General features: G+C 41.2%; 6 protein-coding genes, 1 non-coding gene and 1 pseudogene across 12 annotated transcripts; 4 read left to right on the top strand and 4 right to left on the bottom strand.

Moving 5' to 3' along the window:
- Window positions 1-167,808: 167,808 nt before the first annotated feature.
- On the bottom strand, window positions 167,809-167,926 carry LOC126337367 (5S ribosomal RNA; annotated as a pseudogene).
- Window positions 167,927-183,978: 16,052 nt separating this feature from the next.
- LOC126329244 (sushi, von Willebrand factor type A, EGF and pentraxin domain-containing protein 1) lies at window positions 183,979-689,086 on the top strand. 4 transcript variants are annotated; one of them, XM_049996136.1, is made up of 64 exons: window positions 183,979-184,169; window positions 222,255-222,293; window positions 333,898-333,987; window positions 354,046-354,079; window positions 372,061-372,142; window positions 374,614-374,801; window positions 375,066-375,206; window positions 375,598-375,827; window positions 376,101-376,294; window positions 376,382-376,541; window positions 378,399-378,603; window positions 378,964-379,133; window positions 380,500-380,668; window positions 380,939-381,118; window positions 381,471-381,653; window positions 381,800-381,982; window positions 382,091-382,267; window positions 383,924-384,126; window positions 384,878-385,045; window positions 387,803-387,946; window positions 389,287-389,405; window positions 389,501-389,693; window positions 389,788-389,911; window positions 390,417-390,598; window positions 392,157-392,347; window positions 393,001-393,270; window positions 393,477-393,790; window positions 394,197-394,307; window positions 396,551-396,802; window positions 404,104-404,342; window positions 415,540-415,661; window positions 417,628-417,719; window positions 417,832-418,049; window positions 418,427-418,679; window positions 418,753-418,887; window positions 421,034-421,231; window positions 421,457-421,672; window positions 422,154-422,297; window positions 422,846-422,994; window positions 423,158-423,284; window positions 426,493-426,693; window positions 428,077-428,304; window positions 428,452-428,585; window positions 428,894-429,087; window positions 430,465-430,712; window positions 438,108-438,239; window positions 438,506-438,671; window positions 442,369-442,620; window positions 442,707-442,839; window positions 443,078-443,248; window positions 443,551-443,788; window positions 450,841-451,053; window positions 454,194-454,349; window positions 454,453-454,573; window positions 454,967-455,032; window positions 457,038-457,228; window positions 459,666-459,839; window positions 468,429-468,580; window positions 471,185-471,496; window positions 472,089-472,239; window positions 472,537-472,735; window positions 473,135-473,337; window positions 475,631-475,747; window positions 480,162-480,258. In XM_049996136.1, the coding sequence occupies exons 3-64, from the start codon at window positions 333,916-333,918 to the stop codon at window positions 480,191-480,193; spliced, it is 10,716 nt and encodes a 3,571-aa protein (XP_049852093.1). In that variant the 5' UTR covers window positions 183,979-184,169; window positions 222,255-222,293; window positions 333,898-333,915; the 3' UTR covers window positions 480,194-480,258. The 4 variants fall into 4 exon arrangements, with proteins under 4 accessions (XP_049852093.1, XP_049852094.1, XP_049852096.1 ...); XM_049996137.1 differs by lacking the exon at window positions 480,162-480,258 and adding an exon at window positions 598,176-598,227 and having other exon boundaries at window positions 184,029-184,169; XM_049996139.1 differs by lacking the exons at window positions 475,631-475,747; window positions 480,162-480,258 and adding an exon at window positions 689,007-689,086 and having other exon boundaries at window positions 184,029-184,169.
- Trnas-cga (transfer RNA serine (anticodon CGA)) lies at window positions 662,877-662,951 on the top strand. The gene has a single exon. It is a non-coding gene; the product is annotated as a tRNA-Ser (tRNA).
- A 32,482-nt stretch (window positions 689,087-721,568) lies between the features above and the next one.
- On the bottom strand, window positions 721,569-788,302 carry LOC126329358 (uncharacterized). The gene is made up of 2 exons (XM_049996148.1): window positions 787,996-788,302; window positions 721,569-722,371 (listed from the first exon to the last, which is right to left on the bottom strand). Exons 1-2 carry the CDS (start codon window positions 788,207-788,209, stop codon window positions 721,998-722,000), a joined length of 588 nt encoding a protein of 195 aa, XP_049852105.1. The 5' UTR covers window positions 788,210-788,302; the 3' UTR covers window positions 721,569-721,997.
- A 2,478-nt stretch (window positions 788,303-790,780) lies between these two features.
- LOC126335856 (uncharacterized) lies at window positions 790,781-793,658 on the bottom strand. Its single transcript, XM_049999328.1, has 3 exons — window positions 793,302-793,658; window positions 791,261-791,384; window positions 790,781-790,803 (listed from the first exon to the last, which is right to left on the bottom strand). The coding sequence occupies exons 1-3, from the start codon at window positions 793,656-793,658 to the stop codon at window positions 790,781-790,783; spliced, it is 504 nt and encodes a 167-aa protein (XP_049855285.1).
- A 59,418-nt stretch (window positions 793,659-853,076) lies between these two features.
- On the top strand, window positions 853,077-929,011 carry LOC126329331 (trypsin delta-like). 2 transcript variants are annotated; one of them, XM_049996147.1, is made up of 8 exons: window positions 853,077-853,178; window positions 869,582-869,670; window positions 874,213-874,301; window positions 888,704-888,808; window positions 915,298-915,436; window positions 915,602-915,715; window positions 924,532-924,675; window positions 924,998-929,011. In XM_049996147.1, exons 1-8 carry the CDS (start codon window positions 853,085-853,087, stop codon window positions 925,142-925,144), a joined length of 921 nt encoding a protein of 306 aa, XP_049852104.1. In that variant the 5' UTR covers window positions 853,077-853,084; the 3' UTR covers window positions 925,145-929,011. The 2 variants fall into 2 exon arrangements, with proteins under 2 accessions (XP_049852104.1, XP_049852103.1); XM_049996146.1 differs by lacking the exon at window positions 853,077-853,178 and having other exon boundaries at window positions 866,930-869,670.
- Window positions 929,012-932,521: 3,510 nt separating this feature from the next.
- Window positions 932,522-1,020,794, top strand: LOC126329315 (glyoxylate reductase/hydroxypyruvate reductase-like). Its single transcript, XM_049996145.1, has 7 exons — window positions 932,522-932,789; window positions 976,715-976,845; window positions 984,453-984,642; window positions 1,004,871-1,005,037; window positions 1,009,501-1,009,665; window positions 1,010,149-1,010,274; window positions 1,020,436-1,020,794. The coding sequence occupies exons 1-7, from the start codon at window positions 932,719-932,721 to the stop codon at window positions 1,020,549-1,020,551; spliced, it is 966 nt and encodes a 321-aa protein (XP_049852102.1). The 5' UTR covers window positions 932,522-932,718; the 3' UTR covers window positions 1,020,552-1,020,794.
- Window positions 1,020,795-1,031,507: 10,713 nt separating this feature from the next.
- Window positions 1,031,508-1,061,516, bottom strand: LOC126329374 (ragulator complex protein LAMTOR3). Of its 2 annotated transcripts, XM_049996150.1 has the most exons (5): window positions 1,061,375-1,061,516; window positions 1,061,243-1,061,277; window positions 1,046,680-1,046,738; window positions 1,041,366-1,041,499; window positions 1,031,508-1,031,807 (listed from the first exon to the last, which is right to left on the bottom strand). In XM_049996150.1, exons 1-5 carry the CDS (start codon window positions 1,061,411-1,061,413, stop codon window positions 1,031,673-1,031,675), a joined length of 402 nt encoding a protein of 133 aa, XP_049852107.1. In that variant the 5' UTR covers window positions 1,061,414-1,061,516; the 3' UTR covers window positions 1,031,508-1,031,672. The 2 variants fall into 2 exon arrangements, with proteins under 2 accessions (XP_049852107.1, XP_049852106.1); XM_049996149.1 differs by lacking the exon at window positions 1,061,243-1,061,277 and having other exon boundaries at window positions 1,061,301-1,061,515.
- Between the last annotated feature and the right edge of the window lie 58,487 nt (window positions 1,061,517-1,120,003).

Genomic DNA, 1,120,003 nt, shown 5'->3' with positions numbered 1-1,120,003 from the left:
AGTAATACCTCCGGTATTCCTCCCCTCCTCATGGGAGGCAGTGAAATATTAGTATCTGTTTCGGTAGCTTAATAAACTTACATACGATAATCTAACCATGCAGGTTCATAAAACCCATCTGCGTAAAAATTTCTTAGATAGTCGCTGAGCAGCGACCACCTGATATTTCAAAAATGGCTCTGAGCACTATGGCACGCTACTTCTGAGAACGTTAGTCCCCTAGAACATAGAACTACTTAAACCTAACTAAAGACCGTAGCGGTCTTGCAGTTTCAGACTGCAGTGCTTAGAACCGGACGGTCACTAAGTCCGGCCATGACATTTCAAAGAATATCTTACGCGTCACGGCGCGGAATACAAATTGTTCATAAATTGTATCGAAGGAGACATTTCGTGTTTCTTATTTTTTGACAGCTGAAGAATTGCAATCCTCTTCTGTTAACACAGTCGTGATATTTCTTAAATGCGGCGGACGCGTATATGGCGTGGTCCGCAATCACTATTTAGTTGTTATAAAATATTACTATTGTTACGTGCTGTGTAAGAATTTATGTGTGCATCTAAGATGAAACATCGAAGATGTTCAAGGACTTTATTTAAGGAAACAGCGAGAAAGATGGAAAATTGAAATTGTACGGAACCTATGGCTCAAAAAATGGTTCAAATGGCTCTGAGCACTATGGGACTCAACTGCTGTGGTCATTAGTCCTCTAGAACTTAGAACTACTTAAACCTAACTAACCTAAGGACATCACACACATCCATGCCCGAGGCAGGATTCGCACCTGCGACCGTAGCAGTCGCACGGTTCCGGACTGCGCGCCTAGAACCGCGAGACCACCGCGACCGGCACGGAACCTATTGTTAGCAATACTGACTAACGTAATTAAATAAGTTATTGTGCTCTCAAATGCAGTAGTGCTTGCTTATTACTTTAAGTATTTCTATGCTATCCATCTCCTATTAATAGAAACAGAAATGACGGTGATTTTATAGTTTTCATACAGCTACCAGGTACCGAATGCCTGTCGGCAAACGTCGTAGTTAAGGCAGAGGGCGCATTGCTATTTGCCTTGTTGTGTGATTTAAATCCAACTTCTTTTAATGTGTGGTGTAGTATAGCAAAGAAAACTTCCAGCTCTGTCTGGTCCCTTAGGTTTCTCTGTTCGTAGTTGCTATGTCTCATATCCGGTCGTGATCGAACATGATCACGACACAAATAAATTAAGTGGCAATGCGAACTCTGTTCTTGATCTTGAGAACGCTACGCCTTCTGCAAACGGTTTCAAGTGACATATAAAATATGATATACAGTACTTAAGTTTTTTGAAAAGTCTTTGCTCTTCCCGCCAAGAACTGGTGCAAAACTCACAACAGATTTCTGAATCTTAACTAGAGAATAATAATCTAATCAAAATATAATAAAAAAACAACACTGTGTTCTATCTAAACTCAATTATTTAACTGTGACACTTTTATATAAACTTTTAACTCATGGTATTCTCAGGCTGTGCATATGAAATACTTGTATTTTGACTTAGCTCTTGTATTGAGCATGACGTGGTGGGCTCCATAAGACTCACATCCACCTTCTTTTCTTATTTTAAACTCGTGAACCGAACATGGTGACCAAATGAGGCCCATGTTTAAATCAGTATATTGCAGTGTCACAGAGAAGATTCAATTTACACATATACAGGATGGTCTATTGATCGTGACCGGGCCAAATATCTCACGAAATAAGTGTCAAACGAAATTAGACATAATGCAAACGAAAAAACTACAAAGAACGAAACTTGTCTAGCTTGAAGGGGGAAGCCAGATGGCGCTATGGTTAGCCCGCTAGATGGCGCTGCCATAGGTCAAACGGATATCAACTGCGTTTTTGTAAATAGGAACCCCCATTTTTATTAGATATTCGTGTAGTACGTAAAGAAATATTAATGTTTTAGTTGGACCACTTTTTTCGCTTTGTGATATTTGGCGCTGTAATAGTCACAAACATATGGCTCATAATTTTAGACGAACAGTTGGCAACAGCTAGGTTTTTTTAAATTAAAATACAGAACGTAGGTACGTTGGAACATTTTATTTCGGTTGTTCCAATGTGATACATGTACCTTTGTGAACTTATCATTTCTGAGGACGCATGCTGTTACAGCGTGATTACCTGTAAATACCACATTAATGCAATAAATGCTCAAAATGATGTCCGTCAACCTCAAAGCATTTGGCAATACATGTAACGACATTCCTCTCAACAGTGAGTAGTTCGCCTTCTGTAATGTTCGCACATCCATTGACAATGCGCTGACGCATGTTGTCAGGCGTTGTCGGGTGGATCACGATAGCAAATATGCTATTCAATACCGCTTCAACCGCACGCGAGCTATTGCCGGACATCCATCATGTTTGAAGAACATGCAGTGAAACATCTTGTAGTAACATCGGTAGAACATTACGTAGGAAATCAGCATACAGTGCACCATTTAGATTGCCATCGTTAAAATGGGGGCCATTTATCCTTCCTCCCATAATGCCACACCATACATTAATCCGCCAACGTCGCTGATGTTCCATTTGTTGCAGCCGTAGTGCATTTTCCGTTGCCCAATAGTGCATATTATACCGGTTTACCTTACGTCTGTTGGTGCATGACGCTTCGTCGCTAAATAGAACACGTGCAAAAAATCTTTCATCGTCCAGTAATTTCTCTTGTCCCCAGTGGCAGAACTGTACACGACGTTCAAAGTCGTCACCATGCAATTCCTGGTGCATAGAAATATGGTACGGGTGCAATCGATGTTGATGTAGCATTCTCAACACCGACGTTTTTGAGATTCCCGATTCTCGCGCAATTTGTCTGCTACTGATGTGCGGATTAGCCGCGACAGAAGCTAAAACACCTACTTGGGCATAATCATTTGTTGCAAGTCGTGGTTGACGTTTGACATGTGGCTGAACACTTCCTGTTTCCATAAATAACGTAACTATCCGGCGAACGGTCCGGACACTTGGATGATGTCCAGGATACCGAGCAGCATACATAGTACACGCCCGTTGGGCATTTTGATCACAATAGCCATACTTCAACACGATATCGACCTTTTCCGCAATTGGTAAACGGCCCATTTTAACATGGGTAATGTATCACGAAGCAAATACCGTCCGCACTGGCGGAATGTTACGTGATACCACGTACTTAAACGTTTGTGGCTATTACAGCGCCATCTATCACAAAGCGAAAGAAGTGGTCCAACTAAAACATTCATATTTCTTTACGTACTACACGAATATGTAATAAAAAACGGGGGTTCCTATTTTAAAAAAACGCAGTTGTTATCCGTTTGACTTATGGCAGCCCCTTCAAGGTAGACGAGTTTCGTTCTATGCAGATATTTGGCCCGATCACTGTCAATGGACCAGCCCGCATACTTTAGCTTTAGATTACTGGTTATGTTACTTAACGTTTGTTTCCTCTTTTGCCAGTTTATTCATAACTTGAGAACTTTTTGGGCTGTTATTTCGTGCTTTGTTTTTTTTTCTTTCTTTCTTTTTCACGTTTTCTTGACAGGGTGCTTGATAATACCCTAGCGCGGCAACAACATTTTCTGCACAGTCTTTTTAACGTGACATTTGGGCTATGAAACATCTCTGTTGGGTTCATTTCATACTATTTAACTTTCATTTCTCGCTGTCACGATCAGTTATGTCTAATTTAGATTTGTACTTCGTGTTTGTTCCCATTCAGTGGTACATATTACATCAAAGTATCAGTTTTTCTAGTGAGCATCTAATCCTATGTACATTACCTTCATTTTGTACTCCCAAATTTCCTTTTTCTCTTTACTATCTGTATGAATGAATGAGTGAGTGTGTATGCTGAATTTGTCTTATACAGGGTGATTCACGAAGATATGCAAATATTTTAATAGAGAAAAAAGTTCATATAAACAGAGGTTCTCAAAAGTTTAGTTGCGGCTAATAAAAGATTTTGCCTGAAATTTAGCAACTTCGCTAATAAGAAACACTAGTTCCGAGCAGTTTGTTGTTATTTATCTGCTGACTCTAATGAAACAAGTCCCAGGCGTGTATCTGCAGTAGTTTTCAAGAACATCCAGAGAAGAAAATAAGTAATTTCGTAAAATTTATAATTTATTAACTACTTGACCCTATTTGTTTTTTAAATTGCAGACAATTGCATAAAGTTTTCAACAGAAGTTGTACAGAATTTAATTTTGGAATAATAATAGTAATAACGTTAACTGAAACTATATGAATGTGTCAGATAAGCTGCTTGTATTAATACCATAGCACACGTGAATTCATGTTAAACCGGAAAAAAATAAAGCTCAGTTTTAAGGGAGTTGTACAATGCACATACAGTTTCACAATATATTCACAATACTTGTTCAAAAATGTCTCTACCGAGTTCAATGCATTTAGCCGCACGTGTATGAACAGGTTTTGTTGCTCATTTTGTATAATAATCTTTGCTTCTCTGGATGTTCTTCAAAAAACTGAACGCCAGGAAAACACTGAAGTAATAACAACTTCTATCTGAGCCACGGGTAAGAACAGGAACAACTTGTGAATATAGTGTAGTAGTGCAGTACATGAGTAATGTTTGCTGACTTAAAGTTAGCGTCAAGGCTGATGATGTAATCAGTCGGCTGGGAGCTTGTGTGAGGAAACGGCGGTTTCGTGCACAGTCAGCATCGCAGAGGATCTGGTCATTCACTGAACGCCTGTAGCGCCAGCTTAAGCGACGAGTAGATAAGGCAGTACTAGTCGAACCTGTGTTCCATATTAGCAACCAACAGTCTAGTTCACCCGTCACCACATCTGTGCCTTAATCTGTAAACACGGAAGCCTTATAAGATCGCTTCGTTGTCCGTCTCTGTGTCTGTTGTGAATTCTTTTTCTCAGTAACTGGTAGACGTATCAAGTTCAAATTTATGTCACATATTAAAGGCTATACTCCATCGGCGGTGTTAAAACTTTAAGCTTCGAATCAAAACATATGATCATTTGTGTCACATATTTTGATACTCGAAAACTCACTCATTAAAACCTAAAGGACGCTTCCCTTTGACCTGGAATCATGAAATTTGACAAAAAGCAATGTTTCGCAGCACAACTAAAGTAAAAAAATTTGAAACTTGTTAATCTGTAACTATACGATACAAAAAATATGCCTTGCCATTTGAATACACATACTAAATAAATTAAAAAAATGTGGAGCTGATCCCCCATGGTATACGAAACAGGTCAGAATGCTACTGCAGAAAAAACGAAAAAGGCATTCCAAATTTAAACTAACGCAAAGTCCCCAAGATAAGTGATCTTTTACAGAAGTTCGAAATTTAGGTTAGCTTAGGTTCGCAGGAGAGCTTCTGTAAAGTTTGGAAGGTAGGAGACGAGGTACTGGCAGAAGTACAGCTGTCAGGACGGGACGTGAGTCATGTTTGGGTAGCTCAGTTGGTAGATCACTTGCCCGCGAAAGGCAAAGGTCCTGAGTTCGAGTCTCAGTCCGGCACACAGATTTAATCTGCCAGAAAGTTTCATATCAGCGCACACTCCGCTGCAGAGTGAAAATCTCATTCTATAATTAAATTCCGTTATCAGTTATATGACTGGATTCGTGATTTCCGGTCACAGAGGTACTAACTGAGGGAAAGTCATCGAGTAAAACAGAAATGATTTTTGGTGTTCCCCAAGGTAGTGTTACAAGGCCCTCTGCTGTACTTTATCTATATAAACGATTTAGAGACAATCTGATTAGCCATCGTAGGTTGTTTGCAGGTGATCCTGTAGTTTATCGTCTACAAGACTCATCACGAGATCAAAACCAATTACAAAACGATTTATATGTGATGTGAAACTCATCAATTGATCATAAATAATGAAAAGTGTGAAGACATCAGCATTAATTCTAAAAGGAATCCATTTAATTTCGATTACACTATGTATTGTTGTGGTCTTCAGTCCTGAGACTGGTTTGATGCAGCTCTCCATGCTACTCTATCCTGTGCAAGCTTCTTCATCTCCCAGTACTTATAACAACCTACATCCTTCTGAATCTGCTTAGTGTATTCATCTCTTGGCCTCCCTCTACGATTTTTACCCTCCACGCTGCCCGCCAATGCTAAATTTGTCATCCCTTGATGCCTCATAACATGTCCTACCAACCGGTTCCTTCTTCTTGTCAAGTTGTGTCACAAATTCCTCTTCTCCTCAAATCTATTCAATACCTCCTCATTAGTTAAATGATCTACTCATCTAATCTTCAGCATTCTTCTGTAGCACCACATTTCGAAAGTTTCTATTCTCTTCTTGTCCAAACTATTTATCGTCCATGTTTCACTTCCATACATGGCTATACTCCATACAAATACTTTCAGAAACGACTTCCGGACACTTAAATCTATACTCGATGTTAACAAATTTCTCTTCTTCAGAAACGCTTTCCTTTCCATTGCCAGTCTTCATTTTATATCCTCTCTACTTCGACCATCAACAGTTATTTTACTTCCTAAATAGCAAAACTCCTTTACTACTTTAAGTGCCTCCTTTCCTAATCTAATTCATTCAGCATCACCCAACTTAATTCGACTACATTCCATTATCCTCGTTTTGCTTATGTTGATGTTAATCTTATATCCTCCTTTCAAGACACTGTCCATTCCGTTCAACTGCTTTTCCAAGTCCTTTGCTGTCTCTGACAGAATTACAATCTCATCGGCGAACCTCAAAGTTTTTATTTCTTCTCCATGGATTTTAATACCTACTCCGAAATTTTCTTTTGTTTCCTTTACTGCTTGCTCAGTATACAGATTGAATAACATCGGGGAGAGGCTACAACCATGTCTCACTCCCTTTTGAAAGAGAGTGTTCCAGTCAACATTGTCAAAAGCTTTCTCTAAGTCTACAAGTGATAGAAGCGTAGGTTTGCCTTTCCTTAGTCTATTTTCTAAGATAAGTCGTAGGGTCAGTATTGCCTCACGTGTTCCAACATTTCTACAGAATCTTTGGGATTGGAATGATTAGATTCTTCTTGAAGTCTGAGGGTATTTCGCCTGTCTCATACATCTTGCTCACCAGATGGTACAGTTTTGTCAGGACTGGCTCTCCCAAGGCCATCAGTAGTTCTAATGGAATGTTGTCTACCATCAGGGTCTTGTTTCGACTCAGGTCTTTCAGTGATCTGTCAAACTCTTCACGGAGTATCGTATCTCCCATTTCATCTTCATCTACATCCTCTTCCATTTCCATAATATTGTCCGCAAGTACATCACCCTTGTATTGACCCTCTATATACTCCTTCCACCTTTCTGCTTTCCTTCTTCGCTTAGAACTGGGTTTCCATCTGAGCTCTTGATATTCATGCAAGTGGCACTCTTTTCTCCAAAGGTCTCTTTAATTTTCCTGTAGGCAGTATCTATCTTTCCCCTAGTGAGATAAGCCTCTACATCCTTTCATTTGTCCTCTAGCCATCCCTGCTTAGCCATTTTGCACTTCCTGTCAAACTCATTTTTGAGACGTTTGTATTCCTTTTTGCCTGCTTCATTTACTGAGTTTTTATATTTTCTCCTTTCATCAATTAAATTCAATATTTCTTCTGTTACCCAAGGATTTCTATTAGCCCTCGTCGTTTTACCTCCTTGATCCTCTGCTGTCTTCACTACTTCATCCCTCAGAGCTATCTATTCTTCTTCTACTGTATTTCTTTTCTCCATTCCTGTCAATTGTTCCCGTTTGCTCTCTCTGAAACTCTGTACAACCTCTAGTTCTTTCAGTTTATCCAGGTCCCATCTCCTTAAATTCCCACCTTTTTGCAGTTTATTCAGTTTTAATCTACAGTTCATAATCAATAGATTGTGCTCAGAGTCCACATCTGCCCCTGGAAATGTCTTACAATTTAAAACGTGCTTGCTAAATTTATGTCTTACCATTATATAATCTATCTGATGCCTTCTAGTGTCTACAGGATTCTTGCATGTATACAAACTTCTTTTATGATTCTTGAACCAAGTGTATCTATGATTAAATTATGCTCTGTGCAGAATTCTACCAGATGGCTTCCTCTTTCATTTCTTACCCCCAATCCATATTCACCAACTATGTTTCTTTCTCTCCCTTTTACTACTCTCGAATTCCCGTCGCCCATGGCTATTAAATTTTCGTCTCCCTTCACTACCTGAATAATTTCTTTTATCTCATCATACACTTCATCAATTTCTTCGTCATCTGTAGAGCTAGTAGGCATATAAACTTGTACTACTGTAGTAGGTATGCGCTTCATGTGTATCTTGGCCACAATAATGCATTCACTATGCTGTTTGTAGTAGCATACCTGCACTCCTTTTTTTAAATTCATTATTAAACCTAGTCCTGCATTACCTGTATTTGATTTTGTATTTATAACCCTGTATTCACCTGACCAGAAGTCTTGTTCTTCCTGCCACCAAACTTCACTAATTCCCACTAGACGTAAGTTTAACCTATCCATTTCCCTTCTTAAATTTTCTAACCTACCTGTCCGAGTAAGGGATCTGATATTCCACGCTCTGATCCATAGAACGCCAATTTTCTTTCTCCTGATAACTACCTCCTCTTGAGTAGTCCCCACCCAGAGATCCAAATGTGGGACTAATTTACCTCCGGAATATTTCATCCAAGAGGAAGCCATCATCATTTGATCATACAGTAAAGCTGCATGCCATCGGGAAAAATTACGGCTGTAGTTTCCTCTTGCTTTCAGCCATTCACAGTACCAGCACATCAAGGCCGTTTTGGTTAATGTTACAAGGTCAGATCAGTGAATCATCCAGACTGTTGTCCCTGCAACTACTGAAAAGGCTGCTGCCCCTATTCAGCAACTGCGCATTTGATTGGCCTTTCAACAGATACCCCTCCATTGTGGTTGCACCTACGGTACGGCCATCTGTATCGCTGAGGCATGCAAGCCTCCCCACCAACAGCAAGGTCCATGGTTCATGGGGGGGGGGGGGGGGTATGGGGTGATCACACTATAAACCAATCAAATCTAAAGGCTGTATATTCAACTAAATACCTAGGAATTACGATTAAGAACAATTTAAATTGGAAAGAAGACATTGCAAATGTCATCAACTGTATCACACATGAAGAAGATTCGATTATAAGCTACTACATTGGCATAATGTTGGTAATCAGGAGTAGTAGAGGAAAAACAGTTCTAAACCATTTTGTTTGTGTGGGCTGCATACGTTCAGGGGCAAAAATCGCTAATTGATTTATCACCCTATTTATTACCCCTGGGGATAATTTGTCCTTTTGAGAAACCCCCAACCCTCCCTCTCCTCTGCCACCCCTCCAGGAAATCCTCAGTGCTCCCTCCCAACCCCCCAACAATACAAACACAATGTTGGTATCAAATTAATAGATTAATTAATTAAATTGACCATTTAATTACTCCAACTCTGTGAAATCCCCAGCCATCCCCTGACTTCCCCCACTTCCCCTCTCTCCAAATCTAGAAACTGCTGGGAAAAAGCCTCAGACTGTGCTGGAAAGGAAGCATCTCACTGTGCTCACATTGATGTGCAGGGATTGACTGAGCTAGTGCACAATGCCACCACGAGAGGACATCCCACACCCCCATTCATGCCCCAAACCTCCCACAAAAAATTTATAGGAAAAATCGCTCAGTCTGTGCTGAACTGGTGGAATGGAATCATTCCATGACAAGGAATTCAAATACATTCCAGAGAGTGTAATAATATATTGCTTACAAGCGCTTCAGTTTGGAACTGCGTGACCGCTATGGTCGCAGGTTCGAATCCTGCCTTGGGCATGGATTTGTGTGATGTCCTTAGGTTAGTTAGGTTTAAGTAGTTCTAAGTTCTAGGGGACTGATGACTTCAGTAGTTAAGTCCCATAGTGCTCAGAGCCAATATATTGCTTATTTATAAAATTCAGTTCGCATACCAATTCAAAATGATTGGATCTCTTTATTTGTTGCGATCATCTCATCAATTTCTGCTGTTTATTTAATTTTGAAAGATGTGGAGTTTGTATAATACATTGAAAAGAAGTAATTAAACTTATGTCAACATGAAACACTCACAGTGTGTAATTACACTTTTTGCAGATCATGCTAAGCACATCTGGTAAAAAACCTCCCAATCGCTTCTTCATGCATGCTGCACCACAGCAGACATGCTTTACCATCAGCAGCCCTTTGGGTCCTAAGTGGTGGACTGAGGGGGAGCCAGTCACATGTGGAGTAATCTCGATTCCCTTTGAAATTTAATACTAGACTCACTTCCTGGTTTGTTCTCATACACAGACATTCCACATTCGGTGGATGCAGCTGCTTTATGTGCTCGTCCTGCAGTGTGGATACTGACTGAGACTATACGCAACCCACACAAAAGAAGTGGGGTAGAACTCTCTTTGCACCATTACTATTAGGACCTTGTTTCGCTACCGATCTTCTCCTTGGCAGCCATATACTTACACTGCAAATTTTTCTGTTGCTGAGATTCGAAACGGTCGCCTTGATGTCGAGCGCCATCGCACTGGCGTGCTTAAGGAGACACCTGAGGTGTCTTGGATCCAGTTGATCAAGCTTTATTCTCACAATCGAGATTTGATCCATTTAACTCTTCGTTTGCGTCGTCTAGTCTCCACTGTGGAGCGGCCTCAATGACAGAGGACGGTCTTTTTCCTTGGTCGTTTCATTCCTTCATTTATTCTGCTCAGTCAGTTGCAGGTCTTGCACTTCTTTTTATGTTTATCGTCTTTATTATAGTCTTATGCAGAAATCATTCATCATAAAACATCAAATTTGCTTTCCTTACTTACATTCACAATCGTGCAGTGAACTTGAATTCTGAAACGAAGATTAATTATGAGGAGACACTTACCTCAGATATAACGCAAGAAAATACGAATAAAGCCTTAACCACTTAAAAAAGAAAGTTCTCGAAACGTGACACTCTTATCTGGATGCACAGCATGTAATATACAGCTTATGACATAAAGCATTCTCGCCGAAAAGCAGCGTTTTCGGCTCTTCTCCTTCAGATCTGTAATCACCTCTCCACCTTAACCTTTTACCGCCTCTCCGGCATAAAACGTAAAACACCTTTTACAAATCTATCTACTGCTTAAATTTTGAATATATATCATCAACAATAGCCACCGAAGACTTCCGATATACCAAGTCACCCTCATTCTGCCAACGGCTTGTCAGAGGACGCGCAGGAGGAGACGGAGGTTCAGAGTACTCTCTTGTCCTTGGGATTGCTCCTAAGAGGCACAAGAAACAGCGATGATCAACGGCATGAGGATGCAGAAAGCAGTGGAAACTATTTCATTAAAGATACATTATGCGTATTCGCAGGAGATGTGGCCTGTAATTGAATAAGTGTGGCAAAAGATTCCGAATTAGTCCCCAATCGGATCTCCGGGAGGGGACTACAAAGGGGGATACGGGGAGGGGGGGGGGGGATGGTGACCATGAGAAAAAGAGATGAAGTAACCAACGACGGGAGAAAATTCTATGAGTCGTAGCATGGGTCGGCAGACGTTTAAATGTAGTAGGAAAGCTAGAAAATCTGAAAAGGTAAAATCAGTCCAAAAAACTGGTTCAAATGGCTCTGAGCACTATGGGACTTAAGATCTATGGTCATCAGTCCTCAGTCTAGATCTATGGGGGTCAGTGAAGTCAAATGGGAAGAAGATAAGGATTTCTGGTGAGACATATAAAGAGTAATATCAGTAGCAGCAGAAAATCTATAACGAGAGTAGGATTGGTTATGTTAAATGAAACAACAAGTTCACTGTTACCAGTCACCGTTTTTATTTACTTCCACGACGCGTTTTGAAGGTTTAAACCTCCATCATCGGGTGGATTTACATAAGTAAGTATTACATTTGTGTGTGTGTTGTGTTACGATTTTTGGAGGAACTTGTGACACTGCCTAGTGGAGATTGGTTATGAATAAGAAAGTAGGGCAGAGATTGAGCTACTGTGAACAGTTCAGTTCTCTCGGCAGATTCGACGGCAAACCATCGTCGACAACGATAGTGCAGATATACATACCAACGTCGTAAGTGGAAGATGATGAGATAGTGCAACTATGTGAGGATACTGACCGGGTAATTCAGTACGCAAAGGGGGGACGAAAACATTATAGTCATGAAAGATCGGAACGCGGTCATAGGGGAAGGAATAAAAAAAAATAAGTGGCCGAGCGGTTCTGAGCGCTCCAGTCCGGAACTGCGATGCTGCTACGGTCGCAGGTTCGAATCCTGCCTCGAGCATGAATGTGTGTGATGTCCTTAGGTTAGTTAGCTTTAAGTAGTTATAAGTCTAGGGGACTGATGACCTCAGATGGCTAACTGCCATAGTGCTTAGAGCCACGTTTTTTGGAAGGCTAGCACAAAAAAATTAATAACGTGGTTGCTAAACAAAATGCTAAAATCAATTATGTAATTAGGTGTATCAAAAGAGAAGCAGAGAATTCAGCGTGCGCGTTAATGTAGGCAGAGCTTAGTATGGAAGGAAAACGAAAAAAAGAACAGTCACCATGAAACGGGATGCAAGGTTGGAAAAAAGAGTAAAAAGGAACTAGGAGGATGATGAGATGCTTGAAAGCTGTTTCCTGCCTACAAAAATTTGACTAATCTATCAGAAGACATATATATATTTTGTAGGTATATACGTAGAAAAATTTGCCATTTAGCGAGTCCAAAAAGAGTTGGATGAAGTGTGTGACATCTCATTATTTTTAAACACATGGGCTCAATTCTATGACCGGCCATGAAGAATTTGATTTCCCGTGGTTTCTCAGTCATTCCAGGCAAATGCTGGGATGGCTCCCTAAAGGAGGCCATCCTATAGCCACAAATCCGAGCGAAAGCTATATCTCTGACGATAATAACAGCCGACGCGACGTAAAACACCAAACGCCAAATTTATTTTCGCTACGTTGTTAGACGACGAATGAAGTGGGCTAAAATTAAACATGTCAGTGCAATGTAAACTTTGTTCCTGTGAGTGAACTTGCCATTCACTTTATAAAGCTTCTAAGTCACATACACATCGTAAAGATAAGGCTCATGAGCTATTTAAATATTACTGAATATCTTGGCGGTATTTGCTGTGATCACTTTGGAATTTGTACAGCACTGTACAAAGAATTCCCTATTTGGTTACCTGTACATACAGTATTTTATTCTGGTTCAAACTGATATTTACGTTGTGGAGTAGCTACGTTGTTTAGTAACCGGTGCAAACTTTTAATCTGTCACTCCCCCCCCCCCCCCCCCCCCCCCACGTTTGTGTGTAGGAGTTTCTTCATATGCATGAGTAAATAGTCAAGTATAAAATTAACTATTTTGCAAACCATTTTTTATGGATGAAGATGAAGTAAAATGGATTTAAAAGAAACACCTACAGTGGAACTGGTTATTGAGAAAGCAGAACTAGTAACCGAAGATCTGCTTAGTGACAGATGACTAGCACGTAGCTTAGAATTTCCTTCCTTTTCGATTGCATATTTTGAAAGGGTGTCACCAATATCGATGACTTTAGTTAGCCCATTTTTTATTGACTAAGTGCTGAATTGAAATGTAGTGTGAGGAGGGCTATGCGAGAGGCTTTCAATGAATTCGAAACTAAAGTTCTATGTACTGACTTGGCAGAAAATCCTAAGAAATTTTGGTCCTATGTCAAAGCGGTAGGTGGATCAAAAGAAAATGTCCAGACACTCTGTGACCAAAATGGTACTGAAACAGAGGATGACAGACTAAAGGCCGAAATACTAAATGTCTTCTTCCAAAGCTGTTTCACAGAGGAAGACTGCACTGTGCTTCCTTCTCTAGATTGTCGCACAGTTGACAAAATGGTAGATATCGAAATAGACGACAGAGGGATAGAGAAACAATTAAAATCGCTCAAAAGAGGAAAGGCCGCTGGTCCTGATGGGATACCAGTTCGATTTTACACAGAGTACGCGAAGGAACTTGCCCCCCTTTCTTGCAGCGGTGTACCGTAGGTCTCTAGAAGAGCGAAGCGTTCCAAAGGATTGGAAAAGGGCACAGGTCATCCCCGTTTTCAAGAAGGGACGTCGAACAGATGTGCAGAACTATAGACCTATATCTCTAACGTCGATCAGTTGTAGAATTTTGGAACACGTATTATGTTCGAGTATAATGTCTTTTCTGGAGACTAGAAATCTACTCTGTAGGAATCAGCATGGGTTTCGAAAAAGACGGTCGTGTGAAACCCAGCTCGCGCTATTCGTCCACGAGACTCAGAGGGCCTTAGACACGGGTTCACAGGTAGATGCCGTGTTTCTTGACTTCCGCAAGGCATTTGACACAGTTCCCCACAGTCGTTTAATGAACAAAGTAAGAGCATACGGACTATCAGATCAATTGTGTGATTAGATTGAGGAGTTCCTAGATAACAGAACGCAGCATGTCATTCTCAATGGAGAGAAGTCTTCCGAAGTAAGAGTGATTTCAGGTGTGCCGCAGTGGAGTGTCATAGGACCGTTGCTATTCACAATATACATAAATGACCTGGTGGATGACATCGGAAGTTCACTGAGGCATTTTGCAGATGATGTTGTGGTGTATCGAGAGGTTGCAACAATGGAAAATTGTACTGAAATGCAGGAGGATCTGCAGCGAATTGACGCATGGTGCACGGAATGGCAATTGAATCTCAATGTAGACAAGTGTAATGTGATGCGAATACATAGAAAGATAGGTCCCTTATCATTTAGCTAGAAAATAGAAGGTCAGCAACTGGAAGCAGTTAATTCCATAAATTATCTGGGATTACGCATTAGGAGTGATTTGAAACGGAATGATCATATAAAGTTGATCGTCGGTAAAGCAGATGCCAGACTGAGATTCATTGGAAGAATGCTAAGGAAATGCAATCCGACAGCAAAGGAAGTAGGTTACAGTACGCTTGTTCGCCCACTGCTTGAATACTGCTCAGCAGTGTGGGATCCGCACCAGGTAGGGTTGATAGAAGAGATAGAGAAGATCCAACGGAGAGCAGCGCGCTTCGTTACAGGATCATTTAGTAATTGCGAAAGCGTTACGGAGATGATAGATAAACTCCAGTGGAAGACTCTGCAGGAGAGACGCTCAGTAGCTCGGTACGGGCTTTTGTTAAAGTTCCGAGAACATACCTTCACCGAAGAGTTAAGCAGTATATTGCTCCCTCCTACGTATATCTCGCGAAGCGACCATGAGGATAAAATTAGAGAGATTAGAGCCTACACAGAAGCATACCGACAATCCTTCTTTCCACGAACAATACGAGACTGGAATATAAGGGAGAACCGATAGAGGTACTCAGGGTACCCTCCGCCACACACCGTCAGGTGGCTTGCGGAGTATGGATGTAGATGTGGATGTAGAATTAGACAGCCGTGCTTGACTCGCAGTGTACCCAAGTTAATTCTTAATTAATCTGACTTTTGAAACAAATAATTCTCTTACATAATACTATCGAAACGCAAAGGTAAGAAAAATCGTAGCGCCAAAATGAGCTTCTGAGCAGTTTAGAAAAAATCTTCTTAGTTGTGAAATCTGTGCAAGATATCGTCTTCAGGAATTTAATGATAATTGTCAAATGACTTTTGTGTAATCATGGGAACTTTCGTTTCTGAAGTATTATTCAAATGACTAGTACATGAAACAGCATCTGATATACGTTCCACGGTTTTGCAACCTGCATAGATTTCTTGTAGAAAGCTGTCAATGTACTCATAACATTGACCTTCTCTGTTGGCAGCTTTCTATATAGTATGGCTTGAAAAAGTGAGCCCGGAAAGCTATAGGTAGCGTCCCTCAGCTCTTCTACCTGCCGGGGAAGGGAATTAGTGGAATCTTCCTCAACCCTTTCTGGGCGCAAGAAAAACATGGAAATGAGCGTATGCCATTGTTGGCCGGGAGGCCCCATCCAGAGAAGTTCGACCGCCGAGTACAAGTCTTATTTCAGTCAACGCCGCACAAGGGCGGCTTGTGTGCCGGTGATGAGGATGAAATGATGATGAGGACAACACAAAACCCAGTCCGCGAGCGAAGAAAAATCTCCAACCCGGTCGGGAATCGACCCTGGGCCCACTTGCACGGGAGGCATGCGCGTTACCAGCCAGCTAAGTAGGCGGACTTCCGGACGCAAATATGAATGGAGGCAATTTTCAGTACACCATCCGGTGTACAATACGGCGATCCTCCTTTGTGGCGGTCAGCTGAGTTCGACTGCAGCCTTGACGACGAGTATGCCTGTCCTCATGTTAGCTTGCAGTCCAACACCGGGCCACTGTCACTCCTGAATACTCCACAACTCTCCAAATTGGACGACTCCACCGGCGGCGAAGTGAAGTCCCAAAACAGGGCCCGTTTCAAAGTCTGGCATGTGACTATAAAGCTTGTAACAGTGATCACTCATCGTAAGATGTTGTTCACGCTCCTGTGCACCATACCAAGCCTGGTATCAACACTAATCACGAACAACGCTAATACGCTGTTACGTGGCTATAATTTCGCATCTTACAAGCACTAATCCTCATACTTTGCAGTAAACTACAACGACAATTAGATATCATTTGATAGATTGTACTTCATATACATTAATACACTCCTGGAAATTGAAATAAGAACACCGTGAATTCATTGTCCCAGGAGGGGAAACTTTATTGACACATTCCTGGGGTCAGATACATCACATGATCACACTGACAGAACCACAGGCACATAGACACAGGCAACAGAGCATGCACAATGTCGGCACTAGTACAGTGTATATCCACCTTTCGCAGCAATGCAGGCTGCTATTCTCCCATGGAGACGATCGTAGAGATGCTGGATGTAGTCCTGTGGAACGGCTTGCCATGCCATTTCCACCTGGCGCCTCAGTTGGACCAGCGTTCGTGCTGGACGTGCAGACCGCGTGAGACGACGCTTCATCCAGTCCCAAGCATGCTCAATGGGGGACAGATCCGGAGATCTTGCTGGCCAGGGTAGTTGACTTACACCTTCTAGAGCACGTTGGGTGGCACGGGATACATGCAGACGTGCATTGTCCTGTTGGAACAGCAAGTTCCCTTGCCGGTCTAGGAATGGTAGAACGATGGGTTCGATGACGGTTTGGATGTACCGTGCACTATTCAGTGTCCCCTCGACGATCACCAGAGGTGTACGGCCAGTGTAGGAGATCGCTCCCCACACCATGATGCCGGGTGTTGGCCCTGTGTGCCTCGGTCGTATGCAGTCCTGATTGTGGCGCTCACCTGTACGGCGCCAAACACGCATACGACCATCATTGGCACCAAGGCAGAAGCGACTCTCATCGCTGAAGACGACACGTCTCCATTCGTCCCTCCATTCACGCTTGTCGCGACACCACTGGAGGCGGGCTGCACGATGTTGGGGCGTGAGCGGAAGACGGCCTAACGGTGTGCGGGACCGTAGCCCAGCTTCATGGAGACGGTTGCGAATGGTCCTCGCCGATACCCCAGGAGCAACAGTGTCCCTAATTTGCTGGGAAGTGGCGGTGCGGTCCCCTACGGCACTGCGTAGGATCCTACGGTCTTGGCGTGCATCCGTGCGTCGCTGTGGTCCGGTCCCAGGTCGACGGGCACGTCCACCTTCCGCCGACCACTGGCGACAACATCGATGTACTGTGGAGACCTCACGCCCCACGTGCTGAGCAATACGGCGGTACGTCCACCCGGCCTCCCGCATGCCCACTATACGCCCTCGCTTAAAGTCCGTCAACTGCACATACGGTTCACGTCCACGCTGTCGCGGCATGCTACCAGTGTTAAAGACTGCGATGGAGCTCCGTATGCCACGGCAAACTGGCTGACACTGACGGCGGCGGTGCACAAATGCTGCGCAGCTAGCGCCATTCGACGGCCAACACCGCGGTTCCTGGTGTGTCCGCTGTGCCGTGCGTGTGATCATTTCTTGTACAGCCCTCTCGCAGTATCCGGAGCAAGTATGGTGGGTCTGACACACCGGTGTCAATGTGTTCTTTTTTCCATTTCCAGGAGTGTATTTAAAGGAGACTGACATTGTCATGTACGCGTTGTAAATAATTGTTAACGCTTATTGCATGAAAGGTGACGGAGTGCCTTTAATATAAAAACCGGCGTAATGAATGATTTCCTATACTAGCAGAGGTTGGAACGCCAGTGGCAATGAAATGGCAGGTGGAACGCAAGCCCTGGTTGGAGGGCCCACACAGGTGTGTTGGTCCTGCTTAAGCACAGGAAGTAGCAAGACTGACGTTGAGGCATCTGATCGCTGGGGCACAATAGAGTCGCGACCGGCCGCTATTGTAGTAGGGCCGGAAGGATAACTGGATAATACTTCCGAACTTTGCAAATCGTGGGCGCAGGCGAGACGAACGAAGAAGCGGCACCTCGGAAATTAAGCAGGCTAGGTTATTTCCAAGGATTTTTACTCAGAAGCGTACCATTGTATGAGTATAGGTTTTTACTCGCAAACTTTCCGCGATGGCGTTCGGAAGAATCTGCATAGAGGCAGAATATTCCGTGGTTTTGGGAATATGATTCGTAGTTGGAATTACGATGGTGGGGATCTGAGCCTTGCTGGGAGGCCAGCCGTGGAGAGAGACGATACTTTCGCTGTGAGCGTCCATGTGTGATGTCACTCAATATCATCTTTGTTGGTAAGGATGGACTTGCTGTCTTTGCTCTCAGGAGAGTTTATAGTTAGAACAGTTAGGCACTGTACTGTTGCGAATCTATACGATTCTGGACTTCACGTCCAGTTTGGAAGTCGACGTTGAGTATGCACCGTTCAGTAATTGAGAGCACTTCCTCTGCCTACACTTACATTGAGACGTTATCTGAACTCCGTCCTTGTGGTTGGGAGTTTGCCTTTCTCGTCTGTTGAACATAGAGAGGAGTAGACAGTATTAGAGTATATTAGTGAGAGGACCGCCTTCTGCCGTCCTAGTGTTTGAAAGAGCTTATTTGTCGCTGGAGATCTTCCATCGCCGCAGCCGAGTACGAGAACCATCACTTCGACGCACTGGACACAGTGCATACAGTGACGTAGCAAATTGCTTCGGCTTATTAGGGCTATAACAGCTAAACAGCTGTGATCACATGATTTTATGTCCACTGAGGTTCCGTACCACTGTACATCATCTTTGAAATTAGTGTCTTCTAGTGTTTGGTATGTAGATCATGTCAGTCATTTCGCGTTATTGATGTTAGACAGCTCATTCATAATAAGGGGCAGAGTTGTGCAGTTGATTAGTAATTTTACTTAGTAAATGTAAACTTCGTAATATAAAGGTTTTTTTAATCTACAGTAAATACATAAGCAGGAACAACGTTTATCATTTAGTAGGATTAGTTGCCTTTATCATTCATTTATGTTTAGATTGTAATTTATAGAATTAAGAGATCCTAAGATCTGCTTCAGGGTTTAGTCAGACAGGGTATAATCTTCATTTTAGCGTTTATTTTTCTCCGTTACGTACATTCGTTTTACACCCGCCTGGAGTATCATCTTAGTTCAGAATGGTTCAAATGGCTCTGAGCACTATGGGACTTAACTTCTGAGGCCATCAGTACCCTAGAACTTAGAACTACTTAAAACTAACTAACCTAAGGACATCACACACATCCATGCCCGAGGCAGGATTCGAATCTGCGACCGTAACTGTCGCGCGGTTCCAAACTGTAGCGTCTAGAACCGCTCGGCCAACATCTTAATAAGATGCTGTTCACGGTCCTGTAAACCCTACCATGCCTGGTATCAACACTAAACACGAACAACACTAATACGATTCTGTGGCCATTCTGTAACGTTCGTATACTTCACGATGCGTCTAAGGTTTTATTGTGATGCTTGTGCATAAGGGTCTACTGTTAGTGGAAACAAGGCGAGGAATTCGAAAATCAACGTTTACCGATCGAATGTAGATAGTTTCAACCTGATTGCTATAGCACGATTGTTTGTTACTACGTACAACATCGGTCGAAGTGTAAAGAATGGTAATATATTAAAATCTCACTGCAGTTAACTTTAATTTTGAATGCCAGAATTTAGTTTAAACGAATGTAGATTGCAGAATTAGAGTGTCGCCAGCTCCAAAACCGAGCAAACGTTAACTTAGTAAATGACTGTAACGACTCTGAAATCACGTACATAAAGTGTGAAAAAGCTAAATCAGCAACTTGACAAAATGCACATGCACTAGCTCACATGTAAAAGACATGTATTCCATGAACACAAAAGACATAAATTTGGAGTGCAATAGTGTTAGTTACCATAACGATCGCCAATAACAATGATCGACTAGCAACACTTTAGGGACTCTGGTGTATTATGTAAGTCACGATATTGCCGGCGGTTTGAAAAATAAAAAAAAATTATTATTATTATTCAGTTATTACTCTGCAACTGATTGATTTTCAGATAGATGCAGTAAAAACTTTAAGTCATTGCAAGAACTGTTTTTCAATATTAATTTAAATAGACGTATACACAGAATTTCATTTATGAAACACAACATAAAATTATGCTTATCCATTACGGATATTTTAGAATCGTGACTATATATTGAATGTAAATAAGTTATACAAAACTGCAACCAGTCACTTTTTTTAATAATTATGTTTTTTTTTTCTATGAACCGGTTTTTGAACCTTTCCAGGTTCATCTTCAGATGGTTTCAGGAAGTTACATCATTGATGATGATGATGAGTCCCATACTCCGTTTACCGAGCGTAGGGGAGCGACGCGGGAGACCCGCGCCGCCATACTAGGCAAGGTCCTAGTGGAGGTGGTTTGCCATTGCCTTCCTCCGACCGTAATGGGGATGATTGATGATGATGATGAAGACGACACAAACACCCAGTCATCACGAGGCAGGTGAAAAATCCCTGACCCCGCCGGGAATCGAACCCGGGACCCCGTGCTCGGGAAGCGAGAACGCTACCGCGAGACCACGAGCTGCGGACGTTACATCATTATTGCTAGCAAAATGCTGGGTGCTGGCTTGCGACAGTGTACTGTATACTTATTCAAAGAAGTGACTGGTTGCGGTTTTGTATAACTTATTTACAAACACCATAAAATTCTAAAACTACTCAGACAGCATGAAAGCCACCATGTTTTTGTCATAGAGTACGAATTTCACTTTAAATCACTTTCAATTTGAAATGATTGTCTGCAGTAGTTGTGCAATACTATATGAGCAACTACAGCTACTACTGCATTTAATTACAATAGTCACTCGATTGAAAATGAACTGTAAATTTAATTAAATTTGTCTTCTTTTGACTATTTTTTTCTTTTGCGATTTTCTCGGGATTTATGATGAAAGGATAGCACACTGCTAATGGTTAACGGCTTGGGTCCATGAAGTTTCAAAATGGTTCAAATGGCTCTGAGCACTATGGGACTTAACAGCTGACGTCATCTGCCTCCTAGAACTTAGAACTACTTAAACCTAAGTAACCTAAGGACATCAGACACATGAAGTTTCTGTCCACAAGTTTTCTCCTTTGACTGAACACAGTGACATGCCTATTACACAGGTACAAAATACTGGCTATATCTTACTTTGGGCTGCGTTGCTTGTGGTGGAAGTTGTCTGTATTATGAGACACATTATAGGCAACACGTTCTTCTATATTTGTGAGTAGTTTGAGTAAATTTGGACCACACAGTATTTTTCATTGCTTCCAAAATCTTCTTGCAACCATATATTGTGGCAACATACTTGGTCGCTGGCTTATGATCTATCTGACCACACCACACTACAATATTTTTGATGCAAACCATTGTGGCCTTTGCGCGGCAGCGCACACGTCTGTTCCACACCACAGATACTTCGTAACTGTACCTGTGCTTTCGTCTCTACGACTGCGCGCAATCGCACAGGTGATGTAAAAATGGTTCAAATAGCTCTGAGCGCTATGGGACTTAACTTCTGCGGTCATCAGTCCCATAGAACTTAGAACTACTTAAACCTAACTAACCTAAGAACATCACACACATCCATGCCTGAGGCAGGATTCGAAGCTGCGACCGTAGCGGTAGCGCAGTTCCAGACTGTAGTGCATAGAACCGTTCGGCCACTCCTGCCGGCCAGTGATGTATTGTAGCAAGTTTCATTCTCTGCGATTATACACTTATTTAAAAAGGCAGCTAAAAAGTACCTGTTATCCAATACATTTTATACATTGAAGGCTTACTTAGCTAAAACAGAGTATGGGTTTGATAAAGACGTTATACAAATAAATAATAGTAATAATGATTATAAAATATCCAACATTCCACATAACACCTTCACTTTATTTATTTTTTTTTCCTGTCTAGAAATACTTACCCCTGAGCTATGCATGGCAAGATACTAACACGTCTTCCTCTTTCTGAGCTCGACATCTCACTCATTATGGAAGGATGCTGACTCAGTTTTTCAGGATAGCAAATGGTAAGTTACGGTACAGAAAATGGCCCAGAGATCACCAGTGTGTGTGTGTGTGTGTGTGTGTGTGTGTGTGTGTGTGTGTAGCGAGTGGAGTATTATGAAACAATTTGTGTATAGTGTGTGCAATGACTGATAGTGAGATATGACTGAACAATGTGGCATTACATTGTTTAATAAATTATTTGTAAAAAATGTTCTGTGTACCGGGAGTAAATCTAATGATTGTGTCTAAGTAGAAGTTAGTAAATATATGTGTACAGGAATTAGCTTATTTTAAATTGATCTAAATTTATAAGTACCGGGTGATCAAAAAGTCAATATAAACTTGAAAACTGAATAAATCACGGAATCGGAATAATGTAGATAGAGAGGTACAAATTGACAGACATGCTTGGAATGACATGGGGTTTTATCAGAACCAAAAAAAATACAAAAGTTCAAAAAATGCCCGACAGATGGCGCTTCATCTGATCAGAATAGCCATAATTAGCTTAACAAAGTACGACAAAGCAAAGAAGATGTTCTTTACAGGAAATGTTCAATATGTCCACCATCATTCAAGAACAGCTGTAGTCGAGGAGTAATGTTGTGAACAGCACTGTAAAGCATGTTCGGATTGATGGTGAGGCATTGGCGTCTAATGTTGTCTTTCAGCATCCCTAGAGATGTCGGTCGGTTACGATACGTTTGCGACTTCAGGTAACCCCAAAGCCAATAATCGCACGGACTGATGCCTCGGACCTGGGAGGCCAAGCATGAGAAAAGTGGCGGCTGAGCACACGATCATCACCAAACGACGCGCGCAAGAGATCTTTCACGCGTCTAGAAATACTTTTTTTCGGTTCTAATAAAACCTCATGTCATTCCAAGAATGTGTGTCAATTTTTACGTCTCTATCTACATTATTCCGTGGTTTATTAAGTTTTCAAATTTATACCGAATTTTTGATCACCCGGTACTTTGATATGTCCTATATCCTTGTAAAAAGAGATCTACGGATGAATAAAGCTGCTACTACTACTACTACTACTACTACTTATACTTATACAAGAACAAGTTCCCTGACAGGCCCCGTGTGTTTACTACAATGAGTTGACATCAATACTTCCTATACATTCTATCAACATACATTGCATTTTCATAAACTCTAATAACAGACCGAATTCATTAATCCATTTATTTACAAAAAATGGTTATAAACTCGAGAAATCAAATAGCCGAGAAATACGTGAGGCACTGCGTTGTAGTGTTACAGTTCTACCTGTCGCAGAGAATTGGGACTTACATCACTTCCATACCCGACGATGGTGTGTGCATGTACGAAGTTACATTGACATATGACCGTGTCTTCTGGGTGCTTCTCTCTTTTTGTGAGGCAGCTTAAATTGGGTTAAGACGGAGGAGGAATAGGAGAATGAAAGGATAGTAAGTTTCGCAGGAGAGCTTCTGTAAAATTTGGAAGGTAGGAGACGAGATACTGGCAGAAGTGAAGCTGTGAGGACAGGGCGTGAGTAGTGCTTGGGTAGCTCAGATGGTACAGCACTTCCCCGCGAAAGGAAAAGGTTCCGAGTTCGAGTCTCGGCCCGGCACACAGTTTTAATCTACCAGGAAGTTTCATATCGGCGCACACTCAGCTGCAGAGTGAAAATCTCATTCTGGAAGGCGTAGTACTTGGATGAGAGAGGAAATGTTCTGTGGCCACAGTGGTCCTCCCAGATTGAAATGTGTTGAGCCGGCCGGGTGGTCGAGCGTTTCTAGGCGCTTCAGTCTGGACCCGCGCGACCGCTACGGTCGCAGGTTCGAATCCTGCTTCGGGCATGGATGTGTGTGATGTCCTTAGGTTAGTTAGGTTTAAGTAGTTCTAAGTTCTAGGGGACTGATGACCTCAGAAGTTAAGTCCCGTAGTGCTCAGAGCCATGTGAACCCTTTTCTTTGAAATGTGTTGACCTCTGCACGGCGTGGTTCGGTGTGAGTGACCTGGAGGGGAGCTGATACTGCTACAGCAGTAGGGCGCTGCCCAGCTGGCGGCCGCAGCAGGTAGTTGTGGGCACAGGGCACGGCTCGGCTCGGCTGGCAGTGGGCCACACGCGCCCGCAGAACGGGACCTGCGGGGCGCCCCGCAGCGGGGAAAGGAATTCGTGGCCCTGCTCGGCCTGCGCTCCGTTAGCGAATAGCCGAGCGTCCGCGTCCGGCGATCGACGCCTAGCCACCGGTCCGAGGGCCGGGTAAACGTCCTCGCAGCACCACGCCTGCTTCTTCGGCCGCAAAAAGGCCGAGTCACACCGCATGGCATTCGAACTGAGCGGCACCGTCGAATGGTGGTGTGTTTAAACTAGACAGAACCCAACTGTGACATCACGTCGCCCCGACCAGAACCGAACGGTGGGAGTCAGGATGTGGGAGATCCCCTGTTTTATAAACTTTTGGAAAATAGTATCAGCATTACCGAACTAAAAGTAGAGTTATCAACAGCGAAAGCAAAATTCGTAATAGACATGCTTGGCAAACGTTATACGAGGGGTAGTCGTGAAGTTTGTGGCAGCTCTTGTACTTAATGGTCTGAACAGATTGGGTATAACTAATAAGCATCGCAGCCTCAAGTTCACGAGCGCTCAAATTCTATAACCGCGCAGTTCTTAGTTTTGATTCGGGTGAACTGTCAATCAAAAGAGGGCCTAACACAAAAATCCTCTGCCGAACGGTTGTAGGCGCTTCAGTCTGAAACCGCGCGACCGCTACGATCGCAGGTTCGAATCCTGCCTCGGGCATGGATGTGTGTGATGACCTTAGGTTAGTTAGGTTTAAGTAGTTCTAAGTTCTAGGGGACTGATGACCGCAGCAGTTAAGTCCCATAGAGCTTAGAGCCATTTGAACCATTTGAACAAAAATCCTCTATTATTCGCAACATGCGAGTATGCATAGTCGCTTTGGGGCCATAAATTTGCATGCTGCTGCATAAAGACTCGTAATTCCTGCAATAGCAAAAGTTATGCCCCTCCACAGGGTTAAGGATAATCCTCATCTCACTAGCTTTTGTGCAAACGTGACATCATTTTGACGTCACGCGCAATTTAGACAATCCAAATGGCAGGCGCCATATTGATTTCGGCATATTCAGACGTTTTCTTTTATAAGTTTCAACGCAACGGCGCATTGCATATTTATCGCAAACACGTTACCATTATCATTAATTGGCAGTTAACAACGCATCAGTTATATAAGCCTACAAGAGATACTACAAACTGCCTTGCTGCAGTCGAAACATCGGTTCCCGCCAGATCACCGAAGTTAAGTGCTGTCGGGCTGGGCTAGAACTTGGATGGGCGACCATCCAGTCGGCCGAGCACTATTGGCAAGCGGGGTGCACTCAGCCGTTGTGATGCAAACTGAGAAGCTACTTGATTGAGATGTAGAGGCTCCGGTTTCTGAAACTGACATACCGCCACTAGAGTGGTGCGCTGACCACATTTCCCTCCATATGCGCAACTGGTGACGCCTGTGGTCAGAGAATGACACGGCGGCGGGAAGGTACCGTTTGTCCATGACATGTTCGGGCGGAGTTTTGTTTTTGGTTTTATAAGAGATATTATAATAATCAGGGCAGGAGACATAAATCACTTCTTCAAGTGTTAGTGTAATGCATACTGTCGTGGTTTCAACATTGGAGGCTGTAGGTTCACCTCCGACTACATTTTTAAGACAAGTATATTCTGCAATAATTCATGATATTTTCGTTTCCGACTGGTTAGAAAATGAACGATCAAATAAATATTTGGCGTTTTCCGATTGTGTGTTTTGACAGGAACCTCAAAGGACAGGTTAAAGGTTAAAGTATTGCGAATAACATCCATATTCTTCCTTTTCACAAAGTCGACAGAGATTCCTGCAGTTGTCGATACTGCATGTGACGTTTGCAGAAAATCTTGTGAGGTGAGCGTTACCCGTATAGTCATGGTAGTAAAAGAAGAGGGGGATGGCATATAAACTTACGTCGTACGTTGTTTTGAAGCAAGAGTCGGAGGGTCCTGCCACCATTTTAAGTAACCGAAAACATTATCAGACTACTGTTATCAATTGGTTCTCAATCATTATTTCTGTGGTGTACATGTAATCTCTATTTTAAATACTAAAAATTACAGTGCTTGCAGGACTAATATGAATAACATGTAGGAAGGCAATTTCGAATGTTTCTCTGCTCTTGAATGCGTATTTGCTCTACTAATACGACACATTTGCCCTCGTTAATATAACTTGTTTTGTTCATTCATTACGAGTAACCAAGAAGAGAAAGCTGTGACGTGAAAGGGATGCTTTCGTAATGCATTTTATTCTACTTTTACTATATTTGTATCGATAGCAAATAAAGCTGGAACTAATGTTTGTTTGATTACAAGTATTGCTTCTTGTTAGCAGTATTTTCAGCTTTCAACTCGTATGCACAGGATTTTTAATGTTTACGTTTGCAAAAACTTACCTACGTGTTTTTTGTTAGCCCTTAAACGTGTGCTAGAAAGAAGGAAAGAAGCAAGGGATACTATTGTATCTTGTTGCACGTCAACAAAGTTAACGATTATTGAAATGTCAATGAAGCAGAACTGCATAGAGATCTACCTCCATGCAGAATAGAGGTCCAGTTTAATTAGATTGTCAGTGGATTAGTTTCACTGTAGTAAACATCTTCTCACTTTCAAATCATTCAATTTGTGGCCATTAATAACATTTTACAAAGCAGATAAAGGATGTTGTTTTTGTTGTGGTCTTCAGTCTTGAGAATGGTTTGATGCAGCTCTCCATGCTACTCTATCCTGTGCAAGCTGCTTTATCTCCCAGTACTTACTGCAACCTACATCCTTCTGAATCTGCTTTATCTCCCAGTACTTACTGCAACCTACATCCTTCTGAATCTGCTTAGTGTATTCATCTCTTGGTCTCCCTCTACGATTTTTACCCTCCATGCAGCCATCCAATGCTAAATTTGTGATCCCTTGATGCCTCAGAACATGTCCTACCAACCGGTCTCTTCTTCTTGTCAAGTTGTGCCACAAACTCCTCTTCTCCCCAATTTTATTCAATACCTCATCATTAGTTATGTGATCTACCTATCTAATCTTCAGCATTCTTCTGTAGCACCACATTTCAAAAGCTTCTATTCTCTTCTTGTCCAAACTATTTGTCGTCCATGTTTCACTTCCATAGATGGCTACACTCCATACAAATACTTTCAGAAACGACTTCCTGACACTTAAATCTATACTCGATGTTAACAATTTTCTCTTCTTCAGAAACGCTTTTCTTGCCATTGCCAGTCTACATTTTATATCCTCTCTACTTCGACCATCATCAGTTATTTCGCTCCCCAAATAGCAAAACTCCTTTACTACTTTAAGTGTCTCATTTCCTAATCTAATTTCCTCAGCACACCCCACTTAATTCCACTACATTCCATTATCCTCGTTTTGCTTTTGTTGACGTTCATCTTATATCCTCCTTTCAAGACACTGTCCATTCCTTTCAACTGCTCTTCCAAGTCCTTTGCTCTCTCTGACAGAATTACAATGTCATCGGCGAACCTCACAGTTTTTATTTCTTCTTCATGGATTTCAATTCCTACTCCGAATTTTTCTTTTGTTTCCTTTACTGCTTGCTCAATATACAGATTGAATAACATCGGGGAGAGGCTACAACCCTGTCTCACTCCCTTCCCAACCGCTGCTTCCCTTTCATGCCTCTCGACTCTTATAACTGCCATCTGCTTTCTGTACAAATTGTAAATAGCCTTTCGCTCCCTGTATTTTACCCCTGCTGCATTTAGAATTTGAAGTATTGAGGATTTGTGTATTCCAGTCAACATTGTCAAAAACTTTCTCTAACTCTAAAAAAGCTAGAAACGTAGGTTTGCGTTTTCTTAATCTATTTTCAAAGATAAGTCGTAAGGTCAGTGTTGCCTCACGTGTTCCAACATTTCTACGGAATCCAAACTGATGTTCCCTGAGGTCGACTTCTAGCAGTTTTTCCACTCGTCTGTAAATAATTCGCGTCAGTGTTTTGCAACTGTAACTTATTAAACTGATAGTACGATAATTTTCACATCTTTCAACAACTGCTTTCTTTGTGATTGGAATTATTATATTCTTCTCGTAGTCTGAGGGTATTTCGCCTGTATCATACATCTTGCTCACCAGATGGTAGAGTTTTGTCACGACTGGCTCTCCCAAGGGCGTCAGTAGTTCCAATGGAATGTTGTCTACTCCCGGGGCCTTGTTTCGACTCAGGTCTTTCAGTGCTCTGTCAAACTCTTCACGCAGTATCGTATCTCCCATTTCATCTTCATCTACATCATCTTCCATTTCCATAATATTGTCCTCAAGTACATCGCTCTTGTATAGACCCTCTATGTACTCCTTCCACCTTTCTGCTTTCCTTCTTCGCTTAGAACTGCGTTTCCATCTGAGCTCTTGATATTCATACAAGTGGCTCTCTTATGTGCAAAGGCCTCTTTAATTTTCGTGCAGGCAGTATCTATCTTACCCTTAGTGAGATAAGCCTCTACATCCTTTCATTTGTCTTCTAGCCGTCCCTGCTTAGCCATTTTGCACTTCCTGTCGAACTCATTTTTGAGACGTTTATATTCCTTTTTGCCTGCTTCATTTACTGTGTTTTTATATTTTCTCCTTTCATCAATTAAATTCAATATTTCTTTTGTTACCCAAGGATTTCTACTAGCCCTCGTCTTTTCACCTACTTGATCCTCTGCTGTCTTCACCACTTCAACCCTCAAAGCTACCCAATCTTCTTCTACTGTATTTCTTTCCCTCATTCCTGTTAATTGTTCCCTTATGCTCTTCCTGAAACTCTGTACAACCACTGGTTCTTTCAGTTTATCCAGGTCCCATCTCCTTAAATTCCCACCTTTTTGCAGTTTCTTCAGTTTTAATCTACAGTTCATAACCAATAGATTGTGGTCAGAGTCCACATCTGCCCCTGGAAATGTCTTACAAATTAAAACCTGGATCCTAAATCTCTGTCTTATCATTATATAATCTATCTGATACCTTCTCTTCCAGCATAGTGGATTGCTATAAATGTGATTAAGGGAATGCTCTCAAACGCTTAAGACCCCATGAATGGACATTTTGCTTTAACGTGTATGTAAGTATTTTTTTTAGTAATGATTGCCTTATGTGTGTATGATGTAGGCCCACCTTTCCAACAGTAGCCAATTTGATTCTTTTCCCAGAAAATTTATCGCCAGTAACTCTGTTAGTTTTTCAGGAGTAACCAAACATAGCACAATTGGAATGTATATCCAGTTCGATCAACCGTTTCAGTTTACTTTTGGATATCATTTTGAGGCTCTCAAAGTATATAAGTCTGCCTACCGCGTTTTGTGATATACCAACAGTTAGTTAGTTACTTAGGTTACTTAGTTTCATGTTCCATGTAGCATTTGCAGGATAAATCGTAATAATGTGGGACGAGACATTATATACTGACATCGATTTTTTTTTAAATATGCCTCCACGCTGATCATTTATTAGTTTCTACGTTTTTTAATTAAAGACAGACAAATGTTAGTCAATAATTCCTACCCGTCACTATTTACACATTGCCGTGAGATGATCTGCGTAATTGGTCGACTTGCCAAAGAAAAAGTGTTCAGTTTAATTTCAAATTTTACTTTGCTGTCTGTCAGGCATTTTATGTCAATGGCTTAGTGATCTAAACTTTTGGTTGCAGCGTTATGAGCCCCTGTTTGTGCTACAAACAACCTTAATGTGGGGTATTGAATGTCCTTTTTTCTTCTGGTACTGTAATGGTGTCCAACACTGTTGTTGCTGAAGTGAAGTGAATTATTTACAATAAACGTCTTGAGGGAATAACTTTACTGTGAAATGGATACACGGCTACTTGCATGCCGAGCAGCAGATACACACGACGATTCGTACCGTCATACACACATCACTTACACTCACATGATTGCTGTCTCTGGCTGTTCTAGCCAGAACCTTTTTTTGAAAGGGGGAGGAAATATGAACAATGAATTATAATTATCGATGAGAGGAATTTAGGGCATGAGATGCTGTCCCAACAATCAGCGCGGTTACGTAGTGTGTTTTGTGCATGGACGACAGCGTTGGTACATTGTGCCTTGGACGTCGGAACGTTTGCGTTTTGGAAGGCAATGGAAAAAAAACAGGAAAAAAGAGATAGAACAGACACTGAGCAAAGTAAGGCAAATCCAAAGTCAAAGGAAAGAAGTAAAACCACTACGACAAAAGTAAACAGTGCAAACGTAATTCATGTATAGGAAAGAAACTATGCTTGAATGGCTCCACTTATGAATGAAATGTGATTTCTTTAAACTTTGGACAACGATCAGGCTGATTAGTGCATTCGTAAACAACGCAAGCTGGCGTATTTGCTGAAACAAATACGTCTTCACACAATTAAAGCACACAACACAGTCGAAACTGGGCACGGCACGCCAGAGTGACTTCATGCGGTAGTATCTCTGCGGTGAACCATGGAGGTAAGAACGCGATGAATCTAATGTTTTGGGCTACTTAAGACAGCGGACGTCGGCTTAAAGTCTGTAACGTCCCTTCTTTTTTTTTTACCTCCATGCTTATAGTTTACGTAACAAAAGCATAGCATTTACTTTCAGCAGTTAATTTCAATGACGACAGTAAATCTTTTGCCTTGTTCATATTTGTATAAGCATACCGAATAATATCTGCCAGTAATGCTAGACAATAGGATAATAAACCGAAACCTAGGCCCAAAAATAAGAACTTTGTGAAACAAGAGTTATGAACTGTTGCATTACCTCGCGTAAAGCACCTACGTACGTTCAAACATTTACTTTGCAGTTCACAGTTAAGTCCCTATCCGATAGTTTACAGGGCCACTTTCGGACTACTTCCCGACTATTCCACTCTCGAATAGCAGTGGAAAAAATGAACACCTAAACTGTATTAAATAAACGAAACACTCTCTTAGTCTTTATTACTACCGTACGATCTATGTTTAGGGTTGTAGACCCATTTTTCTAGTATGTAGTCGATCCCAAAGACGAAAACTAAGCAAAGATAAACATGGCAATTTTTAGAGCTATTGATTCTTGAATTAAGCTATAAGCAGAGCAGCAGATCCATTGTGTGCAACAGTTAATTAGATCTCACCAACCATTACCAAATACTGTACCATCTTTTCTTCATTAAAGTAACATATTAATTTTAAAACTAATTATGTAATTTTTGAATAAGTATAACCTTCTTTTGTAAAATCCCAAAACACTGAGAGATGACTGTAAGGCCTACAGGCCAAGTTAAAAGAAAAAGAACTGATTCTTCTTACTGCTTACATGGAGGATCTGACATACTTCATTTTGCCACTTTTCTCACCATGCAGATACTTTGTCTAAATCATTTTGTAGTTTGTAATACTCTTCTGATATCTTTACTAGAATTAAACGACAGCACCCTCTGAAAACAATGTAACAGAGCTGTTCACAATGTCTCCAAATTTGTTATATGGATTAGAAACTGCGGAAGGTCTATTAACAGTTCGTTGGGAAACGTCAGATATCACTTATGTTTCACTGGATGACTTCCTGTCAGTTACTACTAATTGAAAACCACACAAAAAACAGGGTAAGTCCACTTAATTACGAAATGAGTTTACCGCATATTCTGATAGTCACCCTTCGGTGATATAAGGTAGCTCAAATGATTTTGACATAATGTGTCATCTCACTGAGATACAAAACGTTTCACTTTTGGAGGCAACGGAAAGAACCTTCTAAGTTGATCTTCTCACAGAAAGAGTGGGATAAGTCCAGTGCTTGCATCCATTGCATACATTACATCTGTTAGATCAGCTGGGTTGTGACTACAAACGTGATCGGTTTAGTTCGTTACACTGTGTTCTTTCCTGATGGTGTTTAGTTTGAAGTGTGATAATATTGTATTCCTTTTAGGGTCTTTATAATGAGTGGATAATTACAAGATGAAGGTGAGGAGTCATCTGTTAATCAGCCAGTTAAAAAGGGAAAAAGTAATGGCAGAATGAGTAATGTTTGTGGGGACCTTGGTATAATGGTTCATGTGTTAGATCGTTTTTTGCAATATGAAAGATTTTGCAGTGCAAGTCAAGATTGTTCTGTAAGTAACTAATTCTCAGGGTTTATACTCAGTTCTCCTGCCAGTATCTTGTGAAAAATATGCAGCCTTCAAGGAGTTTGTGGTTAAAATGCAAGAAATTTTTACTTCAATCTAACACATAACGAACCAAAATCTTAGCCCAACAAAAAGAAACTGTCGAAGTTAAACAACACAAAGAAGGGAGGAAAGTCTACCGCAAAATCATGGACTTACCACGTTCTTTCCGTAGAAATAACGCACATTCTCTACTTGTTTTGCATTCCTTATCACATAATCTTAACTGTTAATTTTTGCTAATTTACTGCAAGCATTAAATTTAGCATAGGGCACACTCGACTGTAATCTTAGAAGCTTAAATTTCCGATCGTGAAAATTGGACAAAATGTAACTTACCTCGTTTCTTCTGTGGACTCTTCAATGTCCGCAGCTCGTGGTCGTGCGGTAGCGTTCTTGCTTCCCGCGCCCGGGTTGCCGGGTTCAATTTCCGGCGGGGCCAGGGATTTTCTCTTTCTCGTGATGACTGGGTGTTGTGTGCTGTCCTTTGGTTAGTTAGGTTTAAGTAGTTCTAAGTTCTAGGACACTGATGACCATAGATGTTAAGTCCCATAGTGCTCAGAGCCATCATCTCACTCTTCAATTGTGTTCTTCATAACAGGAAATCATGAATATAGTGACACAACTCAGGCCACACTTCACACGCAGGCAATTTGATTAGAAGGTGCTTGTGAGACTACATTGTCACTCGTATCACTTATTGTAGTGAAGAGGGAGAACGAGGAGGGGGGGGGGGGCGATTCTGCAATAAGTGTATAGCGTGTATAGCGTAATGGTTATTCAAAGTGCTTCTGAGCGGTACACACCAGTTAATGAAAAAGTTTTAGTCATTTTTGGGTTGCTTTCGTTTTATGCCACATGTGGGCCACTAGTCTGCTACATTTTGATACGTGTATTACGATTTCTATAGAATTTATAATGAAAAATTTTTGATTTCCAAAGTGCATGTCATGAGACATGGTTATCACAGAGTGATGGCGGAATTGAAGGCTATACAGTAATAATATTAATAATTATAATAATGGTAATAAAGGCAGTTCTGGTACAAGTGGAATTCAAACATGGCCATCTAACAACTTTGTTAAGCTACAAGACGATTCTCTCCGCTAAATGGCTATCAACTGGTTCATACTGAAGACGTCTACAATGACCCACAATATATTGAGCTATCAACATTCTCGACGAATAACAGTGGCATCTAGGGTTACGGAAAGAAGGTGAAGCTAGCAAGTGTTAAGCAAAATTTCCAAATACGTTCAGCATCCTTTGGACTTTATTCCAGGTAATAGACTTTGAAGTAGACTTAATAATTTATTTTTCTATAAAATTCACCATAATCGTGTAATGACTTTCAACTCAAATTTATTACTCGGCCAGATAACCGTTCATAAGCAGGTGTGTGTACTGAATATTTTTTGGTGATCACTGCTGTTATCCACGAGTCAACGTCAACAGCATCCCAATACGTTTCGAAGGCGCAAAATATGTCAAGCGCGTCTGTTGCGTCACGGTATGCTGAAGAACATCGTGGGCTTGGATCACTGCGTCAGCTGCGTCTTACTGCGTCGCTTCCTCCAGTATCAACTGCGTGAACCGTCAGTCCAGTCACTCGCATCGCTAACACCATGACCTAGAACTTCATGTCTAAACAAGCTTTGCAGTAACGGTCATTATTGCCTGCCGCTCACCGATTTAGAATTCCCCTTTAAAATGTACGTGTTTGCCTGAAGACATTGCAAACACTCTCTAGTCCAGACCCAATGAACTTGCGAGTGTTTAACGTAACATAGTCGTCGCCAGTTGGAGGGCTATGTTTAACTATACGTCTAGGGATGCACACGAACTGTTACCCCTGGAGCGTATTTCTGCTTGTCGTGACTTCCGGAAGACATGGTGCGTTTCCGCATAGTTCAGTGCCGCCAGCAGTCTGAAACGCTCTAACTGTAGCATACGCCAGAAATGAAACTAGGCCAAGCGTTAACCTACATTGGCCAAACAACAGGTGAAGCTCAAAGCGGGAAGCTCACTGCTCAGAGAAAGTGCAGTGGGGTGCACGTCCGTCTTCCGATCGAGCCGAGGAAACGAGATTTGGGTTCAGCGCACTGCCGGAGACAGCCTTATCGGACACGGAGAAAAACTTATTGCACTGACTACAGATAAAACACACAAACCTGTCGAGAACCTCAAACTGCGATTTTTTTCCTGGAAAGGGAATTCGCCGATGGTACACGATATCACAGCTGATCACCTTATGTTCCTATGGCACATTGAACACAAGACTAAAGTTAGTCACACGATCTTTATGATTCTGAGAAAACAGTGCTAGATGAAATAAGAGATGATTTTTAATTCTATCTCGATGAAATTAAAACTCTGAATGAAATTGTTTCTGATTTATGGTGTATGGCTGCTCAGCTATAATTTTGATCCGATAGATATATAGTTATCCTGTCTCCATTGCACTTATTTCTCTACTTCCGTTACATGCTGTTGCGTATCAGATTATGCAAACGTCATAATGTAATGCTGCTGGCTGTTTCATTTTTACCTACATAGAATAGTCTTCAAAACACTGTGTGTCCTCATCCAATCATCTCCTGGGGCTTTAAAGCCTAAAAACTATACTTTCCTGTAAACGAAAACCTAACGACAATTTTTTGTATTGAAGAAACCAACAGCTGAGGATTAACATGTTGTGGGACACTACACACGTAAAAAATCGATTGAAAAATGAAAGTTAATGAAACATGTAACTTTTCAATCTATAGCGATATGTGTTTGTTTTCTATTCACGAATATACGAGTAACACATTTAGAGATTCCTTGTTCAACAAACCACAATTTCTTCTCGTTCAGCATTTCCCAAATATCTATCGTTGTTGGATTATCATCAACGGGCTTCTCTTCATTTTGCCGCAAATGATAAGTAATGCTGGACAAACAGCACATAAAGAAGGAGCTATGGACATCTGTTTCACCGTAATTTTAACAAAACAATTTGTTGGCACACATTGCTGTCTGCCTTGACTCAGAAACAAGAGTGTAACACGAGCAACCAAAAGTACTGTTCAGGTATATGTTTTGTAAAATAAGTCACACTGATGTCCATAGTCCCCACGTGATGTATTCTTGCCGGCCGGTGTGGTCGAACGATTCTAGGTGCTTCAGTCCGGAAGCACGCGGCTGCTGCGTTCGCAGGTTCGAATCCTGCCTCGGGCATGGATGTGTATGATGTCCTTTGGTTAGTTAGGTTTAAGCAGTTCTAAGTTCTAGGGGACTTATGACCTCAGATGTTAAGTCCCATAGTGCTTAGAGCCATTTGAACCATTTTGATGTATTCTTGTCCAGTATCATTTATTTTTGGCAGTAAAATAAAGAGAACTCCTGGCGAATGTGTGTTGTTGCTGTTGTGGTCTTCAGTTCAAAGACCGGTTTGATGCGGCTCTCCATGCTACTCCATCCTGTGCAAGCCTCTTCATCTCCTAGTAACTACTGTAGCCTACATCCTCCTGAACCTGCTTGTTGTATTCATCTCTTGGTCTCCCTCTACGATTTTTACCGTCCAAGCTTCCCTCCATTACTAAATTCATGGTCCCTTGATGCCTCAGAACGTGTCCTAGCAACAGATCCCTTCTTCTAGTCAAGTTGTGCCACGAATTCCTCTTCTCCACAGTTCTATTCAGTACCTCTTCATTAGTTACATGATCTACCCATCTAAATTTTCAGCATTCTTCTGTAGCACCACATTTCGGAAGCTTCTATTCTCTTCTTTTCTAAACTGTGTATCGTCCATGTTTCACTTCTATGCATAGCTATACTCCATACAAATACTTTCAGAAGAGACTTCCTCATACTTGAATCCACACTCAATGTTAACAAATTTCTCTTCTTCAAAAACACTTTCCATGCTATCGCCAGTCTAAGTTTCATATGCTCTACACTTAGACCCTCATCAGCTAGTTTACTGTCCGAATACTAAAACTCATCTACTACTTTAAGTGTCTCATTTCCTAATCAGATTTCCTCAGCTTCACCTTCAACTACATTCCATTATCCTCGTTTTGTCTTTGTTGATGTTCATCTTATAGCCTCCTTTCAAGACACTGTCCATTCTGTTCAACTGCTCTTTCAAATTCTTTTCTGTTTCTGACAGAATTACAGTGTCACCAGGAATCTTCAAGGTTTTTATTTCTTCTCCCTGGATTTTAATTCCTACCCCAAATTTTTCTTTTGTTTCCTTTATTGCTTGCTCAACATACAGGTTGAATAACATCGGGGAGAGGCTACAACACTGTCTCAATCCCTTCTCAACCACTGTTTCCCTTTAGTGCCCCTCGGCTCTTACAACTGCCATCTGGTTACTGTACAAATTGTAAATAGCCTTTCGCTTCCTGTATTTTACCCCTGTCACCTTCACAATTTGAAAGAGAGTATTCCAATCAACATTGTCAAACGCTTTCTCTAAGTCTACAGATTCTATAAACGTAGATTTGTCTTTCCTTAACCTCCCTTCTAAGATAAGTCGTAGGGTCAGCATTGCCTCGCGTGTTCATACTTTTCTACGGAATGCAAACTGATCTACCCCGAGTTCGACTTCTATCAGTTTTTCCATTCCTCTGTATAGAATTCGTGTTAGAATTTTGCAGCCATGACTTATTAAACTGATAGTTCGGTAATTCTCACACCTGTCAGCACGTGCTTTCTTTAGAGCTGGAATTATTATATTCTTTTTAAAGCCTGAGGGTATTTCGCCTGTCTCATATGTTTGCTCACTATATGGAAGAGTTTCGTCATGGCTATCAGAAGCTCTAACGGAATGTTGGCTACTACTGGGGCCTTGTATCGACTTAGGTCTTTCAATGCCCTGTCAAATTCTACACGCAGTATCATATCTCCCATCTCGCCTTCATCTATATCCTCTTCCATTTCCGTAATATTATCCCTAAGTGTATGACCCTGTGTAGACCCCCTATATACTCCTTGCACCTTTCTGGTTTCCCTTCTCTGCTTAGGACTGGTTTTCCGTCTGATTCTTGATATTTATACACGAGATTCTCTTTTATCCAAATGTTCTGTTAATTTTGCTGTAGGCAGCATCTATCTTACCCCTAGTGATATTTGCTTCTATATCATAACATTTTTCGTCTATCCATTCCTGATTAGCCATTTTTGAGACATTTGAATTCCTTCCAGCCTGCTTCATTTACTGCACTTTTATATTTCCTTCTTTCATCAATTAAATACAATATCTCTGGTGCTACCCAAGGATTTCTATTAGCCGTCATCTTTTTACCTACTTGATCCTCTGCTGCATTCACTATTTCAACTCTTAAAGCTACCCATTCTTCTTTTGCTGTATTCCTTTCCCCTGTTCCCCAAAGCTCTATCTGAAACGCTCTACTACCACTAGTTTTTCAGTTTATCCAGGTACCACCTTCTGAAACTTCTTTTTTTGCAGTTCCCTCAGTTTTAATTGACAGTTCATAACCAATAAATTGAGGTCAGAACCCTCGTCTGCCTCTGTAAAAATCTTACAAATTAAAATCTGGTTCCTTAATCTCGGTCTTATCATTATATGATCAATTTGGAACCTTCTGATGTTCCGGTCTCTTGCACGTATACAACCTTCTTTCATGTTTCTAAACCAAGTATTAGCTATGATTTAGTTAGCCCCTGCGCAAAATTCTACCAGGCGAATTCCCCTTGTAATCCTTACCCCCAGTACCAGTCCCCCATGAATATTAAATGTTCATCTTCCTTAATCATCTAAATAATTTCTTGTATCTCAGCATGTATTTCTTCAATCTCTTCATCATCTGCGGAGCTAGTTGTCATATAAACTAGTTCTATTGTGGTAGGCTTGGACTTCGTGTCTATCTTGGCTGCAATAACGCGTTCACTATGCTGTTCGTAGTAGCTTATCCGCGTTCCTATTTTTTGATTCATTATTAAACCTACTCATGCATTAACCCATTTGATTTTGTATTTATAACCCTGTATCCACTTGAGCAGAAGTCCTGTTTCTCCTGCCAACGAACTTCACACTAGCTCCCTCTACATCTAACTTTAACCTATCCATTTCCCTTTTTAAACTTTCTAACCTACCTGCCCGATTAATGGATCTGTCATTGCACGCTTTGGTCCGCAGAACGCCAGTTTTGTTTCTCCTGATAACCATGTCCTCTCGAGTAGTCCCCACCCGGAGATCCAAATGGGGGACTATTTTACCTCCGGAATATTTTACCCAAGAGGACGACATCATCATTTAATCATACAGTAGAGCTGCATGCCCTCGGGAAAAATTACGGTGATAGTTTCCCCTTGATTTCAGCCGTTGCTGTTTTGGTTGTTGTTACAAGGCCAGTTCAATCAGCCATCCAGACTGTTGCCCATGGAACTACTGAAGACTCTGCTGCCCCTCTTCAGGAACCAAACGTTTGTCTGGCCTCTCAACAGATACTCCTCCGTTGTGGTTGCACTTACGGTACGGGTATCTGTTACCCTGTGGCACGCAGACCTCCCTACCAAAGGCAAGGTCCATGGTTCATCGGGGAATGTGTAACAGCATTGAAATATGCATGGAAAAGGGAGAACGAGAGGCATTTGAATTTTTCTCGCTGAGAAATCCATTAGGCTATTTTATTTCTTGAGAAAATGCTGACGTAGTAGTGTGCTTTCTGAGAAAGAAACGTAGACGTAAATATCTCTTCCGTACTTCAGGGTCATCGATGCCTTAAGCGAACACTAAGGAACATTCCAGTCGGAGATCGAGCTGCACGTATCTGTCTCATTTTACGATTGGCTGTTCATTAACTGTTAAAAGTTGTTCAAAGCAGATTCTGAAACCGGAGTGTTACTTCAAGAATTCTAAAACTGCCAACATGAATTTATTTGGGAAGTGGGCAGGGACATGTCTTCACCATCGATATATTCTTTATAATTGTGTACGTTAATGGCTGCAGGATGGTCGTCCCATAGTATTAGTATCGCTCTCTAAAATAAATCAAAAGTAAAACCAGAAGTTTCCACAGTTATTTCTAGTGTACACAGACATAATAATATGTTGAAATGAAGCAGTTGTTTGACAGATATTATTGTAAACGCAGTTTTTTTTAACTTGTTAAATATAAAGGTTCTCTTCGAAGGCACCGACTAATGTTGACACAAGTTTTGTTGTTGTAATAGTAAGTCTCTGATACCTGCAGCTGAGGTATTGTCGCGTCAAAGTCCGATTGTTCTGACCGGCCCCAATATGTGAAAGGCTCCTGTTCTGTTGCGCTTGCGCGTGCTAAGGGCCAAAGCAAAACTAAGTGTGTCTTGCGAACTGCCACACGAGTGTGTCCGTAGGGCGCCGGGCCGTGCTGGATGAGCCGTAGAAGCTTGGCGCGGCGCCTGCTGCACATTTCTCTGCTCTTGACTGCTAGCGCCAAGAATGCGAGCGTTTCGCCGGCGCGTGCCAGCTCCTTTCTTCCGATTTCATTTCCTTGCTACAGAAGGAGTGGGACATGCTAAACAAGCCGTGAAAGGAAAACGAAACAATTCTCAAACGTCCAACGACCTCGTAATTACAGCACAGACGCTATAATACAGTTTAAACCCATTCATTTGTCACTGGAATCGCAAGTTAATGCTATGGCAGAGAAATTAGTAGAGAAGGGCATAATTTAACTACATAAAATATGATATACAAGAAAAAGCAATTGGAGAAAAAAATGGTTCAAATGGCTCTGAGCACTGTGGGACTCAACTGCTGTGGTCATTAGTCCCCTAGAACTTAGAACTACTTAAACATAACTAACCTAAGGACATCACACACATCCATGCCCGAGGCAGGATTCGAACCTGCGACTGTAGCAGTCGCACGGTTCCAGACTGCGCGCCTAGAATCGCGAGACCACCGCGGCCGGCATCAATTCGAGAAATATAGAAGGTGTCAAGTGTAATGTAGGTTTCCATTTTGCATGGTGAATTCTTGATTTAAAAGGAAATTAGCAAGTAAACAAATATTGCAGTTTTATCAGGAGATTTTACTGAATGAGAATTTGCAGCCCTGCTCCGGGCGAGACGTACGAGTATTTGTGCTCTCGAAAGGCAAGGTATTCATATTGTAGTAACAGTTAGTTTCGTACAGCTTGCTCGGTAAATACGTGTATTAGTGTGTTTTTTAAGCTTGCTATTAAATGTTTTACTTTCCTTCGTATGTTGTTTCTAAAAACGGAAAAAATCGTAAATTTAGATTGTTGTCATATTTTTGTTTACGTTTTGACGCGGTAACCTCAGAGAATCTCCTTTAATTCTTCCTTTGTTCTTTCGAACACTTTAAGTGGAGTATACCTGTACGCCCTATTTACACTAAGGTATACCTTCATTATTTAGTTCATATTTCCAGTAATCAGCGTAGATTTTAGCTCGTTTGATTCAGAAATGGGTTCAAATGACTCTGAGCACTATGGGACTTAACATCTATGGTCATCGGTCCCCTAGAACTCAGAACTACTTAAACCTAACTAACCTAAGGAGATCACACAACACCCAGTCATCACGAGGCAGAGAAAATCCCTGACCCCGCTGGGAATCGATCCCGGGAACCCGAGCGCGGGAAGCGAGAACGCTACCGCACGACCACGAGCTGCGGACGTTTGATTCAGAAACTTTGCACTATTACTTTGTTTAAAAACAGTTGTGTATAGATCTAATTTTTAATTTGTTTTCTGGTTTATCCGTAATTTAATTGTCTTATTCTTATTTTTATCACGAGTGAAAAATGCCTTACTTGTTGCAGAATTGTTGGTTCTGTGATTTGGTGTGACAGGTCCTGTAGTTTTTTTTTCCAATGGCTTGGCTGCAGGGATGCGGTAATTAGGGAAGTATGTGAGGCTGTTCAGTGGTTTTGTGGGCTATGCAACAGAGACAGGAAGATAGTGGAACAGCAGGGGACAATTGCTGCCCGTCAGGCTGAAATAGGTAAGGCTAGGAAAGTTCTGGTCATGTTAAGGAGGGAGAAGGGTAAACAGTGGGGCATATGGTTTGGGTATAGTGGATAGTTGTACCCATTCAAAAAATTCAAAGTGTGTATAATACCCACTCTGTATTTGAGGGAATACATATACAGTGTGTTTCAGCACAGTATTTGCAGCCTGTAAGGAAAGATAAGAGTACACCTGCACGATGGAAAAATCATATGGCAATGCATAGTCGGAAACTCTTTCCTGGTGTGATAGTGGCGACACAAAATACGAGACAGGAAGAATGCGAACATAGGGAGAAAATACATCTTTATTATGCTTTAGTGAGCAGGGACGAAGAAATAACAACGAAAATAAGCAAATATCGGCATCAAGAAAGTGTTCGAAATTCCGACCCATGGTGCAGGTCTCACATCAATGGTCATGGAAGATCTGGCGTTCTGGACAATACCATACGTGTCTCGGACTTCCCCAGCAGCTGCTACGACGCGTGTAGCAGGTACCTCAGCACTGTTAACCGGGGGATTCGTACACCACTCTCTTGAAAAATCCTCGAAGGAAGTAGTCAAGACGAGTGATGTAGGCCATCTCCTTTGCCAATGCAACGTACCACCCTGGCCGATCAGACGTTGACTTTATGTTGCATTCGGTGGCGACACAGATCAAGGTTATATTATGAGGGTATCCACCATGGTGAAACCATACAGGAGAACGCATCGCAGCGTATACGTTTGTGTTGTCCAGTAGCTGCGGCAATACTTGCTGAAGAAAGGCGAGACAGGATGCACTGTCAAACGTTGGAGCAATAAGTTCAGTCCCTCACTATGGTCCCCGACAATGACGGTCCATACATTAACCGAAAACCTTCTCCGGACTGCAAGAGCTCTTATTTCATGCGCGTTCTCCTCCGACCACACATGGGTGTTATGTGGGTTGGACATTCATTCCTGTATGACAGCTATGTCCTCGGTGAACACAATGGTGGCTAGGAAAGGGAATCTGTTACACGCTTCTGTAAATACCTCCGCGAAAAGGCCACCCGTGGAGTAAAATCGTCTTCGTCCACTAATTGCACGCGCTGGGTGTGATACAGGTGCATCGAGTTGTCATCCAAGGTCCGCCAGTTTTAGTAAAAAATTACCGAGGTTCAACAAATACCGAAAAATACCGGTTATTCAGAACTAAAGTACCGACATCGGCTTCAACCGGTCGGTTTTTTCCATTCCTACCCCACATCTTGCGCCCAGTGGGTCAGCTGATACTGCGGAAGCCCGCTGAGACTCTGCTCATTCAAATGTGTGCTATTCGAAGCAATCATCTCAGCATTTGCATTCAGCGATTTTCGGGAAACACGGAGAACGGAAATGCAGATGGACGGACGTCGATTTGAGCTGCTTTCCATCCGAACGAGAGTCCATTGTTCTAACCACTGCGTCACCATAAAATATATCAATGTTCAACTGAGCAGGTATATGATGTCCTGTCTTTTGTCGAATTTCATCTCGTTAACTAGAATAGCTTACGCTGTAACTCTACGTAAGTAACGTTATTATTCAGCAGATCATAAGAATGACACTCGACGTGCTTTTCTTTGATTTACATATACGCAATAAAATTAACATAATTTTTATACGTGATGCGCAATCTCATCCAACCACTCAACCACTCTCACGGCATCCAGTAGCAAAAAGCCAACCGTTCTGATATTAGTTCAGCTGAGATGGCTTTAAGTGTTATTCCTAAATTCAGTTAGACTCTAGCGATTGATAGTGGCTTCAAGAGTCAATAACACCACTTAACACCACCGGTTCTAAACACAAAGTACCAGTATTATCAATTTCAAACCTACACACGACGTATACGTAACAGCCTCAATTATGTAACGTATTATCAAAACTACTCCTTTAATTGTAGTTCTATTATTTGTAAAGACTCTCAAAAATCCCTTTTAATTGCTATGGCAAAGCTATTCTCAACAGAAAACACTATAATTAATGCAAAGTCGTACCTTCACGCTACGCTAATATGACGTAATTCAGTTTAGTTAATCCTGCAAAATGTTAAGCGCTCGTCTGTTTATTCGCGTTTACTATTACTGATTGCAGAATATATTGATAACCATGTTAAAATAACTCGAATTAAATTGCTTTAATACCTTTTGTATGTAATTATTTCTTGAGACTTGTTACTTAGCGTAAAAATTTCTTCTGTTGACTCAAAGATGTGATAAACTTTCTCACCCTGATGCCACTATTACGTAAATCGTGTATCCGATCTACAATTCTTATTACTAAAATATTAACGATAATTTCATTTAACTTTATTCTTTTATCTCCAATTTGGAGTCACTTCCTAGTAAATATGACCCCTTTTAATAACTTCAAGTTTTATCTGTTTAACTAACGCGAGTTCGTTTGAAGTAACAGAATGAATAATTAATACGTTTCGTTAAAATACTATTATACATCACGCGTACTCGCATATAGTTTCTCATACGTAAATCACTTTCAGATAACTAGAAACTCCACGTGGGATTTGGTGGTACTGCTATGTACCTAATCAATAACAAATTTTCCGAATGACACGAGAAATATCCGCACTATTTAAAATTTGTTGCTTCTCACAGCGCCCGTTAACACACTCACATTACAAAATTAGAAGATAATTTTTTTAAGTTTTACCTCCTTAACAAGTCTCGGCTATCTTTTTTTATATTTATTGATAAAATCTCAATTATCATTTACACACTTCCTATGCACGTGTGATCGAGTGACAAGAAAATTAGGTCCCCTATAATTGAATAATAAAAAAAATTCTGTGTGTAGTAGCAAAATAAGACATAGTTCCCAATCCATGAACCCTTAGTGACTGCCAAACAACATATAAGTAACATCGTGGTCTCCGCTCGGAAACCATAATAATTCTGCAACCATTAAGCACCACATAAGCACGAACTCTTGTCACCACAGAGTCGGCCAGCAGATGCGCTAACACCCATTCACGGAACTGTAGGACCCCTAAAGTCCAAATAAACTAACTTCCACTGCCATTATCCAGCCTCAGAAATACACCAACTCCTAACTCAAACAAGCTATCTCCCTAATCCAATAACTGCATTCGCAGCTTAATTAATCAAATTCCAACATGCGGAAACTCACTGTTAGGAACAGTACTAAATTTCCTAAACCGTACAAATTTCGGAATTAGTTAACCGCAAGCCCTCTCAGCAGCAGTTAGACTTACCGACCCAGGCAAACTGTTACCAATATTATCTCCAGTCGGATGATTTGCTGCATCCTATGGCAAAACGGGGACTCAAATGACTGCCTGACAATGTCAGGGTCTGCAGGAACCATAACACAGACAAAATGCAACGATCTTTTCGGCTTCACAATAATGTTCAGATTGTAGAAAACAGCTCTCGTGGCGTCGCGTAGCGGTCAGATATCTGCGATGGTGGACTATCTCTGGACTCCGCCGTCGCCGTTGATCAATCTCTGGTTTGCTGCACAGTTAGTGCGTTTTACAGCCGTTCTGCGTCCTGGTTATCTACAACATAAATACAAAAATGTTTAGGCCACACCACTATTATACACTCCTGGAAATTGAAATAAGAACACCGTGAATTCATTGTCCCAGGAAGGGGAAATTTTATTGACACATTCCTGGGGTCAGATACATCACATGATCACACTGACAGAACCACAGGCACATAGACACAGGCAACAGAGCATGCACAATGTCGGCACTAGTACAGTGTATATCCACCTTTCGCAGCAATGCAGGCTGCTATACTCCAATGGAGACGATCGTAGAGATGCTGGATGTAGTCCTGTGGAACGGCTTGCCATGCCATTTCCACCTGGCGCCTCAGTTGGACCAGCGTTCGTGCTGGACGTGCAGACCGCGTGAGACGACGCTTCATCCAGTCCCAAACATGCTCAATTGGGGGACAGATCCGGAGATCTTGCTGGCCAGGGTAGTTGACTTACACCTTCTAGAGCACGTTGGATGGCACGGGACACATACGGACGTGCATTATTCTGTTGGAACAGCAAGTTCCCTTGCCGGTCTAGGAATGGTAGAACGATGGGTTCGATGACGGTTTGGATATACCGAACACTATTCAGTGTCCCCTCGACGATCACCAGAGGTGTACGGCCAGTGTAGGAGATCGCTCCCCACACTATGATGCCGGGTGTTGGCCCTGTGTGCCTCGGTCGTATGCAGTCCTGATTGTGACGCTCACCTGCACGGCGCCAAACACGCATACGACCATCATTGGCACCAAGGCAGAAGCGACTCTCATCGCTGAAGACGACACGTCTCCATTCGTCCCTCCATTCACGCCTGTCGCGACACCACTGGATGCGGGCTGCACGATGTTGGGGCGTGAGAGGAAGACAGCCTAACGGTGTGCGGGACCTTAGCCCAGCTTCATTGAGACGGTTGCGAATGGTCCTCGCCGATACCCCAGAAGCAACTGTGTCCCTAATTTGCTGGGAAGTGGCGGTGCGGTCCCCTACGGCACTGCGTAGGATCCTACGTTCTTGGCGTGCATCCGTGCGTCGCTGCGGTCCGGTCCCAGGTCGACGGGTACGTGCACCTTCCGCCGACCACTGGCGACAACATCGATGTACTGTGGAGACCTCACGCCCCACGTGTTGAGCAATTCGGCGGTACGTCCACCCGGCCTCCCGCATGCCCACTATACGTCCTCGCTCAAAGTCCGTCAACTGCACATACGTTTCACGTCCACGCTGTCGCGGCATGCTACCAGTGTTAAAGACTGCGATGGAGCTCCGTATGCCACGGCAAACTGGCTGACACTGACGGCGGCGGTGCACAAATGCTGCGCAGCTAGCGCCATTCGACGGCCAACACCGCGGTTCCTGGTGTGTCCGCTGTGCCGTGCGTGTGATCATTGCTTGTACAGCCCTCTCGCAGTATCCGGAGCAAGTATGGTGGGTCTGACACACCGGTGTCAATGTGTTCTTTTTTCCATTTCCAGGAGTGTATTAAAACACTTAGTATTTATTCTCTATGTTGTTGTTGTTGTGGTCTTCAGTCCTGAGATTGGTTTGATGCAGCTCTCCATGCTACTCTATCCTGTGCAAGCTTCTTCATCTCCCAGTACTTACTGCAACCTACATCCTTCTGAATCTGCTTAGTGTATTCATCTCCTGGTCTCCCTCTACGATTTTTACCCTCTGTGCCGCCCTCCAATACTAAATTGGTGATCCCTTGATGAATCAGAACATGTCCTACCAAACGATTCTGTCTTCTAGTCAAGTTGTGCCACAAACTCCTCTTCTCCCCAATTTTATTCAATACCTCATCATTAGTTATGTGATCTACCTATCTAATCTTCAGCATTCTTCTGTAGCACCACATTTCAAAAGCTTCTATTCTCTTCTTGTCCAAACTATTTGTCGTCCATGTTTCACTTCCATAGATGGCTACACTCCATACAAATACTTTCAGAAACGACTTCCTGAGACTTAAATCTATACTCGATGTTAAAAAATTTCCCTTCTTCAGAAACACTTTCCTTGCCATTGCCAGCCTACTTTTTATATCCTCTCTACTTCGACCATCATCAGTTATTTTGCTCCCCAAATAGCTAAACTCATTACTACTTTAAGTGTGTCACTTCCTAATCTAATTCCCTCACCATCACCCGACTTAATTCGGCTACATTCCATTATCCTCGTTTTGCTTTTGTTGATGTTCATCTTATATCCTCCTTGCAAGACACTGTCCATTCCGTTCAACTGCTCTTCCAAGTCCTTTGTTGTCTCTGACAGAATTACAATGTCATCAAAGTTTTTATTTCTTCTTCTTGGATTTTAATACCTACTCCGAATTTTTCTTTTGTTTCCTTTACCACTTGTTCAGTATACAGATTGAATCACATCGGGGAGAGGATACAACCCTGTCTCACTCCCTTCCCAACCGCTGCTTCCCTTTCATGCCCCTCGACTCTTATAACTGCCATCTGGTTTCTGTACAAATTGTAAATAGCCTTTCGCTCCCTGTATTTTACCCCTGCCACCTTTAGGATTTGAAAGAGAGAATTCCAGTCTCTAAGTCTAAAAATGCTAGAAACGTAGGTTTGCCTTTCCTTAATCTTTCTTCTAAGATAAGTCGTAAGGTCAGTATTGCCCCATGTGTTCCAAAATTTCTACGGAATCCAAACTGATCTTCCCCGACGTCGGATTCTACCAGTTTTTTCATTCGTCTGTAAAGAATTCGCGTTAGTATTTTGCAGCTGTGACTCATTAAACTGATAGTTTGGTAATTTTTATATCTGTCAACAAGTGCTTTCTTTGGGATTGAAATTATTATATTCTTCTTGAAGTCTGAGGGTATTTCGCCTGTCTCATACATTTTGCTCACCAGATGGTAGAGTTTTGACAGGACTGGTTCTCCCAAGACCGTCAGTAATTTTAATGGAATGTTGTCTACTCCCGGGGCCTTGATCGACTCAGGTCTTTCAGTGCTCTGTCAAACTCTTCTTGCAGTATCGTATCCCCCATTTCATCTTCATCTACGTCCTCTTCAATTTCCATAATATTGTCCTCAAGTACACCGTCCTTGTATAGACCCTCTATGTTCTCCTTCCACCTTTATGCGTTCCATTCTTTGCTTAGAACTGGGTTTCCATCAGAGCTTTTGATATTCATACAAGTGGCTCTCTTTTCTCCAAAGGTCTCTTTAATTTTCCTGTAGGCAGTATCTACCTTGCCCCTAGTGAGATAAGCCTCTACATCCTTACATTTGTCCTCTAGCCATCCCTGCTTAGCCGTTTTGCACTTCCTGTCGATCTCATTTTTGAGACATTTGTACTCCTTTTTGCCTGCTCCATTTATTGAATTTTTGTATTTTCTCCTCTCATCAATTAAATTCAATATTTCTTCTGTTACCCAAGGATCTCTACTAGTCCTCGTGTTTCTACCTACTTGATCCTCTACTGCCTTCACTACCTCATCCCTCAGAGCTAACCATTCTTCTTCTATTGTTTTTCTTTCTCCCATTCCTGTCAGTTGTTCCCTTATGCTCTCCCTGAAACTCTGTGTAACCTCTCGTTCTTTCAGTTTATGCAGGTCCCATCTCCTTTAATTCCCACATTTTTGCAGTTTCTTCAATTTTAATCTACAGTTCATAACCAATAGATTGTGGTCAGAGTCCACATCTGCCCCTGGGAATGTCTTACAATTTAAAACCTGTTTCCTAAATCTCTGTCTTACCATTATATAATCTATCTGATATCTTCTAGTATCTCGTGGATTCTTCCATGTATACAACCTTCTTTTATGATTCTAGAACCAAGTGTTAGCTATGATTAAGTTATACTCTGTGCAAAATTCTACTATTGCGGCTTTCTCTTTCATTTCTTACCCCCTATTCATATTCACCTACTATGTTTCCTTCTCTCCCTTTTCCTACTATCGGATTCCAGTCACCCATGACTATTAAATTTTCGTCTCCCTTCACTACCTGAATAATTTCTTTTATCTCATCATACATTGACAAACTGCCTATTGGCTTCTGTCTCGGCTTTTTCGGCCGACGTTCATCTAATGATTTTTCTGACGTTTCGCCAGCACGAGTGGCTGGAATTGCCGGCAATGGAGGGTGAAGCTTTGACAATGCCAGCCACTCGTGCTGGCGAAACGTCAGAAAAATCATTAGATGAACGTCGGCCGAAGAACCCGAGACAGAAGCCAATAGGCAGTTTGTCAACAAGTGGCCACGAAAGCCTTAACAATTTTGTCATCATACACTGCATCAATTTCTTCATTATCTGCAGAGCTAGTTGGCATATAAACTTGCACTACTGTTGTAGGCATGGGCTTCGTGTCTATCTTGGCCACAATAATGCGTTCACTATGCTGTTTGTAGTAGCTTATCTGCACTGCTATTTTTTATTCATTATTATATCTACTCCTGCTTTACCTCTATTGTATTTATAACCCTGTATCCACCTGACCAAAAGTCTTGTTCCTCCTGCCACCGAACTTCACTAATTCCCACTATATCTGACTTTAGCCTGTCCATTTCCCTTTTTAAATTTTCTAACCTACCTGCCCGATTAAGGGATGTGACATTCTACGCTCCGATCCGTAGAACGCCAGTTTTCTTTCTCCTGATAACGACGTCCTCTAGAGTAGTCCCCGCCCGGAGATCCGAATGGGGGACTATTTTACCTCCGGAATATTTTACCCAAGAGGACGCCATCATCATTTAATCATACAGTAGAGCTGCATGCCCTCGGGAAAAATTACGGTGATAGTTTCCCCTTGATTTCAGCCGTTCACAGTACCAGAACAGCAAGGCTATTTTGGTTAGTGTTCCAAGGCCAGATCAGTCAATCATCCAAACTGTTGCAAGTACTGAACAGGCTGGTGCCCCTCTTCAGGAACCAGACGTTTGTCTGACCTCTCAACAGATATTTATTGCATCAAAATATTGGAGGACTTAGAAATAAAATTAATTGATTATTTATCTGCAGAGATGAATTAGAGGTTTCAAACCCAGCTGACCTAATCTGCCTCTCTGAACATCATGTGACCACTGGTATAGAACTTTTAAGTGTGACAGGGTTTAGGTTAGCAACTCACTTTTGTAGAGCAGAAATGGAGAATGGAGGAGTTGCCAGATTCATCGGGAACTGTCATAAATTTAAGAACATAAAGATTCATAAATTTTGCCTAGAACAGCAATCGGAAAAATTTGCAGCAGAAGTAGAAGTTCACAAAAAGTCCTTCATAATATTAAGTGTTTATCGAGCATCTGCAGGTAACTTTAATCTGTTCATATATCATTTTGAAGCTGTACTGGACCATGTAACAACCAAAAACAAAGAACTAGTGGTTGCTGTTGATTTCAATGTAGATTTCCTTAAAGACTCTCCCAATAAGGACTTATTTGAGTTAGTAACACTATCATTCAACTTACTTTCCACTGTAAAGTTCCCCACTAAGGTAGCCAAGTGCTCACAAACAGCCGTTGATAATATCTTTATAGAAAAGTCCAATGAACAAAATTATGTTACAAATCCAATAGTCAATGGCCTCTCAGACCATGACATGCAGTTCCTTCTGTTAAATGTTAGTACTGAACAGGATATAAAATCTGTTAAATCTGAGCTCAAGAGGGTAATCAATAAGCCAAAAATTGATTATTTTAGGACACTCTTCAGAGACATTCACTGGACTGATGTCTACAGTGCTCATGGCATGAATGAAAGATATAACACTTTTGCTAATAAAATGCTTAACTTATTCGAAAACTGTTTTTCCCCAAAACTTACCAAGGTTAGAGCAAAGTCTACAAAGAAGCCATGGATTACTCAAGGAATAGGGGTATCTTGTAAAACAAAAATAAAACTGTATCTGTCAATTCGAAACAGTTCCGATGTTGATGCTATAGCACATTACAAGAAATACTGCAAAATATTAAAGAATGTAATACGGACATCAAAGCAAATATACTGAAACGTCCCCTTTGAACAATTCTACATGATTGTGCTTAAACTGACACACAACAATTTTTAGCGCAACACAATCTGACTTTCAGTAATCCCTACAAGAGAATGGCCCTGACTAACATTAACCTATATGTTTCACAAATCATTTACCTCACAAAAATCTTCGTTACTCGAACTACTACAATACAGCGAGCGCCACTACTGCCAGCTAACTAAAAGATTCAACCTACGGAAGTCACTAACTACTGATAGGCACAGTTAGTAAATGAAAGATTTTAATAGAGAACAAACAATGTATTTACCTTAATAGTCATAATAGATATATATATCAGTTCATGACACCAATTCTTACAAATTTCAAAACTCCGCCATCTCTCTCCCCACATCCACCACTGCTGGCGGCTCACCTCCAACTGCGCAACGCTATGCGCTGTTCACATCCAGCTGCCGCTGCCCAACACTACAATGGCAGACAACAATGCAAACCAGCCACAGGCTGCACACGGCACAGTCAGTGATTTTCATACAGAGCGCTACGTGGCGGCGGCGTTACCAATATAAGAACCTAAACAGCCTACTTACATAGCCCCCATACTCCCCACAAAAAATTTTACAAATTGTTTCGGGCAGTGGCCAATACAGATTTGAAAAATTTTTTCATAATTACAACAACAAAGATATCAAATGCACACACTTATTGATACAATGTTGGTCTAAAGCTAAAATTTTCTTACAGTCTATAAAGACAGTCCTGATCGTTCATCACAGTAAAATTGCAGTGTGTTTCTCAAAGTCTGAGCAGTAAAAGAAAATGCACACGGAAGCAGTGGATTTCCATGCAGTCTTAAAGAAGTAGTGTTGTCCTTCCAACGGACATTCAGTGCTGACTCTTGACATGCAGACAGGTAACAATAAAGCAAACCCACAGCAGAGTCAGTCGATGTTGAAGACTATTGGTAGGTAGATCATCACAGAGCAGACCCACTGTAGTCCTAGTAGAGATTATGGTATTGGTGGGCCACCAGAGGTGCAGACCCACTGCAGTCCTTGTAGAAAAAATGGTATTGGTGACTCATCAAAGGTGTAGACCCACTGTAGTCCTTGTAGAGATTATGGTGTTGGTGGGCCACCAGAGGTGCAGACCCACTGCAGTCCTTGTAGAGATGGCTAGCAGCCAACTGTTGCGACTGTGCAGGTGCACAATCACCATGAAAGAGTCTTGTGGAAAATATAGGAAGTCCATAAACCACCACTTGTGCACTCACATTTTTTTGTGAAATGTCCTTAGAACCAGCAAAGCTTTTATCCAGTCCCTTGCTGAATTATTACCACATGTGCAAACACTATCAGTCCCTACTTCTCACATATTGTCCATATACTATGACCAACAGAAACGTGTGCAGTGAAATGTAACTTACAAATTACTTAATTTGGTCAACTGATGTCAATTACAATTTTATAACATAAGAATACAATAACAAAGGTACAAAATACATTATTAAAGAACATAACAATACAGATAACATTTGTAGTAATAGGGGCTTTACAAAAGAATTGAAATAACAAATACATCAGTGTTACAAAAATTATGACATAAGTACATACATAAAAGATCAGAATAACTTTTGAAACAGCAACTTCACACATGAGCATTAGAATAAAACAGAATAAATAATGTATAAACATCTTTACAAAGTAAATAACATGTTATTAATGCAAATTATATTTGAGGATAACAGTATTCCTCATCATAGTGAATGTAGCTTAGTATTAGAAGAGAAAAAATTCTATGAAACAGTACACAGAGACAGGAAGAAAACAAATACACAAGTGTACATAAACACATAGTGGGATAACACAAGAGGAAAGGGCAGGGTTTGTTTTCAGTGTAACATTTGGTACTGCAGTCCAACCCAAAACTTCATTTCACAGATCGTTCCTCTTATTTCAACATTTGCTCCAGCCAAAAAAAAAAAACAAAATCCTATCCAAGCATGCTTTCTGTATTCGGTTCACATCCTCTTTCAAAAATAGTTTTTCTCCACTGTACACTACTTTTTTGGCCAAACCATTTTCTTACAGCTTCTCATTGCATTTCTTCCAATTCATCATATTTAGTTTCTTATATAGTCTACCCCCTCTTAAGCTAATTTAAACCTACTGAGCTCAGATGCTAAACTAAGGGACGAGGCAATGCAGCAGTACAAAACTATTAATACAAAGAGCAATGACAAAAAAATGCAAGTAAGCAAAGCAAGCAGCAATAAATGTAATAACTTATACCTAAACATGACAAACCCAGAAGCAGAAAAAAATAGTACACTAAAGACAACAACGCAGATAAGGGAAATGTATGTTCCCATCTTAATATCTGTATAATTAAAGTGGTGCACCAAAAAAACTTATTGTAAAAAAAATATTACCATGTACTTGAAAAGAAAATTCTGTATGCAATTCCTGTGAAGGGAAATGTCTTTTTGAGCTCCTTCGTTTTTTTTAAGTACATCATAAAGTTATTATTTACTGGATCTGTAGGCATAAAATATTTATATTAGTACATCCATTAAATTTTATAGTAACCAATGTTGCAGTGCAGCTAGAAACTAGGTATTAAACAAAATAGGCAAAGCAAGGCGTGAAACGTCTTCACTAGCCATATGGCGTTTCATAATGCAGTAAACAATCTTTCAACTAGCAAACAATAGACGTGAAATGTTTCTCGTCGTTTCATTAAGCATTTTAATAAACATAATCAATTCAGAGCTCCACGGTATAATCATATGTTTTCAAGTTTGAGCGTGTCGTATTTGCGATGCTTTCTACAAAGGAATGAATGTCAATAGCGAGGATAATGGCCTCTTTTTTTTTTTTCACCTAATGGCTTTCTTTTGTCAGACGACTACCTCTCAGCTGGGCGCCCAAAACGCATTACGTCAAGGCCACTTACCTTTCTTACTGAAATATTGACGACAGCAATATGAAACTTCCTGGCAGTTTAAAACTGTGTGCCCGACCGAGACTCGAACTCGGGACTTTTGCCTTTCGCGGGCAAGTGCTCTACCATCTGAGCTACCGAAGCACGACTCACGACCGGTACTCACAGCTTTACTTCTGCCAGTATCCGTCTCCTACCTTCCAAACTTTACAGAAGCTCTCCTGCGCAGGAGAATATACAGAAGCCCCCGTCCGTGTCAACAGGTCCGTCCGGCAGGGTTGTCCTCTTTCTGCCATGCTCTTCGCCGTTGCCCTCGAACCAGCTCTTCACGGACTACGGCGACGCTTAGAAGGACTTACCCTCCGTTCCGTAACCTTTCGATGTGGTGCATACGCCGACGATGTGATGTTCTTAGCACAGTCTGGTGACGAAATACACACGGCGTTTTCCTGGCTCCACCAGTATGGGGCGGTGGCAGGCAGTGTGCTCAACCTTCGGAAATCACGCTACATGGAGGTAGGACGAGGAATGCCTGCAGGTCTGGCCGTACCTCTGACTAAGGTCCCGATGCTCAAGTGTTTAGGGATATCACTCCATCGACAAATACAACGCACGGCGGCCTTTACGTATCGTATGGTCTTACGACGACTCCGTTTAGAGGCTCGTCTCAATAAATTCAGATCATTGAACATTTTGCAACGCGCCCAATACGTCAATGTGTACATGGCTTCTCACCTTAACCATTACGCCCATGTACTGCCGATAACGGACACGATGGCTTCCAGGATACAGGCAGTGTTTGGACACGTGGTGAACGATGGTGCTGTTTTCAAGATCCGTTTTGTTACGCTTACTTTACCCTTCGACAAAGGCGGTGTTGGACTCACTCACGTCAAGCACAGAGCGCTGGCACTGTATCTCCGTTCCATGAGGCGACTCTGGCTTTCACCAACAGCCAGTCTCCCCGGCCTACTGATTGAAGAAGTGGCCCCACGTACGCTGTACCCACCGGTAACAGTTGGACATTTATCGCCCTCGCTGTCACATATTAGAACGTTTTTCGTAGAGCATAGCTATGTGTTGCGGGTTATATCGGAGACACGGAATCCGACAGCGAAGACTTATTATAGTGCGCTCCAGCACTGGACTCCGGATAACGACATTGTACGGCGCCACCCTACGGTCGACTGGCCACGGGTATGACGAGCCATCCACGCGCCGTTCCTGTCTACTTTCGTGCGGTCGACGTGGTATGTGGTCGTTAACGAGAAACTTCCAACCCGACAACGGCTGCATGCCATTCACCTAATTGACGACCCTGTGTGCCCCCGTTGCACGACGTTAGACACGGACGAACATAGACTGAACTGTGGCCCCGCGCGTGAGTGCTGGAAACTGATCCGCCAGATCCTGGCTTTCCTGCTCCGCCGCCCCTACGTTTCGATTTTACCCCAAGAACTCTTTCATCCCGACGCTGTCTATTTCCCTATGACCCGGATGAATGCGGTTAATTGGGTACGAGGAATGGCGATACACTACATATACCGCGATGGAGACAAAGACGTCCTCGATTTATGGTACTATATGATCGACGAGTTTCTGGTCTTAACGAACAGACAGGATTACCGGAACCTTTTTGCGAACTATTTGGGTTCGTCATTCATGGACCCACCACCCAGCTGGGGTGTGCCGGGTGTGAGAAGACATTAACTTGTAGATGTGATCTTTCCACGATTCCCCTATGGTAACAGAAACAGTCTCTGACTGTGTGCAGCGGCCCCGGGCGCTCCAACGATTGGTGGCTGGTGATGTCCAATGTAATGACGACCGCCCGTTCCTGGCCGCCCGCCTAACAATGTGACCGAGGCGAGCAAGATGGCCCTTTTTAGTTCACTTTATTGGCAACTTTTTGCGCATGGCTGCCTTGTTTTTTTTATGCATTCTCAAAAAAAAAAAGGTGGCTAGCGTTGCTGCCTCTGGATCACGGGGTCCAAGGTTCGATTCCCGTCCGGGTTGGAAATTTTTTGTGTCCGGTGACTGGGTGTTTGTGTTGTCCCCATAATTTCATCAGCATCATCACCATTTTTGAACTTGGCTAAAACTGGACTGTGTAAAGATTGGGACATTGTACGGCTGCTGGTGACAGCGCACTTGAGCTTCCAACAAACCAAACATCATCATCATCACAATTTCTCGTCTGGTGTGTGGAAGGGCGATAATTATTTACTATATAGCCAATAAATTTACATTTGTAATAAAAGAGTTAATGTGGGAACCGTTTTCGTTGTTGTAGCAGAGGGTGCAGTGGAGTAAGACACGCATTAACTTCAACTGTGTCCCAGGGAGGTGCGTTGGCTCCCTTACTGTTCAAGTTGTACAAAAATGGTTCAAATGTACAAAAAAAAAAACGAAAAAAAAAGTTGGTAGAGCACTTGCCCGCGAAAGGCAAAGGTCCCGAGTTCGAGTCTCGGTCGGGCGCACAGTTTTAATCTGCCAGGAAGTTTCATATCAGCGCACACTCCGCTGCAGAGTGAAAATCTCATTCTGGAAACATCCCCCAGGCTGTGGCTAAGCCATGTCTCCGCAGTATCCTTTCTTTCAGGAGTGCTAGTTCTGCATGGTTCGCAGAAGAGCTTCTGTAAAGTTTGGAAGGTAGGAGACGGATACTGGCAGAAGTAAAGCTGTGAGTACCGGTCGTGAGTCGTGCTTCGGTAGCTCAGTTGGTAGAGCACTTGCCTGCGAAAGGCAAAGGTCCCGAGTTCGAGTCTCGGTCGGGCACACAGTTTTAATCTGCCAGGAAGTTTCATATCAGCGCACACTCCGCTGCAGAGTGAAAATCTCATTCTGGAAACATCCCCCAGGCTGTGGCTAAGCCATGTCTCCGCAGTATCCTTTCTTTCAGGAGTGCTAGTTCTGCATGGTTCGCAGAAGAGCTTCTGTAAAGTTTGGAAGGTAGGAGACGGATACTGGCAGAAGTAAAGCTGTGAGTACCGGGCGTGAGTCGTGCTTCGGTAGCTCAGTTGGTAGAGCACTTGCCCGCGAAAGGCAAAGGTCCCGAGTTCGAGTCTCGGTCGGGCACACAGTTTTAATCTGCCAGGAAGTTTCATATCAGCGCACACTCCGCTGCAGAGTGAAAATCTCATTCTGGCATTTACGACAGCAGTTTCCGCTACAGTGACAGTCTCATATAAAAAAATTTCACAGGTCAAGAATTTGCGTTACACATCTGTAGAAACAAAATTGATATAACAGTGTCCAAAAACTTTTCGTCGGCATTGTAATACATTCACGCATTTACATGCATTTCATAACTCTTAAAATACGATTCTCGGTTTCCAACATCCTTTTTCACAAACCAGAGCCCCTAACCACTACTCATTATTCCTTACCTTATTACACATATACATATTCGTCGACACTTTTTCAATATTTCATCATAATAAATATGTTGCATAACCAAATAACGCATATAGCATCAGCTTAAACATACCTCAGCAGCATAATTCACATCGTCGTCGTAATAATAACATCATAACACCTCAGTCAAATTCTCAAATTCGTCGTAGCTTCCTCCAATAATTTCAAAACCTAAATAAATTCTCTGCTCGTGTCAAAAGTGTCATCTACCTCAAACGTACTTTAAAAATCATGATCCCATACTAAATACATCATCCAAAGCTCTCATAGTATCACAACGGTTCCGAAAAAATATGAACATTTCACAAAGTACAGACAAAATACAATTACATAAGTCTGAAGTTATCCAACTGTGTAATTACGTAAACATTTGTCACTGATGTAGTAAAATAAATATTTGTCTCTCTCAGTTAAATGATCACATAGCTGTGTAATTAATGTGTTAGAGAAATATGGTACCGATGTTTAAAGTTGTATAAGCAAATACCATATTAGCTAGGGCTCCTTGTGCTTGCCATACACATGGTACACAAAGTAAGCGTGTACCCCCCTGAGGATTAATGTAATTATATCCTCAGGTGTTACAGATTACAGCAATGGAATGAAATGTATCACGGGAAACCTTTGTATCATTGTACTTCAAATATCTTTAAAAATAAATGTTTTAAGTACAAAATTAATCACTCAAATTCGTGTACTGTAACGCTAAACTGTGCGTCTTGTTGTAAGATAATCTCTGTGGAAGTGTCGTTTTTATCGTCCTCCGAAAGCTAAGTTCTGCAGAAGTAAATGTACTTACCTCATGATAAACAAAAGTGAAATGCTTTGCGTATAGATATCTTAGTTATTACGCTTATTGCCGTGATGAAGAAAGTACTGTGCTGCAACGTATTGTTGTGCTACGGAAAAGGCTGTCTCATTGTAGCTATACCACAAAAGTTACAACTAAAACATGTTATACTTTCCAGAAGAATTCAGAAAAACTGTGCAGATGTAAAACAGATACACCGTGAAAGCAACATTGTAAATTGTCACTCAATAGTAGCGTCGTGATATAATCGTGTAGCTGTCACATATACTAACCACTGTGTCATCTTGTATCTCACAGAAAGTACTTTAAATCCAGAATGTCTTTTCAACTAAACCAAAATGTTTGTATTAAAATCTCATTAACAGTATATGTTCTAAGTATGTAAGCCTTATAGTCGTTACGTAATCGTACAACTAACAAGCAAGAATGTACAAATAACAAGAATGTGTCGTCTGTTCACTATAACAATGCATTTGTAATTTCTGTTTAAAAATGTTCCCTAGGTTCTAGACTGGATAGTTAACTTCAAAACATTGCTGCATGTTAACAGTTTCTCAGTGTGACAAAGCATACTAGAAATGTGAAGTGAAATGTTTTAAGGCAAAGACAAAGTTAAAAAGCAGATTATATTTCAATAAACGGTTTTACATGTGAAATGTGGTGCAATCTTTTACTCTTTCTAGTGCTCAGAGTTAACTTGAACGCAATTATCATGCGGTATACGTCGGTAAAGAATACTGGAATTTTTCTCAAGGTTAGCGTCTATGTTATTTTTCTCAGAGCCGGCCGGCGCACGCGGCTGCCTGCGGTGCGAGTCATTGTCTCTTTGTTGGCGCGCGCCGTTATTGGGATTAGGAGACCTAACTTCCACAAATTCACCTTGACGAGAAGGCCCTGCCCTGTTTGAAGCTCGCCAGTTCTGATGGAATTCAGGTCTGTCGTTTTGCCGGTAGTTTACATAGTTTCTTGTTTGTGGGTCATGTGGTGGAGAATTTCTTTCGTAATCGTAACTGCGTGGTGGACCGTTGCGTCTAAAGTTATTCTGTCTCTCTTGATAATAATTATTTTGGTTCCCGTATTGTCTGTTTCTCTGATTGTCTCTGTGATAGTCATTACCGCGGAAATGCTATCTTTCTCTGTAATTATTGCTACTCTGCCAATGGTTGTCATATGGGTGGTGTCTCTTTTCGTCACGATTTGTGTTGTGAGAATAGCCTTGTCGTGTCCAGTTATTATTTCTTTCATCGCGGAATTGCGACGGATGTGACCTGTAATTGTTGTGTTCCTGTTTTCGCGTTCCGCGATTGTCAGTGTCAATTTCTAATTCTTGTAAGAGTCGCTGAAAAGCTTCAATGTCGTCTTTGCAACGGCCTGCCAATATAATCTGTCGTAAACGTTCAGGTAATTTGATTAAACAAATGCGGATGAGTTCTGAGGGGCTGTATGGGTTTTACGGGTACTGATTCTTGTGCAACATGTCTTCAAAATATTTCACAAGACTGGATAATTCAGATTTTTCGAAATGTTTCATCATTATGATGCTATGTTTTACTCGGTTTTGTGTAGCTTGAGACCAATATGCTGAGAGGAAGGCATGATAAAATTCTCCTTCAATGTGACAATCGTGAATGACCGATTGCATTCTTACAGCTGGTTCATTCTCCAAGTAGCCACACACAAATACTAATCTGTGCTCTAATGACCAGTTGGGAGGAAAACAATGAGAACATTGATGAAGCCACGCTTGTGGCTGAATGTCGTTGCCAGAATCTTTAAATGTTTTGAATTTACGTGTAGTAATGAACAGCTTATAGTCAAAATCATCATGTCGGCGAGTCGCATGTCGGTCATTGTTACGTCGTTTCGGAGGTTCCATCTCAAAATTCGGTGTACCTTGCCAATTTCTTTCATAATTTCCGAAGTGTCCTGTGTTATTATTTTGTGGTTGTTCTGTATTTCTATGTCTCTCTTCCCGTACTGGAGTGCGAATGTCCTCTGAAATACACTCCTGGAAATGGAAAAAGGAACACATTGACACCGGTGTGTCAGACACACCATACTTGCTCAGGACACTGCGAGAGGGCTGTACAAGCAATGATCACACGCACAGCACAGCGGACACACCAGGAACCGCGGTGTTGGCCGTCGAATGGCGCTAGCTGCGCAGCATTTGTGCACCGCCGCCGTCAGTGACAGCCAGTTTGCCGTGGCATACGGAGCTCCAGCGCAGTCTTTAACACTGGTAGCATGCCGCGACAGCGTAGACGTGAACCGTATGTGCAGTTGACGGACTTTGAGCGAGGGCGTATAGTGGACATGCGGGAGGCCGGGTGGACGTACCGCCGAATTGCTCAACACGTGGGGCGTGTGGTCTCCACAGTACATCGATGTTGTCGCCAGTGGTGGGCGGAAGGTGCACGTGCCCGTCGACCTGGGACCGGACCGCAGCGACGCACGGATGCACGCCAAGACCGTAGGATCCTACGTAGTGCCGTAGGGGACCGCACCGCCACTTCCCAGCAAATTAGGGACACTGTTGCTCCTGGGGTATCGGCGAGGACCATTCGCAACCGTCTCCATGAAGCTGGGCTACGGTCCCGCACACCGTTAGGCTGTCTTCCGCTCACGCCCCAACGTCGTGCAGCCCCCCTCCAGTGGTGTCGCGACAGGCGTGAATGGAGGGACGAATGGAGACGTGTCGTCTTCAGCGATGAGAGTCGCTTCTGCCTTGGTGCCAATGATGGTCGTATGCGTGTTTGGCGCCGTGCAGCTGAGCGCCACAATCAGGATTGCATACGACCGAGGCACACAGGGCCAACACCCGGCATAATGGTGTGGGGAGCGATCTCCTACACTGGCCGTACACCTCTGGTGATGGTCGAGGGGACACTGAATAGTGCATGGTACATCCAAACCGTCATCGAACCCATCGTTCTACCATTCCTAGACCGGCAAGGGAACTTGCTGTTCCAACAGGACAATGCACGTCCGCATGTATCCCGTGCCACCCAACGTGCTCGAGAAGCTGTAAGTCAACTACCCTGGCCAGCAAGATCTCCAGATCTGTCCCCCATTGAGCATGTTTGGGACTGGATGAAGCGTCGTCTCACTCGGTCTGCACGTCCAGCACGAACGCTGGTCCATCTGAGGCGCCAGGTGGAAATGGCATGGCAAGCCGTTCCACAGGACTACATCCAGCATCTCTACGATCGTCTCCATGGGAGAATAGTAGCCTGCATTGCTGCGAAAGGTGGATATACACTGTACTAGTGCCGACATTGTGCATGCTCTGTTGCCAGTGTCTATGTGCCTGTGGTTCTGTCAGTGTGATCATGTGATGTATCTGACCCCAGGAATGTGTCAATAAAGTTTCCCCTTCCTGGGACAATGAATTCACGGTGTTCTTATTTCAATTTCCAGGAGTGTATGTAATTCTTGTATTACTTGAGCCAACTGATCTTGTACTTCCCACATTTCTCTTTTGTACTGTGTGTTGATTTGATTTAGATTCTGTTTGAATTTTCTAATTTGTTCATACTCTTCAGTGTCAGTGAAGACTACAGGTTTTGTGTCATTCAGATCATCATCTACCTTTGTAAATAAGTTAGTGAACTGATCTGAAAGTTCGGCTACTTTATCCGAAAGTGAAATTATTTCCTCTGTGTGTTTTTCTGAAACAAGTTTCAGAGTGTCAATTTGTGTTGAAATCGTATCTACTGTGTCCTTTAAGTTTTCCTGAGTTTTTGCAAGTTGCATAACCGAATCGGTAGATGCAACTGAGTCAATTTTAGCTTGCAAGGTCTCATGATTTTCATGAGCAATAATTTGCAGTTCTTCTAAGGCTGCTTCGTGATTCTGCAATGCATTTTCATGCCGCGAAAAAATAGGTTGAAAATGCTCACAAATTTGTGTTTTTACGTCATTACAGACTTTTTGACATTTAGATTCAATGTTACGTAACTCATTAGTTAAATCTTCACGTGTTTGTTCAAGCGTGGTGTCTAACTTTTGAAGCTTTTGTTCCATTGTGTCTAACTTTTGAAGATTTTGTTCCATTGTGTCTAACTTTTGAAGCTTTTGTCCCATTTGTTGCATTAATTGTAAAAACAATGCACTGGTGTCTGAAACATGTTCCTCAGTGCTTTTCGGCAGTGAAGCTGCACAGGCAATATTCGCAGTTTGAAAAACAGAAAATGTGTCTTGACTTATTTGAGAAAACGGTGAGGACGCAAAACCTGAATCTACAGTATTTGCAAGATTGTGTCCTGTCATTTGGGAATCCTGAGGCTATCTGTTGCCGACCGATCGATCGATAATGCTTCCCTGTTCACTAATTGTTTCACTGCCTACACCATTATTTGCAACCCGCTCCATTTCCCTATGCACAATTACCAAATTACTACTTTGAACACTAGTTAATTCATTACATGGTGGCGCTAACACACTGCTTTCATCTTCACTGTCATTTCTCAGTTTACTTTGGAGCCTAGTAATACGTTTTTCACGCGCCATTATTGTCACAATATTTCACACGATAACACAGAAAAGCACAATTTGAAGAGCAAAAATAAAAGAACACATTAACATAGCAAATAATATCTAGTTCATTGCAAGTGCAGCTGCGAAATACTTGGTGCAAATCTACATGCATGCCACAACTGTTTTACAGTACAACAATGAAAGACTGCAACTACAGAGGAAATTCTCTCTACAATTACGCGCTAGCAATAAACAAAGGCTACACTAACTACACAAACTACAAGAAAAAATCAGAAGATTCCAGTGAGGTATCCTCGGCTAAGGGTCGACATATGAAACGTCCCCTTTGAACAATTCTACATGACTGTGCTTAAACTGACACACAATAATTTTTAGCGCAACGCAATCTGACTTTCAGTAATCCCTACAAGAGAATGGCCCTGACTAACATTAACCTATATGTTTCACAAATCACAAAAATATTCGTTACTCGAACTACTACAATACAGCGAGCGCCACTACTGCCAGCTAACTAAAAGATTCAACCTACGGAAGTCACTAACTACTGATAGGCAAAGTTAGCAAATGAAAGATTTTAATAGAGAACAAACAATGTATTTACCTTAATAGTCATTTTATATATATATATATATATATATATATATATATATATATATATATCAGTTCATGACACCAATTCTTAAAAATTTTAAAACTCCGCTATCTCTTTCCCCACGTCCACCACTGCTGGCGGCTCACCTCCAACTGCGCAACGCTACGCGCTGTTCACATCCAGCTGCCGCTGCCCAACACTACAATGGCAGACAACAATGCAAACCAGCTACAGACTGCACAAGGCACAGCCAGTGATTTTCATACAGAGCGCTAAACAGCCCACTTACAATACTACAAGGAAAATATAGTCATATAAGATAACAAAATAAAGACTATATGGGATATAGTAAAGGAGGAGTCTGGTATAACCAGACATGGAGAGGGACAAATAGCATTAAGAGTAAATGATACATTGGTTACACATGTGTATAGTGTTGCAGAACTTTTAACAAACATTTTATAACTGTTACTGACAACATGGGGTTGTCAGGTTCTGTAGATGCTGCTATGGAACACCTCAGACCAAGTATTTCAATTAGCTTCCATAATATGAATTTGACCCTCTCTATCCCAGCAGAAATAATATCCAACATAAAATCTTTAATATCAAAAACATTTAGTGGATATGATGAAATATCAACAAAGTTAACTAAAGAACGTGATTCTGAGTTAAGCAACATGTTAAGCTATCTGTGTAACCAGTCATTTATCAGTGGAATAGCTCATGAATGGTTGAAATACGTTGAAGTCAAACCACTGTTTAAGAAGGGAGATAAAGAAATAGCGCCAAATTTCACTCTTGCCAGCATTCTCAAAAATTTTAGAAAAAGTAATGTTCAATCGGCTTTATAACTATCTTATCTCAAATAACATATTGTTAAAGTCACAGTTCGGATTTCTAAAGGGTTCTGATATTGAGAAGGCTATCTACACTTACAGTGAAAATGTGCGTAATTCATTAGACCAAAAATTGCAAGCAACTGGTGTGTTTTGTGATCTGTCAAAGGCATTTGATTGTGTAAATCACAATATCCTTTTAAGTAAATTAGAATATTATAGTGTAACAGGAAATGCTGCAAAATGGTTCAAATATTATATCTCTGGCTGGAAACAAAGGGTGTTATTAGGAAAGACCCATGTATCAAGCTATCATGCATCATCCAACTGTGAACTAATTACATGTGGGGTCCCTCAAGGTTCCTTCTTAGGGCCCTTACTTTTTCTTGTTTATATCAATGACGTTTCATCAGTAACATTACCAGAAGCCAAGTTCGTTTTGTTTGCAGATGATACAAACATTGCAATAAATAGCAAATCAAGTGTAGTTAGAAAGGTCAGCTAATAAAATATTTGTGGACATTAATGACTGGTTCCTAGCCAATTCTTTGTTACTAAACTTTGAAAAAACACACTACATGCAGTTCAGAACTTGTAAGGGATGTCCTGCGAGTATATGCCTAACATACGATGACAAGCATATAGAAGAAGTGGACAGTGTTAAATTTTTGGGATTACAGCTCGATAATATATTCAACTGGGAGGAGCACACCACAGAACTGCTGAAGCCTCTTAACAAATCTCAATTTGCAGTGCGAATTGTGTCAGACATAGGGGATATAAAAATGAAAAAGCTGGAATACTATGCTTACTTTCATTCCATATTGTTGTATGGGATTATCTTTTGGGGCAATTCATCAAGCCAAGCTAAAGTTTTCTGGGCACAAAAACGTGCAGTAAGAGTTATATGTGGTGTGAACTCAAGAACCTCTTGCAGAAGCCTGTTTAGGAAACTAGGGATACTAACTACTGTTTCCCAATATATTTATTCCTTAATGAAATTTGTCATTAAAAATATATCACCTTTTCAAACCAACAGCTCAATTCATGGAATCAAAAAGGTGTGCATTATTCAGGAACACACATTTTCAATAACTTGCCAGCAGCCATAAAAAGCTTAACAACCAATGAAATTCAGTTTTAGATAAGCCTAAAGGATTTATTGGTGGCCAACTCCTTCTACTCTATATATAAGTACAATATAACTTCTGCACAATTTCAGTGCAGTAATGTGTTCATTGCAAATATGTGTGTGTGTGTAAGTACAATCTAACTTCTGCACCAGTTCAGTGCAGTAATGTGTTCATTGTTAATAAGTATTAAGTAGTTGTATTACACATTTATTACCTTATAAATAAATTTTAAAAAAAATTATTTTATATTCAGTGCATTAATATTTGTAAAATGATTCTTTCATATAGCGTTCATTAAAAAATGACGACCATGCCACTTGGGACCTGTGGAATGGTACATTAGCTTATTTGTTTGAGTTGTAAATATTTGTCATGTATTGTTGTTTTTCTGACATGATCTACATCCTGAAGGACCTCCTCACTACGGATCAATTGGAATGAAAGTAAATCTAATCTAATCTAACCGATAGGAAAGATGAATGTCTTATTTTATGGTAGGCACTTCCGGGTGTCAGATGAAAGCCATCTTGCCGACAGAGACGCCATCGGCCATAGGATGAGGCTGCAGACGCAGAGGCGGCCGGAGTATGAAGTTCGCACGATACAGCCGCCCCTGCCCGATAAGATCGGAGAGCGCAGACGCAACTTTCTCCACTCGCTCCCTCCCCCGCGCCCGAATAAGTGCGGTGGCGAGAGCGGCGGCTACCGGGGGAGGGAGCGCATCTCCTGCTGCTCATTGTTCCACTCGCCATCTTTTATTCAGCAGCGTTACATTCGGTCCGTTCCAGACATTAGCTTCGTCTCGCTGGAAAGCATGTCGCCACGCGAAAGTGCCGCGAGCTAGCTCGCTGGCTGACTGCTGGCAACCATTTCCGCCACTTCTTTCCGCAGCTTTCAATTTGGTGCATCTTCTTCGAGGACAATCGATGAGCGACGCGTGACACTGATTAGACTTGGGAAACTGTTTCCAGGCCGGGCGCGGGACGCGGAAGCTACTGCGCCGCTGGTGTTTTGCAGCTACAGCAGCAGTGCAATGGCACGCAGACCAGTTCTAGTGTCCTTTCGTCCTATCCACGTCGCAATGACCAGTAATTTATTGTTAGGTTAAACAGTTGCTCCATAGAACTCACATTTCCATACAAAAACCTCCAAAGGTCCAAACACTACGACATTAAGACGCTGCACATGTCTTCACTTACCCGTTTCTTGTTGTGCAACAAAATGAACTTGGGGGGTACAGAAGTTTGGAGGTAACAGATAAAAGATACGAGAGTCAAGCTGTCGCGTGAAACAAAACATCCAGAACTCGTAGTCTAGAGGTAACAAGAATACTTTTTTTTTTTACATTTAATACAAACAACGTTTCTTTTGACTTACTCACATAAAAATATTTTTGTTAATATTCTCCTACTGCGTATTTTTTACTTAACTATATGTATATACAGGGTGACGATTATTGAACCATACGAAAAAATGTAAATTAGTTACAAACTATGGATTGCACACACTTTACTCAACGTGTGAACGACACCACAGATATTCGGATTTAGGTATGATATGTTCGATATGCCAGCCATCATTGGCGATGGTGTGGTGCAGACGAACAGTGAAATTCTGCATGACCCGCTGTCGATGACCTCCTGAATGGCTGTTTTCAGCTCAGAAACCGTTTGGTGTTATTACTGTACACCTTGTCTTTAATAAAGCCCCACGAAAAAGAGTCGCACCTGTTCAGATTCGGAGAATATGGCCGCCAATCGAGGCCTATGCCAGTGGCCTCTGGGTAGCCCTGAGCAAAAATGCGATCCCAGAAGTGAAGGACATCAAACACTCTCTTGCTTCGATAGGGTCGAGCTCCGTCTTGCATGAACCCCATCTTGTCGAAATCAGGGTCACTTTGGATAACGGGGACAAAATCATCTTGCAAACCTTCACGTACCGTTCGGTAGTCACCTGAAACGTCCCCTCTGAAAAATTATGAATGACACTGCTGGAAAAACTCTTACGTTATTTGATACAGAAACACCTGAGTAAAACTCAACGTACTCAGACAGTTTTCTCTTTACTTATTCTGATCATCACACAATATTTATAGCGCAACGCAACCTGACTTTGAATAATCCCTACAAAAGAATGGCCCTGACTAACAATAACCTATATCTTTCATGAATCATTTACCTCACAAAAATCTTCGTTATTCGAACTGCTGCAATACAGCGAGCGCCAATACTGCCAGCTAAATAAAAGATTCTAACTACTGAAGGCACTAACTACTGATAGGCATAGGTAGCAAATGAAATATTTTGATAGAGATCAAAGAATGTATTTACCGTAATAATGTTCATTTTATGACATCTATCTTTACAAATTTCCTCTTTCTGGCGGACACGCGTCCAGATCGTCCGCTTATAGTAATCTCCCAAAACTCTGGCATCTCTCTCCCCACATACACCACTGCTGGCAGCTCACCTCCATCTGCCCAACGCTACGTGCTGTTCACATCCAACTGCCCTACACTACGCGCTGTTCACGTCCAACAGCCTTACACTACAATAGCGAATATTCCAACAATCCCAACCAGCCTCAGACTGCACACACCGCAGTCAGCGATTTTACTTCAGAGCACTACGTGGCGTTACCAACATAAAAACCTAAACAGCCTACTTACACATCGTGTCATCAAGGAATATCCCAACGATTATTCCGTGACTCGTCATTACACACCACACAGTCTCCCGTTGAGGGTGAAGAGACTTCTCGATCGCGAAATGAGGATTCTCAGTGCCCCAAATGCGCCAATTTCGCTTATTGACGAACCCATCTAAATGAAAGTGGACTAAACCAAACCAGGTGTATACTAATTCCCATCATGTGCCGTGACCAACTGCACAGTTTGAACGACCTAACCCAAACCGTTCAGAAGTTATGACGATTTATTTCATATGGTTCAATAATTGTCACCCCTTGATATAGTTCAATGATATGAGCGAATCGTTTATCTAAATGGTATGAAAGGGTTAGTTTACAGGGCATTTATACATGATTGGTATTACTATCAATGAGTACATTATTGTTTAGTCCTCCTCATGCCACTACACTTAAAAACCAGTATTTGTTTGTTTTATAGACTAACGGATTTTTTAAATAAAAATTCGTCTACGGAATAGAAGGAGTTGTTCAGGATAAGTAATTTTAGGTTAGATTTAAAACTTTTTTCGCTACCTATCAGACATTCTGTGTATTGGTCAAATGATAAACGTCACGACTCGGCGATCACTTGCCTAAATGTAAGACAAGTAACTGTGCCACAAAAATTACCTCTTATTTAAGCTGATGCTTGCTCATTGCTTGAATACTAGTCACGGTTAGTATATATTGTATCACGTACAGCCGTTAAAGCTTAGTACACATTCGCTACTGTCTGACAGACGCCATGCCTTCTTTCCAGGTTTTAGTAAAACAAATGGTTTCCACATTTTTGTGAATTTATTATGAGCTGTTTCTGGCCAGCTGAGACTGAATCTTGGAACTTATGACAATAGCTTGCACCTTTCACGTGTAATTAATAATGGCAAGGTACTCCGCTTAAAGTTTATTCCGTTAAACGTCATATTATTGGCGGTAATGGAACAATACCTGTATTTCGATAACCTCTTGCGAATTAACATGGTCGATACAACCCAAAGGTGCAAGGCACGGACAAAAATACGGAAACGCACAACAAATCACCATGTCTAACAGAGTGTAAGAAAACAATTGGCATTCAAAGAAGCCTCTAGTCGTCTCAAAATTTGTACCATTCCTCGTGTAGAATAATGACGGTGATGGTGGTGGGTAGCGATCCCGCAGACCTTCTTTCCGAGGCTCAAAAATATTGAGATGTGGTTAGTGTGGTGACCAAAAGAGATTATGCATCCTATCCTCGTCTTTCAAAACCAGTTCTGGACGATCCGAACATTGTGAACAGGGGCCCTGCCCTCTGGTAAAAGAGCATCACCATTGGGAAACAAACATTGTACCATGGGATGGGCTTGATCAGCCAAAATGGCGACATCAGCATTGCCGTACGCAGCTTTGCAGAGCAAGCATGGGGCCCGTGGAATACCACGATATGAGTCCCCAGAACATCATCCAACCCACCCCATGTTTCTCTCTTGGGACGTAAACTCGGCGAGAACTTGGAAACAGTGAGCAGCGTATCTGATCGAAACAATTGCTCCATAGTCTAGATTTTATGGTAACGGCGCCAGACTTTCCTGTTACAGCCGTTTGCATCACTGATGAGTGGCTTTGGAATACCAGCTCACCCTACAGTTCCCTGATTACGGAGCTCCATCCATGCTGTTTTGGTGCTGACATTCATTTATGCGACACTCATTTACGCAGCGACGTGTACAGCTGTCGTCCTATTTTTCAACGTCCGTCCGTCACGATGACTCAGCACATACTTTCGTCTGCGCTATTGCTTACCGAATGATGTTTTTGCGATTTCCTTGAATGCGGTACAAATCTTCTATTCTGTGCCTCTTGAAACACCAAATACTTCGGCTATCTTGAATAGGGAAGCACACACCATCTGATCTCAGATATGTCACCCACGTTCGAATTCACTTAACTTCGACATAATACTCTCACAATTAAAAGAGCACTCACCTGATCACGACTGACACATTGAGAACATTGCACAGGTGCCGTTTGTAGCCAAATACAAAAGCGCAACCTGCAAACCTCGCTAGCATCTCAATCTGTGTTCGAGTATCCATTTTTCGTGATGTTTGCGTGTTTTTGTCCAACCGCTGTGAGCCGTTGACAGGTTGCCGTCGTATATTCGGACTGTGGCCTCTCGTTTTCTTAGTCCATTCACTGGCGCCACTACGTTTCCTCGCTTTGTCCATGCTGGTCATAGAGGCCGAGCGGTTCTAGGCGCTTCAGCCGGGAACCGCGCTGCTGCTACGGCCGCAGGTTGAATGCTGCCTCGGGCATGGATGTGTGTGATGTGCTTAGGTTAGTTAGGTTTAACTAGTTCTAAGGCTAGGGGACTGATGGCCTCAGATGCTAAGACCCATAGTGCTCAGAGCCATTTGAACCATTTTTTTGTCTGTCCGTGAGTGGCAGCAGCGGCGTTTATCGATAGCGAGTACTGTGGTACTATCTTTGGAGCGACCTCTAATATTTCCCGGTCGTCGTGTGTCGGAGCTGAGTGGGAACGGAGCAGCAGTGAGGCCCGACAGCGCCAGTACACGCCGAGGGAGCTGGCGATATATGCACTGCGCGAGAGTGCAGGACCACGTCAAGCCCGGATTGAGCGAGCTTAAGTTGAATGGACCGTTATATTCGAGGAGTGCAACTTTCACTTGTGTGCGTGTCCGTCCGTCGACGTGACGTCATGCCAACAAGCTGTCAGTTGGCGGTTTTATACTCCGACGTTTCCCTTGCCTGACTTGACGGGTAACGACCGAAAGTTGGTCGTTCGGTCGGTCGTCTCAGTGGACGACGCGTATCTGGTCTTTCGGCCGTTTCTGTGTTCTCAGCGTTCATGTCTACGTGCAGTTCGTCTTGTTGCTGTGTAGTGACTGTTTTAGCATTGTTTGAATTGTTTGTGGAATTGTCTTTTGCGGTTCCATGTGTATCTAGTCAGATTTTGAATAGGCAGTTTGGTCTTAACCCTGTCTGCGTACTAGGATTTGGTGGAGCCAACCTGTGTAATTAAATACTTGTCATTTGACGATGTTAACTGTTATTCAATCGTATTGGTTATCGCATCTTAGGTGGATTTTACGAGTGTGCTGATCGGCGTTAAGCTGTCTCTGGTTTCAGTTGCCATCCTGTAAAGTGAGCGTAACTCTAAGCTGACAGTCTCAGGCTTACGCAGCTATAGGGACTTATCTCAGGTCGATCCTTGGAGCACTGTCTGTGGATCACTCCCTTCTTTATTTGGTCTGATTGTGTCAATTGTTTAAAAATAATATTTTGTTTATATTATTCCTATTGCTTGTTACCTTCAGCCGACAAATAATTTTGAATTCTTTCGTAATAAGACCTTCAGCCGTCAGTGTAGCTTGTGTTATAGTCAATTTTTTTAAATGATTTTTTTTAAATTGTTTCCTTAAATAAAATGTACGTGTTTACAGTGCAACCAACGGTAACTGATTAGGCCCCGTCCACACCTTTTTCTGCCTTCTGTAAGTCCCACGTTTCACCCTGTAATACTGGTTAACTATAAACCTTCATGGGACTGAAGTCTGTACACAGAACACAGCAGGAAACTTTACCTCTCACATTATTGAACCAGTGGTTCACTGGTGATTCGTAGTAAGACACATCTACTGAGGCGTTTTAACTGCCTCATATTTTCATGTCACGGAGGCGCTGTTCCTAATATTTGTGCAACGTTCACTATTTCCTTTCTTCTTCTATCTGACGCAGATACTTACAATCAGATTAAGGACGGGACACAGGACAGTGCACTGCGAGGAGTCGATGCGTCGTAATAAAAAAATTAAATGATCATGTGGCACTGATGGCCGAGAGGCTCCATCCAGGGGAGTTCGCCTGCCGGGGTGGCCGAGCGGTTCTAGGCGCTACAGTCTGGAACCGCGCGACCGCTACGGTCCCAGGTTCGAATCCTGCCTCCGGCATGGATGTGTGTGATGTCCTTAGGTTAGTTCAAAGTTCTAGGGGACTGATGACGTCAGATGTTAAGTCCCGTAGTGCTCAGAGCCATTTGAACCAGGGGTGTTTGGCGGCAGAGTTGCAAGCTTTCTTTCAGGTGTGCCGCAATAGGCGACTTGCTCGTCGGCGTTGATAAGGACAACACAACATCCTGCCCACGAACGGAGAAAGTCTCCAACCTGGCCAGAAATCGAACCCGGGGCCGCTGCACGGTAGGCAAACATGTTACACTCAGCTGATCAGGCGGACACGTCGTGATACTAATGTACCGAAGTATTTGTCAGAAAGTATGTCCAGTGCCTATTTGTGACGTTGTTGATTATGCGGCGACTATAAAAGCAGTTACTGTACCAAGTATGATCTTTGTACATTTTGTAATTGCGCCTTTTTTCCAGTATGTAGAAACCACTTAAAATCGTCTAAGGGCGGAACTAGTCATGGAAAACTGATAAATTGCGACACAGTGGAGCTGCAGTGTAGTTAAGTGTTTCACTGTGTTTAGCAATATTGAAATACCGCATTAAATAAAAATCCATATTTTTCTGAGACGTTTCTCTTTAGAAATTCGTGGACTTTGAAACCACTAGGCAGTTAACCGGAGTCTAATTACCGAATCCTACGGGTCAAAGCAGTACTGCAGGCTTTTATTACAAATATTTAATGAGCATGATATTGGGCGACGTAGTTCCGGGTACGCCAATGAGCTGTGTTCTTTCCGTCCGTGAGGTAATTACGTCGCGTAACAAACTCATGCGTCACAGCGGATGGTTGCCGACGAGTTCTGCTCCTCTTCAACATCGTGGATGAAATTAAAATGTCAGCAGACGTTGTCGTTCATCGTGGTAGCAAGTACCAACTGAATACTTACTGTAATTTGTATGTATGAAGTGCGCTAACATGATATGTATGATGCTATGAACTACGAGATCCAGTCACATTAATGTGACGAACACCTACGTGAAATGTCAGCATGCAGTGACCACTTACAGACGGCACGTGGCAGCACTAGCAGTGGAGGGTATAGAAAGGGGGGACGCGGAAAACAGTGCAGTCGTTACTGTAAAGTGAAGACGGAGTGATTTATCCGGTGTCCAAGAGAGCATGATCTTGGCTTTCGGGCCAAGGGTGAAAGCATTACCGAAACGGCTCAGACTGAAAACTGTTCGCGTGCCGCAGTGGTTAAGGTATTCCGCGGATGAGAAGTGGCGCTATCCAAAACCGGCATCAAGGCATCTCTGGTGTACCACGGGGCATAGATGACAGGCGTGAACGACACCTGCGAAGATGTGTACGGGCGAATACATTGAAAGGGTACACTACCGCCCGACATTGAAAATAGGTACAACATTCTTCGTTATTCTTGTCAGAACAACATATTTTTTGTAATAGTAACTCAATTTCACTTAATACACCGAAGCCGGATACCAGTGTAGGAAAGAATGACAATTTATTTATTTATTTAGTTGATCACATGTGCACTCCCACAAAATAAATCCCTACATCCAATTTGGTGAGATCTGCGAAATGAATGAATGGATGGTCGTCTGCTAACCACAGATAGTGAATGTGCAATATATGATCATCTTTGAGTCAGTCCTTTGGTCACCTTTGGTGGAACCAAAGAGATGAAATTTACCTGAGCTTTGAGCGCCTGAAATGTGGCTGAGCAATACGGTAACATGGTGCGCCCCCACCTCGACGGAGGTGCGAGCTGACCTGAAAAGCGGCCATGTTTTCAGCACTCTGCCGCTGAAGCTTGTTTGGTAAGACCTGTCTTAGGTGTGCTCCGTAAAGGCAAAAGAGTGGTTAGAATGGTATGCATGTGGAATACTTAGGAGTAGTTTGGAATAATAATTTCTGTATTTCAGGAACTTTTGTGGGGAGAATTAAATGTCTGGCAGGTAATATTAAGGGGATCGTAGTAATCTTCGGAAGTGACCAACCGTCACAATGAAACCACGTGTAGCAATAAGTTGAAATACTTCCTAGTGCTAAAGTTAAGCTGAATTACTGGCGTGTGTACTATAAGTTGGAAATATTTAAGAAATGGCGTGTGCAGGACTTGAAATTAGAGACGAGTACTTCCACGTGGTGGGTACTGTGTGAGTCTCAATCTTTGTGTGAGACAAAGGATAAAGAGAAGTACTCGTCCATGGTATCAGTTGAGGACTCGCGTGTGTGACGAATATCTTCTTAATATTACTTTGCGTGTTAGGTTTCCGTGTGACGCTTGATTCAAACTATAATACTCTGAGAGTGAAGAAAGGTGAGTCAGCCGTCTATCCAGCAACGCCACTGGCTTGCATTGCACAGGAAGGTGCATGTATCCTCCAGACTTCATAGTAGGAAAGAACAGCTACGAAGTGGGGCAGTGTCGTGTGAAACTGGGATGAATACTAATTGAAGTGGGAAGGCTGAAAGTGATGTGATTATAACGTTGTGACTATTCCTTGTATTGTATTCCATGCTGCCAGTGTGGTGTATTTCATGTAATTTAAGTATGCGTGGTTTGCATGGGAGAGTAGCAAGATACGTTCAGAGGTAGTGGATTATGCACTTTCCTTTTGTACCGCTCGGTCTGGAGGAAATTTTCGTGAGTGTAAGAGTCGAAGTGTGAGATATAGCAAAAGATCCACCATCCTATCCAGAAAGTGCACTGTACTGTTAGATAATTACGAGACCATAAGATAGAGAATCACCAATGTAAGGCCATGCCCACTGGGCGGAGTTTCTCATGTGCAATTATTGTAGAAAATGTAATGCTGTGTTTAGGTTATAGAATTTATCGGAATAAAAAAGATAGTGAAAAGAAAAAGATTGGTGGCCTTTTCCTTCGAACTATATGTTGTCATGATATCCAAAATTTAAAATGTGTGCGCCATTCATATTCAGTGCGATGGCCAAAGTTGATCAAAGCCATTAGGTAAGAAAGAAAATGTGGTATTGCCAGTGCGTAGTGAACAGTCAGAGTTGTGTAAATTACTAATAGTCGGATGTGCGTTATCCGTTTCCGTTGCGTAATATTCAAACAGGAGAATAATTTGTAACTTAATTGTGAGTACTAGAGCTCATGTTACTTCATAAATAAGAATGAATCAACTCGCTTGGCAGACCACTCATCTTGCAGGCCTGACTGCTTGATGCCACAGTATGAGCAAGGCATGTGGGTGCCTCTCAAGATGTGCAACTATCGAGCAAGTGACCGCCTAGATGAACCAAGGGGCTACCAACAGTGTCTCCTCAAGAACTGTTCAGTGATTGTTGCTGCGTGTGGGCCTCCGCAACAGGCGCCTGATTCATAAAACCATAGTGACTGCTGTTCATCGGCGATTAAGGTTGCAATTTTCATGTGAATACCGCAAATGGACGTCCCCTGAGGGGCGATAGGTAGTGTTTTCGGATGAATCGTGTTTTATTCTCCAATTGACCGATTTTCGTTGGCGTGTACGGCCAAGAGCCTGAAAGCAAACTGTTCATGCCGGACGAGGGAGCGTTATGGTCTGGATAATGGTTCTGTGGAATTCCCCTGGGTGATCTCGTCATTCTGGAAGGCAGAATGGTTAAAAGCAAGTATGCTGTTTCTTTTTCCTCGGCACGATGGCATCGACCAGCAGGACAATGCAACGTGTCACACAGCTCGCAATGTACATTCGTGCATCGAGGAGCACCAATATGAGCTGATCATACTCCGTGGCCACCAGCTACCCGGATTTAAATCCAGTTGAGTATCTGTGGGACCACCTCAATCGGGCTTTGGGCGCCACGGATCCTCAACCGATAACTGTCCACGACACTGGGATCGACATGGTTCCTCTAGCTGTCGATATCTTCCAGGACTTCATTGGCCTCTTCCAGCAAGTCTGGCAGGGCTCCAAGCTGCAAAAGATGGTTACTCAATATTTTGACAGATTGTCACGTTAGTGTGACTGGACAGTGTATACCAGTGACCTATGTTAAGACATGACGACTTGTTTTTGTTGCATCAGCTTAGCTGTCAACTAAGTGAAATCGCAAAAAGATAGTGAGATTTCGTGCTCAATATTGGTTTTGATGATAATGAACCTAAGAACGCTAGATATATCTTAATCTGTTTTTCAATATCGTGATAGGTTTTAGAATCGTATGAACGAAAGGGCACTGTTGACCGCCATAATCAGTTTCCAGCATTTTCTGCTCTTTCTGTTGTGAGACATAAAGCTGTGTTACGTGCAACGTCTCTAAATATTCTGTGTTCTACAAATTTAAGTGGAGTATGATACGTTAAAGTTATTTGGAAGATAACGTTAATTTTTCAGTTACGTAATTCATTGGTGAGTGAAATTCGATATCTTTCTAAAACTGGTTATACAACGTGTGGACGGTTAAGCCATACTTCGCCGATCACGCTCCATTTTTTAAGCCCAGAACAGAAGGCGATCTTCCCCAATGTAAGAAGCCGGCCGCGGTGGTCTCGCGGTCCTAGGCGCGCAGTCCGGAACCGTGCGACTGCTACGGTCGCAGGTTCGAATCCTGCCTCGGGCATGGATGTGTGTGATGTCCTTAGGTTAGTTAGGTTTAAGTAGTTCTAAGTTCTAGGGAACTGATGACCTAAGCAGTTGAGTCCCATAGTGCTCAGAGCCATTTGAACCATTTGAACCCAATGTAAGAAGTAATACTTCCAAGTGAACTGTGTTTCTGTAATATCGTAACAACCTTACCTGCCTATAAAATTGACATTTGTGTTAGTGTTTAATCACATATATTTTTTCTCAAATCAATGTTCCCTTTTCTCAACAGGTACTTATCGTACAGGAATGAATGAGGGACCGTTATAATGGTTTTTTAAGCGGCTTCTGACTTTGCATACCAATTTTGCGCCGAAATTTACTATTTGCAGAAAACTTCAACATCAAAGAAAATTTTAACTATCATAGCCGAATGAGTATTATGGATGTCCATCTTCACACCTATATTTTACGAAGCTGACATATTAATTACGAATAATAGACTCCCTTTTCATATTGTCTCATAAAAAATACCATGTTATTTATTTTAAAGTACCTATTAGCATGATAATTTGTATAAGCATTGTCATAGATAATAACCGTGATCATTGTGGGAGTCCATTATCTCTTCCCGTCTTACAAGTTGACTTTTCTAAACGAATATACTTTCCGAAAAGAGTAACATATTTACCACTGTTGCCTTGAATGGTGATTTACCTATTACTACAGGGGGCTAACGCGGTTACATAAAGCACGAAGTGTAATTATAATCTCAAATACTGTAGTTAGAAGTTATTGTGGCCTTAGTGATACGCCAGGTAAGAATCGAACACTACTTTCTGACCTATGCGTTTCTCATTTATTTACGTCTTTGTATTTTATATTCATGTTTCTCACTCACTTCAGCAACAGGTTCAAATTGTTCAGATGGCTCTGAGCACTATGGGACTTAACATCCTAGATCGTCAGTCCCCTAGAACTTAGAACTACTTCAACCTAACTAACCTAAGGACATCACACACATCCATGCCCGAAGCAGGGTTCGAACCTGCGACCGTAGCGACCAACAGGTAAATGTAAATATTATGCTCGAAAGTTGGAAACGACAACTAGTGATGCATGGAAATATATATTCAAGGAAGTATCATAGATTCAAGATTATTATCGCAAATATTTCGGTTCATTTTAAAGGATATTTTCTCTTCATTTTCACAACAACCCTTATCCCAAGGACTACACTTATTCCAAGTACTGTCATTATTTAAAACTGTAAAAGTGCGAAAGTTTTCGCTCAAGTTCCCTGGTAGTTGCTATTTAAAATTCTATTAAACTTGTAACTTGTTTTTGAAAATACTTCTTTTTAAGCTGAATTCATTTACTGGTTATTGCTGTGCAGCAATGTAATAGTATGACAGGTAAATTATTCAATACAGTACTGGCAAGATTTTCTCGATTGAAACAGTTTTAAATTTGAATAGAATATTTGCTTCTACGAACATGACCAAAGTTGTACCTTGGAACACTTTTTCACATTCTGAAAAACCTTAGGTTTGTAACTTTCGTAAGTTCAGGAAAAAAAGTGCAGTACACGAAAAGTGAATACTGTCATTTAAAAATGGAGTGCGAAATTATGTTAAATTCTATTACAGTGGCGGCTAGAGGTGAAAGTCTGAAAGTTGTTCCGAGGTAGAACTCCCTCCTCTACCGTTTCAACGTACTTTTGGTTCCTGTTCTTCAGTTACCTGAACAGTTTTCGCTGCTGGTCCCTCGTTGCCCCAGCAGTTCAGGCCGGCCGTGGTGGCCGAGCGGTTCTAGGCGCTTCAGTCTGGAACCGCGCGACCGCTACGGTCGCAGGTCCGAATCCTGCCTCGGGCATGGATGTGTGTGATGTCCTTAGGTTAGTTAGGTTTAAGTAGTTCTAAGTTCTAGGGGACTGATGACCTCAGAAGTTAAGTCCCATAGTGCTCAGAGCCATTTTTTGAAGCAGCAGTTCAAACGCTGCGCCGTAGACTTCCCGATCCGCAGACAACAGCATACCTCAGACGCACTACACCAGCTGACACAGTGTTTACCTCATGCTGCGACACGTGCATGGGCGCCAGCAGATGCTCGCAAAGGCCCACCAGAGACCACTCTGGCGCACGCCAGAAGCTGTGCCGTATGTGTGTCACTGCCGTGTGGGCAACGCTGAAATCGGTCGGCGAGTTGCGCCTGAGACACCGTTACGAGAACACATTTAGGTTAAGTTTCATAGCAGTGTACGAGAGTATGCAGAAAAGTAATGCCTCCCCGTTTCTTATGTAAGGTGTCCTATTTCTTTTCTTCCTTAATATGACACAGTTACAACAGATTAAGGATGGTGCGCGGGACAACGGACTGCGAGGAGTTGATACGTTGTAAGAGTAATACACCAAACTATTTGTACGCAAGTATGTTCAATGTGTCTAATTCTGACGTTGTAGATCATGCAGCGACTATGAAAGCAGTTACTATACGATATATAGTGTTTGTACTTTCTGTAACCCATGAGGAAACTCTTCAGTTTCGATTTGAAAGCGCGTTGATTGCTGCTGCAGAGGAGCTGTTGGAGGTGCCATTCTTTCGAAACATGAGATGTACAAAACAAATTTCTAAACTTCGTGTCCACGGGGTCTTTACCTTTTCATCTCTCGGTGATGGTGTGTATGACATCTTTAGTCTGAGAGCTCAAAGAAGGAAGTTGTAGCAGCCAAAAATACGACGCGCTAGAACGTTCGTCTAAACCAACAACGGGGAAGTCTTTATTGCATTTCTCCTTAATCTGCTAGCATATTCTCTGACTGATAAAATTTTCAATCACTGCATTGACTGTGGTATCGAAAATGGGGAAAGAGTGCACCTTAGTGCAGACGACCCGGCTGATTGTCACAGGCAGTGAGTGGCAGCAACGTCTCCTGCGTACAATAGCCGCTACTACCAGTGAAGGTGTTTGTTTCACTTCCATAATTAACTTTCTCGTTGCTGCGGTCCGTTGCTTCCGGTCTGGAATGATTATCCGCAGAGTTCATTAGGACACGCTCTAACGAGGCTTATAATAACCACCGACCGCAGCAGATATCAGCATTCTATTCTAGCACTCACTGTAATCTTAAACACTTTAATGCGTCGTCTCTTTCCCTCTCACTTCCATTTTCCCATCTTCTCATAATAACTCGCGATAGTCAAATCCCCTCTTAAATAGTAGTAATAGACGGCAAATCATCGAGTAAAACTGAAGTGGTATCAGGTGTTCCCCAGGGAAGCGTCCTGGGACCTCTACTGTTCCTGATCTATATAAATGACCTGGGTGACAATCTGAGCAGTTCTCTTAGACTGTTCGCAGATGATGCTGTAATTTACCGTCTAGTAAGGTCATCCGAAGACCAGTATCAGCTGCAAAGCGATTTAGAAAAGATTGCTGTATGGTGTGTCAGGTGGCAGTTGACGCTAAATAACGAAAAGTGTGAGATAATCCACATGAGTTCCAAAAGAACCCCGTTGGAATTCGATTACTCGATAAATAGTACAATTCTCAAGGCTGTCAATTCAACTAAGTACCTGGGTGTTAAAATTACGAACAACTTCAGTTGGAAGGACCACATAGATAATATTGTCGGGAAGGCGAGCCAAAGGTTGCGTTTCATTGGTAGGACACTTAGAAGATGCAACAAGTCCACTAAAGAGACAGCTTACACTACACTCGTTCGTCCTCTGTTAGAATATTGCTGCGCGGTGTGGGATCCTTACCAGGTGGGATTGACGGAGGACATCGAGAGGGTGCAAAGAAGGGCAGCTCGTTTTGTATTATCGCGTTATAAAGGAGAGAGTGTGGCAGATATGATACACGAGTTGGGATGGAAGTCATTACAGCATAGACGTTTTTCGTCGCGGCGAGAGCTTTTTACGAAATTTCAGTCACCAACTTTCTCTTCCGAATGCGAAAATATTTTGTTGAGCCCAACCTACATAGGTAGGAATGATCATCAAAATAAAATAAGAGAAATCAGAGCTCGAACAGAAAGGTTTAGGTGTTCGTTTTTCCCGCTCGCTGTTCGGGAGTGGAATAGTAGAGAGATAGTATGATTGTGGTTCGATGAACCCTCTGCCAAGCACTTAAATGTGAATTGCAGAGTAGTCATGTAGATGTAGATGTAAAAAAGAGTAAAACGATTTCTCCCTCGTCTCATTGTTTGAACATTGTATACGTTTCTGGTTCCCTCTTCACCTTCTTAGCTTGAGGTTTTAGAGAAACAAAATGCTTTTAAGGCATGAACAACACATATTGTTATCTAGACACTGTACATAGCTTACAAGCATACATATTTCAAACTAAAATATGTTGATTTGGACACTACTCATGTAAAGCTAGATGTACGTCTGTAAAACTCACAGGATCCTAAAGAATTTACTCGCATCGTCATATGCCATTCACTGATCAGCCAGAATATTATGACCACCAACCTACTATCGATATTTATATCGATGGTATGCCGACCAGGCGATAGCAGAGTCACCTGGATAGTAATGACTGCTAGTCACACTTGCGGTACATGTAGTGTCGGTGAGCGTGCTTTCAATGATTAGAATGAGTAAGGCGCGCGATCTGACCGAGGGCAGATTGTGATGGCCCGGAGGCTCGGCACGAACTTTTCGGAAACTGCGCGACTTTCGGATGTTCGAGGATTTCTATGGTGAGTGTCTTCAACATGTGGCGAAACCAAGGTGAACTCACGTCCAGAGGCGTGGGGTTCGGCGGCCGCCCCTCATTACAGATGTCAGACGTCGTAGGCTGGGTAGACTGGTAAAACAGGACAGGTGGCGAACAGTAGCAATACTTACATCAGACTTTAATGCTGAGCAGAGTGCAAGTGTGCCTGAACACACAGTGCACCGAAAATTCCTAACGATAGTCCTCCACAGCCGACTACCCATGCATGTTCCAATGTAAACACCGCGACATCGGTAACTACGACTGAAATAGTCACGTGATAATCGGCACTGGACGTTGGCTCAGTGGCAGAGCGTTGCAGGTCTAATGAATACCGATACATTCTTGCCTTCTTCACCATGTCGATGGGAGGTCGCGGATCCGTCGTCTTCCAGGGGACTGCCACTTCACACCTGTACTTCGAGACGGAGACAACCCGGAAGCGGCTCCATTGTGCTCTGGGGAGCAATGCGTGGCCATTCATGAGTCTAGTGGAGCTCGTAAAACGCACCATGATGGGCAAGGAGTATCGTACACTGGTTCATGACGATCATGTTTCCGGATGGCAGTGGTATTTCTCAACAAGATAATGCTCCATGTCACAAGACCAAGAGTGTGATGGAGTGGTTCGAGGAACACAGTGGCAAGCTCCAATTGATATTTTGCCCCTCCCCCCCAATCTCGAGATCTGACCTGATCAAACACATCTGTAATGTGATTGAACGTGGCGTCAGAGCTCATCATCCCAGAATTTACGGGGATTAGGTGACGTATCTGCAGATGTGGTGCCAACTACCTCCACCAACCTAGAAGGGCCTTGCTTCCGTGTCACCACGCATCGCCGCTGTTATCCGTGCGAAACATCGATATATCGGCTATTAGGTAGGTAGTCATAATCTTCTGGCTTATAGTATATCACTGGAATAAAAAGACATGCAGCTGCTATTTCAGCATCGTTGTCCAGTCATCTTCAGCGAGTGAACAATGTCGATGTCGCCGAATAGATGAGAAAACTACAGCCAACATTGTGTCCGAGGATCGCAACGACGTTTCGAAGGTGATTCGTTGCATCTTCAGTTATGAACTCTACCCTTCAAGGACCAGAAAAGTAATGAAGCCCCTTTACGATAGCACTTGCATGGTGGTCATCACAGAAAGCTCTACCATTGTCTCTGAGAAAGCAAAAAATGTTCAAATGTCTCTGAGTACTATGGGACTTAACATCTGTGGTCATCAGTCCCCTAGAACTTAGAACTACTTAAACCTAACTAACCTAAGGACATCACACACATCCATGCCCGAGGCAGGATTCGAACCTGCGACCGTAGCAGTCACGCGGTTCCGGACTGAGCGCCTTAACCGCGAGACCACCGCGGTCGGCTGAGAAAGCATTAATTTGTTATTTTGGATTCACAGGATGAGAGTCAGCGACTTTGTCTAGACGTCTGCATGCGCTCATTCATGGTCCCATGTAGGAGATAGTAGATAGAAACTTTTGGAGTGCAGTGGCATAGACCAGACGGAAAGAAGTGCCACGGTAAACGGTGGAATAAAAAATGTAAGAAGGCATCAAGTATTGCTGGCGACAGAATTCGCGGAGAGCTGCATTATTTACTTCGACTCGTGCATGTGATAATGAAAAACATTTACATATTTAACTTGCACTTTGCATTTTTCTGTGTAAATATAACTATATTACGTTTATTAAATGCGTTATGGTACTTCAGTGCTTTTAACTTGACATGCTGTTGGTCTTCAATATGTTTCTTAATGTTATTTAATTGCAAACTACTGTAGTTACAATACTTCGTGATTTTAAGCCTGATTGACTGCCTAACATTTCGTTATTGGTCTCAGTTACTTTGATACTTCGAGATTAAGTAAACTACTGCAAGAAATTCTAAGAGTTGACAAAGAAAAAAAGTGATTGCTCTGAGATTACGTTTGGTGCATATTAGGTGATACATTGCTGCAAAGGAACTGTAGCTTACAAATTGAATTATTCTTTAATCTATTCAGGATTTCGTCACAATTTCACGGGTACTAATAAAGATCTATCTCCAATACGGAGAAAATGAACTGTATGTAGTGCACTCAGTTCCACTCGCATGCGTAGACGATAATGTCAGTGGGAAATATTCGATCTCAAAGATGACTCTAGATATCGAAATGAGGTGTTGGCAAATGATATCATGCTAAAAAGAGAGTATTTTACCATGTGATTAATATGCAAAGCGTCCGTATCTACCCCAATGTGCAAGTAACTACAGAATGTTTCAATGGAGAAATGTTTATTTTCATGTGCCACTAAAATTGGTGAAGCGACAATTGCTGTGGGTTTTGCAGTAACGTAAGTGGACAAATTACACAGTTATTTCTGTACGGAGAATGGGCTTTTTTCATAAAGTATTGATCTGCGTTGCCCTCTTTACTAATTTAATAATACACTATTTCAGGGTTTTGTCACAATTTCACGGGTATTAAAAATTTAGCGCTATGAATCTTTGTAGCCCCTATTGTGTTTTGGCAAAAGAAGCAAATGTTAACATGACCACAAAAGAAGAGGGGACCAGAAAGTGACCTCACTTCCTCGAATGTCGATATTTGGTTCAAATGGCTCTGAGCACTATGGGACTTAACATCTGAGGTCATCAGTCCCCTAGAACTTAGAACTAATTAAACCTAACTAACCTAAGGACATCACACACATCCATGCCCGAGGCAGGATTCGAACCTACGACCGTAGCAGTCGCGCGGCTCCGAACTGAGCGCCTTAACCGCGAGACCACCGCGGCCGGCTGTCCATATTTGTTTGTCATTTATTCGCTCATTATGATCTTCAAAGACTTTCCAAAGGCATTTTAAGATTAGAGTGACCAGTTTACTCGTAAATAATTAAATCAGAAATTCTTTTGCAAATAATGGTGAAATGGCTAGCCAAAATATCAGAAGAAGTACAAATCCGGCATCGTATTCTTTTTGAGTTTCTGCAAGGGTAGTAAAGCAACTGTTGTTAAAAAAAAATTACGACATTTATCAAAGTGAATTACACGTACCTAAATGCAAAAAGTGGTTTTCTAAATTCGAGTTAGGTAATTTTGATCTTCCCGACTCGTAACGATCAGGAAGACCAAAAACTTTAGATAGTGATATGTCAGTGGCGGAATTGGAAGCAAATGCGTGTGAAACAATCGAAAAACTGTCAAACATTCTTAACCAACATTGGTCGATCATCCAAGAACATTTGCAGGAACTTGGGAAAGACAAAGCTGACCGATCTACCACATGCAACTTACTGCTCCAGTGGCACAATACAGAAGCCAGAATGAGATTTTCACTCTGCAGCGGAGTGTGCGCTGATATGAAACTTCCTGGCAGATTAAAACTGTGTGCCGGACCGAGACTCGAACTGAGGACCTTTGCCTTTCGCGGGCAAGTGCTCTACCAACTGAGCTACCCAAGCACGACTCATACCCTGTCCTCACAGATTTACTTCTGCCACCATCTCGTCTCCTACCTTCCAAACTTTACAGAAGCTCTCCTGCGAACCCTGCAGAACTAGCACTCCTGATAAAGGATATTGCGGAGACCTGGCTTAGCCACAGCCTGGGGAATGTTCCCAGAATGAGATTTTCATTCTGCAGCGGAGTGTGTCCTGATATGAAACTTCCTGGCAGATTAAAACAGTGTGCCGTACCGAGACTCGTACTCAGGACCTTTGCCTTTCGTGGGCAAGTGCTCTACCAACTTCTACTGAACAAGTACTCATAGTTCCTATACATTTTTACGGTTCACGTTTACTAGACATTTTTTTCTTGTGTTGATCCATTCTACCTCCTCCCAAAATATGAAAAACAAAGCTATTGCAGTAGATGAGATCTGTTTGATAATATCGAAGGTAAACAAGTGATCATGTCTTTTAAGGAATGCACATTAGAGCTGTTGTTTCCTAGATATTTTTTCTTGTTTTTGGGGTGATGAGAGATAATGCAAATTTTTGGTAGGATGTTAATATTATGGGCACTAGTATCATTGATTTGATCTTACGGGAGACAATATATTTCCATTTTGATACTATATGGAATCATGAGTTTGAACGTTGAAAGTGGTATCCTATATTTAAGAGAAGTCGTTAATTTAGAAATTCAGAAATGAAGAAAAATAACACATGAATCATCCCAAAAAGGAAAAATTTTAATTTAATAAAGGAGGGATAGAGAGAGTGAGAGAGAGGGATAGAGAGAGAGAGAGAGAGAGAGAGAGAGAGAGAGAGGAGAGAGAGAGAGAGGGAGAAGCAAAAGTGAAAGTGAGAGCACATTTATATGTGTAAACACTTGTCGATTACAGTGCTAAAGTGTGATGTTGGTAAGTAATCATTGTTTTTGACCAGGTTTTGTTTGCACACAAAAGGTACAGACAAATTTTACGTTTGAAGGTACACGACGCACTCTGAGAATGAGAAACAAAACGGGAGTCGCGCATATCAGTCAGCCACACTGACCACTCAAATACGGAAGAGGCAAAGACTGTGTGCTATGTGGTGTACTCAGCGACCTCAGGTCCCAGGCAGAACACGTAAAATCACATCTCATCCACACAACGAGTCCGTCGCGTTACATGTCCAAACCTTATTTCCCGACCTGCGATACATGTAACCAAAACAATCAACTTTTCTCACTTTGATTTCATTTCTTCCCTGAGACACCTCCTTTCAAGCAACCCTCCGCATTGCAAAAAGCTCCCTTCATCATCATCCACGGACAACGTTCACTGCGCTGCTTCACTAAACCATTCCCCTTTTCCTATACCCTCACAGCCTACGCGAAATAACTCGAGTCTCCTCCATTTTTCGTTTAACTCTGAAAGCAAATTAATTTGCCTCCTTTCCATATTTTTGTTAGTCCCAGTATCAACTCATATTAGGCATTAACATTCCGTAGACGGCACGATACCCACTTCTCAAACCAGGCTCGTAGGCATTTACCACAGAAGTTTCTAACTCTTACAACAACCAGTTCTCGCCTCCTACACATCAATACCAACATATGGCTCTAGGTCCCTCACACGTTTTAATTATTTCATCTTTACTTCATATTTCATTACCGTTATAAAATTTTCTGTTGTGTATGAAATTTGTGTGGTAACAGGACAGGCGTATATCAACTCCCAGCCTGCCATTATCTTGTCGAAACTTGAAGTACTTTTAATGAGAACAATCGGACGGCCATTGCTGTAAAATTATGTAATGAGTCTCAAGAAAGATTATTTGAGCACTTGTTGTTGTTTCACTTTAAACTGCCTGTAATAAAACTAAATTCGCCTATAGTTGTATGAATTCTGTCTCAGAACATCGTACACTGTTCGCATACGATGGTGTTGTGTACAGGGATGAAGCGAAAAACCGTGTTGCCCTTAACCAACACACTGTTGTGTGATTACCGTAAAATCTCGATATAGTAAGCATTCTGAGCGATTTGAGGTGGAACGACCACATGGGACTAGTTGAAGAAAAGCATATGGTAGAATCAGGCTCATTTGTATGATCATAAGGGTATGTAAGTCATATATGAAAAGAGATAGCTTGTAATAACTTAGTTCTGTCGATTACTAATAGTCGTCGCTCTATCAGTATTACGAGATAGGAGAGAAAGACAAGATACAAAGAGGAGCTGAAAGTTTCCCCACAGCACCATTACCAGGTATGATTAATAGAGAAGACACACAAGATACAAGGAAGGGATGCGCTTTTCTTACAGATCGTTTCGTCACAGGGAGAACACCAACGAGATGACCATGTAACTCACAACATAGGACATTACGAAGGCAAAAGAGCACGTCCTAGATGTGGAAATTCTTCCTTTTTATATCCCATATGTTTTTGTCTCTCTTAACCCGAGAAAAACGCAATGAGGTCAAGTATTATACGTGTTGTTATTGTGGTCTTCAGTCCGAAGATTAGTTTGATGCATCTCTCCACGCTGCCCTATCCTGTGCAAGTATCTTCGTGTCTGCATTACGACTGCACCTTACATCCATCTGAAAGTGTTTATTGTTGTTAACCCTTAGTCAAAATGGTTCAAATGGCTCTGAGCACTATGGGACTTAACATCTGAGGTCATCAGTCCCCTAGAACTTAGAACTACTTAAACCTAACTAACCTAAAGACATCACACACATCCATGCCCGAGGCAGGATTCGAACCTGCGACCGTAGCAGTCACGCGGTTCCGGACTGAGCGCCTTAACCGCGAGACCATAACCCTTAGTCTCCCTCCACACTTCTTAACCCCTCACTTCCCCACACTTCCAGTGAACCGATCCTTTCTTTTAGTGAAGTTGTGCCATATATTCCTTTCTTTGTTTCAACTTTTTACCATCCATGTTTCAGACTGCACTGCAAGCATACGCTTTCACCAAATACTTCCTTCCACTTAACTGTATATGATACGTTCAACAAGCATCTTTTTCAGAAATTCTTTTCTTTCTATCCCAGTCTGCATTTTGTGTCTCTTCTGTTTCGCCCGTTGTCAGTTATTCTGCTGCCCAATTAACAAAACTCATCTGCTGTTAGGGGCGATCAAACAGTTTCCGTTCGAAGGCCATACAGTGCAGCGTCGGTAAGCCAATCAGGCGAACTCTCGATGAGGATTGAGGTAATCATCCCACCGATTTACCAGGTTGAAAATACCAGTTTGGTAAAACACCGTGTCCTGCTGCGTGAAGAGGTCCGTAACTACGTGCTGCATGTCCTCTACAAGAATCGTCGACCCCCCAAGGCCTTTTTCAAGGGGCTGAAGGCGTGATAATCGCATGGGAAGAAATCAGGGTCATAGGGCTGGTGCTCGAGTATCTCCTCCTTGAGTTGGTGTAACTTCTGCGTTACGTCATTTACGATGTGGGTGGGTGGGGAAGGGGGGGGGGAGGCTTCTGTCGAATAGCGACCAGCACGAAACTTGCCGCACCATTCCACAATAGTAGTTTTCGACAAACTTGCTACCCCATACACATTCATCATTCTCCGGTGGATGTCGACTGGTATTTGAACTTTGACAGCCATGAAAAGAATAACAGAAAGTGGGTCTTTCATTTGCATGCGTTTGGTAACAACGTCACCATAGTTCACGTATCAGTATTTACTGCGTACACGTCGGAAAGACACGAATGTCACACTAATTCCTTGCTTACATGTTGGTGCTTATGTACTGGCACTGAAGTAGCGCTACATTGCATTTACGCTGCATCAACGCCGTCAGAAGGAAACTTTTTGACCACCCTTATTCTGCAAATGTCTCATTTCCTAATCGAAATCTCTTAGCGTCCCCTGACTTAATTCGCCTACATCCCATTACCCTTGTTTCCGTTTTGTTGTTGATGTTCATCCTATAACTCTTTACGACACACTATCCACTCCATTCAACTGCTCTTCCCAGTCTTCTGTCGTCGTTGACAGAACTGCATTGTCATCGGCTGTAATCAAACCAGTAAACCTCTGATTTCTTAGAGAATAGAAGTCCCACGTGTAAAACAGCTTCAGACTTCGGATTACTTTAAAAATGAGTTAATTTCTTAAACATTTGACGTGAAGCATGTTTGCGAGAAAACGTTATAAAAGGCTTGCAATTTTGTTGGAAGCTTGTTGGAAGTAGGTAAGTGTTCTCATTGTGAAACACTAGATGAATAAAGTCTGCGTAATTTGCCCTACCCTCCATTTTAAGCAAATGTTAAGTTTTTCACGCAACTCGATATTTATGAAGTCATACCACCTGAACTGTGTTCGTACAATAATATGATATTGCGGGTACATTCAGTGGCTTTTGAAGATACTGTCTGAAATATGTGTTACGCACAGAGTACGTAGTAAATAAGTAATAGATGAAAACGTCATGCCTGATGTTGAAGTTTTACTGCGTGCCGTTTTAGGCAAATGATAGTTTTTCACGTATCTCAATGTTTGTGACGTCATATCTCCTGAAGTAAGTATGACGGAAAGATGAATATTGCAGATAAATTCAATGGTTCAAAAATGGTTCAAATGGATCTGAGCACTATGGGACTAACTTCTGAGGTCACCAGTCCCCCAGAACTTAGAACTACTTAAACCTAACTAACCTAAGGATATCACACACATCCATGGCCCAGGCAGGATTCAAACCTGCGACCGTAGCGGTAAATGGTATATGTGGTTACTGTCTGCAGTCTCTGTTGCGAATTTACTCGGTAGTAAAGAAGTAATAAATTAAAACGTTATAAGCCTGATGCTTAAGATTTACTGCACAACAGTGAAAATGTAGTAAGCTAAAAAACTTTTCCTTTCATCATTTTGTGTGTGTGTGGGGATGGGGGGGGGGGGGGGGGGGGAGGCATCAACGAGGAAAAGTTTCGTGAAGGTTAGCAGTTACGTATAAAGTATAAAATTTGTTGGAAGGCACTAAGTGCTCTTATTCCAAAATACTGAATGAATGAAGTCCGGATATTTGCGCACCGTCAGTTATGCTGCCTCAAGATAAATACACGGTTTCTGGCTGTATTACTTGTCCTGATGCATTTAACATTAATATTATAGCTCTTAATGGGTATATTACGATAGAATTTTAAACTTTGTCCATAATCAGGCGAAATGTTCAGCATAAAATTTCTGTTGCCCCTGGAAGTCGTAAGTGATGCAGAGTTCCGGGTCAGTCACTTACTATTATACAATGTGTCCAGTAATGAACGTCTCATTTATAAATTTTAATAGTGTCGGCTGTAAGAGTTGTAGAGTACTGGTTCAAGGACTCAATCAAAGAGCAACTCAAGCAGTTTTAGACAATCGCATGCGTGAACTAGTGCTTTGTCGTTTTGCTGCTTCAACGCCACGTATGCCACAAGCACAAAATGACGATTCCTGATCGGAAAGCGTTTTGTGTTCACCAGTTTGCTAGGAGCGTATCTACAATTTCAGTTCAACGTGAGTTTGGTTTGAAGTTTAATTATGATCTCCCATGTGGCAAAAACATCCCCATTGATACAATCAATTCGAAACAACAGCTCGGGTCCGAAAATGGAAAAGGACGCGACGTCAAAAAGAGTCTGAAAAGTATGTTGACCGTGTCAGAGCATCTTACTTTCTTAGCCCTAAGAAGTTGCCATAGACAACAGCGTGGAAGGTTTTAAGAACACGGTACGCAAGTGCCCAAACGGCTTAGAGTTGATACATGTTTTGAAGGCACATGCCTGTGATTTACGTTACGACTTTGCAAGTTAAGTGTTGCAGCGGGAAGATGACTTTCTTAACCGTGTGGTAGTCATTGATGATGCAATTTTTCTTCTGAGAAGGAAAGTAAACACGAAGGACTTTCAATAAGTAATGCAACACTCTTTTCTGAAAGCAGGTTGATTTTATGCAGGATTCCAGTGCACCATAGTATTCCCCATTCCCTTGGCTACAAAACCCTATTTTTCAAGATAATATCCGCTCAATGTGACGGCCTTACACCACTTTACTGAGAGGGCCAGTATGCCAACATGGTACCAGTCTACCTGTTGACATCAGCGCCAACGTCTTGCTACATCAATAGCCTCTTCGTCATACACGGACTGCTTACCGCGGACAGCTGTTTTGCACAAATGACTATTCGTTGGTCTTTACAGTCTTCCGTTAGGCGATGAGAAACCCAGTGTGCAAACATGTGGACGGGTGTCTCAGCGCTACCACCAGAGACCTCCAGTTGTGCAGCGAGGTGTTTCATTGTGGTCCCACGATCACCTGCAATGAGAGCCATCGGACGTTCCAACACTGCCGGAGTCACAGGTTCGTGCGGCCGGCCGGCACGCGGAAGACCGACAGGTTTGTTGCGACAATAATGCCGACGCCTCGTCCAACAACTCACCGTGCTTTTGTTCAATGCCAGTTCTCATAGACATTCTACAAGCGTCTTGAATACCTGCGCTGCTCTGCTTTCCCGCCACAAGTCACTTATTGACAGCTTTCTGCTTGGGACGCAGGTCCGTTTACAGACGCAATTTTGATGGCTACGTACAGCGCCCCCACGTACCAGAACTCCATGAAACTGTTGGTCTGAAGTGAGAATATTTCACGATGTCCCACAAGAAATAGTGCATATTTCCAACCAAAATTGGCCCTGAAAACTAATGTATTGCATTACTTATCGAATGCCCATCCTACCCACAATGTTCGTAGCTGGAGGTCAGAGCATCCTCATGAACTTGTACAGTATCAAAGAGTTTCCGCAAAACTAAACTTTTTCTTCGCCGTGTTCTGACATCAAATTTATGGACCTTTTTTTTTTCGCCGAAGCTACTGTAACAGGCGTGTTTATTTGGATGCGTTAAGAGAGTAGCTCTTTCCCCAATCAGAAGGTGAACCTGAAAACTTGATTTGGCAACAAGATGGAGCCGCTCTCCGTTGGCATTTTTTTGTACGAGAGTGACCGAACGTCGGAGGCCCTGACCGCTCCATTGGTTGCAATGACCAATACGTCAGACACTTTTTTTCGCTGGTCTCCATGTTCACCTGACCATAAGCCACGCGATTTTTTCCTTTGGAGCTTTATAAAAGATCGTGTCTACGTTCCGCCATTGCCTAGTGTTTTGGCGAAGGTGAGGCGCAGAACTGAGAAAGATGTTGCTTTTATTGCTCCGCATCTGTCAGGCAAAGTGTGGAAAGAATTCCATTGTAAGCTGGATGTGTGTTGTAAAAAAAAATTGCACATATTGAACATTTGTAAGAAAAGCTAGGTTAATTTATCTTAAATTTGATGTATGATTTCTTGTAAACAATCTAAATTAAACTGTTCCAATATGCCACTGAAGTGAGACATTCTTTTATGGACACCCGCTGGATTTATACAGAGCTGGCCATACATTTCTATTCAAAGGGAACTTAAAAAAAAAAGAGCTGGCATTCCTAGGTCAAATGAAACTCAATGGAGAGTTTGTTCAGATATAAATTTATGTATCTGAAGAAAAGGAAACGATTTTACTAGTTTTGACGGTTCCGTACATCAATCGGTAAAAACGAAACCCTTATAAGATGTCTTAGTAGTCCTTCTGTCTGTCTGCCTGTATCTCCGACTGTTAAAAACCCTTTTCCCCAGGCACTGGTAGACGTATCAAGTTGACATTTATGTCAAATACCAATGCCTACAGTCGCTCGGCAGAAATCCAAGTTTCTAAGTGAATGCAGTAAAAAAAAAGGTCCAAATGGCTCTAAGCACTATGGCACTTAACATCTCAGATCATCAGTCCCCTAGACTTAGAACTACTTAAACCTAACTAGCCTAAGGACATTACACACATCCATGCCCGAAGCAGGATTCGAACCTGCGACCGTAGCAGCAGCGCGGTTCCTGACTGAAGCGCCTAGAACCACTCGGCCTGCAGTCAAGAGATACGGCCATTTATCTTAGGTATTTTGATACTTGCCATGTCACTCATCGAAACCTATAGAAAACAGATTTCACAGCGCAAGTGAAGGAAAACAACCGAAAACCGTTAATGTGTCACCGTATCACACGAGAGATATTTCTTTTGTCACTTGACCTGAAATTAAAACTGTTGTGTAGATAGTTCCGCGTAGTCAGTGCGTACACAACTTTCCCACCAGAGCGCGCCCCGCTAAGCACAACAGCGCAGGCGCAGCGCTCGTCCGTCTCCACACTACGAGATGGCGCTGCCTTAGAGACGGACCAAATTCTGCTTCTGCCAATCAACGTATTAATATGTAACGCAACCAATGAGATTACTGCTAATGTAGAACCTTTTATCCATGCAGATCACTCTCGCACAGTGATACCTGAAAGCACGAGGTATTATAACGAGTGTACAGACCTCCGATTAGTTAGTCTGCATTTGTCTGCACCAGTCTGTAGTCAAGTTTCAGTCTGCACCTAATAAGATTACCATATTCCTGTACATAGCCATGAAGATAAATGTATAGACACTTTGTCAAGTATCAGAGGTATGTGAGAATAAGATTAACTTACCAAGACCAAAGGAACTTCAGATTGTCAATTGTAAATAGCATCCAGAATCAAGTTATGTAATGTTTATGCTTTTTATTATTTTAATAAATGTATGTGAAAATTAATCAAGTTCTGTTTAAAGTTGGTCACCATCAATCTGCTACTCTAAGCGTGCAAGTGGCATTTCTATCGTCTGACCTAACGGCAGAAGATAAACGCGCCACGATAAGACCACGAGACATATTGCTGACACTCGCCTACTTCGTTAGAGCGACAAGTCAAACAATCTGATGGTGTGTGTACCGAACGTCTTATAGTACGCACACCACAAAAACATTTTCGGGAGCCTTGGAATCCCTGGGACTGATGTCTTGCTAGGATCAATGTTGACAGCAGGTAAAAATGGTCGTATCCTCGATTCCTGGAGTGTATGAAATGTCTACGTACATAATTTTATGCGGAACCCTCAGTGCACGGGTCCTAATCGCACCTAGCTATTTTTTTAGGTAACCTATTATCGATCAACCCTCGTATTACGTGGTACTTCCGCGTGACCTACACCTGCGACATAATTCGCCTGGGTCGCGCGTAACCGGAAAGCAGCGACTTTAAAGGCGGCTGCGTGCTGCCTGCGTGTGGCTACGGCTCGCTAGCGGCGGCGTGGGCGGCACCCCAGTCCCAGAGCGCGCTACCGCAGCCGCGACACCTGGCTAGCGGCTAGCGGGTAGCGGTGCCCTCGGCGCAAGTGGCACACGCCGACACTTCCATTCCTGACGCCCGTAGCGGCACTCTCCGTCCCCGAGCCGTGAGCTCCCACTGACAAGTGGGTGTACGTTATCTCTGTCTGCAGCAGTTCCGTCCCACGGTTCAGTGGTTTCATGGCACACATTTTCACCCGTCGGCACTGACTCCGCATAAATTCCCGATGTAGCTGATATCATTAGTTCCTTCCATTCCCTTTTTTCTCCCCCCTCCTCCTTCAATTAGATAATAGGGTAACTCACTGGATGACCCCTGTATTTAACTTGGTGATCTATATTTCTTTGCTGGGATGGTTTCTTCAGGAAGTGTACGATTCCCGCCCTCATTCTCCTGACAGACGAGATTTGCTGCATCTCTCCTGACCTCAATATTGTTGATATTGAAGTCAGGAGAGACAGAGCAAATCTCGTCTTTTAGGAGAATGAGGGCGGGAATCGTACACTTCCTGAAGAAACCACCCCAGCAAGGAAGTATAGATCACCAAGGGTCGTCCAATAAGTGAGTTACCCTATTATGTAATAGAAGGTGGAGGGGGGAGAAAGGAAAGGAAATGGAAGAAACTAATGATATCAGCTGCATCGGGACTTTATGCGGACTCAGTGCTGATCAGTGAAAACGTGTGCCATGAAACCATAACTCCTGCTTACTAGCAGCTGCGTTAACCACTGCGCCAGCCAGACACAGTGTTTATTGCAAACGCGCAGGCTATCTGGGTACGCTCCCCGGCTGACTCGCACTTCCACCTAATGCCACCTATCTACAGTCTCCGTGCATGTCCTCCATGTTCGCTTATCTTAGATTTCCGCTGGAGGTCGAAAGTAAATGTGAATCCGCGCTGAAAGTTGTAGATTAATTGCCCATCGAGGCGAATGAGTTACATGAAAGCATGGTGTCTGTTCTTTCAGGCATGTCCGAAAGAACAGACCCACGCATTCATATAACTACACTACTGGCCATTAAAATTGCTACACCACGAAGATCACGTGCTACAGACGCGAAATTTAACCGACAGGAAGAAGTTGCTGTGATATGCAAATGATTAGCTTTTCAGAGCATTCACACAAGGTTGTCTCCGGTGACGACACCTAAAACGTGCTGACATGAGGAAAGTTTCCAACCGATTTCCCATACACAAACAGCAGTTAACCGGCGTTGCCTGGTGAAACGTTGTTGTGACGCCTCGCGTATGGAGGAGAAATGCGTACCAACCCGTTTCCGACTTTGATAAAGGTCGGATTGTAGCCTATCGCGATTGCGGTTTATCGTATCGCGACATTGGTGCTCGCGTTGGTCGAGATCCAATGACTGTTAGCAGAATAAGGAATCGGTGGGTTCAGGAGGATAGTACGGAACACCGTGGTGGATTCCAACGGCCTCGTATCACTAGCAGTCGAGATGACAGGCATCTTATCCGCATGGCTGTAACGTATCGTTCAGCCACGTCTCGATCCCTGACTCAACAGATGGGGACGTTTGCAAGGCAACAACCATCTGCACGAACAGTTCGACGACGTATGCACCTGCATGGACTATCAGCTCGGAGACCATGGCTGCGGTTACCCTTGACTCTGCATCACAGACAGGAGTGCCTGCGATAGTGTACTCAACGGTGAACCTGGGTGCACGAACAGCAAAACGTCGTTTTTTCGGGTGAATCCAGGTTCTGTTTACAGCATCATGATGGTCGCATCCGTGTTTGGCGACATCGCGGTGAACGCACATTTGAAGCGTGTATTCGTCATCGCCATACTGGCGTAACACCCGGCTTGATGGTATGGGGTGCCATTCGTTACACGTCTCGGTCACGTCTTGTTCGCATTGACGGCACTTTGAACAGTGGACGTTACATTTCAGATGTGTTAAGACCCGTGGCTCTACCCTTCATTCGATCCCTGCCAAACCCTACATTTCAGCAGGATAATGCACGACCTCATGTTGCAGGTCCTGTACGGGCCTTTGTGGATACAGAAAATGTTCGACTGCTGCCCTGACCAGCACATTCTCCAGATCTCTCACCAATTGTAAACGTACGGTCAACGGTGGCTGAGCAACTGGCTCGTCACAATACGCCAGTCACTACTCTTCATGAACTGTGGTATCGTGTTGAAACTGCATGGGCAGCTGTACCTGTACACGCCATCCAAGCTCTGTTTGACTCAACGCCCAGATGTATCAAGACCGTTATTACGGCCAGAGGTGGTTGTTCTGGGTACTGATTTCTCAGGATCTATGCACCCAAACTGCGTGAAAATGTAATCACATGCCAGTTCTAGTATAATATATTTGTCCAATGAATACCCGTTTATCATCTGCATTTCTTCTTGGTGTAGCAATTTTAATGGCCAGTAGTGTAGCTATACAGTTTTATTCATCAGCTTCAGAATAGTTTATCAGATAAGAAGTAACCGGACACCTATTAGTAGATATTAATGTGGAGTGTGTCCACACTTCACCCATATGTTGCTCTATGTCTGCTGGAAATATTTTAAATGAGGTGTCTGAATAATCTGTGGAATGGCAGCCCATTCTTCACGAGGAGCCGAAACCAGGGACGGCATTGGTGTTCGCCGTTGGACTATGGGGCGAAGTCGACGTTGTAACTCATGCCAAACGTGTTGTACTGGTTTCAGGTCGCGACTCTGGGGAGTACAGTCCAATTCAAGAATGTTATTATTGTTATTATCCGCAAACCATGGCCTCACAGACAGTGTTTTCTGAAAATGTGCGCAGTTATGCTGATACAACCATCGTCTCCGAGCTGTTCCTTTTCTCCACACAGTACAGAGTGCTGTAAAATGTGTTCATATTGTAAGGTGATGTCGTCATTTTTATTTTTGTAGGTTATTAATGTGCACCTCAGAGTGAGAGAGAGCAAGCTACGTTACTGTTAACAATATTTGGTCTTGTCGTGGTACAGTCTTTGCCTCTGCACGGTCTGATACATTCTTAGTTGAAGTGTGGTGGCTGATGGACGTACTTAGTAGCGCTGTGTCGACTTGTGATTGTATCTGTTAGACGAAGGAAGATTGATTGTGAAGGACAGTAAGGATGAATAAGATGTATATATTAGAAAGCGAAGAGAACATAAATTCTGAATAACGTTATTATTTTTTGATAAAAACCAGTTTGAGGTAAGACTTCAGCAATGCGTAAGTAATTTGTAGAAATGGTTATGGGAAACTAGTTAACTTGGTTCACTTGCTCTGAGCTGAGAGAAAGGCCACCCCACTTCGCTGAGTCATGCATTAACGTATTAATAGATTAAGCTTAGTGATTTTTATAGAAATTCTTTGTTAACATTGTACTCTCTTTAAATAATTGTTCACAGTGTTAAGCATAATGTTGTTCAGACCTATGTTATGTGTGAAGATCACGCGAAGATTTACTCTGTCTTTCTGAATATATACTTCATTCTAAAGTCGAAAAGTTACTCTCCCCAGCATACTGTTTTTCAGCACGCATTACGAGGTGTGGTATGCAACAATTGGAAATTTTACTTAGAAATAGAAATATAACTTAGTCGCTGTCTGTTTGCTCTTTGCTGTTGTGCATTAGAGAAATCTGCAACAATTTTGTCAAGACACTAGGTAAGTAGAAATTTTGATTAGGACCATGTAATTGTTTTACTTCATTTGCGCATTTAATATAAAGGCAAGTTGTATTCAGATCAATTACAATTCAGTTCAAAGTATGTTATCATAGTTGAAGTTTGACAACAGTTTGTTGGTACATAGTTTTGGTAATGCGTACACCTTTATAGAGTGGGAGGTAAAGTTGAACTAAATTTCGTACAGAAACAAATATTCAGCGTTTCCTTAAGCACAATATTGCGAGCACACGCTAACCGCAAATAACACACCCATACCTTAACACCACCTCATCTATACTTCACTGCTGGCATTACGGGTGCAGGCAGGTAACGTTCTTCGAGCAATCGCCAAACCCAAATTGCCACTGGGTGTACCGCGATTCATCACTCCAAGTCACTCGTTTCCAGCCATCCACCGTCCAGTGGCTTCGCCCTTTACGCCACCTCAAGCGTCACTTAGCACTGACTACATAAATGTCTGAATTATGAGAAACTGATCGAACAATGTACTACATTGAAACTTCCTGGCAGATTAAAACTGTGTGCCCGACCGAGACAAAAAACTCGGGATCTTTGCCTTTGGCGGGCAAGTGCTCTACCAACCGAGCTACCGAAACACGACTCACGCCCGGTACTCACAGCTTTACTTCTGCCAGTATCCGTCTCCTACCTTCCAAACTTTACAGAAGCTCTTCTGCGAACCTTGCAGAATTAGCACTCCTGAAAGAAAGGATACTGCGGAGACATGGCTTAGCCACAGCCTGGGGGATGTTTCCAGAATGAGATTTTCCCTCTGCAGCGGAGTGTGCGCTAATATGAAACTTCCTGGCAGATTAAAACTGTGTGCCCGAGTTGGTAGAGCACTTGCCCGCCAAAGGCAAAGGTCCCGAGTTCGAGTCTCGGTCGGGCACACAGTTTTAATCTGCCAGGAAGTTACCTTTGGCGGGCAAGTGCTCTAGCAGTTGGTAGAGCACTTGCCCGCGAAAGGCAAAGGTCCCGAGTTCGAGTCTCGGTCGGGCACACAGTTTTAATCTGCCAGGAAGTTTCATATCAGCGCACACTCCGCTGCAGAGTGAAAATCTCATTCTGGAATGTACTACATTCTTTTTAACAGCCTATTCACAGTCATTGTGCTCACTGGAATGGTGGTAACATTTTGGAACTCACGAGCGATTTCTTCAGCTGATTTTACTCGACTTTTTGCAACCAACCACCGCAATGGTCGATAGACTCAGTCCGTCGAACATGAGGTCTGTCTGCTCTCGATGTAGCTGTGGTTGTTTCTTCGCACCTCCACTTCACAGTCATATCACCGACAGTCGGCTTGTGCAGATTTATAAGGACTACAGCATCCCTGAAGGCTTATTTACTAAACTGACATCCTATGACGTAGTGCAAGTTCGTAGTAACTGAGCTCTCCTGAGCGACCCTTTCTGCGGTTACTGCTTCCGTACTGACCAAACACCACTCTCCGACTCCTTATATAGCAGGTCCACCTCTCGAATTGTCCATTACATATAGGTGTTCGGACACTTTGATCAGATAGTGTATGCACAACGTCAGAGCACTGAATGTTGTGCACACCTGAAGACGCCAGGGATGCTCAGGACGGTATGACCATCAATCAGAATTCTTGAGACACGGCCCTCTTATTATTTAATTATGGTTTCGTTTCTGAGCACCTTGAAATACCTCAAGAGTAACAAAAACAGACCTATCAGTCTAGACAATCTTTCTGGGAATTGCACTCACAGTACTCCGTTGATGTGCTGTATCCCAAATGTCGCCGTAAATGACCCGTTACGGCAATACTGAAATGAAATGGTACTTCACTGCACTCGGAATAAATTATTCGTCTAACATAAAAAATAACATCGTCAAACAGTTCTTACACTACGTCTTTGTGGAACATGCATTTCCCCCATCAACTGAGGTAGGGTGAAAGAATGTTTCATACAAATGCTCTGTCATACATAATGCTCCTCACGTTTGTTGCTAATGGTTCTTGATGGTAAAATGCTTCACTATGTCATGCGTAATGTTCACACAAACACGTTTTATGAGTAACTGAATCACGGCGTCTTTCTAATAGCATATTGCTCTTAGTTCTCTCCTAATGGCGATAGCAGTGCCTCGAGCCATAAATTCGATGAGACACTGGAAGCTTGGCGAGCCATCCTGATCCCTGACCGCTCAGCAGCTTCGAACTCATCGATATTAGTCAGAGCCGGTTTTCAAGCACCCACATATCTCTCAGTGACGTCCCACATGTGCTTCATAAGGTAAACTTTTGATGGTACATTTCTAGCTTGCTCAGCAAATGTGCAAGGCCTCTCATGTCTGGTAAGTGTTCTTCAGACCTTTCTGATACTCCAGTGCGCAACAAAATTAGAAGATGACTTTTCGAAACCCCTTGAATTCCCACTGTGACGCATAAGTTTGAAATTTGCCTCAGAGGTGCCTACAACCTTCCTCTGTAATCGGTCAAAAGCGACGTCACCCTAAGGCTTGGTGAGGGAATGCATTGAATCCACAGTTTTTGCTCTTATATATAGGTTGGTACCACTAGCCCCCGTTCAAAATCAGTCAATGAAATTTGAATGTGATCTGCAGCTGCAAAAGGCGATTATGCTTTTTTTAGCCCTTATGATTTCCGTTCTCAAATGGTTCAAATGGCTCTGAGCACTATGCGATTTAACATCTGTGGTCATCAGTCGCCTAGAACTTAGAACTAATTAAACCTCACTAACCTAAGGACATCACACACATCCATGCCCGAGGCAGGATTCGAACCTGCGACCGTAGCAGTCGCGCGGTTCCGGACTGAGCGCCTAGAACCGCGAGACCACCGCGGCCGGTTTTCCGTTCTCATGTTGCGTGATGACGCGGGAGTGCAACATTAATGTGTTTGTGAATAAAACGGCAAAGGGTCCCTCTAAGACCCCAGTTGTGCAATACCCTCGGTGCCACCCACGCAACTTTGCTGAGCACGTCAAAAATGTACCTGTCAGAAACCACACGCAAGGGGTGCCGAAGATCCTGTCTAACTCTCAGGCGCTAGAAGAGCTGCCAGGCTGATATGCTGTCGAAACTTTTGATGGTACATTTCTAGCTTGCTCAGCAAAGGTGTGTGGGTGGCATCAAGGGTGTTTCCGAACTGCGGTGTATTAGAGCGACAATTTGCAGTTTTATTCACGTACACGTTAATTTTGCATGTCACTGTAGCGCCAAACTGTAGACGAGAGCAAAAATTGCGGTCGCGCTGCACTCCAAAGTGGTGCGATCACATTCAGGGGGGCTGCAGCCCCACAGTGTCGTTAGAGAAGGGCTGAAACGTCCGAGGGTGCCAGCAGTGTCAAAGGTTGTCAAGAAAATCTTCCTGCGAACTTTCATTTTCGACCGCGGAATGTGTAGGAATCAACATCCGAAGGAAATGGGTTGTTTCATTGACACTCTGTGTGACCCCCATTAAGCCTTTTCGTGTCGGTTATGAGCGACGGTGTGCCTTAAATGTTTTCCTTGGCCACCCATCAGATAATCGCGTGATCTGAACGCCGGGTGTCACGGATCTGATGTCCGTCTGAGAGACGTCAAAAGAATGGGTGAACTATGGGTAAGAGAGGCTGTGGCTACCTTCTCATCGTGTGACACGTCTACGGTGGCATTGGGCAGAAGTGTGATGAAATTTGGTGACAATGTGACTTCATTAATCCACCTTATAGCTGACATGAACTTCTGAGATGTGGCCTTTCTTCCCAGGCTCGCCAAGCCTAAGGGTGACGTCACAGGGCGCTACACTTTTGAACTATTACAGAGGAAGGTTGCAGGCACCTTTGCCTCAAATGTCAAACCTATGCGACGCAATGAGAAACAACTATGGGGTTTAGAAAAAGCGATCCTCTTAATTCTGTAGCGCATTGTATTTGGGAGGGAAGATACGGTGCATTGTACAGGTCGTCGCCAGAGGGGTGCAATAGCCAAACAAATCTATGCACAGAATCAGATATTAGATATCTGCGCCGTTTTTTATAGAGAGATGAGGTGCTTAGGGCAACTCTTTCAATCCCATGTAACTATTTCGCAATCGAGAATACCCCTAGTACCTGACTAAACGGTGACCCATTGATAAGGCGGATGTTTGAACACCCAATGACGATGTTTCTGCCCCTTTGTAAGCTCATTGACCTGTGACGTACGATGAGCTGACACACCCGACAAGGAGGTTCTGGGTGGCATGGCTGCTAAGTGGTTGTTGCCCAGTACTGAATTAGCGATTGGTTTCTGAGCTGTGGACTGCCCATCTACAGTCTCTGTAACACATCTGCTATTTTTATCTCGACTACTCACGACTCTGTATCGAAATAACCTTAACAAGTATAACAACTCATCAGGGCGAAGGCCTTAGGTCATAAGATAAACGTTATGACTGACTGTGTTAGAGAAAGCACAGTGTGAATACCAGTGCGGAAAACCATCACCAGTTTCAAGGGTCGTACCACACTGTAATTTAATCTGCTGCAGATGTAGCAACCTTCTCTTAAGTTTATGATGTAAGCCGAAGATGCGGCAACTACATTTTTTCTTTCATGACAGGCGTCCGCTCGCTATTAATTAGAATGTCTCTCGCACGTTCGCAAGGAAGATGGATCGTGCCGGTTTCTCGTATGTGCTATGGATACATGCGAATGCTTCCTGTTACGGAAAACATTTGCAGGATAAGCGATTTCGATACCAACTCACTTGTAGGTTCTTTTACTTTGGCAGCCACATACGCCAGATGCTTGGTGTCAAAAATAGACGTATTTATCTCTACGCTGCCTATGTCATACCCAGTTTCATGGAGTCTCTGTTTTTCCTACAAATTTGGAATATATTTGACTTAGAGAAAAACAATATTTTTGTGATACCTTTTCTTATTTTTAATGTCATCCTCGTGACGAAAATCATTTTTGTAGGCAGGTAGAACAACATTTATGCCGTTCATAAAGAGCCAAATTGCTTTTCAGTATGGCAGAGCATACTGAGTGAACGAAATACATGAAGCTGGTAACTTCAGGGCGAGTGTAAGACCGCGGATCGTTCTAAAAGCTTCCAGGGAGGGAAATTCACTGGAGAAGTTTGTAGGTTAGGTATGAACAATGAGTTCACTATATGTTTCACAACAGTGTTGTCAGTTTATTATAATTATCACGTGATTCTCTACAAAATATAGACTTGCATGCAACTGAAAAATACACTGTCACTACGACTTAAATTCGAAGGAGCTGCTGTATATGAAAAAGGACAGTTTAAAATGTATTTTGGACTGAAAAAAACCCAAAGCTCCCACTCACTCGACAGAAGGAGTAGTATGCTACTGCTGGCGCGACTGTTTTTTACCGCCATCGCGGCGCGCAGTGCCTTTCCTTGGCGCTGGCCAGATGTCCCCTTTAAGTTGGGGACGGAACCAAAAGGACAGCTGCAACCAATCACTGTTTAAGGCGTCGCTGGTCACGAGGAAGAGACTGCTTTTATGGGCAGGTTTATTGCACACCATGCTTCCCCTCCATAGTCTCATGGCTGACAGTAAGGAGCGCGAACTGGGCTTGTAAGAGAGGCACACTGTGGTCATAAAAAAAAAGGCCTCTTTTGATGATAGTAATCACGTTCTTATAAAGATGTACGAAATCTCTTCTTTAAATGTGCAATGCAGTAATTGCGATCTGAACAGCTACAAATATCATTATTTAACGCTTACACACCACTACGATCAAATCCGACTGCGTAACATATTCAAAAAGCATCACAAGAAAATCCTTGTCTCTCAGCATTCAGAAAACGTCCACAAAAATTCTATCAAACTAGTCTAGGGTCATAACAAGAAAAACATGTTCATGATATTCTCATATTGTCATCCCTTTTGGCTAGATTTAAGTGTTATGATACTCGACCGACGTATAGCTCTCCAGCAAGAGAGGTAAAGACTCGTAAGTTCATACGTCAAAGACTGCATCGCCTTTAGCTCTTCATAGACGCACTATCAGTTTCCCGTTCTTTACCCAGTGGATTATGGGCGCTTCTTTCCCCATGAACTATGGACCTTGCCGTTGGTGGGGAGGCTTGCGTGCCTCAGCGATACAGATAGCCGTACCGTAGGTGCAACCACAACGGAGGGGTATCTGCTGAGAGGCCAGACAAACGTGAGGTTCCTGAAGAGCGGCAGCAGCCTTTTCAGTAGTTGCAGGGGCAACAGTCTGGATGATTGACTGATCTGGCCTAGTAACAATAACCAAAACGGCCTTGCTGTGCTGGTACTGCGAACGGCTGAAAGCAAGGGGAAACTACGGCCGTAATTTTTCCCGAGGGCATGCAGCTTTAGTGTATGATTAAATGATGATGGCGTCCTCTTGGGTAAAATATTCCGGAGGTAAAATAGTCCCCCATTCAGATCTCCGGGCGGGGACTACTCAAGAGGATGTCATTATCAGGAGAAAGAAAACTGGTGTTCTACGAATCGGAGCGTGGAATGTCAGATCCCTTAATCGGGCAGGTAGATTAGAAAATTTAAAAAGGGAAATGGATAGGTTAAAGTTAAATATAGTGGGAATTAGTGAAGTTCGGTGGCAGGAGGAACAAGACTTTTGGTCAGGTGAGTACAGGGTTATAAACACAAAATCAAATAGGGGTAATGCAGGAGTAGGTTTAATAATGAATAGGAAAATAGGAATGTGAGTAAGCTACTACAAACAGCATAGTGAACGCATTATTGTGGCACAGAGAGATACGAAGCCCACACCTACTACAGTAGTACAAGTTTATATGCCAACTAGCTCTGCAGATGACGAAGAAATTGAAGAAATGTATGATTAAATAAAAGAAATTATTCAGATAGTGAAGGGTGACGAAAATTTAATAATCATGGGTGACTGGAATTCGGTAGTAGGAAAAGAGAGAGAAGGAAACGTAGTAGGTGAATATTGACTGGGGCAAAGAAATGAAAGAGGAAGCCGCCTGGTAGAATTTTGCACAGATCACAACTTAATCATAGCTAACACTTGGTTCAAGACTCATAAAAGAAGGCTGTATACATGGAAGAAGCCTGGAGATACTTGCAGGTTTCAGATAGATTATATAATGGTAAGACAGAGATTTAGGAACCAGGTTTTAAATTGTAAGAGATTTCCAGGGGCAGATGTGGACTCTGACCACAATCTATTGGTTATGACCTGTAGATTAAAACTGAAGAAACTGCAAAAAGGTGGGAATTGAAGGAGATGGGACCTGGAAAAACTAAAAAAACCAGAGATTGTACAGAGTTTCAGGGAGAGCAGAAGGGAGCAATTGACAGGAATGGGGGAAAGAAATACAGTAGAAGTAGAATGGGTAGCTTTGACGGATGAAGTAGTGAAGGCAGCAGAGGATCAAGTAGGTAAAAAGACGAGGGCTAGTAGAAATCCTTGGGTAACAAAAGAAATATTGAATTTAATTGATGAAAGGAGAAAATATAAAAATGCACTAAATGAAGCAGGCAAAAAGGAATACAGACGTCTCAAAAATGAGATCGACAGGAAGCGCAAAATAGCTAAGCAGGCATGGCTAGAGGACAAATGTAAGGATGTAGAGGCTTATCTCACTAGGGGTAAGATAGATACTGCCTACAGGAAAGTTAAAGAGACCTTTGGAGATAAGAGAACCACTTGTATGAACATCAGGAGCTCAGATGGAAACCCAGTTCTAAGTAAAGAAGGGAAAGCAGAAAGGTGGAAGGAGTATATAGAGGGTATATACAAGGCTGATGTACTTGAGGACAATATTATGGAAATGGAAGAGGATGTAGATGAAGATGAAATGGGAGATTCGATACTGCGTGAAGAGTTTGACAGAGCACTGAAAGACCTGAGTCGAAACAAGGCCTCCGGAGTAGACAACATTCCATTGGAACTACTGACGCCCTTGGGAAAGCCAATCCTGACAAAACTCTACCATCTGGTGAGCAAGATGTATGAGACAGGCGAAATACCCTCAGACTTCAAGAAGAATATAATAATTCCAATCCCAAAGAAGGCAGGTGTTGACACATGTGAAAATTATCGAACTATCAGTTTAATAAGTCACAGCTGCAAAATACTAACGCGAATTCTTTACAGACTAGTGGAAAAACTAGTAGAAGCCGACCCCGGGGAAGATCAGTTTGGATTCCGTAGAAATTTTGGAACACGTGAGGCAATACTGACCCTACGGCTTATCTTAGAAGCTAGATTAAGGAAGGGCAAACCTACGTTTCTAGCATTTGTAGACTTAGAGAAAGCTTTTGACAAGGTTGACTGGAATACTCTCTTTCAAATTCTGAAGGTGGCAGGGGTAAAATACAGGGAGCGAAAGGCTATTTACAATTTGTACAGAAACCAGATGGCAGTTATTAGAGTCGAGCGACATGAAAGGGAGGCAGTGGTTGCGAAGGGAGTGAGACAGGGTTGTAGTCTCTCCCCGATGTTATTCAATCTTTATATTGAGCAAGCAGTGAAGGAAACAAAAGAAAAATTCGGAGTAGGTATTAAAATCCATGGAGAAGAAATAAAAACCTTGAGGTTCGCCGATTACATCGTAATTCTGTCAGAGACAGCAAAGGACTTGGAAGAGCAGTTGAACGGAATGGACAGTGTCTTGAAAAGAGGATATAAGATGAACATCAACAAAATCAAAACGAGGATAATGAAATGTAGTCGAATTAAGTCTGGTGATGCTGAGAGAATTAGTTTACGAAATGAGACACTTAAAGTAGTAAAGGAGTTTTGCTATTTGGAGAGCAAAATAACTGATGATGGTCGAAGTAGAGAGGATATAAAATGTAGACTGGCAATTGCAAGGAAAGCGTTTCTGAAGAAGAGAAATTTGTTAACATCGAGTATAGATTTAAGTGTCAGGAAGTCATATCTGAAAGTATTTGAATGGAGTGTAGCCATGTATGGAAGTGAATCATGGACGATAAATAGTTTGGACAAGAAGAGAATAGAAGCTTTTGAAATGAGGTGCTACAGAATAATGCTGAAGATTAGATGGGTACATCACATAACTAATGACGAAGTATTGAATGGGATTGGGGGGAAGAGAAGTTTGTGGCATAACTTGACCAGAAGAAGGGATCGGTTGGTAGGATATGTTCTGAGGCATCAAGGGATCACAAATTTAGCATTGCAGGGCTGCATGGAGGGTAAAAATCGTAGAGGGAGACCAAGATATGAATACACTAAGCAGATTCAAAAGGATGTAGGTTGCAGTAAGTACTGGGAGATAACGCAGCTTGCACAGGATAGAGTAGCATGGAGAGCTGCATCAATCCAGTCTCAGGACTGAAGACCACAACAACAACAACATGGGCGCTTAATCCGTATCAGTTTTTTTCACTCGTATAGTTTTTGTCTTCATTACAGATTAGAAAGTTTGTAGAACACATATAGGCCTAATAGGAATGACATGCAACTGAATTTTTCAGGATGAACAAAGATTTTATTGATGTGTAAATATGAAAACAATTTTCTATTACGTGGGGATTAGTGTCCATTGGCTTACAATTACTTTCTCTCTTCTCTTTAAAGTGTCTAATATATGACAGCATATCCTCCGATGAATTGCCTATCGTACATGTGGATGAAGTGACCAACATTTTCATTGGTATGCTCTTCGTATTCTGCTGTCCTTTATATTCTCTTTGCATCACTTCAATGTCTTGATGAAAGCACTGAACTTGATCAGCACTAAAACAACCCACATTTTCCAGAGAAAACTCACGAGAGAATATTGAGGCTCATCAGCAGCCTAACTTCTTAAAATTTTTGAGCTTGCATGCTACAACAGCAATATAACATGGGTCGTATTTGTTACTTATGAACTCAGAAATAATGTCCTTGAATGATACACCACACTCATTCTCATTCAGTCATTTTTCATTCACATCTGGAATCGAGCATCAGTTTTCGAATCGCCAGCCCAAAAACACGCATCTTTCCAATCTACCTTCTGTCAGATGAGAAACTTTTTGCAGAAATGCTTGAAACATCCTTCAGATTTGGGTAAAAATTTTCACAAATCGTTTCATTAGTGCCAACTAAATCTATAAAAATTGCGATAGAATTTTTTATGAATACATGTGATTCTTGTGCAAAACGTTCCTCTGTCGTGGCTTAACAGATTCTTTTTCGAGTATGTTTATTCTCTGCCAATGATGATCTCTTACCCATCCCCTTCCCATAAGAAACTGTACTCTGCTTAGCTTTTGGCTCGAGTGCGACCCTTACTATAGCCTCATCTCCTTTGTATCATCCACTTGTTTGGTTTTATCATACCGAACGACGAACAGCTATGGCAACAGTCTCTGCTGGGTCGCTTAAATTTGCGGCCCAACGGTCTGAATGGCTAATTTCGATGTTAAATCAACTCGGAAACGGCGCAATGTGTCGAATTTTTTTCTTAGCACAGCCTACTCTGCAACACCTCTACAAACTTTACAGACTGTTTCCAACCACCTTGTATATAGACAGGTGGTAACAGTCTTTAGAGCAGATACTTCCGTTGGTGAGTGAGGACGACATACTGAATAACATTACATCAGTACTTACGTCATTTGCAGACTAATAATTATATTTATTACAAGTTGCATGTCTTTAGTTTGGTTAATACTGCATACTACATGTGGCAAGAGCAGGCCTTTAATTCTTCTTTTCCTCTGAGCAACAGCTGAGTTGTTGCACTGTGGACGTATGGATACTAAACGAATAGCCACAGTCCGCTTAGTGATGCAGTTACAGTCGTGCAGAAAACATGAGGTCGTAAAGTTTGTAACGTGTTTGTAGGAAGAGTGTTCGATGCAGAGAAAAAACGACCAACACACGGACGCGTTTGCATTTTAAGGTAGCACATATAAAAATATTTCCTCTTACATCTGTTACACCTTGTATGTATAAGATTAAAATAGAAAAAGTACATTTCCTTATATATTACGAGTTGATGGCAAGAAGTGATGGGTGATGCGGCCTTTTTTTTACTTCGTAAATATATTTTGTTGTTATTAACATTCAGAAACAACAAGGGTAAGTCATTTTCATAAAAAGAATTTTTTCATCGTTGGCCTATGTAATCAATCGCAGTTGTTCCTTGGACACAAATTCAAATTATTTATTGTAAATGAGTTATCCCTCTCCCTCGATCTCTCTCTCTCTCTCTCTTCTTCATATACACTCCTGGAAATGGAAAAAAGAACACATTGACACCGGTGTGTCAGACCCACCATACTTGCTCCGGACACTGCGAGAGGGCTGTACAAGCAATGATCACACGCACGGCACAGCGGACACACCAGGAACCGCGGTGTTGGCCGTCGAATGGCGCTAGCTGCGCAGCATTTGTGCACCGCCGCCGTCAGTGTCAGCCAGTTTGCCGTGGCATACGGAGCTCCATCGCAGTCTTTAACACTGGTAGCATGCCGCGACAGCGTGGACGTGAAGCGTATGTGCAGTTGACGGACTTTCAGCGAGGGCGTATAGTGGGCATGCGGGAGGCCGGGTGGACGTACCGCCGAATTGCTCAACACGTGGGGCGTGAGGTCTCCACAGTACATCGATGTTGTCGCCAGTGGTCGGCGGAAGGTGCACGTGCCCGTCGACCTGGGACCGGACCGCAGCGACGCACGGATGCACGCCAAGACCGTAGGATCCTACGCTGTGCCGTAGGGGAACGCACCGCCACTTCCCAGCAAATTAGGGACACTGTTGCTCCTGGGGTATCGGCGAGGACCATTCGCAACCGTCTCCATGAAGCTGGGCTACGGTCCCGCACACCGTTAGGCCGTCTTCCGCTCACGCCCCAACATCGTGCAGCCCGCCTCCAGTGGTGTCGCGACAGGCGTGAATGGAGGGACGAATGGAGACGTGTCGTCTTCAGCGATGAGAGTCGCTTCTGCCTTGGTGCCAATGATGGTCGTATGCGTGTTTGGCGCCGTGCAGGTGAGCGCCACAATCAGGACTGCATATGACCGAGGCACACAGGGCCAACACCCGGCATCATGGTGGGGGGAGCGATCTCCTACACTGGCTGTACACCTCTGGTGATCGTCGAGGGAACACTGAATAGTGCACGGTACATCCAAACCGTCATCGAACCCATCGTTCTACCATTCCTAGACCGGCAAGGGAACTTGCTGTTCCAACAGGACAATGCACGTCCACATGTATCCCGTGCCACCCAACGTGCTCTAGAAGGTGTAAGTCAACTACCCTGGCCAGCAAGGTCTCCGGATGTGTCCCCCATTGAGCATGTTTGGGACTGGATGAAGCGTCGTCTCACTCGGTCTGCACGTCCAGCACGAACGCTGGTTCAACTGAGGCGCCAGGTGGAAATGGCATGGCAAGCCGTTCCAAAGGACTACATCCAGCATCTCTACGATCGTCTCCATGGGAGAATAGTAGCCTGCATTGCTGCGAAAGGTGGATATACACTGTACTAGTGCCGACATTGTGCATGCTCTGTTGCCTGTGTCTATGTGCCTGTGGTTCTGTCAGTGTGATCATGTGATGTATCTGACCCCAGGAATGTGTCAATAAAGTTTCCCCTTCCTGGGACAATGAATTCACGATGTTCTTATTTCAATTTCCAGGAGTGTATATTACGTTCCGGTACTGTCAATTTTTCGTATTGCCAGAAAAAAGTCGGTTGGTCTCGAAGGATCACCTTCTTCCGACTTCTGAAATACGTTGTGAATACATCAGCTCCAGGCGATACGTCCCACTACTTTTATATCCCACGAGATTTGCCGGCCTACTCCCCGATTGGTTACTGTTCCTTCCTGTTTTTGCAATCGTCTCCACATATTGTGATATGCTATAGTCTCTAGCAACGCTAGACGGACACTTTCGCTTCTTCAAGGCATGCAAAACTGATTGTCTCACATCAGCCGAGTATCCTTTGTGTTTTGGCTTGCTTTTAGTTGTCTCGACAAATTAACAAACACTATCTGAATGTTAAGTAATTAACAATAGTTAATGAATACTGTATCATAAATTCAATTACACTACTGGCCATTAAAACTGCTACACCAAGAAGAAATGCAGTTGATAAACAGGTATTCATTGGACAAATATATTATACTAGAACTGACATGTGATTACATTTTCACTCAATTTGGGTGCATAGATCCTGAGAAATCAGAACCAACTCTGGCCTTGATGCTCCTGGACATTGAGTCAAACAGAGCTTGCATGGCTAGTACAGGTACAGCTGCACATGCAGCTTCAACACGATACCACAGTTCATCAAGAGTAGTGACTGGCGTATTGTGCCGAGTCAGTTGCTCGGCCACCATTGACCAGACGTTTTCAATTGGTGAGAGTTTTGGAGAATGTGCTGGCGAGGGCAGCAGTCAAACATTTTCTGTATCCAGAAAGCCTCGTACAGAACCTGCAACATGCGGTCGTGCATTATCCTGCTGAAATGTAGGGTTTCGCAGGGATCGAATGAAGGGTAGAGCCCTAAAAAGTAACGTCCACTGTTCAAAATGCCGTCAGTGCGAACAAGAGGTGACCGAGACGTGTAATCAATGGCACCCCATACCATCACGCCGGGTGATACGCCAGATGGCGGTGACGAATACACTCTTCCAATGTGTGTTCATTGCGATGTCGCCAAACACGGATGCGACCATCATGAAGCTGTAAACAGAAGCTGGATTCATCTGAAAAAAATGTTGTTTTGCCATTCGTGCACCCAGGTTCGTCGTTGAGTACACCATTGCAGGCACTCCTGTCTGTGATGCAGCGTCAAGGGTAACCGCAGCCATGGTCTCAAAGCTGATAGTCCATGCTGCTGCAAACGTCGTCGAGCTGTTCGTGCAGATGGTTGTTGTCTTGTAAACGTCACCATCTGTTGACTCAGGGATCGAGACGTGGCTGCACGATCCGTTACAGCCATGCGGATAAGATGCCTGTGATTTCGACTGCTAGTGATGCGAGGCCGTTGGGATCCAGCACTGCGTTCCGTATTACACCCCTGTACCCACCGATTCCATATTCTGCTAACAGTCATTGGATCTCGACCAACGCGAGCAGCAATGTCGCGATACGATCAACCGCAATCGCGAGCGGCCACAATCCGACCTTTACCAAAGTCGGAAACATGATGGTACGCATTTCTCCTCCTTAGACGAGGCATCACAACAACGTTTCAGCAGGCAACGCCGGTCAACTGCTGTTTGTGTATGAGAAATCGGTGAAAAACTTACATCATGTCAGTACGTTGCAGGTGTCGCCACCGGCGCCAACCTTGTGCGAATGCTCTGAAAAGCTAATCATTTGGATATCACAGCATCTTCTTCCTGTCGGTTAAATTTCGCGTAGCAGCACGTCATATTCGTGGTGTAGCAATTTTAATGGCCAGTAAGGTACAAAATACTTTTAATCTAAAGGGGTATAAACGTACAGTGCTATTGTCTGACCTCGCTTGTTTACCAGGTATGGAAACACAGCACCGTGAAGCTCTTGATGGAGTGACACAGTTATTCAAATGGTTCAAATGGCTTTAAGCATATGGGACTTTTCATATGGGGTCATTAGTCCCCTAGACTTAGAACTACTAACCTAAGGACATCACACATATCCATGCCCGAAGCAGGATTCGAACCTGCGACCGTAGCAGCAACGCGGTTCCGATTGAATTGCCTAGAAACGCTCAGCCACAGCGGCCGGCTCACAGTTATTGGTGTTGCTCTGTTACGACTTCTTGCAATTAATACTGACAACATAATAATTCAACTAGAAAATTCTTTTGAGCGCTACTGTGTGTCAAAACAACATGACACATGGAAATCATTAGCACAGTGGACAAAATACTGGACACTCCCTTAAGAGATCATAATCGTCGCTTTGGAGCACCGTAGTTGATGTGGAACTGCTACGAGGGGCGTTCAGTAAGTAATGCAACACATTTTTCTTTCTGAAACCAGGTTGGTTTTAATCATGATTCCGATACACCTTACAATTCCCCACTCATCTGGCAACAAAACCCTATTTTTCAACATAATCTCCCTTCAAAGCGACATAGCACACTGGACTCGCATTCGGGAGGACGACGGTTCAATCCCGTCTCCGGCCATCCTGATTTAGGTTTTCCGTGATTTCCCTAAATCGCTTCAGGCAAATGCCGGGATGGTTCCTTTGAAAGGGCACGGCCGATTTCCTTCCCAATCCTTCCCTAACCCGAGCTTGCGCTCCGTCTCTAATGACCTCGTTGTCGACGGGACGTTAAACACTAACCACCACCACCACCCTTCAAAGCGACAACCTAACACCAACTAACTGAGAGAGCCTGTATGCTCGCATGGGACTATTCTGCTGGTCGACGTCGGAGCCAACGTTTAGCTGCATTAATTACCTCCCCATCATCCACTTACTGCTTCCCGTGAAGCCCGAAGGTGCGAGATCCGGCTATATCGAGTATGAGGAAGAACAGTCCAATGAAGTTTTGTGAGTTCGTCTCTGGTGAATAGACTTGTGAGAGGCCTTGCGTTCTCATTTTTAAGGCAACAAGCATGCTGAAGTCGTTTCTTCAACTTCCTGAGGGCAGCACAATACATTTACGAGTTGATCGTTGCACTATGAGGGAGAACATCAAACAGAACAACCCCTTCAGAGTATCAGAAGACGGTCGCCATGATGTTACCGGATGAGGGTGCGTGTCTGAATCTTTCCTTAGGAGGAGAGGTGGAGTGCCGCCATTTCATGGACTGACGTTTTGTTTCCGGTTTGAAGTGATGAATCCATGTTTCATCGCCTGTGACGCGCACGCAATCCCGCCCAGACGGCCCTTCGTTGCTCTGTGTATTCTGTTAGGCGGTGAGGAACCCAGAGGGCACACGCCTTTGAGTACCCAGCTGGTGAGTGACTATGTCAGCACTACCAAATGACGTCCAATTGAGTAGCGAGGTGGCTGATTGTGGTCTGTCGATCACTTCGGAAAGGAGTATCCTCACTTCCAAGACTGCATGAATCACAGCTGTGTGCGTGCGACTGGCACGCGGCAGATCGGACGGGTCTGTATATCTGTTCACTGCTCCGTCTCCGTAGACATTCTGCAAGCGCCTGTGAATATCTGCCATATTCTGGCTTTCGGCCAAAAGAAACTCAATAAACAGCTTGGAACTCACCTCCATTCTGAAGACTACGTGTCGCGCCACCACATATCGGAACTTATAAGTTATGCGGACTGAGCTGGAATATTTCACGAGGTCTCGTACCAAATCCTGCATTTTTTCTACTGAAGCTGCACATGAAAATAGTTGTATTGTATTACTTTTTTAACGCCCATCATACACTTCCGGAATTTGGTAGCTCTGCGGGATCTCTTTTTCAGTGAGTGGTTTCACCTGGATATGGCTTACCTGGAGAAACTTGTGGACTCTCTTCTTCGGTAGTTCAGGTCGTTACCAAGCCTATAGGAGCTGTGTCTCTTGTGGTGGCTACTTTCTAGTCCAGTGTGACTATATCTCCAACTACGATGTCGTGCTGGATAGAAAAGACTCCGATTTTTTAATGTGAAAAATCTTAAACCTTTTTTTAAATAAAGCAAACGTAAATAACATTCTACATATTTAGAATTATATATATTAATACCTTCATCTGGTGACGGGCATTGACATGTATCAACGGGATTCCAAGCCGGGATCTCCTGCTTACATGGCAGACGCTCTATCCATCTGAGCCACCGACAGCACGGACGATAGCGCGACTGCAGGGACTATCTCGCGCACGCCTCCCGCGAATCGCACATTCTCACCTTGTATGTCCACACACTTCGTTCGTAGTGTCCCACCCGAACACACTCATTACTCGTGTAAGACATTCTTACCAAGTCCCGTAAGAGTTCGCGTAATGTGTGTGCATCCGCACAGAAGAAGAAGGTCATGGCCGGTACTGCCAGAACTATATATTTATATGAACATGGTGTCTGTTTTTTCGGACATATCCGAAAGTCCCTGCAGTCGCACTATCCTCTGTGCCCTCGGTGGCTCAGATGGATACAGCGTCTGCCATGTAAGCGGGAGATCCCGGGTTCGAGTCCTGGTCAGGGCACATATTTTCTCCTGTCCCCGTTGATATATATATATATATATATATATATATATATATATATATATATATATATATATATATATATCAACGCCCGTCAGCAGCTGAAGGTATTAATATATAATTCTAATTTCGTTCTAGACGGCTGCAGGTCTTCAATGATAAGTATATTCTACAAATTTCGTCTTCATTTTACATATATATTTCTTAACATAGTCAGCCTGGCGAAGAACACATTTCTCCCAACAAGAGATCTGTTTGTTGATAAAACCTCATTTCTACTTGCACAGCGTTATCACCCTCAAAGTGAAGTCCTCGACGGAGTTCTTTAAGTTCCGGAAGCAGATGAAAACGGGATAGCGCCAAATCGGGGGACTGTATGGAGGATATCAGTGACAAACAACCCAGGGAGTCGGACTTTTACGTATGTCGCAGCTCTCGTGTGTGGTCTCGCATTGTCATGCTGAAGTAGAGGGTCTCCTCGTGTGGACGAATTCTACTTATTGGAAACTCGATTACAGCACGCTGCTTCTCACGCACCGACATAGTAGTTAAATCACACACCGCCATGTTACACGCTACAGTTCGGTGCCCTCTAGCAGCAGAGGGTCGCAGATACGTAAACTTCAAGAATAGATATGTAGAATGTTAATAACGTTTGTTTTATTAAAAAAGTCTTAAGAGTTTTCACACACAAAATTCGGACGCCTTACTTTACAGCGCACCCTCATACACCCATATTCTATAAAGCACTGTGAAGAGCATGGCAGAGGATACTCCCATTATAACAGCTATTATTGTTTCTTTCCGCTCCATTCACGTACGGAGGACGGGATGAATCAATACTTAAATGCCTCTTCGTGCGCCATAGTTAATCTAATCTTGTCCTCGCGATCCCTATGTGAGTGATACGTAGGCGTTTGTAGTATTTTCCAGGAGTCTTCATTCAAAGTGGGTTTTTCAAACTTTATAAGTAGGCTTTCTCGAGGTAGTTTACACATATTTCAAGAGTAGGCCAGTTGACTTCTTCCAACATCTCTGCGACTCTCTCCCGTGCGCCAAACAAACTTTTCACCTTTCTTGACCTTCTCTGTTTACGTTTAATATCCCCTGTTGTTCCTATTCGGTACGGCTACCATACACTTGAACAGTGTTCAAGGATGCGTTTGAGGTATGATTTGTAATGAATCTTCTTTGTAGACTGATTGTATTTCCCTAGTTTTCTACCACTGAAGCGAAGTCTGCTATCTGCTTTACCCACGACCGAGCCCATGTGATCATTCCATTCCATATCCCTACAAAGTGTTACGCCCAGGTATTTGTATAAACTGGCTGATTCCAGCTTTGACTCGCTGATGCTACAGTGATAGGATACCACATTTTTTTCTTGTTGTGGAGTGCACAGTTTTACATTTGTGATCGTTTAAAGCAAGTTGACAATCTTTGCACAACTTCGAAATCTTATCAAGATCTGACTGAACATTTATGCAGTTCCTTTCAGACAGTACTTCGTTACAGATAACTGCAACGTCTACAAAAAGTCTGAAGTTACTATTAATACTGTCCGCAAGGTCATTAATGTGCAACTTGAACAGCAAGGGTCCCAACACTCTTCCGTGGAGCACACCCGAAGTTACTTGTACATCTGACGAGTACTCTACATCTATCAGAACATGCTGTGTCCCCCCTACCAAAAAGTCCTCAAACCAGTCACACTCGTAAATCTCTCTTGAACCTCATGTGATCGTACTTTTGATAATACGCCTAGATGTAGTATTTCTTTATTTCTTGTGTCAGAGGAGTCTAAATAAATACAATTAAACTTATGCATAATCACACAACGATTATAATAATATATACATAGACTACAAAAAAATAAATTTATTAACAGGACACAGGAATTGGCCAAATCCACGTTCATTTAACATTTCTCTGAAACTGAGCTAAGACTATAGGGCACTGTCACTGGCAAGCAATAAATCTTACATTGTGTACTGAGATGTACAGAGAGGGCACTGGAACGGATGGCTGACTGTTTTTTGTCAGCCAGACTCGCATTTCTTGTCCTCTAATGTGAAGTCCCATGACTTAGTCCTGACAACAGCGATTCTTATTTAGTTAAGGAACTCCAAACACCCTAGCTCTCGTTGTAGCCACCCTTAAGATATTAACGTGGTGCCGTAGACTCTTGGTGCTTAGATTTTCGCTTTGTAAATCTTGTCTTATCTGGTGACTCTTCCAAAAGTTTCGATATCTGAAGGAAACTCTTCTTCTTCATTTCATTCTAGGTTGAGACTGTTGACAGCCAAACAGTGGGTGAGGTTCAACGTACACAACCATCAGTCGTTTTGATGAGCAGCGAATTCGGGACGAATACTTGGAGGTGCGATATCAGCAAGACATTAACAAGGGGCGTTCAATAAGTATTGAAAAACTTTTTAGTTCGTCCAATTTCGGTTAAAAAAATGCGAGTTTTTTGTGGGACATCGTCGAATATTCCCGCTTCCGCCCCTAAATTTTCATGAAATTCAGATTGGTGGCGGTGCTATACGTACCCTTCAAAGTGGCATCTGTAACGGAGTATTTTCCAAACACGGAGCTGTCTCTGAGTTTCTCTTGGTGGTCAACCAGAGCAAAGAAAATATTCTTAACCGCTTACAGAATGTCTACGGAGACCTAGCAGTGAACAAAAGCACGGTGAGTCGTTGGGAGAGGCGTCTGTCATCATTGCAACAAGGTCACGCAAATCTGTCCCGATCTCCCGCGTGCCTGCCGGCCGGGCGCAGCTGTGACTCCCTCAGTGTTGGAACGTGGAGACACTCTCATTCGAGGTGATCAACGGATCACACCCAAACCGCTCGCGGCACAACTGGGCTCCTCTGTAGCTAGTGCTGACACGCTTGTCCACCAGTTGAGGTTCAGATGATTCAAATGGCTCTGAGCGCTATGGGACTTAACATCTGAGGTCATCAGTCCCCTAGTCTTAGAACTTCTTTAAACCTAACTAACCTAAGGACATCACATATATCCATGCACGAGGCAGGATTCGAACCTGCAACCGTAGCAACAGCGAGGTTCCGCACTGAAGCATCTAAAACCGCTCGTCCACAGCAGCCGGACCAGTTATTCAAAGGTGTGTTTGCCCTCTAGGTTTCTCGCGTCGAACACAAAACTATAAAGAGCAATGAAGGACCATGTGTGCAGAACTGATTGCGCGATACGAGACATATCGTGACAGTTTTTTGTCGAACATTGTCACAATCTATGAAAGATGGTTTCATCGCTTCGGACCGGAATCAAAATGGCAATCCATGGAGTGAAGTCACACCTTCTCTAGACTGAAGAAAAAGTTAAAAGCCGCACCCTCAGTCGGTGAAGTCATGGCAATGGTCTTCTGGGCCTATGAGGAGGCTATTCTGTTTTATATCAACTCGGAAGTTTATTGTGCTATCTTCATGAAACTGAAGACACGACTTCAGCGTGTTCGTCGCCGTAAAAATGCAAACGAACTTCTCCTTCTCCATGACAAAGCAAGGCCGCTCACAAGTCTGTGCACCAGAGAGAAACTCTCAGAACTTCATTGGACTGTTCTTCCTCATACTCCCTACAGCCCGGATCTCGAACCTTCAGACTTTCATCTGTTTGGTTCAATGAAGGATGCACTCCACAGGATGCAGTAAGTGGACGATTGGGAGGTTGGCTGCGACGTTGAGTAGTAGAATAGTACCATATGGGGTGCAGGTTCTGCTAGTAATGTGAACCTTACCCTGACGCATTGAAGGGATATTATGTTGGAAAATAGGGTTTTGTTGCCAGATGAGTATGGAATTATGTGGTGTATTGGCATCCTGAATAACACTAACTTGATTTCAGAAAAAAAATGTGTTGCATTACTTATTAACGCTCGTCGTATCTTCTCGACATGTGATATTGACAAGGGAACATCCCTATCGCATCCCCCTCAGATTTAGTTATAAGTTGGCACAGTGGATAGGCCTTGAAAAACTGAACACAGGTCAATCGAGAAAACAGGAAGAAGTTGTGTGGAACTATGAAAAAAATAAGCAAAATATACAAACTGAGTAGTCCATGTGCAAGATAGGCAACATCATGAACACTATGATCTCAGGAGCGCCGTGGTCCCATGCTTAGCGTGAGCAGCTGCGGAAGGAGAGGTCCTTGGTTCAAGTCTTCCCTCGAGTTTAAAGTTTAATTTTTTATTTTCAGACAATTATTATGTGTCCGTCCGTCCGTCCGACGCGACGTAACTGCGCCGTAGTATGTGGACGCTACACCTAAAGAAACATCGAAAGACATGACCTCAGTCGACTACAGCGCACTGAAGAGAGAGTATTCCTGCTAACGATGCTCCCTGGCTGGCAGTTGACTGTTCGCTACTTCGGACGAGAGTGCATTAAATATGTGAGATATATTCCGTGGGCAATATGAATCCAGCAAATATAGCTCGATGCTTCAGTAACAAAACACAGACACTAAACTGATTACAGTAAACAGAGACGTCAATGAACGAACGGACAATTCATAGCTTTGCGAAAAATAAAGAAAGTAAACTTTTCACTCGAGGGAAGACTTGAACCAACGACCTCTCATTCCGCAGCTGCTCAGGCTAACCACGGGACAACGGCGCTCCTGAGCTCACAGCCTCCTTTATGTTGCCTATCTTGCGCATGGACTACTCAGTTTGTATCTTTCCTTATTTTTTTCATAGTTCCACACAACTTCTTCCTGTTTTCTCGATAGATCTGTGTTCAGTTTTTCAAGGCCTATCCACTGTGCCACTTATAACTAAATCTGAGGGGGATGCGATGGGGAGGTTCCCTTCTGAGTATAATGCTTTCCGAAAATCGATAAATACTGCACCTACCTGACTGCCTTGATCCACGGCTTTCAGGGTGTTGAGTGAGAAGAGTGCGATTTTTGTTTCAAATGCCCAATGTTTTTCGGAGTCCATGCTGGGTGGAATGGAGGAAGTTATTCTGTTCGGGGTCCTTGTCATTAAGCAGGAAAATACCCCTAACCTATGTTAAGCAAGGAGTGCCAGTAGTGGCGAGGACCGAGGACCATGTACGGCCGTCGCTGCCAGTGCTCGGCTCCTCCTTGATATTCGTGCCGGCGGCCCAGGGCAGCGGCAGTTGCCTACTTGGCGTTCGACGCGGCGTGGAGCCGCTTCCGGCGCTCTGAGCACCACTTCCGGCAGCTGGCGGACAATGGGCGCCTTCTGAGGCGGCGGCACCGCTACTGCAGGCCGGCACGGGGCGCACTGCGCCGCGCCTGCCGCTCACCGCCACACCTGCACAGCGACACTGCGGGGACCTGCCGGTTCTGCAACTAGGCAGTCTCTCCCATCTCCTGCGTCATTGTAATTGTGCTCCAATGAAATTATATCACTTACGTAAATGTCACCAACATTCCATATACACTCCTGGAAATGGAAAAAAGAACACATTGACACCGGTGTGTCAGACCCACCATACTTGCTCCGGACACTGCGAGAGGGCTGTACAAGCAATGATCACACGCACGGCACAGCGGACACACCAGGAACCGCGGTGTTGGCCGTCGAATGGCGCTAGCTGCGCAGCATTTGTGCACCGCCGCCGTCAGTGTCAGCCAGTTTGCCGTGGCATACGGAGCTCCATCGCAGTCTTTAACACTGGTAGCATGCCGCGACAGCGTGGACGTGAACCGTATGTGCAGTTGACGGACTTTGAGCGAGGGCGTATAGTGCGCATGCGGGAGGCCGGGTGGACGTACCGCCGAATTCCTCAACACGTGGGGCGTGAGGTCTCCACAGTACATCGATGTTGTCGCCAGTGGTCGGCGGAAGGTGCACGTGCCCGTTGACCTGGGACCGGACCGCAGCGACGCACGGATGCACGCCAAGACCGTAGGATCCCACGCAGTGCCGTAGGGAACCGCACCGCCACTTCCCAGCAAATTAGGGACACTGTTGCTCCTGGGGTATCGGCGAGGACCATTCGCAACCGTCTCCATGAAGCTGGGCTACGGTCACGCACACCGTTAGGCCGTCTTCCGCTCACGCCCCAACATCGTGCAGCCCGCCTCCAGTGGTGTCGCGACAGGCGTGAATGGAGGGACGAATGGAGACGTGTCGTCTTCAGCGATGAGAGTCGCTTCTGCCTTGGTGCCAATGATGGTCGTATGCGTGTTTGGCGCCGTGCAGGTGAGCGCCACAATCAGGACTGCATACGACCGAGGCACACAGGGCCATCACCCGGCATCACGGTGTGTGGAGCGATCTCCTACACTGGCCGTACACCTCTGGTGACCGTCGAGGGGACACTGAATAGTGCACGGTACATCCAAACCGTCATCGAACCCATCGTTCTACCATTCCTAGACCGGCAAGGGAACTTGCTGTTCCAACAGGACAATGCACGTCCGCATGTATCCCGTGCCACCCAACGTGCTCTAGAAGGTGTAAGTCAATTACCTTGGCCAGCAAGATCTCCGGATCTGTCCCCCATTGAGCATGTTTGGGACTGGATGAAGCGTCGTCTCGCGGTCTGCACGTCCAGCACGAACGCTGGTCCAACTGAGGCGCCAGGTGGAAATGGCATGGCAAGCCGTTCCACAGGACTACATCCAGCATCTCTACGATCGTCTCCATGGGAGAATAGCAGCCTGCATTGCTGCGAAAGTTGGATATACACTGTACTAGTGCCGATATTGTGCATGCTCTGTTGCCTGTGTCTATGTGCCTGTGGTTCTGTCAGTGTGATCATGTGATGTATCTGACCCCAGGAATGTGTCAATAAAGTTTCCCCTTCCTGGGACAATGAATTCACGGTGTTCTTATTTCAATTTCCAGGAGTGTAGTTCAAGCAAAGATTCTTAGCACGCCAATACGTATGCCGTACTTTGTCTTCAAATCGCCCCTTCTTCGAGGTAGATTTTTTTTTCAACTTGTTATGAGCAGTGCTCCTTGTCAGTGTGCACGATGGCAACTAGCAATCCTGTCGAGGACCTACAACACAGAGGAGCTGCAATCCCAAAGAATTTTTTTTCGAGGTTTCAGAAAATTACAGCAAAATTTTGATGTAGGTATTGCACAGGCAAAAGATTCCATTCATTGTGCGTAATTGGACGCTGAAACATCATATGCTATTCCGTGATTAGTCATCGAACGACAAATGCAGCAGCTGGTTTTCAGTACGGTATGTGCGGCTTGTGAATGGCTAATATACACTGGAGCCTAGTTGTCACTTCTCGCTTCAACTAAGCAACTTACAAAGAATAGGTTATCTTCTAACGCCAGACGGCACCCACAATTCGAAGTGCGTCGTCATTCTACTCACTGAATCTTCCTGGTAAATTTAAGCTGTGTGCCGGACCGAGACTCGAACTCGGAACCTTTGCCTTTCCGAGCTCGAGTCTCGGTCCGGCGCACAGTTTTAATTTGCCACGAAGTTTCATATCAGCGCACACTCCGCTGCAGAGTGAAAATTCTCGTTCTGGATTTTAGTCACTGTCCGCAGCTCGTGGTCTAGTGGCTAGCGTTGCTGCCTCTTGATCTCGGGGTCCCGGGTTCAATTCCCGGCGGGGTTGGGGATTTTCTCTGCCCGCGGACTCGGTGTTCGTGTTGTTCTCACCATTTCATCATCATCATCAGTCGTGACAGTGGCTAAACTGGACTGTGCAAAAAAAATTGCACTGTATAAAACTTGGGACTTTGTACGGGCGCTGATGAGCGCTTAGTTGAGCGTCCCACAAACAAAACATCATCATCCTAGCCACTGCGAGTCTTGAACGTTTTTTCTGAGTATGGAAATTGAGAAATTTGTGGTAAGGACTTTTGGGACCAAAATACTTAGGTCATGCGTCCATAAGCCTACATACAACTTAACCGAACTTAAACTAACTTATGCTATGGACAACACACACACCCATGCCCGAGGGAGGACTCGAACCTCCGATGGGGGTAGCCGTACGGAACGTGACAAGACGCCTAAGACTGCGCGGCTTCTGAGTACGTTTAGGAAACTTTTCGGCGTCTCCTTTCGACCTCTTACAGTGGTGGAATCTGATTGTTTGACAATTTCTTCAAGCTCGTCAAGTCAGCAGCACAGCTCACATTGGTTCCTAACGTCTTGTTGGGACTAAGAATGCTTAATGAGGTCTGTAGTGACCTTCCGCCGGTAACTCTGTTCTCATATTGTTTTCTGAATAACTTTGGTCTACTAAAGAGACTGCCTACACTACGCTTGTCCGTCGTATTTTAGAATACTGCTGCGCCGTGTGGGATCCTTACCAACAGGACTAGCGGAGTACATCGAAAAAGATCAAAGAAGGGCAGCACGTTTTGTATTATCGCAAAGTAGGGGAGAGAGTGACACTGAAATGATACAGGATTTTGGGTGGACATCATTAAAACAAAGGCGTTTTTCGTTGCAGCAGAATTTTCTCACGAAGTTTCAATCACCAACTTTCTCCTTCGAATGCAAAAATACTTTGTTGATTCCGACCTACATAGGGAGAAACGATCGCCATAATAAAATAAGGGTAATCAGAGCTCGTGCTGAAAGATATAGGTGTTCCTTTTTTCAGCGCGCTAAACGAATTTGGAGTAATAGAAAATTGTGAAGGTGGTTCGTTGAACCCTGTGCCAGGCACTTAAATGTGACTTTCAGAGTATCCATGTATGTAGGCGTATTGTGTGTAGACAGCTTGATTTTTACAAGTCGAATAAAAATGTTGTCTGCACAACTATGTGTGTATGTTGTTGGGTGTATATTGCAGATACCTAACCACACTGCACAAAACAATAGCTACACCAAGGAGACAGCTTGCTAATACTATGTAACACCGCCCTGAACCCCCAAAAATCGCAACTCAGTCGAAAAGCTGGCTCAGGAATGAGAGTTTTTGTTACAACAAAAGTATCCGGACACCTTCAGGTGGTGGACCAAAATGTGGGAATATCAAAAACACAACACATTACTGTGGTATCCGAAAAGCGATATGCCAAGCAAGGTTGGTACCTGGCGAGAGAACAACAAGTGAATACAGTCGCTGCCAGAAGCAACGACGAATGAGACATGCTGGGGCAGACATGCCCAGAAGAGTTTCCATAGGCTACCGCATCAGATCGCTTACTTCCGTCTGAGTGCAGTGGCGCTCCGGCCAGTCGGCAATCGTCGCCGAAGACGACAGCCCCGTCTCTCTCCCAAGCAGCAGAGCGACAATTGAATAAGACAGAACTCGGCATACGAGTTTACAGTCGATTGTACTCTGTGACAAGAGACTAGTGCCGTGTCTGTGTCAAGTAATACATTAACGTTCCGTGACTATTAAACCCTCGTGACATCCCTGTAGACATGAATTGTAACAAAGTTAAGTATTTCATTTAGCTCAAGTTGTAATAAATAAATATAATGTTTTATGTGTTGTAGTATCTTCTCGGCCCCTAAAGGAGTAGAGCTAAGAACCCACCACTGTACCGACGGGTCTTAATTCGTACGGCACAACAATTACCATGTTCCAATGTTAGTCCAGCAGCAGCTCTATGTAAAATACTTCTCATAACGAGAGACTCGTCGTAGTATGAGAGTGGTGTAGTTTTTGCTGTGGAACACTTAGCTTTGAACCGTCTAATCTCCTCCGTCAGATTGACCTGGTATTCGGACGTGGTGAAAACCTGGATGTTAAAGTAATATTTTCCAACACACATGAATTCTTTCAGAGGCACATGTATTTTCCGTAAGCATTTGCCAAAGTGTTCACTCTTAAATTGTCTTCTAAAAAAATGACTGACAAAACAGCAAATGTTGCAGGCCTTGCGTCACTGCAATGATCAGACAGTGACTGACCCCAAGTGCTTTTCACCGCTCATTATATACACTATCTATGATCTTTGGCCTATTATCAAAAACAATTAGATTTACTGATTCATAATGAAAAGTTAATGATTTACAACACTCTGTTAGTACGGCTTTAAAATAAAAAAATGATCATTCATACTAAATACATTTCTAAATATTGTTCTGCATTTTATTTCTAAAATATAATGTTAATTTAGATACGGTACAGAATGCCAAAACGGAATTTCAGGTTAAAATTCTGTATGATTATTAAGTAGCATCAAAATGGCTGAAAATCAATAGTGTTTAGATTAGAATGTTGCAGAATCTTTAGTGAAAAATTAATTATAACTGATCTGATTGGTTTTTCGATATTGATATGATACATGAAGTCAGGTTAAATACGCCATACGACTGATAAATGTTCCAAAAGTCTGTTTTCATGTAATTTGAAATTTAAGAATTTTGATAATTAATTATCGGCCTAATTGCAACATTCATATTTCTCCTAACATTTCTGTGGTAATGTAATAATGCAAACTAATAATGCAATCACGAGAATGACACTATAAATTTTGCTGAAATTTACGACAGTATGTTAATTCACATCATGTTTTCTAACTAATGATAGCGTTCTGTTAGTTACAGTTAAATTATCTGAAATATTGATGATTCGATGTATAAGTGAGCCATACAATTTAATTTGCTGACAGAAATGAAGAAAAACCAAACTTTCTAACTTTTGTCCATTACATATTCTGGATCAGGTAACATAGTATCTGCTAAATTTTTAATAGTCTCGAAGCATTCATTAACTACCCTATAACTAGTCCTATTAACATGTCTAAACAGCTTTCAGTCGTCGCAGGATGTACAAATACAGGTACTGTATAGTTTTCAAGAAAAACTTGTACCGTTCTTCCTGCAAAATAGTTGCAAGTTCAGGTAACGATGGTGGAGGTGGACAGCGATCAAGCACCGTTTTCTCCAAAGTAGACCAGAAAAGCACAATAACAGTGAGCTCTGGTGAATGTTGTGACCAGGGCACATGCGAAAATTCATTCTCGTGCTCACAAAACCAATCCTAAAACAGGGGCCCGGTCGTCCTGGACCACTGGGGTACAAACATTGTGCCATAGGATGGACCTGATGAGCCAATATGGTCACATAATCCTAGGTACTAATGAGACCTTGAAAGTAACCCCAGGGCCCATGAAATAGCACAGTACGGCTGCCCTAATCCTCACCGAAACCCCGGAATGTTTCATTCTTGGGACGTAAACTCAAAGTTGGAACACTGTGAAACTAGACTCGTGCGACTAAATAACTTTCTTCCATTGCTCCATAGTCCAGGAGTTATGGCTTCGGCATCACGTTTTCCTGTTAACGGTGTTTGCATCACTGATGTGCGGTTACGGAATTCCAGCTCACCCTACAGTTCCCTGCTTATGGAGCTCCTTTCATGTTTTTTGGCACTGACAGGTTTCGCAAGTGCGCCGTTCAGTTCCACAGTCATTTTTCTCGCTGTCGTTGCTTTATTTTTCATCTCAGTCCTCGTCAATGGCCGTCTGTCACGATCGCTCTACACACTCTTTCTTTATTGGTTAACAACAGTCTGGGTTGCAATTTTAGTTTTTTATTTTTCAACGACGCGTTTTGCCTTATTTAGGCATCTTCAGTATATCTTAATTTGGTATTTCTTAGAAGAATCTTTTAGTCAATGTAGCCGAAGGACATCGTCGAATATATCAGGTCGACATCGCCTTCGTTAAATTCAGACGATGCCCTTTAGCTACACTGACTAAAGGATTCTTCAAAGAAATATCAATTTAAGATAACCTGAAGATGCCTAAATAAGGCGAAACGCGTCGTTGAAAAATAAAAAACGAAAATTGCAACCAAGACTGTTTTTAACCAATAGTGTTAAGCACTGGTTTGCTGTATGCCACATATGGATTGGAAGAACACACTTTCTTCTGCGTTGTGACTAAGCGGTTGATGTTTATACGCTTTCTCTGTACGTTTTGTAACTTTTCGATTCGGAGCGTCTTGAAACACCAAACAGGTCGGCTACCTTGGTGCACAAGCACCCACCATACAAACGCCAACGTCTTGCCCACAGTCGAATTCAGTTACCTCCGACACATTGCACTCACAACTACATAGAACAGCGTTCTGCCCGCGACTGACACGTACAACCAACATACTGAGAATAATGCACAGGTGCCGTCCGTGGTCAAATACAATATCGCAAACGGCAGGCTTCTCTAGCATCTGCATTTATGTTCAAGTATGCATTTCTTCCTGTGTTTCCATATTTTTGTCCAGCCCCTGCATTAATGGTCAATAATTAAGAAGGGTCAATAAAAATGGCTCTGAGTACTATGGGACTTAACGTCTGAGGTCATCAGTCTCCTAGAACGTAGAACTACTTAAACCTAACTAACGTAAGGACATCACACACATCCATGCTCGAGGCAGGATTCGAACCTGCGACCGTAGCGGTCGCGCGGTTCCAGACTTTAGCGCCTAGAACCGCAGGGCCACCACGGCCGGCTAAGGGTCAATAAGACGGGATGTATCCACTCTTATCTTTTACACCGAATGTCTGTGGAGGAATGGCAGCCCACTCTTTCTCGACATCCGAAACAACAGAAGGAAGTGTTGTTGAACGCCGGGGTCTGAAGCGAAGTCAGCGATGTAACTTGTACCAAAGGTTTTCCATTGTGTTTTCCACTGTGGGCGGGCAAGTTAGTCCATTTGAGGAATGTTATTGTCTACAAACATTTGCCTCACAAACGATGCTTTATGACAGAGTAGAATTTCATTCTGATACATAGAAGTATCGTCTCCGAGTTGTTCCTCATCTGTACACAGAATACAATGGTGTAAAATGTGTTGGTATCCTTCCGAATTATCGGTTTCCTAAGCGCAGTAAGGGGACAACACCCTAACCAAGAAAAGCTTCTCGACATCCTAACACCAGCTCATTTGCACTTCACTGTTGGCGCTACACATGATGGTACGAAAAGTTCTTCAGACATTAGCCAAATCCAATCCCTTCCATCAGACTCCCAAAGGTCATAGCATGATCACTCAGGAGTGGTTCCTTCCACTGGATTCATGCTATTTTTTACAGCTACCCACCGCAATGTTAGACGGTCACTGTCAGTCAGTACATTAGGTCCACGTGGTTTTCGTGACACTCGAACAATCCTTTCATCTTTACTCTGGGAAACTACGATCAAAACCGTAGGTGGAAGCGTAAGAGGCTAAAGACACCACTAGACAGGGCATAAATAACCGCCTATGGCAAGCTAACACGCACCAACAAGCGACAAACGTCTTCAAGCCGCTGCATATCAGCAACGTTGACTGGAAATTACCAGCTGCTATTAGAGCCGACCAACAGGCCACAGAAGGGAAACCGACGAGCTCGCCCACTGACGCACGAACAGTTCGCCAACATCACCCTACACTGTGCATCCGATATATGACCTATCAGACACAAAAACGATGATAAACCTAACTGTTACAGGTTTGCTGACGCTGATCGAGAGTTCAACACCGGCACCCAGCGGCAGCCGCCGAGCAACAGCACCGCACAACGTCAGACGCATCGGCATGTATGATACCCACTACTAACAAAGCTGACCCTTGCATGATCTATCGCAGGCAGCTACCCTTCTTTCGACTTCGACCCAGTCTACCTCCAGATGAGCGCGTACTAATGCTTAACCTTAACCAGACGTACGCAAACATCGCAGTACCCACATCCTGCGACACCTCACTATAGTGAAAACTGACCCTTATGCAGAGATGGTAGTAGACCTTTTGAGTTGGCCATCATGCCGGTGTGGGCGTGGAGGGGCTCCACCTCTTTTTTTAAGTGTTCTTTGTTTAGCTGTGGTTGTTCATTTGCGTTTCCACTTCAGCAGCAGTCGACTTGGGCGTAATTATAAGGATTGTTGCTGATGGATTTGTTACTCGGGTGACATTCAATAGCTAATCCATGTTCTAAGTCAGTGTGCTGTGCTGACGGACCCATTCTTCTGTTACTGCTTCTTTAGTGAGAGCACAACACTCTCAGCCTCCATATATAATATATTTTTATGGATATGGTGTCTGTTCTTTCAGACATGTCCGGAAGAACAGACACCATTGATGACCTGCAGCCGTCTAGAACGAAATTAGAAATATATTAATACCGTCAGCTGCCCACGGGCGTTGATATAGATCAACGAGGACAAGTGAAGATGTGTGCCCCGACCAGGATTCGAACCCGGGATCTCCTTCTTACACGGCAGACGCTCTATCCATCTGAGCCACCGAGGGCACAGATAATTGTGCGACTGCAGGGACTATCTCGCGCACGCCTCCCGCGAGACTCCCATTCTCACCTTGTATGTCCACACACTACATTGGTAGTGTCCCACACAAACACACTCATTAGTCGTGGAAGACATTCTTCCAAGTCCCGTAAGAGTTCGGGGAATATGTGTGAATCCGCACGGAAGAAGAAGGTCATGGCCGGTATCGCCAGAACTATATATTTATATGGATTTGGTGTCTCTTCTTTCGGAGATGTGCGAAAGTCCCTGCAGTCGCACTATCCACTGTGCCCTCGGTGGCTCAGATGGCTAGAGCATCTGCTATGTAAGCGGGAGATCCCGGATTCGAGTCCCGGGCGGGGTACACATTTTCACCTGTCCCCATTGACCTATATCAACGACCGTGCGCAGCTGACGGTATTAATCTATTTCTAATTACATATATAATGGCGGATCTGCTTCTCGTGACATCTAGCGGTGGATTCCGCATCACGCAGTGGTGTCCGGATGCTTTTGATCACGTAGTGTAGTACCGATCCTGGGCGCAACTTTAGGTACCTAAAATTAATGGAAATGTGACTGTACTGGCATTACTTCGGGCAACTGCCGGCGCCATTTCAGTAAACCTCTTCCACAAGGCTGGGCTCCGGCCTTCCGGGTCGGTGATCTCAGTGAGACTCGTGCTCGCCACGTGTGACGCTCGGTCCTCCACCGGAACGGCCGCTCCGGACGCTGCTAGGCCCGGGTGGCCACTACTTCATTCTGGACGAGTCGGACCGGTCCGACTCTTCCAGGCTGCGTCTTAGCGTGTAGGCTCTCACAGGTCCTGAGCTACCGTTGCTGCTCAGACGCACACCTCTCAGGGGTCTTGGTAAGACAGTACCACACAATTTGATCTCATGAAAACATGTGAGTCGTTCGGTGTTCATGGGTTTGATTTAAAACCCCGTACTCCACAAAAGGTTTCGAAAAATTATTCGTCTTGTAAATGTCTGAAGTACGGGTTTTCAAACTGGTTGATGGGACCCAGTTGAAAAGTTCTCGTACATGCCGAGACATCGAGTTGAGGTCAATGAAGTTTTTTTGTTGAGTGACGACATCTGTTCATAACTTTTTCTTAAAGAAACGTTGCGAGTCTGTGTATCTGTTTGTTTTTGCTTTTTGCCTGTATCTCACACAGGAAGTAAGAGAACTCCACTGACAAACTTTCAGATCTTGTTCAGTGATACCTTCTGAGTGCTTTGGTATGAAGGGCACACGATCTCCGGAGGCTCGTTACAGAGTTATTGCATTTCGCTTGATTTCTTGCCTCTCTAAGCTTTGCATCTGTACAGCGCTGAAGAACTTGCACAACAATGCAGATGCCACGTTTATTCGCTGTGTGTCTTGTTTCCATTCGCTCACAGTACCTGCTGTTGACAACACCAATGCCGTCTTTATTCCAATGCCCTCAGTTTGGAATTCATTACTGCTTGGTTCTGTCTAGGGTTTTGTTTTTCCGGCCATATTAGTTGTGCGCTTACACTGATTCACTGCAGTACTATTAACAGGTTTACCGACCAAGATTTGGCCGATATGCACCTCCTGTATGGGTTCACTGAATGCAGTAGTCTAGAGGCACATTGCAGTACTCTATGTTTTTCGTGTTGTACGTTTTGGTAATTACATATTACAAGTTTTTGGACTGTTGTGAAAGTATTAACGCAGGAACAAAGATGACTGTGGCAGCAGACCGAATAAATCATAACAACATTATTCCTCTTGAACGAGGATCAGAAAACTATGTCTACCTCATACCAAGGTATCCTTGAACAAGCTCTCACAGTTTTTGGGTGGAGTTCTGGTTCACCCTGCATATACACTGAAGAGTCGAAGAAGCTGGTACACCTGCCTAATATCGTGTATGGTCCTCGCGAGCACGTAGAAGTGCCTCAGCAAGACATGGCATGGACTCGACTGATGTCTGAAATAGTGGTGGAGAGAATTGACACCATGAATCTGCAGGGATGTTCATAAATCGGTGAGAGTACGACGGGGTGGCGATCTCTTGTAAACAACACGTTGCAAGTCATCCTAGATATGCTCAGTAATATTCATGTCTGGGGAGTTTGGTGGCCAGCGGAAGTGTTTAAAGTCAGAAGAGTGTTCCTGGAGCCACTCTGTAGCAATTCTGGACATGTGGGGTATGGCATTGTCCTGCTGGAATTGCTCAAGGCCTTCGGAATGGTTCGAATCCTGCCTCGGGCATGGATGTTTAGCGCCCTTAAACCTCAAACACACACACACTCGGGCATGGATGTGTGTGAGGTCCATAGGTTAGTTACGTTTAAATAGTTCTAAGTCCAGGGGACTGATGACCTCAGATGTTAAGTCCCATAGTGCTTAGAGCCATTTGAACCATTTGAAGCGTCGGAAGGCACAATGGACACGAATTGATGCAGACAGAATGCTTACGTACGTGTCAGCTGTCAGAGTCGTATCTAGACGTATCAGGAGTCCCAATTCACTACACCTGCACACGCTCCACACCATTGCAGAGCCTCTACCAGTTTGAACAGTCTCCTGCTGACATGCAGAGTCCATGGATTCACGAGGTTGTATTTGAAACGAGACTCGTCCGACCAGGCAACATGTTTCCAGTCATCAACAGTCCAACGCCAATGTGAGGAGCCCAGGCGAGGCGTAAAGCGTTTTATCGTGCAGTCATCAACGGTGCACGAGTGGGCCTCTAGCTCCGAAAGCCCATTTCGATGATGATTCGTTGAATGGTTTGCACGCTGACACTTGTTCAGGGCCCGACATTGAAATCTGCAGCAATCTGCGGAAGGGTTGTACTTCTGTCGCGTTGAACGATTCTCTTCATTCGCCGATGGTCCTGTCCTTGCAGGATTTTTTTCAGGCCGCAGCAATGTTGAAGATTGATGTTTTAACGAATTCCTGATATTCACGGTACTCTCGTGAAACGTTCTTACTGGAAAATCCCCACTTCGTCTTTACCTCGGAGATGCCATGGCCCATCGTTCTTGCGCCGTCTGTAACACCACGTTCAAACTCAATTAAATCTTGATAACCTGCCATTGTAGCAGCAGTAACCGATCCTACAGCTGTGCCAGACACTTGTCGTTTTACAAAGGCGTTGCCGACCGCAACGCCGTGTTCTGCTTGTTTACATATCTCTGTATTCGAATATAGCAGTTTCTTTTGCGCTTCAGTGTCTTTCACAAATGTTTAGTATATTTATACATATTTGTACTTTTCACCCTTATCTCTAGCGAATTTCGCCCTACTGTTTCACCTTAATTCTTAGGAAACTTGTAATTCTGCCGTTTCGTGAAAAAGGACTGCCGCTGGCAACTGCCTGATTCTCAGCTGTCTCACACCATCCGATTCTAGAGAGGATGTTAAATGTATTTGTGGCGTTGAGCAGAGTTGTAAGAACTTTCACTCCGAAACCGGATGTGATTGATGCACTGAACAACGCAAATTAGAGACACTTTGTTATTAGTGACGTAAAGTGATGTTTCGCCACGATAATGAAGGCAATCACATTCTGGAGAACAATGTTCAATGGAGTGATATTGCTTCCCATTGCAAACTACCTGTATATATCGTGGGTGATGGCACTCATGTGATCGAAAGATGAAGCGCATGGGTCTACCGTCTTTGGAATATTTCAACGTATTACGGAAAGAAGCGAAAACTGCGATTTTGACACTCATTCCAAAACTGATTTGTAAAAGTTTATTATTTGCTTTAATTTATCTAATAATTTTCGAATCGATGTTCATGGTTCAAATCATTCGCATATTTCTGCAATGAGTAAAGTCATGAACGCTAACAGAAGCAGAGGAAACCCGCTTGGAGCGTAATTAATAATACATTTACCATATTTTTGTGGTAGCGATCACTCTCGTGTGGTCAATGTAATGATATGTGGTACCATTAAAAATGGTATCATTGAAAAGGCAGCGGATGTTTTTTCTGCTAGTTTTTTTTCTGGGTATCTTTGTCTCACATGCCAATATCATAAGAACGACAGTGACTTGAGCATTATGTCTAATATGAGTTCCGGCATTCACCCGACTGCCATCACTCATGTATCGTTCATGCTTCACACTCTTCTCGAATTACATATTATAGTAGAACTTTCCGCTTGTCCTGTAGAGAATAAATGACGCTCATCTCACAGAACTGCCTGTTATTTGCAAATTTTTATGAAGTTGTTCAGCGTCAGAGAATGAAGGCTTTCACGATCGGATGACATAGCTGCTGATAAATCTTTCGGGATGTGAGGTCGTGGTCCAAGAAATTCTTCTGTTCCTGACGTTTTCTCCAGGAAATACTAAACACCTTTTTCCAAAGCTGTTTCACAGAGGAAGACCGCACTGCAGTTCCTTCTCTAAATCCTCACACAAATGAAAAAATGGCTGACATCGAAATAAGTGTCCAAGGAATAGAAAAGCAACTGAAATCACTCAACAGAGGAAAGTCCACTGGACCTGACGGAATACCAATTCGATTCTATACAGAGTACGCGAAAGAACTTGCCCCCCTTCTAACAGCCGTGTACCGCAAGTATCTAGAGGAACGGAACATTCCAAATGATTGGAAGAGAGCACAGGTAGTCCCAGTCTTCAAAAAGGGTCGTCGAGCAGATGCGCAAAACTATAGACCTATATCTCTGACATCGATCTGTTGTAGAATTTTAGAACATGTTTTTTGCTCGAGTATCATGTCGTTTTTGGAATCCCAGAATCTACTCTGTAGGAATCAGCATGGATTCCGGAAACAGCGATAGTGTGAGACCCAACTCGCTTTATTTCTTCATGAGACCCAGAAATTATTAGATACAGGCTCCCAGGTAGATGCTATTTTACTAGACTTCCGGAAGGCGTTCGATACAGTTCCGCACTGTCGCCTCATAAACAAAGTAAGAGCCTACGGAATATCAGACCAGCTGTGTGGCTGGATTGAAGAGTTTTTAGCAAACAGAACACAGCATGTTGTTATCAATGGAGAGACGTCTACAGACTTTAAAGTAACCTCTGGCGTGCCACAGGGAAGTGTTATGGGACCATTGTTTTTCACAATATAGTATATAAATGACCTAATAGATAGTGTCGGAAGTTCCATGCGGCTTTTCGCGGATGATGCTGTAGTATACAGAGAAGTTGCAGCATTAGAAAATTGTAGCGAAATGCAGGAAGATCTGCAGCGGATAGGCACTTGGTGTAGGGAGTGGTAACTAACCCTTAACATAGAAAAATGCAATGTATTACGAATACATAGAAAGCAGGATCCTTTATTGTATGATTTTATGATAGCGGAACAAACACTGGTAGCAGTTACTTCTGTTAAATATCTGGGAGTATACGTGCGGAACGATTTGAAATGGAATGATCATATAAAATTAATTGTTGGTAAGGCGGGGTACCAGGTTGAGAGTCATTGGAAGAGTCCTTAGAAAATGTAGTCCATCAACAAAGGAGGTGACTTACAAAACACTCGTTCGATCTATATTTGAGTATTGCTCATCAGTGTGGGATCCATAGCAGATCGGGTTGACGGAGGAGATAGAGAAGATCCAAAGAAGAGCGGCGCGTTTCGTCACAGGGTTATTTGGTAACCGTGATAGCGTTACGGAGATGTTTAGCAAACTCAACTGGCAGACTCTGCAAGAGACGCTCTCTGCATCGCGGTGTAGCTTGCTCACCAGGTTTCGAGAGGGTGCGTTTCTGGATGAGGTATCGAATATACTGCTTCCCCCTACTGATACCTCCCGTGGAGATCACGAATGTAAAATTAGAAAGATTCGAGCACGCACGGAGGCTTTCAGACAGTAGTTCTTCCCGCGAACCATACGCGACTGGAACAGTGGCACGTAAAGTGCCCTCCGCCACACACCGTTGGGTGGCTTGCGGAGTATGAATGTAGATGTAGATGTAGACTGCGCTGGACATCTTCAGATCCGGCAACACTCAGCGGAGGAGCGCAGCCCTGGACGAAAAGTCAGGAACGGAAGAGTTTCTTGGACCATGACCTCACATCCCGAAAGATTTACCAGCAGCTATTGTTCGGTGTGATTTCTTAAATTCCTCCCTGGTTGTGTATTCAGGGTTTTTTATTTCCAGACGAAAGACTCGGGTTTCAGTACCCGGTATTGCGAGATATGATTGTTAGGGGCTAGCATTGAGAATGAGGTGAGGTCATCTAAGGTATTACTTGAAGGGTAAATAGCAGCATCGGTTGTGAAAGCCGAGGTTATCTACCAAGTTAGTGAAGGAAAGAAGAAGATTAAGGGCTAAGGTCGTCGGCATCTAGATCACTAGAGATGAAGAACTAGAACCGTTGGACAAGGATGAGGAAAAACATCGAGGCGGACTTGTTTAAAGAACCACATTAGCATTCGCCTCAAGTGATTCAGAAAATTGCAGAAAATTAGTCTGCGTGACTACGTGAAGATCTGAAAGCTGCATCTCTGTACTAATAATAAATCTGTATAAGTGTCGTTTGTGTCTGTTTGTTTGGACAAGATAGTCTCTTTCATGGGGTTTCCACATGTAACTTGAGTATAGGCTGGGACACCATAAAGGCTTTATTTCATCAGAATCGGATCACGGGAAAAAAAAAGATATCGTAAATGAAAGTTTTATCCATACTAATATTATAAATGCGAAAGTAGCTCTGTTACATTTTCTCTTCTAGCCCGTTGAACAGATGAAATTTGTTATGGAAATAGCTTGAACTATGAGAGAGAACGCAAGTTGCTTTAGAAAGTGTTTAGTTCAACATATTGATTTGAAGAACACTGCACGCCTTAGGGAGAAATATTTACTCTTTGACTTTTTTCATATTTGTGAATTTGTTGGTTAACACACGCTACGTAATATGACTTACATTAATGACTACAATACTTATACAATCTCCGATGCGTTTAATCTAAACTTTCACACAATTTGTTGCATAGTAACACGCTGCATAGTGTAAAGCTACGAGGGTTGAATGAAAGGTATTGCCTCAACCTTCGTTAACTGGGTTTGGATGAGAATATTTTAATAACTGAAACGCAGAAATAATCCTTAGAATGCGTTCTTAAATTACCAATATTTAATTTTTAACATAATCACCAGCCAACTGGAAACATTTCTGCCAACGATGAAAAAATTTTCTGAAGCCGTCACGGAAGAAGTCGACACTCTGTTTCCGCAGCCACAGTCTCAGAGTTCTCTCAACGTCTTCATCAGAAGCATAATGATGTCCCCGCAGATCGTCTTGCATTATGGGGAACAGATGGAAGTCAGATGGTGCTAAATCTGGGCTGTATGGAGGATGCCTTACGGTGGTGATATTCAGTCTCTGAAGTTCTGGTGCGGTGACTCGTAAAATGTGTGGTTTAGCATAGGAAAACATTTCCCTTTTCCTTTCGGATCCTTTTTAGTCGTCTTTTCAGAATTCTCAGCGTTGTGATGTAACGCTCTGAATTTACTGTTGTTCCTCTATCAAGGAAATCAACATGGATAACAAACACCATCTACGTCCCAGAACACCGAGGCCATGATTTTTCCAGCTGAGGGCTGCGTCTTGAATTTCTTTTTCTGAGGCGAGTCTTTGTGTCGATATTCCATAGACTGACGTTTCGTCTCCGGGTCGTAATGGTGTACCGACGTTTCGTCTCCTGTAACAGTTGAATGGAGAGAGGCGTCACCTTCATTCCCGTAACGCGACAGGAGTTTCTGGATAATTTCAAATCTCTGCGCTTTCATTTCAGGAGTCAGCATCCGGGGTACCCATCGTGCACAGATCTTCCGATAGCAAAGCAAGCAATAATGTGACCCACACGTTCTTGTGAAATGCAGATTGCTCTTGCAGTTTCTCTCTGAGTGATACGACGATCGTCCTGAATCAGTCTGTCAACATTTTGCTTGTGAAACTCGGTGGTTGCTGTCACAGGACGTCCAACTCTTTGTTCGTCACGCAGGTCAGATGTTTGAAAGTTTACCGTCTTACCTCCTTGCCTAGGGACGCCAGATGAAAGTTGATATCGTCAAGCCCTGAATGAAAATTGCGCAACTGATAACTGGGGAGAGGAGCTTGAGAGCGCTACCTAGACGCCCTTTCTGTACGATACTAGGCAAGGGGCTGGAGGGTAACAAGCTGATGCGTGGGTCCCTGCATTCTATAGCTTTCATTTTAAATAAATTACTTTAACTTGACTTCTTTGTGATTTTTAAGGTATGTTAAAGATTGATGACAGTTGATTACCTATTTGTTTTGAACATTATCACTCGACATTACATCTTATAGCTCGGGTATATTATATACTAATCTGCACGCACATTTCTAGGGGCAAGACGGAATTGCGTTGGCCAAATGTATACCACGGAAGCCTCCCAATATTTTACATAGTACATCCACTACGTGAGGAGGATAACAGGCAAACTGGGGACCAGATACATTAACACAGGGCGTCAAATTTCCTAAATTAACGAGATCATTCATTTCCTTACACAATCCGAAGCTGGAAATAAAAGAATTAGTACAGATATTCAAATACCTCTCTTCCATGAGTGAACATTGAGACAGACGCACTGAGGACACGTCTGCTCACTTACCCGTCTTCTGTAACACCCCTAGAATATGGCGGGCACCCGGAGGTCTTCCTGGGCCCCGGTGGAGGGGGTGGTCGAACCACTTGGCCGTGACCAACCTCTCCACCCCAAATCTTGTGACACTGGAAAGTCTTTGACTTTTACCTGCCTGTGCTGTCTCTCTGATCCCCTAGCCAGGAGTAAGGTTGGCACTACTATACTACAGAACTACTTCCCAACAAGGATTTGGCCACGCTTTACGGAAAGGTGTGAGGAGGATTAGGAAAGTTCATGCGCAGATTCACATTCACGTACAAGAAATGCATAATACACGGCAATATAAATACGTATTATGAAGCCTGACATTTCTTTCCACCCGTCGGTTGCACCCGCGGCCGGCCGCGTCGTGTAATAAAATTGGCTGCGGAGCCGCCTTCTGTTCCTATTTCCCGGTGCGAGCGAGCAGCGAAACCTGCTGCTTATAGAGCGGAAACTACTGTCCCGTTTCATGTTCTCCGCCTCAACATCTTTAAACTTACTCGCCCAACGACGCACAGTACTCACATCAACACTATCACCATAAACTGCTTTCATTCTCTGATGAATCTCCTTTGGGATGACACCTTCTGCTGTCAAGAATTCAATGACTGCACGTTCCTTAAATCGCATTGTGCGACCGCCTCCGCAGGGTTCCACACTTAACACTGCAACAACACAACCGTTCAATGCTAAGGCTTCCCGCAAACAGGAGCTGTAGAGAAGAGGCTACGGAACAAGCCAGTACCTGCCGCGTACCAATGCTGCCAACTGTTGAAGAGTTACGAAGGTGGAGGTATTTCTTTGCAGTTACCCCTCGTACTTCGACAGCATGATGCATAAATGTGCATATTTGCCTACGTCCCTTTGCATACACTGTTCGGCGTTGGGACAGCTTGGGAGGATGGGCAGACACGTGGGGGCAGCTGATATTATTTCACGTAAAGTAGCTTACTCACTCACCATCACTAATCATAACAAAACTACTAATGTGTGAGCGCAGCTGCGGATGACAACTAGTCGTGAGTAATACTCAGTGTTGCAACAGTGCCACACCGCTTATTAAATACAACATTCGGATTAAATTCACTAGTTATTTGACTTCAGTCTTGTGCAGTATGCTCTGCATTGCCAGACAGACCGACATCTTCGTCCCGCTTTTGGCTCTGGCAGTAGGGAAAAGGCTACAAGAATTGGCAGGAAGTTTGTTTGCTGAGAACCGTTACATTGGTTACTGGAGTGCTCGATAACAGACCGTGCGTATGCCACTCAGTAGTCAAAAGCTGCAAGTCAACTGGCACTTTGCTTGTTGTGTATTGATAACAGCCTGTAGATCTTGTGTGACGCTGGTAGTTTTAACAAGTAATCAGAATCAGACTAGGTGTTGTACTGGCTGTGTATCCCTCCTGTATTCTCTAGTCCTGCCTTGCAGATAAAACGAAGAAAGATTAGTGTTTAATATTCTGTTGACAACAAAGTCACAGAACAGGACAAGGCTGAGGGAATTGTCCGTGTCCTTACTCAGAACAGTGGCTTTAGACAACTTAGAGAAACGGTGAAAAATCTACTTCTGGAATCTGGACTGTGACATGAATCCTATTCCTTAAGAATGCAAGTCCGAGTGTGGAAGCATCCTTGTGTTAGTCTTTATCTGATATTCATTAACTAATTACTCATGGCACATTTATTCGACCTGCTGCACCTATACAGCTGGATGAAATAACTAAATAAAATAAAGTCGACGAAACTGTGTTACTCAGCGTTTTCTCTGAAAAGTAATCATTCACATTAAGTGAAAAAGAAATTCTGTGGATCAAACTGCTTTGGTTCCATCCTACTTCAAGAGTTGGACAATAATAGAGTGACTGTGGGTCAATTCCAGATCTGTAGGATGGTTGGGGATAGCAACATATAATCTATTATTTCGCTACTTGAGAAAAAGATTTTATAAACACAGGAGTCCTGGAAAATACTTCCTAAATCCTTGATGATTTTCTATGCGTAATCTATGATGAGCAGAGTACAAAAAAGTCCGTTGAGTATAGGAGAAACCTTATGAACAATCTCGCCAGTGTTTCATGTTACACGGAGAGTTTAGCACCTGAGCAATCGGCATACCCCTGTGAATTTCAGACTGACCTCCGCCGGTCGATTCTATTGATGAATATATCGACCCCTACAGGATGACGTAAATTTAATTACAGATATTGTGCAATGAGTAACTTGGTGAAGTGAATTAATTAAACAAGGGTAGGCGTCACACACATGAAATATGGGGGCTACAACTGACAAAGATGATAAAGATGGAGTATTCATCAAACTAGTGTCTAAAGCAATGGTCGCTATACAGTCCTATTTATTACAAGTCTCTCTAGTCTTCAAATTAAACTTTAAGTGCAAAAACGATAGAGAACTGTTCGTGAAATATTAACACTGTTTACAGCTGCATCAAGCCGTTAACACCATGGTAACGGTCGGATAAAGTACCTGTTACGACGCTCGCTTATTTCCAAGTCCGTGTCGATCTTAGTGCTGAGTTTTCACTCAGATGGCGCTTTGGCGTTAGGCGGTTGTTTCCGTGTGTGGTCACTGGACGGAGCTTAGCTGGAGGCGTGTGAGGAGGAAAGAGGTGGCGTGAATACAGTTCGCCTCGGCTGGGGTTGTTTCCGTCTGGACGCCGAGTGGGGCCCGATGGGAAGACCGGACCGTGATTTCACGGTTAATAGTGTGGACAGCGGCGTGCTGTGCCGTTTAACTTGATTCGCAAGGGGAGCAAAATCTCGCCTGTTGTAGTTTGTCGAGCCTGAGTTTGAAATACCTTCTATGTGCGGCGGGATGTCATTTCGTCCTCCTGTCTCTCCGTCGCTGGGATTGGTATCCTCGTTTACCGTCCCATCGATGTATATCGATGGGGTACGCTGCTCTCCGTACTCTACTAGACGCTGGTGATGGAAGTGCGTCGTTCAGCGGCACGTTAGTCCGGGTGCTTTATGTTTGATCTTTAAGTGCATAGTCTTCGAGTGGCACTCCTTAGAGTTTGTCTTGCGCTGTTAGATTGGACTTTGTTTTGTCTTGTCGTGCTTCCGCTTTCCGTTAACGAAGGTTAAGCTTGATTCGGCAATCCGTACGTTTGGCACCTCAGCAGGCGGGTCGGAGCCACCTTCGCGACTAAACGGAAGCCTTTGGACTGAGAGATCTTGTGTTGTGCATATTGTTCATTAAGTGTTGTTTTGGTACTAAGTTGGCTGAGGTTTCTTATGGATTTCCCGCCATTTGGTCTGTTGTCCGGCTCGGGCTAGGCCTCGTTATTTTAAAAGTTTTGGCTGAGTACGACTTTGGGTTACTGCCTGGTGGTTCTCGTAGTACGCCGAGTCGCTGTAGTTGTGTTGCAACTGGTATGGGGCTGTGTGCTCGGAGACGTGGAGTACCATTTGTGTGAACTGCTGCACTGGGGAGCACTGATAGGGCCATTCTTGGTCCTTTTTGTAGGAAATAATTTTATTATTATTTTAAAGTAACATTATCACTTACATGATTTAATTCTTGTTGCGTTTATTGCAACTTGGGTACTGAGAAATTTAGTAGTGTATTTACATAAGATTTAATAGTGGCACATGCCCCTTTACCTGTTTCGTAATCTGTTAATTGCCGAAAGACCTTAAGCTCATACTCATGCGATGTGATTTTCTTAAATTATTGTATTTTTATGTCATGTTATTGTTTATTTTAATTTCTGATCACTAGTGTACTGTTACAAGTATTAAAATGTTTCAGGTAGCTATTACTTGGGTGGAACGCGCGGAACCGCAACGGAGAGAGTAGTTGCGTGCCTTACGTGTCCGTTGTTGGCGCGGCCTGGTGTCCGTTGTTTGTTTTGGTGCACCTGAGTTAAGTGTTGTGTTGCCTCCTCCCTTGCGGCCCCGTCGTGTTCTTCTCATAAACATTTCCTTCAAGGCATTTTAGTTGATTTTATGCTAGTATTATTTTAATTTCTTACATTGGTAAAACTGTGCGGCCTTCATTATGCACACGGTTTATCATAGCGGAGTTGATGTGCCATTGTAATTTCTTAAATTCCATTGTGTGTGACCATTATAATGTCTCATATATCATTATGTGCGTGTGTAATGGTGCAATAAATGGATGACTGTTATTTCTGTTTTGGCGCCCTTCATGCCTCCTTTCTTGTCCCTATTGGTACGCTATCCTTGTACTTGTGTTGGTAAGCCACATCAGTTGCATCAAGCTGTTAACACCATGGCAACGGTCGGATAAAGTACCTGTGATGAGCAAGTTACAATCAGCAGGCATTTTGAAAAAAAAAAAACGACTAAGTTCACACAAGCCACACGTTGTTTGCCAACTGTTATCAAGAAGAAAGGAAAGAAGAACAGCAATAATCATGCATCCACCTTCTGTCTTGCTGAACGCATATTGAGCTTGTGACAGCAGATAAGTTTACTCGAAGTCCTAACGTTAATCTGAAGTCTTCGCGCGCCTCCTACAGCTCGGGTTTCGAACCCTGTTGTTGCTCATCATACTTAGGTTTCAAGTGGCCATGAACGGATTCTTTTATGCCTGCAGAATTCTTAAGTCATGTGGTCTGCAACGAAGGCTGCTCGCCGGCCGTGGTGGCCGAGCGGTTCTAGGCGCTACAGTTTGGAACCGCGCGACCGCTACGGTCGCAGGTTCGAGTCCTGCCTCGGGCATGGATGTGTGTGATGTTCTTGGGTTAGTTAGGTTTAAGTAGTTCTAAGTTCTGGGTGACTGATGGCCTCAGAAGAAGTCCCATAGTGCTCAGAGCCATTTTTGAAGGCTGCTCTCCCTCAGAGCCCGGAGTCTACGTCTCCCTCTCGGTAGAAGTGTCCCCTGCCGAGTGGCGGATACAAGTATATTCTACAGAGCGCTCCCACCAAGAAGTGGATTTTTACTCTTTCTTTTTGTGCGTGAGCCTTGTGCATGAATTTGATTGCCAGTAACAGTGGGTCTGCCAAGTGCCAGCCAATTGTTCTACTTAGCCAGCCTGCCTTCCACACTCAAATTTTGATATCATAGGGGCTTTTAATGCTGGCCTCAGAAGCAGGCAGTATCTGACGTCCGCTACCTGTCGTTTTTCGCGTTCCACCCCCTAGGACCTCTCCATATGCACAGAATTTATTTATACTAGCTAGTGTTAGTTGACATTACAGTCGCTTAGCAAAAGTAAACGACTTCAATTAGCTTGGCAACAATGTGACGGCTGCTGGTGTCACATTCCCCAAGAACAAAAGGTGCTAGATGGTCTGTTCTCATTCCACATCTTCGGTCTTACCTCTAAACTGCCCCTTGCCCAGTCTCTCCCAGAGTGCGGGACTCCTGCAGGGCTCAGTTTTTTACAACTCTGCACACCTCACTGTTGTTAACTTATGGGAAAGAGTTGCGACGCGCCCCTGAAACTAGTGAATACGCACTACGTTGCCCTGCAGCGACACATAGCGCGAATGTCACTTTCGTCCTTGAATTTTGCACCCCAGTTCATTCGTACCAGACGTCCCTCCGAAGAGTGATCAGACGTATTTTCTCTGATGTTTCAGCAGATATTTCCAGCTTCGCTTTTGATGTGTGTAGCTGGAGTAGCCCGAAATAAATAATGATCATCACGTCTTTCGCGAGACGGGATGAAATATCAAGGCCTTTTGCAATTATAAACGGTGTTCGCCAAGGTGATGGATTGTCGCAGTCCGTCTTCAGTCATACGGGCATAGGAAAAAAGAGTTAAAAAATCAAAATAACTGGGAGCCTACTTAACTTGGGCGAACAGACAAAGGCATTAAGAGCTCTTGCTTATCTTTCAGCTTCTTTAGCGAAACTAGCGGACAGTGAAATCACAGCAATAAAGAAGACAGAAGGCCTCAAAGAATACACTGATAAGGATGACCTACGAATCAAAAGGATAGGATACTTTTCATGAGATCATAGAAGCAACAGAGCCAGAAACAAAAACACAGTGAGCTCGATATAGAAACCGAAGACAGCGTCCGACAGCACACATAAAATCTGCAACAAAATGTACACGTCCACACATACAAAGGTTAGACATTACAACACGGTGATTAAACCTGAAGGTCTATAGGCGAGCGGAACTTTTATTCTCAACATAAAAGAAGATTCAAGAAACATTCTGAAGGATGAACGAAGGATTATGAGAAAGAGCCTTAGTCCAGAAGCAAACCGAGGACGAATACAGATTGCAAAGCTGGAGAGAAATTATCAAACTTCGCAGTAAACATAAGAAAATGGACATAAAATTTTTATGCAAGAGTCCAAAGTCTCCCCACAATGAGGGCTACACCCAAGATTGTGGTATACATAGGTTCGTTAGTTAATTCCTTGTTCCATTCATCAAGTTCATTATAAACGTTGTGATGTGGAAAATGTCAATGGAACAAATGTAGAAAACATACAAACAACATGTAATAAACAATTAAAATAAAATAAACGTAGTATTTATACGGTTATAGTTACCTTTACTGTTTACGGTTTATTAGCCACATCAGTTTTTCATGACTGATAGTCTCTGCTTAAGAATTCCAGTGTGGTATAGAAAGAGTTATCAAAGAGAAACATCTTTAGTACACATTTGAAAACACTTGTGTTATTTGTAAGACATTGTATTTCCATAGGTAAATTTTCAAAGAGTGTTATAGCTGCACGTTCCACCCTTTTCTGTGTCACAGATTCATTGAAGGATAAGGCAGATAAGTTTCTCTTCTAGTGTTGTAATTGTGAATACCTCTGGCACTCTCAAATGTAGATGGATTGTTCATAAGAAATTTCGTAACTGAATAAATGTGCTCTGAGGACGGGGATTGATATTTCCTCCTCCCTCTCTTTAAGAGATACTTGTAAGGTGTCCGTCTGTTAACCCCACACATAATTCTAATTACTTTCTTTTGTATAATGATTACTTTTTGCCTAAATGAACAATTACCCAGCATATTATTCCATACGACATCAATTAATGAAAATGTGCAAAATATGTTAACTTAATGACTTCCATATCCCCCCAAGTTGGCAGTTATTCTTATGGCAAAAGCTGGTGAACCTAATTGCTTATAAGTCTATTACAAGGTTTTTCCAGTTTCAGTTTTCATCAGTACGCGCACCTAAGAATTTACATTTTCTACCTTGTTTACTATTTCTTGTTGGTATTATGCGTTAACAGGAGACGAGATAATTTTGACAGTACAAAAATGAATGAAACGCGATTTTTTTTTTTTCGAAGTATAATTTTAGGCCAGAAAAATTAAAGAATATACCAGGGATACAGCCAGTTAAAAAGGTCATCGGTAAAACTCACATAATAGCAGTGGAAGCGGTAGACAGGAATCTGTTCAATCAGAAGGTGAACCGTTGAACAGCATAGCCAGAAAATGGCTATAAATAAAAAATAGAAAACAGAAAGTAAGTTGAGTGAAAAACGAAAAACAACCGACGGAGAGAGAATGGCAGTCATGTGGAAGGGCGGGAAAACAAATCTAAAAGCGCTGAGTGGTCCACAATAATATGTACCTAAAATTGTGACGAATCAAAATATTCGTGTCACTCCATAGCATTCAACCACTGCACCACCTCACTCGCATTATGAGACAAAGGTCGAGTCAGCCCAATACCCTATAGGAAAACAGCACGATGATTTGTTTCTCTCTTTTTTTTTCTTTTCAGCCTCTGCGAGTGGAGAGAAAAAGAGAAAGAGAGACAGGGAGAGAGGTGCAAAGATAGAGAGAACTTCGTTGAAGTCCTTTGCCGTGCCATGATTTGGATTTACGAATGTGGAGTGTGCAAAGCACTGACGCCCGTTATATGGACGATGGGGCGTACCTCGTGTTGAGTTATGAGAGGCAGACTACAGTGGAGGCTGGTCGAGCCTAACTGGACAGCTCCGCCCACCTCCGCGGCCGGTCCTAACGCAACCGCGTCTCGGCCGCCACCCGCGGGCGGCCGGTCGCCCACACGCCTCTGGAACGGTCGCAGCCGGTCTGTGGTGACCTCCCCGAACGCAGTCGGTCCCCAGGTGCTCGACAACATGCACGACGTTCAAAACAGGTTACGCAGAGCCTTGCTTAGACCCAAGTCTCTACCGACTGCGTTCCTCTCACCAGTGACATACCCACGTTTCAGCTGTATCCGGCTCTTCCAGACAATGTCCCCATCGTTCGCCACTTTCGTTGTATATCCTTGTCAGCATAATATAGGCCAAGTGGTCTTTATATTTAACTTAAATATCTCATCCGATAAGGCAGAAGAAAGACTCAACATGAAGGAATTATCCGAATGCAACGAAAATAGATATATGTATTGTACATTTACAGACAAACAAATGATTACAATGTTAGGAAACTGAGCAAGTCAATAATACATTGGTCAACCCCTAGCCCTTACTCAAGCAGTTATTCGGCTGATATTGATTGATACCCTTGAGTTGTTGGATGCCCTCCTAGGGATATCTTGCCAAATTCTGTTCAATTAGCGCGTTAGATTGTTAAAATCCCGAGCTGGCTGGTGAGCCCTGCCCATAAGCTTCAAACGTTCTCAATTGGAGAGAGATCCGGGCATCTTGCTGACCAAGGTAGGGTTTGGCAAGCGCGAGCTGAAGCAGTAGAAACTCTCGCTGTGTCTGGGAGGACATCGCCTTGTTGAAACGTAAGCCCATGATGGTACCCCTTGAAGGGCAACAAAACGGAGCGTAGAATATCGTAGAGGTATTGCCGTGCTGTAAGGGTTCCGCGGTAGACATCAAAAGCTGTTTAGCTACGAAATGAAACGGTCCCCAGACTATCATAGCAGTATTCTCCAGACACGTCTTCAATGGTCATCGGAGCTCTGTTCAAAGCGGGACTCATCACTGAAGACAATTCTACTTTAGTCAATGAGTTCTCGGTCGAATGTGCCCAACACCACTGCAAATGGGTTTGTTGATGTACAGAGGTCAATGGTAGTGAGCGCAAGGGATGCCGTGAGCTTAACTCTTCTTTCAGTGAGCCGCCTATTAATGGTCCTTGTGGTTACTGAACCACCAGTTGCACGTCGGATTGATGATAATGATAAATGTAGGGCTCTGAGTGCCTCTCTGGTGGCTGCTAGGTCCTCAGATTCTATCGACTATCTAAGACGACCGCTTCATTCTTGACACTGTGTTCGGCAATGGTTCACCCATTCCAGCCATCATCGTCGAACAATGGCATCGCTCCTATTAAAATGTCGAGTGGTTCGTCGACTAAACGAGCTTCTTTGAGCTCAACTTCGGCCCTGTTTATTTGACAGTTTTGAGTTTTCCGTATGTACCTGTTTCAATATCAATTTGTGACCAACTGGCATAATTTCTTCGTGTTTTTCTTCTGTATTACCCACCAACTCAAAATAATGCATTGGCCGCTTTGGAATGCTAAAGACGGTGTAGTACTGGTATCATCGCGTCATGTTACCTTCCGGCGCTGACCTAATTCATAACAGTGAAATAATGTGTGCGCACCAGTCGGTTGTATGGAATCTGAGCAATGGTAGGGATAGACATGGAGACGTGACAGAATAGCAGCAAGCAGCTGTCATGTTTGGGCGAGCAGGGACTAGGGAGGAGCGTCACGCCTTTTCAGTGACGTCCGAATTACTGCTCTCAGTGAATGCAGGTCCATACCAGCAGTGCGAAGGCAACTGCATAAAATGGACATTTGGATCCGTGTACCTCGCGGAAGGCAATTGACCACAGCGGCACATAAAGTGGCCGTAAGTGGACAGTATTTGGCTGAAGGCGTGTGGTGTAGTCCGCTATGCTTACTTTAAATTGGGATGCTTTACCCACATCTGTATACTAAATCGCTAAGTTTCGCTGAGTCATTGGTGCTCAAGCCGCGGCAGGTAGCCGGTTCACCTCTAGAACGTTTAAGAAATATTTATCTGCAACATTTCGCTGGAAAAGGTGAAGAAGAAGCGATCTACAGTTTCCGTTCGTCAGACTGTTCGCTCATGATCTATTAAATATAAACTTCTCTGCAGTGGTTCAAATGGCTCTGAGCACTATGGGACTTAACATCTGAGGTCATCAGTCCCCTAGAACTTAGAACTACTTAAACCTACCTAACCTAAGGACATCACACACACCCATGCCCGAGGCAGGATTCGAACCTGAGACAGTAGCGGTCGCGCGATTCCAGACTGAAGAGCCTAGAACCGCTCGGCCAAACCGGCCGGCAACAACAATATTAGGATTTTACGGTTATAAGTGTAGATATTTCTATTGCTGACTGAGAACAGTGTACTGAAAACATTACATCAGTATTTATAGACTAATTATTATAGCTATTACAAGTCGTGTATTTTAAATTGGGTAATATGTCCAACCTCCCCCCATGAACCATGGACCTTGCCGTTGGTGGGGAGGCTTGCGTGCCTCAGCGATACAGATGGCCGTACCGTAGGTGCAACCACAACAGAGGGGTATCTGTTGAGAGGCCAGACAAACATGTGGTTCCTGAAGAGGGGCAGCAGCCTTTTCAGTAGTTGCAGGGGCAACAGTCTGGATGATTGACTGATCTGGCCTTGCAACATTAACCAAAACGGCCTTGCTGTGCTGGTACTGCGAACGGCTGAAAGCAACGGGAAACTACAGCCGTAATTTATCCCGAGGACATGCAGCTTTACTGTATGATTAAATGATGATGACGTCCTCTTGGGCAAAATATTCCGGAGGTAAAATAGTCCCCCATTCGGATCTCCGGGCGGGGACTACTCAGGAGGACGTCGTTATCAGGAGAAAGAAAACTGGCATTCTACGGATCGGAGCGTGGAATGTCAGATCCCTTAATCGGGCAGGTAGATTAGAAAATTTAAAAAGGGAAATGGATAGGTTAAAGTTAGATATAGTGGGAATTAGTGAAGTTCGGTGGCAGGAGGAACAAGACTTTTGGTCAGGTGAATACAGGGTTATAAATACAAAATCAAATAGGGGTAATGCAGGAGTAGGTTTAATAATGAATAGGAAAATAGGAATGCGGGTAAGCTACTACAAACAGCATAGTGAACGCATTATTGTGGCCAAGATAGACACAAAGCCCATGCCTACGACAGTAGTACAAGTTTATATGCCAACTAGCTCTGCAGATGATGAAGAAATTGATGAAATGTATGATGAGATAAAAGAAATTATTCAGATAGTGAAGGGAGACGAAAATTTAATAGTCATGGGTGACTGGAATTCGTCAGTAGGACAAGGGAGAGAAGGAAACATAGTAGGTGATTATGGATTGGGGCTAAGAAATGAAAGAGGAAGCCGTCTGGTAGAATTTTGCACAGAGCATAACTTAATCATAGCTAACACTTGGTTCAAGAATCATAAAAGAAGGTTGTATACATGGAAGAATCCTGGAGATACTAAAAGGTATCAGATAGATTATATAATGGTAAGACAGAGATTTAGGAATCAGGTTTTAAATTGTAGGACATTTCCAGGGGCAGATGTGGACTCTGACCACAATCTATTGGTTATGACCTGTAAGTTAAAACTGAAGAAACTGCAAAAAGGTGGGAATTTAAGGACATGGGATCTAGATAAGCTGAAAGAACCAGAGGTTGTAAAGAGTTTCAAGGAGAGCATAAGGGAACAATTGGCATCAATGGGGGAAAGAAATACAGTGGAAGAAGAATGGGTAGCTCTGAGGGATGAAGTAGTGAAGGCAGCAGAGAATCAAGTAGGTAAAAAGACGAGGACTAGCAAAAATCCTTGAGTAGTAGAAGAAATATCGAATTTAATTGATGAAAGGAGAAAATATAAAAATGCAGTAAATGAAGCAAGCAAAAAGGAGTACAAACATCTCAAAAATGAGATCGACAGGAAGTGCAAAATGGCTAAGCAGGGATGGCTAGAGGACAAATGTAAGGATGTAGAAGCTTATCTCACTAGGGGTAAGATAGATACTGCCTACAGGAAAATTAAAGAGACCTTTGGAGAGAAGAGAACCACGTGTATGAATATCAAGAGCTCAGATGGCAATCCAGTTCTAAGCAAAGAAGGGAAGGCAGAAAGGTGGAAGGAGTATATAGAAGGTTTATACGAGGGCGATGTACTTGAGGACAATATTATTGAAATGGAAGAGGATGTAGATGAAGACGAAATGGGAGGTAAGATACTGCGTGAAGAGTTTGACAGAGCACTGAAAGACCTGAGTCGAAACAAGGCCCCCGGAGTGGACAACATTCCATTAGAACTACTGACGGCCTTGGGAAAGCCAGTCATTACAAAACTCTACCAGCTGGTGAGCAAGATGTATGAGACAGGTGAAATACCCTCAGACTTCAAGAAGAATATAATCATTCTAATCCCAAAGAAAGCAGTTGCTGACAGATGTGAAAATTACCGAACTATCAGTTTAATAAGTCACAGCTGCAAAATACTAACGCGAATTCTTTACAGACGAATGGAAAAACTGGTAGATGCGGACCTCGGGGAGGATCAGTTTGGATTCCGTCGAAATGTTGGAACACGTGAGGCAATACTGACCTTACGACTTATCTTAGAAGAAAGATTAAGGAAAGGCAAACCTACGTTTCTTGCATTTGTAGACTTAGAGAAAGCTTTTGACAATGTTGACTGGAATACTCTCTTTCAAATTCTGAAGGTGGTAGGGGTAAAATACAGGGAGCGAAAGGCTATTTATAATTTGTACAGAAACCAGATGGCAGTCATAAGAGTCGAGGGGCATGAAAGGGAAGCAGTGGTTGGGAAAGGAGTGAGACAGGGTTGTAGCCTCTCCCCGATATTATTTCAATCTGTATATTGAGCAAGCAGTAAAGGAAACAAAAGAAAAATTTGGAGTGGGTATTAAAATTCATGGAGAAGAAATAAAAACTTTGAGGTTTGCCGATGACATTGTAATTCTGTCAGAGACGGCAAAGGACTTGGAAGAGCAGTTGAACGGAATGGACAGTGTCTTGAAAGGAGGATATAAGATGAACATCAACAAAAGCAAAACGAGGATAATGGAATGTAGTCAAATTAAATCGGGTGATGCTGAGGGAATTAGATTAGGAAATGAGACACTTAAAGTAGTAAAGGAGTTTTGCTATTTAGGAAGTAAAATAACTGATGATGGTCGAAGTAGAGAGGATATAAAATGTAGACTGGCAATGGAAAGGAAAGCGTTTCTCAAGAAGAGAAATTTGTTAACATCGAATATAGATTTATGTATCAGGAAGTCGTTTATGAAAGTATTTGTTTGGAGTGTAGCCATGTATGGAAGTGAAACATGGACGATAACTAGTTTGGACAAGAAGAGAATAGAAGCTTTCGAAATGTGGTGCTACAGAAGAATGCTGAAGATTAGATGGGTAGATCACGTAACTAATGAGGAGGTATTGAATAGGATTGGGGAGAAGAGAAGTCTGTGGCACAACTTGACTAGAAGAAGGGATCGGTTGGTAGGACATGTTTTGAGGCATCAAGGGATCAAAAATTTAGCATTGGAGGGCAGCGTGGAGGGTAAAAATCGTAGAGGGAGACCAAGAGATGAATACACTAAGCAGATTCAGAAGGATGTAGGTTGCAGTAGGTACTGGGAGATGAAGCAGCTTGCACAGGATAGAGTAGCATGGAGAGCTGCATCAAACCAGTCTCAGGACTGAAGACAACAAAAACAACAATATGTCCAAATGTGTTTGTCAAGAGCAGGCCGTTGATTCTTATTTTCCGCGGGGCAGCAGGTCAGAGGTTGAAGTGCAGACACGTGGACGCAAAAAAGTTAGTGTAGGACTATACTGACAGGCACAGACCATATAAAGAAATTGCAGAGCAATATCCTGAACATCGGTTTTCTGCTACTTGAACATATTCTGAGTTCGAATATAGTAAATTTACTTGAGAGGGAAAAGCTTTTGTCCACAAAACAGCACTATTTGAGAAAACATTGCTAGTGCGAAACTCAGCTTGCCCTTTCCTCATATGATATCCTGCGAAATATGGTGAGGGGCGACAGATTTCCCAGTTTTCCGTAAAGCATTTGACACGGTGGCACACTACGAGCTGTTAACGAAGGTACAAGCGTACTGAATAGGTTCTCAAATATGACCTCTTAAGTAACAGAACCCAGTATGTTACCCTCGACGGCGAGTGTTTACCAGAGACAAGGGTATCGTCAGCAGAGTTCCAGGGAAATGTGACAGTATCACTATTATTTTCTATATACACAAATGATCTGGCGGATAGGGTAAGCGGCAGTCAGCGGATGTTTATGATGATGCTGTGGTGTACGGGAGGAGGATACAAGATAACTTAGAAAAAAATTTGAAGTTAGTGTGATGAAAGACAGCTAGCTTCTAAACGTAGAAAAGTGTAAGTTACTGAAGCTGAGTAGGAGAAACAAAGCCATAATGTTAGAATACAGCACTACAGTGTGCTGCTCGACACAGCCACGTCGATGAAATAGCTAAGCGTAACGTTGCAAAGCGATATGAAAAGGAGTAAGCATGTAACGATTGTAGAACGAAGACAGATGGTCGACTGAGGTTTAATTGGAGAACTTTGGGGAAGTGTGATTTTTATCCAAAGGAGACCGCATGTAGGACGCTAGTACGACCTATTCTTGAGTACTGTTATAGAGTGTGGGATCCGTACCAGATCGGATGAAAGGAAGACATCGAAGAAATTCAGGCTCGGACTGCTAGATTTGTTACGCGTAGGTTCGAACAACACGTAAGTATTTCGGAGAAGCTTCGGAAACACATATGGGAATCACTGGAAAGTGACGTCCCTTTCGACGAGCACTAGAGAAAAAAATTCGAGAACTGTCACTTGACGGTGCGTGCAGAACGATTCCACTGCCGCCAACTTACATTCCGCATAAGGACCACGAAGGTAAGATGAGAGAGATGAGGGATGGTACGGAGGCATACAGACAGTCGCATCTCTCTCGTTCTACGACTGGAACAGGAAAGAAAATGACCAGTAGTGCTACTGGATACCCTCTGCTGCACACCATGCGGTGGATATATATGTAGCTGTAGACCCGTGTAGCGTCTCTGACGGCGAAAGGAAGGAAATTAGAGTTTAATGTCCCATCGAAAACAAGGTCATTAGAGACGGAGCACAAGTTCGGAATAAGGAAGAATCGATAAGGGAATCGGCCGTGCCCTTTCAAAGAAACCATCCAGGCATTTGCCTAAGTTGATTTAGGGAACTCACAGAAAAAGTAAATCAAGACGCAGGTTTGAACCATCGTCCCCACGATTGTTTTCAGTTGACCTTGAACGTTTATAAGTACTGTCTGACGTCATCTGACTTTTATTAGTGGGTAGTAAAAACTGAAATCAATTAAAGATGTATTTTGCTTGCGTATGTTGTTTGTTTTGGATATGACTAATAATACAAAAACTTGGTATGATTTCGAATTTAACGGAAAGAATAGATCCTCCTAGAGGCCAGAGTCAAGAGTCCCACTATTAGTGGGGGACAAGGTGAATTTCATGAATACGCAAAAATCTATACATCATCTTAAACTAAGTGCCCCTATGTCGTATACGCAGCACACTTCCTTCTTATTATTACTGACAACACACCATTCAGTCACTGGTCGAAGAGATTTATTCGGTCTCACGCAAGATGAAGACAAAGCGTCACAACCTACGGTATACACACCCACATTTACCGTACAGACACAGCGCGGAGCTGATAACTTTATCACAGACATTTCGTGATTATGAACTGCGTAGGGAGGTCGTCAAATGGGGACAATGAACTCGACTACTCGGCTACACTTCCAGATTCCTCACTCGTGCGTACAGTAATGTCAGCAGGTGCGGCCGGGTATTTTGGCACCGACAACCGTGTGGCACGCACACACTTGGGTTTCGACCTTGAGCCTCGCCTTTCTGCATGCCGTGCACTTCGCGACGCTTCTCGTAGAAGCACAGTTCGCAGTTATGCTGGTAACTTTGGCAGAATTCACTGTACATTGAATCCAAGGTTTCTGAAGGTTGTGAAGATGCGACTTCTTATTTATACATACAGACATGGGCGTCCGCAAAGGGTGCCATGAGGGGGCACCTGCCCTCCCCCCTCCCCCCCCCCCCCCCGAAATAGGGAGTACAGATTTATTATTCATACACTCCTGGAAATGGAAAAAAGAACACATTGACACCGGTGTGTCAGACCCACCATACTTGCTCCGGACACTGCGAGAGGGCTGTACAAGCAATGATCACACGCACGGCACAGCGGACACACCAGGAACCGCAGTGTTGGCCGTCGAATGGCGCTAGCTGCGCAGCATTTGTGCACCGCCGCCGTCAGTGTCAGCCAGTTTGCCGTGGCATACGGAGCTCCATCGCAGTCTTTAACACAGGTAGCATGCCGCGACAGCGTGGACGTGAACCGTATGTGCAGTTGACGGACTTTGAGCGAGGACGTATAGTGGGCATGCGGGAGGCCGGGTGGACGTAACGCCGAATTGCTCAACACGTGGGGCGTGAGGTCTCCACAGTACATCGATGTTGTTGCCAGTGGTCGGCGGAAGGTGCACGTGCGCTTCTACCTGGGACCGGACCGCAGCGACGCAAGGATGCACGCCAAGACCGTAGGATCCTACGCAGTGCCGTAGGGGACCGCACCGCCACTTCCCAGCAAATTAGGGACACTATTGCTCCTGGGGTATCGGCGAGGACCATTCGCAACCGTCTCCATGAAGCTGGGCTACGGTCCCGCACACCGTTTGGCAGTCTTCTGCTCACGCCCCAACATCGTGCAGCCCGCCTCCAGTGGTGTCGCGACAGGCGTGAATGGAGGGATGAATGGAGACGTGTCGTCTTCAGCGATGAGAGTCGCTTCTGCCTTGGTGCCAATGTTGGTCGTATTCGTGTTTGGCGCCGTGCAGGTGAGCGCCACAATCAGGACTGCATACGACCGAGGCACACAGGGCCAACACCCGGCATCATGGTGTGGGGAGCGATCTCCTACACTGGCCGTACACCTCTGGTGATCGTCGAGGGGACACTGAATAGTGCACGGTACATCCAAACCGTCATCGAACCCATCGTTCTACCATTCCTAGACCGGCAAGGGAACTTGCTGTTCCAACAGGACAATGCACGTCCGCATGTATCCCGTGCCACCCAACGTGCTCTAGAAGGTGTATGTCAACTATCCTGGCCAGCAAGATCTCCGGATCTGTCCCCCATTGAGGATGTTTGGGACTGGATGAAGCGTCGTCTCACGCGGTCTGCACGTCCAGCACGAACGCTGGTCCAACTGAGGCGCCAGGTGGAAATGGCATGGCAAGCGGTTCCACAGGACTACATCCAGCATCTCTACGATCATCTCCATGGGAGAATAGCAGCCTGAATTGCTGCGAAAGGTGGATATACACTGTACTAGTGCCGACATTGTGCATGCTCTGTTGCCAGTGTCTATGTGCCTGTGGTTCTGTCAGTGTGATCATGTGATGTATCTGACCCCAGGAATATGTCAATAAAGTTTCCCCCTTCCTGGGACAATGAATTCACGGTGTTCTTATTTCAATTTCCAGGAGTGTATATTAAAGGATAACCATCAATGCTCTGTCATACAAGTTTTTTGGGTCACGTATAAAATTTAGATCTTAGGGCATTTGTCGAGAATGGCAATTTTAGAGCCTCCTCCACTACCCTGGATAAATTTCTGTGCTCGATCATGCAAAGAGGACAAATTCTTTAGACATTTCTTTTGGTAACGGCAACGTGCTCCAAAAAGGAAAACTTTTTTATGATGTCCAGAAACTAGAACATCCGCTGCGCCGTAACTCCATCTTTCACAACTCAATAATGGTCGAGCTGTAACGTTGCCCATACATGCGTTCACCATCTTTTTGACAGATTCTTAAAGCCGCTCGACCTGATGAGTTTTCAAACTTCTGTATCTTCCAAAGTATGACAGGTAAAAATATGAATGACTCATGAATAGCCGGTCAGTGTGACCGAGCGTTTCTAGGCGGTTCAGTCTGGAAACGCGCGACCGCTACGGTTGCAGGTTCGAATCCGGCCTCGGGCATGGATGTGTGTGATGTCCTTAGGTTAGTTAGGTTTAAGTAGTTCTAAGTTCTAGGGGACTGATGACCACAGATGTTAAATCCCATAGTGGTCAGAGCCATTTGAACCATTTGAACTCATCAATAGAACAGTAAAACGACAGTGTTTTCGTTGTGTCCACAAGTTCGCGTTACATGCGCAGTGCCTTGACGAAATGATGACAAGGCAAGAAAAGCAATCTGGAAAGGTTAATCGCCACAAGAAGAGAGTTTGGGGCATCGATAATACTCGTGTAATAGCCGCGCATGAACGAGATTCGCTGAAGGTTAATGTTTTCTGTGCAATGTCATAGACGAAGCTGTATGGACCGTTTTTCTTCTGTGACCTGACTGTGACGAGTGCCTCTTATCTTGATATCTTCTGCTGTAGCTGTCTGCACAAGTGACTGCGAAGTCCGAGAATTTCATCTTCGAACTATACGGTTCACCCTCTCAGTGGAGTATCGATGTTCGTCGCTACCTACACGACGAACTTCCTCACCGCGGAATTGAGCGTAGTGGTGAAGATGGTGACTCTGTTCCCTTGACCACGCAGGTCGCCTGGCCTAACGCCTTATGACTTTTTTCTTTGGGGGTACATTAAGGATCTTGATGACGTACCGCCTATTGCCAAGAACATTGGAACAGCTCAGGGAATGCGTCAGTGCTGCGATGACCGCTGACAGGATGTTACATAAGATACGGAACGAACTTCACTGACGTTTGGAGGTGTGTCGTGTGATCAGAGAGACACTCATTTGCAGACGGCAAAATGCAACTTTGGTTAGTTTACGGTGCTATTGAAGCATCAGTAATATATGTACATGTAATACTTCGGAAAACATAGAGCTCTGAAAACGAATGAGTCATTTATAGTAGCCCTGTATTATTTTTTCAGTTAATGCTAGTACTGTAACATTTCGCAGAAATATGCATTACTTTTTTCTTGCGCTTACAAAGTTTTTCTTTTCTTGTGTCCCCACACTTCCAAGTTAAATACTGATGGATGCTCTGCATATGCTCTGCAAATACGCAAATACACTGCTGACCTCTAAAACACCAGATACGTTAGGAAATAATGAAATTTTACTTGCTGCGTGTTCTGTATACCACGAAGAGTATATGATTAAATTTATATGTAATTTGATATCATAAAGGGTGCGAAATTTAGAAGACAGAACTGCCGCTTGTAGCATCTACAATATATATCTCTGAACCTCGCTGAGCATCGAATCGAGTTAAACTCAGATGACAGTTGCGGAAAAGTCATTTCATTCTGTTTCAACTCTGTGTTAGAGTTCATCAACTCCAGTGGATGGCGAGAGTTGCGTGCCAGTCTGTAGGCAACCCACGGCCAAACAGTGGGTGAAAGAAATGGAGGCTATACTAGCCATGCCAGGCGTTGAACACCCTCTATATCGAGGCAGGTCACGATAGCACAGACAACATGCGACACCGAGCAAGTTGGCGCAATGATAGCACGCTGGACCCGCATTCTGGAGATGACGGTTCAAAACCGCGTCCGAGCATCCTGATTTAGGTTTTCTTGATTTCCCTAAATTGCTTCATGCAAATGCCGGTATGGTTCCTTTGAAATGGCATGGCCGACTTCCTTCCCCATCCTTCTCTCATCCAAATCAACCAACCAACCAACATGCGGTCTTGCGCTGTCTTGCTGACAAATAACATAACAAAAATCTCGAAGGTTTGATCACACAGACCTAAAATGTAGGGCCCAACCACTAGCATTAACACATGTATAAAGGTAACTGCCACTGTCCAGATTATTGGCTATGAGCACAAGAGCAGTTTGTATTGTGTACCCAATTGTATCGCATAAGATCATGCAAGGTGATGGTCCTATGTGACGTTGACGAACGCAATCTTGCAACTGCCCTTCTCATCGGAGCCTGCATACGCGGTTATCTCGTTCGTGAAGCTGTTCGCAGATTAGGGACACATCTGCAAAGGCTACATAAACCACTCCAGTGTCCAGCGTTGGACGCACCGTCATTGGCCCGCCTCTCCCTGTTGCGGTGCTCATAGATATGCGGACGTGCACATTGCGAACAAAGTAGATGCACAGACACAACCAGTTCATGAAACGATTCACCTGGTCCGAGGGGATAGCTACTTTGTTCCGAGTTTGTGACACTTGGCACACTTGTACGGAGAGGGAATGTAAAGACATTTGCACGGAGCCCAGGACACTGTAGATAGTGTACAGCGTATTCGAAATGTCCAAAAGTAGGATACCCTGGCCCGTCCGCCGCTACCTGCGATGTATTCTGAGAGAGGCCAAAGCCCATTTCCTGCACCAAGTTCCCTGTCCCCGCGCCACTCTCGAATTTCCTGAATAAAAATCACAGTCTTCCTGAGGAGGTGCAGTGGAAGGGATATCTGTGTGCTTATAGTCCTGGCGCTTGTTGATTGTGTAAGTAGGCTGTTTAGGTTATCTTATTGGTAACGCCACATAGCGCTCTGTATGAAAAATCACTGGATGTGCTGTGCGCAGTCTGTAGCTAGTTTGCATTGTTGTCTGCCATTGTAGTGTCGGGCAGCGGCAGCTGGATGCTAACAGCATGTAGCGTTGCGCAGTTGGAGGTGAGCCGCCAGCAGTGGTGGACGTGGGGAGAGAGATGGTGGAGTTTTGAAATTTGTAAGAATTGGTGTCATGAACTGCTATATATATTATGACTAGTGAGGTAAATACATTGTTTGTTCTCTATTAAAATCTTTCATTTGCTAACTATGCCTATCAGTAGTTAGTGACTTCCGTAGTTAGAATCTTTTATTTATCTGGCAGTAGTGGCGCTCGCTGTATTGCAGTAGCTTGAGTAACCAAGATTTTTGTGAGGTAAGTGATTTGTGAAACGTATAGGTTATGGTTAGTCAGGGCCATTCTTTCGTAGGGATTTTTGGAAGTCAGATTGCGTTGCGCTAAAGATATTGTGTGTCAGTTTAAGCACAGTCGTGTAAAATTTTTCTAAGGGGACGTTTCATAATTGTACTGAACAGGACTTCAGTGTATTCCCCAAATTTATATTTACGTAGTCAATAGACAAAGTAATATATTTCCAGCGACTTGATGCCAATTGCTTCGCTTCACTTTTCCTGGAAACCTTGGAACTTGTTTTTCTCTATTTAAGTTTATACCAATGTCGAAGTAAGAATGGTTCCGTTTGATGGTGATAAAAATCAAAAATTATTTTTGGCATTTTTTGGTGTGCCACAGTCCCTTAAGCAATCCGTATTTCAAACATTTCTTAAACGTGAAACTTCCTTGCAGATTCAAACTGTGTGCCGGATCGAGACTCGAATTCAGGGCCTTTGCCTTTCGCGGGCAAGTGCTCTACCGACGTTGTTTTTTTATCTCATTTTGTTCTATATTGTTCGTTGAATTTGTTCGGGGCGGACGTCCGATGACATCCGTTGAGATTCTTCGTTGATCCGTTCACTCACTTTTTATTATAGAGACCGAACACGCTGAGCTACCGTGCCGGGAACCGACTGTGAGGACACTGTAGTCGTGGACAGGGCGTTCCAGAAGTAGGACGCAGCGGCCTGGCCGCCGCTACCTGCGACGCGTTCTGGGGAAGGCCAAAGCCCATTTCCTGTACCAGTTCGTGTCGCGTGTGGCTTTCTCACAGGGTTCAGTACTGTAGCTGACCTCTGGCGAGTAGTGTTCCGTGTCTTAGTGCTCAGATAATGGAGTTCACCGAGACCACCAAAGAAAGCCCTTACTGATGTACGACGGGCATCAGTATATAGTGGGCTTATTGGCGTTGTGTAAACTTTAAAAACAGTAAATGCAAAGGAAGATTATTGACAAAAAATATACAGAATTAGGGGAAGGTAGCCGTGTTTCTATTCCAGACGAATCAGCAAATGAAGTGCAAAAACATTTTGTTAGCGCCAAGAGACAGGCAAAAGAAACAGCGCTATAGTTTCATCAGTTTACGCTGAAGAAGTATGGCAGCTCTTAAATCGAGACTACGCCTCAGTAACATCATTGCAATCACACGGAAGTGCGAAACAATTGTTACATCGCCTAAGGAGATAATATATGGGAACCACACACGATGTCACCTGTTCTGGAGGAATATTCTTCCACGAAAATAATTTCTTGGTGAATGACGGCAACAATTTTTTACTTGCAGATGATAAGAGGGGACCGAATGACAGAATACTGGTATTTTCCAGTGAAAAGGAAAGCGTGTTTATAAAACTGCGAATCATTCTTTGCTCATGGAACGTTCAAGAGTTCGAGAAAGCAGTTTGGACAGTTGTTTATGCTCCACGCTGAACTTAATAGTTCTTAGGGGGGCGGGGGATAAAAACCACTCCAATGTTAACCCTTTGCTGCGAAATAAAAAGTGCAAAACATATGAACGTTTTTTTAAAGCTATTAAAACTAACGTCCCTGGACAGAACCCCACATCTCTGATGATGGACTTCGAAATCGCCATCGTCCAAGCAGCTAACAGTTTGTTTTCTGAAATTGGGGTTCCTAGTTGCTATTATCATTTTAACCAATGTTTGTGGAAACATGTTCAATGTTGCGGTCTCGTTCCAATCTATAAAGAAAACGAGGAAATAAGCTGTGACATAAGAATGTATGCTGCTCTAGCACATCTTCCCGTCGATATGTTAGATAATGGTTGGCTGTATATTCAGGACGGCACGTGTGAAAACCAAAAGCTTCAAGACTTTTATGACTATTTAACTGGCCAGTGGCTTGCTGACGAACAAATGGAGAGAGAGATGTTAAACGCAGTGGAATGTGCCATCGCACTGATAACGTCTCAGAGGAATGGGACCGAAGAATATGTACATTAATATCAAAAGTGCATCTCAATGTTTGCTCATCATCATCATCATTTAAGACTGATTATGCCTTTCAGCGTTCAGTCTGAAGCATAGCCCCCTTATAAAATTCCTCCACGATCTCCTATTCAATGCTAACATCGGTGCCTCTCCTGATGTTAAACCTATTACTTCAAAATCATTCTTAACCGAATCCAGGTACCTTCTCCTCGGTCTGCCCCGACTCCTCCTTCCCTCTACTGCTAAACCCATGAGTCTCTTGGGTAACCTTGCTTCTCCCATGCGTGTAACATGACCCCACCATCTAAGCCTGTTCGCCCTGACTGCTACATCTGTAGAGTTCATTCCCAGTTTTTCTTTGATTTCCTCATTGTGGACACCCTCCTGTCATTGTTCCCATCTATTAGTACCTGCAATCATCCTATCTACTTTCATATCCGTAACCTCAACCTTGTTGATAAGGTAACCTGATTCCACCCAGCTTTCGCTCCCATACAACAAAGTTGGTCGAAAGGTTGAACGGTGCACAGATAACTTAGTCCTGGTACTGACTTCCTTTTTGCAGAAGAGAGTAGATCGTAGCTGAGCGCTCACTGCATTAGCTTTGCTGTACCCAATGTTTACTCTTTAGTGAAAAATCTTCTAGAAGATGCGAAGTAACATGGACACCAGTTTGACCCACTAATTTTAAATTTTGATGGAAAAAGAAGAAAAAAGTCAGTAATAAAGACTGCCGAAACGATTGAAAAGGATTTAAAGAAACTTCGAACTGATGCAAAATTAAAATCATGTCTGAGTTGTGTGGCCTACAATCAGAAGCTGCATGACGACTAAAATGTCAGAATCATTGAATAATTTTAAATATTAAAAAGTAGTTTAATATAATCGGTGGCAATCTTGTAAATATTATAAACATTGTAAATAAACTTAATGGGGCACAAAAAGAGATTATCTTATCGTTGTATTCCCTGGGAACGGCACAAAGTGTGGTAAATGTCTTTTGAAATTTGTAAAATATTCTCTAGTGAAGACTACCAAGACTACCTCAAAGGTCAAGGTTTTTCTAGGGAATAATCGCAGAATTCGCCTTTAGAGGTTCTTAGAACCAGAATCTTTAAGAACGGGCACCGAATACCGAATTGCTGGGGAAACGCGGGAAAATGACAAACAGTTAAATCCATAATTCTCTCTCCGTTAGAAGATGAGCAAACTGGCAAAGACAAAATAAATTATCGTAAAGAAGTGATTGGTCGCCGTTTTTCAACCTTAAAATATATGTTAAAACTAACTGCTAGTAACAAATGACTACAGCAGGCCTGTTGAGAATGCGGCTAGACGAACAAGAGCGCTCTGGCAAACTCGTCGCCTGGGTTGTGAGTGCTCGGTGTAAAATGGGACGGCCAGAAGTCGTTACGTTGCGCAGCACGGCCGACTGGTGGCGCAGGAGAAGTGCGACCGATATGCTGCCTTCAGAGGAACGATCACAATTAGGTTCGACGTAGCCTTACATACCAACATGCAGTTTATACGGCACAGTGCTTAAGGGGACGCTCCACTCAAAAATTTAACATCTCTTGTACTCAGTGTCTGGTACTCACACCACAATTTTCACATGCCCGATTTTCTAGCCGGCCGCGGTAGCCGAGCGGTCTAGGCGCTTCAGTCCGGAGCCGCGCGACTGCTGCTGTCGCAGGTTGGAATCCTGCCTCGGGCATGGATGTGTGTGATATCCTTAGGTTTGTTAGGCTTAAGTAGTTCTAAGTTCTAGGCGACTGATGACCTCCGATGTTAAGTACCATTGTGCTCAGAGCCGTTTTTTGAACCGATTTTCTAGGTACATTCGCAAGATAGTCCAACGGTTCCATACATTGAGTTTATGATAAATATTAATAATTTCTTTTCAGTGCTAGTTTCAAATTTCAGCCTTAATTTTCTTTAGTTATCGATACATAAATGTGATAACAGAATAAACAAATGACATTTTCAATAATATCAATGCACAAAAGTAAAAACATCAAGTCTTTCCTTCGAAAATTTCGTTCAGGTTGGTAAATATTTACAATGAAGTTGGGACTCAGCTTGGAAAAACAAGCTTATAGTAAAATTGATTTTAACATTTTATCAGAAAATGAATGTTGCTACGAGGCACATACAAATTAAAATTTGGGTTATCGTCTTTCTTGAATTTTCTGAATAAAAATCTATTCACAGTCTTCCTGAGGTGGTGCAGTGGTAGAGACAGCCAACGGCATTGCCGCAGCGGTTACACCGGTTCCCGCCAGATCTCCGAAGTTAAGCGCTGTCGGGCTTGGCTAGCTCGTGGATGGGTCATCGTCCGGTCTGCCAAACGCTGTTGACAAGCGGGGTGCATTCAGCCCCTGCGAGCCCAATTGAGGAGCTAATTGACTGAGAAGTAGCGGCTCCGGTCACGAAAACTGAGATACGGCCGGCAGAGCGGTCTGCTGACCAGATGCCCCTCCATATCAGCATCCAGTGACGCCTATAGGCTGAGGCTGACATGGCGGTCTCGTCAGTACCGTTAGGGTCTTCCGAGACCTGTTCGGACGGAGTTTAGTTGACTTTCGTGGTAGAGATATCTGATTGTAAGTCAATTACTGTTTTCTTGTAGATTGTTGACTGTACTGAACAGGACTTCAGTGTATTCCCCAAATTTATATGTGATAGTATTCTGCACATTGCTTAAACGTCAGGTATAATAACTCCTGAAGCAGTTCATGTTCAATGACATAGTGTATCTGTGTGCTGGGGATGGGAAGGAGGAAGCTTGCAGGTATTTCCAATGTAGGAGAAAGGCTCCTGTGGCTACCGCACTGTGGTGCCATGAGACCAGTGCGTAGCCTCTCTTCCTGTGGATGCAGAGATATTGGGGTGTTGGGGTGCCTGTCTTGCCCACTGTGTTTCGGCAGACTGGTGGACTTTTATCGAATACTCTACAGTCACAGCACACACATTTATCAGCATCAGTTGCAAAACATAGCTTAGCCCCATCTTGCTGAATCTTCATTATCTGTTGAGGAAGCATATTTGTCTTCTTCATAGATTCACCAAATATCATTCCTTTCCAAGCATCATGCAGGACACAGTCCTCAGCTACATAACTGCACCTAATATATCCGTTAAACTCCTCCTTCTCCAGCACAGACGTCTCATACATTGAACACATAGTACACACAGTAAACAATTATGTCCATCCTTCCAGTCCAGCAGCCCAGCGCAGACTGAATCCTTTTCCCATCAATTTCCAGATGGGGGAGGGGAGAATGGAAGGGGTGTGGAGGGGGAAGGGGACGGGGTGGCACTAGGTTGTGGAGGTAGCCCAACTGACCTATTTTCAGGCCGTAATTTGAAATTCCCGCCATGACGTCACTGCGATGTTGCCACATTTATGGCCGCCATCTTGGATGCACTGTCTTGAATAAATTTGGCATCAATACAGAGTGGGGAGATGCTGCTGTTACCCTACTACTCATGAACCATTTTCCCCCTTCTCATCTGACTCACGTTTGTGCTCCTTCATCAAGGACCTGGCCGGAGACGTGACATTCAACCATAATCTTTCTTAATTTTGGGAAACCACCTCCATATCTGAGTGGTCAGCGGGGCAGACTGCCATACCAGGCGCCTGCGTTCGATTCCCGTCCAAGTTGGAGATTTGCTCTGCTCGGAGACTGGGTGTTGTGTTGTCTTTATCTTCATTTCTAATTCGTCAACACATAAGTTGCCAAAGTGATGTCAACTAGAAAGATTTGCACCGTGCGACCAGTCTATCTGACAGGAGACCCTAGCCACTAGCACATTTCATTTTCTTTTGATTAACACTCTTCTTGGGTAGCTGTCTTAGTGCGTTTTATGACCTCAAGCAGAGACATTACTTTATAAAGCCGGTGGGCTCACTGTAATTTAAAGACAAATGACCTCCGTAAATAAAAAAGCACTCCTGTCGTTACCATATGAATTACGAGTGATTTCATTTCATTGAGCTTTTGATACATGAAAGGCTGACTTACAAAGCTGAGAGTGCCTTTTCTGATGCAAAAACTTAATTTTGAGCTCGTTGCTACTTTCATTACAGAAATAGATCTTGTTCACTGCAATTCACTGTGCTTTGCTTTTACAACTGCATGCAAAATCTATGCTATAAAGATGTAATCAACAATTTGATCTTGCATGCCAGCCGTTTTGTACTGTTTTCTAGATACGTATCATGTATCACAAAGTACGTTTCTCATGTTATATATAGTCTTATTCATCTAGCTCAGACAACTCTGAACATTTTTTTCTGCAAGCATGATTCCTAACGATCGTCATGTTTCACCTTGAGTTAATTTTCTGCAGAACGAGTATCTGTGTACTGGGAGTTGAGACATTGAGTGCTGAGTCACAACAAGTTTGTTCATTGTATAATAAGTGTCGACGGAAGTTACACAATGGCAGAAAGATGTGTGTCATTGTCATAGCCTTGCAAAGCTTCTTTTCCGGTTCAAAACTGGCATTACATTGTTTCCCCAGTATATGTGAAAACAATAATTTTTCGCTCGTAATTACATATATTCAGAACAAAATAACATTAGTGATCTGAAAAATGCACAAAAAATAGAGAGGGAATGTTCTGGAAGTAGAAACCTTGCAGAGCACACTATTAGCTCTGTAACCAACATAAATAGGTAAGTCAGCACCTCCCGATATACAGCAAACCTGCCCGCGTCATATAAAGTGACAATAGCTTTTTCGAGAGTCAACGCATTACAACGGACATTAACTCACAACCTAAGGAATAAATTAGATCAGTTTCTTTTCGGATTCAGGCACAGACAAAATTATATATAAAGTGCGCCCAAGCTACTACAAGAGACGGACTGTCAGATGTTCCCGCACGAAATGTTTTGAAGAGTTTGCAAACTGCATAGAAAGAGCTCTCGTTCATACGGATAGACGAAGGTATTAAGACATTCAGACATTTTCATTACATGTACCTACTCTATCCAATAGAGTAACTAAAAATTTGTGTGCAACACAAGAAACTCAGAGCATTATCGCAACACAATGAAAAACATGGGTGTAAGTCCACTGCTTGAAATGTTTTTCTTCTAGCCAACAATCATAAGTATAACAAAAGAAATTTGTATAAAAGCACTATATCTAAGCAAGCGCTTCATTTAAATACATTAATTTAGATTTTATACTGAAACAGTTTCAACAGTGCCTGTTGCTCAGAAATGGAACATCTGCATCTCGTGGTTGCGTCGAACTTTCAATAGTGTGATATGTCAGTATGAATTTCTGATCGCAAAAGGAATCACATGATCCGTAAGTAGACCTAAAATTGTGAGAATTCACTTTCAAATAAAGTAACGATTTTAAAATTTCAGGTTTTCCTTGTGTTACAATGCAGATTAGGTATAAATGCAGACCAAACAGTACTTCAGAATGGAGGAAATTACTTAAATGTATTGTGAATTGATCAAAAAAGCAACAGGTGCAGGATTTCTTTCTTTCTGATCTATAGTTGTAAACATGCTATTTGTGAAGAATGAATTATTTTATGATTGTAACTATACAGTAAAGCCAACATTTTCATTTCATGTTGGAGTTGTTTCGTTTCATTTAATAGAAAATCGGTCATTATTTAACATAGTTTCTCCTCTATTCTCTATAAGCCACCGTATGATGGGTCGTGAAGGGACTTCCAGTAGCACTATCATTTCTATTCAGTTCCGCAAGCAAATAGTGAGGGGTTGAACACCGTCGGTAAGCCACTGCATGAGTTCAAATTTGGCTGATTCTGGTGTTACGGCCACTACGGGAGATATGTGTGGGAGAAACCCACATATTGCTTGACTCTTCTTGGAATACATGCTCTCGAAATTTCAACAACAAACTCTCTATTGGTGCACAAAGCCTTTCTTGTACTGGGTTTGACATAATACTATCCTTCTTACTAAATCAGTCCGTGACGAAATGCGCCGCTTGTGTTTGGTAGTTCTCCACCACCTCCATTACTTCTACCTGGTAGAGCACTGCACTCAGACTGACGAACCACACTCAAGGATCGGTGTGTTTTCACTTCTTCCGTGAATGAATTACATTCTCTTAGGGTTTTTCCAGCGAATCTCAGACCAGCATTTACTTTAATCTGGTCGATCAGTTTCAGGCTATTATGCAGGGCTACTGCTACATATATATTGCCGGTCACAGTCCGCCTGCTTAGCTGGGTGGTAACGTGCTCGCCTCCATGCAAGCGGGCCGGGCTGGAGATTTTCTCCGCTCGGGGACTGGGTGTTGTGTTGTCCTCATCATCATTTCATCCACATCACCGACTCGCAAGTCGCCCAATTTGGCGTCGAATGAAATAAGACATGCAATTGGGGGCCGAACTTTCCTGAATAGGGGCCTCCCGGCCAACGATGCCATACGCCCATTTCATTTTTTACTGCCGGTCACAGAAAAGTGGAGTACTCGAAAAGGGAGGAGAAAACGAAACGAAACGTCACGGACTGAGAGGTGTGCGATGTTATTTCGGTGATTACAAATTCGAGTCAGTTTTACAAAGAACATGGCAGTGTGAGCCCTCTTATAATATGACTTTTCACGCCCTCTGAGCTAGATGCATTCACTGATTTAATTGGGAAGGATCTCTACAGCCATTGTATCCTCTCCTGAGGCCAGTTGGCGTGGTCTTTAATATCGTGGATACCCGTACTGGGGTGAAATGAAGTCCGAGCTGGTACCACAAACGTTCTGTCGGCGACAGATCTGGCAGTACCTCAGCGTCATGCAGACTGCTCATGGAGATACGTGCCGTATGTGGACGGGCATTGTCCTGTTGAATACTACCACCATGGTACTGTCACATGAGATGTAGCACATGAGGACGCCGGATACCTGTGACGTCCCGTTGTACTGTCAGAACTCCCTCAGTCACTGTCAGCCATGACTTGAACTTATAATGGATGGCGCCTCACACCATGACACCATGACTAACACCGCTGCGCCTCTCCAAAATACATAAAGAAAGGGACATCTCCCCAAAGCGCTGCCATATTCGCCGACGATGGTCATCCAAGTAATGCAGAACCGTGGCTCATCGCTGAACACAATGCGACATCATTCATCAGCAGTCCGTACTTCCCTGTCAAAAGAACACTCCAAATGCAACCGTGTTTATTGTGGCGCCTTCCCACACGTTCACAAAGGTGAACTAAACTCTGCCCGATCAGGCTCTGAAGGCCCAAGGGTACCGACCGGCCGCCGTGTCACCCTCAAAACCACAAGCGTCACTGGATGCGGATATGGATGGGCATGTGGTCAGAACTCCGCCCTCTCGGCCGTATGTCAGTTTACGAGACCGGAGCCACTACTTCTCAATGAAGTAGCTTCTCAGTTTTCCTCACAAAGGCTGAGTGCACCGCGCTTGCCAACAGTACTCGGTACACCGGATGGTCACCCATCCAAGTGCTAGCCCAGCCCCACAGCGCTTAACTTCGGTGATCTGAAGGGAACCGGTGTTACCACTGTGACTAGGCCGTTGGCCCACGCCTTCCCAAACAGTTCAGAATCGCATTCGAATGCCTTACAAACCTGGATATTGCACGATTCGACCAGCAGATCGTTTGGGGACCCACAATAAGGCCCCTTTCAAACTATACAGGTGCCGGTAACGCTACCTCATACGAGCACACGGCACCTTCGTATTCTTCACCATCATTGCTCAATATCTGACACTGTCCACGCCCCTTATATGCATTAACAGGTGTGGTAACAACACTGGGACACTAGATACGAACAGTGTTCATGCACTCCGTTGCTGTTCTACCTGTCACACAGTATTGCAACTCTAATCGTTTACAAACACATCGAGAATGCGTGCAACAGTTTGTCCCAGTTCCGTTAGGATTGTGACTATAAAATATAAAAATCGTGTATTATGTTCAGAAAATCACTTTATTTATTCTAAATAGTCTCTCCCTGAATCAATACACAGAGAAAATCTTTTTAAAAGTGTTTTGAAACAGACACTATAGCTCTCTTTTGAAACTGCATTTAGTACGGCAGAACAGTTTTATTAGATGTCCTCAACTGCTTCGTAACTGTGCCATTTATTGCCAATTTCAATCCGGGAAACAACTAGAAGTTGGCTGAGACCAAGTCTGGCGAACCGGGGGGGGGGGGGGGGGGGGTGATCGAGGACTGTGATCCATTTATTGGTCAAAAACTTGCAGTCTTCACTTTGTGGGATGGGTCATTGTCGTGAAGGAGAGACCATGAACCTGCCTCTCGGTATTCACGACCAATTCAATGAATTCTCGCTCACAAACGATGGGGGGGACTCAAAAAACTTGATGTTGCATAATTGCTCCACCATCGTTCCCGACAATTGTCAGACGCGTACTGTTAGTTTCGCGGTCAAGAGACCTGCTGTAGTGAAGCCAGTACTGTGACCTCCTACACGGCTGTTACTAAAATTACGAGGATCGTAACCCCGCAGCTGTCCACGAGACAGCATTACAGTTTGGAATTTCACACTAGCATCCTAACGGAAATTGAACACACTGTGTATGTGTAAGTAGTTACATTGACCTCTGACCATGATTCTGGATGCTTCACTTTTTTCATCAGGCAGAGTACATTCGGCTGGACCTGTTTCCAGTGATTTACTCCAGGTAATCGAGCAATCATTGGCCCAACTACGTATGCAAGCGCAGTGCTTTACATTTGTTTACGTTGAATCTCAATTTTCAGACGCCGCATCATTCGTCGATCGTCTAGAGACCAACCTGCGTATCACTACTGGTTTATAACCTTGCACGTTCTTGTCTGGAACAGCATCGTCCGAGAACAGCCTCACGTGCTTCCGTGAGATTTGTACCAATTGACTCTATCATTCGTACCAAGAATTTGGCAAAAGATCTCCGCCTGAACCTATAATGGCCAGATTACTCTGGAAGTTGAATTCTATCATTCGTACCAAGAATTTGGCAAAAGATCTCCGTCTGAACCTATAATGGCCAGATTACTCTGGAAGTTGAATGCAAAAAGATAGCTTGGTGTTTCTGCTACATGCCGGGTGGTTATAATTAAGCTTTCCCTGTTTAACATGGAAACTAATTACCGTACAAGTGCCAAACATGGTAGCATTAATGTCAAGGACATGTGAAAGAAAAAATAATGCAGAATCAATTCAACTGAAACACTTTTAATGTGCTGCTACGTTACATCATATCATTACATACCGGTACCTTTACTGCTATAAAAGGGACTGAAAATGGCGCGAATCAGTGTACAGAAAAGTCTGAAAGCGCAGATTGCATTTTGCATCTCTTGACATGCTGCGCTTCAGATCAGCACATATGTGAACGTTCCGCTGGTAAACCTTGTCCTTCAGGTAGCCCCACAAAGAGAAATCACAGGTAGTGAGATCAGGTGATCGTGCGGGCCAAGCATTTGGGAACGATCGGCTGATAATTCGATCGTTTCTAAATTTGTTTCGGAGAAGCAGGTGCACTTCACGGGCGATGTGCGTTGGGGCTCCATCTTGCATGAAAACTGTCGAGTTCAGTGCGTCTCTCTCCTGTAGGGCGGGTATGACATGCTGCCGAAGCATATAGCAGTAACGCTGGCCAGTCACACTGCACGTCTTTGGTCCTTGAGCGGCAACCTGTTCAAAAAAGAATGGGCCAATGATGAACGTAGCCGTGAAGCCACACCATAAGGTGGCATATTCACCATACAGAGGAACTTCGCGCTCAGGGGCTGGAGCTGAAGATCCCCATACTTGACAATTCTGTGTGTTCACTTCAATCCTCACAGAAAAATGAGCTTCGTCTGACCATTGGATGGTCCAGGGCCAGCCTTCGTCAACTTCAATCGTTGCGAGAAAATGAGGAGCGAAATCAACACGTTGTTGTGCGTCCTGTGGTGGAAGCTGCTGTACGATATGGATCTTGTACGGATACCATTTGAGAATGGTTCGAAGCACCTTCCTGACAGTGGACAACGGGATGTTCAATTGTTGTAACACAACACGGGTACTGCCTGACGATCGGAAATTGCGCGTAGCGTTGCCTGCCATAGCAACAGCGATTTCATGAACCACCTGCGGTGCAACCGGTCTTCGGCCTCTTCCCGGAGCGACGCCCAATTGATTGGAACTTTTTCATAATGCTTTGCATAGCAGGTGGAGAAAGAGGACCCTTCCGTAATCCTTTCGGCCAGTGATATTCTCTAAGTGCAGCTGGAGCATTTCTATTGTTTTGATAACAGAGTTTCATCAATAATGCCGTGCTCCTTTTTTCCAAGCTCAAGTTGACACGTCAACAAGTGAGCTGCGACTGGTCAGGTGTGTGAGACTATGAGTCGCGTTGACTGATTACGGCATCTGGTGGCCATAGTTGGAACTGGACGGTGACACTGCGACGCATGGAAATAATGTACCACATTCTTAGGATATTAATGCTGCCAAGTTTGGTACTCGTACGGTAATTAGTTTCCGTGTCATAACGTGTTAAATAGGGCAATTTAACCACCCGATATTATTAAAAGTGATTGAATCAAATGATCAAAATTTGTTCGAAGTATTCTGCAGAACAATTCTACTAGATTGTACAACATACCATTTCCTGGACGCACGTGCTATATTCTTCCTGTGTCTTTTGTGTAGGTTAGAGCTAGTACTGTGGGGAATGAGGCTTTTTCCAGCCCAGAGATGGTTCTCTTGTCTCTTCCTAAGTCCCCTAAATGGATAGTATTGGAAGCTACGAGGCTGGCTCAAGGGCGAGGGCAGGTGTTTACGAGCACGTGTTGAAAATAAACTTTGGAAAGGTCTGGCACGAAGCAGTATTTTGCATGTGGCTAGTGAGTATGATTGACCGAAGCGCCTGAAGATGAAGAAAATTTAGCTGGGCTGCCTGTAGCACGCATTAGGATATTGGAGTCATAGATCTAGATTGGGTCTTAGAAGTCGAGGTGCTGATAGGGGAGTATTACTGATTTCTGTGTTTGAAGAGTTAGTGATGAACGAAGTGTTTCTTCCAGTATGGAAAGCTGAGAGAACAGAAAAGGGCGTTTCCCATCGATGGCTGTGGAGTCGTCAATGGTTTTCGTAGGAGGGTGTTGCCAAGTTGTGGAGCCAAGTAGCTAGTTGGGCGGTAAATGTATTAGTGAACGAGAACGACTTCTCGAGGCTTCTTTGAAGCCAGTATATCATATTCGTTTACGTGGAAATTGAGTTTGATGACGCATGTCACTCTTTCTATCACTCTTTTCCTGCCGACTTTGAACTGTGTTCCTGTTCTGCTGTTGTGGAGACAGCTAAGAGACAGTTGCAGGCGGTCTGTGAACCATTAGAAGAGTGCGAATCCCAGTTCAGTGATCAGATCTCGGAATCATTTCTGAAAGTATTTAGATAGCTACGGAGCTTTTAATCATTGATTTTGGAATAGTGAGAAGTCTAACCCACCTCGTCAATGCGAGGTTAGTTATCTTTATTTAGTCTGACTGAATACTGTGGCAGTGCAAAGAATGCATCTGGGTCCGCCAGTAAAGACGTGCGATTCAATCTGTGGAGCAATGCGTCGTGAGATTTACCTTTCGCGCCGCACTTTGCTGAGAGAGCGTTCATTTTGGCTGGGACTTGGTGTACGTTACGGGAGCTCCGAGGGATGGGCGAAAGGAACGTTTCAGTTGTTATGTTACATTTGATTTGCCTTCGCTATCCGATCCTTATTCACGTGGGCACGATGGGACGCTGCATTGGAATAGTATTACGTATGCAGTGGATAGCTGGAGGACTCTAGTAGCGTATCAGATGGTTGCAAAACTTAATACCAAATACTCGACCAATAAATTTACTAACTTATCGCCCGCTGCTTTGCTCGCGTTTGAGTCTTAATTACAACAAAAATAATTTTATAAATATATATTGGGTCCGATTAATAACTGACGAACTAAAAAGCCGTTTTTTCTATATAGTTCTGAGAAATTCGATTTGTCGTGGTGACTGTTAACTAGCTTTCTTTGCTTTAGCTCACAAACTGTGACTCCTTCTAAACTTTTCACGCTAATTAATACCATACAAGTACGGTATTTTCCGAATGTAATTTTAACCAAAAAGTGATTCTGGTAGCTGTATTCTGAAGTGTTAGTTAATTCCGGCTTTTGAGTTCTTTCATAGAAACTTTCATCCTCTAACACACATTTCCCTATTTTCAGCCGAGAAGTCAAATATCAATTCTCACAGATTTAGCTTTAAAATGTTTTAATATAGTGAAACATTTTCATAAAAATTTCCATCCTCTATTTCATCCCTTTAGGACCTAAATTTCTAAATTTCACGATTTTCTTTCATTTCCAATCGAAAAGACAAATGCAAATTTTCTCGGATTTAGATTCGAAAATGCTTTCATAATTAAATTTTTCATTCCCTGTTTCATTTGGCGTTGAATTTCCGAAACACGTATTTACGTTTTTTTTTAATTTGTGACCGAGAAACAATATATCAGTTTTCGTACTTCTAGCTTCAAAGTTGTCTTAACAGCAGACTTTTTTATAAATAAACTTTTCATACAAATTTCACTCCCTTAAGCGTGGAATTTCAGAAAATCCCTTCTTAAACGATGCCTACAAACTTCAAGTTTCTGTCCTAATCTTTTTGGGGTGGGCGATGATGAGTCAGTAAGGATTTTCCTTTTGCATATAGAGATCATACAGTTGGAACAGTAGGCCTCTGTGGCCAGGTCAGAAACCAGAAAATGTGAAGAAACACTATACATAAGAAAGATGGCTGTCGGAACATTTGAATGCGCAAGTACAAAATCGTTAACAAATGTCTGAAGAAACAAGTTCCAAAACGCAGAATACGGCACTTACAACAAGTGCTACGTAGGTTCAAAATAACTGGTGACACTTAGATACGAGGGTCTTTAAGCCCTGAATACCCTATGCACATGCATGTCTCCTTCTCTTATACTAATTGACATACATGTAGTACCTGATTGTTAGCTTTATATACTCCAGAAAACTCTGCTGAAAAAGAGCTACTGTCAGTTATAAGCCACTGAGAACAACAAAACATACTGAATCAGCTCGCTGAGCTCTGCTTGCTGGTCGACAGCATTTTGTGGTTCTGCGTGCTCTCTTACACCGCTTCTAAGGGTTGTGCTTTCGACAGAACGATGAACATGGCGGCAGCCAATCCCACGGCGATCAGCTGAGGCCACCAGGCCGCCGAGCGGCAGCGTTGCGTAACGACGAGCTGAGCTCCAGAATGCGCGTCTCAGGTGTGCGCCTCAGATGGCGACTGTGTGTCTTGTTGGGGGACGGGAGTGAGCCGTACGTACGCAGCAAAACCGCGTTCACAGCCAGAAGTGGCATCAAGACACGGTACAGCTCACTGAAAAAGTCACCAAAGAGTCATTTTTCTCCATTATACCACTGTTAATTTGCTTTAACACTTCCAAGGGTCGTCCAGAAAATAACAGACCATAATTTTTTTCTTCAACAGTAAAGGAATTGAGCAAATGAAACATACACACAATAAAGAATGAAGTTTCTTCTACGTTTCCCACTTTTTCCACGTAATCTCCTTCCCGTTCTATGGCCTTCCTCCAGTGATACGCAAGGGCGTGTATGCCCTGTCGGTACCACACCTTGTGCAGGTCACTAAGCCATTTTCCCACTGCGCGTATCACCTTTTCGTCATACTTTTAATTAGCTTCCACATATGGCACCCTTTTACGGCCCAGACAATGAAAGTCTCAGGGAGCTAGGTCAGGACTGTAGGATGGATGGGGTAACACTGTCCAAACCTGCTTACTGATGTGTAAAATGTTCTGTAAGATAGCGCGTTATCATGTTGAATCCAACATATCCTGGGTTGCCGTGGCGCCGAAGTCGCTGGAAACGCTTCTCGAATTTGATTCACCACCAACTACCGAGTCGTTATGCGCTGATCCTCGCGAATGAGCACATCATCATGTTGCATCTTAGTCAGGTGTAACAGCTGTTGGCGGCCTTCACAAATGCTGCAAATCTCGAAACTCTTTTAACCGACTTCTCGTAACGGCCTCGCCCTCTTTGCCCAGTGACTAACCGTACTTCTGACGACACAGATGCTCCATAAATTGCACGCAAACGTTTGTGACTGTTCCCAACAGTTTCTTTCTCCGCATTGGGAAATTCAATGGCGATACGCTGCTTGTAACCTACACCACTTTGAAACATTGCTGCAGCCACGCTATATGTCGGAGCAAACGGAAAATTTGCTCGCTCACTCTGGAAATTTCAGGTAATCGTTACCTAAAGTTTCATATTCGTACCATTGTTGTTGACTGAGGAAAAAATGTTGCGATAATTTCTGGCCTACCCTCGTAACACTAAACTCACCGGACAAGATATTGTTCACCCCCTTATAAGAGCACACTCGTTGCTTTAGAGAACTGTAGAAGGTGTAACATTGGTGCCACGTGGCCGTGTGACTCTCCACTGCTAACGTAAATCATGGCACTGATACGGTTTGCATGTTCCATTCGAATCATCACTGTAAGACGGGTTGGCATGGATGCGTGACAGAATGTCACGTTTTGTCATGCCAACTGGTTTCAGACGCGACAGTAATTGCTGCTGCCAGTGAAAACACGTCCATCTCGACCAGTTTTTGAGCAAAAAATTGCGAAGCGAGATGTATGTATTAGACATTTCTAGTTGATTAATTAGCAAATGGCCATTGCACACAGCGACACACATAACTTCACGTCTTCCGTTGGCCAAACAACAGAAACTGGACAATCGCTGACTGGCAGCGTGCAGTGTTGTCCGTGAATGATGATTCTGCCTCTTTTTAAACAAGCAAGACGTGTAGTGCACCTACTGCTAAATGTTGCCTTTAACCCATAGCATGTGGAGGGAGTAATTCAGGCCAGAGGTCTTTCTTTGATTTTTGGAGGGGGGTTTTACATACCTTGAGCTAGACCCACTTATTCAGATTACCTTTAACATGAACCAGGTTGTTCATTTCAGCATTACAGGTGACTAAGTGTTGCCCTTCAAGATGAGTATGCTGTGGATCTTCCAATCTTCCATGATGGCAACAGCCGTGTCCTCAGAGCTCCGGACATACGTTAGTGCTCGGGCATGGATGTGTGTGATGTCCTTAGGTTAGTTAGGTTTAAGTAGTTCTAAGTTCTAGGGGACTGATGACCTCAGATGTTAAGTCCCATAGTGCTCAGAGCCATTTGAACCATTTTGAACATACGTTAGTGGTCCGACAAAAACTCACGCACCGTATTGCACTTCGACTGGCATACTAGTTCACCCGACCTTAATCCCACAGAAAATGCTTGGGGCTACTTGGAACAGCGGATGAAACGTAGCAATCAACACCTCAAATGCTTTGTCAACTGCACCTACTTAAATTTAATATCCCGGTATCAGTGGCCTACTGTACACCCCTCAGTTGGATTCCTTTGGGCTGTTTCAAACTGTGATAACACAGTAATTGCATGAGCTCACCTTGAGACTGGCTTATAGCTAAAAGCGGCCGAGGAAATTAACTAATTTATGAAAATAAAATTTAATGCCTATACCTAAATCTTTTTCCTTATACAATTAACACACGATAAATAATTCCGATTGCTTTCAACAACCATCTTCAGGTTACCCTAAAAAAAGAGGTGAATATGCAGTTAAAACTGTCGTCATTATCTGTAGTCATACAGCTGCAGGCATTCGTTTTGTGGGCCAACAAGACTATGACATTATGTAGTTACAGACTTCATAGTGAGCGAGCCAGGTTGTAAACCATAATCTGGCACGATGACGATAATAAAGAAGGCAAGTGGCCAGCTGCATTAGTAATAATTGCAATAAAACCCATTATTTCCAACTGTATAGCAAATATTATAGTAAGAACAGTATATTCAAATACGCAACGGTTACAAAAATTCTCAACTGTTCCATAGCCAGCCTTATAATGGGGTGACCTAGCTTGGCGTATAAAACACTAATCTTTTTAAAATTTCCACACGTTAAGAAATGAAAGTGAAATATTAGAAGCCCAACCAGCCCTGCACGACACGTCAAAACTAGTTGAATCATGTCAATGGAGAAGTCAACATAGTTCAGTTAGTTTTCACGTGCCGTGCCAGTCTGGTTGGGATTATGGAATTTCACTTTTATTCTTCACCTTGTGCAATTTTTATTAAGATGACTATTTTATACAGAAATCTAGGTCACTCCTTTGTAATTCAGGCTATGCAACATATATTGTTTTTACTGTAATATCTGCTGTACAGTTACATACAATTGCCTTTTGATGTAATTTTTAATGATGCAACTGACCATTCGCCTTGTTTATTAACGTCATCCTGCGAGATTGTGGTTTACAACCTAGCTCATTCACGACGACATTTTTAACTACATAATGTCATAGTCTTGATGACCCACAATACGTGTGTAGGTAGCTGCATGACTATAGTTAATGATGATAGTTTTTACTGCATATTCGCCGTTATTTTACGGTTTGGAAGCTCTGAAGATGGTTGTAAAAAGCAAAAACTAGTTGCCATGGTTTCATTCTATAAGAAAAAATCGGTCCAGGCACTATAAATTTTTTAAATTAAAAAATTTTATTTAATAAATTACATTAAGCTCGCCGTCTCCTACCTGACAATATCAGGCTTCTCTAGAAATTAAAACTCAGGTGATAGTAATTACATCATTCTCCTATAAAACATAAGTTTAGTTACACATCAGATGAATTCGCAATTGCGAGTAAGGACTACCATCAGCTGTAGAACTGAATGACGACAATGAAAATTTGTCATCAGAATAACACAGGGATAGCAATATCGTATAAATTTGGTTACGCCGTTAGTTTATACATCATTATAAAAAGACGTGTCACCAAATGATATTAAAACAAACAAGTAAAACGTACATAAAAACAAAGCTGAGATTAAATGAATTTTTCGTCAGTGCTTGACAGATCATGTTAATAATGTTAAAAAGGAAAACAGCTCCTAAATTTCTACAAATTTATATTTATTTGGTCATTAACCAGCTTTCGGTTTCTCAGGCCGTCTTCAGATGTCAACTGAATGTCGCAAACGTAGATAGAAATGACGGGTGATTTAGACAGATATTATCTATACAGAAATTACAGAGCGTTCACATGAGAAATTATTTTTTGTCACATACAATTAATTACATTAATTAAAAAGGGGGCAAACAATTTTTTTATGTATGTGGACCAGTATTTAATTTTGCAATTCAGTGGCTATTTATAGAAAAAAATTTTGTTCGAATTTGTCCACGTAAACTTCACATCATATTTATCTATGTTTGCAACATTCAGTTGTTACCTGAAGATGGCTTTAGAAGCCGAAAGAACGTTCGTCACCAAATAAATACAATATTGCAGAACATTAGGAAGTGTTCTCCTTTTTAATGTTAAGGCTCAGATAGAACTGAGACGTCATCACATCTGTAACGTCTATTACTTTCTGCCAGATTGAGTAAGTCGCGCCCATTGCTGATCTGTGCTAAGACAATGAACTAAAGCTAACACAAGAGTGAGAAGAAGGCCGAATAAAAAGGAAGATGATCGCAACAGGATGAGTCAGCGTCGGCAGGAACACAGGTACTGCCTCGTCATGGTTCCGCCTCTTTGCTTACATTTTGTTAGGTTCGGCCTGCTGCACTCACGCTTCCTTACAATCTTTCTACCTTACATACCACCACAGTTCCCGACTTTTAAAATTGCTTACTACCTCCCATTTTGTCACTACTTGCTTAAATGAGTGGGTCTATCTAACGACGACATATTCGTTGTATTTCTTTCCACTGTATCCAGCACCCGTCTGAATATTATGCCCCTGTAGGCTATTGTATGGGACGTTCCATATGGCGCTGTGCTAGGTCCTTTCTTGTTCCTAATCGTGATCAGTGACCCGCCCTAATTTTTTATAGCCAGTAAAATAACGTATGAAGACAACACAAATTTTCGTAATGATAGTATGGTCTTAGTAGCCTTAAACCAGTGCTGAGCAAACACTCGCCTAGCATATTATTCGTTTAGAGCGAATGGGTTCTAGGTGAAACTTCCCTCAGGTGATTTAATTCAAGTTACGTTTTTGGGGATATATTAAATGGTAAAATATATTGGCGTCAACATGTTGAAGGTACGAAGGCGTATCCAAGTTTTTTATGTGGAAACTCTTCCAATTTTTAAAAAGATCAAACGTTATTAAAATTCTACATATGTATTCTTCATGTCTACATACTTATTTATCAATAGTCATTTCAACGACGGATACATTTCTTACAACGAGAGACCCGATTGTTGATACCGTCAGTGTAGAATATTTGACTTTGTTGACGGGGCCACAACCTCACCTCTGCTTGCACTGTTCATCACTGTCAAAGTGAAGTCCTGGAAGGTGTTCTTTAAATTTCGGAAACAGATGAAAATCGGATGGGGTGAATTCGGGACCATATAGAGGATCATCTATGACAGTGAACCCAATGCGGTAGCTTGTTGACGCTTAGCGCTCGTGTGTTGTCTGTAATTTTCATGTTGGAGGAGAGGGTGCTCCATTCGAGGACAAACTCTTCGAATTCGAAACTCTATTACACAATGCTTTTTCTCACGCACCGACATAGTTACGTTACAGACAACCATGTTACAGCCCAACAATTAGGATCCCTCTAGTCACAGAGGACTGCAAATACGTAGACATGAAAAATAAAGACGTAAAATGTTAATAATATCTTCTCTATTTAAAGAACCTAACGAGTTTTCACATAAAAAATTCGGAGGCATTACTTTCCAGCACCCCTTGATGTTAGTAATAAGTTGTTTAGAGTACATTTTGAGGCTGCTTATGTGCTGTATGCCTGAAATGTATATCTGAACATCGCATTTTTCATTTTTCCAAAGCATTATATCTTGTAATATTATTTAGAGGGGAAACTCTTGTTCTAAGCATGGCTTCTGACGAAAACTACTACGTTTCTTCATATAAAGCACACTTAAAACGCTTATGAACAAAACACCATGATGTTAATAAACTTATGCATGTACTATATTTTTATTTATAAGTTACTAGAAGCAAAACATAGAGAAAATGCACGTTTGCTTTAACACCAGAAGCAATAGATGTATTTCTACTCTACACCATAGGCTGTTAAAATCAGTTAACTTTTATAACTTCGTCGGGCACAAATTACTAAATAAGATTTCACAAACTGTGCAAGATCTACCTGAACCAGCTTTCAAACAAAAACTGCATGACTGGTTAGTTCCTCACGCATTCTACGATGTAAATTAATTCATGAAGTTTAATATGAAATTATAATGGTAACAGATAACGTATTGTACTTTTGAATTGTCATTTGCACTGTAATATGTATGTTAGGTCGTCTGTTGTTGTAACGGCATAACGTCAATAACATTATTGCTATTTTTATTGTGAGTCAGTTAGCGCTTATCGACATTTTTGACGACGATTATGATTTCCCTTGTGCTTTCTCTTTGTCATAAAAAAGTTCTTTTAGCTTCTATTGCCTACTTGACACACATTTGTCATTAATAATTGCATTGGATAGCTACCTACTTGCGTGCCGCTCCCCATTTCCTGGCCGCCACCTTGGTTCAAATGGCTCTGAGCACTATGGGACTTGACATCTTAGGTCATCAGTCCCCTAGAACTTAGAACTACTTAAACCTAACTAACCTAAGGACATCACACTCATCCATGCCCAGGACAGGATTCGAACCTGCGACCGTAGCAGTCCCGCGGTTCCGGACTGAAGCGCCACCTTGGTCCCTGATCCTTCAACTGCAGTCCACAACGACTCAGACATTTTCAGTAGAACTGAGGTCAGAATAACTAAAGAAGCAAGATAGCTCCATCGCACTTCTCAACTATTCTGACAGAATTGGGTGGTGGTGGTGGTGTATCGCACTTTCTGTAGGGACTTGAAGGCGAACAAATAAATGTACTTGATCCGATACTTGGCTCCTGTTCGGCTTATCAGTGAGAGACGACAACACGCCCAGTTTCATTCCTCACGCGGTTATACCTCTTCCGCCGGCTTAAATTTTTTTCCTGTTGACAAATGGGCTGCATAGAATCAGTCGCGTCTGGGACGGCGGCTTCTGCACCGCGTAGCGACGAGGTGGCTCAGGATGGCACGCTTACGCGCCGGCTGTCACCCTCCAGCGTTTGACTGAAGAGTGGGATGTTGCAGTGCGGCGCGGCTACATACTCTGGCATGAAGACACTTGCTCTGTGATTTCTATGAAGTACAAGTCAGTTAACGTTACATTTTGACTGGCCATATTTCGTATTTCGACGACGGTGCAAAAGCAAATTTAAGTGAGGAAAGTTTATTTATTTTCAACTAAATACTCGTAATAGAGCATATAGAAAATATATTTAACTTATTTGTAGCAAATTCCATTAGGAATTTACAATGTGTTGTCAGAATGAAGACCGAACGAGCCTGCAGTGATGTCATATAAATGAAATAAGAAAAATTTACTAGATGGCAAAATGGCTATTATGCAGCTATGTTCATGCAGAACTTTAATTGAATCCAGTATTTATTGCGTGATTGAACAGCCGGATTGATAGTACACATAAACCACATCATCTTTTATACACGGTGTATCAAAAAGAATCATGCGATTTTTAAAATATCATAACTATTATGTTATTTGAGATATGTGCGTGTACAACGTACTGTTGGAAAGAGCAATTTCTCGAGTTTTATGTGGTTCCTACCAGGTAGCAGCAGTTTGCGCCCACTTCAGTTCTAGTAAATATGGTGTCGGGAGAACAGAAAGCGTTTTGTGTTCTGCTTTTTGCGCAGTGCGGGGCCGTCTCCGAGTGCCTGACAAAGGCATCGATCGCACCCACCATAGTTACACAAGAAGTCCGCAGAAACCCGTTCGACATGCAGCTTGACAGCTCAACATGCCCCCGATCTCCATTTCACGTGTGTTGCCTCGATGCTGACACGTGACATGACACAAAATTCAACTACTGCAAGCGGGAATTTTTAAATCATAGGATTACTGAACGATGGATCGGTGGCACTGCACCAAATGATTCAGCCTTACATTACTGGCGCCCATGGTCACCAGACCTGACTGTATGTGATTATTTCTTGTGGGGGTTTATAAAAGACTCTGTTTATGTGCCTCCGCTGCCATCAGCAACGAATGAACTGTGACTTCGCATAATAGCAGCTGTGGAAACTGTAACACAAGACATGCTCGCTGCAGTGTGGGAACAATCTGAATATAACATTGACATATGCTGTGCATCTCAAGGAGGCATATTGAACACCTGTGAAAAGGCATGAAAAAAAGTTTTTGAGTTTCGCATCATCAAAAAACAAAGATCATTATGTATGTTTATTGGTTTCAGAAATATAGATGTGTCAAAGCGGATGGTTCTTTTTTATACATCATCATTTTCTTTGGCCTTTGTCTCACTTCAATGCGGGGTCGGCCCTGTTACTGTGGATTTGGCGATGTTAATGTCAGAGGGTGGCTGGATGCCCTCCCTGTCGTCACCCCATACCCCCCAGGATGGAATTACTGTACCTCAGCTGTCTGAGTCTAGTGTAAGCCATGAAATAGTGCGATCGTTGTCAAATGTCTGAGAGTCGCGTAACTGAGGCGGGACATGGGGACCAGCCCGGTAGGCGCATTAGCGCCCACAGCTAATCTGGCGGGTCAGATTCTTTTTGATACACCCTGTGTATTAGAGTGTATCGCAACGGCACGAGGAAGCACACAAGCATTTAAGATATCTCTATAACCCTGCACAATCGCAGCTCAACTACGGGACACGCCATAATGATGCTGATGAATTTAGGTGCTCAACAAAAATGGTTCAAATGGCTCTGAGCACTATGGGACTTAACAGCTGAGGTCATCAGTCCCCTAGAACTCTGAACTACTTAAACCTAACTAACCTAAGGACATCACACACACCCATGCCCGAGACAGGATTCGAACCTGCGACCGTAGCGGTCGCGCGGTTCCAGACCGAAGTGCCTAGAAACGCTCTGCCACACCGGCCGGCTAGGTGCTCAACAGCATGGGTACTAGTGCCGTTAGTGGATATCAACATACACATCTCGTGGTTTGGGCGACGTCTGTTCTCATAAGCGACATTGCTGCAACATATTAGCAGACATTTCCTCAGAACTTCTGATTATGTCGAAACAAACATATGGGTTTTGTATGTATTGGGCTCACACAGGGGTTTCATTATGTGTATTACAATACAACAATAGTTTGAAAAACTTATAAACAGTGGCTGAATCATCGACTCTGTCCAAGACTTCAGATAGGAGGGCTGATAAGACACAAAATTTTAAAATATATGTTACCCTGTTGCCGTTGTCAGATAGGTTGTTGGACAGCGTCCAGGCTACTAGAGAGTTGGACTTAGGTCGGTCTGTGTGATTAAACTATATATTGTATCGAAATTGGTAGGCCAAAAGCTGTGATTGGTGATCATTCAACTGGATAAGGAAACATCATGTCTCTGCATAATGTACTATTCATAACGTATGGAGAACGATACAGTTTACCTTCTCTAATATAATAATGCTTCATACGTAGTTTTAATTTTCTACATCTTCATCCACATCTATTCTCTGCAAGCCACCTTATGGTAGCTTCTGAGTTGATGAGAGCTTTACTATTTAGTCATTGTTTTAGAAACTCACGCATTCTTGCCATTCACTCGTACCAATTGTCATGAACTACCTGTTGCGTTACGATTTAAATACAAGATAATGTAGCCGGTAGAGACATGCCGGAAAGCGCGGAAGTCCACAGTTGTCTCTTGTATGTGTGAAGAGGCCTGTGTTTGGTCGCGGCCATCCCATATTTCATCTTTATTGCTGTAGCTCTTTTTATACAAGCAAAGAAATACTTTGTTTTATTAGAGGAAGTCGCAAGGTACTATGTTACGTCACACGGCATGGCTCTGAGTCCTACGCATAGAGTAAGAACGGCAAATGTCCTTGGATGATTTTCATGTTGAATATTTCAGTTTCATGGGCCTATTTGCCAAAATAATGAAGCATCCACGTATTTGAAAAGGTGTTCTTCCTTAGAGTACTTCTACACTAGCCTTTTATTAACGAGCAGTAGAATGACATACTTGGGAAACTAGATTGAAAGTGATCGGCCCCCATACGCAGGTCAGGAGAAGCAGAGAAATGGTTAGACAGAGTTTTGTGAAGCAGCTGAGCTTCCAGGTAGTAACGGGAGGGGGACCGACAATATCTTCGGCATCCACCCACCCACACGCCGCGTCGCCGGGACAGAAAACGGGAGGCCGCATTCCATCCCGATTACGCCTCCCGCGACGCGAAAGGTTACGCACAAACATCCTTGACTAAGGAACGCAGTTGGTGAGGCACCTCTTTCCCGCGCTACTCCTTGCGACGCAGCATCGCAAGTGGCCGCACGGCGGCCAGGTAGAGGCGGCAGCGGCCGTCTGATTGGCAGAGAAAACAGCCGCCGGCTGCCGCACCCGGTGGTGGGGGAAGGGACCGACACCACGGCGGAGGCTCGGTTCGCCGTCTCGCGGTGCGTCGAAGTCTCCAAGCCAGTTGCGAGCGACACGTCACGGTGGGTGGTAGTTGTGCGTTTTCTTTGTGACCTGCGGTGTAGCGCTGTGTGTTAGTGCGGCCGACGAACGATTGACATTGATGTCTGTAGCCTACAGGATCTATTTGTGACAGAAAGGTGAGTTACAAAGACATGTTACTTCTCAGTCGTGTTCGATGAATTTATGGTACTAAGTTAGAAGTGACATGCATTTAACGTCAAGTATGTCTTGTTAATCTGTATGAGACTTTTACATAAGGTGTGTAGTCTAATTTTCACCGAGAGGCCTTTTACGTTACGTCAAAATTCAATACGGAATAATCCTTCGAACCGTTCATCAACTGCTTTGATCACAGTGGTATTTCTGGTACTAACCCCGACATCTGAGTCAGCTTAAGAACCTCTTATCGGAAGGTATACAATATAATGTGGAATCCGGATTGGACCTGGCAGAGATCTCTGATAAGCTTGAACGGAGAAGGTAGGGATTACTCGCATGGCATTTAATCAGCTGAGTCAGCAAGGCACACCCATGATTTTCCAAAACATTTTCTACATAAATATTCCTTTTAATAATAGAACAGCAATTAGTCTGTTTTCCTGTTTGATGACAGCCTTCATCTCTTAATCTCTTGTACTAATCCTTTTCTCCTCACATATTCATCGCATCCAGCCTCTTCAATAGACTGTTTTACGCGTTTGCGTATTTATCTGGCATTATACGTTTTTCACTCTATCGCTCCTTCCAGGTGAACTATCCCAGGACGCATTATTGGGCACCGGACTACTATTGGGGAAGACACGGCCTCAAATCCTCTTTCGGTTTTTGGACCTACCTTTTCCACGGTTTCCCTGTAACTTTCGTATGGGAATATCGCCATGGTTCCTTAAAAGTAAAGGACGTCAAACAATTCGCAATTTTGCCACAATGTAGCCTCAGCTTCGGCCAAGACAACGTCTGTCAACGAGATCGCAAGTGGCTTTGCGAAAGCTTTTTCACGACAGAATATGTATTTCAAGAAAAAAAACTCACATCATACTCAATTTGTACTGCAGTCTCAATATTCAACTACGTCCAGAGTGGACGAGAAAAATTTCCAACTTTCATTCAGTTTCTTGTTCAGTGTGAGACTAGCACGTTCTTTCTGGCGTGCCTGTCAAGGATCTGTCCTTAACTTTATCAAACTGTACAGCTTTACAGATAGTCTATAGTCTTTATATAATGTGAGGTATTGTAATATACTCCTTTGGGTAGCGAACTATCATTTGCATTTATGTATACCACGTGGACCCTCCCTGTGTTGTTACGAACATGTTTCTGGAGTTCCTCAGTTGTGCACTATTTCGGAGCATGGCATTTTCTATGACAGTTCTTGTTCTGTTATCGGACTTCTGTGGTTTCACAATTTACTCACAAATGAAAACAGCCATGCCTATGTCGTATAGAGTAACACACTGAAAAATTTTGTGCCCATATATACATATGTATTCATTCTGCATTCAAACAAAGTTCTATTTCTTCTTCCTCGTTCAGAATTTAAAACAGCCAGTACCAAACTGAGTGCTGTACCTGAAGATGAAATTACATTATACTAAAATTCAAAATTTCTCTTTACAGTCGTTCAAAACACAATTTTTGTAGCAGTATAGCTTAAATGTCTCGAATAAACATTTGCGTATTTCGCTTAATTAGCTACCGATGGACTTCTGGTTAGGATATGTGCAGCAATTTGGTCACAAGGTTAGGTTAACAGTCGCTCAGTCCCGTTACTATCGTCGTTAGTTCCGCGTGATGGGTGGTGAACTATGTACATCCGATAACTGTGATTTACGCCTGGTTCTCGATCATTTAACGGAAACAGTTGTACGGTTCTAAGACTTTAACTGAACACTAATGCGTGACTTAATCTAATAATGCTGATGGTGGTTGGATGAACCATTGTATGATCTGGGCAATTCTACCAAGATCGTTTAGATATATTACGTTGACTCTCAGAACAGTCTTCCTCTCCAGTATTGGTTCAAATGGCTCGGAGCACTATGGGACTTAACATCTATGGTCATCAGTCCCCTGGAACGTAGAACTACTTAAACCTAATTAACTTAAGGACCACAACACCCAGTCATCACGAGGCAGAGAAAATCCCTGACCCCGCCGAGAATCGAATCCGGGAACCCGGGCGTGGGAAGCGAGAACGCTACCGCACGACCACGAGCTGAGGACCTCTCCAGTATTGATATATGTTCTACTGTCTGGTTATTTAATGGTTACGTCCATCCCTTGCTCCATACAAGAAATCTACGTGTGGAAGCTATATCCGTTGTCCTCTATCTCTACCTTGCTGCGTCCACTTTTGACTCAGCAAACTGAAACCATTACCTGCGTCATAAATGATAAGAAAAGTGTCTGACAATGATAATTCTTTGAGCCTGTCTTCTTTAATTGATCCATTGTTACCATGTGAATTGGACCAGGATGTCTCACATTAAATGAACAGTTTTATTTAAATTCTTACTGACAGAATTACTTACTTCTAAGTACGGTACTCGAGTAATATTCATCAGTATGGGGCCGTTACAAGGTATGATTGATACAGGAAATACGAACGATACAGAGAAGAGTTGAGTATTTCGTCACAGTATCGTCCAGTATGCGTGACGGCGTCATGGAAATGCTCATCCAACTCCAGTGGCAGACGTTACAAGACAAAAGTTCTGTAGCACGGTGTGGTTCACTTATAAAATTTCGAGAGCGTACGTTGGTACAACAGTCAACCAATGTGTTGCTTCCTGCTAACTGTATATCGCGAAGACATCGTAAAGGTAAAATTAGAGAGGGATTCGAGTTTACACGAAGGGTTCCCAACAATCGTTCTTCCCGTGGACCATCCGTGACTGGAACAGGAAAGGAGGTAGTGAGACTGGTAGATTAAGTAACCTCCGCTACACACCGTAAGGTGTCTAAGGAATTTATATGTTGGGACACCCATTTTGTCAGAAAGCATAAACAAACTTAATATCATGTTTAGTCGTACTGTATACCAAAAATGTGTAAGGCTGCAATTTGGAATGAAAATGGGCCGAAAACACCAGTGTTACAGACACGATTACCTGTCAAATGCGCATGCAGACGAGTCTTTTAATGTAAGTACCAAACACGAAAATCCAACCACTGACAATGTTTTAATCCAGTGGATTTAAACGTGTATAAATCCATATTTTAATCTCATTTTAATTTGTTACTAGACAGTTGTAAAATATTCTAGGTACTTAAACGTTACCTAGCCTCTAGGCGCTCAGTCCGGAACCGCGCGACTGCTACGGTCGCAGGTTCGAATCCTGCCTCGGGCATGGATGTGTGTGATGTCCTTAGGTTAGTTAGGTTTAAGTAGTTCTAAGTTCTAGGGGACTGATGACCACAGATGTTAAGTCCCATAGTGCTCAGAGCCATTTGAACCATTTGTTACCTAGCCACACCTTTGCTATACAAATGGAATAGATACAGCTGTTGACGTGTGCATTCCACTTGCGACGTGAGGCCCAACCACTGTGAGGTAGGCTTCCCCGCGCTACACCCCTGAGCAGCCTGGGCTGCCTCAGCCGGTGCAACGGCCTACATACGCGCCTGCCGTTCCGCGAAAAACCAGCAGTTGAGGGCGACGACGTTCCAGCCGGAAACACACTAACCTTCTTGCGTCGCCCGCTGGCCAGCTGCCTCTCTTCGACGGTGATACAGACCCGTAGGCATCCGCAAGCGGGTGGGAGGGGGAGACGAGCATTTGACTCCTCGTGGAAAATGTTACAGACTTTTTATTTATTTTAGAATTCTCAGGTATTTCTAGAAATAATTGTCTGTGATTCTACTGAACCGCAGAGTTAGCATTGCGAAATGCAATAGGAAACACATTGGCTCTAGTGTACTATCAATTGTTGTTAGGTTGTTCACGAAAAATTAATCTGGTTTCTTGTTATGGCTGCGGTTTCGGCGTTGATGGGGGAGGGTGGGGGGTGAGAACCTTTACAGAACATGTCCGAAACAGAGTGCCCGATCTTTTCTCTTTTGCTTCCTTGTAGGCCGGCCGGAGTGGACGAGCGGTTCTAGGCGCTACAGTCTGAAACCGCGCTACCGCTACGGTCGCAGGTTCGAATCCTGCCTCGGGCATGGATGTGTGTGATGTCGTTAGGTTGGTTTGGTTTAAGTAGTTCTAAGTTCTAGGGGACTGATGACCTCAGAAGTTAAGTCTCATAGTGCTCAGAGCTATTTGAACCATTTTTTTGCTTCCTTGTATGGCCATTAGCGAGTCACAGAAAGGAACATTTCCAACACCTAGCGCTGTATATAAACAGTTGCGGTATACCTACCAGACACGTATCCCTAGTTCCCACAAGAATAACCCTTTCGCCTATTGCACGTCTTAATCTCAACAGTAGATTTGCATTTGACCCGTCAAGTCTTGCTGGGACTCCATTCAGTTCTACACATTATAGCGATTGTAGTAGTGCGTGAAAAACACGTCATGCTATGCCGTAGGTGTATTCACCAATACTTCATCCGTGTATCCAAACACAGAAGAAATGCCAATTTCTATGCTGTGAGAGAGGTAAAAATGGTGATATACCAAGATCGAAAAGATGTCTGTGTCCAGTTGCCATGGCTGCACAGTACCGTGCCAAACCAGGGAGACAAGGGACCTCCGGTGTTAAAGAGCTGATTCTACTTAACAATGTGATGTTTTTTTTCGGTTTCCTACATCCATAGCCATATTAATAATTGAATAAGATCTAGTTTGAAAATACTAATGAAATTTCCATATCTTTAGGGTGTAACAGAAATATACCTCCATAAAACTATTGACTGGGTAACTACCAAACGTTTAAGATACAGTAAACTTCGCCCATTGCCATTTATTTTTATTTCTTGGGGCACGTCACGTTGTCAAATTCAAGTAACTTTTGCTACCGCCCATGTAGAAGCCAGCTGTGACTAAGATTTAACAATATCCTAGATGTAAGGAAAACTTGTAACATGACTGTATTTGACGTCCAAAAATTACAGAAACTTCTAACAAAATTTCACAAAATCCGTTAGAGTAAGGACGACAGGACGTAGTAACTTACATATCCTATCAAAAGTGCGACAGCTATGTTACGTTAAAAACTGGTCCTCATCACCCTCTAAATTTTATGTAATGTAAACTACGAAGTCAGGTTTCAGCAGTTAAATATTCGGAGCAGACAGTAAAAGCTTCGGTGCATTGAGTCGGTTGAAGACGTTTAGGAATTTTAAAATATGCAGATGAGGATAAAATTTTGCGGCTAACGGGCTGGAGTTGCCATGCGGATGCATTTTCTTTTCTCTGTGCAGAACTCAACATAAATGCCATTGGGGTAGAAAAAAGAGGCCACAGAATATAGGTAGTTTCCTCACTGAAAGCTTACAATCGGAAGAAATTCCCTTAAGTTTGCCTGAAATTTTCCTGGTTCAATACTTATCAAAAACTGACATCGAGCCTGATACTGGGATATGTGATACGGTCAACACTGTTCGTTATACAGGGTGTGACAGATATAAGAGCAGATGTTTTGATATTTGGTGCTTCAATATGTACATACATCAGTGTGTTGATCGTCTTTTCTCTGCGTCGAATAGTCTTCCCGCAAACGCATCGCATAACTTACTACCTGATGTTTTCTGCGCGGTCATAACTGCACTACGAAGTGGACTATGCCTGTCCGTAAAGACTAACCGTTTTGCGTCCATGCATCCACACTTGAACACCTGACCTGCTACCTATGGGAAAATAAGCAGTAATCCACATGTACTTGGAGGTACTAACCATTCTGAAAACATACGACTTGTAATAATAATTCAGCTTGCAAATGACGTAAATACTGATGTAATGTTGTTCAGTATACTGCCCTCAGTCACCAACAGAAATATCTGCATCTTGCATCCTTTATATCATAATATGAAATCGTGGGTAAAGTACCTACCTGATGACAATATTGGCAACTAGCCGTTAACGTCAAAAGAAATATCAGATTGTACACTTCACACAACGTAATAATGCAGTCGCCTATGATAGGCGATTAACGACTCACAACTGGAGTTAATCACGTTACACAGATACCTAAGAGTACCAATCGGTAGAGGTATTGTATGGAACGATCACACTGACTCTGTTGAAGCGAAAGGAAGCAGCAGGCTACAGTTGTTTGGTTGAATATTGGGAAACTGCAGTTCGTGTACAAAAGACTACGTAGATGACATTTGCCCTGTTTATAGTGAAATACTGCTCAATTGTGACGGATCAGCATCAAGTCGAATTAATGAAGGACGTAAAGGGCATGCGAAGGAGGGTAGTGCAGACGTTTATAAGTATGGTTTCTCACGGTATAATTACAGAAATATTGGGGAATTTCAACGGGCAGACTCTCGAATAAAGACGATTACTACTGCAAAACTTCGATTCTAAAAGTTGCGCAGTTCCATTTTTATAGCGAGAGCAATGAATATTTTTTACCCACATAGAGGCAGTAAAGTTAAAATCAAAGTAATAAGAGACTGCGCAGAGGTTAAAATGTAGTCATGTACGTCACACTTCCCCATAAATTGAACGGAATATATGGTGCAATAAATGACCCCGCCCATTCACTGTATAGTGATTCATTGACTTTAAATGGAGAATATAAGCTGAAGTCATCGGCTTCCAAAGGTTAATGTGGAAACCACAAACCAGAACCAGGAACAGTTCTATCGTAATGTATGTTTGTGGGTGGGGATTAAGGGGGCGAATGGTGCATTTTACTTCCTTGAAACAAATAAGCAATTCAGTCGTCATGTTGCTCGAGACTTAATAGTTCAATTTATGGCCTGAATACGAGACTTTATACATACGGTTTAGAGGTTTATCAGAGAATGGCTCATTATAGTATAAGGGTCGGATACGTGTCAGAAACCTTTGTGTTCCTAATATGAGCTATACGTCTCTATGGGACATAAAAGCATCAGCGAATTATCCTAAAGAGAAATTATACGGAATCAGAGATTCGTTATGCTTAATACAACCTCGAGTAATTGAGGTACTGTAAAAACATGTTCACTAATTAAAGATATAAAAACTTTGCGAACTTAAATTGGACGTGAAGTGAAAATATATCCACATTGCCTCATCGTACTGTACTATAGACAGGTGAAGATATGGACCGGTAAGTGAAGATGCTGGAAGTCAGTATTCCCAATGCGGATAAAGTTGCCGGAATTTAATTTACATTGTTATATTGGCCACTGTGCTTCTTCTTCACACGTTGAATGCCGTGTGGCAGTTGGCAACTCTGTTGCCTCGTGACAGTCAACATCTTAACATGTCGCAGAACAGTGTTCTGTTAAGTGTCAGTGATACGCCAGTGCACTCTATCTTGAGCGGGGTACTAATGTATGGTGGCGGCATCTTTCGACTCTAACTGGACTGAAACTGTCTTACGAGTAAATGACTGACATAGAAGTCCAGGAACTTGTAACCACATTGAAAACGGCCTTCCAGCTGAGCTATTACTCCTCGAGAGTCACAATGCACACGAGAATGCGTGACAGTGTTTGTTGTATTATCGTTCTTATTCCGTCTAATCTCCAGTACAGCCTCAAGACAATCGTTTACGCATAAAATGCAACATTATTCGAGATTTTAACAGACACAGTATGCGAGGCAATAGGATGTTAACTACGAGCAGGTGAAGCCTTAAGTGACTGGATGAACTTCACATAGACGTTTTTTCAGCAGAGTGGCGTTTCTCGAAGTCTGTATTTGATATTTACTACATGCAATCAGAATCGATAGTTTCTTACGTATCTGAACGTAGCTGCTGTTTGGCCGTGACATTTCTCACCAGTTCCGCACCAGAAATGCTATCGCGGAAGTGCGCAATTATTTTCTGCCGTCGCAGTTCGTTACCGTTTCTGCTTGCGGTACGCATTGTAGAAATAACCTGTTTGTCAGAGATTTTAATGTATACTGGCGAGTCACATTAGTCCATTACTGAACATGAAGCGGCATATCTCAACACGTCAAGGCGTTGTAGCACAAAATGTGAGGAGAAACACAATTTTTACCGTTTTAAATTTCTTGCTGGCTGCATACTGCATCTAGGACGCGGACGTAGGAGCGCAGGAGGCTGCTTTGGACATCTTAGACGAGAGAAGCGTCTCTTCGCTATACCGATACGAGCAAAATTCGCCGCAGACGTATGATATTACTGAAGTTCAGTTTCCATGTGCAAAAGCCGTATTACCCAAAAGGATGAGCATTGCTGACGAAGTGTTCAAAGGCAGTGTATCTATACCTCCACCTATTTTCCGCAAACCGTCTCAACTGTATGTGACAGAATACTTCGAGTACCATCATGATATCCATCGTCTGCTGTTCCATTCTCGAACTGTCCTCAGGAACAATGACTGTAGGCAAGCTGCCGCATCAGGTAGAATTTCTGTGGTTTTACCATCACGTCGCTATATGTGAGAAGAAGTAACGGGCTTGGTTTATATCATATTGGGGAAGTAAATCAAACGTGTCGTTTACAAAGGAACACTAAAGGCTTTCGCCTTAAACAGTCAATAACTTCACTGCACGGTAACACTGGCAATGTTACCGATGACAGTGCCACTAAAGCCTAGTTACTAAATACGATTTCCCGAATTTCCTTTACCAAGGAAGACGAATTAAATATTCTAGAATGCGAATCAAGAACAGCCGCCAGCATGACTAATTTAGAAGTAGATATCCTTGGTGTAGCGCAATAGCTTAAATCACTTAATAAAGGCAAGTCTTCCTGTCCAGGTTTCGTATCAGTTACGTTCCTTCCAAAGTATGTTGATGTGATAGCTCCATACTTAGCAGTCATATGCAATCCTCGCTCGACGAAAGATCCGTACCTAAAGACTAGAAAGTTTCAAAGGTCCCACCAGTACACGAGAAAGGAAATAGAAGTAAAATGGTTCAAATGGTTCTGAGCACTATGGGACTTAACTTCTAAGGTCATCAGTCCCCTAGACATCACATACATCCATGCCCGAGGCAGAATTCGAACCTGCGACCGTGGCGGTCACGCGGTTCCAGACAGTGGTGCCTAAAACCGCTCGGCCACCTCAGCCGGCAAATAGAAGTAATCCGCAGTATTACAGACCCATAGAACTGACGTCGATTTGTAGTAGGATTTTGGAACATATAATGTGTTCGGACTTTATGAATTACCTCGAAGAAATGATGTGTTGACACACAGTCAACACGGATTCAGGAAATATTGTCCTTGTGAAACACAACTGGCTGTTTATTCTCACAAAGTAATGAGTGCTGTCGGCAGGAGCTCTCAAGTTAATTCCATATTTCTAGATTTGCAGAACAGTTTTGACATCATTCCTCACATGTGGCTTCCGATCAAACTACATCCCTATGGAGTATCATCTCAGTTGTGCGAATGGATTCGTGAATTCCAGTCAGGAAGGTCACAGTTATTAGTAACTGACGGGCAGTCATCGAGTAAAACAGAAGTGTTATAGGCCCTGCACTACTCCTAATCTATGTAAACGATTTAGGAGACAACCTGAGCAGCCCTCTTAGATTGTTTGCACGTGATGCTGCCGTTTACCGCCTAATAAGTCATCATAAGATCAAAACTAACTGAAAATCATTTAGAGAAGATATCTGTATGATGCAAGAAGTGGCAATTGGTTATAAACAATAAAAGTTTGAAGTCATCCACATTAGTGCTAAAAGAAAGAAGTTAAATTTTGGTTAGTTACTTGTTTAATTATAGGTTTCACAGATTTTTTTAACAGATTATCAGTTTTAAAATAGAAATTCGTCCATGAAGTAGGAGATGTCCAGGAGAAATGAGTTTAGGTTGGATTTAGAACTTGCTTTTCTACCTGTCAGATGTTTTATGGTAGTGGACAAATATTGCAGATTTTTGTTGCTGTATATTGAACTCTTTTCTGACCCACGGATAGCTTTAATAATGAGTAACAAATGTCATTTTTTCGTCTAGTGTCGTAGGTGTAGATATCACTATTCTTCTCAAATTGTGAATCATTTATGAGGAATTTCATTAGCGAATATGTGTATTGTGAGGTGCAGTTAAATGTCCAACTCCTTGAAGAGGTACCTACATGACGACCGAGAATGAACACCTCATATTATCCTTACTGCTCACTTTTGTGCAATCGTTATTTTGTTTCTAAAGTTACCCAAGAAAATTATTCCAAAAGACTGTTACACAATAAATTAAACATATATAAAGGCTGTTATCCCGCTGAATACCTAGGGATTACAATTACCAACATCTTTAATTGGAACGATCACGTAGAAAATATTGCGAGCAAGACTGTGCAGAAAACTTAGAATATGCAATAAACCTAATAAAGAAACTGCTACATGACTCTTGTGCGTTCCCTTCTGGAGAAGCGCTGCGCGGTACCGAGTCGTTATAAGATAGCACTGACGGAGGACATCGAAAAAATGCAGAGAAGGGCAGCTCGTTTTGTATTCTGGCGAAACAGAGGAGAGAGTGTCACAGATATGTCACGCGAGTCGAGTGGCAATCATTAAAACAAAAGTGTTTTTCGTTGCGGCGAGATTTACCCTCCGAATGCGGAATTATTCTGTCGACACCCACTTACACAGCAAAAAATGATCATCGTAATAAAATTGGAGAAATCAGAACTCGCATGGAAAACGTTTAAGTGTTCGTTTTTCCCACACGCTATACGAGAGTGGAAAGTGTTAATTACAAAGTAATCTTGGAGATATTTTATGCAAGCCACAGAATATCTACATACGGTGTGCCGAACGGTTATCGAAACTCCGTTCATCCCGATTGTCGCAGCAGCTTCATCGCTTCATTCGTTTCAGGCATACTTTTAAAATAGCTAGTCTTTCACGTCTTCAGGAACTTCCTTTGGCAGTTACACGGTGAACAGAATCACCGATACAGAGTGGAGCAGCAAGAGGAGACCCTAAAGAAATACACCTCGCACATTGTATCACATGTAAACAGAATGTGAATGCGAGAACTAGCATTCGTGCAGACACACGACTAAAAACTGAAGGACAGCTGCACGCAAAAGGAGTGGTTCGTGCGCTTCTAGCGCGCGGTTAACCTCGCCGAACGATTAATGGCTACAGACTTGGCGACGCGAATGGTCACACAAGAATCTATCATTCGGCTTCTGCCGCAAAAGGAAGAAAACAGCGATGAACTTCCCCGGTAGAGAAAGCGATCCGCGGTTAGTATCGCAAGTTCGCTGAGGGAGAAGAAAAAGTCGCAGCTGTTCTTTGCTATCTGATGTTAGTTGCAGTTACGCATTTAATAATGAAGCACGTGCTTGGTAATCACTGTTTACGATAAAACACAAATAAGTAATACCAAACATATGCAGAGTTAGAGACTGGTTTCTTATGCAACGATGTTGAAAATTCCTTGGCAGTGTCACAGGTATGTCACGCGAGTCGAGTGGCAATCATTAAAAGAAAAGTGTTTTTCGTTGCGGCGAAATTTCCCCTCCGAATGCGGAATTATTCTGTCGACACCCACTTACACAGCGAAAAATTAGGAGTAGTGTAGGGCGTACAACGCTTCTATTTTACTCGAGGAGTGCCCGTCAGTTACTAAGAACTGTGACATTTCTGACTGGAAATCACGAATCCATTGGCACAACTGAGATGATGTTCCATAGATTATGGACCTGCGTATGTGGTAAAGTAGATGAAGTCGAAAGAGAAATTTAGTCCTAATCCATATCGTTCAAATATTTATACATTTTATTGGTTGTTCAGATTCATTTAAATTATAAGCACACTTTTTTAAAAGTTAAAGACGCCACAACACTGCGCCTTAAGGCTAGTATTATGGTTATCACTGCCCGTATTATAATACTGATACCTTGAGAAGCGCCACTTTCTTGTTTTATCATTAATTTTGCGAATTCTTCCACATTTAATTTATTTAAACATGCTTCGTGTTCGTGTACAGAATCTCTGTACGTGTCGAAGAAGTTAATAGATAGTGCGTTTGCAGCTTATGAATACTAAAGAAGGCTCATGACAATGTCCGCTTAGCGGGAACCTTTTAAATGACACAGCGAGAGAGAAAGCAGCGCGCCTTCATTACGTCTGACATTTCAACTATCGTATTCAGAAACATCAAGATCTGATGCATCTCCTCGCGCAATTTCAGGCGGTTGCAGTTGAAATTAAGGTTTCCACGGTTGTAACTGCGCGAAATGTGGAACGTGTCATTATTGCGTCCTAACCGTGTCCGTGGCGACTCTTACAACACGGCTGCTTCCCAACGCAAGTACAGAGGCGGGCGACGGTACAGTTTATGTGGCGGCGGTATACAGGCGGTGTAACGCAGCTCACCCCGTCTTGCACTTTCCACGGAGACAGATAGCTCAGCAGCTGTGGTGCTCGCTGACCGCAAACCGTAATGCTTCGTGACGTCCCACTTCCTCCCTCCCTCTTCCTCCTCCCCCCCCCCCCCCCCCCAAAGCTGGAGCTTCGACTAATGCTGTTCGGTTAGTGTTTGAAGTTCGCAGGTTGACTACATCACGAAATCTGCGGCTGTCTTCAGCAACGCTGGTAGTTGAAGCAGCAAATCTGCCGAAATGAAATGTCCCCTACGGTTCTTTATGCTATAATACGGATATTTTCGTCTGCTTTATTAGACTGCGGAATTAAAACTTAACTATACAAAATGTCTGATAAATAATGGTGCTAATGGAGAGTGTTTTTTTCCCTGAGAACAAGAGAAGACGGAAAGTCTATATAAACATATCTCATAGAAAGCTATTTCGTGATAATAGTCGCTTTACGTGTAAAACGATAATCTGATAAAAAGATGTGTGAGTAGTTTTCATAAAAATAAGTAAAATGTGACTAGGAATCGCATGCTGAAGGCCGTACCTTGACCTATCCATCGTTCGTGGTCAATACCATCTTACAGATTCGCTTAATACGAAGGATATAAAGCTGCATATACCGACACGCATGACACTGTTCTACAAAGACTGCTATGGAACATTATTTAGAAACACTAACGGTTAAATCGATATACACAGTTAGGTCATTACCGTTATACCAAAGTGAGACAGAATAAGCCGAGTAATTCATTCGCCAGTGGGTAAATGGTTCTTATGACCGCCAGGCGTGATTTGGATGGTGTGATCGTTACAATCGATCTCAACCCCCACTGGATTTTGACTTGTGATACATCTCAGGTGTTAAGCTTATGGTCTTGTAAAGAATTAAATCAACGATCTAACAACTCTAGATATTCAATTTCAGACGTTATACTGTTCTGGTGACTTCGTTTCCGCATTTTTTAACTTCTGTGACGTCTGTGTTCATTGTTACGTAGTTACACAAAAGAAGAAGAACTAAAATTAAGTACGGTATAGGCTTTAGTGCCAACCAATGCAATCAGCACCAACTCTTCAGCAGCACAAGCTCCTTAACACAAGAAGGGAAGACTCCATGCTGACGTAACTACTCGTCCGTTGCACGGTTACGTAAAACAGTTCGGTTTGCTGAGCATTTTTGATTTTGGGTTTATTTGTGAAGTAACTTTTCTGCTGCCAGTCTCGATTTTCTTTTAACTTATATTGTGCAAGACGCTTTTCGAGAAATGATATCCATTTTCAAGTCCGTTTTTTGTGGTTTTTGCCATTTATTCGTGATGTTTTCGATCTGTTATATGTTACGTTATTCTGTTGTCTTTACTGTAGTAATATACAAAAATACGAGAAATTTTCAATTACTGATTGATCTTTACATAGAGTTAGTAGCGAAATTTGGAAAGAACTTCTACTTGCAGTTTTCTTCTGGTCCAATTGTGCAGTAATGTACCCTTTCTAAACATCACACAAAATTACCTGCGCACAGTAAACAGTTTAAATAGCAGACTTACATTAATAAACAATTACAAACATGTTTTTACATGTTGTCAACAGATTCAGCGCTATAGATCGTTCACGAAGTAAGTGTAATTTCGTACAAAAGGTATTTATCTTAATATTCTCATCATTATTTGCCTATACATTTTTAGAAAAATACTTATTTGTATGTGTCATTTTTATTTAATTATGCTGTCGAAGTATCTGTGGAAAATCACTAATTTACTTTCCAGTTTTTCATTTCATACTTTTTTTTATAGTGTGAATATATCTCCAGTTATTCCAGCGTATCTATTTTGTAACCTTTATTTAGTTGACAGAGTAATTACACATTATGTTTTGCTTTCCCAGATAGGTGTCCTAAAACATTATCTGCATTGACTAAATGTAAAAACATATTTGTGACTGTTTGTTCATGTAGGTTTGCAATTTTCATTGCGTACTGTGTGAATACGTTTTGAGTTTCTGGACAAACGGACCGCAAGAAAACCATCACTAGAAGTTCTTTCGTAATTTCGCCACTAACTATGTAAAGTAAGAGCAGTGATTAAAAACTGCGCTTGTTTTCATGTATTACAGTAAAGGCAACAGATCTATGCAGCGTCTCCCACATCTAAAACATCACGAATATATGGTTTAGCACACAGAAAATGCACTCTAAATTCGGGATCATTTCCCGAAACGCGTCGTGCAAAACATAAATAAAAAGAAAACAGTGACTGTCGCGGAAAGGTATTTCATAAAAAAAACACATTGCTTTTACAGTCGCGGCTTTCACCAACCATTTTGATGGATCAAATGAAACTGATTTTGGTAAGGTACTTGGCGGAGTATTTACAGCCTCTGAGGATGTCTCCAGCGTTAACAAGCGAAACGTTGGGCACAGAAACAGGGCTAGCACTACATCATAAAGCCATCTTCTCACGGGACGTAGAAAAGTACGTGGACCAAGAGCTGGTGATGTCACAGCGTGGAATTCCACATTCCACTACACTGCGAAGCGTGAAATGAACAGTCTGGCATGTCATATTTTTGCCTCGTGGAGAGGGGACGTGACCAACGAGATGTGGCACCGGATTTACGTCACAAGCAGTACTTAGGAGACGCCGTATTATGCGGAGCTAAACTCTGTATTGGGTGGTTCTTTTTTATTATACAGTATGCAGCATGAATATAATCTGTCCCAAAGCATCAGCACATTGAGGATCTCTCTAAAACGCTACGTTTTAGGTGAGTTTTGTTATAATAAAATGACAGGAAACTACATATCAGTAGTCAAAAGCTTCCCTTATTTGATGCTTTTAGTATTATAACTTTTGTACTATGGAAGAATATCTTTACAATGCTACTGCACGACGATGATTTATCACAAGCCCGTCGTCTTGGCTACCACTCGCTATAGTTAAATGTCAAATAATGGTATTTATACAATATGTCGTTACACACTGGACATCATACAAGTGAGAGGCAGCAGCTGTGTCGAAGTCGGAGCATAGTTGTTAACGTCATGATTTAATGTGAACGCTAGCAGGTTCACGTCTAGCTAGTTCCAAACTTTATTTTATTTTTTCATTTTCTAAAAGATCCTGGGTCTTCCTCTCTAATATAATAATAGTATTATGTGCAGTAGTCGATGTCCTGTGTCATAAATAACGTATTTGCTGCAATTATTGTTGGGCGACTGGAATGTTTCCACAGTCACCAGAAATCTAAACGTTATTGCAAGTCTGTACCAGAAAGTAAACACAAGCTACGCACTAGGAGCTTTTCTTTTATTGTGGAACTGTGTAAAATAAATATACCGTCTCTTGGCTTTATGGACTGCCTCATGTTTGTATTTTGTAGGTAAATGCATTTTTCGATGATGGCGACAGATTCGGAAAAATCTCCTCTTACAGTGAAATGAAGTTACTTAATAGTCCTGGTAGTCAACTGAACTTCGAGAACAAGGATATTACGTATGCGCAAACTGATATTAGACACTATACTTTCACTATAATCAATTTAAAACCGAAAATGAGACAGAGGAGATTTAAGAGGGTTAATGAATGGCTTCTGCTAGTAGGTATCTCAGATAGGTGCAAAGCATTATGTAGCGCTCCTCTACCAGCAATTCGCATTTCAAGCCATCGACGAGTCCAGAACCTCCATCGCTATTTTCTCCGCTCTTCTTCGTCCGTCGCTAAAAGAGTTAACGAAGCTAGTTTATGCGCTTACATCGTCGAAAAGAAAATGTGTGATTTTCGAGCCAAGTGCTGCCAACAACTACCGCAGCAGAAAGTTGCGGCCACAAGTCACGTCGAAGGGCACGTTCCGTGAGATGTAACAGGACTTTTCAGAGGGTGGAGCAACCTCGACGGACACCACGTCTGGCATGCTTCGTGATGAGAAACACGCCCCGTGTTAGGACGGCTTAATGCCAGTACAACTAAAATCAACAAGATTGTACACTACTGGACATTAAAATTGTGACACCACGAAGATGACGTGCTACTGACGCGAAATTTAGCCGACAGGAAGAAGATGCTGTGATATGCAAATGATTAGCTTTTCAGAGCATTCACACAGGTGGCGACACCTACAACGTGCTGACACAAGGAAAGTTTTCAACCGATTTCTCATACACAAACAGCAGCTAACCGGCGTTGCCTGTGGAAACGTTGTTGTGATGCCTCGTGTAAGAAAGAGAAATGCGTACCATCACGTTTCCGACTTTGATAAAGGTGGGATTGTAGCCTATCCCTATTGCAGTTTATCGTATCGCGACATTGCTGCTCGCGTCGGTCGAGATCCAATGACTGTTAGCAGAATATGGAATCGGTGGGTTCAGGACGGCAATACGGAACGCCGTGCTGGATCCCAACGGCCTCGTATCACTAGCAGTCGAGATGACAGGCATCTTATCCGCATGGCTGTAACGGATCGTGCAGCCACGTTTCGATCCCAGAGTCAACAGATGGGGAAGGTTGCAGGACAACCGTCTGCACGAACAGTTCGACAGCGTTTGCAGCAGCATGGACTATCAGCTCTGAGACCATGGCTGCGGTTACCCTTGACGCTGCATCACAGACAGGAGCGCCTGCGATGCAGTAATCAACGACGAACCTGGTTCACGAATGGCAAAACGTCATTTTTTCGGATGAATCCAGGTTCTGTTTGCAGCATCATGATGGTGGCAACAGTATTTGGCGACATCGCGGTGAACGCACATTGGAAGCGTGTATTCGTCATCGCCATACTGCCGTATCACCCGGCGTGATGGTATAGGGTGCCACTGGTTACACGTCTCGGTCACCTCTTGTTCGCATTGACGGGACTTTGAACAGTGGGCGTTACATTTCAGATGTGTTACGACCCGTCGCTCTACCTTTCAATCGATCCCTGCGAAACCCTACATTTCAGCAAGATAATGCGCGACCGGATGTGGCAGGTCCTGTACGGGCCTTTCTGGATACAGAAAATGTTCGACTGCCGCCCTGGCCAGCACATTCTCCAGATCTCTCACCAATTGAAAATGTCTGGTCGATGTTGCCCTAGCAACTGGCTCGTCACAATACGCCAGTCACTACTCTGTGTTGAAGCTGTACCTGTACACGCCATTCAAGGTCTGTTTGACTCAATGCCCAGGCGAATTAAGGCGGTTATTACGGCCAGAGGTGGTTGTTCTGACTACTGATTTCTCAGGATTTATGCACGCAAATTGCGTGAAAATGTAATCACTTGTCAGTTCTAGTATAATATATTTGTCCAATGAATACCCTTGTATCATCTGCATTTCTTCTTGGTGTAACAATTTTAATGGCCAGTAGTGTAAATACAGCTAATATGTACATTGTACGATTAAAGAATGATTATTATTTTCCGTATTTTGTAATGGTACTACTCACACTTCGTGCACAGCCCAGATCCCTGTTCAGTACAGAGCTGTTAATGCGGCATGGCCTTAATCTGCCAGCTCGCTGGCTGGGCAGGTATCACGGAAGGAACAGGCGGCCCCTTGTGCCGTGTTTTTTGCCCCGCCGGCTGCCCTGGGCCCGGCGTGCCGCGGCTTCGGTCTGGTCCGTGTCCTAACCCCGCCTCCCGTTACACGTAGACACAGCCCCAGTCGCCGCTGTTGCCAGAAGAGCTGCAGCCAGCCAGAGGCGGCCGCTCGGCGCACGCTAATCACAGCCGCAAACACCCACCGCCATCTGCCCCCACCGCACGACGTCACTTCGCATCCTGACGCAAAGGCGAGGTTGTATTTCACTCCCTGTTGTTCCCCCTACTGACCGAACGCGCGACATACTAGTGGCATTCGTTACTCGCTATCAAGTAGATGATGTTCGATGTATGAGCTTAGAGGTCGATTCACATCTGATGGAACGAAACGTGCAGAACTTCACGGAGTGCGGATGTGAAATCGCACGGAAACGATGGAACTGGCCAGACCCTCTCACACACCCGTTAAGACCCGATGTAACTGTTATCTAAAAAATCACGCTAACATGGAATCCTCAGGTGGGGAATTGCCATAAAATCCTACTGCGTGACTATTTTTACTCAGCCGATAAATAATAATAATTAATTGAAGAAAAGTACAACTTACTTCAAATGAAAAACATAAAATTAAATTGATTTTTACTACATTAAAAGCACTGACAGTAAAATTGACTTTTACTTCATTAAAAGCACTGACAGTAAAAGGCTCAATGACATGATTCTTTAAAAAATTAGTGAAATTAAGGTACGAAACAATAGCGGCACATTCAGCCACTAATATGAATGCAACCACTCCAGTGGTTAATTGAGTAATAATGAAAACTATACTATGACTGGACCCGCGAGTAACGGTACTGTCGCAACACTCACCTATCGCCGGTGCTGATGCATACTCTCACCAATGTGTTCTGGCGGTAAGAAGGCCGTGCCTGGTCGTATCTGAAGACCAGGAATGTTGCTCGTCAGGACTCGGACACAGTGAAGTCTCACCAACCGTCTGAACTCAAGGGTGTTCGACGTCTAAAACCACCGAACTTTCATCTTCCATATCGGAACCAAGGGTGTCCGTTTTCACGTGTCCTTGTAATGCTGTTAGCGCCGTTCCGGCCGTAACCTCGAATCGGGAAAAATCTTAGTGTTTCCGCCAATAGCTTCAAAACTGCTACGTTTAATAAATTCCCACCACAGTGTCTCAAAACAATCAGGGCATATCTTCCTCGCCAGATTGCTCTAGAAATTCCCGTCTGACGTCAGTAGCCGTCAGAGCGTTGTTTATACACTCCTGAATTTCCAGAAGCCTGGCCAAAGTGACGGAGACTCCGCGAGGCTTCCCTTCCCGGTGCGTAGGTCCAGACACTCCAAGACTTGTGATTTCACCCCATAAATTATTAGGTGGCAGCCAGCACTTAAGACTACCACCACCATCCTTCTACAGAGCCGAATCGTGCCGAGTACCGCGAACCCCACCTTAGCTTGACTGACACGGGATTTCTGTGAGCCCTGTCAGGTGGCTCCTTGACACGAGTAAGCCGGAACAAAGGCGCTGAATGCTGTGTGGTTTCCTCTGCCGCTCTCAGAGCTCTGTGTGAACTGAGCGGTTCTACAAGCCTCGATCGATAACTACGGCAGGTTTATAAAATACATACCCCAGAATTAAATAGCTCCAGGACACTTTTAGCATAATGAAACAAAAGTGTCCTGCCTATCGCCAGTCGTGAAAAGTTGCAGATGGATTAAGTATACGAATGGAAGGAGATGAGCTTGTAATCTTTCAAACGGAACATCGAAGCATTCCACAATGCACTTAAATGACAGCACTCACATCAGGGGTGTTGAAAATAAAAGGTACGAAACAACACTGTGGCTATGACTGAAGTCTTTATGCACCAGAGGCTCGAGCACAACTATTCAACTGTTAACAAGCCAAAGATTTCCCTGTTCCCAGAATTCCCGCGGCTATGACAGGAGCCAGTCCTCCACCGCGTCCTTCGGTTCGTCGTCCGAGCTGAAGCGCTTCTCTTTGAGATGGTTTTTTAGCGGAGCAAACACATGAAAGTCGCAGTACCACATGTCCCTGTTGTTGGGCGGATGCTCAAGCTGCTTCCACTTGATCTTGGCCGTTATACTCCGTGTGACCTTGGAGAAGTTTGGATGCGCGTTATCGTGCAGCAGAACCACTCTCTCCGTGAGCAGCCCAGGCCGTTTACTCTTGGCAGACCTGCGTAGTGTCTCCCAGTACACGTCACTGTTAATGGTTTTTCCGTGCTCGAGGAATTCGATGAGTATCGGAGCTGACGTCGGAACAGACGGTGAGCATCACCTAGCCCGCCGGGGGCACAGCCTTGAATTTCCTTCGGAGAGATGACGACGCGTGCCTTCATTGCCTTGATGTCTCATTAAGTTATCCCTAAGCGAGATGTACAAATTTCAACCGGTCTGGTTGTTACGACCTTTCGTATATTTTCGTTTCAACACTCCTTGTATATGACGTAAACGCAACACAACGTCGAGACGAAAAGTCTTACGTTGGCGTCGGTGGGGGACGTTAGAGTCGTCGTCTAACATGGGTAGTTAACCTATTTTCAAAGTGAACACTAACTTTACAGAAGTTTAATCTGAGATTATTGTGACGTCTTTGGTTTCATTATATTCTTTGCTTTCTTTTCGTGGCACATCGCAGAGTTTCCACGAGGACTTTGATACTTTTCCTATGAGTGTTACTTCACAAATGAGGTTTGTTCTGTAAGCGAAAGATGATATAGGTTGTACAGAACGTGAAAAGCCTACACTGTGCGCTAGTAGCAACATAAATTGATGGAAAAAGGTTTTATCAAATAACATTCTTCTAACAATGAAAACGTCAGCCCTGTTGAAGGAGAGTAATACAGTTGTTTTAAGCCGGCCGGAGTGGCCGAGCGGTTCTAGGCGCTACAGTCTGGAACCGCGCGACCGCTACGGTCGCAGGTTCGAATCCTGCCTCGGGCATGGATGTGTGCGATGTCCTTAGGTTAGGTAGGTTTAATTGGTTCTAAGTTCTAGGGGACTGATGACCTTAGCAGTTAAGTCCCATAGTGTTCAGAGCCATTTGAACCATTTTGAAGTTGTTTTAATCCTTTCACTACCAGTGGGAAATTTGATTCCCACGATAGGTAATCAGAGAAATAGTTAAAATTAGCTGCATGTTATTGCTATGTAGCAATGTCCCACTGGTAAAGAGAGACCTGCTAATGGTTACAGAATTCTTACGATGACAAACTGCACTTGTGCTATCTTCAAGTTTTATTGTTAAATCTCTGCTCCGTTATCGTCGCATCGAATTAGGTCATGCTCGAATATAGGCAGCCCAATTAATAGATTTGTAATGCGGGCTGCTGTTGCGTCTTCCCGCACAATTTGTGTCAGTGAATTGCACTCACATATTGATGTTTTTCGCGTCATGAACGGTCTCCATATTGAGCACGTAAAATGTGAGTTAAAAACTTGCAGAGATGCCGTATCTGTTTTCTCGGTGTCTTGCAGCTTTTGCGCAGTCATATTCCTAAACCTCAGATGTCATGAGTGAATAATCCTGTGTGTCACAACCTTCCCTGCGTAGGAAAAGGAAATTGCTGGAAATGTTTGCTTTACCTTTGCTGCTCATGACTACGATATTAATTCAAATAACCGTACATTAATGTTTTCACTCCAAAAACAAAAACTGGCAGTGAAGGGTCTAAATTGTTTTGAGAGCCTTAGAAGGGACGAAAAAAAGCATAATGTTTAGTGTGCGAAGTCTTCTAAATGTTGGTTGATCTCTTTATATCTATGTACATTCTCTAGCAAATAAATAACGACGTTCTGAAACGTTCGAATGATGCTTACCCTATTTTTTACCATCCACCCTTCGCCAAGAAGACAAGTTATGAATTTTCCTTTGGCCATTAACAAACTGTATCACCACTAGTCCTTTAATTCTGATAGCACATTGCGACTTTCTGTATCGCCGGTAGTATCTCGTAACCTCGCTTTCACTGTACTGGAATAAGGGAAGTGACGCTGTGTTAACGTTCCGTTGACGTTCGTTGTGAATCGTCCTTAAAGAGAAGTACGAACTGTCATTTATTACTTTATTCGCACCCCTGTTAACAGTTGCTAGCTGATCAGGCTGCCCGTCAGATTAACAGTGTTGAGATAAACGTTGCACACCTCTTGGCATTGGGAATAGAAACATATGGCGTAAAATATAGGATACGAAATTTGCACGTCATGTTCGTTGCGAAAAATTTTAGAAAATGCTGGTGAAGGTGAATAAAAACCAAACGACATTATATAAATGTGAACAGTGGTTGTTATTTTTAGCTATGTCGGCGCTCCATGTGGTTTTTTCCAGGTATGTCATTGCAGACGGCGTTTCAGACACTATAGATGGTGGAAAGTGTCCATGACTATATATCCTGGATCACTGAACGCTGACTACATGTAATTTAACAAATCACAGAGGTCATGTTTGCAAACTGTTTCGCAAACTTGCCACATATCTTCGAATAAGAAAGACATACGCATTTATCTATGAGTTGTCATCTTATGTCGTGCACCTACTGCTTATTCTCTTTATAAAGTCACAAAGAAAATGTTCTTAAGAAAGAACATACTTATTAATTCTGTTCTATGATTTTATGCATTTTAATCACATCACACGACATTCGTGAATTTAATGTTTGATTTTACACAAAATAATACGATAATGATCGAAGCAGGCGAAATGAATGAAAATTTGTGCTGCGGGCGGGACTCGAGCCCAGGTCTGCTTGCTTGCTAGGCAGAGATGCTAACCACTACACCACCGCAATACGACGGTGAATATTGCTACATGAGCTATCTAAGCTGACTGCCCTCCCCCAACACAAACTTCATTTTTCCTTTACATATTGTCACTGCTGCCAGGGCTCTCCGATATTGGCAAGCGCCCCAACTTTGGACGTAATGGGACGTCCTTTTATCATCGGTGATCTTATAGATCTTATACGACTGCCAATGAGTGGCTGTCATATAAAATCCCGGTTTATTTGAAAACGTATCATGAACCCTTCTACGATGACGTGCTTTGCGTGCCTGAATGATACATGCAGCTGTACTGGGGGCGCAACCACATCGCAGAGCTATCGATGTAGAGGCAATGCTAACATAAGGTTCCTGAATAGAGGACGTAGTCTTTTCATCTTTTCAGCAGTTGCAGGGTAGACAATCTGAATGACTGACTGCATTACAGCCATTACAACGCAACACTTCGTTACACAGAAAATATGGCAGCACTTTAATCAGTTGGTAGTTCAAAATTCCTGTGTGTGTCGGGCCGTTGTAAATGGTAGAACACACCAAGAGAATAATCCATATGGCCAAGGGTCCACCAAATCCGTGAATAATCCGTTGTACAGCAATCCCAAACGTAGTCCAGACGAAATCCACTAAACAGTCAGGTTGCGAAAGTACAGTGCAAGGGAGGTAGAGCCTTTAGTACAGTACAGTAGGAAACGGTTGTAGCGAACGCGGCAACGTGATTTTATCCGTGGCATAACGTCAGCGGCCAGGTCCGTGACGGCCCACTGACGCCTCTGAGCGGTAGCCGAAGGAGTCGTAGACAGCAGACAATGTAGAGTATCACTCTCGTTGTCGGATGACAGGGATATAGCAGACTAATCTGACCTTGTACGTTAGCCAACATGACCTTGCTGTGCTGGTGCTGTGGACGGCTGAAACCAAGGGCAAACGACAGCCGTTATATTTCACAACTCTATTGCAATAACCTGTTTGGTAATGGGCTGGATTCTAGGGGTATAAATTGTATGAGGAGACCAAGGTTTGATGACAGTACTCGCGATCAAGTCGGTGTAGGTTGCAGCAGTTTCACATAGATGAAGCTTGAACTAGACAGACAATCGTGGAGAGCTGCATGAAACCAGTCTTCGGGCTGAAGATCACAACTCATAAAAAACAGTAATTTCCCTCCCACATTTACCTGCGTCATACCCAAAATTAAGTTGGAGATATAGAAATCAAGATATTGAGCGAGTCAATGCTACAATATTGTACTTATTTTATGAGATTAAGTAAATAGTACAAATCAATGAAATGTTAGACAGTTCTTCTTACCCAAAAAATTAAATGTGTAAATACACTGACGATTATCAAAGCACTTACGCACAAACAACAATCTGAGGGTGAATCTAAGTGTTGCAAGTATATGGATACAAAATATTACGGTTCAGTAACTCTGCAATAGTGAGAACTGAAACATGTGAAAGGAAAATCGTAAAGAATTCTTTTGAATTAGACCATATAATACAGTGAAACTTAATCAGTGAAGAAATGACATACTAAATCTTGTACCCCTTCTGAACTATGCCCAGGTTTTAAGTTCAACGTGCGTGGTGTCTTATTTTGTTATAGTTTCGTCTTTGGTGATACTCAGTAATGAATTTGAATAATTTTTTTTTCCTCTGTAATACTCATCAAATAGTTGTGATAATTTAAAGTTCCCTACAAAATTTTCTGCATGTGGATCTAGCGTAAATTCCACTTACGATTTATATGACTCGTTTATATGCGTACAGCTTATTTCTAGTCAGTGATTGATTTCCTCAGATTTGCCACAATGAAGTGATGGTAATTATAAAACGCTGAATTATAGGTACTCATATTTACAGAAGGTCAAACAATATGTGAAACGAAAGTTACAGAACACAGTGTTTTGCACAGATTTAGGATGCATCTTGACCAGTCCAGTTTGCTGCTAATTTTGAAGTTGTTATAATTGACGAAAAAAGTAAATTACTATACAGAACACGTCTTCATTTAGAAAATGTTGCTTCGCTGAAACAGAATATCAACTTAAATTCAAACAAGTTTTTTGAGACACTGTAATTTGGTTCCAGTTTTATGGGTCACATGGTGCGTATAGGGAAAGCGAGTATCGTAAAACGGAAGATAGGGCCTCAAGGCAAGCGTCATACTCAGAATTGGTGAAGTGACGAAAACGATTCTGCACATGGAGGGTTGACTTCTTTGCTGGGAGGGGGGGGGGAGGGGGGAGGGGTCAAAGAATGTTTGTATCTGCCGCTCCTACACACACACACACACACACACACACACACACACACACACACACACTCCAAATGTAGCCTACCACTTTTAATGTTCCACAGATGTCTAGAATTAGTAATAATAATGACAGTAAAATATATAAAGTGTTTCAATATAATAATAAATTTTAATAATACGTTTACGTCAGTAGTTATTACACCGCTATAGCATAACTACCAAGAAATTACCGTTCACAAAATACAGCATCTGAAAAGCATTCTTCCAACAAAAATTCGAGAGTTACTCATGTCATCCAGTTGATTTAAGAGCCATAATAACAACAAATTTTCTCAATTTTGGCAACGTTGCAATTTACACAATATAAAATCGAAGTGATGCACTCACTATAATTAGTATTTAAATTCGTACTGCTGTTGTGATCACAGACTACCGCTGTTCTAACGTGTAAATGGGTCCAATCCCGTTTCTTTCTGTCGCTTCTGCCTATATTCAAGAAGTCAGTTTGTCATTTTTATTCTTACTGTAAGATCTTTCCCTTTCCTGTCTTGACTTACTCAACATCCTGTAATATGCTGCTTCTATCCGTGCACTCGCGAACCGTGCTTTTTTTTTTTCTTGGCTAGATTATTTTGTGCAGGCTCAAACAACTCAAAAGTATGCCGCGCTAAATATAGCCTGTGATTTTTAGCGTTCCGTGCCATGGTCGTCATAGCCTTCATGCTGTTTCATTCTCAGGAAGTTAGCTCGGAAATACGCAGATTAATGTTTCTTATGTATTGTATTAGAAATTATATTTCTTTATTCGCCTTCTATGAGTTCCTATTACCATACGTTAGATGCTGTTTGATCGCCTATATCCAATAGCATCCGTTGTGCTTTCCCAAAGACTTGGGCATTTCCAGCAGGACGATGCGACACCCCACATGTCCAGATTTGCTACAGAGTGGCTCCAGGAACACTCTTATGAGTTCAAACACTTCAGCGGGCTACCAAACTTCCCAGACACGAATATTGTTGAGCATATCTGTAATGCCTTCCAACGTGCTGATCAGAAGAGATCTCCACCTCCTCGTACTCTTACGGATTTATGGACAGTCCTTCAGGATTCATGGTGTCAGTTCCCTCCAGCACTACTTCAGACATTAGTCGAGTCCATACCACGTAGTGTTGCAGCACTTCTGGGTGCTCGCGGGGACCCTACACGTTATTAGGCAGGTGTACCAGTTTCTTTGGCTCTTCAGTACAACGCTTTTACCAAAATGTTCTTTGTCATTCTCATTGGTTCCCCGACGATGTGGACGTCCCTGCTTGCCGTTCGTTAGTTCACCTAAGCCGCATGACAAACCCAATAGGGACACGTGGCTGCTCTTACCCTGGTTCTTGATCCGGACAAGAAGGGGACCCGAGCGCTGCTCGCTCGCACCTCTAGCGCGTCGCCTGTGACCGGCGGAGTAGCGGGCTCCTGAGAGCGCAGTGGGTCGCTGCGTGGGAGCAGGGCCAGCAGCAGCGGCGGCGGCCAGCAGCTACAGCACGGCCCGCTACCGCTAACAGGACCGCAGCCTCGTCTGCTGGACGGCCGCCAGCCGCCGGCCCACAGCTCGCCTCCATTTGGCGACTTCTGCTCGGTTCCCACCTGCTTCTCCATCCCTAGTGTTCACATCTGCTGCGTTTTAGACTGCTGGACACATAAACTGCTGCGCCGAGCAGGGTAGAAAGTAACAAAATTTCACTAATTCTGGGTGTGCAGTATTGTAGGAAATATACACACTACTGGCCATTAAAATTGTGACACCACGAAGATGACGTGCTACAGACGCGAAATTTAACCGACAGGAAGAAGATGCTGTGATGTGCAAATGATTAGGTTTTCAGAGCATTCACACAAGGTTGGCGACACCTACAACGTGCTGACATGAGGAAAGTTTCCAATCGATTTCTCATACACTAACAGCTGTTGACCGGCGTTGCCTGGTGAAACGTTGTTGTGATGTGTAAGGAAGAGAAATGCGTACCATCACGTTTCCGACTTTGATAAAGGTCGGATTGTAGCCTATCGCGATTGCGGTTTATCGTATCGCGGCATTGGTGCTCGAGTTGGTCCAATGACTGTTAGCAGAATATGGAATCGGTAGGTTCAGGAGGGTAATACGGAACGCCGTGCTGGATCCCAACGGCCTCGTATCACTAGCAGTCGAGATAACAGGCATTTTATCCGCATGGCTGTAACGGATCGTGCAGCCACGTCCCGATCCCTGACTCAACAGATGGGGACGTTTGCAAGACAACAACCATCTGCACGAACAGTTCGACGACGTTTGCTGCAGCATGGACTATCAGCTCGGAGACCATGGCTGCGGTTACCTTTGACGCTGCATCACAGACAGGAGCGCCTGCGATGGTGTACTCAACGACGAACCTCGGTGCACGAATGGCAAAACTTAATTTTCGGATGACTCCAGCTTCTGTTTACAGCATCATGATGGTCGTATCTTTGTTTGGCGACATCGCGGTGAATGCACATTGGAAGCGTGTATTCGTCATCGCCATACTGGCGTATCACCCGGCGTGCTGGTATGTGGTGTCATTGGTTACACGTCTCGGTCACCTCTTGTTCTCACTGACTGCATTCTGAACAGTGGACGATACATTTCAGATGTGTTACGACCCCTTCATTCGATCCCTGCGAAACCCTATATTTCAGCAGGATAATGCACGACCGCATCTTGCAGGTCCTGTACGGGTCTTTCTCGATACAGAAAATGTTCGACTGCTTCCCTGGCTAGCACATTCTCCAGATCTCTCACCAATTGAAAACATCTGATCAATGGTGGCCGAGCAACTGGTTCGTCGCAATACGCCAGTCACCACTCTTTATGAACTGTGGTATCGTGGTTAAGCTTCATGGGCAGCTGTACCTGTACACGCCATCCAAACTTTGTATGACTTAATGCCCAGGCGTATCAAAGCCGTTATTACGGCCAGAGGTCGTTGTTCTGGGTACTGATTTCTCAGGATCTATGCACCCAAATTGCGTGAAAATGTATTCACATGTCAGTTCTAGTATAATACATTTGTCCAATGAATACCCGTTTACCATATGCGTTTCTTCTTGGTGTAGCGATTTTAATGGCCAGTAGAGTATGATGAACTATGTAAGCGATTTTGGGCTGTATAGGATGCGCAATACAGGCGCAGGTCTGCCACACCAGACAAGAGCAACTGTTCTAAACCTACTTGGCATCGAGTCGAACTGGGCTTGGATGACACATAAGGTTCGTCATTAATACTACTTCATCTCTATTCCAGAGTTCCAGTCTTATCGACTGGTGAGTGAAGGCGTGCCAGTTTCTCGGAAACCCATGATAATAAATTTCCTTGAGACCGAGAAGCTTCAGGCCATAAACCAGCACCGTCTTAGAAGGTATCGCTCGATCGAAACCGAGCTTGTCTATTCCTCACACGATATCCTAAAAACCAGGGATGGATGGGAAAAGGCGGATTCCATATTCATATATTTCCGTGAAGCATTTGCAAATCGTGCTACACTGCTGACCGTTTACGAAGGTACCAGCATACGGAACAGGTTCCCAGATATGTGAGTGGCTAAAAGACTTCTTAAGTAACAGAACTCACTGTGTTGTCCTCGACGGCGAGTATTCATCAGACACGAGGGTCTCATCAGGAGTATGATATGACCGTTGTTATTTTCTGTATACATAAATGATCTGGCGGACAGGGCGGCCGCAATCTGCGTTTATTTGATTATGGCGCCGTGTTGTACGGAAGATTTTGCGTAACTGTAGCGGCATACAAGGTGACTTAAATAAAATTTCTAGTTGGTGTGAAGAAGTGTAAAATGTACGTCAATGCAGGTCAGTAGGAAAAACAAACCGATAAAGTTCGAATACAGCATTAGTTGTGTGCTGCTTGACACAACACGCCGATTAAATACACAGTGTGCAAATTTTAAGTTAACAAACCAGAATAACTCGAAAAATAAGCTTCACACGAAAAAATGTGTAGAATCCAAAGTTGATTATTTTCGAGGAGAACATCTACTGGTGCTAAAATTATCCCGCCATCCCAGTCCCTGCGGGGTGGGGCGGGAGGCAACTTTAAAATTTCCAATGGAAACCCCCATTTTTTATTGCAGAATCAGATTCTGCATAAAAAATTACGTACATTTTGTCTTAAACATTTGTTTTGATTCTTGGTAGTTGGCGCTGTAATTCAAGAAAATCCATGCTCTCTTTTTTGCGTGGAGAATGGTTAGGGATAAATAAAAAATACTTATTTACTTCGTAAATTTTGATTCGCTAAAACTAAGACTCTCCCTCTCTCCCCATAGTGTGGGGTCTGAGAGAGAGAGAGAGAGAGAGAAATTACAGTTTTACAAATTTTGATTCTAATATTTGAGTTAGTCTTTTACTTTGTTTATTCTGTGAGTTAATTAGTTCTCTCGTTAGTAAGTAGGATGTTTGGTTAGTTAGCTAATCAGATGATTTGCTTGATAATTAAAGGTTGTGTGGCCTCATGACCACGAAACAAACAAAATTTATACGAATCTGCGAAAAAAATTAATATTTGGGTCAAAATTTGTAAAGCCCTAATTCCATGCATGCTTCTATAGTCTTCCAGTTCTCGTCCAGCCATTCCCATTTATCGAGGAAAAAAAAAATAGTTTGTTGTCAGTTTGGAGCTTTTGCTGTGGTGCAACTTACTTACTATCAATCGTTGCTGGAGCTGAGCCTTCACAAATTAAAAATCAAGTTCGAATTCCTAGTCTTGTTCAGCCGACATACAGTAATTACCAGATTAACAGTTATCAGGCAAAGCCACAAGACAGTGTGGGCATAACTGCGTTACTGGCCGTGTGCTTGCAGGAGCGCTGTCTCACAACCAAACGTGTTTCTCTTCCCACGTCGCAGAATAGATCGGAAGTGATGCATACGTGCAAATCATCGCACACCTAGCGCTGACAATGGAGATTTTTTATCCCTTTCAGGTGAAATTCCAGATTTTATTTAACTGTCGGGAACTATCGAACATTTTTATTTTCCCTGATTCTCTGGTACCATGCATTATTTAGTGAATTCAGTGATTAATGCGGTTGACAACACTTTCTCTTTGTTATGTTCTTCATACAATAACACATGATAATCTTTTATTGACTCAAGAGGAGCATTAATTCGATATCCAGTTTTTCTCAGTTTAAAGTATTCAATCGATCGACCAGTGTTTGTTTCCAGACTCATCACATGCACAGAGCATGAGTGTCGCTAATAGGCTGCAGATATAATGCCTAGGCTAACGTAACCACAATCAGTTATCACGAAAATTTTCTGAGCGTAGAGCCGCATCACGTTTCAAAAAATATAGCTGTTCCCGACGTTTTGGCCACCAGTCGCTACAGAGGAACGCTCTGCAACGGCGACCAAGATTACAATAATAGTTATATTTTTTACAGAACAGTTCAGCTGTTCACGCACAAAATTTTTGTGATATGAATGCAGGTTATTTAATTTATCGATTCAATGTACAAAAAAAAGTCGTTTTTACGAATCAATTTCATCACACAATTTTTAAGCGACCATAAATAGTTTAAACTTGAAAAAAAAAATACATCATCTTATTGTCAGAGAGGATGGAACAGTAATGTTGTGCTCTGCTGACAACTCTTTACTGCTATGTTAATTTAAACAGGACAAATTTGCATTTGAATCAACTCTTCAGTCTAGTTCACAACATAAAGTCCTGTTTCTTTGCGCTGACTAAAGCTATCGACACGTCAACAAAATGCCTAATGACGAAAGCGTTGAGCAGTCACTGGTACGCGGATATGATCTGTGAGAGAAAGCGGCGGTTTCTTCACTGGGGATACTCGGAACCGGATCCGCTTCATGCGTCACACACACGAGGCTGCGCGCCATTTGAGACAACGAAAACGAAATTTCGATGCATATTAACGATAGTAGGAACGTAAATTCTCTCGCAAGGACACAAGTCATGTCTGGAATTTGGAACTAGTTTGCGAACTCTATGATCGTTGTGTTGTTTCAGAATTATAGTGTAATATCACTTCCACGTTAGTCGAAATTACGATAGTTCGGAATAAAATGGACAAAGGCAAAGAAGCGGCGGATCTCAGTACTGAAACTTCGAATGTGCAGGATATGCACTCATAAACAACTAAACTAGGCACACTGAACCCGTACGTGTAGCTGTTTCTTTCGCGCTATGCCAGCGACGGCGGCGTGTGTGGCCGTGCAGTTCTAGGTGCTTCAGTCTGGAACCGCGTGACTGCTACGGTCGTAGGTTCAAATCCTGCCTCGGGCATGGATGTGTGTGATGTCCTTAGGTTAGTTAGGTTTAAGTAGTTCTACGTTCTAGGGGCTGATGACCACAGATGCTAAGTCCCATAGTGCTCAGAGCCATTTGAACCATTTTTTAGCCAGCGACGGCGCGCCACAGCATGGTCTCTCCCATCACACCTAAAACGCTGGGGTACCACCCAGATCCATGAGTGCTCACTCGTGCCCATAACTCACCGCGGTTGGTCGGAACTGTGTCCAAGCAGCGCACGACTCGCTCCCCGCTTGTGCTTCATAAGAGTGCGTTCGCCTGACTTGGAGACCAAAAAGAATTCTCATGTCCGTTTAGTATTCCTCACTGAATACTGACAGTCCGTATGGTATGGTACATCGCCTGCCTGATGATGACGGTCACGTGCCGGGTGCCGTAGTCGAACAACAAAATAGCGCATAATCGATCCCTGGTGAGCGACGACTGTAGACGTATCAGGTGAAGTCCCTTCCCATCGCGCTAAAACTGCACGAGAATACGTCAGCCACCTGAACGGTGCTATTTCTATGGTGTGTAATATTCTGTCTGGCGTTTATATACCATTTCGTTGGTTTCTACCGACGCATACCTTTCTCGACTCATCCGCCCAAGTGACGAGTTTCCATGCCATGAGCGTTCAATGGCAGCATTCGTGCACCCACGCTTAACTTTGTGTGAGGCTGGGTGAGGAGGGGTAAGAGCCTGAAACGGTCGCTTCTGAACCCCATAGTGACGAGTTTGTTTGACTAATGTAGATGTACATACGGCTGATCACGGGCAATCGTCGTGTCGTCCAGTGTTGAAGAGGCGAATGATTTCTCCACTGTGGCCCGTCTACCTGCTGTTTCAGTGCACTCATAGTCAGCGGCGACACCTGTCAACAAGTCGCTACCAAAAAAAAAAATGTGTGTGCTTGTAGGACTTAACTGCTAAGGTCATCAGTCCCTAAGCTTACACACTATTTAACCTAAATTATGCTAAGGACAAACACACACACCCATGCCCGAGGGAGGACTCGAACCTCCGCCGGGACCAGCCGCAAGGCCCATGACTGCAGCGCCTGAGACCGCTCGGCTAATCCCGCGCGGCAAGTCGCTACCTACTACAGTTTCTACTGCATGACGTAATATCAATAAGCCGCATACACTTCCTACAAAGGAATGGATTTTACCACAAGATAGATATAAAGCATCGTCATATGTCGACTCAAGGGATGGAGACCCCGAAACTCCACTTAATCCGCTCTTCGCTACTGGCTCAGACTTAAACAACATAATATCTTTCTGCACTAAAAAAAATGGACAGCAGCAAAAAATACTATTTTGCAATTTTAATTTTTTTTACACGATTTGATTTGTTTTATCTTAATTTCTGCTAAATTTTGTTAGCTTGGTTAACCATTCGTGTGGCCGGCAGGAGTGGCCTAGCAGTTCTAGGCGCTTCAGGCTTGAACCGCGCGACCGCTACGTTCGCAGGTTCGAATCCTGCCCCGGGCATGGATGTGTGTGATGTCTTTAGGTTAGTTAGATTTAAGTAATTCTAAGTTCTAGGGGACTGATGACCTCAGATGTTGAGTCCCATAGTGCTCAAGCCATTTGAACCATTTTTGAACCATTCGTGTATCAAGTGCAACACGTATCGTAATATTATTACTATTGAAAAAAAAAGTTTTCGAAGGCCGCGAGAGGATTAAAGGATTCATAACGACATTAATTAGAACTCTTTAAAATCGCAGTGAACATCAACAAGACGTTCTGACAATAGCAGATGACTCTGGAGACGGTGATTTTCCGTGGACCAAGGTTCTCACGGAACACCCTTGACACGGTTCCGCGTGAAAAGAACAGTCTCTGCCCGACCTTACTAAAGATGGAAGCGACACAATACGTCGATATGACGCGTCTCACCCCGTTCAGTTATCACGCTGACCGCCAGTACATTGCTTGGCTACATTCCAAACTACGTGACGCGCCAAACTACTGCTCCCCCCTACACAGAAGCTGTCTCTCATTCAGCTGCTCTAAAGTGCACTTTTATCATATCCTCGAGCACAATATTAAGTGTAGCTTCGCAATAAATGTTAAGAATGTGTGTCATGTGGCGCTCTCGGACGTCAACGAGGGAGGCACTTTCTACGTTTCGATCTTATTTCGGTGGTTGTCAACTTACGCAGATGAAGTAACGAAGTTTCGAACTCGAGTCCCATTACGATGCTACGCTCACCGACCGGTATGTGTCACTGTACTGTACTGTACTACTGCTGGGTGAGGCAAGACTATTTCAGTCCAAGCGTGTTGCAGTAACGGTTGTTAGTGCGTCTTGATCAAAAATTTGCTGGCGAAAACACGCTTTCAAAAGAAACATTTGCTGGCGAACTCATCAATCTCCGTACTATTTTCTCCTTAAAGTAGCTGCAAGCTGTACATAAGAAAACTTCTTGTTCTTGTAGGATATATCTATTTTCTACGCATTCATCGAGGAACGTGTTTGGTTTTCCATGCTGGAATCAAAGGTACTTTACAATGACGATTAGTCGAAATTAGCTAATCGCACGACTAAATAAATATCGCATTACAGCCTACTACGGACTATGTTTACGTTTATGAAGCATCTGGAGGCCATGGGTCGCACAAATGCAACATTATAAGTGAAATAATTATACAATGATTGGAAGTCATGGAGTCCGGCCATCGAGGAACAATTCTACTTGTGTAACTCACTTGTCGTGAATTAATGACGGTTCTTCAACCCACTGTGGTCTTTTGATATGTTTCAATACATTCATTAGCAAACCAACTTCAGTCTGTTTTCATGTATTTATTTAGTGTTATTGTATAGGAAAAGAAGAAACAGATTACATCGATCGGATATAAGCCTGAGAGTTCGCAAATAATGAAGTTAACTAATTTGTGGCATAGGAAATAAATGATTTGCATTAGTTTATTATCTGCAAGGTAAACAATCGATGAAAAATGAAGTTTAGAAATTACCATAATCTTTCAACCTACATTGCCTCATAGTAGAGGTTTGTGTGACACATTTGCCAAGAGAGTGGCGACCGTCACTGCATAACTACATCTTTAAGATACACCGCATTATTTTAACTGAGATTCGAACTCGGTGCCTTTCTTTTCTCGGTTAGTCTTGTTATCGAGTGGGACACCCACAGTCACAACAAGGACACTACACGTGAAACGCAAGAATTCGATTCCCAATCCCGTACCAGAACACAGTCACAATCTGTCAGGAGGTTTCAGCACATGTTACTTTACTACTATCTTACTTTCCACGTTTACTGTTTACCGTTTCAATGCTTCTCTATTATTCGCCGGAGCTCTTACTGAGATGCGATTCAAGCTAAGAAATTCGTGTATATTTATTAGCTCGTGCCTGTAGACTGGTGACAGAGCTTCTTCGTAGGATAGATAATCACTTTGTTTGCTTCTCTAGATCGTTATGGACGCGCTAAGCTATCTAGCCTTGACGCTAAACGAGTAAATATAGTTTACCTTGTTAGCCATGAGAGGGGGAGAGCGAATGTATTGAATTTGATGTACATAGCACACTGAAACACAATGCACGATCATTTCCTGCATACTTCTGAATCTTCAGTTCCCCCAGCCGTTGCTGAACTGCTTGTGGAAGTAAATTATTTCTGTCATTAAACAGGAAAACCATAGTATTATTGTCAAAAATATTTACAGGATTTAAACGGTCAAAGTAGTATGCCTAGAAAAGTGAGGAGCGTCTTCCTAAAAAAGGAAACAGTTTGCAGATAGCCAGATATTGAAGTCGCAGAAAACATCTGTTTAAGAAACAAGATAATTCCATGGCAAATGGGACAAGTCCATGTTCTCAAAAATGTTCAAATGTGTGTGAAATCTTATGGGACTCAACTGCTAAGGCCATCAGTCCCTAAGCTTACACACTACTTCACCTAAATTATCCTAAGGACAAACACACACACCGATGCCCGAGGGAGGACTCGAACCTCCGCCAGGATCAGCCGCACAGGACATGGTTGCAGCGTCTGAGACCGCTTCGCGGTTCTAGGCGCGCAGTTCGGAACCGTGCGACTGCTACGGTCGCAGGTTCGAATCCTGCATCGGGCATGGATGTGTGTGATGTCCTTAGGTTAGTTAGGTTTAAGTAGTTCTAAGTTCTAGGGGACTTATGACCACAACAGTTGAGTCCCATAGTGCTCAGAGTCATTTGAACCATTTTTTTGAGACCGCTCGGCTAATCCCGCGCGTTTCCATGTTCTTCACAGCTACAAATTTAATAGTCATGAAACATATTCAGTGACTAAACAATTTTGAAATAAAATCTCTTCTTCACTTTAGGGGCCATTCTATGAAGCGCAGGGTGTATTTCTTAACGAATTAACAGCGGAAATTACTATTACAATGGCTCGCTGACGCCGGAACCGATTGAGCCGTGTAAATAAAGTCAAAAAGTAAATACTGAAGGAATTTTTCTGTTCAAAATTATTTTTTTATTCTGTATATTTAATTTTAGCGAATGAGAGGCCCTGTTTCTTCGAAGGCCTTGATGCGCTACACTAATTGCAGAGCGACGTAGCCCTCAGCATCGCTGTACCTGTCCCCGCACAGTGTACAGCAGGAGAGTTTTTCACAGGTGCGCGCTGCCACCGTGTGCATGCATTGCTTACGTCACCCGCAGAGGCTCAGCGCCGGAGGTCAAGGCGACTGGCAGAGGAGCCGAGCCACGCTGCGGCTAGCGACCACTTGCGGGCTGGCGCATCCGCCTTGTGCAGCCGCCGTGCAGCCGCGATGCCTCCATACACACACCGCTCACGTCCGCTTGCCACGCTCAGCGGTTTCCAACGCGCGCCTCATTCAAAAGGCAGCTTGTAGCGATGCCTCGTGAGATGAGTACGAAGCTTTACGATCGTGAGGGCGCAGGGAAAAGTTACTGGACGGTAGGGGACGGATGCACTGTCTAATCAAAAGCATCTGGGGACACCCTTATCTAATGCAGAATCGACCACTAGATGTCACGAGAGGCTGACCCGCCTCTTGAAACGGGGCGGGGAGACTTTCGTTGTCAGCACAGAAGCAGTAATAATAGGATTGGTCGGTCAGCAGAGTCAGTATCTTCGAACGTGGATCAGTCGTTAGATGTCACCAGAGTAACGAATCCGTCACGGATATTTCAATCCTGTCGAAGCTGACCAAGTCGGCTATCGGTGATGTGATTGTGAACTGTAAACGGGAGGGAACAACCACGGCAAAACCAAGGTCTGGCTGACAGCATATTATGGTGGACAGGGACGGTCGAGCATTGCTGACGGTGGCCGTGTAGAATCACATTACATCAGCACGAAGATTCACTCGTGAATTCCAAAATGCTACCACCAGTCCAGCTGGCACAGGAGGGAGTGTAAAAGAATGGCTACAGTGGTCGAACAGTCCTCATAAACCGTGTATTTCTGTAGTCAGAACTAAGCGAAGCTTGAGGCGGTGTAAAAAGCGACCGCACTGGACAGTGGATGACTGAAAACGAGTGATTTGGTGTGATTAATCAGAGGCATCAAGGGATCACCAATTTAGTATTGGAGGGCAGCGTGGAGGGTAAAAATCGTAGAGGGAGACCAAGAGATGAATACACTAAACAGATTCAGAAGGATGTAGGCTGCAGTACTTACTGGGAGATGAAGCAGCTTGCACAGGATAGAGTAGCATGGAGAGCTGCATCAAGCCAGTCTCAGGACTGTGGCAATACAATGGAAGGATCTGAGTTCGGGGAATGCATGGACTACATTACCTGCCTTCATCTATAGTACCAACACTGAAGGGCGGAGAAGGTAGTGTTACGATATGGATCTTTTTTTTCGTGGTTATGGTGCTGTCCCCTTACTGCGCTTAACAAAAAGGATAAACGCGGAAGGGTATGAACACATTTTACAGCATAGTGCAAAGCTTGCGGTAGGGGAAACAGTTCAGAGACAATGATTGTATCACAGTGGCAATGCAGCGAATCACAAAGTAGTTTCTGTGAGGAAACAGGGAAGCACTCAGCCTCGTGAAGCCAACTGAGGAGCTACTCGACCGAATAGTAGCGGCTCCGGTCAAAGAAAACCATCATAACGACCGGGAGAGCGATGTGCTGACCACACGCCCCTCCTATCCGCATCCTCTTTGAGGATGACACGGCGGTCGGATGGCCCGACGGGCCACTTGTGGTCTGAAGACTGAATGCTTTGTTAGGCAATGGTTTATTGACAACTTACCTGAAATGGGCTGAGCTCCCAAGAGCTCTTATCTGAACTCTACGGAAAACATTTGGGATGTGTTAGAACATCTACCTCGCTCCAGACCCCTGCGTCTTACTCGTCTACTTTCTATGATTCTGGATCTTCAGAAACTCACTTTCAGACACCTCATTGAAAGTGCTCCTTGCAGAGTATAAGACATCATAAAGGCGAAGGCTGGCTATAGCCTATGTTAATGGCTGCTAATGTGTGCACAGATACGTTTGATCACTTAGCGTCTATGGATTTCTGGTAACATAAATTCTGAATGGCGTATTTATCTGCCAACATTACACAATCAGTGAGACAACGGAACGTTTCTGTTAACTGGATGGACGTTCTGTTCCTCTTGAATACTGTGTTGTGGGGCCTGAAAGAAAATGGCCAGCAGAGAAATGACTGATTCGTCTTTTTCATTAAAAATAATTTGAAAAAAATATCTGTCGACGACATTTGATAATTAAAAACGATATTTGTATTATCTGTAATGTTATGGAATTCAAGTACTTTGACCGACACTATGTTTTAACAATTTAAATTTTCATTTTTACTTACATTGTATTATTCAAGTGTTTATTGGTGTGTTCTTTTTTTTTTTCAGCGCATGCCGTCGGCTCCAACAGCTTCCTGAAGAATACTGGTAAGATATTTAAAACCAAAGTTCACGTAAAATAATTATTTGTATGATTTATTTATACGACCAGCAATACTACAAAATCGTGTCATCTTATATTCCGCTTCGCCGGTCAGTAAGGCTACTAAACGGATAGAGTAACGAAACGGATAGAGGAAAGTTACGAAAAGGAATGCGTTGCTATCGTTCGTTCGCGAAGCACAGCAAGTATCGCTGTAGCGTTATAATTGAGTCTGATTATGAGCATCACTACATCATTTTCGAACTCAGACAATAAACTTAACGATCTCTGATTGCGATAATAATCGATGCAGTCGCTGAGATAATATACTGGTATTGTCCGTCCCGCCGTCCTGATTTAATTTTTGCGCAGTTACCCGCATATTAATACTGGGACGGTTTCTACTAGAAGCACCACTACGTGAGACACCACCGACAGAACAGGAAGACGGGAAGGAACCCGTGAAATACGAGCGTGTACAGCGGCAGTCCAGTTGGTTCCTGTCCTTCAGACGGGAATTTGTCGAAATTTGTGTACGTTCGGCAACTTTCTGGATCGAGAACTGATAAGCGGGTCCGGCCGAAATATAGACAGATTTGCAGAAAAACACAGAACTAAGTTACTTTCTCCCGAGATAATAAACACAGAACTAAGTTACTTTCTCCCGAGATAGTAGACATGAGTTTCGCAAAGCATCACATTCAAAATCGGTAACGATGAAACGCCAGGACTTTCCCTTTTTCTAAGGCTGATCTTCGAATTCGTGGAATGTGCAGATTAATCTCGTTGGATGACGTTGTCAATTTCCTGCAGACGCTAAATGTCGATACTATATTTTATTACAAATTTCGTTTTCTTCCCACGCTTGTTAACGTGTAAAGTACCTTGATGTCTGTTTCAACACCGTAATGGTTAACTAGTTCTGGAAATGGGCCGACTGGAGATTGAATGACTCTGTCTTCCGACCAGGAACCCCGTTTACTCTGGCAGTTACGTACAGACACACAATTTAATTTGCAGTTTTTCTTACACAGCGTCTTCATGGTCGTTTGTAAAACTCGATTTAAACATCAAATGTTACAGTGAGAAAACAGTGGAGACAGTCACTGTTTCGTCGAGGAAAACTAGTTTAGGTTGGTTGGTTTGGGGAAGGAGACCAGACAGCGAGGTCATCGGTCTCATCGAATTAGGGAAGGACAGGGAAGGAAGTCGGCCGTGCCCTTTGAAAGGAACCATCCCGGCATTTGTCTGGAGCGATTTAGGGAAATCACGGAAAACCTAAATCAGGATGGCCGGTCGCGGGATTGAACCGTCGTCCTCCGGAATGCGAGTCCAGTAACTAGTTTAGGGGCTAAGGATATCTTGAGGAGGCAACTTAACACACTTTATCTGAGATAACACGAAATGTTTTGCTGGCCGTGTTTGCTTGTGACACTAAATTCCAAAGAAGTCCCGAATAAAATATTAGTTTTCTCATTATTCTGTTCTCATTCAACTACGGAATTTTTATACCGTCACGGGTAAAATAATGCCATTGGCTTAAGTATGAGACATGTGTAGAGTGTATTGAAGGTGTTTGATCAAACATCTCGGGTTAAGAGATAGCGTCGTGAGGAACACATCTAGTCAAAGAAAAATTGCATGCTTACGCTTCCTGGCTATTCTGAGCGTCCTTTTGTACGGGTTATGCCCCTGCGAGGCGGCATGGCGCAGGCATTCTGTGGCATGCGTATGCAGTGGGTGTTGCCTACAATCTGGTCATCTGCTCTAAGTGGAAAGGGGTAGGGCGAACAAAATTAAAGTTACTGATTCACTTCTAAAGTATCGTTCGTCACTTACGAGAAATTCTTATGGTTGTCTTGTTGAAAACGACTCTATCACTTCACTGGGATAGGTAGTACGCAGCACGCCTGGTTAGCAGACGCTGCTAGTTTGGTGAAATCTCCTTCTCCCAGGCCCGGCGAGTACTAAAGGACACGTAGTGTCGCTAGGAAGCGTCAGTGAACAGTTCCTCTCTTACAAAATTTGTTCCAGATGACTGGTTTATCACACTAAACGTTTCACAGAAAGAGTTTAAAGCACCCCAAATTTATCGTTTAACGAGCACTGAATAAATTTTCTTCTGTTTGCTGGAATGCAGTCGGAAATTACATAAAGCTGATGGCCCAAAGTCTGATTAGGAATTCATGCCGAGGTTCGGTCTCGCAGCTGAATAAAACCAAATGGCTCTGAGCACTATGGGACTTAATATCTGAGGTCATCAGTCCCCTAGAACTCAGAACTACTTAAACCTAACTAACCTAAGGACGTCACACATATCCATGCCCGAGGCAGGATTCGAACCTGCGACCGTAGCGGTCGCGCAATTCCAGATTGAAGCGCCCAGAACCGCTCGGCCACAGAGCCGGAGCTGCTGAATATTTCGTGTACAGTGACAATGCGCTTGAGAGTACACTTTTCACAGAGTTATGACAAAGTCCAAACCACAAAAATTGCAGATGGCAGACGGCACCAGAATATTAACTGTAATGAAGACGGCAGAGACCTTCATGAACACCAGTATGTGCTATTTAGAGAGTAAATAAAACCACTGACGACGGTGAAACTAGTGTGAGTGAAATAGCAGAAAAATAATGCTTGCTCCAGGCAGAACTCTTTCCAAATCACACTCATTTCCAGGCTTTGCTGTCAGGGGGGAACATGCCAGGCAGAGAAGACTTCACCGAATGGGAGAGAAGGGAGGGAAAACGAAGGAAGACCAGTGGGCATTTTCTCTTTTAGCAGCGACTAGATGAGTCATCCATTGGAGAAGAGAAGTCAGTACAGACTACGTTGGCTGTAAGAATAGCCACCGGAACAATGGGCACTGCAGTGCGGTGAGTCATGCCGGTAGGAAGACGAGGGCCGCCCACGCACGTACGACACGGGGAGACGCGTGTCCGGTTTGCGGGATCAGCGGCGACGGCGGCCTACAAACGGCGGGGCCCGCCCAGCCAGCCAGCACAGCCCGCGAGCTTACGGGAATCGGAGCGCGGCCGGCGCGCAGTTACAGGGTGGGCGCCTGCAGCACTGCAGGCGGGGCGACACGGAGCCCCCCAACGGTACGCCTGTACAGTGTGGCACCCCACTCTCCGTAAACATCCGCCTACTTCCGGCCGACACGGAAATTTGCGAGTGGTACCCAATGCGGTCGAGCACGCAGGTTCAGCTGGAGTTCCTGGTCGTTTAAGGTTCTGTGCCTGAAAGGAGTAAAAGCTGAAGAGGTACTAAAAACTCCTTTAATTAACGAAGCTCGCTTTTTTTGCCAATAATACTGAGTTCAATATTTTGCGTTAATTTCCGTCTTTCATAGAGGTATTATCTTCGACTCTTGTTGTTCAATTTGAGGTTCCGACCGACCAAGATGGCTAAATGTTTAAGAGAGGGGGTAGGACGTCAAATGGGCCGACTTGGAGCAGAAGAGGTTCCACAGGAGATCTTACAAATAAATTCATAAAGCTTTGTCAGCACCACCAGGAAGGATTCAAGATTCACACTCATAACAGTGGAAGTTCAAAAACATAATAAAATAAATTTTTTTTAGATATGAAATTTCAACATTTTCTCACTTACTGCTGGCTGCATTTGTTGCTATACGTACTTTTTTCTTCACAAGTAAGAGAGATTCTTTGATGAATTTTGCACAGCATACAAACCACACTTACAGGTGTATGAAACTCTATTAAAATCTATTAAAAACTATGGTAAAAACTGAGATAATTAACTACAAAATTTCATTTTTTTCTAAACATAAAGCTTAAAACGTGACAGCTCATTCATTTTTCATAAACTAAATAGATTCTAGAGTTTCAGACACCTGTAAGTATGGTTTGTATGCTGTGCAAAATTCATCAAACAGTCTCTCTTACTTTTGAAGAAAAGTGTACCTATAGCAACAAATGGAGCCAACAGTAAGTGAAAAAATGATGAAATTTCACATGTAAAAAAAAATATTGTGTTATGTTTTTGGACTTCCGCTGCTATGAGTGTGAATCCTGAATCCTTCCTGGTCACGCTGACAAGGGTTTATGAATTTACTTGTAAAATTATAGGCAGTGGAAATTAAAATATGCTGTGGTGCCTCTCCTGCTCTAAGTAAACCCTTTTGACGTTCTACCCCCCTTAAAGCCACTTTTACACAATCGAATTTCGTGCCTCAATTCACTACTCGAAATAAGCGTGTCTGCTGCAGCGCCCCTGGCGTCTTCTCCCTGTACTGAGTCTCGTCTGTAGCACGTCCGATTTCGTTCCATCTCTCTCGTCGAAGGGACGTTTAAATGGTCATCACCCTTCCTTCCATTCGACGCGGCCGGCAGAAATGCGCCTCCGTTCGTCCGCGGAGTAAGGAATGGCTAAAATGTGATACCGTTCGTGAAAGTGTGAGGGAGTATATCATGCGTTTGTTGGCTAAGTGTAAGGTCAACGTCTCCGTATGCGAGATCCAATTGTGGCAAGACAACTCCCACTGGAATTTAACACAGAAATCGTAACGCATTCGAGAACGTTTGCTCTCAACTATATATATATATATATATATATATATATATATATATATATATATATATATAGTGATCAAAAAGTCAGTATAAATTTGAAAACTGAATAAATCACGGAATAATGTAGATAGAGAGGTAGAGATTGACAGACATGCTTGGAATGACATGGGGTTTTATTAGAACCAAAAAAATACAAAAGTTCAAAAAATGTCCCACAGATGGCGCTTCATCTGATCAGAATAGCAATAATTAGCATAACAAAGTGAGACAAAACAAAGATGATGTTCTTTACAGGAAATGCTCAATATGTCAACCATCATTCCTCAACAGGAGCTGTAGTCGAGGAATAATGTTGTGAACAGCACTGTAAAGCATGTCCAGAGTTATGGTGAGGCAATGGCGTCGGATGTTGTCTTTCAGCATCCCTAGAGATGTCGGTCGATCACGATACACTCGAAATTAAAATGTCCTGTGGTGCCTCTCCTGCTCCAAGTCGGCCCGTTTGACGTCCTACCCCCCTTAAAGACACTTTTACGCAAGCCCTCTTAAGCGCTTGGCCACCTCGGTTGGTCCGAACCTTCAGGTAACCCCAAAGCCAATAATCGCACGGACTGAGGTCCGGAGACCTGGGAGGCCAAGCATGACGAAAGTGGCGACTGAGCTTACGACCATCACCAAACGACGCGCGCAAGAGATCTTTCACGCGTCTAGTAATATGGGGTGATTCTAATAAAATCCGTTGTCATTCCAAGCATGTGTGTCAATTTTTACCTCTCTATCTACATTATTCCCTGGTTTATTAAGTTTTCAGATTTATACTGACTTTTTGATCACTTGATATATATATATATATATATATATATATATATATATATATATATATATATATATACACACTCCTGGAAATTGAAATAAGAACACCGTGAATTCATTGTCCCAGGAAGGGGAAACTTTATTGACACATTCCTGGGGTCAGATACATCGCATGATCACACTGACAGAACCACAGGCACATAGACACAGGCAACAGTGCATGCACAATGTCGGCACTAGTACAGTGTATATCCACCTTTCGCAGCAATGCAGGCTGCTATTCTCCCATGGAGACGATCGTAGAGATGCTGGATGTAGTCCTGTGGAACGGCTTGCCATGCCATTTCCACCTGGCGCCTCAGTTGGACCAGCGTTCGTGCTGGACGTGCAGACCGCGTGAGACGACGCTTCATCCAGTCCCAAACATGCTCAATGGGGGACAGATCCGGAGATCTTGCTGGCCAGGGTAGTTGACTTACACCTTCTAGAGCACGTTGGGTGGCACGGGATACATGCGGACGTGCATTGTCCTGTTGGAACAGCAAGTTCCATTGCCGGTCTAGGAATGGTAGAACGATGGGTTCGATGACGGTTTGGATGTACCGTGCACTATTCAGTATCCCCTCGACGATCACCAGAGGTGTACGGCCAGTGTAGGAGATCGTGTGCCTCGGTCGTATGCAGTCCTGATTGTGGCGCTCACCTGCACGGCGCCAAACACGCATACGACCATCACTGGCACCAAGGCAGAAGCGACTCTCATCGCTGAAGACGACACGTCTCCATTCGTCCCTCCATTCACGCCTGTCGCGACACCACTGGAGGCGGGCTGCACGATGTTGGGTCGTGAGCGGAAGACGGCCTAACGGTGTGCGGGACCGTAGCCCAGCTTCATGGAGACGGTTGCGAATGGTCCTCGTCGATACCCCAGGAGCAACAGTGTCCCTAATTTGCTGGGAATTGGCGGTGCGGTCCCCTACGGCACTGCGTAGGATCCTACGGTCTTGGCGTGCATCCGTGCGTCGCTGCGGTCCGGTCCCAGGTCGACGGGCACGTGCACCTTCCGCCGACCACTGGCGACAACATCGATGTACTGTGGAGACCTCACGCCCCACGTGTTGAGCAATTCGGCGGTACGTCCACCCGGCCTCCCGCATGCCCACTATACGCCCTCGCTCAAAGTCCGTCAACTGCACATACGGTTCACGTCCACGCTGTCGCGGCAAGCTACCAGTGTTAAAGACTGCGATGGAGCTCCATATGCCACGGCAAACTGGCTGACACTGACGGCGGCGGTGCACAAATGCTGCGCAGCTAGCGCCATTCGACGGCCAACACCGCGGTTCCTGGTGTGTCCGCTGTGCCGTGCGTGTGATCATTGCTTGTACAGCCCTCTCGCAGTGTCCGGAGCAAGTATGGTGGGTCTGACACACCGGTGTCAATGTGTTCTTTTTTCCATTTCCAGGAGTGTATATATATTTTGCTGTGTCCAAGAGCTCCCCGTTACTCAGTGAGCGCTATGTCTTGCCACGGTAAACGTACCAGTAATTACTGGTTACTTTCATCATTACGGAAGGTAGTATTTTGCACTACGTTACAACGCAAACTGCTTAACATCTCCCCTTCGCTTTACCTGCCCAGCCACTCAAGGCCAAGTGGGTCTCGCCGAGATTTCTCACACTGGCCCTGCAGACCAGCGAACGCCTGTGCTGCGGATTCTCACAATACAGAAATGCTGCTTGGCTGAAAGTCTATAACAAAAAGGAGGAAGGAAGGGGGCGGTCCACATAAGTCACAGCCCGCCGCTTTGTTGACCAGAAGAACATTTATTTCCACAAAAGAGAGGGTCGCTTGACCCTGGACGCCGGACGCAGCAGGTAGCCGTGTGCCCGTGCCGCGGCAGCAGCGTCAAAAGCAGGCAGGTTTCCCCTTACCGAGCTACGTAGAAGGAAAATTCCAAAATGTGGTAGGCTGTGGTGTGCTGTCGGTGTGTCGCCAGAGTCTGTTTACTTTTATTTTCGTTAGTTATAAGATAACATTTGCTGCTGCCAGTCACGATTTTTCTTTATTTATTTTCTGGACGACGCCTATCCTAAATTAATACCCACTACCAAGTAGTAGTGCAGTTTTCTACAAATTTATAGACTTTTTAGTGAAAAATTATTTTAGTTCTTATTAATGAATTTTTTTATTCCTCGTCTCGTCGTCCAAGATAGTATATCAGTGGTTCGAGTCCATCTAGCAGCGCTTTTTTTAGGAGTTCTTCTGAGTTTTGTCGTTCCTCTTCTTCGTGGGGAGGAGCTAGAGAGTGCTATTAATTCTTCCTGCTCTTGAGCTTGCTCTTATTGTACAAAGCAATGGTTGGATTGTTGACGCAGGAATTTAGCTTTGAGGTACATTTATATGTACGGAAAACACAACGCCAAGCCATTATAAATAAAACAAAAAGCTGAAACAGTAACTTATTTCCAGTTTATCACTGAGATCCATTGTCGAAGTAAACGATACACGTTTAAGTCGCTTTTGTGGTGTAGAGATAATAATCTAAGGACGGCTGATGTTGCGATACAGGTATTGTATAGTTCATCTTACCTGTCAGCAGAATTAAATCAAAAGGATCTGCTTAATCACACTTGGTGATGACTGTCGGTCGTGGTGCAAAATTGAGAAAAAAAGGTTTTTGAAAATATTACGTAGTATTAATATTCTATTACCTATCATATTTGGACAACAAAATTATATAAAATATAAATAAAATGAAAAAATTATGACGTCACAAAATGAATTTTTTGTGTACTAAGTTGTGAGTTGCTGCAAAATCGTGTTGCCGTTTCTGTGAAATAAACACGAGCAATTTATAATTACCGAAGGCTCTTTTCCTACAGATAATTTCGGGTTCGGAAGCTATTTCTGCTTCCTCTTATAAAGAAACTTACAGGTGTTATACACACTACACAGTCCACAGTACAGTAATTAAGGTGTGCTGTGAACTAACAGTTCTGCAAGTGGTGTGTAATACGTGTGAGTTTCTACTGAAGAAGACAACGAGAAGTCCGTAAGTACAAGTGTCTTCCGAATCTGTCATTATCTGCAGAGAATGACACACCAGTAACTACAAAATTGCACTCGTTTGCATCAGAGTAAAGCGCCAGGATAATTCAGCAGCTCATGTCAGAGCACACGGAGTTCGCACTTGCTAACAGGAATCGTTTGCCGAAACTTGTTGTGCAGAACACAAGTAAATGAAACTCGCTACTGGCAGTAGGAAGTGTTATTTTATAGCCGTCATTCCATAGTGTTTAAAATAAAACTTTATTTTTACTTCAGCACGAAGTTTGTCAGCTCTTGTCGAAGGCAGGTGCCGTGCAGCAAACAGTCTTGTCGTTAATTGTGTGCATAGTTTGCGACTAACCTCTGGCACCTTCTACGCCGTCTCGTTCCTTACCTCTACTATGACCTCACACAGTACTCTCGACGTAATCATCGGCAGTTATTACCCCCATTATTTTCCGCCGATTCATTGCACTGTCTCAGATAATCTCGGCGCCAGCAAAACATTCCAATTTTTCTCCTTCTCCAACATCAAATTCCTCCTTTGAAAACAATTTCCAGACATACGAAGGGGATGCGATAAAAGAGGTTGGCAGCGGGGCCGTTAGATTTTCCCCGTATATCTTACGACTGTGGTTTTGAGTCTAGCACGCTTTTCACTTAAGCGTTATACCAACCGATGATTGTCACTTTAAGCAGGTACGAATCACGCATTTAGCCACTTCCTGTTATTTAGTCGGCGCCTGCAGCTACAGCGCTGGTCTCGGTACGCTGTGACCTCTGCAGCGGCTGGGCTTCTGATCAGTAACTCCATCCACGCTGCGACCGCCGCCGGAGAGAAAGCTGGTAACCGATCGCCGGTTTCCCCCGACCGCGGAGTCGTACTCGCCGCCGCCTCTGGAGCGTTACGTAAAGCGGTCCGCACTTCACAGGAAGCCAGCGAAATAGTCGTCCTGTCCGACGGCCGTGACTCACCGGCGGCCATACCCACACCTCTCCTGCTCATACGTGAGCTCCGGCCACCAATCTCCGCCTTCTGATTTGCGGAGGCTGTCATTTTCAGTCCCGTTGCGTGACTCATACTCCAAATATGTATGGCGCAAGTACTGTGGAACGCAAGGCGTTGAACACTCCTTCTCGCTCTATCTTTGGGTTAATGATGTACGTATTATCTCAGTGCTTCACAGTACGTCCTATTTATCTTGACTATAACAAATAACCTTTTGTCCAGAAGCAAAATGTGAACCAGCATGAGTATCTTTCTTATAACTTCGTTCGATGCCAAGATATGAACTGCAGTACATTCTTTTTAAATAGCACTTTTTTTTTACTCGGAAATCTACGTCTCTACTTCTCCTCAAAACTTGTTCAAAAACGAATCACAGCATGCCATTTACGTAAACTTAACGTTATTAAAAACGAAATATAAAATTTTGTTTTCTGTACTCATACGCAGCGCACGAACCTTCGCTATCGTAACTCGTCCATCTATTGGACATGCAAACAAACAGAAACGCTAGGACAGTGCACACCGGTCATTCAGTCAACTGTCTCCAGCTGAAGGCTTCTGTGAGTACATTGTACCAGGGCTTCATTTCCAATATTTTAGGTGGAAGTACGCACCCTGCACTACCCACACCCACCCATAAACATCAACAAATTTCGAATTTTGGAAACTTGAGATAAAATTTACGATGAGAACTAATTTTTTTAATAAAATACTGTTCTGAAATTCATGTTCTTGAAACGTAATTTCTGACTATCAAAACAATAAAACCATAAGATTTAACAAAAGCAAAAGGTTCTACCCGCACTGGCCATGGCAGTGTCACTTTGCTCCCTGGTTCTGCTCGATACGTTTCGGCAAAAGTCGGTAGTCTTCGTGACTATGATGTCATGTTATCAACTGCTGCTGCCAATCACAGCTTTCAAACAGTTATACTATAGCTGCTCAGAGAAAATTCTTTATTTCTCGTTGAGACACATAAAGCGAGACGTCGGCATACTACTAGATTCCTGAGGTTGCTGGCAGCCGTAAACAAAACGCGTTATGTGCCGATCACAACTACGGAACGGAGCTCATCTTATCTGTTGTACACTGTACACACACACACACACACACACACACACACACACACACACAGCATTTTAAACCTCCGGTGCCGACTTGATCTAGATAGTTAACTTCCACGGAAGGTAGCGGAACGGCTTACCATATACACCAACGAAGAGAAGGTAGAAGAAATACGACTCATCTATGGCAAATTAGCGGAACAGTAATTGCAATAATATGTTTTTATTTGCAATACGAATATTAGTTTAATGACAACTTCAGCAAGTCCCACCAAGTACCTACACTACGTACTAGTAGCACCAAAGTCAATTTTGGTTACGTTTTTTGCAACGTCATGCTTTCGTACAAGGTGACAATTTTTGAATTGTATGAAAAAAACGTAAATTAGTTACAAACTACGGCGCTCACACACTTTATTCAAGGTGTAGAAGTCACTACAGACATTGGGATTTAGGTTAGGACGTATTCGATATGCATGCCATTACTGGCGATGATGTGGCGCAGACGGATAACGAAATTCTGCCTGACCCGCTGAAATGTCGGAACATCGATGCTGTCGATGATCTCCTGGATGGCTGTTTTAAGATCTGCAATGATTTTGTGGTTATTGCTGTACAAACTGTCTTTAATATAGCCCCACAAAAAGGAGTCGTATGTGTCCTGATACGGAAAATATGGCGGTCAATCGAGGTATATGCCAGTGGCCTCTGGGTACCGCAGAGCCTGAATGCTGTGCACAAAGTGCTCCTCCAGGACATTAACTACTCTCGTGCTTCAATAGCGTCAAGCTACGTTTTCCATGAACCACATCTTTTCGAAATCAGGGTCACTTCGGATACTGGGGATGAAATCATCTTCCAAAACCTTTACGTGCCGTCCGGTAGTCATCTTGCCATCAAGGAATATCACACCGATTATTCCGTGACTGGATTTTGCACACAACACAGCCACCTGTTGAGGGTGAAGAGACTTCTCGATCGCGAAATGAGCATTCTGAGGCCCCCAACTGCGCCAATTTTTCTTACTGATGGACCCATCCAAATGAAAGTGCTCTTCGTCGCTAAACCAAACCATGCGCTTGCGCATACTAATTTCCATCATGCCTCGCGGCCAACAGTGGAGTTTGAACGCCCTAATTCAAACAGTTCAGAAGTTATGACGGTTTCATTTCATATCGTTCAATAATTTGCACCCTGTAAATGGTACGTAGTGATACTTTTCAAAAAGGACTTTGACGAGAGGAAGTGGATTACCGACTTAAAAAAAATGCAGGATACCGTTTAAAAATGATGTATCGCAATACACATTCAAACGATTCGCGACCCTGCCCGAGGTGCGCTGAGGGAGTAATGCGCTAGTGGAAGCTCTGCGTTAAAGAATATTAGAAGGCTCTGAGCCCACATCACTGGAGGAATATCATAGTTAAGTCGCTATAGAGTACCTAGACTCGAAAGATACGTGACGAGACTTGTCAGAGACGCATTGTCGTGCGAAAACATGACATTTCTGTTTTAATTTGGTTTGATTTTTGTCTCCTGGGGACGAACAAAAGTTGGTTAATGTCGCCTCCCCTGAAATGGTTTTTGTAACCTGCTTTCTACGCTAACCTAGTCGCCAACGAGCGCACATAAAATAGTGGCTCAGTTGATTAGTACTAGAGGAATCCCAGTTAATTTTACCTGACAGTTAATTCGAATAATCGTTTCATGACATCTAACCTTATCCGTGAATTACTTGACTAATAGAAACGGACAGCACTAGTAAGCAGTGCTTTAGATTTAGTTCACGATTTCGTCAGTCACTCTGGCTGAGATTTTTCACATTCTCTGCACCACATCAGATCGGCACAGTTCAAGGATTCTTGCTCTTGTCAAAATAGAGCAAATTTTTGGACTGCTCGTTGTTCACAAGAGTTGCTAAAGGAACATACATATCCAACATATCCAGTCTAGATTTCCACAGTTACCTTATCACTTGTTTAAAATGATGCAGGAAGAGAAAAGATCACTTCGTAGGTGATCGTGCGGTAATTTGAAAATCCGTGTGAAAGGAATGATCGCGCTACGGGTTCCCTTCTTCAGCTGTGGTTCCACATATGCACCAATAACGCTACGTTATGTTCCGTTATGTGGAGTTGGTTGTACTTGCGTACAGAGCGACGGGGTTTAACGGAAGCAGTGCAGCGTTGTGGGGACGGCAGCAGCGGCTGTCGCTGCGCTTTCTCGGCCCTCTGGAGCAACGCCTTCCAGATGTCTGGAGGCCGCCCAGTGCCGCCTTGCTAGGCGTCTGACCCTCGCCTGCAAGGATACAGCACGCCCCGCCGTCCCGAGAATCAGCCAAGCCCGCCCAGTCCGTCGGCTCCACGAGTCGCGTACAGTGCCTGCCGGAGCCATGAATACCGACGCTACGAGCACACGTGCAAGGGTCTTATTATCCGTTTATGTATATACAGGGTGGTCCATTGATAGTGACCGGGCCAAATATCTCACTAAATAAGCGTCAAACGAAAAAACTATAAAGAACGAAACTCGTCTAGCTTGAAAGGGGAAAACAGATAGCGCTTTGGTTGGCCCGCTAGATGGCGCTGCCAGAGGCCAAACGGATATCAAATGCGTTTTTTTTTTAATAGGAACCTCCATTTTTTTATTACATATTCGTGTAGTACGTAAAGAAATATGAATACTTTAGTTGGACCACTTTTTTCGCTTTGTGATAGATGGCGCTGTAATAGTAACAAACATATGACTACGTGGTATCACGTAACATTCCGCCAGTGCGGACAGTATTTGCTTCGTGATACATTACCCGTGTTTAAATGGACTGTTTACCAACGGCGGAAAAGGTCGATATCGTGTTGGTGTATGGCTATTGTGATCAAAATGTCCAACGGCCGTGTGCTATGTATGCTGCTCATATGCTGGACGACATCATCCAATTGTCCGGACCGTTCGCCGAATAGTTACGTTATTTAAGGAGACAAGAAGTGTTCAGCCACATGTGAAACATCAACCACGGCCTGCAACAAATGATGATCCCCAAGTAGGTGTTTTAGCTGCTGTCGCGGTTAATCCACACATCAGTAGCAGACAAATTTGCGCGAGAATCGGGAATCTCAACAACGTCGGTGTTGAGAATGCTACATCAACATCGACTGCACCCGGAATTGCATGGCGACGACTCTGAACGTCGTGTACAGCCTCCCACTGGGCAGAAGAGAAATTACACGAAGATGACAGATTTTTTGCACGCGTTCTATTTAGCGACGAAGCGTCATTCACCAACAGCGGTAACGGAAATCGGCATAATATGCACTATTGGGCAACGGAAAATCCACGATGGCTGCGACAAGTGGAACATCAGCGACCTTGGCGCGTTAATGTATGGTGCGGCATTATGAGAGGAAGGATATTTGGGCCCCATCTTATCGATGGCAATGTAAATGGTGCAATGTATGCTGATTTCATACGTAATGTTCTACCGGTGTTACTACAAGATGTTTCACTGCATGGATGTACTTCCAACATGATGGATGTCCGGCACATAGCTCGCGTGCGGTTGAAGCGGTATTCAATGGCATGTTTCATGACAGATGGACCGGTCGTCGAATCTCACCGGATCTCTTGTCCCCGGATGGACATGTGGGAAAAGTTGAAGGATATTTGCTATCGTGATCCACCGACAACGCCTGACAACATGCGACAGCGCATTGCAATGTGCATGTGCGAACATTACGGAATGCGAACTACTCGCTGTTGAGAGGAATGTCGTTACACGTACTGCCAAATGCATTGAGACTGACGGAGATAATTTTGAGCATTTATTGCATTAATGTGGTATTTACAGGTAATCACGCTGTAACAGTATACGTTCTCAGAAATGATAAGTTCACAAAGGTACATGTATCACATTGGAACAATCGAAATAAAATATTCAAACGTACCTACGTTCTGTATTATAATTTAAAAAACCTACCTGTTACCACCTGTTCGTCTAAAACTGCGAGCCATACGTTTGTTACTATTACAGCGCCATCTACACAAAGCGGAGAAAGTGGTCCATCTAAAATATTCATATTTCTTTACTTACTACACGAATATGTAATAAAAAATGGGGGTTCCTATTTTAAAAAACGCAGTTGATATCCGTTTGAGCTATGGCAGCGCCATCTAGCAGGCCAACCATAGCGCCATCTGGTTTCTCCCTTCAAGCTAGACAAGTTTGTAATTTTTTCGTTTGACGTTTATTTCGTGAGATATTTGGCGCGGTCACGATCAATGGAGCACCCTGTATATATCCTTCAGAAACGTCAGGGTGTCTCTTGTTTACTTCTTCTCCGACTGACGGTCATTCTTTCGCTGTAGCATGAGAACACGTTTACCTGGGGCATCGGTTCTGGTGTCATTAGGAAGGGCTTGCGGAGCACGCACTACTAGGACCCAAAGTGAGACAAAACTATTAGCTCGAATATTATATTGGAAATTACGAAATAATGAAAAATGTCGTCTCACGTAAGTCGTAAATACTGTCCAGTGAGGCGAGTGCTTAAACAATGCGCCACCTCGGTGGTTTTCTCTTTGATATCCGCCGACCCGCCATGAGAAATAAGTTTCCTAGAAGCAAGGCGTCAGAAACTGAGAAAGGAGAGCAGAGAGCAAGATTTGTAGGACGCTGGACTTTCTTAACGGTGTCCTACAGCTGCCTCGACACAAATTACTGTCTTTGATACGGATTGTTCGTGTTAATCAACTGCTTGAACTTTTTTGACATCTTTAGTACTTGCATGGCTGAGTTTCCCACTGGACACTGATCTTTTTTAGTGTAAGATCAGTGTCCAGTGGGAAACTCAGCCATGCAAGTACTAAAGATGTCAAAAAAGTTCAAGATAGTTGCAAAAGTAAAATGAAAAATGTTAGTATATTTCATCAAAATATTGGGGGATTGAACAATAAAATTGATGAGCTTCTGCTTTGTTTAGAAGATATAGAAACTGAGAATGTAATAGATGTACTATGCCTGTCTGAGCATCACATTGTCACTGATATGCAAAAGGTTAGCATCAATGGGTACAAATTAGCTGCACATGTAAGTAGAGATAATATGATGAGAGGAGGAGTTGCCATATATGTCAAAAGCTTCCACAGTGCAAAAAATTTAGAAACTAAAAATTTTTGTGTAGAGCAACATATGGAAGCATGTGCCACTGAACTTAAACTAAAGGATGGCACTTTCATAATTGTAACAGTGTATAGGTCCCCCTCAGGGAATTTCCAGCTATTTCTGGAAAACTTGGATGCTTTGTTGTGCTATCTGTCAGACAGGGGGAAGCAAATTATCATTTGTGGGGATTTCAATGTTGATTCCCTGAAAGAGTGTAATAGGAAGAATGACCTTTTAGTATTACTCAGTTCTTTCAATTTGAGCTCCGTCATTGATTTTCCTACTCGGATAACAAAGAACAGCAGTACATTGATAGATAACTTTTTTATAGACCAAGATAAGTTTAAGGACATAAATGCTTATCCTGTTGAGAATGGTCTTTCAGATCATAGTGCACAGCTTGTTACAGTACATGACTTAGCTCCATGCAGTATAATAAATCAGACTTTCAAAGCAGTGCGTTCAATTAACAATATAAATATTGCAAACTTTAGGGAAAGCCTACAGCAGCTAGACTGGGATGAAGTGTATAAGGAACCCGATGCAAACTTGAAATATAACTTATTTCACAATACATTTTTAAGGGTATTTGAAAATTGTTTTCCCAAGAAAATAGTTAAACATAATTCCAAGAAAACATATAAAAAACCTTGGCTAACTAAAGGAATAAGAATATCTTGCAACCGCAAAAGAGAACTGTATCTAACAGCAAGATGGAGTACTGACCCCGAAATTGTTCAATATTATAAAAACTATTGTGCGGTACTAAGAAAAGTTATTAAAAAGTCCAGAAGCATGTGTATCATGTCTGAGATCAGTAACTCTGATAATAAAATTAAAGCAATTTGGAATATTATTGAAAGGGAAACAGGGCAACCAAGAGCACAGGAAGACTTTAGTGCAATAAAATTGAATGACAAGTGCACTAACAAACAATCAGAAATTGAAAATATTTTGAATAATCATTTTTTAAATGTTGTGGAGAAAATAGGATCTAGATCTTCACTAGAAGAGGCAAGGCTATTAATAGAAGAGGCCATACCTGCACAGTTTGAAACAGCTGTAATTCCACCAACCCCCCCCCCCCCCCTGAAATCAGTAAAATAATAAACTCACTGAAAAGTAAAAGCTCTTACGGAATTGATGGCATTTCCAGCAAAGTACTTAAAGCTTGTTCCCCACAGATAAGTAGAATTCTCAGCCACGTATGTAATAGCTCTTTGGAGCAGGGTGTTTTCCCTGATAGACTGAAATATGCCATTGTAAAACCATTGCATAAAAAGGGGGATATGTCGGATGTCAACAACTACCGCCCAATCTCTCTTCTGACAGCTCTATCAAAAATTTTTGAGAAAGTAATGTATTCAAGAGTAGCCTCCCATATTTGTAAAAATAAAGTACTAACAAAATGTCAGTTTGGTTTTCAGAAAGGCTTTTCAACAGAAAATGCTATATATGCTTTCACTGATCAAATATTAAATGCTCTGAATAACCGGACATCACCCATTGGTATTTTTTGTGATCTCTCAAAGGCCTTTGATTGTGTAAATCATGGAATTCTCTTAGATAAGCTAAATCATTATGGTTTGAGTGGGGCAGTGCACAAATGGTTTAATTCATACTTAACTGGAAGAATGCAGAAAGTTGAAATAAGTGGTTCGTGTAATGTTAAAACAGCTGATTCCTCAAACTGGGGTGCTATCAAGCACGGGGTCCCACAGGGTTCGGTCTTAGGTCCTTTACTGTTCTTGATATACATTAATGACTTACCATTCCACATTGATGAAGATGCAAAGTTAGTTCTTTTTGCTGATGATACAAGTATAGTAATAACATCCAAAAACCAAGAACTAAGTGATGTAATTGTAAATGATGTTTTTCACAAAATTATTAAGTGGTTCTCAGCAAACGGACTCTCTTTAAATTTTGATAAAACACAGTATATACAGTTCCGTACAGTAAATGGCAAAACTCCAGTAATAAATATAGAATTTGAACAGAAGTCTGTAGCTAAGGTAGAATTTTCAAAATTTTTAGGTGTGTCCATTGATGAGAGGTTAAACTGGAAGCAACACATTGATGGTCTGCTGAAACGTCTGAGTTCAGCTACGTATGCTATTAGGGTTATTGCAAATTTTGGTGATAAGAATCTCAGTAAATTAGCTTACTATGCCTACTTTCATTCACTGCTTTCGTATGGCATCATATTCTGGGGTAATTCATCGTTGAGTAGAAAAGTATTCATTGCACAAAAACGTGTAATCAGAATAATTGCTGGAGCCCACCCACGGTCATCCTGCAGACATCTATTTAAGGATCTAGGGATCCTCACAGTAACCTCACAGTATATATATTCCCTTATGAAATTTGTTGATAATAATCCAACCCAATTCAAAAGTAATAGCAGTGTGCATACCTATAACACCAGGAGAAAGGATGATCTTCACTATGCAGGGTTAAATCTGACTTTGGCACAGAAAGGGGTAAATTATGCTGCCACAAAAGTCTTTGGGCACCTACCAAACAGCATCAAAAGCCTGACAGATAGCCAACTAACATTTAAAAATAAATTAAAAGAATTTCTAGATGACAACTCCTTCTACTCATTGGCTGAATTTTTAGATATAAAGTAAGTAAAAAAAAAAAAAACTTAATCATTAGTGTCATGCAATATTTTGTGTAATGTAATTTCTTGTACAGACATCTTTTATTAACCTGACACGTTCCACATCATTACGAAGTGTCGTATTCATGATCTATGGAACAAGTATTAATCTAATCTAATCTAATCTAATCTACAAATGAAGATTTAATATTGATTCCGGAATGTTGTGTAACATCAGTAAGCTTACTTTTATTTTACTTCGCCGTTAATTGAATCTCTTGCCTGTACTTTCCTATACAGGGAATTTGTTGGAAATTTCTCATTTTCAACAGTTTAAAGCCACAGAAAAATGACTTATCAAAATTAGAAGCTATTGACTTAGTTATTACATATAGAGAAATTAAGCTTATCGTCTTCCAATTTGGCGAAGAGTCAGTTTGAAAGGCAAAACAATTTCTGTTGTAATATTCATAATGACGACTGGAGAGTGATAAAGTTTATTCCTGTAAGGTAGTAGGGAAAAGGTCAGCAATATTAGTCACACATGCATTCAGTTCGAGAAATACCGGGTAAAGTCAGAACTTAATACAGGTAACAGCCTTGAAGACAGAAACCATATAGCTCGTATCTCTTTGAAAACGAGAAAAATCACAGTCATTTACTTCACCGAAGCCTATACTGTTCTATTTCAGAGATATATGTGAGGGAAAAGCAAACTTGTCACGCAGGAATGGAACTCAGAAAATAACATAACCTCACTTACAACAACCATTTTGTGATACTATAACCAGTTGCCTTTCGTAACTTTTTTGTGTGCGATGCTCAGTTCTCTTTGTTCTGTGAATAAGCTATGAGACAGTTGAAGAAAGAGACCACCGCGATTATGAAACTATTACCGGAGTGTCAAGTGCATCAGCGTCCATCGTGCAGCACTGGTACTCTTCTCTTGGCGCCGGCCGCGGTGGCCTCGCGGTTCTAGGCGCGTAGTCCGGAACCGTGCGACTGCTACGGTCGTAGGTTCGAATCCTGCCTCGGGCATGGATGTGTGTGATGTCCTTAGGTTAGTTAGGTTTAAGTAGTTCTAAGTTCTAGGGGACTAATGACCACATCAGTTGAGTCCCATAGTGCTCAGAGAGGGGAGTCTTCTCTTGGCTTCACAACTACCACCACTAGCTAAGGCTTCGGCATCGTTTGTGCAGCAAGGAACACTAAGAAAGGAAGAATGAGGAAAGCCATAAAACCTTCACGTCACGGAGAGCGTTTACACAAGCGTCTTCTTCAATAACAGGCTCCGGCGACGGTTGTGAAACAGACTTTCCTCGTTAATGTCTATCAGCCAGCGTGACCTTGGGATCGTCACGTCGCTTTGTTTCAATTTCCGTTCACTCATTCTAGAAACAAAAAGCATTGTGAGAGAGCAGGGGTGTGGATTGAGGTAAAATCTCGAATACAGCCGCAACTGTTGTCCGACTGTTCAGCAGTGTAGGCAGATGTGCAACTATAACAATATGCCCCTGCAACAATCGCCGATAAAGATCCTGTGGTCAGAATAAAATCAGTCCAGGAAATGGTAATAGCTGTGACATGAAGTAAGTTACCCTGGCTAGTGAACAGGGTAACTGCTGTTCACTGAACAGGGCCACCGATGACATCAGGCAGGGCTATACCCAGTTTATCGGTGTGTGAGACAGCTGCTCCAGTGTGCGAGTATCCGCCGTGTACACCCGACACTTGAACCTGGCCCGCAGGAAGAGACAATAGGTGAAGGCGTGTGGTGTTGCTCCATCTCACTTAAAATGTTCATACAGTCGTCAGTTTATCCACAAACAGATTAAACAGATTCCTGGACATAGAAAACTCGAGAGTTTCTAGCAAACATATCACAGGTCATTCTCAACGGAGAGAAATCTTCAGACGTAAAAGTAACGTCGGGCGTAACCCAAGGGAGTGTTATTGGGCCTTTACTTTTCACAAAATATAAAGATGACCTAGTGGATAACGTCGGAAGTTCCATGTTGCTTTTCGCGGATGATGCTGTTGTGTACAGAAAAGCCACAGAGCTAGGAAATTGTAGCGAAAAGCAGGAAGACCAGCAGACGATCGACGTTTGGTGCAGAAATTGGCAACTGATCTTCAACACAAACAAAAGTAACGTATTGTAAGTACATAGACAGGAAGTTCCATTATTGTACAACTGCATGATTGTAGAAAGATCACTGGAAGTACTCGCATCCATTAAATATCTAAGAGTACAGGTATGGAGGGATTTAAAGTAGAACAGTCACATAAAGTTAATCGCACGTAAGGGAGATGCCACACTAAGATTCATCGGAAGGAACCGCAATAAATGTAGACCACCAACAAACGGCGTTCGTTCGACCAACAGTCGAATACTGCTCGTCAGCCTTGGATTGATACTAGATAGAATTAATAGGGAAGATAGAAAAGATCGAGAGAAGACGAACGGGTTTCGTTGTAGGTTGATTTAATCGCTACGAAAACGTCGCGAAAATGCTCAGCCAATTCCCGTAGCAAATGCTGCAATAGAGGCGTTCTGAATCGTGGTATGGTTTACTGTTGAAGTTCCGATAGTGTAAGCTCCTAGGAGAGTCAACCATGTTGTCTCCTTCTACGTATTTTTAATAAAAGACCGTGAAAGTAAAATAAGGTAGATTCGAGTTCACATAGAGGCTTACCTACGATCTTTTATCACAAATCATTAGCGACTGTAACAAAAAAATGTCCAAATGACAGTGGTCCACTAAATACCTTCCGTCAGGTGACTTATGGAGTGTGGATGTAGCTGTATGTAGATGCAGAAAGTTTCATTTTGATCTTCAGAATACATATAAAGGCCTACAGAGGACGCTAAAAGCGGGCAGTAGCGACCGAGCGAGGTGGCTCAGTGGTTAGCACACTGGACCCGCATTCGGGAGGACGACGGTTAAATCCCGCGTCCGGCCATCCTGATTTAGGTTTTCTGTGATTTCCCTAAATCGCTTCAGTCAAATGCCGGGATGGTTCCTTTGAAAGGGCACGGCCGGCTTCCATCCTCATCCTGCCCTAATCCGATGGGACTGATGACCTCGTTTTTTGGCCTCTTCCCCCGAATCAACCAACCACGTGCAGTAGCATTGCGCCTCAAGATGTACAGGGTGTCCCAGAAATGTTGTGTCAAACTTCCAAGGGTTGTAGAGGATATCTTTAACAACAAGCCGGAAACGTCATCCAACGACGCTACTGACCGTCGAAGTTACAGGCGCCGACGCCTGCCATTAGGCAACACCTTCTGCAGCAATTGTGACTTTTGAACGCTGAAGGACTGTAGGAGGAACTACTCGCGATGTTGTCTGTTACTTAGTGATGGCGACTGACTGCCACAATCGCCTATGAAGAAAATGGAGGTAGCTGCTTCGTAGAAAGACCTTGTGTCCTGTGAATGGATTGGCCTGTTTCCTTGGTGGATGACAGTTTCGGACACGGGCGTCCACGTGCAGATTATTTAATTCTGTATACCGAAAACCATTGGAGATGTAAAGGGTTCCGGGAGAAAAATAAACAGTAGATGGAAGCTCGCGTCGACAATCGTCACCCACCGAACCAGCAGGACATCGCATTCGTAGGAGACAAACCATTTCTACGCAGCAGGATCCTCCATCTTGTCCACTGGCGATCGTGGCTATCAGTCGTGGTCACTGAATAACAAACATCAGGCCGGCCGGAGTGGCCGTGCGGTTCTAGGCGCTGCAGTCTGGAACCGAGCGACCGCTGCGGTCTCAGGTTCGAATCCTGCCTCGGGCATGATGTGTGTGATGTCCTTAGGTTAGTTAGGTTTAATTAGTTCTAAGTTCTAGGCGACTGATGAGCAAAGAAGTTAAGTCGCTTAGTGCTCAGAGCCGTTTGAACAGACATCAGTGCGAGACTTTCCTACTACGATCTGTCAGCGTACAAAGTGACTTGTGCCGGCTGAGGGTGGTATGGTTGCGCCTATAACTTAGACACACTGTAGCGTCGTTAGATGACGTTTCCGGACACGGGTTCCTACCCTCGATTTGTTCGCAAGAAACCCCCTACAAACCGTCGAAGTTTGTCGCAACATTTCTGGAACACCCTGTAGATACTAGCGGTTCCTCGAGTTTGGGCGTTTACAGACGCGTCGTTCATAGATTAGAAGCATTGGCCAAACTTTGGCTCGTCAGTGTCACATGTAGCTTAGCGGACTTTTAACACCACGCGGAAGAATAAGTCCTCCACAAAAGACACCGCTTTCGCTGTCGCAGCGCGTCTGAGCAATCTCACCAGGAAGACATCTGTAGTGGAATATGTGACAAGCGTCTGCCTGTTCGTCGAGTGAGCGCGGGCTACGTGTTACTAACGTCCGACAAAATTGACACAGAGTTTTTGCAGGGAAGTCTAGAACTCGTCAGTAGGTTACCCTCTCGGAAGTAAGTGGCGGTGTGGTAGTCGGTCACAATCATTCGCGGTATGCCTTGCCGTCACGGCCCGTGAGTCACGGCTGTGAGCCGCCACGGCGTTCCGGAACTGGCCCCACCAGCTGGGAGCGGCGCAAAAAGGGAAACGGCCTGCCGGCCACTCACGGCTGCTCACTGCCTGAGCAAACGCAGACCTCACGTCAGTGCCAGACTGTCCACTCGCCGTCCTCGACCATCTTCTCGTTCTGCGCCACCCACTCACTGTGATCTTGCTTTCGTTTCTAGATTTATGACAGGAACTTTCATAGTCTGCTGTAGCCTAGTCCATCTTGAGTGACATACAACAGTTCTGGCAACACGAGCGTGGTTACTCATAACTAGCTTTTGGGCTTCAGAAGATGACTGAGCGCAAATTACAGAATGTATAGAAAATAGACACGTATCAGTGGACACAGCACCTCTCCAAGTTTTCAACTCACGTTAGAGATATTTTATATGGTCAGCATTTATGACGCGGTGTACGTCGACGTGTGTGTAAAATTATCACATTCGCTGATGCCAATTGCCCGGAAGGACGTGACAACAAGCCGCTTCGAAAATTTGTTCACTCGCTTGCCTACCTACAGGCTCAAAGAACTTTGACGCAGCATTGTGGAACAGATGAGTCATGTACGAGGATTATTCCGAAAGTAAGACCAGATAGGTCGCGGAGTGGAAACGACGTTGAAAATCCGACGAAGCCTTGCGTATATGTGTTGGGCAGTGTCTCTACTTCACGTTGCTCTTTTCGATCTGAGCAAATAATGAACACGTAAAGATGCGTAGAATAATAGTGTCTCCCACAACGTATGGGTGCCCGCTCCGAGGATTCGCCTGGTTTCATGCAACCCCACATAGCTCACCTGTCATGCATTTTTTTCTTCAGTTCTGGTCTTGGCCGCACAAAAAACGGTTCAAATGGTTCTCAGCACTATGGGACTTAACATCTGAGGTCATCAGGTCACAGTCCCCTAAGTAACTTAAGGACAACACACACATCCATTCCCGAGGCAGGATTCGAACCTGCGACCGTAGCGGTCGCATGGCTCCAGTTTTGAAGCGCCTAGAACCGCTCGGCCACCCGGCCGCACACTGCAGAGGCAACGAGAAAGCCCCTGCCGCATTTTCGATGAAAAAGTGTTTGTTCATCCACCGTACATCCCCGATTTTGCTCCCTCTGAAATTCATCTCTGCTCACATGAACTGACAGCTTTGAGGACAACAATCTAGTACAGACACGAACTGCAGATCAGAGTAGAGAAGTGGTGGAGAGCACAAGCGGCTGCATTCCATGACGACAGTGTTAGAAAGTTGGTACAACGCAACGATAAATGCCTAAGTCGGAGTGGCGACTATGTAGAGAAGTACCTGGAAGATGTAGTAAACTGTTGCAAATAAAACATTTTTGATTTTCACTGTAGTTTCTCAGACCTTACTTTCCGAGTAGCTCTCGTGTATGTTCTGACACACCTGGTCTCTTACGCAAATACGCCACTTCGCTATTTGCAATCTATACTTGGAGAAATGCTCTATCACTCATATGTGTCAGTTGCATATATGTCTTGCCGTTTTCGCACAGTTGTATTCTGAAGACCCAGCGGTAGTTCGAATGACGCTGTATGTGGATGCGCTCCTCTATAACGTAAAATATTCTGACCGGACTTCGAGCACATATACTAGTACAGACCACTGATCGCTCTACCTGTTACAAATAAATGTCATCCTACACGGGTACCTGCGAAGATATCTTCCGTGGTCTGATTGTTTACTTTTCACGGCGACACCATATATCAGATGATTCTAGTACCTGTTTGAAATTCTCACCTTTTCGTTTTTTTGTGTATTTATTTATTTATTGTTTAATTTGCCTCATTAGATTTATGTCTCAAGCTTTCGACCCTTTCCTCCGTCTTAATAGTCACGAACACACTCTCATAACTGACAAGAGTGCTGGTCGGAAACGAAATCTCCTCTGCTCTCACGAATAGATCTATCAGTTTTCAAAGGGGCTTTGAACGACGACAGAAAATTTCTGCTAGGCTCGCGGGAGCCATTGTTCTAGTTAGCTCTGACAACCTGTCGTACGTTGCAAACATAGAATCCCAGTGACTGAAGGAGTTCGAGTCTGCAGTGCTCTCAGCAGTAGCGAAACACACTTCCTAATTTGAGACAGAACAGCAAGGTTGTGAGTTAGTAATCGTTCATCGTTTGCGCGCCTCCATAGCTGACCCCACTAATGCACACTTAAGAAGAAGGAAATCCAGAGTGGGTATTAGACAGTAACTTTCATTCCCTTTTTTTTTTTTTTTTTTACCCATGAAGAAGCCGATTCGAACCGTTGTTTAGGGAAAAGAATTTAGAAATAGGAAGGGAGATGGGGGCATACAGCTCTTATCAAGACTTTGAACCATTGTCGTGGGTTCATTCCGAGAACTCTAGGCGTGTCTTACTAAGTGACGGCATGTTACACTGTTGAAATTGACACGCCCTTCGAATCGAAGCTGGAAGCTCCGCACGTACCGAGTTTCACCACTTGCCTTCTTTTGGTTTTTCTTTATCATAGCTAGTAACACAAGCACTATAGTATTTAGTAAAATCATTCAGCATCGCAACCCATCCAACAATGACGCCCCGTATTTCAGCACTCCAGTAAAGGAAGCTTATGGCAGGTTTCGTAGACGACAAATGACCAGCTTTAGGTTACCACTTCGTGTTTCGACCATTGTTCTTGACCGACAACCTCGCTAACAAAAGTAGCACCGCATCTAAAGTTCATGTGTTGTAGCTCTCCACATAAAGCACGCACGAGTTCTGAGATTACGCGGGGGACCAAGACACTGGACTTGTACTCTAAATTTGGTGTCATTAAATCAACTGGTTTGTTCATAAAATAACTTTTTCTGCTACCAGCCACGAATTTCTTTTTGTTCATATTTTGCACGAACGTTTCGGGAAATGGTTCCCATTTTCAAGTAGATTTTTTGTGTGCTGTGTCATATGTTCGTGATGTTTTCGATGGGGAACAGCACAAGAAAAATGCACTTGAAAATGAGGATCTGTTCCCGAAACACATCGAGCAAATTTCAAGCAAAAGAAAAATCGTGACTACTATCAGGAAAAGGTATTTTATGAATAAACACACTGTATTCACAGTCGCAAGATTTCACCAGGCGTTACCAATGGATAAAATAAAAAAGTCCTTAAATCGAAAAACGGAGCTACTGCGAAGGCCAATTCCCTTCTCCATCCGTGTCCAATCCAACCTTCAGCTCCGTCTCCAATCACCCCGTTGGCGACGGGACGTTAAATCCCGATCTAGTCACGGCATTACAGAAGCAGTGCAGGAGCTTTCCCGCTTAAATAAGACAGCCGCCATGTTACGGGTGAAAGAATTAGCGGAATAAAAGGATATGAAAAAAGTAGATATTCTGGACAAGAAAGCTGTATACACTGGTTCACTCAAATATGATAAAGTTCTTCTTCAAATCTTAATGATTGTAATCATGGCCCGATAGAATGAAAACCTCCAACAATCTTGCGAAATTAAAAGGAGGCACTATGCCGCAGTGGTACCTAACCTCCCATTACGTCCTTGGTACCAAAATTGCAGATACACCAGAAAGTTTACAGTGACAATGGCATGAAGTTGAATTAATCACGGGAGATTCCGGCAACATCTCTACCTTTTCAACATGATCACATCTTCTTCGCGTGAATGCGGCAGTGGGAAAGATGTCAATGGCATTTTCGTCGGCTGCCACAGTAAGTATCAAGAAACTACGAAACTAATACAGCATCTGGTGATCTCTGGAAATGCTTTTAGTGTATAACCTCATATAAGATTTTATAACAGAGGGTTAAACAATAATATAGGAAGAAGAAATTTTTTGTATTATGACATAAATATGTTATGAATATTTCTCCCTGTGTAGGTCCACATTCTCCAACAATTTTTTGAAAGAAAACGTTGTTCATTTTATTTAGGCTGTGGAATAGTATTCTTTATTCGTTGAGCGAGTGGCCACTTTCGACTCAAATTGTCAGCCACTTTCAAGCTCTTATACCCAATCATTACACAGTATTGTGTAATACGAGGCTAATTTTAATATGGGGCTAATTTCAGCCTCAGTATGTATGTGAAAGTCTCATGATTTACAGATGAGGTGACGTTTTCGATTTCAGATTGCAATACAGATGTGTTAGTCATGTACGGATGAAAATATGAAATGGTTTTTTTCAACTGCTTCCCACAACACTTATGTATGAGTGCTTGAAAGTGATTTACCATTGTAGTCGAAATTGGCCAATCGCTTACAACAAATAAACGATATACTGTATCTGTGCAGCGTACTACAATGTTTTCTCTCATAAATGTGTTAATTCGTTAAGGTCATTAACTTAAAGATCAGTTTAAATGGATGTAACAGGTAATTGTTCTTTAGGGTGTGAGTCTGGCTGTATGGATGAAGCCCAAATGCTATTAAAATATGTAAAAAAATCTAGCTCCCTTGCTTGCCAGTCGACAACAAATTGGGTTCGCGCATAAGTTCGTAGCGTTTTTCCGTAAGCCTAGTAAACACGACAGATACACGTAACAGAGAATTTGCTCATCAACACTATATTCTCCTTCACTATTTACAATAGTCAGCCAACGTTGGGGTAACTTTTCGATTACACGACTGTAGAAATAGCGCAGCTGTGAGGCGAAGAAGTCGTCGGGCCATGTTCGGAGCGCCTTTCCGTTTGGAACGCAAGTTGCTTGAAGGTTGCTCGATAAAGTATGAGAAAGGTGAAAATTTGAGGGCGCAAGATTAGGCGAATAAGGTGGGTGCGGGATGAGTTCCCAACCAAACTCCTGTACAGTGTTTTTTGTCTGTCTGGCAGAATGCGGGTGTGCGCTATCGTGGAGTAGCATCACTTCACGCAATCTTCCTAGTCGTTGTTCTTGGACTGCGTCTGCAAGACGTCTCAGTTGTTGAGAATAAATCTCAACAGTGATGGTCACATCTCGGGGAAGCAATTCGCAGTACTCCACACCGTCGCTCTTCCACCAGAAGCATAACATTATGTTTTGTGGATGTATGCGGATCTATGTAGCGGGCTTCATTTGGGCTCAACCATTCCTTTCTTCTCCTAATATAAGGATAAAGACATCATTTCTCGTAACCAGGAACGATACAAAATAGGGACGCTCGTTGTTGTTTAGGAGCCAATTGATGACGTGCAAGCAGAGATGCATATGTGATTGGCCGTTGATTTTTGTGACTTTGGCTTAGAGCGCGCGGTAGCCTTACGCCCGATTTTTGAATCTTCACAATTGCATGCAAATGTCGCACAATGGTGGAATGATCACAGCTGATCAAATTTGCCAGTTCTCTAGTACGTGGGTCATCGTGGATTAATGCATTTAAATGATTTACTTCATCAAACCACAAAGCTCTCTCCGACAGTGGAGAGTCACTAATGGCAAAATGATCCTCTTTAAAGTGAGAAAACCATTTTCTTGCCGTGCTCTATCCAGTGCCATTATCCTAATAGAAAGCGCAAATATGTCCGGCTGCTTACGTTGGTGTCAACCCTCTGTTGAACTCAAACAGAAGAACATGTCGGAAATGTTCGAATTTCTCCACTTGGCACTCCATTTTAAAGCATCCACAGCTCCATTCACTATCGCTAAATGCCAAAAGACAATATGTAAACTCAAACAGCTACAGTGAACTACAGATAAAAAATGCCGTGATAGTAACCGGAATATCAACATCAAAACAAAAACGCTACGATGTTATACATCAGTCTAACAGTACTACCGTTCTCTAGCATACATGAGACTCGGCTTCAACGTTTAACAACCGCAACAAGAAAAGGCGAAACGCGTATGGGAGAAATAAACTAAATAGCAGCAGCAAAAGGCAGTTTAATTTACAAAACAAGTATTTAACAACCGTATACAGCGGAGGTTGCCTCATTCTTCCACATCACTCAGAACGGTCGAGTAGTTTTACCTCTGACACAATAGAGTTTCCACAACGCTGAAAATCATTCCCGACGACCTGGCGTTACTTGAATGGTGGCAAAGGAGTACCACGAGGCTGGGGGACGGCTTCCTGTCACCGTTTTTCTCGCTACTCCATTGTGTGTGGGCCTGGAATGGCGAGCAGGAGGGGACAGAGAGAGAGAGAGCAGCAAAAAGACGGAGTGCGGCACGCAGTCCAGCGCAGAGCGGGCCGCGGCGCGGCCTCAAAAGGCGCCCCAAGGCCGGCTAACGGAGAAGCCTCGCCGCCTGCCGGTAGGTATGTGGCTGGCTGCGGAGGCGAGGCGGACCGCCGCGCCGGCACACTCACATATGCCGCCCTGTCGCAGGCTCTGCCCGGCCGGCTGGTGCTCTGTTTATGACGTGTCCTGCTGTCCGAACTTACCCCTAAACGCTTGAGAATATCTCAGACTCGCTCCGTCCTCCCCCCCCCCCCCCCCCCCCTATACACTGCCTGCCCAAAAGTATCCGGACACTCTTATGTGATGCGAATTGGCTACTAGATGTCACTAGAGGTGGACCCGCCAGTGTCAAAGGTGGGGGGGGGGGAGATTGTGTTGTCAGTAGAGAAGCTGCGACAGTTAGATGGGTCGTTCAGGAGAGCTGGGTGACCTCCGTCGTAGACTATATCATTGTTTGTCACCTAGGTAACAAATCCATCAGCGCCAGGGGTCAGCCATATGTGCATCTCTGCTTCTACGTCATCAATTGGCTCGTGAACAACAACGACCATTCCTGTCCTGTGTCGTTCCTGGTTACGAGAAATGATGACTTTATCCTTACATTAGGAGAGGAAAGGAATGGTTGAACCCAAACAAAGCAGCAACTCCCCCTACAAAGATACGCATACGTCCACAAAACATAATGTTATGCTTCTGGTGGAACAGTGACGGCGTGGAGTACTGCGAATTGCTTCCCCGAGGTGTAAGCATCACTGTTGACATTTGTTCTCAACAACTGAGACGTCTTGCAGATGTAGTCCAAGAACAACGACCAGGAAGGTTGCGTGAAGTGACGCTACTCCACGATAGCGCACACCCGCATTCTGCCAGACAGACAAAAAACTCTGTACAGGAGTTTGGTTGGGAAATCATCCCGCACCTGTCGAAGCTGCCCAAGTCTATGTTCATAAAGTGATTGTCAGGTGGAAAAGCGAAACAACTACCGCAGCTGAATCAAGACTAGACATACAACCTGTAGTAAAGGTCAGGGATCGTCGGGCATTGCAGAGGGTGTTTGTGTTTGTGCCAAAAACGCCTGAAATCGACAGAATGAATGACTCGTGAGTTTCAAATTGCTACCAGCAGTCGAGCTAGCGCAATGGCCCTGCGTAAGGACATAAAAATGGGGTACTAGGTCGAGCAGATCGTCATATGCCACGCATTTCTGTAGTCAATACTGAGCGATGCTTGAGATGGTGGAAAGAGCGACGCCAACGAACAGTGGACGAGTGGAAACAATTTATTCTGAATGATGAATTACGCTATACTCTGTGACAATCCGATGGAATGATTTGCCGGCCGGGGTGGCCGTTCGGTTCTAGGCGCTACAGTCTGGAACTGCGTGGCCGCTGCGGTCGCAGGTTCGAATCCTGCCTTGGGCATGGGTGTGTATGATGTCCTTAGGTTAGTTAGGTTTAAGTAGTTCTAAGTTCTAGGGGACTGAAGACCTCAGAAGTTAAGTCCCATAGTGCTCAGAGCCATTTTAACCATTTTGCAATGGTTTGGATTTCGTGAACGCCTGAGAGCGTTACCTGTCATCAGCTGTAGTACCAAAAGTGAAATACGGAGAAGCCAATAGTGAAGTGCGGAGCAATTGGTTGCGGTGTGGTCCCCTTAGTGCGTTTAAGGAAACGGTAAATGCGTGACAGGAAACATTTGACAGCATGGTGTACCGCGTACAGTAAAGCGACAGTTCGGAGATTATGTATCAGCATGACAATGCATCCTGGCACAAGAGGGCATCTGTGAGGCGATGGTACGCGCTCAGTAACATTCCTGAGCTGGGCTAGTCGACCCAGACTCCCGACATGAACACAGCGGGAAAACCTTTGGTATGTGTGGGGGAGGTGGATAGAGAGAGGAGGGAAGAGGTGGACAGAGAGAGGAGGCAAGAGGCGATGGACAGACAGAGGGGAAGGAGGAGATGGACAAAGACAAGAGGAGATGGACTAATAGAAGACTGGAATAAATAAATACATGAACGACGCCGGGTTTCTCATCTAGTAGCGCTATAGACCTTCTACAGTCAGGATTTTGAGCCGTCACATTGTATGCGGGTGTGTGGTAAGGATGTCTGCGATTATGTCTGTGATGTCATATGATACCTGCCAGCGCGCAGACGTCCGTGCTTGTCAGCGGGAACAGGCGGAAGACAAGAGGCGGCGGGGGAGGGTGGCAGTGCTGAACTGTGGAGGCCCCACGCCTCATAATGCGCCACTGTAGGACAAAGCTTTCCCTGGAGCGCTTGCGTAAGGTTGGCCCGTCCCCTTCCCCGGACCTGCGGCTTCCGTTGCACAAGGGGGCCGTTTAGCGGACGCGCCGCCCGTGGGACCCTCCCACGCGCCGCTGATTCGCGGAGGCGCGTCGGCGTTCCGTCATCCTATCCGCTCCGTCGTTGTCAGCATCTCGGGTCGAATAACTACACAGTCCGATATACCTGACGTCTCGCAAGGGATTGGGGGGGGGGGGGGGGGGGCGAACCATGACTGTCACCGATTTGCAAGTTTCCGATGTAGGAATAGGATGCCAGGGTGGGGGGGAGTGGCGTGTGTGCACTTAACAGAGACCCAGCTAGAGCTGAGGTCACTACTCTCTCGTTTTTTAGAAACGAAGATCGATATCATAGTACATGGTATGTGTGTTGCATGCCTGGCCATGTGTAAAAGCCAATCGTAATGACGTTAACTGTGTTAGTTTGGAATTCCATTTGAACGAGCTCGTCGAAATTGACGCAGCGTAGTTTCCGTCATTTCCTTATTAATCTGAATCAAATACATGTGCGTTTCCTGTGGCATATCGTAACCGGGGTCGACATAAGCACACAAGAAATTAGCCTTCCCTCTCCCCCCAACCCCAGGAGACAGCACGCTGTAACACCGCCACTAGCCTTAATTAATGGCGTCATTTCGGCGAGGAAGTGAGTCCACAGGTTTCTTGAGGTATGCCGTATCCAGCTAAGCCACTTATGGAGGCTCAGATACTGTAGAGCTACCAAATAATGAGGATGTTCATTGCAACTTTTCACCTTGTTTTTCAAAGAACTCCAGACACTGTCTATGCGATTAAGATCGGAAGAGTTAGCGGGCAAATCTAGGTGCTATGGGCTATTGGATTGTTCGATAAATCAGAAACGTATGCGTCCTGCCCTATGACCACGGCTATTACACTGTCTAGTCACAATAATGTGACCACCCCTCAGAAGTGTTCAAAAAATGGTTCAAATGGCTCTGAGCACTATGGGACTTAACTTCTAAGGTCATCAGTCCCCTAGAACTCAGATCTACTTAAACCTAACTAACATAAGGACATCATACACATCCATGCCCGAGGCAGGATTCGAACCTGAGAGCGGAGCGGTCGCGTGGTTCCAGACTGTAGCGCCTAGAACCGCTCGGCCACCACGGCCGTCTCTCAAAAGTGTGAATAACTTATCTTTTTCACCGAGGATCGCTGTAGGATGTGCAGGACGAGAGTCACTGCGGGTTTGGAAGGTACTGATAGGAATGAGGAGGTCTGCGAATTGCAATGCCGTGGCCAGCTGTGCTATTTTACTCGGTTGAGGATCGATGGCGCGAACAGCCGTATCGACGTGGTCACACAGATTCTTGACTGGGTTTAAATCTGTGGAGTTTGCCCACCAGGAGAATACGCTAAATTCATCCTGGTGTTCTTAGAACCATGAATATATACCACGAACTGTGTCACACGTTGCATTCTCGTGCCGGTAGATGCCACAACACCGCGGAGAAACACACTGCATGTAGGGGTGGACACGGTCGCCAAGATAGATGTATACTTGTGTAGATCAACTGTGCCTTCCAGAATCACGATTCAGCCACAGAATCCCATAACGCTCCCTGCTCCACCCAGAACCCTTCCGACGACTGTTGAATGGTGTTTGCCACCTGTCCGATGGAGCATAAAACGTGATCCATCTGAAAAGGCCACCTGTCGCCACTCAGTGGACGTCCAGTTGTGGTGCTGGGGGGCATGACCCAGGCTCCTGCTGCGGAGGCCCATTCGCAGTAACGTTCTTTCAATCGTCATTGAGAAGACACTGTTGGTAGCCCCTTGGTTTATATGAGTGGTCAGATGCTTGACAGTTGCACGTGTGTGATGTCCTTATGTTAGTTAGGTTTAAGTAGTTCTAAGTTCTAGGGGACTTATGACCTAAGATGTTGAGTCCCATAGTGCTCAGAGCCATTTGAAGAATCTGAAGAAGCATCTCCACAGCCGTCGGCCACTCCTGCCATCTATGTCCCGTAATGCACCACAGTTGCCTCGGCGTTTGTTCTGGATATCGCCATTTTGCCATCCAAGGTATAGTTTAACCACAGCAGCTCGCGAATGGTTCACAAACTTAGCAGTTTCCGAAATACTTCCATTCTTCACACGAAAGCCAGTGATCATGCTGATTTGGACGTCAAATAAATCGCTCCGTTTCCGCATTGTTTTTGCAAATCCCCCTCCACTGTTAGCGCTGCACCTGCAGTGTGTGAGTGGTTGTTACACATTCGCGTCGAACATAAGCAAGTTACTGTCGCTGGACCGAATAAACACTGACAAATATTTTACAGTACTGGCCATTAAAATTGCTACACCACGAAGATGACGTCCTACAGACGCGAAATTTAACCGACAGGAACAAGTTGCTGTGATATCCAAATGATTAGCTTTTCAGAGTATTAACACAAGGTTGGCGCCCCTGGCCACACCTACAACGTGCTGACATGACGAAATTTTCTAACCGATTTCTCATACACAAACAGCAGTTGGCCGGGATAGTCTGGTGAAACATTGTTGTGATGCCTCGTGTAAGGAGGAGAAATGCGTACCATCACGTTTCCGACTTTGATAAAGGTCGGATTGTAGCCTATGGCGATTGCGGTTTATCGTATCGCGACATTGCTGCTCGCGTTGTCGAGATCCAATGACTGTTAGCAGAATATGGAATCGGTGGCTTCAGGAGGGTAATACGGAACGCCGTGCTGGATCCCAAAGGCCTCGTATCACTAGCAGTCGAGATGACAGGCATCTTATCCGCATTGCTGTAACGGATCGTGCAGCCACGTCTCGATCCCTGAGTCCGCAGATGGGGACGTTGGAAGACAACTACCATCTGTACGAACAGTTCGACGACGTTTACAGCAGCATGGACTATCAGCTCGGAGACCATGGCTGCGGTTACCCTTGACGCTGCATCACAGACAGGAGCGCCTGCGATGGTGTACTCAACGACGAACCTGTGTGCACGAATGGCAAAAACTTTTTTTTTTTTTTCGGGAGAATCCAGGTTCTGTTTACAGAGTCATCATGGTCGCATCAGTGTTTGGCGACATGGCGGTGAATGCACATTGGAATCGTGTATTCGTCATCGCCATACTGGCGTATGACCTGGCGTGATGGTATGGGGTGCCATTGGTTACACGTCTCGATCACCTCTTGTTCACATTGACGGCACTTTGATCAGTGGGCGTTCCATTTCACATGTGTTACGACCCGTGGCTCTACTCTTAATTCGACCCCTGCGAAACCCTACATTTCAGCAGGATAATGCACGACCGCATGTTGCAGGTCCTTTATGGGCCTTTCTGGATACAGAAAATGTTCGACTGCTGCCCTGGCTAGCACATTCTCCAGATCTCTCACCAATTGAAAACGTCTGGTCAATGGTGGCCGAGCAACTGGCTCGTCACAATACGGCAGTCACTATTCATGATGAACTGTGGTATCGTGTTGAAGCTGCATGGGCAGCTGTACCTGTACACGCCATCCAAGCTATGTTTGACTCAATACACAGGCTATTAAGGCCGTTATTACGGCCAGAGGTGGTTGTTCTGGGTACTGATTTCTCAGGATCTATGGACCCAAATTGCGTGAAAATGTAATCACATGTCAGTTGTAGAATAATATATTTGTCCAATGAATACCCGTTTATCATACGCATTTCTTCTTGGTGCAGCAATTTTAATGGCCAATAGTGTACTTGGACGAAAAAATCTTTTTGCGTATGTCGTGGTCACACTCCACGTACGAAACCATAGAAGTTTCCTCTATTTAGAGTTAAAACTAAGTTCGTTGCTAATGAAATTATTTTCTGATGAGATGATACAGCACGGAACACGGTTGTGTAGCAACTAATAACTGGCTGCACTCTCAGGGAGGAGTACCAGTGCAGGGTGTGCAGTAAATCTGGCGCCGGTCGCGAGGTGCCCGCAACACTTCTCAGCTGCCTAGTCGTGCAGCCGTGGGTATCACTTTCCCCCGGAGTGGGCAACCACGGACAAAACACGGGCCTCGCGTTGCATAACGTCATCTCTTTTCCCAGGAAGCTCCCACACATGAGGCTCTGTTTCCGAAACACTTCTCCTGTGGAACTCTTCCGTCAAGCTCCGTGAGAAAACGTGAATCACAAGAAACGTGTTTTCGTCAAGTTGATGTAGCAACGGCACAATTTATTTTGTGGGAGGTCAAAATTAGAGAAACAAGTGCCTTAGAAACTATCGAGCAATTATTTGAGACTTCTCTAATAATCGCCGCAGCTTAACAGCAGCATTTTCAGTTTAGGATACATGTTTCCCACGCACGTGGGTAACTGACTGAAGCAGCAGTGTGTTACTGAGTTGCATTGCGTGAAGCGAACAAATGAAGTAAAGTAGTTGTCAACCCAGAAGTTGAATGATATAATCTCGATAAATATTTGCCATCTTTATTTATGCGCGGTAGTGTCGAATTCATTCTCAACGGAACAACATCTAGGTCCGTTAAAGAAAGTTACAGCACACGCAAGCAAATTGCAAGCCTGGAAGGACTACAGTGCATTGTGGAAGTATTTGATATACTGTATGGCCAGGTCGTCCATGTCCCTTACACTTTTTCATTCTTTCTGACGTCCGTACGTAAAGTGATGCATCTGAAGCAGAACACGACACAATCCAGCAACAACCGCTAAAAAAAAACTTCGCTTGACCAGGCTGTACATGGACATATTGAAAGGGAAACGTTATCGATACCTTTACAGCGATCGACACAGCGGTTCACTTCCGGGCTGTGAAGCCGTGAATATCACTGATTTTCTAGAACGTTCTGGACGGTTGCTCTTAGCGGCATGGGAGCCTTTGTTGGGTGCCGTCGACAAAGTGTTGGGGGCGTGGTACCGGTTTCTGACAACATGAAGAAGAATCAGTGACAGGGGATCTTCTCGAGAACACACGTATCGTCTGCACGAGCCGCGACATTAATTTTCTGTGCTAAGTGGTTTCAATTAACTATTTAGTCGAGGACTCGAAGTGATGTGTACTAATTTTTTTTATGTGGGGGGTTACTTCTTGAAGGTTTATTTGTTACTTAAACAACTTGTGAAAGTTAACATGTCAAACATTATAAAAATTTATCTAAGAGGTTAATTGTAGCGAGGACTATTGTTTGAACTGTATGAGGGTGAAATAATGCTATTTACTCGCGTCATTTCGTGTACTGCAGTAAACGAAAGTAAAGTTGCCACTTTACTGACAATTGCTCGCCACAATTCCCTGCTGCAGGAAGTAGAGAATTGGGTGAATGATAGGTACCCGGTAAGAATAATTTCCCACCTGTGGTTCCAGTCTAACCATATTTCATGCGTCCGATTGCCGCATTTTATCTTTCATTTAAGGCAAGGTAGAGTTACTGTATGCAGTGTGAATTTACCTTCCTTTGTTTCTCTACCTATGCTGAGTGAGACATGCTATGTGCTTCTGTTCGTGGAAGACGAAGAGAGATATGTGGACGTGTTCACCGTTATCATCGACAGAGAAGGCGTTGTGGTTAAAACTACTGGGCACGAAAGCACGGGGTTCAAATCCGCTTCCTGCTATCGGTATTTCTGTTGCCCTTGGTTTTCAGTAAAACATTTAATGCGAATGCCCTGAAGGTTCTTTTGTTAATGCAACGACCGATTTCCTGCCTCATCCTAGACTAATCCTACCTTTTACTTCGTCTCCAATGACGCGGTCGAAAACGTGACTTTAAACCTAAATCTTCATTCCTTCCTTTTCAAAATTGTCCAGATGAGTGAGGGGAGCTGGCCACAGTCAAACAAATGTCAGATGCTTCCCTTTGGCGTCCTACTGTGCCTGTTCGATTCAGAATCTGGTGTCAATTCTATACGATGGTCTAACGTAACGGTACTAGCATGGTCAAGTATACAGCCATGCTGTCGGTCTTTTTCCTTCTCATAGCTCTGAAATAACTGTAGGTGTTGCCGGCTGAGCGAACGCCTTTAAAGATTGCTTCTTTCCCGCTATCTCACGGCTCCTATTCACGAAATTGCGCCTGCTGTGATTTCTTCTTTTTCAAACTAGCATTTACGGAGACGATAAGCAGCGCATTGTAGTCCGCGCCTGAATAGGCTGACAGACGCGCAGCGATGGCGCAGTCCTCACAATGAACCTCTGACGTAACCAGCCGCCAGCAAAGTGGCCGCCGGTACTTGGCTTTTACTAACTTTTTTAACGCCACTGGCCTTAACGGCAATCCACGTTTTCCGGGAAGTGTAGGGCAGTGAGCGGACACGTATAACAGGCCGTCAACACAACGCTGCAGGCATGAGAACGTAGCAAATCGTAAACCGACGAATCCCTAGTGATGAAAAACGCAATCAATAATTCTTAGGGAATGTCCGTGAAAGTCAGCTAAATGCAACCATTACTCATCTCCCGTGTCTTGTACACCTTACTGCATGACTCTTCATCCTTAATATCAACGTACTTCTAGTCTTACACCATTCAAATTCAACTCAACGATACTGGATTAGCTGCATCTTTTGTCCCTGGGGCAACAAGTCGCGGAGAGCTAAATTTAAGATGAAAAACGGAAGCACTGTTTGAGACTCACCAACAGTATGCCCAAAGCTTGTGGTTCCTCACCGTCGATAGCAATAATACTCTTCCCATTCGTTCGAACCTGTCGAACACAAAGAAGTGACGTCGAAGTTTTGAAACAGTAACTTGAGTTATTTTATTTCCACAAAGCCAAGACTTGATAAAGTGTACTTCTTGGCCGTCTGTTGCCGATTGCAACGTACCAAAAATAGCAGTCTCTCTCACAGTAACACACATTCTTGTTAGAGTTAGCAATTTTTCCGTGCGAAAGAAATGTTGCGATCTTATTGAACAGAAACGAATCTATCTGAATATCATCCTACATAACACAATGGAACAACTCGCCTCCATTCTGTAAATGGACGTTCATGCCACCTTTTTGACCTTCATTGACCTTCAAAGACCTTACTGTTACACATCATTGGATTCGTCTCGATAGCCGCTAACAGAAAATAAGTACCAGACTTTAGCATCCCATTTAACAAAACAAAGTTGACCTTCATATCTCTGACACGAACCCACCTAGCAACAGAAAACCAACTTCATATTATGGTCCCTGTTGTCCCATGCAACATTTGTCGCACAAACTTTTCAGCTACTATCATACTTTCGGAGTTATCCTAGGCGGCAATAGTTAGTGACTCAGAGTGTATATCGTTACTAAGTTTCAAGACCGTTCAGCGCTTCCAGTTTCTAGGGAATCTAGTAAGATTCTGGTCGCATATGTACAGCTATCGATCGACATGAGGTAACGCCCGATAGATATGTAACGCACCTAATGTACAGGTAACACGGTTACGATCTTAGCTGACCAAGGTTACAAGGAAAACTACCGTAGTCTACGACGGTATACGGTAGCCTACGGTAGTTTTACAACTCTAGCTGCGTCAGACCAGTGATCGGATTGGAGACCACAACAACAGATTAGTGCTCAGCTGTCAGGCCAGTACCTAGGGCGAGCCGTGGCGCAGCGCCAGCAGACAGCTACCTCCAGATGTCAAAGGTGAAGCTGTCGCCTGACTCAGCGAGCGCTGTGGGCGAGAGAGCTGCTGCCACCTTCTGCCAGATGTACGGAGCCGCTAGCTCACGTCTCAACAGGCAAGGCCGTAGGCACGAACACAGTGGGCGCGATTAGGGCGTCTACACGTCTGACAGCTGGCCAACCCGAGGACAAGACGTTCCTCCTGTTGTTTACAGATCAATATCTGGATAATTATAGATGAGCTGTACAACGTACAGTCAGTAGCGCAGTAGTGCGAATTGCGTTAAGCTAAGTTACTTCTGCACACTGTGCAACTTTACTTTGACGTGTGACTTCAACAGATGAAGCGAAGCACGATTATTTCCCCGTGGTAATATGACTTTCCTCTTGTACCCTCGAAGTTGTATCCCTTCAACATATTGCTGAACAAGATGCACAATTGTTAAGATACTAGACAATTATTCTGGATAAATGGGATTTAAAGACTTTCTAACCTCAATGAGCCTCTTTTTGTGTTTTCCATTAATCACTTGTGAGGCGAAATCCAAGATAGTACCCTAAGAGGACAACGTCCATTTTCTCTCCACTTTTTTTCAGCTGAGTTAGCAGTACGTCTGTAACGAACATTTTGTTGACAACTTGTAATCTTCAGCTCATTCTTCCTTTTCTTTCACGTATGCAGCTGAGATCACAATGGTGGCTCATGACTGTTATGTAAACTGCTGTGCCTCACTAGTCGTAAGAGGTTGTGTTTTCTACGACAGCCATATGCCTGGAGGTAATGTGCCACCTATATTGCTTAGTCATTTTGACAAACTCAGTGGAAGTATTAACATGTATCATCAGTACAAATAATAAAGTTTTAGTCATTTTGTGGAACTCGGCGTAATTACTAACATGTTTCACGATGAGATAAAGAGCCGGCAGTTACTGTTCCGTAAAAGCATTTCTCTGTTCAAACAATTGCCACTTTCGTGCGGCTCTCTGCCTCTACAGTGCGCACATTCTCTCTCTCTCTCTCTCTCTCTCTGTGTGTGTGTGTGTGGGGGGGGGGGGGGGGGGTAGTGTCTCCCACAGCAAAGAAGAATATGCATCACACGAGATATTGCTAACATTCTGCATACTGTGCTACGTGTAAATGTTGCCAGAATTGCTGCCTGAAATCGTATGATAAAGGAAAGAAGAAGTTTTATGAAGTAGTGATTATCGACTCTGTTTTTTCCTGATATCTTGGAAAGACTATACCACTTAACTCAACCTCACATATACCTCTTCTCGTTGCCTTTTGTCAGAATGCTGTGTCTTTTTGTTTCATATCATGAGCAAATCCATGGGCACTAAGGCCAGCGGAAGATGACTCTTTCGATCCAATAGTGTAACTATATGTTGACAGTAAAGTCGATACAGGATCATTGTCATTAAGAAAGCATGTAATAATACACTCGTACTTCCACCGTTCGGCTCTAATAATGACACAAAACGGGTTGCAAGCTTCTTTTTGTCTAATTGTAATCTCAATGTCTTATGAAGACATGCAAAAGGACACTGAGAGTGAATTTGTGGGCGACGACTGATACGAAACGAACTATCCAACTCAGCTAATGTTTATCATTATTCCCTTTATGGTTGCGTTTAGTGTAACTTCGGCAAAATTGCACTACTATCAAAAAGTTGAGTGATAAGGACTCAGCAAAACCCACTGCATGCTGCCGGCTTCAACTGAGGACATAACTATCGACGGATGTCTACTTACTTGAGGCAGTTGCGTTTGTCATAGTCGCAGCGCTATTGTCAGTCAGTCCCAAGTGGATGACACATCTGCGCCAACTGGGAAAAAAATTTGGTCTTACACTCCTCTCACAAACTGGAATGCATTTACATCCAAAGGTAGAGAGTGAGTTTGTATTGCGTAGCTGTACTGGAGGATTCAGCTGCCCCTAGCTATGTGTTTTATGCAACCTGCAAAACCTTGAATTGTTGCATGCATGATTTTCATATTCTCTCATTTGCTGTGAGCAAACTAGATAAAAAATGAACAGGACCCTTTTTTCAGGAAATTCAATGTAGTTAAATTTTCTACTGGGACGCGTTTTCACTAGAGGCGATAACTTTCAAATTAGTCGAGAAAAAAGTGCAAAAGTAACCTTCAAATGCGTTTTTCTTGAATAACTCGAAAACTGTGGCCTTCAGCGAAAACTTATCTAAATTAAATTTCTTACAAAAAGACGCTTCTCATTTTGCTTAGGACTAATAACCTGCACATAGCGAACGAGAGAGTATGAAAACCTCGATGTGGTTTTTGAAAGCGTCGCGGGTTGCATAAACCCTGCAGGTAAGGGCACGTGAATCGCCTTGTATGGAGCTCGTTGAGCCCCAAACAGTTAATGCCGGTCCGACAGGAGAAGGCGCCAGGAAGGGTGAACAGGGCACTTTATCCGGTAGTTCTTGTCTCTTATAATGCCGTGACATTCTGTTTGCGGTGTATATATATTTATATACATATAAAAAATTGGGAACGAATTTAGCGTGCTATGATTCACAAGGTCCTTAGTAACGAAGTAATTGGTTATCCCCTAGTTTTTCTGGATACCACAGGAATTCTGAAGTGATTTAGTAAAATCGTGGGAATCTCAATTGGGAAAGGTATTTAAGTGTGCTCTTCTTTTTTTAGTTAGCGTTTAATTCGTCTTGTGTGACGTCCACTGTACTCAGGATTTGCCAAATGTATTTTATTTACGTGTATGTTTGCTGCCGGATGCTCTTCCCGTCGGCGCAGTCGGCAGCTCAATGAGGGAGGGAAATCGCGTACGCCACCTGTCTGTGAATTGTGTAAACTTAGTTCTGTGTGTTACCGTATTCCAGCAGTTTGTGTATCGTACTTGGTGAGGCGGAAGTTGGGGACCAGCCCAGGATTTACGTAAACGGGCGTGGGAAACAGCTTAAAGACCACACTCAGGCTGGCCGATGGCATCAGCCACGGTCGTTCGATCCTGGTCTGGATCACCTCCCGGTTACGCAAGCTAGCGCTCTGTATACCAGCATGTATTTAAGAGTGCTCCTATCGAGCACACAATCTATCGGTACGCTAGAGAACACGGCTACTAACACCAGCGAGCTAACGGAGGAAAACGTGTCGTCACGGGGGCTGCGGAAGCCGTGTTTGCAAGCATCCTCCGCCGTAAGAGGAAGTTTGCGACACCGTCACACGGAGACCACCCACCCCGCAGGCGCCTTCCTCTGGCCGACAAACACCTGCTACCATCCAGCCCCCAGGCTGCGCTGTATGAAGGACACCGCAGTCCTTGCGACACGGTATCCGCCAATTACTGAACACCTCTTGCGCCACGGCTAGGATACTGACTCACGGGAACTCTTATTTCCCTGCGTGCGCTGGTTTATCCGAGACCTCGTCGACATCTTGTTCTCTGCGAGATGCCCACCGCATGCTTTACCTCAAGCCGCTACACAATGGTGATCCCCCGAACATGACATTAGATTTTTTTTATTCAGTAACCGTACTACTTTTCATTAATTTACGAAGGCGTGTTGGAAAGCAAAGTCACCGAAATTTTCATGTGAAAACTGTTAAAGCCTTTTAAATAAAACCAAAGATATTCTGTCCTTGTGCTTCATGTCTACATGTTTATTTCTCCAACATAGCCACCCTGGCGACGAACCCGTTTCTCCCAACAAGAGACTAGTTCGTTGATACCATCATTGGATAATGTTTGACATTTTTAACGGAGCCACAAGCTCACATCTGCTTGCACCGCTTCATCACTATCAAAGTGAAGTCATCGAAGGTGTTCTTTAAATATTGGAAGCAGATGAAAATCGGTTGGGGTCGAGTCGGGACTGTATGGAGGACGATCGATGACAGAGAAACCAAGGCGTCGGATTGTTGCAGATGTTGCACCGCTCGTGTGTGGTCAGGCATTGTCATGCTGAAGGAGAAGATGCTCGAGATTCTCGTATTCGAAAGTTGATTACAGCACGCCGCTTCTCACACACCGATATACTTACGTTACCCAATGTCATGTTTCAAGCTACAATCCGGAGCCCTCTAGCGGCAGAGACTACAAACACGTAGACGTGAAGAATAAAGATTTGAAACGTTAATAACGTTTGTTTTATTTGAAAGGATTTAAGAGTTTTCACATAAAAAATTCGGAGGCATTACTTTTCAGCACCCCTTCGTACTAAGCCATATAAGTTTCGACCCAAGTGGTTATTTTCCGAGGCTCGCAGTGAAGAGCAGCATAATGCTTGTAACAACGATCTAAAGGGGGCAGCCTTATTACCGTTACGATCATGTATACAGCAACATCATTATATTCGGTACGAAGTGCATACATTTTTACCTTAAGAACTTTAGTTACAACACTGACAATCCCAGATGCTGGTACTGTTAGGAACAGGGCTCTTGAAGTTGTACGTTGAATCTTGGATATTTGTCTCAATATGACAATAAATATTCAGTTTTGCACCAAGTGCACGCTGTAATCGAAGTTTCATTCACAACAAAACTGTGTGGCATATCGTGATTCACACTTGCCTCTCGCGGGGATTTACCTACTGATTTTTATGCAAAGCTCTTTCGGAGCCTGCAGAAGCTTCTACTCTTTCAGGACGTACGCTAGTTTCCAAAATTCGCAGAGGCTCTACGCCATACTTTGCTGAGCTAATAGCTTACGTCAGTCTGAAGTGCAGCAGAAATACACGCAGGTTACCAACCGGGATCGAAGGGTGCCTGGATAGTTCAGTGGGCAAGGAAGGAAGACTAGAGTTCAACGTCCCGTCGATAACGACTTCATTAGAGACAGAGCTCAAACTCGGAATAGGGCAGAGAATCGGCTGTGCCCTTCCAAATGACTCATCCCGCCATTTGCGTTAAGCTATTTAGGGAAATTACGGAAAACCGAAATCTGGATGGGGTGACGGTGATTTGAAATGTCGTCCCCGAAAGCGAGTCCAGGGTGCTAAACATTGCGCGACCTCGCTCGGTCAGTGGGTAAGAGCTGCGAATTCCAGGTCGGCACAGTGTTAATATGTCCGGAAGTTTAACCAGATATTTGCAAACAAACACGGGCGGAGACTGGATGAGGGTGAGAATAGTGGTGATAGGGCTGTTCCCTGTCCAGATCTCTCTGAAATAACTTACTGACCATTCACAAACAAGTGTTGTTCTTTTGTATGTTAGCGACCTTGATTAGACCACAGTGTAACGACGGTGCCAGGAATAAACTGCGCCAGTCGAATGATATTACACCCTGCGTTTTGTGTAAGGACTTCGTAGCTCCCTTACCTCTGAAGAACGTATATAAAATCGCTACCTTCAGTCCACTGTATCAGTATTCTAAACCACGCATGATGCGTTCGAACTTTGTACGCACTTCCAATGGCGCGACAGTTTCTAATAACGTGTGTTTACACGAATTTTAGCATTAGTACAGTCGCGGTGGTAAGCATTACATCGGAAAGTCATATCGTATATGGCCTTAGAAATAGAATAGTTTAACTAGAGGGCACCACACTATGTGCGAGTCGCATTTTTCTGTGTTACGTAATACACGATTCGTTTAATATGATACATACATATTTTTCACACATTTATGTTGGGCACCTGAAGGTTCACCTACAGAACCGATATGTACGATTCAATCGAAAGACATCTGTGGATTAACGTAGCATTTGTACTTCAACTACTCATGGTCATTTAAGACATAATGCATAAAATTAAATCTTGTAGGTTCTTATATGAAGCCCAAGGCTAGCCAGGTGGTGATCTACAGCATCCCACACGTGCTCTTTACAAGGGAAGTCTGGAGGCCATCTCGCTGTTTCGTTCTTGGAGTGTCATGCTTCTGCAGCTGGTGAAAGATGAAGAAACGTTTTGCTCATAGTACGTAACGCGCTGGCCTACGAGAGAAGGAGGTGGCTCAGCTTTACTCTGTTAGAATCTGTGGGTTGTATTAACAACTGTAATCGTACGCCAGATAGTTTGAGTGTAGTTTTAGTTGCTTTGTCACGTCCGTGTGAACAAGACTCGTGTTCGTAGCATGTCTGCATTTCAGAAACACAACACGCGAACAGTTTAAGATTCGAAAGCAAACAAGACACATAAAAAAATTTAGACGTAAATAACTCTGTTTTCCCTCTCATATTAGACTAATATGATGATTTGGCGACAGACAAGGCATCCGGCAGAGAAATAACAAAACTTCAAATCCAAGATGAGCGAGTGCCTGTCGCGTTTTGTTCTCGAAAGGGGGGATATCGCCAAGAGAGAGAAAATAACTTCGCCATCCAGGTAATGTCTCAGTCGTATACCCGAGATGTAGTCCTTACATCCCAGGTGAGTCACGGTCTCAAGAGGAAGCATACAGGACTCTGCTTGTTACAACCCAGGAGAGATGTCACCTAAAGCAAGGAAACGTAGGTGTACACAACTGTATTGGTCTCTGCTGCAAAGTGCCCATTGTAATTGTTGAGAATAATCCTGCAGAAAAAGTCTGGTTTTATCTGTGAAAGTGAGTGACTATAATGTTTACTGTCGATTCACTTGAGGCGTGTTCAAACCTGCCGCTACGACTCTTCTGTCACGCTGGACAAATCGTATATTTTCTCTTGCCACAGAGCTGAACAGTAAGATATCTGAAAAAAAAATTAGGTCGACAAACGCAACCGTGACGTTTACACACAGTTCGTTTGATGTGACATTTCAAGAATATCAAACACTCAAAGCCAGTTTGTAAAGCCGAGAATCATACGAGCGCCCAGGCTTTACAGTAACTCCGAATGAAGTTTGCCTCGACCGGTCGTCTATAGACTTTACTCTATTTTAATCTTCAGGCTCGCTGCTCAGTTTGTCATATAAAATGCTTCATCTCACTCTGATTTCAGCATCTGTCATTGGTTCTGTGGAATAGCATCGTCACACGTCACAGTCGCGTCCTTTGAGGCCTCGTCTGTATAATCTCCATTCTTTATGTTCAAGTGACAGACTGCGGGTACAGAGGCCTGGGGATCGATTCCTAGTCAGTCTTCGGGATTGATCTGTCACTTATACTTCTTTCACCTCGGGCATTGTTTGTTAATGAAAAACGGCAAATTCCATTGTGTTTGGTAGTCAGAGTTAAACTATACGACCCTCTATAACTTTCAGTGTAAATCAGGTCAGAGGTTGAAGGAAGGCGACTGCGCATCACCTCCAATGGACCATGGCTAGTAAAAGTACTCAAACCAAACAGCTTTACCTTGTGACATCTTCTGTACTCTGATTTTTCAGCGTTTTTATTTGTCTCTCCATGTCACGGTGTCCATAAACTGGGAGTTATGCTATTTCAATTCTGTGGCTGAATGCCTCCTTTCGCCGTAGTCAGTAGCAGCCTTGTGAAAGAAAAGTCGTGTATACCACCTGTCTGTGACTTTCGTTATAAGATTCTACTTTCGCTCTAATAGCCTTTAATTATGGTTCCTATTCCATTGAATGGATAGGCTGTTAACTACGAAGAAGTACTTATAAAAGTTGTATGACTTCGGAGCTGGCACGCAGGATCTGGGAACACAACTTCAAATTACATTAACGTATGAATAGAAATAATAATAAATTATTAAATATTCATCCATAGTTGTTATCTTCCTTTAATCTCGCACGATATGTCCGAGTATGTGACGTGTAAAACTTCTCATTCCTTATACAGAGCCCTTCGAATAAAATTAATTATGTCTATTAAAACAGCTCTTTAAATGGATTATTATAATGGCTTCCTACATACATTCATGCACACTTTTGCTAATGGCGGATCAGTATTCTCGATACACACATACATTAACAGACGGTTAATCAAGACATGCAAATCAAGACTGACAATGAGCTTCTTTTCCTCTACGGAAAGGAGAAACAAAACAAAGATGACAACATTGGGCACTGTGTCTTATCTATGGCTGCGGTTAATCGTGAGTTATTACTTGACATTTGATTTCCTACCCAAGATGAAAGGCGAAAAGCACACAAAGTATGTGAGACGTCCTGTATATCTCTTTCTGTGTGTATTTGCATTTTAACCCTGTGTGTGTTTATGTGTGTGCGTGTGTGAGTGTGTGCGTGTGTGTATGTGTGTGTTTCTTACGCGAGACTGGGAACCGGTCCGACAATTCCCTAGTCGAGTACGTAAGATTGCCTTGAAAGTACACTTAGCCTCGTAGATGCAGCAGAACTACTGTCGTTAATCAAATGCGATCCTTGTTTGTCTCACCTCACAGTTTAGTAAACAAGCGGTCAGTGCGTTAAGTCGTACGAGTAGGTTTTCTTGTTTTCTTCATCCGTACTCAATATTCCCAATGTACGGTGTACGAGTAATATTTATGGTGACGTGTGTCACGAAAAATTGCAGACTTCGCTAAAACACGAGTGTAACTGGAGGTGCAGGTTTATGCAAAACATGCATACCAAGAGCAGCTCCGCTCAGTGTTGTACAATATTGGTATGGTCTGCGCTGGCCGACTGCTTTAACAAATTAGAGTACAGTCACTCCAGACTAACTCATATTTGTTATATCGATAAGACATGCACTCTTACTTTACAAACGGAGAACGAGACTGAATTTTTCAGACTTCCGTGATGTGTCGTTCGGTGCCTTCGTACGTGTCAAACAATAAATCTAAAGTTCCGGTGTTCGAGCCCGGATTCATCCTAGGACTTTTCATATGCAAAAGAAAGATGGATTGTGCATTTCAGATCATAGTTTCCTTATAACAGCATATCTTATTCGGTGATAATGAAACAGGATTTCATAATAACAAACACATCCGTTATTAAATATTTGTTGGAAACATGGCCAATTCCAAGCAGAAAATATAGAAAATAAAAAGTGTAGGGACTGGAAGATCCAGCGGTAGACCACCTTCTTTGGCTGGTACAAGTTGATCTACCCTTACTATTGCCACTTGCGTATAACATTAACACTGCGAAGATATCGCTGTATTTCCTATATACGGAAGTAAATTTGCTCAAAAATGGCATTGAATTTCTCTTTGGCTTTGTCTGCTCGAAATTGCGTTCAATGAATCCGTTCAACTGATATTATAGCTATATAATTTTTGGGAGAAACATCTGGTATGTTAGAAAGCAATAAATAAAGAAGCAACAAATGAATTTTGGTCTGATCACGCTACGTCAGCTGCGAATAAGGATCCAACATCCACAGCAAATGAAATAAACTGTAAATAAGACAGCTCCATAGAACGGCATACGATAAATTAGAAACGAATTTTAGAATATGATGACGTCCGCCCACGACTTTGCACTCAAAATTCTCCGTTTCAGTAAACACATTATGTCCCCAGTAATGACATGCCACACCGCCTGTCGCCGCAGATGTTCCGTGTATACGGCTTCCATAGCTTTACTCACTATCTCTGTATGGAATAGATTAGCATTTCAGATTATTCGACCTTGAATGTTAGTACTGAATGCGAGCGGCTGCAAGTCAAATCTCTGAAGAGAATGAGAACTTTTTCTTATAGCAATAAAAATAAAAGAATCCTCGTAACAGTTGACAGTGATGGTAAACCATTGCCCTGTGAGAGAAGGTCACTCGACAGCACGTCCGTGAAACGTAAGCTGCAGGTAGTTGGTACGCTGTTTAATATTCATAGCACTTATAGGAAGATAAATTAACATTAGTAAACGCTAGGCATTGGCTGCGTATGCATTTTGTTTTCATGTTTTATGTAACAACTCGAATCATGTAAAAACGGATGCTTCTTGTTTATCGTCCAGTCGACGACGAGATCATAAGAGGCGGAGTTGAAACTCGTCCTCCAGATGGGAATCGATCGAGTGCCCAGCCACTGCTTTGCCTCTCGCAATTTGAATCCTCCTTCAGTGAAGCCAATAATCTAGATCGCCCATGACCAGGAATTCACAAATTGTTAGCTACCGATGTGACCCTTTACTGTTACATCGTCCTCTGTCGATGAGTACAGGTAAATATTAGGTGAAACACTGGACTTTTTGTAAACGTATAAAGCGCTTTACGAGCCTTCATTTGCAGTGGAACTCATCACCATCGTGGCGTTTTTTTGTGGTGTAGCGCGGAAAGGAAGTAAGAAACCAGGTTTACACTGGATGCGACGTCTGCATTTTTTCCCGGATTATTCCACAGAATTACACTCAGTAAAGTGTACAAGCCGCAGCGGAAAATTCCCACTTAAGACGTGAGCCGAGCTACACTGAAGCGCCAAGAAACGTATAGGCATGGGTATTCAAATATGAAGATATGTAAACAGGCAGAATACGGCGCTCCGGTAGGCAACACCTATATAAAACAACAAGTGTCTGGCGCAGTTGTTAGATCGGTTACTACTGCTACGATGACAGCTCAAGATTTAAGTGACTTTGAACGTGGTGTGCCGGCCGCGGTGGCCGTGCGGTTCTAGGCGCTCCAGTCCGGAGCCGCGCTGCTGCTACGGTCGCAGGTTCGAATCCTGCCTCGGACATGGGTGTGTGTGATGTCCTTAGGTTAGTTAGGTTTAAGTAGTTCTAAGTTCTAGGGGACTGATGCCCAGCAGTTGAGTCCCATAGTGCTAAGAGCCATTTGAACCATTTTTTGAACGTGGTGTTATTGTCGGCGCACGAGCAATGGGACACAGCATCTCTGAGGTAGCGATGAATTGGGGATTTTCCCGATTCGACCATTTCACCATTGAACCGTGAATATCAGGAATCCGGTAAAACATCAAATCTCCGACATCACTGCGGCCGGCAAAAGATCTTGCAGCAACGGGACCAAAGTCGACTGAAGAGAATCGTTCACCGTGACAGAAGTCCAATCCTTACGCAAATTGTTGCAGATTTCAATGCTGGGCCGTCAACAAGTGTCACCGCGCGAAGCAGTCAACGAAACATCATCGATATGGGCTTTCGGAGCCGAAGGTCCACTCTTGTTCCCTTGATGATTGCACGAACAAAGGTCTACGCCTCGCCTAGGCGCGTCAACACAGACATTGGGCTGTTGATGACTGGAAACTTGTTGCCCGGTCAGACGAGTCTCGTCTAAAATTTTATGAAGCGGATGGACATGTACGGCTGAGGAAACAAACTCATGAATCAATGGACGCTGCATGTCAACAGGGGACTGTTCAAGATGGTGGAGGCTCAGTAATGCTGCGGGGCTGGTGCAGTTGGAGTGACATGGGACCCCTGATGCGTGTAGAGACGACTCTGAGAGATGACACGTACATAAACCCCCTGTCTGATCATCTACCTCCATTCATGACCATTGTGCATTCTGATGGACTTTGGCAATTCAGGGGAAAGGTGCGACACCACACTTCCGCTGGTCACAGAAGTCCGCAGACATGAACATTATGATGCATATCTGGGATGCCTTGCAACGTGCTGTTCAGAAGAGATCTCCACCCCCTCGTACTCTTACGGATTTATGGACAGCCGATCAGGATTCATGGCGTCACTTCCCTCCAGCACTGCTTCAGACATTAGTCGAGTCCATGCCATGTTGTGTTGCGGCACTTCTGCGTGCTCTCGGGGACCCTACACGATATTAGGCAGGTGTACCAGTTTCTTTGACTCTTCGGTGTAGCATAGCACATGTAGGCACTGGCGGCAGGCGCTATCCTACTCTGTAATGTCGTGCGGGAAAGAAAAGCAGACTCTAAAGAGGAGCAGTGGACAGCGGATTTGAGGAGCAGGGTGCAGCGTTCCAGTCGTCCGGGTTTAGGTTCATCGCGGCTTCTTCTAAATCGTTTAAGGAAAATGTCCTGCCCAGTTCCATCAGAGCTCGTGCTCGGTCTCTAATTATCTCGTGGCTGGTGGGAGAATAAATCCTAACCTTGCTTTTGTACGGTGAGAAGAAATTGTTGAGGCACATGAAAAGGAAAGAAAAAGAAAAAACAGTACAGAAGGCTGGACAATGGAGATAAGCGACGGAAAAATGCATTGAAGAAGATATATGGAATAAAACTCAGATTTATGTGAACCTTGGAAGTGTGTTCACAAATTAAGTCAAAGTATTACCATACTCGGGGAATTAGCATAGGCGAGCAGATGCAGGAATTCTTCGCTGCCGCTCTAGACAAAGCCTTCCTCCGACCTATTATAAAGTGTCAACTGTGTATCTGTGTCGCCTGAAAGGCTGTCAAGAGTACTTGTCGTGTGTAGTGTTGTGTTTGTGTTGTTATGGATGAAGGGAAGAGAGAGGGTGAATCCCGGTGCCGGCACGTAACCTAAAAAATGGTTCAAATGGCTCTGGGCACTATGGGACGCAACTGCTGTAGTCATTAGTCCCCTAGAACTTAGAACTACTTAAATCTAACTAACCTAAGGAGATCACACACATCCATGCCCGAGGCAGGATTCGAACCTGCGACCGTAGCAGTCGCACGGTTCCGGACTGCGCGCCTAGAACCGCGAGAGTTATTGAACGCAGTTTTCCGAAATTCCTTCACCAGGGAAGACGAATGGAATATTCCAGAATTTGAAACACGAACATCTGCTAGCATGAGTTTCTTAGAAGTAGATACCTTAGGGGTTGCGAAGCAACTCAAATCGCTTGATACGGGCAAGTCTTCAGGTCCAGATTGTATACCGATTAGGTTCCTTTCAGATTACGCTGATACTATAGCTCCCTACTTAGCACTCATATACAACCGCTCGCTCACCGATAGATCTGTACCTACAGATTGGAAAATTGCGCAGGTCGCACCAGTGTTCAAGAAGGGTAGTAGGAGTAATCCATTTAACTACAGACCTATATCATTGACGTCGGTTTGCAGTAGGGTTTTGGAGCATATACTGTATTCAAACATTATGAATCACCTCGAAGGGAACGATCTATTGACACGTAATCAGCATGGCTTCAGAAAACATCGCTCTTGTGCAACGCAGCTAGCTCTTTATTCGCACGAAGTAATGGCCGCTATCGACAGGGGATCTCAAGTTGATTCCGTATTTCTAGATTTCCGGAAAGCTTTTGACACCGTTCCTCACAAGCGACTTCTAATCAAGCTGCGGAGCTATGGGGTATCGTCTCAGTTGTGCGACTGGATTCGTGATTTCCTGTCAGGAAGGTCGCAGTTCGTAGTAATAGACGGCAAATCATCGAGTAAAACTGAAGTGATATCAGGTGTTCCCCAGGGAAGCGTCCTGGGACCTCTACTGTTCCTGATCTATATAAATGACCTGGGTGACAATCTGAGCAGTTCTCTTAGGTTGTTCGCAGATGATGCTGTAATTTACCGTCTAGTAAGGTCATCCGAAGACCAGTATCAGCTGCAAAGCGATTTAGAAAAGATTGCTGTATGGTGTGTCAGGTGGCAGTTGACGCTAAATAACGAAAAGTGTGAGATGATCCACATGAGTTCCAAAAGAAATCCGTTGGAATTCGATTACTCGATAAATAGTACAATTCTCAAGGCTGTCAATTCAACTAAGTACCTGGGTGTTAAAATTACAAACAACTTCAGTTGGAAGGACCACATAGATAATATTGTCGGGAAGGCGAGCCAAAGGTTGCGTTTCATTGGCAGGACACTTAGAAGATGCAACAAGTCCACTAAAGAGACAGCTTACACTACACTCGTTCGTCCTCTGTTAGAATATTGCTGCGCGGTGTGGGATCCTTACCAGGTGGGATTGACGGAGGACATCGAGAGGGTGCAAAGAAGGGCAGCTCGTTTTGTATTTTCGCGTTATAGGGGAGAGAGTGTGGCAGATATGATACACGAGTTGGGATGGAAGTCATTACAGCATAGACGTTTTTCGTCGCGGCGAGACCTTTTTACGAAATTTCAGTCACCAACTTTCTCTTCCGAATGCGAAAATATTTTGTTGAGCCCAACCTACATAGGTAGGAATGATCATCAAAATAAAATAAGAGAAATCAGAGCTCGAACAGAAAGGTTTAGGTGTTCGTTTTTCCCGCTCGCTGTTCGGGAGTGGAATAGTAGAGAGATAGTATGATTGTGGTTCGATGAACCCTCTGCCAAGCACTTAAATGTGAATTGCAGAGTAGTCATGTAGATGTAGATGTAGACCACCGCGGCCGGCGCACGTAAACTACTTCTTTCGAACATCAACAGGGGCGCCGCCGAGCTTTGAGGTCCCCATCCGACGGATGAATCACCATCAACAATGTCATATGCCCTCACTTCACGAGACACTGCAGAGGTGTTTGGAATTTAGTCCAGGACACTGGCGCAAAGACTGGTGATCCGGAACATTACGCCATAACTTCTCCTCCTCCCGCCGTCCAAATACTGGCAGTGAAAATTTTCCACCTCCGGGATTCGAACCACTTACCTCAAAGTAGAGCGCCACCACAGAGGCGGGAATTAGCGACCTCGGCTACGGAGACGGCTACATAATTAAAAATACAGCGAAATCAACGACCTATCTCTTATCGGCAAGACTGCAAAGCGAGAAGTGTTATTCAGCTACCAGACGCACAAACCTGAGGTTCATCGGCCCGCTGCAGTCGCTGAGGACTGCTGCAGGTAACCGGAGATGCGTCGTGCCTGGCTGGGGAAGGACACGGTGCGGGCTTCCGAGCTTCCGCCTGTGCTGACGTCACGCCACGTGAGCTCAGCGTCCGGGCGTGATGCGCCTGGTTATTACTCCCCGGGCCGAATATAATACACCGCAGGCGGGCCAGGGGGTACTTGAAGATTACTCCTGCGTAACCTGAGATGTCTCGGACACAAACTAGAGATGTGAGGTGGTGCCGGCCAGGAAGCGAACCTTTTGTGTTTGAGGAAAAATGGATGGAATTTACACTCCTGAAAATGGAAAAAAAGAACACAGCGACAAAATGGTTCAAATGGCTCTGAGCACTAAGGGACTCAACTGCTGTGGTTATCAGTCCCTAGAACTTAGAACTACTTAAACCTAACTAACCTAAGGACATCACACACATCCATGCCCGAGGCAGGATTCGAACCTGCGACCGTAGCAGTCGCACGGTTCCGGACTGCGCGCCTAGAACCGCGAGACCACCGCGGCCGGCGAACACAGCGACACCGGTGTGTCAGACCCACCATATTTGCTCCGGACACTGCGAGAGGGCTGTACAAGCAATGATCACACGCACGGCACAGCGGACACACCAGGAACCGCGCTGTTGGCCGTCGAATGGCGCTAGCTGCGCAGCATTTGTGCACCGTCGCCGTCAGTGTCAGCCAGTTTGCCGTGGCATACGGAGCTCCATCGCAGTCTTTAACACTGGTAGCATGCCGCGACAGCGTAGACGTGAACCGTATGTGCTGTTGACGGACTTTGAGCGAGGGCGTATAGTGGGCATGCGGGAGGCCGGGTGGACGTACCGCCGAATTGCTCAACACGTGGGGCGTGAGGTCTCCACAGTACATTGATGTTGTCGCCAGTGGTCGGCGGAAGGTGCACGTGCTCGTCGACCTGGGACCGGACCGCAGCGACGCACGGATGCACGCCAAGACCGTAGGATCCTACGCAGTGCCGTAGGGGACCGCACCGCCACTTCCCAGCAAATTAGGGACACTGTTGCTCCTGGGGTATCGGCGAGGACCATTCGCAACCGTCTCCATGAAGCTGGGCTACGGTCCCGCACACCGTTAGGCCGTCTTCCGCTCACGCCCCAACATCGTGCAGCCCGCCTCCCGTGGTGTCGCGACAGGCGTGAATGGAGGGACGAATGGAGACGTGTCGTCTTCAGCGATGAGAGTCGCTTCTGCCTTGGTGCCAAAGATGGTCGTATGCGTGTTTGGCGCCGTGCAGGTGAGCGCCACAATCAGGACTGCATACGACCGAGGCACACAGGGCCGACACCCGGCATCATGGTGTGCGGAGCGATCTCCTACACTGGCCGTACACCTCTGGTGATCGTCGAGGGGACACTGAATAGTGCATGCTACATCCAAACCGTCATCGAACCCATCGTTCTACCATTCCTAGACCGGCAAGGGAATTTGCTGTTCCAACAGGACAATGCACGTCCGCATGTATCCCGTGCCACCCAACGTGCTCTAGAAGGTGTAAGTCAACTACCCTGGCCAGCAAGATCTCCGGATCTGTCCCCCATTGAGCATGTTTGCGACTGGATGAAGCGTCGTCTCACGCGGTCTGCACGTCCAGCACGAACGCTGGTCCAACTGAGGCGCCAGGTGGAAATGGCATGGCAAGCCGTTCCACAGGACTACATCCAGCATCTCTACGATCGTCTCCATGGGAGAATAGCAGCCTGGATTGCTGCGAAAGGTGGATATACACTGTACTAGTGCCGACATTGTGCATGCTCTGTTGCCTGTGTCTATGTGCCTGTGGTTCTGTCAGTGTGATCATGTGATGTATCTGACCCCAGGAATGTGTCAATAAACTTTCCCCTTCCTGGAACAATGAATTCACGGTGTTCTTATTTCAATTTCCAGGAGTGTAGTTTCGCCAATCGTCGTCTGGCTCAGGAACAGTCTAAACACGTTAAGCATTTGTAAGTCCGGGTCTTGAAACAACGCTATAGTTGATTCCTTCCCAAAACGCATCTACTGGATTACTAATAAAAACTATCTAAATCTGGCACATAAATATTTACTTACATCATCGACCCACTATACCATTTCATCGGAACAGAGATTATGAGAGACAAAATAGGCGTCGTTTTAGTTCCAAATTACAGAGACACAGTTCAGTTTGATGGAAGATAAAAACTGATCTACTTTTTTTATATACTAGTAAGGAATAGCAAACATATGTGATCCAATTCAGGTCCCGTCGGTGACACTGATTCCAAATGAGTATCCGGTCTGCTTTCTGGATTCTACGCAAGCCATTTTATAGACATACTCCAAAACATTACTGTCTCCATGACGTACCTGCTGTGAATCGGTCAGCGTGTTAGGAGGTGTTTTATTTAACGGTACCATATTTAACTACACTATTATAAAGATGGTCAAAACATCCTGAATTCGTTTCCAGGTCATCCAAGAACTTTCTTCTGACATTTGATCTTTCACCTCTTGAAATGTCAAGTGACACACTTTGGTACAGACTCCATGGTACATGTACAGCTTTGAATACTATTAAATACTAGTGAAGAAGAGGCGTATAATAATGAATGCTGCATATGTCGAAGAACTTCGCATATCACATAACTAAAGTCTTAGAATTTTTGGAAAGAAAATGAAGGATAAGTTACAACAATAATTACGGAAGACATTAGCAAAATTTACGCTAGTGAAGTACAAGAACTATGCTTTTACTTTGAATATACCAGGTCACATTCGTCTGATCGTCAAACAATAAAATTCCATTCAACTTTTCCCTACAAGAGTCAACAACTTATTCAACAATCAAGCATCAACTGCATCATATTCGTAGGAAAGAGAGTAGAGGAAAAACTGTCCAAAAAAATCGATTGCTGTCATAAACTTAACGTTCACAAATATGTAATGGACGAGGATGACTAGAATATCGTAAGTTTCCATGATGGTTAGTCTTCTGGGTATATTTGAAGGAAAATAGTGCATTTCTAAAATACTAACAAGTTTCGTTAAAGCGGAAGGCAAGAATTGGGTTGCGTTAGGTTGTAGGAGTGTGCTGAACTTCGCATAATTTCTTCTACGTCATCTTATTTTGACGTTTGTGCATATGTATATTACCAAACTAAAGCTTATAGTGAAACACGCTAATCTCGTGTTAGTTATATACTGATGTGACGAAAGTCATTGGATTCCTCATAATGTCGCGTCGGACCTCCTTTTGCAGAGCGTAGTGCAGCAACTGGACGTGGCATGGACTCAACAAGTTGTTGGAAGGCGCTGCAGAAATACTGGGCTGTGCTGCCTCTGTAGCTATCCATAAGTGGGAAAGTGTTGCCAGTGCAGGATTTTGAGCACGAACTGACCTTCCGGTTACGTCCCGTGTATGTTAGATAGGATTCATGTCGGGCTATCTGGGTGGCCATATCATTCGCTCGAACTGTCCAAAATGTTCTTCAGACCTTTGCGTCCCGGCGTCATAGCACATTGTCACTCGTAAAAATTCCTTCGTTGTTGCCGGCCGCGGTGGCGCAGCGGTTCTAGGCGCTTCAGTCAGGAACTGTGCGACTGCTACGGTCGCAAGTTCGAATCCTGCCTCGGACATGGATATGTGTGATGTCATTAGGTTGACTTCTAGGGGACTGATGACCTCAGATGTTAAGTCCCAGAGTGCTCAGAGCCATTTGAACCTTCATTGTTTGGGCATATGAAGTACTCCAATGGTTTCACTTGGTCTCTGAGTAGCCTTACATAACCATTTCCAGTTAACAATCGGTTCACTTGGACCAGAGGACCCAATCCAATCCATGTAAACACAGCCCATACGATTATGGAGCCACCACTAGCTCGCAGAGTGCCTTGTTGACAACTCGGATCCATGGCTTCGTTGAGTCTGCGCCACACTCGCACCTTGCCATCAGCTCTTATCAAATGAAATCGGGACTCAGGCAGCGGTTTTTCAGTCGTCTAGGAGCCAGCAGAAATGGTCACGAGCCCAGGAGAGGCGGCTGCAGGCGATGTTGTGCTGTAAGACATAGCCCATTAACACCAAATTTCGCCGCACTGTTCTAACGGATACGCTCGTCATAGTTCCACATAGATTTCTGCAGTTATCTCACGCAGTGTTGCTGGTCTGTTAGCACTGATAACTCTACGCAAACGCCGCTGCTCTCAGTCGTTAATTAAAGACCATCGACCTTTGCGTTGTCCGTGGTGAGAGACAATGCCCGAAATGTGGTATTCTGTTCACTATAGATCTCGGAATACTGAATTCACTAACGATTTCCGAAATCGAATGTCCCAAGCTTCTAGCTCCAACTACCATTCTGCGTCCAAAGTCTGTTAATTCCCGTCGTGTAGCCATAATCACGTCGGAAACCTTTCATATGAATCACCTGCATACAAATGAAAGATCCGCCAATACACTGGCCTTCAATACCTTGTGTACACAATACTGCAGCCATCTGTATAATTGAATATCGCTGTCCCACGACTTTTTGTCACCTCAGTGTATTAGCGCTATTTTCACTGCTCCCAGACCGCACCCAAGTCCTCAGTTCCTGGAAGAGGCAAGGCGTGGTGCTACGAGCTGTGGGGGAAGGCAGCCAGCCTTGAGGTACTGCAGCTGGACGTCGCTCCAGATGGTTGACCGACCAAGGCCAGCAGCCGCAGCCGCCAAGCCGGTCGCCGGGCTTTTTGTACGGGGGGACTGCCCGCAGCAGCGCCGCTGTTCGCATTATCAGTGCCCCGAGGTTCTGACGCCAAGATATTTATTACGACTGTGAGATTCAATTTTTTTTTACAACTAGTAACCTGTAGCAACTAATTGTTGATATATCTGAAATGAAAGCCACTCAGTTGGTATAGACATATTGATGAATATAATTTTCGATCCCTTCATCTACATCTACATTACATGGATACCCTGCAAATCACATTTAAAAGCCTGCCAGAGGGGTCACCGAACCACCTTCACAATTCTCCATTATTCCAATCTCATATAGCGAGCGGAAAGAGTGAACACCTATATCTTTCCGTAGGAGCTCTGATTTCCCTTATTTTATCTTGGTGATCGTTCCTCCCTATGAAGGTCGGTGTCAACAAAATATTTTCGCATTCGGAGGAGAAAGTTGGTGATTGGAATTTTGTGAGAAAATTCTGTCGCAACGAAAAACGTCTTTCTTTTAATGATGTCCAGCCCCAAATCCTGTATCATTTCTGTGACACTCTCTCCCATATTTCGCGATAATACAAAATGTGCTGTCTTTCTTTGAACTTTTTCGATGTACTCCGTCAGTCCTATCTGGTAAGGATCCCACACCGCGCAGCAGTACTCAAAAAGAGGACGGACAAGCGTAGTGTAGGCAGTCTCCTTAGTAGAGCTGTTACATTTTTTTCCAAATGTCCTGCCAATAAAACGCAGGCTTTGTTTAGCCTTCCCCACAACATTTTCTATGTGTTCCTTCCAATTTAAGTTGTTCGTAATTGTAAAACCTAGGCATTTTGCTGAATTTACGGCTTTTAGATTAGACTGATTTATCGTGTAACCGTAGTTAAACGAGCTCCTTTTAGCACTCATGTGGATGGCCTCACACTTTTCGTTATTTAGGGTCAACTGCCACTTTTCGCACCATTCATATATCTTTTCTAAATCGTTTTGCAGTTTGTTTTGGGCTTCTGATGACTTTATTAGTCGGTAAACGACAGCGTCATCTGCAAACAACCGAAGACGGCTGCTCAAATTGTGTCCAAAATCGTTACCATAGGTAAGGAAGAGCAAAAGGCCTATAACACTACCATAGGGAACGCCATAAATCCCTTCTGTTTTACTCGATTACTTTCCGTCAATTACTACTAACTGTGACCTCTCTGACAGGAAATCACAAATCCAGTCACATAACTGCGACGATATTCCATAAGCACGCAATTTCACTACGAGCCGCTTGTGTGGTACAGCGTCAAAAGCCTTCCGGAAACCCAGAAATAAGGAATCGATCTGAAATCCCTTGTCAATAGCACTCAACACTTCACGTGAATAAGGAGATAGTTGTGCTTCATAGGAACGATGTTTTGTAAACCCATGTTGACTGTGTGTCAATAGACCCTTCGAACATCTTTGATAACGAACGCAAGTAAAACTTTTAAACATTAAAAAATCACAGGTGCGGGGCCGACAGTGAAACAGCAGCAAATGAAGTAGTCATGTTACACGTAAATAGAACTTTCGGACATACAAATCGTTAGTGAACCATAGAGAACAATTGAGGAGTCACGGACGTAAGATTAGTGTGTCGCAACGTTTGCCTCTAAAAGAAGTACGCATTTAACCTACGGCTTCAGTATGATTGCCCCATGCAGCTTGTGTAACTGCCAGAGAAACTGGAATGGGAACGCGTCTCGGTGATGACGTGAACCATGGTTGCACGAAGTGTTCCCAGAACGCTAATTAGCGAACATCTCACGCTGAATTTGCTAAGATTTTACGTTGTCGTTAGTGCGAACACTTCCTTCCTTATACGTCGCTGTTCTGACATTAAGCAATAAGGGTCACCTACACAAGTGCTCGTGGTACTGGCAACAATAGACTAGATTTCAGAAAGAGCTGGGTTCGAAACCTGGCAGCTTTATTTCCATTTACGAGCCGTCACAACACTTCCATCAAATACCGCGAAACTTTATTCACTGTAGCCAGGCCAACTTAAGTTCCGCCCTTCCTTTCGTCCCTATCAAACTATGTGTTGTTGTTGTTGTGCTCTTCAGTCCTGAGACTGGTTTGATGCAGCTCTCCATGCTACTCTATCCTGTGCAAGCTTCTTCATCTCCCAGTACCTACTGCAACATACATCCTTCTGAATCTGCTTAGTGTATTCATCTCTTGGTCTCCCTCTACGATTTTTACCCTCCACGCTGCCCTACAATACTAAATTGGTGATCCCTTGATGCCTCAGAACATGTCCTACCAACCGGTCCCTTCTTCTCGTCAAGTTGTGCCACAAACTTCTCTTCTCCCCAATTCTATTCAATACCTCCTCATTAGTTATGTGATCTACCCATCTAATCTTCAGCATTCTTCTGTAGCACCACATTTCGAAAGCTTCTCTTCTTGTCCAAACTATTTATCGTCCATGTTTCACTTCCATACATGGCTACACTCCATACAAATACTTTCAGAAATGTCTTCCTGACACTTAAATCTATACTCGATGTTAACAAATTTCTCTTCTTCAGAAACGCTTTCCTTGCCATTTCCAGTCTACATTTTATATCCTCTCTACATCGACCATCATCAGTTATTTTGCTCCCCAAATACCAAAACTACTTTACTGCTTTAAGTGTCTCATTTCCTAATCTAATTCCCTCAGCATCACCCGACTTAATTTGACTGCATTCCATTATCCTCGTTTTGCTTATGTTGATGTTCATCTTATATTCTCCTTTCAAGACACTGTCCATTCCGTTCAACTGCTCTTGCAAGTCCTTTGCTGTCTCTGACAGAATTACAATGTATTCGGCGAACCTCAAAGTTTTTATTTCTCGTCCATGGATTTTAATACCTACTCCGAATTTTTCTTTTGTTTCCTTCACTGCTTGCTCAATATACAGATTGAATAACATCGGGGAAAGGCTACAACCCTGTCTCACTCCCTTCCCAACCACTGCTTCCCTTTCATGTCCCTCGACTCTTATAACTGCCATCTGGTTTCTGTACAAATTGTAAATAGCCTTTCGCTCCCTGTATTTTACCCGTGCACCCTTCAGAATTTGAAAGAGAGTATTCCAGTCAACATTGTCAGAAGCTTTCTCTAAGTCTACAAATGCTAGAAACGTAGGTTAGCCCTTCCTTAATCTAGCTTCTAAGATAAGTCGTAAGGTCAGTATTGCCTCACGTGTTCCAACATTTGTACGGAATCCAAACTGATCTTCCCCGTGGTCGGCTTCTACTAGTTTTTCCATTCGTCTGTAAATAATTCGCGATAGTATTTTGCAGATGTGACTTATTAAACTGATAGTTCGGTAATTTTCACATCTGTCAACATCTGCTTTCTTTGGGATTGGAATTATTATATTCTTCTTGAAGTCTGAGGGTATTTCGCCTGTCTCATACATCTTGCTCACCAGATGGTAGAGTTTTGTCAGGAGTGGCTCTCCCAAGGCCGTCAGTAGTTCCAATGGAATGTTGTCTACTCCAGGGGCCTTGTTTCGACTCAGGTCTTTCAGTGCTCTGTCAAACTCTTCGCGTAGTATCGTATCTTCCATTTCATCTTCATCTACATCCTCTTCCATTTCCATAATATTGTCCTCAAGTACATTGCCCTTGTATAGACCCTCTATATACTCCTTCCACCTTTCTGCTTTCCCTTCTTTGCTTATGCAAATGATTCGTATAGAAACAAAACTGGCATCATACATGTAAATGGTGAAGTACGATTACAAGAGGTTTTTTAACAGAAAGGAAGACGCCACGGAGTTAACTTGTCACCAGTGTAGTTCAACTTGTATACTGAGAAAGGTATTGAGGAATGTAAAGATGATATGAAACGAATAAAAATTAAAGGAGCAGAAATCAAACTGAGAATATTTACTGAGGACATAGCTGTCATTAAGGAAATCGAAGAGTAACTGCAAAAATATGTTAGTAATGAAAAATATAGTCTTGAAAGAGAAATATAACATGAAAATTAGTACAAAGAAGACGGATATTATGGGTCGCAACTGCAGTAGCCATTCAGTTACTGACATACCATTCAGACAAGTAAACAGGTTTAGCTACTTACACTTCAGATGAGAAAAGTTGTGGCGACATAAAAGAGGAGAAATGCACAGCCAAAGGCTGCCCATTATAAGAAAAAGGTGTTGCTTACATCAAGGAACATAAGCGTAAAAGAGATTTCTTAAGAGCTACGCCTGGAGCGCGGCCTCATAGCGTTCGGAGACGTAGGCCATTGGCACTTGCGACAAGAGATGCCTGGATGCATTTGAAATGTGGTGCTTAACATACTTCTATTATTCATAAAAGCTTTTCTTGCTGTTTGCCAGTGTGCAATTTATATCGTCTTTATTTCTGTTTACGTTTATTTTTTGCATAAACGGAAAACTCGTCTGCTACTTTTGGTGTCTCATTTCCTAAGGTAAGAAATTGATTTAACTGAAGAGTACTACAGTAACCTTGCCTCTCTTTTATTTATGATGAAGTTATAACCACATTTCAAGAGGGTATCCATTCTATTCAGCTGATCCTCTAAACACTTTGGCGTCGTCTCGGACAGAATTGCAATGCTAGTGGTACGTTGACGACTTATTCGTCGCGCGAGATTCCACAACTGTTCTGGTATTTAAAATTTATCGTTTATTTTGCCGTCTCAGTTGCACATTTATTTTTATGATATGACTAATTTCAATCAACATTTGATCACCTTTTGATCTTTGTAGTTGCATAAACAACCCGTTCGTATTCATATCGAGCAACATATTAGAATATTTTGATGTGCAGTTCCATATGGATACGACGGGTTTTTTACGCAAGCGCAACGCTCTGAAGATGATCAAACATTTCTCGAACTAGTAACATCATAAAAACAAATTTGAGGCTGAGACAGCAAATAGACTTTCTGGCAGATAAAAACTGTGTGCCGCGCCAAGACTCGAACACGAGGAATTTGCCTTTTGCTGGCAAGTGCTCCACCGACTTCTTTCTTTCCTTACACTGGTGCCACGTCCCGCACTGAAGCATTGTTAGGAACGGATTTGGCAAGGATAGGATAAGGGTGGCCAGACGCCATTCCTGCCACCACCCCGTACCCTTCGGGATGGAATTAGTGTTTCCCAGCTGTCTGCATCTAGTGTAATTCATGGAATGGTGCGAACGTGTTCAGATGTCGGCGAGTCGTGAAACTGAGGCGGAACGTGGAGACCAGCCCGGTATTCACCTATCGGGATGTGGAAAACCGCCTAAAAACCACATCCAGGCTGGTCGGCACACCGGCCCTCGTCATTAATCCGCGAGGTGGATTCGATAGGAGGCCGGCGCGCCTACCCGAGTCCAGGTAGCAGCGCGTTAACGCTCTCGGCTATCCTGGCAGGTTAAGTGCTCCAGCGACTAAGATACCCATATTTCGTAGAAGAACTTCTGTGACGTCTGGAAGGTAGTAGGAGACGAGGTATTAGCGGAAGTAAAGCTATGAGGATGATTCGTGAATCTTGCCAGATTAGCTCAATGGTAGAGCACTTGCTTGCGAAAGACGAAGGTCCCGAGTTCGGGTCTCGGTTCGGCACACACTTCACACGAAGTTCCATATCACGGCACACTCTGACCGGAAATGTAAAGTCCATTGTGATAGGCGTAAACTACAAGTTATGTATGGGTATGCAAGCTTTCTCGGCGTATTTCGTTGATGAAATCTTCTACATCTACATCTACATCCATACTCCGCAAGCCACCTGACAGTGTGTGGCGGTGGGTACTTTGAGTACCTCTATCGGTTCTGTTCTCCCTTCTATTCCAGTCTCGTATTGTTCGTGGAAAGAAAGATTGTCGGTATGCTTCTGTGTGGGGTCTAATCTTTCTCATTTTATCCTCATGGTCTCTTCGCGAGATATACGGAGGAGGGATCAATATACTGCTTGATACCTCGGTGAAGGTATGTTCTCGAAACTTCAACAAAAGCCGGTACCGAGCTACTGAGCGTCTCTCCTGCAGAGTCTTCCACTGGAGTTTATCATCTCCGTAACACTTTCGCGATTAATAAATGATCCTGTAACGAAGCGCGCTGCTCTCCGTTGGATCTTCTCTATCGCTTCTATCAACCCTATCTGGTACGGATCCCACACTGCTGAGCAGTATTCAAGTAGGGGGCAAACAAGCGTACTGTAACCTACTTCCTTTGTTTTTGGATTCCATTTTCTTAGGATTCTTCCAGCGAAACTCAGTCTGGCATCTGCTTTACCCACGATCAACTTTATATGATCATTCCATTTTAAATCACTCCTAATGCGTACTCCCAGATAATTTATGGAATTAACTGCTTCCAGTTGCGGACCTGCTATTTTGTAGCTAAATGATAAGGGAACCGGGCTGCTGCTACGGTCGCAAGTTCGAATCCTGCCTCGGGTATGGATGTGTGTGATGTCCTTAGGTTTAAGTAGTTCTAAGTCTAAGGGACTGATAACCTCAGATGTCAAGTCCCATAGTGCTTAGAGCCATTTGGTAAAACAGATCTTTCCATCAATTCCTCAGCAGGAGACGATGAGGATAAAAAGCGCCATGTCTCGCTTCTTAGTCGCCACCCGTAATTGAGCGGGCTGCGAACTGGAAGAGATTCGCGTCGTATGTCGCTGTAGACGGGAAACGTGAAAGTAAAGCGCGGTGTTGTGGCAGCGGAGCGGACAGCTGTAGGAAGAGGTACACCGTAAGGTAGTGTGAGGGAAGGAGAGAGGGATTGGAATGGGGCCGGAGCGGCGCCAGGAATGGGGCCAGCGGCAGCAGCAGCGGCAGCGAGCGTGAAAGCCGGCCGGCTGCGGGACACCCCGTATCCCGGATGCGCGCCGGTCGGTCCCGGCCTATCTGCGTCCCGTTAGCGGGGCTGCCCGCCCGCAGCTGGCCTTGACCCGCGGCCCACATCGCGCCGCGGCCGTTAGGAATGCCGGCCGCTGGCTGCGGAGCGGGGTGGCCGGGCGACACGCTCTCTGCCCGCCGGCGCCACCAGTACCGCCGCTATGTTCGAGTATAATGTCTTTTCTGGAGACTAGAAATCAACTCTGTAGGAATCAGCATGGGTTTCCAAAAAGACGATCGTGTAAAACCCAGCTCGCGCCATTCGTCCACGAGACTCAGAGGGCCATAGACACGGGTTTACAGGTAGATGCCGTGTTTCTTGACTTCCGTAAGGCGTTCCATACAGTTCCCCACAGTCGTTTAATGAACAAAGTAAGAGCATATGGACTATCAGACCAATTGTGTGATTGGATTGAAGAGTTCCTACATGACCGAACTGAATGGTACAGTGCTCAAATGGTTTAAATCATACCTAACCGGAAGAGTGCAGAAAGTTGAAATAAACAGTTCACATAATATGCAAAAAAAAAAACTGGTGATTTCTCTAACTGGGGAACATTCAAGAATGGGGTGCCGCAAGGTTCGGTCTTGGGTCCTCTGCTGTTCTTAATATACTATATTAATGACTTACCATTCTATATTCACGAAGATGCAAAGCTGGTACTTTTTGCCCATGATACAAGTGTAGCTGTCACACCCGACAGACAAGAATTAACTGGTGAAATTGTAAACGATGTTTTTCAGAAAATCATTAAGTGGTTCTCTGCAAATGGGCTCTCATTAAACTTTGACAAAACACAGTGTATACAGTTCCACACAGTAAATGGATTGACCACATTAATAAATATAGGCTTCGATCAGAAATCGGTAGCGAAGGTAGAATATTCAAAATTTCTAGGTGTATGCATTGATGAGGGGTTGAACTGGAAAAAAACACACGGTGCATCTGCTGAAACGTTTGAGTTCAGCTACCTATGCAATTAGTGTCATTCCAAATTTTGGCGATACACATATAGGCTTCGATCAGAAATCGGTAGCGAAGGTAGAATATTCAAAATTTCTAGGTGTATGCATTGATGAGGGGTTGAACTGGAAAAAAACACACTGTGCATCTGCTCAAACGCTTGAGTTCAGCTACCTATGCAATTAGTGTCATTCCAAATTTTGGCGATACACATATGAGTAAATTAGCTTACCGCGCCTATTTTGATTCTCTTCTTTCGTTTGGCATCATATTCTGGGGTAACTCATCATGGGGTAAAAGAGTGTTCGTTGCACAAAAGCGTGTAATCAGAATAATTGCTGGAGCTCATCCAAGATCATCCTGCAGACACTTATTTAAAGAGCTAGAAATATTCACTGTAGCCTCACAATATATATATTCTCTTACGAAATTTGTTATTAACAATCTGAAAGAATTCAAAAGTAATAGCAGCGTATATGGCTACAACACTAGGAGAAAGGATGATCTTCACTACTCAAGGTTAAATCTAACTTTGGCTCAGAAGGGGGTAAATTATGCTGCCACAAAAGTGTTTGGTCACTTACCTAATAGCATCAAAAGTCTGACAGATAGCCATATAGCATTTAAAAGGAAATTAAAAGCACTTCTTAATGGCAAATCCTTCTACTCATTAGATGAATTTTTGGATATAGTAAATGGGTAATTTCCCAACCTCAAAAAAAAAAAAATTGAGTGTCATGTAATATTTTGTCTAATGTAATAGCTTGTATAGACACCTTTTATTAACCTGACACTTTCCATGATCTATGGAACAAGTACTAATCTAATCTCATCTCTCAATGGAGAGAAGTCTTCCGAAGTAAGAGTGATTTCAGGTGTGCCGCAGGGGAGTGTCATAGGACCGTTGCTATTCACAATATACATAAATGACCAGGTGGATGACATCGCAAGTTCACTGAGGTTTTTTGCAGATGATGCTGTGGTGTATCGAGAGGTTGTAACAATGGAAAATTGTACTGAAATGCAAGGAATGGCAATTGAATCTCAATGTAGACAAGTGTAATGTGCTGCGAATACATAGAAAGAAAGAACCTTTATCATTTAACTACAACATAGCAGGTCCGCAACTGGAAGCAGTTAAATACATAAATTATCTGGAAGTACGCATTAGGAGTGATTTAAAATGGAATGATCATATAAAGTTGATCGTCGGTAAAGCAGATGCCAGACTGAGATTCGTTGGAAGAATCCTAAGAAAATGGAATCCAAAAGCAAAGGAAGTAGGTTACAGTACGCTTGTTCGCCCCCTACTTGAATACTGCTCAGCGGTGCGGGATCCGTACCACATAGGGTTGATAGAAGAGAGAGAGAAGATCCAACGGAGAGCAGCGCGCTTCGTTACAGGATCATTTATTAATCGCGAAAGTGTTACGGAGATGATAAACTCCAGTGGAAGACTCTGCAGGAGAGACGCTCAGTAGCTCGGTACCGGCTTTTGTTGAAGTTTCGAGAACATACCTTCACCGAGGTGTCAAGCAGTATATTGATCCCTCCTCCGTATATCTCGCGAAGAGACCATGAGGATAAAATGAGAAAGATTAGAGCCCACACAGAGGCATACCGACAATCTTTCTTTCCACGAACAATATGAGACTGGAATAGAAGGGAGAACCGATAGAGGTACTCAAAGTAACCACCGCCACACACCGTCAGGTGGCTTGCGGAGTGTGGATGTAGACGTAGATGTAGATGTAGTCGTCTCGGTCTGTCGTCGAAGTGGTAACACCCCACTGCCGCCAGCCGTAAACCCCTACACTTTTAATACGGAAATAACATTTCCTCGGAAGAAGGGTACAGCTCGAAATTCTGGTAGTGAAGGTCAAAACAACACTCTCGTCAAGCAACACTGAGAAACTCTAGACAGGAACATGTTAGTCACAAGGGGAATCTCTCTCTCTCTCTCTCTCTCTCTGACTTTGGCTGCGCATTAAGAAAGCATAATAAACTCATTAATGTACTCGCTATGCTGAAAACTACATTCCCAATCAATAAAATTACAACACTGTTTAAGCGGCGTTAAACAAACGTCAAAGTGGTATGAAATGTACTGAGCCAGAGAAACTGGTACACTTGTCTAATATCACGTAGGGCCCTCGAGAGCACGCAGTTGGTGCAGCAACACGATGTGGCATGGACCCAACTAATCTCTGAAGTAGTGTTGGAGGTAACTGACCCCATGAATCCTGCAGAGCTGTCCATAAAGAGTACGAGAGGGTGGAGATCTCTTCTGAACAGCACGTTTGAAGGTATCCCAGATACGCTCAATAATGTTCATGTCTGTGGACTTTTGTGACCAGCGGAAGTGCTTAAACTCAGAAGAGGGTTCCTGGAGCCACTCTGTAGAAGTTCTAGACATGTGGGGTGTCGCATTGTCCTGTTGGAATTGCCCTAGACCGTCAGAATGCACATGAATGGACATGAATGGAGGCAGATGATCAGACATGGTGCTTACGTACGTGTCGCCTGTCAGAGTCCTATCTAGACACATCAGGGGTCCCACATCACTCCAACTGTACAAGCCCCATCCCATTACAGAGCCTCCACCAGCTTGAACAATCCCGTCCTGTCATGCAGGGTCCTTGGAGTCATAAGGTTGTCTCCAGACCCGTACACGTCCATCCGTTCCATACAATTTGAAACGAGACTCATCCGACTAGGCAACATGTTTCCAGACATCAACAGTCCAATGTCAGTGTTGACGGCCCAGACGAGGCGTAAAGCTTTGCGTCGTGCAGTCAACAGGGGTACACGAATGGGCCTTCGGTTCCGAAAGCCCATATCGATGATATTTCGGAGAATGGCTCGCACGTTGACACTTGTTGATGGCCCAGCATTGAAATCTGCGGCAAATAATGGAATGGTTGCACTTGTGTCACGTTCAACGATTGTCTTCAGTGGTCTTTGGTCCCGTTCTTGCAGGATCTTTTTCCGACCGCAGCGATGTCGTATATTGGATGTTTTACCGGATTCCTGATATTCATGATACTCTCGTAAAATGGTCGTATGGGGAAATTCCTCACTTCATAGCTACCTCGGAGATGCTGTGTCCCATCGCTCCTGCGCCGACTATTAACACCACGATCAAAACTCATTTAAATGTTGATGACCTGCCACTGTAGCAGCAGTAACCGACCTAACAACTATGCCAGGCCGTATTCTGCCTGTTTACATACCTCTGTGTTTGAAAACGCATGCCTATACCACTTTCTTTGGCGGTTAAATGTATTTCCAACATCTCGTCGGTCGCGAAATGGAAACCACATTGAAGATCAGAAGTGTTTTATCAGAATGGAAAATGCTCTTACCATAGCACAAAAGCCGGTCGCGGTGGTCGAGCGGCTCTAGACGCTTCAGTACGGAACCGCGCGACTGGTACGGTCGCAGGTTCGTAATCTCCCTCGCCCATGGACGTGTGTGATGTCCTTAGGTTACTTAGGTTTAAGTAGTTTTAAGTTCTAGGGGACTGATTTCCTCAGATGTTAAGTCCCATAGTGCTCAGAGCCATTTGAACCATAGCACAATAAGACCAATATATCTTCGGATTTTTGTTGACTCGGGCGGCAACTGATCAGGTGTAGGTTTTTTACTGTGTTTCGAACCTTGTTGCGTATATGCAAAGGAAAAGGCTTTCACAAAGTAACAGGACGATCATTAATTATTATATTTGTCTACCTTCGTACAAAATTTGTAACCATTCACACAAGTCTGAAACGTAGAAGTGGCCCGGCTAAAAAAAGCCCCAATAAAGGTGTTTTTGCACGTAAAATACGATTGAAGCTAGATTTTTGAAATCATGTTTTCAGTTTTATCGAAAGAATGCAATTTTAGTTTTGATTGATTCACTTTAAACCGTTTACACGCATTCAGTTCACGTAAGAAAGAATTTTACATGCCGCATTTAGCTCTTACAGAATTGACGCGCTCCAAAAACCAGCCAGAAAAACGTGATTGTTTCCCACGTGCAGTTAAAACGAAATAAGATTTTTTCAAGCGGTTAAAACTTATCTTAGACGTAGAGTCGGCACACCGGTGGACCAAATCTGAATCATTAGTCTCGCTCCAAGTTCGAAGTTATTTAAGGGTAACTTTTTCTACGTAAAATCCGATCTAGGCTGATTATGGTGCGCATGCAAACAGTGCCATTAGCTGAACATTAATTTCAACTCAATTAATTTCTTTTGCAAAAGGATTTAATCGATTCGCACAATTCACCTGGGCGCGAGCTCCGGTTCGTCGTTCAGACTTTGTTTAATGCACTGTAACACAGCTACAGTAAAACGTATGTTCGAATGGCTATATAAATGGCTGGTGCGGGCTAAACAAGAAACTGTTCCAGCTCAAATAGGAACCTAGCACTAAGACCTTCCAAGCAGCGAACTTCGCTCGTTTTCATTCATGTTTGTTACAGAGCGTGCCAACTTTCCGACAACCCCGTCATAGAAGGCACCCACCTGTATTCTCCGCCAACTGTCTACGCTGGTGTACGGACCGTTGTCTGCGCCAAAGTGCTGTCCTCATAGCGGTCCATGTCAGCAAAGAGATGAAAATCAGAAAGAGCCACGTCCGGGCTGTATGGTGGGTGATCATCGAAAACGCTGCAGGAGCCTGTTTGTTGCGGCTACAGTGTCCGGCCGAACATTGTCACGATGAACAACAATGCCTGAACACAACATTCTTCTTCGTTTGTTCCGAATTACCCTTCGTAAACGTTCTGATCCACTCGCTGAACAAGATCATCGGTTGATACTTGCTACCCTGCCTGACAGTCTGAATCATGAACGTCCGTACGTCCTTCTTCAAAGTTCGTGCACCGTTGCCATACTTTGCTGTCACTCGTGACAGTTGCGGCATGTGGGCTGCATGGGAATCAGGCAGAACCTTTCACCATGAAGGATCTGAATGACAGCACGCACTTCACACCTAGAGGGAGACTCTGTTGTTATGGGCATCTTTACGTGTTCACTGTGCGCACCTAACTGATAGGTGCGACGTGACGTGATCGACGGGCGTACTACACCATATCTCTGTGAAGCTCCATCGTATTTTCACCTTCGTTTTAGTTTCGCGACCGATTCGACCTCCATCAAATAGTAACCTTCCTCCACATTTGTAAATGCAACTACTTAGCATTTCAATAGAACCGCATACAGTAGCTAGAATTACGCCACATACCTATATAAGCAAATATTATGCAACGGGTTTCTCACTCGGAAGTCACATTTGAATGTTCGTTGCTTGCGAGGCGGTCGTTTTATGTCTCGTCTAAGAAGGAGAATCGTCTACAAGAAACATGTTGAGATTCAACGGCAACAGGACTGTGTCTTCCTGGACTGCAGATTATACACCATCCAGTCACATTAATGCGACTACCTCTGAAAAGCCTGAGCAATCACCTTTTGCAGCATGGACGTCTGCAAGGCGTGCAGGAGGAGAGTCAGTGGGGTTCTGGAAGGTACCGAAAGGGACGTGGAACCATGTCGGCACCTGTGCCGTGGCTGGTCGCTCTAGGATTTCTCGGTTGAGGACCTACGGCGCGAACAGACCGATCGTGGTGGTTTCTCGACTGGGTTTAAGTCAGGGGAGAACGGTGGGCAGCGGAGTACGATATACTCATTCTGGTGCTATTCGAGTCACGCAGGTACACTGCGAGCTGTGTAGCAGCTAGCGTTATCCTGTTGATGGATGCTCTAGCGCCGAGGAAAAACAAAATACATGTAGGGACGGACATGGACCCCAAAGATAGAAGCATCCTTGTGTTGATCAGTTGTGCCTTTCAGAATGATCAGCTCACCCAAGGAGTACCACGAGCCGGCCAAGGTGGCCGAGCGGTTCTAGGCGCTACAGTCTTGAACCGCCCGACCGCTACGCCGCAGGTTCGAATCCTGCCTCGGGCATGGATGTATGTGATGTCCTTAGATTAGTTAGGTTTAAGTAGTTGTAAGTTCTAGGGCCTGATGGCCACAGATGTTAGGTCCCATAGAACTCAGAGCTATTTGAACCATTTTTGTACTTAACTGTCGGTAAGTATCGGCTGCCTGCGACAGCTGGCGGCTCCTTGAGTGTAGTTGTTTTGCCAATGCCGTAAAACTGCCTTCGAATCCATGGCCGGTAGTGCAGTGGTCTTCGCTCCACATTTAATCGATTCTTTTGGCCGGAAGGAAGAAAGGAGACTCAAGATGTCCACGGCGACAGACTGCGACGGATTGAAGTCAGTATCTCGTTGATGGAAAGCATAAAGCATTGTTTCTAGTGGTTCCAGCGTCAGATAGGGGTAGTGACCTTGGCAGTTGCATTGATGCTGTTAAAGTAAGCTATGTGTCATGATATTGCGTATCATTTTCATTTCCACACTTTTAGACAACAATAACAATAGGACACTACGCTTCAAGACAGAGGCACTCTTAGCGGTCAGTATCACTATACACGCACACAGTCGATACCTCACACTAAGAAAAATAGAGACAGTCTGTTACAGGTGTTCATAAAATAAGATTGGGATTAACGTCTCGTCGGAGACAAGGTAACTGGAAATGGAATACAAGCTTGGATAGGACAAGGATAGGTATGAAAATCGGCCTTAGCCCTTACAATCTCAGCAATCACCTTAGCTGCTTTAGGGAAACTACGGAAAAATTAAATCTGCATGGCCGTAGGGCGATTTAGACCCAATCCTTCTAAATACGTGTCCACCGAGCTCGCCCTTGTGGCAGTAGATCGATACTGAAGACACAGCTCCTCACAATTGCTACTTTTGCTTCCTAACGTTTAGGACTGGGTTGTGAACGTTCTTCGCTCACTTTACTAGAACTATTGGGGCTTTCTGTAGATTATTGAAGTTCCGCTCCATTTCTTCAAAGTTTCGTGTGCCTGTGAAGAAAAGCGAACCTCGCAATGGCGAACGTTCCGCATAAGATCTTTGGTCTTTTACATTGATATACAAAGGCGATTCACGAGAATAACGCTGCATTTCATTCCGATCGTTTCTGACGTAAATTTGAACGGACTATCTCACCCTGACATGATCTTAACAGCATTTTCGATATCTTTCGCCAAGGCTTCTAGATGCAAACCTCAAACAGTGCAATGGTACTCTAGGACTGATTGCACAAAAATTTTATATGCCGTTTCTTTAGCAATTCCACTCCACTTTGCGGATACAAATTAGAATTCTTTCTACTTCATAGTGCTAAGCTCAACTTTTTAAACGATGTGATTTTTTTTATAGACAACATTCTCAGCGAACAATTCAGTAGCGCTGCTAATCATGTGTGATAAAATGTATATGTTTATTCGGAACAGCAGCAGTAGCCCCTCAACCACATCTTATTTTCTTAGGTTTCTTTGGCTCTTCCATGGTTTTTTAACTCATTTGTCTTGAAATCCGATAATATTCGAATTATTCTATAAGCCACTCTATCAAAGCCAGTCGCTGTCTAGTGGTCTCGGGTTCTGAAAGAAGTGTTGTGCCCTTCAGCACGCAAACTGATTTGATGCAGCTAGTCCACACTGTTCAAACTCCTTCATCTTTGCAATAACTAACGCAAGGTGTATCTACTCTGAAATTGCTTACTGCTGTCAAGCTTTGGTATCCCTCTACAATTTCTACCTCCTTCCCTCTCTCTCGCCCCCCCCCCCCTTCCCCCCCATTCCCACACGCGCGCACGTCCTTCCATTACCAAACTGACGATTCCTTCGTGTCCCAGGATACGTCTTCTTAACCGATCCTTTCTTTCAGTGAAATTGTACCATAAATTTCTTTTGTTACCAGTTCGATACAGTACCTTCCCATTAAGAGAGGAAGGATCTATTCATTCTTCTGTGGAACCATAATTCAAAAAGATTTTATTCTCTTCTTATCTGAAATCGTAATTGTCTACGTTTCACTTTCAAACAAAATTACACTACAGTGGTGTTTTCAGGAGAGACTTCCTTTAACATTTAAATCTACATGCGATGTTAATAAATTACTCTATTTCAGAAACGCCTTTCCTTCTATTGCCAATCAGCACTTTACATCTTCTCTTCGTCGAGCATCGGCAGGTAGTTTACTGACCGAATACCGAAACTAGTTGTTTACTTTTAGTGCCTTGTTTCACAACCTAATTCCTCGAGCATCGCCTTATCCTTTTCGACTGCATTCCACTATTGACGTTTATGTCAGAACCGTTTTTCAAGATTGTGCCCATTCTACATGGATACTCTGCAAATCACATTTAAGTGCCTGACAAGGGGTTCATCGAACCACCTTCACAATAATTCTCTATCATTCCAGTCTCGTATAGCGCGCGGAAAAAGCAAACACCTATATCTTTCCGTGCCAGTTCTGATTTCCCTTATTTTATTATGATGATCGTTTCTCCCCATGTAGGTCACGTCAACAAAATATTTTCGCATTTGGAGGACAAAATTGGTGATTTAAATTTTGTGAGAAGGTTCTGCATCAACGAAAAACGCCTTTCTTTTAATTATTTCCATCCCAAATCCTGTATCATTTCAGTGACACTCCCTCCCGTATTTCAAAAATGTGTGTGAATTCTTAAGGGACCAAACTGCGGTCCCTAGACTTATATACTAGTTAAACTATCTTATGCTAAGAACAACACACACACCCATGCCAGTAGGAGGACTCGAACCTCCGGCGGGAGGGGCCGCGCAGTCCGTGACAAGACGCCTCAAACCGCGCGGCCACTACGAGCGGCTTTCCCCTATTTCGGGATAATACAAAACGTGCTGCCCTTTTTTGAACATTTTCGATGTACTCGGTCAATCTTATCTAGTAAGAATCCCACACCGCACAGTAGTATTCTAAAAGAGAACGGAGAACCGAAGTGTAGGCGTCTCTTTAGTAGATCTGTTGCATTTTCTAAGTGATCTCCCAATAAAACGCAGTCTTTGATTAGCCTTCGTCACAACATTTTCTATGTGTTCCTTCCAATTTAAGTTGTTCGTAATTGTAATTCCTACGTTTTTACGGCGTTCATATTTGACCATTTTATCTCGTAAGAATAGGTTAACGGATTTCCTTTTGGGACTCTTGCGGGTGACTTCATGCTTTTCGTTATTTAGGGTCGATTTCCAATTTTCGCACCATACCGATATCTTTTCTAAATCGTTTGCAATTTTTTTGATCTTCAGATGACTTTTCTACTCTTTAAACGGCAACATCACCTCTAAGACGGCTGCTCAGATTGTCTCCTAAATTGTTTACACACATAAGGAACAGCAGAGGGCCTGTATGGTGCAGTGTCAAAAGCCTCCTGGAAATCTAGAAATACGTTCAACGGATCTTCAGATGTTCAAATGTGTGTGCATTGCTAAGGGACTAAACTACTCAGGTCATCGGTCCCTAGGCTTACACACTGCTGAAATTAACTTAAACCAGCTTACGTTAATAACAACACACACACACATAAGCCCGAGGAAGGACTCAAACCATCGGTGGCAGTGGCCGCGCAGACCGTGACATGGCGCACGGCCACTCCTTTGTCGTCTCTGACGAAATTATGATGTTCTCGTCATGTCTCAAATTCTTTACTTCTTCTCCTTGAACTTTATTTCCCTTGCGATGTATGAATTGCGTTAGCAAAAGTCCCGAACTGACAGTGAGCGTCGGGAGCGTATCCGCGCCACGAGGAGGCGGCAGAAGGCAGCGCCAGGAGAGGCGGCCCAGCCCGTTACAGCTGTGCGGCCGTCTTGCCCAAGCGGCCTACTTACTTAACGGCGAGGTGCGCCGCAAGTGGCGCTGCCCCAGCTAGTGGAAGCTCCCAGCAGGGGCGCCTCCGATTCCTCTAACCTTCCTGCCGCCTTGAGAAAGAGTCCAACAACGATAACACCGACGATGTTAGCGCATCCTCCACAATTACAGCTGATAAATACTCCTCGAGTTCCTAAACGTGAAACGACGAATTACGATTATTCATTACGTGCAGCCATATCACACTGCAGTACGCCCCAATAGCCGAGTGATGCCGGCACGGTAGCTCAGCATGTTCGGTCAGAGGGCTGGTTAAAAAAAACCTGAGTGAAAAGATCAACAACGAACTTGAACGGATGTCGTGTGCCGTCCGCAACGACCAAATACAACGAACAAACGCAAAAGTGGTCAGCGTGACGGATTGCCGTCCTACGGGCCCAGGTTCGATTCCCGGCTGGGTCGGGGATTTTTCTCCGCTCAGGGACTGGGTGTTGTGTTGTCTTCATCATCGTTTCCTCCTCATCCGGCGCGCAGGTCGCCCAATGTGACGTCGAATGTAATGAGACCTGCACCAAGTCGCCCGGACCTGCCCAGTAAGAGGCCTCACGGCCAATGGCGCCAAGCGCTCATTTCCATATCACACTGCAGACTATTGTCTCATCTTTCTCCAGTCTCCTGGAGTTGTGACTTGCAAGGTAAATGTAGGGGATAGTGGCAGATACGTTAACTCCGACGGTGACGTGGCCTAAATCGTTGGAACAAACGGTTTGTCATTGTCCTGTGGCAGTAATCTCACGTAGCCAGTGAAACGATAAGTCTTGGTGCTCCCTAGAAATTTGACGAGTTTGCATGTTAACGCGTGAATCGATTTTTCTAGCCCTGCCAAATATCGATTTCCTTACTGCCAATTGTTTTACACGAGTTGCCTCTGGAAATGAGGTGTTCCGGTTTCTGATTTAGTCAGTATGATGGCTGATCTCTTTATTTAAATGTGGGAGGTTTATAAGTTCATGCTCGGTCTACAAATACATTGTATCCGGACGCCCCTATCTAATGCAGAAATTAACACTAGAATTCATAAGGAGCGGATCCGCCAGTTTAAAGGGAGTATCGTGTTGTCAGTAGAGAACCACAAACGGCAGAATGGATCCGTTACGAGGGACCGATCGAGGTGGCGCAGTGGTTAGCACAGTGGACTCGCATTCGGGAATTCGGGAGGACGACGGTTCAAATCAGCGTCCGACCGTCTTGATTTAGGTTTTCCGTCATTTCACTAAATCGCCTCAGGCAAATGCCGGGATGGTTCCTCTGAAAGGGCACGGCCGATTTCCTTCCCCATCCTTCACTAATCTGAGCTTGTGTTCCGTCTCTAGTGACCTAGTTCTCGACCGAAAGTTAAACACTAATCTCCTCCTCCTGCTCCCCCTCCGTTAGGAGGCACAGTGAATTCGAACGTGGACTAGTCATTGGATGTCACCTGAGTAATAAATCCATCAGGCAAGTTTCGGTCCTCCTAAAGCTGCCAAAAACGACCGCTATGGTCCTTATGTACTGACAGACAGGGACCGTCGAGCTTTACGGAAAGTGGCTGAAAAAAAAACTCGCATGCAAACAGCGGAAGGAACCACGCGAGTCGGCCGCTGTGGCCGAGCGGTTTTTAGGCAGTTCAGTCCGGAACCGCACGAGTGCTACGGTTGCAGGTTCGAATCCTGCCTCGGGCATGGATGTGTGTGATGTCCTTAGGTTAGTTAGCTTTAAGTAGTTCTAAGTTTCAGGGGACTGATGACCTCAGATGTTAAGTCCCATAGTGATCAGAGCCAATTGAACCATTTGAATCACGCGTGAGTCCCTAAGTGGTACCGGCAGTCTAGCTAGCACAGTCACTGTGCTTAGGGAGCTTTTGCAGAAATAGGATAGAATTTGGAGCAGCTCCTCATAAGCCACACATTTGTGCAGTCGACGCTGGGCGACGCTTGAGGTGGTGTAGGAGCGACACAGTGGACGCTGGGTGACTGGAAACGCTGTACCCATGGCAATACGATGGAAGGGTTTGGGTTTGACGAATGCCTGGAGAACGTTAGCCTACCAGCCATCATGTGTATTGCTAGCAGAGAAGTGCGTGGTAGGTGGTGTTACGGTATGGGGGTGTTTTTCGCTCTTAGGTTGTGATCCCCCAGTTGCGCTTAATACACGTTAAAGGAGTGAGGATATGAACACATTTCAGGAACACTTAGGAGAAAATGACTGTTTGTATCCGCACTCTGCATCCTGTCATAAAGCAGCGTCTATGAGGCAATGCTTTGCGTACAATAACATTCCTGAAATGGACTGGTCTGCTCAGAGTCCCGACCTGACTCTAATTTAACACCGGTAGGATGAGTTAGTGTTGAATCCTTGTTAGCCGCTTTATGTCGTCTCGTTGTCTCTGTAGAGCTGTACCATGGGAAGCAAGGAGAGAATGTTGGTTGGTGGCCGGTATCCTCGTTCTATAACACAAACTGCAAACATTTAATAACTGGGTTCTTTATTACATAAGCAAATAGTTACTTACCTTAGGCTTCCACGTGCTGTGGTACAAGCTCTCCTCTATAGCCCACTTTAGCCTCACTCCTGATGAAATATAAAGTCCGCTATGAACACTATAAGGCAGCTATGTGCCGCCTGTCTCTGTGCTAGAGGCTGAGACTGCGGCTCCGACTCGGTGACACGCTCGATGACAGACTCGAACTAACTCAGCATAACAGGCTCAAACTAGCTGAACGGACTGGCCCTCCGGTCCGCGGCGGCTGTCTAAATAGTGGCGGCCGAGAGGGCGTTGGCGGCGCGTTTCCAGCGAGTCTGTCGTTGGCCCCTGTCGATTGTCTTATAACCTTTATACCACATGGTGTGCTGATGCCGGCTTATTCCACCACTGTTAGAACGTCGACTTCGCTCGAGGCCCCAACGTCCAACATTTCTGGTTTCAGTTCTTGAGGAAGTACCGGCTGCCATTCCCCCACAGACATTCAGACACCTTGATGAAAGTTTCCCCAACTGAGTTCGAGCCCTCACAAAGGCGATATGCACATGCACCGCATATTAATGTCCAACAATAGCTATCTGGGTACTTCTGATCAGATAGTGTACTCACTTCATGCAGGTGGCTGCATTTTTAAAAACAAGGAGCATTCTGACAACCCAAGCAAGTTTCAGATACTATACAGTTTTCACTTGGAAGTAGTCATCGACTATGGAAGAGTAAATGCGGCAGCTGGAACCACATTCCCAGAATCAACATTCGAATGTTTACAAGACCAAGTAAAAGCGATACTGTAAAATTCGTTTATGAACAACAGTTTTCGAGCCCCATGTGAATATCTGATTGTCAAACAGTTTCACAAGAAGTATGCATTGTTGATAACTTTCACTATTTATAGATATCGTTAGAGGTGGAGATTAGTTCGGCCTGGGCAAGGATGTGGCAGGAAATAGCATGCAGTCTTAATGAAAGAACCATGATAGTATTCGCCTGAAGTGAGTTGTGGAAACTGCGTGAAACCGAAATCGGGGTAGGTGGACACGGTTTCGAATCCTGCCAAGTTGAGTTATTTGGTGCAGCTCAATTCCAACAAATCCAGGAGCCTGTGAGCGTGTAAACGCGGCGCACGCCTTAGTTTCTGCAGCATCGATGTCAAGCCGTTACCTCATTAGCACTCCAGTAGCTAACAGAACTGCTCTTCCGCGTTTTGTACTGGGAGCCGCAGACGCAGGAGCTAGCTATTCACGCCGCTCTCTTTGTCAGCGGCGAAGGCCGTGCTACCGAGAAAGGCGGGAAGGCGTGCATTACAGATAACCCGGCGCGTTACAAGTTGTCTGTTCCGTCACGTATTGAACGCTCTGTGCGCGCAGACCAGACACACACACACACACACAGCCCAGAATTGTTTATTCTGTCTTTAACTCAACTCTCTATCAGACGAGCTGTGTTAGTTAAGCGTCAAAATATATCCTGATATTTCTCTGCGCGATTATCCTGTGTGCGGTCCTGACCGATCACGTGTAGCACAATTCTCAAGGGTTTTTTACGGACCGTAGAGATACTATAAACATTCAACGTAACTTCTACGCAAAAATTTCGACGCTCTATTAGTAAACTAAATTATTTTGACGAACCATATTGGAGTAATAAAAATCAACGCTTACGTTCATGTAAAACGAATGCTACACTGTTCTGATGACACTACAGAAATATTGATTGAACTCCTTTGTGAACCTGGCGTGATCAGCAGCGTAAAAGTTCTGTAGAGTCACGTGCTAACGAGATCTCGAGAGTTCCGAACTGATTTTACTTACCGGGCTGTGTAAATTGCTCTGAGCACTATGGGACTCAACTGCTGTGGTCATCAGTCCCCTAGAACTTAGAACTACTTAAACCTAACTAACCTAAGGACATCACTCACATCCACGCCCGAGGCAGGATTCGAACCTGCGACCGTAACAGTCGCACGGTTCCGGACTGCGCGCCTAGAACCGCGAGACCACCGCGGCCGGCGCTCTGTGAATCATTCATTGCGTATTACACTTTAATCTAAGTTCATATTTTCCAGCGTCTTTGCTGTTATATAAAGGGCGATCAAAAAGTTTCCGTTGGAAGGCTACAATATCCCCTTGCTTACATATCGGTGCTTATAAACCCGCATCGGAGTCACGCTGGATGGATCAACGCTGCAGCAATGGCCTCAAACGAAACCTTTTGATCGTCTCTTATAAAATACGGATAAATGGATCTTTGTCCAACAGAGTAATACTTTCACTGTTTAATTAAGTAAACATTCATTAAGCATCAGTAAGGTTACTTCAGTCAGGTGATAGTAAAATACCTCTTTTATCTGGATTTCTTCACCCTAACCAAGAATTTCGTTTGCAAAGACTATCGCAAAATTGGACCACAAAGGTGGTATAGGTGATGAGAGAACTTATCTCCATCATAGAACATGAAATCGAAGAATTTGCTCCGCTAATGAAAGTGACATGTAGAAGTAAGCCCAAAGACAGAAAGTAGGCTATTACGGTAATTTACAATCACGACATTCCCGTAGATCTCTAAACATTATCTATAGTGTTTCACAAAACGAATGTCTATTTTCCTCCAGAAATTCCTATTTCCGTAACACTCGTGTGTCGATCGAAACAACCGGTACCAAATCTAGCATCAATCTATCAGTCTCGTAGTTACTTTTACATTCGATGATTGCAAAATGCTAATAATGACGTGTTGAGTTCTGCCTGATTGTAAATCATGAACCCAATTAAAATAAGTTCGTATTTTATTCTCTAGGCGAGAGTGCGAAACTTAATCGAACGACGTCCCGATGCCAAGGATACGGCCTCAGTGTGCGTAACTTCATCTGTTCCTTCTGGTCGTCAAGGACGAACAGATCGAGCTGAGTTTCGCAAGGTCTCTGCGGATTCCTTGCTGATTTTTATAGCGGAAGTTTCCGTTCTGCTAATAGGGCAATATGCATGAGCGTGAAACGTGTCCTATAACTCTACAACAGACAGACATCCGCAGTAAAGCCCTACAGTTATGCGGGTAAACTCTTTAGCAGATAACCAGTACAGACTAAAAGATATGGAGATATATTTCATACGTATCTGTGACACCGAAATGAAGATAAGAAGTATGTATGATACCATACATCACAAAATTTGAACCGTATGTTGGAAATGCTATTTTAAGATACCTCGTTAGTTACATAAGATGGTGCAACTAGTGAAAGAGTTGCATTCGACTGACGTTAACATGACGTTGCCCTCAGGAAGATACAGTGTGACACAGTTAAATATAGATAATAACTGCATCATACAGAACGGAATGTGTAAGTTAATTTAAGTTGTGCCGTCAGGTCTCATCCTATCCAACACCTGGGAAAACACTGTACATTCCGAAATGACCAATCGTTTCTTGATGCAATATTTAACAACTATCGCTTCAAAGTTCAGTGTGTGTAAAAACTTTAAATCTACTACAGGTTGATCCAAACTGATCGAAATTAGAGAAAACAAGAATGTTGCTCTCTTTCCAGGAAGAAGCAACGCACTGAAATCCTCGGAAATAATCATAAAATTTAGGCTACATCACACCATTATCTTTGGAAAGAGGGAAGAAACGCTCTTTGTAATTAGGTAAAATATTGGCATTTGCGTAAAACCTGCCACTCATTACGGAAGACTCAAATAAAAAATCCAACTAATACCCAACAGAAACCAAAAACGAAAAAAGGAAATCGAAACAAAATAAACGTATTTAGCTTTAGGTTCCCTCGCTGTTCGTTTTCGAATACTCGCTCGCAGTGGGACAAAAGCGCATCGTAAGTAGTTCACACAAAATCCGTAAGAGACGCTACCATAGCTCGCAGTTAACGCAGACGCCTTTGCTTCCGATCATACTAATACTAAAGTTTAGCCAGTTAAGCGATTCTGTTCGACGATTCTTCTTGAAAGTGGACCGTTTGCCAATAGTGTTTTTAATTCACTAATTTGATATTTACAGCTCTTTTAACACAGAATTTGTTGCGTAATACTGACAAAATAACGGGGGTTATGCTACAATGTCTCCAGTAATACAACTGAATATCGCGTTAACTAATAATCCTCGCTGCTCACTACGTCAGTTGTTACCTTATGAAAGTTTTACGAGTCAACCATACCTTTATCCCAGCACACTACCGGCGTTTCACTCCAGCCAGACAGCGCCACACGGCATGGGCTTAGAGAGGCCCCGCCCCGTCTGCACTAAGAGGCGACCGCACGCGCCTTGCTTGGTCTATCCGCTTGCCGGGCATGTCTCCGACTGCCGACTGGCATGTTGCTGGGCAACGCCCCCTGCAGTTAAGAACAATGGACTGGGAACGTCTATCGTAGCTGCTTGACCAGATGTGCGCAGCAAGAACAACACATCAGTGGTTATCCAGCAGAATTCCAAATTTTTTTACGCTTTTTCTTCGAAAACTAATAATGTGGGAATTACTTGGGTCTCCAATTAGCTAAGTATTTACGACACAGTTCACATTCCGTACTACTTCATAACCGGAATGTGTCATTTGTATAATGGTGGCACATACTGATTAAAATGGTACACGCTAGGTAGCCAGCGTATCTTGTGTACCCCAAATACGTAAATAGAATTTGTTGTGGTCTTCAGTCCGAAAACTCGTTTGTTGCAGCTCTCCACGCTAGTCTATTACATGCAAGCCTCTTCATCTGTGTGTAACTGCTGCAACCGGCGTCCATTTTCACTTTCTTACTGCAGACAAGCCTCTATATATTTTACCCCCATCGATCCCTTGATGCCTCTGTAGAAACCATATCAGCCGATTCGTTCTTGGCAAGTATTGTTAAGAATTTCTTTGTCCCTCAGTTTGCTTTCTTACTTGTCCACTATTTATTTGATCTACCAATCTGTCACTTTCTTTGACAACACATTTCAAAAGCTTTCATTTTCTTCATGCGTTAGCTGTTTATTATCCACATTTTATTTCTGTGCAAAATTACACTACAAACAAATGCCTTAAAAAAAGTATTCTTAATGTTCAAGTTTAAATTTAATGTTAGAAAATCTCTTTTTTAGAAAACGCTTTTCTTACTATAGAGAGTCGACGTTTTATATCCCCTGTAGTTTGGACACGGTCAGTTATTTTGCTACCCAAACAGCAAAACTCGTCTAATATTCCAATGTCTCAGTTGCTAATTGAACTCCCTCAGCATCGTCTGATGTAATTCTACTACGTCTCATTACCCCTGTTCTACTTTTATTGGTGTTCATCTCGTAACCTCCTTTTGAAATATTATCCATTCCATTCACATGATTTTGCATGTCCTCTGCCGTTCCTGGCCGTGTTACAGTATCACTGGGCAAAGCTCAAAGTTTTTATTTCTAAAAATTTTAGATTCGACAAGTAATACAGCTTAATACTCGAAACACTTTTTTAACTGAGTATGTAAAACAGCTGCGATATATTTTTAATGGAACTGCACACTTTTCATCAGTATTAGAAGGATAAGCAGGAAAATGATACGAGAAAGTCCCGTTGACGTCGATGGAACCAGAGACGTAGCACAAACTCATGTGGGACAAGGATGGGGAAGGAAATTAGCCGCGTCCTTTTCAAAGTAACCACCCTGGCATACAAATTAACCTATTTAGGGAAACCACGGAAAATATAAATTTCAATGACCGGAAAAAGACTTGTACTCTGCCACTCCCAAATAACCGGTGGTGGCATTTGGGAGTAATTGCAAAAGGAGGCTGTGCTAAAATGGGAGGTGAAACCTGCCAGTGCGCAGTATACGTGCTACCCTGTTACCCTATAAGAAGCAGACGTAATTCCCCTGAGCAACTTGTGCTAAACTTGGCTCTGCAAGTCATAGTTATATTCCTCTTTTCCAGAGCTTACACACGTTAAAAAATAAATAGTGTGATTCGACGGAAGTCGGGCCTGTTGGTGTAGCGGTAAAACGTGTGCATGCAAAACCGAAATGTCACGAGATCGAATACCGATTGGGCCGCGAAATATTTTATTCTGCTTTTAATTTATCTCTCACTTCTCCACAATGTCTACATTCGCCAGGAACGACACAGGGTGCGGATTACACGTTAAACTGTAGGTCCCTTTTCCTCGGTAGGGTTACTGGGGTAGGTTAGGGACACGCAAGTTGCAGAAGTGACGTCCAATTGAAAGACTTATACCATGCAGTTGAGTCACACGGATGTATTATTACAGTTATTTTAAAAAATTAACTGCAGTTGATTCAGCATCTCGGAGCCTGAAAAAAGTTACGAGTACTAAGAAAACAGGAAAATACTCTCCCTTTTGCGCCGAATTTCTTGCGTCGATGTCTGTAACTATTTGTAATGTATCTGGGGCTTTATGCTGGCTCTATACCTACCTATTCAAGTAAAGAACTTGTCTTTGATATTAAAGTTGTCAAAATAACTGAAATTTTTTTGCATTGAACTCATGTCTGCTAAATTTTGTGCTTAGACAGAGGCGTTTGTAGTTACGTACACACTTCACTATGAGCAGTTATTTGCATCCACTAGAGAGGACTGTGCATATCATGTTTACATTGCATGCTGTATTTCACAATTATTCTGAAACTGTAATGTAATGTTGACAATAACTTTCAATGAAGAATAAATGCACTACGAGGCTATTGTTAGTATTCCAAAAAAATGGTTCACCGCGGCCGGCGTTAGTATTCCCAATGCCTTGAGTAGATGCCCACATCTATGAATGTGGACCATACACAACTGCAATTACTTTGTTACCTTAGAGAATAGTTACCTCAAATTTATGTTGTAAAGAAAAATACTTTAAGCTACTGATTTCAATCTTCCGAATAATTATTCTTGTGGCAAAATTAACTAAATGTGACGTTTTAGAAAATCTGTTGTGATCTTTTCGGAGTGAGTTCTCGTCAATCTGTAGCTCCCAAACTAAACTTACAAACTCCTACGCTGTTTCTTATTTTCCCAGTGGTGTATTTCAATCAGTGATGTACTTTTATAGCAAGAAATCGAATCGTTTTTTTAAGTTTTGCACAAGGAAATTCGAACAAAATCAGTCAATGAAATACACAAAAGCCTCATCTTCTCCTTTTCTGTGTTGTTTCAGAGACAACCAGCAAAAAACGATTCTTTAAAGAACTTAACTCGCTTGTATAAAACAGGTTCAAACGTTTGTACTTTACAAACGAGGTAGTGTTTTCAATGTGTTCTGTCAATCACATACAAGCAAACACCGTCCGAACACGCTCTGAAGACCCAGCCGTACCGACAGACCACCATGTTATCTTCAGCCCTTAACCGTCACCGAATGTGGATACAGAGGGGCGTGTGGTCAGCACACCGCTATCGCAGCCGTTGTCAGTTTTCGTGACGGGAGCCGCAACTTCTGAATCAAGTAGCTCCTCAATAGACCTCACAAGGGCTGAGTGCGCCCCGCTTGGCAAGAGCACTAGGCAAACTCGGACGTTGACCCATCCAAGTGCTAGCCCAGCCCGACAGCGCTTAACTCCGGTGATCTGACGGGAACCGGTGTTACCACTGAGAGAAAAGGCCAGGTTTTAAAATAAAGTCTGCTGGAAGTCGCTAAGTGGTCTCATTACCAGACACTGGATGAGTACACAGTCTAAGTAGTTTTGCGCTCCGTTTTAAACAAAAGCTAGTTTTTCACGCATTCTCCGTGTTCATGACGTTGCATCTTCTGATCCGTGTGCCGCAAAATGATATAATTTTGCAGGTGCAATCAGTAAAATGTGTGGATGCTATCTGCAAAATGTATGCAGATGGAGAGATGGAGATAAACATTAAAACAGTATACATGATGCTGTACTTCCACTGCATGAATAGCGAAAACGAAGTAAACGATAACGTTTCCCCTTTTATCGTTCTGTGGGCGACGACAACGAGAAAAAGTTTCGTGATGGTTCGAAATTTTACATAAAGTTGGTTAAAAGTCGCCAAGTGCTTTCAATCTCGAATACTGGATGAATAAAGTTTGGATTATTTGCACGTCACTAGTTGTGTTGCCTCAAGAAATACACACATTTTCTAAGTTTAATACATGTCTTACTAAGTTAAGCGTCTAACATAAGGTTATAAAAGTATTTTACATTTTTTAATTCGGTCAACAGTTATATGAAATACTGAAAATCAATTTATGTTCCTCCCAGAAACAGTTAGATAGGCAGCCTGCAACTAGGGGTAGTTGTCCGTACCCCGGGTATACCGGTTAGCAATATGTTGGTAGATGTTTATACTGTCCAAGAATGACTGTTGCTAACTAGTTCCTGATGAAACGGTAAATAATTTGGATTTCTAATTTCGGTTTTTATTCTCTATGTAATGGTTGCGAGAATTCCTGTGACAGTATGAATACAGCGGTATTTCTCATTGAGACTGTTAAAGATTTCTGTTACCAGTCACTCTCTAATAACTCATCTGTTGTGCTAAACACGACAAATTTCGTGAATATAGAAGCGTCAAGCACGTGAAAATGAGAATAAGTTCTCGAAAAGCGGTGTGCTTAGCATAATACAACATCGGTTATTGAAATAAACGGTAAGAGAAAATCTTTATTCTCTTGCCACTTGTAGTAGTAATGTATGTCGTAGGAATTCTTGCAGTTTCAACTGTAACTCTTTTTTACGCTCACGATGATGGGCCCGGTAAGCTAGGCGTGATCTGTTGTCTGCGCGACTCATGCGATATGAAAATCGCGCAGTGGTAGAACGCCAGAGCTGCGTGCTGCGCGGGGCGTCTGAAATCCGGTAATTCTGCACCGTACACGTAGTTGTAGTGGAGATTCTGACAGGCTGCTACAAGTTAAATGTACACTTAATGTGTAGGAAGAATAACTGTAACGGACTTTCACATTCGTGTGTCAAATAATCGAATTTGTCATATCTGATACATGGTCTCTCATTATTCAGTTTCGCAAAATAATACAGAGACGGAGTAGACTGAAGGGCTTTTCGCAATACAAATCTTATTGCGTCACGCATTCCTGCGCTGCACGATCAGACATTCCGACGAACAAGTTCGTGCGCAACTCAACGAACTAAGACACGGGCCGCTGTTCGCGACACGCAAACGCTTTCACCGTCCGCAAAGACGGGGCCGCCAAGGACGGAAATGACTTTACCTGTAGCTGGCCTCCATCGGCTCGTGCCTTCCAAGATGTGTCGGCCACATCCGCGACGACCGTACAGTTCCAGATTTTTTCTCGGCTTAAAAAAAGACATCTGTCGCGTAACTAAGCGAGCATTAGCCCGAAAATCAGAGCCGATTGCAACGTTGCTATTACGACACGAGTAACGCGTCTACGGAATCGACATAAAATGGTTCAAATGGCTCTTAGCACTATGGGACCCAACATCTGAGGTCATCAGTCCCCTAGAACTTAGAACTACTTAAACCTAGCTGACCTAAGGGCATCACACACATCCATGCCCGAGGAAGGATTCGAACTTGCAACCGTAGCGGTCGCGCGGTTCCGGACTGAAGCGCCTAGAACCGCATGGCCACACCGGACGCCACGGAACCGACATTCTGTTGTACCATTACGGGGGGTGAGTTGAATCCTTAAGGTGCCAGTTTGCACTGTTTTGTCCCGTTGTCTACAATTAAACCGTTGAATGTGGTGACAAATATTTTTAGCTGATCCTGGATACGTTTGATTAGTAACGTTCTTTATACCTTTCGTCTGAATTGTTGCCGTAGTATGCTGAAGTCAGGAAGATTAGATTTCAGTTCTGTCAGTCAATGCTGACGTAGACTATAATTCATTGTCTTGTTGTAATAATCATTTTCACAGTCTTGTGAAGTGCTTTCGGTAAAGTGACGGAAAATTAAAATGTATATGGCAAGTATGGAATGTGGCCCCTAAACAGTAAAAAGAGTAGCAATAAATTGGAAACCATTGGATATCAGTGGTGCATAGCGACCGTTGAATATTTAAATGTAAAGAAGGAAGCTGTCAGTCGTAGAATTTGTAATTTATCGCGGCTTTAAGTTTCGACTGTAACATAGTCATCATCAGCGCTTAGCAGAATAGGCATATATGTGTTAGAGTGCGTTTGACTTTTGTGTCTGTCATGCAAATGCTAGCGTCAGTTGCCACCGCCTTTCATCTACAAAAGTATTCAGGTGTTAAGAGGATAAGAAAGATTTGAACGACGAAGCGGACCTGGCGCCCAGGCAAATAGCTCGAATCGATTAATTTCTTTTGCAAAAGATTTTTATTAGACTGAAATTAATGCTCGGGTAATGGCACCATTTTTATGTGCACTGTTCGAATTTTACGCGCAAAAGCAGTCACACTCTTTCGTATTTTACATGCAAAACAGTCACTCTTAAATAACTCCGAACTTGAGCGCTGCTGATGGTTCAAATGTGGACCACCAGTGTGCCAACCCTTGACCTAAGAAAAGTTTTAACAGTTTGGAAAAATCTTATTTCGTTTAAATTGTGCATGAAAAAAAAAACAAAAAACACGGTTTTCTGGGAGGCTTTGAAACGCACTAAGTCTATAAAAGCTGGATGCGGCATGTAAAATTCGTTCTCATGTACCATTGAATGCACGGAAACGGTTTAATGTGAGTCAAATAACCGAAAGACCTGCACCAGGCGAACGGTCTACCCGACGGGAGGCCTTAGCCACACGACATTTCATTTCAAATAAATTAAAAATGAATCCTTTCTATAAATTGAAAACTCGCTTTCAAAAATCCAACTTCATTCGGATTTTACGTGTAAAAACACGTTTTTTCTGTCTTTTTTTATCCATTCCATTTCTATGTTTCAACCTATGTGTATGGGTTAAAATTTTGTAAAAAGGTAGTCAAATACGTGTACTTAATGGTCGTCTTGTTATTTTGTGAAAGTCTCAGCCATTGCCCATGATATAAGCCACGTGATCAGTCGTCGCCCGTGTCAAAAAGAATCTACATCGATTGCCAAGCTATGGCGATCTAACGCTGAAATTACGACAGAGTAAAAGTTAGGAACCAGAATGAAAAATGCTCCTATCACAGCACAAAAAAGCGAATGTGCCCTGGGCACAGTTAGAGACGTAAAAGAAGTGAACTACCTTTTCGAATTATCTGGCAGCTTCAAATACATTTATTTAAATAAAAACGTGTCGGCACATTCGTACTTTTTTGCGAGTTAACCCTACCTCCCCAGTGCAGTCAGCTCTCTTAGCTGCCGCTTCATCGTGCAATGTGTAGGGTAACGTTCCTGATCCTTTGCCCATAATCCAGATGATTCGCCAGCCATGGTAAACATACGGCTGAAGAGCATATGTGTAACAGCGAAAAAAGTTTTTCTGAGGGGGGGGGGGGATAAAATTCCTGGGGGTGGACTTGTTGCTGGGGGGACACTAAAACTGTTTTTCACGAATGTGCAAAAATATTTTTGTTTAAGTGTCTTTGTGGCTGCCAGAAAGTCGAAAATCTAGTTTGTCTCTCTTACATCCCTACTTCTTTCCAGGACATTTCCCTTTTTTTGCTGGGAGCATTTTTTATCTTGGTTACATTATGCATCTTTCTTGATAATACTGCGTATGATTTATTATTATTATATCCAGACCTGCCAGACGCTGACTTTAATGTAGAAAATAGTTGGAGAAATATATATGGAATTAAAATCCATGGAGAAGAAATAAAAATTTTAAGGTTCGCCGATGACATTGTAATTCTGTCAGAGACAGCAAAGGACTTGGAAGAGCAGTTGAACCTATGGACAGTGTCTTGAAAGGAGGATATAAGATGAACATCAACAAAAGCAAAACGAGTATAATGGAATGTAGTCGAATTAAGTCGGATGATGCTGAGGGGATTAGGTTAGGAAGCCGTTCCTGAAAGTATTTGTATGGAGTGTTGCCATGTATGGAAGTGAAACATGGACGTTAAGTAGTTTGGACAAGAAGAGAATAGAAGCTTTTGAAATGAGGTGCTACAGAAGAATGCTGAAGATTAGATGGGTAGATCACATAACTAATGAGGAGGTATTGAATAGGATTGAGGAGAAGAGAAATTTGTGACACAACTTGACGAGAAGAAGGGATCGGTTGGTAGGACATGTTCTGAGGCATCAAGGGATCACCAATTTAGTATTGGAGGGCAGCGTGGAGGGCAAAAATCGTAGAGGGAGACCAAGAGATTCAGAAGGATGTAGGTTGCATAGGTACTGGGAGATGAAGAAGCTTGCACAGGATAGAGTAGCATGGAGAGCTGCATCAAACCAGTCTCAGGACTGAAGACCACAACGACTGTGGTAGTTTCACATCGAAACGGCTCTCAGAATACTGACAGACTAGCTTATAGCTTTCGTTCTCCAAGTAGCTGAAATAACGCTCCTGCACAGGAGCTGCCAGGTACACCGGTGCTGCGGCTTTTCTCTGCTTGTGGCGTGCACGCTGGCGGTGGATGGAGGGCAGCGGGTATGGAGGGCGTGGCGAGCGCCATATGTCGCCACACACACCGCCTTCTGTCGCACGTGGCTTCCGGGAGCGGCGCAGCATGTGTGTCGCCTTCTGGGGTAGCCAGCTAGCCAACTCCATCCTGGGACTGCTACATGCACATCCCCTCTATACCACCTAACACATGACAGCCTACAATACCAAGTCTATGGTCCTAGCCCGTCAAACAATTTTAGCACTAGTGACGTCTCGTACCTCAACAAAGAGCAGCATAAAACAGCGTAGCGTTTGCTTCATTATTCTTTGCGTTCCTGTGTCTTTTGACATCGGTAAGGCGCTCATTTGACCAAACATACAGGGTGAGCACACTCGATTAGGCAGTTTCTCATTACATGTTCAAACATTGATCAAATGACCCTGAGCACTATGGGACTCAACTTCTGAGGTCATTAGTCCCCTAGAACGTAGAACTAGTTAAACCTAACTAACCTAAGGACATCACACACATCCATGCCCTAGGCAGGATTCGAACATGCGACCGTAGCGGTCTCGCGGTTCCAGTCTGCAGCGCCTAGAACAGCACGGCCACTTTGGCTGGCGATTATATGTTATTTTTATTTTTAAAAGCTGGTAAGGATTACAAAAATCAGATAACTTAAACATTCTAGTAATTTTTATGACACAGTCATTGCTTTTCAAGGTTGTGGTCGACCGAGCTGTATTGCCTCATTGAGTCTGGGCCACCTTATATTTCTGCTGCAGAGTCGTTTTCATTGTTACGAACGGAACGGTGAAAACAAAACAAAAAGTATTTTCTCTTCTTATTCTGGTTACAGTTACAGCGAGAGGATGCCTGTTAAATTCAATTTCAATTCAATTTGTATGTAGATGTAGAGGTAGATGTAGATAAGAAAGGCAGATGCCAGAGAGAAATTCGGGCGGAAAATCCTGAGGTAGTCTTCGAGTAATTCACACATGAAACAAGGAGCTTTCGGAGGCCTTGTTCGACCTATTATTATTGCTCGCCAGCCTGGAGTCAGATAGGGTAAAAGGGGACATGGAAAAGTTTCAAAGAAAGAAATGGTTCAAATGGCTCTGAGCACTATTGGACTTAACAGCTATGGTCATCAGTCCCCTAGAACTTACAACTACTTAAACCTAACTAACCTAAGGACATCACACAACACTCAGTCATCATGAGCCAGAGAAAATCCCTGACCCCCCGGGAATCGAACCCGGGAACCTTCAAAGAAAAGCCGCACGTTTCGTCCCGTATTCTTTGAGTAATCGCTAGGGCGAATCAGTCTCCAATCAGCAGCTCGTGGTCTTGTTATTGGCATTGCTGAGACTCTCGATTGTTGAACCCTGGGTTTGATTCCCGGCCGGGTAGTGGGTTTTTTTCAGCCCGTGACTATGTCACTCTGTGTGCCTGTGCCTGTGTGTGTGTGTGTGTGTGTGTGTGTGTGTGTGTGTGTATGTGATGTTCTCATAATCATTTTCATCGACGCAGAGGTCGTCGAAGTGGCGTTAAGTAAATATACTTGCACCACGCCGCCGAACTTCCGAGATGATGATTGCATGTCAAATATGCCACACGCACTTTTTTTTTTCTTCAATCTGCAGTGGCAGATGGAGAGGTTTGCTGTTACAATTACATGGCTCCGTATCAGCCCTAATTTCTCGTATCTTGTCTTCGTAGTTCTTGCGTGAAATATATGTTGGCGGCAGCAACATTGTTCTGGAGTCAGCTTCAAATGCCGGTTCTCTAAATTTTCTCCATAATGTGTCTCGAAAAGAACACTGCTACTCTCCAGGGATTCCCCCTGCGTTCCCGAAGCATCTCTGTAATTATTGAGCGTTGCTCGATCCTACCCGTAACCGGCTGCCGCTAAATTGCTTCGATGTCTTTCTTTAATCCAACCTGGTGCGGATTCCAAACACTCGAGCAGTAGTCAAGAACAGGTCGCACGAGCGCCCTATATGCGGTCTTCTTCACACATGAATCACACTTTCCTACAATTCTCCCAATGATCCGAAGTAAACTATTCGTCTCTCTTACCACAATCCTCACACTTTCTTTCCATTTCACATCGCTTTGCAACGTTTCTCCCAGATATTTAAACGTTCTGACTGTGTCAACCAGGATACAACTAATTCTGTATTCGAGCATTACGAGTTTGTTTTCACTACTCATCTGCATTAACTTATTTTTTTTTAATTTAAGGCTAGATGTCATTGATCAAACCGACTAGAAATTTTATTTAAGTCATCTTGTATCCTCCTTCAGACACTCAATGACGATACCTTCCCATACATCACAGCATCATCAGCAAAGGGGGTATCAGAGGAACTAGTGTTCATGCGGATTCTCGTCATCTGTCGTTCTTCCTGCGGACATACCGCGAAAAAAGAGGAATGGTGTGGGGGAGAGGGGGAAGGAGAGCGACTGGGGCTCTCCTCTACGACACACCGTAACGCCGTCGGCACACGGACCGTGCATCCGAACGTTGAGCGTTGAGTGTGCTGAGTTTCTGACGGCACAGCGTGGAACAGCACGTTCGGGAGTGTTTCCGAACGTGCAGAGCAATATCTGCCATGTCAGATATTCTGAGCATGCGTCTGAGCATTGACCAATGAGATGGCACAACGGCACCTACGTCACACACACGCCGTCTCCCTTCAGTACAGAGTTGTGAGGCGCCATATTGACATTCATTTCAAGCCTATATGTATATGTGCCGTTTCTGAGCAGCAGCAAACCCGTTGTTAGTTGTGTGATTCGTTCCAATAAAATAATGAGAAACATAATATTCGTGACAAAAGAATTATTGTAACTTGCGTATTATGATAGTAGGGTATTTGAAGGCGCGACACACTGAAAATCCACCCAAAACGTATTGTTCTTGGTACAATTTGTTATAATTAAATTTCAGTTAGTTACATAATCATCTACGATTGACGTTTATAGCAAGGGGTAATACAATTTGATTGCGCACAATGAGCGTAAATTAGCGTAATGACTTGTGTCTTTGCCTACGAGTGAGTTTTTGTTGGGACGGTGGTTCCCGTCGTAACACTTACAGATTCTTTTTCCTAAAATTCGCGTTTTTATTAGGTTCTGATACTTCATTATTAGTTTAGTATAGGTAAATGCTATAATTTTTGATGTTATGTAAATATAAATTCACTTTTTTTTTTTAAGGAATGACTGTTCGATTGACTTAATCTACAGGACAGCTTGCGCTACTTGTATAAAGGTATTTTGCTCTTTTTTTCTTTTACGCTTCGTTATACACATGTTGCAAAGATTCTGCTACTGGGTAGGAACAGTGATCAACTAAGACTGACCTTGAGGCTTTACTAAAATGTGGAAATGATGAAATAACGTTTATCTTATGCGGAGAAGTATTCCAAATTTGTACCGCACTGTTTGTAATGGAACTTTTATAAGTCTGTGTCCTTACTGATTGGACATGGTACTTTCCTTTTCGTGGTCGATGGAGGAAATGTGCGTCTTAATAGAGCCCGTTGAGTAAACAGTGTGATTTACGAAGTAGAAACATCCCTCAACTGTCGCTGGAGTGCGTTGCGATCGCGCATACCACGTTGGGGCCCACGTACCGTATGCACAAGTCGCATCGTTCCTGACCGTTCAGCAGCACGTTGAACTTGGCACGCTCAACGTTGACGTTCGACAGCACGGTCCGTGTGCCGACGGCTTAAGGTAGCATGCGGAGTGTAGATGTTGCACCGTAAAAATGTGCTCGAAGAAAATGTGGAGCAGGGGGTGACCTAGCCGGTAGCTGGCGTCACAGAAACGCCCGACCGCCTGAAAAAGACGAGGGCAGTAGCGGTGCTCGCTTCCGTACAGCAGCCTGGTGGGCGGGGGTCACCGTGCCGACAGATAAGGTTCCGCCGCCGCCTTCCGGCTGCCTAACGGCGTCGATAAGCGGGCCGACACCGCACACTAGCTGTGCGCTTCCTTCCGGCAGGTCGGCGGCCGGAAGCCTTCGACTCGGGTGATCGGGTCTGGACACTCAGAGCGGGCTGTTGTGCTCACCAGGCCACTCGCAGCTTCACGAGCTCCCTGTCGGCGAGTAACCAAAGGCGCCGCACGTCGTCATTTCTTTTAAAACCTGTGGAAGGCTGTCGTTATTCGATTGCTGTAGTTGGCTACGTGGGGCTAGAGCACTTTTTCTCCCTTTTAACTTTGTAAAGTTTCTAAACTAAAGTGAATGTGACTGTTGAATGAGTGTCTATCCACCTGTTCAACAAGTTTGTAAAATTACTGCATGTAGTTCTAAGAACTCGAGATATTTTCTTCTTTACTTGTGTCCATCGCGGTAAGTCTTTTGTCGATGGCGTCCACTTACATACGTCGTCTGTGGCACAAAGTAACATTCAGAGTGTAACAGGTATAAAGTGCAGATATTTCTGTTGGTGACTGAGGATGGCTGCTGAAAGAAATTACATTAGTATTTACGACTTTGGCAGACTAATAATTATGGCCATTACAAATCGTATATTCTTAGGTTGGTTAGTACCCCTAATTATGTGTGGCAAAATCAAGCTATTAATGCATATTTTCCCCTGGGCAGCAGGTCAGGTGTTGAAGCGAGTCGTAGTCCACTTAGTGGTCAGTTACGATCATGCAGAAAACATGAGGTCGTCAAGTATGTGACGTGTTTTTGGGTAGACTGTTCGACGCAGAGAAAAAACAGCCAACACACTGATGTGTGCATATACCCTACTGCCCATTAAAATTGCTACACCACGAAGATGACGTGCTAGAGACGCGAAATTTAACCTACATGAAGAAGATGCTGTGTTATGCAAATGATTAGCTTCTCAGAGCATTCACACAGGGTTGGCGCCGGTGGCGACACCTAAAACATGCTGACATGAAAGTTTCCAACCGATTTCTCATACACAAACAGCAGTTGACCGACTTTGCCTGATGAAACATTGTGATGTCTCGTGTAAGGAGGAGAAATGCGTACCATCACGTTTGCGGCTTTGATAAAGGTCGGATTGTAGCCTATCGCGATTGCGGTTTATCGTATCGCGACATTGCTGCTCGCGTTGATCGAGATCCAATGACTGTTAGCAGAATATGGAATCGGTGGGTTCAGGAGGGTAATACGGAACGCCTTGCTGGATCCCAACGGCCTCGTATCACTAGCAGTCGAGATGACAGGCATCTTATCCGCACGGCTGTAACGGATCCTACAGCCACGTCTCGATCCCTGAGTCAACAGATGGGGACGTTTGCAAGACAACGACCATCTGCACAAACAGTTCGACGACGTTTGCAGCAGCATGGACTATCAGCTTGAGACCATGGCTGCGGTTACCCTTGACGCTGCATCACAGACAGGAGCGCCTGCGATGCTGTACTCGACGACGAACCTGGGTGCAGGAATGGCAAAACGCCATTTTTTCGAATGAATCCAGGTTCTGTTTACAGCATCATGATGGTCGCATCCGTGTTGGGCGACATCGCGGTGAACGCACATTGGAAGCGTGTATTCGTCATCGCCATACTGGCGTATCACCCGGCGTGATGGTATGGGGTGCCATTGGTTACACGTCTCGGTCATCTCTTGTTCGCATTGACGGCGCTTTGAACAGTGGACGTTACATTTCAGATGAGTTACAACCCGTGGCTATACCCTTCATTCGATCCCTGCGAAACCCTACATTTCAGCAGGATAATGCACAACCGCATCGTGCAGGTCCTGTACGGGTCTTTTGGATACAGAAAATGTTCGACTGATGCCCTGGCCAGAACATTCTCTAGATCTCTCACCAATTGAAAACGTCTGGTCAATGGTGCCCGAGCAAGTGGCTCGTCACAATACGCCAGTCAGCACTGTTGATGAACTATGGTATCGTGTTGAAGCTGCATGGGCAGCTGTACCTGTACACGCCATCCAAGCTCTGTTTGACTCAATGCCCAAGCATATGAAGGCTGTTATTACGGCCAGAGGTGGTTGTCCTGGATACTGATTTCTCAGGATCTATGCACCCAAATTGCATGAAAATGTAATCACATGTCAGTTCTAGTATAATATATTTGTCCAATGTATACCCGTTTATCATCTGCATATCTTATGAGTGTTGCAATTTAATGGCCAGTAGTGTATTAAGGTACGACATTAAAAAATCGTCACGCATACTTTTTGTACACTTTATATCCATTCTGTGACCATGGGTGACTTCCATGACAGTAGTAAAATCAATACTTTTTAACTACAGCCACATGCTGACCTTTTATTATTGATACTAAACGGTGGCAGAAGCAAGCTAACCAAATCAAACCAGTTATTAACACACTGAGTTCAGTAGACTATCAGAATACTGTGATGTACATACGTATTTTTCTATGATGGTTGGCCTAGGCAGCTAAATGTTAACACCACTGCTGTGTTGTTGCCTATCAGTTCAATAATTATTAATTATGTTATTGCGACTGACAAATACGGATGGCGTAATTAATTAATAATCTGTCTTTGTTGAAGGGAAGAAGGACGATTAAAGAGTTTTACGTCCCGCAGCAAGGAGATTATCAGAGACGGACCATAATCTCAGACGGGGGAGGGATAGTGAAGCAAATGGGCCGCACCCTTTCAAAGGAGCCTTCCCGGCATTTTCCCTCAGCGATTTAGGAAAATCACGGAAAACGTAGATCTGGATGACACGACGAGGGTATGAACCATCGCCCTCCCGAATGCCAATCCATTGTGCTAAACATTGTGCCACTTCACTAGGTGTCTTGTTCTCTGTTAAGACAGATAGCTTACGGTATTCTGAAAATTTGACTCTTATCAAATTTACGATTTAGGGAAAGTTTCACAATAGAGTAATTTGGTACAAGACGTACTATCGACACAACACGATGGCAGCTTTCTTTCCAAAAATCGTTGGGTGAACCAAAGTGAAAGTGCTGCGCAATTCTCCAGCTTTTAGTGCGGTAAGCAGGTCCGTGTTAAAGTCACCGTTCTTTTAGAAATCTTTCACAAAAAAAAGGCTCTGAGCACTATGGGACTTAACATCTGAGGTCATCAGTCCCCTAGAACTTAGAACTACTTAAACCTAACTAACCTAAGGACATCACACACAACCATGCTCGAGGCAGGATTCGAACCTGCGACCGTAGCGGTTGCGCGGTTCCAGACTGAAGCGCCTAGAATCGCTCGGTCACAGCGGCCGACCCTTTCACGAAAGCTCTAACTTCTATAACATATGTGATAAAAGCAACCTAGTACATATTACAAGATTTTATAAAACATCTTTGTAAAAGATATTTGACAAATTTCTTTTTCAGTGTAATAGGGCCGTGGAAGTGACAGAAGACAGACTCGACAAATTTGCTTAAGAATTTTGTGCCATTAACCGGTCGTTTAAAAACTGTGAGATTAACACGGACGTCCTGTAATGGGTAATGAGCGTTGCATTTAGAAGCGACTGACAAGTATTATCAGCTGTTCTTTGACTGTCTTCGACAAAAATTCCGAATGTCATAGTGATTTTCGGCCAATACATGACCCTTGCGTAAATGTTTAGTGCAGCTTGGTTAATAAAAACGCAAATGACCAGACACTTGTATATATGTGCTCTTTGAAAGAATAATCATCCCCGTCACACTAACTTGATTTAGGCTGACAGAGTTTTCCTTATATCACTTAAACGTTAATGACAGAATGTAGCTTTGACAAAACTACACAAGACTCCTTCCTTCATTCTGTCCAACTACGTTTATGCTCCGCATTATATTGTTCGTGCAGAGTTTCATTGCTTGTTGAGAAGGTGAGAATGACTTGAGTTTTCGCTTCGTCACAAGGATCTAGAGCGTAGCCGGCAATTACTGCAACAGCACGTATCTTCTTGCACAGCACGTCACGGTCTTGCAAACGATCCTCCTAAACGAGCCTGCTCTCCGCGACCAAAGCCGCATGCAGCGAACAAAAGTGCCAAGCAGTTGGCCTTTGACTGAACTCCATGAAGTCTGTTCGACAAAACTATTACGCGGGCGTTAAATCCGCACCACTGCACTTTCCAGCGAACGGTTATTTTAAAAATATGACTATGAAACTGAAATTACCGATGATTGGAGGTTTCTCGAAGGGACGATTAAGGGACAGCAAAACAATGGTCCAAAATCCTTTTAAAACGTGTAACAGTGGTCATCCGGCCAGACACTTTTTGAGTATCATGGATGCGGAAGAAATTCATTCTAGTTCTCGCAACAAGCAAACTTCATTATAGTCAAGTATACAAGAAGAGTTGTCTCAAAAATTTGTCTTCCACTCTACTCATGATATTTATGCATTTATTATTTCAGAAGTTTTCAAGAACGAATAGTAAACAGTATGGCAGGTGTAAAACAAAGCGTAGGACTATATAGAGAGAGATGCTGAACGAAACTCATTCGGCTGATAAGAAGGCAGTGCATGAAGCTACCGTAGCAAAATATTATACGAAAGTCTCTTATCTCCAGACACTCAAGGACGAGACGGGAACAGAAACTGAAGATAGTAAACCAAAAGCAGAAATGTTGGACTCTGTTTTCAAAATTTTCCTTTACAAAAGAAAAATCGAGAATATTGCCTCGGAGCTAAATTTCATTTGGATTCTTATTTTGATTTTTTCCTGTTTAATGATGTTCCACATTGTTGTTGCTTTACTCTTAGAGTGTTTTATTCTGGAACATAGTGTATGTGTTTCACCTTTATAACAACATGCTGAGGTATTTTACAGTACTGGTGGCAATGGAGTTTCAACTCATTGACTACATTTTGTTCTGAAACAGGTAGAGCTCTCGTCTTTGCACAATATACTTTAATCCCAAGTGTTATCCATCCATCCATAGTCAGCAGGTCACGTTACAAGTCAGTTGTGGTTTGTCGATAAGCTTAGCCATAAAAGATTTATACCCTGTTTCTTGTTCACAGTGGAAATTATGAGAAAATATTTCATTTCGCAGAAGGAGTTACTTTTATATATATGTATATACACCCCTGGAAATTGAAATAAGAACACCGTGAATTCATTATCCCAGGAAGGGGAAACTTTATTGACACATTCCTGGGGTCAGATACATCACATGATCACACTGACAGAACCACAGGCACATACACACAGGCAACAGAGCATGCACAATGTCGGCACTAGTACAGTGTATATCCACCTTTCGCAGCAATGCAGGCTGCTATTCTCCCATGGAGACGATCGTAGAGATGCTGGATGTAGTCCTGTGGAACGGCTTGCCATGCCATTTCCACCTGGCGCCTCAGTTGGACCAGCGTTCGTGCTGGACGTGCAGACCGCGTGAGACGACGCTTCATCCAGTCCCAAACATGCTCAATGGGGGACAGATCCGGAGATCTTGCTGGCCAGGGTAGTTGACTTACACCTTCTAGAGCACGTTGGGTGGCACGGGATACATGCGGACATGCATTGTCCTGTTGGAACAGCAAGTTCCCTTGCCGGTCTAGGAATAGTAGAACGATGGGTTCGATGACGGTTTGGATGTACCGTGCACTATTCAGTGTCACCTCGACGATCAACAGAGGTGTACGGCCAGTGTAGGGGTTCGCTCCCCACACCATGATGCCGGGTGTTGGCCCTGTGTGCCTCGGTCGTATGCAGTCCTGATTGTGGCGCTCACCTGCTCGGCGCCAAACACGCATACGACCATCATTGGCACCAAGGCACAAGCGACTCTCATCGCTGAAGACGACACGTCTCCATTCGTCCCTCCATTCACGCCTGTCGCGACACCACTGGAGGCGGGCTGCACGATGTTGGGGCGTGAGCGGAAGACGGCCTAACGGTGTGCGGGACCGTAGCCCAGCTTCATGGAGACGGTTGCGAATGGTCCTCGCCGATACCCCAGGAGCAACAGTGTCCCTAATTTGCTGGGAAGTGGCGGTGCGGTCCCCTACGGCACTGTGTAGGATCCTACGGTCTTGGCGTGCATCCGTGCGTCGCTGCGGTCCGGTCCCAGGTCGACGGGCACGTGCACCTTCCGCCGACCACTGGAGACAACATCGATGTACTATGGAGACCTCAAGCCCCACGTGTTGAGCAATTCGGCGGTACGTCCACCTGGCCTCCCGCATGCCCACTATACGCCCTCGCTCAAAGTCCGTCAACTGCACATACGGTTCACGTCCACGCTGTCGCGGCATGCTACCAGTGTTAAAGACTGCAATGGAGCTCCGTATGCCACGGCAAACTGGCTGACACTGACGGCGGCGGTGCACAAATGCTGCGCAGCTGGCGCCATTCGACGGCCAACAGCGCGGTTCCTGTTGTGTCCGCTGTGCCGTGCGTGTGATCATTGCTTGTACAGCCCTCTCGCAGTGTCCGGAGCAAGTATGGTGGGTCTGGCACACCGGTGTCAGTGTGTTCTTTTTTCCATTTCCAGGAGTGTATGTCGCTGCCACTGGTCGTCGGGCATTAGCAGTCCTTGTGCGGTCTGAATTCATCGACAAGTCTCAAAAACAAAATAGAAAGCATTTTTACAGACAGCGGAGGAATTGCTTCCGGTACACCGTAAAGGACACTCGATATATACTTGCACGAACCTGATATTTTGATCGTACTCGTGCAGCGTGCATTTCATCACGTTCTGTCCATGTGAATCTTGGAGGTTTTACCGGCGTACTAAGTATTCTGTGGAGTTTCAGGACTGCAGCCGGATGACATCTACATCTTACCACGATATTTCGTCAACTCCTCCGAAGATAGCTAGCTGCCTGGTGGACAGCCGAAACATTGCGCCACGATATCGATGCCGTTTGGTTGCAAGCCCGAAACCTTACGGAATACATTCAACCTATCCGAAACGGGGGCCGCGAGAAATACGGGCCCCGCAATGAACGTGTGACCTAACATGAGTAGCCTTGTCCGCCATACTTCGCGAACGCTCTGCTCCGTGCGGGGCCCATGGGAAATCAATATGTCAATGCACTAACGGCCTCAGCCTCTTCTGAAATAGTTACTCTCTCTCTCCACCGGAGACGGCAGCTGGTACTCGTAACAGCTGCAGTGTCACGTGCTGTGACGTATGCGCCGCGGCATGTCTTTCTCGTGGGCCTCGAACCAAATAAAGCACAGTAAAACGCATTTCAATAAAGATAGCAGTGACACCTCCAACGACTCAGAAGTCTTATACATTATGCAAAGACAAAGGAACTCCGTTAGAAGACTACTTTTGGCTATGACGACTGCGTAAAAACACCGATCAATCAAAGCCATCTTGTCGTAAATGCACTGACGCATGTGATGCGTTGAGGGCGAAAGACGATATGCCGCGCAGTCGTTAAGACACACAACGCTTTACACGTGGAAACCGATCCGGCTGCCGCTGGTATAGTGCAGGAACGCTGCTTCAGGCTGGGCCTGTTTCCCGCGGCCTCAGGGTCAGAGGTCACGTGACCCTCACGCAGGCAGAGGGGCCGGCGCTGCCCCCTAGAGGCAGGTGGTACAGGCGCCGCACAAAAACCTGCGCTGGCCGGGAACAGCTTTGTTGGCACGATGAATAGGCCGACGGATCCAGGTAAAAATGTGGTTGCTGACACTATCGCTTTAGGGGCCAAAGTATTCTGATGGGTTTCAGCCCGTGTCCTAGACGATTAGTTTATGAGACATACAGCATGAAGCCCAGTTTCTGCCGTAAATATCCCCAATATCTATTCGAGGCCTTAGTTACCTGCGCCAAGAGACCTTAAGCTGTCCTCTCACGTAAAAACGCACGTGGGCGAAGAGCCTGTGACGTCACAGCGTGGAATTCAGCATTCCACTATAGCCTACAGAGGAACCACAAACGAAGAAGCTGGCATGTTAGATATTTTCCTCATGGAGAGGAACTTGACCGATGAGGGCACCATTGCATTACGTGACAGGCAGAACATAGGAGCTGCCATATTGTATGGCGCTAAATTTCACATTAGAGTTTTTTTTTCTGGTACAGTACGAGGAACCACAAACGAAGAAGCTGGCATGTCAGATATTTTCCTCATGGAGAGGAACTTGACCGATGAGAGGCGCCATTGTTTTACTTGACAAGCAGAACATAGGAGCTGCCATATTGTATGGCGCTAAATTTCACATTAGAGTTTTTTTTCTGGTACAGTACGAGGAACCACAAACGAAGAAGCTGGCATGTCAGATATTTTCCTCATGGAGAGGAACTTGCCGGATGAGAGGCGCCATTGTTTTACTTGACAAGCAGAACATAGGAGCTGCCATATTGTATGGCGCTAAATTTCACATTAGGGTTTTTTTTCTGGTACAATACGAGGAACCACAAACGAAGAAGCTGGCATGTCAGATATTTTCCTCATGGAGAGGAACTTCACCGATGAGAGGCTCCATTGTTTTACGTGACAAGCAGAACATAGGAGATGCCATATTGTATGGCGCTAAATTTCACATTAGGTTTTTTTTTCTGGTACAGTACGTGCTATGAAGATAAGCTGTTACAAAGCATCAGCAAACTTAGAATCTCTCGAAAACGGGTCGTTGTAGTTACGATTTGTTATAATAAAACGACAGGAAACTACTGCTCATATTGGTATGTAAATGCTGCCTGTAGTTGTATTTAGTGTTATAAACTGTGTGCTACGTCAATGTTATTGCACAATGGTGATCTGTCAAAAGCGCATTTTTCTGGTACAATTTGCATATTAAATGTCAAATAATGACATTTGTAGATACAGTCTTTAGATAGTGTACGCCACAGTTGCGCTGAAGCTATACCGTAGCCGGCAGCGCTGTGAGCTCTTGCGTTGTAAGCAAAAAGTTAGCATGTACGTCCTTGCCTCGCACTACATGTTTTTCACCTTTTGTTTTGTAAAAGATTTCGGGTCTTTCTCATTCATGTAATAGAAGTATTATCTCAAAAGTCTATGATTATAAATAACGAATTTGCTACAATTCTTGTTGCAAAGGCCAACGACTGGATTGTTTCCCCAGTGTTCCCCAGTGGCTAGAAATCTTAAACGTGGTCGCTAGTCCATGTCCAAAAGCAAGCATAAGTTACACACTGGAAGCCGAGCGGTTCTAGGCGCTACAGTCTGGTACCGCGCGACCGCTACGGTCGCAGGTTCGAATCCTGCCTCGGGCATGGATGTGTGTGATGTCCTTAGGTTAGTTAGGTTTAAGTAGTTATAAGTTCTAGGGGACTGATGACCTTAGAAGCTAAGTCCCATTGTGCTCAGAGTCATTTTTTTTCCAATTACCTGCACTTTTCTGTCTATGATACTTCTGCAATTAATGAGCGGAACAAACAGAAAGAAAGGTTCATCTCTAGCAAGAAGCCATATGCTTGAATATTTGTGGTATCTCAACTGCAGATTTTTGGACTCTGTATCTCAAATCTCAGTATGAACAAAAATGGACTTGTACCGCTATTGAAATAAGCCATATATATATATATATATATATATATATATATATATATATATATATATATATATATATATATGTGGACTGGCGTATTGTCGGTAAATATCTAGTTCAATGATCGTAAGCAGCTTGGAAAATAATCTCCTCTTCCAATCGAATAAAATTAGGTAATGATTCTGGAGCTTGATATCCATGTGATGAAGTAAGTTATTCAGAATGTTGCTAGTAAACAAAATATCTAGAATATGGATGCTATGCACGTGCAGATTAAACACTATACCGTAACTATATTGAATTTAAAACCGAAAATGGGATAGAAATTCCATTGAGTTAACGAATAACTTCTACTAGTATGTTATCTCAGATCGTTTACAGCATTCAATAGTGTTCCTCTACCACCATGTCGCTGATCAAGCCATGGACGAATCTAGAATTTTCTTCTTGATTTTCTCCGTTCTTCTTCAACAATCGTTAACACAGTTGACGCGGCTGTTTAACGCACGTCCATTTTCTTTAAAGAAAAAAAAAAACCTGTGGTTTGCGAGCCAAATGAAGCCGACAACGGCCGCTGAAGAGCGCTGAGAGCGCAAATTACGTTAACCAGCTCGTACCGTGTGCTGACGATGCCGTCTCTCGTGAGGTCGGATGTCACGTCCGCGTGCACGATAACGTCAGCTGCCTCGTTCCGTGTGAGGACGGCTCGAGGGGCAATCCAAAGACGATGGCGTGCGTCTGGCGAGTCGCGCACGCCTCGTGGGGCGGTCTAGTTTTTGCAGCAGCTCGGCGACTGGATGCCGCTCACGGAGAAGTAGATAAGTGGCCCTCGGTGGGTATTGTGAGCTTGCGCGCAACTGGGACACCGCGGACCGGTCGCGTCGCTACGTGCCTCCGCCGGCGCTCCTCTTTTTCCGACGGCTGCAGCCCAGCTCCGGTGTCCGGCTGGTCGACACTCATTACGCTTACGAATCGCGGATCGATCGCTGTGGGTAAATCGTCGGCGCGGCCGTAAGGAGCGCTCTGCCAGAGAGCAAGCAAACGGCTCTTGTAATGCATGAGAGGGAAAACACCTTGAAACTGCCCCTGATAATCGGTACGCATGTGAACAGCATGCGCTTCCTATGTTCCAAAACGCCGCGCATATAAACGAGATTTTTCCGGGGCTCATACCTTGGGTTCTGCTGGTGGCAGAAATGTAGTGTTCAGTAATATCAGAAACTGACTCCGCCTTGATGCAAAACACCTTGTCATTCGTTTATCTCTTTATTATCCCAAACCAGTTTCGGCGACAAATATCACCATCACCAGTGGTTTTTTTAAAATCTAAAACATGCAGAAAATGGCATGGTTGTACAAACACAGTAAAACATTATTACATTTTTACAGTTCGTCTTTAGAAATATAGTTTTCTATTGATACTTTCATACTACCTTATTTATTGTATGTTACAGCATGTTTTAAGCAATTATTGGCACTGTTTGCGACATTTTTCTGTGCTCTTTTTTGCCGTCTTTTTACTTAGCGAACATCATGTCATCTGCAATCATGTGAGCGGCTGTTAGTAAACAAATACTAAACGGTGAACTTCGTATGTCAGCAGTAAATTGTAAAAATGTAATAAATTTTTACTGTGTTTGTACAACCACCCCATTTTCTGCATGTTTTAGATTAAAAAAAACCACTGATGATGGTGATATTTGTCGCCGAAACTAGTTTGGTATAATAAAGAAATAAAAGAATATCAAGGTATTTTGCATCAAGGCAGACTCAATTTCTGATATTACTGCTTTTCTAATGAAACACGGACCAAATGGAAGAGTTCCAAGAAAATATTACTGTAGTGTTAAGTGTTATGGATAGCCCTCGGGCTAGAGAACTTATGTATATCAACAAGAAGGTTCGTCGAACTGCAACTATCCTACAGTACAAAGTCTAAAATTACACTCTTCCTCCAGCTTAGGCAAATGGAGCAAATCGGTTGGTTCTTTTTACATTAATGTGGCCTGTGGCGGCCCTTAAGGACCTTGTTCAAAATGGTTCAAATGGCTCTGGGCACTATGGGACTGAACATCTATGGTCATCAGTCCCCTAGAACTTAGAACTACTTAAACCTAACTAACCTAAGGACATCACACAACACCCAGTCATCATAAGGACCTTGTGGCGGTACCGTTTAGTTCAAGGGCGATTTCTGAGAAAACTCGACAAATATGGATTTTGGCTACCAAAACCGAGCCGCGGTTTCCAAGACGGCTATCCACAACAAAAGGCTGAAATTTTTACTATATTTTGCTAAAACCCCGACCTCGAACATCCTTGAAAATTTTCTTCTTACCGCGGTACAGAGTTTCAAAGTTGCCCTACTTGTACATGTAATATACGTTCGTAATATCTGGCATGAAGCGAAAACGTACAGTAGTTTATAAAGTCACAAAGCACGGAGAAATAAGCTATAAAGTGTCTCGGTTATCATTAGAAGGGTTCTGGGAGACCCATGTCGTAGTACTAAAGCATATGCGAAAGTTTTGAACATGTAAAATCCGATCTGAGACGCAAATTAGTTTTGCGTCATTCTAATTTCTTATAAGTCATCAGTCAAAATTTTACTGACCCATAAAGTTCTTTTCGCGAGTGACATGCCATAATGTAGCAGGGCAAAGGAAAGAATCAGCGAAGAAATGCTCCTATCAGAGCGCAAGAAAGCCTATTATGCTTCTGTTTCTAGAAGACTCTGAGTGAAAAGTGAGGTACCAGCTGCCTCACTTTACCTTCGTCACTTCTTTAAATTTTTCCCAATAATTTTGGCATGCGAACTTAATCGCCCTTTTTTTATGCTGAGAGAAAAGGAGACACTGGCCATGGGAAAGAGACGGAAAATGATAAATACTGGAACATAGCAGATAGTGGTTGTGGTATAGAAAGAGCGAAGGAGACAATGGTATTGTGAGAGAAATAGTGGGGCACAGTAGTAGTGGAACACAGTTCACAGTGACAGAAGGGCAAAGGTGACAGTGCCAGTGGGAGAGGAAAAAAAGAGAAGGAGGAAGTGGAAATGGATGAGTGACAGCGATAATGAGAAAAAGAGACATAGTGACGGTGAAAAGAGACAGCAGCAGTGGGAAGGAATGAATGTGATAGTAGCAGTAAGAGATAACAGGAGGGAGACGGACCAGAACGAAGGAGACTGTGGTTGAGAGACAGGAGACAGTGACAGATAGGGAGACACAAAGAGATAATGACAATGAGTTGGGCTAAATTAGTTTGTGACAATTGGCTGTGTGAGCGAGATACAGCTGGGGGATGTTGTGGGAGGAAGAGATGAGTTGCATGTTAAAAAAAAAGCTCGAATATTTTCGCGTGCCAAAATTTCTGGGAAATTTTTAAAGGTGTTGAGGAAGATAGAATGTCTTTTAAAACAGGAGCATATTAGTCGTTTTGTACTCCAATAGGAGCATTTTCTATTGGTTTACCTTAGCCTTGCCTGCCTTTTACGCTGATTACGTACGAAGTCAGCTTAATTTACATCACCCTTATCTGTCTACTGCTAAATGGCGGAGACTGTAGCAGTATATCCTCAGTGACATGAAATCAAAACCCCCTTGCTAGCTCTCTTTTTTCCAAATGGGTGTCATGAGTGACAGAAAGAAGAAAAGGAGTTGATGGTTTAATCAGGGTCGGCACGTAGTTAAAAGTTCTGAGGCGTATAATATCGAGTGATGTTTTTCAAACAGGCAGTAGTGGTCTTATGGGTGCGCCTTGAAATGTCGATTAGCTCCATGTTGCAGAGCTTTGAAGACATGGCTTCTGCAGGGTACAGCTCTTATGGACACTTAGAAGGCCCACCTAGGTGAGCCAAAGAGAGTCTAACCAGCCTCAAAATGATTTTCCTTTTCTGCTGCTTTTTATGAAGAGGGATCAACTGAGTGGCTGAACCATCACTGTTGAATCCGTGCCCCTGTATCTACTGTATTATGATGCGTCATTTGTCGACGTTTGATAATGTTGATGATACTTTTTTGTTTCTGGCGTTGACAATTTTATCCACGGTAGCTAAGGCATGCTAAGACTGTAAATGTCACGCTAGACTGCATTAGAATTCCGTAATACCACGTAGCGAGAGTTTCATGAACGATTAGACGAAATAACGATGCAAAAATGTGTCGTTACTTTCAGTTTCCAACAACTGCTTTCCACGATAAGGGCATCTGCTTGATACAGTGAGTTATTTAAAAAAAATTATACTTCCACTGCTTAGGGTACATTTTGAAGGTTTCCGCAATAACTGCGTTAGATAGAACTGCGGTAAACCCGTATTTTGAGACGCAATTAAAAAGGCCAGAAAAATCGATAGGACTCTTCGTTACTTGAGAATATGGTCCCATCGATAAATCGCAGCCTTCCTCAGTATGGAAACCACGTCTGATTTAACCCTCGGCACCACAAAGAAGAAATACAAGCTAATATTGAGCTCAGATTCAGCAGGAACATGCCTGTGACTTCGTAGAAGAAACTGTCACAGCATTGAACCTGTAAAGCCGCGTAAAACGAGATATCAGTATCGGGCTTTAAAATCTCATCTTCTAGAACACGAGCCGTTCTTTTAAACACTGTGACACCTCGCATAGTACGCTGCGCTTTCAGTCACTAGTATCTCTTACGCCTGACTACTCATTGTCGTATAAACTGAACCGGACCCAGCTAAATTTCACCTACTCGAGCCTCAGCTATACAAAAAAGGAGATTTACGTCAACTACGTGTATTTCACCTTTAAATATAGATGACTATTCCCTTTCCACCTTTGCGGTAACTCATCACAATGACCTTGCCGCTAAAGAATTAGTAGGAATGTAGGTGACCATCCCTCTACTGGCCGACCTGTGGAATATTTCATTTATTCCTAGCGGAGAAGGTGCACTAACTTCTCAGGATTCACATTACTACGTCACATTCAACTGATAAAGAAAAAAATTATACTTTTAAAACATAAATTTTTCGTCGTAGGACAGAATGACAGCCTGCTATTCCAACAGCGGCATTCCTCGTGTCGTGTGGGCCAGTACAGAACGGCCATTAGTCACACAAAGAAAGACTTGGTGAAGCTTGTAGATGGTTATCACGTAACGGATACATACTTAGTAAAAAAAACTATTTGTCTCGTCGCATCTTTGAGTATCTGTGCCTTTCAATTTTTGCAGAGTTGCACTAGCTTGTGAGACAAAGCGAGTCAGTCTTAAATTTCCAGTGGTCTAGGTTAATCAACGCAAGAAAGTATTTCCGGTTTGCTGTGGACTTCGGAAGAGGTTAGTACGACTGCCTCCTGTAGCCAAGCGTAGAGACACGCTTTGGCGCAGTCGTGCGACTCTGCTGGGCCGTGGCGTTTCCCCTGCTTGCTATTCTATTCCCCTTGCGCTGCGGGACCCGGATGTCTCGTCCGACACACACACACGCGCACCTGTCCCCGTACTGCCGCAGTACGTCTGCGCCGCCAGCAGCCAGTTCTTGTTCACTGACCCCCAGCATCCAGGTCACACAGCCCAGAGAAATAAACCGTGCCAGATTGGATTACAGCGGAAACCGGCCGACATTGATCGGTCGTTCGTCACCGAGGGGGATGGAGCAGTGGTTAGCACACTGGACTCGCATTCGGAAGGACGACGGTTCAAACCCGCGTCCAACCATCCAGATTTAGGGTTTTCGAGATTTCCCTAAATCGCTCCATGCAAATGCCAGGATGGTTCCTGTGAAAGGACACAGCCGATTTTCTTCCCTATCGTTGATACAACCCGAGCATCTGCTCCTTCTCTAACCACCTCGAAGCTGACGGGACATTAAACCTAATCTTCCTTCCTTTCTTTCGATCCTATGTCCGCGAGGAGAGCTCAATCGGATAGAGCGAGGTGGCTCAGTGGTTATGATAGTGTTAGTTGTAATCGAGCAGCTGATTCAGTTATCTATAAGAAAGTGTTAGACAGTCAGTAATGACTCCACTTGTGGTTCAGTCACGTCTTCGCATTATATGTACTTTCAGGAGTGCTAGTCCGGCAAGGTACACGGGAGAACTATGAAGTTTGGAAGGTAGGGGTTGAGGTGCAGGTGCAATTAAAGCTGTGAGAGCAAACGCAAAGGTCCCAGGTTGACACCCGGCCAGGAAGTGTCATACTTATTGGCTGTTTCGCGCAGCTATGACAGTAAAATAGTTGCCTCATAAAAAGATGTCTTCAATTTCAAATAAATACAACAGTCGACATCCGTGTGCATCAACAGTTATAATTTACCGACGCCTTCACTATTGGGCCTACACATAATGTTTTCTTTTTTTTTTTTTTAATATCCCTTACGCGCTATTAGACGTCGTCAGTTTAGCGTGTTAAAAGGAAAAGTTATCGTATTTTCTGTCTTCTATTGCAGTTACTACTTACTATAGGACGGTACGAGTTTAACTAGTCATTCATTATGGTTGTTGGTCAACGTGGCAAATACGAATAATAATTCGATGATGACTGCAGAGAATTATGTATTCAGTGGACTGAAGGAAATACGTAGTTTGATCAGAAGATATAGCATGTGCCCATTAGGGCGTGTGCTATTCGCCCAGAAGAAAACAGACGCATCACTCATGCCCTGTAAATACCCATCGGGGATCTTCATTCACAGCTCAGCCCAAAGAAGCGCAAATCACTTTCAATAGGACCTTGCCATGGAAGCAAGCGGGGTTCCTCGGGAGCTCTTTAACACTGATTAGCTAAATTTGACTGGACTAAATGAAAGTAATCTACTCGAGACCAGACTTGCTAGTCAGTACAAGAACTTTCCACAATACCAACGTGATGCGTGATCTGACACTAACAACGTGCGATAGGAAACCATGTAGATTTATTTTTAATCGCGGATATTCTGATTGCCGATGTCCACCTTAAATATTAAATTTTACTGTCGCAAATTCCGAGTTTCATTCCCTATTATCCTCATTTACAACACAATTGACACATTACAATTGTTTTTAGAATCATGCAGTGCAGGTTTACCGGACTGCTATTCACACCTTGTGTATTGCACTCTGCATCAAGGCATGTTACTGCACATAACGTTTTGTTTGTTAATGCTAGAGGCGTCATCAGAGGCTATAATGACGTGGTACGTAGATTAAGACATAAACGAACTTAGGAAGACGAATTGTTTATGCAGGACCTTGCAACGGTCTCTTCGTGACGTCATCAGACTCCCATAAGAGACGTCGGCGAGACTCAGAGATTTGTAGCGACTGGAAGACGTCATGATCCAACCATCGCGCGGCTACATACAAAAAGCTCTGCTTCCTGAGCTTGTTTAAGTTTTAAAATAGTTCCTGCTTATTTATAACTTGTGATGATGTCTCCAGCTATAGATGCCGAAACGTTAGAGGCAGAAACATACCTTAGGTCACAACAAAATGTCCGTACAGCATAAGTCACCAAGGATTCTTCTATAACGTTCATAATGTAAGCAAAGTTGTAATTGTTTACTGCTGTACGCTATAAACATCCAGTATGGTGTAACAGTTGTGATTATCCAACAATGTCGCTATTTTAACAAGGTAACGTTTGCTTGCACCTGTCGGAGTAACAGCGTTGTGCTTTGTTTTGTTGACAGCTGACGCGAGACGCCGCCATGCTGCTCCGGTTGGCGGCCGTCGTGCTGACCGCCGTTCTGGGACTGCGCCCACCGGCCGCTGCAGCGCAGGTGAGCTGCCGCACTATGCGCTCTACCTCTACCGACGCACTAACGAAGGTTCTAGTCGAAGCACGACTCTAAAGCCGGTCACACAATGGGCGACTAGAAAGGAACGCCACGGGCAAGCGATTTACCTCGAAAACTGGCTGCAGGCTTCATTCATTAGACAACAAATTAGAGGCAACTGCCGTATTCTGTTACCTATCAGAGGCTTTTAACTGTGTGTATCACAGCATTCTTTTAAGTAAATTAGAATATTATGGCATCACTGGAGGTGCTGCAAAGTAGTTTGTCATATCTTACTAATAGAAAACAAAGGGTCTGACTGGGAAGAAATTACATGTGGTGTTCCCCAAGGTTTCATACTAGGTTCACTACTTTTTCTAGTCTATATTAATGACCTGTCATCTCTTACATTATCAGATGCCAAGTTTGTCTTATTTGGAGATAATACAAACATTGCAATAAATAGTAAATCAAATATAAATTTAGAAAGGGCAGCTAATCAAATTTTTACTGACAGTAAGTGGTTCATAGCCAATTCACTGTCATTAAACTTCCAAAAGACCAACTATATGCGGTTCAGAACTTCCAAGAAATTTCCTTCTAGTGCGTGTATAAAATATGATGACATGGAAGTAGGAGAAGTAGAGAGTGTAAAATTCGTGGTATTATAACTCGATAAAAATTCTGCGACATACTAACGAACTGCTAAAGCACCTAAACAAGTCTGTGTTTGCAATGCGAATGATGTCACACATAGGAGATATAAATATAAAAAACTGGCATATCTTGACTATTTTCATTCCATTATGTCATATGGTATCATATTTTGGGGTAACTCCACAAACGGAGAAAAAAATTTTAGAGTGCAGAACCGTGTAATAAGAGTAATGTGTAGCGTAAATCCAAGAACATAATGTCGAAATCTCTTCAAAGAATTGGGCATACTAACCACAGCTTCTCAGTATATTTATTCCTTAATGAAGTTTGTTGTAAATAATACATCAGTTTTTCGAACTAACTGCTTAGTACACAGTATCAACACTAGGAATAAGAACAGTATACATTAAGATTTAAAATCATTTACCCTTGCCTAGAAAGGAGTCCAGTATTCAGCAACGCATATTTTCAATAAGTTACCAGCAACCATTAAGAGTTTAGTTTCAGACAAGGCACAATTTAAACATAATTTAAAAGAATTTTTGGTGGCCAACTCCTTCTATTCCATCCATGAATTTCTCAACAAGTGCAGTAGACCATTTTAATGAAAATTTATTATACTTCAATTTTTGACAATACTTGGTTGTAATATCCAAGTAACTACCTACTGTGTGAATGATGGATTTAATGAATGCAGATTTAAGTATTAAACATGTAAATATTAGAAGTTTAATTTTAATTCATGTACATAATTTTACTGTTTATTGACTGAGGATCATTAAAATTAATGAAACTCGAGTTTTTCTAATTTCATTTTTGTAATGTGTTTATCTGACATATTCCACACCCAGAAGGATCCCCTCGTTTGTGGGTCTATGAAATGAATAAATAATCTAATCTAATCTAATCTGGCAACGCAGTTCCGCACACGAGGAACACTGAAATGGGCGATTGTGAGAGTGGAGAAGAGGGAGTTTTGTTTGTCGTGCCCGAGCGGCTTTTGGTTACACTCGGCATGTCGAGTACAGATTCACGCTCAGAGGAAGTTGTGATTTTCTGTTATCATCACACACGAATAAGAAAACGAGGGAAATTCTGGATTCATTCGTACATCCATACAAATATAAACTGCAAGCTATATGTGGCAGCAAAGAAACTGTAACAGTCAGATTCGAAACTCATAGCTTTTTGTAGAATAACTGAACACTGATACAGAGATTTAGTATAGTTGATTTCTTCCGCCAAAACAAATCATTACTTTTATTCTGAAAAAAAAACAAATATCTTGAGATTTATATACACGGAAATATGCCATAACGTTGGTGTTGCAGTCTTCAGCCTGAAGTCTGATGAAACATTCGACGCTAGTCCGTCCTGTACAAGTCTCTTCATCTCTGTGAAACTACTAAAATTTACATCGATTTGAATGTGCTTACAGTAGTCAAGTCCTAGTCTCCCTCACAATGTTTGGCCTGCACATTTCCTTCCGTTACCAAATTAACTACTCCTTGATCCCTCATAATGTTCTGTATCAGTATTTTATTCAAGTTGTGGCATCAAACACTTTTCTCCCAAATACGATTTCTAGGTGGCTCAGACGTGAAGGGCCAGACTGTGGATCCGAAGGTATTGGGTTTGAATTCCCAGTCAGTCGCAGGATTTTTGTCACTTTTCACAAGGCAACGGCAAACCACCACCAGTAGGGCAATGCCTACTAAAGCACTGTGGTGATCAAAATTAACCTTCAGGTTCATGACAGATATACCTTTTTTCTATCTCTTCATTAGTTACCCGATCTGCCCATCTAACCGTCAGTCCGCATCTGTAACACTACACCTTTCATCTACAGTTTTGTTGGAAGATAATTTAGGGTGCATGATGGAGGATACGTGACACCCATCTTCGTCCTTTTAACAGTCCAATCGTGCATGGGAAAATGATACTTCGCTTCTCTATACTCGCCCTAACAGCGTTCGCATTTTTCTAATGGACCTTCCGCGAGATATGCAATGGGGCAAGTAGAGTGATTTGACATTTTGTCTCAGATATTCGGTATTCAGACTTACAAAACAACGTTTCGTTTGCAAGACCTCGTCCTTCTTCTTAAGATTCTCTCAGCATATCCAGTTACGTTTTAATTTAACGTGCCCTGAACACTAGAGCAGTATCCGAGAGTAGGTCCCAGTGTTGTCTTGCACAGCCACTTTTTGCAGCTGCTCTAAATAATCGTAGCTCTCTCCCATAACATCAAAGTCACCCATTAGCTCCCTCCGCAAGATATTTAATTTAGTGGTCCCTAAATGTTTAATTTAAATGACTGTGTCCATCGCCATTCTGTTAATGCTCCATTCAAAATCTACTGGGTTTTTTCCTCTCTCACATGTGCCTTGTCTTGTATTAGTTCATATTCCGAGGGATCTATTATACATTGCAGTTATTCAACGACGTTGCAATTGCATCTTCAACAAACAACTTGAATTAGCTCTATATAGTCTATATAGACCCTAAAACTCGTTTGCAGGATGGAAATTCGAATCCCTCTCTTCTTGACAGCAAATCGAAAACGACATGTTTTACGACTGCTCTCCCGCCCCCGGCCTCTCTCTCTCTCTCTCTCTCTCTCTCTCTCTCTCTCTCTCTCTCTCTCTCTCTGTGTGTGTGTGTGTGTGTGTGTGTGTGTGTGTGTGCGTGCGTGTGCGTATCGGAAACCTCTTAACTTTATCGGATTCAACTGGCCACGTTTCATAACATTTTATGTGCACTAAAGACATCTCTGCCGAGCGCACAACAAAACGTTATGGTGACCATATCCTACGCAAACGTCTTTCTTACTAGTCGCTAGCTTAATATCCTCTGCAGGTACTCCCCCGCATCCTTTTAACCTGATCGGTCCTAATATCCTGGAAGTATTTTAAATGGTGCAGGAAATCCTACTGGTATTCTTAAGAGAGGCAGAGAAATCAAAAACAGTTGTATTTATTTCGAAACAATATCCTTTAGGTCAGAGACAATTTCCTTTAATCATTCGAAAGTATCGTTTTTATCGCAAGAATTCAGATTTTTGTCCGTTTTCTGTTGTGATTACTCACAGCACTACTGCAGTTTCCCATTCTCATTGGTGAATTTGAGATACACCGAAATACTGACACAGAGTTCTTCTTTTTCCCTCAGCGTTGTGTATCAGCCATGTATCTGCGTTGTCTGATCCCAATGTCCGGTCACGCGTCAGTGGACATTAATATGGGGCGTGGCCACACTTCCTTCGCCTTTATGACGACTTAAACTCTGCTAGGGACACTTTCAATGTGGTACCTGTATGTCTGTGAAGGAATTACAGCCATTCTTCCTCAAGAGCTGGAACTAGAGAAGGTAGTGTTAGACGCTGGAGGCTGGAGGGAAGTCGACGTTCTAGCTCATCCCATAGGTGTTCCAATGGTTTCAAGCCGGGAGTCTGGGCACGCCCGTCCACTTCAGGAATGTTATTGTCCACAAACCGTTTTCTCACAGATGCTGCTTTATGACAGCTGTACTGTCATGCTGATACAATCGTCGTCTCCGAACTGTTCTTTTACTGAACGCAGTACACAATGTTGCAAAATGCGTTAATATCCTGCCGCGTTTGGCGTTTCCGTAAGCGCAGTATGGGGACTGCACCCTAATCACCAACTCCGTACTTCTCTCTTGACACTACACATGAAGACAGGTGAGGTTCTCCAGGCATTCGCCAGATTCACACCTTGCCACTGCTTTGTCATTGTCCAGTGGCGTCGGCTCTTTGCAGTACCTCAAGATTTGCATAACGTTAACGACAGAAATGCATTAGTTATGAGCAGCTGCTCGACTTTAGTGCCCCATTCTTTTTAACTCACCACGAACATTGTATTACCTGTACTGGTAGTAGAATTATGGAACTCATGAGTGATTCCCTCCGCTGATTTCATGTGCTTTTTTTTTTTTTTTTTTTTTTTTTTTTTTTTTTTTTTTTTTTTTTTTTTTTTTTTTTTCCAGCCATCCTCCCAGTCCATGCCCGCCAGTACAATCTGCCTGGTCTTTGTTCGGGTTTCCACTTCACTCTCAGGTCACCAACAGTCAAACTGCCCACTTTCAGGAGGGCTGAAATGTCCCTGGTGGATTTGTAGCTTTGGTAACAACCACTGACTAGTCCACGTCACTGAGCTCTCCTGACCGAACCATTATGCTCTTACAGCTTCTCTGCCTACAACACAACACTCTCCACCTCCTTTTATGCGAGCAAGTCGCTTCTCGTGACATCTAGTGGCCAGTTCCGTATTACGTAGGGATGCCCGGATACTTTTGTTAGCCGGCCGCGGTGGTCTCACGGTTCTAGGTGCGCAGTCCGGAACCGTGTGACTGCTACGGTCGCAGGTTCGAATCCTGCCTCGGGCATGGATGTGTGTGACGTCCTTAGGTTAGTTAGGTTTAAGTAGTTCTAAGTTCTAGGGGACTGATGACCACAGCTCTTAAGTCCCATAGTGCTCAGAGCCATTTGAACCATACTTTTGTTAGATAGCGTAAACAGCGTTCACATATCAGGCTTTGTGCAGTTAGTTCATGGGAGCTGTGCCTAACAGAACTTATTCTATCCCAGAAAATAACGGGTTATTAGTCTCCCAATACATCTTAGCAAAGCTGACGATGATTTCTAAAAGACGAAGCAAGTACGAAAACTTGATTCACACTAAGAAAAGTAAGTCGAAAACTTGATTCACACTAAGAAGATGATAAAATGAATACGAGTCAAGTTATTGATTTGGAAAGGGATGGATAATTGCAAGCAGTTTTATGTAGTGGCCAAAAGTGTCTTACGTTACACCCGAACCGACTTTTATTACGTGAAATTTTAAGTTATGCTTCACTAAGGAGTTTTCATCTGAAGCAGTCGATAAGATCTATTTCGAGAGCTTACAATCGATTGTTGACTGACAAAAAAGGCACAGATTATTCACTAGGATTATTGGGTTGAAGCATAACTTTGGTTTAATAAACAGAACAGATACACATAACAGAGACTTAAGTCGTCAGTCATCATTATCATCACCTCAGCCTTTTCCCACGTCATGTCGGGTCGGCGTTGCTTTACTGGATCCTTCTCTTACATAAATGCCTATCCAGTGCTTTTTCTCTGAACCATCCTTTCTTCCGTAGGTCCCCTGCTACCTTGCCTTTCCGTCTCAGTTACGACTTAAGTCGTCAATAATGTACCGTATTTTCCTTCATTATTTACAACAGTCTGCCATCTCTTGGGTACCTTTTTGATTCCGTGAGTGTAGAAATGAAGCGAAGCACTCGTCGAGCCCATGTTCACAGCGCATTTTCATCCGGAAAGGAAATCCCTTGAAAGTTGTTCGGTAGAGAGCGGAAAAGGTGAAAATCTGAGGGCGCACGATCAGGTGAATAAGGTGAGTGCGGAATGAGCTTTCAACTCGACTCCTATACGCCGTTTTTCGTTCCTCTAGTAGACTGCGTGCGGGCGTTACCGTGGAGTAGCGTCACTTCACACGTTCCTGGTCGTTGTTCTTGTATTGCGTCTGCAAGACGTCTCAGTTGTTAACAATAACTGTCAGCAATGACGGTTACACGCCGGGTGAGGAATTCGTCGTACACTACACATGTTCAATCGCACGCATAACATTATCTTTTGTGGATGCGCGCAGGTCTTTTTAAGGGGAGTTTCTGATTTGTCTGCGATCAACCATTCCTTTCTTTTTCCTAAGTCAGCATAAAAACACCATTTCTCGCTACCAGGAACAATATAGGATAGGAATGGTCGGTGTTGTTTATGAGCCACTTGATGACGGGCAACCAGAGATGCACATAGAATCACCCGCTGATTTTTGTGATTTTGGCTTAAAGCATGAGGTACCAGTACGCTCGATTTTTGAACCTTCCCATTGCGTGTAAATGACGTACGATGTTGGAATGATCACAGTTCTCGAGTACACTGACTGGGATCATTGTAGATTATGCGTTTAAACGATCTTCATCAAACCCGGAAGGTCTTCCTGAACGTGGTGTGTCTGTCCAGTGGTACTATCCCCGTACACAGCGCAAATGATTCTAGCTGCCTCCGATGCTGTCACCCCTTTACTGAACTTGAACAGAAGAATTTATCGGAAATAGTCCGTTTTCTACTCTTGGCACTCCATTTATGAAACGTCCCCTTAGAAAAAATTATGAATTACTGTGCTGATAAACCTCTTACGTTATTTGATTTTCAAACAGCTCAGCAGAACTGAACGTACTCAGACATTTCTCTCTTTACTTATTCTAATCAACACTAAACTGACACACAATATTTTTAGCGCAACGCAATCTGACTTTCAAAAATCCCTACAAAAGAATGGCCCTGACTAACAATAACCTATACATTTCATGAATCACTTACCTCACAAAAATCTTCGTTACTCGAACTACTGCAATACAGCGAACGCCACTACTGACAACTAAATAAAAGATTCAAAATACTGAAGTCACTAACTACTGATAGGCATAGTTAGCAAATAAAAGATTAAGATAGAGAACGAACAATGTATTTACCTTAATAGTGTTCAAAAGTTATATATATATATATATATATATATATATATATATATATATATATATATATATATATATATATATATGTTGTTGTTGTTGTCTTCAGTCCTGAGACTGGTTTGATGCAGCTCTCCATGCTACTCTATCCTGTGCAAGCTGCTTCATCTCCCAGTACCTACTGCAACCTACATCCTTCTGAATCTGCTTAGTGTACTCATCTCTCGGTCTCCCTCTACGATTTTTACCCTCCACGCTGCCCTCCAATGCTAAATTTGTGATCCCTTGATGCCTCAAAACATGTCCTACCAACTGATCCCTTCTTCTAGTCAAGTTGTGCCATAAACTTCTCTTCTCCCCAATCCTATTCAATACCTCCTCATTAGTTACGTGATCTATCCACCTTATCTTCAGTATTCTTCTGTAGCACCACATTTCGAAAGCTTCTATTCTCTTCTTGTCCAAACTAGTTATCGTCCATGTTTCACTTCCATACATGGCTACACTCCAAACAAATACTTTCAGAAACGACTTCCTGATACATAAATCTATATTCGATGTTAACAAATTTCTCTTCTTCAGAAACGCTTTCCTTGCCATTGCCAGTCTACATTTTATATCCTCTCTACTTCGACCATCATCAGTTATTTTACTTCCTAAATAGCAAAACTCCTTTACTACTTGAAGTGTCTCATTTCCTAATCTAATTCCCTCAGCATCACCCGATTTAATTTGACTACATTCCATTATCCTCGTTTTGCTTTTGTTAATGTTCATCTTATATCCTCCTTTCAAGACACTGTCCATTCCGTTCAACTGCTCTTCCAAGTCCTTTGCCGTCTCTGACAGAATTACAATGTCATCGGCGAACCTCAAAGTTTTTACTTCGTCTCCATGAATTTTAATACCTACTCCAAATTTTTCTTTTGTTTCCTTTACTGCTTGCTCAATATACAGATTGAATAACATCGGGGAGAGGCTACAATCCTGTCTCACTTCTTTCCCAACCACTGCTTCCCTTTCATGCCCCTCGACTCTTATTACTGCCATCTGGTTTCTGTACAAATTATAAATAGCCTTTCGCTCCCTGTATTTTACCCCTGCCACCTTTAGAATTTGAAAAAGAGTATTCCAGTCAACATTGTCAAAAGCTTTCTCTAAGTCTACAAATGCTAGAAACGTAGGTTTGCCTTTTTTTAATCTTTCTTCTAAGATAAGTCGTAAGGTCAGTATTGCCTCACGTGTTCCAACATTTCGACGGAATCCAAACTGATCTTCCCCGAGGTCTGCATCTACCAGTTTTTCCATTCGTCTGTAAAGAATTCGCGTTAGTATTTTGCAGCCGTGGCTTATTAAACTGATAGTTCGGTAATTTTCACATCTGTCAGCACCTGCTTTCTTTGGGATTGGAATTATTATATTCTTCTTGAAGTCTGAGGGTATTTCGCCTGTCTCATACATCTTGCTCACCAGCTGGTAGAGTTTTGTCATGACTGGCTCTCCCAAGGCCGTCAGTAGTTCTAATGGAATGTTGTCTACTCCGGGGGCCTTGTTTCGACTCAGGTCTTTCAGTGCTCTGCCAAACTCTTCACGCAGTATCGTATCTCCCATTTCGTCTTCATCTACATCCTCTTCTATTTCTATAATATTGTCCTCAATTACATCGCCCTTGTATAAACCTTCTATATACTCCTTCCACATTTCTGCCTTCCCTTCTTTGCTTAGAACTGGGCTGCCATCTGAGCTCTTGATATTCATACACGTGGTTCTCTTCTCTCCAAAGGTCTCTTTAATTTTCCTGTAGGCAGTATCTATCTTACCCCTAGTGAGATAAGCTTCTACATCCTTACATTTGTCCTCTAGCCATCCCTGTTTAGCCATTTTGCACTTCCTGTCAATCTCATTTTTGAGACGTTTGTATTCCTTTTTGCCTGCTTCATTTACTGCATTTTTATATTTTCTCCTTTCATCAATTAAATTCAATATTTCTTCTGTTACCCAAGGATTTCTAGCAGCCCTCGTCTTTGTACCTACTTTATCCTCTGCTGCCTTCACTACTACATCCCTCAGAGCTACCCATTCTTCTTCTACTGTATTTCTTTCCCCTATTCCTGTCAATTGTTCCCTTACGCTCACCCTGAAACTCTGTACAACCTCTGGTTCTTTCAGTTTATCCAGGTCCCATCTCCTTAAATTCCCTCCTTTTTGCAGTTTCTTCAGTTTTAATCTACAGTTCATAACCAATAGATTGTGGTCAGAGTCCACATCTGCCCCTGGAAATGTCTTACAACTTAAAACCTGGTTCCTAAATCTCTGTCTTACCATTATATAATCTATCTGATACCTTTTAGTATCTCCAGGGTTCTTCCACGTATACAACCTTCTTTCATGATATATATATATATATATATATATATATATATATATATATATATATATATATATATATGATATCCAGTATTACAAATTTACTCTCTCTGATGGACACACGTCCAGATGATCCGCTCTCAAAACTCCGCCATCTCTCTCCCCACATCCACCACTGCTGGCTGCTCACCTCCAACTGCTCAATAGACTTGGCCACTGTTTCTATGTTTCGATACAGTGTATCGATACGTGGAACTGTTTCAGTGTTTCGGAACGGCTGTGGTTCACTGTTTCGAAACAGTGGTGTTTCATTCCGCCCCTGTCTCGGATAACCGGACCAGATTCGATCTCAAGCGAGACACAGAAACTGTATCGTTGTTTCAAAATAAGGCTGTTTCAGTCCACCTGTGCTTGGAACGGACTAATTGTATCGAAACAGTGATGTTTCATTCCGCTCTGTGTCGGACGAGATTCGGGCTCGGCACAGTTACTGAAACACAATATACACACTTTCAAGATTGTCGAAATCTTTTTGACAGGCAATAGCAAGAAAGCTTAAGATATCCGAAAATAAAGCTCCGTTTCTAGCTGACTGTCCTATTCCGAAGTGGCGTAACGTCTGCTTTATAAACACTAACCAAACAATAAAACAACGCATACTATTCACATTCAGAATAATAAATATGTGAAAATCATTCATTTAAATTACACTTATTTTTATAACATGCGCTTCTCTGTTAATGTACAGTAATTATATTAAGAAACACAAGTAAGTCTACAACATTTTGAAAATAGGCGTAGAGTGACAGTTAGACATATATATATATAAATTTGACGTCGGTATAATTGCAAGCAGTCTGTTTGAAATATCACTTATAGTGTAATGGTGAACGGGAAGGGCTGGGGAGCATGGTGAATTTATAGTAACAGTTCGAAACACCTTGAAAGACAAAATTTTTTTTCTGTTTCATTTTGTTATTTATTCGAATTATTTTGCGTTATTTGTGAGTGTATAGTCAATGTGCCTATTATCCACAATGATTCCCTTTGTGTGCATGGAAATTAGCAGAATGGGTATATTACCCATACTAACGGAATGTGGGAATCCCAGTAGCATATCCGTAGTTTCTGCAGTTTGCTCCCACCTCCAGTTCCGTTCGTGGTGATTCTTTTGTCTTCAGCTATGGCTGTCCTCAGCCAAATTGAAAAGTATAGAAGTCACGGGCTCGAAAGCAGTGCATTTGCTGCAGGAAATACGAAACTGACAAAACGCCTAAGCGATAGTTTCATACTTTCTGTGATATGATTAGCGCTCTCGCACCTCATTTGTGTTTATATGGACATACTTATACAGTAGACATTCAAGATGATAAAATGTGTAGGTTTATTAGATTACAAAACACAAAGTGTTTCACTGTTTCGAAACAGCGTATCGAAACATTACTGTTTCATTTGTTTGGAAACAGTCACGTGTTTCAGTTTGCCCATCTCTACTGCGCAACGCTACGCGCTGTTAACAGCCAACTGCCCAACGCTACAATAGCCAACAACAATGCAAACCAGCCACAGACTGCACACAGCACAGCCAGTGATTTTCATACAGAGCGCTTGGTGTCGTTACCAACAAAAAAACCTAAACAGCCTACTTACACATGCCCACTCACTATCTGCAAACGACAAAATGATCATATGTAAACTCAAACAGGAAGAGTGAATTAGAAATAAATAATGATCGATAAATAAACCCATATCAGCGGGAATACCAACATGCAAAACAAAAACGCTACGAACTTACGCAACATCCGAACAAATCACACTGTGGTGTCCACTATGCACAAGATGCGAATACTTCCCGTAAGTGCCTACTACAGGTCTATTAACTGTGCTTTGGGGAGTCAGCGGTTGGCAGGCCTGTACAGCTCTCGGTACGAGTCCAGGCTAGTGCAGTAGGAAGCGTTTCACCCGTCGACATGATGGAGAGCCACGCCACCCGAACCCCTGACGTAAAGCGATACGGAAAGCGCGGGCCGTCCTTACGTAAGGCCGCAGGCGCGACAGACAATACTTGTACGGGGCACGCCCTTCATTATAAAGGCGTGGGCTGTGGCAGCTCTCGCGCAGCGCTGGACCCGAGCTGGCGGCCAACGACAGTGAACTGTGGCGAGCGCCCACAGAGGCGCATTCAGGCTGGCCGAGCATGAACGATTTTTTAGTCGGCCGAACACGGCGTCGTTGTGCTACGACAGCGTTGTAATGAAGCTGCACCAAAACGATCACGTTGAATAATGATCCTGGGTGCATTACGTGTTCCTACCTCTAGCATTGTAGAAATGATCATTTTCGTGGTTCCGGTGTTATTGTGTGCGGAGGCATAATGTTGCACGGGCGTACTGACATACACGTGTCAACTTTATTCTGACACTGTACTCCTATCCTGTGTGCGTCTTTTCAGGGTTGCATTCGGTCTTGACTTTATTTTTACGGATGGTAACGTGAGACTGAATTGAACAGCCCTAAGTGAAGGAGCTCTTGGTACGAGAGGATATTCGGCGAATGGGCTGACCTGCACCAACACCCATCCAGAAGTTGTTAAAAGCAGTGGGGGAGGTATGGAATGCGCTACCACATGAAATTCTTACCTGGTCACATACACTATTACGAACAATTTCCCGACACCTGTAATGTCCAGCGGACCGTCAATTCACGGTGGCTGCAGTGTAAAATGTGAAATGATCGTGTGACATTATTGGCCGGGAGATCCCATTTGGGGTTGTTCGGCCACCTACTGTAAGTCTTTTTACACTGAAGCGCCAAAGAAAATGGTACAGACAAGCGTATTAAAATACAGAGATATGTAAACAGGCAGAATATGGTACTGCGGTCGACAACGCCTGTATAAATCAACAAATGTCTGGCGCAGTTGTTGATCGGTTACTGCTGCTATAATGGCAGGTTATGAAGATCTGAGTGAGTCCGGACACGGTGTTACAGTGGGCGCACGACCGATGGGCCCCATCATCTCGGAGATAGCTGTGAAGTGGGGATTTTCCCGTGCGACCATTTCACGAGTGTACCGTGAATACCAGGAATCCGGTAAAACGTCAAATCTTTGACATCGCTGCGGCCAGAAAAAGATCCTGCAAGAACGAGACCAATGACGACTGAAGAGAATCCTTCAACGTCACGTAAGTGCAAGCCTTCCGCAAAATAGCTGCAGATTTCAATGCTGGGCCATCACAAAGTGTCAGCGTGCGAACTATTCAACGAAACGTCATCGATATGGGCTTTCGAAGCCGAAGGCCCACTCGTCTACCCTTGATGACTGCACGACACAAAGCTTTACGCCTAGCCTGGGCCTGTCAACACCGACATTGGACTGTTGATAACTGGAAACATGTTGTCTCGTCGGAAGAGTCTCGTTTCAAATTGTATCGAGCGGATGGACGTGTACGGGTCTGGAGACAACCTCATGAATCCATGGACCCTGAACGTCAGCAGGGGACTGTTCAAGCTGCTGGAGGCTCTGTAATGGTGTGCGGAATGGGCAGTTGGATTGATATGGGGTCCCTGATACATCTAGCTACGACTCTGACAGGTGATACGTACGGGACTTGGGCAATCCCAGCAGGACAGAGTGACACGCCACACGTCCAGAATTGCTACAGAGCGGCCCCAGGAACACTCTTCTGAGTTTTAAACACTTCCGCTGGCCACCAAACACCCCAGACATGAACATTATTAAGCAAAGCTGGGATGCCTTGCAACGTGCTGTTCAGAAGAGATCTCCACCCCTCTCGTACTCATACGGATTTATGGACAGCCCTGTAGGATTCATGGTGCCAATTTCCTCAGCACTTCCTCAACGCCACGTCGTTCTGCGGCACTTGTGCGATCTCGCGGGGCCCCTACACGATTTTAGTTAGATGTACCAGTTTCTTTGGCTCTAGAGTGTATTTGACACCAATTTGGCGGCTTGTGTATCGATGATGATGAAATGATGAAGGAGATAACACAACATCCAGCCCTCTAACGGATAATATCTCCGACCCGGCTGGGAATCTAACCCGGACCCCTTGCATGGCACGCAGCCGCCCTGACCGCACATCTACGGAGGCGGACACGTCAGTGTAGTTATTGTCTTTCAATAGAAGTGTCATTTCTCTCCATCTCGTTGCACGTTTCTTTCAGTTACCTTCTGTAACGTTCTGTTAGGAGTTCTTTCAATATGCGGTCCAAGTTTGATCCAGCTGTATTACTTGTCAGTGACGCAACATACGAAAGCTACTTACATCACTAAGATTTGCACACCCGTTTACGTACAGCATTATTCGTAGCCTACGTTTGGGTTTTCAGAAGACGACTACTCGAAAACTGCAAGATATACAGGAAAACTACGCACAGCAGGTGATGTGCATCTCTGCAAATCAGCGACTGTCGGATGGCGTGAAGGTTGAAACAAATACAGACGCTCCTCCGCGAATTTGACACTCAGGCTCTCTTCAGATAAAGCTATGCCGCAAGTAGACTGTTTTTATTGCACGTGACTGAATTTTAGATCTGGAGACGTTCTATCAGTGTTATTCATGTTAATTTCCTTTTGCCATCTCCCGATATCTGGCCGTTGCAGTTTCAGAGGTCTTAGTAACGGGCGTGCACAGTTGAACAAAGGACACCTTTCTTATAGCTCCAGAAGTTCGCGTAGGAAGGGCTTAAGATACATCTAGTACGACCGTATAGTCATTGTACAACGACAAGTGTACTATATCACGTCATTACAAAGTGTGTAGTTGAACGTTGATGAAGTCGTAGACCCGGACTAGTTAACCATTTTTCAAGGCAGCGTGTAGATTATTCCAACTGCTTGTCGAAAACTTTCTTACACAATACTCCAACTAGTCATGCTGCAGATGGAATACAGTGACACAACAACGTTCAGGCCTTTCGACATCGCACGGCGAATCGTTAACTTTTGAGAACGCCGTAATACGGAGCTGCCCCGCAAAAGTCCTGCGCTGATGAAGCAGACAAGCAATGAGATGAAATTATGGGCTCTTAAACCTGGTAATCGAGCTTCTCACAGTAGAAGCTATTACTGGGGAGCAGATTGCGAATCCCATCCAGAACTGAAAGACGCGGTTACGAGCCTGCCTGTGGGCAAAGAAAGAACTAAGAGGAGTATTTTGCCTCGTGATGTCGGCGTGCAGTATTTGAACCCGTGAATCACCTGAAGGCGACCTGTACGGATCACCACAGCTAACTATCTATGTTGTTCGGTGCAAGCAATAAAAGACATTAGCAATTGCGCTTCCCTCAAGAAAAAGCTTGGGTTTGCGCAACATTATTACAATCTACACTTTTAATGATCGTTGTGAGCCCACAGTGTGCCTTGAACAAGTTATCGTACAAGCTCCCGTATATGCAATGTATTATATCCCAAGCATTAGTTAGCCCATGTTCATGGCTTTTATCTTTATCTTCCGATAAGTATTTATTATTTGTAAATTTTAAATTGAGAATTTATCATGGATGAAATGAAGGCATAAGAGTCGATGAACATGAAGGGGTGTCGGTAGCAGGAAGTGAGGAAGGGTTGTAATTTACCCCCTGTCCAGTTCAATCGATACATGAATAAACAGTAATGGAAACTAAGGGGAGATTAGGAAAGGGAATTAAAGTTCAAAGAGAAGAAACAGTAATTTTAGCGTTTGTCGATGAATAGTTATTCAGTCAAGGGCAGCGAAGGACTTGGAAGATGTTTGAAATGAATAGATGGTGACTTGAAAAAAAGTTATATGCTGAACATAAGTAGAAGTAAGACAACTGTAATGTTGTGTAGTGAAATTAACTCAGGCGATTTTTTAGGGAACTAGGTTAGTTGAAACGTTTTACGGTTCAGCAGGGAAACTATTGGCAATGGGACACATAAAAACATATCACATGCACACTGGCATTGTCAAGAAATCTTTTCTAGGAAAAAGAAATTTTCTAACGCCGAATATAATTTTAAGTTTGACAAGTCTTTTCTGAAAGTATTTGTTTGGAGGGTAACCTTGTATGGAAATGAAACGTGAATGATAAACAGTACGGACAGGAAGAAATCAGAATCTTTTGAAATGTAGTTCTCCAGAATTCCGAGGATTAAATGGGTAAGTCGGATAAGCAGCGAAGAAATATTGAATCGAATCGGGAAGAAAAGAGCTCTATGGGACATGTTGACTAAGTGAAGGAAGAGTCATTTTGTCAGAGATGGTGGTGGTGGTGGTTAGTGTTTAACGTCCCGTCGACAAAGAGACGGAGCGCAAGCTCGGGTTAGGTAAGGATTGGGAAGGAAATCGGCCGTGCCCTTTCAAAGGAACCATACCGACATTTGCTTGAAACGATTTAGGGAAATCACGGAAAACCTAAATCAGGATGGCTGGAGACGGGATTGAACCGTCGTCCTCCCGAATGCGAGTCCAGTGTTTTTGGCAGAGAAGCCAAGGCTTGACTATAGCGAACGTATTCAAATGATTGTGGGTTGCAGCAGCTTGGCGGAGATGAAAGACTGGCTCAACAAGACTGCATCAAACGAATATTCGAAATGAAGATTGCATACCGGTACTGGAACAACAATAACTTTATTCACGCAGTAAATGCAAGGATTCCACGTAAGTACATTACTCCATTTCGAAAAGTCTCGTCTTGAGAAATGCTGACAAAAAGGTTGCTTGAGACATTTTGTGCATATAGGTAAATCTTTTGCACAATTCCGTACTTCCACTTTAAATCGTTGAATCCTGAATTGAAAGTCTGGGAGATAACAGCCGAAGATTTCCTAATCTGCACTTGCTCTAATCTAAATCACTACTACTCCTACCACTAATCGTGTGACTAGGGCCTCCCGTCGGGTAGACCGTTCGCCGGTTCAAGCCTTTCGATTTGACGCCACTTCGGCGACTTGCGCGTCGATGGGTATGAGATGATAATGATTAGGACAACATAACACCCAGTCGCTCAGCGGAGAAAATCTCCGACCCAGCCGGGAATCGAGCCCGGGCCCTTAGGATTGACATTCTGTCGCGCTGACCACTCAGCTACCGGGGGCGGACATCTAAGCCACTGAGTGAAGCAAAATGAAGAACCACAATATTATGTCACTTACGAGTATTCAAAATTTTTGATTGGAGTTTTTATGTGGCCTGAAGAGAGTATATGCAATCAGTGAACCAACAACCAGCGTATCTGTTACGTAGGGGGCGATCAAAAAGTTTCGTGTTAAGGCGGACATCGCGGTAATGCATACGCGACGTAGTGCGACTCCGATGAGGGTATATGAGCACCGACATGTAGGGAGGGCATTAGTGTGGCATTCGTGTCTTCCCGTCGTGCGTGCGGTAAATGCGGATACGTGAACTATGGCGACGTTATTACCAAATGCCTCTAAACGGGACCTACGTGCTGTTATCATTTCTTGGCTGCCGAAGGACAAACAACGGTAGACATTCATCGGGAAATGGAGAATTTATATGGGACAGCATGTCTCTCAAAAACCACCGCCGTGGAATGGTGCGCCAAGTTCCGTACTGCTGGCACGTCTTCATACCGCAATTGTCGTAACGCAGAAGTAACGCCGACACAAGTGGGAGACAATCGCTCACCTGCACTATATTCTTTATCTCGCCCCATGCAATTATAACGCCTTCGGTTGCTTAAAAAAGGCCTTGAACGATCGATGATTCCTGTCTACATCTACATCGACATAGATACTCCGCAAGCCACTGTACCGTGTGTGGCCAAAGGTACCCTGTGCCACTACAAGTCCTTCTCTGTTCCACTCGAAAATAGATCGTGGCAAAAACGACTGTCTATACGCCTCCATATCAGCCCTTACTTCAGCTAACTTATCTTCGTAGTCCTTAAGCACGATGTATGTTGGCGGCAGTAGAATCGTTTGGCAGTCAGCTTCAAATGCCGATTCCCTAAATTTTCTCAGTAGTGTATGTCGGAAAGAACGTCGCCTTCCCTCCAGGGATTCCCATTTGCGTGCCCGAAGCCTCTCCGTAACACTTACGTGTTGTTCGAACCTAGCCGTAACAAATCTAGCAGCTCGTCTCTGAGTTGCATCGATGCCTTCCTCCAATCCGTCCTAGTACGATTCCCAAACATTCGAGCAGTACTCAAGAACAGGTCGCCCGAGCGTTCTATATGCGGTCTCCTCTACAGGTGAACCACTCTTTTAGTGATCCTTTCACACTTGCCCTTCATCCACAGCTCGTAATATGCCATGTGAGACAAGTACAAGCTGTCGGACGAGGATGTGCAACAGACAACTACGGACTTTTTCACACAACACCAAGCGGTGTTTTACCAAACGGATATCTTCAACCTAGTGCGTTAGTTAGATGTTGCCCCAATGCTCACAACGATTTTGCCTGATTGATATACCGATTCTGGATTGCACCGCCTTCGAAACGGAACTTTTTGATCGTTCCTTACAAAAACCAACTAAATAGTTTCCGCATGAGGCGAAGAGCATGCTATCAAAAAAATGGTTCAAATGGCTCTGAGCACTATGGGACTTAACTCCAAAGGTCATCAGTCCCCTAGAACTTAGAACTACTTAAACCTAACTAACCTAACGACATCACACACATCCATGCCCGAGGCAGGATTAGAACCTGCGTCCGTAGCGGTCACGCGGTTCCAGACTGTAGGACCTAGAACCGCTCGGCCGGCCTAGCATGCTATCATTGTCATTTGCAAGTACGAGTGGTTTCTTTAGCATAGCCAAGTGCGAGTTTGTCGAAATTACCATTACAGAAGAAATGAAATACGTGGATGCTTTTGAATTGATCTACAAATTACTTGTGACACACTGTTGAACACTTCTTGAAAAAAGGCCCCTAGCTCATTTTCGAATTTCTCCCCTCTGGAAAGCTCTACGATGCTACGGCCGTACAGTAGTGCCACACGATAGGTAAGGCATATCGTCTCATGACGGAGTGAGTTATAACAAAGTTAAAAATACAGTCATCCGTTCTCCATTCCTTCCTCGCAACCGCTCCAAGTAAAAAATTATGGCTCTAGGTGACTAAAACCGCGACAGACATTTAATGTGCAATAAAGTGTTCACCTAAGAATAACAATGTGTGGTTGGTCACAGACACGCATCTCCGAGTTTCATCAGCTTCAAGAGCGCCTATACAAGGGTGCGAGGGGTGGTCGCGGACTCCTCCCCGCCCCTCCTCCAAGTTATCGGGGAAAGGAGAAAACATAGTATAGCCAAGAGTTTTTCTTGCAAGAAAATGATTTAAAAATCGGTATCATGCAGGTTTTAAACAGGGTCGTAACTGGAACTTTTTTATGGGTACTTACAAGTCGCGATTCGTCTTCCAAAATATTAAAAATACTCCATACCCCCAGGGGCTCTTGATCAGCTTCGTTGTGCCAAGCACTAAGGCCGAGAAGACGGTCGTATTCCTTATGCCCCACTAACTCCCGGGTCAGCAGCCCGTGGTCTGTTGGTAAACGTTGCTGACCCTTGATCACGGGACTACAGGTTCAACCCCCCGACCAGGAAGGTGTTTTCTCCGCTCGGGAGTGTGTGTGTATGTGTGTGTGGGGGGGGGGGGGGGGAGGGGGGAGTTGGGGTCCTCATCATCATTTCATTATTATAGACACTCAAATCGCCGAAATAGCGTCAAATAAAAAGACTTGCAGTAAGCGGCCGAACTGCCCAGAAGGGGACTCCTGGCCAAGTGTCGCACACGTGCATTTCATTTTATTAATTCCCAGTACTAAACTCGTCGGGCATAACACGTTGTGTTCGCTGTGATGTGAGATCTTACTTTACGGATTCTCGGACACTTGAGCAACTTTAAGCTGTGTTTCTTGCGGTGATCATTTTTCGCAGCAGCTATAGGCAAGCGGCAGTCGAATAAAAAGGAGACGGATGGAAAAAAAAGTAAGTATGCTGTTTGCTATGTCGAAAGTAATCGCAATAGCTGTTAATAAATTTATTTCACTGAGAGACAAGACGATCAATGCCTTCATGGAAAAGTATTTGCGGTTGACTACAGAACCATGATCGAACACAGGCGTGCACCTCTTCGACCGAAGCAAATCGACGGTCACTAACGTCTTCCTTCAGAGCTCCAGATATACGGAAATCACAGGGGGAGAGATCGGGACTGCACGGAGGATGTGTAAGGGCTTCTCAGTAAAACTTGTGCTACTGTCCAAACGCCCAGGAATACTGACGGTTGCATAAATTTCTTCTCTTCTAACAATATGTTTTATTTCCATTTTATTGCTCGCTCGGGTCGCAGTTTTGTTTTAGATATCAGATGTTGAAAGTGGAGAACGGTCCACGAATGAAATTAGAATATCGTCATGAGTGATTTTTTGGTCTTTTTCTTTTGCACGGATACATTAAATTAATATTTCTGTGTACAAGTGTGTTTCGTGTTTTGATGACTAATTCTGGTCCTTCTTCCATTACAGAGTCCCAGTAGTAGTTTGTTCTCCTGTCCAAACGGTAAGTACACAAACATCTAACGAGTTTTCATAGTTACAAACTGAGGAGAATAAGACGGGAATTGAGAATTTTTTTTAGGTTTATAAGCAGTTTAAAGTCATCTACAAGAATCTGTTCAAGTTCACTGTGTGCTTATTTTCAGAATTTTGATAATTGCCGTTGTTGTTATGTTTTCCGTATCTACCTTAAATTTTCTGATGAAACTAGTTTCTTTTCTGTTTCTTCGTTCTCGGTAATCAAGGCTTGCCCTGCAAACATACCTCCACAATTTCTATGCTCTTTATTCTCTCTTCGAATAGAGTTTGTCGTGTTCTTTTAGTACCATTCATTTACACTGATACCTGTCATTTTTACACACACACACACACACACACACACACAAACACGGGAAGTTGCTGATAAAATTCAGCGAGCAGACATTTTCAACATTTCGTGGCAGTTCATCTTCTCTTACTGAAAATTCATCAATATAATATGCACTGTACTGGAAATTATATGAATGTCTTATTTCTTTCAGTGTTCCGCCCAAAGAGAAAATAACTATGAATACCTCTCCCTTGTGAATAGTTTGCTCGCGGGTACAGGTTTGTCTAAACTGCTCTAGAATATTGATTTTTTGCGGAATCTGATGATGGACTGTGTAAGTCGGTTCAAACTTTTAGCGAAGTTGAAAGTTTCACCTTTATTAATTCGGTGTATTTCACACACTGTATAAAATGAGGAGGATCCTACCTCTAACGAAATTAGAAGACTTCGGACTAGTACGTCTCAGAAAAAGCCTTTTTATTTTTACAGACTTAAATTTATAACGAGCAATGCTAACTTTCGGCAGCAATTTGTGTATCGTCAGATGTGCTTATACATTGTCAAAGTATCACAAAACATGAAAAACTGCGTTAGAAGAAGTGTGCTACGGTGTACAGCGACTACATGACCTTTCATCATTGATATCACACGACTATTTTGTCGGTATCAGTTGGTTGAATTGTCATGAGCAGTTTTCACTTTTTACAGTGATTCATTAAACAAATTTTCAAACCTATAAATTAGAAATATAGGTAACGTCTTTCTCTTATGCCGTATCAGATCAGCGAATGTTATATTATTTGCTATCTTCTTCTTTAGAGGTTATCCACAGAGTAAGATGCTCAAGGGTTATTATTAAAATTAACTGCAGTATTTTGGAATGACTTTTCCTCTCTGAGGTTACTACTAGCCTTCTGCCCCTCCTCACATGAGGAAGTTAGTACATTCATCTTCAAGCATTTATTCTTCGAGAACTAGTCAAATACTCGTTTAAAAAATCATCTGCCATTTTCTGGTTCGTCCCTGTACTGATTCACTTTTCAGGCTATTTTCTTTCGCCGTCGAACCTTAGACACAACTGTCGCACGTTCATGCAAATTTCAAGTACTTCTACTTCTTGACTTGGATATCTTTCCGTAGAATATGACTAAAAGAAAGTCTGTCGCGGCAGAATACTCTCTCTTGTGTGCATATTTCTCTGCCAAATGTGTTACTTATTGGTGTTCCAAAGCTATCCCAATACAAAATAGAAATCCCTCGCTCTCTGCCAAAGATAATATCGTCACTGTCTACTATCTTCGCCAACATCTGACCTGTTAACTGTCAAGAAGATCACAATTCAGTTCTAGACCGGCAGATCAGGCAATTAGAAGAAAATAATGCCACTGTTTTCGCTTGTGAGGCTTTGTTGAGACATTCCTGTTCGTAATAGGCCAACTGTTTCCTCGTTTTTATAACAAAGCCTAAAGCTTCTAGTTTCTCTACGTGTAACAAGCCACAGTTATTCAACTAAAGTTCCGTTTCGTTTTCATTTTGCATGGGACGATACATAGCCCATCAAAGGGTAGAAACATGCGCCCTGTTAAGTTTTCTCCCGTAGTTGTTGTGCTGTAGCTTCTCGTACAGACTGAGCCAGAAGTTACGCAATCCTCAAATTCAAATCTTCTTTAATGTAATCATAATATATACACTCACACTATACATTTTCTCACAATGGATGCTGGCAATCCCCTCCACGTGTTGCAACACACAACTCACCACCTTTCTTCGTGTTAGCTGCTAGTTTTTGGATAGTCGCTACACCTATGCGCAAGATTTCCATGTTGTGCGTCAAATGGTCGATTGCGGGAGGATTGTTCTTATAGACGTTATCCTTCACATGTCCCTAAAGAAAAAAGTCGGGGGGGGGGGGGGGGGGGGTTACGCACGTCTGGTGTTGGGCGTGAAATGATCTGTTCCCTAAGTAACTCACGCAACATTATCATGACGTTATCAGCCCTGTGCGCTGTTGTACCATCTTCCTGCAGCCAGCAGTATCGTTCACCAGCCTTTACTAACAACGCTACGAATTACACGATGATGTCCTGCTAACGTTCAGGTAATATTGTTTCCGAAGAAAATAATTAAGTCTACAATTAGTTTGCTCGAAACTGCACATCACACTCCAACCAACGTTGTGAGGGTCTCAAAGAAAGTGTGATGATTTTCTGAACTGCAATGTCTGTCGATCTGTTGCTTACGTAGCCACTCAGATAAAACCATGCTTCATCAGAGTAGAGAACATAAAACGCAAATGCCATTGACAACAATGCAGTCGTTTTCGTCTATCAGGCTCGCGAAGCTCATGCTCAACAGGAATGCGACACAAACAGAGTTTCAGTTTCTCTATGGCTCTACGAACACTCCCGCAAGACATTCCAGTCTGCTGACACAGCACTCATATGGACTCTCCTGGTGATGCGCTGATATTTTCCAATGAGGCATCATTTAACATCGATGGTCGGCCGGATCGTTCTCATTTACTCACTTAACCAGTTTTCTGAGGCGAGCGACTATGCGTGGATGGCTGATTTGTTAGGCATCCTTGTTTCAGGAAAACGTACCTTAAAGTCTTCCTGATATTGTAAGAAAGCCTGCGATTTTTAATATCTTTCAAGGATGAAAATACGTTCAGCCTGGGAAAAAGCGCACAGGTAGCTCAACACTGACACCAAAAGGGCGGGAAACTACTTGGATACCACGTACTAAGCGTTTCCCACAAGGTCATTCGTTGCCAATACAAACGTTCCCGCCGGGAAGAAACTCAATTGTCCACCACACTACTTTTTTTTTTAATTTAGACTTGCGTAACTTCTGGCTCATCATGTATTTCTCAACTAGTCCGCAATAATGAAAGGCTGGCGTGTATCTATTAAGTCATCACCGAAACTTAGTGTTTCGAATGTCCTTGCTGATGTGATGAATTGGATTTTTTCTGTTTCGCTTGCGTATAAAAACACCGGGAAAAAACAGTCAGCTTTAGAAGACATAACGCTAACGTAACACCGCCGTTCCAAGTTTGTAGGGTTCCGATATCTTTATAGTTATTCTGTCCTACTCCCATCTTGAACGACGTCACTGTCGACACGATCCAGATAAAATATGAAACATAATACAATTAAATAATGAAAAGGAAAAAACATAATCTATCGCGCTATCGAAACTTTTTGGCTTTAAAGATGAAAACTTTCACTTGTGGTGAACGATTAGTATTTTATCCATCTTAAGCGACTGTAGTTGTATACATCGCAGTAATCAGCAACCAGGAGCATAAAAGAAATTTAATTTCTTAACCAGTTTCAGGCTCTCAGTGCCCTTCTTCAGAAAGTTATAATTGTCACATTATTTGCGAGTGTCATAATTAAGATGCAAAAAGTTGTTAGATTGCAACAAGTTGTTTCGCTTCTTAATATCATTGTTGTACATGACCACAACAATATGCTGCAAGCACTTCATCGTTGACACTAGTAAATGATGCGATTACTTTAACCTTCTGAAGAAGAGCACGAAGCGCCTGAAACCGGTTAAGAGATAAAATTTTTTTTATTCAACTGGTTGCTGATTGTTTCGATATAAGAAGTTCAATACTCAAGAACAATGCTTGGAAAATAGGTCATGTGAGAAAGATGTAGCGCTGTTTGTCAATAAACTACTCTTTTTCAGAAATCATACGGTGTGTCGCTTGCATTTCCTTCTTAGTTTATCTATGCAGATTATCTATGCAGACGTCCGAAAATGACAAATTACACTAATGTACTCTCTGCGCAACAATGTCAACATCTTTCTCCTACTGGTGGTTACTCACAAGTCAAATGGTACTTACGTTATCATACACTTCATGAAACTGGAGGAGGTCCAGTACCGTGTCGTCCGTTGTCACATTCTTCAGCATACTGATAGTACACGACTTTACCCCTTAAAAGAGAGATACTGTCATCAGAAAAAAAATATTTGCACTACTACTGTAAGGACAGAATAAAAAATAACCGAAGAGTGCAGTTTCCTGTAATAGAGCAATATCTTGCTGACAGCGCTATTGATCTCTCACGCTATTACTGAATATGGTATTCCAAAGAGCAGCCAGTAATGCCGTAAAGATGACACCTTGTAGCTCTTGTTATCCCCTGTCACCTACTTAGTAATTGATTACCTTATGCTTACACTCGCCGTTGAACGCGTGGTCGATGAAATAAAATCTTTGTTACTGAAGCCAAATTACACCTTTTTCCCATTTTGATTGGCATTCGAGTTTTTCCCACAAGGTGAAAATTCGATGGATATAGCAATAAGTAACGAACTGACGGTTAAACCGTCATCATTAAGTGGAAGGCATCTCTTAAACAACATTGTGTAATTAGGTGCACAGTGAAAAGCATATACGTCTTTTCGCGTCAAAACGCATTTCACTGTAATTGTTATTATTTACTGTTTCTGGCACTATATGCTCGCTGCAAACTTTCGTGCTTGGTGCAAACGCTCAAAGTCGGAGATTTAATTGAAATTTGAGGCGGAAAGGTAACCGGGAATGTCTTGTCATACGACGGTGTGGAGTGAAATACTTAGTCACCATGTTCTTAGATGTAAACATGAAAATTTAGAGACACTATGCAGCCATAAAACTTACAGGAATTACGCAGCAGTCTGTTTTCTGACATGGTGAAGGACTTTGCAGGTTGACAGTTTTCCCACCTCTATTCTGCAGAACGTAACACTGTTTAATGTCTGCTAATTCATACAGTGTCCCTCTGAGAATATCTGACAAGGAACATTCCCAGGGGCAAATAAACGATCTTGATGAAACTGAGGGTATGTAGAGGTGCCAAAATAATCCAATGAAATTGTTTGTTACAACATAAATTAGAGAATCTTTCACGCTACATCCATCCAGATGTCATTAAGTTGGTTTCTAAAATACGATTTTTGGAATATAAGTTGTAAACAATGTGCTTAGGAAAATAAGTTGCACACAATGTGCTGTCGGAGTATTTTCAACATACCTGATTAAAATATCTAAACGTTCATTCTTATTCTAATTATTTGCTTTTCTTATTTTTGTCTATGTTTTAAATTGTTATTTTAAAAATTTATTATTTTTTTAATTTAACGTTTCACATTTGTATTTTGTTAATTTAAAACAAAAAGAACTCATTATTATAATTCAAAATCATTACAGTAATGATTATCTGTAAAGAAATGGTTCAAACATTCTTACACCAAGTACTTAAAAAGAACGAAGTTTCTTCACATAATACCTAACCCCACAACAAAATATAAACCAAATCCAGTAGGAACCTCAAATCGTGGCGCTCGATGCTCTGAATATCGTGATACGTACCAGGCGTATTCCAGTACTCTGGAAAACCTAGCCGAGGAGAATTGATTATGTAAGAGCGACTGCAGATTGATTATATTGTTTCGCAAGCGGAGTTGACGTCATAATCATTCAGCATTAATAGATCTGAAAATTTTCGCACCATGTTCTTCCAACATCGAATGCTGTTTAAGGCCAAAGGCTGTACCCGTCCCGTCGAGTCTTTTGGGATCATTAGATTAACAAGTCCCTCGTCCTCAGGCACAACAGTGGGGACGGTTTTTCCTCGCAGACCACCCCCGACCCCCTTTCATAGCTTTAAAAGAAACTATAGGGAGCTTGGAGCAAGATCTCAAGACTCTCTTTATGAAGTTCCAAATGTTCTTGTGACGAATGAGAATCTGATAAACTAACGTCTGACTACGTCAAAAGACAGAAGTTTTCTTTCCCGCCTGCCGGGGTGGCCGAGCGGTTCTAGGCGCTTCAGTCTGGAACCGCGCGACCGCTACGGTAGCAGGTTCGAATCCTGCCTCGGGCATGAGTGTGTGTGATGTCCTTAGGTTAGTTAGGTTTAAGTAGTTCTAAGTTCTAGGGGACTGATGACCTCAGAAGTCAAGTCCCATAGTGCTCAGAGCCATTTGAACCATTTTGTTTTTCCTTTCCCTATGCGGGAGAAAAAATGCACAATTGTCAGCTTGCTGGGGTGGTAAAACACCCGTTATAACCAAGACCAAATAAATAGCGAAAAAACGGCTATTCAGACGTAAAACACCGGTATCGGTTTTAACCAGTCGATTTTTCCCGTCCCTGCTCTAAACCTAGTTTGCCAAATACCTTTCATGGTGTGTTCTCCCCTTAAAAGTGGCACTGGGCAAAAGCGAAGAAAATACATATTGTATTGTTTTGATACTTCCAGACACACTTAAAGTTTCATCATGATAGTTTATTTAACCTGGGAATGTCCCTTTATGGGTGATATACAGGGTCTGCGAGCAAGGTCTCGAGACACACCTTGTCACACGCGAACAAAGAGTTCACAAAGGTGATCGGCCTGATCGACCACACGCTGCCTCGGGACGCCTCCCCGCTGTCGACCTCGCAGACACCCCAGTTCAACATGCGGCGACTTTTGAAGAATGGACGCAGACGCAGGTGTGCTGGGTGAGGCTACCCGGAGGCTGCGCCAGGTGTACTCGTCGGAGGGTCGCTTTCTACTACGTCTGGCATACCTGTGGCGCTCTTAGCCGACCTACTTGCAGAGATGCTGGAGAGAGCCGGGGCGGAAGGTCCAGCCGCTCGGGATAAGGAGGCAGTGAGGCGTCCGGCGATTGCTCAAGCTACGGGGAGTCTTAGCTCTGTGCAGTCAGTACACACACGACAGGAAGGTCGCCAGAAGATTATTTAAAAACAACAGCTCTCTGCATACATGGCCACTGAGCAGCACTCCTTTTGTTGCGTTGAGTCCTGAATTGAACTTAAATGTAAATCAGAAAAGGGAAAGCCGGAATGTGGAAAGTATATAAGGGCTGCATAAAGGAAACGAACTTTAAGATAATATTGTTAGAAGCAACGAGGAAGTAGGTGAAGATGAGATGGGAAAGGTAGTAATGCGAGACTAATTTGATGGAACACTGAGTCGAAACAAGGCACTTGGAGTAGACGAGAGAATTACCTCAAATTGTTGAGATCCTTTAGAGAAGATACTATAACAAAACTACCTCACCTGGTTTGCAAGATGTATGAGACAGCCGAAATACACTCAGACTCCACGAGGGTTACAATAATTCTCGTTCTAAAGAATGAAGGTGCTGAGAGGTCTGAATAGTACTAAACCATGAGTTTACTAACACATTGTTGCAAAATACCGACTCCAATAATATACGATAGAATTCAAAACTGTTACCTGCGGGAAAATCAGTTTGGGTAGGAAGATGCGGGACAACATATTCCCTACGACCCACTTTTAGATTTAAAAAAAGGTTTTCGCAATCTTAGATGTCTTTGAAATTCTGTAGGTAGCAAGGATAAAATAAATGGAATGAATGGTTGTCTTCAACGGCACAGCGGACACACCAGGAACCGCGGTGTTGGCCGTCGAATGGCGCTAGCTGCGCAGCATTTGTGCACCGCCGCCGTCAGTGTCAGCCAGTTTGCCGTGGCATACGGAGCTCCATCGCAGTCTTTAACACTGGTAGCATTTCGCGACAGCGTGGACGTGAACCGTATGTGCAGTTGACGGACTTTGAGCGAGGGCGTATAGTGGGCATGCGGGAGGCCGGGTGGACGTAACGCCGAATTGCTCAACACGTGGGGCGTGAGGTCTCCACAGTACATCGATGTTGTCGCCAGTGGTCGGCGGAAGGTGCACGTGCCCGTCGCCCTGGGACCGGACCGCAGCGACGCACGGATGCACGCCAAGGCAGTAGGATCCTACGCAGTGCCGTAGGGGACCGCACCGCCACTTCCCAGCAAATTAAGGACACTGTTGCTCCTGAGGTATCGGCGAGGACCATTCGCAACCGTCTCCATGAAGCTGGGCTACGGTCACGCACACCGTTAGGCCGTCTTCCGCTCACGCCCCAACTTCGTGCAGCCCGCCTCCAGTGGTGTCGCGACAGGCGTGAATGGAGGGACCAATGGAGACGTGTCGTCTTCAGCGATGAGAGTCGCTTCTGCCTTGGTGCCAATGATGGTCGTATGCGTGTTTGGCGCCGTGCAGGTGAGCCCACAATCAGGACTGCATACGACCGAGGCACACAGGGCCAACACCCGGCATCATGGTGTGGGGAGCGATCTCCTACACTGGCCGTACACCTCTGGTGATCGTCGATGGGACACTGAATAGTGCACGGTACATCCAAACCGTCATCGAACCCATCGTTCTACCATTCCTAGACCGGCAAGGGAACTTGCTGTTCCAACAGGACAATGCACGTCCGCATGTATCCCGTGCCACCCAACGTGCTCTAGAAGGTGTAAGTCAACTACCCTGGCCAGCAAGATCTCCGGATCTGTCCCCCATTGAGCATGTTTGGGACTGGATGAAGCGTCGTCTCACGCGGTCTGCACGTCCAGCACGAACGCTGGTCCAACTGAGGCGCCAGGTGGAAATGGCATGGCAAGCCGTTCCACAGGACTACATCCAGCATCTCTACGATCGTCTCCATGGGAGAATAGCAGCCTGCATTGCTGCGAAAGGTGGATATACACTGCACTAGTGCCGACATTGTGCATGCTCTGTTGCCAGTGTGTATGTGCCTGTGGTTCTGTCAGTGTGATCATGTGATGTATCTGACCCCAGGAATGTGTCAATAAAGTTTCCCCTTCCTGGGACAATGAATTCACGGTGTTCTTATTTCAATTTCCAGGAGTGTATATCCTCTGTCCTATTCAACTTGCACAACACCAATTGGTAAAAGCAACTAAGGAGAAATTTGGAAAGAGAATTAAAGATCAGGGAGGTCCGACAAGAAGAGTAGAAGCTTTTGAAAAACTTTGCCAAAGAATGCTGAAGTTTAGATAGATAGACTAAGTAACGAGGAGATATTGATTCGGGAGAAAAATCATAAATGGGATCGGTTGATGGGATACGTCCTGAGGAATCAAGGTATCATCATTTTGATAACGATGAAAGGAACAGACTGTAAAAATTCCGGAGAGAGACTAAGGTTAGATTCACTGATTCACTTTCCCTTTTTCTTTTGTAGATAATTTTTTTTTGGGGTGTAGGAAGAGAGGGGGAGGGGGTTGATGAAGTTCCGCGGTCGATGGGTATGCGAATGCAAGTGATCTATTCGTTTGGTCCATTACACTGACTCGCGTGGAGCATGTTCTCAGGTGATTAAATTAGATGTACTTTTCGTTCCAATAGATCCATAGTGAGATCCTCCATGAAATAGAACATTTTGGGAAACAAGACCATGCAGTACGTTTTTACAAACAAAAACAGATATGCTAATGTATCTTCCACAGACCTCAAATGAAATGGTATTCATGATTGTGGAATAACTCAAAACAGTCGTGTTTTCATTTTAAAATGTAATAGCAGACTTGTCGCAAAACATGTAAATGTTCATGCACTGAGTCTTTACTGATCATCGGGGCTCAGCTCGAGTCAGCAATACTCACTCAAGACAATTTTACTCCAGTGAATGACAATCCAGGCCGAAGACGTATCTGGAGACGCCAAGGACAGTGGTGGGATATTAACCCGACTGTCGTCCGTCATACGACCCGACAACCAGGAAAATTTAAGTGCTCGTTTTTCCCGCGTGCCGTTAGAGAGTGGAACGGTAGAGAGACAGCTTTGAGGGGGTTCATTGAACCCTCTGACAGGCACTTTATTGTTGATAGCAGAGTAATCACGTAGCTGTAGATGTAGATGTAGTCATGGTCTGGGGTGACATTTCTTTTCATAGCAGTACCTCTTTGGTCGTCATCCGCGGCATATTTACAGCACAGCGGTATGTCTACGATATTCCACGCTCCGTTTTGTTGCCCTTCAAGGCAAGCCAGCCTGGAGTTAAATTTCAACAGGATAATGCACGCCTGCACACGGCGAGAGCTTCTACTGCTTATCTTCGTGCTTGCCGGGTTCGATTCCCGGCGGAGTCAGGGATTTTCACCTGCCTCGTGATGATTGGATGTTGTTGTGTCGTCTTCAGCATCATTATTCATCCCCATTACGGTCGGAGGAAGGCAATGGCAAACCACCTCCGCTAGGGCCTTTCCTAGTACAGCGGTGCGGGTCTCGCGCATCGTCCCCTACGCTCTGTCATCATGATCATCATCAAACCCTACCTTGGCCAGCAGGATCGCCGGATCTCTCCCCAATTGGTAGGGCTCTCCAATCGTCTAGGGATTTTGACGCGCCAATTGGATGGAATTTGGTGTGGTATCCCTCTGGAGGACAACCAACAACTCAGTCAGTGCCAAGCCAATTAACTGCTTGCACAAGGTGCAGAGGTGGACCAACGAGTTATTGACTTGCTTAATTTGCGAAGCTCTTTCTCATGTTCTCTTGAATAACTCATCTATTTTTTCTGAAATTTTAATCATTTGTATGTCTCTACATCTACATTACATCTACCGATTTCTGTCCGATGTGGATAATTCCTTCGGGGTGCGCCTTTTGTTTAGGCTTATACTGGTGAGAAATCTCTAAAACGTCCTGAGCTGTGTAGAGTGTGTTTTCTTTTTTGAAGTATTGTGACAAAGAATTGACTGGAAACAAATCATTAATGTCGGTGTCATGGACGGATTTCAGTTGACTCTTAGTTCCCAATGACCAGACTATGACCGCTTGAGAAACGAGTTTTCCCAACGATTCCTTCATTTGATCGAATCCAACCATCCATTTCTTATTGTTTCGGGGATTTTTCCTCTTTCCACTGGCTCCTTTAGGAAAAGTCCCTAAACGTTAAAAAGGTGTAACATTTTTGCGCTATAAGGATGCATTAATGACTGCTATACGCAGAAGAATTGCAACATAATGTAAACCACGAGTTCCCAAAGTATTAATTTTGAAGTAAATTAAACGAAATGAATGAATACACGTCTATTTTTGAATTGGCTGAAAAATCTGTTCCCTACCGGCTAAAAAATCTCGTTTTGGCCGTGATTTATTTACTGGAGTGTTCAGGAGGCGAAAATAACCTTCGTTTAACGCAGGTTAAGTAAGCACGACAATGAGCTATCTTTTATGCAACTGCTGAACCGTGTTTATGGAGGATAGGTAATATGAGAAGAATGAATATCTAACACTGTGTTTGCGCGACAATTATAATTATTGGAATCGGCACTCGACAGGCTGTGATCAAAAGAAACAAAGTCGACTGGACTGTTGTTGTTACTTTGTTCGAACTGGATTGAACAGATTATCAGTGGCTATGCAAACTAGAGAGGGTTTTCTTTTCTTTGTTACACTCATACCGATAATTATAACATGCACAAGTACTCCATTTAACCAAAAACGTCTACAACAAAAGATCAGTATCGTTCAAGTCAAAGTTAAGGCATTACTGCAGTGTTATCCATCCGGAGGTCTTGTACGCTTCTGAATGCCTAGTACTGAAAAAAAAAAAAAAAAAAAAAAAGGCCTAATCGAAAACTGGAGGCCAAAGAAAGGAAGACTTTGCGAAAGATATTAGGTCCCGCCAAAGAGAATGGGGAATATAGAAGATGTCATAGTCATGAACTTTATTCCCACATAGAGAAGATAACCTACACCATCCGGAAAAGGATTATGTTTTATGGACATATGACCCGAATGAGCCCTGGAAGACTCACCAATCATATGATCACCTACTTTCAGGAGAAGAAAACAAAATGGGCCTGGATCACAGAGGTAGAGAAAGATATTAAAGAAATCGGGAACACCCTTGATAGCCAAAACTAAAAACAGGAAAGGCTGGGACCCAGGAGAGGAAGGAACAACCCCGAGAACGAATGCGGGAGCGGTGGGCAAACAACAGAACACGTAAAGCAAGACAGTTGAAATAACGTGGCCCAAAGATGGCCTGTACGAAATGAATGAATGCACAAGTACTGTAGCATATTGGGTTGTCCTGTAGGACTGTTGCCTTATTGGCGTTCATGCCGCCTTTCAGTTTATCATGAAAATGTTATGTTTCAACCTCACTGGTTGCAAACATTTCACATCTGTGCGAAACTTTGATATTCCAATCTCTAATTACTTTTTCAGAGTTAGCTGACGGGAGTAACTCCTTCGAACGTATAGGTCGGTGCTGATAGATTTTTCGGCGCAGCCAACCATATTATAACCAACCATAGATAGCAGACAACAATCTATTAAACAAAAGCTGTCACAAGGCACGAACATGTCAGAAAATGTTACGTGCGTAATTGAATTTGAAATGCCTTAAATTTGTTCAGATGTTCAACGTAATTACTCCTCACATACGTTATTGAAATCTAATGCTCATACACGAGTAGAGCTCAGTAATTATACGTAGAGGAGAGGATTTCAGTTGCATAGCTTGTTTAAACACTGCTGCAGGTGTGAAATAATTTTGCCATAAACATTGTAATACTTTTTTTAATGAAACTGATTTGCCACTGAAAGGCATATTAATATTGCGATTATTATCTGACATGAATTCCTTCTTTAGAGTTCTGACAATGTGTCCATTCATTGCTTTACCTATTGTGAGGAAACAATAAACGCATCCCATGAAATGGCATTAAGTGCTGTTTTAAAGGCATTGTGGTGTCTGAAGCAGTGCATTTGTTGACAACTATAAACATTGCTACCCCCTGTCGATATTTGAATTCTAAACAACCATTCCCTTATTATGCTCTATAAATCACATCAAGGGAAAGATGTAGACGAAACTTCAGGAGTTTGCGACGAGCCAAGTTATACATCCAAAAAAGACAAGCAAATCATGTAACCTATTCTATTCTCTGTATTAACAACAGGGCAGAGTGAAGATATTCAACTCTTAACTCACGAGGTGTGGTCTCTCAGGCCACGCCAGAATTTTCTGAGTCGCTCTTGTAGGTCACTTACGGCGGAATGGTTCAAATGGCTCTGAGCACTATGGGACTTAACATCTGAGGTCATTAGTCCCCTAGAACTTAGAACTACTTAAACCTAACTAACCTAAAGACATCACACACATCCATGCCCGAGGCAGGATTCGAACCTGCGACCGTAGTGGTCGCGCGGTTCCAGACTGAAGCGCCTTTAACCGCTTGGCTACACCACGGCGGAATGGTTTTATACACCATCTACCTTCCTTTTATCACCAACCTACAGATTATTATTGTCAATTGCGTTATCGTCTTATTTGATTGTTACTGACATGTGTCGTTGACATGTGATGGCGTCTCCTAAACCGCGCCCCGTCAGTTCAGTACAAAGTGTGTTCGCAAGAATGTGACAATTTTACGCACTCTAAGTTCGACGAAATTTTTAGTCAGTAGATGAAGAATGATGTCAATGACATGGAACAAGAAGTAGACAAAGAAAATAACGATGTTTCAATAGCCAGTGGTCACAATTCTGCTAGCGAACGAGAGGACCATTCAGAGGAAGAACTTCAGGAATATGGTGATGAGTACCTTACTGTTTCTCCAACAAAATACTTAAAAGTGTTAGTTAAAATTAAATATGTTCTGAGTGGTGGTAAAGAAAGGTGTAGATCTTAGTACTGAATATTGATTTTGCAGCCTTTCTTATTCTGGCTGGCGAGTTCATGTATGCAAATTTGTTTTATGTGAAAATTTCCTTTCTACCGAGATACCATCATATTTCAGAACGTAAAATTCAGTTCTCTAATAGTTCATGTGTACTATTGAGAAAGCTTCACTAAAATATGTGATTTTGCGTGATACAAAAATAAAATTCTGCTGGCTTTATTTAGTGCAATAAAATCAACAAGGAGTATTTAAACATCAGTTATATATTTGTAACAATGCGTGTTACATAACATGGATTAAATTTTCAAATTATTTGCAGCTTGAACCTTGGTTTAAAGGTATGGGTCTAAGAGACACCTCATAGTATACGTTACAGAAAAGTTACCTCGTGAGTTACAGATTAAGCATGTGGGATACACGAGCCAAATATGTTTCATCATCTGTAGTTCAATTTATTTTTCCACCAGTGATATCACTGTTTAGTTTTCAATTGTAAATTATAAGAGAAAAAAAACAGTTTTTAATCAAAATAACCAGAAATCGTAGCAGTCTGAACCTTATTTTTGTTCTATAACAGTTTGATTAGTTGTATACATAGGCTAGAAATAGCCAGTTCGACGAAAATGGTGAAGTTAGGGATACCTGTGACAGGTCAAAAGCCAAAATTACATCATAGTTACATTTTGTAGATAGGAATTTTTTCACATAAACAGCTTTATAAAACTTTTATTGCAAAACCATGTTTGTAAAAGACATTAGGTAATTACAAATCATTTGGGTGGTTGATTGGTTGATTTGGGGGCGGTACCAAACAGGATGAGGGTAGGATTGGGAGGGAAATCGGCCGTGCCCTCTCTAAGGAACCATCGTGGTATTTACCTGAAACGATTTAGGGAAATTACGAAAAACCTTAATCAGGATGGCCGGACGCGAGTTTGAACCGTCGTCCATCCGAATGCCGGGTCCAGTGTGCTAACCATTGTGCCACCTCGCTACGCACAAATCATTTAGTAACATAATTTGTTAGTAGGTAAGGCCTATCCACTAGGTTACACGAGTGTGAATATTTGCAAAGGCTTGCAAATTACCCGATATATCCGCCATGAACCAAAGCATTTTCAGTGTTGATGAACTTCTGAGTTCATTTGTAACTGACAAGGTGCTGACAGTTGCCTGTCCCTGTGAAATATATTGGGGTTGCTGGTGTGGCTGGACTTAGGCCAACTGTCTGATTAAATGATGAAATGCCCGGGGCTCTCAGCAAATGAAGCCATTGTTTCGCCAGGAATTGAGAGATCTTACCTCAAAGCCTTACCCCGTTTAATCAAAGACGATAGGGAACAAAAATGGAAATGAGCGGTTGGCGCCATTGACCTAACTCTGAAAAAGTAATTAAGAGATTTGAATAGCAAAGGTTCTACGGATGTGAAATGTTTGCAACCAGTGAGGATGAAACATAAAAGTTTCACGATGAAATGAAAGGCGCCAAAATTCCAAACTAACAGGCAGTTAATAAGTTACATCCAGAAAAATGAGTAGGTATTGTATCATATATAACGTTCTCAAAATAAAAAAAAAAGGAGTGAAATGTGTCTAGAAAGCAGTTTGTTGTCACTAGTTTTATATGTAGACATTGTTGCAGTATAATTAAGTCTTCAGGATTCTTTTATAATTAAAAGGCTAGATTAAGGGCGATTTCTTTAAAGATGACATAAAAATTTTATTATTCTGCTCAAATCGCTATCACGGCTTGCAGAATCAGTAGTAGATGCATGTCATGGTGTTCTGAGGGTTTGCATATTTTTTAAACTAATGTCTGTCAGTGTCTGCGGTGTCTACACAACTAAATCTAGTGTGTTTTTATTTTGTTGCTTGTTATTGTGTGCACTGCTGCTGCCACTACAAAGAAGTGATATTGAAGTTGGTGGTGAATAGTTTGAATGTGTCACAATTTCAGCGAGGGGTGCTTTCTGGGAGCTAAATTTAATTTGGATTCTTATTTTGATTTTTTCCTGTTTAATGATATTCCACATTGTTGTTGCTTTACTCTTAGAGTGTTTTATTCTGGAACATAGTGTATGTGTTTCACCTTTATAACAACATGCTGAGGTATTTTACAGTACTGGTGGCAATGGAGTTTCAACTCATTGACTACATTTTGTTCTGAAACAGGTAGAGCTCTCGTCTTTGCACAATATACTTTAATCCCAAGTGTTATCCATCCATCCATAGTCAGCAGGTCACGTTACAAGTCAGTTGTGGTTTGTCGATAAGCTTAGCCATAAAAGATTTATACCCTGTTTCTTGTTCACAGTGGAAATTATGAGAAAATATTTCATTTCGCAGAAGGAGTTACTTTTATATATATGTATATACACCCCTGGAAATTGAAATAAGAACACCGTGAATTCATTGTCCCAGGAAGGGGAAACTTTATTGACACATTCCTGGGGTCAGATACATCACATGATCACACTGACAGAACCACAGGCACATACACACAGGCAACAGAGCATGCACAATGTCGGCACTAGTACAGTGTATATCCACCTTTCGCAGCAATGCAGGCTGCTATTCTCCCATGGAGACGATCGTAGAGATGCTGGATGTAGTCCTGTGGAACGGCTTGCCATGCCATTTCCACCTGGCGCCTCAGTTGGACCAGCGTTCGTGCTGGACGTGCAGACCGCGTGAGACGACGCTTCATCCAGTCCCAAACATGCTCAATGGGGGACAGATCCGGAGATCTTGCTGGCCAGGGTAGTTGACTTACACCTTCTAGAGCACGTTGGGTGGCACGGGATACATGCGGACGTGCATTGTCCTGTTGGAACAGCAAGTTCCCTTGCCGGTCTAGGAATGGTAGAACGATGGGTTCGATGACGGTTTGGATGTACCGTGCACTATTCAGTGTCCCATCGACGATCACCAGAGGTGTACGGCCAGTGTAGGAGATCGCTCCCCACACCATGATGCCGGGTGTTGGCCCTGTGTACCTCGGTCGTATGCAGTCCTGATTGTGGCGCTTACCTGCACGGCGCCAAACACGCATACGACCATCATTGGCACCAAGGCAGAAGCGACTCTCATCGCTGAAGACGACACGTCTCCATTGGTCCCTCCATTCACGTCTGTCGCGACACCACTGGAGGCGGGCTGCACGAAGTTGGGGCGTGAGCGGAAGACGGCCTAACGGTGTGCGTGACCGTAGCCCAGCTTCATGGAGACGGTTGCGAATGGTCCTCGCCGATACCCCAGGAGCAACAGTGTCCCTAATTTGCTGGGAAGTGGCGGTGCGGTCCCCTACGGCACTGCGTAGGATCCTACGGTCTTGGCGTGCATCCGTGCGTCGGCACGGTCCGGTCCCAGGTCGACGGGCACGTGCACCTTCCGCCGACCACTGGCGACAACATCGATGTACTGTGGAGACCTCACGCCCCACGTGTTGAGCAATTCGACGGTACGTCCACCCGGCCTCCCGCATGCCCACTATACGCCCTCACTCAAAGTCCGTCAACTGCACATACGGTTCACGTCCACGCTGTCGCGGCATGCTACCAGTGTTAAAGACTGCGATGGAGCTCCGTATGCCACGGCAAACTGGCTGACACTGACGGCGGCGGTGCACAAATGCTGCGCAGCTAGCGCCATTCGACGGCCAACACCGCGGTTCCTGGTGTGTCCGCTGTGCCGTGCGTGTGATCATTGCTTGTGCAGCCCTCTCGCAGTGTCCGGAGCAAGTATGGTGGGTCTGACACACCGGTGTCAATGTGTTCTTTTTTCCATTTCCAGGAGTGTATATTATGAAATAATGTTTTTGTGACCTTCCCATAGTCCAAGTTATCACAAGATGTAATATGTGATTTTTTAAAATTGTATTTTGACCTATCAGTATGTAATTGATGGGAATTTTCCACGTTCAGTCAGCATTATAGTAATTTGCATGAAGTTTTTGGCAGTACATCACAAATATAAAACTTTTTTTTCAAAAATATTGTATCCACATTTAATTAACCCGGAATATTACATCACTTTCCAGTTTAACTAAATATGAATCATTGTTATCATTATTAGGAAGAGCTATTCAGAGGGCAAGCACTATTTCATTGTTTCTTTATGGTAATTTACATCTCTACAAATGTTTGTTGATTTTATATTTCAGGATGGGAACTGCGAGGTCTACATTGTTACAAATTCTTTAGTATTCCACATTCTTGGGAGAAAGCTGTCGAGCTCTGCAGGAGGTAAGTAAGATTATTATCATGTTTTGATTTGCCTAATGTTTACATTTCAGGACTAGCAAAACTGTAAATGCAAAATGTCTTCTGAAAGATGTTTTTCTAATTGTCAAATACCATTGCCACACCCACGGAACTGACTATCAATATGATCTTTCAATTTATACAAATGTCACAATACATTCCAATGTAATTTACAAGTACATCATTAGGAATTTATCTATAATATGCACACACTGATGGAATGCAATGCAATTATGCTGAATGAATTTTTGGGATGCACAAGTTTCTCAGAATAGTTAAATGATGTTGTAAATAAACTAACTGTTAGATGCTTTGGTCAGCTTTGGGTTTAAACAACAAATGCTAAAGTTGCCCATGATTACCTGGGTTGCTTTCCTATGAACACATCCAAACAAGAATTTGTTTAATGATAATAGTAAGAAGAATATTAAATATAACAACCAAAATTATAATAATATCAGCATATCCATTAAAATAGATTGTCATTTATTGATAATAGAGGAAGTTTGGAAATACAAATGCACTTATCATAGATAGTTTTTTCATGTGATTTTTGTACATCGGCACACCGTTTATCATACATACTATCTTTATTAATCATGTACACTACCTTTATTGAAAGATGCATTTCTGTATGTGGTATAAACAAATGGTATCTGTTGTTGCAACAACCTGTCTGCTTTGAAAAAGTACTGGTTTAACTCTTGGTCACATGACTCACAAATTTTCAAATCAACAGGAGGTCGTATTAAAAGTATTTGCAACATGATGTTATTTATAACAATTTTTAAGACGTGTTAAATTATTGTTAGAAGTGGTTCAATGAAGATTTATTTTCATTAGAGAATTACAGTGTGAAGCAATACACAACTGAGTCACTCTGATCCATTTTAAATATGTCGGTTACAGTTTTCATGCCACTTGTACTTTTATTTTGCGACAATGGGACAGGACAAAAATATGGAAACGTTGCGACACATACATGCTTGAACATGATGCTAGACAAGTTTGATGAGCCCTCTGCCAGGCACTGAAATGTGATTTGCAGAGTATCCATGTAGATGTAGATGAAGTCTGCAGGATGGGCTGCCATATTTAGCCAGGAATGAACGCCGCTTGTGTAGTGTATTCAATACGTTGCAAGTGTCCATCATGGTCAGAACAGTGTTCTGTGTAGCTATGGCTGAGCACCTTATGCCGGAGCTAAGTGAATCTGAACATGGGCAAATTGCTGGTGCTCATATGGCAGGTGGTTCCATAACCAAGGTTACCAAAGTGTTTGGTGTTTCATGAGGCACAGTATTAAAGATTGATACCACATACAGGGAAAGAGGGAAAACATCAGCTGCTCTAAGTCAAACTGTGGATGAAAGTGTTTGTTTAGTGGTCATGACAGATGGTCATTGAAGAGGATTGTGATGAAAAATAAGAGAACAACAGCTGCGAAAGTCACTGCAGAACTGAGTGTTTCACTCACAAACCTAGTCAGCACCAAGACAACATGAAGGGAGCTCCATAAGCAGCACGCATTGCAATGCAAGCTGGAATTCCAAAACCACTCATTATTAATGCAGATGCCTGTGAAATGTGGTGCCATGGCCATTAAACCTGGACTTAGAGCAACAGAGGAAAGTCATTTGGTCGGACGAGTTTTGTTGCACACTGTTTCCAACTTCTGACAGAGTTTATGTTCAAAGAGTGGGCTCAGTGATGATTTGGGCAGCCATATCATGGTTTCCATGGGCCCCATGGTTACTCAGCAAGGTCACATTACTGCCAAGAATTAGGATTATGTGACCATTTTGGCTGATCAGGTCTGTCCTACAATACAGTGTTTGTTCCCCAGTAGTGTTCCTCTACTTCAAGATGGCGGGGCCACTTTAAACAAAACTTGTATCATGCAGAACTGGTTTTGTGAGCATGAGGTTGAATTGTCGAATATCCCCTTGCTACCATAGTCACCAGATCTCAATATTATTGAATGTTTGTCTTCTACCTTTGAGAAAAGTGTGTGTGATTGCTATTCACCAACATTATAGTTACCTGAGTATGCTACTGTTTTGCAGGAATGATGGTATAAACCACTTAGGACATAAAGTGCTATACGATATAGGATCTGCACTTAAATATTTCAAGGTGACTGGAAGCTATTTTGAATGCCAACAGGTTTCCTACACTTTATTAGACATGTTAATGTAGTGTTTTTTCAGTGTGTCCGTATTTTTTTCACTCACTGTATATCACAGTAGTCATGGTAATAGTAATTATGTACCACATATTTTGTGCGACATATATTTGGTTCTAGTGTTTTTATGTAATAATTAAATAATTTAAGATCATCAGACAAAGAAGCTACATGGTCGTAATTCTGCATTTCCTTGTTTCATGTAAGTCTACTTATTTTTACTTACAATTGTTCAACATATTAAATTTTCCTTTTTCTTGTGGAACAGGTACGGCAGTGACCTCGTGCTGGTGGAATCTTACGCTGAAAATAACTATACAGCAAGTGTAGCATTGCGTAGCCTTCAGCCAGGAGATCACAGTAGTCATCAATACTGGCTGGGACTTGCTGCCCTTGATGATCTCCGTACAAATACACTTGAGTCTGCTGCAGGGTTGCTGGTCTCACAATATGCAGGTCAGTTTTTCATAAGTGCAGTTGATTTGTTGTTCAGATAATTCTGCTTGATCAGAGACGTATGATAGTTTCTCTGCTTAGGAAGGTGACGCACTGCAAGTAGATTAGTGGTGTTGTTTGGCAACAGACACTATCAATCACAGTATCAAATATGTGGAATTATGTGTGGATAACATTAAAAGTGAATTTATATCTTTCAGTATAATTTCTGGTTTGTTTTACCCTGTTGAGCTATTACAACTAAATGGCCATTATTAATTGTAGGATTTTGGGCATTAAATCAACCATCTCCTGAGGATGGTGAATGTGTAGCTGTGAAGATAAATGATGAATATCAGTCATGGGAATTGACAACATGTGGATCACTCCTCCCTTTCCTGTGCAGAGCAACAGCTTGCCCTGCAGGTATGAGATTTTCAGTTTAAGAGTTCAGTTGATGGTCATAGTAATCTAACTATAAAGTACAGTAAGATACCACTTTCAACTGTATATTATTTTTTCTTTGTAAGTAATTTATTTAGATGTTTGTTTTATGAGGTAAACTGCTGATGCTATTAGTGTGCTTCCTTCTGAAAGCATTGGTCAAAAACTAAAATAGTTATCACTGTTTTCAATACTTCAAACACAAGTACCTCAATTTATTAGGCATTATAATATAAGAAATGTATTTATAGAGATGGTGTATTGTAACCCATTCAACACATTATACTAACAGTAATATGAAGACTTAATCTTGTAGTGCCTAATAGATTATGCCAAAATGCATAATGAGCTAAGCACAAATTTCTGATCACAGGTTCATATCATTGCTCAAATGGACGATGCATTAATTCTGCTTTCCGTTGTGACAAGCAAAATGACTGTGGGGACTGGTCAGATGAGCTTGATTGTCCATCAAACTGTCATTTCTACATGGCAAGCAGTGGGGATGTTGTTGAGAGTCCCAATTACCCACAGAAATATGAGCCCCTTTCTGACTGCAAGTGGACTCTGGAAGGTCCACAAGGACACAATATCCTACTGCAGGTGATTTGTTTGACGATCAATAAATATTCTACTGTGGAAAAATTCGTGGATGTGTTATTTTTCTATAAGCAGCACATTTTCAGCCTGTGTCATTGTTTTAGTTTCTACTGTGAGAGTAACAACCATTCTTTAAATAAGTATAACATTTGAGTATTAATTGAAAGTATTAAAGGGAGTGGAATATATTTCAGCACAAACATAAATTATTGTATTGTTTGTTGGTTTGGAAATTATTGTGGAAGTTAAAATTGTTTCCTTTTTATGTTTCTGTAGTTTCAAGATTTTGAGACAGAGAAATCATTTGATACAGTACAAATACTTGTTGGTGGACGCACAGAAGATAATGCTGTCAATCTTGCAACATTGTCTGGAAAAATGGAGCTCAGCAGCAAATTGTTTGTGTCTGCATCAAATTTCATGATAATTAAGTTCAGCACTGATGCTTCAGTGGAGAAAAAAGGATTCAGGTAGTATTTACAAATACTACAGCATAATCATCTCTGAACCATTAATTTGAGCTGCTATTAAAAAAAAACTGTGGCAATTGTTTACAGGGCGTCATGGAAGACTGAACCACAAACATGTGGGGGAACAGTGCGTGCAACAAATCAACCGCAAGCTCTGACATCTCCTGGTTATCCTCAAGATTATCCTGGTGGCCTTGAATGCCTATACATTATTACAACACAGATGGGACGTGTTATAACACTTGAGGTAACTTATTTCATTTTTGATGAAGCAAAATTTTTAATTGTGAAACATGACCTAATAAGATACAATTTTTTTTGTCAGAATGTATTTTGAAAATTAATGCTGTCCAATACAGTATTTAAAAAGACAGCCACATACTGTATTAAAAAAATCCATGCTTCAGCAGTTGTTGGTTGTATTTTTAATACTGAGGTTTGAATACCTGTTTAGAACACAAAATGCAATTAAGTTAACAGTAATTATTATCATGCTAAAACTTCGAATTCATTAGTTTGTATGCAAACTTTAAACTAACACTAATACTAACATGTAAATTCTTAAAATCTAGTCTATTTCTATAGTTTTTCTGAGCTTTATTAAATGCATCTTAGTTTTAAATTAATTCATTACTGCTTATTCCTGCAAAAGACAACATCATAAATTAGATAAGCATTAGCATAGGGAATAGCAAAGCATCATTTTGTATATATGATTCCCATATATTTACAATAAATACGTAACTTTGTCAAAGCATATTATTATACCTATTCCAGTGGGTAGATGGAAGACTATCTTTGCTATACCATTACTTCATCCTAACTATGCGGGAATAACATATTTGGAAATACTGCTAGGCTTATGCTTGCGTATTCTTAATGCTTATAAAATTGATGATGGAAGTTTTTTATGTTAGTTTTGAGTATGTTCTCATAAATAAAGCTGAAATGAAGGTATGATTAATAAATCTTATTTATGAACAAGTAACTTTTACAAATGAAATGACACAATTTCAGTGAATTTACTGGTCTCAAACAGATATGATTTTATGTATACGGACTGAAGTGGCAAGTGAAAATTTGTACCAAGGTCGGGAATTGAACCCAGTTCTGCTTACTTGGCAGGTGCATTAACCACCTCAGCACAGTGGTTCACACAACTGCGTGGATTATCCTGGCACGTCTCCCTCCTCAATCCAAATTCATATCTGTACGAGACCAGTAAAGTCTCTGAAATTGTGTCATTTCATTTGTGTAAGTAGCTACACCACAGTTTCAGGCTGGCTCTTCCATTTACATTTGATGCTGAGGTGCTGTTTCAGAACCTGGAGAGCCCTGGCATTTCTGTTTGTGCGTAAGGGGGAATTTTAAGTGGACTGGGGCAACAGTGAGAATTTTGACTGAAGAGGGAGGAACACCAGGGTAATACGTGCAGTTGTGTGAACCGCTGTGCCAAAGTGGCTTAGTGACTTAACACATCTGCCTAGTAAGCTGGAGACCCGGCTGTGATTCCTTGCCTTGCTACAAATTTTCACTCGTCGCTTCAGTCTATGTACATAAAGGGACTTTTAACAATCAACCACTGAAAAAGAAAGGTATTTGAAGAATAGGACAAATAAAAAAGAAATACTTGTTACATTGAGGTTAAAATATTTGCATGTAAACATTTGCAAATGTCATAATATTTTAGCTAACCATGAGTATACTGTTTTAATAAACAAACAAAATGCATCATTACAAAGTGCAAAGTAGATCAAAATATCTTTGAAATCAATTAAATGCACTACATTCCGCTGAGGTGCTCTTCCCAAACATTCCATGTGAGAGCCTGTGGCAGTAATGATTGAAAAACATAGGAGGAAACATTACTGGCAATGAAAGTTTGAGTGAGGGCTGTAAGTGGGCTCAGATGGCCTATTAACTGACCTGACTGCCCATGATAATCACGAAATTCAGGTTCAAGTTCCAGTAAACATGAATTTTCAATTGTCATTACATAACCATTTCAGAAATATTTTTATGTACTTGTTTTCTTCAAATTCCAAAGTGAACATGGATAATCATTTGTTAGTACTTGACATACAACATTTGTTATACTTTTCAGATAGAAGATTTGGACTTGGAAGTTGAACGTGATTATATTCTAATTAGAAATGGTGACAGTCCTAAAAGTCAGCTTATAGAGAGGCTAACTGGTTCCAAAGAAGACAATCCACCAGTTATAGTATCAACCGGAAACAAGTTATATCTGTACTTTAAAACAAGTCTTGGAGACTCCAGGAGAGGGTTTAAAATTAATTACTCACAAGGTAATTTTCTTTCTTCTTCTTTGTTCTAGACATAACTATTTCTGAGCTCTATAAAAAGCATTACTCATGAGGCAGTGTCACGTGATGTAATTTTGGGTATGCATTAGCTTGCACATATAAGGTTACCCAATCCTTCACCCACTCCATCCAATGGTCCATTTAACAGAGCTCTCACCTCTACACCAAACTCTCATGTGCATTAAAAATGTAAAGCTGTTGGTGGTTTCAAGTCCGTGTTGAACTGTACTTTCTCCAGTAACTGGCTGGATTAGTGCTTCTGTGAATAGTATGGTGTAACATTTTATGTGTTGAAAGTTTTTGTTTTTTCTTGGAATCACTAATTGTATTAATCATTTTTAGGATGCAAAGCAACACTTACAGCTGAAAATGGCACAATATCTTCGCCTGCATTTGGAATTACAAATTATCCTAGCAATCAAGAATGCTTGTTCAAATTGAAAAAACCGGGTGGTGGCCCACTTTCTCTAAAATTTGAGAATTTTACTGTGCATCAGTCTGATTTTGTGCAGGTTAGTTACACTGTTATTTATTATATTTTATTTTATTGAAGCTTAAATTTCATCTCACTTTTCCCTGAAAATAAAAAGGGACTATTTTTCTTGGATAAATTATTGTTCTGTAATTACATTGCATAAAATATTTTCCAGTGAACCTCTAATAACTGGTGCTTTAGTGCTTCAGAATGTTTCCTTCAGTGCAGGGATTTTGTGGATGTCAGAGAAATTTAAAAAATATATTTGAAAGTGAGGAAAATAATTCAACTATCAACAGAAAAGATGATTTGTTCAGACATACACTAATACCAAATCTACAAAACAAATTTATGAGCAAAAAATATAACAAAATATATGCTTTTTCATGAACATCAACTTGAAATCTCCTGCACAACTTAAATGAAATAAGTTCTCGAGGAAAAAAAGTAAATGCTTTAAGTTCTGTTTTGCTACATGAATAGCTTTTTTTCCAATGTAGCCAATGAATATTTAAACGTAGAAAACTGAAATCATTTGTGCAGAACTTTGAACATTTTCCTCTGTTTTACTTTACTGAAAACCAGCATGAATACAGTCTGGAAAGAGTTTTGAAGAGACGGCATAGAGAAAAGCTGTGAATTCTTCTTTGTGAGACACGTAAATTGTTCTAGGCATAGAATATTTCTCATTCTTCATCTAGTTGGCAGAAATAGGTTGAATATTTTTAACACAGATACCTGTTCTATGAATAATTACTGACCTTGATCTGTTTTAAAAGGTCAGTACTCAAAAACCATTGAAACTTGACTGTTATGCTCTCCTTGCAAATGTTCTTAAATATGAATGATGCACTCTTATTGAATTCCACAGCCAATGTTAAAATAACATTCATGGCCCATCTTTAATTTTTTTTCTTTTGATAAGAATTTTAGGCTCTGACAAGGATGTATCATTCAGCTGTAAAACTGGTAAGTTTTTGAGTAAGCACATTACCAGGAATCAAATGAAAAATATTAGAAGGGATTGGTGAATAAGTAAATTCTTCACTGCTACTGGTATGCAAAGTTTGATAAAAGTTCTTTTGACATAAACCTGTCCATACCTTTTAATAATAATGGAAGCGTTTTGCCAAATATAAAAAAGAATTCTTGCAGAGGTATGTTTTATTTACACATGAAGTACAGATGGTAGCAGCACACATCATATGCCCTCTGATTCTCTTCAGAAAACAGATTTCAGTTACATATGTAAGCTGATTTGAGGTTGTGTCACTTACATGGAAAATAAAAACTTGTTAGTATAGTGTTTGTACTGTTTTACTTTCTTGATTAACTTATTTGTAAAATTGTGTCAGAGGTAGTATATTTGTGAGATACTAATGTGTTACATTTGCTTCAACCAGGTTTTTGATGGTTCAAGCATTAGTGGCCTGCGATTGCATCCTGGCAATGGTTTCACAGCAAATGCTGTACCTCGCATTACACTTACTGCATCCAGTGGAGAAATGTTGGTTAGATTTGTGACTGATGCTTTGCATAACAGCTTGGGTTGGAAAGCTACTTTTTCTGCAGGTAAAGAAAGCACTGAAATTATTCTGTGGTATTTTTGTTAAATGTCTGCTCTGATGCAAGAAGCAAATGGATGAAAGTTAGGATATAACACTAATTTCATATCTCTTGGCTCCTGATTACCAGTAAGTCATAGCAGTTTTTCTTTGTGTTTTTAATCACACATTGCTGTCAATGTGTAGTGAGCAATAATTTATTAGAATTAGAATTCAGAATTATTGAAATTGCAGTGATAGGAGAATAAAAATTTCTAATGTATGTATTCTTTTGCAGATTGCCCAATTCTTCAGCCAGGTTTAGGTGCCTTAGCTTCTAGCAGAGATACAGCATTTGGCACACAGGTGACATTCACCTGTCCTGTGGGTCAGGAATTTGCCACTGGACGTTCACGTATCACAACACAATGTATGCTTGGTGGAAACTGGTCTGTTGACTACATCCCACCATGTCAAGGTAATTTTGAAAATGAAAATTTAAAAAAATCAAATATTGCAAATGGAAATTAGGGTAAAAATGAAATAAGTTATATCAGAGATGGAAAAATTTATTATGAAATAAATGAAAATTAAGTTCTGTAATTGAGTAATTAATGCCCCAGCAGGATGTTTTTGCAGGTAATAGGAAAGCAAACACAAGAATATTGTATTCAGTTTGTACCAATGTATTTTTGTATGCTCAAAGGAATTGGACGTTTTTATAGGATGATTTCATTTTACATTTTGTGAACTGGTAAAGTGTATATAAGAAATGTATAGTTTTTAGAATCTTGTCATGATTCTCAGTATATTTTTATCTTGATTTTCAGAGGTTTATTGCGGTCCTGTGCCACAGATAGATAATGGATTTTCTATTGGTGCCACAAATGTTACCTATCGTGGAGAGGCAACATATCAGTGTTATGCGGGCTTTGCATTTCCTTCAGGGCAGCCACTAGAACGTATATCTTGTTTGGCAGATGGTCGATGGGAACGACTGCCAACTTGCTTAGGTAATATTCATATCTATGATTGGATTATGTGCTTAAATGCTAAATTTACCTTCAAACTAGTCACAAATTTATTATTAACTGCTTAAAATGAAATTAATCAACCTATTCTTAAGCTTATGAAAATTGTATTTTTTTTCCTTTCACAGCATCTCAGTGTGCACCTTTGCCAGAGTCTCCTCACGCTAATACAACAATACTAAATGGAGGCGGTAGAAGTTATGGTACTATTGTTAGATATGAATGTGAACCTGGCTACACACGTAGTGGTCATCCTGTTATTTTGTGTATGAGCAATGGAACATGGTCTGGAAGTGTACCAACATGTTCACGTAAGATACAGTTTAAATATCACGCATTTCAATCAAATTGATTCTTATTTTTCTGACTTCTTACTGTAGGCAAACCACTTCCAATTCTACATATGTTACTTGTTGCAGGTGTTCGATGTTATAACTTTCCTTCTATAAAGAACGGATTTATAACTGACGTCTCCAGGGAGTATTACTATGGAGATGAGGCTCGAGTACAGTGTCACAAGGGCTACAAGTTGATAGGTTCAAATATAATGCAATGCAGCAGTAATCAGGAGTTTTTGAATCCCCCAACCTGTGAAGGTAAGAGTTCTATACTGTATGTGACCTTATTTATGAGTTCAATCTCAAAAATAAGGTCTCCTATATTTTTAGATATGCAAACAATCATTTATTTTCTCTAATAGTTACATCATTTTAAAGGATGACAAATGATTTATTTTTCTACATAATCACCAGTTCGGTCAATGCACTGTAGCAATTTTACAATGGCTCGCTGCCATGTCCTTCAGGAAGCGTTGAACCTCAGTTTTCACATCGTCATTGGAGCAGAGCCACTGTGGAGACAAATGTTCCTTCAACGCAAAAAAAAACAGGTGGCAGTGCTCAGTACCAAGTTCGGACTGTATGGTGGGTGGGTGATGATGTTCCAACCAAATTTTTACAAGTTTGATGAGCAATGTGTGGGAGATTGTTGTTGTGGAGAATGCTTATGCCCTTGCTCAACTTTCCTCTACTGTGATTTTGATTAGCCCTTCTGGGTTTTTTCAGTGTTTCACAGTACCTGTCAGTGCTCACTGTTGTCTCAGCAGGCAGAAATTCAATCAACAGTAGCCTTTTCCGGTCCCAAAAAACACAGTCGCTATGACTTTACTGGCAAACTGTGCTTGTTTGAATTTTCGCATCTTGGCCGAAGAGGGATGCCACCACCCACAGCCCTGGTTTTGTCACCCTTGATTCTTATCTGAGATGTCGTTTTCATCTGCATGGGGCAAATAAATTTGCAGGAAGAATCAAATTGTTGCCTTTTGTGATCTTCTGCCTGCATATGTGGTACCCAGCTTGCACACACCTTCCAATATTGCAGTTTTTCAGTTTCAATCCTGTGATTGGTGCTTCGGAAGACTTCAGGAACCAAAATGCAGAGAGCATCCAGAGTGATCCTCCAATTTTTACACAGTTTCCTCAACCTTTACCACTGTCTCATTGGAAATTTATAGCCTACAACTTCGTGCTTCATCATGAATTTCAGTACAACCAGCTGTAAACTCTCTATGCCACATCCATGCATGACTGTCCACACACTTCCATCAATTGCTGATGGATTTCAACCAATTTAAACCCTTTTGCATCCAAAAATGAAATATCTATGCTAACTTCACACTTGGCAGTAGCGTTCAAGAGGAACTTAATTCTGAATGGCTGCCAAGACAAGACTGAACGTCTGAACAAAGCGGGATGATGCTTATTTGGGAGTGGAGGCTGTCCCGCTCACAACAGTGTGGCCAACTACCATACATATTAACAGATAAAATCTTCTTGGGCTTCCTTCCAGATGGTTGTGTCCAAATTCTGCATTGCTTCAATAAGAGACATTCTCATCATCTTCTGGTGTTTCAGTGAGTATCATTCTCATCGTCTTCTAGTGAAGAAAATGACACTCATAGAAAAATGGCAGAATTTGAACACAGCCATCTAGATGGAAGCCTGAGAAGATATCTTTAGCAGTACACACCAGGAAAGCCTACATTCACATGTAAACCATATTAACAGTTTCTCTTCGTCCCAAAAAATAGGAGAGCTTACTTTTTTGGGATTTCCCTTATATCTTTACATGGGAAAACATGAAATGGGAAATATTAAAAAAATATTGATTATTTGGAAAGAACAGTTAATACATGGAGAGAATTATCAAAATAGTTGGGGTAGTTAATGAACATTTCTTAATTTTTTTTACAGATGTTAATGAATGCTCCAACAGTCAGTGTGATTTGGCATCAAGTGAATGTATCAACACTCCGGGATCATTCCATTGCCGCTGTCGCAAAGGATTTTCACCAAACTTGGAATGCCGGCCTGTCACTGATTTGGGACTTACCACTGGAGGAATCCCCGATGAAGCTATTACTGTATCAGGCAGCGAACCAGGATATAATAAGAATGTAAGAAATTAAATTGATCATTCAGTATCAAATAATCATAAGACCAGAAGTTCTTGCATTGTGGAAGTAATGAACACATATTTATATTACGTTTTTTTCTTGTACTGTTATTGCCCATGATTCATGTAACAGGAGTCTGTGCTTAATGTCATTTTATACAACTATTTATGCAATGATAACCTAGTCTCCTACTTGCTAGAAGATGGAAGTAGAAGTTATAATTTCTGGTTTCTTGTCAGCTCCATCTGTTTCTCACTTGACTCATAAACCAGATCCTAAACTACCTGCACTTCTTTTCTTTGATTTTTTAAATTGGCTTTGTTTCCCATCTTACATATATTATTCATTACTTCAAAAAGTTAAATGCCTGAAATATTTTTCTATTTGTTTTATTGCTGTTCTGTTTGACTACACCTAAGCAGATTCAATTTCCACATCTCATATATTGGCTGTAAGTTGTTAAGAATTTGTATCAGCATGAAACTAACATAGTAATTTTGGGTTGTAGGACTAACCTTACATTTCAGAAATAAATGTTTCTAGATACAAGACATCTAACTGGCTCTGTGAATTTAGCAGCATTATTTACCTGTAATGTATAAAAAATTATGTCAGCAAATAAGCTTATTAAATACTTCCAGTTGCAGTTAAATTACAGAAAATATTGTTTCACTGTGTGGATGTCCTTTTTGTGATGAAAGCAAAAAGTTTTGGGAAAATATAATGATTTAATGTTATCCTGTCATCTCAGATGATCCGCTTGAATAATCCGGATGGATGGTGTGGGAACAGTGTAGAACCAGACAACAACTGGGTTCTTCTTGATCTTCGAGCTCCTACTATTATCAGAGGCTTCCGCACTCAGACCGTGCCTCGTGCTGACGGCAATCTTGCTTTTACTTCAGGTTTGAGAATACAGGTTGGTATTCCACCATCAATGCATTCAGCTGATATTTTGTGACTCAATGTATTTATGAGAGGACTTCAAAAAGGGAATTACGCATTATTATGGCACCCCAGGTAATTTTTTTGAATGCTGCACTACACTTCATAGTGACACAGATACATGACACTATTTTTCAACACAGTCACCAAGTATCAGTAAACAATGACCAGACTGTTCTACCAGTCGTTTAATTCCTTGGTCACTAAGCCATTCAAGTACCACTAAACGAATGTCATAGTCGGAAAATCTGTGATTGCTGTGCATGAGTTTCTGGATTGCCTGGACATTGTCATCTGTGATGTGAATGGCTGTCCTTATCATTCAACAGTACCACCTGTGAGAGGCCTTCATCAAATTGTTGACACTATTTCACTATGAAAGGATGTAACATTGCATTAGGTCCATATACTGTCAGCTGTTCATGGTTAATACTTGTGCATTTTGTTGTTTTGTGTACAAGTATCATAGTGCTCTGTGTACCTAATGTTTGGGGTACATTTCCAGTTACCATGCCATTTCACTCCCAAAATGTAATGCACCTGTTATGTAGACCACAGTAGAACTGTGTCTGCAGGAAACCCAGAACACATACTCTCTTCTATCCTTGTATCTCTCATGTTGCGCAATTGTCTTAGCATGAGATGACCTGTGTAACTTACTTTCTGAAGTCCCAGTTTACATTTTAGTTGTGTGGAATGTGTTGACTAATGCATCTCAAAGGTTACTCAGAAAGCAGTAAGTTACTTCTGTAACAAGTGTGATGGATACATGTTACGAAAGATAATAAAGCTTCAGCTTAACTAAAAGTATCATTTTTGGTTCTACAACTTGTTTAATATTGTAATGAACTACATTTCATCTTCTTCTACGTATCAAACATTAAGCATTTTCCAGTTGCCATATCCATCTTCTCCTTAGTCTTCCTTGACTTCTTCTCCCTTCAGATTTATTCTGATTTTGATTGTTAATAACAGACTATTGATAATATCAATGTATACAACTTGGATTTGTGTTTAAAGCATTCCTAATATTGTTGTTTCAATTTCTGTTAAGTCAGCTACGTCATTTCCCCAATATTAAGAAATCACATTAATGCTAAATTAATTCAATTCCCTTGTTATTTCCATTCTGTAAAACAAGAACAGTAATGCTCTTTCCATATTTAATTTTTCACGCCCTGGTTTTGAATTTTATTGGTGTGTTTACCACATCCTTTGTCATATTCGTCCATAATATCACAGCCTAAATAATTAAAATTTTTTACTGTATTTCATTATCACTTAAATGTTTTGTGCTTATGAGGTCTTTATCCTTGAAAGACATGTCTTTAGTTTCTCCTAGTGGTAACTGTAAATTATACTCTTTACATACTCTTCCCAGAAAGTAAATTCCTTTTTTCTGGCAAAACAGTGGTGTTGCTTGCATATGAGAAACATGTCACCCAATTGGCAGAAAAATATGATGGCTTGAAAAAAGGAATGAATATGTGAAGAATTTAATAAAAATAATTGACAGAGTTATTTCAAAATTACAAAAAACTGTTGTTGATAATGCAATATTGAAGTTGAACGTTTTAGTAGTTTGTTGTAACATTACATGTGAGTGTGATAAGACTACAGAGTAGGAATTAGATATGTTCTGAAATGTATGTGAAATAGTAAACAGTTGCTGAAGAAAAAAAATAGAATGAGGCATATTAAAATTTTGAAACATCTTGGTTGGCTTACATTTTCCTTATTACACTTAAAGTCACTCAGTCACCTCACTAATCATAGTGAATACTCAAATGTATATTGCTGAGGAAATGGATGATGAATGACTTGAACTCATTGGTATGGGGATGAAAGATGGATGATTACTTTTACAACTCTTTTGCAAAGCAGATCAAGATGTACAACTCTGGTAATAGCACTGTGCCTTCTGGCTACAGATTATAAGCAGTTTAAGCAGTGTGTGCAAAACATTTTGTCATCAGCTCCTCCATGGCAACACTCTTTGCCACCTTCTTTCAAATCAGATCTTTCTACCTAAAGCTTGGAACTGACTGTAAACAATGCTTGGAAGGAAAGCCTTCACATATAATACTGATTATATAACACTGACACAGTGAATGCAAAAGATAGTAGCAGGAGGACATGGAGCAGCAAGCTACAAGTTCTGCCAGTAACAATGGTGACTACAAAAAGAAAGGATGTAAAAATTCATGTAAAATTATTGCCACTAAATGAATTATTATATAACAACAGTCTTTTTTTCTTTCCTTTTCTTCATTTCATGTGTGCAACTCTCACAGTTTGCCACAAATAACTCCCAACAATACTCACAGAATATATTGTAGTATTAGGGAGGTACACAGACTACACTGGAGTAAACATTCAAAATTATTCAAAGTGGGAAAATCATATCTTTCAAAAGAGCAGTAAATACAATTGGCAAAAAATAACAAGAAGTAATCTGAGAAAGCAATCCTGTTCATGCACTTTTTAACTATTGCACATGGCTGAGTCTTATTTTAGTATTTCATTGTACTTCAATATAATTTGTACTGATGTTCCCCTACATTCTCAATTTATGTATTGAATGAAAGACATTTAATAGCTTTTATTACAATTATATTCATCTTTTGTTTCAGTACACTAACAATTTAACAGACATTATATTCTCAATTTATGTATTGAATGAAAGACATTTAATAGCTTTTATTACAATTATATTCATCTTTTGTTTCAGTACACTGACAATTTAACAGACATTTTCCGTGACTACACAAATCCAGATGGTACACCAGTGGAGTTCCGAGTTTTGGAACCCACACTGTCAGTACTTAACTTGCCGGTGCCTATTGAGGCTCAGTACGTACGCTTCAGAATCCAGGTTAGAAACTGCATAGTTTTTTACTTCTTTAAAATAGTGTTTCAGAAGTGAAAATTAAATGTAATGGTCCATTTTGCAACATTGCTCATAGCAGCTTTAGTGTTTGTTCCTACTTATTTTTAGTATTGTTCATTATCTTAGTCTAAAAATATGAAAAACGGCTCATATTGAGGATTTTTTTATTTCCTTCAAGATAGAACCAATAACATACATCTATGAAAATTAATTTTGAGTATTCATCAATTGTGTAACATTCACAGTTGATATTTTTAATCCTTAAATGTATGTTGATTTTGGCTTCTATTGTATGACACAACAGCAGGTGTATAAAAAAGGACTTTACAACTTTGAAAAACATATTGATTTATTCATTTAACTTATAGACATGGTTTTGGTGTCCTTTTGTAGCAAAATACAAGCTTTGTACCTTACACCTAAATAGGTTCATTGTGTCTTCTGTTGGTTATGTAGCACACATCCCATCTACAATCGATTTTTGGGCTGTCACATCCATGTTCCAGAAATTTTCTGGGGTTTTCACTAACACAAATCCTGCAGTTGCATTTATTTACTTTACCACTTAGTGAAAAGTCAGCTCGTCACTAAAGGTAATATTTCCAATGAAGTCTTCATCGAACCAATGAAACATTTGAACACAAAAGCCCATATGAGCAATCCTATCAGTGCGATTCAGTTTTTGCACCGTTGTAAATTTGTATCATTTGAGATGTAACCATTTTCTTAACACACACCAAACAGTCATACATGGGATGCTGAGTGCTCAAGAAGCACATAAGATTGATTTTGTAGGACAATTCACAAAGCATCATTTCATATGTTCTATGGGGTTGTTAGATGCACAGGGACGACCTGAGGAAAACACTTGTGCCATTCGTAAATAGCAGGCCAGCTAGGAGTATCTTTACCATACTCTGTGCAAAAGTTAAGTTGTACAGCTGTCACAGACTTCGACTCTTCAAACCAAAACACACAGCGAGCACACTCAGTACCAGTAAAGGCACCCATTTTTGCTGCAACTGCCATTAGCAGTTCAGCCGGTGTGATTCTGTACTAGCATACCATATGAGTCAAAACTTGATCTATTTTCTTTCAAGAGGACATCGAGACTAAGTCTGTAAGTTGTATGAATTTTCAAAGTTTTGAAGTCCATTTTGATGCACCCTTTATTAATGTTTCTTTGCTTCTAGTTTCCTTAATAATGTATTGAGGTAAGGAAGATAGTGAATGAAAGTCATTTTATTATACAGTATAGACCAGAATCTGAAGTAATGTTTTAAATGTCATAACAATCACTGAAATTATAATTGTTATTTTCTAAGGATTATGTCGGTGCCCCTTGCTTGAGACTTGAAGTCATGGGATGCACTAGGCTGGAGTGTGCTGACATAAACGAATGTTTGGACAATAATGGTGGCTGTGATCAAAAGTGTATTAACAGGTAATTTGCAACACAGTTCACAAAAGTAATGCTGAACATAGTTTTTGGAAACACTCTCATGGCATTTACATTGTTCTTCATTGTTTCTTTGACAGTCCAGGAAACTTTAGCTGTGTATGCAACATTGGGTATGAGCTTTTTACTGAGAATGGAACTGCTGGATTTACTGTTGCGGTTTCTGAAACAGGGGAGAGGGATGGGGACATTTTCCAGCGTAACAAGAGTTGTGTACCCGTGATGTGTCCTGCATTACAGGCACCAGAGAATGGCTTGATTTTATCAACAAAGGTAAAGTATTTTAATTTCTGAGTTTCATATGTCAGATAGTGAAACATTTCATTGATACTCTGAGATCTTATACTTATCAGCAATGTTTTTGTAGGATATGTATCATTTCGGAGATCTCGTCAGCTTCCAGTGCAACTTTGGCTACGTTATGTCTGGTTCTTCATCATTGCTGTGCACATCAGCGGGTCTGTGGAATGGCTCTGTACCAGAATGCCAATGTAAGAGTCTATTTGTCACTACTTCAGATGAAAGTAGTACATGGTGAATTAATGCAAGTTTAAGAATGCATGCGAAGTCAGATAAACGCTGCAGCTCAATACCTATTTTATTTCCGATCTAATCTAGATTATTACTAAATACATTGGTCACTTTATTAATATTTTAAATACTTATTACAGTATTATAATTATACTTGTCATCTATTTTTATTTCATCTTTACCATATTAGTGTGCATTCTACAGTTTGTATTAGAGTCTTCTACCACAGAAACTGTTTATACGAAATGTGTGGTGAGATATTGTTCCCATGTCGAATACTTCAATTAGATATTTTAAACGTGTTTTCCTTTCATCTCTTTAACACAGAAAGAAAAAAAAAAGTCATAGATTTTCTCATTTTCTGTTGATTCCATTGTCTCTAGTATAGTTTTAAATTGTTAATAAGATTGTGTTAATGTAGCTTAATTAAAGTGAAAGTATAATGTAAATTAATTGTTAATACAGATGCCCAGTGTGTGTCCCTGCCAGATGACAAGTCAGAAGGACTCACAGTAGTGAGACAAGACCAGTCTAGTGTGTTAGTTCCATTCAGAGAGAATGTCACACTTACATGTGGTAGTCCTGGCCGCACTCTGAGGAGAACAGCCACATCTGGCTTTCGGCAGTGTGTCTATGATCCTCAACCTGTAAGTCTGAAGTTGTTACTAAATGGTGTAATTGTATATAATTTCTTGCTTAAGAACTGTAAATGAAGGAAGTTCCTTCCCCATAGCTAGTGTGAATATTAAACTATCCCCACAGATTAAGTGATCCTCTGTAAAACACTGCATATTATTAAGCTGACACATATCCAGGTTGATTCAAAAAGAAAGAACAGATTTCAAGTGCTTATTACAGACAAAATATGAAAGACAGAAACACATTGCACACATTACTGGATAGGGGAAGGTTCAAATTTTTTGTTTCCACAGACACTATACCATACACTCAACGCAAGCACTGTGCATTGATAGAGAAACATCAAATTGGTTGTCCATTTCATTCCACACATGAATCAACAGATCCCTGTTTATTGAATTGGCAGCTTCAACAGTTCAATTTCTCAGGTCTTGAAGAGCAGCTGCCATAGGTGGCTCCAAGACTCTCCCTTATGTACCCCTACAGAAAAAAAACTGTGAAGTGTGAGGAATGCACATTTCTCTTGAACAGTGGGTTGACTTCGTGCAAATTCTGACACACAAAATGAGTTCCCATATGGTGGAGTCACCATGTTGCTACAAACAAAAAACAGTACAGCTGTTGTCAAAACTTTGAACCTTCCTCCATCCAGTGACTTGTACATTGTGTTTTTTACGTTTTGTAGTTTGCCTGCAATAAACAGTTGATATTTGTTCTTTTATTTTGAATCATCCAGTATATGGCTGTATCCTCAGTCTCTGTGTTAGTGTTCTGACAGCAGGCAAGTGAAGTAGTAGTTCTATGTCACCTTTCAGCAGTGTTTTTCCTTTGTGTTGAAGTCTCTGTAACAAGCCCACTAAATAATAAGCTCATTAAAAAAGATTCATTCACATTATAATTCCTTTATTATCTATAATGACCAAAAGAAAACAACATATTGTTCATGTTGCCATTGATATATGTGGTGAGACCTACATTTTGCTCAGAATTCAGATGCCTGTCCAAACAGTTTGCCCTGATCTTCGTTTTCTTCCAGGCAACAACCCCCACTTGGCAGTAAGGCACACATTCAGTTTTTATACCTATGACTGTGTTCAGTCATAAACAAAAGCACCAAAGAATGTGCTAACAGAAATGATTTTCTGCTTGTACACTCAGTTTCCAGATACCACTAATTAAAGTACAATATTGAGATCACTATTCCAGACATGAATTTTGTACACTGTTTTATGGTTTTGTTTTGTGGGGATTATTGCATTACACTGAATGACAGTTTCTTAATCCTCCTTTGTAAGTGAAATCAATGTTTTCAATAAAAAATAAGTGACATAATGAAATTTTAGCATAAAAATGACATGAGGAAGAAATGAAGATAGGAAAAGTCAAATACAGGTGAGGAGGTGAGATATTAGGTCCTATAATGGCATTCAACTCTTTTCTCATGGCTACAGCTTTCACATTCATTCTTAGTCATTATCATGTTTTAAGATGTAGAAAAGTGCTAGTTATGTTACAAGAACTTGTATCCAGTTAATTACATTTTTTGAAGAATGGTTGTATGTTTAGGGTCTCCCAGACTACTGGCTTTCTGGCTTGCCACCTGCATGTCCAAGAGTAGATTGTGGTGAACCTGAGCCAACCCCTGGGGCTGAATATGGAAACTACCTTGATACAAAATATCAATCATCATTTTTCTTTGGTTGCCAAGATACATTTAAATTGGCAGGACAGACAAATCATCATGACAATGTCGTACGGTAAGAGAACCATGTGATGTTTGGCATTGTTCAATGAATGCCAGCACTGTCATTAAACTGTATCAGTTTAATAAGTCTTTATTAATACTGTATTGCTAATGACAACATTAAGTCAGATTAACATTGTGTTTTATGTGGGTTTTGATGTTAGGTCATAATGAACTTTGTTCCATTTTGTCTGGTTTATAGCATGTAGTGTTAACGTATTACTCTTAAGCTAAAGCTTTGTGTACTTAAATGGTTCTATATTATAGTGCATTCACTAAGAAGAGGATGGGGTGTGATTAGGAGTTTATGGGTGTTGGTATCAGGCCATCTTCTTTATGACTTCCATAATTCAATCTTTTCAGTTTGATTTTTTTCCTGATACTGTTATTAATTACTGTGCCCTACAACAGATAGGGTCCCATTTTTTTCACAGTGGGTAAGGTATTATGTCTAGCATTATGACTATTTTACACATTTCTTATACACTCTTGTTCCAACTGGAATCATTCTTTTCTCCCTTCCCCCTTCCTTCCTCCCCCCCTCTCCCCAAGCATAAGTTATTACTTAAGTGGAGAGAATAATAGAGACAACTATGTTGTTGTGCCATAAGAAAGCTCCTCTGAGTGCAAATAGAACAGTGTAAATTAAGTTTTCATTATTTTTAGGTGCCAGGAAACTGGTGTTTGGGACTTTGGTGACTTAAGGTGTGAAGGTCCAGTATGTGAAGATCCTGGTAGACCTCCAGATGGTTTCCAAGTAGCTCGCAGCTATGAGCAAGGATCTGAAGTAACATTTGGCTGCAGTCGTCCTGGCTATATTCTGATAAACCCCAGACCTATCACTTGCTTACGTGAACCAGAGTGTCGAGTTGTGAGGCCACTGGGTTTGGCTTCTGGGAAGATACCAGACTCAGCTATCAATGCAACATCAGAACGGTAAGGCAAAAATAATCACAATTCTCTATGAAGATTTTAACAAGGATTGTTCTTTCAAATAATTTTCTGAGAGATTTTCTTTTCTTTGGTAACTTATTTGAATAATTTTGTACTTAAAATAAGTAGGTTGCTGTTCATTATTGAGAATGTAATTACTTATTATGTTTAGCAAAATTAAATAAAGTGAGCTTGCATCGTGTTTTCAGACCAAACTACGAAGCAAGAAATGTACGTCTGAATTCTGTCACTGGATGGTGTGGCAAACAGGAAGCTTTCACATATGTGAGTGTGGATCTTGGCCAGGTGTATCGTGTGAAGGCTATCCTTGTAAAAGGTGTTGTGACAAATGACATTGTTGGTCGCCCAACTGAAATACGTTTCTTCTACAAACAAGCTGAAAATGAAAATTATGTTGTTTACTTCCCTAACTTCAACCTGACAATGAGAGATCCAGGGAACTATGGAGAACTGGCTATGATTACACTTCCAAAATATGTTCAAGCCCGGTTTGTTATTTTAGGTAAGCATGTAGTATGTATTTGTTGAAATTCTGTGAAAAGATCTTTTAAACACTTATCATGAAAAATGTATTCTAATTATGTCAGTTCTTTTAGTAAATATATGAGATTGTCTTAATTTTGTGTATGAATATATGTATAGTTTTCTTTTTTATTTGTTTTGAGTATCAAAATGAAACAACAAATAAATTATACTTATTCTGAAAACCAAGAACCTTGGTTTTCAAAGTTGTAGTAGCATATAGGGCTACAATGAAATACGAAAGCATTTATTGTGTGTGGAACACTGATCATCTAGTCAGTTTGCTATGAAATGTTAAATTTTCATATTGTCAAATAATTATAATGTTAACACAAGTAGCATATACAATGTTTTAAAAAAGTTTAAAATGTATGTTATATTTGCAGGAATTGTAAGTTATATGGACAATGCCTGTTTGAAGTTTGAGTTGATGGGTTGCGAGGAGCCTGTTGTGGAACCTTTGTTGGGATACAATTACGGCTACTCCCCATGTGTTGGTAAGTGTGTGTTGTAGAAGATATCACAGAATATTGCTAACTCTCTCTCTCCATCTCTACCTCTTCCTCTCCCCCCTTCTATTTCCCTTCCCCTCACCCCTCTTCCTCTCCATCCCATCCATTCCCCTTCCTTCTCTACTCTTCTTCTAAGTACAGTCAGTGAGATGAAAATCACATTATTGCATGAGTAGACATAACTGTACAAAAAATAAACTAGCAAAATTTCACAGACTAGGGTACGATCAGTAGTGCTTCTATCTTTCCTACAGCCTTCTAAGTACTGTCACTGAGATGACAGTCACATATTCACATTTTTAGAGATATAATTGTTGAAGATAATGATCTAGCAAAGTTTCAGAGAATAGTGGTATATGTCAACAAGTACTTAGGAATGAAATAGTATTTAATTTTTTACAAAAATAAATGAGCAGACTTGTAATTATAGATATGTAGACAGTTCAATACTGAAGAAAAACAAGATTTGTGCAGAGTTGTCCATAGGAAAGGGGAAGCATCAGAATTTAGAAGTATGACCTAGTAAGACATCATGTACATACTGAAATTATCGAGAACTTGGGAACGTCAGATATGTAGAAAGATAAATTAACATGAACTTGGCATATAATAATGAAAGTTTTCTTGAAAACCCTTACTGACTCCTCCTAACTTAAATTAGGCCCAACATGTATGACAAGAGCATCTTGTGTCTGACAGCACTGTAGTTCACATTCAAAGTTCATTGACAAACATATATATCAGTGTATCTTCACTTCCCAAAGATCCTCTCTGCATGATTTGTCTGCTTGTTCCACATATGTATTATTAGATTGTATAATTCCTTCTGCATCCACATGCACTTGATATGTCAGTTTACTAGAAGTGAGGATGGTTCATGAATGAAAAAGTTAGATTTGAAAACAGCCACATTGTTTCTCTTTCAGTGGGCAAACAGAAACTCTGTGTTATTTGGAACATTATTGCCATCTCTTAAGTCAGAGCAGATGCAACAGACAGGATTCATGCAATATACAGTCTTACTGAGAACTTAGACGGTATTCCTTCTTTTCCCACTCTTTCTGACTCTTTCAGTTCGTGTTTTTTTATATCCTCCTACATTGTCATGTTACTTCCAATTTTGATTACAATGAGCTCATTGTTATTCGTTCATCACTTTTTGACCTTTTTTCTTCTCTTCATTACAACAGCTATCAAAGAGCCATGCACCTCTTTTAATACTGTGTCATTTGTTGCTTTTTTTTTTTCATCCACTGCTTCTCTTCTCTTCACAATGTATTGTTCTATTTCTTTAGACAACTATTCTCTTACTGTTTGTACTTTGGAATCCTTGTAGATTTAACACTTTCACCACAGTAGCATTTATTTCTGATGCTGCTGTTCTTCTTTTATGTAGTAACTTCTCAGAAGCAGCATGTAGGTTTCCTTTCCCAGAGGAACTTGAAGATAATCAAACTACGAGGACTTACACATCACTGTGGAAATTATAATGTATGCCAATAGCTTTAATGGAGATATGGGCCCATTCTGTGCACTGCCGAGTGTATAGCCCGTAATGGAGATATGGGTAGTGGATGGAAATCGGCACTTAATGCTGAGACACTCCATTGGAGAATGTCAACTCAAAGATACTATGGATGAAATTTTATCTTTGAGTCAATGTAATCTCCGGTTGCAGTGGGCACAACTACATCTTTTACATGTTTATAATTCTGTTACGTCTTTGACAGTACTTTGCTTTCCTGAAGAAGACAAACGTGGGCTTTGCTAAAAGCTCAGATTTTTATAGCGAATCAGTGTGACATGTACTCTGTGGACATTTAATACAACAAATCCATGATTAAAGACTTTGTGGTTATTTAAACACATATTTTGTTAGCCGGTTGTCTTCCATTCTGCATAAATGTACCAAAAATTTTCATCCTATCTGTTTGCCCAGTTTCTGTTGTTAGAAATTTTGAACTTGGTTCCATTGCTTCTTTCCCTCATGTCCATCAATTGCTGTCCTTATTCATGGCTAAAACATCTTGTAATGACTCTGTGTGTGTGTGTGTGTGTGTGTGTGTGTGTGTGTGATGAAGTAGTAGCTGTATATTCCATTATACCTTTGTGGTAGCAAAGTAAGCATGTGATGACTAATTATTATCTTTCGCGTTTCACATATACCCAGTACTGACTGTTATGTGTTAAAACATTTCTTTTTAATGTGATTTTTTCTTGTTTTTCAGATAATGAACCTCCAGTATTCCAGAACTGTCCACAACAGCCCATAATTGTTCAGAAGGGACCAAATGGTCTTGAGCCTGTCAATTTTACTGAACCTCTGGCTGTTGACAATAGTGGCAGCATAGCTCGTCTAGAAGTAAAACCACAGAGTTTCCGAACACCCATACAAGTATTTCAGGATATGGTGGTGAAATATGTGGCATTTGATTACGATGGCAATGTTGCCATTTGTGAAATAAACATTACAGTTCCAGGTAACAAAAATTCATTCCTGGTAACAATTTATTTTCATTTTAGACTTTTATTACAGTACTTTCCAGTAGATTAAATTTTAAAAGTTTGTTATTACGTTGTATACAGTATTTGTTGCAGATTTAGTTAGTTTATTTTTTCTTGAAAATAAAATTTTCAGCAATTTGGTCTAAGAACTGTGCAGACCATTATTTAATCCATTCTAATAAGAGGTGTTTCACTTTATTAAAAAAAAAAGGATGTGTAGTAACACAGTGTGTACTTTCCATTTTCATCTTTTGAGAGGGTGTGGTGAACTATCTAAAATGAAAATGTCTTGCTTCAAGCTATTAAGATGTGGATTTTGGATAATAGTATTTAATGCGAAACATTAGGTACCACCTCAAACATAAATGAACCCAGGTGGAATGACAGTTTTTGTAAGATAGAAGGATAAAACAATAAATGGTATTAATTCTATGAAACAGTTTTAATACATTATAATCTTTGTTGTCCAGTTAAAGATCTTAAAAGGGCCCTAATACACAGAAGGTGGCAGAGGTAAAATACAGGGAGTGGAAGGCTATTTACAATTTGTACAGAAACAAGATGGCAGTTATAAGAGTCAAGGGGGCATGAAAGGGAAGCATTGATTGGGAAAGGAGTGAGGCAGGGTTTTAGCTTATCCCGAATGTTATTCAGTCCGTATATTGAGCAAGCAGTAAAGTAAACAAAAGAAAAATTCGAAGTGGGAATTGAAATCCATGGAGAAGAAATAAAACCTTTGAGGTTCACTGATGACATTGAAATTCTGTCAGAGATAGGACCTGGATGAGCAGTTGAATGGAATGAACAGAGTCTTGAAAGGAGGAAACAAGAAGAACATCAACAAAAGCAAAATGAGGATAATGGAATGTAGTCGAATTAAATCAGATGATGCTGAGGGAATTAGATCAGGAAATGAGACACTTAAAGTAGTAAAGGAGATTTGCTACTTGGGGAGCAAAATAACTGATGATGGTTGTAGTAGAGAGAATATGTGAAACATGGCCGATAAATATTTTAGACAAGAAGAGAATAGAAGCTTTCAGAATGTGGTGCTACAGAAGAATGCCAAAGATTAGATGGGTAGACCACATAACTAATGAGCAGGTATTGAATAGAATAGGGGAGAACAGAACTTCATGGCACAACTTGACTAGAAGAAGGGATTGGTTGGTAGGACATGTTCTGAGGCATCAAGGGATCACCAGTTTAGTATTGGAGGGCAGCGTGGAGGGTAAAAATCATAGAGGCAGACCAAGAGATGAATACACTAAGCAGATTCAGAAGGATGTAGGTTGCAGTAAGTACTGGGAGATGAAGAAGCTTGCACAGGATAGAGTAGCATGGAAAGCTGCATCAAACCAGTCTCTGGACTGAAGACCACAACAACAGCAATAAACAGAAAGAATCCCAAGTTGAAACTACCCAGTAGTCTGATTAAACTCATGCAGAATGTTCATAACCTCTTCTTACTTCATAAATCTAAAAAGGATATCTTCTCAGTATTGAAAGCTATGCAATTGTGTAAGGCAGAGCTTTTGAATTACAGGAAAAAAGTTCACAGAGATTCAGTCATTAAATCTGATAGTTTGAGTAAAGCATCTTGGAAGCTTATTAATCAATACCTTAAAGCACCATCAAACGTGAATATGGAAGAAATGAGCATATTGCATGAGGCAAAATTAGTAGAAAATAGAAGAACAATTTGTAACAGATTTAATAAATATTTCATCACTCCATGTGGTATCCCAAATCAACATGTTGGCCAAAATAGTAAGACAAACATTTGCTCACCCCAAGGTACAAACATTGAATTCAGAGCTGTAAGTGAACTTGAATTAACTCAAATAATCAACACAGCTGACTGGGATAAAATATCTAGTGCCCCAGTTAAGAAGTGTCACAAAGAATTAGTTAAGCCTATATCACCTATCTCATTATCAGCTGTATAAGGGGAAATGCCTACCTGGACTCATTAAAAATGTGCTTAGTTAAATCTGTATATAAGAAAGGATCCAAAACCTGGGTTGAGAACTTAAGGCCAGTTTCATTAATCCGCACACTTAGCAAAGTCTTTGAATATGTTTTACTTTCATAACTACGCGACTAAAGTAATCTATTCACTGAAACACAACATGGTTTCAGGAAAGACCATGACATCATCAAAGCAATCTCTGACTTTTTACATATATATACAGGGTGTCCCATTTATCTTGACCACCCTAAATAAATGTTTGGCCAGATGCAAATCACAAAATATTTCAAGCAAATGTACTCTAGCCATCAGGGGGACATCAATCAACATGATTGCCTTCATTGTAGCTTTGTTTTTTTACAAAGATATGAACAGTGGTATGAGTTTTTTTAAATAGCACCCTGTATTTTTTATTTGGTATTCATTTTCTCTCCTAAAGATCTATTCAAAAATTCACAGCATACCATTCACTGAAACACAACGTTATTAATTATATAACACAACATAGACGTTGACACTCCCAGCACTTAGTGCATGTACTCGGGGTAATGGAACACATCCACGTGCTGACGTTGACAGAGGACAAATGAAAACATAAGTAGAATGCACACCCGTCTTTCTGTCTACTGTCGACCATCATCAGTTGAAGAGTTGTGTGAGTAGAATGTACACCAACAAAGAGAGGGTATAAATACTACTCATCTGTGGGGAATGTAAGTTAGCAGGACAGTAATTGCAATACTCTTTTCTTATGTACAGGTACATTTAGTACAGTAGTTTAGTGCTTTTAAATACTGCTGTGTAGAGTAGGTATACAGTAAAGGCTGTCCTTCCTACAAACTGCATCAACACGTTTCTTTGATTGTTGTTGTTGAAGGTAGGCAAAATGCTATGCAGGCAGTGGAGCTGTACAGAGAGCAATATCGTGACAAAAACCCACCTTCCTGACAGACGTTTTCTAGTCTCATTGCGACGCTTCAGGAAACGGGAAGTTTCAACCCACGACAACACAATCGTCGTAGCACTCACACATATGAAGCTGCCGAAGTAACTGTTCTTGTTTCTGTTTCTATGAATCCACATGTGAGCACACAACAGCTGGAACATGAAATTGGCATTCCTTAAACTAGTGTACATCTTTTTCTTACACGTCAGCAGTTCCATCCTTACCATGTACACCTACATCAAGAATTGCATGGGAATGATTTTTAGAAATGTGTACAGTTCTGTCAGTGGGCACAGCACCATATCCTCACCATCCTGAACTTCTTCTCCAATGTTCTATTTACCCATGAATGTTCCTTCTCAAACAAAGGACAGGTAAATACAAGGAACATGCATTATTGGTCCAGCAACAACTCACGATGGCTTAGACACGTGGAACAGTTGCGTCAATGGAGAGTTAACGTCTGGTGTGGGATGCTTGGTACTACAATTATTGGCCCTTATTTCATCAATGGTAGTCTAAACAGCACAGTGTACAGCAACTTCCTCAGATGAATTCTTCCTCCTCTTCTGGATGAAGTGCCACTAAGAACCAGAATCCTTATGTGGTATCAACAATTTTGTGTTAGGTGTTTACTTGGTTTTCATTTGTTTTCTGAAAAGTCTAGCAAGTGGATGAGTTTGCAATCCTGGGCTCAGAGTCGTTGTTGTGTTATGTAATTATTAATGTTGTGTTTCAGTGAATGGTACTCTGTGATACATTTTTGAATAGGTCTTCAGGAGAGGAAATGAATTTCCAAATAAAAAATCCAGGGTGCTATTTAAAAAAGTCATACTGCTGTTAATATCTTTGTAAAAAACAAAGCTACAACGAAGGCAATCATGCTGACTGATGTCTCACTGATGGCTAAAGAACATTTGATTGAAACATTTTGTAATTTGCATCTGGACAAACAGTTATTTAGGGTGGTCAAGATGAACGGGACACCCTGTATAGTGTAATAGACGAAGGAAATGTGGCAACAGGCAAATTCCTTGATCTGCTGAGGCATTTTTCTGAGTTAAACATGACCTTTCAATGAAGAAACTTGAGACATATACTTTGAAAGATTCAGCAGTACTACTGCTAACCAACTACCTGTCTAAATTGGAAGCAGTGCCCAAAGGTAACCTATCAAAGCTGTAATCTCCCAGTCTTCTAGTGAAATGAGGAGTCCCCTATGGGTCAATTCTTGGCTCTCTTCTCTTCTTAGTCTGTGTGCCAAAAAACTCCAAAATAGTGAGTTATGAAAATGACACATCTCTGTTGTTTTTTGGCAAAAATACTTGTCTTCTGCAACAGGTGGAGTAATAAATATAATTACATATCATGAAAAGATATATATTTAAATGCTAACAAAATGCTGTTGTCATCATTTAAGATGTTAACTGTAACCTTACCTCTATAAATAACATATGTGAAATTGAATATATTTTTGTAACACACCAATTACACTTAAGAGTGAAAGAAACTGATCCATGATATGATATCATGTAGCCCCCCCCCCCCCCCCCCCCAACCACCACCACCACCACCACCAATCCGCAGAAGTGCTGCACAACACAATGTGGGTTGGACTTGACTTATCTCTGAAGTAGTGCTGGAGAGAATTGACATCATGAATCCTGCAGGGCTGACCATAAATGTGTAAGAGTATGAGGGGATGGAGATCTTTTCTGAACCGCACTGTGCGAGGCATCCCATACATGCTCAATAATGTTCATGTCTGGGCCGTTTGGTAGCCAGTAGAAGTGTTTAAACTCCGGATAGTGTTCCTGGAGCCACTCTGTAACAATTCTGGACATGTGGGGAGTTGCATTGCCCTGCTGCAATTGCCCAGTGGATGCAGATGATCAGACAGGATGCTTATGTATGTGTCACCTGTCAGAGTGGTATCTAGATGTTCACGAGTCCCATATCACTCCAACTGCACATGCCCCACACCATTACGGAGCCTCTGCCAACTTTAACAATACCCTGCTGACATATAACAATCCCCTTCTGACATAAAGGGTCCATGGATTCGTGAGGTTATCTCCATACCCGTACACATCCAACTGCTCAATACAATTTGAAATGAGACGCGTCCAACCAGGCAACTTGTTTCCAGTCATCAACAGTCCAATGTCGGTGTTGACGGGCCCAGACAAGGTGAAAAGCTTTGTGTCATGTAGTCATCAAGGATATGCGAGTGGGCCTTCGGCTCTGAAAGGCCATAATGATAATGTTTCATTGAATGGTTTGCACTGTGACACTTGTTATGACCCAGCATAGAAATCTGCAGCAATTTGCAGAAGGGTTGCACTTTCATGAGGAACAATTCTGTTCATTCATTGTTGGTCCCATTTTTGCAGGATCTTCTCCCGGCTGCAGAAATATCAGAGAATTGATGTTTTACCGGTTTCTTGATATTCATGGTACACTTGTGAAATGGTTGTACACGAAAATCCCCACTTTATCACTACCTCAGAGATGCTGTGTCCCATCACTCATGCGCTGATTGTAACACCATGTTCAAACGCACTCAAATTGTGATAACCTACCATTTGTAGCAGCAGTAACCGGTCTAACAACTGCGCCAGACACTTGTTGTCTTAAATAGGCATTGCTGGCCACAGCATCATATTCTGACTGTTCACAGATCTCTGTATTTGAATATGCATGCCTATACCAATTTCTTTGTAGTCATAGAAGCGACAGATATGAGAAAATCATATTTAGAATAAAATGTTTGTTATTCAATGGCTCTTAGCTTGTGACTGGCCCCTAACTTGTGACGAACAGCCACCTTATTTGTACAGGTAATATATCTGAACTACCGAACCACACAATAATATGTTACTACACATTTTTTGCACTCATGGGCTGTATTGTGATGGCATTAAATGTGGGCATCTGTTGTGCACTGTCTGGTCAAGAGTCAGAATTATGGGAACATTGAACTACCCTTTTACAGCTCTGTTTCTGTCAGTAGCCATTCCACATTTATGAGATATGTGCTTTGTTTAAGACTGCCAGGTTAATTCTTCATAGATAAGGAGTTCCCATCACAGGAAGGTTGTGAGGCCAAACACGTTTACCTCAGGCAATATCATTCTGTAGTACAAAACATTATTGGAGATAATTTTGCTGTGAATATTTCCAACCCATTTCTTGTAAGCCATTACTTGAGTCAAAACACTGTGGTAGTCAGTTGTGCCTTTTTGTCCCTGTGCAGACATACCCTCACATTGATTCTTGTATTGTCTACATACTGTAGAATATTCACTTTCCTGAAGAATGTATTTTTTAATGTTAAGGTGAAACTGGAGGGATACCAAAATTAAACATTGCATGTAATCCATATTCATAATTCTTTTTCATATTGTCTGCACTTCATGAAGAAGAAGAAACAGTCATTCACAGAGAAAATGCAACAGGCTTTGCACAAAAGCGTGAAGTGTTCTTGATTTTTGTTGTCATATGCTATTCAAAGGACAGAAACAGAGCAAACTTATTTGATTTGATTTGATTTTTTATTGTCCAGTGTAATCATACAACACAAATTGTACTATTGATATTGAACAGACCAAAGATAAGTTACAATAATACATAATATTAGCAAAATAGTAGGCAAATTAAAAATAGGTACCTATTACAATTAATTTTGTTCTGTATTCAGAAATTCTCTGACAGAACAGAAACAGTGCTTTATTAGAAATGCCTTTAGTTTAGCTTTAAATATTGGATAAGTAGCATTTTGTATTTCCTTTGCTATCTTACTGTGTAATATTACAGCAATGTTAATTATCCTCCTCTCATAGGTGGTTGTTCCGTGATATTTTTGATGTATATTGGATAAAGCAGTCTCAGTAACTAAATGACAAAAGTTGTGAGGAAAAGTTCTAGTATTCAGCAAATTCATTTGAGTCTGTCTTTTGCTTCTGGCAGTGATGTTGGGTGAAATCACTGACAACTTGAGTTCTTCAACCAAATTGTGTGGCCTGGTCATTTTATCCTTGTAACCAAGCAAAGTTTTTGTTTCAATCTTTTTTCCTGTCACAACAGTCAGACATTTTAATCCTACTGCCTGAAGATCACTGGAATACTATTGGCAGAAATGTCTTTCATCAACTTTATTTTATGTTCTAAAATACGTGAGAGTACATGTTTTCATAAATACACATAATTTAGAATGATGAATTTTGTGAAATTTTTGACCTCACGAATGCCAGCAGTTGTATTTAATTACATTTTAACCAAAATAATTGTTTTTATTTTTGACATGTGTTTAGGATTCATATTTTAGATGTATAATGACTAACCTTTCTCCCTCCTAGATGACACACCACCACTACTTAGCTGTCCTCAGAGTTATGTCATTGAGCTTGTTGACCGACAAGACAGTTATGCCGTCAATTTCAATGATACACGACGTCGTGTAAATGTGTCTGATGCATCTGGGGAAGTTACTGTGAGATTTATACCTGAAAGGGCAACTATTCCTATTGGAGGCTTCGAAAATGTTACTGTTGTGGCAACTGATAAGTTTGGAAATGAAGCTAAGTGCCATTTTCAGGTATGTGTGTATAAACATTGACATTTTCATTTTACTTTATCTTCAGTGAATGAACTAATTATTTTTGTTTTGCCTTTGACATGCCTGTTTTCCACAATAAATGCCACAGAAATAACATCCTAGAAATATGTGTAACAGTGCATATATTTCTTTACTAACTTATTCCCCCCTACACCTGATGAAGAGAGATTCCTCTAAAACCCCTACACCCACAGTTCACCCTTTTAATTTGTCTTCCATAATAAACCCTCTTCAGTTTAATGAGATGTACCCTGGTTACAGTAAATCTGTTGTCTATACAAAGAAGATTCACCAGCAACTAAGATCAAATGTTTATTCTGCAACAGTATGATTACCAGTGTAGCACATAGCTAATCAGCACCAGATAGTATTTTGAAACTTTCTTAGCAAAGGTGTGAATTGCTCAATTTGTGTATTAGTGAATATGTTCTGTGATGGTTTGCACAGCATGAAACAATTACTGCAGATTTTACTATGAAACAATTTTTCTTAAAAAGTCATTTTGTAATTTTACTGGGGACCCATACCTGCTTCACACAGGTTGCACTTTGTATCTACAGCCAGATGATTTGTTTATTGTATGTAGTGATATACACAAACCATCTTTGTCACTCAATGAATCTGTATCAGAATTCTTACAGTAGTCTCTGGGATTACTTTAACAGAGAGACAGAAGTATGCTGTGGGAGATTTTAATTTTTAATATGTATAGATCCTGGCCAAGCTTCACTGCTCTCTGGATTAGCGGTGGCTGTCATTTTACTGCTTTTCTGCCAGATACCATGTCGTCTCTAGCTGACCAGCTTGTAGCTCCCATTATTGCCATGAGATGTCACTCCAAATTCCAATTAAATATGGAACAGGTAAAAACACATATATTACATGCTCCTCATTATTTAATAGTAATAAATTCATTCTTGTGAACCAGTCTATCTATTAATGAAGACGGTTTACAGTAATTTCTCAGATTAGTCTCAACACACAGAGACCACAGAGGAAGACTTTAATTTATAATATGTATATAAGCTTACTCCCCTGAACCATGGACCTTGCATTGGTGGGGAGGCTTGCGTGCCTCAGTGATACAGATGGGTGTACTGTAGGTGCAACCACAATGGAGGGTTATCTGTTGAGGCCAGACAAACGTGTGGTTCCTGAAGAGTGGCAGCAGCCTTTTCAGTAGTTGCAGGGGCAACAGTCTGGATGATTGACTGATCTGGCCATGCAACACTAACCAAAACGGCCTTGCTGTGATGGTACTGTGAATGGCTGAAAGCAAGGGGAAACTACAGCCATAATTTTTCCCGAGGGCATGCAGCTTTACTGTATGGTTAAATGATGATGGCGTCCTCTTGGGTAAAATATTCCGGAAGTAAAATAGTACCCCATTCGGATCTCCAGGCGGGGACTACTCAAGAGGACGTCGTTATCAGGAGAAAGAAAACTGGATCGGAGCGTGGAATGTCAGATCCCTTAATCGGGCAGGTAGGTTAGAAAATTTAAAAAGGGAAATGGATAGGTTGAAGTTAGATATAGTGGGAATAAGTGAAGTTCAGTGGCAGGAGGAACAAGAGTTTTGGTCAGGTGAATACAGGGTTATAAATACAAAATCAAACAGGGGTAATGAAGAAGTAGATTTAATAATGAATAAAAAAAATAGGAGTGCGGGTAAGCTACTACAAACAGCATAGTGAACGCATTATTGTGGTCAAGATAAACACGAAGCCCATGCCTACTACAGTAGTACAAGTTTATATGCCAACTAGCTCTGCAGATGATGAAGAAATTGATGAAATGTATGATGAGATAAAAGAAATTATTCAGGTAGTGAAGGGAGACGAAAATTTAATAGTCATGGGTGATTGGAATTCGAGAGTAGGAAAAGGGAGAGAAGGAAACATAGTGGGTGAATATGTATTGGGGGAGCGAAATGAAAGAGGAAGCCGTCTGGTAGAATTTTGCAAAGAGCATAACTTAATCATAGCTAACACTTGGTTCAAGAATCATAAAAGAAGGTTGTAAACATGGAAGAATCCTGGAGATATTAGAAGGTAACAGATAGATTACATAATGGTAAGACAGAGATTTAGGAACCAGGTTTTAAATTGTAAGACATTTCCAGGGGCAGATGTGGACTCTGACCACAATCTATTTGTTATGAACTGTAGATTAAAACTGCAAAAAGGTGGGAATTTAAGGCGATGGGACCTGGATAAACTGACTAAACCAGAGGTTGTACAGAGTTTCAGGGAGAGCATAAGGGAACAATTGACAGGAATGGGGGAAAGAAATACAGTGGAAGAAGAATGGGTAGCTCTGAGGGATGAAGTAGTGAAGGCAGCAGAGAATCAAGTAGGTAAAAAGACGAGGACTAGCAAAAATCCTTGGGTAGTAGAAGAAATATTGAATTTAATTGATGAAAGGAGAAAATATAAAAACGCAGTAAATGAAGCAGGCAAAAAGGAATACAAACGTCTCAAAAATGAGATCGACAGGAAGTGCAAAATGGCTAAGCAGGGATGGCTAGAGGACAAATATAAGGATGTAGTGGCTTATCTCACTAGGAGTAAGATAGATACTGCCTACAGAAAAATTAAAGAGACCTTTGGAGAAAAGAGAGCTCCTTGTATGAATATCAAGAGCTCAGATGGAAACCCAGTTCTAAGCAAAGAAGGGAAAGCAGAAAGGTGGAAGGAGTATATAGAGGGTCTATACAAGGGCAATGTACTTGAGGATAATATTATGAAAATGGAAGAAGATGTAGATGAAGATGAAATGGGAGGTACGATACTGCATGAAGAGTTTGACAGAGCACTGAAAGACCTGAGTCAAAACAAGGTTGCGGGAGTAGACAACGTTCCATTAGAACTACTGACATCCTTGAGAGAGCCAGTCCTGGAAAAACTCTACTGTCTGGTGAGCAACATGTGTGACACAGGCGAAATACCCTCTGACGTCAAGAAGAATATAATAATTCCAATCCCAAAGAAAGCCGGTGTTGACAGATGTGAAAATGACATAACTATCAGTTTAATAAGTCACAGCTGCAAAATACTAACACAAATTCTTTACAGATGAATGGAAAAACTGGTAGAAGACGTCGTCGGGGAAGATCAGTTTGGATTCCATAGAAATGTTGGAACACGTGAGGCAATACTGACCTTACGACTTATCTTAGAAAATAGGTTAAGGAAAGGCAAACCTCCATTTCTAGCATTTGTAGACTTAGAGAAAACTTTAGACAATGTTGACTGGAATACTCTCTTTCAAATTCTAAAGGTGGCAGGGGTAAAATACAGGGAGCGTAAGGCTATTTTCAATTTGTACAGAAACCAGACGGCAGTTATATGAGTCGAGGAGCATGATAGGGAAGCAGTCGTTGGGAAGGGAGTGAGACAGGGTTGTAGCCTGTCCCCAATGTTATTCAATTTGTATATTGAGCAAGCAATAAAGGAAACAAAATAACAATTTGGATTAGATATTAAAATCCATGGAGAAGAAATAAAAACTTTGAGGTTCGCCGATGACATTGTAATTCTGTCAGAGACAGCAAAGGATTTGGGAGAGCAGTTGAACGGAATGGACAGTGTTTTGAAAGGCGGATATAAGATGAACATCAACAAAAGCAAAACGAGGATAATGAAATGTTATCAAATTAAGTCGGGTGATGCTGGGGGAATTAGATTAGGAAATGAGACACTTAAAGTAGTAAAGGAGTTTTGCTATTTGGGGAGGAAAATACCTGATGATGGTCGAAGTAGAGAGGATATAAAATGTAGACTGGCAATGGCTAGGAAAGCGTTTCTGAAGAAGAAAAATTTATTAACACCGAGTATAGATTTAAGCGTCAGGAAGTCGTTTCTGAAAGTATTTGTATGAAGTGTAGCCATGTATGGAAGTGAAACATGGACGATAAATAGTTTGGACAAGAAGAGAATAGAAGCTTTCGAAATGTGGTGCTACAGAAGAATGCTGAAGATTAGATGGGTAGATCACATAACTAATGAGGAGGTATTGAATAGAACTGGGGAGAAGAGAAATTTGTGGCACACCTACACAAGAAGAAGGGACTGGTTGGTAGGACATGTTCTGAGGCATCAAGGGATCACAAATTTAGCATTGGAGGGCTGCATGGAGGGTAAAAATCGTAGAGGGAGACCAAGAGATGAATACACTAAGCAGATTCAGAAGGATATAGGTTGCAGTAAATACTGGGAGATGAAGAAGCTAGCACAGGATAGAGTAGCATGGAGAGCTGCATCAAACCAGTCTTAGGACTGAAGACAACAACAACATGTATAGAAGATAGCTACTTTTCAGCATAACTTGAAAATAAATATTTGTCGTTTAGAAAAAATTAATAGTGTGTAATCAAGTGTAAGATGTAGCAACAAAAATATCAATCAGCAGTAAAATCTTACTAGAACTGTGAGTAATGGCCATATAATGTAGGGAAAATGTAAACAAGTAGAGTTTTGCTATCATAGAGGGCAACTTCTGCATTCAGAGTACCAGTGGCAAAATGCTCCTGCTTCTCAACAAAACAAGCATTTGTTGACAGCTTATATACAGCCAAAATAAGAAAACAAAGGCCATTTCAGCAAACAACCTGTTGAATTTTCAGCAAAAGCAACTCAAAAAGTTTCTCTATCGCCACTTTCAGTTAACAGTTAATTTCAAAATGCTCAGGCTTCATCTTCATGCAAATAGGGTGAAAACCTTTTAAATTGATGTATATAATCAGTTAAAGACAAAAAAAGCTGCAAATTTTGCCAAAAATATATGCAAATTTTTATAAAAATAGACGAGACTTTTGCCAAAAATAGATGTTTCATTTTTCAGTCCTTAGTACTAAATAATGTAAATGTTGAGTTACCTACTCTGCAAACCTCTGTGAAGTGCATGGCAGAGAGTACGTCGTATTGTACCAGTTCTTAGGGTTTTTTCCCATTCATGTACAGAGTGAGAGAAGAACAACTGTTTAAATGCCTCTGAGTGTGCTGTAATTAACCTCATCTTTTTTCTTCACAATCCCTTTGTGAGTGATAAATAGTGGGCTGTAATTTCCCCTGTATAAAAGACATCCTGACTAAAATGTTGTGAAGTGCCTGTCACTTAATCTTTCTATAGTTAAGAATACAGTTAACAGACTTCTCTAAGTTTCCTGCTGACATAGATATATCTTCAAATGAGACTCATCTTGTTCAGGGTTGGACATTTCAGGGGAATAGATTCTGATTCACATCCTAACTATATCTCACCTTCAATATTATTATCTACTCCAACATAATCTGTTATTTAATCTATCTCAGTATGCGAGATGTTGTAATATTTTCATCATCTGGAACAAAATGTTAAACATTTGTGCATTTTTCACAGACTCACTGCCATCATCAGAACCATTACTTTCAACATTTTTGTGCTTCCAGTTTCCTATGAGAAAAAAAAAATCCCACAAATCTTGAACATAAAAAGAAATTACCCGTCAAATAATTTTTGATGATAAGGGTTTATAGCATCCTAGGCTATTGAAATAAAATTCATTGCATGTACATCTACACCTTCATGACTATTCTGCAAATCACACTTAAGTGCCTGGCAGAGAGTTAATCAAATGTCTTTCACACTATTTCTCTACTGTTCCACTCTTGAAAAGTGTGTGTAGATGTTCTGATTTCTCTATTTTAGTATGATGATCATTCGTCCCTCTGTAGATGGGCATCAACAAAATATTTTCGCATTTTGAGGAGATAGCCAGAAATTGAAATCTCATGAAAAGATCCCACTGCATCAAAAAATGCTTTTGTTTTAATTATTTCCACCCAAACTTGTGTATTAAATCCATAACACTATCTCCACTGTTTAACGAAAGTACAGAACTAGCTGCCCTTATTTGAACTTTTTTGATGTGCTCCAACAAACTTGCCTGGTAAGGATCTTACACTGCACAGCAATACTCTAGCGGAGAATGGACAGTTGTCACACAGGCAATCTGTTTAGTGGATTTATTGCATCTTCTAACATTTTCTATATGAGCTGTCCAATTTATGTTGTTCATTATTGTTATCCCTAGCTATTTAGTTGAATTGACAGCTTTTAGATTTGTGTGATTTATTGAGTAACTGAAATTTAATGGATTCCTTCTTTTCCGTACTTTTCATTGTTAAGAATCAATTGCCACTTTTTGCACCATGTGGGTATCATGTCTAAATCATTTTGCAATTGGTTTTGACCTTTTGGTGACTTTACTATACAGTAAATGACAGAATCACCTCCAAACAATTTAAGAGGGCTGCTCAGATTGTCTCCTAAGTTATTTATGTAGATTAGCAGAGGCTCTATATCACTTCCTTGGGTAATGCCAAATATCACTTTGGTTTTACTTGATGATTTTCTGTCAGTTGCTACAAACTGTGACCTTCGTGACAGAATTTCAGGAATCCAGTCCCACAACTGAGACGATACTCCATAGGCATGCAATTTGATTAAAAGCTGTTTGTGAGTAGGATGGGCTAGAGGGCAAACCCAGAATAGCAATGTCGTTTGTCATTTGAATGGTTAAATTTATTTAACCACCACATAAGAGCATGAATAAATAAATACAATAATCAAAAATAATTATGAGTGACAGTGAAATGATTTTGCCTCAACAAGCCACAAAACACAGTGCCAGAATAAATATAGAACAGGAACTTCTTTCCTTATAAAATGAGATAATTTAAGAACACATCACTTAAGGCCTTCAAGGAAGTTTTGGAAAACTAATTAATTTTTTAAATCATGCATAAGAGCACAAACACACTGCTGAAATCAGCATAAAATCATAAAATCTACTGATAATTTTATCAGGTACCAAAATGGCAAAATGGATTAAGGTTGACCACACATGAGGCAAGTACAATCCCAATTTAGGCTCAAACCAGTAATTATGGTTAAATGATTTTGAAATATTCACCTAACATAATATCTAAGAATTGTGCTTAAACAAGTTAAGAAAAAACTTAGCCACCCAAAATTCATAACATGGGCAATACAAGCATATTCCAAAAGTTCCATATATCAGAACATTAAGTAATATAGCCACTACATAGTTTAAAATTTATTAATAGGCAGCACGAACCAGCATGTTAAGGCAACACATGTCTCAAAGGCAGCCAATAAACGCCAAGGCAGTGCGTAACAGCAACAAGTCCCCACAGCCGCCAGCTGCTAAACAACCAGTAGCAAAGCTCAGAAGACTAAATAAGGCTGTTAACAAACATCACTTAGGTGAAACATAGGCCAAACAAATAAGTTAAGCAAATGTTAATGGCTGCCTTCTCAAGAAATGATCAGCATATGGCCTCTTAATATGCAACCAAATTCCAAAAATTGATCTTTAACGAAATTTACAAAATATCAAGAATGCATAGTAGTGATAAAGATGTCTCTTAAACAATTTAGCTGAGTAAAATATGAAACAGGAAAACTTAATAAATGCCTGTATAAGGCGGTACTTAATAATTAGATCTTACAAGCAGTGCTTTCTTTTGTGGTATTTAGAACTGAAATCAATAACACAATTTTAACACATATATTGAATACAGGAAATTTCTGTTAAAGCAAACAAAATATAAAATAAAAGATTAAATACAAAAGCCTTAAAAACACTTCAGATCACAATTTAACATGCAAAATTGTTGTGGTGGCTTATGCCAAACCACTTCCCAGAATAATATGGAACAAGAAAGGTGATGGCCACATCAATGGAAAAATCTAACATTAAGGTTTACCACTGAAATTGGCCTTTGACACTGCATATAGATAACACAAAATGTACTACAATGAATCTCTCAGCTGTATGTAGAAATCCCCAATACAGGCACAGTTACATACACAGCCAAATATTCGACTGATCAGAAAAATAAATAATCTGAAGCAACTATGCCTTTGCTCAGATAGTTATGCTCAAACAAATATTTCAGTAAGCCACCAAGCAGAGACAATAGAGGTGGGTGTATCGTAGTGTGAGAAATACGGACAAATGCACAATGTGGCAGATATTTCATAATCCTGGAAATATTCAGTGCGGCTCCTGCACAGCATGGAATGTCAATGCCAGACAAATCAGCAGGATTGGACAGAAAGACACTGTACTCAGGTCAGTGTCATAACTCTGACTTCACCAGTTACACCAAGTCTTGACATAAACAGAGATAATGGCCGACTGACCCACTATACCTGGAATTGACCCGTAGAAGCCCTCTTGTCTGCTGTCACTCACTACCTCGCTCTTACTGCCCACATCAGTGCTGCTCAAGGCCTACTTTAGGACTCTCTCTGCCAGAGAATAAGCAACAAGCTACAATTGATTTGTGCTGCCAGTAGAAGCAGCAGTAGATAAGGCCCGAAATCAAGGCGCGTGAAATTGAGTGCAAGTCCCCCACAATTCAGTTGGTATCAAAAGCCTTCTGGAAATCCAGAAATATGGAATAAATTTGAGATCTCCTACCGATAGCACTCATTACTTCATGAGAATAAGGACCTAGTTGTGTTGCAGGAGGATGATATTTTCTGAAACCATGCTGACCATGTATCAATAGATTGTTTACCTTGAGGTAATTTGTAATGTTCAAACACAGTATATGTTCCAAAATCTTACTGCAGCTAGATGTTAGTAACAAGGACTTATATTTCAGTGGATTACTCATATTTCCTTTCTTGAGTATTGATCTTTTGCCAATAGAATGGATGCATATGATTGCTACGTATGGAGCTATTGTGTACTATGAAAGGAATCGAATTGGTGTAGAATCATGACTGAATGACTTGCCTTTATTAAGTGATTTGAGTTGCTTTTCTACAGTGAGGATATCTGCTTCTAAGTTACAGATGTTGATGGCAGTTGTTGATTTGAATTCTGGAATATTTATCCTGTTTGGAAAACTGTATTTAGTTACTCCATTTTGGCAGCACTGTCATTGGTAACATTACAACTGTTATCACAAAGTGAAGGTACTGATTGTGTCTTACCTCTGGTGTACCTTACAGAATCTCTCTGGACTTACTGTCAGATTTTCAGATAGAGTTTCATTGTGTAAACTGTTACAAGCATCTTACACTGAAATTGCGCAAAATTTTGAGCTTCTGTAAAACTTCACCAACCTTGGGGTTTTGGTGTTCTTTTAAATATGGCATGCTTTTTTCATTCATTCTGCAACAGTGTTCTGACCTGCTTTGTGTATCATATGGGATCAGTTTCGTCTCTTATTAATTTATTTGATATAAATCTCTCAATTGCCATTTCTTTGAATTTGATGCCATTTCTTTGAATTTAAGCCACGTCTGGTCTACAGTTACAAAGTTGATTCAGAAGGCATGGAGACTGTCTCATAGAAAGGTGTCAAGTGAATTTTTATCTGTATTACATTCCAACAAATAGTGTGTTGAAAGTAATATGTCTTTTTCCATAATATTGTTTTGTCAGTTTTACAAGTCCTTATCTATGGGTTGAGGTTTACTGGTCCTACTAAGAGGAAGCAAAGACAGTTCAATATTTTACAGCAAACTGCCTTTTGTGTGAGGTGCAAAATTATCTACAAGAAGCACAGTCTTAATGCTAATTTGTTTGTGAATGTTTTTGATGCAAGAGCAATTTGCAGCTTCACCAATTATGAGATACTTTAGTTTTCCACCCTATCAGCATTGTCACAAGCAAATACTGTCATTCTCTCTTTGCTAACTTTCACATTACGTATAGTGGGAATGTCGTCAGCAGTTACAAGTTAGGAATGTGTTTAGGAGGGAGGTTCCAGCTCTAATTGTTAATAGTAGTATCATAAGGTTTTCAAATATGCTACCAGTCACAAAATTTGTTGACAACTAAATTATTTATTAGCAACATGTTTCGAGGTGATACCTTGTCATCAGGCTATATTGGTATTACAAAAACATGTTTATACAGATATTAAAGCTTCTTTACATGACTGCTGTGATTATCCTTTGGAGAGAGAGAATGTTAATCTCCTAAAAGATTATCTTTCCCTCTTTCCATAGGATTCCCACAGCAGTCATGCAAAGAAGCTTTAATATGAGGTCTGTCTAAAAAGTTCTGGAGAAGTCATAATTTCGCACGAATGGTGTGTTGTAGTGAAATATGATTGCCATCCCTGCAGGAAGCCTATTGTGATGAGTGCTTAAGGCATACTCGGTGTTACGAATGGTTCACATGGTTTAAAAATGTCCTGATGGAAGTTAAAGATGACCCTCATTCAGGATGCCCTTTGACATGTACTGATGACGCTCATGTGAGGACCGTGAACAAAATTGTGCATGCCAATCGAAGACTGACTGTCCGAGAGATTGCAAAACAATGTAACACTTCAGTTGGATCATGTCATGAAATACTGAATGCATCGTGTTGTCGCCAAGTTCATCCCATGACGCATGAGTCATGACCAGAAAGACCTTCGCCAAGTTGTCTGCTACCTATTGACAATCTTTTAGGAGCTTCTTTTGTGACAGGAACGAAAGAGCATTTTACATGCTAAAATGCTATACACAAGAGTGTCTTAATGAGATTTTACTGTTTTTCAAAATAAATGGAGATTAGTTGAGATCCTAAATATTGTTACTATTTTTTTATAGTACTGTGCCAAGTTTGACCATTACTAAATGCAAGAAAGACCTTTCTGTGAAGTAGTCTTAACGTGGATACTGTAGAATGGCCGTTTATTTTCATATCACTTCATTGTCTGTCATTTTATTTATGTATTTAAGAAAATCAGCAGAAGCTTCTTACTGAAAGATTTTACGGCTGATGCTCTTTGTTGGTGATCACAAGTACTCACTGAATTAGTTGTCTCGGCTTTCTCTCTGCTCATTCAGTTCAGAGTGCTAATTACATGTTTTCAGTAGTATTTGACAAAATTTTAATTATTTCATAATAAAAGTATCAGTAAACTCCAAAATGTCCTTTTTAGGTGTGTCAGAAAATGATATATTATCTACTACTTGGTGTGCAGTGAATGCTTGTGCAACAGTCCAGTAATATATCTCCTTGTCAATCATAGAGGCAACAACTTCTTGATTAAATATCCATTAGCATAATAATACTTGATTAAATATCCATTAGCATAATAATACTTGCTGTTAGTTTGCCTTGCTGACATGCTTATGTTTTGCTCCACTGTTATAGGTCGCAGTGCAAGCAACTCCTTGTGTGGATTGGGAACTTCATCCACCAGCAAATGGTGCACTAAATTGTCTTCCTGGAGAAAAGGGACTCCAGTGCATTGCAACTTGCAATCCAGGATTCCGGTAAGTAATTCTCAAGAATTCTCATTTTCAGAAATGCAGCTAACACACACATGACCACAGTCTCTGGCTGCCATTCCATTCCTAGGGTTCAACATTGGTCTTAGGGTGAGTCTAATTGGTATAGGTTCAGCTTTGGTCTTAGGTCCTACCCACTATCCTCCTCACCCCTCCCATAGCAGTATTCTGCCACCCACCAAACTTTCACATTATCTTCGTCCACCCCTATACAATCCCTGCTCCCAACTCCTTGCCTCATGGCTCCTATCCCTGTCATAGACCTAGATGCAAGACCTGCGCCATACATCCTTCCACCACCACCTACTCCAGTCTGATCACAATCCAGTCACTATCCCATCAAAGGCAGGGCTACCCACCTATCCCATTTAAGGCAGAGTTAAGTATGAAACCAGTCATGTAATCTACAAGCTGAGCTGCAATCACTGTGCTTCATTCTGCATTGGCACGACAACCAAGAAGCTGTCTCTCTGCATGAATGGCCACTGAAAAACTGTGGCCAGAAACAACTGGACCACCCAGTAGCTGAGCACACTGTGCATCACAAAGTTCTTCATTTTTAATGACGACTTGACAGACTGCACCATCTGGATACTTCCTACCAACACCAGTTTTTTCTGAGTTTCACAGATGTGAACTCTCCCTGCAGTTTATCCTACATTCCCGTAACCCTCCTGGCCTCAACCTTCGTTAGTTGTTGTCCTTCACCTACCTATCCTTTTCCTGTTCCCACTCCACAGCCTTCTGTTCCACAAGTGCACCCACAGTCTTTTTAATTCTCTCCTTTTCTACCCCCACCCAAATCTCCATCTAACCCCCTGACTTCACCTAGCTGCCCTATCCACTCTCCACCTTATCCCTTTATGCTCCCACAAATAATACTTTACCATTCCCTACCTGTACCTTGCTCTCCCTGCTCCTTCTCGCCCTAGCCACCTCCTTGCCCCCACCATCCAAAGTGCTTCTCCCATCACGTGTAGTTGCTTGGAGTTTTGCCTCAGTAAGCAGAGACCAGTCATGTGAGAGTGAGGTGTGTATACTTGAATTAGTGTGTATATTTTGTCTATTTAATAAAGAGGCCTTCTGGCGAAAAGCTTATGTGTTTAGTAATATTTTTGTTGCACCTGTCTGTGACTCAATATCTCCGCTATATGGTGAGCAGCAACCTATCCTTTCCATAATTATTGTCATTATTCCATCCTGGATTTTCCACTGTTTGATTCAGTGAGAATACTGGTGGAATGGAAAGTGTTAACAGGTATCTTAATAAATTGTGATAAAGAATAGTTGGCTAGAACTTATCTTTAGGAGGTGAAACGTATAGTATCACCAGTGGAGACAGAGATGGGCCATCCTGCTCTCCTCCCCAATGAAGAAATTTATAGTTCTGAAAGATGGGTAGTATCTACATATCACTCTACATGTATTTGTGTCTGTCTAATGGCAGTACTATACTTTCACCTCTTGAAAGTAAGTACTGGACAGCAGTTTTGTCCAATAATTTGTTAGTCTTCTCTCTTTATTTAATTTTATTTATTTATTTATTTATCATATGCACGCAGTGCAGTTTGTATATATATAACAATAAAGTTAACATGGTTAATATGGACATGCATAATTTTCTTTTGATACAATTATGATGACTTCCTTGTAACATTCCAGAATTAAGTTCCTTCTCTGTGGTAGAAAAAAAAATCACTTGCTGAAGGGAAGTGGAAAAGAAACACAGACTATATTCTTGAACCAATAAATATTTTAATTAAAATGGATTGGTTATTCGTGCCACCTGCTTAGATTCCAGTAGGATAATTTAGTGTTTTCAGTTGTGGGCGTGTAACATTAACAGAGTGCAAAACAGTGCTGTTATTAAGACAATAGAAAATAAATGAAATACTGGTTATTTTAGGCTTTATTAATTACATCTACGTCTAAATTATTTCATTTCTTGTAGGTTCACAGATGGAGAACCTGTAAAAACATTTAGTTGTGAACTCAAGAGGCCCTGGACACCAACTTCCGTTGTCCCAGATTGTGTGTCAGAAGGTATGTTTACTAAATTGTCATTCATTGAAATGTTTTATAAAATTCAGTTACTCCTTTTTTATTTTATTTTTGTTTCAATACAAATATTGAGGAATCTTGTTTGTGTGTGCAGATACTCAGCAGGCTGACTACCATGTTGTATCTACAATTACATACAGAGCTAATGGAGCTGTAGCATCACTATGCCTGTCGCAATACGAAGACCTTGTGTCACAGTACTATCCAAGTTTAAACAATGTACTCACTCAACGATGCTCGGCTGTTAATGTGAATATGAATGTTTCATTTATTGATGTGAAACCGAAACTGCTGGAGGAAAATGTTGTTCGGGTATATATTTTTCTTTAGACTTTCATTTAATTTAGAGAGTATTTTTTCGTCCTTGGACCACACAGAGATACTAGTTGTGAACAGAAAACTTGTTAATTCTGCACGTTAATACTTGAAAAGTTTCCATTCATCTAATAAAACTTCATTCATTCCTCTTCAGTCTCCATCAGGCTTATTTGATTCTGTAATACCTCTTTTTATCTTGCTTATTTTAAGTTTTTTTCAATCCCAAAGATTGGAAGAGTGTTTTTAAATTTCAGTTTGATGTTCTTCTTCAAAGTGTTATACTGAACTTAAAATAAGTTTGCAGTGAATCTCATAAATTTCCTTACTGATGTATACTGAACACAGAAACATTTTCTTTATGCTTTCAACAGATGGATTACATACTAGTGATAGTACCTGCTGTACGCCAGCCACAGTTATATGACCTTTGTGGATCAACACTGAACCTTATATTTGATTTATCAGTACCATACGCAAGTGCTGTGATAGAACCACTGCTCAATGTATCTGCCATTGGAAACCAATGTCCACCTCTGCGTGCTTTGAAGTCTAATATTTCTAGAGGTTTTGATTGTAATGTGGGAGAAGTGCTCAACATGGACACTAATGATGTACCACGTTGCTGTAAGTACTGTATCGCTATTTATGAAATGTTTGTGCTTAAAATTTCTTACTTACAGTAGAACTTAAATTACAGTGCATTGTCCTGCGGGTACATTTGCTGGAGAGAAACAGAAAACGTGCACACCTTGCCCAAAAGGATTTTTCCAGAACAGAGATCGACAAGGTTCTTGCATTCGCTGTCCACTTGGAACGTACACGAGGGAAGAAGGCAAGTACACTACTTTGATGAAAAGAAAGAGTTGCATATTAGAAGCTCTTTCTGTATAACAGCTAATAGAAGTATCTGATTTAGATTAATGCATTGATCACTAATCTTGTCTTCCTGTCTAATGCTGACGATATCATTCTGCAGCCTTCTTTATTAGTTAGAAATATGATTTTGAGGTCAGCATTTGTTTATTTATTATGATATTTCCTTTTTTTTCTTTTGGATTTATTTAAGCATCCACCAAATAACTGTTTCTGTTGAGAAGCAGGAGTATTTTCCCACTCTGATTTGAGGTATTACTCACATTATTTTTCTTTCCAAGCTCAGTTCAGCCGAAAAGTACTACAGATAGTGTCGACAAAGTGCTTAGTATAATTTAGAATCGAAAACAACTTTATTTGCATGTTAGGGGATAACTTTCATCATGGTTGAAGTACATTGACAGGTTTTATGTTCTGGTCGCTATAGTGCACAATATAGACACTGTAAACTAGCAGTCAGGCATAAGTGTAAACAAACTTGAATTAAAATTGCCAGAGGTGAGAGGAGCAGTGTGGGGAGACAAGCTTCGCCTCCTTCTTGCAGATCAACTAGCCTGCAACTGCATTCTATGTTTCTGTGAAAGCAGAACTGGCACATTGTCATAGGGATTGCCAACCCCTTCTTAAATTGTGGGGGTCATAATTATACTCTGTGATGGACCATTTCAAAATTATGTAGGAAAACCATGAGCAATGCACAACATAAACCATTCATTCAGTAATGGCTATGATGCAATTGTGTGCTGAGGTTGGCAATGTCGTAAATGAGGTAGACCCGATCTCTAGCATTGTTTGATGGAACCAATGCTTAAAACACCAGCTACTCAAAACTACCATGTTAAAATGTCCACATTGTATTTCTGAACTTTAGTTAGCAAACAAATATACAAGTTTCTTTAGTCAGAGATGCTAAATCCCATGGTAGAGACCATTCTATTGCCCACAATTGACAGGGCACCAGGGCATTGAGTGCACCGATGAGTCATTGCGTTCATGAACTTTCTATTTTGCAAAATCATTCTTATACACATTATCTTTGCAAATTGGGCTTTCCAAGATGATGTGCAATATTAGCAGCCGGAAATCAATTACATTTTTGATATTTGTCTACAGAAAATAAGACTTTTTCAAACTATCTTGGATAAAATAGTTCAACCAGATACAATAAGCTATGGGGAAAAAATATGAAATAATTTTGCATTTCTGCATTTTGAGGCAGTATTGTAGTCTGTATTCGCAAATACAAATGTTCAGCTCTCTATTAATAGTACAGGTATCAGTTAGTTCTGCTAAGTAATCTGTCAATGGAATAAGAGAAAGTGGCCACCACTATGTCCTTTAGGTTCCTCTTGAACTGATATTTTAGTAGTAGCTAAACTTTTTATGGCTGCTAGCAAGTTATTGAATGTATGTATTTCTGAATAATTAACACATTTATAGAGTAAAGTAATGATTTTCTTTCTTTATGAAGATTATTCTTTTTTAAAGTATTGATTGTATGGGCTGAGCTGTTGATTTGAAAAAAGATATAGCTTATTTATGACAAATGTCATTAAGAAACAAATATATTGGAAATCAGTAGTTAGTATCCCCAGTTCACTGAGCAGAACTCTGTTGGAATGTAACATTCAGCATAGGGAACTGAGAAGGGGACAAGTCAATTGCCTAATCAGTTCGGTAGCCTATCAATAGATAATTTATAAAAAAAAGTTTTAAATGCGAGCACTTAAATGTTTTTTCTGATTGTGGTGTCGCAGTAGCTTATATTTTACCGCTCCCCTTTTTCCTTTATATATTAGTTTCTGCTGTGAGAGAATTGTGGGAATAGGGTTCTCGTTAATTCTGTTTAATGTTTTGATGATCAAAGCCTTGTCATGTATTGTCATGTATTGTTATTGCTGTATCAGTACCATCACTTTCTCTTCTTGTTAAGAATTAATTTTCTTTCCTTTTTTACTACACTGACTTTTGTTTAATATTATGAAAAGAGATTAGTTTACTGTGTTACCAGTGATATACCACTTAAGGAATACGTATTTCATGAGATAACAAAGAATTGGAATAATTTTTAAAAGTTTTAGTGACAATAAACAAATGTTCAACAGGTTCTAAGAGTATTACAGACTGTGTCCCAGTCTGTGGTTATGGTACATACTCTCCAACTGGCTTGGTACCTTGCCTTGAATGTCCACGAAACAGTTACACCGGAGAGCCACCAACGGGAGGTTTCAAAGATTGTCAGGCATGTCCTGCAAGCACTTTTACATACCAACCTGCAGCTCCAGGGAAGTCTTTCTGCAGAGGTGAGTGCTCTCATCAAAGAATCTTCTGCACAGTTGATAACATTTTCAGTTGAAGCTACCACAGTTTTTGGGTTGCTTAATGTTAGTTTAAAGCCATCTTGTTCTTATAGTTTCACAATTTTTGAGGGTGGATTACTTTGTGTTCTTGTACACAATAATTGTTTGTTATATCTCCCTTGTTAAGCATTTTTTGCTTTGCTGATACCTGTATTGTGTTATCTGCAGCTAAGTGCTCTCCTGGCACCTACTCAGACACTGGGCTAGCTCCATGTGCACCATGTCCTCGAGATTTCTACCAATCACAGGCTGGCCAAACGACATGTATTGAATGCCCTGGGAACATGCGAACTAGTGGACCAGGGGCAGTTGGAAGAGAAGAATGTGAACCTGTGCAGTGCACTGAGAATGCCTGCCAACATGGAGGCCTCTGTATACCTATGGGTAAGTGTTTGTGGGCTTCAGGTTCCAGCGTGACAAATATAATTTTTATTAAAATGGGACCTCAATAATTTTATTGTAACAAAACCATCTGGAATAGGACTGATCTTCAATGAGCTATTTTCACAATATTTGTGATTTATTAAAAGTAAATTACAGTGCACAGCTCTAGATGGGCCAATACACCTCTTAAAGTGTCAGAATTGAACTTCTGCACCAAGTTAAAAAGGCTAAGCCAACCCTTATTACTCATTATTTGCCAAGATTTTAGTAGAATTATGGCCCTACAATGTAGCAAATAAGCAAATTTTTTCTATAAACTTGAATTTCACCATACAATCTCTTGGATTCTCTGATACCATGACACATCTCCCAGATTCAGAGTGTTCTTGTATTTGGTGCAGACTGTACTACCATTTCATTTTAATAAAATTGTCTGACCTCTGAAGAGCAGATGGAATCTAAAGTGGAAATCTTTTAACAGGCCACGGAATTCAGTGTTTCTGCCCAGCTGGTTTCTCTGGACGCCGTTGCGAAATTGACATTGATGAATGTTCATCACAGCCTTGCTATAATGGTGGTAGCTGCATTGATTTACCTCAAGGCTATCGCTGTCAGTGTGCACCAGGTAAGGAAGATGACTTGTTTTTAATGCATGACATACTTTTTGTTGTTCGCATTTATACTGAACTGTCACTGTGATTATTTTTCCTAGAAACTAAACTGTTTAATTTGAATACAGTACCAGTAAATGTTTAACTTTTCTTTATCATAACTACAACCTGTGTCAGGGGCCTGGAGTTAAAAAAAAGTGAGAAGCACAGAGATAACTCTATCATTGTTCTGCACTTATTATTACAAAAGGAGCACGGTACTTAATTGATAATGCTATGCATACAAAATTTTAATTTTCTGATCTACACTGTTTAAAAGAGGTATAAGCCATGTAATATGTCCAACTTACTTTCATAGAAATAAGAACAGTTTAGACATTCATGATTTGCTTTATGCTATTTAGATGTATATTTTATCTTTTTTTTTCCAGTCAGGAACTTTTAAAGTTACATGCATATTTATACGTGTACATACACATTTTAACACACTAAATTTACATAGGCTGTTAAAGCGTTCAGTGTGAGAGATGTTTTAATTGCAATTGTTGTTCACCCTTTTTAGGCTACAGTGGTATAAACTGTCAAGAAGAAAAATCTGACTGTAGAAATGATACCTGTCCTGAGAGGGCAATGTGCAAAGATGAACCTGGAATCAATAATTACACTTGTTTGTGTCGCTCTGGCTACACTGGCTTGGATTGTGATATAACAGTAACTATTTTGTTTTCTTTTCTTTTTTGTATGGATACTACCAGTAACTAGTTAATTCATTTGATGCATAATTTCAAGCAAATAAATTTACTTCATTTTATAGCAGTTTTTTTAAATACAATATCTTCATTAATATAAGTAAAATATCCATTATCTGCTCTAGATAAATCCCTGCACAGCTAGCGGAAACCCTTGTGCAAATGGAGGTTCCTGTGTTGCTTTGCAACAAGGGCGATATCGCTGTGAGTGCTTGCCAGGTTGGGAAGGGCAGCAATGTGAAATTAACACAGGTAATAATGCTTGTTTGACTCATGGAACCAGATACTGCATCATAATATACAAGAATAATTTAATTTTGATGAGTGTGTAATGTTAACGTTATAGCAGTAGAGAGCTTACAGTACAACTCTTAATATACATTTCTACAATATTTTTAATAACTTCTTAATTTAATGTCCGTAATTAATGTGTAACATACATGTAAAATTCTGCAGTCTCTTTCTTTATGAACTTTTCTGACATATTTTAGCCTCTGTCAACTAATATCAGTCCAAAGGTTTCAAAATAACATAATAACGTCTTTTTGCCTGATAATTTGCTGAAACTTAGCACTGTATTCCATGAAATAAACATGTTATCAATGTGTCAAACGTAGACAAGTTCTTAGTAATGTCACGTCATTGGTGACACTAAATATGTTCATATGGTAGTGAAAATAGCCATTTATCATTGTTCTTTTGCAATGAAATGAACATTAAATTACACAAATCATGTTTCAATATGTCAAGAAAAACTCATAGAAATGTAATTTTATCCATGCTGAATCTTGTGGTCTCTGTGGCTGTCAGTGATTGTTGAGGAGTAATGCAGCCAGACACAAATACTTTTAAGATGCTTTATTTCAGTGCCATAACAAGTCTTGGTCATTCATGCCCATCTTGAAATGGCTAAAGTTTCTCATTACATAGATGATTTATCAGTGGCATATCTACTCCTGCACTGCACAGTAATATTGAATATTTAGTACCACTTGTTGTTTTTGCTAGTAAAAGCATGCTACTGTGCCTGCATTTATTTATGTATAAGTTGAAACAGTCTTATACGTGACAATGAAAGTAATCAATTTTAAAAATATAATGTGATTGCATAGATAAAAAAATCTACTCACCAAGCAGTGGCAGGAGAAGGGCAGGCATATGAACAGACCAGGGGTATGGCCTGGGAACCAGGATGGCTCCTTCCTATGCCTTCCTTTTCATGGGTTGCTTGGAGGGTCTTTCCTGAGATCCATAAGCCTTCATTCCCTGGTTTGGTTTAGATACATTGATGACATCTGTGTCATATGGTCTCATGGTGAGACTGATGTAATAAAATTCCTGAAATCTTTAAATACCTTCTTCCAATTAAATTTCACATGGTTCTATTTGAATCCCTTGCCACTTTCTCTGATGTTCATCTTGTTCTTACCAAAGGCCAGCTACACACTTCTATCCACATTAAACCTAATAACAAACAATAGTATTTACATTTCAACAGTTGCCATCCTTTCCACATCAAATGTTCTCTCCCACACAGCCTTGGCATTTGAGGCAAATGTATTTGTTCAAATGCAGACCCTTACAGCACTACCCCACCATTCTCACCTCAGCCTTCACTGGACATAATTACCCCACCAGACTAGTTCAAAAGCAGATTTCCTGGACCATCACATCCATTCCTGGTACTCCCCATCCCTCCTAAAAACAACTTTGAAGCACACCGCTTTGTCACTCAGTATTATCCTGGTCTTGAATCTATTGATCAGCTACATTGACAAGGCCATGACTTCCTAAAATCATGCCCTGAAATGAGATCCATTCTGTCTGAGATTTTGCCCACCACACCTAGAATAGCTTTCTGTTGCCCTCCCAGTCTTCACTATATCCTTGTCAGAACCTATGCTCCTTCTGCACATATCTCCCTACCCTATGGTTCCTGCCCTTGTGACTGTCCCTGCTGCAAGACTTGCCTTATGCAGCCTCCTACCACCATCTACACCAGCCCTGTAACTGGCGAAACACATACTATCAAAGGGACAACAACCTGTGAAACGACACATCATATACCAGCTGTTATGTAAACACGGTTCGGCCTCTTATATCGGCATGACTACCACCAAGTTATTGATTAGGATGAACAGGCGTAGGCAGAGAGCGTATACCGGCAACACACAATATCCTTTTGCAGAGCGTGCTCTACAACATGACAGTTGTGACCTTGGTGCCCGTTTCACTACACATGTCATCTGGATTCTTCTCCCAGACACCCGTTTCTTAGGGCTCCACAGGTGGAAACTTGTGCTACTACATGTCCTTGGTTCTCACCGCCCACCTGGCCTTAATTTATATTAACTTCTTCCATCTCAACATTTCTTCACATTAATTACTGCTTTCTTCACTCTCTTTTAGTTTCCTACATCTTTCGTTTTCTGACCTATTTATTTTTAACCGTCCCCCTTCTCACCTCTGTTACGTACAGTGCACTTATCTTTTCACTCTTATTAACTCATGCAGAATGTTTTTGCAGTAAGCTCTGTCTTCCATATTACCCTATCTTCCACTTCTCTTAGGTTTTCAAATCTCATCCAGTGCAGTCCTCAATAATGAGTCCGTCATTCTCATCCCGTCCGGTAAGTCTCCCCTGACTTGTGGTTCTGGGTGACTTTTCCGAAACCTACCCCTTTTTCTAAACCTCGCCAGTCCTTTCCCTTCACCCCTCTTCCTTCTCCTCAAACCCTTCTGCCGGAAGAAGGAGCTAATGGCTCTGAAAGCTTGCATACGTATAATAGTTGTATACATTTACATGTGTTCTGCTTGAACTGCCATGGTGTTATGCTTTTCCAGGACACTGTGTATGTGTTACAATGCAATTAGCACACACAATGTACATAAATCACTGCAGCACACAAACACTTCATAATACTCGTTATATCAGTTTGAGCTTCACACATGCACTTTAGATTCAATATTTTTGTTTATACTGCAAAGACCATCCACTAAGCAAAGATATCCTTCATTTCATATTGAGCAAAGGTCTAAACTAAGCAAAGAAAATGAGTATGATGTGCAACATGTTAATAAAAAATGGTTCAAATGGCTCTGAGCACTATGGGACTCAACATCTTAGGTCATAAGTCCCCTAGAACTTAGAACTACTTAAACCTAACTAACCTAAGGACATCACACACACCCATGCCCGAGGCAGGATTCGAACCTGCGACCGTAGCAGCCCTGTGGTTCCGGACTGCAGCGCCAGAACCGCATGGCCACCGCGGGCGGGACATGTTAATAACAGACAAACACTTTTACTCTAAGAATGAATTTAATATTTAAGGATTATAGGACAAGTTGTTTTCTGCAATATTTTTTCCCAAGAAGTAACAGGAGATATAGTTATGTTATAAATGAGGCATATATTTTTCAAAGAAGAAAAAAATGCAGTTAACACTGTTTATTTCAGATGACTGTGCTGAGCGGCCTTGCCTTTTGGGTGCCAACTGCACTGATCTCATAGCGGATTTCAGCTGCTCCTGCCCTCCTGGATTCACAGGAAAACGTTGCCATGTCAAAATTGATCTGTGCAGTTCAAATCCTTGTCAGCATGGACTGTGTGTTGACAGGCTGTTTTCACACCAATGCATTTGCCATCCTGGATGGACAGGTAGTTTAGTTTCTAACCAAATATATGTTGTAATAGTCTATTGATATCTCAAGATATAAATCATACAAAATTGCAGTCATTTGGCTCACATTTACATATACATAATTTCTAATTTTTTTCTTAAATGCTTTTTGACCATGTTTGCCACATATTCATAACAATAAAGAAGAATTACCATCCAGATATGTTTATGCAGATCAAGGAGAAATGTGCAGGGAATTTCTTCGTGATTTGATTTTTTTGTATAATGGAGTGGTGCAGAATTCAGTATTACATGTTAAAATCTCAATAAATGTAACAAGAGGTGTAACCCATTACAGATCAAGAGTTCTCTATCATTCCAAAAATGATGATGCCACTACACAATGTAAAATAAAAAGTGATTCCATTGATTGTTCTGAAATTTGTTTTTTATATCTAATTAAATGGTATAAAAATAACTTTCATATTTTGAGTGGCAATAAAACTCAAATTAGCCAAAGAATCAAGAAATTATTGATTTATAAACTGGAGATATAAAGCAGTGTACTTTATTATTGTGGTAATGAAATCATTCTATTGGGAACTGTTATTGAACCCATTTACTGAAGCATTCTTCCATTCTTTGAATCATAAGAGGCAGAATGACGCCAAATTCTTTTTATATCATTCTCTTAAGTTGTTTAGTAGTTATAGGATGAATCTAATATACATAAAAATAAAAAAGTACAGGACATCAAATTACTAACTAATGTCACTATGCAAGGAGTGATGCCCAGTAAAGATTTTTCATGGCCTCAATGGTGAATAAATTTTCCTGTCGAAACCTCACAACATATTCAAGGTGTGCAATGTGAGCATAAGAAAGTACTGTAATATGTTACAACATTGTGCCAAGAGTATAAATAGTGTCACATCTTCTTCCTTAAAAAGGATGCAGATCACACGGGTGATAAGTTGAACCTGGTCAGACCTATTGTTTCCACCTGTTGTAAGCACTCCACCTCATGAGGAGTCAGATATACAGTATCTCTCCAACATATGATACCTTGTGTGTTGCTGAAAATTACCTGCTTTCTACTCAAGATTCATCCAACTCTCACTTGTTGGTGTTATGTGGAGGAGGGGGTGCATTCTTGAAAAAAGGTACCATCTTTAACGTCACTGTAAATGCTTTGGCAGTTAACTGTTATTAACTTAATATTCTCACTGATATCACTCATATTTGACAAAAAAAAAAAAGATACACACATGCTTTCCATACATAATTTGCTACCCAAGTGACTGTTTCTGTCAAAGTCAACATTTTATGAGGAAAATGGCATGTTTCATCAAGAGAATAAAATTATGGAAATGAAAACATTGTTTTTGAATTATGTGAATATTTTGTTTATTTTTATACAGGTCCTGCATGTGACATCAATATAAATGACTGTGCAAGTGCTCCTTGTGAGAATGATGGGCAGTGCCTGGATGAAGTAAATGGCTTTAGTTGTAACTGTGAACCAGGTTACACTGGTAAAAGATGTCAGCACACAGTGGATGATTGTGCTTCAGAGCCATGTCAGAATGGAGCTACCTGTCAGGATACACTAGAAGGCTTTTTGTGCAGATGCCGACCGGGATTTGTTGGTATGTACTACTTGTATGTCTTTGAGTATGTCTCGTCATTATGATGATCAACGTGAATGTCGTTTATGGTTGTAAATGTGTGACTTTAATGGTACTGATAATTTTCTGCAATGTCATGCATGATATTTATTATTTCTTCCCCTGCAGGCCTACAATGTGAGACAGAAATTAATGAATGTCTCAGTGAACCATGCAGTCCCGAAGGTACTGAAAAGTGTGTTGACCTTGACAATAAATTTTTATGTCAGTGTCGTGAAGGATTTACTGGTCATTTCTGTGAGGTAGGCAGGAAATATTTTTAAAAGTTATCTACAGTAACTAAAATATGTGGTAAAGTAGTATTATAGCAATAAGAATATTGCAGTATTTGAGTAATACGATGAAATACTTGTGATGATATAATTTAGGATAATGAATACTCTTATTTCTTATGTTACATAAAAGAAATCATATCTGTGTGTAGTGAGATAGGAAAGAAAGTTCTCTTGTCTATCCCAGGTAAAATCCAGAAACATTAACTTTATACATAACAATAACCATATTAAACATGATACTATGGAGTTTAATATAAAATTAAATAAAATTTCAGGTGAATATTGATGATTGCGCCTCCTCTCCTTGCCTGAATGGAGCAACTTGTAAGGACGAAGTTGGTGGATTCCATTGCTCATGTCTTCCAGGATGGACAGGGGCCCGTTGTGAGTCAGACATTGGAACCTGCCAGGCTCAGCCTTGCCAAAATGATGCTCATTGCATCAACTTATTCCAAGACTTTTTCTGCGTGTAAGTTTATGTTTTTGAAGTAAATTACTTATTTGTTTACTTTTTACTACATATTATCCTCACTTCACATTGCAATCATGTCATCTCCCCAGTGATGACTATAGAAAAAGATTTCAATACATAGATCTAGCATATGTTATTAGGATCTTAAGGTAACAGATATGGTGAGCCAAAGATTGCCTCAAGATAGAAAGAAATGTCAAATAGCATTAAACCAATCAAAAGGTTAATGGATGATACTAATAGTAGTAATAATAATCATCATCCTCGTATATACAAAAACAGGATGGGTGTATGTATGTGTGTATGTCTAACATCTCTTCCTAAACTACTTTATTGATTTCAATAAAATTTAGCGCACATACTTTTTGTGTACGAGAGTCAGTGCTTTGGAAATTAGGACCTTCTAGCTCCCATAGGAGCAGATGTACGGACAAAAAATTGTTTGTCACCACTCTGACACATAGGCTCCTGTGTACAACACACATGTTGTGCAGGTAGTATCAGCACACCTTGCATGGACTACATGTGCAGATGGGTGCAGCTGAGTAGAGAGGGGAGGAGATGGATAGTGTGAGAGGGGAAGCAGAAGATAGACACAGACGTGGGAGGAGCTGATGGACTGAGAGAGGGGAAGAAGGGAACGGACAGTGAGAGAGGGGAAGGACTGTATGGGAAGAGAGCATGTGTAGTAGTATGAGATAGACAGACATTGGGGGTAGAGGAGTCAGACAGAGAGAGGGGTAGGGGGAGATGTACAGCGAGTGGGGAGAAGGAGATGGACAGAGACAGGGGGAGGAGGAGATGGACACAGAGAGGGTAAAAGAGGAGATTGAGAGAGTGAGTTGGGAATAGGAGGTGGACTAAGGAGAGAGATCGAAGGATGAGTTGGCTTGAGAGATGGAGAGAGACAGAAAGAGGGGGTGGAGGAGATGCGTGCAATACATGTGTTGAATGCATACACAAGCAAAGCCATGGTGAAAAGTCTAGTAATATCAGTAACAATAATACTTGTTTGTTGTTTTCAGCAATACCAGTGACTGTCAATAGCAAACCCTCTATTCTCACAACTCTTCTACAATTTTTCATTGTTTCCCTCTTGCCTTCTACCATTTTCTCCCTACTGAGGTGCCTATAATCAAGAGAGTGTAACATTTAGAGAGAGAGAGAGAGAGAGCGCATAGCATTCAGTGTTCACCTTGTGCGTGAAGGAAGAGCATTGGTGAACTAAAATGAAACTAATTTCTTAAATGGTGCTGGGATTTTGCTTCTGCAGAAATTATAATACAGAACTAGATAAATATTTGATTATTTCTGCTTTCATTGCATAATGTTTTGGAACATGAAATCATGTGACTTACTATTTTTTTTATTCAGATGTCCTTCTGGTACTGATGGAAAACACTGTGAAACTGCACCAGAGAGGTGTATAGGTAATCCTTGCATGCACGGTGGTCGCTGCCAAGACTTTGGGTCAGGTCTCAACTGTACCTGTCCTGCCGATTACACAGGGATAGGCTGTCAGTATGAATATGATGCATGTGCAGCTGGAGCTTGCCAAAATGGAGCAACTTGTATTGATCATGGTCCTGGATACACATGCATTTGTCCTGCAGGGTACACTGGTAAGTGTAAGGTTGCTAGTCCTGTGTTGCACATATGTAATGAGCTGTTTTTGTGTTTAGATAAATATCTGTAGCCAACAGGCCAGGCCAAATAAGACAATTTTATCTACTTAGAGAGAGTGATAGTGCTTGCGTTTTCTAGGCAACATTTCATCAGTGCAGTATTTTAGGGTGTTTTATCGTTAGTTCTCACTCACAACATAACATGGCTTAGAAGAAGTTGAATGGATATTTTCAAGAATAGTAAGTCATAGATGGATGAAGAGAAACAGATGAGGCAGTAACATGGGAGGGAGACAACTGAAATATGACAAATGGAGCAAAATAAGCTTTTAGGAAAGCAGAATATACCAGATGTTTGTGGATTTACATATAATTGGAGCAGCAATTTGCCACTATTAAATACAGAGCACAGTATGTACACAAAAGAATATTTGGAAAAAGACTAAAAATATGGTGCAGCTTTCAATGGTTATACCAAATAATTGAGATGAACAGATTGTGTTATTGTGTTAATGGAAATCTAGAAGAAGGAATATACAGATGTAGAAAATTTATGTACTCATACTGAGATGGAAAACACATGTGGTACGAAAAGAATAGAATATGTAATTAACAGAGATTCTGAAAAATCAAGTCATCACATTATATAGCACTCATCACAGAGGAATGTGACTATAAAAAGATCGTGGTAACTGTGAACCATCATTGATTATGTTATGCAGTGAGCTGCTTAGAAGAAAAGACTAAATAACTCAGTTGTGAGAATGATAAAAGGAAAGAAGCGCAAGACGATACAACCAGATGCATCTAGAGAAGTTTAATAAAAAATCACATGTAAGCTATCTGACTCAAGATTCACATTGTAGCTGTTATGTAGCATATGAAAGAAAACAAACAATGAAAAATTCTGGATGGAATGTAACAATATTATGAGAAGGAAAGTTGCCACTTACCATATAACAGAGATGCTGAGTCACAGATAGGCACAACTAAAGACTCTCTCAATTAAAGCTTTCAGCCATTGGCCTCTGTCAACAATAGACACACACACATGCATGCAAGCGCAACTCAAACACGCGACTGCAGTCTCCGGCAACTGAAACCACACTGCTGTATGCTAAAATGAATAGAAAGATACAACATGCATACATAAATTGTTTTCCAAGTTTCAGATCAAAGTTGATAGTACTGCAGTTACAACTATATAGTCAATTGAAGAACAATGGTACACATCAGCATTTACTATGCTAATGATACATTGTTACTGCTGTGCTGTAGTATGTTCCTGTGTGTTTTTCAAATGTTATTCCCAATGAACCTCTGTGTTGTGAAAAATTCTGCATTGCATGTGTTTTACATCCACCTGTTTCACTTTCTCACTGTAGAAGGTATTGTGTATAATTATGATACACGTTCCTTAAGAAAATAATCTTCAGAGATGTATGACAATTCATTAACATATTCTAAAAAACACATATGTTTTCTGTCTCAACATGATGTGTCATATTGAATAGTTGATACTGTTATTATTTATGCAACCAGAACCATTTGCTGCTGATTCCAGTTTTTATAATATTTCTGATATAAGAGTATCCTGCAGCTAGCTGATTCTATAACAGGAAAAACTTAAATTAAATAAAGACAGAAAAAACCTCTAAGAAGTAAAAAATGATAATCATATTGCCCCTTTAAGTTTAATACTGTATAAGTAGTAATATTTTGATCCAAGAGTCGTCATGTTGGGTGACCACTAAGTAAATAAAAAAACAGAACTGTAGCTATTCTTCCTAGGGCAGCATACTTTCATTATTGCTGGTTATATGCCTATTCTGTTTGGTGTCGTCTTATCCAGACCTGTAAGTCCCACATCCACTCCTCAAAATAGCTACTGAAGTTATGATTACTTATTATATAAAATCTGAAAACTAATGTGTCTTTAATTAGCTGAAAAATGTTAATGAATAGAGTTACCTATTTATTTTATATTGTATTTATTCATAATAATGTATGATTTTGTTTCATGCATTAATCTATCTTACGAAGCCTATGTACTGCAGTGGCTTTATGATAGTGTACTAACTCAAACTTCATTAAATTACGAGTCACACAGTGCATAGTATGTAGCACACAGGGTGTGACCAAGTGCAGCAACCCAAATGGGCAGTCGAGTGAAGGCAGGCATTGTTGACTTTTGTGTCTTTGCGAATTTTTTGGAGTAAATTAATTAAAACTCAGACTCAAAGATTTGATACTTACCTACGTTGCCTTGGTAGCTGACTTACATTTAAATTTCACACTTTTGTCATTTTTAGAGGTATTCTGTTTTTATGTTGTTTACTTAGTGGTCCCTGACATGTCAATGCTTGGATCAAAATATTACTACTTACATTAAACTTAAAGGGACAATGCATATTATTTTTTTATTTTTTAGAGTTTTTTGTGTCAGTTTTTTTTAAATTTAAGTTTTATTTCATGCTTTTTAAATTTCATATTTTGCTAGTGGACACACTATGATCGACACTCTATCCCCACACTCACACAAATGCTTTATGGGACACCGCACTGATACAAATGCTATCCGGGACAAAAAACAAAATTGTGACATGAGATATTTTTCACTTACATGATTTATGTCCTTTTTTTAATTCACACATATATTCATTGACTATGTTTTAGTACATTTTAGCTAATTTAGGTAACATAAACAATAAGCAGTGGTGATAATTCAAAATCAGGTCGGAAGAAAGTGGGCTGCCACTGCGCTCTCTTGCAATAGGCTGCCTAAACTATTATGACAAAATTTGATTTAGTACTGAATGGCGTTCTACGGATAGGAGTGTGGAGTGTCAGATCCCTTAATCGGGCAGGTAGGCTAGAAAATTTAAAAAGGGATATGGATAGGTTAAAGTTAGATATAGTGGGAATTAGTGAAGTTCGGTGGCAAGAGGAACAAGACTTTTGGTCAGGCGAATACAGGTTTTGTAAATACAAAATCAAATAGAGGTAATGCAGGAGTAGGTTTAATAATGAATAAAAAATAGGAATACGGGTAAGCTACTACAAACAGCATAGTGAATGCATTATTGTGGCTAAGATAGACACGATGCCCGTGCCTACTACAGTAGTACAAGTTTATATGACATCTAGCTCTGCAGAGGATGAAGAAATTGATGAAATGTATGATGAGATAAAAGAAATTATTCAGGTAGTGAAGGGAGACGAAAATTTAATAGTCATGGGTGACTGGAATTCGAGAGTAGGAAAAGGGAGAGAAGGAAACGTAATGGGTGAATATGGATTGGGGGAGAGAAATGAAAGAGGAAGCTGTCTGGTAGAATTTTGCACAGAGCACAACTTAATTATAGCTAACACTTGGTTCAAGAGTCATAAAAGAAGGTTGTATACATGGAAGAATCCTGGAGATACTAGAAGGTAACAGATAGATTACATAATGGTAAGACAGAGATTTAGGAACCAGGTTTTAAATTGTAAGACATTTCCAGGGGCAGATGTGGACTCTGACCGCAATCTATTTGTTATGAACTGTAGATTAAAACTGCAAAAAGGTGGGAATTTAAGGCGATGGGACCTGGATAAACTGACTAAACCAGAGGTTGTACAGAGTTTCAGGGAGAGCATAAGGGAACAATTGACAGGAATGGGGGAAAGAAATACAGTGGAAGAAGAATGGGTAGCTCTGAGGGATGAAGTAGTGAAGGCAGCAGAGGATCAAATAGGTAAAAAGACGAGGACTAGCAGAAATCCTTGGGTAACAGAAGAAATATTGAATTTAGTTGATGAAAGGAGAAAATATAAAAATGCAGTAAACGAAGCAGGCAAAAAGGAATACAAACGTCTCAAAAATGAGATTGACAGGAAGTGCAAAATGGCTAAGCAGGGATGGCTAGAGGACAAATGTAAGGATGTAGAGCCTTACCTCACTAGGAGTAAGATAGATACTGCCTACAGGAAAATTAAAGAGACCTTTGGAGAAAAGAGAGCCCCTTGTATGAATATCAAGAGCTCAGATGGAAACCCAGTTCTAAGCAAAGAAGGGAAAGCAGAAAGGTGGAAGGAGTATATAGAGCAAGGGCAATGTACTTGAGGACAATATTATGAAAATGGAAGAGGATGTAGATGAAGATGAAATGGGAGATACGATACTGCGTGAAGAGTTTGACAGAGCACTGAAAGACCTGAGTCAAAACAAGGTCGCAGGAGTAGACAACATTCCATTGGAACTACTGACATCCTTGAGAGAGCCAGTCCTGGAAAAACTCTACCGTCTGGTGAGCAAGATGTGTGACACAGGCGAAATACCCTCTGACGTCAAGAAGAATATAATAATTCCAATCCCAAAGAAAGCAGGTGTTGACAGATGTGAAAATGACATAACTATCAGTTTAATAAGTCACAGCTGCAAAATACTAACACGAATTCGTTACAGACGAATGGAAAAACTGGTAGAAGCCGACCTCGGGGAAGATCAGTTTGGATTCCATACAAATGTTGGAACACGTGAGGCAATACTTACCTTACGACTTATCTTAGAAGAAAGATTAAGGAAAGGCAAACCTACGTTCCTAGCATTTGTAGACTTAGAGAAAGCTTTTGACAATGTTGACTGGAATACTCTCTTTCAAATTCTAAAGGTGGCAGGGGTAAAACACAGGGAGCGAAAGGCTATTTACAATTTGTACAGAAACCAGATGGCAGTTATAAGAGTCGAGGAGCACGAAAGGGAAGCAGTGGTGGTTGGGAAGGGAGTGAGACAGGGTTGAAGCCTATCCCTGATGTTATTCAATCTGTATATTGAGCAAGCAGTAAAGGAAACAAAAGAAAAATTCGGAGTAGGTATTAAAATCCATGGAGAAGAAATAAAAACTTTGAGGTTCGCCGATGACATTGTAGTTCCGTCAGAGACAGCAAAGGACTTGGAAGAGCAGTTGAACAGAATGGGCAGTGTCTTGAAAGGAGGATATAAGATGAACATCAACAAAAGCAAAACGAGGATAATGGACTGTAGTCGAAATAAGTCTGGTGATGCTGAGGGAATTAGATTAGGAAATGAGACGCTTGATGTAGTAAAGGAGTTTTGTTATTTGGGGAGCAAAATAACTGATGATGGTTGGAGTAGAGAGGATATAAAATGTAGACTGGCAATGGCAAGAAAAGCGTTTCTGAAGAAGAGAAATTTGTTAACACCGAGTATAGATTTAAGTGTCATTATTTTCCTTCTACTGAATCTCCCACACCCCGAGGCTGATAAACATAATGCAAAAACAGTATAAGCCACTGTTTTATAAATTAACATTGCAAATAAGATAACATTAATCATCATCATCATCATCATTTAAGACTGATTATGCCTTTCAGCGTTCAGTCTGCAGCATAGTCCCCCTTATAAAATTCCTCCAGGATGTCCTATTCAGTGCTAACATTTGTGCCTCTTCTGATGTTAAGCCTATTACTTCAAAATCATTCTTAACCAAATCCAGGTACCTTCTCCTTGGTATACCTCGACTTCTCCTACCCTCTACTGCTGAACCCATGAGTCTCTTGGGTAACCTTGCATCTCCCATGCGTGTAACATGACCCCAATCATCCTAGCTACTTTCATATCCGTAACCTCAACCTTGTTGATAAGGTAACCTGAATCCACCCAGCTTTCGCTCCCATACAACAAAGTTGGTCGAAAGATTGAACGGTGCACAGATAACTTAGTCTTCGTACTGACTTCCTTCTTGTAAAAGAGAGTAGATCGTAGCTGAGCACTCACTGCATTAGCTTTGCTACACCTCGCTTCCAGTTCTTTCACTATGTTGCCATCCTGTGAGAATATGCATCCTAAGTACTTGAATCCGTCCATCTGTTGTAACTTTGTTCCTCCTATTTGGCACTCAGTCCATTTATATCTCTTTCCCACTGACATTAGTTTCGTTTTGGAGATGCTAACCTTCATACCATAGTCCTTACATTTCTGATGTAGCTCTGAAATATTACTTTGCAAACTTTCAATCGAATATGCCATCACTACTAAGTCATCCGCATATGCGAGACTGCTTATTTTGTGCTCACATATTTTAATCCCACCCAGCCAGTCTATTGTTTTCAACATATGATCCATAAATAATATGAACAACAGTGGAGACAGGTTGCAGCCTTGTCTTACCCCTGAAACTACTCTGAACCATGAACTCAATTTACCGTCAACTCTAACTGCTGCCTGACTATCCATGTAAAGACCTTTAATTGCTTGCAAAAGTTTGCCTCCTATTCCATAATCTCATAGAACAGACAATAACTTCCTCCTAGGAACCCAGTCATATGCCTTTTCTAGATCTATAAAACATAGATACAATTCCCTGTCCCACTCATAACACTTCTCCATTATTTGACGTAAGCTAAAGATCTGGTCCTGACAACCTCTAAGAGGCCTAACCCACACTGATTTTCATCCAATTGGTCCTCAACTAATACTCACACTTTCCTGTCAACAATACCTGAGAAGATTTTACCCACCACGCTGATTAAAGAAATACCTCTGTACTTGTTACAATCTTTTCTGTTTCCATGTTTAAAGATTGGTGTGATTACTGCTTTTGTCCAGTCTGATGGAACCTATCCTGACTCCCAGGCCATTTCAATTATCCTGTGTAGCCATTTAAGACCTGCCATTCCACTGTAGTTGATGAATTCTGACTTAATTTCATCCACCCCAGCTGCTTTATTGCACTGCAATCTATTGACCATTTTCTCCACTTCCTCAAATGTGATTCTATTTCCATCATCATTCCTATCCCATTCTACCTCGAAATCTGAAACAGTACTGATCGTATTTTCACCTACATTGAGCAACTCTTCAAAATATTCCCTCCATCTGCCCAAGGCATCAACAGGATTCACCAGCAGTTTTCCTGACCTGTCCAAAATACTTGTCATTTCCTTCTTATCTCCCTTTCGAAGACTGCTAATTACACTCCAGAATGGTTTCCAGCAGCTTGACCTAAAGTCTCCAACCTGTTTCCAAAGTCTTCCCAAGATTTCTTCTTGGATGCTGTAAATATATGTTTGGCTTTGTTTCTTTCTTCAACATAACTTTCTCTGTCTACCTGAGTTCTAGTATGTAACCATTGTTGATATGCCTTCTTTTACCTTTTACAGGCTGCCTTGACTGTGTCATTTCACCAAGCTGTTTGCTTCATCCTACCTTTACACACTACTGTTCCAATACATTATTTGGCCACTTCTAGTACTGTGTCCCTGTATCTTGTCCATTCCTTTTTCATTAATGCAACAGATTATAATTTGGAAAGAACAGTCATTTCTTATACTTGCTTATTGTCATCTACACTAAATCCTAGTATGATAAATTCCCTTATCTTTTTGCAGGAAAGAATTGTGAAGAAGATATTATTGACTGTAAAGAAAATTCCTGTCCTCCTTCTGCAACATGTATAGATTTGACAGGAAAGTTTTACTGCCAATGTCCATTCAATTTAACAGGAGAGGACTGTAGAAAAAGTAAGTAATATTTCTTAATGTTTGTATTAATCTCTTCAGGATTTCACTGCTGCAAAAATATTTAGTTTGAGTAGGAATATTTTCAATTGTATTTCTTTAGATGTAAAGTTAAGTGGAACGAAGATGACTGTGATTCAAACATAACTGATTTTGTTTATCTGCTTTAATATAATGCATCTAGGGATTTATCAGTTGAGAAAATATTAAAACCTCCATTAAATAATAGAATTTAAAACCAATGTGTAACTTATTTTAATTTTTTGCAGCTATCCAAGTGGATTATGATTTATACTTCAGTGATCCATCTCGCAGCAGCGCTTCCTTGGTTGTACCATTCTACCTGGGTGCTAAAACGAGCATGACAGTAGCAATGTGGGTACAGTTCACACAAAAGGATGAGGCTGGAACATTTTTCACTATGTATAGTGTTAGGTAAGTTCAAAAGTAGCTTTCTCTGTGCAGTTATTTTTCATTACTGGTTAGAAATTAATAAAATAATCCTCCCTGGTAGACTGCAGAATAGAAAATGAAAGGTCATGTAAAATTACAGCAGGTGCTTTTGATGTGTCCTTCTTGCAAATGGATGATAAATTTTGGTGTCAGACCCTATCCTATATCTGATGAATTTTCGTGATATTCTGCGTAGGACAAACAATATTGCCCTTAATTAAGTGAACCAACTGTCAATCAATTTACGTAACATGTTGCAACTCCAAACACAATAAAAGACATGGTTATAAGAAACCCACTGTTTATTAGTTCATGACGTGGCAGCATACACATCAATACATGATACAGTTTAGTGTCATGTACGAGACACAGGTACAGACTGCTGGCTGGAGCCAGAGCTGGTGCATGGCAGTATAAATGGCACTTGCCCACCACAGGCCACTAGCAATCAGCTGCAGACAATTGGGGCACCGGACCTTCACTGGCAGCCTCTGGTTGGGGCCTGAAATAACCGAATGATGCACTACTCAGACTGTGTGATGCACACCGCAGTAGTGATGGCAAAAGCATAGTAGTGGAAATGTTAGTACATTCTCCCCTTTTCCTTGGGGGGGAAGAGCGACCAGATGCCTGTTCCTGCACAACATGCTGACAGGTGACACATCCATAATGACTGATGCAGTTGTCATTGGCATGAATAGTTCCAGACCCATGTGGACAAGTGAGAAGAGGTGGAAATGGAGGGACCATGAACCTGCTCCTTCCTCCCCTTCCAGGAAAGCAAGAGGACAACCCCAGCACACCTTAGGCAGAGGTTAATTCAGTATTGGTCTTGAGTCTTAGTGCAATGAGATGAGGAACCCAGTTCCAGAGGAAAGACAGGCAGCACCAGCAGGAGGACGGCAGGCACTGGCACCTGCATCATGGTGGAGGTGCCTGTGTTAGTGGAGGAGGCACCTGCATCAAGGCAGGAGGCACCTGCATCAAGGTAGGAGACACCCAGAACACTGTGCGAGGTATCACTGCACGAGCCCCTTATGGGTGCACTGAGGATGCCTGGTGTCTGCTCCTATGAGAGAAAGGCACCACAGGTACGTCGAGGGACTGAACTGCGCCATCCACGTCGGGGCTGTCCACCAGCAGGAGGGTTGGCGGGCACATCTTGAGTAGTAGTGTGCTGCCCACAGCGAGTGTTAATGGGACCATTGCTTTTCACAATATATATAAATGACCTAGTAGATAGTGTCGGAAGTTCCATGCGGCTTTTTGCGGATGATGCTGTAGTATACAGAGAAGTTGCAGCATTAGAAAATTGTAGCGAAATGCAGGAAGATCTGCAGCGGATAGGCACTTGGTGCAGGGAGTGGCAACTGACCTTTAACATAGACAAATATAATGTATTGCGAATACATAGAAAGAAGGATCCTTTATTGTATGATTATATGATAGCGCAACAAACACTGGTAGCAGTTACTTCTGTTAAATATCTGGGAGTATGCGTGCGGAATGATTTGAAATGGAATGATCATATAAAATTAATTGTTGGTAAGGCGGGTACCAGGTTGAGATTCATTGGGAGAATCCTTAGAAAATGTAGTCCATCAACAAAGGAGGTGGCTTACAAAACACTCGTTCGACCTATACTTTAGTATTGCTCATCAGTGTGAGATCCGTACCAGATCGGGTTGACGGTGGAGATAGAGGAGATCCAAAGAAGAGCGGCGCGTTTCGTCACAGGGTTATTTGGTAACCGTGATAGCGTTACGGAGATGTTTAGCAAACTCAAGTGGCAGACTCTGCAAGAGAGGCGCTCTGCATCGCGGTGTAGCTTGCTCACCAGGTTTCGAGAGGGTGCGTTTCTGGATGAGGTATCGAATATACTGCTTCCCCCTACTTATACCTCCCGTGGAGATCATGAATGTAAAATTAGAGAGATTGGAGCGCGCACGGAGGCTTTCAGACAGTCGTTCTTCCCGCGAACCATACGCGACTGGAACAGAAAAGGGAGGTAATGACAGTGGCACGTAAAGTGCCCGCTGCCACACACTGTTGGGTGGCTTGTGGAGTATGAATGTAGATGTAGATGTAGATGTAGAACTGCTGATGTATGCCATTGAGTGAGCAAAAATCTTTAAAGCAGGGATCCGAATATAGGGGACCTTTGTCTGACACCACTGTACAAGATAAGTCATTGACAGGAAAAATGTTTTGATAATTCCGTGGTCGTGACATCTTCTGCAGTAGAAAGGCAGTGAACAACATAAGGAAATGTTGAAAACAGCCAGCAATCACAAATGCCTAGAAAAGTCCAGCAAATTCTATATGGAATCTGTCTCAAGGTAGCAAATGTGCTGGCCAGAGGGGAAGAACAGTGTTGTTTGTCGAGTTGAACACTTGTGGCAGAGCGTGATCAAGCGTTCCACCTCCTGATCAATGTGTTTAGCACTGGGTCTGTAGCTACTGGGTATGTAATTCTGGAGTTTGCAATGGGTTAAGCATCAGTAGCCTGACATGCTTCCGTGGCAATGATTCATCCTGAGCAAAAAGTATTGGGCCCTGTCGGCAGTCGAGACAGTGTTGCCATATTAGTGTGCCACCACGTAGGGCAGAAAGACAAAGAGTATGTTACAATAACAGAAAATTCAAAAGCATCAAACTCAAACAGATACTCAGTATGAGGATGATTAAAAACGAAATAAGTGCTTTTGATGGCTGCTTGTGGCACTGGGAAGTTCTATGCAAATGGCAGAGACCTGTGTGCATGTGCCATGAAAAGAACAACAATTACACATGATATCAAATGAAAGTGAAACCAGTCCCAAAAAGAGGGCTAATCGACACAACAGCTGCTTTAAAAGCACACTGGACTTCAAAATATTTTTGAGGTCTCATTCATATGGGTATTTATAAGATATTTTTTACATGACTTTTCAACAATTCCTTACTGTGGTACTTACCCAAAAGTTCATCATTTTCGTGTCTTACACTGCATGCCCAGAATAACAGATTGTATCTGTATGATATATTTGATTTTTAAATTAAGGGAACCTCAAAATGCCGTTCTTTTACTCTTTGATAAGTAATTCCCAAAAACATTTTGCTGGCTTTGACGAAGTTGCATGTTTATACAGAGAACAATCTGCAAATTAAAAAAACATTTATACATATCATTTCTGAAAATAAGTCATACCTCACACTAATTTATTGAAGTAAGAATGTGCTGAATGAACGAATTGATGATTACTATTGTATTTCACTAAACATGTCTTATCTATTACACTGGATAAAATGTGCATAATCATTATCATTATCATAATTTCAAAGCAATGTGTATAATGAGTGATCTTTGCTATATAAGTAACACTAAATATTTGAAAAATGTTACTCCATAAGTGGTCAAAAAACATAGAAAGTTGGTGAACAGAAACACACTTGGAATTGTTTTCTTTTTCCACTTATGTTATGTAATTGTAGTCCATTAGAATGTATTCATTGGGATAAACCTGGTATTCTGTGTCTGAAAGACAGATTGTTCCAGTAACAGGTGTACAAGTTCCTGTGCTAAAAAGAATCAAAGTTTCAGTGAGTGAATCAGTATAAATCTGCCCATGAAAATGCAACAGAATTAACAATAAATTTGTTCTGTGATTTATGTAACTTATTTAATGATAATTTACAGCTCTCCTCATGTTGTTACTGGCAAACGAGTTATGCTGCAAGCCCACAGCAATGGGGTTCAAGTGTCATTATTTGAGGACCTTCAGGATGCATACCTTGGATTCCGAGAATATGCCACAATTAATGATGGTCAATGGCATCATGTAGCGATTGTCTGGGATGGAGAGAAAGGTGGAGAGCTGACACTCATTACAGAAGGACTGATTGCAAGCAAAGTAGAAGGCTATGGCGGTGGTCGGAAATTACCTCAACAGTAAGTTCACAAATTGATTGGCAATTCAGTGCATTCTTAAGTGCAGTCAGATGCATCAGATTTTTACAAGGAAAAATGTGTTTTAGTGCCTGGGTGACATTGGGAAAACCGAGTGCCAGCAACCCAAGGGGATACATTGAATCAGGCTTCCAGGGTCATTTGACAAAGGTGCAGGTGTGGAACAGGGCTCTTGATGTCACAAATGAAATTCAGAAACAAGTAAGTTACTTTTTTAAGTGTACCGCTTGTAGTCATTTTTTGTAGATGTGGATGTGGCCAAATGCAGTGTAGAAATAATTGAGTAAATATTTGATCTGGATTAACTTCTGTGCACTGTTGCTTAGATATTCATTAAGGAACAATTTCATGCACTAGTAGACATGAACACTATGTGGAAGTTGCTGTGACATTATATCTGAGTTAAATTTTTCTTTCCCCTGTCTTGTACATCCCATAGGTGCGCGACTGTCGAACTGAACCTGTCTTGTACCGTGGGCTAGCATTGACATGGGCTGGATATGACATTACTGTGGGAGGTGTAGAACGTGTTGTACCTTCACATTGCGGACAAAGACTATGTGCTCCAGGATATTCAGGAGCTCATTGCGAGCAGCTGCAGGTGGACAAGGTATGGAGCAGTTTCTTGTAGTTTTACCATAGTGATTTTAATAGTACTGTCAGTAACAATCTTATTTTTTGCTTCATTATTTTGCATTCAATACAAAAGGCAGACAGGTGCATAAACTGTGTTTGCCTATTGCAGATAAACTATGTGGAACATAGTGGCAGCTTTCTCATGCCTTTTGTATAAGTGTTTCTAATAATACAGATACTTAGTATTCAGATGATTCTCTAGTTTTTCTGTACTTTTGTTTATAATCTTTGTTTACTATTTTTCTGATTAATTATGTAGATTTTCTCTTAATAAAGGTGCCACCCCGAGTGGAACATTGCCCTGGAGATTTGTGGGTGCTTGCCAAAAATGGGTCTGCCATTGTGACATGGGATGAACCGCACTTCAGTGATAATGTGGGTGTGGTTCGTGTTGAAGAAAAGAATGGGCATCGTCCAGGGCAAACTCTCCTGTGGGGCACCTACACTATCGCCTATGTTGCTTACGACCAAGCTGGAAATACTGCAACTTGTTCCTTTAAAGTGTATTTGTTGGGTAAGTTACACTGAAGGAAAAATACTGAAGTTTCTGAGTAACGACTGATTGGGCAATTAATTTAATATGCATTTATGGATTTAAATCCTGAGTAATATGTATTTGATGCAAAGAAACTTAGTTCAACTTTCAAAAGTTCACATACAAATCTCGCACTTGCCATTTTAAATCTAAAAAACAATTCTCATTGCCATCACTGAATACAGTAAATGAAATTAGGTGTAGGTTTTATATATGTTCACAAAGCAATTGTTATGGCAGAATACAGACTTGTAGGCAGCTGTACATGTGTGATTGTCCTACAACATTGATATAGTTTCTTCCACTGAAATAATATACGGCTATAATTTGTCAATAACACCTAAAGAAAATTCAAACTAGAAACAATATCATCTGAGTTCAAGAAGTATCAGTTGGGGAACATCAGCCATAGAATTAAAGAATTCCAGCTGCATAATCATTGATAGAGAGTTGTGTAACATGTTCTGATTGAACACACTCACACTATGTTTGTAGATTAATTTCTTTTTGTTGAACAGCACATTATAAAATTTTGCAGGTTTATGGCACTGTGCAGTAATTCCTTATGCCACTAAATGACATCATTTCTGATTCAGTTTTACTGTATACTAATCATCTAAACAGAAGGAAGAATGAGATACCAAAAATATTTTTCTTAAGAAGAAACTTCTTAAGTTTCCATACAGGCAGTGAATATACTGAAGTAATTGTTTGCTGTAGCTCTATTGCACAGGTTTTTTTTCATAGAGGCAGCATCTGCCAACAAATTTGGCATGTTTATAAGACTACATGCACTTCTATGAAGTGTATGGCAGAGGGTACTTTCCTTTATAACAGTTATTAGGGCTTCTTGCTGTTCCATTCATGTATGGAGTGCGGGAAGAATGATTGCTTAGCCTCCAAGTCCACTGTACTTTGTTTAGTCTTGTCCTCTTGATTCCTGTGGGAGAGATATGGAGCAGGTTGTAGAATGTGCCTAGATTCATCACTTAAAAGTTGGTAATTGGTTTTGTTACTGGAGTAAGGCACCATTAGACAGATCATCGACAAATTGCACTTCCTCTTGTATCAGACAGCATAGTTTGAACAGAAAGTCATTTATGACACCCATATACACTCTCTTATGACCCTCTGCATTCTTAAATTTATGTGTATTTTCACCAAAAATGTTTGTGCCTCTTCTCATTTTGTTGTTGATATCTTCAGTTGGATGACTGGTTTAATACAGCTCTCAATGCTGGTCTCTCTTGTGCAAGCCTCTTTCTTGCTTCCTAAGTACTGCAATCTACATCCTTCTCACTATGCTTACTGTATGCAAGCCTTGGTCTCCGTGTATAATTTTTATCACCTGCACTTCCGTTACCAAATTGACAATTCCTGGATGTCTCACGATGTGCCGTATCACCCAGTCCCTTCATTTAGTTAATATGTGCTGGAAATTTCTCTTTTTCCCAAATCAGTTCAGTACTGCCTCATTAATTAGGTGATCTACGCATCTAATCTTGACCATTGTTCTATAGTGCCGCATTCCAAAATCTGTAAGTCTCTTATTGACTGAACTGCTTATTGTCCATGGTTCATTTCCACACAAGGCTACCTACACTACAGACAACTACCTTCAGAAAATATTTCCTAATACTTAAAATGATATTAGATGTTCACCTATTACTCTTGTTCAGAAATATTGTTCATAATATTGTCGGTCGGCATTTTATATCCTCTGTATTTCATCCATGATCAGTTATTTTGTTGCCCAAATAGCAAAACTCATCTACTACTTTTAATATCTCATTCCCTCAGTGTTGTCCGACTTAATTTGGCTACAGTTTATTACCTTTGTTTACAATCTTTCACAGAATTACAATGTCCTCAGAAAACCTTAAAAGTTTTTCATTCTTTTCCCTGAACTTGTAAATCCCTTTCCAAATTTCAATTTGGTTTCCTTCACATATCATTCAACACAGGACTGGCTCCAAGATAGACCCCAGGGGTGGGAGAATTTGTCAATGATCTGGAGCTGCTGCGCATTACTGCTTAATTAAACTATAATGGTGCTTTTTATTACCAATAACGAAATTTAGGGCTGGAAAACTAAAAAAAAAGCACATCATTTTTAGTAACAAAATTGTAAGTTGAGAAACAAGCAATCATATTTTTTTGATTTTGCATTTAACATTAACTTTTAACATTATGGAAATAACTTATTAACAGTTAAATGGCACATAGTTTCTCATATTGACTTCAGCAGTTTGTTCCACAGTATTTTCTAGTTTAGCATGCTTTTTCTGATAGATCATGCAATCACAAAGTTATGTGGGCCACTCAGTGTACCTTGTCGTTATGAACTGTAACAATAAAAACTTTGTCAAACAGTAAAAAGACAGAGTAGAGTCATGATTTCATTTTCACTGTGATTATTTAATGATCTTCCACTTTAAAAAATATGCTGAATCCTGTCAAACTTGTTGACATTTAAATCTGATGATGAATAAAATTCAGAGCAATAACATGCCATTATTTGTAAATAAAATCCAGAGCAACTGAGCATCCCAGCAGGATGTTTGGGTGCACATAGTGCTTGCTTTCTCTACCAGGAAGGCAATGCAGCCTAGGTTTGAGCCCAACTCGTGGTGTGATGAACAGGGCTGGGGAGCAGGTCAGCTTGAATGTGGCTTGTAGGCAGTTTCCCATATCCATCTAGTTAAACAATGGGCTTGTTCCGCACTTTGAACTCAGTTACATAATACACAAAAACTAAAATTCTGTCACAAATTAACGAGAAATTACACTGATCACAGAGAGAAAGAGTGCACAACTTTCTTTCTTAGTAGAGGGGAGGGGAGGATAGTGGCATGAGGAAATGCAACTGGCTAACAAGTGTATCAACAATGCCCCAGGTGTATAACAAATAACAAGCTGACCCTGTAAAAGAAATGAGGAAATGCCAGAGCAAAGACAGACAGAGACTCCAAGGAAGAGGAAAGGCTCTCAAAAGTCAAAATTACTGTTCTGCCAAGTAGACTATGACTTTCACACAAAAATTATAAAAAAATTGTGCATGCAAAACAATACAGTTAAACTTTTCTGATACCACTGCCCACAATGTGACATCACAGACAGTGAACAATGACAATGTGACTGCTATATGTTGCATTGCTAAATGATTGTATTCTACATACTTTGACCATAGAAGCCCAGAAGTAAAACCCTACTTGGATATTCCAGTGCCTGAAATAAACCGCATTCTTTTGTGTGACAATATCTTCATGAAATTCCAGACCACATTACATTGTCCCATAGTCGTCCTGTAGGGAGGACGGGGGAGAGCAAGAGGAGGCACATACAGGATTCGCACATATTTCTAGAAATGATTCAGTGGAATCACAGATTTAGCATTGCTGAATGCAAAGGAAAACACTGTGGCTTTGGTAAACTCTACATTGTTTGGTTGTGATGTTCTTCAAGGGAAATTATAGCAGTGTCTTGTCATCACACTGGTTTTGGTGTTGTTTTGCAGTTTTTGGGGATATGAACACTTACAGGCCATTGCCAAAATAGAGCACCTGATATTTTCTCTGTTGTTCTCTTGTTCAGCCCATAAGAAGCTACAGATAGGGATGGTTCCAACACCCAGCACATTATAAACATTTCTACGGGGTACCTGCCCGGCAGCCGCCCTTTACCTATTGTACGTCTTAATCTCAACAGTCAGTTTGCATTTGATCTGGCAAGGTGAGCTGACACTTCATTCAGTTTAACATGGTGGAGTGATTGTAGTAGAGTATGGAGAATAAGACCATATTATCGGTGTCTTCACCCGTACTTCATCTTGGGATCCAGTTACAAAAGATATACCAATTTCTACATGGAAGAGAGGATGAAAAGGTTAAAAATCAAGATATAACAGATGTTTGGAACTTATTAAACTATATTCTTCTTAAACAATACAACCCAATCTGACATTAACCCAGAGAGTTGTAAGTACTGCAGTACAACTGACATGGCTACAAAATAATGTGCAAAACTAGGGATATGTGGTTTATTTTGGCTTTAACAAGTTGGGTTCTACCAACCAATATGATAATTGTTTTAAAAGGTTTTCACATATATATTCATATTAATAATAAAAAAAAGGACTTGAGAAGTATGAATGTAATTTGCTTACTTTCAAGATATAATAATAGTCTTCAAAAAAATATTGAATTGATAACTATCAAGCATTTAAGATACTATAAGCTTTGTGTTCTTCCAAATTTATTAATTGGGGCATGGTGCATTCTTAAACTCAGTAAATCAAAAGTGGCACTTTTGGAATCTTGCCTTCTCATGGATAAATTTCTGTGGATACCCATGCTTTCTCCCTAGCTACCAATTGTTAGCAACATATTTTGCAGGGAGCCATTGCAATCATTTTTATTGTAATTGAAAGTTGTTGCCATAATCATTTAGCTCTTTCTCTGAGTCACTTTATCAAGTAATAATGAATCTGCATTTTATTCTCATGCTTGAGAAAATTTTGTGTCATGAGAATGACAAAAAAGCATTGCTGAATATCCCAAAGTCCATTTCTTGCCGACAGAGGCTGATGATCAAGTGGAGCTGAAAACTGGCAACACATTTCCTAGCAGTGAGACTCAAGTGCCACGTAATTTGTTTTAGCCTAGGCCCATTTAGAGAAACACTTTTTTCATGTCAGTCACACTCTTTCATTCATCATCTCAGTTTCAATAACTTGTCAGCTCAAGTTATGCTCAAATAAAGCGAGCAGTTTGATGATAATGGGTGTAAGCTATTATTCTAGCTCCTCCCCCAACTATGGCTTCCTTTTCATGTCTTTCAGTTCTTATAACTCCAGTCTAGTTTCTGTTCAATTTGCAAATAAGCTTTAACTCACTATATTTTTTCATCCCTGCTAGTTTGAGAATTTCAAAGTGTTGTCCAGTCAACATTGTCATATACTTTCTCTAAATTTACAAATGCTATAAACATAGGTTCGTCTTCCTTCAGCCTACCTTCTGGGATAAGTCATAGGGTCACTGTTGCCTCAAGTGTTCATACACTTCTCCGGAACCTGAACTGGTCTCTCCTGAGGTCTGGTCATACAAGTATTTCCACTCTTCTGCAAATAATTTGTGTCACTATTTTACAACAATGACTGATTTAACTGACAGTTCAGTTGTATTCACACCTGCTGTCTTTAGAATTAAAATTAATACATTCTTCTTGAAGCCTAATGGTATTTCATCTGTATTGTATATCTTGCACAATTTTGTCATTGCTTGCTCTCCCATCTACTCCAGGACACTTGTTTCCACACATGTCTTTAAACAGTGCTCTGTCAAATTCCTCTTACGGCATAGTACCTTTAATCTCATCTCCACTTATTGCCTTCTCTTTCTATAATTTTACCGTCAAGTTTGTTTCCCTTATGTAGTTCATCTATATATTTCTTCCATCCTTCAGCTTTCTCTTCTTTGCTTAGTACTGGCTGAACTCTTGATATTCATACAGCTGCTTCTCTTTTCTGCAAAGATATCTTTAATTTTCCTGTAAGTGGAAGCTAGCTTTCCACTAGTTATGTATGCTTCTACAGCCTTACATTGGTCCTCTAGCAATTTTGCATTTTCTGTCCATCTTGTATTCTCTCTCACCTGTTTCATTTTTGTATTTTCTCCACTTGTCAGTTAAATTCAGTATCTTCTGCATTACCCAGGGTTTTCTATTTGGCCTTGTCTTTTTTACCTATGTGATCCTCTTCTGCCTGCCCAATTTCATCTCTGAAAGCTATCCATTCATCTTCTGTAATATTCCTTCCCCCATTTCTGTCAGCTGTTGCCTAGTGCTCCCTCTGAAACTCTCAGTGATCTCTATTTCCTTTGGTTTATCCCCAACTCCCATTTCCTTAATTTTCTGTCATTCTGCAGTATTTTCAGTTTTGGTCTGCAGTTCATAACTGACAAATTATGGTCTGAATCCACATCTGCTCTTGGAAATATCTCACAGTTTAAAATCTGGTTTCAAAATCTCTGTCTTACCGTTATATAACCAGTCTTAAACCTTCCAGTGTCCCCAGGTCTCTTCCATGTATACAGCTTTCTTACATGGTTCTTAAATCATGTGTTGGCAGTGGTTAAATTATGCTCTGTGCAAAATTCTACCAGGTGGCTTCCCCTTTCATTTCTGACCCACAGTAATGGCACCATGCTTTCAATTGTTCACAATACCAGCACAGCAAGACCATGTTCGCTAGTGTCGCAAGGACAGAACAGTTAGTAATCCAGACGTTTGCCACTGCAACTACTGAAAAGGATGCTGTCCCTCTTCAGGAACACCGGATTAGTCAGAACCCTGAACAGAAACCCCTCCATTGAGGCTGTACATATGGTACGATCTCTATATGGTTAAGGCACATAAGCCCCCCACTTCAGCAAGATTCGTGGTTCATGGGCGGATTCTGATTTTTGTGTATGCTAAATTTATTATTGCAATTTCAGTGTGTGAGATAAAATGGTTTGTGCAATATTTCATTTTAAAGCAGCATGGGCTCTTTGGAGGTATTTATTGATAAACATACCATTAGGCACTTCTTGTAAACAATATTATTTTCTTTTTACAGTACTTTGTTAATTTCATTTACAAAAGCCTTTGTTTTTAACATATCACAAAGCATTTGAGCTACATAAAACAACTCAATTGGCACAAAATCTTCTGGCTTAGAAACTGCATACATATTGATGGATTCCAAATATGACAAATCCATACTGTTGTAAAACCAGTTTCATCCTGAGTGGGAAAGTCTATTTTTAGTTCTGATCTTTTAGTCTCATTTGTGAACTGTAGATTGTGGTGAATAAGGGGGGAAGTGAAATGCTTATTTCTTTCACAATTTTGAATTAACTATGAAGATAGTTTCAGACTGTGTAGTTATATTTCATTTCTATCTATGAAATTTTGCACATACATATCAAAAATGAATGACCAAAAAATCTCATTGTGTTAATTCTCAGCACATTGTTCTTTCTTCTTTGCAGCTGATTTCTGCCCTGAACTTCCTGACCCTGTTGGTGGCACACAATTGTGCAAAGACTGGGGAACTGGAGGACAGTTCAAAGTTTGTGAGATTTCGTGCAACAATGGTCTACAGTTTTCACAGGAAATACCAAAGTTCTATACATGTGGCGCTGAAGGTTTTTGGAGACCAACTATTAATCCAGCACTGCCGATGGTCTACCCAGCTTGCTCAAGTATGTATCACAATCAAAATGCAATACTTATTTTTACACGCTATTGCTTGAACCCAGAGCCAATTTAAGGTACAAGTGAAACAAGTCACCACTCGGGGTACCAAGATGGGAGGGGCACCAGAGGCATCACAACTGTAGCATTTCTATACCGGACATATTATAGTTAGTAGTGTCTGCTTGGGGTGAGAAGCTTAGAGGGGCACCTAAATGCAAGATTTGTGTACAGTGCGTATCACAGTAGCAAAAAGTAAGACGAGTAAAGTGTATGAGAGAAGATGGGGGAGAGGGGGAAATGGTAAGTCGCTTGTGTGGAAAAATGTTCTTAGACTGGCCCTGCTTGAACATTGTTGACCAATTGTTAGAGATGCACAGAATAAGATATACAAATCTGGTGTCCAGCTGTAACAAAAAGTTGTGAGTTCTAAAAAATATTATTAGTAATTGACAACAATGATAAATAATTTCAAGGACATTTATGATTTTACAATGATGTCATTTAGAGGAACCATTTTAATCTCAGAAAATAAATGTGGATTCATTTTTTATATATAATTGAATCAATGAAGTAGGCAATGGAAATAGTATCAAGCTTGAGACAAAGTGGGAGTAAAACAGAAACATTGATGTGTCAGAGAAACAAAAAAGTCAAAAACCTGATGTTATTTTAGTAATATCATAAAGCAATGCATTTTTAGTAAACTCAAATTACATTTTATTGAACTAGAGATCACACACACCTACAGAAAATAATAAATATGTTTGTGTTCATTTGTCATCCATTTTGTGAAGTTTTCTTGTATTTTGGCTAGCTCTACTTCTTAAAGAAATTACTCCCTGTTCTACTGTTGTGCTCAGATTGTCATTGGTGTAAAAGCCTCATGTGTGTAATGCTCATTTAAGCTTCTCAGGCACAAGTTGGCTAAAATGTTGATAATTTAAGGTCTAAAACTTTAGTTTTTAAGTTGCAGCCGTTAATTCAATAGTGTGGTTCACATTATTATAAGGGGTAAGGCATCATTAGACAGAAGTCTGAAATAAGAATTGGCTGTTACGAGTGTAACATTTCATTCCTGGCATAGTGCAATACCTTAGAATGCACATTGTATTTTCCAATATTTATAAAGAATTTCATTTCTAGCTCGTAACACTGTCCAGATAAGTGTTTCAGATGAAAGTGATGTTTAAATTTGTTGCTAAGTGGAATGTATGTCACCACACTTCAGATATGTGTTGGATTCCTTGTGGTAATGATGAACCTGAGTTGCAATTCATGACATGGTTCTTGGAAAAAAAAAATTACTTCGTCAGTATTATAATTTAAAAATGAAGTTCACCAACATTTCAGTTCCTTATACTCAACCATGGTTCTTGACAGCCAACTGTCACACATGCAGTGAAATGTCAGAACCTCAAAGGTGATATAACGAATAGGACCAGTCCAAGTTCTCACTATGTTGACAGTAATTACTGCATAAATCCATATGCCATCGTTGTAGTAATACATTTTATCCATGCAGCATTGACTGCATCATGCTCTCTCTCACTATCTCTCTATTTGGCGAATAACTTGTGTGATTTCCCAACTTAATTTGTGATTGAACTTAGTTTTCTCCTCTGCTCTGTGTTTTCAAGGAATATTTGATTTTGAGTAATAACATCTGCATGACTTTTTGCTTCTACTTGTGCTTGTATTTTTCTTGATAAGCAATACTCTTATTTTATCTGTGCTTAATTGGTAGTTACTCTTTGGCAGTAATTTATTTATACAAGGATTTTTCCCCCTTAAACACAGATGTTACTGAATGATATGAGCTGTATTCATCAAGAACTGTTGCATTTTCCCCTTCATTGGTACACCTATCATTTACAAATATATTTTGTTCTGTATTGCTTTCTATTATTGTGCAATTCTCCCTCATTATGATTTTTTCAGATACTTTTGTAATAGCTTCACAGCATTACACACATTCTTAGCAAACATCCAAGGAATATACTCAAGTTATTGTATGTCAAGTCACTTGTATGTCTTTCATGTTCTTTGTAGGCACTCAGAATAAAATTTTCAAATATTTTTAGTGTGTCATTGTCTGCTTGGAGTTGAAAGTATAAAGAACTTTTTTTCTGAAAGAACTACTGTTCTGTGAAGCTGTAGATGACTGAGATCGCTTTCAGATCATAAAATAGAGGCCATGGTTCAGTCCACCACTGCAGAAACTGATGCCTGCCAAAACCAGTTATTTTGTTAGGAATAGATGTGATTATGCCACACAATTGAATTAAACTCATAAAGAATTCCATCTGTATTTTTAGGCCATAATCTTTTTTATTCCAGAGCTTGTTCTCATGCAGATTTTTAAGTATTATTGTTGCAACAAATTTGTCATTCTTGTTTACTGCAATACTGCAGGCTACCTGTCTCAGGAAAATGTATTATTTCAGCATATTGAAAATAGAAGTTTTTCATTGTTTTTAATACAAATATCAAACCAAAATTAAATAATTTGTTAATTATCTGCTTTATTGAGAATGTACAAGAGAATGAGTTCATGTGAATCATGCCATCATGATATCAATGTTAATATTATTGCAAATCATAATTTACCATCTTCTCAAGAACTAATCTTTAGTCTTTCACCTCTTACGTGAAGTGCGAGTTGTTGAGCATTACCTGACAGATAAAAACTTGCACTGGACTGGGTCTCAAACCTTTTGCAGGTAATGATCTACTGATTGACATGTCCAGGTGTGATTCACAAACCAGCAAGAGATACAAAGTAAGCTCATGTAAAGCTTGAAAAAAATAAAGATACCAACAAAACTGAAGATATGAAAGTAGGTAATGAGTCATATCTGGATAGTTAAGTCAGTAGAGCATTGCGTATAAGAGGCAAGAGTCTTGAACTGGCACAAAGTTAAGCCTGCCAGGAAATTTCAAGTAACATTTGTGTATAAATGTCTACATGATACACGCACAAAGAGAGAGAGAGAGAGAGAGAGAGAGGGGGGGGGGCAGAGAGGTGGAAGTGTTGTGTGAGTGGATTCTTTGCATGCTTCATGTCCATATGCTTGAAAAACTTTTCTTCTGTAAGTACTTGTTGGTTCTGAACCCACTGAAGGTTTTTTTTAAAACTTGTTAATAGCTTCAAAACCAGCACAACGTGTCTTCAAAATAAAAATGCAGTTCCCTAGTTCTGTACTGTGTAATTCTGCTGGACAAGGAGTCCTGAGACAGAAAGTTCGCAGTGCGGTGAATTCTCTCAACAGAGACTGGAACTTCTGCTCGTATTCTGTGGAAGGTAAGTCCCATGCAATTATGTCACTCATCTATTGTTTTATTTTCTATAATTTGTGTAAGAATTGGTAAGACAGGTATAATCAAAGCAACATAATTTTTTTCAGGAACTAGGGAGTGCAAAGACCTAAATATTGATGTAAAATGCGACCACCGTTCCCGACCAGCAAGGGATGTTAATGATGGCAGTGGCTCATATGTCCTGGGTGCTGAGGTTCCAGTTGAGCCGTGAGTATAGTTATTGTCCCGTTTTCCTTGCAGTAATTTCTTAGTCTGGAGTACTTCATGGTGCATCTGTAAATGAAATCACAATCTTTTGTTGCTGTTTTTTATATTCTTCATAAAGTTGACTCTTTCTGTAGCTAGTAATTCAGTTGTTGTTTTACTGAATTGTGTCTATTTTTCCCATGAACAGTATTATTTCAATTGCACATAATAGCTGCCAAAGGAAATGTTTCTTTAGTAGTTTTAGAACACCATCCTCCTTCATTTTTAAAATAGAAAAGCATGGTATGTTTGTTTATGAATGCTGTACTTTAGTCACAGTAGCTGACTTAGTTAAAGTGTTTTGTTATCTCTATGACTGAATCACACATCTATAGTGCATGTTGTTTCCCTCAGACTGGGCAGGCAGTCTCGCCAGGCCAGCGACACTTACAACATCGAGATATCCTTCCCAGCTATCAAGTAAGCACAAGTATTGCATGCTTGTAGTTCAAGTAAATTTATTTTATTTCCTCTATACAAAATATTGACCTTCTATATACCTTACATGAACAAGAATATGAACTTTTATGTATGGCAATATATTAATAGTAAGTTTATAGAGATTCTGTCAGTCACAACAGCTCTATGATAAGAATTATGCCTGTAAGATGAAGAGAAAATAGATAATTTAGGAGTAAAGGAGAGCACTCACCAGATAGTGAGAAAATAGATAATTTAGGAGTAAAGGAGAGCACTCACCAGATAGTAGAAGCACTAATTTATCAACAGGCACACAAAACATAATGGAAACTCACTAGCTTTCAAAAAACCTTTTAATGAGTTGGGGGTGGGGGCACACCTTTGCAGCTACAGTGTGCCGGTTGAACCCACAGATTTTGTGTGACTGTTAATGGCGCAATGCTTCTGCTATTCGGCGAGTAGTCTCCTTTACTCCTAAATTATTTACATTATACTAGATGAAGAGAAAATCTATTTTTTCTATTCCAAATTTCTACTACTTTTCCGCTTTATGGATCATAAGAGTGACAGAAAAAATTGAGACAGGAAATAATATAGAAGCTCCAAAAATTTGTCAATAAATTGAAACTGGTGATCACTGGGTGTGTGGAAGTGAGGCTCATTCATCAAGTGTCTGGTAGTTTTAGTATTTGGATGACAAGTGATAGCAGTGAAAGTATTTTCAGGACCTACAACTATAACATTAGTAAGTTCCTTTCTGGTTGTACTGTTTATTTGTAGTAATGTTTTGTGGAGAGAGTGTAATTGCTGCATTCTGTGAGACAAATGATCTAAAGATGTAAATGATTAATACCGAAACTTCATGTATAGAAATTTAATGCTCATTTCAAATCACTTTGCCATGAAAGCATACTCTAAAATGTCATCTTTTGAACACATGTGTCAATGGCTTTGCCGCAGTGGTAACACCGATTCCCATCATATCACCAAAGTGTTGTCAGGCTGGGCTAGCAGTAGGATAGGTGATCATCCAGCTTGCCAGCACTGTTGGCAAGTGGGGTGCACTCAGCCCCTGTGAGGCAAACTGAGGAGCTACTTGATCAAGAAGTAGCGGCGCCAGTCTTGTAAACTGACATACAGCCGGGAAAGCGGTATGCTGATCACATGCCCCTCCATATCCACATCCAGTGATGCCTGTGGGGTGATGACAGGGTGGCTGGTCAGTACCCTTGGGGGCTTCATGGCCTGTTGGGGCGGAGTTTTGTTTTTTTATGAGCACATGCACACATGGCCACTCTGCTGCTTTCGCATGCACAGAATTTTGAGTGTCAGGGTATAATAAAGTATCTTGTTTTCCCAAAATGAGAGCTATGACAGTGATAATAAAAACACTCGACATTCAAATTAATTTATTAATGCAAGGTCATCTTTGAAAGACAAAGGACAGATAAAAATTAAGCTTGCCAGATGTTGGCATTTTATACATACAATTAAGAGAAATATCCAATTAAACGATAGGAAAGGTAAAGTGTTATTAGTGACAAGTAGCATTAGATGAGATTCAGTACGGCAATAAGCCATACTATGCTGCCTTATTATAATAAAGATTAATGATCTAAATTCACAGTAACAGAAAAATCATTTTGCCCCATATAGTCCTGAACTTTAGTGTATTCAGTTTCAAATAGCTTTAACATTATCCTCAAATCAAATGCAGACCTTTTTTTAATGGTAGTGTTACCAAAAAAATACCAGTCAGAGCTTACTGAATTCAGAGTATATAATTTAATGAAAGGAAGCAATAAATAATAATGTTGAGATCTCCGACATTATTATGATCACCTTAATTACTGTTGCTTCATTTGTAGCAAATGTTGTAAATCAAGTTGATATAAAGGTACCTCATTTTTCAAAATTGTGTCAGTAAATGCACATTTTAACTTGTAATATGAAGGGAATAATACTTTAAAGTTAATACTTATGTCCTTATACGTTTCATCTCTAGCGACCCTGTCATTAACTCTAACACAAATGAGAGGTCATCTGTCCAGCGATTATTGGAGAAACTCATACTGGAGGAAGACCAGTTTGATGTCCGTGACATTTTGCCAAACACAGTTCCAGATCCAGCATCACTGCAGCTACAGTCAGACTATGCTTGTCCACCAGGACAGGTGGTAATGGCCCCTGATTGTGGTGAGTGTCTATTTAGTTTTCATGTGTCAGCATATACTTTTGTGGCTGCAGTTGCTACTTTTGTCTAATGAGCATAAGCTTCAGTGTTAGTTATAATGTAAGACTGCACATGGCAATAAGTCACAGTTAACAGCTGATGAAATTAAAATCTACTCATGGTGAATTGTTTACTGTCTGAAATTGCTGTATATTTCCGATGCTGATAGAGACAATGCACTTTCTGACAGTTAAGGTCCAATTTCTTCTGGGTGGGCTGGATTTATTTAATTATGGTGTGTTGTGAAGTTTGTAGATGCAGCCATAGGGGTGGTGGCAGGAAATATTGAGAACACCCTGTAGATGTTATGTAGGTAATTCCAACCAAACTTAGTGCACATCTACTTACAGCAGTGCCCCTACGTGAGAAGTGGTACTGGGAAAGGGGTAATATGTAAAAATAAGTGTTGTTATAGAATATCTGAAGGACTATTAATCAGGTTTGATACACATACGACTTACTATCTGATAAAAAAAAATACTGCAGGGTAAGATACTTGTACAACCACTAAAAGGTAAGAATAATCATGGACAACTGACATTAGTGCCAAATGTATAGTCCTTAGCTCACTAGTCTGACTGGTAACAGTCCTGATGATATTAAGTTCAAATTTAGTTGAACAGAATGAGTGAAACTTAAACACAAGAAATCTTGCATTTACAAACTGAGAATTCATACATCCTACTTTTCACACCAGCATTCATAAGAGAAGGTTGGACTGGTTCAAAGACACAGGAAAAGTGGGGAGGGGGTGGGGATTGGGGTGTGTGGGCACAAGCAAAGAGGCATTTGTGGGTAATCAGCTAATAATAAAATTATATCCAGACATTCTGGCAGTTTTTTCTCTACCTCACATTACACCTGAGAAATAAAGTATATTTGGATGGATAACTAGAAAGTTGTGTAGACTGCCGAGGAAATAAAAGCAACAGCTGACTACATTGGAGGTGTAAGAAAACTGAAGCCCAAATAGAGACACAGTAGGAAGGAAAGAGGTAGTTTTATGCCCAAGATACATGCAGGCAAAATCAAAAGTGATGTGGAGCTCTGTGGAAACTTCAGAAAGTCCACAGAGTGGAGTTACAGAAACACTCAATACTTTCACACTCCACCATGCTGTTGTTGTTAGATGTTTCTGATAAAATATTACCAAGATGCTCATCCAGAACATTATGTGACCTAATCAATTGAAAATCTGAAATTATTTCAGAAATGCAACTTTGCTAAGTAAGCCATTAATTATTACCATTGATTATGGGGGCACTTTCCTTGGAGAGTGATAAATGAGCATAAGATAAAATAATCATTGATAGTAACCAGCAATAGTGCTGTTGTGTGTTGCTGTGAAAATTAGCCACAAATTCCAGAGAAGTCACTGTCAATAAATTACTACCAGTCAATCAGCAAATGGTTATTAACAGCAATAATGTAATTCTTTTTCATGAGAAATTTTGCTGTGAGTACTGAATCTGGAGAGAATGTGCAAAGAAATTGTCCCTAGCACTAACGTTCTTTTGTATACCATAACTGTTCTTCTAGAATATCATTGTTTGTAGTAATGTAATTGGATGGATAAAAAAAAATCTACTCACCAAATGGCGGCAGAACACAAACATAAAAAACAAGAGATTTTACTTATGCAAGCTTTTCAGTCCAGTGGTTCCTTCTTCAGACAGAAGGGTTGAAGGGGAAGGGAGAGGTGTGCAGGAAAAGGACTTCAGAGGTTTAGGAAAAGGGGTACAGTTCAGAAAAGTGACCCAGAACCACAGGTCAGGAGGGACTTACCAGACGGGATGAGAAGGAAAGAGTCTTCTGAGTCTTTCCTGGTAGTAATTTATTGACAGTGACTTCTCTGGAATTTGTGGCTAATTTTCACAGCAACACACAACAGCACTATTGCTGGTTACTATCAATGATTATTTTATCTTATGCTCATTTATTACTCTCCAAGGAAAGTGCCCCCATAATCAATGGTAATAATTAATTGCTTACTTAGCAAGTTGCATTTCTGAAATAATTTCAGAGTCTTCTGAGTCTTTCCTTCTCATCCCATCTGTCTTTTCTGACCTGGGGTTCTGGGTGACTTTTTCGAACTGTATCCTTTTTCTGAAACCTCTCCTGTCCTTTCCCTCCACCCCTCTTCCTACCCCTTCAACCCTTCTGCAAGAAGAAGGAGCCACCAGTTCCAAAAGCTTGTAGATGTTAAACTTTTTTTTATGTCTGTGTTCTCCTGCTGCCGCTTGGTAAGTAGATTTCTTTGTGTACCCACTTACATTATATGATCAAAAATTGATTATTTTCGTTGTTACAGTATGTAATAAAAGTTTATTTGCTTGCAACAATTACTTTTTGTGATGTTTTCCTTGATATCTATTAAAATAATGTGGCAATCTGTTCCAGTACCCTGTGCTGTTGGAACATACTTTGTGAAGGAAACTCGTACATGCTTGCCCTGTCCTGTCGGTTCATACCAGAGTGAAGCAGGACAGTTACAATGCACACCTTGCCCAACAATTGCTGGTCGCCAAGGTGTCACAGTAGGTCCAGGTGCTCGCAGTGCTTCTGATTGCAAAGGTAAATAGCATTCTAAAAATCTGTAGTATAATATTTATGTCATTTTATAATTTTTTTATGGCTTGTATTGAAACTACACTTCCATTTACAGTGTTGTAATATCTAAAGAAGTTAAAGTGACTCTGGTGATATAATTTAATTTCAAAAAATATTGTGAGTACATTAGATTCAAATTAAATTAATAAAGATAATGTGGAATATATAAACTGAAGATATTTGCAGCAACATGTAGGTCAAAGGCTTATGCCTAAAACAATTATGAAGCAAATTATATTGCAAAGCAAATCCAAAATATAGTACAGAAATAATGTCACACAGTTACAGCCTCCTATTGTTCAGATGATGATTTGCACTGTAATTATCAGTGGTATAATTAATTCTACATCATCAATTCAAAATAACCCACTTCCTATTCCTCATCTCTCAAAATTGTGAAGTATTTTCCTGAGACTACTGACAGATTATATATCTATATTTCTCTAAAAATGTAACTCCGTTTTGCAATTGGGCTACTGACACTCTTTATCATCGATTCACATTCTTGAGCACAGTACATAGTGGAAACAGATTTACTTCTTGTTTTTATCTTTTTCTACTCTCCCTCTTTCTTCTGTCTCCTCTTTCAACTATAGCGAGTAATGCAATATTTTCTATAATGCATGCTGGACACGTCAGTTGTGCAAGCTTACTGGAGCACAGTAAAACAATTGACCATAACATAGGCTGTACAAAGTACTTTATTTAAAATGTGGAACATTAAACAAGAGCTATAAACCATATTTCAGTAATTGCAAGAGCCTTTCCTTATTTGTTTGAAATAGGATATGACTCTGAAATGCCTAGGGACAAATTTCAGACATCAAATACTTAAGTTTTTCATAGGGATGTAAGGTTAAAATAGCTACAGGTGAGTGTGCACAGTTCACAATGATGTGTAGGGAAGGATAAGTTAGTCAAAGTAACTGATAAAATAAGGTTGTCAACAGTTACAAGATCTGTTATATTCCATTCTACTGTTTTGTTTCTGCTCTCTAATACCAGTATTGTTAATAATCTTTGTCTCCTTGTCTGCTGTTGCTACATGGATATACAGGGTGATTCAAAAGTTTATGCACAAATTTAAAGAGCTCATAGAAGAACCAAAACACAGCAACTTTAGAATAGGAACTTATGATTTTGGAATAATCCTGAACCAGTGAGAGCTTTGGAATGACAGGAACAACAAAGACAATCAGTGTGCATTGTAATCTTCTTCACCCTCACATCACTAGTTGATTTTCACCGACTTCGTATTAACTTCTTTTAATTATCTTTGAGAGGAGTAAGATTTACAATAAACTTTTTACTTATCTTCTTTTCTCATCGTTGGCTCCAGTTCTACACGTCTAGTGGTTGATTCTTAATACTGAAATGTTTGACATTGTAGGTTCCAAATGGCATGATAATGCTAAAGTAAGCCTACTTCATAATTTGTGTTTCTGCAATTTTTATTATATCCCTTTGTTTTATATCTCACTGTCTTTACAAATTCCACTTCGAAATCAAAAATTACATTGATATTGCCAAAATTAAAAACATGATCAATCACATCAGAGCATGCCCACTACTAACTCATTCTGCAGTACTAACAATACTGCAGAGAGTTTGCAAACTTTCTTAAAAAATGACTTTCTATTAATATATACCATTATTTTATAACCGAATCAAGAAGTAATCATAATAAATATCATTTGATTGCGGAATTAATAGTAGAAATTTTAAGTGTGCCAGATATTTTGTAATTTCAAATGTTTCTAAAATAAGAGTAATTTTAACTGTACATTGTAACAAAGAAAATAAAGTAATTTCATCTTATACATTTTAGTCTGAAATATAATACATCATGTACAAAATCATATTAAATTCATTTAGTTAAACAGCTGAGACAATACTAAGCTGTTTAAAAGGTAGGAAGTATTTTTGGTATCAATAACTTCTGTTGAAGAAAAGTAATGCTAGGGGAGGATGGCCTTTTACAACATCCACCTTAATTTAACAAAGTTAATGTACTGTTCACTCAACAATGTTTTACATTACAGACAGTGTTCGAAATGGTGGCCACCAAATTCAGTTCAGGCATAACACCCTTGTAGAAAATCTGGTGTTCTCTACCAAGTCACCAGTCATCACCTGAACCTCATCAGGCACACAAATACCCTGACAACAAGTGTTTCTTGACTGAGAACTGATATCACGTACATAAGGCTATTGATATACCCCCACCAACAAATAAATAAATAAGTAAATAATAAAATCAAGAGGCGTTGAACCTCTACATTTCAGTGTAGCTCTTGCAGCCAGTGTCCTCCATTATTTGTTGCATGTATCCCATTCACTTTCTTCCTCACAGATTTTACACTCTATAGTTCCCTCTGGTACATGGAAGTTATTCTCTGATATCTTATCACATTTCCTATAATCCTGTCCCTTCTTCTTGCCTGTGTTTTCATAATATGTTCTTTTTTTCGCCCCTCCAGCAGAGAATCTCACTCCTTATTTTATGAGTCCATTTAATTTTCAACATTCTTCTACAGCATCACATCTCAAATGCTTCTAATTTCTTCTGCTCCAGTACTCCCACAGTCCATGATTCACTTCCATACAATGCTGTGCTCCAAACGTACATTCTCAGAAAAATTGCTTCCTTAAATTAAGACCTATTTTTGAAGCTGATAGACTTCTTTTGGCCAAGGATGACCTGTTTGCTTGTGCTTGTCTGCTTTTTATGTCCTCCTCGCTTCATCCGTCATGGGTTATTTTACTTCTGAGCTAGCAGGATTCATTAACTTCGTGATCACCACTTTTGGTGTTAAACTTCTCCCTATTCTCATTTCTGCTATTTCTCATTATTTTCATCTTTCTTCAGTTTATTCTCAATCCATATTCTGTGCTCATGACTCTTCATTCCATTCAACAGATTATGTAATTGTTCTTTATGTTCACTGAGGATAGCAGGGTCATCAACAAATTTTATAATTGGTATCCTGCCACACTGAATTTTAATTCCACTCTTGAACCTTTCCATTCTTCTATGTATAAACTGTAACAGTAGGGGGAAAAGACTACATCCCTGTCTTACACCCTTTTTAATATGAGCACTTTGTTCTTGGTCTTCCAATCTTATTATCTCATCTTGGTTATTGTGTGTACTGTATATTAACAACAGTTCTCTGTAGCCTACTCCTATTTTATTCAGAATTTCTACCACCTAGCACCGTCTGACATCTATGGACACAACTTGATTTGTCTCCAGTCTTTCTTCCATTAACAAGTGCAATTTCAGGACTACCCTCTGGTGCCTGTACCTTTTCTAAAGCTAAACTCATCACCTAATAGATCCCCAATTTCTTCCATTCTTATGTATATTAGTGTTGTCACCATGAGCTGCTAAGGTGATTGTGTGATAGTTTTCACACTTATCACCTCAGCTATCTCCATAATTGTGTGGATGAAAGTCTGATAGTACATTCCCTTTCTCGTAGATTCTACACACCAAGTTGAATAGTCATTTAGTTGCCAGTTCCCACAGTGATTTTAGAAATTCTGATGCAATGTTACCTATCCCTTATATGTTATTTTGATCAGAAGTCGCCACATCTCGTTTAAATTCTGGCTCTAGTACTGGATCCCCTATATCTTTCATACCAACTCCAATTTCTTCTTCTGTTGCTTGATCAGACAATTTCTCCACCTTCAGTGTACTCTTTCCACCTATGTGCTCTCTCCTTTGCCTTTAACAGTGGGTTTCCCATTTCACTCTTAATGTTGCCACTCTTGCTTTTCAAATTCACTGAAGGTGACTGTTCTGTATGCTGAATCAGTCCTTCTGACAATCATTTCTTTCTCGATTTATTCCTATTTTTCCTGCGGATATTTCACCTTGGCTTCCCTGCACTTTTATTTATTTCAGCCCTATGAGATTTATATTTCTGCAGTCCTGTCTTTCCTGAACATTTTCATACTTCCTTCTTTCATCAGTTTCTCCTGTTACCCAAGTGTTCTTCACAGTTATCTTCCTTGTTCCAATGTTTATTAGCCATCTTAGAGATGTCCATTACTTTTCAATTGAACTGCCTACTGTGGTATTTCTTACTGGAGCATTCACTTCCTTAGTGAAAGTCAAACGTGTTTCAGCGTTCCTCAGTACATCAGTATCCCACTTCCTTCCACACTCATTCTCCCATACAATTCTCCTAAACTTCAATTTACTCTTTATCATTACTTAATTGTTATCCAAATCTAGATCTCCCTGGTATGCCTTACAAACCAATATAACAATGAAAATAATCAATTTTTGACAATATAATGGAACTGGATGGATAAAAAAATCTACTCACCATGCGGCAGCAGGAACACATACATAAAGAAAGAGATTGTACTTACGCAAGCTTTTGGAGCCAGTGGTTCCTTCTTCCAGTAGAAGAGTTGAAGGGGAAGGAAGAGGGGTGAAGGAAAAGGACTGGAGAGGTTTAGGAAAAGGGATACAGTTCAGAAAAATTACCCAGAACCCCAGGTCAGGGGAGACTTACCAGACAGGATGAGAAGAAAAGACTCTCTTTCTCATCCCGTCCAGTAAGTCTCTTGTGACCTGGCTGACTTTTCTGAATTGTACCCCTTTACCTAAACCTCTCCAGTCCTTCTCCTTCCCCTCCAATCCTTCTGCCAGAAGACGGAGCCACTGGCTCCGATAACTTGCATAAGTAAAACCTCTTTTTTATGTGTGTGTTCTGCCATCACTTGGTGAATAGATATTTTTATCCATTCAATTACATTATATTACAAGCCAATATCTTATTTTGGAATCTCTGTGGACTATGATGTAACTGTGCTGGAATCTTCCATTGTCTCTGGGTCTTTTCCAAGCATACCTCCTCCACTTGTGATTCTTAAGCAAAGTATTCATTGTTACTAACTGAAATCTGTTGCAGAACTCAATTAGTCTTTCTCCTCTCATACCTATTGCCAGGCCTATTTTCTCTCATAACTGTTTCTTCTCCTACAACTGCATCCCAATCCCCCATGACTATTAGATTACCATCTCCCTTTACATACTGATTTACCCTTTAAATATCCTCATATACTTTTTCTATCTCTTTGTCTTCTGCTTGTAACATCAGCACGTATACCTGAACTACCGTTCTGACAATACAGTGTAACTGGGTAGATAAAAGATATACTCACCAAGTGGTGGCAGCACAACACACAGTAATTGGATGGATAAAAAATATACTCAGCAGGACATAACTACTGTTCTGAGTGTTTGCTGTCAAACTCATGAGAATTTCCCAATCCCTGAAATGTTCACAGTTACTCAGTTTCTGCTCTTCCTTCATATTCATAATGAATCCTACTCCTGTTATTCCATTTTAAGTTGCTGCTCATATTACACTATATTCTTCTGAACAGAATTCCTTTTCTTATTTCCATTTGACGTCACTGGCTCCCACTAGATCTATACTTAGCCTTTGCATTTCCATTTCCAGATTGTCTAGCTTCCCTACCACATCCGGACTTCTGACTCACAGACTGTTACCCTTTCATTAGTTATTCTATCTTTTTCTCATGGTCATCTCCCCCTTGGCAGTCCCATCCCGAAGATCTGAATGGGGGACCAGCCTGGAATGTTTTTCCAGTGGAGTGAATAATGACTCTTTTCAGTTACAAGCCACATGTCCTGTGGATACACATTATACTTCTTTAATGCAGTGGTTTCCCTTGCCTTCTTCCTCCTTCTGCTGTTTATCCTTATAGAGTCAGTTTCCCATGCAAGGGCAAGAGAACGATCTTAATCTCATCCACTCCTCAGTCCTATTTGACAAGACCATTGTCAGAATGAGGATGACTTCAAATGCTAAAAATTCTCAGCTGCCATTGCTGATGATTTTTTACAAAATTTAATCAGTGGCTAGGTTCAAACCCAGGACTCAGGATGTTTTTATTACTAGTCAAAGACCCCTACTAGTCAAAGACCCCTAGACCACCATACATACACAGAAACAATACGTTATCTTTGTTGTTCCCGACTGGCTTAGGATTACTTATAATACCGTAAGTTCCTAGTCCAATGTTTTGTATTCTGATTCCTGTGTAACCTCCTTCGATTTGTGTACAACCTTCTCAGTAACACTGTATACTTGCCCTAGTACTGTCTTTCATTTCATACTGGCCACCACCCACCAATCGACATCGCTTTGAAATCCTAGTGTTGGGTAGATGTTTTCAAAGGAAAAAGTTCTTAGAAGAGTGGGAGAGTCATTGTGCATACTCAAAGCAGTCACAAATAGAACAAACAACATGGCTAGCCACCCTTATGTTGATTCATGCCAGTTCACTAATATGACTGAAGTAATGATAGAGGGAACAAGGCAAGACAGAGAGGATAGCTATGAAGGAATTCATGGCCAAGTTAAAGCTAGTAAAAAATACAAGAATATCAGGAGACTTAACTACAAAAAGGGACCAAATACAGTTGAGCCCATACACATTCATCTATATCTACATTTATACTCCGCAAGCCACCCAACGGTGTGTGGCGGAGGGCACTTTACGTGCCACTGTCATTACCTCCCTTTTCTGTTACAGTCGCATATGGTTCGTGGGAAGAACGACTGTCTGAAAGCCTCCATGCGTGCTTGAATCTCTCTAATTTTACATTCGTGATCTCCTCGGGAGGTATAAGTAAGGGGAAGCAATATATTCGATACCTCATCCAGAAACGCACCCTCTCAAAACCTGACGAGCAAGCTACACTGCGATGCAGAGCGCCTCTCTTGCAGAGTCTGCCACTTGAGTTTGCTAAACATCTCCATAACGCTATCACGGTTACCAAATAACCCTGTGACGAAACTCTTCTTTGGATCTTCTCTATCTCCTCCGTCAACCCGATCTGGTACAGACCACACAATGATGAGCAATACTCAAGTATAGGTCGAACGAGTGTATTGTAAGCCACCTCCTTTGTTGATGGACTACATTTTCTAAGGACTCTCCCAATGAATCTCAACCTGGTACCTGCCTTCCCAACAATTAATTTTATATGATCATTCCACTTCAAATCATTCCGCACGAATACTCCTAGATATTTTAAAGAAATAACTGCTATGAGTGCTCGTTCCGCTATCATATAATCATACAATAAAGGATCCTTCTTTCTATGTATTCGCAATACATTACATTTGTCTATGTTAAGGGTCAGTTGCCACAAGTGCCTATCCGCTGCAGATCTTCCTGCATTTCGCTACAATTTTCTAATGCTGCAACTTCTCTGTATACTACAGCACCATCCGCGAAAAGCCGCATGGAACTTCCGACACTATCTACTAGGTCATTTATATATATTGTGAAAAGCAAGGGTCCCTTAACACTCCCCTGTGGCACGCCAGAGGTTACTTTAACGTCCTTAGATGTCTCTCCATTGATAACAACATGCTGTGTTCTGTTGCAAAAACTCTTCAATCAAGCCACACAGCTGGTCTGATATTCTGTAGGCTCTTACTTTGTTTATCAGGCAACAGTGCGGAACTGTATCGAAAGCCTTCCGGAAGTCAAGGAAAATAGCATCTACCTGGGAGCCTGTATCTAATATTTTCAGGGTGTCATGAACAAATAAAGCGAGTTGGGTCTTACACGATCGCTGTTTCTGGAATCCATGTTGATTACTGCAGAGTAGATTCTGGGTTTACAAAAACGACATGATACGCGAGCAAAAAACATGTTCTAAAATTCTACAACAGATAGACGTCCGAGATATAGGTCTATAGTTTTGCACATCTGATCGACGACCCTTCTTGAAGACTGGGACTACCTGTGCTCTTTTCCAATCATCCGTTCCTCTAGAGACTTGCGGTACATGGCTGTTAGAAGGGGAGCAAGTTCTTTCGTGTACTCTGTGTAGAATCAAATTGGTATCCCGTCAGGTCCAGTGGACTTTCCTCTGTTGAGTGATTCCAGTTGCTTTTCTATTCTATTGAGGATGATGAGCGGATGTGTTGAAACAGCCAACATAATCATTGATTATTTCACACTGTCTGAAAACTACAAGAATAAAATCAGAAATGAATAGATTTCCAGCAGTAATCAACAATTAATGGCACCATATGTGAAATCCAAATGTTGAAATGATTTCCAGTCACATGCCTATATCTGTAGGCAGCAAATTACTACACATATGTAAGCCATTATTCTTATTTAATAAGAAATTTTAGATCAGAACTGCAAGTAAGGGTGTTCTCAAATTTAAAGGCAATCAATTTACAACTTAATTTTAATGGTGGTACAGGATATCATTACTATTTGGGGATCCCTGATCAACTGAAGCTGAAAATGTGCAAACTAAACACTGAGTTATGATTTTTTTCCCTTCTCAGTAGTGTTACAAAACAGTAACTAATCAAGAAAAAATATTAGAAAATTGTAAGAAAGAATTTACCAAAATGAGCAACTATTATGTATTTGTTTCAGGCAAAAATTATTAGGCCTACATTCAGAATTTCTGGAAATACAGTGAGATTTTTATGGTGTGGAATTTAAAATGTTTGTTATCCTTTGCAGAGCGATGTCCTGCAGGAAAGTACTTTGATGATGAAGCAGGACTATGTCGCAGCTGTGGCCATGGTTTCTACCAACCGAATGAAGGAAGCTTCAGTTGTCTCCTCTGTGGCTTAGGAAAAACTACCCGTACTGCTGAAGCTGTTTCTCATGAGGTATGAAAATATAACAAAAGGCTATGACTATAAAATGGATACAAAACACTCTTTTGGAATAATTACATTAAAATGTCAAATGACATAACTTTCCTATGGGAGCCGAGTACAAATACAGGTTTTCAGATAGTTGTTTGACACCTTTCACAATTTAAATTAATCAGTAAGTTACATGCTCCTTCCCTTTATGCATCTAACTAAAACAGCATCAATTTGGAATACTGACAATTCCAAAAAAATGTTAAGTATCAACAAATAATTCTTGGACTAGAATAATTTAATAAAATGATGCATTGCTGTTCCTGGCAGCCATGAAAACAACTGTCAGTAAGCTATGTACAAGCACTGAAACTACTGACTTGAAGGGTTAATATTAAAATAAGAGGTTCTTGCATGCTATTCTTTGTGACCTAAACAGACAGAGCGTCCAGAATAGTTAATAGTGAATGATAATACAATCTAAATATTCAGTTGGGGAGCAGGCTGAATAAATTTATGCAAAATGCTCGAAAGACATGGTTTTATTGTACAACTTGAGCCTCATATAATGTAATTTGTTACGTTTGCTTGCTCTCTGTCGGGTACATATGTGTCCATTGTTTCAATCTTCAAAGTTGTTGAATTTAGAAGCTGCAGAACCAACTGAAAATCAGTACATTCTGTAAATACTCAAATGTTACCAATGAAGCCAGAGGGTATTCTCAGCAAGCTTAGTATTTCAAATAGACATGATGTCTTGCAGAAAAAATTACAGTAATTGTGCTATCTGTGGAATGGTGAAATTTTCTCAGAAATCAGTCTTTTCTGCTTTTGTTTCACTTCTTTAATGCTGTACCATACAATAGAGAGAAATATGACACACAATTAATTGATGAATTATGTAAGCATTAGGAACAATTTTCATAATGGAAGCAAAAACTGTTGGCTTCAGTGAACACTGTACATGAATATGAGACAAATTAACTCTGACATTGTCATGAACAAAGAATTTGCAGTGCTGATGACATTTTAGTTAGTGCACATATCAGGCAGTGTATTCTCATCATTGTGTCCACTGTAGTAGAGAGTTAATATGGAGTCACTTGATCTCATTTTGAGTGATTCAGTTGTGGTACATGTGAAGAATGTATGACTGGCTCCACTGCAGTAAACTTGTATTTTGTTGATAGCCTTCAGTACAATACAGCTTTCATTTTAATTAATGATGGAATACATTGCCTGTCTCAGCAAATTGTGTACTGCATGTCTTCATCTGGTTTTGCACAGAATATAATGCTGTTAGATACTGCAAACCAGTTACAAGTGACTTACACTTTCACTTTCACTTTTCAAAACTGATTATGCACAATGGACAATCAAATTACTACGAAATACTGAGTATTGGGAAATATGCTGATATCATGGAGAGCACAAAGCCAATATTCCCAAGTTTATCTCAGAGATGTTGTTCACATGGGTAGAACCCTTGTCATTCTATGCTTTTTTCCTCTTTTTGTAATGAGTTGAGATGACATGAAAATTTCTGTAAATATGAAATTACTGGGGTAATTATGAACTTTGAAGACTTTGGAAAGCTGAAAGTGAGTGTCTTAAATAATTCTGGGTCATGCAGTCCAGAGATCTAGATTCAGGATTATTAACTAAGATGTGAAATGTGAATATAAAACTCATCATATATACTGTCTGCAGCACAGGATCTAGTGGTTAGCACTGCTGCGTCTAGATCACAGTTCAGTCGGAGATTTTCTTCACTCAGGGACTGGATGTTTGTGTTGTCCAAATCACTTTATCTCATCTTCATCAATGTGGAAGTTGCTTAAATGGCGTCAAATAGAAAGGCTTGTACCAGGCAGCCAATCAACATTGTATCTCATGGCCAGTAATGGCATATGATCATTTCATTTCATTTTCCATCAGATATACTTTACATAAAATGCGGGTATTCTTATGTATAGCTGGGTACTACAAAACATAAATGGAACAAATAATAAAATTGTGGACGATGACAATCTATATTCTCTAATTACCACAGTTGTATAAAGAGTTTAGGCAAATCTGTAACGCCATTGCATGAAACTAGTATTCTGTGAAAATCAAAAACTGTACATCCAGTCGATATTCTCTAATTACCACAGTTGTATAAAGAGGTTAGGCAAACCTGTAACGCCATTGCATGAAACTAGTATTCTGTGAAAATCAAAAACTGTACATCCTGTTACTTTTTCCACACATGAAATCACTGGAAAGTGATCCACATAATAATTATAGTTTTTAGTCAGTAAGACAGTACATTCCTACAAAAACTGAGTCTTTAAGTTTTATACAACTATATTTGATGCATATCCAAAAATGTTGATTTATGAGAGGTCCAAATCTTCCACTTCATGAAATCATGCACTATGGTACCTTAATTGTATATGTACTGTTGCTTCACTTTCACTTATAATGAACTATGTCAATTTCAGAAATCAAAATTTTGCTTCTTTCGACATGTTTGTTTAAATTACTGGATAAAGATGCTCATTGTAATTCTTACACTTTTAATTAGATTGATTAAACGTGAAAATCTTCATGAAATGCTATAAATAATTCTAATTTTTGCAGGAATGTCGAGATGAATGTGGCTCTGGCATGCAGCTAGGTGTCGAGGGCAAATGCGAGGCTTGCCCACGAGGCACGTACCGCACGCAAGGTGTGCAGGCAGCGTGTGCAGCATGTCCACTAGGGCGCACCACTCCACAACCAGGAGCAGCAACAGTAGAGGAATGCTCACTGCCTGTGTGTCCACCTGGAACTCACCTTAACACCACTCTTAACAGTTGTGTGCCTTGCAGTAAGGGCACATATCAGCCAGAAGCACAGAAGACTTTCTGCATACAGTGCCCTCCAGATACGAGTACCAAAGGAACAGCTGCAGTAAGTTGTTAGCGCATTCCACATTTCAGGTGAAAGTAATGCTGCTGTTACTTTCAGAAAGTTCGATGAAGAATAAGGACATGCTACTGAATCTGATAGTTCATATGATAGACAGTGCAGCATGTGACTGTAAATTGTTTCATTCACAGCAAGACTTCATGTAGGAAATATTTTCAGTCATCAGTTCTGTCAGTCAACTATGGAACCATACAAAAACAGATTGCATTCCAATAAACTTGACAGTATTTGAATTATAGTAATTCACACTTTCTAATTTTGAAGACTGGCAATTCAATTACGTATTTGGTTTGCATTTTTCAATAATATATAATTTCTTTTTTTTAAAAAAAAACTTGAGGTTTCATATCACATAACTGCTTTGTAGAAAAATTTTTAATTTTATATTTGAAATTATTTTTAGCCAGAGAATTAAAACATCTTGTACATGGCAGTTGTGTCATTCTGTCATGTATATGTTTGCTTCTTATTGAAATTTATATCTATCTAGAGTAAATTTTTCTTTCAAGAAATGTCACTACACATTATTGTTACAAGCCATACTAAAATGATTTTCAATTTCTTCTCAAAACAGACAAGCAAAGCTGAATGTACCAACCCATGTGACATGGGAGCACCAGAAATGCACTGTGATCCAAATGCCAGATGCATGCTGGACTCTGAAACGGGAAATTTTGAATGTGAATGTAAACAAGGTTACAATGGCACTGGAAAAATTTGCACAGGTAATGAAGGTTGTTTTTCTTGTGCATGAATGGTGCATATTACTGGTATACATCATTTGCCTTCCAATTTTGCCTACAAGGTGGAGGTTTTATTATCTGGCAGTCTAAATTTGTGACCTAGGTGGTATTAAATGGCAGATCATTATGTGTCTGCCACAGAAAAATTTAAGAATTTATCTTCATTCTCAACAAAACAACAGTAAAATGACAAAATCTGACTTTGTTGTTTGTTTCTCAACTTATAGTGCATCATTTATTGTAAGCAAATTCTCTTTACAACTTCTCTTCTATCCACAGATGTTTGTGTGGGGTACTGTGACAATGATGGTGTCTGTGTGAAGGATAATAGAGGCCAACCTTCATGCCATTGTAGTGGAAGTTTTACTGGTAAACACTGCAGAGAAAAATCAGAATTTGCCTACATAGCTGGAGGCATTGCTGGTGCTGTAATATTTGTTATTCTAATTGTGCTCCTGGTATGGATGATATGTGTAAGGTAAGTTTACTGTTATATGTCATACTATACCTGATTGTCTGGTGATAAAACTAACATCAGTTTTGAGTTGTTCATTATTGGAAAGCTTATGTCATCCACTTCTTGGAATGCAGCGTGGTCACTGGTAATTTGTGGGACATTTTGGAGAAAACAACAGGAGTGTTATATTTTTTACTACTCAGGAAGCATGCATTCTAGTCATTATGAACTAAAAGATTGGTACATAATGCAGTGTTTTATATTGTCTTTATTGGACTGTCACATAAACTGTTGACTGTCAGCAGTTTGTAAACACCAGTTTTGCTTGTCTACATATTATTACAGCACCTTTAATAAATACATCTTTTTGTAGTATATACCATATAAAGTGACTGCCATAATTTTGTCATGTAATTTCAGGTCAGCACATAAGAAAGAACCAAAGAAAATACTGCCAGCTGCAGCAGACCAAAATGGATCACAGGTCAATTTCTACTATGGTGCACCAACACCATATGCAGAATCCATTGCACCTTCTCATCATTCAACATATGCTCATTATTATGATGATGAAGAAGATGGTTGGGAAATGCCAAATTTTTACAATGAAACATACATGAAAGGTATAGTGTTTTAGAATAACTACTTCATTAATTGTGTTACTAATTAGAAATATTTAAACAATTTGCAGAAAGTTAAGCTGCATTTTGCTTTTGTTGAAAACATTAAGTGATTTAAAATGCAGCAGTGTATGTAGTTAATAAAACACTAATACTGAAAGCATGGTAATGGTGTAAAACTAGTAAATGGTATGTCCATAAGCTCTCATCAGCAATAGGATACATGATGGTAATCACTTATTACTCAGATACCCTTGAGGTTATAATTTTTGATTAATTATTATTCTATCAAAATATGAATCTTCATTTAGAGGACTATAGTTACAACTTAGCTGTTCAGTATTGCAGGTCTAAAACAACTGTGTCATGGAAAGCTAAACTGTGTAAATTATGTTTCAGTAGTGTGGTAATGATGTTGAAAAGTCCACAGTGGGTAATAAGCTATTGTTAAGAGAGCAGTCTATCACTCACCCTAAATTGATAAATTCTCAAAAGCCAAACAGAAAACAGAGAATTTAGACTGTTAATTTACAGTGTCTTTCTGAGCAATGTAGCAGAGGTCAGCTCATTTTAAAATAAAAATGGAATTTGAGGGGAAAGACAATAGCGATGCTGATGAGTTTGGGGGAAATGAGTAGGGCAACAGAATGTTGCTCTAAATTTATTTATTTTTATTCTTTTTCCCTAACAGCATTGAAGAAAAGATATAAAGAGCTTTTGATTATCTGATTATTAATACTGCAGGGTACTGTGGGTCTTTTATATACAGGAAGTACTATGTGAATTCCAGCTGCATTGTACCACAGAATTTTCTGTAAATAACAATAATAATAATAATAATAATAATAAGAAGAAGAATCAAAATATGAAAAACACTGATTACGTGACAGGAAACTATTTTAAAATTTCAGCATTTGATTGAATCTTTCCATTTATGTATCCATCAGATAATCCTGAAAAACAGAATTCAGAATATTTACTTCAATTTTACTAACATGTGTCTGGTCATGAAGCAGTGAAATATATGCTTTTACTGTCTTGATTCACTTTAAAATGTAACTAAATGGAATTTGTCCTCGAATGCATCAGAGCCTTCTTGCAAAGTTCTCCTCATTTCATTTCCGATTCTACTTAAACCTATTACTTTCAATTTAGATCTTCATGCCACGTCTATAGATTTTTTATATTGGTAGTAAAGCACAATGGAGCAGGAGCATCCTTGATTAATTTTGGCTGCTGCATAGGCAAACAGTCTCACCGCTGTCAGATACTACTTTTGAATATACACAAATGATGTACGTTTTCTTCATCAATACTGAGTTTTGATTACTTGTGCTGTCGACAAAATTTATGAACAGAAACCATCTCTGTTACAAACACTTGTATCCACTCCAGTGATGTTGTGTGTGATGACAAAGCTCTTATGGTTACCTCTTTTCAAAAACTTCAATAATTGCACTGTAGTTGTTAGTGCTGTACTCTTCAGGATGTGTAAGATATTGCCACATTAACTGTATCAAACTAGTTGTTCACAGTAATTTCTCAATGTATTTAGTGCAGTTTAATGGACAATTAATGAAGAGTTGCCGAGTTGAGTTGGGGAGAAAAGATCTTTATGGCACAACTAAAAGAAGGGGTGTGTTGATAGGACATATCCTGAGGAATTAAGGATGGTTAATTTGGTTGTGAAAGAAAGCGTGCAAGGGTAAAAATTGTAGACAATGACCAAGGCTTGAGTTCTTTAAGCTGGTGAATGTAAATGTTGGTTCCAGTAACTATGTAGAACTGAAGAGACTTACACAAGGTAGATTGGTGTGGAGAGCTGCAAATGTTCAAATGTGTGTGAAATCTTATGGGACTTAACTGCTAAGGTCATCAGTCCCTAAGCTTACACACTACTTAATCTAAATTATCCTAAGGACAAACACACACACACCCATGCCCGAGGGAGGACTCAAACCCCCACCGGGATCAGTCGCACAGTCTATGCTGCAGCGCCTTAGACCGCTCGGCTAATCCCACACGCGGCATGAAGAGCTGCATCAGATCAGTCTCCAGATAGCAGATCACTACATACTACTGTGTGTCTTTATGTTCCCATTCTCTTTTGATCTGATACATCATGAGAATATTGTCTTGATTAATTAGAAGAATGAATGAGTTAAAACATATTAAGTTATTGCATTATGAAAAATATTATTGTCCTCAATTGTTACTTGTAAGAAATAACAGTAATGTAAATAGATTACTCTAAAGTTTTCACAGATATTTGAAAAATGCCATTTTTTCCCTACAGAAAGTCTTCATAATGGAGGAAAGATGAACAGTCTGGCACGATCAAATGCCAGCATATATGGCAATAAAGATGATCTGTATGATCGATTAAAACGCCATGCTTATCCAGGAAAGAAAGGTAATGTAACCTTAATCATTCATTGTAAGCATTCTTGATATACTTGTCTTAGCTTTAGCTTCATCCACATCAGCAGCACCCCTCCTTCCTCCTCTCTCACAACACTCACCCCATGGATATTTGGTGGTCGTGACATCAGACCACCAATTCAATTCAATTCAATTTATTGCTCGTAACACATAATTTTACATGAATGCATGTTTTCAACTAAGTATAAAGTCTTTACAATTACAATTTTTTAGTCTACATTATTTCTTATTGCAGTTTAATTTATTATAAATTCAAGTGATAAGGGTATTTTTGCATAAGTCACTGCTTGACTCGTTTTTTTTAAAAGTATCCCCTGTCAATATCTTAACTTCATTTTCTAACAAGTTATTAAAAACAGCTCCTTTGACATACAGGCTTTTCGCTGTTAAAGTTATTCTTCTGTTAGCCAGATGAAGATCTTTTCTATGCCTTCTTTCATAGTTGTGAATATCCATGTTTCTTTTTGTGATATTAGTGTCTTCTTTCACTAGCATTATAGTTTCTAGTATATACATGGCATAAACAGCGAGAATATTATGTCTAATGAATAGGGGTTTGGAAGAAGTTCCTGATTTTACTTTTGCTATGATCCTCAAGGCTCACTTCTGCAGTATGAAAACTCTTTTCATATTAGTTTGGTATGTCCCTCCCCACAGTACTATTCCGTAAGACAAGAAAGAATACACTAATCCATAATATACACTCCTTAAGGTTTCAGAATTAAGATATGGTGATAATCTTCTTAATATATATAGACCAGGTACTATTTTTTTTACAGAGATAATCAGCTTGCTGCTGCCATGAAAGTCAATCATCTATGCATGAACCCAATCTGTACAGGTTTTTGGTAGAATTTCATCAATCACAGTATTTTGTCTGTTTGGACCATTTGATTTAAAAAGAATAATATTAGTTTTTGCTATCTTTACTTTTAGGTTCTCTCTTTCAAAATGAGCTCTTGCCTCTTCAATGAAGTTATATATCTCTTCAACTAGGCTGGGCTCATTGTCTGCATGGCAGACACCAGATGTATCATCTGCTTACATAATGATCAATTGCTTAGAGTCAGGAGAACTCAAGAAATCATTTACATAGCATATGAATATGACTGGACCTAAAATAGAGCCCTGAGGAACACCAAAATTATTATTTCTTATAATTGATCTTCTCCTCTCCAGTATTTCTCCATTAGAGTACACAATCTCCGTGCACTGTCGTCTCCCTTTAAATACGTTTCTAGCGATTGCATGAGTTTTCCAGTGACACCACTCTTCACTATTTTTGATAAGAGCACGTCATAATGTACTCTATCCAAAGCCCCCAATAGGTCCAGGAATACTCTTGCTGCTTGGGATTTTTCATTTTTTTTTTTTTTTCAAGTACATTATTGACAAATTGTACTGCTGCTGACATGGTACTTAGACCTCTTCTGAAACCATGCTGGAAATCACTTAACATGCCAGCATTGTTGTAATGTTCCAAGATTTTTTTTAAAATCCGAGGGTTGCAACTTTAATATTGGTATTTACAGTTTGTACAAAATAGATACATGTTTCAAAGTTTTACTGACCTTCAGAGTAGTCACCAGCATTGTGGATAACCTGCTGCCAGCAATGTGGAAGTCATGGGATACTTTCAGCAATGCCATTCATATGACTGATACACTGAGTGTGTCATCTACTGGTGGCACTAGGAACTTGGTGGCCTGACATAGGAAACTTTATAAGGATTTTCATACTTTTTCCGTTATATTTTATTAAGACAAGCAGCTACTAGGACTTCTTAAACAAATTAATTTATTTAAAAATAAATAGATATTCTAATTTTTAAAAGTACTTTTCTTTAGAGGCAGTATGTTTTTGTATGTCCAGCCAAGTTGATGATTCCCTTTTACTCACAGTACCTTGACAACTGACCTAGCAGACAACTGATCTAGTAGTCCTCATCAGGTGCCATGAGTGTTTCTGTGTGCCTCACTGCCTGGACACCAATCAGACTGAGATATTATTGGTGTACACCCATGTTTATAGTCAGTTTTGACTTGTGTAACCCTTGATCATGCATTTTTGTTTTTGGCTCTTGTTCCATTTCCATGAATATCTATGATAGGACACAGAAAATTACATCCCACCTGCCTATAAAGACATTACTGTGGCTGTAATGTTACTTACAGACTGTAACAAGAAGATTCTGATTTTTTAAATTGTTTCACCTACAGAGAGAACCAGATGTCAACTCAGATGGGCACCTGAAAATATAGGTATCCGTTGTGCTGGGTTTCTCAGAACTCATGGAATATTTGTGCTTTCTGAAAAGCTAGTCATTCATTGTTTTATTTCATTGATGACCTTTAGAGATTAGTCAGAGAAACAGAGAACAGTGTGTTGAAATAGTTCTATTTACTACAGTAGAATAAGACAAGCATAACTCCCCTGTAGTTTATTGTTTGATTATTTAGAGACAGATGTACTGGTCAATATTTGCTTTTAGTTGACACGTATCCTGGTACAGCCAATATAAAAGCATAACAACAATTAATAGCACTCCTAACTTTCCAAGCCACAGCTTCCTTACTCAAGGAGAGAGTAACTGATTGGAGAAGGTGGGATATCTTTTTATTTATTTATCTGGAGGGGGTCTCTCAAAACCAAAGTTACAGGGATGCATGTTGTATGCTTTCAAGATGCAATTTTCCAGATTGTACAGTTAACCACATTTCACACTCTTTTTTAGAATTCATTTGTTTCAAACTTAATGTTAACAACACGTATTAGAAGGATAAAATCGGTAGACAGGTTTTACCTTCAGGAGGTGGCATTCCAAATACTGCCAATGCAAACACTTTAATAACTTGAACTTGGCAAAGTGTAACTCGCAGTTAATTCCCCTCCAGCGAGTGTTTTCTTCTCCAGTGCTTCTCCCCTCCAACTCTAACTGTGCACTCACTTCAGCCAAAGCCACACTGACCAGTCACATCGACGACAGTCACGTCATACTGGATTGCAAGCTGTACATGCTATCTATCAGCAAACATAGATTCTAATGATGTAAGTGAACTGTAACATTCATTAGAAATGCTAATTATGATAAAGAAAAGTGAACCCTTCAGTCTCTTTTCAAATTCTGAAGTATCCAATTTTACCTTTTTATTCAAAAACTTGAAAACTTCTACATTCATAATTTTTTAAATATTTTTCATCGCAGACAGCATTCTCACACTTTTCTCACATAGTGTTTGCTGATGAATAATTTAGTCTGAAAAGTTAAATAATTTATTCTGTTTTTCGTAATTAACCAATGCTACTGATCATAGCTGGTACACTACCAGTACAAACTGCAGAACATTTTTGGAAACTACCGATTGTGTACAAAAGATCTCAGTCTCCCACTCGTCATTGACAAATGGTTTTCAGTGTTTTTCCCCCAACATTCTCAAAAGCTGTAACAGCCATCATAATAGCCAGAACTGAAACAGGAATAATAGACACAAAAGCAACTAAAATGACAGTCTGAGCAGTAGACAAATATTAAGAAGAGTAAATATGAATAAATCACTGAGAGGAACCAGTGCCTGTCAAGGCATGACTTTGAGAAAGTAGTCGAAGGAAGATGCTGGCCCTGTTGACTGCAGACAAATAAGTGCTTCATGTGCTGTGGTGTGGCCATGACCATGCAGTATGAGTAGAGTTGGAGGGGGAATTGCTCTCTGGAGGGGAATGGCCCACTAGCCATACTTTGCCAGGCCTGCTTTAGCTAGAAGATGGATATTCTTAACTTTTGGAGGAGGACTTGTTTGGGGAAGTCTGAATGGACAGATAGGTTACTCTGTTGTGAACAAATATTTGTCTCCTCTTGTCCTCATAACAGCTGAGCCTCTTTTAATCTGACATCTGAGTGACTTGCTCCTTGTCCTAACCTTCCCAACTAATCCTTGTTTCCTCCATCCTTCCCTTCCTGAGAAGGTATATACAAGTTACAAAAGCTAGGGATAGTTTCTTCTACTTTTAAGTGTGTATTTGGAAGTTTGTCTCCAGAGGATAAGCACTGGACAGTCATTTTGCCTTCTTGAAATTTAAAGTTTAACAACTGAATTTTTCTTATAATACAGCTAATACATGTGTCAAAAGAGGAGCATCCACATTAACCCAGTTTTTATCCTATGTGTTTTGCTTCCATGTGTACCTTGCATTTTCTTTTGAGTTTAGCTTTCAGCTCTGATTTTTTCTGTTTCTGGAAGATAATTATTTGTATTCTTGTGGCACATAATTACTTTATACCTTTTTCCTACGCATGGTCTCTCTTCGAATCTTAAAAATATTGCTATAATGACATGTCTGAGAAGGATAATAAAACAAAATATAATATTTTTTGCTTTATCTTTCAGATAAAAGTGACAGTGATAGTGAAGGCCAGTGACAGTGAATAAAAACAAAAACAGAATTGTCTCCCCTCTTCTGGTCACAAAAATGCTCAAGGACAAATTAATGTTTGTGAAAGGCAGACAGACATGCCTTGCTTCAAGTGTCTGTATTTAAACAGATAAAGGCTGATCGCTAACATTGAGTTTACACAAGTGAATTGAACTTCTGTGTTGAAGTCAAGTGGGTAGTGTTTCTGTTGTGTGTGTGTGTGTGTGTGTGTGTGTGTGTGTGTATGTGTGTGTTTGCAACTTTGCGTATCCACGTAAGTGGGTTATAAGTGTGTTCTTGCCCTAATGAATGTGTTTGTGCTCAAACTATAAATAGCTTTAAACTCTGTCTTTGCGATCAGTCAATGTTTGTATAGACTGGACAATATGTGAGTGAATGAATTGTGCAGTCTATTAAAATCGATGTTCTACAGTACTGACTGTTTAAAAGTGAAAAAGTGCAAGTGTGATATGCATGATGACTTAGTATGCATTTATATACATATACATAAATATATATAATATACAATTGTTAATATTTAATAATGAATGAATGTGTAAATTTGTGTGATTTCTGTAAAGTTAATGAGTGTTGTGAATATACCACATTGTTTTTTAAAAAAAGGGAGGTGTCTTTAATTTTTACCCCAAAATATGCACAATTGTCATCATGATAAGAATGAGAATATTATTTCAGGGCAGCAGAAATGTCTATCCTGCAAGTGTGTGGTGCAACCTACCTACAACACTGTGCTCTTGACATTTCTCAGCTTAGAATGAAGGACATGAACTTTTATGGAATAAAGGAATTCAATATTTTGGTCGCAATTAGAATGTTCTGAACTCTCATATGTAATACTTTTGAGTACTTTAGAGGTTGTGAGACCTTGTTATATGATAATAGGTCATGTAGTGAATAACTTGTACCATAATTGCACATTTATGATGGAGATTATTCTCAAGACAGGACAGTTTTATAATAATGCTAGACATAGCAGAAACTGCAGAATTTGGATTGCTGTTGGCTTTTATTTACATAAAGCTTTGTTTTTATGAACTTTCGATTATGATTAAGCTAATGTATCATATGTACAACAATGAAAAGAAATCTGGAATCAACTTTTATGAAAATCTGGTTATGAGGAATCTCAGCCACACCTGTTCCCAACTCCTTGCCAGAGGGTCATATCCACAGACTGATATCCTTGTGAAAGACCCACATGCAAGACTTGACTGATTCACACATCCACCACATCTTACTTCAGTCCTGACACATGCTTATCCTATACCATTAGCGCAAGGCCACTTGTGGCAGAAACCATGTCATATATCAGCTCTGCTGCAATTTCTGTTCACCACATTATGTGGATATGACCAACAACGAGCTGCCCACCAGAATAAATGGCCACTACCAGGCTGCGGGCAAGAGCAGTGTTGATCGAGCAGTGGCAAAAAACACAACATATTGGAGTTCAATGGCTGCTTCCCAACCCATGCCATCTCGATCTTTTTTCAGGAGTGTAACAATCACACCAAAGGTCCTGCTAAGTGTGAATGCAGGAGAGCAGAAGTTTGAAGAAAATTTGACATACATATGAAAATGCTTCCTCCTCCCCCTCCCCAGCTCCTCTGTGACCATCTCTTCCTCCCACTGCCTGTGCACCTCAACCTCTCACTTCTACATACCTCTTCCCCATGTCTCTCTGTCTCTTCATCTTCTCTTCCCTTCTCTACGTCCATTTCCTCCACCCTCTCACTCTGGTCACATCTTCCTCCCACCACTCTCTGACCATATCCTCATCCCCCTCTTTCTTTCCATCTCTGTATACCCCTCTTCTTTTTCCACCTGCCCACTACCCCTCTACACCTTCCACTTGCCTCTAGCATCTCTCCCTCCTGCCCCCTTCCTTGAACATACACTGAAGGTAACAGTTTTAAAAGATAATCTCCATAGAAACTTATTTCCTAGTATGACTTGCCAAATTCATTTCAATCATTAAATTGTTAAGAGCTTGAAATCAGGAATACTGTGTGGTACAAATAATCTTTTCTGTGTCAAAGGAATATTCAGTTGAGAAAACAAATAAATTATGAGACAGAATTGCTGGCCATTATTTATTTCAGAAGGCTATTTGTATAGTACTGCTGATAGACACTTATTTCCTATATTAGACATGGCATAATAAGATCCCTGACAGCTCGCAGCACTGGTGCCAGCTTTCAACTGCAAAATACTACCAGCTGCAGGTGAAAACAGTAGCCATTTACAGAGTTGTGACAACATGGAGGTGTTGCTGTAGAGACATTTACAAAATAACATTACGTTATAGGTTGAGGTAGATGCATGAAGCTGGGCTATGTAACCCACTGCAGCTGTCATGGACCAAACACCAACTCAACTACAGCTTTTGAAACTAATAGTTCCTTCCTAAGGGGGGGGGGGGATACAGTGGGGAAGACCAGATCACTTAGATCTGAGGACATAGTGAGGTCTGAATGACCTGCCCTTACTTTTTAACCTTGTATCTCATAACTTATAAACAATCTTTCCTGTTTCTTGAAGCTACCAGTTCACCACCAATAAACTGCTGGTTCGCATTACATTTGCCCCATTGACATACTTTATTCTTACTGTAATTATCTATTTTTGAGACCAATTACATGTTACTCTTGTAAAACATTGGACACATTCTGTGCATTAAAACAGACAAAACAATTCACAAAGTGGCAATGAACCACTGACAGTAAAATCAAATTTGATAAGATCAAGGAAGCTGTATTCTTCCATTATACCATCTAGAGTTCATCTGTCACTTTGGACCAACCACTGATCATTGGAAGCCAAGACTTTCAAATAATGTCTAGAGGAATCTGGACAAATGATGAACACAAATATCAGGCAAAAGCGAAAGAAGTTTTGTTACCTTTTAACAGTTGTTTATACTATCAATAAGCAATAACTTTTTAATGAAGATTAAACTATTACATTACCAAGTAGCACTTTGGGCTTGGTTTCTACAGAAATTTCTTTTTGAAGTGAAATATATTTAATGCCCTGAGAACCTTGTACTCAGTGTGTTGTCTAAATTACCGTATTTACTCGAATCTAAGCCGAACTCGAATCTAAGCTGCACCTGAAAAATGAGACTCGAAATCAAGGAAAAAAAATTTTCCTCAATCTAAGCCGCACCTGAAATTTGAGACTCGAAATTCAAGGGGAGAGAGAAGTTTTCCGCCGCACCTCGAAATCAAAACAAAGTTGACACAATTTAGGTCGAATGAATGACGATACAGCTACAGTAGTTTGGTTCGAGTAATAAGCTTAGCAGTTAAACTTTACCAGGTAGCCATTGCTATGTGTCAGGTGCTCCGTCCGTATTTATGCGGGTACCCTTCCTTTTTCACGTGCTTCGCCCAATTTGAATTGCCTGCATATTTTTCTTTGATCTGATATGTGCCGTTCTCTTTGTTATAGGTGTTGACGTCACTCTAAGCTGAAGATGCATTACTGTACTGTGTAATGCATTGTTTGTCGCATTCTGATACTGAGTGTTTACGGCCTATTGCAGCTCGCGGCATGGCTTGCTTTTGTGCGTGCTACCACCACTTACAATTAAAGAATGGAATCGTCTCATTAGCGAAACAATGGCACTAGACTGCTATTTGTTGTTACTTACATTGCTGCTTTCTTTGATAATGATCAACAAGAACCAAATAATAGACTGCGTATGATAGAAGATGTTCTGAACGAGAGTTTAGCGAAAATGTTTCTCCGTTTGAAAATCTTTGCAGATGCCTCTTTAGTACATTACATTCTGCACAGAAATTAGAGTCGTCTTAGATTTAAAAATCTAGTCAATTGCCGTGCTTCATTTCTGACTGTATCACTATTACGCGTAAGAATAATACGAATATAAACATGACATGATATGTATATTCTTCCGCGTTTGCTGTTGTCTTGCTCTAGTTTCGTAGTTTATTAGGCAGAAAGGATTTAAATGCCAATTTGATTTTCATAGTACATTGAAACACTGCAACATTCAAAGATGAACAATACGTAATTTGTATCTACTTCGATGGATAATGTATGAAAACGCAGTGGTCAAAACTCGGGGCGGAGGAAAAAAAGCTCGTCTTCCACCTATTTTTTTTTTATTTATTTACTGACACAGAGGTTTTGGTGCCAGTATTTATCTCGGTGCCTATAAAAACCATGCCTGTGTAGCGCTACATATATTCGACGGCAGAAGTTAGTTGTGGCGGCACCTACCAACATTTTTCAGAACTTCCGCTTACTTTGCACTTGATTATCAGCCGCAGGCGGTTTTTTGGATTACAAAAACCGGAAAAAAGTGCGGCTTATATTCGAGTAAATACGGTACCCATGGAACTATGATAGTTAGTATATGTGGGCAAGAAAAAAAAAACTCCCAGTTTCCCAGTTAAATATAGACTTTTTCCCAGGTGAAAACACTTTTTCCCAGATGAAAATACTTTTTTCCCCAGCTGAAAGTATACTATACCCCAGGTGAAAGTACATTGTTTCCGTGTTAAGTACAATATACTTTCCCTCGGAGCTGTAAAACTCATCAATCCTTTGAGTGGTAAAGATGTTATACACTAGCGCAGTAAAAAACAATGTGTTTTGGGAAGTTCTTCGATGCGCAGTAACATGTACACTGCATATACCAAAGTATAAATATGAATTCCACCAAATACAGCACACTAGCTACTGAAGCATTGAAATCGCTCTGTGATGTGGTTTTGTCAGTCGATCATAGTTCATGTCACATTATATCACCAGCCAATGACTGCATATATTCAGAGCAAAGGACATGTGATGTAGTCAGCCAATACCAATATCACTGTTAAGCAGTGCTAATACACAAATCAGAAAAGTTAATACCATATTTACTCGCATCTAAGCCGCACCTGAAAAATGAGACTCGAAATCGATCAAAAAAAAAATTTCCCGAATCTTATTCTGCACCTGAAATTCGAGACTCGAAATTCAAGGGGAGAGAAAAGTTTTAGGCTGGGCCTCCAAATCGAAACATTGTAATATGAGACACAATTTAGGTCGAATGAATGACAATACAGCTACAGTAGTTTGGTTCGAGACGTAAGCTTAGCAGTTAAGCTTTACCAGGTAGTCGTTGCTATATGTCGGCCACTCCGTCCGTATTTATATAGGTATCCTTCCTTTTTCACGTGCTTCATCTGGTCTGAATTGATTGCTTATTTTTCTTTGATCTGATAAGTGCCGTTCTCTTTGTTATAGGTGTTTACGTCACTCTAAGCAGAACATGCATTACTGTACTGTGTCATGCATTGTTTGTCGCATTCTGATAATGAGTGTTTACGGCCTGTCGCCGCTCACGGCATGGCTTGCTTAAAAAATGGCAAATGGCAAGAGACTGCTGAGACTGCTATTTGTTGTTACTTACACTGCTGCTTTCTTTGATAATGATCAACAAGAACCAAATAATAAGACTGCTTACGATAGAAGATGTTCTGAACGAGAGTTTAGCAAAAATTTCTCTCCATTTGAAAATCTTTGCAGACGCCTCTTTAGTACATTACATTCTGCACAGAAATTAGAGTCATCTTAGATTTAAAAATCTAGTCCATTGCCGTGCTTCATTTCTGACTCTACCACCATTACGCGTAAGAATAATACGAATGTAAACATGACATGATATGTATATTCTTCCGCGTTTGCTGTTGTCTCACTCTAGTTTCGTAGTTTATTAAGCAGACAGAATTTAAATGAGATAGCAGCAAACACGAAAGAATATGTGGCAAAATGTTTATATTCGTATTATTCTTATGGTGAAGAGAATACTGCATGTGATTCACAATTCATAAAAGTTCCTATTAGCAACTATCTCATCTCACAGTTAGGAAAAAATTCGGAACGTAGAGTTGGCCATATTGACAAACATCCCTAACACTCTTGCCAGTCGGATTTTCGTAGTACATTGAAATGCTGCAACATTCGAAGATGAACAATACGGAATTTGTATTTACTTCGATGGATAACGTATGAAAATGCAGTGGTCGAAACTCGGGGCGGAGGAAAAAAAGCCAGTATTTATCTTGGTGCCTGCAAAGCATGCCTGTGTAGTGCTACATATTTTCGATGGCAGAAGTTAGTTGTGGTGGCACCTACCAACATTTTTCAGAACTTCCTCTTACTTTGCACTCGATTTGAAGCCGCAGTTGGTTTTTTGGATTACAAAAACCGGAAAAAAAGTGTGGCTTAAGATTCGAATAAATACAGTAGTTTAAATTAATATACATGCAGTACAGCTACAATAAAAGCAAGTTTTCACGTAAAATATTGCTCGTCAAATTTTTTTGCTGTTTCTTCTGAGGGTGTGGTTAGGCAGCATCCTAAGAGCACAGCTTAAATTGCAGCTGCTGAATATTTCTGGCAAGCACAATTATAAATTTCACTGCTGTGGAGTTACCTGGCTGTGTAAATGCTCCGTCATGCACTTTGAATTTTCCATAGGCAACCAATTGTGTGTAAATTTGACCAAGAACTCACCTTGTACTTTTTTTTAAAGAATATTTACATTTTCTGCCATCATTTCAGCATAATTTGTAATCTACGAAACAACTAAAATAAATATTAAATACTAATCTTGAAAGTTTGTCTTTTTTAGTGTGTTACCCTTTAAGACATACCAAACATAATAATGGCATAAATGCCTGGTCTTCTGGTCTCAAAATTTTTCTGGGTGGTTGGTCCTCGTATCGCTATGTTGTGAATGAGATTCAAATGCTCCATGATTTAAGAAATTCATCACACATGCTCACAAGTAACATAATTTATATTGCATAAACGAAAATTTACTTTGAAAATAATGCTTCTCAAACCACTATACACAATATTTTCCTGTGACCTGTTAGAAATGTAAACAGTTGTGATGTAGGGCTCATTGAAAGCAGTTGGTTGTCACAAAGTATTGCACAGTTCTTGTCCTATAGCCTCTGACACATTTTGCTGTCTGCTGAAATTTGTGTGTGCTCTCTGTTCTATTGTTATAAACAGCACAACTGAAGTTTTATTTTGGTGCTACTCTGTCATTTATGGCTTATGGCTGTAGTATTATTCTACAACAGCAGGCTAAAGTAAAATTCTTTGTTAGAGTATCAGTTCTTACCAGTCAAAATAACAAAAATTTAACTGAAAACAGAAACAATGAAAAATTGCAGGAATTGTAAAAAGTTCCCAAGTTTTTCTCAGACTTTTCGTAGATGAAAAAATTCCTGGGTTTTTCTCAGATTTACCAGTTGTCCTGGAGTACATACACACTGTAAGAAAATAAATGTGAAGTTAAGCATGTGTATAAAAATTTACCAACCCTCCAAAGAAATCAAAAGTTAACAGCATATGTCTACAATTTAGAAGTGAGACTGGACCAATGGTTGGTAATGTATGGTGGAATTTTATTCAAACAATGGAAAATCCAGAATAGAATAACAACAGCAATATGAAATAGAGAGATTGCTACTCAGTACATAAGGTTCAAATGGATCTGAGTACTATGGGACTTAACATCTATGGTCATCAGTCCCCTAGTACATAAGGGAAGTACAGGGCAACAGAGAGGCACATTTTAGAGTAGTAAAGAAGGGAAGTGCACACACATACATACATACATGCACAACTCGCACACACTCTCACAGGCACAATTCAAAAAAAAATTGGTGGTGGTAGGAAGAATCCAGATGGAATGGGCTGTGAAGCTGCAAATAAAGCCAAGCACATTGTGTTGTGTGGCATGCTAAGCATCAGAGTGGTACAGCTGTCTCTAGCTTATTTCCACTGTGGCCATTCAAGTGGACAAATGGCTTATCAGTGGTCATACCCCCATAGAATGCCGCACAGTGTTTGCAGTTAAGTTGGTACAGTACATGGCTGCTTGCACAGGTGGTCCTTACTTTCATGGGATACAAAATGCCAGTAACAGTATCGGAGTGGGCGGGACAAAAGGATTGCTGCTCTATATTTCTGAGGAAAGTTTTGATGGACTCACATACATACAGATTATGACTCTTTTTGTAGAAGAAATGTACTATATATAAGGAAATTTTATTATTTCAGGAGAATGTTTCATACTAGTAAAGAGGATTCTCAGGAGAATTTCAGGCTATCGTGCTGTTTGTAGCCTGAGAATATTTTGTGTATGAGAATGTAAAACATGATTTAGTATCTAAATATATTCAATGGACAAACAAAAAAGAAAAAACCATTCATGAGCTAGGGCATCTATTTAGCATCAAAGTGGATGTTGCATCTTGTATCTTTATTTAAAAGGTGCTAGAGGATGGCAGCTTTACTTTTCTGAAGAAAGTTTGGCTAGGAGATACTTTAAATTGGTAGAAATGGTTACAGAATTAAAAAAGCATTAATGAGCTCCAAATTCTGCGGCAGAGGTGGCTCCATTAGAGATGCGAAATAACATTGCAGGTGAAACTTTGATAATGTGGACTGAATGGCAACAAACAAGAGGAGAAAAATTATGTAGATCTGAAATTGAACTTACAAGGCCAGGAAAAAAAGAATAAAATACAGCACACATAATATGGCTTTTAACTTCATGGTTAAATGGATACATACACTATGATGGGTTACTAAAGACATGATATTCTGGGAAAAAAGAAAATTTATATTTTTAAAAATAGAGAGTTTATATTACAAGGGTTGATTAGTGCCCTATGCAGAGCAATGAGAAAGTGCCTATATGGTTTGGAAATAGAACAGTAAGTGTAGATTTACTTTAAATTGGGGACCCTGGTTAGTGGAAGGTGATTTTTATGGGGTGGAGGTGTTACATATCATAGGTGTGCATTTGGGATGTGTGCCTTTAAGTGGAATGGAAAGGAATGATGGGGCGATGGAAACTCTGAGGCAGATGCTGTAAAAGTGTGGTAACTCTCAGACCCCTATATGAGCAGAAGCATAGGAAAGTGCCTTCAGCCTTTTTGTGGCAGGTAAACAGTAAGCACTGAGGAACAGTGTTTGTAGTGTGGTTCAAAAGTATAGAAGCTGGAAGGCCACAATTAAGGATATCTAATCCCATCACATAAGAAAAGGGATTTCTGAATAGGAATTCGTGATAAAGAGCAGGTGAATTGTGGAGTTTATTGTACTGTCTATTGGAGTCAAAATACCTCTACTGAGATTCTTACATCTAGTTGCTAGAAATGTTGAATTAAGTGATGAGCAATACTATATATTGTAGCATGCTTTGTCAGCTATTACTTTAGAACCAACTTAGTTGGTGAAAGATTCTTACCATTGCGTGCAAGAGTTTGCAATATTATTTATTTTAGTTGAAAAATACCGCTTATGGCATTTGTTTTAATAAGTTGGCACAATGAAGTTTTGTTCTTTTGTAATGATTTGATTAGCGAGACGACTAATAATGAGCAAGATTTTATTAAATGACACTGGGAATAGTGCATTCCAACAAAATGCCTGTTGCTTTTTGTCTTGCGATCTTCAAACAACTCCCAGCAATGGAAGATGAATCTTTGAAAATGCCAGCCACATGTGCTGGTGAAACTTCACAAAAATCATTAAATAAACACCGGTTGCAGATCCCAAGACATTAGCCAACATGTAATATGTCAACAAGTGGTTACTAAAGCCCCATCAATTTTAAGAGTTTATTCTCTTGGTACTGATAAACACAAGAGCTTTATGTTTATTTACAAAGTTCAGTTTATTCATCTGAAGCAATATGGTTTACTTATACACACGCATGCATGGCAACTGATTGCACACTTTTGTTTGACCCCCGAGTGTACAATGTTGGGAGCAGAAGTCTGCATTTGGTTCTTAGCACACTGGATATTGGTTAAAGCCCTGCCACTTTCTCCCAGGTCCTCAAGCTTACAGTAGACGTACACTCTGAATAACAATCTTTGCTTTTTGCAAAGGAGTCTTCAGATTATGTCTAGTTGATGTCGGGTCCCTAGAAGGACGAAGTGTGCAGCCAATATATAATCATACGTCAGACAGTGGGTGACAAAGGTGATATGATAATGATACTTTGATAAACTCTTGCCTGAGATAACAGGTGCAAATTAACAATATTCAATGAATTTATAGTTCAATTATGTAAATACCCACTTGGTGAAGATCTGGTAAGTACACCATTAATCAATCATGCTGGGAAAACCAGAGATATAAGGACCAGAGCATCCGGGAAAAAAGGGAATGACTCAGATCCATTATATGAACAGATATTTAGTGCAATTAATAGCTCATAACAGAAAAAAATGGTTCAAATGGCTATGAGCACTATGGGACTCAACTGCTGTGGTCATTAGTCCCCTAGAACTTAGAACTACTTAAACCTAACTAACCTAAGGACATCACACACATCCATGCCCAAGGCAGGATTCGAACCTGCGACCGTAGCAGTCGCACAGTTCCGGACTGCGTGCCTAGAACCGCGAGACCACCGCGGCCGGCTCATAACAGAAAAGTAGATATAAAAATACTTGAAAGATATGATACATAGATGTGAATTTAAGTTATGAAATGACAATTATGTTGTATGAGTTTCATTCAGTGATTATAACTAGAATTTGAAGTAATATTGGCAAACTTATGAACAATAACTGTTCTGCAATGCTTACTTTGTAAAAGGTGGCAGCAGATGTGTGGTATTGTGTGTATATTTGCTTCCAAAGGTCACTCTTTTAATTGTTTATAAATGAGTAAGCATGAGAGGGCAAAAGGAAATATAACATTTAATATTTATTTAAGTAGATGTTATAACAAAGTTAAAATTCCACCCTGTGTCATTTTCTGGGGTGTATTTTTGTCTGAGGTTCTGGCAGAAGCATGTGGCAATTCACAGCCAGTAGTAAGATTTGTGTTAGCAATTGTAACTTGGGGTTTCTGGCTGCAGCATGGCCACACAAGAGGATGCCAGATATAAATCTTCTTAGAATAAACATACTTGAAAGATTACTAGGATCTTACGGTAGCAGTGTTATGACGTGCAGTCACTTCCATTCATGTCAAAAATAAAGGTCTTTTGTATGCTGCTCTCATTAAGAAAAGGTTCATTGTAAAAGTTTAACAAACAATTTGAGTGCTCAAATAAAAACAATCATTGGAAAATATATACAAGGTATAGAGGAATACGTCTTTGAAAGAAAAGAGATGTGGGAACAACTGGACAGTCTAATGACCTTTCCAGAAAGTGTATAGTAACACAGAGGGAAAAAATGGTGAATATAGAAACAACAAATCTGAAAATAAAAGTAAAATAGGGAGAACACTTCTAGTGCCTGCCAACCACTGCTGCCAAACAATGCTAGTCATCTGAACAATGAAAGTTGTGGATGGAGTACGAGCTATATGGGAACGTTAATTGCTTCTCACCACATCTAGCAGGCATTGACTTCGCAGACAGGCACAGTGAAAAAGAGTGCTATAAGCAAAGTCGTTCGTCAGTAGCAGAAAACTCACACAATACATATCTAATGATGTGGGTCGGGTATATTCCCAGTGGGAGGGAACTTATAAAATGGGAATATTGCCGGGATTATTTCTTTGGCCCGGCAAGATTCCCAAAAATTGGGAATTTACGAAATTTTTAGATTTTGAATGTTTAACACTTATTAACAATTAAAGAACCTTAAAACTAGGTTAACTAAGTAAATTCATACATTTTAATCCACTATTCATCATTCCATGCATTAATTTCCGTGCAAAATTCCAGACAAAACATCATTTACCGTAAGTCTGGCGGAAAAAATAATTTAAAATATTCGGTAGGCCTAATATTTTTAGGCAAGTTGAAACCCTACATTTCTCTGAATGAAACCTAAACTTACAAAATATTTCTATGGAGGTGTAATTTTCAATCGCCCATTATACGTAGTATTTTTTATTTTCTCCAAACGAATGACTAGAGGTGTTTCACTTTCAGAATTCCGACTCCTCATTTCCTGCGATGAATTATGATTTATAAATTTATTTTCCGAACTATCGCTATCACGTTCGCTTTCAGAATTGTTAATTAATATTTTACCATGTTCTGTGTCAATAAAATCACTTGTTTTTTTCAAGTAAATCATAAATCTCGGCCGGTTTATTCGCATAATTTTTCCCCGAAATGCCGTTTTCCATGACTAATGTTTACAAAATTCCCACGAGTTCATTTAACTCTGTAACCTCAAATACCTCTAACATCGACAGAAAACTTAATAAACTGAATATACGAAATTCCCTGTGAATTTAATAACTTTAGTTACTCAATATTATAAAGTAGGTTTTGCTAAGGTTTCGACGCTGGCAGTTGTAGGTAACGTAAGAGTCGTAAATGTCGATGCTTGACAATTCTAGAGCTAATTCTTTGATATTTAATCAATTGAAAACCAAAAAATGAGTTTATTTCTAACAAGGAGTCCAGCTTCGCGGCTCTTCTCAGCTTGCACGGGCATTGCCGCTCCCATCATTTAAAAATTTTTTAGAAAAGATTTTTAAATTTTTAACTACCCCTTTCACAAAATGACGGTAGATTGGGCGTTAATGGTGGGGAGTGGCTACAGACAAGACCACCTACAATAAATGTATTGTAGGTGGTCTTGCTACAGAGCAATGTTCAACGTTACCATGTTATAAACAGCGTATATTGCCCGAGGATGCACCGATAAAAGGGGCGAATCCGGTCGCAAATTTAATAAAAATCATTGATATAGCCAGTGCGGAATTTTCTTTGGAAAAATTGTCTGAAGATGATCTACACTGAAAGAAACCGGCGATAATTGTACAATTAAGTGCGACAGAAGAGTGTAAAAAAAGACATTATTATAATTCAGTTGCAACAGATTTTCGCCACTTGACATCTTGTCAAACTTTCATGGTTTAAAACAGAATTAAAACACTAGTAATTCTCGTTACATAAAATTACCTCAGTTTTCACTGGTACATAGTAATGTCACTCAGTTCGTAATACATAACATAGAGCACACAGGGTGCAGTGCTTCCAAAATGATTCATTTAAATTGTTTTGTCAGCCACATCTGTGTAATATTCAGTTAAAAATGGAGTTTATATATGGAACCACACCTGACTTCTAATAATATTAGTCTTACCCTTTTAATAAAAGCAATAAATTGTGACACCAGGAGTCTCCAATTAAACACTGAACTGTTGATCAACACAAACCATTTATTGGTCATTATGTGGATAAAATCATAAAAGGAAAAGTAATATGTCACTCAACACGCAAAAATGAGGAAAAATAAAAGTTTATAGAGGGTATGATTATTTTTACGTATGATTAATTATTGCCCTCTAATATTTTACATTCTTCATGACAATGTGATAAGAAAATAGCAACACAGACTGTCAATTGATATTGTTATATGATGTAGCCTACATGTGCCACTTAAATGCTCTAAATAAAGGATGTTAACAATCATCTTGACAGTTCCAAAAATAATTTTTACAAACAACAGTCAGACACAAGAGAATAAAATAATGTCAATGACATCTTTTATTGTCAGTGTAACGTCTACTTTCACTAAGCCAATGGCATCTTCTGATCAAAATATTACAAAACATGTTCTAAAAATTACAATTCCGGCAAAAGAAAACTACCAGTTACCATCTGTTATAACGATGTCAATGCAATTCACAACTCCGCTGCCCTTCTCATATTTATGTCCTCATGCACCAGAAATGGTACCACCTTAAACGTAAATTACTCCATTTTTTCCCACTATCGTAGCACCATACCCGCGAATAACACCATTATTACCGTGAATAGTACCATCTGCTCCAATAATTGTACCATTGTTTCCTATAATTTTTGCGTTTCCACCAGTTACCTTAGCATTGTCTCCTACCACAACGGCATCTTCGCCAATAACAACTGCGTTGTCGCCTTGAATTCTTGCGTTATTTCCTGTTATTTTACCGTTATTGCCAGTTATATTTCCATTGTTGCCCACGATAATTCCTCTCGCACCAACAATAACGCCATTGTCACCCGTTATATTTCCATCATTTCCGTAGATGTTACAAGAATTGCCGACAACGTTACAGCTATCACCATAAACTTTTCCTCGGTGTCCAACCAAATATACATTGTTTTCGTGTAAAACTAAATCGTCGCCGACATACGACGCGGCATTGCAAGTGCCACACAGTACTGCAATTAAGAAAAAGGCGAAGCGCTGCATCACGTCTTGCGAGTAGCGTGCGAAGTTTCACGTTTGATCACTTGAGCAGCCACACAACAACTACGGCGTAATTCACACAGCTCACTGCCGCATGAAATTCTCTCTTGCGTAAGAGCTAGGAGACAGCGCGTCAAGCTTCGATAAATGGACGTCGAGTCAATACCAGTTACCAATAGTGAACTGTGTTAGCGAGAAATAAATATAGCTAACCTTAACGTAGAGAATTCAACAAATGCCTTAACCAAAGAAAGAAGTATAATTAATGTTATTGTAATCTTACTAGGTCTGAAATATTAAACGTTGTCCAGGATTAACTCCGCTGGTAGCCAGAAGGTGCAAAATTCGCGTAGGTCTTATATCAGTACTCCAGAGCTTCAGATAATGTTACTGCCAACTGAGGATCGGCGGATGAAGCCGGTGAAAGTTGTCATTGAGGTGTTGAGGAGCGACCTGTAAGATATGACTGTACTCCACAAAAGGCATTCAGTTTACCGCCGATGCTGTGACATCGGGAATGAACCATGGCAACTTCCATCTGACTTGGTGTTGAACCAAAATGATAGCCTAGGGGTAACGTGGCTTATTTAACGTGTCGTCTTACCCTACTAAACGTATATGTTCATATTATGCCATAAAAGGCTCAAGTTATCGAAACAAGATTTTAGACAAGTGACAGCGTCACAATGAGGCGAATGGTTAATTCTAGCAGGTTTTTAGTTGTCTGTAAGAATTTTGCTTTTTTCCCATAATAGGATGATGCACTTCCTCATTCGATTACGATTGGGAAGAGGTGCACAATGTTCCTGTTTTCAGTAAAGAATTGCAAAAATAGCAAGGAAATTTGTCAAACGTGAAGGCCAAGACTATCTGTACAACATGGTTTATCTCTTACAATGTTAAGTCATCCATGCTGTCTTCAATTAACAGTCGAGACACTCTGTTTTATCTTGTCAATACAAGCAGCCACTAAAGGTGCCAAAGGGGTGCCCAAGTGTAAGATTTGTATACAGTACGTATCAGACTCAATTGCGAAAACTAACATGGGTAAAGTGTGCTCGGGAAAATAACATTAACAAGGAGACGGATACAAATAGTCATTATTGCTATGCACCTTCTATGAATACAGGAAGGCTACTTAGAACCATCTCATGCAGCTGAACTTATTTTCACCGTTACAGAAAGGAAATTAAACATAACCTCGTAGGTTCCACAGTTTTTGTTCCGACACATCAGATACCCCACTACCAACGTATTACAATGTATGATGTACCACTAACGTTCAAGACGTTTCATTATTGTACGTACAGTGTTTCTTCACAACCCCAAATGAGTCCCCACACTAAGCAATACCAGGTAAGAACTTCACTTATATTTAGGAACAGTAGGTTGTCATCCAGTACCGTACATCTATTCTTGCATGATCGTTAGGTCTGTGGGAGTTTCAATAATACCGACTAACTGCTGTTGTGACTCAGTGATAAGTAACATTAAATAGGAAACAGTTCCCAATTTTCTGCAAAATTATATTCATTTGGTCATTAACCGCCTTTCGGTTTCTTACGCCATCGACAGCAGACATCTAAATGTTACAAACGTAGATAAAATGACGTGCGACTTACACAGATATTATGTATACAGAGGATACAAAAATGACTTGCAGGGTGCTTACATAGGAAAATATAACATTTTTTTTGTCACAGAAAAGCAGTTGCATTAAATAGAAAAAGGAAGCTATTTTTTTTTTTACATGGACATACATTCACGAATGATAAAAAATAAAGTTGAGTTTACAGTTTTCATCTAGTATTTGCTTTTCTTAAGAGAATGTAAAGCTTTACATTCTACATCAAATAGGTGATTTTCTGTTAAAAGATGAGAGGCAAAGGTTGAATAGGTCTCTCTCCAGCTCCTCTCATGTTCAGATAACCTACTTGCTACAGTTCTATCTGACTGACCAGTATATACTTTTCCACATCACTTGGGTGTGATTTTATACATACCACTCTGTGTCGGTGGTTGGAGTTTGTCTCTACAATGAATTAAAATTTGATATGCCATTGGCACTATAAAATGCACATCTGTTCTTGCGAGACTTTTTTTGGGAGGTTTTATGAAGTTTAGCCAATGTATGGGGTGATGCACCAGTCTGTAACTACTGACGGATACCTGTTGGCCAGTGTACAGAAGTGGGATAATTTTACCCATTTTCTTTTTTCGTAGTATATTATCAATCAGGGCAAAGCTATAGACATTACTGGAAGCAATATGTTTGATAGTTTGTAGATCTGTTTGAAAAGCAGGTTCAGAAAATTGACAGATATCATGCGATGCACCTTTGAATGAAAGCTCTATGTCTGTTGTTGTGTGGATGCTGGGAGCTTGGAAGGGTTACCGGTCCATACACACAGCACATCATCTACATATATGAATCAGTACTTAATTTTGGATTTCAGAGACTCTTTCAGTATGGAAATTTGTTCGAAATTGCCCACTGAAATCAAAGACGCTGCAGGACTAAAGCCGCGTCCACATCGTACCTGCTGCGCCGCGCAGCGCTGAGCATCGCGAAAGGCCTCCGCATTGCAGGTCATCGCAGGGGAAATTTTGTGCAACTAACCTGTCACAGTGGCGTCATGAAGAAATTTTCGAATTACAACTATAAAACACAGTTTTTAAGTTTTATTTTGTAAATGTATGACATTTGTATGTTTTAAGGAACTGAAGAGATTAAGAAGTGAAATTAAATAAAATCATTAAGGTATTCAATACCATTAATTAAAATCGGTGTGAACAACCATAATAAAAAAAGAACATAAAGTGAGATTTATGTTGACGCAAAAGACAGTATTTCCGTTTAAAAATACATTTTAACTATGCTGACAGAAGAAAAATCGCAACACTAACAAGGGAACCCCCTCAGATTTAGTTATAAGTTGGCACAGTGGATAGGCCTTGAAAAACTGAACACAGATCAATCGAGAAAACAGGAAGTAGTTGTGTGGAACTATGAAAAAAAATTAGCAAAATATACAAACTGAGTAGTCCATGAGCAAGATTAGCAACATAAAGGAGATTGTGAGCTCAGGAGCGCCGTGGTCCCGTGGTTAGTAGTAGTAGTAGTAGTAGTTTTATTCATCCGTAGATCTCTTTTTACAAGGATATAGGACATGTCAAAGTATTTACAAGCTTAGATCAATTTACAATAAGCTAATTCGTATACACATATATTTACAGACTTCTAGTTAGAGACAATCATTAGATTTTACTCCTGGTATACAATAATTTATTTACAAATAACTCATTAAATAATGTAATGCCACACTATTCACTCATATTTCACTATCAGTCACTGCACACACTATACACACATTGTTTCATAACACTTCACTCACTACACACACACACACACACACACACACACACACACACACACACACACACACACACACACAGGTGATCCTTGGGCCATTTTCTGTTCTGCAAGTTCCCATTTGCTATCCTGAAAAACTGAGTCAGCATCCCTTCATAATGAGTGAGATGTTGAGCTCAGAAAGAGGAAGAGGTGTTAGTATTGTGCTATGCATAGCTTGAGGGGAGAGTGTCTCTAGAAAGGAAAAAAGAAGAAAAATAATAAAGTGAAGGTGTTATGTGGAATATTGGATGTTTTATAATCATCATTATTATTATTATTTGTTTGTATAACATTTTTTTTATCAAACCCCTACTCTGCTTTATCTAAGTAATCCTTCAATGTATAAAATGTATTGTATAACAGGTACTTTTTAGCTGCCTTCTTAAATAAGTGTATTTTTGAAATTTCTTTAATCTCTTTTGGTAATTTATTGTACAGTTTTATTCCTTGGTAGAAAATGCAGTTTTGAGTTTTATGTTTATTTTTTCTTGGTAAATGTAAGTTGAGTCTATCTCTTGTTGCGTGGTCATGGACAGAGCTGTTTGTGCAGTAATTTCCAATGTTACTTTTGATGTGTACAACTGACGTAAATGTGTTCACATGGAGCAGTTAAAATTCCCAGTGTTTTGAACAGATCTTTACAATGAGCTCGACTACTATTTCTGGTTATTATTCTTATGGCTCTTTTCTGGAGTTTGAAAATTGTGTTCATATTTTGTGGATTTGTTCCCCAAAAAAGAATGCCATAGCTAAGAATTGAGTGTACATATGAATAATATGTAACTAAAAGACACTGCATGTTACACACAGATGATAGAATTCTAAGGGCATAACATGCTGATGACATTCTGTTTGCAAGTACCTTTGTGTGTTCGCACCACTTCAGCTGAGAGTCAATATTCATTCCTAGAAATTTTGCATTTGTTACACAGTCTATAGAGGTGCCATCTACATTTAATTTAACATTGTCATTTCTCCTCTTCAAACTGAAGTTCATGGCATTAGTTTTCTTTATGTTTAATGTCAATTTGTTGCTTATTGACCAATCGTAAACTTCCTTGAGAGTTTCATTTGCTTTCTCGGTAAGGAGTTCTCTTGTTCTCTCAGTGACTATAATATTGCTGTCATCAGCGAAGAGAATTTTCTCACCATGAGTAACACTACTGGGAAAGTCATTGATGTATATCAGGAATAGTATTGGTCCTAATATGCTACCCTGTGGAACCCCTATATTAATATGTTTTGGTTCTGATAAGTATTTTACTAAATGTTTAGATCTATTTGAAGTATGTGTTATCTCTACTCTTTGTACCCTATCTGTTAGGTATGATCGAAACCAGTCATTAGCTACCCCTCTTATTCCTAATGCTTCTAATTTATTTAATAGAATCTTGTGGTCGACTGTATCAAAAGCCTTAGAAAGATCCAAAAATATGCCTGTGACACACTCATCTTTATCAAGAGCATTAAGTACAACTATTGTGAATTCTACTATGGCTGACTCCGTATTTTTGCCACTTCGAAAACCAAACTGTGATTTGCTTAAAAGATTGTATTTATTCAGATAATTCATTAATCTGTCTTTCATAATTGCTTCTATTATTTTTGAGAATGCTGACAGCAGGGAAATGGGCCGGTAATTTTCTATGTCTTCTGCATTACCTTTCTCAAGCAAAGGTACAACTCTTGCCTGTTTTAGCTGCTCTGGAAATGTCCCTGATGTGAAGGATTCATTTATTATATTTGTTAATGGGCCTTGTATAATCCCTATTCATTGTTTCAGTACACACATTGGTACATCATCTAAGCCTTCTGACTTTTTATTTTTTAGCTTTTGAACAGTTTCATTGACTTCATTCTCTGTGGTTGGAAGTAACATCATTGTATCTAGTGCAACAATTTTTGCAGGTGTTATATTTGTTTTGGGGAATTTTTGCTGTAACTTCTCTGCAATACTTGAAAAATGCTCGTTTACATAGTTTGCTAAGTGTTGTGGATCGTTTATTACCTTATCCCCCTCCATTAGCAGTATGTTATTCTGCGTTTGTTTGCCTCTCCCCGTTTCCTTTTTTATAACATCCCAGACTGCTTTGCTTTTATTCTCTGCATTATATATTATTTTGTCATTAAATGACTTTTTTGCAGCAATCAGCACCTTCCTATAAATCTTTTTGTATCTATGATAGAAATTTAAGAATTCTGGATCATTGTGAATCTTTTTCATGGAACTGAGGTGTTTAAGTGTTTGGGAGGACTTCTTAATACCTGCTGTTATCCATCTGTTTTTGTGAGATGTTGATACAGTCATGCATACTTTTGGAAATGCTGTTTCAAAGTTCAATTTAAACAATGTGGAGAATTTGGAGAATTTCATATTCACATTGGTTTCCTTATACACTTCATCCCAGCTTTGTTTTTCTAGTTCTTTTGAAAAATCTTTTATTTTGATTTCTGATAGATGTCGTTTATAGGCTTGTGGTTTAGGGAATGATTCGATGCCTGATTTTACTGTTGTTATTTGACAGAGATGGTCTGATAGTCCGAGATCTTTTACAGCTACATCACATTTTTCCCTGTCTATATTTGTGGCCACATGGTCAATTACTGATGCAGTCATTGTAGTAACCCTTGTTGCACTATTGACCAATAGGGACATGCCAAAACTTTGAAGGATATTTATGAAGGTGCTGCTGGATTCATTTATGATATTAGTGTTGATGTTTATGTCCCCACACAGAATTATGTTGACCTTTGTACTTGAGACTTTATCTAGAACTTCTGTTAATTTATTGAAAAAAGTGTCCACACTACCACTGGGAGATCTATACACACACAAAATGATTAATTTCTTTGTGATATCGAGCCCTGATAATTCAATAGCTGATATTTCAATGTGTTTGTCTTCACTTACTGTACTGAGGTCATGTCTAGATTTGAACTGTGTTCCTTTTCTGATATAAATGCATGATCCTCCACCCCTTGAAGTAGTTCTGCAGTAAGAGTTTGCCCTTTCATACAATGATAATACTACATGTTGGATTTCTGTGTCTCTACTCAAGTGCTCAGTAATACAAACTACTGTGCAGTTCAAAGATTGGAGCTCAACTTCTAATGCTTGTATTTTATTTTTTATTGATTGCATGTTTTGATGGAGGATTGTTAAGTCTGTGAAATGCCCCATGTTACTCTTTCCGATGGTTTGTTTTTCTTTGTGACATCTGGTATGTGTGATTTTTGAAGTGTTATAATCTGTCTTGTGAGTGATTGTTTCAGTATTTTTTGAACTGCTAGAGATACTCTTTAGGCAGGGGAACCTGTTGTCTGGATTTATCCTAAAAAAGACCTATTTTTCCTACCTATGACAACAGGTATTTGACCATGTGTGGCCCGAGATCCACCCCCTATACTTTCATGAATCAGCTGTACCAATCTTCCCTTCCCAGTCCTGTTTAGGTGTAGGCCATGCCTAGTGAAACCCCATCTGTTGATAGTCCCGACGGGCACCAGAGAAACATGAGCAAAGTTGGCCGTCCTCAGAGCCATCCCCAGCCCCACACTGATTCGCCTCACAGCTCCATCAAGGCGTGGCTGATCATGACGCCGGAACAGCTCAACAAAGTGTACATTGGTGCCATGAGTCAGGGAAGCTATCTTGTCCAGGTCACCACCTATTTCATATGCCCCATCCCTGTCCAAACTGTTTCCCGCCCCACCCACTATCACTACATGGTCCTCTTTTGTAAAATCCCTACATAAAGACCCTAGGTCCTCTATCACATGACTTAGCCCTGCATTTGGTTTGAAGATACTGGTGGCCTGGTACGCTGCCCCTAAACTTTCCTGTAACTGAGGGCCTACACCTCGCCCATGGCTACTACCTAGCAGCAGCACTTTCTTCTTCCTAACACTTTGTTAGCGTGAGTAGCAGCAGAACGATAGGTCCTTGGTTCAAGCTTCCCCTCGACTGCAAATTTTACTTTATTTTCGCAAAGTTATGATCTGCCCTATCTTTATTTACGCAAAGTTGTGATCTGTCCGTTCGTTCATTGACGTCTCTGTTCACTGTAATAAGTTTAGTGTCTGTGTTTTGCGACCGCACCGCAAAACCGTGCGATTAGTAGACGAAAGGACGTGCCTCTCCAATCGGAACCGAAAACATTTGATCGCAAGGTCATAGGTCAACCGATTCCTCTACAGAAAAACACGTCTGATATATTTTATACGACACCGGTGGCGGCATGTGCGTCATATGACAGGAATATGTTGTCGACCCACCTAACTTGTACACTTAGCGAATGGGCATAAAGATTCTTCTACTTTGCCCGATTCAGGTTTTCTTGTGGTTGTGATAATCACTCCCAAAAAAGTGACGAAAACATAAGAGTTTGTCACATAAACTGAAAATAAAAAATTAAACTTTTTTCTCTCGTTTCGCAGCTGCTCTCGCTAACCACGGGACCACAGCGCTCCTTAACTCCGATCTTCCTTGATGTTGCCTATGTTCGCATGGACTACTCAGTTTGTATATTTCACTAATTTTTTCATAGTTCCACACAACTTCTTCCTGTTTTCTCGATTGATCTGTGTTCAGTTTTTCAAGGCCTATCCACTGTGCCAACTTATAAGGAGTTGTGCGATATAAACGAAAGTTGGTAGGAGTGTTTCTACAACTGAAAGACGATGTTTATTCAAATTTTGCGCCAGTCGCGTTAAGAATGGCGCTAGTAGCCCCACTATGGGAATACAAGTTATGTTCGCTTTAAATACAAGACTGTTAAGGTCGTGTGCGTTAGTTATCTTTGAGACTGGACGTGCTGAGTTGATGTTACTCAAGCATGCCTTTAAGCCGACAAAGACATCAGTAGCAACATCTCACTGAGTGTGAGCGAGGTTGTGTAACAGGGCTACGAGAAACTGGACGTGCCTTCTGCGATATTGTAGAAAGACGTGGCAGGAACTGTAGATGACTGCTCGCAGCGGCTGTCACAAGACTGTACGGTCGCAAGACGACCGGGTTCTGGACGGGCACGGGACATTACCGAGAGAGAAGACCATCGTGTTCGATGTGTGACTCTGGCGCATCGTACTGCAGCTGCAGGAGCAATTTGAGTAACCCTTGGCACCGCAATGGCACAACGAACTGTTACAGTTCGGTCACAAGGACAGCTTTGAGTCAAAAGCGCTGTAACGTGCATTCCGCTGACCCCAAACCACCACCATTTGCTACTTTGATGGTGTCAAGTCAGTGATCATTGGGGGGGGGGGGGGGGGGGCAGAGTGTAGGTCTGTTACATTTTCAGATCAAAACTGGTTCTGCTTCGGTGCCAATGATGGATGTGTGTCGGTTAGAAGAACGTCAGTTGAGGGCCTGCAAACTGTGTGCTATACACACTGGACTTACACCTTTAGTTATCGTCAGTGGTGCAGTTTCATATGACAGCAGGAGCACTCTGACTGCATTTGTACATCAGTCTGGTGATTCGACATGTTGTACTGTCATTCACGAACAGCAATCCACGGGCGTTTTTCAACAGAACAACGCTCGCCCACATACCGCAGTTCAAAAAAGGCTCTGAGCACTATGGGACTTAACATCTATGGTCATCAGTCCCCTAGGACTTAGAACTACTTAAACCTAACTAACCTAAGTACATCACACAACACCCAGTCATCACGAGGCAGAGAAAATCCCTGACCCCGCCGAGAATCGAACCTGGGAGCGGGAAGCGAGACTGCTACTGCACGACCACGAGCTTCGGACCATACCGCAGTTGTAACCCACCATGCTCTACAGAGTGTCCACATGGTGGCTTGGGCTGCTCGATCACCAGATCTGTCTCCATCCGAGTATTTGTGGAGCATCATCGTCGACAACTCCAGCGTCATCCACAAACAGCATTAACTCATTAACTGTACCTTTATTGGCGGACGAAGTGCAATAGGCATGGAACTCCATCCCACAAACTGACATCCGGTATCTGTACAACACAATGCATATACGTTTCCATGTTTGCATCCAACATTCGGTCGTTACATCGGTTGTTAATGTATCGGCATTTTATATTTCCGTGGCTTATCTCGCACTTACATTAACCTAAACAGATGTATTCCCGAAATTTCAGTATACTTCATTCATTATTTTTTGGTGTTGCGATTTTTTTTCCGACTGTGTATAAGCAAATACGTGTGTTACGGAAAAGAAAGACATCAAAACTTTCCGAAGCATCATTCTTAAAATGAAAGTTTCAAAAAATCTTATTGACTAATTAGTTTGCGCCTGCCTTCATCTCAATAACTTAATATCTTAACAGCATAGTTGTCTAAATGTGTCACTTTCGGTATTGAGCGACTCCCGGACATTGAGCCTGACTTTTATCATGGAGATTCTAAGCCTGTTTTTGATCTACTCCAGTGTTGGAAATGACCTACCCCCTCTGCTGTTTCTGACAAGAAGTGAGTGCTACATTCTTAAACCGATCTCACTATCAGGAAAACAATCGATGGTTTCCTTTTTTCTAGGGCTTATTATAATGCACCTCTCCTGACTATTTACGTTTAATTTTCATCATTATCTTTTTGAAACAAGTGGTACAAATCCTTGAACTGAACCAGTTCATTTGTTAGTTGATCGTCTAAGTCATTATTATAAGTCTCAAATAAATTTTGAGCTACTACTCTTATGTTTTCATTGGTAATAGAATTCATCGTGTTGAGAAATCCGACACAGCAATCAGCTGGTTTGTATGTCTCAGGCCTCTGGCGCAACATAGATTTAAAGTACTCTATGACAGGAAGCAGGAACTCCTGCATCGCAATATATGTGATGTACTTACCTCGACTTCTGGTACTTCGATACAAGCATGTGGTAACAAACGTAAATTTGTTTAGTGCCCCGATTGATATCTAGTTGTGCGTACTCAGAGAACGACATGTGATCTTCCTGATTCTCCTGCGTCTTCTGAAATTTCAGCAAGTGCACTCGCAAGAAGACTTTTGTAGCATCATCTCGGTGTGACCAACGTGTTGTTATCTTTTTTGGCATGAGATAGGCTTTGTCAGCTTCTGCCATTTTCAAGAAGTCAGTTAGAACTTTATAACTGCTTGTTGAATATGTAAAAAATACATGAACTTATTCCAAAGAATCTTACGACTCTCGGCTGCTACCTGTTCACTACAAGACTGAAGGAATGCCTGGTGCCAGGTACCCACACCGCTGAAACATTTTTTTGAAAGACATTCCACAAGTCTAGAACCACAGTTCTAAAACAAAAATTGGCGGATAAGCAGGAATTTAAAGCGAAGAGGTATGAGGTAGAAGACGGGGAAAACGTGAGGTTATGTTACAAACATGGCGCTATTTTGGAAGTCATTATCTTGGATTCAGCTTGCAGGTTTCAAATGAAAACGGGGTCACGTAGTGTGTTGACACAGAGAGAATTACACCAGGAAAACAATGATGTCTTTCACATGAGTATAGCTTTATTTTTTCTAGATATATGTCGCGTTTTGTACAGGACAAAGCAAATGCTAGTGATGAGTAAGACATAACATACAATGGGTACAGCATGTGCTCAGAGAACTGCCCAACATGTTACAAAGTTGTTGTTATCTGCTTCACCGATTTTGACGGCAACTGTATCGGAAAGCGAGCGGAAGTACCAGTAATCCGAGAGGTGCGCGAGGTTTCTGATCTCCACGTACACAACTGATTTCACATACACATAGAAATGAGGCACTGAAAACCGTAAAGGCCTAAACCACAGCATCAAAGTTTTGATTAAGTAGACGTTTGTGAAAATCAAATTTGTAGGCCCACTACTAGTCCCGTAGGATTGGCTTGTTTTTTAACCAAGCCTCAACACCCTATATTTTCTATAAAATCGTGTAGCCATTTCATATTACTAAATTTTAGGCAATATTTAGGATTATAATCCACAAAATTTTCGTACGCACGTTAGCAGCAATAGTGTGTCCTTGACTGCTGTGTAGCTTGTAATTAACGTGAAATTAGAATCAGAACACTGCTCACACGTTACGACCTATCTTAACACTTTATTTCCCTCGTTATCAGGCAATTTCATGAAGCATATTTTATGGATTAAGAGTCAGATAAATGTGTCTGGTCACTTTACGTATGAAATCTACTAGTTTTGTTAAGTCTAAGCGGTTCAAATTTAATGTACTCGCTTTGTTAAGTCTTTGTGTTTCAAGGTTGATATTTGCCTTCCATCTAAGCATTTCAGCGCTAGATTTTGCAAGACATCTTGAACAATTGTGGTCTTCCTCGACGTGACTTGAAGAAAATGGTGGTGTGCCGCGACTGCAGTGAAGAATATATTACTTGAAACAACTGTTCATGACAACCAGTTGAAACCTTCATCTTTGTACAATACCTGAAATGTACATTGTTACCATAAACATCAACGTTTGATTTGCTAGTGACGTCGGTAACACTCTTAAAAGGTTCTGAAATCCTAAATGTCCGTCTTACAGACTGGAATAGTGAAACTATGGAATGTGATGTTATGATACGGCATTCCTTCAAAGGCTTCCAACTGTTATGAGGAACTGGCGTCAGTGTAGCCAGTGAGAGTGCCTACAGCAATGAAAAATTGTGCTTTTGGACCATTATGGAAGCGAGTATCAGAGAAATCGCAGTGATCATATATGGAGTGGAGGGGTACAGCACTCATAAAGCTGGTTCAGCATAAGATCAACAAGTGTCAGGAGCATACATACATGCTACAGTCTCAAAACTGACAGGGTGCCTTAGGCCCTCAGCGCCTCAAATCTGGGGAACTTGCCGGACACTCCACCGGTTGTCTAAGCTGTCACTAGCTCTGGGGAAACTGGATGTCCATGTAGGCCTTGATAGCTGGCCCATAATGGAGGAAAGACGCCATCGTGCTGACAACAAGTAGAAAGTCCCATATTCGGACAGCAGTGATAGCAGCATATCTACATCTACATGGATACTCTGCAAATCACATTTAAGTGCCCGGCAGAGAGTTCATCGAAACATCTTCACAATAATTCACGCACAGCGCGCGGACAAAACGAACACCTATATCTTTCCCTGTGAGCTCTGATTTCCCCTGTTTTATTATGGTGATTGTTTCTCCGTATGTAGGTTGGCGTCAAGAAAATAGTTTCGCATTCTTCGTCTAACAATTGCAAATAATGGACTTCTGTTAATGTGCCCTGAGCGAAGAAGGACGCAACAATTCGAGAATCCTATATTCCACAACAAATCATCACTTTCGATGCGCCAACTACAATGGATCCATAACAACTGTAAAAGCTGTACTGTAGCAAATGTCTCTTGTGTTTATCTGGCAGATAGAAACTATGCAACTTGTATTCTCTAGATAATACACTCCTGGAAATGGAAAAAAGAACACATTGACACCGGTGTGTCAGACCCACCATACTTGCTCCGGACACTGCGAGAGGGCTGTACAAGCAATGATCACACGCACGGCACAGCGGACACACCAGGAACCGCGGTGTTGGCCGTCGAATGGCGCTAGCTGCGCAGCATTGGTGCACCGCCGCCGTCAGTGTCAGCCAGTTTGCCGTGGCATACGGAGCTCCATCGCAGTCTTTAACACTGGTAGCATGCCGCGACAGCGTGGACGTGAACCGTATGTGCAGTTGACGGACTTTGAGCGAGGGCGTATAGTGGGCATGCGGGAGGCCGGGTGGACGTCCGCCGAATTGCTCAACACGTGGGGCGTGAGGTCTCCACAGTACATCGATGTTGTCGCCAGTGGTCGGCGGAAGGTGCACGTGCCCGTCGACCTGGGACCGGACCGCAGCGACGCACGGATGCACGCCAAGACCGTAGGATCCTATGCAGTGCCGTAGGGGACCGCACCGCCACTTCCCAGCAAATTAGGGACACTGTTGCTCCTGGGGTATCGGCGAGGACCATTCGCAACCGTCTCCATGAAGCTGGGCTACGGTCCCGCACACCGTTAGGCCATCTTCCGCTCACGCCCCAACATCGTGCAGCCCGCCTCCAGTGGTGTCGCGACAGGCGTGAATGGAGGGACAAATAGAGACGTGTCGTCTTCAGCGATGAGAGTCGCTTCTGCCTTGGTGCCAATGATGGTCGTATGCGCGTTTGGCGCCGTGCAGCTGAGCGCCACAATCAGGACTGCATACGACCGAGGCACACAGGGCCAACACCCGGCATCATGGTGTGGGGAGCGATCTCCTACACTGGCCGTACACCTCTGGTGATCGTCGAGGGAACACTGAATAGTGCACGGTACATCCAAACCGTCATCGAACCCATCGTTCTACCATTCCTAGACCGGCAAGGGAACTTTCTCTTCCAACAGGACAAAGCACGTCCGCATGTATCCCGTGCCACCCAACGTGCTCTAGAAGGTGTAAGTCAACTACCCTGGATAGCAAGATCTCCGGATCTGTCCCCCATTGAGCATGTTTGGGACTGGATGAAGCGTCGTCTCACGCGGTCTGCACGTCCAGCACGAACGCTGGTCCAACTGAGGCGCCAGGTGGAAATGGCATGGCAAGCCGTTCCACAGGACTACATCCAGCATCTCTACGATCGTCTCCATGGGAGAATAGCAGCCTGCATTGCTGCGAAAGGTGGATATACACTGTACTAGTGCCGACATTGTGCATGCTCTGTTGCCTGTGTCTATGTGCCTGTGGTTCTGCCAGTGTGATCATGTGATGTATCTGACACCCAGGAATGTGTCAATAAAGTTTCCCCTTCCTGGGACAATGAATTCACGGTGTTCTTATTTCAATTTCCAGAAGTGTACATGAGAGGTCTCCTTCGTTTTATAGCGATTGTACATCAATCTTTAATAGCGAGGCAGGGAATATTTTGTAACAGCTTTATATTGGGAATGTGTGTTAGTGTAAATGGAATATCGTTGTCTATGTTTTACGAGTTCACCACCTCAAACAAATACACGCTATGGGCGTACATTAAAAACAGAGCAGATACTTCAGTAAGTGATTGTGACATTACAGGTCACATGACAGAAAAGTATGTCTTCGTTCTTCAGTGATAATGCAGGTATATCTAAATTACGAGTGCATGTCCAAGTAGAGGTTTAGCTCTGATATTTGTACCCTTGTGTGTCAGAACATAAATAGTTGTTCACGTTCCTTTTGCGTTTGGTTATAACGGGGAAATTATTTCAGAAACGCGTTAGATTCATTTTACTGAAATTATGACAGGAACACATTAGATTCAGTCTGCAATGTACTAATTCAACTGGAATTCTCGGTGTTTGAAGAAGTATTTTTGATAAGTGGAACTTGAACATAGAAGCCCGACAGACGCAGTATGGTCACAAATATCTCTTTCCTGCGCGTCCTTCACCAACAGAAACTACCTAGAAACGGCGTAGATAACATATCTTTGCCTTCCTAGAGGTTGACGCCATGTCATCACAACGAAACTGGGCCTTCCAAGGTTACGAGATGCAAACGACACACTAGCGAAGCAGAAATGCATAAACGTTCATCTGCTCGCATAATCGAGGAGGCAGTGAAACGATAATTTTCGGATCCCACTTCCTGATACAGTTACGTATTGTAAATACATACAGAATACAAAGAAAAGAATGGCGAAGGGGAAACGAATAGCGTCGGTGTTAAAGATTGAACATGGACCATAAATTTGCATATTGTTGACATTATATGGCGACAGTGCTGTCTGGCAACAAACGGTCTCACGAACTGCAGCCACATGTACTATATCACTGGCAACTATTGCCTAGCAATATTTGCGGCAACAGATTCCCAAGCGGCAGTGGGTTCACATGGCTATTTCCACTGTGTGCTTCCTCGACCACGGAGGGGAGTTCATTGTATTCAGTTGTTCAGAAATAATCATGGAGGAACTAAACCGTTTTGCGTGTCCACTAACACACGGTTTTACATTATATGACTTTGCGAACTTTTTTAAAAAGATAATTATAAAATTACGAAAATGTGAAGATTTGCTCTGAGCACTATGGAACTCAACATCTGAGGCCATCAGTCCCCTAGAACTTAGAACTACTCAAACCTAACTAACCTAAGGACATCACACACATCCATGCCCGATGCAGGATTCGAACTTGCGACCGTAGCAGTCACGCGGTTCCGTACTGAAGTGCCTAGAACCGCACGGCCACCGCGGCCGGCTTTTAACTAAAAAAACTATAAAGGACAACGGCCCGAATTTAGAGACTTTCTCCGACATCTAACGTTCAAAACCAGGACGGCGGGGCATTTAAAAAGTTATAGGCTAGATTGTTTCCTTATACTGTACTGATCATGAATTTATTGATTTCGCGCCCGCTGCCTGCTGACATCGACATGAGGCAAGAGATTTTCTGTTACTGCAAGATTCTAGTGATACTCAATGGAAGGCTTTTCGCGTCTTTCTTTTCCAGTTATAAGCACAAGGCAAATAATATAGAGAAATTAGACGCACTACAGGTCGCAGAACCAGAGCAGGGTGTGGATCAGGCACTGCTCAGACAAGAATATAGGTATACTGCCATCTTGCATGCAAAACAGAATACATAGGTTGAACGTATGATCACTAGCACGATCTGTGGACTATAGAAAGTCCCTCGGCGCTAAAAAAAAAAAAAAAATACGAAACTGATGTAAACAAACAGAAGTACAAGCTGTTTGACCAAAATTCTTGGGCTCCGTGATTTCAAAAGTATTGTTGTATGATAACCCTCGTACTACTGTGAGCGTGTGTGATCATGCGCACATATCGTAGATTCAGTGCCTTATTTAACCTTGTATTGCGATTGCACGCTTTAGTAATTCTGTTACATGCAGTGACACTTTATATTACTTCATACTATTGAAGTTTAAAAAAAGCCCCAAGCCATCAAAGAGTTTTTTTCTTTCAATAAACCTCTTTGAAGCTTCCTTCTTTGAGCCTAAATCACACTTTAGGGACACTAGTACAATAAAATCATTCACAATTAGATTGTGATATTCTGAAAAAGACATATTTTCTGACTTTTTTCCTCGGTGATCTTTAAACTCAGTTCTAGGTTATTACTGTATTGTAGTCATCAACGCTACAGTGATCGTCTTCATAATTGCTGGCTTCAGCTGGTTTTGAGTGAATATGAAATATTTATAGTAGTCCAAATTACACCAATTTGGACATGGAATGGTAAAAAAAAGAAATTCAAATAAGCCTGGTAAGATAACAAAAAATTATTAATGTGACATCATCAGCAACAAGATAGGATTTCATACGTTGATTTGTAGAAGTTTTCAAATGTGAATTTTCAAGCCTAAAATCGTCAACAGTATAAACAATGTCTAGAGGATAGTAACTTCATTCATTTATATCAGTTTCTTACGATGTTGTTGTTGTGGTCTTCAGTCCTGAGACTGGTTTGATGCAGCTCTCCATGCCACTCTATCCTGTGCAAGCTTCTTCAACTCCCAGTGTCTACTGCAACCTACATCCTTCTGAATCTGTTTAGTGTATTCATCTCTTGGTCTCCCTCTAAGATTTTTACCCTTCACGCTGCCCTCCAATACTAAATTGGTGATCCCTTGATGCCTCAGAACATGTCCTACCAACCGATCCTTTCTTCTAGTCAAGTTGTACCACAAATTTCTTACTATATCGTGTGATTATTCAAAGCCAAAACCAACAACTGTTATATTATGCATACCACGATGCTAACATTAAAAATAAAATAACTGCAAATCATTTCTCTGAAAGTTACCCACTGAAAGAATTCACGGAGGAACTAAACCGTTTTGTGTATTCATAAACACGTTGTACTACATCGGCTGCATGTGATCCTGAAAAAAAAAGAAAAAAATTAAAAACCCACTTTGACGGTACTGATTTTTACATCGTTTTCAAATGAAGGAAAACCTAACATACGATTTGGTCTTATTGCAAAATCTAAAGTGAATTGTGAATTACCTAAACACTTACAGACGTAACGTTATTGGGTATGTATGTACAGATGGAGCTTTCACAACAAATGTGCAAAGCACATCCCGTGACTTTTTTAGAGAATAGGCCAAAGCTGGAAAACTTAACAGTACGTATAATATGTAGAAATCTACACAATTGCCTAACAGCACATTTAGAGATTGTCTCTGTCCTCACGTCCCCTTTCTGCATCATGGTATGGTCTACTGTCAAAGCTGCGCGGGGTAGCCACGCGGTCTTGGGCGCCTTGCACGGTCCGCTCGGCCCGCCCCGTCGGACGTTCGAGTTCTTCCTGGGGCATGAGTGTGTGTGTTGTCCTAGTTACTTTAAGTAGTGCGTAAGCTTAGGGACCTATGAGCTCAGCAGTTTGGTCCCATAAGACCTTACGACAAATTTCCAAATTTTTACTGTTAAAAAGTTCCTAGGGCGTATGTTCTTTGAAGAGACTGTTGCCTCCTGCATATATCTCGCGAAAAGACGATTAAGATAAAATTAGAGAGTTTCCAGCCCACAAGGGGGCTTACCAGCGGTCGTTCTTCTCGCAAACCACACGTGACTGAAACAAGAAAAGGTACCCTCCTCCACACATCGTAAGGTGACTTGACGGTGTATAGACGTAGATGTAGGGTAACGCTAAAGTAGCGTTGATTATTCCGCAATTCATGAAACGCAGAAAAATTTATTTTGTGCATAAATATTAGCTTTGTTGTTCTTCGAACCTATCTCACCACCAAACAAGTTTTGATATACCCTCTCTTATCTCGTGCGTGCACTTGTATCTGTGCTGCTTTCCACGTGCAAACATGCGAACTTGTTAGGTTTGAAGACGTCAACACTCATTAGCAGATACAGAAATTTTTGTCAGGATGTCGGTCGGTTATAAAGGATGATGAGCGATGCGTTACCCTATCTTAGGCCGAAGATTAATTATTTGACCGAGAAATTGCTACAAAATCCCTTTAAACTTCATAGCGCCCATTATTTTGGATCGAAGCGGAGGCCGCTATCGCACCTACAAATGCGCTATTGCTCAGTCTTATAGCAATACTGACAATGAGTAAGGTATTTTGTTCAGAACGAGTGGAATATTCACGACCAAGGTTATCTGTATCATACGGGCAACAAGTATCAGATAAGAGCCGTTCCAGGGCATAGTCGCCAACGTAACGCGACAAATCCAGAAGCCACTCGCTTTAATAAAAATAAAAAAAATAAAAAAGTGACCTCTAATTAATAAACTAATTTCGCAAATGTTCTCATGATGACTCTGTGCTAAACATAAAAAATCTGACAGGTGTAGATTCTCAAAACTTGATTTCCAGCCTCTGGAGGTCACCCCTTCGACTTGTCTTCTTCTAAATGTGAACTAATTTTCAGGTGTTAAAAAAAATAGCAAAAACCCAATAAATTCTTGCCGTCACCATCTACAGGTTTCCTGTTAAAACTGACACCGAGAAACAAAGCGAAACATCACACTTTCATAATTTTATAATTAACGTTTTCTGAAAGATTTTTTTTTCGTAATCGCATCATATACTCTGTACAGCCTATGTAGTATCGAGTGTTTTTGAATACACAAAATAGTTTAGTTTCTCCATCATTATTTCCAAATTATTAAACATAATGAAACTTTCTACCCGGATGAGGACGTACACAGAGCGAAAATATCCACGTGACGCCATTGCCACTCGAGTGGCACTATCCTCTGACCGTTTCCGGGACGGAAGTGTTTACATGAGGCCACAATATTTCCACGAAGTGAATAAATGCGGGCTAGTGGAAGTGAGTGCGGCTCTACTGCTTCTACATCGCACTGCGAATCAAAGAACATAAAGAGAAATCGGGTTTATGGATGCATTCTCTTCTAAGTAACCGGAATATTTCAGAAATTTTAGCTACTAAACTAATGCTGGACTCATTGGGCCTGCCTGTTACAAATTGTAACAGAATGGCGAATAACGATTTCGAATATCTCGTACAAGCAGTTTGTAGGAGAACTGTTGAAATCGATACAAATATGAGAGAGTGTATACCAGCTGTAACCCGATTGGCGATCTCCCATAGTTTTTAGGTACTCGCGACTGGTACAGAAGTTTAATGTACCACTTTAAAGTTCACTGTTCATGAGTAATCCTCACGGTACCAGTAGTATGCAATGCTTTAGTAGCAGGACTGAAAGATTTCATATAGCGAAGTGTGAAATAAGAATACAGTTTTTATTTTATTTTTGTTCACTATTTACACAATCAACTCCTGCATCAGACAACTCGAGGTAAGATGAAATTCATGGCATCATGTGCAAATTATGTGGATAGAAAGGCACCAGCGCTTCTACTCTTCCTATACTACATTTTTGCCTCGCGTTTTGCATGGGCTCGAGGACTTCAGAATTAACTTTGTTTTCAGATTGCGATCTTCGTACACATTGATTTCCATATCTCACAGTTGTAGTCGTACATGAATCGCATTTATAAAATTCATACCGGTATACTGTACACAACGACCCGACGACAACATACAAACCATATGGCTATATGCACTCTGACAAACTTTCGAAACAAACCGAGACGCTCTTGTTTTCTCTCAGACACGCGACTTGCAGCAGTGTCTGTGAAAGAAATAGCCAACAAAGATGAGAGCGAAACGGAAGAGTTTACAGACAATGGCAGAGAGAGATACTGTCACGCAATACGAAATATTCTCCACCACTGGTTGGCAAAAGCGGCAACTCCTCGGCAATAAGTCGGCAACTACCTCAACACCAGTAATATTGCTCAGCCGTACTACATAATAGCCATGTGTTACAGCCACATTGAAGAAATATTGACGACAACGCTATACAGGCCAAATATTGACGTAAAATGGCTCGTTTTAATGCACCTTAAGAGCAGTAGTTATATTTCCAGAACAATATTCACGAATAAAATAATAATAACTTAAAATTTCTGAGTTTGCTCAGCAGAGCCAGTCTATCCCTTAGCCAAACGAAATGTGCATGCAGTGGTGATGGAAACACTGTTCCTGTTTTGCTTCGGGCTGGGCGAGGCAAAGGTGTTGCAGTGCTCAGTTCGCATCGAAAATGGAGTTTTCATAATCGCTAATATTTTCTTTCACAGGAAAGAAATGTAAACGTACAAGTAACGAAGGCGGATTAGAAATACAGAACTCTATCAACAAATAATTTAGTGAAAACAGTAGGTAAAGATAAGCACAGTACCACTAAAACAAACAGATTCAGTGATTCTTTGTTGGGAAATTTCATCGGACACGTCTATCAAACTACTCTCGTCTCTTCGAACTTCGGCAGCAGCAATCATTCCGGCGATAGCTAGCGTTGTTTCTGTTTCGTAGGAGCTTTGTTCACTATCTTCAAGTCTGCCTGTTGCATCTAATAATACACTTGTTCATGTCATCTGAAATGATTTTGTTGTATTTATTCTACAATTATAGTTACTGTACATTAACTATTGTGTATCCAGTCCACGTTACAGTTGCGACTAGCAGAGCATATGTACGAGTGTGTACAATACATTAAGGGTAGTATTAAGTGCTTGTACGCCCACAGAGGCGTTTGCACGATCGATTATTGTCAGAGATTTAAAGTAAACGTGTTTGTACCACGCTAACAATCCTGCTTATGAATAGAAGCCCTTCCTTTGGTCATTCTATTAGTCGACCACAGTGCACCTGGGAGTAATGGCGCTTCGGTCGGCTTATCGTGACTATACTCGGCAGTACGCTCGCAAGTGGCATGAAAGTGTTGACAGTGCGATGCGATTTGCTTAGTCACCACTGTACTTTTACTGTAACGTCGCAATGTGTTTCCGATAACAGCCACGGAAGGTCAAGTATAACAATACCGAGAGTGCGCAGTACCTGACGTAAGCCAGATGCCTCATTGGTGGAAGCAGCCTGGCTAGGTCCACTTGTGTGTGTAATGTGTGCAAGAATTATTAGCATCGAAATTGAGCTTGAAGGCTGTTTATTCCTCTTGATTGTCAGATTTTGGCTGTAATTCTTATTCATACGTTCAGTTTGCAGTCAGTAATGCGAGTGCTGCAGTAGTTTGTGCTATCATTCTGTTGACGGTTCTGTTGTACTGCTAGATCCTCTTGAAAGTACCAGTACGACGACAGAACTATGGTCATCTGCATAGGGTGAAACCGAACTGCATCAAAAACAATTCGGATGTTCGGGAATATGAATGTTTTGCTGTAAGTGACGTGTGGTTTCCTGAGCCTCGTTACAGAGTTGGCATAAATGATATAGTTAACGATTCATTTGATTTTTTTTGCCGTATCTACTTCTACATATACATACATACTCCGCAAGCTGCCGTACGGTGAGTAGCGGAGAGCACTTGTATAACTACTAGCCATGCCACCTCCTGCTCCGCTCGCAAATAGAGGTAAAAACGACTACCTATATGCCTCCGTACGACCACTGATTTTCGTATCTTCATGGTCCTTTCCCGAAAAATACATTGACGGCAATAGAATCGTTCTGCAGTCAGCTCCAAATGCCGGTTCTCTGTATTTTTTCAAATGTGTTCCTCGAAAAGAACACTTTCTTCTCTCCAGGGATTTCTATTCCTGAAGCATCTCCGTAATAGCAGCATGTTGTTTGAACTTACTGGTAACAAATCTAGAAAACCGTCTCTGAATTGCTTCGATGTCTTCATTTAATCCGACCTGGTGCGGATCTCAAACACTCGAGGAGTACTTAAAGATGGGTGGCACTTGTGACCTGTATGATGAACCAAACCTTCTTAAAATTCTCCCAATTAACCGAAGTCGACTATTCACCTTCCTTACTACTATCCTTACATGCTCGTTCCATTTCATGTCGCTTAGCAACGGTAGGCCTGGGTACACAGTTGGTTCTGTGAAACTGTTAAATGGTTCTGAGCACAATAGGACTTAACTTCTGAGGTCATCAGTCCCCTAGAGCTTAGAACCTAAGGGCATCACACACATCCATCCCTGAGGCAGAATTCGAACCTGCGACCGTAGCGGCCGCGCTGTTCCAGACCGTAGCGCGTAGAACCGCTCGGCCACTCCGGCCGGCTGTGAAATTGTCTTCCTAGCTAAGAAAAAGATTGCAGTATTATATCATCGAAACTTACAACAGGAAACACAGAGTAATATAACATCCCCAGGACGCCTGCGTGTAGATTCAAAGGTAATGTTGACTTGGTTGCCGATCCCGCGCGATGGCCCAGCAAAGGGGCCGTTGTGCAGGTTTCCCACTGCATTCAGTGAACCCATACAAGAGGCGTGTGTCGGCCAACCTGTCCATACTCTGTACGTAACTGTCAATATACAATTAACATTGCCGTTAAAACACGCCATTAACAGAACCGAGCAGTCCTCCGACTCTTTATAAATGTAGTCTGGTTTTGTACAAATTGTAGAGAACCTTCCGTTCCCTGTATTTTACTTATATCTATCTACATCTACATGATTACTCTGCAATTCACAATTAAGTCTCTGGCAGAGGGTTCATCGTACCACCTTCAAGTCATTTCTCTATCGTTTCACTCTCGAACAGCGCGGAGAAAACACGAACACCTGAATCTTTCGTTGCGAGCTCTGATTTCTCTTATTTTATTATGATGATCATTTTCCCACTTGTAGGCGCCAACAAAATATTTTCACACTTTGAGGAGAACGTTTGTGATAGAAGTTTCATGAGAAAATTCTGCCTCAACGACAAACGCCTCTTTTTTGACGATTGCCACCTCACCTCGCTTATATTATCCGTGGCACTCTCTCCCCCATTTTGCAAAAATACAAAACTATCCTGCTCTTCTTAGAATATTTTCGATTACCTTCGTCAATCCTATCTCATGGGTATCCCAACCCCACATCCAGAGGAAGACGGACAAGCACGCATCTCGTGGTCGTGCGTAGCGTTCTCGCTTCACAAGCCCAGGTTCCCGCGTTCGATTCCCGACGGGGACAGGGATTTTCTCAGCCTCGTGATAGCTGGCTGTTGTATGCTGTCCTTAGGTTAGTTAGGTTTAGGTAGTTCTAAGTACTAGGGGACTGATGACCATAGATGTTAAGTCCCATAGTGATCAGAGCCATTTTTTTGAGTGCGGACAAGCATGGTGTAAACAGTCTCTATATTGCATTTTCTGCTCTGCCAGTAGATCACAGTGCTTGGTTTTCTTTCCCCACAGCATTGTCAATGTGATCTTTCCAAGTTAAATTAATCGTAACTGCAGTTCTTAAGTACTGAATTTAGTTGAATAAACAGCCTTTAGATTCGTGTGGATGCCTTCACACTTTTCATTTTTTAAAGTCAACTGCCACTTTTAGCACGTTACATACATCTGTCTAAATCATTTTGCAAATCGTTTTGATCATTTGATTACTTTTCAAGACTGTAAACCACAGCATCATCTGCAAATACACTCCTGGAAATTGAAATAAGAACACCATGAATTCATTGTCCCAGGAAGGGGAAACTTTATTGACACATTCCTGGGGTCAGATACATCACATGATCACACTGACAGAACCACAGGCACATAGACACAGGCAACAGAGAATGCACAATGTCGGCACTAGTACAGTGTATATCCACCTTTCGCAGCAATGCAGGCTGCTATTCTCCCATGGAGACGATCGTAGAGATGCTGGATGTAGTCCTGTGGAACGGCTTGCCATGCCATTTCCACCTGGCGCCTCAGTTGGACCAGCGTTCGTGCTGGACGTGCAGACCGCGTGAGACGACTCTTCATCCAGTCCCAAACATGCTCAATGGGGGACAGATCCGGAGATCTTGCTGGCCAGGGTAGTTGACTTACACCTTCTAGAGCACGTTGGGTGGCACGGGATACATGCGGACGTGCATTGTCCTGTTGGAACAGCAAGTTCCCTTGCCGGTCTAGGAATGGTAGAACGATGGGTTCGATGACGGTTTGGATGTACCGTGCACTATTCAATGTCCCCTCGACGATCACCAAAGGTGTACGGCCAGTGTAGGAGATCGCTCCCCACACCATGATGCCGGGTGTCGGCCCTGTGTGCCTCGGTCGTATGCAGTCCTGATTGTGGCGCTCACCTGCACGGCGCCAAACACGCATACGACCATCATTGGCACCAAGGCAGAAGCGACTCTAATCGCTGAAGACGACACGTCTCAATTCGTCCCTCCATTCACGCCTGTCGCGACACCACTGGAGGCGGGCTGCACGATGTTGGGGCGTGAGCGGAAGACGGCCTAACGGTGTGCGGGAACGTAGCCCAGCTTCATGGAGACGGTTGCGAATGGTCCTCGCCGATACCCCAGGAGCAACAGTGTCCCTAATTTGCTGGGAAGTGGCGGTGCGGTCCCCTACGGCACTGCGTAGGATCCTACGGTCTTGGCGTGCATCCGTGCGTCGCTGCGGTCCGGTCCCAGGTCGACGGGCACGTGCACCTTCCGCCGACCACTGGCGACAACATCGATGTACTGTGGAGACCTCACGCCCCACGTGTTGAGCAATTCGGCGGTACGTCCACCCGGCGTCCCGCATGCCCACTATACGCCCTCGCTCAAAGTCCGTCAACTGCACATACGGTTCACGTCCACGCTGTCGCGGCATGATACCAGTGTTAAAGACTGCGATGGAGCTCCGTATGCCACGGCAAACTGGCTGACACTGACGGCGGCGGTGCACAAATGCTGCGCAGCTAGCGCCATTCGACGGCCAACACCGCGGTTCCTGGTGTGTCCGCTGTGCCGTGCGTGTGATCATTGCTTGTACAGCCCTCTCGCAGTGTCCGGAGCAAGTATGGTGGGTCTGACACACCGGTGTCAATGTGTTCTTTGTTCCATTTCCAGGAGTGTAGTCTAAGAGGGCTGTTTGGATTGTCTCCCAAATCGTTTATGTAGATCAGGTTCAGCAGAGTGCCTACAACTCTTCCTTGTGGAACGCCAGGTATTACTTCTGTTTTACTCGATGACTTTCCTTCAGTTACTAAGACCTGAGACCTTTCTGACAGGAAATCATGAATCCAGTCGTACAAATGAGACGATACACCACAGGCATACACCGCAGGATAAACCAATATAATCAAAAGTCGCTTGTGAGGAACAGTGTCAAAAACCTTCTGGAAATCTAAAAATATGGAATTAATTTGACGTCCCCTGTCGAAAGCACTCAATTGCGAGTGTAAAGAGTTAGCTGCGTTTCACAAGAACAATGTTTTCTGAATCCGTGTTTGCTATTTGTCAATAAATCGTTTTCTTGGGGACGACTGATAATGTTCGAGCACCCTATATGTTCCAAAAGTCTACTGAAAATCGACGTTAGTGATATGGGTCTGTAATTTCCTTTCTTGGGTATCGGTGTGACTTGTGCAACTTTCCAGTCTCTCGATACCGTTCTTTCGACGAGCGAGCGATAATACATGATTGCTAAGTATAGAGCTGTCGTATCAGCATAATCTGAAAGGAACGTGCGTGATATACTCTCTGTACTGGAACACTAGCCTTATTTTGCATTTTCACACTCTGACTACCATGATGAAATTTGGACCATGCAATGGTACGCCACATTGATTTTTTGCATCAGATGTCTTCTTTTGAACATGTAGAATTAAGTTACTTGATAAAATGGGGCTCACATGATTTACAACCACAATAGATATAAAATTAGCGTTTTTCAAAAAAGTAATCATACACTCCCCCTCATGGACCATGGACCTTGCCGTTGGTGGGGAGGCTTGCGTGCCTCAACGATACAGATACCGTACCGTAGGTGCAACCACAACGGAGGAGTATCTGTTGAGAGGCCAGACAAACGTGTGGTTCCTGAAGAGGGGCAGCAGCTTTTTCAGTAGTTGCACGGGCAACAGTCTGGATGATTGACTGATCTGGCCTTGTAACACTAACCAAAACGGCTTTGCTGTGCTGGTACTGCGAACGGCTGAAGCAAGGGGAAACTACGGCTGTAATTTACACCGAGGGCATGCAGCTTTAGTGTATGGATAAATGATGATGGCGTCCTCTTGGTTAAATATTCCGGAGGTAAAATAGTCCCCCATTCGGATCTCCGGGCGGGGACTACTCAAGAGGACGCCGTTATCAGGAGAAAGAAAACTGGCGTTCTACAGATCGGAGCGTGGAAAGTCAGATCCCTTAATCGGGCAGGTAGGTTAGAAAATTTTAAATGGAAATGAATACGTTAAAGTTAAGTATAGTGGGAATTAGTGAAGTTCGGTAGCAGGAGGAACAAGACTTTTGTTCAGGTGAATACCGGGTTATAAATACAAAATCAAATAGGGGTAATGCAGGAGTAGGTTTAATAATGAATAAAAAAAACAGGAGTGCGGCTAAGCTACTACAAACAGCATAGTGAACGCATTATTGTGGCCAAGATAGACAAGTTTATATGCCAACTAGCTCTGCAGATGATGAAGAATTAAATGAAATATGTGATGGGACAAAAGAAATTATTCAGGTAGTGAAGGGATACGAAAATTTAATAGTCATGGGTGACTGGAATTCGAAAGTAGGAAGAGGGAGAGAAGGTGGTGAATATGGATTGGGGATAAGAAATGAAAGAGGAAGCCGTCTGGTAGAATTTTGCACAGAGCATAACTTAATCATAGTTAACACTTGGGTCAAGAATCATAAAAGAAGGTTGTATACATGGAAGAATCCTCGAGAGACTAGAAGGTAAAAGATAGATTACATAATGGTAAGACAGAGATTTAGGACCAGGTTGTAAATTGTATGACATTTCCAGGGGCAGATGTGGACTCTGACCACAATCTATTGGTTATGAACTGTAGATTAAAACTGAAGAAACTGTAAAATCATGAGAATTTAAGGAGGTGGGACCTGGATAAACTGACTAAACCAGAGGTTGTACAGAGTTTCAGGGAGAGCACAAGGGAACAATTGACAGGATGATGAAGAATTAAATGAAATATGTGATGGGACAAAAGAAATTATTCAGGTAGTGAAGGGATACGAAAATTTAATAGTCATGGGTGACTGGAATTCGAAAGTAGGAAGAGGGAGAGAAGGTGGTGAATATGGATTGGGGATAAGAAATGAAAGAGGAAGCCGTCTGGTAGAATTTTGCACAGAGCATAACTTAATCATAGTTAACACTTGGTTCAAGAATCATAAAAGAAGGTTGTATACATAGAAGAATCCTAGAGATACTAGAAGGTAAAAGATAGATTAAATAATGGTAAGACAGAGATTTAGGAACCAGGTTGTAAATTGTATGACATTTCCAGGGGCAGATGTGGACTCTGACCACAATCTATTGGTTATGAACTGTAGATTAAAACTGAAGAAACTGTAAAATCATGAGAATTTAAGGAGGTGGGACCTGGATAAACTGACTAAACCAGAGGTTGTACAGAGTTTCAGGGAGAACACAAGGGAACAATTGACAGGAATAGGGGAAAAAAATACAGTAGAAGAAGAATGGGTAGCTCTGAGGGATGAAGTAGCGAATGCAGCAGAGGATCACGTAGGTAAAAATACGAGGGCTAGTAGAAATCCTTGGGTAACAGAAGAAATATTGAATTTAATTGATGAAAGGAGAAAATATAAAAATGCAGTAAATGAAGCAGGCAAAAAGGAATACAAACGTCTCAAAAATGAGATCGACAGGAAGTGAAAATGGCTAAGCAGGGATGGCTAGAGGACAAATGTAACGATGTAGAGGCGCATATCACTAGGGGTAAGATAGATTGTGCGTACAGGAAAATTAAAGAGACCTTTGGAGAAAGGAGAACCACTTATATGAATATTAAGAGCTCAGATGGAAACCCAGTTCTAAGCAAAGAAGGGGAAGCAGATGAGTGGAAGGAGTATATAGAGGGTCTATATAAGGGCGATGTATTTGAGGACAGTATTATGGAAATGGAAGAGAAGGTAGATGAAGATGAAATGGGAGATACGACACTGCGTGAAGAGTTTGACAGATCACTGAAAGACCTGAGTCGAAACAAGTCCCCGAGAGTAGACAACAATCCATTAGAACTACTGCCGGCCTTGGGAGAGCCAGTCCTGACAAAATTCTACCATCTGGTGAGCAAGATGTATGAGACAGGCGAAATACCCTCAGACTTCAAGAAGACTATAATAATTCCAATCCCAAAGAAAGCAGGTGTTGACAGATGTGAAAATTACCGAACTATCAGTTTAATAAGTCAGAGCTGCAAAATGCCTACGCGAATTCTTTATAGACGAATGGAAAAACTGGTAGAAGCCGACGTCGGGGAAGATCAGTTTGGATTCCGTAGAAATATTGGAACACGTGAGGCAATACCGACCTTATGACTTATCTTAGAAGAAAGATGAAGGAAAGGCAAACGTACGTTTCTAGCATTTGTAGACTTAGAGAAAGCTTTTGACAATGTTGACTGGAATACTCTCTTTCCAATTCTAAAGGTGGCAGGGGTAAAATACAGGGAGCGAAAGGCTATTTACAATTTGTACAGAAACCAGATGGCAGTTATAAGGGTCGAGGGACATGAAAGGGAAGCAGTGGTTGGGAAGGGAGTAAGACAGGGTTGTAGCATCTCCCCGATGTTATTCAATCTGTATATTGAGCAAGCAGTAAAGGGAAGAAAAGAAAAATTCGGAGTAGGTATTAAATCCAAGGAGAAGAAATAAAAACTTTGAGGTTCGCTGATGATATTGTAATTCTATCAGAGACAGCAAAGGACTTGGAAGAGCAGTGGTCAGTGTCTTGAAAGGAGGATATAAGATGAACATCAACAAAAGCAAAACGAGGATAATTGAATGTAGTCGAATTAAGTCGTGTGATGCTGAGGCAACTTGATTAGTAAATGAGCCACTTAAAGTAGTAAAGGAGTTTTGCTATTTGGGGAGGAAAATACCTGATGATGGTCGAAGTAGAGAGGATAGAAAATGTAGACTGGCAATGCCTAGGAAAGCGTTTCTGAAGAAGAGAAATTTGTTAACACCGAGTGTAGATTTAAGTGTCAGGAAGTCGTTTCTGTAAGTATTTGTATGGAGTGTAGCCATGTATAGAAGGGAAACGTGGACGATAAATAGTTTGGACAAGAAGAGAATTGAAGCATTCGAAATGTGGTGCTACAGAAGAATGCTGAAGATTAGATGGGTAGATCACATAACTAATGAGGAGGTATTAAATAGAATTGGGGAGAAGAGAAATTTGTGGCACAACTTGACAAGAAGAAGGGACCAGTTGATAGGACATGCTCTGAGTCATCAAGGGATCATAAATTTAGCATTGGAGGGCAGTTTGGAGGGTAAAAATCGTAGAGGGAGACCAAGAGTTGAATACGCTAAGCAGATTCAGAAGGAAGTAAGTTGCAGTAAATACTGGGAGATGAAGAAGCCTGCACAGGATAGAGTAGCATGGAGAGCTGCATCAAATCAGTCTCAGCACTGAAGACCACAACAACAATCATACACTTAGTTATTTGATTATATTAGCTACATGTATGATTTTTTACTTGTTGTGACAATAATATTGATGAATAAAGATCTTAGAACGTACTACTTGTTCAGCACAACATTGTGAATGTCGCTAAAATAATCGTTGCAATAAAACTGTTACATTTATTGCATTTAGTGCACACCCTCTTCAGTTTCTTAGCAGCATCCTTTCTTTCTTCTGTTCCTCACAGGTCCTTATATCAGCCCAAACATCTTTTCGATTGCGGTGCTTTTGTCCCTCTGCTGTCACAAGGCGATGGCTGTTATATTTGTGGAACGGTTGTAGTGTTCCTCGTGGCTGTGGATCTTTGGCATTCAATAGCAGTAGAGTCAAGCGCATTGCTGTACCATTTAATAGTACGCTGAAGTTTCGTTGAGAATCAGCTCATCTGATCAGATACATCAATAAATAACTTGGTGACATTGTAATCCACGACTGCGTTGAGTTTGAAAACGTCCACGCTATTTTTACGTTTTACAGGCATCACATCATCGTTATGTTTGGCAGAAATCATCAAAGCATCCCATTTATCATTCCATTTGATCACGAGGATTTTTGTGTTGCTCTGTGAACATACTGTTTGCCCTTTTGTCAGTTTTGCAAATGTTACAGTTTGTTGGTTACCTTTTGTGTTACTCCTAAGAGCGCCAACAAGGTGGATAAAGGTGTTAATTTCTTCTGTAGCTAATGACACACCACTGTACCGATTCTCACAATACAGTGTCCTCTCATTGTGCAACAAAGGTTCAAGTAACTCCATAACTACTTTTTGTGGAACACAAACAGCTGTAGTTGCTTCCTTACCAGCATAGACTTTGAAGTTCCTTGTGTAGCCTGATGGAAGGCAAAGTTTGAAGACTACATCCCCATACCTATGCCTTTTTTTGTGTACATATTGCCGAAATGACAGAGTCCTCTAAAGGCATAATAGTCTCGCTAGTACAAGTTTCCTCTTGAAGACAAATCGTGTTCTTGAATTTTGGTACTATCAGGTCTAAGAGAGGTTGGTCTTTGTGGAATCTATCCCCTTTAAGTCTAGTTTCATTATGAGAACCATGAAATAATCTGAAGAGTATTTGAAACTGACATAATGGAGCTAACCTTGTTAGAGTAAAGCGTCGACTTGCTCCAATAGCAAGCTAAATTTGGCATTTTTACCAAGCCCATCACATTACAATGCCACAGAAACGTTTCATCTATGGAGTACTTCTTTCTTTCCTTTTCGTTAGTCTGGAATTGCGACTGAGTTGTTGAGAATCAATTTTTTGTTTTGAATATCGATTTGTTTCAGCCACAAGAAACTCAAACACGTCATTATCAATGAAAAGAAAATACTCTTCCTCTGGTGAAAAATTGCCCAATATATCCAAAAAATCAGCTGATAAAGGAGGGATAAGCACATAGGAAATATCTTTGACACCTCAGTAGCATCTGCCCATATTAGATATGTGACATCGATAATATTCCCATCCGGTGTTTCATTGGCGTCATTTTCCCCCCATGAACCATGGACCTTGCCGTTGGTGGGGAGGCTTGCGTGCCTCAGCGATACAGATGGCCGTACCGTAGGTGCAACCACAACGGAGGGGTATCTGTTGAGAGGCCAGACAAACGTGTGGTTCCTGAAGAGGGGCAGCAGCCTTTTCAGTAGTTGCAGGGGCAACAGTCTGGATGATTGACTGATCTGGCCTTGCAACATTAACCAAAACGGCCTTGCTGTGCTGGTACTGCGAACGGCTGAAAGCAAGGGGAAACTACAGCCGTAATTTTTCCCGAGGACATGCAGCTTTACTGTATGATTAAGTGATGATGGCATCCTCTTGGGTAAAATATTCCGGAGGTAAAATAGTCCCCCATTCGGATCTCCGGGCGGGGACTACTCAGGAGGATGTCGTTATCAGGAGAAAGAAAACTGGCGTTCTACGGATCGGAGCGTGGAATGTCAGATCCCTTAATCAGACAGGTAGGTTAGAAAATTTAAAAAGGGAAATGGATAGGTTAAAGTTAGATATAGTGGGAATTAGTGAGGTTCGGTGGCAGGAGGAACAAGACTTCTGGTCAGGTGACTACAGGGTTATAAACACAAAATCAAATAGGGGTAATGCAGGAGTAGGTTTAATAATGAATAGGAAAATAGGAATGCGGGTAAGCTACTACAAACAGCATAGTGAACGCATTATTGTGGCCAAGATAGATACGAAGCCCACACCTACTACAGTAGTACAAGTTTATATGCCAACTAGCTCTGCAGATGATGAAGAAATTGAAGAAATGTACGATGAAATAAAAGAAATTATTCAGATAGTGAAGGGAGACGAAAATTTAATAGTAATGGGTGACTGGAATTCGAGTGTAGGAAAACGGAGAGAAGGAAACATAGTAGGTGAATATGGATTGGGGCTAAGAAATGAAAGAGGAAGCCGCCTAGTAGAATTTTGCACAGAGCACAACTTGATCATAGCTAACACTTGGTTTAAGAATCATGAAAGAAGGTTGTATACGTGGAAGAACCCTGGAGATACTAAAAGGTATCAGATAGATTATATAATGGTAAGACAGAGATTTAGGAACCAGGTTTTAAGTTGTAAGACATTTCCAGGGGCAGATGTGGACTCTGACCACAATCTATTGGTTATGACCAGTAGATTAAAACTGAAGAAACTGCAAAAATGTGAGAAATTAAGGAGATGGGACCTGGATAAACTGAAAGAACCAGAGGTTGTACAGAGTTTCAGAGAGAGCATAAGGGAACAATTGACAGGAATAGGGGAAAGAAATACAGTAGAAGAAGAATGGGTAGCTCTGAGGGATGTAGTAGTGAAGGCAGCAGAGGATAAAGTAGGTAAAAAGACGAGGGCTGCTAGAAATCCTTGGGTAACAGAAGAAATATTGAATTTAATTGATGAAAGGAGAAAATATAAAAATGCAGTAAATGAAGCAGACAAAAAGGAATACAAACGTCTCAAAAATGAGATCGACAGGAAGTGCAAAATGGCTAAACAGGGATGGCTAGAGGACAAATGTAAGGATGTAGAAGCTTATCTCACTAGGGGTAAGATAGATACTGCCTACAGGAAAATTAGAGAGACCTTTGGAGAGAAGAGAACCACATGTATGAATATCAAGAGCTCAGATGGCAGCCCAGTTCTAAGCAAAGAAGGGAAGGCAGAAAGGTGGAAGGAGTATATAGAAGGTTTATACAAGGGCGATGTACTTGAGGACAATATTATGGAAATAGAAGAGGATGTAGATGAAGACGAAATGGGAGATACGATACTGCGTGAAGAGTTTGACAGAGCACTGGAAGACCTGGGTTGAAACAAGGCCCCCGGAGTAGACAACATTCCATTAGAACTACTGATGGCCTTGGGAGAGCCAGTCATGACAAAACTCTACCAGCTGGTGAGCAAGATGTATGAGACAGGCGAAATACCCTCAGACTTCAAGAAGAATATAATAATTCCAATCCCAAAGAAAGCAGGTGCTGACAGATGTGAAAATTACCGAACTATCAGTTTAATAAGCCACGGCTGCAAAATACTAACGCGAATTCTTTACAGACGAATGGAAAAACTGGTAGATGCAGACCTCGGGGAGGATCAGTTTGGATTCCGTCGAAATGTTGGAACACGTGAGGCAATACTGACCTTACGACTTATCTTAGAAGAAAGATTAAGAAAAGGCAAATCTACGTTTCTAGCATTTGTAGACTTAGAGAAAGCTTTTGACAATGTTGACTGGAATACTCTTCTTCAAATTCTAAAGGTGGCAGGGGTAAAATACAGGGAGCGAAAGGCTATTTATAATTTGTACAGAAACCAGATGGCAGTAATAAGAGTCGAGGGGCATGAAAGGGAAGCAGTGGTTGGGAAAGGAGTGAGACAGGGTTGTAGCCTCTCCCCGATGTTATTCAATCTGTATATTGAGCAAGCAGTAAAGGAAACAAAAGAAAAATTTGGAGTAGGTATTAAAATTCATGGAGACGAAGTAAAAACTTTGAGGTTCGCCGATGACATTGTAATTCTGTCAGAGACGGCAAAGGACTTGGAAGAGCAGTTGAACGGAATGGACAGTGTCTTGAAAGGAGGATATAAGATGAACATTAACAAAAGCAAAACGAGGATAATGGAATGTAGTCAAATTAAATCGGGTGATGCTGAGGGAATTAGATTAGGAAATGAGACACTTAAAGTAGTAAAGGAGTTTTGCTATTTAGGAAGTAAAATAACTGATGATGGTCGAAGTAGAGAGGATATAAAATGTAGACTGGCAATGGCAAGGAAAGCGTTTCTGAAGAAGAGAAATTTGTTAACATCGAATATAGATTTATGTATCAGGAAGTCGTTTCTGAAAGTATTTGTTTGGAGTGTAGCCATGTATGGAAGTGAAACATGGACGATAACTAGTTTGGACAAGAAGAGAATAGAAGCTTTCGAAATGTGGTGCTACAGAAGAATACTGAAGATAAGGTGGATAGATCATGTAACTAATGAGGAGGTATTGAATAGGATTGGGGAGAAGAGAAGTTTGTGGCACAACTTGACTAGAAGAAGGGATCGGTTGGTAGGACATGTTTTGAGGCATCAAGGGATCACAAATTTAGCATTGGAGGGCAGCGTGGAGGGTAAAAATCGTAGAGGGAGACCGAGAGATGAGTACACTAAGCAGATTCAGAAGGATGTAGGTTGCAGTAGGTACTGGGAGATGAAGCAGCTTGCACAGGATAGAGTAGCATGGAGAGCTGCATCAAACCAGTCTCAGGACTGAAGACAACAACAACATTTTCGGAATTATAGCCGTCATGTATAACACTCACATCCACATCATTTTGCAACAATGGATGTTTTAAGTAATTATGGCCTGTAGAGCAGGAAGGGTCTTGTGAGCCTAATGTACCTTGTGAAGAACAGGACCTGATAAGAAAAGTATTATCTGGATTATGTGTATCACAGATATTTAATTCCTGGAAGTCACTCTCTTCGTCATCACATTCAGTAAACTTCTGTTGATGTGTAGGGTCTCTAACATAGAGTTCATTATCAGACTCGTAATCATGGTCGCTGTCTATGTTATCAGCAATGTCACCTTCACAACGTGATAAGCTATCTTGCATAAGCTCATTGATTAGCTGTTCAAGTTCATCAAAAGTTTGTCTTCTTTTGGCCATAATAATAAACTACGAAACTACACAAATAAACAAATGTAACTTCAACTAGCATGCACGATCAATCAGCAAAAATAACAAAAGACTCCTATAGCTGAGTCGTTGTTAAGTATATCTCCGACGGTTTCAGTTAGGAATCACCAAGGTTACCAACTGCAAAAATATTGAGTGCTAAGAACATGAGAGTCTTCAGTTGAGCCACCACTTTTAAACCCATAATTGAAACGCATTATTTGTGAGCTCTATGAGGCTCATGAGGCCTCTAAACAGAACTCTGCATGTGAGCCAGCTATGGCTCACGCGGCCCAAAGTACAATGTACACGTGAACCAAATATGGCTCACGTGGCGGCAGTCACAGCCCGTGTAACTGTGAGCCAACATTGACTTACGCGGCAGTCAGTGTGTTACGATGCTTCATTACAATGAAGGAATCTACTTCTAAGATACTCATGTTGACAGTTGTTCCTCTCGCGAATTCCGGAAAATTTCCTTCGTCTTCTTTTCTGAAGGAATTTTTGAAAACCGTGTTTAATAACTAGTGGCACTGTCATCTATAAAATTACCAGTGTTATCGCGGAGCGAAGGTACTGATTGCGTCTTGCCGCTGGTGTACTTTTCATATAACGAAATGTCTCTTACGTTTCTGCCAGATTTCGAGACAGAATTGCGTTGTGAAAACTATTAACAGCATCCCGCGTCGAAGATCATGTTAAGTTTCGAGCTTCTGTAACACTTCACCCATCTTGGGGATTTGCGTCCTTTCAATTTTAGCACGCTTTTTTCGTTCCTTGTGCGATAGTATTTTGACTTGTTTTGTTTACTATGGGAGATCAGTACCACCACTTATTCATTTAGTTGGCATATATCTCTGTAATGGCGTCGATACTATTTCTCTGAATTCGACCCAGATCTGGTCTACCTTCCCAAAGTCAGATTGGAAGGAGTGGAGACTGTCTCTTAGTCGGAAGTCGAGCGAATTTTTGTCTGCTTTCTTAAAAACGGTTCAAATGGCTCTGAGCACTATGATACTTAACATCTGAAGTCATCAGTCCCCTAGAACTTAGAACTACTTAAACCTAACTAACCTAAGGACATCACACACATCCAGGCCCGAGGCAGGATTCGAACCTGCGACCGTAGCAGTCGTGCGGCTCCAAACTGAAGCGCCTAGAACCGCTCGGCCTGTTTGCTTTCTTAGATAGGTGTATTTTGCGACAATGAATTATGGGGATTCATAAAATAAGTTGTTGCCCAATGCTACACGACTGTTGGCGGACTTAAGGCTGCTGTTCAGCTTGCTTTTAATGTCATCACAGCAGTGATGTTAAGGAGAATTTCACATCGTACATGGAGGAAAATCATACTCTCTTATAAAAACGTTGTGTACACACAGATACTCTGGAATAAATAATAAAGAATAGTTACACTACCTCAAAGTCGTTCTCTGCCACAGTCCCACACTTATAGAGTGCGACAATCTGTAAATATGTGGACATGGACAGGGGGAATTGGATTTCATGAACACCTGTACTTACTTTTCCCTACATTCTATTGTTGTTGATGATGGTACATACTACCTTGTACACAACTGACCGAAGTAAGTTTCTTCAAAGTTAAATGATACCCCATTTACCGAGAGCCAATTAGTTACTTACCTGGCTATTCGAATTCTTCGAAAAAAATTACGTAATTTCGAGGAGATTAAGTGACTGATTGATTATGTCCTTTTTGTGTTTTTCATGATACAAGCACATGGCCATTTCGCAGTAAAGTAACTGGTTTCGACAAGCCAGACTTTAGACTCGAGAAACATGCTACGAGAGCTTCTGTTGCGTTGTCAACAATATAAGATAGATGGTTTCTTACACGTAGCAGAAATGGGAACAATTGGAATATTAAACACTGCTGAGAGATGCTTTCGAGTCTCTCAAGACGCGACACAGCTCTGCCTTCCGCGTCGCATGATGTAAAGTGACCGTCTATAAGGGACAATCAAATGAAAGTAAGACAAATAGGAGAAAAGTAACCAAACTATATTATTTGAAAAACAATCGCCATTGCTGTTGGTACAGTTATCCCACTATGAGATAAGATATTCAGTGCTTTCATGAACAAGCGTTTGCAGTTCCCTACGGAACCATCGTTGTACACAGTCTTGAATCACTTCGTTCGAAGCAAATTGATGGCCCGTAAGTCTTTTTCTCGGCTCCACAATCAAGGGGAGGGATCGGGACTGTTCGGAGAATGTGTAAGGGCTTCCGAGCCAACCTTTTGCATCGTAGTCGAGGCAACATACGTCAGCTCCAGGACAGTTATGGTGAGCTCCTTCTTTGACATCAAGGAGTCACTGTAATTCTGAAACTCGGTGCCACAATAAACGTACAGAGGTAGTGAGACTCTGAAAAAATTGAAGCTCGCTGTAAAGTCCAAATGCCCTGGAATGTTGACGAACGACATCATTCTGTGGCGGGATAATGCCCACCCGCATGTTGGCCGGAATTGTTTCGACTCCGCTTCAGAAGTTTCGCTGGGAAGCCCTTACACATCCTTCATACAGTCCCAATTTCTCCCTCTGCGATTTCCATATTTATGGAGCCCTGAAGAAAGACATTCGTGACCGGCGATTTGTTTCGGACGAAGTGGCGTACAACTGGATGCAATGGGGTTCTGTAGGCAATCACAAACAGTTTTCATTGCAGGCGCTGACCATACTGTCTCTTGGGAGGTGAATGTATTAACAGTTATAATACTTACTTTTTAAATAATGTTCAGTTTACTTACTTACTTTCCATCCGCCTCGTTTTCATTTGACCGCCCCTTATAGCCTACTTGTAGGGGCCTGAGGCCTAAGTCTATGAAAACCCTACGGCTCCTTATAACTGGTGGTGTAATTTGATTCAAACACTGAGGAAAGACAAAAGCATATGACTTAGAAACGGCCAAGGCAAGTAAAACATTCAAGTTCGATCAGATTAGCTAAGATCTTCTGTTCGTTCCGTAAACGAATGGTGAGGAAACACATGAGGCTGTTGAACATGCCAAAAGAACCCTGAAAACGTCAGTTGACTTGGTGAGTCGCACAGAAACTACGCTCATCACACCAAGGATAGAGTTGTTGAGATCTTCATGTAAATGTCGTGTGACTAGGGCCTCCCGTCGGCTAGACAGTTCGCCGGATCTTCATAATGTCTGGGGGATACTTGCCCCCTGAAATCCGTGTTTTGTTTCTTGATGCTCTGATACATTCTTTTTCCATTCTTAAAGCTTTGCAGCAAAACTTAAAATTGTGTGAATCATGTACCAAGAAAGTTTGGGTCGCACTGGCAACAATACAGTGATTTTGCTCCCCTGCAGAACTGCAGCCAAAATATGTACTTTGTCACACATACTGTCTGAATTCTGAAACTTACCTCTCAGCTAGTGTGTTGCTCCATTTTCTCTAAGCTCTTCCTGTAATTCTTTTTCTGGTTGTGCCACATAAAGATGCCCCAACATTATGGTTGCAATTTTCAGCTTTTACTTTTCCTCACACTGAAGTCTATTTCTTCCTAAGCTATTCACCTGAATACCGAGTGCTTGTGTTTAAGGAATCTGGTGTAAGTTGAGGTGCTGTCACCCACAATTTCTGTAGAAGTGGCTGTCACAGCTGAGACAAAGTCAGCAAGTGTTGGGTTTTGTAATGTTTGTCCCCCAACTTGGTTGACAAGGAAAGGATACTTATTTAATGCTCACACCTGTATGTCCTTCAATTCTTCTGTACACCTGCATGACCTTTACATGTATTGCGTCTACCCTACCCTGCCCTCATGTGATCTATGCGGTATATTTGAGCTGCTTAGGTTCATTGTATTACAATGACAAATCCTATACCACTGTAAGATGATTCCTGGAGGAATAAACAAACATTACAACCATATGGATGATTTTTTACACTTAAAAAAATAATTTCATTTGGACATATGTACTGTGCAGCTGAAACTGGAAGCAACAGATATACACATTTTCATATAATTCAATGTAAGTCACCAGGGGACAACACACAGCTGTTAACAAATGTTCCACTGTATCAGAGGCCACCTCGCCTGCTGTCCGGCAACAGCCTGAAGTAGGGACGGAAAGGGAGTAACTGTGCGAAGTGAAGTCATGTTACCTAATAAAGTAAAGCTCTAGTAATTTATTTTCTAATGACAGAATTTATATTGCTGCATCTGGACTAGAACCACAATTTAGTACTTTATCTTGAGAGATATGTTTAAATTTCACTGTTTCTGAATTTGCAAATTGTAACTTTTCACCGTGTTGTCATGTACCTCTACAAATTTGTAGGTATTTTTCGTCTCTTACAGGATCATTGAACGTAACAAATCAGAGATATTTAAGTAGAAAATGTGTTCTTTTTGTGTTGTTTACAAAAATGACCGATTAATGAACGAGTTTTCATCACATATGTGTATACATATACAGTGATGAAATTCTCATAGATGTATACTACTGCAGAGAACAAATATATAATACAGAGATGATTTCTTTTGGATTGTGACAACAGCCTCAATAAATCTGAACATTATTGCAACAGGTTGTATTTCAAATTACATTGAGGAATAGTGTAAGTTCTGTAACTGTACTTCACTTTGACAGCATCAGCGCTTCAATACACAGAAAATAATGCACAACAGCAATGTTAATAATTTAATAGCGTGAAGCTACTTCCAATGTGGCTACTCAAACTTGGAAAAGAAAATCCCTGAGGTTTCCACATGTGAGACTGATGATTCTGTCAGTACGCTGTCGATAAAGTAATGGTAAGGGGGGAAGGGGAGGCAGAATACCACAACAATGGGTTTTATTCTATCTCTGTTGCATTAGATACCAACCATAAGCAGTAGTTTAACCAGTTTTTTAACACAGAGAATATATATGGAATAATATTCATATAATTAACACACTTTGAAATATTAAGTATTTTAAAATTTGCGTTTATAAAATTAAACTAAAATGAAGAATTTCTGGGATTTTATAAAATTCCTGAAATTCCCTGAGATTTTCCACGTAAAATGTAATTCCGTGAGAATTCCAGGTTTTCCAGAAGAATCATCACTCTGTACATCTTAGCAGTCTTGTGTAATTAAAAGTATTCGAAATGAGTGCTTTTAAGTGTGAAATTTATGGAAACTAGTACAATTATTGCAAGACTCGGCGGTAGCATAGTTCCAAAGTGCACCCACAGCAGCTGAACAGAATCATAACTCATGTTACAAATAATGAATCTTCATGTTGCTACCAGTGCTATTAATTTGGCAAGAATTTTACTTGTTTAAGAAATTAAAACGCCACCAACAAAACACTCGTGGCATAATGCAACAGAAAACATTGAAATGGATGATGTGTACACTTCAAGCTGATTCTAAAATTTTTTCGATTGATCGTAAGTTGAAAGAGGAAATGGATTGCACTACATAACCCAAATTCGTCAAACACTGTGCCAATAAATTTGATGATAATTACTCATCTCGTAACTACGTTTGTCTTTGTTGTTGTTAATCTATATCCGAAGGTGAAGCGATAAGACAACTAAAAATGGTAGGAGACAACAAAATCAATGGAAAGTGTTCTGCAGAGCTGAATGTCCTCTATAAGGACGGAAAGTGCCTTGTTAATATTTGGTCAACTCATGTTGGACACGATCTAGACTTAAGTATCTAAATCTCACACCACAAGAACTGGAGAGCGTTGCTGCACACGTTGCTGTAGGGCTCCTGTTTCCCATAGTTCTAGACAAAATTTGATCTACAATGCAGGATTCAAATTTGGAGAGATTACATTGCAGCTTCTTATAATTTGGTTTCATAGTCAGTCACAATTGAATAATGCAATCACCATCGAAGGTTAGGCACACAAAGTTAAGCAAAGCAATGATCAATGTGTATTGCTTTTATAAGCCACAGTAACTATTACTTTGAATTACGAAGCAAAAGTTTTCGTGTTGCCTGCACATGGAATTAATAAGTGAAGATTTCATGTTGGTAATAATTAAAAATGGGCATTGTGAATTATTAGCAAAACCCAGAAATTATTATATTTGTGTTGATGAGACTCTCAGTCTAAATGGCTATGATTTTGAGTTTATAGCGACACTAGTACTGGATGATACGAGGCAAGGATTTCCATGCAATTTCCCCATTTCTGACAGTAATGTCAGTGATGTGTTGACTGTATTTTCGGCCATATAAAGTCACAGGTTGGACAGTTTTGCCCCAAGGTATTCGTGTCACAGCTATCGAGTCCTAAGCATTGCTTGAGACAGAATAATAGGGGTTCCTAAAATGAGATTTTTCTGCACCTGGCATGTGGATAGAGCATGGAGGAACAACACCAAGAGTAAAACTCTGCACATGGACTGCAGAAATGATATGTACAAGCTTGTTAAGATATTAATGCAGGTGATAGAAGTTATTATGTTTGAAGAATTGCTGCAAAAAGCACACTAGAAGCTCTATAGTTATCCAGATACATCCAGATTTTGTCATTATTCCAAGACGTACTACGAAATTAAATTGCAAAATGTTGAGTATATTGCCACAGAATCCAAGCTGCACTCAACACAAACACGCACCTGAAGAGTATGCACAAGGCTTTCAAATTCGTATATGGTAATGCAAAGCAAGTGGAATGAGTGGTCGAAGGTATATCTGCATTGATGTATGTTACAGTGAAGCTGTTTGATATGCTTATTGTAATCGTGATGGGAACGATAACTAGCAAAGTAAAAGGGGTTCGCATTAGGCACAAGTCTATTTTAATGGACGACCTTCTTACCAAGGTAGACAGTCGTTTTGAAGTATCTGGTTCAGGATCATCTTGAGTTTGTCTTGTGAAATACAAGAACGTCAACTGTAAGAGTAGTTTAGTGTGGATTAGCATGAAGTTCCTATTCAATTGTATTCTTGCACGTGCTTTGATTACAATATTAAATATATGTAGCCACATTCATATTGTTTGCCAAATGGAAAAAAGAGCAGAGGTGACAATCCTTTGCAAAATGATGAACTGTCAGATGCGCTTGTTACTGAAGCTGGAGACATGTCTGTGATTAATGACAGGGATGCAATTACAGACCAAGTAACTGTAACTGCTAACTCCAGTACCCAAGAAGCACTATCAAATGAAAAGAAAAAGATTATTTCAGTATTGCTGGAATTTAACCTAGCCAAGAAATGGTAGCAACATCGATGGCAAAAGCAGATGCTGCTAGAACCCGTAGCAGCATTTTTTTCACTAGCCCAGAAAGGAATCACAAGAAAAAAACTTGTGCCACACAGTAGGCTGTTTTTTTTTTTTTTTTTTTTTTTAACAAAGCAAATCATCGTGCTATATCCTATAGCAGTGTCTGTAGCTATACTCTCACGTTGACGTGATGTCAGATTCCAATTATTTAAGTCTAGATCGTGTTCAACATGACTCAACACAAACTTAACGAGGCACCTTCCTTCCTTATGGACTTTCATCCCTGCGGGGCACTTTCCATTAACTTTGTTACTACCTACCATTTATAGGTATCTTACCCCTTCACCTCTGGAGAAGAACTGAACTGAACGATGGCAAACACACATACAGGTTGAGTAGCCATCAACAAACTTAATGCCACTATGTTTGAGGAATCTGGATTGTGTAATGCGCTCCATTTCCTCTTTCCACTTTAAAAATTCACCTTCACCACAGAAGTCCAGAGTTCACACTATTTTATGAGCGGATAGAAATAATTAATCCAACACTTTTTAGACTCAGCTTCAAATGTACACGTCTTTTGCTGCTGCATTACGCCATGAATGTTTTGTTGGCGGCGTTTTAAACTTCTTTTGCAAGTATAACTCATGTCGCTTATGTAACTCTAGTGGGAATATGAAGGTTCATTATTTGTAACATGAGGTATGATTTCGTTCAGCAGCTGTGGATTCACTATGATAGTATGTCGCCTCAGAGTATTCAGGTAATTATATTCGTTTCCACAAATTTCAGACAAATATGTACTCATTTTAAATAATTTTAACTACACAACACTGCTAGTACAGGCAACAGAAGTAAAAAAACGTGAACTACAAAAAGGCGAGGAAAAGGCAAATTCTTTCACTGCAACACACTAAAAAAGGCGACGAACAATCGCTCACACTGTAAAATACGGCAAACTCACAAATGGCCACTCTGCAAATCACTACAAAAAGCGAGCAACAAACAAATAAATGCTTTCGCAACAAAACTAGCTTAATAAAAACAGGCTCTCACGCAGTGGCGACGACCAAAGGCCATGCAATATGCGCTACACGGAGTGCACCAAAGCCTTTACCCTCCACTGTTCCATGTCTAGGACTGTCGCTAACGTTTCCTCTTGTCATAGAGTAAATATATTTACTCTATGCCTCTTGTGCCGGGGTAGCATTCATTTCACGCTAGGCGAGGAGAGCCTTACGTCACTGTGACGTAGGCACGCGTCATCATGAGTTTCACGAGTTGTCGTATCGACTGTTGTGTGCATTCTGTATATATCGACTGTTGTGTGCGTCTTGAATCTGCACTGTTCAAAGCCTTCATTGTTCTTAGTCGATTTACAACATGAAGGCAAAATTAAATGGCTTCAGTTTCTCAGTTTAACGTTTCTGTCCACATGAATTATGTACAACTCATTGGCTTTTATAAAAATATGCAACACTTTAATTTCTCCCTCTTTCACGTTTTTATCCACATGATTTACGCACGATTAATCGGACTAAAATATGCGTAGACACTTTCGTTATAGTTATGATTCCTTCATTCAGATATTCGTTATGTTCATGAAACACACAATAACATCCCACATTCTTTGGATTGCAGCTTCATAATTAATTATTTCATGTTTCTATCCAAAGGATTTACGCTTGATTCATCGGATTTTTTTTTTTAATGGGGTAGCATTCATTTCAGGCAAGAAAAATATCAAGACACTTTCGTTATGGTTATGATTCCTTCATTCAGATATTCGTTATGTTCATGACACACACAATAACATCCTACATTGTTTGGATTGCAGCTTGATAATTAATTATTTCACGTTTCTATCCACACGATTTATGCACGGTTCATCGGATTTTTTTTTAATGGACTAAAAGCTTTTTTTTACTTTCGTTATGGTTTCTTCGTTCAGACATTCATTATGTTCCTGGAACACATAATACCATCCCAAATTGTTGGGATTAGAGCTTAATAATTAATTCAACTGAGATGAGCGTAACAGATAACTCCTGTCAATTCGTTTGTACACATGTATTTACATTTAGCTCTGACGTTATGGGTACAATCGCAAAGATCGATACACGCACTCATGTAATCGATTTAGGATATTTACGTCCCGATGACATAGTGTTACGTCACTATGACGTAGAGTTCTCCTCACCTAGCGTGAGATGAATGCTACCCCTTGTGCTGTGTATAGAATCCAAGATGGCTGACCAGAGATACTGGCACAGTACATAACATCGGAATGCATGGTGACTACCATAGACTTACGTGGCTACCTCTGTATACTGGGATAAAGCGGAAGTAACCAGTCTGAACTTACCTGCTATTTACAGCTGACATGGAAAACCACTGAACATTTTTACCCCAAGCTATTATTCACTCAGACGTGTGTGGCTACATATTTCAGTCAAGTCACTTAAAGAATTGAAGATGTCCACTGGGTTCTTCCCCCCCCCCCCCCCCCTCTGATGTCACAGTTTCTTATGCTGCTATTAAACAATTGCAGGGAAAAGATAAACAATCTCCCTCTCCCTCTAATGCTACAGCGACAAATCTACTGTAGCATTCTAACAAGGCAGTTTAAATAATTTAAATCACACTAAGTTTTTAGTTAGTTCTCCTAAGTTTAAAATGGTGAGAATTTAAATTCGCAAGCCAGATGCCTCATTATGAAAGCACACAGCCTTGCTAGATCCTTTGTGTGTCATGTATGCAAGAATTATTAACATCGAAATTGGGCTTGAAGACTGTTTATTCCTCTTGATTGTCAGATTTTGGCCGTAATTCTCATTCATATGTTCAGATTGCTGTCAGTAATGCCAGTGCTACAATAGTTTATATTTTGACTCTATTAAAGGTTCTGCTGTACCTTCAGATCCTCTTACAAGTACCAGTATGACGACAGAACTATGGTCCTCTGAATAGGGTGAACCCGAACTGCATCGAAAGAAAATTCGTATGTTCAGAAATATGAATGTTTTGCTATAAGCGACGTGTGGTCTCTTGAGCCTCGTTACAGAGTTGGCATAATAATACAGTTACGATTCATTCGATTTGTTAGCCCTCTCTACTACTACATTTACATACATATTCCGCAAGTCACCATACGGGAGTAGCGGAGAGCATCTTGTACCAATACTAGCTATTCTCTTTCCTGATCCACTCGCAAATAGAGCGAGGTAAAGACGACTACCTATGTGCCTCTGTAAGAGCACTAAATTCTCGTATCTTCATGGTCTTTAAGCGAAAAATACGTTGGCGGCATTAGAATCGTGATCCAGTCAGCTCCAAATTTCGGTTCTCTAAATTTTTTCAAATGTGTTTCTCGAAAAGAACATTGTCTTCACTTCAGTTATTATGGCTCATGTAACATTTCTAGCTGTTGTAACAAATAAAACCCTGCCCGCGGCTCGCATTTACGACTCAGCGACCGCGGCCCACTTGTCTGGCCCGTTGGTGTGACCTAACGGCAAAACGTAAGTACAAGTGACACATGACTATGTACTCTAGTACTAACAATTTAAGTTTGACAAGGCTAATCTCTGGCATGGGTTAATTTAATTTTATGCTGCAGCCTGCTAAAAATAGTCGAATATTGTCTTCCCTCCAGGGATTTCTATTCCTGAAGCTTCTTACTTGTTGTTCGAATCTCCTAGTAACAAATATAGGGCACCACCTCTGAATTGCTTTGGCTCGGATCCCAAACACTCAAGGAGTACTTAAGGATGGGTCGCACTTGTGTCCTATATGTTGAATCAAACCTATCTTAAGTTCTCCCAATATATCGAATCGACTATTCACCTTACCTACTACAATCCTCAAATGCTTGTTCCATTTCGTATTGCTTTGCAACGTTAGGCCTGGATAAACAACTGGTTCTGTGAAACTGCCTTCACAGCTGTGAAAAAGACTGCAATAGTAAATCACCAAAACGTACAACAGAAAACACAGAGTAGTCCAACAGCCCCAGGACGCCTGTGTTTAGATGCAAAGGTGGTTGTCGATGCCGTGGGATGGCCCAGCATAAGGCCGGCGTGCAGGTTTTCAATTGACTTTAGTGAACCCATACAAGACATTTGTTTCGCCCAACCTATTCATTCTATGTGTGTAACTGTGGATGTACAACTAGCATTGCCAGAAAAGCAAACCCGTGACAGAACCGGGCTCTTCATAAATGTAGTCCGATTTTTGTACAAATTTTAGAGAACCTTCCGTTCCATGTGTTTTACTTACATCTATCTACATCTACATGATTATGTGCAATTCACAATTAAGTGTATGGCAGAGGATTCATCTAAGTTATTTCTCTACCGTTCCAATCTCGGACAGCGAGTGGGAAAAACAAACTCTTGAATCTTTCGGTGTGAGCTCCGATTTCTCTTATTTTATTATGGTGATCATTTCTCCCTATGTAGGCGCCAATAAATATTTTCACACTCTGAGGACAAAGCTGGTGATTGAAATTTCATGAGAAAATCCTGCGGCAACGAGAGACGTCTTTCTTTGCCACCTCAGCTCGCTTATCATATCCGTGGCACTCTCTCCTCCACTTCACAAAAATATAAAACGACCTACTCTTCTTAGAACATTTTCGATGATCTTCGTCAATCCTATCTACCGCGTATCCCACACCACACATCCAGGGGAGGGCGGACAAGCATAGTGTAAGCAGACTCTCTAGTAGGCCTGTTGCATTTTCTAAGTGCTCTGCCAATAGATCACAGTCCTTGGTTTGCTTTCTCCACAGCGTTATCTTCATGATCATCCCAAGTTAAATTATTCGTAATTGTAATTCTCAAGTATTTTGTTGAATTCACAGCCATTAGATTCGTGTGATTAATCATATCACCGAAATTTAGCGGATTCCTTTTAATACTCGTGGTGATGACTTCACACTTCCCGTTACTTAAAGCAAATTGCCACTTTTCGCACCTTACATACAGGGTGACAATTATTGAACTATATGAAATAAAATCGCCATAACTTCTGAGCGGTTTGCGTTAGGACGTTCAAACTGCATGGTTAGCCGTGGAGCTGATGGGAATTAGTATGTGCATACATGCGACGAAGCCCACTTTCGTTTGGACGGATTTGTCAATAACCAAAATTGGCACATTTGGGAGATTGAAAATCCGCATTTCACGATCGAGAAGTCTCTCCGCCCGCAACAGGTGACAGTATGATCTGCAATGTACAGTCACGGACTAATAGGCGCGAAATTCCTTGACGGAACGGTGACTACCGAACGGTACGTGAAGGTTTTGAAAGATTATTTCATCCCCATTATCTGAAGTGACCCTGATTTCGACGAGATGTGGTTCAAGCAAGATGGAGCTCGACCACACTAAAACAGCAGAATATTTGATGTACTGAAGGAGCACCTTAGGCGCCGCATTCTGGCTCTGGGGAACCCATTCGGCAATTAGTTTATTTTAGTTGAGCTGTGTTCCGTAGATCATTATCACGATTATTTTACCGATATGATGTGGAACATGTCAGATTATAAGTTATATATACACACAAACGAATAGTGCTAATATTAATATTACTGAAATTTATATTTCTACACATGCAACTACATTTAGCGGTACAATTTTTTATATTTTTTTTTTACCATTTCGGAAACAGAAACTCGTCCATGGAATAGAAGGAGTTGTCCAAAAGAAATGATTTTAAGCTAGATTTAAAACTTGATCTGCTACCTGCCAGACACTTTTTGTTGTTGGGCAAATGATCAAAGATTTTTGTTGCTGAATAATGAACTCCTTCTTGAGCAACTGAAAGCTTTAATAACGGATAGGAAAGGTCATTTTTTCCTTTAGTGTTGAATGTATGAACATCACTTTCTTCGCAAATTGAGATCGATTATTTATAACGAATTTCATTAGCGAATATATGTACTCTGATGGTGCAGTTAAAATACAAAATCCTTGAATAGGTGCCTACATGACGGCCTTGGGTGAACACCACTAATTATTCTCACTGCTCTCTTTTGTGCAATCAATACTTTATGTCTAAATGGCGAGTTACCCCAGAATACTATTCCATAAGACATTACTGAGTGGAAATATGCAAAGTACGTTAGGAGGCTGATCTGTTTATTACCAAGACTAGCGATTATACGAAGAGTGAAGGAAGCTGTACTTAATTATTTGAGAAGCTCAGTAATATGCTTCTTCCAGTTTAACTTGTTATCAATGTGAACACCCAAAAATTTCGAGAAATCTACCCTGTTAACTGAGCCCTGTTCATATGCTACATCAATTGTCAGTATGACTCTATTCGGCGTACAGAACTGGATATAGTGAATTTTTTCAGAATTAAGGGAGAGTCCGTTTTCTGAGAACCACTTAATAATTCTTTGGAAGACATGCTGAACTATATCTTCAGCTGCTTTTTCTGGAATGTGATTTATTATAACACTCATGTCATCTGCAAAAAGTTATAGTTCCGCTTGCTGAACCTTAAGTGAGAAGTCATTCACATTAATAAGGAACAACAGAGGACCCACAATTGGTCCCTGAAGGACTCCCTTTGTGATAACTCCCCATTCACTAGAATTTACCACCCTCCCGACATTATTTGTGTTATTCAGCACAACTTTTTGGTTTTTGTTCTTTAAGTGTGACTCAAACCAGCTGTGTGTATAGCCTTCAGTTCCATAAAACCTGAGTTTTTCTAAGAGTGTGACATGATACATACAGTCAAATGCCTTGGAAAGATCACAAAAAATACCAACTGGCGATAATTTGTTATTTAGGGCTAGTACTATTAGATGGGTAAATGTGTAGATAGCATTCTCAGTTGAGTGACGCTTCCGGAACCCGATCTGTGACATGCTGAGTAAATTATTTTCACTTAAATGGGAGACTACTCTTGAATACATAACTTTTTCGAATATTTTAGAATTTGAAATCAGCAATGAGATTGGTCTATAATTATTTAAGTCACTCTTGTCCCTTTCAAATGAAGAGGTTTGACAGTTGCATATATCAATCTGTCTGGAAAAATTCCCTGTGACAGATAAGCATTACATATATCACTAAGGACTCCACTTACTAAATTTGAACAACACTCCATCATCACCACATGAGCTCTTGTTTTTCAGTATATTTATAAGCCCCTTAATTTCAGTGGGGGATCTTGGTGCTATCTCTAAAGGCCTAAAGTCCTGAGGAATGACCTTTTTAATATACTATTTTGCTTCTTCAACTGAACCCTTTAACCCTATTTTTGCTACTACATTCAGAAAGTGATTGTTAAAAATACTTGCAAGTTCTGAATTATCACTCACAACATTATCATTTAGCTGTATTACTATGGTATGCTGTGCACTGTCAGGCTGCCCCGTCTCCTATTTGACAATATTCCATGTTAATGTTACTTAAAAACCGTCTTGATTGGAAATATTTTTATTCATATGACCGGTTTCGGTTCATTCAGAACCATCTTCAGATCTGTAAAAATAATGATACATTATTTTTACAGATCTGAAGATGGTTCTGAATGAACCGAAACCGGTCATATGAATAAAAATATTTGCAATCAAGACGGTTTTTAAGTAACATTATAATTTCACTGATTGCTGTTGTCCCATAAGACATTACGTCTGTTTTTGCAAAATATTCCATGTAGTTGTAATCTGATTATCACCATTATTAATTCCTGTCAGAACACATAAGCTTCGCAACTTCTTAATGACTTTCCTTAAAATATTACAGTATCTTTTGTAGTAAGCAAGTAACGTTGGATCCTGACTTATTCTGGCCTGTCCATATATTTCCCTCTTCCTCTTACACGATATCTTAATTCTCTTAGTAATCCATGGCTTCCTTGACTTTGTAATGGCTTTTTTGGATAACGTTTCAGGAAAGCAACTCTCAAATATTGACACAAATTTACGTTGGAATAAAATGAATTTGGCATCAGCATCATTTTCTGTGTATTCTGCCTCTTCTAGGCTGCTCTTACAACTCTGTACCCTGTTCGCATCAATAAGCATCCGTGACTTGTATAAACCTGCCTGAAGCCTGTAAGGTGCTATATGTGATATTTCCATTAACTGTGCATCATGTTCAGATAGCCCATTAACAACTGGGTACTCATTAATAGTTTCTGCCTGAGCACTGTCTATGAAAAGATGACCTACTATCCTGCTGCACACTAGTTGTAAAATTTACAACAGATACTACATTAAAACAACCAAACAAAGATTCTAGCTCATTTTTCCTGTCTGTATCTTTTAAGAAATCTACATTAAAATCACCACAAACCACTAACTGCTTCTTTTTGTCTGACAGGTAGCTCAATAATGCCTCTAGATTTTTCATGAATAGCGGAAAGTTGCCTTGAGGCGATCTGTAGATTGTTACAATTACTGTAGAGAGTATATTGCAGTAGCAACTCACAAGCACATGCTTCAAGGATCTCATCTACACCAGAACTATTTGTTTTAATATTTTTGACTTTGTGTCCAGTTTTTATATAAGTAGCAATTCCTCCTCTTTCAAATGTCGGCTCTTCATGAATAAGATGCAAACTGTAATCCGTTAAATTTAACTTCTCATCCCTGCGGTTTCATGGTGTTCAGAGAGACACAAAACATCAATACCTTCAGAAATTACCCCATTTTCTAGGCATACAAGAATCTCTATCTTATTTTTCAATCGTCTAATGTTTTGAAGGAACACAGAAATTTTATTTCTTTGTATACTGCTACAGACATTGTGGCACAGTTCTGTTTTAATGTCTTTCAATACTCTTTGTAACCTGACTAACCTGAAAACTGTGTCCCTCTGAGTTCATTAACCACAGGTATTTTGTCTTGTGTGCATGTGGACCCCCTTACATTTTTTGCAAGAAGATCAACTAATCTATTCTTCCCCCTCGTATTCAGGTGCAGGCCATGAGTAGTGTAACCCTGCCCCCAATTGCATCAACAGGCACAACACAGATATGAGATTTAGTTCCTGCCAACAGTAACGCCCCCCCCCCCCCCCCCAACTCACTGTTAACACGGTTGACAGCCGTATTAACCCAGGGCTAGTCATGGCGCTGCAAAACATCCACAAATCCCACACGAGTGTAATTTGTTGCTGCTCCTACTACAAGTGCTTCGATTGGCCGCCATATTCTCCGGACCTAAACACATGCAGCCATATTAAACATAAGGTGTACAGCATTAACCCCAAAACAACTGCTGACTAGAAAACAGCCATTCAGTAGGTCATCGAAGCGTCGATGTTCCGACACTTCAGCAGGTCATGCAGAGTTTCGCTATTCGTATGCGCCACATCTTCATCAATGATTGCAGGCATATCGAACATTTCATTACCTAATTCCGAATACTTATAGTGACGTTTACATGTTGACTAAAGTGTGTGGATGCCACAGTTTGCAACAAATTTATGTTTTTTTTCGTATAGTTCAATAATTGGCAGCCTATAGATCTTGTCTAAATAATTTTGCACCTGGTTTTGACCATTTAATGACTTTACAAGACTGTAAGCGACAGCATCATCTGAAAATAGTCTAAGAGGGCTGCTCGCATGGTCTCCCAAATCGTTTATGTAGATCAGGAAGTGCAGAGGGGCAATAACAGTTACATGGGGAACGCCAGATATAAATTCTGTTTTACTTGATGACTTTCCTTCAGTTACTGGGAACTGTGACCTTTCTGGTTGGAAATCACGAAACCAGTCACACAGATGAGACAATACATCATAGGCACGCAACTTAATCAAAAGTAGCTTGCGATGAACAATGTCAAGAACCATTGGAAATCTAAAAAATGGAATCAATTTGACGTCTCCTTTTGATAGATCTCAGTACTTCATGCGTTTAACAAGAACGATGTTTACTAAATCCGCGTTGGCTATTTGTCAATCAATCGTTTTCTTCGAGATGATTCATACTGTTCAAGTACAATGTATTTTCCAAAATTCTACTGCAAATCGACGTTAGTGGTATGGGTGTGTAATTTCCTTTCTTGGGTATCAGTGTGACTTGTGCAACTTTCCAGTCTCGCGATACCGTTCTTTCGACAAGCGAGCTATAGTATATGATTGCTAAGTATAGAGCTATCGTATCAGCATAATCTGAAAGGTACCTGAGTGGTATACCTTCTATTCTGGAAGACTTGCCTTTCTTGAGCGTTTTAAGCTGCTTCGTTACAATCAATATATCTACTTCTAAAATACTTATGTTGACAATTGTGCTTTTGTCGAATTCCGGAAAATCTGCTTCGTCTTCTTTTGTGAAGGAATTTTAGCAGACCATGTTTAATAACTCTGCTTTAGTGGCACAGTCACCAATAAAATCAGCGTTGTTATCACGCAGCGAAGGTATTGATCGCGTTGCCACTAGTGCACTTTACGTACGACCAGAATCACTTTGGGGTCTCTTCCAGATTTCGAGACAGAATTTCGTTGTGGAAACTATTAGCAGAATCTCGCATTGAAATTTGCGCTAAATTTGCAGCTTCTTTAAAACTTCGCCAGTCTCGGGTATTTTGCGTCCTTTTAATTTTGGCGTGATTTTTTCGATGCTTCTGCAATAGTGTTTCGACTTATTTTGTGTACCGTGAGGGATCAGTATAACCTCTTATTCATTTATTTGGCATATTTATCTTAAATTTCGTCGACGCTATTTCTCTGAATTTGTACCACATCTGGTCTACGTTTACGTAGTTAGATTGGAAGGAGTGGAGACTGTCTCTTAGACGGAAGTCGAGGGAATTTTTGTCTGCTTTTTTAAATGTACTTTGCGACAGTGCATTATGGTGATTCATAAAACAGAAGTTGCTGCCCCACGCTACGCGACAGTTGACGAACTTAAGGCTGCTGTTCGACTTGCGTTTACTGTCATCACAGCAGTGATGTTGAGGAAAATTTCACGGCCGACCGAGGTGGTCTAGTGGTTCTAGGCGCTCAGTCCGGAACCACGCGACTACGGTCGCAGGTTCGAATCCTGCCTCGGGCATGGACGTGCGTGATGTCCTTAGGTTAGTTAGGTTTAAGTAGTTCTAAGTTCTAGGGAACTGATGATCACAGATGTTAAGTCCCATAGTGCTCAGAGCCATTTGAACCATTTGAAAATTTCACATCGTTCATGGAGGGAAATCATACTCTCTTATAAAAACGTCGTGTACACACAAATACTCTGGAATAAATAATTAAGAATAGTCACACTACCTCAAAGTTGTTCTCTGCCACAGTCCCACATTTATAGAGAGCGACCATCTGTAAATATGTGGACATGCGATAGGGAGTAATTGGACCTCATGATCATCTGTACTTACTTTTCCCTACATTCTATTGTTTTTGTTGATGGTAAATCCTACCTTGTACACAACTGACCGAAATAAGTTTCTTCAAAGTTAAATGATACACTATTTACCGAGATCCAATTACTTATTAATCTGGCTATTCTACTTATTCGCAAAAAAATTAAGTAATGTCAAGGAGGTTAAGTGACTCATTGATTGTCTTTCTTTAGATTTTTTATGATACAAGCACATGGACATTTCTCAGTGAAGTAAGTAGTTTCGAAAAGTCAGACTTGAGACTCGAGACACATGCTACAAGCGCCTCTGTTGCGTTGTCAACTACACTCCTGGAAATGGAAAAAAGAACACATTGACACCGGTGTGTCAGACCCACCATACTTGCTCCGGACACTGCGAGAGGGCTGTACAAGCAATGATCACACGCACGGCACAGCGGACACACCAGGAACCGCGGTGTTGGCCGTCGGATGGCGCTAGCTGCGCAGCATTTGTGCACCGCCGCCGTCAGTGTCAGCCAGTTTGCCGTGGCATACGGAGCTCCATCGCAGTCTTTAACACTGGTAGCATACCGCGACAGCGTGGACGTGAACCGTATGTGCAGTTGACGGACTTTGAGTGAGGGCGTATAGTGGGCATGCGGGACGCCGGGTGGACGTACCGCCGAATTGCTCAACACCTGGGGCGTGAGGTCTCCACAGTACATCGATGTTGTCGCCAGTGGTCGGCGGAAGGTGCACGTGCCCGTCGACCTGGGACCGGACCGCAGCGACGCACGGATGCACGCCAAGACCGTAGGATCCTACGCAGTGCCGTAGGGGACCGCACCGCCACTTCCCAGCAAATTAGGGACACTGTTGCTCCTGGGGTATCGGCGAGGACCATTCGCAACCGTCTCCATGAAGCTGGGCTACGGTCCCGCACACCGTTAGACCGTCTTCCGCTCACGCCCCAACATCGTGCAGCCCGCCTCCAGTGGTATCGCGACAGGCGTGAATGGAGGGACGAATGGAGACGTGTCGTCTTCAGCGATGAGAGTCGCTTCTGCCTTGGTGCCAATGATGGTCGTATGCGTGTTTGGCGCCGTGCAGGTGAGCGCCACAATCAGGACTGCATACGACCGAGGCACACAGGGCCAACACCCGGCATCATGGTGTGGGGAGCGATCTCCTACACTGGCCGTACACCTCTGGTGATCGTCGTGGGGACACTGAATAATGCACGGTACATCCAAACCGTCATCGAACCCATCGTTCTACCATTCCTAGACCGGCAAGGGAACTTGCTGTTCCAACAGGACAATGCACGTCCGCATGTATCCCGTGCCACCCAACGTGCTCTAGAAGTCAACTACCCTGGCCAGCAAGATCTCCGGATCTGTCCCCCATTGAGCATGTTTGGGACTGGATGAAGCGTCGTCTCACGCGGTCTGCACGTCCAGCACGAACGCTGGTCCAACTGAGGCGCCAGGTGGAAATGGCATGGCAAGCCGTTCCACAGGACTACATCCAGCATCTCTACGATCGTCTCCATGGGAGAATAGCAGACTGCATTGCTGCGAAAGGTGGATATACACTGTACTAGTGCCGACATTGTGCATGCTCTGTTGGCTGTGTCTATATGCCTGTGGTTCTGTCAGTGTGATCATGTGATGTATCTGACCCCAGGAATGTGTCAATAAAGTTTCCCCTTCCTGGGACAATGAATTCACGGTGTTCTTATTTCAATTTCCAGGAGTGTATATGTGATGGATGGTTTCTTATATGTAGCAGCAAAAACAGGAGCAATGAAAATACTAATCCCTGCTGAGAAATGCTTTTAAGTTCCTCAAGGTGCGACACAGCTCTATGTCTCTCGCCCCGTGTTGTAACAAAATGGTTCAAATGGCTCTGAGCACTATGAGACTTAACATCTGAGGTCATCAGTCCCCTAGAACTTAGAACTACTTGAACCTAACTAACCTAAAGACATCACAGACAGCTATGCCTGAGGCAGGATTAGAACCTGCGACCGCAGCAGTCGCGGGGTTCCAGACTGAAGAGCCTAGAACAACTCGGCTACCGCGGCCGGCCCGTGTTGTAAAATTCCTGACTATAAGGGACAATCAAATGAAAACGAAGACAGATGCAAAAAGTGACTAAACTGATTATTATTTCAAAAATAATCGCCACAACTGTTAATCCATTTTTCCCACTTTGAGTTAATATAGTTAGTGCTTCCATGGACAGCCGGCCGTCGTGGCTGAGCGCTTCTAGGCGCTTCAGTCTGGAACTGCGTGACCGCTACGGCCGCAGATTCGAATCCTGCCTCGGGCATGGATGTGTGTGATGTCCTTAGGTTAGTTAGGTTTGAGGGGACCGATGACCTTCATGGGCAAATGTTGCCTACCGAACCATTATTGTACAGTCTTGAATATCTTCATACGAAGCAAATTGATGGCCACATATGTCTTTTCCTGGGCTCAAAAAATATGGGGAGGGATCGGGACTGTTCGGAGAGTGTGCGAGGACTTCCGAGAGAAACTTTTGCAGCATAGTCGAGACAGCATACGTCAGCACAGGACAGTTATGGTGACGTGTTTCTTTGCCGTCAAGGAGCCGCTGTTCATTCTGGAACGTGGTGCCACAATTCTCGCCAACGGTACGTGGGCACTCTGCAAAAATTGAAGCTCACCATTAAGTCCAAATGCATAGGAATATTGACAAACGGCATCATTACGTGGCGGGATAGCGCCCACCCACATGCTGCCAGAATTGTTTCGACTCCACTGCAGAAGTATATCCAGGAAGCCCTTACAAATCCTTCATACAGTCCCGATTTCTCCGTTTGCGATTTAGATATTTATGGAGCCTTGAAGTAAGACATTCCTGACCAGCGATTTTTTCTGAGGAAGTGGCGTACACCTGGGTACAAACGTCTTCTGTAGGCAACGGAAAACATTTTTCCATGCAGGTGCTGACCGTGCTGTCTCTTGCGAGGTGAATGTATTAACAGTTATGAGCCTTACTTTTGAAATAATGACCAGTTCACTTTCTTTCGTTCCATTTGTCTCGTTTTCATTTGACGGCCCCTTACATTTGTAAAGAGACCTACGATTTAGAGTGAAATCCAAAGGTCTAAGTCTATGTAAACCGTATGCCCCTTATAACTGGTTGTATAAGTTAATTCACGCACCGAGGAAAGGCAAAAGCGTATGACGTAGAAATGGCCAACGCAAGTAAAACACGCAAGTTCGATTAGATTACCTGAGATGCTCTGTTCATTCTGCAAACCTATAGTAATGAAACACACGAGGCTGTTGGAAGCGCCAGGAACACCCTGATAACTTCAGTTGGCTTGGTGAGTTCCCTGTGGTATTAGAAGGAAATATAGTCTCAGAGAAAGTGCAAATTAAAGCAGAGGTGCCTAAAGTTGGAGAGATCACCATCGCTATTATCGCCATTCTGCACCTGATTATCTTTCTTCAAGTAATTGCCATGAAAGTCTATGAACTCTGGAAAAGCCGTGGACAGTGATGGTCTCATTAATCCTCGCATAGCTTCAGTAGTTGGGGGATAGGGGCGACATCAGAGCAGTTTGTTAGTGCAGGTTGCTTAGAGCAAGGGCAGGTATGCACTCAGGGGCAAACCTATTCTTCTCCTTAGATTAACAGGTACTTAACCTATTGTTCTCCTTTGGCTGACAGGTCCTTAGCCTATTGTTCTTCTAAAAGGATCCTTCCTTTTGAATGACAGGTCTTTAACCTGCATCCCTCGCCCCCCCACCCCCACCTCCTAGGAAACCTCTAAATCACCCCCTCCCCCTCGCTGCTACAGGTACACTTTCAGATCTGACTTATTGGAACAGCCCCTCTCAGTCTTACGAGTTTGACTGACTGCTTAATTAAATTGTTCAATTAATGAACCTCTCCCTCTCTGATAAACCACCTCCCCTTTTGCCCTACTTTCCAAAAATTTTGGAGAAAAAGACTCAGTTGAGCGGTCATTTGTAGGAAATTCGATTGCAGTCTATGGAATATTGTTTAAACAATTTAGACAACGTATAGAATATTATTTAATTATTTATGGCAGTGTATTGAATATAGTTATATTATTTATTTAAAGAATTTGTCCGGAAATTGAGTGCAGTGTATGGAATATTGTTTAAACAATTTAGACAATATGTGGAATATTGTTTATTTAAGCAACTTATGGGATTCAAGCAGTGTATGGAATATAGTTTAATTATTTATTTAAAGAGCTGTTGAGGAAATTGATCCCCTCTCCTACTGACCACCTCATTCCTGCAACCCCTTAGCCACTCCCCTCGTCTACCTGGAAATTTGCGACTCTGTAGTGGAGAGGAAGGATCTAATGAAGGGAAATTCAAGGATATTTTTTTATTTGTATAAAAAATTAGTTTGCGGGGGTTGAATTTTTCTGGCTTACCATTCTCTGCTGTTTGGAGGGATGTAGGTCTTCTTGTAAGAAGTATTTAAATCGATCGCCATTCTTTTTATTCCAGTTGTGCAAGGAGTACCATCGAGAAAAATACATCACACAGAATTACACAGTTAAAAATGTTTCGATCGTGAAGCACACAGCGCCGGCCGTCCCCCGTCCACTGGATCGGTCAGAACGCCACCGCACACACTGCCAGGAGTCGGGATGCAGCAGCGGCCCCCGCAAAGTGACGACGCGGCCCTCAGATGCTGAACCACGCGTAGGTGTCTGTTCGGGTCCCGCGAGCATGAGGTGGCAGCATCCCTTTCACACGTGACAACTGAGAAATATCTGTGAAAACACGTGTCTGCCTAGGCACTGTTGTTGCCATGATGATGTATAGCCTCTGTACCAACGGTCCAGCGAGATGTTCGCATAGCGAATCACTCTCAGTGAGATGTACGCAAAACGGCTCACCCTCGCAGGCGCAGGCGCATACATCACATGTCTACGTAAATAAGAGCCAAGTCTAACTCTTGGAAACTGCAAAGTGTTGCAGAAATAGTTAATAGTCGCTTTTATTGTTGTTGTAGCGGCTTTTGAGATGTCTCAGTTTGTCAGCATGGAAATTGTTGCCCTAACAGGACCTGTTTACGAAAATAGTCCATAATGACACCGAATGCATTCTTCCTGATGGTCCTAATGAGGCATTCCGTACTACTCTTCTTGGAAATCATGACGTTCTGCTTTCAACAAACGTCTCAGAAATGGCCAACGTTTTCACCGCTAAAAGCCTTCATCAGATCTGTGCACCCTTCGAAAACAATGCTAACCATAAAAACATTCTTGTTGTTTGGAAACAGAGCACTGTCTAAGCACAGATGGGGAAAAGCAGAACAATTACGCAAACGGAATTCGAAGCAGTGTCCTACAGAAGATAAAAATGGCTGGAATTTTCGGTGTCCTCCAGCTACTGGTGTGTAGATACGCTAATGCCACAATGGTGGATGAGGGCCAGCATCCCGCCAGAGATGGATGGTCTACTTCAACTCGTCTTTGAACACTTGAATATCACGTTACTCTCAGAACTTTCTGTAGATGCCTTGCCCTCATCTAATTCAAACCAGTCTGTAGAGGCTCCTATGTCCCAGCACAAAGGATGTCTCGTGAATGACTGGAGCATTCTGTTGGCTCTTACTGAATTTACCCGCCAAACTGCTGCTGCTGCCAGTGTGGGAGCACTGTCCGCCATTTTTTCTTGCAGATGAGACTTTCAACAGCAAAACTATTTTGTACAGATCGTCATATTGCACTGACAGTTAACCTGCAAAAGCAGTCTACGGATCGTCAAATACGGGAAGACACTTCCTTAAGTACACTGCTCTGCCACTCACGACAGATGATTGAACATTTCAGCGTAAAACCGATCTCCACGTATCATATCGATGTAGTAAACACACACAATTCCTATCCTGCGACATACAAAATTGCCACTTCTGCATCCTGCATGTAGCTTTCGACCACCAGATATACATATACTGCAAAGTCAGGCAGCATAAGCACCAGCTCAGCATATACTCCTCACAGCTCCAGATATTACCCAAAGGTCGGGCGGTCGTCCACCGCAGCCAACAGTTTCAAGTTATCTGCCTCCACACACACAATGACCCAACGTGTGACCAGAGCACCCTCAGTAGATCGAAGTCACTCTCCAAACTGCTGTACAAAGGCTGGGTCGGTTCCTCATGGCACAAAGGCATTACTGTTTGTGACCCCTACGTGCTTGCTTGCTTGCTTTCTACATCCATTTCCAGATGCTGAGATTACAAGAACATATGCGTTTTCACCCCCCCCCCCCCCCCCCCCCCCAATGAACCGTGGACGGGAGGCTTGGGTGCCTCAGCGATACAGATAGCCGTACCGTAGGTTGCAACCACAGCGGAGGGGTATCTGTTGAGAGGCCAGACAAACGTGTGGTTCCTGAAGAGGGGCAGCAGCCTTTTCAGTAGTTGCAGGGGCAACAGTCTGGATGATCGACTGATCTGGCCTTGTAACAATAACCAAAACGGCTTTGCTGTGCTGGTACTGCGAACGGCTGAAAGAAAGGGGAAACTACGGCCGTAATTTTTCCCGAGGGCATGAGGCTTTACTGTATGATTAAATGATAATGGCGTCCTCTTGGGTAAAATATTCCGGAGGTAAAATAGTCCCCCATTCGGATCTCCGGGCGGGGACTACTCAAGAGGATGTCGTTATCAGGAGAAAGAAAACTGGCGTTCTACGGATCTGAGCGTGGAATGTCAGATCCCTTAAACGGGCAGGTAGTTTAGAAAATTTGAAAAGGGAAATGAATAGGTTAAATTTAGATATAGTGGGAATTAGTGAAGTTCGGTGGCAGGAGGAACAAGACTTCTGGTCAGGTGACTACGAGTTATAAACAGAAAATCAAATAGGGGTAATGCAGGAGTCGGTTTAATAATGAATAGGAAAATAGGAATGCGGGTAAGCTACTACAAACAGCATAGTGAACGCATTATTGTGGCCAAGATAGATACGAAGACCACACCTGCTACAGTAGTACAAATTTATATGCCAACCAGCTCTGCACATGACGAAGAAATTGATGAAATGTATGATGAAATAAAAGAAATTATTCAGATAGTGAAGGGAGAAAAAAATTCAATTGGTTTAAGAATCATGAAAGAAGGTTGTATACATGGAAGAAGGTATCAGATAGATTATGTAATGGTAAGACAGAGATTTAGGAACCAGGTTTTAAATTGTAAGACATTTCCAGGGGCAGTCGTGGACTCTGACCACAATCTATTGGTTATGACCTGTAGATTAAAACTGAAGACACTGCAAAAATGTGGGAAATTAAGGAGATGGGACCTGGATAAACTGAAAGAACCAGAGGTTGTACAGAGTTTCAGGGAGATCATAAGGGAACAATTGACAGGATTGGTGGAAAGAAATACAGTAGAAGAAGAATGGGTAGCTTTGAGGGATGAAGTACTGAAGGCAGCAGAGGAACAAGTAGGTAAAAAGACGAGGGCTAGTAGAAATCCTTGGGTAACAGAAGAAATATTGAATTTCATTGATGAAAGGAGAAAATTCAAGAATGCAGTAAATGAAGCAGGCAAAAAGGAATACAAACGTCTCAAAAATGAGATCGACAGGAAGTGCAAAATGGCTAAGCAGGGATGGCTAGATGACAAATGTAAGGATGTAGAGGCTTATCTCACTAGGGGTAAGATAGATACTGCCTACAGGAAAATTAAAGATACCTTGGGAGATAAGAGAACCACATGTATCAACATCAAGAGCTCAGATGGAAACCCAGTTCTAAGCAAAGAAGGGAAAGCAGAAAGGTGGAAGGAGTATATAGAGGGTCTATATAAGGGCGATGCATTTGAAGACAATATTATGGAAATGGAAGAGGATGTAGATGAAGATGAAATGGGAGATACGGTACTTCGTGAAGAGTTTGACAGAGCACTGACAGACCTGCGTCGAAACAAGGCCCAGGGAGTAGACAACATTCCATTGGAACTACTGACGGCCTTGGGAGAGCCAGTCCTGACAAAACACTACCATCTGGTGAGCAAGATGTATGAAACAGGCGAAATACCCTCAGACTTCAAGAAGAATATAATAATTCCAATCCCAAAGAAAGCAGGTGTTGACAGATGTGAAAATTACCGAACTATCAGTTTAATAAGTCAGAGCTGCAAAATGCCTACGCGAATTCTTAATAGACGAATGGAAAAACTGGTAGAAGCCGACCTCGGGGAAGATCAGTTTGGATCCGTAGAAACAATGGAACACGTGAGGCAATACTGACCCTATGACTAATCTTAGAAGAAGATTAAGGAAAGGCATACCTACGTTTGTAGCATTTGTAGACTTAGAGAAAGCTTTTGACAATGTTGACTGGAATACTCTCTTTCCAATTCTAAAGGTGGCAGGGGTAAAATACAGGGAGCGAAAGGCTATTTACAATTTGTACAGAAACCAGATGGCAGTTATAAGAGTCGAGGGACATGAAAGGGGAGCAGTGGTTGGGAAAGGAGTGAGACAGGGTTGTAGCCTCTCCCCCGATGTTATTCAATCTGTATATTGAGCAAGCAGTAAAGGAAACAAAAGAAAAATTTGGAGTAGGTATTAAAATCCATGGAGAAGAAATAAAAACTTTGAGGTTTGGCGATGACATTGTAATTCTGTCAGAGACAGCAAAGGACTTGCAAGAGCAATTGAATGGAATGGACAGTGTCTTGAAAGGAGGATATAAGATGCTGAACATCAACACAAGCATAACGAGAATAATGGAATGTAGTCGAATTAAGTCGGGTGATGCTGAGAGAATTAGATTAGGAAATGATACACTTAAAGCAGTAAAGGAGTTTTGCTATTTGGGGAGCAAATTAACTGATGATGGTCAAAGTAGAGAGGATATAAAATGTAGACTATCAATGGCTACGAACGCGTTTCTGAAGAATAGTAATTTGTTAACATCGAGTATAGATTTAAGTGTCCGAAGGGATTTCTGAAAGTATTTGTATGGAGTGTAGCCATGTATGAATGTGAAACATGGACGATAAATAGTTTGGACAAGAAGAGAATAGATGCTTTCGAAATGTGGTGCTACAGAAGAATGCTGAAGATCAGATGGGTAGATCACATAACTAATGAGGAAGTATTGAATGGGATTGGGGAGAAGAGAAGTTTGTGGCACAACTTGACCAGAAGAAGTGATCGGTTGGTAGGACATGTTCTGAGGCATCAAGGGATCACCAATTTAGTATTGGAGGCCAGCGTGGAGGGTAAAAATCGTAGAGGGAGACCAAGAGATGAATACACTAAGCAGATTCAGAAGGATGTAGGTTGCAGTAGGTACTGGAAGATGAAGCAGCTTGCACAGGATAGAGTAGCATGGAGAGCTGCATCAAACCAGTCTCAGGACTGAAGACCGCAACAACAACATGCATTTTCACATGGTTTGCCGGAATATCATACCATTTTCGCGATACTGCTCGATGTCAAGCACTTAGCAGTACTCTATCAATCGCTTCCACACTGTAATTCTGAAAATTATTTCTCTAGAAACCCGAAACTTTAGCGAGGTGGAGAGTGCTGTAAAACTCTGAGTAACTAGAAACGTAGCTCTTCTGTGAAGACCTTTACGTGAAAACTCGAGAAAAATAGAACAACCTGATATTTCCACTCACGAATACTGATGTCGCAGATATAAGAGATTCCAGATCATCCTTATAATTTACAAAGTCAACCAAGGTGTTCCTCATGTCTAGAGAACCAGCAAACGTGTCTTCCAGCTGCCTTTTACTTGCTAGATGCACACAACACACACCACAATAGATGTTCTCTCAGCCAGAAAAAGACGAGAAATATGTAGTAGCAGTCAACCGGACAATTTACATGGGAGGGAATAATGGTCCAGCGAAACGAAAACACACGTCCATGTTGAATCTTCTCAAATTTCCTTGGAGAACACACATGATCACGAAGGCTACCCAACACATACTGAGTATTAGTTCGATATTCAGCCGTCTAGAGAACGACACGGTTAGGTCAGGTACATACCTATATCCTAACAGGCCTTTCCAATTGGACAGCTCCTGCCGTTACCAGGAAACGTGGCTCATTCCCGCCACAGGCCACCGCCGCTGCACGCCACGTACCCCCAAGACAGACTCGTCCTAGGAAACCGGCCACATACATACATATTTGTTCGCTATACTTACAATTAAATATTACGATCGTGGTCTCAATTGGACGATATTCGTCAATGATCAAAGTATCGGAAATATCCTCTGCTGATGGCTATGGGTCTGGAAATAGAAATATCTGTACCATTCTTGTGGCTTGACATACTTTTCCAAGTAAAAAAATAATCTGTCATTCCCTTTGCATCTATCGCAGTATTCTACGTCAAATCTCTACCTTCCCTTATGACAGGACATTTTGTCATAGCACACACACACACAAACTCTTTATAAGCCTGATACTCAAGGTGAACCTATCGCGCATCCCCAACTACTAAGTACAATACTTCGCCAATATTGCCTGGTGACACAAAATAATACTGAGCAAAATTCAGCGATCGGTGGACATGTCTCATACGTTTTTGTTGCGAGTGGTACCATTGTGTCTTAGAAAGAGAGGCGTAATCATTTTACAAGCCGCCAGATCACAGTGACCATGTTACTGTCACCATCGGTCTTGGTTCTAGTGGTGCACATAAGTATCCATATTAAAAGCTATACTGGCTTTATAAATCGAGATATGGCATTAGCTCCGAATGAAGTGGTTTTTCCAGACAAATATCGCGACACTGAATATAGACGGTGATCGCGGGAGTGTATATTAGGAGACCAACTGTGCGGTTACACGCCGCCGATGGGTTTAAGCTTGTGATAAAATCACCAAATTTAGGAAGTGATTCGGCTAAGGAACATGGTATGAAGTAGGCATTTGCAACTCTCTCATGCCGCCGCTTGATATTTCTCCAGTATTTGTAACTCATTCCGTCTTGATGCCATGTCAGAGTTTCTGCGATATATCCAGTGGGTTGTAGGCTATGTTTGATTGAGAAGGATTACATACAGTAGATGCTATTCTGTGTCATAAGAAGTGTGCACAGGCTTTTTAGATCTATAGTATGACGCTCTCCGGTAGAAATGCTATCTACGATTTGGAATCAAGTCTTGCCATTCAGTCACACACCTGCGTTGGATATTATGGAGAAGTATTTTAACGATTACAACCACTAGTGAATCATATTTCTGGCCGTCTCATATCTTGAAACCAGTCACCTTTTTCGAACTTATCTGCTACAGTGAAATTTTAGATAGTCTCTATGCATCTTGCAACTACCCCTCATATTCTGTGCTGCCACCCTGCAGCTTTGCGCCTGTGATTGTTCCAATTTAAGTCGGAACTGAGCAGAAATCAGAGACACAGCCTGTGTAGAAACATTCTAAGCTGAGCTAGTGGGACAGGACCATGCTTTGACCATTCGATGGAAATGGAAGCATGTCTTAGCTTCATCAACAGTTTATGATGTGTAAGGTCAGTGCCAAAGGAAACCCGCTTCTGCAACATGCTGTAATATAAAGACAGTATGAACAGTTCGTGTGGTGTTTCGTAGCGGGAAAATTAGGAAGACACAAGTTAAATACAGGTTCTGTAGTCTGAAGCAGATCCGTGTCCCTCAGGGTCCATTAACATCTCTCACCCCAACATTCTATCATCAAGTACTACATTTACAAGCAATTTTAGAACACGGAACGAGACGTGATGTTATGATTGCATGGACAGGAGCGACATAAAATCGACAAAGTTGCGAAAAACGACAAAAAATACATATAATTTGAGGGAAAATACACTGAAATGCGGGGAAATTGAGGATGTACTTGCGTGTCTTCTGGTTGGTGCAGACGAATTCTTGTAATTGGAAACGAGTATGCGACAGCAAGAGGAAAACGAGAAAATGTTGACATGGAAGCATCGGGAACCAGGGACACAGTCATTTTTTTCGTTGATGCAGCATTCTACCCTATGGCTATTGAGGTAATAGTGATACACATGAGTTGACTGCTGTCTTTGATGCTTTCCTGGAATAACAGAGAACCATCTGCCTCTAAACTTACTTGTATCTGCGTTAAAGGTTGAGATGGAGTTGTAACGAGGTACGCATTAATGGTAGGCTAATGATACATTCTACAGAGAGATGTGTTGCTTTAGGTCATTTGACAATTTTTCCGGTTCGACTCGCATAGAACCACATGTTCTGTGTGTGTGTTAGAGCGCTGTCTACTTGCGATCGTTAACAGTAAACCTCTCGGGAATCAGAGGACTTCCATCTCATGTGTGATTAAACGTAACCATCCTGTTTCGACACATTCCTCTAAACGAACGAAGTTTTAAGTAATGTACTCCATTCCGCTGTCGCATCTTGGGTATAAAATCGAGACTTCAGTTTCATAACTAAATTGATGTAAGTTAGCGATAGGTATTTCTGAGGCACTGCAATCCCCGTGTATCATCTGCTCGACAGACGTGCTGTTTACAGAGGTAGTGGCGGTACGACGTGTAATTTCACATATCAAACACCATTGCTATGCGTTTATCTGTTTCCTTGTAAGAGTTATTCTCCTTTATTAACGATCATTTTATGTAGGACTGATGTGGGAATAGTATGATTTGTTAACTGTGATTGGATATGAACAGTGGGCGCTATACATATCGGAAAGCTAGATAGTGCATGTATCATGAAGGACCGATGTTTTAAGGAAGTAGTTTTTTTCATTTTACAGTTTGTTACCATAGTTCATCGTAGAGAAACCAGCAAGAAGGATGTGTGTCATGCACTGGAAATATATTTCTTACACTGGAATATTAACAGTGTTGCAATCCACATTACTAATATATCAGAAACTGATGTGATCTAACATTATAGCCTGTTTTAAGTGCAGACGCATGTAGCCTTAGGAGTGCGTGTATTTATGTTCTCTCTTACCAATACCCTCCCGGTACTGATCCCAGGCACCAGAACAATACTTTAAAATCGATAGCGTATTTGATTTACGTAAAACGCTTCGAAATCCATATGTCTAGGGCTCCATCATGCCTAAAAACCACCCGTTTCTTGTTCTTTTTAACTGTCTGCTATCACAACACTTTCAAACCTACTACTATACATCGATAAGGGGTGCTAACCTCCTCACATGGGTGCGTCTGGAGGAATCTTGTGCGCTTGAATGGGTGCAGAATCGGCAAGCTCCATTCATTCACGAGACGTGGAATGTAGCGGTATACTCCTGGTCAGATGCAGATTAAATCAGTAACGGTGCTGCAGGGCAGGTTGGTCAAAGACAGTGTGATGCGGTCTTTCAGTCTCCAACTTTATCCTAAGAATGTGAGAATGACCTCTGACTCCCATCCACAGAAGACAGATTGTAAATTACAACTGTGCTCGATGTGTAGAAATATGTAGATCGCTGTCTCGTACACTTTGATGATGTATATGTTCGAGAATTAACATTGCACGAATGTAGTGCACAGTCGTCTATCAACATTCGCTATGGTACTCGCAAAGGAGAGAATGGGCGTTTTAGTGATAGTGAAATTGGGAAGCACGCTGTCGCATCATTGGTCGGTGTTCAAGTTACTGTAAAATGGCTTCCATCCCATCCGTCCACTGGTACGCTGTTGATTGCCACATAATGATTGACTGATATCGTTTGTTTGAGATGGAGAAAGAGTCTTGATGGAGGGGCAACACCTTCTGAGGGTGGCTAGCACCGAAAGAGTAATCACGCACATGACTGCAATATAAGGAATCAATCGAAACGAACACAGAGTCAGCAGCTATTCCATCACTGTGGCTGATGAGTTTAAATGTAGAGGTCATCAAAAAAATGTTCAAATGTATGTGAAATCTTATGGGACGTAACTGCTAAGGTCATCAGTCCCTAAGCTTACACACTACTTAACCTAAATTATCCTAAGGACAAACACACACATCCATGCCCGAGGGAGGACTCGAACCTCCGCCGGGACTAGCCGCACGATCGATGACTGCAGCGCCTGAGACCGCTCGGCTAACCCCGCGCGGCTAGAGTTCATCTATCACTTTGAGCCAGCCGTTTGGAAACGCTCCAGTTTCCTTTCGTTGTGACTGTTACTTATTTAAAATCAACCAGTGTGAGTGCAGGGGGAGCAAGAGTGTGTTTTTACTCAGTGCGCTCATAAATATAGGTGTTTACTCGTGGAATAACAATTTATTAAGGCAATATTGTAGCTTACATAAGTAAATTAGTATCTATTGTGATCGATATATTGAAGGTTTCGCTTTTACTTGCGTAGTTTTCGTGAAAAGATATCTGTTCTAAAGTGCAAGCCGTTGGCGTGGGTTTGTTTTCGTTCTCAACCGCAGTGATTATTCAATAATTTCCGAGTAGTGTCTGTGTAACTTTATTGTGAAGAATATCGTGCGTGTTTAATTTGCATTCGGTTCGTGTTTTCTGTGTTTCTGTACTTCTGTACAGTTAATTTTCCATATTGTGCAGTAAATTCGTTAAGTGGTGTTTCTGTTTCCATTAGAGTATTTATACATAGTACAGTGATAGCGCCTGTTCAAATTTGTCGTTTAAAAATATCGAGCCTTTTCAGTCTTTTACTTGTTTCGTGATTTCCGCCACTGTAACCTACGCCAGGAATTAACTTCGCGCTCTTTACATTCATCTGCTGCTACATTCACCTTACATCCAGAAGTTCTCTGCTCATCTCAACGGAAGCTAAGTTACTTTCTACTAATTATTAATTGGTGTAGCAGAATTGTTTGTATTGTAATTTGTATTGTTTTTATTTGTGTTGTTTGTTTGTAGAGTAATTTGTATTGTTTAATCTGCCGTCATGTGTGACAAATGTGGATGTTGTCGTAGATTTTTGAGCACGGGAGGGAAATGTCAGGATTATGGGAGGGTGTTTCACTGGGGCGATTGCAGCGGGGAAGCTGTTATATTGACAGATGAGGCTTGCCAAACAAGTTGTAGATTATGTATCCATGACAAGAAGCTCGTGGAACAGGGAAAGGTTTGTGCCCTTCAGGCTGAACTAGAAATGGAGTACTTCGAATTAGACAGGTTGAAGGGGAAAAGAGACAACAGGAGCTGGGAACAGGTAACAAGTCGTAGTCAGAAGGAGAAAACCTCAGAAATCACTTTTCAGGTTCCAGTGAGCAATCAGATTGATTTTTTACCTTAAGTATAAGAGCCTCAAACAGTTTTTGAGCAAAGTAGGGTGCAGTGGACTCGTAGTGACAACTGTAATGCTAGGTCGGGAGTGAATTCAAGCAGAAAGAAAAGAGTCCTGCTGTTTGGTAGGAGTCATGGGAGAGCTGTAACCAGTTGCTACAGGATAGGCTAGGAGTCGGGTACCAGATCACAAGCATTGTGAAACCTAGTGCTAAGATTAGCTAGGTTGCAGAAAACCTAGGGGCCTTGTACAAAGATTTTGATGGTGAGGACCATGTTCTTATAGTAGGAGGAGCAGGAAACAGTCTGACTAGCAATTCGGACTATAGTATGAAGTATGACCTGGATGTAATAGGAGCAGCAACAGCTTACGCTTATGTGGGGTTCGTGGATGTTTTGCAACACCATGACCAGCCCTGGGTTAATACGACTGTCAACCGTGTTAACAGAGAGCTCGGGGGATTACTGTTGGTAGAAACTAAATCTCATATCTGTGCTGTGCCTGTTGATGCAGCTGGGAGGTGGGGTTACACTAGTCATAGCCTGCACCTAAATAGGATGGGGAAGGATAGTTTAGTTGATCTTCTTGCAGAATATGTAAGGGGGGGCCTCATGCACACGAGACACAATACCTGTGATTAATGAAGTCAGAGGGACACATTTTTTAGGTTAGAGTCAGGTTACAGACCGAGAGTATTGAAAGAGATTAAAACAGAACAGTGCCATAACGTCTCTAGCAGTATCCAAAGAAATAAAACTTGTGAGTTTCATCAGGACATTAGAGAATTGAAAAATAAGGTAGATGAACTTCTTGTACGCCTAGAAAATGGGGTAATTTCTGAAGGCATTGATGTTTTGTGTCTCTCTGAACACCATGAAACCGCAGGGATGAGAAGTTAAATTTAACGGATTACAGTTTGCATCTTATTCATGAAGAGCCGACATTTGAAAAAGGAGGAATTGCTACTTATATAAAAACTGGACACAAAGTCAAAAATATTAAAACAAATAGTTCTGGTGTAGATGAGATCCTTGAAGCATGTGCTTGTGAGTTGCTACTGCAATATACTTCTATATTAATTGTAACAATCTACAGACCCCCTCAAGGTAACCTTCAGCTATTCATGAAACATCTAGAGGCATTACTGAGCTACCTGTCAGACAAAAAGAAGCAGTTAGTGGTTTGTGGTGATTTTAATGTAGATCTCTTAAAAGATATATATAGGAAAAATGAGCTAGAATCTCTGTTTGGTTGTTTCATTCTAGTATCTGTTGTAAATTTTCCAACTCGTGTGCACCAGGGTATCAGGTCACTTCACAATAACATTTGCATAGACAGCGCTCAGGCAGAAACAATTACTGTGTACCCAGTTGTTAATGGGCTATCTGATCAAGATTCACCGTTAATGGAAATCACACATACAGCATCTTACAGGCTTCATGCAGGTTCATACAAGGGAGGGAGGCTTATTGATGCGGACAGGGTACAGACTTTTTAGAGCAGTCTAGAAGAGGTAGAATGAGATGAAGAATACACAGAAAATGATGTTGATGCCAAACTCAATTTATTCCACTGTTAATTGCCTCAATATTTGAGAATTGCTTTCCTGAAACGTTATGCAAAAAGTCATTACAAAGTTAAGGAAGCCATGGATTACTAAGGGAATTAAGATATCGTGTAAGAGGAAGAGGGCAGTAAATGAACAGGTCAGAACATGTCAGGATCCAATGTTACTTCCTCACTACAAAAGGTACTGTAATATTATAAGGAAACTCATTAAGATTTCGAGAAGCTTATGTATTCTGATAGAAATTAATAATGCTGATAATAAGAATAAAACTATATGGGACACGGGGCAGCCTGACAGTGCATAGCATACCATAGCAATACAGCTAAATGATGACGTTGTGAGTGATAATTCACAAGTTTCAAGTATTTTTAACAATCATTTTTTGAAAGTAGCAGCAAAAATAGGGTTAAAGGGTTCAGTAAAAGAAGCAAAAAATATGTTAAAAAAGGCATTCCCCAGGACTTTAGGCCTTTAGAAACAGCACCAACATCCCACACTGAAATTAAGGGAATTGTAAATATACTGAAAAATAAGAGCTCATGTGGTGTTGATTGAGTCTCTAACAGAATTTTGAAATGTGGTTCTAATTTAATAAGTGGAGTCCTTAGTGATGTATGTAATGCTTTGTCACCACAGGGAAATTTTCCAGGCAGATTGAAATACGCAATTGTCAAACCTCTTCATAAGAAAGGGGACAAGAGTGACTTAAATAATTATAGACCAGTGCCATTGCTGACTTCATTTTCTAAAATATTTGAAAATGTTATGTATTCAAGAGTAGTCTCACATTTAAGTGAAAATAATTTACTCAGCATGTTACAGTTCGGATTTTGGAAGGGTTACTCGACTGAGATTGCTATCAACACATTTACCAATCAAATAGTACAAGCCCTAAATAACAAATTATCTCCAGTTGGTATTTTTTGTGATCTTTCCAAGGCATTTGACTGTGTGGGTCATGTCACACTCTTAGAAGAACTCAGGTTTTATGGAATTGAAGGCTATACACACAGCTGGTTTCAATCATATTTATCACATAGAAAGCAAAAAGTCGTGCTGAGAAACACAAATAGTGTTGGGAGAGGGGTAAATTCTAGTGAATGGGGAGTTATTGCAAAAGGAGTCCCACAGGGTTCAATTTTGGGTCCTCTGCTGTTTCTTATTCATGTGAATGGCCTCTCACTTGACGTTCAGCAAGCAGAGCTAGTAGTTTTTGCAGACTTTGCATATCTTCACTCAACAATGTCTTATGGAATAGTTTTCTGGGGTAACTCACCACTTAGACATGAAGTATTGATTGCACAAAAGAGATCACTGAGTATAATTGGTGGTGTTCACAAAAGGCCATCATGTAGGCGCCTATTCAAGGAGTTAGGTATTTTAACTGCACCATCAGAGTACATATATTAGCTAATGAAATTCGTTACAAATAATCCATCTCAATTCGCGAAGAACAGTGCTGTTCATATATACAACACTGGAGGAAGAAGTGACCTTTCCTATCCGTTATTGAAGCTGTCAGTTGCTCAAAAGGAGTACATTAGCCAGCAACAAAAATTTTTGTTCATATGCCGAACATAAAGTGTCTGGCAGGTATGAAACTTCCTGGCAGATTAAAACTGTGTGCCCGACCGAGACTCGAACTCGGGACCTTTGCCTTTCGCGGGCAAGTGCTCTACCATCTGAGCTACCGAAGCACGACTCACGACCGGTACTCACAGCTTTACTTCTGCCAGTATCCGTCTCCTACCTTCCAAACTTTACAGAAGCTCTCCTGCGAACCTGGCAGGTAACACATCAAGTTTTAAATTTAGCTTAAAATTATTTCTTTTGGACAACTCCTTCTATTCCATGGATGAGTTTCTGTTTCAAAAGTGATAAAAAATTGTAGCTCTAAATGTAGTTGCATGTGTAGAACTAAAAATGTCAGTTATATTAATATAAGCAATATATATATATATATATATATATATATATATATATATATATATATATATATATATATATATATATATATTGTAATCTGAAAGTGTTCCACGTCATATCGGTCAAATAATTGTGAAACTGATCTACAGAACATGATATATCCAAACTAAACTAAACTGTGTGTGTGTTTTGGTAGCAGTAGCAACACCATGATTTAAACCATGTGACGCCTAGTTTTCTGTGATAGGCAATGGATCGGAACGTGTTAATGTCGGTTTAGAACCTTACACAGGGGAGGAAGAATAACCTTAGGTCCAGTGGGAGGGAGAGGAAATTACCTTGAATAAAAATCACACAATTGTGTCAAATGTGTGAATGAGACAGGGCTTTCCATGAGAGACCTTAACAGTTACTTGCCCACTTGCCTGGCAGTAAAATCAAAACGTATGGCAGTGTACAAATAGTGTTACAGCAGTTTGGAGGATCATGGTCTCTGGCTGCGCCAACCCTGCTGCCACTGTCACCTCGCCAATGACGCATCACACCGCTTCCCACCAAGACGAGGGGTCCACTGCTGTAAGCCTCACACAATTACACTGTATTCACAATTGACCAGTAGATTCCCCAGCAGGCCAGTTGTTCCTCTGTTCCCACATACTTTCAGCTGCTCAGTACTATTCTGAATTGGGCAGCTCCACGTCATCAGTTCAGAATGGAGACAGAAGTGTGCCAGTCGTACACTCCTCTAATTTTAGAACTGCACAATGGCTTACTATGTCGGCGAGCATCCGGGCCACTGCTATGATCACTGTGCCAAATAGCACCATATCTACAAGCTATAATAATCTTACCTACAGGAACACATGAAACTGGTTTCAAATCTGAACTTCTGTCTACATTAATAACAACACAAAATTTGTTAGAAAATCTCCTACCCAGTCGCAAAACCAGTTTGACATTTCATGTTTTAGTCACATGGCATCAGTGTAGAACGTTACTAAACATTTTATCAATGTAGATAGATGTATCTACCAGCATTTTGGGTTCTACAAGCATGTAGGTTGTAGAATATCGAAGTATGTTCGACTATAGTGAAATATTTGTGTCATGATTTTAAATTACACAACAATTTTTAGGTTTCTGGAGGTATATAACATCAAATGTTTAGAAGATTCGTGCTCAACTGTGGTTCAACAATTCTGATAGAAAAGCATGCTAACCTTGAAGAGATTAATTCAGATTCAGATGGCATAGTGCTAAGAAATGTCTGCTGGTGCAGAACTCATAGTGTGATCAAGATTAGACAGGCAGTGTATGTTCTGACACAGAAGCAGTTGTAACCTGTCACTTGCAAGTGCTTCAGGTATCAGGCTACAGCTCAGGCAAGTGGGCAAGTAACTGTTAAGGTCTCCCATGGAAAGCCCTGTCTCATTCACACATTTGACACAATTGTGTGATTTTTATTCAAGGTAATTTCCTCTCCCTCCCACTGGACCTAAGGTTATTCTTCCTCCCCTTTGTTCCAGGAAAGCCCTCGTTCTGAGGGGCTGGTGGTTATAACTGGTTCAGTTCACTGATGAAACTTCTTGGAACTCTGCCAATACACCTGTGTGTGGTATATTCAAGGTCATCCACCCTCCTCTCACACCCGGCTTGTCCCATCACATGAGACACTGCTGGTTATAACAGGTTTAATCCACTGACAAGAGTTCTAGGAATTCTACCCATATATACATATGCAGTACATTCAAGATCAATCACTACCCCTCCCAACTGCGGAGATTCAAGTTCCACCTCCCCCTCCTGGTCCTTTATAACTAGAGCAACTGTGTTCGTGACATCAGTTTTGTTCTGTGCACCATAGGGAGCAGATCAAGTTTGTTTGGGAGAAGGGTATGGGTATTTGTTATAAATAATAATAATAATAATAATAATAATAATAATAATAATAATAATAACTAATTAATTTTATTATTATTCCAATTACCGTGGTTTTGTCCCACTGCTTTGAATTTCACATCAGTGTCACACCATTTAAATGCCGTGTAATGTCAGTGTTGCATGATATCAATATCATTATGCTCTCAGCCAATCACAATGCTGCCTGTGCCCAAAAGTATCCGAACAACATGAAATAGTTAACAGCTGTCCTCTGTTGTTCTCCATTTGAAGTATGTGTTACGTAGTCAGAGGATCAGATTGGAGGTATTTGTGATTGTTGTGTTGGCTACTGTGGAAGGTAGCACAGACACAAACAAGGAAGGAGAGAAGTTGCAAAGGCTAGTGGCAGGAATCCAAAAATATCTGTACACAACACTTGAAGATTGAATGAACACTTTATTTCTAAAAAGAAAACAAACTTATCTTCTAGTGGCTCCTACATACAAGTACTTTACTCTCAATTACTTTCTGCAGAACGTAGGCTAAGGAATGTCTTTCTGTTTCTCAGTACTGATGCTCTCAAAGTCTGCGACCGAACTGGTGACCAGCGATGGGCGTCTGGTTAAACCAGCATGGGCAGGTGGTGCTGAGCTCTGTCTCCTGGGAGGTGTGGCACTTTCTGCTCTTACCGTTGGGATGCAGGTCAGCACCTTCTTTTTGCTGATTCATGGCGCTGCGCTGATCAGTGCACAGATGATGCTTTAGAACATCACATTCGCCCCTCCCCCCCAAAAATGTTGCACTTTTGTCATATAGGGAGCCATCTTGTGACAATGGGGGAGGGGGAGGTAGCAGGAAGCTAAGTGATGTGAGGAGTCGGGACCTTCAACTGGGACTGATGCTGTGCCTGTGACCATGCCCCAATGTATGTCCTGGCCACTGAGGGGAACGTTGGTCGGAAAGGCACCCACCCTCAATCTGAGCTAATCCAACAAAAAATGGGGAGGTCAGAGATGACAATGGCAATAACGCTGGGTCCATGGCGAGCACTGGGACGAGTGTTGGGAAGTTGGGCTGCTGTGGTGGCAAGGGCGATGGGTCCAGCTCGATTCGTTCCACAGGTGGTGCCAAAGGATCAACAGGGTGCAACCATGCCGGCCACAAGATGCCAGCAGAATGTAAATATGGGGACAGAAAATCTGTGGAAGAATCTCACAATCGACAAGCACAAATCCAATTCTGCTGGCGGTGTAGCAAACAAGCAGGAAGCTGAATTAAATACATGCAAGCGCCCAAATGTCAAAGAATCGTTCCTCTCTCCTAGTGCATGGTGTCAATAAAAACTCTGAAAAGAACAGAATCACTGGGCGCAAATCGATGCTTGTAGAGCATGGGAGACGCCATGCGGTGCGTTGGGTGCAGCAACTGGAGCAGCATGCGATGGCGCCAGCCCTGTAGAAGTTCCGCCACCGACGGACTGTTGTGTAGCTTGGAGCAGTACTTTGCGAGGATGAGCAGCACCGCTTGCTCCTGCGTGTGGGAGGCACATAGTTTGTTCATCTGTTGCTTGAATACATGCAGAAATCGTTTAGATTCTCTGTTCGACTGAGGATGAAATGGAGCACTGGTATGGTGAGTGATATCATAGGCTGTACAAAACTGTTCTAAGTCGAGTCTGTGGTCCGTTGTCGGTAACCAACACTTCAGACAAACGTTCCAGCCAAAAAATAGATGAAAAAGCCTGAGTAGTACTACACAATGTAGTCAAGTTCATGGGTACTTCAAACGGATATTTTCTAAAAGAATCCACATCAATAAGCCACGAGTGTTCCAAAAGGGATCGCTAGAGTCAATATGTAATTATTGCCATGTTGATTGAGACTCCGGCCAAGCGCAAAAGGTTAGAGGGGGTCGATAGATTTTCAGCACAAGTGCAGATCTATGATGTCATCTTCTCAATGTGTGTGTTCATGTCCAGCCAAGTACAGTCGCGACGTGGTAACTGTTTTCTGCATACAGTTCCCCAATGTCCTTGGTGGTGTAATCGCAACACATCTTTTTGCAACACTTAAGGAATAAGCACACTTGATTGTTCAGAGTCATTTTGCAATAAGAGCACAACGTACTGGACAGAGACGCTATGCTGACGAGCGAAATGTCAGTGCAAAAAAGAATTCTAAATGTCTGTTACTGAATGAGGCCAAGCATTTTGGATGTAGTGAAACAACATGTTCAAGTGAAGGTCTGCTTCTGTGGCCCATGAAATTTTTCTGTAGTGACGGGGAAAAGTCTGTTGAAGTTCAGTGTCCTGCTCATCGATCTGTCAACAAGATGTAGCAGTAGCATTGAATACAGAATCAGGAAGGCGAGAAAGGCCGTCAGTATTTGAATGCTTCGACATGGGCTGGTACAATGTTTCGAACTGATACTGTGACAATAACAAAGTCCAACGTAGCAGCTTCTGAGCTGAGATTGCCAGAACAAGTTTGGATGGATAAAACAGAGACTGAGGAGGCTTATGGTCCATCACTACGTAAAATGTACGACCAAACAGATAATTGTGGAACTTTTTCACGCCATTGATAATAACTTGGAAGCAAAAACAATCGGCCTGTCCTGTTAACCAAATCTGCGCGGGAGCGCAGCTTTGATTTCGTATGAAGAAGCATCCACTGCCAAAACCACAGGTTTAGCGGGAACGAAATGAACAAGGCAGCTGTCACTCAACAAGGCATTTTTTAGTTTCTGGAATGCATTCTGACTCTCTTTGGTCCAAACAAGAGGCACATTCTTCTGGAGCAAACGATGTAATGGAGCTGAGATCTGGGCTGCGTTGGGTATAAACTGGGTATAATATGTCATCTTCCCGAGAGCTGACAAATTCCGTCATGTTCCATGGGACAGGAAGGTCCCTGATGGCCAACAAATCTGATTCAAGGGGCTATTAAGAACTTGGCCTAAGTACTCAGTTTCAGTCTGAAAAAAAGCACAATTATCCAGGTGGCACTTCAAACCTGCAGCTGGAGTTACCTGAAAAAGCGTACAATGATTACGACTATGTGCCTGTGGTGTATATCTTGACACCAAAATATCGTCCAAGTAATTTGAACAGAAAAGAACTGTTATAGAAAGCTGTTCTATGTAGCCTTGGAATTTGGCAGGCATAGAAGCTCCGCCAAAGGGTCAGTGCAAAAACTTGAACAACCCTAAATGTGTGATGACCACAAACACTTTCTTAGACTCCTCATCTAACGGAATTTGCAAATACTCATTGCGTAAGACAATTTTTGAAAAATAGCAGCTAGAACGAAGCCTGTCAGTTAATTCCTGAGGGCGAGGCAACGGGTAAGTATCAATTATTGTTTGTGTATTCACGGTGAATTTAAAGTTAACACAAGACAAAATATTCCACAAGTCTTTGGTAAGATTACTTAAGGTCAAGCCCGTTGACTAACCTGTATGGGAGCAATAACACCACTGTATTGGCATTCTTCAAGTTCACTTGCAACTTTGTCTCTGAGCACTCGAGGGATGGCACGCCCTTGAAAAAACTTAGCTTGCGCATTGTCCTTCATTGTAATCTACGCGACAAAATTATTTGCTCTGCCGAGTCCTTCAGAAAATAAATCAGGAAACTCCGCAATCAAGTGAGTAACTCTGTCTTTTGGATTAAACGCAGAAACAGAACGTACATTGTTCTGAATATGAAGACCAAACAAATCAAATGAGTCTAACCCAAAAATATTTTCACAGTCTTTCGAACGTAAAATTGTAAATGTCACTATTCTGGTGTGAGACTGAAATGTGGCGGGCAAACTACATGTACCAAGCACTGGAATGTCTTGATCATTATACACAGTTAGTGGTGTGCAAGGTTTTGTCAACTGTGGTGAACCCAACTGTTCATAAGTGGCATGATTCAACAATGTAATGGAAGCACTTGTTTCTAACTGAAGTCGCACTCAGTGTTTGGCAATGACTGCATTCACAAACAGTTTGACTGTTATCGCACACCACTGGGGCGGGATGAAGGCACATAATTAATTTGATCATTATTAGTACCAGTAGCAGATATAGAGAAAGCTACACTCACTGAGTGAGAAGGTGCTCCACACTTACGGGAGTGAGTGTGGTTGGAGTTCTTCCCCGTTACAAGCACACATGTTGTATATGACGTGGTCTTGCACAAGCAAAGCAAGTCACATTCCCATAAGGGCAATGTTGTCTTTCACGTACGGAAATGTCGTGGGGACATGATTTCACAGCAGACATATTCATTGATACTTGTTTTCTCTGGCCATGGCGCGGTGACTCATACGTGTGCAGTGGTCAGTTGCAAGGCCATACCTGTTTGTCACTTTGCGTTACACTGCAAACAGGAGCTACTTCAAATTTCCCACGGCACCATCACACGAGTCCTGATATTCAATAATGTGTAATACTTGTGTCAAAGTAGGATCAGAATGTCTGAGAATTTCTTCACGATTCATATTCTCTAGCACATTGTTTGTAATTGCATCACGAACCATTGTGTCACTATAGTACTGTCCATAGCTACACTGAAAACGACACTGTCTTGCCAAACCCTGAAATTCAGTGACCCACTGGTGGTATGTCTGTTCTGGATTTTTCCGCAATCGAAAGAACTTGTAACGAGTCTCAGCAACATGTACCCGATCCTCGTAATACTTATAGCATGTAGTATGTCAGAAACTGCTGCACACAAAGTGCATCGTTCTGGTACAGCTGAAACTAATGTGGCAATATCCGTGATTCATTATTGCGTATAACATCTGCTTGTTCTGTAATTTGTTCATCTGAACGTAAAAAGCTTGATAGAATCTCCAACGAAAAAATATTTTTCCCACTGAGTATTTTCATTACTATTGGTTAAATTGTGAAACTGAGGGTAGAAAGTAAATCTTAAAAAATAACAACGCCAGCCTAATAGTCGGGCATAACTGCTGAGCGAGGCTGTAATCCCCTGTGTCGGCCATTACAAGAAATAAGAATGTTTAACAGTAACTTGCACTTGATGTGTAGCACAACGAGCGTTGAAGTGAACGTACAGGGTGGCACACAAAATGTCTTACCAATTGTTTCTTTCACAATTTACGACCCACGTTAGATATCCCGCTGGGATCTCAGCTTGGAAAAACAAATGAGTTACAAAATGACGTGTAATTCACGGTACTGCCGCTAGGAGACTGGTAAGCAGCAATGTCTGACAATGGAACACTGACGACACAGCATAGATCGGCAATTGTGTTACTTTTTGATGAAACTAAAAGCCTTGTTGTGACTCAGAGGCGTTTTCGACAACGGTTTAACACACGATGGGTCCCTTGCAAGAAGACCATCCACAGGTTGTACGATAAATTTGTACAGGAAGGAACAGTATTGGAAGCAAAGCGACCTCGGCCTAAGCCTGTTTGTTCGCTGGAGAATATTGAAGCGATACGAGTTGCTGTACAGAGAAGTCCCGGGAAATTCGTGTAGAAAGGCACCAGTGCAACGGGGAATATCCAGACGCTTCGTTCAACGCATTCTTAAAAGTGACCTCCATATGTACCCATACAAGATGACCTGTGCACAGAAGCTCACCCAAGAACACAAGCAGCAGAGACTACTGTTTGCTCAGTGGGCGGAGGCTAGGGAAGAAACTCCAACAACGTTTGGTTTTCAGGCGAGCTGCATTATCATTTAGACGATGTGGTTAACAAACAAAATGTACGCTTTTGAGCCACTGAAAACCCACAAGTGCTTCATGAACGACAACATTATTCTCCGAGGATTACAGCGTGGGCAGTAATTTCCAGTCACGGACTTATTGATCCCTTTTTCTTTTAAGCAACTGTGAACAGCGAGCGTTACTTGAGCATGTTTCTCAATAGCTGCATTCCACAGCTTCTTGCTACTGCCTTGCCCTTCAACACGCAGTGGCTCACGCAAGATGGAGTAAGGCCACATACTGCAAACACTGTGTTGGAGTTTTTACACGCGCATTTCGACATGCGGATCATTTCATTCAGGTTTCCAGGTCGCTTCAATGACGGACAGAATCGGCCTCCCAATAATCCAGACCTCAATCCATTTGACTTTTTTCTTTGGGGGTACCTAAAGGAAAAAATTTTCCCGAAACGTCCACGTGATTTAATGGAGCTCAGAAGACTTATTCTTCAAGCTTGCAGTGAAATTACGGAAGACATGTGCCGTAGGATAATCAATAACTTCAGTGTTCGTTTGAAGGAAGGTAGGAAACGAAATGGTGGACATATTGAGCATGTGCTAACTTAGAACGACTCTCCATGGACGGCTCTTCATTGTAGTATATGTTCCTTTCAGATTGTATTGACAATAAAGTTTATATTTAAAAACAAAATGGTAACACATTTCGTGCGTCACCCTGTACTACTCGTTTCATTTCTTTTTGTCGTTCATTGAAAGCTCAAAATGGTGGAATGCACGGTAGTAATGCTGTGGATTTGGCTTGCTGCAGTGGCGGAGTTGATGCAGCCGCGCCACGTGCATTAAAACGGGCTGCTGGAATGCTGCCATCAACAGTGACATTTGTTTGTTTTAAAACTGAATAAACTGAATTAGATCAAAGCCAACAGCACCTGGAGACATAGGCGCAGGTGGTGTAGGCGGTGGGATAGGAGTCATTTTAATGAGAGGAGCGCCCCAATATGTAATTATATACAATTAGTAACACTGCACCACCGAAAGTATAGAGAGGAGTATAATTGACACGTTGTGACGGAGTGGCGTAGAGCAAAGGCAGCATTGGTTCTGGAATCCTTGTCACCAGATTTTGTGTCGTCTACTGTGGGAGTCGGCATGAACATAAGCAAGGAAGAAGAAAATTTGCGAAGCCTACTGGCAGGAATCCAAAAAGATCTGTACAAAACACTTGAAGATTAAATGAACACTTTATTTCTAAAAAGAAAACAAACGTATCTTCTTGTGCCTCCTGTGTCTCCTACATACAAGTACTTTACTCTCTATTACTATTCGCTGAACGCAGGCTAACTAATGTCTTACTATTACTCAGTACTGATGCTGAAGAAGTCTGCAACCGAACTGGGCCGACCAGCGATGTCCAGTTTGTTAAATCAGCGTTGACACAGCTGCTGAACTCTGTCTTCCTGGAGGTGGCGCTGCCTACCCTTTGCATGGGCACAAGGGTGAGCGCCTTCTTGATGCTGTTCACTGCACTGCTTTGGTTGGTGTGTAGTCGATGCTTTAGGACTACTCAGTTGCAAGTTATAAATTAATTTTAATTCCAGTCACGCGAATCTTGTAATTTTAGTTAGCAGCAGACACCAGCCCCAACATCTCTATCAAAATACGACATTAACCAATTACCACAGTACATTATTTAACAACAAATATACTCTTTCAGATACTTTAAATGTTAAAGAACACCACAGTGCAATACATAAACACTTTACCACAATGCTTTATGTAACAACAAATATGCTCTTTCGAAGTATGTAATGTTAAACATACACCAAGTATATAAATAAATTACTGCAGCACATTATTTAACAACAAATACACATCTTTCAAGACATTAAATGTTAAAGAAATACCACAGGGCGATATATAAACAAATAAACACTTCCTAAGTCGTCCATACATTTCCAAAGTGTGTAATGTCATAGTGTGTGTGTTAAAACGAGCACTTTTTCCTGTTGCTAGAATTAATGACATCACAACATATTCCACAAAATCTCAGTAAATATTAATAAAATGTATGATGTAAGACACTTGGGTATGACAACACAGCAAAAATCTGTAAGTATTACAGTTTTCTCGATTTTCAAGATTGTCCACCAAAGCCTCTTGTAGATATGTTATGTATAAGAATTAGCACAGTGCTACAAGAAACCACCAATACTGGTGCTGCAAGTGACACGAGATACTTGTAGAGTAGGGTACACCTCCCAGACTGCCTAAAGTATGGGGATTCTGGCCACAGTGACTGAACCAAATCGAGCACTACACTAGCCTATTATCCCAGCAATAGTAGGGAAATCTGCATTATTTAAACAATGTATGTGTATCATTTCTGACACGACCAACACGGTTAGGAACAAGCTCCCCGCCTTCCCAAAAAATTTCGATTTTAATCGATATTATTTTTAATACTCTAATTATTTTAATACTTACATATTATACTAATACATGCTTGTGTGCGGGTGATGTCATTTTGGCAGACAGTGCTCACAGGCAGAACAGAAAAGAGTAAGAAGAAACGTAATTACAATTAACCCGCCATAGCACAATATGTAAACAAACAAACTCTTGCTACAGTCTTATTTATTACTGTGTGATGTCACTATAAGACTCATAAATAATACAACAAAATCCAAGTCTGTGTGAAAGTGGATCATAGATCTGGTAAACTTCTAGGAAAGAATGGAACCTTTTTTTGTTACGCCTTCATGGTTGGTAAGCTTGATTATTCCCAGGGTTGTATAGAGAATTTAAAGAATGTACAGCATACAGTTCATTGTTGATAGCCATCTGGATTGGTAAGCCTGTCGACTGCAATGAACAATGGAGAAAATCGAGTTCCGAGCTGTTATTAAACGCCTCCATTTGAAGGGTTGGATTACCGTGCAGATCAAAACAGAATTGCATGTAGTTCACATGGACTTTGCACCATCATTGAAGACCACTTATTTTTGGAGTATTGAATTTAAACATGGTTGGACAAGCTTGGAAGACAAAGTGAACTCCGACCGTCCAGCAGAGGATAGCACGAATGAAACTATTGACAAAATTCATGATATGCTAATCAAGACCACCAAATAAAAATTCGTGAGGTTGCTGAGACTGTAGGCATCTGAACTGAGCGAGTGCGTAATATCCTTCACGGAGAACCGGCTATGAAGGAGTTGTGTGTGAAGTGGGTGCTGTGATTGTTCATAGTCGACCAAAAGCGCATCTGACACAACATTTCAACACAATGTCTGGTGATGGTTACTCACAATCCGCAATACTTATCGCACCTATTTGTGACTGTTGATGAAATCGGGATCCATCATTACATGCCAGAGTCAAAACAGCAGTCAAAACAATGGACAAAGGCTGGTGAAAGTACACAGAAGGAGATAAAGACCATTACATCAGCTGGTAAGGCCATGAGGGCCGTTTTTTTGGGCTTCCCAAAGAATAATAATAACTTGACCCTATTATACTTCATAGTTGGATGGTTTGAAACATACCTTGGCTGAAAAAAAAAACAAGGTTGGCACGCAAAAAAGTTCTATTTCAAAAGGAAAATGCACCATTCCACACTTCAGCGGTAACGATGGCGAAAGTGCATTTAATGGGCCTTGAATTGGTTCCTCATCCACCCTATTAAACCAGACATATCTCAAAGTGCCTTCTTGCTGTTCCATAACAGAAATTTTTGGCATATTGGGAAGAAATTTTCATCAAATGAGGAAGTTAGAGTCAACGAGTATTTTGCAAAGTTTGACAGTACCTATTTTTCCTGTGGGATGAAAAAGCTGGTGTATTGCTGGACCACGTGTACATCTCTCAAAGGAGACTACGTCCAGAAATAAGGTGAGTTGTCTACGAAACAAATTTTTTTTCTCGCTTTTTTTACCAGAATTATCAAACTACCTATGTATAATTACAATATATCGTTACAAACAATTACCGACGCTCATTATTATAACAAAATACCCCAATTTGTGCAATGAATTATTTAGCACGTAAACATTTCTAATTGTACCTTCTGTATGCAGACACTGACAAAGATCTCACCACTCCAGTACTACTGATAATTTCATCGATTCTACCTCGACATTCTGCAAATTACGCACAAGACTTGCATATTGGTTGTCAGCACAAAAAAAATCCCTGCGATTGGATAAGAATTAAGAATGGTAAAGAAATATACTGTACTGAAATAAAAAAAAAAATTCTAAGAAAAGCCCATGTGCAAATCTTTGTAGCTGGCTGGGGAAGGAATGGCGCGCTGTGAAGCTGTCCACTGAATACTAAGCGCCTATGTAACTCTCTGGTCGCAATAGGCAAGATGCAGAGGCTGTTCTGTGACTGAATATCCTGTACGCCCACACACCCCGGCACTTGGGATCGACAGTAGCTGGGGCTTGATACAGAGCCAGCTGTCGAAGACTTGCTGCAGCACATATTCTAAGGTTCTTTAATACGTATCCCTCTAATGCTTGAAAAAAAAATGCCACTGTTCTTGTCTTTGGTTTAAGTAAATGGCTCTGAGCACAATGGGACGTAACTTCTGAGGTCATCAGTCCCCTATAATTTAGAACTACTTAAACCTAACTAACCTAAGGACATCACACACATCCATGCCCGAGGCAGGATTCGAACCTGCGACCGTAGCAGTCACGCGGTTCCAAACCGAAGCGCTTAGAACCGCAAGGCCACAACGGCCGGCCTAGTAATAAGGATCGCACCGTTCCTAGACCTGGAGCAACTTGGCTTCGTCAGGAAACAAAGAAGCCACGTAACAGTATCATCTCGAAGGTTTCAAATCCAGAAAAAAAATTGGAATCGGAGCTCGAATCATAGTACAGTGCTAATATTTTCAAAATAATAAGATCACTTAAAATACGAAATGTAGATCCTGTGACCTTACATGACGATTGGTTCGGTAGCTGTAATAAATTTACTAGTTTAAGAGAGCTTATTAGAGACAGAGTTTCTGCAAGCGGCGACTTCCGCATCTGAGAGCTAAAAGTTCCAGTGAGTCGCGAATGGACATGTTTAATGTCGTTTTGGAACCACATGACAGTCCTGCGTTCTATACTTGGCATTACTGGAGATGAAGATGATATGTTTGTAGCTTTTAAAATCTGGAACCCCAGTGGGAATCAAACCCACACGTTAGCCAATACAAGCTAGCCTCAGTCCAACCAACCATCAAATTTCACATGTGTTAGCATCATGCTTTCATCATAGCTAATGGGGTACCCAGTACGCGAAACGAGGAGTGTTGCTTCCACTTAACCTGCTGTTGTAAATAGCCTATCTGTGGTCTAGTAGTCAACGTCTCGCAGTCTGAACCCAAAGATGATGTATCAAATCCACCCTTTTTTTTCTTTTTTAAGCCATATTCCGACTGTCTGCTACAAGCATCTGTCTGACATAAAGTCAGAGATAGTTTCGTCGATTTTCTAATCAGCCAGGAATGGAAAAATTTTGCGGAAACAAGATTGTGAATGGGCCTATGGGCGTCTGTCATGGTAAGACAAACTTCAGCGCTATCAGCTAGCGGCCGCTTCATACAGCCTGGCATCTGCCCCAGTGATTGCGACGCATCGAGCATTGAGCTTATGATCACCAGCGGACTTATCCGCACTCGAATTAGCAAGTACCACATTTTGTACCGTTGCGTATGATATAATACTATGTTTCAGCCAGCCCTGTGGGAATTTTACATTCCATGTTGCTGTAAGTGATCTGAATTTGTACCCACTGTTAACCAAACAAAGCTTCTGTGTTTGATCGAGTCTCCCCTAGGCATAAAGAGACGTAAAATACCGAAATGTTCACCAGTGTCAGTTTACAAGACGGAATGTCTGAACCTGGAAATAAATGAGAATACTTTCAGCGCTATACAGGGAATCCCATGAAGCTTATATTGCCCCCGACTAGTAACTGTGAAAGGTATGTAATAAAGTGCAACACACAAATGTGAAACGCCATAAAGTAAAGTTGTGGTGAAGGCTTGGGAGTAGAACCCAGTACCTACATGAATTGTAAACTAAGCACAATCAGATGTCAGATATAAAATATGTGCACCAACAGCGTGGTACTGCGACCTGAAACGACGATGCAAATGATTTATGCCTGGCAGGGATTCCAACCTGACCGATTTTGCTATTGTCTTATAGCTGTGAATAGGCGTGAAATATTTATTGTTTTTTCACCAGTAGCGATATGTGTACATGTTCGGCGAGATATAATGCAAAGAATATTTCTGTGCTGCCTGAGATTCCAAACCCCTGCATATTGTGGTTGTTGACCCAACATGAAGAGGTGTCATTTCTCGAATTCTCTTTCACTAGTAATTAGGATAGCATCGTTTGTAGAGACCTGGAGAAGTTTGGCTTCAGGAGGAAACGACGAAATGATAGAACAGTCCCATCTCGAAGAATTCACATCCAGAGAAAAAGGAATTGGAGCTCGAATCTTAGTTCAGCGCTAATTTTTTCAAAATCTCAAGTCACTTAAAATAAGAAATTTAGGTACTATGACCATGACAATTGGTGCATGAATTAAAATAACGTTATTAGTGTAAGAAAGCTTACTAGAGACAGAGTTTCAGCAAGCAGCAACTTCTGCCTCTGTCAGCCAGAACTATTCCATCTTTGTTCCAGTCAGTAGGGAATGGACATGGTTAATGTTGATTTGGAACCACAGCACAGTCCTGCGTTCTTTACTTGGCATGACTAGAGGTAAAGAGCGTATGTTTGTGACTCTTAGAAACAGGTACCCCTAGTAGGAATCAAACTAGCCTCAGTCCAACCAAAAACCGAATTTCACGTGTGTCATCGTCATGTTTTTCTCATAATGGGTTACCCTGCACACAGCATGTGAAGTGTTGACTTCCACTTAAGATGGTGGTTGTTAAAAAATAGTTCAAATGGCTCTGAGCACTATGGCACTTAACATCTGAGGTCATCAGTCGCCTAGAACTTAGAACTACTTAAACCTAACTAACCTAAGGACATCATACACATCCATGCCCGAGACAGGATTCGAACCTGCCACCGTAGTGGTCGCGCGGTTCCAGACTGAAGGGACTAGAACCGTTCGGCCACTTCGGCCGGCTGCTGGTTGTGAATAACCTATTTGTGGCCTAGTAGTTAACGCCATGCAGTTTGAACGCAAAGCCGTGATATCAAACACATGCTTTTTCTTTCTTTTCTAAGCTATATTTCGTCTGTCTGCTAAAAGCATCATCTGACAGAATGTCAAGAGGCAGTTTCGTTGATTTCCTAAACAGCCAGGAAAGAGAAATCTTGCGAAAATAAGATTGTGAATGGTAAGACCAATTTCACCGCCATCAGACAGCGGCCGCTTCGTATAGCCTGGCATCTGTTCGCGTGACTGCGACGCAATGGGCATGTAGCTTACGATTTCCACCAGACTTTTCTGTGCTCGAATTAGCAAGTATAACATTATGCATCGTTGTGTGTGGTGTAATGGTTCAAATGGCTCTGAGCACCATGGGACTTAACATCTATGGTCATCAGTCCCCTAGAACTTAGAACTACTTAAACCTAACTAACCTAAGGACAACACACAACACCCAGCCATCACGAGGCAAAGAAAATCCCTGACCCCGCCGGGAATCGAACCCGGGAAGCCGGGCGCGGGAAGCGAGAACGCTACCGCACGACCAGGAGATGCGGGCTTTGTGGTGTAACATCATGTTTCAGCATACTCCGTGCCGATTTTGTATAGCATGTTTCTAAAAGCATATTTAACTATGCTCTTATTTTGTTCGAGTTTGTATAATAGATCGTGCTATAGCAACTTGAATATTTATCATTTTTGACGTTATGAGGAGCATCGTGTATGCATCAGAAAAAGAAGTCTGCTACGGAATAAAGTCTGACATTTGTGACATTGTGTGCTGTTTGTGTTTAATAAAAGAGTGAAAGCAGTGGAGGCAATTTGACACACCTGTGTATTGTACCGAGTGAGTGATATCGAGCAAGTCAAGTTGTATTTTCTCAAGTACGATCATTTTGGTGTAAATTAATCACCACATTCCGGAAGATAAACACGTTGACGTTTCAGCGATTTACTACTATGGTTGATGACAATGTATCCGATGGTTGGCAAGTGTGATGACCAGTTGACCTTCGTGCAATACTTGCCTTCAATAGTCATATCGAGGTTAAAAGAAAGGAAAGAGAAAAATCTAGTCGAAAACGAGTTTATTGCTTTAATAGTTTAATGATGTCGCTATAAACGTACTCAGTGCGACCTGATGGCGATTTGAAGTACCATATTGTAACTTCATGAGGGAAAAGTAATGGGTAAGCATAACATTATCTCAAAAGACGGCCTGTGTACGTCCACAAAAATGATTGTTATTGATATACATTTGGTGGCGCAGAGATGGTGTTTTGTGTTTTGATCTGCTTCACAGGGATGTGTCCATCCAGTTGGTATATGTTGCCAACAAAGGACATGCCTTGCAGCCGCAGATGCGACCTGGAAAACAGCAACTTGGTGCTTGGTTGGGAAACACACCTACCACACATTATTTTCTAATCAGTCATCTGCATTTGTTTAAATTTCTCCCCCTTTATAGATTACCACCAAGAAAGTTAGTTTTTGTTTCCTTTTGTTTGTTCTGTTTTGGCGATTGCTCTTCGAATGTGACTTAGAACCAGCAAATTGCTACATGTGTGGGATCAAAAATCTACCACCGCATTATCAGACGGTTTTCGATAACGAGTTGAAATGTATTGTTGACAATTTCTCTGATATATGTGTCTACTTTCTTCAATAACGCAACGGGAAATGCTGTTAATATGCACTGCAATAACACAACAGGTAACTCATAATAATATCATACAACGGATGGATGTCTTAATCAAACGTGAAGTCTTTTGTCATACTCAAGTAGCTTTATCATACTGCAACCTAAATAAGGCGATGTAGCTGTGAGAGTAAATGCTTGATGGAAAACAGTTAACAGAATATTCAATTATATGATTTCATTAACAGATTTGTGTATTTTCAGTGGCAGTTCCACAGTATTTTATGGTTCTTGCCTCTAGATCCACTAGTTACTGAACTTAGCGAGACGTTTATGCTAATAAAATTTCTAAAGATGTCGTTCTGAGTTCGAAATAATTGTATGTAGCTCAGTAACAGAGGTGCTAAAATGTTACTCCCGTGCCATGAGAGCTACTGCCTCGACTGCTGTCGACATTTCCGTGAAGCAAGAGACCAACAGCAGTGTTCATCGGCTTCTCACTATCCTTGTGATCGCTTATACTGATAATTCGCAATGTAGACAAAGAGATAAGTTGCAGTTGCTGCGTGAAAGTAATCTCCGCTCGCTGTAAACATATATTTTATAAGTCGATGGCACATCAAAGTGAAATTCATTTAGAATCTTTGATTGGTACACCACAAATACATCAAGTCAATCTTCCACGATAAATCCCGGTCATTACAGGAAGTAACAAAACTATCACAGCGTCACCAGACACGTTCCAGTGTATTGCATTACCCTATCATAGTCATAGCAGGACGATTATGTTTCTACAGGCAATGTCTTTCTTAAGTGGGCAAACTATTTAGGAATGCATCTTGTGCATCAATGACGCAGCGGCTTAATTACTTTTCCTATCACGTCATGAGAAGCTTTACAGTATTTATCGTGAGTGAGAAGAGTGGAAAGTTGCGCAGACCACCGCAATGCAAACGAAAGAATATAAATGTAAACACGAGTTACAGATCCATTTCACTGTCATCGACATGTAACAGGAGGTGTGAACAAATACTTTGTTCCTACGTTATAAAATATTCCGAAATATATTAGCTATTGACATCAGATCCACATGGATCTGCAAAGCATCACTCTTGTGAGACACAGCTGGCAATTTATTAGGATGACGTACTGAGTACAATGGCTCTCCAATTGATTACGTATTCATAGATTTTCAAAAAGGATTTTGATATCATTCTTCATCAGCGGCTCCCAACCACATTGCTCCATATACCATGTCTTCTTCCACCAAAAACTGCTTAAGCTTTCGATGAAATAGTGATGGATTCCCTCAGTATACTATATTCATAACTTTCGTTAATGTTTTTCATTGCGGACAGCGTTCTCATACTTTTCTCACGTACTGCTTGCTGATGAATAATGTAGTGTGAAAAGTTAAATAATTTATTCTGTTTTTTCATAATTGACTAACGAAGCTATTTACACCACTGATCATAGCTGGTACACTACCAGTACTAACTGCAGAGTATTTTTGAAAACCCCTATTTTGTCAACACACTTTTAAACAGCATAAAAAATATCCAAACCTGTTGTTTTAAACTATTGAATTTTAGTGCATTCTAAATAATTTGTGGCTTCTGAAAGTTCAGTGAACATCTATAGCGTCATGGCAAACCACCTATCATTTCGATAATGGTCATAGTTTTGTAATATTTCAATATTTAGTAAACTACTGCAAGAAATTCTTAAAGTTAGCAGTGAAAAATAGGGTTTGCTGTGAATATGGTTTTGGTGCATGCTAGGTCGTATCTTGCTGTGCACAAAATTTTGATACAAAATTTTTGTTGTGCCTGTCTGTGTCTCAGCATCTCCGCTACATGGTGAGTAGCAAGTGTCCTTCTCTCCATTGTTCGAAACTTAGGTAGAATTTTCTCATTTTGAGAGTACTAAAAGGCAATCTGTTTAAACTGTAACAAACCATCAAACAGTCCAGATTGTGAAAATATTTCTGTACTTAATACAGCTGATTAACAGACTTTGTTGTCATCTTCACGTTTTAAAAACTTTTTGTTGTAAAACATGTTCATTTTATACTGAACCTCACCAATTTGATATCTTGTGTGTGACGTTCAGGATAAAATAAATAAAGTTTGACAACAAAAAGACCTAAAGATGGTAGCAACATCTGTTGAAAGCGGTTGTTTTAAATGAAGAAACATTTTATGCGATCTTTGCTTTCTTTGTTTTGTTTGTTACATAACGCACTGAATCATTCTTTAAACTTGGAAGGATATCGCCAACGTAGAGAGAAAATGTATGTAAAGAGTTCTATCATGAACATGTGTTGGTGAAAATGCCAGAATGAACTATTCATAGATCCCTTGTATCTCACAGGTTGCCTGAAGTACCAAAACAGGATTTTGGTAATTATAGCACAAAAAGTGGGCAGTATTTTGCCATATGATTAATTGTGAAACGTCCGCATCTACCACAATAATCAAGCGACTATAATTTTTAAATGAAATAATGTAATTTTTAATGACCATCAGTAGCTGATGATATGAGAATCGCACTGGGTTTTGCAATGATATAAATGAAGAAGTTACACGTTTATTTTTATATTCAGAAAGGACTTTCCATAACTATTAACCTGTCATTTCTTTAGCCGCTTGTTTAGTAATGCAGTTTTATGATTCTGTTACAATTTCAGCTGCATTAGAATGTTATCAAGATGAATACTTATAAACTCTGCTGTGTTTAAAAGCTCGTCACAGTCCTTCATGAATGCATGTGTTCTCAGCTACCTTCGTGGTATGACTGACAACTCAAGACTAGGCCTGTGGTGTAACAACTGCAATAGCTTCCTTGGTCAGCTTTCGAGCCACGTTGAGCGTAAATTTCGTGCTGTTTTTTTTGCCATATCACTTTTTTACCTGGGCCCATACATTCTTAGTCGGATTTAAATGAGTATGATATGGAGGCAACCTGGTCAAAATATGTGCCCTTTATCATTTGCCAGTTCGTCAATCCAGTTGTGTGGAGTTTCTGGCTTGTAAAGCACTACAAATCCATTAACTATGCTTTACAGGTGCTATGTTCAATTTTAAGCAATAGAACATTTCTTTTTACCTAGAGAAAAATATCTGATTTCCTCCACTGTATTGAAGGAGCTTCATGCATCACATTGGAGTGGTAAGAGACATTGTCCATTACTATTGTGAGTTTGGGGGTACATTTTGCAGCAAAACATGATCTTGTTTTGGACAACCACTTTTCTTGTGAATCTCAAGTTCAGATGTGCCCCACTGTAATTATTAATGTAACACCAACACAAAACATTTGTTCACGACACCTGATTAATGCAGAACATTTCAACAACAGAAAATATTACTTTACAACAAGAGCTAATGAACATAGGTGCATCTAATACCTGACCACATGGTACAGTTTATTCATGGCCTGGAAACAGAGGTGCTTTACTAACTGAACTGCTGGCGGCCTGGTAGGGAAAGCTGGCTCACCATTCGTGTTACCTGGGAAATGGCATCATGTCCCTTCCGCTGAGCCAAACATTAAAAATTACAACTCGTTTTAAATGCATTATAAAGCAACTATATCTTTGTGCACATAAAAGAAGTGTATTATCATGTGAATAATGTTGACTGAGATCCATATGATCAGTGTTCGTGGCCGACATTTTGCAGTTAAAATATTTATTTCCAGCAATGACCCATTTCAGGAAATAGATTTTTTACAGTGTTACATTACAGAGCAGCTATTCTCAAATACTAGCAACATCATCATAAACAAATGCTTTTGCCATATCTGTTGCACATTCTTTCATGAGTGTGTCATTAATAAAGAAGTTTTGATCTTTTCTGAACATTGAGTACACTGCATATAAGCATTTGGTGTCAATAGTTCATATAGACCACGAAATTTAATATCTGTGAACTCTAAGTGCTCTGACGAGCCTCGATCTTAACTTTACTTTAGTCAGTTCTTTGTCATACTTCATTCTGTATGGACACAGTGTCAAATGTAAATATATATGAGCTACGACATATATGGGAATTAACTTTTCTATATCCCGATTACCGATTATGTTTCCATAGTAGTGACCCTTCAGTTTGTTCATGTGTCACGTTTTCCAAGCCAGTGTTTATGCAACAGGTTATATGCACTACGCAATGACCATGCCAGACAATGCCATGGTCGAAGATGTGGAAGCACAACTTCGCTCACCGAGTTTCGTCGTTTTCTCTCCAACGGCGTATTCATCATTTACGCACAGTGATTGGTGTTTTCAACCAACACCGTGTGCTAACCTCATTAGTTTTCAACGGTTGACAACTATGCCATTAGAGTAAACAATGGACTCAGGTTTCGTGCCGGATTATACCCATCTGACAGTGAAATGTGAACAGTATTTCGAATTGTGTCTCTTCAAATCGAGTGTTTCAAGAACAAAGTGATCAACATTCAAACACATGTTCAGCCACCCACCGACATGCTACATCAGTTACTGTCAGGCCATGTGAAATGCCTCCATTACTACAAACTGCACTAGATCAGTTCTGCGCACGTGGTGTTCCAGTTGTGTCTAATTTACATGAACAATTCAGTGTTTTGCGTAACATGGACCCCTTACCTCGCCTCAATGGCCCACCACATGCACTACAGGCACGTTATGCATCAGATAGTTTGCACGTGGGAGGCGTTCCCAACCCCCCTCCCCCCCCCGTCCCCGACCCCCTCCCCTCACTTGTGGGGGTCCCCATTCCGGTCACTCAACCACCTGCCGCTTCCACAGCAGAGCCTGTGTCTGCCGTGCCGGTCTCTCGCCCTGTTTTGGAAGTGGCTCGTTTCCATCCAGCACTCGTCACTCATGGTCCAGTTTCCGGGCCTCCTCGTGTGCCGTCCATCCGCCCGTTTCCACGGTACCGTCTGTGCCTGCCGCACCATGTTTTCATGACACAGTCAACTATGCCAGCTGCCACTACTACAGATTCGCTCACCTGGTTTAAATTCGGGCCTACCGCGCTGGCCTCTGACTTAACCGCTGTTCAGCTGCTGCCCCAGGAGACACTGAAGCCGCCGTCATCACCCCCACCTGGCCGCCTGCCGAAGCTACCACCCTAATATGAGGACAACCCAGCATCGTGGTTCACTCTCGTCGAGTATCTGTTCGAGTTACATCATGAATCTGACGACAACTCAAAGTTTCTCTGCCTTGTCACACACCTCCACGACCACTCGGATTTAGTTTGTGACCTGCTCCTTTCGCCGCCACCTGCACCAAAATACAAGTTTGCAAAGAAGACAATAATGGAACGACTTGCCTGCTCTCCACAAGAGTGAATAATCAAGATTCTCTACAAGGAGCTACTGGGGGAACGCACCCCCTCACAACTCTGGCGACACCTCCGATTGCTTGTGAATAAGCATACCATGCCTGACGCCATGCTATGGGCTGTGTGGTCTGCGAAACTACCTACTGATCTACAGTCCATTGGCTCCTGCCTACACATCACTGACCAGTTGTATTCACTGCTGGGGCAACATCAGCCAGTTCATTCCATACCATTCGTCGGCACAGTCACACCCGCATACCAACATTCAGATGGCAGAGTCAGGGCTCGCTCCGCCATCACCTCGTCTACTTCTCTTGGCAGTGTCGGCTCACTCTCTCCGCTGTCTGAGCACTCCAGGATTGCCCACACACCTTACATACTGGTCTATTTACCAGAACTAATCAACGTCATCAAGCTGCCCCCCTGTTGCAGTCTCCACCTCCTCCTCACCCTGCTCATCCTTTCTGCTGGTACCACAGCTGGCCGCAGTGGTCTAGTGGTTCAGGCACTCAGTCCGGAACCGCGCGACTGCTACGGTCGCAGGTTCGAATCCTGCCTCGGGCATGGATGTGTGTGATGTCCTTAGGTTAGTTAGGTTTACGTAGTTCTAAGTTCTAGGGGACTGATGACCACAGATGTTAAGTCCCATAGTGCTCAGAGCCATTTTTTTGGTACCACAAAGTGTTCGGCTACGCGATGCCAAGAAGTGCAGGTTGCCATGCCTACACCCAAAAGCCGACTGCGGGAACTAAGAGATGACGCCGAGTCCTGTGAGGAACCTAACAGGTGTCCTCTTACATTACACTCCGTTCACTCATCTGCCTGGTCGAGTGGTCGTCTCTATGTTACTGACATTGTGTCAGGTCTAGCTTTTCTGGTCGACACTGGCGCTGACATGTTGATCATACCTGTTTCGATGGCTCCATCCACTTCTTCGCAGACAAAATAACTTCTACGAGCTGTCAACGCGTCGACGTTACCTACCTCAGGCTCAGTAAAGGTTACGGTGACCCCATCTCCTTCTCTATGTTTTCCGTGGATGTTCTACATTGCCGTCATCGATGAACCGATCCTCAGTATGGATTTTTGTCTCATTACGAACTATCTCCGAACGTCATACAGGGTTCAGTGCTCCACCATCCTACGAACACTCACATACCGTGCACCCACACCTACGCCCAATACTCTGTTTCCACCGCAACATACGATATCATACGTGAGTACTCTGCCCTTGCGGGTAACATTGTGACATGCGTTACGGGCCTACTGTCAGAATATGACTCGGCGACGGCGACTGCCAGGACAACGAGAAGTTGAAACAACGCATTGCATTCATTTACAGCGAGATCATTGCGGATCGTACCTTGCTTCTGCAACTGCGGTCACTGGCGCCCCCTCCTAAACAAGACTGCTCAGCCAAGCCTAGCCCGAACTCTCACCAGGTTAGTCCACAAACTTTACTTGCGTATGACGTTCCAACCCCCCAGTTGCGCTCGCCTCATCCAGTGCCTTGTGTTTCAAACAGTGCTGCTAATGACAGTCGTGCATGCGTTGCGACCACGCCCACCTTTCCGACAGCTACAGTGCATGTTGATAAACATTCCCCCTCTCTCTCTCGCTGGCCACAGCGCCATTGTGGCACTGCTCTCGACCATGCCGGTTGCCCAGTGCAAGGTTAACAGCGGACAGTCGCCGCCCGTTCCCCTTCGCTCAGCACTGCGCGTGCTCCCACCCCCTCCACACGCTGCGCTCCCTTTAAGAGACGTGACTTTCGTCCTACCTTTCCCCACTCGCGCTAACAGCTACGCCCCGTCGCACCCTACTCGTCCGAAGACTCGACACCAGGACGTTAAAAAATCTCATGTGCAGTTCTCAGTTTTTCCGCCACTTATGGAACAACACACAAGATAGTTACCACTGCTGGCCCTCCTATTAGGCATAAGGTCCGACGCCTCAACCCTATCAAGTTGCGTGCGGCTCGGCAGCAGATTAATGAACTTTTGGTGGCAGGTGTTCTGCAACCTTCATATAGCTACTGGTCTTCGCCAATCCACCTCGTCCCCAAACACGATGGATCTTTTCGAATGAGCGGCGATTATAGATGCTTAAACGCTCGTACCATCATGGGCAATTACTCAGTGCCGAACATCAATGACTTTACTCATTTGTTATCGGGTGCCACAATTATCAGTGTTATTGACTGTAAGCCTACGTACCACCAGATGCCCGTGGCACCGGAAGACATTCCTAAGACAGCTATTATCACGTCGCTCGGTTTATTCCAATACCACTTCATGCCGTTCGGCCTAAAGAACACGGCGCAAACTTGGCAATGTTTCATTGACTCTATCTTGCGACACTTCGAGTTTTGCTTTGCTTACCTGGACGACATTCTTGTTTTCAGCAGCTCAGCGGAGGAACATGAAAACCATCTGTCTACGGTTCTCCAGACCGTGAACTACAACGGTGTCGAGGTCAACAAAGACAAGTTGCACCAGGCGTCAGTCTCCATCCTAGACTACACTGTCTCCGCTGATGGAATACGGCCTCCGAAACCTCGTGTGCAGGCTATCACGTCTCTGCTGCCCCCGGCTACTTACAAAGAGCTATGCTGTTTCCTCGGCACCATCAACAACTATCATCGCCATCTGCCTTCCACCGTCACTGTTCAGGCACCCCTGACGGACATGCTAACAGGGAAACAAACTTCCGGTATCAAACCCGTCTCTTGGACTGCTCCAATGCTCTGAAGACTTATTTAGCTCACGCTGTGACACTCGCCCACCCAGACCCCTCGGACGAGGTATTCATCACTACAGACGCCAGCGACATCACGGTGGGGGCAGTGTTGCAACAACTCAGGGGTGACATGTTTTCTCCTCTTCATTTCTTCTCCAAGAAACTATCTACAGCTCAGAGAAAATATTCTGCATTCGATAGAGAGCTCCTTTCTGTTTACGAGGCAATCGAACATTTCCACCCCGACATCGAGGGACCTTCGTTTTTCGTTCTCAGCGATCACAAACCACTGGCAGAAGCGTTCTGCAACCCACCTGAGGACCCACCCCCTCGACGTTACCCCCACTTTGACCTGGTTTCTCAATTCACAATGGATGTCCGTTACATCAAGGGTGCAGATACAATTGCTGTGGATTTCTTCTTGTGGATCAATGCTGTTTCCCGCATCGTTGATTTTTCCGATCTGGCCTCCCTTCAAGCTTCTGATGAAGATTCTCAGGCTCTCGTACAAGACCCAAAAACATCACTTGTTTTCACAAAGGCTAAATTTCCTGTCGTTTCCGATGATGTGTAGTGTGATTCTTCAGCCAGAACCCTATGGCCTTTGCTCCCTCCTGGGCTGTGCTGACAGGTGTTCGAAGCCCTGCATAACATACCCCACCTGGGTGTTTGAGCCACCACACATCTAGTTCCAGAATGTTTTGTTTGAAAGAATATCAGACGGGACTATCAAACCTGGGCGTGCAGTTGCGTCGCTTGCCAGCAGAGCAAGATCAGCTGCCACACCTCCCGTCTCTGGGCAAGTTCGACATTCCTGCAGTATGATTCCGTCACACACATATTGATGTGATCGAGCCTCTCACTCCTTCGGAGGGCCATAGATATATCTTATCAACCATCTACGGTTTGTCTCACTGGTTCAAGGCTGTAGCTCTCCGTAACATTACTGCCGAGATGGTAGCCAAGGCTTTCATTGGCTCGTGGATTGCTCGTTTGGGGATCCTGACCACTGTCACCACCAAACAGGATTGACAGCTCGAATCCTCCCTTTTCACCATCCTCTGCAATATCTGTGGTATTAAAAAAATACACACTACTGCCTGTCACCCCAAAGCAATGGGTTGGTGGAGAGATGCCACCACACCCTCAAGACAGCCCTTCGATGCCATGATTGTCTCTGGTCGGAAGCTCACCCATCAGTGCTACTTGGTCTACACTCGATCTATAAACCTAACCTACAGGGGGCTATATCCAAATTTTTTTTCGGCGAGAATCCGGTCCTACCAGGGGAACTTATTCTTCCCCAGGTTAGCGAGGATCTTCCCTCCATGGCTGATTTCATTAGCCGGATGCGCACGCGTTTTCAACAAACGCGTTTGCACCCACCCATCAGTCACTCACCACCTGAGACTTATGTTCCTACCGCACTCTCCAATTGCTTCCATGTCATTCTACGTGATGATGAGGTTAGGCAGCCTCTTCAACCTCCTTATCTTGGCCCCCCTGCGGCGGGTTTTCACGACTTTTGATATCATGATTAAAGACCGCACACAGACAGTTTTTCTGCATCGCCTGAAACTGGCTTTTGTCGACCCTGATGGTCTCACACCATCGCAGTCGGACTCTGTAGACGATCCACCCTTGATTGATTACGTAGATGTCCTCCCACCAACCTCACCGCACACCTCTTCAGTCAAAGACTGTCACCAGTTGCTGGTTTCCTGACCTTACCCCCTGTTTTACCCTGCACAGGTTTCGCACCCTCACCTCCAATGTCGGAGACACACACACCTACCATCAGTTTCTCCTGCAGGGCGCCGCCTCACCAAGTGAACGACGTTTCTGTAGTGACATTCAACGACTGAGTGCCCATTCTTTTGACAGATACTGAGGTCCGCCATCGGGCGGTCTCTTACACGTCAACATTTCACATAACCTCACACTCCCGCATGAGTGTGACTGAGCATCTCTACGTGCTTTAATTTCTATGGACAGCTCGATCCACTTAAGTGCCACCACACCTCCACCACGCCGTAAACTGCCCCGCCCACTTACTTCCATGCCAGCCACCGTCTCATCCGGCCACGGTGGCTGACTGACTACGAAGTGGACCTGCCTCTCGCCACTCCGCCTGTGCAATCAAACCTCGTTCGAGATGGAAGTACCTCTGGTGCACCTACCTACGTGCATGATTTCCACCGACATCGATGTCCGCTGGCCCTCGCCCTATGACATATGTAGTACTCTATTCTGGGGGGGGGGATCTGACTGACGTCAATAATTCATATCCACCACAAAACTTAATATCTGTGAACTCTAAGTGCTCTGACGAGATTTCAACTTAACTTTACTTTAGTCAGTTCTTTGTTACACTTCATTCTGTATCGATGCAGTGTCAAGTGTAAATATATACAAGCAACAACATATATGAGAATTAAGTTTTCTATATCCCGATTACTGACCATGTTCCCATAAGCAGTTAAACGGTTTTCTCTAACACTTATCCATTAAAGTGAGAAGTACATAGTTACATCTTTTACAACACCTACTATTTTCTCTATTTTCTATCCTAATATTTGGTAAGCTAAGCTGCAGTTACAAGTCATTTCAGATTTTTGACAGCTTGCATATATACTGATAGTTGTAAGTGCACACATTTATCACAGTCATGGGATAAACTGGTTTAAGGACAACAATGCAGATAGTCAGAATTTATTCACAGAATTAGTGTACAGCTATATGTGATAGAATATCTTGAGCGATTTGATGTCATAAGCGGTTGCCTAGCATATTGACAGGATTAATTCCTATCATTAAATCTTCTAGTATGAACCATGGACTTTGCCGTTGGTGGGGAGGCTGTACCGTAGGTGCAAACACAACGGACGGGTATCTCTTGAGAGGCCAGACAAACGTGTGGTTCCTGAAGAGGGGCAGCAGCCTTTTCAGTAGTTGCAGGGGCCACAGTCTTCATGATTGACTGATCTGGCCTTGTAACACTAACCAAAACGGCCTTGCTGTGCTGGTACTGCGAACGGCTGAAAACAAGGGGAAACTACGGCCGTAATTTTTCCCGAGGGCATGCAGCTTTACTGTACGATTAAATGATGATGGCGTCCTCTTGGGTAAAATATTTCGGAGGTAAAATAGTCCCCCATTCGGATCTCCGGGCGGGGACTACTCAAGAGGATGTCGTTATCAGGAGAAAGAAAACTGGCGTTCTACAGATCAGAGTGTGGAATGTCAGATCCCTTAATCGGGCAGGTAGGTAAGAAAATTTAAAAAGGGAAATGGATAGGTTAAAGTTAGATATATTGAGAATTAGTGAAGTTCGGTGGCTGGAGGAACAAGATTTCTGGTCAGGTGACTACAGGGTTATAAACACAAAATCAAGTAGGGGTAACACAGGAGTAGGTATAATAATGAATAGGAAAATAGGAATGTGGGTAAGCTACTAAAAACAGCATAGTGAACGCATTATTGTGGCCAAGATAGATACGAAGCCCACACCTACTACAGTAGTAAAAGTTTATATGCCAACTAGCTCTGCACATGACGAAGAAATTGAAGTAATATATGATGAAATAAAAGAAATTATTCAGATAGTGAAGGGAGATGAAAATTTAATCGTCATGGGTGACTGGAATTCGAGTGTAGGAAAAGGGAGAGAGGGAAACGTAGTAGGTGGATATGGATTGGGGCTAAGAAATGAAAGCCGCCTGGTAGAATTTTGCACAGAGCACAACTTAATCATAGCTAACACTTGGTTTAAAAATCATAAAAGAAGGTTGTATACATGGAAGAACCCTGCAGATACTAAAAGGTATCAGATTATATAATGGTAAGACAGAGATTTAGGAACCAGGTTTTAAATTGTAAATTTCCGAGGGCAGATGTGGACTCTGACCACAATCTATTGGTGATGACCTGTAGATTAAAACTGAAGAAACTGCAAAAAGGAGGGAATTTAAGAAGATGGGACCTGGATAAACTGAAAGAACCAGAGGTTGTACAGAGTTTCAGGGAGAGCATAAAGGAACAATTGACAGGAATGGGGGAAAGAAATACAGTAGAAGAAGAATGAGTAGCTTTGAGGGACGAAGTAGTGAAGGCAGCAGAGGATCAAGTAGGTAAAAAGACGAGGGCTAGTAGAAATCCTTGGGTAACAGAAGAAATATTGAACTTAATTGATGGAAGGAGAAAATATAAAAATGCAATAAATGAAGCAGGCAAAAAGGAATACAAGCGTCTCAAAAATGAGATTGACAGGAAGTGCAAAATGGCTAAGCAGGGATGGCTAGGGGACAAATGTAAGGATGTAGAGGCTTATCTCACTAGGGGTAAGATAGATACTGCCTACAGGAAAATTAAAGAGACCCTTGGAGGTAAGAGATCCACTTGTATGAACATCAAGAGCTCAGATGGAAACCCAGTTCTAAGCAAAGAAGGGAAAGCAGAAAGGTGGAAGGAGTATATAGAGGGTCTATACAAGGGCGATGTACTTGAAGGCAATATTATGGAAATGGAAGAGGATGTAGATGAAGATGAAATGGGAGATATGATATTTCGTGAAGCGTTTGACATAGCACTGAAAGACCTGATTCAAAACAAGGTCGCGGGAGTAGACAACATTCCATTAGAACTACTGACATCCTTGGGAGAGCCAGACCTGACAAAACTCTACCATCTGGTGAGCAAGATGTATGAAACAGGCGAAATACCCTCAGACTTCAAGAAGAATATAATAATTCCAATCCCAAAGAAAGCAGATGTTGGAACACGTGAGGCAATACTGACCCTACGACTTACCTTAGAAGAAAGATTAAGGAAAGGCAAACCTACGTTTCTAGCATTTGTAGACTTAGAGAAAGCTTTTGACAATGTTGACTGCAATACTCTCTTTCAGATTCTAAGGGTGGCAGGGGTAAAATACAGGGAGCGAAAGGCTATTTACAGTGTGTACAGAAACCAGATGGCAGTTATAAGGGTCGAAGGACATGAAAGGGAAGCAGTGGTTGGGAAGGGAGTAAGACAGGGTTGTAGCCTCTCCTGGATGTTATTCAATCTGTATATTGAGCAAGCAGTAAAGGAAACAAAAGAAAAATTTGGAGTAGGTATTAAAATCCATGGAGAAGAAATAAAAACTTTGAGGTTTGCCAATGACATTGTAATTCTGTCAGAGACAGCAAAGGACTTGGAAGAGCAATTGAATGGAATGGACGGTGTCTTGAGAGGAGTATATAAGATGAACATCAACAAAAGCAAAACAAGGATAACGGAATGTAGTAGAATTAAGTCGGGTGATGCTGAGGGAATTAGATTAGTAAATGAGACACTTAAAGTAGTAAAGGAGTTTTGATATTTGGGGAGCAAAATAACTGATGATGGTCGAAGTAGAGAGGATATAAAATGTAGACTGGCAATAGCAAGGAAAGAGTTTCTGAAGAAGAGAAATTTGTTAACATCAAATATAGATTTAAGTGTCAGGAAGTGATTTCTGAAAGTATTTGTATGGAGTGTAGCCATGTATGGAAGTGAAACATGGACGATGAATAGTTTGGACAAGAAGAGAATAGAAGCTTTCGAAATGTGGTGCTAGAGAAGAATGCTGAAGATTAGATGGGTAGATCACATAACTAATGAGGAAGTATTGAATAGGATTGCGGAGAAGGGAAGTTTGTGGTAAAACTTGACCAGAAGAAGGGATCGGTTGGTAGGACATGTTCTGAGGCATCAAGGGATCACCAATTTAGTATTGGAGGGCAGCGTGGAGGGTAAAAATCGTAGAGGGAGACCAAGAGATGACTACACTAAGCAGATTCAGAAGGACGTAGGTTGCAGTAGGTACTGGGAGATGAAGGAGCTTGCACAGGATAAGTAGCATGGAGAGTTGCATCAAACCAATCTCAGGACTGAAGATCACAACAACATCCACTAAAGCACATTATCTGTCATAAGTGTAATGGCTGGGTATTTCTACATGGAGAAAACAGACATGTCAAATGAAATTACTACTTTCGTTTTGACTTAACCACTTTTTACATATTAAACAATCAGATTTTTCATCAGAATTGTGTACAAAAGATCTTAGTCTTTCACTCATCATTGAAAAATGGTTTTCAGTGTTTTTACCCTACATTTTCAAAAGCCATAACAGCCATCACAATAAACAGAATTGAAACCAGAATAATAGCCACATTAGCAACCGAAATGACAGTCTGAGCAGTAGACAAATATTAAGAAGAGTACATATGAATAAATCGGTGAGAGAAATCAATGCCTGTAAAGGTGCAAGAATGAATGCTTTGAGGAAGTACTCTAAGGCAGCCCCTCTTGACTGCAGACAGATAAGCCCATAATGTGCTATGGTGTGGCTGTGACCACACAGTACAGGTAGAGTTGGAGGGGGAATTGCTCTCTGGAGGCGAATGGCCTGCAAGCCACAGTTTGCCAGATCAGCTTTAGCAAGAAGATGGATATTCCTAGTTTTTTGCAATGTTTGCAATCTTTGAGGACTTGGTTGGGGAAGGCTGGAAGGACAAATAGGTTGCTCTGTTGTGAATAAATATTTGTCTCATTGTCTCCTCATAACAGCCGAGTCTCTCTTAATCTGGTATCTGAGTGACTTTCTCCTCGTCCTAATCTCACCAACTAATCCTTCTCTTCCTGAAAAGGTACTTCCAAGTTCCAAAAGCTAGAGATAGTTTCTCCTACTTTTACTCTGTGTACTTGTAAGTTTGGCTCCAGAAAATAAGTACTGACCAGTCATTTTGCCTCATTGTACTATAACAGTTTAACAACTGAATTTTTCTTAAAATACAACTAACATTTGTGTCAAAAGAAGAGGATCCACATTAACAATTTTTTTATCCTTTGTACTTTGCTTACACTTGTACCTTGTGTTTTCTGTTGAGTTCAGCCTTCAGCCCTGACTTTTCTGTTTCTGGACACGTAATTACTTTAGACTTTTTTCCTATGCATGGTCTCTCTTTGAATCTTAAACATATTGCTATAGTGGCATGTATCAGAAGGATAATAAAACACAATATAATATACTTTATCTTTCAGATAAAAGTGACAGTGATAGTGAAGACCAGTGACAGTGAATGAAAACAAACAAAAAAGAATTGGCTCCCCTCTTCTGGTCACAAAAATGCTCAAGGACAAATTAATGACTCTGGAAGATAGACAGAAATGCCTTGCTTCAAGTGTCTGTATTTAAACAGATGAAGGCTGATCACTAACATTGAGTTTACACAAGTGAATTGAACTTCTGTGTTGAAGTCAAGCGGATAGTGTTTCTGAGTGGTGTGTGTGTGTGTGTGTGTGTGTGTGTGTGTGTGTGTGTGTGTGTGTGTGTGTGTGCAGTTTTGCATATCCACATAAATGGGTTAGAAGTGGGTTCTTGCCCTAATGAATGTGTATGTGCTCAAAGTAGAAATAGTTTTAAACTCTGTCTTTGTGATCAGTCAGTGTTTGTATAGACTGGACAGTATGAGAGTGAATGAATTGTGCAGTCTATTAAAACTGATGTTCTACAGTACTGACTGTTCACAAGTGAAAAAGTGCAAGTGCGATTGCATGAAAACTTAGTATGCATTTATACATAAATATATATAATATACAAATGTTTATATTTAATATTTAATGAATGTGTAAATGTGTGCGATTTTTATAAAGTTAATGAGTGCTGTGAATATACCACATTGTTTTTTTAAAGAACGGGAGTTATCTTTAATTTTTACCTCAAAATATGCAAAAGTGTCGTCGTGATAAGAATGAGAATATTACTTCATGGCAGCAGAAATGTCTATCCTGCAAGTGTGTGGTGCAAACTACCTATGACGCTGAGCTGTTGACAATTTTGAGCATAGAATGAAGAATATGAACTTTTATGGTATAAAGGAATTCAATATTTTGGTTGAAATTAGAACGTTATGGGTTTAAATGAACTCGCATATGTAGTACTTGAGTACTTAAGAGATTGTGAGACTTTGTTATATGATGATACGGCATGTAATGAATAACTTGTACCAATAACTACACATTTATGATGAAGAGTCTTCTCGAGGCAGGGCAGTTTTATATTAAAGCTAGACAGGGCAGAAACTGCAAAATTTGGAATGCTGTTAGCTTTTATTTACATAAAGCTTTGCTTTTATGAATTTTCGGTTATGATGAAGCTAATGCATCATACATACAACAATGAAAACATATCTGGAATCAACTTTTATGGACGTCTTGTAATAGGGAAGCTCAAAGGAAAATGGACAGGCAAATCATCACTACCCTCCTAATGTGGTATACCACAGCACAACCAAACTTAATCACACGCTGATCCATCCCTGAGCCACCTCTATTACCAACTCCTTGCCACTGGGTCATATGCACAGTGTCATATCCCTGTAGAAGACCCACATCCATGACTTGACTGATTCACACATCCAGCACATCTTACTTCAGTCCTGACACATAGGTATCCTATACCATCAGAGCAAGGCCACCTGTGGCAGAAACCATGTCATGTATTAGCTCTGCTGCAATTTCTGCACACCACATTATGTGTATATGACCAACAACTAGCTGTCCACCAGAATGAATGACCACTACCAGACTGAGCACAGTTGTCCAAGCAGTGGCAAAAAACACAATATGTTAGGGTTCAATGGATGCTTCACATCCCATGCCATCTGGATCTTTCAAGGAGTGTTTTGAACAATTACAGCAAAGGTCCTGCTAAGTGTGAATGCAGGATAGAAGAAGTTTGAAGAAAATTTGACATACATATGAAAATGCTTCCTCCTCCCCCTCCCCAGCCCCTCTGTGACCATCTCTTCCACCCACTGTCTGTGCACCTCAGCCTCTCACTTCTACATACCTCTTCCCCATGTCTCTCTGTTTCTTCATCTTCTCTTCCCTTCTCTATATCCATTTCCTCCACCCTCTCGCTCTGGTCACATCTTCCTCCCCCCACTCTCTGACCATATCCTCCTCTCCCTCTTTCTTTCCATCTCTGTATACCCCTCTTCTTTTTCCACCTACCCACTACCCCTCTACACCTTCCACTTGCCTCAACGGCAAGGTTTTAAAAGATAATCTCTACAGAAACATATTTCCTAGTATGACTTGCAAAAATTCAGTTCAATAATTAAATTGTTAAGTCTGAAATCAGGAATTCTGGTAAGTACAAATAATCTTTTCTGTGTCAATGGAAAGTTCAGTTGACAAAACTAATTAATTATGAGACAGAGTTGCTGCCTATTATTTATTTCAGAAGGCTAAATGTATAGTACTGCTGATAGACACTTATTTCCTATATGAGACATGGCATAATAAGATCCCTGACAGCTCGCAGCACTGTTGCCAGCTTTAAGCTGCAAATTGCTACCAGCTGCAGGTGAAAACACTAGCCATTTACAGAGCTGTGACAACATGGAGGTGTTGCTATAGAGACATTTACAAAATCACATCACATTACATTATAGGTTGAGGTTGATGCACAAAGCTGTGCTATGTAGCCCACTGAAGCTGTCATGGATAAAGTTACACCAACTGAACTACAGCTTCTGGAATAAATAGTTCCTTCCTCAGGGAGGGGAGAGGTGTACAGTGGAGAAGACCAGATCACTCAGATCTGAGGAGATAGTGAGGTCTGAATGACCTGCCCTTACTTTTTAACCTTTTATTTCATAACTTATAAACAAACTTTACTGTTTCTTGAAGATAACAGTTCACCGTCAATAAACTGATGGCTCACACTACATTTGCTGCATTGTCATCCTTTGTTCTTACTGTAATCATCTATTTTTGAGACCAATTAGATTTTACCCTTAAAGAGCTTTTTCCCTTCCACATGCTGCTGAATGTGATCTCATTGGTGTTTTTCGACTGTAACTGACACATTACAAATGTCTCGTCCTATTTTAGATGTATCTGTGAATAAATTCCATACAATGTTCTAGTAATGGGCATACACTGGACACATGCTCTGTGTTAAAACTGACAAAACAATTCACAAAGTGGCAATTAACAACTGAGGGTAAAATCAAATTTGACAAGATCAAGAAAGTTGTTCTTCCCTTATACTATCTAGAGTTCAGTTGTAATTTTGAAAGAATCACTGATGCATTGGAAGATGAGACTTTAAAAAAATATGAGTAAATTATTGTGAGCTTCACCAATCAATAACTTTTTTCTAGAGGAATTTTGACAAATGATTAACACAAATATCAGGCAATAGAGAAAGAAGTTTTGGTACCTTTAAGAAGTTGTTTACACTATATCAAGCAATAACTTTTTAATGAAGGGTAAACTATTACATTACCAAGTAGCACTTTGGGCTTGGTTTCTACAGAAATTTGTTTTTCAAGTGAAGTATATTAAAGGCACTGAGAACCTCGTACTGAGTGCATTGTCTAAATTACTCTTGGAACTAAAATAGTGTGTTTACCAGTTAAATATAGACTTTTCCCCAGGTGAAAACACACTTTTTCCTGGGTTAAAATACATTTTTCCCCAGCTGAAAGTATACTACACCACAGGTGAAAATCCATTGTTTCCATGTTAAATGACAATATACTTTCCCTTGGAGCTGTAAAACTCACCAATCCTTTGACTGGTAAAGATTTTATACACTAGGATAGAACATCCTAGTACTTTAGAAAACAAAACATAGTGAAAAAACAACATTTTTTTGGGGAAGATCTTCGATGCACAGTAATATGTGAACTGTATATTTTTGTATTACCAAAGTATAAATATGAAATCCACCAAATACAGCACACTAGCTAACAAAGCATTGAAATCTCTCAGTGATGTGCTTTCGTTAGCTGATCTTAGTTCCTGTCACATTATATCACCAGCTAATGACAGCAGATATTCAGATGACAGGACAAGTGTTGTAGTCAGCCAATAGCAACATCTCTGTTAAGCAGTGCAAATACACAAATCAAAAATGTTAATAGTTTAAATTAATATACATGCAGTATAGCTACAAGAAAAGAAATATTTCACATAAAATATTGGCCATCAAAAATTTTTTGACGTTTCTTCTAATGTTGTGGTTAGGCAGTATCCTAAGAGCACAGCTTAAATTGCAGCAGCTCAAAATTTCTTGCAAGCACAATTGTAAAATTCACTGCTGTCCAGTTACCTGGATGAATAAATGTTCCGTCGTGCACTTGGACTTTTCTATAGAAAACCAATTACGTGTAAAATTGATCAAGAACTCACCTTGTACTTTTTAAAGGATAATTACACTGTTTGCCATCATTACAGCATAATTTCTAATCAATGGAACAACTAAAACAAATGTGTAGTACTAACCCTGAAAGTTCGCCTTTTAGTGTGTTACCCTGTAAGACATATCAAACATAATGATGGCATAAATCCCTGGTCTTCTGGTCTCAAAATTTTTCTGGTTGGTTAGTTGTTGTAGTGCTGTTGTGAATAAGATTCAAACACTCAATGATACAAGAAATTCATCACACATTCTCACACATAACAGAATTTATATTGCACAAAAGGAAATTTACTTTGAAAATAATGCTTCTCAAACCATAATTCACAATATTTTCCTGTTACCTGTTAGAAATGTAAACAGTTGTGATGTCAGGCTCATTGAAAGCAGTTGGTTGTCACAAAGTATTGCACAGTCCTCGTCCAAAATCCTCTGACACATTTTGCTGTCAGTAGACATTTGTGTGTGAAATCTATTCTATTGTTATAAACAGCACAACTAAAGTTTTATTTTAGTGTTATTCTGTCATTTATGTTTTATGGTTGCAGTATTATTTTACAATACTGGGCAAAAATAAAATTATTTTTTAGAGTATCAGTTCTTACCAGTCACAATTACAAAAATTTAACTGAAAGCTGAAACAATGAAAAATTGCAGGAATTCTAAAAAATTCTTGAGTTTTTATCAGGTTTTATCTGGATGAAAAAATTCCTGGGTTTTCCTCTGATTTACTGGTTGTCCTGTAGCATATACACCCTGTAAGAAAATAAATGAGTGTCAACAAGAAAGTAAGGATGTGTATAAAAATTTACCAACCCTCCCAAAGAAACAAATTTAATGAATGAGAGTTGGTAATGTATGGTGGAACTTTATTTAAACAATGGAAAATCCACAGTGGCATAACAATAGCAATATCAACTGAATAGACTGCTACTCAGCACATAGGGAAGTACTGGGTGACAGACAGGCACATTTTAGAGTAGTGAAGGAGAAATGTGCACATACACACACACACACACACACACACACACACACACACACACATATATATATATATATATATATATATATATATATATATATACTTGCACACACTCCGTCACTGTCATTTCCAGATGCTGTGGCACCACTGTGTAGATAGTGATCTCAACTGGTGTTGGTGGTTGTGGTGCAGGAGAGTTAGGGCGGGGGGGGGGGGGGGGAGATAGTAATGTAGGGTGGCAGAAGATGCTTTAGTGCTGTCTGTGGGAGTGTGCTGAGACATGGTGAGAGTAGGATGGTGGGCTCCTAGGTGCTGCATAGCATCAGTAGTGCAGTGCTGGGGAATAATGGGTGAGCAAAATTTATGCACGTGGTTTGGGGGGGGAGGAGGCAGATGTACAGTACTGGGTGTGAAATGGGAGCAGAGGAGGTATAGAAGCAGGTGAGGGACAGAAACCAGCACTGGCTAAGGCAGGTAGTGGTACACTAGTGTAGGAGATATTGCACAGAGGGTCCTCAAAGGCACAGTTTAAAAAATTTGGTGGTGGTTGAAGAATCCAGATGGCATGGGCTATGAAACAGCAAATAAATCCAAGCACATTGTGTTGAGTGGCATGCTCAGCATCTGAGTGGTCCAGGTATGTCTTGCTCAGTTCCTCTGTGGCCATTTGAGTGGACAGATACCTCATTAGTGGTCATACCCACATAGAATGATGCACAGTGGTTGCTGTTAAGTTGGTACGGTACATGGCTGCTAGCAAAGGTGGACCTTCCTTTCATGGGATACAAAAAGCCAGTAACAAAATTGGTATGGGTGGTACAAAAGGATTGCTGCTTTATATTTCTGAGGAACATTTTGATGGATTGACATTGATGCAGATTATGACTCTTTTTTGCAGAAGAAATGTATGCTCCATATAAGGAAATATTATTATAATAGGAGCATGTTTCATACTAGTAAAAAGGATACTTAGGAGAATATCAAGCTAGGTGCTCAGTCAGTAGCCTGAGAATTCTTTTTTTGTGAGAATGTAAAACATGAAATAGTATCTATATATATTCAAAACAAAGATTCCAAGACTTACCAAGCGGGAAAGCGCCGGCAGACAGGCACATGAACAAAACACACAAACACACACACACAGAATTACGAGCTTTCGCAACTGGCAGTTGCTTCGTCAGGAAGGAAGGAAGGAGAGGGAAAAATGAAAGGATGTGGGTTTTAAGGGAGAGGGTAAGGAGTCATTCCAATCCCGGGAGCGGAAAGACTTCCCTTAGGGGAAAAAAAGGACAGGTGTACACTCGCGCACACACACACACACACACACACACACACACATATCCATCCGCACATACACAGACACAAGCAGACATATTTAAAGGCAAAGACTCTTTGCCTTTAAATATGTCTGCTTGTGTCTGTGTATGTGCGGATGGATATGTGTGTGTGTGTGTGCGCGAGTGTACACCTGTCCTTTTTTTCCCCTAAGGGAAGTCTTTCCGCTCCCGGGATTGGAATGACTCCTTACCCTCTCCCTTAAAACCCACATCCTTTCATTTTTCCCTCTCCTTCCTTCCTTCCTGACGAAGCAACTGCCAGTTGCGAAAGCTCGTAATTCTGTGTGTGTGTTTGTGTGTTTTGTTCATGTGCCTGTCTGCCGGCGCTTTCCCGCTTGGTAAGTCTTGGAATCTTTGTTTTTAATATATTTTTCCCATGTGGAAGTTTCTTTCTGTTTTATTTACATTATCTATATATATTCCATGGACAAACACAGAAAAGAAAGCCATTAATGAGCTAGGGCATCTATTTAGTATCAGAGTGGATGTTGCATACTGTATCTTTATTTAAATGGTACGAGAGGGTGGCAGCTTTACATATCTGAAGAAAGTTTGGTTGGGAGATACTTTAAATTGGTAGAGATGGTTACAGAATTTAAAAAAAAAGTGTTAATGAGCTTCTAACTCCATGTCAGAGGTGGCTCCATTAGAGATGGCGCAAAATAATATTGTAAGTGAACCTTTGAGGATGTGGATTAATTTAGTTCTCAACATCATGGTTAAGTAGTTACAAGCACTATGATGGGTTACCGGAGATATGATATTTCGGAAAAAAGAAAATTTATATTTTTAAAAATAGAGAGTTTATATTGCAAGGGTTAATTAGTGTCCTATGCAGAGCAATGAGAAAGTGCCTCTATGGTCTGGGAATAAAAAAGTAAGTGTAGATTTATTTTAAATTGGGGACACTGGTTAGTGGAAGGTGATTTTTATGTTACATATCATAAGAGTGCATTTGGGATGTGGTGCCTTTAAGTGGAATGGAAAGGAATGATAGGGCAATGGAAACTCTGAGAGTCATGGACCGATGCTGTAAGAGCATGGTAACTCTCAGGCCCATATATGAGCAGAAGCACAGGAAAGTGCATTCAGTCTTTTTGTGGCAGGTAAATAGTAAGCACAAAGGAACAGTTATTGTAGTGTGGTTCAAAAGTATAGAAGCTGGAAGGCTCCAGTTAAGGAGAGGAATAAATACCTAGCCCTCTCATGTGAGAAAAGGGATTTGTGAATAGGGATTTGTGATAATGTGGAGGTGATTTATGGATTTTATTGTACTGACTATTGGAGATAAAATACCTTTACCGAGATTCATCTAGTTGCCAGAAATGTTTAATTAAATGATGAGCAATACTATACATTGTGGCATGCTTGGTCAGCTGCCTTATTACTTTAGAACTAACTTAGTTGGTGAAAGACACTTACCATTAAGTGCAAGAGTTTGCAATACTATTTATTTTAGTTGCAAAAATACTGCTTATGGCATTTGTTTGAATAAGTTGGCATTATGGACGTTCGTACTTTTCTAATGATTTGATTAGCATGACAACTAATAATCAGTATGATTTTATTAAATGACAATGGGGATTGTGCAATCTAACACACTGCCTGTTGGTTTTTGTCTTGTAATCTTCAAACAACCCCCTGGCAATGGAAGATGAACCTTTGAAAATACCAGCCACTTGTGCTGGTGAAACTTCACAAAAATCATTAAATAAACACTTGTTGCAGATCCCAAGACATTAGCCAACATGTACTATAGCAACAAGTGATCACCAAAGCCTCAACAATTTTAATAGTACACTCTAATGGTGCTGATTAAGATAAGAGTTTTATGTTTCTTTACAATGTTCACTTTATTCATCTGAAGCAATGTTTTTCGTGTACAATGACATACACAGCAAGTGATTGCACACTTTTGCTTGACCCCTGAGTGTGCAATATTGGGAGCAGAAGTTTGCATTCAGTTCCTAGCACACTGGCTGTTGGTTAAAGCCCTGTCTCCTTCTTCCACATCACCAAGCTTACAGTAGAAGTACACTTTGAATAACAATCTTCATTCTTTGCAAAGGAGTCTTCAGAATATTTGGAGTTGATGTTGAGTCTCTAGAAGGACCATGTGTGCAACCATTATACAGTCAAAAGTCAGATACTAGGTGACAAAGGTAATGTGATAATGACTCCTTGATAAACTCATACAAACATGATGAAGACCAGTCATTAATCAGTCATGCTGGGAAAACCAGATATATTAGGTCAGGGGGGGGGGGGGGGAGAAGGGAATGGCTTAAGTGATCCATTCTGTGAGTAGATATTTAGAACAATTAATAACTCATAACAGAATGGTTACTCTAGAACAATGGCTGATCTAAATATAATCTACACTGATTGAAACTGGTGATAATTGTAAAAATAAGAACAACAGAAGAGTGTGAAAAAATACATTTTTTATAAATCAGTTGCAACAGATTTTCTCTGCTTGACCCTTTGTCAAACTTTCATGAAATGGTTTAAAACAGAATTAAAATACTAGTTAGTCTCATTACATAAAATTATCTTAGTTTTCACCGTTACACAGTGCTGCAGCTCAGTTCACAATACATAACATAGAGTGCACAGGGTACAGTGCTTTCAAAATGCTTCATTAAAATATCTGTGTAATATTCAGTGAAGAAATTAAGTTTAGATATGGAACAATACTTGATTTCTAATAATACTAATCTTACCCTTTTAATAAAAGCAATAAAACATGACATCAGTAGTCTCCAATTAAACACTGAGCTGTTAATCAACACAAACCATTTATTGATCATTATGTGGGTAAAATCATAAAAGGAAAAGTAATATGTCACTCAACAAGCAAAAAAAACTAAGAAAAATAAAACAGTTTATAGAGGGCATGATTATTTTTTGCGGATGATTAATTATTGTCCTCTAATATTTTACAATCTTCATGACATGCGAAGAGAATATAACAACACAAGACTGTCGTGTATATACAATGAATAGTGTTAAGTGATGTAGTCCTACATGTGCCACTTAAACACACTCAATAACAATAAAGACTGTTAACAAGCTTCTTGACAGTTCCAAAAATAATAGTACAAACAGTCAGTCAGTCACAAGAGAGTAAAACAATTTCAATAGCGTCTTTTATTGTCAGAGTAGCGGCTACTTTCACTAAGCAAATGGCATCTTCTGATCAAAATATTACAAAACAATTAAAAAAAATTGCACTTCTGTCAAAAGAAAACTACCAGTTATCATCTTTTATTATGATGTCAATGGAATTCACAACTCCGCTCTCCTTCTCACGTATATGTTCTCCTGCACCAAAAATGGTACCACCTTCACCGTAAATTACTCCATAGTCTCCAACAATGGTAGCACTATTCCCGCGAATAACTTCACCATGAGCGTGAATAGTACCATTTTCGCCAACAATTGTAGCTTTGTTCCCTATAATTGTTGCATTATCTCCTATCACAACAGCATTTTCGCCAATAACATGTGCGTTATCACCTTGAATTGTTGCGTTATTTCCAAGTATTTTACCGTTACTGCCAGTTATATTTCCATCGTTGCCCACGATAATTCCTCTCTCACCAACAATAACGCCATTGTCACCCACTATGTATCCATAATTTCCGTAGATATCACAAAAATCGCCGACAACGTTACAATTATCACCATAAACTTTTCCTCGGTCTCCAACCAACTGCACACTGTTTTCGTGTAAAACTAAATCGTCACCGATATACGACGAAGCACTGCAAGTGCCACATAGTACTGCAATTAAGAGGAAGGCGAAGTGCTGTATCATGTCTGAAGAGTGTGGCCGGAGTTTGACGTTTAAACACTTGCGGAGCTATACAACAACTACGGCGTAATTCACGCAGCTCATGGCGCATAAAATCCCGCTTGCGTCAGACCTAGGAGACGCCGAGTCAGTACCAGTTTCCAGTAGTGAGCTGTGTTAGCGAGAAATAATTATAGCTAACCTTAATCCAACAAATGGCTTAACCAAAGAAAGAAGTATAGTTAATGTTATAGTAATCTTATCAGGTCTGAAATATTACACGTTGCCCAAGATTAACTCCGCTGGTAGTCAGAAGGTGCAAAATTCGCGCAGGTATTATATCAGTACTCCAGAGCGTCAGATAATGTTACTGCCAACTAAGGATCGACAGATGAAGACAGGGAAAGTTATCACTAAGGTATTGGAGCAACCTGTAAGATATGACTGTACTCTATAAACGCCATTCAACTTACCCCCGATGCTGACATCAGGAATGAGTCACGGCAGCCTCCATCTGACGTGGTTTTGACCCAAAATGATAGTCTAGAGATAACGTGGCTTATATAACGTGTCGTTATTCGAACAAAATTTGTTTCATGCAGTATGACGACTATGGTCGTCTTACGTCTGTTGTAGTTACACACAGGGTGGCCCACTGAACGTATATGTCCATAATACGTCATAAAAGGCTCAGGATATCGAAACAAGATTTTGGACAAGTGACGGCACCACAATGAGGCGTATATTTAGGTGTATGGTCAATTCTAACAGGTTTTTAGCTGTCGTTAAAAATTGTGTTCCTGTTTTCAGTGATGTGGCTCAAATTCAAACAACAGCAATTGAGAGATTCATACCTCATAAATTGGTAAAAGATGGAACTGATCCCCCATGGTACACAAAACAGGTCCGAACGCTGTTGCAGAGGCAACGGAAAAAGCATGCGAAGTTCAGAAGAACGCGAAATCCCGAAGACTGGCTAAAATTTACAGACGCGCGAAATTTGGCACGTACTTCAATGCGAGATGCCTTTAATAGGTTCCACAACGAAACATTGTCTCGAAATTTGGTAGAAAATCCGAAGAAATTCTGGTCGTATGTAAAGTACACAAGCGGCAGGACGCAGTCAATCCCTTCGCTGCGCAGTGCCGATGGTACTGTTACCGACGACTGTGCCGCTAAAGCGGAGTTATTGAACGCAGTTTTCCGAAATTCCTTCACCAGGGAAGACGAATGGAATATTGCAGAATTTGAAACACGAACAGCTGCTAGCATGAGTTTCTTAGAAGTAGATACCTTAGGGGTTGCGAAGCAACTCAAATCGCTTGATATGTGCAAGTCTTCAGGTCCAGATTGTATACCGATTAGGTTCCTTTCAGATTACGCTGATACTATAGCTCCCTACTTAGCAATCATATACAACCGCTCGATCACCGATAGATCTGTACCTACAGATTGGAAAATTGCGCAGGTCGCACCAGTGTTTAAGAAGGGTAGTAGGAGTAATCCATCGAACTACAGACCTATATCATTGACGTAGGTTTGCAGTAGGGTTTTGGAGCATATACTGTATTCAAACATTATGAATCACCTCCAAGGGAACGATCTATTGATACGTAATCAATTTGGTTTCAGAAAATGTCGATCTTGTGCAACGCAGCTAGCTCTTTATTCGCACGAAGTAATGGCAACTATCGACAGGGGATCACAAGTTGATTCCGTATTTCTAAATTTCCGGAAAGCTTTTGACACCGTTCCTCACAAGCGACTTCTAATCAAGCTGCGGGACTATGGGGTATCGTCTCAGTTGTGCGACTGTATTCGTAATTTCCTGTCAGGAAGGTCGCAGTTCGTAGTAATAGACGGCAAATCATCGAGTAAAACTGAAGTGATATCAGGTGTTCCCCAGGGAAGCGTCCTGGGACCTCTACTGTTCCTGATCTATATAAATGACCTGGGTGACAATCTGAGCAGTTCTCTTAGACTGTTCGCAGATGATGCTGTAATTTACCGTCTGGTAAGGTCATCCGAAGACCAGTATCAGTTGCAAAGCGATTTAGAAAAGATTGCTGTATGGTGTGGCAGGTGGCAGTTGACCCTAAATAACGAAAATTGTGAGGTGATCCACATGAGGTCCAAAAGAAATCCGTTGAATTTCGATTACTCGATAAATAGTACAATTCTCAAGGCTGTCAACTCAACTAAGTACCTGAGTGTTAAAATTACGAACAACTTCAGTTGGAAGGACCACATAGATAATATTGTGGGGAAGGCGAGCCAAAGGTTGCGTTTCATTGGCAGGACACTTAGAAGATGGAACAAGTCCACTAAAGAGACAGCTTACTCTACACTCGTTCGTCCTCTGTTAGAATATTGCTGCGCGGTGTGGGATCCTTACCAGGTGGGATTGACGGAGGACATCGAAAGGGTGCAAAAAAGGGCAGCTCGTTTTGTATTATCACGTAATAGGGGAGAGAGTGTGGCAGATATGATACGCGAATTTGGATGGAAGTAATTAAAGCAAAGACGTTTTTCGTCGCGGCGAGATCTATTTACGAAATTTCAGTCACCAACTTTCTCTTCCGAATGCGAAAATATTTTGTTGAGCCCAACCTACATAGGTAGGAATGATCATCAAAATAAAATAAGAGAAATCAGAGCTCGAACAGAAAGGTTTAGGTGTTCGCTTTTCCCGCGCGCTGCTCGGGAGTGAAATGGTAGAGAAATAGTATGATTGAGTTTGATGAACCTCCTGCCAAGCACTTAAATGTGAATTGCAGAGTAGTCATGTAGATGTAGATGAAAGTTTTTGGAAAAATAGCAAAGAAATGTGTCAAACGTGAAGGCCAAGACTATTCCAACAACGTAGTTAATTTCCTACGATGTTAAGTCATCCTTGCTGTCTTCAATTAACCGCCGATGCACTTGCTTTATCCTCTTAATACAAGCCGTCGCTTAAGGTGCCAAACTTGGAGGGGCGGCCAAGTGTAAGATCTGTATACACTACGTATCAGACTTAATAGCGAAAACTAACATGGATGAAAGTGTGCGGGCAAAATAACATTACCAAAGAGAGGGATACAAATAGTCATTATTTGCTATGCAGCTTCTATGAATATAGGAAGACTGCTGAGGACCATCTCATGCAGCTGTCTTATTTTAAGCGTTATAAAAAGGAAGCTTAAAACAACCTCATAGGTTTCACAGTGGATTGAAACTGTATTGTGCTGACACACCAGGAACTCCACGACCAGCTTATTACATTGCATGATGCACCACTAACGTTCAAGACGTTTTGTTATTCTACATACGGTTTTTCTTCATAATCCCATCTGACTCCCCACACTAGGTACATACTGACCATTAAAATTGCTACACCAAGAAGAAATGCAGATGATAAACGGATATTCATTGGCAAATATATTATACTAGAACTGACATGTGATTACATTTTCACGCAATTTGGGTGCATAGATCTTGAGAAATCAGTACCCAGAACAACCACCTCTGGCCGTAATAGCGGCCTTGATGCGATTGGGGATTGAGTGAAACAGAGCTTGGATGGTGTGAACATGTACAGCTCCCCATGCAGCTTCAACACGATACCACAGTTCATCAAGAGTAGTGACTGGCGTATTGTGACAAGCCAGTTGCTCTGCCACCATTGACCAGACGTTTCCAATTGGTGGCAGATCTGGGAATGTGTTGGCCAGGGCAGCAGTCGAACATTTTCTCTATCCAGAAAGGCCCGTACAGGATCTGCAACTTGCGGTCGTCCATTATCCTACTGAAATGTAGAGTCTCACAGGAATCGAATGAAAAGTAGAACCAGGGGTCGTAACACATCTGAAATGTAAGGTCCACCGTTCAAAATGCCGTCAATGCGAACAAGAGGTGACCGAGGCGTGTAACAAATGGAACCCCATACCATCACGCTGGACGATACACCAATATGGCAATGACGAGTACACGCTTCCAATGTCCGTTCACCGCGATGTCACCAAACACGGATGCGATCATTATGATGCTGTAAACAGAACCTGGATTCATCCGGAAAAAATGACGTTTTGCCATTCGTGCACCGAGGTTCGTCGTTGAGTACACCATCGCAGGCGCTCCTGTCTGTGATGCAGCGTCAAGGGCAACCGCAACCACGGTCTCCGAGCTGATAGTCCATGCTGGTGCAAGCGTCGTCGAAATGTTCGTGCATATGGTTGTTGTCTTGCAAACGTCCCCATCTGTTGACTCAGGGATCGAGACGTGGCTGCACGATCCGTTACAGCCATGCGGGTAGGATGCCTGTCATCTCGACTGCTAGTGATACGAGGCGGCTGGGATCCAGCACGGCGTTCCGTATTACCCTCCTGAACTCAACGATTCCATGTTCTGCTAACAGTCATTGGATCTCGACCAACGCGAGCAGCAATGTCGCCGTACGATAAACCGCAATCGCGATAGACTACAATCCGACCTTAATCAAAGTCGGAAACGTGATGGTACGCATTTCCTCTCCTTTCACGAGGCATTACAACAACGTTTCACCAGGCAATGCCGGTCAATTGATGTTTGTGAATGAGAAATCGGTTAGAAACTTTCGTCATGTCAGCACGTTGTAGGTGTCGCTACCGGCGCCAACCTTGTGTGAATGCTCTGAAAAGCTAATCATTTGCATATCACAGCATCTTCTTCCTGTCGGTTAAATTTCGCGTCTGTAACACGTAATCTTCGTGATGTAGCAATTTAAATGGCCAATAGTGTAATACCTCGTATGAATTTCACTTCCATTAGTCACTCAGTACCGGTACATCTGTTCTTGCATGATCGTTAGGTCTGTGGGAGTTTCAATAATGTTGACTAACTGCTGTTGTAACTCTAAATAGGGACATTAAATAGGGACCAGTTACTAATGTTCTGCAAAATTATATTCATTTGGTCAGTAACTGCCTTTCGGTTTCTTACTCCTTCTTCAACTGACATCTAAATGTTCAAACCTAGTTAAATGACGTGGGACTTAAACAGATATTTGTATACAGAAGATACGAAAATGACATGTAGTGCGCTTACGTAGGAAAGTAAATTTTTGGTACAGAAAAGTAGTTGTATTAACTAGAAAAAGGAGACGTAGTTTTTTACACGAACATAGATTCACGAACGATAAAAAATAAAGTTGAGTTTACAGCTTTCATCTAGTATTTGCAGCTCAGACTGAATTTAACAGATGGGAAAAGGGAAACTGAGTTTGGCCTTTTAATAATAAGCTGGCATTGTGTGTCATAAGTTTGTTGATTTGGTTTCCGGTAGGGTCCTTTTTCTGCTTTTCTTAACAGAATGTAGAGCTTTACATTCTACATCATTTCTGCTCTTCTTGACAGAATGTAAAGCTTTGCATTCTACATCATATGGGTAATTTTTTGTTAAAAGATGGTTGGTAAAGGTTGAATAGGTCTTTTGTAATCTGCAGTTCCCCTCATGCTCAGATAACCTGCTTGCTACAGTTCTGAGTGACCTTAGTATATACTTTTCCACATCACTTGCATGTAATTTTAGACGTATTACTCTGTGCCAAGGGCTGCACTTTGTCTTTACCATGAATAAACATTTGATACGCTAATGGCATTATAAAATGCAGGTCTGTTCTTGCGAGAAGTTTTTTGTGAGGGTTTATGAAATTATACTAATGTATGGAGTGATGCGCCAGGCTTTGTAACTACTGAGGTTACAAAAGTGGTGTAATTTTACTTATTTTCATTTTTCGTAGTATATTATCAATCAGGGCAAAGCTATAGCCAGTACTAGAAGCAATATGATTGGTGGTCTGTAGTTCTGTTTGAAAGGCAGATTCAGAAAATCAAACAGATAACAGGCGATGCACCTTTGAATAAAAGCTCTATATTTGTGGCTGTGTGGATGCTCGGAACTTGCAGGGGTTACCTTATCCGTAGCTGTGGTTTTCTCTAAATGTCAAATAATTAAATGCTTAATAAGTATCTCCCCCCTTGTGTTAATACCTATATTAATATCCAAGCTCTTTTGTGAACTGTATTTTCTTTCGTTGCGAGTTTAAATGTTGTAGTGATACATCTAACCTTCCAGTGGTACCGGTCCTTAAACACAGCACATCATCCACATATATGGACCAGTACTTAATTTTACAGTTCAGAGGCTCTTTCTGTAAGAAAATTTGTTCGAAACTGTCCACGGAAATTAGAGATGTATAGAACTTAAGCCGCGTCCACATCGTACCTCAATCCCGCGTCCGGCCATCTTGATTTAGGTTTTCCGTGATTTCCCTAAATCACTCCAGGCAAGTGCCGGGATGGTTCCTCTGAAAGAGCACGGCCGACTTCCTTCCCCATCCTTCCCTAATCCGATGAGACCGATGACCTCGCTGTCTGGTCTCCTCCCCCAAACAACCCAACCCAACCCAACATCGTACCTGCTCCGCCGCGCGGTGCAGAGCAGCGCGTAACCCCCCCGCTGCACCTGCAGTGCAGGTCCTCCCAGGGAAAATTTTGTAAAAACTAACCTGGCATAGTAGCGTCTTGAACCAATTTTCGAATTACAACTCTCAAACACAGTTTTTAAGTTTTTTCATTATATTTATAACATTTTACAACATAATGTATGGTTTAAGTTATTGACGAGATTAAAAAGTGAAATTAAATGAAGTAATTAAGGTATTCAACACCATTTATTAACATCGTCGTGATGAACCATAATAAAAAAAGACCTTAAAGTGAGATTTATGTTGACGTCAAAGGCAGTATTTCAATTTAAAAATACATTTTTACTACGCTGACGGAAAAAAATGGCAACACTAAAAAGGAGTTGTGCGACATAAACGGAAGGGGGTGTTTCTACATCTGAAAGACGGTGTTTACTCAAATTTCGCGCCAATCGCGCTACTAGCGCCACTATGGGAATGCAAATTACGTTCACTTTAAATACATGTTGTAATGGTCATGTGAGTTAGTTACCTTTGAGGTTGGACGTGCGGAGTTGATGTTACTCAAGAACGCCTTTAAGACGACAAAGACATCAATATCAACATCTCACTGAGTTTGAACGAGGTTGTATAACAGGCCTACGAGAAACTGGACGTTCCTTCTGCGAAATTGTAGAAAGACGTGGCAGGAACTGTAGATGACTGCTCGCAGCGGCTGTCACAAGACTGTACGGTCGCAAGACGACCGGGTTCTGGACGGGCACGGGACATTACCGAGAGAGAAGACCATCGTGTTCGATGTGTGACTCTGGCGCATCGTACTGCAGCTGCAGGAGCAATTTGAGTAACCCTTGGCACCGCAATGGCACAACGAACTGTTACAGTTCGGTCACTTCAAGGACAGCTTTGAGTCAAAAGCGCTGTAACGTGCATTCCGCTGACCCCAAACCACCACCATTTGCTACTTTGATGGTGTCAAGTCAGTGATCATTGGGGGGGGGGGGGGGGGGGGCAGAGTGTAGGTCTGTTGCATTTTTTGATCAAAGCTGGTTCTGCCTCGGTGCCAGTGATGGATGTGTGTCGGATAGAAGGACGTCAGTTGAGAGCCTGCAAACTCTGTGCTAGACACACTGAACTACACATGGAGTTATCATCGGGGGTGAAATTTAGTATGACAGCAGAAGCACTCTGACTCCATTTGTACATCTGTTTGGTGATTCGACATGTTGTACTGTCATTCACGAACAGCATTCCACGGGCGTTTTTCAACACATATCGCAGTTGTAATCCACCATGCTCTACAGAGTGTCGACATGTTGGCATGGGCTGCTCGACCCCCAGATCTGTCTCCAATCGAGTATTTGTGGAACATCATCGTCCACAACTCCAGCGTCATCCACAAACAGCATTAACTGTGCCTTTTTTGACCGACCAAGTGCAACAGGCATAGAACTCCATCCCACAAACTGACGCATCTGTACAACACAATATATGTACGTTTGCATGTTTGCCTTCAACATTCGGCCATTACATCAGTTATTAATGTACCGGCGTTTCATACGTGCAGTGGCTTATCTCTCAGAAATTTCATTATTCTTCATTCTTTATTTTTTGCTGTTGCGATTTTTTCCCGACAGTGTATAAGCAAACACGTTTGTCACGGAAAAGAAAGAGAACAAAAATTTCCCCAGCATCATTCTTAAATTGAAAATTTCAAAAAAAATGTATTGGCTAATTGGTTTGTGCCAATCCTTTATACTAATGAAACTACTTATAACATCTCAATAACTTAATATCTTAACAGCTTAGTTGTCTTAATGTGTCACTTTCGGTACTGAGCGACGCCAGGCTTTTATCATGAAGATTCGAAGCCCATTTTTTATCTACTCCAATGTTGGACATTACCTTTCTCCTCTCCTGTTTGTGACCGGAAGTGAATGCTACATTCTGAAAGTGATCTCAGCTTTAGGAAAACAATCGATTTTTTCCAGTGATTATTATACATCCACCTCTCGTGACTATTTACTTTTCATTTTCGTCATCTCTTTGAAGAAAGTTGTACAAATCCTTGAACTAAATCAGTTCATTTGTTACTTGATCGCCTAAGTGATTGTTATATGTCTCAAAATAATTTCTAGCTGCCACAGTAATCTCTTCATTTGTAATCGAATCGACATGTTGAGAAACCCGACACAGCAATCAGCTGGTTTGTATGCCTCAAGCCTCTGGCGCAACATAGATTTAATGTACTCTATGCCAGGAAACAGTGGATCGTAGTTTTTGTGATGTACTTAGCTCGACTTGTTGTCCTTTGACACAAGCAAGTGGCAACAAACGTACATGTGTTTAGTGCCCTGATTCCATACTTGATATCAAATTGTGTGTACTCAGAGGACAACATGTAATTTTCCTGATTCTTCTTCGTCTTCTGAAAGTTCAGCAAGTGCAACCTTAATTTTTTTATCCGCTCCCAACAAGACCTTTATAGCATCATCTCGGGGTGACCAATGTATAGTTATCTTTTTTTTTTGGCACGATGTAGGCTTTGTCACCTTCTGCCATTTTCAAGAAGTCAGTTGGAACTATAAACCTACTAGCAAAAAATTCATGAAGTTATTCCAAAGAATCTTACGGCTCTCGGCTGCCACCTGTCCATTACAAGGCTCAGTGAATGCTGGTACCAGGTAATCTCACTGCTAAATGATTTTCTGAAGGACATTCCACAAGTGTAGAACCACACTTCTAAAACAAAAATAGGCGGATAAGCAGGAATTTAAAGCGAAGTGGTAGCATATGGAAGACAGAGAAAACGTGAAGCTATGTTACAAACATGGCGCTATTTTGGAAGTCACCATCTTGGATGCAGTTCTTAGGTTTCAAATGGAGAGTCACGTAGCATGTCTGACAGAGAAAGAATTACACCAGGAAAACAATCTCTTTTACATGAGTATAGCTTTGTTTTATCTGGATGATATGACGCATTTTGTATAGGACAAAGCAAATGCTAGAGATGCATAAGAAATAACACATAATGGGTATAGCATGCTCTAGGAGGACTGAACAGCATGTTGTAAAGTTGTTATTATCTGCTTCACCGCTTTTAACCAACAACTGTATCGGAAAGCGAGCATAAACACTAGGAATCCGAGAGGTGCGCGAGGTTTCTGATCTCCACGTACACAACTGATTTCACATATATCTACATATAGAAATGAGGCACTGGAAACTGTAAGGGCCTGAAGCACAGAAACAAAGTGATGAGTAAGTAGATGTTTGCGAAAATCAAATTTGTAGGCTGACTACTAGTCCCATAGGTTTGGCTTGTTCTTTAACCAAGCCTCAACATCCGATGTTTTCTTTACAAATCATGTAGCCATTCCATGTTATGAAATTCATCTACATCTACATCTACATTTATACTCCGCAAGCCACCCAACGGTGTGTGGCGGAGGGCACTTTACGTGCCACTGTCATTACCTCCCTTTCCTGTTCCAGTCGCGTATGGTTCGCGAGAAGAACGACTGTCTGAAAGCCTCCGTGCGCGCTCGAATCTCTCTAATTTTACATTCGTGATCTCCTCGGGAGGTATAAGTAGTGGGAAGCAATATATTCGATAGATACCTCATCCAGAAACACACCCTCTCGAAACCTGGCGAGCAAGCTACACCTCGATGCAGAGCGCCTCTCTTGCAGAGTCTGCCACTTGAGTTTGTTAAACATCTCCGTAACGCTATCACGGTTACCAAATAACCCTGTGACGAAACGAGCCGCTCTTCTTTGGATCTTCTCTATCGCCTCCGTCAACCCGATCTGGTACGGATCCCACACTGATGAGCAACACTCAAGTATAGGTCGAACGAGTGTTTTGTAAGCCACATCCTTTGTTGATGGACTACATATTCCAAGGACCCTCCCAATGAATCTCAACCTGGTACCCGCCTTACCAACAATTAATTTTATATGATCATTCCACTTCAAATCGTTCCGCACGCATACTCCCAGATACTTTACAGAAGTAACTGCTACCAGTGTTTGTTGCGCTATCATATAATCATTCAACAAAGGATCCTTCTTTCTATGTATTCGCAATACATTACATTTGTCTATGTTAAGGGTCAGTTGCCATTCCCTGCACCAAGTGCCTATCCGCTGCAGATCTTCCTGCATTTCGCTACTATTTTCTAATGCTGCAACTTCTCTGTATACTACAGCATCATCCGCGAAAAGCCGCATGGAACTTCCGACACTATCTACTAGATCACTTATATATATTGAGAAGAGCAATGGTCCCATAACACTCCCCTGTGGCACGCCAGAGGTTACGTTAACATCTGTAGACGTCTCTCCATTGAGAACAACATGTTGTGTTCTGTTTGCTAAAAACTCTTCAATCCAGCCACACAGCTGGTCTGATATTCCGTAGGCTCTTGCTTTGCTTATCAGGCGACAGTGCGGAACTGTATTGAACGCCTTCCGGAAGTCAAGAAAAATAGCATCTACCTGGGGGCTTGTATCTAATATTTTCTGGGTCTCATGAACAAATAAAGCGAGTTGGGTCTCTCACGATCGCTGTTTCCGGAATCCATGTTGATTCCTACAGAGTAGATTCTGGGTTTCCAAAAACGACACGATACTCTTGCAAAAAACATGTTCTAAAATTCTACAACAGATCGACGTCAGAGATATAGGTCTATAGTTTTGCGCATCTGCTCGACGACCCTTCTTGAAGACTGGGACTACCTGTGCTCTTTTCTAATCATTTGGAACCTTCCGTTCCTCTAGAGATTTGCGGTACACGGCTGTTACAAGGGGGGGCAAGCTCTTTCGCGTACTCTGTGTAGAATAGAATCGGTATCCCGTCAGGTCCAGTGGACTTCCCTCTGTTGAGTGATTCCCGTTGCTTTTCTATTCCTTGGACACTTATTTCGATGTCAGCCATTTTTTCGTTTGTGCGAGGATTTAGAGAAGGAACTGCAGTGCGGTCTTCCTCTGTGAAACAGCTTTGGAAAAAGGTGTTTAGTATTTCAGCTTTACGCGTGTCATCCTCTGTTTCAATGCCATCATCATCCCGGAGTGTCTGGATATGCTGTTTCGAGCCACTTACTGATTTAACGTAAGATCAGAACTTCCTAGGATTTTCTGTCAAGTCGGTACATAGAATTTTACTTTCGTATTCTCTGAACGCTTCACGCATAGCCCTCCTTATGCTAACTTTGACACTGTTTAGCTTCTGTTTTTCTGAGAGGTTTTGCCTGCGTTTACACTTGGAGTGAAGCTCTCTTTGCTTTCGCAGTAGTTTCCTTTGTTGTTGTACCACGGTGGGTTTTTCCCGTCCCTCACAGTTTTACACGGCACATACCTGTCTAAAATGCATTTTACGATTGCCTTGAACTTTTTCCATAAACACTCAACATTGTCAGTGTCGGAACAGAAATTTTCGTTTTGATCTGTTAGGTAGTCTGAAATCTGCCTTGTATTACTCTTGCTAAACAGATAAACCTTCCTCCCTTTTTTATATTCCTATTAATTTACATTCCTATTAATATCTTCAGGGATGCTGCAACGGCCTTTTGATTACTGATTCCCTCTTCTGCATATACAGAGTCGAAAAGTTCGGGTCTGTTTGTTATCAGTAGGTCCAAGATGTTAACTCCACGAGTCGGTTCTCTGTTTAATTGCTCGAGGTAATTTTCGGATAGTGCACTCAGTATAATGTCACTCGATGCTCTGTCTCTACCACCCGTCCTAAACATCTGAGTGTCCCGGTCTATATCTGGTACATTGAAATCTCCACCTAAGACTATAACATGCTGAGTAAAAATTTATGTGAAATGTATTCCAAATTTTCTCTCAGTTGTTCTGCCACTAATGCTGCTGAGTCGGGAGGTTGGTAAAAGGAACCAATTATTAACCTAGCTCGGTTGTTGAGTGTAACCTCCACCCATAATAATTCACAGGAACTATCCACTTCTACTTCACTACAGGATAAACTAATACTAACAGCGACGAACACTCCACCACCGGTTGCATGCAATCTATCCTTTCTAAACACTGTCTGTACCTTTGTAAAAATTTCGGCTGGATTCATCTCTGGCTTCAGCCAGCTTTCTGCACGTATAAAGATTTCAGCTTCGGTGCTTTATATCAGCGCTTGAAGTTCCGGTACTTTACCAATGCAGCTTCGACAGTTTACAATTCCAATACCGATTGCTGCTTGGTAATAAGCATATTTAGGTTAATATTTAGGATTCATACACAGGCTAGTGGCAATAGTGTGTTCTTGACTGCTGTTAGTTTGGAATTAATGTGAAATTAGAATCAGAACACGACTCACACAGCTACGATCTATCCCAATACTTCATTGCCCTCGTTATCAGGCATTTTCATGAAGCATATTCTCTGGATTGAAATTTAGATAAATGTGTCTGGCCACTTTACACATGGAATCTACTAGATTCAGGTTTAATGTACTCGTTTTGTTAAGTCTTTGTTCATCATCATTTCATCCTCATCGACGCGCAGGTCGCCGAAGTGGCGTCAAATCGATAGACCTGCACCAGGCGAACGGTCTACCCGACGGGAGGCCCTAGCCACACGACACGACGACTTCAAGGTTGATATTTGCCTTCCTTCTAAGCATTTCAGTGCTAGATTTTGCAAGATATCTACAACAGTTGTGGGCTTCCTCGATGTGACTTGAAGACAATGGAGGTTCCCGCGACTGCAGTGAAGAATATATTACTTGAAACAACTCTTTTTGACACCCAGCTGAAAATTTCATCTTTGTACAGTACCTGAACTGTACATTGTTACCATGAACATCAACTTTTGATTTGGCAGTGACGTCGGTAACACTTTTAAATGTTCTGACAGTCTGAATGTCCATTTTACAGGGTGGAATGCTGAAACCATGGAATGTGAGGTTATGATACGGCATTACTGTAAGATCTTCCAGCTGTTATGAGCAATTGGCGTCAGTGTAGCCAGTGAGTGTGCCTCCAACAATGAAAATTTGTGCTTATGGAGGGGAACAGCACTCATAAAGCTGGTTCACCAGAAAATCAATACATGTCAAGAGCATGCATACATGCTACAATCTCAAACATCTTAACAAGGTGCCTTAAGCCCTTACGGTTCTCAGCACCTCAAATCTGGTGAACTTGCCGGACACTCCACAAGCTGCCTATGACGTAACTATCTCTGGGGAAACTAGATATCCAAATAGGCCTTGATAGCTGACCCATAATGGAGGAGGGACGCCATCGTGCTGACAACAAGCAGAAAAGTCCCATATTCGAACAGCAATTATTGCAGCACACTTTCATCTACATGGATACTCAACAAATCACATTTACGTGTCTGGCAGAGGGTTCATCGAACCATCTTCACAATAATTCTCGTACAGCGCGTGGACAAAACGAACACTTATATATTTCCGTGTGAGCTCTGATTTCCCAAATTTTATTATGGTGATCGTTTCTCCCTATGTATGTTGGCGTCAACAAAATATTTTTGCATTCTTCGTGTAACATTTGCAAATAATGGACTTCTGTTAATGGGCCCTGAACGAAATAGGATGCAACAATTCGACAATCCTATATTCCACAACAAATCATCACTTTCGATGAGCCAACTACAAAGGATCCATGACAAATGTAAAAGCTGTACAGGAACAAATAGTCTCTTGTATTTATCTGGCATGACGTTCGCAGTTATAAACTATGCAACTCGTATTCTCTAGATGATACATGAGAGGTAAAGTGAAATAGGTTCAAGCATATTTCTGATGAGAAAAATGTCAAAGTTGGTAAACAGATACACTCTACAATCAATGTACTATGGATAGTCTATTCACACTTCTCATATGGCATACTGGCATGGGGAAATGCTGCAAACGTGCACACACAAAGGGTATTAAGATTACAAAAGAGAGTCGTACGACGCATCGCAAAAGTATCACCTAGAGAACCTTGCAGAAATAAATTCAGGGAGCTAAAAATTTTAACAGTTGCATCTATATATATGTATGTATGAAACAATTATCTATTTAAAAACTAACTGCACTGCCTTGCTAAACGGAGAATATCACGAACATAATATAAGAATAAAAAATGACTGTCATATAGAAGGAAGCAGGCTAAAATTAACAAACAAAGAACCTGTAAATGCAGGGCGCATACTGTACAACAGTTTACCACAATGTATAAAGATGATAGAAGGTATGTCTCTTTTTAAAAGAAAATTAAAAAGACATCTGATAAATATTTGCCCTTACAGTGTTAAAGAATATCTTGAAATAAAAAAAGTAAATAGTGTGTATATTTTTTATAATGTACTTTAATGACATTTTCTGTGAATATTCTATGAAATATGTGTATATGTTCTACCTTTTTGTAACTAGCTACTTACAGGGTGATTAAAAAGTCAGTATAAATTTGAAAACTTAATAAACCACGGAATAATGTAGACAGAGAGGTAAAAATTGACACACATGCTTGGAATGACATGGGGTTTCATTAGAACAAAAAAAAAGTTCACAAGATGTCCGACAGATGGCGCTAGACAACAAAACTGCTACCGTGACGGGTGAGAGGTACGCCGATATGTTACAGAATCGCATCATCCCCAGCCTGGCTGATAAAGACTTGCTGGAATGTACGATGTTTATGCAGGATGGCGCTCCACCCCAAATTGCTAGACGCGTGAAAGATCTCCCCTTAGGGAAATAGCGGAAAGGTCGGGGAAGAAATCCAGTGTTCACTCTGTCTGTTTCCCGGGGGGTCTCATTCGAGATGTGGAGGACGCCCTGCCGGCGGCGATAGAGAGCACTGCAAATTGTTGCTCATGTCGGCACCAATGACTCCTGCCGTCTGGGTTTAGAGGTCATCCTCAGTTCGTACAGGCGGTTGGCGGAACTAGTGAAGGCGGAAAGCCTCGCTCGCGGGGTGGAATCTGAGCTATTTGTAGTATCTTTCCCAGAACCGATCGCGGTCCTCTGGTTTGGAGCCGAGTAGAAGGCTTAAACCAGAGGCTCAGGCGATTCTGCAGAGATCTGGGGTGCAAATTTCTCGACCTCCGCTATCGGGTGGAGAAATGTAGGGTCCCCCTGAATAGGTCAGGCGTGCACTACACTCCGGAAGTGTGTGGAGTGCACATGTGGGTTTTTTAGGTTAGAGAATTCCCTCCGTAGGCCCGACAAGACGCCTCCTGAGACGCGGGGAGGTAGGAGTAGGCAAAATGCAACAGGGAATAACAATATTAATGTGTAAATACTAAACAGCAGGAGCGTCTATAGAAAGGTCCCAGAACTGCTCTCATTAATAAACGGTCACAATGCCCATACAGTACTAGGGACAGAAAGTTGGCTGAAACCAGACGTAAACAGTAATGAAATCCTAAACTCAGATTGGAATGTATACCGCAGAGACAAGCTGGACAGTGAAGGGGGATGCGTGTTTATAGCGATAAGAAGTGCAATAGTATGTGAAATAATTTGGGTGAAGGTCACGGTTAAAGCCGGCTCAGACATGGTAACTAGATGTCTCTATAGGCCCCCTGGCTCAGCAGCTGTTGTGGCTGAGCAACTGAAGGATAATTTGGAAAATATTTCGAGTAGATTTGCCCACCATGTTATAGTTCTGGGTGGAGATTTTAATTTGCCGGATATAGACTGGGAGACTCAAACGTTCATAACGGGTGGCAATGACAAAGAAGCCAGTGAAATTTTTTTAAGTGCTTTATCTGAAAACTACCTTGAGCAGTTAAACAGAGAACCGACTCGTGGCGATAACATATTAGACCTTCTGGTGACAAACAGACCCGAACTATTCTAAAAACAGTTAAGGCAGAACAGGGAATAAGCGATCATAAAGCGGTTACTGCATCGATGATTTCAGCCATAAATAGAAATATTAAAAAAGATAGGAAGATTTTTCTGTGTATCAAAAGTGACAAAAAGCAGATTACAGAGTACCTGACGGCTCAACACAAAAGTTTTGCCTCAAGTACAGATAGTGTTGAGGATAAGTGGACAAAGTTCAAAACCATCGTACAATATGCGTTAGATGAGTATGTGCCAAGCAAGATCGTAAGAGATGGAAAAGAGCCACCGTGGTACAACAACCGAGTTAGAAAACTGCTGCGGAAGCAAAGGGAACTTTACAGCAAACATAAAGATAGCCAAAGCCTCGCAGACAAAAAAAAAAAAAAAAGAAAAAAAAACCGCGAAGCGAAATGTAGTGTGAGGAGGGCTATGCTAGAGGCGTTAAATGAATTCGAAAGTAAAGTTCTATGTACTGACTTGGCAGAAAATCCTAAGAAATTTTGGTCTTATGTCAACGCGGTAGGCGGATCAAAACAAATTGTCCAGACACTCTGTGAGCAAAATGGTACAGGAACAGAGGATGACAGACTAAAGGCCGAAATACTAAATGTCTTTTTCCAAAGCTGTTTCACAGAGGAAGACTGCACTGTAGTTCCTTCTCTAGATTGTCGCACAGATGACAAAATGGTAGATATCGAAATAGACGACAGAGGGATAGAGAAGCAATTAAAATCGCTTAAAAGAGGAAAGGCCGCTGGACCTGATGGGATACCAGTTCGATTTTACACAGAGTAAGCGAAGGAACTTTCCCCCCTTCTTGCAGTGGTGTACCGTAGGTCTCTAGAAGAGCGTAGCGTTCCAAAGGATTGGAAAAGGGCACGGGTCATCCCCGTTTTCAAGAAGGGACGTCGAACAGATGTGCAGAACTATAGACCTATATCACTAATGTCGATCAGTTGTAGAATTTTGGAACACGTATTATGTACGAGTATAATGACTTTTCTGGAGAGTAGAAATCTACTCTGTAGGAATCAGCATGGGTTTCGAAAAAGACGATCGTGTGAAACCCAGCTCGCGCTATTCGTCCACGAGACTCAGAGGGCCATAGACACGGGTTCCCAGGTAGATGCCGTGTTTCTTGACTTCCGCAAGGCGTTCGATACAGTTCCCCACAGTCGTTTAATGAACAAAGTAAGAGCATATGGACTATCAGACCAATTGTGTGATTGGATTGAGCGCAGCATGCCATTCTCAATGGAGAGAAGTCTTCCGAAGTAAGAGTGATTTCAGGTGTGCCGCAGGGCAGTGTCGTAGGACCGCTGCTATTCATAATATACATAAATGACCTTGTGGATGACATCGGAAGTTCACTGAGGCTTTTTGCGGATGATACTGTGGTATATCGAGAGGTTGTAACAATGGAAAATTGTACTGAAATGCAGGAGGATCTGCAGCGAATTGACGCATGGTGCAGGGAATGGCAATTGAATCTCCATGTAGACAAGTCTAATGTGCTGCGAATACATAGAAAGATAGATCGCTTATCATTTAGCTACAAAATAGCAGGTCAGCAACTGGAAGTAGTTAATTCCATAAATTATCTGAGAGTACGCATTAGGAGTGATTTAAAATGGAATGATCATATAAAGTTAATCGTTGGTAAAGCAGATGCCAGACTGAGATTCATTGGAAGAATCCTAAGGAAATGCAATCCGAAAACAAAGGAAGTAGGTTACAGTACGCTTGTTTGCCCACTGCTTGAATACTGCCCAGCAGCGTGGGATCCGTACCAGATAGGGTTGATAGAAGAGATAGAGAAGATCCAACGGAGAACAGCGCCCTTCGTTACAGGATCATTTAGTAATAGCGAAAGCGTTACGGAGATGATAGATAAAGTCCAGAGGAAGACTCTGCAGGAGAGACGCTCAGTAGCTCGGTACGGGCTTTTGTTGAAGTTTCGAGAACATACCTTCACCGAAGAGTCAAGCAGTATATTGCTCTCTCCTACGTATATCTCGCGAAGAGACCATGAGGATAAAATCAGATAGATTAGAGCCCACACAGAAGCATACCAACAATCCTTCTTTCCACAAACAATACGAGACTGGAATAGAAGGGAGAACCGATAGAGGTACTCAAGGTACCCTCCGCCACCCACAGTCAGGTGGCTTGCGGAGTATGGATGTAGATGTAGATGTAGATCGTGTGCTCAGCCGCCACTTTCGTCATGCTTGGCCTCCCAGGACCCCAGACCTCAGTCCGTGCTGCGAGGGAGTAGCCGAGCGGTCAGGGGCGCTGCAGTCATGGACTGTGCGGCTGGTCCCGGCGGAGGTTCGAGTCCTCCCTCGGGCACGGGTGTGTGTGTTCGTCCTTAGGATAATTTAGGTTAAGTAGTGTGTAAGCTTAGAGACTGACGACCTTAGCAGTTAAGTCCCTTAAGATTTCACACACATTTGAACATTTTTTAACCTCAGTCCGTGCGATTATTGGCTTTGGGGTTACCTGAAGTCGCAAGTGCATCGTGATCGACCGACATCTCTAGGAATCCTGAAAGACAACATCCTACGCTAATGCCTCACCATAACTCCGGACATGCTTTACAGAGTTGTTCACAACATTGTTCCTCGACTGCAGCTATTGTTGAGGAATGATGGTGGGCATATTGAGCATTTACTGTAAAGAACATCATCTTTGCTTTGCCTTACTTTGTTATGCTAATTATTGCTATTCTGATCTGATGAAGCGCCATCTGTCGGACATTTTTTGAACGTTTATATATTTTTGGTTCTAATAAACCCCATGTCATTCCAAGCATGTGTGTCAATTTGTACCTATGTATCTACATAATTCCGTGATTTATTCAGTTTTTAAATTTATACTGACTTTTTGATCACCTGGTATATGCAAGATTTATGTAAAAATGAAAGTATCCAATATGATTGTTAGAAATGATACATGGACAAATAAAGAATAAACGTCTCCTACTTTTTATAGCGATTGTAAATTACTCTTTAATACCAATGTTTATTATTGTAAATCGAATATCGCTGTGTATGTTTTACTTGTGCACCACCTCAAACAAATATACGCTATGGTTGTATGTTAAAAACAGAACAGATATTTCAGTAAATAATTAAGACAGTGTAGGTCACATGAGAGAAAAGTGTGTCTCAGTTCTTCAGTGATAATGCAGGTACCGTATATCTTTATTACGAGTGCATGTCCAAGTAAAGGTTTAGCCCTGAAATTAGTTGTACTCTTGTCTGTGTCAGAGCATAAACAGTTGTTCATGTTCCTTTTGCATTTGATTATAAAGGCGAAATCATTTCAGAAACGCGTTAGTTTCATTTTACTGTAACGACATAATTATGACAGGAACACATTAGATTCAGTCTGCAGTGTATTAATTCAGCTGGAATTCTTTGTGTTTGAAGAAGTTTTTTTGATTAGTGGAACCTGAACATAGAAGCCTGGCACAAGCAGTATGGTCACAAATCGCTCCTTCCTCCGCGTCCTTCACCAACATAAATTATCCAGAAATGGCGTAGATAACCTATTTGTGTCTTCCTAGAGGTTGACGGCATTTCATCTCAAGGAAACTGGGTCTTCCAAGGTACGAGATTCAAAAGACACACTACCAAAGCAGGAAATCATAAACGTTCATCTGCTCGCATAATCGAGGAGGCAGTGAAACGATAATTATCGGAGCCCGCTTCCTGGTACAGCTACGAAGTGTAAATACATACAGAATACAAAGAAAAGAATGACGAAGGGGAAACAAATAGTGTCGGTGTTAAAGAAGATGGAACATGGGACATAAATTTGCACATTTCTGACATTATAAACCGACAGTGTTGTCTGGCAAAATACGGTCCCACGAACTGCAGCCACATGCACTACATCATTACTTGCAATGTTTGCAGCAACACATTTCCGGGCTGCAGTTGGTATTGCCACTTGAGTGGAAGTAGGGTCATATGGATATTTCCGTTCTGTGCGCCCTCAGCCACGGAGGCGAGTTCATTGTCTTCAGCAATTTAGAGAGAATCATGGAGGAATTTAACTGTTTTGCGTGTCCACAAACACACGGTTTTACATAGGCTGTAAGTTATGTGATTCTAAGAACTTTAAAAAAAAATAATTATAAAATTATGAAAATGTGAAGATTTATTTTATTTGTCTCAGTCAGTTTTAACTGAAAACCTATGAAGGACAACGACGCGAATTTAGTGACTTTCGCCGACGTCTAACGTTCAAAACTAGGATGGCGGGGCATTTAAAAAATTATAGGCTACAGATTGTTTCCTTAGACTGTACTGATCATGAATTTATTGACTTCACGTCCGCTGCCTGCTGACACTGACATGAGGCAAGAAATTTTCTGTTACTGCAAGATTCTAGTGATAATCGATGGAAGACTTCTCGCGTCGTTCTTTACGAGTGATAAGCATAAGGCAAATAATATACAGAAATTAGACGCACTGTAGTCACAGAACTAGAGCAGAATGTGGATCAGGCACTGCTCAGGCAAGAATGTATGTATACTGCCATCTTGCATCATAAAAACAGAAGACATAGGCTGAGCATATGATCACTAGCATAATCTGTGGACTATAGAAAGTCCCTCAGCCCTTAAAAAAAATACGAAACTGATATGAAGAGACAGAAGTAAAAGCCGTTCGACCAAAATTCTTGGGCTCCGTGATTTCAAAAGTATTGTTATATGATAACCCCTCGTACACCTGCGAGCGTGTGTGATCATGCGCACATATCGTAGAATCAGTGCCTTACAGGAGACTATCAACAAATAATACGGTGAAAAAAAATTGTAAAAATAAGCCCAGTACCACTAAAAGGAAGTTATTCAGTGAATCTTTGTCGGAAAATTTCATCGGACACGCCTGTCAAACTACTCTCGTCTCTTCGAACTCCAGTAACGGCAATCGTTCCGGCGATAGCTAGTGTGGTTTATATTTCGTTGGAGCTTTGTCCACGATCTTCAAACCTGCCTCTTCCATCTAATAATACACTTGTTCATGTCATCTGATACGATTTTGTTGTATTTATTCTAAAGCCAAAGTTAAACTACATTCACTGTTGAGTATTATGTTGAGATTACAGTTACGATGAGCAAAACATATGTACGACTGTGTACAATACATTAAGGGTAGTATTAAGTTCTTGTACGCCCACAGAGGCGTTAGGACAATCGGTTATTGTCAGAGATCGAAACTGAAGGTGTTTGTATCACACTTGTGAACAGGAGCCCATTCTTTGGTTATTCTATTAGTCGACCACAATATTATTGCATCTGGGAGTGATGGCGTTTCAGTCGGCTCTTCGTAACTATACTCGACAGCACGCCCTCAAGTGGCCTGAAAGTGTTGACAGTGCGATGCGATTTGCTTATTCACCACTGTACTTTTACTGTAACGACGCAATGTGTTTCCGATAACAGCCATGGAAGGTCATGTAGAACAATTCCAAGAGTGGGTAGTACTGTCGTACGCCAGATGCCTCATTGTGGAAGGAAACAGCCTGGCTAGGTCACTTGTGTGTAAAGAGTGCAAGAATTACTAACATCGAAACTGAGCTTGAAGGGTGTTTATTCTTCTTGATGTCAGAGTTTGTCTGTAACTCTCACTCATACGTTCAGACTGTAGTCAGTAATGCCAGTGTACAGTGGTTTATGTTATCATTCTGTCAACGGTTCTGTTTTACTTTTAGATTCTCTTACAAGTACCAGTATGGCGACAAACTATGGTCATCTGCATAGGGTGAAACCGAACACCATCGAAAAACATTCGGGTGGCCAGGAATATGAATGTTTCGCTGTAAGCGACGTGTGGTTTCCTGAGCCACGTTACAGAGTTGGTATAATAATATAATTAACGACTCATTCGAATTGTCAGCCCTAGTACTTCTACATTTACATACATATTCCGCAAGCACGCTACGGTGAGTGACGGAGAGCACCTTGTACCACTACTAACGATTTCCTTTCCTGTTCCACTCGCAAACAGACGAGGTAAAAACGACTACCTATATGCCTCCGTACGACCACTAATTTTCGTGTCTTCATGGTCCTTACCCGAAAAATACGTCGGCGGCAGTGACTCGTTCTGCAGTCAGCTCCAAATACCGGTTCTCTATATACCAGCTTGTTGTTCGAACTTACAGGTAACAAATCTAGGAGACCGCCCCTGAATTGCTTCGATGTCTTCAGTTAATCCGACCTGGTGCGAATCTCAAACACTCGAGGAGTGCTTAAGGATGGGTCGCTCTTGTGTCCTATATGATGAACCAAAAAATCCTGAAATTCTCCCAATAAACTGAAGTCAAACACTCCCTACTACAATCCTTACATGTTCGCTCCATTCATGTCGCTTTGCAACGTCAGGTCTGAATACGCAGTTGGTTCTGTGAAATTACCTTCACAACTGTGAAAAAGATTGCAATATTAAATCGTCGGAACGTATAACAGGAAACACAAAGTAATGCAACAGTCCCGGACGCCTGTGTGTCGAACAGCGCGTGGGAAAAACAAACACTTGAATCTTTCGGTTCCAGCTCCGATTTCCCTTATTTTATTATAATGATAATTTTTAGCTACACAGGCGCCAACAAAATATTTTCACACTCTGAGGACAAAGTTGTTGGCTGAAGTTTCATGAGAAAATCCTGCCTCAACGAGAAACGCCTTTTTTTACGATTGCCTCCTCAGTTCGCTTATCATATCCGTGGCACCCTCTCCCCCATTTTACAAAAATACAAAACTGTGTGCTCTTCTTAGAACATTTTCGATGACCTTCGTCAATCCTATCTGATGGGTATACCACACCTCACATCCAGAGGAGGGCGTACAAGTTTAGTGCAAGCAGTCTCTATAAGTCTGCTGCATTTTCTGTTCTCCCAGTAAATCACAGTGGTTGGTTTGCTTTCCCCATAGCATTATCAATGTGATCGTTACAAGTTAAATTATTCGAAACTGTAATTCTTAATTACTGTATTTAGTTGAATTAACAGCCTTTAGAGTACTGTGATTTATCGTGTCACCGAAATTTGGCGAGTTCCTTGTGGATGTCTTCACACTTTTCATTTTTTTAAAAATCAATTGCCACTTTTTGCACCTTACATACATATGTCTAAATCATTTTGCAAAAGGTTTTGATGATTTGATGACTGTATAAGAGTGTAAACGACAGGATCATCTGCAAATAGTCTAAGAGGGCTGCTCGGATTGTCTCCCAAATCGTTTACGTAGGTCAGGATCAACAGAGAGCCTATAACACTTCCTTGTGGAACACCAGATACTACTTCTGGTTTCCTCAATTCAGTTACTACGAACTGTGACCTTTCTGACAGGAAATCACAAATCCAGTGACACAAATGAGACTATACACCACAGGCACGCACTAAAATCAAAAGTCGCCTGTGAGGGTCAGTGTCAAAAACCTTCTGGAAATCTAAAAATATGGAATCAATTTGACGTCCCCTGTCGAAAGCATTCATTTGCGAGAATGCATTTCACGAGAACGAATTTTCTGAATCCGTTTTGGCTATTTGTCAATAAATCGTTTTCTTTGGGATGATTGATAATGTTTGAGCACAGTGTATGTTGCAAAATTCTACTGCAAATCAACGTTAGTGATATGGGCAACCTCTCAGCCTCTGGGTGTGGTTCTTCCCCTGAAATTGAAGTTTAATTACCATGACTGGATAATATCTGGTTACTTGAATGGAAAATTTTGGGCGAGAGAGGTCGCTTCCCCAATATTTTTACACAGTTATCTCCCACACTAAATTAAATATTAGTTGAATCCTCACATGTATAAAACAAAATGATTAGTTTACAATCTTACTCTGTCTGACGCTTGCTGTCGAAGTTAGTACCTGGAATAAAATCTCTGAGGCTTTGCAGAATTCTGGCGAACGTCAACTCTGAAAATTCTTAAAATGATCAGAGGCACAATCGTACGCCGTGGAGAAGCCTTGTGTGCTATGACGTACTCACTATGGAGCATGGGGATCAGTGTCCAAGCTGTTTATCAATTTTGATAGAGCCAAGAATTAAATCTCTTAAAATAGAGCGTAGATGACCATGATGCAGGCTCTACCCACGATACAAAGTTCCCTACGAGTTACGACACACCAAATAATGTTCCAAACCATAAACAAGTGAGAAGTTAAAATAACCAAACAACTGAACGTACCTTTTCCATTCATGAATATACAATTCTCTATAGATGATTTTCCTGGTTACATTCCAGTATATATCATCCTCTTGTAAGAGATGAAAGGTTATCACAATTTAGCAAATTTCATTCCGTATTCAATATGGCAGCTTACAACAATGCCGCTAATTACATTTCCACTGCGATCCTGCTCCCCGCAGTTCTCAATCAGAAGTAGTCCGTCCATTGTACACGTAATGATCCACATTGAATCCACAGAGACTTTATATCATGAGACAGAGATAATCTATCTATCGCAGTCATAAGGAATCTTTAAGCTGTAGAAATCACTTGTTCGATCATGCATAAACATTTATTTTACAGACAAAGTGGAATACTGCGCTAGCTGCGTTTCACAAAAACGGTATTTTCTGAATCCACGCACGCTAATTGTCAATAAATCGCTTTCTTCGAGATCATCGATAGTGTTTCAAAATTCCACTGCAGCTCGACGTTAGTGATATGGGTCTGCATCTCAGGGAATTTCTCCTCTTTCCTTTCATGGGTGTCGGAGTGACTCGAGCAACTTTCCTGTCTCTCGACACGGTTCTTTCGACGAGCGAGCGATAATGTATGTTTGCTAAGTACAGAGCTATCATATCAGCATAATCTGAAAGGAACATGAGTGGTATACTTTCCGTACTGGAATACTTGCCTTTCTTGAGCGTTTTCACACATTGAACACCATGATGAAATTTGGACTATGTGTTGCTATGCCACATTGAAATCACGAATATTACTTCTGAGGCCAAATTGATTTTTTGAATTAGATGCCGTCTTTTGAACATGTAGAATTAATTTACTTGATAACATGTCAATTTATGACTGATCTGGACTGATAACAGGCGTGAGCCATATATGGCTCACGTGGCCCAAGAACATCATTGTAACACAATTATAATCTGAGGCCAAATGTGGCTCACGTGATTTAAAACACGTATACAAGGTTGTTTCCCAACAAATGATTCAAACAATTAGTTTATTTGATTATATTAGATACGTATAATATTATTTATAATTTTTTTTTGGTCTGGCAACAATGTTCATGAATAAAGATCTTAGAACATTTTACTTCTTCAACACAGCATGGTGAATGTCTCTAAAATACTCGTTGCACATGAGACTGTCACATTTATTGCTTTTAGTGCACACCCTCTTCATTTTCTTAGCAGCATCCTTTCTTTCTTCTGTCCTACGCAGGCACTTATAACAGCCCAAAAATCGTCTTCGACTGCTGTGCCTTGGAACCTCTACTGTCACAAGGCAATAGCTGTTATCTTTGTGGAGCAGTTGTAGTGTTGCTCGTGGTTGTGGATCTTTGGCATTCAGTAGCAGTAGAGTCAAGCGCTCACTGAAAGGACTTGGATCCTTCGTTTGCTACGTTGTGCAGCACTTGAGCATTTATAACAGACGTTGCAAAAAAAGATTTCAAAAATGATCTTCCTGTACCATTTAACCATACACTGAAGTTTCACTGAGAATGATCTCATCTGATCACATACATCAATAAATGACTTGACAGCATTGTAGACCACGGATGCTTTGGGTTTCAAAACTTCCACGCTGTTTTTACGTTTTACATCGTTATGTTTGGTAGAGATCACCAAAACATCCTATTTATGTTTTCATTTGATGAAAGAGATTTTTGTGTTGCTCCGTGAACATACTATTTGCCTTTTTTCCAGTTTTGCACACATTACAGTTTGTGGCTTACTTTTTCTGCTACTTCTGAGAGTGCCAACAAGGTGAGTAAAGGTATTCATTACTTCTGTAGTAAGTGTTACACTACTGTACCTATTGTCACAATAAAGTGTCCTCCCATTGTGCAACAAAAGGTCAAGTAACTCCATAACTACTTTTTGTGGAACACAAACACCTGTAGTTTCTTCCTTGCCAGCGTAGATTTTGAGGTTCCATGTATAGCGAGATGGAAGGCAGAGTTCGAAGACTTTTACCCCATACCTATTCCTTTTTTTGCGTACGTGTTGCGGAAATGACAGACGGCCTCTAAATGGGATAATACACTCCTGGAAATTGAAATAAGAACACCGTGAATTCATTGTCCCAGGAAGGGGAAACTTTATTGACACATTCCTGGGGTCAGATACATCACATGATCACACTGACAGAACCACAGGCACATAGACACAGGCAACAGAGCATGCACAATGTCGGCACTAGTACAGTGTATATCCACATTTCGCAGCAATGCAGGCTACTATTCTCCCATGGAGACGATCGTAGAGATGCTGGATGTAGTCCTGTGGAACGGCTTGCCATGCCATTTCCACCTGGCGCCTCAGTTGGACCAGCGTTCGTGCTGGATATGCAGACCGCGTGAGACGACGCTTCATCCAGTCCAAAACATGCTCAATGGGGGACAGATCCGGAGATCTTGCTGGCCAGGGTAGTTGACTTACACCTTGTAGAGCACGTTGGGTGGCACGGGATACATGCGGACGTGCATTGTCCTGTTGGAACAGCAAGTTCCCTTGCCGGTCTAGGAATGGTAGAACGATGAGTTCGATGACGGTTTGGATGTACCGTGCACTATTCAGTGTCCCCTCGACGATCACCAGAGGTGTACGGCCAGTGTAGGAGATCGCTCCCCACACCATGATGCCGGGTGTTGGCCCTGTGTGCCTCGGTCGTATGCAGTCCTGATTGTGGCGCTCACCTGCACGGCGCCAAACACGCATACGACCATCATTGGCACCAAGGCAGAAGCGACTCTCATCGCTGAAGACGACACGTCTCCATTCGTCCCTCCATTCACGCCTGTCGCGACACCACTGGAGGCAGGCTGCACGATGTTGGGGCGTGAGCGGAAGACGGCCTAACGGTGTGCCGGACCGTAGCCCAGCTTCATGGAAACGGTTGCGAATGGTCCTCGCCGATACCCCAGGAGCAACAGTGTCCCTAATTTGCTGGGAAGTGGCGGTGCGGTCCCCTACGGCACTGCGTAGGATCCTACGGTCTTGGCGTGCATCCGTGCGTCGCTGCGGTCCGGTCCCAGGTCGACGGGCACGTGCACCTTCCGCCGACCACTGGCGACAACATCGATGTACTGTGGAGACCTCACGCCCCACGTGTTGAGCAATTCGGCGGTACGTCCACCCGGCCTCCCGCATGCCCACTATACTCCCTCGCTCAAAGTCCGTCAACTGCACATATGGTTCACGTCCACGCTGTCGCGGCATGCTACCAGTGTTAAAGACTGGGATGGAGCTCCGTATGCCACGGCAAACTGGCTGACACTGACGGCGGCGGTGCACAAATGCTGCGCAGCTAGCGCCATTCGACGGCCAACACTGCGGTTCCTGGTGTGTCCGCTGTGCCGTGCGTGTGATCATTGCTTGTACAGCCCTCTCGCAGTGTCCGGAGCAAGTATGGTGGGTCTGACACACCGGTGTCAATGTGTTCTTTTTTCCATTTCCAGGAGTGTAGTCTCGATAATACAAATTTCCTCTTGAGGACAAAATGTGTCCTTGAATTTTGGTGCTAAGAGAGGTTGGGCTTTGTGGAGTCAATCCCCTTCAAGTCTAGTTTCATTATGAAAACCATGAAATAATTTGAAGAGTATTTCAAACTGATCACGTGACATACTGGGGCTACCTTTCTAGAGTAAAGCGTCGACTTGCTCCAATAGCAAGCTAAATTTGGCATTTTTACAAAGCCCATCCACATTATAATCCCACCGAAACGTTTCATCTCTGCTACATTCATTTCTTTCCATTTCAGTAGCCTGGAATTGCGACTGAGTTGTTGAGAATCAATTTTTTGTTTTGCTTATCGTTTTGTTTCAGCCACAAGAAAATACGCTTCCTCGGGTGAACAATTGCTCAACATATCCAAAACATCATTTGATAAAGCAGGGGGAAAGCGCGTAGGAAATATCTTTGGCTCCTCAGTAGCACCTGCCCATATTAGATTGTGACATTGGTAATATTCCCATCTGGTGTTTCATTGGCGTCAGTTTCGGAATTATAGCTATCACGTATAACACTCACAACTACATCATGTTGCAGCAGTGGGTGTTTTAAATAATTATGGTCTGTAGAGCGTGAAGGGTCTTGTGAGCCTAATGTATCTTGTGAAGAGCTAGACCTGATAAGAAAAGTATTATTTGTATAAGGCGTATCACAGATATTAAATTCCTCAAAGTCACTGTTTTCGTCATCACTTTCAATAAACTTCTATTATTTTTAACGGTCTCTAACACAACATACATTATCAGGCTCGTAATCAGGGTTGCTGTCTGTGTTATGTCACTTTCACAACTTGATAAGCTATCTTGAGTAGCCTCATTCACTAGCTATTCAAGTTCATCAAAAGTTTGTCTTCTTTTGGCCATAATAATAAACTAGGAAACTAACCAAATATACGAACGTATCTTTATTTAGCATATACGACCAATCTGCAAAACTAACAAAATTCTACTACAGCTGGGTTGTCGTTAAGTATATCTCTGACGGTTGCAATTAGGAATTACCGTGGCTACCAACTGCAAAAATGACATGATAGTCTTCAATGGAGCCACCGCTTTCAAACCCATAGCTGAAACGCATAATCTGTGAGCTGTATGAGGCTCACGAGGCCTCTAAACACAACTCTGCATGTGCGTCAGTTATGGCTCACGCGGCCTACAGTACAATGTCCACGTGAACCAAATATGGCTCACGTGGCGTCACAAACCGTGTAACTTTGAGCCAACATTGGCTGACGTGGCAGTCAATGTGTTAAGATGCTTCGTTACAACGAAGATATCTACTTCTAAGATACTCATATTGACAGTTGTTCTTCTCTCGGATTCCGGAAAATTCCCTTCGTCTTCTTTTGTGAAGGAATTTTGGAAAACCGTGTTTAATCTGAAAATTTAAATCCTCTTCTTTTTCGAAGGAATTTTGGAAAACCGTGTTTAATAACTCTGCTTTAGTGGCACTGTCATATATAAAATCACCATTGTTATCGTGCAGTGGAGGTATTGATTGCGTCTGCTGCTGGTGTACTTTAAATACGACTAGAATGTCTCTGGTGTTTCTGCCATGTTCTGAGGCAATTGCCGGCCGGAGTGGCCGTGCGGTTCTAGGCGCTACAGTCTGGAGCCGGGCGACCGCTACGGTCGCAGGTTCGAATCCTGCCTCGGGCATGGATGTGTGTGATGTTCTTAGGTTAGTTAGGTTTAATTAGTTCTAAGTTCTAGGCGAATGATGACCTCAGAAGTTAAGTCGCATAGTGCTCACAGCCATTTAAACCATTTTTTGAGACAGAATTTCGTTTGGGAAACTATTGACAGCACCTCGCGTTGAGGTTGTAGCTAAATTTCGAACTTCTGTAAAACCTCACCAATCTTGGGGATTTTGCTTCGTTTTAATTTTGGCAGGCTTTTCTCGGTTCTTCTGCAATAGTATTTTGACTTGTTTTGTTTTTCATGGGGGATCATACCACCACTTATTCATTTATTTCGTATATATCTCTCTAATGGCGTCGATACTATTTCTTTGAATTTGAACCACATCTGGTGTACGTTTACAAAGTCAGATTGGTAGGATAAGAAACTGTCACTTAGAAAGCAGTCGAACGAATTTTTGTCTGCTTTTTGAAATAGATGTCTTTCGTGACATTGCTTTATGTGGGTTCATAAAACAGAAGTTGCTGCCCAAAGCTATGCGACAGTTGGGGAACTTAGGGCTGCTGTTTGGCGTGCATTTATTGTCATCATAGCAGCAAAAAAGGTTCAAATGTGTGTGAAATCTTATGGGACTTAACTGCTAAGGTCATCAGTCCCTAAACTTACACACTACTTAACCTAAATTATCCCAAGGACAAACACAACACCCATGCCCGAGGGAGGACTCGAACCTCCACCGGGACCAGCCGCACAGTCCATGACTGCAGCCCCTCAGACCGCTCGGCTGATTCCGCGTGGCATAGTAACAATGTTGAGGATAGTTTCAAGTCGAACGTGGAGGAAAATCATGCTCTCTTATAAAAACGTTGGTGTACACACAGATACTCTGGAATAAATAATAAAGAATAGTTACCATACCTCAAAGTTGTCCTCTGCCACAGTCCCACATTAATACAGTGCGACCATCTATGAATATCTGGACATGCGATAAGGGTTAATGGGACTTCGTGATTACCCTGTATTTACTTTTCCTTATACTCTGTTGTCGTTCGCGATGGGCGATCCTACCTTGTACAGAACTGACGGAAATAAGCTTCTTCAAAGTTAAATGCCACACCACGTACTGAGAGCGAATCAATTATTTATCTGGTTTTTCCATTTATTCGCAAAAAATTGCGTAATGTCTGTGGAGGACATTAAGTGATTGATTGATTATGACCTTTTTACATTTCTCATGATACAAGCACATGGGCATTTCGCAGTGAAGTAACTGGTTTCGACAAGCCAGACTTCAGACTCGAGACACATGCTACAAGCGCCTCTGTTGCGTTGTCAGCAATTTATGATGGATGGTTTCTCATATGTAGCAGGAACTGGAGCAGTGCCAGTAGTAAATCCTGCAGAGAAATGCTTTTGAGTCCTTCAAGACACGACACAGCTCTGTCTTCCGCGCCCCACGATGTAACTTAACCGTCTATAAGGGACAATCAAACGAAAATAAGACAGATGGAAAAAAGTAACTAAACTGTATATTATTTCAAAAACAATCGCCATAACTGTTAATAAATTTATCCCACTTTGAGACAAGATGTTCAATGTCGTCATGAACAAACGTTTGCGACTGCCTACGAAACCATTCTTGTACACAGTCTTGAATCTCTTCGTTCGAAGAAAATTGATGGCCACATAAGTCTTTTTCTTCGCTCAAAAAATACGGAAAGGAATTGCGACTGTTCGGAGGATGTGTAAAGGCTTCCTAGCGAAACTTTTGCAGCGTAGTCGACACAATAAATGTCCGCTCCAGGACAGTTATGGTGACGTGTTTCTTTGATGTCAAGGACCCGATGCTGATTGTGGAACACGGCGCCACAATTAACGCACAGCGGTACGTGGGCACTCTGCAAAAATTGAAGCTCGCCATGAAGTTCAAACGTGTAGGAATGTTGACGAACGTCTTCACTGTGTTGCAGGATAATGCCCACAATCAGTTCTGTAGGTAGCCACAAACATTTTTCAATGCAGGCACTAAGCAGGCTGCCTCCAGTAAGGTAAATGTATTAACAGTTATGGCGCTTACTTTAGAAATTATAGCCAGTTTACTTACTATCTTTCCATCTGTCTCGTTTTAATTGGGCTGCCCCGTATACTTACAGGAGGACCTACAGTTTAACGAGAAACCTGAAGGTCTAAATCTACGTAAACCGTGCGTCCACTTATGACCAGTTGTGTAAGTTAATTCAGATACTGAGGAAAGGCAAAAGCATAGACGCAGGATTCACCAAAGCAAGTAAAACATGCAAATTCGATCAGATTAGCTAAGATTCTCGGTTCGTTCCGTATACGTATAGCAAGGAAAAACGATGCTGTTGAACGTGTCAGAAAAACCCTGAAAACTTCAGTGGGCTTAGTGAGTTACCTGTGGTATTAGATGGTAATAGTCTCACAGAAAGTGTAAACTCAAACAGAGAGGCCTAAAGTTGGAAAGACTACCTTCGCCATTATCGTCACTCAGCACCTCTCTCCTTGACCGTCGGTTTTCAAGCAATCGCCGTGGAAGTCTATGAACTCTTTTTACCTACCTCTCGAAAAGCCTTGGACAGAGATGGTCTCATTAATCCTTGAAAAGCTTCTTTATCTATTTCTCCTCGTAGAAGACTTTTCTGTACACAATGTGGAGAAACTGACTACGCTCATCACACCAGGGATAGAGTTCTTGAGATCTTCATAGTGTCTGTGGATACTTGGACCCCGAAATCCGTCGCTGTTTAGAGACGTTCTCTGGCACTTAAAATATTTTGTAATCGTATACTCCTCTCTACGGGAAGTGGGCAATGACCTGCATTCCAGTGATCTCACACCTTTCTGAATGTACCTTGCAGACAGCCTTCCCCAAAAAAACAACGTCAAAGAAGGTAGTCAACGAGGTGTACAGCCAAATGATCGTTTCTGATCGTCCCCGAGTGGCTGGATAAAGCCAAAGGAACGATCCACAGGGTTGCTAATGAGCCCAAACGCAAGTCTTTTGGCTAATTTAGAAGAGAGCAGTTTCCTGGAGTAGTGAAGAACGTAGGTCTGCAATCAGTGACATGCGCGCGTTAGTGCTGAAGTTCAGATGCATGTAGACTGATTGCTTGTAATCTTCCGATTAGCTAAGGCGATATATGGAGATGTTACTGAAGAGAGTAACGTGCGGTCGTGAGAGGAACTTCAGAACTCACTACATCATTCTCAAAACAGTCTGATCAAGAAGCCGACGAGAAAGTTCAGACAATGACAAAAGAGTATGTCAAACCAAGGCATTGTTTAGAATGCCGAGGCAATATATAGAATGCCTGGAACTTAATGGCAAGATGTTAAACTTAATTTTAATTTAATACTTTTCCTAGGAAATGTGTAGAAAGCCTAGGCACTTTTTAAAAGTGATGCACATCGGCTAAGTATAAAAGTACAATGAAATAACATATTCAAGCCGGAAATTTATATATTGAATGAAATTTAAGTTGATAGCTCACCAGGTGGTACATAAAAATTCACTACATACTTCATTCAGCGGTTGTATAGCTCCCATGTTACCTCAAAGACCATTATAGTGTACTTCTGCTCTAACGAATAATGGCAATGTTGCTTTCTTTCCACAGTCTTAGCTGCATCTATATCCCTTATTATTTCCTTAAAAGAAAAACGCAGTTTCTTTGAAGAATTACCCCTCATTAACTCTCTGTAACACCCTGGTTTTATTGCATTTGCACGATCATTAACCACAACATTTTCATGGTTGTAGTGTGCAACCTCCATCTTATTGAAACTTACACTCTACCAAACTGAACTTCAACCAAACTGGACTGAAACTGTTACAACGAAGATGTCTGTAGATCTTGCAATTGGCAAAATACTTAAATTGACTTTTTTTCGTGTGTTGCCTTAAATGTAACCGGATTTCCGTTAAATGTCCATGAAAAGTATTAAATAAGAGACATTTCATACTCTTCCTAACGATTTTTTGGTATTCTACATATTGCCTAAGTGTTTCATGAAATGCCGGATTCCATGGTTTGCTGATAACAAGTGCCAAATAACAGTGACATGAGCTTTTCAGTATCTTGCATCTGGACAATAGTAGTATCGCAGAGTGCATTCTAGAACAAACGATGACGCCACCTCCCCTCCCATCATGGTGTCATTAGTGACAACATCAGATTTCCCCATCCTCTCCCCTTCCCAATGTCGTCATGTACTGTTGTCAGATTTTTCCTAATAGGCCTATTGTCCTATATATAAAATGGTGAGAAATTCAAATTTTGACAGGAAATTCAAAAACAGCACAAGTGTGCTAGTGAGTTTTCCCACACTCTTACGATGGCACTACAGAAGTAGGGTTGTTCTCCTAAGTATAGATCGACTGAAAGTTCAAGATGGAGAATTAGCAGCAAATTCAAGATGGTAAATTATCACTATGGTAGAAACAGGTCACTTGTGTTCAAATGGCTCTGAGCACTATGGGACTTAACATCTATGGTCATCAGTCCCCTAGAACTTAGAACTGCTGAAACCTAACTAACCTAAGGACATCACACAACACCCAGCCATCACGAGGCAGAGAAAATCCCTGACCCCGCCGGGAATCGAACCCGGGAACCCGGGCGTGGGAAGCGAGAACGCTACCGCACGACCACGAGATGCGGGCTCACTTGTGTTGACATAACGTTAGCAACAGCCCCAGACACAGAACAAGTCCCACCCATTCACTCCCCTCCACACCTATCCATATGCTAAGCCCCACCAATAGTTCATCACAAGTTCTGACATCAAAGTTCTCAATATCACAGATATACAAGCCAGAAAAATTAGGGAGGAAAATCAGTAATTAGTACGAATTTCAGTTTCAATAAAAAAAAAACAGTAACAAAATTGTGATCCATACTGTCTTTTTTGTTTCATGAGCTTTCTTCTGCAGTATGTTACAGATCTGATTATTGTTAGTTGCTGTGAGCACCTGTTTCCATCAACTCACTTATTATAAGGAATTATGTTGGGAAATACCTATTGGTGGTATCGCCAAGGATACGGCATATTATCTCGATTGCCTAAAGTCAATGTTGTGCATAAAGAGGCCAAAATCATTTTCTCGATTTGTTTCTGGTTATCTCATCAAAATTAAACGATATAAGTGTGAGATAATGAAGAAATGCTCAATAAAAGCAGTGAGGCATTTCTGTATATAACATACTTCATAAGTATTTCCATCTGTAATGGGCGAAGTTTTAGTTGTGAAGTCTTGGGTTGATTGCAGGTTGGAGACATGAGATTATTTTACTTTGAGTTTGTCTTTAGTGATTGAAAGATTTGTACCCTCTGCTGTATGCTAAACTGGTATCATAGATGCTGTTGTAAGGTCGTTTGCAAATACTTTGGTAAATTGACCTGTTTATTTTACTAGTCTTTTGTTAAACACTTGTATATCATTTTATTAGTGTCATTCCAACCCATCTTATCATACTTTAATGTCTGTTAGATTTCAGTTTTGTCAGCTTTTGGTCCCAACAGTCAAGATTAGGTATTTTGTGTATGATAAATTTATTAAAAGTAGACACCTATGCTTCATTTGGCAATGTATTAATTCTGTAAACGCTAGCCATTCCAGTTTACTGTAATAGATTCACATATTTGACACCATTCTGACATATGATCAAATGTTTTGTTTTATGTTATACCTTCTGATTTGTTCTACACCCATGAGAATCATCTCATTTTTGGGTCTATGGAACGAAAAGTGAGTCTAATCTAATCTCAATAATTGGAGACACACTAGCAGAGCAGGATGGCATGGAAGAAATGCATTCATCTTTGGACTCTAAGCATTATCTTTGGCTGTTCTGCCATGTTCAGTTCAGTTCTTTGTGATCCTTATATGTGTTAAGGTTGATAAAAGAATTATTGCTAAATGGGTGTGACTATTGGTGCAACCAACCCGGTAATCCTCCTCACTACATTATGGCCATAACCATTGTTCTTGATGCATTACTGCATTCTTTTTCCATCCTTAAAATTTGCAGGAAAACTTAAAATTGTGTGAATCACATACCCAGAAAGTTTGGGCTGCAATGACAACAATACAGTGATTTTGCCCCCTGCAGAACTACAGCCAAAATCTGTACTTTGGCTCATGTACTGTCTGAATTCTGAAACTTATCTCTCAGATAGTGTGCTGCTCCACTTTCTCTAAGTTCTTCCTATTTTCTTTTTCTGGTTGTGCTACATAAAGGTGTCCCAATATTGAGATTGCGATTTTCAACTTTTGCGTTTCCTCACACTGAAGTCTACTTCTTCCTAAGCTATTCACCTAAATATAGAGTACTTGCTGTCATCTTCACCTACATTTTGTGCAAAAGTGGATCTCACAGCTAAGGTCAGGACAGCAAGTGTTGGGCTTTGTAATATTTGTCTTCCAACTTTGTTGAAAAGCAAAGGAAACTTATTTAATGCTCACAACTGTAAATCCTTAAATTCTTCTGTACTCTTACATGACCTTTATATGTATTGCATCTACAATGCAAGCGTAAGTTTTCTTATCTACCCTCGTGTGATATATGCAGTATATTTGAGCTACTTAGGTTCATTGAATTACGACAAATCCCATGGAGAAATAAGCAAACATTGCAACCATATGGATGGTTTTCTACATTTAAAAATTATTTCATGTGGACATATGTATTGTGCAGCTGAACTGGAAGCAGCAGATATACATATTTTTATATCATTCTATGGGCGTCACCAGAGGCCAACACACTGATATTAACAAAGGTTTCACTGTACCCAAGGCCACTTTGCCTGCTGCCCGGCAACAGCCTGAAGTAGGGAGGGAAAGGGAGTAGCTGTAGGAAGTGAGGTGATATTACCTAATAATGTAAAGCTCTAGTAATTTATTCTCTAATGACGGAATTTATATTGCTGCACCTGAACTAGAACCACAATTTAGTACATTATCTTGAGAGATATGTTTAGATTTAATTGTTTATGAATTTGCAAAACCATAAATTTCCACTGAGTTGTCTTGTACCTCTACAAGTTTGTAGGTTTTTTCATCTCTTAAAAGGATTATTGAATGTAGCAAATCAGAGATATCTAAGTAGAAAATGTGTTCCATTTGTCTTGTTTACAAAACTAATCCATTAATGTGTCATTGTTCATTACATTCTCTCGGAATCAAACAAATAACCCCTACCCCTCCCTGCCGGCCTATTTTAGCTGACTAGCAACCTTTGCTTTCATAGAAGCTACCACCCACTTACCACTGATTAAAATAAAAATGTTTTCCACTCTTACAGCGTTTTATGGAGGACAAAATCAGAAAGCCATTACATTACCACCAGTAACCATTCGCATCCGTGAAGGCTCTTTAACACAAAAATGTACAAACACATCTCCACATTTGTGGTGATTGCACTGCTCTAAATAATCAGTTACTTGCATTGAACTCCCGCCCAGTTTTCAGTTTTGATCCTTGTTAGTGTTTCAAATAAAAATTTAAGAATGGAAAGTCAAGAATATCATGAAAAGTGTAGATTGCTACTCCCTGTAAAGATACACTGGATTGCAGGCATACTTGATGAAGACATTTCAGTAAATGCCCTTTCAGAAAAGCAAGACGCACGACTGCTACCTCCAGCCAGACTGCAACAGAAACATGCTGAACAGGAGCAACAATCCAGAGCAGAGTGGGGAAAGAGGAGGGACAGCGAGCTATGGGCGAGGGAACAGGAATTGGCCTTGCCTGATGGAGCACACTGTGACTAGCGGTGGCAGGATAGGATTGACAGATGCAGCACCAGGAGGCTGTGGGAGAGGGACAAGATAAGGAAAAATGGGGAGCAGAAAGGAGAGAAGCAGAGAAGAGAAAACAGACCAGTGGATGCAATGGCAGAGAACAGCACATAACGAAGGTGAGGGGAGGCGAATTGTGAGGTGTCACAACCGAAGGGGCTGGAAACAGTTGGATGGAGGATTTGGAGTCAATAAGTTAGCGTAGGTTAGAATGAGATGATTTTAAACCTGACAATATGTTGTAAGGAAATCTTCCATTTGTGCAGTTTAGAAAAGCTGGTTGTGAAGAGGATTACCCAGATGAGCCGGGTTGTGAATCAGCAATTGAAATCAAGTATTTTACATAAGCTGCATGTTGAGCCACAGGGTTGTCCACTTTGTTCTTGGCTACAGTTTGCTGGTGGCCATTTATCTTTGTGGACAGCTGGTTGGTAGTCATACCAATATAAAAAGCTGAACAATGACTGCAGCAGAGCTGTTATATATAACAGCTGCTTTCAAAGGAGACCTAGCCTATTTGATGGGGTAGGTCAAGCCTGTGACAGGACTGGAGTAGAAAGTGCTGAGTGAGTGGACTTGGCAGGTCATGCACATGGATCTTCCAAAAGGGTAGTGTCTGTCTGTGAAGGCCATTGTGAAACCTTTAGCATACTGGGCAAGGGAGCTACAATCACTGTAGATATGCTATCCCCAGATGGCCAATTTATACGGACAGTCTTTTCATCATGCCTGTCAGCATCTCAGCGTGTCTTGCAATCTATCCTTTTCACGAAATTGTCAGGTAAAACTCTTATGTACAGATTTTAGAATTCCCCATAAACTGAAGAAATGAGACAAAACAGAAGCTGCAGCACACAATTCCATGTCTTTGTCCTTTGTCAATAAAAGCTGGAATACATTTATCAGGCTACAGTAAAAGTAATATGTCTCCCAGAGAATATGTCTCAGTTACTTTACAAATGTGTGTGTGTGTGTGTGTGTGTGTGTGTGTGTGTGTGTGTGTGTGTGTGTGTATGTGTGAGTTTTACCTACCTCATTAATGCAAGGTCCCCCCGCCCCCCTCTCATGCAAAGAATCTTTTAGCTTTGTTTTCTGACAGTTTAATAATCATTGAAAATCAATTTCACTGTTATGGCTTATAGTTCCAAAGTCTCGTGTCAAAACACCAACTGATGACAAATGAAGATGGAAATTATTCTACGAGTTTTTACATATCTCCATGAGACTTTCAATTTTATCAATTGTTTGCTGTATAGGGTCTAGGGGTCTAATATTTAAGTTTTGAAAATGCTGGATTACAGCTCACCACATGAAGGAGATATTGAGTCACAGCATGCACAACAAAAACTGAAAAACTGCTACACATGCGTGTGAGCTTTTGCCCAAACAGCCTTGTTTGTGGCCAGACATAGTGCTCATTTACGAGAGAGTAGTTGTTGCATGAAAATGTGTGCGTATTTTCTACATTAGAAGAAGACATTTCGGCCGCAAGCTCACATATATAGCAGCATTTTTGTTGTACCTTTAAGCGACTCAACAGCTCATCTCTATATCAGTCTATCCTTTTTTAATATCATTGTTATTCCATCCTAGTTTTTCATTGTTTGATTTCAATTTTGAAAGTATTTTCACACTGCAGTGCATGTTTGACTAACCAGAAAGAATCCTTGTGATGAAATCGTCTGAGCTGTTCAATGTAGAACTACACATTAAGAACTATGTACAGTTGAGACATAATGAGATAGCACTGAAAGTTGTCAACACTAGTTCACAACTCAGGCAACCACAGGTACTGTAAAGGATATAGGGAACACATTATAAAACAGTCGGATTTTTGTGATGGGTGATAGCTGGGACGATACATTATATACCTTTACAGAGAAGCATTGCAGCTACATTTGTAAGGTGTACATGACTACAAAACATTGCTAGGATGACAGTTACATTAATAAATACTATCAACCTTCGTAACTGATGAGCTTTCAGTGGTACCACTTCATATTTACAATTGGTAATTATTTATTATGTAAAATGGACAAAGCGTCAACAAGATACAAATTCTGTAACAATATACCTCTATTGACTCAGTAATATCCTTATAACTACTGCAGGCACTTAAATAAAACAAATGCCCTAATAAGTTGTATGTGACCTAATATCAAATGTCTGTAGTTCAAAATAGTCAATCTACTGGTTTTGGTAGGCCATGATACTCAACAGTTTCTTAATGACAAAGTTTAATCGTTAGGAATGATTGCACTCTTGACTATCTTATAGGATTAAAAGTGTCACAAAAATGTGCCTACTAAAACGAAATATCAAACTTTCAACACTTCAAGAAAACAAAAACATTTTTCCCACTGCAACCAAAATTTAAATCTTTCTCGAAAGCTTTGAAACTAATAAGACAATTCAGTGTGATTATTCTTTAAGGGAGCTAAGTATTTTAATTGGTGAAACACAGATAACAATGTGGTAGAAACAAATTACAATACCCATGTCTACAATTATCTTGCTTAGTAAAGTTCGGACAAAACAACAAAGTATCAGTTAAACGCAAAAAATAAAAAAGAATATATTGTGTACATTAAATTACACTCTACATTAGGTGTCAAAATGTAATGAATTAGGATAGGGATATGACATTACATGGACCTTACATAAACCAAATCAAAAAACTGGGCACCAAAAATATACTAAATTGGGATTAGGATCTGCAAATACCATTGATAAAAAAATAAGAAATGCGTTATCAAATTAACATTCATTCAGTTACACTGAAACCACATAGGCTATAAGCTCTAAGCTCTCACAGGGATCGGTTAAATACATAATTTTAATTCCCTATATATACAAATACAGTGATGAGAGTATCATATATGTAAGTATTGGGGCAAAGCCTTTTACCCCACTTTTCATTGTTGCCAGATGTATCCAAGGAAGCGGCGATTACGTCATCCAAGATGGCGGCATGTAGACTTGGCAACAGTGCATGATGTCATCCAAGATGGTGCGATGACGTCATTCAATATGGCGGATTATGGCGGGAAGATAGGTAGGTACTTCCAGTAACCAAACCACCCTTCCCTTCCCTCCCCCAGAAAAATTCAAATTCCAACAGGATAATGCATCACACCACAGTTATCTCAACTAGCTAAGAAGATCGTGGGAAAATAGATCACTTGGGTTACCTCCACTAACCGAAGACACCTGACTGTCAGATCTTCCTAGGAACTGACGCCAAGTTTGAATTTTGGTGTTAAAACGAGGTCAATTGTACTATCTCTACTAACCTAAGAAAATGGCAGGTAAGAAAGGGCATTTGGACTAACCTAAGTCAGCCGACTGCCCCCTCTTGCTAGGGATTGGTGAGAAAAGGACTCAGTCTGCACTGGGCTGCTGGAGAGGAAGGAGTGTACTTTATTTATTTTGGAACAATTTATTTAGGGGTGGAGTATATTTGTCACAGTGATATAGATCACACGCTCTGACATGTCACACAGCATACAGATCTGAAAACTACTCCTAAATAACTCGTGTATAATGCTCTACACACGTGCCTGCCAATTGTGAACTATGAAAATAATGCATTGCACAGCCTACAGACATTCAAACCTCTCGTAAATAATGCAATACATTTACGTCCAGAGAGCCAAACAAATCATAAATTGTCAAAATAATAATCCATCTAAAAGACTCTGCAAACATGCTTGCTAATCGTCAACTGTCAAAATCATGCACCAGTCTTTATTTAAACAACTAAGGCAGCACCACTCTCCAGTGCGTTCTCCAAAAGGGCCACACTCCAACTGACCTAGTACATAGAACCACAACCAGAGGATGGTGTCGTCCGTTCCATGACATAATCCAAGATGGTAGCCATGACGTCAGCTGATGACTCAAATACCGTTATCCAAGATACGGCAGACAGTGTGTTCACCACGACCTGTGGACCTAGTACACAGTACCACCACCAGAGAGTGATGTCGTCCGTTTTGTAACGTAATGCAAGATGGTGGGGGGAAATGGCGAGAAGACGTCTCTACCTGTGCTGGGCATAAGTTTTATTTTGCATGCAGTGTCTCAATCACAAGATCTAGACTTCAATTGACCTAGTACACAATACTGCCACCAAAGGGTGTTGTAATCCCTCCCATGATATAAACCAAAATGATAGTATGGACGGGGGAAAATGGCGCGAAAATGACTCAGCCTGTGTTGGGCTGCTGGAGAGAGTAAGGAAGGAGCGTACGATATTTATTTTTGGACAATTTATTTAGGGATGGAGTATATTTATCTCACAGATACAAAACACATGCTTGGGGTCACGCCACACAGCCCACAGACCTGTAAGCTACTCCTAAATAATACTCTGCAGACACGCAAACAACTCCTAATTTACCCAAATAATTTCAGTACAGACTCCTCCTAAATAATGCAGTACACTGATGTGTAGACACACTCAGTACTTGTAAAAAGTCCAAATAACGCAAATGCATCTACATATTCAATCTTCTCATATTTCCATCAATCACGAAAGCTATCCAACACATACTAAGTATTAGTTCGCTATTCAGTCGTGTAGAGGACAACACGGTTAACTCATCTACATTCCTACACTCCAACAGTTATCTCCAGTCTGACAGCTCCTACCTTTAAAGGGAAAAGTGAATCACCGCCATACAGGTCACCGACGCCGCAGGCCGAGCATGCACAGGTAGAATGTTTATCCTAATAAATCGGTCACATATATATTTAACCCCTGTACTTACAACTAAATGTTACGTTCAGTCTCAGTTGAACGACATTCGACAATGAGCGAAGTATTGGATATACACTTTGTTGATGGCTGTGGCTCTGGAAATAGAAATATAAGTATCACTCTTATGAGTTGTCACACTCTTTACATGCTATCACAGTACTCCACACCAAATCCATACCTTCCTTAGGTCTGGACTTAGTCATTTCTTTTGCACTTGTTGGAACACAAACACATACTTTATAAGCCTGATGCTCAAATGCCATGATACTTCATCTATAACTGATCGCCGTGCGATACGAAATAATACTGAGAGAAAATCAAGCATGGGTGGACATGCCACATTTTTTTTTTTGAGTGCCACCACTGTGGCAAGAAAACACAGCAAACTCTCTCCAAATGTGGAGGTGACTGGATACAGGCTAGTACAGTGCTATGTTACACCTCCCGATCAGTGCATTTGGGCTAGGTGGTGGCAGTTGTGCTTCATTTACAAGCAATTTTAGAACACAGAACGAGAGGTTATGTCATGACGGTGTACTTTTCGGAGGTGGCTCAGTTCAAGCGGCAGACTTTCAGCGTCTGAGACGACTTTAGCATGATGGACGAAGACATTCAGAACGCCACGTTTTTGTACCGGATGGTGGTGGCTGAGAGCGTGCAGATACCGATCTGTGTGTGTCGGTTTCCTGTAGACACTGTGGCTGAGGTGGCCACTGGCTTTCCGTCGAACGAGGATGTCAAGGAAGGGCAATGCACCATCTGTCTCGACTTATATCGTAAACTTGATATGGCCGTGAATGCTGTTCAGGTGTTCTAAGAATTCTCCCAGTTTTTCGCGACCATGGGGTCAGATGATAAAAGTGTCATCGACGTAACGATAAAAGCAACTTGTCTTAGCTGGAGCTTTGCCCAAGCCGATGTCTTCAAATTTTTCCATAAGAAGGGTGGCCATGGATGGAGCTAATGGGCTTCCCATAGCTACACCGTCCAACTGTACGAAATAATGGCCGCCATGTAGGAAATACGACGATGTCAAATTGTGCTTAAACAATTGTGCTATCAAGTAACTGGGAGAGGAGATCTATACACTCTTTGATCGGAGCACGTCTAAACAGGGATACCACATCAAACTAACCATTATATCTCCTTGACTAAAATGCAGTTGTTTAATTCTGACTCTAAGACTACAAGAATGAATGTATTTTCACATGGTTTGCTGGAATATCGTATCATTTTCGTGATACTTCTCGATATTAAGCACTTAGCAGTATGCTACCGATTGCTTACGCACTATAAATCTGAAGATACAGACTGGAAATTATTTCCCTAGAAACTCAAAACTTTAGCAAGGTGCAGTGTGCTGTAAACCACTGAGTAACTAGAAACTCATCTCTTTTGCAAAGATCTTACATGAAACCGAAAAAAATAGAGGAAACTGATATTTCCACTCACGAATACCAATGTTGGTGGTGACATGATATATTCCAAATCATTCTAATAATTTTCAAAGTCAACTAAGGTGTTTCTCATCTCTAGAGAACCAGAAAACGTGCCTTCCACCCATCTTTCACTTGCTAGATGCACACAACACAGTAATCGTTGTTATATCAAATAAATCAATGTGGGAAATTTGCAGAAGCAGTCAACCAGACAATTTACATGGAAGGGAATAGTGGTCCAGTGCAAACACACGTCGATATTGAATCTTCTCAAATTTCCATGGAGAACACACACGTCGATATTGAATCTTCTCAAATTTCCATGGAGAACACACACGATCACGAAGGCTGCCCAACACATACTGAATAATAGTTTGCTATTCAGCTGTCTAGAGGACGACACGGTTAGGTGAGGTACATACATGTATACCAACAGGCCTCTCCATTTGGACAGCTCCTGCTGTTACCAGGACATGTGACTCATTTCCGCCACAGGCCACCGCCGCTGCACGCCACGCACCCCTAGACATAATCGTCCTAGGAAACCAGCCACATACATATTTGATCGCTATGCGTAGAGTTAAATATTATAATCACGGTTTCAATTGGACGACATTCGTCAGTGAGCCAAGTATCAGAAATAAACCCTGCTGACCGCTTATCCCTGGAAATAAAAGTATCTGTACCATTATTATGTCTTGACATACTTTTCCAAGTAAAAAAAAATCTTTCATTCCTTTCACGGCTATCGCAGTATTCCACATCAAATCCATACATTCCCTTACGACAGGACATAATCATATGTTGGAACACATACACACACACACACACACACACACACACACACACACATACTTTATAAGCCTGATGCTCAAGGCGAACCTATCACGCATCCCCTCCTACTAAGTACAATACTTCGCCAGTAACTGATTGCTGGAGATACTAAAAAATATTGAGCGAAAACCAGCGACGTGTGGACATGTCTCATAAGTTTTTCTTGCGAGTGGTACCACTGTGTCATGGAAGGAGAGGCATAATCGTCTTACAAGCTGCCATCGCAACGACCATGTTACTGTCACAATCGGTCTAGGTTCTACCAGCGCACACAATTATCCATGTTAAAAGCTATACTGGCTTTATACGAGGGCTATCCACAAAGTACATTAAGTTTTGGAATTAAAAATAAATAAAGTATTAGAATTTTTTTATTATATACAGATGAAAGCCACACTTATATATTACTTTTCTACATAGTTGCCATTTAAATTAAGGCACTTATCGTAGCGATGGACGAGCTTGGAAATTCCTTCATCGTAAAATTCGGCCGCCTGCGCCTTCAACCACGTGGTTACCTCTTCTTGAAGCTGTGCGTCGTCATCAAAACGCTGCATAGCCACTCACTTCTTCATTGCTGGGAATAAGTGGAAGTCGCTCGGTGCCAGGTCGGGACTGTACAGCTGATGAGGAAACAACTCCCACTTAAAAGATTCGAGAACTTCACAAGTGGCATTTGCCGTGTGGGCCCGGGCGTTGTCGTGAATCAGCAAGATCTTTGAGCCCAACTTTCCCCTGCGCTTGTTTTGTATTGCTCTTCTGAGGTTATGCAGAGTTTGGCAATACCTTTGAGAGTTTGCTGTAGTGCTTCTTTCCAGGAAATCCACAAAAATCACACCTTTTCTGGCCCAAAGGACAGTCGCCATCACCTTCCTTGCCGACATTGTCTGCATGCATTTCTTGAGTTTTTGGGGGGAATTTGTGTGCCCCCACTGCATTGATTGCAATTTTGTCTCCAGTTCACAGGCTTAACCTATTTTTCGTCACCAGTAACGATGCGATCGAGTAATGAGTCGCCATCTTTCTCGTAAGAGTCCAAAAACGTTAACGCTGCAGCCATTCGCTGATTTTTGTGAATCTCTGTCAAGATTTTTGGTATCCATCTTGCACAAAACGTGTGGTAACCAAGCTTTTAGATAATGATTTCGTGCAACAAACTTCGTGAAATTTGTGGAAAACTCATTGAGAGTTCCGTTATTGTGAAATTACGGTTTTCACAGACCGCGGCATCGACTTTTTCGACAAGTTCAGCAGTCACTATGCTGGGTCTTCCACTTCGCTCTTCGTCGTGAACGTTAGTTCGGCCATTTTTAAATTTTATGACTCATTGACGCACTCCACCTTCAGTGATTATGTTGTCCCCATACACTTCACAAAGCTGCCGATAGATTTCTATTGGTGTACAGTTTTTTGCAGTCAGAAACCTTATTACAGCACGCACTTCACACTTCGCGGCATTTTCAATTAACGCTGACATTTCAAACTGTCACAGTAACTCAACGGAGTATAGCACGAACATCTCACTAGCACGGCAGGATGCCGACTGAGCGGCGGAATGCCATAACACCAAGATGGCCGCGCCAGCCCCGCCCTTAACGGACATAAACGAAAACGTAATGTACTTTGTGGATAGCCCTCGTAAATCGAGATATGGCATGAGCTACGAATGAAGTGGTCTTTCCAGACAAATACCGCGTCTCTGAATATAGAAGGTGATCCCTGGAGTGTATATTATCAGACCAACAGTGCGGTTGCACGCCGCCGACGGGTTTAACCTTGTGATAAAATTACCAAATTTAGAAAGTGATTCAACTAAGGAACATGGCATGAAGTAGCTATTTTGCAACTCCCTCATGCCGCTGCTAGGCATTTCTTCAGTATTTGCAACACATTCTGTCTCGATTCCATGTCAGAGGTTCTGTAATATATCCACTGGGTTATAGGCGATGGTTGACTGAGAAGGATCGCATACAGTACATGCTGTGCTGATTGAGGTCATGAGAAATGTAGACAGGCTTTCCATATCTCTAGTGCTACACTCTGCTGTAGAAATGCTGTCTGCGATTTGGAATCAAGTCTTTCCATTCAACCATATACTGGAATTAGATCCTATGGAGAAGTCTTTGCATGATTACAGCCACTAGTGAATCATATTTCTGGCAGTCTCATATCTCGAAACCAGTTACCTTTTTTGAACCTATCTGCTACAGTAAAATTTTAGATAGTCCGTGATGTGTTCACATCGAGGTAAGAGAATCTATCTCCTCTGGTTCAAAGAATATGTAAGCTAGCCAGTATCGGTTTTGTCTCGCACTGGCTGGGTGTATAGCGCATGTCCGAGGCAAGCAGGGAGGCTGACGGAACTGAGCGACCAGGAGGCGCAACTGTCGAGTGCTGCGGCTGGAGCACAGTGTGCGAGAGAGGCGAGTGACGGCTGGACTGCCTCGGTGTTAACACCGGACGTTGATCTGCTCTCCGGCCCTCAGACGTTGGTTATGGGGCTCCGTTTCCATCTGCTGGAGTTTCAGTCTTACCGATAATCTTTGTAGTGAGCATCATTCCAACGACAACTGTGGTTATCGCAAAAATTAAAGAACTGCGCAGGCTCGTTTGTCCTATAAACACTTTCTCAGTTCAGATTCAGATTATGATACTGGTGCTGCTCATTACTTGTCGTTAATTGATAATCGAGTAAGCCGGGACATGCTAATTGGTTGCGAAAGAGGCATTTTGGTTTTCGCATGTGTATATCAGTGAATGTTCTTTTCATTAGTTAAAGAGAGATGTGTAATTGTTAAGGGTTGTTTTCTTAATTGTAGGGCTACTATTTTATTGTGTTTTATTTGCATGTTAAAGACTGCAAAGTGTGTATAAGGCCGTGGGTAGAAATGTTTTTAATAGCAGAAGGCTTTCTTATTCTGGTTTCAATGTTTATGTACCTTGGCCCAGAGAAAGTACGCGAGTCGTGTGGGTCTGTTCGGAGAGAAAGAAGGGCATGTGTCCAGAGCAGGACTGTCAAATTCTAAATTGTATTTTCTTCCTGTAATTTAGCATTCTTATTGAGCTATAATTGTCTGAGTAGCTTATGCTTAAATGTGTGGTAATTAAGCTTGCAGAAATTTTGTTTTGTTCAAGGTTTGCTAAGACAATGTTGAGCGTTCAATAATTTTATTAATTGGGTAAATATGTTTTTTAAATGCAATTATGCTTGTGTCTTTTTAACGTTGAGTTTTTTAGTATATTTTATTTAAGGGAAAGGTAAACTTTAGCCTGGTTGTGAGGCGAGTTTCTTTCTCAGTTCACTTCGAAAGCCTTTGCTTAAATTTTTGGTGTTACTGAAATGGTTTAAAGAGAATTGATAGAGATCGTATTTGTTTCAAAATTTGTTTGCTAAAGGATAAAGAGTGTAATGAATGTAAATTGTACAGTAAATTTTGAGTACGAAGGAATGTGAACATGTGCTGAGGAACTACACTACAATAAAATTTATTATATGTGCAAACTTGGGCCTAGTCCTTCATTAATCATAAGTGAGAGTCTGTTCTAAAGATTTTAAGTCATCGCTACAGACTCTATGCATCTTTTTAGCTGGAACATAGGAGCCTCTACTGACTGGTTTGAGCAAGATGATTGCAAGGTATCTATGGAATGTTCTGAGAGTAATGTGATGTTCAAGTCCCCAAAGAAAGTTGAAGCACACCATCTTTATCTGGCGGCATGTTGTCCCTCATCCACCATTGTGGCATTAGGACATCACCACACCAGTAGCTCTAGGACACTGAAAATTCCAGCCTTTTCCTCTTCTATAGGACAGTGCTTCATATTCTGTTTGTGTAATTGTTCTAATTTCCCCCATCTATGCTTAGACAGTGCTCTCTCTCCAAACAAAATGCTTTTATGATTAACGGTGTTTTTGCAAGCATGCATAGACATAATGAAGGCTTTTAGCGGCGAGAACGTTTTCCGTTTCTGAGATACATCTTGAAAGCAGGACGTCACGATTTACAGGAAGGGTAGCATGGGAAGCCTCGTTAGGACCATCAGGAAGAATGATTCGGTGTCATTCTGGACTACTTTCGTAAACAGGTTCTGTTAGGGCAAGAATTTCCATGCAGACAAGATGAGACCTCAGGAAAGCTCTTACAACAACAAAAGTGACTGTCAACTATTTCTGCGACACTCTACGGTTTCCGAGAGGCAGACTTGGCTCTCATTTACATAGACATGTGACATCTGTACAATACTGACAGCCTTTAAATGCACCTGCGAGGGTGAGCCACTTTGCGAACATCTTGCTGGACCGCAGGCTAGGTGTCTGTACCAGCAACGGTACATAGATAGACATGTTTCCTCCTCCTAGAGGAGGAGAGCGGGAGAGTGGGGATGGGAATCCGAGATAATGGGGAAGAGGGGATTGCCTTGTAACCTTCCGATTAGCTAAGACGAAAAATGGGCATGTTACTGAAGAGAGTGACGTGCGGTCATGAGAGGAACTTCAGAACTCACTACATCGTTCTCAAAACAGTCTTAACAAGAAGCCGACGAGAAAGTTCAGACAATGACAAAAGAGTATGTCAAACCAAGGCATTGTATAGAATGCCGAGGGAGTATACAGAATGCCTAGAACTTAATGGCAAGATGTTAAACTTAATTTTAATTTAATACTGTTCCTAGGAAATGTGTAGAATGCCTAGGTACTTTATAAAATGCGATGGACATCGACAAGCTATAGAGCTACAATGAAATAACACATCCAGACCAGAAATTTATATATTTATTGAAAACTAGGTTAACATAAAATTCACGAAATGTTTACTTCGGCGGCTGTATAGCACCTATATTACCTGAACGTCCATTATAGTGTACTTCTTCATTGACACATAATGATGCTTTCTTTCAATAGACTTGGCTTTACTCAGATCCCTTATTATTTCGTTATAAGAAAAACGCAGTCTCTTGAAGAATTTCTCGTCATTATCTGTAACTGTCTGTAAAATCTTTGTTTCATTGCACGATCACTGACCACAACATTTTCATGATCATTGTGTACAACCGCCATCTTTGCGAAAGTGACACTCTGAAATAACTGACCTCCAACCGATCTGGGCAGAACTGTTACAACGATTATATCTGTCGATCTTGGAACTGTCAAAATCTTTAAATTGCCTTTCTTTGATGTATTGTCTTAAACGAAACCGGCATTCTATTAAATTTCTACGCAAAATATTAAGTAAGAGACACTTCATATGATTTATAATGATTTTTGGTATTTTACATATTGCCTAGGTACTCATAAAATGCTGGATTTCATTTTTTGTTGGTAACAAGTATAATCTATCAGTGACATCAGCATTTCAGTATCTTGCATGTGGACCATAGTACAATAATAACAGTGCATTCTGGAACATAGGATATCACCACTTCCCCCCCCCCCCCCCCCCCTCATGATGTCATCAGTAATTTCATCACATTTCTCCATCCTTTCCCCTCCCTTATGACATCATGCAATGCTGTCAGATTTTTCTTTATAGGTCAATTTTCCTGTATATAACATGGCGGGAAATTCAAATTTTGGCAGGGAATTAAAAAACACCCCAATTTTTCCTAGTGTGTTTTACTCTGCTCCCATGCTGGCACTACTGAAAGAGTATTGTTCTACGAAGTATATATCACAGGATATAAAAGATGGAGAAACAGTGGCAAATTCAAGGTTGTGCATTGTCATGTTGGTAGAAAAACGTCACTTGTGCTGAGTACAGAGTCCAAGATGAATGACCAGAGATACTGGCACAGTTCTACGACATCAGAATGCGTGGTGGCTATCTCTGCATACTAGGACAAAGTGGAAGTAAGCAGTCTGAACTTATCTGCTATTTACCACTGACATGGAAAACCACTGGACATGTTTTCCTCAAGCTATTATTCACTCAGTTGTGTATGGCCATATATCACAGTCAAGCCACTTAAGGAATTAAGGATAGCCCCTGGGGTTTCCCCCACTGATGCCACAGTTTCTTATGCTACACTTAAATAACTACTGGTAAAGGATAAACAGCTTCCCTACTCTAATGCTACAGCTAACAATCCACCACACCCCTCAAACATGACAGTTTAAACCATTTACCTCACCTAAGTTTTTAGTTAGTTCTCCTAAGCTTAAAATGGCGAGAAACTTCAAAATACACTTGTCCCAAGTTTAGAATGGTAAGAAGTTTAAAAAGCTCTGGTTGTCAGATTGGTTATTCTAACTTTAAAATTACGCAGCTCGCTGGTGCAACATCTACAGTTGTCAAATAATTGTCAGTGTCATGTGTAGTGGGATAGGACTGGGACAGGTGTGCACTTGCACCAGTGCTGTGCTTGGAGGATAATAGGCTGTGGCTGTGCCAACACTGTAGCCACTGTAACATCGCCAGTGACACATCGCACCACTTCCCACCAAGACAAGGAGTCCACTGCTGTAAGCCTTACACAATTACAGCGCACATGCCGTATTCACAATTGACCGGTAGACGCTCCAGTGGGCCACTTGTTCCTGTGTTCCCACCCGCTTTCAGCTGCACAGTACTAGTCTGAATTGGCCAGCTCCACGTCATCAGTTCAGAATGCAGACGGAAGTGTGCCAGTCGTACCCTACTCTAATTTTAGAACTGCACAATGGCTTACTATGTGAGTGATCATCCAGGCCACTACTATGATCCCTGTGCCAAATAACACCATTGCTAAAAGCTATAATAATCTTCTCTACAGGAACACATGGAACTACTTTTAAATCTGAACTTTCGTCTACATTAATAACAACATAAAATTTGTTGGAAAATCTCCTACCCAGTCGCAAATCCAGTTTGACATTTCATGTTTGTCACATGGCATCAATGTAGAACTTTACTGAACATGTTACCATCATAGGCAGACGTATCTACCGGTATTTTGGGTTCTACAAGCAAGTAGGTTGTAGGATATCCAAGTATGTTCGATTATAGTGAAATATTTGCTATAGGGCTGCCCTCACACTAGGCCCTGCTGGTTATAACTGATTCAATCCACTGATAACACTTCAGGGAACTCTGTTCATGCACTTGTATGTGGTACATTCAAGGTCATCCTCCCTCCTCTCACCTCCGGCCTGTCCCAGCACCTGAGACATGCTGGTTATAATGGGATTAAACAACTGACAAGACTTGTGGAAACTCGGTCCATGTACACATTTGTGGTTCATTCAAGATCAATCATTACTCCTCCCACCTGCAGAAGTTAAAGCCCTCCTCCCCCTCCTAGTACTTTATAACTAGAGCAACTGTGTTTGTGACATCAATCTTCTTCTGTTCAGCATAGGGAGCAGATCGGTTCTATTTGGCACCAGGAAGTCGGTATTTGTTATAAATAATAATAATAATATAATTATAATAAATTAATTTTATTATTATTCCAACTACAGTGGTTTTGTCCTACTGCTTTGATTTCACATCTGTGCCACGTCACATCAATGTCATGTGTTGCTTTATATCAACAACACGATGCTCTCAGCCGACCACAATGCTACCTTTGCTCAAAAGTATCGGAACAATGTGAAATATTTAACAGTTGTCTTCTATTGCTCCTCATTTGAAGTACGTGTCATGTAGTGAGAGGATCAGGCTGGAAGTATTTGTTATTGTGGCCAGGAATCCAAAGAGATCTGTACAAAACACGTGAAGGTTAAATGAGCACTTTATTTCAAAAAGAACACAAACTTATCTTCTTGTGCCTCCTAGATACAAGTACTTTGCTCTCAATTACTGCTTGCGGAACACAGGCTAATTAATGTCTTGCTGCTTCTCAATACCGATGCTCTCAAAGTGTGCAACTGAACTGGGCCGACCAGCGATGGGCGGCTGGTTAAATCAGCATGGACAGGTGGTGCTGAGCTCTACCTTCCTGGAGGTGTGTCACTGCCTGCTCTTACCACTGGCATGCAGGTCAGCACCATCTTGTTGCTGATTCGTGGCGCTTCGCTGATCAGGATGCTGTCGATGCTCTAAGACTTCACATTCGCCCCCCCCCCCCCCCCCACAAATGGAACTAACGCTGCATCCATGGCCATGCCCCACCATGCACCGCTGGGTCCATATCGAATGCTGGGATGAGCGTTGGGAAGTTGGGCTGTTGTGGTGGCAAGGGTGATGGGTCCAGATCGATTTGTTCCACAGGTGGTGCCAAAGGATCAAGAGGGCGCAACTGTGCTGACCACAAGATTCCAGCAGAATGCAAATTTGGGGAAAGAAAATTTGTGTAAGAATCTCACAATCGACAAGCACAAATCTGACTCTGATGGTGGTGCAGCAACCAAGCAGGACCCTGAATTAAATACATACAAGCGCCCAAATGTCAAAGAATCGTTCTCTCTCCTAGCACATAGTGTGAATAAAAACTCTGAAAAGAACAGAATATTAAGTGCAAAGCGATGCTTGTACAGCATGGCAGACGCTGTGTGCTATGTTAGGTGCAGCAACTGGAGCAGCATGGGACGGCGCCTGCCCTGTAGAACTTCTGCCGGTGACGCACTGTCCTGGAGCTGGGAGAGGTACTTTGTGAGGATAAGCAGCAGCACTTTCTCCCGTGTGTGAGAGGCACATAGTTTGTTCATCTGTTGCCTGAATGTATGCACAAATCATTTAGATTCTCTGTTGAACTGAGGATGAAATGGAGCACTGCTAATGTGAGTGATATCATTGGCTGTACAAATCTGTGCAAAGTCTTGAGTCTGCGGTCCGATGTCAGTAACCAACACATCGGGCAAACCTTCCAAACAAAAATAGATGACAGCCTGAATAGTATTATACAACGTAGTAAAGTTCATAGGCACTGCAAACGGATATTTTCTAAAAGAATTCACATCAATTAGTCAACGAGTGTTCCAAAAGGGACCATTAGAGTCAATATGTATTCATTGTCATATCGATTGAAACGTTGGCCAGGCGGAAAAGGTTTGTGGTGATGTCAATAGATTTTCAGCATGAGCACAGCTCTATGACGTCATCTATTCAGTGTGTGTGTCCATGCCCAGCCGAGTACAGTCCTGACGTGCTAACTGTTTTGCGCATACAGTTCCCCAATGTCCTTGGTGGAGCAATTACAACACAACTTTTTGCAACAGTTCAGGAATAAGTACACTCAATTGTTCAGAGTCATTTTGCAGTTAAGATCACACTGTACTGGACAGAGAGGCTATGCCGACGAGCAAAATATCAGCGCAAAAAAGAATTCTAAATATTTGTCACTGAATGAGGCCAATCATTACGGATGTAGTGCAACAAAAGATTCAAGTGGAGGTCTGCTTCTGTGGCTCATGACATTTTTCTATAGTGACGGGGAAAAGTTTGTAAAAGTTCAGTGTCCTGCTCATCAATCTGACAACAAGATGTGGCAGTAGTATCGAATTCAGAATCAGGACCAATAGCAAAGCGAGAAAGGCCATCAGCATTTGAATGCTTCAACATGGGCTGGTACAATGTTTCGTACTGATACTGTGACAATAACAAAGTCCAAAATTGCAGTTTCTGAGCTGTGTGTGGCAGAACAGGTTTGGATAGATGAAACAAGGAGTGAAGTGGTTTATGGTCCACCACTAGATAAAATTTAAGACCAGACAGATAATTGTTGAACTTTGTAATGAAGTAGATAATAGCGAGCCCTTCCTTCTCGATTTGGGAATAGTTAAACTGAGTCATGGTCAATAATTTGGAAGCGAAAGGGACCAGTCTGTCCTGTGAACCAAATCTGTGCGAGAGCACGGCTTTAATTTCGTACAAAGTATCATCCACTGCCAAAATCACAGGCTTAGCGGGAAAGAAATGAACAAGACACCCGTCACCAGAATGCGTCCTGACTCTGTTTGGTCCAAACAAAAGGCACTAAACAAGGCATTTTTTTGAAACTTCCTGACGGAGTGCTTGGGTAGCTCAGTTGGTAGAGCACTTGCCCGCGAAAGGCAAAGGTCCCGAGTTCGAGTCTCGGCCCGGCACACAGTTTTAATCTGCCAGGAGGTTTCATAATCAGCGCACACTCCGCTGCAGAGTGAAAATCTCATTCTGAAGGCATTTTTTAGTTGGAATTCTGACTCTCTTTGGTTTAAATAAGAGGCATATTCTTCTGGAGGCGAGATCTGGGCTGCGTTGGGCATAAACTGGATATAATATGTCACCTTCCCGAGAACTGATTGCAATTCCGTCACGTTCCATGAGGCAAGGAGGTCCCTCATGGCCAGGTAAAGACCTTGGCTATTAAGAACATGGCCCAAATACTCAATTTCAGTCCAAAAAAAATGCACAATTTTCCAGGTGTCACTTCAAACCTGCAGCTGAAAGTAGTTGAAAAAGCATACAAAGGTAACTGATATGTGACCTGAGGTGTATATCCTGACTACAATATCGTCCAAGTAATTTAAACAGAAATAACTTTTACAGAAAGCTGTTCTAAGTAGCGTTGGAATATGGCAGGCACAGAAGCGCCAGTAAAGGGTAAGTGCAAAAATTTAAAGAGCCCTAAATGTGTTGTCCACAAACACCTTCTGAGACTCCTCACCTAGCGGAATTTGTAAATACGCATCACATCAGTTTTTGAAAAATAGCAGCTCGCACGAAGCCTGTCAATTAATTCCTGGGGGTGAGGCAACGGGTAAGTATCAATTACTGTTTGTGTATTCACAGTGGGTTTAAAGTCAACACAAAGACAAAGTATTCCAGAAGTCTTTGGTAAGAATACTGAGCGTGAAGCCCATTGACTAGCCTGTATAGGAACAATAACACCACTGTCTTGCCATTCCTGAAGTTCACTTGCAACTTTGTCTCTAAGCACATGAGGGATGGGATGCCCTCGAAAAACCTTAGCTTGCGCGTATGTCCTTCAGTGTAATTTGCACCACAAAATTATTTGCTCTGGACAGTCCTTCAGAAAATAAATCAGGAAACTCCGCAATCAACTGAGTAACTCTGCCTTTTGGGTTGAAAGCAGAAATAGAAAGTACATTGTCCTGAATACGAAGACAAAAAGAAAAAAAAAATTGAACCTAACCCAAAAATATTTTAAGTCTTTCGGACGTAAAATTGTAAATGTCACAGTTCTGGTGTGAGACTGGAATATGGCAGGCAAACTACATGTACCAAGCAATGGAATGTCTTAATCATTATACACAGTAACTGGTCTGCAAGGTTTCGTCAACTGTGGTGAGCAGAACTGCTCATAAGTGGCATGATTCAGCAATGTAACGGAAGCGCCAGTGTCTCACTGAAGTTACACATAGTGTTTGGCAGTGACTGAGTTCACAAACAGTTTGTCTGACTGCCATTGCACAGCACTTGGGCAAGGTGAAGACACATAAAGAATCTGATCATTATTAGTACCAGTAGCAGGTATAGTAAAAACTACATACACTGACTGTGACGGTGCCCTGCACTTCGAGAGCGAGTGTGGGCACAGTTATTTCTATTGCTCGCACACAGATTTCCATAAGGAAAGCAAGTCACGTTCTGCGAAGGGCAATGTTGTCTTTTACGTGTAGAAAAGCAATGGGGGCATGCCTTTACAGCAGACACACTCGTTGATTCTTGTATACTCTGGCCGTGGCGCAGTGGCTCATATGCGTGCAGTGGTCAGTTGCAATGCCATACCTGTTTTTCACTTTGCATTATAGTGCAAATGGGGGGGTACGTAAAAATTTCCCGCGGCACCGTCACACGAGTCCTAATATTCAATAATGTGTAACACTTGAGTCCAGGCAGGATCAGAATGTTTGAGAATTTCTTCACGAATCCTATTTGCTAGTACATTGTACCTAATCGCATCACGAATCATTGTTTAATTATAATACTGTCCACAGCTACACTGAATACGACACTGTCTTGTAAAACACAGAAATTCAGTGACCCACTAATGGTATGTCTGTTCTGGATTTTTCCGCAACAGAAAGAACTTGTAACAAGCTACAGCAACATGTACTTCATCCTCATAATACTTAGTGAGGGCAGAAAGTAAATCTTCAAAATCTAACAACTCCAGCATAATAGTTGGGAATAACTTCTGAGCGAGGCTGTAAACTCGTGTGTCGGCCATTGACAAGAAAAAATAACGTTTCACAATACTTTGCACTTCATGAGTAGCCAAACGAGCACTGAAGTGAGTGCAGTATTCGTTTCATTCCTTTTTGTTGTTCACCGAAAGCTCAGAATGGTGGAATGCACGGTCGTGGTGCTGTGGATTTGGCTGGCTGTTGTGGCGGAGTGGACGCAGCAGTGCCACGTGCAATAAAACGGGCTGCTGGAATGCTGCCATCAACAGTGACATTTGTTTGTTTTGAAACTGAATAAACTGAATTAGATCAAAGCCAAGAGCAGCCGGAGGCATATTCACAGGTGTTGTAGGGGGAGGAGGGGGGTTAGAAGACATTTTAATGAGAGGACCGCTGAAATAAGTAATTATACACAAGTAATAGCAATGGCCCATCGAAAGAAAAGAGAGCAGTATTATTGACGAGCTGTGAAGGAGTGGCGTAGAACAAATGCAGCGTTAGCTCTCGAATCCTTGTCACCAGATTTTGTGTCGACTACTGTGGGAGTCAGCATGGACACAAAAAAGGAAGGAGAGAATTTGCGAAGCCTACTGGCAGGAATCCAAAAAGATCTGTACAAAACACTTGAAGATTAAATGAACACTGCCGGCCGCGGTGGTCTCGCGGTTAAGGCGCTCAGTCCGGAACCGCGCGACTGCTACGGTCGCAGGTTCGAATCCTGCCTCGGGCATGGATGTGTATGATGTCCTTAGGTTAGTTAGGTTTAAGTAGTTCTAAGGTCTAGGGGACTGATGACCACAGCTGTTAAGTCCTATAGTGATCAGAGCCATTTGAACTTTAAATGAACACTTTATTTCTAAAAAGAAAACAAACGTATCTTCTTGTGCCTCCCGTGTCTCCTTCATACAAGCACTTTACTCTCTATTGCTATTCGCTGAACGCAGGCTAACTAATGTCTTCCTATTACTCAGTACTGGTGCTCTAGAAGTCTGCGGCCGCACTGGGCCGAGCAGCGATGGCCAGCTGGTTAAATCAGCGTTGACTGTAGATGTAGATGTAGATGTAGAGATGTAGACACAGCTGCTGAACTCTGTCTACCTGGAGGTGGCGCTGCCTGCCCTTTCCATGGGCACAAGGGTCAGCGTCTTCTTGATGCTGTTTCACTGCATTGTGTTGGTTGGCGTGGAGTCGATGCTTTAGGTAACAAATTAATTTTATTGTTATTCCAGTCATGCAAATGTTATCATTCGTGTTGGGAGCAGAGACCAGCCACCATCCCCAGATGGATAAGAATACATGTAAATAATCTTGTAATTAGTTGCAATTGTGTATTAATTTTTTGTAATTCTTACATTTTTTTCGAATACTGACATCTCTATGAAAATATGATGTTAACCAATTACCACAGTGCATTACTTAACAACAAACACACCCTTGCAAGACTTTAGTTATTAAAGAAATACCACAGAGCAATATATAAACAAATAAACTCTTGCTAAGTGATCCATACGTTTCCAGCGTGTGTAACACCATAGTATGTGTGTTAAGACGAGCACTTTCCCCTACTGGTAGGAACAATGACACCACAACATATTCCACAAATTTTTTGTAAATACGAATCAAATGTATGATGTAAGACACTAGTGTATGATAACAAGCCAAACTTCTGTAAGTATTACAGTTTTATCGATTTACAAGATTGTCCACCAAAGGCGCTTGTAGATATGGTACTCATGAATTAGCACAGTGCTACAAGTAACCACCAAAACTGGTGCTGTGTCATGAGATCCTTGTAGAAAGGGGTTCACCTACCAGACTGCCTAGAGTATGGAGATTCTGGCCTCAGCATCTGAACCAAATCGAGCTGCTAGCACTACACTAGCCTATCATCCCAGCAATGGTAGGAAAGTCTGCATTATTTAAACAATGTATGTGTAATCGTTTTTGACACGACCGACATGGTTAGGGACAAGCACCTCTCCTTCTCCAACAATTATGATTTTAATATTTTAATTATTTTAATAGTTATATATTTTAATACATATACTAATACATGCTTATGTATGGGCGATGTCATTTTTGGAAAACAGTGGTCCCAAGCAGAATAAAAAAGAGTAAGAAGACATGTAATTACAATCAACGTGCCACACACAGCACAACACAGGGTGGTTCAAAATGAATATACGGGTTTTAAGGCTTTGTAGCATCTATTACATTCACCTTACAATTATAAAAATTGCATCGAATGAAAGAGCAACTCAGACAGTTTTGTTTGTGTGCTTGTACACAAAGGAAAGAGAATAGAGAGAGCCAAGAGTGACTGAACAACATGTTGAACGAGTGAGAGCCTTTCACGCATAGCCCCAAGAAATCATTCGGAAGGCTAGTAGTGATTAGCAGTTCCAGTGACATCTGTGTGGAGTTTTAAGGAGACGCCTACAACTATGTCCTTATCGTTTGCAATTGTTACAAGCTCCAAAGCCTACAGAGAATGGTTTACATGCTAACTTTGCAACCGAAATGTTGCTGCATGGCGATGAAGATTTTCTGGATCGTGTCATCTGCAGTGATGAATCGATATTTCATTTAAGTGGAAATGTGAACACAAGTAATGTGCGCATCTGGGGGTCAACAAATCCCCATGAGACGGTATAGATGGAAAGGGACTAAGCTGAATTTCTCTGTGCCATGTCCCGGCAGAACGTTTATGAGGAGCCTTTCCTTTTCAGTGATGCAACTATAACTGGTGTTTCTTATCTTGATGCTCTCAATTATGGCTCTTTTCCTCAACTGGAAGAAGCTGAACCACAGAACTTTATTTGACAGCAGGATGGCGCGCCTCCTCATTGGCATAACTCAGTACGTGCGTGGTTAGATGACGTTGTACCTTAATGCTGGATTTGCTGCAAGGGGCCAAATGCCTGAGCTTGTTTTGCATGACCTTCATCTTCATACACGAGCTGACTCAATGAGACTTTTGCATATGGGGATCCATAACGGATCTTATGTATGAGTCTTGGCTATCCGCTGACCCACCTGATTTTAGAAACAGCGTTGTTGCAACAATAATACCAGACCCATTGAGCACGGTATGGGAAGAACTCCCATACCGACTCGGTGTCAGGTGAATGATGGTCACACTGAACACTTGTACGAAAAACTGTTTCAGCTGCTCTTTCATTTGATGTATTATTTATAATTGTAAGGTGAATGTAATATATGCTACAGAGCCTTAGAACCCATAAATTCATTTTGAAACGTCCTGTATGCAAACAAACAAACTCTTGCTATAATCCTACATATTAGTGTGTGATATCACTATAAGACTCGTAAATAATACAAAAAAATCCAAGTATGTGTGAAAATGGATTGAAAACCCTGATAAATTTCTAGGAAATATTTTTTGTTTCGCCATCATAGTTGGTATTATTCCCAGGATTGTATAAGGAATTTCAAGAATGTACAGCATACAGTTTATTGCTGATCGCAGTCTGAACTGGTAAGTGTGTCGACTGCAATTGAGAATGGAGAACACCGAGTTCTGGGCTGTTATTAAACATCTCCATTTGGAGGGTTGGACTGCCGTGCAGATCGAAACAGAATTGCATGTAGTTCACATGGACTCTGCACCATCATTGAAGACCACTTATTTTTGGATTATTGAATTTAAACAAGGTTGGACACGCTTGGAAGACAAAGTGCGCTTCGACCGACCAGCTGAGGTTACCACAAAGGAAACAATTGACAAAATTCATGATATGCTAATCAAGAACACCGAATAAAAATTCTTGAGGTTGCTGTGACTGTACGCATCTCAACTGAGCAAGTGCATAATATTCTTCACGGAGAACTGGCTATGGGGAAGCTGTGTGTCAAACAGGTGCTGCGATTGCTCGCAGTCAACCAAAACCGCACCTGGCACAACATTTCAACAGAATGTCTGGTGATGTTTAATCGCAATCGGCAAAAAAAAGAAAAAGTCGCCATACACATATGTCATAAATGCAGAATCCCCGCCATTGGATAAGAATGATAAAGAAATATATTGTATTAAAATCCACAAAAAAAAAACTGCGAGGAAAAGCATATGTGCAAACCTTCGTAGTTGGCTAGCGAAGGAATGGCGTGCTGTGAAGCTGTCCACGGGATACTAGCCACCTGCGTAACTCTCTGGTCGCATTAGTCAGGTTCCAGGGACTATCATCGAGTGTTAGACGATAAGGTCGCGAGGGAACACCCTGAACGCCCACATGCTGCTGACACTTGCGGTCGCCAGTAGCAGGGGCTTGATAAAGCGCCACAAGTCGAAGGCGTGCTCCGGCACATACACTAATATTCTTTATTACGTATTCCTCTATTTGTCGGGAAAAAAAACATGCCACGACTCTTGTCTTGGAGGCTGGAAACGCTTATTTCTTCAATGCTTATCCCTTTAACACTCACTGATTGTAATAACATCGCCAGTAGCGGATCCACATGGGGGTCTAAGGGGTTGAAGTCGTTGTTGGCCCCTGACGAAAAGGTGCCAATTATCAAATTCCCCTTCACTAGTAATTAGGATCGCGCCATTTGTAGACACGGAGGAGTTTGGCTTTGTGAGGAAATAACGAAATGATGGGACAGTATAATCTCGAAGGGTTCAAATGCAGAGAAAAATTGGAATTGGAGCTCGAATCCCAATTCCAGTGCAAATATTTTCAAAATCTCAAGATCAATTAAAATTATAAATATAGGCCCACTGACCCTGAAATTGGTTCATGAATTAAAATAGCATTACTAGTGTAAGAAAGAGATAGGGACAGACTTTCAGCAAGCAGAAAATTCAGCCTCTGTCAGCCAGAACTAATCTAACTCTGTTCTATTCAGTAGCGAATGGACATGATTAATGTTGATTTGGAACAACAGCACAGTCCTACATTCTTTACTTCGCATGACTGAAGGAGAAGAGCATATGCTTTTAGAAACTGGTATGCCCAGTGGGAATCAAACCCACTCCTTAGACATTACAACCTAGCCTCAGTCCAACCAACCACTGAGTTTCACATGTGTTAGCATCAGGTTTTTGTCATTATGAGCTACCCAGCACCCAGAATGAGAAGTGTTGACTTCCACTTGAGCTGCTGGTTGTGAATAATCTATTTGTTGTCTAGTAGTCAACGTCATGCAGTGTGAACGCAAAGCCGTGATATCAAACCCAATCTTTTTGTTTCTTTTCTAAGCCATATTTCGTTTGTCTGCTAAGAGCATCAACTGACAGAATGTCAAGAGACAGTTTCGTTGATTTCCTAAACAGCCAGGAAAGAAAAATCTTGTGGAAATAAGATTGAGAATGGGCTTATGGGTGTCTGTCATGGGAAGACTAACTTTGGCGCCTTCAGCCAGCCGCTGCTTCATACAGACTGGCATCCGGCCAAGTGACTGCGACGCAACGGCATGGAGCTGATTATCTCCAGCAGACTTTTCTGTGCTCGAATTAGCAAGTATAACATTATGGAACGTTGCTTGTAATACCATGTTTCAGCATGCTCCGTGGCATGTTGCTAACAGCGTATTTAACTATGCTTTTATTTTGTTCAAGTTTATAGTATAGCTCGTGCTAAGACAGATTGAATATTTCTCATCTTTGACGTTATGAGGAGCGTCGTTATGCATCAGAGAACGGAGTCTAAAATGGAGGAAAGTCTAACAATTGTGACATTGTGTACTGTTTGTGTGTAATAAAATCGTGAAAGCAATGGAGGCAATTCGAAACACCCGCGCCCTCTATGGAGTAAGCGCTATCGAGGAAGTCAAGTTGCATCGTTGCAAGTACGATCGGTTTAAGATAAATTAAGCACCACATCCAGAAATACAAACAGGCGTAGGTGAAAGACGTTACTGCGTCGTACTGCTATAGTTGAGCCGGCCGCGGTGGTTTCGCGGTTCTAGGCGCGCAGTCCGGAACCGTGCGACTGCTACGGTCGCAGGTTCGAATCCTGCCTGGGGCATGGATGTGTGTGATGTCCTTAGGTTAGTTAGGTTTAAGTAGTTCTAAGTTCTAGGCTACTGATGACCACAGCAGTTAAGTCCCATAGTGCTCAGAGCCATTTTTTTTCTATAGTTGATGACGGTGTATCCGATTATTAGAAAGTGTGATGACCGATTAACCCTCGTACGACACTTGCTTTCAATAGTCAAGCAGAGGTTAAAAGAAAGGAAGGGAAATTACGATGCAACATCTAGTCGAAAACGTGATTTTTGCCTTAATAGTTTGAGGAGGTCGCTGCAAACACAAATCAGTGCGCCCTGATGACGAGTTGAAGTACCGTATGGTAACTACATAAGGGAAAAATAGTGGATAAGCATAACATTATCTCAAAATATGACCTGTATACTTCCACAAAATGTATTGTTATTGATATACATCTGGTAACACAAAGACGGTGCTTTGTGTTTCGAAGTGCTTCACAGTGATGTGTCCTTCCATTTGACATTTGTTGCCAACAATTGACTTGCCCTGCAATCACACAATAACAGATGCGACCTGGAAGACAGCACCAAGGAGTTTGATTGGGAAACATTCCTACTGCACATTTTCTAATCAGACATCTGCATTTGTTTACCTTTCTCACTCCTTATCAATTACCACCAAGAATGTTAGCTATTGTTTAATTTTGTTTGTTCTGTTTTGGCGATTGCTCTTTAAATGTGACTTAACTCAAAATCAGCAGGTCGCTACGTGTGTGGGATCAAAAAACTACCTGCACATTATCAGACGGTTTTCGATAACGAGTTGGAATATATTGTTGACAATTTCTCTGATATATGTGTCTACTTCGTTCAGTAACCTAACGGGAACTGCTATTAATTTGCACTACACGAATACAGCAGGTATCTCATAATAATATCATACAACAAATGACTATATTAATTAAAAGTCTTTTGTCATACTCAAGTAGCTTTACCAGACTGGAACCTAATAAGACGATATGGATGTGATAGTACTTGCTGAATGGAACACAGTTAACAGAATAATCAGTGATATGATTTCATTAACAGATTTCGAGACTCCGGAAGTGTCCGATTGCACCGATCTGCATTGACTCATGACGTCATCGGTACGGCCGAAATGGCTATTGTAAGCGTCTCCAATATGGCACCTATGATGTCACTACATTCACACGGAAACAAACACGAAATACGTATAATTAAGACAATAACACCTCCCTCCAAAAATTCAAACTAATGAGGCAGCCGCGGGAACACACACACTCCACACACACACACACACACACACACACACACACACACACACAGAGGGCGTGCGATCAAACACAACAAGACGACATCTACAAACACAACCAACTCATAAACTCAGCGCTGTAATGACGTCACACACTACAACACCCTTACATCATGGGTCAAAGCAGACGGGTGGAATCGGACGCTTCCGTTGCCCCTGCCTTTCGTAAGTGGTCAATCTATTTAGGTGTGCATCTAGTGCATCGACGATGCAGCAGCTTACTTACTTTTCCTGTGACGTCATGAGATGTACTCCAGTATTTATCGTGAGTGAGAAGAATGGAAAGTTGCACAGACCACTGCAATACATATGAAAGAAAATAAATGTAATTGACTTAGATACTGATCCATTTCATTGACATCAAAATGAAGCAGGACATGTGAAAAATACTTTTTCCGATGTTGTGATTATCCCAAAATATACACTCCTGGAAACTGAAATAAGAACACCGTGAATTCATTGTCCCAGGAAGGGGAAACTTTATTGACACATTCCTGGGGTCAGATACATCTCATGATCACACTGACAGAACCACAGGCACATAGACACAGGCAACAGAGCATGCACAACGTCGGCACTAGTACAGTGTATATCCACCTTTCGCAGCAATGCAGGCTGCTATTCTCCCATGGAGACGATCGTAGAGATGCTGGATGTAGTCCTGTGGAATGGCTTGCCATGCCATTTCCACCTGGCGCCTCAGTTGGACCAGCGTTCGTGATGGACGTGCAGACCGCGTGAGACGACGCTTCATTAAGTCCCTAACATGCTCAATGGGGGACAGATCCGGAGATCTTGCTGGCCAGGGTAGTTGACTTACACCTTCTAGAGCACGTTGGGTGGCACGGGATACATGCGGACGTGCATTGTCCTGTTGGAACAGCAAGTTCCCTTGCCGGTCTAGGAATGGTTGAACGATGGGTTCGATGACGGTTTGGATGTACCGTGCACTATTCAGTGTCCCCTCGACGATCACCAGAGGTGTACGGCCAGTGTAGGAGATCGCTCCCCACACCATGATGCCGGGTGTTGGCCCTGTGTGCCTCGGTCGTATGCAGTCCTGATTGTGGCGCTCACCTGCACGGCGCCAAACACGCATACGACCATCATTGGCACCAAGGCAGAAGCGACTCTCATCGCTGAAGACGACACGTCTCCATTCGTCCCTCCATTCACGCCTGTCGCGACACCACTGGAGACGGGCTGCACGATGTTCGGGCGTGAGCGGAAGACGGCCTAACGGTGTGTGGGACCGTAGCCCAGCTTCATGGAGACGGTTGCGAATGGTCCTCGCGATACCCCAGGAGCAATAGTGTCTCTAATTTGCTGGGAAGTGGCGGTGCGGTCCCCTACGGCACTGCGTAGTATCCTACGGTCTTGGCGTGCATCCGTGCGTCGCTGCGGTCCGGTCCCAGGTCGTCAGGCACGTGCACCTTCCGCCGACCACTGGCGACAACATCGATGTACTGTGGAGACCTCACGCCCCATGTGTTGAGCAATTCGGCGGTACGTCCACCCGGCCTCCCGCATGCCCACTATACGCCCTCGCTCAAAATCCGTCAACTGCACATACGGTTCATGTCCACGCTGTCGCGGCATGCTACCAGTGTTAAAGACTGCGATGGAGCTCCGTATGCCACGGCAAACTGGCTGACACTGACGGCGGCGGTGCACAAATGCTGCGCAGCTAGCGCCATTCGACGGCCAACACCACGGTTCCTGGTGTGTCCGCTGTGCCGTGCGTGTGATCATTGCTTGTACAGCCCTCTCGCAGTGTCCGGAGCAAGTTGGTGGGTCTGACACACCGGTGTCAATGTGTTCTTTTTTCCATTTCCAGGAGTGTATTAGCAATTGACATCAAACTAGCAAGGATCTGGAAAGTATCACTCTACTGAGACACAGCTGGCACTTTATTCACACAACATACTGTGAACAAGGGCTCTCAAATTGCTCCCGTATTTATAGAGTTTCAAAAAGGCTTTTTAAATGATTCCCCATAAGCGGCTTCCAACAACACTGCTGCCCTATAGACTATTGTTTCAGTTGTAGAACTGGATTCATTAAATTCTGTTATTCTGCCTGAATGGTCACAGTTTGCAGTAACTGACGGGACATCACCTAATGAAACAAAAGTGATGAGTGTGATTCCGCAAGTAAATTTAGATTTGTGGCAGGTAGTGCTGCCATCTAGTAAACTCCTCAGAAGAGTAAAGTGAACTGTGAAATGATGTTGAAAATATATTATCACGATGCAAAACGTGACAACTGACGTTTAACATAAAATATGTGAGATTCTCCACATCAATACAAAAACAAAATTTGTTAAAGTTCACTTGCACGTTAAATCAGTCACATTTAATGATTGTCGATTCAACTAACATGAGTGATTCAGTGCATGTGAAAATGTGTGGCTGGCTCCATTTGCACTGAACTTGTATTTTGTTGATGATCTTCAATACAGCTATCACTTTAATTAAAGATGGAATACATGGCCTGTATGAGTAAATTGTGTGGGGCCTACTGCATGTCTTAATCTGGGTTTTCACAAAACCTATTGCTGTTAGATACAGCACACCAATTACAAAAGACTTACACTTTCACTGGGCAGAGCTGCTTATGTACAATGAACAGTCAAACTACTAAGAAATATAGAGTATTGGGGAATATACTGATATCATGGAGAGCACAAAGTAAATAGTCCCAAGTTTATCTCAGAGACATTGTTCACATGGGGAGAACTCATGTCATTCTGTATTTTTCCTTTTTTTGTAGTGAGTGGTGAAGGTGACATGATAATCCCTATAAATATGAAGTTAGTGGAGTAATTATGAACTATGAAGACTTTGGAAAGTTGAAAGTGAGTGTTTTAAATAATTACGGGTCATGCAGTCCAGAGCTCTAGATTCAGGAATATTAATTAAGATAAGAAGTGCGAGTACAGAACTCATCAGATATACTATCTGCAGCACAGGGCCTACCGGTTAGAACCGCTGCGTCTAGATCATGGGGTCCCAGGTTCAATTCCTGACTGGGTCAGAGAATTTCTTCATTCGGGGACTGGGTGTTCATGTTGTCCAAATCACTTCATCTCATCTTCATCAATGTGCAAGTTGCTAAAATGGTGTAAAATAGGAAGACTTGCACCAGCGGCCGTACAACATGGCACCTCATGGCCAGTAATGGCATATGATCATTTAATTTCAATTTCCATCAGATATGCTGTACGTAAAATGTGGGTGTTCTTATGTATGGCTAGGTAATATAAAACATAAATGGAACAAACAATAAAATTATGGTAGGTGACAATCTATATTTTCTAATTATCACAGTTGTATAAAGAGGTTAGGCAGATCTGTAAAGCCACTGCATGAAACTGGTATTATGTTAAAATAAAAAAACACTATACATCCTGTCACTTTTTCCACACATGAAATCACTGGAAAGCAATTCAAAAATGTCATTTCATTTAATAATCATAGATTTTAGTCGGTAAAGCAAAAATCTCCTACAAAAAGTGAGTCTTAATATTTTGTACAATTATATTTGAGACATGTTCTAAAAAGTTGATTTATGAGAGGTCCAAATCTTTCTCTTCATGAAATCATGCACTGTTGTACTTTAATTGATTGTATATGTACTGTTGCTCCAATGTCACTTATAATGAATTCTGACAATTTCATAAATCAAAATGTTGCTTCTTTCAACATGTTTCTGTAAATTACTGGATAAAGATGCTCAGTATATTTCTTACCGTTTTGATTAGGCTGGTTAAACACAAAAAACCCAGGAAATACTATAAACAATTCTAATTTTTGCACAAATGTCATGCAGCTGGGTGTCGAGGGTAAATGCAGGGCTTGCTCACAAGGCGTATACTGCACACAAGGTGTGCAGACACCGTGTGCAGCATGTCCACTAGGGCACACCACTCCACAACCAGGAGCAGGAACAGCAGAAGAATGCTCACTGCCTGTGCGTCCACCTAGAACTCACCTTAACAACACTCTTAGCACTTGTGTGCCATGCAGTAATGGTGCAAATCAACCAGAAGCACAGAAGTCTTTCTGCATATAGTGCCCTTGAGATACGAGTACCAAAGGAACAGCTGCAGTAAGTTGTTAGCATACTCCACATTTCAACTGAGAGTAATGCTGTTACTTTCAGAAATGATGTTCGATAAAGAATATGGACATGCTACTGAATCTGATAGTTCATATGACAGACAGTGCGGCATGTGACAGTAATTTGTTTCATTCGCAGCAAGACTTCATGTAGGAAATATTTCCAGCCATCAGTTCTGTCAGTCAATTATGGAACCATACAATATCAAACTGCATTTGAATAAACTTGACAGTATTTAAAGTATGGTAAATTTTCAGCTTCACATTTTCTGAGTTTGAAGACCGATGATTCAATTGTATATTTGGTTTCCATTTTTCAATGACTCCTTACCCTCTCCCTTAAAACCCACATCCTTTCGTCTTTCTCTCTCCTTCCCTCTTTCTTGAAGAAGCAACCATCGGTTGCGAAAGCTAGTAATTCTGTGTGTGTGTGTGTGTGTGTGTGTTTTGTTCATTGTGCCTGTCTGCCGGCGCTTTCCCGCTTGGTAAGTCTTTGAACCTATAAACAAAGATTCCAAGACTTACCAAGCGGGAAAATGCTGGTAGTAAGGCACAATAAAATATGTCTATTTGTGTCTGTATATGTATGGATGGATATGTGTGTGTGTGTGTGTGTGTGTGTGTGTGTGTGTGCGAGTATATACCTATCCTTTTTTCCCCGTAAGGTAAGTCTTTCCTCTGACCAGGATTGGAATGATTCCTTACCCTCTCCCTTAAAACCCACATCCTTTCATCTTTCCTTCTCCTTTCCTCTTTCCTGATGAAGCAACCGCCAGTTGCAAAAGCTCGAAATTTTGTGCGTGTGTGTTTTTTTATTGTGCCTGTCTACCGGCACTTTCCCGCTTGGTAAGTCTTGGAATCTTTGTTTATTAACTTGACATTTCACATCACTTAACTGTTTTGCAGAAAAAATTGTCATTTAATATTTGACATAATTTTTAGTCAGAGAATTAATACATCTTGTACATGGCAGTTGAGTCACACTGTCATATATATATGTTTGCTTCTTATTCAAATTTGTATGTATTTAGAGCAAATTTTTCTTTCAAGAAATGTCTCTACACATTATTGTTACAAGCCTTACTAAAATTATTTTCAGTTTTTTTTTTTTCAAAACGGACAAGCAAGTTGAATGCACCAACCTGTGTGGCATGGGAGCACCAGAAATGCAGTGTGACTTGAATCCCAGATGCATGCTGGCCTCTGAAACTGGAAATTTTGAATGAAAGTGTAAACAAGGATACAACGCCACTGGAAAATTTGCACGTGTAATGAAGGTTGTTTTTTTATCTGTATGAATGATGCATATTTCAGGTATACATCATTTATCTTCTAATTTTGCTTGCAAGATAGGGGTTTTATTATCTGGCAATCTAAATTTATGTCCTAGGTGGGATGATAGAAACATTTTTTCCACTATAAAGAGGAGGGGTAGTAAAAGCATCCACTCTAGTACTTTTTCAAGTAGAGCACTGCATACAGCACTGAATTAAATGTCTATTTAGACTTAGGATAAAAACAGAACATACATTCATACCCCATAATGCCACCCATACTATTTCACTAGGAGGAGCAATTTTAATGGCGATGTTACTGCCTTTGTCAGCTTTGTTCATCCATGAATTTTCTAAAATTTTAGTTGGAGATGGCAATGGCAGATCATTGTTTCTCTGCCACAGAAAAAAATTAAACATTTTTCTCAGTTCTCATCAAAACAACAGTAAGATGAAAAAATCTGAATTTGTTATCTGTATCTCAAATGATAGTGAGTTATTTATCACATGCTAATTGTGTTTACAACTTTTCTGTCCACAGATGTTTGTGGACTGCTGTGAGAATGATGGTGTCTGTGTGAAGGATAATAGAGGCCAGCCTTCATTCCATTGTAGTGGATGCTTTACTGGTAAACACCACGGAGAAAAATCAGAATTTGCCTAAATAGCTGGAGGCATTGCTGGTGCTGTAACATTTGTTATTCTAATTGTGCTTTGGCAGTTTTCGTTGTTCTTGGAAAGCTTGTGATGTCCACTTTTTGGAATGCAGTATGGTTACTGGTTAATTTGTGAAACATTTTGGAGAAAACAACAGGACTGTTACATTTTTTACTACTCAGGAAGCATGGGTTCTAGTCATTATGAACTAAAAGATTGGTGAATAATTCAGCATTTTATATTGTTTTTATTGCACTGTCACATAAACTGTTGTCTGTCAGCAGTTTGTGAACACCAGTTTTGGTTGTCTATACGTTATTACAGCACCTTTGCTAAGTATATCTTTTTTCAGTAAATACCATAAAAAGCGACTTCCATAAATTTTTCATGTAATTTCAGCTCAGCACATAAGAAATTACCCAAGAAGATACTGCCAGCTGCAGTATACCAAAGTGGATCACTGGCCAATTTCTATTATTTTGCACCAACTCCATATGCAGTATCCATTGCACCCTCTCATAATTCAACATATGTGCATTACTATAGTGATTCAATTCAATTTATTGCTCGTAACACATAATTTTACATCCATGTGCATTTTCAGGTGAGTATAAAGTTTTAACAATTACAATTTTTTTAGTTTTCATTATTTCCTACTACATTGTAATTCTTGATAAATTCAAGTTATAACGGCCACTCCTTCACTTGCTTTTTAAAGCTGTCCCCTCTCAACATCTTAACTTCATTTGGTAACAAGTTATTAAAAACTGCTCCTTTGACCTTGGGGCTTTTTGCTGTTAAATTTAATCTTCTGTTAACCATATGAAAATCTTTTTTACACCTTGCTTCATAGTTGTGAATATCCATGTTTCTTTTTGTGATCTTAATATCTTCTGTCACTAGTGTTATAGTTTCTAGTATATACAGGGTGTTTCAAAAATGACCGGTATATTTGAAACGGCAATAAGCACTAAACGAGCAGCGGTAGAAATACACCGTTTGTTGCAATATGCTTGGGACAATAGTACATTTTCAGGTGGACAAACTTTCGAAATTACAGTAGTTACAATTTTCAACAACACATGGCTCTGCGACTAATGTGAAAGATATAGAAGACAATGCAGTTTGTGGGTGCGCCATTCTGTACGTCGTCTTTCTGCTGTAAGCGTGTGCTGTTCACAACGTGCAAGTGTGGTGTGGACAACATGGTTTCTTCCTTAGAACAGAGGATTTTTCTGGTGTTGGAATTCCACCACCTAGAACACAGTGTTGTTGCAACAAGACGAAGTTTTCAACGGAGGTTTAATGTAATCAAAGGACCGAAAGGCGATACAATAAAGGATCTGTTTGTAAAATTTCAACTGACTGGGAACGTGACGGATGAATGTGCTGGAAAGGTAGGGCGACCGTGTACGGCAACCACAGAGGGCAACGCGCAGCTAGTGATCCAACAGCGGCCTTGGGTTTCTGTTTGCCGTGTTGCAGCTGCGGTCCAAATGACGCCAACGTCCACATATCATCTCATGTGCCAGAGTTTACACCTCTATCCATACAGAATTCAAACGCGGCAACCCCTCAGTGCCGCTACCATTGCTGCACGAGAGACATTCGCTAACGATATAGTGCACAGGATTGATGACGGCAATATGCATGTGGGCAGCATTTGGTTTACTGACCAAGCTTATTTTTACCTGGACGGCTTCATCAATAAACAGAACTGGGGCATATGGGGAACCGAAAAGCCCTATGTTGCAGTCCCATTGTCCCTGCATCCTCAAAAAGTACTGGTCTGGGCCGCCATTTCTTCCAAAGGAATCATTGGCCCATTTTTCAGATCTGATACAATTACTGTATCACGCTATCTGGACATTCTTCGTGAATTTGTGGTGGTACAAACTGCCTTAGACGACATTGCAAACACCTCGTGGTTTATGCAAGATGGTGCCCGGCCACATCGCACGGCCGACGTCTTTAATTTCCTGAATGAATATTTCGATGATCGTGTGATTGCATTGGGCTATCCAAAACATACAGAAGGCGGCGTGGATTGGCCACCCTATTCGCCAGACATGAACCCCTGTGACTTCTTTCTGTGGGGACACTTGAAAGACCAGGTGTACCGCCAGAATCCAGAAACAATTAAACAGCTGAAACAGTACATCTCATCTGCATGTGAAGCCATTCCTCCAGACACGTTGTCTAAGGTTTCGGGTAATTTCATTCAGAGACTACGCCATATTATTGCAACGCATGGTGGATATGTGGAAAATATCGTACTGTAGAGTTTCCCAGACCGCAGTGCCATCTGTTGTTGAAAATTGTAACTACTGTAATTTCGAAAGTTTGTCTGCCTGAAAATGTGCTGTGGTCCCAAGCATATTGCAACAAACGGTGTATTTCTATCACTGCTCGTTTAGTTTTTATTGCCGTTTCAAATATACCGGTCATTTTTGAAACACCCTGTACATTGCATAAACTGCGGGAATATTGTGTCTAACGAATAGGTATTTGCAAGAAGTTCCTGGTTTTGGTTTTGCTGTGATCCTCAAGGCTCGCTTCTGCAGTATGAAAACTCTTTTCAGATTAGTCTGGCATGCCCCACCCCACAGTACTACTCCATAAGACAAGAAAGGAGACACTAATCCATAACATACAGTCCTTAGGGTTTCAGAATCAAGTTATGGTGATAATCATCTTAATACATATAGACTGGGTGTTGTTTTTTACTGACATAATCAGCTTGCTGCTTCCATGAAAGTCAATCATCTATGCATCCAAGAATTTACAATATGGACAGGTTTTTGGTAGAATTTCATCAGTCACAGCATTTTGTCTGTTTGGACCACTTGGTTTAAAATGATTAATATTAGTGTTTTCTGTGTTTACTTTTAGGTTCTCTCTTTCAAAGTGAGTTCTTGCGTTTTCAATAAAGTTACGTATCTCTTCAACTAGGCTGGACTCATTGTCTGCATAGCAGACACGTGATGTATCATCTGCACACATAGTGATCAATTGCCTATTGTCAAGAGAACTTGTGAAATATTTACATAGCATATGAATAGGACTGGACATAAACTGGAGCCCTCAGGAACACCAAAACTCATAATTCCTATACTTGACTTTCTCCTCTCCAGTATTTCTCCATTGTTGTTGTGGTCTTCAGTCCTGAGACTGGTTTGATGCAGCTCTCCATGCTACTCTATCGTGTGCAAGCCTCTTGATCTCCCAGTACCTACTGCAGCCTACATCCTTCTGAATCTTGGTCTCCCTCTATGATTTTTACACTCCACCCTGCCCTCCAATACTAAATTGGTGATCCCTTGATGCCTCAGAACATGTCCTACCAACAGATCCCTTCTTCTAGTCAAGTTGCGCAACAAACTCCTCTTCTCCCCAATTCTATTCACTACTTCCTCATTAGTTATATGATCTACCCATCTAATCTTCAGCATTCTTTAGTAGCACCACATTTCGAAAGCTTCTATTCTCTTTTTGTCTAAACTATTTATCGTCCATGTTTCACTTCCATACATGGCTACACTCCATACAAATACATTCAGAAACGACTTACTGACACTTAACTCTACATTTTATATCCTCTCTACTTCGACCATCATCAGTTATTTTTCTCCCCAAATAGCAAAACTCCTTTACTACTTTAAGTGTCTCATTTCCTAATCTAATTCCCTCAGCATCACCCGACTTCATTCGAATACATTCCATTATTCTCGTTTTGCTTTTGTTGATGTTCATCTTATACCCTCCTTTCAAGACACTGTCCATTCCGTTCAACTGCTCTTCCAAGTCCTTTTCTGTCTCTGACAGAATTACAATGTCATAGGCGAACCTCAAACTTTTTGTTTCCTTTACTGCTTGCTCAATATACAGATTGAATAACATTGGGGAGAGGCTACAACCCTGTCTCACTCCCTTCCCAACAACTGCTTCCCTATCATGTCCCTCGACTCTTATAACTGCCCTCTGGTTTCTGTACAAATTGTAAATAGCCTTTTGCTCCCTGTAATTTACCCCTGCCACCTTCGGAATTTGGAAGAGATTATTCCAGTCAACACTGTCAAAAGCTTTCTCTAAGTCTACAAATGCTAGAAATGTAGGTTTGCCTTTTCTTAATCTTTCTTCTAAGGTAAGTCGTAGGGTCAGTATTGCCTCACATGTTCCAACATTTCAACAGAATCCAAACTGATCTTCCCCAAGGTCAGCTTCTGCCAGTTTTTCCATTTGTCTGTAAGGAATTCACGTTAGTATTTTGCAGTTGTGACTTATTAAATGGATAGTTTGGTAATTTTCATATCTGTCAACACCTGCTTTCTTTGGGATTGGAATTATTATATTCTTCTTGAAGTCTGAGGGTATTTCGCCTGTCTCGTATATCTTGCTCACCAGATGGTAGAGTTTTGTCAGGACTGGCTCTCCCAAGGCTATCATTAGTTCTAATGGAGTGTTGTCTACTCCTTGTTTCGACTCAGGTCTTTCAGTGCTCTGTCAAATTCTTCATGCATTATCATATCTCCTATTTCATCTTCATCTACATCATCTTCCATTTCCATAATATTGTCCTCAAGAACATCGACCCTGTATAGACCCTCTATATACTCCTTCCACCTTTCTGCTTACCCTTCTTTGCTTAGAAATGGGTTTCCATCTGAGCTCTTGATATTCATGCAAGTGGTTTTCTTTTCTCCAAAGGTCTGTTTAATTTTCCTGTATGCAGTATCTATCTTACCCCTAGTGAGATAAGCCTCTACATCCTTACATTTGTCCTCTATCCAACCCTGCTTAGCCATTTTGAACTTCCTGTCGATGTCATTTTTGAGATGTTTGTATTCCTTTCTGCCTGGTTCATTTACTGCATTTTTGTGTTTTCTCCTTTCATCAATTAAATTCAGTATCTCTTCTGTTACCCATGGATTTCTACTAGCCCTCGTCTTTTTACCTACTTGATAATCTGCTGCCTTCACTATTTCATCTCTTAAAGCTACCCATTTCTTATTCTACTGTATTTCTTTCCCCCATTTGTGACAATTGTTCTCTTATGCCCTCCCTGAAACTCTGTACAACCTCTGGTTTCATCAGTTTGTCCAGATCCCATCTCCTTAAATTTCCACCTTTTTGCAGTTTCTTCAGTTCTAATCTACAGTTCATAACCAATAGATTGTGGTCAGGGTCCACATATGTCCCTGGAAATGTCTTACAATTTAAAACCTGGTTCCTAAATATCTGTCTTACCATTTTATAATCTATCTGAAACCTTCTAGTATCTCCAGGGTTCTTCCATGTATACAACCTTCTTTCATGATTCTTGAACCAAGTGTTAGCTATGATTAAGTTATGCTCTGTGCAAAATTCTACCATGTGGCTTCCTCTTTCTTTTCTTAGCTCCAATCCATATTCACCTACAACATTTCCTTCTCTTCCTTTTCCTACTGTTGAATTCCAGTCACCCGTGACTATTAAATTTTCGTCTCCCTTCACTACCTGAATAATTTCTTTTATCTCATCATTCATTTCAGCTAGTTGGCATATAAACTTATACTACTGTAGTAGGCATTGGCTTCGTGTCTATCTTGGCCACAATAATGCGTTCACTATGCTGTTTGTAGTAGCTTACCCGCATTCCTATTTTCCTATTCATTATTAAAGCTACTCCTGCATTACCCCTATTTGATTTTGTATTTATAACCCTGTATTCACCTGACCAAAAGTCTTGTTTGACCTGCCACCAAACTTCACTAATTCCCACTATACCTAACTTTAACCTATTCATTTCGCTTTTTAAATTTTCTAACCTACCTGCCCGATTAAGGGAGCTGACATTCCACGCTCCGATCTGTAGAACGCCAGTTTTCTTTCTCCTCTTTCATCCTCTTGAGTAGTCCCCACCGGGAGATCCAAATGGGGGACTATTTTACCTCCGGAATATTTTACCCAAGAGGACGCCATCATCATTTAATCATACAGTAAAGCTGCATGCCCTCGGGAAAAATTACAGCTGTAGTTTCCCCTTGCTTTCAGCCACTCGCAGTACCACAACAGCAAGGCTGTTTTGGTTAGTGTTACATGGCCAGATCAGTCAATCAGCCAGACTGTTGCCCCTGCAACAGGCTGCTGCCCCTCTTCAGGAATCACACGTTTGTCTGGCGTCTCAACAGATACCCCTCTGTTGTGGTTGCACCTACAATACGGCTATCTGTATTATTGAGGAATGCAAGCGTCCCTACCAGTGGTAAGGTCCATGGTTAATGGGGGGATTTCTCCATTAGAGTACATAATCTCTGTAAACTGTTGTCTACCCTTTAAATCTGTTTCTAGGAATTGCGTAAGTTTTCCGGAGAGACCACTCTTCGCAATTTTTGGTAAGAGCATGTCATGATGTATTCTGTCAAAAGCCTTTTAGAGGTCCAGGAATACTCCTGCTGCTTGGGGTTTTTCATTTATTTTTTCAAGTACATTGTGGACAAATTGTACTGCTGCTGACACAGTACTTCGACCTCTTCTGAATCCATGCTGGAAATCACTTAATATGTCAGCATTGTTGTAATGTTCCAAGATTTTTTAAATGTTATTTTTTGTATCAGTTTGCTGGAAGTTGAGATTAAGACAGTGAGTCTGTAATTCTGTACATGCTTTATTTCCCCCTGTATTGGTTTCACTACAGAGTTTCAACTTGTCAGTGAACACATCATCTTCGAGAGCACATTTTATTAGGTGAACAAATGGTTTCATTAGTTATTGTTTGCATTTCTTCAATAGGTATGGAGAAATTTCATCTAATCCTGCTGACTTTTTGTGTCTGAGGTTATCAATAAGCTGCAGAATGTCATATGTGCTTACTAGGGGTAGTGCACTGCAGTTCTGTTCGTTACAAGACTCAAATGAGTGCTGTAAATCCTGTTTCATAGAGACATCATTTTCAACAGTATTTATGAAGTAATTATTAAAAATATTGTTGACAAAAAAAGGATCAGAGATATCTTCCTTATTCACAGTTAATTGTACATTATTAAGTTTAGTTTCTGTTTCGTTGTTTCTGATTTTACTTACAATTGACCAGCAAGTCTTTGAAACATTATCCGAGCCTCGTATCTGTTGGCTCACTCTTTCTGATTTTAATCTCCTTACTTCTTTGAGGTACTTATATATGTACTGCTTGTAGAGTTCTTTATGTAACTCTGAGTTATGAAGAAGACAGTTGGGAAACACCAAATTTTTAGAATGAAGCATACATGAAAGGTATAGTGTTTTAATAACTATTTTTTAGTTCTGTTACTGATTAGAAATATTTAAAGAATTTGCTTAAAGTTAACCTGCATTGTGCTTTTATTGAAAGTATTAAGTGATTTCAAACCCCAGCAGTGTATGTAGTTAATAAAGCACTAATTTTGAAAGTATGGTAACGGTTTAAAACTGGCATATCCATTAGCTCTCATCTGCAACAGGATGCATAATGCCATCACCTGTTACTCATGTACCCCTAAGTTATAATTTTCCATTAATTATTATTCTAAATAATATCAAAATATGAATCTTCATTTAGAGGACTATAGTTACAAATTAGCTGTTCAGTACTGCAGTTCTAAACCAACAGTGTCATGGAAAGCTAAACTGTTTTAATTATGTTTCAGTAGTATGGTAATGTTGTTGAAAAGTCCACAGTGGGTAATAAGATGTTGTTAAGAGAACAGTCTATCACTCACCATAAACTGATAAACTCTCAAAATCCACACAGAAAAAGGAAGACCATTTAGACTGTTAATTTACAGTGACTTTCTGAGTAAAGTAGCTAGGGTCAGCTCATTTTAAATGAAAAATAGAATTGCAGTTCATTTTAAATGAAAAATAGAATTGCAGTTGAGTGTAAAGACAGTTGCAATGCTCGTGAGTTAGGGGGAAATGGGTAAGACACCAGAACATTGCTCTAAATTTATGTCATTGTTATTTTTATTGTTTCTCCTTAATAGCTCAGAAGACTAGATATACAGGCAATGTAAGATTAAGACAGCTTTTGATTTATTGTTTATTAATACAGTAGCGTACTGTGGGTCATTTAACTACAGAAACTATTATGTGAATTCCAGCTGCATTGTACCAAAGAATTTTCTGTAAATAATTATAGTAGTAATAATAATAAATGAAAAGCACCAGACATTGTCTGAAGATGGCCTTGTAAGCTAAAAACCAGTTAGCAATAAAAGTAATATTGAAGAACGAAAGCAAAGTGGAGCTTTGATGAAAGAATATAACAGTTTCCAACATCACAAAATTTATTGACAACTAAACTGCATACTCATCACGTTAACAAAGCACTGACTGACATACTTCACAGATCTCTTTGACTAACTGAAAAAAGAACAACTCAACAACTAACTTGCAGTGTCACTGCATCGCTTTACATAGAATTTTTTCAATAAATTTCAAAAGAACCCATTATTAATTTTGCACAATTCTGATGTTGCAATTAAAATGTACAAAACGTAAAGAAACTAATGTTACAGCCAAATAAGGTATAAAATACTATATAGTATTACATACATTTTTATAGTATCACGACTAGTTTTAAATACAAAAATCAATCTGAATTTTAATTACAACACTGTCTCTTGTATTATTTTAGTTATGTAATTAATTACAGTTTGGATTTGGTTACTAACATTCAATGACAACACAAATCTCGTGCTTCATATGAGAAAATTACAAATAAGGCCTCAAATTCTGAAAATAATAAAGTAGTGTGTTGTAAACAATTGGAGAGTTAATTAGAAATGTAATTACAAAGGATATTAATTACAGAGGAGGACATAAAAATAGATAACAAATGATAATACATCACTTGTTAATAATTTTTAAGCCGTTTCTCAAGATAATGAGGTTCTCTGTGCCAACCCACCAATCAACTGCAATTAAGGTAATCAGAGGCGCCAGCCGCTTATGCCAACATTTCCACAGCCTCGTAACTTTTGTTACTAAATATCTCTTACTTCAACTTCTCAACTAGGATTTTGATTTGGAACCTGTACACAATTTTGTTAATGACAACAATCCATAGACAATTACAATAATGTATGTCCTTCCAGAATTTAAAAAAAAAAAAAAAAAAAAAAAAAAAAAAAAAAAAAAAAAAAAAAAAAAGGAGAGAGAGAGAGAGAGAGAGAGAGAAAACTGTATTTTCGCTAACTGAACTGAATAACGTGTCCAAAACACACACAAAAGTCTCCAGTGTGGCTGAGCGGTTCTAGGCACTTCAGTCTGGAACTGTGTGACTGCTACGGTCACAGTTTCGAATTCTGCACCCGGCATGGATATGACTGATGTCCTTAGGTTAGTTAATTGACTGATGACCTCAGATGTTGAGTCCCATAGTGTTCAGAGGAACACTGAATCATAAAACCACCCAGTGCATAAAAAAAGGTGATATCAGACACTTCATATGAATCCAAGGGAAGGCTGTACTGTTATAAACCTTCCCATTTGTGTAACCATCAAACATTCCTCTTTAATGAATGAAATCTGAAAAATGGAATTCAAAATATTTACCTCAATTTTATTATCATGTGTCTGGTAATGAAGCACTGACATACATGCTTTCACTGTCTTGATTCACTTTACTATGTACATTGTATAAGTAGAATTTGTTGTGCATACAGTGAGTTTTGTCCTTGAATGCACCAGAGCCCCCTTGCAAAGTTCTCCTCATTGTTGTTCTGGATTCATTTCATTTCAGATTCTACTTAATCCTGTTACTTCCAATTTAGAGCTTCATGCCACCTCTATAGATTTTTGATATTGTTAGTAAATCACAATGGATCTGTAACATCCTTGATCAATTTTGGCTGCTGCATAGGCCAACTGTCTCACTGCTATCAGATACTACATTTCAATCTATGCTAATGATGTATATTTTCTTCATCAATACTTGGACAAAATTTGTAAACAGAAACTTTCTCTGTTACAAACACTTGTATCAAATCCAATAATGTTCTGTGTGATGCAAAGCTCTTATGGTTACTGGTTTTCAAAAACTATAATAATTGCATTGCAGTTGTTATGCCTGTACTTTTAAGAATGTGTAAGATAATACCACATTAACTGTATCAAAACTAGTTGTCCAAGATAATTTTTAATGTGTTTACTGCAGTTTAGTGTATAACTAATGAAGAGTTGTTGAGTTGAGTGGTGGCAAAAACATCTTTATGGCGCAACTAAAAGAAGGGATATGTTGATAGGACACATCCTGGGGTATTAAAGAATGGTTAATTTGGTAATGGAAGAAAGCATGGAAGGGTAAAAGTTGTAGACCATGACCAAGGCTTGAGTTCCGTAAGTTGGTTAAAGTAGATGTTGGTTGCAGTAGCTATGTAGAACTGAAGAGAACTGAAGAGACAAGGTAGACTGGTGTGGAGAGCTGCATCAGACCAGTCTTCAGATAGATCACAACACAATACAGTGTGTCTTCATACTCCCATCCTCTTTCGATCTGAAACATCATAAGAACATTGTCTTAATTAATTAGAAACATGAATGAGTTAAATCATTTTAAGTTATTTCGTCAGCAAAAGTATTTCTGTCCTCCATTGTTACTGATAAGAAATAATGGCTATTTAAACAGATTACTCTAAAGTTTTGAGAGTTATTTGAGAAATGGCATTTTTTTTGTCCAACAGAAAGTCTTCATAATGGAGGAAAAATAAAGTCTGGCACAATCAAATGCCCGCATATGTGGCAATAAAGGTGATCTATATTATCAATTAAAATGGTATGCTTATCCAGGAAAGAAAGGTAATGTAATCTTAGTCATTCATTGTAAGCATTCTTGATATATTTGTCTTAGCTTAGCTTCACCCACATAAGCAGCAACCCCCCCCCCCCCCCCACCTTCCTCCTCTCTCACAACAATCACCCCCTGAGTTTTTGGATGTCATGTCATCAGGCCACCAAGTATCTAGTGCTGCCAGTAGATGTCACAGTTAGTGAGTCAGTCACAGCCATAAGCCCACCATGCCTCGAGGTAGGAAAACTGTTGTTGGCATGTTTAGTATTAGTGAATCAGCCTTTTTCTCTGTTGACATGAATGACTGTAAGCAGTTCAGTATGTGGGGATCAGTAGAAATTTGATAAACATCTAACAGAACATACTTTGAAGATTCAGTGTAAAAAAAATTGTGGTTTTCAGTGTAAAACTTGTGATAACAATTTCAGTTACCAATTCAGCTTCAAGTGCTACCAATGACATTATCCTGATGAGATCTCAAGTAAAATTTAAATTTCTCATAATTAGAGATACAAAGGAGTGATCCATAAATGCTTTGGAGAAAATTTAGTAGCCAAGATCACAATCAGTACTATTTATTCTTGATGACTGGTTTCAACAATTAAGACTGTCATCTTCTGATCTTTAAAAACTTCTTGGTTTAGCCATGTTCCATGTGACTACTTCACTTATACCATGCTGACATTCTAGTGGATATTATATAGCACATTCTACACAGGTTTGTTAGAAATAAAAATAAAAACTTATGTGTAATAAAAAAAAGCAATACAGCTAAAAAACACTTGTGTAACAAGGAATGTGTGCACACATAACATTCCACTGATGCTTATTAGATGCTGAATTGCATAACAGTGAACATCCCTGCACTTGGTTACATTTACACTAAATACATCACGGTTCCACACACTATGAAGTACACAGTTCAAGTCAAGTAATTCAATTGGGAAGAAAACAATAAAGTACTCTCTGTGTAAAATTACTCTCTGTGTAATTTTGAAGCATTGTTAGGAAAAGTGCTATTTAGACCATCTGGACAAGATGCATGATGTTCAGATTAATATAGAAAATTTGCAGTTCTTGTCATTTTATAGTTGTTTTGGACAGTGGAAAGGAAATGCTGAGAAGACAGGAAGGGCAGCCCTTGCTTTTTTTAAAAAAAAAAAAAAAAAAGAGGAGAAGAAGAAGAAGAAGAAGACTATGCCTCTAAAGTGGCTACTGTTCGCACTGTGATAAATTGTTGCAGTATTTGCGAATGCTCAGATCACTTTATTTTAAAAAGCAAGAATATCAGATATTTGATATTGCAGGGAAGGAAAAAGGAAAGACCACTGATGGACCTTGTCAGTCAGGTAATATTTGTTTCAGTATGTGTTGGTCATGACAAAGAATAATGTTGCTTTGCATTAACTGAAAGAGAATGACCCACCATAGCTGCAGAAACAGCGAACAAAACTCTCAGATTTTGAACTGGAAAGCATTTGTCTTCTGATGAGCTAGGCTCTTACAAATATTGAATGTTGATACAATCTGAGTTCATCAATAAGACATCAGAACAGGTGCAATTAGTGTACAGGCCTGGTTGCATGAAATGACTGTGTGCAATTTTACAAGCCCCAAGGGATGATTAGGAAAACTCATAGTTAGTCTATAAAGTTCTGATTTTGTGTTAATTATGGTGTATAAAGCACAGGGTGAACTCTTGAAGAAACCAGATGTGTTGGATCCATAGAAACTATTAGGAAGGGCATAGCATGCCATAGAGTTTATTTTTCCAAGTAGTTTAATATCTTCATTGTATTGTACTCCACAGTCAACACTTTGCTTTGTAGTATTGTGATGAATATCCATACTACCTTCATAATGCACATATGTAGATGATAACAAAAAATAGCAGTAGTGCTCAATGCATGGTACTGCTTAAAGTGACACAAATTTTGACTTACTTTTTAATGTAATTTAAAGGTAAATACTGATTACTATTTTATAAATAACACAATGCATACATCAGGACAGACTTTACAAATTTTCAGTAATAAGAATCTGGACTTTACAATAATTTTGCTGTGTGTTGCAATAAGTACTTTATATGAAACTTATGTGTTTACAAGGTCACTGTAATGAATATTTGTATTATACAGCTCCTTTTAGTTTCCTTTTTGATGAAAGCAGACATACTGTGATGCCGATAGTTTTTCACATTCAAAGGAAGAAAAGATTCAGCATGTACACACCATAATGATGTCACACAAGCTTATCATGGTGCAAATAATGTCCTACACCTTGCTGGAATACAACTTTCTCTTTTACCTGGAATCACCAAATTCGGGAAGTCATGTGATTGATATGCTGAGTGTGTCATCTACTGGCACCAATAGGTACTTGATAGACTGACATAGGAAACTTCAGCAGAATTTTCAAACTTTGTTTCCATTATATTGTATAAAGACAAACAGCTACTAGGACTTTTTATACAAATGAAATTATTTAAAACAATAGTTCCTTTAAATTTTAAAGGTACTGTTCTTTAGAGGCAGTATGTTTTGTGTGTCCAGACAAGTTTATGATTCCATTTTACTCACAGTAATTTGACAACTGACCTAGTAGTCTTCGTCAGGTGCCATCAGCGGTGGTTGTGCATGCTTCACTGTCTGGACGCCAATCAGACTGTGAGCTATTATTCGTGTACACCACTGTTTATAATCAGTTTTGACATGCATAACCCTTGATCATTCATTTTTGTTTTTGGTACTTTTTCCTATTTACATGAATATCTACGAAAGGACAAAGAAACATTCATTGCATCTGCCTGTGGGTGCTGTGGCTGTGCTGTGGCTGCTGTGGCTGTAATATTACAGGCTGTAACAAGAAGATTCTGATCTGTTAAATTGTTACCTATAGAGAGAGCACTTGATGAAGATTACTGAGTTAGTTATCAAAATGTTATGCACTAAAACAGAAGTGTCAACTCAAATGGGCACCTGAAAATATAGTTATCAGTTGTGCAGGGATAACCTAAGAAATCAGGGCACATTCTTGCTTCCTGAAAAGCAAGTAATTCAATGTTTTATTTCATTGTTGATGTTATGTGACCACTGCACACTGTAAACATTTTTCTTACATTTGATACCAGAGTCTGAATTTTTCCTTTCACTTTTGAAAACACTGCAAATGGCACAGTACAAATAAATAGGCAAGATGAGACTGATAGAACCTATTTCTGTCATCTCACTCCTGCACAAGTTTGAGAATTGGTCCCTTGTTGCCAGTAGAACAATTACCCAAGAGAAAGAAGAAAACAAAGAAGATGTACGGCACAATAACAGCAGAAAGGAAGAACCAGAAGAATGACAGAAGGATAACAAACACAGCAAAGGACACAACAGGACAAGAAAACCCCAGAGAGACGCAAGAAACAGGGAGAGGAGGCTAAAAACAAGAAAACAGATTACTATGGCTGGCTGACCATGAGAATAAAAATGGAGAAGACAGCCAGCTACTCTGGAACACATTAAAACGTCCACCCTAAAAGCCTTTGGGTGGAGGACACACAGGGACAAAGGACATGCGCTAAAACTCAGCTCAAATGATAAAACCCACCATCACGAATAAAACGTGAAACTGAAGCTGCTGTTGAGGCATTGTCACCCAACACCAAAGGTAGGGTGCTGGGAAAGTTAAAAGTCTGTCGCAGAGTGGCTAAAAGTGGGCAGCCCAGCAAGAGGTAGACGACTATCATTTGGGAGCCACAGCGACACTGAGGTGGGTCCTTTTGACGGAGGAAGTAACCATGTGTCAGCCACATATGGCCAATGTGGAGTCGACAAAGGACAACTGATTCCCTGCAAGAAGCCTGCAGGAAAGACTTCTCCACATTCACAGTCTCCTTAACGAGGCACAGTTTGTTGTGCATGCTGTTGTGCCACTTCATCTCCCAAAGCTGAAAAACCTTGCAGTGTAAGACAGAATGCAGGTCAGTTTCAGATATGCCCATATCCAGGACTGGTTTCCATGTAGCCTGTTTGGCCAGCCTGTCAGCATGTTCGTTGCCTGGGATTCCAACAAGTCCTGGGGTCAACACAAACACCACTGAACGACTGGACTGTTCCAGGGCAGAGATGGACTCCTGGATGTTCGATAGCAAAGGATGGCAAGGGTAGCACTGGTTGATAGCTTCTAAGCTGCTCAGGGAGTCATAACAGAGAAGAAACGACTCACCAGAACAAAAATGGATGTACTGAAGTGCATGAGATATGGTCGCAAGTTCTTCAGTGAATACACTGCAGCCAGTGGGTAAGGAATGCTGTTCAGTATGGCCTCTGTGGACATAGGCGAGGCCAACATTACCATTAGTCATCGAGCAATTGATGTAAACAACTTCAGAGCCCCAGAACACGCCAAGAATCGAGAGGAAGTGACAGCGGAGAGCGGCGGGGTTAACAGAGTCCTTAGGGCCATGCAAAAGGTCCAGATGAAGCTTTGGCCAAGGTGTACACCATGGAGGTGTACGTATATAGACCTCAAGTAGAGGTGGTAAAGCAAAGGTCTCCAGTTCGGAAAGAAGGGATCGCACACGAACCGCAATCATGAGCCTTGACCTGGGCCGCCGATGCGGGAGATGAAACGCCGCAAGTGAGAAAAGGAGGCTGTAATTTGGATGCTCGGGAGAACTACAAATGTGTGCAAAATAACTGGTGAGGAGTTGTGCATGTGGGATCTGCATTGGAGGGACTCTGGCGTCCACCAGGACATTGGACTTATTCTGAAAGTTCCCATCACTAGGCGAATGCCACAGTGGTGCAATGGGTTGAGGAAATGCAATGCTGAGGGCGCCACTGAACTGTAAACCAGACTCCCATAGTCAAGGCGGGATTTATTGTAGAGTTGCAGCAGCATAGAGTGATCTGCACCCCAGTTGGTGTTGCTCAGGCAGCGTTCCCACTTGAGCTGACGAAGGTGAGGTAGCCAACTCAATCATGAATCTAAAACCAGTCCTAAGAATTGCTAAGTCTCCACTACAATCAGTGGATCATCATTAAGATAAAGTTCAGGTTACAGATGAACGGTACGATGCCGACAGAAATGCATGACACATGACTTCGCATTCGCAGCTGAAAATGGGAAGCCATGGGCTAAAGCCCATGACAGCACCTTGTGATGGGCTCCCTGTAAGTGCCGCTCAGCAACACCAGTAATGGAGGAGCAATACGAAATGCAGAAGTCATCTGCATACAGAGAAGGTGAAACTGACAGTCCTACAGCTGCTGCTAGGCCATTGATGGTCACTAAAAATAAAGATACACTCAATATGGAACCCTGCGGAATGGCATTTTCCTGAATATTGGAGGAACTATGGGAGGCACCAATTTGGACACAGAAAGGACGGAGCAACAGGAAGTTTTGGATAAAAATCGGGAGCGTGGCCCGGAAACCCCACTCATACAATGTGGCAAGGATATGATGTCACCAGGTCATGTCATATGCTTTAAGTCAACAACGACAGCAACCAGATGTTGGCGTCTGGAAAAGGCTGTTTGGATGGCAGACTCGAGGGACACAAGATTATCAGTGGTAGAGCGACACTGGCGGAAGCCACCTTGACATGGAGCCAGTAGGCCACGTGACTCCGGGACCAACCCAACTGCCAACACACCATACGTTCCAGCAGCTTACGGAGAATGTTAGTGAGGCTGATGGGCCAGTAGCTACCCACATCAAGCGGATTTTTACAGAGTCTTAGCATTGGAATGATGGTGCTCTCCCGTCATTGCGATGGAAAGACGCCATCACACCAGATCTGGTTGAAGATGACAAGGAGATATCGCTTATAGTCATATGAGAGATGTTTAATCATCTGACTGTGGATCTGATCCAGCTGAAGAGCTGTGTCAGAGCAATGTGCAAGGGCGCTGCAGAGCTCACACTCTGTAAATGGGGCGTTATAGGTTTCACTGTGGCGTGTAGTGAACGAGAGGACTTTCCTTTCCATACGCCGTTTGAGGGTGCAAAAGGCTGGGGTGTAGTTCTCCGATGCAGAGGCTCGATCATAGTGCTCAGCAAAGTGCTTGGCATTCGCGTTTGCGTCAGTAGAGAGCACGCCATTGATGTTAATGCCAGGGACACATGTTGGGGTTTGGTACCCAAAAGGAGGTCTGATCTTCCAGGCTTTGGAAGGTGACGTGTCGATGTGTACCTCTCCCAACATTCCTGTTTCCTATGTTTTATAAGAGCCGCTTATAGGCTAATAGGTGATTTATGGAAAGGTGTCACTTATGTCGGTGTAGAGCTCGCTGAAGCTCTTTAATTGCCTCAGCGACTTCCGGCAAGCATCAAGCAAGTCTTTCGCCAGGGGCACCATACAGAATGAGAGATCGCGTTTTCTGCCACGGAAATTATGTTGTAGTGACCTGCTCAATAACAACATGGATGGCACCACGTGGGGGAGGTAGGTGACAGCAGAGGTCTGCCTCGTTTAAAGTCCATCTGGATAGGAGCCCATGGGTATGGTGCCTGGGGGAGTGACAGGAAGATGGGGAAGTGGTCACTACCACACAGGTCGTCATGTGCTCTCCAGTGGATAGATGGGAGAAGTCCTGGGCTGCAAATTAATAAATCAATGGCCGAGTAACTACCATGAACCACACTGAAATATGTGGTGGCCCCCAGAATTTAAGAGGCAGAAGTCTAGTTAGGACAGTAAATTTTCGTCAACTCTGCCACAGCGGCCAGTAAGTATGGTGCTACCCCACAAGGGGTTATGGGTGTTAAAATCTCCCGAAAGTAGGAAGGGTTTAGGGAGTTGATCAATCAGTGCAGCCTACACGTTCAGGGGTACCGCACCATTTGGAAGGAGATATATGTTGCAGACAGTTATTTCCTGCGTCGTTCATATCCTGACAGACACAGCTTCAAGAGGAGTTTGAAGAGGCACAGTTTCACTACATACCGAGTTCAGGACATAAACACAAACTCCACCTAACACTCTATTATGGTTGCTACAGTTCTTGTAATATCTCCTGTAGGCACGAAGAACTGGAGTCCACATTGTCAGGAACTAGGTTTCCTGGGGGCAATGCAGAAAGCAGGTGTTGAGCTCAACAGTTGCCGTGGCTAAGCCAGGTGGTGGAAAAAAATTCGGCAAATCCACTGGAGTATGATGTGATCGTGAGACTTGGAAGGCATGAAACACTCAATGAGGTAGTCTACACCACAGGGTCACCTGCTGCCACCGACTTATTTCGTGAACAAGCTATATCCATTGTGTCTGTGGATCTGGCGAGATCTAGGTCCGCAGCGGACGCCAGAATCTTCACCTCAACCTCTGACACAGATCTTATAGGCAGCGGTGGTGTGGGTGCCACCGCAATTCCCTTGGTCTTAGCGGTCTTCTTTCTGGTTTTCTCTCGCTGATCCTTGGGTTTCTCTGGCTAGGAGGGCTTCACTGATTCAGTCTTTGGGACTGAGGATGATCGTGAAGCCCTACAACCAGCTGCTTTTGGGCGCTTCAGTCACTGGCATGTGTCATCTTTCCCACCAGCAGAAACCTGGGAAGGGAGTGACCCAAGGGACCCCTTCCCAGCGAGAGGAGCTGAAGAAGACTTATGCTTCTCCAGCTCAGAAGTGGGGACTAGTGGCCCTGATGGTTGGGGGGACAGTGCTCCCGAAGTAGGTACTATGGGATAAATAGGCAGGGAAGTGCCTCCCTCCCGCCGCCCACCATTAAGGAGGCAGGTGTAGTCTTCTGGCTCTGAGAGCAGACTGCAACTCGTGGAACTGATGGGGCAACAACTGTTCTCGGCATAAGAGGAGGTCATAGCCACAGGATTTAGGTGCTCAAATTTCCTCTTGGCCTCAGTGTAGGCCAGTCAGTCCAGGGTCTTGTATTCCACGATTTTCCTTTCTCACTGTAAAATACTGCAGTATGGTGAGCATGGGGATGATGCTCTCCATAGTTGACACAGGTGGGAGGCAGGGCACAGGAGTATTCGGATGGGATGGACGTCCACAGTCTCAATGCGCACTGCTGGAAGTACAGCAGGAAGACATATGGGCCAACTTACAGTACCACATTCTGGGGGAGGGGGGATATATGGCTTGACATCACAGCGGTAGACTATAATCTGAACCTTCTCAGGTAATGTGTCACCCTTGAAGGCCAAGACGAAGGCACCGGTGGCAACCTGATTATCCCTCGGACCCTGAAGGACATGCTGGATGAAATGAAATCCTCATCACTCTAGTTGGCACACAACTCGTCGTCAGACTGCAAAAGAAGGTCCCTGTGGGATATAATAGTCTGGACTATATTTAAGCTCTTATGAGGTGTGACAGTAACAGAAACATCCCCCGGCTAGTCACAAGCAAGTAATGCTTGTGACAGGGCAGAGGATGCTCTTTTTATCAAGGCTGACCCTGACTGCATTTTGGACAAGCCCTCCACGTCCCCAAACTTGTATTCTAAATGCTCTACAAAAAACTGAGGCTTCATTGAGGCAAAGGAGTCCCCATCAGCTCTCGTACATACAAGGTACTGGGGTGAATAAGGTTTTCTGCCAACCTCAGCCTGGCACTCCTCCCATGGTGAGGCCAGGGAGGGGAATGATGTAGGATCATACTTCCTTGCATTGTACTGAGACTTGGTATGCTTAGAGACTGCTGGCATTTGATCACCAGCAAGTGATGATGTAGTGCACTTCATCACGCATCATCTGCCCTGATGCCACCCACTCTGACTATGAGCCCTCCCCAGGTCGCCATCCAGCCACAGTAAAGGCTACCTGGCTGGATGGCTATTGCCAGGAGTCCCGATACCCCAGAGAGATGGGCATCTACTCCTTGGCATATGTGGGGAGTTATCGGTGCAGGCATCAGCAGAGCAATCACTGTGTAGTCAGGGGACTACAACCAACAGCCTAAATAGCGGCCCCACCACAACAGACAGACTACCGTGATGGATATGATGTGCAAAGAATTCCATGGTCCTCATCAGTGCAGAAAATGACACAGCGTAATGGGTGGAGGAAAATGCACCCAGGAATGTGTCCTTGCTCAAGAGGAGGAGGAGGAGGAGGAGGAGGAGGAGATTAGTGTTTAACGTCCCATCGACAACGAGGTCAATAGAGACGGAGCACAAGCTCGGATTAGGGAAGGATGGGGAAGGAAATCAGCAGTGCCCTTTGATAGGAACCATCCTGGCATTTGCCTGAAATGATCTAGGGAAATCACGGAAAACCTAAATCAGGATGGCCGGACGCGGGATTGAACCGTTGTCCTCCCGAATTGCTCAAGAGATGGAGGTTGAGAGGGACTGCAATGCCATGATGAGAAAGTAGTCTAAAGATCTCAATGCACAATGGACATGATGCATCTTGTAAGGTACCCTTCCCCACTTGGATAGCTCTTTGGGAAAATTTTGAAAATGGAGGTCAAACCCTACAGGGGCCATCACATAAAGGCCGAAAGGTGTGAGAGTCCTCTTACGACAGGCAGGAATACCTCGGGCCTCTTCTAACGCCCGGGCCCACAGGTGGTTTCAATGAAATAATAATGGATTCCCTCAGTATAGTATATTCATAATTTTCATTAATATTTTCCATTGTGGACAGCATCTTCACACTTTTCTCGTGTAGTGTTCGCCGATGAATAATGTAGTGTGAAAAGTTAAATAATTTATTCTATTTTTTTCATAACTGACCAACGAAGCTATTTAAGCTACTGATCATAGCTGGTACACTACCAGGACAAACTGCAGACCATTTTTGAAAACCCTTATTTTGTCAACACACTGTTTAACAGCATTAAAAATATCCAAACCTGTTGTTTCAAACTATGGAATTATAGTGCATTTAAAGTAAGTTGTGGGTCTGACAGTTCAGTGAGCAGAGGGAAGTGTAGTTACCAGCTTGTGCTGAAAGTGTCAGCAGGTGATGATAATGCCTGGCCTACTCGCCACGGAACCCGTCAAGCTCGGTTGACTCTGTTGCACAGCACGCTGTGCTAAGTGACCAATCTGCAATCTCTGTCAAATGATTTTAAAGAAACTATTCAGTAATAAACTCTGATTCTCTGAACATTTATAGCTTCATGACAAACTGCCTATCATTTCATTAATGGTCATAGTTATTGTAATATTTCAATACTAAGTAAACTACTGCAAGAAATTCTTAAAGTTAGCAGTGAAAAATAGAGTTTGTTCTGAATTTGCATTTGGTGCATGTTCAGTCATATCTTGCTCTGTATGAAATTTAGATAGAATTTTCTCACTTTGAGAGTACTGAAAGGTGATCTGTTTTAATGTAAAAAACGATGCAACAGCCAAGATTCCATAAAATATTTCTTTGTCTAATACATCTGGTTAACAGACTTTGCTTCATCTTCAGGTCTTAAAAATCTTTTTGTTGTATAACATGTTCATTTTACACTGAACCTCACTGACTTCATATCTCACGTGTGAAATTCAACATGAAACAAAAATGTTTTACAACAAAAAGTTTTTTAAGACCTGAAGATGGCAATAAAGACTGCTAAAAGTGATTTTCTTAAATAAAGAAATATTCTATACTATCTCAGCTGTTTATAATTCTTTTTCTTAAAAAATATACTGAATTATTCTTTAAAATTGGAACAATATCGCTATCTTCTCCAATGTTGATAAAATGGAATGTATGTAAAGAGCTCTGCCAAGAACACATGATGGTGAAAAAGCCAGAATGAAATTTTCATAAATCCCTTGTAACTCACTAATGGTGTGAGATATCAAAACAAGATTTTGGCAAAAACTATAGCACACAATGAGGAGATTATTTTGCCATATGAGTAATATGTGAAACTTCCATATCTACCACAATACTCAAGCAACTATAATTTTAAGGAGGGACCTGGGCCCCTATCTCGCCCATGTTAATTCACCAATGTTAATGATCCATTATCTCAGGGACTGTTGTAGATACGGATTTGAAATTTCTGTCATGTATTAACAACTGACTCTTTATTCTACTGATCTACAATGGAAGGTTTTGCATCAAAACATCAAAAATATACATAAAAATAGCTGAGCAGAACGTATATTCTTGGTTGTAGATCCATTGCTTACTGGATAGTTGTGCAGTGTAATAGGATGAATAGTTTCTGAGAAAACGGGGCATTTGTAGTGAAAAATGTATAAACTGAGAAAAGGATACTTAAAGGTTTCATATAAAATTTCTTACCTTTATTGTTACATGATGTTATTAAAAACACCCTGCTCCATATTCTAGGTCATCTTCACCACCAGTTCTATCAAGTGACAGCTGCCTTGTCCTTTTCCTTGCCTCCTTGGTCACACGTTTTGCTGAAACCTCAGCTTTTCTCACTCTTCTGATGTCCACTTTGTGAAGATCTTCCACTGTATGCTTCCCCAAAATCACTCCCAGCCTCTCAAGTACTCTCAGTCTGCCACTACATCCATTATTAAATGTGATTACAGTGTCATACGTCCCTAACTGTAGGGTCTTCATCCCAACAAATACACTGTTTGGTATCGGCCATCTCCAGTGTCCAAGCGAGTTTGCGTTTGCCTTTAGTATCCTTACCCACCAGAGCGTCGGTCAGAGGGATCTGGATAGACGCAGCATGGGACTCTTCTGGGGAAGGGATGCTAAGTATGAGTTCAACCCGAGAGGAGGTAGGGCAGACACCCTCGGCCGTGACTGTGTGACCTAAGAAGATGACCTCAGAACTGCTAAGGTGAGACTTCTCGTGGTTGATCTCCGCTCCATTAGCAGCAAACAGTGCAAGCACTCTGGAAAGATGGAGAGTGTGTTGCTCCGGTGAAAGAGAGAAAATCAGAATATCGTCTAAGTAGGCGTAGGCAAAAGGGAGGTCAAACAACAGAGTGTTGATAAAGCATTGCCATGTCTGTGCGGCATTTTTGAGACCATATGGCATGGAACAGTACTCAAAGAGGCCAAATTGAGTGATTATGGCTGTCTCGGGGATGTCGTCAGTGAACATGGGAATCTGATGATATGCTTTGCTACAATCGAGAACGGTGAAGATCTGGGAACCATGCAACATCTGGGTGAAATCTTGAATCTGGGGGATAGGGTAGTTATCGATGGTAGTGCGTGCATTAAGAGCACGGTAGTCACCACAGAGGTGGAAACTACCGTCCTTCTTCGGCACGAGATTGATTGGTGACAACCAATTACTATCAGATTGATGGAGAATGTTGGAATCCAAAAGATCTTTAACAATGTCTTTAGCATGGTGGAGTTTCTGCGTGTTTAGGCAGCGCGCCTTATGCCGCACAGGGGGTCCTTCAGTTGTGTTTATTCTGTGGCACATGCCATTGGCAATTGCACGCAAAAACGTGGGAGAAGAAGAGAGGGTAGGGGCAGGAGGGGTAGGGGCAGGGGGGGTAGGGGAAGGGGTGGTAGGGGAAGGGGGGTAGGGGAAGGGGTGGTAGGGGCAGGGGGGTAGGGGAAGGGGTGGTAGGGGCAGGGGGTAGGGGAAGGGGTGGTAGGGGCAGGGGGGTAGGGGAAGGGGTGGTAGGGGCAGGGGGGTAGGAGAAGGGGTGGTAGGGGCAGGGGGGTAGGGGAAGGGGTGGTAGGGGCAGGGGGTAGGGGAAGGGGTGGTAGGGGCAGGGGGGTAGGGGAAGGGGTGGTAGGGGCAGGGGGGTAGGGGAAGGGGTGGTAGGGGCAGGGGGGTAGGGGAAGGGGTGGTAGGGGCAGGGGGTAGGGGAAGGGGTGGTAGGGGCAGGGGGGTAGGGGAAGGGGTGGTAGGGGCAGGGGGGTAGGGGAAGGGGTGGTAGGGGCAGGGGGGTAGGGGAAGGGGTGGTAGGGGTAGGGGGGTAGGGGAAGGGGTGGTAGGGGCAGGGGGTAGGGGAAGGGGTGGTAGGGGCAGGGGGGTAGGGGAAGGGGTGGTAGGGGCAGGGGGGTAGGGGAAGGGGTGGTAGGGGCAGGGGGTAGGGGTAGGGGGGCAGGGGCAGGGGGGTAGGGGAAGGGGCGGTAGGGGCAGGGGGGTAGGGGAAGGGGTGGTAGGGGCAGGGGGGGTAGGGGAAGGGGTGGTAGGGGCAGGGGGGGTAGGGGAAGGGGTGGTAGGGGCAGGGGGGTAGGGGAAGGGGTGGTAGGGGCAGGGGGGTAGGGGAAGGGGTGGTAGGGGCAGGGGGGTAGGGGTAGGGGTGGTAGGGGCAGGGGGGTAGGGGAAGGGGTGGTAGGGGCAGGGGGGTAGGGGAAGGGGTGGTAGGGGCAGGGGGGTAGGGGGAAGGGGTGGTAGGGGCAGGGGGGTAGGGGAAGGGGTGGTAGGGGCAGGGGGTAGGGGAAGGGGTGGTAGGGGCAGGGGGGTAGGGGAAGGGGTGGTAGGGGCAGGGGGGTAGGGGAAGGGGTGGTAGGGGCAGGGGGGTAGGGGAAGGGGTGGTAGGGGCAGGGGGGTAGGGGTAGGGGGGTAGGGGCAGGGGGGGTAGGGGTAGGGGTGGTAGGGGCAGGGGGGTAGGGGAAGGGGTGGTAGGGGCAGGGGGTAGGGGAAGGGGTGGTAGGGGCAGGGGGGTAGGGGAAGGGGTGGTAGGGGAAGGGGGTAGGGGAAGGGGTGGTAGGGGCAGGGGGGGTAGGGGAAGGGGTGGTAGGGGCAGGGGGGTAGGGGTAGGGGTGGTAGGGGCAGGGGGGTAGGGGAAGGGGTGGTAGGGGCAGGGGGGTAGGGGAAGGGGTGGTAGGGGCAGGGGGGTAGGGGAAGGGGTGGTAGGGGCAGGGGGTAGGGGAAGGGGTGGTAGGGGCAGGGGTGTAGGGGAAGGGGGTGGTAGGGGCAGGGGGGGTAGGGGAAGGGGTGGTAGGGGCAGGGGGGGTAGGGGAAGGGGGTGGTAGGGGCAGGGGGGGTAGGGGAAGGGGTGGTAGGGGCAGGGGGGTAGGGGAAGGGGTGGTAGGGGCAGGGGGTAGGGGAAGGGGTGGTAGGGGCAGGGGGGTAGGGGAAGGGGTGGTAGGGGCAGGGGGGGTAGGGGAAGGGGTGGTAGGGGCAGGGGGTAGGGGAAGGGGTGGTAGGGGCAGGGGGTAGGGGAAGGGGTGGTAGGGGCAGGGGGGTAGGGGTAGGGGGGTAGGGGCAGGGGGGTAGGGGTAGGGGTGGTAGGGGCAGGGGGTAGGGGAAGGGGTGGTAGGGGCAGGGGGTAGGGGTAGGGGGGTAGGGGCAGGGGGGTAGGGGTAGGGGTAGTAGGGGCAGGGTGGTAGGGCAAGGGGTGGTAGGGGCAGGGGGGTAGGGGAAGGGGTGGTAGGGGCAGGGGGTAGGGGAAGGGGTGGTAGGGGCAGGGGGGTAGGGGAAGGGGTGGTAGGGGCAGGGGGGTAGGGGAAGGGGTGGTAGGGGCAGGGGGGTAGGGGAAGGGGTGGTAGGGGCAGGGGGGTAGGGGTAGGGGGGTAGGGGCAGGGGGGTAGGGGTAGGGGGGTAGAGGCAGAGGCTGGCCGAACCGTTAATGGGATCACAGCTGTGGCACTATGACCAGGCTGCAAAGGCTTGTCCACGACTGCAAGAGTGGGTGTGAGGAGTTGTAGAAGCTGCTCTTATGTCTGCAACAGTTGTGCATGGACTTCATCAAAGCAAACACGCAGGTCGGCATTCTGAGTGCGCAACGCATCGATGTCTGAACGCTCGCACAAGAAAGCTGAGAGAGCAGAAGAAAGGTTTGCAGCAAGTGACATACACTCTGAAAGGACAGAGTGTGAACAGTCAGTAGGAACTTCGGGATGAGGGGAGGAATGTTGTGACGCACCAGGAACACTCGAACCGGAGATGTGAATCAGACAGCTGGCTTGCAGATTAGGGGAGAGGGCATAGTGATGAAGAAAATCGAGGCCCAGTACAGGTGCATCAACTTCCGCATCATAAAATGTCCAGCGGAAAACCTGATCTGGGGCAAATTTAAGCAGGAGATGTGAGGAACCTAGCACCAGAATAGGGGAATTGTTAGCAGCTATCAGTGGCGGTGCACATAAGGGATCTATGTTAGGGGCAAGGGAGGGTGGGATAACACTAGTGTCGTCTCCAGTGTCCACTAGAAAATGAAGTTTGGTGTTGGTGTCCTCGACGAAGAGTTGTGAAGCGGAAGACAGTGCAGCAGGCGTCAGACGAGATGCCGGTAAGTGCCGTGAGGCAGCGCGGCGGGACGTGGCGCCTACACGTGCCCGCCATAAGCGTTTGGGAAAGCGCACGGGGGCTTGCAGTTGCGAGCCGCATCACCAAATTTAGCATGGAACCAGCAATAAGGAAAGCCAGCTTTTGCGGTGCAGGAGCATTGCGGCCAGCTGTGAGGCCGGAATGTACTCAGGTGCTCGCTCAGCCGTCTCCGGTGTCCTTTGGGGCGGCAACGTAAAAGTAGGTGGTGCAGTCGGGCGACCACAGAGTAGCGGGGCCGTGGCTTGTGCTGACAGTGTGGTGCGTGTCCTGCCACAGCCAGGCTTGGCTTCTGTTACTGCATAATGCGTGGAGGCGGTGGATGCCTGACTCAAATTCTGGAGGTACCGGTGTTGAATGATGTTATAGGCACGGTCCGCGATGCGCAGGCGTGCTTCGAGGGGCTCAGAGACATGGGAAAATAACTGCAGTTGTAGCTCAGAAGGAAGTATAAGCAGCCAAATTGTTCAAAGTGTGACGTCTAGTAGAAAGTCTGTGTTCACAAGGGTGCGTAAGTGGCACCACAGCTGTGATGGTGTACGGTCGTTGATGTGTTCCTCATGGATGATGCGTTGGATCGACTCAGCAGGGGGACTGGATAAGCGTTCAATAATACAAGCTTTAGCAAATTCGTACTTATTCTGCATGGGAGGCGAAAGCAGCAGGTAACTAATAAGATCTGTGTGATCGTGCAGGTGATTAAAAAGGCACACAAATTGGGCTCCTTCGTCTAGCACGCCGTGAATGTCCAACATTTTATCCACTAATGCAAACCATGTCTTGGGGTTCTCCGTTTGTAGGGCTGGCAGTTTTGGGAATCTGCTAGGCGCGAGGTACTGAGGAACAGTCGGTGCAGCGAATACACTACTTGGAGGTGCAGACGGTGTAGCCATGTTGAGTGGTGCCAAATAATAACACACCAACATGCATTAATACAACTTTATTATGCGAGAATATTTACAACGTCTTATAAAGTCGGCAGCACACAACAGAATGGGAAGCAAAATGGCAGCGCACAATAAGTCCACATGGGTCAGAGAGCCTGCTATGGCGGAGATATCTCACTCGTAGAGTCGATAGTCGCCACAAGGGCTTTTTCATAACTATTGATCTGTTATTCATTTAGCTACTTGTTTAGTAATACAGTTTTATGATAATGTCAAAATTTAACTGCATTAGAATGTTCAATTTTCAATGCTATGTTCAATTATAATCAATAGAACATTTCTTAGTACCCAAAGCAAAATATCTGATTTCCTCCACTGCACTGTTGGAGCTTCATCGGTCACAATAGAGTGGTAAGGCACATTGTCCATTATTGTTGTCGAATTTGAGGGTACATTTTGCAGCAGAACATTATCTTGTTCTTGGACAACCACTTTTATTGTGAATCTCAATGCTCAGATGTGCTGCACTGTAATTATTAATGCAACACCAACACAAAGCATTTGTTGGCAATACCTGATTATTGCAGAACACATCAACACCACAAAATACCACTTTACAACAAGGGCTAATGAACGTAGGTGCATCTAATGCCTGACCACATGGTACAGTTTATCAATGGACTGGAAACAGATGTGCTTCACAAACTAAACTGCTGGTGGTCTGGTAGGAAAAGCTGGCTCGCCATTGGTGTTACCTGGACAATGGAATCACATCCCTTACAATGAGCCAAACATTGAAAATCACAACTCATTGCAAACACATTATAAAGCAACTAATTCTTTGTGCACAGATGTCTATTATCATGTGAATAAAAATTAATTCTTGACTGAGATCCATTTGATCAGTACTTGTGGCTACAGTTTGCAATTACAATATTTATTTCCTGCAGTGACCCATATCAGGAACTAGATTTTTTACAGTGTTATATTCATACTGTATATGAACAGTTAAACACTTTTATCTAAGACTTGATGGTTTATGTAACTTTTCTATTTTTCTTTTTAACTTATCCACTAAAGCACATTGCCTGTCAAAAGTGTAATGGCCAGATATTTCTACATGGAGAAAACAGACATGTCCAATGAAATTAATGCCTTTGTTTTGACTTAACCCCTTTTTTACATATTAAACATTTGGGTTTTTCATCAGAATTGTGCACAAAAGATCTTAGTCTTTCACTCATCATTGAAAAATGGTTTTCAGTGTTTTTCCCCCCAACATTTTCAAGAGCCGTAAAAGCCATCATAATAAACAGAATTCAGACTAGAATAATAGCCACATTAGCAACTAAACTGACAGTCTGAGCAGTAAACAAATATTAAGAAGAGTAGCTCCGAATAAATCACTGAGAGAAATCAATGCCTTTGAAGTTTTGAGAGTGCATGCTATGAGGAAGTAGTCTAAGGAAGACACTGCTCCTCTCGACTGCAGATAAATAAGCACATCATGTGCTGTGGTGTGGCCATGAACACCCTGTATGAGTACAGTTGGAGGGGGAATTGCTGTCTAGAAGGTATGGTCCAGAAGCCACACTTTGCCAGGACTGTTTTGACTATATGGATATTCCTAGTTTTTGGAATGTGTGCATTCTTTGAGGACTTCGTTGGGGAAGGCTGGAAGGACAGATAGGATACTCTGCTGTGAACAAATACTCGTCTCATCGTGTCTTCATAATCTCTTAATCTGGTATCTGAGTGACTTGCTCCTCAACCTAACCTTCCCAACTAATCCGTCCCTTCCAGAAACAGTACATACAAGTTCCAAAAGCTAGGGATAGTTTCTTTTACTTTTACTGTGTGGTGTACTTGTGAGTTTGTCTCCAGAGAATAAGTACTAGCCAGACATTTTGCCTTCTTGTAATTTAACAATTGAACAACTGAAGTTTTCATATAATAGAACTAATGAGTATGTCAGAAGAGGAGCATTCACATTAACCCTTTTTTATCTCATGTATTTTCCTTACATCTGAGTCTTGTATTTTCTTTTTTGAGTTTAGCTTTCAGTTCTGACTTTTCTGTTTCTGGAAGATAATTATTTGTATTTTGTGGTGGACAGTTACTTCAGACCTTTTCCCGACACATGGTCTCTCTTTCAATCTTAAAAATATTGCTATACTCACATGTCTCAGAAGGATAATAAAACACTATAAAGTATACTTTATTTTATCTTTCAGATAAAAGTGTCAGTGATAGTGAAGGCCAGGACAGTGAATGAAAACAAAAAAAGAACTGACTCCTCTCTCCTGGTCACAAATATGCTCAAGGACAAATTTAAATTGTGAAAGGCAGACCGACCTGCCTTGTATCAAGTGTCCATATTTAAACACAAATCGCTAACACTGAGTTTACACAACTGAATTGAACTTCTATGTTGAAGTCAAGTGGGTAGTGTTTCTGAGTGGTGTGTGTGTGTGTGTGTGTGTGTGTGTGTGTGTGTGTGTGTGTGTGTGTGTGTATGTGTGTGTGTGTGTGTGTGTGTGTGTGTGTGTGTATGCAGCTTTGCATATCCACATAAGAGGGTTATAATTGGGTTCTTCCCTAATGAATGTGTATGTGCTCGAACTAGAAATAGCTTTAAACTCTGTCTTTGCGGTCAGTCAATGTTTGTATAGACTGGACAAAATGTGAGTGATTGAATTGTGCAATCTATGAAAACTGATGTTCTACATTACTCACTGCTTACAAATGGAAACGTATAAGTGTGATATGTATGATGAATTAGTATGCATTTATATACATACACACAAATATATATAATATGCGAATGTTAATATTTAATAATTAATGAGTGTCGTGAATACACCACACTTTTTTTTTTTTTTTTTTTTTTTTTTTTTTTTTTTTTTTTTTTTTGTAGGAACTGTCTTTAATTTTTACCGAAAATGTGCACAAGTGCTGTCATGATAAGAATGAGAATATTACTTTAGGACAGCAGAAATGTCTATCTTGTAAGTGTGTAGTACAAACTACCTATGACACTGAGCTGTTGACATTTCTGAGCATAGAATGATGAATATAATCTTTTATTGGACAAAGAAATTCAATGTTTTGCTTAAAATTAGAATGTTATGAGTTTAAATGTACAGATTATAATTTCTACCTGAAATCTCATATGCAGTACTTTTGAGTACTTCAGAGATTCTGAGACCTTGTTATATGGTAACAGGTCATGTAGTGAATAACTTGTACTGTAACTGCACATTTATGATGAAGAGTATTCTCAAGACAGGTCAGTTTTATATTAAAAGCTAGACAGAGCAGAAAGTGCAGATGTTGGAATGCTGTTAGCTTATATTTACATAAAGCTTTACTTTCATGAACTTTCGGCTACGATGAAGCTAATGTATCATACATATAACAATGGAAACATATCAGGAATCAGCTTTTATGAATGTCTGGTTATGAGGAAGCTCAAAGGAAAATGGGTGGCAAAATCCTTCCTACCCTCCTAATGTGGTATACTGCAGCACATCCAACCTACACCACATGCTGGTCCATGCCTGAGTCACGCCTACTTCCAACTCCTTGCCACAGGGTGATATCCACAGTCATATCGCTGTGAAAGACCCACATGCAAGACTTGACTGATTCACACATCCAGCACATCTTACTTCAGTTCTGGCAGATGCATATCCTATACAATCAGAGCAAAACCACCTGTGGCAGATACTATGTCATATATGAGCTCTGTTGCAACTTCTGCGCACCACATTATGTGGATATGACCAACAACCAGCTGTCCACCAGAATGAATGACACTACCAGACTGTAGCCATGAGCAGAGTTGATGAAACAGTGGCAAAAAGACACAAAATGTTAAGAGTTCAATGGTTGCTTCACAACCCATGCCACCTGCATCTTTCCAGGAGTGCTTTGAACAATTACACCAAAGGTCCTGCTAAGTGTGAATGCAGGAGAGCAGAAGTTTGAAGAAAATTTGAAATATATTTGAAAATACTTCCTCCTCCTCCCCCCCCCCCCCCCCCCCCCCCCCACTCCTCTGTGTCCATCTCTTCCTCCCACATTATGTTCACTTCATCCTCTCTCCTCTACCTGTCTCTTCCTTGCCAGTCTCTCTATCTCTTCATATCCTCTTCTCCTCTCTTTGTCAACTTCCTCCACCATCTCTCTCTGGCCATATCTTCCTCCCCCAACCCCCTGACCATATCCTCCTCCCCCTCTTTCTTTCCATCTCTGTCTACCCCTCTTCGATTTCCACCTGCCCTGTACACCTTCCATCTGTCTCATGCATCTCCCCCTCCTCTCCCCTTCCTCAAACATACACTGAAGGTAACAGTTGTAAAAGATAATCTCTGTAGAAACATATTTCCTAGTATGATTTGACACATTCAGTTAAATCATTAAGTTGTTAAGTTTGAAATCAGTAATACTGTTTGGTATAAATAATCTTTTCTGTGTCAAAGAAAAATTCAGCTGAGAAAACTAATAAATTATGAGACAGAATTGCTGGCAATTATTTATTTCAGAAGGCTAAGTGCATAGTACTACCAATAGACATTTATTTCCATATTAGAGATGGAGAAATAAGATCCCTGACACCTCGCAGTGCTGTTACCAGCTTTCAACTGCAAAGCGCTAACAGCTGCAGGTGAAAACAGTAGCGATTTACAGAGCTGTGACAACATGGGAAGTGTTGCCATAGAGACATTTACAAAATCACATTATGTCATGAGTTAGACACACAAAAGATGTGCCATGCAGCCCACTGCAGCTGTCATGGATCAAGTTACACCAACTCAGTACAGCTTCTGGAACTAATGGTTCCTTCCTCAGGAGGGGAGAGATATAGAGTGGAGAAGATCATGTTGCTCAGATCTGAGGGCAGAGTGATGTCTAAATGACCTGCCCTTCTATCTCATAACATATAAACAATCTTCCCTGTTTCTTGAGGATGCCAGTTCAGCATCAATAAACTGCTGGTTCACACTACATTTGCCCCATTGTCATCAATTTTTGAGGCCAATTACATTTTACTTGTATTGTGGTTTTTTCCCTTCTATATGCTGCTGAAGGTGAGTCCATTAGTGTTTTCCAACTGTAACTGAGACGTTACAAATGCTGCATTCTATGTGAGAAGTTTCAGTGGGTAAATTCCATATACTGTTCTAATAGTGGGCAGACACTGCACACATTCTATGCATTAAAACTGACTAACAATTTACAAAGTGGCAATGAACCACTGAGGGTGAAATCAAATTTGACAAGATGAAGGAAGCTGTATTCCTCCATTATACCATCTAGATTTCAGTTGTCACTTTGGACCAATCACTGATGTATTGGAAGTCGAGACTTTCAAAAAATATGAGTAAATTATTGTGAGCTTCACCAGTCAGTAGCTTTTTTTCTAGACGAATTGATTATACTATCACAGACCAATACCATTTTAATGAATAGTAAACTATTATATGACCAAGTAGTACTTTGGGATTGCTTTCTACAGAAATTTGTTTTTCAAGTGAAATATATTAAAGGTACTAAGAATCTAGTGCTCACTGTGTTGTCTAGATTACCCTTGGAACTACAACTGTGTGTACTTGTGGACAAGAAAAAAAACTCCCAGTTTCCTAGTTAAATATAGACTTTCCCCCAGGTGAAAAATATATTGTTTCCTGGGTGAAAATACATCTTTCCATGGCTGAAAGTATGATATACCCCAGGTGAAAGTACACCGTTTCCTTGCTGAGTGACAATATACTTTCACTTGGAGCTGTGCAACTCATCAATCCTTTGAATGGTAAAGGTTTTATACACTAGCGTAGAACATCCCGGTACTTTAGGAAACAAAATGCAATAAAATAACAACATGTTTTGGGAAGATCTTCGATGCATGGCAACACATACACTGCATATTTTCATATTACCAAAGTATAGATACTATTTCCACCCAAAACATCACACTAACTACCGAAGCACTGAAATCTCTCTGTGACGCACTTTTGTCAGCCATTCATAGTTCTGTTCGTTTATGTCACATTGTATCACCAGCCAATGACAGCATATATTCAGAGCGGAGGACATGTGATGTAGTCAGCCAATAGCAATATCACTGTTAAGCAGCGCGAATACACAAATAACAAATACACATAAAATATTGGTGGTCAAAAATTTTTTGCTGTTTCTCCCAAGGGTGAGATTAGACAGGACCCTAAGAGCAAAGCTTAAACTGTAGCAGCTCAATATCTCTGGCTTGCAAGATTATAAATTTCACTGCTGTGCAGTTACAGGCGTGAATAAATGTTCCGTCGTGCACTCTGACTTTTCCACAGAAAACCAATTACATGTAAAATTGATCAAGAACTCACCTTGTAGTTTTTTTAAAGGATCATTACTTTTTTGACATCATTACAGCATAATTTGTGATCTATGAAGCAGCTAAAATAAATATGAAATACTAGCTTGGAAAGTTCGTCTTTTTTAGTGTGTTACCCTTTAATAATAATGGCATAAATGCCCTGTCTTCTGGCCTCAAAATTTTTCTGAGTGGTTGATCCGCATATCTCTATGCTCCATGATTTAAGAAATTCATCACACATGCTCACACGTAACATAATTTATATTGCATAAAAGGAAATTTACTTTGAAAATAAAGCTTCTCAAACCATCATGCACAATATTTTCCTGTGACCTGTTAGAAATGTAAACAGTTGTGATGTCAGTCTCATTGAAAGCAGTTTTGTTGTCACAAAATATTACACAGCCTTCGTCCTAAAGCCTCTGACACATTTCGCTGTCTGCAGACATTTGTGTGTGTATTCTAATCTGTTGTTATAAACAGCGCAAGTAAAGTTTTATTTTGGTGCTACTCTGTTGTTTATATTTTATGGCTGCACAGAATTAATCTATAATAGTGAGCTAAAGTAAAATTCTTTGTTAGAGTATCAGTTCTTCCCAATCAAAATTACAAGAATTTAACTGAAAACTGTTGAAAAATGCCAGTAATTCTAAAAAAACGCCACAGATTTTTACTGGGTGAAATAATTCCTGGGTTTTTCTCTAATTTACCAGTTGCCCCAGAGCATATACACCCTGAAAGAAAAGAAATGAGTATCAACAGTGAAGTTAAGGGTGTGTATAAAAATTTACCAACCCTCCACAGAAATGAAAAGTTAACAGCATACATTTACCTATTAGAACTGAGACTGGACCAAAGAAACAAACTGAACAAATGAGAGTTGGTAAACTATGGTGGAACTTCATTTAAACAATGGACAATCCAGAACGGAATAACAACAGCAATATCAACTGGATAGATTGCTACACAGCACATAGGGGAAGTACTGGGTGACAGACAGGCGCATTTTAGAGCAGAGAAGAGATGTGCACACACATATATACATACATGCAAAACTAGCATACACTCAGTCATGGTCATTTCCAGATGCTGTGGCACCACTGCGTAAATAGTGATCTGAGCTGGTGTTGGTGGCTGGGGGACAGGTTAGCTGGGGGGGGGGGGGGGGGGGGAGGAGGAGGGATAGCAATGTAGGGTGGCAGAAGATGCTGTAGTTCTGCCTGTGGGAGTGTGCAGAGACATGGCGAGGACAGGATGGTGGGCCGCTAGGTGCAGCATAGCATCAGTAGCGCTTGGCGAAAATGGGGGAGGAAAAGTTTGTGCAGGTAGTCGGGGGGAGGGGTGGGGATGTACAGTAATGGGTCTGAAATGGGGGCAGAGAAGCAATAGAAGCAGGCGAGGGACAGAGACTAGGTTTGACTAAGGCAAGTAGGGTTACATTAGTGAAGGATATGTTGCACAGAGGGCTCTCACAGGCACAATTCAAAAAAGTTGGCACTGGTAGGAAGAATCCAGATGGCATGGGCTGCGGAGCAGCAATTAAAGCCAAGCACATTGTGTGTGTGTTGTACACTCAGCATCTGAGTGGTCCAGCTGTCTCTTATTTCGACTGTGGCTATTCAAGTGGACAGATGGCTAATTAGTTGTCATACCCACATATAAGGCAGCACAGTGGTTGCAGTTAAGTTGGTACAGGACATGGCTGGCCCTTCCTCTCATGGGATACAAGGTGCCAGTAACAGTATTGGAGTATGTGTGGAACAAAAGGATTGCTGCTTCATATTTCTGAGGAAAGTTTTGATGGGTTTAATTCTTTTTTGCAGAAGAAATCTACACACCATATAAGGAAATTTTATTATTTCAGGAGAATGTTTCATACTAGTAAAAAGGATTCTCAGGATAATATGAGGCTATGGTTCTCAGTCAATAGCCCGAGAATTCTTTGTGTGTGTGAATGTAAAACATGATTTAGTATCTAAATATACTCCATGGACAAACAGGCAAGTGGAAACCATTGAAGAACTGGAGCATCTATTTAGCACCAGAGTGGATGTTGCATCATGTATCTTTATTTAAGTGGTACAAGAGGGTGGTAGCTTGACATTTCTTAAGAAAGTTAGGCTGGGAGATACTTTAAATTGGTATAAATGGTTACAGAATTAAAAAAAAAAACATTAATGAGATCCTAATTCCATGGCAGAGATGGCTCCATTAGAGATGTTGTGAAATAACATTGTAGGTGAAACTTCGATAATGTGGATTGAATGGCGACAAACAGAGGAGAAGAATTATGTAGATCTGAAAGTGAACTTAAGAGGCCAGGGGAAAAAAAGAATAAAATACAGCTCACATAATGAGATTTAAAAAAAAATTAGTCCTCAACTTCACAGGTAAGTGGATGCACATATTGTGATGGGTTACCAAAGATATGATATTTTGGGAAAAAAGAATATTTATATTTTTAAAAATAGAGATTTTATAGCAGAAGGGTCAATTAATTCCCTATGCAGAGTAATGAAAAAGTGCCTATATGGACTGGAAATAAAAAAGTAAGTGTAGATTGTGGACACTGGTTAGTGGAAGGCGATTTTTATGGGGTGGGGGTGTTACATGTCATAGATGTACACTTGGGATGTGGTGCCGTTAAGTGGAATGGAAAGGAATGATGGGGTGACAACAACTCTGGAAGTCATGGACAGATGCTGTAAGAGCATGGTAACTCTCAGACCCATACACGAGCAGAAACATAGGAAAGTGCCTTCAACCTAGTTGTGGCAGGTAAACAGTAAGCACTAAGGAACAGTGATTGTAGGGTGGTTCAAAAGTATAGAAGCTGGAAGGCTCCAATTAAGTCAGGATTAAATATCTAGACCCATTATGTGAGAAAAGGGATTTCTGAATAGAGATTCATGATGAAGAGGAGGTGAATTGTGGAGTTAATTGTACTGACTATTGGAGACAAAATATCTCTTCTAAGATTCTTACATCTAGTTGCCAGAAATGTTGAATTAAGTGATAAGTAATACTATATGCTGTGGCATGCTTGGTCAGCTGCCTCATTACTTTAGAACTAACTTAGTTGGTGAAAGGCACTTACCATTGCGTGGAAGAGTTTGCAATATTATTTATTTCAGTCGAAATCACTTATGAAATTTGTTTTAATAAGTTGGCACGAGGGAGTGATGTATTTTTGTATGATTTGATTAGCAATAGGACTAATACTCAGCAAGATGTTTATCAAATGACGGTGGGGTTAGTGCATTCTAACACACTACCTGTTGGTTTTTCTCTTGCAATCTTCAAACAACCACCAACAATGGAAGACAAATCTTTGAAAAAGCTAGCCACTTGTACTGGTGAAACTTCACAAAAATCATTAAATAAACACTGGCTGCAGATCCCTGACTGCACACTTTTGCTTGAGCTCTGAGTGTACAATGTTAGGAGCATAGGTTTGTATTCGATTCTTATCACACTGGCTGTAGGTTAAAGCCCTGCCTCCTTCTCCCAGGTCACCCAGCTTACAGTACAAGTGCACTTTGAATAACAATCTTCACTTTTTGCAAAGTAGTCTTCAGAATATGTGGAGTTGATGTTGACTCTCTAGAAGGACCAAGTGTGCAACCAGTATATAATCATAAGTCAGACAGTGGGTGACAAAGGTGATGTGATAGTGACTCTTTGATAAACTCTTGCCTGACATAAGACTAGTGCAAATTAATGATATTCAGTGTGTTTATATTTCCGTTATGTAAATACAAACTTGATGAAGATCTGGTAAGTAAACAATTAATCAATCATGCTGGGAAAAGCAGAGATATCAGGTTCAGTGCATTGAGGTAAAAAGAGAAGGGAAATAGCTCAAGTGATTCATTCTATGAGCAGATATGTTGTACAATTAATAGCTCATAATAGAAATGTATAGGTACAAATTACTTGAAGAAATCATGAAACATATAATGTGAATTTAAGTCATGAAATGACTGTTATGTCCTATGGGTTTCATTCAGTCATTATAACTAGAATTTGAAGTAAAATTGGCATATGGATGTAGTGGCAAATCGCTCCGTGAATATCGATAAATTACCATCAGTGAATTGTATGCTATGTGCAAAAAGTGATAAAAGGTGTTAAAATATGTGTAGTGGCACATAAATGTTATCATTCTTGTTGTTCCGTGGAAGCATATCTCGGTCAACATAGGCCTACATTGTGACTGTGGAACTGAGTGCAACGGTCTTGAAACTGCATTTGAAATGTGCAACGCTGGACTCGAAATAAGTGTGAGGGAAGAACTACAAAGTGACTTGAGTAAAGCTAGACAATATGCAGAAATGCTGAAAAGTTTGATCGACTATATCGACCTTCCCACAGATACGCAAACAGGCAAATGAGAGTGTGTATATATTAGGCCTAAGAAAATCTCTCGACCTGTCTCAAATACTAATGTTTTTCATGTTCCACTAATGAATAAATATGATGTTCTAAGTGCAGACAGCTCAGAATCACAGACAAAAAATCTCTGTGTAACAGGTAACTGCTCAGAAAGATCTGTTGAACAAAAAAGTGCCAGCAGAAACACGTTACCATCAAATACTATTAAACGAAAAAATTGTGTGAAAGCAACTTGTAATAAAACTGAATACAAGATAAAAAAGGAAACAGAGAAGAAGAAGGAAGAAATATACATATTATCGACGAGTCATGGCGAGGGACTGGCTACAATAATGTCTGATATGCAGTCCGAATATAAAGTGACTGGAATTTCGAAACCTGGTGTTCCTCTACGAGAAGTGCTGAAAAATTGTGAAAGTTCCGTGAAAAGCGGCGTCAACTGTGTCATAATCGGAGGGGGAAACGTTGTCTATAAAAATGAAAACAGCCTTGCTGTAAGAACACTGAAAGAATCGCTAGGAAAAGTTTCACAGGCCAAGGTATTTGTTGTAAACATTCCCTACAGACACGACTAACAGAAGACTCGTATGTAAACAGAGAGATCATTGCAACAAATCGGAAATTCAGGAAGATTTGTAGAGGTTTTGTGCACACAACTTTCATTGAAGCAACGAGTTCAGTAAGAGAGCATTTTACTAGACATGGACTGAACAGAAACAACCTAGGCAAGAAAGTGCTGGCCAAAGAAATTCTCGAGGTGATAAAGACAGCAAGAGTAGATGTCTACCTGCAACAGGTTTTCTGCCAATGACTACAAAAAAGAAAAGTGCACCAACAGCATATGAGGAAGAAACATCTGCAGATATACTCTACGATGAAAAAATTACAACTGTGCAAACATGTAAAGCGCCACAGTCACCAGTGGCATTATCAGTAACAGCAGTGGAAAAGGAAGTAACAGTAGCAGTAACAGCAGAAGTTTCACCAACAACAGTAACTACAGTGCCTCTAAAAGGAGAAAAGAGAATTCCAGCAGGAGAAGCAGCATCAAGTGTTACAGGTAGACGGAAAACAGCACCTGCTGTTCGTCTAAATGATTTTTTAGTGGAAGGCAGCAAGATGAAGAAGCCCATGAGATAAGTATTGTAAAAACTTTCATAACACCTCACCAAAATGTTCAATTTAAAATAAACAACAATTATGATCTTAAAATTTGCTATCTGAATGTTCAAGGACTAATAGATAAAGAATTTATTGTAAACAGTTTTGGACTAGATAACAAATTTTATATTTTCTGTCTGAGTGAACATTGGGTTACTGAGAGTGCACTTCAGTTGTCAAACTTGATACCTATAATGTAGCAAATAGTTACTGTAGAAAATTGCATATAAGACGTGGTGTGGCAATATATATTAATAAGTCATTCAGCTGCTCCATTGTTAAGTTGGACCTAGATTATTTATGTGAGGAACAGAACTTTGAAGCCACTGGTATAGTTATGGTCAGTCTTAAGTTAGTAATAGTATCCCTTTACAGGTCACCTAAGGGTATCGTCAATGTACTTCTGGAAAAATTGGACATGCTGTTAGATGTACTAAGAGGGACCAGATGGTTGCATTATGACATAGTAATTGGTGGAGATCTGAATGCAGATTTTGATATAACAACACATAAACGTACTGTGACTGAGTTGAAAAACCTTCTAAGACAGTACAATTTGCACTCAATCAATAACAGGCCCACAAGAGATAAAGCATGTCTTGACAATATTTTTGTCGACTTTAAAACTACAGAAGAATCATGTGATGTTACAGCATTTCCATTTTCAGATCATGACTCTGTATCTTTAAACTATACAAGTAGGTTCTGTATTGATAATAGTAATATTCCTAAGCCTGTCCCAAAAATTATAATCACCAGACCTGTCACAGATGACAAAATTGTTCAACTCTGTAAGTCCCTTGCTGAGAGAGACTGGTTCAACCAATGTCATGGTGACACAGGTTATAGTGTTAGTGCTGATTTGTCAGGGAAACAATTATTTGGGAGATTTTTTAAAACATTTCTGACACAATTTAATGACAACATCCCCATAAAGAAAGGCAAATTAACTGACAAAGGCTTTACAAACAGGGCTACAAACAGACAAAATTCATGGTTCACTAAACAATTATCAAATATGAAAAACCAAGTTATGGTGTTGCATAATATATGTAGCAATCATAAAACAGAACATGCCAGATTAGCCTATATAAAATGCAGGAATGAGTATAAAAAAGCCATTGTGGAAGCCAAAAAAGCACATAATTTCAATACCATTGATAATTCCACAAATAAGTGCAAAGCTGCATGGAAATTAATAAATGGTGTTGCTAAAGATGTAAGAAGCAAAAAAATTAATAGAAGTCCCCAAAAATTCAATGATTTCTTTATTAAATCTGTTGAAGATGTAGGAAATACTATAATCATACCTGATATCAGTTCATCAGAGTTACTTTCTAAAAATGTTTGCAGAACACCAACAGACACAGGTATGTTTATGTTCTCCGAGGTCTCACCTAGTCATGTCCTAAGCATTGTAAAACAGATGAAATCTTTAGACAATGTAGATATATATGACATATCCTGTAATTTACTAAAGAAAGTAATAGACTATATTGTGTACCGCTTAACATTCTGTATAAATAAATGCATATCTGATGGATATTTTCCCGAAGTACTCAAAGTGGCTAGGGTAGTTCCAATATATAAAAAGGGTGATATGGACTCACCTTCCAGTTACAGACCAATCTCCATAGTCTCAGCTTTTTCTAAAATACTGGAATGTGTAATTTACCAACAGCTATCTGTCTACTTTGAAAAATTAGGAATAATTAGTGAATCTCAGTATGGTTTTAGGAAAAAGTTGTCTACTGTGGATGCTATAGACTTTATACTCAAATACTTATATCAAGTGTTTGAGGATAAGGGCTATGCTCAACTCACATTTTGTGATCTAAGCAAAGTTTTTGACTGTGTAAAGCATATGCCACTCCTAGAAAAACTGGAATTCTATGGCATTAGACATAACAGCCTTAAATTAATAAAATCATATCGTCAGAACCATAAGCAAGTTGTTTGTGTAGGGAGAGAAATGTCGAGTACAGAACAAGTCAAGGTAGGTGTTCCACAGGGATCTGTGCTGGACCCCATTTTGTTCCTGATAATGATAAATGATCTGCCGTCATTTATCAAGTCCACCACTGTGTTGTATGCAGATGATACAACATTTCCTCATGCTACTGATGATTTCAATAGCCTTAAAACTAGTGCAGCAAAGACAATTGACCAAGCATCCGATTGGTTCAAGGCAAATAGATTACTGCTGAATGAAGACAAAACACAGCAGATGGTCTATAGTCTTAGAGACAAGCTTCTGTCAGATGATCCAAGTTATGTCAAATTTTAGGACGCATACATTGATGATAAATTATCTTGGGGTCAATATGTACAATATATTGGTGGTAAATTGTCAAGAGTTATTTACCTGTTAAGGAGACTTATGGATTGTGTTCCTCAAAAATATGTTAGAACATCCTATTTTTCATTTTTTCAAAGTATAATAACATATGGAATTATTTTGTGGGGGAACTCTAGCTGTGTACATGACATATTAATACTGCAAAAAAAAAAGCTATTAGGATAATTACTGGTTCTGCATATAAGGCACACTGTAAACCATTGTTCTGTGAACAGAAAATCATGACTGTTATAAACTTGTACATATACTATGTTCTAATTTATACGAAGAAGAAATGACCAGAAACAAAAACCAGAGAAAACGTACATAACCACAATACAAGAAGGAATAGGTGCCTCTATATTCCTTACCACAGACTGTCAAAGTCACTCAACGGCTACGAAATCATGGGGTACAAATTATTTAATAATCTTCCTCAATCTGTTCAAGAATTACCTGAACAATTATTCGAACAAACAATTCATGATTGCCTAGTCCTCCACCCATTCTATGATATAAGAGAATTTATCAACTGTAATATAATACTTTAATGCTAACAACAAACCTGTTGTTTCTTTCAAACTATTAATTGTATTTTAGTATGTATATGACGTTGTCTATTGCTGTAATGGCTGAATGACAATAAAATTATTATTATTATTAACAGTTCTGCGATGTTTACTTTGAAAAGGTGGCAGCAGGTGTGAGAAGATATGTGTATATTTGCTTTAAAATTATTATAAAATAATGTTGTGTAAAACGGTGTATGTCACTCTTAATTACTTATAAATGATAAGCCTGAGAGAGCAAAAGGAAATACACCTGTTACATTTAAGATTGATTTAAGTAGAGGTTACACCAAAGTTGTAATTCTATCATGTGTCATTTCTCTGGCGTGTATTTGTGTCTGAAGTTCTGGTAGAGGTAGGCAATTTACAACCAAAGTAAGAGCTGTGTTAGCAATTTTAACTTGGGGTTTCTGGCTGCAGCATGGCTACATGAAAGGATGCCAGATATGAATCTTCTTAGAATAAACATACTTGAAAGACTCCTAGGATCTTACTGTAGCATTGTTATGATGTACAGTCACTTCCTTTCATATCATAAATATATGTCTTCTGTATGCTGCTCTCATTGAGAGAGGATTGTTGTAAAAGTTTAACGAACAATTTGAGTGCTTCAAATAAAAACAATCATTGGAAAATATATACATGGTATAGAGGAATACATCTTTCAAGGAAAAGAACAGTCTAATGATCTTTTCTTAATGAGTATAGTAACACAGAAGAAAGAGGTGGTGGATTTAGAAATAAAAAAAATGAAAATAAAATAGGGAGAACACTTCTATTGTCCACCAGCCACTGCCGTCAAACAATGCGTGTCACCTAAACAATGGAATATTGAAACTGGCATAACAGCTATTTGGGAACAATAGATTGATACTCACCACATCGAGCAGGCACTGAGTTCGCAGACAGGCACAATGAAAAAGGGTGCTGTAAATATTTGCGTTTTGGACAGTCATTCATCAGGAGTAGAAAACTCACATACATGTCCACTGTCAGCTCCAGGCACCACTTAAAAATCAGAAGCCAATCACCAGTATATTCTTTGTGACAAAACCTTATTCTGATTACTTCTCCCTTTCTTTCATTAAGTGAAATAATTTGCTTCCAAAACTACATTTTATTGCTGACGTAGCCATCTTGTCACTCTGTGTACAACACTTGTAACAAAATGGTTATTCTGAAACAACAACTGATCTAAAAAGATGAAAACTGGTGATAATTGTAGAAATGAGTACAACAGGTGAGTGTAAAAAAAAGACATAATTCAGTTGTAATAGATTTTCTCCACTTGACATCTCATCAAACTTTCATGAAATGGTTTAAAACAGAATTAAAGTACTAGTAATTCTCATTACATAAAATTACCTCAGTTTTCACTGTTGCATAGTACTTTAACTAAGTTTGTAACACATTACTTAGAGCACACAGAATACAGTGCTTCCAAAGTGCTTAATTTAATTTGTTTTGTCTGCATGTATATCCTTAACATTCAGTTAAAGAATAAACGTTGGATATGAAACAAACTTCATTTCTAATAATACTAGTCTCACCCTTTTAATAAAACCAATAAATTGTGACGCAAGCAGTCTCCAATTAAATATTGAACTGTTGATCAAGACGATCCATTTATTAGTCATTATGTGCATAAAATCATAAAAGGAAAAGTAATATGTCACTCAACATGCAAAAAAAGAAGAGAAAAATAAAACAGTTTATAGAGGGCATGATTATTTTTTGCAAATAATTGATTATTGTCCTCTAATATTTTTCATTCTTCATGACAATATGATAACTGATATTGTTACGTGATGTAGGCCTACGTCTACCACCTTAATGCGCACAATAAAGGTAGTTAACAACAATCTTGGCAGTTCCAAAAGCTACTGTACAAATAACAGCCAGTCATAAGAGAGTGAAATAATTTCAATGGCGTCTTTTATTGTCAGAGTGACGTCTACTTTCACTGAGCAAATGGCATCTTCTGATTAAAATATTGCAAACAGTTTCTAAAAATTGCAATTCTGGCAAAACCAAACTACCAGTTACCATTTGTTATTATGATGCCAACGGAATTCACAACTACGCTGTCATTCTCATATATATGTCCTCCTGCACCAGAAATGGTACCACCTTTGCCGTAAATTACTCCATTATCTCCTACTATCCTAGCACTATAACCGCGAATAACACCATTATTACCGTGGATAGTACCATAATCTCCAACAATTGTACCATTGTTCCCTATAATTCTTGCGTTTTGACCTGTTACCTTAGCATTATCTCCTATCACAACAGCATTTTCGCCATTAACATGCGCGTTATCGCCTTGAATTCCTGCGTTAGTTCCTGTTATTTTACCGTTACTGCCGGTTATATTTCCATTGTTGCCCACGATCATTCCTCTCGCACCTACAATAACACCATTGTCACCCACTATTTTTCCATCGTTACCATAGATATCACAAGAATCGCCGACAACATTACAGTAATCACCATAAACTTTTCCTCGGTTTCCAACCAAATGTATATTGTTTCCGTGTAAAACTAAATCGTTGCCAACATATGACGCGGAAGTGCCAATGCCACACAGTACTCCAATTAAGAGGGAGGCGAAGCGCTGCATCACGTCTTGCGAGTAGTGTCCGAAGTTTCACGTTTGGTCACTTGAGCAGCTATACAACAACTAAGGCGTAGCCCACACAGCACACTGTCGCATGAAATCCCGCTTGCGTAAGACCTAGGAGACTGCGCGTCAAGCTTCGATAAATGGACGCCTAGGCGGTACCAATTACCAAGTAGTGAGCTGTGTTAGCGAGAAATAAATACAGCTAACTGTAATGCAGACAACTAACAAATGGGTTAACCAAAGAAAGAAGTATAGTTAATGTCATAGTAATTTTACGAAGTTGGAAATATTACTGCTGCCCAAGGCTAATTAATACTTTTCTCATCTGGTAGCCAGAAGATGCAAAATCCGCGTAGGTCTTATATCAGTGCCGGTACTCCAGAGTTTGAGATAATATTACTGTCAACTGAGGATCGATAGATGAAGATGATGAAAGTTATCATTGAGGTGTTGAAGCGACCTGAAAGGTATGATTGTACTCTATAAAAGCCATTCAGTTTACACCCGATGCTGACAGCGGAAATGAATCATGACAACCTCCATCTGGCGTGGTTTTGAACCAAAATGATAGCTAAAGAATAACGTAGCTTATTTAATGTGTCGTCTTACCCTATAAAGTTATTTGCGCAAAATTTGTTTCATGGAGTGCGATGACTGTGGTCGTCTTACGTCGGTTCTAGTTAACACACAGGGTGGCCTACTGAACTTATCTGTCCATAACATGTCATAAAAAGCTCAAGTTACCGAAACAAGATTTTAGACAAGTCACAGCTCCACAATGAGGCGAATATTTAGCTGTATGGTCATTTCTAGCAGGTTTTTAGTTGGCTTTAGACATTGTGCTTTTTTTCCTTTATAGGATGATGCGCTTTCCCATTCGATAACGTTTGGAAAGAGATGCACAATGTTCCTGTTTTGGCAAAATTACAAATAAATGTGCCAATGTGAAGGTCAAGACTAACTGTTCAAAAACGGTTCAAATGGCTCTGAGCACTATGGGTCTTAACTTCTGAGGTCATCAGTGCCCTAGAGCTTAGAACTACTTAAACGTAACTAACCTAAGGACATCACACACATCCATGCCCGAAGCAGGATTCGAACCTGCGACCGTAGCGGTCGGGCGGTTCCAGACTGTAGCGCCTAGACTATGCCTACAACAGAGTTTACCTCTTACGATGTTGTCACCCTAGCTGTCTTCAACTTACTGCCGATACACTATGTTTTATCCTATTAACCCAAGCCGCCGCTTACTGTGCCAAACTTGGATGGGGGTCCACGTGTAAGATTTGTATACAGTGTGTATCACGCTAACACGGGTGAAAGTGTGTGGTGGAAAATAACGTTAACAAAGAAAGGGATACAAAAAGTCATTATTACTATGCACCTACGATGAATACAGGAAGACTACTTAGTGCCATCTCATGGAGCTAAACTTATTTTAACAGTTAAAAAAAAAAAAAACGCGCTAAAAACAACCTTGTGATTGAAACGTGTATTGTCCTGACACATCAGGAACTCCGCCACCAACCTATTACAATGTGTGATGTACCACTAACGTTCACGACGTTTTGTTATTTTACATACGCTTTCTCTTCACAATCTCGTCTGAGACACCGCACTAAGTAATATCCAGTACGAATTTCACTTCATTTATGAACAATAAGCAGTCATCCAATATCATGCATCTATTTTTGCATGATCGTTAGGATTGTGGGAGTTTCAATAATATTGACTAACTGCTGTTGTACTTCAGTGATATATAACATTACATAGGAAACAGTGTTGATCCAAAGAGCCCGGGTTCGATTCCCGGCTGGGTCGGAGATTTTCTTCACTCAGGGACTGGGTGTTGTGTTGTCCTAATCATCATCATTTCATCCCCATCGACGCGCAAGTCGCCGAAGTGGCGTCAAATCGAATTGCACCAGGCGAACGGTCTACCCGACGGGAGGCCCTCGTCACACGACATTTCATTTCATAGGAAATAGTTACCAATTTTCTGCAAAATTATATTCATTTGGTCACTAACCGCCTTTCGATTTCGTTCGCCATCTTCAACTGACACCTAATGTTACAAACATCGATAAAATGACATGCGATTTACACAGATATTACGTGTACAGAACATACAAAAATGACATGTAGGATGCTTACATGGGAAAATACAACATTTTTTGTCACAGAAAAGCAGCTGCATTAATTAGAAAAAGGAAAATAAATTTTTTATATGGACATACATTCACGAATGTTAAAAAATAAAGTTGAGTTTACAATTTTCATCTAGTATTTTCAAATAAACTTAATTCTGCTTGTCTTAACAGAATTTAAAGCTTTACATTCTATATCATATGGGCGATTTTCTGTTAAAAGATGATCGGCAAAGGTTGAATAGGTCTTTCGCGATCTCCAGCGCCTCTGAAGTTCAGATAACCTCCTTGCTACAGTCCTATCTGACTGACCAGTATATACTTTTCCACAGTACTAGCATGTGATTTTATACATACCACTCTGTGCCAGTGGTCGGAGTTGTCTTTACAATGAATAAAAATTTGATACGCTATAGTCATTATAAAAAGCAAGTCTGTTTGTGCGAGATGGTTTTTTGTGAGGTTTTACGAAACTTTGCCAGTGTATGGAGTGATGCACCAGTCTTTGTAACTACTGACTGGTACCTGTTGGCCGGTGTACAGAAGTGGTTTAATTTTACCCATTTTCCTTTTTCGTAGTATATTATCAGTCAGGGCAAACCTGCAGGCATTACTGGAAGCAATATTATGTTTGATTGTCTGTAGTTCTGTTTGGAATGTAGATTCAGAAAATGAGACAGACATCAGGTGATACACCTTTGAATGAAAGCTCTATGTTCGTGGTCGTGTGGGTGCTGTGAGCTTGCAAGGGTTACTGTATCTGTAGCTGTGGATTTCTCTAAATGTCAAATAAGTAAATGCTAAATAAGTGTCTTCACACTTTTGTTAACATCTATATTAAGGTCCAAGAAACGTACAGTGGTGTCTCCCAGCTCTTTTGTGAACTGTTTTTTCTTTTGTTGGGCGTTTGAATGTTGTAGTGATGTATCTAATCGTCCGATCCATAAACACGGCACACCATCCACATATATGAATAACCTGTCATAGCAGCACCTTGAAGCAATTTTCGAATTACAACTGTAAAACACAGGTTTTAACCGAGCGAGGTGGCACAGTGGCTAGCACACTGGACTCGCATTCGGGAGGACGACGGTTCAATCCCGCGTCCGGCCATCCTGATTTCGGTTTTCCGTGATTTCCCTAAATCGCTCCAGGCAAATGCCGGGATGGTTCCTTTGAAAGGGCACGGCTGACTTCCTTCCCCATCCTTCCCTAATCCGATGAGACCGATGACCTCGCAGTTTGGTCTCTTCCCCTAAACAACCCAACCCAACCCAACCACAGGTTTTAAGTTTTATTACTTAAATGTATGACATTTTCTACAGATTGTATAATTTAAGGAAATGAAGTCATTAAGTTATTCAACACCATTTATTAACATTGTTGTGAAGAACCATAATAAAAGAAAGGAATATAAAGTGAGATTAACGTTCACACAAAACGCAGTATTTCAATTTGAAAATACATTTGAATAATACTGACGAAATAAGAATCCTGAGACTAAGGAGTTGTGCGACATAAATGAAAGTTGGTAGGAGTGTTCTACAAATGAAAGACGATGTTCATTCAAATTTCGCGCCGGTCTCGTTAAGAATGGCGCTAGTAGCCTCATTATGGGAATGCAAATTATGTTCGCTTTAAATACACGCTGTAAACGTCGTGTGCGTTAGTTACCTTAGAGATTGGACGTGCTGAGTTGATGTTACTCAATAATGCCTTTAAGGCGACAAAGACATCATAATTAACGTCTTACTGATTGTGAACGAGGTTGTGTAACAGGCCTACGAGAAACTGGACGTTCCTTCTGCGATATTCCAGAGGGACTTGGAAGGAATGTAACTACTGTACATGACTGTAGGCAGCGGCTGTCACAAGAATGTACAGTCGCAAGACGATCGGGCTCTGGACGGCCATGGGACATTACCGAGAGAGAAGACCATCGTGTTAGGCGTGTGACTGGCGCATCGTACTGCATCTGCAGCAGCAGTCTGAGTAACCCTTGGCCCCAACGTGACACAACGAACTGTTACACTACGGTTACTTCAAAAGCAGCTCTCAGCCAGGAGCCCTGTAGCGTACATTCCACTGACTGATCAAAGCCGGTTCTGCCTCAGTGCCAGTGATGGATATGTGTCAATTAGAAGGACGTCAGCTGACACCGATTTCACTTTTGCCGGCATTCTCAAAATTTTTAGAAAAAGTAATGTGCAGGCAGCTTTTCAACCATCTGACCACAAATAACATTTTATCAAGAACAAAGTTTTGATTTCTGAAGGGTTCTGATATCGAGGAGACTAGTTACATCTACAGTTAAAATGTACTTAATTCATTAAATAGCAAATTACAAGCAGCAGGTATTTTCTGTGATTTGTCAAAGGCATTTGATTGTGTGAACCACAACATCCTTTTAAATAAATTAGAATTCTATGGTGTCACGGGCAGTGCTGCAAAATGGTTCAAGTCATACCTCGCTAACAGGAAACAAAGGGTGACAGTGCAAGGGACTAGCGAATTAAGTCATCAGTCATGATCAGAATGGGACGAAATTACATGTGGTGTCCGTCAAGGATCCATCTTAGGGTCATTGCTTTTCCTTGTGTACATTAATGATCTGTCATCAATTACACTGCCAGAAGCAGAGTTTGTTTTGTTTGCAGATGACACAAGTATTGCAATAAATAGTATGGAGAGTGTAGTTCTAGAAAGATCTGCTAATGATATTTTCATGGATATTAATAAATGGTTTAAAGCCAACTCACTGACATTAAACATCGAAAAGACTCACTATGTACAATTCAGAATCTGTAAGAGGTTTCCTCCCAGCATATGCATAAAGTATGAAGAAGAGCAGATAGAAGAGGTTGACTTCCTGGGATTACAACTTGATAATAAATTCAGTTGGGAGGAGCACACCACAGAACTGCAGAAACGCCTTAATAAATCTGTATTTGCAATTCGAGTGTTAGCTGACGTAGGCGGCATAAAAATGAAAAAGCTTGCATACTTTGCCTACTTTCATTCCATAGTGTCATATGGTATAATATTTTGGGGTAACTCGTCAAGTCAAACAAAAGCTTACAGAGTCCAAAAGCGTGTAATACTTATTACTTGTGGAGTAAATTCACGGACGTCCTGTAGAAACTTCTTCAAAGAACTGGGTATACTAACTACTGCCCCTCAGTACATTTACTCCTTAATGAAATTTGTCCTAAATAATATATCTCTTTTTCCAACAAACAGCTCAGTTCGTACATACAATGCCAGGAACAAAAATGATCTGCACAAGGACTTGAAAGCACTTACTTTAGTTCATAAAGGGGTCCACTACTCAGGAACACTCATCTTCAATAATTTGCCAGCATACATAAAAAAATTAAAAAAAATTAGTTACAAATAAATATCAGTTTAAAAGGAGCCTGAAAGACTTATCAGTGGCCAACTCCTTCTACTCCATTGACGAATTTTTTAATAGAAACAAATAATGTATTGTATATATTCATACTATTAGTATTGTTATTTCAGATTTAAAAATAATAATAATATTGACATGTTCCACATCCACAAGGATCGCCTCAGCACGGCTCTATGGAACGAAAAACTAATCTAATCTAATCAAAGCCTGCAACCAATCTATCTGCGTGCTAGAAACACTGGATCTACACCTTGAGTTGTCGTCAAGGGTGCAATATTGTACGACAGTAGGAGCACTCTTACTGCATTTGTACGTCAATCTAATGATTCGACATGTTGTACTGTCAAAGCCCACATACCACAGTTATAACCCCGACATGCTGTTTAGAGTGTCGACATGTTGCCTTGGGCTGCTCGATCACTAGACGTGTCTCCAATTGAGTATTTGTGGAACATCATCGTCGACAACTCCAGCGTCATCCAGTTCCAATATTAACCGTTCCTGTATTGGCCGACGAAGTGCTACAGGCATGGAACTCCATCGCACAAACTGACAACCGGCATCTGTACAACACAATACAAGTACGTTTGCATGTTTGCTTTAAGCATTCGGCCGTTACATTGATTATTAACGTAGTGGCATTTCATATTTGCAACGGCTTGTCTAGCGCTTACATAAACCTAGACAGATGCATTCCCGAAATTTCATTATTCTATATTACTTTTTGGTGTTGCGCTTTTTTGCCAACAGTGTATAAGCAAAATGTAGCAACTAAACCAACTTTACTTATATTTAATTGAAATGAAATATTTTGCCAAGCATCGTTCTTAAAATGAAAGTTTCAAAAAATCTTATTGGCTAATTAGTTTGCACCAACCCTTTGTCTCAACAATTTAATATCTTAAAAGCATAGTTGTCTTAAGTGTCACTTTTGATACTGAATGACACTGGAACGTTGAGCCGGGCTTTTATCATGGAGATTTGAAGCCAATTTTTCATCAACTCCAGTGCTGGAAATGACCTACCTCCTCTGCTGTTTGTGACCGCAGGTGATTGCTACATTCTTAAAGCGATCTCAGCTTTAGGAAAACATTCAATGGTTTCCTTTTTTCCAGGGGTTTTTCATGCACCTCTCCTGACTATTTATTTCTCATTTTCGTCGTTATATTTTTTATGCAAGTGGCATAAATCCTTAAACTGCATCAGTTCATTTGTTAGTTGATCGTCTAAGTCATTGTTGTATGTCTCAAATAAATTTTGAGCTGCTACCGTTATGTTGTCATTGGTAATCGAATCCAACGTGTTGAGAAACTCGACACAGCAATCAGCTGGTTTGTATGCGTGAAGCCTCTGGCGTAAGATAGATTTAATGTGCTCTATCACAGGAAACAGGAAACTCGTGGATCCTAATTTTTGTGATGTACTTAGCTCGATTTCTGGTGTTTCGACGCAAGCAAGTGGTAACAAACGTACATTTCTTTAGTGCCCCATTCCCACACTTGATATCATGTTGTGCAAACTCAGAGAACAACACGTAATTTTCCTGACTCTTGAAATTTCAGCAAGTGCAATCTTAATATTTACATTGGCTCGCAAGAAGAATTTTGTAGTATCATCTCGGTGTGACCAACGTGGTGTTATCTTTGTCGGGACGAGAAAGGCATTGTCAATTTCTGTCATTTTCGAGAAGTCAGCAAGAACTTTGTACCTGCTTGTTGAATACGTAAAAAATACATGAACGTATTCCAAAGAATCTGATGAGTCTTGGCTGCTACCTGTCCACTACAAGACTGAGTGAATGCTGGTACCAGGTACCTACACTGCTAAATGATTTCCTGAAGAACATTCCACAAGCGTAGAACCACCCTTCTGAAACAAAAATAGGACGTTAAGCATGAATTTAAAGCGAAGTGGGATGAGATGGGAGACGGGACAAACGTGACGCTATGTTACAAACATGGCTCTATTTTGGAAGTCACAACTTTGGATGCAGCTTGTAGGTTTCAAATGGAAACAGGGTCACGTAGTACGTCTGACAGAGAGAAAATTACAGTAGAAAAACAATGATGTATTTCACTTGAGTAGAGCTTTTTTTCCAGAGATATATGGCATTTTGTACTGGACAAAGCAAATGCCAGTGATATATAAGAAATAGCAGTGATATGTAAGAAATAACACGTGATAGATACAGCATGTGCTCGGAGGGCTGCCCAGCTTTTTGTTATTTGATTCACCGATTTTAACCAACACCTGCATCGGAAAGCGAGCTTAAGCTACAGGAATCCTAGAGTTGCGCGAGGTTTCTGATCTCCACGTACAAAATTGCCTTCACATACACCCCTATATAGAAATGGGGCAGTGAAAACTGTAAGGATCCAAAGCACAGAAACAAAGTTTTGAGTAAGCAGATGTTTGTGAAAATCAAATTTGTAGGCCGACTACTAGTCCCATAGGTTTGGCTTGTTTCTTAACCAAGCCTCAACGTCCTATATTTTCTATAAAATCATGTAGCCATTTCATATTACGATATTTTGGTTAATATTTAGGATTATAATCCACAAAATTTTCATACACAAACTAGTGGCAATACTGTGGTCTTGACTACTATGTACTTCGTAAATAATTTGAAATTAGAATCAGAACACCACTCACACAGTTACGATCTATCCCAACACTTCATGGCCCTCGTCATCAGCATTTTCATGTAGCATATTTTCTGCATTGAAAGTCAGATAAAAGTGTGTGGTCACTTTATGCATGTAATCTACTAGCTTTTTAAAGTCTAAGTGATTCAACTTTAATCTACTCGTTTTGTTAAGTACTTGTGTTTCAAGGTTGATATTAGCCTTCTATCTAAGCATTTCAGAGCTAGATTTTGCGAGACATCTACAAACTGTGGGGAAATGACAAACAGAGTTCCCCCTCAATGTGAATTGAAGAAAATGGTGGTCTTCCGCGAATGCAGCGAAGAATGTGATACTTCAAACAACAGTTAATGGCAACCAGTTGAAATCTTCATTTTCGTACAACATCTGAAATGCACGTTGTTTCCACGAACACCGACTTTTCGTTTGGTAACAGTCTTAAGGGCTCTGAAATCATGAATGTGCATTTTACAGACTGGAATGCTGAAACCATGGAATGTGAAGTTATGAGGCGGCATTCCTTCAAGGGTTTTCAGCTGTTATGAGGAATTGGCTTCAGTGTTGTCAGAGAGCTTACCTACAGCAATGATAATTTGTGCTTAGGGCCCTTATGGAAGTGAGTATCAAACAAATCGGAGTCATCATATGTAGAGTGGAGGGGTACAGCATTCATAAAGCTGGTTCACCATCGGATCAACAGATGTCAACAGCATGCATACATAGTACAATCTCAAAATCGACGACGGTGTGCCTTAGACCCTTACGGTCCTGAGCACCTCAAAATCAGGGGAACATGGCGGACACTCTACAGGCTTTCTGCGACGTATCAATACCTGGGGAAACTAAATATCCAAATAGGCCTTGATAGCTGGCCCGGAATGGAGAAGGAACATCATCGTGCTGACAACAAGCAGAAAAGGCCCGTATACGAACAGCAGTGATGACAGCACATTTTGATCTGCGTCTACATCTACAAGGTTACTTGGCAAATCACATTTAAGTGCCTGGCAGAGGGTTCATCGAACCATCTTCGCAATAATTCTCTGTTACTCGAATCAGCGCGCGAAAGAAACGAACACCTGTATCTTCCCGTGCGAGCTCTGATTTCCCTTATTTTGTTCTGGTTATCGTTTCTTCCTATGTACAGGTCGTCGTCAACAAAATATTTTCGCATTCTTCGTCTAAAAATTGCAAATAATGGGCTGCTGCTAATGTGCCATAAACGCAGAAGGACGCAACAATTCGAGAATCCTCTATTCCACAACAAATCATCACTTTTGATGCGCCAACAACAATGGATCCATGATAGATGTAAAGGCTGTACTGGGGCAAAAAGTCTCTTGTGTTCATTTGTCATAACGTTTTCAGTTAGAAACTACGCAACTTGTATTGTCTAGATGGTACATTAGAGGTATCAAACATTTCATACTGTTTGTACGTCGTTCTTTAATACCGAGACTGGGAATATTTTGTAAGAGCTTTAAATAGGGAATGTGTATTAGTGCAAATGGAATATCGCTGTGTATGTTCTACGAGCGCACCACCTCAAACAAATATACGCTATGGGTGTATGTTAAAAACAGAACAGATATTTCGGTACGTCACATGACAGAAAGGTGTGTCTTCGTTCTTCAGTGATAATGCAGGTAAATGTTTATTACGAGTGCAAGTCCAAGTAGAGGTTTCGTTCTGAAATGAGTCTGTGTTAAAACATAAGCAGTTGTTCACTTTCCTTTTGCATTTGATTATAAAGTCGAAATTATTTCAGAAACGTGTTAGATTCATTTTACTGTAAAGTTGTAGTTATGACAGCAACACATTAGATTCAGTCTGCAATGTACTAATTCAGTTGGAATTCTTGGTGTATGAAGAAGTATTTTCGATAATTAGAACTTCAACATAGAAGCATGGCAGAAGCAGTACGGTCAGAACGCGCTCCTTTCTATGCGTCCTTCAACAACAGAAATCACCCACAAACGGCGTAGATAACCTACTTGTGCCTTCCTCGAAGTTGACGTCATGTCGTCACAAGGAAACTGCGCCTTCCAAGGTTACGAGATGCAAATGACGCACCGCCAAAGCTGAAAAGCATAAACGCTCATCTGCTGGCGAAATCGAGGAGACAGTGAAACGACAGTTTTCGGGGACCACTTCATGATACAGCCACGAAGAAATACATTGAGAATACAAAGAAGAGAATGACGAAGAAGAAACGAATAGCGTCGGTGTTAAAGAAGATGGAACATGGACAATAAATTTGCATATTGCTGATATTATAGGCTGACAGTGTTGCCTGGCAACATACGGCCTCATGAATTGTAGCCACATCTACTACAACATTACCGGCCACTATTGCCTGGCAATGTTTGCGGCAACACATTCCCGGTCGGCAGTGGATATCATCACTCGAGTGGCAGTAGGTTCACATGAATATCTCCGCTGTGTGCGCCCTCGGCTACGGAGGGGAGTTCATTGTATTCAGTTGTTCAGAAATAATCATGGAGGAACTAAGCTGCTTTGCGTATCCACAGACACACAATATTACACAGGCTGTATATAATGTATTATGAGAATTAAAAAAAAAAAAAAAAAAACAGAAACGGCAACGGCTCGAATTTAGAGACTTTGTCTGACATATAACGTTCAAAACCAGGACGGCAGGGCATTTAAAACATTATGGGCTACAGATTGTTTCTTTATACTGTACTGATCATGAATTTATTGATTTCACGTCCGCTGCCTGCTGAGACTGACATGAGATAAGACCTTTTCTGTTACTGCAAGATTCTAGAGATACTCGATGGAAGTCATTTCACGTCGTTATTTCCGAATTATAGGCACAAGTGGGAAATTAGACACACTACGGGTCACAGAACCAGAGCAGGATGTGGATCAGCACTGTTCAACCATGAATATAGATATACTGCCATCTTACATAATAAAAAACAAAATATATAGGTTGAGCATATGAACACTAGCGCGATCTGGGGACTATAGAGAAGTCCCACGGCGCTAGAAATATGAAACTGATATGAAGTGACAGAACTACGAGCTGTTAGACCGAAATTCTTGGGCTCCGTGATTTCAAAAGTATTATAGTACGGTACCTCTCGTACAGCTGTGAGCGTATGATCGTGCGGACATAGCCCAGACTCGGTGCCCTGTATAGAGAACAGTTACCATCTTTTGGGGTTACATTAAACATTTTTGAACTTTGAAGCCGTTCTACATCACTGCAGTGAAGTGAAACACAATAAAATGCATTCTAAACTTTGAGGGATGCTTCCATCTGAGTTTTCCAATAGCTTATAAAATTATAGGTCAATATTCAGCATTACAAAAGTAGGAAATTATGGGTGTTTCAAGTTGGTAGGTTTTTTCTTGACACTTCTGTTTCTGACGTTAGGTCACATGTTAAAAACGTCAGGTGTAAGTAGTAACACTGTACAAATGTTTCTAAGACGGTACAAAAATAATTTAGTTGAATTATCAATTACTGTTCTAGCAAGTATGAGGAATCTAAGAACGTAGCGATTGTATACTTCAGTAATTTCGTCACATGAAGTGACATTGGAATTGCTTCGTACCGTCGCAGATTAAAGAAAGCCCCTAGTCACAAAACAGTATTTTTTCTTGCAATAAACCACTTTGAAACTTCCTTCTTTGAGCCATCATCACACTTTAGGGACACTACTACAATAAAATCATTCACAATTAGACTGTGAATTTCTTAAAAAAAATATTTTCTGACGGTATTCCTCGGTGATCTCTAAGCTCAATTCTAGATTATTACTGCACTGTAATTATCAACGCTACCGTGATCGTCTTCCCTTATTGCTGGATTCAGCTGGTTTTTAGTGAACGTAAAATATTTATAGTAATTCCAAACTACAAGCCGATTATAGATATAGAACCATAAAATAGAAATTTAAATAAGCCTGGTAAGATAACAAAAAATTATTAATGTTACATCATCAGCAACAAGGCAGGCTTTGCTTATGTTTTCATGTAATTACCAGGGATTTCGTACGCTGGTTTTTAGAAGTTTTCAAATGTGATTTCTAAGACCTAAAATCGTTAACAACATAAACGATGTCTAGAGCATAGTAACTTCTTTCATTTATTTCAATTTCTTGCTGTATACTGTTCACCGTATGATTGTTCAGAATCATAACCATCAGCTGTTATATTATGCATACCACGATGCTAACATTAAAAACAGAATAACTGCAAGTCATTTCACTGAAAGTTACCCTCTGAATCAGTTCATTGAGGAACTAAACTGTTTTGTATATTCATAAACAGGCTGCATTACATAGGATATACAAGATGGGATTTTGAAAAAAAAAAAAAATTAGAAAACCCGATGTCACGGTACTGATTCTTACATCGTATTCAAATGAAGGAAAATCTAACATAGGATTTGATCCCATTGCAAAATATTAAATGTATTGGGAATTATTTACTCACACACGTAACGTTATTGGTTACGTATGTACAGATGGAGCTTTCACAGCAAATATGCAAAGCACATCCCGCGACTTTTTGTAGAGAATAGGCCAAAGTTGAAAAACTTAATAGTAGGTATAATATGTATAAATTAATACAATTGCCTAATAGCACATTTCGGGATTGGTTCTGTTCTCACATCCCCGTTCTGCATCACCGTATGGTCTACTGCCTCTTACATCTGGTAACACTTTTTCATGTCATCTGAAATTATTTTGTTATATTTATTCTACAGCTACGGTTACCGTACATTCCGTATTGTGTATAGAGTTGAGGTTATAGCTACGATGAGCGCAAAATATGTACAAGTGTGGTAAATACGTTAAGGGTAGTATTAAGTGCTTGTACGCCCACAGAGGCGTTAGCACGATCGATTATTTCAGAGATTTAACCTGAACGTGTTTTTACAACGCTCACAACCCTGGAGCCCATCCTTTGGTCATTCTATTAGTCGACCACAATATTATTTCACCTGGTAGTGAGGGCTTTCCAATCATTTTATCCTAAGTATACTCGATAGTACGCTCGACAGTGCTCTGAAAGTGTTGACAGTGCGATGTGTTTTGCTTGGTCACCACTGCACTTGTTTAATGTAACGTCGCAATGTGTTTCAATAACGGCCATTGGAAGTTACACACAATACTACCGATGGTTGGTAGTACCTAACGTAAGCCATGTGCCTCATTGTCGAAGCAAATAGCCTGGCTCGGTCACTTGTGTGTTACGAATACACGAATTATTAACATCGAAATTGAGCTTGAAGGCTTTTTATTCCTCTCGATTGTCAGATTTTGGCAGTACTTTCATTCATACGTTCAGATTGCAGTCAGTAATGTCAGTGCTACAGTAATTTATGTTTTCATTCTGTTAACGGTTCTACTTTAATTTTAGATCCTGTTACAAGTACCAGTATGACGACAGAACTATGGTCATCCACATAGGATGAACTCGAACTGCATCGAAAAAAATTCGGATGTTGTTCAGGAATATGAATATTTTGCTATAAGGGACATGTGGTTTCCTGTGTCTCATTACAGAGTTGGCACAGTAATACAGTTGCGATTCATTCGATTTCTTAGCTCTATCTACTTCTACATTTACATACATGCTCCGCAAGCCACCGCATAGTGAGTGGCGGAGAGCATCTTGTATAACTACTAGCCATTCCCCTTCCTGTTCCACTCGCAAATAGAGTGAGGTAAAAACTGCTACCTATATGCCATCTTACGAGCACTAATTTCTCGTGCCTTTATGGTCCTTATGCGAAAAATACGTTGGCGGCAATAGAATCCTTCTGCAGCCAGCTCCAAATTTCGATTCTCTATATTTTCTTGAATGTGTTCCTCGGAAAGAACATTGTCTTCCCTCCAGGGATTTCCATTCCTGTAGCATCTCCGTAATAGTTGCGGTGTTGTTCGAACCTTCTGGTAATAAATATAGGAGATCGCCTCTGAATTGCTACGATGTCCTCACTTAATTCGACCTGGCTCGGATCTCAAACACTCTAGGAGTATTTAAAGGTGTGATGCACTTGTGTCCTATATGATGAACCAGACCTTCCTAAAATTCTTCCAATAAACTGAAGTCGAACATTCACGTTCCTCACTACAATCCTTAAATGCTCGTTGTATATCATACCGCTTTGCAACGTTAGGCCTGAATATACAATTGTTTCTGTGAAATTACCTTCACAACTGTGAAAACGACTGTAACATTAAATCATCAAAATGTACAATAGAAAACACAGAGTAATGCAACAGCCCCGGGACTCCTGTGCGTAGATACAAGGGTGATGTTGACTTGGTGGCCGACGCCACGGGATGGCCCAACATACGCCGTTACGGAGGTTTTCCATTGCATTCACTCAACCCATACAAGCGGTGGGTGTCGGCCAGCCTATCCATACTCTTTGTGCAACTGTGAATGTACAACTAACAATGCCAGACAAACAGACCTGTAACAGAACCGAGCAGTCCTTCGACTCCCTATAAATGTAGTCCGGTTTTTGTACAAATTGTAGAGAACCTTCCGTTCCCTATGTTTTACTTATATCTGCCTGCATCCTCATGATTACTCTGCAATTCACAATTAAGTCTCTGGCAGAGGACTCATCGCACCACCTTCACCTTTCTCTACCGTTCCACTCTCAAACAGGAAAAACAAACACTTGAATCTTTCTGTGACTGATCATATTTCTCCAATTTGTTACGATGATCATTTGTCCCAGATGTAAGTGCCAACAAAATATTTTCACATTCTGAGGACATAGTTGGTGATTGAAGTCCCATGAGAAAATCCTGCCGCAATGAGAAATGCCTTTTTTTGACGATTGCCTCCTCAGCTCCCTATCATATTTTGCTTTACACATTTCAATTATTAAAAAATATTGGGGAAGCGACCTCTCCTGCCAAAAAGTTTCCATTCAAGTAACTAGATATTATTCAGTCATGACAATTCACTTCTATTTCAAGGAAGAACAGCACCCAGAGGCTGGAAAGTTGCACAAGTCACGCCAATACCCAAGAAAGGAAAGAGAAGTAATTCGCTGAATTACAGACCCATATCACTAACGTCGATTTGCGGTAAAATTTTGGAACATATACTGTGCTCAAACATTATGAATCACCTTGAAGAAAACGATTTATAGACAAAGAGCCAACACGTATTCAGAAAATACCGTTCTTGTGAAACGCAGCTACTTCTTTATTGCCGCAATGAATGCTTTCGACGGGGCACGTCAAATTGATCCCATATTTTTACAATTCCAGAAAGTTTTTGACACTGTTCCTCACAAGCGACTTTTGATTAAATTGCATGCCTGTGGTGTATCGTCCCATTCGTGTGACTGGATTGACCAATTGCAAAATGATATAGACAAGATGTATGTAAGATGCAAAAAGTCGCAATTTACTTTAAAAAATGAGAAGTGTGAAGACATCCACACGAGTACTAAAGGGAATCCGCCGGAATCTAAAGGCTATTAATTCAACTAAATACTTAAGAAGTACTGTTATGACTGATTTAACTTGGAACGATCACGTAGGTAATGCTGTGGGGAAAGCAAACCAAAGACTGTGATCTACTGGCAGAACACATAATGCAACAGATTTATTATAGAGACTGCTTACAGTAAGCTTGTCCGCCCTCCTCTGGATGGGGGGCGTGGGATACGCATCAGATTGGATTGTCGAAGGTCATCGAAAATGTTCTGAGAAGAGCAGGTCGTTTTGTATTTTTGCAAAATGGGGGATCGAGTGCTACAGATATGACACATTTTCAAATTACAGTCCATAATCGTACTCTGTCTGATGCTTGTTGTCGAAGTTAGTACCTGGAGTAAAATCTCTGTGGCTTTGCAAATTCCGGCGATCGTCGACTCTGAAATATCTTAAGATGATCAGAGGCACAATCGTACGCCGTGGGCAAGCCTTACTGGGTGCTTTGACGTACTCACTCTGCAGCATGGGAGTTAGTGTCGAAACTGCGTATAAATTTTGATGAAGTCCAGAATTTCATCTCTTAAAACAGAGCGAAAATAACCTTGGTGCAGCCTCTACTGGTTTCTCAGGATACAGAGTTCCCTACGAGTTACGACACACCAAATAATGTTCCTAGCCACAAATAAGGGAGAAGTTAAAATAACTAAAGGATTGAACCTACCTTTTCCATTCATGAAATTATAATTGTCCATAAATGATTTTCCTAGCCACATTCCAGTACATACCTCATCCTCTTGTATGAGAATGTTATCACAGTTAACCAAGTTTCATTCCGTATTCAATATGGCAGCTTACAACAATGCGGCTAATTACAGTTACACTGCGATTCTCCTCTCCGCAATTCTCAATCAGTAGTAGTCCGTCCATTGTACACGTAATGTTCCCTCATTATATCCACAGAGTCTTCATATCACGAGTCAGAGTCAACCTGTCTCTCGCAGTCATAAGGAGTCTTTAAGCCGTAGAAATCACAATGCATAAACATTTGTTTAATCGGAAAATTTGCTTCGTCTTCCTTTGTGAAGGAATACTGGAAAACCGAATTTAATAACTCTGCTTTAGTGGCACTGTCACCTATAGATTCACAATTGTTATCGCGCAGGGAAGGTATTGGTTGCGTCTTGCCACTGGTACTTGTGACCATAATCTCTTTGGAGTTTCTGCCAGATTTCGAGACAGAATTTCGTTGTGGAAACTATTAACAGCATCTCGCATAGAAGTTCGCAATGAATTTCGAGTTTCTGTATAACTTCGGCAACCTTGAGGATTTTACAGCGGCGAGCGTCTAGTTAAAATTAGAGACGCTCGCCTGGCAGAGTGCCAACAGCGACAACCCAGAGGTGCCTCTCACAGTGCGCATCCCAGACTGCCCCTGAGAGCTACAACACCAAGAAGAATCACTTCTCGGCTTTTGACAAGATCAATGTGTAGTTTTTTTATTAAGAAAAAAATAAAACGGGATATACAGGAAAGTTATTAGTTTATTAGTCTCAAACGTTAAATAATAAAACATAACATCTCCTTGGACAGCACAATCATTACCCAAGGAACCACCATTCTTACACTATACAAATACAGATTCAGAACTTTCTATTTTACGACAAACATAAGAGTTATTTCTGGAAGATGGCGTCAGTCATCCTGCAGCCGCACGATGAGTCGTCGACGTTATGTTAGAAGGAGATTTAGGCCCTCTGTTTTCAAAGTGTGTGAAACCTCTAGTTTTAAGAAGTCGTGCTTGTCGTAAAATAGAAAGTTCTGAAACTGTATTTGTATGGTGTAAGAGTGGTGGTTCCTTGGGTAATGATTGTGCTGTCCAAGGAGATGTTATGTTTAATTATTGCAACGTGATGCTAAGAAGAGTACTTTGGATTCTTTTCCAACGCGTGATGTCATTGCGTGGAAGACATTTAATATTGTTCATCAGTCTCATAAGGCTTACGGAGGAAGTTATCTGTCAAGTGATGAACCTCTAGTTTTAAGAAGTCGTGTTTGTCGTAAAATAGAAAGTTCTGAATCTGTATTTGTATGGTGTAAGAGTGGTGGTTCCTTGGGTAATGGTTGTGCTGTCCAAAGAGATGTTGTGTGTTATTATTGTAACGTTTGAGACTAATAAACTAATAACTTTCCTGTATATCCCGTTTTATTTTTTTCTTAATAAAAAAAACTATACATTGATCTTGTCAAAAGCCGACAAGTGATTCTTCTTGGTGTTGTAGCTCTCAGGGGCACTCTGGGACGCCTCTCTCCTTGCTTTTGCAATAGTATTTTGACTTGTATTGTTTATTTGTTATATATCTCTCAAATGGCGTAGACACTATTTCTCTGAATTTGTGCCATATCTGGTCTACGTTTACAAAGTTAGATTGGAAGGAGTGGAGGCTCTCTCTTAGAAAGAGACTCTCCCTTAAAAAGAATAGTTGCATTGCCTCAAAGTTGTCCTCTACCACAGTCCGACATTAATACAGTGCGACCATATATAAATATGTGGACATGCGATAAGTGTTAATGGGACTTCGTGATTACCCCTATTTACTTTTCCCTATATTCTGTTGTTGTTCAAGATGGGCGATCCTACCTTGTACAGAACTGACTGAAATAAGCTTCTTCAAAGTTAAATGATACACCACGTACTGAGAGCCAATCAATTATTTATCTGGCTATTCCATTTATTCGAAAAAAATGCGTTATGTCCATGGAGAATAAGTGATTGATTGATTCATTAAGTCATTTTTTAAATATTTTACATGATACAAGCGCACGGGGATTTCGCAGTGTAGTACTCGTAACTAGTTTCGACTAGCTAGACTTCAGAGTCGAGACACATACTACAAGCGCTTCTGTTGCGTTGTCAACAATATATGTTGGATGGTTTCTTATATGGAGCAGGAACAGGAACAGTGTCAGTATTAAACCCTGCTGAGAAATGCTTCTGAGTCTATCAAGACGCGCGCAGCTCTGCCTTCCGCGTCCTGTGATGTAACTTTACCGTCTATTAGAGACAATCAAATAAAAATAACACAGATGGAAAAAAGTAACTAAACTGTAAATTATTTCAAAAACAATCACCATAACTGTTAATACATTTATCCCACTTTGAGACAAGATGGTAATGCCTTCATCGACAAACGTTTGTGGTTGCCTAAGGAACTATTGTTGTACACAGTCTTGAATCTCTTCGTTCGAAGCAAACTGATGGCCACTATGTCTTTTTCTAGTCTCCGAAAACATGGGGAGGGATCGGGACTGTTCAGATGATGTGTAAGGGCTTCCTAGCGAAACTTTTGCAGCTAGTCGAGACAACAGATACGTCAGCTCCAGGACAGTTAGGGTGAGCTCTTTCTTTGCCGTCAAGGACCCGATACTGATTCTCGAACACGGCGCCACAACTAACGCACAGCGGTACGTGGTCACTCTACAAAAATTGAAGATCGCCATGAAGTCCAAACGCTCAGGAATGTTGACGAACTGCATCATTGTGTTGCAGGATAATGCCCACCCACATGCTGACAAGGTTATTTCGACTATGTTGCAGAAGTTTCGCTGGGAAGCCCTTACATTTCCCTTAATACAGTCCCGATTTCTCCCTTTGCCATTTCCATATTTATGGAGCCCTGAAGAAAGACATTCGTCACCAGCGATTTGCTTCAGATGAAGTGGTGCACACGTGGCGATAATCAAGTTCTGTAGGCAACCGCGACATTTTTCCATGCAGGCACTATCCATACTGTCTCCGGGGAGGTAAATATTTTAACAGTTATGGCGCTTACTTTTGAAACAATGGCCAGTTCACTTACTGTCTTTCCATCTGTCTCGTTTTCATTTGACTGCCCCTTATACTTACAGGAGAACCTACAGTTTAACGAGAAACCTGAAGGTCTAAGTCTACGTAAACCATACGACCCCTTGTGACCACTTGTGTAAGTTAATTCAGACACCGAGGAAAGGCAAAAGCATACGACGTAGAATTGGCCAAGGCAAGTAAAACTTGCAAATCAGATTAGCTAAAATGCTCTGTTCGTTCTGTAAACGTATAGTAAGGAAAAACTTGATGCTATTGAACATGTCAAAAAAAAAAAAAAAACAAACCTGAAAACTTCAGTTGCCTTAAAGAGTTACCTGTGGTATTAGAAGGTAATAGTCTCACAGAAAGTGTAAACTCAAACAGAGAGGCCTAAAGTTGGAGAAGTCACCTTCGCCATTATCGTCATTCTGCACATCTCTATCTGAACATCGTTCTTCAAGCAACGGCTGTGAAAGTATATAAACTCCTTTTACCACCTCTCCAAAAACCTTGGACAGAAATTAACCCTTGCATGGCTTCTGTATCTGTTTCTCCTCGTACGAGACTTTGCTGCACACAGTGTGGAGAAACTGACTACACTCATCACACCAGATCTTAACGTCTGTGGATATTGGCCTCCCGAAATCCGTGGCTATTTAGGGGCGTGCTCTGGCACTTATAATCTTTTCTAATCGTATTCACCTCTCTACGGGAAGTCGGCAATGGCATGCACTCCAGTGATCTTACACCATTCTGAATGTACCTTACAAACAGTCTTCCCCAAAAAATAACGTCAAAGAAGGCAGTCAACGAGGCTTACAGCCAAATGATCGTATCTGATCGTCCCAGAGTGGCTGAATAACGCCAAAGGAACGATCCACAGCGTTGCTAATTAGCCCAAACGCAAGTCTTTTGGCTAATTTAGAAGACAGCAGTTCCTTGGAGTAGTGAAGAACGTTGCTCTGCAATTGGAGACATGATTGCGTTAGTGCTGAAGTTCAGATGCATGAGAGCAATGTACCGTCTTGAGAGGCGCCTCAGAACTCCGTACGCCATCCTCAAAATTGTCTCACCAGAAGCCGACGACAAAGTTCAGACAATGGCGAAAGAGTAAGTCAAATCAAGGTATTGCAGAGAATGACCAGGCAGTATGTAGAAAGCCTAGAAATTTTTGGCAATATGTTAAACTTAAGTTTAACTTAATAATTTTCTTAGGAAATATGTAGAATGCTTAGGTACTTTATAAAATGCGATGGACATCGGCAAAGTATAAAACTACAATGAAATAACACATTCAAACCAGAAATTTCTATATTCAATGAAAGTTGAGTTAACAACTCACCAGCCGGTACATGAAATTCACCACATATTTCATTCAGCGGTTGTATAGCTCCTATGTTACTTGGACATCCATTGCAGTGTACTTCTTCATTAACAAATAATGACGAGGTTCCTTTCTTTCCATAATCTTAGCTGAATTCATGTCCCTTATTATTTCTGACTAACTGAACGCCAACCGAACTGGACTGAAACTGTTACAACGATGATGTCTGTCGATCTTGCAACTGTCAAAATATTTAAATTGACTTTATTTCATGCGTTGCCTTAAACGTAACCGGCATTCTGTTAAATTTCTAGGCAAAGTACTAAATAAGAGACATTTCATACGCTTTCTAACGATTATTTGCATTTTGCGTTTTGCCTAGACATTTCATAAAATGCCGGATATCATCGTTTCTGGTAACAAGTATAATATAACATGGACATCAGCATTTCAGTATCCAGCCTTTGTACGATAATTGTACAATATAGTGCATTCTGGAACAGAGGATGCCGCCAATTCCCCTCCACTCATGATGTCATCAGTGACATCAGATTTCTCCATCCTTTCCCCTCCTCTATGATGTCATGTACTGTTGTCAGATTTTTCCTAGCCTATGTACTATAAAATGGCGCGAAATTCAAATTTTGACAGGATGTTCAAAAGCAGCCCAATTGTGCTTGTTTCCCCCCACTCTTATGACAGCACTACTGAAGTAGGTTTGTTCTCCTAAGTATAAATTCACAGGAAATTTAAGATGCACAATTGGTGGGAAATTCAAGATGTTGCAACGTCACATTGGCAGAAACAGGTCACTTATGGTACACATAGAATCCAAGATAGCTGACCAGAGATACTGGCATAGTTCTATGACATTAGAATGAATGGTGACTACCTCTGCGTCGGAGCAGAAGTAATCAGTCTGAACTTATCTGCTGTTTACAGCTCACATGGAAAACCACTGAACATGTTTTTCCAAGCATGTATTCACTCAGACATATATGGCTAATTATAGCAGTCAGGTCATTTACGGAATTCAGGATGGCTACTGGGTTTTCCCACCTCTCATTGCAGAGTTTCTTATACTTCCCTTAAACAACTACTGGGAAAAGATAAACAATCTCCCTAGCCCTCTAATGCTCCAGCTAACACTCTACTGCACCCCTCTAACATTACAGTTTAAACAATTTATCTCGCCCTAAGTTTTTGGTTAGTTCATATAACTTTGAAATGGTGAGAAAATTCAAAATTCACTTGTCCCAAATTTAGAAGTTTAAAAGGCTGTGGTTCTGAGTACTAGATCACTTGTGCCAACTTTAATTATGTAGCTTACTGGTCAAACATCTGCAGTTGTCAAATACTTGTCAGTGTCATGTGTGGGGGGATAGGACTGGAACAGGGGTGCACTTGTATCTTTATTGAAATACCTTGCAGTGCTATGTTTTGAGGATCGTGGGCTCTGACTATGCTAACACTGCTGCCTCGCTGGTGGTGCATCAAACCACTTCCCACCAAGAGAAGGAGTCCACTGCTGTGAGCCTCACACAGTTACACTGCACGTGCTGTATTTACAACTGACTGCTGGACGCTCCAGTGGGTCTCTTTGTCCTCTGTAGCCATACACTTTCAGCTGCACAGTACACGTCTGAATTGGCTGGCTCTATGTCATCAGTTCAGAATACAGACAGAAGTGTGCCAGTCCTACCCTACTCTAATATTAGAACTGCACAATGGCTTACTACTTATTCAGTGATAGGCATTCAGACCACCACTATGTTCAATGTGGCACATAGCACCTCTGCTACAAGTTATAATAATCCTCCCCACAGGAAGACGTGAAACTACTTTTAAACCTGAACTTTCATCTACATCAAGAACAACACACTATTTGTTAGAAACTCTCCCACCGAATCCCAAATCTAGTTCGACATATCATGTTTTATTTTCATGGCGACGGTGCAGAACTGTACTGAACATGTTATCAACATAGACACATGTATCTAACAGCTTCAGGACATTGAAATATGTGCGACAGTAGTAAAATAGTTCTGTGGTGATTTTATATGACACAGCCACTTCGTAGTTTCCGGACATACACAACGTCAAATGTTTATGAAATTCACGCTCGATTGTGGTTCGGCAAATGTGGTTTCTCATCGTTCCAATAGAAAAGCATTCTGATCTTGAAGATATTAATACAGAGTTAACTGGCATACGAGCCAGTGGTGGTGTAGTGGTGGCGGTGTAGAACTCATAGTGTGAACAAGAGTAGATTAACAGAACCAGTTGTAACCAGGTTTTTATCCTGAGGTCACTAACAAGGGCTTTCTGTGTCAGGTTACAGCTCAGGCAATTGGATAAGTTACATTTAAGGTCTCCCAGGGGACTCTCCGTCCCATTCACGCACTAGAGGCAATTTTGCGACATATATTTGACGTTATTCCCCCTCCTTCCCCCTGGTCCAATAAGATCTAAGGTCATTTCAACTCCCCCTTCGTCCAGGACTGCCCTCACACTGAGGCACTGCAGGTTATAACTGGTTCAATCCACTGATAAGACTTCTGGGAACTCTGCCCATTCACTTGTATGTGGTACATTCAATGCATTCCCCCTCCTCTCAACGTAAGGCCTGCCCCTGCACCTGAGGCACTGCTGGTTATAACTGGTTTAATCCACTGACAAGACTTCTGGGAACCAAGTCCATTTATACGTATGTAGTTCATTCCCCTCCAGATGTTCAAGCTCCCTCTCCCCCCCTCCTCATCCTTTATAACTACACCAATTGCATGAGTGACATCAGTCTTGTTCTATGCATCTTAGAGAGCAAATCAGTTTTGTTTTGGACAAGAATGTGAATATTTGTTATAAATAATAATAATAACAAATTAATTTTATTGTTATTCCAATTACAGTGGTTTTGTCCCACTTCTTTGAATTTCAGATCTTTGTCAAGTCACATCAATGTCATGTAATGACAGTGTTGCATTACATCACCATCATGATGATCTGAGCCAAGCACAACACTGCCTGTGCTCAAGAGTATCTGAACAAAGTGAAATATTTATCAGATGTCCTCTATTGCTCTTCATTCGAAGTATGTGCTATGTAGTGAAAGGATCAGGATGAGGGTATTTGTTATTGTTGTGTTGGCTACTGTGGGAGTTAGCATGGACTCAAACAAGGAAGGAGAGAGGATGCAGTGGCCACTGTGAGGAATCCAAAAAGATCTGTACAGAACACTTGAATGTTAAATGAACACTTTATTTCTAAAAAGAAAACAAACTTATCCTCTTTTGCCTCCTATATACAAGAACTTTACTATCTATTACTACTTGCAGAATGCAGGCTTCCTGTTGCTCAGTACTGATGCTCTCGAAGTCTGCGACCGATCTGAGCCGACCAGCGGTAGACGGCTGGTTAAATCAGCATGGGCAGGCAGTGCTCAACTCTGTCTTCCTGGAGGTGTGGCGCAGCCTGCTCTTTCCATTGGTGTGATGGTCAGCGTCTTCTTGATGCGTTGCGCTCGTTGGTGCGCAGTTGATGCCTTAGGACTGCACATTCCACCCCCCCCCCCCAAATGTCGCACTGTTGCCATTTAGGGAGGCATCTTATGACAATGGGGGGGGGGGGGGGGAGGGGGAGGCAAGAAGTTCGGTGACGTGAGGAGCCAGGAGCCACAGCTGGTACCATGCCAAGCCCTCGGTCATGACCCAACATCTGTCCTGCACTATAAGGGGAACATTGGTTGGAATACCCCCGGAAAGGCGCCAAACCTCTTCCTGAGCCAGTCCAACAAAAAACGAAGATGGCAGTGATGACAATGACAATGGTGCCAGTTCTATGGTGGGGGCTGGGACGAGTGCTGGGAAGTTGGGCTCCTGTCGTGATGAGGGCGATGGGTCCAGCTCCATTGCTTCCACTGGCACTGCCAAAGAGGCACCCAGGGCATCTGTGTCCCCTACACTCCTCAGAGTATGGGACTTCTTCATCATCATTCACAGATGATTTAAAATGAACACAAAGAAAAAGTATTCCAAAACTCTGCAGTAAGATTACTAAGGGGTAAGACTATTGACTAGCCTGTATAGGAGCGGTAACCCCATTGTTATGTCATTCTTGAAGTTCACTTGAAACTTACTCTCTAAGCACCTGAGAGATTAGACGCACTCGAATAAACTTAGGTTGCGCGTTGTCCTTCATTGGAATTTGCGCCACAAAATTATTTGCTCTACTAAGTCCTCCAGATAATAAATCAGGAAACTCCGCAATCAACTGAGTAACACTGTCTTTTGGGTTGAAAGCAGAAATAGAATGTAAATTATCCTGAATACGAAGACCAAACAAATAAAATGAATCCAACCCAAAAATATTTTCACAGTCTTTCGAAAGTAAAATTGGAAATGTCACTGTCCTGGTGTGAGACTGGTATGTGGCAGGCAAACTACGTGGAATGTCTTGATCATTATAAGCAGTAAATGGTGTGCAAGGTTTTCTCAACTGTGGTGAGCCCATCTGCTCATAAGTGGCATGATTAAGCAATGTAACAGAAGCGCCAGTGTCTAACTGAAGTCGCACACAGTGTTCGGAAATGAATAAGTTCACAAACGGTTTGTTGGCCTGTCATTGCACAGCATTTGGGCGGGGTGAAGGCACATAATGAATCTGATCATTATTAGTACAAGTAGCAGGCACAGAAAAAACTACATACACTAATTGCGAAGGTGCCCTGCACTTATGAGAGCCAGTGTAGCAGAGTTATTTTCTGTTGCTAGCACACAGATTGTACATGACCTGGCTTTCCACAAGCAAAGCAAGCCACGTTCCGCGAAGGGCAATGTTGTCTTTTATGTGTAGAAAAGCAATGGGAACGTGACATCACAGCAGACACACTCGTTGATACTCGTTTACTCTGCAGATGGTGCGGTGGCTCATTTGCGCACGGTGGTCAGTTGCAAGGCCATACCTGTTACTTACTTTGCGTTAAATTACAAACGAGAGCTATGTCGTGGTTTTCCACGGCACTATCACACGACTCCTGATGTTCAGTAATGTGTAACACTTGTGCACACGTAGCAGCAGAATGTTTGAGAATTTGTTCACAAATACTATTGTCTAGCACGTTGTACGTAATTGCATCACGAATTATTGGGTCACTATAGTACTGTCCACAGATACACGGAAAACGACACTGTCGTGTCAAACCCAGAAATACCGCAACCCACTGATTGCAAGTCTATTTTGTTTTTTTTTCGCAATCTAAAGAACTTGTAACAAGCTGCAGCAACCTGTACCTTATTCTTGTAATACTAAGTGAGGGCAGAAACTAAATTTTCAAACCTAATAACTCCATTCTGTTAGTCGGTAATAAGTTCTGAGCGAGGCTGTAATCTCCTGTGTCGGCCATTGAAAAGGCATAAGGAAGTTTCACAGTACCTTGCACTTGATGCGTAGCACAACGAGTGTTGAAGTGAGCGTAGTATCTGTTTCATCCCTCTTTGTTGTTCATCGGAAGCTCAGAACGGTGGAATGCACGGTGGTGGTGCTGTGGATATGGCTGGCGGTTGTGGAGGAGTTGACGCAGCGGCGCCGTGTGCATTACAACGAGCTGCTGGGCTGCTGTCATCAACAGTGACATTTGTTTGTTTTGAAACTGAATAAACTGAATTAGATCAAGGCCAACAGCAGCCGGACGCAAAGTCACTGGTGTTGTAGGAGGCAGGTTAGAAGCCAATTTAATAAGAGGACCGCCGCAACAAGTAATTATACACAATTAGTAACAACGCACCGCCGAAAGAAAAGAGAGAAGTATTATTGACGGAGTGGCGTAGAGCAAAGGCATCGTTCGTTCTGCATTTCTCATCAAAGATGTGTCAGATACTGTGGGACTCAGCAATAACATAAACAAGACAAGAGAGAAGTTGAGTTGGCCGGTAGCAGGAATCCAAAAAGATCTGTACAAAACACTTTAAGATTAAATACTTTATTTCTAGACACAAAATAAACTTATTTTCTTGTGTCCCCTGTCCCTACTACGTACAAATACTTTACTCTCTATTATTATTCGCAGAACGCATGTTAAATAACATCTCCTATTACTCAGTACTGATGTTATAGAGGTCTGCAACTATACTGGGCCGATCAGCAATGGCCAGTTGGTTAAATCAGCGTTGACACAGCTGCTGAACTCTGTCTTCCTGGACGTGGCGCTGCCTGCCCTTTCCATTGGCGCATGGGTCAGCGCCTTCTTGATGCTGTTCCACTGCGCTATGTTGGTTGGAGTGCAGTCGATGCTTTAGGACTACACAGTTATAAGTCGATTAATTTTATTGTTATTCCAGTCGTGCGAATTTTGTCATTCGAGTTGGCTAAGGTAGGTAATAGAACACATTGTAAATCATTGTTCATTAAATATAGAATTTTAACAGTTATTAATTTATATATTCTTGACAGTGTTAACTACATACTTGCTGAACTACCTAATTTAAGTGTAAACAATCAAAGGCATGACTACTATACAAGAACCTGTACTCCTCTGCTGTTGCCACAAAATAGATTAGCTAAAACTAGCAATAGTCATAAGTATATGAGAATTAAAATACATAACATATTGTCTAAGAAACCGTCAATAAATCCTGACAAATTATTTATTGAAAATGTACATAATTTCTTGTTAACTAATCCATTCTATTCGTTAGAAGAATTTTTAGAAATGCCCAATAGGTTAGTGAACTGACGAAGTCTATTGCATGTAATAATGCTGAATGACCAATAAAGAATCTGAATCTGGCAGCAGAGACCAGCCACCACCCCAGCCAGAATAAGAAGACATGTAAGTAATATTGTAATTATGTGCTATTATGAATTAATTTTTTGCAGATTTTACAATTTTTTAAAGTACCGACATATCTTTTAAAATACGACATTAATGAAACACCACAGTGCTTTATTTAACAAGAAATAAACTCTTTCAGAGACTTTAAATATTAAACGAACACCACAGTGCAATAGAAAAAACACATTATCACACTGCATCATTTAACAACGAATATGCTCTTGCGAAGTCTGTTATTCTGAACAAATACCACAGTGTGATACATAAATAAATCACTGCAGTACATTATTTAACAACAAATACACACTTTCAGGACTTTAAATGTTAAAGAAATACCACAGAGCGATATATAAACAAATAAACACTTTCTAAGTCGTCCATACTTTTCCAGTATATGTAATGTCATATTGTGTGTGTTAAAACGAGTGCTTTCTCCTATTGGTAGAAATAATAAAATCACAACATATTCCACAAAATCTCAGTAAATATTAACGAAATGTATGATATAAGACACTAGTGTATGACAACAAAGTAAAATTCTGTAAGTACTACTTTCGAGATTGTCCACCAAAGCCACTTTTAGATATAGTATATATAAGAGTTAGCACAGTGCTACAAGTAACCACCAATACTGGTACCACAGATGACATGAGATTCTTGTAGGGTAGGGTACACCTATCACACTGCCTAGGGTGTGTACATTCTGGCCACAGAGTCTGAATCAAATCGAGCAGCTAGCACTACACTAGCCCATCACCCCAGCAATTGTAGGGAAAGTTGCGTTATTTAAACAATGTTTGTGTAATCATTTCGGACACAACCAACATGGTTAGGGACAAGCACTTCTCCTTCCTCAACCACTTCGCTTTTAAACACTTAACACTTTATGTATTTCCATTCTTTTAATATTTACGTATTTTAATACACATACTATATAAGCTTATGTGTGGGTGACGTCATCTTTGGCAAATAGTGCTCCAGGGTAAAATAAAAAATAGTAAGAAGGCACATAATTTCAACTACCCTGCCGCAGCACAATATTTAACAAATAAACTCCTGCTACATTCCTACTTATTAGTGTGTGCCGTCACTATAAGACTCTTAAATAACACAGAAAAATTCGAGTATGTACGAGGGTGGTTTGATAAGTCTCGTAAATTTCCACAAAAGAATATCAACTGTTTTCTTGCGCCTTCATGGTTGATTATTCTCAGGATTGTATAAAGAAGTTCAGCAATATACAGCATACAGTTCATTGTTGATAGCGATCTGAATTGGTCAGCATTGCGACTGAAATTAGGAATGGAGGAAACCGAGTTCTGGGCTGTTATTAAACACCTCCATTTGAAGGGTTGCACTGTCGTGTCGGATGTAGTTGAAGTGGACTCTGCACCATTATTGAAGACACACTTGTTTTTGGATTATTGAATTTTAGCGTAGTTGATCAAGCTTGGAAGACAAAGTGCGCTCCGGCTGTCTAGCTGAGGTTACCACAAGGGAAACTATTGCTAAAATTCATGATACTCTAATCAAGACCACCGAAAAAAATTGTGAGGTTGTTGAGACTGTAGGCTTCGCCAACTGAACGAGTGCGTAATATCCTTCCCGGAGAACTGGCTGTGAAGAAGCTGTGTGTGAAGTGGGTGCTACGATTGTTCACAGTCGACCAAAAGCACATCTGGCACAGCATTTCAACACAACGTCTGATGATGTTTAATCGCGATCTATGGTGATGAAACTTGGATACGTCATTACACACCAGATTCAAAACAACAGTCAAACAATGGACAGAGGCTAGTGAAAGTGCACCGAAGCAGGCAAAGACCGCTGTATCAGCTTGTAAGGTGATCGCCCTTTTTTTGGGGGGGGTTCCCAAAACATAATAACAACTGGACCCTATCATTCTTCATTGTTGAATAGTTTGAAAGTTGCGTTGGCTGAAAAACGACCAAGGCTGGCACACAAAAAAGTACTCTTCGTCCAGGATTATGCACCATCTCAAACATCAGTGGTACAGTGGTGGAAGTGCATGAAATGGGCCTTGAAATAGTTCCTCATCCACCCAACTGAACAAGACATAGCCCCAGGTGCTTTCCTCTCGTTCCAGAACATGAAATTTTGGCCTACTGAGAAGAAATTTTCATCAAATGAGGAACTTGGAGTCAACGAGTATTTTGGAAAGTTTGCAGAACCTATTTTTCCCATGGCATGAGAAAGCTGGAGGATTGATGGACATGTGTATGTCCCTCAAAGGAGACTATGTTGAGAAATAGGTAAATTATTTACGAAACAAAGATTTTTTCTTGCTTTTTTTTTACTAGGCTTATCAAACCACCCTCGTATAACTAAAAAATATCGCTATAAATAACTGCCGTCGCTCATTATTATAACAAAATATCTCGGTTTCTGTAATGTATTATTTAACTTATTTAACACGAAATACATTTCTGATTATATCTTCTGTATGCACACATTGACGAAGATTTCATCCCTCCATTACTAAAGACAATTTTGTCAACTCCCTCAACATCACAAAGCTGTACATATAAATGCCGAACCCAACAATTGCCAACAAAGTTACTGCAAATTACGCACAACACTCTCGCATTAGCTGTCAGCAAAAAAAAAAAAAAGAAAAAAAAAGAAGTCGTAAACATACGTGATAAATGCGAAATCCCCACCATTGGACAAGAATCGTGGAGAAATTAATTTTATTAACCCCTCCCCCCCCCTCAAAAAAAAATAATGCGTGGAAAAGCACTTGTGCTGGCGAAGGAATAGCCGCTGTGAAGCTGTCCACGGAATACTAACGGCCTAAGTAACTCTCTATTCGCAATAGGCAAGTTCGAGATAGTGTTCTGTGTGCGAATATCCTGTACGCCCACACGCTCCGGCACTTCGGATCGACAATAGCTGGGGCTTGATACAGCGCCACCAATTGAAGGCTTGCTGCAGTCGAAGGCTTGCTGCAGCACATATACTAACATTCTTTCTTACTTATCCCTCTAATTCTCGGGGAAAAAACCATGCCACTGTTCTTGCCTTTGAGGCTGGAAACGCTTATTTATTCAATATTTATTTAGTTAACACTCAGTGATTATAATAACCTCGCCAGCAGCGGATCCAGAGGGAGTGGGGTGGGGGCTAAGGAGCTAAATTCGTTGTCAATTATCGAATTCCCTTTCACTAGTAATAAGGATCGCACCGTTCCTAGACCTGGAGCAGCTTGGCTTGGTGAGGAAACAAAGAAGCCACGGGACAATCTCGAAGATTTCAAATCCAGAAAAAAAATTGAAATCAGAGCTCGAATCATAGTCCAGAGCTAATATTGATAAAATCTCAAGGTCACTTAAAATAAGAAATGTACAACCTTACATGACGACTGGCTCTGGAGCTAAAATAAGTTTACTGGTTTAAGAATCCAACTCTGTTCCAGTAGGTTGCGAAGGCACATGTTCAATGTTTGTGTGGAACCACGGCACGGTCCTCCGTTCCATACTTGGCATTACTGGAGGCTCGTAAAAACTGGTACCCCATGGGAATCGAACCCACACCTTAGCCATTAAAGTGAGCCTCAGTCCAACAAAACATCGGATTTCACATGTGTTTTCCTCATGTTTTTGTCATAATGGGCTACCCAGCACACAGTACGAAAAGTGTTAACTTCCACTTGACCTGTTGTGAATAATCTATTCGTGGTTTAGTAGTCAATGTCACGCAGTGTGAACGCAAAGCATTGATTTCAAACCCATCCTCTTTTAAGCCATATTCCATCTGTCTGATTAGAGCATCAGTGTGACAGAAGGTCAAGAGAGAGTTTCGTTGATATCCTAAACAGCCAGGAATAGATTAATCTTGCGTAAACAAGTTTGTGAAACGGATTGTGGGTGTCTGTCATGGTAAGACCAATTTCAGCGCCATCAGCCGGTGGCCGCTTCATACAGCCTGGCATCCGGCCACGTGACTGCGACACAACGGGTATAGAACCCATGATCTCCAGCAGACTTTTCTGCGCTCGAATTAGCAAGTATAACATTATGTGCCTTTATGTATAATACAAAACTATGTTTCAGCACATCCTGTGGCAATTTTGTATGGCATGTTGCTATAAGCACATTTAACTATGCTTTTATTTTGTTCACGTTTGTGGTACGATTGTGCAATGACGATTGGAATATTTCTTATTTCTGGCGTTATGAGGAGCGTCGTTTATTCATTAGAAAACGGAGTAAAGTCTAACATTTGTGACATTATGTTCTGTTTGTGTTTAATTAGAGTGTGAAAGCAGTGGAGGCAGTTCGGAACACATGCGCCCTGTAGGAGTGAGTGCATCGGGAAAGTAAAGTTGCATCGTTTCAAGTACGATCGTTTTGATATAAATTAATCATTACATTCAGGAGGACAAAGAGTCGTTCTTGAACGACGTTTATGCGATCTATTACTATGGTTGATGACGGTGTATCCCATGACTGGCAAGTGTAATGACCAATTGGCTTTCCTGAGATACTTTTCCTCAGTAGTCATACTGAATTTAAAATAAAGGAAGGATGAGAACAGTACAATATCTCGTCGAAAACGGGGTTATTATCGTAATATATTTTAGGAGGTCACTGTGCACATAAATCATTGTGGCCTTATGACAATTTGAAGTACCTTATGCAAACTGTATAAGGGAAAAATAGTATGTAAGCAAAACATTATACATCCACAAAATGTATTGTTATTGATAAACATCTGGCGGCACAAAGAACTGCTTTACAGGAATGTGTCCATCCAGTTGACATCTGTTGCCAACAAATGACATGCGCTGCAATCACAGAGTAACAAAGGCGACCTGGAAGACTCCACCAAGGAGCTTGGTTGGCAAACACGTCTAACGCCCATCTTCTAATCAGGCACCCGCATGTGTTAACCTTTCTCACCACTTATCGATTACCACCAAGAAAGTTGGTTTTTGTTTGCTTTTGTTTGTTTTGATTTGACGATTGCTCTTTGAACGTCGCTTAACTCAGAATCAGCAAATCGCTACACGTATGGGATCAAAAAACTACCTCCACATTATCAGACGGTTTTCGACAACGCGTTGGAAAATATTATGGGGAATTTTCTGATCTATGTGTCTACTTCTTTCAATAACCTAACAGGAAGCGCTGTTAATATGCACTGCACTAATACAACAGGTGTCTCATAATACAAGGATTGGAACTTTAATACTGGCAACTATTTATTTTCAGCTCGTACAATATAGAGACGTGTTTCAAAGTTTTACTAAGCTTCAAAGTAGTCACCAGCATTGTGTATAACCCGTTGCCAGCGATGTGGAAGTCGTAGGATACTCTTAGCAGTGCCAGTTGTGTTGACAGTTCGAGCGGCGCGGTCTGTCGCCCGATGAATTTGTAGCAGTTCTGAAGTGAATGCCGTGAAGTGTTTCCTTCAGTTCAGAAATCGAGTTGAATTTACGAGGGCTTACGTCAGGGGAGTGCAGTAGGAGGTATAGCACTTAGCAGCCCCATCAGTCAAACAAATCAGTAACAGCTTGCACTGTACGTGCTTGAGCATTGTTCTGCAAAATGATGGTCAGGTCCTGCAGAAAGTGGCATCACTTCTGTCTCTAAGCTGGTCGTAGGTTGTGTTTCGAAAATGCACAGCATAGAGACAGGAGTGATGACACTTTCTGCAGGACCTGACCATTATTTTGCAGGACAATGCACAAGCACTTACAGTGCAAGCTGTTACTGATTTGTTTGATATACCACCTACTCCACTTCCATGACTTTAGCCCTCGTGAGTTCAACTCTATTTCTAAACTGAAGGAAACACTTCACGGCATTCACTTCAGAACTGCTACAAATTCGTCGGGCAATAGACCGTGCCGCTCAAACTGTCAACACAACTGTCACTGCTAAGAGTATCCTACGACTTCCACATCGCTGGCAACGGGTTATACACTATGCTGGTGACTACTTTGAAGGTCAGTAAAACTTTGAAACACATATCTATTTTGTACCAGCTGTAAATAAATAGTTGCCACTATTAAAGTTTCAACCCATAATACCCTACAACGAATGACTATCTTAATTAAACGTGAAGTCTTTTTATCACAATCAAATAGCTTTACCGGACTGCAACCTAAGGGAGACCATGTTTCTGCCAGAGTAGTTGCTGAATCGAACACAGTTAACAGAATATTCAGTGATATGATTTCATTAACAGATTTGTGTATTTTCAGTAGCAGGTTCGCAGTATTTTATGTTTCTTGCCTCTAAATCTACTGGTAACTGAACCTACGGAGTCTTATGATGATAAAATTTCTAAAGATGTCGTTCCGGGTTCGATACAGCTGTCTGCATCTCTGTAACAAAGGTGGTAAAATGTTACTCTCTCGCCAGGTGGGAAATGAGAGGTACTGCCTGTTACTCTTTACAGTACGTCGACATTTTCGTGGAGGAAGCGATTAACTGCAATGTTCATCGGATCCTCATTGCCCTTGTGATGGCTGATACTGATAATTCGCAATGTAGACAACGAGGTTAATTGTAGTTTCTCTGTGCAAGTAATCTTCCCTGTCTTGATCAGTCGATGACACACCAAAGTGGAATTTATTCAGAATCTTTGATCGATATACCGCAAATACGTAAGTGAATCTAGCAAGATAATTCTCTGTCATTCGTCAAAGTAACAAAACTATCACAGCGTTACCATACATGTTCCACTATGTTGTCATGTCCCTATCATTGCTGTAGCAGGACGATTATGTTTCTACAGACAATGTCTTTCTGAAGTGGGCTAACTATTTAGGAGTGCATATTGTGCATCAGTGATGCAGCGGCTTAATTACTTTTCCTATGACGTCACGAGAAGTATGCGAGTATTTATCGTGAGCGAGAAGAATGGAAAATTGCACAGAGCACCGCAATACATACGAAAGAAAAATAAATGTAATACACTGAGTTACAGATCCATTTCACTGACATCGACATGTAGCAGGAGGTGTGAACAAGTACTTTGTTCCAGCGTTATGAAATATCCCGAAATACATTAGCTATTGACATCGAAACAGCACGGATTTTGAAGGCATCACTCTTGTGAGACAGAGCTGGTACTTCATTCGCACGATATACTGTGTACAAGGGCTCTCAAGTTGATTCCGTATTCATAGAGTTTCAAAAAGTCTTTTGATATCATTCCTCATAAGTGGCTTCCAACCACTCTCCTTCCCTATAGATTATTGTCTCAGTTGCGCAACTGGATTATTAATTTCCTGTCTGAAAGGTCTCAGTTCGCAGCAACTGACGTACATCATCTAATGAAATGGATGTGATGGGTGTGATTCCGCACGTAAAGTGATGTAGACCTTTTGGTATATCTAATGTATATATAAACTATTTAGCAGGCAATCAGAACATTTCTCTTAGATTTGTGGCAGGTAACGCTGCCATCTAGTAGACTCCTCAAAAGAGCAAAGTGAACTGCAAAATGATGTTGAAAATATTGAACATATATCTTCATGGTGCAAAATGTAACAACTGACACTAAACAATAAAACGTGTGAGGTTCTCCATATGATTACTAAGGGGGTTTCGTCAAGTTTCGAGAAATCGATACGTAAAAGAAATTTGAGAGTTACAAATCTAACAAAATTCTAGGAGTCACAAATATAAATAGTGTAACTGGAAAACAGCACATGTTGTGGTGAAGGTGAAACAAATGTTGGGTTATTTACATAACGCTTAGAAGACCCAAGAAGTCTACTGTTCGATCTCTTCTGGAATACTGCTGAGCACTGTGCGATCGTTACCCGACGGGACTGGCGGAGGACATCGAAAACGTAGAAAGAAGGTAGCTGATTTTGTAGTATATGGAATTAGGGGAGAGAGTGTAGTGGAGTTTTTTTTTTCATAGTTGTTGGAGGGGGGAGGGGGCAGGGGGAAGAGTTGGTGACGCAATGTTAAAACAAGCACTTTTTCGCTGTGGCACATTATTTCCTTCAACCACAATCTTTCTCCTCCGAATGCAAACAGTTCTTTTTTTTTGTCACCACCGTACAAAGGGTTTATTATAAGTGTAATAGCGTAAGAGAAATTAGAACTTGCGCATAAATATTTTGGTATTCGTTGTTCTCGAGCTTTCTACGTGAGTGGAACTGTCGAGAAATTGAAGCGATTCTGTGAAGCTTTTACGAAACGCTTGACTGTGAATTGAAGAGTAATCGTGTATCATTGCGATGTAAATTAAGTACCTCGGCAGAACGTAATTTCCGTCGTGCAGCACTTATTGTTTAAGAAACACTGAATAAACTTTAAAAGTGCTGAAAATGTGAATGATATACTACGTATATTCAACTATTTGCCAAGATTACCACCAAAAATGTTTACTTTTAAAATCTGCTTAGTTATTTTGGTAGAATACATATTTTCTGAAGGCGGATGTTAGTGCAGATCGCGTGGAAGAAAAGTAGTTTCCTGCGTCGTGCGATTGCCAGCTAGTTGAAACATTTTGTGGTAGCTACATTTATCATGAATGTATTTTTTACCTTATTTTTCGTTAAATATTTGAATGAAATGTCAAAAGTAGGTGTGCTGCTCATGTTATAGCAAAATAGCTCTTGCTGCATTAGTTTATACTGTAGATTTGGGTAGGGTAGATGAAACGTTTGAGCCCTCAAGGGGTGAGCGTGGCTTTACAGTCTGGGCCTGTACTAGCCACAACTCATGCGCTGCGAGCCAGCCAAGCTAGATAGCTGATGGACTGGCTGGTCAACTACTGCCTGGTGCCCCCCACCCCGTTTCCCATTATGGGCCATCACGGCCGCAGCGCATGGCTCTGCCTCTGCCGCTCCTCTTGACGTAAATATGTTGTCCTCTCCCGGCATCAGCACACGAGAGGCAAGCAGAAGTACACATCAGGCCATCTGTTGAAATGGCTCACTGGGAGAGATCAACTCGAGACAGAGTCGTCGCTCTTACTAAAGAAAGTGGATGTTCCATCAGAAAAGCTGGTAGAAGATATGGGATGCCACATACCTCTGTAACGACATGTTGTAGGAACTACCTTGAAAGAGGCCCTAACAACAGAGCTCCTGGCTCAGGCAGGAAGAGAGTGAGCTCATACCAGGAGGACGGAGAGCTAGTGTCTACGGGCAAAGACAATCCCTTTCTAAACGCGAAGTAACTGCAGTGGACGACCAACTTCCCCAGCCCCAGTGACGCGATCTGCCGAAGCCTGAGCGACGCTGGAATACATGCACGACGATCTGCCATGAAGCAAGAGCTCAGCGAAGACAATGTTGTATACCGACTGTCATTTGAGGAGCTTGGTCTGAATGTGCCATGCGAAAAAGTCATTTTCACTGACGAGAGGGTGTTTGCCACCAGTAACGATGATCCAAGACTCGTTCACAGGACGCAAGGGACTCGCCATCAACGTGAATATGTAACCACAAGAAGAAGAAGTGGGTGGCTATCTGTTTACTGCTAGGAATGGATTTCTGTGAGAGGAGCAGGAATTTTTCACAGGATAGAAGGAACTCTCGATAGCGAACACTGCACCCATGTATTGCAAAATGTCATGCTTCCGTCAGTGTGAATGCTGTACAGAGAAGAGAACCATCTCTCGTTCACAGGTCTGCATTTATTCAGCAGCAGCAGTTCTCGACGATTGACATCAACGTCATGGACCGGCCGCCACAGGCTTCTGATACGAACCGCATCAAAACCGCGTGGGGTGAAGTCGCCTGGCCTTGAAACCAGCCAACTACAGATGACGCTCTTTGGGAGTACATTCTTGAAGCCTGGAAGGAAGCTGCTTGTTCAGGTTGTTAGGTCTCACAGCTTATACATTCTATGCCAAAGCCCATTAGAGAAGTACAAAATACTGTGCGATTCTGGATAAAATATTAGAGCCCTTAAAACGTTTTATTACGTCGTCTTTTCCATCGTTTTTCCTCACTGGGAGCCAGTGGAATATCACCTGGCAGCAAATAAAATAAAATTTGAGTTACGTTTCCTTTGAGGTGCCTTTTTAATTGAAGTGAATTTCTTTTGAATATACACTTTGTTAAATATTCTATTTTTATTTCATTTATACCCTCTCTAGATACTTATAAAGTAAACAGTTTAGATGGACGCATTAAAAGTATTTTGTGTTATTTCAAATACACCTCTTTCTTTCCCTTCATTCGTTAATACACCCTCCTTATTCCAAAAATTATGCAGACGATTTCGTCTTACGTTTATTCATTGTTATTTTCTCTTCCAGTCTCTCTTTCACTTTCTCTCACCTCTCTTACGTTATCACCTTAATTGACCTTCTATTACATTCTCCAAAACGTTACAAACAAATCTAGCGGTTTCCACTGAAGTTGTAAGTTCTCTTTCAACTTCTGCTTTCTTTACTGTCCTCTAACGTTCCTCTCAAAACCTATAAAACCTTATTCTTTTATATCCTCTTATCTATAATCCATTCTTCGTTCTAAAAATATTCCATCCTTTCCTCTCTGTCCTAAGATAAGACGAACTGTGCCATACCTCTAGGTAAGGAACACTTTGGAAGCTTTTCACTCTTTTATTTTGCACTTCTGTACTCCTATACATTATCGGATCGCTCCCTCCTTTCTGCTACCCCTGTCTTGACACAATAAATATTTCACGCCTATTCATAGCTATAAGACAATAACGAAATCTGTCAGGTTGGAATCTCTGCCCGACATAAGTCATTTGTATCGTCGTTTCAGGTTTCTTATCATGTTGTTGGTGAACATATTTAATATATGACATCTGATTGCGCTTAGTTTACAATTCATGTAGGTACTGGGTTCTACTCCCCACCCTTCACCACAACTTTACTTTATGGCTTTTCACATTTGTGTGTTGCACTTTATTACTTACCTTTCACAGTTACTAGTCGGGGGCAATATAAGCTTCATGGGATTCCCTGTATAGCGCTAAAAGTATTGTCATTTATTTCGAGGTTCAGACATTCGGCATTCTAACAGACACTGGTGAACATTTCGGTATTTTACGTCTCTTTATGCCTAGTGGAGACTCGGATCAAACACGGAAGATTTGTTTGATTAACAGTGGGTACAAATTCAGATCACGAACAACAATTCACCATGACATTTTATGAGCGTGATAAGACATCTGAAGCGTCACTTATTGTTAATTTACAAGCGTTAGGGACTGTCTCATCTCTAATAATGTGTTTTCTAATATTTGTTGTATCAAGGTATTAGATTACTTCAGGACTGGCTGGGATAATTATCAATGTTCTCTGGTAGTCTTGTGTGGTAACCAGTGTGTGTGTGTGTGTGTGTGTAGTCAAACAACTATACCCCACATGGTTTCAGCGTTTAGAGGATATGCGACACAGCTACATTATGTTGGTTACATTCAGCAATGGCAGTGGATGAGACTAGTATGAAATCATGAATTAACAGATTGTTGGAGAGAAGGAAAGGTGCTTTGTTGAAGAAGAGTCGTCTTCTTTAGTAGTCATTTGAAAAATTCTGTGAAAGAAAAACTGAGAGAGAGAAATACAGAGCATGCTGCTCTTCCGGGATGACTTATGTCACAGTTGCAACTTTTTGACGTTTCAGTAAGTAAAAAAAATATTGTACATAAGAGACAGAAATGAAACACAACACAAATTTACGCCCAAGGGATCTTTAAAACGACCTACAACCCAACAAGTGTATTCGTGGATAAAACAGTCGTGGTTTAGAGTGAGAGAAGACATTATTGTTAAATCTTTCAAGAAGTGCGGCATAAGTAACTCTCTCGATGGCAGTGCAGACTATCTCATATATGAAAACGGCAACGATGACGACGAAGCGGAAGAAGAAGAAGAAGAAGAAGAAGAAGAAGAAAAATAAGAAGTAGAAGAACGTTCTGATGAATATTTTCAGGGATTTTAAAGGTCGATTCGTTTTTGTAAACTAAGAACTTTTTCAGTCTGGCTTTGCAATCTTCACTACTGGCCATTAAAATTGCTACACCACGAAGATGACTTGTTACAGACGCGAAATTTAACCGACAGGAAGAAGATGCTGTGATAGCAAATGGCAAATGGCGACACCTACAACGTGCTGACATGAGAAAAATTTCCAACCTATTTCTCATACACAAACAGCAGTTGACCACCGTTGCCTGGTGAAACGTTGCTATGATGCCTCGTGTAAGGAGGAGAAATGCCTACCATCACGTTTCCGACTTTGATAAAGGTCGGTTTGTAGCCTATCGCGATTGTGGTTCATCGTATCGCGACATTCCTGCTCGCGTTGGTCGAGATCCAATGACGTTTAGCAGAATATGGAATCGGTGGGTTCAGGAGGGTAATACGGAACGCCGTGCTGGATTCCAACGGCAACGTATCACTAGCAGTCGGGCGTCTTTCCGTATTGTTGTAACGGATCGTGCAGCCACGTCTCCATCCCTGAGTCAACAGATGGGGACTTTTGCAAGACAGCAACCATCTGCACGAAAAGTTCGACGACGTTTGCAGCAGCATGGACTATCAGCTCGGAGACCATGGCTATGGTTACCATTGACGCTGCATCACAGACAAGAGCTCCTGCGATGGTGTACTCAACGACGAACCTGGGTGCACGAATGGCAAAATGTCATTTTTTCGGATGAATCTAGGTTCTGTTTACAGCATCACGATGGTCGCATCCGTGTTTGGCGACATTACGGTGAACGCACTTTGGAAGCGTGTATTCGTCATCGTCATACTGGCGTATCACCCGGCGTGATGATATGGGGTGCCATTGGTTACACGTCTCGGTCACCTCTTGTTCGCATTGAAGGCACTTTGAATAGTGGACGTTACATTTCCAATGTGTTACGTCCCGTGGCTCTACCCTTCACTCGATCCCTGCGAAACCCTATATTTCAGCAGGATAATTCACGACCCCATGTTGCAGGTCCTGTACGGGCCTTTCTGGATACAGAAAATGTTCGACTGCTGCTCTGGCCAGCACATTCTCCAGATCTCTCACCAACTGAAAACGTCTTGTCAATGGTGGCCGAGCAACTGGCTCGTCACAATACGCCAGTCACTACTCTTGATGAACTATGGTATCGTGTTGAAGCTGCATGGGCACTGTACCTGTACACGCCATCCAAGCTCTGTTTGACTCAATGCCCAGGTGTATCAAGGCCGTTATTACGGCCAGAGGTGGTTGTTCTGGGTAATGATTTCTCAGGATCTATGCACCCAAATTGTGTGAAAATGTAATCGCATGTCAGTTCTAGTATAATATATTTGTCCAATGAGTACCCGTTCATCATCTGCATTTCTTCTTGGTGTAACAATTTTAAAGGCCAGTAGTGTATTAATAAAAATGGTAAAATATTATTTTTTTTAAAAACGTTTAATAATTTACGCGCGCCTTATAGCCGGTAACGTCTTACAATCCATAAAATACGATAAACACGATTAGTCTACTTTGTGACTTTCTATTCGGTTGAGTTAGTTAATTTTTCGATCAGTGTGGTGTGGGTGACTGTGGATTGGACTCTGGGCACTCGATCCTCCCTGCCTGCTCTAAAAAGGACTGCGTGAAGTAATATATAACTTAAATATTATAATATAAAATCAATCGTCGGATTTGTTCGGTTTTTAATTCTTTTTAACTAACTTTCTTCGCAAGCCCGGCTCTGTCGTGAATTTCAGTTTCATATCGCATTATTTTCCTAAGATGGCTTAAATCTCTAAGTGTTAAAGTACTCTTCAATAACAACAACTTTTACTGTGAACCAATTTCGAAATTGCAAAAAACATCAGCTCTTTCAACTATTTTGGCCAAGTAGGTTACCAATTACGTAGCTTTTATAACGAATAGATGATTTTTTCGTTACATCTACATCTACATTTATACTCCGCAAGCCACCCAAAGGTGTGTGGCGGAGGGCACTTTACGTGCTACTGTCATTACCTCTCTTTCCTGTTCCAGTCTCGTATGGTTCGCGGGAAGAACGACTGTATGAAAGCCTCCGTGCGTGCTCTAATCTCTCTAATTTTACATTCGTGATCTCCTCGGGAGGTATAAGTAGGGGGAAGCAATATATTCGGTACCTCATCCAGAAACCCACCCTCTCGAAACCTGGCGAGCAAGCTACACCGCGATGCAGAGCGCCTCTCTTGCAGAGTCTGCCACTTGAGTTTGTTAAACATCTCCCTAACGCTATCACGGTTACCAAATAACCCTGTGACGAAACGTGCCGCACTTCTTTGGATCTTCTCTATCTCCTCGGTCAACCCGATCTGGTACGGATCCCACACTGATGAGCAATACTCAAGTATAGGTCGAACGAGTGTTTTGTAAGCCACCTCCTTTGTTGATGGACTACATTTTCTAAGGACTCTCCCAATGAATCTCAACCTGGTACCCGCCTTACCAACAATTAATTTTATATGATCGTTCCACTTCAAATCGTTCCGCACACATACTCCCAGATATTTTACAGAAGTAACTGCTACCAGTGTTTGTTCCGCTATCATATAATCATACAATAGAGGATCCTTCTTTCTATGTATTCGCAATACATTACATTTGTCTATGTTAAGGGTCAGTTGCCACTCCCTGCACCAAGTGCCTATCCGCTGCAGATCTTTCTGCATTTCGCTACAATTTTCTAATGCTACAACTTCTCTGTATACTACAGCATCATTCGCGAAAAGCCGCATGGAACTTCCGACACTATCTACTAGGTCATTTATATATATTGTGAAAAGCAATGGTCCTATAACACTCCCCTGTGGACACCAGAGGTTACTTTAACGTCTGTAGACGTCTCTCCATTGAGAACAACATGCTGTGTTCTGTTTGCTAAAAACTCTTCAGTCCAGCACACAGCTGGTTTGATATTCCGTAGGCTCTTACTTTGTTTATCAGGCGACAGTGCGGAACTGTATCGAACGCCTTGCGATGTTGCTCCCATAGTAAAGGAAAAGATGCTCATATTTATTGATGAGTAATATTTTTACCCTTTAAAGGATTACTGGCGTTTTGAAATAACCCTGCTGCGAAGTTCAGAAGCGTTAGTTTAGTTGGTGGTAAGTTGTTGATTTGATTATGTATGGTTCTGTATTTCGTGTACAAGCTGTTATTACAGATCCCGCATCAGTGGTGATGGGAGTGGCTAGCAAATACGCTACATGCGCTGAAAATCGTTTCAATATTTCTTATGTAATAGGCAAAGTACTCGGTGACGAGGAAAAGAATCAACATCTGACAGAATCTTCAGAACAACCTCGTAATTATTTATATGCAGAGCAGACAGAGGGTGGACAAGAAAGAAAGTTCCGATTTGAGTAGCTGAAGGAATACTCTTGGCTAGTCATAGCCAACAACAAAACGGTGCATATTGCTTTTGCCTTGCATGCTATTTTCTGGTCCAGATTGTGAGGAAAAGGGTTCTGTGGCTCTACGATCTTTAGTCACTTGTCCACACCCAAATACACTCCAAGAAACAAACCAACGATGCACCACGGAGGAATTATTCGAATACGACAGAAATCGGTAGATGTGATGTATATGTACAGGCAAACAATTGATTACAAATTTAGAAAAGTTGGACGATTTATTCCAGAGAAATCTTCGCAAATTGAGCGAGTCTGTAACAAGTTGATACCCTCTGGCCCTTAAGCAAGCAGTCAATTGACAGAGTTATCGGATGTCCTCCCGAGTGATTTCGTGCCAAATTCTGTCTAATTGGCGCCTTAGATTGTCAAAATCCCGAGCTCGTTGGAGAACCCTGCCCATAATGCTAAAAATGTTTTCAATTGGCGAGAGATCCGGCGGTCGTGCTGACTAAGGCAGGGTCTGGCAAGCATGACGACAAGCAGAAGAAACTCTCGCCGTATGCGGGCGGGCATTATCTTGTTGAAATGTAAGAGCAAGATGGCTTGCCATGAAGGGCAACAAAACCGGTCATAGAATATCATCGACGTACCGCTGTGCTGTAAGGGTGCCGCAAATGGCAGCTTAAGCGGAACGAGTGAAATGGCACCCACGACCATCACTCCTGGTTGTTGAGCCGCATGGAGGACGACAGTCGGTATTGTATCTCGGCGCTGTCTGGGGCGTATCCAGACATGTCTTCGCAAGTCATCTGGGCTCAGTTTGTGGCGGATTCATCACTGAAGGTAATTACACTGCTGTCAATGAGATTTTAGCCCAAATGTGTCCGACACTGCTGCAAATGGGCTTGTTGGCGCACAGAGATGAAAGCAGTCACCCAAGCGGCGTTGTGAGCTGAGCTCCCTTTCTTTAAGGCACCTGTTAATGGTTCTTGTGGTTACTGCAGCGCCAGTTGCACGTCGGTTCGGTGATAATGATGAATACGGGGCTCTGAAGACCTCTCACACGGTTGCTCGATCCTCGGGTTCTGTCGTCTGTCTAGGCCGACCGCTGCCTTCTTCACACTGTGTTCGGCCATAGTTCACCCATTCCTGCCAACATCGTCGAATAATGACATCCATCCTATTCAAATGTCAAGTGATTCGCGGATTACTCCAACTAGCTTCTTTGAGCCCAACTATGCGTCCTCTGTCAAATGCTGACAGTTGCGTTTAATGTTCACGCACGTGTCTGCGAGGCATAGTTCCTGTAGAACTGAGTACACGGATTGAAAATCGCAGCCTTTATGCCCTGGAATCGACATGTCCCCTGTTTACTGTCCTTGGCAGCTGCACGGTGAAATAGCGTCGCAGCGCCGTACATTCATCCATTGGCCGCCAAATTTTACAATTTTACGTTTGCTATCGATACCTATATTAAATCAGCTTGTGACTAATTTGCAGAACTCCTTGTGATGCGTCGTATTTTTTGTCTCAGAGTGCATAATAAAGCACGACAGATCTTCAGAAATCATTCCGCTACGATTACCACAATATGGTAGTGGCCGCGTAGTTTGAGGCGCCATGTCACGGATTGCGCGGCCCCTCCCGTCCAAGGTTCGAGTCCTCCCTCGGGCCTGGGTGTGTGTGTTGTTCTTAGTGTAGGTTAGTTTAAGTAGTGTGTTTTCTTATCATAAGTTAGTTTACGTAGTGTGTAAGTCTAGGGACCGATGACCTAGCAGTTTGGTCCCTTTGGAATTCACACACATTTGAAATTTTTTTTAAAGTACTCATTTCAAAAGTTCATATAAAAACCCTGAAAAGACTAAAATATTTTAATCGAAACTGTGGAACTTAAAATGATTGGATCAAATAGAGAGCGACTGATTCCTACAGTAAAGAAGATCACACTATGTGGTCGAGAGAATATGCCATTAAGAGGCCATCGAAATGCTGGTACATTAAGTGATGAAATCGGCCAAGGGAGATTTTGAGCAGTTTTAAGTTTGCACATTAGCTCAGGTGATTCATCACTCCAAAAACATTTACAAATAGCGCCGAAAAATGCTTGATGTCTGGGCAAAACAACTGAGAATTAGTTGATTTATTGATGTTATTCTGTTATAGTGATAAAGGTACCAAACAAAGTCAAAGACGCAAAATATTACGGTATCCTTGGCGACGAAACAACCGATGCCAGTGATACAGGACTGTTCAGAGAATGTATCAGGAATTTGGATATTCAAAAGAGTAATGGTACAACAAATATTTATAAGCTTCCTGTCAGTAACTGACTTTATTGGTGCTGCATTAAGCGACCAAATCGTTCAGAATGACATCAAGTGGGCGTACAAGATGAGAATTTGAGATGACAACAAAGTTAGGAAACTACTGCGAAAGCAAAGAGAGCTTCACTGCAAGTTTAAACGCAGCCAAAACCTCTCAGACAAACAGAAGCTAAACGATGTCAAAGTTAGCGTAAGGAGGGCTATGCGTGAAGCGTTCAGTGAATTCGAAAGTAAAATTTTATGTACCGACTTGCCAGAAAATCCTAGGAAGTTCTGGTCTTACGTTAAATCAGTAAGTGGCTCGAAACAACATATCCAGACACTCCGGGATGATGATTCCATTGAAACAGAGGATGACACACGTAAAGCTGAAATACTAAACACCTTTTTCCAAAGCTGTTGCACAGAGAAAGACCGCACTGCAGTTCCTTCTCTAAATCCTCGCACAAACGAAAAAATGGCTGACATCGAAATAGGTGTGCAAGGAATAGCAAAGCAACTGGAATCACACAACAGAGGAAAGTCCACTGGACCTGACTGGATACCAATTCGATTCTACACAGAGTAAGCGAAAGAACTTGCCCCTTCTAACAGCCGTGTACCGCAAGTCTCTAGAGGAACGGAAGGTTCCAAATGATTGGAAAAGAGCACAGGTAGTCCCAGTCTCCAAGAAGGGTTGTCGAGCAGATGCGCGAAACTATAGACCTATAGCTCTGACGTCGATCTATTGTAGAATTTTAGAACATGCTTTTGGCTCACGTATTATGTCGTTTCTAGAAACCAAGAATCTAATCTGTAGGAATCAACATGGATTTCGGAAACAGCGATCATGTGAGACCCAACTCACTTTATTTGTTCATGAGACCCAGAAAATATTAGATTCAGCCTCCCAGGTAGATGCTATTTTCCTTGACTTCCGGAAGGCGTTCGATACAGTTCCGCACTGTCGCCTGATAAACAAAGTAAGAGCCTACGGAATATCAGACCAGCTGTGTGGCTGGACTGAAGAGTTTTTAGCAAACAGAACACAGCATGTTATTCTCAATGGAGAGACGTCTACAGACGTTAAAGTAACCTCTGGTGTGCCACAGGGGAGTGTTATGGGACCATTGCTTTTCACAATATATATAAATGACCTAGTAGATAGTGTCGGAAGTTCCATGCGGCTTTTCGCGAATGATGCTGTAGTATACAGAGAAGTTGTAGCATTAGAAAATTGTAGCGAAATGCAGAAAGATCTGCAGCGGATAGGCACTTGGTGCAGGGAGTGGCAACTGACCCTTAACATAGACAAATGTAATGTATTGCGAATACATAGAAAGAAGGATCCTTTATTGTATGATTATATGATAGCGGAACAAACACTGGTAGCAGTTACTTCTGTAAAATATCTGGGAATATGCGTGTGGAACGATTTGAAATGGAACGATCATATAAAATTAATTGTTGGTAAGGCGGGTACCAGGTTGAGATTCATTGGGAGAGTCCTTAGAAAATGTAGTCCATCAACAAAGGAGGCGGCTTACAAAATACAAGTTCGACGTATACTTGAGTATTGCTCATCAGTGTGGGATTCGTACCAGGTCGGGTTGACGGAGGAGATAGAGAAGATCCAAAGAAGAGCGGCGCGTTTCGTCACAGGGTTATTTGGTAAGCGCGATAGCGTTACGGAGATGTTTAGCAAACTTCAGCGGCAGACTCTGCAAGAGAGGCGCTCTGCATCGCGGTGTTGCTTGCTGTCCAGATTTCGAGAGGGTGCGTTTCTGGGTGAGATATCGAATATATTGCTTCCCCCTACTTATACCTTATAAGCAGGCCGTCTTGTTTTTTTTTTTTTTTTTTTTTTTTTTTTTTTTGCACTATCGACTCAGTGGTCATTACAGTACACCAACCCATATCGGTGATTTCTTTCCAACCTTTTTATCCATGTGAGCGCTATTGATTATCACACAGTGCTGAATGCCTGTGCTTTACAACACTTGTTTGAGAGAGTCCTGGCAGGATGCAGCAGCTTCCGGAAGAGCTAACTGGAAGACTTAAAACGTCAAATAATTTCCTAGAACTGAGGACAACCGAGGCACTTGGCTGGTGTGAGTGTGGGCATAACATATTTTTTTCGAGTGCTGTACACTTATAAAAGACAACGGCGCTGCTTGTCTGAAATGTGTATATGTTGTACTGTAAAGTTACAGTGGCTTAATGTCTGGCACGTGCAAAGAAAATAGCTTTGACCGGTCATAAAGGATGTATAGATTCAACACACTGATAGCAGTAAGGATATGAGACAGATTTTACATGGAAAATTATGTGTGCTGCAGATATTGAGATTCGTTCTAGAACCACAGCTGTCACCAGGAGACGTTTCCAGTACATCGCTGGGTGCCAGACTGCAGCAGCAATCATAAAATTTAATTGTAGTTACACTGATAGTGTATGTGCCTGGTTTCCAATATTCTTGTGAGTTTGGAGATTGCCATAGAAAGCATAGCGCAAGCAAGTAGGTTGGGCCCGGAAACAAATCTCAGTGGACGCCTTTGTTCCAGGCTGGGGCTGATCCATCCTTTGTTCCCCAGTTTGGAGACTCATAGAAATCTTCTGGTCTGCCGCAGCTTATGACGATTTGGCTCACAGGTGCCCCTGGATGGGTGAATAGTGAACTAATACCCAGTTTGCATTGAGTTGTTTTTGGGACTGCGTGTGCTGAAAGCATACTGCGTGAAAATCTAAGAAGAGTCAATATGACAAGTGTTAGTGCTGGGAATATTGATAGCATTAGAATTCCTACCATTTGGATTCTCATGTGAAGGTGCCTCCACAGCTGGCAGGCCTGTCTCTGGCTGACATACGCTTCTGCGTCTGCGGCAGTGGGCCGCATTTATGGTAGTACTTACTTTCTCTGGTCTCAGAGCAGTGGCGCTGTACTGCAGCACCGGTGCGCTGCCGGTGGACGCCCAGACGTTCAGTCTGTGGGATGTAAGAGTGTTTCCAGCGATCTCAGGCATCTAGCCGTGAATGGATCATGTCACGAACAACTTAAATTGGAAGGAACACGTAGAAAATGTTGTGGGGAAGGCTAACCAAGGACTGCGTCTTATTGGCAGGACACATAGAAAATGTAACAGATCTACTAAGGACACTGCCTACATCACGCTTGTCCTTCGTCTTTTAGGATACTGATGTGCGCTGTAGGATCCTTACCAGATAGGACTGACAGAGTACATCGACGAAGTTCAAAGAAGGGCAGCATGTTTTGTATTATCGCGAAATATAGGAAAGAGTGTCACAGAAATGATACAGGATTTGGGCTGGGCATTTCCGCGCGTTGTACGAGATTTGAATAATAGAGAATTATGAAGGTGGATCGATGAACCCTGTGCCAGACACTTAGATTTTGACTTCCTTTTGAATGTAATTTAAAGGTAAATACTGATTACTATTTTAAAACTAACACAGTATGTACAGCAGGACAGACTTTGCAAATTTTCAGTAAAAATAATTTGGACATTACAATAATTTTTCGGTGTTACGCAAAAGAACACTTTTTAGGAAACATACATTATATAAGTGTTTAAAAGGCCACTGTAAAGAATATTTGTAGTACCCAGGTCCTTTTAGTTTGGTTTTTGATGAAAAGCAGATATACCATGATGCCATAGAGTTCCTGGATGTCAGAATACACTAATCTGCTTAATTGCTCCATGACTGGTTATCTATACTTTGTCCTCACTGAATGTAGTATGGACGCTGCACCATGGTACAACTTACTAGCATTTTCTCAACAAAAAAATGTCAGAGTTCTGGTAGGCCCTAACAGAGAACCTGTGCCCTCAGCATAAAAACATTTAACCAGCCAAGTCACAATGTTATATGTGAACTGGTGTCAATTTACTGCTCGTACGCCATATTTTTAGGTCCTTTTGTGAAATTGGCCGTTTCTCACATTCAAAGAAAGAAAAGATTCGGTGTGTACACATCATCATGATGTCACACAAGTTTATTCTGGTGCAAATAATGTCCTACACCTTGCTGGGGTATAACTTTCTCCTTTACATGAAATCACCAAATTCGTGAAGTCATGTGACTGATAAACTGTGTGTGTCATCTACTGGCAGCATTATGAACTTGGTGGCCTGACATAGGAAACTTCAGTATGATTTTAAAACTTTGTTTCCATTATATTCTATTAAGACAAACAGCTAATAAGACTTCTTAAACAAATTAATTTATTTAAAACAATAGATCCTATAATTTTTAAAAGTACTGTTCTTTAGAGGCAGTATGTTTTTGTGTGTCCAGTCAAGTTGATGACTGAATTTTACTCACAGTACTTTCCTCATCAGGTGCCACAAGCAGTGTTTCTGTGTGCCTCACTGACTGGACACCAATCAGATTGTGAGATATTGTCATGTTATCAGTGTACATTCCTGTTTGTAATCAGTTTTGGCTTGCATAACCCTTGATCATGCATTTTTGTTTTTGGTACTTGTTTCATTTCCATGAATATCTATGAAAGGACAAAGAAAAATTCATCCCACCTGCCTATAAAGACACTGCTGTGGCTGTAGTATTACAGATTCTAAGAAGAAGATTCTGATCTGTTAAATTATGTTACCTACTGAGAGAGCACGTGATGAAGATTACTGAGTTAGTTATCAGAATGTGTTGCACTAAAATAGAAGTGTCAACTCAGATGGGCACCTGGAAATATAGTTATCAGTTGTGCTGGGATAATCTCAGAAATCAGGGAACATTCTTATTTCCTGAAAAGCTAATAATTCAATGTTTTATTTCACTGTTGATGTTATGTGGCCAGCATTTGCCCATTGCAAACTGTAAACATTTTTCTTACTTTTGATCTCAAGATTCTCTGAATTTTTTCCTTTCACTTCTGAGAACACTACAAAAGACACAGTACAAATAAAAAAGCAAGGTGAGACTGACAGAACCTATTTCAGTCATCTCACTCCTGCACAAGATTGAGAATTGTCTCAATGAAAGTTTGCAGAAATTCATGTCTTCAAAAGCCTGAACAATGAGCAACTTAACCAAACATAAGGCATTTCATTAATACTCTTTCTCAACTTTTGTTTAATTCACCTCATTGCAATGTCTCCTCAATAAACAGCTATTTATATCCCTGCCTGAAAATTCCAAGCACTATATCAGTGCCCGTTATTGTGCACTTTCATTGTGATACATTACTTTTTGTACCTCAGAGTCATGTGTCTACCATTGAGAAACTTTTGTTTCTCATTTTTCATCATTCTGAAGATATTTTAACAACAGTTAACATGTCAAATAACTTGCAACGTTAAGGGGATACTACCTACTGCTTGACACCAGAAGCTAATGAACAAATTATAGAGGTATTTATGCCAGGGAAGGAATCACCTCAATAAATTTATCAGGTCTGAGTCAAACAATAAACATATATTTACTGACAACAAAGATAGTCAGAGAAACTGAGAACAGTACACTGGAATAGTTCTATTCACTACAGTAGAATAAGATGAGCATAACTCCTCTGTAGTTTATTGTTTGGTTATTTAGGGACAGATGGGCAGGTCAATATTTACTTTTAGTTTACACATACCTTAGTACAGCCAATATAAAAACATAACAGCAATTAACAGCACTCATAGCTTTCCAAACCACAGCTTCCTTTCTCAAGGAGGAGAGAGTAATTGATTGGAGATCAGGTATCTTTTTATTTATTTATTTATTTGGTAGGTCTCACCGAACCGAAGTCAACAGGGATGCACCTTGTATGCTTTCAAGATGCAATTTTGCTCGTTCTACAGTTAACCACATTTCAGGCCCTTTTTCTAGAATTTATTTGTTTCAAACTTAATATAAATTAGATATATTAGAAGGAGAAAATAGCTGGCTAGGATTTACCTTCAGGAGGAGGAATTCCAAGTACTGCCAGTGCAAACACTTAACTCAGGCTTGGCAAAGTGTGACTTTCACATCATTTCTCTCTATTGAATTCTTTATTCTCCAATGCTTCCCTCTTCTGACTCTATCCACACACTTACTGCAGCCACAGCAGCACCGGCCAGTTGCAGCGATGATGGTCATTCTTACTGAATTGCAAGCACTACCTACTCTCTATAAGCAAACCCAAGTCCAAATTATGTAAGTGAATGATAACTTTCATTAGAAATGCCAATTATGGTAAAGTAAGTGAACCCTTCAGTTTCTTTTCAAATACTGAAGTATCCAATTTTACCTTTTTATTAAAAAACTTGAAAACTTCTAAGGGAAATAAAGAACCAAACTGGTTCCTGCACTCAACCAACGATTTTCAAAATGAAGAATTCTATCTCCATATACCATGTCATCTTCCACCAAAAACTGCTTAAGCTTTTCATGAAATAGTGATGGATTTCCTCAGTATACTACATTCATAATTTTTGTTAATATTTTTCATTGGGGGCAGCATTCTCACACTTTTCTCACATAGTGTTTGCTGATGATTATTGTAGTGTGAAAAGTTATTATGTTTTTTTATAACTGACCAATGAAGCTATTTACACTACTGATCATAGCTGGTACACTACCAGTACAAACTGCAGAGCATTTTTGAAACCCCCCAATTTTTAACAGCATTAAAAATATCCAAACCTGTTGTTTCGAGTGAGTGTACCATAGTGCATTTAAAATAAGTTGTTACTTCTGACAGTCCAGTGAGCAGAGAGAAGCATAGTTACCAGCATGTGCTGAACGCGTCAGCAGGTGATGATAATATCAGGCCTACTCGCCACAGAACCAGTCAAGCTTGTTTGACTGCGTTGAACAGCAAGCTGTGCAAGGTGGCTGATCAGCAATCTTTGTGAAACAATTTTTAAAAAAAATCGGTAATAAACTCTGACTCTCACACATCTTCAGCTTCATGACAAATTGCCTAACTTTTGTTAATGGTCATAGTTATGGAGATTTTTTGATACTAGGTACAGTACTGCAAGAAATTCTTACAGTTTGAAGTGAAAAATAGTGTTCACTGAGAATTTACATTTGGTGCATGTTAGGTTATATCTTGCTGCGTATGAAATTTCGATAGAAGTTTTTTTCATTTTGAGAGTACTGAATGGTGATCTCGTTTAGTTGTAAAAAAACCATTTAACAGCCAAGATTACATAAACAAAATTTACTAATACAACCGGCTAACAGACTTTGCCATCATCTTCAAGTCTTAAGAAACTTTTTGTTGTAAAACATGTTCATTTTGCACTGAACCTCACTGATTTGATATCTCAAGCGTGAGGTTCAGCATGAAACAAACACGTTTTACAACAAAAAGTTTTTTTAAGACCTGAATATGGCAATAAAGACTGTTGAAAGCAGTTTTTTTTTAAATAAAGAAATATTCTATGCTATCTCGGCTATTTAATGGTTCTTTTTTATTATTTTTTTTAAAATTAGACAACGTACTGAATTATTCTTTAAACTTGGAACAATATTTCTATCTTCTCCAGTGTTGATAAAATGGAATGTATGTAAAGAGCTCTGCCATGAACACTCAATGGTGAAAAAGCCAGAATGAAATATTCATAAATCTCTTGTATCTCACAAGTGGTCTGAGATATCAAATCAGGATTTTGGCAAAAACTATAGCACACAACGAGGAGATTATTTTGCCATATGGGTAATATGTATAACTTCCACATCTATCACAATATTCAAGTAACTATAATTTTTAAATGAAATAATGTAACTTTCAAGGACCATCAGTAGCTGATGAAACAAGAGTCCCAGTGGGTTTTGCATTGATATAAGTGAAGAAGTTACATGCCTATTTTTATATTGAGAAGGGGCTTTCTCATAACTATTGAGCTGTCTTGACTTTAGCGGCTGGTTTAATAATACAGTTTTAGGATTCTGTCATAATTTCAACTATATTAGAATGTTAGCAAGATGAATACTTGTAAACTCTGCTGTGTTTAAAACCTGTCACAGTCCTTCATGAATCGATGTCTCCTCAACTACCTTCATGCTATGACTAACAACTCAAGGCTAGTCCTGTCATGTAACAATTGCAATGGCTTCTTTTGTCAGCTTTTCAGCCTCGAAGAGCATAAATTTCTTGTTGTCTTTTGCCATATTACTTTTCATGTAGGCCCATATACTCTCAGTCAAATTCAGATGAGCATGATTTGGAGGAAGCCTACAAAACCTATGCCCCTTACTGCTAACCAGTTCACTGACCTAGTAGTGTAGAGTTTTTGGCTTGTAGAGGACAAGTTCCATTAACTACGCCTTACACAAGCTGCATTTTAATCAATAGTACATTTCTTTGTACCCAAAGCAAAATATCTGATTTCCTCCACTGCATTGTTGGAGTGTTATTCATCACAACAGAGTGGTATGGCATTACTGTTGTTGAATTTGGGGGTATATTTTGGGTAGAACATTATCTTGTTCTTGGATGGGCACTTTTATTTTGAATCTCATGTTCAGATGTGCTTCACTATAATTATTAATTAATTATCAGTGCAACACCAGCACAAAACACTTGTTCACAATAGCTGATTATTGCAGAACACTTCAACACCAGAAAACATCACTTTACAACAGGAGCTAATGAAAATAGGTGCATCTAATGCCTGGCCACATGATACAGTTTATCCATGGTTTGGCAACAGAGGTACTTTAGCAACTGAACTGCTGGCAGCCTAGTAGGGAAAGCCAGTTCACCATTGGTGTTGTCTGGGCAACGGCATTTTTATCTTATGTATGTCTCAGAAATATAATAAAACACAATAAAACATACTATATCTTTCAGATAAAAGTGACAGTGATAGTGAAGGCCAGTGACACTGAATGAAAACAAAAAAAGAAGTGTCTCCCCTCTTCTGGTCACAAAAATGCTCAAGGACAAATTAATGATTTTGAAAGGCAGACAGACATGCCTCGCTTCAAGTGTCTGTATTTAAGCAGATGAAGGCTCATTGCTAACATTGAGTTCACACAAGTGAATTGAACTTCTGTGTTGAAGTCAAGTGGGTAGTGTTTCTGAGTGGTGTGTGTGTGTGTGTGTGTGTGTGTGTGTGTCTGTGTGTGTCTGTGTACAACTTTGCACATCCACATAAGTGGGTTAAAAGTGTGTTCTTGCCCTAATGAATGTGTATGTGCTCAAACTAGAAATAGCTTTAAACTCTGTCTTTGCAATCAGTCAATGTTTGTATAGACTGGACAATATGTGAGTGATTGAATTGTGCGGTCTATGAAAATTGATGTTCTACAGTAATGAATGTTTACAGGTGAAAAAGTGCAATTGTGGTATATGATGAATTAGTGAATGAATGTGTAAACTTGTGTGATTTTAGTTTTTGCCTCAAAATATGCACAAGTGTCATCATAATAAGAATGAGAATATTACTTTAGGGCAGCAGAAATGACTATCCCGCAAGTGAATTGTGCCATCTACCTACGACATTGAGCTGTTGACATTTCTGAGCATAGAATAAAGAATACAATTCAATATTTTGGTTGAAATTAGAATGTTATGAGTTTAAATGAACTGTCATATGTAGTACTTTTGAGTACTTCAGAGATTGTGAGAACTTGTTGTATGACATTAGGGCATGTAATGAGTAACTTGCACCAATAACTGCACATTTATGATGGAGAGCCTTCTCAAGACAGGATAGTTTTATATTAAAGCTAGACAGGGCAGAAACTGCAGAATTTTGAATGCTGTTGGCTTTTATTTGCATAAAGCTATGCTTTTACGAACTTTCAGTTGTGATGAAGTTAATATAACATACATACGACAATGAAAACATATCTGGAATCAGCTTTTATGAACGTCTGGTTATGAGGAAGCTCAAAGGAAAATGGGCAGCCAAATCTTTCCTACCCTCCAAATGCGATACATCACAGCACACGCAACCTACCCCACATGCTGGTCCATCCCTGTGCCACCCCTACTCCCAGCTCCTAGCCACAGGGTAATACCCACAGGGTCATATCCCTGTGGAAGACCCACATGCAAGACTTGACTGATTCACACATCCAGCACATCTTACTTTAGTCTTGACACATGCTAATTCTATACCATCAGAGCAAGGCCACCTGTGGCAGAAACCATGTGATTTATCAGCTATGCTGCAATTTCTGTGCACCACACTATGTGGATATGACGAACAACTAGCTGTCCACCAGAAATGAATGGCCACTACCAGACTGCGGCCAAGAGCAGAGTTGAGCTAGCAGTGGCAAAAAACACAATATGTTAGAGTTCAATGGCTGCTTCACAACCCATGCTATCTGGATCTTTCCAGGAGTGCTTTGAACACTTACACCAAAGGTCCAGCTAAGTGTGAATGCAGGAGAGCAACAGTTTGAAGAATGAAACTCCCTGGCAGATTAAAACTGTGTGCCCGACCGAGACTCAAACTCAGGACCTTTACCTTCCGTGGGCAAGTGCTCTACCATCTGAGCTACCGAAGCACGGCTCACGCCCGGTCCTCACAGCTTTACTTCTGCCAGTATCTCATCTCCTACCTTCCAAACTTTACAAAAGCTCTCCTACAAACCTTGCAGAACTATCACTCCTGAAAGAAAGGATATTGCGGAGACATGGCTTAGCCACAGCCTGGGAGATGTTTCCAGAATGCAATTTTCACTCTGCAGCAGAGTGTGCACTGATATGAAACTTCCTGGCAAAGGTCCCGAGTTCAAGTCTCAGTCGGGCACACAGTTTTAATCTGCCAGGAAGTTTCATATCAGCACTCGCTCCGCTGCAGAGTGAAAATCTCATTCTGGAGTTTAAAGAATATTTGACATGTGTATGAAAATGCTGGGTGAAAATACAAATTTTCTCCAGCTAAAAGTACACTATGCCTCAGATGAAAGGTACATTGTTTCTGTGCTAAGTGACAATATACTTTTCCTTGGAGCTGTAAAACTCATCTACCCTTTGAATGGTTAAGGTTTTATACACCAGTGTAGAACATCCTGGTACCTTAAGCAACAAAATGCAGCAAAAAAAGACAATGTGTTTTTGGAAGATCTTTGATGCAAAGTATCAGGTACACTGCATACTTCTGTATTACCAAAGTATAAATACGAATTCCACCAAATACAGCATGGTAGCTAATGAAGAATTGAAATCTCTCTGTGATACATTTTTGTCAGCCAATCATAGCTCATGTCACATTATATTGCCAGCCAATGACAGCATATATTCATAGCATAGATTATGTGATATAGTCAGCCAGTAGCTACATCAATGCTAAGTTGTATGAATACACAAATAGGAAGACTTAATAGTTTAAATTAACATACATACAGTACAATTACAAGAAAGGCAATTTTTCACATTCAATATTGGTTGTCAAAATTTTTTGCTGTTTCTTACGAGGGTGTGGTTAGGCAGCATCCTAAGAGAACAGCTTAAATTGCAGCAGCTGAATATTTCTAATAAGCAGAACTATAAATTTCACTGCTGTGCAGTTATCTGCCTGAATAAATGTTCTGTTGTGCTCTTCCACTTTTCCATAGAAAAACCAATTTCATGTAAAATTGGTGAAGAACTCACCTTGTACTTTTTTGAAGGGTAATTATGCTTTTTACCATCATTACTGCATAATTTTTAGACTATGAAATAACTAAAATAAATGTGAATTACTAACCTTGAAAGTTGGTCTACTTTTAGTGTGTTACTCTTTATGACATATCAAACATACTAATGGTATAAATGCTCGGTTTTCTGGACCCAAAATTATTCTACGTGATTGGTCCTCATAGTCCTATGTTCTGAATGAGGTTCAAACACTCCACACATCACATCACACATTCTCACACATAACAGATTTTATATTGTGCAAAAGGAAATTTACTTTGAAAATAATGCTTCTCAAACCACCATTTACAATATTATCCTGCAAATGTAAGCAGTTGTGATGTCTGGCTCATTGAAAGCAGTTGGTTGTCATGAAGTATTGCACAGCCTTCGTCCTAAAGCCTCTGACAGATTTTGCTGTCAGCAGATGTTTGTGTGTGCACTCTGTTCACTTGTTACAAACAATGCAATTGAAGTTTTATTTTGGTGCTACTTGGTGATTTATGTTTTATGGGTGCACTATTATTCTGCAATAGTGAGCTACATTAAACTCCTTATTAGAGTATCAGTTCTTACAAGTCAAAATTACAAAAATTTAACAGAAAACTAAAACAATGAAAAATTGCCAGGGTTCTAAAAGATTTCCGAGTTATTCAAAGAATTTTCCTGGATGAAACAATTCCTGGGTTTTTCTCTGATTTACTGGTTGTCACAGAGTGTATACACTCTGTAAGAAAATAAATGAGTATCAAAGGGTAAGTTAAGGATGTGTATAAAAATTTACCAGGCCTCCAAAGAAATGAAAAGTTAACAGCATATAGCTACCCATTAGAATTGAGTCCGTACCAAAGAAAATAATTGAAAGAATGAGATATGGTAGTGTATGATGGAACTTTATTTAAACAGTGGAAAATCCAGAATGGAATAAAAACAACAGTATCAATTGGATAGCTTGCTACTCAGCACGTAGACGAAGTACTGGGTGACAGACAGGTGCACTTAAGAGTAGAGAAGAAGTGATGCGCACACACACATATACGTACATGTACGACTCACACACATGGTCACAGTCATTTCCAGATTCTGTGGCACCACTGCATAAATAGTGATCTCAGGTGTGGTGGCTGGTAGAAGATGCCTTAGGGCTGCCTGTGGGAATGTGCTGAGACATGGTGAGGACAGGATGGTGGGCTGCTAGGTGTAGCATGGCATCAGTAGTGCAGTGCTGAGGGAAAATAGGGGAGGGAAAGGTCTGTGCAGGTGGTCGGAATAGGGGGGGATACACAGTAGTGGGTCTGGAAAGGGGGCAGAGGAGGGATAGAAGCAGGTGAGGGACAGAGACTAGCCTTGACTAAGGCAAGGGGGGTTACACTTGTGAAGGATATGTCGCACAGAGGGTTCCAACAGGCGCAATTGAGAAAAGTTGGTCGTGGTAGGAAGAATTCAGATGGCATGGGCTATGAAGCAGCAATTAAAGCTAGGCACATTATGTGTGGCATGCTCAGCATCTGAATGGTCCGGCTGTCTCTTGCCCAGTTTGACTGTGGCCATTCAAATGGGCAGATGGCTTGTTAGTGGTCATACCCACATAGAATGCCACACAGTGGTTGCAGTAAGTTAGTACAGTACATGGCTGCTTGCACAGGTGGCCCTTCCTTCCATGGAGTACAAAATGTCAGTGATAATATTGGAGTGGGTGGTATAAAAGAATTGCTGCTTATATTTCTGGGGAAAGTTTTGATGGATTGACATTAATGGGGATTATGACTCTTTTTTTGCAGAACAAATGTACACTCCATATAAGGAAATTTTATTATTTCAGGAGAATGTTTCATGCTAGTAAAATGGGTTCACAGGAGAGTATCAGGCTATGATGCTCAACCAGCAGCCTGAGAATTCTTTGTGTGTGAGAATGTAAAACATGATTTGGTATCTAAATACGCTCCATGGACAGACAGAGAAGAGAAAACCATTCATGAGCTGGGGCATCTATTTACCAGAGTGGAGGTTGAATCATTTATCTTTATTTAAAAGGTACAAGTGGATGGCAGATTGACATTTCTGAAGAAAATTTGGCTAGAAGATACCCAAAATTGGTAGAAATGGTTAGAGAATTAAAAAAGTGTTACTGAGCTCTTAATTCCATGGGAGAGGTGGCTCCATTAGAGATACTGTGAAATAACTGTGTAGGTGAAACTTTGATAATGCGGATTGACTGGCCAGGAGGAGGAGAAAAATTATGTAGCTCCAAAAATAAACTTATGAGGCCAGGGAGAAAAGAGAATAAAATAATACATCACAAGCTATCAATTACACATAATAAGCTAAGCAATATTGATGTACACCCATAGAGTGAGTGTCAAAGTCAACAAGAATGTAAACATTGTTTTCATTCATATGAAGAACCTCAAATTGTCCTTTCAGTAGAGAACCTGAAAGCTGTGATACTAACTGAATCTCAGTTAGGAAAGATAAGGGGACTGTATTGTACATGTGTCACAAAACTGTTTAAAAAGCAGTAGTTGGAGATTTTTTTTAAAAACTGTGGATGGACACACACACACACACACACACACACACACACACACACACACACACACACACACACACTCACTCACTGTGATGAGTTACCAGGGATATGATATTATGGGAAAAAGAAAACTTATATTTTTAAAAATAGTGATTTTAAAGTGCAAGGATTGATAAATGCCCTATGCAGAGCAATGAAAAAGTGTCTATGCCATTTGGAAATAAAAAGTAAATGTAGATGTATTAAAAATTGTGAACACTGTTTAGCAGAAGGCAATTTGTAATAGGGTGGGAGTGTTACATATCGTAGGTTTACATTTGGGATGTGGTGCCTTAAGTGGAATGGAAACAAATGAAGGATAAGAAAAACTCTGAGAGTCATGGACAGATGCTGTAAGAACATGGTACCTCACAGACTCATATATGAGCAGAAGCACAGGTAAGTGCCTTCAATCTTTTTGTGGCAGGTAAATAGTAAACACCAAGGAACAATGATTGTATAGAAGCTGGAAGGCGCCAAGTAAGGAGAGGAAAACGTATTGAGCCTAATCAGGTGTTGAATTAAGTGATGGGTAATATTATATATTGTGGCATGCTTGGCCAGCAGTCTTATTACTTTAGAGCTAACTTAGTTTGTGAAAAGCACTTATCATTGCATGTGAGAGTTTGCAGTATTATTTATTTTAGTTGTAAAAATGCCACTTAAAACATTTGTTTTAATATGGTGCCACAATGGAGTTTTGTACTATTGTAATGATTTGATTAGTAAGAGGACTAATAAGCAGCAAGACTTTATTGAATGATGAGGGAAATAGAACATTCTAACCCACTGCCTGTTAGTTTTTGTCTTGCAATCTGCAGACCACCTCTGGCAGTGGAAGATGAATCTTTGAAAATGCCAGCCACATGTGCTGGTGAAACTTTAGAAAAATCATTAAATAAACATTGGCTGCAGATCCCAAGACACTAGCCAACAAGTAATATGTCAGCAAGTGGTCACAAAAGCCTCAACAATTTTAATAGAACATTCCTCCTGTACTGTTTAAGATAGAGTTTTATGTTTCTTTACAAAGTTCAGTTTATTCATTTGAATCAATATCGTTTATGTATACACACACATACATGCCTACTGACCGCACACACTTTTATTTTGCCCCTGCGTGTAGAATGTTGGGAGCAGAAGTTTGCATTCAGCTCATAGCATGCTGGCTATTGGTCAAAAGCACTGCCTCCTCTTACCATGGCACCCAGCTTACAGTATAAGTACACTCTGAATAATGGTCTTCCATTTTTGCAAAGGAGTCTTCAGAATATGCGGAGTTGATGTCAAGTTCCTAGAAGGACGAAGTGTACAACCAGTATATCATAAGTCAGACCAGTTGCTACAAGTTTCCCCAAGTGAAACTCCCTGATACGACTCTGATTTCCAGACAAGTTTTAGCATTTTTCCTGGACAGATTTTGAGTTCACAAGTGTAAGTTAAGACATAAGTTGACAATCTGTCTTTGCAGCTATGGTACAAGAAACAATAGTGTAAATGAGGAAGTATATATATTTTTTTAAAAAAAGGAAAAGAACACTTACAAGCAGATGGTATTCCCTGACGTGAGCAAAAATCTTAAGTACTAACATCAACATCTTTTGTAATGAACTGTTTTTAGTTGCAGAAAGCAAGCCAAATGGTATATGTGTTTCATGAAGGCCACAGATAATCTTTTATTTCAATAAAACATAGCACATTTAGTGATAAAAATGTGCATTTCCTTGGAGTCGTGAGACAGACCTCTTGACGGTACTCTATAGGTGACCCCAATAAACTGTCAGTTCCACTATGTCCGTTATTGTCAATTATTACCTACTGTGTTATATCCATTATTTCACAGGTATTATGTGCTTTTTCTTTCAAGAAATATATGAGTACATATTGTACAAACCACCAGCAGCTAACACAATTTTCTTCTTCTTATCGTCCATACGTTCTGAAAACGCCACGCTGTACAATGCACTTGCACTAAGGCAGCTGCAATTCCTGGAATCCACTGCCCAAGGTCTCTGGCCTGCTGAGGAGTCCCACAGTTCTAGGTCCAAGGATGAACCATGAAGATCCCTGCATTACACCACACACAAACAGACCCGGCCTGCGGAAGATCGGTGAGACTAGATCCAACAGGCAGGGCCTGCACATTAATGGGAATCAAATGGCTTCAGATAGGCAGGCCTGATTCATTAGATACCCACAGAAACAGCCATCAGTTTCGGCCTGTGATGGATAATCCACACATGTGGCCAGCCACAGAGAGCCTGTTGATGAAATGAAGCCACGGTGATCAATCCATGCAACAGATAACTCGTTCAGATACTCAGAGAATCAATAATAATGAGGATAGGTAGCAACTCACATTTGCACAACACTATTAACAAATGAATGCTTGATATGCCATATTCTAGGCTATCACTGACACACAACAGTCCAAAACACCTAAGTCTACAGTTATATCATAAACTGCCACAATCTGTCAAAACCCTCACCCACTTCAAATTTAAGGAGGTACTAGACACATGTTTTAGAAATAAAGCATACTACTCAATTGAAGATATCTTGAAAGTAATTTGGAAGGAAAGTATAAACAATGAAATAATGCAACTATCATCAACTAAGTGTGTAAAATTGTATAATTAATTCTTGAATGGAATAAACAAAGAAATAGTGTAACAACCATTAATTAAATGTGAAAAACTGTATAATTATTTCTTGAATGTATGCTACATATTGATTATTACTGAAATCTGATTTCTAAGAAGTTTATGTATTTATGTGTGTATGTAAAATGATGATGCATGTAAAATGTAAAAATTACTAACTACTGAAAAGATATATATAATGATGTAAATGAAATAGAAAGAGTCTTCCATATGGGAAAAATATATTAAAAACAAAGATTCCAATCCGCTCCTTGGAATGACTCCTTACCCTCTCCCTTAAAACCCAGATCCTTTCGTCTTTCCCTCTCCTTCCCTCTTTCCTGAAGAAGCAACCGTCGGTTGCGAAAGCTAGAAATTCTGTGTGTGTGTTTGTGTGTTTTATTTATTGTGCCTGTCTACCGGTGCTTTCCCGCTTGGTAAGTCTTGGAATCTTTGTTTTTAATATATGTATGTATAATGCATAACGTAAAAAATTAGTAACAACTATACTTTTATGAATATATAAAATGTATTTTGATGAAGCCAATTGCATGGTAAAGATGCTGGGTGGCTAATAAATAAACATATAAACACTGCAAAGATGATTGCTAAGCTGCAGACAGGCATGTAGAAAAAAACAGTGCTCTCAACATCTAAATTTCCAGCCACAGCTTTTGTCAGAAAATGAGAGTACACACACAATCACTCAGACACAACTCAGGCACACGACTGCCACCTCTGGCTGTTAAGTATACAGTCTCTGGGAATTTGATGCAAACAAATCACTCCTCACGCCTCGCTGCCCATCATAAGAAGCTGCAAGGCTAGTGGTGACAAGTGTTGGCAGCACTAACTGCCAGCTCAAGGGACTGGTAGGAAGGGGAGAAGCAGTAGGAATGAAAGACTATCGAAGCAGTGCACATACTCAACTGCGCCCAGCCAGTGACGGTACATAACACATCAGTAAACAAACCATTTCATCAACTGAGACAAAAACGAGATCTTTCCTGTGTTCTTTTTTTTCTTCAAATTTCCCTGGTGTGTTTCAAATTCCATGATTTACAGAACCTGTGGCAACCCTGCAGACAGTGGGTGACAGAGGCGGTGTGATAATGACTCCTTGATAAACTCTTGGCTGACTTAACGACAGGTGCAAATTAATGATACTGAAGTGAGTATATATTTCCATTATGTAAATAGAGATTTGGTTAACGCCTTTTTGTACACCATTATCCAGTCATGCAGGGAAAATGGCGGAGATCAGGGGAAAAGAAGGGAATGGTTCAAGTGATCCATTTGCAGTGGTTCTTTGAGCAGATATTTAGAACAGCTAATAGCTCATCACAGAAATATAGACATAAAAATTGCTTGAAAGATATCATGATACAAATGATGTGAATTTAAGTGATGAAGTAACTCTTACATTCTATGGGTTTCATTCAGTGATTATAACTAGAAGGTGAAGTAAAATTGAAGTTTTATTTTTATGGACAATAACAGTTCTGCAGTGCTTACTTATGTTAAAGGGGTCAGCAAATGTGAGATGTATCTACATTTGCTTTCAAATTAATCTGCAAATTATGGCATGTGTAAAGCAGTGTATGACACTCTCAACTGTTTATAAATAAGTTATCCTGAGAAGAAAAAAGGAAATATTACTTTACAATCATTGATAAATATACACATTGTATAGAAGAATCCATCTTCAAAAGAAAAGAGATGTAGGTATAAAGAGTCTAACAACCTTTTCAGAAAGTGTATAGCAATGAGGAAGAAAAAAGTGGTGAATATAGATACAAAAAACTCTGACAATGAAAATAAAATGGGGAGAATTCTAGTTTCTGCCAACCACTGTGGTCAAACAACGCTAAGTCACCCTAACAATGGGAAGTCGAGGATGGAATAACAGCTATATAGAAGCAATAGATTGCTACTCACCACATAGAGCGGGCACTGAGTTGCATACTGACAAATGGAAAGATTGCTATAAATATTCAGTTTTCAGACAAAGTCGTTCATCAGACATAGAAAACTCACATACATTGTCCACTGTCGTCTCCAGGCACTGTTTTAAATCAGAACCCCAATCACCAGTATATTCTTTGTGGCCAAATCTTATTCCCATTACTTCTCCCTTCTACACATAAAATCAAATATTTTGCTTCCAAAAGTAAATTTTATCGGTGAATATTCATCTTGTCTTGCTGTGTACAACACTTGAAGCAAACTGATTACTCTGGAACAACAGCTGATCTAAAGTTGATCTATACTGGATGAAATCAGTGAAATGAGAGAGTACAGAAAAAGACATTATAATTGAGTTGTAAAAGATTTTCTCCTCTTAACATCTTGTGAAACTTTCATGAAATGGTTCAAAACAGAATTAAAATATCAGTAGCTCGCTTTACATAAAATTACCTCAGTTTTCACTGTTAAATAGTACTTTAAATCAGTTCATAATGTATAACACAGAGCACACAAAGTACAGTGCTTTCAAAATGCTTCATTCAAATTATTCTGTCAGCATGTATCGGTGTAATATTCAATTTTGAATTGAACTTCAGATATGAAACAATATTTGACTTTTAATAATATTAGCCTAACTTTTTAAATTAAAGCAATAAATTGTGGCACCATTAGCATAGAAGTAAACATTGAACTGTTGATCAACACAAATCATTTATTGCTCATTATGTGGATAAAATCGTAAGAGTAATATGTCACTCATCATGCAAAAACAGGAAGAAAAATAAAAGTTTATAGGGGACATGATTATTTTTGCATATGATTCATTATTGTCTAATATTTCACATTCTGCAAGGCAATATAATAAGAAAATAGCAACACGAACTGTCATGTACATATAATTGATATTGGTATGTGAGATAGGCGTACGTGTGCCACTTCAATGCACTCCATAAAGGTTTTTAGCAACTATCTTGCAGTCATTTGTTGTCAGAGTAGCGCCTATTTTCACTCAGTAATAATTTGTTATTACGGTGCCAAAGGAATTCGCAACTTGATTGTCCTTCTCATATTTATGTCCTCCTTCACCAGAAATGGTACCACCTTTACCATAAATTTTTCCATTGTCTCCAACTATACTAGCCCTATACCCGCGAATAACGCCATTATTACCTTGAATAGAGCCATAATCTCCAATAATTGTACCATTGTTCCCTTTAATTCTTGCGTTGTGACCAGTTACCATAGCATTATCGCCTATCACAACAGCATTGTCGCCTATAACATGTGCATTATCGCCTTGAATTCCTGCGTTAGAGCCTGTTATTTTACCGTTAATGCCAGTTATATTTCCGTTGGTGCCCACGATCATTCCTCTCGCACCAACAATAACACCATTGTCACCCACTATTTTTCCATCATTTCCATAGATATCACAAGAATCACCAACAACGTTACAATTATCACCGTAAACTTTTCCTCGGTTTCCAACCAAATGTAAATTGTTTCCATGTAAAATTAAATCGTCGCCGAAATACGATGCGGCACTGCGAATGCCACACAGTACTGCAATTAAGACGAAGGCGAAGCGCTGCATCACGTTTTGCGAGTAGTGTCCGAAGCTTCACGTTTGATCACTTGAACGGCTACACAATAACTGCGGCATAACTCACACAGATCACTGCCGCATGAAATTCTCTCTTGCGTAAGAGCTAGGAGACAGCGCGTCAAGCTTCGATAAATGGACGTCGAGTCAGTACCAGTTACCAGTAGTGAGCTATGTTAGCGAGAAATAAATACAGCTAACCTTAATCTAGACAACTTGAATGAATGGATTAACCAAAGAAAGAAGTATAGTTCACGTTACATTAATCTTATGAGGTCGGAGATATTACACGTTCCCCAAGATTAATTACTAGTTCTCTCCTCTGGTAGCCAGAAGATGCAAAATTCGCGTACGTCTTATATCAGTGCTCTAGAGCTTCAGATAATGTTACTACCAACTAAGGATCGACAGATTAAGACGGCGGAAGTTATCATTTAGCTCTGTTGGAGCGACCTATGAGATATGATTGTATTCTGTAAAAGCCATTCGATTTACCGCCTATGTTGGCATTTTACATGTATTCACCAATGGAACGAATCATGACAAGATCCATCTGACGTGATGTTGAACCTAAATGATAGTCTAGGGATCACAGTGACTTATTTAACGTGACGTCTAACCCGGTTCAGTTATTCGAGTATAATTTGTTTTATGAAGTATGACGACGGTGGTCATCTTACGTCGGTTCTAGTTACACACAGGATGGCCGACTGAACGTATATTTTCGTAATATATCATAAAAGGCTCAAGTTATCGAAAGAAGATTGTAGACCAATGACAGCACCACAATGAGGCGAATATTTAGCTATATGGTCAATTCTCACAGATTTTTAGTTGTCATTAGAAATTGTGCTTTTTTCCCTATTAGGATGATGAACTTTCTCATTCGATAACGTTTGGAAAGGGGTGCACAATTTTCCAGTTTCCAGTAAAGTATGATTTACCACTAACGTTCAAGAAGTTTTATTATTTTACACACAGTTTTTCTTCATAATCCCATCTGACTCCCTGCTCTAAGTAATACCCGGTACGAATTTGACTTCCATTTAGAAACAATAAGCAGTCATCTACATTTACACGAACGTTAGGTCTATAGGTGTTTCACTAATGTCGACTAACTGCTGTTGTAACTCAGTGATGAGTAACATTAAATAGAGGACAGTTCCCAATGTTCTGCAAAATTATATGCATTTGGTCATTAACCGACTTTCGGTTTCTTATGCAATCTTCATGTGACATCTAAATGTTACAAATGTAGATAAAATGACGTGCGACTTACACAGTTATTATTAGTGTTTGGATTTATATGCACTGAAAAGTATGGATATATGCATGTATCTATGCATTAAAAATCTGATAAATATGCTCTAAAAACTTTAAAACATGCATAATAAATAAAATTCATTACTTCAACATCTTTTAACCCTCCTAAAGTAATCTGATAATACAAATATTCTTAAAACATTAATTAACAAAGTTAATATTTATTACTGTCTGTTTGTCCCTTTCTCTTAGTCTATTTTAGCATCAGTTGCTTTTATTGCAATAAACAATTAAATATTTTTCACAGGTTTCTGGAAGAAACGATTTCCTTCTGTCATTTAATATGTTTTGACACGAAGAGAAAGATCTCTCTACATCACACGAAGTCATAGTAGAATACCGAAAAGAGGCTACGTCACTTACAGAATAACCATTAAGCTGTTTTTCAGATTCTCCTTGTAACATCTTATTCACATCCCGAAGAAACATTAAACCTGGATTCCTTGCTTCAATTTTCTCACAGACTTTCCTATTTCTCCTGGTATGTCTCCATCGACAGGTGTATCGTAGACCTCAAGGGCAGAAAACAGAGGTATTGCTTTTTCTTCCAAACGTGTGATTGTGGCTGGGACTTTACTGAAATAGGTCCTAATAAACACTAATTTACTCTGGAGACTCTCCTCATTGCAAGCACTAATTGCAGCTGGGATACTTGCTGCTTCCTTTCTGTCCATCACGTCCAGTACCCTTTTCACGTCGTCTAAATGCTGACTGTAATACAGAGCTGCTTCTATCCATGTTCCCCACCTCGTGGTGATCGGCTGTGGAGATAAACGAACACCTGGCATAATTTCAGTAAATAGTTTTACTCTTCATGGGGCCTTCACAAACACTTTTTTTTCACAGAGGAAATTAAGGCATTTACTTCTGGAAAATACGCTCGAATTTCTTCAGCCAGTCGGTGAAGAGCATGTGCTAAACAAGTTATATGAACTGCCTTGGGATAAAATACCTGCAAAGCTTTAGCAGCCTTAATCATATATGCTGCTGCATCTGTAACCATCACTAGGAGTTTTTCCTCGTTTTCTTTAACGGGCCACAAAACGCGTAATGCATCACGAACAATGCTAGCAATAGTAGAATGGTTTGTTTTTTCCAGTACTCTGGAGACAATGAGATGAGGTGTTACTGGTTCAGATTCCGTCATTTTTCCAACGACAACGTTTGCAATATATCTCCCACATGAGTCAGCACTCAGTCGTTTCATCTACAGATAACTACACGTTTGTATCCCCAATATCATCTCTGATCTCTTGTATTACCTGAAAAGAATTATTGTATTGAAAATTTGTAAAGGCAATATGGGTCTCACTTTTTTTTTTGGGGGGGGGGACACAAGTGCAAAATGGGGAGGGGAGGAGGGTAAGTATAACAAAAAATATTACAAATGTTTCTTGATCATAAACTCGTTGACACTACAGGCCTTACGAAATTTTATGTTTCGAGTTTAAAATATTTTTGTGTAATAGATTTAAAATTCTTAAAAAAATTGAAAAGTTTTATTGAAACTTAAATGGAGGGTGGGAGATATGGGGGTAGCTAACATGCAAACTAATTTCATTAAATAAATGTTTAAACTTACTTCTTCGTTAACTTTGCCAAGATAGTGTTTCCCTATTGTTGATTCATCATGAACTTTTCGTTTGGTATATTTTTCGAGTAAGAATCGAAATTCTAGATTATTTAATTTATTGAAAGGGATGTTGGCTGAAACTTTACTTCTGCTTGCACAAAATGCTGCTGGTAAGGTTGTCTGGATGTTGGAGATATTTTTATTACCATCATTTCTATGAGCAGCTGTTTGTAAATGTTGTGTAATCTGGAATTTTTTGTCACGGGGCACCTATAACAATGGTATGAAAATAAAGTGAGTTTATTTTCATTAAGTAAAAAACTATCTCGAAAATCACATTGATTTTTCACTTTGAGAAAGCAAAAATAGAACTTACGTGCTTCTCACACACTTAGCACAATACTACATTTCCATCTGTTGTTAGAATAGGATTTCCATCAGTCCACTGTCGAAGTAAATAAGCTTTACTGTTCTTCTCCTTCGGCATTGTGGTAATATGGTCTCCTCCTGCACACACTTCAGAGATCACGAAGAACAACACACTAGTTACTGATTTATAGGTAGGTGACAATGGAACTTTTTCATTCTTGGAAATATCATTGTTGCCGTCGGCGGCTTCGTTTGTTACACAATACAAACCGTACTGACTTTCATGACGCGATGGCCGACCGAACTTTAAAGGTTTGATGCATGATTGTTGATCGCTGTTTAGTTTTTGTTAAGCTGTCGAGAGACATATTTTTATAGCTCATTGCTGATTGCTACGTTCGCCTCATTGTTGGGCGCCTTTTTCATCATCATCATCATCATCATCTTCGTTAGCCAACTCCGTCATTAAATGATGTGGCCTCTTCGAGTCGTGGATTAAGGTGGGCTTTCAGCAGTCTTCTCTAAATGAGACGGTCTTGGTCAGTTCTCTGCCAGGTGTTACCAGCGATCTTCTTGATGTCTTTGTCCCATCTGTCTGGTGGTCTTCCTCTAGGCCTCCGGTGCTCTCTCGGACTCCGCTTCGTCCATCTGTTGTCTTTTCTTCCTGTGACGTGGCCACCCCACTGCCATTTCAAGGAACCTTCTGTCTCTAAGATGTCATCTCCCCTTTTCCTATCCTATCTTGTATAGCCCAGCATTGATCTCTCCATGGCTCTCTGTGCTGTCCTCTTTCCCTTTTGTAAATGAGTTCAGTGCCCATGTCTCGCAGCCATACGTCATCACAGGAAGAATGCATTGATCAAATACTGCTTTCTTCAGATTTACTGGCATTTTTGATCTGAATACTGTTGAATTCTTCTCAAATGCTTACCAGCCAGGCTTGATGAGTCGATAGATTTCTGGCCTTATGTCTCCCTTCATATTTATAATCTGGCCAAGGTAGACATATTCACCGACCTTCTCTAACAGACTGTCCTTGACTCTCACATCTCCAGCTGGGACCCATTTGTTGGACATTACTTTTGTTTTGGAAAGGTTCATGTTCAAGCCAACCAGCTGACATTCCGATGCAAGATCTGTAACTAAGTTTTGGAGCTCTGCGAAGTCTTTGGCCAGTAAGGCAATATTATCAGCAGATCTCAAGTTGGTAAGCCTTCTCCCATTAATTCTAATTCCCTTACCTTCCCAGCTCAGCTATAACATAGCCATTTCCAATACAGCAGAGAACAGTTTTGGGGAGACGGGGTCGCCTTGCTTGACACCCCTCATGATGCGGAATTCTTGAGTTGATTCGCCGACGTTAACATAAGCTGAAGAATTCTCGTAGATTTTCCTGAGCACTTCAATGTATGCTGCACCCACTCCTTGCTCACTCAAAGCTTGGAGGACAGGTACATGGCTGGGGTCAAATGCCTTTTCAAAGTCAACAAAGGCAATGCAGAGAGGCAGTTGGTATTCATTCGCTCTGCTTATCACTTCACTGACAGTCGGAATGTAGTCAATAGTGCTAAAATTGCTTCGGAATCCTGCTTGTTCCATAGGTTGGGCTGAGTCTAGGGTGGAATTAATTCGGTTTAACCAGATCTTTGTGAAAATTTTGTACAAAATTGAGAGCAAGCTGATAGGGCGGTAGTTTTTAATATTGTGAATACTTCCTTTCTTGTTTATCAAAATAACCTTAGCCTTGCTCCACGATAGTGGGATTGAAGCATAGTGCAGGCAGGAAGTAAATACTTTTGCCAAGTGATTTTTTGTTACCTCTCCAGCCACTTTGAGGATGTCAATACTGAGCTCATCATCACCCGGCACTGTTCCCTTCTTCATGCTATCTAGAGCACTCTTTACTTCCGATGGGAGTATATTTGGAACACTAGGTACATCATTTAATTTAGATACGCTCAAATTTTCCGTTGGATTGCTATACAAATTGCTGTAAAAGTCTCTGATGAACTTCAAAACCTCCTCCTTTTCAGTGAATCGACTGTCATTTCCACCGAGTGCGATAATCTGCTTTTTACCGATTGTGAGTTTGCGTTTGGCTGACTTTAAACTTGTCTTGTTCTCCAAGCTTGCTCGTAAGGTGTCTTCAGTGAATGTCTGTATGTCAGTTTTCATTTTTCTTCGCAATGCCTTACATAGTTCGGAATACGCTACCATGTCACGATCGGTTTAGATTTTCATTTCTCTCCCCTGTTGAAAAGGGTTTCAGTTTTGGCACTGAATTTCCGCCAAATTACCATCTTTAGTTACGTGGAACTTGCTTTGGAGGACTTCTTGGAATTTCGAGGAATGTTCTTCCAGGTTTTTGAGGTTGATTACCCTTCTCTTCCCTTTCATCCCACAAATTGACATGCGGCGTCTGTTTAACACAGTGCATGTACGTTTGCATGTTTGCTTTCAACATCCTGGCGGCTGCATCGGTTATAAATATACCATCATTTCACATTTGCAATGGCTTATCTCAGCATTTTACATTTGCAATGGCTTATCTCGCGCTTACATTAACCTAGAGAAATGTATTTCTTTTGTAAGTCATCATCTTGGATGCAGCTTGTAGGATCCAAATCGAAAAAGGGTCACGTAGCATGTCAGACAGAGAGAAAATTACACCAGGAAAAGCTGTCTTTCACATAGCTTTCTTTTTGGAAATTTGTGGTAAGATATTATTGGACCAAACTGCTGAGGTCATCGGTCCCTAAGCCTACACACTACTTAATCTAACTTAAACTAACTTACGGTATGGGAAACACACACACCCATGCCCGAAGGAGGACTCGAACCTCCGACGGGGGGAGCGGGACGGACCGTGACAAGGCGCTTAAAACCATGCGGCTACCCCGCGCGGCCCTCATACTTTAATTTTTTCTAGAGATACGTTGCATTTTGTACAGGACAAGGCAAATGCTAGATGTGCACGAGATAGCGAGCTATAGCATGTGCCCAGAGGACTACCCAGCATGTTGTAAAGTTGTCTGCTTCACCGATTGTAACCAACAACTGTATCGGAAAGCGAGCATAAGCAACAGGAGTCCGCTCGCTGAAGTTTGTGAGGTTTCTGGTCTTCTCCACGTTCACAATTGCCTTCATGTATACCTACATATAGAAACGAGGCCCTGAAAACCGCAAGGGGCCGAAGCACAGAAACAAAGTATTGAGTAAGTACATGTTTGTAAAAATCAAATTTGTAGGCACACTGCCAGTCTGATAGGTTTGGCTTGTTTTTTAACCAAGCTTCAATATCCTATACTTTCTATAAGAATCATGTACTCACTCATTTAGCCTACCGGGACCATCCGACGGCCGTGTCATCCTCAGAGGAGGATGCGGATAGGAGGGGCGTGGGGTCAGCACACCGCTCTCCCGGTCGTTATGATAGTATTCTCGACCGAAGCCCCTATTATTCGGTAGAGTAGCTCCTCAATTGGCATCACGAGGCAGAGTGCACCCCGAAAAATGGCAAAGCGCATTGCCGCTGGATGGTCACGCATCCAAGTGCCGGCCACGCCCAACATCGCTTTACTTCGGTGATCGCACGGGAACCGGTGTATCCGCAACGCCGTTTGCATAGAAAAATCATCTAGGCATTTCATATTACCAAATTTTGGTTAATATTTAGGATTACAATGCACAAAATTTTCATATACAGGATAGTGGTAATAGTGTTTACTTGACTACTGTGTAGTTTGTAATTAATGTGAAATTGGAATCAGAACACCACTCACCCAGTTACTGTGTGACCCCCAGTTCCGCACTTTGTGTGTGTTTCCCGAACTCCACTTATGTGAAGTGTCGGTTAATCACTGAAGACAACACGATCCAGAAGATCTTCATCGTCATGCAGCAACATTTCGTTTGCAAAGTTGGCACGTAAACTATTGTCGGTAGGCTTTAGAATTTGTAAGAACTGAAAACGGTAAGGATGTAGTTTAAGCGTCTCGTTAAGTTTCCACACAGTCTCACTGCAATTGCTAATTCACGGCCAGCCTTCCAAAGGGGTATTTGGGTCTCTGCGTGAAAGACTCATTCGTTCAACGCGTTCTTCAGTTACCCCTCGTTACTACATACTCTTCCCTTTGTGCAAAGATATACAAACAAAACTGTTTGAGTTGCTCTTTTATTTGCTGTTTAATTTATAGTTGTAAGTTGAATATGTTGTTGTTGTGATCTTCAGTCCAGTGACTGGTTTGATGCAGCTCTCCATGCTACTGTATCCTGTGCAAGCTTTTTCATCTCCCAGTACCTACTGCAACCTACATCCTTCTGAATCTGTTTAGTGTATTCATCTCTTGGTCTCCCTCTACGATTTTTACCCTCCACGCTGCCCTCCAATACTAAATTGGTGATTCCCTGATGCCTCAGAAAATGCGCTACCAACCGATCCCTTCTTCTAGTCAAGTTGTGCCACAAATTTCTCTTCTCTCCAATTCTATTTAATACCTCCTCATTAGTTATGTGATCTACCCATTTAATCTTCAGCATTCTTCTGTAGCACCACAGTGTCTTGAAAGGAGGATATAAGATGAACATCAACAAACGTAGTCGAATTAAATTGGGTGATGCTGCGGGAATTAGATTAGAAAATGAGACACTTAAAGTAGTAAATGAGTTTTGCTATTTGGGGAGCAAAATAACTGATGATGGTCGAAGTAGAGAGGATATAAAATGTAGACAGACAATGGCAAGGAAAGCGTTTCTGAACAAGAGAAATTTGTTTACATCAAGTATAGATTTAATTGTCAGGAAGTCGTTTCTTAAAGTATTTGTATGGGGTGTAGCCATGTATAGAAGTGAAACGTGGGCGATAAATAGTTTAGACAAGAAGGGAGTAGAAGTTGAACATAACAAATGCTACAAAGCGATAAAACCCGTATATTCATTTTGAAGCACTCTTCACTCGTTTTGTTAAGTCTTTAAATTTCAAGGTTGATATTTGCCTTCCATCCAATCATTTCGGCATTAGATTTTGCAACACATCTACAAAATATAGGGAAATGATAAATTGTTGGCTCCCTTGGTGTGACTTGAAGAAAAAGGTGGTCTCCCGCGACTTCAGTGAAGCATATTTTACTTGAAACGACAGTTCGTGGCAACCAGTTGAAAACTTCATCTTTGTACAATGGATGAAATGAACATTGTTACCACAAACATCAACTTTTGGATTGGTAGAGGCGTTGATAACACTCTTAAAGGTTCTGAAACCCTGAACATCCATTTTACAGACTGAAATGGTGATACCATGGAAAGTGAGGTTATGAGGTGGCATTCTTTCAAGAGCTTCCAACTGATATGAAGAATTGGTGTCAGTGCAGCCAGTATACGTGCCTACAGCAATGAAAATTTGTGCTTTGGGCCATTACGGAAGTGAGTATCAGAAAATCGCAGTGATATATATAGAGTGGATGAGTATAGCACTCATAAAGGTGGTTCGCAATAAGATCAACCGATGTCAAGAGTTTGCATACATGCTGCTATCTCAAAATCGACGACAGTGTGCCTTAGGCTCTTAATGTTCTCAGCGCTTCAAATCTGGGGAACTTTCCGGCCACTCCACCGGCTCTCTTCGACGTACCTATCTCTGGTGAAACTAAATATCCCAACAAGCCTTGGTAGCTATTGGAGGAGGAACGCCAACGCGCTGACAACAAGCAGAAAAGCCCCGTATTCGAACATCAGTCATGGCAGCACATATTCATCGATATCTACAACTACGTGGATACTCTGTAAATCACATTTAAGTGCCTGGCAGAGGGTTCATCGAAACATCTTCACATTAATTCTCTGTTATTCCAATCCCAGAAAAGACGAACACCTATATATTTGTGTGTGAGCTCAGATTTCCTTTATTTTATTATGTTGATGGTATCTCCCTATGTAGATCGGCGTCAACAAAAACGCATTAGATTCATTTTACTGTAAAGTTACAGTTATGACAGAAACACATTAGATTCAGTCTGCAGTGTTCTAATTCAACTGGAATTCTCAGTATATAAGTGGAACTAGAACATAGAAGCCCGTCAATAACAGTGTGGCGGCAGCACCGTCCAACGCACGAAGGGCTGAACTACTGCACTGCCGACACAAGTAGGGGCAGCTGTACCGTTACGCCGAATTTCGGCAACGGTGCGTGGCACGCCGGACCGCACGGGGACAAAAGCAGGCGGACAGTGCGACGCGACACACGTCTCTCAGTTACTCCCGCCGCGGACCACGTGCGTCGAGTCAACGTGACTCCGCCGTAAATGCGTACGCGCGGTCGTAAACGCAGTCGCCGTTCAGCGGTGTGCACCGTACTGTTAAAGTATCTTTCGCTCCTTCGCGGACGTTACGGCGCCCCCGGTCGCGCCAGGAGCAGAACATTCAGTGACGCGGCCTTTTGTCTCGCTCGGTCCATGCGGTCGCGCCACGGCTCGTCACTGGAGTGTATACCCTCCGGGATCGGTGATCGAGCCGTGCCGCCAGTGCAACGCATCTGTATGGACAGACATGAGCGACGAATGTTATTTGTCATTTATTGTAACGCTAGGAAAAATAAATGTGTCCTGTTCCGAAACTGCTTTAGTCTTTTTTTGTCACCAAGCCTCTCCCTTGAGCAAAGTGTGTGGCCGCGGCGACAAAAGCCGGTTCACTGCACGTGAGTACTGTAAGCAGAGATACCATACGCTCCCGCTTCAACAGTACGGTCAGAATTCGCTCTTCTCTATCCTTCATCAACAGGAATTACCCTGAAGCGGCGTAGATAACCTACTTGTGCCTTCCTAGAGATTGACGTCATATCGTTAAAGGAAACTGGGCCTTCCAAGGTTACGAGATGCAAATGACGCATCACCAAAGCAGAAAAGCATAAACGTTCATATGCTCGCATAATCGTGAAGGCAGTGAAACATAATTTTCGGAGTCCACTTGCTGATACAGCCAAGAAACGTAAATACATAGAGAATACAAAGAAAAGAATGACGAAAGCGAAAACGAATAGCGTCGGTGTTGAAAAATATGGAACATGGACCATAAATTTGCATGCTGCTGACATTATAAGCCGACAGTGTTGTCTGACAACATAGGTGTCACGAATTGCAGCCACCTGTCTACAACATTACCGGCCACTACTGCCTGGCAATGTTTCTGGCACCACATTCCCGGACGGCAGTGGGTATTGCCTCTCGAGTGGCAGTAGGTTCAAATGGATTTCCACTGTGTGCACCCTCGGCCACGGAGGCGAGTTCATTGTATTCAGTAATTCAGAAATAATCATGGAGGAACTACACTGTTTTGCGTATCCACAAACACACGGTATTACATAGGCTGTATATGGGTGACTCTGAAAAAAAATTTTAAAAAATATAATCATAAAATTATGAAAATGTGAAGTTTTTTTTACTTTGTTAGTTTTAACTGAAAACCTCTAAACGGCAACAGCACAAATTTAGAGATTTTCTCCGGCATATAACTTTCAAAACCAGGACGGTAGGACATTTGAAACATTATAGGCTACAGATTGCTTCCTCATACTGTACTAATCATGAATTTATGGATTTATTTTTACGTCGTTATTTGCGACTGTTAAGCACCGGGCAAATAATAAAGAGAAATTAGAGCACTACGGCTCTCAGAACCAAAGCAGGATGTGGATCAGGCACTCAGACAAGAATATGGATATATTGCACAAACAGAATACATAGGCTGAGCATATGACCACTAGCACGATCTGGAGACTATAGAAAGTCCCACAGCGCTAAAAAGAATACGAAACTGATGAGAAGAGACATAAGTATAAGCTGTTCAGCCAAAACTCTTGCACTCCGTGATTTCAAAAGTATTATGGTATGATAACCTCTCGTACACCTGTGAGCGTGTGTGATCATGCGCATGTATCGTAGAACCGGTGCCTTATTTTACCTTGTATGGAAAAAAGCTACCATCTTGAATATTACTTGAACATTTTTGAACTTTGAAGCCGTTCTACATCACAGCAGCGATGTGAATCGCAATAAAATGCATTCCAAACTTTGAGTGATGCTTCCATCTGACTTTTCCAACAGCTAATAAAATTATAGGTCAATTTTTCCTATTACAGAAATAGGAAACTATGGGTGTTTGAAGTTGGTAGGGGTTTTCTTGAAACACTTCTGTTTCTGACATTAGACCACAGGGCAGAAATGTCAGGTGTTAGCAATAACGCTGTAAAAAATTCTAAAATAGTACAAAAATAATTTAGCTGAATTATCAATTACTGTTCTAGTAAGTTTGAGGCATCAAAGGATGTAGCGATTGCACACGTCAGTAATTCTGTCACATGCGGTGGCACTTTAAATTGCTTCACACCGTTGAGGATTAAAGACAGCCTCTAGCCATCAAAAAGTTTTTTTCTTGTAACAGTCCCTTTTAAGCTTCCTCCTTTGAGAATTCATAGCATTTTAGGGGTTTCGAGTTCCACTTTACGTCTTGGTAGGGCTTTTCTTGAAATACTTTTATTTCTGAAGTTAGGTCACTTGGTAAAACGTCAGGTGTAACGCTATAGAAACGTTTCTAAAAACCTACAAAAATAATTTAGCTGTAAAATTGTTAATTTCTATACTAAAAAGTTTGAGGAATCTAAGAATGTAGCAGTTGCACGTTTTAGTAATTCTGTCACATGCGGTAGCACTTTAAATTGTTTCATACTGTTGAAGATTAAAGAAAGCCCCTAGCCATCAAATAGTTTTTTATTGCAAAAAAACCGCTTTGAATCTTTCTTCTTTGAGTCTTCATCACACTTTATGAACATTACTGCAATAAAATTACTCACAATTCGATTGTGAAATTCTGAAAAAAATATATTTTTTGACTTTTTTTCCTCGGTGATCTTTAAACTCAATTCTAGATTATTACTGTACTGCAGCCATTCAAATGGCTCTGAGCACTATGGGATTAACTTCTGAGGTCATCAGTCCCTTAGAACTTAGAGCTACTTAAACCTAACTAGCCTAAGGCCATCACACACATCCATGCCCAAGCAGGATTCAAATCTGCGACCGTAGCGGTCGTGCGGTTCCAACGGTGATCGTCTTAATAATTGCTGGCTTCAGCTGGTTTTGAGTGAATATAAGATATGTATAGTAGTTCCAAATTACCCCAAAATAGACGCGGAGTCATAAAAAAAGAAATTTAAACATGCCTGGTAAGATAACAAAAAAAATTTATGTGACATCATTATCAGCAAGATAGGCTTTGCTTATGCTTTCATGTAATTACCAGTGATTTCACACATTGGTTTGTAGAAGTTTTCAAATGTGAATTTTCAGACCTAAAATCGTCAACAACGTAAATGATGTCTAGAGGATAGTAACTTCAATCATTTATTTCAATTTGTTGCTATAACTACAGTTCATCGTGTGATTGTACACACTCAAAACTGACAGCTGTTACATTATGCACACCACGATGCCAACATAAAAAAGAAGATAATTGGAAGTCATTTCGCTGGAAGTTACCCCGCTGAAACAATTCATGGAGGAACTAAACTGTTTTGTGTATTCATAAATACTTGGTATTACATGGGCAGTACACTCATAACGTTATTGTCTATTTACGTGCAAATGGAGCTTTCACAGCAAATATGCAAAGCACATCCTGTGACTTTTTTTGGGTGTAAGCTAAAGTTCAAAAACTTAACAGTACATATAATATATAGAAATGTATATAACTGCCTAACAGCACATTTTGGGATTGGCTCTGTTCTCACATCCCTGTTCTGCATCACGGTATGGTCTACTGTAAAAAGTTTCTATGGCGTACACTCTTGGAAGAGACGACCAGTACATTGATGCCTGCTGCGTATATCTCGCCAAAAGACGATCAAGGAAAAATTAGAGAGTTTCCAGCCCACAAAGTGTCTTACCAGCGATCGTTCTTCTCGCAATCCATACGTGACTGAAACAGGAAAAGGTGCAAGTGACACTGGTACGCAAAGTACCCTCCTCCACACATCATAAGGTGACTTGCAGAGTATAGACGTAGACGCAGAGTAACGCTAAAATAGCGCTGATTATTCCACAACTCATAACACGCTAAAAAATTTACTTCAGTGCGTAAACATTAGTTTTGTTGATTTTTTAACCTGTCTTACCACTAAATAATTTTTGATATGGCCTTTCTCATCTCATGCGTGCTACATTTCACGTGCAAACATGCACACTTACACTCCTGGAAATGGAAAAAAGAACACATTGACACCGGTGTGTCATACCCACCATACTTGCTACGGACACTGCGAGAGGGCTGTACAAGCAATGATCACACGCACGGCACAGCGGACACACCAGGAACCGCGGTGTTGGCCGTCGAATGGCGCTAGCTGCGCAGCATTTGTGCACCGCCGCCGTCAGTGTCAGCCAGTTTGCCGTGGCATACGGAGCTCCATCGCAGTCTTTAACACTGGTAGCATGCCGCGACAGCGTGGACGTGAACCGTATGTACAGTTGACGGACTTTGAGCGAGGGCGTATAGTGGGCATGCGGGAGGCCAGGTGGACGTACAGCCGAATTGCTCAACACGTGGGGCGTGAGGTCTCCACAGTACCTCGATGTTGTCGCCAGTGGTCGGCGGAAGGTGCACGTGCCAGTCAACCTGGGACCGGACCGCAGCGACGCACGGATGCACGCCAAGACCGTAGGATCCTATGCATTGCCGTAGGGGACCGCACCGCCACTTCCCAGCAAATTAGGGACACTGTTGCTCCTGCGGTATCGGCGAGGACCATTCGCAACCGTCTCCATGAAGCTGGGCTACGGTCCCGCACACCGTTAGGCCGTCTTCCGCTCACGCCCCAACATCGTGCAGCCCGCCTCCAGTGGTGTCGCGACAGGCGTGAATGGAGGGACGAATGGAGACGTGTCGTCTTCAGCGATGAGAGTCGCTTCTGCCTTGGTGCCAATGATGGTCGTATGCGTGTTTGGCGCCGTGCAGGTGAGCGCCACAATCAGGACTGCATACGACCGAGGCACACAGGGCCAACACCCGGCATCATGGTGTGGGGAGCGATCTCCTACACTGGCCGTACACCTCTGGTGATCGTCGAGGGGACACTGAATAGTGCACGGTACATCCAAACCGTCATCGAACCCATCGTTCTACCATTCCTAGACCGGCAAGGGAACTTGCTGTTCCAACAGGACAATGCACGTCCGCATGTATCCCGTGCCACCCAACGTGCTCTAGAAGGTGTAAATCAACTACCCTGGCCAGCAAGATCTCCGGATCTGTCCCCCATTGAGGATGTTTGGGACTGGATGAAGCGTCGTCTCACGCGGTCTGCACGTCCAGCACGAACGCTGGTCCAACTGAGGCGCCAGGTGGAAATGGCATGGCAAGCCGTTCCACAGGACTACATCCAGCATCTCTACGATCGTCTCCATGGGAGAATAGTAGCCTGCATTGCTGCGAAATGTGGATATACACTGTACTAGTGCCGACATTGTGCATGCTCTGTTGCCTGTGTCTATGTGCCTGTGGTTCTGTCAGTGTGATCATGTGATGTATCTGACCCCAGGAATGTGTCAATAAAGTTTCCCCTTCCTGGGACAATGAATTCACGGTGTTCTTATTTCAATTTCCAGGAGTGTATTAGGTTTGAGCACGTCAACCCTCGTTCGCAGATACAGAATTTTTTTGTCAGGATGTCGGTCGGATCTGACGGACGATGATCGGTGCTTTACCCTATTTTGGGCCGAAGATTAATTATTTGACCGGAAAATCGCAACAAAATTCCTTGAGACTTCATAGCGCCCGTTACTTTGGATCGAAGTGGAGGCCACCATCACATCTACAAATCCGTCTTTGCTCAGTCTTACAGCAATACTGAGTAAAGCATTTCGTTTAGAATGAGTGGAATATTCTCGTCCACGGTTATGTGTGTCATACGGGCAACAAATATAAGATAAAAGCAGTTCCCGGCCATACTCGCTAACGTAACGCGACAGAGCCAGCCGCCACACGCTCTTAAACAAGAACAGTCATCTGCAACTAAAAGAGCAATTTCAAAAATGTTCTCATGATTATACACAAAATAACTCTGGCCTGGAGGCCACCCACAAGTTACGAGCGGCTACGTGTATAAAAATTCTGGTATTTGATTGGTCTTCTATTATATGTCTTAAGGGGCTAACCACTTTCAACTGTAAAAAATATTACCAAAACCCAGTAAATCCATGCCGTTACTATTTATAGGTTTTCTATTAAAACTGACTGCGAGTAACAAAGCAAAACATCACATTTTCATAATTTTATACTTACCGTCTGCTAAACCATATTTTTTTTTTCCAAAATCGAATCGTTTACACTATACAGCCAATGTAACACCGAGTGTTTTTGAATACACAACATAGTTTAGTTTCTCCATGATTATTTCCGAATTATTAAATGTAATGAACCTTCCTCCGTGACTGTGGACGCGCTCAAAGTGAAAATATCCATGTGACGCTATTACCACTTGAGTGGTAATATCCAGTGACATTTCCAGGGCGGAATTGTTTACAAGAGGCCACACTATTTCGACAAAACGGACGAGGTAGCGTGAAATTCATGGCATCATACGCAAATTATGTGATAATGAGCCACCAGCACTTCCACTCTTCCTATGCTACATTTTTGCCTCACATTTGGCATAGGCTCAAAGACATGGGAAATTTTTGTGTGCTTCATCATTCGTGGTTCCGAACTCATCGGCAACAGCTTACGAACTTTTTTTCAGATTGCGATTTTCGTACACATTAATTTCGATGTCTTATAGCTCTAGTCGTACATGAATCGTGTTTATAAAATTCGTAGTTCTCTAAAAAAAAAAATGGTTCAAATGGCTCTGAGCACTATTGGACTTAACCTAAGGACATCACACAACACCCAGCCATCACGAGGCAGAGAAAATCCCTGACCCCGCCGGGAATCGAACCCGGGAATCTGGGCATGGTAAGCGAGAACGCTATCGCACGACCACGAGATGCGGGCGTAGTTTTTTCGTTTGTAGACTTACACATTACTGTACACAACAAACTCACCACAGCATACAAACCATATGGCAATATGCACGCTGACAAACTTTCGAAGAAAATCGAGACGATCTTGTTTTCGCACAGACATGTGGCTTTCATCAAATGGTTCAAATGGCTCTGAGCACTATGGGACTTAACATCTGAGGTCATCAGTCCCCTAGTCCGCCCCCGGTAGCTGAGTGGTCAGCGCGACAGACTGTCAGTCCAAAAGGGCCCGGGTTCGATTCCCGGCTGGGTCGGAGATTTTCTCCGCCTAGGGACTGGGTGTTGTGTTGTCCTAATCATCATCATTTCATCCCCATCGACGCGCAAGTCGCCGAAGTGGCGTCAAATCGAAAGACTTGCACCAGGCGAACGGTCTACCCGACGGGAGGCCCTCGTCACACGACATTTCATATCAGTCCCCTAGAACTTAGAACTACGGAAACCTAACTAACCTAAGGACACCACACATATCCATGCTCGAGGTACGATTTGAATGTGCGACCGTAGCGGTCGCGTGGTTCCAGACTGAAGCGCCTAAAACCGATCGGCCATATCGGTCGGCTGCCTTTCATCGCTGTCGGTGACGAAGTAGGAAACAAAGGTGAGAGCAAAAGGGAAATGTTTACTGACAAGGAAAGAGGTAGATACTGTCATGCAATACGAAATATTCTCCGCCACTGGCTGGCAAAACCAGTAACTCCTCGGCAATACGTTGGCAAGTATCTCAACATTAGAAATACTTCTCAGCCATATCACAAAACTGCGAAGTGCTGCAGCCGCTATGCAGCAATATTGACGGCAACGCTATAGAGGTCAAATATTGACATACAAATGGCTCATTTAAATGCACCATAAGAGCAGAAGTTATATTTGCAGAACAATACTCTCGAATAAAAAAATAATAACATAAAATTTCTGAGTCTGCTCAGCAGAGCCAGTCTGTACCTCAGCCAAGCGAAATGTGAACGCAGTGTGGATGGAAGCAATGTTCCTGTTTGGCCTCGGACTGGGTTACACGAAGGTGTTGCAGTGCTTGGCTAACATGGAAAATGGAGTTTCAGACTCGCTAATAGTCTTTTCACAGAAAAGAAATGTAAACGTACAAGTGACGAAGGTGGGCTAGAAACGCAGAAGACCATAAACAAATAACACAGTGAAAAAATTAGGCAAAGAAAAGCACAGTACCACTAAAACAAACGGATTCAGTGATTCTCTGTTAGAAAATTTCATTAGACACATCTGACAAAGTACTCTTGTCTCTTCCAACTTCAGCAGCGGAAATCATTCTGCTGATAGAGAGCGTGGTTTCTGTTTAATTTGAGCTTTGTTCACTGTCTTCAAACCTGCCTAATAATACACTTGTTCATGTCATCTGAAATGATTTTATTGTATTTATTCTACAGCTGTAGTTTCTGTACATTCACATTATTTTTTCGTTATTGAATTTCAATTCCCCACCCAGGGCGGGCTGGGAGCAGCATAGGTGCAGATCTTCAGCCGAGAGACAGTATATAACAGGGAGACATTTAAAACAACATAAAGGAGAAAATATGGCGAAACAGAGATATAAAAATAGGGGAAACATAATGGTAGGTAGCATACAAGAGGGGGTGACTGTAAAAATGAAGATAAAAATCTAAAAAAGTGTACACAAAAAACCACACCATGTGACGTTTAAAAGAACACAAGGCGAAGGGTGGGGTATCACACAACAGTCACGGACAGCAACACCTATGTACAAGTCCATCATACAATTAAAATCACAACACTTGATGTCACTGTACAACAGCACTGAACATAACATTGACTTAGCACACCGCCAACGAAGCACAAACTGAGAGCATATGCCAGGAGTGCAGATACGAGGGAGAGGGGAGGAAAGGGTGAATGGGCGGTGCTAGAGGGGGGGGGGGGGAGAGAAGGGAAGATGGGATGGCGGGCGCGCTGAAGGGGGACGGGGAGGGAAGGATAGGAGGGTAAACAGTCGAGGAGGGGATGCAGAGACTCAGGGAGAAGGGAAAAATCACTCTGGGGGAAGGACAGGAGAGGAAAAGGGGGGCCCTGGGGAGGGGAGCGGGGTGTGGACAAGGCCAGGCCACAGTTGGTAGGCAGTTAGGGAGTGAAGTTCATCATCTGGGAGGGGGAGGTGCTGGAAATTTCCCTGTTGAAGTAGATGGAGGGTGTGGAGGTGGAGAGAGGGTGGGATACAGCGATAGAGGTGCGGCAATGGGCAGAGGGTGGAGAGGAAGGAGGACACCAGGGGGTGGGGAGACTCAAGGCTGCAGACTGTGTAAAGGTTGTGGATGTCTTGGAGAAAAAGGAGAAGGTAGGAGAAAGGTCTGAGGTCATACAGGAGTCGTGTCGGGGACAGAAGGTGGATACAGAAGGCAAGGTGGAGCATGTGCCATTCTAGGATTTGGATGATCTTATAAAAGTGGGGGGGGGGGAGGATGGAGATCCAGGCAACACTGGCATAACAGAAGATAAGACGGTTGAGTGATTTGTTGGTGTGGAGGATGGTGGAAGGATGCAGTTCCCATGTCTGGCTGGACAGGAATTTTGGGAGTCAGAGGTGGAAATAGGCTTTCTGCTGGATGGTCAGGAGATGAGGGGTCCAGGTGAGGTGATGGTCGAAGGTGAGGCCGAGATATCTCGGGATGGGGGTGAGGTGGATGGGAAAACAATAAATGGTTAGGTAGAAATCATGGAGATGGAAGGAGTTGGTGGTATGGCCTGTGATGATTGCCTGGGTCTTGGAGGGGTTGAAGGAACCACTGGGTGCACCAATTGGTGAGCTAGTCAAGTTTGGTTAGAGGGTGCATTGGTACCATTGAAGGGTAGGATAGAGAGCCAGAAAGGAGGTGTCATCAGCATATTGGAGGAGGTGTGCAGGTGAGCGTGGCTTGGGCATATCGGCAGTGTACAGGAGATAGATGAGAGGGGAGAAAATGGAACCTTGGGGGAAGCTAGCAGTGGGATAAAAGATACAGGAGTTGGCATTCTGGATTTCGAGGGGAACCAAAAATGGTGGAGTGATGGGAGTTAAGTTGGAGGGAGAGACAGTGGATGAGGTCAAGGAGTGGAGAAGGAGGGTCAGAAGCCACATTGGTTAAGGGGGAGGAGGTGGTGTCGATTAAGGTGGTGACAGATATGACTGGAGAGGATGGATTTGAAGACTTTACTGAAGATGGAGATTGAGGCAGATCAGATGATAGGAAGAGGGAAGGGGATTTGTTGAGTCTGACAAACAAGAGGACATGGAAAGTCTTCCACAGGTTGGAGTGGAAGCCGGTGGAGAGGATGACATATAAGTTGACAAGGACAGTTAGGAAGGAGAAGGAGCATTCTCTGAGGTGGCAGCAGGTGACACAGTCATCACCAGGGACTGTGTTGCATTTTGACAAGAGGATAAGTTTAATGTCTTGTGCGGTGATTGAAATGTTTATGTCAGAGAGGGGTAACTGCCCCAAGCACTGGAGACTGGGAGCAGGTGCAGCGACTGAGGTATAGGCGTGTTTCATGACAGTGAGGAAAAGGGGATAATCAAAGTGGGGATCATCAGGGATGGAGAAGACCCAGAAAGGTGGGAAGCGGTTGGCCTTACTGATGTTGTTAGGAAGGGGGCAGTCGTTATGGAGGATGGGGTAAAGGGGTGTGTAATGGGAACCAGTAAGGGAATGGAAGGCACACCAGTGCTTGGAGGAGTTTATAGGGAGGGTGGCATTGAGTCATGTGCAAGTTTAGCACCAGTACCAGCGTTTCTTTGCTGTAATGAGGTTCCAAATGTGTCACTGTATTTGCTGGTGGAAGTGGAGTGTAACCCTGTCACGAGTGCACAGGAAGGAGCTATAGAGGCAGTGGGATTCACATAGGAGGATGACAGCTCATGGAGGGAGAGTGGGACACTATGTGTGGATGATTTTAGTGGGAACATGGGCCTCCACAGCGCCAGTAATGGCCTTCTGAAGGAAGGATGAGGTGTGGATGATGTCATCGGGATGGTGATAGGTAAGGGGGCGGCATTCGACCTGGGTGGCGATGGATTGCCGGTAGGCATCCCAGTTGGCACGATAGTAGTCATGAACTATGTTGGAAGGGGATGCATGGTTGGGTAACCGGAGGTGGGTGGTGAGCAGATGTGAAGGTGAGAAGGACGGGGCAGGAGACAATACACCCAAGGAGGTTGGCAGAGGCAATGACAACATCAGGTGTGGTGTTGCTTTTGGGATGGATGTGCTGGGGAAGAGGAACAAGGTCAGCCTGGATTGTGGGGAGGAACTGATGGCACCACCAAAGGGCAGCAGGGGAGCAGCTATGGATGTTGATGTTGCCAGCAATCACATAGGTGGAGAAGGTGAGGTGAATGTGGGAGATGAGGTCATAGGGAATAGGAGCAGTGGAGTGGATATAGATGGTGGTGCAGGTGACAGTCAGGGAGGGGAAGAAGTCGCTGAGGATGAGGTGTTCAGTGGGGTCGTCAAGGAGGGGTTGTGGCCAGACGGGGTTGTGCTTAAGGTGGCCAATGGCGGCTGCACCCTGCACTCGGAGACCAGGAGCATCAGTTCAGTGGAGGATATAGGGAGAGGTGTGGACAGTATGGTGGGGCTGGAGAAAGGTTTCATTCAGGAGGAAGGTAACGACCCAGTGTTGGGAGAGGGCGTTCATGAGGATTTTCTAGAAGCAGATGCGACACTTGTGTCACACTGTGATGGGAAGAGGGGGGGGGGTGAGGGGAGAGGAGAGGAGGGGCTTAAACTAGAGTGTTGAGGTGAGTGAAAGTGAAGTGGGCTAGGTTGTGGGAGTGAGTGACGAAGGTGTTTAGGTGAAAGACCGAGTGGGTGGTGAGGGAGATCTGTTGGAGGGTATGGGTGCGATGGAAAGGGTGAATGGTTTGGAGGATTATGGGTAAGAAACAGATGACGTCTTCAGCTATGGGGGGCGAACGGAGGGAATTGTTGGAGTGGATGTGGGGGGGGGGGGGGGGGGTCAGTGTGACAGAAGGGACAGTAAGCTCGGGGGTGGCAGGAGGGGTTTAGCCTTACACCTGTGGGAGTAGGTGGGATGTGGTCCATTGTAGGTGTTACAGGAAGGAGGCGAGGTTCGGGCAGTTTTTGAGAAAATAGGGACAGCTGGGGGTTCACTACTGTGTATGCAGTTGAGGTTATAGTTACGGTGAGTATAGCACATGTACGAGTGTATTCAATAAGTTAAAGGCAGTATTAAGTGCTTGTAAGCCCACAGGATCGTTAGCACGATCGATTATTGTCAGAAATTTAAACTGAATGTGTTTGTACCACGCTCACAACCCTGCTTGTGAACACGAGTCTGTCCTTTGGTCATTGTTTTGGTCCACCACAATATTATTGCACGTGGGAGTGATGGCGCTTCGGTCGGCTTATCGGAAGTATGCTCGATAGTAAGTCCTCAAGTGACCTGGTAATGTAGACAGTGCGCTGCCATTTGCTTAGTCACCGCCGTACTTGTTTACCGTAAGGTCGCAATGTTTTTCCTATAACGGCCATGGGCGGCCAAGAAGAATAATGCCGAGGATGGGTAGTACCTGCCTCATTGTGGAAGCAAGCAGCCTGGCTAGGTCATTCGTGTGTCATGTATGCACGAATTATTAATGTGGAAATTGAGCGTGAAGGCTGCATATCCCTCTTGATTGTCAGATTTTTGCTGTAATTCTCATTCATAGATTCAGATTGCTGTCAGTAATGCCAGTGCTACGGTAGTTTATGGTTTCTTTCTGTTAACGGTTCTGCTTTACTTTTAAATACTCTTACAAGTAGGGTATGACAATAGAACTATGGTCATCTGCGTAAGCTTAATCCGAACTGCATCGGAAAAATTCGGATGTTGTTCAGGAATATGAATGTTTTGCTATAAGTGACGTGTGGTTTCCTGAGCCTCGTTACAGAGTTGGCATAATAACGAGTCATTCGTTTCGTTAGCACTATCCACTTATACATTTATCTACATCTACATCCATATTCCGCAAGCCACCTGACGGTGTGTGGCGGAGGGTACCCTGAGTACCTCTATCGGTTCTCCCTTCTATTCCAGTCTCGTATTGTACGTGGAAAGAAGGATTGTCGGTATGCTTCTGTGTGGGCTCTAATCTCTCTGATTTTATCCTCATGGTCTCTTCGCGAGATATACGTAGGAGGGAGCAATATACTGCTTGACTCTTCGGTGAAGGTATGTTCTCGAAACTTTAACAAAAGCCCGTACCGAGCTACTGACCGTCTCTCCTGCAGAGTCTTCCGCTGGAGTTTATCTATCATCTCCGTAACGCTTTCGCGATTACTAAATGAGCCTTAACGAAGCGCACTGCTCTCCGTTGGATCTTCTCTATCTCTTCTATCAACCCTATCTGGTGCGGATCCCACACTGCTGAGCAGTATTCAAGCAGTGGGCGAACAAGCGTACTGTAACCTACTTCCTTTGCTGTCGGATTGCATTTCCTTAGCATTCTTCCAATGAATCTCAGTCTGGCATCTGCTTTACCGACGATCAACTTTATATGATCATTCGATTTTAAATCACTCCTAATGCGTACTTCCAGATAATTTATGGAATTAACTGCTTCCAGTTGCTGACCTGCTATTTTCTAGCTAAATAATAAGGGACCTATCTTTCTATGTATTCGCATCACATTACACTTGTCTACATTGAGATTCAATTGCCATTCCCTGCACCATGCGTCAATTCGCTGCAGATCCTCCTGCATTTCAGTACAATTTTCTATTGTTGCAACCTCTCGATACACCACAGCATCATCTGCAAAAAGCCTCAGTGAACTTCCAATGTCATCCACCAGGTCATTTATGTATATTGTGAATAGCAACGGTCCTATGACACTCCCCTGCGGCACACCTGAAAACACTCTTACTTCGGAAGACTTCTCTCCATTGAGAATGACATGCTGCGTTCTGTTATCTAGGAACTCCTCAAACCAATCACACAATTGATCTGATAGTCCGTATGCTCTTACTTTGTCCATTAAACGACTGTGGGGAACTGTATCGAACGCCTTGCGGAAGTCAAGAAACACGGCATCTACCTGGGAACCCGTGTCTAAGGCCCTCTGAGTCTCGTGGACGAATATCGCGAGCTGGGTTTCACACGACCGTCTTTTTCGAATCCCATGCTGATTCCTACAGAGTAGATTTCTAGTCTCCAGAAAAGACATTATACTCGAACATAATACGTATTCCAAAATTCTACAACTGATCGACGTTAGAGATATAGGTCTATAGTTGTGCACATCTGTTCGACGTCCCTTCTTGAAAACGGGGATGACCTGTGCCCTTTTCCAATCCTTTGGAACGCTTCGCTCTTCTAGAGACCTACGGTACACCGCTGCAAGAAGGGGGGCAAGTTCCTTCGCGTACTCTGTGTAAAATCGGACTGGTATCCCATCAGGACCAGTGGCCTTTCCTCTTTTGAGCGATTTTAATTGTTTCTCTATCCCTCTGTCGTCTATTTCGATATCTACCATTTTGTCAACTGTGCGACAATCTAGAGAAGGAAGCACAGTGCAGTCTTCCTCTGTGAAACAGCTTTGGAAGAAGACATGTAGTATTTCGGCCTTTAGTCTGTCATCCTCTGTTTCAGTACCATTTCGGTCACAGAGTGTCTGGACATTTTGTTTTGATCCACCTACCACTTTGACATAGGACCAAAATTTCTTAGGATTTTCTGCCAAGTCAGTACATAGAACTTTACTTTCGAATTCATTAAAAGCCTCTCGCATAGCCCTCCTCACACTATATTTCGCTTCGCGTAATTTTTATTTGTCTGCAAGGCTTTGGCTATGTTTATGTTTGCTGTGAAGTTCCCTTTGCTTCCGCAGCAGTTTTCTAACTCGGTTGTTGTACCACGGTGGCTCTTTTCCATCTCTTACGATCTTGCTTGGGACATACTCATCTAACGCATATTGTACGATGGTTTTGAACTTTGTCCACTGATCCTCAACACTATCTGTATTTGAGACAAAACTTTTGTGTTGAGCCGTCAGGTACTCTGCAATCTGCTTTTTGTCACTTTTGCTAAACAGAAAAATCTTCCTACCTTTTTTAATATTTCTATTTACGGCTGAAATCATCGATGCAGTAACCGCTTTATGATCGCTGATTCCCTGTTCTGCGTTAACTGATTCAAATAGTTCGGGTCTGTTTGTCACCAGAAGGTCTAATATGTTATCGCCACGAGTCGGTTCTCTGTTTAACTGCTCAAGGTAGTTTTCAGATAAAGCACTTAAAAATATTTCACTGGATTCTTTGTCCCTGCCACCCGTTATGAACGTTTGAGTCTCCCAGTATATATCCGGCAAATTAAAATCTCCACGCAGAACTATAACATGGTGGGGAAATCTACTCGAAATATTTTCCAAATTATTCTTCAGGTGCTGAGCCACAACAGCTGCTGAGCCCGGGGTCCTATAGATACATCCAATTTCCATGTCTGAGCCTGCTTTAACCGTGACCTTCACCCAAATCATTTCACAATTCGAATCTCCGTCAATTTCCTTCGATACTATTTGCACATCTTATCGCTATAAACACACCTCCCCCTTCACTGTCCAGCCTGTACATACTCCGCAAACCACCGTGTGGTGAGTGGCGGAGAGCACCTTGTACCACTACCAACTATTCTCTTTCCTGATCCACTCGCAAATAGAGCGAGGTATGAACACTAATTTTCGTAGCTTCATGGTCCTTATTCGAAAAATACGTTGGCGCAGTAAATTTTCTCAATGTGTTCCTAGAAAAGAACACTAACACTGTCTTTCTCCTAGAGATTTCTATTCCTGAAGCATATCCGCAGTATTTGCGTGTTATTCGAACCTTCTGGTAACACATCTAGCAGACCGCCTCTGAATTCCTTCGATGTCTTCGTTTAATCCGACCTGGTGCGGATCCAAAACACTTGAGGAGTACTTAAGAATGGATTGTACTTGTGTCCTGTATTCCTAAAATTATCCCAATAAACCGAGGTTGACCATTCACAGTCCCTTCCGCAATCCTTACATGCTTGTTCGATTTCATATCGCTTGGAAACGTTAGGCCTGGATATACAATTGTTTCTGTGAAATTACCTTCACAACTGTGAAAATGGTTTAGATGCAAGGGTGATGTTGACTTGGTTGCCGATGCCGCGAGATCGCCCAGAACAGGGCCGTTGTGCAGGTTTATCATTGCATTCAGTCAGCCCATACAAGAGGCGTGTGTCGGCCAACCTATCCATACTCTGTACGTAACTGTCAATATACAATTAACATTGCCGTTAAAAGTCGGCCAACCTATCCCTACTCTGTACGTAACTGTCAATATACAATTAACATTGCCGTTAAAACACGCCATTAACAGAACCGAGCAGTCCTCCGACTCTTTATAAATGTAGTCTGGTTTTTTACAAATTGTAGAGAACCTTCCGTTCCGTGTATTTTACTTTCATCTATCTAGGCTTACATGATTACTCTGCAGTACACAGCTAAGCGTCTGGCACATGGTTCATCGTACCACCTTCAAGTTATTTCTCTACCGTTCCACTATCAAACTGCGCGCGGGAAAAACGAATACTTGAATCCTTCCGTGCGAGCTCCGATTTCTCTTATTACGATGATCATTTCTCCGTTTTTAGTCACCAACAAAATATTTTCACACTCTGAGGACAAAGTTGATGACTGAAATTTCATGGGAAAATCATGCCGCAACGGAAAACGCCCTTTTTTTTTTTGACGATTGCCACCTCAGCTCGCTTATCATATCCGTGGCACTCCCTGCCCCATTTTGAAAAATATTAACCACCTGCCCTTCTTGGAACTTTTCCGAAGTCCTGTGTCAGTCTTATCTGATGCGTATCCCACACCGCACATTCAGAGGAGGCCAGACAAACGTAGTGTAAGCAGTGTCTATAGTAGGCCTGGTGCATTTTCGAAGTGTTCTGCCAATAGATCACAGTCCTAGATTTGTTTTACCCACAGCATTACCCATGTGATTGTTCCAAGTTAAATTATTCGTAACTGTAACCTTTAAGTATTTAATTGATTTTATAGCTTTTAGATTCGTGTGATTTATTATGCCACTGAAATTAGGCGGATTCCTCTTATTACTCGTGTGGATGACTTCACACTTTTCATTATTTAAAGTCAATTGCCACTTTTCGCACCTTCCATACATCGTGTCTAAATCATTTTGCAAATTGATTTTGATCATTTGATGATTTTACAAGACTGTAAACGACAGCATCATCTGTAAATAGTCTAAGAGGGCTGCTCGGATTGTCTGCCAAATCGTTTATGCAGATCAGGAACAGTAGAGGGACTGTAAGGTGTCAGGCAAATCCAACACCTTCCATGAAAACCCTGACATGATAAGCAAATCCAGTAGTATGTCACATAGCTCCGAATAAATCGTGATATTAAATTAACCAAAGTAATACGAGTAACGAGTGAGCAAATGGAATACCACAGACTAACACAAGAATGCCTAAATGCATGTCGTACCTTCCCACCGTGAGGCAGACACAGTTCCGAGGGGAGAAACGAGGACTGAAGCCGAGAGCAGAACCGTGTTAAGCTAGAAGGCCCTACGATAAGGGAAGGTCTGGACACCTACGGCGCCAGCTAACCAGTAGGGCCACACAACCCGCACGTTTTAGCGTGAGACTTTTTCACGTCTCAGGTACGTCAAGGACCACGCCCCACCCCATGTTAAAAGATAGAGCCCTCCAGAAGAACATTATAGATCTTACGATAACGCTAAAAGGACCACACCAGCTGCAGGTTTTAGCGTGAGACTTTTTAGCATCTCTGTTACGTTGCAAACTTTAAAAACATTGCCCCACCACGAAAAGTATAACGTTTCTCATTGGATAGACAGAATTTTTGTAGGCAGAGCTTAAGGTTAACATTGAGACCCTGATTGGTCAGATGAAAACATAGCCAGATAGTTTTTTTAAACTAACTTCGGTAAATTGTAGTAAGGAGAAGTTAGACAAGAGTTAGTTCCGAGACGGCGAGCTGGATGGCTGCTGCGCCAGCCGCCGCCCCCCTGACGAACACCGACAAGGTAATGAACGCACGCTATGCCGCATAACAGCGCATAAAGCTACACTCAGAACTGCAGAAGTCTCATCTGTTACACCCCCTTTTTTGCGTAATACTAGTGTCGATCGTTAATTAAAAGTCGTGGTGTTCACATTTGCCACTTGAAGAAAAGATCTGAAACGCGATGATTTTTCTTTTATGTAGTTATTGAGAAGCCACATCAGCCACTGTAATTTACGACAAGTTAAATAAGTAATTAAAGATAATTGAGGGTCACTGTAGACCATTTTGATAGTTTTCTCTTTTGTGAAACTTAAATTAAACCTAGATTATAGATGTGATATGGCACAGGTCATCCTTCATCCTTCGATCGATTGTAGAACTTGGAAACCCATTCAGGGAATATTCGTTCACATTTTTGTTGAACGCAGTTGGTTTTTACCATCCTGTATTAAAACATTTCCTTTTATCAATAGTGCAATTTATAAATGATGTTTTGTGAGTAGAATAAAATTTCCAATGGTAAACTTAACTGCTTCTTCGACGTTATTTTACCAGCTAACTAAAAATAGGAAAGCCTTGAACCCTTTCCACTATATTTAGTTAGTATTAAGATTCTTTTACAGGGAGTGCAATGGAGCTGACGCTGAGATCATTTAGTATTTGGTTATATCGACCCTAGTCTCACTGAACTCTTCTGAATTCTACATGTCATGTGTGGCCTGGCGTCTTCTTACCAGCAACAGGTCCCAGGTTCAAACTAGTCAATTCCCTAAAAAACACGCTCAGAGCGTCGTTGCGCGAAAGTGGTAGGGAGACACGATATAGAACAAACAGACACCACCATGAATGTTTAGCGGACTAGGGAACGCCAGATATTACTTCGGTTTTTCTTGATGACTTTCCTTCAATTAATACGAACTGTGACCTTTCTGACAGGAAATCAATACTCCAGTTACACAAATGAGACGATACACCATAGGCATGCAATTTAATCAAAAGTCACCGTGAAAACGGCGTCAAAAACCTTCTGGAAATCTAAAAATATGGAATCAATTTGACGTCCTCTGTCGATGTCACTCATTACTTTGCGAGAAAAAAGAGCTAATTGCGTTTCACAAGAACGATATTTTCTGAATCTGGGTTGGCTATTTATCAACAAATTGTTTTCTTCGAGATGATTCATAATGTTTGAGCACAATATACGTGTCAAAATTCTACTGCGAATCGAGCTTAGTGATATGGGTCTGTAATCTAGCGAATTACTCCTATTTCCTTTCTTGGGTATTGGTGTGATTTGTGCAACTTTCCAATCTCTGGGTGCGATTCTTCCCCCTGATACTTAAGTTAAGTGACTGAATAATATCTGGTTACTTGAATGGAAACTTTTGGGTGAGAGGGGCCGCTTCCCAATATTTTTACACGATTGTCTCCCACATTTCCAGGTATAAATTAATTATTACTTGAATTGTCAAATGTATAAAACAAAGTGATTAGAAGTTACAGATCATTATTATACTCCTCCGTCTGACGCTCGTTGTCGAAGTTAGTACCTGGATAAAATCTCTGTACCTCTGCAGAATTCCGGTGATCGTCGACTCAAGAAAATTCTTAATATAATCAGAGGCGCAATTGTAGGCAGTGGGTGCTATGACGTACTCACTCTGCAACAAGGGAATCAGTGTCCACATTGTGTATCAGTTTCGATGAAGTCCAGAATTTAGTCTCTTAAAATGTAAACGATCGTGGAGCAGGCTCTACCGATTTCCCAGGGTGCAAAGTTCCCTACGAGTTACGACACACCAAATAATACTCCGAGTTACAAACAAGGGAGAAGTTAAAATGACCAAAGAATTGAACGTACCTTTTCCTTTCATGAAAATATGATTTTCTATAAACGGTTTTCCTCGCTACATTCCAGTATATATCATCCTCTTGTATGAGATGAAATGTTATCACAATTAACAAAATTTCATTCCATGTTCAAGATGACAGCTTACAACAATGACGCTAATTACAGTTCCACTGCAATCCTGCTCTTCGCAATTCTCAATCAGAAGTAGTCCGACCATTGTAGACGATGATCCACAGCATATCCACAGAGTCTTTATATCACAAGTCTGACAGATTTTCTCTTGCAGTCGTAAGGACTCTTTGAACCAGATAAATTAATTGTTCAATTATGCTTCAACGTTTGTTCTTCAAGAGAAAGTGTGACACTACACGAGCTGCGTTTAATGAAAACGTTGTTTTCTGAAGTTGTGCTCGCTCTTTGACAATAAATCGTTTAATAGAAGATTATTCATACTGTTCGATCATAGTATATGTTCCAAATTTCTACAGCAAATCGACGTTAGTGATATAGGTCTGTAATTTTGCGAAATACTCGTATTTTTTTTCTTGGGTATTCGTGTGACTTGTGCAGTTTCCAGTCCTTGGGTTCAGTTCTTTCTACAACCTAGCGGTTGTACATGATTACTAAGTATAGAGCTATTGTATCAGCATACTCTGAAAGGAACCTGAGTGGTATACAATATGTACTGGAAGACTTTCCCTTCTTAAGCGTTTTAAGCTGCTTCTTTACAATGAAGATATCTACTTCTAAGATACTAAGGTTGACTATTGTTCTCTTGAATTCTGGAAGATTTGCTTCATCTTCTTTCGTACAGGAATTTCGGAAAACCGTGTTTAATAACTTTCTTTTAGTGGCAATGTCATCAATAAAATAACCGTTGTTATCGCGCAGCGAAGGTATTGATTGCGTCTTGCCTCTGGTGTACTTAACATATGAACAGAATCTCTCTGGAGTTTCTGACAGATTTGGAGACAGAATTGCGTTGTGGAAACTGTTAAAAGCATCTCGCATTGAAGTTCGCGCTAGATTTCGAACTTCTGCAAAACTTCGCTAATTTTGGGGATTTTGCGTCCTTAAAATTTTGGCATGCTTTTTTATTGCTTCTGAAATAGTGTTTTGACTTGTTTTGTGTGCCATGGGGGATCAGTACCATCCCTCATTCATTTATTTTGTATATATCTCTCAAATTCCTTCGACACTGAATTTTAATCACATCCCGTCTACGTTTACGAAGTTAGATGGGAATGAATGGAGACCATTTGATAGGAAGAAGTCGAGCGAATTTTTATCTGTTTTTTCTTTTTTTTAATAGTTGTATTTTGCGGCAATGCATTATGGGGATTCATAAAAGGGAAGCTAGCTGCCCCACGTTACGCGACAGTTTTCGAACTTCAGGCTGCTGTTCGATCTTCATTTATTTTCATCATAGCAGCAATGTTGAGGAGAGTGCTTCACATCGTACGTGGAAGAAAATTATACTCTCTCATAAAAACGTTGGTGTAACACAAATACTTTGGAATAAATAATAAAGAATGGTTACACCACCTCTAAGTCGTCCTCGGCCACAGTCCCACATTAATACAGTGTGACCATCTACGAATATGTGGACATGCGATAGGGGGTAATGGAACTTCATGATCATCCTGTATGTACTTTTCTCTATATTCTGTTGTTGTTGATGATGGTACATCTAACCATATACAGAGCTGACTGAAATAAGTTTCTTCAAAGTTAAATGGTAGACCATCTACCGAGAGCCAACAGTTATTTTCCTGACTATTCCATTTATACGCAAACAATTGAGTAATGCCCGTGAAGATTAAGTAATTGCTTGATACTATCCTTTTCTGTGTTTTTCATGATACGAGCACATGGGCATTTCGCAATGAAGTAATTGATTTCGACCACCAGACTTCAGACTCGAGACACGTGCCACAAGCCCTTCTGTTGCGTTATCAGCAATGTACGGTGGATGATTTCTTATATGTAGCAGAAACGGGAACAGTGCCAGCCGCGTGATGTAACGCGCCCGTGTATAAGGGACAATCAAATAAAAACAAGACAGATGGAAAAACGTAACTAAATTGTATATTATCGTATTTTACCTTACACTGTAAGATGTCTTTTTTCTTCGAAAAACTGCCTCCAAAATTCAGATGTATCTTATACTCGAAATTAATATAAAAAAGTCCAGGGTTTTATTTAAAATTGCCGCCAGTCTTGAAAATAGCCATGCCGCGGGAAACCCATCTCTATGTGGCAACAATGGATTAACTGACACCAGCAGAGCACCGATGCGACAAACACGAGTTGCTGGGATTCACAAGCTTGCTAATGCTATTTCCTTCCCGCCCCGCCATCACAAACCCAGAACATTGTCTAGTCCATAAGGCGTCATTACAGTCTACGGTGCCAGTGAATTTGAACTGAAGGCGATTTGTGCTATCGGTAACAGTACAATATTTTTGTTTGTAGCTAGTTTCGTAATGGAAAAAAATAAAAGGCATTCATATGATGCGGGCTGTAAACTGAAAGTAATAGCATATGCAGGAGAACACGGAAACAGAGCAGCTGAGCGCCTTTTCGGGACTCCATGAACAGAAAAAATCATTCAAGACTGGCGGGCCTGTAAAGAAGAACTGAAAAAATGAGTAAGTTTAAATGTGCAAATACATGGTTGAATGCAAAATGGTCAAAACTAGAAGACCACATGCTGAAATGGATTCATGGTCACCGTCAAAATGGCAGTGGAATTAATACAAAAATGATTCAAATACATGCTCTGAGATAACACTACAATGGAACTTTAACAGACTTCAAGGGTGGAGTTAGTTGGTGCTACAGGTATTTGAAGTGTCATGGACTTCGCATGCGAACGAAAACCAAAGTATCTCAGAAAATGCCACAAAAGTATGAAGAGAAAATATTATCTTTCCACTGCTTTATTATTCAACATCGAAACGGAACTAGTGTGTAAGTAAACCAAATAGTGAATATGGACGAAACTCCTCTCACGTTTGATGTGCTTGTTAACAGAACTGTTACCATGAAAGAAGCTAAAACTGTAACTATAAAAACAAGTGGACATGAAAAAATGTACTACACTGTTGTCCTTCCATGTTGCGCTGGCGCTATCTAACCTTCATCCGACCATAATTTTCAAGCGCAAAACAGGCCAAAACCTTCTGAAATAGCGCCAAATGTCGTTCACGTAAATGGCAATGGTTGGATGGACGAGGATGGTATGGAATTGTGGATTAACAGAGTGTGGAAGGGAAGGAAAGGTGCTTTATTGAATAACAGTTCTCTTCTTGTGCTAGATCGGTGTAGTAGTCATTTGAAAAATTCTGTGAAAGAGAAACTGAGACTGGGAAATACAGAGCTTGCTGTTATTCCGGGATGACTTAACTCACTTCAGCAACCTCTTGATGTGTCGATAAATAAACCATTTAAATATAAATATGTGAAAGAGGAATTGACCAAATGGACGAGGGATGAAACTCAACATTAACTCACGTCGAAGGGAGCTTTTAAACGACCTACAATCAAACAAGTGTGTCAATAGATAAAATAGTCGTAGTGTAGAATGAGAGAAGACATTATTTTTAAATCTTTCAAGAAGAGCGGCGTAAGTAACGCTCTCCAAAAAACATTCCTTAAAAATTAAGATGCATCCTACAGTCCGAAACGTCTTATAGCGCATAAAATACGGAATTCCAAAATAATCGCCAAAACGGTTAATCATTTATCTGACTGTGAGGCAAGATGGTCTGTGCCCTCGTGGACAAATGTTTGTGGTTGCCTACGAAACCATGATTGTACCAAGTCGTGCACCTCTTCGTCCGAAGCAAATCGACTGCCAGGAAAGTCTTTCTTCTGGGCTTCAGAAATATAGGGAGAGATCGGGATTGCAAGGAGGATGTGCAAGGGCTTCCGAGCGAAATTTCTGCAGCGTAGTCGAAACAACAGGTAGGTCGGCTCCAGGACAGTTGTGATATCCTGCTTCTTTAACGTCAAGGACCCGATACTGATTCTGGAACACGGCGCCACAACTAACGCACAGCGGTATGTGTACACTGCAAAAACTGAAAACTCGCCATAAAATCCAAACACTCAGGAAAGTTGATCAATGCCATCATTCTGTTGCACGATAATGCCCTACCCACATGTATCCACTGTTGTTTCGACTGCGCTGCTGAAGTTTAGCTGGGAAGCCATTACACATCCTCCACACAGTTCCGATTTCTCTCTTTCCGAGACCGTCGACTTGCTTCGGACGAAGTGATGCACGACTCAATACTATCAGGTTCTGTAGGCAACTGCAAACATTTTTCGCCGGCCGGTGTGGCCGAGCGGTTCTAGGCGCTACAGTCTGGAACCGCGCGACCGCTACGGTCGCAGATTCGAATCCTGCCTCTGGCATGGATGTATGTGATGTCCTTAGGTTAGTTAGGTTTAAGTAGTTCTAAGTTCTAGGGGACTGATGACCTCAGAAGTTAAGTCCCATAGTGCTCAGAGCCATTTGAACCATTTTTCCATTAAAGCACTGACCGTGCTGTCTCGCCGACTCCCAGTAGATAACTGTATTAACAGCTACGACGCTTACTTTTGAAATAATGACCAATTTACTTACTTTCTTTCCGCATGTCTCGTTTTCATTTGACTGCCCCTTATAGTTATAGAGGGAACTACAGTTTAACATGAAACCCGAAAGATGTTAGCAATGTTTAGTGTGTGGGAGAAGTGCCAAGTTCAGCCGAAGGTCTAAGACTACGTAAATTGTACGCCTCCTTATAACTGGGTGAGGAAAGGCAAAGGCATACCACCGAGCGAGGTGGCGCAGTGGCTAGCACACTGGACTCGCATTAGGGAGGACGACGGTTCAATCCCGCGTCTGGCCATCCTGATTTAGGCTTTCCGTGATTTCCCTAAATCGCTCCAGGCAAATGCCGGGATAGTTCCTTTGAGAGGGCACGGCCGACTTCCTTCCCCGGCCTTCCCTAATCCGATGAGACCGATGACCTCACTGTCTGGTCTCCTTCCACAACCAACCAACCAACCAATCAAAGGCATACCACATAAAAATGGCCAAGCCAAGTAAAACATGCAAGTTCGATTAGATGCTCTGTTCCTTCCGTAAACCCATAGTGAGGAAACACATGGGGCTGCTGAACGCGTCAGAAAAGCCACGAAAACTTTAGTTAGCATGGTGAGTCACGTTGTGGTATTAGAAGTAAATGTAGTCTCACAGAAAGTGCTAACTCAAACAGAGAGGCCTAAAGTTGGGGAGACCACCTTTGCCATTATTGTCATTCTGCACCTCTCTCCTTGCCTATCCTTCTTCAAGCAATCACTGTGAAAATCTGTGTACTCCGTTTACCTACCTCTCAAAAAATCTTGGACAGGTATTGTCTCATTAATTCTTGCATAGTTCCTGTTTCTATTTCTCCTTGTAAGAGACCTGTCTGCACACTATGTGGATAAATTGACTACGCTCATCACAACATTGGCCGAGTTGTTGAGATATTCTTAGCGTCTCCGTTCTTGTTTAGAGAAGTTTTCCGGCACTTAAAATCTCTCAGCGGAAAATGGACAATGACCTGCACTCCAGTGATGTCACACCGTTCTGAATGTACTTTACAGACAGAGCCGTCCCCAAAAAATAACGTCGAAATGGGTAATCAACGAGGCGTACAGCCAAATGATTTATCTGAAAGTACTGGAGTGGCTGGATTACTCCAAAGCAGCTACCCAAAGATCTGCTGATAAAATGAAACGCAAGTCTTAAGGCTAATTTAGAAGACAACAGTTCCATGGAGTAGTGAAGAACGTAGCTCTGCAATCAGAGACAGGCGCACAGTAGTGTCAAGGTTCAGATGCGTATAGGCTGATAGCCTCGTAACCTTCCGAGCAGCTGAGGCGAAATACGGACGTGTTATTGATGAGAGGAATGTGCGGTCGTAAGAGACACTTAAGAAATCAGTACACCATCCTTAAAACAGTATCACAAGAAGCCGACGACAAATTTCATACAACGACAGAGTAATATGCCAAATCAAGGGATTGTGTAGAATGTCTAGACAATATATAGAATGCTAGAACTTCTTGGTAAGACGTTTAACATAATTTTAATTTAATACTTTTCCTAGCAAATGTATAAAATGCCTTGGTACTTTATAAAATGCGAGATGGTCATCAGCAAAGTGTAAAATTACAACGAAGTAACACTGTCAAACCAGATATTTATATATTTAATGGAAGTTAACAGTTCACCATCTCGTAAGTAAAATCTGATTGCACCACATATTTCATAGTTGTATAGTTTGTTATCTGGATGTCCATTATAGTGTACTTCTTCATTAACAAATAATGTCGAGGTTGATTTCTTTCCACAGTCTTAGCTGTATTCACGTCCGTTATTATTTCCTTATAAGGATAGTCTGTTAAAAAAACGCAGTTTCTTGAAGAATTACTCCTCATCATCTGTAACTCTCTATAAAAGTTTTGTTTCATTGCATTTGCAGTATCATTAACCACAACATTTCATGATCATCACATACAACCCAATCATAGCGAAAGTGAGTCTCTGACATAAATACATTCCAACCGAACTGGACTGAAACGGTTACAACGATGATGTCTGTAGTTATTGCGACTGGAAAAATATTTAAAATATCTTTCTTTTCTAAGTTGCCTTAAGCGTTAGTGGCAGCCTGTTGAACATAGGCCAAGTATTAAATAAAAGACATTCATACCCTTTATAACGATTTTTGGTATTTTACATATTGCCTAGACGTTCCGTAAAATATCAGACTCCATGGTTTTCTGGTAACAATTATACACTAACAGTGACATCGGCATTTCAGTATCTCGTCTTTGGACGATAATAGTGTAATAAAGTGTATTCTGGAACAAAGGATATCGCCACTTCCCCTCCCCTCATGATGTCATCAGTGACATCATCAGATATCCCCACCTTTTCCCCTCCCTCTGACGTTATGCATTGTTATCAAATTTTTCCTAATAGGCTACATGTCATATGTACAAAATGGTGAGAAATTCAAATTTTGGCAGGAAATTCAAAAACAGCCCAATTGTGCTAGTGTGTTTTCCCCCCTCTTATGACGATACTACTGAAGTACAGTTGCTCTCCTAAGTATAAATTGACAGGAAATTCAAGATGGAGAATTGGTGGGAAATTCAAGATGGTATTTTGTCCCGTTGGTAGAAACAGGTCACTTGTACTAAGTATACAATCCAAGACGGCTGACCAGAGATACTGGCATAGCTCTATGACATCAGAATGCAAGGTGGCCACCTCTGCGTACTAGGACAAAGTGGAAGTAACCAGTTCGAACTTATCTTCTATTTACAGCCGACATAGAAAACCACTGAACATGTTGTCCCCAAGCTATTATTCCCTCAGACATGTATGGCTGCATATCGCGATCAAGTCACTTACAGAATTAAAGATGGCCCCTGGGTTTTTCCCCCTCTCTGGTCTCACAGTTTCTTATGCTATCCTTAAACAGCTGCTGGGAAAAGAAAAACAATCTCTCTTCTCCTCTAATACTACAGTTAACAGTCGACTGCACCCCTTTAACGTGGTAGTTTAAACAATTTACCTCACCCTATGTTTTTAGTTAGTTCTCATAAGTTTAAAATGGCGAGAAAATACAAAATTCACTTGTCCCAAGTTTAGAATAGTGAAATATACATTTATTCTATGCTTAAAAGTCTCTAGTTGTCAGAGCTGGATCACTTGTCCTAACTTTAAAATCATGTAGCTCACTGGTGCAACATCTACCGTTGTCAAATACTTGTCAGTGTCACGTGTAGTGGGATAGGACTGGGACAGGTGTGCACTTGCCCCAGTGCTCTGTTTGGAGGGTCATGGACACGGGCCACACATACACTGCTGCCACTGTCGCCTCGTCAGTAACGCATCACACCGCTTTCCACAAGAGAACGAGTCCACTTCCACAAACCTCCGACAGTTACATTGCACACACTGTATTTATTATGCTTTGCTGCTATGCTGCTATGCTATGCTATGCTGCTTTATGGTCAAAATGAAGAACTCATAATTGAAAACGCCAGACTCAGGAAAGAACTAGAGGTTGCAAACGCACCAGATGCCCAGGAACGCATTCATCGCCTGGAACTGGAAACAGTGCAAATCAAATCCGAAAATCAGAGATTAAAGTCGGAAAATAAACCCCTCCCGCTCTCATTTTCAGCGGTTGCGGCTGCTGGTCCGATTGTAAAACCTAAATGCTAAGTACAGGAACGCATTCAACAAACAAAAGCTAAACAGTCCAGCACACTTTTCTTTAAATCAGAAACCAACCAAGATGCGAGAACCGTTAGGGAAACCATCTCTAAACCAATTAACCCCAAGCAAGACAAATTAAAAATAAAATCAATCAGGTCAGCAGCAAACACCGTAATAAATGAAAAGAATCCCATGTAGACAAGAAAAAGATAATAGAAAAAGCAGCACAGCTTCAGGACATTAGGTGTGAAGAACCCAAGAAGTTCAGACCCCTGCTGGCAGTGCACCATGTCTCAACATACACTCCTGGAAATTGAAATAAGAACACCGTGAATTCATTGTCCTAGGAAGGGGAAACTTTATTGACACATTCCTGGGGTCAAATACATCACATGATCACACTGACAGAGCCACAGGCACATAGACACAGGCAACAGAGCATGCACATTGTCGGCACTAGTACAGTGTATATCCAGCCTTCGCAGCAATGCAGGATGCTATTCTCCCATGGAGACGATCGTAGAGATGCTGGATGTAGTCCTGTGGAACGGCTTGCCATGCCATTTCCACCTGGCGCCTCAGTTGGACCAGCGTTCGTGCTGGACGTGCAGACCGCGTGAGACGACGCTTCATCCAGTCCCAAACATCCTCAATGGGGGACAGATCCGGAGATCTTGCTGCCAGGGTAGTTGACTTACACCTTCTAGAGCACGTTGGGTGGCACGGGATACATGCGGACGTGCATTGTCCTGTTGGAACAGCAAGTTCCCTTGCCGCTCTACGAATGGTAGAACGATGGGTTCGATGACGGTTTGGATGTACCGTGCACTATTCAGTGTCCCCTCGACGATCACCAGAGGTGTACGGCCAGTGTAGGAGATAGCTCCCCACACCATGATGCCGGGTGTTGGCCCTGTGTGCCTCGGTCGTATGCAGTCCTGATTGTGGCGCTCACCTGCACGGCGCCAAACACGCATACGACCATCATTGGCACCAAGGCAGAAGCGACTCTCATCGCTGAAGACGACACGTCTCCATTCGTCCCTCCATTCACGCCTGTCGCGACACAACTGGAGGCGGGCTGCACGTTGTTGGGGCGTGAGCGGAAGACGGCCTAACGGTGTGCGGGACCGTAGCCCAGCTTCATGGAGACGGTTGCGAATGGTCCTCGCCGATACCCCAGGAGCAACAGTGTCCCTAATTTGCTGGGAAGTGGCGGTGCGGTCCCCTTCGGCACTGCGTAGGATCCTACGGTCTTGGCGTGCATCCGTGCGTCGCTGCGGTTCGGTCCCAGGTCGACGGGCACGTGCACCTTCCGCCGACCACTGGCGACAACATCGATGTACTGTGAAGACCTCACGCCCCACGTGTTGAGCAATTCGGCGGTACGTCGACCCGGCCTCCCGCATGCCCACTATACGCCCTCGCTCAAAGTCCGTCAACTGCACATACGGTTCACGTCTCCGCTGTCGCGGCATGGTACCAGTGTTAAAGACTGCGATGGAGCTCCGTATGCCACGGCAAACTGGCTGACACTGACGGCGGCGGTGCACAAATGCTGCGCAGCTAGCGCCATTCGACGGCCAACACCACGGTTCCTGGTGTGTCCGCTGTTCCGTGCGTGTGATCATTGCTTGTACAGCAGTGTCCGGAGCAAGTATGGTGGGTCTGACACAGCGGTGTCAATGTGTTCTTTTTCCATTTCCAGGAGTGTATTTAACTGACCAGGAATTCTTAGAAGTGCTATACGAAATAAACCTGAGTGAACACATTACTAAATACGAGTTCGATAACGAGGTTAAAATAAAATTTAAAAAGGATCAAAGGGCAAAAGGACAGTAAACAATATTCTAGAAGTGTCGCCAAGAGTACGATTACTGCTGCTTCAAAAAGAAAGGGTTTAATTCAATTTGAATCTTTGTACATCAACGACTTTGTCGCTGTACAAAAATGTTTTAATTTTTGGGGCTTCGGTCACCCATCGAAGCGTTGCGACAAAGATCCAGTATGTGGAAGATGTCCAAAACCGGGACACAAAAAGTCAGAATGCAGGCAGGGCCGGCAGGAGTGGCCGAGAGGTTCTAGGCGCTACAGTCCGGAACCGCGCGACCGCTACGGTCGCGCGGACGAATCCTGCTTCGGGTATGGGTGTCTGTGATGTCCTTCGGTTAGGTTAGTTTAAGTAGTGCTAAGTTTTAGGGGACTGCTGATCTCAGCCGGCCGCGGTGGCCTAACGGTTCAGGCGCTCAGTCCGGAACCGCGCGACTGCTACGGTCGCAGGTTCGAATCCTGCCTCGGACATGGATGTGTGTGATGTCCTTAGGTTAGTTAGGTTTAAGTAGTTCTAAGTTCTAGGGGACTGATGACCACAGTTGTTAAGTCCCATAGAGCTCAGAGCCATTTTTTTGATGACCTCAGAAGTTAAGGCTCATAGTGATCAGAGCCAATGCAGGCAGGAGAATTCTGTAGGCTGTATACAATGCAAACACATAAACAGAACATGCGGTAAGGCAGGGGGGGGGGGGGCAGACTGTCCTATATATAAGAAGCTCTACGAAAGACAAATAGAGCGCACCGAATACGATGTCCTGGACAACATCCATTAATAAGGAGTGCTACCATAACTGTCAGAAACCCACCCACCCTAACACACGCGGGAACAGATGTAACTAATGACACAAACAGGCAAAGGTACAAATCGTCGTCGACTAGGATGAGAGGCTGACGGCGAGCCGTTGCCTGGCGGCAACACAAGTGGATATTACAACCCCCAAATGCAGATACCGATACTAATGAAATGCCTCAGTTCTGGGAGACAGCACAGTGTAGGTACTTCAGCATTACCGACTATATAGACAAATGTGCATGCGGGGTGAAATAGAATATGAGGTGGCCAGGCACCTGAAACATCATATGTTTGATTGGGCCATCTTCCAGGATGGTCTCCTTTTATGAGTTGACGAACTGGAAGACGAAATACTGCGAGTAGTGCAGAGAAATACAGCAACGTCGTTGAACATCCAGAGAATGAAGATGTCACTGAGTTCACAAGAAATATAACACCACAGGAAACACAAACAATGACAATTGTACACTACCCGCGCAACAAGTAGAACATGATATAACCAAATCTAGACCCTATATTACACCAGTTCGTTTTATCTGCGGGGGTAGCACACACACTCACCACGAAAAACAAAACAGTAATGTAGTTGAACAGAAAGACACATCCTGCACCGGCACAACACCACAACACCAGAGACAAACAATCCAGAAACGGACATACAACAGTCACATTTTACGAACAAGTCCCCGGTAGAGATCAAAAACAACAAGTCATTATCAGGGGAAATATTCAGCGAAAACACATGGAACTCCATACTACAAGAAACCATAAAGCAGGAAAGACGTGCTGCACTACAAAATTAGTCGCAATCGGCGCAACAAACAAATAGTCAAGAACAGCAAGCAGATACAACCAAAGACCCCAAGCTGAATACCGTTGATTACGTAAACTACGAAAACTTAGAAGTTAACCTAAGGCTTGGCAGACTAGAAAACAAGAATATATTTCAAACAGCTCTTCGCTATGTAATACGAAATAAGCATGAAAACTGGGATAAAATCTGCTTTCCAACTACAAAACAAACTGACAGGATGATCCTAAGAGTTGAAAATCTGCCAACGAACACCGAAGAGCTATGTAAGCTTCTAGGCGAGGCATGTGCGCAAAGGGGAGAGGGCCTTAACCTAGAGAAAGTATTAAAGGACTTTGTGAGAGCACATGGACGTGTGTTTCTGGACTTTCAAGAAACAACACCCAAGTGTTTTTCCTTCACAAGATATCCCTTCTGAAGGTAATACAACTAAATTGCCAGGGCAGTACTCTAGTGAACACGGAATTACGTAGGCTCTTAGAAGAAACAAAAGCAGACATCGCCTGGGTTCAGGAACCTTTTCTGCGAGACGGGAAAATTTCAAGGCTCTCCTCACATTACATCACAATAGCTGGAACTCCAAACGCGAAAGCCACAATAGTAGTTAATAAAAACCTCATACTAACACAGATCTTCCAGTTTTACTCTGAACACATTGACACAGCAGAAATAACAGATGGACAGGATGTATGGCTCATATCGTCTATTTACGATCGGTCCTCGTATGATATACAACCTTTCTTAGACAAAATAAAAGACTTTGCACGACTCTCAGAAAGAAAAAGGCTGCTTATTCTAACTGATATCAACACAAAATCCCACTTGTGGAACTCAGACAGAACTGACGACAGAGAGCAACTAGTGCTTGACGTGGTAAATGAATGCAGTCTCTTCTTACTGAATAGGGAGGGTCAGCCACCGACCTACCGTGGAGACGCCGGTGGTGTCAGTAACATATGCCTTTCTCTAGAGAACGAAAAATCTCTTCCACTAGTCAATACATGGAAAGTATTAGATAGAGCCACACACAGCGACCACAGTGGAGTCGTCATAACCACGGACAAATACATCAATACACATAACATGGACCACGAACAGCAGCATTTACTCATAGGAAGAGCCGACTGGCAAAAAGTTCGAGATATTGTTGAGGCGTCGTCGCTACACACTGTTCAAGGCAGTATAGAGTACAAAACGCATGTACTGACAGAGGCCCTACAAAGTGCAAAGGAAGCAGATATACCACGCGCAAAAACTGGGTGGGGGCAGAAACAACCATGGTCGACAGAACTGACAAGACTAAGGAAGGATTCACGGGACAAAAGGAAGTCCTACCAAGAAGCAAAGACAGCTCCAGAAAGACAGATAAGACTTGATCTGTATCGTGCCGCTAAACAGAAATACCAAAAACAGCTAAAGACAACAAGGCAAGACTGCTGGACCAATTTTATAAAAACTCAGCTACATAACGACATCTGGGGTCAACCATTTAAGACAGAAACAGAACGAGTTAAGACACCGGCAGTTCTGTCAACACTAAAACAAGCTGACGGCTCAATGACCAGAGGATGGAGAAGCACAGCAGAATATCTTCTGAACAGGCTCCTCCCAGATGACGAGCGACACCACGCTGACCTAAGAGAGAGGATGAGGCAACCATACATCAGTGACAGTGTAACCATACCATTCGCGCACCTGGCCCAGACAAAACTCTTTTAGAAACATTAAAACAAACAGTAACACAAATCCACCTTTTCTTACTAACATGTTCAACGAGGCACTACTAACAGGCAGAATTCCAAACCTCTGGAAAATTGCTAATGTAGTAATAATCAGGAAATCACAAGACAAAGAGCCAACAGACCTCAAAACGTATCGACCGATCTGTCTCTTAAACACTCTCGGCAAAGTACAGGAAAGACTTCTGCGTGATCGTTTACAATCGCACAGACGCCTCCTCGGCCTACCGCCCCATCAATTCGGATTCAGGGAAGGTAGATCAATGGAAGACGCCGTCATCCAAGCACTGACAGTTACAAATAGCATCAGCGACAAATACGCGGCAGCCATTCTAATCGACATAGCCGGGGCTTTTGACAACTTGTGATGGCCGTCCCTCTTCACCAGGTTAAGGGAAATGAGGCTATCAGCTTCCCTCTACAACAGCCTCCTCGATTACAGCAGAGCCAGAGTAGCGGAGTGGAGGGCTAGTACACGGGAGGTTGTCAAGAGAATAACAAAGGGATGTCCACAGGGCTCGATCTGCAGACCAGTATTCTGGGATATCGAAATCGAGCCCTTGCTGAACACCCTGGACAGCGACGACAGGGTAAGAGGTGTAGTGGCTTACGCAGATGACCTGCTCGTAGTGGTGTCAGCCAACTCGAGAGCAGCACTAGAGACAAAAGGCACACAACTGCTTCAGAAAGTTAACAGTTGGTGCAAAGAAAATAAATTAAAAATAGCTCCCAACAAAACTGTATATTTACTGCTCAGAGGGACACTGCAGAGGAATCCAATTCTAAAATTAGACAATACAAGCATACAGAGGAAGCAAGCCACTAGTTATCCCGGACTGCATCTAGACGAAAAACATACTTCCAACCATCATATAAAATTGACAAAGCCTTCAAAATTATGCACAAACTAGAAAGACTAACCACAACTCAATAGAAATTACTAAGACGATAAGGACCTACCACACAGCGATATTTGAATCCATCGCATACTTCGCCGCAAGTGGGGCTCACAGACTGAGCATACAGACTAACAAGACAACTGCAAGACGAGGTCAACGTAGTGCACTCCTGAGAATGATCGGAGCCTTCAACACCACGTCACTAGAGGCACTTTTCGTTGTGATGGGGACCTGCCCTATAGACGTAACAATACGTTATAGAGCTGCACTTTACTGGGTTAAGAGGGACAGGGTCGATAAAGTCACCAAAATTAAAGGAACCAACATTATGAACAAAACACAAATGAAACAATGTCGGATTCAAACCTGGCAGAGAGAGTGGGATGCATCCGACAAGGGTTGCCGGGAACACTCTTTCCTGATGTACAGGAAAGACTACAACTGAAACATGTCGACCCAAGCCGGGGGATGGTCCATTTCTTAACAGGCCATGGGTACATTTAAACCGTATGGGACTAACTATCGATGAAGTATGTATATGTGGAGAAACTGGGACAGCAGAACATGTCACATTGCTGCGCAACACGCTAGCACAAGTGAGACCTATACAGAATGACAATGTCATCGCCTGAATATTACATAATCCCGATGACTGGAACATAATAAATAGCGTAGCCGATATTGTATCGAACGCTATGCACGAAGAATACAAGCACCAAAACCCATATGGAACGAGGCATAGATAGCACAAACAACACAGCAACCCACATGGGAAGACATAAACACGACCACAGATTCCGAAACCGAGGAAAGAACACTAAGTGAACATGACTCAGAAGGGATCAAAATGTAAGGGACCATAACCAACAATGCATGACACTGCATGCCAATGCATGACACTGTATGCTACAACACAACAATCATAAAACAAATAAACACTGGCACCACATACTAAGACTGTAGTAATAAGGTAATGTCGCTTGGGAGAAAAAGGCTCGAAGAACTTTTATTCTGAGGCTCCTCCTCCCCTATGATATCCTGCATAGTGTTTAAAGTAAACTGTACACAAGCAGTAATGTATTGCTTACCTTATTGTGTGCAGACAGAAGTATATTCTCTTCTCTATTCAAAGCTATAATCAATGAATTTTATATATCAGAAATGTATTAAGTTATTTAAGGAATAATGCATTCAAGTAGGAATGAAGTATATTCTATTTCAACTAACAAGTCACAAACATAATTGTATTTCTCACGTGAAGCTAAAATTCGTGTATTCCATGTATGAAGTGCTCAATCAGAATTTAATCTGTATAATCTGTGTAAACATACATTAGCACAAACCATTTCAGATGAGAATACCTCAAGGTTGTACTGAGACCTTCTCATCTGAAATAGCTAGATATAGGCCATTATTAACCAACATGCTACTTAGACTGTATTACTCATCCAAATACAGCATATCACTTCCCTCTTATATTACAAATTATTCTTATCCACGCTCATTGTGTTAAATTTATTTTTTATTGTTCTTTGCCATATGCGTTACACAAATTATTTTCTCATCAACTAGGTAGTAACAAACTATATGGAACCATTTTACAATTGTTAAGCAATCAATTCGCTTTAGCCTCAGAGAAACCTTTATATATTATGTTCTTTATATTATTTTTAAAAAAAGCATTAACAACTCTATACCAATAAGACTGTAACAATGAGAAGTCTTTGCTATTAGATTCAGAAGCACCTTACATTTCAAGGCGGTGAGTAACTCTGTACTGTTAATGAAATAAATAAATAAATAGTTGTCTGCTAGATGCTCCAGTGGGCCTCTTGGTCCTCTGTACCCACCCACTTTCAGCTCCACAGTACAAGTCTGAATTGGCCAGCTCCACATCATCTGTTCACTTGATAATCAATTCAGTTGGGAGGAGCACACCACAGAACTGCAGAACCGCCTTAACAAATCTGTATTTGCAATTAGAGTGTTAGCAGACATAGGCGACATAAAAGTGAAAAAGCTTGCATACTTTGCCTACTTTCATTCCATAATGTGATGTGGTATAATATTTTGGGATAACTCTTCAAGTCAAACAAAAGTTTTCAGAGTCCAAAAGCGTGTAATACGTATTATTTGTGGAGTAAACTCACGGACGTCTTGTAGAAACCTCTTCAAAGAACTGGGTATACTAACTACTGCCTCTCAGTATATTTACTCCTTAATGAAATTTGTCCTAAATAATATATCTCTTTTTCCAACAAACAGCTCAGTTCATACATACAATACCAGGAACAAAAATGATCTGCACAAGGACTTAACAGCACTTACTTTAGTTCAAAAAGGGGCCCACTACTCAGGAACACTCATCTTCAATAATTTGCCACCAAACATAAAAAATTTAGTTATAAATAGAGATCAGTTTAGAAGGAGTTTGTAAGACTTACTAGTGGCCAATTCCTTCAACTCCATTGACGAATTTTTTAATAGAAACAAATGATGTGTTGTATATATTTATACTATTAGTATTGTTATTTCACCTTAAAAAAATAAAAATAAAAAATAAAAAAAGGTGACATGATCCACATCCACGAGGATCTCCTCAACACGGATCTATGGAACGAAAACTAATCTAATCTAATCTAATCTGCAGACAAAAGTGTATCAGTCTTACCCTACTCTCATTTTAGAACTGCACAAAAGCCTACTATGTCGATGAACGTCCACGACACCACTATTTTCGCCCTGATGAACAACACCATTGCTACAAGGTATAATAATACATTTCCCTAAAGGAACTCATGAAACTACTTTCAAATCTGAACTTTCCTCTGCGTTAAGAACAGTACACCATTTTCTCTCCTACCCAATTGCAAATTTAATTTGAATATTTCGTGTTTTATTCACGTGGCGATACTTCAGAGGATGATATCAACATAGAAACACGTATCTACCAGCGTCTTGGGTTCTACAAGTACGCCAGGTTGTAGGACATTGAAATATGTACGACTATAGTGAAATGTTTCTGTGGTGATTTTGCATGACACAACCAATTGGTAGGTTTCTCAAGGTATATAATGTCAAATGTTTACGAAATTCATGCTCGATTGTGGTTCAGTAATTGTGACTTCCCATCGTTCTAATAAAAAAGTATGCTAACCTTGAAGAGATTAATGTAGAGTTAGATTTCATACGAGCTAAGAAATTTCTGGTGGTGTAGAACTCATAGTGTGAACAAGAGTAGATAAACAGTGTATGTTGTGGCACAGAAGCAGTTATAACCACTTTTTTTATCTCAAGGTCCCTGAAAAGGACTTCAGATGTCAGGCTACAGCTGAGGCAACTGAGCAAGTTACGTCTAAGGTCTCCCAGGGGAAGTCCTGTCCCACCTGCACACTTGAAACGATCGTGCAATTTATATTCAAGGTCACTCCCTCCTCCTGGATCAATAAGACCTAAGGTCATCTTCCTCTGCACCCTCTAGGACCTCTCTCACACTGAGGTACTGGTGGTTATAACTGATTCAATCGACTGATTAGACTTCTGGGAACACTGCCCATGCACTTGTATGTGGTACATTCAAGGACATCCCCCTCCCACCCATCATTCCACAGGCCTGCCCCTGCACACGAGACACTGCTGGTTATAACAGCTTTAATCCTCTGAAAGTCTTTGGGAACCATGCCATTTATACATATGTGATATATTCAACGTCACCAGCTACTCCTCCAACCTGCAGATATTCAAGCTACCCCTTCCCCCTCCTCATACTTTATAGCTAGAGCAATTATGTGGGTGACATCAGTCATGTTCTGTGCACCAGAGGGAGAAGAATCAATTTCTTTAGGACCAGGGTGTGAGTATTTGTTATAAATAATAATAATAATGATAGTAATATCAAATTGATTTTATTATTATTTCAGTTACATGGGTTTTGTCCCACTGCTTCGAATTTCACATCAGTGTCATGTCAGGTCCATGTCATATCATGTCAGTGTCACGCTACAGCAACATTATGAGGCTTTCAGCCGACCACAATGTTGCCCGTGCTCAAAAGTATGTGATCAATCTGGAATATTTATTAGCTGTGCTCTATTGATCTCTATTCGAACTATGTGGTATGTAGTGAGAGGATCAGGTATTTGTTAACAAATTAATTTTATTATTATCCCAGTCATGCAAATTTTGTCATTCGATGTGGCAGCAGAGACCCCCCCCCCAGTCAGAATAATAAGACATATAAGTAATCTCATAATTAATTGCTACTGTGAATTATTTGTTTCAATTTTTACATATTTTTTTCGAATACCAACATCTTTCTCGAAAAAACTTTAACCAATTACCGCAGTGCATTATTTAACAACATATATGATCTTGCAGGGACTGTAATGTTAAAGAAACGCCACCGTGTAATATATAAATAAATTACCACAGTGCATTATTTAACAACAAATATGCCATTTCAAGATTTTAAATGTTACAGAAATGCCACAGAGCTTTACATAAAAAATTAACTCTCGCTAAGTCGTCCACACGTTACCAGCGTGTATAATGTCATGGTGTATGTGTTAAAACGAGCGCTTCCTCCTATTGGTAGAAATAATGACATCACAACATATTCCACAAAATCTCAGTAAACATCAACGAAATGTATAACGTAAGAGACTAGCGTGTGACGGCATAACAAAATTCTGTAAGTACTACACTTTTTCCGATTTTCAAGATTGTGCAAAAAAGGTGCCTGTAGATGTGGTATATATAAGAATTAGCACAGTGCTACAAGCACACATCAGTACTGGTGCTGCAAGTGACATGAGGTACTTGTAGGGCAGGCTAGGGTACACTTACCGGACTGCCTGGAATGTGGGGATACTGGGCTCAGTGACCGAACCAAACCGAGCAGCTAATACTACACTAGCACATCACCCCAGCAATGGAAGCGAAATCTGCATTATCTAAACAACGTGTGTGTAATCAATTCTGACACGACTGACACAGTTAGAAACAAGCTCTCCTACTCCCCCCACCAGTTCTCTTTTAACTCTTAATACTTTTTAATACTATTTGTATTTTAATTCTTTCAATTCTTATGTACTTTAATACAAGTAATATATCTTACGCGTGGGCGATGACATTTTTGGCAAACAGTGCTCCCAGGCAGAGTAAAAAAAGAGGAGGTGACACGTAATTACAATTAACGTTCCACAGCACGATATGTAAACAAATAAACTCTTGCTACAATCCTACTTATTAGTGCGTGAGATCACTATAAGACTTGTAAATAACACAGAAAAGCTGGGTATGTTCGAGGATGGTTTGTTAAGTCTGGAAAATTTCCACGAAAGAACGGAACATTTTTATTGTGCCTTCATGGTTGGTGAGTTGGATTATTCACAGGAAAACATACGGAATTTAAACAATGTATAGCATACAGTTCATTGTTGATAGCCATCTGAGATGGTCAGCTTATTGACTGCGATAGAGAATGGAAAAAATCGAATTCCATGACTTAGTGAAACATTTTCATTTGAAGCGTTGGACTGCCACACAAACCAAAACAGAATTGGATGAATTTCATTTATATTCTGCACCATCATTGAAGACCACTTGCTGTTGTTGCGATCTTCAGTCCAGAGATTGGTTTGATGCAGCTCTCCATGGTACTCTATCCTGTGCAAGCTTCTGCATCTCTCAGTACCTACTGCAACCTACATCCTTCTGAATCTGCTTAGTGTATTCATACCTTGCTCTCCCTCTACAATTTTTACTCTCCACGGTGCCCTCCAATACTACATTGGTGACCTCTTGATGCCTCAAAGCATGTCCTACTAACCGATACCTTCTGCTAGTCAAATTGTGCCACAGATTTCTCTTCTCTGTTCAATACCTCATCATTAGTTACGTGATCTACCCATCTAATCTTCAACATTCTTCTGTGGCACCACACTTCGAAAGCTTATGTTCTCTTCTTCTACAAACTATTTATCGTCCATGTTTCACTTCCATCCATGGCCATACTCCACACAAATACTTTCAGAAACGACCTTCCTGACACTTAAATCTATACTAGATTTTAACAAATTTCTCTTTTTCAGAATCGCCTTCCTTGCCATTGCCAGTCTACATTTTATATCCTCTCTACATCCACCATCATCAGTTATTCTGCTCCCCAAATAGCAAAACTCATCTAATGCTTTAAGTGTCTCATTTCCTAAGCTAATGCCCTTAGCATCACCTGACTTAATTCGACTACATTCCATTATCCTCGCTTTGCTTTTTTTTTGCTGTTCGTCTTATATCCTCCTTTTAAGACACTGTCCATTCCGTTCAGCTGCTCTTCCAGGTTCTTTGCAGCCTCTGACAGAATTACAACGTCATCAGTGAACCTCAAAGTTTCTATTTCTTCACCGTGGAATTTAGTTCCTACTCCGAATTTTTCTTTTGTTTCCTTTACTGCTTGCTCAATATACAGATTGAATAACATCGGGGATAGACTACAACCCTATCTCACTCCCTTCCCGACCACTGCTTCCCTTCCATGCCCCTCGACTCTTATAACTGTCACCTGGTTTCTGTACGAATGGTAAATAGCCTTTCTCTTCCTGTATTTTACCTCTGCCACCTTCAGAATTTGAAAGAGAGTATTCCAGTCAACATTGTCAAAAGCTTTCTCTAAGTCTATAAACGCTACAAATGTACGTTTGTCTTTCCTTAAGCTATTTTCTAAGATAAGTCGTAGGGTCAGTATTGCCTCACGTGTTCCAACATTTCTATGGAATCCAAACTGATCTTCCCTGAGGTCGGCTTCCACCAGTTTTTTTTCCAATCGTCTGTAAAGAATTCGTGTTAGTATTTTTCAGCCGTGGCTTATTAAACTGATAGTTCGGTAATTTTCACATCTGTCAACACATGCTTTCTTTGGGATTGGAATTATTATATTCTTCTTGAAGTCTGAGGGCATTTCGCCTGTCTCATATCATCTTGCTCGCTAGATGGTACAGCTTTGTCAGGGCTGGCTCTCCGAAGGCTGTCAGCAGTTGTAATGGAATGTTGTCTACTCCTGGGGCCTTGTTTCGACTTAGGTCTTTCAGTGCTCTGTCAAACTCTTCACGCAGTATTATATCTCCCATTTCATCTTCAGCTACATCCTCTTCCATTTCTATAATATTGTCCTCAAGTACATTGCCCATGTATAGACCAATTGTTCTGTTAAGTAGTTTTCTATGTCACTGCATTTAACCTATTGCGTCAACGCCCTCCCACTCCCCTCTCCCCTCAGGAAACCTCGCCTCGCTGCTACAGGTACACTTTCAGGTCTAAGTTATTGGAATAGCTCCTCTCACTCTTATCAATTTGATTGACTACTTAATTAAATTGAGCAATTAACTGACCTCTTCTCCTCTGCTAAACCCCTTCCTTCCCACCCTCTCCTCCCTCCAGGAAAATGGCGGTAAAAAGAATCAGTTGATCGGTCATTTGGAGAGAAATCAATTGCTCTGTATGTAATATTATCTAAACAACTTAGGCAATGTACAGAATGTATGGAAAGGTTATGTTGTTTATTTATTTAACAAATTCAGTTTGTGGGGGTTCTATTTCTCCTGCTCATCGCTCTCTGCTGTTTGGAAACGTCTAGGTCTCACAAGAAGTAATTACATGGAGCAAACATGTTGCATAACCTAATATTCGGCAATGTACCCCGTGTGTCCTAGACTAATGTTTGGACCTTTGTCGGCACTTAACCTATTGTTCTGTTAAGTGGTTTTCCATGTAACCCCCATTTCCTTAAACTGTTGTGCCGCCTTGGATAGCAAATTATGTAATTAGTTATCTCCTCCAACGATTTTATGGTACACTTTTCGAATTTCACCTGCTTTTAAACGCCATTTCTCGCGCATTCCTTTGTCATCCACCCCCTTAAACTATTGTACTGCGTTTTACATACGAAATAATACTGAGAGAAAATCAACGATGAGTGGACATATCTCATAAGTTTTCTTGCGAGTGCTATCACTGTGTCTTAGAAAGAGAGGTTTAATCGTCTTACAAACAGCCAGATGTTAAAAAACCCGATCCCAACAACTACTGTATGTTACTGTCACAAGCGGTCTTTGTTCTACAGGTGCATACAGGTATCCATATTAAAAGCTACACTCCTGGAAATTGAAATAAGAACACCGTGAATTCACTGTCCCAGGAAGGGGAAACTTTATTGACTCATTCCTGGGGTCAGATACATAACATGATCACACTGACAGAACCACAGGCACATAGACACAGGCAACAGAGCATGCACAATGTCGGCACTAGTACAGTGTATATCCACCTTTCGCAGCAATGCAGGCTGCTATTCTCCCATGGAGACGATCGTAGAGATGCTGGATGTAGTCCTGTGGAACGGCTTGCCATGCCATTTCCACCTGGCGCCTCAGTTGGACCAGCGTTCGTGCTGGACGTGCAGACCGCGTGAGACGACGCTTCATCCAGTCCCAAACATGCTCAATGGGGGACAGATCCGGAGATCTTGCTGGCCAGGGTAGTTGACTTACACCTTCTAGAGCACGTTGGGTGGCACGGGATACATGCGGACGTGCATTGTCCTGTTGGAACAGCAACTTCCCTTGCCGGTCTAGGAATGGTAGAACGATGGGTTCGATGACGGTTTGGATGTACCGTGCACTATTCAGTGTCCCCTCGACGATCACCAGAGGTGTACGGCCAGTGTAGGAGATCGCTCCCCACACCATGATGCCGGGTGTTGGCCCTGTGTACCTCGGTCGTATGCAGTCCTGATTACCTGCACTGCGCCAAACACGCATACGACCATCATTGGCACCAAGGCAGAAGCGACTCTCATCGCTGAAGACGACACGTCTCCATTCGTCCCTCCATTCATGCCTGTCGCGACACCACTGGAGGCGGGCTGCACGATGTTGGGGCGTGAGCGGAAGACGGCCTAACGGTGTGCGGGACCGTAGCCCAGCTTCATGGAGACGGTTGCGAATGGTCCTCGCCGATACCCCAGGAGCAACAGTGTCCCTAATTTGCTGGGAAGTGGCGGTGCGGTCCCCTACGGCACTGCGTAGTATCCTACGGTCTTGGCGTGCATCCGTGCGTCGCTGCGGTCCGGTCCCAGGTCGACGGGCACGTGCACCTTCCGCCGACCACTGGCGACAACATCGATGTACTGTGGAGACCTCACGCCCCACGTGTTGAGCAATTCGGCGGTACGTCCACCCGGCCTCCCGCATGCCCACTATACGCCCTCGCTCAAAGTCCGTCAACTGCACATACGGTTCACGTCCACGCTGTCGCGGCATGCTACCAGTGTTAAAGACTGCGATGGAGCTCCGTATGCCACGGCAAACTGGCTGACACTGACGGCGGCGGTGCACAAATGCTGCGCAGCTAGCGCCATTCGACGGCCAACACCGCGGTTCCTGGTGTGTCCGCTGTGCCGTGCGTGTGATCATTGCTTGTACAGCCCTCTGGCAGTGTCCGGAGCAAGTATGGTGGGTCTGACACACCGGTGTCAATGTGTTCTTTTTTCCATTTCCAGGAGTGTATAACCGCTTTACAAATCGAGGTATGACATTATCATTCAATGAGGTGGTTTTCTGTCCAGACAGATATAGTGACAGCAATCGCTGGAGTATATGGTATCAGACCAACTGTGTGCTTACGCGTCGCCGACTGTGCAACCTCGTAATAAAATTACCCAATTTAGAAAGTGATTCGACTAAGGAACGTGGAATGTAACCTGTATTTGCAAATCCCTCACGCCACTGCAGCTAGATATTTCTACATAATTTTTAACGCATTCTGTCTAGATCCCATGTCAGAAGTCCGGCGATATATCCACTGGGCTATAGGCGATGGTTGATTGAGAAGAATCACAAACAGTAGATGTTGTGGTGATATTGGTCGTAAGAAATGTAGACTAACTTTCCAGATCTCTAATGCTACGCTATCCGCTAGAAACACTGTCTGGGATTTGGAATCAAGTCTTTCCATTCAACTTGCTTTCGATCCTATTGAGAAGTCATTTAATGATTACAACCACAAGTGAATCATATTTCTGGCACTCTCATGTCTCGAAACGCATCGTCATTCTCAAACCTGTCGGCTACAGTAAAATCCCAACGTGGTTTTAGTCAGTACCTACGCATCCTGCGTCTGCTGCCATTTCTGCAGCTTTCCGCATGTGATCATTCCAGTTTAAGTCAGAACGGGGTAGAAGTCAGAGAAAGCCTTATCCACCACTTCATGCAACCCGTGTAGAAACAGAGCGTCCTGTGTTAGAGCAACATGGCCGTGTTTTGATCATTCGGTGGAAATGGGCGAATTTGGGCACGTCCCCAAACTAGATACAGATACTACAGATCCACGTCCATTCACATTTATCTCCCCAACATGATATCTTCGTTATTCTGTACCATACATAAGAGAAAAATTATGAACTATAAAAGCTCAACTAACTACATCCGATAGAGAAGTAGATAACATTTTTAACGCTTATCTCTCCTCCCTTATATCGAAAACAAATACCGCATGTGTGCAGGCATCGAGGACATGTGACGATCCTATTAAATATACAGTTATTGATCAACTGCACAGACCAGTTTAAAGTTCCATAACCTGTACTCTAGGAGGATGATCGTATCCCGCGGACTATACTGTAAGTTGCAAGAGACGCCCCCTCCCCCCTGCAGCCATGTCGCGTTGTTTGAAACATTATTTTCTAACACGCTTTGTACACTGCCAAACATTTTATTTTTATGCCACGACTTCGAGGTTGTGTCAGGTTCTAAACTGACATAAAGATGATCTGATCCACGACCTCTCACAGACAACAAGGACATCACCCAAAAGTACAGTTATCCAAGACGTTGCACTGTGACGCGGCTGCCGTCATTCAAGATGGGTGCTGTGACGTCATTCAAGATGGGTGCTGTGACGTCAGCTGATGATGCGAGTACTGTTACCCAAATGGCGGGAAAGTGCCACTGCCCCCTGCCAAGCTCCCCTGGTGGGAAGTTTGAATTTTGGAGGGAAGACAGGTCAATTGGGCTACTTCTACATTACCTGTAAATATGTCTTGCCCCGCGAAATCCAGCTTTTGTCCCTCTTCCGGCCAGCAGGTAAACGGAGCGCGTTCGGTCCTACAGGCGGCCACAATGGGACGGACCGGTTCCGGCAGCGGGCTCTTTGTGGCCCACGCGAACGCGCAGTCGTTAACGGCTCACTTCGACGAGTTCTGTGACCTGTTCTGCCAATCGCTGTTCCACTTTATCCTCGTCTCTGAAACTTGGTTGAAACCAAACATTTCTTCCGACGCTATCCGAATCGCTGGTTACTCTCTCCTAAGGGCAGATCGTGAAACACGACGCGGGGGTGGTGTGGGTGCCTATGTTCGCTCTGATCTGACACCTACTGTGCTATGCACATCGGATGCAAAGGGCGAAGGAGAAGCAGAGTTCTTGTTTTTCGAAATAAATACATCAAATCAGAAACTGCTAATTGGAGTAATCTATAAACCTCCAAACATCGGTGCCATGTCCTCCTTTCAGTCTGCCCTGTCCTCACTCGTGACACAGTATGAACACATAATCATTATGGGCGACACAAACATCGACTTACAGTTAAAATCTCCCTCTGCCGAAAAACTAAGGCGACTGTTCCACTCCAATGATATGAGTTTAACACCGCTGGACCCAACTCATCACACGCCACACAGCCACACAATCATAGATATAATAGCAACAAAGCGACCAGATAAAATAATCCGCGCCAATCAGACATCCGCTCCGGGACTCTCTGCTCATGACGTGATATTTTTAAATTACTCAATGCATACTACCAAAGAAAAATCTCACCTGGTAACCTACAGAAACTTAAAAAATGTTAACCATGACGCTCTTCAAAAGGATTTCTCAGACATCCCTTGGCATGATATAAGCGATGAACCGACTTTAGACGAAAAAATTCGGCAATTATGTCGCAAAATTATTGCACTGTATGATAAACATGCTCCTCAACGCACTGTTAAGGTAAAGAGAGCTCCCGCTCCGTGGCTCACCACTGCATTACGTCAGTTAATGAATAAACGTGATGCTGCACATAGGGCCTTCAAGCGTAACCCAACTCCCGAGGCGTACGAAGCTTATAGGAAACTCCGAAACAGAACCAAGCAAAGCGTGAGGAATGCCAAAATCAGACATGCCCGCTCTGTCGTATGCGGCATATCAAAACCTGCTGCACTGTGGAAAAAGCTGCGCAGTTTCGGTATAGGGAAGCGAAGATCTGATGCTGTTTATCAAGCGTCTGCAGAAGAATTAAACGATTTCTTCTCAACAGCTGCAAACTGCCACGCAGCGACAAATTACCAGCCCCAAGATATTAATCTCTCGAGAGACAAGTTTTTCCTAAAACATGTCACTACCGGCACAGTACACAAGGCAATTATGAGAATCTCTTCCGAGGCAGTAGGAAATGATGGAGTGAGCATTGGCATGATTAAGAACGTCGTAGACACTATTATTCCAGTTATCACAGACATCTTCAACCTGTCTCTTGTCAGTAGTACATATCCTACTGAGTGGAAGCAAAGTTTAATTAAGCCTATACCCAAGACTGACAACCCTAAGTCGCCAGGTGACTACAGGCCGATCAGCATACTACCTGCAATTTCTAAAGCCCTAGAGCACATCGTCCATGAACAACTGACGGATTACCTCAAAACTCATAACATCCATGACGAATATCAGTCAGGCTTTCGAAAGCACCATAGTACAGCAACCGCATTAATCAAAGTAACTGATGACATTAAACATGCTATGGACAGACGTGAAGCTACTATCCTAACACTGCTTGACTTTAGCAAGGCTTTTGACACAGTTGACTTCGATATATTACTAATTAAAATGAAACAGCTGAATTTCTCAAACAGCGCAATACAATGGTTCGACAGCTACCTCAAAAACAGAAGTCAACAAGTCATCTGTGGGTCGGAAAAGTCATCATGGAAAAGCGTGCGCTCTGGAGTTCCCCAAGGCTCCGTCCTTGGTCCACTACTCTTCTCACTGTACATTAATGATATTTCTTCAGTGATTCACTCCTGCAACTACCATCTTTATGCCGACGACATCCAACTGTACATAAGTGCAAGCCCCAAGAACATTGCTGGCGCAGTAGCGAGTATGAACGCAGATCTTTGCTCTGTTTCTCGATGGGCACAGAACCTAGGTCTGAAACTAAACCCCAAGAAATCCCAGGTCATACTTATATCTCATCCAAAGTTAATCAGCCGGTACTTTCGCGAAACAGTCCCTAAAATACTCCTCAATAGTACCCAACTACCATACCAAAAAACAGTAAAAGACCTTGGAATAATCTTGGATGAACACCTAAACTGGGAAGAACAAACAGTCACAGCTTGCCGGAAATCGCTCTCCTCCCTACATGCAATTCAAAAATTTAGAAAAATATTTCCAACCCATGTTAAACAAAAATTAGTCCAAACACTAGTCTTGCCTAATCTTTACTACTGCGATGTAGTTCAACACGGCACAAATAGTGAAAATTCTAGATGCCTCGAGCTAGTGATGAATGCTTGCGTTAGATACGTGTGCAATATTCGGTTGTATGATCATATCAGTCCTTCATACTCCCAGCTAGGTTGGATACGCCCACATACGGCACGCGATCTCCACACGATGTGCTTACTTCATCGATTTCTTAGCCACTGGTGCCCCCAATACTTATCTTCTCACATTAAACACCTATCATCATTCCACAATCGCAACACCAGATCGGATACGTCTATCATCTTGGCTGTACCTTTACATAATACAAAATCTTTCTCCGTGTCATTCTCCATCTCAGCCATACGACTATGGAACGCGCTCCCCTGTGATCTGCGTCTTATCCAGAACTACTCAACATTCAAGAGGGAACTCAAAACATACATTTTAGGGACGGTATAGCCACCATTCTTGTGCCCCTCCCATCTCTTTCTTTCTCCTCTCCATCACAGCTTCGAATTTTACCGTTCTATTTCTCTTCCTCTAACCTATCTACCTCTTATATATCTCTTTCACCCCATTCTATCGCCTTATGTCTCTGCTCGATGAGAATAACTCACAAGCTGCAAGAACATAACGAGAAAATTCCCAACTAACAATGTGACTGACATTCAGAAAAGAAAACTATGTTTACTTTCATATACATAGTCATTATTATTATTATTATTATTATTATTATTACTATTACTATTATTATTATTATTACTATTATTATTGATTGTTATAATTATTTTTTATTGTTATAATTATCATTGTACTACTGTTATGATATCTATTTTTTTCTTTAACATCAATACTGCATAATAGGCTATATGTCCTTAATGTTAAGTAGAAACTGTAACTCGTTCAATCTGAGTATGCCTGGTTAGGTGTAAGAGAGGGCCTGAAGGCCCTAATCTTGCCAGGTAAAATAAATGCATAAATAAATAAATAAATAAAATAAATTCACCTGTCACAGTGACGGAAGAGCTGATGCCTCTGTGTTCCACTTTGACTGATTTCTCACACTGCACTCATGTCCGCGATTACTGTTTCGGTGCTAGCAATCCCCAGAAGGTGTCACCCATCCACAAAACTCTTTTCCCAATTCAAACAAGCGTTGTCAGTCGATCATTATGTGGTAACCAACAGACTGTCAGTGGATGGAAGGGATGGAAGAGACACCGCCGATATACTGTAATAATATGCATCACAGTTGATAATGTGAACAATTTTAGCAATTTTACAGTAATTTCAACACCGGCCAATGACATGACAGCATATTATCCCAATTTCAGTATCATAGCTAAACCGCCCCTTCTCTACTTTGCGCGTATCATTGTGAATCTAAATAGATGGCTGCGCACTATGTCCAATCAGTGTTAATTCTCGAACACATAAATCATCAAAGTATACCACACAGCGCTCTACATATTTCTAGCATCTCGAGCATTGTGCATAATTTACGATCTATATCTGTGCAGATGGGAGTCATAGAGCATCCTCACAGTCTTAGGGTAAAATTAGAGACTGAAATGCCTCCCTGCACTGTCTTTGACCAGCCCACCCTGCAGCACCGTTACCGATTTAATCTGCAGCTGGACCACAAATAGACCGCTACATTCCACGTCTCGTGAATCAATGGAGCTTGCCGAGTCCTCACCCATCCAAGTGCACAAGGCTTCCCCAGATGCACCCATGTTGAGGAGGCTAGCACCACTTATTGGTGTATAGTATTAGATTTGAAAGTGTTGTGATGAAATAGCACAGGGCTAAGAAGAACAAGAAACGGGTGATTTTTATGCATGATAGAGCTCCAGGCGGATGGAGTTCAAAGCATTTTTCGTAAACCAACTACGCTATCAACTCTAATGTATGGTTCTAGAGTCCAGAAACAGTACCTGGAGGTACTGGTAAGAGCGAACATAAACACTTGCGCCGGCCGCGGTGGTCTCGCGGTTCTAGGTGCGCAGTCCTGAACCGTGCGACTGCTTCGGTCGCAGGTTCGAATCCTGCCTCTGGCATGGATGTGTGTGATGTCCTTAGGTTAGTTAGGTTTAAGTAGTTCTAAGTTCTAGGGGACTAATGACCACAGCAGTTTAGTCCCATAGCGCTCAGAGCCATTTGAGCCATTTTTTTTAAAACGCCTGCACTCCTAAGGCTACAACGTTCAACACTTAAAACAGGCTATAATGTTAGATCGCTTGAGTTTCCGATCTATCAGTCATATGGAATGTAGCGCTGTTAATATTCCAGTGTAAGAAATATATTTCCAGCGCATAACATACATCCTTCTTGCAGGATTATCTACGATAAATTATGGTAACAAGCTGTAAAACCTGACTCTGTGTGATACATGGGCAATATAGCTTTCCAGGAATTTGCTTGACAGTTGATCGATCAAGACCGGGAAAGGTAAAATTTTACGAGTATACGTGCCTGAGAGATGACTTCCGTATGAATACAAGTGCCTGAGAGATGACTTCCCTATCAATCTCCTGGATAGTTTTGTTCCTCAAATCAACAGAGTGCGTTATCATGCAGTAGCACACGTGATGTAGTTCAGACGGTCTATTTTCTTACACCGCCGCGACCGTAAGGTGTGTAAATTGTTGGCAACAAATTTCAGCTGTGATGGACACACCCTTGGGAAAGAATTCAAAGTGCAAAACACACATTTGGAGCTATCATATGGAAAATATTATGTTCCGATACTCTTTGCTCGAGTTTGCGTCTTTTATGGCGCTCAGCCTTTCGTTTCTTCTTATGAAGTTACGATAGAGGTATCGTAACTCGTCACCAGTAACAGCATTGCATAGCAATGCTCAATGAGCGACCTGGTGAAGTTAAAGCAAAACTGCAATAATAATCACTCCGCTGATTTTTGTCGTTTAGAATTAGAGCATGCAGTTCCCCTACGCCAGACATCTGAACCTTGCCTTTTGTCGTTTAGAATTAGAGCATGCAGTTCCCCTACACCAGACATCTGAACCTTGCCTGTTGAATGCAAATGACACATGATGGTTAAAAGATAATCCATCACTTTATCAGCAGTCGAGACTTCCTTAATGTGGAAAATCATTCGTGCCAGAACGATTTTTGTTGTAATAAGAATATATTTTTCTGACCACGACGCAGCTAAGAGCTGTCCTGTGGATTTTTTTTTTTTTTGGAAGTATTTGTTGTTACTTGTGGATTGAATGTGAAGTGAATCATCTTCGATGTTCAGTCAGGCTCATAACTTTCGATGAGGTCCGAAATGTGGTATAAAAAAGAAAAAAAAGGAAGAAAGGGATACAGTCAGGCGCGAACACGCGACTGTAAGTTTTGAATGCACGATAATTATCACTTTTCTTTTAACCTTATTTTGTTCTATATTGTTAGTTGAATTTGTTGGTGGCAGATGTCCGACGACACCTGTTCAGGTTGTTCGTCCATCCGTTCTTTTTATTACAGAGGGTAGCTAAAACCTCTGACCGAACCCGCTGAGCTACCGTGCCGGCATCACTTGACCACAGGCTCACACAACACGATAACATCTCTGAAGTAGACAACACTTCCTCCTGACGCTTCCCCACCTTACAGCGTTTTCAGATTGTGCCGGACTTACAGCTGTCAGGGGCAGTCGGTTTTATTGGCCACCTTAAGTGAACGACTCAAACTAGAGTCTCTGGCGGCCGGCCGGCGGTCAGTTTTTATGTCTAAGACTGTACATCACATCTGCAGATTTCCGTTCCATTCGGGTATTTCCTTCGTGGTGAGTCTTTTTTTGTTTTCCTTCGAGTGTGTATAGACCTACTCTCCTATTTTTATTTGCCATTGGTCACTAAGTTGATACTGTCATATTATTAATTATAAAAGCTTCAAACGCACGCGCACACGTACACACACACTCGCTAATGTTCAACTTTAAATGACACCACATAGTAGGCCTACATTGTTTCGTTGTATAGCTTACAACATAAACATGGAATCTTGCGTTTGTGTCATGTAGCCTTTCCTTTTTCCGGTTCTGTAGCTGAGGTATATAACACGTGATGCTTTTCTCAGAGGTAGTAACTCGAATCCCGGTAGTACACGATTTGTCATCAAATCCAAGGGGGGATTCAGATCGTAGCTTACAGGTGCTAATCGTCTGATTGCGTCACAATGCCCTACGTTATACAGCGTCTCTCCGCAGTTGTCTCATGGTGTGAAGGCATGTGACTTTAATTTGTCCGTTGAATGAGGACTTCAAAATTAGGTAAGCCTTGTTGCTGTTTGAGACCAGCAGGTTTTATGTCGGCAACAGATTTCGCATTCTGCCTACCCTTCTTTTCTATAGTCGTCTACCGTAACACTACACTGTACACTCACCGTAATAACATACACAAATACACATTTGAGACATTGCGATGAGGAAGAACCATGGATCGTAGTTCAGTGCTTTGTGTGTCAAGGCGAAGCGTGTGAAAAAATGGTCAAGACGTTCAGTTTTTAACTAGTGACTAGTTTAGTTCACAGTGTTGTTTGTATTCCATTGAGTAAATTGCATCACTATTGCTGTTGTAGTGAACAGCTAACGAACAGTTGTTAAAGTATGAAGTTTCCTCCTCTCGTTCACAAAGCAAACGAGAAAGACGCCTTCTATGATACTAATTACAGGATAAAACAAATGCTGACAATGCTAAAAATACAAATTCTGTTTCTTTGTAAGCATTTGGACGGTAACTTTTCTGAAGAAAGGACTGCGTTTTCGAATGTGGAACTCCGAACCTCATGAAATATCCATTCATCTGGAAGGGCATCACAAGCACATGATTCAACTGTTACATGACGTATATCAGTAACATTCCATTGCAATTAAAAGATATATCTGGTTTAAGGGTTGATATTTTGTAACTGAAAAAGCGGCTCAGTGTGAAAGACAACGAACAGGGAGCTCTGAGGCACCAGAGCGCTCTTCACTAAACGCCTAATTTGGCCAATCGATGAATTTCTTGTGAGAAAATTCTGAGACTGGGATAACGAATTACGAGCGCCGAGAGAAAATTTCTCGGCTTAGCGTAGACTGTGCTTGGCAGCACGTGTTGCACATTAATAAGATTTAGCGGCGATTAACACGCCGTACGTGAGCATGAATAAAATTCAGACTTTCTTCCGCGATGTGTTATGTCGAAGTGCTATCTGAAGATTACACTTGATCAACTGGGCGGAATGTGACCAATTCTTATGGTTTTACGTGAAAAAAAAAGCGCTAAAGAAATTAAAAGTGCCTCTTAAACAGACGTCAAGAAACGTTTCAAGCCCTGACAGCGACACTCTTTTTCTTTCTTTGCCTTTTCCATTTTTTTCCCACGGGATCGGCATTGTTTCATGGGCTGATGCAGTGTTAGTGGCACTCGATGGACGGATGCTCTTCTTGTTGTTACCACTTCCCCCTGGAAGGTACCTGTGTACCGATATGTCGGCGTCTAAATGTTTCTGAAGTGGGTGTCTGAGACGAGACATGGCTACCAGCTCGGTATTTACCTAATTGTGCGTGTGGAACTACCTGAAAACCGTATCCATGCTAGCGGTTCACTGGCGCCAGTCGTTAATTCGCGAGACGGATAAGACCGAAGGCAAGCTCGCCATCTCGTATCGCGGAAGCGGTGGATTGACGTGCTCGGCTATCCGGGTGTACCTCTGACAGTGACATTAGTAGAAACATATTCAGTGTTCTTAGGAAGTGAATAGAGGCTATGAAGGGCAGTATGATGACATTACCAAACTGCTTAAAAGCTGACGAAGTCTGAGTTCAAATTCCACTGCACCGATCTGATTTTGCGTCAGAACATCTAATCCCAATCACTTAAATTATTATCACGATAGTTCCACAATCGATTCCTTTTTTGTGTAAGTTAAACTAATATGAATGAGCCTCCGTCTGGAAAGGGGCGAAGCGATGCAGAACACAAACACACATCTGTTTAATTCGGATTACTTCTATTCCACTAATCATTTCGAGTTGCAGAAGGGTAATGTGCCTATACACATTCAAAATGGTTCAAATGGCTCTAAGCACTATGAGACTTAACATCTGAGGTCATTAGTCCCCTAGACTTAACACTACTTATAATAAACTAACCTAAGGACATCACACACATCCATACCGAGGCAGGATTCGAACCTGCGAACGTAGAAGCCGCGTGGTTCCGCACTGAAGCGCCTAGAACCGCTTGACTATAGCGGCCGGCTATACACATTACTTGTGTAATATTCTACGAGACTACATGGCGCATGTTGTTGTTGTGGTCTTCAGCCCTTAGACTGGTTTGATGCAGCTCTTCATGCTACTCTATCCTGTCCAAGCTTTTTCATCTCCCAGTACCTACTGCATCCTACATCCCTTTGAATCTGCTTAGTGTATTCATCTCTTGGTCTCCCTCTACGATTTTTGCCCTCAAACACTAAATTGGTGGTCCCTTGATGCCTCAGAACATGTCCTACCAACCGATCTCTTCTTCTAGTCAAGTTGTGCCACAAAATCCTCTTTTCCCAAATTCAATACCTCCTCATTAGTTATGTGAGCCACCCATCTAATCTTCAGCATTCTTCTGTAACACCACACTTCGAAAGCTTCTATTCTCTTCTTCTCCCAACTATTTATCTCCCACGTTTTACTTCCATACATGGCTACACTCCATGCAAATACTTTCCTGACACTTAAATCTATACTCGATGTTAAAAAAATTCTCTTCTTCAGAAACGCTTTCTTTCCCATTGCCAGACTACATTTTATATCCTCTCTACTTCGACCATCATCAGTTATTTTGCTCCCCAAATAGCAAAACTCCTTTACTATTTTAAGTGTCTCGTTTCCTAATCTAATTCCCTCAGCATCACGCGACTTAATTCGGCTACTTTCCATTATCCTCGTTTTGCTTTTGTTGATGTTCATCTTATATCCTCCTTTCAAGACACTATCCATTCCGTTCAACTGCTCTTCCAAGTCCTCTGCTGTCTCTGACAGAATTACAATGTCATCGGCGAACCTCAAAGTTTTTATTTCTTCTCCATAGATTTTAATACCTACTCCAAATTTTTCTTTTGTTTCCTTCACTGTTTGCTCAATATACAGATTGAATAGCATTGGGGAAAGTCCACAACCCTGTCTCACTCCCTTCCCAATCACTGCTTCCCTTTCATGTTCCTCGACTCTTATAACTGCCATCTGGTTTCTGTACAAATTGTAAATAGCCTTTCGCTCCCTGTATTTTACCCCTGCCACCTTCAGAATTTGAAAGAGAGTATTACAATCAACATTGTCAAAAGCTTTCTCTAAGTCTACAAGTGCTAGAAACGTAGGTTTGCCTTTCCTTAATCTAGCTTCTAAGATATGTCGTAAGGTCAGTATTGCCTCACGAGTTCCAACATTTCTACGGAATCCAAACTGATACGATATTGTTAAAAGACCAGAAAAGACTATACGAGAAATAAAAAATATAAATTTTAGGTTCCTTAGCATAATTTTCATTTGCTGAGGCTAGTGTGTGGATGCGTGTCCTGGACGAATGGTGCATGGGAAAGTTTTGGCCTCGTATGTGACAAAATGTAGCAGACAGTTAACATGACGACCGTGTATCATGATTGCGGAGGTCATTTAAGCAAAAGCGTTATTGTTGCCACTGTAATGAGACTTCCGCGGTTTATGTAGCCGAACGTCCGCCAACGGCGCCAGTTCTGTGCTGCCATGCGTCCCGTCCTCTGCTGTGTAATGTTCGTGCTTCAACTTGTTTGTCTGAGCGGCAGTGATACGGAGCATGAAGAACGCATCGCCTCTCAAGGTATGTGATTTCCATCTGAAATATTCGCAAAGTTCCATTAACAATCATATTGTGACTCGTGTATATCGTAATAAAAACGAAAAAGAAAGCGAGGAATTATGAGCAGCGTTTAAACGGATTTGTAGTCGTGCCCTAGAGAAGTATGAGCCAAGTAAATGGATTAAGGACGGAAAAGACCCACCGTGGGTTAACAACGAAATTCGGAAACTGCTGAGAAAGCAAAGGTTGTTCCACTCTCGGTTCAAAGGAGGACGCGCAAACAACGACAGGCGAAAATTAGTAGAGATTCGTGCATTTGTAAAAAGATCGATGCGTGAAGCACACGACAACCACCACCGTCATACCTTAGCAAATTATCTTGCCGAGAACCCGAGAAAATTTAGGCCCTACGTAAAATCGCTAAGCGGTTCTAAGGCTTCTATCCACCCGCTCGTTGACCAATCTGGTGTGGCAGTTGAAAACAACAAAAGGAAAGCAGAGGTTTTAAAATACGAATTTAAGAAACCGCTCACGCAGGAGGATCGTACAAACACACCCCCTTTTGACCATAGCACAGACTTTCACATGGAGAACGAACGCTTCAGCGCCAAAGAAACTGGCACAGGCATGGGTATTCAAATACAGATATGTAAACAGGCAATATTCGGCGCTGCGGTCGCCAAGTCCTATGTAAGACAACAAATATCTGGCGCAGTTGTCAGATCGGTTACTGGTGCAACAAGGGCAATTATCAAGATAAGTGAGTTTGAACGGGTGTTACAGCCGGCGTGAGCGATGGGACACAGCATCTCCGAGCTTGCGATAAAGTGGGGATTTTCCCACACGACCATTTCAAAAGTGTACTGTGAATATCAGGAATCCAGTAAAACATCAAATCTCAGACATCGCTACGGCAGGAAGAATGTCCTGCAATGAAGGGACAAACGACGACTGAAGAGAATTGCTCAACGTGACAGAAATGCAACCATTCTGGAGATCGGTGCAGATTTCAATGCTGGACCATCAACATGTGTCAGTTTGCGAGCTATTCAACGAAACATCATCAAATGGTTCAAATGGCTCTGAGCACTATGAGACTTAACATCTCAGGTCATTAGTCCCCTAGAACTTAGAACTACTTAAACCTAACTAACCTAAGGACATCACACACATCCATGCCCGAGGCAGGATTCGAACCTGCGACCGTAGTGGTCGCGTGGTTCCAGACTGAAGCGCCTAGAACCGCACGGCCACACCGGCCGGCCGAAACATCATCGATATGGGCTTTCGGAGATGAAGACCCACTCGTGTACCCCTGATGACTGTACGATACAAACTTTATGCCTCGCCTAGGCCTGTTAAGGCCGAATTGGACTGTTGATGACTGGAAACATCTTGCCTGCTTGGACGTGTCTCATTTCAAATTGTGTCGAGCAGATGGACGTGTACGGGTATGGAGACAACCTCATGAATCCATGGACCCTGCATGTCAGCAGGGGACTGTTCAAGCTGGTGAAGGCTCTGTAATGATGTGGGGAATGTGCAGTTGGAGTGATATACCCCTGATACGTCCAGATACGTCCAGATGCGACTCTGACAGGTGACACGTATGTAAGTATCCTGTCTGATCACCTGCACCCATTTATTTGCACTGTGCATTCCGATGGACTTGGGCAATTCTAGCAGGACAATGTGACACCCAACATGTCCAGAATTGGTACAGAGTGACTCCAGAAACTGTCTTCTAAGTTTAAACACTTCCGTTCGCCACCAAACTCCCAAGACATGAACATAATGGAGCAAATCTGGGATGCCTTGCAACGTGGTGTTCAGAAGATATCTCCAACCCCTCGTTCTCTTACGGATTTATGACAGTCCTGCAGGATTCATGGTTTCAGTTCCCTCCAGCACTACGTCAGACATTAGTCGATTCCATGTCACGTCGTGTTATGGTACTTCAGCGCGCTCGTAGGGGCCCTACACGATATTAGGCAAGTGTACCAGTTTCTTTAACTCTTCAGTGTAGTAATAGGCATCAATGGCATTGGGAAACAACTGAAACAGTTGAAAACAAATAAATGGCCAGGTCCGGATGGAATCCTAATTCGTTTTTACAAAGAGTACTGTACGGCATTGCCCCCTTATTTAGCTTGCATTTATCGCAAATCTGTGGACCAGCGTAAAGTCCCAAGCGACTGAAAAAAAAAGCGCAAGTGACTCCTGTGTGTAAGAAGGGTAAAAGAACGAACCCGAAAAATTACAGACCAATATCCTTAACATCTGTTTGCTGCAGAATTTTTGAATATGTAATGTACAGGGTGTTTCTTCCACCATGTACAAACTCTATGGTTTGATCGATGAGAGGATGTGGGACAAAAAAGATTCAATGAACTTATGTCCGGAAATGCAACAGTCATCTGTGGGATAGTATTCATAACCTACATGGTATGGTGACAGCGAATCATGAGATTCGGTGCAGCCGGAATGTGTGGGCGGGGATAATTGGCGACCATATTTTGGGACCAGTGTTCCTTCCACGTCACCTAACAGGCCGGAACTACCAGCTTTTCTTGTAGGTGACTTTGCCTCCCCTGCTTGAAGAAGTGCCATTGTTGATTCGAAGGGTTATGAGGCTGCTACAGGGTGGTGCTCCATCCCACTTCGCCGTTAACGTCTGGTCGCATCTCAACCGTGTCTTTCCTGGTCGATGGATCGGACGAGAAGGGGCAGCTGCATGGCCTGCTCATTCACTTCAACTCAACCCGTGCGATTTCTGGTTTGGAGCCATCTCAAAAGTATCATGTATGCAGAGCCCATTCCAGATGTGGAGACACTGGACCAGCGTGTTCATGCTGCCTTTGATACCGTTCGGATGCTGCCTGACTGTTGTGAACGTATGAGGCAGAGCTACAGTGCGTACACACATGTGTTGAGGCACAGGGAAACCATTTTGAACACATACACTAACTGTGGCTGCATGGTACAGCGCGTATTAGACCGCAGTCTCTGTAACAATGTATGATTGAATAAACTGTCGCTAGCAAGGAAACCGTGCATTTCCGGACATAAGTTCATTAGACCTTTTTTGTTCTGCATCCTCTCATTGATCAATCCCTGGAGTTTGTACACGGTCAAAAAATCACCCAGTATATTTCCTTGAGCCAATGGCGTTGCTGCATAGGTAACGCCAGCCCCCATCAGATTACCGAAGTTAAGCGCTGTCGGGCTCGGCTAGCACTTGGATGGGTGACCATCCGATCTGCCGAGGGCTTTTGGCACTCAGCTCTTGTGAGGCAAACTGAGGAGCAACTTGATTGAGAAGTAGCGGCTCTGGTCTCATAAACTGACATACGGCCAAGAGAGCGGTGTGCATCCAATGACGCCTGTGGGCTAAGGATGACACGGCGGCCGGTCGGTAGCGTTGGGCCTTCCATGGCCTGTTCGGACGGAGAGTTTTATATTTCCTTGAGATGGGAAAGCGTCAGTACACGAATCAGCACGTTTCTAGAAAGCATCGCTCGTGTTAAACTCAGCTTGTCCTTTTCTCACACGATATCCTGCGAACCTGTGGATGAAGGGCATCAGGTAGATTCCATATTTTTAGATTTCCAAGAAGTATTTGACTTACTGCGCCATTGAAGGTTAGCATATATGTGAGTGGCTCGAAGACTTAAGTAACAGAACCTAGTACATTGTTCTCGACAGTGAGTGTTCATCTGGGGCAAAGGTAGCGTCAGGAATACCCCAGAGAAGTATAATAGGACTGCTGTTATTTTCTACATACATAAATGATCTGGCGAACAACAGAATGAGCAACACTCTGCTGTTGTTTGCTGATGATACTGTGATGTACAGTAAGGTATCCTCATTGAGTGACTGTGGGAGGATAGTTGGTGCAATGAGTGGCAGGTAGTTCTAAATGTAGAAAAATGTAATTTACCGCAAATGAGTAGGGAAACAAGCCCTCTTATATTCGAATACAGTAGTAGCAGTGTCCTGCTTGACACAATCACGTTCATGAAGTATGTAGGCGTATCGATAAGAAGCGATATGAAATGGAACGAGCATGTAAGGGTTGTAGTGTTGTAGTGCGGAAGGCAAATGGTCCACTTCAGTTTACTGGGAGACTTTTAGAAAAGTGTGGTTCATATGTGAAGGAGACCACATATATGGCATTAGTACGACCCGTTCTTGAGTATTGGCCGAGTGTTTGGGATCCGCACCAGGCTGGATTGCAGCAAGATATTGAAGCAATTCAGAGGTGGGCTGCTAGATTTGTTACTGATACGTTCGAACAACGTGCAAATATCACAGCGATGTTTTGGAAACTCAAATGCGAATTCCTGGAAGGAAGACGATATTCCTTTAGAGGAACACAATTCAGAAAATTTAGAGAACCGTCATATGAGGCTGACTGCAGAACGATTCTGCTGCCGCCAAGTTACATTTCGCATAAGAACCACGTAGATAAGATAAGATAAGAGAAATTAGGTGTTCAATGGAGGCACACAGGCAGTAGTTTTCCCTTTGCTCTGTATGCGAATGAAACAAGAAAGGAAATTACTAGTAGTTGTACAGGGTACCCTCTGCCGGAAATGACTAGCAGTGATGAAAAGTACACTCCTACTTCCGCTTTTCTTCTGGCTGATCTGCTTCAGCTTGGTGGTGCAGGGTTTACTTGTAAGCATTTCCTACATCTCTCAGGGGGGTAGGTTTGTGTTGAACATCTTTATTTGTTTGTGTGTCATGGGTGTGGGCGGGCATGAATCAGTTTCCATCTTGGGTGCAGATTCCGTCGTATTTCGGATTGTTTTCTTTTTACATTTTTACCTTTCAAGCATGGCAATGGGTCGCGCATAGCGTTCCCTTGGCTGAGGCGGTGCTCCAAGGTGTCGTATCAGTGGGTTGGTCGAAGTTTCAGTCCTGGCATAAAATCGTCGTGCAAGCTGCTTATATCTCTGCGGTACCTCCAATTCTTCGGCTGCTTCATGAATGTATCGGTGAGGAAACTGCGGGGGAACGTGGAAAACACGGCGAAGTATCTTATTCTGGAGCGATTGAAGGCGCTGAAGATGTGTCTTTGCTGCATTGCCCCATACCTCACAGGCATAGTCAAAGATGGGGCGAATGTACATCCTGAATATCAACAGTCCGTTGGCTATCGATAAGTCCGAGCCTTCGTTGATGAAGGGGAAAAGTGCCCCTATCCTTCGTGACACGTTAGCGCGGACGTCGTCGATGTGGCGCTTCCATGTAAGTTGTTTGTCCATGGTCACTCCTAGGTATTTAACAGAGTCCGTCCACTGCAGTTCGGTTCCATAAAGTCGGAGGTTCCGAAGATGTCGAAGTCGGCGAGGGCCAGGTCTCCTCTTGGTGAAGATGATGGTTTGCGTCTTCTGTGGGTTGAACCGGATGCGCCACTTTCCTGCCCATTCCTCCAGGGCATAGCAGGCACTCTGCAGTCGTGGGACAAGGACTTCAAGCCATTTCTCCCTCGTGTATATCATGGTGTCATCGGCGTAAATGGCTTTGTCGACTCTTGGTGGTGTCGGAAGGTCCGATGTAAAGACGGAGTACAGGACTGGTCCGAGGACTGAGCCCTGTGGGACCCCTGCACGGATAGGTCTAGCCGTGGAAAGTGCATCCCCTACTCTGACCGCAAAGGTGCGTTGGTGGAGGTAGGCGGCAACGAGCTTGACGTACGCCCTGGGGAATCCGAAGGCGCTAAGCTTCCAAATGAGGCCCTGATGCCATACACTATCGAACGCCTTCATCACGTCCAGAAGAACAGCACCACAGAAATCTCCATTGTTGAAGGCTGACGTAATATATTCTGTTGCCCTAAGAATCTGCTGTGTCGTGGAATGACCAGATCGGAAGCCAAACTGCTCCGGTGGCAGAACTTGGAGGCGGTCCATGATGGTGTGGAGCCTCTTCAACAGGAGCCTTTCGAAGAGCTTACTGAGGTGTGGTAGCAAGCTTATCGGTCTGTAACTGGTGGGTAGTCGTCGGTTCTTCCCAGGTTTCGGGACAGCCACCACTATAGAATGTTTCCACGCTGCTGGGTACTTGCCCGTAGCAAAAATCCAATTAAAGATGGTTGCCAAGTGCACAATCGCGGTCCACGGGAGTTGCTTTAAAGTCCTTCCCGTGATGTCGTCGCAGCCAGGTGCTTTGCTGGCGGGTAAGGCCCGGATGCCAGCGTCGATTTCAGCAGGCGTTACTGGAGGGATGAGGTCGTCATCGTTGTCGGCGTCGTCGTCGGCTGCACGAAGTATGGTAGTAACTTCGTTTTCAATGTCTGCAACCCGCTGGGGGTCAACTCCGTCGTCCAGCGGTCGAAAGTTCGTTTCGAAAACGTCCGCCAGCATATTGGCCTTGTCTTCCGACTTGTACACAGTGCGGTCATCATTTGTCAACGGCGGTATCCGGCTTCGTCTATTTGTGAAGAACCTGATGGAGTTAAAGTTCATCGGGTCGGGCGTAAACGATCGCAGCTTCGCAGCCCATCGCTGGTTCCGGTGTTCAATTATGGCTGCCCGTATGTCTCGTCTAAGTTGGTTGATGCGTTGTTTCAGTGCTGCGTCGCGCGTGAGGCGCCACTCACGGCAGAGTCTATTCCTGGTGCGTATGGAGTCCAATATGTGCGGTGGCAGATCCGGTGGTGGACGATGAGGTGGCCTTGGAGGTGGTGTGGCCAGTTCCAGGGCGTCCGTGATGGAAGTGGCGAACCGTTCTACGGAGGTCTCGTCGATTTCGTCTGGGTCGTGGATGACGTCAAGAGAGAAGGCAACAGAATCACGAAATTGGTCCCAGTTCGTGTGCTTCAGGTTGAGGCGTCCTGCAGAAAGTTCCGGCGCAACCTGAAGCTGGAATAATACCGGCAGATGGTCGCACTCCGCGACGCACCGTACGGTGTCTTGCGGAGTATGTATCTGGATGTAGATTTGCAATACCATCATTCTTAGCACCATTGTTGTCAGCGAAGTTTTGGAATATATTCCTGATAGGCATATCACATTTTATTTCTATCACATTTTATTTCATCTTCGTTGAAGTGAACGGAGGTGACACAAGTCATGGTACAGCGATATGCCCATTTACAGATGGCGGTAGTACCGCGTGCACGAGGTATAAAAGGGCAGTGCATTGGCGTGGCTGTCATTTGTACTCATGCGATTCATGTAAAAAGGTTTCCGATGTGGCTACAGACGCAAGACGAGAATTAAAAGACTTCGAACGCGAAATGGTAGTTGGAGCTAGGCGCATGGGGCACTGCATTTTGTAAATCGCTTACTTACAGGCATTACCTCTCACCTCAGACAAAATAGTGGCCGACAGTCTTCGCTTAACGATTGAGAATAGCGGCGTTTAAGTAGAGTTGTCGCTAACAGACAAGCAACAACGCGTGAAATAACTGCAAAAATCAATGTGGGACATACGACGAACATATCGGTTAGGAAAATGTGGAGAAATTTGGCGTTAATAGGCTATGGCAGCAGATGACCGACGTGAGTTCCTTTGCTAACAGCACGAGATAGCTTGCAGCGCCTTTCCTGGGCTTGTCACCATATCGGCTGGATCCTAGGCGACTGAAAAACGACGGCCTGGTCATATGAGTCCTGATTTCAGTTGGTAAGAGCTGATGGTAGGGTTCGAGTGTGTCACCGACCCCATGAAGCTATTGACCTGTCAACAGGGCACTGTGCCAGCTGGTGGTGGCTCCATAATGGTATGGGCTGTATTTATATGGAATGGGGTAGATCCTATGGATGTTCAGCTACTTGGAGACCATTTAAAACCATTCATGGAAGTCATGTCCCCAGACAACAATGGAATTATTATGGATGACAATGCACTGTGTCACCAGGCTACAATTGTTTTCGTGTGGTATGAAGAACATTGTGGACAATTAGAGCAAATGGTTGACCACACAGAATACCCAACATAAACCGCATCGAACATTTATAGAGCAAAATCGAGAGGTCAGTTCGTGCACAAAATCATGCACAAGCAACTCTTTCGCAATTGTGGACGACTGTAGAGACAGCATGGCTCATTGTTTTACAGGGGACTTCCAGCGACTTGTTGAGTACATGCTGCATCGAGTTACTGCACTATGCCAGGCAAAAGGAGATCGGGCAAGATATTGGGAGGTCTCCATGACTTTTATCACCTCATGTGGTAGAATGTCCATTGACTACATGTCATTTGAGGGGGGCGGTAAGCTCTATTGAAAGAGATAATAGATTTTCTGTGAGATAAGGAGTTACCTGAATGTTTCAGCCATATGGGTTGAGAAAAAAACTAAAAATGTAAATCAGATTTTGCAGAACGAACTGGACCAGCATTCAAAAACACCATGTCTGGAAGTGGGTTTTAGTACTGTATCACTTCCTTTATTGTGCAAGAAAATCAAGAGGAATACGGTTCAAATCTCCAACTAGCCATTCAAATATGGATTATCTGTGGTTTACCTAAACTGATTAACCTGAATTCTAGGGTCCTTCCTTGGAAAAGGACACAGCTGACTTCCATTTGCAGTCTTCTCCTGCCCGAGCTAGTACTCAGTCTCTAGTGACCTTGTCATCGAATGGACGTTGAACACTAAAATACATCCCATCTTTAGTATTAAGCCGATCTGAAGTATTAACACACGAATAATATTTTCCTCCATTCATTCCAATGAGTAACATGTATGGTATCACAGTTAAATGACCCAGTAACATCCCTGCAGTTTCTTGCTCCCCTCGTAGCTTCTCATGTACGAACCAGTCCAACGGTATCTGATGAAGGATAGCATTCACGAGAGGCCCACCGCCTAAAGTAGACGTTCAAATGGTTCAAATGGCTCTGAGCACTATGGGACTTAACAGCTGAGGTCATCAGTCCCCTAGAACTTAGAACTACTTAAACCTAACCTAAGGACATCACACACATCCATGCCCGAGGCAGGATTCGAACTTGCGACCGTAGAGGTCGCGCGGTTCTATACTGCAGCGCCTAGAACCGCTCGGCCACACCGGCCGGCTAAAGTAGACGTAGGCTGCCCAAAACAGGATCAGTACCAACCCTATGTCTGTGGCTGTGACGCTTATGGTCTTGATCATGTGCTGCTGCTCCTCCCGATACTGTTGCAAATGTGTACTGAAACACGTTCCTCTTGTCTGTCTCTTAGACAGTGTAAGGACAGAATTTGCCTAGGATCCAAAGTTACATTCAGGTAGAACAGATTTCTCACTGGGAGCATGGCTAGTGGCTTCCTTGGCTAGTACGGCTGTAGTTGCATGATGCTGGACTTGGTTTCCCCTGTAATACAGGCTGACAGGTGAAAGGTCTGCCCTGTTATGTCACAGTCTGTCCCGTTAACAAATATTCCACTCCTGTGCAGTTCCAAACGTTTAGCTGCACGACCCTATCTTGCTCGTAGCATTTCGCTACTACAACTTCGGTAATGCATACAGAATAAACCCAGTGTGCCCTGCTTGCTGGAAATAGGATTGCGGGTTACAGGATGTCTGTGGACTATCCAAACCTTCTGCTTTGCCTACATACCCGTACAACTGCACCTCACACGTGCTGGAACCATATGCAGCAACCGGGTCAGGCAGATGGTAACCCTCTCCCTCTGACAATGTCAGAGTTTAGTTAGTGTCGTCATCACGTCACTACCACCATCTTATGTGAACAGCAGTACCTCCTGTGTCTTTATTGGGCGAACATCCCGAAGGTTCCGCAATGTAAGATGCATACATGTAAGGTGCAACGTGTGAACTTAGCTTGCTCTTTGCTAATTGGAAATTGTATTGATTTATACAGTCGTGCCAGATCTACATCTACATCTACATAAATACTCCGCAACCCACCATACGGTGCGTGGCGGAGAGTATTTCGTACCACAACTAGCATCTTCTCTCCCTGTTCCACTCCCAAACAGAACGAAGGAAAAATGACTGCCTATATGCCTCTGTACGAGCCCTAATCTCTCTTATCTTATCTTTGTGGTCTTTCCGCGAAATATAAGTTGGCGGCAATAAAACTGTACTGCAGTCAGTCTCAAATGCTGGTTCTCGAAATTTCCTCAGTAGCGATTCACAAAAAGAACGTCTCCTTTCCTCCAGAGACTCCCACCCGAGTTCCTGATGCATTTCCATAACACTCGCTTGATGACCCAACCTACCAGTAACAAATCTAGCAGCCCGCCTCTGAATTGCTTCTATGTCCTCCCTCAATCTGACCTGATAGGGATCCCAAACGCTCGAGCACTACTCACGAATAGGTCGTATTAGTGTTCTATAAGCGGTCACCTTTACAGACGAACCACATCTTCCCACAATTCTACCAATGAACCGAAGACGACTGTCCGCCTTCCCCACAACTGCCATTACATGCTTGTCGCACTTCATATCGCTCTGCAATGTTACGCCCAAATATTTCATCGACGTGACTGTCAAGCGCTACACTACTAATGGAGTATTCAAACATTACGGGATTCTTTTTCCTATTCATCTGCATTAATTTACATTTATCTATATTTAGAGTTAGCTGCCATTCTTTACACCAATCACAAATCCTGTCCAAGTCATCTTGTATCCTCCTACAGTCACTAATCTCAGCCCCTGCTATGTGGTAATATAGTGGTAGATTAGGCTTGTGTGGTTTAACTACGAGTTCCCACTCTGGCGGCAAATGGTTCTGCAGTTTCCGCAGGCCTAGCAGGATCTGATCCAGCATTTACAGAGCTGGACTCAGATGCCTGTGTGCCACATGTAAGACTGCTCCCTGCAACTCCTTTACCCTGAGCATCCCACAAGCTATTAGTTAAATACTGGCCAAGCAGTATTGATGTAGGGTAAGAATAAGTTCAAGTCAGAGTATGGTGAGATTGGAGGAGGAGATTAGTGTTTAACGTCCCGTCGGCAACGAGGTCATTAGAGACGGAGCGCAAGTTCGGGTGAGGGAAGGATGGGGAAGGAAATCGGCCGTGCCCTTTCAAAGGAACCATCCCGGCATTTGCCTGAAGCGATTTAGGGAAATCACGGAAAACCTAAATCAGGATGGCCGGAGACGGGATTGAACCGTCGTCCTCCCGAATGCGAGTCCAGTGTGCAACCACTGCGCCACCTCGCTCGGTCAGGGTATGGATCTGTGGCTTGTGCAGTTTTCCTGTAGTTCAGTGGAAAAGTCCGTAAAAGTTCAGTGTCTCGTGCATCGATCTGACAACACAATGCGGCAGTATCATCGAAGGCAGAATCAGGACCAACAGGAAGTCGAGAAAGGGCGTCAGCATTTCCGTGCTTGATGTGGGCCGTTATAGTATTTCTTACTGACACTTTGACAATAACAAAGCCCAACATTTCAGCTTCTGATCCGTGCGTGGTGGAACAGTTTCGGATGGATGAAACAAGTACTGAAGTGGCTTAAGGTGCATAACTAGGTAAAACTTCCAGCCAAACAGATAATGGTGAAACTTTGTCACGCCATGTAACAGCGAGCGCTTCCTTCTACATTTGGGAATAATTAGAGTGAGTCTTGGTCATTAGCTTGGAAGCAAAAGCAGTTGCCCTGTCCTGTGAACCAAAATGTGCGACAGCACAGCACCGATTCTTTACAAAGAAGCGTCCACCGCCAAAACCACAGACTTAGCGGGATCGAAATGAACAACGCATCGCTCACTCAATAAGGCATTTTTAAGTTTCTGGAATGCATCCTGACACTCTTGGTCCAAACAAAAGGCACATTCTTCCGGCACAAACGATGCAACAGAGCCACGATCTGGGCTGCATTGTGTACAAACTGGATATAATATGCCATCTTCTCAAGAACTGTTTGCAATGCCGGCTCGTTCCACCGGACAGGAAATTGATGCATGGTCAGCAAATATGAGTGGAGAGGATGAACGCCCTGGCTATTAAGAACATGGCCTAAGTAGTGAATTTCAGACTAAAAAAAGGCACATGTGCTCAGGTGACACTGCAAACCTGCAGCTCAAACTACATGAAATAGTGTACGAAGGTTACTTACATGTTCCTCTGGTGTAGGTCCTGACACCGCAATATCGTCAAAGTAATTTGAACAGAATGGAACTTTTGCAATAAGCTCGAACAGTCCATGGATGTACTGCCGGTCCTTAGTGTCCAACTGGCACAATATTTCGGCGATCAGACATGTCGCCATCGCCAGGTGTGCTAACGAACTGAGCAATGAAAAAGAACGGGTGACCAGGGTGGATGAGACAATTACACCGACACCATCACAGACGCAGACGCGTCTCAGCGACCGCCGACGAGCGACCGCGGGCGCGGACGGCAGAGAGAACACCACGCAGGGGACTTAAGGCAGCCGCCCGCCCTCAGGAGCTCACTCAGTTCGTCAGCGCACCTGACCATGGCGACATATCTGATCGTCAAAATATTGTACCCGTTGGACACTATGGACCGGCAGTACACCCGTGGACTGTTCGAGCAAGAAATACGCCTGGAGAAACTGAGAAATCACATTTGCAGTAAGCTGTTCTAAATAGCGTTGGAATGCAGCAGGCATGGAAACGCTACCAAAGGGTAAGAGCAAAAATATGAGCACCTGTAAATGTGAGTTGACTACAAACCCTTTCTGAGAACTCCTCATTGAGCAGAATTTACAAATTCACATCGCGTAAGTCAATTTTTGAAAAATAGTGGCCCGCACCAAGCATGTCCATTAATTCCTCAGGGTGAGGAAACGAACAAGCATCAATTATTGTTTGCAGATTCACAGTGGGTTTAAAGTCAACACAAAGTTGAAGTGTTCCAAAAGACTTTGGTAATATGACTGAGGGGGAAGCCCATTGACTAGTCTAGATAGGAGCAGTAACACCATTGTCTTGCCATTCTTAAAGTTCACCTGCAACTTTCTCTCCAAGTGCAAGAAGGATGAGACGCATCCTCAAAACTTCAGGTTGCGCAGCGTCCTTCATTGTAACGTGCACCACAAAATTATTTGCTCTGCCAAGTCCTTCAGATAACTCCTCAATCAATTGAGTAACACTGTCTTTTGGATTGAAAGTAGAAACAGAACGTACATTGTCCTGAATATGAAGACCGAACAAATCAAATGAATCTGTCCCAAAAATATTTTCACAGTTTCATGATCACAAAAAGGTAAATGTCACTGTTCTGGTATGAGACTGGAATGTGGCACGCAGACTACATGTACCAAGCACTGGAATGTCCTGATCCATATAAGCAGTAATTTGCGTGCAAGATTTTGTCAACTGTGGTGAGCCCAACTGTTCATAAGTGGGATGACTAAGCAGTGTAATAGAAGCGCCAGTGTCTAACTGAGGTCGCACACAACGTCCAGCAATTACTAAGTTCACCGTTTGTTTGACTGTCGTTGTACTAGAGAGTGAATGCGGGTAGAGCTCTTTTTCTGTTGCAAGCACGAAGATTGTACATGACCTGGCTTTCCACAAGCAAAGCAAGTCACATTTCGTGAAGGGCAATTTGGTCTTATATGCGGGGGAAAAACAGTGGGGACATGATTTCGCAGCACACTCACTGGTTGACACCTGTTTACTCTGGTCACAGTGCAGTGTCCCAATTCAGCACGGCTGTCAGTCATGAGGCATTACCAGTTTGTCACTAAAGATCTTGTAATGAGTTGCAGCAAATCTATCCTATCCATGTTGTTGTAACTCCATCCTGGATTTTTCACTGTTTGGCAATCTAGAAAGACTTTTAGGTGAACAAATAAATTAAATAAAATTCTATAAACTCAATTTTGACTGCAAGTTTAATGAAATCAAATGCTCCCAGCTGTCAATATTTTTGTTGTTTTAATCACACAAGCAGATTTTATTCAATTACAGATCATTTTTAAGCATATTATGTATTTACAATGAGAGCAGCATGGCCACATAGTGAAATGCATAGATCTGAAAGACAACTGTTATTGTTAATTAGAGTTATTTTGGATAGATAGAGTAAGAATTTTCTGTGGGCTAATCTGCAAATAATTTGATTATTACAACAATAAACTCGACAACATAATGTTATTTGTCTCACTCTAAGTTTCAGTGATTGATTTTCATTTTGTCTCATTTGATTAAAGAGTGTGTATTTGTAATATAGAACAGGTCAACTTAACCAAATATTTTAAAATATTTAGCCTTTATATTACAATATAAAATGTCATACTAGACGTTATTTACATACATCACACTACAATATTTTCCATTGATTACAATATATATAGATACAAGTAATAACAGCATTCCCTACTATTTTTTTCACACATACTCTTATACACCATAAAATTATTTCCATTAACTAGTACTTTAGAAGTTTCTAGAATGTCCTTTCACTCATACAGTCATGTAGACTCTTAGGAGTATGCTTTACCAATTGTACACCTGAGTAGTGAGGATCTTTTGAACAGTTCACAGTCTATGTGGTATACTTCTCAGCTGGCCTTTATTACTTGTATCATGTGAATGAACATCTGCATTTTTTCTAGTAATCTACCATCTTCCACTAATTATATAATTGTTCTGTATATGTACATAGATGCAAAAGTCAACATTTTTAGATTACAGAAAGCAGTTCTGCATGAGTTTATTCATTTTTTATTCCAAATGGACCTAATGGCCTGTTTTTGCAAATCAACCATTTTTTTGTATTATTGCTACTGGAGTTTCCCCAAACAGTAATTCCGTACTGCAAGTATGGTTCAAATAAAGCAGGTTACACAGGACATAGAAGTTTTTTGTTAACATAATGTGTAAGCTGTTACATAATAAATATTACAGTGCTTACTTTACAACAGACATTGCCTATATCTTGTCTCCATTGGAGCTTTTTGTAAACTGTAATTCACAAAAATTTTATAGCGGTAACTTCTTCCAACCTTGTTTAATCTATTTATATATGTGTGCGATATTCCTTTTCTTCCTATTTTTCCCTATTTGTGAATCATGAACATTACTTTTTTTAGATCTGTAAGGAAGTCACTGTGTATGAGTCACCATACTGCATTATTTGTCAACATAAACCCATTTCTTTCCAGTGTTTCTAGATTTTCTTCTACACTCACTAATGTCATGTCATAACTTATCTTTCTCACTTTCTTTTATATTAAAATATCCATGAGTGTACTGCCGGCAGTACACCTGTGGATATTTTGATTATCAAATACGCCGGGAGAAACTCAAGAATCACTTCTTCTATATTGATTATAAACAGGTTGAATAGAAATGGGCCAAGCACAGATCCCTGATGACAGATCTGTATTCATATTCTGTTATCACATACTACTTTTTGTTACTGACACATTTTATCCACTGCACTGCATGCCTATGTACACTATACCTATCACGTTTTTCATTTGGTGCTGCACGGCTTTTAACTATGTTGTGCTGGAATCAGAATCCTATGTTTCTTGAGAAATGTTGACATCCTACTATACATGACCATCTCTGAAAAATTAGAGATTAAAGATATTAGTCTGTAGTTATCAGGTCATCTTTGTAACCTTTCTTGTATGTTGGTTCTACTTTGCTTATTTTTAATTTCTCGCAAATCATCCTCCTTTGAAAGAGCAATTTGCTGTATCCAAAAGAGGTTCAATTATTTCTTCATTTGCAAACTTCATTAGATATTTTTTATATTTAATCATCTCCTACAGATGTCTTTGGTTTTAATTTCTGAATTGAGGAACACTGATTGGGATGGTTGCCCAAGTATTATGCTTTGATCCCTGATGATTTCTTTCCCCCTTCAAATTTTGCACAACACACACCAAATTGTTGTTGAATATATTAGCAATTTTTGTTCCATATGTAACTGTATTATTCTCAATTCTCATTGACTTAATAAAATTTTGGTTATTTACACTATTTAACTGCATATTTGAGTGCTGATTATGTCCCATACTGTTTTACTTTTATGACTTGAATTCACTATGACTCTGCTATTGGACTGGCTTTTGCTTTTCTTATTGATTTCTTGTACTTCGTCTAATGTTACTCATATATCTCCATGTTTCCTGTTCATCTGCATTCCTTTTCTCTGGTCCTGAGTCCAATCATTTCTTTGGTAATTCATAACCTACTATGACATTTCTTTTTCTGACAGCTCGTTTTGGGGAAGACTGCAGAAATGATGGAGTAGTGTGTTTTAAAATGCTTCATATTTCTCTTTTGTGCTTTGTGCTTGCTTTGTTCCAGTGCAATGTTCATTCCTCAGTGTTATTTTTAAAATGTTTTGTGGAATGATAATCCTGACACCTCCATTGTCTTGTTCTGTTTATGTTTTTGAGCCCCGCTTTTGTAGATACAAAACATTCAACTGTGATGATCAGAGTTTGCTGTTTGCAGAACTTATGTATTAGACATGCATTTAAAACAATTTTTAATGTAGCCAGAACTGACTTCATATTTATTTCAGGTGTAAGGTCAGAGAGAAATCATGGAATAGTTGAAGCTAACAGGATTATTGGTGGAAACACTGCAAATATAGAAGATTTTCCCTATCAGGTACGAACATGAGCATGTAGTTTGATTACATTTTTTCATATAAAATCACTAAGTGTATTAAACAAATATTAAGTCAGGAACAAAACAATCAGTTGAGATTATGACCACAGTTATAAAAAAAAGATATTAGTTCCTTACATTTCTTTCAGTTTTCTAGGAAGGTTCAAATAAATATCAACATTGCACTTAACAAATTTAAGGCATGCAATATCAGGGACTCATCAATACAGCTTCTGTCCACCTAATCAGAACTTAAAAAATGCTAACAATGCACAAAAATTAGTACGAAATACAAAGAAGGGCAGCACAAATGTAATATATTCAACGAGCTTCTATTAAACATAAAGCAAGAAACTGAGAATTTGTATTAGTTCAAAAGAATATTAAAAACATACCTCATTAGCCTCCTTTTCTACAACTTATCAGGATATCTAAATTCAGGAACTGAAAAGTTCTGTTACGTACACAGCAAGTGGCAGTGTTTGTTTTAGAGCTGCATGATAAGTACAAACTGGACTCACTATTTACAGTATCAGGAAAATAATTTTTTTAAGAAAATACCATTGTAATGAAGTAAATATTAAGCTACTAACAGCAAACAAACAGCAACTGCAGTGAAACTGAGAAGGCAGCAGCTCTTTTTAAAAGTAGCAACTTTCTTACTAATTTACTGGATTAAATTTAGATGATATAAGTGAGAATAGCTGTAAGCAGTTTAGTGATAGTTCACCATTAATAGAGTGTAGAGATTAAGCCTCTGTTATATCCTTGACTTCTGTTAATGTGTACCTTGATTAATTTCACATCCATGAAGGTTCTTTTTCTTGACAGAATCTGGATGAATCCTTTTACTTGTATAAATTGATAACATTTTTGCAAAAAACCAAAGAGCAGACACATTCAGTGATGTCCATCATTACAATGCTAGAAGTAACATGAATGCATTCAACAAAATTGTACATAAATTACATGCTTAAAGAAATTGGTGAATATCTGAGCCCTTTCTGTTCCCTGAAGGCACTTATATAAATTAAAGGGATTAGGTATTAATTTAGGGGAATACTAGAGATTATATACAGTGTAAAAAATAAATTTTAGTTTAGTTTTGTTATTTGCATGCTCCACAGATCATAGTTGTGAATATTCAGTGTCAGTGAAAAATATACCAACATACTGACTATTTAAATGATTGTCTAAAGATATTACTTTTTTACATACAATGATCCATATTTAACCATGTTCAATCTCTCTCTCTCTCTCTCTCTCTCTCTCTCTCTCTCTCAGTCTCTTTCAAACTTCCTGCAAACATGTCAAATAATTTAATACATTTACAATATAATTTACATCCTGCATAAACTGTAGTAATTATTTGACTCAAGCACAGGTGTTCAACAGTTGATTTAAGGATGGACAACTGGTTTCAATAATTTGAGCTTGATATTTTTAACATACATGGTAACTCTGCTTTTCTACTTATTTTCCCTACAGATATAGACTGCTACTTTGTAAACACTGGTATTTAACATATGTACACACACGGAATATCAGTTTTCTATTGGGATTTAATATAATATATGCAATAAAATACACAAATAACAAGTTAATTAACTTTTCTTTCTACTCCTTTCACATCAAATGCATCACAGTGACTTTATTAAATAAATTTTGTTTGTGTGTGATATTTTATTTATCTCAGTTTCATTTAGAACAGTCTGTCTGAATGAGGTAGTTGGCCTACAAAGGATTCTCTCACACTTACAATCACTGAAATTCTACCATGGTGATGGTTCCCCCTTCTTATATTTTCAGCTATCAGTTCATCATGGATTATAGGTAAAAGAAGCCACATAGATGTTTGTGCTTCCATCTGTGCCACTGGCCATGATTACACAATATGTTAATGGCTTATGAGCAATAAGATTTAAGTAATTGCATAGCATATATCACATGGCATAAAAACTACAAACCAGTATTGCCGCTACAGTGTACACCTCAAAACCACTCCTTCTTAAATTGTTATTCCAGTAACAGTTAATTCATTACATTTACCATAGGGCCCATTAACAATGATGAGGAATGGGTCATTTAAATTTTTTGAGAGTGTTATAACACACTATCTCACTCTTTTTTGTGCAAAAGGATCAGCAGGTAAAATACGGGCTGTTTTTTTATAATATTGTATTTGTTACTATCTTTACTCTCTCAAATTAAAATGATTGTTGACAATGAATTTCGTCTGTGAATAATGCACTATGAAGCCACAGGTAATTTTGTAGCTGCTTAACAAGACAAAATCAAGATGTACATTTGTGAAACCCACTAATGAACCTGATTACTTTTATGGATAGGATATCATTCCTTGCTAATGTTGGAAATGTAACACTTTCTTCTGTGTTATGAAAACTTTTTGCTCATGTAGAAAATGGCACCAAAATATTATTTCATAAAATAACAGTGAGGTAACTTCAGATTTCGAGAGGCGAAATGTGTAGTACTGCTGATAGACACTTATAAAAGCAACAGTAATTCACCTCCTGGCTTATGAAACTAATCACTCCTTCCTCAAGGAGGAGAGACAAATACACTGGGGGAAGGTTAAACAGGAATGTCAAGTCTCTCACAGCCCAGTATGAAAGAGTCCCACCTGCAACAAGGATAAGTGTCCTATGGGTGAGTCCCTTTCATTCAAGGGTGTGAGAGACCTGCTGTTCCTTTCTAACCTTCCCCCATCCTATTCCTCTCTCCTTCCAATGAAAGAAAATACTAGTTCCATAAACTAGGAAGTGTATAACTGTCATTTTCATGTGTCTATTGGCAGTACTACATGCCTTGCCTCCTGAAGGTAAAAATTGGCCGGCACTTTTGTCTCATAATTTATTAGTTTTTTTTTTCTTTGCTACAAATATGATCAACATATGATCTATGTCTTCCATGATCACAATTATACTCATGGTAATATTAGCTGTACCTCAACATCATGGTAGGTCTAGTTCAAGTTTTCATCGGTAAACAACAAAAAAGTTAGAATTTTTTTACCTTGTTCATATTTCAAGCTGATACACTAAATTAATCAAAGGTTGTACATTTTTTACTTAAAAATTGGATGGGCTTTGATTACACAGAACTCCGGTAAGACTGTGTGTACAAAAACAGTTAATATCTCTGATAGAAATATCTGACATTACTTCTTCTCTCATGGTGCTTCGCTGTTCAGCTCAGTGACAATATCTGCACCATGTAGAAAATAGCTACGTTGCTCCATAGCTGAAATAAAATGGTAGCCTATAAAGATACAGCAAGAACAGCAGAGGAGCCATGATTGAATGCACATGAGATGTGCTTGCATGGTATAATTGGTAGTATACTGCAAATCAAAGACAGGGATCTGAACTTGAATGCTGGATCTGCACAGGGTTGTAACATGAAACAATAATCATCCCAGCATATACTCTTAGCACAATAATAGATTTCATCCTTGGCATTTCTGGTAATTGCAGTGTTTCTGGTTCAGAATTTGTTTTAGCTACAGCATTTGGATGGCTTGGTTACACGTCCACACTGTGGTTCCTTAACATGTTTTAATGTATTTGGGAGGTCATTTACAAGCATCAAGAACATAAGTAGCCTAAGCCCAAACTTCCAGGGACATAACATTCAATATGTTTTCATCCTGCATTTATTCTTCATTCTGTTGAGATAGTTGTTAATGTGGTCATCAGTTTTATGCTCTGTAAATGAAGAAATGTTCAAGAGTGGAATTAAAATTCAGAATGATAGGATATCAACAGTAAGATTTGCTGATGGGATTTCGATTACAGTGAAAGAGAGGAAGAAATACTGAATGCAATGAACAGTCTACCAAGCATAGAATATGGTCAAGAGTAAGCGGAAGAAAGACAAAAGTAATTTGGAATAGCGGAAATGAGAAAATTTGCATCAAAACTGGGGACCACAAGGTAGATGAATTGAAGGAACTTGTGCTCCATCTCTCATGACCTCACTATCGATTAGATGTTAAACACTAATCTCCTCCCTTCTTCTCCATATTTAATCAATCTGACTGCATCAGTAGCACACTGCTAATGATGTATGCGAACTTTATGGGACTGCTTTTCCTACTCATCTGCACTAACTTACATTTAGAGAGCTAGCTGACATTCATCACATCAGTTAGAAATTTTGTCTAAGTTGTCTTTGTATCCTCCTACAATCACTCCATGATGACACCTTTCCATGCACTACAGCATGATAAGCAAACAGCCACAGATTGCTGCTCACCCTGCGTGTCGGATCATTTATACACATAACACATAAAAGTTATATAACACATAAAATGATTGCACATGTCCCTGACTGACAATTTATTACATAAGTAAATCTTTGGTTCATTATTGGTTTATTTTAAAACATCTGGAGATAGTTTTTTCTCTAAGGAAAGTTAATGTGTTATTTTTAATGTGTTAGTTCCCAGTCTCAATGGATTTGTACTGTCATATTTTAACATTCACTGCAAAATGTTTCTTATGTTGAAACTTGTTATAGCTTTCTCTTGAAATTTCTGGTGCTCAAATCTGTGGTGCTGCCATACTGAGTGACATATGGGTCATTACTGCAGCTCACTGTGTTGCAAGGTGGGTACAGAATTAAGGTAACTGAAACTGTGATTTCTGTTAACACATTAAATTTACTAGTCTTTTCTCAATCACATAAGGAAATTAACACAAAGATGAAACTGCAGTCAACTCATTACAAAACAGGTATCAGCTTGCTAAGTGTCAAATACAAGGTGTGTTCTGCACAAAGTGCACAAAATGCTTTGTGGATGCTACCAACTGCTCTCTCTGTCAAATACCACATGCTCCATTAGTCTTTCTCTTGTTGCTGCTGCTAACAGTTTCTCATGAAACTTCAACATACAGAACACTATTACTTTAACTTATTCATCTAATATTTATTATGTTTCCTATGTGTTACTCACAATGAATACTACAATAATAAAATGCTCTTCACCATACAAACACAAGTATAAAAACAAACACCAAATTTTGAATGTGGAATCCACATATGTGACAGAGAGAATGACTATACTGTTTGGTTTGTTACACAGTACACTGCTTCTAGTTACTGTTGATTACTCTATCATCCATTTTCCCAACTGCTCACCAGTTGGTAGACAAAACTGGAATGAGGTCAGTTACTAGTAGTGAGGAATAACTCAATAACTGTGGGTGAAATAATGATGGAAGAAAAGTGAAGATAACCTATAAAATGTAGTGCACAAAAGAAAGGAAAATAATCAATAAATAAGTCAATAAATGCAAAACTGTTGAATTACGGGAGAGCTAAATGTTACTTTAACTGTTTACAGTAGTATTTGTAGTACTTATTTCATGTGACTTATTGAAATAGTGTACAGTCTTACTTCAGTGTTCAAAAATATCTTCACCCATGCTGATTGCTAATCAAGTCTGTAATTTAATGGAGCTTTGATTTCATACACTAATTTAAAACTGGATCACAGAACTTTCTTTCATTTATTAAAATGTAAGCACGTTTTTTGTAACATTAACAATGTAGATGTTCTGTGTGTGTCAGCACACTGGTTAACAGAAAACCAAGTAGACAGTTTCATTCCTCAAGGATCTGTCGTGGTGCAGGAAACAAGCAAAATGTTGGTACTGGAATTTACATCAATCATGGTTTTAAATTTTGAAAACTGGAGATGGCACCACAAAGCTCAGAAATAGATGCAGAGTTTAATTGTGTGAGACTGATTGAAGAAAATATAATACTTGTTAGCCTATATAGGTCTCCAAATGGTGATGTAATTTTTTTTTTACCACTTTGAATTAGTTGTTAGCAACCAATTTAAGTTTAAAAGAAATGTTTCTATCAGTGTTAAATGGAAAATTCAACAAGATTCCAATACTTTTTTAAAAAATATTTTAAGGTTCTTAAACTTGCATTACACTTATGGAGACATCTCTAGATGATATTATTGTTCATTTACATAGATAAGAATATGTGACTAGTCTGACTGGTGGAGAGTTTGCAGACCATGATCCATTGCCTTTAAAATTATATAAGAACCAACTTATTGCAACGAATTTTGTGGAGGCATGGGAAAGAGGTCGGGCAGAAGAGCACATTAGGTTCTTTACTGCTATGTCAAACGATACAAATTGGATGTAAATGAGTGTCAAACAGGAAAAGTAGGAGTTAAAAATGGTTAGAATATAGTGATATGGTGTCCATCTTCCCCATTAATAAAAGTTAGCTCCTAGGTAAATGTAAAGCCACAAAGTTAATTAGTTCACAAAAGAATTTGCCCAAATTGAGAAAAAAAAATGCTCTTACTTTATCAATTATATAAAAGTGAGGATAATCGAGGAACTGAGCTGAGGGATATAGTTCACAATACTTATCTTGAAAGTAAAAAAGACTGGAAAGTACGCTCTTACAGTCCAGAAAAGCAGCATGTGAAACATACTTAGAAAGTGCTTCAATTAACTATAAAGCAGCATAGGAAGTTTTAGGAAAAGCCATGTACAGGAGGTGAGCAAAAATATGTAACCATCAAAAATACATTATCATGCTTAAAATGGTGTGGGGAAAACTGTTGCCTGTTGGTATTCAAAATAGCTTCCAGGCATCTCAGAATTAAGAAATACAGGTCTTGTATGGTTTTCAGGGGAATCTTATACCACTTTTCCTGCAAAATAGTGGCAAGTTCAGGTAACAATGATGCAGGTGAATAGTAATCATGAACCCTTTCTACAAAGTGGATCCCAAAGACTCGATAACATTGAGATCGGATGACTGTGACGGCCACGTAAAATGTGACAATTCATACTTGTGCTCACAAAACAAGTCCTTGATGATGTGAGCTGTGTGAACAGGGGCCCTGTCATCTTGGAACAGAACATCATCACTGCGGGACAAACATTGTTCCATAGGATGGACCTGATCTGTTAAAATCATCACATAATCCTTGGCAGTCTACATTTATATCCATATCTCTGCAAGCCACCATACAGTGTATAGACTAGGGTACCCCGTACCACTACTAGTCATTTGCAAATAGAGTGACAAAAAAATGACTGTCTATATTCCTCTGTATGAGTCTCAATTTCTCATATTTTATCTATTTTTTCATTCTTGCATGCAGGGTGTCATGGAGGCAGTAGAATCATGTGGCAGCCAGCTTCCATTGCCGGTTCTCTAAATTTTCTGAATAATGTTTCCCAAAAAGAACATTTCCTCCCCTCCAGGGATTCCAATCTGAGTTCCCAAACCATCTCTGTAAGTTACACATTATTCAAACCTACCCATAACAAATGTAGCAGCCCACATCTGAATTTTTTTGATGTCCTCCTTCAAACGACCTGGAACGGATTCCAAACACTTGAGCAGTATTCAAGAATATGTGGCCTCCTTTACAGGTGAACCATTCTCTCCTAATACTCTCCCAATAAACCAAAGTTGACCATTCACCTTCCGTACCACAGTTCTCACTTGCTCTTTCAATTTCATATCACTTTGCAACATTACACACAATTTTAAAACAACTTGAGTGCCAAGCAGGCCACCAGTGATATCGTATTTGAACGTTACAGGCTTGTTCTTCCTACTCTTCTGCATTAACTTTCAGTTTTCCACATTTAGAGCTAGCTGCATTTCATCACACCAACTAAAACTTTTGTCTAAGTCATCTCGTGTCTTTCTACAGTCACTCAACTTTGATACCTTACCATACACCATAGCATCATCAGCAAACAACTGCAAACTGCTGCCCAACCTGTCCACCAAATCATTTATGTATATAGAGAACAACGGTGGACCTATCGTCCTTCACTGGGGCAATCCTGATGATAACCTTGTCTCTGGTGAACACTCGCTGTCAAGAACAACATATTGATTTCTATTACTTAAGAACTCTTTTAGCCACACACACATCTGTGAACTTGTTACATATGTTAATACCTTCATTAACAGCCTGCAAAGGAGCACCATGTCAAATGCTTTCTGATAATCTCGAAATATGGAATCCGCCTGTTGCCCTTCATCCGTAGTTCCCAGTATATCATATGAGAAAAGGGCAAGCTGAGTTTTGCATGAGTAATACTTGCTAAAAGCCTGCTGATTTGTGGACATTGCTTTTCACTCTCAAGGAAGTTTATTATATGAAAACTGAGAATATGTTCAAGGATTCTGCAGCAAACTGAAGTTAGGGATATTGGTCTGTAATTTTGTGGGTCTAGTCTTTCACCTTTCTTACATAATGTAGTCACCTGCACTTCTTTCTGGTCACTTAGGACTTTGTGCTGAGTGTGAGATTCACAATAAATGTGAACTGGGTAAAACTAAATTGGGATTCCATCCAGACCTGGTGATTTATTTGCTTTCAAATTTTTCAGTTGTTTCCAGAACAAAATTTTAACACTGCAGTAGAGTGTGTGCTGATATGAAACTGCCTGGCAAGTTAAAACTGTGTGCCAGACCATGACTAGAACTACATTGGCAAATGCTCTACCGCAAAGCATTTGCCTGTGAAAGGCAAAGGTCCCAAGTTCACGTCTCAGCCTGGCACACAGTTTTAATCTGCCAGGAAGTTTCATTTCAGTTTTTCTCTATACCAGGGATTCTTACTGCTACATTTTCCATATGGGAATCTGTCCAATGGTCAAGCAGTGATATGTTTGAGTGATTCTTGTGTGTAAATGATTTCTTGAATGTAAAATTTAAAACTTCAGCTTTCATTTTGCTATCTTCAACTCCACACCAGACTGATCAAGTGTCAAATGGAAGCCTTAGACCCACTTAGCGATTTTACATAGGACCAGAATTTTCTTGGGTTCTCTGCCAGATCATTTGCTAAGGTGTGATGGTGGTAGTTGTTGTACGCTTCATGCATATATCTTTTCACAGATGCATGAATCTCTACTAACCTTTGCTTTTGTCACTTGTGAATTGTCTTTTGAACTGAGAGTGCAACAGCCTCTGCTTCCTCATTATCTTCTGAATTTCATTATTAAACCATGGTGGATCTTTTTTGTCCTTTATCCAGACCACTTCAAATGCTTTTTTTCTCCCTGTTGATGATTTAGAAAGAAAGCATTTCAATACACATGGAATGCATCTAAATAAATGGGGCAAATCACAGCTCAGCCAGAAAATCAAAGCCTGAGTGAAAATTGTTTTTTATCGCTGTCAGAAATGTGACAAAATCTCACTGCCGACTTTAAAGTAGGTGTGCAAAATATCTTCCCTACAAATAAATCCTGCTACAGCAGTTCTAGAACAAGGAGAATCAATTATAGTGGGAAGTGTTGAGAAAGAAGTTATAAGAACAGTAGTAGCAGCTAAAACAACATGGTCAGGACCAGAGAACAAAGAAACAGAAAGAGTGACAACATATCCATCTATAGAAACAATTACATTGTCAGATACAACAGTAAAAATATCCACAAGGATTTCAAGCAATCCAAATAAAAGTTTATTGGGCAGAAGAAATCCTGAGCTTCCTTCACATCTCAACAATTTTTTATGTGTGGGCTTAAAGAAAAAGCAGGGACAACAGTAGTTAGTGTCAAGTGTCTCCTCCCTTCTGTCTCAAGGCAGACTCCAGTGGATTCACAGTCATGTAATAACAGCAATAATAGAATAAAAAAAGCAAGAGGAAGGCAACTCTTTATTTCATCCAAATATAAGAGGCCTCTTAAGCAAAACAGATCAACTTCTTATTAACATTAATGAAAAGGATTGTATAAATAATGCTCATATTTTGTGCTTAACTGAGCACCATACTACTGATAAATGTACCTTGCCATCCATAGTAAATTATAGTTTAGTAACATACCACTGTAGGGAAAGTAAAGACAAAGGTGGAATAGCAATTTATGTTAAGAATAGTGTAGCACTGTCACTGTAGATGAAATTCAAAAAAATCATCATGTCTCTAAAAAGTAAGAACTCTGCATGGGTTGATAATATTTCTAGTAATTTATTGAAATATTCTTTTGTGTGGATAAGGGACATTCACTGTCATATTTTCAATGCTTCCCTTCAGAAAGGTGTTGTCCCCAGTAGACTTAAGTATGCCATTGTGAAGCCCCTGTACAAAAAGGGCAATAAAACCTACCTCTTTGCTAACAGCTTTCTCTAAATTTCTAGAAAAGTTAACACATGTAAGAATTACTGATCATCTCTTGAAGAATGGAGTTCTCAGAAAGAGCCAATTTGGATTTCAAAAGGGCCATTCAACAGAAGATGCAGTCTATGCACTTGTAAATAAAGTCCAAGAAATGCTTGATGAGAAAATGCTATCACTTGGTGTCTTCTTGATTTGTCTAAAGTATTGACTGTGTTGATCACCAGATTCTCTTGCAAAAAGCAAAATTAGTAGGAATAAGTGGTGTTGCAGGCAATTGACTACAGTCGTATCTCCAAGACAGGAAACAAAATGTTGTCTTGAATAGATTAGGTGGAGTATGTGATATTTCCTCACATTCTGAATGGAGTTCCATTAAATGTGGAGTTCCTCGGGGCTCATTTCTTAGGCCACTATTATTCCTGATTTTTATAAATGATCTACCATCATGTACAAGCCTGCTGTGTGAATTTATATTATTTGCTGATGATACCACAATTTTTATGAGCAGTAGAACAGATAGTAATCTTGAGGAATCCATTAATCACATACTCTCAGATGCGGTTAATTGGTTCAAGGTGAACAGTCTCTCATTAAATTCCAGTGAGACCAGCTTTATTCATTTCTGTACAAAAACAGAAAGAGAGAGAGAGAGAGAGATAAGTGGGACAGTTGGTAATCAGCCAATAGAAAGAATTGAAACAAGAACATTATTTTTTGGGGTAACCAGCCTCAAGCAAAGAAAGTATTCATTACTCAGTAGCGAGTTTTAAGAGTTTGTGCCAAAGAGACTCATGTAGAAATAGCTTTCGAAAACAAAATATACACAACTACATGCCAGTATATTTTTTCTCTCATGTGTTTTGTCTGTAAAAATATAGATACATTTCAATCAAACAGTAATTATCATGAGCATAAGACATGGAGGAAGAATGACATACACAGCGAGCATAGAAATTTGAGCTTGGCACAAAAGGGTGTCCACTACACTGGAAGAAATCTCTTCAATACTCTACCTCATGAAATAAAGACAGAGAGTCATAACAACAGTAAGTTTGAGAAAGCACTAAAAACATTTCTGCTAGAAAAAGCTTTTTACAGTCTAGATGAATTTTTAAGTAAATAAATTGTAAACTTTTAATAATGCTAGTAAGAATGTTATTTAACTTGAGCTCTGTATTCTGTATCAATTTGTGCTCTGTATCTGTTTTTTCCATAGTGTTTTAATGATTCTAAGAAAATATGTATAGTCTTTTTTCTGTATTACTGTTCAAAGAATTTCCTGTATACATTTTTATATAATTATGTACTCAATGGTCTGTATATCCTATAAGATTATCAAATTGTATTGTAAAAAACTGGCATGTTCCATGCCCTTGTGAGCCCAACACAGTTGGACTTATGGAACACAAAATAAAGTCAATCAATCAAATCAATCAATCAATCTTACTAGGCACATAACTCTCCAGATCATGATTAACAATCTGCCTCAACTTTGCCCATAATTCCATCTTACTGGAACAAAGTGATGTCATTTACTGTCTAAGTGAGACGCTAACAACTGCTTATCTGCTCTATCTAGCACAAACGCTCTCCTAGCCTTCTTAACTGATTTATTACCTTTTGTAATCATATATGATATAATGACATCATGATTGCAAATCCCCATTTCCATACTGACATTGTTAATAAGGTCTGACATATTTGTTTTTACAAGATCTAAGGTATTTCCATTGTGTTTGGGTTGCCAAGCCAGCTGCTCAAGACAGTTTTCAGAAAGTGTGTTCAGAAGCATCTCATGTGACTGTCTGTCTGTACCTCCACAATGAATCCATAGACACTCTAGCCAATACTTGGTAGGTTAAAATCATTTCAACTAGTATTGCATGATCTGGGTATTACATGGTATTGACCATAAAGCGACCTTTCAGAGTAATGATGGGGCCCATGGAATATCATGATATGGCTGCCCAAATCGTCACCAAGTGCTTGCCACTTGGGACAAAAATTTGGCCAGAAGTTGAACATAGTGTGCAACAAGACTCATCCAAGCCATATTTTCCTATTACAGGCATTTGCATCACTCGTGAATGGGTTTGGAATTTATTTATTTATTCATCCATAAACAAATGTCTTTGTATGGATGTCATCATTATACATCCATATGTACATTATTTTGTCACATAAGATAATGAAATACAAGCTATATATAATAAATTCGTAATATATATACACTCCTGGAAATGGAAAAAAGAACACATTGACACCGGTGTGTCAGACCCACCATACTTGCTCCGGACACTGCGAGAGGGCTGTACAAGCAATGATCACACGCGCGGCACAGCGGACACACCAGGAACCGCGGTGTTGGCCATCGAATGGCGCTATCTGCACAGCATTTGTGCACCGCCGCCGTCAGTGTCAGCCAGTTTGCCGTGGCATACGGAGCTCCATCGCAGTCTTTAACACTGGTAGCATGCCGCGACAGCAGGGACGTGAACCGTATGTGCAGTTGACGGACTTTGAGCGAGGGCGTATAGTGGGCATGCGGGAGGCCGGGTGGACGTACCGCCGAATTGCTCAACACATGGGGCGTGAGGTCTCCACAGTACATCGATGTTGTCGCCAGTGGTCGGCGGAAGGTGCACGTGCCCATCGACCTGGGACCGGACCGCAGCGACGCATGGATGCACGCCAAGACCGTAGGATCCTACGCAGTGCCGTAGGGAACCGCACCGCCACTTCCCAGCAAATTAGGGACACTGTTGCTCCTGGGGTATCGGCGAGGACCATTCGCAACCGTCTCCATGAAGCTGGGCTACGGTCTCGCACACCGTTAGGCCGTCTTCCGCTCACGCCCCAACATCCTGCAGCCCGCCTCCAGTGGTGTCGCGACAGGCGTGAATGGAGGGACGAATGGAGACATGTCATCTTCAGCGATGAGAGTCGCTTCTGCTTGGTGCCAATGATGGTTGTATGCGTGTTTGGCGCCGTGCAGGTGAGCGCCACAATCAGGGCTGCATACGACCGAGGCACACAGGGCCAACACCCGGCATCATGGTGTGGGGAGCGATCTCCTACACTGGCCGTACACCTCTGGTGATCGTCGAGGGGACACTGAATAGTGCACGGTACATCCAAACCGTCATCGAACCCATCGTTCTACCATTCCTAGACTGGCAAGGGAACTTGCTGTTCCAACAGGACAATGCACGTCCACATGTATCCCGTGCCACCCAACGTGCTCTAGAAGGTGTAAGTCAACTACCCTGGCCAGCAAGGTCTCTGGATCTGTCCCCCATTGAGCATGTTTGGGACTGGATGAAGCGTTGTCTCACGCGGTCTGCACGTCCAGCACGAACGCTGGTCCAACTGAGGCGCCAGGTGGAAATGGCATGGCAAGCCGTTCCACAGGACTACATCCAGCATCTCTACGATCCTCTCCATGGGAGAATGGGAGAATAGCAGCCTGCATTGCTGCGAAAGGTGGATATACACTGTACTAGTGCCGACATTGTGCATGCTCTGTTGCCTGTGTCTATGTGCCTGTGGTTCTGTCAGTGTGATCATGTGATGTATCTGACCCCAGGAATGTGTCAATAAAGTTTCCCCTTCCTGGGACAATGAATTCACGGTGTTCTTATTTCAATTTCCAGGAGTGTATGTATATTACACACACAATTTATCATTGAATTACATAATGCAGAAGAAACTGCTTCAATCAAAAGAAATAGATCACAAGACTCCTCTAATACTTGTATGGGTAAATTACAATCCAGAATGTCCACTTTATAATTGATTGACCTGATTATTTATTTATGCCAATTTTATGCTGCATGAATCCTCTAATCAAATAAAAGCTATTTTTTATTAAATATTCTTTAAATTTACAGAGTTCCTTTATATTTTTGATTTCTTCTGGCAATTTATTCTATATCTTGAGACCTTGATAAAACATATTGGTTTGGATTTTAGTTTTATTCATTCTGTCTAGGTACAAGCAATTACTGTTTCTGGTTTGGTGATCATGCATGCCAGTTCTCTGCTTATTGAGCTCTGTATGTGGTGTTTTGGTGCTGACAGGGCTTGCAAGTGTGACATTCAGTTCTGCAGAGATTTTTTTCAGCTATTGCCTTCTTATTTTTCATCACATTTATCTTGTGACTTAGCAAATGACATTTTTCTGCTATCCCTGTATGCACTATAAATCTTTGCTACAGTGGCTCTTGGAACATCAAACATTTTGGCTACTTTGGTTATGTAAGCACCCGCCATATAAGCACCAACAATTTGCCAACTTTCAAATGCATTGAGCTCTGACGTAATGCACTTACAGCTCTGCAGAACAATGTTATGATGACAACTGATACTTGCACCATATTGAGGATATTGCATGGGTGCCATTTATGGTCTAATACAATAGCATAACCCACAAGATTAGCTATTTATCACCTTCACTTTTGTTCACGAATGCGTTTGTCATGGTGTTTCCATATTTTTGTCCATTTCTTGTATGTCAAACTCTGCTTTATCCAGGAGAAATCAGTGACTACTTTAGCAAATTAGTTAAGAACTTGGACACATCTGCAAGGGATTTGCTTTACTCCCAACTGTCTGAAAGGCTCACCTTTCATTGGGACATTATCAGACCCAGTGACATCTTCAAAATAGTTTCTAAATTCAAAATGTATGTGCTGCTACTAGAGGTCCAATTATTCTGTTAAAAGAATGTTTCATTTGATAAGTAGGCCACTAAGTTATATTTTTAATCGATGTTTAGGGTATGGAGTTTTTCTGGATTTATTCAAAATCTGGGAAGTTATAACCATATTCAAAGAGTGTGATAAACAACTCCCCCACAACTATTGACCAGACTTTGTTGTGCCAAAACTCTCAAAAATATTTTGATCACTCATGTACAATCAATTACATTATGATATTAAAAACAAAGTTTCAAGACTTACCAAGCAGGAAAGTGCCAGTAGACAGGCACAATAAAATAACACACAAACACACACACAAAATTACGAGCTTTGGCAACCAGCGGTTGCTTCGTCAGGAAAGAGGGAAGGAGAAGGAAAGGTGAAAGGATGTGGGTTTTAAGGGAGAGGGTAAGGAGCCATTCCAATCCTGGGAGAGGAAAGACTTACCTTAGGGGAAAAAAGGATAGGTATATACTCGTACACACACACACACACACACACACACACACACACACACACACACACACACACACACACACACATACACACACACACACATATCCAGCAATACATATACAGACACAAGCAGAAATATGTCTGCTTGTGTCTGTATATGTATGGATGCATGTGTGTGTGTGTGTGTGTGTGTGTGTGAGTGTGTGTGTGTGTGTGTGTGTGTGTGTGTGTGTGTGTGTGCGAGTATATACCTATCCTTTTTTCCCCCTAAGGTAAGTCGTTCCTCTCCCAGGATTGGAATGGCTCCTTACCCTCTCCCTTAAAACCCACATCCTTTCACCTTTCCTTCTCCTTCCCTCTTTCCTGACAAAGCAACCGCCAGTTTCCAAAGGTCGTAATTTTGTGTGTGTGTTTGTGTGTTATTTTATTGTGCCTGTCTACCGGCGCTTTCCCGCTTGGTATGTCTTGAAACTTTGTTTTTAATATATTTTTCCCATGTAGAAATTTCTTTCTATTTTATTTACCTCATAATTACATTATGATTTTGAATTGTATGACTTGTTTTGCAACCATCAGTATTTGTTCCAGCCAGATAAAAATACTAATGCTGCTGTTATGTTATTGATGATATTTTAGCTGTTTTTGAAAATAAGAGATTGTATCGCTTACATTATGCAAGCTAAGTAAAGCATTTGGCTGTATTCCTTTCAACATACTACTAACAAAACTGAAGTGCTATGCCTACACAAATCTGTGTTAGGAGCAATATCCTCCCATTTGAAGAACAAAAGATAGTTTGTCTCATTTAGAAACAGATATTGCTCCTTAGTAATAGCTGGTACTGTTGTTCCACAGGACTCTGTTCTTGGCTACTTCTGCCTTGTTGTAGCCGTCAATGATCTAATCCATAGTGTCCCACAGTCTGTAGTCTGTTATGCTGATGATACAACTTTACTTATTTCACATCAGGACATCGTAATTCTTGATAAGATTACATAAGAAACTTCTGATGCACCATGAAATTAGTTTTCAGCTAATAAGCTTATTTGTGATCCAGATTAAATCAGAATGCTTATTTCAGCATCATCTGAGGGTACAGAAAATAAATTATTTAAACTTTAAAGAATACATATTGACACCAAACTCAGTTAGGAAGAGCATATTAAATGAGTTGGCAAAAGTATCTCTTGAGTGTCCAACCTCATGTGGAAACCAAGACATATGGTTTCCATACGACATATTTTGGGCTCTTTCAGTAACATATTTAATATGGCGTACTCATATGGGGTACATTCCCCCCTATCAGCAACATTTTAAAAGTTCAAAAAGAAATTGTCTGTATAATATATAAGGTGGAGCACTGTCTCCCTCTTTTTACCACATTTCAAATACTAACAACTGTGAATGTCTCTGCAGTCTTTGCCAGGAACTACATTAAAGAGTATGCTGCCACAGAAACAATTCACAGACATGACAACAGAAAATAATCAGACAAACATTAACATTACAATGGCACTGGACAGCAAGATCAGAAAGCTTCTACAAAGTAAACAAACTCAAAATTTTTAATAAATTTCTTTTCTCTGTTTGATCCACACAATTTAAAAATTTCAAGGTATAATTGTGTACCAGTAAGTGACTAATAGAAAGTGTACATTACATTATAAAAGAGTTCATGATATGGACAATGTTGATTTTAATGTTTGATTGTGCCTGTAGTCTCTCATTTGATGATTTTAGTATTTAAAATTTCACCTGTACTCTTCGACTACACGACTGCTATTTACATCCAACAAAGCCTACTACATGTAAAATGATCAACAGTGAATAAATAGAGATTAAAGACTAATAAAGATTAAACAATTTAACTGGATAGGTGAAAAATCTACTCACCCAGTGGCAGCAGAACACAACACAAAAGAAGGTTGTAATTATGCAAGCTTTTGTGCCAGTGGCTCCTTCTTCAGGCAGAGGGTTGAAGGGGAAAGAAGAGAGGTGATGGAAAAGGACTGGAGAGGTCTAGGAAAAGGGGCAGATTTCTATAAAGTAGCCCAAAACTGTGGGTCAGGGGAGACATATCACACGGGATGAGAAGAAACAACTGATTGTTGGGGACTGCATCAAGAGAGATTTGACAGCCTGGGAGCTTAAAGATTAAAGACAGGGTACTGTGCAAGTCAGACATTACTGCTTGAACATCATGCATGGCTTAATAAGAGTGAAAAGCTAATTTCATTGTACATAAAAGAGGTGGGAGGACAGCAGTGAAAAATAGATTGGTAGGACAGTGAAAAATGTTTTAGTTTTCTACATCTTTCATTGTTTCACCCATCTATTTTTTACCACCACCCTCCCACCTCTGTTACCTACAATGCACTTATCTTTTCACTCTTGTTATCTCATGCATGATGTTTAAGCAGTAACTCTGTCTTACACATTACCCTGTCTTCCACCTTTAAGCTTTCATCTTTTCAGTCCCCAATAATCAGTCATTACTTCTCATCCTGTGCAGTAAGTCTCCCCTGATGTTTTTCCTGAAATCTAGCCATTTTCCTAGGCCTCTCCAGTCCTTTTCCTTCGCCCCTCTTATGCCCCCTTCAATTCTTCTACCTAAAGAAGGAGCCAATGGCTCCAAAAGCTTGCCTGATTACAACATTCTTTGATATGTGTGTTCTGTCACTGCTTGGTGAGCAGATCTTTTTTATCTATCCAATTAAATTATTTTGTGAAAAATTGCTTGTTTTTGTTGTTAAATAAAGATTAAAGATACACATACTGGTACTCACCTCCATTTGATTTCAAATGTAGGTTGTTGTTGTTGTCGTTGTGGTCTTCAGTCCTGAGACTGCTTTGATGCAGCTCTCCATGCTACTCTATCCTGTGCAAGCTTCTTCATCTCCCCGTACCTACTGCAACCTACATCCTTCTGAATCTGCTTAGTGTAGTCACCTCTTGGTCTCCCTCTACGATTTTTACCCTCCACGCTGCCCTCCAATACTAAATTGGTGATCCCTTGATGCCTCAGAACATGTCCTACCAACCGATCCCTTCTTCTGGTTAAGTTGTGCAACAAACTTCTCTTCTCCCCAATCGTATTCAATACTTCCTCATTAGTTATGTGATCTACCCATCTAATCTTCAGCATTCTTCTGTAACACCACATTTCAAAAGCTTCTATTCTCTTCTCGTCCAAACTATTTATCGTCCATGTTTCACTTCCATACATGGCTACACTCCATACAAATAGTTTCAGAAATGACTTCCTGACACTTAAATCTACACTTAATGTTAACAAATTTCTCTTCTTCAGAAACGCGTTCCTTGCCATTGCCAGTCTACATTTTATATCCTCTCTACTTCGACCATCATCAGTTATTTTACTTCCTAAATAGCAAATCTCCTTTACTACTTTAAGTGTCTCATTTCCTAATCTAATTCCCTCAGCATCACCCGACTTAATTCGACTACATTCCATTATCCTCATTTTGCTTTTGTTGATGTTCATCTTATATCCTCCTTTCAAGACACTGTCTGTTCCATTCAACTGCTCTTCCAAGTCCTTTGCTGTCTCTGACAGAATTACAATGTCATCGGCGAACCTCAACAAACCAATGTAGGTAACAGTAACATAAAAATGAAAGTATTTGTATTCTGTAGTAAAAATATTCCTGTCATCAATAAAAGTGTTCAGTTGTTTTAAAGCATATTGTTATTGGGTGTACAGGTGCAGAGTGCTTCAATGTAAAGAAGGAGCTTCACAGGAACGCAATGCTGCCATGTCCTTTTTGGGTCTTATAATGAACAACCCAATTTTTGGACTTATAAAAAGGTTTGCTGATCAGCATTTCCATCTTTAATAAATAGTTGCTAGAGGAAACAAGCTATTACTTATTGGTATCTTTAATACAAGTAGTATTTATTGTGGATAATATTAGTTATTTTTTTATCATTTTATTAAAATTGTGGAATTTTTATAAATTTTGGCATTTTTCTGGAATACAGTTTTCCTCTACTGATAAATGCCATCTAAATACAAAATCTAAAGTTTATTGTATTCATGAAACTGCACCATGTAAAAAGTTCAGTGTAAGCTGTTACACAACAGAGAAACAACACCAAGTCATTGACCTCTTTTCTTCTTTATTACTTTATTACTATATCTTCGTCATTTACCAGCCATGGCTGGACAGACTGCGTCACAATTACATTGTTTATCAACTAACATTTATACAACACCATATACAAAATTTATATTACAAATAAAAGGAAATATTTATGCAGTGCACAAAAACACATAGAACATAGAGAAAATGAAATATAACTAAACAGGAAGGTAAAACTTCATAGCAGCAAATGAAAATACCATAAAGCAAAATGTTTACAAAACCATATATATCACACACATAAAGTTTCGTTTTGGCAAAATATATATTTTAAGTAAAACACAAAATTACATGTGCGGTTAACTGAGAACATAAAAAGAAGATTAAATTTAGGCAAAATTAAATATAAACATAAGAATATTTATTATTTTGTCCTTTCACTAGAACCGCTATTGAAAAACTCTTCCAAGGAATGTAGTGGATGTTGTTTCAAGTCCTGAGCAATTTTTTTCCAAAAATAATTCTGATGGCAGGGATTTCACTTCTGGAGGGTGACTGTTGGAAAGCTGTCTTGTGTACTTGATAGGTAACACCTTGGCACTTCAATTTTCCTCTTACAGCGAGAATCATGATTATGTATTTCTTGTCTTATGCTAAAATTCCTTTGATTTTCTTTTATATAAATGAGGCAGAAAAACACATACTGGCTAAAAACAGTCATTATGCCTAGCCTGTTGAAAATAGGCTGACAATGGTCCAGTCTTTTGCTAGAGCTCCGGTTGCAGGTTCGAATCCTGCCTCGGGCATGATTGTGTGTGATGTCCTTAGGTTAGTTGGGTTTAATTAGTTGTAAGTTCTAGGGGACTGATGACCATAGAAGTTAAGTCGCATAGTGCTAAGAGCCATTTGAACCATTTTTGCTAGGGGATATGATCCTGATGGATTTTCTTGTAATAGCAACACATCTTTGCAGCCTGAGGAATGTCCCCACAACAACAGTCCATAGCTAATGGGGCTGTGGAAGAGTGCATGGTAGACTATTGTGAGAAACTGGTCAGTTATTCCCTCTTCAGCTTCCTCAGGAAGTATATCACACGAGAAAGTTTGGTGCATACATATGCAGTGTGATCATTCATGGAGAGTTTGCTGCCAAAGCAAAGCCCAGTAGTCTGACAGTCTCCATGATTTCTTGGTCTTCGATGTTGGTTAGACTGCATATCAAATGTTGGATTTTTTCTTCATTGATCTTCATTTTGTTTATGATGAACCATTCTTTTATTTCTTCGAAGATCAAATTTGATGCACCAAGAGCTTCTGTGGCTATATGTTCTTTGGCAATAAGGGTAGTGTCATCTGCAAACTACAACATTTGCTATTACAGCTCATATCATTGACATGTATGAGGAATAGGAGAGGTCCTAAGATGGATCCTTGGGGCACTCCATGTTCCAGCTTTTGTTCAAGAGAAGTTGCTCCGTGCACTGATACTACGTGCTTTCAGTTTTCCAAATAAGATTGGAGTGTTGATAAAACAACACCTCCAACACCATAGCATCTTAACATGGCTGTTAGTGTTGTGTATGAGATGCAGTCAAAGGCTTTGCTGAGGTCACAGAGGGTCAGTGCCACACACTCTCTCTCTCTTCAAAATTCTGTCGAATTGTTTTTAATAAGTCTAGTGTGGCTGTCACTGTTGATCTCCCTTTGTGGAATCCGTGCTGTGTGTTTTGGAATAAGTTGTTTTCCTCAAAGTAATTCAGTACCTGGCAGTGCATCACAGACTCAGTAACTTTGGCTAGTACTGGTACCACTGAGATTGGTCTGAAGCTGGACACCTCGTATGGATCCCCCTTCTTATATATTGGTATTGTGCGTGCCAGTTTAAGGAAGTCTGGGAAGACACCAGAAGATAGACATTTGTTTATTGCTATGGCTAGTAGCGGAGCTAATTCTGCAATAATTTTTTTAGCAGTGTTCAGCACATGCCATAGATGTCTACACTTCCTGAGTGTTTGTAGGAGTTCACAATTTTTATCATGTCTTCAGGGTGTCCTTCCTTCCAGTTTTGAATACAGCAACTGCCTGCATTTCTTATGTTTGCAGTCAGATCTAGGTCAGAGTGTGGAATTTCACTCACTGTCTTTTCCACTATTCTGACAAAATATTCATTGAACTCATCAGAGCTACATGAATTTAAGCAGGAGGTAGTCTTCTTTCTGTTCTCATTCACAAGGTTCCAGGCAGCTTTACAAGGATTTTGTGCCTCTTTAATGTATGGATCATTATATTTCTTTTTTGCTTCCTCTACTGCCTTCCTATAAACTTTTTTGACTTTTAGGTAGTTGTGGTGATGTAATTCTTTAGCTGGAATGTCTAAAGCTGATATCATTCGCAACTTGCACATTGTTACAATACACTTCAATTTATTGAGCTCGGGTGTGTACCATTGTTTGACTTTCTGCCTACGTTGTGATTTGTCCACAGGATTCTTCACTGGTCTTACCAGAAACATGTCATCAAATATTGCTTTTAAGGTTTGGAACAGACATAAGAAAGAATCACTGCCTACTAACTCTGCAATTTTCTGCTGCCAGTTTACACAAGTCAGAGCTGCTTTGAGATCATTTAGTCTCTCTTCTGTAACAAATCTTCTTTTGAATGTGTAGTTTGAATGCCATATGCTTATCTGCAGTTTGCTCCTCATACTGGTTTCCATTACTAGCGCACAGTGATCTGCTATCATAGGTTCAACTACACTGAGTTTATAGTCCCAGATATTGAGGTTGGTGATTATGGTGTCCAGGCATGCACCACCCCTTGTTGGGAGCTTATTTGCAATAAACAACCCATAACTGGTAATTAATCTCATAAAGACCCTCTTTCTAGCATCTCCATCACTTATGTGTATGTTAAAATCTCCACACAGTGCGATTTTTGACTTTAGGTGTGTCAGGTAACACAAACAGTTCTCCATATGTCCAATAAAGTCGTGGTGGTGATTAGTGTTTAACGTCCTGTCGACAACGAGGTCATTAGAGACGGAGCACAAGCTCGGGTTAGGGAAGGATTGGGAAGGAAATCGGCCGTGCCCTTTCAAAGGAACCATCCCGGCATTTGCCTGAAACGATTTAGGGAAATCACGGAAAACCTAAATCAGGATGGCAGGAGACGGGATTGAACCGTCCTCCTCCCAAATGCGAGTCCAGTGTGCTAACCACTGCGCCACCTCGCTTGGTCATATGTCCAATAAAGTTCTCAAAGTTACCATCTGGGGAATGGTACACAGCAACAACAACTAAATCAATATTTGTTAATAACAGTGCAGCTAATTCAAGATCAAAATCCACACAACTGCTTAAATCAATTTCCTTATTCTTCTGTATCTGGGTGAGAGGGTGCAGATGCAATCATACAAACAAATAAGTGACAATACAGTGTAAATGAAGAGATAAAAAATCTGCTCACCAAGCAACAGCAGGGGAAAACTCACACAAAAAGGTTCAACTTTCACAAGTTTTTGGAGCCAGTGGCTCCTTCTTCTGGCAGAAGAGTTGAAGGGGAAGGAAGAGGGGTGAAGGCAAAGGACTGGAGAGATTTAGAGAAAGGGATACTGTGCACAAAAGTCACCCAGAACCCAAGGTCGGGGGAGACTTACTGGACGGAATGAGAGGGAAAGACTTTCCTCCTCAACCTGTCAGATAAGTCTCCCATAACCCTTGGCTCTGGGTGACTGTTCTGAACAGCATCCTTTTCTCTAAACGTGTCCAGTACATTTTCTTCACCCCTCTTCCTTCCTGTTTAACTCTCCTGCTGCAAGAAGGAGCCACTGGCTCTGAAAGTTTGTAAAAGTTAAACCCTTTTGTTTGAGTGTTCTCCTGCCACTGCTTGGTGAGTGCTATCCATTTACATTATATTGTCAATAATTAATTATTTTTGGTGTTAAACAAATAAGTGAAGAGCAGAAGAAAGGATAACACATCAATGATATTCCTTGCTAAGAACTTTTACTGTGTAGCAATAAAATTCTACAAGGTAAACTAAAAACTAATAATTTTTTAGGCTAAGATCAGTGTCCAACTATTCAACATTGAATGAAATTAAGCTTAATGAGAAGCTCCGACAGGCAGGTAGTTAAAGAAAAAAAAAATCCTCTGCCTGAACAGGCTATGAAGGCCCAACAGTACCAACCAGCCACTGTGTCATCCTCAGCCCACAGGCGTTACCGGATACCGATATGGAGGGGCATGTGGTCAGCACACCGCTCTCCCGGCCATATGTCTTTTTCCGAGACCAGAGCCACTACTTCTCAATCAAGCAGCTCCTCAGTTTGCCTTACAAGGGCTGAGTGCACCCCACTTGCCAACAGCACTCTGCAGACCAAATGGTTACCCATCCAAGTGCTAGCCTAGCCTGACAGCGCTTAACTTTGGTGATCTGAAAGGAACCGGTGTAACCACTGCAGCAAGGCGTCACTGCATTGGTGACAGGCACATAGTAGAGACGTTGAAATATCACAAGATTCTCATAATACTACTGTGAAAAATAATGTTAATATATCACAAGTTTCTCATAAAAGCACAGTGAAAAGTAACGTTAGTCGTATATTGCATCAGATTATCAAGGGATGAAAAAACAAAGTAGATGAGCTTCTTGTTTGTGGAATAGATGTACTATGCCTGTCTGAACATCATATAATCACAGATATGGTAGGTGGGTATCATTAGAGACACCATGGAGAGAGGAGCATAGATTTTCTGAAAGAGTCTGATAGAAAACTTGAATCTGAAGTATTACTTGGTCCTTTCCATCTAACGTCAGTTATTGCTTTGCTACTTGGGTAGTACAGGAAAGCAGCACACAGATAAATAATGTATTTATAGACCAAGATAAATTTAATCAAGTAAAAACCTTTCCTCTTAAGAATGATCTATCTGATCATGTTGCACAGCTAGTTACAGTAAATGACATAGCTCCATACAGTAATACAAAACAATCCTCCAAAATAGTGTGTTAAATAATAATAATCACTGAAAATATTAGGGAAAGCTAGTAACAGTTATACTGTATATGACATAGCTCCATACAGTAATACAAAACAATCCTCCAAAATAGTGTGTTAAATTATAATAATAATTGAAAATAATAGGGAAAGCTTGTAACAGTTATACTGGGATGAGGTGTGTAAGAAACCTGATGCTAATTTAAAATTTAATCTATTTCATGATACCTCTGAAACATCTTTCCTAAGAAAACAGTGAAACATGATTTTAAGGAACCATCTAAAAAGCCATTCTAACTAAAAGAATAAAAATATCTTGTTTACAGAAAAGTGAAATGTGTCTTATAACTAGAAGGAGTAATGATCCAGAAACAGTCAAATATTATAAAAACTGCTGCACTGTATTAAGATAACATATTAAAAAGTTCAGAAGTATGAACATTATGTTTGAGAACAGCAACTCTGACAATAAAATTAAAACAATTGGGAATATTGTTAAAAGGGAAACAGGGCAATCAAAATCACAGAGATACTGTATTTCTATCAAACTGAATGAAAAGTTTGTTAACAAAAAGTCAGAAGTAGAAAATATTTTTAATAATCATTTTTCAAGTGTTGTAGAGAAAACAGGATCCACCTGGTCATTAGAAAATACAATATTGCATATGAAAGAGGCACACTAATGCAATTTGATAAAACTGAAACTCAACCCATCTCTCCTACTGAAATTAGTAAAATAACAAATTTGCTCAAAAGTAAAAGCTCGCATGGAACTGATACCATTTCAAACAGAATACTAAAAGCTTGTTCTCAACAGATTAGTAGGATTCTCAGCCACATATGTAGTAGCTCACTGAAACAGGGCATTTTTCTGGACACACTGAAATATGTTATTGTTAAAGCATTGCATAAAGAAGAAGATAGGTCAGACCCTTATCAGGAGAAAGAAAACTGGCGTTCTATGGATCAGAGTGCGGCATGTCAGATCCCTTAATTGAGCAGGTAGGTTAGAAAATTTAAAATGGGAAATGGATAAGTTTAAGTTAGATATAGTGGGAATTAGTGAAGTTCGGTGGCAGGAGGAACAAGATTTTTGGTCGAGTGAATACAAGTTTATAAAAACAAAATCAAATAGGGGTAATGCAGGAGTAGGCTTAATAATGAATAAGAAAATAGGAATGTGGATAAGCTACTACAAACAGCATTGTGAACACATTATTGTGGCCAAGATAGACACCAAGACCACAACTAACACAGTAGTACAAGTTTATATGCCAACTAGCTTAGCAGATGACAAAGAAAGAGATGAACTGAATGATGAGATAAAAGAAATTATTCAGGTAGTGAAAGGAGACGAAAATTTAATAGTCGTGGATAACTGGAATTCGATAGCAGTAAAAGAGAGAGAAGGAAACACAGTAGGTGAATATGGATTGGGGGTAAGAAATGAAAGAGGAAACCACCTGGTAGAATTTTGCACAGAGCATAACTTAATCATAGCTAACACTTGGTTCAAGAATCATGAAAAAAGGTTGTATACATGGAAGAACCCTGGAGATACTAGAAGGTTTCAGGTAGTTTATATAATGGTAAGACAGATTTAGGAACCAGGTTTTAAATTGTAAGACATTTCCAGAGGCAGATGTGGACTCTGACCACAATCTATTGGTTATGAACTGTAGATTAAAACTGAAGAAACTGCAAAAAGGTGGGAATTTAAGGAGATGGGATCTGGACAAACTGATTAAACCAAAGGTTGTACAGAGTTTCAGGGAGAGCATGAGGGAACAATTGTCACAAATGGGGGAAAGAAATACAGTAGAAGAAGAATGGGTAGCTTTGAGGGATGAAGTAGTGAAGGCAGCAGAGGATCAAGTAGGTAAAAAAACTAGGGCTAGTACAAATCCTTGGGTTACAGAAGAAATATTGAATTTAAATGATGAAAGGAGAAAATATAAAAATGCAGTAAATGAAGCAGGCAAAAAGGAATACAAACGCCTTAAAAATGAGATCGACAGGAAGTGCAAAATGGCTAAGTAGGGATGGCTAGAGGACAAATGTAAGGATGTAGAGGCTTATCTCACTAGGGGTAAGATAGATACTGCCTACAGGAAAATTAAAGAGACCTTTGGAGATAAGAGAACCACCTGTATGAATATCAAGAGCTCAGATGGAAAACCAGATATAAGCAAAGAAGGGAAAGCAGAAAGGTGGAAGGAGTATATACAGGGTCTATACAAGGGCAATGTACTTGAGGACAATATTATGGAAATGGAAGAGGATGTAGATGAAGATGACATGGGAGATATGATACTGCGCAAAGAGTTTGACAGAGCACTGAAAGACCTACTTTGAAACAAGGCCCCAGGATTAGACAACATTCCATTAGAACTACTGACAGCCTTGGGAGAGCCAGTCTTGACAAAACTCTACCGTCTGGGGAGCAAGATGCATGAGACAGGCGAAATACCCTCGGACTTCAAGAAGAATATAATAATTCCAATCCCAAAGAAAGCAGGTGTTGACAGATGTGAAAATTACCGAACTATCAGTTTAATAAGTCATAGCTGCAAGATACTAATGCGAATTCTTTACAGACGGATGGAAAAACTAGTAGAAGCCGACCTCGGGGAAGATCAGTTTGGATTCCGTAGAAATATCGGAACACGTGAGGCAATACTGACCCTACGACTTATCTTAGAAGCTAGATTAAGGAAAGGCAAACCTACATTTCTAGTATTTGTAGACTTAGAGAAAGCTTTTGACAATGTTGACTGGAACATTCTCTTTGAAATTCTGGAGGTGGCAGGGGTAAAATACAGGGAGCGAAAGGCTATTTACAATTTGCACAGAAACCAGATGGCGGTTATAAGAGTCGAGGGGCATGAAAGGGAAGCAGTGGTTGGGAAAGGAGTGAGACAGGGTTGTAGCCTCTCCCCGGTGTTATTCAATCTGTATATTGAGCAAGCAGTAAAGGAAACAAAAGAAAAATTCGGAGTAAGTATTAAAATCCAAGGAGAAGAAATAAAAACTTTAAGTTTCACCGATGACATTGTGATTGTGTGAGAGACAGCAAAGGACTTGGTAGAGCAGCTGAACAGAATGGACAGTGTCTTGAAAGGAGGATATAACATGAAAAGCAACAAAAGCAAAATGAGGATAATGAAATGTAGTCAAATTAAGTTGGGTGATGTTGAGGGAATCAGATTAGGAAATTAGAAACTTAAAGTAGTAAAGGAGTTTTGGTATTTGGGGAGCAAAATAACTTATGATGGTTGAACTAGACAAGATATAAAATGTAGACTGGCAATGGCAAGGAAAGCGTTTCTGAAGAAGAGAAATTTGTTAACGTCAAATATAGATTTATGCATCCTGAAGTGGTTTCTGAAAGTATTTGTTTGGAGTGTAGCCATGTATGGAATTGAAACATGGACGATAACTAGTTTGGACAAGAAGAGAATAGAAGCTTTCGAAATGTGGTGCTACAGAAGAATACTGAAGATAAGGTGGATAGATCACGTAACTAATGAGGAGGTATTGAATAGGATTGGGGAGAAGAGAAGTTTGTGGCACAACTGAACTAGAAGAAGGGATCGGTTGGTAGGACATATGCACACAGTATTCACTCGACCATGAGTGGTGGGGTTGGTTGTAGATGTCAGAGTAATTACTGTCCAGCACAGAATTGTTGACTTGATTAGAAGCAACACAAGGATCCCACACACGTCCACTAGCCAGCGCGAAAGGATACAAATATGGCAGGAACTGATTTGAGTTTGAATTTACTACTGTATTTTCCAAAGCAGCAAAACCTCGCTCGACGCCACGAACTGTATTGAATTGTGTGTTTGACACAGGAGTAGGAATGTTCCAACCAATACTCTGTGGAGAACACGTGGGAAGGTCTAAGCTAACAAAGCCAGAGTCCACGACCGTTTGCGGTTGGAAGAAACTGTGCGGCACTCGATGAATTCCACTGCATGTTCTGGCTGAAGGATTCCAAAGATTCTAGCTGCATGTCCACTACGACGGCAGGAGTCTTGGAGAGATGTTGCTGAAATCTGGGCAGCAGTGAGTGCTGAAAGGCCATTGTTTGGAGCTGAATAAAGGCCCTCGCTATCGCGGAGAAACCAGACGCGGTAGGTGTGTAAATAACCTTCGGGCGGTAACTCAAACTCGTATTACACAAAAAATGGGGTCACCAGTGAGGGAACATAGAATGGTTGTAGATAAACAACTAGAATTCTCTCAGATACAGATTTATTCACACTTAGCTTCTACACAGATACAAGTCCGGAGGCTAACTGCCGTTAACGTCCAACATCCTGCCCAAAGCCCTCTCCTCAAAGATAGCACACTTACGCACTGAACAAATATCGATATTTATGGCACTCTACGCCACACTTGTATTGTAGGATACACGCTGCTTGGAGTGAAAGATTACCTTCTCAAAAACAATTTTATTACTTTTAAAAATAAAATGGCAGACCATTAAAAAAGAATGAGAACAGCACTTGACCCTATGAATGAACGCTATAGCACACATATTGTATAAAGTTATCTAGAAAATAACCTCTGTTCAGCAATAAAAAAATCCTGCTGCTGTCAAAAGCAAATTTACCTGAAAAATCTTAAAACTACATCTGTTTATTACTGTCATTTTTCTACATAATCACCATTTAGATTTAAGCATTCATCATATTTCTTAATGAGTTTACAAATTCCCTCTTCATAATTATGCTGCCCAAGACTGAAACCATCCTGTTACAATATCTTGAAGGTCTTTGTTAGAATCAAAATTTATATGCAGAAATGGAACTCACTTGGAGTAAAACCTGGGCAGTAGGTTGAATGTTCATGAAGTCCCATTTGAACTTGTGTTTACTAAGGACCGTGTGGCTGATTAAAGATGGATAACTACTTCTTTCATCATTATGAACATTCATCTTTCCACTCTTAAACTTGTGATACCATTAATGCACAGTACTTTCACTTACCATATTTGATCAACATGTAACAGAAATTTTCCAATGGATGGCAACAGCTTTGAGACTTTTTGCCATTAAAAAAATTTATTAGAGGATGGATTTCATATTTGGCATAATTTTGAATGAAATGCTCATTTCAAATGACTACCGTAGGTGAACAAAAAGCAAAGTTGCTTTGTTTCCATCACCATTCTAAGTACACTGACTTATGGCATGAGACACTATAGTGAGTCTTCTGTTCCCCCCAATACTTCCCATGATGAATCGACTGGTACGTTGTAGCCATTTATTCCTAAGCCCCTTCAACGCAAGGTCTTTGACAAATTACACACATTAGCACACCCTGGTGTCAAAGCTTCCACCCGTCTGGTAGCTGAACGGTTTATCTGGAGAAACATGCACCGCGACTGTCAGTCTTGGGCCAGGGCATGTGTGTTGTGACAACAGAACAAAGTTTCCAGGCACACTTCCCCACCCCTTGGCTGTTTTGCCCAACTGCCAGGCCGGTTTCACCATGTTCATGTCGACCTCGTAGGCTCTTTGGCCCTCTCCGAGGGTTTCCGTTACTTGTTTACAGCTATTGACAGGATGACCCGGTGAGCTGAGGCTGTGCCTAATCCAAACATTACCTCTGAGACAGTGAGTCGAGCATTCTTAGATTTGTGGATCTCTAGATTTGGCTCACCTGTTTACCTCACCACTGACCAGGGGCGACAATTCGAGTCTTCAGTTTTCTCTGACTTATGTAAAAATGTGTGGTATTGCCAAAATTCACACTTCTGCATACCACCCCCAAAGCAATGGGCTTGTCGAGTGATGGCATTGCACCTTAAAGTCTGCCTTGCATTGCCATGACTCACTATGGACAGAGGCACTGCCCTTCGTGCTTCTTGGCCTTCGTGCGAGTTTCAAGGAAGACCTCAAGGGTTCCGTAGCCGAGTTTGTGTATGGCCAACCTCTGGTTTTGCTTAGAGAATTAATCACTCCCACCCCACTTCCATGACCCTCTGAACTCTCTTCACTTCTCGAGCGGGTGTGCTTGCACTGCAGCAAAATTCAGCCGCCACCTCTGGCTGCTCATACACCTCCGCGCATGTACATACCGCGCACGGTAGACTCTTGTGAGTACGTGTTTCTCAGAGACGACTCAATCAAAGCCCCACTTAATTCGCCCTACACAGATCCTTACAAGGTCATCAAACGCTCTGAGAATAACAAGGATCTCCTCATAAAAGACTCTGTAACCATGGTCTCACTCAACCGAGTGAAACTAGCTTTCATTGAGCCTCGGTTGAACCTCCCTGATTCTGTCCCTATTTCTCCCACTCCTGCTTCAAGCGGCCATCCATCTTCCCATACCATGCATTCGGGTATTGATTCTCCACAGCATGCATCTCTGCCGAGCATTGCTCCTTCTCCGCGTTCATCTAATTCGAGTGGCCAATCTTTTCGGGGCTTCACTCCTCACAGCCCTCGCAGTCAAACTGCCAATCACTCGGATTCTACCATTGTGTTGCCAGCTTCGTGTGGCAGCTCTTTGTCACGCCTTTCAATCCATATTGGCTCCTCGTTGCCTTTGGTCACGCTCCCTCGTCCATCAGCTGATCACCCGAGGTTGTCGCCTGCACAGTCCAGTGCACCTGCCACCCTCCTCTTAGCAGATGCTTCCCTCTGCCATGACTTTCCCACACCTCTCTGCCTCCATACCATTGTTTGTACAGGTGCCACCCAAGAATTCACAACACATGTACACCCTGATGACATACATAAATTATCTGTTGTCATAGATGGTGATACAGTGTGTGTGGTACTCGCGTGTGACAATGTTGAGGGAGGAAGTGCAGAATCTCATGTGGTGCGCCGCTTTAAATTGAGCAGAAGTGCTGCATGTGGCAATTTGCGTGCATTTGTTAGGCCTTCTGACACGGTGATTCTCTGCCTGCCTGCTGATGAAGTGCTACACCTCCACTCCAGGACGGGACGTTGTCTTCAGCCGCCGGCATCGCTTGCTGACTTCGCCTCATTTCACCTTCCCGGCCTCCGTCTGATGTAGAAGAACTGTACGTTACCTTCCTAACTTCTCTAACCCCCCCCCATTCACAGGGACGTACTCCATACCGTGTGCGGGGGGTGGGGGGGTTATGTGGCCTAGAGCGCTATAAATATTGATATTTGTTCAGTGCGTAAGTGTGCTATCTTTGAGGAGAGGGCTTTGGGCAGGATGTTGGACGTTAACGGCAGTTAGCCTCCGGATTTGTATCTGTGTAGAAGCTAAGTGTGAATAAATCTGTATCTGAGAGAATTCTAGTTGTTTACCTACAACTATTCTATATTCCCTCACTGGTGACCCCGTTTTTTGTGTAATATGCGTTCGAGTTACCGCCCGAAGGTTATTTACGTGCCTACCATGTAGAGTTTCCCTGCGATCACGAGGGCCTTTGTTCAGCTCCAGACAATGGCCTTTCAGCACTCACCGCCGCCCGGATTTCAGCAACATTTCTCCAGCACTCCTGCTATTGTAGTGGGTATGCCGCAAGAATCTTCGGAATCCTTCAGCCAGAACATGCAGTGGAATTCATCGAGTGCCGCCAGTTTCTTCCAACCGCCAACAGTCGTGGACTCTGGCTTTGTTAGCCTAGACCTTCCCACGTGTTCTCCACAGAGTGTTGGTCGGAACATTCCTACTCCTGTGTCGAACTCACAATTCAATACAGTTCGTGGCGTCAAGCGAGGTTTTGCTGCTTTGGAAAATCCAGTAGTAAATTCAAACTCGAATCAGTTCCCGCCACGTGTGTATCCTTCCACGCTGGCTAGTCAACAGGTGTTCAATGCTCGCCAAACAGCAAATATCACACCGAGTGTGCATCCTAGTGGACGTGTGTGGGATCCTTGTGTTGCTTCTAATCAAGTCAACAATTCTGTGCTGGACAGTAATTACTCCAACATCTACAACCAACCCCACCACTCACTGTCGAGTGAATACTGTGTGCATAATGCACATTCACCAGCGTACTTAAGTACTTGTGGCTTCTCTCCGAGCTACCACACCAATGAGAATGCACATTTTGACTACGATCCTCATACCGTTCGAGTGTCCATCGCTTGTCAGCCGCCCCCATGGCGTCAAGTGAATTTCGTGATTCCTGCAATACGGGATGCCAATAATTCGGACTCGCTATCTTCTGCATGCTCTACTTCTGTCCAAAGTAATAGGCACACCTCCACAGTGACTGCAGTGCCAAATCTGCTGAAACTACCAGACTTCAAACCCGCTCACCTGGAGTTCTGGTTTAACCTGGTTGAGCAAACATTCAATGTCTGTGGTTTGGAGGACGGTGCACGCTTCATCTGCCTCATGAACCATCTTCACGACCATGTCGATTTAATTTACGATCTGGTCAAAGCACCCCCTCTAGCAGCAAAGTATGCTGTGGCGAAACAGACGATACTGGAGCATGTCTCTAAAACCAGGAGAGAAAATGTGCGACAGTTCATCTACGAAGAGCGTCTCGGCGACAGGTCTCTGTCCCAGCTGTGGTGATACATCCGTCTTCTTGTCAAAGAGCAAGTTATGCCTGATGATACGCTCGCAGAAATCTACACTGAAAAGCTGCCTTTGCCTATCCAGACTGCAATCTCTGCTTATGAAGATAGGCCAGTAAATGAATGTTTCACGCACCGCCGACAGAGCATACTCCGCCAGGCAACGTGAGCTCTGTGCACTGCATTCAGTGCTCAGGGAGCAAGCTTTCAAATGCCAGTCACCGTGTTCTTACCCAAACTCCAACTGCAGGTAGGCTATGGTGCCACCTCCTGCAATGTAAACAACGGGCACCATCCCATGTTACACTATGTTTCGGACAACAACAGTAAGTGTGGTCAAGTCTATGTTTGTGATTTACGATCAGGTGTACGTTTTCTGGTAGACACTGGCACAGATGTCTCCTTGCTGCCGGTTCGCCCAGCAACTAATAAAGCGCAACCACACAAAACAGTACTTCGTGCAATGAACTTGTCTACCCTACAGTGTTCGGGTTCCACTTTGTATACAGTGAAACTTTCGCCCGAGTGCAATTTGGAGTGGACGTTTTTAGTGTCAACAATTGAAGAACCTATTCTCAGAATTGATTTCCTCAAGCACTATCAGTTGTCACTAGATTTTGTGCAAAATACTGTGTGTTGAATACAGAAATACCAACATAAAAAAGAGAAAATGATGTATTTGTGAAAACTATTGCCTTATTTTGCACAAATAGGTTATTTTTAAACTTAGAACAATCATTTTCTTCTCTACTGATAAAAATATCCTGCCTCAACCATGACAGAAACTTCTAAGTTCTTGGTTAACACAACTGATGAAAACTGAAACAGGGAAAACCATACATTAGACACACTATTAAGTTTAGGCTCATTTACTTTTGCCATGAAAATAATGACCAATGTTTCAACCCATTTCAATTCATTGACGACACATAGACTACTGTTCTGCAGCAAGTCCACTCTTTCGTGTCTGCCTCCATAGCCGAGTGGCTAGTGTGGCTGACAACAATGTGAGGACCCAGGTTCAATTTATGGTGCTGCCAGAGATTTTTCCTTGGAGCGAGGATTGGAACAGCGTCCACCCAGTCTCATTATGCCATTTGAGGAACTACTTGAACAAGCAATAGCAACATCAGCTCTGCTAACCTGACAATTGCTGTGAGAGCAGTCTGATGATCTCATGCACCTCCAACCTGTATCTCAGTGACAGCACTGGCTGAGGATGACAGAGTGGTCAGAAGGGGCCAGTTGGTCCGTCAGTGGCCAGAATGGTGGTGCTTTCCTTTTTCCTTTTCCTTCCTCATTTACATAAAAACTGTTCATTGTGCAAAAGAAAGTATTTATAATCTTGTGTAGGGATCACTCACATAAATTTTGCAAGCATTTGTTTGAGCAGTTCAAAATTTACCCATTATTTCATTGATAAAATTTTTTTATTAACCATCAATTGGAGTTTGAGAGAAATATGAAACATTTGCAAATATAACACTGGAAGCAGATATGATTTACATTCTCCAATAGTAAATATAGCTTTGTAACTGAAAGATGTAAAACATATAGCAATAAAATGCTTTGACAATCTATTCATGAAACTAAAATGTCTTGTAAAAAGCATATCAAAAAGAACAAGTAGTCAATTACAAACCTGCAAATGTCCAGCATTTAGCTGTGTAAACACAGTGTGACCCAAATATCTAGAATCAAAATTATACAGATGATAGATGACTCTACACTAAGTATTTTGTCATCAGAAACTAATCTTAAAAAATGTATATTTCAAGTGGTCTTGAATTAGCAATATGTGCAAGCACATGTTTGTATACTCTTGTACTTATGTTTCTACATTGTTATTGAAAAACTAATACATAATTGTCTAAAACTAGTCTAGTGTGAATGTTATCCCTGTGGAGTCATACGAGATCATTGGTGTATGAAAACTGAGCAAAAACTAAACAGGACCTGGTTGGTAGGGTCCTAGCTGCTTGTCTTATTGTACGAGAGACAGTAAAATTGTTTGAGAGAGGATAGCAATGTTTTATGCACAGTCATAATGCATGCATTGAAACTGGCTATTGCTCATCCAGAATGGATGTGTACATTTGCGAATTCTATGTACAGCTTAACAGCTCCATGGTATACAGTCACTGTGAAGAAACTTCTAAAGAAACACAGATTATTGCATAATAATTGTAAAACAACGAGCAGGGCTATAGATAGAGAGATGTTGAATGAAAAGCATCTGGCCAACAAGAGAGCAATGCATGATGCCTTCAGTGACTACCATAGCAGAATACTGTCAAACGATACTTCACAAAATCCAAAGAAATTCTGGTCATATTTAAAGGCTCTTAGTGGCACTAAAGTTAGTGTCCACTCCCTAGCAAATGAGACAGGAACTGAAACTGAGAGTAGCAGACTGAAAGCTGAAATGCTTAACTCTATTTTTAAATGTTCCTTTACAAAGGAAAACACAAGAGTATTGCCCTAGTTTAATCCTCGCACCACTGAAAAGATGACTTAAATAATTATTAATGTCAGCAGTGTTGAGAACACCAGAAACTGTTCAAATTGAACAAAGCTCCAGGACCTGATGAAATCACTCTCAGATTCTAGACTGAATTTGTGGCTGAGTTATCCCCTCTTCTAACTATAATCTGTCATCAAACCCTTGAACAAAACATCACCCGCAGTTCTTGGCAAAAAGGACAGGTCGCACTCAGCTACAAGAAGGATAGTAGAAGTGCCCCACCAAACTACCATCCAGTTTCCTTGACATCAATTAGTTGTAGACTCTTAGAATATATTCTGAGCTCAAACATAATGAGGTATTTTGAATAGAAGGATATCCTCAGTGCTGAGCAGCATGGATTCTGAAAACACTGTTCATGTGAAACAGCTCACACTTTCCCCACATGACATACAGAAAGCTTTGGATCAAGGTATTCAGGTAAATGCAGTTTTTCTTGATTTCCAAACAGCATTTGATTCAGTACCATATCAGCATTTATGGGTAAAAGTACTATCACATGGGGTATCAAGTGAAATTTGTGACTGGATTGCAGACTTTTTTGGCTGCGAGGACACAGCATGTGATCTTGCATGGAGAGTCGTTGTCAGATGTAGAAGCAACTTCAGGTGTGTCCCAGGGAAGTGCGTTGGAACCTTTGCTTTTCAAGTTGCATATTAATGACCTTGTAGACAATATTAATAACAACCTCAGACTTTTTGCATATGATGCAGTTATCTGTAATGAAGAACTATCTGAAAGAAGGTGCATAAATATTTAGTCAGATGTTGATAAGATTTCAAACTGGTACAAAGATAGTAACTTGCTCTAAATGCTCAAAAGTGTAAAATTGTGCACACCACAAAATGAAAATGCATAGTATCCCATGACTACAATATCAATGAGTCATTGTTGGAATCAGCCAACTCATATAAGTACCTGGTGTAACACACTATGCAGGAATAAAAAATGGAATGATCACATAGCTTCAGTCATGGGTAAAGCAGGCGGTAGACTTTGGTTTATTGGTAGAATACTGGAGAAGTGCAATCAGTCTACAAAGGAGGTTGCTTATAAATCACTCATGCGATCAGCTCTAGAAATTGCTCAAGTGTGTGGGACCTGTACCAAATATGACTAACAGGGGATGTTTAACATGTAAAGAGAAGGGCAGCATGAATGATCACAGGTTTGTTTAATCCATGGAAGAGCTTCACAGAGATATTGAAGAAACTGAACAGGAAGACACTTGAAGATAAATTGTCCTGAGAAAGTCTTTTAACTAAGTTTAAAAAACCAGCTTTAAATGACTAGGAATTTACTACAATCACCTATGTATCACTCACATAGGGATCATGAGGATAAGATCAGCATAATTACAGCATGCACAGAGGTATGCAAAAAGTCGTTCTTCCCATGTTCCATATGAGAATGGAATGGGAAGAAATCATAATAACTGGTACAATGGAATGTACCCTCTGCCATGCACCTCATGGTGGGATGCAGAGTCTAGCTGTAGATGTAGATGTCCTGTTAAGTATTTGGCTTTAGTATTTCAGCTGCACTTAAGTATCACTAGTACTGATATATATCTCAGCCACATTTGCGTAGGTACTACAACTGAATGAGTAGCATTCCTTGATATTTGTGTGAGATACATATGCAAATGGATTTCCACATTTGAACTTACATTTTGCTGTTGTGTTTGAGTTTCATCAGTAAGTGTCTGAACATTTGTTTTCATGCTACTAATACATTAACTGAAAGTTCCATAGGTTATGATCTGCTGCTCTGGGGTTTTACAGATAGGTTTGAGTAGTTTATGGGCAGCATGTATTGTTTTACTCCAATAACACTATTTTATTCTATCATATGTAGTTGTTTTGTTTTTTTTTTCGATGCTCACTCACATGTTTTATTCTATCATATGTAGTTTTTTTACTTATTTTATTTTATTTTTTTATGCTCATTCACCTGTTTATATTAGTCAAATGATTTGGTCTCCTCTTAAAGAGAATATAATTACTTCTTTGTACATTTTATGGAATATGTAAACCTTGCTTTAGTTGTCATTTATAGCTTTGTGATCATTGTTATTTCAGCTATATCATGATCACTAATCCTAGTTTACATGTGAGCATCCTCAAAGAGATCAAGTCCGTCTCTTGCAATTGAATACAATATAGTTCCATCATGGGGATGTTTCCAAACTATCAATGCCAAGTAATTTCCAGTAAAGCTTTTAAAACTATTTTTTATGAAATTGTGTCTAACACCCTAATAATGATTGTTTCATTTTCCAGGTTATTGTACAGTGATAAGATTACAGCATGACATGTACTCAAACTAATATTGCTCTATAGAGTTGATGTGCAGAATCAGCTCTAGCTCAGTGGATTTAATTTTTTGATCTACTTAAAAAATTGCAGCCCCTTCACAAAACTGCGTATCTAAACCCATACACTTGGGTTTGTTATGTAGATAGCCCAACTGTAATTTCGTGATTAACCAGCTTACAGTGTTCTGAGTGTCCAAGAGCTTTTTAGAAGCAGTTCAAACACTGATACTTTTATTTACTAATGCTCCTATATTTCATCACAAGCACCTTAATATTATCATCTGTTAGAACATTTATTAGGACAAATATTATAAATGCACAAATTCTTGGCAGTGTACTGTCAATGTCCCAGAAATATGACAGAAGATTACTTAACAAGTTTAAGATATCAGAACATTTATGTTATTAGAAAACGAGCATTACATTTTGACATTAATTTTCTACATTGTATTCATCCAGCAGCCAATAAAATTAAGATAGTTTGCTGTTTAGATTGTTCTCTACAGCTAAATTCCCCATCATTATAATTTTATGAATTGGTACTAGTATATTATGCCCTTACTTGAGGGAGGAAAGAAATTAAAACCACAACAAAGCATCCTTCCTTTAGAAAGGAAAGAAATATTTCTGTGTTTCAACACAAACTCTGGCTTCAAAAATCTATATCAGAAGTGTTATGGATACTTTGTATTTGTTCTAGTTTTAGGGCCCTTTCTTGTAACTTATGTTTATCATTTACTGTTATCATATTTATCTAGCCTAAAATATTTAGATTTAGGAACTGAAAGTTTCTGTTAGCTACATGGCAACCAGCAATGTTTGTTACACACTGAAGCATGAAAGGCACGCATATTTGAATACAGAGATATGTAAACAGGCAGAATATGGCACTATGGTCAGCAATGTCTGTATGAGACAACAAGAGTGTGGTGTTATAGTTGGTGCATGAGTGATGGGACATGGCATCTCTGAGGTAGTGATGAAGTGGAGATTTTCCCATATGACCATTTTGCAAGTGTACTGTGAATATGAGGAATCTGTTAAAACATCAAATCTCTGACATTGCTGAGGCTGGAAAAAGATTCTGCAAGAATGGGACCAATGACAACTGAAGAGAAGTGCAAACCTTCTGCAAATTGCTGCAGGTTTCAGTGCTGGGCCATCAACATGTGTTAGCATGCAAAACATTAAACAAGATATCACTGATATGGGCTTTCGGAGCCAAAAGCTCACTCACGTACCTGTGATGACTGCAAGACACAAAGCTTTACACCTCATCTGGGCCTGTCAACATCATTGTTGGACTATTGATGACTGGAAACATGCTGTCTAGTTGGACGAGTCTCATTTCAAATTGTATCAAGTGGATGGATGTGTACAAGTATAAAGACAACCTATGAACCTATGGACCCTGCATGTCAGCAGGGGATTGTTGAAGCTGGTGGAGGCTATGTAATGGTGTGGGGCGTGTGCAGTTGGAGTGATACGGGACCCCTGATATGTCTAGATATGATTCTGACAGGTGACATATACGTAAGCATCCCACTGATCACCTGCATCCATTCATGTGCATTGTGCATTCTGATGGACTTGGGAAATTCCAGCAGGACAATGTGACCTACTGGTCACATCCAGAATTGCTACAGAGTGGCTCCAGGAACACTCTTCTGAGTTTAAACACTTCCACTGGCCACCAAACTCTCCAGACATGAACATTATTAAGCATATCTGGAATGGCTTGCAATGTGCTGTTCAGAAGAGATCTCCACACCCTTGTACTCTTATGGATTTATGGACAGCCCTGCAGGATTTATGGTGACAATTCTCTCCAGCATTCCTTCAGACATTAGTCAAGTCAATGCCATGATGTGTTGCGGCACTTCTGTGTGCTCGCTGGGGCCCTACACGATATTAGGTAGGTGTAGCAGTTTCTTTGGCTCTTCAGTGTGTTGTGAGTTGTGGTCGAGACTTCAGTCTACTGAGAGCACTTAGGCACATAAAGTAAAGGTCTCAGGTTTGAGACCCAGTCTGGCACACAGTTTAAATCTGCCAGGAAGTTTCAAATCATCAGATATTCAGCTGCAAAGTGGAAACACATTTGGGAAACAGTCCCCTACGTACTGACAGAAGTAACACTATGAGAGTGGGTCATGAGTCATGCTTGGGTAGCTCAGCTGATAGAGAAATTGCCTGCAAAAGACAGTGGTCCCAGGTTCGAGGTCAAGTCTGCCACACAGTTTCACACTGCTAGGAAGTTTCAACTAATAATGTACTGTACGAGGGATTCAGTATTTATAAATGTAAACATTTTTTTTTAGAAAATACCTTGGTCATCAAGTAAATATTAAGCTACTAATAGCAGATTAACACAGCTTTATAATAAAACTAGGGAGACAGCAGTTTTCTTCAAAACAGCAGCTTTCTTACAAATTTATTCATTAAATTAAGATAGTGTCAGTGTGAATAGCATTAGGTGGTATAGTAATAGTTTATTGTTAATACAGATTAAGATTCATTGAGATATTTGCTCCATGTTAATGCATACCTTGACTCATTCCATATCCTTGCATGTTCTCTTTCTTGATGGGATCTACAGAATATGATGAATGAATGGAGACCATATTGAAACAGAGAACCAGAATAGGGGTGGGCCAGGGCGGGGAGGGGAGGGGGGGGAGGATTGATTGGAAAATGAAGGGCTGAAAATGCTGTAATACTAATATCTTACAAATTAGTGTACGAGACTTTCTCCCCCTTTTTTTGTGATGTTGTCATTATTCCATTTTGCGTTTTCCGTTGATAGACTTTCTCCTCCAGTACATACCTGACACCTACTGCCACATTTTTTATAATCACTAATTACAAACAATTTGATAGTTGGGGTCAGGTATGTAATGGAGGAAATATCTCATAAGTTCATTTGTAAGACACTGACATTACATTACTTGCCCATTTAAATTTTATAATTATCATTAATTCTACAGAACAATAGCAGGTGAATATGGACTGGCAGAAAGGACTGAAAAAGGAAGCTGCCTGGTACAATTTTGCACAGAGCATATTTTAGTAACCACTAACATTTGGTTTAAGAATCATGAAAGAAGGTTGTATCCGTGGAAGAGACTTGGAGACAATGGGAGGTATCAGACAGATTATATAATGGTAAGACAGAGATTTCAGAAACAGATTTTAAAATGTAAAACATTTACAGGGGCAGAAGTGGATTCTGACTACAACTTATTGGTTATGAGCTGTAGATTAAAACTGAAGAAATTGCAAAAAGGTAGGAAATTGAGGATATGTGACCTGGATAAGTTGAAAGAACAGGAGGCTGCTGGGAGTTTCAGAGGGAGCATTGGACAATAATTGACTATAACAGGAGACAGAAGTACAGTAGAAGATGAATGGGCACCTTTAAGAGATGAAATAGTGAAAGCAGCAGAGGATCAAATAGGTAAAAGACAAGGGCTAGGAGAAATCCTAGGATAATAGGAGATATTGAATATAGTTGATAAAGGGAGAAAATATAAAAATTTAGCAAATGAAGCAGGCAAAAGGGAATACAAATGTCTAAAAAAATGAGACTGATAGGAAGTGCAGAATGGCTAAATAGGAGTGGCTAGAGGACAAATGTAAGGATTTAGAAGCATATTTCACTAGAGGAAAGATAGATACTGCCTACAGGAAAATTAAAGAGGCCTTTGGAGAAAAGAGAAGTATCTGTATGAATACCAAGAGTTCATATGAAAAACTAGTCTTAAGTAAAGAATGCAAAGCTGAAAGGTGAAAGGAATACATTGAGAGTCTGTGGAAGGGAGATGAACTTAGAGGTGGTATTATAGAAACGGAAGAGTGCATAGACGAAGATGAGACAGGAGACTCAATACTGTGAAAGTAATTTGACAGAGCACTCAAACACCTAAGTTGAAGCAAGGCCCTAAGAGTAGATGACATCCTGTCAAAACTGGTGATAGCCTTGGGAAAGCCAGCCATGACAAAACTCTTCCATCTGTTGTGCAAGATGTATGAGGCAAGGGAAATACCTTCTGACTTCAAGAAGAATGTAATAATTCCAATTCCAAAGAAAGCAGTTGCCAACAGATGTGAAAATTACCAAACTACCAGTTTAATGATGGTGCTTACAGGTGCTCAGTGTTGAGGTTATCTGTGACCCAGTTTAATGAGTCATGGCTGCAAAATACTAATGCAAATTCTTTATAGAAGAATGGAAAAACTTGTAGAAGCTGACCTGAGGAAAGACCAGCTTGGATTTCAGAGAAATGTAAAAATATGCAAAGCAATACTAATCCTATGACTTATCTTAGAAGACAGATTAAAGAAAGGCAAATGTACATTTATAGCATTTGTAGACTTAGAGAAAGCTTTTGACAATGTTGATTGGAATACTCTCTTTTACACTCTGAAGGTAGCAGGATAAAATACAGGGAGAAAGAGCCTATTTGTAACTTGTACAGAAGCCACATGGCAGTTATAATTGTTAATGCGCATCAAAGGAAAGCAGTGGTTGATAAAGGAGCGAAACAGGGTTGTAGCCAATCACTGATATTATTCAGGCTGTACAGGGACCAAGCAGTAAAGGAAAGAAAAGAAAAATTTGAGTAGCAATTAAAGTTCAGGGAGAAGAAGTAAAGACTTTGTGGTTTGCCTATGACACTGTAATTCTGTCAGAGACAGCAAAGAGCTTGGAAGAGCAGTTGAATGGAATGGATGGTGTATTGAAAGAAGGATGTAAGATGAACAGCAACAAAAACAAAACAAAGATAATGAAAAGTAGTCAAATTAAATCAGGTGAAGCTACTTAAAGTAGTAAATGAGTTTTGCTATTTGGGCATCAAAATAACTGATGATGGCCTAAGTAGGGAGGATATAAAGTGTAGGCTCATAATGGCAAGAAAAGCATTTCTGAAGCAGAGAAATTTATAAACATTAAATACAGACTTAGGTGATAGGATGCCTTTTCTGAAAGTATTTATATGAAATGCAGCCAGGTATGGAAATGAAATATGGATGACAAACAGTTTAGACAAGAATAAAATAGAAGCTTTTGAAATGTGCTGCTACAGAAGAATACTGAAGATTAGATGGGTAGATAATGAGGAGATACTGAACAGAACTTGGGAGAAAAGAAATGTGTGGCACAACCTGACTATAAGAAGGGATCAGTTGGTATGACTCATACTGAGCATCATGGGATCACTAATTTAGTATTGGAGGGAAGATTGGGAGTAAAAATTATAGGAGGAGACCAAGAGATGAATACAGTATGCAGATTCAGAAGCATGTAGGTTGCAGTAGTTATTTGGAGATGAGGCTTGCACAGGACAGAGTAACATGGAGACCTGCATCAAACCAGTCTGCGGAATGAAGACTACAACAACAATATCAGTTGGACTTGGAAAAATTTGTTATGTGGGCAGAATGTACATGCAACACAGCATGATGTGGTCTCACTCACGTTCTCTCAGCATGACTGAACATGTCAAAATGATATAGTGTTAACTTTGTTAACATACATTATATAAATACCACAAGAATTATTAAGTTTACATATGCTCATCAGCATTTCACAATAAAAACTTATTTTAGTCTTTGTGATATGATATTTCATTGGTCCATATTATGATACTTTTTAATGGTTTATATTTATGGACACCAGAGTGTTTTAATGGTAAAAAAACTCTTGCATTTCCAGTCATGTGTCAGAGCTTTAATTAGTGCCACAAGTATCATTTTCTTGCAAATTGTTTAGACATTGTGGCCATTCTTTTATTTACATGCTGAGAAATAACTATTCTTTTCCTTTCAACATATAAGTATGACAATAAACACAAAGCATCAACACTCTGATAGAAATGACATTCATCAAAACATCATGGTATTTGAATGCTCCCACTTGGTTTGAAACCTGTAGTATATGGTGGGAAAGACTATGTAAGTAATGAACTACAATCCAGGCAGATACAAACGCTTTTATTTCAAGTTGTATCAATTTTTTATCTTCATTTAGTTCTCTCACATCATAAATGTACAATATTTCCTTCAGTATCTACACGGTTTACATACAGTCCAAACAGAATTGGTTCTAGTAAATACTAATTTCTCTCCTGACTAACTTTGTGTAGATTAGATATCAGGACAGTCCTATTTACAAACCAAAAATTCTGTACAGTGCATTGCCCAGATAGCATAAAAAAAAGCACCAGACAGCAATACATTAAAAAAAAAGAACTAAAAAAATCTACTAATAAACGAAAGATTCTGCAGCATTAATAAATACCTGGAATTTTGCTCAAATCTGTAGATCTACTTCATAACTCTCTAAACAAAAATTCATAATTATCAACCATACCTAGATAAAACCAAACTTCTTTCATCCATGTATATATGTAATTATGCACCTAGCTTTTGTGCTGTATGTTACTATGCCTACTTAATTAAAGTACTGGTATTTAATAGTTTAAGTAAAATCAACCAAGTGGTTTCACAAGCTTTTCCTCTATCTGTATGTACATTAGCAGAATAATGTTTTTGTTATAAATATGTGTTGATACCAATGATAAGATTTTGTACGTGATGTAAATATGTAATATTTTATACTGTTCTGTACTTTGATAAGCCCAATATCATGAATGTGATAATACAGGCACTAAATAAACAAATAAAAATATTTGATTAGCTTCAGTTTTTGTTGTGGGTGTGAAACATGTCAGAAAGTATAACATAAAGAACATCATTAGAACATTAGAACTTCACTGATCATTCGTCAGGAAATTGTCAAAATATGTGAATACATTTCAACAAACTGAAACTGATAATATTTACAGAATTAATATACTGTCAGAATGAAACACAGTTATGCACTTTTAATAAATTTATCATACACAAAATACCAAATCTTGATTGTTGTGAGCAAGTGCTTCAAAACTGAAATCTAACAGACATTTTTATTTAAGCTAGTCTAATAGTCCCAGTTAAGATATTCATCTAGAGAGTAAAAGGAGTTGCCTACCAAAAAGCCTTTCAAAGTCTGTTAAAACTGTGCTTTATCTGAAATCAAGTTTTTAATGGTTGCTGGCAGTTTATTGAAAATGTGTGTTCCTGAATGTTGGACCCCTTTTTTTGACCAGGGTAGGGGATTTTAGGTCTTGATGTAGATTGTTCTTATTCCTAGTTCCGGTATTGATACTAGTTGGAAACAGAGACATATTATTTGCAACAAATTTCATTATGAATAAATGTACTGAGAAGCAGTTGTTAGAATAGCTCTTCCTTGAACTATCTACAAGACGTTCTTGAGTTTACACCACAAATGAGTCTTATTACATGCTCCGTAACTATGTTTTGAAAACAATAGTTGCTACTCACCATATAGCAGAGATGCTGAGTCACAGGTAACAATATCTACAAATAACTTCTGTAAAATGGAAATGACCCTCATCTCTCACAAAGAAGTACTGGTGGCATCTGCCAAAAAACCCTTAAAATCAAGGATTCTACTGGTCATGATAACATATCAATGAAGTTAGTCAAAGAGTATTCATGTGAGTTGAGTTTGTCTTTGCAAATAAATATTTTTAAAGTGACTCTGCTTTTAAATACAAGTGGGCAGTAGTAATAATACGGTACTGAGCCTTATGATCTGAATAAAATTATTACTAAGATAATTCTGTAATAGATTTGACAAGCATGAAGCATAAGTATTCAGTCTTACTCCTGTAGACTGTATTGTATTTAGGAAAGAAAATTTTGGAGACTTTGAGTATATGTTGATGAAATAAAATAATTCAGGATTGTTCAATTAACTTTGATTATTTATTTTGCAGTAGATCAGGACCTGATCTTATACTGAGAGCTGGAACTTCATTGAGGGGTGATGGTGGTTCCACACATCATCCACAGATGGTTATCACTCATCGAGGCTACTCTCCTGTTACACAAGACAATGATATTGCTCTCATAAAGGTACCCATATCTTTGTGTGTGTGTGTGTGTGTGTGTGTGTGTGTGTGTGTGTGTGTGTGTGTGTGTGTGTGGAGAGAGAGAGAGAGAATGGTGTTTGGGAACTCAGTGCAAATGGAAAATAAAAACATGAAAGCATTCATTTGAACTTGCTGTTCATTTCTGCAGGTGGATCCCCCATTTAACCTGAGCACAACAGTCCAACCAGCACATCTTCCAGTCAGTGGAAGAGAACCACCCCAAGGATCCAGTGCAACTGTTACTGGCTGGGGAGTGACTAGAGTAAGCCAACAACTTTAATCCTTCCTTTGTAAGTCTGCTCCATCAACAACACCGATTTATGAAGCCCAATTTAATCACCATTAAATCCAGTAGTAGTTTCTGACTATTCTGGGAACACACAAAAAAAGGACTTCTCCTGGTCAATACAGTACTCTGAATGTTCATTGAATAGCACCACATGTCACTTCTGGACAACACTGTTAGTAGGTTCGACTGAGAAACACCAGGATATGAACCACTCTCATGGTGTACCCATATGCCTTCAGTCTGTTTGCTGAAACCAGAATGGTCAGTTGAACCATGAGTGAAGACAGTCCTGCCAAAGGTGGACAGAAAACCATTGCCAGTAGGTAAAACAGAATCCCAATTAGGTTCCAGGAGGAACTGACATAGTGCAAGTTCATCATCAATAAATACGCCAAAGAGCTTGCTGTAAATATTGGCTGGTTGACATGTGTGACTACAGCAATTTGTAGCAACTGTTCAATCTGCCATGGATGTTTTTGCCACTTGACCTGGCACCGGCAGGATTACTAGACCTTCCATGACTTATAACTCCAGAAATATGGCTGGTATGCTTATCTGCAGAGGTTCATGGTTACTGAAACTGATTCATTACATAAAGTACTATCAGTTCAAACAATCTTACCCCACATACTCTTGGGCTTTTGTTATTTATACTTTGATACTTTAGTATCGGAAAATCATAGCTCATGAGCCACATTCATCTTTGGTCCCTTGAGTGTGGCTCTTTCACAAAATACCAAGTGTGGGCATGCAAGTACATTTCCAGAAAATATAAAATGTCAGTGTGTATTATAAAGTCATATCTTTGCATCATGTTATACAATATATTACATCTGAACATTTGTTTCACAGGAAAGACAAGAATTGTAGCTAAAATCCATACCCCTGTGATTGTCAATTTCAGCTCTCTCCAGTCAAAGTGCTTTGCCTCTGTTCCAAGGCTCTGTCACCAGCGCCACTTGCCCCTCCATTCACAACCATTCTGCATGTTTAGGGGCTATGAAGTATCAACTGGGCTGTACACATGAGAGAGATGCATATCATTCTTAGTAATTATGCATAGTTTTTTACAGTATGCAACTACTGCAGGATCTCTACTTGTTCTTGCCAACAGATACATTTCTCTTTTCATTTCATGAGATACTTTCATAATTCTAATGATCCATGGTTTTTACTTGGCTGTATAATGTTCCATCTGATTAGCTTATGTTGCAAGCTATTTTCAAATAATGATACAAATTTATGATAGAATAGATTAAAATTTATGTTTGCATTTGGTTAATTATAAATTTTGTCCCAGGTCATCTCTCGTAAACAGTTCTTTAAAAAAATTGTCCTGTAGTCATTAATTATTCTGATTGATTTCTACTTAAGAGTATCCCTAGTGTAAGGCACTATGTTATTTATCCTAACTTTCTGTGTATTATGATCAGAGAGAGCATTTTTTAATTGGTAAACAGATACTTTCTTGTTTTAAGTTCTTGCAAAGAAAACAATATCAGTGAGGGTCCTACTGTCTGTATCCATCCATGTTTGAAAGTTAATCACTAAGATCTAATTGTAGCATACAAATAACGTTTTCAGACCATTTTTCCTATCATAATCCTTTAGAAAATTTACATTAAATTCACCACAGACTATTAACTGCTTGCTGTTGTATGACAGATGGCAAAGTAAGGAATTCAACATTTCCCAGTAGGGATCTATATACAGTTACAATTAAAAGTGAACTATTTTAATATTAATTCACAAGCACAAACTTATATGTGCTGATCACTACAAAATCTACTTGTCTCAATTTTTCTGAACTTGTGTTCTGCCTTAATATATGTAACAACTCATCTTTTGTGACAGTAGTTCTGTATTGGTATTTTCAGTGAAAGTGAAGAAGAATTACAGAGTCCATTGAATGGAATAAACAGTCTAATGAGTACAGAATGTAGATTGCAAATAAATCAAAGAAAGACAAAAGTAATGACAAGCAGCAGTAATGAGAATAGTGAGAAACTTAACATCAAAATTGGTGATAACAAAGTAGATAAAGTTAAGAAATTCTGCTATCTAGGAAGCAAAATATGATGGACAGTGCAAAATATGATGGACAGAGAGCAATTGGGATATAAAAATCAGACTGGCATAGGCAAAAAGGGCATTCTTGGCCAGGAGAAGTGTATTAGTACCAAACATAGATCTTAACTTACGTCTCTAGAAGAGTGAAGCATTCTAAAAGATTGGGAAAGGGCACAGGTCTGCCCCGTTTTCAAGAAGGGACGTCAAACAGATGTGCAGAACTACAGACCTATACCTTTAATGTCGATCAGTTGTAGAATTTTGGAACACGTATTATGTTTGAGGATAATGACTTTTCTGGAGACTAGAAATCTACTCTGTAGGAATCAGCATCGGTTCGTAAAAGGCGATTGTGTGAAACCCAGCTCGCGTTATTCGTCCACAAGACTCTGAGGGCCATAGACACGGGTTCTAAGGCAGATGCCGTGTTTCTTGACTTCCGCAAGGTGTTCGATACAGTTCCCCAGTCGTTAAGTGAATAAAGTAAGAGCATATGAACTATTAGACCAATTGTGTGATTGGATTGAAGAGTTCCTAGATGACAGAACACAGCATGTCATTCTCAATGGAGAGAAGTCTTCCGAAGCAAGAGTGATTTCGGGTGTGCCACAGGGGAGTGTCATAGGACCATTGCTATTCACAATATACATAAATGACCTTGTGGATAACATCAGAAGTTCACTGAGGCTTTTTGCGGATGATGCTGTAGTATATCGAGAGGTTGTAACAATGGAAAATTGTACTGAAGTGCAGGAGGATCTGAAACAAATTGACGCATCGTGCAGGGAATGGCAATTGAATCTCAATGTAGACAAGTGTAATGTGCTGTGAATACATAGAAAGAAAGATCCTTTATCATTCAGCTACAATATAGCAGGTCAGCAACTGGAAGCAGTTAATTCCATAAATTGTCTGGGAGCAGGCATTGGGAGTGATTTAAAATGGAATGATCATATAAAGTTGATTGTCGGTAAAGCTGGTGCCAGACTGAGACACATTGGAAGAATCCTAAGGAAATGCAATCTGAAAACACTTGTTTGCCCACTGCTTGAATATTGCTCATGAGTGTGGGATCCGTACCAGATAGGGTTTATAGAAGAGATAGAGAAGATCCAATGGAAAGCAGCGCACTTTGTTACAGTATCATTTAGTAATCGCGAAAGTGTTACGGAGATGATGGATAAACTCCAGTGGAAGACTCTGCAGGAGAGACGCTCAGTAGCGGGCTTTTGTTGAAGTTTCGAGAACTTACCTTCACTGAGGAGTCAAGCAGTATATTGCTCCCTCTGATGTATATCTTGTGAAGAGACCATGAGGATAAAATCAGAGAGATTAGAGCCCACACAGAGGCATACCGACAACCTTTCTTTCCACGAACAATACGAGACTGGAATAGAAGGGAGAACAAATAGAGGTACTCAAAGTACCCTCCATCACACATCGTCGGGAGACATGCGGAGTATGGATGTAGATGTTAACTTGATGAAGAAATTCCTGAGAATGTGCTTTTGGAGCACAGCACTGTATGATAATAAAACCTGGACTATGTTACAACGGGAATGGAAGAGACTCGAAGCATTTGAGATGTGGTGCTACAGTAGAATGTTGAAAATTAGATGGGCTGATAAGTAAGGTGTGAGGTGGTTTTCTACAGAATTGGTGAAGAAAGGAATATATGGGAAACAAGAAAAAGGAACAAGATGATAGGACATGCGTAAAGACATCAGGGAATAACTTTCATGGTACTAGAGGGAGCTGTGGAGAGTAAAAACTATAGACGAAGAGACAGATGGGAATACATCCAGAAAATAATTGAAGACATAAGTTGCGAGGCACAGGATGTCTATCATTGCAAAGTGCTCCAAATTTTCCAAAAAGGCAAGCAGTTTTCTACCTTACTACTCAATCCTCTAATATTTTGATGAAAGAAGCTAACCTTACTTTTACGTGCATTCTTAAGCATTTTATGAGCTCTTCTGTTATTTTGACTTCTTTCAAAACAGGGTACCTGAATCCTGATTCTAAACTACTAAGGTACCTCTCTGATACCAGTAACCACAGGATTCTTTCCCCGGCAGGAGCTTGTTCAAGGAGGTAACCTTACCTTGACCTCAATCACCATAAAGGAAACACCAACTGATCTAGAATGAACTTCCATGCTTTCAAGCAGACTGTCTGACTGAACTGTTGTCAAGATCCCTTTCTACAGTGGCTAGCATATCTACACATACAGCTACATCTATACTCTGAAAACCACTGTGAAGTGCATAACACAGCTGGGATATTGCCAGATTTGTGCAACAGATTTGTTTGAAGTTACATCAGGTTAGTGAGTTAAGCAGTCAGTCAGTTGGTTCCACATGGTGAGTTATTACACAAGTACAAAACATGGTCCTGGAAGAATCTGCATTCATTTAAGTTGTACTGTAGACCTGTGTTTTACAGCACTGTGACTAGGAGATGCAGAGTTTGGCACTTTTCTTTCAAGATGGTCCTGTGATGACAATATGATTGAGTTAATTTGTAGAGATTTGAATAAGCTCCATGAGTTTCTCAAGGAATCACTGAAATATAGGAGAGGCACTGGAATGGTTATCATTCATAGTGGCATGGGTCAAATGTGATGTTGCTAATAAGGATTTGTTAGTACACATCCTCTATGGGCAATTGTAGATAAACACCTGTCAAAACAAGAATCAAAATGACGTCTTCCAATCAAACCAATGGTCATGCAAAACTTAACTTGCAAATTCCTCATGTGAACTCCTGAAAGCCACGGATCAAGCAGTTAGGTATGTGCAGCACTTCTTAACTTCTGAAATGCGTTTGACTATGTATCATACAAAAATACGATTGTATGGGGAATCGAACAAAATTTGTGACTGAACTGGGAATTTATTGATAAGGGAGATGCAGCATGTTACAGTATACCCTTCTTTATCTGAATTTCAAAGGACCAAAAAATAGCCAGTTCAGTTTAATGAAGTTTGAATTAATGGGGTTTTTAGTAAAAATACATAACTGTCGAGTTCTCTAGTGAAGCACTCAGTTTCATGGCCTTTAGGAGGAAATGAAAATAACTATGATGTATATGTAAAATACTACTTCTGGCATTTGTTTAATTGGGAAAGAGTACGTACATATTGTCAAATGTATGCTATTTTTCAAATAATACAATTACATACATGTTGTGGACCAACATTGTACCCAATGTATCTGTGTGTCAAGTAATGCACAAACAGTAATTTGAGGAAACATTTTAATGTTCGTTCTTTAATATATTTAGTTATAATCAGAATACATGTATTAGGTTACAACAATAAATCTTATCAATTACACATTTTACATCTATATGCTTGCATGAAAAAAAATCATTAATTGTTGTTTGTCGGACTGTTGGTCATAATTTTATGGCCCTCTGAAGATACCACGCCTGGAGCAGCCTGAAATACCATGGAGACATCGGAAGTGGCAGCAAATCTTTTGAGAACAGCAACTGTAGCTGCAGCTTCAGACCATGTGGTGGTGTCATATCTTCATGTCACTCCTCAGAAGATAACAGTAAAGCATTAGTGCAGTGGGAGTGTCATATCTTCATGTTCCTCCTCAGAATGACAGTACAGCATTTTTTTTTTCCTTTTGTGTGTCATCAGCAGAACTGACGACTGGTTCTTCAGCACTATAGATTTCGTTGTCTGGCTGCGTCCATTCTTTCATATTGACAGAACAAGAGGGCACCAACCTGGTGTAAGCCTGTAGGAGAGCAGCATAAGAATCCAAAGTTGTATCCACATTAAAAGTATGTTTATATGTTGGATCATCGATTTCTTCTTCGATTTCAGTGTCATCATCAGTTTCTCTCCACGCCTTCTTAAAAGAGCTAGTAATGGGGTCTTTTGTAGCTTCATCGCTGACAGAAAAATGTTGTCAATAGCTTGCAGTACGTTCCAATATAGAAATGTTCCTTGTAATTCAATTGCACTGATAGCAGCTTTAACAAGTCAGCTTCTGTAACTAAATTTCATTGAGGCAATTAGTCCTCGATCCTTGGCTGCAGATGGCTTGTAGTGTTAACTGGTGAAAAGACAACTTTGTTTGGAAGCTCCAGATCATGGAACTGATGTGCTGAGAAGTGGTCCAAAGTTAGCAAAATATTTCTCTTCCTTGAAGCCATTCATTGTTGAACTAGCTATCGAAGATAGATTTGGTCATCCAAGCTTTATTGTTATTCTTATAGGGCACAGCAGATTGAATAGCTTGACATTTTTAAAACAATGCAGACTTTTGTATTTTCCAGTCACTAACGGTTTGAGCTTCTCAGAACCATCTGAATTACAACACAATATCACTGTCAGTCTGTCCTTTCTCTGTTTTGCTCCATGACACATTTTGCCCTTGACATGCAGTATTTTTCAGGCATCAAATTACAGAAAGCACTGGCTTCATCCACAGTAAATAGTAAACACATCTCTTGGGCAATACAAATGAAAGAGCTCGGACTGATATTCCTGTGCCCACTCACTGGCATCTTCCTGATTTCTTCTATGTGCCTCTTCACAGACATTGATTTTATGCATTTTCTGAAAATGCCATTGCCAGCCCTCAGCATGAATATAATGTGGAATGACCACATAACATCAGTTGTGGATAATGCTGGTGGCAGACTTTTTTTTCATTGGCAGGATACTGTGAAAATGCAGTCAACTTACAAAAGAGACTGCTTACAAATCACTTGCACATCCCACCTTAGGGTATGACTCGAATGTGTTTGACGCATACTGAGTAGGAATTACAGGGGGTATTACATGTATACAAAGAAGTGCAGTAGGAATGGTCACAGGTTTGTTAGAGACGAGAGATGGAGACATTGAAATGCAGAAAAACCAGAACTGACAGTCCCCTGGAGGTGGACAGCTACTATCCCACAAAAGCCTAGTTAAAAAGTTTCAAGAACCAGTTTTAAATGAAGACTGTAGAAATATATTTTAGAACTCTGTGTATTGCTTATGAAGGGACTGCAAAGACAAAATTAGACTAATTACAGCATGCACACAGGCAATTAAGCAGTCATTCTTCCTTTACTCCACATATGATTGGAAAGGGGAAGGAACCTTAATATGTGGTACAATGCTGCCAGATGCTTCAGTGGTTTGCAGAGTATGTATGAAGATGTGATTGCATACAAGAAACAGCAATCCATATGGTTTGCATAAACCAATTTGGTTTTTGTGGCACTGGTTGTTTGCTCTGGTGTTTCTGAGATTGATGGGGCACGGCTGATTTTAAGGTGTCTGTAACTCCTTTCCCTTAGTTGAGCATAAATTACATATAAGTGAATACAACTGCACAAAATACGGTCACTGCATAGTTGTGGATGGTGGATACGTGACCACTCCAGAGGGACAATCAGAGAAGTCTGTGTAAATGCAAATAATACAACACCAGTTAAATACTATCAAGACGAAGTGCTGCACAGTCATAGACATAGTCTGTGAGCAGCTATCACAGGCAAAATGAAGCATGTTGAAATGTTGGCAGTCACAGTAAATATACAGTTTAAGCAGTGCAAACTCCTTTGTTTCAGTATGGTAACTACAAAAGTAGCTTACTGGAGCTGACACTAAAATTGTTAATGACAAGGGCTGGAATTAGGTGCTATGTGTGCTGACTGTGTGGAGACTTGGTGTACACAGCCAGTCTATGCAATCTCCAAACCACTGTCTCGAAAGGAAATAAGAGGCAGGCAAAAGTGCTGCCATGACATTGCTGTGCCAGTAGACTTCACATACAACAATGCATGACACTGCGGTTCATCAAAATGTGAAGCAAAAACCCTTAGTGTGGCAAGCATAGAGTCAGCTCTCCTATCACCATTTACTGTTTGTCTGGGTAATTATAGGTATGCCTTTGAATGCAAACATAATTTTTAAGGTATCGTTAAGAGATGTATTGATTGAATTCTAGGCTTTATTAGAAAGTTTGTTGTCTGGGGCTAGTTGAACAACATGTTTGATGAAGGACTCTGCTTAAGATAATTTTAAGTAGAGAACTAAATATGCTGTAATTTTCTGGTAGAATCTAACTAATTAAGGACTACGCATTGAACAGTGCAAGAAATACACACACACACACACACACACACACACACACACACACACACACACACACACACGCATGCGTGCGCGCGCCCACACACACACACACACACACACACACACACACACACACAGCTGCTGCTTATGTCAATGACAAGAATCTAAGCTAACAGTTATAGTGTGGCTTATCTGAAAGTAGTATAATTGAAGAGCCTTACAAATTTCCTTGAAAACACACCTACTAGATTCAATGAGTTGTGCTAGTAATCCTCTCATTAAATGGTAGGAATGCTGTGAGGTAATGGAGGGTATAATGTCTACAAAGTCTACAGTTCTTTGAAAGGAAGTGTTCTATTTCTAAGTTATTCTATAACCAACTGACTTTTTCTCCTATATTGATTTAGATCCCAACATTATCAAAATATCACAATATTAACTTAATTAGGAAAGACCATATAACTTTGTACTTGGATATAGTTGTTCCTTTTTTATATTTTCACATATAACACTGCTATGGAATTTTACCTTCAATGAAACAAGATATGAGCCTATGAAGTACCAACATAACTTTAAGAAGTGCTTTATTATGTCAGTGCTATGCATAATAGCCATGTGATATTGCAGGAGGGTTCCCGGAGTGGCTCCAAATTTCTGCAGCAAGCAAAACTGTATATACTTCCTAGAAATGAGTGTTTAAAAACATATCCACAGTTCACAAGGACGATGTTATGTGCAGGAGATCGCACTGGAGGACATGACTCCTGTCAGGTACCATTCATCATAGATTTTTATTACTTTAGATAGCTTTTACAATTTATATACACACCAATAAAAAGGTTTAAGATTTCAGTTGTTGACATTTACTCTTATGGAAATTGTTTGGCGGCTTCTTTTTCATACATCTGTACTAAGTCTGGTGTACTATAATAAAAACATTTTTTTTCCATAGAGTATTCCATTTTTAAACTATGTGGAACAAATTAAAAATTGTGAATAGAATCATTGTTTACAAATGCAAGGAAACTCATATTTTCCCTCTTGACTTTCAATAATGTTCTTAGTCAGCACATAATGAGTGTTTCTATTTTAGGGAGATTCTGGTGGGCCACTGACAGTAAACGGCACCTTGGTTGGACTGGTTTCTTTTGGGCGAGGATGTGGCAGACCAGGGATCCCTGGTGTTTATTCAAATGTTGCAGCCCTGCGAAACTGGATTGGCAAAAATACAGGACTTTAAAACATTATACTGCCTTGTTTTTCAGTAATATAATAATATTTACACAATATCTCAGCTTCTTATGGTGGTTACTGTAATTATGAGGGGATAATAGTTTTTACAACAGATGCTAAAATGTCTCTATAATTTGTTATCACTTACATTAGAGATCCAGTCTTCATGACTGTCTTTTAAAGAAAAAAAATTATATTTATAAAATCTCTATATTGTAACCTATTTGTACAACTGATAACTTACTTCAGAACTAGCAAAAGGAAAAGATGGACGACTATAGTTGTAACCACTGGGGTTGTTGCAGTCTTCACTCCAAAGACTGGTGAGATGTATATATTCATTTATCTTGTGCAAGGTTCTTCACCTTTGTGTAACTATTACAAATTACTTCCCTTTCAATCTGTTTACAGTAGTCAAGCCTTGATCTTCATCTAAAATTTTTGCACCTATACTTCCCTCCGTAACCAACTGACTATTCATTGACGTATTACGATGTGCCCTCTCAACTAATCCCTTCTTTTAGTAAGGTTGTGGCTTGATACTATTTCCTCCTGAATTTGTTTCAGTACCTCTTCATTAGCTACTCAATTCAGCTAGCTAATCTTATCGTCTTTACCACTTGTCATCCACATTTCACTTCTAAATTCTACATTCCAGAAAAATGCTTTCAGAAAAGACTTCCTAACTATTAAATTTATATTACATGTTAACAATTTTCTCTTTTTAAGAAACAATTTTCTTGCAAGTGCCTCTCTGAATTTTATACCCTCTCTACTTCAGCTATCATAAGTTATCTTGCAGTCCAAATAACAAAACTCTTCAACTTTTAGTCTCTGATTTCCTAATCTAATTTTCCTTATCATCATTTGACTTTATTTTTCTAGTCTGTCTCCCTTGTTTTACTTTTGTTCGTCTTCAACTCACACTATCATTCTGTTCCACTGCCCTTCCAAGTCCTTTTCCATTTCTGGCAGAATTACACTGTCATTTGCAAATGTTTAACTTTATATTTCTTCTACCTGGAGTTTAATCCTATACCAAATTGCTCCTCATTTCTTTTACTGTTTATGCAGTGTACAGTCTGATAAACATATGGAATAGAGTACAACCCTGTCACAGTCCCTTCTCAACATATGCCTCCTCATCATGTCCTCTGACTCTCATAACTGCAGTCTAATTTCTATAAAAGTTTTAGATTATCCTTCACCCTATATTTCAGCCCTGTTAACTTCACAATTTCAAAGACTACATTATGTCAACACTGACAAAAGTTTCCCCTAACTCTACAAATTGTATAAATGTACGTTTGCCTCTTCTTATTATATATTCCAGGATAAGTTGTAGGATTAGCATTGCTTCATGTTATCTAACATTTATACGAAACCATTGCCTAAAGTGTTCCAATGTTTCACCCGAATCCTAACTGATCTCCTCTGAGATCAACTTCTACTAGTTTCCATTCTTCTATAAGTGACTTGTGTTAGTATTTTGAAACTACGACTTTTTTGATAATACACCAGTCAGCACCGGCCTACTTTGGAATTGGGCACATTAGAATATTCTTGAAGTCTCACTCATAATTTTGTACACCAGATGGAACAGTTTTGTCATGGTTGGCTCTCCCAAGGATCTCAGCAGCTCAGAGGGAACATTCCTACTCCAAGTACCTTGTTTCACCTTAGGTCTTTCAGAGCTCTGTCAGATTCTTCACTCTATGTGACATCTCCCATCTCATCTTCATCTACTTCCTCTTCCTTTTCCATATCACTATCTTTCAGTCTGTTTCTTTTGCATGGCACTTCTATATATTCCTTCCACCTTTCATCATTCCCTTTTCTGCTCAGTACTTGATAACCTCTGAGATTTTGGTGTTCATACTGATGCTTATCTCTTTTCTAATGGTTTGTTTGTATAGCTTTCCACTTATCCTATAGGTCATTTAGCCATTCCTGCTTAGCTATTTTGCACTTTCTGTCAGGTTGTTTTAGATGGGCATTTCCTTTTGTCAAATGCAGTTTCTGCATTTTTTTCCCTTTAATCGGCTATTCAATTTATCCTTTGTAATCCAATGATGTATCCCATTCATCTTGTATAGTATTTCTTTTCCTTGTTCAGCCAATTGGTACTTAATGCTCCCTTTGAAACTCTTTACACCCTTGTAGCTTCAAAGTTATCCATGTCCAATTTTCTTAACTTCCTACCTTCCCGTAATTCCATCAGTGTTAATCTGTAACCAATAACTTACCGCCACAGTCCATGCCTGCCCCGGAAATGTTTTGCAGTTTAAAATCTTGTTTCTAAAACTGTGTCTTAACATGATAAAATCTAACAAACCTTCCCGTATCTCCATGTGGCAACCTATGCCATCTTATCTTCTTTAAAGCTGACCACATTTCCTTAGTGAAGTTGTGAACTGGTGAGGCTCGGGGAGGTATTGCAGTTCATCTGCACATTCATGGAGCACTAAATGCGCATCTAGGAGCCTGAAGTGTGGCATTGTACCTTGGAATATGGTCTTCATGTTAAGAAACAATATAATTATCACAGGATGTGATCCTGTAATGCTTATAAAAGTCTTGGGGTGGTCCATCCTTGGAGAATAATGACAGAACCCACAGAAATTCAGGGAACTTTGGCCTTTATCACCTTAGTGCCACTGTGATGTTTGTCTGGTAGAAGAAGGCAATAACGGTGTAAGTTTATATGTATATATGCAGCACACACAAAGCAGATCTTAGGTCAGAAAGAGGTGAAGAGAGATTCATAGGGGCCTTTTATTCTTTTCCTGACAAAAAATTTATGTTGCGTGGTCTCTGTGCCAAATGTTGCATGCTGATGTGTTCCTAGCTGATCAGTGATGTCCACATTACTATGAAACTTCTGACTGTGCAACTTATGGAATAGTGTGATTGCATAACATGCTGCACTTATCAGTCAGACAAATATGTAATACACAACATATTTCGTTGAAGAGAACCTTGCTTCACTGCATGGTATGAATAACTACTGTTACCTCACAAAGATGATGCGCTGCAGATACATGTGGTCTTCTGGCCCTTTCTCACCCTGTTGCTTTTCAGCCAGCATACATTCCTTATTCTGCCTTTTTTCCCAGCCCAACTCTACCTTGATTGGTACTCTACCCCTTGACATTTCTTCTCCCTTCTCTATCCACTTGCAGTATATCTCCCCCTCCCACCTTCTTTCCCATTGGATCTTCTCCACTTCACTCTCTTCTCACTTAATCACTAGTTTTCCAACACAACTTGACCCTTCCTCTCTCCACCCCACATCATTCCATTCTCCATTCTCACCTTACTGACTTTTATTTTATTCTACTTCACTTTTAATTTTTTTTCAACTCTTTTTGTTTTATTTTCTGTTAGTTTCAATGTTGTACTCGTTTATCCTTGTTTGCCTATAATATCTTATCCCACAAATGACATTCCCTTCATCTTCACTTTCATGTACCCAGCTCTCATTGCCTATCTACCCACATTTTTCTTTCCCACTTGCCTTGAAGAAGAAACATACAGTTTCACAAGCTTAACGAATGTAGGAAAAAAGCACTCCGTCTTCAGGCCACGAGTGGCCTACCGGGATCATCCGACCACCGTGTCATCCTCAGAAGAGGATGCGGATAGGAGGCGTGTGGGGTCAGCACACCGCTCCCCCGGTCTTTATGATGGTATTTTTGACTGAAGCCGCTACTATTCAGTCAAGTAGCTCCTCAATTGGCATCAAGAGGCTGAGTGCACCCAGAAAAATGGCAACAGCACATGGCGGCCTGGATGGTCACCCATCCAAGTGCTGACCATGCCCAACAGCGCTTAACTTCGATGATTGCACGGGAACTTCGATGATTGCACTGTAGCAAGGCCGTTGCGAACGAATGTAGGAAATATTTTAATATTTTCATCAGGTTGACTTTTGCATTTGACTTGTGTGAGCTACAGTCTTCTTATCCACATGTATTCAACAACAAGTGGTTTTTCACAGGTAACAATCAGTAGAGTTTGCATACGTAATTGGTGCATGAGCTCTAAGCTTTCTGCCTTTCTTCTAACAGCTAAAGTCACAGCCGTTACTTCAGTACACTCAAATTCTAGAGAAATTGTTACCAAGAAAACAAACTACATAAATGTGCTTCACTGCTGATTTTCAGGTTCATATCTTCAAGAATAAGTGCAGGACGAAGCATGAACAGCAACCTGGTCTTGAGTCACTGCAATGTTTCAAGCAAAAACCAATAATGAGAAAGTCAGTATTATACAACATGAAATTAAATTATTTATGGTATGGATGTGTATTAAAGTACTGCAGATTAACTAACATTACTCATATGCAAAATCATGTTACTTCTTATTTCATGTACTCATAGAACCATTAATCTTCTTTACTGTTTTCATAAAACAGAAACAAGAATAATGAAAGAGTGTTATTATCAGAGAGCAGCAGTGAATATAAGCTTACAAATTCTGCCTTATCCTTCAAAGCTATGAACAGTTAGGAGACATGTGAACAGTGATTTGCACTGCTGCCATGTTTATGGGCTTGGAGTCTGTTTTCCGAGCAGATTGAAGTTAGTTCAAAAGGCAAAGCCGCATGTTCATGGTTCAGGAATCAACAGCAGTTGTCCTGGATGATGCATCAATGAAGAGCAAAATGATATTCATATTATACATTATTTGGAACAAGTTGTGTGTATATCAAAGAACTTAATACATTAGGGACCAACCAAATGAGAAAGTGCAGCTGTTAAGACACTGACCTCATGTTTGTACCTTATTCATCTCATAACATACATTTTATATATCATCTGATCTACTGTACAGGAGACATGTCAAGTTTTTGTCTTATGATATATTGGTACACAATTATTTAAGTCTCTAACACTATTTTTACTAGCACAGTCCTATGTTTAACATAATAATATTATTAAACTGTTTTTCTTATAATGTACCAGTGCTTAGCGTATAAATTTCGCAGACATTCTTGTATAAATACAGTATTACAGTAAAAATTATGATATTAAATAGACACACTGTTCAAAGGATCATCTCATCATTCATAAATTCCTCCACTGATTAGTGCAATTTTTTTACTAGGAGACTGTATTCAGAAGGATGGAGTTCATTCTACTTGGCCATCCTAATTTAGATTTTCCTAAACAAATTCAGGGAAATGCCTGGATGGTTCCTTCATCAAGACTCCAACTGATAACCTGACCTATCCACATAAAATCATACCAGTACTTACCAATCCTATGTGTAGAACTATGCATATTTTGGAGCTATTTGTTTTCATTGCATTATAATTACATCATAACTGTGAGACAATCCCTGGGAGAATATAAAAAAAAAATGCACTGAGCTCTGAATATGAATTGTGACACCTCTGCAAAGATTTCACTGGTGGCAGTTCTTCTGCAGTCCTTTGAAAGTAACTCAGCTGTAGGAGACTTTTATCATCAAACTTAATTCTAAATTTTGTTGTTGTTGTTGTTTGTGTATGTGCCATCTGTTTGGACTATTTTCCATCAGTTAAGATAGCAGATTTCAATTTTTTGTCTGTTACAAATTAGATGCATCCTTAGGTATTTGCTGTCTCTTTTATCTTGTTTCACAGTTAGGAAACCAAAGCCTGCTTGAATTGTAATACATTCTTTCATAGTCATATTATAGTCCTTTTAGTTTTCTAGTGACTTATCATTGTAAGTTAACTGATGGCTACAACACATATAGTGAGAAAGTAAGTCAGCTTGAAATAGCATAGCCTACGACTTCAAGTGTTCCTTGGTATTTATTTACTTGTATCAGTTTAGATGTTTATGGATTTATTTTGTGTGTTTTGCTGTTGGGTAGCAACAGGGAAAATCCTAATGTCGCTGTTTATAAATTCACCCTGAGCAGTGAGCAGTTGAAACCTGTTACTTCAAATTGTGCTTTGATGACTGGATGATAAAACAGTGTGTTTGTTTGCAATAGCCATAAACTCTGCAGAAAGTAATGAAACAGACAGATCTGGAGAAAATGTACTTAGTTGAGCTTTTCAGACATAGTTCTCATGTGCTATGACACAGATTCAATTAACCTCCTTTACAATTTTTGCTTATACACTAGTCCTCTGGCTGAAGATGCATTTCTACAGAAAAATATCTCTTTCTAAACTCCATTTGAATATACATTACAATCTTTTTTTCTTTTGGTGTACTGTTTACTTCAACCCTAGCACTATTATATATCATTTTCAACCAATGAGTGAGGTAATGAACTCCAGTATCCCCATATGCTTCACACATTTCTGTATTCCTGTCAGCTATGTTAACATTGTCATATCATCCAACACTTATTTGAAAAAGAGTTAAGTACAATGAATTATCATGAGCAAATATGTGCATATTTTCCTGTGGAATAGGTGAATAAGGATATGTTTTCTTTGTTTCTTGAGCAATTCATAACAGCACAAATGACAAGATGATGATTAGGCCTATTTGTTTTATTAATATCTAGTGTTGCATCTTTTCAATGCCAGTTGCCTTTACTTGTTCATGATTTTCAAATGGGTCAATTTACATAGGCCTAGAACATTATCAACACTCCATCTTCCTCTCTTATGCTGCAAATGCCACGGTAGTATGTGTATCACCTATCTTTTCTAACTCTTTGTGTAAAACATCTAGACAAAGATTAGTAGCCTAACCATAATAATATCTTCTATTGTAATATCATTCAAGGTTTTATGTGCATTATTCTCTACACACAATACTGGGTGCGAATAGTGTTAAACAGAGTAGCAGTCATTACACTTCTTGCTCTTGCTAGAAACAACCAGATTCATCCTGGGCAGGAGGGGGCTGTTCATTTTTTTAACCGTAATATGTGTGTGCTTTGATATTTTATCTATTATGTCTAACATTGAAATATTGGTACGTACTGTAAATACTATGGGTGTACTCTTATTTGCAAACAATGATTACTATTGGTAACGTACTGCAATTTATGACAGTTGGTTGCTTATAACGTTTTCACTCGTATTTGCTCGCCGCTGTGGATCTGTTATTAAGTAGATTAATATTTCTGTAATCTGCACTACGCCGTGTTGTAAAATGACTCGTATCATGTTTTACATCATACATAAAATTACCGGTAAGGGGAACTTTACTTCGGAAAACCTCAACATCTCACTGCCAACAAAAAATGGCATCCAAATTTATTACATATAAAATGTGATAAATCGAAGGCAACCAAATTTATTGTACCGTATATAAAACGTGATAGATCGAACACCAATTTTTGCATCATGCTGGTTTCGCTCTGTAAGTTTTAACTTTAGAACCCTTGCACTCCAGATTTTGTTGCAGATTACGTTATCATTTATCTCCTTATCTGTTACACACTTTCGTCCACATAGGCTGAAAGTAAACGACAAACACGAACACGACACCCTGTTACTAGGAACCATCTCGACTTACGCAGTAGATTGCGTTTGCCAATCTACGGGAACTAAATATTGTGATCGTTGCGGCTGTCTATTAGAGCCGGTTTAGCTTTGCAACCAGTGACACTTCCCCTGTCAGCATGTCTAAGCCCCGAGTTCTTGTGGCGCATTCGGATATTCCCAAGAAGGCAATTCAGCTGTTGCAAGGAAGGTACGTGGAGATAATTTTATTTAATCGTTTTTTTTAACTGTGAATCGGAACAACTCAAGAACGATAACCGTACAAAAAATTATATAAAAATACGTTAAGTAACTATTCAGAATGTTGATTGCGTCTGTTGTCAAAGCACATTTAATAACTAATCTTTCGAGGTAACCGGCACGTGTCGGAATCATGATTTCAACATTCCTTGGTTCATATAATCGTACTTTGAACTGAGTAACACACACATGCAAAAACACTCATTAGAGTTACAATCACGTGCATTCATAGTGCAAGGAAGCTGATGTTATATCGTTATATTATTCATTCACAATGAGGAGTACAGTACAATAACGAAAACTAGTTCCTTCTTAGTGGTTATTGGGATATCATTACTATATTTTCATAATACAGACCACATGAACAAGGCTGGTTGAAACATTCGTATTGTTTTTGTTATTAATATGCAATCCATTTGTACGTCATATTGTTGTACATTGGAAGTGCTGGCTTGAGATGTTTTGAGTTGCAGCAGTACTGTTCTCGAGACATGTATCTCATTTTAGTATCTACAAAATTTAGATGATTAATCTCGCATTGTGTAAGCATATACATTTGTCACTAAAATAATGACATTCGATTATCTTTCGTAATTTCACAGTCACGAATCGAGCAGAGGAATGTTTGTCTCCTCGTCGGCTGCACAAATTATAGTTTTCTTTTTAATGTGTGTCCACACGAAGCCATCTGCCGTTATGCGCAATCACAGACGCACGGGAACAAAAGGGCATGCACAAAAATTTGTGGAAAGAACGCACGTAAGCATGGACGTTCTCGTGTTGTCATGTTGCCACATAGCGCAAGCAGTTTCCACTTCGCTTGGGTTTTTGTGGTGCGTCTATTGTGACAAAAAAGCACACGACAAGAAAAAAAAAACGCGAAGGCGACTGTGCGTAAAGAAGTACCTACGTAACGCAGGGACCAGAAATACAAAGTGACGATAACTTTTTGCAAATTTAAGGAAGTTACAGCGATATTGAAAATATTCTGCTTGAGAAAGAGCAGTGATAAACTTGTCCTCACGAAGCCTTTTTTCTGTTCAACTTAACGCTTGCGCGTAAATTTCCACCACCGCAACTATGCGTGCGCATTTGTGCATGCGTAATTTCCTGGAAAAGGAAGCCCTGCGCTAAAAGCGCATTTTTTTCCGCCTTGGGTAGGGAGCTTTGCGCGTTTTTGCAGACGACAGGCAGCTGGGGCTCATGTGTGTTTCATTGTGTAGTGTGTTGAGTTTATGCTATGAAGCGATTTATGTGCAGTAATGTTTGTTGACTCCAAAGGAAGCACCCTTAAATTTATAAACGATTACAGACAAAGTAAAGTCGTATGGAGTGCCGCTTCTAAAGATTATTTAAATAAAAATTTGAGACTTGGTGCCCTGAGCGTCAAGTATTGGATAAAAATTATCCGTTCATATTACTGTAAGGAATAAGATACAGCAAGTTTCGAAGTAGGAAACAGAAAAATTAGCCAGAAATTTATGACAAGTCTGGGCGAGTATTCATGCCATGGCGACTTACAGCACACCTGTGGAGCCTGATGCGGTGTCGGTAAGGGGTGGAGGGAGGGGAGCCGAGGGCAGGAGAGGTGTTTTTTGAGATTTTTTTCTCGGTATGTATTATAGATATCAATGTCAAATTTAGTCAAAATGTTTATTGATATTTACTCTACAAACTGGAATTTTTTCAACCGGAAATGTCGAAGAGAAAAGGTGGAAGTGCCGTCGGAACGAAACAAAATTTCAATTTAGACCTCCACTCGCGGTATGTCACAGGTCAGCCGGCTCCTCTGATATCAAAATTGAACTGACGTTAGCGAAGTATATAAGATTCTTTAGCAGTTATACCCCTCTTAAGTTATTTGGACCATAGGAAACAAAATGACGGCCATTTGAAACAAAACAGGGTTTTTTTCATCGAATTTTCGACTTCGTCGGCCAAGTAAAAATATTTATACTTGATGGATCAGAATAAAAGGGGTACAACTCCTAGACAAGTTAGTTAGCTTCGTCGGGAACAAAGAATCATGTCAATCGGTTCAGTAGATTTGAAGTTACCATACCGCGCGATAAAAAAAAAAAAAAAAAAAAAAAAAAAAAAAAAAAAAAAAAAAAAAAGCAGTTCCGAGAAAAACGCGTTTGAAGTTATGATTGCATATAAATGTAATATTATGCACTCACTCTGCTATTCCGGGTCCATAAACTAGTCCTTCCTCTTCCTCATAGAGCGTTCTGCTCGATCTGGGCCATCCTGCGGTGCTCCAGAGCCGCTCGTACGGCCGACGACAAGCGGTTTTCGCCCGTTTGAATCCGGTGGTCTTCCGAATGCTTGGCGAACTGCGTCGAATAGAGTCCCAGGGTGACGTCCATCGTTGTCATGGTCTTCAGAATTGCTGAATACCTTTCGTTGAAGCTGCTCACTGCCAGGAAAGTCACAGTCTCCACAGTCTTCGCACAAGAATGCATATTCTTGGGGCCTAACTGCCAAAAACACACGTTCAGACTTTCATTTGAATTTGTGTGTTCCCTCCCAAGCACCAATACAATAACTCGTCCTCGGATGAATCGCTTTTTGAACTTCTTAGGAGAGCGGCTAGTCGTGTTGACACTCGTACAGATGCCCGGTAGCCTCCGCAATGCGCCACTTGCACCAACTAGTTTCCCCACCCGGACAATTTTGGTGTTGTGGGTGGTCATCCGTCGAACGCTTGTGGAAATACGTTGCCAAAATTGCCTTCTTCACCTGTTCCACCGAATTGGAATGCCGTTGGATTGCAAGCCGTGCCGGCCGGTGTGGCGGTGCGGTTCGCTTCAGTCTGGAACCGCGTGACCGCTGCGGTTTCAGGTTCGAAACCTGCCTCGGGCATGGATGTGTGTTATGTCATTAGGTTGGTTAGGCCTAAGTAGTTCTAAGTTCTAGGGGACTGATGACCACAGATGTTAAGTCCCATAGTGCTCAGAGCCATTTTTTGAAGCCAAGCCATTGTATGTTGTAAGCTCCTTGATCACTTTATCCTTGGGCAAGCGTGTAGAGTAATTTTTCGCGGCTATGAAGTCGAAATCCCCGAAAAAACTGGTGCGTGAAAAAGGCCGATTTCAGGCAGGTGCATTTTTTTTGTTCAACCGTGTATAACAAACATTTCCGTTCCGTATTCGGAAAAACTGTTTCTGGGGTGGATTTTAACAATTTTATGGATCCAACAATGCAATTTAAAGAAAAACGATTTTTTGAACGAAAACATAGTAAACCTCCCCTTAAGATCCCTGAGCACCAGGCTTTCATGAAGTGAGGGCATGTGACACTGTTGATGGTGATCCATCTGTCGGATGGGGACGTCAATCGGCCTACACTGCACTCTTACACACACACACACACACACACACACACACACACACAAATACGTCCTTGTAGTATTAGAAAAATTGTAATGGAGCATGTTGCAAGTAAATAAGCAAATAAAGTTGAGCCTGTCATCTGAAAAAAAGAAATGATGTGGCATGTTAGCTCCACAACAAACTACTAGAAATAGAAATTAAGGAGACTGATGATGCCAAAAAATAAAAATTCGTAAACACAGTCTCCTTTTCAGTGGGTTTTGGCATCTATGAAATTCCCAAATTTGTCGAGTCCAAGGATGTATCTACATATAATCTTTAATGGTTAAAGTTATGTAAACAACTATTTTTATATAAAATAAAGTACAAATGACGCATTGAAAGTTAATTTATCTTTACACATCTACTAAGAACATCCCTTAAGTATTTCTCAGATTCAGGAATAATCGCTGAAACACCTTGTTTTGAAATGAGCAATAAATAGTTGAAACTGGTATATAAGTCGCCGGTTACTAGCTAACTAAATGTTATTTCCAGCCTTATAGCTGTAGTTCGTCAAGCATAAATGCTAAATATCGGTGTGATCTCCTTCAGAAATTTGCAAACAGAACGTTGTCGTCGCTTCGTTATTCCTCGTACCTATTTCTATCGTGCGGCGCTCACTCAACAAAATTGCGGGGAAACAGGATCGTGGCCTTGTCAGACAGCTAAAAAATATCCACCCTATACAGCTTCGTCACAATGTAGCGGTACTACTGGTCTTGGCAAACGTTGGAATGCATTTAGAATTAGAATTCAAAAAGTTGTCGATTTTCCATATTTTTGGTGAAAGTGAATACTGTATACCTGAGAGTCATCAGTTATTACCACAATGACTGAGTATGATTATGTATAATGACACGTACAGTGGTACTCGAATATTGAATGTTATTGGAGGTCACTGATTTAGCTGAAGGAAATTTGCCTAAATTGAAAGCTGATGAAATAAAGCTTGCATTCAATCTCCAGCTAAAATCGCACTGACATTGATGCAGGTTTTGAACAGAGTAAATGAAAAAAAAATTATGTTGCCAAGCGTGACAGCTGATTCTGATTGTTTACTATGTTTATAATCAACAAAAAAACTTCAATCCAGCTACACTGTAGGCTGTCATGAGTAAGTCCAGCAACTGAACTAATAGGACTCTTTCGCGTTGTTAATATTAACTGCAATGCAGCAGAGAGGAAGGGCGTGCAAGTTGTATTGGTAAGCAGACGAAATTTCTATCTGGATAATTATTCAAATAATTAGATCATTCAAACAAATTCATTCGCGAATAAATTATTTGAAACTTACGTAAGCCACTATATTTTATTTGTTTACTTCTTGTACCGAATCCAGCGGCTAGTGTTCGTTCCCTTGACTCAGTGCAATTTCTGTTTGATAAATTACGTATTAATGGTATGAATAGAAATGTGGAGCGGTGGCTCAGTGGGTAATCTGTCAGACTAGATTCCCAGTTGGCCGTACGACTTTCCCCGTTATCATTAGGGACTTGAAAAAAGGCCAAATTCTGGGCTATTTCTTCCCAATTTGGGTGTTATTTGTAGCCAGTTTCGGTATTAATTTTTGCCAAATTCTGTGCCATTTTTGTCAATTTTTGTGCTTTATTTTTTTACTGATGCGGTATATTTTGCGAATTTCGCGTGTTATATCTTTCCCTTTTTCTTGTTTTACACCGAAACTGGCAAAAAATGGCGCCTAAACTGGTGCTATTTTTGCCAATTTCGGTGTTTTTGCCGGATTCCGTGTTGTTTTTTTCCAGCATTCGATGTTAGTTTTTTGCTAGGTTCGGCGATAACATTTTTTAGCAGGATTGGTGATTCTTTTTAGCATATTCGATGATACTGGCTTTTGCCAGTTCTGGTGTTGCGTTTTTTTTTCCAGGATCTGGTGTTACGTTTTATGCCAGATTCAGCATTACCTTTTTTTTGCAAGTTACATGTTACCTTTTTTACCATCTTGGCCATTACCTTTTATGGTAGATTGGGTGTTTTTTTCCAGTTTCGGTGGTTTTTTTTGCAATTTTTGTATTATTTTATCCAGTTTCTCTCAACTTTTCCAGTTTATGTATCTTTTTTTACATTTCTGGTTACCTTTCTTCAAATTTCGGTGGTATTATTTTTTCAGTTTAGGATGATATTTTTTGCCAACTTCGGTGCTATTTTTCACGCCACGTAATAGTTACGTAGGAAACGAACTGTCATTGCCTTGAGGAAATAAAAAGTCAAACTACAATGTCAACATTCAGTAACGATCAGTTGCAAGTATTGGTAAACTGCCGTCCTCCAATTTACAACATGTTTTGTATGGCAAAGTGACAAACTTGGCAATATTTCGTACTAGCCGCCGATTTCACGTTATTTCGTCACAAACCGCCAGTTGCGCTTCATTTTTCGCGTTATAGTTTTCGCTAAATTTTCTTCTTATCGCTTCTTTTACCTGCAAGTCTTTAGACATTTATGCCCAGTAAAGTTGCACCGTGTTTCGGAGTACCCATTCTAACTGGCTGTATAAGTCAGTTCAGAGGTGGATAGTAAATCACTGCTGTCTTCGAACCAACTTTCGGGTTCAGCAAAGCTTTACTTGCTATAGAGCTTTAGCAAACGGAAAAAAATACTGTTAACACTAGGTATCGACACGGCCCCATTCAGCAGTCTCTGCTCCTGCCAGTACTCCCGCGTTTCTTTTTCTCCTAACATTCGCAAGAACTCTACTGAAGTAACCAAACACGAGAATACAGCATAAAAACTCTAATCTTCAACACCTTCCTTAGATTGCTAACAGACTCGGATATGGGTATCTTCTTGGTATATTTAATCAATTCGTTCGTGTTTGTAGTGCTACAAAATGAATGAATCAAGCGAGAACTCAATGGTTGCTAATGACTAACGTCAACTGGCTTTTAATGTGCACTCTCCTAAGGCGTTTAGGCAACGCTGCTGAATGTCTAAAGACTTTGAAAATGTTTTAGGATTAACTGTTAGTAAGTTTCCGTCACTTTGAGACTGGAAAATTCCGTAAGGGACGCTGAGTTTACGTAGGCAAGTGTTCACAGTATCGCAGCATACTGGAAACTTCGTTATAGAGACGGTGTCAAGAGACGACTGGAAGACCTTTACCGCCTTTCTACACCAGTTGAAATAATTGTAGCAACGTCTTACACACGATTTAAAAACAAGTAGTTCCCTTGCTTTGCTATCCATGATCGTTCAATCTGTTGCACAACGATTGGGATGCACATTATCCTGTTTTATGGAGCTATACGATAAGCTCGTTGATTCGGAAAAAGCGTATGGGGCCTGAAGATGGCAAAATGAATTGCCGCATAAAATAATATAAAGTATATGACTGTTGATAAAGTTTATTGAACAGAAAAGTCAAATGGTTCAAAAGGCTTGTGGTCATCAGTCCCCTAGAACTTAGACCTACGTAAACCTAACTAACCTAAGGACATCACACACATCCATGCTCGAGGCAGGATTCGAACCTGCGACCGTAGCGGTCACGCGGTTCCAGACTGAAGCGCCTAGAACCGCACGGCCACACCGGCCGGCTGAACAGAAAAGTCAAATGATGTTATGTCATAAATAGAAGATTTTATTTTTATTTTTAACATGAGTTGGGAGAAGAAGGTAAAAGGGAATCGAAATGGATTATGTGGGTAAAAAGTGCAGAAAAGGAAATTACGCATGCACAAATGCGCATCGACAGTTGCGCTGGCGGATATGTAAGCGCATGCGCAACGTTGAACAGAAAAAAAGGCATCATGTGGATGCACCTATAATTCCATCACAGAACATATGGAACAGTGTGCGCAGTTCAGAGGCAACACACTGTTCAGAAAGTCATACTCGTCATGTACACCTTTCGCTAACACTTTTTTTGAGTGCTGCCCTAGCCACCAGATTGTCGTCATCACCTTTTTTTCTCGAGTCAGCTCTTCAACACACTTGTCATGTCCCACGTAGTCTCTTCCTCAGCACCACTACAGTACTTTCGACTTTCTGCAACACTCCAGGCTGTAAACTTGTCTTCAGGTAAAACATACCTTCAGTTACCGCACGGTGTGGAATGTATGAATAGTGACGCATTACAGTAGTATTTTGAAAGCGGTATAATGGATTAGATGGTGGTGGTGGTGGTTAGTGTTTAACGTCCCGTCGACAACGAGGTCATTAGAGACGGAGCGCAAGCTCGGGTTAGGGAAGGATATCGGCCGTGCCGTTTCAAAGGAACCATCCCGGCATTTGCCTGAAACGATTTAGGGAAATCACGGAAAACCTAAATCATGATGGCCGGAGACGGGATTGAACCGTCGTCCTCCCGAATGCGAGTCCAGTGTGCTAACCACTGCGCCACCTCGCTCGGTATAGATTAGAAACAACAAATGGCATGTCGTATCCGACCGTGGCGGAGAGAAAAGAAATAATTTTTGTAAGGTACAAATAAGAAATGTGAGAGATAAGGCTCAGACATTACTTTAAATCAACTAAGAGCGGAGTTTCTTGGCAGTACCGACACTATGCTGTTTGGCTGCAAATTCTGAAGAAAAGATTTACGTTACGTGTACCAAGTGGTTCAAATGGCTCTGAGCACTATGGGACTCAACTGCTGTGGCCATCAGTCCCCTAGAACTTAGAACTACTTAAACCTAACTAACCTAAGGACATCGCACACATCCATGCCCGAGGCAGGATTCGAACCTGCAACCGTAGCAGTCACACGGTTCCGGGCTGCGCGCCTAGAACCGCGAGACCACCGCGGCCGGCGTTACGTGTACCAAACTGCTTTGTATGGGAGCACAGGCAGCCAATCTCGGAGAAACAAACTTCAGTGCATCGAAATAAGGCCAGTTGCTTTTGTAATTGTCGTCTGATCAACTTCCGCTTTTCTCTTTAATTTTCTTCAACTCTTGAGATATCTTTAACGATGACAGACTACTATTAGCATTTCGTTCCCGAGCTTCCTACTCTTATTCTTAATCAAACACTGATGAGTCAAAACATTATGACAGTACCCAACGAGACAGCCATCGGGGTGGCCGAGCGGTTCTAGGCGCTACAGTCTGGAACCGCGCGACCACTACGGTCGCAGGTTCAAATCCTGCCTCGGGCATGGATGTGTGTGATGTCCTTAGGTTAGTTAGGTTTAAGTAGTTCTAATTTCTAGGGGACTGATGACCTCAGATAAGTCCCATAGTGCTCAGAGCCATTTGAATCCAACGAGACATTGGATGCAGCATGGTGGCGTTGCGGGCATGTGACACGGTAACTGAAGTATGTACGCGGAACAGACACGGACGGGGGGATCACCTCAGCGAAGATATGGACTGCAAATGGGGAAATCCATTGAGATAAGCGACTTTGACAAACGTCAGATTATTATTGTGCAGAGCTTGTGAACGAGTTTCTCGGAAACAGCGAAGCTGGTCAAATGTTCACGTGCTACTGTTGTGAGCATCTACGGAAATAGGTAGGGCAGTGAAACTACCACTAGGCGATGAATGGATGGACGTCCACGACTTTACACAAAACGTGGTGTTCGGAGGATTATCTGCTCTGTAAAGAAGGGCAGATGAGGGCATATCTGCTGAAAGAGCACAATGCTGGTGCACGCACAATTCTTTCGGAGCACACACATTGTTGAACATGGAGCCCCGCAGCGCAGCACCCCTGTGTGTTCACATGTTGACCTGACGACATCGTCAATTACGATTGCAGTGGGCACGGGACCATCGGGACTCGACCGTCGATCAGTGGAAACACGTCAGCTCTTCGGATGAATCACATGTTTGCTACACTAGGTCGATGGTCGTCTGCACAAACGCCGCCATCGAGGTGAAGGGCGCCTTGGACACCGGCTGGTGGCAACAGTGCAATGAAATTATCGTATGGCATTGTTGGCCAGGAGGTCCCATTCGGGGGAGTTCGGCCGCCGTATTGCAAGTCCTTTTTAGTTGACGCCACTTGGGCAACTGATGATAATGATAATAATGGACACACAGCACCCACTCCCCTGCTGGGAATCGAACCCGGGCTCCCTAAGTGGCAGGCGGTAATGCTACTGCTACACTACGGAGGCGGACGGTGGGAGCAGATTTGTGCTATGGCATGGTATGGTACCTGTAGTAGTAATCGGAGACACAATGACAACTGCGAACCACTTTTATCACTTCCGTTACGGTGATGTCATCTTTCAGCAGTATAATTGTGTGTGCCTCGGAGCTACAACCGTGCTACAGTGGTTTGAGAAACATTATAGTCACTTTGATGTCTCGATGACCAAATTAGCCTGATGTAAGTCCTATGGAACCCATTTGGGTAGCTATCGTGCGCCAGCACCGCGTATGTGCAAATCAGTGGCCTGTTATTTACATGACCTGTGCGTAGACATCTAATGCCACATACCTCCACAAACCTACCAATGAACTGTCGGATCCATGGTATGCAGAATGAGTCATGTATTTCGCTCCAAAGACGGACAACCAAGCGATTAAGCAGGTGGTCATAAGATTTAGGCTCATAAAGAGTATATAAACAATGCCAGCAGGCAGTTATTTAATTTTGTATAGCCAGATTGTATTAAAAAGTGGAACCAGGATTTATTTGCAATTTAGTTTCGGTCAGGCTTTAATTTTCGCACTGATACCTGATTTATTAAATTGTGAAGTTACCTCTGAACTGCTTCTTCCGAAAACGAAAGCTTCGATCCCGTTTCTTCCAAAAGCTTGCCCTGCCTTTATATTCGGAACGCTATTTGTTTCGTGACAATTGTTTCAGCATCTTGCACCACACAAGTATTTGGCGAGCCGCTCCCAGACAGTGTAGGCCAGTGATTCAAAAATGGTTTAAATGGTTCTGATGTGAGCACTATGTTACTTAGCTTCTGAGGTCACCAGTCCCCTAGAACTTAGAACTACTTAACCCAAACTAACCTAAGGACATCACACACATCCATGCCCGAGGCAGGATTCGAATCTGCGACCGTAGCGGTCTCGCGGTTCTGGAGTGTAGCGCCTAGAACCGCTCGCCCACCCCGGCCGGTGATGTCCAGCCTTTTAGCTCACCTGGGCCACATGGGAAGAAGACGGGTATTTTTGGGCAGCATATAATATAGTTAACACGATAAGCGCTTTGGGATGCAGGCAGCCGTTGGGCCAGGGGTCGAACACCCCCATGAAGGTGCACGCTGCCCACCATTCAGCAGCTCTCAGGCAGTTGCGCCTCAGACCGGAGATCCCTCCTCAGGGGCACCCGCATTGGAGGTCAGTGGTGTAGTTACCCTAGTGAGAATTCATTTCGTTTACAAATATGAAAAAGGGCACAGGATCTAATGGCCTAAAATGTCTAGGAAAACTGTCACTACAACGACCTGAAAATATCGACAAATTTGAGTAAAATTATATAAAACATATTTATAATTACCTATAAAATAAACTAGACCAATGAAAAACTTTATGCGAAGTTGAAACTGAAACCACAAATCGATAACTAATTTGTAAACGCTGTGTTTCCCTTCAATAAACCGCATCGTTTGAAGATGTAAGAAAATTGTATAACTATCTCAATGATTTACAAACCAAGTTGGTCAAATTTAATTTTACTTTTGAAGCACCTCTGTCATGCTGCATCGTGAAGTATCTGAACGCTGGTAGGAATTCAGTGCCTCTCATAAGTTTTGGGACCAACATTAAGCACAGTATGTCTAGGTATGAAAGAATTTATGATGGTTAATGCGGAAAGAAAGATGTACATCTGCAAGTTGTACATATAATTATGGGCGATGAAACGTGGAATCAAGAGTGTTTGCTTGTATACAACACAACAAGAAAAAAGTGGTTCAAATGGCTCTGAGCACTATGGGACTTAACAGCTGTGGTCATCAGTCCCCTAGAACTTAGAACTACTTAAACCTAACTAACCTAAGCACATTACACACATCCATGCCCGAGGCAGGATTCGAACCTGCGACCGTAGCAGTCGCACGGTTCCGGACTGCGCGCCTGGAACCGCGAGACCACCGCGGCTGGCAACAGAACAAGAGCCATATCTTACTGCGAGATACGAAACTCTGTACTTACTTCAAAAGCTTTGGGACAATTGTTCGCAACAGTGTCAGTGTGCATATCTCTGTTATTCGTTACTTCTTGCGATGTCAGTCATTATCTGTCGAGAGCTCAAAGGAAACACAAGTGTGTTTATATACAATGGTATATAGAGGTAAAAACAGCACTTTTGAACAGAGGCAGTTAGTAATATTCTACCACGAAAAGGGAAGAACATGCCGAAAAATAGAAACGTTACTGAATATGAAGAAAAGTACTGTAGGGAACATTGTCCATCGATATAAATATGAAGACAGGATAGAAAATCTGCTACAGACAGGGTGTCCAAGGATATTTGTAAGAAGAGAAGAGAGGGCAATAATGCAAAAGGTTAATAAAGATCTACGAATTACAGCTACACGAATTGCCATTGTTGTTGTCGTCATGTGACTGGGGCCTCCCGTCGGGTAGACCGTTCAGGCTGAGGAAGACTTTGGGAAGAAGACCAGTCCTAGCACAATCAGACTGTTACTGTACAGACCCTTACTGTACTGACACTTAGCATAGACAAATGTAATGTATTGCGAATACATAGAAAGAATGATCCTTTATTGTATGATTATATGATAGCGGAACAAACTCTGGTAGCAGTTACTTCTGTAAAATATCTGGGAGTATGTGTGCGGAACGATTTGAAGTGGAATGATCATATAAAATTGATTATTGGTAAGGCGGGTACCAGGTTGAGATTCATTGGGAGAGTCCTTAGAAAATGTAGTCCATCAACAAAGGAGGTGGCTTACAAAATACTCGTTCGATCTATACTTGAGTATTCCTCATCAGTGTGGGATCCGTACCAGATCGGGTTGACGGAGGAGATAGAGAAGATCCAAAGAAGAGCGGCACGTTTCGTCACAGGGTTATTTAGTAACTGTGATAGCGTTACGGAGATGTTTAACAAACTCAAGTGGCAGACTGCAAGAGAGGCGCTCTGCATCGCGGTGTAGCTTGCTCGCCAGGTTTCGAGAGGGTGCTTTTCTGGATGAGGTATCGAATGTATTGCTTCCCCCTACTTATACCTCCCGAGGAGATCACGAATGTAAAATTAGAGAGATTCGAGCGCGCACGGAGGCTTTCAGACAGTCGTTCTTCCTGCGAACCATACACGACTGGAACAGGAAAGGGAGGTAATGACAGTGGCACGTAAAGTGCCCTCCGCCACACACCGTTGGGTGGCTTGCGGAGTATAAATGTAGATGTAGATGCAAGGTATACCGTAACATTGAAGGGGCTACAGCGTAACGATGTAGGGGCCATGTTATGGTTTGGGATTGTATGTTGACCCAGGGAGTGGATGAGCTGGTCTTCCGTGACGAAAGTTGTCAGTTGTCAGTCCCCTTCCCCGAAGTCCGGATATAACACCCATAGAGAATTTACAGGATGCGTTAGAAAGAAATATTCGAAAAGTCCTCATACAGTCTAAACGCGACGTCTGCAGATGAGTGCAAGAAGAACGTGAACGTGTATTTCGCACTTACAGAAGCTTCAACAAAGTATGCCAAAACGGCTGACACAAGCGTTACAACGTGGCGGTAGAAGTACAAAGTACTAAGTCCTCATTATTTATTAGTTTTTATTTTATTTCTGCAGTTTGGCCCTAAATGTTAGCGAAGGCAAATCTATGTTATTTCACATAAATATTAAATTATTTGAAACTTCCAGGCAGATTAAAACTGTGTGCCCGACCGAGACTCGAACTCTGGACCCTTGCCTTTCGCGGGCAAGTGCTCCACCAAGTACCGGGCGTGAGTCGTGCTTCGGTAGCTCAGTTGGTAGAGCACTTGCCCGCGAAAGGCAAGGGTCCCGAGTTCGAGTCTCGGTCGGGCACACAGTTTTAATCTGGCTGGAAGTTTCATATCAGCGCACACTCCGCTGCAGAGTGAAAATCTCATTCTGGATTAAATTATTTGTATTTTGTGAGTCATTAAATGAAGTAAAATGTTCAATTTATTGTTCTGTGGATGCCATTCTGTCTATTGGAATGAAAAATATACCACCATTAATTGTTTATTTGTTATTTCGCAAAGTAAATAAAAACTATTCTGTTTGTCCGAAAACCTATGAAATGCACTGTAGATACCAATGCAGACAAAGCATTTCTTGCATTTACTTTAGCAATGTGTTTAGATAATAAAAAGAAAACTAGACACTGGTCTTGGGAATGGCTAAAACTGGGAGATAAAGATCAATCAATCAATCTCTTTATTCATCCATTAACAATATACATTGTATGGATGTAGTCAATTACAATATAGTTTCTGATATTTTATGTGTTGCAAAAACTTGCATAATAAATCCAAATATTTTACATCACTTTATATAAATAATCTTACTTTCCCCTATTAGACAATTACAATATAATTTCTGTTATTTAATGTGTTACAAAAATTTGCATAATAAATACAAGTATTTTACTTCACTTTATATAAATAATGTTACTTTCCCATATTTAGATATTCTTCAATGTTGTAAAAACTGTTTCTTATTAAAAATTGTTTAAGATCTACTTTGAATTTATGACATTCTTTAATTTTCTTTATTGCAGCAGGCAATGCATTAAAAAGTATTTTGGGCTGGTAGTTGACACTTTTTTGGTATAGTGCTCCTTTGTGGGCCTCTCTGTGAAAATCATCTCTATTTCTTGTTTCGTGTTTATGAATCTGATTATTTACTGTTGAAAATTCCTGGTGAGTTTTCAGAAAGCAGACACATTCGTATATGTATAAGCTAGGAAGAGTCATTATTTTAAATTCTTTAAATATTTCCCTGCATGACATTCTACGGGGAACCCCTTTCATTATTCTAATAGCCCTTTTTTGAAGTTTGAAAGCTTGTTTTGCCATACCTGTATTTCCCCAGAAGATCACACCATATCTAAGCAAACTGTTCATATAAGCATAATAGGCACACAGCAATGATTCAGTGTTGCAACAGTCCCGAAGCATTCTAAGCACATAGCAGCATTTACTTAGTTTTTTATTCAAAGCTTCTAGATGCTTTTCCCATCTCAAGTGCTCATCCACCCATATACCTAGGAATTTTGTATGTGGAGCTTGTGCAATAACATAGCTCCCTAGCTCAGCTTTTACTGTTCTTCTAGTTTTACTTTTAATATTACTGAAATTCATCAAGATACCCATGAATATGTGCTAAAGAAAATATAACACTTAGAACCTATTATTCCTCACTCACACTGAAAGAATAAGACACAGTTATGTAAAAATCCATTCTCTTCTGCTTGGCCCTGTGATGACAGCTCATTAAAATAGTACAAGATCGAAATATTTGCATTGGACGTGGAAGAACCGGAGAGCTTCGATTTTTTGATTTCATTGCACTCCCGTGTGTATGTGCACGTAGAATATTGATTTCTCTAAAGTTCTTCCTTAGTAATATATGGCTTGGAAAAACATAACAACTCTAGCATTTGGTAAATGCCACTACTCTATTGTTTTTATCCTTGATCGTAGTTTTTACAACTTTGCAGCCTTCAGTCAAAGTTTCTGTCAAAGACGTCAGAGACAGTTTGTGTATATCAAACAAAGCTGCAAATGGCAAAATAATTTTACAAACTTGTGAAATCTGACAAATTGTTTGATCGTTTACAGGGGCCTTTACAGCTATTTCAGCGTGTGAACCTGCAGAGGTTCTCCAAAGTAACCGAAGATGTGTTGTCAGACGACGTGTGCTTGCAGTTAGGAACTACCGGGTACTTCAACATTAGCTGAAAACTGGCGTGTGCACTTTGACATTTTCCAGTAGTTCCCAAAAATGAAGGTGAAAATTCGACACACGAAAATCGATAGTTCATAAATAGACTTTACGTTTGGTACAATATTGAAACAATATATCGATATCTTTGTTTAATACTCATACCTGGAATAAGTTCAACAGAGAGTGAACTGACGCCATGGACCTAACACTTCAGAGTTTTTGCTAAAGCATGCATATGGTTCGTTCTTGCAGACATTGAAAGGATGAATTATTGTGTCATAAACGGGCGTTAAACACAAACATATAAAAATAAGGTACAGTCTTAAAAGTGACACCATTCGTCAAAAAATAAATAAGATACAGGTACAAATGTGACGAAAAATGTAAAATCAGATTTACATTTCTATAGCCAGAACATTCGGGATTTTACTAATTGTGGACAGTGTATAGATCAGAAGGAAAGAAAAATTACGGTACCTGCTGCATACGAATTCCTGTCATTCCTAATAAGCTATAATAAAATCGAATGAAGTTGCTAATCGAATGAATGACGAAACTTCTTCTACATGTTTAAGCGACCCCATTAGGAAGAATATCCATGGTGAGATTTCTGTCTCCGAAACAGTGGTGGACTAAGTGGAACGTGGGGGAGGGGGGCTGGCTCCAAAGCTCGAGAACCTTGGGAGTTGGAGGCCCACAGGACTAGACCACTTTTAATCAAATTCCAAACAAGGCCAAAATATATTCAGTAAATAAAAAGCAGTTTGAATTTAGAGTCTCCACAGTCACACTCAAGCGAAATATAAACATACATAGGTACTTGCATAATATCTGGCCATGGTAATTGTAAATGGATGTGTTCAGAATTTTTAGAATTATTGTAAAATGTTGCATGAACCTGAAAAACTATAGACTAATAGTTGCCTGCTGGATGTAATTATCCTGCATGAAGCATTTTTTGATACCGTACCAATGCCATACTACTATACTATAAGTAAAAACGCACACACACAAACAGTAAAGAGCTTACCAGCGATTTATTACAGTAATGTTTTACTTAATTATTACTAGTACTTTCTAAAAATTTCTTTTTCACAGCTTATACTTAATTATTATGTGTTACGAGTATGAAAATCCAGCCAGCTGAACTAGAGTATATGCCAAAAGATACTGAACAGCAGCTGAAGAAAGGTGGGTGCATATTGAGTTGATAGGGGCTGAAGGATATTACAATGCCGTGCCATTGTTTGGCATATGTGGAGGAGTACAACGAAAACTTCGAGAAGTCAAACCAAAAGCTCTGTTCAGTTTCTGTGCTAATTATTCCTTAAATCTTTGTGAAGTCCATCCATTCTCATGTGTTCCCTCTAGCGTCTCCTGTTTTGAAAGTATAAAGAGATGTTATATTCATTCATCTTGTTTTCTACATATAGGATGGAATTATACTTTTAGATGAAACAGAAAAACGTTTGAAAATGTTTTCTGTTACTCGCTAGTGTGCTCATTACAGTTCAGTTAAAGTCATGAAAGAACACATGCAAACCGTTGTGAAGATATGCAAGACCCATCCAAGGGAAACCTTGATATTAGATGTGCAGCGAAGTTGCTCCTCCCATCTACATTACGTGATCAATAGTATCCGGACACCTGGCTGAAAATGACTCACAAGTTCGCGGCACCCTCCATGGGCAATGATGGAATGCTGTATGGTGTTGGCCCACCCGTAGCCTTGATGACAGCTTCCACTCCTGCAGGCATACATTCAATCAGGTGCTGGACATTTTCTTGGGGAATGGCAGCCCATTCTTCATGGAGTGCTACACTGAAGAGAGGTATCGATGCAAGTCGGCATTCCAAAACATCCCTAAGGTGTTCTGTAGGCTTCAGATCAGGACTCTGCATAGGCCAGTCCAGTCCATTATAGGGATGTTATTGTCATGTAGCCAGTCCACCATAGGCCATGCATTATGAGCAGGTGCTTGATCGTGTTGAAAAATGGAATCGCCATCCCCAAATTCCTCTTCAACAGTGGGAAGCAAGAAGGTGCTTAAAATATCATTGTAGGCCTTTGCTGAGATAGTGCCATGCAAAACAACAAGGGGTGCAAGTCCCCTCCATGAGGGACACGGCCACACCATAACACAACTACCTCCAAATTTTACTGTTGGCACTACACACACTGGCAGATGACGTTCACTGGGCTTTCGCCATACCCACACCGGTGTGATGTGTGGCTTATGAGCAGCCACTCGACTATGAAATCTAAGTTCCCTCACCTCCCACCTGACTGTCATAGTACTTTCAGTGGATCCTGATGCAGTTTGAAATTCCTGTGTGATGGTGTGCCTATTACACATTACAACTGTCTTCAACTGTTGGCAGTGGCTAGCACACTGGACTCACATTCAGGAGGACGACGGTTTAATTCCGCGTCCGGCCACCCTGATTTAGGTTTTCCGTGATTTCCCTAAATCGCACCAAGCAAATGCTGGAATGGTTCATTTGAAAGGGCACGGCAGACTTGCTTTCCTAATCCGATGATATTGATGACCTCGCTGTTTGGTCTCCTACCCCAAACAATCCACCCAGCCAACCAACTGTCGGCGGTCTTGTTCAGTGAACAGACAAGGTTGCCCTGCACTTCCTAATTATTTCATTTCCGAGGAATTTATATTGCTGTATTCCTGTCTTTCTCGGAATATTTTTGTGCTTCCTTCTTTCATCAATCAGTCAAAGTATTTATTCTGATAACTAAGGTTTTCTTGCAGTTACCTTCTGTAAATCTATGTTTGACTGTCCCACATCTGTGATTACCATTTTTGGAGATATATACTCATCTTCAGCTGAACCGCCTACTCTGGTACGCCTTGTCACAGTATCTACATCCTTAGTAAACTTCACATACATCTCATCATTCTTCAGTACTTCAGTATCCCACTCCTTTCCACACAGATTCTGCATAATTAAATTGCAATCTGAGTCTATATTTGCTCCTGGGTATGTCTTGCACGTCAACATCTAATTGAAGAATCTCTGTCACACAATGATGTATTCCAGCCAGAATCTTTCTGCATCTCCAAGTCTTTTCCAAGTATGCCTTCGCCTCTAGTAATTCTTGATCAGAGTATTTGTTACTACCAACTGAGGATTATTGCAGAACTCAATTACTGCTTCTCCTCTCTCATTCCTACTGCCAAGCCCATATTCTCCCAACTCTTTGTTCTATTTCTTTCCCTACAACTGTGTTCCAATCCCCCATGAGTATTAGATTTTTATGTCTCTTCAAGTACTGAATTACATGTCCAATATCCTCATATACTTCCTCCACCTCTTCATCTTCTGCTTGCGACATTAGCATGTATATGTGGACTATCGTTGTTAATGTTGATTAGCTGTCAGATCTGATGAGAGCAACTGCGTTATTAAGCTGTTCACAGTAGTTCACTCTCTGTTCTTCTTTCGTATTCATAACTAATTCTTCTCCAGTTATACAGTTTTCTGCTGCTGTTGATGTTACCCTATATTCATCTTGTCAGAAATTCTTATCTTAATTCCATTTTCACTATAGCTGCCATATTGTTCCTGAGAGAATTGGCAATTGTATTGATATTTAAACCAATTCTCATTTATTTTTCAGTCGCAGTTGCACAGTTTTATTTTCCTGACTTTTTTGATCACTATGGAAAATCTTCAGATTTACTGAATAGAGAAGAGTGTTCACTAATTGCCAACAGCATTTCACTTTGCTGCCCCCCCCCCCCCCCCCCCCCCCCCCCATATCTAGACTGAGCCTTTGCGTTCCCCTTTACAGATTTTCTTGCTTTACTACTATGTTAAACTTCTGACAATCCAAGCTCCAACTCGTAGAATGTTATTTCGTCGTTTGTCTTTCGTATTTTTCTCACAGTCACCTTCCCCTTGGCAGTCCCTCTCCTGGAGATGCCATGGGGAATCAATCTGGAATCTTTTTCCATTGGAGAAATCATCATCATCACACTTTTCAATTGGCATAGTCCATATCAATTCAGGTGAGCTAGGATAAAATTTTATCTTACCTTCATAGTCTCGGATATTATTGAATTTACCATATGTTAAAACGAAGGACTAAGTAAGGAAAATGTATTCTTTTTGTCTTTCCCCCCAAAAAATTCTGTTCTGCGGTACAGCCCTCCAAAAATGACACTGCACATACCATTTTGAAGATGTGAATTTTGGAAAAAATTTTAACATACTGTATCTCTAAAACAGTTCTAGATATTCTGTTGTTTTTTATTTTTTTATTTGAAAGCTATTTGCTTTATGATTACAGAGAAATCCTCCATTTGGACTTACCTGTCAAAGTTATTTTATTAAAGCATTCTGAACTTTTTTTTATAATTTATGGATTTTTTTTTGTCAAAAATGCCAATCCATAAAATTTCATTTTTTTTTTCTGTTGATTAGTAACTGTTTTCCATTCCCTGAAATGGAGAGATTCCACTTCTAGGTTAACAGATTTTTGTAAACAATTGAAATTTTTGCCATACATAAAACCTGTTTTATTGCCACATTATAACATAACAAGCTCATAAAAATCAAAACCTAGCCTTACTTAACATAATTTTAGTTTTAAAAGATGAGTAAGAGACTCATTTTTCAAGCATTTTAAATGGTTCCAAAATGTTTGTGAAAGATCCAAAGACTTAAAGGTTTCAATTTATACAACTTCTGTGTACCCTGTTTTATACTGAAATTAGCCAGTCAGTGAACCAAAAGTGTTTTCCACTGCTCTAGTATCTTCCTTTGATATAGAGTGATGCCTCTTTCTGTTGAACCAATAGGAACTGAAGCACTTTGTGAACAGGAAGTGAGCACTGATGGCATTGTTGCTGTCCTTCAGCTGGAAACCTATATCCAGCAGCTGGTCTATGTGGTAGCATAAAGTTCACCACAATTTCAATTAACTTGTAACTGGTGTCTATAATCTCTGCAATTCACCACTCACAATCATACACACATGCCACAAGCAACCCCCTTCTCATATTGTGAATCTACATATTATCCTGCTTATTTCTGAGGTGTTGGCTGAATGAATAAAATTTCTTCTTTCTTGTTCTTTAAAGTGCATGCAATATGAGTTTGCCCATCACTTTGAGTCCAAAAATGTGTCTTCTGAATTCCTTTCACAGGAGTAGTTGGGTTGGATGATTCTTCTTTTTTTCTGCTCACAGAATTCTTCGATTTCCTCTTTGGACTAAAGAATGGGGGGCTGTGGATGTGTAAGATTTCGTGACTCTCATAAAATACTCAGCATTCTTAATCACAGCTGTATTTGGTCTGGAAAGATTGTTTTGTAGCATGGTGCTTCAGTAGGCCTCCTATGCCATCACAAGGCCCCTTCCCGTGACCAGTAACACTGTATACCCAGTCAGTTGGCGCAAGTGACTTACTCAATTCAAACAGCTGGTCATGATTTTAAAAATGACTAGGAACACCATCAGAAATAATGATTATCTTCTCCGCCCCTCTTTCCAGTTGAAGAATTTTGTGCATTGCTAGCAAAGCAAGTGCTGAGTCATGTCCTGTGTCAGCACTTATAACTGTAACGCTTGTGGTCGTGTTTTGAAAATATGTCACTCCTGTAAAACTTGAAACCTGGTCATTACTCCAATGAACCCTTTGTACTTTCTGCTGGAGAATTACACATCAGTTCTCAGCAAAATCACAGTGAAGCACTAAACATAGAACATAGTTCTTCAGCCTGTACACACCCTTTCCATACTGCAATGTGTTGTTGTTGCAATTTCTTCAGATGCTGGTGTGTTACTGCTTTCACAGACCATTTACCAAGTTCATCAATGAAACTGTCAAAGGCAACACCTTTTTCAGTTAGTATATTTTCCTCCCATGTTGCATATGTAATTTCTGCAGAGTTATCTGCTATGTCTTCCAGGCCAAGTGTCTGTAAAGGCAGTCCTCCCTTCCCAGGGCAGTCACCACATTTTTGAAACAAACAAGTCTCTTGCTTTATGTCACAGACTACTAATGACTTCAGACACCCAATCAAGGTGTCATACATCACGTGCCCCAGTAAGTTCTTCAAAGTTACCATACAAAGTTCAAAATTCTTGCAGTACACACATAAACAGACATCTCTAGATGGGTGCCTAACTACCCATTTGGGTCGTAGTGCATAAAATTTTGATCTTCCAATATGTGAAGTTGTATAGTTGCTCTTCTAAATTGCAAAAGTTTCTTTAATACTGCATGTCATGTACATCTTCACTTTCACAACTTTTTGACCTTCAACTGTTACAGTTATAGTGTCTTTTATGTTGGCACTCCGGCAAGAACAGTCCCATTTATCTTCCAGATAAAATGACTGCACTATTTGAATTTTATCTGTATCTATAGGATGACCTTAATAGGGATCTAGTCTTCCAAAGACTTGTTTTACAGACCTCACCTTTCTTGATTTGTCTACCATGTACTCTGATACTGGTAGAACTTGGTTCAAAATTGTTTTATTTGAAAATGTCCCCGGAATAATAGTTAAACGTTACACCTTTTCACTCTAGGATGCACATTATTCAACAGCTGAATTGATATTTGTGGAAAATTCCTGGCAAGAGCTGCAAGAGAGCATTGGTTCATTTTCTTCTGAAGATGGAATTTCTGCTTTGAAGAATCTTGTCAGTTTTGCCGTAGTGTATTCATCCATAGCTTTAGTAATTTCTCTACTCTTTCTTGCTGCACTCGACTTCATTGACCACCATTTCTAAACAGGCCTAACACCTACCTCTGTAGTTGACTGAGTCAGGGTATTTAATTCTTCCTCTATTGATGCAAAATCTGAATCATCTCCACCATGGCAGGCTTCACTTTGTTCAGATATTATCATTGTTGTTATTCTGTCAAAGCATTTAGAACACAAAAAGCCATCACTGGAAACATCTTCACTTTGAAACAGTCTTCAAATCAGAACACTTATTCCCAACCTGAACAAAGTCTGTTTTTTTGTTTGTCTTATGTATCACTCCTTTATGGATATGCAAATACTCAGCACATTTTGCTCTCCTGTGGCCCAGTCAGAACACATTTCAAACAGTCCTTTTCACAAAACACACTGCAACTTTGTCAACCGGCAAATTTCTCACGAAAACACAGATTTCACTGGATAGCCTCAGATTTCTTAGAAGCCTCTTCAGCAAATAAATTAGCACTGAACAACTGCAATACAGAAACCTGCAAGGAACAGCCACAACAAAGAAATTAACTAGAAACTACAACAAAGTGTAAGAAATATCTACAACAATGAAAGCGAAAAGAAAAAATTGCAACAAAGAAAGTGATAAGAAATAACTGCAACAAAGACAATAAAAGTAAACATTGTAACAAAGAAATTAGTATGAAACAACTTCAGTGAAGACATACATTACCCCTAAAATAAAACCTGTTCAACTTAAAAGTGGAAGCTCTCCGTTACAGACAATATAGTACTATATGGTACAAATTGACAGAAGAAAATCTTAACTTTTCTGGACTGGCATTTCTGGAAAAAAAATTCTGTAAATTATAAAAAAATTCAAAAGGTGACAGTAAAAGAATTTTGACAGATACATCCAAATGGAGTATACCATTGTAATCATAAAGCAATTTTCTTTAAAATAAAAAAAAACCTCTAACAAAATGTCTAGAACTGTTACAGAGATACAGCATTTTAAAAAAATTTCCAAAATTTGCACCTTCAAAATGATGTTCAGTGTTATCTTTGGAGGACTGTATCTCAGGGCAGGAATTTTTTTGGGAGAAAACAAAAAAATATGTTTCTTACTTACTCCTGAATTTTAACATATGCTAAATTCAATAACATCTTAGACTGTGAAGGTAACCCCCCTGCCTGAAGTGATATGGATTTTGCTAATTACAGGTCATATGTTCTGTTGATACACATTATGTGTTTTTAATGCAGTGATTTCCGTTGTCTTCTGCATCCTCATGCCATTGATCGTTGCTGATTTTTCCACCTTTCAGTGACAGTTTCCCTCCCCAGGGGCAAGAGAGTGCCGTAAATCCCTCCTTCACCTTCTTCAACAAGGCCATTGGCAGAACGAGGTTCACTTCTTATGCCAGAAGTCTTCGGCTGCCATCTCTGATTATTTTTATTCACAATTTAAACAGTGGCAGCATTTGAATCTGGGACTCAGGAGATTGTGATTATTAGTTGAAGACACTACCCCTAGACCAAGAATGCCTGAAATATGAATTAATTAAATTTATGACAACTGACAAAAATTATATTTGCAAGAATGACATAAATGGTATAAAGAGAACACTTTGATTAGACTGCCTGTTATTATAACCATGACTGGTCTATTATAAATAAATTAGAAGTACACTTGTAAGTTCTGTGTGCTTCCCGACCACATATAGTGCATAGCAGTCATCATGCACATCACAAACTACCCATTCAGCAATTTCATAAAGTTTGACAAATCTGCAAAAATTCTTATGACTTCCAAATGGCATAAAGATGCATTCGAGAAGTCAAGTAATTTTGTTAATGTTATGAGAAACAAAACTAAGAGTATAGAAGAACTCGTCAATGAGAATTTTGTGGAACTACATAGTTCAAACTAATCGCACTAAGTTGAAATCAGTTGTTTCTTGCATATTGTTTTGTGAATTAAATGACTAGCCTCTAAGATGAAAACAAATTCAAATGCTGTTTTTAATGATTTATTGCAGTTTAGAGTACAGTCGTGCGATTGAAATATTGTGAAAACCTGTTAAAAATGCCTCTAAAATGACACCTATATTTCTCATAGTCCCAAAATGATTCTGACTCTGAAACAAGCAGTATAGTTGTATGTCTCAGTATGCTTTACCCTACAGGTTGTCTGTTAGCAGGAAAACAATATAGTTTCCCACATAAAGCAATTTAAAAATCAATGTTGCCGCTTGTGGCAGTGGTTCAAAAGTGCTAAATATGGGAAACATTACCCATACAAAACTTTTAATGGTAGGAAACCAGCTAATTGAGAGAATATGGCTTATGACAGGACCATCAGAAAATAATGTAAATGGTGGGAAAACGTTAAATCTGGGATTTTAAAAACAAGTTCTACTATGTAATATACACTGAGGTGACAAAAGTCAGGGGATAGCAATATGTACATATTGGGCCTACAGATGGCAGTAGTATTGTGTACACAAAGTATGAAAGAGCAGCACATTGGTGGAGTTGCCATTTGTACTCAGGCAATTCATGTGAAAAGGTTTCTAAAGTGAATATAGGTGCATAAGGAGAATTAACAGATTTTGAACGGGGAAAGGTAGTTGGAGCTAGACACGTGTGGCATTCCATTTCAGTTCAATATTCTGGGATCCACAGTGTCAAGAATGTGCCAAGAACACCACATTTCAGGTATTACCTCTAGCCACGAACAACACTGTAGACGACAGTCTTCACTTAATGACCGAGAGCAGAGGCATTTGCATCAGTGCTAACAGACAAGCAACATTGCGTGAAATAACCTCAGAAATCAATGTTGGCATACAATGAACATATCCGTTGCTAAAAGCACAACCTCAACTGCAGCTCCTCCCCTGGGCTTGCGACCACATCAGTTGGACCCTAGATGACTGGAGAACGATGGCTTGATGAGATGAGTCCCAATTTCAGTTGATAAGAGCTAATGGTAGGGCTCAAAGGTGACACAGATCCCATGAAGCCACAAATGCAAGTTGTCAAAAGGCACTGTGCAGGCTGATGGTGGCTGCTCCATAATGGTGTGGGCTGTGTTTACATTGAATGGCCCAACTGAACCAGTCATTAACTGGAAATCGTTATGTTCAGCTACTTGGAAGCTATTTGCATGGACTTCACATTCTCAAGCAACCATGGAATTTTTATGAATGACAGTGCATCATGTCACTGGGCCACACTTGTTCGTGGTTTGTTGGAAAAACTTTATGTGCATTTCAAGTGAATGATTTTGCCACCCATCACACATTTATGGGACATAATCAAGAGGTCAATCCATGCATAAAATCCTGCACTGGCGACACTTAAGTACTTGTGGACAGCTATAGTGGCAGCATGGCTCAGTATTTATACAGGAGACTTCCACCAACCTGTTGAGTCCATGCCATATCGAGTTGCTGTACTATGCTGGGTAAAAGGAGGTGTGACAAGATAGTTGGAGGTATTCCATGACTATTGTCATCTCAGTATATGTCAGCTTGTGCATAATTACACTGAGCAGGTACATACTAAAAGTGCACTGTAGACACACATAGGAGAAAATGAGCAGGTAATCATGTCTTTGATATTTCTAAATCACGTACACTGATCGGCCAGAACAATATGACCATGGACCTACTATTGCTATAAACCCATTCAGGAGATAGCAGTGTCACCTGTGGAGGAATTACTGCTAGTCAGACACACACAGCTGCATGTGGTATCCCTGAGCACACTGTCCATGTGTAGAATGGGGAAGGCATGTGATCTATCCAAGTTTGACTGAGGGGAGATTGTGATAGCCTGGAGGTTTGGCACGAGCATTTCGGAAACTCCATGACACTCAGGTGTTAAAGGAGTGCTATGGTGTGTGTCTTTGACAAGTGGCAAAACCCAAGGGAAAATATGTCCAGATGTTGTGGGGTTGGTTGGCCACCCCTTATTACACATGTCAGACATCATAGGCTAGGCAGTATGGTAAAACAGGACAGGTGGTGAAATGTGGCAGAACTAAAATCAGACTTTAATGCTGGGCAGAGTAGAAGCGTGTCTGAATACACAGTGTGCCGAACACCCCTAACAATGGGCCTCCACAGCTGATCACCCATGCTTGTTCGAATGTGAACACCGTGACATTTGCAACAATGACTGAAATGGGCAAGTGACCATAGGCACTGTACACTAGTGCAGTGGCAGAATGTTACATAGTCTGATTAGTCCTGGTACCTTCTTCATCATGTCAATGGGAGTGTGTGAATCTGTCGTCTTCCAGGGGAACAGCTCCGTGACACCTGTACTGTGCGATGGAGACAAGTTGACGAAGCCTCCCTTGTGTTCTGGGTAACATTCACGTGTGCATCCGTGGGTCCAGTGCAGCTAGTGCAAGGCATGTACACCCCTTCATGATGGTAATGTTTCTTGACAAAAGTGGCGTTTTTGAACAAGATAAATCATCATATCACAAGGCCAGGAGTGTGATGGAGTGGTTCGAGGAACACAGTGGCGAGTTCCAGTTGATGTGTGGGCCTTTCAACTCACCAGATCTGAACCTGATCAAACACCTGGGATATGATTGAACATTGCCCCCTTCCCCAGAAGTTATGAGAATTTGGTGACTTATGTGGGCAGATGTGGTGCCAACTCCCTCCAGTGATGGTCCAAAGCCTCGTTGCTTCCATGACATGACGTGTTGCTGCTGTTATGTGTCCCAAAGCTGGATAGACCAGCTATTAGGTGTTGTTGTTGTTGTGGTCTTCAGTCCTTAAACTGGTTTGATGCAGTCTCCATGCTACTCTATCCTGTGCAAGCTTCTTCATCTCCCTGTACCTACTGCAACCTACATCCTTCTGAATCTGTTTAGTGTATTCATCTCTTGGTCTCCCTCTACGATTTTTACCCTCCACAATGCCCTCCAGTACTAAATTGGTGATCCCTCGATGTCTCAGAACATGTCCTACCAACTGATCCCTTCTTCTAGTCAAGTTGTGCCACATCTAATCATAGCTTTAGGCAGGTGGTCATAATATTCTGGGTGATCAGTGTGTAGGCTTTAAAGAAAATGTTTTGCCCCTATTGACACGACACCCTGCAGGCACCCCTGCCTGTATCTGTCCAACTGCAAGTGTTTCCCAACAGCCCCCTGAGAGCAACTTGTTGAGTATTACAATCAAGTGAACAGGTACTTCATGTGGTTCTTCAGAGGTATTTCTGTTCAAAAATGAAAATATGAACTCACATTATGGTTAAAGTTATAGAGGAATGAGGTGGCGGTGTGTTTAAATCCCTTTCCCTAGTATCCTAAGTTATGTTTTCTGTGGTTTCTCGAAAGCTACTTAGGCTAAATACCAGGATAGTTCCCCAAACAAAAAACTGAAAAAAATGGAAGAAAACAGCAAGATTTTTGTAATTCCGTGACAAATCTTGACATGCATTTAATCTCTAATTAACTTGACAATGCACTAAGTGCTACTCTTCCTTATTTTTTACCCTTCAGTAATGAAATGCACAATTCTTCCAGGGCCCTTGGACAGTTTTAAGGTTGTAAACAATCAGTTTTGTTTCTGTACATTCTGCTACTTGTAATCATTTGTACACTGCAAACATTCCCTAGCTTTGTGTTATGTTATAATTTGATACTGAGAAATATACAGAAAGTGTGAAAAGTACTCTAGACTTTTCACCTTTGGATTTTGTCCAGTACTCGAATTCCCGTGGTACACTGCAACAACATCGTCAATAACGATTGCAGAGGGCATGAGATCAACCATAGAGATTAACCATAGATCAATGGAAAAGTAACCTGATTGTATGAATCACTTTTCTTGTTTAAGCTTATCGATGGTAATCTAAAGATACCCCATCATCCAGGCAAACAGCTGTTCAAAATGCACCGTGCCACAGATTCAGGCTGGGGTGAGGGGATGGGGTGGGCATTTTTGTGCTATGACTGACATTCACGTAGGCTTCCATGAGGCCTGTGATAGTAATCGAAGGCACTGTGACTGCTGAGGACAACATTGACATTATTGTGGACCACATGCATCCCTTTGTGCTTCAGTGTCTTCCCCGATGGCAAAGGCATCTTGCAGAAGGAACTGCTTGTCACAGATTCAAACTTGTGCCATAGTGGCTTAAGGCCACCAAATTTGCCTGATCTGAAACTATTGGAACACATCTGGGATGGTAGTTTGCTTTAGATTTGATTTAATCGGAAGACAAAACAACAGTGGTGTTACCCCTCTGTTGTGCACACCAAAATTAAGTCCATTGTGGTTGTTTAGTAAGGCCAGCCAGTGCCCTTGAAGAGTAATAGTAGTCCCTTTAACAGCTCTTTGTTACACAAAATTTCTCTAGGAATTATTGACCCAAATATTTTGTATCTTTTGTTTGAGGCATATGTTGATACTGTATGTGAAATATGTTGGGAATAAAATCAGTAGCAAAGAAGTAATAAATTAAAATGTCATGCATGATGTGGCAGTTTTTCATGTATCTCAGTGTTTATGGTGTCTTATCTTCTGAACTATGTACTTTACAATGATATATTTACAAACGCACACACAAAATTCAAGCTTTCGCAACACACGGTTGCTTCATCAGGAAAGAGGGAAAGATGAAAGGATGTGGGTTTTAAGAGAGAGGGTAAGGAGTCATTCCATTCCCGGTAGTGGAAAGACTTACCTTAGGGGGAAAAAAAAAGGACAGGTATACTCTCTCTCTCTCTCTCTCTCTCTCTCTCTCTCTCTCTCTCTCTCTCTCTCTCTCTCACACACACACACACACACACACACACACACACACACACACAATCATATGTCTGCTTATGTCTCCCCCCATGAACCATGGACCTTGCCCTTGGTGGGGAGGCTTGCGTGCCTCAGCGATACAGATAGCCGTACCGTAGGTGCAACCACAACGAGGGGGGGGGGGGGGGGTGGTATCTGTTGAGAGGCCAGACAAACGTGTGGTTCCTGAAAAGGGGCAGCAGCCTTTTCAGTAGTTGCAGGGGCAACAGTCTGGATTATTGACTGATCTGGCCTTGTAACACTAACCAAAACGGCCTCGCTGTGCTGGTACTGCGAATGGCTGAAAGCAAGGAGAAACTACAGCCGTAATTTTTCCCGAGGGCATGCAGCTTTACTGTTTGGTTAAATGATGATGGCATCCTCTTGGGTAAAATATTCCGGAGGTAAAATAGTCCCCCATTCGGATCTCCGGGTGGGGACTACTCCGGAGGATGTCGTTATCAGGAGAAAGAACTGGCGTTCTACGGATCGGAGCGTGGAATGTCAGATCCCTTAATCGGGCAGGTAGGTTAGAAAATTTAAAAAGGGAAATGGATAGGTTAAAATTAGATGTAGTGGGAATTAGCGAAGTTCGGTGGCAGGAGGAACAAGACTTCTGGTCAGGTGAATACAGGGTTATAAACACAAAATCAAATAAGGGTAATGCAGGAGTAGGCTTAATAATGAATAGGAAAATAGGAATGTGGGTAAGCTACTACAAACAGCATAGTGAACGCATTATTGTGGCCAAGATAGATACGAAGCCCACACCTACTACAGTAGTACAAGTTTACATGCCAACAAGTTCTGCAGATGATGAAGAAATTGAAGAAATGTATAATGAAATAAAAGAAATTATTCAGATAGTGAAGGGAGCCGAAAATTTAATAGTCATGGTTGACTGGAATTCGAGTGTAGGAAAAGGGAGAGAAGGAAACATAGTAGATGAATATGGATTGGGGGTAAGAAATGAAAGAGGAAGCCGTCTGGTAGAATTTTGTACAGAGCACAACTTAATCATAGCTAACACTTGGTTCAAGAATCATAAAAGAAGGTTGAATACATGGAAGAAGCCTGGAGATACTGACAGGTTTCAGATAGATTATATAATGGTAAGACAGATTTAGGAACCAGGTTTTAAATTGTAAGACATTTCCAGGGGCAGATGTGGACTCTGATCACAATCTATTGGTTATGAACTGTATATTAAAACTGAAGAAACTACGAAAAGGTGGTAATTTAAGGAGATGGGACCTGGATAAACTGACTAAACCAGAGGTTGTACAGAGTTTCAGGGAGAGCATAAGGGAACAATTGACAAGAATGGGAGAAAGAAATACAGTAGAAGGAGAATGGGTAGCTTTGAGGGATGAAGTAGTGAAGGCAGCAGAGGATCAAGTAGGTAAAACGATGAGGGCTAGTAGAAATCCTTGGGTAACAGAAGAAATATTGAATTTAATTGATGAAAGGAGAAAATATAAAAATGCAGTAAATGAAGGGGGCAAAGAGGAATACAAACGTATCAAAAATGAGATCAACAGGAAGTGCAAAATGGCTAAGCAGGGATGGCTAGAGGACAAATGTAAGGATGTAGAGGCTTATCTCACTAGGAGTAAGATAGATACTGCCTACAGGAAAATTAAAGAGACCTTTGGAGAAAAGAGAGCCCCTTGTATGAATATCAAGAGCTCAGATGGAAACCCAGTTCTAAGCAAAGAAGGGAAAGCAGAAAGGTGGAAGGAGTATATAGAGGGTTTATACAAGGGCGATGTACTCGAGGACAATATTATGGAAATGGAAGAGGATGTAGATGAAGATGAAATGGAAGATAATGATACTGCGTGAAGAGTTTGACAGAGGAATGAAAGACCTGAGTTGAAACAAGGCCCCGGGAGTAGACAACATTCCATTAGAACTACTGACAGCCTTGGGAGAGCCACTCCTGACAAAACTCTACCATCTGGTGAGCAAGATGTATGAGACAGGCAAAATACCCTCAGACTTCAAGAAGAATATAATAATTCCAATCCCAAAGAAAGCAGGTGTGGACAGATGTGAAAATTACCGAACTATCAGTTTAATAAGTCATAGCTGCAAGATACTAATGCAAATTCTTTACAGACGGATGGAAAAACTAGTAGAAGCCGACCTCGGGGAAGATCAGTTTGGATTCCGTAGAAATATCGGAACACGTGAGGCAATACTGACCCTACGACTTATCTTAGAAGCTAGATTAAGGAAAGGCAAACCTACATTTCTAGTATTTGTAGACTTAGAGAAAGCTTTTGACAATGTTGACTGGAACATTCTCTTTGAAATTCTGGAGGTGGCAGGGGTAAAATACAGGGAGCGAAAGGCTATTTACAATTTGTACAGAAACCAGATGGCGGTTATAAGAGTCGAAGGACATGAAAGGGAAGCAGTTGTTGGGAAGGGAGTGCGACAGGGTTATAGCCTCTCCCCAATCTTATTCAATCTGTATATTGAGCAAGCAGTGAAGGAAACAAAAGAAAAATACAGAGTAGGTATTAAAATCCATGGGAAAGAAATAAAAACTTTGAGGTTCGCCGATGACATTGTAATTCTGTCAGAGACAGCAAAGGACTTGGAAGAGCAGTTAGCAATGGATAGCCAAACGAGGATAATGGAATGTAGTCGAATTAAGTCGGGTGATGCTGAGGGAATTAGATTAGGAAATGAGACACTGAAAGTAGTAAAGGAGTTTTGCTATTTGGGGAGCAAAATAACTGATGATGGTCGAAGTAGAGAGGATATAAAATGTAGACTAGCAATGGCAAGGAAAGCATTTCTGAAAAAGAGAAATTTGTTAACATCGCGTATAGATTTAAGTGTCAGGAAGTCATTTCTGAAAGTATTTGTATGGTGTGTAGCTATGTATGGGAGTGAAACATGGACAATAACTAGTTTGGACAAGAAGAGAATAGAAGCTTTTGAAATGTGGTGCTACAGAAGAATGCTGAAGATTAGATGGGTAGATCATATAACTAATGAGGAGGTATTGAATAGGATTGGGGAGCAGAGAAGTTTGTGGCACAACTTGACTAGAAGAAGGGATGGGTTGGTAGGACATGTTCTGAGGCATCAAGGGATCACCAATTTATTATTGGAGGGCAGCGTGGAGGGTAAAAATTGTATTGGGAGACCAAGAGATGAATACACTAAACTGATACAGAAGGATGTAGGTTGCAGTAGGTACTGGGAGATGAAGAAGCTTGCACAGGATAGAGTAGCATGAAGACCTGCATCAAACCAGTCTCAGGACTGAAGACCACAACAACAACAACAGCATGTCTGTGTATATATATATATATATATATATATATATATATATATATATATATATATATATATATATATATATGTGTGTGTGTGTGTGTGTGTGTGTGTGTGTGTCCCCTCTGCAAAATGTGTCATAAAGTTACTAGTAAAGAAGTGATTAAAATGCTATGCCTGGTGTGGCAGTTTTACTGCATGAACTTCGAAAGTATAGTAAGTGCTTAGCTTTTGTGAAGGGATGTTAGTGAGGAAAAAATGTGTAAAGGTTTGAAATTAAGTGTAAAGTTTGTTGCAAGTGACTAAGTGTTCTCATTTTCAAATACTGCATGAATAAAGTTAGAGTACTTGCAGTTCAAGGGCTACACGACTTCTCCAGTCTCAGCTCAGCCTGTTTGAATTGTAGAAAATCTCAGTCTGGATGGGCAGACAATGATTTGAATCTCTGTCCTCCTGATTGTAAGACCAGTGTCTTACCACTGCAACAACTCTCTTGGTTTCTGTCAGAAACTGCTAGCATCAAAGAGTTATAATTATGTCTAACTTCTTTTTGAGAGTTTCAGTGTCTGTGGAACATGGGCCATTGAATATAAATTGTCTTAACAAGTGAATTAAAGAAATAGAGAAGCACTTTGATGAGCTTTGTGAAAAAAGAGAGGATAACGGAGCCTGTAAGTGGACTTAAAGTAACTCTTTTAATCCAGTGACTGACAGTATTTATTTGCAACTAAATATCTAGTTTTAAGGAACGACGTAGATGCGTATGTAGCAATACAACCTATTTCAAGGCTGTTGCCTTTGATAAAAATCTTAAAAATGAAGAATGTAAATTTTACAATTACATTTTCTCATCACAAGTCTTTTCTGTTTCCTGCACATCTAATATTGCTAAAACCTTTGTTTAAGTGCAAATATAAAAATAGTGTAGCAATCAAAACTCCAGATTGGAATATCAATGTAAGGAAAAGATAGATTGCTGCTTACTGTAACGATGAGACATTAAGTTGTAGAGAGGCACAATTAAAAGACACTTACAAGTTAGTGTCCAGCCGCAGCCTTCATCAGAAAAAGGAAAAGAAAAAGAAAGAGAGAAACACACACACATACATTTGTTCACACAAGCAAGCACACCCCAGACACACGATTGTCATCTCCAGCAGCTCGGACCAGACATATCCACAGCCATCTTGAAGTACCTAATGCAAACTGAGCATTCTCTTTCCAAGCTATTAATATATTTAAAAAATTATTTACATTCTTCAGTGTGTCAGGCATTTTTATCTGCTTTGGCAATACTATCAATAGGAGAAGGGTGGCACAAATGATCAGATGCTTGTATGACTGCTGAGGGAGTGGACAGATATGTTGAAATATCTTCAATGTCATAATTTGATGCAAGATGCCATACAGCTCTCAAGAAAATGCTTGGAAAATTCCAACTCGGTGCAGGAACTAAGAATGTTCAGCTTCCTATGTAACTGTCCCATAGAGATCATGCACATTACATTCATTATTTATAGCTGTGTAGAAACATTCACTCTTTACATGCTCAATCCGTGAATGGAAGAGAAAGTGATTTGCTGAGTAAAGATGAAGATGTAGGTATATAAATTTATGTAAAACATGAAAGAGCATGAAATATTGATTTTTTTTCTATAATAAAGAACCATTTTGCACATACAACAACAACTGTCATAATTAAAATGGAACAATGTGTACTTTTAAAGTTAGATTTTTTTTTTTTTTAGTTCTGTGGGTAGAATGCAATACAAAGTGAACATCTGATCGGATAAATTTGGAAAATCTCCCAAAACAACTCTCAAATTACCCATTAAAATGACTCTTAACATCCTAAAACTGACAAAATATGGTCCTTGTCATCACAGTTTTACTCATTATTGCACAAGCATGTCAAGTGAACTGTAGAATTTGTAGCTCTATGGCTGCAAAGTGTTGCAACTATAAGAATTTGAGAAGCTCTCAAATCCTGAAGAGAACGTCTTTTGAACCTTGAAATTTTGTGTTTTACCCCTCCCAACCCTGCCTCCACTCTCATTTGCTACAGAAAACCGTATTTTATCAATAGTACCGATGGATGCACTTGCAGTATAGTATTTCTCCATTCTGCTGAGTCAACTACAGTCACTCTTTTGTGGAAAACTGAATGTAGTGTCAGAATCTGTGTCAGGTTTTCTTTGTCCATAGATAAATGGTAGACTACTATTGTTATTAAGTTGTACATTGACGGGGAGGTGGTGTCATTTTGGGAATGGTATGTTAAGTGAATCACAGTTTGGTTACAGAAAAGGAAGGTCAGCTATGCATGCCATAGAGCTCTTAGTCAGAGACATTCTAGCAGCATTTGAGGATCATGCGCACACTCGGGTAACCTTATGTGATCTGAGCAAAGCTTTTGACTGTGTTGACCATTCACTTTTGCTCTCTAAACTTGAGTACTAAGGAATATGTGATAAAAGTTTAAAACTTACCAAATCATACCTCAATAAAAGGAAACAGATGGTGAGTTCAGGAAGTCATCCGTCAAACATACTCGAGGTTCAACACTGAGTGCCACAGGGATCTAAATTGGGACCACTTATTTTCCTTGTACACATAAATGACTTACCAGGAAATATAGATGTAAAGACATATATGTATGCAGATGACACAACTTTTCTATCTATAAACCACGTACTTGATAACCTTGTAAGTGATATGAAATTGGCAAAAGAAAATGCAACATCATGGTTTAATGCCAATGGTCTGCTATTAAATGAGGAAAAGACCCACAATATGTGGTTCAGTCTATCAAAGACTACAAAAATAGAAAAACAAAAGGCAAGGTTTTTAGGTGTCGTACTTGACAACAGTCTAAATTGGAACTCTCATGTTGATCACATAGTGGTTAGGTTGTCAAGAGTTATATACTTGTTGAAGAGACTGATATGTTGTGTGACATTTGAATGCATAAGGACAGCATACTTTGCCTTTTTTCAATCTGTTTTAAGCTATGGGTTAATACTCTGGGGAAACAGCAGAAAAATAAATGAAATTATGGTGATCCAGAAGAAAGCAATCAGAGTAATGGCTAAGGTAGATAATAGAACACATTGTAAACCATTGTTCATTAAATATTGAATTAATTTATATATTCTTGACAGTGTTAACTACATACTTGCTGAATTACTTAATTTAAATGTAACAAATCAAAGGCATGACTACTATACAAGAACCTGTACTTCTCTGCTGTTGCCACAAAATAGATTAGCTAAAACTAACAGTAGTCGTAAGTATATGGCAATTAAAATATATAACAATTTGTCTAAAAATGGGTCAATCAAGCCTGACAAATTATTTAAAGACAATGTTCATAACTTGTTGTCAACTAACCCATTCTATTCAATAGAAGAATTTTTAGAAATGCCCAATATCAACTTAAATATGTAAAAATTTATTTTGGAAAATTAATAGGTTAAGTGAACTGACGAAGTCTATTGCATGTAATAATGCTGAATGACCTATAAAGAATCTGAATCTGAATACTGTTGCCAAAACATTATAACCACTGACCACCATGAGACTGAATGTTGCCGCCACATGCTGCAGCAAGGAAAGTATAAAAGTAGAGTGGAGGCAGAGGGAATCATCTAGTGACAATATAGGCTGCAAATGGGGAAATCTCCAGACAAAAGTGTGTGTGACAAAAGTTGGATTATTATGGCCTGGTCCCTGGGAACAAGGATCTCCATCTATGGAAATTGGTGTAAAGATTGTGAAACCTTGAGTGGGCAACAAGGTGTTAGATGTGCACATCTCATCAAAGAACATGGAGGTTAGAGGCTTGCCCACTCTGTAAAGCAAGGTAGGTAGCTATATGACAGAGTACATTTCTGATGAAGGCACAAGTGTTTCACAGCACATTGTTCAGCACACTTTATTGAACAAGGAGCAGATGACTCCTTTGTGTTCACATGTTGAGCCAGGATATCAGCAGTTAAAATATGAATGGGCATAGGATCATTGTGTCCACAGCTCGTGGTCTAGTGGTTAGCATTGCTACCTCTCGATCATGGGGTCCTGGGTTTGATTCCTGGCCAGGTTAGGGATTTTTTTTCTGCCAGGGGACTGGGTGTTTGTGTTGTCCTCATCATCCCATCATCATTCATGAAAAGTTGCGAGATTGGACTGTGTTCAAATTGGGAATGTGTACAGTCACGATAACCATGCAGTTGAGTGCCCCTCAAACCAATCATCATCATCCTCAGGATCATTGAGGTTGGCCTGTAGATGAAATAAAGAGTATCACACAATCAGATAAATCATGTTTCTTGTTATGTCACGTCAATGGTCATGTCCGAATATACCATCACCAAGGTGAATAGCTCTTTGAAACATGCTCTGTGCCATAGATGCAGGACAGCTGAGGGCAGCTTTATGCTATTGGGAACAGTCACCTGGGCATCCATGGGACCTGTGGCAGTAATTGCAAATTTTTGCAGGCCACCTACATCCCTTCATGCTTGACGTCTTCCCTGCGAGCAGTGGTATCCTTCAGTAGTATAACTGTCTGCTTCACAATGTCAGATGCAATGTGGGATGCAGTGCTCTGCCACAGTGGACTTGGTCAGCTGTGCGTTGTCTGTGTGGCGTTAATGTTCACTACATCTCTCCTGTAGCATCCGATTGTCTGGCCTATGTACATTTTCTCGCACTGGCAAGGGATGTTGTAAACTCCCGGTTTGTGGAGTACTAAGTCATCCTTTACTGATCCTAATAATGTTTTCGTTTTGGATGTGGGGGGGGGGGGGGGGGGTGAAACACGCACTTGACATTATATTTTATAGTATTCTGCCGATCTTTGCCGATGTGTTCCCAACGTATGGTATGATTGCTGTCGCAGCTTGTTTGTCTTCGTCCTTGGAAGGCTGTGGCCTCAGCTTCTTCAGTCTTAGGACGCGTTTTATCCGCCGGTTGTTGTAACCATTCCTGCAAAACACAGCCTGCAAGTGCTGCAATTCAGCCACTAGGCTGTCACAGTCAGAGATTACGGTAGACGCTGTGTCCTAGTGTGCCATCTGGTTTTCACTTGATGAGCACATCCAGAAATCCATTGTGAACTTGATATTCTGGTGCAGCAAGTTCAGATGCTGTAGAAAGTCTTGGATGTGGTGTCGTCCATGCAGCCAGATTACGAATGGATTGTCTACATATCGAAAAAAGCAAGAGGGCTTATAGGCTGCCGACTCGAGAGTTGCCTCTTCAAAAACCTCCATAAACATATTAGCCACTACGGGTGATAGCGGACAGCCCATCGCTACTCCATCTTAGGACTCCGGAAATCGAGAATTTACAGCATCTCTTGCCAGTACAGGAAAATGTATATAGGCCAGACCATCCGTACAGTACAGGAGAGATGTAGTGAACATAAACGTCACACAGACAACGCACAGCTGACAAAGTCCGCCGTGGCAGAGAACTGCATCTCACATGGGTATGACATGAACTACGATGGGACAAAGGTGTTACAGCAATTGAACCCTTTCTGGTGTTGTCTTCTCAGAGAGGCAGTGGAGATCCGGCTGCATGATGAATTAATAAATAAACACAGTGGTTTTCAGCTAAGCAAAGCCTGGGATCCAGCTTGAAGTATGATTAAAACACAACAGCAGTCTACATGGAAATCTGTTCCTGTCAGGACACCTGAAGAAGAAGAAGAAGAAGAAGAAGAAGAAGAAGAAGAAGAAGAGGCATTGTAACCAAGCGGCTGTCGACACGGAAGGACTGTGGCCATGATCTGTCGCGGGGCGCTGCGCTTCCCCCACCACCCAGCGCCGCCCTTCCCCCATCCACCAGCCGCAGACCGCTCAGAAGCACCAAGACGGAGGCTGCAGGAGAGGGGTGGAGATTATATAAAGTCGGCATCCATCAGAGATCAATCAGACACCAAGAAGTCTGCTTGCTGAAATATCGTGTCTTTGACGACGCTACCCTGCTGAATACCTGAGAAATTTTCAAGACTTCTGCATGCTGGGAAAACCTCAGAATATATTATCATATTAATCTTTTCTACATCCTATCTGTGAGGAAGAGCATTATCTGAGGACATTGTGGCTGATGTATCTTTGATTTTGGCAGGCCGTTTGTCTCTGATCACAGAGTGGGTGGAGGTGGGGGGGGGGGGGGATGCTACTCTAACTAAAAAACCCATGTGCATGCCACACATACTCTACTACCCTAGTAGCCACTTCCTGTTTGTAGTTTGTGCCTGACGTACAATTCTCCATCCAAAAGCAGAGGCTGAGGAATGTGCATCTGATACCATTGCAGAATCATCTGAGCCTTTAGTTTACACCTTCCACTGTGCTCCAAACCAGAGGAATGCCATGGACTCTGGGTCCGATGGCACAGATACTGAGCTTAGCCTGTACCATGTGTGTGATGCTAGTTGCCTTGACCAAATCAGCCATCTGCTGAAATGAACTGAGGGTGGACTCAGAACCCAAGCTGCAGGCATCATTTGTGCCAACAGGTGCCACTATTTACAGTTGCACACAGTCCACTTGATAGTTATTGGCAGGGCCTCCTTCTCATTTTGGACAAGACCCACAGGCAGACACATAGAGTGCACATTGCCTTTCTTTCCTGCCCTGCTGCTATTTCCCGGAGGGTCTTCCTTAAGCACCTAACATTGTAACTCTCAATGACTAGCATATCCACCTTCTTCACTTGTCTGGACTGGGCAGGAAAATCGGCCACTGGCCCAACAAGAGGGGCATCGCACATTGGCTCGAAAGTATTATCGACACTTGGTAGAATCTCGTACCTGTTGCTAAAATGTAAGGAGCCAACCATGTGGCACATTCTCTCTTTCACCTTTCACCCAGTGATGTGCAAACCCATCACTGACTGCTACTCACTCTCGATTGAATATGAATGGTCAGACATTGCATATCAGAAGACACAGTGACAACCAGATCATCGGGGGATTCCAATGGCATAAAAAGTGGCACAGTCTCATCACTGCCATCCCAATGTCACCGAAGATTTAAGCAGTAGCCAGAAGCCTGTCGACCAAGACCAATGCAGCTTCCAGATGTTCATGGACAGCAGCCAATTCTCCAACAGAAACAGTCCCTATCCATGAGTACTGTATAAAAAACTGAATAAGATCTTAAAAAATACAAACAAAGCAGTCAGGAGTAATGATAAATTACAAACAGACCACTGCAAAGCAGAAAGTTACCTGATAGTGGAATTGCTGTGATTGGCATGTACACAAAATATAAATGAGGATAATAAGTGAAAACATAAATAAATTTCTCTATTGAAAATGGATGTATCAACGGTTAGTATTTACTAGAAACATTTTTTTACATAAAAGCTACTGCAGGAAATAAGTATGCAAACTATAAGCACTCATCTGAACTATACATTGTGTACTAACAAAAGATTTAAACAGATTCACATGGCATGCCACTTCTGGCGGAAGGAAGCTACCCAAATGTTGCTCCATGCACTAAAATTTATGCAAAAAACTTAAGAGTGAATTAGTAAACACTAAGCTGGTCAGAAGTAAATTAGGATGCCACCAAACTAAATGATGTATACAAATTGTGTACAGCCGGCAATGTGCTGCTCCTGCAGCTGCTGGTATCTGCTCTGTTAGTAGACTGGAGCTCTACTGGAAGTGCGTGAACTGTATCACCTGGGACTAACTCTTCCTGCATCCACACAGTGTGCACACCCTTATCCATCCTTCACCCCATTTTGTTGCCCTTCATGCCAAATCATCATGGGCTTGAATTTCAGGGAGACAGTGCCCACCTACACAAGGCAAGAGTCTCTACTTCTTGTCAAACCCTGCCTTGGGTTGCAAGGTCTCCGGATCTCTCCCCAACTGAGGACGTTTGGAACATTGTGGGCAGTGCCCTCGAACTAGCTCAGAATTTTGACAATGTAATGTGTGTGTTAGACAGAATTTGGCATGGTATCACACAGGAGGATAGCCAACAACTCTATCAATCAGTAACAAGCTTTGTAATGGCTTGTGTAAGGGCCAGAGATGGGCCAATGCATTATTGTCTTGCTCAGTTTGTGAAGCTCCTTCTCTTGAATAAACTGTTCAGTTTTTCTGAAAGTGTAGGCACTTGTTTGTGTGTCCTTGCACATCACATCTACTGGTTATTGTCTGTGTGCACATTGGCTTTCTTTCCTGCCTTGCTGCTGTTTCCCTGAGGGTCTTCATTAAGCACCTAACATTGTAACTCTCAATGACTAGCATATCCACCTTCTGTGGTTGTCTCAGCCCTGATTTACCAGTATGTGTTATTTTACAGATTTCCAACTTAATCTGTGCAAATTTAACATCACTTACTGTTGGAAGATCATCCATTTTCCAGGCCTAGACATGTTTTTGGGGCCATAAAACATTTTAAATTGTAATTAACATCAACTCTTTCACTCAAAATATCAACTTATATATAGTCATTACTTGCAATAGTTATGTTATCATTATTAATTACATGAAGTACATTAGCATTTTTGGCAGTCACCACAACACTTTGTTCACCTTGTCAGTCATAATTCACTTGCTCACCACTGATTCGATGATAACTAACAATTCACGTATACCTGATTTGACCTCAGCAAATTGAAAACTGTTTTCTGTTAACTTATTACTTAGACCACCTTTTACTTCTCAGAATGATTCTGTAACTTGTTTACCCAATCCATTATGCATCTCTGTTATTATGTATTTTGTCAATTTTATTACCTGGTGTACTACAAAATCATCTTGTAACTTTTTGTTCAATTCTGATACTTTATTTTGCACTTCCTCGATTTTATTATCTAGATAGTCTGTCCATTTTATCATCTCCACAAGAATATGTCCATTTTCTTTTCAATTAAATCACTGTTGACTTTTTCCACTGTTCTTAGTCCCAGTTCGCTATCCATTTTTTAGATTTTTAAGTTTACTAGTAGATAGAAATCATAAAAACATGCTATGTTTTTTCACCACTCATAAATAAAATAAAAGTTCGTAACCATCTCTTTCAAGGTCTGATCTCCAGGTTTGGTCTGAAAGTAGTGCCACTTTCTTTTGTTCCAAGTCCATGTCCAGTTTTTACTTCCATTTACATCTTCATGAAACTTTCATCAATACCATCACAATTTTAATTTTCATATTTCCATCCAAAGGTACTGCAAAATTTCAGATAAAGTTTTAGTGTCAAGTTGTTAAACTTACTAAGAGTATCCTGACTAAAAGCCCCCATTCAGTAATTTATGAAAGAAATATAATAATTAATGTAAATTGACTTTGAAAACTGTAGGTGATGTAATTGGAACAAATTGCCAGTGAACATTACCAAGAGACAAGAACATTGAATAGTAAAATAAAGTAAAATAAATTTTGAAATACTTACCTTTGGTTGCCAAATGATGAGGCCCAGGGTTGTATTGGCTATTTAATAAACCAAACACTATTTACACTAGACCCTCCATTTATTGCATCCAGTAATACCATATAAAAATAAAACTGCATACATTCTTTGTTTTTTAATACTTTTAAACCACAACAACTCCAATGAGGAGTTCAAAACTAGCTTTTACATATCTCCAACTGCAACCAAACCAATACTTATTACACACTTACTTGGTGGGCATCACTGCCATGCCATAAATAAGTTACAATGATTACTAATTTGCAAAGTTAAGTATCTGCAGAAATCATGACAACCCCACTACTAAACAGGGTTGGTACAGTGCTTATGACTGAAGGTGACTCGGTCACAACCAGAAAACAAAACCCTGTGAATGGGAGTAACTCATTGTGCGAATTGAACTACAGGAAGTGAAGTGCCTATACCCATGGAGATGTGTGCATGACAATGACTCAGCACATGGGTGTGTAAAGGTAGCACATGACTACTCTTAGCAGAACCACTAGGCTAGACCTGCTGCACTCTAATTCCACAGGAGCACTGGCTTGCTGTGCTTACTGCAGCTCAGAAGCAAACACTGATGTTAGCTGTCAGCCCACAAAACAGGATGCATATGCCCTCCATGGCAAGTTCCTGAACTATTCCTCTGTACTCATGCCAGTTCATTTGCCTCCATTGGGATGTCCACTGGGAGAGATACTAAACAAAGCATTGTCAAAAATGAAACTTATAATTAAAAGTTGTGAATCTTCAAAAGTCCAAGCACAGATTTAGCTGTACAAAATGTAGTAACATGTTTTACATAAACAGAATTTCAGTAGAAATACATTCTCAGTACAAAATATAATGAAATATTTTACACAAACAACCACACCAGATGTATTTTTGATACTAACATTCTCACTAAATCTTGAACAAATACTGAACAAGTTATTACAGATAGATTTTTCATGAACAGACCATACATAGTTTTCAGTTAAGTTAAGGCTATCATGTTATCTCCCAAAATGTTCTACAAAAGCAATTTTTTATAGAATAACAACAACTTGACAAAAATCACTGTGTTTCTTAAGGCTAATTACATTTGGCAAACTGGTAGAAGATTCAAATTATGAATAAGTGAAGTTAACAGTTATTACACAACATTCTCTACAAGCGACTTATGTATCTCGTTGTACATTAAAAATAAGAATTGGGTTGTAAACTAGTCTGATATCTTACAAAGTATAACAGCTTTGTGGTTTCATTTATTGTATAAGAAAATTTTTGTTAGGACTACCCTGTGGCATCTGCATAATAAAGCAGTAGAGCCAAGGAATGGCACTATTGGCTATTGGTTCCTCACAGGGACTGTTTAATGTTCATACAGCAGACAACAAACTAGATTTCCTATAGCCATTCAATTATTACAGTATGCTAATTATGTTTATATGTGTATACAGTTCTGTTGTCTCCATTGAAGAAAGTAGTCCTTATCCATGAGTTGCTGAGAAATTCTTTCACTCTACAATATTTTAACTTTATAGACACTTGCGTGCTTGCTTGAGTATGAATCTCTTTGCCCCATCTGACGCCTGCAAGGTAGCTGCCAACTCTTTCAGTTTTCTCAAACAGAATAACAACATTATTGATCACTTGAGGATCACTCACTCTTGACTTCATACAAGTAACTCTTTTAAAACCTCAACTTCACCCCACACGGCTCATGACTCCTGTTCTACCCTTGTGAATGCCCATGGCTGACTGCCCATTTCATATGCTTCATGCCAGTCACAAAATTAGTTTACATTCAGGCATTTCTGCCCAACACCTCCAGGAGTAACATGAAATAATTTCAATTGGCCATTTCCTGCTTGCACTACTAGAACTCTTTTGTCAAGAGTTGCTTTCAGCCAGCGCTTTTCAAGTTTATTTATAAGAAATAGTGGAAAGATACACTCTTGAAAACAGCATAGTCAGCTCAGACCACCACCCACTTAGCAGGATTAAGGGAAGACTGGCCAGACAGAAGCTTCTTTCCCCTGGACATAGGTCCATGCGTACACAATAGCCAGCAGGACAAGCACAAAGGTGTGATCAGGAAATTATATGTATTGTCATGATATAAGTATAAAAGTGTTGAAACAAAATTTCAATATTTATTTTCATTGCTTGCTACAGTTATCTCTCTCCTCATTTTGCATAGTTTTATCATAATTATTTCAGTTACCAGTAGTTTCTTTACTTCCTTAGTTTTTTTCATATGTGACAAAAGAGTTAAATTATCAATTTCCATCCCATGTGCTCCATTTGTGTTCCAGATTCCTTCTCTCCCCTTTTGCTCTTCTTGTAGTTCAGTCACACATAGTATCTCAACAGTTTCTGTGTTTGTTTTCTTTCATTACAGCTACTGCTATTTATTTTATTTTTTATTTTTTTTTTCCATTTCAGATGTGATACAATTTTCTGCCCTGGTGTGCGAAATCCTAGTAGAGAACAACTACTGAGTAAAATAGAAGGTGTAGATGCTTTGTTTTGGTTTTCCAAAGTAAAGATTGACAAGGAACTTCTTGATAAAGCAGGTAATTACCAAAGTTAATCTTTATGTCTATTTTAAGTTTCTGCTGATGTTAAATGGATAGATATAATAATATATGAATGAATAAAAATAGCTACATTAGCCTGCTTCTATATGAAGCAAATACTTACATGAATGATAGTTCATATGACATTATTCTATACATTTGACATCCGTTTTTGGTTTTAAATGCCTGAAAATAAATGTGGTGTTATGTACATAAAAGCTATTTTCCTCTTTACGCAATTCAGATACTGTTTACTTACTTTATCATATGGGCTTGGGTGGTTGGAGGCAAAAGTTAATTATTTATGTAGTTATAGAGAGTATTATATGATGTAAACAGTTAGATACTGGAAGGGTAAATTTTTAACTTATTTTTAATATTTCATCTTTCTTAAGACAACAAAACTTTAAAAAATATAAGTAACAGATTAATGTGAATTATTGGTCACTGCGAGCGCGTGTTCATAGAAAATACACCTAGAACATTGTTAATATTACCATTCAAATAAACAGTCTTCAGTTTAATAGTGTATTTGAAATTATTATACATTAATAAAGGCATATTAACTTAATACTGTAATGCAGAACAACATATGTAACTTCTTGAATTTAAGGTTAATTTTGCTACTTAAAGGCATATTAGAGGGATTATGATACATTTTACTGATAAGATGATTCTATTATATACACTAATGGTCCAAAACATTATGACCACTTGCTTGGTAATGTTTGTCCATCATTTGAGTGCAATACAGCAGAGTTTCTGCATTGCATGTGTTCAACAAGTCATTGGTAATCTAATATAACAAACAAAGATTTGCCGATTGAGAAAATGATATACACAACTGATATACATCAATGGTATACAAGTATTTCAATTTTTTTTTAATGGCAAAACTGTTCTTTCATACAAAAAAAAACTTCAGTTGACTGATCATCAGTATGAATTGGAACAGCATATTTTGCGTAAAATGAGGAAGTGATCAATACAAGAAATGAGATACAACTCAGTCCATAGATAGCAAATAGGACTAATGTTTTGTAATTACTGTTGACTTTTCCATTTTTAATTTTAATAGCCCACAGCTGTCTTTATACTTAAAAAACATCCTTTGGGTGGCATGATATCTTTATTTTATATAAAACTGCACTTTCATATGTTTGATAGCATAACATGATAAGCTGAGACCAGCTTAGAAATTTATATTAAACATAATAAACTGTGCAGCGTTTGATCCTTTTCTGTAAAAAATTCATTCTAAATGTAATTGTGTAATTAAAATGTTAACTAGAATTATTTTCACTGAATTATTTTAGAAAAATATTTTGTTAATTTTCATACTGGGTATGTATTTCTTCCAATATTATGTTGATGTAAATAAAACAGAAAGAAACTTCCACATGGGAAAAATATATTAAAAACAAAGATTCCAAGACTTACCAAGCGGGAAAGCGCCGGCAGACAGGCACATGAACAAAACTCACAAACACACACACAGAATTACGAGCTTTCGCAACTGGCAGTTGCTTCGTCAGGAAAGAGGGAAGGAGAGGGAAAAATGAAAGGATGTGGGTTTTAAGGGAGAGGGTAAGGAGTCATTCCAATCCCGGGAGCGGAAAGACTTCCCTTAGGGGAAAAAAAGGACAGGTGTACACTCGCACACACACACACACACACACACACACACACACACACACACATATATCCATCCGCACATACACAGACACAAGCAGACATATTTAAAGGCCTTTAAATATGTCTGCTTGTGTCTGTGTATGTGCGGATGGATATATGTGTGTGTGTGTGTGTGTGTGTGTGTGTGTGTGTGTGTGTGTGTGTGTGTGTGTGTGTGTGTGTGCGAGTGTACACCTGTCCTTTTTTTCCCCTAAGGGAAGTCTTTCCGCTCCCGGGATTGGAATGACTCCTTACCCTCTCCCTTAAAACCCACATCCTTTCATTTTTCCCTCTCCTTCCCTCTTTCCTGACGAAGCAACTGCCAGTTGCGAAAGCTCGTAATTCTGTGTGTGTGTTTGTGTGTTTTGTTCATGTGCCTGTCTGCCGGCACTTTCCCGCTTGGTAAGTCTTGGAATCTTTGTTTTTAATATATTTTTCCAATATTATGTCTATGTCAAGAATGTCAATATATTGTAAAGCTAAACTCTGGATCTGGAGTCTCATATAGTTGTAAATGTTGTTATAAGTCTGTTTTCTTAATCATGTTAATAATAATATATAGAACTCTAAGTGTTGTATAATACAATTCAATAGATAAAAAATATACTCGCCAAGCGGTGGCAGGAGGAAACACTTTTAAAAGTTAAGGAAAGGTCCAAGTTTTTGGAGCCAGTAGCTTTTTCTTCTGGCAGAAGGGTTGAAGGAGAAAGAAGAGGGATGAAGGAAAAGGACTGGTGAGCTTTAGAAAATGGGGAGAGTTATGGAAAAGTCGCCAAGAATCCTGGGTCAGAGGAAACTTACCAGACGAGAGCAGAAGGAAAGATTGTTGGGGACTCCACCAAGATGAGATTTGAAAACCTGAAGCCATAAAGGTGAAAGACAGGATAATAAGCAAGACAGAGATTAATGACAAAACATTGTGCAAGAGTTAGTAAGAACAGAAAGCTAAGTGAATTATATGTGGTGGAGGTGAGACAGGTCAAAAAGTAAGAGAGATAGAAAACCAAAAGGAGGTGAAGAAAGGAACAGTTACCAAGGGGAAATGATGATACTGAAGAAATTAACATAAATTAAGGCCAGGCAAGTGACAAGAACTGAGGAAATGTTGTAAGACCATTTCCCACCTGCAAAGTTCTGAGAAACTGGTGTTAGGGGGAGAATCCAGATGGCAGTGTCAAGAAATAGACACCAAGTTCATGACTTTATGTTGCAGAGCATGTTCTGCAATGGTATATTGTGTGTTGTGTTTATGCACCTTCTGTCTATTCCCATTCATCCTAAACGAAAATTTGGTAGTAGTCATACCAATGTAGAAGAGTGAACGGTGTCTACGTAACATCTGGTACATGATGTGTCATTTCACATGTGGCTATCCCTCCGATAGCATGTGTTACACCAGTTACAGGGCTGGTTTTAGATAGTGGTATGAGGGTGCCTAGGGCAAGTCTTACTGTAGGGAATGGTCACAGGGATAGGGGCCACAGGATAGAGAATTGGGAGCAGAAGGAGCATAGGGTCTGAACAGGATATTGCGGGAGATTGGGGTTTGGGAGTGGGGATGAAAAGCTGCTCTAAATGTGGTGGGCAAAATGTGAGACAGAATGGACCTCATTTCAGGCCATGGTTTTAGAAAACCATAGCCTTATGAAAGTAGCTGATTAATACATTAGATACCAGGACAGTACTGAGTTTCAAGAGGCGTATTCCTAAGGTTTGTTGTTGTTGTTGTTGTTTTTTTTTTTTTTTGTGGGGTGGGGGATAAGCAGTACCAGAACTGGATACGATGGTCTGGTAAATCTGTCTTTGGACTAGGCTGGTAGGATAGTTATGTCCAGTGAAGGCCAAGTTGAGAGTGGTGGTGTATTGATGTAAAGAGTCTGTATTTGAACAAAGACATTTGTAAATGTATTATCCCAAATAAATTTCACATAGTACTATTCCCAGTCCAATGTTGCTTTCCTTGATGATGAAAGTTAAAGACTGTGATTAAATATTTGTACCATTCACTGTTATCAAGTTCGACTTAAGACTTGCAAATTTTGAAAAGGAGTATGTGAAAAAGTGCAACATTGAATTATTATTTTTTTTCCAAATTATCAACTGGTAGTAAATGAAAATGTTAAATGTTAAAAGTTAAAGCATCAGGGGCTCTGTTATTGGAGGCACTTAAATTAAATTATTTTTAATGATAACTTACATATTGTAATATTAATTGTTAAAAATACCATAATATGTGTCAGACTGGCATAGTTTGAGTGAGTGATTCTCTTTGGAAATGGATGAGGATGCAGTAGAAGAAAGCAGCTTGCGGATACATACACCTTTTATTGATTATTATTTACATTCACTCAGTTTTTGTGCTATTATCAGTGATTCCTGTTGAGTACAACAGATATGCTGCTTTGTTGTTTCCCAGTGTGTTGACCTCTGTGCACTGGCCTAGCCAGTAGTAGCCGCTACTGCTGCTGTGTCATCGGATGTCTCAAGTGACCAGGCTACTTCAGGCTCAGGCTAGACAGGCATCTGTTGTTGGCACAGAGAAGATGGCAGGGCCATCAACTGCTCTGAACTCCATACAAGAAGTTGGACTGTTACAGCAGGATGCATCAGGCCCCAGTGGTGCAGGACATGAAAGTCTTCAGTTTGTGCCCCAGAACAGGCTAAGGCAACTGGATTCTAGCAACGTAGATCTGTGGAGGTGGCAAAGTACAAAGCTTCAAGAGCCTTGGTGTCAGGCAGCAATCAGTGGGGGAGTTGACGAGCAAGGCAGGCCACCAAGAGTTGGTGTACATGTGCATCTCAATGTTTGTATGACATTTAGTTAGTTACAGTGATCTGAACCTCACTTACACATAACTTTTATATTTGGAGTACATTGCAGTGTGTGAAATGATATAATTTACATCATATATATAAGCAGGAATGTTACAATGCATTTAAGGGGGTATGTGGCATCGGATGTCCATGCGTGGGTCACACAATTTCATCAAATTAATGGCCGGTGGTTTGTGGGAGCCGCTGCTCAACAGCTTCCCAAATGCATTCCATTGGGTTCAGATCAGGCAACATTGGTGGCCAAGACATCAATTTGATTTTGCTATCATGTTCTCAGATCACTGTACCACATTTCTGGCTTTCTGACATGTGTAGTTATGCTGCTTGACGATGTCATCACTGTCATGGAATATGTCAGGCATGAAGGGATGCAGGTAGCATGCAATAGTGTTCACATAGTCCATTGCTGTCATGGTGCCTTATAATACTATCACAGGTCCTGTGGATATCTAGGTAAATGTTTCCCACAGCATAATACTGTCCTCACTGGCCTGCATTGATGGTATGTTGGAGTATATGGACAGGTCATCAACCTGGTGTAACAAGAAATACAATTTTCCCCTCCAGTTGACATGTTTCCATTGATTCACACTCCAAGTTTGATGATCCCATGTCCACAGAAACATAATTGATGATGTTTTTGGTTCAACACAGAAACACTTAGAGGTTGTCTGCTGAGGAACCCCATATTTAACAATATGTGCTGAATAGTGTGCATTGTAACACCTGTATCTATATTAGCATAGTACTCTATTGTCAGATCTGCCACAGATTGCTGCCTGTCCTGCTTCACACAGCAGGCAAGCCTCCAACCCACACATACTGTGATGAGATATGGATGCCCAACACCTTGTCGTCTATTTGTGGTTTCAGCATTCTTCAACCACTTTTGATAGATGCTCACAACAGTAGCAAGCAAGTAGTTGATCAGCTTCACCATTTATGAGATGCTTGTTCCCAGGTGATGGGCCATAACAGTCTGCCATTTGTTTTTGCAGACCATATTATCGCTAGAATGATTCCCCACTTACATACTTCACCTACTCTGTTACATGTCTGCAGCATGCCTAGGCAGCATTCCGTCATGAAGCAGGCAGTGCTCGCAATACACTAGTGTGCAAAATTAAAGCAACAAACTGCTATTTCCCCATCTTGTGTCTAATAAATAATATAATTGCATAAATTATCAACAGATGTCCATATGATTGTGTTCTGCTTGGAAGATGGCATTCTGGTCAATGAGCATGCCAGTGATGATGTCAAGGCACCTATCAGATGGGGTAGTGTTTGCCAGGTAGTCCCACATGCACAATCATTGTGTGCACAGTCACAGACAGTACAGTGTGGCACAGTGAAGACACCTACCAGACTCTGCAGTGGACGGCCACAGGAAGAATGGGTGCAAGACCAGTCACAAACTGAAATGGCCTGATGGCTTAATGTGAATTGTTCTGTTGTTTCTCAGATGTGGCAACAGTTTTTAGAGACCAAAACTGTATCCCGAAGATCAGGGCAGGGCCAACATGTGTGTCATTGGAAAGAGAGGACCATTGTTTGCCTGTAATGGCATGATTGTACCACCTTACTACGCATGGCAGCATCATCCACTGGACAGGTCATATCAAGGCAAACATTGTAAGGAAGGCTTCAGCAGAGTGACTTTTATTGTTGGAGACCTGCTGTACATGTCCCTCTGATGCGTCTTCACAGAAGGGAATGTCTATAGAGTGAAGTTGTCAACATACCACCTGTACAGTTGAACAGTATGCTAATATTGTTTTCACAGATGGTTTGATCTGGAGAGTGATTCTCAACATATTCACATCTGGTGGGAATGTAGAACATCATTTTGGGACCAAAATTTTATGCAAAGAGACCATATCGAGAAGGATCCCTAATGGTGTAGGCATGGATTATATTGACCACTCAAACGCCCCATCATGAAATTGTACTGGTGAATCAGCAAGGTTTAACTGCTGACAGGTATCATGACGAGATCTTAGGGGCCTTATGTGCAGTTGTTGCAAGGTGCTGTGGGCCTAAACTTCATGCTGACGGATGATAATACTCGACCTCATACAGCATGGGTGATTGATGTTTTCTTGGAAACGGAAGATATTGCACACATGGGGTGACTTACTCACTCTCTCAATTTGAATCTCATAGAGCATGTCTGAGATGCACTAGAGAGACTGGTTGCATCATGTCAGCATCCACCAACCTCTCTCCAAGAGTTGCGAGCAGCTTTGCAGGGAGAACGGGCATTATTGTCTCAACATGAGAGTGATGACATTGTTCACAGCATTCCCTATCATTGTCAGGCCTGTATCGCTGCCAGAGGTGGTCACACTCCATACTGAGCATATTAACCAGTTGTCGGAATGTGTATGCAAATCCGTTAAGTCAGAAAAAATGAAGGATTTTTTGTCTACCATTTCTCACATTCTTTACTTTCTTCTGCTTTACTATCACCTGTTCATACTGTTTTGTTGCGAGATAAATGCAAACTTGCAAAATTTCCATTTGTTGCTTTAGTTTTTGACACCGATATATTTTGTCTCACGAGAGTATGTCAGAACAAATGCTGTAAATATCCTTTAGCCCTACAGAAGTCACCTAATCCATTTGTTTATTTACTCATTTTGCTAATGATTTAAAGAAAAATAAGGAGTTTCTTTAGTTGAATGAAAGAGCTAATAACAGTCCTTTTTGACAGAGAAACAGAAATGAAGATGATATGGAACTATAAGAATGTGTGTTTGGGCCATTGTTATCTTGTAGTTAATCTGGGATTTCTAAACACTTAGAAAGAGAATTGTGTGTATTTGTACTCTGTAACAATAGGCTGCTAGCATCATCACTACTAATGCCACTCAGTTTCTAATCTTCTGCAGTTAAAAAATAGCATTTCAGGATAAGTTCAGTGAAAATATACACAACACATTATAATAAATACCCTGTGCATGAAATCACTGAAATGCACTGTATTTCTAGCACTGAGTCTTAACCCTCTGTTTGTTCTGTTTTTTTCCCTATTGTTTCTCGAGTTTTTTTTTAACTCACTGAATAGTTTTCACAAGTTCTTTGTGCCTCAGGTCCTAATCTGAAAGTTGTGGCAACAATGTCTGCTGGGTATGATCACATAGACGTGAAGGAAGTGAAGTCTCGTGGAATTAAAATAGGAATCACCCCAAAGGTCTTAGATGCTGCTGTAGCTGATGTTGCAATGGCTCTTGCTTTGGCAGTGGCAAGAAGAATGCCTGAAGGACGTCAAAAAATTGAGAGGTCAGACTAAATATTATTAACTGTAAGTTTTCTAAAATATCAGTTAATGTAGTTACTACAGTACTTCATGTTCCACATAGCCTTAAGTTAACTAAATCACAGTGATGTAGAATGTATCAAGTAATTACAGTAAATGTGTAAATTGAATTTTAACAATTTATTCCATACAGAAAATTGTTCCATTTAAAGTTAAACAGGAATGACAGTGGCATTTATCTTACATGCATAGAGCCATACAGGTACATATACACACTCGGACAATGCAGAATTTTGGTATCTGTTTAGAATGTTTTACACAATAATTCACACACATTTTTATTTATCACACCTGTAAAAAATAAAAAAAAGATTCAAGAAGATTCTGTTTTAGGTGTATTTTTATTTAATTAGATCATTAATACTAGATTTGATGTTGACAGGAAGACCACCTGTTCTGTATGCTGGAATAAAGAACTCCATTTTGGATTAAAGTGAAACATTTTACTTCTCTACACAAATCATACTTATTTCTAGTATAATGATTGTGATAGCATCTAAAACATATTCAGATAGCATTGTCAGGCAGGTTGAAGTCAAACTTGTCTGAAAATACTACATTTTATCACTCACCATGCTTGCAACAGCTATCACATCCTCATCACAATTTTTGTGCTTTCTGGATAATAGAATCCAACATAATGGCATACCTGCCACCTGTCTAGCCACCAGCAGATGGCACTGGGTTTTTAGTTCAGACAGGTTCAGAGAAACTGCAGTGTTCCAATGGTAAACCAATATTGTGGGTGAACATGATGCCCCTTTATAGCCTTGTGGACAAGATAGTAGTCATACCATGCAGTACTCACAAACTCAGTCGAACTCCAGCTTGTGATTTTTTTACACCTATAGTCATACAGCATCATATTTCATCCTGTCCTCATACCATTTCTGCTTGTGCTTATCTGACTCCAGCCAAAACTCGAGACACAATGCAATTCAGAGATACAGGGTCGTGCATGAAAAAGTGATCTTGAGTACTAGAATGCTCATTGTCACTGACCAATTGTCATCTATTGTTTTCAAGCCGTCACTTGCATGAACTTATTTGTTGTTTGCTTATTATGTAATTCGTACATGTCTATCTATTTGTTGTTGCACCTCCTCATGTTGTGCAACAATTTGTGTGTAATTGGTGAGCAGTCTGTACTCCAGGCCAATTTTTTGTGCACCATCCTGTAAAATTAATATTCAGAGATAGTAAATCCATTCATATTATAAAAATGTGTGTATGTGAGTATGTTCCACATCTGCTCCTAAACCACTGGACTGATTTTAATGAAACTTTGTACACATATTACTTACTATCAGAAAAATATATTAAAAACAAAGATTCCAAGACTTACCAAGCGGGAAAGCGCCGGCAGACAGGCACATGAACAAAACACACAAACAGAATTACGAGCTTTCGCAACTGGCAGTTGCTTCGTCAGGAAAGAGGGAAGGAGAGGGAAAAATGAAAGGATGTGGGTTTTAAGGGAGAGGGTAAGGAGTCATTCCAATCCCGGGAGCGGAAAGACTTCCCTTAGGGGAAAAAAAGGACAGTACGAGTGTAGGACAGTAAATCCTTGACAAGGGCAGTTTGGTTGAACCTGGGAGTGGGGCTGAAGGTGAGGCCTTTGGATAGGACAGAGGTTTCGGATTGGGAGAGGGGTTTGGAGGAAAGGTTAACTACTGAATTGGGGTGTTGTGGTTCCAGATTGTGTTGACTAGAATTTTGAGGTGTTGGGGGGAGTGGAGCTAGAAGTGGGAGATTGAGTAGATGGGAGAGACTGGGTCTGTGTGCAGTGAGAGGAGGTTGAGGTTTGTTGGAAACCACAACCTTTCCAACAAACCTCAACCTCCTCTCACTGCACACAGACCCAGTCTCTCCCATCTACTCAATCTCCCACTTCCAGCTCCACTCCCCCCAACACCTCAAAATTCTAGTCAACACAATCTGGAACCACAACACCCCAATTCAGTAGTTAACCTTTCCTCCAAACCCCTCTCCCAATCCGAAACCTCTGTCCTATCCAAAGGCCTCACCTTCAGCCCCACTCCCAGGTTCAACCAAACTGCCCTTGTCAAGGATTTACTGTCCTACACTTGTACTGTCCTTTTTTTCCCCTAAGGGAAGTCTTTCCGCTCCCGGGATTGGAATGACTCCTTACCCTCTCCCTTAAAACCCACATCCTTTCATTTTTCCCTCTCCTTCCCTCTTTCCTGGCGAAGCAACTGCCAGTTGCGAAAGCTCGTAATTCTGTTTGTGTGTTTTGTTCATGTGCCTGTCTGCCGGCGCTTTCCCGCTTGGGAAGTCTTGGAATCTTTGTTTTTAATATATTTTTCCCATGTGGAAGTTTCTTTCTATTTTATTTACTATCAGAAAAGAAATATATTCATGTTCAGAGAAACAGAACACCTGGAATGACCAGCGATAGGATGTTCATATTCACAGGACATGTACCCTAGCATGTTCTGCAGAAACGTTTAGCATTTGAACCATTTCAGCCCATGGGTTCCATGTCAACATCGATACCACGGTGCAATCCCACCTACCAGTAAAATGTACTTGCAGCTCCCATTGTTGCTATAAACTGAGGATATTGGATCAGTGTGATTTGAGCAGATGTACAGGCTGCCTCACATATGTATGCGCAAACTGTACCATCAAGTCATTGAGTTTGAAAGAGGCCACATTATTGTCATGAGAGAACGTGATAAAACCATGCTGGAAACTGCTGCTTGTTTGGGACAAAGTGTTGCGGCAGTGCAATTGATGTATCCTGTATGGTTCACAGAAGGCAGTAGAACATGACGAAATGGATCAGGTCACTCCACTCAGACCACCACCCTGAGAAGATTGACACCTCATCCGAATGACACTGCAGGACAGATCTGCACCCTCCTCAGATTTGGTGCAACAGTGGAACGGTCTAATACATTGTACACTATCAGGGTTGACTGTCCATCACCATTTATTATGGCATGGATTATATGCACATTGTCCACTTCTCTGCCTGACGAATGTGCAGAAACATGTTAGATGCAATGGTGTATGGAATGACATCATTGGGGACAGGAATGGCGTCAGATACTAACAAGATTCTGTTTGAAACTTCCTGGCAGATTAAAACTGTGTGCCCGACCGAGACTCAAACTCGGGACCTTTGCCTTTCGCGGGCAAGGTCCCGAGTTAGAGTCTCGGTCGGGCACACAGTTTTAATCTGCCAGGAAGTTTCATATCAGCGCACACTCCGCTGCAGAGTGAAAACTCATTCTGGAAGATTCTGTTTGTTTGAAAATGATGGGTGCATTTTGGTTCACCACAGGCAGGAAGAGCAGCATCACAGTGGCTGCATTCGCACAAGACACACAGGGCAACTCAAGGTCCTATGATGTGGGTGCTATTAAGTACAACAACAAATCACAATTGGTGTGTGTCCATGGCAACATGACAAGCGTGACCTAAGTGACGGACATCCTGCGACCCGTAGTCATACCCTTTCTGCACATCACTCCAAATTACATTTTTCAGCAAGACAACGCACAACCACATGTTGCTGCATGAACATGTGCCTTCTTAGTGTCCCAGTATGTCAGCCTTTATGCACTGGCCCACCAGATCACCAGGCTAACTGTCAATTGAAACTGTGCAGGATAGGGTGAAACGACGGGTGCAGTGCTGTGACTCAGTGCCAACTGCCGCATATCCACATATGAACTTAGGAACTAGGTGAATGCAGCATGGATGACTGTATCACAGGATGCCATTTGTGCCTTGGATGCATTGATGCCATCACACATGGAACAGTTTACCGGGGGTCATGGCAGACTCTGTGCCTACTAGGAAACAGGACTCGTGCTGAACCGAGATGACTGAAATGCTAATCATTTCTGCAGAACATACTAATGTACATATCCTGTGAATATGAATGTCCTATCTATAGCCATTCAAGATGTTCTATTTTTTCTGAACATGAGTGTACTATGCAGCAACTTCCTATTGGGGTGAGGGTGATAATATGGAGAGGGAGAGAAGGGGGGAGGAAGAGACTGAGGGACAGAGAGGGGTCAAGGGGGATATGGACACAAGTATGGGAGGAGGAGGAAATGGACAGAGAGAGGGGCAGTGAGAAATGGAAAGAGAAGAGGAGGAGATGGACAGAGGAAGGAAAGAGCAGGAGACACACAGAGAAAGGGAGGAAGAAATGGACAGAGAGAAGGGAACAAGGAGAGATGGGGGGGGGGGGGGGGGTGAGGAGGAGAGAGATGCTGCAGGAGGAGGAGGATTCTGATAGGGGAAGAGGAGATGGACAGAGGGGGAAGGACCAGATGGACAGAGATAGTGGGGCAGAGCAGATGGACACATAGAGGTTGGCAGGAGATGGAGATGGAGATGGACAGAGGGGAGGAGGAAGAGATGGACTAATAGAATTGGAATAAGTACATGTCTGGGCAATGCTGGGACTCAGCTGTTTACAGAGATATGTGTAAGTTGATATAAAAGAATAATATTTGTTTTGAGATCTTTGCAAACTCATTAAATAATTTGAATTTATAGAAATTAATTTTATAACATGAAATAATTGTTTGAAACATTGTAATTTTATATTGCAATTTAAAAAATGGATACAAATATTGTTATCTGGTTTTGTATGTGACAGGATCACATGCATAATTATTATTTATACGAATGACACTTTAAAGGTGAAACTACAATGATTTAATTGAAATGAATGCAAAAGAGGCAAGATAACTGATTGATACTGGAGTATTATGTAAAATGAAGAGACCAATTCTGGACAAAGTGGACTCCTGTACCTCAAAAAACATTAGATGATCTGATACCAAGCCAGTTCTGTTGGTGAATGTGTGTGGTCCTTTACAGCAATATAAATAAGATGATGGGCATACCATGCAGTACACACACACGGCACACACACACACACACACACACTGTTGTAACACTGTGGTACCTATTCAAACAAAGCCTGTACTCGTTCTGTTCTCATCTCACACTTCACTTGTCACTACACTTATGCAGCCTTATAATATCCTGATACATCCTGTTGCAGTGACCTGTCTGTTATTGAATGTTTTTGCACCCAATGCCCAACTTACATAATGTAGAATATCTCTTTATTTACAGCATATTCACTACTACAGCTGACAGGTAAGCATTAAAACAGATTACGAATGTAATGAGGGAACAAGAATGGTCTTCTATAAACTACTCACTTTGTCATTCATTAGAGACAGTATTTCAGCTTGAACAAATTTCATTGTCATGTATGGACCTAAGACACTGAAGATTGCAGTCATCGAGACCTGTGGAGAAAACAAACATAAAATATTCCTTGAACAGCTGAATACCTTCCAAAACATCAAAATTGATCAGTTTTAGACTGACTTTTGTACTATGGGCTCCATTTTATTGTTAGGCTCCTCAAATTACACTACATGTAGTTCTTATTATCAAACAACAGTAGCTATGGTTCAATACAACATAGAAGTTGTCAGTGAATTTAATAATATTTAGGTTTTATCACTGTCTGTATTTTGATAATTCTGAACTTTCCACTTCCCTACAACTTTATCATACCCTTGGTACCATTTTTTTTCTTTCTTTTCCCGGTGTTTTCCATGGCTCATGAAATGAGGTACTGGATGTATGTGTGTTTCTTTAATCACCATTTACAACTACACTGCTGCTCCTGTCTGCTACTTTTTTGAAAATATAGCATGTCATACACACATTTTCACCGTATATGCTGTTGTTTTTGCAAGATGAACACTTTTGCCTATTTTTCATACATTTATTTTCCAAACTTAGACATTCTTGAACTATGGAGATGTTCTCGTAAGGTGTTGTTATACACATTTCTCCTGTTTTGTTACAGTTTAGAATAATCCCATTTTCAGGATCAAGTTCACACAGTTCTTTTGGCAGTTTGCATACATATCAAAAAAATGTAGCAGCTCATATAAAAACTGTTACAGAATACAAAATAATCTGCTAACACCTCCCCCTCTCCCTTTTCCAGGAAGTGAGAGTCACAACTTTCATCTGTCTTAATTTTGTTAAAATTTCATTTGTAATATTTTCTAATTAACAGATATACCTTAAAATGTTTTTCATGGCTGTGAAGAAAATGTGCAATACTTAGTTAATTATATTTTCAGAATTAAAATATGCTGTATGACACAAGGCTATAATTACATTCGTTTATTCACTCAGTGACATGTTGTGTTCCATAAAGCCTCTCTGGAGTCCAAACTGAGATGTTATTAAAAAGTTATTCTCAGAAAGATGATTCAGTGTTCTGTGATCATGATTGTGATTTTTATTGGTCCTGCAAGTTATTTTCTGTATAGCTATGCAAATTGTACACAGAATACATGCATAATAATATAAAATACATAATGGTTTAAATTTTATAATACATAATGTTACTCCATATTTAATAATTTACAACATTGGAGTCTAAAAATTACCTTTTTGTGTATTTTATCTGACTGTATATAAGTGGTATAATGCAACATTTGTGTCTATTGCTAGTTCACTTTCTCTTAACCTGCTATATACAAATTGTTATTCAAAGGGTGAACTTTAGTTCACTATCTCTTCATACAATGTCAGAATTTTTTCTGAAGTTGTAGGGAAAGTGTTCTAGGGTTTGAGGCTTTGTAATTCTCTTTATAACACTTGTTTTAATTCCATGTTGCATGTGTGACTCAAAAAGTCTGTAATAGATAGAACACAAGAAGTCTTGATGTGCATACTGAGCTAGTCGTAAGCCAACTTCTCAAAAGTTTTTGAGAACATGGAAAGGTGGACTTACAAGTAAAGGTCACTTGTGTATTTCCTTTTTTATAAACAGATGTTACTAACGCATCATAAATCAGTCTTTTGTGACTGAAGTGGAAAGGCGAGCGGGGGTGACTACCAAGACTGCACAAGATTTTAGTACTTTAGTTGAAATACCATTGTAGCCGTAGCCACAAGAGTTACTATTCTTCAGTGATATAATGATTTCTATGATCTCACTGGTAGATGAATCTGGCAATGTGAATGCCTGATGATAGAGTATGCAATGCATGTCTAAGTAAATGTAAAAAATACACTAGTGTTCAAAAGTTAAACACAATCATGAAAATGAAAAGAGAAAAGGTGAGCAATCACCCAACATCACTATAAATACTTATCTATGAACCCTATTTATTGACTCTGTGTAGGAAAGTAGTAGTCCACACTGTGAATAGTAGCATTAGTGAAAGGCAACCACAAAAAATGCATGGACCACTGACATTTCAGTCTGGTTTGGCCATTTATAGTGAGCAGAGTGTAGCCCCTTGCTAAAGTTGATAGCGGAATAACACAAAGATGCCCTTTGGATTCTGTTGTGCAGGGTAAAATATTCCGCTGGCAGAAAGCAGGTCAAACACAGACTGAAATCTCAGTGTCCTTGGATGAGCCACAGAAGGTCATTTCCAGGCATTAGCAATGGCCTTGAGACACAGGAGATGTTCTTCATAGTCCAGTAGAAGGCCGACCATGAGTAATGCCTCCACAGCAGGCCTGAGATCTGGCCGTAACTGCCCAATGAAATGGGAATACATCTGCAAGTCAGTTGACTGCAGAATTTGCAGCTGCCTCAGGAGATGCTGTCTCCTGACAGACTGTGTATCAGACACTTAGGATAGCAAGACTGTTTGCCAGACTTGTGGATGACTTTCTTGAAGGTGATGTAGCGTTTCAAGAATTTCCGCTTAAATGTTAGAACCACTTGGCCTTCTACCGTCTCAAAGACATGATATTTTAAATATAAGTTTGACATAGCCTATCTACTGCACGTCGCCTGTCTGTATGTGCACGTCCAAAGAGTGTAGTGAGAAGACTGTAGATATGGCAATCGAACTGCACCAACAAGTACTTGTCGGTTGCGCCAAGGAAGTTGTAATGGAAGAACATGGCAGCCCCAAGGAACTTCTCTGTTATTATGTGCTGTTTTATAACTTTGACTATTGCCGTGACAAAAAAAAAAAAATAGTTGAGTTGAAAAAAGATTTTTAGTAACTTTTAACAAAGATGTGCTAGAGGCAAGACTCATTCACGATTTCCGTGGTTGTTGAATCAATTATGTGGTAAATGTATCTTGATTTGTGTCTAATGTGAGATGACATGGGCAGCTTACAAGAAGTTAATGTTTATGTGAGAAATGATAATTTTGTTCTTTATGCAAGTTGAACTACACCAGCAGTGAACTAAAAGTATTCTTCGAGTACCTTCTTATTTCACGAATAGAGAGAGAGAGAGAGAGAGAGAGAGAGAGAAAGTGTCATATATATTCCTTTAACTTGCATCATTCTTTGGAGAAGAAGTTTTTGGAACTGACGTAGCCGGCTATCCAGAGAAGAAGATCGGCTGTGCATACCGAGTAAGTCTACGTGTGTAAAAGAAGTGAGAAGGTTGCAATCCAACTTCACACATTCTTGCCATCAAAAACATTAGAGGGAAGATATCCGTCACATGAACTGGACATTGAGGTCCCCTGATCTTATTTTTATACACATGCCTGGGATGCAGTATGGAAGTGAATTGCATCCTGTCAGCCTCCATTAAGGACTGTTCCAGACCTCCACATTGCTCTGGCTGAGTAAGGGATCAAATGCCAAGAGAGTGCTTTAATCAGCTCATAAAGACCATACTACATTTCTATGCAGTATGTATGGCTGTTAGGGGTAGCCGTATCCCCTATTAACAGGTTCTTTTGTTGTGGAAGAGATTTCCCAGTTGTGTTATTTTCTTACAAATGTGTATCTTAACTATCAGAACATTATGTTTCAGGCACTTGTGTGTGGCAAATATCTTGTGGTCAAGCTCTAGCTTGTTCAGTAATCCTCCCAATATCCTCTGAGATATTTAGTGAGTCATGGGACGTGTATTGGAAAGACAGATTAGGCACCATAGGACTGGGAGTGTTCATTCCTGTTGGCAAAAAGTTATTATTTTGCATATAACAGGTATAGGTGAAACCATGTTAATTGTTGGCTATTTTTACCAGCCACCTGATTCTGCTGTGACAGTTCTAGAGGCATTTAAAGAAAGTCTATGGTCAGTTGTGCATAAATACCCAGATCATGCTATACTAGATGGAGGCAACCTTAACCGATATTATAGATATAGTATAGATAGGGCTGTCTTTGGATTCATTGTGGGGAATACCCACAGACATTCGTGCAAAGTACTATTGAACACGTTTTCTGAAACCTATCTTGAGCAGCTAGTTCAGCAGCCAAAAAACGATGGAAATATCTTAGACCTGGTAGCTACCAATAGGTCGGACCTTATCAACAACATCAATGTAGAAACAGGGATTAACAGTCATGATGTCATTATAGCAACTATGGCTATGAAATTTAATAAAAGTTAGGGAACTGTTTCTTCTAGAAAGAGCAGATAAGCAGTTGTTAGCATCTCACAAAGACAGTGAGTTGACTCCACTTAGTTCCAGAGGAATTATGAGCAAAGTTTAAGCAAATTGTAAATAGTGGTCTGGAGAGTCATGTGCCTAGTAAGTGGATTAAGGATGAAAAAGACCCATCACAGTTTAATAATAACATTCAGAAAATGCTGAGGAGTCAGAGGCTGTCGCACTCTCAGTTCCAAATAAAATGCACAAATGATGACAAAAGCAAAAGTTAGTAGAGATTTGTGCAGCTGTGGAAAGATCTATGTGCAAAGCGTACAACTGCCACCATCATACCTTAGCAAAAGATCTGGTGGGGAATCTGAGAAGATTCTGATCCTATGTAAAATCACTAAGCAGGTCTAAGGCTTCCATCCAGTCTGTTGTTAAGCAGTCTGGTGTGGCTGTTGAAAAAAGCAAAACGAAAGCTGAAGTTTTAAATTTTGCAGTTAAGAAATTGTTCATGTAGGAGAATCATTCAAACATACCATCATTTGAATATCAAGCAGACTCCCATATGGACGACATAGTAATAAGCATCCCTGGTGTAGAGAAACAACTGAAAGATTTGAAAGCAAATATGTCACCAGGTCCATATGGAATCCTAATTCGATTTTACAGAATACTCTATGCCATTGGTCCTCCACTTAGCTCACATTTATATGACACTCTTTCCCAGGAAAAAGTCCTAAGCAACTGAAAAAAAGTGCAGGTAATGCTGTATATAAGAAGGGTAAAAGAACAGGCCTGCAAAATTACAGACCAATATCCCTAATCTTGGTTTACTGCTTGATCTGTGAACATATTCTCAGTTCGAATATAATAAATTTTTGCTCTTGTGAAACTCAGCTTTCTCTCTTCTCACATGATATATTGTGAACTATGTAAGAATGGCTACAGGCAAATTCCATATTTATAGATTTCCAGAAAACATTTGACATGGATTCCCATTTCAGGCTGTTAACAAAGGTACAAGCATGTGGAATAGTCTCACAGGTATGTGAGTGGCTGAAAGACTTCTTAAGTAATAGAACCCAGTATGTTGTCCTTGATGATGAGTGGTAATCAGAGACAATAATATCATCAGGACTGCCCCAGGAAAATGTGATAGGACCACTGTTGTTCTCTATATACACTCCTGGAAATGGAAAAAGAACACATTGACACCGGTGTGTCAGACCCACCATACTTGCTCCGGACACTGCGAGAGGGCTTTACAAGCAATGATCACACGCACGGCACAGCGGACACACCAGGAACCTTGGTGTTGGCCGTCGAATGGCGCTAGCTGCGCAGCAATTTTGCACCGCCGCCGTCAGTGTCAGCCAGTTTGCCGTGGCATACGGAGCTCCATCGCAGTCTTTAACACTGGTAGCATGCCGCGACAGCGTGGACGTGAACCGTATGTGCAGTTGACGGACTTTGAGCGAGGGCGTATAGTGGGCATGCGGGAGGCCGTGTGGACATACCGCCGAATTGCTCAACACGTGGGGTGTGAGGTCTCCACAGTACATCGATGTTGTCGCCAGTGGTCGGCGGAAGGTGCACGTGCCCGTCGACCTGGGACCGGACCGCAGCGACGCACGGATGCATGCCAAGACCGTAGGATCCTACGCAGTGCTGTAGGGGACCGCGCCGCCACTTCCCAGCAAATTAGGGACACTGTTGCTCCTGGGGTATCGGCGAGGACCATTCGCAACTGTCTCCATGAAGCTGGGCTACGGTCCCGCACACCGTTAGGCCGTCTTCCGCTCACGCCCCAACATTGTGCAGCCCGCCTCCAGTGGTGTCGCGACAGGCGTGAATGGAGGGACGAATGGAGACATGTCGTCTTCAGCGATGAGAGTCGCTTCTGCCTTGGTGCCAATGATGGTCGTATGCGTGTTTGGCGCCGAGCAGGTGAGTGCCACAATCAGGATTGCATACGACTGAGGGCCAACACCCGGCATCATGGTGTGGGAAGCGATCTCCTACACTGGCCGTACACCTCTGGTGATCTTCGAGGGGACACTGAATAGTGCACGGTACATCCAAACCGTCATCGAACCCATCGTTCTACCATTCCTAGACCGGCAAGGGAACTTGCTGTTCCAACAGGACAATGCACGTCCGCATGTATCCCGTGCCACCCAACATGCTCTAGAAGGTGTAAGTCAACTACCCTGGCCAGCAAGATCTCCGGATCTGTCCCCCATTGAGCATGTTTGGGACTGGATGAAGCGTCGTCTCACGCGGTCTGCACGTCCAGCACGAACGCTGGTCCAACTGAGGCGCCAGGTGGAAATGGCATGGCAAGCCGTTCCACAGGACTACATCCAGCATCTCTACGATCGTCTCCATGGGAGAATAGCAGCCTGCATTGCTGCGAAAGGTGATATACACTGTACTAGTGCCGACATTGTGCATGCTCTGTTGCCTGTGTCTATGTGCCTGTGGTTCTGTCAGTGTGATCATGTGATGTATCTGACCCCAGGAATGTGTCAATAAAGTTTCCCCTTCCTGGGACAATGAATTCACGGTGTTCTTATTTCAATTTCCAGGAATGTATAAATAATTTGACTGACAGGACAGACAGAAAACTGTGGTTGTTTACTGATGATCCTGTGTTGTGTGGTAAAGTGTCGAAGTTTAATGACTGTAGGAGGATTCAAGATGAGTCAGACAAAATTTCTGGTTGGTATGATGAATGGCAGCTAGCTGCATATGTGGAAAAATGTAAGTTAATGTGGATGAGTAGGGAAAAGAAACCTATCATATCTGGTTACAGCATTAGTAGCGTCCTGTCATTTAAAATACCTGGGTGTAATATTGCAAAGTGATATGAAATGGAATGAGCATAGTAGGGAAGGCAAATGGCTGACTTCGGTTTATTGGGAGAATTTTAGGAAAGTGCGATTCACCTGTAAAGGAGACTGCACATAGGCCATTGGTGTGACCTATTCTTTAGTACTGCTTGAGTGTTTGGGATCCATAACAGGTCGGATCAAAAGAAGACATCAAAACAGTTCAAAGGGAGGCTGCTAGATTTGTTACTGATAGGTTTTAACAACAACATGTAAGTGTTACAGAGATGCTTTGGGAAATCAAATGGAAATCCTTTGAGGGAAGGCGTTCTTTTCAAGGGACACAATTGAGAAAATTTAGAGAATTGGCATTTGAGTCTGAATGCCAAACGATGCTACTGCCGCCAACATACATTGTGTCTAAAGGACCACAAAGATAAGATAAGAGAAATTAGGGCTCATATGGAGACATATAGTCATTTTTCCCTCACTCTGTTTGCGAATGGAACAAGAAAGGTGATGATCAGTAATGGTATAGGGTACCCTCTGCCACACACTGTACGGTAGCTTGTGGAGTATCTATGTAAATGTAGATCCTGATAAGGCAGTACATCTTCTTTTTGTGATTAGGTTTAACTTTTGGACACTAATGTAGATTTTCCTTTGATGGGATATTTTTTTCCCATATTTTTGACTACTCTTATGAAAAATTTTGAATTAATGGTCAGTTATTTAAACTTAATATCACCTGTTTCATTGCAACTGCCATCAAAGAGTTGAATATCATTTGTTTTACTGTGTTTATGTATTTCATGCCTTATGTTGGGAACAGTTGTGTTCTCTCTCTCTCTCTCTCTCTCTCTCTCTCTCTCTCTCTCTCTCTCTCTCTCTCTCTCTCTCTGCTGATCTTTCTAATAATTTGTTGTTATCATCTTTGATCTTTCCTGTAATTGTAATGAAATGAATAGTTTGATAATCTTTGTTTTTGCAAATGGTCTTAGTGAACTTCATTCATTACTAAGTCAACTTTATGATTTTGTAAAGGATTTATTGGGGTCAATATCTAAGAGATAATGAGCCAAAGAAAAACTTAGTGAAGTTTTGGCCTCTGTAAAATACTATTTGTTCAGAAACTGATACATCAAAATTACTAGTATCCACATGGAATTAATTATTGCCACTTTTACTCATAAGTTACCATCTTTCTCATATGTTCAATGTGATGGTATTGTATTTTTATTATGAAAAATTGAAGAGTTATTTGCTGAACTAGCTAGATGTGTCAAAGATGGCCTGAAAAGTTGGCTGATATAGCTAACTACAATGTCTGAAAATTTATGACTGAAATATACCTAAATGATGAGCAACTGTGAGAAACAATTGCTGACACTGATGAAGATCCAAAAACCATGCCAAAAGTGCTATCAAAAATATGTTTAACTGTAAAATGATCTGTATATCCAAAACTTCATGGAGCAATGAGTCCTGAAGATGCATTACAGAATTTTATATCAGCATTGAAAGATAAAAGTTTGTCTAGTTATACTGGGTTGCTACAGTGCTTGATGAATGTATCATTGGCTTTTGAGAAAAATATGGAAACATACATGTAAAATATTACATCACTTGCTCAACAAAATTCAAAGCATGATGTTTTGGTAGCTGCGTTCTTGCTACATGGACTTCTGGCGGATATCGAATTCTTGATTACGGTGACTGAGCCTTTAGGTAAGTCAGTAGTTAACTCAAGAATCAATAATCAAGGTGATGGCTGATATGTAGATTCCAGATGTAAGTGACACGTGATGAATAAAAGAAATTTGTTCAACAATTTTGAAATGACTACAAATACAAAAGTTACAGTAGCAGATAACAACAACCTTGAGGCAATTGCAGAGGTAAATGTTCATCTTGAAATTGCAGCTGTTTACTATTAATGATGTTGCACATTTCCAGGCCTTAAATACAATTTTCTGTCAGTTATTCAAACAAGATTACTTGGATTGTGTGTGTTGTTCAATGACATACAGTTGCTTACAACAAAAGTGTTGCAGTTTTCTCCAGAACACTAAGAGAGACTCCAACTGAAGTAGGTGAAATGTGTTGATTGTGTGAAGTGTATCATCATGAAAATGTTAGGGAAGTCAACAGTTACGAACTGTAGCTACATTGTGCATGTATTGAAAGAAAACTGAATGAAATTAGAAGACAAATTCAAAGAACTTATCTTCATTAGATATTGTGAAGAGGCTAAAGTGTAACATTAACTGATCCAAATTCACCAAAGAAGGTCTATGAAGCACAGGTCATCAAAAATTCAAAATACAACTGTGAGAACTTCATCAGAAAGGGAAATGTGATTGATTGATAATGGTGTGGGCAGTGCCTGCCAATGTCACTACATAACATCATTGAGTCAGCAGGATCAACACAACCTGCAGAAGTTGATAGATATTCACTTTATCTTGAATTGGCATGAACTGACACTGGGCAGACAGAAATGGCAACATCAATAGGAACACTGATCAGTCAGATGCAGAACCTGTGAAATCAGAAACTAGAAAATTATCATGTCAAAGAAAACCAAACAGCAGATATTTTAATAATGAATTTGTTTGTTTTACCGGTATTCCTGAGCCAAATTCATATAAAGAAACAATGAGTTGCGATGATTTCAAAAATGGAAGGAAGACTTAAATACATGTAATTACTACAAAACAATATGTGGACTTTGACAAATTTACCATCAGGCAGATAGGCAGTCAGTTCAAAAGTGGTGTTCAAAGTTAAAGAAATTTCAGATGGTGAAACTGAATGTTATAAGTCTCATTTAATTGCAAAAGGTTATTCCCAGACTCCAGGGATGAACTTTGATGAAACATTCTCAACTATTGTTCATCATTCTTTAGTTTATAACCTGTTAGTTTTAACAGTTGAATTTGATCTTGACACTGAACACATGAATGTTCAAATCATGTCCCTATGCGGTGAGCTTGATGAAGAAATTTACATCTATCTACCTGAATACTATATGCAGATATGGAAGGAGACAGTAGTTAGCAAAATAAAGAAGGAAATTTATAGTCTAAAACAGACATCACACATTTGGTATCAGAAGGTGCAACATTAAGAAAAAAATGAAGCTAAAGAACTTAGAATATTATCCATCCATTTATTACAGAATTTGAGAAGCAAAATATACTCATTCTGAGTGTTTAGGCAGAAATAATTGGCGGAAGAAAGAACTAAAGAAACAATTAATGAATCAGTTTGAGACAAGAGGTCTTAGCGAACGCAGTAAGTATCTTGGTATGAGAGTAAAAGGAGACAGAAAGCAAGGAATGATTAGCATCAATCGTGGCAAATATGCTGTAAAGGTACTCAAGAAATTTGGCATGGAAGACTGCAGTATGGTTGCATATCTTCTCGAACCTGGTTTGAAGCTACAGCTGTGTGAAGGAATAACTTACAGATGAGGAACAACTTGTGTTACACCACATTCTTTATTAGCAAGCTGCTGAGTCACTCCTATATTTGGCTTAAGGCACAAGGGCAGACATTTCATATGCTGTGGGGACTATAAGTGAGTTCAATTCTCAATTATAAAAAACCTCACTGGGCAGCAGTCAAACAAATTATGTGATATATCAAAGGCACATTCAATGTAGGACTTCAAATTCTGTGATATATCAAATTCACATCAGTGTAGGACTAACTTTCTAAATAAGCGGAACAACCAAAATTTAAGGCTTTTATGATAGATCTCAGTCAACAATAGGCTACATCTTTACGTTAACTGGGACAGCAATCTAATGAAGTTCAAAATGGCAACAAATGATGTCCTATCAGCTACAGACATTGAATACAGTGCTCTATCAACAACAGTGAAAGAGGCAATGTACCTTTAGCATTTGCTGCACGAATTGTGAAAAACCAGTAGGTGTGTTCTGTGATAGTTGAAAAGCCATTAGTGAGGCACCGCTAAATTTGAGAGGTTATTATTGCAGGAAAGTTCAGAATCGCTTTGATCAGTAGCAACTAGCGGCAGACTGATTTTTTGACAAAGGCTCTCTCAAAGGTGGTTGTTGTGGTTGCGGTCATCAGTCCAAAGACTGGTTTGATACAGCTCTTTATGCTACTCTATCCTGTGAAAGCCTCTTCATCTCCAAGTAACTAGTGCAACCTACATTCTTCTGAATCTGCTTAATGTATTCATCTCTTGTTCTCCTTCTATGATTTTTTACCCTGCATGTTTCCCACCAGTACTAAGTTGGTGATCCCTTGATGCCTCAGAATGCATCGTACCAACCAATCCCTTCTTCTACTCAGGTTGTGCCACAAATTTATCTTCCCTGCAGTTCTTCTTCTTTAATTACATGATCTACCCACCTAATCTTCAGCATTCTTCTGTAGCACCACATTTAAAAAGCTTCTATTCTCTTCTTGTCTGCACTGTTATCATCCATTTTTCACTTCCATACAAGACTATACTCCATACAGATACTTTTAGAAAGGACTTCCTGACACTCAAAGAATCTATACTCAATGTTAACAAATTTCTCTTCTTCGAGATTTCTCAAATATGAAGCATCAATAATGCTACCAAGCCAAAGGACTTTGAAAGTTCATGAAGTAACATCTTGAGAACTTGCATGGGTGTTGGGAGCAACTGTGTTTCTTTTTCTTTGGTGTCACCTTGAAGTAGTTCATTCTTTTCATCTTTGATCTCTCTTGTAATTATTGTGGAATAAAGAGTTTTGATAATATTTGTTCCTGACAATATGGTATGTAGTTTCATTCATTGTTAGCCAGTAAGTCAACTATATAATCTCTTAAATACTCTTTGTAGTCAATATCCAAGACATAATTAATGCTCCAAATTGTTTCTTCTGTGTTCTTGGAATTTTTTAATCTTTTGTGCATAGTATGTGGTTTTTGTCTTTATGATGATGTAAAGAAGAATTGTACAATATTGTTTGTACTGCACTTTTAAATCTTAATTATAGTTAGTCCTCTGTATTAAATAAAGTTTTCTCTACATAGAACTAGATACAGTAATAATATTTTTTAAAGAAGAATTAAATTTCTTGACTGCTTTGAGTCTTTGGTAAACTACTTCACATTTTTTATCTAAGGAAATTTCTCTGAGTAGTGTAAGAGTAAGCATTTACAATTCTGTGAAATTTTATATTTCACTTCTTAGTTATTCCTGATTGATGTGGATGCTTTATACCATGAAAGGCAGTTAAATTTAAAAGTAAATTATCAGTTGCTATTGGAATGTGTCCTATTTTTTTTATTGTGAATGTTACTGAGAGTATCAAACCAAAGCCAGACATCAGTAACTCTAGGTGCCCTTGATCAGGACAGTCAGCGATGAAAGCAATATTGAAACCTTCACTTACATTCACTTTTATTTCTATTAAGTCTTATTAGTACCCTTTAGAATATCTTAATAAAGCTTAAAATATTTCCTGTCAGAGGCCTGTAGAGAGTCAGAACTGATATCTTGCGTGCTAGCCAGTCTATTACTGAAGTACAACACTGAAACATTTTTTTCAATTCAGTTCACATAAAGCTCTGTGAACTAAAATGTTGTTATACTTGTTGTAAATATAGCCACACCCTATTCCTGCTATACTGCCTACAGCAATAGGATAACAACTTGCAACCATCTGGGTGCATCTTCCAACCAGCAGGCAGGATGAAGTCCACCTCAGTCATCTTTGCATAGGCCCTAGCCCTATGATGCATGGCTTCTTGCTTTACTGAGAGGAACCTCAAATGTGTGGTGCTTGTGGCATACAGATCACAGTGCACCACCTTTTACTAGACTGTGATTTATTTTTGGACCAAAGGGTGGCACCTCATTTGCTGTCAGTTTTTCCATCCATTTTAGTTGACAAACAAATGTTGTAGACTTTTAAAATTTTGTGAATTGTCTGACTTGTTCCCTGAAATCTTAGGGTGCTGTTCTTAATGTGTTACAGGGTGGCTGGCTGTTCTGTGTTTTTGGTAAGTGACCAGACAGCCACATACTGCTGTGAATCTCTCTTTGTTTTCCTCTAGTCTTATTGTGTTTTAACTGACAGTTTTTGCATGTCTCCCCTTTTGTGGTACTATTTTCCATGTTGTGAGTTGAGCACCCCTAACCCCTTAAAAACACACACGCACACGCACACACAATGAGCACCCCTAACCCCTTAAAAACACACACGCACACGCACACACAAGGGGTCTCCTCCCCCCCCCCCCCCCCCCCCACCCACCCGCACACACACACACACACTGATTGCATCTGTTCAATGTCTGTGACTTCCAAACAATGTTATGTTATGCACAATACATCTGTAGAAATATCTTTAAATTTTTCAGTTTTCTGGAGTGACATGAGAAGCTTGTATTTAATAAGGTTCCTAAATTGTGATGGAAAACTCTAAATTTGTTATGATTGTTAGCCTTTGTGTTTGTCCGCTGATTGTTGCAGCTATAATCATTATGCATCTTCTTTCAGGAACATTTGCCTTGAGAAACAGCAAAAATATTGGAAGTCATAGGGATTGGACAGATAGTGATTTGGTTACACTGAATGCTTCTGGAAGTTAGTTGTACAAGTAACCTCTTATTGGAGACATTTAGATGTACAACCTGCAAGATGCTGCGTAATCATGAGAGAGTCAACACATAAAACATGTGGTGCCCCACTTTTTTCACCTTAAGAGTCCAGACTGTTCTTGTCACCACCAATGATCACTATATGATCTTCATTATCAAGAGCTTTCCTCAGAGAGCCTAAATCACAGGTGACATCACTAATCCCAGCCCTTGACTTAAAAATACTAGTTAGCTGGAATAGACAAGCTTTTCAAGAAATCTAGACTAGAGCTAGCAAACTCGCAATATCTCTGGTATCTGCTGCCCCTCTCCCAGGTTTGACCACAGTCCAGTCATTTACCACATTCCTGACCTTACTGTTTCAGAATCACATATCAGGATACTGTACTACATAGGTCTGAAGGTGATTGAGGAAGACTGAAACTAGTCATATTATAAAATAAATAAAAGTGCAACTGGAATTGAAAAATAAACAATATATTTAAATTGTTTTAAATTTCAATGCAGTTGCTGTATTCTTGTAATGAAAATTTGGATATAGCATGATAATTCTGCTAGTGCTACTGCCAGTTCAGCTATGTTTTTTAAACTAGTCCCTCTTTCTCTATAAGTGTGGACAGATACATTCAACTACTACAATGCAAAAGGCTGCTCACATCTCCATTCAAGCCTGTTTCTAATAGCATCCCACATAAGAAAAGCAAAGGGAGACTTCACTCCCTTAAACATCATGTTGAAAGATTTGAACTGAAACGAACATTAATATTTAGAGTCTCAGAAATTTGGTAATAAATTCCATATATAAAATTATTGAATAAACAACAGTGCTAATGCATATCTCTTGATTAGCTCAACGTCCTCCTGCTCTGCTACATAATAATTTTCCACATTGATAATTGTCACTGTTGTAAATGATAGCACATCCAGAATTAATGGGTAAAGCCTATTCACATCTGCATCTTGCCCACTGTAGAACTGGTAAACAAGCTTAACAGAACTGTTGTAAAACTGACACTGAAGAACCTCTGGACATTTTACCTCCTTGTAGTCAAGAATGAAATTATGGGGAGCATGTTTGTTTTAAATTGTTGATAATGTGTGTAGTAATATGGAATGTATGGTAGGTATTTCTAGATCAGGCCATTATTTGTTATTTAAATTCAAATATTTTCTTCAACCATAAAAGATATTAAATTTTCAAAAGAAAATGCATAATATATTGTACAGTTTGTATTTTTTATCTCTTGGTAGTCCAGTCTCAGATATCATGTAAAATTGTGTACAATTTTTAAGTTTTGCATACAGTTACCCATTAGAAGTGAAATGTGTTATATTTGTGCAGCAAGCAGTGGGAGACTAGTGAACCACAATGGATGCTGGGTCAAGACTTTCAGGAATCAACAGTAGGTATTGTTGGTCTCGGAGGCATTGGCCAAGCCATAGCTAGAAGAGTTAAGGGATTTGATATTGCACGATTACTGTACACTGGGCATTCACCTAAACCTGAAGGTGAGAATTAATATAAGTAGCAAAATGTAAAATATAAAAAGCAATTACACAATCAAAATTACTGGAAATTGTGGCACCAAATGCATATAAATTATTATTTATAGTAAGTTAATATTAACTTATGAATAGCAGTTCAGCTGATTTGATTATCTATGTAGCTCAAAAGTACTTCTCATGATCTTGTGTGTTTTTATTTTATTTATTTTTTATTTTACTGTGGACACCCCCCCCCCCCCCCTCACACACACACACACACACACACATATATTAGCCCCAAACCTCATAATTTAACTATCTTGACTAGATCTGCAACCAATTTGAACAGTTTTGTTAATATATATATATATATATATATATATATATATATATATATATATATATATATATATATATTAATTAACAAAACTGTTCAAATTGGTTGCAGATCTAGTCAAGATAGTTAAATTATGAGGTTTGGGGCTAATGCTATAACAGGGTGGGGAGAATATTTCAGCATGAACTGTTTTAAAATGTAATGAAATGCAAGCTTTTCTTCATCATTTCGGTCAGGAAAATGTAATGCTGGAATTCAGTTGATTGCTAAAAGAATTAGACACTTCTGATAACATCTGGTTTTGTTTTTCTTCTTTTTTTAACAAAAGATCAACAATAATAAATGAAGTGGTTCACAGAAAGGTTGGCTGCGTAGATGTATACGAGTACCTGGAAATTTGTGTGTAAACAGCTAAAGAAATTATGCTTGTAGATTTGACAGAGTTAGGCAGTGGAATAGTGTCATCATAATTACTTACTATTCCAGCATCATTGGCTGTCTTTTGCTATTCCCTTTCTAAGATTGACATGTTGTGACTTGAATCTGTAACCAGAAATTATATTAACTCAACCTTCCATGTTATGTAGGATGCACGATGATTTACTTTTGAAATGTCTAATCTCTGATACATGTTGGTTATGAAATTGTACACCATTACAGGCCATCTGCAAGTTTCTTGGCTTGATTGCAATGTAACATGGCTGCCTCAACATTAAAATATTAATATTCAGCTGAAGCTGATGAGTTGTGCTGGTAAGATTGTAGGAGAAGTAAAATATGCAAAGTCATCAACAAGCAGCTAATTTTGAATTAGGCTTAATACTGTATAATAATTACTTTGAATGCTGCACCAATTAAAATACACCCTTGAGGCATGTCAGTCTCTCATTTGGTAAACACAGACAAGACACTGAGATGGACAAGATGTTATGTGCATAATGAACTGCGAGAAACTTTAGAGTCTGGTAGTCAGTTTTATTCTATAATCCCTGTACCTGCATAGTGTACAATGGCTAAGAACTTAAGATAGGAAGATTGTGTTTCCCCCTAAGGTAAGTCTTTCCGCTCCCGGGATTGGAATGACTGCTTACCCTCTCCCTTAAAACCCACATCCTTTCGTCTTTCCTTCTCCTTCCCTCTTTCCTGATGAAGCAACCTTAGGTTGCGAAAGCTTGAAATTTGTTTGTGTGTTTCTTATTGTGCCTATCTACCAGCACTTTCTCGTGTGGTAAGTCACAGCATCTTTGTTTTTTAATATATTTTTCCCATGTGGAATGTTTCTTTCTATTATAAATATTAGCACACTTCATCTTCATGCAGACGTGACTGCCATCTCCAGTTGGTCCGAACTGCCTGCCAGAGGTGCCAGTCTTGTGTGCATGAGGGTGTGTGTGTGTGTGTGTGTGTGTGTGTGTGTGTGTGTGTGTGTGTGTGTGTGTGTGTCTGCAACTTAACATGTCTTCTTTACAGTAAGTAGCAATCTATCTTTTCCTTACATTGTTGATACTCTAACTGATTATTCTATCAAATACTTTGATGCACTCCAGTTCAGACAGTCTACAGTCAGTAGAAACTGATCAAATAGCATATCTGCTTCAGTACTCACTCATTGACCTGTAGCAGTACCACAGAAAAGTAGCCACAAGTGCTTCATTTTTGTACTTTAGCGAATTGTATAAGTTACAGTTGCCAGAGCCAAATGTACTGTTTCTACATAAACCATGTTAGTGACAGCTGTCTGTTCAACAGTATTTATTTCTATATTTGCTATTTGACAGAAATCTCAATGTAGAAATGGCACTGTAGAAATGGCAATGACAACAGACATTTACAGTCACAGGCAGAGAGAAAGGCTTCTTCTCATAGGCAGGACACAGAAACGAGAGGTAGGAGAGCCCATGTACCTGTCCCAGTTGATTCTTAAGAAGTTTTTCTTTATTTATTTTTTGCAGTTAGTTTCTTTGTCCCCTGTTGTGCCTATGTCCTTGGTGGAGAATCATTTTGGCACCCACCCCCTCACTCTGTGGTCCTACAGCCAAGTAAGTTTACATATTAATCAAATAAGTGTCCCAAAAACAACAACACATTTTAAAACAGTTGCCTGTGTTCCAAATATATAATTCATGTAAATTTTAAACATGTAGGGTGATGAGCACAATCAAAACCAGCAAGCAACAAAAAAGAAAGAAAGAGGAAGATGGAGAGGGAGGAGGTGTAGAGTGTGAGAGAGGCCAATTATCAGTGAAAATTAAATTCCAGTTTTCTCAGCCAGGTGTCAACCATGATCAGTGAGCCTCAGTAAAAAGTTTAAAAGGGCAGACATCAGTAGCAGTGAAATGCAAACAGGTCGTTGTGCACAAAACTAAACCAGATTTTAAAAGCTGGTTAACTGCCATTGATATACATACATGCAGATAAGAACACAGTACAGCCGCTTATCACCAGCATTTACCCCTCTGCTGCCAGTGAGGTGGTTGTGGGTGTAGATAATGGAATCAAATTATTCAAATAATTTGTCACAGCTGTGGACACTAGCTCACTGAAGATCATGTATTTTGGAGTCACATACATAATTCTAAAATAGATATGAATTGCTACAAGGCACTTCATATGTAGAAAAGACTCGTTATATCTCATGCCTGGTGTTGGGACAAATGATCGTATCAGTGAAAAGCAACAAATTGCAGATGGAAAGTTTCATGGCAAAATAGGAGTAAGCCACAGAAGACAACATTCAGTATCCACAACTTCATGTTCATTAACTGTCTGAAAGACAAGAAAATTAAATGAGACTTAACTTTAATAAATTCAGTAGTGTGTTGAGACAGATTCAACACTTTTTAATTGAGTATTGCTATTGGAGACATTTTAAGCTTGAGTACGAATAGCAAATCCAGGATTGAAATGTTGGAATTATGCAATTGTATTCCTGCCCCTCTCACCCCCCCCCCCCCCCCCCCTCCCCTTCCCTCCCACAAACAACCACACAAGTCCTGGGAAAATCAACACATTGGGAAAACAACTTGCATAAGGCAATGATCACAGTAAAGCTGAAATGAAGGCCCCGAAGTGTTCACATACTTCAGTGTGCTTATATTATTGTATTGTCTTTGCATTCTGCTGCCACACAAACAGTGAAAGCAAGACACCTCCAAAATTATTCACTGCATAGGAATACATTTATGGTTACATTTTGGACAATACCATCCCCCTTACAAGTGATAAATCTGGAGTCAATCCATTTTTTGTGTCAATATAGCAAGGACTGTTCTGGCAGAATGTAAATAGTTTAGGAGTAAAGACGACCCAGTTACCAAATAGCTGAAGGCTTGAGTTGTAGACAGGTGCACACACAAAACACAGTAATACTTTCTTTCACAAGCTAGATTACAAGGACACACACACACACACACACACACACACACACACACACACACACACACCACTCTCTCTCTCTCTCTCTCTCTCTCTCTCTCTCTCTCTCTCTCTCTCTCTCTCTACGACTGTACGCCCAGCTACCAAAATGTAAGTGTACAGGGGTGTGTGTGTGTGTGTGTGTGTGTGTGTGTGTGTGTGTGTGTGTGTGTGTGTGTGTGTGTGAGAGAGAGAGAGAGAGAGAGAGAGAGAGAGAGAGAGAGAGAGATTCAAATGCTTCTGGTTTTCTGTATCACGTTGATAATGCTCTTATCCACAAATGAAGATGCACTCCACTGTACAGTGTAGAAAGTTTGCTGTACTGTCCTGAACCCCATTAACAGTTTTTGGGATGAAGTAGACTACTAAATGAATTTGCTTGAAAAACTGGCAACACCCCTTCATTAGAGGAAATAAATTCCACATTCATTGCATCATTATGCTTGGTGTTGGGAAAACCAATCTTGGAGATTACATGCTGAAACAGTAGCAAAAAGGATCTCATCCATACTATTAATTACAGAGCTAGTGCCTGTGGAATGAACAGTACTGCCTATGCAGAAATCTTTAGCTAAGTATAAGGATATGAAACTCATAGTATTATTTTACAAGTAGTTTAGAAACAGCTCTTTGTACTGTGACACTGAAGCTTGACTGCAATCTTATACTCATTTTAAAATTTAGCATACTGTTATTACTTTGTTACTTGACACTGACATTTTTCATTTCTTTACAGGGGAATCATTAAATGCAGAGTTTGTATCTCTTGATGAACTACTTAAACAGAGTGATTTTGTCTTTTTGGCTTGTTCTCTGAACAGTGAAACTGTTAATCTTATAAATAAAGAGGCATTAGGAAAAATGAAACCAAATGCAATTCTAGTGAATGTTAGTCGTGGAGGTATGTTTAATTTGATTATTTTTAGTATGTTTCAGTATTAATATAAAATTTTACATGGCTCATTTCATATACTTCCAGTAACAATGATTTTCTTCCATCTCTACCACCAGTGATGCCTGTATTATAAATAACCTAATTGCTGGCTTGATATTACTCTACCACTTTTATCAAAGTTTCTGAAGAATTAATGCTATGTGCTTTGTCAAAAGGGAGCAGTACTTATAGTGATTCTGGAAGTTTAGAACTACCACTGATTATGCCAGAATGTAAAGCAATGAAATCTATGTTCCACAAGACAAGTACCAGCCAAAAAAGCACACATGTATTTCCATACAATTCTATCATGTTATTTGAGCCAGTTCCTTTATTTTAGTATTGCAATTTTATTTTTATTTTGCACTATTCTGTTCTTGGTGTCCCTGTTCTTGGTTATCAGTTTAGTCCAACCCATTCATTTTTCTATAACAACAAATGTTATTTTAGGCGTTATTGACCAAGAAGCTTTGATTGAAGCCCTTGAAAGTCGCAAGATATGGGGGGCAGGGCTCGATGTTATGACGCCAGAACCACTGCCTAGTGACCACCGCCTTTTGTCTATCCCCAACTGTGGTAAGCAGTACAGTTATTTTAGCATTTTAAAATAAAACATAATTATTGTTAAGCAGTGTATTTATGTTTGGATGAAAAAATACAACATAATTCCCATTGTACAACCAAGATTTTCTTGTCATACTTTACAAATAAAGTGTTTCTAAACCTTCAATGCCATGAAAGAATTCCTATATATGAGTTTTTAATAGTGAGGCAAAATAATTTTGGCTCAGGATATTCACAATATTCTCATTAAATACATTTGTGATGTAAACTGTCAGGTTGCTTTCAATTGGGCTCCAATTTCATTCATATCAATTGCTGAGGGACACTGGTGTGCTGTTTGTCAAGCAATGATAATTCATACAAATATATTTCAAGACATTTAATGGATAGACAAGTGAGGAAGAAAGCAATAATTACTTCACTGCAAAGGCCATTTACTAGTTGGGGTTGGTGCTAATAGTTTACTGAACAAAGCACATGCCCATAGCATCTGTGAATAACAGCAGGATTGCCACACGTTCCGGAAATAAGGGAATTTCAAACATTCCAGGGAACTCACGGAAATAACAGGGGGAAGGGGAGGGGGGGGGGGGGGAGACACTGAAAAAATTTCATTTTTGTCTCAGTAGATGAAATGGTTTGTTTACTGATGTATCATGCATCATCGTTGCTGGCTGGGTGCAGCTGAGTACATGCACTGCTTCCGTACTCCCTCATTCTTACTGCTTCTTTCCTTTCGGTCACTTCCCTCAGCTTGCAATCTGTGCAATCACCATTTCTTGCCACTAGCCTAGCAGCTGCCAGTGTGAGACAGGGAGGTGTGAGGAGTGATTTGTTTGGATCTGATTCTAAGAGACTGTAGGTGGCAGTCATGTGTGCATGAGCTATGTCCGAGTGATTGTGTGTGTGTGTGTGTGTGTGTGTGTGTTGTGTGTGTGTGTGTGTGTGTGGGCGCACGCATGCTCTCATTTTCTGAGAAAAGCTATGGCTGAAAATTTAGTTATGAGAGTGAGATGGTATTTTCAAAGTGCCTGTCTGTGGCTCAGCAATCATCATTATGGTGAGTTGCTGCCTATCCTCATTATTATTGAGTCTCAGAGTATTTGAACAAGTTATCTGCTGCTTGGATTGATCACTGTGGTCTCATTCCATCAACATGCTGTCTGTGGCTCACGAATATCTGGCCACATGAGTGGATTTCCGCAGCGGGCCAAAACTGCTGGCCATTACAGTGGGTATCTGTAACAGACCGAGCTTGCCGATCTGAAGCCATTCGGTTCCCACTAATGTGCAGGCCCTGCCCATTGGATCGAGTCTCACTGCTCTTCCTGCAGGCTGGGTCTGTTTGTGTGTGTGGTGTAATGCAGTAGATTTTCATGGTTTGTCCATGGACCCAGGACTGTGGTGCTCCCCAGCAGGCCAGAGGCCATGACCAATGGATTTCAGGAATTGCAACTGTCTCATCACAAGTACGTTGTACAGTGTGTGGTTTTATAGACATTTTATTGATTCTAGTACATACAGTGGTTGAGAAGGGAATGAGACAGGGTTGTAGCCTCTCCCCGATGTTATTCAATCTGTATATTGAGCAAGGAGTGAAGGAAACAAAAGAAAAATTTGGAGTAGTTATTAAAATCCATGGGGAAGAAATAAAAACTTCGAGGTTCACCAGTGACATTGTAAATCTGTCAGAGACAGCGAAGGACTTGGAAGAGCAGTTGAACGGATTGGACAGTGTCTTGAAACGAGAATATAAGATGATCATCAACAAAAGCAAAACGAGGATAATGGAATGTGGTAGAATTAAGTCTGGTGATGTTGAGAGAATTAGATTAGGAAATGAGACACTTAAAGTAGTAAAGGAGTTTTGCTATTTTGGGAGCAAAATAACTGATGATGGCTGAAGTAGAGAGGATATAAAATGTAGACTGGCAATGGCAAGGAAAGCGTTTCTTAAAAAGAGAAATTTGTTAACATCGAGTATAGATTTAAGTGTCAGGAAGTCATTTCTGAAAGTATTTGTATGGTGTGTAGCTATGTATGGGAGTGAAACATGGACAATAACTAGTTTGGACAATAAGAGAATAGAAGCTTTTGAAATGTGGTGCTACAGAAGAATGCTGAAGTTCAGATGGGTAGATCACATAACTAATGAGGAAGTGTTGAATAGGATTGGGGAGAAGAGAAGTTAGTGGCACAGCTTGACTGGAAGAAGGGATCGGTTGGTAGGACATGTTCTGAGGCATCAAGGGATCACCAATTTAGTATTGGAGGGCAGCGTGGAGGGTAAAAATTGTAGATGGAGACCAAGAGATGCATACACCAAGCAGATTCAGAAGGATGTAGGTTGCAGTAGGTACTGAGAGATGAAGCAGCTTGCACAGGATAGAGTAGCATGGAGAGCTGCATCAAACCAGTCTCAGGACTGAAGACCAACAACAACAACAAAAACAACAACAACAACATTACATTCTGGCGATTCAAAAGTAGTTTGTGTTAGATAGTATGGATAATAATAAGAAGAAAATTGTGAGTCACTGGTGGTTTGTATGCTATGTACTCTTATATTTCTCGAAAGGAAAATTGCACAATACCTGTAAAATAATAGATGCAACACACTCGGTAATGACCGACAGTAATGAACATAATAAAACCAATATTTTATTGGTGGTCACCCACAGTGTTGGTTTACACAATTGTTCCCTGCCTTATACACCTCTTTCAAGAGGCCTACTTTTTCTGAGATTATTTCTGAAATCATTGAAGGTATTTTAAAACTGTCTTGCAACTCCAAGGAAATGCGTATTTTTGTCACCAAATGTGTTGTGTTTTATTGAAATAAAATAGCATCAGTGGTCCTACTGAAACACACGTACCATTTGGTTTGATTTCTCCATATAACAACAGTTCATTACGAAATATGTTGATGTTAGAACCTAAGATTTTTGCTCACATCAGGAAGTGCCACCTGCTTGCAAGGTGGTTTTTTAAGATACTTCCTTCTTTGCACTATTGTTTCTTGTACCATGGCTGCAAAGACAGATTGTCAACTTACATCTTAACTTACCCTTGAGATTTCAAAATGCTCAGATTTCAAATGCTAAGACTTGTCTGGAACTCGGGGAAAAATCAGGGAATTTCACTTGGAGAAACTTGTGGCAACCCTGAACAATTACAGGTGAAAGGACGATGTACACTCAGTGATGCATGACAGATGCTACTCATTTGGTAGGAAGCTACAGATTGACTTCTGGATATTGTGAAGATATAAATTCATCAGAAAAATAATACTACAAAAAGCAAGATTAAAAATGAAGTAAATAGGAACAAATTTGGCATCGAAATGCTCATTACTGCAGAGAGGGGGGGGGGGGGGGGGGGGGGGGACAAGAAGAATATTGTAAAGGGGAAGTGACAAGTACCAGGTAAAAGGTTAAAGGGAAGGCCAAAGAAATGGTGCCTAGAGTGAAGAAAAAAGATGAAAGTGGGAGATACCATGATAGAAAATTGTACATGAAGAAATGGTGAATGGTTATGCACCAAAATCAGGCAACTGACATTCTCCTCATTGCTCTTTCATATCAATGTTGACTATAACATGGCACAACATTACACCCTTATAGAAGTTGAAGGTGTTGTGAAATTCAGAGGTGATAGAGACATAACATATGTCTTATCTTAAAAGTCTAGTTACTGGTTATAATGCATCAGTTTATTCACAGATTTTACAGTTGTGCTTTTTTTTCAGTGCCATAACTATAAAGACAAATGTGGTTAAACGCACAAAAAATATAGATGCAGTGTCAGCTGCAGTCATACTTACTTTCGCCCACTTTCTTTCCATTCACTATGTCACTCTTAATGTAAAAACTATTTATTTTTAATTGTTGGTATGGCAAACAGAAAGCTCAAATAAGTACTCATGGAAATACAACTGGTTAAGCAGTTACACATTACCTATTGAAATCAGTGTATCATATACACTGCATGCTAGAGGGTCCTCTCAGTGGAGCAGGAAGAAAGAAGCTTTTCTTCATTGAATTATGTCCTATTCATGATCAGTTGATTAGGGCTTTATCTAGCCTTTTTAGTGAAGAGGAGATGTGGCATGGTTAAATAATTGATATAACCAGCTATAGTTTATTCTCTGGCACTTAAAACCACTCTGTTTAATAGTGTGGCATGCATTTTTCCTCACATCTGGAAAGGCTGTGTGGTTTTCTACAGTTAATCCACATTTGAACCTTTGCAGATACACATGTCTGATACTGATTGCTGAGGGACAGTCCTCATTTGTCCAAGTAAGGGTTTGCCTTTGTGTTCGGCCTGAAGACTGTGGAATGGATGCTGCAGCAGTTTCAGGGCACTTTCCACAGTGCTCAAATGCAGTTATTTGGCTGTGTGGGTGAGCATCCAATTTAATGGCTTAATCTGCTAGTTGAATTCGTATTGCACAAAACAAATTGCCACCAACAAGGATACCCACAACACCTGGAGGACATATCAACAGATCCCTGGTGAAGAAAGACCTCTTACCAGTCCTTTAAGTGCCATTAAATACTCTTCCTCATGTTCACAAGACATATAGCTCCCTACAACATTTGACTCTTAACCTTTTGGCCCTGGGGCAGCCAGTGGCAGAACCCCAGAACACTATTCGTACATTGAAATCACTACTAAGGAAGAATTGGTGATGGAGTTCTGTAATTACAGTTAGATCCTCATCATCTAATGTGTTATTTAGAAGAACTAACAATTAGAAATTTCCCTGTATTTAAATGTTATTTAGAGGCTGAATACAGTGATGCACATGTACCCTGAACTACAGAAAGAGTTTTGTGTCAATTAGACATTATGGAAATACTTAGAGAGAAATTAAAAGATACGCTATGTGATCAAAAGTATCCGGACACCTGGCTGAAAATGACTTAAAGGTTTGTGGCACCCTCCATCAGCAATGCTAGATTTCAATATGGTGTTGGCCCACCCTTAACCTTGATGACAGCTTCCACTCTCACAGGCATATGTTCAATCAGGTGCTGGAAGGTTTCTTCGGGAATGGCAGCCCATTCTTCATGGAGTGCTAGACTGAGGAGAGGTATCAATGTTGGTCAGTGAGGCCTGGCATGAAGTCAGTGTTCCAAAACATCCCAAAAGTGTTCTGTAGGATTCAGGTCAGGACTCTGTGCAGGCCAGTCCATTGCAGGGATATTTTGTCGAGTAACCACTCTGCCATTATGAACTGGTGCTCGATTGTGTTGAAAGATGCAATTGCCATTTCCAAACGGCTCTTCAACAGTGGGAAGCAAGAAGGTGCTTAAAACATCAGTGTAGGCCTGTGTTGTGATAGTGCCATGCAAAACAACAAGGGGTGTAAGCACCCTCCATGAAAAGCACGACCACATCGTAACACTACCAATCCGAATTTTACTATTGGCACTACATGTGCTGACAGATGACGTTCACAGGGCATTTGCCATACTCACACCGTGCTATTGGATTGCCACATTTGTACCGTGACTTGTCACTCCACACAATGGGTTTCCACTGTTCCATTGTTTACACTTCTTACTCCAAGCGAGGCATATTTTGGCATTTATCGGCGTGTGTGGCTTATGAGCAACCGCTCGACCATGAAATCCAAGTGTTCTTACCTCCTGCCTAATTGTCATAGTACCTTCAGTAGATCCTGACGCAGTTTGGAATTCCTGTGTGATGGTCTGGATAGATGTCTGCCTATTACATGTTACGTCTTTTTTCAACTGTCGGCGGCCTCTGTATGCCTTTGTGCTGTATGTGTCCCTTCACGTTTCCACTTCATCACATCAGAAACAGTGGACCCAGGGATGTTTAGGAGTGTAAAAATCTCATTTACAGACATGTGACACAAGTGACACCCAATCACCTGACCATGTTTGAAGTCCATGAGTTCCGCGGAGTGCCCCATTCATTCTGCTCTCTCATGATGTCTAATGACTACTGAGGTCACTGACATGGAGTACCTGGCAGTAGGTGAAAGCACATTGCACCTAATACGAAAAATGTATGTTTGTGGGCCTGTCTGGATACTTTTGATCACATAGTGTAAGGGGTCACAAGAAGTAACTTTATTTGCCTGTCTGTCACTCGTTGCCTCTTCTATGTGGTGAGTAGCAATCTCTCCTTTTCATATTGTCATGTGTATAATCTGCCCCAGCACACCATTATCACTAAAGCACTCTCAGAGTTGATGGTTATCGAATACTGGCGACGCCAACAGACCGGGGACCCTGGGGTTTCTCACTCCATTTGCAAGGACTTGCCAGGAGGCATAGGTGGCTTATCAGATGTCATGGAAGTGGTTAGCATAAACTGATTCCATAACCCAGGCTGTTACTTCTGAAACTTTTTCAATACCAAGGGATGAAATTTTGTCAAAATTATCCTCCTTCCTCTTGGCAACAATTTACGCTTTAATCACCTACACCGACACGCTACTGCTGCTCCTAATCCTGCACCCCATGGGTCATTTCTGCTGCTCCTGGCACAGGTGCAAGATCCATTTACCCACTTACCACCTCCAGCCACAGAACTTTCCTATTCAATCCAAGGCAGTGGTACATGTAAAAGAAATCTCAGCGCAATTTGTAGCCACGCAGTGTAGGGCATCTTATCACGGTTTGCAAGCATGACTTATTGAGCTGAATGTTCAGTAATATCCACACCTGTCAGCACTCAACTTCTTTGCAACTGGAATAATCATAATCTTCTTGAAATCTGAGAGTATTTCATGTCTCATGTACTTTGCATACCAGTTGGAATAGTTTTCCGATAGCAGGTCTCTAAACGATTTTAACAATTCTGAGGGAATGTCACCTACTCCAGATGTCTTGCTTTTACTGAATTCTGTCAATGCACTGGTATTATCGCATATCCCATCTCATAGTAATCTAATTCCTCTTCCTTAACAATGTCTCCAAGTTTCTCTCCTTTGTATAGCCGTTCTGTATATTCCTTCAACATTCCAGTCTTCCCTTCTTTGCTTAGCACTGGCTTCTCATATGAGCTCTTGATATTCATACAGCTGCTTCTGTCTTCTTCAAAGACTTGTTCAATTTTCCTTTGCGTGAAATTTTGCTATGTGTATTATCTTTTTCTTGTTTCATTTGCTGTATTTGTATACATTTTTTCTTTCATCAGTTAAATTCAATACCTCACGTGTTACCCAAGGATATGTAGTGGATCCTTAGTTTTTGTCTAGTTGTTCCTTGGTATTACAAAGTGAATAAACCTATTTATTCTTACATAGTGTATTGTTAGCAAGTAAACTTGTAATGCTATGTGTGACATTGAGTTAAATTCTTATGTACCAGAGTTAAATTTTTGTGATCACTTCTTTATAGTAAAAGTCAGTAGTTTTGTGGTGTGCAGGGTTTTCAACTATGAAGCTTAGGATGGAATAAATATATTGTAAAGTGCTGGAAAGTATGCCACCTTTATTAAACAGTTTAGGACAGAAGGTTCTTTGGATGACTTGCACATAATTCAGACACTTTTTAACTGATTATTTTATCTTATTTTATCTTATGCATGTAAATTAAAAAAAAAAAGAATCAGAAATCACATAACTGAACAGAAGTACCCAAAACAGCATACTTTGTGACACTGATGTATCCAGTATTTGAAAATGTCCTGATGGCAATTGTATCTGACAACACCCGTTTTAAGAAATGGAAAACAGGATGTTTATTTCGTAAGAAGTTAAACTTTTTACCCAAAAGTCTCTTTGCATCCCACAGAACTCATTCAGTGTGACATTTAGCTGTACATATGAGTCAGTTCAAATTGTTCATGATTCTAGATCCTTTCAAGGGTAGTTAGTCTGTAACTGATTTGACCATATATATATATTAAAAACAAAGATTCCAAGACTTACCAAGCGGGAAAGCGCCGGCAGACAGGCACATGAACAAAACACACAAACACACACACAGAATTGCTAGCTTTCGCAACCGATGGTTGCTTCTTCAGGAAGGAGAGGGAAAGACGAAAGGATGTAGGTTTTAAGGGAGAGGGTAAGGAGTCATTTCAATCCCGGGAGCGGAAAGACTTCCCTTAGGGGAAAAAAAGGACAGATGTACACTCGCGCGCGCACACACACACACACATATCCATCCGCACACACACAGACAAAAGCAGACATATTTAAAGGCAAAGAGTAAGGGCAGAGATGTCAGTCGAGGCGGAAGTACAGAGGCAAAGAAGTTGTTGAAAGACAGGTGAGGTATGAGCGGCGGCAACTTGAAATTAGCGGAGGTTGAGGCCTGGCGGATATCGAGAAGAGAGGATATACTGAAGGGCGAGTTCCCATCTCCGGAGTTCGGATAGGTTGGTGTTGGTGGGAAGTATCCAGATAACTCGGACGGTGTAACACTGTGCCAAGATGTGCTGGCCGTGCATCAAGGCATGTTTAGCCACAGGGTGATCCTCATTACCAACAAACACTGTCTGCCTGTGTCCATTCATGCGAATGGACAGTTTGTTGCTGGTCATTCACACATAGAAAGCGTCACAGTGCAGGCAGGTCAGTTGGTAAATCACGTGGGTGCTTTCACACGTGGCTCTCCCTTTGATCGTGTACACCTTCCGGGTTACAGGACTGGAGTAGGTGGTGGTGGGAGGGTGCATAGGACAGGTTTTACACCGGGGGCGGTTGCAAGGGTAGGAGCCAGAGGGTAGGGAAGGTGGTTTGGGGATTTCATAGGGATGAACCAAGAGGTTACGAAGGTTAGGTGGACGGCGGAAAGACACTCTTGGTGGAGTGGGGAGGATTTCATGAAGGATTGATCTCATTTCGGGGCAGGATTTTAGGAAGTCGTATCCCTGCTGGAGAGCCACATTCAAGGTCTGATCCAGTCCCGGGAAGTATTCTGTCACAAGTGGGGCACTTTTGGGGTTCTTCTGTGAGAGGTTCTGGGTTTGAGGGGATGAGGAAGTGGCTCTGGTTATCTGCTTCTGTACCAGGTTGGGAGGGTAGTTGCGGGATGCAAAAAAAAAAAAAAAAAAAAAAAAAAAAAATATATATATATATATATATATATATATATATATATATATATATATATATATATATATTTTTCAGATCAACTATTTTCAATGCTAGTGTGAAGTGGAAACATTGTGAAAGCACTAATTTTGAATATCATTCTCATCAAAAAGCAATTGACAGGGTTAGCCCAACTATAAAGTGTAGTGTAACAATCAGCTGTCAAATATCCATGTCAATTACTGCAGAAGAATTCCAGCCCAGATACACAAGCCAGTGACATACTGATTCTAAAAATGTGACAAAACCTACTATTCAAGGTTGTGTCGATGCTCAGTGTCATGACTAATGAGACAAAGTATGCAGTGCTACTTAGAGGTGTAAACATTGTTATACAAGCAGTGGAGGTGGTTTTGTAGAGGTGTGTGTGTGTGTGTGTGTGTGTGTGTGTGTGTGTGTGTGTGTGTAAAAATATAATATATCTGACATGCCTGGTGAACATATTACTTGTTGTGTGTGTTTTCTTTTGTCAGTGATAGTCAGTTAAGGCATGTCATGGTGAATAACTTATTTTACTGATTTGATTTCTGATCATTAGTTTTGGTTAAAGGCATAATGATTGCAGGTGTTTTTGTAAACACTTCAGATAGTAGCAAGCAGTTGGACTAAGACCACACTATGAAATGATTGGCATTTGAAGCTGATTATATAATTTTGAGGTGTGTCATTGATCTAAAACCCCAACAGCAACTATTCACCAAGCTTCAGGAAAATTTCCACTTGAATATCAGAAGTAGTACTAGTGGCTGTCACATGATAAATGAACAGAATTTTCAGAGACTTTGAGTCACATAGTGCATGTAGCAACGTTTACTGACAGTCACCAACATGAAAGATTATTGCAGCTTCTTTCATAGGCAAGAAATCTTAACACAGTGTAGGACATTAACTTTATGAACATAGCAAATAAAGGCAACTTTTTGAATTTTAGGTCAAACAAATAAAAGTTCAATTTCATCTCACAGTTACCATAGTGATTAAAATGTCTTTTGATAATTTATGATTTGTCTAATAATTATGTTTTTATGTGTGGCTGTTTCTAGATTTTTTAGAAAATTGGAAATGAAATTTAACTTTCCTTTTCCCAGTACTGCTACCACACCTGGGCAGTGCAACACTGAAGACACGGACAAACATGGCACTTCTTACAGTAAAAAATATTTTTGCTGCCTTGGATGGGGAACCTCTGCCTTCTTCTATCTAATCCAGTTGTCATGGAACTGTTGTTAAATTGACAGTTGAGTTTACAAGCACATGATACAGGAGGTATTCAAATAAAATGAAATGCAATAAACATGGTAAATGGCACTAAAATGTCTGTTTCTATATATCTGAAAATAATGTGGACAAAATTATGATTTCCCTTGTCAATTTATCATTCATGGAACGTTGTATTTTTGATCTCCTGTTTCTGGAAAAGTTCATAAAAACAAAGTTGAATGTGAAATATGGTTTGGATTCATTTTGAAACCCTAAATGGTCTCCTAAAACTAAACTTTGAGTGAAACTATATAAATATTTACAGAGTTCAGTTTTCAGGCTTTTGTAAGAAAATAAGCATCCTCTCGTCAGGATCTTCTATAAATATATTAAAAACAAAGATTCCAAGACTTACGAAGCGGGAAAGCGCCGGTAGACAGGCACAATAAAATAACACACACACAAAATTTCTAGCTTCTTCAGGAAAGAGGGAAGGAGAGGGAAAGACAAAAGGATGTGGGTTTTAAGGGAGAGGGTAAGGAGTCATTCCAGTCCCGGGAGCGGAAAGACTTACCTTAGGGGGAAAAAAAGGATAGGTATATCTCACTCACACACACACAATCACACACACACACACACACACACAAGCAGACATATTTACATGTGTGTGTGTGTGTGTGTGTGTGTGTGTGTGTGTGTGTGTGTGTGTTTTATTTTATTGTGCCTGTCTACCGGCGCTTTCCCGCTTAGTAAGTCTTGGAATCTTTGTTTTTAATATATTTTTCCCATGTGGAAGTATCTTTCTATTTTATTTTATTTGGATCTTCTATAAAGATATAGTTAGTAGATAAGCTATCACTTACCATCAATCTGTCTGTCAGCATCAATCCTTCAAATACTGTGGCTATAACTGAACAGTCGTTAGTATTAGACTTTGTATCTCTTTAAACTCACTGAGTGTGAGTCACAAGCCTGACAAAATCCAGTCAAGATTATGCTTAAGAATGCTGGTAATCTCAAAAAATTTGATTCAGTTGCACATTTAACTATATACCACCTCACAGAAATATACTTGGCTCACTAGCTGGTAATATGTTACCACATCAAGTGCTAAATAAGTTTGAAAAGAACTGACTTGTCTGAGTTTTGATATCGTTCATACATACATGCATACATAAATAGAGTTAGTATAAGCCACACAATTGATGTTATGCACAATCTTGTCCTATTAATCCTATTCAAAGAAATAATACCCTCAGGACAGAGAATATGCAGCCAAATTTCTATGACAGGTGGGCTTCAGTGAAAGGCTGACTTGGCACATAATCTCTCACTGATACCCAAAGATACCCACCTGTAGGTACATTGTTTGTGAGTGGTTATACTGGCTGATAGGAGTCAAGGGAATGCAAAGGAATGTGTGAGCTGTAATGGTATAAGCTGAGCAGAGCATGGAATGGTTGGGAGGTAATAGGAGATGTGATACAGGGGAGATGGGTGGCTCTATGTGCAAGTTTCAAACTGAGGACTGTAACAGTGTAGGTGAAAAAACACACAAACACACACAAACACACACACACACACACACACACACACACACAAAAGAGAGAGAGAGAGAACAAAAACTAGAAAAGGGTTAGGCTGGGAGGATTGTGAGAACAGAGGACACGCAGATATGTGGAGGGGCATAACATATCTGATACTTCATTTCACTACTTTCACATGTGGCCTTCCAATGTATGGGGTAACAAATGCTTGCGACTTTACTTCATTAGGAGATAGTTGGTGGATGTGTAGGGCAGAGTTACCAACTGGAAGATAATGTGTGTGATTATTGCTAGTTATCTCTCACATATCTTGAGCAGAGCTTCCAGTGGTCAGCTCACCTGCAGTGTGTGACAGAGCAGTGATGACAGTAACAGCTTAGGTGTCAACAAAATCAAATCACATGACTCAGAAGCGGGCCACCTTATTTCTATACAGCTCATTTGTGACCAGAAGGTCATCATGCTGATGACATTGTGGAGGCAGTTCTAGCACACTGCACCATCAGCACTAATCAATCATGCCACCAGTATTGAGTTAAAGAGTCCTATAATTTAATCTGGTTTCACAGGAATATTACAACGTTGCTGTAGTAATAAAATTAGTGCTCGAATACAGATATTAACATTATTTCAGTTATTGTTGAGCACTGTAATATTTTTTCTTTAAAGTATTTGGCAACACCCTTTGAGCTGGTAAATCCCTCCCATACTGAGTCCACTGTTCTCAACCTGCTGGAAAATAACAAAGGAGATACCCAAGGATGCAATGGAAGGATTGAGTATTAACAATCCTTAAACAAGTGTGCTAACAGCAGTGGAGGATGAAGCCAGAGACCAGCAACAACGGACTACCATCTTCAGTATAGGTGTATATCTCCTCTGCTGAGACTCGCTGGCCTTTTTGTGACATGTTCTTTCATAAAGGCTTTTAATGCAATAAACGATGATGATAAGATGATGATGATGATGATGATGATGAAGAAGAAGAAACTATATGATTATTTGGTAACATTAATGACACTAGCGATAACTTAGAATAACGCATTGGCTTGAGAGGTTTGCCAAAATGACATACTAGAGACAATACACTTAGGTACACAACTGTATTCTATTATTTCTTTAAGTTTGAGGGATTTAGTGATCATGGACCTTTTTGGGCCACTGCTTTGAGGTTGAGATGATGTGGAGTATGTATTTGCAATATTAGAGTGCTGGGCATGATTAATGAAACTGGGCGGGGACTACTCAAGAGGACATCATCATCAGGAGAAAGAAAACTGGCATTCTATGGATCGGAGCATGGAATGTCAGATCCCTTAATCGGGCAGGTAGGTTAGAAAATTAAAAAGGGAAATGGATGGGTTGAAGCCATATATAGTAGGAATTAGTGAAGTTTGGTGGCAGGAGGAACAAGACTCCTGGTCTGGTGAATACAGGGTTATAAATACAAAATCAAATAGAGGAAATGCTGGAGTAGGTTTACTAGAATTCGGGAGAAGAGGAATTTGTGGCACAACTTGACTAGAAGAAGAGATTGGTTGCTAAGATATGTTCTGAGGCATCAAGGTATCACCAGTTTAGTATTGGAGGGCAGTGTGGAGGGTAAAAATCGTAGAGGGAGACCAAGAGATTAATATACTAAGCAGGTACTGGGAGATGAAGAAGCTTGCACAGGATAGAGTAGCATGGAGAGCTGCATCAAACCAGTCCTGGACTGAAGACAATAACAACAACCCATTAAAAGAGCCACAATGAAGACCATTATTAGCTGCCTGTGCAAGTACTACTTTGCACAAGTGGTCAATCCCAGACATCTACTAATGTATCTAAAAATCACAAAATTTTAGCCTAAGAATTTAAAGAATGTTTAGCATGGGAAATTATAATTAATTTTTATAAGAAAAAGGTGGTTGTGGGACAAGCTACAGTTACAATTTGTAAAAAAAATAGTTATTAGTTATTAATGATAAAAAACAAAAATTGCATCTGTAGAATGAAAAAAATAATCAGCTTAAAACTTATGGTAATTAAGAAAACATTTGACTTAATTATTTTAGACTCATAATAAGAAAACTAACAAATGTCTGTAGAATGCATTAATTAGCTATAAATTTATGATACATATGAAAATATTTAACTTTGTTATTTTACTCTGGCAGTCATAATTTTTTCTTCTGAACTAATGTTTTTACTTAAGCTTTAAGGTGGCTTGTTGTATAGAACGACTCCCATGTGTCTTACAGTCATATGTTCTTTACATAGCTCTTGACTAATTACAGATACACCCCTGGAATCACAGGTCTGCTGATGGTGAATTGTTGTAAAAATGTGGTAATGTTCATGGATAAAACACATTGTCATAAATGTAAATAAATAACACTAACAGGATATTGAGCACCAGTAGTAGATGTTTGGTGTTGTAGGTCAGCAGAATTAGTCTCTTTATCGTCATTATTCTCTTCTGTATAATAATCACTCATTGTGAGGCAGTACAAAAATGAATGCAATATGCAAGTACAAAGTGTACTGGGGCAAGTATGCACATTTTACTGCTCTAGTGTCATAGACTTTACTCAGGAGATTAATATACAGAGCAGTTTTTTACTGTGCATTTAAATTTTTTGTCATCCATTCACTCTCCAACAAATTTAGTTGTTAGCATTTGGTTTATAGGGAGACTTTTCAAATCTATCATCTATACTTGATGAAATTATGTCATTGGTAAGAATTAGATAAACAGTTTTGTCCTTATTCAATAACAGTTCACGTTTATTCAATTTACAAGCTTGGAGAGTGTATCACAAATCATGTTACAGAGCTCATTAACACAGTAATTTGAATACAGTATATTGGTGTCATTTGCAAATCTTACTGGTAGGCCTTTCGGAACTCTTTGGAGCAGATCATTGATAAAAAATAAACAGAAGGGATACAATCGTGGAACCTTGAGAAACACCATGTCTTATAGTTGAAAGTATATAGTCAAACTTCTTTGTGATTACAACTTTTTGCATCCTGTCTAAAGATATGTAAATTAATTTTTGAATTTACCATAATTTCACACTGTAGCAGTTTATCCATATGTAATTTGTGCTTGAGGATATCTGTTGGATGCTTTCTGTCACTGAGTGCAGCGTAAAGTTCATTTACAAATCAATATATGATGGCATTTATTGATCTTTTGATGAGGACTCAATAAACAGCTTCTCTACAGGAACTCGATAATATTGTCATATACTGCTTTCTCAAGAACCTTAGCTATGCTTGAAGGGGTCAATATGGATCTGTAGTTATTAACATCAGTCCTCTAACTTTTCTTAATGACAGGGACCACCTTCGTGCCTTAAAAATTTTAGGAACTTGGCCCAAGGACAAGAAGCAGATTATTGTATCTAACAGTGGGCGTAACACATGCCACATTTCTCGAAGGCTGAGCCATCGAAACCTAATGGGGGGGAAGTCTGGTTTTTGTATTATAATACTGCAGATTATACCTGGTGTATCTACATCAAGGTGCAATGAATTGCCGGCCGCGGTGGTCTACCGGTTTTAGGCGCTCAGTCCGGAGCCGCGCGACTGCTACAGTCCCAGGTTCAAATCCTGCCTCAGGCATGGATGTGTGTGATGTCCTTAGGTTAGTTAGTTTTAAGTAGTTCTAAGTTCTAGGGGACTGATGACCATAGATGTTGAGTCCCATAGTGCTCAGAGCCATTTGCAATGTATTTTTTGGAAATAACTTTTGGTATGAACAGAGAGCAGACTAGAGCACCAGTCTGAGAAGAAAGCTTGTTGCCCCTGCTTATGAAGTGGTTATTGAATACTTCATAATTTCTTTAGGGTCAGAGATAAAACTACATTGATAACTTCCCACATGACTATATTTAGTTCTTAAGTTGCAATAAATTGGAGGTTGTACAGTTTTTTGGCTTCACAAATAACCTTGTTGAATTTTTTTTTTTTTTTTTTTTGTACAGTATGAAACTTTTTGTACAGTATGAAACAGTCATTGTGTGTGTTCTCTCTCTCTCTCTCTCTCTCTCTCACTCACTCACTCACACACACACACACACACACACACACACACACACACACACACACACAGTGGCTCCATCTGTCAGAAGAGGGACAGAAGAGAGGGGAGGAAAAGGACTGAAGAGGTTTGGGGAAAGGGGTACAGTTTAGAAAAGTCATCCAGAACCCCGGGTCAGGGTAGACTTATGGGACAGGATGAGAAGGAAGGACTAATTTTCTTTACACATTGTCACCAGTAATTGATGTGCTAGGGCATCCAGGGCAGTCACCGTCTATCATCTCAACCCTCTTTGAAATATTATAATATGAAGACTATATTAAAATACTTTGAGCTGTAGAAGTGTAGCACCGAGTCTGGTTTTGAAATGAAAATTTGTATTCTACCACCAGGTTATTGACAGAAACATAACTAAAAGCTTCATGGATTTAATCTTTGATGCTACATGTTCAAATTTTTTTTTTCATAGTTCAGATATTTGGTTTTGAGAATGGGATTACTCTCCACACTGTCCCAGCACAAATTAGGAAGCCACCTCCACTTTAAGTTCTGCAGAAGTTATTAAAGCTACACAGACCAAATACAGTTTGAGTGTTTCTCCAAGAATATTTTTTGTACGTCTAAACTTTTGTTTCGTATCCTTTACCAGTTCCAGAAGAAAACAAAATTCAGATTTTTTTTTTTTTTTTTTTTTTTTTTTTTTTTTTTTGTATGGATGCACTGTCTTCAGTCAACATTCCTCCTGTCCTTTTAATGCGCAGTTGGTGGCTCACAAATTTTAAACTGTTGAAAGAGGGATTGGTTTGAGCTCTTGTGTTAATTTCAGTTTTTGTTGACTCAGGATCTCTAAAATACTTAAAGCTTGTGGATTTTTTGCTTTTAGTGTCCTGTTAACTTCTGCTGCTGTTGATGGAATAGCTGCATGTGGTATTGATGTTTCAGCTGCATGTGGAAGGAATATTTTGCTAGGAAACCAAAGGCGAATCCAGGGCGGTAGGAGGGGGAGGGAGCTATTGGGTTGCAAATGCCCCCCCCCCCTCAGAACTACAACTGTTTCTTCTTATTCTTTACAGGCACAGCTTTCAGATTTGACATCTCAACAATTTTCCCACTATTGTGGTATAATTTACCCTAGAGATTTTGTCTCCAAAATTTCTATAAACTAAGCTTCCCCTGTCAGCAGACCGAAGTCTCTTTCTCTCTCTAATTAAAAAAAAAAAAAAAACACACACACACACACACACACATCACATTTAGCTGATGGAGGTATAGCTTCCTTGTCATTCAGCTTTTGTTTTACTACCTTCAATTTCAGTTTGTCTCATTCACTAGGGACTGGACACTTAACTTCAGTGCCACTAACTGCCTTTACATAAGACTACAATTTCTTTGGATTCTGTGAAAGATCACTTGACAATGTTCTGGCACAGTAGTGATTCAAAGCATCATGCAGTGCTCTCTTTACAGCCAAATGCATTTCATTCAACATTTCCATGTGTATAGCCCTATGCTTTGTTTTACACCTATTGTGCAGTAATCTGTTTCTTTACGAGTTTCTTTAGTGACTGTATACTATGGAGGTTCCCTCTCTTATGAACTGTTCTACTAGGTACATTTCTATCCGGTGCATGTTGAGCTATTCTTTTAAATATGATCCAGACTCCCTCTACATGCTCCTGCCCTGCGTTGCAAGTTTCAAGTTCCTCTTCAAGATTTGACTACTGATTTTTTTGTCTAGTTTACTGAATTTATATATCTTTCTGCTTATTCTAGTTGTCCTTTGCACTTTGGTAATCATTGTTGCCACAATTGTGTCCTGGTCCCTGATACCAGTTTCAATGTGATCAGGTCTATTTGCTGCCATTAGATCCAATATATTTCAATCATGAGTGCGGTTCCTAACTACCTGTTATAGTTTTCAGAGAAGGCATTTAGTAAAGTTTCACAAGATGTCGTATCATGCCCACCATTAACAAAACTATAATTTTCTCAGTTAACTGTTGGATGGTTAAAGTCTCCATCACTGACTAAAGTACAATGGGGAACTTATCCACAAGTGAACTGAAGTTTTCTCTAAAGTGTGGCACTTTCTCTAAACTGTGGCACTTTGTTGCCAATTCAGCAGTTTACCATTAGGATTTTAATACTCTCACATGTGGGAGGCATTTCTTTTGATCTTACACTGATACATCTGGATTGGATAGAGTCGCCTAATCTAAAAAAAAAAACTTGTGTGCACCCAACACACAGTCGGCTACCTGAGTAGCAGCCATTGATGTATAGTGTACACCTGACCTATTTACGGGAGCCCTACAGTTTTCAACCCTATCATGGAAGTCCAGGAAGTCACAGCTAGCTTGCCACTGAACCTTCAAAGTCTTTATTTCAGTTGTTCCACTTACCTTAGAACCAAAGGGCCACAATCCATTCTGGGGACAACCCTACAAATTGTGAGGTCTGTTGATATGCCATGCTCAAGGCTGGTCTCCTCAACCTTCTCTGCCAGTCACTGGAATGACCCAAGGATGACCTCGGAGCCCAGATGACAGGCGTCATTTGTTCCAAACATGTGCCACAATCTGCAGAAAGTTGCACCCTGTGCTCTCACAATATGTTGCACGTGGCCCCCATGCATACACACTGAGTGCACCTTGTGTCCTTTCTTGTCCCTTGCTGCCATTTTCCTACGAGGTACTATCATTGGCTGTACTTTTGAACTGCTGACAATTGATAGGCCCTTAGCCTTTCGTGTTTGTCTCCTCCTGACACCAGAGAAAACACATTTCCACAAAGCAGGTGAAGTGAGTCCCACTGGGGCAGTTTCAGTTCCAGTGAAAGACAGCACCTCAAACTTGTTGGTTAGGGCAATCAGTACAACATCCTGAGTCCTCCCTGGTCCCTTCTGCCCCATACAAGAGACCTAATGATTGTGTTGATTCAAGGCATCTTGAACCTTTAGCTGTAGATGTGCAACTTTATTTCTCAACCAATTTCATTTATTACAAGCATCACCGGGAAAAAAACTGTACAGTGGAAAATTAGATCATCATCAAATCTGGTGTAATCATATGTTCTGCATAAATAAATGTCATGATGAATTACATGCAAACAGTAAAATGACTTCAGTGCAGTTTATATAGATAAGGCCATTGTGTTTACCTCTGAAAGCTTTAGTTGATGCATACCTTTTTTTTTCAAGGAATTTACTAGAGATGTAAAGAACTCTCATTTTAATAATTTAAAGTTCCTTTTGACATTCCTGAAGGAGACAGCTCATTTATACATTCATCAGCTACAGATAGCTGAAAAAATGGTGTCTGATAATATTATATCTTCCAAGGAGGCTTTATCATCACTTACTTTCTCTTTTTCAAATCCCCATCCTGTTGTACCAATGACACTGTTCGACAAATTTGACTGATGAAAGGGCAGCCTCAGTATCGTCATCGTCATCATCTAGTAAATAAGCATCTAATGTCAATCCACTATTCTGCTCTATATCTAGCTCACCTTCCTTCATGAATTGTCCAATTTCTACAGTGAAACTTAAAGGCATAAATAATAACACAGAATAAACCCCATAGGCTTCCATTTGCATTGTATAAAAGATAGTTAATAGCCACGTGTAATAATGCTTACCAGTCACTTCTCTCCTGAACTCTTGTTCTTTGACGTTAAAATGGCGCAATTTCGCTATCATTATGTACCGTTCCCAGAGGTGCTGTACTATCACTTATTGGTTTACTGACATACTGCAAATACAAACAGTATGGCACTTCCCACTCAAGAGTTAAATTTGTGTAAGGAGCAGAGCATGTGACATACATGCATGTTTAAAATCTGTACTTTCATAAGGTCATAACTGCATACTATTAGAATAATGGCCCAATTTCTGCATGAGATCGACTGCTGGGGCTATCTTGCACATGTCTTTTTCCTCTTTAAAATACAAGGTCGAGTTGGTGATGTTTCCTTGTCAGTCCTGCTAACTTTGTAGCAAGAGGTTTAGGGAAAGAAAATTTGTGAATGAGGGGTAGGTTGCATAGCTTGTGCTTGACTATAGAAGCACCTTGTTTCATGATTATTAATTCTCTCATGTCTGGGGATGAGTTTCTGTTATTACTGGATTGTGCCCTGCACTACCTTTATACACTGACAATTTTACTCTCTGTACAATTAATAGACCTGTTTAAGACAACACTCCAACTATCTGTGTTTCTGACAGTCAGTCATAGAAAACTTTGTTAAATTCCTACACTACAGTAACAATAGTTGCAGCATGAGAGTGTTGAATTTTACCAACTGACATTACTGTGTCCAGAACATACCCAAATATATTTTTTGACAACCATTCTCAGAATGAGATTTTCACTCTGCAGCGGAGTGTGCGCTGATATGAAACTTCCTCGCAGATTAAAACTGTGTGCCCGACCGAGACTCGAACTCGGGACCTTTGCCTGTCTCACTTGTATGCACAGATTAGTTGCGAAAACTTTCGTATGTTCATTGCTAGAAAATTTATGTTTGAAAACTTATAACACTATTACAATTTAAGTACCACAATGACCGTATTAATTCATTTGCTGTAAACTATTTTCCACACAGTTGCTACCATTGTAGAGACATTTGTCATAGCAGGAAACCTACTTTCCTATGCCATCTTCATAGAAAGATGCTGCTAGTGAAGACAGCCACTGCTGAGCGTCGTTTTGTGTGTTGTCATCGCTATAAAAGCACCTTCCTCAAATCACATCAAGTAGCAGAACAAGTGGTAGTCAAAAGGTTTATGGTAGGTGATCGAACTTCTCCCAACCGAATGTCTGAATAATGTTTTGAGTTCCACTGGCAGAACGGAGACATGCATTGTCACGAAGCAACACAATACCTTGACTGACCATTCCACACCTTTTGTTTTGAGCTGAATGTTGCACAGTATCATACTGCATGGATGGTTTCACCTCTGGGAAGGAACGTGACTATCAGAAAACACACACACACACACACACACACACAAAATGGTGTAGGCGAGGCATCAATATTGGCTTGACTGCACCAGACAATATTGCCACACAATTTCATAAATTTCTGTATGCATACTAATCTCATAAGCACTGACCCTGCAAAAATGACATTCCACCAGCTAAGTTGGAATGGGTAAACTGTATTTAGAGACCAGTCAGAAGTTGGACTAAAGTGCACAATGAGTCAGCACTAGCTTCAGCCACCCAGTGGAGCTCCATCAAATCCCACACTTGTATTTGGTATATTGCAGCTGATTTGAGAGTATCTAGATAGTCATGAAAATGTTTTTACCATGAAGCCAAATAGATTCTTTCAGAGTCATTAGTTAATTTAAGAGATTAAAAGTTAAGCACAAGTATCATTTACTATGAAAATTGAGAAATATTTATTTTAAAAACATAGTTTGGTTTTAAACAGTGTAAATAAATTTGAGGACAAGGAACATAACATTTCAGTATCATAAAGTGCTGTACACAATACATGCAACATGCATACATTTATCACACAGTCAGTCCCAGAATGGTACTCAGTCTGCTACTGCGCATTTCAGGTCTCCCAATAGTGGTTCAATTGAGTGTTCCAAGGAAAGCAAATGCCCTGTGTTGCATGAGCTTGTAGCAATGAAGCTGATTACCAGTGGCAACTTATTTATCTGCACAACCTGGAGGAAAAAAGATATAAATAAAATGTGCTCACAACTCACACAGTCAAAATTAACCTACTTTCACTATGTTAAATACTTAGCAAACATTAATAATAAAATCAAAGATTTTTGATAATATTATACATGACAACTTCATTAAAAATGTTTTGCTTGTGCAACACAACTGAAAAAAATAAAAGTTGCAGCTGATGGAAGTGCAAATTGGTTCAACCTGTCATCTGGAAAAATAGGGTTTTCTGCTGGCAAGCCATGTCGTACTTGCACGATATTTTGATTGTGTAACTTGCAATCTTCACCAAGTGTTCCCTGAGGTTAAAGTCCACTAGAGTCTCCCTTATTACTTAAACAGATAGACTCGTGTAAATAAAGAATCTGGAATATACAACCGATAAGAGTATCTTTGTAATTTGTATTGTGGTGGTAATTTTACTAACAAATAAGAGACATCTAAAGCTTGAAGTTACATATTATGGTAATAACTTTACCCGATACAGTCACTTAGGATTTTACATTCACAGAGTTATAGTCTGTCACACTCATAGCCGGAAACCCAACTTTCAATAGTGCTTTTCTTATCTCAGTCCTACCACTGTAATTCATTCATTCATTCATTAAGGAAGGAAGGAAGATTTCTGTTCAACATACTGTCAATGACGAGATTGGTTGGTTTGTTTAAAAGAGGGGGAAGGGACCAAATTACAAGGTCATCAGTCCTTTGTTCCTAATAAAACAATGCCTTAAGTTGAGAACAAAACAGACAAGACACACATCACAAAACGGAAAGAAAGGAAAGGCAAAGAACACTAAAAGGAACAAAAGAGGACAAGAAACAGAGACGGCAGAAACAGGAGAGTAAAACAAGAAAGCCCACCTGGTTAGCCATGCAGTCTAAAGCATGGCTTTCTGGACTAGGAAGGAGTGCCTGGTCTCCGGTATGAATCCGCCCAACGGACTTCGATTGAGATCCAGTGAGCCAGCCGGTCTGTGGATGATTTTTAGGCAGTTTTCCATCTGCTTCGGCAAATGCAGACTGGTTCCCCTTACTCCGCCTCAGCTACTCTATTTCAGTGATAGCTATGCACACAAGTACGCGTATGCCACCATGCAAAAACATAGTGGTTACACTCGTCTGCTGTCAGACATTCCCTGGGGGGGAGGGTCCACTGGGGACCGAAACTGCACAATAACCCTGAAAGAGTGGTTCAGTGTGGGGCAGTGGAGGGGTGAAGTGGACTGCAGTAGTCATCGTGGGGTTGAGGACCACTGCAGCTGCATCGGAGATGGAGCCTCTGTCGTTTCTAGGCCCGCAGTTAACATACAATGCAATACAAAAAAGCAGATAGCAGTGGCTGGCCAACCAAGAGCATAAAAAGGAAAAGCCAGCCACTCTGCAACACATCAAAACCTCCACCTTAAAAGAACTAGGGTGGAGGACACAGAAGGACAAGCACGAAATCTTAGATCAAATGTTAAAACCCACCCTCACAAATAAAAGTTATAACTAAATTCGCCAATGAGGCATTGTCAGACAAAATGAGCTCAAAAAGTCTGGTTACCCAAGATTTCCTCGCTGGGCAGTCAAAATGGGACAGTGCACCAGAATATGAGCAACTGTCAACCGGACACCGCACCAACACTGAGGCTGGTCTTTATGGCACAAAAGGTAACCGTGGGTCGCCCAAGCATGGCCAATGCAGAGCCGGAAGAGAACAAGTCGTTCCCTGTGAGGGGCCCGCATGTAAGACTTCCACACATTCGTAGTCTCCTTAATGACATGCAGTCTGTTGTGCGTACTGTTATGCCATTCCATGACACAAAGCCAAAAAACCCTGCGGCTAAGTCAGAACACAGGCCAGGTTCAGAGAGGCCCAGCTCCAGAAGCGGTTTCTGCGTAGACTGTTTGGCAAGCCTGTCAGCAAGTTCGTTGCCTGCGATGCTGATGTGTCCTGGGGACCCACAAACACCACTGTACAACAGGGTCGGTCCAGGGCATAGATGGACTCGGATGCCACCAAAGGTTGGCAAGGGTAGCACTTGTTGATAGCTTGTAGGCTACTCAAGGAGTCAGTACCCAAAAGAAACAATTCCTTGGGGCATGAACTGAAATAATGAAGTGCAAGAGAGATGGCCACCAGCTCTGAAGTGAATACACTGCAGCCATTGGGCAAGGAATGCTGTTCAATATGCCCTCTGTTAACAAAGGCAAAGCCACCATTACCATTAGCCATCGTGCCGTCAGTGTAAACCACTTCGAGAGCCCTGGAACACTTCAAGAATTGAGAAGTAGTGACAGCGAAGAGCCACAGGGTTAACAGAGTCCTTAGCGCCATGTGAAAGATCCAGGTGAAGCTTCAGCCTAGAGCTACACCACAGAGGTGTACATTAATGGACCTCGAGGAGAAGTGATGAAGAGAAGGACTCCAGTTCAGACAGAAGCGATCGCATGCGAGCTGCAATCGTTAGCTCTGACCTGGGCTGCCTATGTGGGAGGTGAACCGCCATGGTTCGGAAAGATGGTAATTATGACGTTCAGGAGGGCTATGAATGTGTACAACATAATTGGCGAGCAGTTGTACACGTCTGATCTTCAATGGATGGTCTCCAGCCTCCACCAGTATGCTTTTCATTGGACTCATCCTAAAATCATCTGTCACTAGTCCAACTCTGCAATGGTGCAACAGGTCGAGCAAACAACGCTGAGGGTGCCACCGAAACACAAATCACACTCCCATAGTCAAGGTGGAATTTAACAAGGGCTCTGTAGAGCTGCAGCAGTGTGGAGCAATCTGCACCCTAGTTGGTGTTGCTCAGGCAGCAGAGAGCATTGAGGTGATGCAAACATTTCCATTTAAACAGACGAAGATGAGGAAGCCAAGTCAAACAAGCATCTAAAACCAGACCTATGAATCAACATATCTCCACTACAGTGAGTAGATTGTCATCAAGGTAAAGTGCTGGTTCTGGATGAACAGTATGACACTGACAAATACACAACATGCCGACAGAAATGCATAACACATGTATTCATGGCAGAAAACTGGAAGCCAAATGGCTCCCTACAGGTGATGCTCGGCAACACCAGTACTGGAAGATCAGTACAAAATGCAGAAGTCCTCTGCATACAGAGAAGGTGAGACGGAGGGCCCGACAACTGCTGCTAGACAGTTAATGGCCACACAAAATAGGGAGGGGGGGGGGGGGGGGGGGGGGGAGACAATACAGAGCCCTGCTGGACTCCATTCTCCTGGAAATGGATGGAACTAAGGGAGGCACCAACTTTGATACAGAAAGTACAGAGCGACAGGAAATTCTGGATAAAAATCTGGAGCAACCTCGGATACCCCACTCGTATAATGTGTCAAGGATATGATGTCACCATGTAGTGTCATACGCTTTTCTTAAATCAAAAAAGGTGTTGGCATCTGCAAAAGACTGTTTGGATAGCAGACTCGAGGAACATGAGATTATCAATGGTAGAGCGACCCTGGCGTAAGCCACCCTGACGTTGAGCCAGCAGGCCACGTGACTCCAGAACCCAACCCAACTGCCAACACATCGTACATTCCAACAGCCTACAGAGAACGTTGGTGAGCCTGATAGACCGATATCTATCCACATCAAGTGGGTTTTTACCGGTTTTAGCTCCAAAATGTTGCTGCTCTCCTGCCATGGAAAGACTCCTTCGCACCAGATCTGGTTGAAGGTGACAAGAATGTGTCACTTGTAGTCAGATGAGAGATGTTTAATCATCTGGCTGTGGAGCCGATCTGGACCAGGAGCTGTATCGGGGAAATGTGCAAGGGCACTGAGGAGCTCCCACTCTGTAAATGGGGCATTGTATGATTCACAGTGGTGTCTTGTAAATGAGGGGACTTTCCCTTACAGCCGCCATTTGAGAGTGTGAAAGATTGTGGGGTAATTCGATGCAGAGGCTAGAGCATAGTCTGGGCAATTGTGTCTGTGTCGATAGATAACATACAATTTATGTCAACACCTAGAACCCCTGTTGGGGTCTGGTACCTGAAAACATGTTTGATCTTTGCCCAGACTTGAGAAGGTGACATATGGCACCCAATGGTTGAGACATCTCTCCCAACATCCTGCTTCCATTGTTTTGTAAGTTGGCGAACGCGAGCATGTAGCCATTTAAAGGCTATGAGGTGCTCCAGGGAAGGGGGCCGCTAATGACGGTGTAGAGCTTAATAGCCTCAGCAACTTCCGGTGACCACCATCGGACTGTCTTTCGCCGGAGGCTCCCTAAAGGAGAAAGGATCAGTTTTCTGCCACAGAAACGATAGTTGTAGTTACCTGCTCAATACCACATCAATGTTACTATGTGGGTGAGTTTCAATGGTGATAGAGGTTAAAGTTTCCCAGTCGACCTTGTTTAAAGCCCATCTGGTCAGGCATCTGTGTGCCTGATGCCGGGACAGTGACAGGAAGATGGGGATGTGGTCACTACCACACAGGTCGTCATGTACTCTCCATTTGATAGAAGGGAGAACTCCTAGGCAGCAAATTGATAAGTCAATGGCCAAGTATCTACCATGAGCCACACTAAAATGTGCGGTGGCCACAGTATTAAGAGGCATAGTTCGAATTGAGGCAATAAATTTTTGACATCTCTATCTCTGCCTTGGCCAGTAAGCATGGTGCTACCACTCAAGGGGGTTATGAGGGTTAAAATCTCAAAAATGGCTCTAAGCACTATGGGACTTAACACCTGAGGTCTTCTGTCCCCTAGAATTAGAACTACTTAAACCGAACTAACCTAAGGACATCACACGCAGCCATGCCCAAGGCAGGATTTGAACCTGGGACCATAGCAGCAGCACAGTTCCAGACTGAAGAGCCTAGAACCACTCAGTCACAGTTGCCAGCCGTTAAATTCTCCCAGAAGTAGGAAAGGTTTAGAGAATTGATCAATCAGTGAAGCTAATACATTCAGGGGTACTGCAGCATCTGGAGGAAGATATACATTGCAGACACTTCTTTCTGCATCATTCTTATTCTGAGAGCCACAGCTTCACGAGGGGTTTGAAGCATCACAGTGTCTCTACAGACTTGGTTTAGGACAAATGCAAACTCCAGCTGACACTATTATAGAAGCTACAGTTCCTGTAATATCCCTTATAGCCACGAAGGGCAGGGGTCCGCATTGCCGGGAACCAGGTTTCCTGAAGGGCAATGCAGATAGGTGGAGTAAAGCTTAACAGTTGCTGTAGTTCAGCCAGGAGCTGGAAAAAAACCACCACAATTCCACTGGAGGATGACATCATGAGACGGGGAAGGCATGGAACATTCAATGAGGCAGTTTAAGCCCAAAGTCACCTGCAGCCACCAACTTATTGACCGAGCAGTCTATAGCCACTGTGTCTGAGGGTCTGGCGAGATCTAGGTCCTCAACAGATGCCAGAATCTTTACCCCATCCTCAGACACAGAGCTTGTAGGTAGCAGTGGTGTGGACGCCACCACAATTTCCTTTGTCTTAGGGGTCTTCTCTTTGGATTTCTTTTGCTACTCCTTGGGTTGCCCTGGCTGGGAGGACTTCACTGGCTCAGTCTCTGGGACTAAGGATGAGTGTGAAGCCTTACAACCAGCTGATTTTGAGCTCTTCAGACACTGGCAGGTATCATCTTTCCCACTAGCAGAAACCTGGGACCCCTTCCTAGCAAGAAAAGTGGAAGAAGACTTATGCTTCTCTGGCTTAAAATTGGGGATGGACCTCACCAATGGTTGGGGGTGGTGGGTTGCTCCCGTAGTAGGTGGTTCGGGAGCAACAGGAAGGGAAATGCCCCCATCATCAAGGGGGCAGGTGTAGTCTTCCGGCTCAGAGGTGACGGGGGTTGGCGAAGCACATAGTGCCAGCCCTGTTGTAGCTGTGGTGTAAGATAATGTCATACGTACAGGATGCAGGTGTTCAAATTTTCTCTTAGGCTCAGTGTAGGTCAGTTGGTCCTGGGTCTTACACTCCATGATTTCCCTTTCTTTCTGGAGAATCCTGCAGTCTGGCGAGCAAGGCGAATGGTGCTCTCTGCAGTTGACACAGATGGGAGGTGACCAAACTTCCAGCACTTAAAGCACCACATCGGAGGAGGGATATAGGCTTTACATCACAGCAGTAGACTACCACCTTCACCTTCTTGAGTAATTTATCACCCTCTGAGGCCAATATGAAGGCACAAGTGGCAACCTGATTATTCCTCGTCCAGACAAAATGTACGCCTTGCCGCTCTAAATTGGCATGCAGCTCACTGTCAGACTGAAAAAGAAGGTCCCTGTGAAATATGATATCCTGGACCATATTTAAGCTCTCATGGGCGTAATGGTTACAGAAACATTCCCCAGATTGTCACAAGAGAGCAATGTGTGACTGTTCAGAGGTTTCTGTTTTGATCAAGACTGACCCAGATCTCATTTTGGACAATCCCTCCATCTCCCCAAACTTGTCCTCTAAATGCCCAACAAAAAACTGAGGCTTCATTGTCATGAAAGATCCCATCAGCTCTCAAACATACAAGGTACCAGGGCGAATAAGATCCACTGCCATCCTTAGCCTGACGCTCCTCCCATGGTATGGGCCAGGGACGGGAATGATTTGGGGTTGTACTTCTGTGTGTTGAATTGAGCTCGTGAACACTTGTAGACTGCTACTGTTTCACCACCAGCAAGAGATGATGGCTTACATTTCATCATGTGTCATCCGCCCTGATGCCACCCACTCCGACCAGGGGCCCTCCCCACGGGTGCCACCCAGCCGCAGCAAAGGCTGTCTGACAGGATGGCGATTGTCGGGGGTCCCGATACCGCAGGGGGATGGGCATCTACCCCTTGGCATACGTGGGGAGTTCACAGAACAGGCATCAACAGAGCAATTCCTGTGTGGTCACAGGGCTGCAAGTAATAGGGTACATGGTGGCCACACCACAACGGACTGGTTACCGTGCTGGGTATCAGGAGCAAAGGTGTATATGCTCATTGTCAATGCAGAAAGTGACATTGCGTAGTGCACGGTGGAAAACGCACCTAGTGCATGGTGGAAAACGCACCCGGGAAAGTGTCCACTCCCAAGAGACAGAATGAGTGGGACTGAAATGTGACAATGAGAAAGTGGGCTAAAAATCTCAATGCACATTGGACACGATGCACCATGCAAGGCGCTCTTCCCCAACTGGCTCGCTCTTCTGTAAAATTTTCAAGAATGGAGGTCAAACCCTACAGGGGAACATCACATGAAGGCCGAAACATGTGGAACTCCTTTTAGCTGCCTCTTATGACAGGCAGGATACCTCGAGCCTATTCTTACCTACTGGCCCACAGGTGGCTCAATGAAAAGTCCCTGAGAAGAATGACAAATTCTGATTGGGAAAGGAAATCGGCACTGCCCTTTCAAGGAAACCGTTTGCGATCGTTAACGATACATATTTCGACCGGCTCAGGTCAATATATTGTGACCCGAGCCCTTATGCAATTTAAGGAAATCGTGGAAAAACTAAATGTCTATACATGGATCTGAAGCATTTCACTCTAATAACAGTTCAGTGTCTCTTAAAAGTTCCATGTCATTCTGTAACTTTACGTTCTGATCGCAATATCTATTTGGACAAATTAATGGTAACTACATCATGAATCAAAAGCCAACATTGTATTTGACTACATCTGTGGAAAGATGAATAAAAATACCACTAGTGTAGGAACATGCGATTTCTATTTTTTACTGATAGCATTATCTATATCACTTACTTTTAAATTACGGCACTTTAACTACTGTCGTCAGATTTGTAATCAAGTTCAATGTAACATAAGAAGAGTTACATACATTACCAGTTGACAAAAGTAAAAGTTCACCAGTCTGAACTTAGAACTCTTAGACAAAACCATTTCCCATGGAACAGCATAAATGGACTAGCAGCAAAAATCACCTCTGAAGAAATAGCTTGATTAACTCAGTTAACTTCTTTTGAACTGGCTCAACAAACATGAGCACACCACTCTCAAAATGTGTGATAGGACCAGCAGGATAAATAATCATGTAAAATTCAAAACAATTGTTTTACATTAACTTTCCACATACCAGAGGATACTGTGGCATTGTTTGATGTGCCCTCTTCCTACAGAGGAAAAACAGTGGTATTAACAATCCTAAAGTGATCCAAATTTTCCCCATTTTGATCCATATGTTCTTTACACTATGAGCACACTGGATAATAATATCACATCTAGCTTCTCTGGATCTTTCACAATGAGATTATTGTGGTTTGTAGCCTACAACAGCTTTCTGGAAATGTGTCCCATTGGAGTTCCCACCTCTTCATGTCCTCAGGCCACCCAAACAAAGTTAACATGAATCACATCCCCTTTTTGAATCTTCTCCCTCAGGAGGGAAAGACCAACAAGAATCTAAGAAACACAATACAGGTGTAACATACCAATTTTGCTAATGTCGTGTTCCACTCCAATGCTTTTGGCCCAACAGAAGGTAGGTGGGTTTGTGAAGTTCGTGAACCTTCTACTGTGCACACTTTTGACCAACAGTACCACCATTGGAGATACAGAAAAGCAAATGCATGGCACTGAGAAGGCAAAACAGCAGATACATTCCCCTACCTGCTGGGGCAGCTTCCTATATTGTGGATTGGTGGCTCAACTGTACTTTGCTACTCTCAGAGTAAACGACCTGTAAGGATGGAAATCTAAAGAGGAAAAGAAACAACTCAATGGTGTTGGGTTAATTATGAGAGAAATTGTGACTTAAAACTGTGTGATGAGTGGAGATTTGAGTATGTGAATGCTCTGCCGCTCTACATACACAATACTAAAAGACTGTTTTGCTTTTAAAAGTGTGTTAATAAATATACTAGTTAATACAACAGACTTTTTGAGTTTCTGGGTAGTTTTGGCAGACGACACGAGTTGTCTTCCCAGCACCACAACTACACAGAAGGATACACGATCCACCACATATTGCTGGAGCACTGTTATTTGGTACCGATTAGTAAGTCCTGATCAGCAACAAAGTATATTACATGACTTTTCTTATGTTTTATAAGATACATGACTGACAATTGACAGATTGTAATATGCAATGTAAGTGTTGGTAACCAAACAAATCCTATTCATACGCAAAAAGGAACTCATTGTAATGTCCAAGAAATTGAACTTTTGCTAGGATATGTTATTCAGAGTTATAACTGAGTCACCCATTTCCTGAGACTTCCAAAATCAGTGTTCTCCTTTGTTCCATCTCTACAACCCTCTAGATTGACATTTGTATGCCGTCTTGAGCTCTTAGGTAAAATTCCTTCTCTAGCCTTTAACAAAACATTTGCCATCTTTTTCTCACTCTTGCCTTCCACTTTGTAGTTCACTGTTCATATTTTGACATGAAAATGAATTCTTATTTCAAAATGAACACATGAATAGATCAGTAAATAAGCAGGACCCACAATGGCACTGCTGGAACCCAATTATTTACACACAAAAACTGATAAAGCAGACAACAAAATTGATTCACTTTAGTCTGTCAAATGTTACATCTGGCTAAGAAAAATTACCTGGTATGAGGAGTACATGCAGATTAGGGATTTATTTTTCCCAAGTCCAAGTTTTCCTCCTTGCTCGGTGGCCATACTAAAAGTGGATAAGAAACTTGGTCGCATTGCAAGTTCTGGTGCAGAGTCTGCTGAAACTGTAGTAAAAACAATAATAAATAATAATAATGGTGGTGATATCAGAAAAAGAGTCAAATGTTTGAGTTTTAAACTCATGGAAGATGAATCTCCTATTCATTGTACTAGGACATGTAACCTGCAAACCTTAAACCAATATTGTTTGTACCTCAAAAATTATTATGAACAATGCAGAATTTTAACAACACTCATGATTTGACCTGACCGTGAAATTAATGTTCATTTTCTTCATGATAAACAAGAGGTCGAAAAGTATAAGAGACACAAAATGATGAACGATGACAGCTCTTAAGAGAATGTAGGTATCATTGAATTTAAACAAACTACACATACGTGTACTTTTGCTTCTTGATAAGTAAGTACACTATAAATTCCTCTGGTATCCAGGTGAAGTGTTTAGTATTTAACATCTCCACAGCACCTGTTGATGCCAGTTTACTAAATAATGGACACATTTAACAATTACCTGCCTGGAAACTTTGGATTATTAACAATGACATAACTTTCAAATAACTTTCGGGAATTCAGCCAGGTAACGCTTTCAGTGACCGCCCATATTTCAGCGGGAGAACAGCCCGCCATTTTCAAGGCAACTGCAACAGACAGGCGAAGTACATGCCTCATGGTAGGGAGAATTTGAATGCCTAGAATATCTGAACTCGATCCACCTGAACATTCGTTTTACAATGGAGGTGGAAGAGGATGGTTGCCTTCCCTTTCTTTATGTGTTGGTTAGGAGAAAGGATGATGGATCATTGGGACATGCAGTCTACAGGAAACATACTCTTACCGACTTGTACTTACAGGCTAATAGTTGTCACCATTCAGCTCAGCATGAAGAGGTACTTCATACCTTGGTACACAGGGCACATGTCGTTTCCGACGCTGAGACTTTGCCAGCTGAGCTGTCCCATCTTGAAGTTACGTTCTGTCAAAATGGTTATAGTGATAGACAAATTGAACATGCATTGCACAACTGACCAACAATACATCGGATAGTTGATGACAATTCTGAGTCAACACCTAAGTATACTGCCTTTTTGCCTTACATAGGAAACACTTCGAACCAGATCAGATGTATTTTATGGAAATACGATGTGAAATGTGTCTTTCGACCTCCATCTAAAATTATAGTGCTTTTGAGTTCTGTTGAAGATGATCTTGGTCTGCATAAGGCAGGTGTATATCGCATTCCTTGTAGCTGCGGCATGGCACATATTGGTCAAACAATCAGGACTGTGGAGGACTGATGTACTGAGCATAAACGGCACACACGATTACAGCACCCAAGTAGATCAGCTATTGCTGAACATTGCTTGCATACTGGTCACCCCTTGTTATAAAATAACACCAAGATATTGGCATGCACGTCCTGCTATTGGAACAGTGTTATTAAGGAGGTAGTTAAGATTAAATTAGCAAGCAACCTCATTAACAGGGATGGAGTGTTTTGTTTAAGCTCTGTTCGGAATCCGGCTCTCTCTCTTGTCAAAAAACAGAGGGACAGAGTCAATGCTACCTCACCTGCGAATTCGTAGTCTCACTAACCGATAGCTCTGACTGATCATCTTTGGTGGCACTAGTGTTCAGTGTGTGCGCGTGCATATCTTTCCTGCACGAGTCCAAGAAATGAGGTTTTAAATTTGCATGTACGCCGCCTCTCCATTGCAGATGCCTTGAAAATGGCGGGGTGTTCTCCCGCCAAAATATCGGCGCTCGCTGAATGTGTTACCTGGCAGAATTCCCGGAAGTTATTTGAAAGTTGTATACGCCAGGAAAACTCGGGTCTCACAATGACGTAACTGTTTACACTTTTTTCAAATGGATTGTGTGACTGAGTGATGCCAATGCAACTGCATGATAATTTACAACCACAGCCTACTGCTTTTCACACGTTGTGATGAAGCAAGCTGGGATATTTTTACTTCCCCACTTGTTTTGCCATATGCCTCCTTAAAATTCATTTTTTTATGTCTGACTAATTACCATTAACATATGTGAGTATAATCTGCATGTTCGTAAAAGAGAAAGATTGGCCCTCAGTTTTAAAGAATATAGAAGAGGTCTAATTTTATTCTTAGTTTTATGTATGTAACTGATTTCCTAATTTATTCTGTAACTAGTTTGTATCTTTCATGATCGGGTGGAATCAGCAATTGTTATGCTACTTAAATTCTATTATTGACTTTTAAACAAATATAAATTTTGTACTAATTATAAGCTTTTAAAGGAACAACTAATAGTATTATTGAAGGGTCTATTTGGCTCTGTTCAAAAAACACGTTAGCGAAGCCAGTCCTTAATTCCAAAGTAATTTTCAGTTTCGTCAAAAGTACTGTTTGTGTAACAAAATCTGTTAATTTCATCATTTAAACAAATAATTCGGCCTAACTTTTAGTAGAATAAACTGTTACAAAGAAGCAATTTTTTGATGTATTCAATTAATTTTATGGGTTAAGTTTTAATTGTAATTTCTGTAAATTAAACTTTGAACAATGAGTAGTTTTAGCACCTATTATTGTGAGAATACATAAGGGCCTGATTTTTGGTCCCGAGACAGTCAGTCCACGGTCAAGTTTCGGACCATGAAATATGTGTACCACAATTAGGCCATGTGTTAAAACAATGACAGTGTCTGTTCCATATGTATCTTGTTATTCTAGAACAGTATGGTTAGGTTTTTACTGCTCGTAGACGTTCAATAGCAAACTATTGTAGCAGTATTTGGTATTTGCCTGCAAACTATTAATGAGGCTTATTGAAAGTTTAAACAATGGTGCACTGGCCATATAACTGTGTATTATTGGGGGATTGTGAACAGTGAAAGTAAAGAACTTTCAAACGCAAATGTGCACCTGCCGGCTACATCATTTAAAGTAGTCAGTGTTGAACTTCCAACACCGAGGACAATCAACGAGGAAATAAAGCAGGCAAATGTCACAAGGTGAATGTGGCACCAAGTTTCCCGTTAATCACTACCTCCATCTCAGAAATATGCACAGAAAAGGGCCAACGCTTCATTTCACCCAAAAGAAACATGGCATCACTATGCTTCAGGCTGTTCTTGAATATGTATCATACTTTCAGCAATCCTAAGAGAAACAGATCCAGTAATAACGGTAGATGAGGTTACCTTTTAGCAGACAACAGCTCCATGTATTAATGATTTTGAGCTGTGCATCCTTACAATGTCCTAAAATGATGAAAAATGTTGGAATTTTTGTGAATATTTATTTTGATCATTTATGCAAAACACCTGATTCAGTACCTAATGAAGCTTGTGATGTAAGCACACCTAATGCACATTATGAACTCTGATACCATTCAGCACTGATCACTTCATTGTAAAAATCACCATACATAAAAAAAATTATATGTGAATGTTGTACTTTGTAAACTGCTACTTACATTTGGTATGATTAGAATAATTTTGAAGTTAACAAGAAATTAAATAACAAATTTTATTTCCACTAAATTGTGCTATATTTAGATAACAAATATTCATAAAGTCAATTTAAGTACTGTCTTTGTAAGCAATATAAATGATTAAATTCTTTGTCTACAAATGTAAATTTTCTTATCTTTGTTTGAGTCTTGTGAAGCCAGTTAAAAGTCTAATATATTTGTGCACTCATGGCAAATGGTTATAAGCTAGATTTCTGTGGAAGTTGTATAGTTATAATGGACTGTTTAACATGTAGAAGCTAAAAAGAATGAATTTATCATTCAATAGATGAAGTCACCTACTAAACCATCACAACTTTGGAAGCTTCAAGATTTCTTTTTACATAAAAAACACATGACAACAATCATGCCACAAGAAGAAAATGAAGCTAACATAGAATGAGTAAAGTTAAAAGTTAAAGTTAAAAGTCTACTTTCAAAATTATGAAAATTGATTAATATCAGTGCTTGGATGTGTCAGTGAGCATTTGACATTATAAGTGGCATGTTACACGCAAGCCACTGTTTCTGGATTGTGACTTACATGAGAATGTTCGAAAAGTGGCTATTAGCATATTTTAAATGGAGATACTACAACAGAGAACTTCCAAATGAAGCTTCCAGTCTTGAGTGCTGCAACCACTAACATTGTTAAGAACAAATTCTTGATAGTTGCTTTTTAGTGCGGTAATCTATTATATGAGACCACAACATGGGCCAACTCGAAACACTTTATTTTCGTGGTCACCATCACAAATACTATAATTTTTAAACTTCACAGACCATATCCCACTGAGTTAACGCGCTTGAGCAAAATGTAATGGACTATCTACTGGCTGTGCCTCTGGGAAGTACGATACAACCAATTTTTCTATAAATATGACATGCCAAATTACATAATAGCATGAAATACTTTGCAAAAAAGAATGTTGAAGACACAGAGGTAATCAGAGTAAACTCCAGCTCAGTTTGAGAAAGAGGAAGAATGGAAACAGCAGTGGTATATCTCAAAACTGTCCTGTCACTAACCAAATATGATTAAAAGATATTGAACAACCTAAATAAGGACAGTCAAAGATTTTAAAACTGTTCCTGCAAAATTAGAGTTCACTCATGACGACTAGATTACCTCTTAAAAATTGTGGATAGTGAAAAAGATCACTGAAAGTACTGAGTACCTCATTTTATGTGCACAATATCTAAACATTATTTTGACACTAGATATGAGTCACTTCAATTCAATACAATTAGCAATTAGTTACGTAAATAACCTATTCCAACAATACGGCATTTCAGTGAAGCTTTACACACTGCCTACAGCCTATGGGCACACACACACACACACACACACACACACACACACACACACACACACACACACAAAATATTCAGAAAGATGTTGTTCTGTCTGGGCAGCCTGAACTGGCTTTTTCTTAGATCACTAAAGCAAATGGCAGGATAGTTCCTTAAGGCCACAGCTGATCACCTAACCTAGCCTGTCCCCATACTCTACCGGTCATATCCTCAAAGCATATTAGATACACTGTGTGTTTTAGCTTACTGATTTGCACTATATTGCTTTGATAAATCCTGCATCATTGTAATGCTGATACTTGTGTGAATAAACAGGGATGAATGAGGTAGGTAGCAATCTATTCTTTCTTTTCTATCCTGGACTTTCCCTTTTTTTCACTTCAACAAAACAAATTTACAGCCCCTTCCTGTAGCAACTTACCTTTCAAAACAGGTACACCATCCCTATCTGTAATCAGTATACACAGAAGACCATCTACTCTGAAACAAAAGAGATACAAAAGCACACATTAAACAGGCATTCTGTATTGATAGAAAAATTGAGAATACATAAAGTATTACAATGCATTTGAGTATTAAGGTGCTGTTAACAAGGAGAAGTGAAATCAGTTGTCAGAGAGAACACATAACTACAACAGGAAAGGCCAGAGCAAGCATATAAACCACCTGCAGACACACATCAAAGACAATAAAATATCTACAAGATAGCAAGAGTGGTCAATGGAGGGAAGAAAATCCCTATTAGAACTGAGTTTTCATGAAGACAATGAATTTTTAATGGAGGACAAGAAAATATTGTGGTGTAACATGTCCATTATTGTATTTTTACTATATGTACACTGAAGCATCAAAGAAACTGGTACAGGCATGTGTATTCAAATACTGAGATCTGTTAACAGGCAGAATGTGGCACTTCAGTCAGCAACTCCTATAAAACAAATGACTGCCACAGTTGTTAAATTGGTTACTGCATCTACAATGACAGGTTATCAAGATTTAAGAGTGTCTGTCCATGTGCAATCCAACAGACTTGGGCAATTCCAGCAGGACAATGTGACACACCTCACATCCAGAATTGCTACAGAGTGACTCCAGGAACACACTACTGAGTTTTAACACTTCCGCTAGCCACCAAACTCCCCAGACATGAACATTATTGAGCATATTTGGGATGCCTTGCAATGTGCTGCTCAGAAGAGATCTTCACCCCCTTGTACTCTTATGGATTTATGGACAGCCCCGCAGGATGCATTCTGTCAGGTCCCTCAAGCACTACTTCAGACATTAGTCGTGATGCGGTAGTTCTGCATGCTCACAGGTGCCGTACACAATATTATGCAGGTGTACCAGTTTCTTTGCCACTTCTGTGTAATATAACTTAGCACCCGGAGGAGCACAGTCGGTTAGATGACTTCACACTGGTACCGATTGTTTCCATCCATTGCCGACTTTAGCTGGGAAACAAAAGAGCACAATACAGCACTGTAAAAGGCCCTGTGTATGCAACAGTGATTCCAGTGCATTTCTTGTCCCACAAGAAAGCAGCACAGCCTATTCTAGTATCTCCTCTTCACCCATCACAGCAGCAAACATCTGCAGCGGCAAACACTTGCTTATGCATCAAACACTCCACACAAAAGTGCCAATTTATATTGTGTGAGTAATAGGTTTAGGAAGTCTTATCACTGAACAGTTATATAATTTAAATGTCATCAAAGCCTTGCAGACATACAGAAACTGAACAAAACCAAAATTAGGCTTTCTCAGGCTCAGAGCCGTGCATGTAGCATTCAGTGAATTTGGAAGTAAAACTCAATATACAGGCTTGTGGGGGGGGGGGGGGGGGGGAGACCCTACATAGTTTTGGTTTCAAAAATGCGTAAATGGACTGGGCATCTGTCCAGAAAGTCTTGCGACCATAATGGCATCAAAACAGAGGATAACAGAAAATCTAAATACTAAACACTAAACACATTTTTCCGTAACTGTTTCACTGACGAACACTGTAACTGCAGTTCCTTCTTTAAATCATCACAGGAATGTCAAAATGACAATGAAACACACAATCTGATTTAAAAACCACTATCTGAAAGAACAGCAACCCATTCTTCAAGAGTCACAACCAGAGAAGGTTGTGACAGACACTAAGGTCTGGAACAAACTACATTGTAACTCCTCACAAAGGTGTTCTGTTCACCATGCACAATGCTGTCAAATATGCTCATTTCCTTTGTATTTTGCATTTTCTCAAGTACAGTAAGGGGATCACACCCTAACTATGAAAAGACCCCATTCTGTAACACCACTTCATTCATATTCCACTGTTGACACTACACATTGCTTAGCATTGACTACCAAAATGTGCGAGTTATGAGGAACTGCTCTGCCATTGTACCCATTCCCTGTAACTATATGCACAGCCATTGTGCTAGTTCAACTGCTGGTAGCACTCTGCAACTCACTAGTGATTCCTTCCACTGATTTCACACAATGTTTTACAACAACCCTCCACAATGCTCAATGGGCCTTGTCCATCAGTACTTGAGGTCTGTTTGGTCTTCATTACGCTTTAGTTGTTGCTTTGCATTTTCATTGCACAATCATATCAGCAGTCAACTTGGGTAGCTTTAGGAGGATTGAAATGTGCGTGATTTGTTACTCTGGTGACATCCAATGACTTTTCCATCTTCAAATCCATTGAGTTCGCCTTACAAATGCATTCTGCTGTTACTACTTTTCTACTGACAACACAGTACTCCCTACCTCTTTTTATACTGTCATTCCCACGTCTTGTGACACCTAGTGGTCAATTCCGCATTACACAGCAGTTTTCGGATACTTTTTATCTTATAGTGTAGGTGACTTTGGGATAAAAATTCAAATGGAGTCACTACGAGGAAAGGCTACTGGATCTGACAGGACACCATTACAATTCTATAAAGAGCATCCAAAAGAATTTGCTCCTTATTTAGCAGCATTATACTGTAGCTCACTGAAGAAGTGAAGTGTTCCTAGTAACATAGGCACAGCTCATTCCATTTTTCAAGAAGATTTAAGAACACTGCACAAAACTAGAAGGCTCTGTTTCTGGTGTCAGTATGTTTTAGAATTTTGAAACATGTTTCATGCCCATGTATCATAACATTTCTGAAGACCAAAATTCTCACCTGTAAGATTCAACATGGGTTCTGGGCGACACAAGAAGATTGACACTTGTTGCAGGAATTGGCAGTTGAACATGTAAAAGGAATGTTGTGAATAAACAAGCAGAAGAACCAATTATTGTACGATTACATGTGAGCAGAACACTGGAACCAGTCACATACAAACTGTTGCATATGGAGCGATTAAAAGTGGTATGACCACATAAAATTAACTGCAGGTAAGGTATAAGCCAGACATTCATTGGAATAATCCTCAGGAAGCTTAGTCGATACATTAAGGAGATAGCCTACAAAACCCTTGTTCAACCAATACTTGAATATTGCTCTTAATTCTGAGATCAATGCGAGAAAGAACTGATAAAGGAAAACCGATGAACAAATTTCATTACAGGCTCATTTAGTAAGCACAAAAGCAACATGGAGATGCTCAGCCAACTCTTACGTCATGCACTACAAGAACCACTCTGCATCATGGTGTGATTTACTTTTCATAATCCAAGAGTGTACATTTATAAAGTGCTTTATAAGCACTTGACAGCAAGTTGATCAGCACCCTTAAAAACAGGAGGAATGAATGTGGTTAATGTTAAAACAAGGGTGAGTGAGTATTACACAAACACATGCACTCACTCTCATCGTTGACAGTTATTTTAAAATGAACAAACAGTCTCCACTGTAAGAAACTTATTTTTCTGATTACCGCTTTTGGTCAGTTACTGACTATCTTCATATCTCGTACCATGTTAGTAGATGGTGGCAGTGAACTGACCAAAACCAGTCAGTAACTGACAAACCAGTAACCACAAAAATAACGGTTTCTTGCAGTCAAGACTGTTTACGTTCCATTTTAAAGACTAAGAAAGGCCAGTATTCTCCATGAGAAATGCTCTAAAAAATTAGTGATTTATCATTATCCACACATTCATACTCGCTCACATCCCTGAATGTAAATTAAAATAAGAGGAAAGCTGAAGTAATTGCACAGGAAAATGTGGTGGCAGCTCATTACACAAAACATGGCTTAGCCAGCTAACCAGATAACTAATAAACTTCTCCCTAAAATTTTAGAGAACATGTCAGACATTTCACAAAACCTTAAAACACATACATTTGTTTGATTGTAGATTAATATAGATGGCAATCTGACAGCAAATTAACTGCTGTGCTTTGTATGAAGATAAAGTCTACTGAAATGTGGTGCACCATGGTCTGCATGTGACTTATCAGAGCAAGAAGCTGTGCATCAGAGAGCTGTGTCCTATGCAAACACAACTGACAAGGACCTCATCCATCTGCATGGCTGGAAAGATTATGTCGTGACCAAGTTGTAGACTTTACCAGACCCAACCGTTTTTTTTTAATTATGGTTTTAGGGCACAAAACTGCTATGGTCATAAGCACCCTTTTTGTTGCCTAATTAAGGATAAAAAACCGAAATTTAAAATAGCAGCAATGGGAGTGAAACTCTAGGAGGAGGAAAACTAAAAATGGAAGGATATCTTAGGAAACTGCTATTGAAGGGGAGGTGATTTTTCCCGGAAAGAGCTTCAAATGTGTGATGTCATCTCACTGACACTGATAAACTCAAGGACGCGATTGGCCAAGCACATGTCACCTGCTAAAAGGGAAAATATATTAGACGACAGCTGTAAATGGGCCCCATAGTGGATTAAAATAGGTGTCTCACCATCCGCGATTGAGAGCAGCGAGGACAAAGCAGGAGACAATTGCCACTTAAAAGATGTCGAAGGCTAAAAAGACAGTGGCCAATCTGGAGATAAAATTACCTCCTCCTGACAACGAGGCCAAGTGGAAGAGGTCCAAGTACAGGGAAGAGGTTTGATGTTCCATAATTTATTATCGGGATGTGCAGACCAATGTGAGTGCCACAAAAGAGCAACAACAACATAAAACAATCTGCAGATCGGCAAAGGGAACCATGCGAACAGCAGACCAAGGAAGAGAGACTGCAGCCTTTGCCACTATATCGGCTGCCTCGCTTCCGTAGATACCAACATGCCCTGGGATCCAGAGGAATGACGCAGAGACGCCCATCAGGTGGAGCATGTGGAGACAGTCCTGAATCTGGTGGACCAGAGGGTGGATGGGATAAAGAGCTTGGAGGTTGAGAAGAGCTGAGCAAATCCAAGCATATAATATAGGGCATCTGTGTATGCTGACAGAAGTAGTGGACAGCATGCAGAACAGCATAAAGCTCTGCAGTAAAAACTGGTCGGGAAGCCAAAATCTAATAGGGGTGTCACCAACCATATAGACACTCCCAAAACCGAAGGTGGTCTTTGAGCCATCAGTGTAAATAAATGTGGCATCCTCCAGTCGTGCACATAAAGTAGAAAATGCCAGATGATAAGCCACAGAGGGGGACACTCCTTAGGAAGCTGACATAGGTCACATAGAAGGCAGGTCCGGGGGCAAAGCCAAGGTGCCGTCGTACCCCCATTTGTCAAGAAAGTTTCAGGAAATTGGAAGGAAGGGAATGTAGCAGTTGACGGATGCAGACTCTTGGTGGTAGGGGGAAGGGTGGCCTGCATATCCTACATCCAAGGAGGCATAAAAAAACAAGGGCATGGGTTGGATTAGCAAACATGGAAGACAAATGACTAGTGTAATGACTCAGGACAGCTCACTAATTTGACAGCAGAGGTTCAGCAGTCTCAGCACAAAGGCTCTCCATGGGGCTGGTGTAAAAAGCTCCAGTCACTAATCGCAATCCTCGGTGGTGGACAGAGTCTAGACAGCTGTGCAGAGGAGTAAACTATACTTCCATAGTCCAATTTCGAGTGCACTAAGCAAATGTTGCTAACAAGAGTGACCTGATTGTCGATACTAGGAAACTGACGGTCAGAAAATGTCGCTAGATAGAAGAAAAGTGTCTAATTGGCTTGGGGAAACTTCTTGCATCTTGGGCACATAGGTGGCAGTTCTGACTAATTTAATGACACATGGAAAATGGTCACTCGAGTGTATCAGCAAGACCGAACATTTCAAAGCGCCAAGCTAGCTGAACAGTACAGACAGAAAGATCCAAATTAGTGAAGGTTGATGTGGGATCCCCAATGTTGAGGCAAGTTAGATTCACTTGGTGGAAGAGGTCAATCAACAGGGAGCCCCTCTGACAAGGACACAGAGATCCACAAAGCCAGTGGCGGGCATTTAAGTCCCCAACCAGCAAATAGCAAATGGAGGGAGGGGGAGGGGCTGACCAAGGAGATGAACGAAATTGGCTCTTGCCATTGGCCATTGGTGTAGACAATGGAATGTATATGGTACAAAGAAAGAAGGTGCATCCAGAAAGGGAATGACATACAGGGACAGCTTGGAAGGAACTGTTTAAGGGAATTGGGTGATAATGAATACTATCGTGGAGAAGAAGCTTAAGTCCCCCGTGTGCTTGAGTACCATCAACGGACAGGAGATCAAACCAAACTGATTGGAAATGAGGGAAGACAAAGCGATCATTGTTTCCTGAAAACAGGATCGACAATTCATCCCAACTGGAGCGAATTCCACAGATATTCCGACGGATAATTGACATAGGACGGACATAAAAGGCAAAAATCTCACCTAGACTGCCATCAAAGCAACGACCACTGAGAACCAGCGGCCAATGGCATGGAACGGCATTCAGCCAAGGGCAGAAGATCCTGAGCCATAGGTTGTTAGGGGGGCAGTCCCTGCTGCCAGTGATTGGCTGGTTTATAGGCTGCCAGCAGTGTGTCTCAGCAATACAGAAGATGGCCAAGGGTGACTACCACTGGGTGGTGCTGTAGAAGAGATATGCCGTGGTCACAAAGGAGAGGAACTTTGTTTCTTATGAGCCTTTTTGGAAGCAGGATGTTGAGATCAGGGAGGAGTCGATGGCTGTGAGGTCTGGGTACGTAGAAAGTCTTTGCGAGTAGATTCTTTATTGGAAGTCCAGGCGTCTGATTTTGGGGACCTTGATTTAGCAGGAGCTGATGAAGGTTAAGCCTTGGAGTGAGTGGGTGATAGTGGGGAGGTGGAATGGTCGATCTTTGGGCTGGCCGATCTAATGACCGTGGTGCTAAAGGTGAGATCACAAGTCTGCATGGCTAACTCCTCAGTAAGTCGAGGAGAGGTGAGGACATTGCTCTATATTTACTCACTAGGAGCACAGTGAGTTTTCTACTGGTGAATAACTTACAAGTGACAAAGGTAGACACCTTTTCCTTCACCCGGATTTCCTGAATAAGTTGTTCATCTTTAAATATAGGGCAATCTAGAGGAAGCAGTGTGGTTGCCCATACAGTTGATGCAACGAGGGGATGGAGGTGGAAACCACATCCTTGCCACATGTAACACATTTTCTGTATTGGAACATGACTGGCTGGTATGATTAAATCGCCAACGCTATTGGTACCAATAGCAAGGTACCAATAGCAAGGTACCAATAGCAAGGTACCAATAGCAAGGTACCAATAGCAAGGTGTAGGGTTGGGGATGTAAGGGCAACCTGAAATGATCTCATATCCTGCTTTAATGTTCAATGGAAGTTGAACTCTGTCAAACATCAGGAAGAGAGTGCAGGTCAGTACCAATTCCTTGTCAATCCTTTTCAAGACTATGTACAGCCATTAATCCCTGGTCAGACAGGTAATTTTGAAGGTCCTCATTCGATAATCCATCGAGTGATCTTGTATAGCCCACCCCGCATGATGAATTTAAAGTACAGTGCGCTTCCACCCGGACAGGGAAGGTGTGTAGCAGTGTAGTTTGAAGCAATTTATGTGCCCAAAGGGCACTGTCTGTTTCTAACAATAAGGTGTCATCTTATAATCAGGAACAAGACTTTACAGGACCTGCAATTGCATAGATACCTTTCTGAATAATGAAAAGGTTGACCACAGAGAAGTCTTGACCTTAGTCAGATCAAGAAACAACTAGGAACTTAGCCACTGATGGAAGAATAGTCTGTGGCTGAGACGCATCTAGCTTTCTGTTGTGGGCAGAAGTTGTAGAAGTAGAGGAAACCATTGCAAAAGTATCCCCCATGATTACTGGTGTCCCCGATGGCCTGCTCCTTCCTAGTGGGGAGACCTCCCTGAGGGCACTCCTGCCTTAGGTGATTGTCCACACCTCCTGAGAAATGGACGGAGGGACCAATCAGCATGTTCAAAAGGTACCAGCTCAGTTAATCACCACTCCCTGCACCTGGCCTTTACCAAGGGATACGTACGTGTCCTACTTGTCTACGTGGGATGGTGAATTACGCATTACCCCATCACCGACTAGACACAGAAATGCGTGAGTCGGCCTTCAGACATGCACATGGGAGGAAAGAAAGAGAAGGGAGAACAAAGAAAAGGAAAGAAGAGAAGGTGTCTCAAATGCCATGGCAGAGCAAAAGGTAAAGAGAAGATCCAAGAAAAAAGGACAAAGTGAGGGCAGAGATTTTCCAGTATAGGGAGAAAAAAGAAACCACATCTTACAGTCACACACGTCCGTCTCTAGATGCAGGCACAAAACATAATCCCAAAGAGGCTGGTTTATAAGGGGGAGGGGGCAGAAGATGGGGGGGGGGGGGGGGGTCTGCAATGTATATATTCCTCCAGATGGTGCAGTACCCCTGAATGTATTAGCTGCACTGATTGATCAACTCCCTAAACCTTTCCTACTTTCGGGAGCTTGTAACGCCCATAACCCCTTGTGTGGCACTGTGCTTACTGGCCAAGGCAGAGTCCTAATCCTTCAAGAGGGGTTTGAAGGTGCACAGTGTCTCTACACACTGAGTTTAGGACATTAACGCAAACTCCACCCAACACTATTATAGTTGCTACAGTTCCTGTAATATCCCTTATAGCCACGAAGGGCAGGGGTCCGCATTGCCGGGAACCAGGTTTCCTGGAGGGCAATGCAGATAGCATATGTAAAGCTTAACAGTTGTCACAGCTCAGCCAGGAGAAAACCGCCACAATTCTACTGGAGGTTGATATCATGAGATTGGGAAGGAATGGAGCATTCAATGAGGCAGTTTAAGCCTCAGAGTCACCTGCTGCCACCGACTTATTGCTAAGCAGTCTATAGCTATTGTGCCTGAGGGCCTGGAGAGATCTAAGTCCTCAGCAGACCCCAGAATCTTCACCCCATCCTCAGACACAGAGCTTGTAGGTAGTAGAGGTGTGGGTGCCACCACAATTTTCTTTGTCTTAGGGGTCTTCTCTTTGGATTTCTCTCACTGCTCCTTGGGTTGCTCTGGCTAGGAGGACTTCAATGGCTAAGTCTCTGGAACTAAGGATGAGCGTGAAGCCCTACGACCAGCTGCTTTTGGGTTCTTCAGCCACTTGCTTGTGTCATCTTTCCCACTAGCAGAAATCTGGGAAGGGAGTGACCCAAGGAACCAATTCCTAGCAAGAGAAGTGGAAGAAGACTTATGCTTCTCTGGCTTAAAATTGGGGATGGACCTCACCAATAGTTGGGGGTGGGGGTTGCTCCCGTAGTAGGTGGTTCGGGAGCAACAGGAAGGGAAATGCCCCCATCATCAAGGGGGCAGGTGTAGTCTTCCGGCTCAGAGGTGACGGGGGTTGGCGAAGCACATAGTGCCAGCCCTGTTGTAGCTGTGGTGTAAGATAATGTCATACGTACAGGATGCAGGTGTTCAAATTTTCTCTTGGGCTCAGTGTAGGTCAGTTGGTCCTGGGTCTTACACCCCATGATTTCCCTTTCTTTGTGGAGAATCCTGCAGCCTGGCGAGCAAGGCGAATGGTGCTCTCTGCAGTTGACACAGATGGGAGGCGGGGAATATGGAGTATTGGGATGTGACCGGCGTCCACAATCTCGACATGTGACACTGGAATTACAGCGGGAAGACATGTGACCAAACTTCCAGCACTTAAAGCACCACATCGGGGGAGGGATATAGGGCTTTACATCACAGCAGCAGTCCATGACCTTGACCTCTAAGGAATAAGATGAAGGCACCAGTGGCAACCTGATTATCCCTCGGATCCTGGTGGACATGCTGGACAAAATGTACACCTTGCTGCTCTAAATTGGCACGCTGCCCATCGTCAGACTGCAAAAGAAGGTCCCTTTGAAATATTATACCCTGGACCATATTTAATTTCTCATGGGAAGTGGTGGTTACAGAAACATTCCCCAGGCTGTCACAAGCGAGTAACGGCCGTGACTGGGCAGAGGATGCTGTTTTTATCAAGACTGATCCAAATCTCGTTTTGGACAATCCTTCCACCTCCGCAGACTTGTTCTCTAAATGCTCAACAAAAAAAACTGAGGCTTCATCATCATGAAAGATTCCCCATCAGCTCTCAAACATACAAGGTACCAGGGCGAATAAGATCTGCTGCCATCCTTCACCTGATGTTCCTCCCATGGTGTGGCCAGGGAGGTGAACAATTTGGTGTCTTACTTCTGTGCGCTGAATTGAGCTCGTGAGCACAGAGACTGCTGGTGTTTCTCCACCAGCAAGAGATGATGGACTACGCTTTATCGCATGTCATCCGCCCTGATGCCACCCACTCCAACCAGGGGCCCTCCCCATGGGTGCCACCCAGCCACAGCAAAGGCTATCTGGCAGGATGGTCATTGCCGGGAGTCTCAATACCCCAGGGGGATGGGCATCTACCCCTTGGCATATGTGGGGAGTTAACAGCACAGACATTAGCAGAGTGATCCCTGTGTGGTCAGCGGGCTACAACCAACAGGGTACATGATGCCCCACCACAACGGACTGGCTATCGTGCTGGTTATCAGGTGCAAAGAAGTCCATGGTTATCGTCAACGCAGAAAGTGACACTGCATAGTGCATGGTGGAAAACACACTCAGGAAGGTTTCCTCACCCAAGAGATGGAGAATGAGCAGGACTGAAATGCAATGACAAAAAATGGACAAAAGATCTCAATGCACGATGGGCACAATGCACCACATAAGGTGCCCTTTCCCAGTTGGCTAACTCTTCATGAAAATTTTGAAGAATGGAGGTCAAACCCTACAGGGGACCATTACATAAAGGCTGAAGCATGTGAAATTCCTTTTAGTCACCTCTTACGTCAGGCAGGAGTATCTCGGGCCTATTCTAATTCCCAGACCCACAGGGGGGCCCGAAGAGAGGGAGAAGGGGAAGGAAAGGGGCAGGGTGAGGATCAGGGACAGTGAGAGATGGGGAAAGGGAATGTATGCAGCATGGAAAGCAAAGAGAGATGCACTATCTTGGGGTCCTATGCTCACCACGCACATATCCACAGAAGTGTTGTGGACCCCTGGGGGACACCCAGCTTTTGTCTGTCACTTCCATCCTCTCTTCTTCCCTTCGACTCATGACACTGTACCTCAACAGTGACGTGATAGCACTTAGGGGATACAACACTGAACTATTCGACTACTGCAACATGCTTCCGCAACTACATCTGCCATTTTGTTTCTCTTAACACTGATGTGCTGTCACCCAATGGATAGACACTTCATTCACCAGACGTCGGTGGAGGGATGTATCCTGGATATCCTGCTCAAGTTTATCTGCTGGGTACTTATGTTTCAGGGTGTTAAGGGCACTGAGGGAGTCTAAACAGATTAAGTTATCAGGTGCAACCCATCTCATTTGCTCCAGTGCTCACAGGACTACACTTCATTCCACATCAAAGATAGCGAAGTCTCGAGGAAATCTGATCTTGAGGACTATCAGGAAAAAAGGAGCAACCAACTGAGTCCCCATGCATAGACCCACTTGTAAATACTTCTATATAGTTGTGGTGCTAACTTGAAATCTTGTGAAATTTAGTATCTAAAACAGATGCCAGAGTGCATCCTCTCCTGTACCACACTAAATCTAAAATGGCTCAGATTCTGTAGTACCCAGGGTGACAGATTCAAGCCCTGGGTTTGGGTGTGTATACTACTTGCACTGCATCAACTGTCTCCAGCACATGGTTCACACAGACCTCAAATGGCCTCTTTGCTAAAGAACTGGAGAGAAGTTGTTCCACAGTGGGACAAGCAGCAGTATGGTATGCTGGTGAATGGGCAGCAGAGAGAAACTAATGTGCCTGACACACCGCAAGGAGCTTTGGCAAGATGGAGAGTGGCAGTGCACCCCCATTTCTCATCCCTGGCAAATGATTAGGGTAGTAAGTATTATATTCAAATGTTTCATGTCTAGGTTATACTTTCTGACATGTTCCACACCCATGAGAGTCATCCCACTTTTTGGGTCTATGGAATGAAAACTGAATCTAATCTAGAAGAATCAACCAATACTTTGCTTCCTCCTATGTGCATCTTGCAAAAAGCTCACTTAAGTAAAATTAGTGAGATTCAAGCACACATGGAGGTTTAACAATCATTCTTCCCATGTGCCATTTATAAATGTAACAAGAGGGGTGGGGGAGGGGGCTGTCAGTGATACATAATGTATCCTCCACAACACCTCAAGTTGGCTTGCAGAGTACAAGTGTAGGGCCGAATGCATACTTTAATACTGTAAGTATTTATGTCAGTAATTTGATATGTAATGGCACTACAAAACCAGTAATTTGTTGTGTTTGAATATGTTGTATATGCATATACAGTAGTTATTGCTATGCTTGGAATGCATCAGGCAAACTCTGGTGTGTCTACAATAAAAAAGTTCAATTCATTACACAACTGAAGGAAGACTGTGATAAGCACTCATTTCTCTCCACATTAAGATCATAAACTTGTCATCCCCACTGTTGCTCACAGCCACGAAGTACCCAAACCCAAAAAAACCTGAAGCACAAAAAGTTCCAAAGATGAAAGATTCACTGTATGCACTCCCTTGTGTCTAATGTCTTCTTTATTTGATTATTTGTCTGAAAATATTCAAGATCCCAAATTCTTTCCAGTCTTGGTTTTTCTTTTTAATAGGCCTAAGCACAAACTAATTTGACAAAAGGAATTTAACATTTTACATCATACTGTCCTGTGCAAACTTTTCAGTTGTTTTTGTGTAAAAATATTTAAATCAAGAAACTCATAAAAACAGCAATTGTGAATGTAAATTTCTGCTTAACTTTAGATTTATGACTTTTCTACTTTCTTCATTAGGTTATTAACTTGCTTTGCTGAAGCCTTTGCTGTTAAAGGTTGTAATTCAGCCAATACTGAGAAAAGTATGTAATTTAGGTATAACTATAGGTGTGCGAGTTTTAGAAAAATAAATGTTTGTGTAAATGAAATTTGCAGACAAATCACAGTCTATTAGGTGTGACATGATTGAAGTCTCAACATCCTACATTTCTTATGAAAGATTAATTTGAAACTAGAATCAGAACAAAGAACAGATACTAAATGCACCACATACACAGTTGTGATCCAGTCCGCCATATCACGGTCTTACATTGCATTGTCACTTGATGTTTACATAAAACAGCCAACATGCATCCAATTGTAAAATACTCTTACTCCACATGATGTAGACACTAAATTATGTTGTCAACCCAAGGTGAGGCAGTACAGAGCAATAAAATTATTGCTATGTGCTCATCTGGAAATAAATATCCAAGAAATCAGTGAGGCAGGATTTCTGTGGATTTTCATATAAACCGCATGGGGTACCATATAGATAAAAATGGTTCCACCATGTGATCAACAGATGGCAGGAGCATGCATGCATGTATACATACATGCTGCAATTTCAAAATTTATGACAATTATTTACACCCTTATTGTTCTCAGTGCCCCAGTTCTACTGATGTTCAATGTTTCTGTTATATTACCACTTCATTATGGGCAGCAGCTTCAATTGATTTGAAACTCCAATATCAACTAATTTCACAAACTAAGTAGTAAGTCTTTGAAAAGCTGATATGTGAAAACAAAACTATTTAAGTAGCTTTGAAGTCTTGGTATCATAGGCAGTAGAAAGCACTTAGAATCCATGAAAGGTAACAGATGAACTCAGAACAAAACCTTACCATTTTGTACTGATAGTATAGTTTTGATTGTGTGTTCACTGAAAGCCAGATTCAACTTGAGAAGTATAATTTTTCCAAGGAATATTATAATAGTAGCTTAACTCTTCAATATTGCACAAGGCTAAAAATGTTGTGCATGAAACTGGATGAACCTTAAGCCATGCACTTGGAAGACAGTCAGTGGATAGGGCTCCTCTCAATTTTGAGATAGAGATTCTGGTCACATTACTTTGACTAGTTTTGGACCAATGGAATGGATATTCAAATAGTTCAAATGGCTCTAGGCACTGTGGGACTTAACATCTGAGATCATCCATCCCCTAGACAAACTACTTAAACCTAACTAACCTAATGACATCATACACATCCATGCCCCACGCAGGATTCGAACCTGCAACCAGAGCAGCAGTGCGGTTCCGGACTGAAGCGCCTAGAACTGCTCGGCCACAATGGCCGGCCGAATGAATATTCACTCAGTCTTACTAAATAGAGATAAGAAGGATCAGCAGTGAATTGTCTGATGGGTCATTTCAGAAACTTTATTGAGCAAGCATGTAACGAAAGCGACATTCCATTATCACATGCGAGGGTACAGATGTGGACCAAGAAGACTGACATAGCCTAATATTTGAAATGATCTCTCCCACGTTACCGCGCCTGTAACGCATTCCCTTTTCACTGGACTCCTTAACGTATGTATTAAATAGACTTGTTAAATGTAAATATTGACAAACAATTTATCTTTAAAAAGGTTCCCAGCGGACCCAGTCGATATAATGATTTAAAAAATTATTTATGCAGTCTTTTTCAGATTACGTTTGGACAGCCTCCTGATCGTCAATAAATGCTAATATACAGTTGCACTGCATTCAGCACTGAACTGAAACTTACTTGGAAAGTACTTGTTGCAGGTATTTCTTCATTTCCTGAAACAAAAAGATATATTTACCTCCATTCACGCTGTACGCACACAAACATTACAGCGAATTTGTTTTTTTCTTTGTTTGAAAAGTTGAGCCTTACGTCCGCCATGTCCTTGCTTGGAGCATCTATCAACCTCATCCTCCTACTTCAACCTACTTGTCATGAGCCTCCCAGCGCCCAGTTCATAGTCAGCTGTTCCTGATGCACCGCAGCTTTACTGCAAAGATGACAATAAACGCGACGACTACGTACCTAACATCTGTGAAGATGTAAACAATCCATAGATGTTGTCATTGTACGACATTTAACTTTCCTGTTACGCCAGGCGTCTCCATAGGCAAATTGGTTGGTAGCAATAGAGGTGGAGGATGGATGTGAAAATTTTGTCATCTTTGGAAAAACAGCTTTAAACACTAAATTGATGCTAACAGATTACTTAAGGCCAAGAACTGTCTGCATATACATTTGCGCGAATGTTAGTATGTAATTAATACTTCAAGATCTCGTACTTTTACACTACAAATTCAATTCACAACTAATCCAGAATTTCTCGGCCTAAGAAAGAGATTTCAGCGGTAACAAGCTTCGCACTAATGAAAGATATTTCAGTTCAGGGTAACAACCCGGAATGGAGGAAATATTTCTGTGACCTGTGCTAGCAACTTGAACAAAGAAACGTTCAAACAAAGTTTCAAAATCAGAACTAACTGTGTAAACGGTGAAATACTGTGACCTCTTAAGCGATGGCAGTTTTAACATATTAATTTCCACCGCGAGCTATTGGGTGATCTTAACGACTGACGATCTTATTTGTAAATGGACATGAAGAGGTACAAATATATTCCTCACACAGCAGGACAAAATATTTTTATGAGAAATGCACATTTATCACATGACTAGCTGACAGCGACATTACAGTTCCTAATAACAGGATGAAGTTTTAATGATTTAGAGGGAATAATATCTAATTCATTGTGTAGTTATATACACTGTTCTGAAGAAGGGTTTTATACAGGCAATTAAAGAACCTCATTTTTGTAATCTTTTTCACAGTTCTATAAGTGTTTGGAACTCTAAAAATGAGGTATATTTTCCTTCTTCAGAGTATCTGGAGATTTTCAGTTCCCTTCATGAAGTGCACTAGCAATGTATAAAAGACTTTTAGAATTATAATTAGGTGTCTTACTATTCAGATTGCTATAGACCTTTCTCTTAACTTTCCATAAACGTTTGTGACTCCTATATAGCCTACAGGGTGTCCCAAAATGAACTTTACAACTTCCGTCGCAAATATTTCACAAAGGGGACGATTTGTGGAGTAATGTTCACACACACACACACACACACCTAAAGTCTTTTTTTCCTTTTTGCAGGTTTGTTATTGACGAAAATGCCCTAACTCCCTCATAGACCTGATGGTACCGTTTATGGAATTGTTGTTACAAACTAAATGTGATAACTTTGTCCAGAAAAACTTCTGCTTACATTACATAAGCACACCACCGTCACGTCATACCATCAGACAGTGGTGCATGAGGTTCAAGCACCTGGAAGTGTCATGAGGAAGCCCTTGAAACTGATGACAGACCAGCGTGCAATGCATTTGCCATTGAGTTTCTAAATTGCATTGATGATGATCCACACTATCTGAAAAAGTGATGTTCTTGGTTGAAGCTTGTTATTATATGTCCATGACCGTAAAACTACACAGTGTGAGGATCAGAGGCTCTGGGTAATCCCCACTGTAGCATGGCAATTGTACACAATAGTCCAAAGGTAAATGTGTTGTTTGGTTTGCTTCATGGCTGTGTAATGGGACCGAGTTTCTTTGCAGGGGTGTCAGTAATCTGCCTGTTTGTCTTGACATGTTGAAACATTTTGCTTTTCTACAGCTCGAGGGACAACAACTGACATTATGCTGCAACAAGGTGGGACCCTCCTTACTGGGCCTCCATCATGAGGACACACTCCCAGGCAGGGGAAGACTCATTTCCTGGTGTTTCAATTGGGCGCCACTTCGGCGATTTGCCTGTCCCTAACCTGCCCCTATAATCCAGCTGGGGAGAAGAGACCTACAGTTTAAGTGGAATCCAAACCACGTGTCGTTTTGTGTGACTCCTCACATCTTTGAGAGGTGAAGGATAAGTTAAAACATAGAGTGAAATATCCCTTGTGCAACCAGGGATTCAATCCTGTGAGTTCTTGGTTTCCACTCATGCACTTTACCACTAGGTCCGCCTAGGGTGTGTCTCGAAAGTATGCCACAAACCACACCTTTCTACTCATGCCCATTTCTGAAATATACACGATCAAAGCCATGAAGATAATCTTGAAACACCCTGAATTTCGACAACTTAGGCAATGAACTCTCAAGACCACTGACATGTATCCATCATTTTAGAATTCACAGTAATCGCAAATTTGAGAAACAATAAGGTGACACAACAGCTGACTCAAACACATTTCATGTAACAGATCTGTGGCAATCTCCTGTTCACACACTGTGATTTGTCTATGATGTTATTTAACCCTATAGATGTGAGCAGTTTTGCTCAAACATCCAACACCAAATTCCAGATTTGCACATCTCTCAAATCTGTGCAAATTTGCTGTCCACATGCTACTACCTTTCTGCACAGATGCAATGTGCACAGACATTTTTAGACAGATCTTTACATAGACAGGTGAAAATCTGTTGTTGCACCTACCTTAAGGCCAATTCACACAAGACATCAATGGAATGGAATGGCATGTGACATCACCATAAAATGGTGGCGTATTCACACTATACATCATTTTGCATAGCCCAGTACTGAACGATTAAAGTGGAGGATATTGAACACCATTCGTGATGCAAAACGTGAGAATACAGTATCCGAATTAGCAAAACAAAGTTTATTAATAGCCAAAGAAAATTTCATAACGATATTCTTGATGATGTTCATATGGTAAACTGACGAGAAGTGATACAACAGTGAAAGTGAGGTCCAAACATCGCAAAACATCGACATTCTTTTACTAGTGAAAATATAAGCAGCCTTAGACATAAAACCCAGCCGCTGGCCAGCCACCATAGAGACTAAGTTAGAGTCATTCACTTAAGGTGGTCACATTAACAGGCCGCCCCTTGGAATTCTAAGTCTGGCCATACGCACGATCTGGCAACAGCATAGAATGCGGATGTGTATGGAGGAAATGCTGTCATTCTTCATAAGACATTTCAGAGCTGTCTCTGCTGGTGACCTAGTGATAAATATCGCGCAATGTAGATGCGAAGTCGCGAGCTCGAGAGCCCTCAAGGCCTTATTTCTTTACATAGGGTGTCCATTCGTCCCGTTTTTCCCGGGACAGTCCCGTCAGAATGTCCCGCAGTCCCGAAAGTTTTTTTGGGGACGCTCAAATGTCCCGTTTTTTTATGATGATTCCGCTTGGCTAGAGTATTTTACGCTACTGGTTGTTTGACTTGCTATTAACTGCGCAATTATTTACGCTAGGAACCGTGTGATGACTTTCAGCATACCCCAAACGTGTACCGAAGTGTCAAAAATCGCAAGTAATTTTACACTCATTATAGGTTACGAATAACAACGAAGATACTTCTCTTCTAAATCGATCCACTGAATCTGTCCTTTCGGTCTAGAGATACTCCACACCACTGATACTTGCTCTCTGGCTTTCGTCACCACACTGTTAATGTTTTGCACTGTGCAATCACTGTTTCATTATGCCAAAACGAAAATTTAATTTTAACAGCAATATAAAAAGCAGTTTCCTTTTATCACTGGTAGTGACGAAACTGTAGAATGTACGTTGTGCTGATCAAAATTTGCTATTGGTCATAGTGGAAGGTCTGACATTGTGAATCACATTAAGACAAAGAAACATCGCATGAGTGATCAAACGAAAAGAGCAAATAAATGCGTGAGCGACTACTATGGAAACTTAAAATCAGTAACAGAAATGGATAGGCAGTTGGCAGCACAAGAAGCTACATTTGCATACCACACTGCAATGAAAAACCATAGCTTTAAGTCAATGGACTGTACTACAGTAATTATTAAAAAAGTTTTCAATCCTAAATTCACATGTAGGCACACAAAACGTAATGCAATCATTTCAAATGTTATTGCACTGTACGTAGCTCAGCAGATTTTAAATGAACTGAGAAGTGCTCGATTCATTTCTGTAATGATTGATACATCGAATCATCTGGATTTGAAGTTGGTTCCTCTCCTTATCAGGTATTTTCACCCTGAAAATTGCATCACAATGAAAGTGCTCGAATTGGTTAATTTAGCTGGAGAAACTTCAGATTTACTTCAGAATTATGTGCTGGAGGTTTTAAAGAAATACGATCTTCAGGGAAAGGTGATTGCAGTTTCTGCAGACAACACTAACACCAATTTTGGTGGTAAGCAGAGGAAAGGAAAAAAACAATTTGTTCTATAAACTGCAACAGAACACAGTGAATAATATAATAGGTGTTGGCTGTCCAGCACAAGTCTTGCACAATTCCTTACAAACTGGCTCAAATTGCCTACCCATCGACTGCCAATTAATTGTAAGCAAATTCTACCAGCATTTCCACATATATACAGTAAGGGTTGAATCTCTGAAATCATTCTGTAAGTTTACTGAAAATGAATACAAAACTGTACTTGAGCACAGCAAGACAAGGTGGCTATCTCTGCCACCAGCATTGGAAAGAATTGTAGGGATAATTCTTGCTTTGAAATCATATTTCATTTCCCTTGATAAGTGTCCTGTTATCCTTAAACAATTCTTTGATAACCCTGTGTCTATTGTTCTTCTACATTTTCTTGTTAGCCAGCTAAAACCTTTCTCCACAACAATTAAATGTATTAAGAAACAAGAAATCACAATAGTGGAAGTTTATCAAGAAATAAACAAATTATTGGGCAAATTACAATGTAGAAAATCTGAAAGATTTCTCACATCCTTTGTACATAAAACTCTAAGAAAGCTACTAGAAGAGGGTAAAATTACTGTAGAACAATTTCATATTTATGCTGACATCTTCTATGACTCTTGCATTGAGTATATTAAAGAATGGTGTTTACAATTTCTCACACCTTCTAAAGCACTAGAATGGGTTTATACTGAAAAGGATCAGATACAGTGGAAGGATATTCAGGACTGTTGTGTTTTTGTTAAAAGTATTGTACCAAATTTTCCTGTTGATGAAGACGAACTGTTCGATGAATTTTCATGTGCACAGAACTTCATAAAAAGTGAAGGAGGAGACAAAGAAAGTGTTAGTGCAACGTGGTGTAAAATATTTGCTTAGTTCAAAACATGAAAAACATGATTCATTTGGTGGAGTTTTGCTGGCAATTCCTGGGTCAAATGATGCTGTGGAACGTGTGTTTTCGTTAGTGAACTCTTTGTGGTCAGATGAAAAACCAATGAAAGTTGAAACAGTGAGGGCCTTGCTTATTGTCAAAACACACTTTAATGGTGTATCGTGTACTGACTTTTGTGGTGCAATTTCAAACGAAAATGCACTTCTTGATAAAGTACATAAAAGTGAAAAGTATGGTGATAGTGTAGCAGAATAATTGTAAAAAGTGATTTGGGATCATCTGAGTGCACGTTGTAAAGATAAACTTGTATGTGTATTAAATTTAGTTAATACAATATTTATGTCCCGTTGTTTTCTTCATTGTCCCAGGTTTTTCTCTAATTTATTTTAAATGTCCCCTTTTTGAATGAAAATGGAAGGGACACCCTATCTTTACATCATATTTCGAGTGTCTGCTAAAGTTATGACTGATGGATCTTCAAAGATTATTCACTTCACTGTCTAACCCACCAGCGATAGCAAAAACTTCCTGAAACCATACCGCCAAACAGCTCGTGACTGCGTTATTATCAAGTCACTCACGCTCGAGAGCTTCCTCGCCATACAGCGGCCAACGGCAGTCTGCTACCTGACATACGTCACACGCCGCCTAACGGCAGGCGCTGTCTCACGATTGTGTTAACAACTGTCATCTTCTTATCTGCACTGTAGTATTTATCTTGCAGTTACGTATTAGGTTTTTCGTTTTGGAAACTTAGGAAAGTTGTTGAAAGTTGTGAAGTAGAATCGCAAGTGGAAGTAGATTTAACATTTGAGACATATTAATCACTCGGGTATTAATAGATATATCGATATCCGCCCCAAGCAGACTTGCATCTTTTTTGCTCCAACATTTCACGTTCGTTTTTGCGAGATATTCTGAAGCGGCAACACTTTTCTTCGGCACGCTAGTGTAGAATTGGACGCAAAAACCAGCTAAGTGGCAAACTCTATGCAGTTCGCATCTTTATTTACTTATACTTATGTATACAAGCTTTCTCCCATTTGCTTTGTCTTAAAGTAAAATCAGGTGCGTTACATAAATTGACGTTGAAGACTTAGGTACAAAAACTTGACGTCAAATTGAAACGTGTTTTTCGTGCTGTTTTTATCGAAATAGCGCGTGTCTCGAGATATAATGTGCAGTATTAAACGTAGTATTAAATAGTCAATTGTAAACATAATCTGTATTTTCCAGGAACATGTATTGTGAAGTGTTATATCATCAGTTGTAAGGTTGACTTTGCTTTCCAGAAACCTTGGTCACAATATTCTCGTTCACATCTAACAGTTCACAAATTTCGTTACATATTTACATGAAGAAGGAATACTTTGAGAAGTATTGTACGCTTGTGACGATTTTCGCAGTTTACAAGTGTATTGCATAACCTATTTCCAAATAAATCAGAACCTGTGGTCCACAGTTACTGTGACTGAGGGACTTAGGGTGTCATATTAGTTCTCTCTTTTAATACGAGTGTACATTGCCTACATTTACCATAAAATAACGCTACTCTCGAGCTCCCTTAATAACCACAACCTGAAAAACTCTCAGAGAAGTACTGAAACTTGTGCCAACATTTCTGATCTCGTAATAAAATATCTCGTTTTTGGCTATAAATTACTTTAATTCCAAGAGAGTGCTGATAATATTCTTTGCATATCAAACTCACAAATTAAAAAAGAATCAGCAAGCTTAGTGCAAAGTTATTTGTATACTATCCTGTAAAATACCGCACCAGGCATAAATTGTTTAGTTTTCTGTAAAATATTGCACCAGGCATAATATAATCCCACTGTGTTTCCTGCTCTCAGGCAGAGGATGATTTGGTTACTATTCATGTGCAGTTGAAAAACTCTCTGGCTTCTGTCATTTGACTGGAGGCTGCTGTGAATGGATGTGTTTGGGGGGCTACCAAGAGCTGTGTACCAGAGGTACCGAAGATACCTCAAGCACTACCCTCTCCTGTGGACACTCTCTCTACTGCAGGAAATATTACCAAGCCAGTTGACGACAAGTGGCATATCAACACTGGGTCTAGGTGTCCTGTAGAGAGTAGACAGGGACCAAGGAGGACTCAGGAAGTTATACAGATTCTTCTAACAACAAGTTAAAGACGTTTTCATTCACTGAAACTAAAACTGAGCCAGTGCAAACTCACCTCAACTGTTTGTGGGAAACCTAGTCTGTCCTGTGCCAAGAGGAGACAAACACAGAATGGTAGGGTACTCTTAATCGACACCAGTTCAAACGTATGATGCATAATCCTACCTCCTGTGGAAAAGGCAGCAAGGGATGGGAAGGAACACTGGGTGAACTCATGTGTATGGTTGGACACCCCATTCAACATGTAGATCTCGTTCTGGCAGCCATTCAAGGAACAGGATGCGACCATGTACACATTGTGGCATATATTGGAACAAATGGTGTTTGTCATCTAAGCACTGAGGTCATACTTGTATCTTTCCAGTGGCTAGCAGTGAGGATTGAGAAAACCAGCCTTGCTGACGGCGTTTCAACCAAACTCACAATTTGCAGCACTGGTCTCAGAGCAAATTATGGCTCCCTGGTACTTAGTTGAATGGAAGGCTAAACCAGAGACTTCTGTTCTGTGAAAAGCTGGGCTGTGACTCCCAAGACTTGTGCTTCAGGGTTGAGAGTTGTAGGGTCCCTCTAAACTATGCATTAGAGACAGCTACCCAAGTACTTGACTGTGTGTGGGGCACATACAAGGGTTTTTCGCATTAAGCAACTCTCCATACAGTCCATAAAAAAGATAACAGTGGGAAACCCAAAGATATCAGTGTAAGATCCACAGAAATGCCTCCCATTAATGTATCAAAGTCCTAGTGGATATCTGCCAAAGCATATGCAATTCAATGTAGTGCCATGGTTTAAAGTGCTTCTAAAAACCACGAAGTTCACATAATATTGGGCATAAAAAATTCGTCAGTGTCTGAAGTTGACAGTAATAAGATCTCAGGTGAAAATTTAAGTACATACAGAAAGGGAAATGAAAAGTTGATGTGGTGTATCTGTAGCAGTAAACAAGAAACTCAAATCCCCCAAGACAAAAGTGGAAGCTGCAAGTGAGAATTTTTGGGCAAGACTCAGTATCAAGGGTGGGCAATAGCTACAACCAAGTCCTTCTGTCGACCACAACATTCCCCCCCTGGTGTAACCAAAAGCTTTAGAGAAAATCTCAATCTACTTCTACATAAGTTCTCTAATGGTACTATAATCATTGGAGGTGACTTGGGGTAATTGTAGTTAGCAATCGGCGTCACAAGCCATCCTGTGAAACATTACTAAATGCCTGCTCTGAATACCACTTAGAACAAATAATTAAGAGCTGCACTCATGATGGAGATATCTTAGATCTAACGCCAAGAAACAAAACTGACGTCTTTGAGGAAGTCCACATTGAAACTGGTATCAGTGACCATAACGCAACTGTAGTAACAATGAGTACTAAAACACAAAGGACAACTAAAACAAAAAGAAAATTTATATTTTCAGCAAACCAGACCGAGAAACAACAGTGTAATACTTCAATGAGGAACCTGAAATATTTAACCTACGACAGGAGAATGTAGAGGAACTATAGCTCAAGTTTAACATAATAGTTGACCATCCACTGGATATGCACACAATAGGACATTTCATAATGGGAGAGATCCTACATGGTACACAGCCACTGTAAAGGAACGTCTAAAGAAACAGAGACTACTAGACAATTGGTGTAAAAAAACTCTGTGCTATACATGGAGAGATGCTGGCAGTCAAAAGAGTAATCATGAAGATGAAACAGGTGTAACTATAAAACAAGAGAAAAAGATTTTATAACCAATGTTCTGCACAACAATAATGTAAAGCCAGTTTTATCTAAAACATTGGCATTTACGGCAGTACTCGTATCCAGTCAATTTATTGATATCTCACTTGAACGGGGCATTGGTAACAGCAGAAAATATAATTCTGCTCCAGTCAAAGTAAATATACCCTTGTGCAAACGCCATACAGTCGATCTTATGATAAACAGTCATTCATTGCTTTATAAACGCTCTTTGGACATAAGTCCATTATCGTTCAATCTCCTTGTCACAGTTCTTGCACATCCAGGAAACTGAAAAATCTGTCTCATATGAACGCAAATGAGAAATGGATTGGCACTAAGTTGTCGAACATACATCGGTCGTCTCTGTCAATGCACGCATAGTCCCCCACCGCACTGCCACTTACCTCTCCAATACACCCTGTGTCGATATACTCGTAGTTACTCCACAAATGCCTAGCAGTCTTTTTTGTATTCCGTAAATCTCAGCATCTTTGGAAGGGCAGTTACCACAAATCTGTCCACTGTTATGACTGTATAGTGTCATGCCTCAGACTGCTTACATTATTAACACTCACAGATTATTATTTAAGAATTTATGGACATCGACCCCTTTGTTATTTTACTAATTATGACATAGGAAACATGGGGCAAAAGAGGGTACCCCGTCACAGCAGTGAAGATCTTCGCGCATATCTGCATTCAGCATTGACTGACAGATACCACAGTACTTTCCAGAATTCAGACTACAGGTTGTCAGAGCAATTCAGACATTATTCCATAAGCCGTCTGGAGGTGGACTGGAAGTCGCATTCAGAATCATATTGAGCCCTTTGCAAAGGGAATCCAGAAGTATTGCCCAAATTTATTTCTCTTACCACCACAAACATCGGTAAAATAGGTATTACCGACAGTGGCGTTAAGAATAGCTGAAATCCTTAATGCTTAGCGAGCCTGAGGACCTGATGGAAGCCCTATCAGATTCTATACACAATTCACAGCTGAGTATCGGCATGTATAAGCAAGATATTACTCATAGGAGACTTTTAAACAGTCTGTGTTTACTTACTGGCACTTGTCAGTCTCTAGTAATATATAAATGTGGCAGTTCATAAACAAAATAAATAAGATACCATTACGGATTTATATCTGGCCGCCTGTAGCCATTTCACAAATTTGATGAAAATATGGTCTTCAGTGAGACTCAAAACATGAGCCAGAGCAGCCTTCACTTCACAGGCAACCACAATATCTTAGAGCTAGCAAAGAGCTTACAGAATTCATATCTCCCTCATAGACCCAGTAGTGGTACGACAGTTAAATTGCAAGGTAATGGATGAGATTAATTGCGATTTCCACATGGAATGACTTTCCTGAAGTAAAAACCGGAAACTGATAACATTATTTCGCATCTCATGTGCAAATTACTCAGGTTATTCAATGAAACCTCTACGAACAGACCAAGTGAATTTAGCAGGATAATTTTGATCCAGAAGTTGCCAAACATGTCCTGTAATCAGGCTCATTCTGCTGAAAGACTCGGTCTCCACAAGTCCTCGAAAAAGAATCTACGAGTAGTAGCAATGTATGGAAGGAAACAGTTTGTTGAACGAAAGAATAGAGGGTTTCCTGGTTCTTGTAACGTTTGTGATTGGGACTATCATTAGAATCTTGTGCCATACTATGCTTCAGAACCCTAAAATTTTTATTTTCTCACTTCATACCAAAACAAGTACTATGAGATGAGAGGAGGAAACGAGTTGTATGCTTCTGAGAAAAATTATTTATTTCAATACTACTTGGTATCATCCGACCTTACTTTATCTTGGGATCAAAAACGAGTGTCCAGTTTATCACTGGCTAATACTCTGATGACTAATTATGTGGCACTGTTTTCACTTGCTCCATCGAACCTATGAATAGAGTTTCACGCTGGCTGCTTGACAAACATGCAGATAGTGATGTCCACACACTGCATCTGCTGCGGTGTCGGTCAAAACAGACAACATAAATGAATTGGACACTGTTTTATTGCTGCACTTGTCGTGAGCCATGACCTCAAGAGCACACTGTCTATGCTAAATACATTGTAGTCGTAATTCAACTCCAAAAATTTAGCTAACGGAATTTATAGGACACTTGTCGAGTAAAATTTAATTTAGTAACTTACATTCCATTAAAATGCTTTGAAGTGGCGTTTAGTGCAATTTTTTATTCTTGCTTGTCTTTTAAATCTTAATATCATCTATTCATACAATGCCCAATTGTGGAAAAACACACAAAAAATCATTGTGTCCATTGTAAGAGATAGCCAACGTCTGTTCAACAACATCAACACCAATCCATCCCTTAGTTGCCATCAACTGGGTGAGCTCCCTGAGTTTCCTGGCAGCGGAAGAACTTTGAGAAGGATACTTCAAGAAAACGGACGTTTATTCTGATGAGCTGCTTAAAGCAACACTTGAGTGATTATCAGCCGACCGACTGCATGGCTTTTGTGGAGCAGTATACTTCAAGTACCCAACCAACCAACTGATCATCCATTCCTTAGTTGCCATCAACTGGGTGAGCTCCCTGAGTTTCCTGGCAGCGGAAGAACTGTGAGAAGGATACTTCAAGAAAACGGACGTTTATTCTGATGAGCTGCTTAAAGCAACACTTGAATGATTATCAGCCGACCGACTGCATGGCTTTTGTGGAGCAGTATACTTCAAGTAACCAACCAACTGATCATCATTATGTAGGATTTCTCGAAAGTCTTGTGGCGTTCACTCCACTAAGTGTGTGATGCTTTATCTCCCAGCATGTGTTTTCTGTATTTGTTCGAATGTCACTTGAATTTGTAGGTCCACATAACAATGACATTGATGATTCTGCCCAAGTATTCTAGGTAGGGATGAGATCCAGTGATAAAAACAAAACATCTGAAAGCACTGCAAGGAACAAAGAAGGCAAAGGTCAAAATGAAAACAACGACGATGCAGTTCATTTGATACACCTTTAGACACATCACCCTTCTCATCAATGTATTTAGGAACTTTATATGAGGCTACAAACTATGAGGGTGACAGAGGAAACTACTTTCAGGACATTATGATCAGAACAAAATACAACAATAACATAGGGGACATCAGGAGAATGTCAGACGACAGTAGGATGGTTGCTTCGATAAGTTGTAGCCTTTAGGAAATGAATGGGTGAATATTTGATAACTATCAAAAATATTTATGCTAATTGCTGTTTATATCTGCAGTAAATAGATGCCTACTTGAAAATACAGCTGCTCAACTCTTGGTTTCATGATGCATTCTGGAAACTTAAAACAGGGGTCTCTGCTGAGGATGCCCCCAACTTTCTACAGGCTTCCTGCTGACAAAGACGAGATGCATCCCCAAACCACTTAGAAAAAATAATTAAAAGCTGCACTCATGATGGAGATATCTTAGATCTAACGCTAAGAAACAAAACTGACCTTTTTGAGGAAGTCCACATTGAAACTGGTATCAGTGACTATAACACAACTGTAGTAACAATGAGTACTAAAACACAAATGGCAACCAAACCAAAAAGAAAATTTATATTTTTAGCAAAGCAGACCGAGAAACAACAGTGTCATACTTCAATGAGGAACTTGAAATATTTAACCTAGGACAGGAGCAAGTTTAACATAATAGTTGACCATCCACTGGATATGCACACAATAGGACATTTCATAATGGGAGAGATCCTACATGGTACACAGCCACTGTAAAGGAACGTCTAAAGAAACAGAGACTACTAGACAATTGGTGTAAAAAAACTCTGTGCTATACATGGAGAGATGCTGGCAGTCAAAAGAGTAATCATGAAGATGAAACAGGTGTAACTATAAAACAAGAGAAAAAGATTTTATAACCAATGTTCTGCACAACAATAATGTAAAGCCAGTTTTATCTAAAACATTGGCATTTACGGCAGTACTCGTATCCAGTCAATTTATTGATATCTCACTTGAACGGGGCATTGGTAACAGCAGAAAATATAATTCTGCTCCAGTCAAAGTAAATATACCCTTGTGCAAACGCCATACAGTCGATCTTATGATAAACAGTCATTCATTGCTTTATAAACGCTCTTTGGACATAAGTCCATTATCGTTCAATCTCCTTGTCACAGTTCTTGCACATCCAGGAAACTGAAAAATCTGTCTCATATGAACGCAAATGAGAAATGGATTGGCACTAAGTTGTCGAACATACATCGGTCGTCTCTGTCAATGCACGCATAGCCCCCCACCGCACTGCCACTTACCTCCCCAATACACCCTGTGTCGATATACTCGTAGTTACTCCACAAATGCCTAGCAGTCTTTTTTGTATTCCGTAAATCTCAGCATCTTTGGAAGGGCAGTTACCACAAATCTGTCCACTGTTATGACTGTATAGTGTCATGCCTCAGACTGCTTACATTGTTAACACTCACAGATTATTATTTAAGAATTTATGGACATCGACCCCTTTGTTATTTTACTAATTATGACATAGGAAACATGGGACAAAATAGGGTACCCCGTCACAGCAGTGAAGATCTTCGCGCATATCTGCATTCAGCATTGACTGACAGGTACCACAGTCCTTTCCAGAATTCAGACGACAGGTTGTCAGAGCAATTCAGACATTATTCCATAAGCCGTCTGGAGGTGGACTGGAAGTCGCATTAGAGAATCATATTGAGCCCAAAATGGAGTGTGGCTTAATATAATCGAGTGTTTAACCAATTAAATTTTGGCAATACCTAAATGAATATTCTGATAGCCAAAAGGACGCATTGCTACGTAAGCATCAGGAATTAAATAAGATCAAATTGCAAGAACTCGAGAAAATATGTAGAGGCTCTGCCCTCCAATCCATTTTGTTAACCTGTTATTGTTATATTGGATCTATTAGTCAGTCTTAGGCGTACTGCAAATAGAAGTTTCCGTTCACAAGACACTTTTCGCTTTTCTTAGCATAGCATCCATAGCAGTTATATCGTAGTCATTTGCAAAAAGATGATGTTGTTGTTGTTGTTGTCTTCAGTCCTGAGACTGGTTTGATGCAGCTCTCCATGCTGCTCTATCCTGTGCAAGCTGCTTCATCTCCCAGTACCTACTGCAATCTACATCATTCTGAATCTGCTTAGTGTACTCATCTCTCGGTCTCCCTCTACGATTTTTACCCTCCACGCTGCCCTCCAATTCTAAATTTGTGATTCCTTGATGCCTCAAAATATGTCCTACCAACCGATCCCTTCTTCTGGTCAAGTTGTGCCACAAACTTCTCTTCTCCCCAATCCTATTCAATACCTCCTCATTAGTTACGTGATCTATCCACCTTATCTTCAGTATTATTCTGTAGCACCACATTTCGAAAGCTTCTATTCTCTTCTTGTCCAAACTAGTTATCGTCCATGTTTCACTTCCATACATGGCTACACTCCAAACAAATACTTTCAGAAACGACTTCCTGATACATAAATCTATATTCGATGTTAACAAATTTCTCTTCTTCAGAAACGCTTTCCTTGCCATTGCCAGTCTACATTTTATATCCTCTCTACTTCGACCATCACAGTTATTTTGCTCCCCACATAGCAAAACTCCTTTACTGCTTTAAGTGTCTCATTTCCTAATCTAATTCCCTCAGCATCACCCGATTTAATTTGACTACATTCCATTATCCTCGTTTTGCTTTTGTTGATGTTCATCTTATATCCTCCTTTCAAGACACTGTCCATTCCGTTCAACTGCTCTTCCAAGTCCTTTGCCGTCTCTGACAGAATTACAATGTCATCGGCGAACCTCAAAGTTTTTACTTCGTCTCTATGAATTTTAATACCTACTCCAAATTTTTCTTTTGTTTCCTTTACTGCTTGCTCAATATACAAATTGAATAACATCGGGGAGAGGCTACAACCCTGTCTCACTCCTTTCCCAACCACTGCTTCCCTTTCATCCCCGTCGACTCTTATGACTGCCATCTGGTTTCTGTACAAATTGTAAATAGCCTTTCGTCCCTGTATTTTACCCCTGCCACCTTTAGAATTTGAAAAAGAGTACTCCAGTCAACATTATCAAAAGCTTTCTCTAAGTCTACAAATGCTAGAAACGTAGGTTTGCCTTTTCTTAATCTTTCTTCTAAGGTAAGTCGTAAGGTCAGTATTGCCTCACGTGTTCCAACATTTCGATGGAATCCAAACTGATCGTCACCGATGTCCGCATCTACCAGTTTTTCCATTCTTCTGTAAAGAATTCGCGTTAGTATTTTGCAGCTGTGACTTATTAAACTGATAGTTTGGTAATTTTCACATCTGTCAGCACCTGATTTATATGGGATTGGAATTATAATATTCTTCTTGAAGTCTGAGGGTATTTCGCCTGTCTCATACATCTTGCTCACCATCTGGTAGAGTTTTGTCATGACTGGCTCTCCCAAGGCTGTCAGTAGTTCTAATGGAATGTTGTCTACTCCGGGGGCCTTGTTTCGACTTAGGTCTTTCAGTGCTCTGTCAAACTCTTCACGCAGTATTGTATCTCCCATTTCGTCTTCATGTACATCCTCTTCCATTTCCATAATATTGTCCTCAAGTGCATCGCCCTTGTATAAACCTTCTATATACTCCTTCCACCTTTCTGCCTTCCCTTCTTTGCTTAGAACTGGGTTGCCAACTGAGCTCTTGATATTCATACACGTGGTTCTCTTCTCTCCAAAGGTCTCTTTAATTTTCCTGTAGGCAGTATCTATCTTACCCCTAGTGATATAAGCTTCTACATCCTTACATTTGTCCTCTAGCCATCCCTGTTTAGCCATTTTGCACTTCCTGTCGATCTCATTTTTGAGATGTTTGTATTCCTTTTTGCCTGCTTCATTTACTGCATTTTTATATTTTCTCCTTTCATCAATTAATTTCAATATTTCTTCTGTTACCCAAGGATTTCTAGCAGCCCTCGTCTTTTTACCTACTTTATCCTCTGCTGCCTTCACTACTTCATCCCTCAGAGCTACCCATACTTCTTCTACTGTATTTCTTTCCCCTATTCCTGCCAATTGTTCCCTTATGCTCTCCCTGAAACTCTGTACAACCTCTGGTTCTTTCAGTTTATCCAGGTCCCATCTGACTATATGATCAAAATGGTATGGGTGCTCAATGAATGTGGCGGTGTTATGCCATTCACCTGATTTGAATGGTGTTAGTGAGGAAGCATTTACTATAGTGTTGACAGCTAAGTAAAGATACCATGGGGGTGTCAGCGTATCTGATGAGCAATAACTTTGATTAAACTCTACTTACTTCAACCTGCTCTACAAGCAAGCATATATTATGTACTGATGTACGACTAGGAACACCTGACCTACTACACTGCCTCACATTTCCCTCAAGAACAAGCAGAGAATGAATCCTAATCTACATAAGATTTGAAGGGAAATACCCGTTAATCTGCTCAGTCTAATATACAAATCACCATCTCATTAGATCCAAGCAGGCACAGAGTTCATTCTTGTCATAAATTTTAAGTAATAAACTCACTACAGTCCCGCTTCCATTGTTCTCAAACATACTGAGCATGACTTATTTAACTATGAAGGCGCTAAGCTCTGATTCACACTTATTTGATACGAGCTAACTGCAAAAGAATAACTAAGGAAAGGATGCCATTATTACGTAATTTCACAGATTTCGAGACCAATGTTCGCAGTTCGCTAGTATTGTCACAAAGAACAATTATATATGACATGCCGCCCAGAAAATGAGGGATGGCTTATGTGCTTCCAGGACTGGAGCTGAATTATCCTACCTCATTCACTAAATATTTATATATAATTTTGATACAACATTTTGAACAATCAATGTGTAATGAAAGTAGTGAGTTGGAAAATTGCGTTTTGGACTGCAAGAACATTATTTCACAAGTAAATTACAATGTCACTTGTCATTTTCGTTGTGGGAAACTTGCTTCTTTCCACTTTTGCCTCTACTACAACAATGAGAGAACGATCACATTCTTAATGCCCCAAAATCTGTGACTGGTTTAATTTTCAAGGCCTTTTTGCCCACATTTTCTGTTATTGTGCATGGTTTCTTACACAGCAGGAAGTTTGTTGTTATTCATAGCTTATAAAGTTTGTAATTACAAAATAGATGTATTACCTACTCATAACGTTGACAGTATAAACACTGCTGCTGGTCCAAAAATGTGAATCACATCTAGTAATGAGATTTTTAGTTTCCAGTATGCTTAAGACAGAAAAACACAAATAACTGTGACAATTATTGATGTATCACGTTTAGTTTATTTTTGGTGCAATTCAGTCGCGATATAGGTGTTGTAGCCACTGCTGGGGCAGTAGGAGAGTGAAGCATACTATATCTCTTTGCTATCTCTGAGCTAATGTGGTCGCTTGTGAAACGAATGCTGCTTTGGTTTGCGTTTCCAGTCGTGTGGAAGACCAGATTATTATGGTGACAGAGCTGAAGGCAGCCAGATCGAAAGTCAATAACGAAATCATATTTATTTTGGTTATGCACTGCCACATTTCTTTACTACTTTAGAGCGACATGGGACAATAAGTAAACATAGATCATTTTGAAGTCCAGTGTGAGTAATTTCTTGCTAATTCATGACCATATAGTCATTTTTATTTTACAGATATTTAAGTTTTATTACAATAAACCTTTAGCATATCGTTTTTGTGGTGATCAGTGTTTCATTTGTATTGGTACAGTGCATAATCTAGTAGCGTTTCTATTATTTAACAACAGAGAGAAATTAATCATCAGCAGGATATTCTCTATCATGACCCAAAACAATGTGACAATGCTCAGGCAGTTAACCGATTCCACACAGGTAGAATTCTACTGGATCTGAGTAAAGGCCTTCACAAACCAAATTTGAAGCGCATTTTTGTCAATAAACGTATTTTCTTGATTTTTTACGGTAAGGAGCGAGGACAGTTAACATATGGGGGTATAAGATCAAAACAAAAGTGTGTGAGAAAAAACTTTTAAAACAAACTCATGGAGAGTTTTGTTTGTGAAATCAACAGAGTGTGGTACCTTATAGTAGCAACACTTGATGCAGTTCTGTAGGTTATTTTACTTACATTGCAACTGAAGGGTGTCTTAGTTGTTGACAACAAATACCAGCTGCAGTAGGCACGCTCCTGGAGAGGGGTTTTGTGGTGCACAACACTCTTACTGAGCCAATGGATGTAAAATATTATGTTCATACTGTCCTTTGCTCGAGAATATGTCTTTTGTTATGGCTCAGCCCATAATTTCTTCTTAAGAAGTTAACATGAAGTCATCATAACTTATCACCAGTAACAATATTGCACAACAATTCTTAATAAGTGAACTGATATAGTTCAGGCAAAACTGCAACAACAGTCATCCAGCTGACTTTTGTTGCTTTGAATTAGATCAGGCACTAGTTCTGTATGTGACTTCTGAATCTTGTCTATTGAATGCAAATGTAGCATGACGTTTAAATGGTCACAATTCATCACAAATGTCTGTAATTAAGACTTCTTGGATGCAGAAAATCACTCATGCCATAAAGATCTTTCTTGAACCAAGAAAGTAGATGGAAATTGGGCCACTACCCCACCCCTACTACTCATCTTTTCATGCCCTAACTCAAACTTTTTTAATCATCTAAAAAATAAATTTAAGCGAATTTCACAAAGAAAAGTAAATACAAAAAATTAGTTAAATTAGAAATTTAACCAAATAGAAAAGGATTTGAAAATCAAAAAAATTGTAATTGAAAATCAGTTAACCATAAATTTTCATCTGAAAAAATTAAAAAACTTCTTCACAAAAATTAAAATTTCACATAAAAACTTGTAAATAACTTTATTTAAAAATAAATGGAGTAATTTCTTAAGAAGCTCAACAATTGTAATTCTTTCAAAAATTTTTAAAGTGAGAATAAAAATTTTTACACTATATTACTGGTTGTGGATATTTAATTAGTAGATTAGATGAAAAAATTGTGTAGAGCTTAATATCAATTCAAAATTATTTTGCAGAATAGATCTGATACATTAATTAATGAATACGATTTTAATTTTTTGATGAAGGAAATATTAAAGTAAAATATAAAGGAATAAACTTATAATAGTAATGAGTGTTACAACATACAGTTCAACTTGTAGAAATGTGATGTAGAATTTTAAAACACAGAAATATGTACTCTAAAAATATAAATCTTATAAAAAATATAACTTAATTGTTTCAGTTTTACAAATTTTAATATTGTTTAATTTTCATTTTAATGAATATTATAATTTTTTTACATTATAAATTAGTTCTCACAAATCTAATATTCAAATATCCACAACTAAATTTTTTCATTTAAAGAAATCTAATACAATTTTAATTTTTTAAAATCTAATGAAGTTTTTCTTTATAAATGAGTGAGCAGGTAAACAAGATCATTGTGTTCAAACTTTGAATTAACTGTAAGTTAAATTATTTAAAAGGATATTAAAAATTAAGAAATGCAAAATTAATTGATATTATAATTGTGGTGTTTCAGTTTCACACAGTGTATTTCTTACTTGAGCAGTCCACGGGTGTATTGCCGGTCCATAATGTCTCAGACATGTCGCCGTCGTCAGGTGCACTGATGAACTGAGCTCCTGAGGGCAGATGGCCGTCTTAAATCCCCCTCCCCTCTTGAGGTATTCTCTCAGCTGTCCTTGCCCGCATGTCAGCGGTTGGTGATGCGCTGGCGTCGGCGTCTGTGGTGGTGTCGGTGAAACTGCCTCGACTGCCCTAGTCAACTGTTCGTTTCCATTGCTGAGCGTCTTTTTCATTAGACTCAATGCTAGTTCACATGCCCTGCTGAGGTTGCAGCTGCAATCTCAGTTGATGAGACCATCCCTGGTACGAATTTCGATAGCCTCTTCAATGAAGCTGTCCCAGTTTTTAGATGTCTGTGCCAATACCCTGGTATGTTGGTAGTCCATTTCGTGATTTTCGGACAAACAGTGCTCTGCGACCACCGACTTGTTGGGAGATGCAAGTCGAGTGTGCCTCTGATGTTCTCAGCAACAATTTTTGATGGTACGCACTGTCTGTTCAATATAAGTCTTCCCACATTCACACGGAATCTGGTATATGCCGGCCTTCCGCAAGCCGAGATGGTCTTGGACACTTTCCAATAACGCTCGCGTTTTATTTGGTGAGCAAAAGACAGTTTATACTCAGTGTTTCCTCAATATTCGTACTATTTTCCCCGATAGTGCGCCGGTATATGGTATATAGGAAATGGGAATCTCTTTCTTCCATCTCCACATGCTGTACTGAAGAGGTGGGGTGGAGAGCGCGTCTGATCTGCCATTCTGAGTACCCGTTTTTTCAGAATACAGTTTTGAGGTGTTCCAGCTCTTGGGGAAGACTATCTGCATCAGAGATGATGCGCGCCCTGTGCACCATCGGAGATCATAGCTAAGAATATCAGAGGCACATGCGACTTGGATACCCCAAAAAGTCGGCGATTGCAGAGCACTGTTTGTCAGGAAAACACGAAATGGACTACCAATATACCAAGGTCTTGGCACAGACATCTAAATACTGGGACAGCGTCGTTAGAGAGGCTATCGAAACTAGTACCAGGGATGGCCTCATCAAACGAGATTGCGGCTACAACCTCAGCGTTGTGTCTAATTAAAAAGGAAACGAACGGGCGACAAGGGCGGACGAGGCAATTACACCGACGCCTCCACAGACGCCCATGCCAGCGTTTCACCGACCGCTGAAACGCGGCCGCAGACTGTGGAGTGAACGCCTCGCGAGGGGAGGGGATTTAAGTCAGCTGCCCGCCCCCAAGAGCTCAGGTCGTCAGCGCACCTGTCGACGACTACATGTCTGATGGCCGAAATATTGTGCCCATTGGACACTAAGGACAGGCAGTACACCCATGGACTATTTAAGGATATTACAATTAAACACATTATTAATTGGAGAAGAATTAAAAGAGACATGGACAAAATTACCTTATTCTAATACTGAAATTAGCGATGAAGCTTTTAAAAATGATGAAACTAATCCGTTAAAATAAATAATACCTTTTTCTATTAATATATTTTTGTGAAACAAAAAATACAAAAATTGGTCATCAATATTAAATTGACAACACATTTTAAAAAATATTACAAACTATAAATTTTGAAACTACTATAAACGCAACTGATTATATAATCATTTCTTAAGTGCACTGAACAAAAATTATGAATGTAGTTAAAGAAAATTTAAAATTACATACTGGATTGAAAATAAATTACATATTTCATTGCCAGTACGAAGTGCAGACCAAGAATAAAGTTATGGAATTTGGCTTCGGTCTAAAATTTATAGGAGTCCAAAAGAAATGATATAGGAGAAAAATTTTAAAAAAGCGAAAGAATGAAAGAGAATCATCATTTACTGAAGAACAACAAAAATAAAAGAAAAACAACCCCATATTAATATTAAAAATAAATATTAAAAATATTTTCTATGATCTATGGTTTCAGCATTAAATCCTGTAGATGGAAACATGTAAATACTCAGAAAGAACAAGTAATCATCAAAAAATTTGCTGAAGAACTCCAAGAAAAAATAGTCAGTATTTCCTTTCCTATTGAAATTCGTGATATTTCAAATATTGACAGTAAAATTAATATATCTATAAATGTTTATAACTTTTGATGAAAAATATCAAGTGTACCCATTAAAAATAACAATATCTGAACCAGAAAATCGTATTAATTTACTATATTTTAGAAAAGACAATAATTCCATCTAGCGCTGGATAAAAGATTTTTCTGCACGTTTCATCTCACATATCATAGCATAAAGAATCAAAATTTATTTCTGATTCATATATATAACATTTTGATAATAAAGAAAAACTAGATTATGATTAAAAAATAGTTTAATTACTAATCCACTAAAAATAAAACTACCAGAAAAAGATAATACATAAAATTTAAAAATTTCAAGTACAGTAAAACGTTCCTTTTGTTATTTATGCACCTTTTGAAAGTTTTTTATTAACATTAAATAAAAGTAACCAGGATTAACAGCAGATGATATTTCTAATGGTTTTTATACAGAAACATTGAAAAATACAAACAAAATATACAACAAACAAACAAATCAAACTGAATGAAAATTAAAATTAAATAATCAATTATACTATAAAATATCAAAAAATTAAACAAAAATCAAAATATCAAAAAATTAAACAAGTGGTTTTTGTTATTATTCTAAACATAAGAATGGATACTGTAAAGACCTAATTCTATAGAGAGTACCCAAGTGTCATAAAAAATAATTGAATATATGGAAAAAGAAGTTGAATAACTTGAGGAAATTTATTTGTAAAAATACGAAATGAAACATTTAAACTCTAAGAACATCCATGACATAAACCTAAAATTTGTTCTTTGTGTACAAAACTATATATAAAAAATAATATAGAGGTTCATCAACATGACCATTTAATAGGATAATATGTATATCCTTTATTTTATAATTGAAATCTAACACTGACACACCCTAATTTTGTACCAATTTCTTTATATAATTTACCAATTATGTTTCGTATTTATTTCTAAAACCACTAGGCAATAACGAAAGAGAAATTGATATAATTCTAAAGGTTGAAAATAGATCTATATTTTTGGTAAATAAAAAAGATGTTTAAAATTGATATTTAATTATAGCTTTAAAATTTATGGATTTAAGCCTTTTAAACTCCCTTGTAATTGAAATAGAATCAAATGAAAATTATTTTTAAAAAATTCCCAGAAGATCTATTCAATAACTAACAAACGAGTTTATCCTTATATTTACATAGGCAGTTGGGAAAAAGTTGAAGGAAAAGAACTTCCACCAAAGAAGAATTTTATAATAAATTAAATGCCTGTGTCACTAATGACGAAGATTGTAAACATGTTAAACTAAAATGGGAAACATTAACTATTTAAAAGGTAGCAGAACATGACAATTTAAATTTAAAAACTGATATTTTACTATGAGCTGATACATTTGAAAACTTTAGAGCACTGGTTTAAAAATTTATGATTTACACCCTTCTTAGTACTTTACTGCTCTAGCATGTAGAAAATGAGTAACCAAGCATATGTGTTACTATGTGAATATGAAATGTTTTAATGGTAAAAACGGAATAAGCTATGGTACGTCACGGTGTTGTAAAAATATCGTAAAGCAAATGTTAAATATACAAAAATTGTGATAAAACTATAATATCGAATTTTTAATATATTCAGACAGAAATAATTTATACAGTTATGTTATGAGCCAGTATTTACCTTATGGAGTTTTTGAAGGTGTTAAACCAAATTAGTTTGATTCTAAAAAAACATAAGTGAAATTTGAACCACTTCTGAAATTCCTTATATTTCTTGATGATGATTTAGAATACAAAAGAATCTGCATGATGCCCATAAATAATTACTTCTCACTCCTATAAATAAAATTGTATTGGGAACTAAGTAAAAAATTATTAATTACTTTAGATAATACTTGTAAATATGTTATTCACTAGATAAATCTTACAGTATATTAATGTCTAAGAACGAAAATAAGAAAAATACATAACATCTTAAAAATTAAATCTGATTATTAAAAAGGTATATGTATTTAAATATAGAACAGAATATTAAAGCAAAAAAGGAGTATGAAGAACATTTCTAAAAAAGTGAATAATTCAGTATTTGGGAGAACTATGGAAACTACACTCCTGGAAATGGAAAAAGAACACATTGACACCGGTGTGTCAGACCCACCATACTTGTTCCGGACAGTGCGAGAGGGTTGTACAAGCAATGATCACACGCACGGCACAGCGGACACACCAGGAACCAGGGTGTTGGCTGTCGAATGGCGCTAGCTGCGCAGCATTTGTGCACCGCCGCCGTCTGTGTCAGCCAGTTTGCCGTGGCATACGGAGCTCCATCACAGTCTTTAACACTGGTAGCATGCCGCGACAGCGTGGACGTGAACCGTATGTGCAGTTGACGGACTTTGAGCGAGGGCGTATAGTGGGCATGCGGGAGGCCGGGTGGACGTACTGCCGAATTGCTCAACACGTGGGGCGTGAGGTCTCCACAGTACATTGATGTTGTCGCCAGTGGTCGGCGGAAGGTGCACATGCCCGTCGACCTGGGACTGGACCGCAGCGACGCACGGATGCACGCCAAGACCGTAGGATCCTACGCAGTGCCGTAAGGGACCGCACTTCCACTTCCCAGCAAATTAGGGACACTGTTGCTCCTGGGGTATCAGCGAGGACAATTCGCAACCGTCTCCATGAAGCTGGGCTACAGTCCCGCACACCGTTAGGCCGTCTTCGCTCACGCCCCAACATCCTGCAGCCCGCCTCCAGTAGTGTCGCGACAGGCGTGAATGGAGGGACGAATGGAGACGTGTCGTCTTCAGCGATGAGAGTCGCTTCTGCCTTGGTGCCGATGATGGTCGTATGAGTGTTTGGCGCCGTGCAGGTGAGCGCCACAATCAGGACTGCATACGACCGAGGCACACAGGGCCAACACCCGGCATCATGGTGTGGGGAGCGATCTCCTACACTGGCCGTACACCTCTGGTGATCGTCGAGGGGACACTGAATAGTGCACGGTACATCCAAACCGTCATCGAACCCATCGTTCTACCATTCCTAGACCGGCAAGGGAACTTGCTGTTCCAACAGGACAATGCACGTCCGCATGTATCCCGTGCCACCCAACGTGCTCTAGAAGGTGTAAGTAAACTACCCTGGCTAGCAAGATCTCCGGATCTGTCCCCCATTGAGCATGTTTGGGACTGGATGAAGCGTCGTCTCACGCGGTCTGCACGTCCAGCACGAACGCTGGTCCAACTGAGGCGCCAGGTGGAAATGGCATGGCAAGCCGTTCCACAGGACTACATCCATGGGAGAATAGCAGCCTGCATTGCTGCGAAAGGTGGATATACACTGTACTAGTGCCGACATTGTGCATGCTCTCTTGCCTGTGTCTATGTGCCTGTGGTTCTGTCAGTGTGATCATGTGATGTATCTGACCCCAGGAATGTGTCAATAATGTTTCCCCTTCCTGGGACAATGAATTCACGGTGTTCTTATTTCAATTTCCAGGAGTGTATGATAAATAGAGCAGATATAATATTAGTCTCAGATGTTAAAAATGTGCTAAATTAGTAGCGAAACCAAATTTCGAAAATAGAAAAATATTTAATTAAGATTTAGTTCCTATCCATGTGAATAAAATCAGAATTCTGCTTAATAAACAAGTTTATATAGGTATAAGTACACTCAATCTGTCTAAAGAACTGATGTACAATTTTCACTACAATGTTAGGAAACTAACATATGGAGGAAACTCTGAAAGTTATATACCTATATCCATAATACAAAACTGAAGATTTTTATCAAGTTATGAAATCAATGATTGATTATTTTCATATTAGTGATTATTCAGAACATAATAATTCTAATATAACTTAAGTTAATAAAAAAGATTAGGAAAAATGAAAGATAAATACAATGGTAAAATCATAGAATAATAGTGTGGTTCAAAAGCAAAAATGTATGCTTTTAAAGTTGATAACAAGAAAGAGAATACATCTAAAGGAGTAAAAAGATGTATTTAAAAATAAAGAAACTTTTACAAAATTGTAAAGATTCTTTATGCATCAAGAAAGAACAATTTAGTTCAATGAATATAACATGTCGCTTTACACGAAATTCATACTCTCGAGAATAACAAAAACTTTAAGTGGTTATGATAATAAAAGATGTCTTTTAGAAAATAAAATATATTTATTACTATATCTGTATTAAAACGTAATTATATAGCTGATGCTGATAGAAGTTTCATTACAATTTTAAATATAAAAAAAAAAATTAGAATTAAAAATTATTATAAATCTTATTGTTTTTATTATATTCTACGTTCATTTTTTACATTTTCGTTAATATTTATTAGAGATGTTGCATCCTATAAAAGCAATTTAGGTCTTTGATTCTTTACAATTTATGCATTTTTTAATTCACGATTTCAGGGTTTATGTTTTCATCCTTTTCAATCGTTAACAATATTTTTGAGAGTTCTTCAGTCACAATTCATTTAAAATGTCTTTTGCGATAATATATAGTAATATATTTTCCACACACACACACACACACACACACATATACACGCGCGCGCCCGCGCGCACACACACACACACACAAACAAACAAGGAATCGGATTTGTATGATTTTTGTGATATTCGTTTAAACAAAGTCTACAGATTGTTCTATTCTTTTTTATATTTCTGTGAGGTAAAATTATTAGTAGATATCTCAACTCAAAAATTTGTACAGACCATAAATCTGGCAGCTTTCATTTATTCAGAAAAGGTTATATTAGATAAAATAAAACTTAATAATATTTGAAATCGAAGAATCTAAAAATTAAAACTGCTGATAAATTTTTTTTCTTGTAAACAGATTTAAATGCAATGATACACAAGAATAAATGATTATTGATGAAAAATAAACTATGGTTAAAGCAAAAGACGCTACTGAACTTTTAGGTTTCCAATAAATAATTAATATGTATCACAATGCACTAAGTAATTTTGATATAGAAAAACTAGCTTAGTGTTAAAAATTAAACATTTTAGAGTTGTTTTTATGACTGGTGGATTACATAACAAATCAAAAATTCTTGAATATAGCATAGTTGCTTTAGATGTTTCTGATATTTCTTATACTCATTGGATATTTTTTTAAAAGCAAAAAATATAAAATTTTTCTTGATTCATTTAGTGCAAATGTACCAAAAGAGTTACTTCGTTGTTTCAGAAACAAAGATTTATGTTATTACTTAGAAAGATTTCAGAATTTTGAATAATTGATTTGTGGTCATTTGTGTTTATTTGTTTTAAAACTATTATCAGCTAATTATAACTTTTATCATTTTCAGTCTAATAAATAGAGATTGTCCAAACTAAGATGTCAGTATCAATGCTGACTCATCAATGATAATTGAAGGGATCACTGTGTCACGCAGAAATCTATGGGTACCATTCAGTGAAACCTGGATCCTATTTTGAATAGACCAGAGGCTGAAATCTTCATACACATCCATAAAGGAACCTGGAGATGACGCAATTTATTGCTAAAACTGGTTGCTCAAAAAAAGAATAACTGGAAATTTAGACAATTGAAAAGTGTTTTTATTCGACATTCTGTCACCATTGGTTTGAGAACTGTGTGGTAGGAACACATTCTGCATGGACTGTATGCAACTGTGTTGAAGCTGTGCTTCAGAGGTCATATGTGTGATTCTATTTTGGTATCTGAAGCATCTACACCAGTCTTTATATCTGTTTTTAAACATGCACAAGTATGATTCAACTTCGACTCCAAGCCTTCCGACCTCGAATCTAACGATTCGTTATTATGCTTCACTTTCTATTTTAAAACTCACAATCAAAATTTAAAGATTTATTATTTACATTTGCCGTTGGGTCCATTAAGGTTAAACACACTCTTTTTACCAGGTTCTAGGTAAAATATTCAATTAACATACTTATAGATTATGAGTCTGTGTTGAGCTCAATGAAATGCTTGGAGTGTGTTCTTATTTTGTTGGTTTCAAAGACTTTTACCCACCAATTCAATTGGGGTGCATAATATTAAATGATTCACTGTGGAAATCTCACAAGCAATGTGAAAAGTCGATGATATTTACAGCAACACATAGTTTGTATTTTGTGTTAATGTTTATATTGTTCCAAATGCACAATTCAAAGAAACTGACTTTACAGATCAGATACTCAAACTAATTGAAAAGAAGTGCCACTTTATTTCCATACTGCTGCCACTATACACTTAATAATACTTGTTCTTTGAAAGTATTGTTCAATAAAGTCACATTAATTGAGCTACAATAATTATAATTAGTTGTTTCATAATAAATTACAGTTACAGTTTTGAAGATAATAAATGACTGATTATAACAAGTGTGAATTCTGAAACAGCTTTCAGATTTAGTATCGAAATTCTACTTGAGGAATGTGACTAACAATGCTTGATACAAATCAAATTTAGTATCGAAATTCTGCTTGAGAAATGTGACAAACAATGCTTGATACAAAATAATTAATATCTCATTAATTACAACATTAATTTTGATGCTAGAATATTTTGGAGTACTTTACATAATGTGTAAATAGGTTTTGAGGTTAAAGTTTTAAATCAAATCTCGTTTTGACCAACTGAATAGTAATTTTTTTAATGTGAGAAAGTTCTAAAATCCTTTACTGCAAAATTAATTAGAATGAATCTAATTTGCGCTTTTATACAAATATAATCTCTTGAGAGTAAAAGCAACTTTCAGCGTGTGAATTAGCCAGAAATCTATCCAAAACATTAATTTTCACATCTCATGAAATAATCGAATTTTGACAATAAATTTCCCATTCAGTGGCTCAACTGATTTTAATGTTAACATTTCTACATGATTACTGTGTGATAGTTACACCAATGAAATAATTATTTTGCCTGTAAGTTTTGTACAATTGATGATTACAATAACACACTTTTCCAATAATTAAATATTCCTCTTAGTTTAATTTAAATGAGCTGTGCAATGGGTGTGTTACATCTTATATACCCCATATGCAATGCTGTTTGATGCAATACAGGGCACCAAACGTTGTATGTTAAGATTTGCTGTGCTGCAAAATGTGTATCTTATAATACATAAAAGCATGATATCAAATATTTCTTAGAAGGGTCTCCATGGCATGTCCTATGACAATGTCTATTATTTTTTGGCCGCTAATACTGAATTAAATAATTGTTGCAAATCCACCTTCCCTGACAGAGTGGGGCTGTTAAGACAGGTCACCCAAAATATATGCCAAACGCGTAAATACAGGTGTGTTTTCGGCTAAATTATAGCAGGCAGTGTTACAAATATTACGAGTGACGTTCAATAAACGTAAAGCAACACATTTTTTTCTGCGTCAGTTTCGGTTGAAAATGGGCAGAATTTTTCGTGCACCATCGTGGAATATTCCCATTTCAGCCCCTATCGTTTCATGAAGTTCCAATAGGTGGCGGCAGTATACATATCCTTCAAAATGACAACTGTAACGGAGGTGCATTCAAATAGAGAGCCATTACTGAGTTTCGTTTGGCGCAGAACCAAAGCATCGCTGATATTTATAGGTGCTTGCAGAATGCATACGGAGATCCAGCAGTGAACAAAAGAATAATCAATCACTGGACGATGAGTCTGTCATAATTAGAACAAGGTCGCACAAACGGATCTTGCAGCTTCCGACGTCAATCTGTTTGACCCAATGAAGGATTCAATCTATGGGAACCTGTACGTGAATGATGGGGAGGTTATTGCTGCAACAAGACGGTGTCTCTGGCGTCGACCAGTAGAGTGGTACCATGCAGACATACAGTCCCTTCCAGTAAGGTAACGTAACGCAGTCACACTGAACGGAGATCGTGTTGAAAATTAGGGTTTTTTAACCAAAAGAAATCAACTACAGTAAATACTTTATTCTGCGGCAATGGAAATAGCCTTTGAAGAGGGTATCAGTGACAAAACGTGTGGAGCTCTATCAAATAGTAACAAGTCGAACAGCGCTGCAAACTACTCTTACATCGTTAGGAGGGGAAGTCCCACAAAAGTCTACCCAACCGTATCGGCGGCTTAATGCGTCAGTTCCTTCTGACAAATTTCGGGCAGGGTGTCCATCTTCTTGGAAACACACTGTATGAGGAGTTTCAAGAGCGCATTTGGTGATAACAAAAGTATTGTCAAAAAATTGCGGCGTCAGCTTTCAAAGATTACCAACGAAATAAAGGCCTATGAGGTGCTGTCCGATTATGCCACACCTGACATTCACATTCCACTGTCGTTGGTTGAACACATGACGAAACCAATGTGAGATTTGAGTTGAACAGTAATGAATGTTTCTCAGATTTACGCTCCCATGATTTCTGAACGTGCATCATCAGCAGTCCACATTTTCTCCACAAAGCCATTGTCTCGCTGGAGAATCAACAAATAGTATTCAAAATCACTGAGATATAGCTCTTGATGTGGAGACAAATGGAACGGACGACTTTTATGCCTATGAAGAATACGCAGAAAGTTTCTTTGGCTGATACCAACATCTTCTTGTGTCTGATGATTTCTGAACGTGCCTCATCAGCAATCCACATTTTCTCCACATAGCCATTGTCTCGCTGGAGAACCAACAAATAGTATTCAAAATCACGTTGAAAATCACTGAGATATAGCTCTTGATGTGGAGACAAATGGAACGGACGACATTTATGATTATGAAGAATACGCAGAAAGTTTCTTTGGCTGATACCAACATCTTCTTGTGTCTGAAGAGAACTGAAACGCAGATTTATAACAGTAGCTGTAAGCACTGCTGCTTCTACAATCCGATGACGATGCCATCGTACTGTCTGACATCTCCCATGGGTTGCCATCGGAGCTGATGGACATTGATGTCGACCGGGGGCGACATTCTCGCCCCAGGAATAAATCTGCGGCCAGTACGGGCTCTCCTCCAAAGCACAGAGGCAGGGTGAAAATTCAAGCACCCTGATCACTGGCTCACATAATACAGTGGAACCTGAATGGGTTCAGTACGCATGTGGCCGAATTACAACTCCTTGTACGAGAGCGCCCCTTGTGCTTATGTCTCCACGAGACACATTTTCGGGCCACTGATGTTCCTTCTTTACGGGGCTATACCGTGTATCGAAAAGATGATCTGATGGGGGAAAGGGCAAAGGGCGGTGTTGCGGTTTTTGTCCGTGACATGCACCACTCATCTGAGCTCCCTCTCGTTACGGACTTGCAAGCAGTTGCAGTTGACCTTCTTGTGGGGCGGAAGCTCACAATCTGTTCCATTTACTTACCGCCTCAGTATGCGATAGACTCTGAGGCTCTTACAGACCTTATTAGCCAACTCCCCCGCCCATTTCTCCTTCTGGGGGACTTCAATGCTCATAATGTCTTATGGGGCTCTACAACTGATTGCCCCAGGTGTCGCATTCTGGAAAGCCTCATGGCATCCGAAGAACTGTGCATCCTCAACTCTAGTGCTCCCACTCATTTCTGTACTGCTTCTGGGTCGTCGTCAGCTATTGACCTTTCTTTTTGCTCTCCAGGACTTGCGAATTCTGCTCTGTGGGAGGTTGCCGCTGACCTCCATTCTAGTGACCACTTCCCCCTTTGTATTCGCCTCCTGGATGAGACTGTGGCATTACCAGTGCCGCCCAGGTGGCACCTCTGCAGAGCTGACTGGACACTTTTGAGCCATTTAGCTGTTTTGGAACACCGTGCCAGCATCCGCGTATGGGTCGACCATGTTACAGCCGTGATCTCCCATGTTGTTGAATTGTCGATCCCACGATCCTCAAGTCATCCCAAGAGGCGTCGTGTCCCTTGGTGGACCACTGAGTGCCGCTCAGCCATCCAAGCCCGCCGTGCAGCTCTGCGCCGCTTCAAGTGCCGTTCCTCAGCTGACAATCTTGCGGCCTTTCGGGTGACAAGGGCCAAGGCGCGGCGAGTGATTAAAGAGAGCAAACGAAAGTCATGGCAATCGTTCTTGAACTCTATCTCCCGCTCCACTAGTTCCACTAAAGTATGGGAAGCCATCAGGAGGATTTCCGGGAAATGCAGCCAACTACCTGTCACGGCAATGCTGCATCACGGTTGTCTACTCACGGCGCCGAGAGACATTGTCCAGACACTGGTCATGCATTTTGCGGAATCTACTGCCACTATTAACTGTGATCCAGATTTCTGCCGCTACCGCACTGCCATCGAGAGGGATCACTTGGACTTCCGGGCTCCAAAATCTGAACCCTACAACTGCCCCTTCACAATGTGGGAACTGGATTCGGCGCTGTCTGTGGCTCATGATACTGCGCCAGGTGATGATCAAATCCTTGTTGCTGCCATCCAAGGAAGTTCTCCTGAATTGTTTTAATATGATATGGTCATCCGGCACGTTCCCTGACTCGTGGAGGGAGGCGATTTTGATTCCCCTCCTTAAACCGGGGAAGGACCGAACGCATCCCAGTAGTTATCGGAGTATTGCTTCGACGAGTTGTGTCGGGAAGACGTTGGAACGCATGGTCAACCGTCGTCTGGTTCGGCTACTCGACACCAGGCAGCTCCTTAGCCACTCTCAGTGTGGCTTTTGGAGATGTCGTTCAACTATAGACAACTTGACCCTGCTTGAGGCGGCCATCCAGCTGGCCTTCCTGCGTAACCAGCATTGTCTAGGTGTATTCTTTGACATTAATAAGGCGTATGACACTACTTGGCGCCGCCTTATCCTCAATCAACTTCATCAGTGGGGCTTTCTTGGCCATCTCCCCATCTTCATTCGGTCCTTTCTTTCCCGCCGCCTATTTCGATACTGGGTTGGTAATGTGCTATCTGATTTGTACGTGCAGGAGAATGGTGTTCCTCAGGGAAGCGTTTTAAGTGTCACCCTCTTTGCCATGGACGTTAACAGTATCACGTCCACTATATGGAGTCCGGCCCAGTGCTCCTTGTTTGTGGACGATTTTGGTGTTTTCTGTTCTTCCTCTGGTCTTGTCACTGCTAGTCGGCAGCTGCAGCTTACGATAAAGCGATTAGAGGCATGGACTGCGAAGTCGGGTTTTACCTTTTCTGCAGACAAATGTGTATGTGTTCATTTTAATCGTTCTCGACGTGCTTTTTCCTCCCTTGAATTGAGTCTGAGGGACACCATTCTTCCTTTTAGAGACACTGTCAGGTTCCTAGGCCTCACTTTTGATTCCAAGTTGTCGTGGTTGCCGCACCTTAAAGACCTCAAGGTGCAGGCCCTGAAGGCGCTGAATATTTTGAAGTGTCTGAGCCATCGGTCCTGGGGAGCAGATCGGATGCGTCTGCTGCAGTTTTATAGGGCTTTCGTCCGGTCGCGTCTTGACTATGGATGCACTGTGTATGGGTCAGCGAGGCCTTCGTATCTGAAGATTCTTGACGCAGTACACCATGAGGGTATCAGGCTGGCCACTGGTGCTTTCCGTACCAGTCCCATCCCCAGCCTGTGTGCTGAGGCAGGGGAACCGCCGCTCGCCATCCGGCGGCAACTCCTCATGGTGCGAGGGGTGTGTCAATTCTTTGCCTGTCCTACCTCCCCTGCGTACCCTACTGCTGCCCGACCGCCTATGGAACGTCTCTTTTCCAGTTGTCCCAGGGCAACGAGACCATTTGGGACTCGTTCCAAGCATTTGCTCGAGTCCCTTGGTGTGGAGCGTATGGCACCCATACTCCATGGTTATACCCGCCTGCCTCCCTGGTTGCTCCAGAGGCCTAGCGTCATCTTAGACTTGTCAGAGTACCGGAGGAGCTGCACTCCTGCGTTTGTTTTACCTCCTTATTTTAAAATATTTTAAACCGCATCCCGACCATGTACCATTATTTACGGATGGCTCTAAACAGGGGGACTCTATTGGTTGTGCTGTTGTTTTCCCTGATCGGGTCGTCAAGTTACAGCTTCCTGTGGCGTTTACTATCTTTGATGCCGAATTGTTTGCGATCTTGTCGGCATTGGAGCAGATGAGAGGTGTTCCCAGTCTTAAGTTTCTCATCTGTTCTGCCTCCCTGAGTGCCCTTCAGACCATGCAACACCTGTACCCCTCGGATACGGTCGTCCAGAACATCCATGATGCCCTACTCCATCTGCAACGGCAGGGGAAGCAGATTTCCTTCTGCAGCGTGCCGGGGCACGTGGGTATTAGGGGAAACGAATTGGCGGATGTGGCTGCCAAAGATGCATGTTCCCTCCCTCAAGTTGTTGAATGTGCCGTCCCCCTCCATGCTGTTACCTCCCTTTTGCGTTTTCGTGTTATGCGTCAATGGGAAGAGGAGTGGCTGGCAGTCGGTAAAAATAAGCTGCGGTTGGTCAAGGCCACCACGCGGCCATGGCTTACGTCCTACCAGTCATGCAGGCGGGATGAGGTCCTCCTGACTCGCCGCCGCATCGGATACAGTCCCTTAACGCATGGTTTTTTACTCCGGCGGGAGGACCCCCCAATCTGCAATGCTTGTGGCGTCCAGATTACTGTCCGCCACATTTTACTTGACCAGAGGGTGGTGGTTTCCTTGCCACCGGATTTGCCCTCTGTTTTGCAAGATGACGCAAACTGTGGTTAAGGTCTTACGGTTTTGTGTCCTGTCCAATTTGTTGCCTCGAATTTTAGGGAGAGGATTTTAATGTGCTGCTGAGTGACTGGCTCACCCAGGTTTTAGGTAAGAGGTGCGCCAGTCACGATTACCTACTTGTTTCACTTCGATTTCTGTTCTCTTTTCCTTGTGTTTCCTTTCCTTTTTTAGTGCGTTTCTTCTCCTCTTGTTTTGCCTCTGTATGTGAGGATTTGGAACTGTGTCAGGTCTGTGTCCGCCTTCGTCCCTTCACCGCATGTGTTTCTGTTTCATTGCGTTTGGGCGCTGATGACCACACTGTTTAGCGCCCAAAAACCTCAAACCACACACACACAGAAGGGATGGATACTGCACTGGGAGAGAGGGGAAAAGCCATTGTGGAAGGAGTGGACATGTGAGGTGCTGAGTGTGGGATGAATGACCTTGAGCCAGAATGAAAAGACATAGTCAGCTTTGAGTCTCATTCCGTTTCACCAGGATGTCACTGCAAGATACCTCATCTCTACTCGAAAGACTCTTTGATGACACAGACAAACTCTTTCAACATACAATAACCACCACTTATTTCAAATATGTTGGGAGATTCTATGAACAAATAGTTGGGATTGCCAAGCGTTCCTCCTTATTTTTAGGTGTGGCTAATCTATACATGAAGCACTTTGAAGATTTAGTGATGAATATCACCTGCCTAAAACTGAAGGCATTCTACAGATAAGCAAGTGACACTTTTTTGGTGTGGTCACAAGTCAGAGAATACGTTAAGAGCTCCTATATACCCCTTAGGCATCCCTTAGGAAAATGGCAGCAAGAGACAGGGAAGGACATCAGATGCACTCTATGTAAATGCCTCAGGGCCTCTTTCATATTGTAGAACAGGCTGTTCCAGCAGGCATTGAGCGAACAGAGAACAACCAACTGCAGATTGCACCGCACATTGTAACAAATTCTGGCTGTCGTCTGGGCTCCGAGACCAGTCTTGAGCATGGAGTTTCAACGAAGCTCACAATTTGCAGCATTGTCCCCAGAGCCGATCGTGGCACTTTGGTTCTGAGATGAGTGGAACAACTGAACTAAAGACTTCCAAAGCTCTGTGACAAGATAGGCTGTGACTTCCTGATCTTACGCCACAGGATTGAGAACTTTAGGGCCCCCTAAGTAGGTCAGTTGTACACTACACATCAGAGGCTGCTACTCAGGTAGCTGACTGTGTGTGGGGTGCACACAAGGGTTTCTTGGATTAGGCGACTCTCCATCCAGTCCAGGTATCGACAGCTGTAGCAGTGTAAGATCGAAAGAAATACCTTCGACAGATGAGAGTATTAAAATCCTTATGGTAAATGGCAGAGGCATTTGCAGCAAAGTGCCAGAATAGGAAGAGCTCATTAAAAGCAGTGAAGCTCACATAATAGTAGGTACATAAAGCTGCTTGAAATTTGTAACTGATGGCAGAGGGGATTCGGGAGAAAATTTAAGCATATATCAAAAGGGTAGCCTAAGGGGGGTAAGGCTATTGTTACTAAAGGAAAATAATATCGATTAATAGGAGGAAAGTGTACAACAGACCCTTGTGGAGGAAGAATCTATTCTAAACCTGATCTAAATATCGACAATAATTTTGAAATGAGGCGAATATAGTGCAATCGCTCACGGACCTAACAGGGAGGAAGAGAGTGCCACATAATATTTTTAATACAAAAAGTACTGATAGTAAAAAAAATATTGATTAACAAAAAAGGGATAATAAAAGAGTCACCAGCCCACTAGGGCAATGAATATCCAGAATCTTCACAAAGCCAATGGCAAAGAACATTAAGCAAATAACCACTGGCATGGCAACAGAAGGTTGTTACGCTTTTCCACAACACAACAGTTCCTGAGAAAATAAATGAATCAGGAAGAATTGAGTTTGCAGTTACTTGTTCTGGAATACTAAAGTTTGGATGTAAAGTTAAGTGAACTTGCTGGTTAAATAAATGACTAGCTGCAACTGAAACTTTGTTATGTAAAAAATGACTTTCAGTAACCTCAGCATAACGTAATGCAAAATTTAGAAAAAGGGAAACAATTTACTTCTGATTATTGAAAGACTGAATTGAGTTTACTTTAAGCAAATGAGCAACTGACTTACATTTACCATAAGAACAATAAAATACATACCAAGCCAGCAGGAGTCACTCGCTAAGCTAAATACAGAATAAATGAAATTGCGCACTCTTTATTAGTGCAGTATATTTAGTTATTAGTTCTGGCAGTGAAATTTTATGTTACTTTAAGTGAGTGACGTTAATACTCGAAATTACAAATTAGTTAATCCTCTTTTAAGCAGCACAAGAATGACCAGTTAATGACGCAACAAAATTTAAAACAAAGTCCATCATTAGCAAACAAACAAAACTGGCAGTAAATAGTTCGTCAATTTTCATATTTTTCCGACACTCGGTGATTGCATTGAAAGGAAAAAGACCCTGCTTGGTAATAACGTCTGAAGGCAATGACAGCAGAGGTGCTCTGCGAGTTTTAACTATTGCAGGCTATTATCCATGAAAGTTAGCCAAATTTTGTGAAAGAAATGCCACTGGGTAGTGCCTGTATAATAGTAGATATACTCTATCAGTTAACAGCCTTATGATGTTATAGCTGTACGGACGACGAAGAATGTGCCGGCGACAAATGGTCTGCTACTGCTCGTTGAGAACCACGAGTCGTCTCCAGAGCCATGGATAATTATGCGACAGGCAATAGTTATACTGGCAGATTCTCCCACCTGTTCACTCCTACCATGCTCTCAGTATTCACGGGTTCACGGGGTATGTGCGCCTACACTGGTGCAATCATAGCTCCACACCGCATCTGCAGGACAGACCAACAAACACTTCCACACACTAACATGGCTGAAGCTGCTCTGTTTACTCTCTGTTCGCAGCATGACGGAGACTCTCCACATGCAAAGAAAAATACCGCTATTACGTCTTTGCTATCGATACATTTAAATGAAGTTCCCTTGGTTATGACCCAACAATTTATAATATTTACATTATAAATACAATCAGTTATACACCAGTACATTCAGAAATAAATGCACTATTACATCCCTTAGTATTAATTATTGTTTCTATAACACAGCTTACAGATTCAGAGTACATTACAAGGTATTAATGAATATCAAACAGCAAAAAATTTTTAAGGTGCAGATGGTATTTTATGTGCATTTTCGGTGTTACTAGCTCCCCAATCGTACTGTAATCATTGGTGGAGACTTTAATCATCCAATAGTTAATAAGGAAAATTATTGTTTTCTTAGTGGTGGTCATGATAAGACATCCTTAGAAAGATTAGTCAATGCCTTCTCTGAAAATTACCAAGGAAAGGTACTTTGTAACTCCACTCACAATGAAAATATGTTGGATCTGATGTCAGTAAATAGCCCTGACCTCCTTGAGGATGTCCACATCGAAGCTTGTATCAGTCACCATGACGTGTTTGTAGCAACAATGATTACCAAAATACAAAGGACTACTAAGACAAGTAGGAAGGTATATATGTTCAGTAAACTAGATAAAAAAATCACTCATATCATATCTCAGAGAGGAACTTGAAATTCTCAGCAGAGGCAGGAGCATGTGGACGAACTATGGCTCAAGTTTAGTATGATAGTTGACTATGGACTGGGTAGATAATAGATACGTACCCAGTAAAACAGTTCATAATGGGAGGGAACCTCCATGGTACACTGTCACTGTAAGGAAACTGATGTGTTCACATCGAGATAATAGAATCTATCTCCTCTGGTTCAAAGACTATGTAAGCTAGCCAGTATCGATTTTGTCTCTCGCTGGCTGGGTATATAGCGCATGTCCGAGGCAAGCAGTGGGGGTGACGGAACTGAGCAACCAGGAGGCGCAACTGTCGTGTGCTGCGACTGGAGCACAGTGTGCGAGAGAGGCGAGTGACGGCTGGACTGCCTTGGTGTTAACACCGGACGTTAATCTGCTCACCGGCCCTCAGACGTTGGTTATGGGGCTCTGTTTCCACCAGCTGGAGTTTCAGTCTTACCGATCATCTTTCTAGTAAGCATCATTCCAACGACAACTGTAGTTATCGCAAAAATTAAAGAATTGCGCAGTCTCGTTCGTCGTATAAAAACTTTCTCAGTTCAGATTCAGATTATGATACTGGTGCTGCTCACTACTTGTCGTTAATTAATATTCGACTAAGCCGGGACAGTCTAATTGGTTGCGAAAGAGGCATTTTGGTTTTCATTTGTGTATATCAGTAAATGTTCTTTTCATTAGTTAAAGAGAGATGTGTAATTGTTAAGGTTTTTTACTCGTAATTAAGTTGTGGGGTTGTTTTCTTAATTGTATGGCTACTATTTTATTGTGTTTTATTTGCATGTTAAAGACTGCAACGTATGTATAAGGCTGTGGGTAGAAATGTTTCTAGTAGCAGATTTCTGTGTGCTCTAGAAGGCTTTCTTGTTCTGGTTTCAATGTTTATATACCTTGGCCCGGAAGAGTACTCGGGTCATGTGGGTCCATTCGGAGAGCAAGAAGGGCATGTATCCAGAGCACAACTGTAAAATTCTAAATTGTATTTTCTTCCTGTAATTTAGCACTCTTATTGAGCTATAATTGTCTGAGTAGCTTATGCTTGCAGAAATTTTGCTTTGTTTGCTAAGATAATGGTGACTGTTTAATAATTTTATTAATTAGGTAAATATATTTTTAAATGTAATTATGCTTGTGTTTTTTTAACGTTGAGTTTTTTAGTATATTTTATTTAAGGGAAAGGTAAACTTTAACCTGGTTGTGAGGCGAGTTTCTTTCAGGGTTCACTTCGAAAGCCTTTGCTTAAATTTTTGGTGTAACTGAAATGGTTTAAAGAGAATTTGATAGTGATCGTATTTATTTCAAAATTTGTTTGCTAACGGATAAAGAGTGTAATGAATGTAAATTGTACAGTATATTTTTTTGAGTACCAAGGAATGTGAACATGTGCTGAGGAACTACACTACAATAAAATTTATTATATGTGCAAACTTGCGCCTAGTCCTTCCTTAATCAAAAGTGAGACCCTGTTCTAAAGATTTTAAGTCATCGCTACAGAAATCTCTAAAGAAACAGAGATTACTCCATAAAAGGTGAAAACGAAGCTTGAGGCTATAGACACAGAGATACTGAATGAAAGGCGTTTGGCTATCAAGAGAGGAAGGCGTGATGCCTTCAGTGGCTAACTTAACAGAATATTGTCTAATGATATGTCCCAAGACCCAAAGAAATTGTGGCCATATGTAAATGCTGTTAATGGTGCCAAAGTTAATGTCCAATCCCTAGTGAATGAAACAGGAACCGAAATTGAGGGTAGCAAGGCAAAAGGTGAAATGCTGAACTCCGTTTTCAAATGTTCTTTTACAAATGAAAACGCAAGACAATTGGCTCAATTTAATCATTGTACCACTGAAAAAAATGAATGAAATAAGTGTTAGTGTTGGCGGTGTTGAGAAGCAGCTGAACAAAGTTCCAGGGCCCTATCGTATCACTGTCAGATTCTATACTGAATTTGCGGCTCATTTAGCCCCTCTTCTAATTATAATCTATCGTAGATTCCTTGAACTTAAAGCTGTGCCCAGTTCTTGGAAAGCACGCAGGTCACACCTGTCTACAAGAAGGATGATAGAAAAGACCCACAAAACTACTGTCTGGTATCCATGACATCGATTTGTTGTAGAATCGTAGAACATATTCTCAGCTCAAACATAATGAGGCATCGAACAGAATGACCTTCTCAGTACCAGACAGCATGGATTCCGAAAACATCGATCATGTGAAACCCAACTCGTAATTTTCTCACTTGCCAAACTGAAAGCTTTGGATCAAGGCAGCCAGGTAATTGCAGTATTTCTTGATTTCGAAAAAGCATTTGAGTCAGTACCACACCTAAGCTTATTGTCAAAAGTAAAACCTGAGACCCCCTCGACCATGGAGTGTCCACAAAGTACTTGTCTGCCAAGTGAGTAAACACAATCAGCTTTTCAGACTGTTCAGGGAGATGGATTTCTCTATCCTGGGGATTATGACAACTGGGCTATTTTATTGCTTGGTTCGTCTGGACAAGTTTCAGAGTATGATGGCTTATGTCAGTCAACTGACACCATCTGTTGTTTACCATTTTTCAGCTGTATATGTTTTGTTACTCCTAGAACTGACTGAATATGAGATTGCAATGTGTTTAAAAATACGACATATTCTCTGACAGAGTGGAAAGGGGAGAGCGTGAGAAAAATTCGCCCGCTATTTTCAGTTGCTCTCCATAGGCTAATTTGGCAGAGGAACATGTAAAGTAATTAAAGAATTACTGTATTGAGTCTTAGAAGTGCTAATGGTACTGCAACCATGCAGGAATCCACTCGGTGGGCTGAGGCAGCTTTCAGAGTGCAGGGCATACACACTACCAACCCGTTGCTAGCAGGATGGTGGCTTGTAGTTCATGAGTGATTACACCTAATAATCTCAACATCTCATGGACAGGTTGGCATTCGAACTGCCTGCCCCTGTCAGTGTTAATACTTTGAGGAATACCAAACTTGGAGAATCGAGTAGAGATCGGGCCTGCTGAAAGAAACTGCTGAAATATCTGGTACTGGCACAACCTTGGGCAACCTACTGAATCTGCCTATCACGGTAAATAGAAAACGAAAGCCTTATTAAGGAGGAAGACGGCCTACAACATCCAGATGAAAGTGTGAGAGTCTCGCTTAAGGAGAGGGGAGTCATCCAGCGGAACATAGTTGTGGTGGGAGATTTTAAAACCTTGACATTGAGCATTATATCGATCCCATCGATGGGAAACTTTCTTTATTCCTGGCCAAACAACCAAATCTGATACTAACTTAGCAGTAGCTCTTATCACCAGGAGCGCCGAGTTGTGAAACGTGTCGAACACTGGGCGATATCATTTTGCTGGGGTAAATGGATGGAGCTTGTTTCCTGAAGTGTCGCACCAAACCCCTTGTCTTGTGCTGTGCAGTGGCAAGTGCTTAAGGCAGGCCCGTCGATGCAGGGTCAGCCGACACTGCTGAAGGAAGCTGTCCATACCTTGCTTTGTTGCCATGTCAGCCTAGTTAATGGAGGAAAATGCCACGCATTGATAAAATATATGCAATGCACAGTTGTACAATGTGTAGCATTAAATATTAGCTCTACAGAGTTTATGCAGTACATAATAAGACAATTAAAAGTAACAGTTTTTAAAAGTTAGTATAATAACCTGGTAAATCAAAGTATTCTTTAATATTATGAAAAGGGTGATCTGTTAACCAGTTGTACCACTTATGTTTAAAACTAATTATATCCATAGTCCTAGCAAAGACTGGTAACTTATTGAAAATTCTGAGTGGATTTACTTTGTGAGAATTTCCATTCATTGCTAACCTGTGCCAAGGTATATCTAACTTCGATTTAGCCTAATATTGTGGTTATGAATTTCCGCTTGACAACAAGTTCTGTCATATTATTTTTAATGTGAAGTCCTGCAACATATTTACAGTGTGGTCCATTGATAGTGACCGGACCAAATATCTCACGAAATAAGCGTCAAACGAAAAAACTACGAAGAACTAAACTCGTCTAGCTTGAAGGGGGACACCAGATGGCGCTATGGTTGGTCCGCTAGATGGCGCTGCCATATGTCAAACGGATATCAACTGCGTTTTTTAAATAGTAACCCCCATTTCTATTACGTATTCGTGTAGTACGTAAAGAAATATGAGTGTTTTAGTTGGACCACTTTTTTCGCTTTGTGATAGATGGCGCTGTAATAGTAACAAACGTATAAGTACATGGTAACAGGTAACATTCTGCCAGTGTGGACGGTATTTGCTTCGTGATACATTACCCGTGTTAAAATGGACCGTTTACCAATTGCGGAAAAGGTCGATATCGTGTTAATGTATGGCTATTGTGATCAAAATGCCCAACAGGCGTGTGCTATGTATGCTGCTCGGTATCCTGGACATCATCCAAGTGTCCGAACCGTTCGCCAGATTGTTACATTATTTAAGGAAACAGGAAGTGTTTAGCCACACGTGAAACGTCAACAACGACCTGCAACAAATGATGGTGCCCAAGTAGATGTTTTAGCTGCTGTCGCGGCTAATCCTCACATCAGTAGCAGACAAATTGCGCGAGAATCGGGAATCTTAAAAACGTCGGTGTTGAGAATGCTACATCGATATCGATTGCATCCGTACCATATTTCTATGCACCAGGAATAGCATGGCGACGACTTTGAACGTCGTGTAGAGTTCTGCCACTGGACACAAGAGAAATTACATGACGATGACAGATTTTTTGCACGCGTTGTATTTAAAGACGAAGCGTCATTCACCAACAAAGGTACCGTAAACCGGCATAATATGCACTATTGGGCGACGGAAAATCCACAATAGCTGCGACAAGTGGAACATCAGCGAACTTGGCGGGTTAATGTATGGTGCAGCTTGTGGGAGGAAGAATAATTGGCCCCCATTTTATCGATGGCAATCTAAATCGTGCAATGTATGCCGATTTCCTACGTTAAGATCTACCGATGTTACTACAAGATGTTTCACTGCATGAGAGAATGGTGATGTACTCCCAGCATAATGGATGTCCGGCACATCTCGCTTGTGGTTGAAGCGGTATTGAATAGATATTTCATGACAGGTGGATTGCTCGTTGGAGCATCATACTACGGCCCGCACGTTCATCGGATCTGATGTCCACGGATTTCTTTCTGTGGGGAAAGTTAAAGGATATTTGCTATCGTGATCCACCCACAGCGCTTGAGAACATGCAACAGCTCATTGTCAATGCATGTGCGAACATTATGGAAGGCGAACTACTGTTGAGAGGAATGTCGTTACATGTATTGCCAAAAGCATCGAGGTTGACGGACATCATATTGAGCATTTATTGCATTAATGTGGTATTTACATGTAATCACGCTGTAACAGCATGTGTTCTCATAAATGATAAGTTCACAAAGGAACAAGTATCACATTGGAACAACCGAAATAAAATTTTCAAAAGTACCTGCATTCTGTATTTTAATTTTAAAAAACCTACTTTTTACCAACTGTTCGTCTAAAATTGTGAGCTATATGTTTGTGACTATTACAGCGCCATCTATCACAAAGCGAAAAAATTGGTCCAGCTAAAACATTCATATTTATTTACGTACTACACGAATATGTAATAAAAATAGGGTTCCTATTTTTAAAATAGCAGTTGATATCTGTTTGACCTGTGGCAGCGCCATCTAGCAGGCCAACCATAGTGCCATCTGGCTTCCCCCTCAAGCTAGACAAGTTTCATTCTTTGTAGTTTTGTCGTTTGACGCTTATTTCATGGGATATTTGGCCCGGTCACTATCAATGGACCACCCTGTTTACAATAGTAAGTATGTTTAGCCTGGTGAAGAGTGGACAACAATGTTCCAAATGACCTGTCACAAATTAAACGCAAAACTTTCATTTGTATTTTAAAAATGTTATCGACATGGGGAGAACGTCCCCATATAATAAAGCTATATGACATATGCGATTGGAAAAGTCCGAAGTATGTCATCCGAAGGTAATCCATGCTTACCATAACCTTTAATTTCAAAAAGAGGTAAGATACCCGAGATATCTTTTTGCAGACATGACTGATATGTTCTTCCCAATTAAGTTTGGAGTCAATGAGAATACCTAGAAGCTTTACTGATTTAGTTTCTATATCCTTTGTCATACCTAGTGTGAGGTGTTGTGTTTTAGCGGGATTACATAAGAGTTTATTAGCAATAAACCAGTCCAAAGCTATGTCCAGAGATTCTTCTGTTATGTGATTGAGTTCAGAGATGTTCTGATGAGAGGTAAACAGTGTAGTATCATCTGCGTCACATATGACAGGATGTGGTATGTTGTATGGCAGGTCATTGATTACAGTAATAAGAAAGAAGGGTGGGAGGATAGATCCTTGGGGAACACCTGTGTCTATCTCAAGCAAGGAAGAATGTATATTCCTGACTGAAACGAATTGTTTCCTGTTGTTCAAGTAAGAAGTGATGATGGCTAAAGTGTTCCCTTGCAAACCATGATATTCCAATTTCTTTACTAGGATGTCAACAGGAATGCAAACAAATGCCTAGCTTAAGTCACATAATACAAGTGATACTTTGTTTTTGCTTTTAATAACAGATAATGTTCTACCAATGATTTCTAAAACAGCAGCAGTTGTGTTTTTTCCCTTGCGAAATCCAAACTGAAAGTTACACAGTAAGCCATGATTTTCAAAGTAGGTATTTGGCTGGTTGTGCATTCGTGCCTCATATATTTTTGACAATATAGGCACAACTGAAATTGGTCAATAACTTTCAGGCAGTTATTTATTCCCCCTTTTTTTATAAACTGAGGTTCTAAGCATTTATTGAAAATACTGGATAATGGTGACCATATTAAGTGCATTGTTTTTTTAATAATCTAATTGGACAACCAATAGTAATCCACACTTTTTGAATTTGAAAATTTGGCAACAGTTTTTAAAACGTCAGTGTGTGTGATAGGTTTCCAGTGAAATACATAGTACTGTGCTCAAAAAGACCATAGGGCGTTGTCACAGTTGTCTTCTTCTGTCTTTCGAAACAATAGGTATTTGTGAGAATGCCATAGCACAATCAACAGCACTGAAATAGCAAGCAGCTTCTAGGTCACCATAAAGTCAGCTACATGAGGCACTGGATACCAGTGTGGAACGGTGTAAGTCTTTAAACTGCTGCAGTCTCTGCAGATTCTCCATGATCCATTTTTCTTTTCTACCATATGCAGTGGAGCCGCCACATGCTATGTGATCTTGATACAGCTCCATCAGTGATCACATTATCGAAGTCTAGTTATGCTGCAGATAACTAATCAGAAAGAAAGCGCCAAAGTCTGAAAGCCACTAGCTGATCTGGTGCTCTTGGCCAACACCAGATTACTCAGAGCAGGAAACTCATGCAGCAGTTGTTGGTTGGGATCATTGACCGAAATACAGCCGGCCTTGGAGAAGGAAGAGAGGGAAGAAGCTTATCCACTGTCTGACACCACAGCAGCGCAGCACTGGTGCCGTAGTTCTTCACAAGTGCTCTCCAACTTTTTTTGCGATATGGAAATTTTCCTTCGCAGTTTAGCATTTTCGTCTTGTAATTCACAGACGGTCGACCTTTCCACGAGCTCAATCCTTGTACCTCAGAATCTTGTGCTTCAAGTACCTAGGTCTGCCTCGGCTCCTAATGCTCGATTGTTTCGTGCGAATAAGTCTCCGGCGTCTTCTCGTGTAATGCACATGTGTGCACTATGTATTGAGATGAAAGCGATCACGATTGCTGTATAATTGGTGCAGAAGACGTGGCTAACCCTGCAATCTTCGAGCGACCGCAAGCGGTGGAGTAGCACAGTACACGGTCTGCCGTGGTAATTACTTTGAGTGAGGAAGGAATTTGAACCAAGGATCGGTGCACTAAATCTGACACGACTGTGAAAAACGCCAAAGAAAATCAGCTCCTAAAATTGGCCCAGTCACTTTCGAAATGACAAATATTCATCCAGGGTGGGAGTCATCAACCAGTTCCACAGTAAGTTTTTTCTACCCATACATTCTGGATTCAGAATTGTTGGCAGCCATGAGAAAAGGAATGTCTTCATTTTTGTAAGATTCATTCGCCATTTTTGGAAATTTGTGGTAAGATCGTATGGGACCTTACTGCTCAGATCACCGGTCCCTAAGCTTACACACCACTTAATCAAATGTAAACTGACACACCCTAAGGACAACACACACGCCGATGCCCGAGGGAGGACTCGAACCTCTGATGGGGGGAGCCGTGCGAACCCTGACAGGGCGCCGAAGACCGTGCAGCTACCCCGTGCGGTCGTTTTGGGATAAACGGTGATTTATGAACCAGTGTCTACTAGAAGAAAAGACACCAAAGTTTTTGTCTTTGATGAATAATCGAGTGGAGTACATAATAGCTGACACCACTGAATTCTTTCTGTCTTTTAGACACTGACAAATCCTGACAAGTGCATGTGCCTACTGGCACCTATCGCTCCTATTTGGCTATGTAAGGGGCTTGTGGATTGCGTCGCTGCATCGGCGAAATGTCTTGGTACCAACAACACTTTCCATCTCACTGGTTGTTCTTGCCTTGAACTCATTGTCGGCATACCTCTTCAGCCTAGCATTTAGTTCATCTATTTCATTCACAAACTGTCCCATAAATGACAGTGCCTGAGGATTTGTGTCTATGATGTTGCATGGTGTGCATCAGGGCTCTCTGCTGTAGCTGTGGTCACAATGCAGGGTCTGCGGCCTCCTGCCATAACTTCATTCACAGCGACAAAAGTTGTAGCATCTATGCACGCAATCACAGCTGCATCCCCTTTCAATGCTAATTCGTCAAGGAAGATACCCTTACAACCACAAAGAATGGCCCTCAACTTTTTGGCGATCTTTGAAGCCAAAAAATTTTACTGTTCTGATAGTAGATCGTTACCCCCCACTCAGGTAACAAGTGAAGCACTTAGGATGGGACATCACTGGCACAGGTTTCACTTTCAATAATTTTTTGTAACCTTGTTTCTGGCACAAGACGCTGGAATACAGCTTCTTTAAACGCAGAATAAGATTGTCGGTGTTAAAAATCATCCAATTGTTCGATCACATTTAATTCCAACTGATATATAATCAATGTAAACTGTTCTGTCTCAGATACGAATCTGTGTCATAAAAATATGGTCTCCCCTTGGGTTAATCACAGTTGGTCCCAAGTTGCCAGAAAGGCGGAATTCTTATGTTGATCTTGTTGCTGTTGCTTGAGGCTGTGCTGTTTGTCAGAGCAGTTGTCTGCGGAATTTTGTTGCTGCTGGACAGTTGGTCCTGGCACTCCATCTTCACAGTCCTTGTTGTGTTGGCACTCATTGTATTGTGCGACAATTTGAATAGAACGCTCCATATCACTCAATATGAGGGCACCACTTTAGGGGAACTCTGCATACACTTGTTACACACATGACTGTGATTTTAGTCCACACTTCACTGCATTTACTCAATATACATATAATAATGATACAATGCACACGATAGTAACTCAACACCATAGTCGCCATCAAAGAACATAAGAACACAAGTCATATCTTTTTTTCTTCTTTAGAGCCAGCAGCCTAATATATGTCTGATAACGACATGATTTTTAGAGTAGACGCTCAAATAGCTGCTTATAATAAGTAATATTTATTCACGACAGCCTGTTTCAGCTTTATAGCCATTTTCAAGTACCTACGATTAAAATTTTGGTGAGAGCATGTACGAATGTGAATTCATTTGTATTAAAGTAGCTGCATTGTACTCATGTCTAGATTGAGGTAACGTCCATATTCTGTCGTTAGTGGACTGTCCTATAACTGTCACTGTTTTAATAAGATGGTAAATGATGTCAATATGTTGAAAATAAAATGTTAATTATGATGTGACAGTAGTTCGACCATTCCATTCTTGCGACGCTATATGTTTACAAATATTGTGGAGTTGAACAACGATATTACTGTATTAATTGAAATTTGTTACGATTGTCTTAGGTTGTTGCACACTGCCGATACGGTCGGCCGGCCGTTGTGGCCGAGCGGTTATAGGCGCTTCAGTCCGGAACCGCGCTGCTGCTACGGTCGCAGGTTCGAATCCTGCCTCGGGCATGAATGTGTGTGGTGTCCTTAGGTTAGTTATGTTTAAGTAGTTCTAAGTCTTGGGGTCTGATGACCTCAGATGTTGAGATCCATAGTACTCAGAGCCATTTGAACCATTCTGATACGGTCGAAAATACATTCCATATTTTGTACAGAATACCAAAAGGTTTGCAATGAACATTCTTGAACAGTTATAAATCTACATGTACACGAGAAAATACCCACAAGAAATATTAAACGGACACACACACTACCTCAAAAACTTTGTTGAACTCTTAGGACACGAAAACGGATAAATCGGAAGTAACATATGCAACAACCAAAGAGAATTGTAATACATTTTATTTAATAAAATCATACCACTGTTCATCTGCACATACAGCGTCGTAAGAGTGGAATTGTCAAACTACTGCCTCATCGTAACTAACATTCTATTTTTAACATATTGACATCCTTCACCATCTTACTACAACTGTGACAGTTATAAGACAGTCCACTAACGACGTAATATGGATGTCACATCAATCTAGATGTGAGGACAATACAGCGACTTTAATATAAATGACATTAATATTTCTATATGTTCTCACCAAAACTGCAATCATAGGTATGGTTCTTGAAAATGGCAATAAAGCCGACACAGCCTGTCGTGAACAAATATTACTTATAATAAGCAGATATTTGGTGCATCTACTCTAAAAAATCATATCCTCCAATACAGATAATCTCGTTTTTATATCACAGATAACTCACGAATCAATGCTGGCACTCAATCCTTGCCGATTGTCCTTTTTTTTAAGTCTCCCACACAGTCAAGAATTATTAACTCATCTGAAATAGTTACTTGCTTCCCACCAGAGATAGATGCTGGCCCTCGTAAGGCTTGCAGTGTCACGTGCTGTAATGTATACGACATGGCCTGTTTTTCTCGTGGGCCTCGAAGGTAATCAGGCGACTGTACTTGGAACGAAAAAGTGAAGGCGTTCGTAAAGAAATTAGAGCTGTGGCAAAACCGAATGGAAAGTGGCATGCTGGATGTGTTCCCTATAGGGCTGTGTCCAGGGATTTTGCCGCCTCATGCGAAAATTTCAAACGCCGCGTCTTTCCTCCCTCTCCACCCCACCTTTCAGTTTCAGCTATAGTCCATAGCCGATCTTTTCCACTACGTCTCTCATCACGAATACGTCTTTAAGACCAGAGCCAGATATGAAGCACCAATCACCGAAACTGAAGTGAAACGTTTACAGTCTAATACATTTTGAGTTATAACTCCAAAATTAATTAAGTCAATCAGAATTATGTTACCTCACTCGGAGAGTGTATAACCACAGTATAACTAAGATCTGTTCAGTTTCTCTCGTTTCCTCGGCAGAGGGGAATGTGCTGTCCGGAGGGAGGGATTTCGTGACTGTTGCGGGGAGAATAAAAAGCAGGAAGTAGAGAGGTCAGGTCTCACAGTACTTCCAACGCACATGGTTTGCGCTTCCTATCAATTGTTTGCTATGCCCCGGGCAGCGAAAGGTTTAGAGAAAGCGCCTTTTTACATAGATGTTTATCTTCACGTGTGGTACACATTCGTAGCATACCACAAGTCAAAGAAACAAACTCACACCTGTTCACTGCGTACTGAATGACGATCACTGCAGCGCTGAACAGTAGAGGCAGATTATGTGGACAGAAGTTGCAAAAGCCACTAACCTTTCCAAACTACGCCAAAAAGTTCCCAGCAGAGCTATGGGTTTCACTGATCAAGGAAAATTAAACAGATTGTAGTATAAGAAATATCACTTTCAACAATGGGCTTGCACAGCTGAGTGAAGTTTGGCAACCTATTTTGCTGTTATATAAAAAAAATTCAGATCTACCATACTAAGTATACCAACGAAAAAACACCTCATGCATAAATAAATCAAAACTAAAATTAATCATAAACGGGTATTTACACACCTACTGTTTAATGCAGACATTTTCTTTCTTTGGCGCCAGTGAACTCCTGTATGACTTTGTTAAAATCCAAACATATAGTTTGCCCATGTTCAGTCGACATTGCTACTGGTCCACACAGTACTGACTGGCCCATTGTTAACATCAGTTACATTTTAATCAGCTGAAGCTTTGAAAAATTTCTTTCTCTAATTACCACTGTCACCTGTTGTGTCAGCAAAATTCCTAACACCAGACTTAGATTTGGCGCAAATCCATGCTCTCATACTAGTTTCAAAGTACCAGAGACAACAACTGCAGCACGAGACTTGTAACAACCAGCACAGCTGAGTAAGGTACTTCATTGTCGGTGACATTATAGTGCATCTGCTGTTCACAGTGGAAGGTAATAGGGCAGCGAGTGATCTACATATAAATGCTTTATTTTCTGAAAAAGAAGTGTGTAGATCGCCAATGACTATTTAATGTATCCACAGTCCATAAAGGGAAGAAGGCTGTGGTTGGGTACCAAGAAGGCATTCTTTCTTATATCCAATGTCCAAGATTCATGGCTCAAAACAATTAATTCTGAAAGCGTTCGCATTTATTGTGCGAAAACTAACAGTTAAATCTTAAATAAAGCTGTTAGAATGCAAGGATAAACCGTTCATGAAGTGTAGTTTAGTTGCTTTTGCTCCAAAATAAGGTTTGATAGGTTTCTTTCCTATAATCTTAATATCTTCTGATGATGACTACTATATCGACAAAGAAAAGCGAATGAGGGAAAGTTTAAAAAAATACAGACAAAGCAGAAGAAATTAATTTAGAGGAGTGTGGCAAGAACAATAGTGTAAATGATAATTAGTGGCAGCTCCATGCGAGAAAAAGTGGTGGGGGACGGATGCCACGCATCTCATCACGTGTAAACGAGGGTTAACCAAGACCCTCGATTCAGAAGTACATGAGCAGCCATGGACAGTGCATATTTCACTCATTCTTTATTAACACGCGTCAAAAAAAGTTTTGCATCACCTAAGATGCGAGATTTGCGGAACCAGTATAGAAAATTGGAATAGAGATCAACATAAACATCATTTGCGCTCTTTTTATTGCTCATTAAAACCACACATTGCATGTTATATTACCATACAGCAAAATCTTCAGAAGTGGTGACCCAGATTGCTGCACACACCGGTACCTCTAATACCCAGAAGCACGTCCTCTTGCATTGATACATGCCTGTATTCATCGTGGCATACTATACACAAGTTCATCAAGGCACTGTTGGTCCAGATTGTCCCACTCCTCAACGGCGATTCGGCGTAGATCCGTCAGAATGGTTGGTGGGTCACTTTGTCCATAAACAGCCATTTTAAATCTATCCCAGGCATGTTCGATAAGGTTCAGGTCTAGAGACGAGCGATGTCGTTATCCTAAAGGATCTCATTCACAAGATGTGCGCGATGGGGGCTCAAATTGTCGTCCATCAAGACGAATGACTCGTCATTATGCTGCTGATACGGTTGCACTATCATCGGAGGATGGCATTCACGTATCGTATAGCCGTTACGGCGCCTTCCATGACCACCAGCGGCGTACGTCGGCCCCACATAATGCCACCCCAAAATGCAGGGAACCTCCACCTTGCTGCACTCGCTGGACAGTGATTCTAAGGGTTCATCCTGACTGGGTTGCCTCCAAACACGTCTCAGACGATTGTCTGGTTGAAGGCATATGCGACACTCATCGTTGAAGAGAACGGTATGCCAATCCTGCGCAGTCCATTCGGACAGTTGCTGGGCCCATCTGTACCGCGCTGCGTCGTTGCAAAGATGGACCTCGCCATGGACGTCAGGAGTGAAGTTGCGCATCATGCCGCCTATTGTGCACAGTTTGAGTCGTAACTTGACGTCCTGTTGCTGCACAAAGAGCATTTTTCAACATGGTGGCATTGCTGTCAGGGTTCCTCCGAGCCATAATGCATAGGTAGCGGTCATCCACTGCAGTAGTAGCCCTTGGGCGGCCTGAGCGAGGCATTTCATGGACAGTTCGAGTCTCTGTGTATCTCCTCCATGTCCGAACAACATCGCTTTGGTTCACTCTGAGGCGCCTGGGCACTTCCCTTGTTGAGATCCCTTTCTGGCACACAGTAACAATGCGGACGCGATCGAACCGCGGTATTGACCGTCTAGGCATGGTTGAACTACAGACAACACAAACCATTTGCCTCCTTCCTGGCAGAATAACTGGAACTGATTGGCTGTCGGATGCCCTCCGTCTAATATGCGCTGCTCGTGCATTTTTGTTTACATCTTTGGGCGGGTTTAGTGACATCTTAAAGCAGCTAAAGGGACTGTGTTTGTGATACAATATCCACAGTCAACGTCCATCTTCAGAAGTTCTGAGAACTGGGGTGATGGCAAACATTTTTTGATATGTGTATTTATTACAGTGTTTTTCTCCACAATATTGCTATATATATATTTAAGTTTACTCTACTGGAACTATTAGGTTATCGAATACTGACATTTATATTTATTACGAAGTTTTTCGCTCCTGGAGGGGCTTTCTAGATGATGTAGGTACATTTCAAGAGTTACATAAACGCATGGTACGACATTGTCACCAGCAAGGGTTGCTATTTTGTAAGGCCCACATGCAACTCCAGTGGTTCATTTATTATCTGTTTCACACTACCATAGATAATTTCCAGTAAGACCCTATATTCCATGCATGATATGTATTTCCAACTTATTCTCGCAATTTTTCACTCCTGAAAAACTTTCGCTGTCTTATTTAATTCATACTTTTCAAACCACATTAAAATTTAAGATTTTTCTGCCCCCAAAAACCTGCCACCCTGGGCAATGGCACAATTCGACCTTCCAACCCTCCCCCCCCCCCCTCCCCCCTAGAGCCATACATGGTTCCCTATTCTTGTATAACTGTCAGAGGACAGAGGTAATCCGACACTTCCAACACTAGAAGTTCACTTCAAAAAGTATTTCAATGATAATTTTGATAAATTTAATTGCATTAAAAATCCTTTCAAAAATGCTCCTGGACTATCATATAAAAAAGCAAGAACAACTTGTTGATCCCACTTGTGATACTTAACTGAAGATTAAATTTAATGAAATGTCTATCTCTGGTAATAATTACTTTCGAGGAGATACGTAAAAACGCATTGTTACTATAGCGGCTCTCTATCGAATGCACTAGAAAGAAACGGAATCGAGAATTAAAGTTCCACACACATAAATTACTGGTTGACGTCATCATTGGGAACTCGCCCTTATATTATATGCCGTAAGGTACATTTTGGCTTGTCGCTTTCACAATAGGTATTTGTTCACACTCTATGAAAGTCTGGAAGCGAACATTCTGGCAACGAATGTTGAGTCGACGCCCTGGGGCGCTGGGCAACGAAATGGTGACTGAAATTTAATGCTACCAAAAGTCAGGCCGTCGTAATAATGAGGCGTAGAGTGCCCATGGACCTTCAGCCGTCGCGAATCATGGGAGGCCCCATCGCCTCGTCTCACACGGCTAAATATAGTACATAGGGGTAACCCTTGGCAGGCACTATAGCTGGAAATCGCACGTCCGTGAAGTCTGGGGGAAAACGAATGGTCCCTTGAAGGTGCTAAATCCGCTCTTTAACCCACAGTCGACCCTTCCTCCTCTCTGCTGAATTACGCTATATCTAGCACTGATCCGACCAGTGCTAAAATACTTATCTGCACAGTGTGGGGGAACGCAGCCGATATCCACGTAGATCGACTCCAAGGGGTGCAAGGGAGAGCACTGTCACTCGCCATACACCTACCGCGAGACTACTCCGCCAGGGCCTTGCACGAAGAAGCAGGGATCCCCATGATATGGGACCGAATAAAACAGTCTGCTCGATGGTTCTATGAAGCATCGCGGCAGTCATTACAACTCTAGGCAACCAGCAGCACTGACGACGGACCACCATATGGCCCGACCCGATTCGGCAGTGAGTTGGGCGGTAACAGATAGGCAACGCTCGTGACGCAAAAATGAACTACAAAAACCTTAGGGTAAGGAAGCACACATAGAGGAAACACAGGAACAGTTAATAAAAATTACCCTGCACAAAACACACTGACAGGAAGGGCTATCGTTTAGGAATAGAGCAGGTGCTGCCAGGTAGTCAGTTTGAAAGCTACAATCGTCGCGATAACTTGGAAGTGATAAAAAGTTGCGATTTTTGGCTATTACCACGGAGGGTGACCGTGTGTGTTTTAGTGCTAGGTGTACTAGTGTAGTTTTCAACACTTCAGTGTGCAAAGACATGGTTGAGATTGATAATGAAGGCGGAACGACTTAATGGCTTAGCTCTATTGAACACTCACCCTGTCATTGATTGTCCTGTAATTAACCAATTTTCCAGGAAGAAGAGGCGCATTGAATTCATCATTTAAGGAAGAGAACCTCAATTGTCACATTTTTGTATCATAAGATGGTATATATGTATAATCAGTTTAAATAACACTTTCTTAAAATTTGCATGCGACTTGATTATTTTTTATTACGGTAAAAGTAGAGGTAGTTCAAGATATCTGTAGCGCCTCCTCCTTTAGGTTTTTCTGTATCCACTACTGCCAGCAGGCATTACGGATTTCTCCACACAGCTGGACACAACGTTTTGCCAAACGTGTGTTTTCAACATGGTGCATCGGTGGAGTGAATGTCTATATGCTCACGGCGATTTTGCCTGAGTGTCATACCAGTTCTGGACTGTACAGCCTTCAAACGGAAACTTTCTAATCGCACCTTATATTTGATTTTCAGTCATACAACGAAGAAGAGATACACACTGTTGATAGTTAACTACGTCATCGATAGAATCAAACTATCGATGTATCGATAGCAAAATCGCCTATAGTCTATCCCTACATCAGCCAAAACCAACTATTGTACATTTTTGGCCTTACTTAAGTTCAGTTGTTGATTTTTTACTCGGTTCAGTTCGTACTTGCAGTTGAATTTAATGTAACTACTGTCGTTTATTGTTTTTGTACTATGTGGCCCGCATCTCGTGGTCGTGCGGTAGCGTTCTCGCTTCCCACTCCAGGGTTCCCGGGTTCGATTCCCGGCGGGGTCAGGGATTTTCTCTGCCTCGTGATGGCTGGGTGTTGTGTGATGTCCTTAGGTTAGTTATGTTTAAGTAGTTCTAAGTTCTAGGGGACTGATGACCATAGATGTTAAGTCCCATAGTGCTCAGAGCCATTTGAACTATTGGGTGTTCTCATAGTTACTAATTACGGATAAGTTTGGGCAAGAAAGAAGAGGAATACCAATTTTGATTTGTTTACTAGTGTTATGATAACTTAAAAATATAGACACGCTCCTATAATAGCCTAATTATCTATTTACTGCAGTTTAATGTCAGCATTGACGTCGTTATTTGGAGACGAGTAGAACTTTGGGGTTGCAATATTTCAGTATCTCACAATGCAGGGAGCGGTAAATATCATTACAAATAACATTAAATTGAAATCAGTGCATAAAAATACACTTGTATTTCCTGTGTCACCCATAAAACGTGTTGCTCAACAAAAATATCGCCCAAACAGCGATGGTTGCATTTCTTTACAAAATTTTCTCATAATGCCATCATTATTAGCCCAAATGACAAAATATCACACAATCTGGTCAATTATTATGAGATCCGGTTCTGTTAGGGAACGATAGGTAAAGGTTTGTGGAGTGCGGAAAGAGTATGTGATGGCAGCACATTTTATAGTTCGTTCGTTTCTAAAATATTTTTTCAGTGGGCTGGTGAATTCGTCTGAGCCGACTGCATACTACATCGACCGTCCCCCTTTACGTCCAATATCTATTTATGCTCGTACATTTAAATATAAGATTGTAGTAAGAGAAAGACAGCTATTGTAAAAAAGAGATTTGAAGCCATTTATAAGTTATTCAACTCGACATTAAGATTCTTCTGCTCTGTGATGCTGTACCTTATAAGACTAAGCTGTGTTTTGTCAGCAAAGATGCAATACATTTTATTCCACAGAATGAAGTTATCACATCGCCAAATACCGCACATTGAGATATCCCCTCTGAAATAATTTGGAGAGGAGTTAACGGAATTCTTGTGAGAATTCTGCCTGCAGCTGACAATAGCGATATAGCAAGGTAGTTCCCACATACACTATGGTCGCCTTTCTTGAAGACAGTGATAATGGTAGCATTATTAAAGTCATGAGAAACTTCTAAACTTTCCAAGTTAAAAGGATGAGTGTCTAGTCTTCACGGGTATAAATCCTTTTTGTATCAATTCAAGGGAATGTTACCGGGACCAAGAGCCTCTCTTGGTCTTTGTTGATTGCGTGCTATGATATTGTACATAAAATTAGCCGGCCCGTGTGGCCTAGCGGTTCTAGGCGTTTCAGTCAGGAACCGCGCGACCGCTACGGTCGCAGGTTCGAATCCTGCCTCGGGCATGGATGTGTGTGGTGTCCTTAGGTTGGTTAGGTTTAAGAAGGTCTAAGGTGTAGGGGACTGATGACCTCAAATGTTAAGTCCTATGGTGCTCAGAGCCATTTGAACATAAAATTAATACATACCTGCATATGCTTTCCGCATAAAATGAAAAGCATGAGCCTTTTTTGGATCCTCTCCAACAAACTGGACCCCATTTTTACAAAACCCTGGCTACGTCCTTGCATGGAACCAGCTCAGTGGATATATTTGGTTATACTTAGTGTGGCATTTGGCAGGAGTCTCTCACGGCATCTGTTGTGCTGTACTGCGTAGCAGGAGCTGGAGGTTCCACGCGAAGGCCAGCCAGCAAGGCTCGGGTCAGGCTGACAGCTGGCAGCAGTTTCGCCTCGTGCAGAAGCGTGGCCTCGACCGCAAGGAGGACAGGATGCCAGCGAGGCTGGCGAGACAACTGTGTCAAGCTAAGAGAGCTTAGTAGAAGATAAGAGCAGCCGATGGCAAATGACGTTGTACATCCTATCTGCGAAGCAGAGGCGAGAGTCATTGGCATCCGTTACATGAGACAACAGTTGCAAATGGGCCTCAAGGTGTGGTCGAGCGGTTCTAGGCACTTCAGTCATGTGAAATAAGACACATAAAATTTGCGCCATCACTGTGCACACCATGTACGACGAGAATGTTATCTACCAGCGCGAAACGAGTCTTCGGGCTGTCCTCGGTGAGTGGAGGCAATTGGGGCCACCAACCTACTTGCACTGAGGTCAACACCAGAGCACCGAGGCCTGAATGGCTGAACGGTGAGGCAGGTCTTTGGTGCAGCTGAAATTGTACTGCAGGCGAAAAACGCAAAACTTCCGATATATCCGGTGTATATGAACAGGAAGAAACAAGGTCTTCATCAGAATCAATTGTCAGCGACTATTACGTGAAGACGACAGCATAGCACAGCGAAGAAAATATGAGAACTTCACAAAGTCAGGGTCACGACTGTGGATCTACATATGAATGTTTAATAGCAGCCACTAAATACAAATAGTAGATGTACAACACTTTATTTTGCACATATTACCCAGCAGAACATGATCGCTCAGGTGTACATCAAACTAAAGCGTCCAAATAGTACTCTAGTCAAAGAGGTTCAGTCCAAAGAGGCTACTATCTATCGTATTTGCATCTTAAATACTTACTCTGATGTACTCAAGCTGTGGTGTGTGACATACATGCAGAAATAGAATAAGGACATTGTGTATTGGAACCAGGGAACTAGAAACGTCGGTGGGACTTTGTTGCGCCATGGTCCTCAGTGGTTCATAACCCCACAACCGGCCACAGCAGTCCACCTGCCCCACCGCCACCCCACACCCAACCCAGGGTTATTGTGCGGTTTGGCCTCCAGTGGAGCCCCCTGCCCCCCCCTCCCCAGGAACGTCTCATACCAGGCGAGTGTAACTCCTAATGTTTGCATGGTAGAGTAATTATGGTGTACGCGTATGTGGAGACAGTATTTCCGACATAGTGTAACTGAGGTGCAATATGGGGAACCAGCCCGCATTTGCCGTGGCAGGTGGAAAAACCACCTTAAAAACCATCCACAGGCTGGCCAGCACACAGGACCTCGACACTAATCCGCCAGGCGGATTCATGCTGGGGACCAGCACGCCTTCCCGCTCGGGAAGCATTGCACTGGACCGCGCGGATAGCTGGGCAGGCAGATATGGACATTAGTTTTGAGTCAATACTATAGAATATGGACGCTGGTTTTGAGCCAATAGTAGTTTTTTGTTATACATTTTCGTAGATAGATGGGTAGAATAGCCTGAAGCCTAGGTTTGGGTAAAAGGTAACAGTTTGCCGTTAAGTTCGTGAAGTCAACGAATTTGTTGTCATGAGAATAACTACAGTTACTGTTATGACTATGCGTGTTGCGTTTGATGAGTCATTTATGGCCGCTAGTTTGATGATGGAGGTATCAAATACTTCAACTAATCTTGCGAAACTATGAGCATTTATTTCAAGGTGCATGCACAAGGTATCAGGGCACAATACAACACAGGAATCGAAACAAATTTCTGAGGGGAAGAATATTCAACACTTCAGTATACCGCCATCACTTACTTGCGATTT

The sequence above is a fragment of the Schistocerca gregaria genome, chromosome 2 (genome assembly GCF_023897955.1).
Source record: "Schistocerca gregaria isolate iqSchGreg1 chromosome 2, iqSchGreg1.2, whole genome shotgun sequence".
NCBI lineage: Eukaryota > Metazoa > Arthropoda > Insecta > Orthoptera > Acrididae > Schistocerca > Schistocerca gregaria.
The sequence above is the reverse complement of the archived record's forward strand: the minus strand, read 5'-3'. Positions and strand labels throughout refer to the sequence as shown.

Excerpts from the sequence above, each read along its gene's own strand:
- LOC126329244 (XM_049996137.1), top strand. The coding sequence starts at position 333,916 with ATGCTGCTCCGGTTGGCGGCCGTCGTGCTGACCGCCGTTCTGGGACTG. Across the intron at positions 438,240-438,505 it reads AGGAGAGGACTGTAGAAAAA|CTATCCAAGTGGATTATGAT; the intron begins GTAAGTAATATT and ends AATTTTTTGCAG. Across the intron at positions 438,672-442,368 it reads TTCACTATGTATAGTGTTAG|CTCTCCTCATGTTGTTACTG; the intron begins GTAAGTTCAAAA and ends GATAATTTACAG.
- LOC126329358 (XM_049996148.1), bottom strand. The coding sequence starts at position 788,209 with ATGCAGCGCTTCGCCTTCGTCTTAATTGCAGTACTGTGTGGCATTCGC. Across the intron at positions 722,372-787,995 it reads TGACAATGGTGTTATTGTTG|GTGCGAGAGGAATGATCGTG; the intron begins GTGCGAGAGGAA and ends GTGTTATTGTAG.
- LOC126329374 (XM_049996149.1), bottom strand. The coding sequence starts at position 1,061,413 with ATGAGGTTGATAGATGCTCCAAGCAAGGACATGGCGGACGTAAGGCTC. Across the intron at positions 1,046,739-1,061,300 it reads TGCGTACAGCGTGAATGGAG|AGTAGATGGTCTTCTGTGTA; the intron begins GTAAATATATCT and ends CTTTTGTTTCAG. Across the intron at positions 1,031,808-1,041,365 it reads GCATGTACTCCTCATACCAG|GTTGTGCAGATAAATAAGTT; the intron begins GTAATTTTTCTT and ends TTTTTCCTCCAG.
- LOC126329331 (XM_049996146.1), top strand. The coding sequence starts at position 869,443 with ATGTTTTTGAGCCCCGCTTTTGTAGATACAAAACATTCAACTGTGATG. Across the intron at positions 874,302-888,703 it reads GCAGCTCACTGTGTTGCAAG|GTGCAGAGTGCTTCAATGTA; the intron begins GTGGGTACAGAA and ends TTGGGTGTACAG. Across the intron at positions 915,437-915,601 it reads ATGATATTGCTCTCATAAAG|GTGGATCCCCCATTTAACCT; the intron begins GTACCCATATCT and ends TCATTTCTGCAG.
- LOC126329315 (XM_049996145.1), top strand. The coding sequence starts at position 932,719 with ATGTCTAAGCCCCGAGTTCTTGTGGCGCATTCGGATATTCCCAAGAAG. Across the intron at positions 976,846-984,452 it reads GGAACTTCTTGATAAAGCAG|GTCCTAATCTGAAAGTTGTG; the intron begins GTAATTACCAAA and ends TTTGTGCCTCAG. Across the intron at positions 1,005,038-1,009,500 it reads GCATTCACCTAAACCTGAAG|GGGAATCATTAAATGCAGAG; the intron begins GTGAGAATTAAT and ends ATTTCTTTACAG.
- LOC126335856 (XM_049999328.1), bottom strand. The coding sequence starts at position 793,658 with ATGAAAACTGACATACAGACATTCACTGAAGACACCTTACGAGCAAGC. Across the intron at positions 791,385-793,301 it reads TCCTCAAAGTGGCTGGAGAG|GTGCCCCGTGACAAAAAATT; the intron begins GTAACAAAAAAT and ends CCATTGTTATAG. Across the intron at positions 790,804-791,260 it reads AGCATTTTGTGCAAGCAGAA|GTAATACAAGAGATCAGAGA; the intron begins GTAAAGTTTCAG and ends AATTCTTTTCAG.